This window comes from Strongyloides ratti, assembly GCF_001040885.1.
Source record: "Strongyloides ratti genome assembly S_ratti_ED321, chromosome : 1".
NCBI classification, from domain to species: Eukaryota; Metazoa; Nematoda; class Chromadorea; order Rhabditida; family Strongyloididae; genus Strongyloides; species Strongyloides ratti.
The window spans coordinates 9,625,620-10,547,358 of record NC_037307.1 but is presented as its reverse complement, the minus strand read 5'-3'; the positions used below and the strand labels follow the sequence as shown (position 1 = coordinate 10,547,358).

At 21.4% G+C, this 921,739-nt stretch overlaps 258 protein-coding genes across 258 annotated transcripts; 137 read left to right on the top strand and 121 right to left on the bottom strand.

Annotated features, from left to right (window-relative positions):
* Positions 1–9,686: 9,686 nt before the first annotated feature.
* Positions 9,687–27,230, top strand: SRAE_1000323900 (Zinc finger protein 2; the record flags this gene model as incomplete). The annotated part of the gene is made up of 11 exons (XM_024650406.1): positions 9,687–10,478; positions 11,545–11,666; positions 12,839–13,080; positions 14,552–14,689; positions 15,866–15,952; positions 17,516–17,937; positions 18,077–18,352; positions 23,282–23,650; positions 23,783–24,104; positions 24,182–25,803; positions 25,878–27,230. 11 exons carry the CDS (start codon positions 9,687–9,689, stop codon positions 27,228–27,230), a joined length of 5,745 nt encoding a protein of 1,914 aa, XP_024504187.1.
* Positions 27,231–28,293: 1,063 nt separating this feature from the next.
* On the bottom strand, positions 28,294–29,709 carry SRAE_1000323800 (von Willebrand factor, type A domain-containing protein; the record flags this gene model as incomplete). Its single annotated transcript, XM_024650405.1, has 3 exons — positions 28,294–28,312; positions 28,373–29,299; positions 29,360–29,709. The coding sequence occupies 3 exons, from the start codon at positions 29,707–29,709 to the stop codon at positions 28,294–28,296; spliced, it is 1,296 nt and encodes a 431-aa protein (XP_024504186.1).
* Positions 29,710–30,412: 703 nt separating this feature from the next.
* Positions 30,413–30,839, top strand: SRAE_1000323700 (Protein of unknown function DUF2650 family-containing protein; the record flags this gene model as incomplete). The annotated part of the gene is made up of 3 exons (XM_024650404.1): positions 30,413–30,528; positions 30,597–30,683; positions 30,725–30,839. 3 exons carry the CDS (start codon positions 30,413–30,415, stop codon positions 30,837–30,839), a joined length of 318 nt encoding a protein of 105 aa, XP_024504185.1.
* Positions 30,840–31,136: 297 nt separating this feature from the next.
* On the bottom strand, positions 31,137–33,747 carry SRAE_1000323600 (Dbl homology (DH) domain and Pleckstrin homology domain and Pleckstrin homology-like domain-containing protein; the record flags this gene model as incomplete). The annotated part of the gene is made up of 5 exons (XM_024650403.1): positions 31,137–32,704; positions 32,756–32,880; positions 32,962–32,978; positions 33,039–33,113; positions 33,685–33,747. 5 exons carry the CDS (start codon positions 33,745–33,747, stop codon positions 31,137–31,139), a joined length of 1,848 nt encoding a protein of 615 aa, XP_024504184.1.
* A 4,000-nt stretch (positions 33,748–37,747) lies between these two features.
* On the bottom strand, positions 37,748–39,190 carry SRAE_1000323500 (Cytochrome P450 4V2; the record flags this gene model as incomplete). The annotated part of the gene is made up of 2 exons (XM_024650402.1): positions 37,748–38,682; positions 38,725–39,190. 2 exons carry the CDS (start codon positions 39,188–39,190, stop codon positions 37,748–37,750), a joined length of 1,401 nt encoding a protein of 466 aa, XP_024504183.1.
* A 926-nt stretch (positions 39,191–40,116) lies between these two features.
* SRAE_1000323400 (Replication factor C subunit 2) lies at positions 40,117–41,303 on the top strand (the record flags this gene model as incomplete). Its single annotated transcript, XM_024650401.1, has 4 exons — positions 40,117–40,133; positions 40,179–40,290; positions 40,330–40,436; positions 40,550–41,303. 4 exons carry the CDS (start codon positions 40,117–40,119, stop codon positions 41,301–41,303), a joined length of 990 nt encoding a protein of 329 aa, XP_024504182.1.
* A 973-nt stretch (positions 41,304–42,276) lies between these two features.
* On the top strand, positions 42,277–42,899 carry SRAE_1000323300 (Hypothetical protein; the record flags this gene model as incomplete). The annotated part of the gene is made up of 2 exons (XM_024650400.1): positions 42,277–42,524; positions 42,569–42,899. 2 exons carry the CDS (start codon positions 42,277–42,279, stop codon positions 42,897–42,899), a joined length of 579 nt encoding a protein of 192 aa, XP_024504181.1.
* A 1,545-nt stretch (positions 42,900–44,444) lies between these two features.
* On the bottom strand, positions 44,445–45,381 carry SRAE_1000323200 (CAAX prenyl protease 2; the record flags this gene model as incomplete). The annotated part of the gene is made up of 4 exons (XM_024650399.1): positions 44,445–44,635; positions 44,695–44,838; positions 44,905–45,136; positions 45,196–45,381. 4 exons carry the CDS (start codon positions 45,379–45,381, stop codon positions 44,445–44,447), a joined length of 753 nt encoding a protein of 250 aa, XP_024504180.1.
* Positions 45,382–45,703: 322 nt separating this feature from the next.
* SRAE_1000323100 (Post-GPI attachment to proteins factor 2) lies at positions 45,704–47,913 on the top strand (the record flags this gene model as incomplete). The annotated part of the gene is made up of 5 exons (XM_024650398.1): positions 45,704–46,115; positions 46,162–46,402; positions 46,800–47,325; positions 47,689–47,767; positions 47,849–47,913. 5 exons carry the CDS (start codon positions 45,704–45,706, stop codon positions 47,911–47,913), a joined length of 1,323 nt encoding a protein of 440 aa, XP_024504179.1.
* Positions 47,914–50,630: 2,717 nt separating this feature from the next.
* On the top strand, positions 50,631–51,566 carry SRAE_1000323000 (Hypothetical protein; the record flags this gene model as incomplete). The annotated part of the gene is made up of 2 exons (XM_024650397.1): positions 50,631–51,115; positions 51,191–51,566. 2 exons carry the CDS (start codon positions 50,631–50,633, stop codon positions 51,564–51,566), a joined length of 861 nt encoding a protein of 286 aa, XP_024504178.1.
* Positions 51,567–51,728: 162 nt separating this feature from the next.
* SRAE_1000322900 (Cytosolic non-specific dipeptidase) lies at positions 51,729–53,153 on the bottom strand (the record flags this gene model as incomplete). Its single annotated transcript, XM_024650395.1, has 1 exon — positions 51,729–53,153. The coding sequence occupies one exon, from the start codon at positions 53,151–53,153 to the stop codon at positions 51,729–51,731; it is 1,425 nt and encodes a 474-aa protein (XP_024504177.1).
* Positions 53,154–56,390: 3,237 nt separating this feature from the next.
* SRAE_1000322800 (7TM GPCR, serpentine receptor class x (Srx) family-containing protein) lies at positions 56,391–57,497 on the top strand (the record flags this gene model as incomplete). The annotated part of the gene is made up of 3 exons (XM_024650394.1): positions 56,391–56,567; positions 56,617–57,335; positions 57,380–57,497. The coding sequence occupies 3 exons, from the start codon at positions 56,391–56,393 to the stop codon at positions 57,495–57,497; spliced, it is 1,014 nt and encodes a 337-aa protein (XP_024504176.1).
* Positions 57,498–58,485: 988 nt separating this feature from the next.
* On the top strand, positions 58,486–59,625 carry SRAE_1000322700 (7TM GPCR, serpentine receptor class x (Srx) family-containing protein; the record flags this gene model as incomplete). Its single annotated transcript, XM_024650393.1, has 3 exons — positions 58,486–58,689; positions 58,743–59,461; positions 59,508–59,625. The coding sequence occupies 3 exons, from the start codon at positions 58,486–58,488 to the stop codon at positions 59,623–59,625; spliced, it is 1,041 nt and encodes a 346-aa protein (XP_024504175.1).
* An 894-nt stretch (positions 59,626–60,519) lies between these two features.
* SRAE_1000322600 (7TM GPCR, serpentine receptor class x (Srx) family-containing protein) lies at positions 60,520–61,673 on the top strand (the record flags this gene model as incomplete). Its single annotated transcript, XM_024650392.1, has 3 exons — positions 60,520–60,735; positions 60,784–61,493; positions 61,538–61,673. The coding sequence occupies 3 exons, from the start codon at positions 60,520–60,522 to the stop codon at positions 61,671–61,673; spliced, it is 1,062 nt and encodes a 353-aa protein (XP_024504174.1).
* Positions 61,674–62,045: 372 nt separating this feature from the next.
* SRAE_1000322500 (Hypothetical protein) lies at positions 62,046–62,393 on the top strand (the record flags this gene model as incomplete). Its single annotated transcript, XM_024650391.1, has 2 exons — positions 62,046–62,253; positions 62,299–62,393. 2 exons carry the CDS (start codon positions 62,046–62,048, stop codon positions 62,391–62,393), a joined length of 303 nt encoding a protein of 100 aa, XP_024504173.1.
* A 1,310-nt stretch (positions 62,394–63,703) lies between these two features.
* On the top strand, positions 63,704–64,320 carry SRAE_1000322400 (Charged multivesicular body protein 2a; the record flags this gene model as incomplete). The annotated part of the gene is made up of 3 exons (XM_024650390.1): positions 63,704–63,734; positions 63,780–63,874; positions 63,913–64,320. 3 exons carry the CDS (start codon positions 63,704–63,706, stop codon positions 64,318–64,320), a joined length of 534 nt encoding a protein of 177 aa, XP_024504172.1.
* A 513-nt stretch (positions 64,321–64,833) lies between these two features.
* Positions 64,834–65,685, bottom strand: SRAE_1000322300 (ATP synthase mitochondrial F1 complex assembly factor 2; the record flags this gene model as incomplete). Its single annotated transcript, XM_024650389.1, has 2 exons — positions 64,834–65,439; positions 65,482–65,685. The coding sequence occupies 2 exons, from the start codon at positions 65,683–65,685 to the stop codon at positions 64,834–64,836; spliced, it is 810 nt and encodes a 269-aa protein (XP_024504171.1).
* Positions 65,686–65,812: 127 nt separating this feature from the next.
* SRAE_1000322200 (Timeless protein domain-containing protein) lies at positions 65,813–68,443 on the bottom strand (the record flags this gene model as incomplete). The annotated part of the gene is made up of 3 exons (XM_024650388.1): positions 65,813–66,039; positions 66,080–68,323; positions 68,362–68,443. The coding sequence occupies 3 exons, from the start codon at positions 68,441–68,443 to the stop codon at positions 65,813–65,815; spliced, it is 2,553 nt and encodes an 850-aa protein (XP_024504170.1).
* A 1,112-nt stretch (positions 68,444–69,555) lies between these two features.
* On the bottom strand, positions 69,556–69,825 carry SRAE_1000322100 (Hypothetical protein; the record flags this gene model as incomplete). Its single annotated transcript, XM_024650387.1, has 1 exon — positions 69,556–69,825. The coding sequence occupies one exon, from the start codon at positions 69,823–69,825 to the stop codon at positions 69,556–69,558; it is 270 nt and encodes an 89-aa protein (XP_024504169.1).
* Positions 69,826–69,875: 50 nt separating this feature from the next.
* On the top strand, positions 69,876–72,128 carry SRAE_1000322000 (Domain of unknown function SprT-like domain-containing protein; the record flags this gene model as incomplete). The annotated part of the gene is made up of 3 exons (XM_024650386.1): positions 69,876–69,889; positions 70,535–70,561; positions 70,772–72,128. The coding sequence occupies 3 exons, from the start codon at positions 69,876–69,878 to the stop codon at positions 72,126–72,128; spliced, it is 1,398 nt and encodes a 465-aa protein (XP_024504168.1).
* A 282-nt stretch (positions 72,129–72,410) lies between these two features.
* On the bottom strand, positions 72,411–75,606 carry SRAE_1000321900 (Fimbrin; the record flags this gene model as incomplete). Its single annotated transcript, XM_024650384.1, has 5 exons — positions 72,411–73,246; positions 73,288–73,497; positions 73,551–73,558; positions 73,840–75,503; positions 75,559–75,606. The coding sequence occupies 5 exons, from the start codon at positions 75,604–75,606 to the stop codon at positions 72,411–72,413; spliced, it is 2,766 nt and encodes a 921-aa protein (XP_024504167.1).
* Positions 75,607–77,135: 1,529 nt separating this feature from the next.
* SRAE_1000321800 (Superoxide dismutase [Cu-Zn]) lies at positions 77,136–77,666 on the top strand (the record flags this gene model as incomplete). The annotated part of the gene is made up of 2 exons (XM_024650383.1): positions 77,136–77,475; positions 77,530–77,666. 2 exons carry the CDS (start codon positions 77,136–77,138, stop codon positions 77,664–77,666), a joined length of 477 nt encoding a protein of 158 aa, XP_024504166.1.
* A 418-nt stretch (positions 77,667–78,084) lies between these two features.
* On the top strand, positions 78,085–78,743 carry SRAE_1000321700 (Hypothetical protein; the record flags this gene model as incomplete). Its single annotated transcript, XM_024650382.1, has 2 exons — positions 78,085–78,253; positions 78,301–78,743. The coding sequence occupies 2 exons, from the start codon at positions 78,085–78,087 to the stop codon at positions 78,741–78,743; spliced, it is 612 nt and encodes a 203-aa protein (XP_024504165.1).
* Positions 78,744–78,995: 252 nt separating this feature from the next.
* SRAE_1000321600 (Hypothetical protein) lies at positions 78,996–79,919 on the top strand (the record flags this gene model as incomplete). Its single annotated transcript, XM_024650381.1, has 3 exons — positions 78,996–79,128; positions 79,170–79,670; positions 79,723–79,919. 3 exons carry the CDS (start codon positions 78,996–78,998, stop codon positions 79,917–79,919), a joined length of 831 nt encoding a protein of 276 aa, XP_024504164.1.
* A 2,536-nt stretch (positions 79,920–82,455) lies between these two features.
* Positions 82,456–85,238, bottom strand: SRAE_1000321500 (GOLD domain-containing protein; the record flags this gene model as incomplete). The annotated part of the gene is made up of 5 exons (XM_024650380.1): positions 82,456–82,549; positions 82,597–83,315; positions 83,370–83,515; positions 84,642–84,852; positions 84,894–85,238. 5 exons carry the CDS (start codon positions 85,236–85,238, stop codon positions 82,456–82,458), a joined length of 1,515 nt encoding a protein of 504 aa, XP_024504163.1.
* A 301-nt stretch (positions 85,239–85,539) lies between these two features.
* On the bottom strand, positions 85,540–87,539 carry SRAE_1000321400 (Prolyl endopeptidase; the record flags this gene model as incomplete). The annotated part of the gene is made up of 2 exons (XM_024650379.1): positions 85,540–87,394; positions 87,445–87,539. 2 exons carry the CDS (start codon positions 87,537–87,539, stop codon positions 85,540–85,542), a joined length of 1,950 nt encoding a protein of 649 aa, XP_024504162.1.
* Positions 87,540–88,466: 927 nt separating this feature from the next.
* Positions 88,467–90,119, bottom strand: SRAE_1000321300 (C-type lectin domain and von Willebrand factor, type A domain and C-type lectin-like domain and C-type lectin fold domain-containing protein; the record flags this gene model as incomplete). Its single annotated transcript, XM_024650378.1, has 2 exons — positions 88,467–88,966; positions 89,003–90,119. The coding sequence occupies 2 exons, from the start codon at positions 90,117–90,119 to the stop codon at positions 88,467–88,469; spliced, it is 1,617 nt and encodes a 538-aa protein (XP_024504161.1).
* A 538-nt stretch (positions 90,120–90,657) lies between these two features.
* SRAE_1000321200 (Nematode fatty acid retinoid binding family-containing protein) lies at positions 90,658–91,320 on the top strand (the record flags this gene model as incomplete). Its single annotated transcript, XM_024650377.1, has 2 exons — positions 90,658–90,768; positions 90,817–91,320. 2 exons carry the CDS (start codon positions 90,658–90,660, stop codon positions 91,318–91,320), a joined length of 615 nt encoding a protein of 204 aa, XP_024504160.1.
* Positions 91,321–91,356: 36 nt separating this feature from the next.
* SRAE_1000321100 (Tonsoku-like protein) lies at positions 91,357–94,983 on the bottom strand (the record flags this gene model as incomplete). The annotated part of the gene is made up of 3 exons (XM_024650376.1): positions 91,357–91,835; positions 91,881–94,835; positions 94,938–94,983. 3 exons carry the CDS (start codon positions 94,981–94,983, stop codon positions 91,357–91,359), a joined length of 3,480 nt encoding a protein of 1,159 aa, XP_024504159.1.
* Positions 94,984–95,518: 535 nt separating this feature from the next.
* Positions 95,519–96,393, top strand: SRAE_1000321000 (Hypothetical protein; the record flags this gene model as incomplete). Its single annotated transcript, XM_024650375.1, has 3 exons — positions 95,519–95,548; positions 95,597–96,038; positions 96,086–96,393. The coding sequence occupies 3 exons, from the start codon at positions 95,519–95,521 to the stop codon at positions 96,391–96,393; spliced, it is 780 nt and encodes a 259-aa protein (XP_024504158.1).
* Positions 96,394–96,486: 93 nt separating this feature from the next.
* Positions 96,487–98,517, bottom strand: SRAE_1000320900 (Gamma-tubulin complex component protein family-containing protein; the record flags this gene model as incomplete). Its single annotated transcript, XM_024650373.1, has 3 exons — positions 96,487–98,280; positions 98,341–98,420; positions 98,469–98,517. The coding sequence occupies 3 exons, from the start codon at positions 98,515–98,517 to the stop codon at positions 96,487–96,489; spliced, it is 1,923 nt and encodes a 640-aa protein (XP_024504157.1).
* Positions 98,518–98,757: 240 nt separating this feature from the next.
* On the top strand, positions 98,758–101,503 carry SRAE_1000320700 (PRP40 pre-mRNA processing factor 40 homolog A; the record flags this gene model as incomplete). The annotated part of the gene is made up of 3 exons (XM_024650371.1): positions 98,758–98,815; positions 98,860–99,695; positions 100,202–101,503. 3 exons carry the CDS (start codon positions 98,758–98,760, stop codon positions 101,501–101,503), a joined length of 2,196 nt encoding a protein of 731 aa, XP_024504155.1.
* SRAE_1000320800 (28S ribosomal protein S23, mitochondrial) lies at positions 99,749–100,074 on the bottom strand (the record flags this gene model as incomplete). Its single annotated transcript, XM_024650372.1, has 2 exons — positions 99,749–99,977; positions 100,025–100,074. The coding sequence occupies 2 exons, from the start codon at positions 100,072–100,074 to the stop codon at positions 99,749–99,751; spliced, it is 279 nt and encodes a 92-aa protein (XP_024504156.1).
* A 1,409-nt stretch (positions 101,504–102,912) lies between the features above and the next one.
* SRAE_1000320600 (Hypothetical protein) lies at positions 102,913–104,753 on the top strand (the record flags this gene model as incomplete). The annotated part of the gene is made up of 2 exons (XM_024650370.1): positions 102,913–103,066; positions 103,144–104,753. 2 exons carry the CDS (start codon positions 102,913–102,915, stop codon positions 104,751–104,753), a joined length of 1,764 nt encoding a protein of 587 aa, XP_024504154.1.
* A 715-nt stretch (positions 104,754–105,468) lies between these two features.
* SRAE_1000320500 (PTB/PI domain-containing protein) lies at positions 105,469–107,133 on the bottom strand (the record flags this gene model as incomplete). The annotated part of the gene is made up of 1 exon (XM_024650369.1): positions 105,469–107,133. The coding sequence occupies one exon, from the start codon at positions 107,131–107,133 to the stop codon at positions 105,469–105,471; it is 1,665 nt and encodes a 554-aa protein (XP_024504153.1).
* A 4,224-nt stretch (positions 107,134–111,357) lies between these two features.
* On the bottom strand, positions 111,358–112,276 carry SRAE_1000320400 (Hypothetical protein; the record flags this gene model as incomplete). The annotated part of the gene is made up of 2 exons (XM_024650368.1): positions 111,358–112,074; positions 112,124–112,276. The coding sequence occupies 2 exons, from the start codon at positions 112,274–112,276 to the stop codon at positions 111,358–111,360; spliced, it is 870 nt and encodes a 289-aa protein (XP_024504152.1).
* Positions 112,277–117,228: 4,952 nt separating this feature from the next.
* On the top strand, positions 117,229–117,855 carry SRAE_1000320300 (Hypothetical protein; the record flags this gene model as incomplete). Its single annotated transcript, XM_024650367.1, has 1 exon — positions 117,229–117,855. One exon carries the CDS (start codon positions 117,229–117,231, stop codon positions 117,853–117,855), a length of 627 nt encoding a protein of 208 aa, XP_024504151.1.
* A 992-nt stretch (positions 117,856–118,847) lies between these two features.
* On the bottom strand, positions 118,848–120,609 carry SRAE_1000320200 (Zinc finger, C2H2 domain and Zinc finger C2H2-type/integrase DNA-binding domain and Zinc finger, C2H2-like domain-containing protein; the record flags this gene model as incomplete). The annotated part of the gene is made up of 3 exons (XM_024650366.1): positions 118,848–119,957; positions 120,230–120,252; positions 120,600–120,609. The coding sequence occupies 3 exons, from the start codon at positions 120,607–120,609 to the stop codon at positions 118,848–118,850; spliced, it is 1,143 nt and encodes a 380-aa protein (XP_024504150.1).
* Positions 120,610–124,695: 4,086 nt separating this feature from the next.
* On the top strand, positions 124,696–125,379 carry SRAE_1000320100 (Hypothetical protein; the record flags this gene model as incomplete). The annotated part of the gene is made up of 1 exon (XM_024650365.1): positions 124,696–125,379. One exon carries the CDS (start codon positions 124,696–124,698, stop codon positions 125,377–125,379), a length of 684 nt encoding a protein of 227 aa, XP_024504149.1.
* A 2,357-nt stretch (positions 125,380–127,736) lies between these two features.
* Positions 127,737–128,838, bottom strand: SRAE_1000320000 (Hypothetical protein; the record flags this gene model as incomplete). Its single annotated transcript, XM_024650364.1, has 5 exons — positions 127,737–127,784; positions 127,831–127,938; positions 127,996–128,072; positions 128,252–128,680; positions 128,724–128,838. The coding sequence occupies 5 exons, from the start codon at positions 128,836–128,838 to the stop codon at positions 127,737–127,739; spliced, it is 777 nt and encodes a 258-aa protein (XP_024504148.1).
* A 7,610-nt stretch (positions 128,839–136,448) lies between these two features.
* SRAE_1000319900 (Calponin homology domain-containing protein) lies at positions 136,449–137,446 on the top strand (the record flags this gene model as incomplete). The annotated part of the gene is made up of 2 exons (XM_024650361.1): positions 136,449–137,333; positions 137,393–137,446. The coding sequence occupies 2 exons, from the start codon at positions 136,449–136,451 to the stop codon at positions 137,444–137,446; spliced, it is 939 nt and encodes a 312-aa protein (XP_024504147.1).
* A 3,845-nt stretch (positions 137,447–141,291) lies between these two features.
* On the bottom strand, positions 141,292–142,415 carry SRAE_1000319800 (Zinc finger, DHHC-type, palmitoyltransferase domain-containing protein; the record flags this gene model as incomplete). The annotated part of the gene is made up of 5 exons (XM_024650360.1): positions 141,292–141,662; positions 141,738–141,761; positions 141,810–142,063; positions 142,124–142,237; positions 142,300–142,415. The coding sequence occupies 5 exons, from the start codon at positions 142,413–142,415 to the stop codon at positions 141,292–141,294; spliced, it is 879 nt and encodes a 292-aa protein (XP_024504146.1).
* A 1,415-nt stretch (positions 142,416–143,830) lies between these two features.
* SRAE_1000319700 (Peptidase A22A, presenilin family-containing protein) lies at positions 143,831–145,038 on the bottom strand (the record flags this gene model as incomplete). The annotated part of the gene is made up of 4 exons (XM_024650359.1): positions 143,831–143,998; positions 144,044–144,628; positions 144,676–144,769; positions 144,821–145,038. 4 exons carry the CDS (start codon positions 145,036–145,038, stop codon positions 143,831–143,833), a joined length of 1,065 nt encoding a protein of 354 aa, XP_024504145.1.
* A 1,188-nt stretch (positions 145,039–146,226) lies between these two features.
* Positions 146,227–152,475, bottom strand: SRAE_1000319600 (CD109 antigen; the record flags this gene model as incomplete). The annotated part of the gene is made up of 6 exons (XM_024650358.1): positions 146,227–146,267; positions 146,789–146,966; positions 147,017–149,219; positions 149,348–149,497; positions 149,770–149,980; positions 150,153–152,475. 6 exons carry the CDS (start codon positions 152,473–152,475, stop codon positions 146,227–146,229), a joined length of 5,106 nt encoding a protein of 1,701 aa, XP_024504144.1.
* Positions 152,476–153,871: 1,396 nt separating this feature from the next.
* Positions 153,872–160,926, top strand: SRAE_1000319500 (Calcium-binding mitochondrial carrier protein Aralar1; the record flags this gene model as incomplete). The annotated part of the gene is made up of 4 exons (XM_024650357.1): positions 153,872–153,889; positions 158,810–158,844; positions 158,889–158,955; positions 159,007–160,926. The coding sequence occupies 4 exons, from the start codon at positions 153,872–153,874 to the stop codon at positions 160,924–160,926; spliced, it is 2,040 nt and encodes a 679-aa protein (XP_024504143.1).
* Positions 160,927–163,067: 2,141 nt separating this feature from the next.
* On the bottom strand, positions 163,068–163,673 carry SRAE_1000319400 (Gamma-secretase subunit Aph-1 family-containing protein; the record flags this gene model as incomplete). The annotated part of the gene is made up of 1 exon (XM_024650356.1): positions 163,068–163,673. One exon carries the CDS (start codon positions 163,671–163,673, stop codon positions 163,068–163,070), a length of 606 nt encoding a protein of 201 aa, XP_024504142.1.
* A 1,627-nt stretch (positions 163,674–165,300) lies between these two features.
* SRAE_1000319300 (ATPase, Na+/K+ transporting, alpha 1 polypeptide) lies at positions 165,301–168,428 on the bottom strand (the record flags this gene model as incomplete). The annotated part of the gene is made up of 2 exons (XM_024650355.1): positions 165,301–168,285; positions 168,351–168,428. The coding sequence occupies 2 exons, from the start codon at positions 168,426–168,428 to the stop codon at positions 165,301–165,303; spliced, it is 3,063 nt and encodes a 1,020-aa protein (XP_024504141.1).
* A 4,615-nt stretch (positions 168,429–173,043) lies between these two features.
* Positions 173,044–174,678, top strand: SRAE_1000319200 (Arrestin-like, N-terminal domain and Arrestin C-terminal-like domain and Immunoglobulin E-set domain-containing protein; the record flags this gene model as incomplete). The annotated part of the gene is made up of 3 exons (XM_024650354.1): positions 173,044–173,124; positions 173,237–173,434; positions 173,557–174,678. 3 exons carry the CDS (start codon positions 173,044–173,046, stop codon positions 174,676–174,678), a joined length of 1,401 nt encoding a protein of 466 aa, XP_024504140.1.
* A 1,076-nt stretch (positions 174,679–175,754) lies between these two features.
* Positions 175,755–178,982, bottom strand: SRAE_1000319100 (Bloom syndrome protein; the record flags this gene model as incomplete). Its single annotated transcript, XM_024650353.1, has 4 exons — positions 175,755–177,972; positions 178,015–178,334; positions 178,373–178,717; positions 178,761–178,982. 4 exons carry the CDS (start codon positions 178,980–178,982, stop codon positions 175,755–175,757), a joined length of 3,105 nt encoding a protein of 1,034 aa, XP_024504139.1.
* Positions 178,983–180,281: 1,299 nt separating this feature from the next.
* Positions 180,282–183,534, bottom strand: SRAE_1000319000 (Protein-tyrosine phosphatase, receptor/non-receptor type domain and Protein-tyrosine/Dual specificity phosphatase domain and Protein-tyrosine phosphatase, catalytic domain-containing protein; the record flags this gene model as incomplete). The annotated part of the gene is made up of 4 exons (XM_024650352.1): positions 180,282–180,661; positions 180,705–181,014; positions 181,055–182,038; positions 182,080–183,534. The coding sequence occupies 4 exons, from the start codon at positions 183,532–183,534 to the stop codon at positions 180,282–180,284; spliced, it is 3,129 nt and encodes a 1,042-aa protein (XP_024504138.1).
* A 1,007-nt stretch (positions 183,535–184,541) lies between these two features.
* SRAE_1000318900 (Hypothetical protein) lies at positions 184,542–185,006 on the bottom strand (the record flags this gene model as incomplete). Its single annotated transcript, XM_024650350.1, has 1 exon — positions 184,542–185,006. One exon carries the CDS (start codon positions 185,004–185,006, stop codon positions 184,542–184,544), a length of 465 nt encoding a protein of 154 aa, XP_024504137.1.
* A 643-nt stretch (positions 185,007–185,649) lies between these two features.
* On the top strand, positions 185,650–186,686 carry SRAE_1000318800 (F-box domain-containing protein; the record flags this gene model as incomplete). Its single annotated transcript, XM_024650349.1, has 2 exons — positions 185,650–185,940; positions 185,988–186,686. The coding sequence occupies 2 exons, from the start codon at positions 185,650–185,652 to the stop codon at positions 186,684–186,686; spliced, it is 990 nt and encodes a 329-aa protein (XP_024504136.1).
* Positions 186,687–186,831: 145 nt separating this feature from the next.
* On the top strand, positions 186,832–189,209 carry SRAE_1000318700 (Dynamin, GTPase domain and P-loop containing nucleoside triphosphate hydrolase domain-containing protein; the record flags this gene model as incomplete). Its single annotated transcript, XM_024650348.1, has 3 exons — positions 186,832–186,913; positions 187,467–188,302; positions 188,343–189,209. The coding sequence occupies 3 exons, from the start codon at positions 186,832–186,834 to the stop codon at positions 189,207–189,209; spliced, it is 1,785 nt and encodes a 594-aa protein (XP_024504135.1).
* Positions 189,210–192,686: 3,477 nt separating this feature from the next.
* Positions 192,687–193,180, top strand: SRAE_1000318600 (Hypothetical protein; the record flags this gene model as incomplete). Its single annotated transcript, XM_024650347.1, has 2 exons — positions 192,687–192,923; positions 192,962–193,180. The coding sequence occupies 2 exons, from the start codon at positions 192,687–192,689 to the stop codon at positions 193,178–193,180; spliced, it is 456 nt and encodes a 151-aa protein (XP_024504134.1).
* A 1,014-nt stretch (positions 193,181–194,194) lies between these two features.
* SRAE_1000318500 (DNA ligase 4) lies at positions 194,195–196,417 on the top strand (the record flags this gene model as incomplete). Its single annotated transcript, XM_024650346.1, has 1 exon — positions 194,195–196,417. One exon carries the CDS (start codon positions 194,195–194,197, stop codon positions 196,415–196,417), a length of 2,223 nt encoding a protein of 740 aa, XP_024504133.1.
* Positions 196,418–196,433: 16 nt separating this feature from the next.
* On the bottom strand, positions 196,434–198,288 carry SRAE_1000318400 (UDP-glucuronosyl/UDP-glucosyltransferase family-containing protein; the record flags this gene model as incomplete). The annotated part of the gene is made up of 5 exons (XM_024650345.1): positions 196,434–196,441; positions 196,817–196,934; positions 196,980–197,464; positions 197,510–197,930; positions 197,974–198,288. 5 exons carry the CDS (start codon positions 198,286–198,288, stop codon positions 196,434–196,436), a joined length of 1,347 nt encoding a protein of 448 aa, XP_024504132.1.
* Positions 198,289–199,733: 1,445 nt separating this feature from the next.
* Positions 199,734–200,918, top strand: SRAE_1000318300 (Glutamine synthetase 2 cytoplasmic; the record flags this gene model as incomplete). Its single annotated transcript, XM_024650344.1, has 1 exon — positions 199,734–200,918. One exon carries the CDS (start codon positions 199,734–199,736, stop codon positions 200,916–200,918), a length of 1,185 nt encoding a protein of 394 aa, XP_024504131.1.
* A 376-nt stretch (positions 200,919–201,294) lies between these two features.
* Positions 201,295–201,706, bottom strand: SRAE_1000318200 (V-type proton ATPase subunit F; the record flags this gene model as incomplete). Its single annotated transcript, XM_024650343.1, has 2 exons — positions 201,295–201,348; positions 201,392–201,706. The coding sequence occupies 2 exons, from the start codon at positions 201,704–201,706 to the stop codon at positions 201,295–201,297; spliced, it is 369 nt and encodes a 122-aa protein (XP_024504130.1).
* Positions 201,707–202,674: 968 nt separating this feature from the next.
* On the top strand, positions 202,675–203,061 carry SRAE_1000318100 (NHP2-like protein 1; the record flags this gene model as incomplete). The annotated part of the gene is made up of 1 exon (XM_024650342.1): positions 202,675–203,061. One exon carries the CDS (start codon positions 202,675–202,677, stop codon positions 203,059–203,061), a length of 387 nt encoding a protein of 128 aa, XP_024504129.1.
* A 121-nt stretch (positions 203,062–203,182) lies between these two features.
* Positions 203,183–203,651, bottom strand: SRAE_1000318000 (EF-hand domain pair-containing protein; the record flags this gene model as incomplete). The annotated part of the gene is made up of 2 exons (XM_024650341.1): positions 203,183–203,503; positions 203,547–203,651. 2 exons carry the CDS (start codon positions 203,649–203,651, stop codon positions 203,183–203,185), a joined length of 426 nt encoding a protein of 141 aa, XP_024504128.1.
* Positions 203,652–203,755: 104 nt separating this feature from the next.
* On the bottom strand, positions 203,756–204,561 carry SRAE_1000317900 (Vacuolar protein sorting-associated protein 29; the record flags this gene model as incomplete). Its single annotated transcript, XM_024650339.1, has 3 exons — positions 203,756–204,046; positions 204,107–204,394; positions 204,538–204,561. The coding sequence occupies 3 exons, from the start codon at positions 204,559–204,561 to the stop codon at positions 203,756–203,758; spliced, it is 603 nt and encodes a 200-aa protein (XP_024504127.1).
* Positions 204,562–204,771: 210 nt separating this feature from the next.
* SRAE_1000317800 (Rac GTPase-activating protein 1) lies at positions 204,772–206,553 on the top strand (the record flags this gene model as incomplete). Its single annotated transcript, XM_024650338.1, has 3 exons — positions 204,772–204,871; positions 204,923–206,369; positions 206,526–206,553. The coding sequence occupies 3 exons, from the start codon at positions 204,772–204,774 to the stop codon at positions 206,551–206,553; spliced, it is 1,575 nt and encodes a 524-aa protein (XP_024504126.1).
* Positions 206,554–206,908: 355 nt separating this feature from the next.
* On the bottom strand, positions 206,909–207,235 carry SRAE_1000317700 (Cytochrome c oxidase assembly protein PET191 family-containing protein; the record flags this gene model as incomplete). Its single annotated transcript, XM_024650337.1, has 2 exons — positions 206,909–206,953; positions 206,996–207,235. 2 exons carry the CDS (start codon positions 207,233–207,235, stop codon positions 206,909–206,911), a joined length of 285 nt encoding a protein of 94 aa, XP_024504125.1.
* A 165-nt stretch (positions 207,236–207,400) lies between these two features.
* Positions 207,401–208,587, top strand: SRAE_1000317600 (Dihydropteridine reductase; the record flags this gene model as incomplete). Its single annotated transcript, XM_024650336.1, has 2 exons — positions 207,401–207,425; positions 207,869–208,587. The coding sequence occupies 2 exons, from the start codon at positions 207,401–207,403 to the stop codon at positions 208,585–208,587; spliced, it is 744 nt and encodes a 247-aa protein (XP_024504124.1).
* A 356-nt stretch (positions 208,588–208,943) lies between these two features.
* Positions 208,944–209,255, top strand: SRAE_1000317500 (Hypothetical protein; the record flags this gene model as incomplete). The annotated part of the gene is made up of 1 exon (XM_024650335.1): positions 208,944–209,255. The coding sequence occupies one exon, from the start codon at positions 208,944–208,946 to the stop codon at positions 209,253–209,255; it is 312 nt and encodes a 103-aa protein (XP_024504123.1).
* A 5,594-nt stretch (positions 209,256–214,849) lies between these two features.
* On the top strand, positions 214,850–216,571 carry SRAE_1000317400 (Thrombospondin, type 1 repeat and Somatomedin B domain-containing protein; the record flags this gene model as incomplete). Its single annotated transcript, XM_024650334.1, has 3 exons — positions 214,850–215,189; positions 215,236–215,428; positions 215,689–216,571. 3 exons carry the CDS (start codon positions 214,850–214,852, stop codon positions 216,569–216,571), a joined length of 1,416 nt encoding a protein of 471 aa, XP_024504122.1.
* A 5,181-nt stretch (positions 216,572–221,752) lies between these two features.
* On the top strand, positions 221,753–232,214 carry SRAE_1000317300 (C2 domain-containing protein; the record flags this gene model as incomplete). The annotated part of the gene is made up of 6 exons (XM_024650333.1): positions 221,753–221,811; positions 225,804–227,034; positions 230,454–230,900; positions 231,012–231,212; positions 231,271–231,560; positions 231,977–232,214. 6 exons carry the CDS (start codon positions 221,753–221,755, stop codon positions 232,212–232,214), a joined length of 2,466 nt encoding a protein of 821 aa, XP_024504121.1.
* Positions 232,215–234,390: 2,176 nt separating this feature from the next.
* On the top strand, positions 234,391–236,203 carry SRAE_1000317200 (Olfactomedin-like domain-containing protein; the record flags this gene model as incomplete). The annotated part of the gene is made up of 3 exons (XM_024650332.1): positions 234,391–234,534; positions 234,621–234,842; positions 235,211–236,203. The coding sequence occupies 3 exons, from the start codon at positions 234,391–234,393 to the stop codon at positions 236,201–236,203; spliced, it is 1,359 nt and encodes a 452-aa protein (XP_024504120.1).
* A 1,544-nt stretch (positions 236,204–237,747) lies between these two features.
* On the top strand, positions 237,748–240,634 carry SRAE_1000317100 (Peptidase M14, carboxypeptidase A domain and Proteinase inhibitor, carboxypeptidase propeptide domain and Proteinase inhibitor, propeptide domain-containing protein; the record flags this gene model as incomplete). Its single annotated transcript, XM_024650331.1, has 3 exons — positions 237,748–237,896; positions 237,957–238,602; positions 238,652–240,634. 3 exons carry the CDS (start codon positions 237,748–237,750, stop codon positions 240,632–240,634), a joined length of 2,778 nt encoding a protein of 925 aa, XP_024504119.1.
* A 9,466-nt stretch (positions 240,635–250,100) lies between these two features.
* Positions 250,101–253,057, top strand: SRAE_1000317000 (Protein quaking; the record flags this gene model as incomplete). The annotated part of the gene is made up of 3 exons (XM_024650330.1): positions 250,101–250,347; positions 251,176–252,564; positions 252,885–253,057. 3 exons carry the CDS (start codon positions 250,101–250,103, stop codon positions 253,055–253,057), a joined length of 1,809 nt encoding a protein of 602 aa, XP_024504118.1.
* Positions 253,058–254,543: 1,486 nt separating this feature from the next.
* On the bottom strand, positions 254,544–255,376 carry SRAE_1000316900 (Ets domain and Winged helix-turn-helix DNA-binding domain-containing protein; the record flags this gene model as incomplete). Its single annotated transcript, XM_024650328.1, has 2 exons — positions 254,544–255,202; positions 255,271–255,376. 2 exons carry the CDS (start codon positions 255,374–255,376, stop codon positions 254,544–254,546), a joined length of 765 nt encoding a protein of 254 aa, XP_024504117.1.
* A 2,320-nt stretch (positions 255,377–257,696) lies between these two features.
* Positions 257,697–258,434, bottom strand: SRAE_1000316800 (Hypothetical protein; the record flags this gene model as incomplete). Its single annotated transcript, XM_024650327.1, has 2 exons — positions 257,697–258,184; positions 258,224–258,434. 2 exons carry the CDS (start codon positions 258,432–258,434, stop codon positions 257,697–257,699), a joined length of 699 nt encoding a protein of 232 aa, XP_024504116.1.
* A 453-nt stretch (positions 258,435–258,887) lies between these two features.
* SRAE_1000316700 (Casein kinase I) lies at positions 258,888–259,954 on the top strand (the record flags this gene model as incomplete). Its single annotated transcript, XM_024650326.1, has 2 exons — positions 258,888–259,793; positions 259,844–259,954. 2 exons carry the CDS (start codon positions 258,888–258,890, stop codon positions 259,952–259,954), a joined length of 1,017 nt encoding a protein of 338 aa, XP_024504115.1.
* Positions 259,955–261,195: 1,241 nt separating this feature from the next.
* On the top strand, positions 261,196–261,983 carry SRAE_1000316600 (Dreadlocks; the record flags this gene model as incomplete). The annotated part of the gene is made up of 2 exons (XM_024650325.1): positions 261,196–261,405; positions 261,447–261,983. The coding sequence occupies 2 exons, from the start codon at positions 261,196–261,198 to the stop codon at positions 261,981–261,983; spliced, it is 747 nt and encodes a 248-aa protein (XP_024504114.1).
* A 1,457-nt stretch (positions 261,984–263,440) lies between these two features.
* On the bottom strand, positions 263,441–264,001 carry SRAE_1000316500 (MSP domain and PapD-like domain-containing protein; the record flags this gene model as incomplete). Its single annotated transcript, XM_024650324.1, has 1 exon — positions 263,441–264,001. One exon carries the CDS (start codon positions 263,999–264,001, stop codon positions 263,441–263,443), a length of 561 nt encoding a protein of 186 aa, XP_024504113.1.
* Positions 264,002–265,356: 1,355 nt separating this feature from the next.
* On the bottom strand, positions 265,357–269,092 carry SRAE_1000316400 (NimA-like kinase; the record flags this gene model as incomplete). Its single annotated transcript, XM_024650323.1, has 6 exons — positions 265,357–265,575; positions 265,631–266,918; positions 267,012–267,138; positions 267,732–268,332; positions 268,400–268,610; positions 268,659–269,092. 6 exons carry the CDS (start codon positions 269,090–269,092, stop codon positions 265,357–265,359), a joined length of 2,880 nt encoding a protein of 959 aa, XP_024504112.1.
* Positions 269,093–274,035: 4,943 nt separating this feature from the next.
* SRAE_1000316300 (Hypothetical protein) lies at positions 274,036–276,061 on the top strand (the record flags this gene model as incomplete). Its single annotated transcript, XM_024650322.1, has 3 exons — positions 274,036–274,375; positions 274,437–275,035; positions 276,041–276,061. The coding sequence occupies 3 exons, from the start codon at positions 274,036–274,038 to the stop codon at positions 276,059–276,061; spliced, it is 960 nt and encodes a 319-aa protein (XP_024504111.1).
* A 1,315-nt stretch (positions 276,062–277,376) lies between these two features.
* On the top strand, positions 277,377–279,135 carry SRAE_1000316200 (Zinc finger, LIM-type domain-containing protein; the record flags this gene model as incomplete). The annotated part of the gene is made up of 4 exons (XM_024650321.1): positions 277,377–278,014; positions 278,119–278,195; positions 278,249–278,683; positions 278,729–279,135. The coding sequence occupies 4 exons, from the start codon at positions 277,377–277,379 to the stop codon at positions 279,133–279,135; spliced, it is 1,557 nt and encodes a 518-aa protein (XP_024504110.1).
* A 704-nt stretch (positions 279,136–279,839) lies between these two features.
* Positions 279,840–281,102, top strand: SRAE_1000316100 (Las1-like family-containing protein; the record flags this gene model as incomplete). Its single annotated transcript, XM_024650320.1, has 4 exons — positions 279,840–279,907; positions 279,959–280,464; positions 280,504–280,845; positions 280,891–281,102. 4 exons carry the CDS (start codon positions 279,840–279,842, stop codon positions 281,100–281,102), a joined length of 1,128 nt encoding a protein of 375 aa, XP_024504109.1.
* Positions 281,103–282,369: 1,267 nt separating this feature from the next.
* SRAE_1000316000 (Solute carrier family 22 member 13) lies at positions 282,370–287,130 on the bottom strand (the record flags this gene model as incomplete). Its single annotated transcript, XM_024650319.1, has 4 exons — positions 282,370–282,674; positions 282,727–283,408; positions 283,465–284,042; positions 287,070–287,130. 4 exons carry the CDS (start codon positions 287,128–287,130, stop codon positions 282,370–282,372), a joined length of 1,626 nt encoding a protein of 541 aa, XP_024504108.1.
* A 2,194-nt stretch (positions 287,131–289,324) lies between these two features.
* On the bottom strand, positions 289,325–290,346 carry SRAE_1000315900 (Hypothetical protein; the record flags this gene model as incomplete). The annotated part of the gene is made up of 2 exons (XM_024650317.1): positions 289,325–290,217; positions 290,271–290,346. The coding sequence occupies 2 exons, from the start codon at positions 290,344–290,346 to the stop codon at positions 289,325–289,327; spliced, it is 969 nt and encodes a 322-aa protein (XP_024504107.1).
* Positions 290,347–290,671: 325 nt separating this feature from the next.
* On the bottom strand, positions 290,672–295,234 carry SRAE_1000315800 (Transcription elongation factor SPT6; the record flags this gene model as incomplete). Its single annotated transcript, XM_024650316.1, has 2 exons — positions 290,672–294,961; positions 295,004–295,234. 2 exons carry the CDS (start codon positions 295,232–295,234, stop codon positions 290,672–290,674), a joined length of 4,521 nt encoding a protein of 1,506 aa, XP_024504106.1.
* Positions 295,235–295,548: 314 nt separating this feature from the next.
* Positions 295,549–296,807, top strand: SRAE_1000315700 (Hypothetical protein; the record flags this gene model as incomplete). Its single annotated transcript, XM_024650315.1, has 3 exons — positions 295,549–295,839; positions 295,883–296,350; positions 296,643–296,807. 3 exons carry the CDS (start codon positions 295,549–295,551, stop codon positions 296,805–296,807), a joined length of 924 nt encoding a protein of 307 aa, XP_024504105.1.
* Positions 296,808–297,395: 588 nt separating this feature from the next.
* SRAE_1000315600 (Hypothetical protein) lies at positions 297,396–300,012 on the top strand (the record flags this gene model as incomplete). The annotated part of the gene is made up of 3 exons (XM_024650314.1): positions 297,396–297,495; positions 297,562–297,851; positions 297,913–300,012. 3 exons carry the CDS (start codon positions 297,396–297,398, stop codon positions 300,010–300,012), a joined length of 2,490 nt encoding a protein of 829 aa, XP_024504104.1.
* A 64-nt stretch (positions 300,013–300,076) lies between these two features.
* On the bottom strand, positions 300,077–301,118 carry SRAE_1000315500 (7TM GPCR, serpentine receptor class j (Srj) family-containing protein; the record flags this gene model as incomplete). The annotated part of the gene is made up of 2 exons (XM_024650313.1): positions 300,077–300,868; positions 300,909–301,118. 2 exons carry the CDS (start codon positions 301,116–301,118, stop codon positions 300,077–300,079), a joined length of 1,002 nt encoding a protein of 333 aa, XP_024504103.1.
* A 3,812-nt stretch (positions 301,119–304,930) lies between these two features.
* Positions 304,931–306,025, bottom strand: SRAE_1000315400 (Ceramide synthase 1; the record flags this gene model as incomplete). Its single annotated transcript, XM_024650312.1, has 1 exon — positions 304,931–306,025. The coding sequence occupies one exon, from the start codon at positions 306,023–306,025 to the stop codon at positions 304,931–304,933; it is 1,095 nt and encodes a 364-aa protein (XP_024504102.1).
* A 673-nt stretch (positions 306,026–306,698) lies between these two features.
* Positions 306,699–308,018, bottom strand: SRAE_1000315300 (Probable citrate synthase, mitochondrial; the record flags this gene model as incomplete). Its single annotated transcript, XM_024650311.1, has 1 exon — positions 306,699–308,018. One exon carries the CDS (start codon positions 308,016–308,018, stop codon positions 306,699–306,701), a length of 1,320 nt encoding a protein of 439 aa, XP_024504101.1.
* Positions 308,019–310,970: 2,952 nt separating this feature from the next.
* Positions 310,971–312,433, bottom strand: SRAE_1000315200 (Cytochrome b-c1 complex subunit 1, mitochondrial; the record flags this gene model as incomplete). The annotated part of the gene is made up of 2 exons (XM_024650310.1): positions 310,971–311,971; positions 312,022–312,433. The coding sequence occupies 2 exons, from the start codon at positions 312,431–312,433 to the stop codon at positions 310,971–310,973; spliced, it is 1,413 nt and encodes a 470-aa protein (XP_024504100.1).
* A 1,192-nt stretch (positions 312,434–313,625) lies between these two features.
* On the top strand, positions 313,626–315,653 carry SRAE_1000315100 (Methyltransferase-like protein 13; the record flags this gene model as incomplete). The annotated part of the gene is made up of 2 exons (XM_024650309.1): positions 313,626–313,817; positions 313,863–315,653. 2 exons carry the CDS (start codon positions 313,626–313,628, stop codon positions 315,651–315,653), a joined length of 1,983 nt encoding a protein of 660 aa, XP_024504099.1.
* A 3,367-nt stretch (positions 315,654–319,020) lies between these two features.
* On the top strand, positions 319,021–324,358 carry SRAE_1000315000 (FERM domain and WW domain and PDZ domain and FERM, N-terminal domain and FERM central domain and Band 4.1 domain-containing protein; the record flags this gene model as incomplete). Its single annotated transcript, XM_024650308.1, has 8 exons — positions 319,021–319,118; positions 320,357–320,473; positions 321,135–321,505; positions 321,605–321,756; positions 321,802–322,098; positions 322,158–323,425; positions 323,484–323,817; positions 324,125–324,358. The coding sequence occupies 8 exons, from the start codon at positions 319,021–319,023 to the stop codon at positions 324,356–324,358; spliced, it is 2,871 nt and encodes a 956-aa protein (XP_024504098.1).
* Positions 324,359–327,417: 3,059 nt separating this feature from the next.
* Positions 327,418–328,621, top strand: SRAE_1000314900 (Hypothetical protein; the record flags this gene model as incomplete). Its single annotated transcript, XM_024650306.1, has 3 exons — positions 327,418–327,501; positions 327,668–328,095; positions 328,156–328,621. 3 exons carry the CDS (start codon positions 327,418–327,420, stop codon positions 328,619–328,621), a joined length of 978 nt encoding a protein of 325 aa, XP_024504097.1.
* Positions 328,622–334,482: 5,861 nt separating this feature from the next.
* SRAE_1000314800 (Dynamin-1-like protein) lies at positions 334,483–336,789 on the bottom strand (the record flags this gene model as incomplete). Its single annotated transcript, XM_024650305.1, has 4 exons — positions 334,483–334,886; positions 335,028–336,312; positions 336,361–336,633; positions 336,682–336,789. 4 exons carry the CDS (start codon positions 336,787–336,789, stop codon positions 334,483–334,485), a joined length of 2,070 nt encoding a protein of 689 aa, XP_024504096.1.
* A 624-nt stretch (positions 336,790–337,413) lies between these two features.
* On the bottom strand, positions 337,414–341,382 carry SRAE_1000314700 (Tropomyosin family-containing protein; the record flags this gene model as incomplete). Its single annotated transcript, XM_024650304.1, has 9 exons — positions 337,414–337,496; positions 338,609–338,678; positions 338,848–338,982; positions 339,260–339,398; positions 339,527–339,597; positions 339,760–339,877; positions 340,874–340,978; positions 341,043–341,176; positions 341,227–341,382. 9 exons carry the CDS (start codon positions 341,380–341,382, stop codon positions 337,414–337,416), a joined length of 1,011 nt encoding a protein of 336 aa, XP_024504095.1.
* Positions 341,383–346,156: 4,774 nt separating this feature from the next.
* On the bottom strand, positions 346,157–347,155 carry SRAE_1000314600 (Tropomyosin family-containing protein; the record flags this gene model as incomplete). Its single annotated transcript, XM_024650303.1, has 2 exons — positions 346,157–346,393; positions 347,111–347,155. 2 exons carry the CDS (start codon positions 347,153–347,155, stop codon positions 346,157–346,159), a joined length of 282 nt encoding a protein of 93 aa, XP_024504094.1.
* A 1,881-nt stretch (positions 347,156–349,036) lies between these two features.
* Positions 349,037–349,713, bottom strand: SRAE_1000314500 (Hypothetical protein; the record flags this gene model as incomplete). Its single annotated transcript, XM_024650302.1, has 3 exons — positions 349,037–349,462; positions 349,510–349,571; positions 349,665–349,713. 3 exons carry the CDS (start codon positions 349,711–349,713, stop codon positions 349,037–349,039), a joined length of 537 nt encoding a protein of 178 aa, XP_024504093.1.
* A 943-nt stretch (positions 349,714–350,656) lies between these two features.
* Positions 350,657–351,637, top strand: SRAE_1000314400 (Sel1-like repeat and Tetratricopeptide-like helical domain-containing protein; the record flags this gene model as incomplete). The annotated part of the gene is made up of 2 exons (XM_024650301.1): positions 350,657–350,769; positions 350,824–351,637. 2 exons carry the CDS (start codon positions 350,657–350,659, stop codon positions 351,635–351,637), a joined length of 927 nt encoding a protein of 308 aa, XP_024504092.1.
* Positions 351,638–352,318: 681 nt separating this feature from the next.
* On the top strand, positions 352,319–355,946 carry SRAE_1000314300 (RecF/RecN/SMC, N-terminal domain and SMCs flexible hinge domain and P-loop containing nucleoside triphosphate hydrolase domain-containing protein; the record flags this gene model as incomplete). Its single annotated transcript, XM_024650300.1, has 4 exons — positions 352,319–352,336; positions 352,382–352,717; positions 352,761–355,452; positions 355,492–355,946. The coding sequence occupies 4 exons, from the start codon at positions 352,319–352,321 to the stop codon at positions 355,944–355,946; spliced, it is 3,501 nt and encodes a 1,166-aa protein (XP_024504091.1).
* A 329-nt stretch (positions 355,947–356,275) lies between these two features.
* SRAE_1000314200 (Hypothetical protein) lies at positions 356,276–358,474 on the bottom strand (the record flags this gene model as incomplete). Its single annotated transcript, XM_024650299.1, has 1 exon — positions 356,276–358,474. One exon carries the CDS (start codon positions 358,472–358,474, stop codon positions 356,276–356,278), a length of 2,199 nt encoding a protein of 732 aa, XP_024504090.1.
* A 2,931-nt stretch (positions 358,475–361,405) lies between these two features.
* Positions 361,406–362,464, top strand: SRAE_1000314100 (Hypothetical protein; the record flags this gene model as incomplete). Its single annotated transcript, XM_024650298.1, has 3 exons — positions 361,406–361,549; positions 361,593–362,311; positions 362,362–362,464. The coding sequence occupies 3 exons, from the start codon at positions 361,406–361,408 to the stop codon at positions 362,462–362,464; spliced, it is 966 nt and encodes a 321-aa protein (XP_024504089.1).
* Positions 362,465–362,994: 530 nt separating this feature from the next.
* SRAE_1000314000 (Hypothetical protein) lies at positions 362,995–364,422 on the top strand (the record flags this gene model as incomplete). Its single annotated transcript, XM_024650297.1, has 1 exon — positions 362,995–364,422. One exon carries the CDS (start codon positions 362,995–362,997, stop codon positions 364,420–364,422), a length of 1,428 nt encoding a protein of 475 aa, XP_024504088.1.
* A 4,689-nt stretch (positions 364,423–369,111) lies between these two features.
* SRAE_1000313900 (Elongation factor 2) lies at positions 369,112–371,929 on the bottom strand (the record flags this gene model as incomplete). The annotated part of the gene is made up of 3 exons (XM_024650295.1): positions 369,112–371,670; positions 371,727–371,740; positions 371,905–371,929. 3 exons carry the CDS (start codon positions 371,927–371,929, stop codon positions 369,112–369,114), a joined length of 2,598 nt encoding a protein of 865 aa, XP_024504087.1.
* A 662-nt stretch (positions 371,930–372,591) lies between these two features.
* On the bottom strand, positions 372,592–372,927 carry SRAE_1000313800 (Hypothetical protein; the record flags this gene model as incomplete). The annotated part of the gene is made up of 1 exon (XM_024650294.1): positions 372,592–372,927. The coding sequence occupies one exon, from the start codon at positions 372,925–372,927 to the stop codon at positions 372,592–372,594; it is 336 nt and encodes a 111-aa protein (XP_024504086.1).
* A 201-nt stretch (positions 372,928–373,128) lies between these two features.
* Positions 373,129–373,603, bottom strand: SRAE_1000313700 (Hypothetical protein; the record flags this gene model as incomplete). Its single annotated transcript, XM_024650293.1, has 2 exons — positions 373,129–373,392; positions 373,439–373,603. 2 exons carry the CDS (start codon positions 373,601–373,603, stop codon positions 373,129–373,131), a joined length of 429 nt encoding a protein of 142 aa, XP_024504085.1.
* A 210-nt stretch (positions 373,604–373,813) lies between these two features.
* On the bottom strand, positions 373,814–374,357 carry SRAE_1000313600 (High mobility group box domain-containing protein; the record flags this gene model as incomplete). The annotated part of the gene is made up of 3 exons (XM_024650292.1): positions 373,814–373,903; positions 373,955–374,269; positions 374,331–374,357. 3 exons carry the CDS (start codon positions 374,355–374,357, stop codon positions 373,814–373,816), a joined length of 432 nt encoding a protein of 143 aa, XP_024504084.1.
* A 620-nt stretch (positions 374,358–374,977) lies between these two features.
* On the top strand, positions 374,978–375,398 carry SRAE_1000313500 (40S ribosomal protein S17; the record flags this gene model as incomplete). The annotated part of the gene is made up of 2 exons (XM_024650291.1): positions 374,978–375,313; positions 375,351–375,398. 2 exons carry the CDS (start codon positions 374,978–374,980, stop codon positions 375,396–375,398), a joined length of 384 nt encoding a protein of 127 aa, XP_024504083.1.
* Positions 375,399–378,153: 2,755 nt separating this feature from the next.
* On the bottom strand, positions 378,154–378,856 carry SRAE_1000313400 (Superoxide dismutase [Mn], mitochondrial; the record flags this gene model as incomplete). The annotated part of the gene is made up of 2 exons (XM_024650290.1): positions 378,154–378,775; positions 378,822–378,856. The coding sequence occupies 2 exons, from the start codon at positions 378,854–378,856 to the stop codon at positions 378,154–378,156; spliced, it is 657 nt and encodes a 218-aa protein (XP_024504082.1).
* A 1,550-nt stretch (positions 378,857–380,406) lies between these two features.
* Positions 380,407–382,475, top strand: SRAE_1000313300 (Ubiquitin-associated domain/translation elongation factor EF-Ts, N-terminal and Ubiquitin-like domain and Heat shock chaperonin-binding domain and UBA-like domain and Ubiquitin-associated/translation elongation factor EF1B, N-terminal, eukaryote domain-containing protein; the record flags this gene model as incomplete). Its single annotated transcript, XM_024650289.1, has 3 exons — positions 380,407–380,502; positions 380,547–381,707; positions 382,314–382,475. The coding sequence occupies 3 exons, from the start codon at positions 380,407–380,409 to the stop codon at positions 382,473–382,475; spliced, it is 1,419 nt and encodes a 472-aa protein (XP_024504081.1).
* Positions 382,476–397,807: 15,332 nt separating this feature from the next.
* On the top strand, positions 397,808–412,753 carry SRAE_1000313200 (Zinc finger, C2H2 domain and Zinc finger C2H2-type/integrase DNA-binding domain and Zinc finger, C2H2-like domain-containing protein; the record flags this gene model as incomplete). The annotated part of the gene is made up of 4 exons (XM_024650288.1): positions 397,808–397,841; positions 408,132–408,338; positions 408,378–408,580; positions 409,844–412,753. 4 exons carry the CDS (start codon positions 397,808–397,810, stop codon positions 412,751–412,753), a joined length of 3,354 nt encoding a protein of 1,117 aa, XP_024504080.1.
* Positions 412,754–416,191: 3,438 nt separating this feature from the next.
* Positions 416,192–418,511, top strand: SRAE_1000313100 (Zona pellucida domain-containing protein; the record flags this gene model as incomplete). Its single annotated transcript, XM_024650287.1, has 2 exons — positions 416,192–416,548; positions 416,601–418,511. The coding sequence occupies 2 exons, from the start codon at positions 416,192–416,194 to the stop codon at positions 418,509–418,511; spliced, it is 2,268 nt and encodes a 755-aa protein (XP_024504079.1).
* A 3,706-nt stretch (positions 418,512–422,217) lies between these two features.
* Positions 422,218–422,754, bottom strand: SRAE_1000313000 (Hypothetical protein; the record flags this gene model as incomplete). The annotated part of the gene is made up of 1 exon (XM_024650286.1): positions 422,218–422,754. The coding sequence occupies one exon, from the start codon at positions 422,752–422,754 to the stop codon at positions 422,218–422,220; it is 537 nt and encodes a 178-aa protein (XP_024504078.1).
* A 363-nt stretch (positions 422,755–423,117) lies between these two features.
* On the top strand, positions 423,118–425,418 carry SRAE_1000312900 (Dendritic cell-specific transmembrane protein-like domain-containing protein; the record flags this gene model as incomplete). The annotated part of the gene is made up of 1 exon (XM_024650284.1): positions 423,118–425,418. One exon carries the CDS (start codon positions 423,118–423,120, stop codon positions 425,416–425,418), a length of 2,301 nt encoding a protein of 766 aa, XP_024504077.1.
* Positions 425,419–425,813: 395 nt separating this feature from the next.
* Positions 425,814–427,658, top strand: SRAE_1000312800 (Serine/threonine-protein phosphatase 5; the record flags this gene model as incomplete). Its single annotated transcript, XM_024650283.1, has 1 exon — positions 425,814–427,658. One exon carries the CDS (start codon positions 425,814–425,816, stop codon positions 427,656–427,658), a length of 1,845 nt encoding a protein of 614 aa, XP_024504076.1.
* A 975-nt stretch (positions 427,659–428,633) lies between these two features.
* Positions 428,634–429,223, bottom strand: SRAE_1000312700 (Hypothetical protein; the record flags this gene model as incomplete). Its single annotated transcript, XM_024650282.1, has 2 exons — positions 428,634–429,107; positions 429,152–429,223. 2 exons carry the CDS (start codon positions 429,221–429,223, stop codon positions 428,634–428,636), a joined length of 546 nt encoding a protein of 181 aa, XP_024504075.1.
* A 1,417-nt stretch (positions 429,224–430,640) lies between these two features.
* On the top strand, positions 430,641–431,534 carry SRAE_1000312600 (Hypothetical protein; the record flags this gene model as incomplete). Its single annotated transcript, XM_024650281.1, has 1 exon — positions 430,641–431,534. One exon carries the CDS (start codon positions 430,641–430,643, stop codon positions 431,532–431,534), a length of 894 nt encoding a protein of 297 aa, XP_024504074.1.
* A 1,474-nt stretch (positions 431,535–433,008) lies between these two features.
* Positions 433,009–442,385, top strand: SRAE_1000312500 (Epidermal growth factor-like domain and Insulin-like growth factor binding protein, N-terminal domain-containing protein; the record flags this gene model as incomplete). The annotated part of the gene is made up of 7 exons (XM_024650280.1): positions 433,009–434,100; positions 434,141–436,409; positions 436,462–437,300; positions 437,353–437,835; positions 437,895–438,159; positions 438,776–439,420; positions 440,854–442,385. The coding sequence occupies 7 exons, from the start codon at positions 433,009–433,011 to the stop codon at positions 442,383–442,385; spliced, it is 7,125 nt and encodes a 2,374-aa protein (XP_024504073.1).
* A 5,160-nt stretch (positions 442,386–447,545) lies between these two features.
* Positions 447,546–448,218, top strand: SRAE_1000312400 (Hypothetical protein; the record flags this gene model as incomplete). The annotated part of the gene is made up of 2 exons (XM_024650279.1): positions 447,546–447,732; positions 447,797–448,218. 2 exons carry the CDS (start codon positions 447,546–447,548, stop codon positions 448,216–448,218), a joined length of 609 nt encoding a protein of 202 aa, XP_024504072.1.
* Positions 448,219–449,534: 1,316 nt separating this feature from the next.
* On the bottom strand, positions 449,535–454,477 carry SRAE_1000312300 (Multiple C2 domain and transmembrane region protein; the record flags this gene model as incomplete). The annotated part of the gene is made up of 8 exons (XM_024650278.1): positions 449,535–449,588; positions 449,652–451,440; positions 451,519–451,829; positions 451,901–451,990; positions 452,506–452,689; positions 452,763–452,871; positions 453,800–453,991; positions 454,369–454,477. 8 exons carry the CDS (start codon positions 454,475–454,477, stop codon positions 449,535–449,537), a joined length of 2,838 nt encoding a protein of 945 aa, XP_024504071.1.
* A 1,451-nt stretch (positions 454,478–455,928) lies between these two features.
* Positions 455,929–456,995, bottom strand: SRAE_1000312200 (Hypothetical protein; the record flags this gene model as incomplete). The annotated part of the gene is made up of 3 exons (XM_024650277.1): positions 455,929–456,267; positions 456,353–456,733; positions 456,798–456,995. The coding sequence occupies 3 exons, from the start codon at positions 456,993–456,995 to the stop codon at positions 455,929–455,931; spliced, it is 918 nt and encodes a 305-aa protein (XP_024504070.1).
* Positions 456,996–459,470: 2,475 nt separating this feature from the next.
* On the bottom strand, positions 459,471–460,682 carry SRAE_1000312100 (Hypothetical protein; the record flags this gene model as incomplete). Its single annotated transcript, XM_024650276.1, has 4 exons — positions 459,471–460,047; positions 460,096–460,229; positions 460,274–460,368; positions 460,652–460,682. 4 exons carry the CDS (start codon positions 460,680–460,682, stop codon positions 459,471–459,473), a joined length of 837 nt encoding a protein of 278 aa, XP_024504069.1.
* Positions 460,683–463,469: 2,787 nt separating this feature from the next.
* SRAE_1000312000 (T-complex protein 1 subunit delta) lies at positions 463,470–465,132 on the top strand (the record flags this gene model as incomplete). The annotated part of the gene is made up of 2 exons (XM_024650275.1): positions 463,470–463,733; positions 463,777–465,132. The coding sequence occupies 2 exons, from the start codon at positions 463,470–463,472 to the stop codon at positions 465,130–465,132; spliced, it is 1,620 nt and encodes a 539-aa protein (XP_024504068.1).
* A 555-nt stretch (positions 465,133–465,687) lies between these two features.
* On the bottom strand, positions 465,688–467,211 carry SRAE_1000311900 (Hypothetical protein; the record flags this gene model as incomplete). The annotated part of the gene is made up of 1 exon (XM_024650273.1): positions 465,688–467,211. The coding sequence occupies one exon, from the start codon at positions 467,209–467,211 to the stop codon at positions 465,688–465,690; it is 1,524 nt and encodes a 507-aa protein (XP_024504067.1).
* A 1,025-nt stretch (positions 467,212–468,236) lies between these two features.
* Positions 468,237–468,980, top strand: SRAE_1000311800 (Thymidylate kinase; the record flags this gene model as incomplete). The annotated part of the gene is made up of 3 exons (XM_024650272.1): positions 468,237–468,363; positions 468,407–468,810; positions 468,858–468,980. 3 exons carry the CDS (start codon positions 468,237–468,239, stop codon positions 468,978–468,980), a joined length of 654 nt encoding a protein of 217 aa, XP_024504066.1.
* A 335-nt stretch (positions 468,981–469,315) lies between these two features.
* Positions 469,316–470,920, bottom strand: SRAE_1000311700 (Hypothetical protein; the record flags this gene model as incomplete). Its single annotated transcript, XM_024650271.1, has 1 exon — positions 469,316–470,920. The coding sequence occupies one exon, from the start codon at positions 470,918–470,920 to the stop codon at positions 469,316–469,318; it is 1,605 nt and encodes a 534-aa protein (XP_024504065.1).
* Positions 470,921–472,422: 1,502 nt separating this feature from the next.
* SRAE_1000311600 (Innexin family-containing protein) lies at positions 472,423–473,568 on the top strand (the record flags this gene model as incomplete). The annotated part of the gene is made up of 1 exon (XM_024650270.1): positions 472,423–473,568. The coding sequence occupies one exon, from the start codon at positions 472,423–472,425 to the stop codon at positions 473,566–473,568; it is 1,146 nt and encodes a 381-aa protein (XP_024504064.1).
* A 493-nt stretch (positions 473,569–474,061) lies between these two features.
* Positions 474,062–475,824, top strand: SRAE_1000311500 (Hypothetical protein; the record flags this gene model as incomplete). The annotated part of the gene is made up of 2 exons (XM_024650269.1): positions 474,062–474,107; positions 474,149–475,824. 2 exons carry the CDS (start codon positions 474,062–474,064, stop codon positions 475,822–475,824), a joined length of 1,722 nt encoding a protein of 573 aa, XP_024504063.1.
* A 66-nt stretch (positions 475,825–475,890) lies between these two features.
* SRAE_1000311400 (Hypothetical protein) lies at positions 475,891–477,516 on the bottom strand (the record flags this gene model as incomplete). Its single annotated transcript, XM_024650268.1, has 1 exon — positions 475,891–477,516. The coding sequence occupies one exon, from the start codon at positions 477,514–477,516 to the stop codon at positions 475,891–475,893; it is 1,626 nt and encodes a 541-aa protein (XP_024504062.1).
* A 1,064-nt stretch (positions 477,517–478,580) lies between these two features.
* SRAE_1000311300 (Asator) lies at positions 478,581–479,786 on the bottom strand (the record flags this gene model as incomplete). The annotated part of the gene is made up of 2 exons (XM_024650267.1): positions 478,581–478,781; positions 478,827–479,786. The coding sequence occupies 2 exons, from the start codon at positions 479,784–479,786 to the stop codon at positions 478,581–478,583; spliced, it is 1,161 nt and encodes a 386-aa protein (XP_024504061.1).
* A 2,425-nt stretch (positions 479,787–482,211) lies between these two features.
* Positions 482,212–484,052, top strand: SRAE_1000311200 (Hypothetical protein; the record flags this gene model as incomplete). The annotated part of the gene is made up of 2 exons (XM_024650266.1): positions 482,212–482,344; positions 482,383–484,052. 2 exons carry the CDS (start codon positions 482,212–482,214, stop codon positions 484,050–484,052), a joined length of 1,803 nt encoding a protein of 600 aa, XP_024504060.1.
* Positions 484,053–484,575: 523 nt separating this feature from the next.
* Positions 484,576–486,397, top strand: SRAE_1000311100 (Hypothetical protein; the record flags this gene model as incomplete). The annotated part of the gene is made up of 2 exons (XM_024650265.1): positions 484,576–484,693; positions 484,737–486,397. 2 exons carry the CDS (start codon positions 484,576–484,578, stop codon positions 486,395–486,397), a joined length of 1,779 nt encoding a protein of 592 aa, XP_024504059.1.
* A 305-nt stretch (positions 486,398–486,702) lies between these two features.
* Positions 486,703–487,922, bottom strand: SRAE_1000311000 (Zinc finger, DHHC-type, palmitoyltransferase domain-containing protein; the record flags this gene model as incomplete). Its single annotated transcript, XM_024650264.1, has 2 exons — positions 486,703–487,730; positions 487,778–487,922. The coding sequence occupies 2 exons, from the start codon at positions 487,920–487,922 to the stop codon at positions 486,703–486,705; spliced, it is 1,173 nt and encodes a 390-aa protein (XP_024504058.1).
* Positions 487,923–488,852: 930 nt separating this feature from the next.
* On the top strand, positions 488,853–490,298 carry SRAE_1000310900 (Hypothetical protein; the record flags this gene model as incomplete). The annotated part of the gene is made up of 2 exons (XM_024650262.1): positions 488,853–489,065; positions 489,114–490,298. 2 exons carry the CDS (start codon positions 488,853–488,855, stop codon positions 490,296–490,298), a joined length of 1,398 nt encoding a protein of 465 aa, XP_024504057.1.
* A 4,521-nt stretch (positions 490,299–494,819) lies between these two features.
* On the top strand, positions 494,820–496,342 carry SRAE_1000310800 (GDP dissociation inhibitor; the record flags this gene model as incomplete). Its single annotated transcript, XM_024650261.1, has 3 exons — positions 494,820–494,935; positions 494,971–495,611; positions 495,657–496,342. The coding sequence occupies 3 exons, from the start codon at positions 494,820–494,822 to the stop codon at positions 496,340–496,342; spliced, it is 1,443 nt and encodes a 480-aa protein (XP_024504056.1).
* A 379-nt stretch (positions 496,343–496,721) lies between these two features.
* On the top strand, positions 496,722–498,419 carry SRAE_1000310700 (Serine/threonine-protein kinase RIO3; the record flags this gene model as incomplete). The annotated part of the gene is made up of 1 exon (XM_024650260.1): positions 496,722–498,419. One exon carries the CDS (start codon positions 496,722–496,724, stop codon positions 498,417–498,419), a length of 1,698 nt encoding a protein of 565 aa, XP_024504055.1.
* A 559-nt stretch (positions 498,420–498,978) lies between these two features.
* On the bottom strand, positions 498,979–499,725 carry SRAE_1000310600 (RNA-binding protein with serine-rich domain 1; the record flags this gene model as incomplete). Its single annotated transcript, XM_024650259.1, has 1 exon — positions 498,979–499,725. One exon carries the CDS (start codon positions 499,723–499,725, stop codon positions 498,979–498,981), a length of 747 nt encoding a protein of 248 aa, XP_024504054.1.
* Positions 499,726–502,443: 2,718 nt separating this feature from the next.
* On the top strand, positions 502,444–503,586 carry SRAE_1000310500 (Drebrin-like protein; the record flags this gene model as incomplete). The annotated part of the gene is made up of 2 exons (XM_024650258.1): positions 502,444–502,606; positions 502,649–503,586. 2 exons carry the CDS (start codon positions 502,444–502,446, stop codon positions 503,584–503,586), a joined length of 1,101 nt encoding a protein of 366 aa, XP_024504053.1.
* A 737-nt stretch (positions 503,587–504,323) lies between these two features.
* SRAE_1000310400 (Solute carrier family 35 member F5) lies at positions 504,324–505,767 on the top strand (the record flags this gene model as incomplete). The annotated part of the gene is made up of 3 exons (XM_024650257.1): positions 504,324–504,434; positions 504,503–505,250; positions 505,292–505,767. The coding sequence occupies 3 exons, from the start codon at positions 504,324–504,326 to the stop codon at positions 505,765–505,767; spliced, it is 1,335 nt and encodes a 444-aa protein (XP_024504052.1).
* A 4,208-nt stretch (positions 505,768–509,975) lies between these two features.
* SRAE_1000310300 (Nuclear hormone receptor, ligand-binding, core domain and Zinc finger, nuclear hormone receptor-type domain and Steroid hormone receptor family and Nuclear hormone receptor, ligand-binding domain and Zinc finger, NHR/GATA-type domain-containing protein) lies at positions 509,976–515,523 on the top strand (the record flags this gene model as incomplete). The annotated part of the gene is made up of 4 exons (XM_024650256.1): positions 509,976–510,480; positions 512,138–512,256; positions 512,421–512,565; positions 513,974–515,523. 4 exons carry the CDS (start codon positions 509,976–509,978, stop codon positions 515,521–515,523), a joined length of 2,319 nt encoding a protein of 772 aa, XP_024504051.1.
* Positions 515,524–515,730: 207 nt separating this feature from the next.
* On the bottom strand, positions 515,731–516,148 carry SRAE_1000310200 (Hypothetical protein; the record flags this gene model as incomplete). The annotated part of the gene is made up of 3 exons (XM_024650255.1): positions 515,731–515,776; positions 515,862–515,943; positions 516,046–516,148. 3 exons carry the CDS (start codon positions 516,146–516,148, stop codon positions 515,731–515,733), a joined length of 231 nt encoding a protein of 76 aa, XP_024504050.1.
* Positions 516,149–516,176: 28 nt separating this feature from the next.
* Positions 516,177–517,122, bottom strand: SRAE_1000310100 (G protein-coupled receptor, rhodopsin-like family and GPCR, rhodopsin-like, 7TM domain-containing protein; the record flags this gene model as incomplete). Its single annotated transcript, XM_024650254.1, has 5 exons — positions 516,177–516,189; positions 516,228–516,427; positions 516,477–516,643; positions 516,704–516,833; positions 516,913–517,122. The coding sequence occupies 5 exons, from the start codon at positions 517,120–517,122 to the stop codon at positions 516,177–516,179; spliced, it is 720 nt and encodes a 239-aa protein (XP_024504049.1).
* Positions 517,123–522,957: 5,835 nt separating this feature from the next.
* SRAE_1000310000 (Uracil phosphoribosyltransferase homolog) lies at positions 522,958–524,633 on the top strand (the record flags this gene model as incomplete). Its single annotated transcript, XM_024650253.1, has 3 exons — positions 522,958–523,115; positions 524,045–524,257; positions 524,318–524,633. 3 exons carry the CDS (start codon positions 522,958–522,960, stop codon positions 524,631–524,633), a joined length of 687 nt encoding a protein of 228 aa, XP_024504048.1.
* A 2,658-nt stretch (positions 524,634–527,291) lies between these two features.
* On the bottom strand, positions 527,292–528,170 carry SRAE_1000309900 (Small GTPase superfamily and Ran GTPase family and Small GTPase superfamily, Rho type and Small GTPase superfamily, Rab type and Small GTP-binding protein domain and Small GTPase superfamily, Ras type and P-loop containing nucleoside triphosphate hydrolase domain-containing protein; the record flags this gene model as incomplete). The annotated part of the gene is made up of 1 exon (XM_024650250.1): positions 527,292–528,170. The coding sequence occupies one exon, from the start codon at positions 528,168–528,170 to the stop codon at positions 527,292–527,294; it is 879 nt and encodes a 292-aa protein (XP_024504047.1).
* A 950-nt stretch (positions 528,171–529,120) lies between these two features.
* On the top strand, positions 529,121–531,473 carry SRAE_1000309800 (Armadillo-like helical domain and Armadillo-type fold domain-containing protein; the record flags this gene model as incomplete). Its single annotated transcript, XM_024650249.1, has 3 exons — positions 529,121–529,149; positions 529,197–529,310; positions 529,361–531,473. The coding sequence occupies 3 exons, from the start codon at positions 529,121–529,123 to the stop codon at positions 531,471–531,473; spliced, it is 2,256 nt and encodes a 751-aa protein (XP_024504046.1).
* A 354-nt stretch (positions 531,474–531,827) lies between these two features.
* On the bottom strand, positions 531,828–533,817 carry SRAE_1000309700 (Hypothetical protein; the record flags this gene model as incomplete). Its single annotated transcript, XM_024650248.1, has 3 exons — positions 531,828–531,984; positions 532,032–533,560; positions 533,614–533,817. The coding sequence occupies 3 exons, from the start codon at positions 533,815–533,817 to the stop codon at positions 531,828–531,830; spliced, it is 1,890 nt and encodes a 629-aa protein (XP_024504045.1).
* A 5,455-nt stretch (positions 533,818–539,272) lies between these two features.
* Positions 539,273–540,712, bottom strand: SRAE_1000309600 (Helicase, C-terminal domain and DNA/RNA helicase, DEAD/DEAH box type, N-terminal domain and Helicase, superfamily 1/2, ATP-binding domain and RNA helicase, DEAD-box type, Q motif domain and P-loop containing nucleoside triphosphate hydrolase domain-containing protein; the record flags this gene model as incomplete). The annotated part of the gene is made up of 2 exons (XM_024650247.1): positions 539,273–539,347; positions 539,402–540,712. 2 exons carry the CDS (start codon positions 540,710–540,712, stop codon positions 539,273–539,275), a joined length of 1,386 nt encoding a protein of 461 aa, XP_024504044.1.
* A 1,266-nt stretch (positions 540,713–541,978) lies between these two features.
* Positions 541,979–542,921, top strand: SRAE_1000309500 (Methyltransferase, NNMT/PNMT/TEMT family and Putative NNMT/PNMT/TEMT methyltransferase, nematoda family-containing protein; the record flags this gene model as incomplete). Its single annotated transcript, XM_024650246.1, has 4 exons — positions 541,979–542,074; positions 542,126–542,210; positions 542,259–542,776; positions 542,829–542,921. 4 exons carry the CDS (start codon positions 541,979–541,981, stop codon positions 542,919–542,921), a joined length of 792 nt encoding a protein of 263 aa, XP_024504043.1.
* Positions 542,922–542,937: 16 nt separating this feature from the next.
* On the bottom strand, positions 542,938–544,287 carry SRAE_1000309400 (Histone acetyltransferase type B catalytic subunit; the record flags this gene model as incomplete). Its single annotated transcript, XM_024650245.1, has 1 exon — positions 542,938–544,287. One exon carries the CDS (start codon positions 544,285–544,287, stop codon positions 542,938–542,940), a length of 1,350 nt encoding a protein of 449 aa, XP_024504042.1.
* Positions 544,288–545,104: 817 nt separating this feature from the next.
* On the top strand, positions 545,105–547,142 carry SRAE_1000309300 (Ezrin; the record flags this gene model as incomplete). Its single annotated transcript, XM_024650244.1, has 3 exons — positions 545,105–545,197; positions 545,243–546,711; positions 546,932–547,142. The coding sequence occupies 3 exons, from the start codon at positions 545,105–545,107 to the stop codon at positions 547,140–547,142; spliced, it is 1,773 nt and encodes a 590-aa protein (XP_024504041.1).
* A 1,329-nt stretch (positions 547,143–548,471) lies between these two features.
* SRAE_1000309200 (Protein disulfide-isomerase) lies at positions 548,472–550,021 on the top strand (the record flags this gene model as incomplete). Its single annotated transcript, XM_024650243.1, has 2 exons — positions 548,472–548,579; positions 548,630–550,021. The coding sequence occupies 2 exons, from the start codon at positions 548,472–548,474 to the stop codon at positions 550,019–550,021; spliced, it is 1,500 nt and encodes a 499-aa protein (XP_024504040.1).
* Positions 550,022–552,084: 2,063 nt separating this feature from the next.
* On the bottom strand, positions 552,085–554,805 carry SRAE_1000309100 (Nucleoporin, Nup133/Nup155-like, C-terminal domain and WD40/YVTN repeat-like-containing domain-containing protein; the record flags this gene model as incomplete). Its single annotated transcript, XM_024650242.1, has 1 exon — positions 552,085–554,805. One exon carries the CDS (start codon positions 554,803–554,805, stop codon positions 552,085–552,087), a length of 2,721 nt encoding a protein of 906 aa, XP_024504039.1.
* A 5,864-nt stretch (positions 554,806–560,669) lies between these two features.
* SRAE_1000309000 (G protein-coupled receptor, rhodopsin-like family and GPCR, rhodopsin-like, 7TM domain-containing protein) lies at positions 560,670–562,064 on the top strand (the record flags this gene model as incomplete). Its single annotated transcript, XM_024650241.1, has 2 exons — positions 560,670–561,141; positions 561,220–562,064. The coding sequence occupies 2 exons, from the start codon at positions 560,670–560,672 to the stop codon at positions 562,062–562,064; spliced, it is 1,317 nt and encodes a 438-aa protein (XP_024504038.1).
* Positions 562,065–562,503: 439 nt separating this feature from the next.
* SRAE_1000308900 (Pde1c) lies at positions 562,504–566,657 on the bottom strand (the record flags this gene model as incomplete). Its single annotated transcript, XM_024650239.1, has 6 exons — positions 562,504–562,696; positions 562,745–563,577; positions 563,660–564,128; positions 565,395–565,581; positions 566,483–566,545; positions 566,609–566,657. 6 exons carry the CDS (start codon positions 566,655–566,657, stop codon positions 562,504–562,506), a joined length of 1,794 nt encoding a protein of 597 aa, XP_024504037.1.
* A 4,115-nt stretch (positions 566,658–570,772) lies between these two features.
* On the top strand, positions 570,773–572,100 carry SRAE_1000308800 (Hypothetical protein; the record flags this gene model as incomplete). Its single annotated transcript, XM_024650238.1, has 4 exons — positions 570,773–570,833; positions 570,941–571,489; positions 571,567–571,782; positions 571,847–572,100. The coding sequence occupies 4 exons, from the start codon at positions 570,773–570,775 to the stop codon at positions 572,098–572,100; spliced, it is 1,080 nt and encodes a 359-aa protein (XP_024504036.1).
* A 1,355-nt stretch (positions 572,101–573,455) lies between these two features.
* SRAE_1000308700 (DNA polymerase zeta catalytic subunit) lies at positions 573,456–577,362 on the top strand (the record flags this gene model as incomplete). The annotated part of the gene is made up of 2 exons (XM_024650237.1): positions 573,456–573,549; positions 573,596–577,362. 2 exons carry the CDS (start codon positions 573,456–573,458, stop codon positions 577,360–577,362), a joined length of 3,861 nt encoding a protein of 1,286 aa, XP_024504035.1.
* Positions 577,363–577,640: 278 nt separating this feature from the next.
* SRAE_1000308600 (Lipid-binding serum glycoprotein, C-terminal domain and Lipid-binding serum glycoprotein, N-terminal domain and Bactericidal permeability-increasing protein, alpha/beta domain-containing protein) lies at positions 577,641–579,119 on the top strand (the record flags this gene model as incomplete). The annotated part of the gene is made up of 1 exon (XM_024650236.1): positions 577,641–579,119. One exon carries the CDS (start codon positions 577,641–577,643, stop codon positions 579,117–579,119), a length of 1,479 nt encoding a protein of 492 aa, XP_024504034.1.
* A 141-nt stretch (positions 579,120–579,260) lies between these two features.
* SRAE_1000308500 (Nuclear hormone receptor, ligand-binding, core domain and Zinc finger, nuclear hormone receptor-type domain and Nuclear hormone receptor, ligand-binding domain and Zinc finger, NHR/GATA-type domain-containing protein) lies at positions 579,261–581,170 on the bottom strand (the record flags this gene model as incomplete). Its single annotated transcript, XM_024650235.1, has 3 exons — positions 579,261–580,463; positions 580,628–580,701; positions 581,125–581,170. 3 exons carry the CDS (start codon positions 581,168–581,170, stop codon positions 579,261–579,263), a joined length of 1,323 nt encoding a protein of 440 aa, XP_024504033.1.
* Positions 581,171–583,914: 2,744 nt separating this feature from the next.
* Positions 583,915–584,910, bottom strand: SRAE_1000308400 (Nuclear hormone receptor, ligand-binding, core domain and Nuclear hormone receptor, ligand-binding domain-containing protein; the record flags this gene model as incomplete). The annotated part of the gene is made up of 1 exon (XM_024650234.1): positions 583,915–584,910. The coding sequence occupies one exon, from the start codon at positions 584,908–584,910 to the stop codon at positions 583,915–583,917; it is 996 nt and encodes a 331-aa protein (XP_024504032.1).
* A 2,693-nt stretch (positions 584,911–587,603) lies between these two features.
* Positions 587,604–588,134, top strand: SRAE_1000308300 (Hypothetical protein; the record flags this gene model as incomplete). Its single annotated transcript, XM_024650233.1, has 2 exons — positions 587,604–587,680; positions 587,867–588,134. 2 exons carry the CDS (start codon positions 587,604–587,606, stop codon positions 588,132–588,134), a joined length of 345 nt encoding a protein of 114 aa, XP_024504031.1.
* A 3,438-nt stretch (positions 588,135–591,572) lies between these two features.
* SRAE_1000308200 (Hypothetical protein) lies at positions 591,573–595,371 on the top strand (the record flags this gene model as incomplete). Its single annotated transcript, XM_024650232.1, has 3 exons — positions 591,573–591,660; positions 591,820–592,082; positions 592,288–595,371. The coding sequence occupies 3 exons, from the start codon at positions 591,573–591,575 to the stop codon at positions 595,369–595,371; spliced, it is 3,435 nt and encodes a 1,144-aa protein (XP_024504030.1).
* A 268-nt stretch (positions 595,372–595,639) lies between these two features.
* On the top strand, positions 595,640–596,133 carry SRAE_1000308100 (Nucleoredoxin-like protein 2; the record flags this gene model as incomplete). Its single annotated transcript, XM_024650231.1, has 2 exons — positions 595,640–595,786; positions 595,828–596,133. 2 exons carry the CDS (start codon positions 595,640–595,642, stop codon positions 596,131–596,133), a joined length of 453 nt encoding a protein of 150 aa, XP_024504029.1.
* Positions 596,134–596,853: 720 nt separating this feature from the next.
* SRAE_1000308000 (Hypothetical protein) lies at positions 596,854–597,759 on the top strand (the record flags this gene model as incomplete). The annotated part of the gene is made up of 2 exons (XM_024650230.1): positions 596,854–597,177; positions 597,223–597,759. 2 exons carry the CDS (start codon positions 596,854–596,856, stop codon positions 597,757–597,759), a joined length of 861 nt encoding a protein of 286 aa, XP_024504028.1.
* Positions 597,760–599,401: 1,642 nt separating this feature from the next.
* On the bottom strand, positions 599,402–601,529 carry SRAE_1000307900 (Second mitotic wave missing; the record flags this gene model as incomplete). The annotated part of the gene is made up of 2 exons (XM_024650228.1): positions 599,402–601,403; positions 601,465–601,529. 2 exons carry the CDS (start codon positions 601,527–601,529, stop codon positions 599,402–599,404), a joined length of 2,067 nt encoding a protein of 688 aa, XP_024504027.1.
* A 1,573-nt stretch (positions 601,530–603,102) lies between these two features.
* Positions 603,103–604,863, top strand: SRAE_1000307800 (Splicing factor, suppressor of white-apricot homolog; the record flags this gene model as incomplete). Its single annotated transcript, XM_024650227.1, has 2 exons — positions 603,103–603,134; positions 603,951–604,863. The coding sequence occupies 2 exons, from the start codon at positions 603,103–603,105 to the stop codon at positions 604,861–604,863; spliced, it is 945 nt and encodes a 314-aa protein (XP_024504026.1).
* Positions 604,864–606,663: 1,800 nt separating this feature from the next.
* Positions 606,664–608,812, bottom strand: SRAE_1000307700 (Hypothetical protein; the record flags this gene model as incomplete). The annotated part of the gene is made up of 3 exons (XM_024650226.1): positions 606,664–607,737; positions 607,874–608,221; positions 608,333–608,812. 3 exons carry the CDS (start codon positions 608,810–608,812, stop codon positions 606,664–606,666), a joined length of 1,902 nt encoding a protein of 633 aa, XP_024504025.1.
* A 4,399-nt stretch (positions 608,813–613,211) lies between these two features.
* On the bottom strand, positions 613,212–614,463 carry SRAE_1000307600 (Cdc14; the record flags this gene model as incomplete). Its single annotated transcript, XM_024650225.1, has 2 exons — positions 613,212–614,171; positions 614,221–614,463. The coding sequence occupies 2 exons, from the start codon at positions 614,461–614,463 to the stop codon at positions 613,212–613,214; spliced, it is 1,203 nt and encodes a 400-aa protein (XP_024504024.1).
* Positions 614,464–616,714: 2,251 nt separating this feature from the next.
* Positions 616,715–617,629, bottom strand: SRAE_1000307500 (GPN-loop GTPase 3; the record flags this gene model as incomplete). The annotated part of the gene is made up of 4 exons (XM_024650224.1): positions 616,715–616,936; positions 616,983–617,146; positions 617,210–617,428; positions 617,476–617,629. 4 exons carry the CDS (start codon positions 617,627–617,629, stop codon positions 616,715–616,717), a joined length of 759 nt encoding a protein of 252 aa, XP_024504023.1.
* Positions 617,630–618,631: 1,002 nt separating this feature from the next.
* Positions 618,632–620,984, bottom strand: SRAE_1000307400 (Zinc transporter 6; the record flags this gene model as incomplete). Its single annotated transcript, XM_024650223.1, has 4 exons — positions 618,632–618,911; positions 618,961–619,306; positions 619,914–620,746; positions 620,791–620,984. The coding sequence occupies 4 exons, from the start codon at positions 620,982–620,984 to the stop codon at positions 618,632–618,634; spliced, it is 1,653 nt and encodes a 550-aa protein (XP_024504022.1).
* Positions 620,985–621,520: 536 nt separating this feature from the next.
* On the top strand, positions 621,521–624,030 carry SRAE_1000307300 (Protein EFR3 homolog B; the record flags this gene model as incomplete). Its single annotated transcript, XM_024650222.1, has 2 exons — positions 621,521–621,745; positions 621,787–624,030. 2 exons carry the CDS (start codon positions 621,521–621,523, stop codon positions 624,028–624,030), a joined length of 2,469 nt encoding a protein of 822 aa, XP_024504021.1.
* Positions 624,031–624,714: 684 nt separating this feature from the next.
* On the top strand, positions 624,715–625,817 carry SRAE_1000307200 (Lipase EstA/Esterase EstB family-containing protein; the record flags this gene model as incomplete). The annotated part of the gene is made up of 2 exons (XM_024650221.1): positions 624,715–624,737; positions 624,833–625,817. 2 exons carry the CDS (start codon positions 624,715–624,717, stop codon positions 625,815–625,817), a joined length of 1,008 nt encoding a protein of 335 aa, XP_024504020.1.
* A 1,964-nt stretch (positions 625,818–627,781) lies between these two features.
* On the top strand, positions 627,782–630,217 carry SRAE_1000307100 (Integrin beta-PS; the record flags this gene model as incomplete). The annotated part of the gene is made up of 1 exon (XM_024650220.1): positions 627,782–630,217. The coding sequence occupies one exon, from the start codon at positions 627,782–627,784 to the stop codon at positions 630,215–630,217; it is 2,436 nt and encodes an 811-aa protein (XP_024504019.1).
* Positions 630,218–633,415: 3,198 nt separating this feature from the next.
* On the bottom strand, positions 633,416–636,745 carry SRAE_1000307000 (Integrin alpha-PS2; the record flags this gene model as incomplete). The annotated part of the gene is made up of 1 exon (XM_024650219.1): positions 633,416–636,745. The coding sequence occupies one exon, from the start codon at positions 636,743–636,745 to the stop codon at positions 633,416–633,418; it is 3,330 nt and encodes a 1,109-aa protein (XP_024504018.1).
* Positions 636,746–641,885: 5,140 nt separating this feature from the next.
* Positions 641,886–643,482, bottom strand: SRAE_1000306900 (Hypothetical protein; the record flags this gene model as incomplete). Its single annotated transcript, XM_024650217.1, has 3 exons — positions 641,886–642,166; positions 642,281–642,385; positions 643,446–643,482. 3 exons carry the CDS (start codon positions 643,480–643,482, stop codon positions 641,886–641,888), a joined length of 423 nt encoding a protein of 140 aa, XP_024504017.1.
* Positions 643,483–644,260: 778 nt separating this feature from the next.
* Positions 644,261–645,734, bottom strand: SRAE_1000306800 (T-box transcription factor TBX20; the record flags this gene model as incomplete). Its single annotated transcript, XM_024650216.1, has 2 exons — positions 644,261–645,074; positions 645,400–645,734. The coding sequence occupies 2 exons, from the start codon at positions 645,732–645,734 to the stop codon at positions 644,261–644,263; spliced, it is 1,149 nt and encodes a 382-aa protein (XP_024504016.1).
* A 2,559-nt stretch (positions 645,735–648,293) lies between these two features.
* Positions 648,294–650,749, bottom strand: SRAE_1000306700 (Mitogen-activated protein kinase 15; the record flags this gene model as incomplete). Its single annotated transcript, XM_024650215.1, has 4 exons — positions 648,294–648,595; positions 648,680–649,660; positions 649,704–650,428; positions 650,493–650,749. The coding sequence occupies 4 exons, from the start codon at positions 650,747–650,749 to the stop codon at positions 648,294–648,296; spliced, it is 2,265 nt and encodes a 754-aa protein (XP_024504015.1).
* Positions 650,750–654,419: 3,670 nt separating this feature from the next.
* SRAE_1000306600 (Zinc finger, RING-type domain and Zinc finger, RING/FYVE/PHD-type domain-containing protein) lies at positions 654,420–655,623 on the top strand (the record flags this gene model as incomplete). The annotated part of the gene is made up of 4 exons (XM_024650214.1): positions 654,420–654,537; positions 654,587–654,789; positions 654,837–655,163; positions 655,210–655,623. 4 exons carry the CDS (start codon positions 654,420–654,422, stop codon positions 655,621–655,623), a joined length of 1,062 nt encoding a protein of 353 aa, XP_024504014.1.
* Positions 655,624–656,722: 1,099 nt separating this feature from the next.
* On the bottom strand, positions 656,723–657,781 carry SRAE_1000306500 (DOMINA protein; the record flags this gene model as incomplete). The annotated part of the gene is made up of 1 exon (XM_024650213.1): positions 656,723–657,781. One exon carries the CDS (start codon positions 657,779–657,781, stop codon positions 656,723–656,725), a length of 1,059 nt encoding a protein of 352 aa, XP_024504013.1.
* Positions 657,782–659,022: 1,241 nt separating this feature from the next.
* SRAE_1000306400 (Cysteine-rich PDZ-binding protein) lies at positions 659,023–659,313 on the top strand (the record flags this gene model as incomplete). Its single annotated transcript, XM_024650212.1, has 1 exon — positions 659,023–659,313. One exon carries the CDS (start codon positions 659,023–659,025, stop codon positions 659,311–659,313), a length of 291 nt encoding a protein of 96 aa, XP_024504012.1.
* A 325-nt stretch (positions 659,314–659,638) lies between these two features.
* Positions 659,639–661,024, top strand: SRAE_1000306300 (CAAX prenyl protease 1 homolog; the record flags this gene model as incomplete). The annotated part of the gene is made up of 1 exon (XM_024650211.1): positions 659,639–661,024. One exon carries the CDS (start codon positions 659,639–659,641, stop codon positions 661,022–661,024), a length of 1,386 nt encoding a protein of 461 aa, XP_024504011.1.
* A 2,648-nt stretch (positions 661,025–663,672) lies between these two features.
* SRAE_1000306200 (Hypothetical protein) lies at positions 663,673–664,073 on the top strand (the record flags this gene model as incomplete). Its single annotated transcript, XM_024650210.1, has 2 exons — positions 663,673–663,787; positions 663,838–664,073. The coding sequence occupies 2 exons, from the start codon at positions 663,673–663,675 to the stop codon at positions 664,071–664,073; spliced, it is 351 nt and encodes a 116-aa protein (XP_024504010.1).
* A 2,816-nt stretch (positions 664,074–666,889) lies between these two features.
* Positions 666,890–667,645, top strand: SRAE_1000306100 (GH16255p; the record flags this gene model as incomplete). Its single annotated transcript, XM_024650209.1, has 4 exons — positions 666,890–667,002; positions 667,045–667,235; positions 667,341–667,501; positions 667,559–667,645. The coding sequence occupies 4 exons, from the start codon at positions 666,890–666,892 to the stop codon at positions 667,643–667,645; spliced, it is 552 nt and encodes a 183-aa protein (XP_024504009.1).
* Positions 667,646–670,845: 3,200 nt separating this feature from the next.
* SRAE_1000306000 (V-type proton ATPase 21 kDa proteolipid subunit) lies at positions 670,846–671,625 on the top strand (the record flags this gene model as incomplete). Its single annotated transcript, XM_024650208.1, has 4 exons — positions 670,846–670,915; positions 670,967–671,099; positions 671,151–671,544; positions 671,596–671,625. The coding sequence occupies 4 exons, from the start codon at positions 670,846–670,848 to the stop codon at positions 671,623–671,625; spliced, it is 627 nt and encodes a 208-aa protein (XP_024504008.1).
* Positions 671,626–672,044: 419 nt separating this feature from the next.
* On the top strand, positions 672,045–674,108 carry SRAE_1000305900 (Nuclear transport factor 2 domain and Calcineurin-like phosphoesterase domain, apaH type and Serine/threonine-specific protein phosphatase/bis(5-nucleosyl)-tetraphosphatase domain and Nuclear transport factor 2, eukaryote domain-containing protein; the record flags this gene model as incomplete). Its single annotated transcript, XM_024650206.1, has 4 exons — positions 672,045–672,526; positions 672,570–673,104; positions 673,599–673,844; positions 673,899–674,108. The coding sequence occupies 4 exons, from the start codon at positions 672,045–672,047 to the stop codon at positions 674,106–674,108; spliced, it is 1,473 nt and encodes a 490-aa protein (XP_024504007.1).
* A 373-nt stretch (positions 674,109–674,481) lies between these two features.
* SRAE_1000305800 (Transmembrane protein 208) lies at positions 674,482–675,054 on the top strand (the record flags this gene model as incomplete). The annotated part of the gene is made up of 2 exons (XM_024650205.1): positions 674,482–674,589; positions 674,638–675,054. 2 exons carry the CDS (start codon positions 674,482–674,484, stop codon positions 675,052–675,054), a joined length of 525 nt encoding a protein of 174 aa, XP_024504006.1.
* Positions 675,055–675,362: 308 nt separating this feature from the next.
* On the bottom strand, positions 675,363–675,967 carry SRAE_1000305700 (Hypothetical protein; the record flags this gene model as incomplete). The annotated part of the gene is made up of 2 exons (XM_024650204.1): positions 675,363–675,383; positions 675,431–675,967. The coding sequence occupies 2 exons, from the start codon at positions 675,965–675,967 to the stop codon at positions 675,363–675,365; spliced, it is 558 nt and encodes a 185-aa protein (XP_024504005.1).
* A 985-nt stretch (positions 675,968–676,952) lies between these two features.
* On the bottom strand, positions 676,953–678,856 carry SRAE_1000305600 (Zinc finger, LIM-type domain-containing protein; the record flags this gene model as incomplete). Its single annotated transcript, XM_024650203.1, has 3 exons — positions 676,953–678,230; positions 678,301–678,606; positions 678,680–678,856. The coding sequence occupies 3 exons, from the start codon at positions 678,854–678,856 to the stop codon at positions 676,953–676,955; spliced, it is 1,761 nt and encodes a 586-aa protein (XP_024504004.1).
* A 3,567-nt stretch (positions 678,857–682,423) lies between these two features.
* SRAE_1000305500 (Adenylate kinase isoenzyme 1) lies at positions 682,424–683,008 on the top strand (the record flags this gene model as incomplete). The annotated part of the gene is made up of 1 exon (XM_024650202.1): positions 682,424–683,008. The coding sequence occupies one exon, from the start codon at positions 682,424–682,426 to the stop codon at positions 683,006–683,008; it is 585 nt and encodes a 194-aa protein (XP_024504003.1).
* Positions 683,009–684,009: 1,001 nt separating this feature from the next.
* SRAE_1000305400 (Hypothetical protein) lies at positions 684,010–685,523 on the top strand (the record flags this gene model as incomplete). The annotated part of the gene is made up of 2 exons (XM_024650201.1): positions 684,010–684,474; positions 684,528–685,523. The coding sequence occupies 2 exons, from the start codon at positions 684,010–684,012 to the stop codon at positions 685,521–685,523; spliced, it is 1,461 nt and encodes a 486-aa protein (XP_024504002.1).
* A 4,547-nt stretch (positions 685,524–690,070) lies between these two features.
* SRAE_1000305300 (Hypothetical protein) lies at positions 690,071–690,352 on the bottom strand (the record flags this gene model as incomplete). The annotated part of the gene is made up of 1 exon (XM_024650200.1): positions 690,071–690,352. The coding sequence occupies one exon, from the start codon at positions 690,350–690,352 to the stop codon at positions 690,071–690,073; it is 282 nt and encodes a 93-aa protein (XP_024504001.1).
* Positions 690,353–695,253: 4,901 nt separating this feature from the next.
* On the bottom strand, positions 695,254–696,831 carry SRAE_1000305200 (Hypothetical protein; the record flags this gene model as incomplete). The annotated part of the gene is made up of 1 exon (XM_024650199.1): positions 695,254–696,831. One exon carries the CDS (start codon positions 696,829–696,831, stop codon positions 695,254–695,256), a length of 1,578 nt encoding a protein of 525 aa, XP_024504000.1.
* A 2,944-nt stretch (positions 696,832–699,775) lies between these two features.
* On the top strand, positions 699,776–700,081 carry SRAE_1000305100 (Hypothetical protein; the record flags this gene model as incomplete). Its single annotated transcript, XM_024650198.1, has 1 exon — positions 699,776–700,081. The coding sequence occupies one exon, from the start codon at positions 699,776–699,778 to the stop codon at positions 700,079–700,081; it is 306 nt and encodes a 101-aa protein (XP_024503999.1).
* A 1,187-nt stretch (positions 700,082–701,268) lies between these two features.
* On the bottom strand, positions 701,269–702,967 carry SRAE_1000305000 (Nicotinic acetylcholine receptor family and Neurotransmitter-gated ion-channel transmembrane domain and Neurotransmitter-gated ion-channel family and Neurotransmitter-gated ion-channel ligand-binding domain and Nicotinic acetylcholine-gated receptor, transmembrane domain-containing protein; the record flags this gene model as incomplete). Its single annotated transcript, XM_024650197.1, has 4 exons — positions 701,269–702,008; positions 702,054–702,117; positions 702,159–702,656; positions 702,725–702,967. 4 exons carry the CDS (start codon positions 702,965–702,967, stop codon positions 701,269–701,271), a joined length of 1,545 nt encoding a protein of 514 aa, XP_024503998.1.
* A 2,971-nt stretch (positions 702,968–705,938) lies between these two features.
* SRAE_1000304900 (Endoplasmic reticulum resident protein 44) lies at positions 705,939–707,259 on the top strand (the record flags this gene model as incomplete). Its single annotated transcript, XM_024650195.1, has 4 exons — positions 705,939–705,974; positions 706,019–706,079; positions 706,134–706,283; positions 706,334–707,259. 4 exons carry the CDS (start codon positions 705,939–705,941, stop codon positions 707,257–707,259), a joined length of 1,173 nt encoding a protein of 390 aa, XP_024503997.1.
* Positions 707,260–707,537: 278 nt separating this feature from the next.
* On the top strand, positions 707,538–708,768 carry SRAE_1000304800 (General transcription factor IIH subunit 1; the record flags this gene model as incomplete). Its single annotated transcript, XM_024650194.1, has 3 exons — positions 707,538–707,730; positions 707,784–708,682; positions 708,721–708,768. 3 exons carry the CDS (start codon positions 707,538–707,540, stop codon positions 708,766–708,768), a joined length of 1,140 nt encoding a protein of 379 aa, XP_024503996.1.
* Positions 708,769–708,802: 34 nt separating this feature from the next.
* SRAE_1000304700 (General transcription factor IIH subunit 1) lies at positions 708,803–709,747 on the top strand (the record flags this gene model as incomplete). Its single annotated transcript, XM_024650193.1, has 1 exon — positions 708,803–709,747. One exon carries the CDS (start codon positions 708,803–708,805, stop codon positions 709,745–709,747), a length of 945 nt encoding a protein of 314 aa, XP_024503995.1.
* Positions 709,748–709,882: 135 nt separating this feature from the next.
* SRAE_1000304600 (SD21818p) lies at positions 709,883–711,246 on the top strand (the record flags this gene model as incomplete). Its single annotated transcript, XM_024650192.1, has 2 exons — positions 709,883–711,085; positions 711,142–711,246. 2 exons carry the CDS (start codon positions 709,883–709,885, stop codon positions 711,244–711,246), a joined length of 1,308 nt encoding a protein of 435 aa, XP_024503994.1.
* Positions 711,247–712,459: 1,213 nt separating this feature from the next.
* SRAE_1000304500 (7TM GPCR, serpentine receptor class e (Sre) family-containing protein) lies at positions 712,460–713,217 on the top strand (the record flags this gene model as incomplete). Its single annotated transcript, XM_024650191.1, has 2 exons — positions 712,460–712,619; positions 712,679–713,217. 2 exons carry the CDS (start codon positions 712,460–712,462, stop codon positions 713,215–713,217), a joined length of 699 nt encoding a protein of 232 aa, XP_024503993.1.
* A 197-nt stretch (positions 713,218–713,414) lies between these two features.
* Positions 713,415–718,686, bottom strand: SRAE_1000304400 (Globin family and Globin-like domain and Globin, structural domain-containing protein; the record flags this gene model as incomplete). The annotated part of the gene is made up of 5 exons (XM_024650190.1): positions 713,415–713,480; positions 713,616–714,125; positions 714,191–714,823; positions 716,261–716,758; positions 717,994–718,686. The coding sequence occupies 5 exons, from the start codon at positions 718,684–718,686 to the stop codon at positions 713,415–713,417; spliced, it is 2,400 nt and encodes a 799-aa protein (XP_024503992.1).
* A 5,176-nt stretch (positions 718,687–723,862) lies between these two features.
* SRAE_1000304300 (Palmitoyltransferase) lies at positions 723,863–724,702 on the bottom strand (the record flags this gene model as incomplete). The annotated part of the gene is made up of 1 exon (XM_024650189.1): positions 723,863–724,702. The coding sequence occupies one exon, from the start codon at positions 724,700–724,702 to the stop codon at positions 723,863–723,865; it is 840 nt and encodes a 279-aa protein (XP_024503991.1).
* An 861-nt stretch (positions 724,703–725,563) lies between these two features.
* On the top strand, positions 725,564–726,778 carry SRAE_1000304200 (Putative E3 ubiquitin-protein ligase UBR7; the record flags this gene model as incomplete). Its single annotated transcript, XM_024650188.1, has 3 exons — positions 725,564–725,776; positions 725,831–726,321; positions 726,373–726,778. 3 exons carry the CDS (start codon positions 725,564–725,566, stop codon positions 726,776–726,778), a joined length of 1,110 nt encoding a protein of 369 aa, XP_024503990.1.
* Positions 726,779–726,917: 139 nt separating this feature from the next.
* SRAE_1000304100 (MAU2 chromatid cohesion factor homolog) lies at positions 726,918–728,837 on the bottom strand (the record flags this gene model as incomplete). The annotated part of the gene is made up of 3 exons (XM_024650187.1): positions 726,918–727,075; positions 727,131–728,631; positions 728,712–728,837. 3 exons carry the CDS (start codon positions 728,835–728,837, stop codon positions 726,918–726,920), a joined length of 1,785 nt encoding a protein of 594 aa, XP_024503989.1.
* A 269-nt stretch (positions 728,838–729,106) lies between these two features.
* Positions 729,107–730,117, top strand: SRAE_1000304000 (Hypothetical protein; the record flags this gene model as incomplete). The annotated part of the gene is made up of 1 exon (XM_024650186.1): positions 729,107–730,117. One exon carries the CDS (start codon positions 729,107–729,109, stop codon positions 730,115–730,117), a length of 1,011 nt encoding a protein of 336 aa, XP_024503988.1.
* A 2,456-nt stretch (positions 730,118–732,573) lies between these two features.
* SRAE_1000303900 (Hypothetical protein) lies at positions 732,574–734,700 on the top strand (the record flags this gene model as incomplete). The annotated part of the gene is made up of 1 exon (XM_024650184.1): positions 732,574–734,700. The coding sequence occupies one exon, from the start codon at positions 732,574–732,576 to the stop codon at positions 734,698–734,700; it is 2,127 nt and encodes a 708-aa protein (XP_024503987.1).
* Positions 734,701–737,865: 3,165 nt separating this feature from the next.
* SRAE_1000303800 (Malate/L-lactate dehydrogenase family-containing protein) lies at positions 737,866–743,862 on the top strand (the record flags this gene model as incomplete). Its single annotated transcript, XM_024650183.1, has 6 exons — positions 737,866–737,873; positions 737,916–737,991; positions 742,436–742,446; positions 742,582–742,708; positions 742,752–742,878; positions 742,919–743,862. 6 exons carry the CDS (start codon positions 737,866–737,868, stop codon positions 743,860–743,862), a joined length of 1,293 nt encoding a protein of 430 aa, XP_024503986.1.
* Positions 743,863–746,102: 2,240 nt separating this feature from the next.
* On the top strand, positions 746,103–749,638 carry SRAE_1000303700 (Protein-tyrosine phosphatase, receptor/non-receptor type domain and Protein-tyrosine/Dual specificity phosphatase domain and Protein-tyrosine phosphatase, catalytic domain-containing protein; the record flags this gene model as incomplete). Its single annotated transcript, XM_024650182.1, has 3 exons — positions 746,103–748,892; positions 748,941–749,229; positions 749,277–749,638. 3 exons carry the CDS (start codon positions 746,103–746,105, stop codon positions 749,636–749,638), a joined length of 3,441 nt encoding a protein of 1,146 aa, XP_024503985.1.
* A 4,366-nt stretch (positions 749,639–754,004) lies between these two features.
* On the top strand, positions 754,005–756,794 carry SRAE_1000303600 (Hypothetical protein; the record flags this gene model as incomplete). Its single annotated transcript, XM_024650181.1, has 3 exons — positions 754,005–755,198; positions 755,241–755,422; positions 755,465–756,794. 3 exons carry the CDS (start codon positions 754,005–754,007, stop codon positions 756,792–756,794), a joined length of 2,706 nt encoding a protein of 901 aa, XP_024503984.1.
* Positions 756,795–759,023: 2,229 nt separating this feature from the next.
* Positions 759,024–760,380, bottom strand: SRAE_1000303500 (Hypothetical protein; the record flags this gene model as incomplete). The annotated part of the gene is made up of 4 exons (XM_024650180.1): positions 759,024–759,034; positions 759,077–759,771; positions 759,818–760,279; positions 760,322–760,380. 4 exons carry the CDS (start codon positions 760,378–760,380, stop codon positions 759,024–759,026), a joined length of 1,227 nt encoding a protein of 408 aa, XP_024503983.1.
* Positions 760,381–760,751: 371 nt separating this feature from the next.
* Positions 760,752–762,203, top strand: SRAE_1000303400 (Zinc finger, RING-type domain and Zinc finger, RING/FYVE/PHD-type domain-containing protein; the record flags this gene model as incomplete). Its single annotated transcript, XM_024650179.1, has 4 exons — positions 760,752–760,961; positions 761,019–761,253; positions 761,290–761,568; positions 761,614–762,203. The coding sequence occupies 4 exons, from the start codon at positions 760,752–760,754 to the stop codon at positions 762,201–762,203; spliced, it is 1,314 nt and encodes a 437-aa protein (XP_024503982.1).
* A 2,109-nt stretch (positions 762,204–764,312) lies between these two features.
* On the bottom strand, positions 764,313–765,994 carry SRAE_1000303300 (Hypothetical protein; the record flags this gene model as incomplete). The annotated part of the gene is made up of 4 exons (XM_024650178.1): positions 764,313–764,408; positions 764,468–764,790; positions 764,831–764,844; positions 764,892–765,994. The coding sequence occupies 4 exons, from the start codon at positions 765,992–765,994 to the stop codon at positions 764,313–764,315; spliced, it is 1,536 nt and encodes a 511-aa protein (XP_024503981.1).
* Positions 765,995–766,367: 373 nt separating this feature from the next.
* Positions 766,368–768,017, top strand: SRAE_1000303200 (Protein-tyrosine phosphatase, receptor/non-receptor type domain and Protein-tyrosine/Dual specificity phosphatase domain and Protein-tyrosine phosphatase, catalytic domain-containing protein; the record flags this gene model as incomplete). Its single annotated transcript, XM_024650177.1, has 1 exon — positions 766,368–768,017. The coding sequence occupies one exon, from the start codon at positions 766,368–766,370 to the stop codon at positions 768,015–768,017; it is 1,650 nt and encodes a 549-aa protein (XP_024503980.1).
* A 2,325-nt stretch (positions 768,018–770,342) lies between these two features.
* SRAE_1000303100 (F-box domain-containing protein) lies at positions 770,343–771,389 on the top strand (the record flags this gene model as incomplete). The annotated part of the gene is made up of 2 exons (XM_024650176.1): positions 770,343–770,633; positions 770,682–771,389. The coding sequence occupies 2 exons, from the start codon at positions 770,343–770,345 to the stop codon at positions 771,387–771,389; spliced, it is 999 nt and encodes a 332-aa protein (XP_024503979.1).
* Positions 771,390–771,697: 308 nt separating this feature from the next.
* On the bottom strand, positions 771,698–772,506 carry SRAE_1000303000 (Proteasome subunit alpha type; the record flags this gene model as incomplete). The annotated part of the gene is made up of 2 exons (XM_024650175.1): positions 771,698–772,366; positions 772,408–772,506. 2 exons carry the CDS (start codon positions 772,504–772,506, stop codon positions 771,698–771,700), a joined length of 768 nt encoding a protein of 255 aa, XP_024503978.1.
* A 208-nt stretch (positions 772,507–772,714) lies between these two features.
* SRAE_1000302900 (Ribosomal protein S6 family and Translation elongation factor EF1B/ribosomal protein S6 domain-containing protein) lies at positions 772,715–773,289 on the top strand (the record flags this gene model as incomplete). Its single annotated transcript, XM_024650173.1, has 3 exons — positions 772,715–772,759; positions 772,808–772,953; positions 772,992–773,289. The coding sequence occupies 3 exons, from the start codon at positions 772,715–772,717 to the stop codon at positions 773,287–773,289; spliced, it is 489 nt and encodes a 162-aa protein (XP_024503977.1).
* A 96-nt stretch (positions 773,290–773,385) lies between these two features.
* Positions 773,386–778,548, bottom strand: SRAE_1000302800 (Hypothetical protein; the record flags this gene model as incomplete). The annotated part of the gene is made up of 6 exons (XM_024650172.1): positions 773,386–777,098; positions 777,274–777,554; positions 777,609–777,698; positions 777,855–778,069; positions 778,382–778,438; positions 778,489–778,548. 6 exons carry the CDS (start codon positions 778,546–778,548, stop codon positions 773,386–773,388), a joined length of 4,416 nt encoding a protein of 1,471 aa, XP_024503976.1.
* Positions 778,549–779,929: 1,381 nt separating this feature from the next.
* Positions 779,930–790,759, bottom strand: SRAE_1000302700 (Basic-leucine zipper domain-containing protein; the record flags this gene model as incomplete). Its single annotated transcript, XM_024650171.1, has 5 exons — positions 779,930–780,829; positions 781,940–782,268; positions 783,647–784,359; positions 790,359–790,373; positions 790,677–790,759. The coding sequence occupies 5 exons, from the start codon at positions 790,757–790,759 to the stop codon at positions 779,930–779,932; spliced, it is 2,040 nt and encodes a 679-aa protein (XP_024503975.1).
* A 453-nt stretch (positions 790,760–791,212) lies between these two features.
* On the top strand, positions 791,213–793,604 carry SRAE_1000302600 (Protein VAC14 homolog; the record flags this gene model as incomplete). The annotated part of the gene is made up of 6 exons (XM_024650170.1): positions 791,213–791,313; positions 791,382–791,529; positions 791,611–791,700; positions 791,769–791,846; positions 791,902–793,246; positions 793,306–793,604. The coding sequence occupies 6 exons, from the start codon at positions 791,213–791,215 to the stop codon at positions 793,602–793,604; spliced, it is 2,061 nt and encodes a 686-aa protein (XP_024503974.1).
* A 4,420-nt stretch (positions 793,605–798,024) lies between these two features.
* Positions 798,025–799,203, top strand: SRAE_1000302500 (SH3 domain and BAR domain and Arfaptin homology (AH) domain/BAR domain-containing protein; the record flags this gene model as incomplete). Its single annotated transcript, XM_024650169.1, has 1 exon — positions 798,025–799,203. The coding sequence occupies one exon, from the start codon at positions 798,025–798,027 to the stop codon at positions 799,201–799,203; it is 1,179 nt and encodes a 392-aa protein (XP_024503973.1).
* A 455-nt stretch (positions 799,204–799,658) lies between these two features.
* On the bottom strand, positions 799,659–800,711 carry SRAE_1000302400 (Nucleoside diphosphate-linked moiety X motif 19, mitochondrial; the record flags this gene model as incomplete). The annotated part of the gene is made up of 3 exons (XM_024650168.1): positions 799,659–800,035; positions 800,076–800,624; positions 800,672–800,711. The coding sequence occupies 3 exons, from the start codon at positions 800,709–800,711 to the stop codon at positions 799,659–799,661; spliced, it is 966 nt and encodes a 321-aa protein (XP_024503972.1).
* A 183-nt stretch (positions 800,712–800,894) lies between these two features.
* Positions 800,895–801,891, bottom strand: SRAE_1000302300 (Nucleoside diphosphate-linked moiety X motif 19, mitochondrial; the record flags this gene model as incomplete). The annotated part of the gene is made up of 4 exons (XM_024650167.1): positions 800,895–800,900; positions 800,971–801,221; positions 801,262–801,810; positions 801,852–801,891. The coding sequence occupies 4 exons, from the start codon at positions 801,889–801,891 to the stop codon at positions 800,895–800,897; spliced, it is 846 nt and encodes a 281-aa protein (XP_024503971.1).
* A 314-nt stretch (positions 801,892–802,205) lies between these two features.
* SRAE_1000302200 (P-loop containing nucleoside triphosphate hydrolase domain-containing protein) lies at positions 802,206–804,759 on the bottom strand (the record flags this gene model as incomplete). The annotated part of the gene is made up of 6 exons (XM_024650166.1): positions 802,206–802,580; positions 802,624–803,311; positions 803,354–803,676; positions 803,722–803,965; positions 804,018–804,023; positions 804,725–804,759. 6 exons carry the CDS (start codon positions 804,757–804,759, stop codon positions 802,206–802,208), a joined length of 1,671 nt encoding a protein of 556 aa, XP_024503970.1.
* A 453-nt stretch (positions 804,760–805,212) lies between these two features.
* On the bottom strand, positions 805,213–805,904 carry SRAE_1000302100 (Charged multivesicular body protein 2a; the record flags this gene model as incomplete). The annotated part of the gene is made up of 2 exons (XM_024650165.1): positions 805,213–805,698; positions 805,737–805,904. The coding sequence occupies 2 exons, from the start codon at positions 805,902–805,904 to the stop codon at positions 805,213–805,215; spliced, it is 654 nt and encodes a 217-aa protein (XP_024503969.1).
* Positions 805,905–807,509: 1,605 nt separating this feature from the next.
* On the bottom strand, positions 807,510–808,138 carry SRAE_1000302000 (LPS-induced tumor necrosis factor alpha factor domain-containing protein; the record flags this gene model as incomplete). Its single annotated transcript, XM_024650164.1, has 2 exons — positions 807,510–807,710; positions 807,764–808,138. The coding sequence occupies 2 exons, from the start codon at positions 808,136–808,138 to the stop codon at positions 807,510–807,512; spliced, it is 576 nt and encodes a 191-aa protein (XP_024503968.1).
* A 737-nt stretch (positions 808,139–808,875) lies between these two features.
* On the bottom strand, positions 808,876–809,229 carry SRAE_1000301900 (Hypothetical protein; the record flags this gene model as incomplete). The annotated part of the gene is made up of 1 exon (XM_024650162.1): positions 808,876–809,229. The coding sequence occupies one exon, from the start codon at positions 809,227–809,229 to the stop codon at positions 808,876–808,878; it is 354 nt and encodes a 117-aa protein (XP_024503967.1).
* A 1,460-nt stretch (positions 809,230–810,689) lies between these two features.
* Positions 810,690–816,516, bottom strand: SRAE_1000301800 (C11.1; the record flags this gene model as incomplete). The annotated part of the gene is made up of 5 exons (XM_024650161.1): positions 810,690–811,082; positions 811,134–811,282; positions 811,343–815,816; positions 815,901–816,052; positions 816,498–816,516. The coding sequence occupies 5 exons, from the start codon at positions 816,514–816,516 to the stop codon at positions 810,690–810,692; spliced, it is 5,187 nt and encodes a 1,728-aa protein (XP_024503966.1).
* Positions 816,517–819,618: 3,102 nt separating this feature from the next.
* On the top strand, positions 819,619–821,632 carry SRAE_1000301700 (Hypothetical protein; the record flags this gene model as incomplete). The annotated part of the gene is made up of 3 exons (XM_024650160.1): positions 819,619–819,687; positions 819,747–820,328; positions 820,379–821,632. The coding sequence occupies 3 exons, from the start codon at positions 819,619–819,621 to the stop codon at positions 821,630–821,632; spliced, it is 1,905 nt and encodes a 634-aa protein (XP_024503965.1).
* Positions 821,633–825,919: 4,287 nt separating this feature from the next.
* Positions 825,920–827,208, bottom strand: SRAE_1000301600 (Zona pellucida domain-containing protein; the record flags this gene model as incomplete). Its single annotated transcript, XM_024650159.1, has 2 exons — positions 825,920–827,058; positions 827,127–827,208. The coding sequence occupies 2 exons, from the start codon at positions 827,206–827,208 to the stop codon at positions 825,920–825,922; spliced, it is 1,221 nt and encodes a 406-aa protein (XP_024503964.1).
* A 2,930-nt stretch (positions 827,209–830,138) lies between these two features.
* On the bottom strand, positions 830,139–830,987 carry SRAE_1000301500 (Hypothetical protein; the record flags this gene model as incomplete). Its single annotated transcript, XM_024650158.1, has 1 exon — positions 830,139–830,987. One exon carries the CDS (start codon positions 830,985–830,987, stop codon positions 830,139–830,141), a length of 849 nt encoding a protein of 282 aa, XP_024503963.1.
* A 770-nt stretch (positions 830,988–831,757) lies between these two features.
* SRAE_1000301400 (Lecithin:cholesterol/phospholipid:diacylglycerol acyltransferase family-containing protein) lies at positions 831,758–833,136 on the top strand (the record flags this gene model as incomplete). Its single annotated transcript, XM_024650157.1, has 2 exons — positions 831,758–831,920; positions 831,986–833,136. The coding sequence occupies 2 exons, from the start codon at positions 831,758–831,760 to the stop codon at positions 833,134–833,136; spliced, it is 1,314 nt and encodes a 437-aa protein (XP_024503962.1).
* Positions 833,137–833,339: 203 nt separating this feature from the next.
* On the top strand, positions 833,340–833,837 carry SRAE_1000301300 (Saposin-like type B, 1 domain and Saposin-like type B, 2 domain and Saposin B domain and Saposin-like domain-containing protein; the record flags this gene model as incomplete). The annotated part of the gene is made up of 3 exons (XM_024650156.1): positions 833,340–833,349; positions 833,529–833,617; positions 833,661–833,837. 3 exons carry the CDS (start codon positions 833,340–833,342, stop codon positions 833,835–833,837), a joined length of 276 nt encoding a protein of 91 aa, XP_024503961.1.
* Positions 833,838–834,846: 1,009 nt separating this feature from the next.
* SRAE_1000301100 (Hypothetical protein) lies at positions 834,847–835,899 on the top strand (the record flags this gene model as incomplete). The annotated part of the gene is made up of 1 exon (XM_024650155.1): positions 834,847–835,899. One exon carries the CDS (start codon positions 834,847–834,849, stop codon positions 835,897–835,899), a length of 1,053 nt encoding a protein of 350 aa, XP_024503960.1.
* Positions 835,900–836,814: 915 nt separating this feature from the next.
* On the bottom strand, positions 836,815–837,171 carry SRAE_1000301200 (Hypothetical protein; the record flags this gene model as incomplete). The annotated part of the gene is made up of 1 exon (XM_024650154.1): positions 836,815–837,171. One exon carries the CDS (start codon positions 837,169–837,171, stop codon positions 836,815–836,817), a length of 357 nt encoding a protein of 118 aa, XP_024503959.1.
* Positions 837,172–838,610: 1,439 nt separating this feature from the next.
* On the bottom strand, positions 838,611–839,544 carry SRAE_1000301000 (Hypothetical protein; the record flags this gene model as incomplete). Its single annotated transcript, XM_024650153.1, has 3 exons — positions 838,611–838,919; positions 839,009–839,390; positions 839,516–839,544. The coding sequence occupies 3 exons, from the start codon at positions 839,542–839,544 to the stop codon at positions 838,611–838,613; spliced, it is 720 nt and encodes a 239-aa protein (XP_024503958.1).
* Positions 839,545–840,021: 477 nt separating this feature from the next.
* SRAE_1000300900 (Hypothetical protein) lies at positions 840,022–840,261 on the top strand (the record flags this gene model as incomplete). Its single annotated transcript, XM_024650151.1, has 1 exon — positions 840,022–840,261. The coding sequence occupies one exon, from the start codon at positions 840,022–840,024 to the stop codon at positions 840,259–840,261; it is 240 nt and encodes a 79-aa protein (XP_024503957.1).
* Positions 840,262–840,907: 646 nt separating this feature from the next.
* Positions 840,908–843,497, bottom strand: SRAE_1000300800 (Hypothetical protein; the record flags this gene model as incomplete). The annotated part of the gene is made up of 5 exons (XM_024650150.1): positions 840,908–841,096; positions 841,190–841,473; positions 842,727–842,949; positions 843,039–843,364; positions 843,413–843,497. 5 exons carry the CDS (start codon positions 843,495–843,497, stop codon positions 840,908–840,910), a joined length of 1,107 nt encoding a protein of 368 aa, XP_024503956.1.
* Positions 843,498–845,476: 1,979 nt separating this feature from the next.
* Positions 845,477–845,901, bottom strand: SRAE_1000300700 (Hypothetical protein; the record flags this gene model as incomplete). The annotated part of the gene is made up of 2 exons (XM_024650149.1): positions 845,477–845,489; positions 845,534–845,901. 2 exons carry the CDS (start codon positions 845,899–845,901, stop codon positions 845,477–845,479), a joined length of 381 nt encoding a protein of 126 aa, XP_024503955.1.
* A 2,681-nt stretch (positions 845,902–848,582) lies between these two features.
* Positions 848,583–849,287, top strand: SRAE_1000300600 (Mitotic spindle assembly checkpoint protein MAD2A; the record flags this gene model as incomplete). Its single annotated transcript, XM_024650148.1, has 3 exons — positions 848,583–848,658; positions 848,696–848,842; positions 848,890–849,287. 3 exons carry the CDS (start codon positions 848,583–848,585, stop codon positions 849,285–849,287), a joined length of 621 nt encoding a protein of 206 aa, XP_024503954.1.
* Positions 849,288–850,046: 759 nt separating this feature from the next.
* SRAE_1000300500 (40S ribosomal protein S7) lies at positions 850,047–850,667 on the top strand (the record flags this gene model as incomplete). Its single annotated transcript, XM_024650147.1, has 2 exons — positions 850,047–850,325; positions 850,371–850,667. 2 exons carry the CDS (start codon positions 850,047–850,049, stop codon positions 850,665–850,667), a joined length of 576 nt encoding a protein of 191 aa, XP_024503953.1.
* Positions 850,668–850,822: 155 nt separating this feature from the next.
* On the bottom strand, positions 850,823–852,217 carry SRAE_1000300400 (Alpha tubulin-like protein; the record flags this gene model as incomplete). Its single annotated transcript, XM_024650146.1, has 2 exons — positions 850,823–852,169; positions 852,215–852,217. The coding sequence occupies 2 exons, from the start codon at positions 852,215–852,217 to the stop codon at positions 850,823–850,825; spliced, it is 1,350 nt and encodes a 449-aa protein (XP_024503952.1).
* A 2,161-nt stretch (positions 852,218–854,378) lies between these two features.
* Positions 854,379–855,374, top strand: SRAE_1000300300 (7TM GPCR, serpentine receptor class x (Srx) family-containing protein; the record flags this gene model as incomplete). The annotated part of the gene is made up of 2 exons (XM_024650145.1): positions 854,379–855,211; positions 855,251–855,374. 2 exons carry the CDS (start codon positions 854,379–854,381, stop codon positions 855,372–855,374), a joined length of 957 nt encoding a protein of 318 aa, XP_024503951.1.
* Positions 855,375–858,148: 2,774 nt separating this feature from the next.
* SRAE_1000300200 (GPCR, rhodopsin-like, 7TM domain and 7TM GPCR, olfactory receptor/chemoreceptor Srsx family-containing protein) lies at positions 858,149–859,342 on the top strand (the record flags this gene model as incomplete). Its single annotated transcript, XM_024650144.1, has 4 exons — positions 858,149–858,834; positions 858,886–858,927; positions 858,978–859,089; positions 859,139–859,342. The coding sequence occupies 4 exons, from the start codon at positions 858,149–858,151 to the stop codon at positions 859,340–859,342; spliced, it is 1,044 nt and encodes a 347-aa protein (XP_024503950.1).
* A 508-nt stretch (positions 859,343–859,850) lies between these two features.
* On the top strand, positions 859,851–860,688 carry SRAE_1000300100 (Sulfotransferase family-containing protein; the record flags this gene model as incomplete). The annotated part of the gene is made up of 2 exons (XM_024650143.1): positions 859,851–860,341; positions 860,388–860,688. 2 exons carry the CDS (start codon positions 859,851–859,853, stop codon positions 860,686–860,688), a joined length of 792 nt encoding a protein of 263 aa, XP_024503949.1.
* Positions 860,689–861,867: 1,179 nt separating this feature from the next.
* Positions 861,868–864,730, top strand: SRAE_1000300000 (7TM GPCR, olfactory receptor/chemoreceptor Srsx family-containing protein; the record flags this gene model as incomplete). Its single annotated transcript, XM_024650142.1, has 6 exons — positions 861,868–862,368; positions 862,414–862,454; positions 863,757–864,275; positions 864,323–864,370; positions 864,425–864,536; positions 864,587–864,730. The coding sequence occupies 6 exons, from the start codon at positions 861,868–861,870 to the stop codon at positions 864,728–864,730; spliced, it is 1,365 nt and encodes a 454-aa protein (XP_024503948.1).
* Positions 864,731–866,419: 1,689 nt separating this feature from the next.
* Positions 866,420–867,293, bottom strand: SRAE_1000299900 (Succinate dehydrogenase [ubiquinone] iron-sulfur subunit, mitochondrial; the record flags this gene model as incomplete). The annotated part of the gene is made up of 2 exons (XM_024650139.1): positions 866,420–867,103; positions 867,147–867,293. The coding sequence occupies 2 exons, from the start codon at positions 867,291–867,293 to the stop codon at positions 866,420–866,422; spliced, it is 831 nt and encodes a 276-aa protein (XP_024503947.1).
* A 1,036-nt stretch (positions 867,294–868,329) lies between these two features.
* SRAE_1000299800 (F-box domain-containing protein) lies at positions 868,330–869,398 on the bottom strand (the record flags this gene model as incomplete). The annotated part of the gene is made up of 3 exons (XM_024650138.1): positions 868,330–868,538; positions 868,587–869,067; positions 869,114–869,398. The coding sequence occupies 3 exons, from the start codon at positions 869,396–869,398 to the stop codon at positions 868,330–868,332; spliced, it is 975 nt and encodes a 324-aa protein (XP_024503946.1).
* Positions 869,399–869,423: 25 nt separating this feature from the next.
* Positions 869,424–873,985, bottom strand: SRAE_1000299700 (Hypothetical protein; the record flags this gene model as incomplete). Its single annotated transcript, XM_024650137.1, has 4 exons — positions 869,424–869,428; positions 873,404–873,509; positions 873,557–873,871; positions 873,917–873,985. 4 exons carry the CDS (start codon positions 873,983–873,985, stop codon positions 869,424–869,426), a joined length of 495 nt encoding a protein of 164 aa, XP_024503945.1.
* Positions 873,986–874,508: 523 nt separating this feature from the next.
* SRAE_1000299600 (Hypothetical protein) lies at positions 874,509–875,483 on the bottom strand (the record flags this gene model as incomplete). Its single annotated transcript, XM_024650136.1, has 2 exons — positions 874,509–875,234; positions 875,325–875,483. 2 exons carry the CDS (start codon positions 875,481–875,483, stop codon positions 874,509–874,511), a joined length of 885 nt encoding a protein of 294 aa, XP_024503944.1.
* Positions 875,484–879,933: 4,450 nt separating this feature from the next.
* SRAE_1000299500 (Lipase) lies at positions 879,934–881,168 on the bottom strand (the record flags this gene model as incomplete). The annotated part of the gene is made up of 2 exons (XM_024650135.1): positions 879,934–881,046; positions 881,091–881,168. 2 exons carry the CDS (start codon positions 881,166–881,168, stop codon positions 879,934–879,936), a joined length of 1,191 nt encoding a protein of 396 aa, XP_024503943.1.
* Positions 881,169–884,187: 3,019 nt separating this feature from the next.
* SRAE_1000299400 (Protein kinase domain and Serine/threonine-/dual specificity protein kinase, catalytic domain and Protein kinase-like domain-containing protein) lies at positions 884,188–885,156 on the top strand (the record flags this gene model as incomplete). Its single annotated transcript, XM_024650134.1, has 1 exon — positions 884,188–885,156. One exon carries the CDS (start codon positions 884,188–884,190, stop codon positions 885,154–885,156), a length of 969 nt encoding a protein of 322 aa, XP_024503942.1.
* A 594-nt stretch (positions 885,157–885,750) lies between these two features.
* On the bottom strand, positions 885,751–888,130 carry SRAE_1000299300 (Cullin 1a; the record flags this gene model as incomplete). Its single annotated transcript, XM_024650133.1, has 2 exons — positions 885,751–887,749; positions 887,793–888,130. The coding sequence occupies 2 exons, from the start codon at positions 888,128–888,130 to the stop codon at positions 885,751–885,753; spliced, it is 2,337 nt and encodes a 778-aa protein (XP_024503941.1).
* A 1,027-nt stretch (positions 888,131–889,157) lies between these two features.
* SRAE_1000299200 (Elongator complex protein 1) lies at positions 889,158–893,186 on the top strand (the record flags this gene model as incomplete). Its single annotated transcript, XM_024650132.1, has 4 exons — positions 889,158–889,224; positions 889,279–889,370; positions 889,419–893,012; positions 893,055–893,186. The coding sequence occupies 4 exons, from the start codon at positions 889,158–889,160 to the stop codon at positions 893,184–893,186; spliced, it is 3,885 nt and encodes a 1,294-aa protein (XP_024503940.1).
* Positions 893,187–893,346: 160 nt separating this feature from the next.
* On the top strand, positions 893,347–893,739 carry SRAE_1000299100 (Uncharacterised protein family KRTCAP2-containing protein; the record flags this gene model as incomplete). The annotated part of the gene is made up of 1 exon (XM_024650131.1): positions 893,347–893,739. The coding sequence occupies one exon, from the start codon at positions 893,347–893,349 to the stop codon at positions 893,737–893,739; it is 393 nt and encodes a 130-aa protein (XP_024503939.1).
* A 234-nt stretch (positions 893,740–893,973) lies between these two features.
* SRAE_1000299000 (Almondex) lies at positions 893,974–894,727 on the top strand (the record flags this gene model as incomplete). Its single annotated transcript, XM_024650130.1, has 2 exons — positions 893,974–894,134; positions 894,211–894,727. 2 exons carry the CDS (start codon positions 893,974–893,976, stop codon positions 894,725–894,727), a joined length of 678 nt encoding a protein of 225 aa, XP_024503938.1.
* A 63-nt stretch (positions 894,728–894,790) lies between these two features.
* Positions 894,791–896,567, bottom strand: SRAE_1000298900 (Probable tRNA (uracil-O(2)-)-methyltransferase; the record flags this gene model as incomplete). Its single annotated transcript, XM_024650128.1, has 2 exons — positions 894,791–895,309; positions 895,377–896,567. The coding sequence occupies 2 exons, from the start codon at positions 896,565–896,567 to the stop codon at positions 894,791–894,793; spliced, it is 1,710 nt and encodes a 569-aa protein (XP_024503937.1).
* A 139-nt stretch (positions 896,568–896,706) lies between these two features.
* SRAE_1000298800 (RNA recognition motif domain and Nucleotide-binding, alpha-beta plait domain-containing protein) lies at positions 896,707–897,432 on the bottom strand (the record flags this gene model as incomplete). The annotated part of the gene is made up of 2 exons (XM_024650127.1): positions 896,707–897,018; positions 897,151–897,432. 2 exons carry the CDS (start codon positions 897,430–897,432, stop codon positions 896,707–896,709), a joined length of 594 nt encoding a protein of 197 aa, XP_024503936.1.
* A 1,268-nt stretch (positions 897,433–898,700) lies between these two features.
* On the bottom strand, positions 898,701–900,097 carry SRAE_1000298700 (Hypothetical protein; the record flags this gene model as incomplete). Its single annotated transcript, XM_024650126.1, has 2 exons — positions 898,701–899,044; positions 899,929–900,097. 2 exons carry the CDS (start codon positions 900,095–900,097, stop codon positions 898,701–898,703), a joined length of 513 nt encoding a protein of 170 aa, XP_024503935.1.
* Positions 900,098–903,175: 3,078 nt separating this feature from the next.
* On the top strand, positions 903,176–905,015 carry SRAE_1000298600 (G protein-coupled receptor, rhodopsin-like family and GPCR, rhodopsin-like, 7TM domain-containing protein; the record flags this gene model as incomplete). Its single annotated transcript, XM_024650125.1, has 5 exons — positions 903,176–903,244; positions 903,303–903,572; positions 903,631–904,080; positions 904,307–904,702; positions 904,761–905,015. 5 exons carry the CDS (start codon positions 903,176–903,178, stop codon positions 905,013–905,015), a joined length of 1,440 nt encoding a protein of 479 aa, XP_024503934.1.
* A 3,915-nt stretch (positions 905,016–908,930) lies between these two features.
* On the bottom strand, positions 908,931–910,381 carry SRAE_1000298500 (Fumarate hydratase, mitochondrial; the record flags this gene model as incomplete). Its single annotated transcript, XM_024650124.1, has 2 exons — positions 908,931–910,242; positions 910,293–910,381. The coding sequence occupies 2 exons, from the start codon at positions 910,379–910,381 to the stop codon at positions 908,931–908,933; spliced, it is 1,401 nt and encodes a 466-aa protein (XP_024503933.1).
* Positions 910,382–911,136: 755 nt separating this feature from the next.
* SRAE_1000298400 (JmjC domain-containing protein) lies at positions 911,137–913,839 on the top strand (the record flags this gene model as incomplete). Its single annotated transcript, XM_024650123.1, has 2 exons — positions 911,137–911,320; positions 911,366–913,839. 2 exons carry the CDS (start codon positions 911,137–911,139, stop codon positions 913,837–913,839), a joined length of 2,658 nt encoding a protein of 885 aa, XP_024503932.1.
* A 1,283-nt stretch (positions 913,840–915,122) lies between these two features.
* On the top strand, positions 915,123–916,970 carry SRAE_1000298300 (Chitobiosyldiphosphodolichol beta-mannosyltransferase; the record flags this gene model as incomplete). Its single annotated transcript, XM_024650122.1, has 3 exons — positions 915,123–915,473; positions 915,830–916,747; positions 916,800–916,970. 3 exons carry the CDS (start codon positions 915,123–915,125, stop codon positions 916,968–916,970), a joined length of 1,440 nt encoding a protein of 479 aa, XP_024503931.1.
* A 3,681-nt stretch (positions 916,971–920,651) lies between these two features.
* Positions 920,652–921,271, top strand: SRAE_1000298200 (Zinc finger, C2H2 domain and Zinc finger C2H2-type/integrase DNA-binding domain-containing protein; the record flags this gene model as incomplete). Its single annotated transcript, XM_024650121.1, has 2 exons — positions 920,652–921,069; positions 921,141–921,271. 2 exons carry the CDS (start codon positions 920,652–920,654, stop codon positions 921,269–921,271), a joined length of 549 nt encoding a protein of 182 aa, XP_024503930.1.
* Positions 921,272–921,739: the final 468 nt, after the last annotated feature.

Below are 921,739 nucleotides of genomic sequence, written 5' to 3'. Positions count from 1 at the left end.
TTAATTTTAAAAAGCTATATAATGAAAATAATTTTATTTTATAAGGTGTCTATTAATATAAAGCTTGAAATTAAAACATCATGATAACATTATAACTTTTACTAAATATTTTAACCATCTTTAAAATACATATATACATATATATATATATATACTTATAAGACAAAATTTCTAAAAAATGTAATAATAAAAATCACATTAAAAAATTAAAATGTCGTACTGTAACTAATCTTTAGAATTAAAAAGAAAAATTAAATAATAAAAAAAGATTAAAAAGTATTAAAATTTTCCAATAATATAAACTATATTTATTATCAGTTAATGTCTAAACAATACTACAAAAATGTGATCATTACCTTAATAGCGTGGGTTGAAATTTAACATAATGTATTTTATCGTGACTAAAAAGGTAAAAAACAATATCAAAAAAAAATATATATTATATAATATATGATTATATTGGAGGAATTTTAAGATAAATATCATGTCTACCATCCATAACAAGGAATAATCGTCTTTTTTTTTTATTTTCAATACAATAGAATAGAAAATAAAATTTATTAGTTGTTATTGTGAAAAAATATATATTAAAATCATATTGGCTAATGAAAAAAATATACAATAATTTTGAAAAGACAATAATTAAATAATAAATGAAAAGTCAAAAGTTAAAAAAAAGAAATTTTTTTTATTTAAATATAATTTCTTTCTATATTTAGATAGAAATATTTTAATTATATATTTTATTTAACAATAAGAGAAATAAAAAATTAGACAATTTTAATAAGCTTCTGTTCTTTGTAATATGATTTTTTTAAATATACCTGTGATTTTTCATTATAATAATTATTTTTTAATAAAAAAAATTATTTTTTTTCATTTAAAAATAATAATAATAATCAGAAGGATAATAGATATTATTATTATCTAACATTAATTTTAGATTAGAAAAGCGTTAAAAAATTTAATGAAACTATTTTTAATACACTATTTAAATATTATATTAGAATGATTAAGATGTTTAAATAACATCAAAATTAGTTAATATAACTTTTATCAACTGACCAGTAGTACTATATTAAAAAGATAATAAGTTGACGCAATTTTTTATTGGTAATTTAATTCGTAATTTTATACGCATCCATCTTAGTATCATAAATTTAGTTGATAATTGATGTCAGGTGTATGTTTATTTAGAGAAAAAAAAAAGAAAAAAGTTATTAATAGAAACATTATTATAACATTTTAATAGAAATATGAAAAATTTTATTTTTACATAAATATTTTTGCTACCATATATATAAATAAAAAATTTGGCCTTCACTATACAAGTACAATTCTAAGAATTTTTTTTACATTTATTTATATATAATAAATTTCTAATAATAAAAATTACCATCCATGAGGAGGATAAAAAAAAAAACAACATTTTTATTTTTAGAAAAAATTTTTTATAGATAAAGTATTATTTTATTTCTATACATCTTTTTTATAGTTTTTAATTAAAACTTTTTTTTTATTCTCTTTTTTTAAAAAAAAAAAAAGATTGTATGTGTTAAAAAATTACGTAGAAAAAAAATAATTACATGTTTTTGGTTTAACCTTAAAAAAATTATTTTTGTCAAGGTTTTTTTTACAACAGTAGCTTAAGGATATTTTAATAATAAAAAAAATGAAAACGAATTAATAACTTTATTTTTTTTTATATATACATATAAAATATTTGATACTAAAATATTTAATTACTGTTGTTAAAAATAATTCATATATATATATATAAATAAAAGTTATAATTATAATTTTTTACAAAATTCAAAAGCAAAAGTTGCTAAAGAATACTTTTTCTTGATAAACAGAAAAAAAAATATAATTTATGGATAAAATAATTAAAAATAAAATGATATCAATGTAAAATTATTATTAGGTTTGTTATTCAAATTATTTTTAAAAAAAATTATTTTAAAGATAAATATTCATGAAATAAAGTATAATTTTTTTTTTTTAAAAAGCATTTTGAGTAGTTGTTTATTAATCCGTTAGCATTTAATTATCATATAATAATTCTAGCAAAGGTAATCTACATATATAATTATTTTACTCCATTATCTAAAAAAAAAAACTTTTTAACATAATTATTTGAACTCTTTTAAATTTTTGATAAACAAAGTTTTTATAAAAATTAAAAAACGTTTTTATTTTAATGTGAATACTCATCTCTTTATACATATTATTATTAAAAGAACAATTTGTGGTAATAATATATTTAATGTAATTAAGATAGAAATAATGATGTTTAAATTATATTTATCTTTATTATACCAATACAAATCAAACATTTCGGCAAAATTATTGTTTGAAAAAAAAAGTACTTATTTTTTTATGGCGTTGTAAATTCATAAATTCAAAGATAATTTATTTTTTAGTATTGTATTTAAAAAAAAGAAAATTATTATCTTTATTAAGAAAACAAATATCTTGATGCAATATTATCCCTCGTTAAATTTCATTAATCATTTACATACTACTAATAATTTCTAGAAAATTAACAACTTTTATTTTACTTTTTACATCAAAAACTCTTCATCCATTAGTTACAAACTTTCTATATATTATAATAATATATTTGTAATGAACAAAAATTGGAAAAAAATATATACTGACTGAAGATTAGTTGATAATTAGAATGTGTCAAATAACATCTTAGATGTATCAATTTATTATCATTAACACAAAGCTTATTAACATTGCTTATATAAAGAAAATAGAAATATATGTGATCTTTTAAATGTTTTGATATTAGGAACATTAGTTATTCATTAATAAAGCTTTACTAATGAGTAAGATTTTGAAATGATTGAAGGAACATTATTTTCTAATTGAAATTCCTATATATATTTTAAAATAAAAATGATAAATTGTTTCCTCACATTATATATTACTTTTCCATAATTTTTAATTACCAATATTATTTTAAAAATTTGGTATTATATTCATCGAGGTAATTAAAAGAATCAAATTTCGGTGATACTTTCCATATGTAATATTTTTCCAAATCACTTGATCTTTTCTTGACATAAGCACTACAACATCTAACACAACCAATTTCTGTTGAATGTTTACATCTTCCACAATCACAAGAATAAATTGTCAAAATGAATAAAAGTATTAGAAAAATTAATAATCGTAATGAATTGTTAAAAAAGTACATACTATTAAAAGTTATAGAAATAAATAAATCTAGATTATAATCTTTTTTCAGATTATAAAAATCCTTTATTTAACAGCTATCTTTTATAGATGCATGTTTATGAAATAAAATGCGATAAGGAACTCAATTTCCTTAATTTACCAGTGAAAATTATCAAATTACTATAGTTATGGTATTGTAATGGATATTTTAAAGAAAATCAAAAACTTATTAAAATAAATATTGTGCCAATTTATATAATAATACCACCAAAATAATGCCATATTATCCGACTTATCATAAGATTTTAGATTCTCAATGAAATAATGTCTTAAAATCCCATCCCACGCACCTTATCACTATATTTTTTCTTTTCTTATCATTTTTGAATCAAAAAAAATAATAGTAATATAATAAAAAAACTAAAATTAGAAATTTTAATTTATATTATTAAAATAATTTATTACATCTATTTCACCTAACTTGTTTACGAAAATTTATCAATAATCCATGGATATGTTGTAATAAGAAGATCACCCATAGATTATTATCTAACAAAACATTGAGCTAATATATGAAAGTGTGAGTTTATATGGATATGAATATTTATTAAAATTAATATAAGAAAATCTTAAAATTAATGATAAAATAAAAATCTTTTGATGTTGATTAAAGGTATTGGAAGTAAAGAAGATATAAAAAAATTTGCATTATATTAGTATGAAGAAAATTATTATTACCTTAAATTAACTTTTATTAAAAAAAATTTTTTTTTTTTTTTTGATTTTTTCTATAATTTTCATTTTATATTTTTTTTTATTATTATAAAAATAGTTACTTCTATTTCTTTTTTTTTTTCATATATAAAAATTATATTTTTAATATAAAGATTATTAATATAAATTATTGGAAAATTTATAAAATTTCAATTAAGATAATTATTATATATTTTATATAAACAATTTAATATAGGTTCAAATAGATCCCCTTTTGATAACATGAGTCTAATTACTAAAAATTATTATCTGCCTTAGGGTAACGGCATTTTAAGATTAAGTAGGAGAGTTCTATCAACTGGTGATGTCAAGTAACAAACCATTCATTTAATCTTGTCTTGTCATATTCCATCAAATTTATCTATTTAATCAATTAAGATGATGTAAAAATCTTTAGAAAAGGCAACTTTTCACATCTGCTTATTTGTTATTTAATTTACATTTTGTTTTTATCACTATTACTAGTCCTATAATTAAAATAGTTATAGCCTCCCTTATATAAAAGTGGTTTTGATTAACAATTCAAAAATTCATTACCAAATTAGTTTGTTCTCTCCTCTCTACCAATAAAAATATATATATTATATATATATATATTTTTTTTTTCCTCCTAGTTAACACATTATTTGTCTAAAATTGAAAAATGTTTTTAAAAATGTTTCTTTATATCATTTTCTCATATATATAATAATAATAATAATAATAATTTAATATGATTTAAACTTATTAATGAGGTAGTACTTCACAATACATAACCCCAACTTGATTGCTATTTCTCATTTTATATTTATTAAAATTATATATATATATATATTTTTTTTTGTTGATACTTTCTTATATATTATAAATATAAAAATAATTTTCCATTATTGAAAGTTTGTATTATTTTAATAAATATCAAAAATATATGGTCTCATAATTACTTTTTGCCCAAGGTATCCTTTACATTTTATACTATATATATAAGACAAAATATTTGAGATATGTCGGAAAGTTGTATCTACAATTTTATTTTCTACCAAAAGCATAATCATTATCATTATCATCCATATAGAGTATGTAGGCCCATGCCATCACCTTTTGTCAATATTAATCTGAATAATAATAGTTCCTCTATCAAATATTTACTCTTACATTTATTATAAGGACATTTATTTTGCTGATGAGTATCAATTTTCATTACATCTACCTCATTGATAATTATTTATAGGTAACCATTTGAATTACCTAATCAAATTTCATTATAAAAATATTTTATGAGATCCATATCTATGACAAAAATTATTTATATACTTTTAATAGTATACATTTTATTTATATTTTTTTTTTTTTTTATAAAAAAGAAAACATTAATTTTTTGGTAAAGAAAAAAGAAAAAGTTAATATCTATAAAATTAGGAAAAAAGCTTTTTTTTTTCTTTTTTGAAAAATTATATAGTAATATATATACATATATATATATATATTGTTATAGAGAGATAATAATTTTTTTGGTAGTTTAATACATATATTATATCTTAACATATTTCCGGATACCATTTACTGGAGATATATAAAAGTTTAAAATAAATCTTTCAAACTAGAGGAAAATCTTAATTATACAGATTACTGGTAGAAAATTAACTTAAGCATCAATCTACCCTATTGGACCTATTATTTAAGAAACTTCTTAACTAGCAATTAGTTTAACAAAGCTATCTAAAAAAGAAAATGAAATAAATGAGGAATAAAGTAATTGGTAGATTAAAGAATTGCTTTTGTTATAAAAAAAAATTTATTTTTTATTATCTATATCTAATATATTAATTTTTCAATGATTTTATGATATCAATTTTATTTTCATTATGTTATTATTATTTCTTACCTTATTATTTTCTGTTTCCCGAAAGTATTACTAATACATAAAATACGTAAGATAAAAATAAACTGTTTATAATAAATATATATTTAGATGAGTATATATATGAATTCATTTTTTTTTTCATTACCTAAACTTTTATTTGATCAACAATTTTTTATTAAAACTTATGTCATAATCATAGTCATATAAGATATAATCGTCAATTTAACGAAATATTAGTTTAAATCTTCTTATTACCATTTTACATTTCAAGATAAAACATTTTATTTTTTTTTTTTTATTCATTTGCTATTTTATTTTATCATTAATTTTGTAATATTTTAGTTATTCTCTTCTTAAAATGTTATTATAAGCTATTTATTGTTTGATATAAATATTTTAACATAATTTAATGTAATGTTACTGATTGTTAAAAAGTCATCAACATGAAAAGGCAATTTAAAAATAAAGTTAAACAATTCATTAGCTCTTCAACTTAGTTTAGTTGTTAAAATTTTAAATTTAACTTATTCTGCCCTTTTTTGTTTACTTATCCTTATTACACAGATAAGTTATTTCTTTTTTAATAAAACTTTCTAAGTTAATAAATTTATTAGGTTATTGAATGGATGTTATCATTTAATTTCATAGACATTTATTAGGAGGAGGAGAAAATTTAATAATAAGTCCCATTACTGTCAATTATGGATATTTGTATAAAAAAAAAAAATTTAACTCTTCCATATTTTTATAAAACATCCAAATGATTATCATTCTCTTCCTATTTCCTAAAAATGGTTTAATTGAAAATAGCATATATCTATTTAATTTCAATCCCCCTATCAGCAATCCTTCTAAAACTTCATTAATTAGTAAAGTTCCGGAAGCAGTATTGATGTGGTGTTTATAGTTAAAAAATAAATAACGAATAATTTAAATTAAACAATCGTATGGATATCTATATGTATATATAGAATATATCTAACTCAATATGTCTTTTTATAGTAAACGGCAAACATCAATCACATAAATAGAAGTTTCCTTTTTACTAGTTTAATTTTTTCTAATTAAACATTCAAACCATCAATGACTGGAAGAAAAAGTTTGCCAATGAAATAAAGTTTATTGCTACCAAGGCACTTGTTGAAAAGGATAATTGAGAAAAGAATTGTTAATTAGATAATGATTATTAAGATTTTAATTGCCTAAATTTTATATTTGTTTATTTTGTATAGAAGAAAGCTTTAGCTAATTATTTTTATTGTAATTCAATTAACCAATTAATAGAGTATAGATACTACTCTATCATCTCCCAAATATTCTCTTCTCTTTTTCTATATCAATTAAATTTTAACAAAATTTAAAACATTTTAGCATATTTTGTTATAACATTACATATTTGGAACTACTATCCTCCTTATCTATATCTTTATTATCTTTTATACATATTACTATTAACTATAAGACAACAGTAATCATTAAATAAAAGTTAGTTAAAAAGGCAAACTAACCTATTTAGTTTTTGTTTGGATTGTTAAATATATGAAGTAATATAGTAAGCTTATTTAAATAAAGTTCCTTAATGAGATGACTGCTTAAAGGAGTTTTCTGGTTATCCTTATCAGAGAGATATTTATAAATTTTTTAAAAACTTTTATAATATAATCAAGAATAAAGAGAGAAAAACATATTATTATTTTTTTCCTTTTTTTTTTTTTATTATAAAATCAAAACAATAAATTATCATTTCTTTTTCATATAGGAAACGTAATTATTCAATATATTTTTTTACCTTATTAAAATTTTTATTTATTTTATACATAAATATTCATATAATTTCATTACTGTAACCTATGGTTAATTTTTAACATCTCCATAAATCTTTTTTTTTTTTTTTTCTCTTTTATCTAAATCTTTTTTTTTTTATTCTTTTTCATTTCCTGTCTCCTCATTAATCACTTCTTCACTTCCTAATTTTCATATTCCTATATTAAAAGTAATTTCATTAGCTTAGTGCTTTTCATTAGCCTCGTGTTTTCTTGATTAAGGTTGTCAAAAATTTTTATAAATATTTAGAATATAAAAATTAAATTAAGTTTGATGATTTTATTAAAGAGTTTATAAATAAGTTATTTTAAAAAGTTGTTATAATTTATGAATTTTGTAGAAATGGGTGATAAAATGACAATTATTCAAAGAGAGTGGATTAAAGAAATAATAAGTTATTTTTAAAATCTTCTTTCTTATATATTATTTTGTTTAATTTCAAGATATATACTTATCCATAGGGAAAATTTATATGATCTTATTTTTATTTGAAAAAATATATCATAAAAATAGCTTTTATTATTTTATTACCTATATTAACATGAGATTATTAAAAATGGTACCCAATAATAAGATATGCACTACCACTCAACCATGATTAGTAATAGTTAATAACAAACCATGATTAATGAAATTTTTTACTAATAATATTAATCAAATTTCATAAATGTGTAAAAAGGCAAACTAAACACATTTTATTATTATTTTTTTATATTATTATTTGTTAATTTCTTTAATGTAATGCTCAAGTTACTTTTGAGTAATTTGATAAATTTTATATGAGACATATCATTATATACTAATAAACTTTATATATTTGTTAATAATGTGAAAGTAAAAAAAAAAAAAAAGAAATGATAAATATTTTGATCACATTCATATTTTAAAACTAATAAAATTTATTCACTAAAATTTTCTTTTCATCATTAACTATTATTATTTCATCCATCTCCAAATTTTTTATCCAATTTCCTTCAATCAACTAATCTTCATTTCTAATAATCCTTACGGTAATAATCTTTTCCATTATTATCATTATAGAAACAGACAAACTTATCACTTTAAGATGATGTTGGCAATAACTTAACTAAATTTTATACTCAAACTTCCGACAGGACCCGTCCCAATATGATTATTTAATCATAAATATTATTAAGCATTAAAACGCTTAAAACACAATTTATTACGCCTTTCAATACTCATTTCCGATTCTTTTTACTATATACTTTTCTTTAAATATTATTATGGTAATAAGTAAAGCTTCATTGAGTGTAATTATTTTATAGATTATTTACTAGCACAGTTATAAGAATATTTTCACATATTTCTCTACCCCTTTACTGTAGGAGGAAGAATGTTTTTTTTTTTTTTTTAAGATGCTTCGTGTTAACTTATTAACATTGTTATTACAGGCACCAATGATAATTAGATGAGAATGGTAGTTAAGTAATATACACATGTGGTAAATAACTTAACACCAAAGGGCGCCATTCTTTGATCTTAATGGTATTATTAGATCCTCTTTAAAATTAAAATATATTAACAAAGCATTTTTATTAACTTTTCAAACCCTCTATTTCAATTAATTTCCATAATTCTAATCAAGTCTCTAATTTCTCCCTTCTAATTTAATTCTTCTATTTAATATCTTATCTTCCTAACCATCCAAAACTTTTGTAGTTAAGAGGATAACAAGTTAGACTTCTAAATCAGCTAACTAAGTTTAGCTAAATTAGCTTTATCATTACTAATTGCCATGCCAATGTATTAGCATTGAAACTGTAGAATGATTATGTGATATAGCTAACTTGTTTAATTGGAAATTAGAATGATTTTCAAATTTTAACATTTTACAAATTTTATTTTATTCCCCCCAACAAATTTTCTATTTATATTTTGTTTTTTTTTTTCTTCATAATAAATATGATGCTTATATATAATATATATATAAATATAGATATATATTTTTATATATATAAATTTTTTTTTTATTAAATTTTTTTTTATTATAAAATTTTTTTTTAGTGTATATAAATTATTTAACTTACAAATAGGAATGAATTTGTCTAAATCTTCTGATCAATCAAATACAGGGAATCATTATAACTTTCATAATAATCCTAATGATATAATGCAACAATTATTAACAGAACCATATTCAATGTTATTGAATGGTGATTTTACACAGATGTTTAGTAATGCTTCTAATAATTCTATTATAATGTCAACACCAAGTAGTAGGAATTCTTCAAAAACATTAAAATGTCCAAAATGTAATTGGCATTACAAGTATCAGGAAACATTAGAAATACATATGAAAGAGAAACATTCTGAAATTGATGTAGATTGTCTTTATTGTACTCTTAATTCACCACATCCAAAATTAGCTAGAGGAGAAAGTTATAGTTGTGGTTATAAACCATATCGTTGTGAGATATGTAAATATTCAACAACAACAAAAGGTAATTTATCAATACATATGCAATCTGATAAACATCTTCATGCTGTTCAAGAAATTCCTATAAATAATTTAAATATGAATAATAATAATTCTGGAAATCATAATTCATTAAATTCACTATTATGTTCAACAACACCAAATATTGATAATGATCCTTTATCTGTAACGGAAAATAATTTTCAATGCTTAATTTGTGGTAATTTTTCATCTACCTCTATAACGAAAATGCTTCGCCATATAGAGGAGGATCGTTCCGGTACAACTGTAGGTGATATAAATGTAATTGGTGGACTATATCAATGTAATTTATGCCCTTACTCAACTAATCTCAAGGCTAATTTTCAATTACATACAAGAACTGATAAACATCTTCAAAGAGTGCAAATAGTAAGTTTTTTTTTTTTTTTTAATATATATGAAAAAAAAAAAAAATTTCCTTAAAACTAATGAGTATTAAATTTATATATTCGATTAAATATTAAATGATATTATTATTTAAATGAAAGAAGAGATCTTTTTGTTAAGTGTTATTTAAAATTTAATTGATATATTTATGATATATAATAGTTTTCGTCAAAATTATCTAGAATTCTTGACATAAGCAGATATCCATATAAATATAGTTAAGTTAACTGGATAATTTTTAGAACTAAAAATAACAATTATACCATTAAACATATTAGTGTTTTATATATTTATGAAAGGTTAATTCAATATACATCAATTAGAAAAGATAAGATATCTTGAGATATAGAGGAGAAAACTAACTAATACTATCTACAAGACACGCAATTTTGAAAAGTCATCGTTTTATATCTATTATATATGTATATATATATATAATATTGTAGTAAATATATAATTTTATTATTATTATAAATACGAAGAATTTTAGATCAAATAGAAAAAATTTTTTTTTTTTTCATTTACTTACTTTCATTAAAGTTTCTTCTTGTTTAATAGTAAGCACTTATTATTTCTATCTGTCCCCTTAAAATGTTATCTTTGTGTTAAGGTGTTGAACACATGTGTGACCTTATTTGCATACTCAGTTCCGGTTTTTTCTTTTATTAACACTTTTCTTATTAGGGTGAGATATTTAAATTAATCAGGTGCGTGGTACGGTAAATATTGCAAATTAATAAGAATAAAAATGATATGACTATATATATATATATATTTTATAAATGTATGTATATTATTTTTGAGTGCCTTGCTTTTGAAAGAAAAGAAAAGAACTCCTAGGGTAAAATGAAAATAGTCTTTTAGTGTTTTCTTAATAAATATATAAGCATAACTAAAATTGATGATGAAAGTAAATCAGATTAATATTATTAATAAATAAATTAACTCAGTATGAGTTTTGGGTTATATTAAGAAAACGTTGTCATCAACAATAATAATCAAATGAAAATTATTTTATTATTTAATAAATAACACAAAAATATTTTAGGTAAATCATATGCGTGAAAGCAACCAGCAATTTGTGTTGGGGCCATCAACATTATCTTCTTTAAACACCATCAAAAGCACCGTCCAAGTAAGGTGTCGTTGTTGTCAAGAATTATTTTCATCGTAAGTTTAACAACAAATATTTGTCTAATCACTTTATGGAACATTAATTAAAATCATAAACATCGCATAGAGGTAATTAAACTTTTCTGATGTCTGATTTTATTAAGGATATTGAGTTTCTAAACATGTTATTTAAATAAGTATAAATAAAACTTTTTATATCTTGATTAATAATTTAACTCTAAATATATTCTTGAGATATAATAATAATAATAATATATTTATATATATATTAATATGTATATTAATAATAATATATATAATAAATATATACTATATATATATATATTTATCTATACTATATATATAATATAATATATTTATATTATAAATAATGTAGGAGGAATAAAAAAGATTAATTTATTATATTATTATTTAATAATATAAATAATTTTTCATATTATTTATTATAATACAACTATTAATAACATACATATATATTATTTTTTTTTTTTTAATATACTCTCAATTACTCAATCTTTAAAAATATTTTCTTTTCATGATATCTATTAAATGATAATCATTCTTATATCATCTTGAAAATCCTCTTACATAACCAATTGAAATATTTATTAAATTAACTTTTTAACACTCTCTCCTACATAAACATTTATATTAATAAGTTTATCCTTTATTTATAAACATAGTACATTAATGACAGATTTCTAAAAATTTGTTGATCTAATATATTTTTATATTAATGTTTGTTAAAAATATCATTACATAATTGTGGTTAAATAATGTAATGAAGTAAATGGGACTTTAGTGTATAATGTTTTCATGATTTATTATTTATATTAATGAAAAGATTTTTATTTATGAGGTGGTAAGGGAGAGAAAAGGATGAAATATTTTTGTATTAAAATAGCATTTCATTTTGTATATTATCATTATTATTATTATTATTATTATTATATTATTATTATTATTATTAATATAAAGATTTTATTGTTCTTTTAAAAGGAGTCCTTTATTTTATTAGCAAATTGATATATAAATTTGGCTCTTGATTAATGATATGTTAATTTAATGGTTTTTTTTTTTTGATAAGAAAAACTTAATAACACATTTTCTTTTTTAACTATCTTATTCCAACTCATTCTAATGTTTTTCATTTTATAAAAAAAATTTTTTTTCTTTTTTTTTTATAAAAATTTTTAATTTCTTTTTAGTTCTTCTGCTTTCAAGGAACATACAGAGGGACAAAATCATCAAAGTAGATTAAATATGTTAGTTAATTCAAGTTCCTCAAATACTTCAACAACATCATCAAGAACAAATCTAGGTGATCAACGTTCCTCATCCTCCTCATCAAATTCTTCTGATGGTCAGGTAAATGGAAGAAAATGTAATGAAATTTTGAAGAAATGCAAGTATTGTAACTTTACAACTAATAATGAGCATGAACAAATAGGTATGTTTAATAATTGTAACGTCATTTGTTGACATATATATTGTTCAAAAATACTATATATATTACAAAATCATCCAAATGACAATTTCTATTCAATGTTTTCTACACCTATTAATTTTAAAAACTTCATAATAGTATAAAAACATGAAATCTATTAATTTCATCACCTTAGCCTCATCATATACTTCTATCTATCACTATTATACAAAACAATTTGAAGATTATTCATTTTGGGTGATTGGTTATGAAAAGAAATAATAACAATCCAATTCATTTCCTTTTTATTCTTTTTCTAAATATATTTAATATATTATAAAGATATATATATATATAAAATATATATAAAAATTTAATACTATACATATAGAATATATATAAACTTTAATTTTTTTTTAGTTACCTTTTTCCTATGCCTATTTAAGGTTTTTTTTTTTTTTAATAAAAAAAGATATACGTTATATTATATATTTTATATTTTTAAATTTAATCCCCTTATATTCTATATAATATCTTCTTTGGTAGACAACAACTATATTTAAAAAATTTATTTATATATATATAAATATATATATATATCTATAACTGCTTTATGTCTTAGAATATTTCAATATTTTGTTATCATTACACCCATTTACTTAAGGTTGCCTCTCCTTATTATTATTTGAAGTATTAAAAATAAGGAGGGGTGAAATTGAGAATATTTATGGATGTGTATACATGCTTCAAAATTTACTATAAAACTTGAGTTAAATAATGGAGAGTTTTTAGAAGAAAGATAAAAATTGACGGTTTAGGAGAAACATTAAAGCATTAAATAAAAGAAAATATTTTAAATTATTCTTATTGTTACTAAGTTTTTCTTTTCATGTGCAAATTGTCCCGACACATATTTAGAGGAAGTAAAAAGAAAATTAAGCATTGTTATCATCTAAGTTCACACCTTAGAAAAGAAAATTAATTATTACAGTAATGGGTAAATTAAATGGGTTAGCCAATAATAATTGAGGCATATTTGAGTCGCTCTTTACTTTAACTAAGTATATAATTCTAATTGCTTTTTGAGTCAGCGTCAAGAACACATATATTATTTATATTTATATATATATATATAATATATATATATTATATATATATATATATCTTTCAATATTATATTGTCTATGATTGTCGAGAAAAGGTGTTAAGAAAAGAGGTTGAAGAATAGGCCAAGATATTAAACAAGTCTTGATATAAGTGACAAATTATATGATTAATTCCCTACAACCTCAAAAATTTTGTCTTTGTATGGGTATTGTAAAAGGTGGTAGAAGACAAGAGTCTGGTACCTCTTATTATAAATATTCAATCATTTCATTATTAATTTTGCACTCTCAATGTAAACAAACTTCATGATCAATTACTTTTGAGTCATTTATTTGTTTAACTTTAATATATTTATCTTTATTTCTTTAAAAATAATTTTAAATTACAGAGCATATTTCTAATCATTCTCATATTTTTGATCTAACTAATACTGGCACAAAAAATAGTATGAAGATAACAACGGCAGAGGCGCCACCTTGTCAGTCAACTAACTTAGAAATTAGTGATGATGGTAATGAAGGAAACGGTAAGTTTTTGATTTCTTTTAAAGATTATACACAGTATGGGATAAAAAAAAAATTTTGTTTTATAAAACAAGATTTTGTATAACATTGATATATTACAACATTATATGTAAAGAAGAGTAAAGATAATGGTGATTTATATGAAAAATATTGAAGTTTTAGGAAAAGATTATTTTTCAATAATCTCACACAATACTTTTATTCCCTCATTCCACTTCATTACAATCCCAAACCAACCCTTTACAATTTAGTAGTTATCATATTTAGTTAAGTTATAAATTTAAAATATTAACCAATTTAAAGTTTTGATATAGTATAGTTAGAAAATAACTATTTTCTCAATTGACAATATATAAATTTCTATATCTTAACATATAAAGTTTTAAATTCATTGTTCTTATCAAATATAACTTTTCTTTCAAAACATTTAAGTAATCAACTTTCTTTGTATCTATCTTCTCATTAGCTTTATCCATTGCTGATATTTATCCTTTAACTTGCACATCTATCCTCTGGAGGACTATTTAACCCAGTTCACTTTGGGTCCAATAAAGTTATCACACATTTTGTCTTAAATATGCTTAAACAAATTTAGAAGATACCAAGTTGAGATGCAGATATATATATATATTATAAATATATAAGAAAAAGTTTGACTCATTTGAAGGAACATTAAAATATCAAAAGATACCATGTTGTGGTTTATTTATTTGAACAGGATGAAGTTAAAAATTAAAATAGTCATTTCCTTTTTACCAAAACTATATTTAGAGTATAAAACTAATCATTCAATGACTCTTCTAAGTCTATTCAAAAAGTCAAGACTTAAGCTTATTACGTAAACCATCTAAATTTCTATCCCAACAACTTTATCTTCCATTTTATTATTTAAATACATTTGTCTTAAAAGGCATTCCAAATATTATTAATTACAAGGAGCAGAAGTTGTCCTTCAAAATTAATACCTCACTAGGAGGAGGCTCATTATGCTAATCAGCTTTTTGATTTACATCTATATTTTATATACATTAACAATAAGAGAGTGATCCAATTTACTTTAAAAGTAAAAAAAAAAAAAGATACTTACTCAATTCCATAATATTCATCTTTTCTTTTATTTATTTACATAAACGAATAATAAATAACTTTTTATTATTATTTTACAGCTGTCTTTTCAGGTGAAGATTCATTCTCAAATGATTTGTCCATGAAGTTATTACCAAAAGATTCCCGATTACTTTGTCCAGAGTGTATCTTCTCAACAGGTATGTTATCCCAAACTTTTAAAAAAACAAAACTATAAAATTATAGAAAAAAAAAAATAAAAAATTAATTGTAATGATTAAAACTTAATTATAAATTTTATGGTTTAACTATATAATAGTGTGTGTCACCTTGTGAAGGCATATGTCGGCATTATATTTATATATAATATATTTATATATATATATATAATATTATTATCCATAATAGAAAATGAATAAAGATCTTCTTTTCTTTATATAAAACATTATGATCAATTAAATATCTTTATTACCATTCCATTTGTCTTTCATTATCAATCCATTTTGAATCCCTCATTTGATATTTCCTTTCACAAACAAAACTAGCGGTGACCCTTTTTATCTCCCCATATCATATACTTGCCTACACTTTTTTGGACCCCATATTTTATTACCTCTCCTAACATGTAATCTTTCATCATATTTGCTTTCAGTAATTACCATTACATTATAATAACAATGCTTTGATTCAATTGACTTTTAATTGAAAATGATGCCCTTTCCATTTTTATTTTTATATATATATCTCTATTTCAATTATATAAAGAGAGGGAGAAAATTGATGGAGATGACAATATAAATAGGATTAATTTTAAACTTTATTAATAATTTAAATTTCAATCATCTCCCTATTATATACTTTTTTTTATAACAATCAATTTTTATAATTTCTATCATCAACTTTTAATATATTTTTATTATTTAATTACTTTTTATTATTTGATTAAAAAAGAAGAAAAAAAAATAAAGAAATTATTTTTATATAAGAAAACAAACAAAATTTCTTTGATGTTCCTCATTATATTTTTACTTCAAATTGTCCCGTTTTTAGAAAATTTTATTTATATATGCATATATATATATATATATGTACGTATTATATAAATATATATATATCTATCAATCTATCTATCTATTTTTCATTTCACAATACGTTACCATTCTTGAAGTAGAAAAGAAAATGAGAATATTTAGTTGATAAAAAAAAAAAAGTACATGATAGAGATTTATATTTTGGTTAGATTGTAAAAAAAACTAAGCACATTAAGATTTGGAAAAATATTAGATGAAGGGACCACTATGGAGACAAAACTACTACATTTATATGTATATATATTTATATTTAAATATAAAATTTAAAGCTCATTTTAAAGTTGTTGGTAGATAGTGGTTGTAGTGATGTTAGATGATAGAGGAGAGAGGGGCATATACATACACCTAACACTTTGCCTTTGTTAAATGATTCGGCTAATTGTGTAATTAGTTAAGCAATGAAATGAAGTATACGGTAGAAGACAGATATAGACATATATATTAGGAAATTATGTTTCTTCGTGTGTAACTATCTTTGTTGATGGTGACAGATTTAAATGTTATCAAAAAATTGTCCTTAATTTTATATTACTAGCAGTAAAAGACAACTGGATTTAACTATCATTATTTTATTATCATATCTAATCCATCTCACTAATTTGTAACAAACATCTTTCAAAATAATAGAATAAAAAAGAAAATTGTATTAATAAATAAATAAATTTATTTTAGAATCTCCAGCATCCTACCAAGCCCACATCTCATCTAATCAGCATTTGGAGGAAGACAAACAATTATTAGAATATTTTTTGAAGGGTGAAAAGTTAGATAGGGTGGAAGTAGTTGCTCGAAGTCAATATAAGCATTGTTGTTCTAACTGTCAATTAGCTTTTAAACAAGAATCAGATTTAAATATACATAAAATTGAACATTTATTTAATGTTCAATATCCATGTAATAAGTGTTCAGAGGTTTTTGACACTAAAGTTATTTTGGAAGATCACATTTCAAATACCCATTTTTATTGCGAACTTTGTGGTATCAATTTTGAGGAGAAACATCAATTGTCAACCCACCATCAATCTCTATCTCATTTGGAGAGGGCCAAAAAGATGTTAGAAGAAAAAAGTTCTAATTTTTCTTTGTCTGACGAGGTAAGAAAAAAAAAAATAAAATAAAAAAAGAAAAAAAAAAAGAAAGGCACATACATATAAGAATTATATATTCATTCTTTTTTTGACTATATATATATATATATATATATATTTTTTTTTTTATTTATAATTATTTTAGGTTAAACAAGCTTTATCTAAAACTCCACCTTCTTGTGAAGAAGATTCTTTACCAAATACAAGTAACTATAGATGTAATATTTGTAATATATCTTATGCTAGTCCATCAGCATTAGATGCTCATTTAAATTCATTATCTCATCAATTACAATTAAATAGACTTCCGGAAATGGTTTCAAATGGTGAAGTTTGTCCTGACCTTCAATTATATACAACACCAGAATCTAATAATGATAACAATTGTAAATCCATTGGGCAAACTCTTTTAAATGAAAAGGTAAGGATTGTTTTAATTAAAAATATTTTAACACTTATTAAGTTATAAAATTATTATTATTATAATAATAATAATTATTAAAATGAATAGTTAAGTACCTATCAATTGCATTTTTGTTTTGTATATTTAAAAAGACTCGACCTTGTAGAAGAATCTAACTATTTTTATACCTCCTTTTCATGACTCTTCTTAAATCAACTTTTCTCTTTAATCCTATTAAGCTTTAAAATTTAATTCATCACACTATGACTAAAACTTATAATACTTTAATATTTATTAGCGCCTCCCATTATTATTATTTAGGCAACTTTAACCATATATATAAGTCATAACTTTAGGATAGTTAGTGATGTTTAGAATTATCAAAATATATATAAAATATATATATATTTATATATATACGTATGTGTATGTATATACATACATATATATATTATTTGACTGATTTTGTCTTCACTCTTTTCAAAACAGGGTAAATTATCATAACAATTGTTGTTAGTAATAAAGTAAAGTCTTTTTTATTAATATCTAATAATATGATAGGATTGTTATACTCTCCTACAAATACATATATATATACATATATATACATATTATATATTAATATATGGTATCATCTCTAATCTAACTATTAATGTTAAGCGAACCATCTCAAACTCATTCTTCTAAAAAGGCACCCGCCTTTTATCACTAAATTAATAATCAAATAATTTACATTAACTTTTTATGCAATAACAATAATGATGTGTATAGATAAAAGGCACTCCCATTTCGACTCATAATTTATGAGTGTAAGTTGGTCCTATTAAATATATTAAATATTGTAATAATATTAATAATAATAATTTTCCACCTCAAAATCATTCATTCAAATTCTCCTTCCATGACCTTTTTATTTTTATTTAAAGCTTGTTTCTTTCTCTTATCATATTATCCATTAAAATCATTGCTTTTTCTTCTATCAATTAAACTTTAAAATCATCTTATAATTATATTACTTATTAATGTTTTCAGTCATCCTTTGAACAATTATTTTTATTAAAAAGCAATCACAAGAATATATTAGATTTATATTATTATTATTGTTATTATTAATAAATATTATATATATATATATATATGTATTAATGTATATGTATATATATATTATATAAAATTTAGTCACCAAAAAAAAAAGATCCCAACCTTTTAATCATGCTAAATACTTTAATAAAAATCTCTCTTTAATAATGTCAACAAAAGCCTATATCATTTAAATATTAAACAACTAAAATATTTATAGAAAATATTATCATTATTTTAATATTAAGCAATCATCATCATCATTCTTTCCTCCTAACTTTCCTCTCCATCTAACAGTATTAAAATAAAATTCTAATATCACAATTTAACAAAATAGTATTAATGATTATCAATGTTTAATACAAATTTTGGTTTATTGAGGTGATATTAAATATACAAAAGGTACCAGTATTTTATTATTGTCGCGATCACCTTTGCCTCAATTCAACTCATTACTTTAAATATGAGCATTTTACATTCGTTTACCTTTTTATAATTTTGTAATATCAAAATTAAACATCTCAATCATGTCTTATTACTATAGTTTCTTTAGTTAAATGCCTATATCAAATTACCTTAATCAAATTATTTCATGCTTCATAACTTTTTCATTCACAGTTTAATTTTACTAATTTTATATTTTATATATTTTTTTTTTTGCCTTCATCTTACCTCTATCCACTTATAAAAGTTAAACATTATATATATATATTTTTATATATATATATTTTTTTTACCTTACTAGGAAAATTATCCTTGCCTCTTCTTACATATGTGTTATTTTTATTCTCCTCTCAATAATCTTCATAATTTGCTTTTCACTCATTGTGTATATAAAATTTCAATCAACAAGTGGAATTGGTTGTAATTTATAATTAGTTGTATTATTATTATTATATAATATAATATAATAATAATAATAATAATAATATAATGCAATTAATAATTATGTATAAAATTTATGATGATTATTTATTAATCAAAAATTTTTGTAAAAAGCATTCAGGTACATTATTTATGTATAAAATATAAATTTTTGTTTGTGTCATTTCACAATTTAATATTATATTATATAAATCAAAACTTTGCCATTTAATTTTCTATACAAAGATTGTTCCTTTTATTAATTTTATTGAGAGTTGATTATGTAAATTAATTCATTCTATTAGTGAAAAAGAATTGTATTGTTAATATTTATTAATAGGGATGCCATTATATCTTTATTAATATTCATGAATAAATTTTATAATAAATTGGATTTTTTTTTTTATTAATTTTATTCTATTCTTTAATTGTTAGGGGTACTTAGGACAGCTAACTGTCTGTAAAGTATTAATTTCTAATTCTATATCTTACTTTTTAGACCCACCTTTCTCAATTAACAATGTCAATAATGAGAATGGAAATATAATATTTTTTTTTATTAATAAATAGGAAGTGTCCATTAAATTAGGAAATAATATAATTATTATGTATTCTATTTTTTTTTCTTATATATATATATTAAAATTTTTTAGTTATATTCTTTGAACATGTTTATATCGTTCCGAAATCGTGCCTAATTTTGAAATTGCTCACCCATCCTCAACCTTTTTTTTTAATGTCAAATTATCCTATGTGTTCAATTAATGTGTCTTGTTATTCCAACGGCAATGATTAAGTTCTTTTTTTTTTTTTTTCCTTCTTCTTCCCCCTCCCCCCCTTCATTCCTTCATACTTTTCTTTTCATCATTTAATTTCTTTAATTACACAACCACATATATAATATATATTGAAATAATCATCAATAGACACCGCTTTAAACATCATAATTATTTAAAGAATTAGTCTTTATATTATCAAAAAGACTTTATAAATGTATATTGTGGAAGTTTACCCTAACATTGGAAAAACTTTTTTTGATTTTTGACAATATAAACTTTGTATTAAATGCTAAATTATACATATATATACAGAAAATAGTCTGTGGCGTTGTGGGGTAGTTGACGACACCAAACGACGACACTCATTATCACTTGCCTTTTTATTATATTTATGTTTAAAATTTATTCATTTTATCATTAGTTTGTCATTAGCACTCGTTACATTATGATTGTCTATTTATATGGAGGTCTATAGTTTTGTTTTTGGAAAATGAAAGTAAATTTATAACTTGAATGAAAAGATTAAGAGAGTTGTAATGATGATGATGGTAGTTTGGATTGAATAGAATTATTTATTTCAAAGTATATAATTTATAAATTAAAAAGAAAAGATCATGTTGATTAGTCTTTTATATTTTTGTTTTTAATTAACACATTCTTTTATGTTGATGATTAAATGAAAATTGGCAAATAGTCTTTTTTATTATTTATTTTTTTTTTACCTCATGATTCAATATAGAATAAGAATATATATACATATATATATATATATATATATCATTATTGTTGTTATTGGAATGACAACAACTCCTCTGATAACCATATGTTATTTATCTTTTTTTTATATATATTTTTTTTTCATTCTTCTTTTGTATTGTTACAATTAAACAATTTACGAGATCCTTTAATCAAAAATTTTTCTTTTCATTGTACTGAGAATGTTTACTTGTACTCTCATTATTTTATACCATTATCTCACGATTATCAATCTACAACCAAATAAACTCTTAGCATTTATTTCTTATTAAATATTCAATTTCACGAATATTACCTTATTTCATTGTATCTTTTCCATCTGGCATATTTATATATATATATTTGACAAAAATTTAAAATTTCACCTTAATGAATTATAATAATTGTAATTAGAAATTAGAGGTTTGTTTATTTAAGCACAAGGTCATCCCACAATACCTCAATCTTCTTTAAAGCCCCTTTAAGTAATGATTTTGTATTCATATATATATATATTTATATACATATATATATATAAATTTTTATTTATACGTAGATGTAGAATGTATAAATATATATCACATCTATATTTGAGGGTATGTGTAAGGGAACCAATTTCATCAAATCAGGATGTATTTTATAATGTATTGGTTATGATAATGACTTTGCCGACTAATTAAAATTCCCATTACGATCATAAAACTTTACTAGCAGTTTAGAGATAGACACTTTATATATGGAAAAGGAGAAATAATTGATATTATGTTAACATGATGGTAATTATTAGTTAAAAATCATCTATCGTTATACTCTCAACTAAATAGCTAATAATTGCTCCTCCTCCTACTAAAATTAACCTTCATTTAAATTTCAAAATATATCTATAATGCTATTTGAGGTAATTTATTTTTATAAAAAAAAAAAAAAAAAGCAGGAGCAGCTGTCAGAAGTGAGTAGGGAGAAAAAGAGAGATAGTATCCTAATTAAGTTTCATTCAATAAAAAAATTAGGAAGGCATACCATAAAAATTTTTTTTTTTTTCCTTCTGTCTTTTTTTCTTTAATTTTAATATAATAAGCTTCATAATTATATCTACCTCTATTTCTTCTTGATTATTAGGTTGTTTTTTATTTTTTTAATTTTATTATTTTTTTTTTTCACTATATATTTAATTTTTCCATTAAAGGTAAAAAAATTTAGAATTTAAATAATTCACTGTTATATTATCTATAATTACCGCTCCCCAATTTGAATGATGTTGTCCTCTTTCATTATTCTCCTTGTCTATATATTTACACATCAACTGTAATTATTTGATTGGGGGAACAATTAAAACAAGCAAAAATGATTAGTTGTTGGGTTGATATGATAGAAATGATAGGTAGTTTTAGTTGGTAGCACACAGCTTGATAATCGTTTATTTTTTTTAATTACCTTCATTTATTTTCCTCCTAAAATATTTATTTATTTTTTTTTTCTATATTTCTAGGCCTTCGCCTCAATGGTTATTGAGCATCAACAACAACAACAAAACGCTTTTGCCATGTTTAACATGCTTGGAGGTTTTAATTCAATTGTTAATAATAATGGGGGAACAGTTCCAAAAACTTCAACCCATACATCAGGAGAAAATTCATCACAGTCAATGACAACAGGAGTAGATTTTGTTAAAATGTTAGATCAATTTGGTTTAGAAACCATTCTTTCTCATCTTAATTTTACTTGTGATTTAAATATCCTCCGAACAAAAATAGCTCGATTGTCAAAAGAAACAGTAGGTGATATTTGTCAGGTTAGATGTGATATATGTCAAAATGAATTTTCTTCATTACTATCTTTAAAAATTCATTATCAACAGGTATGTTTAAATTATTTAATAATAAACTTTTGTTACTTTTTAAAAATATTTATTTTATATATATAATATGTATTATAAATTATATTAATATTGTGAGAATATAAAATTTTATAATTTGATATTTTTCTTTAGATTCATTCAACAGACATTCCCACATCTGTAATAGAAAATTTTACGGAAAAACTTAAATTTAATTTAGAATTATTGGAAGATAAAGAAAATAGTCAAGAAGGACAGGAGGTTATTGGACAAAGTAGTACTCCTACATCACCATCTAATGTAAATTTAAAAAGAAAAGTTTCTCAATCACCTGGTGGTGAGATGAATCAAAATGAAGGTAATGTTAAAAGAAGTAAAGATGATAGTTGTAAAAAAGTGTGTAGTGATAATTTATCTCAAAACTCTAGCACTAGTAGTAGCCCTAATCCAGAGCATAATAAAAATGATAGTATTGGTATGTTTTTTTTTTTTTTTTGTTGTCTCTCTTTAAATTTATCATATAAATATATTTATTTATTTTACTATATTTAGATGAGAGTAATGTAAATGTAGGAAATGCAAATTCATTAAATATGGATATAAATACACAAATGAATATGATGCAAATGCTTGTTGGTATGCCATGTTTTAATACACAATTTTTTAACATGATAAATAATCAAGATATATCAACAAATTCTTTATTATCATCAAATCCACTTGCCCCATCAACATCATCATTAGGAAATTCATTAAATTCATTTGTTGGTTTATCAAATGCTGGTGCATGTTCACCTCAAAAAAGAGCTAGAACTAGAATTTCAGATGATCAATTAAAAGTTTTAAGACAATATTTTGATATAAATAATAGTCCATCAGAGGCACAAATTAAAGATATGAGTATTAAAACATCATTACCAGAAAAAGTAATAAAACATTGGTTTAGAAATACATTATTTAAAGAAAGACAACGTGATAAAGATTCTCCATATAACTTTAGTGTACCACCACAAGTTAGTATTGATTTAGATACTTATGAAAAAACTGGTGAAGCAAAAATAGTATCATTAAAAGATGATAATAATTTAATTAATACTCCTACAAATGTTGAGGATGACGATGAGGAGGAATCCTTACCAACCAATGAGGAAAAAGCTAGTAATAATAAAGGAATAGAGACTAATCTTAAATCTTCTGTTTCTCTAAAACCAAAAAGTATTAATAATTTATCTAGTACAAATAATACTACTACTACAACAACTACTTCATTATCTTCACCCTTATCTGCTAACAATTTACCAGTTAATGTACCTTCCCAACTACCAAATAAAAGTAATAATAATAGTAATAGTAATAGTGGTGGTAGTAATGGTGGTGGTAATAATAATATCTCAAATACTGGTACACCATTATCTAATAATATATTGGAAGCTTATGCCAACAATCCATTTGTCACAGCAGCAATGAATCCATTTGCTTTATTTTTCCAAAATTCATTACGTAATCCTAATGATTTATTACCAGGTTTAAATACATTTAATGTACCATCTGGAAATATGAATTCACCCTCAACGGGTAATGTTAATAGTAGTCTGAATTCTACTGCTTCTATGGTAATGACAAGTGCCTCTGGAAGGCGAGCAAATAGAACACGATTTACTGATCATCAATTAAGAACATTACAAAATTTTTTTGAAAGACAAGCTTATCCAAAAGATGATGATCTAGAGATGTTATCTAAAAAATTACAATTATCTCCTCGTGTTATTGTTGTATGGTTTCAGAATGCCCGTCAAAAAGCCAGAAAAATATATGAATCTCATCCTGGTGGTGATAATGCAGAAAGATTTGTCCGAACACCAGGTTGTAATTTTCAATGTAAAAGATGTGACTTAGTATTTCAAAGGTATTATGAATTAATACAACATCAACAAAAAGTTTGCTATAAAGGTGATAGGCAAGCATTAAAAAGTGATAATAAAAGTGTTGAAGAAGGTTTAAGTGAGGAGGATAGAGCTGAAATTAGTAATTTAGATAATATTTTTAGTATAACTAATTCTGAAAATAATGATATTAAAAAAATATCAAATAATAATATTGGTGGAATTCTACCAGATGAATTATTAAAAATTTTTACTAAAGATAAAAAAGATAATGATGGAATGTTAAAATTTGTAAGTTTTAATTTATTAATTATTTGTAATTATTAATATTAATTAATTATTGTTTATCAATTAATTAATTTTAGTGCAAAAATAAAGAGAAAGAATCTCTTTTTAGAAAAAGATGTCCTTCATGTTCTACAATATTTACATCTAAAGAACAATTATTAAACCATATTACTACTTCACATGCAGACCAGCCTCATATGTTTTTACTATTAAATGTAGACTTATTACCAGATGTAGTAAGTGAAGAGAATGATGAAACGATGACTGTCAATAACCCTACTTCTCTAACAACTGACCCATTAGCATTCTTATCAACTTTTCCACTTAATCTAGCATCTCTGGGTAATGTTCAAAGTAATAATGAAGGTAATAATAGTGAAGGTGATGATAGTACTATCGAATATTCACTAGGAAATTCTGTATCTCCAGCATCGTATAATAGGTCTCCACGTGATAGTTCTGTACAAAGAAATTCACCAAATAGTATTGTAAATAATTCAAAAAGATTTCGTACACATTTAACACCACAACAAGTTCATGTCATGAAATGCATTTTTAATGAATATAAAACACCATCAATGCCTGAATGTGAAATAATGGGAAGTCATATAGGATTACATAAACGTGTCGTACAAGTATGGTTTCAAAATGCTCGTGCCAAAGAAAGAAAAAGTAGAAATAATGCAGATGATGGAAATATTAATTTTCTTAACAGTAATCTTAATAGATGTGATTTATGTAATGTAAATTTTAATCAATCAAATACCAGTTTACAAGATCATATTTTTACAAAAGAACATATACAGAAAATTAAATCTACTTGTGATGAAAGTAGTAATAATGATGGTAATAATTCTAGTAATGATTTTCCACAATTTAATAATTTATTAGAAAATCTTCAATCTAAACAAAGTAGTAGTGGTGTTGTTAAAAAACAAATTGGTGGTTTAAATTTTGATGCTTCAACATTTTCAATGAATTTTATGAATAGTATTAGTGGTACACAATTACCAAATGTTTTTTGTGATCCTAATATTTTTGGTACACCTATTGATATGTTACAAGTTTCAAAATCAGTTGTTAAACAAATTAAAGAAAGTATTAGTAATGGTTTGTCTTCAACAACATTTACCCAAGATGGTTTACCATTCTCCTCTCTTGAATCAGTAATATCTTCTCAAGATTTTAAAGTTTGCAAATCACTTGATATTGAAGTTGGTTGGGCATGCCCAAAATGTACAAATGTTTTTCAATCTGAAGCATACCTTAAAAATCATCAATCAATATTATGCCAAGGGTGTACAGATGTATTTAAATTAATTCAAACCCATATTGAGTGTATTCCCTGTGACTTAAAATTTGGTCCACAAGCTGAATATAAAATTCATTGTGATAGTAGTAGTCATATAGGGAATAGAAGTAAATACTAAGAAAAAAAAAATATCTAATAATTGTGATGTTATATGTGATAATACGGCGCCAATGTTGATCTCAATTGACATACTATTGGTAATATGGAATGTTTTTATAGAAATTTGCTATTGCCTTCTTCATACTTTATAATTCTCTTCTCTCTCTCTTTTTTTACAACATTCAATATATATATATATATTTTTTTTTTGTAATATTTATGAAATACTTTCTACACACTTCTTATAATTAGTATACTTTTCCTTATATTGATTCAAATAATTTTGAGCTTAATTAGCATAACGGCTAAATAATATATTTATTCTTTCAAAAACTCTTATTTTTTAGAGTACAAAATTTTTTTTTATATTTTAATTTCTCTTAATTCACAAGTACAAAGTTATGTATAAATATACACAATAATCAAACTAATAATAATTATTTTATCATAACAGCTTTATAAAAATTATTTTATATAAATATATATAAATATATATATAATATTAACAACATTTGTTGTAACGGTAGAAAATTGAAATCTGGTGAAATTACTTTTTTATTTCTTTTATTAATATTATATTTTTTTTTTTTACATATTAACATGTATTTCATAAGATGTTTTATAAATAAATTTCTTAATATATTTTTTTTGTCAAATTATTATTACTATAATTATTTTTTTTCTTTACTACATAAATAAAAAGAAAATAAAACTTTTTTTTTTTTAAATAAAAAAAAACTATAAAAATTGGCTTTTATCGTTTCCTCTTTTAACATAACAAGACTATTATTAATCAATGTTAACAATCCTTTTCCTCCTAAATAAACATTTAAGCATTTATAAAATTTATTTGATTTCAAAAGTCTTTAAATTACATTATTATTATACTCTTTATGTTATTTCAAAAGGATACTTCCAAAGAAAAAAAAAATAAAAGATAGCTTTTCATATTTTAAAGACATTAAAAAATTTGGATGAAGAATAAAAGTAAATAAAATTTAATTGTATAATAAAAGTACTTTTATGAATAGATTGAAGAATGTCATTATTGTTTATTATAATATATATAAATTTTATTTTATTTAAACACAGAAATTTTTTCTAAAATTATCAATTACATTAATATTAGTTTATTTATAAAGGAGAGAATAAAAAACTTACCGGCAAGTTGCATCTTGAAGCCATGCTGCTACTCCAGATGTTCCTTGAGTTGATACATCATATACACAATTTTGTGCTCCAGAAAATCTAGTTAATGTATCCATACTAGCATTTACATCTGTTCTTATAACAAGTCTTTTGACTCCATATTGATTAGTTAAAGAGGAAAGAATATTTGTTGGATCAGAGTCAAAGTTAGTATTATCTGTAACATAAACAATTAATTGTGATTTTCCATTTTTTCCAATTTTTTTAAAGATATTATTTTGAATAACATTTAATGATAATGCAATAGCTTGTCCATTATTTGATTCTTGAGCCATATTATTAATAGCACTTGTAACATAAACAGGCATCTGGGAGTTTTCAAATGATGTATAGTATTCTTGTGTATTAATTGCAATACCAAAGACTGCTACTTGTGTTGATGTTCCAATTGAATAAGGAGAAATGAAATTATATAATTGCTTCTTAATTAATCCAAATGTATCACTATTAAGATTATTACTATTATCAATTAAGAGGTAAATATCATAGGAAAGTGATGAAACTTGGCATGATACAGATGGTGCTTGAGTTGGTGCTGTTGTTGGTTTTGGAGTTGTTATTGCTGGCATATAATTTGAACATCCGGTTTGTAATACAGCTGGATAAATAAAACGTAATTGATCTGGTGATGGGGTAAAGAAAAGTTGAGAGCTATCACCAGCAATATTATGTAATTCATCATAATTATTTTTAACTCCATCATAACCAACACCAATAGCAATGATATGATCATACTTAGATTGTAATTTTCCAAGAATATTATTTGTAGATGGCATTACACCTGTAAAACTATTTCCAGAAAATATAATAAGAATTTTTTTTGCCTTTTGACGTAAACCATTTCCAGTAGTAACTTCATCTTCTTCAAGACTTAAAGCTCTAAAAAAAAGATAATTATAAATTAATTATTTTAAAAAAAAAGTTTTAAGAAATACTTACTGATCAATTGATCTATCAGCATAGTCATCTAATGTTAAACTATTAATAGTACTAAGAACACTATTGTTATTATTTCCATTTTTCAATGTTCCATAACTTTTACCATCTTTTGAAAAAGTATAAAAAGCCATTTGTGTATTATCTTCATTACTACCAAGAGTAACATTAGAAGCAATATCAGTTAAAAATTGTTTCACACCATCAAAAAGACCATTATCCATTGAAGAACTGGAGTCAATAATTGAAACAATATCAGCATACAATCTAGTTGGGGAACATGGAATTCTATTACAAATATTTGACCCATTAACAGTCAAAAATAATAAAGAAATAACATACAATAGTTTCATTTTACCTATAATAATTAATGGAACATTAATAAAATAAATAATTGGTATATAATAAATTACATCAAAATTTATGAAGGTAATAAAGTATAATATATACCATTTACTTTATTCATTTTCTTTATCACTAATTTCTAAATATTATCAAATACCATTTATGATAAAAATTAAACTTCATTTACTTTTATCAGAATGCAAACAATTTTATACATATCATTATCAATTATTACCCCAAAAATTATTAATAACATTTTTTAATTAAAATTTATATATTTATATGATATCATTATCACAAAGATAAAAAAAAAAATTTTTATTTCATTACTTATAACAAGACATAAGGTGATTATAAAAAAAATAAATAAATATATTATTTTTTTTTTCTTTACAATTTTTTATTAAAAACATGTAATATTTAAATATCATTACTCTTTTTTTTCAATGAAAGTATATTATTTATAAAAGTGAAAATAGAAATATATATATATATTATATTTTTAATTATTATTGGTCAAAAAGTGATCCTTGAGTCAAGAAGTCACGGAAAGGTAAATGATTTTATAATGAAATTAAAATTATTATATAATAGTTTAATATAAAAAGTAATTTTATATTTGAAATTTATATAAAGTTAAGTGTAAATTGTTATTTTATAATAAATTTTAACTCAAAATATATTTCTTTATTAATTTTATATATATATAACATGGTACAAAGTTTATATATTATATTTATAATTTTGATATTAATTAAATATATCAAGTGTGTTTATCAATGTCCATTGGCAGGTTCTGGTGGTGGTAATTTATATGGTGGAAATTAGTAAGTTTTATCAATTTTATTTTATATTAAATTTTTTTTATTATTATTTATATATTATTATATTATAGTTGTGGAGCAGAATCACTTTTTCATCATTATTCCTGTTGTGAGGATAATTATTTTGAATGTTGCTTTGAATTAGAAGATTGGGTTAAGTAAGTTATAAAAATTATTAATAATTATAATAATATTTTAGAGTTTTATTTGCTGTAATTGGAATACTTTTGTTATTTTGTTGTTTTGGGACACTATTATCATTTTATTGGGCATATAGTCGTGTAACAAAAGCCTCACGAAATGATAAACGGTAACTATTAAATTTTTATTTATTTTTCTTTCAAATTAAATCAAAATTTACAATATATATTTAATATATTAAAGATTAATTTTAAAATATAAAAAAGGAAATTTTCTTTCTTATTCTTTTTTTTTTCAATGAATCTTATATAGAAAAAATTATACAATTATATTATATATTAAATAAAGAAGTTTTAAATAAATAAATAATTTCACATCCTATGACGTAAGATGTCAAATAATTTATAAATAGAATTTTAAATGTCTTTATCTTTTATTATATAAAATATTGTGAGATTATAAATGTTATATTATGGAGTCTTTTTAGGAGAAATATTAGTAGATGATTTATCATTTTCTTTATAATATATATCATTTGAATTTTTTTGTAAATTTGATTGACGTAAATTGATACTTGAAAAAAGTGGTGTACATTTTAACATGTCTTTTAATTGTATACATTCATAATTTTCAATACTCTCTTGGAATTTATTTATCCAAAATTCTTTTTCTTCTTTTGAGGATGCTTGTAATGTTGAAACACTAACAACTTGATAATATCTTGTTAAATGAATAACAACAAATGCATTTTTTAATGATGAACCAACTTGTGATTCACCTGAATCAGCATCACAAAATACACATGAATCTAATGGTACAGGTTGTTTTTGTACAATAAATACTTCTTGTTTTGAACCAACATTACTACCACGTTTAACAATCTTACCATTAGCTTTTTTTAATTTTGTTAATAAAAACATATCATTAAAAAGAAAAGCATATGAATCTATTAATTTTCCACCAGATTCAACTAATGTTAATACACCTTCATGAATTAATTTTCTTCTTGGATGTGCTAATAAATTTTCACAAAATTGTCTTGATAATATTGTTTTTAAAAAATCTGGTATAAAAGATTTACTATCTAATTCCATGATACTTGGCCAGACAACTTGATTTTGTAATTGTTGTATTCTTTCAAAATTATGTAACCATTGTACAGAATCATCAATTGATCTTAATGATTCATTCATTGTTTCAATAACTTTTTCAATTTTAATTTTTTCATCTAAATCTGTAATATTTTTTAAAATTTCTTTTAATAATATTGGTAATCTTGTTATTCTTTGTAATGGACATATAAGTAAATCTTCTAATTGTAATCTTCCACATCTTCTATCTCCCATACATACTTTTTCAAATTCTAAAAATCTTTCTTCTCTTTGTCTAATTGATGTCAGATATTCAATTGTTGCTTTATAATTAATACAATATGCTTGATATGCTGATATAGTACTTGGTCCTTTATTAAAACGTTCAAATAATTGTACAATTAATGTTACAACATCATATTCTTTATATAATTTACCATCATTATTAATATCTTTACAAACATCTGGTAAAAGAGAAAGAAATGATTGACAAAATTTATGACTTATTTTAAATATTTGATCTAAATTACCAAATAATAATTCTGGTTCAATACTTAATAAACATCCCTCTACCTGACATTTTTTTAATGGTTCTTTATAAACATATTTTAAAACAGCAAGTTGTTTATATAGAAAAACTAATTCTGAATGAAAAAGTTCCCACACTGCTTGAAATTTTTTCTTTTCATTCTCATTTAAATTATATGGTAGTAAAGGAAAAATATCAAACCATGAATATTCAATATATTGTTTGAGTGCCCCTTCATCTACATCAACAGAAATGGTACATTCTTGTAAAGCTTTTTCAACATGTTTCACGATTTCACGAGACTTTGCACGATGTGACCATTCATAAAGTCTTTTAAGTACCCATGGACTACGTTTATTTGTCTCTGATCCAATATCTTCATAAAAATTTTGAGCTGCCATTGTTGCTCTTTGTAAATCTATAATAAAATATATATATAAAATATTTATTATTATATATAAATTTTTACCAGCTAATAATCCACCACCAGAACTTATAGCTCTATTAAAAAGATGAAGTTCATTAGTTGATACTTGAAGATGTGGTACAATAATTACATTATCTGTAACAGTTCCAGTTTCATTGTCATTATCTCTAAATTAAAAAAAAAACAACAAATAAATGATAATATATTAATATAAATTGACAAAAAAAAAAAGAAACATGTAAACATACGAATCAGTTTCTTTTTCCTAAAAAAAAAAATATAAGTTAAAATATAATTATAAAAAAGAAAAAAAATAAAAACATACCAATCCTGTTAAAGCATCTCTTCTAACTAATTGTTCACGATTTGGATGTAAAGTCATTATCTCGGCATCCTCATGCTGTATATTATAACGATATTTAATTAAATCACAAAGATTATTAATTTTTAAAATAGAAATATTACTAATATCTTTATGGTATTCAAAAAAATTATTAGAATTGTTAGATAATTTAAATCTAGTTGTAATTAAAGGACACACAAATAGATGCATCTTACTTAAAATTAATTTAATATTTGTTTAATTTTATCAAACTAAAAGGTTTTACTTTTTCATATTCCTATATATATATAAATATATGTATATATATATATAAAAAAGATTCTTCAAAAATTTATATCCTATTTTTAGACATTTTTGTGTGAATTATTAAATATCTAATTTTCTATATTTAGAAATAAAATAATTAAAAAGTTATCCATATTTTAATAGTACCAAGTTTTTTTGTCTTAATATAAGAAAAGAATTTTTATTATAAAAGAGTTATATTGTAAAATAATTATAATTATATTTTTTAATAATATTTTTCTATATAAAAATGACATGCAAATATTTAATATTATTATTATATATGAATATAAAAGTTTTATAATATATATTTGAAAAAAAAAAATATAAAAAAAAAACTTACTTGTTTAATTAGACAATTACCCCGCAAATGGTGAAATAATGTTAATGAAGGAGATTCAGTCATAGTAATAGTAAAGTAATAACTTTTTAAATAATAAAATCGGATAACAATAATAAAATGGAAGAGATAAGAAACATAAGACTAAAATAAATTAAGGATAAGTTTAAATTACATATATATCAGAAATTTGGTACACCCTCGCATCAGGGAAAGATATCTGTTATCTTTAAAAAAAAAAAAATTTTTTTTTCGTGTTTATTAAATTCATTTGTCACATTTTTGGGTAAAGCTTTAATTTTGAACTAAATTAAATATTTACAATATAAGGAAAAAGTTTTATTATTAAAAATTATTTAATATCAGTTAAAAAGTATAACTACTTCTAACTTTTTTCAATTAAATGTATATACTTCTTCGTTTTAATATATTATTAATATGTTAATAAAATTCTAGTAAAACATTAGATAAACTATTCGAAAAAAAAATTAACACATGTGAAAATAAAAAAATTATTGGTACTTTGGAATAAATAATGAAGAATAAAATAATAATAATATATATTTATAGTTTAAAGAATATTTTTAAATGATGTAAAAAGTATTTTTTGTACTTTTTGCATTCATTATATACTTGGGAATACTCTTTTTAAACCAATCAATCTTATTTATAACATTTTATTATAGTATTTATTTTTTTTAAATAAAATATTATTAATATTAAAAATAATTAATATTATGCCATTATTTTACTTACTTATATATTATTTAAAACTAATTATATCAAAGATTTGAAATAACAAATATAACTTTTTTTTCACATTATTTATCAGTTATAAGGCTAACAAAAATTTAATTATACATTGACAGTATCTTAAATTAGTATTCATAAACAAAATATTCTAATATGAAAAAAAATTAATTTGTTGTTTTAAAATTAAATGACTACAATGAATTTTGTTAAGAGGTAAAAATTTTTTTAGAAATCAACAATAATTTTATTAATTATTTTATGTTAAAATATATAATATATATACATAATTTCCAGATGGATAAAAAAAAATTAATTTCCTTATGTATTATTTTCAAAAGAAAAATATTAAAAATAAAATAATAAAGAAAGTAAGAGGAGTTAAAATAAAAAAGTAATAATATTAAAAAGGTTAAAGATAATAATTAAAACTTTAAAAATATATAAATTTTTAAGTTAAAATAATATTAATTGAAGTAAAATGACTCTATATAATAGTTAAAAAAGGATAGGCAAAGTGTTTGTAAGGTCAAAATACAAATAATTAACAACATATCAAATTTCAATAAAATATATAACTCACTGTTTAATTTATATGAATAAAAATTTCTTTTTAAAAGTTCTTTTTTTTTTCTTTTGTTTTTCAATTTTTATCTTTTATGCCATTTTAAGTAAGTATGTTTTGGAAATTATGAAAGCAATTGTGAGATAAAAAAAAAAAATTAAAAATACATTTAAAAATTGTATTAATAAATTTGTGATATGATATATAAAAAAGTTGGAAGTCAATTTAATTTTAGAAAATATTCAAAAACATGTATATCTTGATAATCATTATCTAAAATATATTTTAAAATAGTAATCTGAGACTTATGGCTAATTTGACTATAAAATAAAAATAAATAGACAAAAAGTGTATGTTTGTGGCACAATTATGCAAAAATATATTATTATTTAGAATAAAGTTCATTATATATTGTTATAAAAAATATAAATTAATATTATTTATTTATTATTATGATTTAATAATACAATATTATATTACAATTAATATTATTTATGTATAATAACTTTTATTATTTAAAATACAGACTATTATGAATTAAAAATAAAAATATTTTACTGTATATATAATAGAAATTTTAAATTTTAAACTTATAAAACAACTAAAAAAGGAGGAACACAAAAGAATAGACAAAAAAAAAAGAAGTGAATTTCTGATATAAAAAAAATATGTTTTTTTTATCATATATAAAAAGTTATAAGTGTTTACGTTAAAAAATTAGGTATCAATTTAAAACAAAAATTCTTTTTTGATATTTTATATCATTAAAAATTGTTTTATTTTTTATTTTTCTAAAAAAACAAAAGAGCAAATCCATAACATTACTTTATAATGAAAATTATTAGTATTTAAAATGACGAATTAATAATTAAAATTTTTTATTTAAAAAAAATATGAATCATATATATTTTTTGATGTACCAAAAAGATATGATTAAATATTTATAGCGATAATGCATATTTGTCTTTGCATACTAGTAGATATTTGTGGCACATTAAAATAAAGTACTAAAAATTCAAAAAAAAAAAAAAATTTTAGGTAATATTTTTATTAATAATGAAATAAAATAAAAATTTTAAAATACCTTCATTTTATTTTTCTATTTTTAGAATAATTTTTAGAATATTTGTAGTACAGTATATTAATTTTAAAGATAAATTTGAACATCGCATAAAATTGTTAAAATTTAAAACTAAAGAAAAATTACTTAACTTATACTTTAGTCTTTCTTTATCAATTTCAATAAATGAAATGTTAGGATAATTATCTAAATATAAAAACAGATAGATGAGACTTTTTAATTTGACAGGTTGGTTAAACTCTTCTATAAATAGGGACTTTTATTTATCCTCAAGTAGTTGACAGTTAAGGGAGTCATAAAAACTTTTTTTACTAAAATTAAAATATACATATAATAATAAAAAAAATTAGAAAGATTCTATCCATCTGGTGGAAATATATTTCTTCCAATCAAGTATACATTTTTATTGGTATAAAATTTTTAATGTATCCATATTTGATATATTCTAAGATATATTTTATAAACAAGTGCCATTTTATTATATTTTAACTCAATTAGGTAGATTATTTTGAAAATATCTAATGACAAAATATAATACTATATATTCTATCTCACTAAAATATTTTTTCTATTAATTGGATGATGAATTTTGTTAGATAAAAGTAATCTTATAATTAAACTTTTTTAATATATGTCTGGTTATTTTAATAAAAAATTTTATAAATATCTTTTATTATATTATATATAATGTATAAAACTTTTTTTTTCATAATAAACTATCTTGTAAATTTTTTAGTTTGCCTTACAAAATAACCATTACTCCATCTGAAATTTTTTTTTATTTATTATTTCCATGTTTTTTTTTATGAAAAAAAATTAACAATATTTATAATGCGCTTTAAAATTAAAAAAAAAAGAAGAAAGTGTTTCCTTATCTAATCTTTACTAAAAATATTAATAAAATAATAAAAAATTCAAATGAAAATATGTATTTTTGATGTAATACTAGAAAAAAAAAGTAACAATTTTCACACACACATATTTTGTAATTTTGTATTCTATGCTCCACTTATATACTTAAATTTTTAAAATAAAATAAATTTTATACTGATAAATTAAAATATTTTTTTAGGCAAAACTTTTATTTCTATGTAATTTTTAATATATTAAATTACTTTTTTTTCCGGATCAATAAACAAATATTTCTTAATTTATTATTTTAATAGTGGTTTTATTGTTAGATAAAAATAACAATATTGTTAATTTTTAGGTTTGATGTTTTATTTATTCTTATACATTAATAATTTAATAATGTTTTATTAATGCATAGAAATAAATAAATTTATTACTTGATTTTTTTGTTATGTTTTTTTTTAATAAAATAAAAGAAAAGAAATATAATAATATTTTAAGTACTTATTTTAATATAATAAAAAACAAAATTATATTATAATATAAGAAATGCATTGAATTATATTATTTTTATTTGATTTTTAATCATGGTACCATAATTTATATAATATATTATGTCATATAATATAAATGAATTTAAATAATATTCATTTTATAAATGATTTATATGAGTTAAACATAATAACATTTCAATTCATATTTAAATAAATTAAATGATAAAAACAGTCTGATAATAATAAATTTATTATTTAAAAATAAAATTTGTTGAGTGCATAAATTAAAAAAATAATTTGTACAATTATATATTTTTAAAAATATTAAAATAATAATGGTTTTCTTTTTTTAAAAACAATAGGTATTCCATTTACAGGGGTTTGTACAATTTCTGGAAGTGTTTTAACATAATCTTTATCTCTTTTTGTAGTTAATTTAAAACGTCTTAAAACCCATACAAGCATAATTTTTATTTGATTCATTGCAAATTTTTGTCCAACACAATTTCTTAGTCCACTACTAAATGGAATGAATGCATAAGGATTAATTTTTGAAATATTTTCTGGTAAAAATCTATTAGGATCAAATTTAAATGGATCAGGAAAAATTTTTGGATTAAAACTAGTTTGTTGAAGAGGAAAAACAAACATAGTACCTTTTGGGAGGGTATAACCACAAACTTCAACTTCATTTTTTAATGTTCTATTAAAATATGGAACTGTGGGATACATTCTAAGAGTTTCTTCTATAACCATCTTTGTATATTTAAGTTTAGGTAAATCTTCTGGTAAAACATCTCTCTCCTCTTCACCAAAAACATCATATATCTCTTGGTATACTTTTTCTTGTATATCTTGATAACATGCCAATGACCACCATAAGAAAGAAGCTAAACTAGAAGATGTATCGTGACCTGCAACCATAAATGTGTCAACCTCCTCTCGAATATCATCATCATTCAATTCATTTTCTTTTTTAAATTTTAACAAATTTGATAAAAATGTATTCTCATTAAATACTTCATTATTTTTTTCAAATTCTTCAGTCTTTTGTTTAATAATATTTTGAGTAAATGTTTTAAGAATTACTATAAGTTTATTTTTTTCTTTTTTATCACCAAAAAGATAATAAAAATAAGGTATTTGGTAAAATATATTTTTAAAATGTATAGTAGCTAATTTAAAATATCTTTTGACAGCTAAATGATAAGGATGATTTGGATTGTCTGCAATATTTACTTTAACTCCCATAGCAGTTTCTAGAAAAAAAAATTAAATATTAAAAAATAAAACAAACAAACCACATAAAATATCTAGTGCTGCCCTTTTAATAGTTTCAAGAATCTCTACTTCTTCACCACTTTTTGCAAAAACTTCATACCTTTCAACTATTGCCTTTGATTCTTTATTAAATGTTTCAAAATATTTTTTTAACATATTAAAACTAAATGAAGGAGCAATTAACTTTTTTCTTTGTTTCCATTTATCTCCATCTGAAGTAACTAAACCATTTCCTAACCAGTCATAAAAAAAATCATAACCAATTCCTTTATATGTTTCTGTTTTACTTTCAAGAATAACTTTAGATGCTTCAGGTGATAAAGCATGAACAATTAAAAGATTTCCTATCCAAAATCTTCTTAATGGTTCATCATTCTTAAAACCAATTTGATCTTGTTCATAAAACATTTTTTCTACTTTTTCTAAACTACCAAAAAACATTAATGCATTACCAATAATAGGTAAAGATTTAGGTCCAGGTATCATTTCTCCCAACTCATTTTTTCTTTTTCTTTCAAACCACCAATTTTTAAATTTTTTTAAATTTGATAAAATAAATATAGTTAATAAAGCAATTATAACAGGAAAATTAAACATTTTAAAAAGTAAAAAAAATTTAGTGTAAATTACTTCCATCTACTTATATATTCCTAAATGTGTACACACCTCATCACAAGTATGATCTCACATATAAAATTATCAAAGATGTCATTAAAAAATAAACCGGTAGAATAAGAATTCTAATAATTTTTTTATAATGTTCTTAATAACTTTGACATTGTTATCACTTTAATGAACAAAGATTTAAAACATCAAAGAATACTGTAAAATGTATAAAATTTTATACTTTTATTAGTATCTGTCTAAACAAATTAAAATTAGTCAAATTTTTTAAAAACACAATAAATTACCAACTTTAATATAACATTATTAAAAATGACAAAAATAATTTATGTTAAATTTTTGCATAACAATATAACCAAAGAAAAAAGTTATAGTATACACAATTTTTTTTAAAGTATATATACGTGTCTATCTTGAAATAATTTTTTGTTTTTCTAGTTCATTTTAATCATAAAAATCAAAAATATATATATATGCATAAAGATAAGGCAAATAATATTTATCCTCGAGCCAATACAATTTATAATGAAACTTTTACATTATTATTATTTTTTTTATAAATACTTTTTATAATTAAAGTATATTAAATTATTTATAAAAATATAATTAAACTTTTTATTTATCATTAACATGACAATAAATATATTTTGAGGTATTTACAACAAAAAAAAAAACATTATTTTAAAATTTCATCTTAAAACGATTATCTTCAAAAAAGTTTTTACATGAAAGTTTCTTAGCATTTATTTTACCTAAAAGAAATAAACCTTTTATACTTTTTAAATAAAATGTCTGAAAAACCATGGTATGTTTACTTATTATTTTAATATAATATTTATTTATAATTTAGGCTTGAAAAATATCGTCCACAAAAGATAGAAGATATAGTTGGAAATGATATAACAATGCAACGTTTAAAACATTTTGCCGTTAATGGCAATATACCAAATTTATTGTTATATGTAAATTTATTTTCTATTACATAAATATTTATTTTTAAGGGTCCACCTGGATGTGGTAAAACAACTTGTGTTTGGGCTATGGCTAAAGAATTATTAGGTGAATACTCGAAAAAAGGTATATTAGAATTGAATGCATCAGATGAAAGGTGAGACATCTTTTTTAACAATAATTTTTATACCTTAAAATAAATAAATAAATATATATATATATATATATATATATATATATATATGTATTATAATAAAATATTCTTTATAGAGGTATTGATGTTGTACGGGATAGAATAAAAAGTTTTTGTCAAGCTAAAGTTACATTTCCTTCTCCACATATGACAAAAATTGTAATACTTGATGAGGCTGATTCAATGACAGAAGGAGCACAACAAGCTATGAGAAGGATTATGGAAGAGTATAGTGAAACAACAAGATTCGCTTTTGCTTGTAATCAAAGTGAAAAAATTATTGAACCATTACAATCTCGTTGTGCTATTGCTCGTTTCTCTAAATTGAGTGATGAAGAAATTTTAAAAAGATTATTATATGTTTGTGAAAAAGAAAATGTATCTTATGATCCAAAAGGTCTCAAGGCTATTATATTTACAGCAGATGGTGATATGAGACAGGCTTTAAATAATCTTCAATGTACATTTGCTGCTTATGGAAATGTAACAGATGATTATGTATACAAAGTTTGTGATGAACCACACCCAGATCGTATAAAAACAATATTTGAAGAATGCGCTGTTGGAAATATGACAGATGCTTTTGAAATTGTAGATCAATTATATAAATTAGGTTACTCAGTTCCAGACATTATGAATCATATTGGAAGGATTTGTAGATTATGTAAATTACCAGAAGTTCTTAAACTTGAGTATATGCGTGAAATAGGCTTGGTACATGCTGATGTTTTAAGGGGTGTGGCCAGTAGAGTACAGCTAGCAGGTCTAATAGCAAAATTAGCTTTGACACAAAAAAGATTAAAGGAGGAAGAAAATGTGAAACAAAAATGAAACAATCAGGTTTTATTTTTCATAATCTTATTTTGTTTTCTGCCACATTTTAAGGTACTCTTTTAATTTTTGGTAAACCCATTTTTTTTAAATAAAAATATGTAGATAAAATATAATTATTATTTTTTTTAATTATTAAAAATTTGCCCAGCAACATTTGTAATGTGTTATCCAAAATAAGTTTTTTATTTTTTTAATATGTTAAATTTAAGTTATTATACTTTTTTTTTCTATTTTAAAGAATAATAATTTTTAAAATATAAAAAGAGTTGTTATAAATGATTTTTCATTGTAAACATACATTTTGTTTTGTATGAATATTAAAAAAATATTTTTAAAAGTTTTTTTGTACTATTAAACTTTAGTTTAAAGTTAAATATAAAAAAAAATTAAAATTATGAAATTTTTTTTATTTTATACTTATGTAGTTTTGTTTAATAAAAAATAAATTAAAATTTTTTTATTCAACCACCTGATATTAGATTTTAATTTTAAGAGATAACTAGGCCATCAAATTTTTTTAAATTTATAGATATAAATTTTTATATAACTTTTTTTTCTAAACCCAAATAAGATTTCATTTAGTGTCTTCTGGATATTTCTAGCTAGTTAGTTATAGAACACCCTGTATATTTTTATTACAATTATTAAAATCCGTAACCTTTAACCAAAATTATTCTATTCAAATCAATCATATTTAAAATTGTTTAACATAGTTTCATCTTATCAATACATAAAAGTTAGTGATAATACCTTATCAATATTGAAAACGTAGTTAACTAGTTCAATAAAAATACTTACAATTAACAAATAAAATATTTTATAATTTTTTCCTCAACGATTATAAAACATTATAATATAAAAAAATTTGTTGAAATATTTTTTTAATTCTTACGAAAAAAACATTTATATTATATTTACATTCATATAAACTTAAGTGCGTCAGATTATTTATTCTTGACTCATTTATAAAATGTACACTTCGGCTTATTTAGAAAAAATTTTTTATCAAAATTCTAATTCACATTTTATAAAAAAACGAAAATCATTCCTTCCTACGACTACGGATGGTGTTGAATCGTCAGAAGAAGTAGAAATGAATGAGAAAGGAGATTATCAAAGTGCTACAGATTTGTTGGAATATCTAGTTCCAATATTTTTTGTTATGGTATTAATTTTATGGGTATTAAAATGGATATTTCATTGTTATACCAGAAATCGGTAAGTGACCAATAATTATTTTTTTGTTTTTAATTTATTTGAAGGCAAAATGTTCGAGAAAGACATCATAGAGTAAATAATAATGTAACAACAAATGTTAATCGGGTACATCCAACATCATCTGAAGATCCATTTTTTAATGCTAGAACATATGCACAAATGTATGGTCAATATGGTGGTATATTTTTTCAACCTACACCACCAAAATATGATGAAATATCAAGAGATAATGAAGAAATATCTCAAAATATTGAAGTAGTTTCAGGACCACCTCCATATCCAAGCACTCCAAGTACTACATCTGTTCGTGAATTACGTGTAGAAAGTCTTTCTGCACCCCCAACATATTGTATAGAGGAAATATCGGACGTGTAATTTATTTTAATACAAAGGGTTTCTGTACATAAAAATATTTTTATACTAAATTGATCTTAATTTTTTTCAAAGCAGTTTAAAAAGTATCAATAATTAAAATGAACTAAAGTTAATATTCCAGATATTTATATATTATAATTACTTATTTTTCTTGTATATAATTAAAATTTCCAATTTATCAAACAACATTATTTATAATACAAGATATTAAAGTGTATTTACTAATTATGGTTAATTGCAAACTTTTTTATTTCTGACAAAATCAGCATTACAAAAAGTGTAATATAATTTGAATCGCAATTTTTTCTAAATTCTTAATATCATGTGCTGTTGACAGTTCTTTATTTACACTGCGAAATCAGATTATTACCATTATTTTTTTTTAAAGAATTATTAACTTATTTCTCTTATCAATTACGGTTTTGAAATTTTCCTGTCAGGAGTAAAATCTCAAGAATCAAATTTTTATTCAAAACACTACTTTCTTATCAATGTGTTTATTATTATTATAGTTAAACATTTTATATATAACTTTGTTATTTGCAAATAGGTTATTTATATCATTCTACATCATATACCATTTCAATGATTGTAACTGTCATTATTTAAAATTTTTTTTACTAACCTTAAATATATTTTTTGAGAAACATATTTTTCTTGTAAAAATTGATTTACAATGAATTTTTTTATTATGTTTAAAAAAATTACTTTTTTTAAAAAATTAAAAAAAATATCGTAGTTAAAAATTTATCTAAATATATTAAAAATCTATTGTAAATACAATTAGCAGAAATCTGAAAAAAAAATGACATTGAAACAGGCAAAATAATTTAAAAAAATTTACTTTAAATTTTATTTGACAATTCAACATCATGAATATTAATATGAATTGGATGTTAATTACCAAACAAAAACTTTTTTTTTTCTAAAATGTTTGTTTTTATACACGACAAATATATATATAAAAATTTACAATTTATGGTATCATTTTTATTACTGCTTCTTTTTTTTTTAAATAATTATAGCTAATGTAACTTACTTTAATTCGTACTATTTTTTATATATGAGAAAAAAAATACAGAAAAAACAAAAACATTTATTTTTACCAACATTAAAAAAATATTGTTTTAATGGTTATTCCAATAATCAATTGATGTAATTTAATGAAATTACAACCATTTAATAGATAATTACAAATCCCAAAGGTATTTTATAATTTCTTGACAAAGTATGTTTCTTAAAAAAAATTTTGATTCAAATCTGTATTTATTTAACTTCTTCATTTGAAAAATGACTTTTTTTTGTCCATTTTTTTTTATTTTGTCCAAAATTTCACTAAAGAATAATTTATTCTTTTAAAAAAAAAATGCATTTTTTGCGTTCTTGGAATTATTAACATAAAAAGATAAAGTTTCTTTTTTAATCAATGCAATTATTTCTTTCAGAAAAATTTATAAAATATTAAAAAAAAATTTATTAGCTCAAATTTAGCCTATACATATAATAAAAGAATTTAGTCAATCATAAGACTAAATTATGTTTTAGTCATATGGTCTGATAAAGAGTTGTGTCCGTTAATGGAAATAATAAATAAATAAACATTACAAGACCAAATATATGACATAGATATAAAATTATTTTAGGTGAATTATCTTGATATTCGTTAATATCAACAATAGATGGTAGTCCTAAACAATTACAAATTGCATGTGATATTATTGGAGCTATAACATTTCCTAAAAATTTTGAAATATTAATCATTTATACAAATATCATATATACAAATATAACATACCAGTTCTTAAGAAAAGAAAAGCTGCGTAAACTCCAAATAAATATGAGTATGTACATTGGAACAATCTTGCTAATAATGAATTTATTATAGATGATCCTTTTCTAGTATCATCTAATATATGATGTAAATGACACAGGGAAAAACCTAAAGGAAGTATAAAAATAATACTACTTTTTTCAAAACAATTCAAAAGCAATGGTATACAACAACCTCTAAAAGCTAGTTCCTCTGATATCGGAGCAAATACAACATTTCGAATAAAAATTCTATCTGTTAAACAATCACTCCATCCTTTTAGAGTAAAAATTTCTTTCAAAATACCATCAAGTCCCAACATAATAATTGTCCCAAAATACAAACATATTATTGGTATTGGAGAAATAAATAATGATGCCACTATACCTTCTTTTTTTATTCCCATTTCAAAAAATGAATTTCTATCCTAAATTATTAAAAAAAAAAAGTATATATATATTGTTAATAACAAAAAATTTAACTTACATTTGATGATAAAATTAAATGCACAATAAGTATAAATGCCACATTACAACATAATGCACCAGTCACACGACGAATGATACTGGGTAATGAATTTCGATCAGTGCCGTTATAGTCAAATAACCATAACACTAAAAGGTAAAATATAGGAGCTATTAGGCAAAATCCTACTCCAACATCACATACCATTACTTTTTTTTTATTATTAAAAATTTATCATACAATTTCTTTCTAGTAGATAAAAGAAAACATAAATATTAGCTAATTTTTCATTGACTTATTAAAAACAAAATAATATTTTGTTGGAGAAACTCATTTCTAATCTTAAAACGAAATATTTTGTTAAAATTGGAATTACGTCTAACAATTTGAATTAATTAAAAAAGTATTTTCTTATATATTTTTAAAGGATATTCTAAAACTTTTTTATTTTATTATTTTACCATATACATTTATTAATTTTTTTTATTTTAATTCTTTTGGATATAATTAAAATAAAATAATATAAATTATGGGATTAAGTGATGAATCATTGGTAACTATTCGATTTTCAACATTAGCCAAAATTGTGGCTTTCTGTCCTACTATAGCTCTTGTATTATGTATTTTAACCTCAATGTTTTTACATTGGGAATTAGTAACATCAACTCATTGTAATGTCTACAATTTTCTTCCATCTGTCTCAGCTGCTATAGCTACTTATAATCCAGAAAAATATATTTGGCGATTTTTAATTGCTATTCATATAACTCCTCGTTATATTTTTGCATTTGCTAATAGAAATCTTTTAATTAAATGTCCCTTGCGTCCTTCATCACGATTATCGTTTTTCTCTGCATTATGTAATTTATCATGTATCCTAAATATCTTAGAAATTACTTTTTTACTTCTTCTAACAACTATCTCATCAACAGATGATCATTGTAAGATTTAAAACTTTTTTAAATATATTCATATTAAAATTTCTAGTTCTTCACAAATGTTCTTTTATTGGCTTTATAACGACAGCTATGATTCATATGTATTTATCAACATGGTTATACAATCATTCTAATCGCCGTCGTGTAACAAATTTTGGAGAAAAAATATATCAAAAAAAAGTGTTATCCTCAATATTATGTACATTATCATTATCCTTAGCAATGTATTTTTACTGGAGACATAATACTTATTGTGAAGCTGGGATTTATACTTTATTTGCTTTATCAGAGTATGCATATATAATTTCAAATATCATTTTCCATTTTACAACATATTATGATTTTGTTGACAAAAATTTTATCTTATCATCTGGTACTTCTAGTTTCGGATACTATGAAACATTACTACCAACTGTTGTTTATAAAGATACATAAAAAAAATTTTTTTTCTAATTAATATTATTTATTAATAATTATATTATTTTTTATTTATCAAAATTTTTATATTATTACAAAATACATGTATATTATTTTTTTTTTATGTTTATGACATTAAAAGTTATCCTATATAAGAGACCAAAGCTTAAGTATTAACACTCTACTTAAAGTTTAATCTCTCTTTTATTTGCATCTATATATATTATTATATATTTTTTTGTTTTTAATAATAAAAAATATTCTTTTTAGTAGAAGTAAAAAAAAAAAAAATAACAAAATGGTATTTTTTGCCTGTGACAATTGTGGTGAATCGTTAAAAAAGAATGCTGTTGAAAAACATATTTATAGATGCAAAAATGCTACTTATTCTTGTATGGATTGTCAAAAGTCCTTTGATAAATTTTCATATTCGTCTCATTTAAAATGTATCTCAGAGGAAGAACGTTATGGTGGAAAAAATTATGTCGTCAAAGAAAACAAAGGAGAAAAAAAACAAAATGCTTGGTGTGAACAAGTTACCAAGGCAATAGAAAATGTGAAGGAGAAAGATTTAAAGGATATACTTAAACAAGTTTCTAAATTTGATAATATTCCTAGGAAGGAAGCAAAATTTCTTAATTTTTTAAACAATTCATTAAAAATTAAGAATCGTGGATTATGTGAAAGAGCATGGAAAGCTATAGAGGTTGAAGCAATAAAAATGAGAGAAGAGGCAATAGCAAAATCGGAGGAAGCTAAATTGAAGGCTAAAGAGGAAAAGGAAGCAAAAGAAAAGGTTTGTTTTTGGTGTCTAATAAATATAATACTTTAAAAAATGTTTGCCATCTATTTTTTGTGTCTTGTAAATAGTGTTTCATTCAATTGCAAAAAATGCGTTAATCTTTGATCATAATGTACTGGGGAGGAGACATTTGGTACATATATTTCTTTGTGAAAATTTTTTATAATTTTCTTGGTCATTGAACATTTGAATGGCGTCTCATTCAATCTTTATGTCATTAGAAGATTCCGCGTGATATGGCTATATGTATTTTAAATTTAACTAGCACTTATTTAATTTGATACAAAAGAATACCGTTAAAAATTATATGTTCTTATTTATGCTTTTTATATATATTTAATACTCTTTTTTTTTCAGGCTAAAGAAGAAGAAAATTGTAAAGAAGATATTCCTGATGAGGAGGTAACAGAAAAGAAATCTAAAAAAAAGAATAAACGTAAGTTGGCTGAATCTGAAGAAATTCCTAAGAAAGCTAAAAAAGAAAAGTAAATTTTTGTTAAACATTTTTTTGTTATAGGGGTAATAAAATATTATCCATATTCAAGAAATTTTTTCTATTATTTTTTAAATTACGTTTGGTAAATAATCAATCAACAAATAGTTGGATTTTTTTTCATATTACATCAATTATGAAGGTTAATGTCATTACAATCGAGTTAAAAAGCATTATAATATGGTCACTTGTTAGATTAATTCATTTTTAATTACCACAAATTATTTGTGAATAAAGAAATTTAACGAAATAATAATATAAAACGATAGATCATAAATTAATTTTGGGGGAGGAACTTTGAATTTTTATATAAGTTTAAACTAAAAGAAGTTTTATAAATTTGGATGTTTAAAAATAGGAATTATATGTTTAATTGTCTAAAGGTTTAGGAAAATAGTTTTATATGACATAATATATAAGAGTAGATCTCAATCTTAGTTTATATTTTACCATGTCAATTTTTTTTTGCCATTTTTTAATTTTAAAATTTATTGAAATAAAAAGGTTTTTCCTTTTTAGTCATAGTACATTTTATCAAATATAAATTTTTTTTTTGACATGTACAAGTTTAATGATTTCCACCACCCTAACTATAGATCATTAAATAACATAAAATTTTATTTAAAAAATTACCTACTTCCGACAACGTTATAATATTTTAAAATATTTTTTTTAATAATTTATCTTCATTATATTTCCTTAAAAAAAATATATATATATTTATATTATTTTAAAGTTATTTATATATTTCAATATTTTTGTATAAGAATTTTTTTTTTATTTTATTTGTTTATTTTTTTTTTTTTATTATTTATAATTATTAATATCAAGCTATATTTTATAATATATTATCCAACCTTTAATGTAACAAACTTTGTTCTATAAAAAAAAAATAATTTTATCAAAGTATATATTTTTGCAAAAATGGGACTAAACAAAAGATATTAATATATAGATTTGTTTTATAAAATAAAGATTAAATAAATAATTTGTAAGTTTAACATTTAAATATTTTATTAATTTTTAATTTTTCTATATTCTCTCTTTAGATAATATAATATTCTTAATACTCTCTTTTATATTCTTAATGTTTTTAAATATAAAAACATTACATATAATGTCAAAGATAATCTATATTTTAATGAAAGGATATTCAATTATTGAAGAAAAATTTTAACTATTAATGTTATTATATATATATATATATATTTTATATATATATATATATATATACATAGAAGGTCAACAAATATAACAATAAAAAGTGATAAGATTGGATTGGGTGTGTGTTGTTGACTCTATGCAAATATGTTGCAAAAGACAAAAAACAGCAAACCTTATGATAAACGACTGATTATTTTTAAACAAAAAAATTTGGAATAGAAGTTGTTATATTGAATAAGTTTATTTTGTAAAATTTTATCTTTTTTTTTTTTAAATTTTCTACCTAAATTTAAATGGAGAATAAGATAAAATGTGGAATATATGACTATTTTTAATTAGTTTTTAATTTCTATTCCACCAACAAAACAACTACTCCATCTAAAGTAATTTTTTTTTTTTTTTTATCAGAGACAAAATAATTTAATGACCACAAAAAAATATTTTCACTAGAGAATTTTTTTTTTTACAATAACAAAGCTGGAAGAAAACTATTTAATATATTCTTTTCAATATATCATAATAATAACAGGAAAAGATTTAAAGACTATTAAGTGAAAATATTAAATTCATAGAAAAATGCTTCTAATAATCAAAAAATAAATATTTTAGTTGGCTTGTAATAATATACTAGTTTTTATTATTATTTTTTAATATTTTTGACACATACACAGCAAGGGTTTTTTTTTTTAATTATCATTAAAGCAACGGAAAAGAATATATTAAAAATTAGAATCATTATGTTAAGGAGTACTTTTTTTTTTTTTATCTATAAATATAGTAAACAAAGCTATGGTTTGAAAGAATGTGCCTTTTTTTCCCTACTTAATTTTATTATATTTTATCCTTTTTATTTATATTCCTTTTTTTTCAATTAATGTTTGATATATTATTTTTTTTTATGTTAGATTTTTATTTGCACTATTTATTTTAAAGTAAAATTAGTGATTATTGCTCAAGGATAGCTAGTAAGTAGTATGGTGATTATTTTATTTATAGCTATTACATTTTCTCCTTTTCTTTCTTTTTTTTTAAATTTTTTTCTCTTATAATGAGTTAAAAGTATAGGAGAGGGTGGGTTATTAAGTTATTTATGTTCTCTGGAAACCATAAATTTTGTAAAAGTATAGATAAAGTATATAAAATTTTTTATTTTTTAATTTTTTTTGTAAATAACTTATTTTATATAGGTAGTTATTGAAGATTAAAATAGTATACTTAGAAGATTATTAATAAATCAATATACTATTAAATTTTTATTCTTACATAAATCTTTAATATTTTAGAAAAGAAAATGTAATTTTGTTAAGAGTAATTTTAAGAATTCATAAATTTTCAATTTATCATCATATGATAAAGTGGTTTAATAATCCCTGATGTATAAGTACACCTCGCCAATTTATAATTAATAATATGACGTTATTATGCATTAAGAATTATTATTTTGACATTTTAATGACTCTCTAATCTCAAACTTTTTTTTTTCAGTTAATTATTTTTATCATTATTTCAAAAACAAAAAAAATTTATTCTCCACATTTCAATCTATATTATATTTTTTTATTTTAAATATATATATACATATATATATATGTATATATATAACGCAAATATTTTGGATAATTTTTGATTTACAAAAAGAAAAATGAATCCTGAATCATTACAAACAATATCAAAAAGAAATATCTTATGTCAAATGTATAATGATAAAAATTTACATAGACTTCAAGTTTTGCCAGCTCATCTTGTAAGACATCTTAAGCAACTAAAAAATGAAATAGACATATTTTATAAAGTACATATCAATTTTATTGATGTGTTTGCAATGTCATTAGTGAGCATTGATCCAGTAACAGGGTCTTTTGACCGCCTTGGAACTATTAAAAGATTGCGCAGATATAGTCAACCTGCTGTATATTTTCAATTGTGTGCTGTAAATGCTATGGATGATGAAACTTTAGAGGTTTGGTTATTTAGTCTCTCAGAACTTGAACATCATGCCTTATTAATATCAGATAATGAAGTTGTTGCTGGTAGAGCATTAGAAATCGTAGGTAGAGAAGGAATCATAAATTATGAGCATTGCGCAATGAAATCTGCTTACCACGGTTGGCTTCCAGCATTAGAGAGGTAAGAGGATGATGATAATGAATACATTATTATGATTAAATATTATATTAACAAATAATAATATAAAATTTTTAGATCTTTGATGCGTGTCCAAGAGCCAGGAAGCGGATTATTGTCAAGATGTATATTAATGGCAATACGCCATCATCATTATCATATAGCAAACTTGTTAGAATGTTATGAATTTTCAGATTCATTTGTTTATTTTTTTCCAAACGGGTTTGTTCCAGTAGATTTTGTTATATCACTTCTTGATGGTTCATTAATTAATATTGAAATTGGTAGAACCATTGCAAAAGATCTCATTGATTGGATGCCAAAAATGGAAATTCAAAAATTAAGTGAGGCATTAAAAAAAGCATCATGTTGTCCTTTTATATTGTCAGAACTTGAGACAATGTATAGTAGGAGAATTAACACAACTTACACTAATGATAATAATAATGAATAATTTAATGAAAGATAGAATGATAAAAAAAAATTAAAAAAGAAATTATACTGTAAGACAATTAATTTTATTTTTATTTTATATAATTTGTACAAAATGTTTAATGTATTGTTGTACATAAATTTTAAGTGTATAATAAAAGATCTTATCATAATTAAATGTCTTTTAAACTTTTCCCAATTCTAAAATGTATGTAGCAAGAACTTTGGTTCCCTCAATATAATTAGATACATTAATTTTTTCATTTTGTGAATGAGCCATGTCATCAGATGCACCAATTGGGAGAAGCATAACACTTTTTTTAGTTAATTCTTCAATTGTTAATGTTACAGGAATTGAACCACCTTCTCTTGTATAATCTGGTTCAACACCAAAAACTTTTACTAAAGCATTTTTTCCGGCAGTAAAATTAGAATCTTTTGTATCACCAACCCATGAACGACCACCTTGAAGAGGAATAGTTTTAAAACTATTAGGTGATCCTCTTTTTGACCAAATTTTATTAAGATATGCTATAACAAGTTTATCAACTTCTTTTGGTTCCATATTAGGTACTGTACGAATAGAAAATTTTCCAATTACTTTTGATGGTATAACAGTTTTAGCTCCTGGTCCATAAAAAGCACCCTCAACACCATGAAGTGAAAGTGATGGATATCTCATTCTATTCATTAAAATTTCCTCTTTTTTCATTGATATAAGTTTTTTTGCACCAATATCTTCAGCATATGATTTTACATCAAAATCAATCATTTCATATAATTTTTCTTCTTCTTTTGTTAATGGTGCAACTAATTTGTCAAGACCTTCAATTAATATTTTTCCTTTATTATCAACAAGTTGACTCATTACCCAAACAAGATCATTTAATGCTTCATGAACAACACCACCATGAACACCTGAATGAAGGTCTTGTTTAACACCTTGAATTTCAATGCAATAATATGAAACACCTCTTAAACCATATGTAATACATGGTTTGTCTTTTCCTAACCAATAATTGTCAGAGATACATGAAAAATCAACATCTTTTAAGAAAGTATTTTGATGAGAAATTAATATTTCATCTAATCCTTCTGATCCACTCTCTTCCATTCCTTCAAGAACAAACTTAATATTAACTGGACATTCAATACCAAGTTCTTGCATAGCTTCTAAAGCATTAATCCAACCAAGAACTGGTCCTTTATCATCAGTTGATCCACGTCCATAAAGTTTACCATCTTTTTCAATTAATTTGAATGGTTCTGTAGCCCATCCATCTTCTTTTTTAGCTGGTTGAACATCTAAATGTCCATAAACAAGAAGTGTCTTTTTTTTAGAATCATTTCCATATGTACCAAATAATACTGGTGGTAAGTCAAGAACTTGACCATCAGGTAATGTTTGTTTTCCATTTGGAATTTTTTCACATTTAGCTCCAAGATTTTCTAATTCTTTTTGTGCATGATCAATCATCTTAAAGACATCCTTACGATGTTCAGCCTCAGCAGATATAGATGGTATTTCAACAGCTTTACGTAATCTTTCAATATAATGACTTTTTTTAGAGTCAATATGTTGGAAAAGTTTATCAATATTGTTAGTCATAATTTTTATTTTTGTGAGAAATTAAAAAATACGATTTGTTAAACTATAAAAAGAAAATATGATAAAAATACTTTGTAAATAAATAAAATTGTCGATTGATGGGATTATACATAAACTTTTAAAGTCAAATCTCACTTTGTACTTAATATCAAGAATTTAATATATATGATAAGAAAAAATTTTCAAACACGTTTATGGCTTATCAGTGATTATAAATTTCCGTTAAGTGTAAAAGAGGACTAATAAATGATAAAGATACAATGATTTGACAGATTGATAATAATAAAATTGATAGTGTGTAAAATCAAAAGACTAAAGTTCAAAATAATGTGATAATTCAATGTAATAAATGTTAATACCTTGGTGTAATTAAATATAAATTTTCACTTATATATGACCTGTCAAAATGTATTTGGAAAGTATCATTAGGATGTTTAAAGAAGAAAAAAAAAATTATAATTCATATATAAATTGCCTACTCATATATATATATATATATATATATATAAATATAAAGTATAAGAAAAAGAAAAGTACTTGATATATTTTTATAAACATAAATTTATAGACAAAAATAAAATTACAATAAAAAATAAAAAGATAGTCAAAGATTAAATCAAAAATATTTAAAAAGAAGATGACTAAAATATATAATAAATAAAAAAAAAAAACTCACTCAGTACAAACATCGATTAAAAAAAAATGCAACATATTAATATAATGTAATTTAATATATATTTCATTAAATCTATTTAATTTCATATTTTAATATATAAAAAAAAAACATTCTAACATTTTAATTATGGTCTTATTCAAATTTATGAGTAAAATATTTCTGAAACTGACTATATATTTATCAATTATTTTAATCTTTAGTACTATTAATTTGAAATACAAATATTTTAAAGTTAAAAAGTAGCGGTTATATATTGTACTTAATACTACGATTATATTGAAATAGCTTGATAAATGACAGAAGTGAAAGTAATGTTTCTGAAGGCGGTTGTTTTTTTTTTCAACCAACTTCAAACTTAAAGTAATATGCTTCAGGATAGGAAGTTAATTTAATATTAAGGGAAAGTTTGTTCAAAATATTTACTTAAGCTAAATATTAAATTATTTTTCATCTTATTTCAGAATCTCCCTTAAACTTGAAAATATTTATTTTTTAAAACAATCAAAATAAAATTTAATATGTAACATTTTGTAAGTTTTAGTAAAAATAAAAACAATTTCTTTCTTTGACATTGGTTTTATTTTCACAAATCAATTTAATGAAAAACAAAAAAGGGAAAAAATATCATGAATTAAAATGATAAGTTAATATGAATTGTAAAAAAATAATTAAAAATGATCTTCAAATTATGGAATAAAATTTTTTTTAAGATTTAAAATATATTTATTATTTATGTTAACAAATATCTGACAACATCATTATTGGAGAAGAGTTAACAACTAGATATAATTACTTTTTAAAATCGGTAAATCCATTTAAAAAAAAATATTATAAAAAAATAGTACTTTTTTTTTAGTTAATGATAGTAAAATAATTAAGATAAAAATTATTGTTATTGATATGCAAGTACATTAACAATATACACATCATTTAATAATATTTTGTGAAAATTTTGTGTAAATAGATAAAATATCTATAAATGTATACAATAGATATTATGTTGATGATTATTGTTTATAAGTTTGTTATTGATCAATATATATATTGTGCATTTTTGTATAATATTATTTATATTATTGACTTATTGAAAAAATATATCATTTGTTTTAAAGATAGATTGTCATTAAAAATTCATGAAAATGGTCACATTTTCTAAACTTTTATTTTCTGTGATCTATAAAATAATCCATTCAACATTTATTTTTTATTTTTTTTAAATAAAAAAATAATGTTTAATTTTTATAATACGTAAAGAAATTTAAAAATATTACTGGTAATAGATAATTTAATTTTATGTTTTAAAAATTACAACGTATTAATTAAAAATAATTTGTTTTAAAAGTTAAAGATTACTGATTATTTGATATGTCACAATAATGGAAAAAAAAATTTTTCAGTAATGAATTAATTTTTTTTTTTAAAATACACACATTATAAACATTTTAAAATATAAATTTTTAATGTTATTCATAACTTTAAAATTAATTTATTCTGTCATAGATTTTTTTTAATATTATACGAGAAATACAGTACGACATTTTTTCTTTAAAAACATTTTTCAAAATATAAATAACACCTTGAAAAACTTTTTTTTATTTTTATTATTTTAACTATTTACTTGTTTAATTTCTTCAAGAATATTGCAGATGATATTTTTTATCTTTAAGAGTTGATATTTTTAATTCAAAAAATATTAGAAATTTTTTTAATTTAAAGTTTAAATATTTTAAGTATATTTTAAATGATAGTAGCATTGTAATTAAGTTTAGTATAGTAAAAAAAAATTTTGTCCAATTATGTACATTTTTTTAATTATTTCTATTAGCAGTCTAAATAGAATTTTAAGATTTCACTAAGTTTTTAACTTTTTAAAGTAATATATAATAGATTTCATAAAATAAATTTTAAATTCAATAAAACATTTTTAATTTAAGTAAAAGTAAAATGGAAATTAAAAAATATCTTTAATAGAAAAATCATTATTTTAAATGTGTTTTCAGAAATAAAAAAAGTATACAAAAAACTTTTTTAATTAATAGGACTTTCGTACCAATGTTTATAAAATTACCTTTTGATAAATGCTGCAATAAAAAAAAACAATAAAATAAATTTTTATCTTATTTTAAATATTAAAAATTTAATGTAGTCATTTAACTTTAATAGCATTATTATCATTCTTTACCAAATAAGTTTCTATTGATATGTCATTTAAATATTAATTTTCTATACTTTTTTTTCTTTAATTAATTAATAAAAAAGTAAAAAAAAAGTAAAAAACAATAATTTTTATAATTATGAGATTGAAAAGATATGTTATATCAGAAAATATTATAATAATGAATAACTTAATTTCAAAACAAATTTTATATCTATAACATATGGTATATGATTCTTTTTGATATCAGCCATATTGATGAATTCAAGTCCCTGTAAATATTTCTAAAGGACAATTTTAATAAAAACAAGTAAAAATAATTACACCTTTTTTTTTATTAGAACGAATAATATATCATATATATAAATTTAGCTAATAAAAAATGTCTTACTATTACAGTTATGATATGGATTATTTTGAAAATTATTCATATTTTGAAAATTTAACCTATGAAAATGATGGTAATTTTAATGATTATATTCTTCCATTTCCTCTTACTTTTATCTTAACTCATGTTGAAATTGGAATAATTCATTTTTTATTATCTTCTTTTTTCATGGTCCTTCAACTTTTAGTATTTTTGGTAACTTTTTTTTTTAAAAAATCATTTATAATATTATGTCTTTTTTTAGAGTTTCTTTAATAACAAAGAACTTTTTACAAAGACATCCTTTATAATAATATTCAATCATGGAATTTTATCTTTTATACAACAAATTTGTCATGTTATAACTGCAATATTGACTATATTTTTTATTAAAAAAATATCAAGACTACTTTCAATAATTGGATCATTATTAACTGCTTCATATATTGGAAGTATAATTTTTATCTTTCTATTAACACTTAATCGTTTTGATATTCTTTATGATATTCAATTAATAAATTTTGAACGAAAAGAAATTATTTATATAATTTTTATTATTATATGCTACTTATGTACAATAACATTATTTATTGTTTATATTGTATTTCCTGAATTTATGTTAGTATTTAATTATAATCTTTTTGAATGGCAATATGAAAACCGTTTAGAAAGTAGAACAGTTTATCAATTTGAAAAATATTCAATCTTATCATTACTAGGAGTATCATTAATTTTACAAATTTTAATATTTTTTAAAGTAATTTTTCTTCGTTGTAGTACTAATAGAAAAATAGTATTTGTTGCTGATGATTTAAAAATTATTCTTCATGCATTTTTATGTTTTGTTACAGCATTAATTCTTGAATTAATTAGAGATGGAATATTTTTTTATATATATTGGTCAGGAAATCAAATAATTATACCACATATTTTACGAATTTTTTGTTCAGTTTCTAACAGTTTTTTTGTATTATGTTTTGTAAAGTAAGTTTAAAAAATTTGTTTAAATAACCAATTAATATTTTAAGAGAAATTCGTAACTATATATTTATTTCAAAACATGTAAAAACTGACTTTAGAAATACTACTATTGTGAAGTCTATTAAGGTATCTGGTAACATAAATAATATTAGAAATATTGCATAATATGGCAATTTTATTGTAATTATTTTATGTATATAAATGAATTTCTTTTTTTTAATACTAATTCAGTATCATTTTTGATGTATTATGTTAATGAAAAATACAATGTCAATTAAATTTCAATATTATTTTATAAAATATCATCTTACAGTATGATAATATGTGTTTTTTTTTAGATTATAAAATGTCTTCCTGGAAATAACTAAAAATATTCATAAATTTTTTCATGCCTGGTTACTTTTTTTTATTATTTAAAAGTAACTTATATTTAAAGATTCATTTAACGATAATTAAATTTTTAATTGTAATTAAAATTTACTTGTTTTAACATTTTTTTTAATGCTAACTTTTTATGTTATAATTGTAACTTTCTAAAAGATAAATAAAAAAAATTTTTTTAATAAAAAATGCTTTTACAAATTCATTTTTATTGTTTTTTACGTTAAAATTATTAAATAATTTTTTTATTTACGTAATATTTTAAGTTAAAAATTTAAAAATGGAATATGTGTAAGAAATTTTAAGTTCGAAGAACTTTTTATAAAAGTATTTCATAAATGAAATATCAATGTTCAGTAAAATGTATTTCTTCAATTTTAAGAAATTGTTTTTTAAACTTTTATTTAAAAAAAATTGCAGGTGGTACTTTTTTAATGTTAATAAATTAAAACTTTTATTAAAAACATATTTAAAATTTTTTTTATATGAAATACAGCGTCTTATAAAAATTTTTATACTTGAAAACAATGAAAATGAATGAGATATTTTAAGGCAACTTGAAAACAAATTCAAAATAGTACTGAAATGATTATTGTTACCAAAAAATAATGTAATATCCATTTAAATATTCTCAATTTGAATATATTAAATTTTTTATAAACATACCACGTAATTAATTTAAATAAAAACATGTATAAAAAAAATTACACTTTATTTTTAAATAAAAAAAAATTAATAATATATTATCTATTTTTATATTCAATAAAAAAAAATGGAAGATTATGATTACAGTAATGATACAGACCTTTCTTTTAATGTTTCTTTCTATTATGATTTACCTGATGAAGTATTTTATGAAGTTTTTGGTGATGCTGTTCTTGTTAGCCTGAAGTGTTTTTTAAATAATCTTCAAATTGGAATAATTCATTTAGTTATCTCTTCTTCTTTTATGATACTCCAACTTTTGGTATTTTCGGTATGTTTTTTTTTTATAAATTATTCATTGTTACTATTATCATTATTATCTAGAGTTTTTACAATAACAAAACTATTTTTAAAAATACATGCTTTAAAATAATATTCAATCATGGCATTTTATCTCTTATTCAACAAATTTGTCATATTATAACTTCAATAATAACTATATTAGAGAATGAAAAAATAAATGTGGTACTTCCAATAATTGGGGTAATATTAACTTCTTCATATTTAGGAAGTATTGCATTTATTTTTCTTTTAACATTAAATCGGTTTGATATTGTTTATAACATCCATTATTTACATAAAAAGGAAAAAGAAAAGTTTTATTTAATTGGAATTATTTTATGTTATATATTTACAATAGTAATATTTGTAGCTTATACTTTAATTCCTGAATGTAAGATAACATTTAGTTTTGTTACTTATGAATGGGTATATGATGTTAATCAACCAAATATGTTACCTCATCAATTTGAAAAATATTCCACTTTAACATTTCTAGTATTATCATTAATTTTACAATTTCTTATATTTTTAAAAATATTTCTACTACGTTGTAGTACTAGTAGAAGAAAAATATTTGTTCCTGATGATTTTAAAATTATCCTTCATGGATTTTTATGTTTTGTAACGGCATTATTACTTGAATTAATATGGGATGGAATGTTATTTCAAATATATTGGTCAGGAGTATTGATAATTATGCCACATATTTTACACATTTTTTGTTCTGTTTCAAATAGTATTTTTAGTCTATGCTTTGTAAGGTAAATTTAAAAAATAATATTTACACTAATCAATTAATATTTAAAGAGAAATCCGTAAAAATATGATAATTTATAAGTATTTTAAGAAAAAATTTACAAATGTTGGTCAATTAAAATCTATGAAGACAGTAAATGCTACAAAGTTTATAAGAACTGTTGCATGATAAAACAATTTCAAATTATTTGATAATTAATATGTTAAATACTTATTTTTTTTTATTTTATTTTAAAATATCTGACAATAAACAACATATATTTTTTGATTATGCAAAATTTTACATGTCTGATAAACTTATTTTTTTGTGGTTAAAAAAATGTGTGATAAGGATATTTTATATTAATTTTATTTAATATTAATATAATCTAACAGTATAAAAAATAGTGCAGGTGATAATTTATAATATCTATAAATCAAAAAATATCATTAAAAACTTGTTGAAAATTTTCTTACTTAAATTAAAATTTTATATTTAGTTATATTGATAAAAACTTTTAAAGTAATATTGAGATATGTTAAATGATTTCTTAATATTTGAAAATAAAAAATTTAAGATTTATAATTTATATATAACAATTTTTTTAATTAAAAAATATACATATGTTTGTAAAAATTCTTCAATAAACTTTTTTTTAAATTAATTATAATATTGAATATTCAATATGGTTACAAAATATCATTTTGATGTAATTTTTTTTTTCTTTGAAAACAAATTTAAAAAAATGAAAAATTAAATAACTATTTCATTTTTTTTTGTTGATTAATTATTTATTAGCAAAAAAATTAAAAAAAAGTATAAAAATTATGGGTGAGAATGAAATGTTATACTGTAAGCTTTATAAATATTAAAAAATTAAACTTAACACAAAATTTTTATATTTTCTATTATTTGCTACATTATTTCATAGTTTTAATAAATTGCAAAAATACATTTAATTTTTTTACAGACATTTATTAATGTTATTTAAATTAAGATACATTAACAGAGATATAATTTTGGAACTGAAAAAAGTTTCTATATGAAAATTTTGTAATTTATTTTTCTACATAAATTTTAAAAATGAATGATTTGAAGAATGATGACTTTGATTATGAATTATACTATACTACTGCTAATGATACATATGATAATATTTCATCCGATGAAGAGGATGACGATATGCTAACGTTGTTCGATCCTATTAAACCACGAGTTTACATGAGCAATTTTCAAATTGGATTAATTCATTTTTTTTTATCTTCTTCTTTTATGATACTCCAATTTTTAGTATTTTCTGTATGTTTTCTTTAAAAACTACCAATTTTTATTATCATTATCATCTAGAGTTTTTACAATAACAAAACAATTTTTAAAAAAACATGCTTTAAAATAATATTCAATCATGGAATTTTATCACTTATTCAACAAATTTGTCATATTATAACTTCAATAATAACTATTTTAGAGAAAGAAGAAATAAATGTGGTACTTCCAATAATTGGAGCAATATTAACTGCTTCATATATAGGAAGTACATCATTTATCCTTCTTTTAACATTAAATCGTTTTGATATTGTTTATGACATCAATTTTTTACATAATATAGAAAAAGAAAAGTTTTATTTAATTGGAATTGTTTTATGTTATATATGGACAATAGTAATATTTATTGGTTATAGTATAATACCTGCATGTAAATTAACATTTAGTTTTACTAGTTATGAATGGATATATTTAAATTCTGAAGAAGTTTTTGAATTTGAAAAAAATTTTATTTTTTTAATGTTAGGAATATCATTTGTTTTACAATTTATGGTTTTATTGAAAATACTCTTTCTTCGTTGTGGTACTAGTAGAAAGATAGTATTTGTTCCTGATGATTTAAAAATTGTCTTTCATGCATTTTTATGTTTTGCTACAACATTTTTTCTTGAATTACTATGGGAAGGATTACTTTTTCAATCATACTTTACAGGAACATTTATAATTGTTCCACATCTTTTATATATATTTTCCTCAGTTTCTAATAGTTTTTTTATTTTATGTTGTGTTAAGTAAGTTAAAAAAATTAATTTAATCAATATTTTAATTTTTTTAGAGAAATTCGTAAAAATATTATAATTTATAGGTATTATAAGAAAAAATTTAAAAATAGTAGTCCTGTTAAAAGTATCAAGTTAACATTTAATACTAATGGAAATAAACTGATTAATAATGTGTCAATTTTATCTTAATTGTTTAATTTATATTTTTTTATCAATTCAAAAGTCATTCTATTTATTTATATTTAACAAAAATAATTTTAGAAATTTAAAAAAGTAAATAATGATAAAATATTACTTTTTAAAAATAAATGTTTTAGAATTAATTAATTTATAGTCGTTATTTAATACAAAATTATTATACAGTAAAATAAATAAGTTTTTTTTTTGTATTTTTTATGTAATAATGAAATTTTAAAAAATAAATAAGATTACTCATCATTTGTTTTATACCTGATTAATTTTTTTATCAAATTAGAATAATTAATATTTAAATTTTTTATTCTGTAGTTAATTTAAATAGATACTATAAATTGAAAAGAAAAAAAAATATTTAATAAAAAAATGTTGTCTAGCAAAAAATCATTAACAAATTATAATAATGCAAAGCTTTCTCTTTACCAGGATAAAGATTTATACTTAGATCTTTTAAAGTTACGTTTAACAGAATCAAATGGAACATTTAATAAAAAAGAAAAAATGACACCATATGAAATTAATTCTTTTTGTTATGCTCCTGTTCGACCAAATTTACGTCGTTCAAGAATTAATCGTAAGTTTAAGAATACTAATTAATAAATCTTTCTTTACATTTTAGATCATTCTGGATTGTTAAAAAGTAGATGCCTATTTCAATCATCTAAAATTATAACAGCTACTCCAGGAGATGATGGAAATACAGAGAAAAAATAATAATATTTCTTTTTGTAAATTTTTAAGCATAATTTTAATAAATTATGTTATAAATTATATATACATAGAAATAAAAATCTTTCAATTTATATGATAATTAATATGATAATTAATATGTTAAATACTTATTTATATATTTTACTTTTAAATAGCTAACAATAAAATATATTATTATACTTATGATTTTATGAAATAATTAATGTACAATAATTAATAATTAAATTATTTCAAATAGTTAATTGTATTGATTTTTTATTTTATTTTAATTATATATTTTATGTTGTTCATCAAAAAATTGATATATTAAAAAAAATATAATTTTTAATCAAAGTTCATTTGATAAGTTCATAGTATATTCATTCTAACAGAAACAAAAATTAAACATTATTAAGTAATTATTCATAGATTGTGAAAATGTTATACTTATATTGATAAAAATCAAAGTATGTGCAAATTTTGATTAAATTACTTATAATATATTGTAGAATTTGTAAGAAAAAAATTAACAGCAATAAATAAACTTAATGATAAAGTGTATCAATTATTTAACCGTATGAAAATTGAAATTTTTAACAAATTTTTAAACTAACTAGCAAATTAATTTTATAGATAAGACATTTTGACCAATTTTTTTTTGTGTGATGACAGAAGTTGATCTTACAATTCAGTTTAATCAAATAAAAAACGTTGATGATTCTTAGTAAATTTTAAGTCATCAATTATATGCATATTTTGTCATGTAAAAATAAATTTCTTGTTCCTATAATTTGTTATTATTCAATATTTTAATATTGTTTATGTTTCTATATATTTTTCAGATTCAAATATATAAAAATTTTAAGTTATTTTCAACACAATCATTATTTACAATAAAAGATTTTTTTTGATATAAACAAAGTATTTTAAAATATTAGATATAGAAATTCTTGTAATTCTAATATAATGTATCAAATACTTCTTTAATTTTGTTGTAAGAATATTTGTTTAAAAAATTTATTATATTATTTTCAAATAAAAAAAAACATTTTGAAATAATAATATTATATTTTATTAGAGATAAATTTATTTTAAAAGACTTTATTAAAGTGAATTACATCACCACTTGTTAGTTACATTTCAATACCGCGATAGTGATAAAAGTTCTATGATACCGAGAAATTTGTTTGAAAAGAAATAAATCTTGCGTGGATATTTTTTTTTCTTTTCTTAACTATTTTCTTTTAGTGTTGTGTTGGTATTTTAGATATAAAATTGTCTTTTTTATTTTCATTATTATACTACTTCTCTAGTTATTAGTTTTTTTTTTTACAATGGAAGAAGAAGAGCCAAGAAATTCTCAAGGTACGATCAGTATAATACAAGACATTCGCCATTGTTTAACTACAGCAATTCGTAATTTAAATAAAGGAAAAAATCATTTAGAAGCAACTGAAAAAAAATTTATTGTTAATGTTAAAAAAAAAATTGAAACAAATAACAAGGTATCTTTTAATATATTTTTTAAAAATATTTTTTAAAGGATTATATATGGAATATGGTTAAATTACTTGCTATAAGTCGGAATTTTTCAAAAAGAATTACAATTGTTAAAGCAATTTTAAAATCTATTTCACTTGAAACTGCTTCATTAATAAGGGGAAATTTGAATTCCCCAACCATGAGATATTCTGGTTTTGCTTTAAGAAAAATAAAGAAACGTGTTAAAATTGCTGAAAAACATATAATGGCTGTAGATTTTAAAAAATTAATAGCTGCCATGGAAATGAAAGAGGAAATAAATAGTGATACAATTAATAATATTCTAAGAAACATTGAAGATGATGGGGAAATTGAAAGTGTTGTTGATAAAATATTAAATGATTTGGGAATAAATCTTGACAACAACTTTAGTAATTTATTAAAAAAGTCACTAATTGAATCATTATAATTATCTGGATTGTTAATCTTCTTTATAAGAAGTTATTTTTGAGAAGTAATAAAGAATTTTCTTAAAATGACATTTAAAAAAAAACAAGGAAAAGTAACTTGATAGTAGTATCTCTAAGACATTGGAAACAAAAAATAAATAGCAATAATGAAAAATAGACAAAAACATAAATGATCAGAGAATTTAAAAAAAAATTTAACAATAATTTTCAAAAAAATGAAAACTTTTAAACTTAATTTTCAAAACTTGATGCTAGAAATTAGCATGTTCCCTGAAGTTAGAAGGAGAAGGCATAGTTGATTTTTAAAGTAGTAAAATTTTTTCGTCATAATATTTTTTTTTAATTATTTATTTTACATTTGTTAATAAAAAATTGTAATATCAACATGTCAAAATAAATATTCCACCAAAAGAAATCATAATTTTACAAAAAAAAATAGATTAGAATGATCCTATATTTTGTTTACATAAATGTTATAACAATAAAAAGTTTAATAGTAATAGAAAAACTAATTACGTAGATTCTTTACTTAAATTAACAAATAATTTCCCTGCTGCCATTCGACATGCTAACTCCATTTCTTCCAAATCATGAGACCACTCTACATTTCCCCATATTTGTGATTGATAAATTTGTTCTATTCTCGAAGCTTCAACAGCTTTATCAACATGCATTACATTTTCAGTTGCGGCTATTGATAGTAAAATAGATTTCATAGCTTCAACAGAATATTGATATCCAGTTAATTGCCAAAAATTAAATTTATCAAAATATTGCCTAAAAGTTTCATTAGTTTTTGATGAAATTTCAGGTAAATCAAACAAGCTTTCAGTAGGTTTTAAATCAACATCAAATTTTTTGTTAACCCAATCTATTACAGGTAGCCATAATTCTTTCTCTTTATTATATAACTTTTCATTTTCAGCAGAAATATATAAAATGGTATCTGTTGGGACAAATTCCATTACATTGTTAATGATATCCTCTTTTGTTTGATGGAAAGGATTGTCCATAGAAGTAAAAGCTAATCCTGTCAAACGCATATGTGTCATATTTAATGTTTCTAATTGTGAATCAAATTCATGTGCTATAACTTCTGCTAATGCTTCTGTTGGAAGCTAAGAGAAAAATCTTATTAATGAAAAAATATTTAAACTTACTTTTAACACATTTTGACCTAAAGTTTTAACTTTTTTGTTATCAAGAAGAACTACAAATTTATTCTCTTCTTCAGTATCTCTTGTGACAGTAACATTTTTGTAAAAACGTTTAGGACGATTAAATATTGATGTATTTCTATTTTGAATAACATTTAATTTTTTAGAAAAATTAATTAATTTTGACAAACATAGACGAGAATTCATTGCAATATGAAAAAATATACTTTTATAAATTAAAAATTTCTTTATTTTGTGTGGAATAATGCATCTTTAAGAATAACAGAAGTGAAAAGTAAAAATAAAATACAGAAAATTATCCTTTGAAATTATACTATTCATCGTCATCTTCATCATCATTAATCATTTTTCTTTTCTTTAAAGGTCTCTGAGAAGATTCCTCTGGTTCATCATTATTTTCTCCATCGCTATCATCAAACAAAGATCTTTTTTTGTTATAAATATGAAATAAATCTTCGGGTTTAAGTTCATTTGGTTGATTTTGATATTCATTATCAGAATCATTCTCTTTTCCATTATCACTTTCGTATTCTTCTTCACCTAAAAAAATAATAATCAATTTATAGAGTATGAAACTTACTTGAAAGTAAATAATTATTTAAACTTTCATTTACATCCTCAATATTTTTATTGGTAAGTTCTTCCATAACATCATCTGCTTCCTCTACATCACTAGTGTCGTCTATTACAACTCTATTTATTTTTTTCTTTATTTTTTTACGAGAGTCATTCTCCTGTATCTCAATATTATCATCTGCAGTTTCATCAACTTTAACAAATTCCTTGTCATCTTCTTGTTCCTCAGTATCATTAAAATCATCTTCATTTCCTTGTTCTTCAAAATCTTCCTCGTTTTCCAAATTAGCTTTTTTTTTTCTCCTGGTTTTATTAGGTTTTGAAATTTGATTCAAAAATAATGAGTCATTTACACCAAATAAATGATATTCTTCTGCATGAATCATTAATCTTTTTAGAAAATTTTCTAAAACTGGTAACATTTCTATATTCTTACATCCTTTTTTTAATGTATAAATCCACTTCCTTAGACAAACAAAAAATTTAACTTCAAAATAATAAATCATTTTTTTCAATCCAAACGATGAATAATATATTACTGAAATTAAATTATGTAATTCACTGGAAGAGATTCTATCACTATATATCAAAGAAAAATGCATTGCACATCGAGCTACAAATTTGTTACAAAATTGACCCATTAAATCTTCAACTTCTATAAGTTCCTCTTTTACCTCTAATGCATTGTTTCTTTCAAGTTGTCCACAATATCCTCCATTAATATTGATAAACTTTGCCATTTGAAAATAAACAGTTGTTAATGAAAACAATGCATTATATAAAGATTGTGACGATAGCAGATTATCCATATAATGATAAAATTTTACAAATGATTTAAGAAAGCTATGAAAATATAACTCATAGATTAATGCTCTATATTCATCTTCATTCCTTTCTTTTAAACTAGGGATTCTATAAAATGCCTCTTTTAAGATATTTAACATATATTTACATTTCTCTCTAATATAATTAATTTTTGGTTTTTCATACTTATTCATCGAATCTATAATTCTTTCAGTCCATATTTCAATATTATCAAAAGTCATAAAATCATTTTGAAATAACCATGGTATATTATCTAATCGTGATATTTTAAGCATGAACCATAATAAATTTAAATAATTCACTTCAGCACCCATTAATTCTACTTTTAAATCAGACCAAGTAACAATATCAGAATAGGCATAACGTTTAAAATCAAATCCTGATAACATAAGCATTTTGATTTGATTATAAAATTTAGTATATACTTTGCTTTTTAAAGTTAATACTCTTTCATCTTCACCTGTAACTTGTTTATTAAAGTTTCTATTAAAAGTTTTAAAAGTATTTTGCTTTACAATAGAGTCCATAGAATTTACTTCAATTTTATTTACAACTTTTGCTCTACCCGCTTTTGTAAAATTATTCATATCTACAAATGTTCCAGGAAATCTTCCATTCATAATAATACGGCGACGTTGACTGTGTTTCTTTCTGTTGGCTTCCTCAGTCATTGGAAATAATGGATCCTTATCATCTGGTAGAGGTTTTGTTCTTTTAGGATGAAAATCTTGTTCAATAGATTTAACTAATTCTTTTACATTTATAGTTGTAGAAAATTTTTTCATTTGTTCTTCTTTTTTTCTACGTGCAACTTCTGTTGCAACAATAGAATTTGGATCAACAGATTTAGAAATTTGACCGAAAATATATATAAACATATACATATCAGTTTTATATCCACTACTTTTTGAATATTTGTACATTGTTTCAATGATATCAGACACTACTATTTTACTTATTAATGATTCTTCTATTATAGTTTTCTCATCTGATGTTATACTATTGAAATTAGTTGACACAATTATTTGAACTAATTGAAAAATAGATTCCTTCGTTGCAATACTAATATCAGTTTTTTCTTGTTCATTAAAAATTGTGAGTAAACTTCCATTAAGATATACCATGAGATCAGAATAAGCAATAGATTTTAAAATATTAAATAAATAACTTTCTCTCTTTGATATTAACGTTGTTGTTTCAGGATTAGTGTGGTCCATATGTTCAAAAACAATGCTATTTGGGGATATTAAAGTAATACATAATCTTAAACACATTAAAAATAGATCCTTTTTTTGAGGATTATCATAAAATATCTTCATTATTGGTATAATATCATTTCCAATAATATTAACTTCGGAACATTTCATTAAAATAATCTTATCATTATCAGAAGCCAAATGGCGTTTAATTTGATAAAGAGAGGCTAGAAGAATATATAAAATAATTAATATTAAAAATTACCTTTGTGAAAAGGATGAAGTTTATACTCTCCTTCCGAATAAACTCCCAGTTCATTAATTAATTGAACAATTTCAGCATCCATAATATTATATTGTTGAAAAACAATTGAAGATTACTATTTATTGTATTATTAATAATTATTTTTTGCCACCTAAATCTACTCCAAAAAAGTATCTTAACACGAACTATTAATACCTAGCGCTAAGGTTACAATTGAAAACTTATTAAATCAGAAGTTATACTTTTGATTAGAAAACTTTTTTTCCCTTATTATCAAAGAATATTAAATTGTGACAAAATATCTTTTTAATTCCAAATTTATATTTTTAACTCTACAATGTTTTTTTTTTAAATAAAAAAAAGTTGAAACAAATTTTTACTGGTAAATATAAACAAAATTATTTATTTAAAATTTATTTTTTCTTCTTTTGCACTTAATTCCTTCTCAAATGTTTTGTATTTTTCTAAACTTTGTATAGGTATCGCATGGGTAGGCCTTTCCTTAAGGTACTTAGATAGTAACATTTCTAATGAAAGTGCCAAAACAGCTGCAGAAAGTAATTGGTACTTTAACAATTGACTTTGTCTAACCATTTTTTTCAATATTTTTAATGTTTTATATTTATTCCTAATGCAAAAATTGTTCTTTTATTCAAAGATAAAAAGTATCTAAATTAGATTTATTAAAAAAAATATACGGTCAAATGTAATTATTTGAATAGAATAATTAAAGAATTTATTGCGTTTTAAATAATTTCAGAAGCCAAAAAAACGTTATTGAAATTTATTAGAAAAAATTGTAAACTACGTAGACTTTTCTCCACAAAAAAGTAAATTCAGTCGTTGAGATATTTGTATTTAAATAATTTTATTTTATACATAAAATTTTTAATTTAATATTTTTATTTTTTTCTAAATTAATAAGAAAATTTAAACTTTAATAGAAATATTATTAATTAAATTCCTTAACATCGCTAGTATTCTATAAATTTTCTAACTAATTATATGATGTCCAATATTTATAAGTATTTTTTTGTACATTAATTGATCTTTTTTTTTATTTTCAAAGAAAAAACTTTGTTTATTACGAAACCAATAATGAAATCTTTTAAAAAATTTATATTTAAACTAACAATTAATATTTAAATTATAAAAAAAAACTATCAGCACAATAAAAGTTTATAAAGCAAATGATTAATCACAATCTAAATCTTTACCAAAATTAAGATCTTTATACCAAGTGTTAATATCCCTATGTCGTAATTGTCTTCCAGATAATTGTCCAAATGATATTAAATCTTCTGTTGAATAGTACCATTCTGCCAAAGTGGGTAAATTCTCAAATGTTTTACGTCTTATTGATTCATTCCTTCGTAACAAAACAAATCCTAAAAAAGAAGTTGCTACAAGTGTGCCTTCAAGGTAAAAAAATAGTTTCAAATATGATTTATTACGAGGATTCATCTAAAAAAAAATTGTTTTTTCAGAAATTTGTCAAAAAGATATTTAGAAGTATGCAAAAAATATTGTAAAAATTATTAAATTAATCAGGTAAATGGATTACTAAATATAAAAGTAAAAGTAACTTAAGAAAAAAAAAAACACCTTAAAAACAGTATACCAATGTACAGTGATAATTCTGAACAAGATAATTAGTTGTAAATAAAAATAATATAAAATATTCTACATTTTTGTGACGTCCTTACGGAAATTCTTTATCTTATAATTTTCTTTGTAAATTGTTCTTTATAAATAAATTTTTTGAGAATGTTAACTATTATGATGATAAAGATATTCTAACATAAAGTATGAGATTTTTTTCTTAAATGAAGATTTAATTTTTTTTCGGTGATTCTTTAAAGAATAAAAGTTAGTAAAAAATCTCTTTTTACAATATCTGATACAAGATTCACATATTCAAAATAGATTTTTTTTGTATTAAAATTAGTAGTAAACTTTTCAATTGTTAGATACATGAAAAGAAACTATTGGAATAATGATTGGCAAGTTTAAAAATTTTTATAAACTTGTTTTCCTACTATTAGCAAATTAACGCGTCGCTTAATTGTTGAATACCTATACAAAAAGTAGTGAAAATATAATCATAATTTACAAAAGATTTGCCAAATTACTACTTTTATATATATATATATAACTGCCTACAAAAAGAAAGAATTCAAGATATAAAACCACTAATATAGTAAGTATTTTAATAGAAACATTAAAATATTTGTTTATTTAGAACTATATATTTTTTTTTAATTTTAAAAATGAATAACTTAAAAATGTTTAAACTTCATGAATCTAAGGAAAAAGTATTACATGAAAGAAATATTAAAGAAGAATCTCCATTATGTTACTCTTTGGAAAAAGATAGAAATGAAGTAAGGTCATCTTTATCATCGGATAGTTCATGTTATTATACCCCTAATGATTCCTTAGGGAAAACATTCTCTTTTAATAACAGTCAATTAGTTTCTGATGATAATGAGACTTGTTATCAATTGTTTTCTAGAAATAGTTATCAACCAAAAAGTGTGCCTTCACCTATACTACCAGTGGATGATTTTTGGGATGATGATTCATGTGGATATTTAGATGATGCGAAACATTTTATAACAGATGATTCAGAAGTCTTTCAAAAATCTTCAAATGTATCAACGATGTCAAAAAACAATGAAAATTTGAATAAGGCGTTTCATCAAATTTCACCATCAGATGATGAATATTTAGAAATAACACATGCTCTTGACACAGAAAGTTCTGATGACAGTGATTACGATGTACTCAAAGCAGGAGGTATACTTTCTATTATGTCAAAAGATAAATCTGGCAATGTCAAAGAAAATGATTCATTTATCAATACTTCTACTGTACGTCAAAAGAAAAAATTTATTAAAAGTAATTTTGAATCATCAATTAATCAAAATGATTTTGATAAAGGAGAAACATCTTTTGAGAATGGATCATCTTCTGAGTTTTCTTCTTCTGAAGAAAATGAAACAGATAATAAAAGTAAATATTTTTTTAAAGTCAGGAGAAATGATGTTCAACTCACTAAACGTAAAACAAAAATTCCAAAGGATATAGATTTTGTAAATATTAATTTATGTGAAGCTCGATTATTTATGGAATACTTAAATGAAAATTATCCAGGTGATAGGCCAAAAAATGTTCAGTACTTTTTTAGTAGTCATTTTTTTAAAAAAAGAGGATTCGAGTTAATGGAAATATGCTTTAAAATTTTTAACAAATATTGTTTTGGGAATTTACTTCCTGATACAATAAAATTAGAATGGAATAATCGTCTCCGTAAAACTGCCGGAACAACATCATTTTCAAATAAAAGTGGGATAAAAATTGTGTTATCTGATAAAGTTTGTGACAAACCATACCGTGTCCGTGATACTTTAATTCATGAGATGTGTCATGCAGCTTCATTTTCAATTGACAAAGTTTTTAAAGATGGCCATGGTCCTTCTTTTAAAAAATGGGCTGCAATATGTAGTAAAAGTTTTCCAAAAATACCTGAAGTATCTCGTTGTCATAATTATGATATTGATGCTAAATATCACTACATCTGTGAAGGTTGCCGGCAAACAGTTAAAAGACATTCAAAATCATTAAATATTTCAAAAAAAGTATGCGGGAAATGTAGAGGTAGATTTGTTCTTCATGTACGTGGTAGAAAAGATGCAGCCGTTACTGTTGAAAAAGTTAAGGAAATTGATTTCCTGTCAGAATTGCTAACTAACAGTTCACTATAATTGATAAATATTAGAACTTATTTTTGTATATTTGATTATTCTTTTTTATAATTATATTATATTTATGTGTATATAAATAAATTAATTACACTAATTATTCAACAACTTAATAACCATTGTATAAGAAGAAGTTAAAGAACAGGTAAAAAATTGTTCTATCGAAAAAGAGTAGTACTACACTATATTATTGTATTTTAAAAAAAAAGTAATTCTCATTCCTCTATTTATTTCTAAATATTCATTAATAACATAACAACAAACTACATATATATTTAATAGAAACTATTTTTCATAATGACCAAATAGTATAGAATGCATAGTAGTTTCAGATAACTCTTCAATTAAATTTGCCTGATAAACTCCATTTATATTAGCTACTGTCCTTCCATCAACAATATCAAGTTCTCTAAGTCTTTTGTGTATATTTTTTTCTTCAATATCAAGATCATTTAATTTTTTCTCTATAATTGCTACTTTTTCATCTCTGTTTTCCATGAAACTTTTATGTAATAAATCTAACTTTTTTTCTTTTTCCTTTTCAATTCTTATTTTTAATTGATGTTCTGACCACGCTTTTCTCGTTTTAACATGTTCTGGTTGTTTTGGAACGTGATAAGCAATCTTAAGTTCATTAATTACATGTTCAAATCCAGCCTCATCCTGTTGCCTCAAAAGACGTAGAAGTTTTCTTCTAAAATTAATCATTAATAAAAGTCGATGAGTCAACCATGTTGGTTTTTTTGGATTTTTAGCAAGCATTGAATCAACTAAAGCTGTCCATTGACGAATCATTGCTGTTGTCCATGCTATCTTTGATTGTAAAGATGAATCATCAAATTTATGTTTGTTAACTGATTCTATCATTGTTCTTTTCCAAACTTTAGTTAAATCTTTTCTTTCTCCATATTCTACGCTAAATATTTTCTTAACAGATTCTGGTGCATTTTTTAATTCCTCTACATGTTTGTATTCATATCTTGGTTGTGAAACATCAATTTGTGGTAAACCATAATCACCTTTGTTTCCGATTAAATTGTCTGATCCTTTCATCATTACTTCTCTTTCACTTCCTACTTTGTTTTTCCATAACAATTCCAAAGCATCCAAATAATGATTATCTAAGAAAAATTATTTTTCTAAATTAAATATTAACTCTTACCTAAAGGTAAAGTAGCAGCTTTTTTTTCAAAATAATCTGGATCTTGTTGAGCTGGATCAGTTACTTTCATATGTTTGTTATAAAATGGAATACGAGCACGACCTTTATTAGCGATTGGACTGATATGTATAGAAACAACAGAAGTCTTATCCCATGTTGAAGGCGTCAACAACAATTTTCTTAAAGCCATACTACCACAAGAAGACATAACTAAATGATCACAAAATTAACCATTATAATATTAAGATTGGTAGAAAATATACCTTTCGTGCTGAGATTATAAAAGGAATTTTGGCAAAAAAAAATATAAATAAACTTTATTGGTTTTCTTCAAATTACAAAATATTTTTTTACTAAATTAAAATAAATAATAGATTAATAGTAATATCGATAAAAGTTTTTACTGGCTCTTAATGTCCCATCTTGGGAAGATAATTTCTGGCCATAAGACAGGCAAAGACAGTCATTACCATTTTTGATTTTACCTCCACAATATCTTCTGGCAAAGCATAAATTTTAGCTCCAATTTTTCTTCCAGAAGAAATAGCATACTTGGCATTGGCAATTTTGGCTGATTCTCCACCACTTTTAACCATATCGTAATTAATAGTTCCAGGAGATATAGCATCAATAAGATCAATGACAACTGTGCCATCTGAAATTGAAGGATCTTGAAAACTTTTTATGGATGTTTTTTTTCCAGAACTAGCTAATTTTTCATTAACCCAAGCAATTATTTCTTTATCAGTGACTAATGTTCCATCATTTTTGTTGGTGCATTGTGATAAGATAGTAAGAGTGTATGCTCTCATAAGTTGCCAAACCAAAGCTAATGTTAAAGTTCTATTACCATCGTATAAATCCTTTCCTTGTATACCAACTAAACTAAAACGTAGCTGAACCCCTAATTGAACAGCGTAATTGCAGTTTGAAATTTTATCCATCAACATTTGTAATTTACGGAATGTTGTAACAACATTCTTCCAATTAACAATACCAGGTTTGATGACATCGTATAATTGAAATATAATTAAACCATCTTGAAGATCTCCATATAACCAATTAACAAATGGTTTAACACCCATACTATTCATCCAATTTCTATAAGTTTTTTCTTCTCTTGTCTCTCCATCAATATCATTAAATTGTTCTGTCTCTTCAACATCTAGTTCAGGAAGATTTGGATACTTATTAAAAAGATTGGCAAGGAAAGCTAAGTTAAGATTGTAAATTCCATTGCAAACATCATTTGGTGTGACAAATTCACGGCAATTAATCTTATCTGCTTGCTGAAGCATGGCTGTAGCTCTTTGCAAATTACCACTAACTTTAAGTGGACTAAGATTAACACCAGAATCTGGTGGTGCTACTTGTTGAAGAAGATGTGTATAAATTTCAGAATCAACAACATCTGATGTAAAGTTCTTTAATTGTCTATTACATCCTGCTTTCTTAAGATGATAATTCACCCAACGCATGAGAATATCTTCCTTAGATAGTTTTCTCAAATCATCAGTATTTTCTCCTTCATTTAGAAGTCTGAACAAACCAGGTACATGAACAAGATCAATTTGATTAAATAATCCTATACGAATTATTTGCCACAGAAGCCCTAGTACAAGATGTTGGCGCCCCTTACTAAGATCATCAGCATCAATATTGACAATGTTACATCCAATAGCCTGAGCAGACATTAATGAAAGTGTAAGATTCTCAAGTTTTGAATATGTATTAAGATTCTTCTTATTAATTACACGTTCATCAATTGTTTCAGGGACAGCGAGATTAATCAATTTGCATAAGATAAGTCCGTCATCAAGTTTTTGGTACAATTCATGAGTCTCAGCATTTACAGGAAGATACTTTTTAAGGTCAGAATCTTCAGATAAATGACTATTAATCCAATTTGAAAATGCAACCTCTTCTTCAACTCTAATTGTGTGAACAATTTCATCAGCTCCATGATTAGCCAAACCTTGAACTTTGTAAGATCCTTGAGCAGAATTTATTCCAACTTTCCATGAACTGGCAAAAGAATTCTTTTGACCAGCTAGATTCGAATAAACACTACAAAACTCACCAAATGTAATTGAGTCACTTCCACTAGGCTTCTGAATAACATCACGCAACTGGTATCCTGGTAAATCAATACCAAGTAATTTTAGGGCATCTTTTACATTGTCATACAAAATGCTACCTCCCCCTTCCTGTGAAATCTAAAAAAAGAAAAAAGATTTTACTACTGTATAGTTTGAATTTTAGAAAACATACTGAGGGAAATTTCTCAGACAACTCTGAAATTTGCTCTTTAGTTAACATGTTAGCGTCAAAAAAAATTAATGCCAAAGATTGATGACAATACGTGACAGTTCTTTTTTATATATTTGGAAAATTAAGTCATCAAATTGGTTCCCAAAGCGAAGTATCTTTTGTTTGAGACATCCCAATTCTGTAGGACTTCATTAGTTTGACTATGGAGCGTTCTGATCTGCTAGTTGTGAAGTTCATGTAACTATGTGATATACTATATAAGGATAATGTGTTTTCAACAAGGATTTAACAAGCGATGGCTACATAAAAGTTAATTTTGAGAATAAATAATTTAGATTTTTTACAAATTTTATATAAACGTTTTTTACAGAAATTACTATAAGTATTTTTTATGATCGCTTTATTTTTTTTGTTAATGGGGAAATTATATTAAATTAAAATTTTCTTTTATCATTGATATATTGGTGAATAACTTTTAAATTCGTTGTTACTTGTAGATAAAATTTTTTTTTATATTAATAATTTAATTTTAATTGATAATGTTTCTACTGTGACAGTAACATCACTAAAATAATATACATTAGTTAAATTTAAAAAATAAGACAATTTTTTTTATCACAATATTTAATTATTTTTAAAGTTTTTCTGCGTAATTAAAGTTAAGATTTCTTTATATGTTATGCTTTTGATCTTAATATTATTTTAAACAATTAATTATGGCATGCCAAGAAAATTTAATAAATTTACTGATATGATCTTAGGATTCATTGATTCAATAATTTCAGTTAAATATAGTTAGATGGATTTCATTAAATTAATTATTTTTAAAATGTTCTTATTCTTAGTAATTTTTCGTTATTTTTTTAAACATTTTTTTATTGTTGTTATGATTTTGTACTATTGATTGTTATTTTTATAAAAAATATTAGTTATTATAAATATTAAACTTAATTAAAATATAATCTAACATGTACTATTTGTTAACGATAAGGACATTTATTTAACATGAAATTAATCTACAGTTAAAATATGTAGTACATATTTTGTTTATCATATAGACGAGAGTTCTATTACTATATTTCAATTCGTATATTCTAAAATAAAATGATTTGTTAAATTGGAACTATATACTTCTAATTCAAATATTCATATTTTATTATTGTATATTGTGGGAATATTATTAAGACATTTCATCTATGAACACATTTTTATTACAACATTATTAACAAATAAAAATAAATTATTTTTATTTAATTAATGGCCTTCGTTGAAATTATAGTGCTATTTTTATCTTATCAAAAGACATTGAATCTTTTTTGATTTACAAATATAAGAAATTTTAAATTTTTGTACAACATTTTAATGTCTTAACAATATTTTTTTGTTTATCGACTATCAGCCGCGGCTTTTTTGAATAATGAATAATATTTATAGTGTCAATATGTGTTTCAATTTTTATGCTATATAATTTATTATTTTCAATTTATATAATTAAAGCCCTTATTGTCGTAAATTATTATTTTACATTGATTTATATTAAATTGAATCACTTAATAAATATTTTCTTTATAGAAGGAATGTTTAATCACGCTGTAGCTGTTCTTAAGGGAGAAGTTGTCACTGGAGTTGTCCATTTTACCCAAAATAAAGAAGGTGAACCAACAAAAGTTGAGGGAGAAATTAAGGGTCTTACACAAGGTTTACACGGTTTTCATATCCATCAATATGGTGATTCAACTAACGGATGTATTTCTGCTGGACCACACTTTAATCCTTTCAATAAAACTCATGGAGGACCTGGTGATGAAATTCGTCATGTTGGTGATTTAGGTAACGTTGAAGCAGATGCTAATGGTGTTGCTAAGATTAATTTTACTGATAAACTTATTTCTCTACATGGTGAACACTCTATTATCGGTATGTTTTGTATTAAATTTATTATGTAATCATTTCGTCTTGTTATCTTTGTAGGACGTTCTCTTGTTGTTCATGCTGGAGTAGATGATCTTGGAAAAGGAGAAGGAGATAAAAAGGAAGAATCTCTTAAAACTGGAAATGCTGGAGCTCGATCAGCTTGTGGCGTTATTGGACTTGCAGCTAATGTTTAAGAAATTTTTTAGTATTTTTAAATTGTTATATATTTTTAAATGTTTATAAAAATTCTTATATAACTATGGTTAATTATAATAATCAAGCTGATTTTATGAGCATTGAATATGAATATCAAATTTTTATCAGTACTATGAATTTTTTTATAAAAATTTTTTATTTTTTGTAAGAGATACTTAATATAATTGGTAATTCATATACATAGTATTATTATGATAATTTTAATATTCATATTTTTCTTTTTAACAGAATCTACACTTAAAAAATGGTTTTTTTTTTACATTAATTATATATTTTACACAATTTATACAAATTAATAGACTAATACGAATACAAATTTTTTTTAAAATCAAATTTTATTTGTATAAAAAAATTTATTTTACAATTAATTAAATAATTAAATTTTTAAAACGATTAATGCATCAAAAAGATATAAAACATTATTTCAATGTATTTTGTCTTTTAATCTCATTTATTTTTAGTAAAAAATGTGCTCGTCCTTTTTTAAATGCTTTTTTTATTAATTTTCTTATTCTTCATTATTTGGCATTTTTTAAAACAGTTAAATATGATGTATTTTATGGAGGTAATTAATATTTTTTTTAATAATATTATTAATAAAAATTATTTTAGTTAATGAGTTGTGTTTACATGATGCTGATTGCAAAAGACAATATTATAATAAACTTCAAGTATTTCCTAGTGGAAATTTTTCTTTTTGTGTTATAATAATACGATTTATTGCAGTGGTTACTGTTGTTGCTAATGTTATAAGATTAATAAAAGATTATACTAAAATGGTTATTAATATTGAAAATCTTATCATACAAATTGGAGTATTAATATGTATTGAAAGCTTAGATTGGATAATTAGAATCAAATTGGTATCAAAAGTTTATAGTATGCATGTATCACGTGATCCAATTAATTTTCAATATTACAAAATGACATTAGAAGGCACTTCTTCTGTCTTCTTACTTTTGATAATTTTTTATATTTATTTAATTGAAAAAAGAAATATTAAAAATAATGTTTATGTAAATGATGAAAAACGAAATGCATATGAAAAAAAATAAAAATAAATTATAAAAAATGTATTTATAAATACTTGATCTAATTTTGTTTCATATCTAGAATATAAATTAACTTTATTATTAAAATAAAAAATTATAATATAAATATATTTTATTAAAATTTGAATATTTTTTATTAAATGACATATTATATAATTAAATTTATAAATTAATATTATTTTTTGAATTTTAATATATAAAATAAATGGCTTTAAAAACTAATTATAATATCAAAAAATTTCATTTTACTGAAAAATGGGTTCACGTATTACAAGTTTAATTGCGGTTATATTAACCATAATATTTTTAATTATTTCTGGTGTATTATTCTTCCTTGGTTTTATAAACTTTAAACCTGAATCATTGAAAGATATTTCTAAAATAAAAGGTATTGTTTAATTTTAATTTATAAAATATTTTTTTTTATAGAGGTTAAGACAGATTTATCAAAATTACCAATAATTGATGTGGAAGAATATTTAAAAAAAAATAGGGAAAATCAAGCATCAATATCTTTTATCAATGATACAGAAATTACAAAAGGCTCATTATATACATATCCAAAATGTTTTTATATAGAAAAATCTATTAAAGAACTTACCGAATATAAAGATCTAAGTTCATTTAAACCTAGCTTAGAATTAGGACAATCAGTAAAGTTCAATATTCTTCCAGGTCCAAATGCAAAATCAACAATTGATTTTTGTGGTAAACACAATACTCTATTCATAATACAAGCAGTTGTAGTTGGAACTGGTAGTATTTCAGCTGTTTTACAAGTTATTATATCAGTATTAACAATATTAATCATTTTTGGATGCTGCAAATATTCAAATATGCCTTTAGTTGTAGCAGTAATTGGTTTATTTGGTTTTATTTGTGCAGCTGCCTGTTTAGGAGGATTTGTTTATTTTACTAAATCATATTACAGTAAGTTTATAAAAATAAACTTATAATATATAATTAAATATTTTTTCTTAAGCATTAAGAGGACTAGAAAGTAAAGAAGTTGCTGAGACATATGGTTTACCAGAACAAGGAAACAACATATATTACCTTTTGGCATGCGGTGGTGTTTTAGTTTCCAATTTAGTTTTTGTAATTATGATGTTTGTCGCATGTGGACAACGTAAGAAGGAGATCATTGTTGATGCTACTACTACCTTAAAAGGAAAATAATTTCTCAAAATATAAATTTCTTAAAAGATATTTTTAAAAATTGGAAAAATATAAATATTTTATATATAAAAAAATGGATTTTTAATCATTTTTGACTTTTAAATGTTAAGATAGATAATATTATAAATCTAATTAATTTTTTTTTTATTATTTATAATACATTCTATTAATTTCAAGAATTTAAATTGTTTGAAAAATATATATAAATATTAAATTTATACTAATCTGTTAATAAAAAATTAAGTAAAGCTAAAAATATCAACAAGTTGAAGAATTATCAAAAATTATCTAAGTACTAATAATCTATAAAATTAAATTTTCTTCAACAAATTTAATTAATTATTTTTGTAAAAAAGTAAAGAATTTTTAATATATTCAAGTAAAGTATTAACACTAATACTTACAAATAAAATATTAACTTTATCTATGTAGTATTTTACAAATGTCTAATGATAATACTTTATGAAAAATTGGTAAAAAAAATAAATAATATTAAATAATTAACCAAAAAGAAGAAATATTAATTAAAAATTATTTTATTAATATCCATATTTAGTGAAACTATATACATTCATCTTATAAGCACTCTGACAGAAAAAATATTCATTTTTTTTATTTTATATTTAAGTGTACAAAAAGGAATTTTTTCTCGTACTCCTCTGAAACAAAAAAAAAAAATAATTTGTACTTTAAAAAAATAACAAAACTTACTTTACAAAACATATTGTAAAAATAGTATTTGATCCAAAAGTTAAAATAAAAAATGTTGAAGGAATCAAAGATTCAAGTTGTGTCTCATAATCTTGAAGTATAATTCCACTCAATATAAGTTCTAGAATTACAATTGTAACAAAACACAAAATTGCATGAATAAAAAGTTTTAAATCTTCTAATGATAAAAAAATTTTACTTGAGGTATAACAACGTAAGGTAAAAATTTTAACAATAATTGACAAATGTAAAATAAAAGAAATTCCTAAAAATATAAATACTGCTATACTTTTAACTAAACAAGCAACAAAAACAATATAAATATCTTTCTGACAAAACCATCGATAAAATTCAAAAGAATATATTAATCTATTATTTGTAAAAACAAAAAATAAAAAAAATATAAATGCCCATAAATATGATAGTATGATTCCAATAAAATATAATTTTTTTCTTGGAATTTTTGGTAAAATTTTTTCCTTAAATACAATGTCAAAACGATTTAAAGTAAGGAAAAAAATTAATGCAATACAACCAGCATAAGATCCTTCCAAAAGTGACCCTGCGATAGATTCAAAATATATATTATTTTCAATTTTTAATATTACGATAATAGATGTTACTACATGACATAATAATAAAAGTAATGCAAATAAATTGTAGTGTTTCATTATTATAAATGCCATTGTACATTTAGATTGATTAATTTTATAAATTATCTATAAAAGTTATTATCATTATTTAATAATTTAAAAATTACCCAACATGTCAAAGCTTGAAGTATAAATAAAAAAAATGAAAGAATAAAATAAAAAGTCCCAACTTGAACATTAGTAAATACAGTAGTAAAAAAATTTCTACCATAAATCATATTGTAAAATATATTAATTTTTCTTTTTTTTTAAATTATTTGTTTCTAAAAAAAAAGGTACAAATGACTAATATTTATAGAAAATAATTATCTATCAGCTTATGATATACTTTGTTAAATATTGATATAAATTTATACTTAAAAAAAAACTTTTTTATCATTGAATATATACAAGAAACTAAAACTTTTTTTCAGATAAGAATATTAAATATTTTAATAAAATACTATTACATTTTTCTGATAACTAAATATAAAAAAAAATAGTTATAACTAAGTTAATAATATACTATTAATTTTTTTAATTTAATGACAACTATATATTAAAAAATACAAATATGTAGCAGGAAGTTATTTCATATATTAAAAGTAAAAACTATTTTTAGTTATAACTAGTTTTTTTTATTATGTTTTAAAAAAATTATAAATACTTTTATGAGAGAAAATTAAACTAAACAATAACTAAATCTGTTTAAATTCTTAAAAAATTTTAATAAGTGAATATGAATTTTTATTTATAAATTAAAAATTACTTTAAATAAGTATTATTTTTTTAAAATTTTAAAGATAATATTTTTTTTTCTTAAAACTTTTTCTATTAAAAAAGTTTTTTAAATAATTACGTATGAGATAAATAAAATATTCATTTATAAATTAATTTTATTAACATTAATTGTATTAAAAAAAAATTTATTTTATTATTACAAAAGTTTAACAATATTATTTTTTTTATACTTTATTAAATAATAAAATATATTTAATATAATTGTATTTACACTTTTGTTATTAACATGTGATTAAATTATATAAATTTTAATATATTTAAAAAATAATTGAAAAATCTTTTATGCTTTGATATACATCATCATACATTTTCTAATTTTGTTTTTATCTTTAAATTAATAATTTGTATTAAAAATAAATTATTAATTGATTTTTTAAATAGAGCTTATTAATTTAATATTTCGTAACTCTGTTTTTTTCAATAAAAACACTAGTACTTACAAATTTTCTTTTAGGAAAACAAATTAATATATTTTTTCGAATTTCTCTGGAAAAAAAAAATATATCAATAATTAAAAATATTTTTAAATTTACCTAACAAAACATATAGTAAATATAGCATTAGATCCAGCAGCAATAATAGCAAGAACTGGTGGAATTAAAGAGGTAAGTTCTGTAAAATAGACAAAATACAACACATTATTCCATATAAGTTCTAAAATGGCAATAGATGCAAAACATAATACAGCATGAATTACAAATTTTAAATCTTGAAATGATAAAAAACTTTTTTTTGATGTATAACAACGTAAATATATTACTTTACCAAATATGAATACATGTAAAATAAAACAAGTTGCCAAGAGTGTTAATATTATTTTATTTTCAACATAACAAGTAACATCAAGAATTCTATGATTAATTAGGCATAGCCATTCATATGATCTAAAATCATAAACTAATCTGCTAGTTGGAATAATATAAATTATCAAAAATGGCATCATTAATAAAAAACAAAATATCATAATACATTGGTATAATTTTTCTCTTGGAATTCTTGAAAGAATTATATTCCCATACATAACATCAAATCTATTTAAAGTAAGAAGAAACATAATTTCAACACAACCAAAGTATGATGTTTGTAAGAATGAACCAATTATTGTTTCAAAATAAATATTTCTTTGTAATTTAATAATTGTTATAATTGATGTTACCATATGGCATGTTAATGAAACTAAAGCTAAAATCCCATGACATTCCATAATCTTAAAAGTAACATTTTTTTTACTCTTGTTGATTTTATAAAAAGTCTAAAAAAAATAACAATTTTTTATAAAAAAAATACTATTAATTTTTTAATTTACCAGAGATGTAAAGATTTGAAGAATAAATAGAGATAGTGAAAGAAATAGATAAATTGAACCTATTTGAATATTTGACAATATTGTTATTCCAACCTCTAAATCACCATCACTAGTAATGGAGATATTGTAAGTTCCATTCATTCCTTCTTTAAGTAAAAAATATTAAATAGTTAATATTATAAAGAAAAATACTTTTATTATGAAATACAATATTATAAAAATTACTTTATATTTATATTGCACTATAAACAGAATAAAAAAAAATCAAAGATTAAAAAAATGGTATATTTTTAAAACAAAAGATAAAAAACTAATATTTAATTCTATAGTTGAGTATTTATAAATTAAGGCGTAACTGGTAAATTTTTTAACACAGTAATTAAATTTCTTTAATTATTTTTAAATAATTTCGATATAAAAAATATCTTATAATCACAATACACTTTTAAAAAATAATTAAAAATAATAAAAAAAAATAAATTATTACACTTTTATAAATAATAAAAAAAATTAATAAGAACTGTTAATTTATTAAAATCTATAAAAAAAAATTATAAAAATATGTTTTAAATTATAATTTTGTTATCTTAATTAATTTAAGACATTGTGATTGGTTAATATTTTTAAAAACATTTCATTTTAAAACAATTTTAATAAAATATTACCTTTTTTTTATAAAATTAGTTAGCTTTTTTATGCATAAATATTGTAAATGTTTTGAAAAAAAAAATTGTATTGCTTACAAATTTTTTTATTTTGCCTATTATTTGACATTTTTGATTAATCCAGTAAAAAAAAAAATTTAATTAATTATTTTTAAATAATTTGATAGATAATACCTTTTAAACTCTGATTAACCCTTTCTTTTACAATAATCTTGTTATTTATAATTAAATATATATATATTTTACATTATTTTTTATTTGTAGACATATATTAATTAATTATTATGTAATGTTATTAGGTAATTAAAACGCAATAATTAAAAATAATAATGGAAGCTTTTTTTTTAAAAAAAGATAATAATTATAAAGTTATAAAAATAATATTTATAATATGAATATTTTGTAAAAAAAATAGTACAAGAATATTATCATATAAAAATGACGTAAAGTTCAATTTATAATTAATACTTTATTTTAACAATTATCAAAAATTAATAAAATTTTCTCATAATTTTTGCTGGAATGCTATTACTATCAAACAATGCTTTAATAACATATATATGAATAATATATGTTAATATAATAACAATTAAAATAGATAAATTACTATAATTAACAATTTCAAAGATTTTTTCTGCATTATGACGACTTCGACGTTCATGATGAACATAATCATCTTGTTCCATTTCAATTGTATCTAATTTTTCAGTAATTTTATCTAATGAACTATCAAAATTTGGTAATATATCTTGATATTTTAAATTATTTGAATTTTCATTATGTACTTTTTTTTTAACCAAAGATAATTTTAAAAAAATCTTAAATAATAATAATTATTAAAAATGTATATAAATCTTACAGGTTCATTATTACGCCAACTATCATTAACTTCAAAACATATTTTATACTCACCAATACCATATTTTTCTATATCATATGAAGTATTAAATATATTTGTATTTTTAACAGAATCAAGTTGATTAGTTTCATTAAGATAAAGTGTATAAACAACATTATTTATATCTTTACCATAATTTATATAATGTATATTTAAACTTTTATACATAACATCTAATATCTCCTGATAATAACATTCTTTGTTTCCTTTGTTAACCAAAATAGTTCCTCTAAAATAACTATAAACATGATTATCAGACCATGCTAAATGAAGAATAGAGGTAATAATTAATATAAATATTTTCATTGAAATATTAAAAATATATCAAAATATGATAAAATAATGTAATGTCAAAAAAATTTTTTTTATTAGAATTTTTATATTCAAATTAAAGAAAAAAAATATTACTATCAATTAATAAAATGTAAATTTATTAATTTTTTTTTTACCAAATTTATATATTATGTTATAAATATTTTAAATAATAAGATAAAAAAAATAAAAAATTATACATATATTTCTTTTTTTTTAAATTTTTTTTTATAAAAAAAAACCCATATAAAATAATTATAAAATTTATTTTAATATTAAAATTATTTAAAATAAATTAATCAATCCATTTTAAATTTAATGTACCTTGAAGGAAAACAGTCATGTTGATTCTTTCATTAATACTATTCAGACGATAATTTTCATCATGTTTAGAATTAGAATAATTTCCAAAAAAACCAAGAACAGGATTTGTTTGGTATGAAATACTTTTTTTAAATTCATGATATAATTTAGCTAAATATTTAATAACATGTCCATGACTATGTTTAAATTCCAATAATGGTTCAAATATCAATGTACTTGGAAATTGACATTTAAATTTTGTACATATTCTTATATTTTCATATGGTGAAAAACTAATTAAATTATCATAATCAGCTTTTATTTTAGAGTCACCATATAAAATTTTATATAAATTTTTACCTTTTTCAATTTCATCAATATGTAACAAATCAAGTGCAGGTAATTTAGATACTACAGCTCCTAAAAGATCTGGTCTTTGATTTGAAATAACATTTATTGCAACACCACCACCATTATTATCAAATAATCCAAGTTTTTCTGGACTTGTATAATTATTGTTTATTAAAAATTCAACCCCAGCAACCAAATCATCAAAACTATTATTTCTTTTTAAATGTACTCCTTCATTTAACCAATTGAAACTAAATCCAAGAGTTCCTCTTATACCAGCCATACACCATATACCATTAAAATGCTTGATAAATAATAATATATGTGGTGATTCTGTTATATCCCAATGTCTTGTTAAATCACCAGCAATTTCTAAAATTACTGGATTCTGTTTGTTTTTTACTATATTATTTTTATAAATCATTAACAATGGAATTTTAGTTCCATCTTTACTAGTATAATATGTATTTTTAATTTTAAAATTATCATTTTTGTTTATACCTTTTGGTAAGTTTTGAAGAACAGGTTGTAAAACTAATTTTTTCATAATTTTTTTCTTAAGCATTCTAAGATTAATTCTATATATAATTTGTGGTGAAATTAAATTACTAAATGAAATAAAAAGATCATAACTTTGAATATTTCCCCATATATTTTGTATAGTACCATTGTTAAAAGGTATCTTATGTATAAGTTTACCCTTTTTTTTATCATAAATTTTTAAATAAGAATCAAAGTTTAGTACTAAATATTTTTTTCCAATAGGGATAACTTTTTTTATTATATCATCTGACTTTTCTTTAATAAGTTTTTTCCAATTTTTTGTATGCTTTAACCTTCTTGGAATTTTTATTTTCATTATATTACCAGAAATAGATTCATGTTTACTAAAAACTATAACATGTGTACTAGTTGAATCAATATAACTAAATTTGGTACTATCTTTTAAAATTAAAAGTTTTAATTTTAATTTTTTTTTAAAAATAATTTTTTTTTTCATTGGACAAAAATATAATAAATTCATCTTTTTTTTAGTATTATAATATTCTATAAATAAATACTTGCCATCATTTGATAAATATCCATTATACAAACTATTTGAATGATGATTAAATCCTTTCAATATTTTATCCTTCTTTTGGCTTGTTCCAAATTTATGATAATATAGTTGATTTTTAAAATCATAAGCAATTGTAGTATTACCTTCTTTTTTTATTTTATTAGTAATAAAAGAATAAATAAATCCTTTATCTTTTAAGAAAAATGCAATATCCGAGAATTCATCAACTTTTATTTCATCTTTTAAATCTTTTCCATTTTTATATTTAAATTTTATTATCACTGAATTGTCAGATTTTAAGAGCTTATATGCAATTATATCTCCATATTTACTAAATATTACATCTATAATTTCTATTTTTTCGTTTTTATCAAAATCATGTACATTAATAAAATCTTTTCCTGGTTTTTTGAAATTTTTTGTTCTTCTTAATATACTGAAAAAAAAAAATTAAATTATTAGAAAAAGGTAATTAATTTATCTTACGCTTGTAAGGTAGAATTCTTTGTAACATAATAATAATAATATTTTCCAATTTTTTTATAAAAACTATTCATTTCAAAAATTGAATAATCATACATTTTATTAGAAATATGTCTTCTATTAGTACCATCATTAAAAATTTTTATTGAAAGTTTATTTACTTTTGATAAAAACTTTTTAAATGTTGAACTATTTTTATTATTTAAATATGCATAAAAATCAGGTTTAATATTTTTAGAACCTCTTAAAGTATATTTTTTTATTCTTTTAACTTGAGGGTAATTTGTTACATTTATAAGAATTGTTGATTGATATCTTCCATTTCTTTCACAACTTTTATCACAACCATATTCACAATTAATAGTTAATATTAAATTAATTAAAAATATTATTAAAATTTTTATATTTAATATAAGAAATGTTTTTGATATATTTGTAGAAAACATCCACTGAAAATTAAAAAATATTAAAAGTTATATAATTTATAAAACTTTATTGTTTACTTTCATATTTTGCATAAAAATATATATATATATATATATATATAACAGTTAATAATTCTTAAATAATTAAAAAAATTATATATAAAATATAATTTTTATTAACTATAATTATGAGTGTAGTTCTCATAATTTTAAATATAAATTAAATAAAATTAATGTCAAATATTAATAAAGTAAAAAATTAACAGCTCATAATTATATTTATTTTATAATTTAATTAATGTAAAAAAATAAAATATTTTAAATTTAACCTTAATATAACTATGTATATTTCTATTTTTTTAACTAACAAATTAATTTTATTTAAAAAATTTTTTAAAATATATTTATATAATAAAATGAATAAAATATATATTTTACTTTTTTAACAAATAAATATTCAATATCTTTTTACCATACAATATTTAATTTTTTTAATATTTCATATTTAAAAAAAAACAAAATATTTCTATACATTATCATTAGGAATAAATTAATAATATAATAAAGTTCAATTTTTTTTTATTATCTGTAAAAAAAATATTAAAGACAATTTGTTTTTGTATCACATGAATTAATTTGACAAAAGTATGAGTGACTTGGAGTGGCAAAAGAACATTTTGATGCTTCCCAAGTTCCTGTTTCTGTTCTTAAAACACAATGAGAATAGTTATTATCTGTGATATTTAAACTTTCTATTATTACATTATCAACTAAACTTTTATCATTGTCCCAGGAAAATTTTTTTAATCCATTCATATTATTTAATCCAATCCAAAATGACATATTTTGTGAATAATTTTTTAACCATATATACTTGTACATTGATGTTGTGTCTGCTAATGTTCCTCCTAATGTAAAACAGGCATATTGAGCTGATCTATATCCTGCTGGAATTGGTTGCCAAAAAATACATTCTCCAGATTTTGTTATACCATTTGGGGAGATAAACTGAGCAAAACCAGTTGGACAAAAACAATTTATATCTAGAGAAATTTCTACCAAACGGCTTAACATATTATTATCATTAGATATATCCATTCCTGAAGATGCTATAGAATTTCCTGTAAAATTAATACCTGGTGGTGATCCTACATCAATATTAACGATAAAAGTATTTGGACGATTTTTAATTCTTGAAGCATAAGAACAAAAGTTTGGTGGTAAATTATCATTACAATTGTAATTATCATTAGCTGTCATAAAAACAATCATTGTTGGAACTTCTTTTCTATTTTCTTTATCTGTAACAATTATATTTTCAACATTTTCTAATACTTTATAAGTATTCATTGTAGAAGAGTTTGTAAATTTTATTAAATTTAATAATTTAATAATACTTTCTAAATTTTTTTCATCAGATAATTTTGTCATAATAGTTACATCATCACCAGCTGTTATTATACTTAATCTTGAATAAAATGGATCAGAAGTATTATAGGAGAAGCCTGTTGAAAGATATGATATCATTGTACCAAATAAAGATAATGTTCCTTCTTTTGCCATATTAATTGAGGTATCAATAACAAAAATAATATCAATCCATAATGAAGAAATATTTCTATCACAATATCTAAGTGAATAATCAATAGGATTCTTCTCAACAGAAATATTTTTCAAAACTTTATGTAAATTTTCAACTAAATGAACATCAGCTGGTAATGAGTAAGATGGTGATCCCATCTCATTTGTTGGTGATTGAATACTTTCATCAGATATAAGATTTACTATTGTTACTATTGCACCATCTTTTTTTAATTCTTTAGTTATTAAACAAGCACCCTGATAATCATTATAGTTACAATCTAATGATGGTTCAAGAGTAAAATGTATTATCCAAGTAGGAATAACTTTTCTAAATGTTTCATGATTAAATATATTTTTAACATCTCTAAAGACTGTTGTTAAACTTTCAGATTCACCACCAAGAAATTTTAAATTAATTATAGTATCAATGACATCCTCAACACTATTAAAATCATTTACATAATATGTTTTTTCAATTGATGTACCATAATAAACAATACCAACTTTTGTACCACTAGTAGAATTTTTAAAAATTAAAAGATTATCTTTTAGTAAACTTGTAATTGTAGCTTTAATACCAGCAAATCTAAAATTTCCAATATCTTCTGAGGCATCTAAAGTAATAATAATATTTATGTCATAATAACAATAGCATAAATGAACTAACATTCCAAATAATATATAAGGATATAATTTTATCATTTTTCTTAATAAAAATAAACCTTTTTTTAAAAATAATTGATAAATAAATAATAATTCTATCTTTATATATAAGAAAGTTATGATAAACAAAAACAACTATTTAATTTATATAACCCATCATTTGATAAAAAAATTGCTTTTAAAACATTCTTATGATTGTAAAAGAATAAGGATTATATTTTTATCAATATTATATGTTAATAAAAATTTTTTTTTAAATATCAAAGAGCATTTTTAAAAAAGAATAAATGTTTAACATATTTCTTTGAAATTACTTTATTAAAATATAATTATATAAAATAGTAATGTATGTTACACAATTTATTAAAGGTGATTATGATGAAGATTATCACACATAATACCATAATAAAAAATTACAGTTATACATATTTATTTATAATAAATAACTTTAAAAGATATTCATTCTATTTTGGATATGTTTATAATAATTTTATTGTATGGAATATTTTTTTTATCTACTACTCAAGAATTACTAACAAATTCCATGAATGCCACTTTAAATTATGATAATAATTTAAAAATAAAATTTAAGAATGTTAATGTTAGTAAGTCGATAAGTATTTTACCTAAAAACATTAAAATCGTTGATGATAATGTATGTTTCAATATGAGTAATTAAAAAGAATTAAAGAAATTATTATAGATAACAGATGAAAGTACTTTACACCTACAAAACATTCTCCATAAACTTTGTAATTTCATAATATCGAATAAGACAAATCTTAATGATGAAATATTAGATAAATTTACCTATAAAAATGTTTCAATGGTAAATGAATTTAAAAAATTATGGATGAAATTGTTTGACATATCAAATAATATAACAGAAAATAGTAATATTTTTTTAAAAAAACTTATTCAATTTCATTATACTGTTCTTGAGTATGTAGTTAATGAAGACGGAACGACTATAGACTACAAAAGATTACGAGAAGAAGTATACAAAATAGCGCAAGCATATTTAAAATTAACAGATACTGATAGAAATTCTTTTTCTTCATCCTTTCCTTCACTGTCAAATTTTTTTAATAACAAAATACTTCTAGATACTTTGAAAAAAATCAAACCAGATTCATCAATAAAAGATTATATCGATATAAAGGATTATCTAATAGATGCAATAATAAAAAAAAAACTTTCAAATTAACTTTATCTTTATTTTTTTTTACCAATATACAAATAATTACACAAATAAAAGTATTTCCTTTTCAAGACAATATGCCTGAAGTTTTTCCTCATAATCTTTTAATGTACCTTCTATTTCAAGATATTTTAATGATTGAATAAAACTTAATGATTTTAAAAGTTTTTCTAACATTTCTGGAGTTTTTTTATCCATTTCACAATGATTTAATTTAAGTGTTACAAGATTTGGACAGTACGTAAGTAGTCTTATCAAATTATAAATATAAAATTTGTTAAAAGATAAATCTAAATATACAAGAGATGATTTTTTTTTTACAAGTGATTGTAAAATTTTTTGAAGTTGTCCCGGTCTAATATGTGTACATTTTAGGTTTAATTCTCTAGCATGTGTGAATAAAAATGACATATCAACTGATTGATTCAATAAATCGTCAGACAAATCACATCCCTCAAAATTTACTATTAAATCATCATTGAATTGTAACCATTTTGACAATGATTTAAAAAAGTTTGCATCTGATTTTAAATTAAGAAATGAAAAATCACAAACATCTGACATACCAGAATTTTCTATTTTTTTAACTCTATGTTCTATTGAAGGTTTCATATTTATATCACTTAGTTTCTTATATATCTCTAAAAGTGATAATGGTTGCCATCCCTCAAGTTTGACAACAATCTTACATGCATTACTTTTTCCTATTAATTCATCAAGTGTTATTGTTGGACTTGTTAGTTCTTGATCAAATAAGTATAATTTTAAAGAAGTATATTTTTCTTGAATTAATGATTTAACTATTTTTTCTATTTCATACACTGATATCCCTTTTTCTTTTCTCACACCAGATTCTGTTTTAAGAATATTGTTATGAGATGATTCAATTATTTCAAAATCAATGGTTACTTTTGGAATACCATATGAACTTGCTGATGACAATACAGATGATGCTGAATCTTTGCCCATTGAAGATAATGATTTTGTAGGAGATTCATATATCACATCTTTTGGTAAACTAGAATTAATACTTCGCTTACTTACTAATATTTCATCATCTTCATCATCATTATCATCTTTTGAAATTATATCACTGTCAGCAGTTTTCCTAAGTTTCATTTGCCTTTGTGTATCTCTAACATTATTTATTGGAGATTTCCTTTTTCTAATTTGTACTGAAATATCCTCATCTCCATAGATATCTGCTGTTTCCTCAAATTCTTCAGGTTTACTTAAATCTATAACTATCTCATCTTCCGATTCATCATCACTAAAATTATCAAAATTTTTTTTTGTAATTACTGTATCAATACCCTCAACTCTCCTTGCTACATTATTCATTGTTGATTTATAAACAAGATAATTTGCTTGATCTTCACTAATATTTTTTCTTGTTTCAGCAACATTTGGTAAAAGAGGTTTTTCTTCAACAACAGGATTTGCTTTTTCTTTTATTTTTCCACCATAACGTTTTATCATATCTTCTAACTCTTTAATCATATCATTACATTCATTTCTTTCTAAATTTGTCAAATCATGTTTATTTTCTGAAAAAAATAGCCTTAAATAATCTAAAGCATTATTTCCTTCTGAATTTTCTTTTATAACATCAGCACCATATTTTAATAATAATTTCATCATTTTAATATTTCCTCTTTGGGCAGCCTCCATTAACGGTGTTACACCTTCAGAGGCAACTTTAGCTTCCCCTTCAATAACTGACTCTTTAGAAGTACAATCAACAATTGCTCCATGTTTTAAAAGGTAGGCAGCATTATCGTAGCAATCATGACTAACAGCTTCACTTAAAGGTGTCCACCCACCATAATCAACAACATTAACATTATAATTACATTCAATTAATTTAATCATTTCTCTCCATCCATTTTCTTTTTTTGCTAATTCATGTAATAAACATTCACCATTATGATTTATTTTTTTATCAATATCTCTAATTAATCTTTCTTTTTCAGCTTCATCTTTTAATTTCTCTTCTACTCTATTAAATATTTCTTCTTCCGTTAATCCTTCAAATATATCTATATCACTTGATTCAGATTCTGTGAAATCTTCTTCTAAAGTTACCACAGTGTCACAAAGATTTTCATATTCTTTTCTATATTTATCTAGTGATAAAATATCTATAGGACTTTTATCTTCTGATCTATTTAAAAAATCAACATATCCTTCTAAAATTATTTTTCTAAAAGAATCTTTCTTACATAATGAAATAAGTCTATCATATTCTTTTTTAATTATATTACTATCCAGTTGACCAATTTTACTTTGACAATTTAATATTTGTGCTTCTGTTTCTAAAATCTCAGTTGAATTATCACATTCATTTTTTTGTAATTTTAATAATTTGTTAAAATACTCTAGTGCCTCAGAATATAATTCCATATCTATATACGATAAAGCTATACTTTCCATTGCAGCCACTTTTTCTTTAAATGTCTTAGCATATGAAAGCATTTTTTTATAACATTCTAGTGATATTTCATCATACCTTATTCTTCCAACATCTTGATAACAAGATACATCTTCATTTCTCAATAAATCTGCCTCATCACCCAATATTTCATATATTTTCATCTTTTCATAGTTACTTTTTTTATCAATATCTTTTAATCTTTCTACATATTTATAAAGAAAAATAATAATTTTCATTGCTACACATCTAAAATTCTCAGATATATGATTATCTTTATATATTTTATATAAAACATTTCTAGCTTCTTCAAAATTTTTCATCCTTCCACATTCAACACCGTAATAAAATTTAGCTTTAATTTTTTCAATAGTTTTACATTTATCTTTAATTTTTTCTGATACAGCTAACATTTTTTTTGCTATCTCAAATTTTTTTTCTCCTTTTTTGATAAAATATATTGAGTAAAGGCAATGATATAATTGTTGAAATTCACTTTTACATGTAAAATAATTTACAGCAACATTATAGTGTTTCTCTGCAATATCCATCATATGAAGATCAGCATATATATCCCCAATTAATTGAGTTAAACCAGCTTTTCTTCTCCTTGAATCACCACCAGATTCAATCATTTTTTTACTATTATCTATTTCTTTTGAAACACTCTCAAGATACATATCAGCATTTTTTGCATTATTTAAAGCTTTTTTTAATATATCAATATCACTCCAAACTCCATTTTGATAACTTTGATAATATATATAAGCTTTTTGATGTTTTGCTAATTGAATAATTCCAGGATTTCTAATTTTTTCACCATTTTCTATTACACAATCAATCTCTTCTAAAGCTTTTTCATATTCACCACTATCAATAAATATATCACATAATCCTCTATGACAATAACTAATATCTTCAAAATTTCCACATTTTTTACATAATTTTATACAGTCATAATATTCATTAATAGCATCATCATAATAATCACAACCACTAGTTTTATAATATTCAGCCAACTCTCTACTATAAATAGAAGCTTCTCTAATATTTTTGTTATCAACAGCATGTTGCTTTTTCTTAATTAAACCTGAAAAAAATTTTTTTTAATTATTCTATTACATAATTATTATATTAAAAAGAAAGTTTTATTATAAATTTATAATTAATATAAAACAGGTTATTTTCTTACTTTTTGCTCCTTTTCTTACTCCATCTTTTTGTATACCTTTAGCCATTTCTTGCTAATATTGCCTGAGGATTTAATTTGATTATATGTATAATTTTGATTAGGTAATTAGTGTTATCAAAATTTTCAAAACTAAATAATTGATGAAAAGAAAATAAATAAATATAAACAGCTAAAAATTGCGCCTTTCTTTTTGAGTATCTTGTAACGATATTTCATTGGAAGACGGTTTCTTATTATAATTAATTCATAATGATAATAATTTTATAACAATGGACTTTTATAATATTATTTATAAATAATGTATTATATCATTTTTCTAAACTTATTATCATATAATGCTATATTATTTGTATAAATACAAATTTCAAGGTCATACTTTGTATGAAAAGAAAAAGTTTATGGATATATCCAGAAAACAAGATATTATTAGTTTAACAAAACGGATATAAGAAGGATATTTACAGACCTTGAATCATCTTTTTTTTGTATCACAGCCGGAGGGTGGTGTTTTTGATAGTATATAAAAGCATTATCATAGATTATTGTTATCCATCGAATTTCAATTTCTTTTATCAATTGCTATGAACTTTCTATTAATAGCATTACTTGTGGTACTTTTTATATCTAATGGATTTGCTTATAAAAAACCAAATGTTCAGGATGAAGTTGAAGATATAGATTTATTGAAAATTCATAATGATGCTACCTCCGATGATTATGATTCATTTAATGTAAAACCTTTAGAAAATCGTCAAAGTTCATCAGTTAAGAGCGTTAAATTTACAACAGTAAGAAGTACTATTGCAATGAGACCAACACTCAGACCAACAACACCAATGCCAACAATTACTGAAACTAAGGTTGTTGGAGAGGGACAAATACCTGTAGCAGTATCTGGAGGAATGCCTGTTGGAATGGTGGCAAATGCCTATTTTAGACCGGATATAAGAGTATTACCAAGAGCAGGAAAATTTTATGAACATTATCCATATAATAAACTTCCTCGTGCCTATCAATTAAGACCTGATTTATATTATGTTTATCCAAGAGAATTCCAGAATGCTGTTTATAAATATCCTTATGAGAAACTTCCTTATTCACGTATGTTTTTTTTTTATTTTAGTTAATGAGCATAAATAATTTTTTAGTTTTAACATGGCATCAACAACAACAAATTGCGAATGATGCATACAACCAGTATTCTAATCAGTATTATAGTGCATACTATAATCAACAGTATCAAGGACAACCTAGTGGTGGTAGTTATACACCTCATGAAGTTCCTACTACAGAAAAGACTGAAGAACCTAAGTTTAATGACAATTTTGAAAATGAAGATTTTGAAAAATTAGCTGCTGAAGCTGCAGAAGAAAAAAATATGGAAAAAAATGGTAGTACAAGTAAAACTACAACTTCTTCTATTGATGAAGAATTTATAAAAAGGAAAGCTCAGTAAATTATATAATATTTATTTTTGTAAATATATTATATTGTTTAATACGTGTAACTACAGTGCAATTGTAATTTATATATTTTTAACATAAATAAATTATTTTTTTATGACCATCGGACCATTGAACCATGAAAAAAGTTCATGATTAACTATTGTAGGTGATTTTAAATTACCATAAAATTGTGTATAAAGTTGATCAAATTCAGTTGATCCAATAGAAAAGGAAAGTTTATCTTTACAAACATCACTTATAATTTCTAAAGTTGCTGTAATACATGACATGTGAGCATGTTGATTGAAAAGGCATTTCTCAAAGCAATCTGCTAAAAATGTATTTTGAGCAGATACAACATCTTCAATATATTCAGCATTCTCCAAAACTTTTTTAAATGTGATATATCCTTGGGGGATAATTTTATGAAAACAAAATGAAAAATATTTTGTGACAAAATGTAACATTTTGTAAAGAACTAGTTGTTGTTGACGATTCAATGGTCTTACTGAATGAAATCTTTTTTGAGAAATTAAATGAACACAACGATGTAAAGCAAAAAATAACTTGAATATTACATTGTACTGAACAATTACTTGCTGAGAAAGAACTAAGGACAAAGCTTCCGAAGCTTCTAAATTTATAAATATTGTTTCTGATGTTAATTTTGATGTATTGTGTGTTCCACAAGAAGATACAGCATCATGTTGAATAAGTATAGAATTGTATTCAGATAAAGTTTCTAATAAAGTTTTTCTACACTCAACTTTAAACATTTTCTTCAAATTATTTCTAACAAGATTTGTATTTCTTAGTGCTTCCATAAATAATATATTTAAACGCCTAGTTTCAGCTTTGTCAGTAGATTGACACAAATCATCTTCAAGAAGAAAAACTAGATCAGTTATCCACGATGCAGATCTGCCAAGATATATGTCATTAAAAGCATCAAATAGGTCAAAGAGATGATGTTCCTGTCTTAATTTTAACAAAACAGCTTTTGAATGATTTTGACACGCTTCGACAATAATATTCCTCATTTCATACTGGTTTTTAAATTCTAAAATTGTCGGATCATAAATTGTATTAGTGCATCTTTTCATAACATTAGGTTCTAAAACATGAAGATACTTTCCACAATTAAAAATATACTTCTGAACGGAAGCGTAAATTGAAGGACAAAGTGCAGGTACTTCAATATAAATTTTAGAAAATGATTCATTATCAGATACCCTTTCCCACTTCGAATTTTCATGTCTTTTTATATTCCACACCATAAACTCCAAACAAGGATCTGATTGAAGTGTACCAAAAATAATCCATTCATATAAAATCTTATTATAATAATTAAGACAAGCATAAAGGATATTTTGTTGTAACTTCCCAATCTTAACACTAGGATTTCCACATTTTGTAATTCTTTCATGAAGATAACTAATAACCTGACCTCCAAAAATATTTGATTCTTTGATTTCTCTTAATGTTTCTAAAAAATTAACCAATACATCCTCTTCATCTTTTAATGCTAAAAGAATCTTTGATATATATTTTTCTGATTGTTTTTGCAATGTATACAAACTATTATTAAAATCATCCGTTATGTAATTTTCCATTATTGTACACATAATTTGTGTTACTATTCCACAAATAGGACGATTTTTTATAACATTTAAATTTATTTTAACTTCACGTAAAACTTCAGCTATTCTTATACATTTTTTTACTGATGCCATTGTACAATTATCTGCAGATTCATTCAAATCCCATTTAAATTTTCCATTTTCATCCATATGGCAACTAATCAAATCAGTATTAAAACCAAGTAAAACCATTAATAAATCATTAAATAATAATTCTTCTTGTTGATGAAATGTTTTTGATGAGAGATCTATTGTCTTCTATAAAAATAATTAAAAAAAAACAACATAAATTATTTTGTGATCAAAGATTTAACTTACTGTTTTTTTATTACTATTGTCGTTCCCTAATGAATATAGATTACATTCGTAGACAAATTTAATCGGTGGATAATCTTTCACTATAAAATAAAATTTGTCTTTTTTTTCCACAAATTATTTATACTTACATATCATTTCCCTAAGATTGGTTTTCATCTTTTCCAGTGATTGTGTCATTTTCTACAAGAATTACTTATACTTTAATTTAAATTTTTTTATAAATATAAAATTTTATTTAAATAAAACAAGAATAATAAATATATTTTTATAGAAAAAAAGAGAAAGCGCTAAGATAGGTGGTCCTGACGCGAAGTGGTTTGTATGGCGTAACAGTTTTTGGAATAAAGTATATGTTAATAGCTTTTCCAGTAAATATATATTTGTTATAAGGGTTAGCTATTTTTTTTATCTTGATTAATGAATCCCTATCAAACAACGAATAGATTACAGTTTTTTCAACCTCCTAATCCAGCAGGTAATTGAATAGAAATTTTTTGTTTCTTTTTATTTTTATTTTAGGTCTTGAAACAAATAGTCCTATAATGGCTACCAATTCGCCTCAAAATTCTAATACTATTCAAGGAGTAGTCAACGGGCAATCAATGGCTGTTCCTCCAGATGATATCTGGATGGAGTATAAAACTTCTGAAGGTAAACCTTATTATTATAATAAGATTACTAAACAAGCTAGTTGGACGAAGGGGCCTTCAACTACATTTAGTGCTACGACAACAAGTCTTACCAATTCGCCGAATATAAATGGACATATACCGGGAGGAGTAGTGGCTGTAGGAGGTAATATAGTACAACAAGGAGTTATTTTTCCAGGACAACCAGAAGTTCCTGGTTCTATACCTTTGTGGAGGGAATTAAGGACAGCTGATGGAAAATATTATTATTATAATTCCGTTACAAAAGTATCTCAATGGTTAAAACCAGAAGGATTTGTTTCTACAGGTCCAATAATAACAACTGGTAGTGTAAGTCTCCCATCTTCAACAAATACATCAACAAAATCAACAGTAGGTCAAGTTAATAATAAAAATGGTACTAGTAGTTTATTAGAGCAATGTATGGAAAAGACATTACAAAATTTAGGTAAACCTGTGACGGAAGAAAGGACTGCTACTCCGTCGTCTCCAGGAAAATCAAAAAATGTAAAAAACCTTGCTGCAGAGAAATTCAAGGAATTTATAAATGAAAAATATGAGCATGGAAGATTTAAATTAGATGATAACTGGAATAAAGTTATACGTCATCTACAGACTGATTGCCGTTGGTCAATTATTACAAAGAATTCTGAAAAAAAACATATCTTCAATATTTGGAAAGATCAAAAAGCTAAAGAAGAAAGGGTAAGTTTTAATAAAAATAAATTTATTTTCTAACAGTATAAAAAACTAATATTTCAAACATCTTCTTTTAATTGAACAGAAGATCTATTCTTTTTTTCTTCTTGAAACTTTTTGGCTCTCTCTATATCTTCAGGATAAAAGATTGGCCTAACAGGTTCTCCGTGTTTTGGTAATTTAGCATCCCACATAGGTTCATGATACGGAGGATGTGCTGCATATACATCATACCATATTGGTCTTTCTTTCCATTTCATTTGACCAGATCTTAAGAGTCCTGTTATCCTAAATGGGATAGTTAATTTTGAGTTTTTACATTTATTCTTTCTTACCTATAGAAAATTGATCCTGATCTTTCAGTTCTTGCAATATAGGAAGACATTATTTTCTTTGTATTATTTCTTTTTTTAAAGCATTAAATAATATAAATATTTTTGGAATAATGAGTACACATATTTTTTCTAATCGTTCTAAGACACCATTAAAAATTAACTTTGTTTTATTTTTAGGAAAGTAGAAGATTGGGTTTAAGAAAAAATAAAGATAATCTTGAAAAATGGCTTTTAGATAATCCTCTTCTCAAACCATATATGTCATTTTCAAAGGCAGAAAAAGTTTTTGCAAGTGAACCTGCATGGAAAGCTGTAACAGATGTGCAGGATAGAAAAGACATATTTAGAAGTGCACAAGATTTAATGAGAAATACTTTTAAAAAACGTGAAGAAGAGCAATCTCGTAAAAATAAAGATGCATTATTAAATGTATTATCTGACATTCCTGAAATAACATATAAAACAACGTGGAAAGAGGCCCAATACTTTTTATCAATTGATCCTACATTTAAAAAAAATAAAAATTTACTCAAAATGAATAAAATAGATGCATTAGAAGCTTTCCAAGATCATATATATAATCTTGAAGATGAGCATGAAAAAGAAGAAGCGAGGAAAAATAAAGAACAAAAAAGAGAGGAACGTAAAGTTCGTGATAAATATCGAGCTTTGTTGGATAAACTAGCAGGGGAAGGAGTGATAACATCCCTAACATATTGGAGTGAAATATTTGCTACCGTCTCCAAACATAGCTGTTTTGAAGAGATGCTTAAACAAACAAAATTAAGTCCCTTAGATATATTTAAGTGTTATGTAAACGAGTTAAAAGAATCATATGATAAAGATAAAAGCGTAATAAAAAGAATTCTTGAAAAAGCTAATTTTACAATAGAAATAGATACAGATTTTGAAACTATAAAAGATCTCATTGTGTCTGATGAGAAAGGACAGAAGGCAAATTTGTCAAATGTTAAAATGTTTTTTACAAGTCAAAAATTAAGAGCTGAAAAAAGACGACAACATGCTATTAAAAAAGAAGAGAAAAGGTTAAGAAAATTGGAAAATGCCTTTCATAAGATGCTTTCATCTATTATTGGTGAAATTGATGAAAAAGTTGTGTATGAAAATATTGTAGATAAAATATCAAACGAAGAAATATTTAACGATATTGAGAGTGATGAACAACGGCAACAATTTTTCAATAGTTATATTGTTAAGTTAACTACCTCTTGTGGACATAACCATTCTAAACAAAAAGAAAGCAAAAAAATTAAAAATAAAAAGTTATTAAAGTATCAGCAATTAACAGACACAGATGATAGTGATGGAGAAGAAAAACGAGTAGAATATGACAGAAAAAGGCCATTCCAGAATGGTAGTCCAATTTCTTCTGATGATGATGAAGAACCTGTTCCCGAAAAAAAAGAAAAAGTTGAAGTAACTGACGAAGATCTCAGTGAAGGTGAAATACGGGATTAAATACAAATTACAGTGGAGAATTAAAAAAACTACTATTTTTATCATTATTGAATATTAAAATCATTCAATAAAAGCGAAAAGTTTTATTACTCTTTATTTTGTTGCATCTTTAGAAATAAAAATTGCTCAAAAAGAAATTAATATCAATGTAAAAAAGGTACTTTAACTTTGTCAATATAAACTTTCCTATTGAAAACATTTTCATAGGCGTATGATGTAAATTTGGATAAATTAATTTGTCATATTTTAGTTATATTAATCCTAAAGTGATAAAAAATCACTTTTCTTCTCTCTCCCTATTCATATAGAATTTTTTTGTTTATTTTAAATGTGTTAATTTTAAACTATAATTTTTTTTAAACAGATGAAAAATCTATATAAAATAATTTTGAATATCAAACAAATTAATATAATGGTATGAAATATATGCTGGAAAAAAATTAGTGATATTCTTGAAAATAAAGGTAATAGAACTCAAATACTGCAGAGTTTTGAAAAAAGGAATGTATATAAAACTTTTAAATTGCAATAATAAGAAGTTGATAAGAAAAGGAATTATCATAAGTAGTTCTAATTTTTATTATTTTACATTGTACTGTTTTATTTTCTTTTTAAATTAATTTTATTTATTATAAGAAAACTTTTTAAAGTGACTTCACGCAAAATTGTGAACTTTTTAATGTATGCCTTTGCTAATAAGATTTCTTACTATTCTACTAATTTTATTTAATAGTCTTTTTTTTTAAAATTTTTTATAACTATTTTACATATAAATAATACAAAAATCTTTTTTAAATAAAATAGCGTCCTTGAAAAGACAATATACAAGTCGAATCACATACACTTCTCTTATAAGCATTCTTATTCTGTAAAAATTATACAACTGTGAAAAGTCATATGAATTCTTAAAAATCAGTCTTATTATAAAAAATATATTTAATTAGTAAGAAATTATTAGAATAAACTATTTGAAAAAAAAACTTTTAAAGTTATTTCTTATTTTTTTTAATTTATAAATGAAACACTTAAAAAATTTCTAAAAAAATCACCAAGATTCAAAAGAATTTTTTCATAAATCAGTAAATTTTTACCAACTACAAATAAAACATATGTATAAAAGTATAACTTTAAATAATCACGGATAATGATATAGTGTAGTTGTTTTTTTTTACTCTTTAGTTATCAATATTTAACTAAATGAACAAATAATAATTCATTTTAGTTTGAGTAAAAAAATTTTCTTCTTCATTTTTATTGCCTTTTTTTTTAAAAAATAATTATAATTAATGTTCCCAATATGGCCAATAATTGAGAGGTTTGTGTTATATTGAGGGTAAGGTCTTGCCACGAAGTGTCAATAGAGAAACAAAATTAAGTAGCTTCCATTTTTGCCGTCATTCTATAAGAGAATGGAAGAATATAGGGTGACCGAATATTCAAATAACAATTCTATTGAATCAGAAGGATCATTTCAATCATTACCTCCACCATCAATGGAAATGGATATTGAAAAAAGTATTGGTGGATGTCGTGTAAAGGTACAATCTCAAGTTGGTTATAATTGTAAGTTTGTTTGATTTATTGAATATATGGATACACATAGCAAAAAAAAAAATATGTATAATTTTTACTAATTATAGATGTTAAAAGAGTATATGTTTTAAGGCTAAAAGTAACTGATATGATAATGTATAAAGGAAATGGGTTATTAAAATACCCTCAAAAAATTGACATACTCTTATCACATGATATTTTTGAGAAAATTATTAAACCCAAAGGATTGAAAGAATGTTTATTATTTTATAATTCAACAAAACATTGCCATCAGGAGGTTGAGTTAGTGGATGTTGATGATTATGTTATTGTAACAAAAGAAGGTGAAAGTTTACCTAGTTATGCATTTTATTCAACAACATTACACCCAAAAGCTTATGAATTTTTTTTTGAATTTCGTCTTAAATACCTCCTTCAATATTGGTGTAAAGAAAATGATATTAGCACTCATAAATCAATTGGTACAATTTCTTATTGTCCAAGAAAAGGTAGTAGTTCAATATTAGTACAAATATTATATAAAATACAACTTTCACGTAGTAAAAAAGTTATTCGTGTATGGGATGGTAGTGTTTTTAAGAAAGGAGTTCTTGTTAAAATGACAACTGATGAAAATAAACTTGAAAAATTAGGTTTTGTAACAAATGATACAAATCCAGAAATGAAAGATGCATATAATTTTGGTACAGATTTATGTAAATATTGTGTTGATATAGTAATTCCACAAAAACTTTACTTAGAGATATGGGATAAAATTAAACCTGGTGATTGGATATTATTTAAAAATATTTCTTCTTTTGAAACATATAAACATAATGTAAAATTTCTTTTATCAGAGGAAAATAAAAAAGAAAATACTTTACAAATATATACATTAGAAGAATTAGCACCTTTCTCTAAACAACTTAGTGCATTAGCATTTGCCATTCAACGTAAATCATTATATTATAATTGTTTAAAAATTTCTCTTAATATTTTTGATATAAAGAATTTGAATGAAGAGTTATATGTTGAGGATAATTTTGAAAATCAGTATAGAAATGTTAATGAATCTCCATCTAATTTTCCTTATTTACCAATTTCTGGTGATACTAATCCAGCTCAAGAAGGAACAAATAGTCTATTAAATAGTTTTTTTACAAATTTACATGAACAGACAACTAGTGAAATTGTTGATTCAAAAAGTCCTAAATCATCATCATGTTCTTTAGTCTCTATTCAATCAGCAGGAAAAAAGAAACAATTTTATGGTGTTGAGGAATTTATGATAGGATCTACAGCATTTGTAAAAAATCATAAAAAATTACTAATAGAAAGTATGAAAATTTTAGAAGACAAAACATTAACAATAATATTATGTTATTTATTAACATCACGTGGTAGGACATCAATAACAATAAGTATGGTACCAGAAAACAATAAAAACATTGAAATATTTGAACTTTTATATCGTCATATCTCAGATATCTTTGAAAATAATTTATCAAATTTTAAAAAAGAAGCTTTTTCTAAAGGTAATGGTGGTGATTTTAATTATGAAATAATATTTAAACTAAAAGATGATCTTAATTCTTCCAATCCAATGGAAATTTTTATTAATTTTAATGCTAATATTAAAAAAGTTACATCAATAAGAGTTGATATTGATGATGAAGTTATTAATTATGAACCTGTTAGTAAAAAATCTAAATCATAGATTTAATTATTTGTTCTATATACACAGAAGTAGGACTTTTTAAAATGGTACATTTCCCGGATACCAAAAGATACGAGGTGGTTCACAAAAGTTTTCTCATGGAATCAAAAAGATATATACATATTAGAAATAAAAAAAATAATTTTGGTACAATTCAGTCTTGATAAGACCATCTTTTTTTTATTATTTTCATAATTTCAATGTCAATTTTTCCATTATTTATTCATATTTTGGCTAGTTATATTATTAGTGGATTTTTAATTTTTATAGATAAATTTTTGTTTGTTTTTAATTGTAAATATTTTCTTGATTTTTGAAAAATAAAAAAATTTTTTTAAAATACAAAAAAAGAATCATGATAAATGAATCTTTATATAGAGTACTTTTAAATACCAGAATAATTAATATAATGGTAAAAAAAATTATTAAATTAACCTTGAAATTCTTTGTTCTGAAAATAAATTAGTTAAAAATAAAGACAAATGAAACTCTAAATACGGGGGAAAAAATTTTTGAAAAAATAAGTAAAAAATAATATATATAAATATTTTTTTTTTCAAATTTAAATCAAATAAACATTTATGTAACTTCTTTTATATGTATAAAATTTTTAATTATAATAATTATTAATATCTTTTTTTACTTAAATATCTTTCTTTTTTTGGTTTAATTATGTATATATATCAAATTTATTAAAAAAAATTTTTTTTTTAATTTAATAAATTACTCCTTCTCTTTGATGAAGACGGTTATCTATAACTTTTTTACCATTCTCTACTGGGGAAGGAGTATTTCTTTCATAATCTATTGGTGGTGTAGGTGGTTTTGGTATCTTTTCAACAACAATTATTTCTTCTTTTATAATTTTTCTTACTTGTGATGGTGTTTGTGTAGCACTGGAAACTTTTAATGTACCATTATTATTTGTTGCTTTTTCTTCTCCATTTAATGTTTCAAGGAAACCTTTTTCATTAGCATGAGCTTTTTTATATATACTAGCTTCATATTGATCCCAAAATTTTGTTATATCATCTTTACCACTATTTACTGTTGTTTCTACATGACTTTCTCCATATTTTTGCTCAGGTTTTTTTTGCCTTCTATATGTTTCATAATATATTTCATTTCTATCTGTATATATTGGATGAGAAAGTGTCCCATATATGGGATAATTTCCATTTCCAGACATATATATTGGTTCACCTTCTACTACATGTCTTCTAGGAAATGTATCATAATATGATTCTATTATTGGTCCAGTACCTGTATTTGATGGTATAACCATTGGTGGAGATGGTGGTCTATCAACATAATATGGATGAGGTGGTGGTAAAGATCCATAATACATTGGATGAAATGGTGGTGGTGGAGGGAAAAACATTCCAGGAGGTGGTGGAATAAATTTAACTCTACCATTAATTGTTTGTGGTCCTGGTGGTGGTGGTGGTAATGGCATAGATGGAGGAAAGAAAGGCATAAATGGTGGAGGTGGAGGTGGTGGTGGCATTCCAATAAATCTTGGAGAACCCATCATACCAGGATGTGGTGGAAAATGTTCAGGATTTGAGATACTTGGACTTTCATTATCTTTTTTATTATTATTTTTTTTATCCTTTTTTTTATCTTTTTTCTTTTCACTTTTTGGTGTATCATGTTCATTATTACCAAAATTAGAACTAATTTGTCTTTTATTAATTGTTTTAGGTTTTCCATCAACTTCATTCCACATATCAGTATCATTAACAACAAGTTTACTAGTAGTTTCACTAACAAGTTGATTTTCATCAACATTTTTTTCATCACCATTATTTTGAGGAGGTACAGGTGAGGTACTTCTACTTTTATCTTTAATGGCTTTTAAACCAGGTATTCTATCATCCATCTTAAGGTAAATGGTATCAGCATAACTATGAAAACAACATCTAACTAAAGCATTTGCTGCTTTTTCATTAGTACATATAAAAGCATGGCATTCTAATACTTTGATACCAGTTGTCCTACGAAAGATAGCTGCAAAAATTGGTGGATGTGGTGAATTTGGTATATCAGCAAATGGTGAATCAAGTGGAATAAATTTTTCACCACCACCACCTTCAACATTAAATGGTCCAAGGTTGACATAACGTACTGCTGCACAGTAATGAAGTGTTGTTATTGGAAAAAATGCTGTCTCTGTACGATTAGGACCATCAATATATTCAAGAAGAAGACCATTAGAATAAACTGATAACCATGAATCAATTCCTTTAGTATCAGGTTCACCAGATACAGGGTACCTTTCATGAAGTGGTTGTTGTATACCCTGAAGACCATCTTTAGTAATTGTTGGAACAGATGATCCAATATATAGAACACGACATCTACATAATGGTATAGACATAGTTTTCTAAAAGTTAACAAAAAAAAATTATAATTATTATTTATTATAATAAAAAGTAAAAGTTATTAAAGATTTCTTTCATCTATTATAAAAAAGAATGCCGGTAAAACACTTCAAAATATTAATGTATTGTATATAGATTATAGGTAATAATAAAAATAAAAAGTTTGAGGTTTATGACCTTGAAATTATGAAAAAGAAGAGATTAGGATTATATTTTGGGGTAATCAAGATAAGAAAATCCATAATGATATATGATGTTTTTATAAACATCTTTTTTAAGAACGTTACTTTTATTAAATGTATATATCATAAATATATATATATAAATAAATTATTAATCTGTTATATATAATAAATAACAGGGGGTAAAACATTTTTAGTGTTTTTCATTGATAAGGTATATATTTATATATAATCATGTTACTACAACTTTTTTTTTTTTTTTTTGTTTTTTATAAGCAACCTATTCTTATTTACATATAAGAGGTTAAAAAATTAGTAGGAAAAAGTATGTCTTATATATAATAATTTTTTTTTAATCATATTTTAACAAAATAACAAAGTTTTTTTTTTTTATATTTTACTTCTTTATACATATATTATGTATGTTGTTATATAATAAAATACCTTCAAAAAGTGAAAATTTATAGTAAATAAAAATGGTACATACATCTTTTGTAATAATAAATAAATTTTATGATTGACATAACTTTTCATCTAACTATTGAGTCTTTTTCCTATATATAATAATAGTTAAAAGTAAAAAGATTCATTCACTGATTTTTGAGATGAATTTTAATGTAATATTTTAAACAGGTTTCAATGTGAAAAATATATAATTATATAATATATATATATATAGTTAAGAGTAAAGTGTATTTTTGTGGGAGGAATAAAGTTTTGTAGAAAAATAAAATTTAAAAATATATATATAATAAAAAAAATGATAAGGAATATAGATAAAATCTTTTATTTTATAAGTATTATAAAAAATTTATTGTCAAAAAATAATTATAAAAAAAAAATAAAATAAATATTATTATAAAAAAAAAATGATTTTATATAAAGATTAAGATTGATGGTAAAAATGTTAAATAAGGAAAATTATTAGTAATTTATTAAAATAAAAGGTTTAAGTTAACAAAAATATTAAAAGACACATTTCACCGACCTTGGCATTGGTGGATGGGCATATCGTGATATATGGAGAAGGGGTAATGGTAAATGAGGACATGACACATATAAAATAAGAAAGGTTCTAATAGTAAGTTTTGTTACAGTGATATAGAAATGAATCTTCAATCACTCTATAATTATACATTTATATATTGACATATTGGTATCTTTTGATAAAGACAATATTACAGGATAATCTATTAGAAGATAGTTAATTAGAAAATATTAATAATATTTAGGTAATTAAAGGTACATGAAAATGGTTGTGATAATAATTTTTATAATTACTAAAAAGTACATAGAAAGTAGTGATTGTGGAGGATCTCTTATGTAATAAATATTTATGATAGTGAAAAAGAGAAGATGATAATAAATAAGAAAAAGAAGAAGAAGGTAAGATGGGAGGAAGAAGAAACCTTTAAAATATTTAGTAAATATTATAAATTCATAGGTATCTCTTCACTAGATGTGTCATTATTGGGTAATAATAAATAATTTAATAAAAATCAAAGATAGGGTTTTGTAACAATTATATATAATATGTAGGAAGAATTTGTATATATCTTGTTAAGTTAATTAGTAAATAATTATGTAAAAGGTTATATAAAGCAAAAATATTCAGGACACTTTATGATCTCTTATTTTAAACATTTTTCTATCATTTGGCATAGTTAAATATTCATATATAGAGAATCAAATATATATATATATATATTTTAAAGAAAGGTATCCTTGAAAACAATTTTTAGAAAGGGTAGTTTCGTTTTACTACCATAATAATGATAATATTATTATATAATAATATTTTTTTTATCATAAAATCAACAATAAGCGATGTATGTTTCTTTAAATCAAATCTTATTTAATCAAATATAAATAAGAAAAAAAAATATCTGAATGAATTACTAGACTTCTTTTCAAAAGCTTTTTTGTATGACTTCTTATAATGACAAAAAAAAAAAATAATAAATATTAAAAAAATATTTTTATAATAAGATAAATTATGCATAGTAAGAAGTATTAATATTTATTTTAATAATTTAATTGTGTCTTTTTAATTACAATAATAAAAATATACCACTACGAAATAATATCTGCTATCAATTATAAATACAAGGTGACAAGAAAACTATTTAAACAAAAAAAAGTGTATTGGATACTTTGAATATTTTCAATTGTAATTAATTAAGAAAGGAATTTTAAAAATTTTATAAACAAAAATTATATTTTACAAAAAAAGGGGGAGAGAAAAAATAATAAAGAATAAATCATTTTTAGGGTAATATTTATTAACTATTTATTGCTTTGTTTTTTTTTTTGGATAATTGAAAAAATAAATCACCATAAGGAGCCTTTTAAGAAATGACAAAAAATAGAGATAAAAGAAAAGAAAAATTTATTAGGTTATAAATAATAGAAAATAACTGTAAATGGATTTTTAAAATGTGATTTTAAGAGAAACCTATTAAAAGTACATCATTAAAAAAGACACTTCATTTTTTTTAACATAATCCTTTTTTAATGTTATTTAATGTAATATATTATAACAAAAATTTCAAAAAGATATTCTTTTGTTTAGATTTTAAAAAAATTACCTTACATGGGATAAAAAAAAAAAGTATTCAATTTGAGGGATACAATTTATGAATAAATTATAACGAGTATTTAGTGTATTCATCTCGTCAAGTTGATGTAATAGCATGTACAATAAAACGTCTCCTATTAAAATATTGTTATTAAAAAATAAATACAGATATATAGATATATATCTAGTTTTAGGTACATATGTAGATATAATTATTCTTTTTTCATATGTTACCCCTTCAGGTGATTTACCTCCTTTTTTTCAAATAAATGATATATATATATCATTTTACAATATTTTTAATGGGTAATTAAATGATACCAATTGTTTTGATTATATTTATACTGGGTTATTTCATAACTTCCACATTTAACATATTCTGTTGTTATTTTTTTTTCTAATTTTTAATATATTCTTATGATACTGTTGTTATTCTCTAACTGGTATTAATAAAAAAAGTACAACTAAGATAAGAATTATAAAAAGAATTAATTTTTTTTTTCCTTAAAATATCAATAACTTATAAAACTACTTTGTACAATAATTATCTAGATATATAATTTTATAAATAAATTATTAAACTGAATAGTTGACATTATTATTAAAAATTATTTTCACATAATAATAATAATCTTAAAGATTTCTAAAGATATTATATTATATTATTATATTAAACAGTTAAATAAATATTTATTAAAATATATAGATGATAACTAACCAAAAAGATGAGAAATAAAAACATTTTAAAAGTTTATAATAAAGAAAATTGTTATTATCACACAAAAAAAAAAATATAAATTTAAAGTTTATATTTAACAAGATTCTTGAAAGATAGTTTTTTTTTTCAACATAAATATAATAAGTCTTTTATTTACTTTGATTTAACTAGCATTGATATTCTTAATTGTGTATAAATTTCAATTACTATTTTTAATAAAAATAACTTGGGATTTTATATGTAAAAGATCACGTATTTCAATTAATAAATTATTTTATTAAATATTTTAACTATATAATTTTGATAAATATATTCTTACCAATAGCAAATTATTATTTATAAAAAAAAAATATATGTCATTATATCTTCTAATAATATAGTACCTACTTTTGGTAAAATAGTGATTAAAAAAAATCATTTGACATTGATACAAAATTTAAATTATCAACAAAATGTAATAAATTTTTGATTGTCTCTCAATAAATGTATATATATATATATATGTGTATACTTAAGAAGTTTGTTAATTAAAATAAATATTTAATATTATGTAATTGAAACAGTCACAAATTAAAATACAAAGTTAGTATTATTAAAATTGATGCTAGTTAAAAAATTATATGAAAATCTTTTTTTTTTTTTATCACAATATAAAAGACGAAAAAGAAATAATTAATTTTATTAGGATAAAATTTTTATTACAAATAAAGTGATATAAAAATTATTTAAAAAAAAAAAATATTCAACATAAAGTATCAACAAAACAATTAGGCAAAATTGAGGATTTCGAGTATGATAAAGTAATTGTTGAATGTGAGTTACATTCATCACAAAATTTTGCAGCACAAATAATATCATTAAATGAACTAGATAAATGGTAATTTTCATATACGTCAACAGAGAAGTACTGTGAAAATTCTTTCTCAAAATCGAAATCACTAGTCTGTGATAAAATTAGAACATATTCGTTATGTTTATCCTTATCACCATTACAAACATTTTCCCTATTTTTCATTTCTTTAATTAATTCATTTTTAAAGTTATTACATTTTGAAAATATAGACAATTCTTTAAGATCTTCATTTTGAAGGAATAAATTTTGTATCATTTTTGAATTAACAAAATTTGTACATTTACATTCTATAATATTTAATTTTTTTATTTTCTTGATTACTGGTAAAATATAATCTGAAGGAATTGGCTGATTTAAAAAACACAATTTTGAAAATGATAAAGTATTAATAAATCTTATTTTTTGAATAAAATTTGAGAAACTTGAAAATGATGAGCATTCATGAGAGGAAATCTCTAATGAATTTATTGTTGTATTGTTTTTAAAATAACAATTAAGAATATCAAAAGATGTTCCATCACCAATTGAGTATATGTTAACTTCTTCAATATTTGTAAGATCCACTTCTCTAAGATATCGTTTTATTTTTGGAAACTCAACTTTATTCTAAAATAAAAATATTTAAAAAAAATATAAAATAATAAAAAAAACATACATTTTCTTGAATATTACAATCTTCCCAAAGTTTTATAGTTTTATTTTCACATGAACATGAAAAAATAACAGACTTTTTTAGTAAATTTTTATTATAAGAACTAGTAATTTTTATTTTTATTGCTTTTGGTTTCGGTAGATATTCATAATTCATTTTGATAAAAGAATTTAAAAATGTTTCTACTAATCTTGCGTTATGAATATCACTCCATTCAATTTGTTTTAAAATAATTAGTAATATTTCTCTAGGAAGATTGTTAAATGATAACATTGCAATAATAAGTAATATTATATGTTGAAATTATGTTGTAGTATAATTGATAGTTCTTCAAAAATTATAATTACTTTTTATATATTGTTAAATTATAATAAGTTGTGTTTTAAGTTTGATACTTTCAAACAATTAGTTTAATTTTTTATTTATTTTTTTGTTTACAAATATGATTGAAGCTTAATAATAGTTTGATTAATATTTTGATGCATAAATTATAAAAAATTTAAAACTTATTACAAATAAAATTATTTAAAAGCTGTTTAAACTATCATAATTACCATAAGTATTTATAAAAGAATCATTTTATCAATGAAATAAATATTTTTTGTTGAAAAACGAATTGGTAACAATTATATCAAGTATCAGTCATTATACAAGTAAATTTTTCATTATTTTGATAGAATTTATTATGAATACTTAAATATAAATAAAAATTATTTTTGACTTATGATACTGTGTGTTAACAAGACAATATCATATTGTTAGCATTTTATCCCTTAATAAATATCTTTTAAATATACTTCTTATATATTTCAAGCACTTTAATATTAAGGATTGATCCTAGTACATCTATTGATTCCCTTCGCCTTTTAAGTTGAGAATGTCGAATTTCACTTTTTTTTAAAGCACTTCAAACTTTAACCATTGATTTTTTTTCTATCATATAATTTAAAATTTTTTCAACAGAAGTATCGAGTAGTATGTTATTATTTTAGCTAATATTGAAATTATCCTTTTTCGATATTATCAACTTAGTTCCATTGTTCTTGCCTACTTTACCATCAATTGTGTTTTCTTCTATTATTCTTAAAAAATTCTCCATTTATTTTTGTTATAACATTTGAAATAGGATAAAAAAATAATTAATATACTTATAATGTAGCATTGAAAATATTATAACAATAATGTTAAAAAATATTAGAGCTGTTTTTTAAACAAGACATATAAATTTATAAATTTTTTTATTAACTAAAATATAGAAACTTTTAAAATCATTAAATCTACTTTTATTAAAAAAATGGAACAAGAAATACTTTCGCTTTTTAAAAAAATCTATGAATATAATAAGTTGATATAAAATTCTTAAAAAAAAAGTTTAGTTTTATTTATTTTACAAACTTTTGGTATGCTAACATTTGTTTTTTTTTTGTGACAATTATAATAAAAGTATCATATACTTGTAATTGTTTTAATTATATCATATAAAGTTTTCTAATTAAAATTCCTTAAAAATTTTTACTTAAACTTCAAATAATTCAAAATTAATTTCTATATTGACTCACAACTATTTTGAAAAAACTTTTTTTTAGAATTTTGGTATGAAATAATATTCATTCGATAGCCCTTGAAAAGAGATGAATTTTGAATATAATCAAGGATGTGTAAAAATTAAAACTCCAGAAGTTATGAGCCTTCAAAGTTGGAGGCGAATGTGGGGAATATTTTTTGGAAAAAATCGCCTTTCATGATCCAGTTAAGCATTTTAAAATTAAAGTATATATTCTAGATCAGATTTTTACGTGAAATTCATTGAACCTAGTCCCATCTTCATAGGACTTCTCAAACTTGAGATATGATGAAAAACATTGTTTCAAAAACGTTTTCAAGTACGTACTCATAACTCAAGTTACACAGCTCATAGAAGTATGAAATTTGTTGCGCTGGGCTTCTTTCAACTTTTTATATATAGTCCACGTTGAAATTTTTTTTCCATTCTTAACAGTTTTCAAGATATAGTACTTTGTATTTTTTCGCGCCTAATCTTTTGTCATCATTTTCTATATCTCAAAAATGGTTGGTGGTATAAAAATTTTTTGAAGGAGGACCCTACATGAAAACTAATATGAAGACGATTCCAGAAATCCGCTTGTTTCTAGCTTCATTTTCAGAAGAGTTACAACCAAAGGCGGAAATTTTTTCTAAATATTCATTGTTTATGACTTTTCTGTAACTTGACTAAAAATTGTCATAAAAAGATAAGATTAGTGGCAAACGATTTTTCTTCAAAAGTTATTCTAGAATAAATAATTTCTGCAAAAATATCTTAAAAATTTCGAGAGTTTCAAAAATTGGCCAAAAAGTTCCAATATGACTTGTCATCAGTATTTAAAAAAATTAACTTTTTTTAGAATTTTGGTATAATATGATATTCATTCGATAGCCCTTGAGAAGAGATGAATTTTGAATATAATCAAGAATATATAAAAATTAAAACTTTAGAAGTTATGAGCCTTCAAAGTTGGAAGCGAAAGTAAGGAATATTTTTTGCAAAAAATCGCCTTTCATGATCCAATTAAGCATTTTTAAATTAAAAAATATATTCTAGATCAGATTTTTACGGGAAATTCATTGAAGTTGGTCTCATCTTTATAGGACTTCTCAAACTTGAGATATGATGAAAAACATTGCTTGAGAAACGTTTTCAAGAACGTACTCATAACTCAAGTTACACAGCTCGTAGAAGTATGAAATTTGTTGCGCTGGACTTCTTTCAACTTTTTAGATGTAGTCTACATTGAAAAGTTTTCTTAATTTTTAAAAGTTTTCAAGATATAGTACTTGGTATTTTTTCGCGCTTAATCTTTTGTCATCATTTTTTATATCACAAAAATGGTTGGTGATATAAAAAAATTTTGAAGGTAGACTCTATATGAAAACTAAAATGAAGTTGATTCCAGAAATCCGCTTGTTTCTAGCTTCATTTTCAGAAGAGTTATAACAAAAGGCGGAAATTTTTTCTAAATATTCATTGTTCATGACTTTTCAGTATCATGGCTAAAAATTGTCATATGAAGATAAGCTTAGTGGCAAACGATTTCTTTTTAAAAATTATCTTAGAATAAATAATGTTTGTAAAAAAATCTTCAATATTTCCTTAGTTTCAAAAATTGTCCAAAAAGTTTCAACTTTATTTGTCATCAATACTTAAAAAAATACCTTTTTTTAGAATTTTGGCATAATATGATATTCATTCGATAGCCCTTGAAGAGAGATGAATTTTGAATATAATCAAGGATATGTAAAAATTAAAACTTCAGAAGTTATGAGCCTTCAAAGTTGGAGGCGAATGTGGGGAATATTTTTTGGAAAAAATCGCCTTTCATGATCCAGTTGACAAATTTTAAATTAAAGTATATATTCTAGATCAGATTTTTACGGGAAATTCATTGAAGTTGGTCTCATCTTTATAGGACTTCTCAAACTTGAGATATGATGAAAAATGTTGCTTCAAAAACGTTATCAAGAATGTACTCATAACTTAAGTTACACAGCTCGTGGAAGTATGAAATTTGTTGCGCTGGGTTTCTTTTAACTTTTTAGATGTAGTCCACGTTGAAATTTTTTTTCCATTATTAACAGTTTTCAAGATATAGTACTTGGTATTTTTTCGCGCCTAATCTTTTGTCATCATTTTCTATATCTTAATAATGGTTCGTGATATAAAAAATTTTTGAAGGTGGACCCTACATGAAAACTAATATGAAGACGATTCCAGAAATCCCCTTGTTTCTAGCTTCATTTTCAGAAGAGTTACAATCAAAGGCGGAAATTTTTTCTAAATATTTATTGTTCATGTCTTTTCAGTTTCTCAACTGCAACCTGTCATATGAAGATATACTTAGTTACAAATGATTTCTATTAGAAGATAATTTCAGAAAAAAATTATTTTTGCAAGAGATCTTTTCTATTTACAATAATTATCAAATTTTCCCAGAAAACTTCAACTTGTCGTAACATCAATACTTGAAAAAATATCACTTTTTAGAATTAAAAAATAATTCTATACAAATTTGATAGCTATTGAAGATGATAATTTTTTCTGTAGAAAAAAATTTATAACATCTCAGTTATGCCACTATTCAAAATATCTACTATTTTAAAACAATAGAATATAAAATCTAATACACTCACCATTTATCTTCACACACGAAACAAAATATCTAACAAAAAAATTTCTTTTATGATGAAATGATTTAAAAAAAACAATACGAAATTTAACAATTGATAGTACAAAAAAAACACCTGTTTTTGTTATTTTGAAATTATGATAAAAAAATGATAGTTCATTAACACTTAACAAAGAATAACAGTGATTGTCCACATACTGATGTCCTTTTTCTTTGATTTTCTTGTTTTTAAACATCATTGATACAGTCGTATTCTTTCTAGACAAACAATTATCATCGAGGATTTATAAATAAAGAAAACTTCTGGTAACATTTCCCAACTTATATGTCTTTCTGTTTTTCTGTAAAAACCTTTTTGTTTTCAAGTATGATAACTTTAATAATTTTAAATCATAAGTTTAATCACCAATCGGCTAATTTATATTAACAATATGGTATGTCATTGAAAAAAATACCACCATATTTAAAAAGAAAAAGTCAAACAATCAAAGCTTGTGGTATCAAGTTTTGTAGCTATTTTTGTCAACAATAGTTAACACATGTTATATGAACAGTTAACTCATCATTTTTTTTTCTCTATTAAGTTATTCGTTTTTTTTCAGAAGTCAATTGTACTGTTTATTGTTTTAAATTTTTAACTACGTGAATTGACATTGTTAGACGGTGAAAGTTTATTGAAAATTGTTTTTTTGTGTGCATAGGTGAAGTTGGTGATATTTTGGTTTGTGTAGGGATATTATTGTTTATTATAATTTTATATATTTCTTTTTTTTTCAAATTTAAAAATATTTTTATAAAATACATAGGATTTTATAAACAAATGTTATGACGTTTCCTCTATTTATATTATTAGATTTTTGGGTAGTATTTTGTAAATGTACTTTATAATTTATTTTCAGGTTTAGAAAAAAATTTCTCTATAATATGGAAAGTGATACTGTAACTAAGAGTTCTCGGGGACCTCGAAGCCGTAGAACATTTTCAAACTTTCAAAGTAATGATAAACTTAATTTAATTAAAGTATGTTCTAAAAGTAGAAATCTTAGATCAAATTGCACTGAAAGGGCAAAACTCCATGATCAAAAGCACAATTCAAATGTAAAGAGTAAAAAATCAACAATTAAAACTTCAGGTACCAGAAAGATGACTGTTCGAAATTTAATGAATTTGAAAGAATCTGAATCTGTGAAGACAACGAGTGGTCAATCTTCTGATGGAAGTAATTCCCGAATATCTGTATCATGTTCAGAAAATGATAACATTACAACTACGGAAATAAATCTTCATTCTCCTGTTGATGATCAATTATCAAATCAAGGACATGCTTCGAAAAATGAAGACAACAAGGGAGATGTTGATCTTCGTGTTACACCTGATTTTGATTTAGCATCTACAAACAAGGAGATATTGGATTATATCTATAAAATGAGAAGGGGTCCAGGGAGAAGGAAATCATCCTCAAGAAGAAGGGAAATTATGAGATATATGAGCAATAAAGCAACAAGAAGTGGTGAAGTCAAAGCGTCAACAGAAAACTTGCCACCATCATAGTTTTTTATAATAGCAAATTTATTGGCAGAGGACCTAAATTCTATTTTTTTTTTTTTATTGTAATTATACAAAAAAATAAATTTTTATATTTTAAATGTTTATTATCCACTCTAATACCTAATCCAAAAATATATTAAATAGAAATTTAATAAGAAACAATGTTTTTGAATTTCTAACTTTCCTTAGAGTAGAAAAGTCTATTTATTATGTAAAGTACAATAGTTTTTCCAACAATTTACGTCTTCATATAAGATTGCAGGAAAAATGGTAAACTTTTCATTTGCTGCAAAAATATAATTTGAAAAGTTTTTAAGCAAAATCTAATAAAAAGATGGAAAAAAGTTGGGAAAAACACTTTCGATGTTAGTTTTTTTTTGTTGTAAAGTTTATGTTTCAAGTTAAATATAATAATTAAAAATTTAGTATAATGATAAATAATTCAAAACTTTTTCAAAATATCATCTGGGTATAATTTTATTTTCTATATTTTTAATACTATACTATAGCTATAAATTTTTGTTCTTGAGATATATCTAAAAATATTCAACAATTTTATTATTATTATGCATTTTTTCGTTATTAAGAGGTTATAATTTTTTTAAATATAATTTATTCAACATGATAATAGACTGACAAACCAGCCATCTTTTGATTCTCTTTTAATTGAAATATATAATGTCAAGATTAGATTATTCTTTTTTTAAGATATAAATTAAAAAATATCTATTAGTACTTTAAATTACTTTTTACAATTTAACATATATAAATTTCTCTTTTTGTAGAAATAATTTAAATTAAAACATATTTTTCATTACATTATCATTATTTTGGATATTAATTATTAATTTATAATACACCCACTAAAATTGAATAGAACAAAAAATAAATATTTATATACATATACTTTATTTTTTAAATTACAAAAAAAATGTGCAAACTATAGAACAAGTCTAAAGTTAACAGAAAGCGGCTCACAAATAGACTAGAAAGAATTAAAAAATAAACTCCTGACCAAGATCCATTTGACTGTCATCCTCATTCTTTCTGTGACCAGCTTCATGGTAATGAAGTTTTTTAAGTTCAGAAAAGCTTCTGCCACAATAAGTACACACATGTTCCAATTTTGGTTCCTTTGCCCAGGAGCTTTTTGTGTTGTGAAAATTGGTATTCGTCAAAAAATGAATCATATTTGGATGGAACCTTTTAATGTGTCTATCTCTTGATGTTGTTGCGGCAAAAGGTTCTCGGCTGCAAAAAGGACATGTTGTATCCATTTTAGTAAGTGTAATTTGAGGTGAAGATGGCAATTTCCCAATTCCTGGTGATGCGACATTGTCTATTGGAGTTAATTTGCTAATATTTGGAAGAGATCGTACGCTGAGAGCTGGTGAGATAATTGGCTGATAAGCTGGAGATGGTCCAGCCGAATAAGAAGCTCTAACGTATACCTTCGCACATACTTTTAAGTGTTTCTCCAAATCTTCGGGTGAACCAAAATCTAATTCACAATTTGGACAACCATTTTTTATGGATTTGGACTTTCTAGGATTCTCATGTTCAAGGTTTTCGTGAACTCTTAGTGATTGATAAGTTGCAAAAACTCTAGTACAATATCTGCAATCATAAGTCTTTTTGTGCCCATATAATTTATGTTTATCCAAAAAAGTTAACTTCTGATATTTTTTACCACAAATATCACAGGCGTATCTTTTCTTATGAAGTTTCATATGAATATCAAGAAGATTTGGGTAAGGGAATGTATCATCACATTCTGTACATTTATAACGATGATGAGTTTCTCCTGTCCCTATTGTTCCCCCGTCCCGTCGCAAACAGAAACCATTCAAAACACTTTGGATTTCCTGAACTTGCTCATAAAAACCACTTGTTAATTCCTCAGCCTTAGAAATACTAGAAGATAAGTTGTCAACAGCTTTAGAGCTTTCTGCAACTACATCACTAGCATCACAAAAAGAATTTTTTAATATATTCTTTATAAGTTCCAATTCTGATTTAGCTTTGTTGATTTTTATGTCCTCAGTGGCAAATCCCATTTCTGAGAATACTGAATTGTTATCTAATCCAGAGTCATTGAAAGTGCACTAAAAAAGAAATAATAAGCGCTGATAAAAATAGATAAAACAATATCACTTCACGTAAAACACACGAATGGAGTGTTTTACATCTCCCCCCTAAGATGAGGTCTTGAAACAGCCAGTTTGAGGTAACTATGAGTATTAGATTTAAAAAACATAGTTTGAGGTAACCTTAAGGATTTCAATAATAGGCTGTAAAGACGGAGCATGATAATTAACCTGATGACTCAGTTAATTAAAAAAAAATGACTCTCAGTAACATGACAATTTAAGCCTACCATTTTGAGTGTATAATTGAATTCTGGAAAATACAAAATTACTAACAACAACGACAATAATAAAAATTATAATAAAAAAGTTGACAAGTAGAATGATTAAACTACAGCAAAAATTTCAACTAAAATAATAATAAAATAATTGATCGTTACGTTTTCCCAAACAAAGCTCTCAAAGAGATTTTTAGGAAATGTTTGGTCGCGTCGTTTTTAATGTCGCATTAGTTGCAATGCAGCGAAAGCGTCTTCGTTACCTATAATAAATACATGTAGATGAGAAGTGAAGTATGAAACATTTTTTTTAATTTTTCACAAAGTTTGTAAAATTGAAAAATAGATTGATAACAAAAAGTGTAATTTTTTTTAAAACTACGTTTTCCCATATACATCACAGCAAAAAATGTGAAGTTAATATTTGCTGCAAAATAATAACTTTAAATCATTTTAAAATAAAGCTAGGCTTAAGGGTATAGAAAAAATTAAGGAAATGTTTGTTATGTTAATTATTTCAAAAAAATATTTTTTTTTCTGTGCATAATTTAAAACATTTTTGAAAAATTGAATTTTTATGTGAATCTGTGTGAAGTAAAATTTATTTATGAAGGTAAATTTAGTGATAAAAACTTCCAACTTTCACACAATGGTGTTATATATGGCTTTTTAGTGGCAGATGCTGAACCAGATACTAATGAATCACAATTATTTATTGCAATTGCCAAAACCTCTTGTTTAGGTGGTCGTTAAGTTGTTTTTGTTAAAGTTTTTGAAGAAACGGATGTTGTAAGAAAAATCGAAAAAATGTACATTTCATTTTAAAAAAAATTCTGACTAGAATTAATTTTTAATTTCAAGTTTTTTTTTTGTTTTGTGGGTGTCAGTTAAATCATAGATTTTTACCTATGTAATTAAATTGTAATTAACTTAACCAAATTAAGTTCTTTTAATTTAAAACTTCTAAGTATTAAAATAAGTTAAAATAAAATTAATAAAAATTTTAATATCCTGTTACTATTTAATATTTTACTTTTTCTATTTTGTTTAAATAAATTGTTGAATATTTTGAAATCATTCATTATTTTGAAATAAAAAATAAGTGTAAATTAAAGTGATATGCAATAAATTGAAAAACATGTATGTTTTGTTATAAATTTACTAATTATATTTTATACATCGTAACTTAAGATATTATTTAATTATTTAAAAATGCTATCAAAAAATATGCATGTTATGAAAATTACGATTATACAAATTCTAAAAGTAATTAAGGTATATTATACTTAGTTAAATATTTTCCATTATGTGTATATATTTCAAATTATTTTTTTTTTCTATTTTTTTTTTAAATATTTAATTTTATAAGCTATTTATCAGCTTATAATACAATTTTTTTCAACAGCCCTCAATATTAAAATGAATGGAATATATATAAATATACTGAAATACATTCACTTTATTTTTTTTTTACCAGTATACATACAATTAACAATTTTCTTTTGATAGATTATATTATAATTTTTATTGTATAATAATTTTATGTTAAGAGAGAATGATTTCTTTTCTATTAAATTTGTTTATGCATCAAAATTTGTATTATAAAAAATTTTTTTTTGACAATTTAATAGCTGAAATTAAATATATTTATACATGTATATATATTTTCTATAAATATATTTAATTTATAAAAATTTTTATCTTTTATAGTTATCGAGAAATATGTATAATTTTACCATAATCTTTGATGTTTTATTTTATTAAATAAAAAACAAAAGTTTAAATAAGATTTATTAAGGTTATTTATAACATATATCAAAGGAGATTGAAAGAGAGAGATAGATAGCGAAACAGACTATTTAATATATATTCTTACATTTTGATTTTAGCGACATTTTATAGGAGCAAAGATTTAAATATATTATTATTAATAATAATACCTCTTATAGTTATTGAATTTGTTGCGTATTTGTTTTATGAACCGTTAATTCATACCCCCCACAATGGAAATTTGACACAAACATTTTGGCATATTTATTGTTTTCTTCTATACAGCCTTTCTACAATTTGCTTATCATATGATTAAATTTCTAACAATATTTATGTATATAAATAAGTTAATTTTTTTGCATAATGTATAATTTGGTTTTATTTTTTTGTCAAATATTTGTAGAATACTTTTCTGTCTAGTCATGTACTCTAATTATACATTATGAGAAATTATTACATTTTCTCATTTTCAAGTTTAAAGTTTAATTAACTGTACAAATATCATATAAATTTTACTGTTAAGAAAAATTATCTAGCCTGTTTAAAGGTCTTCTTTCCATCAACTTTTTTGTTAGTAAAGGTTGCTATAAAAATGATAAGAAAAATTTATTTGTCTAAATATATATATATATAACTGATTTTTTTTACCGATAAAGATAGTTAGTTGTTGAAAGATATAAGAGAACTATAGTGTTTTATATTTTACGTGCAAATTGTAAGACGAAAAAAATCGTTTTGTATCTTTCATAGATGTGTTTTATTTTAATGCGTATGGAAGACCAATGTATTTTAAGACATTTTATTTTTAATTTATTCTTTTTTTATATTATATATACAGATACTTAAGATATATTTCGAAAAATTTCCCTGTATATAAAGGGTAAAATTATACACAATCTGCCTTAAATTTTAATTTCTATTGTTAGGTATTTCATTTATTTGTTACACTTCGTTACAACTTTTCATTTGTATTTTCTTTTTTGATAATGAAAATATTTCAATTGTATTGTTATTGTAAAATGAGAAATATATATATATATATTGTCAAATAACTTATCATTTTTCTCTCCTTTGTATTCAGGAGGGTGTTATTTTTTTTATTATCATTGTTATAGTCATTATTAATTATAATCATTCTTGTTCTAAATATATATCAAATCTTGTCAAAAATTTCATTTTTATTTTATTTCAATTTTAATTCCTTCTAATTGTAAAGAGTAACTTTTATAGTTTAATAGGTGTTCATTATTATTGTGTCAAAGGATGTTTTTAAAGTATGATTTAATATTTTAATATACTTTTCATATCCAATTATTATTTTAGTTTAGTGTTTATTTAGTTAAAATAAAGTATAAAAAAAGATAGAAGGATGATTTATAATTTTAAAGCAGATTTATTTGATTCTTCTTCTATTTTAAAAATTTTTTTTTTTTAATTCCATGGTGATTGGCAGGGATATAATTTAGTTTAATACTGGATTTCTACTATTTGTATTATATGGTGGTGTCGTCATCGTCATCACCACTACCACCATTATAATTGTAGATGGAGGAGGCAAAAGGGAAGAAATAAAGTTTGTGTGATGTTAAAAAGATATCTGTTAAAGTTAAAACATATGTAGTATTGGTTATAGTTCTTTCCAATCACATTTTATTTACAAAATGGAATACTTATATTATGTGTGTATTTTCCATACTCTGTTAGAGGCCTTAACCTATATATTATATACAATATAAAATTATTGGCTAGGCATACAAAGATAATTCTCTGATTGTGTGTGTATGTGTATTATTTATCTATCAAATGCAATGGAAACAGATGGATACATACATACAACATATACACACACATATGTACAATAAGTGCAGAAATTTTGTCACGAGGTTTTTCTCTCTCTACCCAAGCTAGTTTGCATTTGTATATACATATTCTATACTCATAAAGCCATTATAACTAACTATCGAAATACAACCTATAAAATCTTTTGAAATATAGTGTGTTTTTCATCTTACATATATATTATGGGTAGAAAAAGAAATGTTGAATCGTCAAAGAAAATTATTAAGAAGAAAAGAGACGATGGAGAAAATATATATAATTACTTATATCTTCTCCATTATGACTATAACGATGACGAAAATAAAATATATAGATGATATATATATATTTATTGTACACATACATGCAAATAATTGTTAAAACCCTCTATTATTTTTATATATCTATAATTCTTCATTATTTTCACATTTTGCAAAAATAATACTTTTATTATACAGAAATTTCTGTTAAATTTTATATTTTTTACACAATAATAATATTAATGATTTCTATGTTAGAAATGATCATTAATTTTTTTTTTTACACATATCAAGTTTATTATCTTCTTATTTTATTGATTGCCAATATTATGCTTTTATTTTATTTTAATAATCTTAACATTTAAATTATAAAAAATTATTAATTTGTATTCGTTTTTAGATTGAAATTAACAATAGTCGTGTCTCAACGACAAAAAAAAAAAACAAAATCTTTATATTATATTTTAAAAAAGATTTAGGAGCTACTATATCTTTTTATTAATTGTGTTTTATATAATATTATTAGTTTTATTTTTTACTGATTATTAATAGTTTGATAGACTAAGAGAATCACGGTATGTTTTTCATGTATAATGAAGAATGTTTTTTTTAATGGTTTTTTTTGTAAAGATGCCAAATAATAATAAAACTAATGTTAATTTTGGACGCAAAGATAAGCGTGGATGTGGTGGATCTATTTCCCCTAATACATCAGACTCAACAACATCAACTGGACCAACATACTCGGGACAGAGTACGATGATCAGTTCCAAAGTAACACCTCGTAAAAATGGTAAAAGTGGTGTTAAAAGACCAGTATCATTGATTGTTTATGATAGTTCCTCATCTGACTCTGATATGTCATCACCTTTAAGAAATTCCCAAGTTTCCTCTGGATCACCAGTCCAGTCTAGTCATAGAAAATCTAATCAGTATTCATCATTTCATTCCAATACTCCAACAACACCATCTTCATCAAGAGGAAAAACTTTCGTAGTAGGGTTATCTTTTAATACTCCACTATCAACCAGAAATGGAACTGGATCTCCAAAGAATTCTCGTCGCCGAGAAGGATTACAAACCATTTCTAGTCAAAAATTTTTCGCTGCATCAACAGTTAATGGATCTCCACTTCCAGATAAGCTCCCATTACCACCAACAGCATGGATTAATGAGATTTCTCGTAGTACCCAAAATACACCAGTTATGGGTATGACATCACCAACAACCGTTGAAGCTGATATCCCTCAATTGGCAGCTAATTTTATCCGTATGAATCCTTTTCATTTGATAGCTGCAGTTGCTGCCTCATAAGGCATCTGGAATCGAACACAAATTTGGGTTATCTACTTTACCACCTATAATAAATTTATCAATATATACGAGAAAGTTTTACAATAACAATATTATTATCATTAATCAACCGAGAAAACAACATCATCACTACTATCAAAATATATAGTTTTTTTTTTAGAAAGAAGAACATCCTTATTATACTATATATCACGTGGCGGTAATGATATCCTTTTGAAAAGATTTTTTTATAAGAAAAATCTTTAGTATCTTTTTTTTTTCCGAAACCACCCATATTACAAAAAAAAGGAAGAAGATGCCGATGAAAATAGACAGCGACATCAAACAAAAAAAAACGACATCAAAAAATGTGTAAAAGTTTTATATCATCTCAATCATTCTGGGTAATTTTTTTGTAAGAACCAAAAGACAAAAGAAATCTACTTTTTTTTATTAATATATTTTTCTACTATGGTAATTTATTATTACATATGGAGATGAATTTTATTTGCTCTTAGAGGTTCTGAAAAATGTATCCATGTGTATTATATCATATATATACATATATATATATAAGTTATGTATATTATAGAGGTGGATAGATATATGGATTATCTTCTCTATATATATACTATTATCAACTAGGCGCTTTAGCGTGTATAATATTCTTAGTCAAAAAAGTAAAAAAAATGTGTGTATTAGTTTTCAAGATTTGCCACTTTTTATAATTTGTTCCATGGTGGCATTTCTTGCATTATTATAAAAACACATACTGATAAGACACACAAAAAAATGTTCTCATCACATAATCAAGCACTTAGCTGAATATACATGTATAACTTTTTTATCTCTTGTTGTTATTTACTTCCTTTATTATTTTTTGTGTCTCAATTTCGGGTATTTCTCAAATACTTGTTATCTCTTGCAAATTCATTTTTTTTGTAATATTTTTTTATTATTCTAGTCAAATCCATTTACCAAGGATAATATTTATTTGTGAAACAAAATGTGTATATATTTTATTGTATAATATATACAACAAATAATTGAACCAAAGATTTTATTAAATGGGAGTGAAGGCATTTCCCTTAATATTTTGTATTTAATAACATCCTATGTTCATTGATTTTACTATTGTAAAATCATTATTGAATTTTTTTAAAAATCACATATAATGTATATATATATATTTTTTTTATTGTGCTTGATGTATAGGTTTTTTTTGTATATGCCAATCTTTTATTGGTTGGGTTGTTATTATAACATCACTACTGTCAAAATGTATCTCTCGGTTTGTTAAGCCTTTAATTATATATTAATACCTTAAATCCCATTGTAAATCACACCTAAAATTTGTGTTCAATTCCAAAGTAGCCAAACTTTTTTAGTTTTTAAATATTATTTTTTTTTTGTAGCTAGTACATTTATGTATCAGCAAAAAAAAAGGAAACATCTCTGTCCTACAAAATATTTTATAACATCCAAATTTTTAATTGTATCTGGTCTCATTGTTTTTCTTGAAACCGTTGTATTATATATATAGTGAATTGCATTTTTTTATTATCTTTTTAGAAGAATCACTATCTACCTCATAATGTGTTTTCAAGAGTAGTCAGCGAACCCGATTTTATTAACAACACTCTCTACTATGTAATATTCTTTTTTTTTTTTTACAAATCTACTATATTGTGGTATTTCTCTAGGGAAAATTTATATATATGTACCTTACTTTTTTTTTAGGTTCGCTGTTTATATCTTATTACCACACAAACAACTATTATTGTACATTTTTGTATTCGTGCAAAAACAAATTGAAAATAAGTTGTATGTATATATTTCCTTAGAAACATCAATTATTAGAACTTTTTTTTTGTTAATACACATATTTGTGTAATTAACACCAATGCAAAAGAAATATTTTTTTTACCACATCCTAGTATATATATATGTAAAATTACTACCTCTCGATATTAAACTCCAATCTTTTTTATAATTAATGTTCTTACTTTATCGAGATGGTTTCCTAATGTACTTTTATTTAAGAATATACCTTTGCCAATTTTTTTTAGATTATTTAACAAGTCCCTTACCCCTTTCCTAAAGTTTGATTTCATATTCATATATAGATATTTCCTTATCAATATAATTTCTAATGTCCCTTGATATTAAAAGAATTGAAAAATTTTAATAGAATAATTTTTTTAAAATGATTTTAATGAATATGATTGTAAACTTTTTTTTAATAAATAAATAAAGATCCCCAAAAAAAGATGTTGTTATTTTTATATTTAGAAGAAATATTAAATTTTATTTATAAATGGAGAAACAAAAAAGAAATTTATAAAAAAAAGTAGTTTATATTTTTTTTTTACAAATGGTTAAAGAGTTGCTGGGGTGTTGTCAAATTCTTTGAAAATTAACATCATCTAAAAATAAAAAATAAATAAAAATACAAATTAAGGTAAATCATACATCAAGATATTGAGAATGAATTGGATCACAAAGCTGGTTTATCATGGGAAGAGTTCCATTTTTCTTATGTTGTCGTTTCTTTTTTCTTATCTTAAGCAACTGGTAATCCTGAAAAAAAAAAGAATAAGGCAATTTAATGAAGATTAACAAAAATTTTATCCTTACTATATGTTGATTTGTTCCTAGTAAATTTTTTTTTCCTCTTCTTCTTCTAACGTAACATTTGATTAAAATTTCTTCATCTAAAAATCATTGATCATTTGATATTATGAAAGAAAGATGAGTTATAAAAATATATTAATAAAAAAATAATGTCATGGAATAGAAAATAATTTTAAAATATGGTATTTAATTTAAAGTATAAAGAAACAAAATTTATTTGATAAATATTTTATGTTTGTGAAAAAAAAATAAAACTAACCATTTCCTCTTTTAATATTTGGTATCATACCATAGTATAAACTTTTCATTGTAGATTCAAGAACATTTTTTACAAATTTTGGTAAACCTTTTCTTTTTAAATTCTCATTAGGTTTATGGACACCAAAAATTCTTGTAAATTTATAACTAGGTTTTCTTAAAACAATTTCATATGATCCCTTTCTTTTGTTTGTATTTTTTGATATAAACAATACTCCAAGTGCACGTAACTCTCTTCGTTTAAATATTTTCATAATGAAATAGATACAATACCTGAGGTACTCTGATAAACATACAATTGTACACACTGGTACTGAAACAGCTCCAAAATATTTTTGTAATGTAAAATTTCTTTCATTTACAAGTCCTGATTTGTAGATAAAAAGATGAAAAACTCTCATAAAAAATTCTGACAGTTTTGTTGCTAATTCTGTTTGTAAATATAATTTATTATTTTCTTATAATAAACATACCTCTTTTAGGGGGATTATTTATTCTATAAATTCTTCTATTGACATCTCCATCTAAATACCCATCATGAAAATCTTCATAAACAAACTCTGGTTCTAAAATATTTTCATAAGACATTTTGGTATTATAATAAAAACATTTTTAATACACACTTGTCTTGATTCCAAAAAAAAAAAAAAAATGATATAAGTAGACATTTTTCTCATTGGTTGAAGAAAAAAAAAACGCCCATATTATTAATTATATAAATGTTTCATTGTCATAAATATAGAAATAATTTTTTTTCCAATAAATTTCTATTTTTAAAATTCAATAATCGAATTATATAAATTTTTTTTATATTGTTAATATTTTGTTTTTAATATCATTATATTTAGAGTTTACATAAAGTTCCCTTCCTATGACCTTTACAAAATTTTTACTTCCTCTTTTTATCTATCATTGAATTTTTCTTTCTTTTTTTTTTATTTCTTCCATATTAAATATGCTATATAATTTATATTTAAATTGGGTAAAAAAAAAATCTAAACCAAAATATTTTGATTTATCTTTTTATTTTATTTGTATATATAATCAATTTAAACATACGCAATTGTATTTCAATTTCATCCCAAACATCTGTTTCTTTTGTTAATTATTAGAATATGGCTGTGGATTAGCTAATGTAAATATACAAAAAGATTAACTGTAACAGGATTATTTAAGGTCTTCTATATTTTATACTTATATTTGATTATGATCTATTTATTATAAGATAGTTTGGGATGTATTTAATGTTTATATCAAATGAACGGCATTTCTTTTTCAAGGTTTGTTAGCTAATATATTAGTAAAGTGTTCTTATATGATCATTATCATGATTGGGTTGGATTATTTTATAATTTAAATAGTTTAAACTTTGCATTTTATTATTTACTAAAAAAGATAGAGTTAATATAATATTAACATTTATATTGTTTTTATAGGTCTCATTAAAAATTATTTGAGTGTGTAGAGATTTTATGTATCGGTTAAAATACAAGAGGAATAATTATTTATTTATCTTTTTTTTCTCTCTCTCTATCATAAAAGTATTTATCTTTTGTTTTTTATTTTTACAATATATATTATCAATTTACAATTATACAATTTGTGACAAGTGAAAAATTTATGAATAGTAATGTTTGTAAATTCTTTAATAATCATAATAATAATAATAATTTGTTCATTGATGAGACATGTCTCTTTTTGTCGGCATTTTTTGTTTTGTACTTTTAACCAGAAGTCAATTTTTCTTTTTATCTTCTATCATGTGCATTAAATTTACAAATTTGTCGGTTGATTTGTTCCTACTAATTATTATATGTATACCTTGACGGCATCTCTTTTTTTGGCAAATTGTTACAAAAGTGAAAGACCCTATCTGTCTCTTTCACATGAGAATCTAGTTTTTAAAAGATTGTTTAACTTGATTTTAATCATGACTTCTTTTTATTATATATATATTTTTTTTTTATCTTTTTATAGGTGGTATTTATATTTATTTATAGGTAAGTTATTCATGAGGAAAGCTTTAACTATTTATTGCTTTTCCGGTCATTTAGCATTACATTTATCGTAAAATATCTTCAAATTAATTATATCGTGTATTACTTTTTTTTTTTAGTCATTTATAAGGATTTTATTATATGTTAATAATCAAGAACCGTTAATTGAATGTGTATTTATGAGTGGAAGTTATAATTTTAATAACTTTTATTTGCACTTTAGAATTAAAAACATTTTATTGATATAAAGTAGTCTTGTTAGAGTCTATTAAATGATAAATATCACTCTATCGTGATAAACCTCAATTACAAATTCCATTAGCAATAATTAAAAGATATTAGTGTTTTTAAGTTAATGTTATTAATTTTATCTATACTAGTTTTAGCACTTTTTAATATCAGGTTAATTAAACTTATATCAGTTATTAAAATAAGATAAATTGTTAAAATAAAGAGATAAAATGAGGAACATATATGCCATCTGCCATATATCTATTAGAACTGTCCCTTATTATTGTGTCAATTTATTTTTAGATAAAAAGAAAAGATAACTTAGATTATAGAAAATTTTATTATATCTTTTCAAGAAGTTATCAACAATAAAAAAGTTTTTATGATTATTTTTATCTAAGAATTGTATCCCTAATCATCTAATTTGCTACTTATCTTAATCTATCATGCTTGTAATATATATATATTAACTTTAACATTTATTTAAAAGAAATTATTAAAACATATTATTAACTAATCACTTTTTTTATAAAGTGCCATTTTGATTACGTATTTTATGATCTATAAATTAGCAATTCTCTAATAATCATCTAAAAAAAGAGTTAGAGAAAAGATTGATTATCTTAAGATTGTAACCTTTTAAGTGCTAATTTGATATACTTTTTACAGTATGATTTGTTTATTATTAGGGTTTCTACTTATTCAAGATATCTTTTTCTCCTTCATTTTCATCATCTATCATTATATCAATGTTTATATTCTTATCTTATTGGCCATCTACTATATATTTTCTATATTTATTTGATTTAAACAACATAATATTAAACAAAAAAAAAAGTAGTTTCACTAGAAATTTTTTACTTTGATTAGTCATTAATTTGATATTTAGATGCTTGATTTTATGGGTTGTTTAGTTTTTTTTTTTTCTAGAAATTTCTGTTAATATTTTATTTTTGATATATTTAAAAAGATAGGAAAAAAAAAGTGAAGCTTTAATTTTTGATATATCATTTTTTGATAGAAGAACACAATAGTATATAAAATTTTGATTTGTAAATTATTTAAATTTATAAAATCTTTCTATATCTTGATATTGAGACTGTCTTCTATTTCACCTACTGTGAGCTTTTAACAAGTTTTTAAATGTTATAAAAAGCTATTTATCAAATTGTTTCTTTTTAATATAGGTAATTGGAGGAGAGAAAAGTATTATTTGCCTTCTATTTTTATAGGTTGATAGTTAATATATATTTTAGTGTGCCAATTTTTCTCTGTAGGTGGTAAATTAATTTGATCTCAAAAATCTTTTTATCTTATTAAATATTGCGGTAAATTTGTCTTGTCTTTTATTCTTATTGTTTTGTCATAATAGAAACAATAATATGACACATATTTGGTAGTTTCTTATTAACAGTCTCGTATGTTTTAACTATTGTAACATTTTTCTTGAACAGCTGTTGTGTTATAATGAATGATTAAATAATAATTATGAAATAGTTTTTAAATTCTTGATTTTATGTTTATCTTCTTTTGATTATCTTTAAATATACAGGGGTTGTTTTAAGTTATTATATGTATTAAATTTTGCCATCTAAATCTATACCACTACCTTTGTAGTAGTGATATATTGTTAAATATCAATTTAATAAAATATTAATTTATAACTGATTACCATTGTTGTTGTTACAATTACACTCTCTCTTTTCCTAAATTACATATATTCCCTTCTGTGAGTACTTGTGTATTTGTTTTTCTTCTTTGACACATTAAACAGTTTATTAAGAAGATTAAATTTCAAAAGAGATTGTAGAATAATTATATGATAACAAGGTGGGATTTTTATATTATTATTTATCATTAAATGACACAAAGATTCCATTACAATAGATTAATTGAGTACACATATATATTTATTATAAATATCCTTTTCTAAAATTGCTTATTTTTATTTTTACATTCTTATGATTCATCAACTATATATTTCTGATATTGTATGTGTAAATTGATAATAGTATCAAATCAAATTTTATTCTCAGTCTTTTTATATAGTATATAATAATATATAATTAATAAATTTATTTTTATTTTTTTTTTTAAATTATTTTTAACTATCATTATTTTTAGAGAATCCCTTTTCTTTATACCATTTTCCATATTTTTTATTTCTATTTTCTATATAATATAGTTTATATGAACATGAAATGTTCTTAGAAAATATATATATATATATACATTGAGTAATCAACTTGTTAAAATATGTATATAGGGTATTCTTGAAAAAAAAAAAAAAGAAAAGCCTTAAGGATATGAAATAATCATAGTTGTGGTACATGAATATGAAATGCATATACTATGTTTCTGTCTTTTTTTCCTTTCTTTTTATAATTATTTTTCTTACTTTAAGAACATATATATATTGTCTTTTTTAGTTTTACATTTTATTTTAATATTATATCTCTTTTTAAGTGGTAGAATGGCATTCTAGTAATTTTTGTAAGACATGTTACATAAATGATATTTTACTCAGAATAGGGAGAAATATATGCAATAGTTTTAATGTTTTATATAACTTTAATATCTTTTCCTACCAACCTTCCTGTAGTTTTAGAGTTAGTGTCAAAAATTTTTATTTCTTATTTTGTCCACTACCAATATAATATTATTGAAATATTTTGTTTCAAAGACATGTACCATTAAAATATTTTGATAATACCAAGATCACATCTACCAAATAAAAGAATATATCTTTTTAATTTTATTTTTAACAACTCCTCCTATCTGATTATATTTATTACTAATAGAGACAAAACACATATTTAGTTGATAGAAATTGTCTCATTTTTATAATATTAAATTATACATAAATTTATATATGAATTTTTTTTTTCTTTTTAACTTTTCTCCCTCCTACTTTCTCTTTTTTTTAATACTACTTATTATTTTTGTAGACAGTAAATTATTGTTGATTTCTTTTTATTATATCTATTTTCTTTATTAGAGATTTCCCTATTTAGAATAATATCTATTTGTTTTCTTCCTTCTTTTAGTATAAGGGGAAAGTCCATGTATTGGGATAACAATGATGTGATATGTGTTTTATTTTTACTGTTCTTGTGTTATTTTTTTATGGTCAATCTATCAATTTGCCATTCTCTCTTTTTCTTATCTATGTATATATATATGTATAGAAAAGAGTTTTAGTAGTTTTATCTATATCTCTATGTCCTTTTGTATAATTATCTTCTGAAATGAAGTATTGAAAAAAAAAAAATAAAAAAAAAAAAAATATATTGTCATATATATATTGTATGCCTGTAATGCCCAACTGTGCCATAATAACATTCATATATCCCGCGCACAAATTATACTTGTACAAGTATATAATATATATATTAAAATAGGACTGTTGGTAATACAGGGACAAATGTAGGAGGGAGAGAAATTATATACATATTTTATATGTCCAGTATATTTATGATGTGTGTTCAAGTTTTCATCCATCTATCTATCTATCTATCTTTTTTCTCCTACTTCTGTAAACCTACACCAGAAAAAGGTCCTTGATATTAGTGGAAATAAAAAAGTAAGAGTTATTGTATATATGTTTATGCCACAAAGAAGAAATGACAATAGCGTAATATGCCAAGGAGATGACCATAATGTTTTACAAAACATTTATCTACATATATTACTTTAAAACAGAGAGAGAGATAACCATTTAGCTTTAATGAGAAAAGAGGGAGGGGGGGGGGGGAAAAAAGATATGATTGACAGAAGTATAAGTAAGTATATAGAAAAGAAACGAAGCTATCATAAGAGAATAGAAATTTTATATATATTTTTTATTATTAATTTAATAGGATTGTTTTTTTTTTATAATATAAATAAGAGTAAGAGAAAAATATCTGTTACTAAATTTTAATTTATTGTTAACCATAAATGGTACTTTCATTTTTTTTTTCCCTTCTATTACGATTGTCCATTTTATTATATTAAGTGATATATTATATATTTATACAAGGCTTACAATAAAAGAAAAACTGTTTATGGTTTTAAAACACGCTTAGCTTTTAGACTTTTATTAGCTCCATAGTGCCATTTTTAATGATTTTAAATTGTATAACGTTGGACACATCTCTTTACATCTATTTTTATTTTCCTGTTCATGTCATTATTTTAGAAAAAAGAAAAGCATTCCTAGATAATTCTTTTTTTTTTTTTATTATTTTATCCTTTATTATATTCTTTCTTTTCACATACAGTTTTTTTTTCCAGATATTTCTGGGTATTTAAAAACCACCATTTATTTTTGTATGCCTTTGACTCTTTAAAAAAAAAATTTTTTTTTTTTCTCTTCATTTATATATAATATATATATATCGCCATTCACATATAAAATGTACGATGATAATTGTACTCTTTTCAATATTTTACTGTGTATGTATAAAAGTAATGTTATTTTTAATGTGAACTTTCTATTACTTCAGATGTGGTGTCTTTTATCTTCTGTTTTTTTTTTCTTTTTTTTTTCTTGAACTGATAAAATTTATTGCCAATAGAAATGGTAGGGGTAGTAGTACAACATATGTGTATAAAAGATTTTTCTTCTTTTAACTTAAGAAACATAAATATAACTACTTTTGTGGTATTATAGTGATAGATATATATTATTACTTAGTATTAAAAAATGCATTTTTAATTACATTTTCATCTGTCCTTTTCGACTTCACTTTTTTTTTTTCCCTGATATTACTTTTATTACAAAAATAAGAGAATAAACGGCATTGTATTATTATATGTAATAGTAGAAATCCACCACATGTAATTAATATATTTGTACCTACATATATAATATCATCTATGAATATTATTATTTTTAAAGATATGTAATAATAATAATTTTATTTTTGATGTCTTAGATTTTTATATTTACACTAAGTTCTTTTAATTCGTGTTTTTCTCTAATTACATCAAATGAAAAAAATAAACAATAAATTTAGATTACTCACTTAGTATTTCTGTTGTATTTTTCATCATTATTAATATATGTTCATATATATATAATATTTACTTTTCCAAAGAAATTGTACTGTTAAAATACTTATATATATCTGGTGGTAAATGTCAAGTGTTTTTTGTCACAAAAAAAAAACCTTACCAAATAAATTGAGTCACCTTTTTTTTTCTTTTAATACATTTATTATATTTACTAGAAAAAGATAGAAAAAAATGAACTCTCCTAGTTTTTTTTTCCTTCTTTTATTTAACTACAAAATACTTATAATCATTGCTACAATATACTATGATTATTTGTTTTTCAGTTGTAAAGAATCTCGATACTTTAATTTATTTCATATCATTACAATATTCTTTAATATAGTTTATTAGTAACTCAGGTTATTACTATATGTTTCATCATCGTATTAGTCATAGTTTTATTTACGTCTTCCTCTCCCCCCCCCCTATGAGTATGTATGTATCTGGGAACCAATTAAAATAATAATTTTTGATTATAATATTTATATATATATAAAATTCTAGTGGCTTAAAGAAGTGAACTGTAGAAATATCATCATTTCGTTAATTATTTTATTCCTATGACTCAGAGAGAGAAGATGATAATGTATCATAAATATAGTAGCACCCAAAATAACACATAAATGGTGTTTGACAATTTGATTTTGTGAATATTATTATTATTTTTCTATCTTTTATATATATATATGTCCTATCTGACATTTTTCTTTCTTTTTTTTTATATCTACCGCTTTAATACATATATATATATTTAGAAAGTATACGCCTTCAATTATATTATATAATGAGACAATATCATATATCCTATGTATTTATTATTATAGTATTTTTTAATTATTATTATATCATTTTAGAAATCTCAATTATTAAACACTTTTGTTTACTAACATATTCATTTCTATTAATAAAAGACAAATTAAGATAAGAAACAAAATGGCTGCCATTGAATCTGTTCCAAAAGTTGAAAATAATATTGAAGTTCTCCCTGAAAAAGTTGAGGAAAAGACTGCTGCTGCTAATTGTGATGTTTCTCAAGATGCAACTGGTACCACTGGTGATGGAGAGAAACAACAAGATGGTGGTGAGACAAAAGCTGCTCTTGAATCAGCTATTGCTCAAATCAAGAGTATCTCTGAAGATCCTATTGCATGGATTTCTGCCCAAAAACCAGCAGTCATTCATAAGGTTAACTCAATTGTCTGTAACTGGATGGCTGGTTTGATTAATGAAGGTTCTGAAACTCCAATAGTTAATGTGCCAGGAAAGAACGAAAATGTTACTAAGAATCAATTTCTTACTTTCTTAAAAGATGGAACTGTTCTTGCTCATCTTGCTAACAAGATTTCTCCAGGTTCTGTTGAGACTGTTCATGAGGGAGAAAATGCTCAAAGTAAGGAAAATCAAACTTCTAATATTGAAGGATTCATTAAATTTGCCAAGGAAAAGTTTGAGTTACCTGAAAATCATGTTTTTAGTGTTGCTGATATTCAAGAAAAAGGAAAGGAAGGATATCAAGCTGTCTTTAATACTTTGGCTCGTATTGGAATGTCTGTTAAAGATAAATTTGAAAAAGAAAGTTTGGATATTGATAGCATAACTGAGTCAGCCGCCAAAGTTACTCAAAATAAGATTTTTGTTACTCTTTTGGGACTTTTTAACCGTGCCAAAGCTGCTTTGATAGCCAAAAAATCAGTTGATGATAAAGTATCTGATACTAAAGAAAAAACAACTCCAGAGGATGGTTGCGAAAAGGAGGGTGAGGCAGATGCTAATACTACTAAGGAAGGAGAAACAACAGGAAATGAAGTAAATAAAGAAGTAAGTTATTTTGATATTTATGACAAATTTATAATATGTATATTTTTTCCTTTTTTTAGACAGAAAAAATAACAACAGATGAGATTCAAAAATCGGAAGTTACTGCCAACTAGAAAAAAAGGACAACTATTACAATACAAATACCCTATACCAGTGTCATGGTGTGTGTATATGTACTTTGTTTTTCTGTAATATTTTCTGTTTTTTTTTGATTATATTATTACTCATCTCTCCAGCATTAACGTTTTAATATTTCTTTTTTGATAATATACTATTTCCGCTTGAATTTGCGGGCTTTTAATATTATTTTTTTTTTCTATTATTCCTTTCTCTCTGTTTGTGTCCAAAAAAAAAAAAGTAAGAAAATCTTTATAATAAAAAAATTTTGTGATATTAAAGGTGATAGTTCTTTTGTGGTCTATGTTTATAATACTATCAATTACATTATTTATATAGATAATGGCATAATATGCATAATTAAAAAAAAAATATTATTTTATATAAAAAAAAGCTTGATTAGCCTTTTGCCTCTGCTTTTCTAATTATAACATAATATAAAGAATATTTTATATAACTATATAAGTAATCTTTTTTTTTGTAATCACAAAAAATTACATATAAGAGATATATTGAGATATTATTTATTATGTATAAGTTTTTTTTTTTTGATAATAAAGGAAAGATAAATTTTATACATATTATAATTACTAAACTATATTATCTTAATTTTATTTAAAAAAAAAAATAGATAGGAAAAGACAGATATTATTTTATGCTTTCTTTTTAAATTATCTTTCATTTAAAGGAAAAAAAAAAGTTTTATATAAAAAATCAATTCTATATTTATTTTATTTGCTTAGTTGTTAGTATGTGTGTAACCTTATTAAATATATTATTTTTTGTATTTTTAATAAGTTTTCAAATTATATTTATGATAAATAATAATATTATTACATGGATAATATTTTTATTATTTTTTTTTATTCTTCTATAGAAGCAAGAAAAGCATACATAAATTATTATTCAAAAAAGTATGATTTTTTTTTTTTTTGAAAAAAAAAGTATATATCTTTCCTAAGATTTTTCTTTTTAATCTATTTAATAGTATTATTATTTTGAATATATAATAATCATTAAAAATTTTGCACTTTTTGACGATCTACTAACTGTATTTTAAAAATATTTTATAATAAACAATTATTTTTATTTCTCTGGATAAAAAAAAAAGATATTGTATTTTATTGTTTAAAAAAAAAAGTTGCATTAAATGGTATTTTTTTTTAATATGAATTTATTATCATAATTTGAGGATCAATGTTTTATAAAATATTATTACTAATAATTGGTATTTTGAATGAAAAGAATTAATTTAAGTGTAGATAATGTATTATTAAATTTCTTTTTATCAATAGTTTAATGGTATGATAATTGAAAGTATATTAGATTTTATATGTGAACATTTTACCTTTGTATATATATATATTATATATATATGATATTTTATTAAGTGATAGTTTAAAGGACATATACTTGAATTGATAAAAGAGAGAGATTTATGCTTTTAAGTTATTCATTGAATTTTGTGACAACATTTGATGAGTTAATGTGATATATATATATAACATATTTATATCTTTATATATATGGTAATGAAGTACCGAAAATAGTTATGAATTTAGGAAAGGGGAGATAAAAAGGTTTATATACTTTAAATTAAATGGTGCTTTTTAAATTTTGATATGTCAATTAAAAGAGATTTCCATATGTTTATTGAAATAATAAAAAGAAAAATAAATGAACATTATTTGTTGGGATAATTTTGAAATTTGATTCTTATATATATATTATGTATATATGTACCGTCAACATCATTATGTTAGCTTTTCTTTATAATAATATACAATATCAAGATATTTAAGTATTAAAAGAATTATCAAGAGATATAAAAATAGTCAAGGGATTTCATTGAATTGTTAAAATATAATAATTAAAAGAAAATAAGCCAAAGTTTGTTATTTTTTTAATTACTTTTTATTAAAGTTTATATATGTATATATTGATAATACTATCTTTTCCATAAAAATACTTTATATCATTTATTTCTGTTAAATTATATTAAGTATCTTTTCATCACTCTTTCAATAAGGCAAAATAGATACATCATAAATTTATTAAGAAAAGAAAATGTCCTTTTGGTGATAGTAAATTATATAATAAAGATAAGGCATTTTAAAAAGAAAAATTTGTGGTTTATATATATATATATATTTAGATATGAAGTCATAGTTATTGTTTCTGGTGGTTGATGAAGTTGTACTTCATTTATATAATATAACAGCAATATATACATATTCTTGAAGATTGACAAAGAAAATATATATATACACTTATATATATATATATATATATTAACATCAATTTAAATATAAAGGGAAGTCATTGTAATCTTAATTACCAAGGGAAATGATAAAATACAATTTTATTCTAACTAGAGTTAAAACATTTTTCACTACATAAATTTTTGGTATTACAATTCTGATGAAATTGAAAAAAAAAATAATTTTAAAGATAATATCAATTACTTCAATTTAACATGTGTATTTTTTTTTTCTTTAAATTAAATGTATCTTAATTTATTGTACCAAAGATATATAATAAAATTTTATGGAGAACCTTTTAAATTTAGTACAGTTTTAGGGTAATTATAAAAGTTATGTAAAATGGTAAAAAGAGTTAATTAAAAATATAGTAAGTTAATTAAATTTTCATATTAAATTAATCATCCATATTATTTTATTTTAAATAATTTAAAATTATTACACTTTTGATAATAAAAAATATAGTTTTGTTTTAAAATTAATAGAGTAATTTTATCTTCTTTTTTTTCAATGCTGATATTGATAAAAAAAACATAACTTTTATTATGTATGAAAGATTAATTTGAGTATTGTTTTTGACAATAATGATAAAATAGTAATAGAATAACAGAATTTTAAATGATAAATCTTGTAGTAACAAAATGTTTTTAATATTATTTAAACTTATTTTTTTATTTTTAAAATACTTTATAATAGGGAAAAAAAATATGTTAATTTTTTTTCTTGTTATTAAGGAAAAAAAAAATGATATTACACTCTTTTATGAGTGATAAGGAAGTTTCAGGTTAAAAATAAAAGTAAAAAGGAAGAAAAGTACAACTTTAAGTTGTCAAAGAATTGATATAGTATAACTTTTTTATTAACAATCAAGTTGCTTTTTTTTTTTTGATAACAAATATATTTATTCTTTGACACATAAAGAAATATTGAAAAAAGAAGTCACAAAATTAAAAAAAAATATTTTAAGAAAAATATATATAATTTAATTTTTTTTTGTCATTACTTTAGAATGATTCATTTAGATGAATAAGTCTTTTCTAACTGATTTATCATTAAAATTGATGAATCATTTTACATCAACACTAATTATATTATAATAGAAGTCTTTGTGTATACAATGTTTTACTTTTTAAAATTGTTGATCATATAAATTTATATACTTGAAAAAGATTATACTGTAACTTATGTTAATCTTTTTTAAATAATTATAAGGGAGAAGTTTTTATTTGAGGTGTAGTTAATTATTACTATTATTAATAAGAATAACAAAGGAGAGCCAACTTTATAGTTTCCTTTTACTATTAATTTTATTTTTTTTTTCAAATTAATTCTCTTGCGAATGAGAAAAAGCTTTTTATTTATTAATAGAAAGAAATATAATATATTTATAATTAGAGTTTATGCTAACAAAAAAAAACCTTGAATGGTTGATTAATTGTTTTATTCTTAATTACTCAATTAATTTTGTTTTTCTTTGTATTTATAATAAAAGAAAATTATGGCAATATATTCTTTTATACAGATATTAGCATACTATAAATAGTTTGAAAAAAAAAAAAACAGATGGAATAACAAGATTATTAAACAATTGATACATTAGATTCTCTTGGATAATACATTATATCAGTTCTTTTAATATTTGTGTATAAAGGATTTAACCACATATACCATTTAATATTTTGCCCACAAATTTCTTCCAACATTTGATATTTTGTTTTTGAATTTCTTTTTCTTGAATATCCTCTTCTTTGTAACATTTCTATTGGTGTTTCATCATTAAAAATTGCCTGAAGTTGATCACATGATACAGCTAATACAAACATTCCAAAAAGAATTGATTCCATTGAAAGAAATATTGTATGAAGAACTTTGGCATGATATACAGATTCTCCAAATGGACCATATGTACCCGTACTACCATATTCATCATGATATACCCATGATAATATAACTATAAACATTGAATATAATGAAATTATTAAAATATATGACAAAAATTGCAAAAAATATTTTTGATTAAATTCACCAATACAATTATTTACCCATGGACCTATAAATAAAAATATTTAAAAAAAAAATATTAAAATCATATACTTACAATGATGATCCATTTTTCTGATACATCTATTACAAATTCTACAATGATGAGCTCGGGGTGGGCGAAATGATTGACATTTAAGGCATACACTAAATTCTTCCTTATACTCTAATCTACCATCATTTAATTGCCTCCTTGAAATTTGTTCATTATAATCTTCACTCTCCTCTTCACTATCACTAAAATAATCAATGGAAGGTAATCTTTGACTATTTTTTTTTCTCGTCATTTCAGCTATTTTATCTTCAACTTTTCTATAATAAAAGAAAAATATTATACATATATATATCATATTTTAATATAAAATAACATACTTATTTTTTTGTATTGGAACAATACCAGGGTCTGCCGTCATTGTCCTTGTATGACTGATAAGAGAAAGAAATATTAATCCATTAAATATTAAAATATGAAATGTTCCCCATAGGCTAAAAGAAAAAAACAATATTTTTTTTTATATATAAATGATAAAAATATAATAATAACTTACGATTCAATAAATGTTGGTAAGATCATCCAATTAATAACAACATAATCAGCATATAAAACAGAAGCATAAGTTAAGATAACACAACTTAATCCACAAAAATCTTTATGAAATACCATTCTTTATTTTTTTTTTGTTTATTTTCAAATATTAGGATAAATAAAAAGTTTTGTAAATTGCCTTTTTTTTTTAAATAATAAGAAAAAAAAAATTTGGCTAAGAGATTTATTTTTAGAAAACTTATATCTCTTTCAGAGAACAATATAAATACATTGATAAATGATTTAATTAACAAATACTAAAAAGATAGGATAATAGATATATAATTACTAAAAAACTGTTTTGACAGCAAGTAGATGAAATAAAATTTGGTATCTAATGGTACTTAATGGAAGTTTAAAAAGTTTTATTTTTTCTTAATTACCAATCGCTGATATGTGTATTATAGATAAGTATGTTTGTCTATATGTTTTCAAGTAACAGTTTTCGTGTTAAGACTTGATACAATAAAGAATACTTTTTGTTAAATATTAAAAAATATAAAAAGTGATAATATTTATTCAAAAATAGATTTTTCTTTTTTTTTAATATTAGTTATGATAATATTAATGGTATCAGCTTTATCCGATTAAATATAAAAATTTTTTTCTTTATATAACAAAATATAAAATGTTCTTATGTTTTTGACAAAACATTTTTCGTTATTACATTGATTAGTTATACTTCAAAGATGATATTACTTTACCCGAATTTTTTATTTTATTTTATTTATTTTTATTAAAAAAAAATATTTTTTCAAGTTTATATCAGTTATTAAATAATATTTTTTTTTTTTAATTTCTATTATAAATATTTACGATAAATTATAAGTAATTTTAAAAAGATATGATAAGGTTATTTGGTATGATATTAGAAATTTGAAGGAAAAATTTAATTATTTGTCAAATAATAAACTTCTAAATACCATATATTGGTTAAACAAAATATATTCTCCTAAAAATAAGGATAAAATCTCAAGTCATTCTTAAAACAATTCAAATTTAAATTGACATTGATGGAGTAAAAATAGAATTTTTGTTGACATAAACATTTATCCAGAGTTTGATGGGCGAATTATGATAAAAATGAATTTAAATTATTTTGTTTGATAATCTTTGAATATTTAGTAGAAAAACAAAAAGGGGATAGTTTTTATTATTTGAGTTAGACTAAATTACTTTATAAACTTAAAATTTAAAATAATCATTTAAGTTTTTAGACTTTTTTTTTATCTTCAAAAAAAAAAAATTAGGAATTCTTTTAAAGTGACTAAAGAAAAGTTATTCATAATCAAATTATGTTATAATTTATGCAATTTAAATCTCTATACATAAATTTATAATCTTTAAGTACATCAAATTAAAATTAAACATTAATGTACATTAATTGTGTACATAAAATCTTAAAATAATTTAAAGTTTATATTTAGCAATGAGATTAATTTCTATTTATATTTTTATTAAAAACATTTTTACTTTAAAAAAAAAATACTATTTTAAGAAAAATAAATTTTTCCATGAAAATATTTAAAAAGTTGTTGAATAAATGGAGATATAAATACATTCGTTAAATATAGCATGGATAAACAAAGAATTGTCGGTCCAATCAAATCTGGTAAAAAATTTTTGTACATAACTTGAAAATGTCTTGTTAATAATATACCCTTAAAAATATATTTATGAATATTAAAAACTTTTTTTTTACTTACAACTATGATTGAAATATAACAAATTATAATTAGATTCCATTCATTAAAAGTAACAATATATCCCATTAACATAAAATAACATAAAAAATTTCCAATCAAATAATCATAATAAGTATATTGTTTTAGTTCTTTATCATTAGTTAAATTTTTAATATCTACAATTTTTACATTATCTGATGATTCAGGAATCTGTGAAGTATAAGTTAATAAATAAGAAATATCATTGTGAATTTCATTCATAAAATTAAAAGATTTTTCTACAGATGCCTGTGATTCTTTTAAAAAAGTATATGCCTCAAAAAGTGATAACAATAATGGCATAATCCACCATCCCCATTTAGGCCATATTTTCAATTGATTTAAAGTAAGTAATACAGCCATCTTGATAACAAAGACATTCTTAATAAAATTAAATTTTTTAACACAAATAGATATTATTTCAATAATAAATGAAACTCCAATAATAAATATTAATAAAGTTCCATTAATTTCAATGTTAAAAAAATTCAATAATTGTTGGCAATGTAAACCAAAAAAAATTGACATAATTAATATAATATAACATGCTATAAAATTTTTAGAAATCTAATCATAATATTTTGAAATTTATTTTATAAAATAATTTTACTTACTACTGTTAAAAAAATCATTCCGCATGTATGTACAAAAACTATTTCACCCAAAACAATTAATTTAATGTCCCATGCCAATCTATTATTTTCATTACTAGAAAAATAATTATTTTATAATTATAAAAAAAAAATTGTTAAAAATTACTTTTTATTAAAAAATACTAATTCAATTTTATCTATTTCAGTTTCATTATAGTAAAAAATATATTTAATACAAAAAATTATATATCCTATACATATTGTTATAGGAAAAATAAATAATGCTATTGAAGAGTAGAATGAACTTAAATTTATTTTATCATTTTTATAATTATTAATTTCAATATTAGGAGTTTTTATAAAAATATAATCTTTCATAGACATAGATTTTTTTTTTATAATAAATCAAATAAGTATAAAAATAATTATTAGTAAAAAAATGATTTACTAAGATAAGAATGTTGCTTCACCTTAAAGTTTAAAGTAAAAATGCCGCTTACACTTGTAAAAAAAATTGGGATATGTGGTGATAGAAGTTAAAGAATGACAGAGAAAGTATGCAAATTTATTTGTGATATATATATGAATGATATAAATATATTGTTAAGCTTGTATACTCAATTATATATTAAAAAAATGATTAATCTTAACTTTTGATTTATGATCATCTTTTTTACCTTTATTTTATAATGGCAATAAATTTTTGAAATGTTTCAGATGCCAAAAATGTTGTTTATATATTTCATTTTTTTTTTAAAATTCATTACAATGTTTGAATAATTTTTGTTATTTCATATATTATTTACAATTATATTATGTTTATTTTATTCTCAATGATGTACTTAGTTGTCATAAAATCTTGAAGTAGAAGAAGATATAAAATGCTAAACAAATTATTTTCCATTAAAAATAAAAGTCAAAGTTTTCTAATATACTATTAAAGATACTATATTTTTGAATATTTAATATAAAACAAAATTATATCATATCTTACAATTTTTTTTAATAAAATTTTAAACAAATATTCATATCATTAAATATTCAAAATAAAAAAAAAACTTTATTTTATGTAATTGTGTTAAATTTTAACAAAAACTAATAAATATGTAAATTGTGTAAATAATTAATTTCCTCCATTTTTTAAAAAATACTTTAACATATTATTATTAATTCAAGTAGAAATTAAAAAAAAAATTATTTTTAAATTAAAAATATTTGATATAAACCCAGCGTTATTATCACATTCTTGTTATCATAGAATGGTTCATTAACAGAATTAAAGGTAATAGAAAATTATAAAAAAATTATACTGGTATTTCTTGTAATAACTTTATTTTGAAATTCTATTAGAATTATATTTGTAAACTCTCCTTCAAGCTCCTTAAATTTACTATAAAAAAATTTTTTTTTAATATAGAAGATAAATGAATATTCAATCCAAAAATAATTTTAATTACACCCATAATAATAATCCATTTTGATAATAATATTTAAAAAAAAATATATATATAACTTGAAGGAATGAAAAAATATTTCTTGATAATAAAAAAAAAATAAATCTTTATATTTTCTTTAGCTTTCACCAAACTTAAAAGCTCTTCTATTTTTTCTATCTAAAAGAAAAGATAAGATTACTACCTAATAATAAAATTTCCTTCATGCATTAACATATAATTTCAGTAACTGTCATTAAAAAAAATTATTGAAACAATTTATTAATAATTAAGTAAAAACAAATATCTAGACAAAATTAAACATACAAAGACATTTTTTTTCTAGAAAAATAAACATTTATATTTCATTGATCCTTTCTTTAACTTCATAATATATTTTATATAAAAATTTCAAAAAAATATTAAGCTTTTTTTTTGAAAAAAAAAAGATATCAAAAGATCGTAGCATTTTTATAATAAAAAATAATAAAATATAGAATTACAGTAACCCGTTGATAACAAACCTTCTTCTTTAATCTATTATATTATCCTTTTTTTCTTTTTATAATAACTGTTTTTTTTCATAATCATGCAATAATAATAGCAAAATGATATTAATATTGTTAATATTTTAAAAACATAGACATATTGTTAATGATATGAACAAAGAAGATAAGTAATTATAGGTATATAAAAAAGACCTGTGATAAATGATAAAGTAACTCCTTGAATTTTTGAAACTCCTGATGTTGATGAATCATTTGAATTATATATGGTACTTGATGAATTATTTACTTTATCCTGAGGCATATTGCTCCAACATTCATTACAAATATCTCTTAATGTTCTTGATTGTTTTATTGAATATGTTGATTTTAACTAGAAAAAAAAATTAATTATTTAAAAAAAAATAATATATTTAAAATTACCTGTTCCTCTGGATTATAATAATCATATAAAACCATTTGAGCTGGTTTTTGATCAACAACTTGATAAGCTTTATCACTATATAAACTAAGGCATACAGGATTACCACCAAGTGGATTAAAATAGATATTAACTTTTGTATCATCATTATCCAGATCAACTCTTTGTAAATCATCAACATCTGTTAATTTATTTGTTTCATCAATATCATACTTGAAACCACTTAAAGTATTTATTTCAGCAACAGCCATATTTGATTTAGATCCTATTTTATTATAATTGCAACATAAATCCATTTGAATTCGATTACCGGATCTAACTTCTTTAATATCCTTTGAACAATTAAAGACAGATTCATCTCTTGTTGTTGTTTTATGATAAGAATATTGAATTTGTACAAATACAACACCATCACCTGATCCTTTTATAGTTATTGGTCCATCAAGATTATTAATTATATAACTTTGTAAAACTAAACTATTATCATTATTAATAGTAAAAGTATGTTCTTCATTATTTGCCAATTCAACTTTAACTTCAGCATTTATTTCACTTGAATAGACACGTTCAGCATACCCACCAAGTGCCTGTAAAGCTATTACTGTATCTTGTGTTGAAGAAAATCCACCTAAACTATTTCTTTGAGAAGTTAACCATCTAACTATTGGTGAGGCAGAATGAGTATCATCAATTTTGTTATATGATAATAATACATAAGCTGTCATCTCAACATCAGCTGGTTTTGGTTGATAAAAATATAATGAAGTATCTTTATCCTGACTTTTATCAGTATTTCCTTTTTTTGATGTGGTACTCCAATATGTATTACCATCACTAGATGTAATCTTCCTATTTTCTAATTCTTTTAAACCAATATTACTTTTTCCTGATCCAGCTAAATGTAAGGCATACGTTGTGACAGCCAAGGCATATGTTGTATCAGTATCCTCTGTACCATTATTAGAAATAAGAGATGATAAATTATTTTCTAAATATTTAATTGCTTTTTCATTTTTAACACCATTTTCAAGTAATGCTATTGTAACATATGCCGTCAAAGCTACACCACCATTTTGGGCACCACCTTGCATATCTTTATGATGAATTTCACCTCTTTCAATAAAAGCTCCAGTATCAGGTTGTTGTTGAGAGTTAAGGAAATTAATAGCATGTGTTAAAATTGCCGTATCAACATAAATATATTCTTGTGCTTGTTTAAATGACTTCAAAACAAATGCCGTCAACCATGTTGATCCATGAGAATCAGATTTACCAAAAGCTGAAAAACTATGATCAGGACGCATGTATGTTAATTCTCCTTGATAACCAGCCTCCATAAAAGAGATAGCTTTCTTGGCTAATGAGGGAATATTTTTATGGGTAGCTGCTAAATATTTCATAACAACAATATTTGGGACAAAATTTAACATATTTTGTTCACCACATCCTGATGGCATACGAACAAGAGAATCAAGTTGTGAAAGAATTGGTCCCATAATATCTCCAATAACATCAATTTTGGCAAATTTAGATCCAGGAACTGAGTCAGATGGGAAAATCATATTAATAGTTTTTGTATATTTATAATTTTTAGTACTATTATCATTTTGAATTTTTTCTTCATCTGTATTGTTATTTTCTGTATCACTATGATGGACATTTTCCCTATCATCATTATTATTAAGTTCCATAACTAAGGGAACATTTCTATCAACTCTGTAACCTTCAGGTTCAACTTTAATTGGCATTTCTACTGCATCACCGGCATTTTGTGATTGAGCTAATACATTCAACATTATATCTCCAACTTCATTAAAAACTATTGGAAAATAGACAGCTTTTGATATTCCACCACCAGGAACAGAAATAATTCTTTTATTTATGTATGGTGATTCATTTTTATTGATAGATGTTAAATCTTCTGAAACAAATTCAAATCCACTATTTTCTCTTTGTTTTAATGTAACTTCAACATCTTGTTCATTTTCCATGTAATTAAAGACAAGAACTTGTAAAGCAAATTGTTCACCTCTTTTAATTGAGTAAGGTAAATTTAATCTTACAAAGAATGGACGGAAAACTTTAAGTTTAGGATTTGATGGTGAAATACCAAGTCCAAGATTTTCATTTATAGCAAATGCAGAAGAGACCCATGATGTTATAGTATCAGGAACTTTTGTTTCAAATGTTACTGTTCCATTGTCACTAAAAAAAAAGTATTATAATATATTTAAAAAAAATATATAAAAAAGCAAAAAAAAAACAATATTTATGAGATACAACTATTATATTATCTTTCTACTACACATTTTTTTTTTTATCACTATACATACCTATCAAAATCTTGCCATACCCATGTTTCTGGAAATTCACTCCTAATTTTAATATTTAGTGGTTGTGGAACAGAGTCAGATTTATCATAATCCACAGATGCTACATTCATCATCATCATTGGTGGTCCTCGTTCAGCAATAGCTCCTCCTCTACGTAAAACGCTTGTTTCAACCACTATATAAGTGAAAAAAAATTATTTTTTTTTGTTGTATTTTATATATATTTATATTATTTTTAATTATATATATATATTTTTTTAAGAACATGCATAGATTATAGGTATTAGTGATAAGGATAACAAAAAAAAATTGATAGAAACTTGTGTTTACTATAGAGATAAAAAAAAAAGAATTGTGTAGTGGTATAAAAGATAATGATAGTGCTTTCTCAATAAATACTAAATGTAGAATCATTAACTTACTTCGTATAAAGATTCTCAGACCAAACCCATGATTCAGGAAATTCTTTTCTAATTTTAATATTATTAACAGACTCAATACCTTTTCCTAATGGTGCTTGATCCATACCAAATACAACCTCCTCTTGAATTAAATTAGGTAAGATAATATTTTTAACATTATTTTTTCCTAGTCTTCTCATTACTGTCCTACCCATACTTTTAAAATAATGTTCTACAAAAAGTGAATAGATGGGAAAAGAATAAGTGATAGGTAAGATAAAGGAAAAAGAAAGAAAGAAAGAAAGAAAAGTATAAAGAATTGTTTAAATAAATGATAAACATGCAAAATTTAGTAATATATATATATATGTACTTCTTTTTTTTTTATTTAAATTAAAACTTACTGTAATTTTCAGGTTCATCTTTAAATAATAAAGCATCTGTCATAACAACTAAACCAGCATTTTCAAATATACTACCTGCATCTTTACCACCAATACCCCAAAATGGATACCATATACTACGTTTTTTTCTTTTAAATAATTCAAATGGTCTATAATCACCTGGTTGATCCATTGTATCATACTGTTCAACATCCTGTTCAATGATATCTTTTGTTATATCATTACCACTTTTAAGTAATAAGACAGATTGATCAACAGCCAACAAACCAATATATGAATCTGGTGCTGCTTTAACAGTAAATTTAAGATCTTCTCCTGGTTCAACTGATGTTTTATCAATTGATAATGAAACTTCATTTTGAAATAAACCATCAACTTTAAAATCTAATGCATCAACCATAATTTCTTTATTTCCATCACGAACAGAATATATTAATAATCGTGATTTTGGTGCCATTTGATTAGTTGCTGTAAATGTTATAGCAGCATGTAAACCAGATACAGGAATTTCATTACTCAAAACAACATATCCTCTTGAAATAACTTGATAAGTTAATGATTTTAATGGTTCTGTTGATTTGATACTAAATGATAATGGTTTACCAACATCAACTGTTCCTTCATTATCAGCTGTTAATTGTAAAAAGTTTCCTGATGGTGATTTACCAGCTTCAACATATAATGATGTGTAAATAAGAGCATTTGTAAAGTTATCTTTTCCTTCTCTATCATAATGTGCCTCAACACGAGCTGATGTACAATTTATTGGTGGTTTTAATGTTAAAACAGAAGTTCCATGACCATCTAACTCAACTATTTTACTTTCATTTAATTGTTTTACCTCATTTATTGTTTCATCATAAGGGAAATTATAAAATGTTGTTACTTTAACTCTTTTTGGTACTGTTGATTTAACAGGAGTATTATCCATATTTTTTAATGTTACAATAACATTATAATTTAAACCTGGTTTAAAAGTATCACCCTGTTTTTCTACTTCTAATTTTACATCATGCCTATATGCAATAATTTGTGCTGAACCATTTCTTTGAACATCAGTTAAATCTTCTGTAACAGTTGCTAATATTCTAACAGTACTACCACCATAAATAGTTATTAATTTATGTTTTTTTAATTCATCATTAGTAAATTTAACGGTAGCCTCACCAAGAGAATTTAATGTAACAATTCTTTCTATACGTGATTCAAAAGAGTTGGCTGTCTGTGAACCATCTTCACTAATAACAACTGGTCTTGGACCTAAATTCCATCTATGCCATGGTAATTCAAGAATAACTTTAGCTTTTCCTCCAACACCTTTACCATAAGTATACTTTGCATCTATAAGAACAGATAAATCTTCATTAACAGTTATAAAACTTGGTGTTTTAACAGAAACATCAAATTTAGGTAATACATATTTATCAACGGTAAATGTTTTTTCAAATTTGACACCAGATTTTGTCTGAACCTCTATTGTCCAATCTCCTAATGGTGGTTGTTTAGAGAGAGAAAATTTCGATGAAAAAACACCTTTTTTTAGGGTTTGTTCAATCCATTGTTGAATAACATTTTTATTTGGATCAACAATTTTTACTGAGATACTTTCTGATTCTTTGACAGGTTTAAGTTCAGGATTTACAACTACAACTCTGAAACTAACAACTGACTCAGGTTTATATATAGCCTTATCTGTTTGAACAAATATTGAGAGAGACTTTGAATTATAATGAATATCTTTTTCATCTTCAAACATTAAAAGACCATTTAAAGTTTCACCTCTAATGTAAACTTTATATGATTGTCCTGCTATCAAAACATCTCCAGGTACCTCATCAATTGTTACTGTTAATGCTTTTCCTGGTGTTATATTTGTAACAACCTTAGCAGCAATTGTTTCATTATTATCACGGGTACGTATTTCAAGGCGAACAATATAATCAGTAAAATCAGACTTAAGAATATTTACTGATGCTGCATATGGTAAGGATGGTCTAACAACTCTAGGGGCAATTATTAAGTATGAACCCTTATAATGTTTAGTTTCTTCCTCTTTTTTAGGAATTTTAGATGAAAATGGATTTGAGATGTCTAGTAAAGGCATTATTGTGGTACTTGTCAAATCAACAGGATCTTCATGTTTCAAAGTTGTAGTACTACTATCAATAGTATTATTTTTAGTTGTTTTAGGTTCTTCCCACTGAACTGTTGAAATCATACCATTAAAAGAATCTTTTGTTGTCTCATTATTCAACTGTGATGTTATATTATTTATAAATAATAAAGAAATTAAAAATATATGAGGTGAGTAACCACGCCACATCTTTTAGATAAATATAATAAATTTTAGTTAAAAAAGAAAAAAAAAGTTTTCAAAAATGTCTTTTTTCTAAAAAAAAATAATTTTAAATAATAATTTATATAATAATAAAAAAAAATGTAACATGAGAAATAAAATATTTGTATAGTATTTAAATATTTATTTTTATTAAAAATTGAATAAAACATGAAAAATTTTAAAAAATATTAAATTGGTAAAAGTTTATAATTAATGGATACTCAATTTACAATATTTATTTTTATAAATTTTAACAATGACATTAAAAGTAAAAAATATATATATTATTATACACTAGTTATTTTATTATTCAATTATATTTTTCTTCTCTTTTTTTTTTTATTTATATATATTTAAGTAATAAAAAATATTTAGTACTTTTTTTGGTAATTAAAAAATAAAAATGATATATGATAATTATTTAAATATTATAAATTTAATGAAATAATGAGGGTTTATTTATATTATATAAAGGTAAACTATAGTCACCCCTACAACTGATAGTGTAATGAGTCGCATGATTAAAAAAGAGAGGTATGGCAAAAATAAAATAAGATGATATATTATAATCATAAAGGCATAATTTTTAATTTTAATCAGACTGGGATGAAAAGGTTGGTGATTAGTTATATAGGCAAATAAGTATGTATATATATTACAAAATATCATAAGATTAGTTTCAAGTTTAAATATATATATATACAATATATATATATATGACAACAACATCTTAAGTATATTTTTATTAACATTCTTTTATATAACTCACTACAACAAACATGATATATATATAATAATATTATATAATATTTAGCCATCAAAAATGTTCTTAAAAAAATATTTAAAATATCTATTATGTCAGAAAAATTTATTAGGAGAGGTAGTAAAGTAATAAATATATATTATTACAAAACAAAAGAGAAAAATTAAGAATATTAAACTTTTTATTTAAGTTATGAGAAGATGATATTAGGTATTAAAGTTGTCAAAAAAATTTCTTAAAATATTATTATTATTATTATTATTATATTACTAAGTTGATATGTTTAAAATAAAGATATAATAGAAGAAATATGGGAAATACTTTAATATTTGATCTTATGTATGTGATTTAAATAATATAAAAGAATTTTTTCATATGAGTAAATAATATAAATATATCTCTATGATATTTTAATAATTTATAATCAAAAAGTATTAAGTTATTATTTTATATATATATATAAATATATATAAATATTTTAAATATTTTTATTTTAATTTTTTTTTATATAAATAATTATACTAAATTCTATATCTTTATTTTTCTCTCTTTTTCTTCTTCTCTCATGGTGTTATTTAAATTCATTTAAAAATATTTTTAATATATGTAAAAAAAAAAATGGGTAGTAAAAAAAAGGTAATAGAGATATGATTCATATAAAATCAAAAATTAAACATTTTTATTAAACATAACTATAAATATTGTTAAAAAAAATAGATTAACAATCAATTTGTTAAAAGACACAATATATAGTCTCCTCATTATTAATGGATTAAAATGTACCATCACTAAAATAATAATAATAATGAGTTAAATGATTTGGGTAAATATATGTTAACTTTATATTAATAAATATACAAATGACTCACAAATTTATATTACCATTTTGTTATAAAAAAATAATTTTTAAAATTATGAGTAATCACATTTTTTTTTTTTTGTAGTTAGATAAACTTTACCTATTCATATATAAATTAAGTGACAATGTTTTTAATGGTACTTAGAAAAATCGGAAGATTACAAAAAAAAAAAAAATAAAATAATAATACCTATTTAATATTTACATAAAAATTTATATATGTTATTTGGTAAATGATATATATATATTTTGTTTACAAAAATTATATGTATCATCATTAGAAGTGACTTCACCTTCTGCGCAAAATGATTTTAATAAACGCACATATATATATACTTTTTTAAAAAATTAGTGAATCATTTTTTAAGTGTTTTTAAATTTTAGGTCTATAATATATACAATCAAGGTAAATTAATTAACAATCATGAAATTTTTTCATTTATCAACTATAAAATACATTTTTTTCTCCTCCTTTTTTTTTTTAAATAATTAATAATGTCTTTTCTTCTAGAAAAATGAATATACCACATTTTGATGTTTAAGAAATAGGTATAAAGGTAAAAATTTAATTATTTAATAAAAGTAAATGATTTTATTTATTTTTTTTTTTTTGCTACTTTGATAGGGAAACACTATGATTGGGTTAAAAAAATTTTTAATTTATAAATATTTTAAGATGACCTTAGTATATAATTTTATGAGTATGATCACTAAAAAGAGGGGTGAAATTTATTATAAAATATATTATTTATGATAAATAGAGGTACTATCATCAATTGAGAAATAGAAAACAATAGGTGAAGGTAATGTAGTATATTATAATGAAAAATAAACTATCTATCATAATATTTTCAAAAGGATGTTGGGTGAATTTATATATATATATTTTATTGAGGATATATATGTAGGTTTTGATTACAGATATAGTATTATTAAAATAGTATGCCTTTCATAATATTAAAAACAATCTGTAATTGGAGATCTTACCAATTATCATTTTATGATATTAAATTTACAATTTGAAAAGTTTCCTCATATTATTATAATAAAAAGAATAATTAATAAAATCTATGTTATAATATATCCTCATTCTAATAATACAAAGCCAATATTTATAGTTCAATAATATAAAAATTTATTTGTAAAAAAGATTATATCCACATCTAATATTATATAGGCTTTTGACCAAAACAAAAAGTGATTGATTAAAAGGAAATTGTGTAATATTAATTAAGTAAAAGTTATTGTAAACAAACTTTTTACTTTTATAATAATGTATAATTTAAATATATATATATATATATCTATTAGGAAATCATAATCTATATAAAATAATTTAAAGTTTGATGTATGTATATCTTATAAATAAAGTTATAATATCTATAGTAATAAATTTTTGCCACCAATAATACAAATAGGTATTGTAAAAATAATAGTATTATATTAATAATTTAATCTTATTTATGAGGTATAATAACTTTAACAAATCTTATTTAATGCTCCAATTTACAATAAGAAAAGAAATATATATACAATCAAAAATAGATATTTATTATTATTTAATAATTTAAATAATATAATAAATAAATTTTTATTTTTTTTTTTGCTTTAAATCAAATATATTTTACATGAATAATAATTAGTGATTTTACCTTTTTGATTCATAATATTTAAAGGTAAAATAAAAATAATAAAAAAAAAAAGATAAAAGAACCACAAATCAGCATGAAATATATATATATACATGAAACAATAGCAATAATTTATAAAGAAAAATATAATAAGAAAATTTTGAAGAATAAAACTTTTCATATTTCAAAAGAAACAATAGAAATTCAAGGTCAGTTAAAGGTATAAGATATTTAAAAATACAAAAAAATTAATCTTCCTAAAGAAAAAAGCTATATTTTATATAAAGTAACAATCTACAAAAATCCAATTAAATATATATATTAATGTCCTTAATATAATAAAAAGGTGTATACTCACTTAACTTCAACATATGATAATTTTCAAAATATAATTTGTCATGTCAAAAAATTTTTACTTAATTTGCCATCTGGTTATATAAAATTTCTTGATATACATATATATATATATATATATATTTAAAGGTGATTCAACAAAATTTTATAAGGTTACACAGGCATTCTCCTAATTTTCAATCACCACTCGTCAAATCAAAACTATATAAATGTTATATAAAATTCTTCTATTCCAAAATAAAATGAAAGAGATAGAAGAAGGTAGATAGAAAAATTTTTTTAAATGAATTTAATATATTTTATATAAAAATTAATTTATTTTTCAAATAAATGTGTACGGGTTCAAATGAAAATTAACAAGGGTAAAAAATAAAAAGTTTTGAAATAAAGAAATTCACCTATTTTTTTTTTGGGAAAGATCTATATAATATGATAACCTGTTACAATTCAAAAAATCATTTTTTTTTTTCAATATAAATTAAGAGATTTTATATCTTTTGTATTTAGTGGTGATTTAAATATTTTTGTATGTGATCTGACATCATGAAACGCCTTTTATCTTGCTAATATAATCAAGGTCATAATCAAAAAGTAATATAATTGAAATATTTAAATAATTGTATAATATTGTTAAATGGGATATTTTTTTTTTGTTAAAAAAATTTTTTTTATTTAGTAACAATCGAAAAAATTTGTTTTTTTTTATCTTTTATATATAAATGAAAATCTAGATTTTATTATAAAAAATATATTAAATATCTTCTTATACCAAATCAAATTTTAAGCTAATATAAAAAGATATAATATAAATAAATGAAATTTAAGTATTTATGAATAAATATATATATATATTATAAACAACAAAACAAAAGTCAGGTTTTAAAATTATACTTTTGGAAAATTATTTAAAATATATTTTAATAGAATTAGTGCAGATAAAAGATAAGAAAAAAAAATATTAGTTTATAAGATATGATATATCTATAATGATATGGCAAGATTGATAAGTTTAAATATAAATATAAGTATAGACATAAAAGATGATTTTAAAAAGTTTTAAGATTATACTACTTTAAGTACAATTCAAGATTAAGACATATATATCTAATGTATTTTGTTAAGAAAATGGTTTATTAAAAGAGTTAGTAGGTATCAGTATTCTTGTAAATTTAAATAATTATGATCAATTGTTATAATGTATGTCTTCTTATTGATAAAATAAACATTTTATCTTCTTTATTAAGAGTGTCTAAAATTTAGACATTTAAAGATATAATTTAGTAAACATCACAAATAAGGTAAATAACTTTTTTTCATAATTTTAATAAAAATATTGTAAATTTTAAATATAATACATCACGAAGTTAAAATATTTTTCATAAATTTTACTTATAGTAAAAATCTAATATATCTAGTTCTTTTATAAATTAATAAACTTTAAGCTTTTCATATTTATATTGTATATATGTTAAAAAGTTATCATAATTCACAAAACGTTAATTCATAAATAAAGTAGTTTTAAATATATTAACCTATTAAAAGGCTAAAATAAATTTTAAAAATGTACTTAAGAAATAAGGATAAATTTTTTATCATATATAAGCCAATACAAATCATTTTGATGAATAAGTGGGTATTTGATAAAAAAAAAACTACAACTCTATTTTATTAGTAGTGGTGATATGCTTTATGAAAAATGACTTTATATATACGATGATTTTCTTAAGAATGTTATTTATCTTTTTTTTTTCTTAAAAAAAAGAATTTTTTTTTTTGTATTCATTTTATAATAAATTTCTTATAAAACGTGTTAGAATCATTTTATTTATATGTAATTTAGTATTAAATAAATAAACATTTTTGTTATCAAGAAATGATTTTTTCATATGATTTTTAAATGAATAAATTAAATAATTATTTTCTTATCATTACAGGAACACCATATACATTTATTTGATAAAAAAATAACTTCCTGTTATAAAAATATTTCCTCCATTACAAAAAAAAAAATAATTATGCAATAAAATAGCCAATTGATTATGAGAAAGTGATAAAAATTTTTATTCTTAAGAACAATTTTTAAGATGGTCCTTTCTTTTATATCATTTTTAAAAGTTTAAATTATAAATAAATAATAATTTTTTCATGATTAAAATTAAATTAAATTAGTATTAGAAAAGTGATGCATGTAAAATTTTGTTTTGGAAAAATGTACTGTGACACATTTAATACTTATTTAACGTTTTTGGTACTTATTCATTTTTTCTTATTTATGTAACAATTTTATCACCTAATTAATCTTTTTTAATATTGTTTATAAAACTTTTTTCTTACAACTATATGTAAGTTAGTGATTTATTTACAATTTTGTTATCAAATTTTTTACTATTGGTACTTTTTTTACCAAAAAAAAAAATTTTCATATCTTTAAACATATAATGGTGATTATATAACTTAGTTAATGATGATTAAACTATACTTTTTTTTTTAAATTTAAAAATTTTGGTTTCATATTTTACATACCTTTAAAAATGTATTTTATAGTAAAATTTTTCTGTATTCAAAAGTTATTAATTATTTCATTTATAGGTTTATTTTTATATTAAAAGAAATTAAAGATATATATATATAGATATATATATTCATATAAATTATATATTTGTATATTGAGAATATTTTATTGGTATATACATAAAATAATTATTAATATAGAAAAAAAAAGTTTGTTACAAATTTGTAAAAAAAAAGTAAGGATGGCTTCTAATTTATTTAATAAACCAACAATATATAGACATGGAGATAATAATTATTCTTCTCTTATCAATGAATACATTGAAAAAGAAAACAAAATAAAAATAGTAAGTATAATAATTGATATAAATTGTTTTAAAAAATATTATTTACTTAAGGATTTAGAAAAAAAATCACTCCCATCACGTATGTGGGAGAAATATGGTCCACTTAGAAATGCTTTCTGCAATGTTGATTATTCAAGTGTCGTTTCACATACTGTTCAAAGAGCTAGCAGTGAACATTTAAGAAAAATTTTTAACAAATATTCCACTATTGAAAAAGATGGTCAAAAGTATATGACTCATGATGATTTTGTAAAAAAATATCTTAATTTATATATGAGTAATGATTATAATAAAGAAACTGTTCGCCTCCTAACTTCAGCTATTAATGCCTCAAAAAGTAAACTTATTTCTTTTGAAGAATTTTGTGCTTTTGAGGCAGCTCTTTGTAAACATGATATTTTGTATTTGACGGCTTTCCAGTTGTTTGATAATAATTCTAATGAATGTATTAGCTTTAGTGATTTTGAAAGAATTATTAGGCATACGGCACCTTTAATGAAATTTGAATTTGATTTTGATTCTGATTTTATTAAAAGGTATTTTGGTGAAGATAAAAAAGGAACTCTTGATTATTATGCTTTTTGTCAGTTACTTCATGATTTTTATGAAGAACAAGGAAAACAGGCATTTAATGTTTATGATAAGACAAAAGAAGGTGCAATTTCTGCTGAAGATTTCAGTAAAATAATGACAACAATAAAGGGATATCTTTTGACAGAATTTGTTAAAAATAATCTTATGGCTATTGCTAGTGGTAACAATAGTTCACATAAAGTAAGATATTCATTTTATGCTGCATTCAATTCATTACTATCAAAAATGGAATTAATTAAAATTATTTATCTTTCTCTTGCTAGGGGTAATTTAAATCTTGAGGTAAGTAAAGAGGAATTTCTCCGAGCAGCTCAGTCATTTTCTCATGTAACTCCCTATGAAGTAGAAATTCTTTTTAAACTTGCTGAGGTAGCTCATCCTGAATCAAGAAGTTTATGTTTCAGTGATATAGAAAAAATTGATCCTGAAAGATTGAAAAGAGTTACATATACATCAAGATTAGCAACAGACTCTCCTGTCAATGAAAAGAAGGAAAGAAGTACATCTACCGCAGTTCTGGAATCACTTTATCGTTTTGTTATTGGTTCTGTTGCTGGTGCATGTGGTGCTACAGCTGTCTATCCAATAGATTTAGTTAAAACACGAATGCAAAATCAAAGAACATCATCTATTATTGGTGAAGTTGCATATAAAAATAGTCTTGATTGTTTCAAAAAAGTTGTTAAATTTGAAGGTGTTCTTGGATTATATAGAGGACTTTTACCACAACTTGTTGGTGTAGCACCAGAAAAAGCCATAAAATTGACGGTAAATGATTTTGTTAGGGATAAATTTACTGATAATGAAAAAATACCTTTATATGGTGAAATTATTGCAGGTGGTTGTGGTGGAGGTTGTCAGGTAATATTTACAAACCCTTTAGAAATAGTTAAAATTAGATTACAAGTTGCTGGAGAATTACAAAGTGCTGGTAGACATATAAATGTTTTTACAGTATTAAAAGATTTAGGATTTTTTGGTCTTTATAAAGGAGCACGGGCATGTTTTCTTCGTGATATACCATTTTCTGCTATCTATTTTCCAGCTTATGCGCATGCAAAACTTGCTACAGCCGATAAAGATGGTCATAATAGTTTACCTTCACTTTTTGGATCAGCTTTTATTTCTGGTGTTCCTGCTGCTGCTTTAGTTACACCAGCTGATGTTATCAAAACAAGATTACAAGTTGCTACAAAAGCAGGTCAAACAACATATAATGGTATTTATGATTGTGCTAAGAAAATTATGGCTGAGGAGGGACCAACAGCCTTCTGGAAGGGTACTGCAGCACGTGTTTTTAGATCCTCACCACAATTTGGTTTTACTCTATTAACATATGAACTTCTCCAAAGAGTATTCCATGTTGATTTTCACTAAAAATTACTTTTTCAAATTCCCAATTAATTAGACAAAAACATGTATAATTTGTTAATGGTTAAAAATTTAAAAATATAAGTTTTTTAAATAATAAAAATCTTAACATTGTTATAAAAATATATATTATAGATTACTTAATAAAACATTTTTTTTTGTAACATGAAAAATAAAAAGTTCAATTTTTTGCACAAGAGTAAAATTAATCAAAAGTTTATTTTCCAAAAAAATAAAAATACATATAATTTTTGTTTAAATTTTATGGTCCATCTGAAACAAGTGTTAGTATTGTAAATTTACCCTATGAATAATTAGTTATTTTAATAAAAAAAGTGTAAACATACGTCTTCTAATGGTATTGTATCCATATTTTTTAAAATTGCTTACATGTTATCAAAATTTTTCACAATTATAAAACCCAATGGTTGCTTTTGCCATCTTCAGATGTATTAATTAAAGCTGGTAACCCGACATTTCCTTTTCAAAACGCATAAAATCTGCTGTACTGCATTTTTTACTTAAATTCTTCAGTTTAATATTAAATAATTTCTCTTTATAACTCCGAGATTTATACCTTTTGACTATTATTTTTTATTTAATATAAACTCCAAATTTTCCACAAACATTATGATTGGTATCAAAATGTCTATCTACCTTCGATACAAAGAAACTGTTGTTTCTATTGAAAGCTGTTCTATTCGAATAATAATATTAGTTTCCAAAACTTTTGAATTCCGCATATCTAAAACTTCTGTTACTATTTCTACTGTTTTTCTTTTAACTATACCTATTAGTACAAAAGTTTTTACGATGTTTTATATCTCCAGAACGATTAAAGTAGGTTTCATTACTAGAAAATCTTGAATATTATTTTCTACTTTCGAATGTATAAAAAAAACATTTTACAACGGATCAAAAATTATCCATTTGATTTTAATGCATCATTTTACCTTCTATTTTTATTGCTATTAAGAGTCTCATTTTAAATTAATGTTAGCTTGTTTCATTATATTTATTTTTAATTTATATAATTTAATCATGAACTATTGAAATCTATATATTCACTTTATAACAATTTATAAATACATAATGTAATAATATTAATTTAAACACCAAATTGCTGCGACAGTCTAATTGGTAAAGCTGTGATGGTAGCATACCTGCTTTTCAGACATTTCAGGTATGTTCGAGTCGCGCTATTACCATAGATTGTTGTGGCATTTGACCTTTAGGGTTGGTCTATATCTCTTTTCTATCAACACTGTTATCAATATAAATCACATTTTAAAAAAAAATTAATTAAAATTAGGGTATTTTGTTTTATATCTTAAGTATTTGATTAAACTTTATATGTATGTATGAATATACATAATAAAACTTTTTGAGTACTATTTTTTTGACTCCAATTAAATACAATTAATAAAATGTATTTTTCATTCAAATGTATTAATAAGTTAAAATTATTTTTTTTAAAATTTTAATTACCAAAAAAATTTTGATCAGTTACTTTGTAAAAAAATTATTTTAAAAATAAACAATTTAAATAAAACGTTTTTGACTTTCTACCACTGATAAGATTCAAATTGGTTTTTTTTTGTTTGTAATAAAAAAGATAATTATTTGATTTGGAGTAACTGTTTAAATAGATTATACTTTGCTAAAAATAAATTTTTCGAACTTAGTACAAGCATTTAAGATAGAAGAAATACAGTAAGCTTTTTTCATGATCATAGATTAATTCTTATGATTAGAAAATTTCTTTATGGCTATGAAAAAAGATGTTATCATTTTAAAGTGACATTTATATTTTAGAAAAAAATTTCAATTAATTTAAAAAGTTTTATAAATTTCAAAACTTGTTCTACTTTTGTTTTTAATTTAATTTAAACATGCCAGATGTTACAAGTTAATTTAAAAAAATCTATTCTTCAAAAAAATATTAATATTATTAATTTTAGGATATAAAAAAATGTTTTGATTAAGTTATGTTTTTTTTTTAAATTTAATTTATTAATTTTTTATTAAATATTAAAACACAAATAAATAAATAACTTATAATGAACATGAATAAAATTTAAGAAAGAAAGTATAATATTAATATGTATTTGCTTTGTATTAAGTATATAAACCAAGAATAAGGAAAATTAATTATCAATTTTATGAAGTAATGTCCAAATCAACATTGTCCATAAAATATTAAATGGTAAATTGATACAGGGAAAAATAATTAAAAATTTATTTGTTATAATATTCTTTAAATTAAAAATATTAATAATATCTTGAGTATTAATAATTGAATAGTTTTCTTTGATAATTAATATTTCTTTTATAGAATTTTGAGAAATATTATTCATAGCATAAAGAACCTGAAAAACAATTCCTATTCCAAAACCGGCAGCAAAAGAAACTTCAGTTATATATTTGCTTAATTCTGATGACTCTCTATCTTTGGTATATTTTGTTGATGAAGTTATTGATAATAAACATCTTCGAATGATATAATATAAAAATATTCTGAATATTTCTTGATTAAAAATTAAAATAGATATGTAAAGAGTTATATTCTGATAGTATTGTGATCCAAATTTCCAAATAATTGAAGATAATAGGATTGCCAAAATTTGAATAAATGCTCCATAAAATACTATTGCTATTTGAATGGGCCTAAAATAAGTTCCATAAAGTAAGAATGGAATAATTGGTCCTAAAGAAAGTGCAAGTGCAATAGTATTGTTAATATTTTCAATCATTGAAAATTTAATTAATTTTATCTAAAACAATTTTTTTCAAATGATTATACATTAAAGTACAAAAAACATTGTTAAAAGATTAAATATATTAATATTAAATGAGTACGATAGTGTAATTAGTTTTAAAATTTTTTATTAAAATATTAAAAATTATTTAACAAAAATATTTAATAATATCTTATTATAATATTAATAAAAAAAAATAATACTATTGGAATAAAGTATAATTATTCTAAAATATTTTTAGAAACTTCTTGTGTGTTCTTTAAAAAAAAAGTAAATATTTTATATAACATTATTTTAAAAAAAAGATAAACTTTTGACAATTGAAAAGTAAAAATATAAAGTTTTTTTTTTCTCATTTTTATAAACTTTATTTATATTTATTTCTGTTAGTATCATTTTAACCACGCTAATAAATAAAATTTACACATCATTTTAATAATAATAATTTTTTCTCTATATTTCTTGTGACCATATTATATAAAATTTTTTAAAAGAAAATATGATGTATTATAATCTAATGAATGTGTAAAATTATTCTATGATAGTAGTGATGATATATAATAGAGGTATTCTTAAAAATATTAGATTAGCTATGGATGAAGAGAGATGATAAAGAGAGTTGTAGTTTAAAAAAATTTAGAAATTTTATATTTTATTTGATGAAAATTAATATTATTAAAATGAAATAGAAAGTATGTTGATTTTTTTTCTATTAAAATGTTAAAAAATAGTTTTGAAAAAATAATTGAAAATAATAAAAATAAAAATTCAAATGTTATATTGATTAAAAATGCCATATGAATGTCATTAAAGAACAAATAAATAATATTAAAATGATAAAATTGTTATTTAATATAATGTTTCAAGTTATACCATAAAAATTTATTTACAAGTCAGATGTACTTTCTTTAATTATTTAAAAAACATATGTACTTAAAAAATATTAGAAAAAGGAAAAATTTTTTTTAAATTGAAATTTCAACAACTTATTTCTTTGTTATGCCATATACCTCTGAATAAGTTATTTGTGACATTGGCATTTTCTTTTATTTTTAAATGTTTTAACATAATGTTATTGAATGACTTAGAAAATCTTACTTTTTAAATTATTTAATTGAAATTTCTTAATATTAATAAATATATTTTGTAGTAAATATTTTAAAAACTATTAAAAAGAAATATTTAAAATGTTTCAAAGTGCAATTTTTTTTATTTATAATATTTATTAATATAATATATATATAAATATCCACTTTCTTTGTATTATATTATTTTTGATCATTAAAAAAGAATACTTGGAAATAATTTAAATATAATATTTATAAAACATTTTATGTAAAATTAAATAATCTACAGTAACTAATTTTATTATTTTTTAAAAAAAACTTTTAAAATAAACAATTATTGGTTGATTAATTTTTTTATAATATATATAAAAAAATTAAAATTATTTAATTTAATAGTTATTTATATAGTAAAAAATTTAATTAAATTAATATAACTTTTATCAAAATAAGTAATCATAAATTAATCTTTATTTATTTATTATTGCTACAAATCATAACCTTAATATTGAAAAGAAAAATAATTAATATATTATTAAAAAATTTTTCTTATTAATTTAATAATAAGTTTCTTTATATAAAAAGCCTGTTGGATATTTTCTAATTAAATATTTACGTGTTTCATCATAAATAAAAATAACCCAGGCAAATGGTACAGCAACCATAGCCCATTTTAAATTTATTCCATTAAAAGCAAAAACTGTATTAACTCCAGGTGTATACATAAGAAATATTGAAAGAAATGCTGTAAATAATAATCCACTATTAAGAACATGATTTCTAATTCCATGTGTAAATAATGAATTAGTACGTGTCTTTGATATAAGAAGATCAGCCCATTGAACAACAACAATAGCATAGAAAAATGCTGCATGACAACATCCTTCTAATTGACGACGTGATGAATATGTCCATTCCTGACCATAACTATCAACAAGACTATTTTCATTTACATCACTCCAAGCAGTTCTTTGAAATAATAATTTTGATGGCCACCATCCATTATCTGCCATTATTATAAAATATGTTAAAAATCCAGCTAATCCTTGAATCATACCAATTTGAAGGTAGGCAAATCTAATAAGAACAAAATTTACAAGTTTATTATATTTTATATTTCTTGGAGGTCTTATCATAATATCAGATTCAGCTTTTTCATAAGCTAATGATATAGCTGGCCATAAATCTGTCCCTAAATCAATTGCAAATATACCAATAACAGAAAGTGGTAATGGAATACCAAGTATACAATGTAATACAAATGGCATTGTTTCAGGAATTTTTGATGTCAATGTATAAGCAATAGTTTTTTTAAGATTATCAAAAATTCTTCTACCTTCTTTTACACCAGTAACAATTGAGGCAAAATTATCATTCATTAATATCATATCAGCAGCTTGTTTTGAGACATCTGTTCCAGCAATTCCCATTGCAATACCAATATCAGCTTTTTTTAGTGCTGGTGCATCATTTACACCATCACCTGTTACAGCAACAACATTACCAAGACGTTGATATGATTCTACAATTTGAAGTTTTTGTGTTGGTGATGTTCTTGAAAAAATAATTTGATTATAATATCTACATAATGTATCTAATTGATGAGATTCCATTCTACGAAGTTGATCACCATGAATAACAATTGCTCTTGGTTTTTCTTCAATAGTTCTTAAAGATTGACTTTTTTCAACTGCATCAGGTTCTGAATCAGCTTGTTTTTCTAATGTAATAAAATCAAATGTATCAAAATCATCATTTGTTACAAGCATTCTACATTCATAAATACTATCAATAATATTACATTGTGAAGCAATAGCACGAGCTGTTACAAAATGATCTCCTGTTACCATAGTTACACGAATACCAGCATCTTTACATAGTAAAACAGCCTCAGGAACTCCAGGACGTGGTGGATCAATCATAGAAATTAAACCACAGAATCGAAGATTTTCAAGAGGAAAATTAATTTTATCATTATCAAAAACAAAGTTAGGTGGAAATTTTTCTGGATCTAAATCTAAGTCACAGAAACCTAGTACTCTTTCACCAAATCCTCCAAGATTTTCATAAGCACTTTGAAATTTTTCTTTATGAATTTTAGTTATTTCATGATCTCTTCCATCAATAACAATAGTTTTACATAAACTAAACATTTTTTCAGGTGCACCTTTCATAACTAAAAGATATGAATTATTTTGTTTTTTGTGAATAGATACTTGATATTTATTTACAGAATTAAATGGTATTTCAGAAACTTTAGGATATAAATTTCTATATTCAGCTACATTTTCACCATTAAATTCACACCATTTAAGAATAGCTATTTCACTAGCATCACCAATAGCTGTTCTATCCATTACAGGTATTTTTTCATCTCCATCTTTAAAGTAGGCTCTTGAACATAAAGCAGCTACACGATATAAATTAGTATTTGTTAATTCTTTTATTAAAGGATCTGTTGGAGCTGTATCAAGAATTCTAGTGTTATTATAAATATGTGATACAGTCATTCTATTTTGTGTTAAAGTACCAGTTTTATCAGAACAAATTGTTGAGGCAGATCCTAATGTCTCAACAGCATCTAACTTTTTAACTAAACAATGTTTTTTAGCCATTTCTTTTGCTGTAAGTGTAAGACAAATTGTAACAGTTACCATAATTCCTTCAGGTACTGTAGCAACAACAATAGCTATCATAAAAATAAAAGCTTCCAAAAGATTTTTGTTAAAAATCATAAGAATAATAAAAAATACAATTCCTTTTGTTATAGCAACATATGATATAATTTTTAAAAAATTATGTAAATCTTGAGCAATAGGTGTTTTTCCTGGTGATACTTGACTAGAGAGTGACGCTATTCTTCCCATAATTGTTTTATCACCTGTAAGCATAACAATACCTTTTCCAACACCTTCAACAATACTTGTTGAGAATAATGCAACATTTTTAGATTCTAATGGATTATCATTACTAAATTCAATTGATCTACTTTGTGGTTCAGATTCACCAGTTAATGATGAATTGTCAACACGTAAACCAGCAGATTTAACAATTCTTATATCACCAGCAACTCTATCACCACTAGTAATTTCTAATAGGTCTCCAGGAACAACTTCACCAGCATCAATAACTTTTTTTCTTCCATCTCTTATAACAGTAGCATTATGAGGAACCATTTTTTTAAAACTTTCCATAATATTTGATGCTTTTCGACTCTGATAATAATGGTAAATAGATGTAAGTAATGTAACAACCGCAATAACAATACCAATATATAAATTATCTTGTTTTGGGTCTTCATATGAGTGAGATTCAATAGTATAACCAATAAAACATGCTAAACTTCCTATCCATAAAAGAGCATTAAAACCTCCACATAAAATTTTAAGAAATTCCCATATTTTAGATGGTTGTGGTGGGGGTGTAAGTTGATTTCGTCCATATTTTATTAACAATTGAGCAGCTTTTTCAGATGTCAATCCCTTAACACTATCTGTTTCAAATTGTTTTTCAAATTGTTCTAACGGTAACTTATGATAATCCTAAATATGGTAAAGATTAATTTTAAAAAAATTGACGTCAATTTATTTCATTTCATTTAACTTACAATTTGAATATCTTTTTTTAATTCATCCAGATTAATCTTCCCATCATTGGGTTTTTTCTTCTTTTTAAAGAAATTCATAATGTGTTGTGAATTTAAAAAAAAAAAAGAAAAAAAATTAGCTATGAAACAATAAGTATCAAAAGCCTTAACAAATGTTAGAAGATATTTTGTTTTTATAATTAAAAAATTTTAATTTTTTTACAGTTAAATGGATATTTATTAAAAATTTGCTTATTAAAAGATAATTACATATTTTCGAATAACGATAACAATTTTTTATATCTCATTTTTTATTAATTATTAGATAATTTTTTATACATTTAAAATTTTTTCATTGCATGAAATATACAAATATTTATTTCTTTTATATATTAAAAATGTGAGTTATATGTAGATTGGTTGAATAAACAGTTTAATGTAATTCAAGAATAATATTTAAATCATGATAATTCTTTAAAAAGTGTACTTTGTCTTAAAAGTCATAAATATTTTTTCAACCATAAAAAAGTTTTTTATTTTACAAATAAAACAATTGTATTTTTTTTTAAATAAAAATCTATTATTATAACATTCTGAATATCTTTTAAAAATTAAAAAAACAATTTAAAAATTTTATAAAAATTTGTATGTTAATAAAAATAAATATATTATTATGACTAAAAAATAAAAGTTAATCAAAATATATTCATCGTAAAATAACTGATTAAGCTTCAAAACAAAATTATCTTTTTATTGATATTTAAATATTATTAAAGTAACTTTTTTAACTTTTTTTTTGACTCCAAACACATTTTTTCGTTTCTTGCATTCATTAAATTTTTATTTGCACTTTAGTTCATTTTTTTTAATGTAAGATATATGTAAAATTGGTTGTCTTAAAAGTTTATCTTTTTTTTATTATAAATGAACTATAATTATTTCTTTTGGTTTTTCATTTCATATATAATTTTGTTTTTTTTTTTATATTTTTGGAATACAATGGTAAGTATACTCAATCATATGGATTTTATTATTTCATCAAGTATAAATTGTTTATAATGGTTATTTATAAAGTAAGATAAATTTTAAAAGATTAAAGTAGTTTTAAAATGTTATAAAGTTGAAGTACATTATTTACAATGCAACTTTCAATAATTATCCTTTGTCAGTCCATGAAGAAATGTATTATAGTCTCAGGAGATTGATGCAAATTACTTTTAAAAAAGAGATTAATATAGAAAGTTTATGATAATTTTAATATTTATAAAGTTATATAAAATTTTATTTATATAAGTTTTATAATATTTAAATAAAATATATAAGGTTTTATAATCAAAAAATATATTTTATTTCCTTCTTTTTAAAGGTAAAAGTATTTAATGATAATTTTTGTTGCCATTTCTATTTAAAGTAATTAATTTTTTTTTATTTTATTTTTAATAGAATATATTATTTTATAACAAAATATAGGATTTATAAGGATTAATTTCATTTTTATGTATATTCTTATATATATATATTTAATCATCTTATCATAAATTATATATTATATTGTAATATAATACTTTTTCTTAAGTTTGAAAATATATCAAATAAAAAATATTGATAAAATAAAAATAAGTCAAAAATATGAATAATCTTATTTTGAAAAAAAAAAGATTGACAAATAAAAAAAAATTGTAAACCTTATCAATTTTCTTAATGTTTAAAATATTGTTGGATAATTTTCCAGAGGGATATTATGTTATAAAAGCAATGAAAAATTAATAAGAAAGAGGTACCACTTTATATATTCGTCACTCCTAAAATGTCTATTGGATGAAAAGTTTTATCTAGTTATAACTTTTTATTTTTCGGCATCATTCAAAATATTTTGTAATTTATTACTTTGAACTTTAATAAAATAAGAAATACTTCTTTAAATTGAATCTTAAAAACATATTTGATGTCAAAATTATTTAAAATTTGATAGTTTATAAAAAAAAAAGTTATGTATATAGGTTTCAATAGAGAAAAAAAAAGTATATTTTACTGATTGAGAAAAAAGCATTTTCTTTTTAAATTTACATGGTATATAATGTTGTTTTTTTTTTTCGTTTTTATATAAAATTATAATAATCTTCACATTGTATTATATTTCATAGACATCAAAGAACTTCTTCATTACTTACTTTTATAAATAAAAGCAACTAAATAATTTTATAAAAAGTTAGGCTTCCTGTATACACCGCAAAATATGTTGAATATCTCCAATTACTAAATAGGAAAAATTGATAATTATATTTTTTTTATCCTTATTTATTACAATAGTAGTTTTGATAATATATATTTACATTTATAAGTTATACAATTTTTAAAATAATAAATCTTTTTATTCTAGGCTAATAATATAATATTCTACTATCATAAATGTAAATTTTTTTTTAATTTTAAAAAAGCAAATTTTAATTTTATATTTTTTTTTAAATAAAAAAAAATGATACCATTAATGTATATATTGTTATAAAAAAAATATAAAATAGTAGACGTGTAACATTTTTTTAACCATTTTTAATAATAAAAAAAATTTTAAGTCGAAGTTTGTTAAAACTATATTGAAGTATATTTTGTTTTCTTTTATTAAAAAGATTCTTTTATTTAATGCTATAATTTTATCTTTATCAGTTTATCCTTTTTCTTTAAATATGTGAAACTCCTGTATATACATATAAATATATATATATAAGATATCAATAGGAATAACTATTTATTGAAGTAATTATTTAGGGTGTTAAGATTGTAAATACCACAATTGTAGGTGCCATTTTTTTTATTAAAATTAAATTTATATAATAAATAAATAGGCATTGTAGGAAACATTTTTAATTTCTTTTTTTTATTTACTAATAAGCACAATAAATCAAATATACAAAAATAATTTTTGCAAAAAAAAATTATATTATAAAAATAAAAATTTTTTTATTTTAATTATTTTATTTATTATGAGGAAGAAAAACTTTATAATTATTACTCCAGTATACTTTTTTTTTCATAAATAAATATTTATGTCTATCATATGTAATTATTACTATCTTATAATTATTTATAATACTATCAATATATTGAATAGATTTTAAAAAAAAAAATGTTTTATAAATATTAAAAGTTTATCGCCTATTTTTATCTGTAAAACAATTTTATTACTTTTACCATAACAATACTTGTATATGTATAGGATGTATAAAACTACATTTATTAGTTTTGGTATAAATTTTTTTCCATAAATGGTTTAACTTTTATGGATAGCAATTTTTATAGTTGTTATAGTAAGGAAACAATTGTTTATATAGATATAAGATATATTTTTAAATTATTGAAAACTTTTAAAAGTATATTTCTAATAATATTATACTATTTTGTTGTTCTTTTTTTTTCCTTCTTAATATAATATATATATATTTTTTTGTAATTATGTTAATTTTTTAAAAGGATTTTGTAAAAATTTATTATGAGGACTAATATAATTGTAAAATGTTTCAAGATATTATGTTTATTTTATATATATACATACTTCGTTTATAATTCTTAAGAGTTTATAAAATATGTAATTTATATCTTAAATAATATTAAAAATTTAAATTAAATATAGAATAGATATCTATTGATGTTTGTATTATATTTGCTTTATATATGGTTATCATTACAAAAAAAAAATAATTTTTTTTTATCATTTATTATGCTATATTCTATAATAAAAGTCTAAAGTTATTATTTAAATTTATTATTATTTACACAATGCCAAAATTAATAGATTAAATAGGGATATAAAAGTATACTTTTTTTATTTAATTTTTATATAAACAAAACAATATGAGAATATTTAAAAAAGAAAAATAATTAATATTTTTAAAGATGACAATTAATGCAAAATAAATATATAATTTTCTTTTCTAATTAAAAATAGTTAATTATATTAGAATTACTTTTAATCATTAGAATAATTAATAAAATTTAGTTTTATTAAAAGTATGTAATAAATTTATTTTTAAAAAAAAAATAAAAAATAAAATAATTTTTCTAAAAAATAAAAAAGTATATATTTATTATAATTACAATTCTCCGTTTAATATTTATTTATCTTTTAATCTTTTCTCTTTATCCTTAACTCCTACATTTTATTATTATTATTATTTTTTTTCTTAGTAAATTCATCAAGTTGAAGCATCTCACCCTTGTTTCATAAATAAAGCTCTTTATCATAATGATTTAAATACATTCCTTTTTCCTCATGGGTATCTTTGAAATATTCATATTTGTTTTCTCTTATTATATTATTTAAAATTATAATTTTTTTTTTTTGTACAAAAAAAAAATAAAAAAAAATAAAAAGAAGAATAACTAATAAAATGTTATTATCAAAATAACAATTTATAATTTAGTTTTTCCTATTTCAGAAGAGAAAGAGGCAGGCACATTTATTTATTATTATTAAAATTACTCTTAGCACCTATAGGTAAAAGAAAAGTTATAGTGATTCAAATATTCATTAAGTATAAGTTAACTTATCATATATCTAATATACTATTAAATTTATCAGATCTTTGTTATATCATATTTATTATAAACATTTTGTTTAAAGATAACATAATACATCAATTTTTACCAGTACATTTATACTCAATAAAACCGCTTAAATATATATTAATCTAAAGTTGTTAAAAATTCTCTAAAAATAATGGTAAAATTAGATCGTTTTGAAATAATCTTTGATAACCCAGAAAATGCCTATTTTGCTGGACAGGAAGTTTGTGGAAAAGTAAGTATACATTTTTGTTGTTCTCTTAAATTTAAATTAATTTTTCCTTCCTTCCTTAAAAATATAAAATTTAATTATTTATGTTAATTTTTTTTTTCTATTAAATTTTAAGGTTATTATTGAGTCATCAGAGGATAAAAAAGTTAATGAAATATTACTTGAAATTAAGGGAAGAGCTAAAACATATTGGAGTAAAGGTACAGGAAAAAATAGAAAACATTGTGGTCAAAGTGAACCATATTTTTGTGAACAATTTAATACTAAATATACTCATAAATTTTCAATAATTTCAGGAACAAATAAACATGAGGTAATTTAAAAAATAAAATTAAAAAAAAAATATTATATTTGTGTTAATTTTTTTTATAATTTATTTTTTTTAAATTATTATTAATAAAAAAAAAATTTTTTTTTTAAATTATTTAATTATAGAAAGAAAGAATATTACCAAAAGGATATCATGAAGTACCTTTTCAATATACTCTTCCTAAAACATTACCAACATCATTTGAAGGAAGTTATGGGTATGTTAGATATACATGTAGAGCTATATGTGAACGTCCATGGGATTTTGATATTTGTACAAAAAAATTATTTACTGTTATTGGAATAGAAGATATGAATGATGATAGTAAATTAACAACACCAATGACATGCCAAGATACTTGTCTTTCACCTTCTACAACTGTCTCTAAATTATGTTGTTTTAATAATAATGGACAACAACAAATTTTTTTAGAATTATCAACAGATAGATTAGGTTTTACACCAGGTGAAACATTATCATTAAAAGGTAAAATAGAAAATAAAGGAAGAAGTGTTTTAAAACATGTTAATATATCATTAATTCAAGAAGTTTTATATAAAGCAAAAAATTTTAGTGGTTCAGAGTTTGAAAAAAAAGAGTGTAAAGTAATTTTAAAACGAAATATTGGTGAAATCAAAGGAATGTCAACATTTGACTTGTCAAAATCCCCTGCTTCAGATATAACATTTTTATCATTACCACCATCACTTTCAACTTGCTCATTAATAATAATTACATATAAAGTTGTTTTATCAATATCACAACAATCATCTATATACATTCCAATAACAATTGGTACAATTCCTCTTTTAAGTGAAATAGTTACAAAACATATAAAAAATACAAATAAAATAAAAACTAATAATAGTATAAAAAATTCACAAAAAAAGTCTGATGTTAAGGTAACAGTGACAGATGAATGTGGTATAACAATAAAAACAACCCCAACACCAAGTAGATCAAATGAACATAGTGAAATTGATGAAAGTGAATTAATGTTACCTAATAATAATGATGATCTGGGAGGTAAAAGTTTATTACTAGCTAATGGACATGGAACATCAACAATTAAAAAACGGGTTAGAATGGCTAGTTCAATATTAAGTGAAATTTATCCACAACTTCCATCACCATTTTTTAAGGAATCATTCTTTGGTCCAGTAAATGTTATTGATGATAAAGAAGAGGGTTATTTTGGTGATAAAAGTTTTACACCAAAATATCCTGTTTATTTTGATGAGGAATAAATTTAATTTGATTGCAATATATTTCTTTATTCTTTTTTTCTTATCATTTTGATAAAAAGATATATTTCATTTAAAAATTTTTTAAATCATTGTATATATATATATAAAAAAAATAATAATAATAAAACTTTTTGTGTAAAAGTTTTAAAATTAAAAATATTTTGATTAATAGTATTAACCTATTATATTTCCTTATTTTTTTTCACTTAAAATATTTTATTTTTAAACAGAGATTTCAAAAAAAAAAAAAGTTAAATAATAGCAAATGTTTTTGATATAAAAGTAACATCAATTATATAAGTTGAGACAATATATATTGTGTATAATTTCTAATAAATAATTTTAACTTTAACATAATATTATGTTACTTATAAATTATTTAGACTTGATTATATTGGTTTATTGGTAATGTTTAATGTTTACAGTAATTATATATAATGTTAAGAAGATTTATGAACATTATCTTTAATCATTTTATTTATTACTAATTAAAATAGATAAAATAGAAATAAAATATATTTATTAAAAAATTAACACTTTTTTTTTGTTACGATCATTTTTTACTTGGTTCTACCTTACTGCAATCTATATTTTAGGAATCCAAAATGTTGCTACATATTGCAATATTTGTAAAATTAAATCCTTATTTTAATTTATTTCCTTTTAATTGAATACGGTTAGGTTTCTTATCTTATAATTATAAGGATTACAAATTTAATTTATTTATTTTTCAAATAAATTATTTATATTACTCTAAATCACATACTAATTAAATGAGTATACATATCATTATTTAAACTTTTTTTTATTCACTATATAAATTTTTTAAGATTTTACTCTAAAATTTTATTAATTTTTATTTTTTAAAAATGATATTTTTTCATTATGGTAATTGTTATGATAAATAAAAATATTATAAAATGATTCTTTTTCTTGTTTTTAAAAAAAAATATTTCTTATCAAAAGTTTAAAAACATAAAAATCAACATATCAAAAATAAATAAAGATTTATTTACATATATTCACCTATAGAAAAACCCTTACTAAAATTGAGAAGTGACAAAAAAAATTTATTATTAAACATCTCTAATAATAAAATCAGAATTATAAACTTTTCTTTTTCTCTTATATGTATTGGTTGATGAAGAAGAATCTCCACTACTAAAATTAGAAGGAGCAGTACGTTTTTTACCTCCTTTTCCACCATAACTTTTTCCTGATTTATATGAAAACTTATTACCTTTACTAAATGATGGTCCAGAATTAAATGATGTTGATCGATTAACTGAGCTACCAATAAATTTATTAGTATCACTAGTTAACATATCCAATTCTCTTGTCATTTTAACATGATCATTATTATCAACCATTTTCCAAAAATCTTTTAATGTTGACATCAATCTTCCAGCATATTTTTTAATTTTGAATAAAGACATACCATCAATTGATAGTAACTCAGTATTAGTTCTTGGGAGGAGAGCTGCAATCTGATCAACAGCTTCATCAGTAAATATCTTTCTAGGATCCAATATTTTTTCTTCTTTGGCAATTTGGGATCTTAATGATTGAAGTCCAAATTTAGCACATTGATATACTTCTTTATGTTTTATTTTAAATTTTTCTTTTAAAGCTTCAGCTTCTTTGATATTAACTCTAGTCATAAGATAACTGTTAGAGATATCATTAAGTGTAAACTTTGCAACAGGCATATGAATATAAAATTTTGGTGTGGGATTTGATGACAAAAATCTTTTTCCATCTTCACTTAACATTACATATCCAACAAATGTTACATTATTTCTTCCACATACAAGTGTATGAATTTGTTCATAAGCAAAACCATCCGTTATAAGCTTAATTGCTAATCTACAAGCATCAGTATCTGTTAAAAATCCAGTTTTATTATACATTGGAAGTTCTACAATTTTTCTTCCTTTACCAGTATCACTATTTTTAATTTTTCCTCTTAAACATTCTGAAATTTGCTTTACAGTTAGAGTCATAAATTTAATAGAATTAAGAACAAGTGAAGCAACTTCCGTCATATCACATAAATAGTATCGCTTTTTTTCTACTTTGCTACAATTTTTGCAACAAGTAACTTGATCAGCCATACAATCTGCAGAATCATATATTTCTCCAAAATGTTCTACCAGTAGTTTTCTTTGACATATTGATACACTTTCACAATACGCTATCATCTCATTTATATTTGTATGTTGCATTTTTTTGACAGCATCAGATTTTAAAATTTTGCTTCCATCTTCATTTTCAATTGGATCTTCAACAAATTTTCTTAATTTAACACAATCCGTATAATTATACAAAATAACACAATGTGATGGTAAACCATCTCTTCCGGCTCTACCACTTTCTTGATAGTAACCTTCAATACTTTTAGACATTGTCATATGAATTACAAATCTGACATCTGGTTTATCAATACCCATCCCAAAAGCAATTGTTGCACAGACAACTCTTGCCTTTCCTGACATCCAACTATCTTGTGCTGCAGAACGCTCTTTGCTGGAAAGGCCTGCATGATAAATAACTGCACTTACCCCAAGACTTTCAACAAGTTTTTTTGCATTATCACAGTCATTTTTTGAAAAACAAAATAAAATACCAGATCCTTTTGGATATTTTTTAAACATATCTTCAAGTAATTTTTTTTTATTGGCTGCTGATTTTTCTACAACATCATACTTTAGATTGGGACGAACAAAAGTAGAAATAAATAATTTTGAAGAATTGATACCCAATAATCTTTTTGTGTCTGTGACAATTTTAGGTGTTGCTGTTGCTGTTAAAGCCATAATTGGAATTTTTGGATTATCAAATAATTCTCTAAGAGTGTTAAGTTTTGTGTAGTCAGGTCTAAAATCATGACCCCATTGGGAGACACAATGTGCTTCATCAATTACAAATCGACGTAGTCTTCCATGACGTTGAAGGTGTCTTAAAATTTCTGAAAAACGTGGAGCAGAAGCTACTTTTTCAGGAGTAACATACAACAATTTTATTCCACTATTAATATCATACAAACTATTGTAAATTTTATTACAGTTCGTCATGGTAACGTCACTCGTTAACTTTTCTGTCTTAATACCGAGTTTGTTCATCTTATCACATTGATCACTAATCAAGGAACGTAATGGAGATATCACAATTGTAACTCCATCTTCTATTACAGCTGGAAGTTGATAACACAATGATTTTCCAGCTCCTGTAGGCATTAATATAAAAACATCTTCCCCGGCCAAAGATGCTACAATAGCAGCCTTCTGTCTATGCCTAAAGTCTGTATGACCAAATTTATTCCTTAAAACTTCATACATTTTTTTAATCACTTCTTCTGAAAGATGTTTAGTTTCATCCATATACTTTTCACCGTCGTCAATCAAAAACCCGCGGAATTTTCCATGCATGTCTTCTCTATTTTCGATATCAAAATCTATATCTTCATCATCCAGACATGATGAATCATTTAAAGTTTCATTTGCAAAATTTGAATTATTACTAACAGATAGAGGATTTTGTGGTATGAATTCACAAACATCAAGTTCATCGGAAAAATCATCATCTATTACTATTACATTTTCTGACAAATTAGAAACATTAGATTCTTGGAAATTTGAAACAGAGACATTATTTACCTAAAACATCTAAAAAATGTGTAAATAAAAAAACTTACATTATCATTTTTTTTATTTATGTTATTTTCTGAATAATTAATACATTTCTCTGAAGAATTATCTTCTACAAAATAATCAACATCAATATCTTGAAAAAAATCATCCTCAATGTCATCATGCACTGGTTCTTTAGAAGATTTTTCATTTACCATGTAAGGACTTCGGAAGTCTAATGATGGTGCTTTAAAAATATCAGGTACATTTGAATTAGAGTTTGTTGGAGTAAGTACATTTTCTTTCCTATTTATGGCACTAGTATTGGATGAATAATTTAATGAAATTTCATTATTAATTGATTGATTACTTGAAAAATTTCCTATTGCTTTAGATGTGTAATTATTTTCCTGAAATGATAATGATATAAAATCCAAAAAATATCTAACATACATTTACGATCTTTTTATCATAAGAAGAAACATCTTGTTTCCTGTCATCATTTTTTTTCCTAACATTAACATGTCCTTTATAAACTCCATTTTTATGAGAACCATTGCAACATAGAAAATTTGGCATAATATAGTTAAAATCTGGTTTAACAAATTCAAATGATCCAAATTTTATTCTTTTCTTGGGCGTAATAAATACATCATCATTTGATCCTTTTTCCATAATAATAAAATGTAAATTTAAATTGGTAGTGATATTAATAGATTTGGATCTAAAGAAGAATAACAAAGTACACAATATTAGTTGTGTTTTGATATAATTATATACAAGTAAATAATTTGTAGCGGTTTGAAAATTTTCTTTCTAGGAGACAGACTGGTGATCTGCATATTCAGATGGTTCACAAAAGTCTTTTCATTAACAAAAATTTTGATACTATTTAATTTTGATATAACCATTTTTTTATCATCTTCACAAATTTTATGTTAATTTTTTAATTATTTTTTAACTAATTATACTTGTAATACTTTTTAATTAATTTTTGTTTATTTATGATGTGTTAACTTTTAATCGTATTATCTCTTGAATTTTTGAAAAAAATTATCTATAAAATTTTTAACTTTATTGATAATATATTTATAGGAAAAATAAATTAATTTTTGAGATTTGACTTTTGACAAATAACATTTAAAAGGTTACCAATAAGAGGAAAAAAATTAATAATTTTTTTTATAATATTGTCACTAACAATTTTTTTCTATAAGAAAATAACAAAAATATTGAAGCATATGAAACTAAGGATTTAGAAATAAATCCAAATTTTAAAGATTGTTATGAGAATGCAAAGAAAAAAGTAAAAAATTTAATTTCTGGTTGGTACATAGTATTCTATTTAAAAAAAATGTAGAATACTGTCAATTGAGCAAATTTATTACAGATATAAAAGGATATTTAGCAATGAATTTTTACAAATATGACAATTATAAAATTACCAATAAAACTATCTTTTTTAATTTGAAATCTCAAGAACTAGGTGCGTGAAAAGTTTAAAGTATGTTAAACAAAAACTAAAAACTTATTTTATAAGATTATTAAAAATCATCCTTTAGTGATGTTTGCTCATTAATGTGAAAATATTTAATTTTTAGATTTATAAAAATAAATAATATTATCATTGTGTTTTTTATTCAAACATTAATGAGACTATTCTAATTATATTACGAGTATGTTAACATATCAAACAAAGTTAAAGTAATGTAAATAAGTTTAAATAATGCCTTAACAATTAAATTTGATATTCATAATTTTGTGAATTGAAGTATTTAATTAAACTTATTCCTAGAATTTCTTCCTCATGAAATCTTTTTTTTTTATTAAATTATTAATTAAATGAAAATCGAAAAAGTTTTTAATATTAAATTTTTTTGAATTAAACAATTTTGTTTATTGATAATTAAAATTGACAATGAATTACTAGTCACAGTAGGGACATAATTAAAATTATTATTTTTAAAAAAATATTTAAAAACTGGTGTTATGTGTATTATAATTATTTTTATTTGCATGCATTATATTTTCAAGAAGTCTAGTGTATCGACAAACGGCACCAGGATTGACTTTTTCAATTTGTTCTTTGAAATATTGACAAAATATTATTAAAATATAGATAAACTGTTCTACTGTTTCAACAGCATTATGCCTATGGTTTCGAATAATTTTTAAATGATTTATTGGACTGAAATCATTTTTTAATTCCATCATATCTATCATGTAAAGTAAAGTGGCAATACATCCTGTTCTACCAATACCTGCATAACCATGTATTAATATTGAATTTTTGTTATCAAGACTATTAATAGATTTTAAAAGATTAAGAATATCTTCATAATTATATGGAATTCCTAAATTAAAAAAAAGTAGAAAAATATTATATGCTATAAATACCTTTTTTGGGCCACTTTTTGTAGTAAAATAATGTTAACTGCACAATTTTACTGTCATTATTTTTTTTAATAGTTACTGTATAAGTCTCATAATTTTTGGTAAACTTTTCCTTATAATAATTTTTTTCATTATCTTTTTTAATATTAATAACAAAATTTTTATATGAAAGATTTTGTCTATCATCACCTATTGAAAGGTATGAAGCAATATCACCAATTGTTTCGTTTTCTCCTGTTATTATTACAATAATATTTGGTTCCTCATCAAAAAGATAATTAATCATAGCTAAACTTGTATATTCTGTAGGTGCCTAAATTTAAATTATAATAATTGTTAACTATTTTACTTACTTGGCACATTATAAGACGTCTTTTAGTGTTTGATAAATAATCATAATTTATATAATTACCATTCAAAAACCCTTCATATATATGTTGGAATTTAATACTTTTGTACATCAGACAATTCTTATCCAAACAACTAAACTTTTTGCATCTAATTATTTTTTTATTTATTGGATCCTTCATTATTTGAAACCACAGTTTACACTCAGTTTCTAGACTTTTAATACTATTAGTTTTATTGTCGTCATATAATTCAAGTAACATATTTTGAATGATTTTAAAAGATAATATATCATAAAATTTAATATTATCTTTAACAATATTTTTATAATTATTATATTCTATATTAATAATTTTCTTATATTGTGAATTTAATACTTGATTATCAGCACATAAATATTTAACTAAAATTTTGACAAGATAACCATATTCAATGGAATTAAAGAAAATATCATAATTCATATTTCTAATATTATTTATTAATTTTAGAGGATTGGTTATAGAAATATTTGATATAAATCCATCAATGATATAAAAAAAGCAGGTAAACAGTAACACATTAAAATTAATTTCATCATTACCATGAAAAAGAATCTTTTTTGAACCAGATACTTTTAAGATATGTTCATAAATATATGGAATAACATTGTCCTTTTCGATATAAATATCATCTTTTTGTTTAATATCCATTTGATATTTATCTGATATATTAGTATCGCAAACTTCTGGAACACAATATACATATATTCGTTTTTTAATTTCAGAAGATTTTGTTAACTTTATTTTTGTAATTAAAATATTTAATTCTGGTATTTCTGATGTTTCTAAATTTTCTAAAGTTAACACTCCATATGTTGCTACTTCTTTTGGGTTATAGAAATTTTGAAAATATTCATATTCATTTTCAGGTATTATTGCCACTACATTTGTTACGTTATTGTTAAATAAATATTCTAAAAAATCTATACATTTTTCATCATCTTCAGGAAACTAAAATAACAAATAAATTATAAATTAAAGTACTAATTTACGTTAGCCATTATAAATGTACGTTTACATAAGATATTAGAAATTGAAAAAAAATTATTTTTTTCTGTTGTTTTTGATTTTTTCTTGTTTTTTGCAGTTTTCATGAAAAATCCAAAATCGGACACTGATTTCAATTGGTATTTACTATCGTACACTTTTTGACAATATCTAATAAAATTACTAGAAACCAAGACATTTAACCATTCATGAATATTTGGATATATATTTTCAACATTCGAATTAACATTTGTAAAATTTGTTTTCTTATTATTTTTTTGAAACAACTTAAATTCTTTTAATATAAATATAACAACACCACATAAACACATAATCAAAATAATTATAGAAATTATTAAAAATAATTTATTATAATTTCTTTGATCTTCTTCCATCAATATTTTATTTGCATTATTATCAATACTATTGTATTTATTATATTTACCATTAGAATAATTCTCATAATAATATTTTTTAATGTATCTATGGATACCTGTTGGTGATACATATATGCATATACAACTATTTGAATTTAATATATTTATATTAGGAATATAAAATTTATTTTCATTCAAAAATCCAATTTTTGAGGTATTTTTAAAATAAACCGTATCAATAATGTTAAATTCATCTTCTAAATATTGAACTAAAAATAATATTTTATCATTTTTTAAATAATAATTACACGTCATTGTATAATTTTTATTGTATATTGTTGTAAATTCAGTTTCTATAAAGCTTTCATTTTTAAAATTTGGTAAAAAATAAAAATATTGTCTTTTAAATAAAGCAACATTTTGATCAGGAAGTTTTTTTACTTCTTTAAAATGATAAATTGAATTGGGATATATAACAAAATTATTGTTAATCACAAATGTTTCATTATAATCAATATAAATGGTTTTGTTAAATCCAAATTTAACAGTCTTTATGATATAGTTATATGTATCATTAAATTTATCATTAAATTGATTATTAGATTGATTATTAGATTGATTATTAAATTGATTATTAGATTGATTATTAAATTGATTATTAAATTGATTATTAGATTGATCATTAGATTGATTATTAAATTGATTATTAAATTGATTATTAAATTGATCATCAGAAAATTCTGGAGCAAGCAATTTACTTTGATTAGATAAATTTACACTATTGATAATACTTATTTGATCAGTTAAAAAAAATTGATTAAATTTAGTCGTATTAAAAATTTTAATTTCTAAATATTCAAGCTTAATCTTTATTGTGACATTCGGAAGAATTGTATTACCTATTTCATCTTCAAACTTAAACATATAAATTTCTTGACCATTAAACATTTGAAAAGTGCTAGGGTATTTCCAAACCAAACGTTTTTCACGACTCGTATGAACAAATAAATCATATTTATCTATTGGAAAATTTTTTGCTTGAAAAGGGAAAAGTATAAAAAAATTATTATTAATATTTTGCATATTTTTTATCATTAAAGAAAATAAGTTATAATGTTTCGTGTTTGAATTCAAACATATTTTTAGTTTTGATTTATAAAAATGATGTTCCTTTAATTTATAAGCTATGTAAAATTTTTTATTTTTTAGATAAGAAATAGTATTTAATCTCTTTTTTTCTAAGAATTCCGAGAAAGATGATAAATTTGCTTTTGTAAGATCACATGTAAACAATATCACAGCACTACTTGGTTTAAATAGAATATCTAAAAGAAATTAGAAAATAATTTAAAATATTACCTGTAGATGCAACATTTAGATAAGTATAAAAAATAATAAAAAATATTAAAATTATATTGAATATATTCATTAAATTGAAATTGAATGAACAAAAACTAAATGATCTCTTTTGCTTTTTATTAAAAATTTAAATATTTCAAAATATTAATTTTATCATTACATATATAATTGTTAATTTTTTTCAACATCAAATTTATTTTTAATATTTAAATATATTTTTATTATTAAAAAATTTTAATTTTTTTAAACATATCTTTTAATTTATTTTCGTTTATTAAAAAAATTTAATTATTGGAGATTGATCAAATATAACATTTTATTAGATATAAATCATTTTTTATAAAATATATCAATTAATTGCAATTTAACTTTTATTGTATTTTATCATATTTTTGTTATATCATTATACTGTAATTGTTAGCAAATACTTTTTCTTGAACTATTTTAGGTGATTCTATTTGAAAGTCTCAAAATACTTTTAAAAAAACTTAATAGAAGAGATGTATATGTTAAAGATTGCATTTTTTAAAATTTTTTTTTAATGATATATAACCTTTATATTAAATTATATAAAAATTTTAAAAAATAGTTAATATTTACATAATTTTGATAATGAACAGTTTAAAAATTATTTTGCATACTAATATGAAAATTATAATTTTTCATTTAAAAATTGAATTTATAATCTTAAGTCTTCTTCTTTTATATATAAAAATTGTCAAAGATTGAACTTATATCATAAACTTTGATGCAACTACATTTTCTTTTAATGTTGCTGGTCCATCAAAAGCGTTATTTGGTATATTTACTATTTTATTAAATGTATCATTGTTTCCTTTTTTAGTAGGCGTATCATTAATATCTACATTTGTTTCATCTTGTACCCCAGCTTCATTTGTTTTATTTCCTTCAGGATTCAAAGATTTTTTTAACGCTTTTTGTTTATTATTATTGTTTTTTATTTCCAAGTTTGCATTCTTTTCTTTACAACTTTTTAATGCGGTTCCTGTTTCAGTTGTGGCAACTGAACCAGCTTTCAAAGGTAAATCTTTTTGTTTCTTATTTTCACCGCTAGTTACAGTACCTACTTTAGTTGCAGACGTTATTTTTCCATTATCTTTGTTTTTGGAAGCTTTTGAACATACATTTACTAATGGAATTAAATAAAACAAAAAAAAGAAAAAAAAATACAACATATCAATTATTGGATTATCTACTTGTAAAAATATAATAAAAATATTATTTAAATATTTATGGATTAAATAATAATTTGTTTAATATAATTTTCAAATTTTTGTAATATTATAAATAATTTGTACAAATATTATTAAAAAAAAAATTATAAAATGAAGAACACAAAAAAGTATCGGTACTTTAAACTACATGAAAGTATTCTTATTAAATAATATTATGCCTAATGTCATTCTTGTTTATATAAATTTTAGAACAAAAAAAATAATTTATCATTTTGAATTTGGCACACTTTGTTTAAATACAAAACAAATAAATAATTATCATAAAATTTATAAACATATTTATGATATTTATAACAATATATTTTGAACAATTTATTACATTTTTATTATAAACGTCATTTAAAAATGATTTGTTTTAAAATAACCCCTGAAACATGCGCTTTATTTTTTCATAAAAATTATTAAAGAAAATTCAAAGTTTTAAGCAACAAAAGTCGTTAACAGTTTGTTTTCTTTTATAAATGTAGTTTTATTCAAATTATAACAGACGCATTTTGTTTGATAAAAACTATACTTATAAAAGTTATATATAGTAAAAAGAAAATTACATAAAAAACTATAATAATTATCCTTTAGAAATATAATGTTTGCTCAAGACGATTCTTCAAATTTTTTTATTACTTCACTTCCTAATGAAGTTTTAAAACTTATTCTACAAAATGTAAATTGGAAAACTATTTATAATATTAGATTAGTATCAAGATTTTTCAATTTATTTGTTTTAACAAATCTGGATTCACTACCTAAACCCAGATTGATGGGTCTCAATATTTCAAGTTTTGAAATGAATAATGGGTCAATTATATGTTCTTGTAAATTGATAAACAGTATTAAAACAATATCTATTGAAAATTTTAATTTTTCTCTACAAAATGTATGTTTATTTTTTTTTTAAAAACTTTAATAAATAAAAATATTTAGTATAAAATTAGAGAACTTATAAAATGCCTTCAAAGAATGGATCTTACAAATGTTGTCAGTATAAATATAAATGCAACTGGAAAAACAATTATATTTGACATTCTTAATCATTTTTTTAGCTTAAAAACTAAGGTATATTTTTTAAAACTATTTATTGACAGAAATCAATCATTCGAAAAATTTTCATCGTTTATTCAAAAAATGAAGTATGTAACCCATTTGGATATTAGAAAAATATGTTTTCATAATCAGAGTATTCCTCAAGATTATACGCTACCAATGATAAATGATATGAGAAATTTATCCATTTTTGAATGTGAGTGTACACATTTTGTTAATTCAAAAATGGTAAATAATTTGTTTTCCAATAACAAAGAACTTTACAAAATGGATATTTTGTCAAAGTGTTATAATTTTGAAGTTGACTTAATAAATGGTATAGTAGATAGGCAAAGTATTTGTACTGGTGAAGATAATTGTCATAATAATTATTTTGTTAGTTTTCCTCATCAAAATGCCATTGAAGCATATGTTGATGTGAGAAATTTTTTTCCATGTAAAACATATAATGTTGTGCATGATGGAAAGAAAATTGGAAGATTTAATGCATATAAACGATGCAACAAATGTGATTCTACAAAATGTATTACTTTCCAATACTATAAATCGTATTCAAGGCAAAATGGAACAAATTTATAATTTTTAAAAAAATTATATATTTAAAATAAATAAAGTAATTTATATTTAATAGATTAATATTTTAATTCTTTTTATTATTACTACAATAAAAATATTATTTTAAATAGAATTATAAAATTTATTTTAAGAATCTTTTATGTTTATGATGCATTTTGTTACCATTTTAAAAAAAAATTTATATTTTGTGGTATATCATACAAAAAAGAATTTTCTTGATAAGAAAAATTGTAAGCATTTTAGGTAATTCTTATTCATACATCAAAATTTTATCTCATTATTTTCTTCCTCTTTATCTACAATATTTCTTCATGAAATTTTTTTATACTACAATCTCCACTTTAACTATTTTTCTTTTATAATATGTTTCTACAAAAAAATTTAAATATTATCATGTATTTAATGATATAAATTAAAAATTATACAACAAATTTGTCAAATGTAATGTATTAAATTTTAATAATAAATATAAAAAGTTTTTTTTTTTTAAATCTTTAATAAATTTCCTATTTTAAAAATGATTAGTTAATATATATTTTGTATACAATTGTTCACTTTTTTTCTTTTAATCAAAATTTTAATTCATAAAAAAATAGCTATCTTTGGATGGCTACAAAATATTTTTTAAAATTTTAATACTAAATGAATATAATATTTACATTTTGAATTATTCAAATTCATATATTTTTAAACAAAATATTAACCAAAGAAATTAAAAGAATAAATTTTTATTTTCTCCTTTTAATATTTCATAATTTTGTTTTAATATGGGTAATTTTTTAGACCCAAGTGAGTCAGACAAATCTAAACGAAAAAAGACACTAAAAAAGAAAACACAAACGAATGAAGCACCTGTTGAAGAGAATGTAAAATGTAAAGGACTACTCAATCCTGTTAATACAAATAACAAACTTCAGAATAAAACATGTAAATTAACAGAACAAAAAGCAAATGTTTTAGATGAACAAAGTAGTAGACGACGAAGAGGTAGTAAAAAAACGAGGAAAAAAGGAAATTTTGATATTGCTCCAAGAAAAATAATACATGATCCAAAGTTAATTGGTGCCTTACCAGCTTTACCATTGTTTTACAAAGAAATAGTTGTACCAGTAAGAGATAGACATCAATATAATGATATAACAAAAACCGTTGGTTGGGACTGTAGTGAATTATTTGCTAAACCATCTATCTTAGTTATTGGTAGTGCTGAAGCTGGAAAATCGTCTCTTATCAATTACCTACTTCGTGAAAAAAAGGGATATGAATCTCATTATGATGTTGTAAGAGATTATAAATCATCATTTACAAATATTACTTATGACGAAGTTCCGTCATTATTACGTGGTAATGATGCTTCTTCTACTAAATCATGGCAATTTAACGAAATAACTAAATATAACAAATTAAAAAATGAATGTCAAATTCAGTTACTACAAATAAAAAATACATTACTTCAAGAAGTGACAATTATAGATTCACCACCAGTTTCAGATTCTATGATATCATCAATTGACCAAGAAACAACTGGATATTTTCCAATTCTTAACAATTTAATAAGAAAAGTTGATTTAATCATCTTTGTAGCAACTTCACAAATTTCAACTTCATCTATAAACAAGGTATTTATTTTAAATTATTACAAAATTATATATATTATAGATCATTGATACACTTAATCCATACATTAGTAAGACAATTTTTTGCCTTAACCAATCAGATCAATATAAAAATTTTATCAGTCTTACTAAAGATAGAAAAATTTTTACTGATTATATTTTGGATGCAATTTCTAGTAAAGAACCAAAAATTATTTGTACTTATTTCAAAGGAACTTTGTCTAATTCAAGTATAAAAGATTATGTTCAAAATGATATGGAAACATTAATACAAAAAATTAAAAAATTACCAACTCAATATAAAGCAGCAAGACTTTTCTCGCTTCATATTCATATGTTGGAGTGCCTTTATATTGCTTACACTCAAAATGAATTGCGTAAAATAGAAAAGAAAAATAGTGGTAAAGGACTAACAGGAGATAATATTATTATGATAAATAAACTTTTTATTGATATACCGAATAATGAAAATTTTCTAAAAGATTTTAGTACACTTCCAGAAGAGATTGTTGCAGTATCTGATACAATTAAACCAAAGCCTATTAGAAATGCAGATATTGATGCATTGAAATCATTTCTTATAAACGATTACCCTTACATTCAAACTGTTGCCAATGAAGAACCAGAAATTCTCTTAAAATTTGAACTTCCAGAACCTTCTAAATGCCAAGAACCTTCTAAATATCACGAATCTCCTAAAAAAGAGAAGAAAAAAGTGTTAAAAGAAATTAAAATAGCACTTCCACAGACAGAGGAAACAGAAGAAGGTGAAAGTGATGATATTGAAAATTGCAAAACAGCTGAAAATTTTTTAACTAAAAATAATAAAGAATCAAGTAATAAGAAACAAAAGTATGTTAAGATAAGAGGATCTATGATAGAAAATTTGTTGAAAGACATTCAACAATAGTATATGTGTTTAATTAATTAACTAATTAAAAATCTATAAACTAATAAATAGATTTTTTTATATATTTTATAGTTTAATATACATAAAAAAAATTCATACTATTTGTTTTTCTACTGGATAGCGGTCTTTCAATCACTAGAAAAAACATATAAAAGTATAAAAGATAAAGTCATTAACACTGAATATTTTTAAAAAAACTCTGCCGTTGATTATATATCCCTTTAAATTCTAGATAGAAACAAGCTGATTTCTGTATTCACCTTCATATATGTTTTCATATAGGGTCCACCTTCAAAAATTTTTTATATTGCCAACCATTTTTGAGATATAAAAAATGATGACAAAAGATTAAGCGCGAAAAAATATCAAATGCTATATCTTAGAAACTGTTAATAATGGAAAAAAAATTTCAACGTGGACTACATCTAAAAAGTTAAAAGAAGCCCAGCGCAACAAATTTCATACTTCTATGAGCTGTGTAACTTGAGTTATGAGTACGTTCTTGAAAACGTTTTTGAAGCAACATTTTTCATCATATCTCAAGTTTGAAAAGTCCTATGAAGATGAGACCAACTTCAATGAATTTCCCGTAAAAATCTGATCTAGAATATATCTTTTAATTTAAAAATACTTAACTGGGTCATGAAAGGCGATTTTTTGCAAAAAATATTCCCCACATTCGCCTCCAACTTTGAGGCCTCATAACTTCTGACGTTTTAATTTTTACATATCCTTGATTATATTCAAAACTCATCTCTCCTCAAGGGCTATCGAATGAATATAATATTATGCCAAAATTCTAAAAAAAGTTAATTTTTTTAAATACTGATGACAAGTTAAGTTGGAGCATCTTGAACAATTTTTGAAAATCAGGAAATATTAAAGTTATTTTTAAAAAAATTATTCATATTAGAATAACTTTTTAAGAGAAATCATTTGACACTAATCTTATCTTCATATGACAATTTTTAGCCAAGATACAGAAAAGTCATGAACAATGAATATTTAAAAAAAATTTCCGCCTTTGGTTATATCTCCTTTCAAAATGAAGCTAGAAACAAGCGGACTTCTGGAATCGTTTTCGTATTAGTTTTCATATGGGGTCTACCTTCAAAAATTTTTTATATCATCAACCATTTTTGAGATATAAAAAATGATGACAAAAGATTAAGCGCGAAAAAATACCAAGTACTATATCTTGAAAACTTTTGAAAATCAAAAAAACTTTTCAACGTGGACTACATCTAAAAAGTTGAAAGAAGCCCAGCGCAACAAGTTTCATACTTCTACGAGCTGTGTAACGTTAGTTATGAGTACATTCTTGAAAACGTTTCTCAAGCAACATTTTTCATCATATCTCAAGTTTGAGACGTCCTATGAAGATGAAACCAACTTCAATGAATTTCCCGTAAAAATCTGATTTAGAAAATATCTTTTAATTTAAAAATGCTCAACTGGATCATGAAAGGCGATTTTTTACAAAAAATATTCCCCACTTTCGCCTCCAACTTTGAAGGCTCATAACTTCTGAAGTTTTAATTTTTACATATCCTTGATTATATTCAAAATTCATCTCTCCTCAAGGGCTATCGAATGAATATAATATTATGCCAAAATTCTAAAAAAAGTTGTTTTTTTAAGTTCTGGTGACAAGTCAAGCTGGAGCTTCTTGGACAATTTTTGAAACTAGCGAAATATTGAAGTTATTTTTACAAAAATTATTTATTTTAAGATAATTTTTAAAAAGAAATCGTTTACTACTAAGCTTATTTTCATATGACAATTTTTAGCTGAAATGCTGAAAAGTCATGAACAATGAATATTTAGAAAAAATTTCCGCCTTTTGTTATAACTCTTCTGAAAATGAAGCTAGAAACAAGCGGATTTCTGGAATCATCTTCTTTTTAGTTTTTATTTATGGTCTACCTTCAAAAATTTTTTATATCACTAACCATTTTTGAGATATAAAAATTGATGACAATTTATTAGGCGCGAAAAAATACCAAATACTATATCTTGAAAACTTTTGAAAATCAAAAAAACTTTTCAACGTAGACTACATCTAAAAAGTTAAAAGAAGTCCAGCGCAACAAATTTCATACTTCTATGAGCTGTGTAACTTGAGTTATGAGTACGTTCTTGAAAACGTTTTTGAAGCAATGTTTTTCATCATATCTCAAGTTTGAGAAGTCCTATAAAGATGAGACCAACTTCAATGAATTTCCCGTAAAAATCTGATCTAGAATATATCTTTTAATTTAAAAATGCTTAATTGGATCATGAAAGGCGATTTTTTGCAAAAAATATTCCCCACTTTCGCCTCCAACTTTGAAGGCTCATAACTTCTAAAGTTTTAATTTTTACATATTCTTGATTATATTCAAAATTCATCTCTTCTCAAGGGCTATCGAATGAATATCATATTATACCAAAATTCTAAAAAAAGTTAATTTTTTTAAATACTGATGACAAGTCATGTTGGAACTTTTTGGCCAATTTTTGAAACTCTCGAAATTTTTATGATATTTTTGCAGAAATTATTTATTCTAGAATAACTTTTGAAGAAAAATCGTTTGCCACTAATCTTATCTTTTTATGACAATTTTTAGTCAAGTTACAGAAAAATCATGAACAATGAATATTTAGAAAAAATTTCCGCCTTTGGTTGTAACTCTTCTAAAAATGAAGCTAGAAGCAAGCGAATTTCTGAAATCATCTCCTTTTTAGTTTTCATATAGGGTCCACCTTCAAAATTTTTTTATATTGCCAACCACTTTTGAGATATAGAAAATGATGACAAAAGATTAGGCGCGAAAAAATACAAAGTACTATATCTTGAAAACTGTTAAGAATGGAAAAAAAATTTCAACGTGGACTATATATAAAAAGTTGAAAGAAGCCCAGCGCAACAAATTTCATACTTCTATGAGCTGTGTAACTTGAGTTATGAGTACGTTCTTGAAAACGTTTTTGAAGCAATGTTTTTTATCATATCTCAAGTTTGAGAAGTCCTATAAAGATGAGACCAACTTTAATGGATTTCCCGTAAAAATCTGATCTAGAATATATCTTTTAATTTAAAAAAGCTCAACTGGATCATGAAAGGCGATTTTTTGCAAAAAATATTCCCCATTTTCGCCTCCAACTTTAAAGGCTCATAACTTCTGAAGTTTTAATTTTTACATATCCTTGATTATATTCAAAATTCATCTCTCTTCAAGGGCTATCAAATGAATATAATAAAAATTTTAAATTTGAAAAAAAAAGTTTTTTCAAACAAAGTTATGTGTTAATATAGAAAATTTTTTTTCTAAATTTTGAAGATAAATTGTTAGATTGTATAGTATAATGTAACTTCATGAAATTAATTTGATCATTATTGTTAGATGAAATTTACATTTTATAATATAACATTATTATTTTTGAATTTTTCTTTCTTTAAATTTATGCTATGTCATTGATAATTTAATATATATGATGGTTTTAACGCTTATTTTATTGGTTAATTTATTTGGTCTTTTTATCACATGTTGTAGTGGGAGAAAAAATAAAGAATCTAAAAATTTAAAAAACAAAACTGCAGCTTCTGAAATAAAATGGAAAAATTTTCAATCTAAACATCTTAATCAAAAGAGTATTTCTATGGATTCAATTTATACAAAAAAAAAACTTGTGAAAATAATAAAATTGCTTCTAGAAACACATGCTCAAATAGTAAAAAACAGTCAAATTTTCATTTGAAACGCGTTAAGGAAAGTGATGATATGAAAGAAGATTATTTTAGGTTAAATAATAAATCCCAACAACATCCACTTCCTATAGTTGAACTTGTTGGAGATATTAAAATTAAAAAAGTGAATAATAAGAAAAATATTAATTTCACTCCACATGATTATTTTAGAACACAACCGAATAATACACCAAATACTTTTCAAAGGATGGTTGGACCTAAAAGAAGTGATTTTGCTTGATTAAAAGTTTTTTAAAATATAAGAAAAATTTTAAAATTTTTTAATAATAAAATATAAATGTATGTGTCTAATTTTTTTTTTAAATACATGTGATTAATACGACAACATCATCGTTGATTTTTATTATAATTGCAAAATTATTTTTATTACTTTTGCCTATATTATTTTAGAATGTTCAAGAAGTAGATGTGGTTATCAACAAATATTTTCTTTAAAAAAGTTTTATCTTAAACACTTTGTTCTAAAAATATAATTTGCTTGAATTCACGATATATCAATTAACTAAAATGATTAAATATTTTTTTTGAGTTCTAAAGACATTATCAAAAAAAAATACATTTTATTGCGTTATTATATATATTATGATGACTAGCATATATTATTAGCTACACATTATTTTATATTTTGATAAGAACTAACTATACCATATAAAATAATATATATTTATATTTTTTAGTAATATAATATATAAAAGGAATAATTTTAAAAACTAACTTTGAGATTCAGATTGAAATAATTTAAAAAAAATAATAAATTAAAATTTTTTTGATTTTTGGTAGATTTTTAAAAATATAAAAATTTGTGATAAAGATGTTCTGTTTGGAGTTAAAAGAATATTAAAAATTTTTATATTTAAAGTTACAATAAATTTTTAAGTTTTTAAAGAAATGTACCTTTACAATTATATTTATATTGTGCTTTTAAAAAATTATCAAATTTTTTATTAAGAAAAATAAATACTAAAAAAAATTTTTTTTTTTAGATATTAACCCCTGTCATTAAAAGTTTTTGACATTGATGCGTACTGTAACATACACCTTATCCCATAATTAATTCTGTCTCGCATAGAAAAAGTAATTTATACTTCTTTAAAAAATATTAATTTGTACAAATTTAATTTTATCAAAAAATTTTAGATATTTTTTTTAAAATTTTTAATAAATTATTTATTATAGGATAACTTTTAACTGATAATATTACTTAAATTAATATTTCCTTTTTTATTTTTTAATAATGGAAGAATCAAATGCAAATTGTATTAAATTTTCGGATTTGTGTATTCTTTTGGAACAAATTTCTACGGAAGAAGATAGAGGTGGTAAAGAAGTATTATTTAAACAATTTATCAATTTTTGGTTTCAAAAAGGAAAGAGAATCTTTACTATTTTTCCTGCCTTACGTTTGATGACTCAACCAATTAACATTGGAGAACGTTTAATTATTGAATTCAATTATTTAAAAAATATTTTACTTAATGATTTAAAAATTGATGAATTGGATTTTGGAATGACCAAAGAAATGTCAATTTCAAAAATGGTAGAGATATTGATAAATATTTATCCTAAAAGTTTTGAAGAATTAGATTTTTCTGTTGAATACATGAATATGTATATTGATCAATTGTCACAATGTATATATGTAGAAAAAAATATAATTGAATTGTTGAGAAAGATGAGTTATTTGGAACGTAAATGGTTCTTACTTATAATTTTAAATGAAGTTGAAAATGTAACAAAAATGGATTTAGATGATCTTTTTTATTGCATTAATCCTAATTTAGAACAATTTAAAAAGTATGGCTTTCAATTTGAAGATATACTTGCAAACTATTCTCCCAACTATTTTATTAAAGAAGATATCAAACATACATTACCATCTTTAGGTATTGGGAAACCTTTTACTACAATGAAACCATATGATTTTGGTTATGAAAAATATGAATTTGATGAGATAAAAAAATGTTGTAAGGGAAAACTTTTTGTTGAATTATTTTGTCATGGAGAACATGTGTTATTGCATAGATTCAATAATGGTGCAAATTATAAATTTTTTTCATCAAATAAGAATGATTATACAATGTTTTACACTTTACCAAAATTTGACTTTCCAAAAGAGATTAATTCATTATTCAAGATAGATGTTAAAGATGTAATATTAGAAGGTTATATGGTAATAAAATGTAATAAAACTGGAAGGATAATGAAAAAATATGATATGTCTTCTGATGATACTTATTATGATTCAAGATTGTTTAAAGAAAAAGATGATTGTAAAAAAATATGTTTTATTGTTTCTGATATCTTATATCTTAATTCTAATTTTTTAACAAATATTTCATTTGAAGAAAGATTAGAAATTTTAAATGAAAAGATTTTTAATAATATAGAAAATACAAGAATTATAATTTCAAAGTATAGACAAATTCAAAATTACAAAGATTTTACCGAATGTGTAGAAAATGCAATTTCTGACATGGAAGAAGGATTTTTTATAAAGGATAGTTCTAGTTTTTATATTCATGGAAATTCTCCAAGAAGTAATTGTGTTTTTCATGTAAAACCTGATTACAATAAATTTTGTACATTTAATTTGGGTATTGTTGGAATTGAATATTCTGATAATACTTTTAGTCATGTTAAAAATTTTCTTTTAGCTGCTAATGGTTTTCAAAATACTTTAACAATTTGTCTCAAAATTCCTGTAAAAATGGAATCAATATTTTTTAACAAAATAATTGATGTACTAGACATTAACAATAAATATCATTTGAAATTACCATGTTACTTGGAAGACAACTTAAATTGTAATTCTCTTTGCAGATTTGCTTTTGAAGAAAATATAACTATTGTAGAAGTAAAATGGACTAAGATATGTTCAAATTATAAAGATCTTATTTATATATATTGCATAAAAAAAGATCTTTTAAAAAAAGATATAAGCTTATTAATTGATGTTCAAGAGTTTGACAATAGATTCAATAGAGGGTTAAATAATGTTGAAGTTATACCACCAATATTAAATATTTTTTATTGTCCTAGTGATGAAGTTAAAAAACCACGAATCAAACTGGATGTTTTAGAAAATTGGAAATTTTTTGAAAAATTGACTATTTGTATTTTAAATTATCCAAAACATTTTGATTTAAAACGAATCCAACAATTTATATATTTTCTTGGTGCTTCTGTTGTCAGTAATCCAACAAAAGATACATCCTATATTATTGCTACTGATAAACTGAATATTAAAACAGCAGCTGCTATTCATACAAAATATATGCCAATTTTAGATGTAGAATGGGTAATAAGATGTATAAATGAAAAGAGAATTCAAAAAATTGATTTAGAAAAGGACACAATATTGATGTGTGGACATAATCAGTTGTCACTTGAAAAATTAAATGATTTGATTCAAGAAAAAGATATTCCTGATGAAGTATTTAATAATATTTTTATGTAAATATAATTGTACTTTACTATATTACTAAATATTTATTTATTTATTAATTTTTTTTTGTAAGCAATTATGATTATACTTAAAATAAATAGAAAATTTTTTTTCTTTAAATTAATTTTTATTAAATTTCTTTTAAACATATTGACTATTGAAAGTTTATATATTATTACATTTCTTTAAGATTATTTATTATTTCAAATTAATAGAAAAATATTAATAAATTTAGCAAAAAAAAATATTTCTAATTCGTTTTTACTTTTTCTACTTTTCCTATTTTTTTTAAAACAAACTTTGTAATATTAACAATTAAAAATAATATTAAATATAATATTATTATTATAAAAATTATTAATGGAAAAATTATATCTAAATTATAAAAAGTAATTGTGCTCATATATCTACTTTCTAAATCAAGTGAAGGTAATTTACCAAATTCACAGGCAAATTCAATATGTTCAATAAGTAATCTTTTTGAACCAATTGGTCTTTTATTTAATTGTTGTGAAACGAGAGTAGCCTTCTTTTTATATTGTGAATCATTAATAATTTTCTTAATATTACTTACTAATTTTTTAGAATTTTTTAATAAACTTTTATCCATAACTAATCCTGTATTATGTTTTTCAATTAATTTTGCATTTCTAAATTGATCACCAAATACTGGAATTGCAATTGCAGGGACACCTCTAAATGATAACTCAGCAATTGAATTTGCTCCACCATGAGTTATAAAAAGTGATAATCTTGAATCATTTAAAAGATCATTTTGAGGAACCCATTTACTTAAAACTAAATTTTCTAATTTTTCTATATTATTATCTTCAGGAATTTCATATTTCCAAATAAATGTTATTTCAGGTAATTTTTTTACCGTCTCAATTATACCTTTTTTCATTGCAATTGGCATTTCTACACTTCTAGCAAATGAACCAAAAGAAATTAATACTGTATATTTTCTTAAAGACAAAATTTTATCCCAATATTCATCTAATTGTTTTGGATCAGGAATTCCAATACCAGAAATTTCAATCATTTTAGGTGTTTTTGGTCCTGGAATATCAAGGAAAGGATTTGAATTAAGAAATAAAAAACTACTATCTCCAATAAGTTCAAATGGATCATAAAAACCTTTACCATATTTTTCTTCAAATTCATCAAGTAAATAATATTTACGAAGCATATGTTTATTCATGATTTTTGAAAAATAGTAAGAAAATAAATTTTGAAATCTTTCTCTATATGTCATTATATCATGAGAGGGTTGCATTATTGTAGGAATATGACTAGCTGGAAAATGTAAACCAAACATTTCATAATAATTATCCATAAATCCTATAGCAGAGCCGGTAACTGTTGCAGGAATATTCCATGCTTTAAACAAACCAAGCATATATATATTAATAAGTTCAGTAAATCCTATATCAAATTTTTGTTCTTTTACAAATTTAGCTAATTCTTTATTATAAAATATTTGCCTTCCTAATAATCGTTGTCCCTCCATAAAATCATTAAACATCTATGTTAAAAAATATTAAATATAAAATTATGATATAACATACATCTAATTGTGCCCATATTGAATCAGAAGTTTCCCACATTGCTTTTAATTTTGTTTTATTGGTAAATAAATTTACCACAACAGGATCAGAAGGGATATGATATATGTTGGCTTTTCTTGTACCAGGATGTTTAATACTTTGATCCATATCAACAACAATCACTGTAACATTATGTCCAGCTTCAACTAATGTATCAGCTATCTGTCCCACAAAATTAACATGTGAATGTCCATATTTTGGATTAAAAATTAATATCTTATAAGCGTTACAAGAATTAAAAAGTAAAAAAAAGACAAGTAATAAATTTAAAAACATTTCTAAAAATAAATTTAATTATATATATATATATATATCTTATTTTATATATGTAAAAAAAAAAATCAAAATTTTATAAACTTCAAGAATACAAAATAATGATATTTGAAAATACTGTTATCTTAATAATATGTACCTTTTTATGATAAAAGTGATTCTAATGACATGTGGTTTTATTGGTACCTATTTATAAGATAAATCTGTTCAATGATATGGTAATAAATGTCATATTAATAAATTTCTATGCAATATTTTTTTTTAAATCTTTGTTATATGAGATAATAGTGCTTAATGAACTTTTTTAAATAATATCAAAAAATTTTTGATCTTTACTTGGAACTAAAAAGTACATTTTTTTTCAAAAAAATATATTGTTATATCCCCAAAATTATCAAATATAGATAGAAAAGAAAGTTTTTATTTTAATACCAATGATAAGAAAAAGATACTATTCTAGTAAACATAACTATTTTAAATTACTTTTAAATGTAAATTGTTTTAATCATATAAAAAACTTATAAAATCTCTTCAAAATTTAAGAAAAAATTATTGATTTTAATTTATAATTTAACTTTGTTCTTGAAAAGAAATGTTTCACATTTTGTGATCATGTTCTTTGACATACATTATATTATTTTGATAAGATTAAAAATTTTTTTAAGATACTTAAAGCTTTTATAATAAAAAAGTAAGGTTAAATGAATCAATTTTTATCATTTATAAACTTTAAATGTGATTGAGTATTATTCTTACTTGTGATAAATTGTTCCCAAAAAATTCTAATTTAAAAAAGATACATATCATTTTACTATCTATAAATTTAAAGTTTTATTTGTACATCAAACATATAATATAAAATTTTAACAAGTTGATAGAAAAAAAAAACAATTTAAAATGTGTCTAATTAATGTTAATTAATAAATTTTAATAAATGTTTTATAAAGTGAAATACTTTTTCACAGGCAGAATTTTACGGTTTTTTTTTATAACCAGAAAACTTTTAGTTTTGGTGAATAAATATATATATATATCCATAAAAATATTCAAAAGTGCCAAAAGCAAACTAATTATACATTTATATGCTTTATTTATAAAGCCTAAAAATAAGTTTTTTTTTGCTTGATTTATTAAAACAAACAATTATTATAAATAAATGATTATAAGGATATAAATACTAATACTAATTAAGATAATTTATTATAATTCAATAATAATAAAGCTACAAATTTATTATACTTTCAATATAAAAAGTTACTATGTAAGTAATAATGAATACTACAATTGTTATTATTATATAATTTCAATTAGTATTAATAAGTTTACCTTTAAATATTTTTGTTTTTTTTTACAGATACTGTAGTAACAATTAAATTTTACCAGAGAAAACTTGTAACAAACTTTATAAATTTTAATTTAAGTTCATTACTACTACCATATATTTTACAATGAATTTCAATTTAAGACAACAATTTTCAACTGATAAAGGACTTGCTGAAAGATTTTTAAATCTTGAAATTAAAGGTTTTATTTTTGCGGAGTATGTTTGGATTGATGGAACAGGAGAACATATTAGATCTAAGACAAGAACTCTTGATTTTGAACCATTATCACCTGAAGATTTACCTATATGGAATTGTGATGGTTCCTCAACAGGATTAGCTTTTGGAAAAGATTCTGATGTTTTTTTAAAACCAGTTGCAATATATAAAGATCCATTTCGTCGACAAAAAAATATATTAGTTTTATGTGAAACATTAAATAACAAAATGCAACCCACAAAAACAAATAATAGAAAAAAATGTTATGAAACAATGAAACAAGTAGCTCATTTAAAACCATGGTTTGGTATGGAACAAGAGTATACACTTTTAGATATGGATGGACATCCATTTGGATGGCCAAAAAATGGATTTCCTGGACCACAAGGTCCTTATTATTGTGGAGTTGGTGCTAATAAAGTATATGGTAGGGATATTGTTGAAGCACATCATCGAGCTTGTTTATATGCTGGAATTAATTGTTCTGGAACAAATGCTGAAGTTATGCCAGGACAATGGGAATTTCAAGTTGGTCCATGTGAAGGAATTTCTATGGGAGATGAACTTTGGATGGCTCGATTTATTCTTCATAGAGTTGCTGAAGAATTTGGTGTTGTTGCTTCATTGGATCCTAAACCAATACAAGGTGATTGGAATGGTGCAGGTTGTCATACAAATTTTTCCACTGAAAAAATGCGTAGTTCTGGTGGATATAAAGAAATAATTAATGCTATTGAAAAACTTTCTAAATCTCATCGTGAACATATTGCTTATTATGATCCATCTGGAGGTATTGATAATGAAAGAAGACTTACTGGTCATCATGAAACTGCCAGTATTTCTGAATTTACTTATGGTGTCGCTCTTCGAACTGCTTCTATTCGTATACCAAGGCAAACTGAAGTTGATCAACAAGGATATTTTGAAGACAGAAGACCATCTTCTAATTGTGATCCTTATTCAGTTATTGATGCCATTGTACGTACATGTTGTTTAGATGTCAAAAAATTATCCAAAAGTTATACACCATTGAAAGCTCAAATCATTCGTAATGCTGTAAAAGAAGAAAATGAAGAAACAAATAATATATAGTGTTACAACTGTATTACTAATTTATTTTTTTTAAATATTTAGAATATTTAATTAATGTATTTATTTATTTTACTTCCGCATATTTAAATTGATACTTCCAATTTGTAATAAAGTGTAAAATAATTATTTAATAATTGTTGTCAAAAATAAAAAAATTAATACTTATTTATCACTAATCAAAATATTTGTTTTATTTACTATCAAATATAAGTAATTTAATCATTTTTTACCTTGAACTATTTTCAATGATTATTTAAAAAAATAAAAACTTGTAGTATTTTTTCAATTTTTTTTTTATAATATTTTAATTTTCAACAAAACATTATGGAATATTTTATTAAAATTATCAAATAATGGAACGTTTAAAAATATATTTTTATATAAAGTCTTCAGCATTAAAAAGTCCACGTGCCCTATTAAGAACACTATCCTAAAAAAAATTAATATTAATAATAACAAAAAAAAAACTTTACTTTATTTGGATCATATGGAATCCCTTTTGATGGTATTTCTAAAATCGCTGGAATACTTTTTCTATAATTATCAATGGCATTTCGAATAAGTTCAGCAATATGCTGATTAATAAGAATTATAGCTATATCATCTCTATTAACAAATGAATTAAATGCTTCTTCAATAGCTGTTAAAGGGGTGTCTCTTTCAACAATAAAGTAATTCTCCTCTTTTGTTTTTTTTAATTCACCAATTCCTCCAAGTAAAAATCCAACAACAGTGTCAGTATCTCCAATGACAGCTAAGATACGATCTTTCTGATTAACATTGAGCATATTAAATATATAGATTTAAAATATTTTAAAATTTATACCAAAAATCACAATGGATTAGATAGTCACCTATATTTTTATCTTTAGAAAATGTCACTTATAAACCACTTGGTATAAATTAAAAAATAAACTTTTTTTTATTACTATTCACTTTATATAAGAAGAAGTGAATAATTGTGTATATATAATGATTTTAAAAAAATAGTACCATGCTTTTTAATTCACATTAAAATAAAGGATTCTTTCTTTTGTTATAATTGATATTACATTTTTATTCTATCACTAACAGATATATTCCTGACAATTTATTTGATGTAAAAAAAGTTTTTTCTAAAACAATTTAAAAATTGTTGTTTTACTGAATGAATGTTATTATATTTTTTTTCTAAAAACAAATATTATAAATTCACCATGGTAAAAAGTACTTTTTCATATTTCAATTTAAACAACAAAACTATTAAACAATTAAATTATATACATATGACTGTTTCAATTATAAAATACTACAAATATTTATATAAAAAAACATAATAGTACAATAAAATATATTTTAAACAAATTAAATATTTAATAAAAACAAAACTAAAAGAAATTAAACTGTAAATTTATATAATCTTTTTGAATATTATTCAGGAAACAGAAGGTTTACTTGAATTTGGAATTATAATATTAACATGTTGATTTCAAGAAAGTTGTCATTAATATTTTCAAAGTATTTCATTTTTATTTATATGTACTTAAGATGCTATAGAAGTACCATACACTTGATTGCAAGAGTATTCTTACGACGAAAGATTGTAAACACTTTTGTAGACATTTTCCCAATAGTTTAAATGTTTTATTATTCCATGATTACATCTCAGTTAATGAAATAATTTTAATTGTTTAACTATTCTGTTTTTTTAACATATTCTTTATTTATCTTTAGTTATTATATTTACTCTTTTTTTTCAGATAATTTGCTTTTAAAAATGGCCGATGAAGTAGTAAATACCAAGGCTTATCCACTTGCTGATGCACAAATGACTCAAAAACTTCTTGACTTAGTTCAGCAAGCAATGAATTATAAGCAACTCAAAAAGGGTGCAAATGAAGCTACTAAGACCCTTAACCGTGGTATCTCAGATCTCATTATCTTAGCTGCTGATGCTGAACCACTTGAAATAATTCTTCATTTGCCTCTTCTCTGTGAAGACAAAAATGTTCCATACGTTTTTGTTAAATCTAAGGCTGCTCTTGGTCGTGCATGTGGTGTTACTCGTGCAGTTGTTGCCTGTTCAATTACACAAAACGAAGGATCTCAATTAAAGGGACAGATCCAAAAGATGAAAGAAAATGTTGAAAAACTTTTGATTTAAAAATGTATTTTTACTTATGATTGTTATTCTTGTTATTTGTTTTTTCTTCTTATTAAATTTTTTTTTTGATTTTATATTTTTTTTTAATTTGACATATGTAAAAATAAATATTGTATTTTTTTTAATCAAAAGGATTAAAGTTTTTATATGGGGTTTCAAGTTTGGCTATTTCGTGGAGGAGGTTGATAATAATTTTTTCTACTACCTCTCCAAACATTATTGCTTCAGATTTTTTTAACAGAGTTCCCCTATATGATAACATCCCATCATTGTCTTTATCATATTTTTTAAATAAATCTTCCGTTAATACCAGTGCTCCTTCAATAGCATCAAGAGATGGTGCCGTTCCAGGATAATATTCAGGTACGTTCTTTATTAATTTTCTAACAATATTTTTTACCTCTTTCTTGTCTAACATGTAATCATTGTTTAGGTCACCTTTCTAAGTAAATAAATAAAAAAATAAAAGTTATCATGTGACTTACCTGAACAATTAAATGAAGATCTCTTCTTTCCTTATCAGTAATAGATAAAACAAAAAGTTTAAATGTACTAAGAAAAATAAAAAATAAAAAAATTTTATTGTACATTTAAAAATAAAAATTGTTGGTGGAAATAAACAATTAATAGCAATATTTTTGTTATAAAATATACATTTCTTTTAAACATGAAATTCCACTTTTTGAAATTAAAATTAATTAACTACTTTAATTGGTTTTTTAAATGTATATCTTTCAACTTTTACTGTATCATCTATCAATTTATACACATATGTAGCTATAACATCAGACTGAACATCCATTAAAGCAAATGATGGTACAGTTGATTGTGAACCACTACTATCATCATCAAAAATAGAAGATGCACCTGTAGCAGTACCAGGATTAAGATATAAAATATCTCCTTTTTCTTTTACAGAACATTTATTTGTGAAACCAGTAACCATAACATCAATTTTCATTTGCCTTGCTGTTCCCTCTATGGCCTATAAAATTTTTTTTTTTTGGTCAATAAATTAACATTAATATAATTATAAAAAACATACATCTTCATTTCCCCATGGAATAATTTGATGTCCATGAGTTAAACCAATTTGAAAATCTCCAACACTAATAACTTTTGTAAAAGGATATGTTGGATCAAGATCACAGTCACCTCTAACAACATGAACATCACTAGCTAAAGATCGTAAATAATCATATGTCTCTTTTGTACATAAATTTCCTGTACAAATTATATGTTGAATTTTATTTGGTACCAGTAATTTTTTAAATTTTGATGGTAATGAATATGCTTTATTAGGAATATGAAAATCACCTATAACCAAAACTAACTATAAAATAAAGTAATATTATTAAATATTAAAATACTTACCATTTTTATATAATTTTGTTAGTAATTTTTATCAAAATAATAGTAAAATATTTATTTGTTTATAATTAAAAAGTATATGTGCAGCGTAAACAGAGTACAAACATTATTTGAGAAACGTCTATACATAGTTATCTATTGGTATCCATAATATTATATTTTATTTCAAAAGGTCAAAGTTATTGCCAAAGGATAAACGATGATAGGAAAATTGGTACTAGAAATGATCATAAAGGGGTGCGAAAATATATTGGTACAATTTAAATGAGACTTTGTTTGACTTTTGGTAGTTATTTTTAAGCATATTTTCATTTTCTTGTGCCTATTTTCCTATTGATAATGAGTAGGAAATCACGATCAATAGATTCCGTTTCACTTCTCCAAGACCATGTTCAGCTAGTTTCGGCATATGAAAGTTTATTTGCATCATCCAGTCAAGGTAGTTTTGATGAGTATTTAAAATTTTGAAAATAATTATTATTTTTCCTAGATGTTATTGATGCATATGAATTTACTTTATCAGAATGTGAGGAAACAAGTTCATTCAAAAAAGAATTAAATGAAATTGTATCTTATTGTGATAGTGTTGTTGAGAAGAATAAATATTTAGAGGGAAAAATAAAAAAGTACAAAGAAGAAATAGCATCGTTAAAAGAACATCTTTCTGTATATGAAAAAGAAAATAAACATCTTAGAAATTGTGTTGAAAATCTTAAAAATACATTTGCTGTTAAGATTGAAAAAGTTAAGACTAAAATGAAAGATTCAAATATCACTAGTACAGATAGTGAAGATGACATAGACTTTGACATGACCGGTGAAAGTGGAAAATCTGAAGAGGGAAAGATTGCTCTTAAACAAAAAATTATTGATGAAGAGGAAAATTTTGCAAACAGAGAGTCATTAACTTCTGATACAGTGGCAGAGAGTCTTAAAAGAAGCGCTTCAGATGTACCAAAACGATCAAATAAAATTGATAGACGTGAATTTAATTTAACAGTTGCGGTGGAAAATCCATTAGTTATTGAACCAATAAAAGAATACATAGAATCAACATCAAATCTCTCGTGGACAAATGGTAGTTACATATCTGAAAAAAACCACCGTTTCTTCACAAAAGGATTCCATATTGGAATGTGTAATATTTGTGATAGTATATTATTTAAGTCAAAAAATGTTCTATCATGTTCTGATTGTCATTTACTTGGCCATATTAGTTGCCTTTCAAATACAACAATTCCTTGTGTTCCAAGGCATTCTTTTCCAAAAATTGTAAATAGAATTAGATTATCTCTTGCTGAATGTTGCCCTGGAAGTAATCCAATGATCCCATATATAATAATACGTTGTGTTATTGCAATTGAACAGTTTTATATTAGTCATGAAGGTATATATAGAGTACCAGGAAACCCTGAAAATATTCAACGTCTATTTGCCTCCTTAAAAAATCCTAAAACATCAGTAGATTTATCGAAGGAATTTCCAGAAACGATAGTTGGTTGTATAAAACGATTTCTTCGTGAATTACGTGAACCTTTAATACCATCCTCTTCATGGGATGAATTTACATCAGCAGCTGAGATGAAGAATATTGATGGAATAAATTTAGCCTTTTGTGATTTACCACGTCCCAATGCTGATACATTAGCTTTTATTTGTGCTCACCTTCAGAAGGTTATTAAAAATTGTGAGGTTAATAAGATGCAAATTGAAAATATATCTCAAGTTATGGGTCCAATAATTGTAGGATTTCCTAAAAGAAGTCGTCGATCAGATAGTATGACGCTAGAAACTAAAGAACATAATATGGCAAAACAAATAACAACAATGAAAACACTTTTATCATTACCACAAACATATTGGGATCCTTTTTTAAAACCAATATCAACAAGGAGTAGAAGGAGTTCTCTGTCTCGTCCAATTCTTAATAAATATATGTAGGCTAAATTGGAGTTACTTAGAAGTTTTTTTAATTTTTAAAATTTTAAATAAATATATGTAGGTGAAATTGTAGTTGGTTAAAATTTTAAATAAATGTATATATGAACTTAACTAGTTTTTGGGTATAATTGTGAAAAATAATTTTTTTTTAGAAATACAGATTTCTTTATGAATTCTTAAGATGAACAATTTTTTAAAAAAATGTTAACAACTTCCATCAAAATAAAGCTATTAGCATGTGGTTTTTGACAAGATGTATGGTGGCAATAGATGCTTTTCTGAAGATGAAAAAAAACACTTGGAGAACATGTAATTATATCAAATATTTTAAACCTTAGTGTTAGGTATAGTCCTGGTGCAATTCCAAAATCAAGTTTATTGTTACATTTTTTTTACAATACACATTATTTGTGTATATTTTAGTAATTTTTTTATCATTAATTTATAATTTTGTTGAAAAAGAAAACAACTAAAAGTATATAAATACAAATTAATTATGTTTTTGTTTTATTTTATCTAATAAATCTATACAATTCTACATGTCTCCTTTACGGCCACGAAATCTTGATCTCATGTCAACCTATAAAAGCAGCAATAAAAAAGAAGTAATAAAAAAACATACCAATGATTTTTTACAATCAGTAAATGAGCTAAGTAAAACATAACATCTATCTGGAACACCACCATCTCTAGAATTAAGGCAATCTTTTGCCTTCCTTCCCTCAACTTGAACACATGAAGATTCTTTAATACATCTTTTTAATTCTTGACGTATTTTATCACAACTTCTGCCACTAGATGGTTGTAAAGCAACATTCGAATCAGCAAATTCCTGTCTTACATTTGAATGTAATGAAGCCATTTTTTATTTTAATAAACAATTTATTTTATTAAAATCATTGAAGATTTCAAATTTGTTGTTTGACATATTTCAATCATTTTACAAAAAGCATTCGTTTCAAGAAAAAGAAATGTTAAGAAACTTTAATTAACATTCTGTTATTATTTTGATTCAATATTTAATGAAATGATTAGAAATACCTTCAAAATAGGTAATGTTTTTTTTTCAAAGTTTTAAAAGTTTGAGAATCAATAAAAATTTACAACTTTCTACCCTTACAATATATATTTTTTTTTACAAATTGCCAAGAAAAATGGATATCATATTTTTAGGAATAATTTACAAGGGGATTGTAAAGAATAAATTATAACCTTGAGAGAAAACGTGCAAAAAAGTAATTCTTCTATATAAAGAGTAAGAAGAAAATCTTTCTTTTTCATTTTCGATGTGTTACTGAAATGTTATATGCATGGTGTAATATATAAATAGGTTCAAGTAATAGAAAAATTTACCATTCTATTACATATATAATATTTGTTACAAATATTTAGTATTGGTTTTTTCTAAATGAACATATTTATATTATATACATTTTTTATTTCAAATTAAATATTTTATTAAAATTAAATTTTATAATTATGTTTTTTTTTTTAGGTAAAATAATGTCATCAGGAAAAGTTTTAGTTTATGGTGGAAAAGGTGCACTTGGATCTAAAGTTGTTGAAATATTTAAAGAAAATAAATATCATACTATTTCTATTGATTTAACAAAAAATGAACATGCTGATAATAACATTGTTGTTGACAGTTCACTTGACCAATTAGAACAAGAAAAATTTATAATGGAAGAGGTTAAAAATGTACTTGGAGATGATAAATTAGATGGAGTATTTTGTGTAGCTGGTGGTTGGGCTGGTGGTAACTCATCATCAACAGATTTTGTAAAAAATTGTGATATGATGTGGAAACAATCTGTTTGGAGTTCTGTAATTTCATCTGCCATTTCTTCAAAATATCTTAAGGAAGGTGGTATTCTTCAATTGACTGGAGCTGCTGCTGCTGAGACAGGAACACCAGGAATGATTGGTTATGGTATGGCTAAGGCTGCTGTTCATCATCTTGTCAAAAGTTTATCAATGAATGATTCTGGTTTACCAAAAAATTGTAATGTTTTGGCTATCCTTCCAATTACATTAGATACTCCAATGAATCGTAAATGGATGCCAAAAGGAGATTTTAGTTCATGGACACCATTAACATTATTAGGAGAAAAATTTCTTTCATGGACAACTACTCCATCAACCCGCCCTTCATCAGGATCCTTATTGAAAATTGTCACTAAAAACAATGAGACATCATTTATTCCATTATAAATAATTTAACAAAGCAATTATTTTTCATCATTTCCTTCATATGAAATAATAATATATAAAAATAAAAAAAAAAGACTATTAACCTATAATAAATATATTATTTGTATTTTGTATTGTTGTATCTCAATTTGTATAATAATCTTTTTTGCTTATAATGGCAACACAATACTTACCCCATAATTTAAAATATATTTAATATTTTCTTGAAAAAGGAAATAATTTTTTTTTAGTTAGTTATTTTGTTTTAAATAAAAAAAAAGAAGCAAAAAAAAAATTATTTTACAATATTTTTTTCATTTACAAATATAAATTTTGTATCATATAATATATTTTTTTTTTATATTTAAAGGATAATTATGTTAAAAATATTTTTATTATCTATATTTTTAATTTCTTTTGTAATTCCTGGAGAAGGAATATTATTTTTAAATGTTCCTAATAGTGGAAAAAGATTTGATGGAAATGATGGTGTTGATTATGCTTCAAGTTTCTATGGAATAGGATTTATTCCTGTTAGTAGAAATTTATTTCAATCAAAACCAAAAATTGTTCAATTTAGACCACAAGATTTGTATTATAGAAGTACAAAAGCTGTCTACTCACCTTCTATGTCGTCATTTTGTATTCTTTATCCTGATAGTTGTGATAAAGCTGAAGGATGGAAGTAAACTTTATAAAATTGAAATAAATAAAATTAAAAAAAAAAAATCACTGATAATACCTGTTTGCATAAATATTTTTTTTTTATGATTCTGTCAATTCAAATAAATATATTTTATGTATAATTAACAAATCAAAATTACTTGGTTATCTGGTATATTTAATTATTTGATTCAGTTATGTTAAGCAATGAATGTACAAAAGTTTTTCTAAAGAAAGGTATATGTTTAAATCAAATATTATATAATAATGATTTCTTGTCTTTGTCACTTCTCAAAATCAGTCAATATAAATATATATAATTAAAAGTGCATATTTACTTAATTTGTTGATATGATAAAAGATTTGGAGAAGAAAGAGGATACAAAAGTCTTTTAATTATTGGACTAAATATGATCTAAGACACGTTAATTAACATTATCTTTACACAGTTTAATCATTATTACTTTAAATTTCTTAGTTTTATCTTTTTATAATAAATGTAGCATTTTACCTTAATTTTTTTTTATTCATTTTAAATGTATAAAAAAATTTTTTTATCTAAAAGTATTTTTCATTTTATAAGATATTTTTTTATAAATAAAATTATTCCTTTTTTTTTGTCAAAATAACTTTTAAATATTTTTTTATTTTATTAAAATTAAAACAATTTAAATATTGTTTCTTCTATTTATCCATTTCTTATTTTAAAAAAAAATATAACAATATCAAGAAAAAAAAATTTTTTTTTGTTCCCTTAAAAATATATTCTATTGTATATTTAAAAAAGGAATATAGAATAAATAAAATTAATAATTTTTATATATATTTTTTTTATATATTATAATTAAAACAAATATTTAATAAAAAGATTTTTCTTGATTTTTTTTATATACTATATAAAATTATTTTTTTTATTTTAATTAAATAAATAATAATAATTAAAAAAAAAGTAACATCTTAACACATTTTTTTATATCTTATATATAACAAAAAAAATTAATACAATTAATATATTAATATATTCATATATATTCTTATTTAAATATTTATCTTATCAAGACATTTAATAAAACCTCTTAAGAATATCATTATTATTGTTATTAGTTTCTTTGTACTAGGAGAAAAAAAAAATTATGAAGAGGCGTTATAAGAAAAAAAGAAACATAATTCTTTTTTTTTTTTTATCTATTTTCTTTTTAAAAAGGGTAATAAAAATATTTTTATAGTATCATTTGATGATTCAAAAAAGTTATGAAGCATGACTTATTTAAGAAAAAATATTTAATTTTTATTGAAAATACAAATGATATTTTAATGATACAATTTGTTTTATACTAATAACGGAAGACATAAAAAAAGGCATTCATATAATTATATGGAAGTGAGGATAATTTGATAAAATCAAAAATTTAAATATAAATGTAATAATATAATTTTTGACAATCTTGTCATATCAAAAAATTTTTTTTATTACAATGTTAGTGTACCCTTTATTGAGTTTTGTATTAAATACTTTATAATTTTAGTTATTATTTTACTTAAGTGATTAAATAAATCTTTGTAATATATGTTTAAAAATCAAAAATACTATACTTTAAATCACTTCATTTTTTTTTTAAAACTAATAACAGGTGTTAATAATTTTCAAAATAATTATTATTATTTTTTCTATCAAATCATTTATTATAATAATTATATTTATTTGGTAAATATAGCAATAAATAATTATATGATTAAAAATTTTACACATTTTTATTGCTTAACTTTTTGTTATCACTTTTTATATTATAATTTTATTACAATGCAATTAAGGTGTAGGTAAAATGATATGTTGTTAGTATCAATTTTCATAACAATATTATTTATAATAAAGTACCACGAAAAAAGTTTGTAGATTATTTCTATAGAGGGAGAAATAGAGCTTTTTATCTTTAAACTTGTTATGTAAAAGTTATGTACGTATATATTTGTATATTTAATTTTAATAAGATGATTCTTGAGCTTTTTCTTTTAATAGTTGGAAGATTTTTATAAAAAAAATCTTTTTTTTTAACAATTTCTTTTATGTATTATTTATAAATATAACTTTTTTATTCTTTTGTAAATAAAGAATAATTGATACATCTGATAAGAAAAAAATATTTATTTTTGATAATGGCTATTGTTATTATTATTTTTCTATTTATCATAATTTTTTCTTTTAAAATTAATGCCCTAAGGTTTCAAACAAGTAAAAATTTTATTTTTAAACATATAATATAATATTTACCCAATGCTACAAATATGTTTCATGTGCTTAGAATACTTCATATACATAAAATTTTATGTAGATAGAAAAAGTTTTTGATTAAAATACTAGATACATTGATAAGACAACTAAGTTTATATTAAAATTTTTAATAAATAATAAAAATAAAATGTAGTTTAAATCATAATTAAAAAATTAGTCATTTACCATATTTAATGATAATAGTTTTAATAAGTAGATTATGCTTATAGTTTAGTATTTTAATTTAGTTTAAAATAATTACTTGTATTTAATTAAGATTTTATTATCAATATAATTTAAGTAAAGTTGATTTCCGGTCTAGTCTGTTTAGTTTCGAGTATGAAAATATTGTCAAAGAAAAAAAAAACATGATGGCGGGAGAGGTAGTGATGAAATCAGATGAGTAATTAGGATAATAAAAAGCATGTAAAAGAAAGTTTTTTTTTTTCATCTATATTAGATCTACATATAATTTTATACAGATACTATCTATGTAGCATTGGGTATTAAAATTTAACTTATTGATAATATATATAATATATATATATATATATATATTTAAGAACCATTAAAATCGTTTTAAACACTTTATTTATCCAAATAATAATAATAATCATTTGGGAGTTGGAGGAAATTTTGCTATCAGATATTCCCAAGTACCATATTAGGTGTTTCTAAAATTGAAATAACCTCTTAAGAAAAGAATGTTTATATTGTATTATTTATAATTTTGATATATTTCTTAAGATTAATATGTTTATATATTTAGTTTATATTTAGATAGAAAATTATATTACTAAATATTTAAAAAAAAATTGTACTTTACTATTATAAGAATATTTTTATTTTTAATAATTTTTCAAAAGTCAATTCAAAAAATAATATTTTAATTTATTTTTTTATATTATATATATATTGAATTACTTCAAAATAAATTAAGATAATTTATTAATTCATTTTAATAAACAATTATCCATAAAATGTTTCATCTTCTTTTTTTTTTGCAACATTTAAATGGTATAAAATTTAGTATGATAAAATAAATATATCAATGTTACAAATTAATGAGTTAAAACAAAGTAAATGCTTTTCAGATTAAAAATAATATCTTCATTCATTACAGTTATCAATATAGGATTACTTTTGAATGGTTTTTGACTGATAAAAAACAAATATGTAAATAATTATTTTACAAACTACTCTAATGTAGCATTTTTGATTTATTTATTAAAGTTTTTGTTTGAAATAATTAATTTTTAAGTGCGTACAAGTACACAATGCCTGGACGTGTATTTTTTTTCTATAAAATAAGATTAATTGTTTACTAAAAATTGTTTTTTTTTTTTCTGTTAGATAATAAAAAAAATTACTATTAAAAGTTTGTTTTTGAGTTACAAAATACATTTATAAATAACATTTTAGATCAAGTTAGTTTTTTTTAAGAAAAAAAACAATTTAAATCTTCTTAGTGTTTTTTTTTATTGTTTTGATAAAAAAAATATTATTATTTATGGATAAACAAAACTTAAGATTTTATTTGTAATCTAAATATTTATTATAATATCAAAATTTTAATTCATTTTCTAAAGTTTACTTTTATTATTATAACATATTAATAAAAATAACTTTTAGTAGTTATATCATTTAATAAAAATAGTAGAAGAAAAATAATAATCTTATCAAAAGACTGTCACTAGTTATTATTATTATTTTGATAAATATTTGAGCTTTATCATGGCATATACATAATATTTTACAATCATAACTCTATCCATTTACAATTATATAAGTAGTCTCTTTAAATAATTATATTTTGATCCCCTAAACTGCACCCATATTATATTTACAACTATCACAACTACATTTTCTTCACCGACCATAAGAGACGTATCATCAAATTAACATGAGTAAAAGTGATAATTTTCTTGTAAAAAGTTTATATCAATCATTTAACAAGTTTAATTTTATATCTTTTAATGTGATGACTCAAAGAAGTTTAACTGTATAATATTAATATTATTAATAATAATAATAATAACTATCACTGACATATTTATATTTTGTAATTTTTACAATATATTTTCTTTGTAATATATACATATAATTTTTAATCAAATAATCACTTAATACTGATTAATGATGTCTTAATGTTATTTTAAGTTAAAAAAATGACAATATTTGTTTAGTAATCAGGTATACAAAACACTTGTTTTTGGGTAATTAATAGAAAAAAATCTTCTTTTATTGTTTATACTGATACTTTTTGTTAATTTTTAACAATAATAATTAGATATACTAAGTTCAAATAATAGTTATAAAAAATATTTTTATGATCTTATTCTATCTATTTTATAAATTATATTATACTATCAAATATTTAATAAAGAAATATATTTTACCCTTAAAATAAACTTAACATAATAAAAATTTTTTTATTTTACTTAAATGACATATCTTCTTCAATTAATATATACATTTATTTCATATTCATGACATTTATCTTTTGAAAATCATTATATTATATATTTGATTTTATGTATAATACAATTATACCAAAAGTTACCAACTTTTTGATTTTTATATTATTTAATAAAAGAAGATTGTAAAACTTTTTTCTACAATTTTATATTTATGTTTTTATTTTTACCTTATTTACTAAAATGTTATAAATAAAATAAATTAAAAAAGTTTTTTTTTTTTGTCTTACTTCAAATTATGTTAATAAATTTTATATTTGACATTGAAATTTAAATATAAATAATAATAATAAAAAGTTCTTTGAGTAATTATTCATTTACTTTTATTTATCTTTAAAATTTACCGCAGACGTCTAACTTTTTTTTTTTGTAAAAATTTAAAATAAGAAATATTTGAAACTTTTTTATAGGAAAAAAAAGTATATATACAATTATTTAACAAATATCTTTTTTATGATATCCTAATATTTTACTATTATATTTTAAAAAGAATAACTGTTGATATACAGTATTATCTATAAAAATTAAAAAAAAAAAGAAAATATTATTGTTAAACTATATTTAATAATCAAGAGGAAATATATTTACTGTCTAAAATATACAATTTGTCTTTCATACAATATATTAAATCTATCCTAATTAAGTCATAATTTCTATATATTCTTTGTTTATTATACAAAAGTTATTAAGTAATTATCACTCAACTATCAATTGATAGTATCTTATACTAATCCTTTTGACATCTCCTTTTTATATATATATATAATTTTTTTTTTAAAATCGAAAATAGGAGATAGATAATTATAATATCCATAAAAACATCATCCTTTGATCTATCAATCATTTATAAACTTTCAAAATATTTGAATGTATAATGATATTAAAAATAATTAAAAAAATTAAAAAAAATGTATGGAAATATATATTTCTTTTACTATCTCTAAATATTATATCTCTAATAAAAGGTGGTTGTTATCAACGACAATTATGTTGTAAGGGAAAAAATAATACATGTAAGGATATTGATGATGGTATTCGGCACCTACCAATTTCTATACGATGGCCAGGACAGGTACCTAAAGATTATCGTTATGATTGGAGAGAAAGACCAAGTTTTGTTTATGCTAAAGATGATAATGAAAAATTAGGAAGATTAGTTTTACCAGATATTTTACAAGTTAATGAAAATGGTTTACAATACCTTAGAAGTTATGGTATGTTAGTTATTTAATTTATTTATTTTAATTTAATTATTTATAGAGAGTGATAAATTTAATAAAGATTACCTTTTTGATGAAATGTTAACAGACATGGATGATGAATATATTCAGGAACTTGAACCAGATGAAAGTATTGAAATATTACATTTTGGTGAGGAGTATGAAGATCCACAACCTTATCAAGAACATATTAGATATTTAGATCCAGATAATAGGACACATGCATATATACGGTAAATTTTTATAAATTTTAATTAATATATAATAAAAAAAAATAATTATATTTTTTAACTTTACATTATATTAATACTTGATTTAATGTATAATTTATATTAAATGACTATACAAAGTTATAAAAAAAAAAACTAATTTTTTCTTAACTATTCAAAAAAAAAAGTAATTAAATTTTATTCTACAATTTTTGAAAAATATTTTATTACTATTCTTTTGTTAAAATATACAATTAATTAAAAAAATTTTTTTTTTATTAAAGATATTCATTGATAAACCGGTACATACCTGTCAGAGTTGAAAAGGTTAAAAAAAGAACACGACACAGGATGAGGCATGAAAAAGTTCGAAAATTAGGTAAAAATAAAATTGATAAATTAGTTCCTTTAGAACATCATGATGATGAAAAAAAGAAAATTGAAAATGAGAAAAATTATCGTTATAAATCTCAAGGTAATATTGAATGTTATTGTGATAGTGCATGCTTAAAATTTGGTGATTGTTGTTCTGATTATACTTTTGTTTGCCCACCACTTGATTGTAAGACATCTGAATGGGAGATATGGAGTGATTGTATAGCTGATGATAAAGAAAAAAATTGTGGTATTGGTGAAAGAGTTAGAAAAAGAAAAATTATTAAAAATCCTGAAAATGGTGGTTCTAGGTGTGGTGTATTAGAGGAAAAAGTATCATGTTTTAAAGAATGTAAGAAAAAAAAAGGTATAACAAGTTTATTTGATGAGACAACAGTAGCATTGATAATAGATTATAAATATAATATGAGTAGAAAATATGACAGAAAACATAATAAATTATGGAGTATACCAAAAGTTATTGAAAAATTAAAACATTTACAGTATTATTGTGTTGAATATAAAATAGATTGGTTAAATCAAAATTGTATTGAAGAAGTTTTTAAGAATACTTTATATAAAGGTACAACAATATGTGGTGAATGTCAACCAGAGGCACAGGTTCATAGAAAAAATCATCGTTGTGCAAGTGATTTAGAAAATGGTGAAGTAGGATTTTGGAAATTAATTGGTCCAAAAAGTTGTAATGGTATTTGGACAAGAATTGTTAGGACTGATAAATGTAAATGTTCTTCAATGTTACCACATCTTTATCCATACTTATTGGTATAATTTTATTCTTTTTGGATAATAATTTAGAAGAGATCTTTTTTTTAATATTATTATTATTATATTTTTTTTTTATATTGCCATTATTAATATTTTAAACGGTATCTCAGTTTTATTTCATCTTTCGGTGACATATATAAAATATATAATATTTAAATTTTTTTTTAATTGTCTGACATTTTAATATTTTTTATAAAAGTTATCATTTAACAAAAAAAAAAGGAAGACGATTTTAAATAGAAAACTTTTTTTTTCCTTATTCTAAAAATTTATAATAATAAAAAATTCTTGTCTTTATCAAGAATGTAAAATATAAAAAAAAAAGAATACATATTATAAAGTGAATGATATTAATGATTAATAACAAAAATAGATATGAAAGAAAAGTCTTGTATAATTTAAAAAAGAAGAATATATTAAAAATTATATTATAATGAATTAATTTCGTTAGGGATAAATATGTATATCTTTATATAAACGAGAGGAAATGGACAGAGGATGACATTTCTTATGTCATTTCCACTAACATTCAAAAGATTTTAGAATAAAAAATTTATTATCTAAGTTTATAATTTATAATTTTTGATAAAAGAAATATATATATATACATTTATATTTTACCAAATAAGAGTATATCATATATGGAAGCTTAAATATAGAAAACTTTTTTTTAAGAATAAAAAAAAAAAGAATTTTTATTTCATCATTATATAAATATAATATCAAAATATGGAGTAAAAATGAAGAGAGTATATTAAAAAGGGAAATATAGATAACGATAGATTTCATGTTAAAATACTTTTTATATAAAGTTTATTAAATATTTGTAGTAAAAATAAAAGTCTACATCTTCATATATATATATAAATATAAATATATACATTTAGAAATATTTTTACTAATATTATTAAGGAAAAAATCAAGAATAAAAAGTCTACCTTATAAATATTATTATAGGATGTTAAAATAAAAAAATGTATAACTTTATTTTGGTATATTTTTTTTTTATTTTATTTAACATAAAAATATTTGTCATACATCTAATATTATAAAAATGTACTTAATGTTGAAATGTTTTATTCATGTTATTGTAGCTAGTTATCAAAAAAAAAAATACTGTTAAGTAAAACATTTCCTGCTTTGTTAATAAAAAAATAGCGAATTTTTAATAATTTTTATACTTTTTTAGCATCAGCAGATGGTTATAGTTTGTAGAAAATATGGGGAGATAATGGAAAAAAAAAAAAAAACTTTCATAATATATAATATAATTCATTATTTCTTTTTTTTTAATTACTCATTTTCCTTTCTTTTTATCTTTTTTTTTTGATAGAAAAAAGTTCGCAGGTGTTTTTGATGTAACTATATTATATTTCATCTCTTTTTTTATCGTGTTATTTTTTTGTTAACATTTAGTTAAAATATATTTTAATTTTAGAAAAAAAAATGTTCTTCTAATATTTAGTAGTATGTTTTATATTTTTTTTATTATTATCCATATCAAGATATATATATATATATATATATATATAAAAGATTTTTTTTTTACTATTATCAACATTTCTCTTATTATAAATCGCTTTCTATTAAAGAAAATTATTTAGAACTTTTTACCCAGCTGAAAAAGCTTTTTATAAAATAGCCTTAAAAATAATTTTTTCTACCCTTAAATTATTTGATAATTAAATTTAACTTTCTTACATATTTAAAAATTTAAAAAAAAATTCTTTTAATTATTACTATATATCATATAAGTTTAATATTTTTGGGTTTTTTTTTCTAAAAAAATTTTTTTTTTTATCAACTATATTATTCATTTATTTCTATTATTGTTATATAATAATTTTATAAAAGATTTTTAGTAACTAAAATATTTAGTTTTATTTGTTAATTTTAAGAAGTTAAAAATTATATAAAAAAGAAAATTATTTTATTTAATCAATCAGTTTTATAAAAATATATAAAAATTTTTATTGTGAATAGTTTGCTAATAATTGTTTTATATATATGTATATATTAATTTTATTTTCTTAAGAACGATTATAACAAGATGTATCGGGGGCGGAAAATTGTTTTCAATTATCAAATTAAAGAAAAAAAAGTTTTCTAATAAGTTTACCCTAACAATAGGCAGTTAAGGTTTTTTTTTTTTCCTATTTATTATCATCTTTGATGGGAATAAAAGGAAATTACAAAAAGCTTTTCTTTTGTTTATGTTGTTAAAATAAAAGTATAATTTTTTTTTGTAATGTCATTAATAGAAAAAAGTTTCTTCTAATGACAGTAAGATTGAATAAATAAGAAAAGCTAATAAAATTCACTCTCATAAATTATAACTTTTAAAAATTTTATTCAATTAATATGATGATGTGATGTACGTGAGAGGAGGAAGTGATAAGAAAAAAAAATTTATGTAATAAAAATCACATCATTTTGTCATATCATTAGCTTACAGGAAAATTTATCCTGTGAAAATTTTTATTTTTGTCACCCATTCATTTTCATAAATGAAATTGTTTTTGATATTTTATTCCTACATTATAATTAAATTTTTTTTTTCTCTATTTACGTTTAAACCATTTAAAGGTAGATACAAATAAATACATGAATTAATTATAATCAAGCTATTTAAAAAGCTTTTATTTTGTCAAAATAACTAAAATGGATTATTTTTATATAACAAGAAAAAATAAAAAAAAAATTTATTAATTTTATTAAACTATCTATTCCTTATCACTCTCTAAATAATAGATAACAGATATTTTTAAAATATGTACTTTTTTGCATAACAAATTTAAGTATTTTTTTTAAATAAATCAATCTATTTCTTTATACCAAATATCCATACATTTATTAAAAAAAAAATTTTATTTTATCATATTATCCAACAATTGAATATTCATATTTAAAATTAATAAACTTAACCGTATATTAATTACATTTTATTTTGAAGCTGAATATCAATTAATTATTATGTATTCTTGTCAATCGTCTTTTTTTTTTGCCACTTCTTGAAAATAACAATTGATAATAGGCACATTTGATAGCCTTTTTATTATTTAATTTCTTACTACTAAACATTAAAAGATGTTTTTATTGTTGTAAAAACATTTTTGTGGTTTTTTTATTATCAAAATAAATTTTTTTTATTTATAAAAAAAATATTGTATTAGAATTATAAATACTTTTTTTTTCATTATAAATAATTAAATGATAATCAAAAGTGGTTAGTTTTATAAATATTTCATTATAATTGTTTAACAAAAGTTATTATTTACTCATGCATTTTTTTTTTACCTTTTTTTTTTTTATTCCATTAAATTTTTATGTGTTTATTTTTTCACCACCAAAAAGTTATTTAAAAAAATGATAGTAGAAAAAGACACTTTAAATGAGATAATTTAAATTTTGATGTAAAAAAAAGAGAATTGTTACATAAATGTATATTTTTGGGGTAAAATAGAAAATGAATATTTATCTATACATTATAATATTTAGTTATATCATTACTTTTGAATTATCTTTTTCAAGTTACATCTATTGTTTTGTATAAAATTTATTCATGTGGATAACTAAATTAGGAATTTTATTTTTAAATGATAATATTGAAGAATTTTAATGTACTTTATTGAATATTATATTTACTTTTTTTATGAATTTTTATTTATGAAACTATATTTTGTTATTTTTTGAAATAAAAATGTATATTAATAAAAATTTAAATAAAAAAAGATTGAATATATTATATCATAAAATACCAAACTTTATTTTATTAAAGTATAATAAATGAGTTTTCCATTATTATTTGGCATTTTTATTGTACTAATAATTAAATTTAATTAAGTATTTCAAAATTTTTCTTAAAATTATGTTAAAATTAATTTACAACGCTTTTTTATACCTAAAAAAGATCTTTTTTTCATAATCCTTCTAATCAAAGTTTAAAATTTTCTATTTTGCATCAGTATAATTAAAGATTTAAGATAATACCAAATGCAGTATGTGTTATTCATTAGTTGTATGTAAATATTTTTAAAACTAAATTATCTTTTTATGTATTATTCTAATTTTGTCATTATTTAATATGCATTGGAAGCATTTTATAAAAATAATAGTGATAAACATTTTTTTTTAAACCAAATTAATTCTTTTTTGTCTTTAACAAGAAATTTTTTTTTGTTGTAAATATATTTATATATGTTGATTAGTTAACAAAAATACAAATATTTTTGCATTAATTTATCATAAGAATTTAATTATAGTTTAAACAATCATCTTTTATATATTTAATAATTTGGTTTTTTTTTATATAACAATTTTATATTTCTATATTTCTATTTTTATTAACATAAAAGACATACCATTTGTTAAAAAAAAAGAAACATATTTATCATTTTTATTTGTCATAAAATAAATATTAATTATTCTATTAAAAAAATTTTATATCTACTGTTAGAAAATATCTTTTTGTTCTTTGAATCTTTTAATCTTCTTACATCAATAAACAATATCTTAAGTAAGATTATTAATCATATAACTTTTTTTAAATGAACAAAAAAATAAAAAAAAAAAATAACTTTTTTGATAGTTTTATATCTAAACAAAAAACCCCATCTTGACCATATCTTTTTTTTATGGTATGTATCATTTTCCTGGCAAACTTTCTTTTTTCATTTTTCAACTTTATAGTTCTTAAGCACATGTATAAATATCTGTATTACATCATTCTTCTTTTCCCCTTTCCAATTAGACTACAAAAATCTTTTATCAACTTTCTGGTAATTCCCTTGATATGAATATATAAATACATTTCTATGATATATAGTGATACAACATTTCTGGACAAAAACTTTGTTTTTAATTCATATAACATATATGTATAATTCTTTTCTTTTATAAGATGACAAAAAATGTTTTATTATTAATATTTCAGATATTCTAAATTTTCACTTATCATATCAAATATAATTGTATAAAAGATTTATTAACTCAGAAAATAATTTTATAATCTCTTATGACCTTCTTCTTTTTTTTTCAGAACAAAATTTAAGAAAGTAAATAGAGAAATTTTAACGTCAAAATTTTGATAACTTCATTATTGTTTACTGCATAAAAACAATCAAATTTATATAAATAATACAAAAAGAAAAAAAAAATTTTAGAAATATTGAAATATTAACAATAATGCCTGAAATCAATGAATCAAAAGTTGATAATGATTGTAGGGCATCAAAAAAGTCCCTGTAAGTTTTTTTTATGATTAAAATTTATAAAAAAAATAAAAAAAAAAAACTTAAAATGATAAAAGAAAAATTATCTTAAATTTAAAAATATATCAAATTGATATGTGTTTTTATTTTAAAACATCAATAAACACTATCATTAAAAAAATGATAAATAGATATTAAGTAGTAATATATTAATGGTGAAATAAAATTGAACCAATTTCCTGAAATATACATCTCTCTTTATTTCCTTCTTTTTTTTTAGATTTTAAATATATATACAATTGATATAAAAAAAAAATAAAAAAAATTGAGTTATATCCTTTAACTATAAATTTTCAACATAACTATCTAAAATCAGACAGTAGATTAAAGAGAAAAAAAAAACATATATGTATGCATTTTTATATTATCTATCTATATATATATATATGTATATATGTAAATAAATTTTTTTTTTATTTGGTCTAATGGTCTAGAAATACTAATAGAAATTAATAGAATTCTTAGATTCCTTATTATAAGACCATTAGTAAAGGTACTTGTGCCTATTTTGATGAGATATTTTATTTAGTTACTTACCCTCTTCTAAATACATAATATATCATGATAACTACTAGATAGTTAAAAAGATTTATATTATAAATTTTTTCTAAATATTTTTATATACTAAAGTAAAAAATAATACATTAAAGTATATACATTTTTTTACTCATTTAATCTTATTTTTAATAGAAAAATATATTACGTATGTAAAGAAATATGATTTATTAGTAAAGATAATCAGTACTTTAGATTTTTGCACTTAAAGATAATCTTCCAAAATATAGTATATAAACTTCACTTTTTTTCTAAAAAAAATATAAAAACGTTTTTCATTTTTATTTTAATATAACATAATGTATTTTAAAATTTCTTTATTTTTTAAAAAAAATAACTTTTTTTTCAGTCATTAACATTCCAATTATATTTTTTTTTTTATAAAATATGAGATTTAGGTTTAGGAAATATTTTTTTTATCTATCATTATATCATTTTACAAAAAAAAAAAACATAATTAAACGTATTTTCTTTTATGTATGAGAATTGTGAAAAAAAAAAATTTCTTAGTTTTTTTATAATAATAATATAAAATAATTTCCTTGACAAGTATCACATATACATTTAATATGTGTTGAAAATTGAGATTACATCCTTTTTCTTGTATAAACGTGTAATTATAAATATAACTAATTAATATAATTTTTCTTGGTAAAATATGTTTAATTCTAATAAAATTAATATTAAACCAATTAGTTTTATAATACTTTGATGCATTCTATTAATATGTCATTCTTGAAATTTTCCATTTCGTTTATTATCTTTTTATATAGTTTATATAATTAAAATTTGTAAAGAGTTTTTTTTTTTACTAGGTATTTTTATTTTAAATGGATTTAAAAAAAATTAAATAGATGTTTAAATTTTATCACTAATAGGGTGTTATATTACATAAAAAAAAACATTGCTATTTTATAAAATTAAATAATTTGAAGACTAAATATTTTAGATTAAAATATTTTTATTAATTAAATTTGCTTATTTATTTCCCTTAGTTATAAATAAAAAATAAAGACAACCACAAAGTTACCCTCTAACATTAAATATTTTAATGATAATTTAATTAGACTCCAATTTCATTATAAAGTAAACGTGTAATTGGATTCAAAGTAGACGTTTTGGTAAAAAAATATTTTTTTTTTCTATTTTATCATTTTTCTTTTATACATATATATACATACATATAAATATAAATATTTGTATTATTTAAGAAATTAGAAAACAGAAGAAAAAAAAAAGTTTAATAAAAAATTTTAATTTTTTTTTTAGTGTAGATGTTTAAAATATTTACATTCATTAATATTGATAAAAAGTTAAGTTTAATACCATATTATTATAAAGTTTATTATTTATTAATAATTTATAAGAAAATGTATATAATATGGTTTACTTTATTTTTATTCAAATTTAAATTTTACTCAAGTAGTTTAATTTTTTTTTTATCATATTACTCATAGATAATAATAATAATCATTTTGTTAAATAAAAAGAAAATTACATATACATACATTTCTAACACCTTTTTTCTTCATTTTTAACATTTGTAAATTGGTAGTTTTTATTGTCTTATAAAAATTTATTTATATATAAATTATTAACAATCTTTTTTCTTTTTTAATTATCTAAGATTATCAATTTTTTTTTATATATGTAAAAGAAAGATAGAAATATTTATTAATAATAAGATTTCCTATTATTATTAACTTTTAAATATAAAGATATATTTTTGTAGGTGTTATATAAAATTTATCTATATAAAACTAATTTGTTACTTTAAAAATAATGAAAAAAAAAATTAAAAGATACCTTTATTTATTAAAAAAAAATTATTATTATTATGTATCATTTATCATAATAATAAAAAAATTTAATCTCCTCTTCTTATATTATTATCATTAAAAAAGCGGTTATAAAAATTTTTATATTTAAAATAAAATACACTTCATTTTATGTAGGAACTTTTTTTTATTTTTGATTTATTTCTAACTGCCATAAAAATTTTAGAACATTTTTTGATGTATCTATTTATTAAAAAATAAGGAGAAAAAGTTTATTTTTGATACAATTTAAGGTTTCATTTTATATTATAAAAATTTCAATGGTAGTATTATAATGTTTGACATTTTCAAAAAAAAAAAATATGATTATTTTAAATTAGATGTATATAGTATCTTTATAGTAGCGGGGAATAAGGATGATAATGATAAGATATATATATATATAAGGTAGAGTTTTAGTTAAGCTTAGATTATTATATTTTATTATATATAACTGTTTACGATAAAAATTAGTTTATCCTTCATTCTAGGCAAATTTTTTTCCCAATAAAAATTTTAATTTTAAAAGTAAACTATGATATATATTTATGTATTGTCAATTCCATTATTTGTAGATTTTATAAAGGATATTCCTACTAATTTAAAGATAAATATTTTTTTTTTTATCAAAGTACTACGTTATACTACTTTTTTTTTTAAAATAAATTTTAATATATGAATAATAATAAAAAAAAAAATAATGTTTTAATATATTATTTTAGTACTAAAATAGTAAATATTTTTATTCAAAAAAGTTTTTTTTTGATTTAATAAAGGGTTAAAAAAATTATTTTTATATTTTTGTATATATATAAATGAATTTTATAAGTATTTATACTTTAATATTCATGTAAAGTATACATAGCAATAATCTTTCTTAATGATAAATATTAAGATACATATCTAATATTCATTTCTTGTCATTATCTTAAAAATACTATCTATTTGTATTGAAACATTTTTTTTTTGTCTTCAAATAAAAAAAAAGAAAAGGATAAAAAAAAAATACTTTAACTGTTTTTCCTTTTAATATTACAATATAATATATACATATTTTTCCCCTTTATATTATAAATGGCTATTTATTAAAGTTGTTTTCACATTTTCATTATTTATATAGATGTTATGACATAAAAATAAAGGAATATACATGCAAGTAAAACTCTTCCTTTCATTATGTACTTCTTATTTTCTTTTTTAACTTAAGCTCAATAGCTAGTAAAACTGGGTATTAATAAAAGTAGGCATAGTTAAAAGTATATATAGTTAAACGGCCTGATATTTGAAGCTCCCATACAAACACCATCATCATCTCCTAGAAGAAAGTCATTTTGAGGCAAAAAAGATTTATTCTTTTGGCACCGCCCTGACACACATACAAAATATATGTTATGAATGCATTTTAAATATTCTCCTTCTAAAGATGTGGAAAAAAATTTGTCTTCTAACAATATTAAAAAATTTTATTGTTAGATCTTATACAATTACTAAAATTAATTTTTAATTTTGTTACTCTAAAACTATTTATTTTAAAAAAAATTCTTTTTTTTTTGTTTATTTTTATCTTTTTTTTTATATTATTATTATTTTTAGATTATTACCATCTTTTGAAAATAATACTTTAGAAGTTGAAAAAAATAGATCTAGAATAAGGAGTTTTTCAGTTTTTGACCAAAAATCTGCTAGTCTCCGTCAACAAGATTATTCTCTAAATTTTAATAATTCTTTACTTAATGTTCCTGGGATGGCTAGATCTAATTCTATAATGTTGTCACCACATCATCATCCACCTGAACATCGTCGTTTACCACATTCACCATATGATAATGGAATACCATCATCAACTAATAACAGAGGAAGTGGATATTCACATCATTTTCATTCACCATCAGTTTCACATAATGGTTCATATCTTGATGTTAGATCATCATTAAATTCATCAAATTCTTCATTAGCCTCATCACTTCATCCAAGTGGTGGTAGAAGAAAATTACCCATAGCACCAGATGAAATAAGTAGTGGAGGAATTGATGGTTTTCAATCACCAAGAAGATGTTCATCACCAAGATTATTACCTACTTCACCATGTATATCACCAATGGCAAATAGTCCATCACCACCATATCAATTTAATAATTATCAATCAAATGAAAGAAGATCTTCTGGTAGAAGATTACCAGAACCACCAGCAATTCAACCATCATATAATCATCCAAATAAAAATAATAGTAATAATATTAATAATGTACCTAAAATAAATAATTACCCAAAATTACCAACTAATTCATCAATCTATTCTGTGGATTCTATTACACCATCAACATACACACCACCATCAGATATTTCAATGGATAATTTTCATATTTCATCTAATAATCCTAATAATGATTTATTAGTAAGAAGACAATTACCAATGAAAAAGACATCATGTATTATTCAACCAACAACACCATTTCATTATACAAAACATCCCAGAAGAAATTCAACAACGCAACCATCATTACATATAAATCAACCAACAGAAAATATCTTTCCAAATAACAATGATAACCAGATACAACAACAAAATTTATTACCAAATCCATTTGGAATAACAACAAAACCAATAACTAAATCAGAATCAACATTAACAGGTACCTCAACAACAACAAGTAGTAATGAACCATCAAGACGTTCTTCAATTGTTCAGGATAGAGATGCTTTCCGTTTTCGTAATGGTTCTATGGCACATTTATTTGAACAACAACATTTAATACAAATTCGTGATAAATCTCCAAGTAGAACATCAACATATACATTAGAAAGTCAATACTCAACAGACCAGGTTAGTTTTGATATATATTTAAAAATTTATCATTTAATGTTTCATATTTATTTATTTATTTTTATATATATATATTTTTTTTTTTTGAATTTTTTATTTTGAAAAAAAAAACAAAACGTTATACTCCATTAACATGAGTTTCTATAAAAATTTTTTACTTTTTAACATAACGATAAAATTTAAAAAAAAAATTTATTTATTCTTCTTAAAAAGTAGGCAAAATTTATGTAATATGTATTTTAGTAAATATATATATATATATATAAACATCTCTCTCTTTAAAATATTTAATAGAGATTTGGCACTCTTTTTCATAGTCCTCATTATCATTGTTAAAAGTTATAAAAGAAAATTTTTGAGAAAAATCTTGCATTGTTATAGTTACAAAAAATTATTTATTCAAAAGTGAGGATATATATTATTTTTAATGAAAAGTTATTTTTGGTGAATTCATTTAAAATTATTATTATGTCAAAAGGGACATAATTAGGTGAGAAGGAGAAAAAAAGGAAAACGAGTGAGTGGGTTTTTGCAATAAAAGAACTTATATTTTTTTTTGTTTTCTTTTTTTTTTTGTTAATAGATGTATGGTCGATTGAGGGAATGATAATTTTTAAATTATTTAGAATTTCCTTTTTTTTTTGTTTGCTGTAGTTATATGCATTAACGATTAAAAATATTAATTGTTGAAATAAAATTATATTTTATTTGAAAAACTGTTTTATTTTTATTAGAAATATTTAATTGGTAATTTGAATTTTTAAAATATAGATAATTGTTTAAATAAAATTTATAAAAAAAAAATATATATATTAATCTGTGTACTTTTTAATCAAAAATAAAGTTGTTCTTTTATTTACTATGTAGGTGGCAAGTAAAATGAAAACATTATTAGCATAAATTTTTTTTTTTTAATTTAAAATTATTATTAACATTGTTAATATCTTTATGATTATTATTATATAAAAAGATATCAAAAAAAAAATTTTGCTTTTTTTTTGTGATTATCCTATTCATTAAGTATTGAAGATTATATTACCATATACATATTATAGAAAAATAGAAGGGGGGAAAAATAGATTTGTCTTGAGGATGACGCAAGAAAACTAATTTAACTTCAAAAAAATATTTTATATATATATATGATACCAAAAACTTATATTTCAATATAAATATAACACAATATTTTCTTTTATACTATTAAATTTAAATTAATATAATATTTGAGTCAGAATAATAAAATAAAAAAAAAGATAAACAGAAGTAGTGACGTAAATTATTTTGATACTTTTATTTGTTAATTAAAATTATAATATTAATATATATATATTATATGTTGTTTTTTCTTAAACCATATTAATTTTTTTGTTATGAAAAAAAAAATAATATTTTATTATTGATAAATACTTTTTTTTTTTGTATAGTAAAAAAAATGTCTTAAAACACTTATCTTTAGATAATCAGAAATTAATGAAAAAATATTCTTCTTTTTTTTTCTTAATATTTTTATACAAATTTTATAAGAAAAGAATATATATGATTAACTACACATATATTATGAGATAAAAAGAGAGTGATAATAGTATAAAATTTTTTACTTCCGTAAGAATTAACTTTATGAGAAAATAGTTTTATTTATGTATATTATTTTTATTTTTGAAACATATATACAAATTAGTTTTATTCTTATCTTATTTCTTTTTAAAGAGGTAAATAATACTTTTATACAGTAGAAACCTTTATAAAATTAGTGAAAGGATTAGATAAATTTGATTATATACATATATGAGTTAAAGAAAAATAAATTTTTATTATTTTTATTTTACTTTTTTTTCCCTATTATTTAATGCAACTTTAGTAGGGGTAACATTTTTTTTTGGAAAAACTTTTTTTTATCTTAAATATCCAAGTTAATATTTTATATAAAAAAAAAACAATATGTAAATAATTAATATTCAAAGGACTAAAGATGATTCTAACAATTGATAATAATAAGAAAAAAAAATTTTTTTTTATTTATTTTACAGTATATTTATTGTAGGTCATGTAAAATGTATCATTTTTATTACTTTTTTTTTATTTTATTTACCTAGATATATAATTATATATACGGTATTATATTATTTATCTTCAACACAAAATAATTTTTGTATCAATAGATTGTTTTCCTTATTAGCATCATATTTATTAATATAAATAAAAAATCTTTTTAAATAAACATTAAAACAAAAGGACAATTTTATAATTTATTCAAGAAAAAATAATATATGAAAAAAAAAAAGTGGGACAGAGATATTTTCTAAATTTATACCAAAACAAATACTTAAACATTCCATTTATAATATAATCTTTGTTTTAAAAAAAAATTTCGATAAATCATACAAATGTACTAACATATATATATGTACTTTTAAAAAAAGGATAAATTTTTTGAAAATTTAAATTTTGAATGAGCAATGATTATTTTCCAATATTATATTTTTAAAAATGATGTATATTTTAAAAAGTTAACAACAACATAAGAAATCAGATGATTATTTAAATAATTTATATCCAAAAACATATAACTAATTCTTTTTTTTCATCTAAATTTATTTTGGTGCTTTTTAAATTTTTTTAAATGTATGAAATTAAATTACAAAATTTTCTTTTATAATTTTAAAAAAAAGAAAGGATATTTAAAGTTTGAGGACAGTTTACAATTCCTAATTGGTGGAAAAAGAAAAAAAAATGATAGGAAATGGTAGATTTTTAACTATTTTTCATGAAATTTATATTATTATAATTATACTACGTTAAATATTACAATTGATATTATGTATTTTAGGGAAAAAAAGAGATTTTTTTTAATAATAAAAAAAAACTTCCTATTTTTAGTACTTTAAAAGTACAATAGGTTATTATACACTAGACAATTAAAAAAATATTACATATTTTATTGTAAAAAGTTTTGTTTTATGCATCTTTTTTGGTTTTAAATAATAGAATATATAAATTTAAAGAGTTAAGAAAATAAAAGGACTTGACTAAGTAAAAAAGGGAACTAAAGATTTTTTTTTTAGTTTTAAAATATATTATTAGGAATATTTAGAACATTTTCTTTTGAAAAAGTTAAGTTTTTAATTTATTAAAAATTTTACAAGAAATTTTTTTTTTTTTGAAAATGTACGATTTTTGGTCATCAATCTAAAGTTTTTTTTTTTTATCTGCTGTAGGGACTTTTTAACTTTAATTTTTATTTAATGTAACATATTATTAATGATAAATTTTATTGGTAATATTATTTATTTAAATTATCTAGTGAAAGTTTAATGTATTTTCATAAATAAATCTTATTAAATATTTATATTATTTTTATATCTAAAAATAGAAATAAAATATAATTATATATACTTTTTATATAAATTTTATCTTTATAGTTAAATTCTATATCAAGTGCCAAGTCTAGAGGTAGTGTTGATAAGGAAGAAGATGGAAATATATCAGTAGTTGGAAGTATCTCATCATCTGGATCAGCTGTTGCTACAAGTGAGAATAGAAAACCTGAAAATTTAGGTCTTGATCCATCACATTATATTGGAAAAGAAAATAAACCTGAAGTTGTTGTTTTATCAGCATCAGGTCAAAGAGTACTAATTAATGAAGATGATAAACCAAAAGGATTAGGCCTTGTTACATGTACACTTCAACATTTTCCAATTAGAAAAAGACTTCGTGTTACAGTTATAAAAGTTGAGGGACTTGCAGGTGAATTAAAACCAAATTTAGAAATTTTACCTTTTTGTCGGGTAACTTTACACCCCGGTAAAAGTACTAAAAGTCAAGATTCTGTTGTTAAAAGAGGAAGAGATGCTGTTTTTAATCAGGTAATTATATATTACTAACATCATGTTATTTATTTTTATAAATAATTAAATTTATTTTTTTTTTATCTTGTCAACAAAATAATATTACTAAAAATGTTGTTTTTTTTATAGGAATTTTTCTTTGACAATGTAACTATAGATGACTTGGATACAAAATATGTCCAGGTAGTATTTCTTCATCAATCAAGTCAAAAACTTCAAAAAGACATTGAAATAGGTGAATTTAACATTGAATTGAAAGATTTCCCATTATTACATGACAAGAAAGAGGTAAAAATAGTTGATGAATTGAAAGTCAAATTTAATACAAAGGTATTTTTAAAAATTTCCTTTTTTTTTCTAAAAACATTTAATTTATTTTTTTTTTTAGAAGTTAGGAAAAATATATTTTTCAACACAAATATCAAAAGAAGGAAAAACATTAACAATAAATGTAAATAAAGTTGAAGATCTTCCTAAATGGGGTCTTATTGGGGCACCGGATGTATGTGTTCGTGTAACAGTAATTCAGGAAGAGAATAAAGTTCAAACAAAACAAAGTCGTGTTTTAAAAAATACGTGTAAAGCTGTTTACCAAGAAAGTATTATGTTTTTAATTAGTACTAAAATGAATGATTTGAGGAAAACACAAATTATTGTTAGTGCTATTGATATGCAAAGGCATGTTTTTTTTTTACTATTAAAAAAAATAGAAAATATTTATTTATTATTTTTTTAAATGACATTTAAAAATAGTTTATTTTTATATTTAAGGAAAGAAAATTATGTGATATATTATTTATATTTAAAAATATTTAATTTAAATATGTTTGTAGTTAGAATAAGCTTTTTTTTATTTTATATAATTTATGTCTATTTTTGTGAAAAATATTTTAAAAAAAAAGACATCATTTAGTATTTGTAAATGATAAACAAAGAGAAGTGATTTAATTTTTATAAAACTATTTTGTTTTTTTACAAATAGAATACTATTTAAGTGATGAGAATTTAAAATGATATCAGAGAATTGTTTATAAATTTTATACATCATTTTATTATATTTTTAAAAAGTTATTTTTATCTTTTTTTTATTGTAGGGATGGTATTGGAGATTCTATTATAGGATCTGCTTATCTTGGAGCCATAGCAATGGATAAATCTGAAATTGATCAATGGAAAAATACAATAGAACACATTGGAAAAGAATATAAAGCTTCACATCATTTAAAGTTAGAACAACCTGAAGTTAAAGAATATATTGAAAATGATACTGTAGAAAAAAATGAAACTAAAAAAGAATTGGGTATAGATGATTTTGATGAATGGTTAAAATAATTATTAAAAAAAAAATTTTTTTTTATTCATATCATTAATGATACTTTAAGCAATTATTGAAAGAAAATTTATTTTTATTTATTGTAATGATATTTAATTAATAAAGTATTCATAAATATTATCTTTTCTTTTTTATATAAAAATGGATATTTATAAATTTTTTTTATAGTATAAAAGTGATAAAAATATTTTATAAAATAACAGTTTTAATAATAATATTATAATTAAAGATTAATGTTTTGCAATATAAGTCATTTACAATATTTGTTTTATCCATAAAACTGCTTTATAATTAAAAACAACTGTGAATTAAATATTTTTGCACTTTATAATTAGTTACTCAAAAGATTTCTTTTTTTTTTTTAATTTCCCATATTTCAATATGATAAATTTTCTGATATGAATCATTTGTTAATATGATACTTATAAATAAATATGTAAAATAAACAGAAATTTTTTTTTTATAAAATTTATTTGTTTATAAATTATAAAAAGTTTAAAAACAATAAGAATAATATTGATATTAAGATAAAGTTTAATGATATAAATGGTAACTACTTAAAATAATAATAGTACAGTTAATTATATAGCTTTAAATGACATCTGTTTTAAAATAAAAACAGAAATAATGATCAAAAAGTTATTGATGTTAATTTTTGTTCTCATAAACATATAGATATATATATTTATAATTGTGACTGATTAAGTAATTATCACCATCACTAAGTTAAGGTGGTTAATTTGCTTAATAATAGAAACATCAAAATATTTATTAGTTAATCACTCTTTTCCTGTGACATTTCAATAAAATGTGTTTAAAAAAGATAGAGTGATAAATTAAAATAATTATAAAGTCATCAATTAACTAATTAAATAAAAGCATTAAAAAATGATTGAATATATGTAATTTTATTATATATTAATTTTTATGGATATAATAATAATATTATATATATATATTATTTAAAAAAAACAAGTTGATAAGCACATTGTTGTGTATTGGTTATAGTACGAATATCTCAAAACTTTATTAAAGGTTTCTCTTTTAACTATTTTTAAATACTATTATTATAAATATATATTTAGTTTTTTGATTTAATAATAGTAATATGACATATGGAAAAGATGTAAGGATTCATTCTTTATGTATATTTATATTTAAAGGAATGAAAACCTTCAATCAAATTTATTAAAATGGCAAAAAGTTACAAAAAAAAAAGCCGAAAGAGGATGAGACAAGCATGTCTTTCATGCATCAATCATAGGTTTGCCATTATAAGCTTATTATTAAAAAGGTTTTCATTCTATATTATTAATAAGATATTGTTAATTAATGATAATGTGGCACTTCTATATTTCTATATATATATATATTAAATTTTTGTTGTTTAAAATTTCATTTATTAAATTACACTTTAACAATGTAAATAATATATATTTTAGAATAGTTTTAACATCTTAAGATAATATATAGATACTTTACTCATTAACGTGATTATATCTCCTTAAATTTTAAATCCAACTTCTGTTTTAATATAAATGTTCCTTAAAATTGTTTGTTTCTCCTTTTTCTATATATGTATCTATTTTAAGTAGTTTGCCTTTTTATTTACAATAATGTGCCAGGAAATTTAGAAGTATTATTTTATGATAAATCTCATTAAGCTATCATAGTAATAAAAATGGTATTGTATTGTTTAAATAATGTTTGTTAAATAGTTATTTATAAAAAGGTTTTAACTATTTATAGATATAAAGGAAGGAAGCCTTATTTCATGAATTACAATGAAATTGTCTTTAAGTTTCTCTCTTTAACTTTACTCTTAGGCATATCTTTTTAAAAATAATATTATATCATTGATAAAAATATTTTATAGTTAAGGAAAATTTTTGTTAATTATACTATCTTGCCCACCCACAGGATACACTTGATTGTTAATTAGGATTAAAATAATTTCAATTTAAAAATTTTTTATCAAATTTCTATTTTTAGTTAATGAATTATGTTGATGTTGCCATGATACAACAAAAAAAAATTTATATTTCATAGTTTTTTTTTTCAATGAAAATATTCTTATTATTATTATATTAATATTAATAATAATATATTTATTTATTTATTTATCTTAAACTTTTAAACTTTATCTTTATTTATAGATTATATTATCCTTTGATCATGAAACAAGAGATTGAAGGTAAAGAATATTCAAAGACAAAACGTTCCATTGTTACTTTATCATTAATCACTTTGAATATTCTTTTGATAATATTCTTAACCATAACAATATGGTATCAAAGACACGAATTGGTAAAGTTAAATGTAAGCTAATATTAAAACAAAAATGTTGTCCTAAACTATCTTTAAAACTAGTATTTTATGTATAAATATATTTTGATATATTTTAGGAAAATATTAAAATAATTAACAACAACCCATCATCATTAAATTTAAATGAGGTGTTAGGTGTAGATGATGATAATGATAATAATAGGAAAAAAAAAAGAAAACGACGACAGGTCATGATAAATGAAGATAATGAAGTTGAATATCCAAGTGAAGGAAATAATAATAATAAACAACAATCATCTTCAAAAACTTTTTTTGCCCCTCTTTATGCTGCTGTAACGGTAAGTTATATATTTAATTAAAAAAATAAATAAACATATATTAAGATAATTAACTTTAGTATATATATCATAAAAATTATATCTTTTATCTTAAAAATTTTTTCCTCATCATATGATTAATATTTTTGATTATGTAAAATTTGTAATGATAAAAAGGCAAAAATTTATGTTATTTTTTTATTACTTTTTCTATTTCAAACATAAATAATATTTAATATCATATAATATATTATATTTTATTAAAAATAACCTTTTTTAATAAAAGATAAAATCTTGAAATATATAAATATATTTATCATTAATATTTAAATTCTTAAATGTTACCTTTTTTTAAAAAAAAATATGACAAATTTAAAATCTATTTTCAGGAGGATATTATTGATGAAATATGTAGTAGTAGAAATAGATTGATACCAAAAAGTAATGACCAAAAAAAGACTGATAATGTTATTGTAATGACTTTGGATAAAGGTAAACAAGGACCACAATACTCTCAAGACCAGTCTTTGAATATTATAACAAATGAGGAAAAAAATAAATATAAAAGTTTGACAACAAAAAAAGAATTAGAGGCATTTAAAAAAAGTAAAACATGTTCACGGATCATTGGATTGGGCTTAAAAACAATGCATAGTGAAAGAAGAATAACACAAAGTGGAATTGTTAAAAAAGGTAATTCATGGTTTATAACTGAATTGTCAATTGGATATACAGTATTTGAAATAACTCATAATAATGGTATAATTGATTTTAATGATCCAAAAGAAATATATACACTTCCATCACCTTTTGTTGGATCTAATCATGCTTTTGATGAGGTTAAAAAAAATTATTATTATATTACTGATGATGGAAGTTATATAATGAAATTTAATTTAATTACATTAAAAGGAAATAAGAGTAAAAAATATCCTGTTATTATTAATAATATTAATAATAATTGGGATATTAATATTTATTCACAAATTAATGGAACATCAGCATTACATCTTGATAGTGGATATTTATGGATGGTATATAATAAAGATAAAAATAATCATTTAACAATAAGTAGAATAAATAAAGATACCTTAGAAGAAATAAGAAGAATAAGATTAAATAAATTTGATAGAAAAATTGCTGGTAGTTTTATTTCATGTGGTATATTTTATGTAATTGAATGTGAAGGAATTCAATGTAGAATATTATCTGTTTATGATTTAATTCATGGAAAATATGTTTTAAGAAAAGATAAATTTAATGTACTTGGACATTGGAATTCTTTTGGACTTATAAAATCAATTTCATTTGACAATGAAAAAAAAACTTTAGCCATTTTGGATAAGGATAAAATATATACAATTCACCTAAAAATTATTTAGTTCCTTTATCTAACTTTTTTTCTTTTTTTTATTATTACTTTTATAAATATATATATTTTATTTCTTCTCCAAACAAAGGTATTTTTTTTGACGATAATATATCTTACAAACTATTTAATAAAAATTTTATTTACTCACGTTTAAATCTTACACAATTAATGGTGTATGACAATTAAAGTTTCTTTTTTCTATCACCAATAAATGTCCACTTGATTTGTATTCTTGTAAAATCATTTACACGCAATAATATTATATGTAAAACATCTATTGAAATATCAATAGTAAAATATAGTTGATCTTAAGATTTTTATATATCATTCTTGAATAACTAAATTTGTGAAGAATAAAAAACTTTTAACAATAGAATTATATATATTAAAAAAAAAAGTTATAATTTTAATAAAATAATTGTTTTAATAAATATTATTTGATTATTTAACTTTTTTTTTTCATTGAATTATTCTGAAATTAGGTATACTTGAAAAAAAAAAGTTAAAAGATTAAGAAAGGTTAATCTTGAAATACATAACTTTTATATAATAGTTTTTTTTTTCTTCTTCACCACTTAATGTTATCTTTTTAACTTTTGTTGATTTTTAATTATAATATTAAATGATTTTAAAGAAGAAGATATGATAAAATTTGTAAACCTGTTGTTAAAAGATGAATAAAAAAATTTAATGACACGACTTTTCATAAGTATTGTGTAATAAATGAATTATATAATATATGTTTAAAGCCTAAGTTGGCAAAAGAAAACTTTTTAAGATTAAATGACATTCCTTCTTTATGTTATTAGATAGGTTAATCAGTTGATAAATAAAAATATATGAAATTTCAATAAGTAATAAAGGACATTTATAAGATTTGTAAAAGTTAAAATATGTCTGCTATTAGAATGAAAAATTTTGTAAAAACTTGTTACGTAAAATAATATTACTTTTTAAGTTTATTTAATAATTTAGAAGTTATATTTCGAAGAATGTAATTTAACAATTGTTGTTTAATTATAAATTGATGTATAAGCTTCTATGGTTTAGGTATAAAGCTTAAGCCCTGAGACTTAAAGATAAAATATTAAGTATTATGTGTTTAACAATTGTATATACCTTTAGATACTTATTAAATAATTCAATAAAACTTAGTTTAACCCCTTTAAATATTTTTATTTTAATAAAATAATACAATTATTACAAAAGTTGTTCAGGGTGTTTTGAATCACACTTTTGCATACCATCACTATTTACAAGTGAGTGAATACTTATTAAAAGTGTATATACCACAACATCATTGTGTGAAGAGGGTGTGAATCGGATTGAATTTTATATAATATATTACGTGTGTATGTAATATCTATAATTCTTTGAGGTATATAAAAGAAGAAAATTTTGTGGGGACAATTTAAGAGGACGTTCTTTACCTTCTTCTTTTTTATACCATACTATTCTTGTAACCGTTCACATATAAAAGTCAAACTTATTACAACAAAAATATCATTCTTTACACATCAACATCATAATCTTAACAAAAATATTTTTGTAGTTATGACTGCTTTATCAAAAGCAATACCATCTATTCATTATTATTATTATTATTTATGCTTATTATTTATATTTATTATTCCTATTGAAAGTTTAAGACCATTCATACATAGACGTTTCCAAGATGATACAGCACCTAAAAATTATAAAGAGTAAGGATTTTTAAATAATTTTCTATATTGATAAAAAAATATATTATTTATTCTATTCAGTTATAAATTATTTCGTATTAATCCAAGAAATCAAGAAAATTTAGAATATCTTAAAGATTTATTTTCTCATGATTCACCATATGAATTAGATTTTTGGCAACCACCAACACATATAGGAGGTCTTGTTGATGTTACTGTTAATCCAGAAGATTCTAAAATTTTTGGTAGAGATTTAGATTCAAAACAACTTGATTATTCTATTGCTATTGATGATCTTGAACAAGCTATTATAGAAGAAAAAAATGTTAATACAACACTTGATTCATCATACATGAAAGATATTGGATACCTAAGACTTGACAAATATAATACATTTGAAAATATTGAAGAATATCTTAGAAAATTAGAATTAGATAATCCTGAATTAGTTACATTATTAGAAATTGGTAAAAGTCATGAAAATAGAAGTATAACAGTTGTAAAAATTGGTACTAAAAGACCATATGGTTGTAAAAAATTAGGATTTTGGATAGATGCTGGTATTCATGCACGTGAATGGATTGCTCCAGCAACAGCTTTAGTATTTATTGATAAACTTGTTAAAGGATTTAATGATGATGCTGTTATAAGAAATTATCTTGATAATATTGATTTTTATATACTTCCTGTTATGAATCCTGATGGTTATGTTTATACTCATACTTCTGTAAATTTTTTTATAATTAATAATTTTTTAATTAATTTTAATTTTTTAGAATCGTATGTGGAGAAAAAATCGTAGACCAGCACAATGTAAAAAAAATTATTTCCATACTATTTGTTGTGCTGGTGTTGATTTAAATCGTAATTTTGATTGGTTTTGGGCATCATCTGGTTCATCATCAGATCTTTGTCATGAAACATTCCATGGATCATCAGCATTCTCTGAACCAGAGTCACTTGCTGTTAAAGAATTTTTAGAAAAAAATCCAATGAAATCATTTATATCACTTCATTCATATTCACAATTATGGCTTATACCATATGCCCATAGAAGAAGATCATATCCACAAGATTATGCCACAAATTTGAGACCATTAGCTCTTCGTGCAACTAAAGCTATTAATAATCTTCATGGTACAAAGTATGCTGTTGGTACGGGAGCTGATTTAATGTATGAAGCAGCTGGTGGGTCACATGATTATGCTAAAGGAGTACTAAAAATTCCATATTCATATTTAATTGAATTAAGACCTAAAAATTCTATGATGGGTAATGGTTTCTTATTACCAGAAAGTGAAATTGTATATACTGGTGAGGAGACATTTGAAGCTATTAAAGTTATTAGTGATGAATTAATTGGACAATATGGTAAACCAAAAGATATTGCTTGTAAAGTTAAAGTAATTATTAATCCAATTAAAAAGATTACTACAACAAAACTTCCAAAAATGATAAGTGTAAAAACAACAACTACTGAAGAACCAATTACTACAACAACTATGGAATCTACTACAACTACCACAACTGAAATTCCTACTACAACAACTGAAGTTCCAATTACTACAACTGAGATTCCTACCACAACAACTGAAATTCCAACTACAACAACTGAGATTCCTACCACAACAACTGAGATTCCTACTACAACAACTGAGATTCCAACTACTACAACTGAAATTCCAACAACTACAACTGAAATTCCAACAACTACAACTGAAATTCCAACTACAACAACTGAGATTCCTACTACAACGACTGAAATTCCTACTACCACAACTGAGATTCCTACAACTACAACTGAAATTCCTACCACTACAACTGAGATTCCTACCACCACAACTGAAATTCCTACTACTATTACTTCTACAACTGAATTACCAACAACTATAACAACTGAAGAAATTACAAGCACTGAATCTAAATCATCATCATCAGAGTCATCCTCCTCAGAAAGTAGTTCCTCATCAATGGAAACATCAACAGAATCACAATCATCTCCAAAACCTGAAGAAGTCAAATATTTTTCAACAGAAATAGTAACAAAAAAACCTATAGCTGAAATTTCAACAGCAATTCCAACATCAGATATAATTGATACAACAACAAATAATGTAAAAATTATAGATAATGTTGAAATTACAACAACAACAACAATTCCAGAAAATAATAATAATAATAATTTTATGTCAACTGAAATTAATAATATAGAAACAACTACAGAAAAAATAATTATGATAACAGAACCATCTGAGATGGTAAAGAGTACCACAAAAACAAATAAAATAATTGAAGGAGAAATCAAAAATTCTATTAAAAATGTTGAAGAAATTATTGATGAAAGTAATTTAAAACAAGTATTATCATCATCACCAGTACCAATAAAGGTATCTGAAAAAATAACAGAATCTTCTAAACATTCCTTTCTTGGTTCAAGTACTGACAAATCCAGCATTAATAATGACAAAAAAGAACAATCTAGAGATAAAATTTTAGAAGAAGAAAAAATAATTAATTTACCAACAACATCAAAATTATCCACTATAAAAGAAGAAGAAAAAGAAGAAGTACCATCAACAAAAAAATATGTTGTAAAACATGGAAAAAAAATTTTTAAAGGACAAAATAGAGAATTAAAGAAACCAAGTCATTGTAAAGATTATGGTTCATACTGTAAATGGTGGAAAATTCATGATTTATGTGATAAACCTCGTGTTCGTCAATTATGTTCATTGTCATGTCTTCCAGAGTGCCGTTAACAAAAAAGAAAAATATAAAAGAATTATGTAGGAGATGTGTTAATTAATAATTAACTAATAATATATAATAATGATTTAATTTATACTTATAATTAATGAAAATACTAATAATTATTTATTTTATTTACTTAACGACAAATATTTATTTATCTATAAATATTGATAAAAAAAAATAAAGTTTAAAAATTATAATTTCAAAAAATTAAATTATCTGTTTATTTAAAGTATATATGCTAAATAATTTATAACTAATAATTATTATAAATACCATTTTAAAAGTTATTGAGAAATGTCTTATTAAAAATTTCATAAAAATGGTACTCTTTAAATTTTGAGTGATAAGATAAATATCCAAATAAAGTAAATATTAAATTAACTATATTTAAGAGAAAAACTTTTAATTATCCATTGAAGATACATTAAAAATGATAAGAAAATTCATTTGTATTCCATCATCTTTTTTTTTGATGAGAAAAAAGTAATTGTCATAGATGATGAAGAAAGATAGAAAATGGATAGAAATTATAGATAAATTTTATTAAGAAATAGGAAAAGTATAAATTAATGTTTATATGTAACATCATTAATCTTAATCTTTTGAATATATAAATAGGTTCTTTTTTAAAATATTTACATTAAAATTGAAATTATTTTAATTATTTTAAAGAATGTATTATTTTTATGGTAAAAATATTTTTAAAAATTTTTATGATTTTATATTTTTTTTTATTATAAAAATAATATGATAATTAGTTTTTGTAAAAATATCTTTATTAAAAATTAAGGATATCTGTTTAGAAGAATAAATTGATATGTTCATATGATATTATTTAAATTACAAAGAGTCCCCTTATTTCACTAATTATTAGTAGGGGAAGAAAATATATATATATATATATATTTATATATAGAAAAATAAAGTAAAAAATAAAAAAAGATTATAATAATACTTTTTAAAAATTTACATTCATTTTACTTTATGAATAAAACAAAAACAATAAGTGGAGAGGGAGAGATAATCTAATTAAGTATAACATTTTTCATATTTTTCTGTTCGCTTTTTTACTAATAATTCTATATATAAAAGTATTATGGTCTTTACAAATATTATAAATATTATTTCTACCATTTTCTTAATAATTATTCTAAAAAAAAGTTTGTTATTTTTTTTTTCTTTTGATATATCTTTTATGTTTAAATTTTTTTTTATAATGTAGTTTTTTTTTTATTTTCTTAAAAACTGAATAAGTATAAAATTGTTAAAAATTTTATTAATCATATTTAAATGATATTTTAAAATTTTTTTACTATAATTTGTATGTTTATTTTTTTTTTACAAAATATAAATTATTTAAAATAAATAAAAGATTTTCTTTTATTTTTAACAAGATCTTATAAAAAAAAAACTATTCATAGTAACTGTATGTATTTGTTTTATTTTTACCCTCAATATAAATTTATATAATATATTTGTATATATATATATATATATATATGTTTCTTTAAAATATAATTATAAATAAAATTGAGAAAATTAAGTTCAACCAATAAATTTATCCTCACAAAAAGAGAATATATATCTAAATATGATAAATTTAAAATTTTACATTATAAAAAGGAACAGTTTAATGTTTAGAAAATAAAATATAATTTTATTGTAATTAGTTATAAGATTTTAAGAATTATATTATATCATCTTACAATAATTTTCTAAATTTTTATAAATATTTACAATTTGTAATTTTGTTATATATATAAAGAAATTCCATTGAGAATTAATAGTTATGTAATATATTATATGGAAGGAGAGAAAATACTTTTTACAAAAATTGCCTATAAATTTGTTATAATAATTTTATTTTCTCTTATAATATCTTATATATATATATTGTAGAAATAAAATTTTAAAAATAATTTTATTTGATTTAAAATGATGTTATTATTATATATAAATTTTAACCATTAATTAAAATTAATTTTTAACATTCTTAAGTGATAGAAGAGAAAATGAATAGAATGGGTGGGATTAAATTATTTTCGTTAAAATTTAATTTTATATCATAATAATATTTATCAATCATATATCAAAATATTTATGAAGTATTTTTAAATTATATTTTGGTTTTTAATAATCCATAGAACTTTGAAATTATTTTTATAAAACTTTAATAATATTTTGTTTATAGTTTAGATTTTTTTAGTTTTGTGATCATTTATAATAAAGTTTATTAATAATTAATGAAAAAAAAGGTCAAAAATATATTATTTTGTGTGAATAATTTTTTTATTTCTAAGTTAAAAAAAAAAATAGAAGTTTAAAACAAACTTAAAGTTTTAAAAATATTTTATAATTACTATAATAAATCTTGTAACATATTAACTCTATAGTACACAAAACATAAAAGATGTCTTATATACTTTAAAAACATATCATCACAATAAGTACATTTTTTAAGATAAAAAAAAAAACAAACATTTTTTTAATCTTTATAGTGTTAGAAGATGTAGATTATAAATGGAAAATAAGAAATATAAAAAATTTGTTTCTATACTATTTTTTTTTTTTGATTAATTTTTTTATTAATTAATTCTATAACTGAAATATTCTTTTAATGTAAATACAATAATTGATATTCATTAATTTTTTTTTTGTTTTTTTTTTTCTTTATCAATTTTGTATATCTTATTTCTAAAAATTTATAAATCTTTTTTTTCTTTAAAAAGTTTCAAATTTAAGAAAAAAAAAGTTTCCTTTTTAGTGCTTTTCTAAATTATCTTTCACTCTTTTTCTATTATTTTTATCATATAGCTATAGATATAACAAAATCTACATCTCCGATTACAGATACAACATATATCTTAAGTTAAAAGTATTCTTCATAATGAAAATTTTCGTGTGCTTTGATATTCTCATATATCATAAAGATTGCCGTGAAGGAACCATGACTATCATATAATATACCTCCTCCCTTCTGAAATGTAATCGTTTTGGTAGATGTTATATTTATATATATAGACATATTTTTAGAAGTGATATCAAAATAAATATATACTATTTATATTTTATATAAATATATTATCATAGAACAATTATTAATATATATATATAAAGTATATCAAATGAAGTTTTAGTTAAAGAGAGTGAAAGTGAATTAATCATGTTAAATAGAAACAATGATCCTTCTATTTATTATTATTTTCTATTTATAAGTGAGATGAGAAAATGGATCCTTCCGGTGTCAAAAATTTTTTACTTACATATATTAATAAATAAATACATATATATACTTGTTAACTATATTTATATATGTTTATTTGTAACGTTAGTTTAATAAAGTTTTGTGATATTAAATATTAAAACAAAATATTTTTATATTACCTTTTAGGGAAAAATAAAACATTGATAGTCTTGTTATATATTTTCTATAAATTCTCAAATTTTATTATAATAAAAAATAAATATTTTTTTGAATATTTAATATGTTGAAATAACACTATTTTTGAAATAAAAAAAATTATTTTTTTTTTTTATATATTTTTATTATTGACATTTATATTGTAGTTTTTTTTTTTATATTCTAAATAATAAAATTGAAGATTAATTTTTAGTTTCTTTTTTAAAAAAAAGGATGAATTCTATTTTTTTTTATCCTAAACTTAAAATATGTTTTATTTTTATTTGAAGATAGAATAAAGAAACTATAAGATTTATAAAAAGAATGATAATTGTTATTGTGATATAAAATGCTTTATAGGTATAATATAATTTATTTATAACATTGGCAAAAGATTTTTAACAATAGCAATAAAACTTTTTATATTCTTATTAAATTTGAAAGTTTTTTTTTTTTTGAATTTGAAAGTTATTATTAATGTTACACCTTTGTAAATATTAAACAATAACTATTAACTTAAAATGGCATTAATAATAAAGAACAGTAGGAGATTGGTAAAATTTTCTTTTTTCCTTGATTATTTTTATATCAATATAGAGAGAGAGGAAAATAATTATAAATTATTTATTAAGCTTATATCTTTTGTGTTGTTAAATATTGCTTTATTTAATATTATAATTAAATTGTACTACTAGTTTTTTATTTTATTTTTTTTTTTCCTAGAAATAGACATTTTTTTTTTATTTTCTTCTCAATATAAACATATTTTCAATTAATTTTTCAATATATAATTCATATTAAAAATACTGGGTCTAGAAAAAAAAAAACAAATTTAATAGTTTATCTTTTTTTTTCCTTCTATTAATCTCTTTATAGTGATCAATTTTATTTTATTTATCTATCCAATCTATTACATTTTTTTTTCTATTAATGAAGAAAAATAATTATCCAAATTTGTAGTCAAATTAATAATACATCTACAAGAAATATTATTACCAGTTATATGATTGATTGAGAAATTAATTAAGAAAATAGAAGAGTAATTTGTAACAGTAAATAATATTTTGATTCTTTTTAGTTGAATTAATTAATATACATAATAGTATTACTATCAATACGAATATCTTTAACTATAAAAAAGAAATTATAAATATTAATAAAATTATAAACTAATTTCTATATTTTATTTTAGGGAAAAATTAAAAAAAAAAAAAATTTCACAAAATGTTAGTTATTTATTCTTTCTATCATTATTATATTGATGTCATAAAAAATTTTTTCTCTCTAGTTATTTATATATTTTTAAATATTATTTCAATTAAAAAGTTAAACTAGAATTACTATATAGTTGGGGGTATTGGTAAATATGTATAAAAGTTATTTATATAAATTAATTGTGATCAATTTTACAACCTTTTTTTTTACTATAATTTTAATAGAAAAATGTTATTTATTTTTACATTATAAAATAATTTAAGAATGTTAATATGTTTTTTTTTATTTTTCATTACTTTTATTTTATTTTGAATTTGTATAATAATTAAAAAGATATAAAAATCTTTTTTTTTTTGTTTTACAAAATAAAAATAACAATTAAATAAAGTGAGATATTTTTTTTATCATTCTACTAGTTTAAAGTAGAAAGATCATGTATTGATAAATTTAACTAATTAATTTCGGACATAATATATTATGATCACGTAAATTGTAAATAAATTACATCTTTATTTTGTCTATTTTTATTTTCTTTTTTTTTTAAAATATTACCAAATTTTTTATTTAACTCATTTAACGATGTAAAGTACTTTCTTTTAATAATTTAAAAATTATAAGAATTTAAAAATTTTGCTCATCCAAAATGTGAATAAATAATGTGCTAAAATATAATTTATAAAATAGTAATACTACTCAATATTTTCATCATCTTTTATGTTTATAAAAATTATCAAAGTTAAATAAAGTTGTAAATTCTTTTAATATTACCATCACTGATTAGATTTTTTTATTAAGTCAATAGTTAGGTCAAAAAAAAGAAACTAACTGATTTTATTAATTATATATTTTAGAATGTTAACAAAAAGTTGACATTTTATTTATGTATAAAAGTTATTTTTATTCAATTAAAAATTAAAAAGTCTTTTTAGATATAAATTTAATAATTTACAATAGTTGAAAAAAAAAAAACTTTTTTTTTATAAATACAGTGAATAAAAACAAAGTAATACAATATATAATAAATAATGTTAAAAAAAATCACTAACTTTTAGGTATACTTAAGATTAACGACCTTCGTTATAAATGTTTTTTATTAAAAAAAAATATAACTATATAAAAATATTTTTTTTTCACATAAATCTAAACTTTACAACTTTGTGATTTGTATAAATATTTATTTATTACACAACCCTTCAACACTTCATTTAATATTTCTACAATTTTTATAATCGGTAGTGATTAACTATTACAAAAAAGAAAAAAATACTATTATTCTATATTATTACTATTATTTAACAATAGTAAAAATATCAATAAAATAATAGACAACTTGAACACTTTACATAAACTTTTATATAAGTTTATAATTTATTTGTTATTGATAATAGACTATTAAAAATTTTATTTGTTTATTTATTTATTTTTTTTTAATTAAAATTAATACTATTTAAAAGATGGTAACAAAATATTTCTTATATTAAAAAACACTTATTTATAAAATAAAATTTATTATAGTATTACTTTTATGTTTATAGATTATGTATTTTTACAATAATTTTTTAATATACCAAAATGATAAAATATTTGAATTGTATATATCATTAATAAGGTTGTTTTTTTTTTAATATTAATTTAACAATTTATAAATTTTATTATACTTGTATATATATATAAATCACTTTCTTACACCTATAATCTATTATTTTATTGTATTTTTAAATTTTTAATACATGTATATAATATTCTATATACATAAACTGTTATCAATAGAAGTATTATTTAAAATATATTTTCTATTATTTCAATTTGTAATACTATAATTCATTTATATACATATATATTTTTTTTTTCTAAAAAATAATTAAATAGAAATATGATATATTTCTTTTTATTAATAAATAAAGAGTATAAAACTTTTATCAATTCTTTTTATAATTGATTTAATATAATTATGTATTTAATATATATATATCTATAATCTTCAATACATATATTTATTGTTATTTTAAAGAAAAGTATCTATACATATATCACTATTAGTAAATGAGTTAATGAAAAGATTGAATATGATATGTAGTAGAGAACTATTTTAACACTAAAGAGAGAGAAAATTTTTGAGTATGATAGAAGATAAATGTAACAGAAGTTAAATGAAAAGTTGTAGTAATTTTCTTATATATACTCTACTCTAAAAGATTGATCAAATATTATTTCTACCTTCTCTGATGATCACATAATTTTAGAAAAGGAGATTGTTTTGTAACATTATTTAATTTATTTATTTATTAATTGAAAGACATATATAAAAATTATTCATCTTTTTTTTTTAATACTATCTTTCCATTTAAATAATAAATTATATTATATATATATATTCATACATTTATTTTTAATTTTTTTTTTTGCTTCCATTACCCTTTTCTTAACATGACAATTACAATTTTACAATATATTTTTAATTTAATTAATGTCTGTTATTTTTTTTTTTTAAAGTTTTCATTTTATTATATTTAAATTAAAATTTTCATGATTTATCATTATTTTTGTCTTTTAAATATTTTATTTCAATTATTTATTTTTAATTATCTTGATTTTGATAACTAAAAAAAAAGTAGAACATATATTTAATAATATCAGATAACTCTTGTCATCTACTTTTTTATTATCCATATTTTAAAGAGTTATTTTCAACATACAAAAAAAAAAAAAAATTCTATATTATTGTTTATATACATAATATATATTATAAATAATGTCCTTTATCACATATTGCCATCTTTTTTTTTTCATATATTAACCTATAATTTTATTTTCTCTTCTTTTTAATATTTATTTATAATATATGTATATATATACATATTATATTTAAAAATATGTTACATTTTAAAAATATTTGTAAGGCAAAAATATCACCGATAAAAAAAAAAATAAAATTAGAAGAAGGATATCATTTAATATTTAAAATGAATATCTATTGTAATAATCAATTAATTAGAAAAAAAAATATATATAATAAAAGAGATAGAGAGGTGAAAAATAGTATAGATATTTTAAAACATTAATGAATCTGGTTCATTAGAAAAGATTTATTTTATGGTTATACCTAATTGATTAGGTTAATTTTAACTTAATGTATCTTTTATCTTAATATTATCTTAATAAAAAGTTTCATTGAACTAAAAGGATGGCATAACTTTTTATAATTTAACTTTATAAAATAAATTAATAGCAAAAGATATATAGATGAGATATTTTGTTATATTTACCTAAATATATATATCTATATATGTATGTCATTATATTATAATGGTGATCAAACAATAATAATAAAAGAATAATAATTATTTAAGATACATTCATTTTAGATATTTAATAATTTATACTTTTTTATTTCATCTAATTCTTTTCTCTTATCATCTATATTTTTTTATAAATAAATTTGTTAATTTTTTTTTTAAATAAAAATTATATATATTGTGCCAGAAAAAGACACATTTATAGAAATATATTATATATTTTCACACATTTATATAACAATACAATTTCAGGTGTTTTGGTCAAATAAACTAAAATTATCAATTATTTTTAACAAAATTATTTATCTATATATATATAAAATATTTATTTATTATAATTTTTAACAAAATAAAAATGTTATATTATATTTTATTCACCCTTTTAATAGTGGAAGAAAATGTAATTTGTTTATTAAAAAGACACTCTTTTTGATAATGGTTTAATTTTAAAAATAAAGTTAATTTATTACACATATTATACTTTTCCCATCATTATATATTAAATCAAATATATTTTTACCTAAGAACAAAATTTTTATTTATACTTATGTTATTATTAAATTTTACCTATTTCTTTTTCTTAAATATATTATTTATATTTTAATTATATAATTCTTTTTATCATTTTCATTTTAACTAATATATTATTTACCTTCTTCATATTTATAGAAAAATTTTTAGGGTGATTAATTTTATGAAGAAAGTGGAATTATTTTAACTTTAAATACTTACTATTTAATATTATTATATTTATAGTACATAAAGAGAATATAAGATATTTATAAACATTAGAATATTATAATAAATAATGTTCTTAACTTTATTTATGTTGACCTAAACTGATCATAAAAATTTTTCTTCTTAATCATAACTTCTTAAAATTTTACGCTTTAATGAACTTTCCCTATTAACTAATAATACTACTTATTTAACCTTTTAACTATCCATACATATATACATAAGTATAAAACCGACGACAACTATTACTAAAAGGGAGAGTGATGAGTATTAAGCATAAAAATCAAGTATTTATCTAAACATTTTAAGCTCCTCACTCAACATCAAATGTAAATATAACATATATAGATGATTACTAAAAGGTGAATCGAAAAAAAAAAAAATTAGAGAGATACTTTTTCAAGTTTTAAAAGTTTTCTTATCCTGTTGTATACTCTTTATACACATTAAGATAAGTGATTGTTGATTTCAAACTTTTATCAATCACCTGACAATAGAGGTAATGTGAGGAAATTTGGAAAATTTTTTCACTTTTATCTTATTTTACATTTCATTAGTTAAAAGAATAAAATATATATATATATATAAATATGTATATCTATTCTTTTTTTTTTTTACCTACTTTAACATATCTTTATATTTATATTATAAACTTATACTGTATTTTAAATTGATTAAAAAGTCCTTTTAACATTTTAAATGTAAAATATTTTTAACATATACTATTTCAATTTTAAATGTATTTTCTTTTATATATCATGTTTAACTTAACAAAATAATATAAATATTTAAAAAAAAAATTTTTTTTTCTTCACTTTTTAGATGTGTTCTTCATCTCCATCATCACTTCCTATATTATTGGAAAATAATAATAATACAAAATTCTTAACAACCCCAACAAAAACTCAAGAACAACAACAATCAAATATTTCTTCTTCTACTCCTATTACTACCAGTTCTTTGGTATCCAATTCATCTATTTCTACAACTAATAATAATTCTAATTCTTATTCCTCACCAACTAACTATTTTAATACATCGGTATTTTGTGAAAATTTTCCCATCACCTGTAAGTTTAAGATACAATTTAATTTTTTAATAATTTTTTTTTTTATTGTTAAAAAAATAATTATTACCTTATAAATATATTCCTCGTCAACACTTAATCTATTAGGACATTTTTTTTTTACTCGTCAAAGTACAGAAGAAGTTTTAATAAATAAAAAAAAAAAAAAATAATTTACACCAACATTTAATGATTAATTTTACTTTCAATAATTATTCCTCATTTCTTTTTTTTTATATATACTTTCTTTTTACATAATAATTATTGAGAAAAAAAAAGATTATTTTTTTAAAATAATATATTATTAATATGACAAAACATTTAATAAAAAAAAATAGAGATTTACGACAAATTACCTTCAAATATGTTATCATATTTTTTTAAAAGATCTCCTTCTAAATATATGTATATATATTTTTTTATTAACTATTAACTATTAATTTTTTTTTTGTTTTTTTTTTATTAATATAATATAATATTTAAATAAATATACATATATATATACGTATGTTCTATAATTTATTATTAAATGAAGAAAAATATTAAGATATATATATATAAATTTTTCTTAAAATTTAACAACATATTAAAAAGGATATTAATTACGCTTCAAATATTATCTCTTTCATTTAAGATATGTGTAGAATATGTATATTATTAAAGAAAAATACAATTTCCGTTTTTATACGTTTTTCTTAACTTTTATTATATATTTTAATTTTCTAATACTATTTATATAATTTTTTTGTTTGATAAAATTAATGTTAATATATATTTAATATAAAAATTATTTAATTCTTTATTTTAATTATTTCTTTTTTTTTATTGTAGCAAATAATACTTTTAATAAAGATATGAATACAATAACAGAGAATATTATTAATGAAAATAGTAGTAATAAATTAGGAAATATAGAATCTGAACATAATAGTAGTAGTAATGATGGAATAATTATAAATAATGGTGAAGATAATAAATTAACTTCAACAATAGATACTCATAATAATAATAATATTTCCACATCAACAGCTTCATCCTGTGGGCCAACAACATCAACATCATCATCAACAACAACCTCAAATATACCAAATAATCATAATATAACACAAGGAATTCAACAAAATTATACAGTAGAATACCTTGCTGAATTAGTTAAAGATCGTAAACAATTACTTGCATTTCCAGGAATATTTATTCATATTGAAAGATTATTAGATGAAGAAATAAATAGAGTTCGTTTTGCCTTATTTCAATTTGAATTTACCAAAGAACAACTTATTTTACCATCACCTATTGGTGAGGTAATAACAGTTACGGAAAAAGTTTTTGTTCCTGTTAAAGCATATCCTGAGTATAATTTTGTTGGTCGTATTCTTGGTCCAAGAGGTATGACAGCTAAACAACTTGAACAAGAAACTGGTTGTAAAATTATGGTACGTGGTAAAGGTTCTATGAGAGATAAAAAAAAAGAAGATATGAATAGAGGTAAACCTAATTGGGAACATTTATCAGAAGATTTACATGTTTTAATACAATGTGAAGATACTAAAAATAGATGTGATGTTAAAATACAAAGAGCTATTGAAGAAGTTAGAAAATTACTTGTCCCAGCACCAGAAGGTGAAGATGAATTAAAGAAAAAACAATTAATGGAATTAGCTATTATTAATGGAACATATAGAACAGCATCTAATGGTGTACCAATAAATGCATTAACAAATCAACAATTAGCTGCTGGAGCATTAACTTCTAGTGGTGGATCAAAAGGACTTAATGGATCAGGTGTTTTAACACCAACATTAGGTACAATAGTTCCACAGATTCGTTCACCATCATTAGTTGGAACACCAATAGTTTTACAACAAAATCCTACATCAGGTAATCGTGGTACCCCTAATTCAGCAGCAGCTGCAGCAATAGCAGCTCAGGCACAAATTCAAGCAGCACAACAGGCAGCAGCAATAAATTTAATTAATCAACATAACCAAGTAAATGGTGCTAATGGAGTTTTAGGTAGTGGTCAAATATTAACAGCAGCAGGACCACAAGTTGCAACTGATTATCAACAATTATTATTAAATCATTTAGGGTATGATGCATTAAATGGAGCTGCTGTGGCTAATGCTGCAGCTATTCATCAACAACAGCAATATGCTGCAATGTTAATGGCACAAAGTAGTCAAGGTTTATTGGGTGATTATCAACAATATGATTTATCAGGTAGGTAAAAAATATGAAATATTATTTTTAGGTTTACTTAATTAAAAAAAAAAATGAAGCTTTATATATAGTATTAAGAAAATGACTTTTTTTTTAAAAAAAACTTTTATACTAGCTCTTTTTTTTGTTTTATTAAGTTTATATTAATTTTTGCTACTATCTTTTTTTTAACTTTAAACAATTTAAAAAAAATACAGATAAAATAACAAAAAAAAGAAGAAAAAAAAAAGATTCTATTTGTTTAATTAATATTTAATAAATCTAAAAAAATTGATAATTTATTTTTTTTATATTAACATAATTTCTAACCTCTCTTATAGGCGCTATCCTGCCATCATCACAGCGCCGTAGTAACACATTGAATAACATTCCATCTACTACTACTACAGCTGTAGGGTCTACGCCATCGTCTTCTGTCCGTGCTGAAACTCATCCATACTATCATCCATCTCACCATCATCATGGAACTGGTACTGCTGGTAAACAATCCTAAAAAAAAAATTATTTAACCAAATATATATGATTTTTTTTTCAATATTACTATTATTTTTTTTATGTACTACTATACATATTTATTTTTGTGGTTTGTTAATGCTGACAACTTTTGTTAATTACTTTTTTGACAACTAATAATATTATATTTTAAATATCAAAAACAAATATATATATTGTCAACCTTTGTATAATATAATTTATATTGTAAAGAAAAAGTTTATGCAAAACTTTATTAACCAAAAAAAAATGTGTATCTTTTTTTTAAAATTACATGGAAATATTTTTTTATCCTAATTTTGTTTGTTGAATGGCAAAAAAAAAGACATGATATTAACAGAAGTTTTATCTTTTTTTTTAACAAAATATTATCTGTTAATATATATTTTTTTTCATTTAAGAGTAAGTTTTAACTATTTATTTTTTAATATTTTATAATAATAAAATTTTTTAATTTTTTTTAGATTCTAATTATTATGCCAAAACTAACTCTATTATAGTTTAAGTCAAAATTTTTTTTTAACATTATTAATACTATTGATATTCAAAATTAACAACAACCAATTAGTGATAAGAATATATTGTATGATGATGATAATTATGAAAAAGAGAAAAAAAAAAGTGTATGATTAATTGTTTTTGGGTGTATTTATAATTTGTAAAGAGAGAGTAAGATAGTAAGGAGCAAAAATTTATATAAGCATAATGGATATATGTATTTATTTTTTATCAGTTTTTAACAATCAACTTATAACACAAAAATATGAGATTATCCCAAGACATTAAGAAAAATCATCAATTCAATTTATTTTTTGTATTTTTTTTCCAAATATTTATATATATATATGTATATTATTATATATATGTATATATTAAATATTCAGCTATAAAAATTAACAAAGTGTTACAAAGAAAATAGATTTTTATGATTAATATTTTATCCTTATAAAACGTCAGCCGGGTTTTATAAAAAAAAAAATAAAATAATTTTTGTATAAAGATAAATATGATAATAATAGTGAAATCAGGAAAGATAACAATATATAATAATTTTATTGTTTATAATTAAAATATTTTTATGTATATTATTATTTTTATTTATTTTTTTTTTATTAACTTTCTCATCAATATTAATTTGTTTATATAATGTTTTATTTTATATATAATAAGTACATTTTATTGATGTGCCTTAATTGGAAAATGATAAATAGTAAAAAAAAAAAAGAGATACAATGATATAATAAAAATTGATATTGATGAGTAGAAAGTTATTAAATTTTCATTTTTTTTTTGTTTAAAATATTTCTTAATAAAGTGCCATTAAAATATCTCAATTACCTTCATTTTACCTTTTATATTTGTTGGTGTTTCTCCTTGATTTAACAATAATTTAATATAACATAAATTGTTTGAATAAGAAAAAAAAAAATTAAAAAAATGAATTCACCCAAAAATTAATCTATTGGTATTGGGACAAGATGAAAATATTACTTTTGATTACCTTTAGGTGGATTGATAAATTGAGATAAAGTATTAATATTACATAACATTGACAATCCAATATTAATTTTCTTTTGATTTCCCTCATTATTAGAAATAAATTGACAAAGAATAGCTTTTGACTCATTTAACATTAAATTTTTTCTTCTCTCCAATTCTCCCAAAAGAATATTATTATTTTTATATTGATCAAGTGACTTTTCATAATTTAAAACAATATTATTAATTGTATTTTTTAAAAGAAAAACATCAGGATCTAAATATAAATTTTCTCTTAAAATCATTTGAGTATAAATTTTTTTGTTAAGATAATCCATTAAATATTTAAGATCAAATTTATAAAAATAATTACCATGGCGATGTTTACCAATTATTTTAATAAATTTATACTTTCTTGAATAAAATTCAATTGTTTTTATAATATCATTTTTTTTGTGTAAACGTTTTGTTTTTAAAAGATTCCATAAATTGAGGAAACCTTTCATATTTGATATTCTAAATAAACCACATGGACCACACCAATAAAGTAATTTTCCATAATCTTTTTTGTTACTAAGAAGAAAGAGAAGGAAATTCCAAAGTTTGTTACATTCACCGGTAGGAAATCTTTTTAATTGAAGAAGTTTTATGTTATAGGGACAAGATGCTATAAATATAATATTTTATTTATTTTTTTTTTATTAATATAAGAAAAAAATATTTATTTAAACTTACAAAAGTCAATAAAATTAGTATAAGGATTTTTTACCTTAGTCCTTCCATCAATAGTTGTTGGTAATGATTTAAAAAAACTTTCGTCTACAAGATTAACACTGCACATAATTTTTTTTACAATAAAATTAAATAATTAATTTTTCATATTATTGAAAATTTATCTATAAAAAAAAATTTATACAATTTATAATTAATTTAAAATATATAAAAAAAAAATCAAATATAATAAGTTCTTTATTTAATAATTTAAAGTAATAAATTTTTTTAAAAATAAATATAATACAATTATTACATTATAAATAAGTATCTATAATTTTCTAATATTTTTTATAAATTATGATAGATGCTATATGTGTATAAAATATGTGTGAATATAAAAAAAAAATATTATATTACATGAACAAAAAAGTTTTTAATATATAAAAATATAATATTTTATATTGATAGATATTAAGTAAATTTATGAAAGAAAAAGATTAAATATTATGTAAAGAAAAACCATTTATTATATTTTTTTTTTTATAAATAAATTGTATCAAGCTTTAATAGAAAATAAAATATGTTAAGTATAAATTTATTGAAATATAATAATATTAAAAGAAAGTATAATGAAAAGACTATTATAGAAAGTTAATTAATACCTAATATAAATATGCTTATTATAATATATTTAATAAAAGTATTTTAAAATTAATAACATCTTCACAAAAGTACTTATTTTTATAATATTAAAAGTTGCCAAAGACTATATATATTTATAGTTAAAAATAAAAATATTTAAAATATATAATGGCATCTAAATCACCAATTAAGGTTAATGTTAAATAGCAATTAATGCCAAAATGAGTATGATAAAAGGTTATACAAATGATTTTAAGTAAAAAAAAAAAGAAATAATACTTGATGTCACATAAAATACATTTAAAACATTTTGACTTAGAGTAATATTTTAAACTACAAAAAAAAAATAGAAAAAGTAAAATAGAAAAATATAATGAGGAGCAAAAATAAAGTTATATCATCAAAAAGTCTTACATAATATATATACATACATATTTATAAAAATAGGCAATAAAAATTTCTCCCAATATTTCACATTAATAAAGTTAGCATATGCTTATAACAAGAAATAATTAAAAGAAAAGAAGTATTATAAATATATATATATCATATAGATTTTTTGAAGATGGAAGAAATAAAAATAAATAAATAAATACATTTATACTTTTAAATATAATTGGTCTTATAAATACAATGCATTCAAAAAAAAAGCATCTCCTCTTTTGGTTGTAAAACAATTTTTGTAAATTAAACTAATTATGTAAAAGATAATATAATAGAAAGTGTCTTTCGCCTTTTTCCTTTTATATTATAAATAAAATATTATAATCGTTTTTTTTTTTTTTTTTGAAATATTGACAACAATATTTTACTCCTATAATATTAGATAAATAATATGGTATTGATGTGTAATAATTTTTCTTAAAAAAGAAGAGTTTATCTGAAATTAAACTTAATGTATTTTGAATGAATAGAAAAATAATTATTAAATATAGGATTTTTTTTTTTAGATAATTAAAATAATAGATAATATTAATTTTCTATTATTAAACAAAGCATGTATAATTAACTTTTTTTCTTAACTAAATAAATATCATAGCTTTTATGAATATAATATTAAACTTTTTTTAATATTTTATTATAATTATTTAAAGTGAACATTACAATTTTTCATTTATGGTTTCAGCTTAGTAATGTTTAAAAATAAATTTACACAATTAAGATATATCAATATATATATATATTTGATAGCTTAAAGAAATAATAAAAAAGTCATAAGATTATCAGAAAAGATTTTTTTGTTTATTTTGGTATTTTAATAATAAGAATATATTTAAGATTATTTTAAATGATATAATAGAATGAAATGAAAGGATGAATTTTGTTTTTTTTTTATTTTATAATTATAACCAAATAATACATTTTTTAAAAAATGGAAAGTAAAATTGAAAAATGATTTATGATTATTGTATATAATATACTTTTTAGTTAATTATATAATTAAAAATGACATTTTACTAGAAAATGAAACATAAAAAAGTAAAGTAAAATAATATGTAATTTTTGAGAAGTACAATATTAATGGATTTCTAATTTAGAAGTACAAAAAAAATATCATTAAAATTTTAATGGAAAAATAAATATTAAGATGTACTATTGTTTACATTATAAATTAATATTGAAAAGAGATAATAAAAAGTATTGAAAGAAAAAAGTAAAAATAATCTTTTAAAAAATACTTTTTTTTTATGTTGTATAATGTTTTATTTAAATTAAGATTATGATTATATTATAAATAATATTTATACAATATATTAAATACAAATAATTATTAATTATGATGCTATTTCTTTTTAAAATATTTATTAATATATAGTTTTTTCAATTTTATGTTCATCTGTCATTTGACTAATACTCGAAGTTTTATAACCAACAGTACTTTTTTTATTTGTACATTCATCCATCATTGTATAATCAACCTCCTTTGTATGAATATTTTCATCAATGAAATTTTTATTATTTTCATTTTTACAATTTTCATTTTTTTCTAATTTTTTTTTATGATTTTTTAAAGATTCTGTAGTTATAACATTTGTGTTTCTTTCACTACTTAATACATCTTCTAATGTTGGATATGTTTTTTGTCTTCTTCTTAAAGAATTTTTATGTATACTTTTATTACCAATTGTCTGGTCTTTTGAGACATCATTTACTGTCTCTATTTCAATCATATGTTCAGATGTTTTTGCCATATTATCAATACAACTATCATTAACTAAATTATTCTTATGTTCACTTTTTGTTTTTTTATCTATATCATTTTTAATACTATTTTTTTTTGATAATACTTTATCTAAAGTTATTGTTTTATTAGAAAATAATTCAATATTACTTTTAAAAATATTTGAATTTTTATTTGAATCATTAGTTGAAGTTTTATCTAAATCTTCATCAGTTTTTTCAATACACGTATAAAGTTCATTTAATATATATTCATTGTTAATTTGTCTTTGTACTTGATTATTATCACCACTATTTTTACACTTTTTTTTTTTACTAATTGTATCTTTTAATGTATTTTTTTTAGTTATTTTTTTATTCATAAATAAAATATCTTTATTTTTTTTCTTAGTTATTGTTTCTTTCTTTTTATATAATTTTTCATTTTTTTTATCAGTTACATTTGTAAATATTTTAACTCTATTACCATTTTTATTGCCTTTCCTATTTTGTGAAACTTGTTTACCACAGCTAATTAAAAAATAATATAAAACTATTAGTTGTGATATAATATATATATACATTACTTTTTATCATTAGAAAAAAAATATATATATAACAATAAAAATTATGATAATATTTAATATATTTTTACATTCAATTATAAAAATTATAATATTCATATTTTATAAAACATTTAAATATATTAAATGATGAATAAATAAAATATGTATAAGAAAATTAATAAATTTTTTAAAATTATATTTATTTATTCAAAAATAACAACAATTAAAAAATATAGAATATAGAGAAAAAAAAAATATTTTAAAAAAAAGATGAAAGGATTAAGGGTAAAATCTTCATGTATATCAGATATCTCATGGTTACAACCAAATTCTTTAATAGATTATAAATATCATATTCATTCACTTATCTCAACTGGTGGTTTTGGTCAAGTTTACTGGGCAACAAATAATTATACAGGACAATTTATAGCAATAAAAATAGAAAGAAAAGATTCTAAATTTCAATTATTAAAAAATGAAGCTGAGACATTGGCAAAAATTAATAGAATATATCATAAACGTCATAAGATTAATAAAAAATTTGATACAATACAATTAATTGATTATTTTGAAACAAAAAATTTTAATTTTATGGTTATGCCATTGTATGGACCAAATTTTTATGAAATAAGAAAAGGAATGATTAATGAAAAATTTTCTATATTAACAACATTATGGATAATGAAAAATATGATATTATGTTTGGAGGGTCTTCATAATTATGGATGGATTCATAGAGATGTTAAACCAGCCAATTTTTGTATAGATTTATATAATTCTAATGATGATGGTAAAAAAAAAATGTATCTTGTTGATTTTGGATTAGCCAAAAAATATCGTAAGACAGATGGTTCAATAATACCAAAAAGAGATTATGCTAATTTTAGAGGTACAGTTAGATATGCTAGTTTAAATGCTCATAAAAGAAATGATCTTGGAAGAATAGATGATTTTTGGAGTATTTATTTTATTGCTGTTGAAAATTTTATTGGTAATTTACCATGGAGAAATATTATTGATAAAGAAGAAGTTGGATATATGAAAAAAGAATGTAATCTTTTAGAATTAAATTATGGTAATACTGGACCACCAAACTCATTTAAAATTTTATTTGATCATGTTAAAAGTACAGGATTTTATAATGAACCAAAATATAATGAATTGTGTGATGTTATAGTATGTTAATTTATATAATAACTTTTTTTTTAAATATATATTTTTTTCAGGAACAAGAAATGAGAGATTTCGGTTATTATAGTCACAACAAAAGATTAGATTGGGAAGAGTATGAAATCGTAAATTCGATATTAAGTCGTAAAGGAATCTCTAGTGTATAAATTTTTTTCAATTATTATTACTTAAAATATCATAATATATTTTTGTATCTTAATTTAAAATTATTTCTAATGATATATTAAAAAGTAATATTTTAACATTTATAGTGACATTCAATTAATATTAAATATAAAGTATATTTTTAAATTATTTTTTTTTAAATGTTCTTTAGTTATTTAATGTAATTTTTAAAAGAAAATAATATACTATTTGTTAAATACATTTTACAGTATAATATTTTCACTATATATATTGAAAATTTACTAATGGATTAGAAGAAAAAATTAGGTCTAGATAATAATAATAAACATTTCTTTGAAATTCGCACATAATTTATTTTATCAATTTAAGATATTAAGAAGTTAGAAGTGTCCTTTAAATATCTAAAGTTTTTTTTTTCATTTTATAATTGTTTCCTAACTTTTAAATAATTTATTAAAAAATTAGAAAGAAAATTTTGAATAAATTTATTACAAGTTTTTCAAGTGACAGGTATTTTATATCAAATAAAATTTTAAACTATTTATCTTAATATAATAATTATGTGAATAATATTTTTAAAAATTTGTTTAAACTTGAAAGGATAAAATTCATGGTAATTATTTTACTTTAACAAAAATTTTCACGGGAAATTTTAAAGATTAAATTTATAATGAAATTTCTTTATTACAAGATTTAAATATCAAAAATTAATATATCTTTTCAAGTGTATTATAAAATTTCTCATCTTAATATAAATTTTTGTACTTTGTAATATTTTCTTAGTATGACTAAAGTAACAATTGAAATAAAGAAATCAACATTTAATTAAAAAATAAAAATAAAATACAATTTAATTTTATATTTTTTCCTGTTAAAATGAAACAATTTTATTTTGATAAGTCAAAATTACAAACATAATTTAATAAATATTTTAATTTTTAAATCATAAAACAACTTATCTTGATTATCATAATAAATTTGATAAGCAAAAACCCATAAATAATTGATTAATTTTAAAATTAAAATATATGATGATTAAACAATTATCTATTAGAAATTAAATCATGTAAATAAATGTTTTATAAGATGGAAAAAAAAAAAATTATATGACGGGTGAAGAAATATTTATAAAACGATGATTATCTTATGCAGTTGTTTTATAGAAAATAAACTAGATAAGAATAGAATACTTTTTGATGAAACATAATATTAATTTCATAAAAATTTTTATTTTACCTGTAATTTTATTTTTTTTAAACAAATGAATTTTGAATGTCAAATTTGTTTTGAATTATTTACATCACCTGGAACAAAACATGCTCCATACTCAGCATCATGTGGTCATATTATAGGGAAATCATGTATTCAAAAATTAAAAAAATATAAATGTAAAGATGAATTTAATTGTCCTTTTTGTAATAAAATAATCAAATTTGAAAATTTTCATCCAATATATTTAATGGGGGATGAGGTAATTTAATTCAAAAAAAATATATATAGTGTCATTTTTAGATTATCAATGTTAATTCAAATATCTCCAATAAAGTTTTATCCAACAATACTAATAAACTAAAAGATACGAAGAAACAATACAATCTTAACGAAATAAAATCAATTTCTCTAAATGATGTTAAAAAAATTAATCATAAAACTGATTTTTTTAATTCAGTAATTTCTAATTTGAAAATTATAGATAATGTTAGAAATAAAACATTATTAGAAATGTCTAATTACCCATTTTATTATGGAAAAATTTCACGTTCAGATGCTGAGAATTATCTTAATTTAAGAGGTACTGTAGGAGATTATTTACTTCGTGATTCAGAATCACATTTAGGAAATTTTACAATAAGTTTAAAAGGAAACAAAAAAAATCGACATTATTTAATTATATTTGATAATGAAACAAATAATTGCATAATTGGTAAAAGAATTTTTGAATCATTTGAATCATTTATTGATTATTTTAAACTACACCCAATATATATTTCAAGTGATACAGATGAACAGTTATTTCTAATTAAACCACTACCTAAAAACATTGTATAGTTTACCTTGTATTATTCTATTTTTTCTATGTGTGCAAATTTTATATAAATTATAAAAAAAAATTCATTTTTTTAAAAATATATTATGTTAATTCTTAAAAAAATTTAGATCATATAAATAAGATAAGTTGTCCTTTATATATATATATTTAACAATGACTTAAAAAATATAAATAAAATTTAAGAATATAAAGAATAAAAAATAATTAAAACATTATAAAATGTTCTAAAAAATATTCACGACTAAAGTTCAAGTACACATACGGTAATAAAAACTTCTCTTTCTATTGAGATACATTTCAAAAGCTAAAAGTGCATTTTCTAGAAAAAGTTTAAGGAAATTAATCTATTTAAAGATAGAGAAAAAATTATAATAATAATATAATTAAATGTTTTTTAAAGTATCTAAAAATATTTGCACTTAGTAGACAATTTAATAATTGCTATTATTAACAATTATGATATTTATGAAATTAAAAATAAAAAAGTTATAAATAATATATTAACTTTTTTTTTATAATTTGATAATTACATTTATATTTATATTTAATTTGTATTCATTTTTTAGTATTTCTAATGAATCTCATTGAATCATGTCAATACATATGTATATGACTTCTGTATAAATCCTTTCTATTTAATTTTTCAAAAAAGCCATAAAAGTTTTTGGTAAATTAATATACTAATCTGTTATTAAATTTTAATTACTTGATAAAAATAGTTAATTAATAAAAAAAAATATTAATAATTATATACCCTGAAATTTTTTCCTTTTTTTTAATTAACAATATAAAATAACTAGAAATAAGTGTTACATTTTTTGGTTAAGTGAGAAAGATAACCTCAATAAAATAATCTTATCTATTTTCTCATTTCCACTTTTATCATGTTAAAAAAAAAATACTTGAAAAAAAAAGTTAGGCGGATTTGTTCATTTTTAAATTCTATTTATCATTCTTTTGTTTTGGGAATTGAAGTCTTTTTTTAGAAACAATACTTTTATATTATCATACATTATTAAAATGGTAGTTGTAGAAGTTAAATAAAAATATATGATAATTAAGTGAACTATATATATCTTTCAGCATCATTTTTTTAAATATAATTATAGATATATTTTTTCTATAACTTAGCATTTTTCAAATTGACATGATTTTCAGAATAATGTTATTAATAATTTTATTTATTAGTAATATTAAGTTAACTTTTTTAACAAAAATTATTAGATGACGTTTAATTTTTATAAAAGAAAATAAAAAATAATCATATGTTTTATGTTAATGATAAAAAAAAAGATATGCATATTTATATTATTTTTAAAGCATATTAAAATTTTTAAGTATCAACAAATGACATGTTAATAAGTTATACTGATTAAAAAAAAAGTTACATTTAAATGGATGAATGTTAGAAATGGTATTAATTAAAAAGATAAAAAAATTTTTGGTTTGTAGAAAATTATTTCTTTTTTTCATCTTTTTTTTCTTCATCCTTTTTTCCATCTTCTTTTTTATCATCATCTTTTTTTTCTTCTTTATTCTCATCCTTCTTATCCTCTTTCTTATCATCCTTCTTATCCTCTTTCTTTTCATCTTTCTTTTCCTCTTTAGCACCTTTTTTACCATCTTTTTGATCATCACCACCTTCTTTAGTAAAGTAAGCATGAATTCTTTTTGGTTCAACTTTACTTCCTTCCTCAGTAGCAAAAGCTGCCTTAACATTTTCAGCTCCTTTTAAAGGAGTACCATATATAGCAAAGTAATGCTTACCATTTTCAGGAATAGCTTTTCCTGGATTAAATGTTATGGTAATATTAACTGGTTTATCTCCATGAGGAATATTGACTGTTGGTGGTCTTAGTCTAAAGAAATCATTATTTGTACATTTTATTTTAAATGCCTGAGCCTCTTTTGTAATATTTACTACTTTCATAGTAACACTACATGCTTCTTCTCCAAGTTTTGGTGATTTAAATATTATCTTGTCAGATGGTTCCAAATCAAAAGGAAAAGTACTCATTTTTGAATTAAATAAAAAATTTGTTGAATAAAAAAAATATTAGAAAATAATTTTAATTATGATGTGGTAGCTATTTTATCACAATAGTATATAATAAAATATGAATATTAATGTAAGAAATAGTAAAATAAAATTTTTTTTTAGTTACGTGTACAGTAAAAAAAAGTAGCTTTATAAATTTTATATTTTAAATTAAAAAAATTTTAATGGAAGAAGTATAAATTTTAAGTTTAATTTATAAACATTAAAATAAATTAATTTTATCTAATATTATCTTTTAAAAAAAAAATTAGCTTCAATAAATGTAATATTTTAACATGTATGGTGAAAAGCGTCTCTAATGCAAATTATCGGTTGAAGTAATAATATTTGAAAAAAAAAAGAAATCTTAGTGGCATATAGATATATTTTTATATGTATATATATATATATTTAAATTGACAAATAATAATATTAATAAATCACAAAAAAAAAAGTTTTCTATGAAATTTTTTATTTATTACTGATAAATGCTTTGAAAAAAAAGTAAATTATATAATATATTTTATGTATGACATATTCAAAAAATACTTCAAATTCTCAAGAATAGCGTGATATCTTTTTTATTTCATAAATGAATGATATTTATATTAAAATATAAATGTACTTATATAATAAAAGTTATTTTTTTATCAAATATTATATGCAATATAAAGATATTGATCTTATAAAAAACCAATATGATATAAATGTTGGTAAATATTATTTTTCAATAATTATGCCATTCATTATAATGTATGAGTGAAAAATAAAATTTTTAATTTCAATATTAAATTAGAGTGTAATTGATCTTTTTTTTTTTACTACAATTAAAGAATTATGAAAAATTTTAATTAAAAGAAAATTTTTATTAGTAGAAAAAAAAATTGTTTGATGTGATTAAACTAATATTATTTTTATTTTAAATTATAGATATAGAACTTATATTTAATTTGACTTCTTTTTGTCCTATTTTGGGTGAATGATTTTAAATTTGTTTTTATTTCCTTAAGTGTTTTTCAATAATTTTTTTTAATTAATAAAATTTTATTTTAAATGTGTGTCAATAAATTAAATACAATTAACGATTGATTAATCAAAGAATTTCTTAGAATATAACAATCTCAATGCAATTGTTTGTCAGAATCATAAGTATAAATAAGAATGAACTTTTTGTTTATCTTATAAATAAATATTAGAGATAAGATTAAAATCAACATAAAATTTATTTTTTTTTTTCAAATGGTAAGACACATTAGTATTTATCATTTTTTTACATTTTTTTTTTTGTTTATTTAACTAAGAAATTAAAATAATTGTATTATAAAAAATACATATTATAATATTGAGCAAACTTTTGTTGGTACATTAAATCTTCCACAATAATTACCATTAATATTTTGTTGTTGAAGTTGTTCTTGTTGCTGAGAAGAATATTCAGGTGGAGGTTCAGATATCTGTGGTAAAACTGATGATGTAACATCTAAAATCAATTTTTTTATATCATCAGTTTGTGTATCTTTTTTTTTCAATGTTTGTAACTCCATTATCTTATCCTAAAATATACTTTATATATATAAACAAAAATTATTATCATTGATGTATTGTTACCTTCAACAATGTCATTTCTTTTTCCTGCCCACTAAAAGAAGACCTCTGCTCATTTACAATGACTTTTAAACTTTCTATTTCTTTAATTAAACTTTTTACTACTTCTTCATCATTAATAATATCATTTTTTTTATTTTCTTCTTTATTAAATGACATTGGAATAATTGTAGCATTATTTAATTCATTTTCTAACCATGTATTTGCTTTATCATCATTGTCTTTAAAATCTTTGTCATTCAAACAACAACCATTATCTTCATCAACACTACTGGTGCTAGTTTTTGGTTCTCTTCTTAAATTGGAAAATTTCTTTTTCTTAAAAATTTGGGGCATAAAATTTTTTTTTATTCCACCTCCTTCATTATCATTACTACCTTTTTTATTATTATTAAGTGTTGGTTTATTATCAAATGGTATACATGTATCTATTTGAACAAGAACTTTACTATTACCACAAGAATATAAACCACATAATTTTATTGTTGATTTCATATCAGAATTATTTGTTGAAGATTCTAATTTTAATACTAAACTAGGAAGTGTAACAATAACTTCTTTTGCAATATTTTTTCCACTATTATTATTACCACTTTCTAAATCTTCAATTTTTAAATCACCTCTTCCACTACTTATTAATCCTCTAGAACCCCAAAAATAAAGTTCATCAGTTGTTCCAGTTAATGAAAAATTATCTCCACATAATAATAATACACAACCTTTTGTAAGTAAACTTTTTACTGGTTTAGGTGATACATTACATGAAATATCATTTTTTTTACATTCTAAACTTCCTATTCCTAATTCACCATTTGAATTTTTACCAAAAATATATATATGACCAGATTCAAGAAGTACACCAGAATTATATCTTCCCATCCTTGCATCAACTACTCTAGATGGAAAACTTTTTAACATTGTTGGTTCCCATACAATTTTATTACCATTTTCATCAATTTTAAAACCCTTTTTATTTGAAAAAAATCCTTGACGTTGTGTTATATTTAATTTATTATAACTATTATCACCCATAGCTAAAATACTACCTAAATTTGTTAGAAGCATTGTTGAATCATATCCACATCTAGCTGATGTTATAATATGACCATGTGGTAAATTACTAATATTTAATGGAACTGGTTTTGTAATAAATTTAGGATTTTCTTCAATTGATGTTATTGTTTTAATTCCTAATCTTCCATCATCTGATTTACCCCAAACAAATGGTGTTCCATTTGCTGAAATAACTACTGCATGATTTGGTCCACAAGCTATATCTTTGATATCTTCCCTGAAAATATTTATATATAAATATAAATTTAAAATTATATTTTTTATTTTTTTTAAATATAATACAAAAACATTTCATTTAATCAAAACAAACCTTAGTAGACATTCAATTAATTTTGGCTTCAAGACATCCTCAGTTGCCCCTTCAATAGTTGACATTTCTTTTTTTCCACAAAAATAGACGACTCCTTGTATAGATTGAAATAAAGTATATCCATCTCCTTTAATTAAAAAAAAAAATTATTTTTTTTTTAAATATTAATAAAATGTATTAAACATTTCTTTGTTATTTATTTTTTTTTAAAAAAAAAATCTTTTCTTGTATATCTAATTTAAATATGGTAGAATCATTTATCAATGATTATTATAATAAATATCAAAGACATATTAATTAAACATTGATAAATGATATATAGGAGAACAGTATACACTCTCTTTATACTTAATGATAAAAAACTACTTATTAAAAAATAAATCAAGTTTATATGCCTTTGGTGTATGGTTGTTAAAAAGTAATCCATCATCCCCGAATTTTATAACATTTTATATATGATAAGAAAAAATAAAATTTTTTCTATTAATATTTAGACATATATTTAAAAATATATTTATATATACATTGACAATTTATAATTAAAGTTTTCTTTTTTAAACCTTTTCATTACATTTTAACTTTTTGCTATATTATCATATATATGTAAAAATGATTAAAAAAAAATTTAAAGAGAAAGAGAGAGAGAGACCTTTATATTTATAAATTTTCTTTTTTATTAGATGTTAATTAATAAAATATTTAATTATTCTATAAACTTACCAGCATCAACTTTAATAATTTGTTTATCACTTAAAAAATCAACAATCATAGCTTTATCATGCATGTTTTCACGATTACCTAATCCTAATTCACCATTTCCGTTATCTCCATAAACATATACCTGATTATCATTAGTAACAAATATTTTATGACCTCTCCCAACACCAATATTCATTATTTTTATTTTATTTTGAGGAAGAATATTATGGTATGTTAGGGAAAGATTTGTTATATTAAATTCATATAATGCACTCCATTCTGAATATTCTTTACTATTTTCTTTTTTAAGATTATTTTTATATAAATTAAATTTTCCTGTATTCCTTAATTTATCATCATATTTATGTTCTTTTTTTAACATTTCCATTATACTAGTAGCAGAAGGTCTTAATGATGCATCAACTTTTAATAAATCTCTTATAAGTAATTTTAAAAAGACACTATAAGGTCCTTTGACAGGTTTATATTCAGCTTTCATAATATGTGTAACAAGTGCTGGTAAATTTGTGGCTTCAAATGTCTTTTGTAAACAAGCCATTTCATATAAAATACATCCCATTGCCCAGATATCTGTACTTTCATTATAACTTTTTCCTTCACACTAAAAATATTAATTAATATTAATTATTTTTTTATAATTAAAAAAAAAAGAAAAAAGTATTACCAACCATTTCAGGAGAGATATAGTATGGTGTTCCAATAACTGTATTAGCTCCATCTAACTTTGTGTTGGTTCCCATAATTTTACTAATTCCAAAATCACCTATTTTAACATCATTTGTTTTTGTTAAAAAGATATTTGCTGTTTTAAGATCTCTATGAAGAATAGAATTTTGATGAAGATAACATACACCATTAACTATTTGTGTAAATATAAACCTTAAAATAATTAAAATATAATTTTATATTTTTAAAAAAAAAACATACCATATTACATTTTCATTGAGATACTCCTGTTGCATTAATAAATATTGCCCTAAATTACCACCATCAGCATATTCCATTTCAATCATTAGAATTCCCTCATCCTCAAATGAATCATAATAACTAATAATATTTGGATGATCTAATTGTGAAAGAAGTGACACCTCATTAAGAGCAGATTGTCTTTCAGAAAGTGATAATGAATGCATAACAATTTCCTTAATGATAACATAGGTATTATCGATTTTTCTTTTATAAAGAATAGCTTTACCAAATGAACCTTTACCTTCAACACGTATCCATTCATAATTATAAGAATTTAATAATTGTGTTGATTTAATTGTTGATTGAAATAATGATTTATTTGTTACATTTATATTTTTTGAATCTTCATATATATTTTGTTCATTTATTTCATCTTCATTATTACCAACCATTGTATAGGACTAATTAAATTGTATTTTTTTTTAAAACAAATATAGAATGAAAATAAATAATTTTATAGTGAGTAAAAAAAGTATGGAAATGTTTGTGGATGTGTTTTTGTAAAATTAACTATTAATAAAGTTCTTTTTATTATATCATGTCTACATTATATATATAAAAATATATATATGTATGCCTTTGTTATGAAATATTAATATTTATTAAGACAATATAATATATAATTTCTCTATATCCCTAATTATATTTTCCTATTAAGTTTTATATTTTTTTTTCCATATATAGTGTTTTGAAATCCTACAAACAAAATTAACCTCTTATTATTTTTTATTTTGTTGCTACATAGGTATATAATAATATATATGTATTAATATACATATTTACCTGTATGGTTTCAATTTTTTTTTTTTTACAATTTTAACCAAATTTTCTTCTCCATGCCAACAGAAATGATTATTTTTTAAGTTTTGCAAGAAAGTATTTAGTAGTTGTATCAATTTTTAAATATGATAAAAATGAATAATAATTATTACATGTTTTTTGTTATTCTTTAAAAATATATACAAAAATATTAAAATAAGTGCCATTTTTTAATCTTTTTTTTTTCTTATTATAATTTCATTTTTTTTTTCTTTAATAATAACATACAAAATGTCTTTTTTATTAAGTAGATTAAGTTTATAGTAATAATAAGTATATTCTTCAAAAGAAAAAAAAATTTTTTAATGAAAAATAATTATTCATTAATAGTAATTAGTTGTCATGTGGAAGAATAAAAAAAAAAGACAAAATTTCTTGTCAAAAATGTATTTTTATTAAAGAATTTCTTACTAATACAAAAATTAAACATACATAATTAATTAAAAATAATAATATATGTGGCACAAATTAATAGACTACAGAATGGCATATGGAAATATATTTTGTATATTTTTTTTCTCAAATATACATTTATAAAGTATATTTTTCTATCAAAAAAAAAAAAAAAGATTTTAAAAGAATACTTTAAAATATAATTAACATTATGAAACTTGTCTATATAATTTATTTTTCTTTCCACCCACAAAGATATTTAATGAGGTAGCATATGTTTTTGAAGAAAAAAATAAGAAAAAAGTAAAAAAATATCAAAATTACACTATTTTAATGATTTTACAAGAATATTCACACTATCATAAGTAAAGGGAAGTTTTAAAAATATATTTTAACTTATGATTAATATATTTTTTCTATCATTATTAATTCAATTGTCTTTTTAATTATTTATTTTTCATTTTTAAAAATATATTTTAAGATTTAAGGAATAATTTTATCTTCATTTTATATTTATAATAACTTTTTTAACTAATTATTAATGTATATATATATATTTTTATCGAGAAAAATAATTATTTTTTAATTTTATACAAAATTATTAAATATTTAACATTAAAAAAATAATTTAATAATTTAGGATGATGAATTGATAATTTTTATAATTCTTATTTCCTTAATCTTTGTGAAAAAAAAAAACAAATTCTTTGATACTTTTATATTTAAAAGTAGTGATATTGTGATTATCTTAATAATATTTTATAAAAATGTTAACTTTTTAATTCATTTTTAATCTTTTTTTCTTTTTTTTTTTAATTACATCACTGTATAATTATATAAAAATGTATAATTTTTTTTATTATTATAAAAATGAGGATTTTTTTTTTGATAAATATTTAAATACTTCCTTTAAAAATTTAATGATAGAATATTCTGGATATTTTAAAATATATTTTAATAAATAATTATAAATTTATATATATATTATATCTAAATATTTGAAGGTAATTAAATATAAAATAAACAAGGTATTAGAATATAAAATTGTTACCTACCGTTAATTAATTAATTTATATTCATATCATTAACTCATAAAACTTTTAAATATACACTTTCTTTAATGATTTATAAAAAGAATTTTATATTTATGGTATATTTACATTAAAATGAATCTGAAAATACTTTAATATAATCTTCTACCACACAAATATAGTTATTTAGTATATAGATAATACATATTTATATATATGAGAACCCATTTTAATAGTTTGGTATATATATGATTTATAGGACAACTTATGCGCAGGTCACAAAATTTTTCATACATATACTCTTCTTCTTCTTTTTCCCCCCCCCCTCCGTTTAACTTTAAAATTTTAAAAAGAAAAATAGAGATAGAGAGTTATTAAATTATGTAGTTTTGTTATATGTATGATGTTAAAATTAACAAATATATTTATTATATATATATTTTATTGTACTTGAATTGTTTTATAATTAAAAGTATATAAACTTATCATTCTAATAAAATTTTTATTATTATCTTTTATTACTATAATTCCTTTCATTTATTTTATTATTTTCTTTTAATAAAAGTAAAAAAAAAAAGACTTAAGAAAGGTTGTCTGTATAATTTATACATCTTTGTAGATTTGAATCATATTTTTTTTTTCTTTCTTACTTAAGATTTTACTTTTATGTATACTTAAATTATGTTATTTGGAAAAGGAACATACATTTACCCAATTAGCATTTTATGGATGCATATATATATATATGCCTTTTTATACAAAACAGGGTGTATGGACACAATGTGTCTTTTATATATATGTTATATATTTCTCCTTCCAAAGTATCTTTTATTCTTAGTTTTATAAAATATTTTAAAACATTTAAAAAAGAATAACTCTTTTGCACTGTTAATTTTAATTATTATATTTAAAATAAGAAAAAAAAAAAAAGTTTGTACATATAACTTTATTTATATTAAAAAAAAATTATTATATTTATTTCATTTTATCTCCTCCTAAATCTGATCTTAGATAACTCTTCAGGTAGTTAAAAATCTTTTTTTTTTTTACATAACCATTATTAATATTTATTTTTATAAAAAATATTCCTTTATATTTGTTTGCCATTTCAAGAATGATATTGAAAGATTGTTATTATTTAAAGCAATTTTTTTTTTATTTCTTAAAGATATATTATAGTTCATACTTAGTTTTGTTTTGATTTAGTTTGTTTTTTTTACATATTTTTATTTAGAAAATAATGAAGAAGAATGTATTTATAGAAGTTGGGATAATTTTCTATATATAAATTTTTTTAAACTTTTACACTTTTCTTTTTTATTTATCTTAGTATTTTTTTTTTCTTTATAATCTATATATTTCATTGGTTCATATTACTTTTATTATTAGTTTTTGAAATAGGCATAAAATATTGTGTTTTTTTTTTTATTTCCTTATATATATATATTTTTTTTTATCATTAACAATATAATAATTTTTATTTTAATCTTTTTTTTTCCTCTATATTTGTATATATATATATATAAATTTTTCTTGGAAAAAAAATAATATTGATGATGTAATAATATATACATGGAAAAAAAAAACATAACAGGTATATGTAATTTCTTTTTTTATAAAATATACCTATATTATGAAATAATCTTTCAACTTTCCAGTATAAACTTGTTTTTTTTTTTGAGTATATTAATAATATTTAAAGAGAGAGAGAAAGTATGTTTATATTTAAAATTATAGTTTAATAATAATGATAGGGAGACAAAAATTTTTGAGAATATATTTTTTGATAGTAATAATATGATAACAATATATTTTAATCATATTCTTTTTTCTCTATATATAACTATTTTGTCATGTGCATTGATGGTTATATAATGTAATAATTGAGATGAAAAAAAAGAGAGGGAGGTAAAAAATAAAAATGTGAGGGAATTTTATTTTTTTTGTTAAAACTCTAAAGATTAATGTTATTTTTATAGTATAAAATTGTACATATATTGTTTTTAACTTTTGTTATTTCTTTCTTTATATATATATATTTTTTTTACCATTTACTACATCAATTTGATGTTCTTTTAAGTTGATGATTCATAACTTTTGGTGGAAGATAATTGTAAAGTAATTTTATTATATATAATTCCTACGCAACTATTACTAAAATAACAAAAATCTAATTAGAACTGTTTTCTAAAAAGACATTAATAAATCGTTTTTTTTTTTAATTACCCAGAATCTTATCATTTATTTTATCTTAACTTTTAGTACATTTTTTTTTTCCTGTAAAACTTGCACTTTTATATTACACCAATTTACTATGTTTATATAAAATTATATTTACATGTTTGAGAAAGATAAAGTATGATATACTTTTTGTTAACTCACAAGAATATAAGAAATGATAACAAAATTATTTTATTTTCTTAAACACCATACACCATTATTTAATATATTTATCTATTAAGAAAAATAGTTTGTCGGTAATTTTTTTTTTTAAGTTTAAAATTATTATAGAATAAATTATTTTATTTCTATATGTACATATATATATAGTAAAGTTTTATATTTTTATTCTCACGTGCAAAAAAGTAACAATTGATTTTTGTTTTATAGAAACATTTTAAAATAAAAAATAAGTTGAAGGTTTTTTGAAATGAATAAAAAATATTTTATACATATATAGATAAAAATATTTGTAGTTAAATACTTTTATTTAAAATATTTTGAAGTTTAAACTTCTTTTATTAATGTTATATATTTTTAAAGGATTAAAAATATATAGATATGTGGAATTGTAGAACAGATATGATATATATATATATTGGTTTTTATCTCGGTGTAAAATTTATCATTTTATACATTTTTATTTTTCTATCTTCCTGAGATGCTTCTTTTTTTTTTAAAATGAGGTTTAATGATAAAAATTTTGCTAAAATATCTTTTATAATAGTAATATTATTCTAAGTCACATTGTATTATTAATTTTGATATGAATCTTAATGTATTTTTCTTAATATTAAATAAATATGTTTATTTATTTTTATAGGTATTATAAATATATATATATTTAATTTTGTTTTCTTTCTAAAAAAACAATGAATATACTTAAATCATCTCCACTTGGAGCTGCTATTAATTCTAATAATGGTAATCGTCGAAATGTCCCGAGAAGAGATTATCGAATTGAATTTACTAATTTAAATACTATCAATCAAAATATATGGGATGGTGATGATAATAAATATCGTTGTATTTGTAAGATGGTTCATGTAACAAAGGCTGCATTACATTTAGCCTATGCTCAACTAACAATCTTCATGATGTTTGTTTGTGTTCTTGCATACTCATACATCATGCAACATCGTGGAGGAAATAATGTTAGTGGACAGGGATCTAATGATCAAATGCTCAGTGGAATGTATATGAATCATAATTGTAAGTTAAAAATTTATTTTATTTTTTTTCAAAATATATATATTATTTTTTAATATTTTAGCAAACTTTTTGTTTTCATTTTCTGCTCAAATGTTTTTTGTTATCCTTTTAATTCATGGAATTCGTAATGAAAAACGTTCACTTCTCATACCATATATTGTTTTTATAATGATATGTGTATTAATTGGTTTTGCTCAACTTTGTACAGAAATAATTGGATCACTTAGTCAACAAACATCTCCATCATATCCACCAACTGGATCTATTGATATCAAAACAACTAAAGGACCTCTTAGTCAACCATTTTTTGCTATGTTAGTTGGTGTTCTTATTCATGCATGGTGTTTGAATGTTGTTTGGAGATGTTATCAATATTTAGGTGATAAGAAACTTGCTAAAAGTATTGCTGAACAACTTTCTCATACACAATCAGCATTTAATTATCCACATTTTGGTTATCCAGTCTTTAATTATCCTCAACCACCACCATATTCTGATGTTGTTATTGGAGGTAATGTTGGTGAAAGAGAACCTATGGTTCCTGGTAATGTAAATGGTGAACCAGTTCAAGAAGATACACCAAATAACAATGATAATATTGTTGTAACAAATAATCAACAAAATCAACAAGAAAATGAAACAACAGCTAATACCAGTGATGTTAGAGTTATTTAAATTTTATGAATAATATTTAAAAGAAAGTTTTCCTTTAAATAGAAAAAAAAAGATTATATTGTATAGCTTTAAGAGAATGTTTTTCTTTATTTCATACAAAAACTTTCTTTAAATTAACATCTTTTTGAAAAAAAAAAATGGTACTTATCCGTTAGTCCCCTTCCCATGATAAAATTAGCAAAAAGTGTAAAGAAATTATTAAAAAAAAACAATATTTTATTTTTGTTTGTAAATTTTACTATGTAAATTGTTTAATATTAAAAATCCATTACAAATAAAATTTGTCAAAAAGTTATGTAGATAATTATAATTAAAATAAACATTTCAGTGATAGGGCAAAAAAGTGATTAATATTTAAAATGTCAATCGTTTTTTTTTTCATAGATTTAAAATTATACCTAAATCACGAGGAGTTTAATAAGTTTTAAAATCAAAAAAAAAATAATTATATTCTTTTATAAGTTTAATATTTGGTGTAAAAAATATTATAAATAGTTTTTATTTCAAACTATTGTTAATTTATAAAAGAAAAACTTTCATTTTACTTTTGATTTTATATATTAATTATCGAAATTTTTGATTAATTATTGTATAAAAAATTTATTTAAAATATAAAAACAACTTGTGGACGTTTTATACTCTGTAGAGATATATATAATTGACAATCAAAAAAAAATATTTGATAATTGATAAGAATCAGATTAGCGTTTTTTTTTTGGTAAAAGAAAAAAAAACAGAATAATTAAAAATGATTTTATCTTATTTTTTACCGTATTTTTTATTTGTTTGTTTTTAAATTATAAAAGTACTAAAGGATAAGTACCAAAAATACTAATTTATGATATCAAACAATAATCTACTACTAATTACTTATTCTTAGTTTAAGAAAAAAACATTATTATTAGTTGAACAAATAAAAAACAATAAATATGTATAAATTTATTTTAATAGCATCATCATAACTAAAACTAAAAAAAATTTTTTTTTTAGATTAAATCAATTATAATGTAATTTGTTTATATTATTCTTTCAAGTTATTTTACAAGAATACATTTGTTCATAACAATTACATATTGTCTGGTTTCTAACCATATATCGGTATCTCATTATTATTACTTCAAAGAAATTATTATCTGGTATAAATCAAAATATATATTGTATTTTTGAAAAGAAAAAAATTATGTGTCACTTTTTCAATATAATTTTGTATAATTAATTTTTGTACTTCATATTATATAATTTTACTGTAATTTTTCTTTTTTTTTATAATTTGATTTTATATTTATAAAAGATACTATTAATAGAATCAATAAATAACGATTATTTAAATAATAATTATGTGTTTTTTATTTTATCTATTTTTATTATTAAAAAAAAAGTGTGATAAAATTGTTTACTTTTAATTTATATGTTAATATATACAAAAAATAAACAATAACTTCTGTTTACCAAAAAAAGCACAACCTAAATATTTTGAAGGATAAAAATAAGTAACATAAGTGGTATTTATACTAAATAAATAATAAAATCAACAGCCGTAATATATCCTTATCATTATCGTTGTAAAGTAAAAAGCCCTATCATCCAATCTATTCTTTACTAACAACAATAATGATAATATTAAATATGATCTTGTAGTAGGCGTCTATCTGATCAGAAGTATATTGGCATATTAGAGTTTGTTAACAAAATTAACTAAACAACAATATATTCTTTAACTTTCATTTATCTCTTTAAATATTTTATTTAAAATTTCTTATTATAATTTCTTTTCCCTATTGATTTTTTCTCCTAAAATTTATATTATGTTTATACTGTATATACTTGATTCACCTAAAAATAATCACAATGATTTCTCTTTCTTCTCCTTCTCCCTTTTTATATCACAACATTCCTAGACATTTATTTTTTTTTTTCTTGAACCTCAAAAATATATTTTACAAATGTTATAATACATAGAAATAAAATTAAAACAATAATGCTCTGAAAAACGTGAACAAATAGATACATATTATATTATGACAATGTTCCATTGTTGTTTTTTTTTCCTCCATCATTTTTAAAAAGTAATTCTATTACAAACCTCCTAAATGTTTCATAAAACAAATTTTTGTTATTACATATAACATTATAATAACATATCTCATTGTCAAAGTGTAGTTACCACGAATCATACACAAAATTATAGGGTTTTTTGATTTTATTACTTTTAATCTAAAATAATAATATTAGTTTCTATTTTTACTATATATTATTATTATTATTATTATTAAAACTTTTATATTATAAAATCTTTCAAAATTTTTTATTTTATAACAATTATATAATGAGATATATTGTTAAGACAAAATCTGAAGTTGTTACATGGAATAAAGATTTTGATAGTAATAATAATAATAATAATAATGAAACTGTAAGGGAAATTAAAGTAATTAAAAATAATAATAATAATAATAATACTATTGTACCAATAACAAATATTATTACTAATGATGGAGGAATAAAAAAAATTCAAAAATATGAGGAGTATGAAAAAAAGGCAACCACTATAAATGATGATGATGATAAAACTTGTGATAGATTAATTAGTAAAAAATCTGCCTTTATTCCAATAAAAAGAGAAGGCTTATTTAGGGGATATTTTAATAATCCTAATACTACTTCTAATTTTAATAAGGGTCTCTCATATTCTTGTTATGAAGCAAAAAAAAATGATAAAGAAGATATGATAAAAAATAATTCTTCTAGTAGTATTAATAATAATGATATTTTAATAAAAAATAAAAATGATAATGATACTATGAGAACAAGTTATGTTAATGGAAATAATGTTGAGTCTTATGAATATAAAAATTATAAAGGTTTCTCTTCTGATACCAAAAAATATATAAAAAATCAAAATATTATTACTAAATATTATCAAGAGGTTGATGATAATAGTAATAGAATGGGAGAAGGAGATTCGTAAGTTAGATTATCATTGTCCTTTTAACACTTTTTTTTTTGTATTTTTAATGTATATTTCATATTTATTATATGACATTTCTATTATAATGTATTTTTTTTAGAAACAACATGACAACAGCCATTGATACACGGCGTTCCATCTCCAGAGCTTCTAATATTAGTGATATACCAAGTCAACGTAAATTATAAAAAAAAAAAATCTTTTTATTATATAAAAATTTTTAATTTTAGATATTGATGCAATTCATAGTACATTAGCAGTCTTGAAAGATGATGTAGAAAAGACAACAGAAATAATAAGACGTAAACAACAGGAACAATTAAATGAACAAAAAATGTTTAATGCCAATATGGAAATAAATGGTAGAATATCAATGATAGCTGATGATGATTGGTTATCAACAAGATTAAAATCTATATCTCGTGATGACATGAGAAAAGAACTTGATAAAGTTAAAAATAATCAACAACAAAATGTTGTTGGAGATACATTAGCTGCTTTGGTTTATGATGTTGAAGCAACAACTGAAGTTTTAAGGAGAGCTGGACAAAGAAAACCAAAAAAGACAAGAGTTGTTAGTGAGGAAGTTGAATATAGATTGAAATTGTCTCCAGCTCCAGAGAATGATGATTCTTATGATCCACAACCAAAAAAAAGAGATTATCGTAAGTGAAATAAAATCTTTATAAATATTAAATAATTTTTTTTAGCACAATATAATGATACAATGACAATGGAAACAATAAAAAATGACTATGGAGTAGAGATAACAGAAGATTCTATAAGTCAAAGACATCAAAGAGGTCGTTCCCAGACACCCCGTAGAACAATAGCCATAGATTCAACATCACCACCTCAACCATTACCAATTTGCGCCTACTGTTCAGAAGAGATAGATGGCCAAATTTTAACAGCATTGGCACCTAATGCAGATTATGCACAAAAATTCCATCCATACCATTTTATGTGTATATATTGCCAAAAAGCTCTTTCTCTTCGTGGAACCTATAGAGAACATGAAAAGAAACCTTATTGTCATGAATGTTTCTACAAATTGTATAATGGTTTACAATATTGTCCTGATTTAAATCAATCTAATATTGAAAAATTGATTTAATTAAAACTAAAAGAAAAATATGATATACTAAAGAAGTTGATTCTTTTTAGTATTTTACAATATTAAAAAAAAAATTTTTTTTTCATAATTATTTAGCTATTTTCATTGCCTTAAAAATAAAGAATAATAACATAATTTTTATAAATAAAAGTTTTCTAAACAGATATTTAAAAGTTGACATATTATTATGAAAGGTCAAATGTATGATAATAAATTTTTTAAAGCTTAAAACTTTTTTTATAATATTTTTATTTGTTAATGTTTCATAAATTAATATTTGAACTATTTTTTTTAATAATTATTTAACATAAAAAAAGAGATTCTTAATCATTTTAATAATATAAATGTAAAAAAAATATTAATATGTATAGGGACCTACTTTTTTTTACACTATAATTATATTATTTTTTTTTATTTCTTCTTTGCTTTCTTTTTGTTGGAAAAAAATTTTTTTTCTTTAAAATTAAATAAGTTTAATGGATCACATTACAAAATATTTAGATTAGAAAATAAAATTATCTTTATTTTCAAAAAAATAATAATATTATGAGTACTTTTATTTATTCAAAATTTATAGTAATGTTAAAATGATCTGTCTTAAAAAGAAATATTTTTGGTGTCTAGACTTTAACTATAGTTGTTAGTTAAATTTAAATTATTTTTTTTTTACTTATCATATTATTATCATATCATAATATTAAATAATGAAAAGAAAAGATATTAATACTTTACAATTAGTATATGAGAATGAAGAAGTATTACCTTTTAAAACGTAGGTATATAAGAAAAAATATTTTTTTAATATACTCATTTTTTTTTTTAGAAATACATGGTTACGTTTAAAAAAATTAGTTTTATCAGAAGATAAAAGTTTAGAAACAGTGAATGATATTTTATCTATTATACAATCTATAAAATCTCGTGATGTTTACAAAGGAAGATTGGCACTTGATGCAACATATGAAATATTTCTAGCGTATAAAAATATTTTAAAAACAAACAATTATTTAATTAATGATATAGAATCATTGGTGAGATCTCTTGGTGTCTCAATAAATAGAGTTATCGTTCATCTTCAAGAAATAGAAAGTGGTTTAACGGATAAATCTCCAAAAACTATACGATCTACATTAAGATATTTTAAAGCTGATCTTAATATAGCTGATATTAGGAATGATTTTACCCATGGTGATATTCCAAATATGTTTATATTGAAAGAAGCTGTAGATGAGTTGTTTCGTATAATTATTAAAAATTATTGGGAAAAATTTGATGGAGATATTCGATGGCCAGAAGAAGATTTTTCTCGTAAAGATGAAATAATAGATGGTATTGATAAAGTTTTTAATATGTTTAAATCTTTTAAAGGAGAACCATTAAGTTATCAAGCATTTAGAAAATTGGGATACGCAAAATTTCTAGCTTCAGCTATTGAAGAGGATTGTAAACTTTTTATAACATCCCTTTTGTCAACTGATTGTTTAATTACTTATAATAGCATGTATGAAGATTTATTAGATTTTACCTACAATCCACCATTATATTGTATTGTTTCAATGAGATATATATTTCAGTTAATTTGTGAAAACGGGGATATTTTTAATTTAGCTATATTTGCTGCTGAAATGGCTTATGATGACAAAAATAAAAAGCACATAAAAGCACAGTATAAATATTGGACAGGATGGTTAATTAGAAAAATTGCTACAGGTATTTTTTTTTTATATTTTAAAATTTATTATATATTTATTTCAGAAAAAATAGTAGATGAATGGGAAATAAAAGAGTTAAAGAAGTGGTCTGCTATTTTAAAATTGAAGATTTGTATTGAAACAATAAATAAGAATTATAATTTTATAGATGATAATTTTGAAAATAAGTATAGTAATTATCCTGATTTAAGTGATCAAACAAGTGATGATGATTGTGTAAAAATATCGTATAGTTCTGGACCATGGGGTGTATGATTTTCTTTATCTACATAAGAATATTTTCATGATATACTAGATACTATTTACTTTTTTAATGTATTTTTTTTTATTATTTACACAATTTAAATGTTTATTCTTTAATTAGTTATACTAATTATCATTATTTATTCAATGTCTGGCAAATTGTATTTGTAATAATTTTTTTTAGATAAACTTTTGTTTATCTCTAGTTTATTAAATTTTAAACTATTTAAAAATATATTTACATACAAAAATGGAATATTTCTTTTATTGCCAGAAAAATATTATTTAGTTTATCAGATATTATTTAAGATCTCATTCGGTTATTTTTTTAATTTTGCTGACTTTATTATAATTAATTACAAGCTTATCATTTATTTTAATATGTAAACTTTAATTATATTTTTTTTTAAATAAGTGATATTTTAATGATAGAATAAAGTTAAGAATTATTTTCTTCCATATTTTTAATATTCTTAGAAATTCCCACAACAATTTGTGCAGAAAAAATGTGTTATTAAATTATTTTAGCATCTACATTATAATTTCTTAGTATAAAAATATTTTTATAATCTTGGCATAAAGTAGTAATATCTTATCAAACAATTTTAAAAATACTTTTCTCTCTATTTAAAAGTATCCTTTGATTAATATATAATATTTGATTGAAGAATGACACTTGCTGTTTAGATGTTAAACTAAATTTTGTTATTGGTGTTTTTAATAGATTTATCAAAAATAAAAGATAACTAAAATTATTTTTCAAGTTTAAAATTAAACATAATTTGTATTAAATCAACTTCTTTATTATAATATTTTTATATCATAAAAGGTTAGTTTAAATATTTATTTCATTTGAATTTTTAAAAATTTAAATTTGATCAGATAATATTAAATAAGATCAATAAATACAGATAAGAAAATATATTGTATATGAGTTAAAAAATATTTTGTTTAAATTTCAAAAAACATTTTTTTTATACCGATAAAAAGTTTTTATTTTGATATAAGCAATGTGACATTTGATTAAAAACAAAGTGAATTCACTAAACGTTTATTAAAAAAAAAAAGATAAAATTATTGTTTTTTGGTATTATTTACAACAAATTTTTATCTTAATGATAGATAATAGTTGACGAAAATTTTTCCAAAATATACTATGCAAATAGGGGAAATATTTTTTTTTAAAATAATATTTCCATATTACTTTTACGCTCCAATAAATTTATACCATTTATTTACAATATCATACAGAATTGTATCTATATTACAAATATTTTTTTTATTTTTTTTTTCTTATAAATGTTTTAATTTTTCCAGTTTCTGGTAAAATTAGCGATAACAGAGCAGCTAATAATGCTATTGAAGCAAACAAAGCAATAGATGCCTTTGGCCATAAAACATCAAGACTTTTTGAAAATGGTGCTATAATACCACCAAATCTTGAGATGACAGCACAAAAACCAAGTAAAACATTTCTGTATGATGTTGGAAATATTTCTGATCCATATACAAATATTGATGTAAAAGTACATGATATACAAAATTTTCCTGTTAACCAAATTAGAAGGTAAATAATATGTTGATCTAGAATAAGATAATTTAATAAAAAAAAAATTATAAATAGTTTAATAATTACCTTGTCCTATAATAAGCCCCAAAAATAATGCTATTGATGCAATAAAATGCATTATAAATGTTAAACCTTTTCTACCAAAATAATCTAAAAAAAATGGGACTACTAGATAACTGGGACATTCTACTAATCCTGATAAAACATAATTTATATACATATTGCCAGATAAATTTGTACTAAAAAATGACAATGCATAATATATTACTGTATCCGTTGTCCAGACGAAGGCAAATATTATAAGATTAAGAAATAAAATTTTTTTTGTTGTAAAAAAGTTTGCTACTTTTCTTATAATAGACAATTTCTCAGTATCTTCAATTCTAGATTCATTTGTATTATTTGATATACTATTTATTAAATTATCAATATCTATAAAATTTTTTTTACCAAAAAATTTAGAAAATTTTTTATTATATTTTAACCATTTTTTAATATCATCCATTCTTTTCTTATAAATTAAAAATCCTAAAGATTCTGGTATTGTTGCAAATACAATAAAAGAAAAGATAAGTGTTGGAAGTGCTGTAAAAAAACAAAAATCTCTCCAATCAGTAAAGTAATATGCCAATGGAGCTATAACACAATATCCTACTACCCATATAACTCCAAAAATTAGTGCAGAAAAAGATCTTATTTTTATTGATACTGATTCATAAGATAATACCCAATTTGTTGCAATGGTTCCCTTAAAAATTATATTATAATAATTAATTTTTTAAAAAATAAATAAATAAAACTAACATGAAATGCTACTCCTTGAATAAATCGTAAAATTAAAACATGATAATATTTATTAACAAAAGCTATACCACAACCAGCAGCTCCAAGAATAAAAGTACACCAACCAACATTTGTTTTTCTACCAAAATAATCAGCAAATATAGGTATTACAATTCCACCAATTACACTTCCAAACATAAATGATGATGAAAACATATTTACAAGGTAAGATTTATCTTCAATTAATTGAAATGTATCAATAATATTATTTGAAGAGGTATTAGCATATGTAAGATCAACAATAAAAGCTGATATCATAAGATTCATAGCAGCTAATGCCCATAATATAGCCATGGATATCATTATAAATAATGAATATGGATTATATGAACCAAGTTTTTCAAGAATTTCTTCACATATCAATTCATTTTTTCTTTTTTCGTTTTCCATTATACGATCTACAGATATTAAATCTTCATAATTTTTTAATGATTTTTTTTTATTTATTGGGGTTATATTTTCATTAAAGAGTTCATTATCATCACCCGAGAACAAGATATTATGACAGGATTCAAATACTACAATATCATTAGTCATATCTAAATGATATTATAAATATATTATATAAGTGATAACAATATTCTTTTTAATTTTAGTATAATCGTGGATGTAAATATGCTATTTATTTTTGATATAATGATATCAAAAGAATTATTTTATGATATTAAATCAAAAAGCAAAGGTATATATATATTTATATATGTTTAAGATAAAAAAAAATATAATGATAGCAAATATTTTATGAAGGAAAATGTCTTTTAATAATTAAATTAAAAAGTATCACAAATTTGACAAAAAAAAATAAGCATGCTATATGATTTGACTAGAGTTTAATTAAAAATGACATTTATTTTGTTGAAAGATTCTTTAATTATAAAGGGCAGGTCATCTAAGATTATTTAAATTTGATATCATATATAAATTATATTACTAGTTGAAAAGAAAAAGAAGAATAAAGAAAAAAGTTTTAATTGAATAAATGGTGCTAATGTTATAGTAATATGTATATGTAAAAATAAAGGTAAAATTAATGAACTTTTTATTTAAAGATTATGACAAAGATTTTTAAATTAAAAAAGTATTTAATGAGAGGTAGTAAAAAAAATTTTAAGGTGATGTAATGTACCCTTTAATGAAAATATTGAGAGGTAATTTAAATAATGTACGATTTTTGTTATTATAATATTGTAAAAATATAAGTATTAATATATGTTTTGTGATATAAAAAAAAAATAAACGTCTATGATTATAAAGAGATTTTACAAATAAATAAAATAATTATCAATTTAATGTTTTTTTTATTTGTTAATAAATTGTTTGAAAATATTTATAATTAAAAAAATATGTTGTAATTTTTTTTTAATTGGGAGTAAAAAATAAACAAAATAATTGTTTCTGGAATATTTGAATAAACCAAAGTTTGTTTTGACATTTATTTTTATATATTTTTTATTATTATCGTTGATACTTTAAATTGAAAAAAAAAAACTTTCTTAATAATTCATCTCAAAAATATCATTGAATTATTTGTACAATCTTATGTATGAATGAATAAATCATTGAAGGTGAAATTTAATAATCTTTTAATAGTTTTAACGATAAAAGTATCAGTGTATTGAATCTATATTTAAATTAATATAAAAAAAATTGTTTAGTTTTAAAGCTTTTATGTGAATATGTAGGTATAGTTAATGAAGATCATGTTATATAATATTTTTGTATCTGTTGTTTATAAAGCTATTATATAATCTATTCAATTATTATTTCATTTAAGATTTTGATAAAAAAAAAGTTTTTAAATGTTTTAAAATAATGTTAATATCTATATCACTTAAAAAATAAATTTAATACAAAATGTCCATACATTTTTAATCATATTATAAGTTCATATTTTTGTTACATTTTCTAATTCATAATTTATTTGGTTATTATTTTTTTAACATCACCAATTAATGGAAATAAATATTTTTCTAAATAATAATATATAATAACTTATAGAATGTATTTTTAATCCATATTGAAATAACTGTAAATTTACTCTTTTTTTTAAGAAAATGTCCAAGTAATAATTATACATACTCTTCAATATTAGTGAGTTTGTAGAAAATTTCAAAAATATACAATTGATAATAAAAAAATAAAAGTAAAACAATAAAAGTTTTATATTTTAAAACATTTAAAGGTTATATGTTTGAGTTTTTATCAATAAAACATTTTAATTGTGGGAATATAAATTATTATACGATTGATAAAAATAATCAAAGTTATTAAATTCCGTTAACTGTTTATTGGGAAATTGTAATAGAATTTAGACATTTCTTTAATAATTAAATTAAAAAATTAATAATTGAGATAAAAGATAACTATTAAAATACTTTTTTTTTGTACTCTAGATACAACAATATCTATTATAAATAAAATTCAAATTTATATTAACAGTTATTCATATATAAAATCTTATATGATTATTATAAATATTCTTTAAGTAACAATAAAGTAGATATTCAAAGTACACTTCATTTTAGACCAATGAAAAGTGAGCATTTAAAATATTTACCAAAAGTTATTTATAGTAATAAAAATATTAATATAAGACCGAATTGTTTCATAAATAAATATAGTATATGATTTTTAGAAACAATCAAATTTGAATTGGAACAAATAAAAATAAGAGATTTAGAAAAAAAAAATAAAACTGAGATTATTTTCTTTGTCTAATGATTTTGTACTTTAAAACAATGATAAAATAATTGATATAATATCTTGTATTCATATGACACTTGATAATTCAATTGCCACAACATATCATACTTTTGTAAATAAAGTATTTGGAATAAATAATCAAGATAAAAATGAAAAAAAGGGTAAAAGAGAAGGCAAAGATAGTGAAATTTTGTAGACAGAAAACTTTAGTTAAAATATAAATACAGAAAACAATCTAATTTATGTTATAAATAATGTAAAATTTTTTAAGTACAATTGTATAATCAAATATACAAAAAAAATATTTTTCATTTTTTGTAAAATTATTTAAACAATCATTAAATAAAAAAATGAATATGGATAAATTTTGTCATTATCAATGAAATTTATGATATTATAAATCATCACATAATAAATAATCTTTGTTATTTTTTAACAATGTCTGAATCTCTACAATCTATGAAAATATTATTATGACTGTTATTCGTTATAGATAAATATTTTAAAAGAAACTTATTACAATAGTTTCATTAACATATGATATGTTTGAAATGAAGTATTAGAAAGTCGTGAACAATGAATATTTAGAAAAAATTTCCGCCTTTGGTTGTAACTCTTCTGAAACTGAAGCTAGAAACAAGCGAATTTCTGAAATCATCTCCTTTTTAGTTTTCATATAGGGTCCACCTTTAAAATTTTTTTATATTGCCAACCACTTTTGAGATATAAAAAATGATGACAAAAGATTAAGCGCGAAAAAATGCCAAATGCTATATCTTGAAAACTTTTGAATATCAAGAAAACTTTTCAACGTGGACTACATCTAAAAAGTTGAAAGAAGCCCAGCGCAACAAATTTCATACTTCTACGAGCTGTGTAACTTGAGTTATGAGTACATTCTTGAAAACGTTTCTCAAGCAACATTTCTCATCATATCTCAAGTTTGAGGAGTCCTATAAAGATGAGACCAACTTCAATGAATTTCCCGTAAAAATCTGATCTAGAATATATCTTTTAATTTAAAAAATCTTCAATGGATCATGAAAGGCGATTTTTTTTCAAAAATATTCCCCACTTTCGCCTCCAACTTTGAAGGCTCATAACTTCTGAAGTTTTAATTTTTACATATCCTTGATTATATTCAAAATTCATCTCTCCTCAAGGGCTATCGAATGAATATAATATTATGCCAAAATTCTAAAAAAAGTTGTTTTTTTAAGTTCTGATGACAAATCAAGTTGGAGCTTCTTGGACAATTTTTGAAACTCGCGAAATATTGAAGTTATTTTTACAAAAATTATTCATATTAGAATAACTTTTAAAGAGAAATCGTTTGACACTAAGCTTATCTTCATATGACAATTTTTAGCTGAAATGCTGAAAAGTCATGAACAATGAATATTTAGAAAAAATTTCCGCCTTTTGTTATAACTCTTCTGAAAATGAAGCTAGAAACAAGCGGATTTCTGGAATCATCTTCGTTTTAGTTTTCATGTAGGGTCCACCTTCAAAATTTTTTTATATTACCAACCATTTTTGAGATATAAAAAATGATGACAAAAGATTAAGCGCGAAAAAATACCAAATACTATATCTTGAAAACTTTTGAAAATCAAAAAAACTTTTCAACGTGGACTACATCTAAAAAGTTGAAAGAAGCCCAGCGCAACAAATTTCATACTTCCACGAGCTGTTTAACTTGAGTTATGAGTACGTTCTTGAAAACGTTTTTGAAGCAACTTTTTTCATCATATCTCAAGTTTGAGACGTCCTATGAAGATGAGACCAACTTCAATGAATTTTCCGTAAAAATCTGATTTAGAATATATCTTTTAATTTAAAAATGCTTAACTGGATCATGAAAGGCGATTTTTTACAAAAAATATTCCCCACTTTCGCCTCCAACTTTGAAGGCTCATAACTTCTGGAGTTTCAATTTTTACATATCCTTGATTATATTCAAAATTCATCTCTTCTCAAGGGCTATCGAATGAATATCATATTATACCAAAATTCTAAAAAAAGTTAATTTTTTTAAATACTGATGACAAGTTGGAGCATCTTGAATAATTTTTGAAAATCAGGAAATTTTGAAGTTATTTTTACAGAAATTATTCATTTTTAAATAACTTTTTAAGAGAAATCGTTTGCCACTAAACTTATCTTCATATGACAATTTTTAGCCAAGATACTGAAAAGTCATGAACAATGAATATTTAGAAAAAATTTCCGCCTTTGGTTATATCTCCTTTCAAAATGAAGCTAGAAACAAGCGGTTTTCTGCAATCGTCTTCATTTTAGTTTTCATATGGGGTCTACCTTCAACACTTTTTTATATCACCAACCACTTTTGAGATATAAAAAATGATGACAAAAGATTAAGCGCGAAAAAATGCCAAATTCTATATCTTGAAAACTTTTGAATATCAAGAAAACTTTTCAACGTGGACTACATCTAAAAAGTTGAAAGAAGCTCAGCGCAACAAATTTCATACTTCCACGAGCTGTTTAACTTGAGTTATGAGTACATTCTCGAAAACGTTTCTCAAGCAACATTTCTCATCATATCTCAAGTTTGAGAAGTCCTATAAAGATGAGACCAACTTCAATGAATTTCCCGTAAAAATCTGATCTAAAATATATCTTTTAATTTAAAAAATCTTCAATGGATCATGAAAGGCGATTTTTTACAAAAAATATTCCCCACTTTCGCCTCCAACTTTGAAGGCTCATAACTTCTGAAGTTTTAATTTTTACATATCCGTGATTATATTCAAAATTCATCTCTCTTCAAGGGCTATCGAGTGAGAGTATTTTCAATAAAAAATTTCCCAAAAAGTTTTTTTTTTATAACACATTTTGGAAGTAGTATAAATAATTATTTTATATTAAGTAAATTTTTATGGAAATTACTTTAAAGTTTTAAGTTTAGAAAATATTAACAGATAAACGTAAAATACAAAGCATTTTCCATATAATTGTCTTAATTTCTACAAATAAAAAAGTTATTATTTTTTGATGTCGTATTAATAATATACATAAAATATTATTACTGAAATTTCAAGAATATTTTATTTTCTATTAATATTTTGCTAGAGTATAGATAAATTAAATTAGATTATAAGTTATAATTTTTTTTCCTTTTATGCTTCTTTTGTATTGGAAATACTTTGGAGGAAAATTTTGTTATTCCTCGTATTTCAACATTTGAATCTTTATTTTTAATTTTTTCAGCAGGTATATCGTCAGCACGTTTAATAACTATATTATCTTTACTTTTCTTACTTAATTTAATTTCATTATTTATCGCTTTTTTAACATTTTCAAGATCTCTCTTAGCATTTAACCTATGTTCCCTCATAGCTTTTATTACTTGCCTTCTCGAATTCCACTTTGGAAGATCAATTATTTCATTTTTTGAAGGATATTGATCATCTTTTAAAACTTTATAACGATTTTCTATCAATTTTCTGAAATTTCCATTGTACCTGTATCTATTTTTATTCCTTTCAATTTCTTTTTCTTTTATCACTACAATATTCTTCTTTCTGCAAAACATTAACACAAGTAGACAAAGATAAAGTGTTATAACTATAAATATCATAATTATAAAAATTCCATCTTTAAGTTCGACATTTTTTTCATATGGAATTTCAACAAAATTTGGAAGGATAACGCTATCATTTTCATCCAATGAACTATTTTTTTCTTTTTTAAACTCAAATTCAAATTTATATAATGCTAAAAAATTTGTAGATAATGTACCAAAACAAACTTTCATTGAATTTTGAAAATTTGACTCAACTATTAATGCTACTTCCTTTCTACTTTTTATCAATGAAAAAATATTTAATTCTAGTGATGGTATATATTGAGAAAATGTAAGTTTATCATGCATAAAGTTCAAATGATAATCAAAAAATATATTACGCCTTCTTAATCCTTTAATATTAATTTTAACTTCTTCAATTGTTGGATCTAAAAATTGAATATATTTGAAATTACATATATCTAAAGATATTGATAATTAATTTTTATTTTTACTTTATAGTTTTTTCACCTACAGTCTTGATTGATGGTTAGGTTAACTGTTGTACTAACAACTTGAAAAAATAAAAATAAGATGATAAAAATAGACATTTGTAAATTACAAAAGCATACTTTTTTTTATCATAAAATAAATAATTTTAATATTCACGTAACATAAAGAAAAATTTAAATTATATTTATTTACACGTTTTAGTTTTTTTTTTATCATTTGATAATTACATACACCAATAAATAACTAACAAGATTAAAGTTAAAATTAAAGAAAATTTATTCTAAAAAGATTTTATATAATACAATAAATACAAAACAACAAAAAAAGATAGAATCAGATTGTCAAAAAAATATAGGCAAGTAGAATTAAAAAAAAATAATTAAGCAAATGTACTAAAATTAATAGTTAAATTAACAAACAATTTTATCGAGGAGGCATCTTATTGAAGTTAGATTTAAACCAACTCATCATATAATCAAGGGTTGGAAATATTTGTTGTCTAAATCTGAAACCATTAGGTTTAACAGAAAAGTATTCTTTTAACATTTTTTGTCTAGGTTGATAAGCAATAACAAATTTACCAGGATACTTTCTTGATGGTACAAAAAAATAAGGTATACGAGATGGATTCTGAGATTTTTCGGAAGATAATTGTTCTTGAAGTCTACTGTCTTCTTCAGCAAATATTCCTTCTTTGTAACATTTATGATCCATAACATAACGAACTAACCTGGCCATTGGTTGTATGTATCGTGCCAAAATTTCTTCCAAGTCTTCATAATCTTCATCATCAATTATAAGAGTCTTTCCAAGAGAAAATGGTTGTGGTTTGTCTTTTTCAATTACATCAACATGTTGATAGATGTCATCAGTGACTTTCCATGTCACACAAAGATGATCAATGTGTTTAGAAGAAGGCCTGATAACACTTTCTCCAGGTTCTTTTTGTGAAAGTATATTTTCAGCTTGTTTGAAACTAACATTATAAAAATGTGGATGAGCAATTACTCTTTTAAAGTAACCACCAGCAGTTTTTGGAGTTTGTTTGGCAACTGTATCCCTTTCAATATCACTCTTGTAAACCTCATAGTCAAAATATATATCAAGTTCTTTATTGTCATCTTCTGTTTTCAAATCAATTGGTCTACAGGAAAGAAGAATAGAAAATTTTTCTGTACTTACTGGTTCAATTATTCTACCAATTAATTGGGATCCTTTCTTAACTTTATTTGCTATTGATTTAGCTTCATCAAGTTTTCTATTTAAATCATCTCTTTCATATCGAGATGCTTCTTGTCCAACATTATCACAACCATCAATTATACGATTTAATGGAACAAAAACAGATATTCCGTTGGGTAAGTCACCTCTCAATCCTACTATATTTCCTGGACATTCTTCATTTCTAACATGGTTAACAACAGATGTTGAATCATAAAATTTATCACTACCACAAAATCTACACTTCCAATTTAAACTATTATGAACAGGATAGCCATTAGCTCTCTCAATATCTTTCTCCTGCAAACGTTTATATGCAATATTTCTAAAAACAGCTGATACTAATTTTCCAAGAGGATAATAACTTTTATCTTCATGAACAAGTAATTTAAAAATATCATCAGCTGTTGGTGGTATATATTTTCGTGGATCAGCATACCTATCCATCAATTCTTTGATAATAAATGGAACAAGGTAACCAGTATCACCAAATTCTGTATGTGAAAGATATTTAATTAAAGAACTTTGGTTTAAAACTTCTAAAGTTTTGGGTTTCTTAAGAACTTCTTCAATAATAGCACTAATTTGAGATTCGTCAGCGTCAACTTCCATATCTAAAGCATCAGAAGCAATTTTTGCAGCTAGTGAATAATGTTCCGGATGAACACGACTACAATCTAATTCATTTACCATTTCGTCAGTTCTTTCTCTAACTTTAACTGTATCAATTTTAATAAAAGCAGATGAATTCATGTAAATGTTAGTTCCCATGCCACAAACAGTTACAATTACAGCTCTCGTGGTAGCAAGACCAGCTTCACAAGCCAAAATAGACTTTTTTATATGACTTGCTTTAGCTGGTCCAAGGCCACAAACAAATTGTAACATATTATAAACATGTTCTTGTTCTATACACCTATTAATATCTACACCAAGTTTATTGACAAAATTCATTATTGAAGCAACACAATATTTGATAAATGTTGATTTATTTATTGTTTCCTGAAGTGGATGAATTTTAAGTTTAAGAAAATCTTTTTGATAATTAAATAAATGTGTCGTCTCAACTAGTGGATCAATGAAAAATCTTCCCAAAGAGATAGCTTGTTTAGAAGCATAAGTTTGTCCACTAAATTCATTCTCTGCCATATCTGAATAACAATACGCTAAGGAAACACCTGGATCAACAATATCTACAAAAATATTTCTTCTAATATCTTTTTTTCTTTTCAAATCATCACAAGCATCTCTAAGTAATGTTTTAATGCGAAGAGAGTCTAAATTTTCACCTGCCAAAGCAATTGCATGAGGCTTTTTTCTCACAATAAATTCTTTTAATTTTTCTAAATTCTGCATTAAACCATTAGGATTATGACGTTTAGGACCTTCTGAGTATCTATTTGTAATATAAGGAAAGACATCCATATCAAGTAAATTACCTTCACCATCTAGGATAACAGCTGTTGTTGCTTCACCTTCTTTGGTTGTTGTTACCATAGACATAATACGTATACCATGACGAATAGATTCATCATCATCCTCATCTTCATCATCTTGAAGACCTGGTTGATATGGTTTAAAATTAAATTTTTTATTCATTGAAATTTTTATTTCAGCAATAACATATGTTGTACTTTCTTCCAACATTTTTTTAATTAATTCTTTTTCAAAAACTTTAAATAAAAATCTTTCTAAAGCTACAGTTAAAACTTGAGCACGTAATTTATTCCATTCCTTAGCCACTTCAGACATTTTCTCTGTGTAAAAAACTTTTTTATCTATAAAACTATCAATAAAAGCAATATATTGATGATCAGCTGTACGACATTTTTTGTCAACATGAATTTCATATTTAATAAAACCTTGCCTTTCTGCATGAACTATGTATAAAAATTCAGAATCTAACAATTTTGATATAGGTTTATCAGTAATATATCTACAATGATACAATGGATGACCTGCTTGAATTTCACTACGTCCTCTTTTGGTACATCTAATTGTTATAAGAGCAGCTCTTTGATATTCAAGACGCATTGTATTACGAAAATCAGGATGTGAAGCTAATTCACGGGCTAGTAACAAAACCCCACCATCAATAACATGTTTATCAGTAGGAAAATTTTCACAAGTATATTTCAATGCTTCGGTTGAAGGGTCAGTTTCTGTATGTCTTGCTTCTGTTGGATTAGATAAATTAGTAGAACAATTAACAGCAATCTCATCGGAAGTTAAACCAAATTTTTCAGCAAATTTATTGAGATGACATGATAAAGCTAGATGATATAAATCACTTCTTGAAGATAGTTTATACTGTCCAGAAACTTTTAATTTTTCACTCATATGTTCAGAAAGAGAATTTTCTTTTTGTTCCCAAGAATACATTTTGTTAAAATATGGTCCATAATAAAGTGAAAATCTGGCTTGAACGTCTGTTAATGTTTCGTCTGCAGAAGCACGATTTAAATAATCATAGTCTTCATTCGAGATCCTTCTTAAGTTAGTACGTCCATTTTCAATTTCATGAGTTATAAATTTTTCCATTCTTGACATAATGTCCCTGAGATTGTTTTTTCTATCTATGAAATTCCAATAAGTTTCATCGGCAAAATAAATTTCCCACAGATCATTCTGACTAAATTTTGCTTCATGAGTTGTTTCATTAAAACTTTCATGACGGTAAGTATAAATATATGGTATTTCAAATTTTTGGTTATGTATAAAACTAAGAACTGTTGCTACGCCTTTTAAGATATAATCACGTTCACTTTCTCTAATAATGCCGTCGTTCTCAGTATCTCTAAAGTTATTCAAAACTGTTGGTGAGATATCTGTAACAAATCTCTTGTTAAATGTATTCTCATAAATCCACAATGCTTCGGCTTTAAGTTCTTCATCCGTACACTCCTCAATAGCTCGCTTTCTCCTTATAAATCTTTCTGGAGCATCAATAGATGCAATTCTTTGAGCTTCATCAGTCATGTTATTCATTATAAGTTCAGTTGGATCTAATTGAATGCCCTTTTTCATGGATGATTTTAATCTTCTTATAGTACGAGTACCTTTCTCATTTTCATATTCTTCTTCTGCATATAATGAAGAATAATTTATACTATTAATACCAAAAACTTCATTAGCTTCTTCCATAGCATGAGAACTAAATTCAAATCCACGATTACGGGCTTTTTTATGTTTATGCCTTGCATGACGTCTATCCTCATCCTCATTATCATCAACAATAAAATTGTCAACAGACTCAGCTTCAGAATCTGAACGTAGAGAATCTCTGTCATCGTCATAACTTCTAATAGAATCAGCATCATCATCCCTCCTTCGATTTGAATAGTGATCACGTCTTTGATTTTCTTCATTATCATCGTCATCTTCCATTACACGAATACGACCACCAGTTCTTAGACCTAGATTATCATTTACTAGATCAATGTCATCTTCAGACAATTCCTCATCTAACTCTGAATCAGATTCATCGGACTTCTAGATAAAAGAAAATTTAAAATATAATAATATTCAACAAACCTCTTGTTGCTCTTCATCAGATAACTCGGTGACCACAAAACCTTCCATTTCCTGCTGAATTGCTTTATCATCATCCTCTTCTTCTTCCTCATCGTCACTAATACGAGCACGCTTTTTTCTTTTCTCTTTCATTTTTTTAGCTTTTTTTCTCCTTGGTTCAGACGAATCAGTATCTGAAGAGGTACGAGAAATATCTGATTCCTCAGCTTGAAAATCCAGAAACTCCGACATTTCTCAACATAAAATAATGGAAGTCAATGCCTAAAAAAAATGAAAAATATTATAAAAATAGGCACAAAAAAAGACTTTTAAATAATATAACAGAAATTTATATTAATAATCAATAGGACATTAAACAATATTTCGAAAATAGCTATAAAAGGGGAAAGTACAAAAAAAAACACCATTTGACATACAAAGGGTACACTATACCAATGGAGGTTAAAGTCAACACTATTTCGCACTAAGACAATATGATTAGATTTTTGCTTTTATATATTTCTTAGAAAAATTATCACTTAAGTTAACTAAGAACGGATACAAAAATGGGAGAAAATATTTGTGTCAATAACCTCATGTTAAAAACAATTCATCCACAAAAGTATTATACTGATTTTTTGGTTAAAGGTCTCCTACCAAATGGCCGTGAAGCATGCAGTTTTGAATCAAGTCAAATTGAGATTGGTAAAAATAATGATGATGAATATCATGGTATTGCTACTGTTAGTAATAGTTCATCTTATGTTGTTGCAAGTCATGATATTTTAGTTAGAAGAAATGTTCAATTCCCTCCATGTTTTAGTCTTGATATTTCAAGATCTTCCGAAAAAAAACAGGTTTGTTTTTATAATAATTTTAATAGTTTTTTTTGTTTTTAAGAGAGAACAAGAATATACATTAGCTGAGATTGTTCTAACAAAGCTTACTGAAAAAGAGTTATTATTTTCATTTGATCAATTTTTGAATTCTGATAAAGTTCTTCAATTTATTATAAACACAAAAATCAAATATAGTGGACATCCTGTTCAAATGCTTCAATCATGTTTAGAAGCATTCTTAGCATCTTTATGTACGATAGAATTTCCTTGCTTATTATTGGATCAACTTGCTAGGGATGATGTAACAATAACAAATACTGATTTAAAATTTGAATTTGATGAACCAAAAAGGTTTGTATTAAAAGATTATCCTGTAGCAACTACTTTGGGTTTTTTTGGTAGAGAAGAAGAATCACCTTTAATTGTATATGATCCACCATCTGAAATTAAAGAATTTTGTTCAAGTACAGTTTCAGCTGTTGTTGGAAAAAATAAAAAAATTTTATATCTTAGTGGTGGTGGTTCAGAAGTTATCAAAATTGACGATCTAAAAAAGTTTATTGAAGATTCTTCAAAATTCCAAGAAAAATTTGAATCCCAATTAAATAATGAATTAAAAAATATTTAATTTTGTTATTGTTATGTTAATGCTAATATTTGGTTATTGTTAAATTTTATTATTAACATATTTTAAAATTTTAATTATAATGTAAATTACTGCCTTAAAATAAACTACATTTACCTGTTATAACAACCAATATTTTCATTTATACCATTATTTTGGTTTTTCTGAATATTCATTCTTGTCATAAATGTTACAGTACATATTATCAATCATAACAGCAATTGCTTTTACAACAATAAATTGTGGTGGAGGTAAAGCAAATAGTGGAAAAACAGTTAAGAAAGCAGTTCCACCACCTCCTGTTCCTAAGACAGTAGAAAGAAATGAAAATTCTTCTGGTGCCGGTAGCGTTGGAGAATAAAAGGAGTATTTAATTACCTATATATTGAAAAATGTAGCTGTCTTCTTAATTATGAACATCTTAATAATATTTTTGATTGATGGTAGATTTGTGAAATGTTATTAATAATCATATTTCTTAATAGTAATAAATGAGAGAAATTTTTTTACTTATATGGAAACTCTAATGTTCTTACTATAATAGTTTTTTTTTTTTAAATTTTAAAAATATGTATTTCTTTATTTTATTCCTATGCTTAAATTAATTAAATGCATTTAATTAATTGCTGGTACAAAAATTAATTCATGTATAATAAATTTAAATTTGCTATGTACATATTCCTATGAAATGTGATTGTTGTTGATTGATAGACTATTCCTCCTTATAATTTGAACGTTTGTATTTAAAGTTTTTGCTTATGGTTAAAATATAAGAAAAAAAAAAGATGACTCTTGAATTCTAATAGTGTTACTAAATTTAATAATTCACTTATATATGTCCAAGGTATATACTTCGGTATCATTTAATCGTTTTTGGTAGTTGTTCTTTTCCAACTGCTCTTTTCTCTCTCAGTCTCTTTGTCATTATCATCAATTTATTGGTTACAAGATGTCTGAAAATGAGAGGAAATGTTCTATAGCAACTTCAGTATCCTGCGATTACTCAAAATTTTTTACTAATGCTTCCCAAAATAATGATTATAGTAATGGTGAGTTTAATATATGTATACATATATTTTTCTAAATCATTTTTTTATATAATTTAATCAGTATAGAATGCCATCAAATAAAATATTATAACAATTATTGTACTTATAAATTTATCAAATATTGTCATGAAAATCTACCTGGAACAATGCGTTTTTGTTTTGATATCCCATATACAGATCACAAACAACTTATATCATCATCAGGTGCAAGGTACTTGCAAAGAATTAAAGATAATCAAACAAAAATTTTTTTTCCTGATAATGAAAAATGTCATGTTATGAATGTACCAAAGAGTAATCAGGTTTGGATTGTTGGTAATCCTACGAATGTCCAAAGAGTTTATAGAAATTTAAGAGTATGTTTATTTATAAATTATTAAAGAAATATGTTTATTATTTAATAATAAATTATTTTAGGATTGTAGTCAATACTTAATATCATTTAAAAAATCTCAATTAAAAGATAAAGATAAAATTGACCAAATGATAGAACATATAACAGATAAAAAGTTAAAAGTTACAGTTCGAGAAAGAATAGATGATACATTTCATATAACATCAGATAGAAAGCATTATGAAGATTTAATGGATTGTTGTATAAGATATTTAAGTGGTGAAACGAAAGATGTTGAATATGTTTTGGCAGTGTCGATTCAGTGTATCATAAGTCATCAGAATAAGGAAACCTCTGAAGCTGTCATGAAATGGATTTCTAAAACAACACACACAAAAATATTTTCACCACCATCCAGTTTTCATATGTCATCTCCATCGTCATTCTTTATAGTAGGAAAAGACATAAATGATATTCTACGAGCTGAAACTTTTCTTGTTGGATGTGGAACAATTATCATGTCGTTTGATGTTCCTGGTAATACATTTATTAGTCAAAAACATTTTGAAAAATGGAGGAGTGGTCATCTTCTTGATATATGGGTAGAGACATTTAGTTCACCTGGTGGAAAATCAATTAAAAGTGTTGTTTTTATAAGAACAGTTGAATTTAATATCAATGAAGCATACAAAGCAGCATTTTACATAATTAATCAAAGAGTTTCACTTATTGAAAATATTTATATTCCAATAGCAAGGTCTTTATTTGGTTTAGTTAAACAAGAGATTTTTAATGAAAGGAATAAGACTTTCTTAACATTGGGACATGGAAAAGAAAAAACTCTTGGTGATGGGAGTGATAAAAATGTTGATGAAGAATATCATAAAAATTTAGAAAATATGCAGGTTAGTCCTTTTGCTGTCTCTAGTCCACCAAGTTCACCTGGATTCGGTAGTAGTACTTCAAATACCACACCTAAATCAAAAAGTTGCAGGAAAAAAAAGTCACCAAAAAAAAGTTCTTCTAGTGAAAGTAATGAGATGGAAGAGAACTTTTTAAAAATGAAGAAAGTAGCTGTTGAAAGTGATGTAAAGACTTCTGAAAAAAGTGTAAATCAACAGCAAGAAGAATTTAATATTGTAGGAAATAGCAATGACCAAGTTAAAGAAAATAATGATAAAATGATGAAATCAAAGTCAAATGAGGAAGTTTATGTGGAACAAAAAACTTCAAGACCATGCCTTATACAAGATGATATTCTTCCTCCAGTTAACCAAATTCAAGATAAATGTAATGGTGTTTGTTGTGAAAAACAAATTCCAAAACATATCACAAATGATGAAATGAAAAGGATGATTGATGATGAGGTAAGATTGATGAATGAATTTACAAAACCATTGTTAAATGATAGACGTTACATGGTACCAAGTACAGTCAATATGCCATATATTAATGGAAATTTTAATGATGGAAACTGTGAAAATATTGATAATATGGGATGCCTTCAAAAAATTCAATGTTTCCAAGGATCTCCATATGTGATGGATAAATATCCAAGAGTATTAAATAGTGGAAGTTTAGGACGAATAAAGACATGGGTAATGATGAGTCTTGATGAATTAAATGATTCAATATTAACATACATCCGACCATTTATCCTCTCCAATGAGATATATTGTTTCATTGGATATTGTATACCGGAAGAGATCTATAAACTTGAGTATCGATCTCATCCACCATCTCGAAGAATAATCAATCGTATTCATAGGACAAAATATCCACGTTACAATTATTTTCCACCAAAATGTTTTAGTTTGAGTGAGGTTATATTTTATGACTTTGAATCAAATTCAGAAGTAGATATGTTATTAAATTGTCCTGGTCAACCATATGGTCAAACAAAATTGATTCTACCAAATAATACATATCCATGGATTGCTCCAATGTCTGCAACAAAAAAAATTACACCTGTATGGATTAAGAATCAGATAACACAGAAATTTTGGTACTTTAAACATTCTAATCTTATTCCTATTACTGGTGGTGATGGTTTACAAATGTATATGCATGTTAATTTATCAAAAAATTTTACCACGACTCCTGATAATCAAGATTTTCGTTCAAAAAATATATTTAATGAATACTTGGAACAAACAAATTCTATGCTTCAAAGATATAGTTAAAAAAATTATTTACTTTATAATTTTTATTTATATATATAAAAAAATAAAAAAGAGTATATATCAACTATTGTATAATATTTGTTATTGTTTTTATTTGTATAGGTATATTTTTTTTTTTAAAAAAATTTAAGATTCTTCTTCTAAATTGTGGTGTCATGAATAACAATACACATGGATTGACTAATGGGACATATGTAATGCAGACACCAACAAATATTATATAACATTGAAATGGAACATTAAAAAGAACCATTAAAATAGGTAAGATATTTGGAAGAAATCCTAAAAAAATAGGAAGTAACGCCTGAACAACTAATGTTATTTGTATTTGTCTTTCTAATTTCAATGTTGATTCTGACATATTACTTCTATTTTTTTTCAAATGTATTGCTATTAACAGACTAAATATTACAGTAGCAATAGCAGTTAAAGCATAACAAATTATAGGAAAATAAGTATGAAATGGGCTTGTTTTATGACTTGCAGGACTTACTAATGTAACAAAATTTTCTCCATAAAATTTATCACGTGCCCAAATTCTTTTATCTAAAAGATTCGTATATTTTTTATATTCTTCATCAGTTAATGGAGCAAAATATAATATATATTGTGATGCTATAATACCAGCCACAGTAGCTATAGGTATAAACATTGCTATAATATGAAACATTTCAAGAGTTCTTTTTTTGACAAGAACCAAATATCTGTAGATAACTGTTAAAATTCCACAAAATATACTACATGAAAAGAAAAAATTTGTTATTATAAATGATATTGTATGTATAAAATAATTATTTATAAATTGAATTGGTCCTGTTAATGTCATAAAAGTTGTCGTTCCAACAAGTTCTATTTGCTATAAAATAAAAATTAATTTTAAAATCTATTTTCCTTACAAACATTCCTAAAATATGCATGATTCCAAGACCTATATCCATTACACAATGAATGATAACAGCTGTTTTGTAAGAAGTAACACTACTTTTTTTATCAGTAAATAGAAAATAAACAACTAGAAAATTAAAAAGTAACCCGAAAACTTCAAGAACATAAGTAGAATATTTATGAATTTCAAGAATTAAAATTTGACCTTCTATACTACACATATTTTGATTAACAGGATAATATATAAACTTTAAATGTTAATATTTATAGTAAAATACTACTTAAAGGAGATATTGTATAATTGAAATATAAATGCTTTAATAAAAAAAGATTTTAAAGAATTAAAAAGTAACATTTTCTGTGAGAATTTCAATATTTTAATTATGGTAATAGTGTGTGATAATAATGTTAAAAATAAAATATTTCAAATTTGATTAATAAATATTATTTTTTTTAATTAATTATACATAAACTTTAAATAAAATTTATTAATTTTCAAACAAAAAGAAAATATTTATAAAATAACATTATATTTTATGAGAAAAATAAATTGAAAGTTCAAAAATATTAAAGTTTTTAATTATTCATATTCTTAAAAATTTTAATTTTAATATTTGAGAAATATTTAATTAATTTTTTAATGAAATAAATATCAGTTGATATAATAAAATTACATCATTTCTGATATACCAAAACATTTGGTTAGATAAAAAAAACGGCTCATAACGCCTCCCCTCCATCAGAGGGCAAAATGTCCTCCTGGCGGTCATCAAGCGAACAACCTCATAGAAGAGGTTGAAGCGCGTCTTCACGCTCAGGAGGGGAGGCCGTATCTAATCCTCACCGCTTCGGTGTGATTGACTTTGCGTCAACACATAGAAAAGCATACTACAGAAAAGATCCTGTGAAGCATGATTTCAAATTTGTCTACCACAAACATCGTATCTCTTACTGACAACCTTCTCATTTTAGTTGGGTTACTTTATCAGTATTGAAAAAATAATTGGTAAAATATGTCTTATAATTATATATGTGATAAGATAATTTTAAATCACAACAGAAAGTTTCACATTTGAATGTCTGACTTTGTTAAGAATAATTTAAATAACAATAAACAAAAATTAATGTATAAGAAATTTTTTTCCAATGACCTTTTTTATTCTTTTTAAGATTTTTAAGTTTTCTCTAAAATTTTATATCCAAGAATATAACCAAGAATTGTATGAAAAATTTTTTTTTGATTTTTGAATTTTTTTTATAGAAATTTATGTTCATATATATATAAATATTGTAGCAAAAAGTGCAATATTTTAGAATGCTGAAAATTTGTTATTTAAAAAGGTTTTTATGAAAAATTTGATAAAGGAGTAAAGAAATATTTGGAAAAACATTTTCAATAATATTTATTTTGTAAAATATAAATAATATATTTTAAATATTACAATATATTTACATTCTTTAAATTACATTAAATATGTTTTAAAAATTACAAAAATTTAAAGTGTCTTGTATATTAAACAAAACTATATTTAAAAATAAGAATGTTACATATTATTCTAAAAGTATTATTAAGAGAAGATTATTTTAAAAGTTAAAAAATATAGATTTTCAAATAAATAGATTTATTTATTACAATAAAATTTTAAAAATATATATAAATAAGATTTAGAAATGTTTAAGAGAAATGTTTTGTATAAAATAAAAATTTTTTTCAACTAATTATTTGGTTTCTATATATAAAGTGTAAATGAAATGATCAGAATTATTATTTGAATTGGTGATAATTTACTTATAATTTTTTTTCAGTTAATTATATTTATATTTTATATATAGTATAATATATAATTATTAATTTTTGTTCTAATTATAAATAGAGAATAAATTAAAGTTTAGGTTAAAGAATATAATGTATTATTACCCATTTTTTAAGATCACTTTGATTTTATATAATAATTTATTGTGATAATTTTGTATTATATTTTTAATAATTATATTGGAAATAAAATAAAAATAATAAATAACTATTTTTGAAAAAATTTTAGATTAATTTCTCAAATTGTTAAAAAAAAATGTTGAAAATATTTTTCATTAATACTTTTACTATCAAATCATTTATCATTATTTTATTATTTTTACAAAAATTAATCTCTCCATTTTTTGTCAAAAAGAAGAAAAAGAAGTCACAGATATTAATAAAAATATTTTTTATGATTCCAATGCGGAAGATATGTATAATATTGATATACAAATACCATATTTATGTGATTACAATGACACAAAAATTAAATGGCATATCAAAATAAAAAATGTAATATATAATATAATTACTACCAATGAATGTAAAAGTAGTATTAAAGTTTTTTTTTGAAAGTGAAAAATATTTTATTTTTCAAGGTAAATTTGATGGATTCAAATTATTATTCCAATAAAGTAATTAAATATCAAAAAAAACCTGATTATTTATATGTTAAACAATTGTATAAAAAATTTGGTGGTAATTATTTTATTGATATTATCACATCAAAAGATAAAGATGACCATTTTTATAAAATTGAAAAATCTGATAAAAAAATATGTCTATTGTTTTTTTAAAGTTAGAAATATAAGCATTCTATTTATACTTGAAAAAGAACAAATTTTCTATAAAACAACAGAACTATCATAAAGAAATGATGAAAAGTTTTCAATAATTAACTGGATCTTAATTATTAGCCAAAAATTTCAATAAAAAAATTATTATGAATACAAAAATTATCAACTGGAGGATTTAAGTAGTATATATTTAAGAAAAAAATATTTTAACAGTACAAGAAAATTTTGGTAAGCCACATTTTTTATTACTTTTATATATAATTCAAAGTAACTTGAAATTATTTTTTTTATATCATCTTATAAAATTAAACTATAATAATATACTGTGATTTTAAGTAACTCATTTCATTTATCTTTTCTTTTATATATAAAATTACAATAAAATGTGTCATTAAATTGTATTCTTATGTCATACGGGTGAAGACTATTGATATGAACTATCTTTATTTAAAGTAACATTTTGTTTGTTCAATTTTCAAGAGGATTCAAAAAGATAAATTGTTCTTTCATTTTCTTTTTCAAAATCGTCATATTTTTTGGTACCATTTTTATTATTTGTTCTTTGTTTTCAAACATTTTATTTATTCGGATCTCTATAAGATATGTTGATTTTTTAATTACTTTTTGTGTATTAATTGTAACTAAGATTCTTCCTATTTTCTTTAATACTAATATTTAAAAATTACTCTTTTTTGTAATTATAATGATAATTTTTTGTTGCAATCTGTTTTTATTCTATAATAAAATCTAAAACTTATAATAAATATATTTAATTATCTGTAAAAAGTACGGTAAGTTTTTTTTTAATATAATATTATGTTGATTTATAGCAGATATTTTTTTCATAATATATTTGTTTTTGTAATGGACCTTGAATCTTTTATCAAAGACATTATTTTTTAATTTCAAGGACATCTTGGAATGTTTTTTTTATTTAAAATGAGATCAAGAAATAAGTAAACAAAAAAAAATAAAGGAACATTTTCAAGCATAATTATGGAAAATAATATGTGGTTTTTTTTTTATTTATTTATAATAATTATTCTTGTTTTAATCATTTCCTTATAAAATATTTATTTATATAAAATGTTAAGTATATTTTTACAATAAATTCCTGAGATTAGTAGTGAAAATATAAAAAAAAGCACAACACAAAGATAATGGAAACAATAACGTCTTCATTAATTTATGATGTCTATAGTGTTTTTTATTTCTAAAATTAAGTGAAATTTGTGATAATTTATTCATAATTTAATATGTCTCACATTAAAAATATCAATTGAATAAGTCAATTACAAATTTTTTATTTAATAATTTCTATTATTTAGAAATATTTACATAACTTAAAATTACAAAACTTTACTTAAATACTATTAATATTTGATAATAATAATATTTTTTAAAATAAATTAGCAATATATAAATTATATAAAAGTTTTTTTTAGTTTACTTTAACCTTTCCATTTTGATTGAATTTTCCTTCTTTCACCATCATTTCTAATTCTTTTCTAGAAACACCAATAACTGAAGCTGTGTCAAATTCTCTGTTATCTTCAGGTTCTTCACCAGTTTTACAAACTCTAATTACCATTCTTATAATAAAGTTAAACCAATATATATTCATAAAAAGTACAACAACTAACATTGTACCAAGAATTGGAAAAAATGGTGAATCTTGTGGTCCAAGGTAAACACCGGCATAAATTGTTGTATAAAGTAATTTTAATGGATAAAAATATAATCGAAAGATAAACCAAAATACTGAAAACATAACAAATGCTAGGTTACCCATAAAATGAAGAATTGGATAATAATCACCATTTTCTCTTTTTTTTAGATAAAAACATATTTTTGTTATTTCAAGAAGGAGATCAGTATTATCATGTAAAAATAAAACAAATGCTCCTTCTAATAAATGTCCAGAACCATATGATAATGTAATTAATGTTAATGCTACAAAATGATGAACAATCATAAGAAGTGAATCTTTTCTCCATATATCCATATATATTGTTGCATAAATAGAATGTAAATAATATGAACATTGAGTAAAATAAATAAAATATACATCCCAAAATATTTTTTGTCCCTCCATATTTTGCCAACCATCCCATAATGAAATAGGTTGATAAAAATAATTATATCTTCCACTCCATAAAGTTACATAACATGAAAAACCAAATGAAGTTAAATAATATAAAAATTTCCATATACTTTCAGGTAATTTATGTGAATTTAATGGACTTAAATTAAATGATTTAATTTTTGGTTTAACAATAATATCAGTTATCCAATATCTTAAAACTGTCCAAAAAATTGCAAGAATAAAAACAAGAATAATTTCAAACCATCTTATTTTAAGTGTAGAAAGATCTTCAAGAAATGTCCATGGAATTTTATAATTTGGTCTAACAGTATAAAAACGTTTTAGGAAATGTATAACAGAATTAGTTGTTAAATTAAAAAATGTAATAAAATCAACAGTAGGAACATTATAAATAAATGAATCAGTTATATTATATTCTGGTGGAATCATTATTATTATTTGATAATAATTTATTTCCTACAGAATAATAGAAAATGAAAAAATTTTTCTTTTCTAAAAATACAAAGAAATGAAACAAGAAAATTAATGCTTTAAAGTAAACTTATTTTGAATGGGATACTTCTATTAATACTTTTCAATTGATAGTTTGTTATAACTTAGTGTAAATAAGTTTACAAATGTTGAGAGTTTAGTCTTTAATTGAGTATATAATTATAAAATTTTTAAAGTTAATAAGGTAAGTTAAAAGTACAAGTATTTTTAAACATACATCATTCTTCTTAATCCAATTAATAAAAGAGCGTTTTTAAAAATATACATTCTTCATCTTATCATCACAGTAGTATTATTTTTAATAACAAATTAATATGATTCTTTTATATTTTCCCTATAGAAGTTCTTCATTTTTACATAATTAATAAATATTCTTTAATAACAAAATTGTAATTAATGAAGTAATTACTTATATCAAACAAAGTGAAAATAAAAAAAAAATAGTATAAATATTTTCAAACAAAACATTGGATTTATTCAAAAAGAATATAATCACTTAAAATACAATTAATTGAAAATTTTTTATATTCTTATTAATTAATAAAAAACAAATACACTTGAAAAAAATCTAATATATATTGAGTATAATTACTCAAAAGAGTCTAATTATTTATTTTTTACTAACAAGTTTCATTAATCCCTCAGTTGAATGAGATTTTGGTCTTTCAAGTGGAAGTCCCATACCACGAGCCCAGATAAGTTGTGAAAGGCATCCAAGAGCACGTGATACTCCAAAAAGAACAGTATAATAGTTCATTTCTTTTAATCCAAAGTGTTGAAGAAGTACTCCTGAATGAGCATCAACATTTGGCCATGGATTTTTGGCTTTTCCTTGTTCAAGAAGTACATTTGGAGTTACTTTGTAAAGAGTTGAAACAAGCTTGAATAATTCATCATTTGGAAGGTGCTTAAGAGCAAATTCACGTTGACAAGTGTAACGTGGATCAGTTTTTCTAAGAACAGCGTGTCCATATCCTGGAACAACTTGACCACTTTTAAGATGATCCCATACCCATTTACGGAGATCTTCCTCAGTATAACTAGTTCCGAGATCTTTTTTCATTTTACTAAGGAAGATAAGAACTTCTTGATTAGCTAATCCATGAAGTGGTCCAGCTAATCCAGCCATAGCAGCAGAAAATGAAAGATATGGATCAGAAAGAGCGGAACCAACAAGATGAGAAGTGTGAGCTGAAACATTTCCACCTTCGTGGTCAGAGTGAATGACAAGATAAAGACGAAGAAGTTCGGTAAAGAGTGGATCATCGTATCCAAGCATTGAGGCAAAGTTAGCTGACCAATCTTTTTTGCTATCAATAACTCCAACAGAAGTTCCATCACGATATAAATTACGATAAATCATAGCAGCGATAGTTGGTAATTTAGCTAAGAGATTCATAGAATCTTCGTAAGTATATTCCCAATATGTGCTTTTATGTACACCATTAGAATAAGCTTGAGCAAATTTAGATTCAGTATTAAGAGCAGAAGTTGCAGCAATCAATTGAGACATTGGATGGAGATTAGATGGGAAATTATCGAGCATACGAGCAACGTGTTCTGGAAGCTCTGCACGAGCAGCCCATTCTTTAGAAATAACTGCAACTTGTTTTTCAGTTGGAATATCTCCAGTACAAAGAAGCCACCAAATAGCTTCTGGAAGTGGTTCTTCACCACCTGGAGCTTTTGGAAGTAACTTTTGACATTCTGGAATAGAATACCCACGGAAACGAATACCTTCTTCCGGATCAAGAACAGATGTCTCAGTTACCATTCCCTTCATTGAACGCATACCACCATAAATCATATCAATAGTAACTTGTTGAATAGCATCAGATCCATGTTTTGCACGAAAATCTTTAACTTTTTTGTTATGTTCAGGAATTTTTTTTGCAAGAACTTCCTTAAGATTAGTTGATTCAGAGCACATTGAAGCTTGGGCATTAATTATTGGAGCAGCATTCTAAAAATAACAAAAAATATTTGATTAAGAATATAAAAATGATTGTTAAACTTACCTTAGAAACTAATAAAGTACGGCGAGCAAATGATGAAAGGGCAGACATGTTTAAGCTGTAATTAATCCGGTAACGAATAAAAAAATCCGAACTGAAAAATTTCAATATTTATAAGTGAAAATAATTTGTTAAAAAAATATAATGAAGCATATAATTAATTATAAGGAAACTAATAAAAATCTACTGTTGGGAATGTAAATGTTTCTCCAAATAAAATGTAAACTATTACAATATAGAAATTATTATTTGTTGTATCTCTAAATATAATTCTAAAAAGTATGTAAATCTTACTATTATTTAAATTTAATTTTGATCGTATCAAAAATGCAAATTAATTTATTAGTAGTTAAATTTAAGATAAATAATAACTCATAAACAATTTATTACTGTCTTTTAATATTATAAATTTCAAGCATGAACTTATAAAGCATTAAAAACATTCAAGCTTAGAAAAAAAAGGTAAAATTTTCCTCTCCATTTGTCAACGCTATTAAATGAGGTCGCAGAATATCTTTTCAAGAGCTATATGTACATACTACAAACTAATACTACTGAATTTTTTTGACTGTAAATGGTTCGTGATTTTGTAAATAGATTCATTAAAAACAAATATCAAAATAACAAACTTTATTTTAACATATTATAAAAATAAAAATATTATTTAAGAGAGTTGTTAAAAAATTGATATTTACAAAAAAAAAGTTAAATAAAAAGGCTTATATATACGAATCAAGGACACATAGTGAAAGTTTATATAATTGAACAGAAGAACATTGTAAACTACCTTATGCAAAATAGTTAAATGTGTTTTCGAATACTTTTATATAACTCATAAATTTGTATCATAGTTATTTTTAAATATTTCTAATGTCAATTATTTAAAAAAATGTTATTTTTATCTTATACATAAAGTTAAATTTCTGTTTCTTAATAATTAAAATGTTTTCTTAAGTATTTATAAAAAGGATATATCAACAATAAGATAATACTAGTGATAATTTGTTTTATATTTGAAAAAATATTTTTGAAGAAATTTCATTGAAATGTATAGATAACAAAAAAATATTATATAATAACTAAAAATTAGTATCTTTTTATTTGAATATATTTATTATTATGGATAAAATAAATTAAATTTTTTATGATTATATATATATATATGATCAATAGATAAAGTTGTTGTAGATTGGTGTACCTCAGGCAAATATATTTATTATTAAAATTATCAAAATATTATAGATTAAAAGTAAGTTTAAATATGTAAATATAATTAATGATATTTAACAAACATATGATAAAATATATAAAAAAAACTGTTATTGAATATTGTAACATTTTATAAGAGACAATTACACGTATTCATAAATGTAACTGGTTATATTAGTTCAAAGGTTTATCATTCATAATTAATTTTTGATTTATCATTGTTTAATCAAAAATAGAATGTCATGAAAATATTTCATCTTTATATGATTTGCGTATCACAGAATAATGAATGCAAAATTAGGTTAAAATTTGACGCTTTAAATTATTTACATAGAAATAAAATAATATAATTAAGTATAGTATAATAAATATTTTTTTTAATTTAAAAAACAGGGTTACACTTTTTAAATAATTTATTTGAAATTTAATACAATAAACATTAAATTTATGTGGAGAAATAAATTATTATAAGAATTATATTATATAATAAAAAAAAAAAGATACATATTCATAAGAAGTATTCTAAATAATAGGTAAAAGTTCAATAAACAAAAATTAAAAAAATTAGACAATTGACTATAACAATAGCATAATATTAAAACATAGAATAAGAAAATATTAAAAATTTAAACCAAGTAAGTTGTAATTTTAATTTTCAGTCTGGGTAGATGGATTCACAAAATTACGTAAAATCAACATAATATTTTTTTAATTGATAGATGGGTGTATATATATATATATTCACTACTATGAAGTTTTAAATATTTACTTTTAACTTAAAAATTAAAATGATATAGAGAGTATAGGAGTGAAAGATTATATGTTTAGTTTAAGAAAGAAAATTTATAATATCATAAAGAAATATGTATGAGAAGCAAAAATTAAGATATGTTTTATCAATGATCTTTAAAATATATAAGTTTTAAAAAGAGCATAATTTTAAAAGTTTTAACACACTATTATATAAATTTATATGAATATTGAATATCTATAACACTATCAATGAAGGTTTTATAAATTTAATATATATATATATGCTTGTCTGATAACATATATTGATAATACAATTAATGTTTCTTTCTTTTGTAAATATTATCAATTCTGTATAAAAAAAAATAGTTCCTGAATCATTAATTTTATTTTAATACGGAAATATTAAGATCACAATGACTAAAGAACATTCATTTCATTTAAAGTGACGAAATATATATTTCATTAGTGACTATTTTCTATACTATTTGTATATATTATTTAACATACAGTAAAAATTTTCTTATCATCACCTATATTTTACCTAAAATATTTTAAAACTAAAATAAAATAAATATAAATTAACAAATGACTAATTATTATATATTATAATTTATAAATTGATTATTAGAAAAAATGATTTGTTTTTTTATGTGTAAAGAAATTTTTATTTCAATTATTATAGCAATTCAAGAAATATTTATTAATAAAAACAAATTTCCTCTATTTTTAAGTAGAGTGGGTGATGTTAAAAATATGAAAAAGAAATAAAAACACTTTAGAAATAATTAAGATAAAAACAATTTGTCTTTATAATCTATAACATGATGATATATATATATAGTTTGTAAAATAAAATGTTTACATTAAAAAAAAATAATAGGAAATAAACATAGTAATGAGGATATTTAATTATCTAATCTTTTTTTGATATAATTTTTAGATGGCCAATTATTTGATGGACCAATTATTGTAAAAGCATAAGGTTTACCAAAAAAGTATTTTCGTGCAACTTTTCGAATTGTCTCAACTGTCACAGCATTTATGCGAGCCTCTATCTCTGGTAATGGAATTCTTCTTCCATAACAAAGTATTTGGCGACCTATATCTTCACAGATTGGTGTTGTTCCATCTAAAGTCATTGCTGTATTAGCAAGAAGTGCTATTTTAGTGTTTTCTAAAGCGTTTTCATCATCAAAAACAGTTAAACTCCTCCATTCATCAATTATAGCATCACATAACATCTTACCATCTTCTTTTCCCATTTCAAAATAAACACCAGTCAATCCAGTATCAACATAATTAGTACTAAATGCCATAAAATTTTCTACAGTATTTCTTGGCGTTAATCTTGAAGCTAATCTTGATGGTGCATTAATACCTGATGCTTGTGTACAATTAAAAGTACCTATTAACATATGAATTATCATTAAAGCTAAGTTATCAGGATTTGTCCAACTAACACCTTCAACACAAAAAGCACCATGAACAATTGGCATACGTTCATCTTTAATTACCAAATGACATTCCTTAAATATACCCGGTTCATATACAACTTTTTTAGGATTAAAACGATTAACTTGGGCAAAATATTTTTCTGCCCATTCTACTAGTTGATCATGATTCACACCACCTGCAGCAGCAAGAACCATTCTTGGTCCTTGATAATAATCATGAACATATCTAATTAAATCATTTTTAGAAATTGATTTTATATTTTCTCTTGGTCCTAAAATTGTCCTAGCTAATGGTGTATTTTTATATGCTTGTTCATGTAAACGATCAAATAAAACTTCTTTAACAGTATTTTCAATTTCAAAATATTCACGCATTATTACATCTCTTTCTATTTCAATTTCATTTTGTCTATATGTACTATTAAGAAGAATATCAGAGAGTATTTCAATAGCTAAATATTTAATTTTGTACATAATAATTTTTAATAATTATTTAACTAACCTTGTTCAATGTGTGTTGATGGACATTTGGCATAGTAAACAGTTTGTTCTCTAGAAGTGTAAGCATTTAAAAGAATACCATTATTTTCAACCTCTAATTCAAGTTCTGTTTGATTTCTTTTGTTGGTACCTTTAAAAGCCATATGTTCAGAGAAATGTGCTACACCATTATTTTTATCATTTTCAAAACGACTACCAGCATTTACCCAAACACCTACTGTTGCTGTTGGTAATTTTGAATCTTCTGAAGCAATACGAAAACCTGAGGTAAGTTTTGTAATTTTAGTGTCTGGTATTATCCAATCATTTGAATGGTTAACTGCAGCTTTCGAGCGATAATTTCTTAAACTTATATTGTTAATATTTAAAACAACTTTAGATAATGAATTTCCTAATCGTAAAACTTTCATCATTTAATAATTATAATAATAATAATAAGTATTATTAATTACTGTGAAAATTTATTTTAAAATTATCTAAAGTTACTTTATCCCAACTTCAGAAAATATATTCGTTGTAAAAAAATTTTACTTTTATTATAGTAATATTAAAACTTACAATATTTTTTTTATATAATTAATATTTTTTGTAAATACCAAAAATTTTTAAATTATTTTTTATTAAAATATTTTGCCATATTAATTAGTCAAATTTTATTTAAAAAAAATTGATCTATTCTACTTAATTTTTTATTAATATATATTTAATTAGTTTTTTTTTGACACTTCTTTTAAGAAACAAAAATATTATAACTAATTTTTTTTATCTAACTTTAATTTAAATTATTTTTTTCCATATTTTCTTTGAATTATTTAATTTCAATAATAAAAATAAAGATATAATCATTTTCTCTTGAGATTATCTTAGACAATTTAAGTACATTGATAAAAAAATTGTTTTTAACAGAATTTTATAAAAATCACAAGAATTCGTAATACTATTTTTGCCTTTGTAGTTTATTTTGAAATTTTTTTACTTAGAATAATGGTTTTCAAGATGTATGTAAAATATATTAAGATGTAAAAAAAAATTTTTTTTTTTAAATTTTAATTATATTTTTAGAGTATATTATTTAGTGAGAGAAACAGGCATGATACTTTTTTGAAGAATTTAATACTTCAAACAGTTTAATGGAATTAAAAATACATTAAAATCCATAAAATTATTGGTACTACTACAATTTTTATTTTTTAATCTACTTTATTGTTTAGATGACTTAAAAAAAATAATATAACTGAAAATTTAAATAAAAAAAAAGAAAAATAAGTAAAGTGATAAAACTTTATTTAATACTATTTTTAAAAACTAAAAAACAATACCATAACATGAAAAATGAAGTGACAAAGTATACATTAGAAAAATCAAATTTTTTTTTGTAAAAATTTCTAAGATAAAAACTTTTGTCTATTAATCAAATTTTTAATATAACTATTATAATATATTAATTAATTTAGTACAAAAAAAAACTTAATTTAAATAAAAAGTGATATATATTTTACCAATAATATATTTATAATTCATTCCTAAAACATTTATCAGGAAATAAATTATTTTATTTATTTTAAAAATTACTATTTTTAGTCATTTATTAATTTATCCTAAATCATGGATATCCTTCCGGATCAATTTAAAGATTTTGCCACAAAATCATATTGGGAAAAATTTTTTAAAAGAAAACAGGCACCTTTTGAGTGGTACGGTGATTATGAGATAATTTCTAATATACTTGATCATTATCTTAAACCTAGTGATAAAATTCTTCAAGTTGGTTGTGGAAGTTCTATTATTGCTGAAAATGTATGTTGTTTTTTTTTTCTTTTTTTAAATATATTTATTTTATAGTTATATGATAATGGATATAGAAATATTGAAAATATTGATACTGATGGAGGAGTAATTACTACACAAGCCAGGAGAAATGTTTTAACAAGACCAGAACTTATTTTTAGAGAAGAATCAGCTACAAATATTAAAAAAGAGGATGAATATTATAATATTGTTTTTGATAAGGGTACTCTTGATGCAATGTATCCACCTGAATATGATGATAGTCATACAAAAGATGTTGAAGATATGTTTAATGAAATAACAAGAGTTCTTGTACCAACAGGAAAATATATTATTGTTTCACTTCTTCAAGATCATATATTAAAAAAAATTGTTGAATTTTTTAAACGTGTTAATCAATATTCTATTCGTTTTCATTGTGCAGATGGAGGAGAGGTATCTGATTTTCCATTACCAGTATTTGTTGTTGTTATTACTAAATTTAAAATGCCAATGCCAATAGAAATACCAATGGAATATATGCAAAATAGTACCATGAAAGCTGTCAAAAGAATGTCTAATATGGATGAAATATTAGATGTTATAAATAGTGAAAGAGAATTTAATATGTATGCTACTTATAAAACAAAAAATTTTAGAGAACAATCAAGTTTTAAAATTTTTGATTTAAAAAATAAAGATCAGGAACGGTATATTGTTTATGTTGTTGATGATCCTAATACTAAAGATATTGTAACAATGGCTGTATATGTTGTATCTGTTGAAGAAAGTAATGGATACCTTTATTCAACAACAAAAGGAAGAGAAATTATTAGAAAAAATTGTGGAGTTTCAAGATTATTAATGTTTTATAAATTACCTAATCAAGATTATGGTGATCTTTCAAGTGTTAATGATGAGGTTGCTGATTTAGTTAGGCGTCTTACTCCTACATCAATGAAAAATACTAAAATAAGTTTTGTTGAAGCACGTAATCCAGCTCAAAGTACAAAAATTGTTAAAAAAGGAACAAGCAGAATAAATGGTGAGTGGAAAGTTTGTGATGTTAAAATTTCAAATACTTATTCACGTCAATTAACATTTAATGGTTGTCCTAATCTTATTCAATCTGAAGTTTATCTTAATAAAGTTAAAGGAAAAATGGAACTAGATATGACAAGACTTAACAGTCAATACCATTATAGTTTTTTATTAGCTTTATCTTTAAATAACTTAAAAGTTTTTATACAAAGAAAAGAAATTGAGATGAGAATTTTAGTTCTTGGTATTGGTGGTGGATTATTTAGTACATTTTTATATGATTTTTTCCCAAAGTCAACTATTGTTGGTGTGGATCTTGATGAAGATGTTGTTAAAATTGCTAAAAATTATTTTAAATTTCCAACTTCAGAAAGAATGATTGTTCATATTGATGATGCTTATGAATTTGTCAAAAAAGAAGCATCTTTAGATAAAAAATATGATGCTATTTTTGTTGATATTGCTGGTTCTGGGTCAGATAATATTATTAATTGTCCACCACCACGTTTTTTCAGTTCAGAAGTTTTAAGTGATATTAAAAAATGTCTTACTGATACAGGTGTTTTAGCAATTAATGTCGTTACTAGAGATGAAGAAATGCATGAAGCAGTTCGCCATCAAATTCAACAAGTATTTTCTAAAATATATAATGCAACATGTGATATGGATATTAATCAAGTTATTATATGTCCTTTAAATTCTATTCATGTTACACAAACTAAATATCCAACAGTTTCAATTTTTAAAGGTGCTGATTTAAAACCTTTCCCAGACTGTGAAGCTGCTTTAGAATTTGAATTAAAAAAATTAAAAAGCCTTACTTAATTTTAATTTATTATTAATAATATTTACAATTATAAAAGCCTTTTAAATATAATTTATTATTATATAAAAATAATAATTCCAAGTTGCTTAGGGTTCATCTTTTAATATGTATAAATATCATGTATAAAAAAGATGTCGTAAATTGTGCAAAAAGAAAATAATGCACTTGAAAAATATTTAACAAATTCTACAGAATAAAAAAACATTATATATTTCTCACATCATCATTATTATCATCGTGAAAACCATTAAAATCCTTTTTTTTTGTGAAATTTTTTAGTAAATAATATTTATATAGATTAAATTTTTATTTCTACTTTAATATTTTTATAAAAAAGGTTTTTGTACTTTTTAGAATTAATGTTTTAATAATAACTTAGCAAAATGCCTTCTCTATTATTTTTAAATGAAAATATTTATTTCTTTTTAAGAACATTTAATTAGTTCATTAGAGAATTTGTATATATTTATATTTTATAATTTATTATTATAATACCATATACTAAACGTTATCATAAAGACATGATATTATTTTAAATTATATTCTAAGTAATTATTTTTTAATTTATTTTTTTCTTGCTATTAAATTTTTAAATAAAACTTTATCAACAACAATAAATTATACATATTTTTTTTTATACAATGAATAAATACTTCCAATGATACTCAATTTTAGAAATAAATATTAGCCAACTATGAAAAAAATATTTTTAAAAATAATTACAGGTTTATTTACCATAAAATTATTAGAAAAGTTCTTTTTTTTTTTAATATAAAAAAAAATGGTATCTAAAGATATATTCTATATATTCATATTATTTTAAATTGAAGTAACAATTAATTTTTTCACACAATTATTAACTAACTAATAATTAACATTTGTATATTTTTCAAAATTATTTTTCAAAAATAAATGAAAGTTAATTATTTTAAATATTTATATGTATATATATAAATTATAATAGTTTTATAAAATTTTTATTTAATTAAAAGAACCAAGAATATTTTCAGTTTATATCGAGACTAATTAATTAATAAGAATTTACGATTCATATTATTACAGAAGAAGAAAGATATAAATTTTTCATATCATAAAACTATAGTTAAATAAATAATATATAAATACATTTGAATATATATCTTTATTTACTAAACTTTCTACTTTCTTTTTATTCAATCTTTATCAAAAAATAAGGAAATGGTGTGTATCCACAAGAAAGATTAAGAACTTTATATTTATATATATTTTTTTTTATTTAAAATTGTAATATATATGTACATATATTATTTTTATATTAAAAAAAAATAACAAAACAATTGTTTAATTATATAAAATACTATTTTCTTATCATTTTATTAATACGATTGATAAATAAAGAAAGGTATTTTAAGTTAATTATTTAATTCTGTATACTTTTTTTCTTATATTATACAGTATTAAAATATTACATTAAAAAAAAAAGTTATACATAATTGTTGATTATTGTATTATTAAAAATATTAAATTATATTTATATAATAAATAAAGATGATTACAAATAAGTTATTATGTATAAATAATTTAATAAATATACTACTGATTTTTGTTGGTATATCTTATTTAATAGCATAAATGTATCAATTTAAATATTTTTTTTTATTAACATTATAATTTTATATTTTTTGCTTTTTTGCATTTTTATTGTGTTTGTTAAGATATGTACAATAATACTGGTTTAACAAAAAAAAAAAAAAAATTCTTTTAAACTTTATTTATAAAATAAAAATGTCTTCTTTATGATAAAGTAACATAATAAATAAAAAAAAAATTTTTTTTTTTTAATATTAGGAATTCTATCAATCAAAAAAAGATATTTTCTAGAAATATTAATGATGTATGTTTTTTATTTTTAAATAATTTTATTCTACTTTTAAATTTTATTTTTTATAAGATAATTTTATATAAATTATGATAATTATTATATATCAATACAATTAATTGATATTATTCACAAGTAGCTTTTGTTATGATTATAAATATCCTTTTTTTTAAATTTTTTACTTCAAACAAATTTATTTTTTTATTCATGATTTTTATGAGTCATTATTCATCTATCATTTTTTTTTATCATAGCTTTACTTTAAAATATTAAATATATATAAAAATTTGCTAATTGAAATTTAAGAAAGAATGAATAACATATCTTGAAGCATTATTAAGAAGTTTTTAGAAATTTAATATATGAGTATTAAAAAAAAATATTATTTTTACTATTTATAAATATCAAATACATACATTTTGTTGTTTCTTTATAATAAGAATTTAATTTTTGACAAGTAAAAGTTGTAATTATATTTATTTAATGACTTTAAACTTATGCATAAATGTCAATTAGAATTACTTCTAATATCTAACTTTTTTTTCTTTTATAAAATAATCTTTTTTTCAAATTTTTACCTACTAATTTCTGTCATTACAAAAAAAAATAGTAATAAATAATTACTTTTTTTCTTTATATTCATATCATCATAAAGTACTTTAACTTTTATATTATTTCAATATTATTAAATTGCAACTATGTTAGAAATTATACTACGTCAAAATGAATTTTGATATACTTTATCTTGTGAAATATCAAGCATTATCATTTCAACAAATGAGAATAAAACATTAAAAATGTTGAGATATTTATAAAAAAAAAATAGTTTTTAATTCTTTTATTATAGAATTTATTATCACTTAAATTTTAAATAGTTATAACTATACTATTGTTAATTATAACAATACTATGAAATCTAAATTTTTTATTTACCATTAATTTTTTTTAGATATAAATTTTTAATATATTTATAGATTTTAAATTTTTTTTTTAATGTAGTCAAAAAATAAATAATATTTTTATTTTTTAAACAAATATTTTAAATATTTTTTTTAACTTTTTGGAGTTATAATTTGTTACACTACTCATATTACATATTATATGCAAAAAAAATCTGTTTTATTTTGAATTCACCATTTACACAATTAGGCTTTACCTTTTTTCATGTACTTTTGTTATATGTGTATTCTCAAACATCACACTATTCGTGATTTAACTCATTTTATACTTCTTAAAAATATTGAAATTTGTATAATATCATTTAATATCTACTTTAATATTAATATTTTTTTAAAAGATTTTTATAAAATATTTTCTTACCGATACTTTATATGTATCTAATATTATATATATTTATACTTTAGAAAGATAAATTATTATAAAAAAAAATATATTAATTTTTTTTTTTAATTTTATCAAAATATAAAAGTTTATCAATTGTATTTTTTTTTAGAATAATTAAACTAATAATAAAAATTATTAAAACATTTATTTTATTTTGATAAACTATGGATATTAAAGATGATTATTATTCTGATACTGCTAAAAATAAGCCTAATCAATGTGATATGTGTGTTTTGGAGGACCAAAGACTTTTCTACATTGAGTAAGTTTAAACTTTGCTATTTATTATTATTTTATATTTATATTTTCTTTGCTTTTATTACTCCATAACATGGATTACTTGTTCACAATGCCCCTAAGCATATTAATTTTCAACGCCCATATTTAATGTATATTATATATTATATTATATTATATATATATATGTATTAATTTAATATAATAATGATAAATTTTTAATATATAAAGGAGTGTATATTCATCTTTTTTCTTAAACAAAATATTACCAAAAAAAAATATATGAAAGAAATTAATAAAAGTTAAATTTCTTCAAATATCTTTTTCTTCCAATATCTATGGTTATAAAGATTGGCAAAAATTATTATAATTAAACATTTCCTATATTTATATTTTAAAAATAACATTGTTCCTCCTTGATAATCCTAATTTTGTTTTCACCAAGAAATGAAAAATTTTCAATTAGCTTTAATAATTATAAAAAAAAATATTTCCCATCTTTAATTTCTTTTAACATTTTTGCAAACTTTTTTCCATGTTTTTATTTTAAATTTTATGAACTAAAATTTATATTTAATAGTTATTTAAGTTTAATTCTTTATTTTCTCTCCCTCTATTTAGTAACTTATTTCAATAGTATAAAAATAGCCCCTTTCTTTAAATATTATAATCTCACCGTTATAATATATTTTCTCATGATTTTTATATAAATTTCCTCCGCATTATTAATATGTAATATAAGTTTCTTTAAAGTTATTTTTGTATTATATCTAATTTTTCTCATTATTAAATTTTTACCTCAAATTTATTTTGTTTGTTGTTCAATAAATTAAGTATAAAATATATATGTAAATAGAGAAAAAAAAATTATTTTACAAATAATAAAATTTTACTTATTATAATATTTTATTTTAACAATAAATATTAATACTAAAAAAAAAAATATTAATAAAAAATTATTATTTTTAAATGTAGTATAACATTTAGATAGTAATACTTTTTTGAAGGTTACTTCTTTTAAAATGCATACCTTTTTTTTTATAAATTTTTCTAAAATAAAAATAGATATTATATTTATTATATATAAAATAAAATTTATATCTAGTTACATATGTTTAAAAAATAAAAAATTATACTACTTATATAAAAGATACATTTTTTAATTTTCATAAACAAACGGTTTATTCTCTCTTTTTTTTAATAGTTTTTTTGTAATAAAATTTTTTATAGTTTATGAATGTTATAATTTTCAAATAATTTTAGTCATATCAGTAGGCGATCTTATTGGCAACCACCAAAAATATCCTGGAACTGTAGATTGGGTTTCCCATATGGTTGGGAAGAAGCAATGGATGTATTTGGATTTCCATACTATATAAAGTAAGTATTTTTAATATTAAAAAAAGACAATAGAATATAATTATTCATTCTTTCCTTGTATATATGCACATATACTTATATATTTATACTCATCTATTACATTTATCTTTGTGATATAAAAAAAAAGCAAATTTGAAGATTAAACTTATCTAAAAATTTGACAAAAAAAAATGTTTCAATAAATTTTCTTTAAAAAAAACCATAAATTTTTTTAATTTATTAAACTTATTCTATAGATCATGTCATTAAATAAAAAGTAATTACCATTTTTAAAAATATATTATGTTTAATATATATATATATATATATTAGTGAGAATAGATTAATAATAAATGGTAAAACAATTTTAATTATATTTCTTTTTAATTAAAATAAACAGAAATTTATACTTTTACTGTATAAAATATTATAATTTATTCTCGCATAAATAAATTTTTAAATATAATATATTTTTTTTTGTTGTATTAGATTATTTGCTAAAAGAAAAATTTTATAAACAATAAACATTATTCTAGTTCGTTATTAAAATGTTCTTTTGTGAAAAAAAGTGGTGTTTTTTTTAAAGTATTGTCTTACTATTTTTTATTATCATTCTTAAAACTTCTTTTTTTTAATTATTTCAAAATTTTATAATTTTAACTTATTAATTTTTTATTTAAAGTCATATATCTAAAAGTGTTACATATAACGATCCTAGACAAGGAGCATCCTCAGATTCCTCTGGATATTTTGAAGTGCCAAATAGTCAATTATCTTGTAAAGAGATATCTTCTGGTGACCATTCTGTATCTGGTTCATATATCTTAAGTTCAGATATTGATATGTCAGAATCATCTATTGAACCAATAATAGGAAAAATGAATAAAGGAAAACATTCTTTAAAAAAACAACATAATGAGGATAATAAATATTTTGATGGAGATTCAGCAACTGAAGAGAAAAGGCAGGTAAAATTAATTAAAGATCCTGGTATTGGTTTTGGTTTTGTTGCTGCATCACAGATGCCTGTTATAGTACAATATGTTACTCCAAGTAAGTTAAATATATATATTTTAAAATATATAAAATATAATATTAATAAATACCTACTTAATATTTCATTTAAAAAATATTTTTTTTTTAAAACTATAGATGGACCCAGTGATGGTAAACTATATATTAATGATCAAATATGTATGGTTAATGATATTCCTGTTTATAATATGGATAAAGAAGAAGTTGTTAGTATGATAAGAGAACAGAATCATGAAATATTACTTACCGTTCAACAGTTACCAAAGAAGGTAATTTAAATAAAAAAAAATTATATATATTAATTTATTTTTAAGAAAAAAACAAACAAAAAAAATTTTCGTGTACGATTTACGGATAAAATACATGTTTCGAATATGAAATCTTCTGATTTTTTTGATGAAATACCTAATGTTATGCGGGTGTATCTTGAAAATGGGCAGACAAAAAGTTTTAAATTTGATGAAACAACTACTGTTCAAGATATAGTTAATAATATATGTTCAAAATTACTTATTAAACAAGTTAAACGTTTTGTATTATCACTTGAAAATTCTTTAAGTTTACGAGCTTCTAAATTATGTTTATTAAGACCAGATATGAAAATTTGTGATGTAAGTTGTCATATTAAATATATTTTAAATATATTAACATTACTGTAATTTTTTTATAGCTTTCAAATTCGGCTTATGTAACATATACACGATGCCGTTTTCGTATTGCTTTTATGCCCCAAGATATTATTTCATTTCAAATATCAGATCCCTATGCTTTTGATTACCTTTATTTTCAATGTACTAATGATGTTGTAGGAGGAAGATTTAGTTTAGAAATGAAATATGAAGTTTGTATGAGATTAGCTGCTCTCCAACTGAGACAACTTGCTTATGATAATGGAAATTTAATAGGTAATCATGTTAGTATTAATTGTATGGAGAAAGAGTATGGTTTAGCTACATTTTTGCCTATGATTTTACTAGAAAATGTTAAAATTAAACAAATTAAAAAACATTTAAGATTATATTTAAAAAAAGATGAAGGCAATAAAAGAGATGAAAGAAATTTTTCATTAGTTAAAAAATGTATACAAAGTGAGTTAGGAAGTGAAGAATTTATTGAAAATACAGAATCTATTTATTCATTAATTGAAAATACTAATGATATTGGAAAAATATGTAAATTAAAATATGTTGAAATTGTTTCACTTTTACAATCATTTGGAGGTAAAACATATAATGTAACATTTAAACAAACACAAGTTGATATGATTCTTCAAATAAATCATATTCAAGGTTTATTAATAAGACAACAAGGTAATCATAGTCAACCAACAATATCTGTATCATATGATTTAATAGAAAAAATTATTATAACTGATGAAACAGAAATATTAAAATTAATATTAATTGAACTTAAAAATAATTGTCATCCTGGTTTAGATTTTTTAATTGATAAAGAATATGCAGAAGATTTAGTTTATTATATTATTGGTTATGGTAAAGTTGTTTATTCAAAAGATATATTATGTATATTTGAAAAACATGTGCCTTCAAGTGTCTTGTCAAATTATGGTCCACCACATTTTAGATCTATACATATAGTAACACCATCTGATTGGAATTACTCATCAGAAGTTGATCCATCTTCAAAAATGGTAATTAATCTTATTAATGATCCACCAGATTATGAACAAGCTATAAAAGCAACAACAGCATATTTTAATGATTCAAAAGAAAAAGATGAAGTTGATTATTATAATAATATTGAAGAAAATAAAAATTTAATTAAAAATAATGAGGTAAAAGAAGAAAATACTGAAGGTATTACAGTAGAAATTCTTCAAGCTTCTAATGAAAGTCTTGATAATCGTAGAGAAGGAAATATTCAAAATAGTAGTTTTAATTTAAAATTTAATGATTCAATTAGATTACACAAAAAAAGGTAATTTTTAATATTTTTTGAAGATAATTTAATTATTTAATAAAATTATTTATTATAGGCATTCAATTGTAAGTAGTCAAATAAATTTATCAACTTCAAATACATCATTAACCGGTATTGATTATGATAATCGAAGATCTTCAACAATTAGTTTTAATATAAATAATATAAACTTGTTAAAATCTCATTTATCTAATCAAAATGCAAATTCTGCTTCCCATTTATCAGGAACATCTATAAATGAGGAACACAATAGTCCTCATAGTGCCAAAATGAGTCCTGTTAAAAGTGCAAAAAATAATGGAATTACAACAGTTCGGAGAACTTCAATACATCCCTTTAATACATATACTGATAAAGATGTTCCCGATTGTGAAATGGTTAATAGTAAAGTAAGTTTGAGTAAACAAATTTTATTATAATTTTTTTTTATTCTTTATATTTATATTTAACAACGTTTTTCATAATTAAATATAATGAATAAAAACCAAAAACTACTTTTATTATTAGCATATGTTTAATTTTCCAAGTATCTTATTTTTATAGCAATTTTTAATATAATTTTCTTTTAACTTTAACTTTTCCTTAAGGATAGTTTTTTTTTATTATTATTAATATATGTTTTTAATATAAAAATAATTTCTTTTATAAATATATTTTTTTTAATATAAATAAATTAACAATAGAAATTTATTTTAGACGGCATATAATATAAATCAAGAAGAAAAGAAAAATATTGAAAAGAATAGTGATACTACGGTTGACAGTATTATTTCAACAACAATGCCATTGTCTGATTCATCAACTATTAGAAAAATTTCAAACAATCATCCTATTAACTTATTCAACTTACAGGAACAAGATCATGAAAAAGAGATAATTGACTTAACAAATGGCATTACATTTTCTCAAAATTTTCAAACTACTCTTTAATTTATGTATACATTTATATAAATATATTATGTATATATATATTTAAAGACACATACAAAAATAAAAAGAAGAAAAAAAAACTTTAGAAATTCTTTTGTCAATTTCTTTATCTTATTCTCAATATACCAAACTCTTATCAGTCACTCCTACTGATATCTATATTAGAAGATGGTTAATAATATTTATTAAAAATACCAAAATATATTTTAATTACATTTTTATCATTTTTTTTTTGTTACATAGAATCTCTGTTTATTTTTTTATAAATTATATTAAATAAAATTATTCATTCACTTCTTATTTTTTTTCATTTTACGGCACTATTATTTTCTACATAAATACAATTTAAAAATATGATGAATATGTCTATTTATGGACTTTTTTTTAAATGAAAATATGTTATTTTTTAGAATGAGGTAATTTAGAAAAATAATTATCATTTTTTTACAATGTATTATTATATTTTTAAAAGTTAAATTAAATATATCTTCCTAAATATATCTATTACAAGATTCATAAACATATACTATTCTTATATTTTCCGCTATTAATCATAATAACATTAATTTGTTTGAGAAAGATTCTGTTTATATATAATGAAATGCTTCAATAACAAATGACGCATTTGACAATATATTGTCTTTTTTTTTTTGCCAATTCCCTACTTATGTTTTTATAAAATGTTTCTTTTAACCTCCCTTTTAAAAAAAAAGAAAAAAAAAGTGGTAGTAAAAATTATTTTTCTCACTTTATCAAAGTTTCAATTTAAGAAATCTTTTGTTTTTCAATTTTTCCTACTTTTTTTTTACATTCATTCATTAATAACAATTCATTTTAACTAAGTATTAGTACTTTTTAAAATTTTATATTTTAGTCGTTTCGATGTATATTATATTATTTTGACAGTCAAATGAAGTTTAACATAAAAATGCATTTATAATAGTTAATCTTACAAAATTTATTATAACTTTTTAATATATTCTAAAAAAGATAGTTGACAAAAATAAAACTAAAAGTAATGATAATTGGATTTAAAATTTAATTATAAAATATATTCATTTTTTTAAGGTTAGTTACTAAATCATTCATTAATATTTCAAACATCTTTTATATATTAATATAGAAATTTTATTAATTCATATGACTTTTTTTTAATTGGAATATATATCTTTTTGAAATTTATTAAAAAATACAATACTTATTGTTAATTACTTTTACATATTTTTTATTATATTATTAGTAATATAATTATAATTATGCTAAAATTTAAATGTTTATGCAAATATTTTTTATAAAAAAATTTTTTTTTATCTTAATAACATAAGATTAGAGAATATATAAAAAGAATATGTTTTCTGTTTGATAAATAGTACAACACAAAAATGTTATATAAGTTTTGTCATCTACTTATTTTTAGATCTTTTTAGTACCTTGGGATTTTCTTTTATTTCCCTTGATTAGCTGACCACTAAATAACATTGTTTCCTGTCCTTTTAATACCATTCTTTTTAATATATAAATATTTTTTTTTATTTATATTTTTTTAAAGGTTTTAATAAAACAATGTAACTAATAAAGCACGTTCTTTAATTCCTAACATCCAAACATTTTATACTTATTTTATTAAACCATTTTTTTTTTATTATTATTTAAATATACTTTCGATCATTTATAAAATATCGTTCTCAAAAAAACTATATTTGTCTTTCATTTCTTGAGCTACATGTCATATTTCCTATTCAGGACACATCAAATATTTAATGTTTATTTTCATTTAACATTGCAACAATACATTTTACAAATGAAACGATTCTCATTAACTTTAATGAAAGCAATTCTTGAATTAATTATAACTATAAGATGATTTTTATTATGAAAAATTATTCCAAATAAATATATCATTCATCTTTAAAAACCACTTCAATTTTATTGATAATGATTCCTTTTTCAATTTATCACATAATAAATAAAATTTTGAAAACAAATTTGACTTCTTTTTTAATTATAGTAGAATTGACAATTTTCTATATATATCTTTTTTAATAGTTTTACACTGTTAATATATAGATATATAACACATATAAAGGTATATATATATATATATATATAGTAAAGAACATTAAAATTCAGCAAATAATAGTTGGCCAAAAACTATATTTACTTACTTGGTATTTATAGATGTTTCTTTTTAAAATTCTTTATTACTTTATGTAAACTTAAAAATTTTTTTATTATCAAACATATAAATATATTGTTATTTGTTTTATTTTTTTTATTTTTTATAAATTTCATAAATATCATTATATTAAAATATGTACCAGACAAATATATATATATATACTTTTTTTTTTAAAAAAAAATAATATAACAATATATATTTCAATTTAAAAAATCTTTTTTTTTATCTTATTTTTAAAAATTTTTATAAAAAGATATACTTATTTGTAATATATATAACTATATTCTTTGTTTTGTTATCCCTCTATAATCAAAAATTTTTATTTAGCACAATAATTTTAGAAGATAAAGCTCTATACATTTTTAGAAACACTAAAATGTTTTATAAGTTTGGATATGACAAACTAAAAAAAAAAAAAAAGTAAAAGTAGACAAAATAATTTTTAAATGGCACTTTGATGAAAAAAAGAATAAAGTCAATCCTTTTTCATAATAAAAATGAAAAATAGAGATGCAGTAATAGATTTGGACACTGAAAAAAGGAAATAAAAAAATTTATATCTCTTAATTTGATAATATTCCTACTTAATTGAGTTAATGACTATTTTTAATTTTCTAATTTTTAACTATATAATTTCAAAAGTTATTTAGTAAAAACAGATGTTAATTGAAAGTGATTCACTTTATTTTAGCATTATTTTTTCATTCAACGATCTTTGAACAATACATTATATATTTTGTTGTTTTTCATTATCATTAAACTACATTTTTTTTTTTTTTTCAATTTTCTACAAAAAAAAATATATAAAATATAAATATATCTTATTATAGTACTTTCTATTATTTATAAAAAAAAAAATCATTATTCTTTTGTTGTAAGGATGACTGAAAGCTATTCCAACAATGATGATAGTGTTAATTTTTTAAAAAATTGTTCAAGGGAAGATATTCATAAAATACAAAAGGTTTGTTTATCACACGCCTACACGAATTAAATTTCAATTTTGTTATTTAATATCCCTCATTTCTTTATTTTACTTTCTTTGTCCTACTATTAATCATAAAGTTTTTCCCCTCAATCTAATCTTAAATTATGTTTATTTTAACTATTAAAATAATTTTTTTTTCCAGGATTTTTCTGAGTCATCCTCAACACAATGTACTGCACATAGAAGGATGACATTAGCAGAATTTACTGGTTTAAATAGTTCAAATAACAAAATTAACAAAAATTCTTTACCAACATCTCCCTTCTGTCAAAAATCCAGTAGTAATTTATTTTTAAAATCTCCTAAGCTTATGCATATGTCCAGAAGAACATCTCATTTATTAGAAGTTATTAATGATAGAGGAAGACGTGCTTCAATGGGTGTTTTAAATAAAATGCATATAGGCTCAAAGTCTACTACATCTTCTAGAAGAAATTCTACTGAAGCTGCAACTCAAGATCAACATTCATTTTTTCATTTAACTGAAACTATTAGTGAACAAGAAAAAGCTTTTTTAAATCATTTAGATATGTCATGTGAACCATCAGCTGTTTCAAAACTTCAACAACGGTAAGTTTTTTTTTTTTTAATATTAATAATTATAATTAATAAATTATATTTTTTTTTAAGTATGAAAAATCTTCGTAAAACTCTTGAAACAACTCTTCTTTCTCTTCCAACACAAACAGATCAACAACTTCAAGAACTTCAATCAACAAAAGCATTTATGATGGAGGAGTTATGTGAAATGATGTCTGGATTTAAAACATTATTTCGTAATGGAACAAAAATGATTAATAATCATTCAAGTGTTAATCCAAAACATTTTCAAAAACATATGCTTATTTTAGATAGATGTATAACGTTATGTGAAAAAATTGGTTTGTATTTAGAAAAAATAATGAAATATTCTGGAAATATATTTACTGCACAATTAATTTATGCCAGAACAGAAGAATTATTAGAGGCAATAGATGTTATATTAACTGAGACTGGAAAAGTTGACAGACATGAATTACCAGAAGTTATTGTAAAAAATAGTAAAATGATTGGAGAGGCATTAAATCAATTTAGCATATTTGTTTCTGGATTATAAAATTAGTACAATCAAATTTTTTTTTTAATTACCAACTTTGTCAATATTTCTACATTTTTAATGCTTATTTTTTTTTGTGAAATATAAATGAGTGTAAGGATGAATGACTTCAATATTTTATATGTAATGTGTCAAATTTCAATTCATTCTAATTACTATTTAAAATATCTAGACTATCTTATGTTATATAGATAGAACTTTTATTTTAAAAAAAAAAATTCTGATTCAAAAAATCAGTAAAATATAATGTATATAAATTTTTAATAGTTTATATAATTTTATAAAAATAATATTTTTATTTCATTTTTTTTAAAAGCTTTCTAGCTTTAAATATTCAAAATGTTTCTTTTTTTCTTTGCTTTTAAAGTTTTAAATTTCTAAAAAGAAATATTAGATAAATCTATCTCATTGTTTATATTTTATTTATAATTTTACTAATGATTAATCTAAGTCATATCTAATACTTATTTTAAGTATGAGAACAAAGGCCTTATCTTCAAATCTGAATATTTAATGATGTACTAATATGAAAAAATACAGGATGCTACATTAGTAGTTTTCTAGACAAATGTTTTCGATTAATAAAAGACATCTAAAACAAATAAGAAAAATTATTTATTATATATATGTTGACTTCCATTTTTCAATATTTTAAAATAACGATGTGCAGATATATATATCATACCATTTAAAAAAGTATATAATAAAGAATAACTTTGTATACAAATAATAAAATTATAATTTTATTGGTATAATATAATATATCTTTAAAATATTCCAAATCTTTCTACTATCTTTAAAGACAACTAGTATTATAAAGCACAAAGAATATGATAAAAATAATTTATTGGGTTATAATTTACAATGTTACAATAAATAATTTTTATTACTAAACTAAACATTTTGTTTTATTTCTAAATATAGAAACTCCAAAATTATTATTTTAAAGAGTCTTTTTTGAAAAATTATAAATGAATTATTTCTTAGCATAAATCATAACATCATTATTTTCAAAAAAAAAAAAACTTTTTAAGATATTTTAATATTAATTTCAATTTTTTATTATTAATGTATAAACATTTTTAAAATTATTTGCATAATTATAACTAACTTCAAAATTTAGATTCAGAAATGAATTTTTAGTATAATATACACCAAGGTTTTTTTCTATCTTCCTATAATAATCAAATTACTAGTTTTTTCATTTTAAAAAAAGTTATTAACTTTTATATTTTATCAATTACCATCCTAAACATTTTCTGTTAACAGCAAAATTCCAAGAATCAAATTTTTTTATCAACGTCTTTATTAATTATAGCTAAAAGTTTTATATGTAATTTTGTTACTATTAAGATATGTTATTTATATCATTTTGGTAATTACAATTACTAATATTTAGAATTACTTCATATCTTTTTAAATGTTTCTTAAGATTCTTGAAAATAAAATTTTTTTTTTTTCATTGTAAAAATTTATTTTGATGTATTTTAAAAATATCAAAATTAACACATTGAAAATAAACAAAGATTTAATTAGAAAAATTAAAAATCTGCTACAAGTATAATTAGTCAAACTTTGAATAAAAAATAAAAAAATTGTTTTTAAAGTTATTTAATTATCAATAAAAAAAATGACCCTAAAAAAACGTTTTTTTCTACTTATGCTACATATATAATTTTCATTCATTTGGAAAAGGTTTGTAAACTACCATGTAAACAATAATAGTTGACAAATTTTCTTTACAAATGGGAATTTTTTTTATGTTGTAAAAAAAAGTACATAAAAACAAGATTCATTGGAAGATAAGTACTTCCCTTTAATGAAAAGTTGTTTTGTTAAAATCGCTTCCCCTAAGGGAAGCCTCCAAAAAATCAAATAAGCCCTTTAATGGGTTTGGACACGGAATTTTTTAGTAAAAGGCGAAAAAATTTCACGTTTGATTGCCCAAACCCAAGAGATACATATCCTCACTACTCAGTGTACTCCATCTATTTGTAGTGTCAATCTCAACTGGGTTAAATTTATAACTTTATTCATCTTTGAAATAAATGTCTCTCCAATTTATTAAAGTAATTATAAATTAGCTTGCATTTTGCTAAGAAAAATAATTAGCATTTTATTATCAAAGTTAAATATCAATTTGCTAAAATAAATTTATTTTACAAATAATATATTTTTTTTTGTATATATTTAAAACTCAATGATTTCATAAATTCTGTTTACCAGTGAAAGTTAAAGATACAGAATACAACAAATATATTAGCTTTATAAATTATACAGATAAGATTAAAGAAATGTTTATAAACTACAGGTGTACAGTTAATATATTGCTAAAATGTTTTTTTTACAAAAAAAAATGTTAAATAAATATTTAATGCATAAAAAAAAATTAACATGGGAAATTTTATTAAATAAGTATTTAACAAATAAAAAAAAATTGAAATAAAAATGTTTTAAAATAATCAATTTAATTATGCTCGCAAAAATGTAACATTGGAAATATAGCTTAAATTAGATTTTGATTTAATAAGCAAAGCTTTTGAATAAATAAGGTTTTTTTTTAATTTTTTTTATTTTAAAACTGTTTGTAATTCAACTAAAAACTTCATTACAGTTATCAATAATAAATTTTTTTTTTTAAAAATGTTGTTATTCAGAAAATGAAAATATTATTTCAATATCAAAACACCAATTTCGAAAAGCAATTTTTAACTTTAAGGGAAGAAAAATTTATGTAGACAAAAGGAAGAGTTATTATAACTTTAATTAATTTTTTTGAAAAATATTGTTTTAAACTTTTTTATATTAATAGTGTGTAAAATGTATTAATTTTAAAAGTAAATAAATTTTTGCAACTTCTTTGGTAATTTTAAAACTTTTTTTTATTATTGCATAGTAAAAGAAATACTCTGATCTTTTTTGTTAAAATTTCAAAATTTTGATATAAAAAAGTTTGAGCTAAATGATATTTTTATTTGTTTCTCAATTTTTATAAAGTAAACGATAAAATATAAGATTCATTAATAAATTTTCCATGTATAAAAAAAGTAAAATTAACAGAATTTAAAAGTTATAAGGTTATTAATCATTGAATATTGTTAAAAATGATATTAAATTAAAAGGATAAAAGACAGTACATTGAAAAATAAAAATTTCAGATAAATTTTTTTTAAGTTTAATTAAATATTTGATTGTAATAATATAAACAAAAATTTTTAAGAGAAAACTTGATCAATCTGAATCTTTTGTTATCCATTTAAGAAGAAACTTAAAATAAAGCTCAAAAAGTAAAAGATATAAGATGATTTTGTATTATTAATTGATAAAATTAATAAAAACTTAAATTAAAAACTATATATTTTTGATAATTTTCGTCATTTGTTTATTACCATTATTTTTATAAAAACTAAAGCTAAATAAAGAATCTTATTTCTACATAAAAATTAAGAAAATGATAAAATTCTCCTACCAATCCAATCCTTAGAAAGAAAAAAGAAAGATTATTTCAAAAGCATTGAAAAAGAATAAACTGTATGAAGCATCAAATTGTTTTAATGGAGTTGCAGGTAGCAAAAGTTGTAAAGAATAATAAAGTTAAAAAATGATGTCGTTGAAAATAAATAAGAAAAAAAAAACAAGGATAAACACTCTAGATTAATTTTTATAAAATAAATAATAATTTTATTTTTTATTATTTAGAAAAATGAAATTGCTGATAAAGCTATATTATTTCTTTTCTTTAGAAGCTTTTTTTTGCGCATAAACTGAAATAGTGATCAATAAAGAAATTAATAAATTTCTTAAATGTATCTATGTTGACATTTATGATAGATCATTAAATATGGCGAAAAAAAGAGAAGAAGATGAGCATCATAATATTCAATATTAAAAAAGTCACTCCATTGAAAACTAAAAATACCAAGTTAATTTTAGTAGTAAAGTTGACTTCTCAATATTTTTTTTATTTTTAAAAAAAATTTTTTTTTATCTTTATACAGTTAACACATTAATAATATATTATTTGTATTGTTAGTACCGGTACAATGTGTTAGCTATATATTAATAATATATCTTATATAGCTTGTAAATGGCATAGTAATGATTCATTTTTTATGGACTTATTTATATAAAATAACAAGATGTTTTTCATATGTTATTTAGTTTTTTTTAATATTATATTCTTTTCATATATCTTTTATTATAATATATTACTATGCATGATAATTTAAATTATATATTTATTATCATTTTATTAAAATAATAGTTAAAGATTATTTATAATTAATCCCTTGTGTAATTTCAAATTGTTTTGTATATATTGTTTATGTTGTGTTTTTTGTATTATTTCTTTCTCACGAGGGGGTGTTCATTTTATAGAATATAAATGAATATTTTTCTTAAAAATTTAAAAATAATACATTAATATTTTAATTGAAATATTTTTTTTAAAAAGAGTTATTCTAATTAGCTTGATAATTAGGTAAATAATTGTGATTGATAAAAATTAGTTCCAATAGAAATATTATATTATGGTTGTTTTAATAATCTTATAAAAAAAATATATATTCTGATGTAAAATTTTTATTTTTAAATAAAATTATCGGCATTGTAACTACTTTTATGATTAATTTAGCACAATTTAAATTTAACTTGGGAAAAAAATTTATTCTATGATTCAATTGGGTTTTATTTAATTTTTTAAAATTAACTTATACAATTGACAAAGAACTTTTAAAATAACAAATGAAATTTAAACAAATTTTTTTTTTAATTTGAAAACAATATATAGAAAAAAATTACATTAAATGGATGGTAATGTATATCATGTAAAATTTGAAAATTTTTGAATTCACAAAATAACTATAATTCAAAAACAATTAGTGCAAATTTTATACCATATCTTTAGGGTTTTAAACATGTGATAAACTTTAAAGAAAAAAAATTTTTATCTTGATTTTATAATATAGAATTTAAAAGAAACTTAAAAAAAAGTGAAAAAATTGTAGAGAAATGTTGTAGAATTATATGGTAAATTAAGGAAGTAGTTTAGTTTGACAAGAAAATGCCATTATTAATTATTATTATAAAAGTTCATCTTTCTTAAAATATTTTATTATTATAAATTTTTAAATATAAAAAGAGGATGTTAAATTAGAATGTTTTAAAGCTATATTTTATGGAAGTCATAAAATTGTAAGTAATTTTACTTCTCAAAAAAGTACTGTTATAAAAAATTTTAATAGGATTCTTGGTAATTTTCATAGCTAATAAATACAATTTCAGTACTTATTTTTCTTAATAAAAATTTATTTATGACCATCGCTTATGGCAATTTGCATAAAATCATTCTACGAATATATTATAAATTGTTTATCTATGTTGATTTTAATTATGAAATTTCATCATAATGTATTCATAAATTATAAAACTTTCTGCTATTTTAAAATGAAAATAGTTCTTGATGCATAATGAATTTGATTTTATAGAAAGGAAAAGTTGATAAATTGATTAATTGTCATTTTTGAATAAATCATGTACTTATTAATTGATTGAATTAAATATTTGAAAGTTTATTTAATGTAAATTTAATTGCTTAACATATATAAATAGTGAATATTAAAAATATTGAAGAAACAATTATGTAATTAAAATTTTCAAATAATAAATATAAAGAAAAGAAAGTTTATTATTAAAATAATATAATACAAAAAAGGGTATTTGAAATATTAAGAATAGATAATTACTTTAAGAAATATTTTATAAAATATAAAGTATGATAATTACTTTAAACTATTTATTTTTACAAGAAATTTCTTTTATTTGTAAAATATATGTATTATTATAATACCAATAAACACCGTTTAAAAGATAACCGTTTCCTTAATTTCACTTAATATTTTTACAGCTTTTTGTAATGCATCCAATGTAGAAATAGAATGTTGTCTTCTTTTTTCAATCTCATCATTCTCCACAAGTAACTCATCAAACCTACTTTTATCATATAAATTTCTTACTAATTCATTATGTAAATTAGCTCGAATATCATTTACCAAAAAATGCATTATTGCTTTGGGTATAGAATCTAATATACGATTACGTGTAATATTAAAATATTCTTTGGTTAATTTTAATATCCATTGACAAACATTTTTTTCAAGTTCAGATAATTTATATCCAATTTTTTCATTACTAACACTATATCTTGGTGTAAAACAAGGTGCTGTTGCCATTTCATATGTTTCAGAATTAACAGAGGTAACCTCATCTAAATTAGATGGATTTAAAATATTATTTGATGTATCATGTTTTTCAAAGGTAGTTGTAGGTTTCCCAAAAAACCATGATGTAATACCTTCAATGGATTTAGGGTCATCTTTTTTTTTATTAAAATTTTTAAAGTTATTACCTTTAACATTTTTTAAAATTGATTGTTGTGGTATAACATTTTCTAAATTATCTTCATCAAATGTTTTATATGTAATGGTATTTTTATTACTTCTCATTGTATTATTCTCTTTCATTCTACTAAATATATTAGTATTTTTAATAATTTTTTCAAATTCAGGATTTTTTGTATTTATGTATGCAATTTCAATAGCAATTAAATTTTCAATAAATTTTTTGGTTGGCTCTAATCTTTTTTTTAATAAATCTCTTAATATTTTATTAATATTTTCTCCCAAAACTGGAAATCTATATATTTCTTGTTGAAAATCTGTACCACAATTTTGTAATAATCTTATTAATTCTTCATGAACAATATCAACACAATTTAAAGATGGTTCCTCTAAACGTTTAATTTGTTGTTTAACTAATAACTCAAAACATTCTTCTGGTATATATAATGATGTTTTAATACCTCTAGAATTTCTCATTGCCGTTAATATATCTTCTTCTGTGAAATCACTTGAAGGATCAATACTTTGAATAGCTTTGGCAAATGTTTCATGAAATACATAACTAATTCTAGCACCACCACATAATTCACTTGTTTCAATATTTTTAAATCTACCATCAATTACAGAACAATATGAATAATTAAATTTTGTTAAAATATTTAGAAGTGCTCTAGATTTATCTATTGTAGGTTCTCCAATCATATATACTTCATTTTGAAATTGTTGCATTAATCCATTTACTTTTTCTTTTAATTGTGGTAAATTTTTCTTTATATGTCCTAAAAGAATTTTATTTAACAATTTTGATAAATATAAAGTTCCATTCTTATGAACTAATGTTGGATATTTTTTTTGTAAAAATTCAATTTCATCTTTTAATGATTCTTTAATTAACTTATTATTATCAATATCACTTTGACTTCTGTTAACAACACCAACTATACCTAATTTTACTGGTACAACTTTTCCTGTCAATACTTCTGTAGCATCTGTTCCATTATCCATTAAATCTAATTTTGTTAAAACAGCAATCGTACGACTACCATCCTTGTCAACACTTCTGGCATACTTAATAGCTTCTGAATTTGCAAAATCTTGATTTGCAGGTGATACAGCCAATATTATAGCATTTGGATTATTAATATATTTTAATATTAAATCACTTATTTGTTGTTCAATATTTTCAGGTTGTTCTCCAACAGCTACTTTAGTAAGACCAGGTAAATCTATTAATGAAAGATTAATTACTTTTGAAGAGTATATCTTAAGTCCTATTGGTTTATCAGATATTCCCTATATTAAAAATTATTAATAATTTTTTCTTTTTTTTTAAAAACCTACTTTATTTGTACCTGATTCTTTATCTGTTTCTTTGATTATTTCTTTTCTAACTAAATTAAAATCTGTATATGTCGTTTCAGTATCATGATCAAAAATTGCCCATTCCTCCTCATAATCATCTGTTGAGGAAGAATTTTGTTTTTTATTAATAATTTCCTCTTCAGTAACATGTATTAATTGTAATAGTAAAGGTCTCCTTGTTACAATACCAGAACCACGTGGTAAGAAATCTCTTCCAACAATACTCTCTAAAACTGAACTTTTACCAGAACTCTAAAATAAAAAAAATTAAATTAAATTAAAAAATATATTATTACATACTTGTGAACCAACAACAACAATTTGTGGAAGTTGAACAATATCATAACATGTACCAGTTATGGCAAAGATACTTTGTAATCTATTAATAACTGGTAATAATTCTTCCATTAAATGATTTATTAAATTAGTTTAAATAGCTAATAAAATTAGTTAAAAAAAAATGTCTGATGACTTTTCTCCAATGGTGTCTTTTTATAGAATCAAAATTTCAATTCCAATTTTAAGGTAAAATGCAAAATGATATATACATTATTAAATTATCTTTAATAGGCTTTTTTTTTGTAATAAGAATTGTTTGAGATATCAATAATATAATATAATGATAAAGGAATAATTATGTGTAGACAAAACAAAAAAAAAAGTATATTATGTTGAAAAAAGAATAAAGTATTATTACTTCAATATTTGAATCATCTTAAATATGATTTATTCAATAAATAGATAAGAATATTTATCTATTTTTATATTCATATAAAATTATGCTTACAAAAAATTTATATAAAACAAAATTAGTGATAAAAATTTTTTTATTTATATAGCAATAATAAATTTTTTCAACTTTCAAACAAAAATTAAAGTAATTATTTGACAATAGTTGTAAAAATGGTATTGGTGATTTTGTTTGTGGTTGTGTCTTGTATCAGATGATAAACTTTTTTTTAAAAATAAGAATGCCGAAAACATTTTGTCTCTTTATTTATTATAAAAAAAAACAAGAGATGAGTAGTCTTTTTAATATCCGGAAAGTTCTTGGAAAGTTTGATCGAGTTCTTCTGAGATTGATTTGTATCTTTCCTTTTCATGAAGAAGTTCATCTAAAATAAATTAAATTTTTAATTATTGTTGTATTTTTATTTTCAAAATTGTACTTATTTTTACCAATATGATCCGTACTTAAACATTTAATTGAAACTGGATAGCATTCTCATATTTTCATTAATTATCATTTCATGCAACATATACAATCTTTTTTTTTTTAAATTTTATTTTTACTAATATACATAAAATGAATTTTTTTTTTTAAATTACTTAAAAGATCATGCATTTATAAATGATTATAAATATAAAATTAATTATGTAAAATATTTTTGATGTCAGGATTGGTTTTTTTTCTTTATATAACATCATTAAGATAAGAAGGAACATTTCATGCATGATATTGAATTAAATTTTGAAAAAAAGACTAGGTTTGTTAGAAAACATATTTTAAAAAATTTCTTTACATGCTTATAAAATCTTTAAAATAAAAGATATTTTTTATAAATATGTGTAATATTTCAGCCAATATGGTTTAATTTTAAAAAAAAATGTTATCATTATTTAGACAGAATTTAATTCATTCATTAGTTTATCAAGCTCTTCTTGAAGTTTTTTCTTTTCATGGTGACATTTATCATTATTATCTACAAAAAAAAACATTCAAAACAGTTAGTTAATTATTCATGCAAAAAAAAAATAATTATAATTTGCTATTGTGTAATTAATAAGCAATATATTTAAGCATTAAAAAAAAAAAAAATTATTTGACTCGTCACTATTTTATATTTATATAGAAACATAAAAAGAGAAAAACATAAAATATGAAATTATATATTTGACAAAAAAAAGTATGAAGCAAAAATAGTTGAAGATTTATATAACCATTGACATATTTAATAACATGACAATAGACAAAAAAAAAATTATGATCCTTGAATTTCTTGGACAGTCTGTTCAATCTCAGCAGTAAGATTACGAACACGTTCTTTTTCAAGTAACAATTCATCTGAAGCAAGGCAAAAAGCAAAGACATTAAGCATATAATTAAAGCATTATAATAGGACAACATTGTTACATAGATAGACAAAAATTATAAATTCTTATGGTATATTATTGGTATTTTATGGTGCAAGTAAAAAAAAAAAACTTTATATAAATTAAAACATACCTTCTAATCTGTCAACTTCTTTTTGTAATTTTTGAACGGATCTTTCAGCAAACTCAGCACGTGTCTCAGCCTAAAATATTAGAAAAAAACATTATTAGATGGTGTTTTATGAATGTAATTGAACAAAGGAATAATGATGATGCCTGCAAAGTTCCAATGATACATCGCAACATTCATTAAAACTTTTCGTTCAACCACAAAAAAAAAAGAAGAAAAAAAAAATGGAAAAAAATTCATACCTCCTTCAAACGAGCAGTAAGGTTACGAATTTGCTCTTCGTAAGAGTCCTCACGTTGCAAAGCTTTCTCTTCAGAAACTTCAAGAGACTTCAAGTTGTTACCAACAACACGGAGTTCTTCTTCCAACTCAACAATCTTGCTACAAACAATCAAAGGTAAATTATGTTAAAAGTTAATATTGTTAATATATTTTTTTTATATTGTATATATATATCTAATATATATTTTATGTTAGTTAATTATTAGTTAAAAAAAAAGTTTGTTATAATAAAATTTATATGCAAAAAAAAAAAAAATTCCTTAAAAAGAGACATTTTTAATATATGTATACTTTTATATATATATCAAAGCATAAAATGCAATACTATCAAAGGTAAGGTTATTTTAAAAAAAAAGAAAGCTAAATATTAACCTCTTTAAGACGTGAATCTAAGGCACGAATTTGATTATCAAAGGCCTCTTCTTTTTCAAGAGCCTTTTCTTCAGACAACTCAAGTGATTTGAGATTGTTTCCTACAACACGTAACTCTTCTTCTAATTCAACAATTTTGCTAGATAATAATTAAAATAATTCATTAATTATCTTTTTCATTAGTAAATTTAAAATATTATTTAAATATACCATTATTTAATGTTAATTATAGTAATAATCTATTTTTATGTGTTAGTAAAAACTTACTTTTCTCCTGCTTCGGCACGTTCTTCAGCACGTTCTAAATCAGCTTCAACCATAGCTAATTTACGGGCAACCTAGAAAAATATTGATATGTTTAAAAAATTGATTCTAATTTAATGAAAGTATTAGTAAGTTAATATGGTAAAAAAAAATATATATAGGTGTCTATATCTGTCTACATAATACTTCTAGTTTTTTTTTTTATCTTATCTTCATGCATCAATTAAATTTCAAACCTCATCATATTTTCTGTCAGCTTCTTCAGCCAAAAGTTGAGCTTCTTTAAGTTGTCCTTCAATTTGATTGGCACGTTCCTCATCTTGGAATGAACGGTTTTCCATAACTTTACGGACACTGTAACAATTATTATATTAATTTTTATTTTTTAATAATTCCATATAATGCTTAAATGGATGATATGTTGTTGGATCAGTTTCTTGTAAAAAAATTTTTCTTTCAAACTATACATAATTTCATTTATTTTCTTCATATTAGAATATTTAATTATTTCATAATATTCTAATCATAGACAGTATAATATTGAAGACAGACACAAAAGGGATAATAAGTAAATTTTTTTTAGTTAAAAAAAATAAAAAAAAAAAGATTAGTATTAAGGGAACACACCTCTTCAGACTTAAATTCAGTTACATGCAACAAGGATTGATATTCTTTTAGTTTAGTTTCGAGCTCATGAAATCTATCATCATCCACATCTCTTCGATTTTCTAGAACTCTTCGTGCACTAAAAGGGAAATAAAAAAAATTGTTAAATTTTATATATATATTGGTTATTATTTATAATTTTTAAACATGCAAAAGCTTATAGCAATATTATATTATTTTATCAAAATTTTGTTAGTAGTTAATATTATAAGTTATACAAAGAGACAGTTAGTTAAAAAGTGAAAATAATTGAAGAGGTAGATAAAAATTAACATTAGATCACTCATTATTTTCATACCTCTTCATATTTTCTATCTGCATCTTCAGCTATAACTTTAGCTTCATCAACTTGTACTTCAAGAATATTAGCGCGCTCCTCGTCTTGTTGAGAACGAGTTTCCATGGACTTACGAGCACTAAAGTATTAAAATATAACAATAAAAAGACAATAGACAATATGTATTAATATATATATATATAAACTAAGACTAATTAAGTTTAGTAAGCTTAAAGCATTTTTAAAGCATAACATATATTTTTTTTGTTCAAGCAAATTTGAAGCTTCATGAGGTAGCAATTTTTCTTCTGCCCTTTTTTTATTTATTTTTTTTTTTTGAATCTGATCACAATATATTTTTTCCAATTAAGCTATTATCAACTAAAATAATTATTTGATAAAATTACCGTTCAGATTCATCACAATTAGCTGAAGCTTCTTCCATTTTTTCAGTGGCAATCTTAAGTCTCTCTTCAGCACGTTCAAGTTCCTCTTCAAGAAGGGTCATACGTCTGTTAAGAGCAGCTACCTCAGCTTCAGCCTATAAAAATTTTGTTGTTAATCTAATTATCCTACCGTTCAGCTTCATCAGCTGCTTTTGAAGCTTCCTCAAGTTTATGAGTAGCGGTTTTTAAGCGATCTTCAGTACGTTCCAAGTCTTCTTCAACTAAAACAATACGTCGATTGAGTGCTGCAACTTCAGCTTCAGCCTAAACATCCAATATAATATATTTTTATCTATATTATATTTATAACCTACATCTTCACGTTTTTTACGTTCTTCTTCAAGTTGTCTTTTAACTTCATCAGCTTCATCTTTAGCTGTTTCGGCTTCTTCACGAGCCTGTCTCATCTTCTTCTTAAGAACATCAAGAAGAGATGTTTGTTGTGCACCACCACGATCAACTTTAGACATATTTAGAGATGATAGACTAGGACTAGAATAATATTTAATATCAGTGTAAAATAATGATATAATCGCGCAATAAGGACAATAATATAACATATTTATATAATAAAATAATATGATTATTATTAATATATTCTTATTATTTAAATATATAGTATCTAACTTTTTAAGAATATTATCACGTTCTTAAAAATTTATGAAACAATAAATATAACTTATGTAATTTTAAATATATATAAGTTTTTGTAAAAGAATTTATACTAGCTTTAGTTAAATAGATTATTTCTATAACTTATTATTTGATAATAATTTAACTTTTAAAATAAATGTTATTAAGTAAAATTAATTAAAATATAATAGATATAATTAAACTTTGATTAAATATTTAAATTTATATATATATCCTATTTATTAAATCTATAAAAATTAAAGTATAATAAATATAAGATAAAGATATAGTATAATATAAAAATATAAGTACAATACAAAAGTAAATTATAATACATTTTATGATAACATTTAACTATCTATTAACTTTCTTTAAAATTATATCATCTATATATTTAAAATCTTATATTTGTCCAAAAATCTATATAAAAAGTATAAGAGTGAGGAAAGAAACTATAAAGGACACGCCTGGGACCGGTAAGTGAAGAAGTTATAAGAATTATTATTTGAAGATGTTAAAATATAAATAAAATTTTTGTGGTGGAGCTTCAATATATATATATATACATATAATTGTAAGTAAATAATTAACGGAAAAAAAGTCATTATTATACGTTATCTTCTAGGAGGGGGAAGAAAATTAATATGAAAAGAGAATTGTTTAAAATATTTATTGTTAAGTATATAATGAAAGTAAAAACTTTTTAAAAATGTTTATTATCCAATAAGATTCTAGTTAATTTTTAATATACTACAAAAATTTTTCATTTACTTTTCTTTTTAACAAAAATTGTATCTTTACTCAATTTAACTGATCTCTTATTCTCTTTTTTTTTTTTAAATATATATATATATATAATCAGGAAAAACATGTAGAGGTGGAACTATAAATATTTATGTTTAAAACAAAAATTATTTTATGTGTAATGATGACGATGTGACATATTGTCTAAAGAAGAGTAAAATAGTATAAAAATATTATATTTTTGTGAAGTAATATGTTAAAAAAAAAAACTTTCTACTATACAATTTCAAAACAAGGTATTTAAGAAAAATATATAATAATTTCTTCTACTTTTTTTTTTTTGATCATTTATATAAATATTAAATTTTTAGAAAATAATATTATAATGAATGAACATTTATTTACTTTTTAATGTTATTGAAAATAATTTATGATAAATTAATAGAATATAAATAAATTTAAATAATAGAGTTAAGATAAATAGAAAAATAGAAGCAAAATAGTTTTGTTGATTGACCACCTAATATTTAATGAAAATTTTATTATAATATATATATAAAATATTGTTAAGATAAATCAAGAGAAATATATCACATGAATGAAAAAGAATAATGAAAGAGGAAGAAAGATAAATCAACAAAACTATAATGGGTTTAAACAATTATGTAAAAGAAGTAATTTATCAGAAGTTAATGTATATCTAAATATGTTATCCTCAAAAGACAACAACAACAACAATGATAATTCAAATAGGGTAAATACCAATACCCATTAATTGTGAAGAAGTATATATAAATATATGTATATATATATTTATATATATATATATATGTAGTCATAAAAGAAGATAATCAAACTTCAAATTAACAACATTACAATAAAAGAGAAATGAAAAGAAATACTAACTATTAAAATTAGTAATTGATGTGTGTTCCTCAAAAGCACCTTTATTGAGAGGTCATTCCTAATAGGTAAATATATAATATAATTATTATTCTTTCAAATTTTATCACATTACACATGAAAATTTTCTTAAATAATTATTTTAAAAAAATATATATAATGTAAGTAGATATAAAACCATGAAAATATTTATATGGGCATTAATTTTAAATTTAGTTAAATAATAATAAAAATATATCTTATAATTAAAATTAATATATAATATTTAAAAGATTTAATATTTTTAATTTATTAAGATTAACATACAATTATATCTTTCTCATATATTACCTACAAATATTAATGATAATATGTAGTTTATCACAAAAAGGTAAAATATTTGTATATTCTAAAAACTTGAAAAAGTTAATTTACATATATCTTTATTTATATATTATATATACATGATTAAAAGAAAAGAGAAACTTTCACTAAAAGATAATAAAATATATAATTCCTACAAATCTTTCATAATTAATTTATAAAATTTTCAATAATTTTAAAATGTACTAAATTTTAAGTAATTATTATTGTCAATTTATAATATTTTTAAAATTCTATTCATATATAAATAAATAATTTTCTTTTTTTTTGACATTTATTATTATTTAAAAATTAATGGATGATAAATTTTTTGAAAATATAATTGAATAATATGTATATAAGAATATTATATATAATAACTTAACTTAATATTATATTGAAAAATATTTTATTTCTACTACTTTCCTCTTTCATTTTTACTATATTCATGATAATAGTAATAAAAAAAATAATAAACTATAATTGGAAATGCTATGGTAAATTATTTAAAGTGGATTTATCAATCAACAGGTGAATAGAAAAACTTTTTAAAAATAAATATTATAATTATATAAAAATAAAATATTTAGTCAAAGTAGGATGTGATATATTCGGCAACTATATTACTTGTTTTAATTTAAAGAAAAATAATTAAATAATTAATTTTAATTTATCAATATTATATATAGAATAATTATATTTATCTAGAAATTTTAATTTGAGTATAACAATATATTTAATATGTTATAAAAAAAAGTACAATTTTTTTTTCTTAATTATTTCCTCTTAAATATATTTTATTTTTATATTTCTTAATAACTTATTGTTATAAATTTTAGTAAACAAAATTTTAAAAAACAAAAAAAATAATAAAAAAATATACCGTTTTAGTACATTTATTTTTATAAAATGCTTGAAATAATAAAAATGTGGAACTTTTATTTAATAAAAATTTATATATGTTAATAGGAGAAAGAAGGCTAATTTTGAATGAGAGTGGAAAGCTTTTCACGAGTGTGATTTTAACTAGTTAAAAAGAATTTTTTTTTTTTTTATCATATTTACTAAGAAATTTTTTGTACTAGAAAATTTTATTTAATAAGGAAATGAAATTTTTGTATAACAATTTTATAAAATAAGTGGGTTATTTTTTTTGTTGTTGTTGATAATATATAGATGTTTTAATGAACAATAATAGAATAAAAGTTAAAAGGTACTATAAAAAGTATATTTACTACAATTTTAAAAATAATTGTTAATGTAGGATGACTAAATAGTAAATTTATAAAAGATTCAATAATTTTAAAAAAAAAAGTTAAATATATTTTAATAAGGATTTGATAAAAAAAAAGTAAATAATTATTATGTTTGGGTTGAATTTATTTTTGATATTATATTTTTACTAAGAAATTAATGATATAATTAGTTGGAAAAATGACATTAATTTAATATTAATTTATTAAATTATTAACTAATTTTATAATTATAGATTATAACTCAAAATTTTAAAAAACTCAATTAAGAAAAAAAATAGAAAGTAAGTTATATTACATATAAAAATGTATTTTTTATCATTTAAATAGATAGGCCTATTATCATAATTGTAATCGCGATTTAATATATTTATATATTACTTTCAATTGGTGATTTTACATCTATATCTAATAAAAGTTTTTTTTTTTTCAAAAAATGTATGTTATAGATGAAATAATGATAATAAATAATAAAAAGCAAAGTGTATATTGATAAAATTTTAATAGATCATACTTATTTATATTGACATAATAATTATAGAACTTTTTTTTTACCTATTATATTATTCCTTATCAAAAATAGTTTTTAATCTATCGATCACATGTAAAGAATTATAAAAGATAATAAAAACATTTTTTTTTTTAATATAAAAAAAAAAAGCTTATAAAATGAATCATTTTTGTCATATTAAAATAAGCACTCCTTTAAAAAAGTTGTTTTTATATTACACCTATTTTAAAACCTAATATATATTTTTAGTCGTGACTTTAAACTTCTACGATCTTTAAATCTTTTCTACTCTTTTTTAATAAAACTATTTAGTAGTGATATATATATATATATATGTATATATTTGTGCAAAAATGTAAACATAGAAGCTTTTGTCTCTATTGCTATTCAATGAGATGTTTAAATAAAATATAATACAATTGTTATGTGTCTATTGTTTAGTTTAGGAAATGAAGAATTTTTTTACATGTCTTGGAAACATTTTCTTTCACATACTAATAAAAATTTTTATCTATTATTTTTTACACTATTAAATTAGGCAAACATTAAGTGTTTAAATTATAAATACATTTAATATTTATAAAATAAAGTATTGTTGTTGATTTTAAATTTTACTTACTCTTTTTTCATTTTTCTATTCATCAAAAGTATGATATTAGAAAGCAAAATCAAGTTGTAAAGAAACTTGAAACGTACTGTATTTTATTTCAATTCATAAAATGATCGCTTCTTCCGCTAAAAAAAAATTTTTTTTTTTTCTAGTATTTATATTATTTATCTTATTCAAACTATTATCAATGATACTTATTATTTGAATAAAAATAAAATAATATTGATATACCAGATATAATTAAAGAATTATATAACTATTTTTTTTATTTTTCTACTACCAAAACATACCTCTTGGACTTTCTTTTCCTTTTCTTCAAGTTGTTGATTGGCGGTATTTAAATCTTCCATGTACTTATCAAGATCATTCTCAACAGCCATCATTTTCTTTTGTGTATCTCTAAGTTCTTCCTCACAACGTTCAAGTTTTTCAGCGGTTTGTCTAACTTTTTCTTCAGCAGCATCAGCACGATCGAGAGCATTATCCTAAATTGTATGATATTATTTTTAATTAATAATATTTCTTTTTATTTTCTATATATCATAATCATTTCCTATATATATTTTATTTTGATAATAAAATATTTATTTTTTTTTTTTAAATAATATGTCATTATATTTATTTTCTTAATCATATTATATTCTAACATAAATTCTAATATAACAAACTTTAAATTTTTTCTTAAATATCATCTTAAATTTTAACCTTACAATCCACCCCCTCAGTAATCATCTATCAATGAGTAAATCAACCAATTCCGAGTAATATATCCTCTCACATCTTTTTATCATACTATCAGCAATAATATTTATTATACATACATACATATAATTACTATTATTTTATATTAAGTCTGCTTTATAGCTCTTTTCTAGTATACTTAGGGAAAAGTTTTTAAATCATTCTATCATTAAAATATAATACTAACAATAATGATAATAAATTTCTTAAGTAATGGTTTACTTTATTTAATAAACAGATGTATAAATTTGATAAAAGATCTTATTATAATAAAAAAAAAGTTTTTTTTTTTAAAAATTATATCATGAATAAGTAAAAATATATATCTAAATAATTGACAAACTATAAAATTTATAAAAATTTTAACAAATTGAAAATTGATTATACATTTTACTGTTATTTAAAAAAATATACTTTATTATCAATTCTTACTAAAAATATTTTTTTTATTAAAAAATTACCTTCTCGAGCTTCATAGCTTGCATCTTCTTCTTAATGGCGTCCATCTTGATTATTTATTTTAAAGAAAGGAAAAAGCGATTCTAAAAAGAGTTATTAGAAGATAATCATATAAAATTAATAAAAAATACACTAATATTACTATAATAACGTTTAAAATATAAAATAAAATTACTAAAATAATATATATATTTTAGATTGAGTTGATTTTTATAGAAAATAGTTAAAAAAGATAATCTTATGATTCATCTTTTTTACATGAATGTGATTTTTCTTTTTTGTTGTATGATCAAAAATATATATAACAATGTTTATAGTACTATTGTTAATGTAAAAAAATGTGTTAAATAAGTAAATTAATTGTATTAATAAAATAATTATATAGAAAATAAAAAAGTATAAAACAATTTATAGAAAAAAAAATATATATTATCATGTATATATTTGAAATTAATAATAATTTTAAAATAATAATTTATTTTAAAAAAAATTTAATCATAGTTTAGGAAAATTTTAGGAATTTTTATGAATATATAATATATAAACTCTTTTCTTTTATATATTGGGATAAAAATAAGAATGGCATTAAGTGAATTTAGAAAATATAAGATATATATTTTAATAAAAAAAAAACCATTATAATAATCAAAATACTTTGTAATAGGTGCTTCCATTAATATTTCAGAAACAATCTATGAATGTTTTTAAAAAATATAAGCAATAATAGAAGGTTGATTATAAGAAGATATACTACTAATATCACACTTGCCATCTAGAACATATATATGTTTTAATAATAAATATCCTCTAAACATCTTGTGTTAATATCTCTTAGAATTCCTCCTCCTTACAACTGATACTGATCATAATTCTCTTTATTAAACTGTTTTTATCAGTAGAAATATTTTAATAATACTAGGAAGATATACTAGATATTAATTCTTGTTGATTCTCCTTATTCATAAAATATTTTTAACTCCCCGGCAAATATATTATTCTCTATCAAATATATTTTATTCTCTATCTCTTATCTTTTTTTTTTACCTCTCATATCATAGATCAACAGCTGCCTTTGATTATATTATTTTTATTATTAAATTTAATATTATTCTCCGATAACTAATATAACTTCACACACATTTATATAAAGTCTAAATTTCTCTATCAAAACATTATGTCTTTCTTTACATTTTAACAAACTCAATATAACTCTTCTGGTTATAATGATGTATCTTCAATAATCTTGGCAAAATTTATTGACATTAAATTTTTCTTGAATACAATAAAAGTATGTTACAAATGACTGACACTCTATTTCTTATTAAATATATTACATTTACCAATCACTTTATCCTTAAGATCAAACGCCCTCTGTTATCATATAATATATATCTTTAAAGATATACTTTAAGTCTTTCTCCTAGTCATCTCTATATAAATCCTCTGTTGTCTTCTTTCGCCCCCAATAATTATAAATAATAATTATATTTTTGATTAAAAATGTTTTAACAATGACAATTTTACAAATAAAATTTAATAATACATATATTTTTAAGATAATACTACTGATTGTTAAAATTTTTCTCTGGAATGTAGTTATTATTTTTAATCTTAAATCTTTTATCAGTACATTTTTAATAAATGACATATTTCATTTATATATATTTTCTTATTAATAAAATTTATATACTTTCTTCTTCTTTTTTTTTTTTCTTTTTTGACAAACAAACTACGCCTCCACTTTTTGATTGATATTATTATTTTTAAATGTTATTGAAAAATAAAACCAAAAAGAAAATTTGATTAATTTTTATCTTTATACAATTACGATAATGTCTCATTAATTATATTAAAAAATATTTAAAAGGTTAATGATAGTATTTACAAAGTTAATATTACAAAAAAATAAAAAAAAGATAGTAAAAAAGCTAATGTACAAATAAATTTTGTTTTCTTTTTTTTGCTAAATAAACCTGAAAGGGAGCATCTTTTCGAACCCGTCCATTACGATCACATAAATTTTCAATTCTTCTTCCTGGAGTTACAGCATCAATACGGAATGGTGTTGGCATTGGTTGAATTGGACGATCTTCACTAAAAAGATTTGGAATTTTAAATTTAGGAGTTCCTACAGGTGTATGATATGATGGAAGTGAAGAAATACTACTGGATTCTTCTAAATTATTATATACATTTGAATTACAAGTTAAATCTAAATCAATATTTTCATTTTCTTTATTATCATCCTCCATAAAAGTATTACTTGTTTTTTCTTCTATTTTATTTTGATTAATAATATTATTATCTTCATTATTTAAATTAACTTCATCTTTATTTTCTTTATTATTTATTAGCTAAATAAATAAATTTATTAATAAACAAATTATTTTTTTTTAATTACCTCTTCTTTAAATGTACTATTTTTACTACTTGGTTCTTCCAAAGATAATTGTTTAACATAAACTATAATATATACATATTAGTAATTATACCAAAACATATTATATATAAAAGTTAAAAGAAAAAAAAAAACTATTTCTTAATAATTTCTCTTACCCTCTTTTTCTTTGCATTTTTTTTTTCCAGAAATGATACAATTACCCATTTTTTTTTAGCAAATTTGCTAGATATATTGAAAAAACTTTAACCTTTAATAAAAATAATAATACTATAAAATGAATATTTTATAAATGATGGTATTGTTCACTAAAAACAAATATAATTTGCCTTGATCTATTAATTATTTTCCAGTTAGGACATTTACAATAATTGATTCTTCATGTAGTTTAATCTCCCTCTCTCTCTCTCTTTTTTTTTTCCTATTTCTTCTTTTAATATTTTCTTTTAATTTATTAATAATAATAAATAATTTATATCTTTTTATTATATCTATTTCTTAATTTTTCCTTGATCAATGATCATACTCTATCTTTTTCCAAAATAATTCATTTTATTATATACAATTTTAGTAGATAAGTATATATGTCGCGTTTATTCTTATCATAACATTACATATGATTAAATTTTTGAATTATAACCTTGTAATATTATTAACCATTAGAATTACTTTATTTTTACTTCAGAGAACATCAATTGAACTATCTTCTACTACTTACGGAAATTTTTTTTTATTTATCGTAAATGTGGTAGTGATAGCTGTGGGTATTTATCTATCTATATTACATATATATTTCAATCTATTCCATATTATAACACTGACGTGTTTTAAAATATTGTTTTTCAAAATTAGTATATATAAATATATCAATCTTTCCTTCTAATACAATTAGTTAATATTAATTTGTATATTTATTTTGTATAAATTACATTAGAAATTATTATATTATTTTGTTCCAGAATCACTATTATTTCTAATTTAGTTTTTGAATACACTAGTATTAGAAGGACCATACAACTTTGATTTATTTAAATATAACAAAAAAAAAAGATTTTTTTTTTTTATCTAAAGAGCAAGAATTTCTCTTTACTTTTCCTTCTCAACTTTTTACAAAAAAAAAACAAAAAATACTTATTATATAATAAGTCATATGGCTGCACAAAGAATAGCTGCAACAAATGTATTTAGACAGGGGCATCGTTTAATATTACCATCATCTACTGACTTACAATCACAAGATGATCTTCCTTTGCAACAAAATAGGTAAGAAATTTATTTTTTTTATTACTTTTATTTTAATTTTTTATTTATTTGTAGAATTATAATAAATATAGCTAATGCTAAAACTCAAGGACCATGTTTAGGTGGATATCCATCACTTTACTTGAGTGATGTATTAAAAGGAATATGTATTTCAAATCCTGTTTTTACTATACCTCAAGTTTTTAATTTAAAAAATAATAAAGATACAACAATTAAAAATATCAATACAGAATCTAATTTAAAAACTTCAAATATTGAAGATTTAAACATTTTTGATGTATCAATGTATAGAGACATTGAAAATGGAAAAGAAGATGATGTAAATGATAAAGCAATAGATTTATTTAATAAAAAACATTATTTTGAAGCAGTTAAATTGTTTTATGCAGCATCACAAAGAGGAAATAATAATGCTTTGTATAATTTAGCACAATGTCTTTTTGAAGGTAAAGGTTTACCAGAAAACAAGGGAAAAGCTATAATGATATGGAAAGATTTATCAAAAAAGAATCATTCAGATTCATGTTATCAACTAGCAGTATGTCTTATTAATGGAATTGGTATTGAACAAAATAGAGAACAAGGTATTGAAGAAATGGAAAAAGCAAGTTCTTTAAAACATCCTGAAGCAACCTACTTTTTAGCTGTAAAAAATATGAAATCACCTGATTTTGATGAGGATCTTTTGAAGCGCCAAATGTCTCTTCTAATAGCGGCTTCACCAAAATATGAAAATAAATTTAAACAATTTCTGGGTTACAAAGATTTTCCTGAACGTGTTAGTGTTGTTGTAAGGCAAATTCTTAGTAATATTGATAGAGAATACAACAGATGTTTCCAAAGTTTTTTTATCAAATTTCCTTTTTAGTTTTTTTTTCTAGTCAATAATATATGAGTAGAATATTAATTAGAGTGTTTTGAATCACTATGACTCCGAGTGCCACCTACTAAGGTGAATATTTTTTTTGTGATATTTTGTACATATATTTGGGTTAACAATTTTTATTTCTTAGTTGTATTTATATTCGCCATAAAAGTATTCTATTATATTTTGTGTTTTTTGAAGTAATTTTTATTGTGAACTTGATGAATTTCAAAGTTCATGTTATATTTAAAAAAATTTGTTTTTTGCTTCATAAATTATTTATGTTGGAAATACTAACAAAAGAACTTTTAAAAATAAAATTAGAAAAAATTTTACTCACTTTAAATTTGTATAATTAAATTAAAACCAATTTATAAATTGATTCAAATAATATTAATGGTAATAAATTAAATAAAATAAACTATTTTTGTGTTTTGAACTTACAAAACTATTTTTTTTGAATAAGATTGTCATATTACCTCAAGTCAAACATTTTCCCAAAGACTATTGGTGTAATATTGAAATCATATTACAATTCGCAGTTTTTTTTCTTTGTGTAATTTGTAATCAAAAAAAATTATATTGTAAAATTATCCATTTTTCAGGAAAAAAAAATTTCTACACAAAAACTATTACGTTGATAAAAACTAAAATAGGTGTTGTAAATAACGGCATATGAATTAAATGGCTTACATTTCTAAGGTAATTTTTATATTTTATAATTTCTATAAATTTAATTAAATTTAGCTAACATTAAAAAATTTTCTTTCTTTTAAAGAAGAACAGGAATTAAATTTTGATTCAAAAGTGAACATTATTTGTGGGCGAAATGGATCTGGTAAATCGAATATTTATACAGCTTTCTGTCATATTTTTACGGATATATATGATAAGCAATCAATTTTGGAGAGAACTCGTACACTTTTTGATTCTGCAAAATATGGCAATGAAGCTTTGATAGCCGTTGAGGTTATTGGAAAAGTTAAAGAAACTGATAATAATAATATTTTTGTTATCAAGAAAATAATAACACCTCACAAGCAAGTATTATATTTTAATGATGATATAGTTACTCGTAAAGATGTATGTTTTAATATAATTGAATATGATTCAGAAATATTTCTAGCTTACTATAATGTTACAATCATTAGGATTTCAATGTATTAATAAATATATAATTCTTAGGCAAGGCGAAGTGGTAACAGCTAAGGATTTTAATCAAAATGGTCTTCTTAAAATTCTTCTCCAATTTTTTGAAATTGATGAATCTGTAGTTTGGGAGGGAAAATGTAAAAATGCTATTACCACTTGTAAAAAAAAAGTAGAAAATATTCGTAATGTTGTAGATTCAAAACAGCAATTATATTCCGACTACAATAATAAAGTTAAAGACTATAAAAGAATTTCAAGTTTAGAAACACTGAAAAACGCATTAACAAAGAAGATAAGATTATCTAAATATGAGGATTACACGACTGATGTTGCTCGGGTTAGATGTATGATTAAAGATTATGAAAATGAGCATGAACGGTTTTCTGAGGAAAAAAATGTTATTTCTAAAAATAGTTTTCTTACTGCTCAAAATATTTCAGAATGTTGTTCTAAGTTAAAAGATATTAGGGAAAAAATAAGTCATAACAATGAAGAAATTTATAAAAAAACAGAAGAATTAAGAGAAAAAAAATTATCATTTAATGGTATAAAATCTGAATTAGAAGAAATTTCAACTAAAAAATCAAAAATTCGTAATCAAATTAATCAGGTGACAAGTGAATTAGATACTGCTCGAAATACATATGCTTCACTTCAAAGAGAAATTGGAGAGGCTGAAGTTACTGAGAAAGATGAGCTATCTTCAAGGATTTTAAGTATTTCTCAGGATTTAGTAGAAAAAAAGAAATTTCAAGGGCTTTTAGAAAATGGGTCTCCTCGAAAAACAATTGAATTAATTGATTTAGAAATCCAAAAGTTTGATAATTTTTTGCAAGAAGAGAAGATGAAAATTAATGAACTAAATAATAAACATTCTCAAATGAGGGAAAATATACAGGAGTTTGAAAAAAAAATTGAAAGTGCTAAATCAGAGATATCAACTTACGATGATGCATATAATACTACTAAAGCTAGTTTTGATGAACTTCTTGCTGAAAAAAGTAGAATTTTACTAGGTATTGGAAAAACAAAAGATGCTCTCTCAGATGGTATTTCAATTCAATCGCCTATAGATGAATACTATAATAAACAAAAATGTTATGGTCTTAAAGCTATTGAAGAATATTTTAATTACAGGAATTTTTATGATGTAAAAAATATGAATTATAGCCAATATTCTGATATATATTTTGGTTCATTATGTGATGTTTTTAAATGTAATGATGAATTAGCAAAAAAATATGTTGAATTAGCCGCACCAAAATCAACATTACTTGGAGTTGTAGTTAACAGTGTGTGCGAAACAAAAACGATACAAGAGATTCTTGCCAAAGTTTCATGTAAAAAAAAAATTAATTTATATCCTTTAGAAAAATTTAAAGATTTTCAAGTTAGAAGGATTGATGAACCTAATGTCAAATCTTTAATAGATGTATTAACTTTTGATGAAAAATTTAGAAATTTAATTATTTCTATTTTTGGTAGCTGGTATATTACTGATAACATAAGGACAGCACACCGTATTAATCTTAAATACAAAGTCAATTGTATAACTCATGATTTTTCTGTTCATCGAAATAATGGACAGATTACATGTGGTATTTCAAAAGAAACTTCAAATGTTATTGATGTTAGACAAAAATTTCTTGAAGATCAATTTAATTATAAAGAGAAATTAATTCAAATTGAAAAATTACAATCTGCGCTAGCTGTTCAAAATCATAAACTTGTTGAAAAAAATGAAGAAATTAATTTGTTACAATCTAAATTAGAGTCTGTTAGAAATGAGAAGAAAACATGTGATAGTAATTTATTACTGAATGAAACTAAACTTAATGATTTGAAAAACTCCATCATTTATGTTGAAAAAGAAATTAAAAATTCTTCAAATTATATAGATGAACTTAGTTCTAAAATTGAAAAGTTAAATAATTTTAGAAATACACAAATGGATTCTCAAACTAGAAAAAAAATTTCTAAAGAAATATCTGATTTAGAGGAATCTCTAAAAGCTTTGAACAAAAAAATGAATGCTTTAATAAAAAAAAATAGCAATTTACTAAAATTACGAGAACAAGAAAAACAGGTAGAGTTTCTCGAAAAGCAACATGAAACTTATACAAAAAGCCTTGATGATGATTTGGGTGAGGATCGTTTACTTCAACTTAAAGATCAACTCCAGCAATGTATTAGCAATTACCAAAATGATATAAAAAGACTTAAAGAAATTGGTGAAAATTTTAATGATACTGTTAATGAACTTGAACTTAGATGTAAAGAATTAAATGAAGAAAAGGATAATTTGTCTTCCTATTTAAAGAATATTCATAATAAGATTGATGTAATTTTGGGAAAGATAGAAGATTTGCAATATCAATTGGATAAATATCAGGGGTACGGTGAAACGTTGTCGCAATATCAATTAACAGTTGCCGAGGAGCGGGCATTTCATGATTATAAACATTTTAGTATAAAAGATTTAATGGAAGAATACGAGAAAATTAACTCAAGATGTGAATTTGTGTCTGGAGTTAAAAATGAAGATATTGAAGAAATGGAAGAATATATTTCTGACTATGATTATATTGTTGAACAGTCTATTTCAGTATCTGATAAATTCGAGGAAACGGCTAATTATGCAGACATTTTAATAACTGGTAAAAATCGTACATTTATTGAAGGGTCAAAATTTATTTTTAAACAAGCTTCCACTTTATTTAAAAGATTTTTTCCTGATGGAGAGGTACGTTTCCAGCTTACTCTTAAAAAATCTATTCCCCTCGATAAATTAACACTAAAAGATATAAAAGGGATTCAAATTAGAGTAAAAACTTCAGGTGATGGCAGTTATATAGAATGTGGGTTTTCAGGAGGTCAAAGAAATGTTATAGTTTTATGTCTTATTATTGCTTGTCACAATTATTTTTCCTGTCCATTTATGTGTTTTGATGAAATTGAAGCTGATTTAGATACAGCCTTCAGAGCTTCATTTGTTGAAATTATTAAATACCTTAATTATAACAATCAAATATTTTTGACAACATTCCGAGAAGAGACAACTAAAATTGGTGGTACATTTTACCAAATATCTGCAACAGAAAATGGTTCAATTGCTTCGAGAATAAACAAAGATGAAGCATTAGCATTAATTGAGCGATAAAAATTTTTTTTTTAATTTTAATAATTTTTTTATATTTGTATAATTTAATATTTTTAAATAAAAGTGATTTATATTGGTATTATATTTTACACTTCTCATTAATGAAAATAAATGTATGAAAATAAAATACATTTATGTTGATTTTCATCTAGCTTCACAAAAATAAATGAATAATATGATTGATATTTCATTTATATTATAAAAATGCTATTACAATGAACTTATACGTAATTAGGACTATTTTATAAATGAAAACTTTATGTTTCAAAAACATTAAGTTTTAATAGAATACAAAAAACTTTATAATTATATTTATATAAATTATTTAGTTATCCTACAAAACTACCAGTCTTACTTTTAGATTTGCTTCCTTTAGTTTTATAGGTAGAAGAATTTGATTTATTGCTTTTTGAATTTGAATTTGAATATTTTGATCTAGTTCCTCTTGATTTAGACAATGATCTACTCATAGTACTTCTTGTAAATTCACTTTTTGACATTGAAGAAGCACCACTTGCACTTGTAGCTTTTGATAACAATTTTATTTTCTTTCTTCTTTTTATAATTCTAAATGTTACTAAAACAATTACTAATATTATTATAAAGACTGCTGCACCAACACCTGCAATAATAGGTACCAAAATTTTATTTCCAACTTGATCAATTTGATTTCTCAAATCATTATATTGCATTACTTTTTTTTGATACATATATGGTCTATCAAATGCTGTATAATTACATTCAACAGTTGTTCCATCAGTAAATTTGTATTTATTACCAACATAAATAATTGCTGATTTATTATTTTTAAAACCATCTTCTGGAATATTTCTTACAACATCATATGAAATTTTTTCTTTTCCTCTGTATTGTATATGCATAAATTTAAGTTCACCAAAGTTGTTTACTTTGAGATCACATACTAAATATTCCTTGCTATCTGTATAAATTTTAGTGTTGGTTGTTGCTTCAAATATTGATTCTGGTAATAACATAATATTTCTATCTTGTAAATTGTTTTTTCCGGCACAATTACCAGGACAATCTATTTGACAACTATATAATCCAAACACATTGTCTGACTCAGAAGAAAATATTAACTCACTTAAAGCTGGTTGCGTGTTTTCTTTAAGTGTATCATCAAGAACTCTTTGTAATTTTGTCTTAAATGTTAATTCATAGAAATCATCGAATCTTGCATCTCTTCCACCAGCCTTAACTCCACGACATCTTATATCTATTTTACCTTTTTCTATATAATTTTTATTTAAAAAAACAACGGCAACTTCTTTATCACCTTCTAATTTTTTTGTATGTACATCAAGAACTTCCTTTTTATCTATTTCAAATGTAAATTCCATTTTAACATTTTTTATATATCCAGCGCATTCTGGTTGATAATTCTTAAAAATTTGTTTTTTAAAAATTAATAAAACACGTTCTTCTCTAAAAAGTTCATTAGAAGTTGACTTATATACCAATATAATTTGATTATAATAAAATTTAAATCCTTCTCCAAAATATATCATTTCTGATTTTCCAGATATAATATTATAACTACTGTCAACATAACCATATGAATTTTTTTGATCTACAACTTTACCCTTACAATAAACTTTTCCTCCCTCTATTTTAATATTGTTACCCCTTAATTCATTATTTTCAAGATTGTTAAGTGTAACCTTAAAACCAATTTCAATATTTTTTTCACCTTCCTGAATAAGTTCTCCACATACAAAGTACTTATTGTGATGATGAGTATTTGTAACAGCAAATGCTGGAATGTATACATTTGTATCAAAAAATTCTTTACCAGCTGATTGACCACCTTTAACTACATAACCTCTTACTTGATATCTTGTTATATATGCTGCTACTACCCAATTGTGATATGGACAAGGTACTAATGGAAAGAAATCTCCACTAACTCCTTCAAAATATATACCTTTATTTTGGTCATCTGGTTCAAAAACAATATAAAAAATTCTGCTAATTTTATCTACTCTTGCAAATTTATTAAAACAATATTCATCACAATTCATATTATGGACAAAAAATAAACCAATTTTACAGGTATCAACAGTACACGGAATAGTTTTTGTTTGGCGTAGTACTTCGATTTTTTCATCATGAAAATTTTTTACTGGCATATATACATTCTTCATATCTTTTGACCCACTACAAAAATAAGTTAATAATCCATTACCTTGTTGAATATATTTTGCCAACTCACGAAGCTTAAATTTTAATATTTGTATATTTTTAAGTTTCTTTTCATTTCCTAAAATAATAGTTTGTTCTTTTAAGTATTTGGCATATTGATTTTGAACCAGATTTTGAAAAATAATTGGGTTCATACTAAATGAATCACCTTCATCTTTTGAAACACCTACAAATTCTTGTGGCATAGAATATGGGCAAGAAAAATCAGCTTGATGCCAACCTATTTTATAAAAAATATATTCAAAAATACTTCCATTAATTACATTTGTAAAATACAATAAATAAATTAATATTAATAATTTCATATTAAAAAAATGATATTTATGTAAAATCCTCCTATTTTTATGTATAACATTTGTTAAAAATTTTAATATTTGTTAATTTTTTTTAACTTTTAATAGAAAATATTAAAATAATAATTTTCTATATTCAATTTTATTCATTAATTGTGCAAAAATTATTTTTTTTTAACATTCCATTACTTTTGAATATATTATTAATTATAAATTTGAAAATTATATTATTAAATTTTATGATTGGAAATTATACATAATTGTATGTTTTTTTTAATTTTAAATATAAAAAAAATGATAACACTAGTAATAAAAAAATAACATAATTTGATTATTAGCTTTTTTTTTTTAAAAAAATTTTTTGAAATCATATTTAGAATTTTTGATTTAACAAATTTATAGTGTTTGTTTATAAGACTGAAAGTTGTTAGAAAAGATTAATACAAAAACTTGATAATTTAAAATTTCTAGTAACAATTTTTTTCAAAATATTAAAATATATTTATTTTAAAAAATGTTTAATCATATTGAAATGCACTTATTTATGAATATAATTGTTTAGTTATTATTTCTAATAATTTAAAATTTAGCTTTATCATATTTTAATGTATTTTAATAATTTTTATAATAAAAATATTTGAAAAGTCAAATTAACATATAAAATTTAAACATTCATAATAAAATAATTTTATGTATACAAATTATTGTAATGGCAAATATTTTATTAATTATTGTTTTTAATTTTTTTTTTATAGACTTTGTAATTATTGTTTTTATATTAACTATTTCTACAGTAATTTATTTATGTCAGGCAAAAAATCAAATATACACCAACTTTACCTAAACTATAATATTTAAAAATACTAGTATAAAATGTTATCATCAACAGATTTTTAACAAAAAAAAATTTATATGATTACATTGTAAAAAAAAGAATATATGCTTTACAGTTCTGCTAATGATATTAAAATAATTTATTTAAAGATTAAGATATTTAAAATACATGAAAAATATTATTTATATTTTTATGGTAATAAAGTTAGTGATTATAAAATTTGTTTTATAAGAATTCAAAATTCTAATAATAAAAAAACATATCAATTAGAATAATAATTTTCTAAATTATTTAGATCTGTCTTATGGTAGATTTTTTAGATGATAATTAAATTTGTGTAAATAGAAAAGAATTTAAACATAAAAATTATTTCTTTTTATTTAAAATATCAATGAAGAAAACTTTTTTTAGATCTTTGCAAAATTCAAATTAAACAGCATAGTAAGTATAAACAATATTAGTTTACCAGTTAATTAATTTTTAAGTAAATTTTTTAATTTGTTAATTTTTGTTGTAATATTAACCATATTTTAATTCATTTTTTTATCAAATCCTTATTCAACAACAATACTTAACATTAAAAATAATATCTAAAAATAAATAAAATTTTTATTCTAAAATTAAATAAATAATTAATTTAAATTGAACAATTTTATATATTTTTAATAAGTTTAAAATTAAATATACATAAAAGATTTTAAATATTTTATCTGTATTAATATTAAAAAGATAAAAAAAAAACTATATTATATAATTTTATTATTCATAAAAATAAATAACATTTATTAAATAGTTATACTAATATTATATATAATGAGTTGTTAATACAAATTACTGCAACCAGATGTAAAAATAAATTTTATTTATAATTTTTAATTTTAAAATTATTTAAACACTATATAATAATAATTTATTGATAAGTATTTGTTTGATTTAAAAAAAAATTAAAATTTCACACATTTTTAATTTATTAAATATTTTTAAAAGATAAAAGTTATTAATTATACACGGCATTGATAATTAGGTATTACGATTTGCCATTTGCATAAATACAAATCACATAATTGTTTTATTATTTATGATAAAAAAAATTGTATTTAGGCTATAAAACATCTGAATTTAGTTTTATTACAGTAAATATTTTTAAATAATTTATAATGTATTTGATTTTTTTTTATTAAAACACTAAAGTTAGTATCATAAAATTATGAAAAAAGGAATGGCACAAGATGTTTGATATATACACCTTAAATTGATAACTCTTTGTCATTAAACATAATGTTATAAAAATTTATATATATATATTTTGCTTTTATAAATTTGTAAGTAATATTTATTGAAACCTTAATTAAAAAATTTTTATTTGAATATTTAAAAATGTTAACTTAAAACTATTTTTATTAAAAATGTCAAACTTTTTTTTTATTAATTAATAAAAGCTACTATAATTTAGTTATATTTTATAAAAATTAAACAATTATTTTATGTTAAGCATAAAAAAAATTTCAATCTTATTTTTAAATATTTTACAAACATAGTAAAAATTTAATGATCGTAATCAAGGGGATACAAATAATTAATATACTTATATTTTCTACTTTTACATATTATTTAAACATAATTACAAAAGTAAAATAAAATAAAGAATATTTTTTTATATTATACTAAAGTTATTTTTGTGTAATGTTATGATATTAAATTAACTATATTTTTACAAAAATTATTAAAATATAAAAAAAGTATTAAAAATATTTCAATTTTTAATAGATCAATTTATAATGTTAAAAAAAAAACTAATTATATTTTATCAAAGATATCGTTTTATAATATATAAATAATGTAAGAATAAAGTTTATAAATATGATGTATTTTAATAAAGGGGTAATTAAGCTTGTTTATATTTTTAAAATAAAAACATTTTTTTTGTGTACTTATTATGTTTTTTTTATTACACATATATAATTAATTTAACTTTATATTATTCTTAAGAATTTTATTTTTAGTTTATAATTAATATATGCTATATTCTGTTCTGTATTGGCTTAATAATAAAAATATTTTTCAAGTAATTAATTAAAATTGTTTTTAAATAGAAGTATTTATAAATAATGAAATCACAGTTAACAATGGCTCCATATTCTACCACAGATGATTATTGTATTGAATATATAAAAAATATTAATTATATTATTGGTGGAATCACTCTTATAACATCAATTGCATTAATGTTTTTACAAAGTTTAATTTTTATTGTAAGTATTTAATAATTAAAAATAGTTAAAAAAAAATTTACAGATATTAAAAAAAAATTCCAGTATTGCTAAAAGTATTTCTTTTCGGTTAATGAAACATTTAGGTTATACAGAAATAGTACAACAAATATGCCATCTAATTTCATCATTTTATGCACTATTTTATTTTTATCCAGATAATATTTTTGGAACATTTATAGCATCATTATTACAAACAACTTATCTCTCATCAATAATATTTCTTTTAATTTTAACTTTAAATAGACTTGATGTATTTTTTAATAGAAAAATTTTATGTTCATTAAATAGAGAAAAATTTATTAATTATTCTGTAATTATTAACTATCTCTGGAGTGTTGTTTTGTTGATATTTTTTATGGTACCAGATTTTCAATTACACTACTCACTTTATGATTTTGGATGGCAATTTGTGGCAAAATCTCCAAATTGGACAATAGCAAAAATGTTTGAAAATAGATATGTAATAATAATTTTATGTTTTTGTTTTATTCTTTATGTTGTTATAATTGGAAAAATACTACAATTAAAAAGTTATACCTCCAAAGGTACAACTATTTCATTTTCAGAAATTAGTTTATTTTTACAAGGAATTATAAGTTTTCTTTTTATAGTTTTTCTTGAATCATGTTGGAGTTTTTTGTATTTATACTTACCACAAACAAAATATTCATTTACAATAATTAATTATTTATATCTCTTTAGTAGTGGTACAAATGCTATTGTAAGTTTAATTTTTATAAAGTAAGTTTTTATTTTTTTCAAAATAATTTAATATTGTTATTTAATTGCAGAGAAATACGTCTAGGTTTGAAAGATTTAATATTTCCACGTAAAAATAAAATAAATGGTGAAATTAGAACAATAAAAATAACTTCACCCAAGTCAAAAATATAATAAAATTTATTTGAAAATTAATTGTAATATATAATATTACTTGAAAAAAAAATATTAATAATCTTGCCTAATTCAACTAAATTTTTTATTTATTTTATTACTGTATATCATTAAAATAAATTAATGATTTTTTTTTATTTAATTTTAAATAAGTTAAAATGATAATTTAATAAAAAAAACAACAAATACAATTATTATATTAAAATAAAAATTGGATTGGACAGTCAATAAGTTAGTTTTATTTCTTTTATAAACATATAAATAAAAAGTAATGATTTTATAGTTATATAAATATAGTCATTTTTTTTTATTTTCTAAATTTTAAAACCATTTTTTGATCTTTAAATATTAAAAAATAATCAAATTGTCTGTTTTATATAAATGTATTTTTTTTTATTTCAATAATTATATAATCTACATATATTATTATCGTTTTATTACATTTAATATATTTAAATTTTTAGAAAAATAAAAATATAAGTGTCTGAATAAATGTCATTTTGTCATTTTTTTTCAACTTATGTTTAATTATGTCATTTGAAAATACATATATTCAATCATTTATAAACCAAACTGATTCATTGTCAGATATTACTAATGTTATAAATTTAAATAAATTAAATGAATATCATATCCATAAAACTTATAAATGTAAAGAAAGTTCATATGTTTTAAGTCGGTTAATTACTGATAATATCAAAAGTTCACAAATATTTTGTTCAAAATATTATAATCATGAAGCAATTACTATGATTGAAATGATGAAATATATTTGTAATACACCAGAAGAGGAACTTGAAGGTGTTACTTGTGTTAAAATTTTTATTAGTGATGATACAAGAATGCTTTCAGATGATTGTAAAACATATCTTGCTCAAAGTTATTCTTACTTTTCTCAATTTTTATTAAATAAATTTGAAAATTCTACAGAATTAAGTATAATTAATGGTTTTGGTACAGAAAAAATTAATGATTTATTTGTATTTCAAGTTATTGAAACTATAAAGTCAAAAAATATCAAAAACTTGACGGGAATAGATATAAATGATGTAATATCTTATGGTAAAAAATATAATTTTATGGAAAATGATATATTTAATGGAATGACAGGATTAAAAAAACTTACTTTAACTATTAATACAACTAAACAAAGTACAAATTTATTAGAGTATGAAAATATCATAAAAAATTTTCTCAATTATTTGTTCAAAAAAGAAATAGGTTTAAATATTATTTTTAAAAGTGATGATGGATTTATGGATAAATGTTTAAATATATTAGAATATAATGAGACAATTGGAATAAATATAAAAATTGATTTTCTTGATGATTGGAGACAATTTTTTTTCCTATATAAATCCAACAAATTAAATGACAAACAAAACAAAGTTTTGGAAAATTTATCAAGTGTTAAATTTTACTTGGAATCATTTAACGATTTTGTCGATTTAGAAGAAACAATTAATTCATTAAAAAATTTAGAAACTATTAAAATAAATGTTGGCGGATTTGTGCAGAAAATTGTTTCTGAGGAGTCATTTGATTATATTTATTCTAGTTACTATTTAAGTCATTTTACTCATTTTAAATGTATCTCAAAAAGTTTGAAATGTGCTGAAATTTCATCTGTTTATAGTTACTCACATGATGATTCAAAAATGGAAGAAGTACAATTGTTTTGCAATTATCTTTTAGAACAATTAATTTCAATTTTACCGGAAACAATTACTTCATTATCTTTGTTAGATACCAGTGGTATAGAAGAAAGAACATTTAGAAAAATTTCTTATGAACTTCCGTCACTTACTACAATTCTATTTGTTCGTTGTCAAGGTATACCTGAAGAATCACTTATGGAATTTCGTGAATTAAAAAATGTTGTCATTTATGGAGATAATGAAAATATATTAGATAGTCTAGATTCCGAGATAACAATTAAAGGGATTCAAAGAAATTAAATAATTTTAACAATATTTCAAGTATATAAAAAATTTTATAACTTTCTTAAAATTTTTATAAAATACTTTTATTTTAAAAAAAATTGTACTAATAAGCTGGTGTTAGTAATTTTAAAAATATAATGTTTATTTATTAGTTATTTTAAATTATGGAATAACATTTTAAAAGAATTTCTAAAAGTTACACAGAGATAAAAATACTCATTTTTGATTTTTTTGACACAAACAAAAAACTATTATCAATTTTCAGATTTTACAAAAATCATATTTTTGAATTCAAAAAATTTTTCTCATAAAATATTGCCTTTGTATTGTAAAGGGTAATACTTTTGCATGAATAAATATAAAAAAAGTATCGCTCAAAAATAACATTATATATTTTTGATAGTAAATTATCTTATTTTTTCCATATTTTTACAGAATCTATTTTTTAAGATTTTGTTAATCTGTAAAAAAATAAAAAGTATTTATAATTTATAATTTATGGTCTTTAAATTAATAAAAATTCTTTCTTTTTGTTATTTAACATTAAAATTATTTAATTCAATAAGAATACGTAAGAATAATTTAATTTATATTGTTTAATTTATCAATTACATATACATTTGGCATCATTATAAAACATAATTAATGTATTAAAACCATTATGCATAAATTAATTGAGATAATATAATAAAAAGTATTTTTTAAACATATTTTAATATATTGTTTTCTATAAAAGATTACATTAGGAATAATTTTTAAAAAGTACTTTTAAAAAAGAAAAAAATTAATTAGTTTTTTTCAAAAGACTGAACTTTTTATATAAATCTATTAGTTCCTTATTAAAAGAAAAAAATACTAAAAACAATTTTTTATAAATACAATAACTTTGAAAAACAAATTACATATGCATAGTATGAGCTTTTTTCACCTGATTATTTATCAAGAATATAACATAAACTAAGAATTAACATTTGATAAAAAAAAATATAAATAATGAGATAAATTTGTATGTTTTGAATACTTGAAATTATCATAGGGATCACAGTTTTTAATAAATATTATTTTGAAATTATTAAACAACATACAACAATGAAATTAATTTTTATCACTAAAATGTAAAAATCATTTTTAATATATTATAAATTATGGCAATAAAAAATAATAAACTTTTTTATTCATAATAATAAATAGTTTTTTTAAATAAGTTCTTAATTTCTTTTCATATGAAACTTTATTACGACTGTCGTTAAAATTTTTTTAATATAAAAATTACTCCCATGTTGAACCAATAATGATATGTAAAAAAAAACTTTTTGTGGAATCTTAGTATGAAATTATGTTCATTGGATAGCCCTTTAAAAAAGATGAATTTTGAATATAATCAAGGATATGTAAAAATTAAAACTTCAGAAGTTATGAGCCTTCAAAGTTGGAGGCGAAAGTGGGGAATATTTTTTGCAAAAAATCGCCTTTCGTGATAGAAACGTGATTTATAAAATTCATTTGACTATTCTAGATCAATTTTAAGCAAGAAATTTATTAAAAGTAGTCCCATCTTCATAGGACTTTTCAAACTTGAGATATGATGAAAAATGTTGCTTGAGAAACGCTTCCAAGAACGTACTCATAACTCAAGTTACACAGCTCGTGGAAGTATGAAATTTGTTGCGCTGGGCTTCTTTCAACTTTTTAGATGTAGTCCACGTTGAAAAGTTTTCTTGATTTTCAAAAGTTTTCAAGATATAGTATTTGGTATTTTTTCGCGCTTAATCTTTTGTCATCATTTTTTATATCTCAAAAATGGTTGGTGATATAAAAAAATTTTGAAGGTAGACCCTATATGAAAACTAAAACGAAGATGATTCCAGAAATCCGCTTGTTTCTAGCTTCATTTTCAGAAGAGTTATAACAAAAGGCGGAAATTTTTTCTAAATATTCATTGTTCATGACTTTTTAGCATTTCAGCTAAAAATTGTCATATGAAGATAAGCTTAGTGTCAAACGATTTTTCTTTAAAAGTTATTCTAATATGAATAATTTCTGTAAAAATAACTTCAATATTTCCTGATTTTCAAAATATGTCCAAGAAGCTCCAACTTAACTTGTCATCAAAACTTAAAAAAACAACTTTTTTTAGAATTTTGGCATAATATTATATTCATTCGATAACCCTTGAGGAGAGATGAATTTTGAATATAATCAAGGATATGTAAAAAATAAAACTTCAGAAGTTATGAGCCTTCAAAGTTGGAGGCGAATGTGGGGAATATTTTTTGCAAAAAATCGCCTTTCATGACCCAGTTAAGTATTTTTAAATTAAAAAATATATTCTAGATCAGATTTTTACGAGAAAATCATTAAACTTAGTCCCATCTTCATAGGACTTCTCAAACTTGAGATATGATGAAAAATGTTGCTTCAAAAACGTTTTCAAGAATGTACTCATAACTTGAGTTACACACATCACAGAAGCCTCAAACTTGGTGCGCTGGACTTCTTTTAACTTTTTAGATGTAGTCCACGTTAAAAAGTTTTTTTGATTTTCAAATGTTTTCAAGATATAGCATTTGGTATTTTTTCGCGCTTAATCTTTTGTCATCATTTTTTATATCTCAAAAATGGTTGGTGATATAAAAAAATTTTGAAGGTAGACCCTATATGAAAACTAAAATGAAGTTGATTCCAGAAATCCGCTTGTTTCTAGCTTTATTTTCAGAAGAGTTATAACAAAAGGCGGAAATTTTTTCTAAATATTCTTTGTTCATGACTTTTCAGTATCTTGGCTAAAAATTGTCATATGAAGATAAGCTTAGTGGCAAACGATTTCTTTTAAAAAGTTATTCTAATATGAATAATTTCTGTAAAAATAACTTCAATATTTCCTGATTTTCAAAATATGTCCAAGAAGCTCCAACTTAACTTGTCATCAAAACTTAAAAAAACAACTTTTTTTAGAAATTTGACATAATATTATATTTATTCGATAGCCCTTGAGGAAAGATGAATTTTGAATATAATCAAGGATATGTAAAAATTAAAACTTCAGAAGTTATGAGTCTTCAAAGTTTGAGGCGAAAGTGGGGAATATTTTTTGCAAAAAATCGCCTTTCATGATCCAGTTGAGCATTTTTAAATTAAAAGATATATTCTAAATCAGATTTTTACGGGAAATTCATTGAAATTGGTCTCATCTTCATAGGACGTCTCAAACTTGAGATATGATGAAAAATGTTGCTTGAGAAACGCTTTTAAGAACGTACTCATAACTCAAGTTACACAGCTCGTGGAAGTCTGAAACTTGGTGCGCTGGACTTCTTTTAACTTTTTAGATGTAGTCCACGTTGAAAAGTTTTTTTGATTTTCAAAAGTTTTCAAGATATATTAATTGGTATTTTTTCGCGCTTAATCTTTTGTCATCATTTTTTATATCTCGAGAGTTTATAAAGGTATAAAAATGTTTAGAAAGTAAACTCTATGTGAAAACTGAGCAGAAGTTTATTGCAAAAAACATTTTGATTTTTTCTTCATCTATTAAAAAATATAACCAAAAGCGTAAATTTTTTAAAAATATTCATTATTTCCGACATTTTAGTATCTTGGCCAAAACTTATCACATATTAAAAATTAGTGTCAATCAGTTATTATATAAATTTAAATGATATTAAAATATTTTTTAGAGATATTAAAAAAAAACTAAAAAAATAGTAAGTTTTGAAATTACTTCTGAAAAAATTTTTCTTTTGCAAGTTAAAATTTTTTAATAATGAATACTTTATTCATTGGTTAACATTCCATATCCTTTATTGTCTTTTAAAAATTTATTAATTTAGTGCAATGTTATCTAATATTAATAAAAACATATGTTATTTATTACATTAATAAATATTATTTTTAATTCACTTCCTTCATCAACACTTACGTTCTATTGTTTTTATTGATCTGTAGTTTTATAAAAAATATATTTTCATATACTTTTTATATAATTTAAAATTTATTAATACTTTGAAAATAATTATAATATAAATGAACACAAAATGTTTTACAAATTGCATTGAAAACGAAATGAAATTTAGAAATGATTTTATATTTTTAATTTATAACACAGAATTTCCAGAAATATATTTGTAAATTTTACAAATACAATTATATTTAAACAAATTTAAAATATTTCAAAAATATCCAGAAAAAAATTTTAATTAAGTTTATCCATATTAGTATTATTTTTATCTTCTTTTGTATGCAAACTTTTATTTCTCAGCAAAACAAGTTATTGTTTTAAAAGCATTTAATTAGTTTTAAAAATTTATAAAATCTAATATCAATACAAATAATTATATTTGTATTGCTAATTTTTATTATTTATTATAAATATCTATGTCATCTTTTATTTAATTAATTAATGAAACAATTGTATAACAAATATTTGTTGTAAAAAATTATTAAATAATTGAAAAATAGAATTAATTTATACATTGTTTAAAACACTTTAACAAAAAAAAAAAAAGAAATAATGTCATAAACATTAATGTGATAATTGAAAAAAATAATAAAACAATTATTAATTAAAAATTATAATGTACTAATTTTATTTATATTAAAAGAAATTAATTTAGATAACAGTTAATAAATTTTTAATAAAATTTCTTTCAATAACTTTATTTTAATGTGGTAACGATATAAAATAACAACAAAAAAGAAATTGAATTACAACTTGTCAAAGTAGTTATCCAAAACTGGAACTTCAATCTTCAATCCCTTTCTCTTACGTGTCTCAAGAATAACTTGATTTGGTTTTGTTCCTGCTTCAAGTGGATTTCCTTGGAGAACTTGCCAATGGTCAAAGACACATTGTGGGAAAGCTTGTCCACCAGTGTTAGAACGAAGATCAGCTGTAAATCCGAATGATTCATTGACAGGAAGATAACTCTTAACATGGAACATTGGGGTACCAACAATTTGTGATTCTTCAAAGACATGACCACGTCTTCTATTGAGTACACCATAAATACCTCCAACAGCAACTTCAGGACATTGAATTTCTACCAAGTAAACTGGTTCCAAAAGTCTTGGTTCAGCTGTAAGAACGGAAGCATACATGACACGACGAGCAGTTGGAATGATTTGACCACCACCACGATGGATAGCGTCAGCGTGAAGGGTAACATCGTGAATGTTGAAACGAACACCACGCATATTTTCGTCACAAAGAACACCTTCTTTGGTGGCCCATTGTAAGGCAGCAACACATGAATCTTTAATTTCATTAAGATATTGAACTCCCTTAGTTACATCAACAAGAATGTTTGGTCCAGTTCCGTCTGGTCCGAAAGCCCAAATCTTTCTAGCTTCAGTAACATCATATTCATATTTCTCAGCAAGAACTTTAGCACGAGCTTTCATTTCATCACGAGCAGTAATGTGTCCACCTTCAATATCATCAGCTAATCCATCTGGCATTGGTACGGCTTTCATGAAGATACGGTTATGCTTATTTGGTGATTTAGATAAACACATAATAGATGACTCACTAATAACAGTTTCTCTGTATGAAACAACAGGGTCAGATTTTTTGAGTGGGATACAAGCGTGATCTTCTTCTAAATCTTTAAGACAAATTTCCAAATGTAATTCACCAGCACCAGCAATAATATGTTCTCCAGATTCTTCAAAGATACATTGAACCATAGGATCAGATTTGGCAAGACGTTTAAGTCCTTCTACAAGTTTTGGAAGATCTCCTGGGTTCTTTGGTTCAATAGCAACACGGACGACTGGTGATACACTGAATTTCATAACTCTAAGATTATGAGCATCTTTGAAAGTTGTAATGGTACCTCCTTTAACAAGATATTGATCAACACCAACAAGACCGGCAATGTTACCAGATGGGATATCCTCAATTGGTTCAATATATCTTCCCATCATGAGAATAGTACGTTGAATAGTTTTCTCATAAAGATCTTCTTTTTTTCCTGGGATGTAGTTTGGTCCTTGGATACGAGCTTTCATACCAGTAGCAACTTTACCAGAGAAAACACGACCGAAAGCATAGAAACGTCCTTTGTCGGTTGTTGGTACCATCTTTGATACGTACATCATAAGTGGACCATTTGGATCACAGTTCTTAATACCAATAGCAGCTTCATCATCATGTGGACCTTCATAAAGCATTTCCATACGGTATTTTTGAGCAGTTACTGGTGATGGTAAATGAATACAGATCATTTGAAGCATAGTATCTCCAGCTGGTAACCATTTACGCATAACAACCTTCATAAGTGGTTTTCCTTCTAAATCTTTTTCTTCAGCTGAAAGTTTAACATTAAGACGTTCCAAAAGTTTGGTAGTTTCGTCTTTCTTGATGTTCATAATAGCATCAAAAACTTTGTAAATTGGGTCAAGAACGAATTGAGAGAAACCACGTTTGTTTTCACCATCTTCAGAAGATGACCATTTTTTGGTTTTAAGATTGAAGAAACGATCTCCCCAAAGATTTTTCATAAGTTTATCAACTTGAACTCCGAATTTTTCGGCATAAATTTCAGCAAATTGTTTAAGAGTGAAGGCCCATCCATGAAGTCCGGAACCAAAACCAACATTACCAACAGATGGATCAACCATAATAGCACCCATTGGACCATCATCATCACCATATGTAGCGATAATAACATTAATATTTTCAATAATACGTTGGAAAGTTTGGAAAAGTTCTTCTTGTCCAAGTTGTAATTCGAGAAGAGCACGATCCATCTTGTTCATGAAAAGAACAGGCTTAATACGTTCAGCAATAGCTTGACGTAATACAGTTTCAGTTTGGACACAAACTCCAGAAACACAGTCAACGACGACTAAAGCTCCATCAGTTACACGAAGAGCAGCTGTTACTTCAGATGAGAAATCAACGTGCCCGGGTGAGTCAATAAGATTAATCAAAAATCCGTTAAAAGCTGTTTCTTTACCATCAGCAGTTTTTTCTTTTTCAAGTTGATTATCTCCTTTAATAAATCCAAGATCTTTCTTGTCAAGTTCGAAGAACATAGATATAGCAGTAGATTTGATGGTAATACATCTTTCTTGTTCATCTTTACGTGTATCAGTGAAACGTGTTTCTCCTGCCTTAGCTCCGGCAATGATACCAGCTTTTGAGACAAGTGAATCAGTTAATGTGGACTTTCCGTGATCAACATGAGCAATAACGGACATGTTACGAATGTTTTTTTTACGGTCCATAAGACCACGAATTTCGTCGATAGTGAAGTTAACCTACATAATTAATAATAATTATGATTAAAAAAAATTAAAATAAAATATAAACATACCATTTTTGCAAATCCTGAATGAGTTTAAGCCAATTGAATCTGATTTGCCGCTCTAAAAATGAAGCGGTTAAATATCAACTAAAATAATATAAAATATTCCAATTGTATACTGGGGAAAGTCATTCCATATCATCTCACAACGAAGATATACTGTAGTACTATATGGGGAAAGTCCTACCTATCACAATACTTAAAATACACATATTAAATGTTATATATGTAAAAATTAAAAAAGTTAAAAATAATATTTTTCAAAAGATAATATAATATTTAAAAGGATTCATTTAAATTTATGATGGTCAGGTATTTGGTGATTTGTATCCATTTCCACGTTTATCTAAGTTACTTAAAACGAATATTCTATCTACTTAAATATATAAAATAAAAAAAAATATTAAAATAATTAATAATATAAAAATGATATTTAGTTTAAAATTTAATTTTATAAATATAATTTTAAAAAATACTAGATATAAAAATAATTATGATAAGGTAGGAAAAAATAAATTGAAATATTTCAAAATCATTTACGAAATAATAGAAAAAATTTTATCATTATTGTTATAGTAAAAAATGAAATGTTTACCTAGTGAAAATTTGAGTGTAAAGGGTGAATATAAATTTTATTATACTACCAAATATGTGCTTCCCTAAAATATGTAGCTATAACTTTTTTTTTTTTAACTATGAATTCTGTTAGTTGTTTATAATTAAACAAAGTACTTGTAGATGTAAATATGAATATATTGATACAAATATTACAGAAAGTATTTATAAATTTTATCAATGATGTTTATATTATAGATACATAATTTATGACTTGGCCAAGGTGGTCAAATAACATTATAATTTTTTTTACAATGTTTCAAATTAATTTAATAGCTTTTTTTTTGGCATCTAAATTTTTTTGATTTATTGATAACAATTTTGATAATCCTTTGGCTTCAGCTGCTTTTGGATAACCATAAACAATAATTTTTGAATCAGGATACATGTTTTTCATTTGTTTTTCTATTATTAATGCAAAATCAGCCGTTATTTCTTCACCATTTGTTGTCTTAGAATGTTCTCTACAATTTTGTAAATCCACAATTCTATGAACAATAAAATAATAAGTTATAAATGCTAAAAAATAACATGCTATTGCCTCTAACACATGATCTATAGCATTCTGTCCTTCTTGAATTTCTTTGCTAATCATATTTTTTTAAAGATAATTAATATTATATTTATATATAATCATTTATTTTAATAAATTTACATAAAAAAAAAATATTTATCAATTTTAATTAATATATTGCAGTCAAAAAAGACATAGAACCTGTATTACGTAATCAACATGTATTCATAATTATATGGAGACCATTTATATATATTATTAAATTTTATATTTTTTTTTAAATTAATCTTTTTGAGATCTCTTAGGTTTAAATAACTCTTTAATTTGCTTTCTTTTTGCATCTTGTATAGCAAATAAACTTGGTTTAACAGCATAAGTAGAAAAAATAGATAACCTTTCTTTAACTGGAAATAATACATTAACTGGTGATATTCCTTCTAATTCTAATAATTCAATTGGTATCTCCATTAATGGTATAGTTGGTTCAATATCATCTAATGGAACAAATAAAAATTTATCATCAGGAAAATCAGGAAAATCATCAATCTAGAAATATATTATATAGAAAAAATCATAAATATTCTAAACATACAAAATCATTTTTGCTAGCGTCAATCATTTTCTCTGTAACTTTATGTCTTGGAGATGGTGGAGTGTCATAAGATTTATTTTGAGTCTCTCCTGGATGTGTTATTGAATATTTTGCTTTAGAAATACTATCAGAATTTTCAAAGAGGGTCTTTCCATCCGTCATCATTTTAACAATATTTAAACAGGAAAAAGTTGGCAGGTAATATATGCGTGTAAAAAAAATGGTGATTAACTGTTTTTTTTATTGGATTTTCGTACTTCCCTGATATGAGATGTATTTTGTTGCAAAGAAGATATAATGAATGTATCAAAAAGATTAAAGTGCAAGGTAATTAATACCCCGTTTGTGATGAAAGTTTTTTTTTTTTTAATATTCTTACTTATGTTGAATTACTGCAAATACTTTATTATATGCTAACTTTTTTAGTTGTTCTTTTCTTTGGTCATCAGTACGTCTTTTATATTCCTGGAGAATAGTTTTATATTAACTTATTATATAAATATTTTTATCACTTACCTGTCTTTTTTCCTTTGGTAATTGATTCCACATAAAAGAAATAATTTTAGAAATTTCACCAAATGAAGCAGAAGGATTTTTTTTTCTTACTTCTTCTTGTACATCTCTAAAGTATAGTGCATATGCTGAAACATTTTTTTGTTTTGATTTTTGTACTTTTTTTATTTTGTGTATTGGATCCTTTTCATTGTCCTTCAATATGTAATTTTTTTGTGATGTAAACAATGATTGGATGGTTGGTTGAATTAATGACCAATCTTGGTAATCTTCTTTAAATAAATAAATTTCGTCAAAATCATTTGAATCATAAAAATACTTTAATAAAAATTTTTTTATATTAAAAAAATAAATTATTATATATATTATATATACTTACATCTTTTAAATAAAGTGAAATATCCATAAATTTAGATTAAAAAAATAATATTTTTCTAGCAATGATTAAACATGTTTATGAAGTTCATTTATATACCATATGTATTTAAACTAATTATATATTAATCTTATGTAATTTTTCATCTTCCTTTTGTACTTTTACAATGTTTATAATTTCTTATTAATTAGGAGATGTCAAACAAAAGTCAAATGATGTAAATATTCCTGTAATTAAAAAAACCGAAAAAAAACATGGCAATCTTAATGATTGCTAATATTTTAATATTCTTTTAATTCTTTTAATCAAACTAATTATACATTTTCATTAATTCTTACATATATGACAGATGTTATTTACTGGACAAAATTCCATAACATAGTGACATTTTACCAATCAATTTGTAATTAATCTCGAAAAGAAAATACAAAGCCTGAGTATAATTTTTCCCAATATATTTACTGTACATATAATTTAATGATAATTTACCATTTTTAAAGGATATTAATTATTTTTATTATTTTATTTTTGCTTAAAAAATTTTTTTAAATATACCTCTAATGATATTTTATATTTTTTTTATATTTTACATCGTTTTTATTTTTAAATTTTAAAAAAATGTTTGAAATATTTTTTTAGTATATTATACAATGGGTCGCGTCCGTACTAAGACAATCAAGAGAGCTTCTCGTGTTCTTATTGAAAAATACTACACCAAGCTTACCTATGACTTCGATACCAACAAACGCCTTTGTGAAGAAGTTGCTGTAATTCCAAGCAAGAAACTTCGTAATCAAATTGCTGGATTCGTCACTCACTTGATGAGACGTATTGAAAGAGGACCAGTTCGCGGTATTTCTATTAAACTTCAAGAAGAGGAACGTGAACGCAGAGATAACTACATGCCAGAAATTTCTGAAGTTGATCCATCAAAACTTACCACTGTTGAAGTTGATGCTGAAACCAAAGCTATGGTTGAATCATTGGTATGTTTTATCTTGTATATATTTTATTACTTTTTAGAACCTCAACATCCCACAACTCGTCGTCAAAAACGAGGGACGCCGTTAAATAATGAAAATATATTTCAATTGTTATTCTTTTTTAACGTTACACAATAAATTGTTTTGTTATAAATTTTGTATTCGTATATTTTTAGAATTTTTTTTTATAGAATAATTAAAAACAATGTATTTAAATTGCATGAAAAATTTTTTGTATTTCTTATAATTGAATAATAACTTTAACGACACTATAAAAACAACATATTTTAAATATTTGTATTATAATATAATAAAAACAGAGCAATCATTTTTAAATTTTTATTCCTGTTATTTGGGTATGATGTTTTTCAATACTCTAAAAGTTTGTATAAATTTACCTTAATATTTTTTCCTTATACACATATTTTGAAATAATATGTTAATATTATCCCCTGAATGTTTAATTAACAAATTAAAAATAATTATTATACAATTATAGGTTTATATAATATTTTCAAATTTTTTGGATAGTTAAAAAAAATGTTTATTTTGTTTTTAGAAATTTGATAAACATTTAAATTTAAAGAGTAATTACAATAATCTTTGTGAATATTTTTTTTAAGTAAAAGTCTTTATTTAACTTAATTTTTTTTTATTTTTGGATATTTAAATGATATAAATTTGTCAAAGATGACGTTAGTTTTTGATTTATAGAAAGTACAAATATATAAGTTTGATTTTACAAAAGAGTTATATATTTTTTAGACATATTACAGTAACTGATATTTTTTCTATCATAAAGCAATACAACCATATTCTAAGAGTTTTATTTAATCTCCAATAAAAATATTCATAGAAAACAATTTTCAATAAAAATGTGTGATTCAGAAGGTACTTATAACACTATATTATACATTCACAACAAAAGTACATGGTAAAAAAATTATTTTTAACTGCCAAACAAATTACACGTCATTAGCAATAAATACACAATGATTTATAAAAATTAACAAATTTTTATATAACAATAACTCAGTTGAAAAGTGAACAAGAACAAATATATTCAATTACTATATAACATTATTTGAAAAAAAATCTAAAAATTAAATTAAAAAATATTTTTAAAATTAAATTCTCAAAGATTAAGTTATATTATCTTTATTAATTATTGAAGTTTATTTATATTTATTTAACTAATTTTAAAATATTGAATTCTTTTTTATCACATAATTAAATTGTCCTTCTATTATTTGAATTTCCGGTAAATAATGTTTCATTTTTCAAACACAATTAGGCATTCATAAATTTTGTCGTTGAAATTTATATACAGAATAAAAATATTTTGTAGATTTAAAAAAATTATCCATTAGATTTAAAAAAAACATTGAAAAATATTTATTCGCAATTTACTTTGTCAAAATTTTCATATGAAACTTACTTTATATTTGTTAATGTTTGCTTTGAATATTTTAAGTTTTAACAAATATTTAACACTTTAATACAACGTTAGCAATATTTCTATAACTTAAACAAAAATTGTTATGAATATTTTATCCAATATTTGTTTTTGTAAACATTAATATATTAAAATAGTTGAATCATCAAATTCTAAAATTAATGACGATATATTTTTTTACATTGATTAATTAGATTGTTTATATTATCAAAAGTTTTTTTTTAATATATAATACTTTTTTTTCAATTTTTTAGCAAAATAACAATTTCTTACCATTAGTATTGATAAAAGTTATTATTTCAAAACAAATTGATTAAATGCAGATAAAAAATTTTGAAAGTTTGATTTTAAAAATGGTTAGTATGATCAACACTTTTTTTATAATTAATCTTTTCTATCAACAATTGTTTTTCCTATTAATGATAAATTCTTATTTATCATAGAAATTAATATTTTGTTGTAAAGTCAACGTACTTGAATGATTAAGTTATTGCTAAATATGCATAATAAACTTGTTTTTATAAAACAAATGAAAAAATTATTTATAATGTTAAATTACTTTAGTATTCTATATATAAGCTGTGATAAATTAGTTTTTCTTGATTAATTTTTCACTTATCATTATGATTAATGCTTTTAATATAAAACTAATCGCATTAAAAAGAAATATTCTAATTATAAAATTATTTACAACAATTTTTTGATTACGTTGATAAAGATTTAAGATATTATGTTTTAATTGGCATGACATATCATCAACATCTTTTAAAATGATTAAATAATAAAATCACAATAAACATTCCATAGTTAATTATTAAAAGATAGCACTTGACTATCTTTTTATCATAGAAAATAAAATTGAGAAAGTTAATGGTTTTGTTTAAAAAATATTTTGGCTCATTGAAATACACAGTAAACTAATAAAAAAAAAAACTGAATTATTTTTAATGATAATGCTATATAGACAACAAATATTTACAAGAAAAAGTTATTAAAAAAAACTACAGTAAAATGTCAAATTATCAATATATTATTATGTACAATAATTAATACAAGATCATCAAACTTTTACATATTTACCTAATACTTACGTTGTTTTTTAAAAAACCATTATTATTCTATAATTTTTTTTGATAGCACTTTTAAATCACTTGTAATAAATAAACCAAAATGATAAAATTATCTTCATTGAAGATCAAATCTGTTTACAACTATCATTTATATTTCTCAAGAACATAATTTGATATAACAATAGTTTCTGTGAATAACACTTTATACATTTGAGTTTATACCTTAATTATTATTATTATAAAAAAATGTAAATCAATATAATTTAATAAGTTTTACTTTTATTTTAAAATAACCTAAATATTAAATAATTGACAACTTATTTTTGAGCATTAGCAAAGCGTTCAGAAATATTCTTCCAATTAGCAATCTTCCAAATAGCATTAACATAATCAGGTCTAACATTTTTATATTGAAGATAATAAGCATGTTCCCAAACATCAATACCAAATAATGGAACTAATCCTGTTGTTGGTTCAAGTGGATCTTGGTTAGCACATGTAGCAATTTGAAGTCTTTTGAAATCTTTATTATACCCTAACCATCCCCATCCAGAACCTTGAACGGCAACTGTTGATGCTGAAAGTTTTTTTTGAAGAGCATCAAGAGATCCAAAATCCTTTTCTATTTGTTTTATCAATTCAGATGATGGCTCTCCTCCATCTTTAGCTAAATTTGTCCAGAAAATTGAATGATTAATGTGTCCTCCACCATTAAATTTTAGAGCTGGTTGAAGAGCAATAGCGGTTTTGATGTCACCGGTGGCATTTGCTTCAGAAATCTTTTCCTCAATTTGATTCAAATTATTAACATAAGTAGCATGATGTTTTTGGTGATGAATTTTCATAATTTCAGTAATAATGACTGGTTCGAGGTCATTATAGTCATAAGGAAGATCTGGTAAAGTGTGTTTACCTCCTACACAGACAACTGAACTTAAACTAAAAGAATTTTGAATTATAAAATTTTTACGATGCCTTTACTTACTTCTTGGAAATTTTAAAAAGATTTCTAGAAAGCATATTAAATTATCGTTATTTTATGGCAATATAAAAAACAAGTGACAGATTACCAGCAAAGGAACGTTCTGGGTCTCCAAAAGAAAATATATAATAGAGTCGATAGACAAATATACAATTCTAGAATGTTCTCCATGTCTATTTTTTTTTTATTTTTTAAACTTTTACTATAACAACAATGATAAGAATAAAAATTTTATTTTGGTGATTACAGTCTATAAGAAAAAAGACCAATTAAAATTAAATAAAATTATTTTTAATTAAATATTTTTAATTATTTTAAAAAATTAATAGAGCATTACTCCAATTGGTGAAGCGTTCATTTTTTTTGTTTTTTTTTCTCCATAAGATCCAGCTTGATCTTATTTATGCTTAAATTTTATTTTACACTTTCTGGTGTCTTTTATGTACTAAGGTTATTTTGGTACTTTTCGACTAGCCCACCACCATTTTCAAAGAGCCTTAACTCCCCTCAAAATTGTTTTTTTTTTATTAAATTTTGAGGGGTGAGATTCTTTTTCAATCCCCTTTGTAACGTAGAAAAAAATGCATGTACAAAAAAATTTTTTAAAAAATTAAAAAAAAATTTTATTTTTCACTTAAAAATTTATAAAAAATGTATGTCTCTTAACATGGAGTCAATCTCTTTTTTTATTTTTTTTCCGCCACGTGAATTCATACATGTAGCCTTCTAACATGGTTTTCCGTGTTTCCTTGAAAATGCCTTCAAAACACTATTTTTGCCCTATTTTTAGTGTCATTTTATAACATTCATATTTTTGAAAAAAAAAAAATTTTTTTAGTACAAGTCAAATATTAATTACTTCTTTTTTTTTTATTTTTCAAAAAAAATTCCAATTTTATTGTTTATAATATTATTTATTAAAATCAAATATCAGTTTCCTTTTTTTTCATTAAATTTTATTCATTTTAAAAATTGACATCAAACTTTAGTTTTTTTTTTTTATTAAATTATAATAATTTTTATAAATTATCATTTAATATTTTAATATGCAAAAAAAAAATTTTGTTATATTCATTTTAAAAAAATTTTAAATGGTGGTGAACTAACCGAAAAGAACCGTTTTTTTTTCCTGGACACGTATACTAACTCATATCTTCACGTACTTTCTCATTTACATACCGGTGATAAATTATATCACAATTACCTAAAAGTGTATTTGGTGGTTTTTGTTTAACATTTATTTTTCTTTTCATTTGTAGGCAACATTTTTACTCTTTTTCTCTCCCTTTTTTTCTTCATTTCAATTTATTAATTTATACATCTCTTTTTGCCTATCACTTCTTTTTAGCATATTAAAGATATACTTTGAACAAAAAAAAGTGTGATAAAAAAAATTACTCCTCTTCTATAGTCAAAGACACGTCATTTTTAAATGTCCATTTTAACTCTAGAATACTTCTAAATTAAAACTATTTCCATGATAATGTATTGATCAATTTAACACAAGCAAAATATTTACGTTAATATGTATTGTAATTTAAAATATGTTTTCTAATAATTTTTTTTAGGTTCCGTTCTAATTTTGACAATGTCTGACACAGCTCCTGTGACATTTACTATTCACATCAGAAAACCAAGAGAAAGTTTCACAATTGAGGCACCATCTAATTCAACAATTCTTGATGTAGGTACACACAGTAACACCAAACAACTTTTAATTTCTTTTAGCTTAAAAAAATTGTCAATGAAAAGACATCGGATCCAATTGATAAACTGAAATTTATTTACTCTGGAAAAATTCTTAAGGACACTGATACCTTAACTAGTATTGGTTTTAAAAATGATCAAACACTTCACTTGGTTGTTAGTCAATCAACAACTACCACTTCAACTACTTCTAACACTCCAAAACCTTCTACAACTGCAAGTACAACATCAGGAACAGCTCCAACAAATGCTACCGGTAGACCAAATCCTTTCGGATCACTTCTTGGTGCATCTGGAGCTGGTTCAATGGTTGGAAATATGAGTCCAGAAGTCATTTCTAATTTAATGAATCTTCCAGTAATGCAAAATATGATGAATAATCCTGGAATTCTTAGTAGTTTTATTGAATCTAGCCCACAGATACAACAACTTATTGAAAGTAATCCTGAAATTGGACATCTTATAAATGATCCATCTAATTTACGAAGATGTATGGATATTTTAAGAAATCCTACTGCTATGGATGAACTTATGAGAAGTAATGACCAAGCTATTAGAAATCTTCAAGGAATACCTGGTGGAGAGGCTGCATTAGAAAGACTTTACAATACTATTCAAGATCCACTTCTTTCCAATGAACCAAATCCATTTGCATCATTAGGTAGTGATAACAATACTAACCCAACATCAAGAAGTCAAAATGCTGGTGTTGAAAATGCTGAGGCTCTTCCAAATCCATGGAGTAGTGGAAGTAGTAATACACCAAACAATTCTACTAACAGTAGTGGAGCAAGAACTGGTACAAATCAAAGAGATAGAGGCGGATTACCTGATCACTTGTTACAACATCCTATGTTATCATCAATGACAGGTGGAGATAATATGGCAAATGTTGCTGCATTACTTCAGAGATATCAGGAGAGTGGTGCACTTGATTCAATGTTACCATATTTAAGTAATGTTTTACCACCTCATCTTGCTTCTCCGGAAATTTTAAGAGCAATGGCAAATCCAAAAGTTCTTGAAGCATTGGAGAAAATTCGCCATGGTTATGAGATATTAAGAACTGAAGCACCACAACTTGCTGAAGTAATGACTGGAGGAATTTCTAATTTTGATGAAAATGCTCAAAATGCTTTGACAAATCAATTTAATAATCTTTCTGCTGCAGGTGATTTATCAGTAAGTTTTACTTTGTTTATTTTTTAAATCCCTTTTTAAAACTTAATCTTTATTTATGTTTTTATATAGTAAAAAATAAAATGATTTTATATAATTACAAGTTTAGATAAATCATCTGCCTATAATAGTAGGAATAATAAGTATTATTTTATGACACCCAGCTTTCCATAGGGACATTAGTTAAAACATTTTTACGTTAACCATATAGTTTATTTATTATACTAATTATGGCCTTCATTCATTTTATTAAACCCATAATCAAAGACAGTTAGCTAATGCTTTTGTCAATTTATATGATTACAACATAACGAAATAATATAAGTTGTACACCATCATTTGCGCAGCTGGCAATTGAGTTTTTTTTTAACTTAAAGTTAAGTTAAACTATCAATCATGTTATAGGATGTTAAAGTTTAAAATTTTGTCATTTATTACACAACATGACCCTATGATTAAATATTAGACCCTGGCACAGGAGTTCCAAAAACAATATTTTTAATCTTTTTTCCATAATCTTGAATCAAGTATGAAACATTGGTAGTATTAAGAAACATCAAATTTAACTATTAATAAAACAATTTTTTAATCTTTTTTTATCCTTTTTAGGGCATGCCGGGAGTGACCCCAGCTAATGCAGAGGAGCATTTTAAGGATCAACTGGAACAGCTTAATTCAATGGGTTTTTTAAATAAAGAAGCAAACATCCGTGCTCTCATAGCAACTTTTGGTGATGTTAATGCTGCCATTGAACGACTTCTTAATAATTAAAAATTATTTATGTTTCTAGATTTTTTTTTTTCAACATATATAAGAAACAAAAAAGTAATTAATAATTTAAATGGCACCCATAAAAAGTTGTATTATTATAACCATTATTTTGTATAAATTTTTAAAATACACTATTTTTAATGTTTATTAAAATATACTATGAAAATATAAATTTTTAACTAATATTTTTTTTTTTGTTATTTTTTAATATTGTTATTTTTTTAAATTTTATTTATTTATTTTTTACAACATATTATTAAAGCATTTTATTATACTTTAACGGATCATAAAAATATATAATCATTAAACTATTATAACAATGAATATCATCTGTCTTCTTTAACACCTTAATATATATATGTATATATTTTTGTATATAAATTTTAATATATGATATAAATAAAATTATTAGGCATAACAATTCTTTTTAAACATTTACTTAGTCTAAATTTAATAAAAATACATGACATAATATCATATTCTTTACTGTTTATATCATAAATAAACCATGTTTATTAAATATGAACGATTTTTAAACATTTGGTTTCTTATGTTACATAATTTTAAGAATATACTTGCACGCAACAAATGAAATTATATATTTACTATATAAGTAAGTATATATATATATATGTATTGTGAATCTCCCTATTTATTTAAAAAAATTTTATATTCATTTTTACTTCTCCATTTTTGATTTAAGCTATTTTATTTAAAAATTTTTTTTTTATTTTATAATATTATTCAGACATTATATTTATATAATAAATTTGTAATAGTTATATTTTTACTTAAAAAAGAATTATAAAGAGGGCTATAAAACAATTAGTCAATGTATAATTGTTTATGAGTTTAGCCTTGAAGTTTCATGACTAAATTATTCAAATGTAGTGATCAGGTTTTTTTTATATATATATCTTTGGATAACTAATTATTCCCTCATCCTAGTAATGAGAATAAAAATTTAAAATATTTTAATTTAAATATTTTCGGTTTTTTTAAATAGTATATTAATCATTAAAGAATGTTTTATATATAAATTATACAGTATTAAAATAAATTATATAGTTTTATTATTATAAACTTTAAGAATAATGTTTTAACAAATACCTACATTTAAGTCATTTTTATTAATCAATCATTTAGCAGTTATATTTTAACTTTTTATAAAGTTATAGTATATCATTTACAATAAATAATGAAGTTTCCTTTATGCTTACAACCACCCATCCTTTCGGCATTTATTTCTTTATTAAAATAAAGTTTATTATTTATTAATAACTGTAATTAATCTTTTTTACCTTTAAGTTAAAAAGAAATATTTTGATAGAATATGACAATAATGTATCAAATTATGTTGCTTCTTTTAATCTATGATTGTCGGCATTCTTTATTATATTTATCAATCTACAAATTCATTCAAAATATATCCCTCCTTTTTACTATGTTACTTCATATAATATATTAATAATAGTAAGTTAAATAGATTTATTAATTTTTAATATGATCAATCTTGTTTTAAATACTTAAAATATATAATATGATTTATTTTAATAATAATATAGTAATACTGTAATATATCAGAAATTAAATAAATAATTTTTAATTCTAATTATTAATTAAAAATTTATTTTATTATAAATTAGGAAACTAACTTCTTTATATTATCAATTTCATTAACATATCTCAATATATTATAATTAAGTCCATCTTTTCTCCTCATTCATCCATTAAAACGTTATCTTACAATCTTATCAAACTTCCTGTACTTTTCAATTCATTAGATGAAAATTAAGGAAAAATTTTATAATATAATAGTCATTTATCCTAATTCTTTTTTCTTCATTCATTCATTTATATATTATTTATTTGTATATTATTTATATATATATATATATATGTAACAAAAACACTTTTTCTCCCTCCTCATTTATTGCATATCACAAAATTGGAAACAATTAAATATGTCATTGTTTGTCTTATTAATGAAATTTGAGCTTTATGAATCAAGATACAAAATATGATGCATGTTAAATGTTTCCTCTCTTTTTCTTCAAACCAATAATACCACAAAAACCTATATCAAATATCAAAAATTTTATTTTCCAATTTCTTAAAATGGTTAAATAATTTTATTGAATTATCCTAATAAAATAAGATTTAATATGTTATGTATTAGGTAATATGTATAAAATTTGATAAAATAAATATTTTAAAAGTTTAATAAAATTGTTTTATTTTAACTATAAGAGATAGGACACACGAATATCAATTTTATTGAAATTTTATTATCATTATCCATTTTTGATAGTAAAGATATAAAACTTGTAGGGGAATTATGGCAATCAACACTTTTGATATGTATATATATATATATTTTAGTAATATATTTATGAGAAATTTAATTATTTCTTTTACCATATAAAGTATTATTCTCTTGTTTTAGAAGAAAAAGTATTTCAAAATTTAATGATATACAATATAATATTATTTATACAAATAAAGATAGGTGAAGGAGCGTGAACAAAATAAAAGATAGGTTGTAAAAATTATTATTACTAAAATAGAGAAAGATACAAGAAATACACAAGGTTATGATTTAAGTAAAATTCAATTACCTGTTGATCACATTTTCTCATTTACATAATATTATTTTTTTTCTCTTTTTATCATTGATATTTTATTAATTTTTTTCTTTTTTTTTTCATCAATAAAAAGGTTAAATATTATATATATTTATATATATTAAACATTTTATAATACTGTCAATCTACAGTAATCAAAATCATTTTTTGTTTTTTTATTTTGTTTTTTTTTTTACCTTTTTATATTATCAAAATATATAAACTTTTATAATATAAAAATATAACATCATTTTATAAAAAAAAATATGTATATATCATATTTTATTTTATTAATATAAACAATCATTTCTTACTTTAAATGATAAATTATATTCCATCACATCATTTTTTTTTTACCCTTTTTTTAATAGTATAAATATTTTTTTGTCATTTAAAAAAAATAAATAAATATACTATTAATAATTTTTTAAACTTTTATCTATTAGTTCATCTATTTGACATTGGAATTAATTCATTTAACAATAATAATTCATCAAACAAAAGTGAGGTTAATGAAAAATTTATTTCCTAAAATAAATAATATATATAGTCAACTGTTTAGTAATAATTTATGAAAAAGTCTTAAATTAACAAAATTCATTAATTAACATCTTAAATTTGATTTGTCATTTATAACTACCATGTTTCATTTTATATTTAATTTGATATAACAATAAAAATAATGTTTTATTATCTAATCTTTTTTCTTTCTCTCAATATGTCATTTTCTATAAAACTTTAACAATGGCATAATTTGTTTTACATATCAAAATATATACCCATCAAATCTTAAAAGTGTTTCTTTTCACTTACTTTCTTTTTAACTAATTTATATAAACCATTAATGAGGAGGATGACAAAAAGAAAATGATTTAATTAAGAAACATTTAATAATAATAAAGAAAAACATACATAGACATTATCTTATTAATATTATTATTATTATATACTTATTATCCAGATATATTTCTACATCAAAAACCTCCAGAAGATGAATCTTTTTAATGAAAAGTAATAATAAATAGTTTATGATAACTAAAAAGTTTAATTTCATTGTTACTTATGTTTTGTCACAACAAATGTGATACTTTAACAGATAATACAATAAAGATAAATGACATATTGGCAGGAGGTTTTGATGAAATAGACAGAGGTATATTATTATATATTTATCTTATTATAAATAAGTTATAGTAAGAAATTGTTAAAAAGTTGTTATCTTTTTAAAGAAAATTATGGTAAAATAAAGACAAAAATTGAGAAGATTTTATGTGAAAATTTAAAGTGATAATTAAATATAACAATATCATTTTTATGGAAACTTTTTAAAAAATATTATAATTTTATTTACATCAATTTTATCTATAATTAACAATTTAATATGATGGTTATCCTTTTATAGTTTTGATCAAAATATATCCCTGAGAAAGTTATTTACCCTATATATATTGATAAAATTGTAATATAATAATATTATTTTATGGATGATACATTTTAATGATAAAATAAAAATCATTAACTTATTTTTATATTATTTAAATAATTTTATATCATTTTAAAATCTTATTTTAAAAGAAAAAATTAATTATTATTATAATTATGGTTATTAATTTTTATTTAAATTGTAATCTTTATCATTTTATCATATCTTTTTTAATGTATTTTTATTTTAATCATGATATATATATATATATAAATGTATACAAATATATTTTAATATGAGGACAAAAATCTTATCATATCAATAAGAAATATCATTACTCTTTTTAACAGGAAACATCTTCTTTTTAGAATATTAAATTTTTTTTTGATATATATTGTTTTAGAATATATTATTATGTGCCTTAATACAATTGTTATGAGAATAAAAAAAAAAATTTTTTTTTTATATCTATTATTTAATGTAACATTATAATTTTTGACTTTTTTCTTTATATGAATATAATATATATACATATATATTATATATCTAGTTTGATGGCACTTATTTACGGAAGTTATTTGTTATTATGAAATAAAATTATCTTGAATTGTTAAGAAGGTTCATTTTAATATTTTAACATTATGAAAAATGTTATAAGAAAAATTTAGATTATTTAACTTTTTACGATATTTATTATTAAAGTTATAAAATTGTTCACTGTCATATCCAGGAAAGGGGTGGATAAATATGATAAGAATTATAAGAGAAAATATAATATGTTAACAATCTCTGGATAGTTATGCGCAAAGGAGACTGTTTATTAAATATGTTATGAAGGGGGTGTGTTTTTATTTGTAGAGTTTTACTATAACAATATGTATAGGAAAAGAGTAATATATTATAGGATGAAGCAGATTTTTTGAAAAGAAAACTATAAAAATAATATATATAATATAAATATATTTATAATTTAATAGTATTGATAAATGATAAGTTATGGTTATAAACTAGGAGGAGTTTAATATGACTGTAAAAATTAATTACCAACATATTATCATTTTATATTAGAATTAATTTATTCTTACTAACAAAAATACTACTTTTGACACTTATTTTTAGTTAAAATTGAAATTCCTATTAAATAAAAATAAAATATATATATATATTTTTTTTTTAATTTTAACTATAACATATTATGTTTATACATTATCTATTTAAAATCTTTACATTTTATACCACATATAAACATAACCAATATCTAATACATATTTATAAATTTTTTATTTTTATATTCTTTTAATAAGTAACTATATTTTTAAAAAATTAAAACATAACTTTGTGATTGAATGTTTAGTAAATAAAGAATATCTTTTAAAAACATTTTAACATTCTTGATTTAACATAAAGATTACATTTTTATATTAAATAAAAATCATTTTTCTTCATTAATTACAATATTTTCTCATTAACTTTTCATTTTATATTGACATTTATATAATATTTGATATTCCATTTTTGTTTGATATTTGCATATAATTGTCATAAGCTTACATATATTCATAACATATATTTACTTTGTGATGTTTCTTAATTAGTAATTTACTTACAATTATCATACTTTAATATCTATCTTAATTTCATTTAACAAAAATATTCTTTGCACTTTCTTTTTTCTTTATATATTTTTAAAATAAAATATTTATATTAAAGAAGAAGTAGTTTTTTTTTTCTATTAAATCCCTTTTAAAATTTGTTATTATAAAATTAATCTCATTAATTATTTTTTTTTTTTAAATTATTTTATACTTTTGTAGTAATAAGATATATGTATATAACAATCAAGTTTTTTCTTCTTATGTCGTCATTCATCTATACTTTTTTTAATGTTTAATTTTGTCACATTAAAAAATAAATAATGATATGAAAGATTATTATTATTTTTATATAATTTTAATAGTTAAACTACTTGTTATGGTATTATAAATATAAAAAGCATAGTTATATAGATGGGTTGTTTTATGTATATTTTTGGATGTTGTCGGCATCCAAAAACGACAACACCACATTCATATATTATACTTCTTTTAAAGTTTCACTTAACTTTTTTACATTAACCATTTTTCATGCCTTTAATTTTGCATTTATTATTTATTACATAAACATTACTGTATCTTTGTTTTTCAAGTTATTGCCTTTTTCTTAACTTTTAATATACATTATAAAAATATAAATTATATATTGATAGTTGTACCTGGCGGTATGGTTTATTATTTTTTTTTTTAACCCATCAACTTTCTAGTAAAAGAGGTCGATTTTGAAGACTGGTACTCATAAATTATATAAATTTATATATATATAGATAAATATATATTCTAATTAATGACAACCTAAAACAATTAAATAAGATTTCGGCATTTAAAGAAAGGATAATAATTTGTAGGAGAAAAAATATTTAAAAAAACTTCATTAAATATTCATTAAGTTATATTTGGTATGACTAATAATGTGATCCTTTAAAATATACCAAATAAAAAAAAAAAAAGAAAATGAAATGAATAATTTACCCCTTAGTAATATCTTAATAATTATAAGTATGATATTTAAAAATACATTAATATTACTCTTATCTCCACCTTAATATTTTCATTTACCATTCATAAACATTACCTAATATAAAATTAATTCATTATATTTTTTTATTCCCTCATTATTATATTTTTGTTACCTTTAAAAATAAAATATTTTTAATACATTTATGTTGATAAAAAAAAAAAATTGACACATAAAAATTTATCTAATATAATATTATTTTTACATCATTTGATTTATGTATTCTTAAGATTAATAAACTTCTAATAATATATTATTCAATCTATTATCTTTTTAATTTAAACATACACATATACACAGTAACCAATCATCATTTTCATAATGATAATAATAAATTTTCTTAAATATTACTTAAAAATATCTTCTTTTAATATATTATATTATTAACAATATATACATATATATTTATCTTATTTTATATTTGATAAGGGAAAGTGAGATTTTGAGAAAAAGACACATTTTATTAATAATAGAATGATTTTAATTTTTATTAAGATGATATTGAACCTTTTTAAAATTGTAAAATTATCTACATATCATTCTTGTTGATATGTCTAATTTAAATGTATAATTAAGTAAAATGTAGGAATAGGAAATGTCAAACTGATTAATGAGGCACACAGATCAACTCATTTTTGAATATATATTTATATTAATGTTTCTGTGCTCCAACAATCTTTTTCATTATCTTTATTAAATATATGAATATAATATATAAATATCGTGTCTGTTGATAATAAATTAGAACGGTACTTTTTGTAGATGATAGTTTTAAAAGACTTTGATTTTTATTTTAAAATATACAAAACAGTTGTCATGAGATGATACGTAAATGGTTTATATTATTTTATTTCAATCAAAATGAGAAATTAGATATAATTTAAAATGTTCCATCAGTTTTTGAGAGAAAATTTTGTTGTTTGTGGTTTTATTTTTAAAGTGATCTATCTTAATTCTTTTGTTACATTTATCCCTTTCTTTCCTCATATTTTATTATATTTTATTCCCTCCCATTTTGTTGATTTTTTTTTATTCACCTATCATTTTAAAATGATAATTGGCATTATTTATGATGATGTTTTTTAATCATTAATCTAATAATAAGAAGAAGATGACTTGAAAAATAAAAATTTTTTTTTTTATTCCTCAAATATATACTGTAATATAATATTTTATTATTTTATTTTTTTTTTTAAAATTACTTTCAATAAAGGAAAAATAAAAAAGAATTTATATAAAATAAAAGACAATTAAAAAAAAAGACATATTTCAATTTTGGTAAATTCTATCATCTAGATAGAAATCTTATTTTCAATAATGTCCTTTTAAACATTAACCAAGAAAGACAATTAAAATATCCATTACCATGTCAATGGTAATAACTTTACATAACTGATTTTTAGATTATCTTCATATACAAGCTATTCATTAATCATTCTTTATATCAATAAAAAAGACATCCCAATATCATGAAGATGAATTTTTATTTCACTCCTTTATTTGATAAATCTTTTTTATAAATCGTGAGTTTATATTTATAAATATATATAATATATATTATCTTTATACAATATATGATAGAGGATATTAGGAAAAGTTAAAAATAATAAATAATTCTATTTAACTTCCTTTATAAAATAGTCTAACTTATCTTGACATTCTATCAAAAAAAAAAAAATAATTTTACCATAAAACTTTCTCTATTGGTTCTTTTAACTTTATTTTATATAATATTTTTTTTTTTTTCAAAAAGCAAAAATATTTTTAACATTATATTGTAAAAGTTATCATAATAATCGTATGTATATCTTCTTCTCTAAAAACTATAAACTTATCACTTGGATATTTCTTTTTTATCATTATCATCTTTACAAAATACAATTGATGAGTCTATTGCATGTCCAATGATATTTTAAAAATATGTGGATATATATTTTTATATTTATACTTTATATAGATATATATATTTCGATTATTTATAAACTTCTGAAGCTAATTTATTTTTTGAAAAAAAAAAACAGTTTTTGTAAATAATATTTTAACCTTTATTTAAAAAAAAAATTTATTTATATTTTTTAGTTTAAATTTTTTAAACTTATATATATAAAAATATAAATCTGTTAAATGTTTGTTGTCTATTATGATTTAGAATGATAAATATTAGAAATAGATGTGTCAAAATGTTATGAGTGTAAAAATATTTAGGTGGGCATGTATTTTCTAGAGATAGTTTAAGATATTATGATGATTATAGAAACATCTAATTTCTTTAAACCACACATTTCACCATAATAATAATATTCTATATATACATTTTTTTTTTTAATAAAAAAATATGTACATATATATATAACTATAGACCAGCCCCCCTTATTATTTATACCAGTTATGATATGAATATAATATTTAATATGTATATACACTATGCTCCCTGCAAATCAGATGATTGGTTGTTGCCATCATCCATCTATATATACATTAACATTAGTTTTGAGGATAAATGTTATGATGATGAGTTATAGAAAGAAATATAAAGATACATACATTTTAGATAATAATTTTAAATATTATTTCCTTTTTATGAAAATATTATGAAATAATAAAATAAAGTGTACTGTAATAATAAAACATAAATAATTATTTTTGTTTTATTTTTTTTCTTTTAACCATAAAGAAAACAATTTATAATATTTTTTTTTTTATTTAATATCATTTATATAAATATATAATCATTTTATCTTTTTTTTTTAACCCATAACATACTTCCTTTTCTTAATTTCTTCTCTTTATACTTTTTTCCTTTTTAACGCTATTAAGAATTATGTTTTTTTTTTTTCATCACACATCTTTTAACAAGAAATAGGCTAAATTTTAATTTTTATATTATATATCAAAATTTCATTTCATACCAAAACATACATTCATATAAATATATTTGTTGTATGGTGTTATAAATTATAATAAAATTTTGGTTGTCTTATAATAAGTCCATTTACTCATCACAAAATATGTTATATTCTCTTTTCCTACTTATCATTCTTTCAAAATTTTCAATTTTCACACCCATTCCTTCCTTCCTTCTTTCTTTCATCTTACATCCCATTTATAGGAACACAATATTCTTAATTCATTAATCCCTAATTATTCTTTAAAAAATTGTATATAATTAAAATCAATCTTTAATAGAATAATTTTTTTAGACTTTACTAAAAAAAAGAAAAAAAAATGAAAAAAAATAATATATATCATTATTACTTTTTAAAAAATTAAAAAAGAATAAATTTTTTTTTTCCCTTACTTCCCTAGAAAAAAAAAAAATAAATAAAAAAAAAGATAGTCTCTTCTATTCTTTTTTAATTTTTTTTTTTTACAATATTCTTAATTTTAGGATAACAAACACCCAACTCATTATTATTTATATATATTTTTATATGTATAAATATATTCCTTAATAGTAAACTCAATTTCATCATATGCCATTTGCTGCTTTTATAATAATATATTTAATGTAAATATTGTAACTATACGTATATAGTATATAATCAAATAAGAGAAGAAAAAGAAATTTTTCCTATGGGATCTTTAATCAAACTTGGAAAGGTCCTTATTCCATATCTCCTGTTCAATGTCTCTTGAAATGTTGTAGTTATAGGAACCAAGAATGAGCTTTCTATGATTATATTTTGTATATGGAAAATGATTATAGATAAATAAATTTAACAATTAGTATTTTTGTTATTAGGATATATATATATTTAATATTACATATATATATATATAGATGGATAGAAATAAAATAGGAAAAAAGAAATATTATGGTAGTTTAAAGATTTTATATATTTAAAGTACAATTATACATATTCTAGTAAAATATAGTATATTAAAAAAAAAAAAAAGATGAAGATCTTTATATTAATGTTTTTCTTTTTTCATTCAATTATTTTTCTTACATTTCTTTTTTTTTTACCTACAAAAAAATATATTTAAAAAAAAATATTTTCTCTTAGTATAATAGTTATATATGTATTATTTTTACCATAATAATTTATTAACAAAAATTTTTTTTATTATAAAATTAAAACTATAATTTTATATATATATATATTTTGATAAAATGTTAACGTGTAATGTTTTTTAAAAAAAAAAAAGTTATTTATTTCATAATTTAAATCACCATTTTACATCTTTTTTTTTATATATAAAAGTATATTATATGAAAGTATAATATTGTTATATATCTATGGGAAATATAACTAGACAGGTGGGGTGTTATAAACATGATTTAAATAAAAAGCAATGTTTTTTGATCAATTACATAATACTGTTAATATAAAACTGTCATGTTTATAACAAACTTTATACTAATGGTATTAATATATCTATAAAAAAAAAAATAAGTATTTCACTATGTCTACTTAACACCTTTATGAAAAAAAAAAAACTGCATACTTCCCTCCAAAATATTTTTTTTTTATCATAGGTGTGATTGAAGAATATGAATGAAAAAAAAAAAAAACCCACTATCATTATGACTGTTTATTAAACGGATATTATTATTTAATTTAATATTATTTTAAAAACAATATCATTTTATTTATATACCTTATTATTTTTTTGATTCACCATATAAACATCAATCATATTTTTTTTATATCTTTACTACTTCTTCCCCAATAAGATATTTGTAATTTGTTAACTAAAAAATAATATCCTATATATCTTTATTGTGAAATTGGACAAAAAAAAAAAAAATTTTTTTTTTTATCTTTTTCATCACTTTAATTGTAACTTGAATCTTTTCTTTATTAAAATGTTTATTTAACTTGTTAGATTTAAAAATTTTTATTCTTACAGTTTTTAACACATTTTTGATAGTGACAATATTTTATATTGAAATATTATTTGATAGATTTTTAAAATTTTATTTTAATATTATATCAACAAAGTTGTTTCATATATATATATATTATTATATATATAAGAATAAGTGGGTACTTCTTACATTAGATTTAATATACTTCATTAAATAATATAACATATTATGCGCGAGGACTCTTCTTCATTTTTGATTTGATCTTCTTTTTATCCTACTTATCAAATTTTTATTAGCACATTTTGCTTTTGTTACTTAAATTTATTATCTTTTTTTTTTAACCTTATTATAATATTTATTGTATTAATGATAAAATTCTTTTTTTTTATTAATTAACAAGTTAAAAAAAAATTTTTTTTTTTCAATTTAATTATAATTAACTTATATAAATTTAAAGTTATTATTTAATTGATGGTAGAGTAAATGTAAAGTCCATGAATATACTAATGTACAAATCTTATATTATATATTTTGTGTGTAACATAAAATTTATTTTTGTTATGATATATGATACCCATAGATAAGGGAGGAGTCTCTGGACTATGTGTGGAGGTAAAAAAAAAATTTTTCTATCTTAAATGAATAATAATAAATGTATTATATTATTATTTTCACATTTTTATTTATGAATACCAGTTTTTTATTATTATTATTAACAAGACATTTAACTTTTCTTTTTCCTCAATTAATAATAATCTAGAAATAAGAGGGAGAATTAATTAATCTTAAGATGTGTTAAGGAGTATATAATTTATTTGATAGTCTAACAAAGATTAGTTAATAAGCTTTTTGTGACATTTATAGAGATGATAAAGAAATATTAAATTACATTATACGTAACAACGGATCATTATATTTTGTAAAGACTATAGATAATTGAATAATGAAAATTATTGGTTAATTTTATAACACAATATTAAGTTTTTACTAATAATTTAAGATAATGTCCTTTTTATTAGAAGAGATTTATTAAACAACATTTTATTTAATATTAAAAGATGTTTTGTTAAGATATGAGGATAATAAAGAACACTTGTGATAACTAAATTGTTGCAAATTTTTCTTTCACTTCTGTATCTCTTTACTTTTTTTTTTTTTAAGTTATGTTTGATTATAAAAAAAAAAAAAAATTGTTGTTTATTAAACTTTGAGGAAAAATTTTTTTAATTACTACATGTTATGATTAATTAATAGATAACTTATGTCAAAATTTGTATGTAGTAATGATTTGATTTGGTATATTCAATAAACCACCCAATATTTTTGGTTTTTTTTTTCTTCAAGTTCAAAATTACTTTAAAAAAGTAGGAATAGGAAAATTAGGCAAAGAATCATAAATGTTAGATAGTTTTTTTTTTTTTCGTCATCTACCCATAAATTTTGACAATGATGACATTCAACTTCATTATATTTTTGCGTGTATATATGAAAAAGATATATAACTTTTAATATTATATAATATTATACACCTACATCAACATCACACATTCATTATTAACTCTCAATCAACTTACCTTCATTATATTTTATCATCAAATTATGAGAGGATGTCTAAGCTATTGTTCAAACAGCTCATAAACAGCCTACTTAGATCATTCTACATTTTTGATTCATTATTTAAATTATAAATAATTTTATTTTATAAATAATATAATCATATATATATAAATATATCCTTGCGCAATATTTTATATATATATATTTTTTTTTCTTCTATACCCTTACTTTCTTTATCATCATCATAATTTTTACACATACAAACTTTTTTTTTTTTTTACCCCCTTTTTTTCTCTCTCTCTCTCCAGTGACGGAAGGTATGGTATCTTCTTAAGGTTGTATGTATATATATATCCTTTATGAAGCTTATTAAAAATGAAGCGCAAAACTACTTATTTCATATTTAATTTTTATTTACTGTATCATTAATAAAATAAACTTTCATTAAAAAGCACAACATTCAAGATTAATTTCTTTCATAATTTTCCTATTTTTAACTTTTTTGATAAGCCTTTCTATAAAGTTAAGTTAATATCTATTGACTAACTTGATTTCATACTTTAACTTTATATTTAAAAAATAAAATAATCATTTTCGCGACATACAACCTAACTTGTCTTATTAAATTTATATTATTTATTTTTACTACTTCAATATAAATATATTGTGAATAAAAATTTAATACTACTTACAATTTAGGATGATAAATATATATATAATGTATAAATATAATATTATTTATATATATATATCTTAAAAAGAAGAAAAGTTTAACTTAATTAAGATAATTTTTGTAATTGCCATTTTATTATATTATTACCATATCACAAAATCCATAACTTTATAACTACTATCTTTCTTTTCTATAGTATTTCCCAAACTAATTTCAATTTCATTTCAATCTTTTTACTATTTCTCTCTCTCCTCCCAATTTATGATTATATATTTTAGCTAATAATATATTTCCTCCACTTTTGCCATTATTTTCTATAAATATATATATATATATTTATACATATATATATACCCCATTTTTCTTTTTCATATGTAATATACAATAACTCATACTATATTTTCCATGTCCATTATCTCTAAAATCTTCTTTATATGTTTATTATTTCATTTGTCTTGACAAATTCAATTTCATAATTACCAATCATCCTTTTGAATTCTTTAATTTCACCATTACTATCATCATCTTTTTCCATAAACCCAGCCTTTTTAATGTTACCATATACAGTTATATAAATATAAATATATATATCTTATTTATACATCCATAATATTATCTATATTTGGGAGCGCTTCCTATTTATATATATATATATTATATTTATATTTATAAAATTGTAGAAAGCATTAAATAAATATAAATTTGCTTTTTCTTTTATCTCTCCATATCATCATCTTTTATATACTCTATACTCAATTTTTTTTTTTATCTCCATAAAAATAATACCACTTTGATATTGTATGAAAAAGAGAAAAGATTGTAAGTGTAAAAAAAGTAATAATAGAAGTAAAAAAATTTTTATCTTGTAGATATATATTATTTTAAAAAATATATTTATTACATTTCATGAAATAATATTGTTTTAAAGAAGATTGCATTTAAATGATACAGTTAATAGGGGGAGATACAACTTTGTTAATTTATGGGTTTTTTTTTTTAACATTAAATAATGGTTAAAAAAAAAGGGTGGATTTATTATGTTGTACTAATTTGGGATTAGATGTTATTATATATTGGGGTACCATAAAAAAAAAGAGTAAAAGAAAGATTTTTAAGATTATTTTATTTATATTATCCCTCTTATATTTCGTGTTAATTTTTTATTTGTTTGATCATACCATTTTAAATAATTCTTTTATTTATGTATATTTAATTTTATTGTTTTAGGAAGTATATTTTATAATAATATCTTTGAAAAAATATTATATATCCTCTTATCTCTTAAATACAAAGAAGCCAAGAAAGGTTTTGAAAAAGTTACTTTTGAAAATATTTTTTTCTAACCTTTCAATAACAACAAAAAAAAACCAATTCTATAATATTTGTAAATTGAATCAAGAATAAAAAATAAATCAAAAGATTTTTTACCTATTTGTAATAAAAAAATTGGAGGTTCCAATTCTGAAAATTTATTTTTTTTTTTAAAAAAAAACCTGGTGATTTCAATCTATCAAAGTTTTATTCCTTGAACAACAACCTTTTTTTAAATATTGTTTTTTTTCTTTGGTTGGAAAGTAATAATTAGAAAAAAAAAAGAAGAATTTCTCCTATTTTTGGAAAACCAAAAAAAGGATGCAACAACAAGAGGCATCAGCTTTAGTTCATGGTAAGTTTTTATCATCAATAAAAAAAAATTTATACCCAAAACCATAATAATATTTTTATTTAATGGAAAATTATTTTTTTTTGAAATAAGTAGATGGGATTATTTTTTATTTAGCTATTATATTTATTTGATAAAAAAAAAACAACAATTTCTAGAAATTAATTTCTCTTTTATATCCCTTTTTTGGGATTTATGGAGAGGAAAAGTTTTTATTTTCCTCTAAAAAACTTGCTTATAACTAATTTTAGGTTGTTTTAAATAATGGGAAATTAATTTTGATCTTTTTTATTATAATGTCTAGAATATATTTGTATAAAATTAAGTAAAAATAATTAAGTATAATTTTTAATCTTCCTATTTTTTCAGAGTAACAATTTTTGCCATAAATGTTACTTTTTAATCTTGATTGTTTAATATATTAATGAAAGTGGTAGAAAAATAATTAATAAAATATAATATAATTTAACATTTTTAAAATTAAAATAAATTTTATTATTATTGAGATAAATATGTAAAAGTAGTTAAAAAGTATTAAAAATTAACATAAAAGTATTAGAGGTACATTAATATATAGTTATAGTTAGGGTAATTTTCGGAGATGAATAAAAATAGATAAGAAAAAAGAAAAATTAATGTATATAAATATATATAAAGTAATATTATAGGTGGTAGTGCAAAAATAGTAGAAGACAAATTTTGATGTTTTAAAACAAATTAGGTAATGAAATGTTAAATAAAAATTTTTTTTTTTTAAAAATATTATATTTAAGAGAGGTAAAATTTGTAACAACTATATGTATCTCTATCTTTATTATTTATCGGAATTGGTTAATCAGGTGTAAATAATTTAATAAGTTTTTATCATCAATGTATAATAATAATTGTTTAAAAAGGGGAAATATATTTAATTTACATTTCAACCGCTTAATTGTTACTTCCTTGAAAATTAGATATTTTAAGAATAAGGAGTTTTTTTTTTACCTATTCATTTAAAAAAAAAAAGTTAATCATCTTATAATTTGTAATCTATTGAATCGTTCAACCATACTATAACACTTGAATATTCATCTTTTACTTATTTTTCATTACTTTTAATTAACTTTTTAATAGTACTATAAGTGTATAATTTTTGATGAATTGTATATATTAATTTTATTATTTTTTTTACTTACTAGTATTTAAAAATGTATTTAAATTACTTTTATCTTTCCTCAAAATCTGATCTTATATATATGATGTAAATATATATAATATTTTAATAGTAAAAGAAAAAATAATAAAGTTTATTTGTAACCTTCCTTTATTATATAATTTAAAGTATATTTATTTATATATTTATTTACATATATATCAGTTGAATCTTTAAAATTTTTGTCAAATTAATGAATATTAGTTTTATTAACTTAACCTACATCTGACCTTTTCACAAATATATGTAGTTTATTTCTTTTTTGAAACATTTTTAAGAAAAAAGATATAAATTTTTATTTTAAATTATTTATAATAAACCTGCCTATGTAATTAAGATGGCATTTCAATGATTTTTTTTTTCCTTATATAATCATCATCATGTATGCATATAAAAATTAATAAATTTTTACTTCATTAAATATTCTTTCATCTTTTTACTGTTACTTCATATTTATGTACATTTTAATACTTTTAAATGGTTTAAAAATTTTTATATCTATTATAATAATATACAAATATTACTATTTTTGTATATTTATATCTGCAGCTGGGTTTATAGTTAAAATATATATATATATTTATATATATATAAATTTTAATAAAACAAAAACCAACCTGCTCACTATATATATATATATATATATATAATATATAATAAAAATATAAAAAACTTTCATAACCTTCTGCTTTTAATGAGTATTTTAATGATGTTTCTACATATATAGAAAAATAAATGTCTATTAATTCTCAGCAAGATCCATACATATTCATTATGACTTTATTTATCATCATTAGATAAATTGTATATTAAAAATATATAAATATATAATATACTATACTATAATACTTCAATTAATATGGCATCTGCTTTTAAAAACTTCCATAAAATATACTGTAATATACCAAGTTTGATTGGATTGCAATTTTATATATTTATAATATATATATATATATATACTACTCATAATGTTTTATTTTATATCGGCATATTAAAATATGGTTATTAGATATATGGTACGGTGGGATGATATGATACTTGCCGCTACAATATATTTATATTATATACATAATATATATATAAATTTATTAGAAAAGAGCCTGTTAATCATTAGGAACAGGGAGAATTAAATAAATTAAAATTATTGGATGATTGAAGTAGGCAAAAAAAAAAAGAAGACAGTATATTAAGAATATATTTTATACTAAATTTGACAAATTGCCTTTCTTCTTATTTAGATAATAGAGGGATCACAATTTTATTTTGTCATTTTTATGCCACAATTTATCTAAACAAGCTCTTTGATCATGATAAACTAAAGATGCCGCAACAAATATATATATATAATTATTGAAAGTTTTAGGAAAAAAAAGTGAAATATATATTTTATATTAATTAACTAAATTTCAAGGATTATATTTTCTTTTTATACATTAGATCATCTTCTTACTTAAAAATTTCCAACAGTGTTGACTATATCATAAACTATTCTTTCCCTCATATTCACACCTTTACTTGATTAATAGTTTCTATGACCTTTATTTATCAAACTTTTTTTTTTTTATTTAAAAATAATATTAACTATTTTTTTTTTGACTATTATTTAATTTACAAATAAATAATATGTATATTAATTCAAATATATTTAATTACTACAAAAATTGATGAATAAAAATTTTTTGTATCATCACATCATTAAACATTTATATTATAATAAGATATGGCAAATAAATAAAACTTTTAATCAAAAACTAATTTTCTTAAATAAAATTAATGGTATTGTCAATATGTGTTAATAAAAATTTAATTTTTTTTTTAATATTGAAATATTATCTCCTCTCTAAATATCTTGATATATATTTATATAATAAAATATTATAAATATATACTTTATCATTGATAGCTTTTCTTTTTAAACTTTTCATAAACTTTCTAATAATTGCACTTTAATCAACTAGACTTTTATACAAAGAAATTAAGTAGCTTAAAAACCTTACTAATAAAATGATTTTTTTTTTATCATATATTATATAATTGTAAGATGTAATATTTACAAAATGAAAAAAGATTATAAAAATTAATTTTTTAATAGTTTTATGGATAAATACAGAATGTAAGATGCTTACAATAAGGATTAATGAGTTGTTTTCTTAATAACTTAATCTTTTATCTAGCTCTATATTACACTCTCCTGTTTGTATCTAATTTTTAACTTTTTATTTATATAATTTTAATATAATTTAAACAACCATCATTTTCTTAGTTACCTGACAATCACTTATAAAATTGTTAATCACTCATAAATAAAATAATTAAATGGAGCATTTTTGATAAATGTCAAAAAGAATAAAATGACAAAAATTTAGATAATGTCTAATGATAAAATCATTTTTTTTTTCTTTTAACTTTTTTTTTAACTCTTTTATCTATATGATATTTTTACTATTATTATGAGTATATATATAATAATATTATTTGTATAAATATATTTATTTTTCTTTTTTTTTTAATATACTATTGTACTTCATTTCTTCCTTGTTATTTTATTTATATAATATTAAGAATAACAAAATATCTATAAAATATAATCAAAGGCATATTTTCTTCATATAAGTGTATCTTTTTAAAGATAATTATATTGAAAAGTAAAAATATATTTATCATTATATAAGGGGGTGTTACAATTTCAATAATATGATGTTTTATTTTATTTCAAGTACTATCCTTAAAATTTTAACTCTCTCTTATTAATATATTATTTTTCCATTTACATTATTGCTTTTTTTTATTACCATAATATTTTTTAGGAAGATATCATTTTGATATTTTATTATTATTTGTAGTACTTTTATATCACAACTATTAATGGATAACTTATTATCAATTTTACTATTACATTTAGAAAAAAAAAATTAAAGCTTATTTTATTTTCTTTTTTAACTTTAATATATCTTTAATTAGTTAAACTAAAAATATTTATTCTAATGTTAATAATTAAATTTAGTTCATCTTTCCTAATATGTATATAATAGATATTCATTTTATAAGAAATATATAAAACTAATAGTTTCATTTTAATACAATAAATAAATAAAATTTTTATATAAATTAAGTAAAAATAATAATTTTTTTTTATTTTTATTTAATTTTTATAGTAATACACATAGATAGAGACATGTAAAACTATATATTATCTATAAAGGTAAAAAAATGGGAGTGTCTTATATTAATATCTATATTATCAACAATATACTTCTTCAATCATATTACTCAAACTACCCCATCAGGCATTATATTAATTTTATAATTTAATTCTCTCTCTCCTTACTATATTTTATTATAATATATATATATATATATATATTTATACCCATCATCTTCTTCCATCTCTCCTTTATATATACATCTTTTTCATCAAATTTTTAATTTTTTTTTTTTTTTCAACCAATTACCATAACCCAATATATATTTGATGTTTTATATTAAATTTCATTTTATAGATGTTGCAAACAATTTTACTAATTGCATCATTCATCTACAACCATCAAAACTATTATACTTCTTTTTATAAAAATTTTATTTTATATAAAAATAGATATAATATATATAATTTTTTCTAATAAAGGGTTTTTAATTTTTAACTATTATTAGGAGGGAAGCTTTTATTTTATTTTTTTAATTCTTAACTTAACATTTTTAATACTTATCATTATTTAATTGTTATTCAATAAAAAAAATAATTTTTTTTTTTTAATTTTATAAAATAATATTGTTCATTTTGATTTTATTTTATTTATAATAATATATAAATGTCTCTCCCTCATTATTACCCTTCTAAAATCAGTTAAAAATAGTTTTATTTACAAAAAAAAAATATTATATATATATTTATTAAAAAAAAAGGAGAGTAAAATATTAGTTACATTGTTTTTGTTATTGATATAATATTTATGTCCTCTTCTAGTTACAATGAAATTCTTATTTATGTTCCAAATAACTATTTTATTTTAATAGGTATTTAATATTATAAACCCTAAAAATAGATGATATTGATAATAATATTAAATATAACCTGAATTTTTTTATAGCATACCCATAAAAGAAAATATTTTAAACATCTTCTGGTTAAGGTAGGACCTCTCATTTTAAAATATCAATTAATAAAATTTACTTCATAACTCCTCATTTTATAATTATATTTTTATTTCTTTATTTTTAAATATTTATATATATATACTCTATCTCTCAGTGTCACTTTGTCATTTTTACTTTTTAATTAGTTAGAAAAAAAAAATAATAAAATTAAATTATAATAGTAAATGAAAAAATAAAAGGAGAAAGATTTTTATTAATTTTATGATTCATAAATTTGTAAAAATTTTTATAAATACACATAAAATTATTTTAAACTTTTTTGATTAAATATGTGTGTAAAGAGATACCTGTATATTTATTTATATATGTACTTACTACCTATATCAGAATGGCCTTTTTAATAAAAAAAAATGTAGTAGTAATTATATTTATTATTACTAAAATATAGAAGGTAAAATCCTTAAAATATATTTTACAAAATATAAATTATAATATAAATCTGATGTTTGTTGTTACTAATAATAATAATAAACGATTTTGATGGAGAGGAAGGACGATTTATTATAATATTAAAAGTCACTTTTATGAATCTTAATTTAATGATAACAGCTAATTTACAGGAGACTAAAATTAATACAAAGTATGATTTTAAAATTACCTAATCATCTTTTAATTTTCTACCATTTTTCTAATAATGTATAAAAAAATTTTTTTTTATTTGTAAATATACCTTTAACGAAAATTATAACAAACTCTTTTATGGTAAAAATGTTAATAACTTTATTTGATTAGTTTTTAACAAATATGAGTCTTTTAATACTTTTTAATTAAGATGGGTAGGAAATTTTATTTTTAATTATATATTAATGATATATTATAATTTTGATTCTTATCAAAAAAAAAAAAAAAGGCAGTCAAAATATTTTTATTGTTTCATTACCTATTGAAAAATTATATTTTGTATAATTTTATATGTATATTTTTATATATATAAAGGAAGAAGAAAGTGACAAAAAAAAATAATAAGAGAGAATGTTTTAAAAATTATAAATGAAAAGACAATCATTGCATTTTATTATTTTAATATTTTAATTATTGTGGTAACTTTTTTTTTTAAAAAATATTTTTATTTTATATTATAAATTAAATGAATATATATATATAATGTATTATATACATTTATATTATGATTTATTCTTGATAATTTTACGTAGACAAAATAGAAGATTTTTTAAATGATTAGATGATAACTCTTTTTTTAGTATAAGTTATAAATATAAAATTATCAGCTGATTATTATTAAAAATAAATGTATATTATTATTATTATTTTATAAACAAAAATTGATTTGTTTAATAATATATCATTTCATAATTTTTATTTTAAACTATCCATTTTCCTGAAAAATGATAAGATTTATTAAACTTTTACAATATATCAACTTACTTTTATTAAAATGATTAATCATACTTGTAGGAAAAGGGGTTTCATCTAATATATATATATTATTTATATAAATATATATATATATATGTTCATATAATAATGTAGTGATGATGATGAACATTAATTTATTACATAATATTTGATTAGAACAAGAAATTTTTAATTTACCTTAGTAATAAAAATAAGATTTAACCAAACATTCTTGTTAAAATTTTGATGTATTTAAATAGGTTGTAAATTAGTTCATTAATCAAAAAGTGTACCAACTTGCTTAATATAGTATTATATTTATAATAAAGTAACAGAAAAATTATAATTTTTTTTATAATAAATACATTATTAGGTAAAGATGTCAAAAAAAAAAAAAAAGAAAGAGGTTTAGAAAAAGTATAATAAACAAAAAAAAAAGCATATATTATAAAAAATATTTTGTGATTTTTGTCATTTGTTACCTTCAATAAAAGAAATGGATCATTAATAAAATATTTATGTTTTTCACTCTTTATAAAATAATAAAAAAAAATAAAAAAACTACACTTTCCACTTATGATAACTTTTTGATTTTTATCATTATCATCTCCTATTTTTATATATATATAATATAACATTTAATACAATATTATGCATAAACATCAAGTAATAATACTAAAATTTCTAGTAAATTTAATTTTTTTTTTTTTAATATTATTATTAATTTTATTTTGCTATACTATTTAAGTAAAAAGAATTGTGGTACCTATTTATACATACATATGTTTATTATATGAAAGTTATTTAAAAACTACAAATCAGATTAGATCAAGAAAAATAAAAAGCCAGTACTCTCTTTTTTAGTTTCTAATTGAATTATGACATTTTAATTATCAAATAAAAATGTTTGGTTAAAAAGGAAAGAAATTATTTATACTTTTTTTTTTTATTGAAAAATTATGTATTTTAATACTCTTATAAACAGTTATATATATATAAATATATATTATATTAATTTATATATTCTACGTATAATATAAATTAAAATATTTTTGCAGCGTATTAACTTTTTTGTTTTACTAAAAGTCATATCATATATTTAATATATTTATTAATGTTAGGTGGGAAATAGTTAATATATAAGAATGCCTTATAAGGTAACGTTTAAAATTAGGTAATTTGATAATTTGATTAGTCAAATGTCTTGTTAAAATCATAAGCTCTAATATACTATTTTTAATATTTTTCTTCTTTTCCATCTTCAGTCATCATCGTCATCATATTTTTATACTCTCTTTTTCCTACTATATGTTATGGGGTATTTGGGGTTGTTAATATTATTTGCTTAAATATTATATTTTTTTTTATCATTTTAAAAGGACACAATATTTTTGATTTATATATGTGGTACTTAATAAAACTAATGATTAGACATATTTTAATATATATATATTTTTTTTTATGTCTAAATATTTTTGGTTTATTTTATAACATTTTTGTTTCTTTTATTAATCATTTTAAATAGCATCTTTTATTAAGTTTTTCTCTCTCTTTTATTTCTTGTCCTTCTACAAACCTTCTTATTGATATAATTTATAAATTATAATAACTGATTTAATGTACCTTTTCAAGCGTATCTTTTATCTCTCCGAAAACTTTTAATTTATGAGCTTTTCTTATATATTTTGATTTTTAATCATTTTTCATAAAAAAGGGGCTTTCTTTTCTTTTTTTTTTTATATATTCATTATTATACTATCGTCGTCTGTAAATTATCAATTAATAATATATATAATATTCTATTCTATTTTTGTTTTATACTATTGTAAGTATATCCTTCTTGCTTATATATATAATAATATATTAAGAAATGCATGGATATTAAAAGATATAAAAATTTTGTATATATTACAATTATAACTATTCATCTTCTTTTATTATTATTATATGTATATTCATCTTCATACACTTATTTTTTTTTTTCTTTGAAAACTAACAAAAATAGAAGATGACAACATCGACATATCTGACAAAATGATATATATATATGACATCAAAATATATATCAGTGTATTTAGGTGAGAAAAATGATAAATGTTAATGACCATCAAATATAATCATTTTTCTTTAAAAGGCGTTATAAAATTATATATAATATATATTAGATACTTGTTATAGTATTTAATTGTATCTTATTCCGCCAAAGGAAAAAAAAAAAAAAAAGAAGAACCAATTGTGTAAACATAGGCAAAAATTTTTCAAAATTATTTATTACCTTTGTCCTTTCTTTTTTAATAGGTATTTAATATGAAACAATATTTTATAATTGTTTAAAAAAAAAAATAATAATATAATATATAACATTTTTATATATTTTTATTATATACCTAGGTATAGATAGAGATAAGAGATACCATGGGAGGTGTAAAAAGGATTACAAAGAAATTAATAAAAAGTATACTTAAATAAGGAGGAAAAAAAAGGTTATACATAAAGAGTTTTTTTTATCTTTATAACAATAAAATTGTTGTAAGAGAAGGAGGAATAATTAAATTGTTTAAAAAAATCTTTTTTTTTTTTACACAAATAATTTTTGTACCTAACGTTAACTTTTTTTTTTATTTATTTTAAAACAAAGTGTTGTTTTTTTTTTTAGAGGAACATTTATATTATTTCTATTTGAAATATTTTAAAATTAAGATAATATACATCTTATCAAATAATAAAATATACATTAAATTATATACATATAAATATATTCATTCTTGATCAAAAGTTGAACATCAGAAAAATTATAGATATTTATATTACATAATTAAAAAAGTTGAAAATTAATAAGTTAATTATTATAAATTCATCTAAATGAAATCCTGATTTTTGTTTAATTTTCTCTTTTATTACTAAAAGTTAATTACTTTTTATTTATATATCCAAAATTATAAAAATATAAGATAATATAATTTTTGATTGGAAAAAAAAAAGTTTAAAAAATTTTTTTATAGCTATTTATATATCCAATTATTAATTATATTTTTATATTTAATAATTAAAAATATTTAGAACAAATATATATATATTTTGTTACCTTCAATTTTTATAGTAATTATTTTAGTATGTACTTCTGATAAATGTTACATATATTCCATAATTGAATAAATATTTAGTAGTTTTGTTTAGGTTTTCGATAATTTCTTGTCTTTTTATGTAACTTTATATTTTATTATAATTCTTTAAATTATTGTGACAAAATTTTTGTAATTTTTTATTCCAATCATATTAACCTTTTTTATAGTTAAATGATAGAGAGATAATCATAAATATATTTAAAATATATATATATACATATGTGTATATAATTTATGTATATAATAAAACATAGATACATGTCTTTTTGTAATTATTAGACTTTTAAGATATTCATGTTTATATTTAAAATTATGAATTAATAATAATGATAAGAATTTATTATTATTATGATTACCTTTTTTTATGTACCATCTACTTATTTTGAATAAAAAAAAAATATTTTGAACGTTTTTTTTTTAATATAAATAAAGTTAAACAAATATTTATTTTAATTTTTTTTTCAGAAGTTAATTGCCATCAGTCCCCTACCACTACGACATTCAGATTGGCGGTAGTTGATAAGAAAAAGAATTGGAAACAAAATAAGGAGGAAGAAGAAGACGACGACAAATTAGAGATTGTTGAAGATATTAAAGGAATAAAAAATTGTAGTGAAAAAAATTACTCAAATCATAATCATTCCGATAATAGCAGCATTCGTGATATAAAAGGTAATTTTATAAATATTACCAGTCTATTAAAAGAAAAAGAAGTTGAAAAAAGTAGTGATACTGGTACAATAAAAAAGGTTGATACAATTGATCTCACAAACCTTGATAGTGATAATAATAAGGATTCATCAATGGATAAAATTCATACACCAGGTAGTGGTAATAAAAAAGGTTCTGTTCTTGAGGATAAGTCTAATCTTAACTCATTTATTCCAACAGATCCATTGAAACATACTAATGAAGTAAGTTTACTTTTTTTTTTTTATTTTTTGTTTAATTTTTTAAAATTTATATTTATTACTATGTCATATGTGGTATGGATATTTTTAACCTGGTTTGTTAAGAATAATAATATTTTAAAATTTATGATTTACCTTTGTCATAACCTTCATTTTATCATTTTCTTTTAATATATTACAATTTAAAAAAAAAGGTTAATAACCACCCAAAGAAAGTGTAGTGTAAAGCTTGCTCATATTAAGTCAATTATATATAGTTAAAAATATATTTATTATATTAAGAAAAATGTATAATTATTTTTACCTTGCCAAAAACTTTTTTTTTTTTTGTTTCTTAAAATATTATAAATTAGTGTATACATTTATATATATATTAATATGATGTAATGTAAAGATAGAAAAATGAGAGAAAAGACACAAATATATAGGTAAATATTTTGTAGTGTATCAAAAAATATTTCTTGTTGGTTATGATTAATATCTCTTGTTTTAAATGTTTAATGAAAGATAGAAATTAAATCTTTAAATAAAAGATGAAAAGGAATAATAATTTATTGTTTCTTTTTTTTTAAATTATATACTTTCTTTTAAGATATACTATAAAGATATTACTATTCTTTTTTTTTTTTTTAATAAATAAATATATATTATACATATCTATTTTGAGACATCTTATTATACCATCAATAATTTTTTTTTTATTATTATTCTATTGTTTATAATTAAAAATCATTACTGTTAGTTAGAGATAGTATTTCATTATGATTAATATTTTTTTTTCCTACCATTGATTTATATAATAATAACAAAAAATTTTATCTTTTTATTTGATTATATTTAAAACGCCATTCATTTTATTAACAGTTGATGCATGTCTACAACTCATATATAACAACAAATTTTAAGTATTCTTTAAAAATTACCATTTTCACGGCAGCTGAACAAAGAACTTGTTAAATCATTTAATTTTAATTGTCAAAATGTACAGAGACATTTGATATAATATCATATTAAAATTCATGTATAATCATTAATTTTTCTTAACAAAGAGCTTCAAAATGGGTAATATATTATATGTTTTAACCTCTTTACTATTAATATATATAAATTAAATTTTATATGTGTGTTATTTTAATAAGAGTTATAAACATCCTTTTTATATTCCTATCCCCTCAATAGGGGTTAGGGATTTTTTTTTCTCTTTTTTTTTTGTATTAAAAAATTATTTTATCAAATTTTTTATTAAATTTATTTTTTTTTTTTAAGGAGATATTGGGTTTCTTTTCACAGTTTGCCCAACAACAATCCACAGATCCAGCACAATGGAAAGCTATGGTTTCAACATTTTTTAATACATTTAATAACAAAATACATACTGAAGGTACACCATTACCAGCAACAATAATAAATAATGATAGAGGAAATGATTCTCCAAGTGATTCATGTCATAATGATACAGATTCCTCTGAAGGACATGAAGAAAGAGGTACAGAAGAGAAAGGAGTGTTAGGAAGTGATATACAAACTAATACCTCAAATACCTCTGGATCAATTGTCAATAATCAAACATCATCATTTTTAACACCAGATTCCTCAATCTCCGCTAACTGTTCAAGGCGTTCTGATCTCATTTGTCCAATAGGTGATTGCCATCAAATATCAGCATCAAAAGGTTCCAGATATTGGCATGTTCTTAATAATCATGATGATGATAAAATATTAACATGTAAAAATTGTAAAGAATCATTTTGTGATAATTATCAAACAATAAAACATAAATGTAAAAAAGATCCTGAGGAGTGTGAAAGACCTAACTCAACACCAACAATTGAATGTGAAAAACAAATTTTTGATATAAGACAATCACTTGGATCGGTACCAATACCGAATAGTGATATGTTTACAGTTGATGGATTTGATAGTTGTGATGATGAGAAAGAAGAAAAAGATGATGAAGATGATGGTAATATAATGAATTGTACCAATAGAGAAGCAGAAAATTTTTTTAAAAATTTACTTCTTAATGTTAATACATTTTCTGGAAATAAATTTTCTTTACCTAATATTAATAATGATGGAGAAAAGAAAAAGAATGTTGATATAAAAAGTAATGATCAATCAGCATTTGATTTACAAAATCGTATGTTTCTTCAAAGTATGATGAGTCATATGCCTGGTAATAATCATCTATTACAATGCCTACCACCACAAACACCAGGAAATAATTTTTTTGGTAGTCGAAGAATGGATACATTTCCTGGATTACCTAATACAATTCAGACACCTAATATTGGTGGTGCAACACCTATAGGTAATAATAGTCTAAATATTAGTGATGATGACTGGGAAGCAATGATGGAAATATCTAATACTGATGAGACAGAAAAAATAAGACAAATGGTTGGTGATAAAGCTCTTCCAGTAACTGATCCAAATCAATGTTTATTATGTCGTAGAGTTTTATCATGTAAATCAGCTCTACAGATGCATTATCGTACCCATACAGGGGAAAGACCTTTTAAATGTAAAATTTGTCAAAGAGCTTTCACCACAAAAGGTAATCTTAAAACACATATGGGTGTTCATCGAATGAAACATTCTTATCGTGGTCTTAATGAACCATCACCACTTGGAATGCAACATGCCTGTCCTATTTGTCAAAAAAGATTCTATTCAATTACACAACTTCAAATGCATATTGCTCAACATCGTGATCAATTAACTAATAGAAATTCTGGTATTAATAATCAACCTAATGGTGGTGGTGTTGTAAATGAAAGTCCATTTAATAATTTTAATAGAAAACCACCTATGATGATATTAGGATCACCAACAATTGGAACAATGAATGATAATAATATACCACAATTTCCTAATTTTGGTATTCCACCAATTGGTAGTAATAATAGTATACCACAATTTTCAATGTTTCCTAATTTATTAAATTTTCCAAATCCACTTGCAGCAATGGCAGCTGCTGCAGCAGCAGCATCAAAAAATACTCATGATATTAATGGTGGAAATAATAATACTAATAGTAATACACCTGCATCTTCATTTATTAGTAATGCTGATAGTCAAAAAGAAATTATTAATCAGGAAGAAAAAAATGCTATGGGTGCTAAACTTTTAGATATGTTATTACAACAACAACAACAATCTAAAGAACAAAATATGAAGGAGGAAGAAAAAATTATAGAAAATAATAAAGATGAAATTGATGAACCAGTGGAAAAAAAAATTAAACGAGATGAAATTATTAAAGATGAAGTTGAGTGTAATAATGTTGAACGTGGTATCTCAGAATCTATTAGTCCATTATCTCAAGATGAAATAACTGATAATGAAGGAAAGAATGAAGAAGTTAAAGATGAATATAAACCATCAATTTTTTCAAATCTTGTTCATTTGTCTGATGATATTAAACAGGAAGGAAATAATAATGATGAAAATCCTTTAGATGCTATAAAAAAAATGTATAGTCAGACAGAGGCACCTCCACCACCAAGACAACCACCAACATTATCAAAACATCAATGTGGTGTTTGTTATAAACATTTTTCATCATCATCAGCCCTCCAAATACATATGAGGACACATACAGGAGATAAACCATTTAAATGTGATGTTTGTCAAAGAGCTTTTACAACAAGGGGTAACTTAAAAGTTCATATGGGAACGCATTCATTCCAGCAATCACCATCAAGAAGAGGAAGGAGAATCTTTGATTTTCCACATGATGGTGCATCACCAACATTAGGTGAAATTCAAGGACAAAGAGGAAATCCATTAGCTGGAAATTTATTTTTAAATCCTCAATTAGCAGCAATGGCAAATCTTCAATTACCTCCAAATCTTTCATTAACAGTTTCAATGGCGGGTACTCCAGCACTTAATGCAGCAATGGCTATGTTAGCTAAGAATACCTACCCTAATAATAATAATTCACCTGAAGGAAATTCAACAAATAGTAATTGTACAATTTTAAATAATAGTAACAAAACATCACCACAGGGAATGTTAAATGGTATTGAAAGCATGCTTGCTTACATGAAGAATACATGTACTTTTTGTTCAAAAAATTGTTCTACTCTCACTGAACTTGAAACTCATATGCGTTCACATTTTCAGAATGGTACTTCATTAAACAACTCTAAGACTCCGCAAAAAGAGTAGATTAAAGATAAAAGAAACTGATGAGAAATTATATATTGAATCTTTTTTTTTAAGAAAATTCAATAATATACGATAATAAAATATTCTCTTATTCTACTACTACCAACTCGAAGAAATATAGTATTTTTTTTTTATTTTAAATTTTAACCGGTGTTACAGAAATGGAAAATAATTGATAATAAATTTTAAAAGATACATAAATATTAGGAAACCTCTGGTGACAAACATGTATTTTAAAACTTTTTTTTATTATCAATAATATTGTAAAATGGTTATTTTTATAGAATTAATTACCCCTCATTTGGAAAAAAAATGGGTTATTGTATTATATATATATATATATGTTTATATATATTAATATTATAGCATTTAATGGAGCAAAAAAAAAGTGGTGTACATTAATTTGGAAGAGAACTCATTAAATATATCTAACTCCATGGAAAAGTTTGTTTTTTTATTGTAAATGAATATATATTATTATTATTATTATATTGTCAAGGAATTGGTCTCATATATAAGAAAAAATTTCACTCTAAGTAATATAGTTGTTTTTTTTTTGTATATTATAACAAAGATTTATTATTTTAAAGATATGTTTCACATTTTAATATTTCTTTTGTTACTCGATATTACTTATTATTATCTTCTTTAAAGTGAAAAAAAAAGAAAGTTTTAACAAAAAATAAGGGAAGAAAAATTATATTGGAATGAAAAAGTTTAATTATTAATATGCTTTCACTAAATAAATATAAATTAATTAAAATGAGGAATATAAAGATGGATAATGATCCATTTATTGATGTATCTTAAAAAATTTCTTTACTCTTCAGTTAGCTTAATTATTATTTGTATTTATATATATTTTAACTTTATATTATTATAAATTGATATTTATGTTTATCACACTTCTAGGTTTTTTTCTTATTTTATAAAAAAAAATCAACAAATATAGCGGTTTCTTTGTGTTTTATATTTTATCCTCATTAAATTGTATCTCGAATCCTTTAATATACATGTGTTTATAACTACATCTCTCTCTTTTTAACTACTTCAAATAATTAATATACATTTCTAATGTTTATAAAATTCGAAAAGGTAATCTTTTCAAAATATAACACCCGATGATTATTTTTTTTTTGTTTCATTTACTTTTATATATTTTAATTTAATTGTAAAAATAAATGATAAAGTAAATATATATTTATGTAACAATTTTTAATTAATTTTAGTGTTTTTTGTTTTACATTGAAGGTAAATTAAATAACATAATATTTTATTGGTATCTTTTTTTAAATACAATAATAAAATTTATATTACAAATATATATTTAAAGGAGAAAAAAAAAAAGAAGAATATGGAAGGTCGTATGAATTAAAATTTTTGTCCTTAATTAATAGCTCAAAATTACTATTACTTTTGGGTGAAATGTTTGTTTATTTCTGTTAACTTCTTTGAATTATCTTACATGGGAATGAAACTTTTTTTTTCTTTGTTAATATATAAATATTAACATAAATTTTATTTTAAAATATTATATAATTTTAAAATGAAACATTTTTTTTTATATGGGTGTATCCTTTTATTTAATATAAAATATAAGCTTATTTTTGTAGTCTCCCTCCATCATTTTTTTTTTCTTTTCATATTTTGACAACGACATCAATTGATTATAAAAAGAAAAAAGACAAATTACACTATCATCAATAAAATACATTTAAAAAGACAAAAAAAAATTTTTTTTTTTTAATAAAATATACAATTATTTATAAAATTGAAAAGCAACAATTTGATTAAAATAAAAATATTATAAGGTAAAAGAGTGTAGATATAATATAAAACAAATGGACAATAGTAATAAATTAAAATAATATATCATTAAAAATATATCATTATGATAACAGCTTGCCATCTATTGTTTAGATATTAAAAGTATTACTAAAAATTTATCAAAAAATATATAAAGATGGTATTTAAGTATAATAAAAAGTAATAAATTTTTTATTTCCTACCTCTTTTTAATATAAAATGTGTATTGTGTTATATGTAATAATAATGAAATGGTGTTAAAGACAATGCTTTGTTGTAAAAATAAAATTTATATATAAATATATATATATTTTATGTATATTTGTATTTATTATAATTTAAAATTTTTATAAAAATGTATTTTTGAGGGATCCTTCTTTTTTTTTTAAAGAATAAATGTTATTCACCTTTAATGTCAATTTTAGTTTGATAAAATCGTTTTTTTACAATAACTTTAATTAAAAAATATGACAAATATAGAGTAATGGAGATTGTAAAATGGTAGTGTAAACAAACTTTGACATTGTTTTGTTGAATTTTTATATTTTTCATTGGTTACCTATCAAAGTAAATTATAATCAAGGGTAATTATTATTTTTATATAAATGAATTATTAAAAGAAAAAAATTGATTGGATGAAAAAAATTTTTAGATTCTCTTATTATTGTCCTATTTTAATTAGAAACTGTATTTTTTAAAATATTATAATTGATCTTTGAAAAAATAAAAAAAAAAAGTAAAAAAGATTTGTAAAGAATAAAAAGTAATTGTTGGTAATTGAGAGTTATTATAATAACTTATTATAAATTTTTTTTGTCAACTAAAATATTAAAGAAAATTTTTAATTATTCATTTTATTTCTTTATATATAATTTAAATAATGTAATGGATTCTGTAATATTTATAATTTAAAGATGATTCATAAAGTTATTATAGAGTGTCAACACAAAAAGAAACTTGAACTTTCTCCTTTTATTACAAAAATAATCTTTTTATATATGTAACTGTTTGGATGTCTGGTATAATTATTCATAACAATACTTACAAATAATATGTAAAGTTAAACTTTATCTTTTCTAGACATGATATGTAACTCCATTAAATACATCTACCTCTCCCGACCTAATTTTGATGGCAATTAACTTTATTAAATATATATATTTTAAAATAATTTATAGGATCATATTATATATAGTAGAATTGAAACACTACAAATAACAAAAGATTTCCGGATAACCGAGTTTAAAAGAAACTTCTCATCATAATAATAATTTGTTGTGGATTTTTCTCTCATTTTCCTACCATCTATGATAAGAATAATGAAAGAAAATTAGTTTTTGTCATCATTACTCATCATTAAAAGATATTATTAAAAAGTTTTTACTTTTTCTATAATATTTAAAAAATTATAAGTTGATTTTATCCTCTTTATTATATAAATTATATAAATATATTTATATATTTATTCAAATAAAAGGAAAGAAATTTTATATATATATATTTTTAAAATATATTTATTATTAACTAATAAATAATTATTTATTTTTTATTTTTTTTTACTATTTTATTAGGTAAATTTTTATTTTAATTAAAAAATTTAATAGTTTATGATAAAATTAAATTACTATAGATATGATTTGGAATGTTATTATTAAAGTTTTCTATATAAATTATTTAATTATTATATTATTTAATACAAAAATATTATTTGGTATAAATATTGATAATGAAATTGTTGGTGAACCAGATATTGAATGTCTTCAAGATGAAATTCGTGTTTGGGTTAGGACAAGGAAACCATTTAGTGGGAGAATTTATACTAAAGGTAAAGCTGATGTCCCAGAATGTTCAGAGGATGGTTATGGTGAAAAAAATACCAGAAAACCAAATTTTTCTTTAGGTTTTGGTGATTGTGGTATGAGAAGTTTAAGAAGTCTTGAACCTAGAGGAATGTATTATGGAGTTACTATTGTAGTTTCATTTCATCCAGTATGTCTTTTTAATTAATTATTTTTTTTTTAATTTAAAAAAATTATTTTAGATGTTTATTACAAAAATTGATCAAGCATTTCATGTTAAATGTTTTTTTGAAGAAGCAAATAAAGGTTTAAATGTTGGTTTGGATGTTTCAATGATGCCTACTACTGAAATTGAAGCTAGACATGGTATTCCTGGTTGTACATATTCTATTCATAGATCATCTATTGAAGACTTAGATGCTGGTAAACCAGCTGGTCCAACAATTCAATTTGCCAGAATTGGTGATAAAGTTCTTCATCAATGGCATTGTGATGACCAGTCATATGGTATACTAATTAATAATTGTTATGTTACTGATGGTTTTGGAAAAAAAGCTCCAGTAATTGATTCTAAAGGATGTCCTGTTGATCCAATTTTAGTAACTGGTATAAGGTATTCTAAAGATCTTCAACGTGGTTATGCAGAAAGTCAAGTTTTTAAGTTTGCTGATAAACCAGGTGTATGGTTTTTTTGTCAAATTCAGATGTGTCTTAAGACAAATGATATGTGTAGAGGTATTACACCTCCATCATGTGCCACAGTTTCTGGTACTATTGATGATGTTAATGAAAGATACAATAGCGGTGAAAGGGCATCACCATTAAAAAGTTTTGAAAGAAATCTTGATTACAATGAATTTGAGAAAACTTCTAGTAAACGTCCAGAAGAAAATTTATCTAATATTAAATCATTAAAAAATTCTCCATTTTCAATAAGTAGTGGTGACTATGATGATTACGATCCAAATACATCAAAATATTCAAATAAAAAGAAAACTTTTGATGAAAATAAATCAAGTGAAGAAAGATTAAAAAAACAACAACTTTCATCATTGAATATAAATCAATCACCAATTGATAATTTAGAATCTGGTTCACTGGTAAAACAATCAGAGATAATGACAGAGTATGAAACAAAAGATGATTTACAAAGAACAACAATGACAACAACTTTTAATACATTAATGAATACACGACCATCTTTTATACATGGTGAACATATTACATCAACAACTTCATCATCACAGGAATCATTTGAAGATATATCAAATAATTCTGGTGATATATACGCATCAAAAGAATCTGTTTCAGATATTGTTGATATAAATAAAAAAAAAATGTTAGCACATGGTGTACCATTACATTTTAAAAGAGTTTTTGATAAAATAAATTTAAGTAAAGAAAAAAATTCAGATTCACTTGTTCAAGATAGGACAGTATTAATGGATGGTTTTCATGATTTATTACAACAAATGAGATCTAGAAAAATTGATAGAACATCAGGAATTTCAAATGAAAAATCATCAGAACAAAATGAAGATTATGTTCAAAGTTATAAACATAGAAGAATAAATAAAATTAAAAAAAATAATGAATATACAAAAGATATTCATATTCCTCCATCTCCACCATATCGTGGGCCCCGTGATTCTAAAGTACCTGAAGCAGCACCATTATTAAGTAAACCATCAATTGATGTACAACAGGATGACGTACCAATGATATCTGGTCAATTAATGATATATGAGTTAGATGAAGAACCACCAATTACTGAAAGTTTATCTAACAATAGAATAAATATAATGAAAAATGTTTCATCAAATATCAATAAAGAAGAATGTATCTTGTCACGGTCTGGTATTTTAGGTCTTTCATTGATGGTCTCAGTAATCTTTTTATGCCTCTTTACAATTATCCTATCATTAATTATAAAGATTCAAAAATCTCGAAAAGAATATAATAATTTATTACATTCTAAAGATTCCAGGATAATGTATACACCAAGTGAAAGTAGTTATAGTAGTAGAGATTTTTTAGATTCATCCTACTCAGGAATGAGTAATGATATATTAAGAAAATGTATAAATACAAATAATAATAGGAAATTTTTGACAGATTTTGTTGTTACAAAAAGAGATAAAAATGTTTATTGAAATTTTTAATGTAAATACTAATTATTTAAAATGTCATTTGTTATGATAATTATATGACATTATAAAATATTTAAAATTGTTTTGTTTATATTTTTTCGTATATTTGAAAAATAGATAGCTCTTTTTTTAAAGATTAATTTATGTTGTATTTTGATAATCATTAACAAATATAAGATTGTAAAAATAATTTTTAATGATTATTTTTATTTCTTTGTTTTGGTTATATTCTTCTTACTTTATCAAAACAAACATTTTAATTGCTATTCATTTGATAAATAATAAAATAAAAGATGTTGTTTATGTTGAAATTTTAGTACAATTTAAAATTTTATTCTTTATTTTAGATTAGTTATAGTTCATTTAAAAATTAATTTATTAACAGATGACGTTTATTACTTGACCAACTTGTTAATATCAATAAAAGGAAATGTATATAATTAAGAATATTAAATACACTCAAAAAAAATATACCATTCTTTGTTGTTTAATGATAATACTCTTTTTTTGTTTTATGATTATATAACATTAAAGAGTATATTAAAATAGATTTAAAATAATTGTATTACCATTTGTTATACAACAATTTAACTATGATAATTATCTTATGATTTTATATAATTTTTGATGTATACATTAATGCACAGCGGCAGAAAGTGATAAAAATTATATGTACGTAATAATTAAAAATTTTTTTTAGTAAAATTCTTTTATTTTAACTATATCTGACAAGTTTTTTTTGTATTTAAAACTTTAAAATGTTTTTCGCTTAAAATTTTTTTAATATAGAAATTACTTCCATGTTGCACCAATAATGTTTTGCAAAAAAAAATTTTTTTTTGGAACCTAAGTATGAAAGTATGTTCATTTGATAGCCCTTAAAAAAAGAAGAAGTTTGAATATAATCAAGGATATGTAAAAAATAAAACTTCAGAAGTTATGAGCCTTCGAAGTTGGAGGCGAAAGTGGGGAATATTTTTTGCAAAAAATCGCCTTTCATGATCCAGTTGAGCATTTTTAAATTAAAAGATATATTCTAAATCAGATTTTTACGGGAAATTCATTGAACTTAGTCCCATCTTCATAGGACGTCTCAAACTCGAGATATAATGAAAAATGTTGCTTGAGTAACGTTTTCAAGAACGTACTCATAACTCAAGACAAAAAGCTCGTAGAAGTCTGAAATTTGTTGCGCTGGGCTTCTTTCAACTTTTTAGATGTAGTCCACGTTAAAAAGTTTTCTTGATTTTCAAAAGTTTTCAAGATATAGTATTTGGTATTTTTTCGCGCTTAATCTTTTGTCATCATTTTTTATATCTCAAAAATGGTTGGTAATATAAAAAATTTTTGAAGGTGGACCCTACATGAAAACTAAAACGAAGATGATTCCAGAAATTCGCTTGTTTCTAGCTTCATTTTCAAAAAAGTTATAACAAAAAGCGGAAATTTTTTCTAAATATTCATTGTTCATGACTTTTCAGCATTTCAGCTAAAAACTGTCATATGAAAATAAGCTTAGTAACAAACGATTTCTCTTTAAAAGTTATTCTAATATGAATAATTTTTGTAAAAATAACTTCAATATTTCGCGAGTTTCAAAAATTGTTCAAGAAGCTCCAGCTTAACTTGTCATCAGAACTTAAAAAAACAACTTTTTTTAGAATTTTGGCATAATATTATATTCATTCGATAGCCCTTGTGGAGAGATGAATTTTGAATATAATCAAGGATATGTAAAAATTAAAACTTCAGAAGTTATGAGCCTTCAAAGATGGAGGCGAAAGTGGGGAATATTTTTTGTAAAAAATCGCCTTTCATGACCCAGTTAAGTATTTTTAAATTAAAAGATATATTCTAGATCAGATTTTTACGAGAAAATCATTAAACTTAGTCCCATCTTCATAGAAGGTCTCAAACATGAGATATGGTGAGAAATGTAGCTTGAGAAACGCTTTCAAGAACGTACTCATAACTTGAGTTACACACATCACAGAAGTCTCAAACTTGGTGCGCTGGACTTCTTTTAACTTTTTAGATGTAGTCCACGTTGAAAAGGTTTCTTGATTTTCAATATTTTCCAAGATATAGTACTTGGCATTTTTTCGCGCCTAATAAATTGTCATCAATTTTTATATCTCAAAAATGGTTAGTGATATAAAAAAATTTTGAAGGTGGACCCTACATGAAAACTAAAACAGAGATGATTCCAGAAATCCGCTTGTTTCTAGCTTCATTTTCAGTAGAGTTACAACCAAAGGCGGAAATTTTTTCTAAATATTCATTGTTCATGACTTTTCAGCATTTCAGCTAAAAATTGTCATATGAAAATAAGCTTAGTGGCAAACGATTTCTCTTTAAAAATTAGTTTAAAATAAATAATTTCTGTAAAAATAACTTCAATATTTCCTGAATTTCAAAAATTGTCCAAGAAGCTCCAGCTTAACTTGTCATCAGAACTTAAAAAAACAACTTTTTTTAGAATTTTGGCATAATATTATATTTATTCGATAGCCCTTGAGGAGAGATGAATTTTGAATATAATCAAGGATATGTAAAAATTAAAACTTCAGAAGTTATGAGCCCTCAAAGTTGGAGGCGAATGTGGGGAATATTTTTTGCAAAAAATCGCCTTTCACGACCCAGTTAAGTATTTTTAAATTAAAAGATATATTCTAGATCACATTTTTACGAGAAATTCATTGAACTTAGTCCCATCTTCATAGGACTTCTCAAACTTGAGATATGATGAAAAATGTTGCTTCAAAAACGTTTTCAAGAATGTACTCATAACTCAAGTTACACAGCTCGTAGAAGTATGAAATTTGTTGCGCTGGGCTTCTTTCAACTTTTTAGATGTAGTCTACGTTGAAAAGTTTTCTTAATTTACAATACTTTTTGAGATACAAGAGTGAGTACTTTTTCGCGCACATCTCTTTGTCATCAATTTTCATATCTCGAGAGTGTGTAAAGGTATAAAAATGTTTTAAAGGTGGATACTATTTGAAAACTGAGCAGAAGTTTATTGCAAAAAACATCTGGATTTTTTTTTCATTTATTAAAAATATGACCAAAAGCGTAAATTTTTTAAAAATATTCATTATTTCCGACATTTGAGTATCTTGGCCAAAACTTATCATTTAATAATGGAACAAGTGTCAATCAGTTTTTTGTATCAAAATAGTTAACAGTAAGACAGTTTCAGATTAATAATTTTTCTTTACAGAGATTCATAAAAATTTTTAAGAATTGTAACTTTTGATAAATTTTATCTATTTTTTTGTGCTAATGAAATTCTTAAATGATTCATATAGTAACAATTAGAAATAGATTTATATTTTAAAATTTTTTTAAACGTTAACTGCTAAAATTAAACTAATAGTTTATTAATGTAAGTTTTCTATAAATTTATTTTAATGCAACAGAAACATTGCACGTGATTATACTAAAGAAAGAAGTAATAAAAAAAATAATTTAATTCTTTTTTTACATGCATATAATTGATTATGTGAATTTTTAATTTCTTTAATCACTAAATTTATGAAATTGATTTTGAAAAGATGCAAATACGAGTTAATATTTCGATGAATTCAACTTAAGTTAAATAATAAATTTATTATCTTTTAAAACTTGGTATTTATTACAGCAATGAATAAGACGTTACATTAAATTATAATAAAATATACATTATATGAAAATTACATTATTTGTATTAATTAGCTAATACATTTTTATTTAAACTAGGAACTGGAGAAGAAAAACCATCTTGTGGTACATTAACTAATTTTTGGAAAGTATCAATACTACTTTTTTTAACTTCTTCATTTGAATTCGATTTTTTCTCGTTCTTTAAAAACTGTTTTTGACGTTTTTTTTTATTAACGTTATTATTTATTGGATCTTGTAAAATAGTATGTGGTAAATATGCAGATTCTCTTAAATTTTGATTACTTCGAATGGACAATGATCTATGTGTCAATTTATTTTCATCTGAATTTCTACTTTTTTTATGATTTGAAATTTTTGATTTCTTTTCACAAGATCTTCTATTACCCCTTGAGGAATCTGATGAGGACAAACTAATAGAACATTTTTGTGTAGGCAAATATTTAGAGGTAAGAGTAGTACCATTAAGATCTGAAACTTTTCCTTTCTTTGAAATTTTATAAGCTGGTTTAGAATTATTATCACAACATGTGTATAGAATATAAACAAAATTAATTACAAGAAAAATAAATATATAAGACATTAAATATTCAACTAATACAAATCTATTTTGTTTTTAAAAATATATATTTTTAAAAAATTATTAATATGAATATAGTAATATTAAAATTTTTTATATTTTATATTATAAAATACAAACTAATATTGTTAAATAAAAATTTTTAATTTTTTTGGATATATATTTTCTATGCAATAGAAATATTTAAAAAATAATAGTTTATATAAATTTTTATCCTTAACTTTTAACAGTTAAAAAAAATTCATATTATTGTTTTAATTGTTATTTTAATCATTAATTAATTTATTAGCATGTTACTAAAATTAAATTTTTGCATATTATATAATAATGTTAAAAATAATTGTTTTTTTTTTTTAATAATTACTTATGAAAATTTTGTCATTTTTAGTTTCAATTTTTATTAATAAAAGAAGAGAAAAATTAAGAAAAAAAAGAGGAATATCATGGTTAGCTGATCTTTTAATCTATTCATCATCATATGACTATAGATTATTACGTTTTATTACTACATTACCATTCAATTTTATTTTTTCAAATCTTTTATATACAGTAGCATGGGGTGATTTAAATTATATGGAATATTCACCTCAATTTGCCTGGATATTTCAAGCTTTCATAACATTTCTTTTAATGTTATTTTTTGCTTACTCTCCAACATTTCGTTCTATTTTAATTGTAGCTGTCGTTACAACAATTGGAAGGAGTGGTCTTACAATTGTTACATGGAAAATAATGGATAATTTAATAAATGGTCCTGTAACAAATATGGCAGAAAATTTTAAACAAACAGCAACTGGTATTACTTGTTTTGTGGCATTACAAAAAAATGTTACAGAAGAAAGGTTTACTCTAGCAGCTGGACCATTAGAACATTTTATTCAATCAAATATAGCTAAAGGAATAAAAATAAGTAAAAAAATTATTAATACAATAAAAGTTATCCTACAACCATTCAAAGATGAAGTTGAAGAAAAGACAGAAGAAGATGAATTGGCAGAATCATTAAAAAAATATAAAACAAGTATTGAAGAAAGAGAATTATTAAAAAATAATATTAAGGATATTGTTGATGTTCAAAAAACAAATATATCTGATACAGTGGTAAAATATTCAAAATTTAGAAGTAATTTAGTTAAAAAAATGGCTACAAGAATGGAAGATAGATGTATGGAAATATTTCGACAAATTACAACATCATGTGTAAGTTATCTTGATATAGCTAAAGAGGCATGTTATACAAAAATACCAAATTTTATTGGTCAACATATATGTCCTAATTTTAATCAAGAAAAATATTGTTCTGGTATTTCAGAAAAAGAAACTAAAAATAAATGTGATAATTTAATATCAAATAATAGTGATACATTATTTCCAGTTACTTTTGATCAAGAGATACAAAATTTTAAAGATAGTTCTACTCATATAACTGAAGAGATGGCTATTTCAATGCATATGAAAAGAATAGATGGTGAAAGGAAGACTAATGTTAAATTAATGGGTCAACTTTCAAATATGATTCATAGTGAAATTCATTATATACAAATAGCTATAGAAAGTATGAAAGAATTTGGCAATTTATGGGTTTTAATGTTTGTTTATATAATTTTTGAAGATTCTGTTATTTTTTGTAGAAATTTTTTAAATGAAATTGAATTTGAAAATTATTATTATACATGGTATTTTTGGAAAATTGATAATGAAAGACAAAAATCAAAAAAAACTTATCTATATCCATTGACAAATGCTGAAAAAAAGATTAATAAAATTATAAATGTATTTGGTAAACCAATACCAAAAGAAAAAAAAGCTATGAAATTACCTTTTATTTTATGGATAGTTTTAACATTTTTTGTTATTGGTGTTATCTCACTTGATCATTATTTTTATAGAGTTCTTAATGTAGTTAATAAATATGGTAATATTATTTATGATAATTCTGGTAGTAGTAAAATATCTTTAAATATAACTGGTGAAGGAATTTTTGTTGATTGGATGAGAGAGATGCTTTCATTTAATTATACAAGAATATCAAATAATACTATTACAAGTAATTTTTGTAATAAATCACCAATTAAACCAAAATATATGAATTATTTTCAATCTCTAGCTTTACCTTTATTATACATGTTATTTTGTCAAGTTATATTTAATTATCTTATCAAAAGAATAACAGTTGTCTATATTTTAGGATATATGTTTAGAAAAAGACAAAAAACAAGAGTTATTTATTTATATAATAAAATTTTATATTCAAGAGAAAATATTAGAAAAATGACAAGAACAAAAATACGTTTTGAAGCTAAAAAAGAAATATTATATCATCAAGATTCTGCTTTAATGTGGATTTTTCGTAAAGGTTATATTAAAAATTATATTATTGATAGATTTTTTAAATTATATAAATGTCTTTTATGTGAAGAAAGATATCAATATATAAAAATTATAACATGTAATGCTATAAATTGTCCTGGAGTTTATTGTTATAAATGTTGGAAAGATAATAATAATTTGTGTTATGCATGTTTAGCAAAAACAGATAAAGTTAATAGTGAAAAGACTCGAATAATTGAAAAAGAGGATGTATATCTTGAAAAATATAAAAAAATAAAAGATTCAATTAGAGAAAGTAAAAAATTAGAAAAAGAGGAAAAAGATAATAAAAAATAAATTTATTATTAAAATTTTAATAAACATTATATCTACACAATTACTTTTATAGAAAGTAAGACAAAAAGTTTAAGTTTTTAAAATAAATTTTATCAATTAAAAAAAAATGTTAAATTTTTTATACAAAAAAAAAGAATAATCTCATTTTTCTTTAAAAATTTTTATAATGAATATTTATAGTTTAAGAATAAGTTACAATTTTTACTATTTTCTTATTATTTATTTATTGAATTTATATTTATTTTAACATTGAATATTGATATGAAGATAAAATTACAATTTTTGTATTAAAATTCAAATTTTATTTCTATATAAAACAATATAAATTTTTGTTAAAAAAATTATTTTTTTTTTTCACTAAATTTTATTTATTTTACTTCAAAAATCATTAACACATGATGAAGGGTAATCCAGTTAAACAAAAAGCTAATATAAAAAAAATGGATAAGACAAGGAATACGATATCAGAGTATAATTCAAAAATGAGCAAAACAAAAGAATTAAAAATAAAAAAGGTAACAAAAGGAGAAGGTACCAAAGTATCAAAAGAAACTAATAAATCAACAAATACTATTGAGATTATTAATAAAAATAAAGATAAATATCCAATAAAAAACATTTCTAAAGATCAATTAGAAAGAGCCACAGAATTTGTTGAAAAATGTGGAAATTGTATTAAAGAAAAAACATCACCAGAATATTACAAATCATTATTATTATCTTATCTTGATTTAATAATTAAATGTTATGAAGATGATACTTTTCCTTTGGATGCTACAAAAATAATAACATTACCTATCTTTAGTGATATCTGTCACAAGGCTGCCGAAGTTTTGGCATCTGAACCAACATTATTAATATTAAATAATGAAACACCAAGTGAAACTTTTCTTGTACTTTCTGATATTCATGGTTGTTTTGATGTAATTATTCATAATTTTTATTATTATCATTGCTTACCAAAAAAAAGAATTATTATACTTGGAGATTATGTTGATAAAGGAGCAGATGATGCTTTTATTTGTCTTTTTTTATTTTTATGTAAAATTGTTTGGTCAGATAAGATATATTTATTAAAGGGTAATCATGAAATAAGAGATATGAATCGTCAAAAAGATTTTCCAGATAATTGTGAATTTCTTCTTGGTGATAAGTCAACATTTTATTTGTTTAATTTTGTTTTTGAACGAATGCCACTTGCTGCAATATGGAATGAAAAAGTTTATTTAGCTCATGGTGGAATTTCACAATGGATTACATGTAGAAATGATATTACAAATATTAAAAGACCATTAAAATTAAATAGATCTTTAAAATCAAGATTATTAATTACTGATATTTTATGGTCAGATCCTTATAGAAAAAGTTATAAAACTAAAGATGATTTTAGTAAATATTTTGGTGTTTCTAAAAGAGGATGTGGATTTGTTTATAGTAAAGAAGGTCTAGAAGTAATAATGAAATGTTTAAATGTATCAATGGTTATTCGTGGACATCAAACATCACGTGAAGGATTTGTTGAAGAATATAAAAATATTTGTTATACTGTTCATAGTAAACCAAGATGTAAAAGTAACTCTTTTGGATCATCATGTTTATTGACATTAGATAACAATGGAAATGTAATAGTTAAACCATTAAGATATAAGCTAACTATTGATAAAAATGGAATGTTAAATGCTCTTAATAAACTTAAAATATTATGGAAAAAAAGTAAAATATCTGAATTTAACTTTCAACCAGTATGTTTATATTGTTGTGATAAATCAAATTATTTAAATGAATTAGGTTGTTCAGAAAGAATATTAATAACTCATTCTCAGTTAACAATATGGTTAGTAAGTAGTAAAATTCAAACATTAATAGAGATGGAATTTGGTAAAAAAGTTGAAAAAAAATGGAAAAATCCTGAAAAATTGTTAACTAGATTACCACTTTACCTTGATTTTTGTATATGGTCTAAGATTGGACAAAGTGTAAGAGTAAGTAGTATTATTGAAAAAAAAGAAAAAGATTTAATGTTTTTATTATTTAAAAAAATAGATAAAATGAATGAAAAAAATATTCTTGTAGCTGATCCAAATTTAACAGTAGATGTTTTGAAATTTTTATGTTTGAATCAAATTGAGGGTAAAAAGAGAAAGAACTTTGAAAATACATCTGATGAAGAATTTAAAAGTAGTAGTTCTGGTGGAAGTTCTTCAGAAAATGATGCATCTGAAGAGGAAGATGAGTTATAAGTTATACAAATTTTTTTTTTTAAAATAAATTATAGTATAACAAAGTTTAATTATAAATAACTTTAAAAATTTCTTTTATTTTTCTAAACAATTTTTAAGTGATATAACATTGTAAAAAACGTTCATACATTAACAAACAAAATAATAAATTATTGATAATTATTTAATTTAATTAATTTTTAAAAATAATTTAATAATTAAATATCTATAATATTTAAAGATTATTTTCTATATTATTAATTTTTAAGTTATAAAATATTTAAGTTATAAAATAGTGTTTTTATTAAAATGTCTTAAAAGATATTTATACTTTTCAAATATAATTTTATTTTTTAATTAAAATTAAATGAATTTAATAAAAATAACTTTTATTACTATAAAGATACAATTATCTTAAATATTATACTTTAATATGAGTGTCTTTTATACTTAATACAATATTAAGTGGTACTTTATAATTTATTACTTTAATCATAAAAGACATTATAAAATTATTTGATATAAATAATTAGATTATATAATTTTATCAAAAGAATTAATCAAAACTAATTTGTTAGATACCTTTAAACAACATATTTAATATGCATGTTAAAATTTTTATGATTGCTAAATGCTTAACAAATTATTATTAAGATCATCACTTATGTAGGGGTATTTATTATGATTCTAACTAATGATAGTTATTTTTATATAATCTTTTTGTTGAAAGGCATATCAAAACCATCTGTTTTTATTACATCACCAGTAGTGTTATGACATGATGCCTTAAATACATAAAATATTTATAATAAGCTAATCTTACTTTAATTAGGAAAAAGATTATTATTTAAGATAAGTAGGATTTGTAAAATAATTATTAAATATAATTATCAGAAAAGTGTTATATATTTTATAAGATTTATTTAATTGGGAATATTTTAAATATATATAAATATGTAATATTAAAAAAAAAAAAGTTTTTCTAATAAAATTAATTTAACAATGAACCAAATCTTGAACTCTTCCCCATGTACCAAGTTTAATACTATAAAAAGAATCTTTTTTATATGGATACAATGATAAATAATTAAGAATAATTTTTTTTACTTCATAATGAACATTTTGAAAAGTAAAACCATCATCAGAAATTTCCTCATCTTGTATAACATTATCAATTTTAAGAGCATATTTAATTGCTTCAAGTCTTTCAGAAAAATTATTCCATTTTGATACACCAAGAATTAGGAAACGTGTAATTTTATGAATATGATATTTATCTCTAGTATATAAATAATTTAATCTTAAACATTTTCTATATCCAGTACCATGACCATAATATGTTTTTTTTGAACTTCTTTTAACAACAACTGTTTGATTTGTATTTTTTGATATTTCACCTACAAGTTTTGAAACTTTACCTGAAGATGTTGAAAATTCATATAATAATTGTGATAACTCTTTTGAGGTTACCTTAATTTTAAAAAAAAAGATAAAATTTATTGATAAAAACTTACAGAACTTCTACCATAAATATTAGTTATAAAATGAAAAATATTTATGATACAAAATAATATATTAATATTCATTTAATAATACTTTTAAAAAAAATGATAAGATCACGAAAAAAAAAACAACTATACTATTACATTTTCATACATATTATGCCTTTTTTAATTTCTTATAATTGTCGATCATTTATTACTACCGGTTAAATTTTTTTTTTTTTAAAAAAAAAAAGACTATTTATAATTGATGTTTAATCACATTTTTATAATGTAATAACAATAATTCTTGTTTTATAATAAAATTATTTTATTTTCCCTAACTATTATGTTTTGAGGTTTTATGTATTAAGAACAGATGTTTTGTATGTATAAATTTTTATTATATGTTACTTTAGAGAAAACAACAAGTTTCTTTGATTAAAAAAAATAATATTATTATTTTAAAAGATATTAATAGGATATAGATGTGTTTTTTTATCTAATTATATTGGCATATCTTAAAAGTATATTAAATGATAATTTATTAATTTTTCTATAATTATAATTATTATAGAATCAAAATCTGATGATGAAAAAGAATGTTGTCTATTTACCATATTATTATTTATTATCTTCTCACTTTTAATACAAACAATAAAATAAAAAGACAAAAAGTATTATTATAATTACTGAAATAGGATCATCTTTATATATAAATATATATAAATAAAGACAATATGTATTATTTTAAATTATACATATATATCACTTAACTACAAATATCGGCAAATCTATTATTTATCTTTTTTTTTTCCTTCTAACTATTACAAATGATAAATGAATCAATGAAAAGTTTGGTTTTGTATTGACAGGATAACTGTCAAAATAATCCTTTTGATTTTACTTCCTAATACCGAAAATGATTTATAAAACATTTGCTTGATATTATGAAAATAAAAGCATTACATCATAACCAGATGTGATATTGTCAACATGAATATATTTCTTTATACTGTCATAAATACATATTTATCCTTTTTATATTTCTAATTATACAAATAAACATTAATTTTACCTTTTGATGTTTAATAAAGGACAGATCATAAAATGTTCCATCTTCATTACCTTTAATGATAAAAATAACAAGAAGTTAGTTAAAAGTAAAGGTCAAAAGTTTTGGTTTATATTAAGAAGGTATTCTAAATCAGTAATACATACCAATTAAAGGTAATAAAAGTGTCTCCGCCGACATTTATATGGCATATAAATATATATTAATGATTTGTTTTGGCACATTTTGTAAATATAATAACCACGCCTATTTTAGTAAAAGAGAAAATTATATAAATATATATTTTAGCTTAAATGTCCAAAGAGAACTTACATATCTAATCTGAGATATTTATTGGATAATATATTATATATATATAAATATAAATCTTTTTATTTTTTGATAAGATTTATTATAATATTATATAAGAATAATATAATATTAGGTATAAATATATATATAATTATTATGTTTTCTATTATTATACTTTATACTATTTTTATTTCATTAATAACATCAATTGAAGAAAATCAGTTTTGGATTGTTGGTGAAATTTTATCAGTTCAATGGAAACGTGGATGTTTAAGTTCAGAAAGATGTACAAATCCTAGATTTCAAATAGTTTCACAACAATTAGATATTGAAGAAATACAAAGAATTGATTTTCCATTACATTCAACATCAACAAGAAATGTTATTTTTAATAATTATTTTCCTAATGGTATTCCAGAATCATTGTTAATGTCTATAAAAATAATTGGTATAGATCCATTATATAATATTCCATTGGATTGTGATAAAACTTCAAATATTCGGACATTTCCTAATTCAAATGTCAATCATTCTTCAACAACCGAAAAGACGCCATCAGTAATAGAATTTGAAGGGAAATGTTTTACAGCAATAATACAATTGAAAAAATATGATACCATCTGTCCATGGTGTTCCAATAAGAAAGTATTAGATAGTAAAGATAATAAAACTATTCCAAATACTTTGGCATTAGGGCAAGTTCAAATTAATCAAATAACTTTTATTATTATCTTGGGAATCTTATTGTCAATTATATCTTTAACTTCAATTGCTTTATTATTTTTATTTTTAAGACAAAGAAAAGAAATAAAAAATAGAAGAAAAGATATTACTATTTGTAGATATCCACAAATACCATCAACAAAAATTAAAATAGGTATTTCAAATGATGATGATTATGAAACTATTGATGATAAAGAAAAATTAACCTCTGTATCAGTTCAAAGGAATTCTTTTTACTCATCAGGATATCAATCATCACAAACAAGCGCAACATCTATACATTCAAATCATGGAATACCTCAAGATTATGGATCTAATTTCATTTAAATATAACATACTATAATTAATTAATAATTTCTTCTTTTTTTTTTATGTTTAACTCATTGCCGGTGATCTCATTATAAATAGTTTTATTTTAGAATAAAAAAAAAGTTTTTGATTTACTTTTTAATGTATATATAGAAATTGCGTAATTTTATAAGTCATTAGATTAATGTCATTGCGGCTTTCTTCAATTCTTATTATAATCTCCATAGGTACCCTGTTGCGTCTATGGTAAAATCAACCTCTTAAAACACAATAGCGCAACTTTTACTTATTAAAACTAATAAATACCAATTATAAATGTACTAAATATTATTTTTACCACAATGCCGTATATTTTAAATAAATAAACTGTAGGTGTCCTTCCGTCATCTTTTTAATAATAATTTTTAATCCTTTTGTTAAAATTAACATGGATAATTTAAAATACATGTGCCATTAAAAGTTTAATGTAATTGTTAAAATGCTTCCTAAAATTTATAGTTAAATTTTATTTAAAAAAATAAATAAACAGATGCATGAAACTTGTTTCTAAAAGTCCTTATAATTATTTTTAAGGATATTGTGAAAAAAAAGTCATACTTGATATTCTTTTTAAGTATACTTGAATATAATTAAAGGTAACTGTTTTATGAAAGTACTTAGTCACAGTATTGTTATTTTAATTATATATCTAAAATAAATACTTGATAACTGTCTATTTGAAGATTGAAAGAAAGTTATATACAATAACCATATTTACACATTAAATTTTCATGATTCTTATTATTATAATTAAAATTTAAAAGTACTTTGATATAGTTCTTTAATTATTATATACAAATATAAAAGTAAATAATATATATTTTTAAATATATATTAAAAAAAAGGTGTGAAATTATTTATTATATTTGATAATAAAATATTTATAAAAAAAAAGTTATTTATATACATTAATCTAAATTTTATCTATTCATTTATAAACAAATGTCTTATACAATTATATTATAAAATATATATAATTTTTTAATAATCTTTTGAAATAATTTATAATTAAGAATGACATCAATAAAATTTATTATGTCATACTTTTTAAAGTACATACTTGAAATATGATATACTTTGTATATAAGTTATAATTATTACATTATATTTAAATAATACATTTTTAAAATATATATATTATTAATAATATATTTATATTTATAAAGTATCAATTTTTTTATACGATAAAAAGTAATTTGTGATACAATAAAAATAATCTTGTTGAAAGGTGCAATATCAAGTAAAAGCTTATCAATAAAAAGGCACTCCTAAAATAAATCTTATTAACTAAAGAAGTACAGGTAGTGTCATATTAAAATGTTATCAGTAATAATTAAGGCTTACAAAAATGTTTGGAGATTATGGGTTAATCATATATAAAAATTTTCTTATTTTCACTTGTTTGTGTATATCATATTTCATTTAATTAGAACATTAAACTGTCCTTAGAAATATGAATATATTTTGTTTTTTAATATATTTTTGTTTAATATTTTATCAAACTTTATTCATAATTAATGTGACTTCAGTAACAGTTGCATCAGTAACAACTCAAACAACTAAAAATATTGCTTCAACGTCACCTGGAAATGTTCATTCAACTTCATTAAAATCTGGTAGTACTAGTACTGCTAAAACTGCTACTACTAGTACTTTAAATTCTAAAACTGTTACTACTAGTACTTTGACTTCTAATACTGTTACTACTAGTACTGTTAAATCTAATACTGTTACTTCTGGTACTACTACAAGCATTCCTGTTCCAACTACTACTACAACACCTAAATCAGGTTGTCTTAATGGTGGTTTAAATATAAATAATTCTAAATGCCTTTGTCAAGGTTTATTTGAAGGTACCAAATGTGAAATATTAAAATGTGTATCAGGAGGATATATAGATGTAATAACAAATAGATGTAAATGTCCAAAAGGTTACATAGGTCTTCATTGTGAAGGATTTATAAGACATCCTAAACCAGAAAATATTTTTGAATCAACTCAATCATCTTTAAATATTTATATTTTTAAAGATAGTACTGCATACTATGGAAAATTGGGATTGAATACATTTAAAGAAGTATTGATTAATCATGCAACAAATAATGAAAATAATTATCAATATTTTTTAGTTTCCTCTGACTATTCAGGAAATAATTATTCAACTTCAAAATTTTCTCATTTAAATAATTTTGTTAATTATGTTAATACTACAATATTACCAGAAAGACCAACTTCATATGCATGTTATACAGTTAATATGTATAAAAATATCATTGAAATGATTAAAAATAATCAAATAGAAAATTCACCTTTTGTTATATATACACAACATCCACCAAGTGATTATGAAATTTATAAAGATGAGTTAGAAGAACTTGCAATAGCATTTAAAATAAGATTTACAATACTTTTTCAAAATGATCTATTATTAGATGGTTGTGATGAAACAGATAATACAATCCAATCATCTTTTTCTGCTTTAAGAGATCTTGCCTTCTTATCTGGTGGTATATTTTATCAATTAGACTCTGATAATCCTCAATTAGTAAGTTTAACTTTTTTATTTTAATATATTAATTTTTAAGGGAATTCAACATTCTTTTGATATGTTATATAATCCACAAATGGTATCATATGCTATGAATGATGATTGTTCTACAGGTATAACATTAAATTACCAATCTGATTTATTTGTATCAATTGGTCATCTTATAATTCAATCTGATACTCCAATAGATATGACAAAACAAATTAATCCATCCTTTAATATTATATCATATTCATATGACAATAAAACTATTACTTTGTCCTCAAAACAGATGCCAGAAACAAAACCAGGAAGTGATACATTAAATATTCAAAATATTCCAGGAAAATGTTCTATTCAATTATTAACACAATATGCTTCTCCAATGTTACAGAATGGTATAGATATTTATTATAGTTATATTCCAAGTAATATTATTAATAAAAATGGAAAAGATTCTGGATATATTGTTATGAAAGAAAATACAAAAAATATTGTTCATTTTAATGTACAAAAACAAAAAAATTTAGAACAATTTGTCTTTTCACCTAATAATGATAATTTAAATGTTACAAAAGGAAGTTTTGTTAAACAAAATATAAATGTTAATTTCTTTAATATTTTAAATGAAGGAAAAAGTATTTTTGGATATACTTTAGGTGATAATGATAATACTTTTACATGTCAAACAAATGAAAGATCATGGTTTTTGTTTGTAGTTGATATAACATTTCCAGGATCAGTTTTATTCTTTCAAAGATATATTCCTGTTAAATGTTATTCACCATTACCAACAACAACAACAACACCTGCCACAGAAACTACAACTGAATATTCCTCTACTCAACCTTTACCAACATCATCAATTTCTTATGGAACATTTACAGAACAAACAACTATATTACCAACAACACCAATTCCACCAAAAAGAACTGTTACATTTGGTCTTGTTGCATCATGTGGAGTTGATTATACTATTGCTATGCCATATCTTAATGGTATTGCATCATTGGCACAGACAAATTTAAGTAATACATTTTATAATAGTGGATATTTATTTTTTTCTGATAGTACTGATCAAACTCCAAAACCAACATACTATGATTCATTTCCTATATTTATAGATAATGTTAGAACATTTAAAGGACATTGTTCACCAGTAACAGTAACATCTCATGTAAGTATAATAAATGCAGCAATCCAAATGGTAAAAGATGTTAATTTTCAAAAAAATTCACCTTTAGTATTATTTCCAACAAGTGGTTCAATTTTAACATCTAATAGTAAAAATCTTATAAGACCATTAATTGAGTATGCTGTAGCAAAAAGAATTTCAATATATGTTTTTTCACAATATGATGCATCACAATTTAAATCTATTGATATGTTTAGTCAACTTGTTAAAGCAACAAATGGTCATATGTTTATGTTAAATCATGATCTTGTTCTACCAGATAGTTCATATTTTGCTCAAAATACTATTGCTGATTTTTTTACTAATATATATCCAAATACTCTTATACAATCAAGAAGTATAACAAATGACTATAGTGTTAATGATTATGGAATGATAACAATTACAGAAGAAAAAGATATTATTGTTAGTATTTCATCAGATTCTTTATCAGCTACACCAACTAATGGTTTTATGTTAACTGTAAGAATGATTGATGATGGAGGAAATACTATTACTCAATCATTAACAGCATTTAATAATTCAAATGTTAATGGACAATATTCTAATTATGAATATGTTATTTTTAAAAATTTACAACCAAATACATATAGAATTAGTTTACAAGCATTCATTTTTCCAATAAATCAAATTTCAGTACGTGTCTGGGAGGTAATTGATATATACAATAGTTATAATTTTATAGATATATCATATTTATCTATTTCAAATAATACTTTATCAACTGAAATTATTAATGGTCCTGATAGTAATAATGGAATAATTTTAAATGCCGATATTTTTATAGAAAATAATTTGTCAGATATTTCTGTTATAACATTTAAATTAAATCAATTAATGGAAGGTCCATCAACAAATGATATTTTAATACCACCTATAAATAATATGAATGGTGCTATCATAAAAAAATTAACATCAACCAAAATACAAGCTATTTTTAATCCAATAATTGATTTAAGATCAACTAACTTAGAAAATTTTACTAATACAAATTATGATTGGCCTATTTATAAAATAGATGTAGTTATTTTTTTCAAAAACAATAAACAACAAACATATACATTTAATACATTTGTACAAGGTGATTACAAAGATTTTGTACCAAATATAGATTATCAAGCATTTAAACAAGGTTTGTTATGAAAAACTTTTTTTTTTCTATTTAAAAAAATTTTTTTTTTTAGGAAAAAATTATCAATTTTATTATTGTGAAAATAATGGATACTTAGAATATGATTTTGTTTCTAATGGATATAACTGTATATGTCCATCAAATTATTATTCTGGAAATTCATGTGAAAAAATTAATACATGTCCAGAACCAACAAATTATCCCGGTAAAAATGATGATACATATAGAATTCTTAGTATTGTTTTGGCTACCACAAATTTAAATGACAGTTTTTATTATAGTACAATGGAATTATTTAATCAACTTTCTATTGAAGATGTTAAAAATATTTGGCAATTCCGTTTATATTATTATATTAACAAAAATCTTATTTCATATTATATTGGTAGTGATTTAATGGCTTTCCAAAATTCATTTAAATTAATTACTCAACAAAATCCTTCACCAGGATATGTTTGTATTAGTGATGTAAAAAATATTTTATATTATTATCTTCCATCTGGAGTGAAAGGATTAGTATGGTTAGTTACTGATGAAGGAATTATCTCATCTACATCTTCATCTACAACTACATCTTTACCTACAACTACATCTTTACCTACAACCACATCTTCATCTACAACTACATCTTCATCTACAACTACATCTTTACCTACAATTACATCTAAACCTACAGTTTCATCAACAACAATAGTAACTTCAACACCAATTCCACCAATAGATATTAATTGTCCTGATGATATAACAAATGGCTACAATCATGATCTTTTTTATATTTATCATGGAAATAATGAAAATGATTATATTGTAAATAATGGAAAATATATCTTTAATGGAGGTGGTCCATTAAAATTTGATAATTCTAATGATTATAAAGATGTATCATTATATGTATGTTTTTTTATAATACAAAATTTTATTATATTAATTATTTAATTTTTAGTTACTTAAAAAATTATTTAGTGGAGATATTTCAATAAATAATCATCTAGAAAAATTAAGTACAAATTTTGAAATTAATGTAGAGGAATCAAGAAATGCTTTTGTTTTAGTTTTAGGTCAATATGATTCAACACTTACTAATCCAACAACATCAATTATAACATCAAAATATGTTTCACTTTATACAGTTAAAAATCAAGATAAATTAACATCAACTTCTTCAAATTCATTATCATTTATTACTACTTATATTGTTGATGGATATAATGTTGATGTAGCATATTTAAGAAATAATTTAATAGATGAACCAAGTAATATTCCAGTAATTGGAAATATTACTTTTGCATTATATCCACCACCATCAATACAAGATATCAATTTTATTCAAGATTCTTCAAATGCTTATAAAATTGAAAGAAATGGTTGTTCATATAAGTATAGTTTTACACAACAAACATCATCTAATGTACAAAATAAATTAGAGGTAAAAATAATTAAATATACATTATTTAATTAATTTTTTTTTAATTAAATATTTTTTAGTTTAAATTTAAAAATAATAATAATGAGGAGTATAAAAAAGTATACCCAAATAATCAGGTATATAGTTTAATTGACACATTAAAGAATCAGTCATCTTTATCAACAACATGTAGAAATGGAAAATATGTTTTAAATAATTATACTTCATCAAAAAATTCATATTATTGTTTATGTGATTCAAATTTTAGAGGTACAGATTGTAGTATACCAATATGTCAAAATAATGGAAAATTAAATGGAATGCAAAATGCCTGTGATTGTTTAGGTACCAATTATTATGGCGAGTTTTGTGAAAATACTATTGTATAATGTATTAACAGACTTTGTAACATTTGTTCTTCAAATAAAATATATAAAATGTATATAAATATTTCGTGTTAAGAAGAAGTTTTATTGTTTTTTTTTTTTAAATATATTTGATAAATTTTTTTAAAATATCATGTTAGTTAATTTAGTTTCTAGTGATTATACTAGTACTATTGAAGATACCATCCGTGAACATCTAATAAACCTTTTGAAAGTCAATTTATCTAATGAAGATATCATTGATCAAATTGATAAAGAATATATTTATAAAAAAATTAAAGAAATTCAAATTAGAAATAATTGCAATGGTTTATCCTTGAATACTAATAAAAGTTTTCATAAAAATTATGACTATGACTTTTATTGTGCTGTTGTTTTTTTATTTTCAATGTGTTTATATTTTTATATTTATGAATTATTATCAGCAATTGTCTCCATTTTTCTATGCATATTTATTCCTACTATTTTTTATATTTTAATTTTTATTATATTTAAAAGTATTTGTTCGAATAATGTTAACAAGTTATTTAATTGTATTAAAAAAAAAAATATTTTGATAGAGTATGACTGTTTAGAACTACTTAAACGACATGAAAGATCACTATTATTTTCCAAGATATCAAAAGATAATAATTTACCAGATAAACAATTGAGAGATTCATGTTTATGTTGTATGCAAAAAATAGTTTCAATGTTAATCAATATTAATAGAAGTGAATTTATTTGTCAAAGAGAAAATACTATAAAACTAATTGATGAAGTTGATGAGAATATGACACAATTATGCCAGTATGATATTAATAATTCTGAATCATATAATAAAAAATTGGAAACCAATTCATTATATGGATTATTAAAACTTTTATCAAAATATGAATTTGAATTTTTAAGTTTTTTATATTTTGAAATTCAAGGATTACTAATTGTAAAACGAAAAGAAATAAATTTTTTGAAACGTTTATTACATATATTAAAAATTTTTTATAATATTGGTGGAATAGTAGCATTGTATGATGAGGAATTATCTTCATTAGAAACAATTTATATCAAATTTAATAAACTTCAAATTAATAAAAATAAAATTAAAAATGAAGAAAAAGAAGAAGAAGAAAAAAATGAATCAATTGATATTGACAAACATAAAGAAATCATGAATAATATGATTAGATCATTGATAAAAGAAATTCAGGTTGCAAATGACAACGAAATCATTGGAAATGGTATATTATTAAAATTAACGGAAAGTATCTATAAATTTCTCAAAGGCAATAAGAAAAAAAAAAGAAAACATAGAAAAAAAAATATATTAAATGCAGTTAATAAGTCTAACAATATAATTGAAAATGATTTATCAACAAATAATAAGAATAATACTATTTCTAAAAAAGGCGAGGAAAATAATGATAAAACAATTGTGGATAGTTTAAAATTAACAACCAAAAAAATTGAGAAATATAATCGAGATGAAGTGTATAAAAAACTTGAAATAGGAAAAATAAATCCACTAAATAATCAACATACTTATCAATTTAATAAATCATTAATTAATGATCTAAAAAATCAATGCTTCTTTAATGAAAAATTTGTTTATGAAGAAATCTTTTTTAAGGATAACAGTTATTAATTTTTTTTTCTTATAATTATTTGATTTTATCATACCTATTCATTTAACAAATTTTTTTATTTAAAATTTGTAAAAAAATACTATAACATATTTTTTTTATTAATAAATATAATTATAAAATTATTATTGTTTTCAATGATTGATTTAAAAGATACTAGTTTTACTTTAAAAATGAATTTATTTAATAGTAATAATTACACTATATTTTTTAAAAAGTGACTTTTATTGTATAATAAAATATTAAACTTTATAAAATTTCTAAATATTATTCTAATTCAAATATAGTATTTTTTTTCAAATAAATACCATAATATTATTTTAATAAATATATTTAATGAGATAATAGTTTATATAAAATTATTTTATACTTCTAATATTTTAGCCATTTTATTTTTAAATAAAGATAAACGATTACCATATATTTTTAATAAATATTAACTGTCTTTTTAACTTTTACCGTACCACAATAAAAATCAAAAATACCATTAAAATTGTCTCATATATTTGTTATCACATTAGTCATCAGTGTGAAATGTACTTTATATTACAAACTTTTTTAACACAATTTAACATTACATGATTAAAGTGAATAAAATTAAAAGTTATATGATAATCTTGTGAAAAAATGTCAAAAAGACTTCTAAAAATAAAAAAATTGTTATTTTTTTTTGTTATATCATTTATGTAAATATTGTAGAATAAAAATATATCTCTCAAACACTAGTAATATTATACCAAAACTTTTTTAAAAAATAATATTTATTATCAAATAAAAATTTAATTATTTAACATTGTTCAATTTAAAATAAATAATGAGTATTTTCTCCAAATATCATTACTAAATTTTGTTAATCTAAATTCTAAAAAAGAAAAGTATAAAGATAAATTATATATATCTTTTTCGTGTTAAGATAAGTATTTCATTTTTTTTATTATTAACTTTCTAAATGTTTATCAGTTCCCTAACTAATTTTATTGAAAAATATTTTCACAAAAATTTATTATATACTATTTCAAATAATTTATTAGAAGAAGATGTTATAGATGATGCTGATCGTGAAGGAATCATCGAGAAAGTCATTGAATTTAATGAAATAAATGATAATGATGGAAATGGTTATGGAGGAGTGGGAGATTTATTTGATAATTATGATCATAATATTTCAATAACTATTGGTGTTGTAATACTAATAAGTATAAGTTGCTACTTTAGTAATATCTTTGGACTATGTATTTTATTCTTACTTATTATTGCACTTTTTGGATTTCCTTTTTTTATCAGTTATTATTTGAAAAAGAATATTAAGAAATTATTTGATTTAATAAAAAAGATTAAAATATTAGTAAAAAATGATTATCTTAAATTACTTAAACGAAGAGAAATTCTTTTATTTGCTTTCAAAAATTCAGAATTAAATAATTTACCTCATAAGAAGTTAAGAAGTTCTTGTTTAATTTCTTTAAGAAAATTGGTATGGAAACTAATTTCAAGAAATAGAGGTGATTTTAAGTATCAGGAAAAGAATAGAATAATGATGATTGATTTAATTAATGAAAATATGTTAGAATTATGTGGTAAAGAGGATAATATTTATGAAATAAATAATGAAAATCTTGATACAATGTCATTGTCAACCTTACTACAATTTTTATTTCTTTGTGAAAGTGAATTTTTAAGTTTTATGTTTTTTGAAATTTATGAAATACTTAATATAAAAGAGAGAAATAGTACTGTTTGGAAGTGTTGGTGGGATATATGGAAAATTGGTTTAATTGTTAATGATATTGTATGTACATATGAAAAAGAACATAAATTTCTAACTCATTCATATAATGAAACAATCAAATTTGATTTTAATAAAAATGAAAATAAAAAGAAAGTTCCAATTATTAACGTTGAAATGAGAAGTAATAAAACAATAGTTGATGATCTTATTGGATTATTATTTGAAGAAGTAAGTCAATTAAATGAAGATAAAATTATTGGTAACAAAACATTATTAGAAATGGCAAGAAACCTTTATAATTTTTTAGATAATACTAATGAAAAAAAAGTAGAAAATAAAAAAAAGAGGATAGAGGCAAAAACAGAAATAGAAACAAATATACAGACAGTTAATGAACCTCCAATTATTATTGAAAATAAAGTAGAACCAACTTATGAAGTATATGAAAATGATCCAACTATAGAAACTGAAAATTATTTTACATTTAATGATACACCTGATGTTGATGAAGACATTATAAAACAACATAAAATGTTACTTAATGAACTTGAAAGGCCTCTTCAAAAACAAAGAGAAATGCATGAAGAAATTGAACTTAATATACTTGCTAAAAAACGTGGTATAACAGTTGAAGAATTAAAAGAAATTTTAAAAAATGAAAAGAAGGAAGAAGAAAAAAGTAAACCATCTATATCTAAAGAAGTAAATAATCCAATAAATTTACCTAATAATGAACTTAATGCATCATTAATGGAAGAATTAAAGAAACAATATTTTTTTAACAAAACTTTTGTTAATGATGAAATTATTTTTGAAGATAATGATAGTGATTAGAAGTTTATCTAAATATTATTTATTTTTTCGCTTTTTTTTAAATCTATTTTATTATACTTAAAAAAAATTAAAATTAGTTAATTGCAGTAAATGTTTTGCAAACTTCCTTTTTAAGACATTTTTTTGTTTTTTATATAAAGTACAATGAAAATAATTATCATTAAATTGAAATTTTACTTTTGAAAATAATATTTAATTGGACAAATTTCTTATTCTTTATAAAATTTTAATTAGTTATTTATAACATCAAAAAAAAAACTTTTATATTTAAAATGTATAGAACCAGGTTTTTTATACTCTAGACATATTTCATAAATGCTATATTTCTTTATTGTGCTTTTTCACGAACTTAATTTATAACTTTCAATTGATAATTAACATATTAATATTTTTTTACACTGTCATAAGTGTTGCATGTATGGTGACTGTTATAACTACTACTTAAAAAAACATATTTTAATTCTACAATGTTAATTTTGAATTAATAAACAATTATAGATTTCTTGGAGAATTTAAAATCAACTTTTATAAAAAATGTGTAGACAAACTTTCTACATTTATCAACTTATAAATAATTAAATTAAATTAAATCAATTAAAAAATACCTATCATTTATTTATAAAAAAAAGGGGACTTACGCCACTAACGGTTCCCAGGAGGTCTCCCATCCAAGTACTAAGATAGCTCGCAGCTGATTCACTTCGGAGATCGGACGGGATCCGGTGCATTCAGCAGGATTTGAGCGTAAGACACCACCACTTCTTTATATGATGTTAAATTTATTATATTTAACGATCTACATTACACCAGATGTGTTTATAATTCTGCTGTAAATGTACACACATATATTTTAATAAATGATAGTACATACATAATTTAGTATTGGTATAAATTATCATTTATAATAATTGTAAGTAAAAAAAAAGTTTGAAAAAATAAAGAATCTTTTTTTTTTGATTGTATTATTAAATATATTGTTCTTTCATTTTTAAAGCTTTGTAAAAAATAAAATTCATATAATCAAGTTTGAGGTAATACTTGCATTCTGAAAATAATCTTTCAGATTTCAAAATTTTGGAATGAAATTGAATAAAACTTCTAATTAAATGTTACTTAAAAAATATTTATGGAATTTTTAAAGACAGTTTATTTTTCTTAGCTTCAGAAAAATAAATTTTTAAGAATTTTTAAAAATAAGAAACTTTTATTTCTGATCAAAAATATTTCTACATGTAATATAATATTGAAAGTTTTCATAAAAATATATTTTAATCTTCAATATTTACAAATTTCTTTAATCACTTGTAAGAAATTAATTTATATTTTTAAAAACTTTTTCATAGAACACTAAATTAGAAGTTGTATTCAACTTCATCCCAAAATTTTGAAATCTGAAAGAATATTTTCAGAATTCAAGTATTACCTCTATATGGGTTATTTAAACCACAGACTCTCTCTCAACCATCAAGTGCATCAAATTCTATTTTATTCGATCACTTTATATGTTGCACTATATTATATTAATATAGATTCATAAAAACATAAGTGTGTGTAATATACTATTATATCATATTCAAATGACCGAATGAATTAAATTTGATGTGCATTCTATTTTACTATAGTTCGGCGGTTTATAAAACCCAGTTTGAGGTAATTATTGGATTCTGAAATAAATGTTTCAGATTTCAAAATTTTGGAATGAAGTTAAATGTAACTTCTAATTTAATTTTCTTTAAAGTAATTTCTAATGAATCAATAAATTACTTTTAAGTAATTTGAAAAAGTTTCTAATTATTAAAGATTCACATATATGTGTATGAAAATTACAATAATATATTATGCGTATGCATTTTTTTAATTTAAAATAAAAGTTTCTGATTTTTGAAAGCTTCTAAAAAATTATTATTTTGAATTTGGTAAAAATAAAATTCTCTTTAAAAATTTAACAAATATTTTTTGACAGTATTAAATTAGAAGTTATATTTAACTTCATTCCAAAATTTTGAAATCTGAAACATTTATTTCAGAATCCAATAATTACCTCAAACTGGGTTTTATAAACCGCCGAACTATAGTAAAATAGAATGCACATCAAATTTAATTCATTCGGTCATTTTTCTATCTGATATTACGTACTTAAAGTTTGTGTACACATATATAAACTTATCATTCATAATTTTTTTTTCGAATAATTTAAATGATTATTATAAATATTAACAACATATGAAATATTTTATAATTTTTTATTCAAAAAAATACTGAAAACATTTTTAATATAATACAATTGTATTAAGAATATATTTAATTTCTTTTTCTATTATTTATACAAAAATGTTTTCGCCAAATTTCAAAATAAAATCTCTTTTAAGAACATATTTTTTAAAAATTATTAAAATTAAATTGAACAAATTTTATTTTTGAAATTACTTTTTATATAACTATTTATAATTTATTTTATAAACTGTTTTCTATTGATATCAAGAAATATATTTTTTTTTATAAATAAAACTTCTTAAACTTTATAAGTACATATTTTTTTATGATTCTATAAAATTTTAAAATAGAAAAATTTTTAAAAAAGGTACAAAATTATATATATTTTTCAATATAATAAAACTCTAGAGAATTTAAACAATTTAAAGAAAATAAAGACAATAATAGATTTTTTAAAATTTTTCATATTTTCAAAATTTAATTATATTTAATAATTATTTGCTATAATTTTATAGAATTTATATTATATCAAATATAATGACTTTAATTCATTATTATAATTAAATATTTTATAAGAAAAAAATATTTTATGTATATTATTTTTTTTTTTAACATTTATATCAACCAATGTGTGTTGGCATATTCTTACAACAGTAGTGTTTTAAAATACTAAGCATAATAGTAATAACATTTTTGATGTATTACCTCTTAATGAATAATTTTATAAATTTTGCCTCTTTTTTAAAAAAGAATATAAAAAAAACAAAAAATCAACATCAATTGTACTATTTAAAGATATCAACTTGGGATTTGAAAATGAAACTACTTGATAACATGATGGAAAACTTTATAAAGATAAAGAATTAAAAATTAAAATGTTAATTGTTGAAATCTAGAAACATTATAAAATTTTAAAACTTGAAATATTTTATCATCTCTTGATAAATTGTCTTAAAAGTTAAAGAACATATTTTGAATAAATTATCCAAATCAAACATATATTGTTTAGTAAGAAAATACAAAACTTTTCTTATCATTGTACATCTTTTAAATATCTTTAACTTAACCATATTTTGGATGACCATTTTATTATTGAGATGATTATTATCAAGCATTTTGATGTAAAATTTGATATAAAGAGTTAGAAAAACTAATTTTTATAGAAATATAAAATTTATTTTACAAATTAATGTTATTTTTTAAACTTATAATAAATTTTTAAAAGTACAAAAATTTAACTTCTCTTTCTTTAAAACTATAATATTAATTTCCTTAAAATTTTCTTTATTAATTTTTATCACATCAAATATATCTACATATCTTTCAAAGTTCCAATAAAATTTTGAAAAGAAATATAATAAATTTTACCCTTCAGTAAAATTATAGACCATATAGTATACATTACACTTCCATACAATCTTTTAACTTTTCTTTAATCCTTCATGAATATAACATAAAATTCAATGGATGTCATATAATTCATTAAAAATTTTCAAAAACAAAATCTCATAAACAAATATTAAACATTTTTAAAAAAATCCCACAGAATCTTTTTCAAGATAACAGATTATTTCAATCATCAGTTATCTTTAAAAATTTTGAAATTACATCATTTGAATGTGCCCTCTTCATAATACATTTTGATATCGCCAATTTTTAACATCATAAAACGGGAAACATTTATAAAATTCATGATTCAATTACCGTATCTTTTTTTTTTCTTTTTAAGAATATAACGAAAGAAAATAACTAATCATATAAAAAAATTTAATATTATCATAAAATAAACAATATTTTTTAAACAAAAAAAAATTTTTATTCCCGATTTTGTTAAGATAACTTTCCAAACAAAAACAAAGTTAGCATGTGAATATAAGAAGAAAGAACTTTAAATAATTTTCTTTTTTCATATTAAAGTCAATTAATGAGTTACAAAGAAAGAAAAAAAATGCTTTTTTTAAATTTGTCAAATTATTTCAATAAAAGGAGTAATAATATTAAATTTAATATATCTCATTTTGGTAAATAAAAATGGAGATTAAGAGATAAAAGAGGAAGAAAATGTATATTTTAATAGTATAAAAAACGATTAAGTGTTGTAATCTCATTAAATTAGAGATATATTTATATAATGATATATTATATCTTAATAAGCTTAAAGATAAAGTAATTAATTTTTTTTAATAGCCTTGTATCATTTTAAAATTATAATTCTTTTATTTTTTGAACATTTTTTTTTTATATACAGTATTAGATATATAAATATTACAAGCTTATAATATATATTTTTTTTTATTTAATAATGATAATAATTTATCTGATAATTTATAATATTGTTTTAAAAAGATAGATACTATTTACATTAATGTAAAAGTTATTGTAATGAAGAAATAATTTATCATTTGACAATTTGTTTAGGATCTTCTATTTTCTTCTACTTCTTTCTTAACTATAAATTTATAGATAAAGAAAGATGTATGACGGCATATATATATATATATATATATATATTTATTTTTAAATATATATATATAATACTATTATAGAAAAAAGTTCTTGTTCAAGTTTGAAAATATATTATATATAATAAAATAAAAAGAAAATGTCCCAATTCATGCTTTTACAAGGCTTTAATATTTACCCCCTCCTTTTTCTTGCCATTTCTCTCAACTCCACCACCAGTATCGTCATGTTAGGCTGTATTTCATATATATATATATATATATGTAAATATATATATATATATATATACGTATATTTCTAGACCATCTGTTAAGGGGCTGATAAAAAGTTAAACCATATTTCTATATATATATTTATTTATTTATAGGTGGTGTACATATATTAGGTTAGGTTTTTGTTCAAAGAAAATTCTCCTTTTATTATATCATCATTCTTTTTTTTTCAAAAAGATAACACATTTTTTAATATTGTTCTTAAAAAAAAATGGCAATTACAGAGAGGAGTGTTCTTGGATCTGAGATTACTAATAGTCATTCTAATACTATATCCCCTATAAATGGTGGAATGTTTAATAAAAAAAGATGTAGCATGGAGATAAAAAATAATAATAATATTAATGAATCCGGTGGAGCAATTTATTTTAATCCCCCAACAAATATGTCAGAAGAGGGTAAATTTATAATAAAAAAATTTATTTATTAATTTTTAAAAAAAAATATTTTTCTATTTTTTAGTTCAAAATTTATATCTTGAGTCAGTTCATTTTTCAATTGATGATGAGGAAAAATTATTATTGGAGGAGGATATTGAAACAAATAGAGTAGAATTTGGGACAAATTTTAGAAATAAAGCTGTATCTAAAATACAATCATTTCGGGAAAATCATTTAGAATTATCAAATGGTGCATTTCATAGTATTAATCTTGTTAATAATAGGAATGGATCAAATTTTTCAAAATTAACAAGATTAACAAATGAAGATACTGATCAAGATTCACCATTAGATGAATTAAATTTAATTCTACCAATATCTGGTACATCATTTCCAAGTGTCAAACCATTACAAAGTTGTAGTAGTACCTGGAGGAAAATAAAAAATATTTTTTCATGTTGTTACTCTTCACACCAATCAACGTCAATGGGTATATTAAAATAATATTAAAGAAAAAAAAAAAATTCAACTTAAAATATCATAAGACAAAATTTTTAACTTATCTATTTCTATAACCATCAAAAATTAAAAACGTCAATAGTACTTATAATCTTTTTGAACTAATATTTAATTAGAATTTTTATTTTATTCTTTAAGTGTAGTTTAAAATTTATAATGTATATAGGTATATTCTGGTATATTATTATCATTAATAAAAAAAATTTTTATTCAAAGTATGCCTAATAGAAGTTTTTTCCTACATTTCTACTTTGTTGTTTAATAAATAACAGAAAAAAATAAATTTCTTTTTATTATTTGTAAATGAATTTTAAACTAATATATTGGTTTTTATTTAATATAAACATCATTTTTTTTTCTAATTATGTGTTTATAAGATAAAATATATTTATATATAATGAAAATTTAAAAATAATTATAATTAAATAAATAATCATTTAAGTAAATGAAAATTTATAAGAAAAAAAAAATAATAAAAATTAAGATGTAATTTGTTATATCATTTTTTAGAAAATAATAGAAATATTTTCCATTATCATTACTACTTAAAGAAATTATAGTAATAATATTATCTTTAAATTTCTTTTAAAAAGTGTTCTTGAAAAAATTATTTCATATAATCAAAAATTTTTTTTATCTATATATTATTTTTATTTTAAAAAAAAAAGAAGTATATCTTTTATTCTTGTGCATATAATTACTATTTTAATAGTAATTTTCATTGTTAAAATAAAATTTCTATTGTTGTTCATGTTACTATATTTTTAATATAATTGAAAAAAAATAATATTTTACCATTACCATCTTCTTACTACAATTTATAAAAGAAAAATTTTATTAACTACATTTTACTATTCAAAAAAAAAAGACGAAAGATAAAAAATTATTTCTATTTTACCTTTAAATAGTAATAATAAAATTTGCCAATTTTTATTGTTGAATGTATAAAAAGGTTTTTAAAAATAGAAAATGTATAATAATTTAATGGTTATCTTTTATAAAGAAATAAAATTATTAGTAAAAATAAATTTTAAAATATTTTTTGATAAGTACTTACTTCCTTTTTTATTTATTAATATTTATCTTTTATGAATATATTTAAATAATGTATAACTCTGTCTTCCTTTTTTTTTATTATTAATATTTGTACTTTTTAACATTAAAAAAAAATATAATATATATATGTGACAAAAAAAAATATTGTGGAATGTATATAATTTGAAATAAATTAATTAAGTGATGTGAAAATGTACATGGCTGTATAAATGAAATAATACAAAAACAACATTTCTATTCTCTCACTATTTTTTTCCATCTGACTGATGTTGGTTAATGGCAAATTCAGAAAACATTTCCTATAAAATATAACATTTATAAACATTAAAATAATAATTAATTAGTTTAATAAAATAACTAACCTTCTCTATATCTGATGGTACACGACTAAGAAAATCTAATAATTCATTATTTGGTATATAATGTGGATTACGAAGTTTTTTGGTAAATTTATTTATTCCCCATAACATTACAATCCATCTTATTGGTATAAAATATAATATTATTGTTACAACTCCTAGTGATATTGTTGCAAGAATAGATATATAAGGCACACTATAATTTAATGTATTATTAATTCTTTCTATTAATGATACTATATAATGAAGAGCCTCCTGAACGATAACTAAATTATCACCAAGAGAAAAAACTGTATTTTTCCATGTTGTAACAACATTTTCTTTTTGTTTTCCACTACTTCCTGTTGGACTGGTATTATTTTCTTGTATATCAATATCTTGTTCTAAAAATTCTTGTCCACTAATATTAAAATTATTACCAATTGGTAATGAATAATTTGATGTATTCAATAAATTACTATAAAAATTGTTACTTTTTCTTACCTTAATATACATATAATTTTTTAATAATATTACTACAATAATTAATGGTAAATGGTATGGTTCTATATAATAAACAGTAACAATAAAAATAATCATTGCTACAAAACTTTTTATATAATTTTCCCAATTAAATATTCTTGTTATTGTATCAGACATCTCTGTTATAATTTTATAATAATTTTTTAATATATTTATATCTCTCATTAATTTTGATTTTTGAAATTTTTTTTGTTTAGAGATTAATTTTCTTTCACGGGGATTAAATGTTCTGATTGCTGCACGAATTGGATTCCATATAATATCCATTTCTAAATATATTTCACCTTTAACTCTTTGTCGAAGATCTTCATCTTTTAATCCATACCATCTTTTGGAACAATTTTTTATTGATAATAATGGTATACCAATTTTTCCAAGAAATTCTGTCTTCTTATTAGGATCTTCATCATATAATGTAAAATAAATAATTGAATGAATATCTTTAACATTAAATGTAAATAATTTATTCCATTCTGGATTTAATGTTTTATATTCTGTATGAGTTTGAAGACGTGAATTATCTAACTCAACAACAACAAAAGGATCACTTTTACCATTTAAATCTAGTGCAGCTAAATTTTTAGCTTTAAATACTTTTATTGTTAAATAACCAATATCAAAAATATTATCAAGTGTTTTTGATAATTTATATTGTTCTATTTTTTCATTATTTTCAGTATCCATTTCATCTACTTTGTCAATTGATCTTGTTGTTACATATGATCCTGATATTGAAATTAATAATAATATTGATCCTTTATCATCAAATAAATCTATCCACATCTCATTTGTTTGTTCTTTAATAATTTTATTTAATTGTATTGAAGCATTTCCTAAAATTGTATTTGTTGTTTTATTAATAATAGACATTTCTAAATCATGATTTTCTTCATCATATATATGTAAATCAAATTGTTCTAACCATTGTGGTTCATATGTCTGTCCAACAACTTTACTTTTATATTTTTCATTTCCAAGTCTAAATTTTACATATGGTGATGGTTTACCACAATTTGATGGTAAAAATAATGGATTTAAATTAGCTTGTACAAGAACTATATTTAATACAGCATTCCATATTTGTTGATATTTTAATGTTTTTAATGGTTGTTTAATTGGTGTTAAAACACCACGTGTAGCTTTATCTAAAAAAATATCTTTTTCTTTTTTTGTTAATGGTTCAATTTTTATACTTATAGTTACATAACCTAATTCTTCATCAGGATTAGAATTATTTTTATCCTCCAATTCTAATTTTAAATCATAATTTCTAAATTAAATATTTATCAAAGAAAAGAATATAAATAATAAAAATATTTCTATAAATAATATAATAAATAAAACATACTGTGATAAAGTAAGGTAAGCAAGATTAATAACACATCCCCCCATATAGTCATCACTCATAAATCTATCATAATCATAACAATCAACATATAAATCTTCTGTTGGATCTTGAATAAGAAAAGAAAATTCTTCATTCCAAAAAGGATTCAAATTTTTATACATAACACAACTTTTATAAATTATTTTTTGTTTATATTTAAATTTAATGTATGGATCACTACTTCCACAGGCATCCCGTTTAGCTAAATTTATTCCTGAATGTAATGTAATATTGAGGCGGAATGTGACGTAGATTTCCTCTTCATCAGTAATCTAAAAAAAAAGAATAATTTATTTAAGAATTAGTAATAAATAATGGCATTAAAAAAAAATAAAAAACATACAAAAGTAGAAACTTCCTGTTCATCTTTGTTATTACTAATTCGTTCATTTTTTTTTGTTTTTTCTTCTTCATTTGTCAATGAATTTCTTTCCTAAAAAAGTAATATAAAAATATATATATATATTGTTGTTTTAAAACAAAAAAGTATTAATTAAAAAAAAAGTGAATTTTAGTAATAATACATCTTTAAAAGTTTCAGGAACTATTGTAATGTTCTTTAATTTTCTAAAAAAATTCACCATCTTTTTTTGAATGACATTCGTTAGAAATATATTTAATAATAATTAATAGAAAATGTTAAACTATTTAATAAAAAGTATAGAATATTATTTTCAAAATTTGGTAAAAAAAAAAAAAAAGAATTTGCTTAAATATGTGTTAAAATTAAATGTTTATGTATTATTTAAGTAAAACAAATGTTTGGTTAACAAATTTTTTTACGACCCTATAAACATTCTTTTTTTTTCTGGAGAATAAGATTATTTTTTTTTATTTCATATATTATTATTATTAAACATATTAGCAATATTTATTTTTCTGTTTTTAAAAAAAAAAAAACTTTGACCATAAATAAGATATATTTTGTTTAAAAAATATTAAACATACATATTTTTTAATATATTCAATATTTTCTGGTGTATCAGGATTGTCCTTATAAAGATAATTACTATCTTTTTTAAATCCAATTTTCATATCCTTACTTTTTTTAGACATTGTAAACACTTTTTTCATATTTTTTATCATCATTCTAGGTGAGGTTATCTGGTTATCACTTACATCACTATTACTTCTAAAATTAAATTAAAAAAAATGATTAATTAAAAAAAAAGATAAAAACAATAAGAAATAAAAAAAAAAATTACTTTGTATAAAATAAATTACCAGTCGAGAACCACTTCCTTTTTTTAATATTTCCATTTTTTTTATTAAACCTCTCCTTAGGTAACATGATTGATGAGTGATTTGGAGATTCTAAAATAAACATATTTTACATATAACATCATGATACATTGTAATATATCAAACAAATGTAATAAATATATTATGATACCTGACAAATATTATTATCTTAGAGAAATGAAAAGAAAAGAAAAGAAGTATAATCAATGTAGATAGAGATAATTAACATAACATTAGACATAAAAAATAAATAAACAATAACAATATTATTCATAGTTTATATAATAGTGGTTTTTACAAATTTTAAATAAAATATTAAATAAATATATTTTAAAAATCAAGAAATTGTCATTATCAAAAAATGAGAAAATATTTAAAATATTGTATAAATTTCTTTTTTTTTATATAAATATACTACATATATATAATTAAAAATTATAATATGTTACTATTAAAAGTTTTATACATATTTTATTATTATATAACATTTAATTAAATAATAAAATTGAGGTTTCTATTTTTTAATTCTATATATTATATATTATTTTTTAAAAAAAAAAATAAACTATTTTTAACCATATGGAAATGGTAATTTTTGATATATTTCTTATCGAAAAAGAGATTTATAGTTTGGAGGGTTTAACATGTTAAGTTTATTTTCAAAGATGCTTCTATTTATGTATATTAAATTATAACTATTGGTATTTAGATATATATTATTTAAAAAAGAGTACATGTACTTTATAAAATTTTTAAATAAAAAAAATTAGAATGATAAAAATAAAATAAAGTTAGATTTTATATTAGTGATAAAAAAATTTTTATTTTTTTTAATATATTTATACTATTTTTTTTTCCTTTTTTTTTATATAATTATAATAATTATATTCAAACAGACAGGAAGAATATCCATTAATGTGAATAAAAAATAATAAAAAAAATAGTATCATATAAAATATAAATAAGAGTTATAGTTATTTTAGAGAAAAAAAAAACTTACCCAGACTATAATCTTCAACTTTTGTTAAATTTATCATATTAAGATTATTTTTTTTTTCTAATATATCATTATTAATAGGACAATCATCAATATGAATTCTTGAAATATTTGTATTTTTAAAAATATCTTGATTATTTTCTTCAAATCCTTGCATTGAATCAATTGTTGGTAGTGATAAACACCAGAAATTATCTATGAAAAATGTTAAAGTTATTTAATATTAATATATATGTATATATATATAACAATAACATTTTTATTTTAATAAGACACAGTTTTATAATTATATTTTTATTAGGTCCATTTAAAAAATTATCTACACAATGGGGAGTCAGGAGATCTAAGAGTACAATTTTTTTTTTTTATTACTAGAATTTAATTAAATAAATAAAATATTTTATCATAAAAAAAAAAATTAAGTGAGGTGTCTTTGTTTATTTTGATATGAGCATATATGTATACAAGGTGACACGTTTTCTGTTGCATAATAATAGACTTTTATTTTATACAAAAAATTTTTTATATAGTTAATATTATTTTTTTTTATATATTATTTATTTTAAACAAACCATGCTTTTTTTTTCTTTTGATTCTTCTATTTTTAGAGGGTGAATAACTTTGTGAACAGGATGAAGATGATGTTGATGATAGAGAATCTGTAATAATCCTTGCTTTCATCACCTTTACAAATATTTAATTTACACTTAAATAAAAAAAAAATATATAATTTATTTCTTGGAATATTTTTGTTTATCAGGAAAAAATAAAATATATGTATATATATTTATATATAAAATATTAAAAAGTTAAGAGAAAGGACAATAAAAAGAAAATAAATTTTATTAAAAGGTTATAAAAATAATTAATATTTAAACTTTTATTAACAAGAAATAAATATAAAAATAAAATTAATGCTAAAATCTATTTTTTTTTTTTAAATATAATATTGCTTTTTTAAAAACAATGGGTATTTGAATTTTTTACATATAATAAAGCAGAAATATTATATTAAAGGGACATTCTATAAGTAAATTTTTTTTTTTAAAATAGATGTTGTAAAATGAATATTACTCTTTTTATTTTTGTTTTATTCTCTGTTAAGTATCTTCCTTTTATAAAAAAGAAAGTTAATGTTAACCCTTTAAATTGAATGGAATCAATCTTCAGTAATATTTTAACATAAATGTGTATAAATATTAAGAAAAAATAAAGGAAATTTAAATGGATGTAATAATCCCATGATACTGAAAAATAAACTTTTTTAGATTAAACTAAGAGTATATATAAAAAAAAAGAAATTATAAAATGGTTGTAATATTAATGGTTTATGAATAAAGATTTATCTTTAAAATTTTATATAACAACTATGGGATAAAGCTAAAGATATATAACTCTTTTTTTTTATGAATATAAATTATATTATATTATTTCATTGTTAATGAATATATATATATTTTTATATACATTATTTTACTTTTTGTTTATGTATAATGTAAAAAAAAAATATAAAGGTATTTGAGAAAATGATGTTTATTTCATTTGGAAAGTAATATTACTTATTTTGAAAATTTTATAAATGTAAGAAATATTGATATAACTATATTTGACATAAGTTTAAAATAAGAAAAATTGTACTTTATCAAATGTAAAATATATAATTAAATTTTTAATTTTCAAAAATTTTCATCTTATTTAAATAAGAAAATGGATTTTCCTTGACAATTAAAATAGAAGAAAAAACAATGTTTGAAAAGTTGATATCATTGTCTAAACTATAATCTATTTCAATATCTTTTTATCTTTCTATAGAAAAAAAAAACTTTACTTTAAATTATCTTTCATTGAAAGATAAGAAGGGATAAATTTTTAATTAAAAATTTTTAATAATTTTACACTAACAATAAATAAGTCTTTTTTTTTTATTACTTTATTGTAAAAAAATAATAGTATAGTATTTAAAATAATATTATATTCTATACTAAAAATAATTTTTATTATTATAAAAAGTACATTTTTTATTTAAATCAATTATAAATATAACTTCTTTATTTTTTTTATAAATTTATTCCAAAGTAAAAATATTATGATAATAATATTTTACAACCGTAATTTTTTTTCTATAAAATAAACTATAAATAATCAGCATTCTCTTCATTAATATATGCCTTATCCTTTAAATAGAATGTTATCATTTCCATTTCCTGAGTATTAGAATTTTGATTATTATTCTCCTTATAAACTATACTACTACTTTTACTTCCTATATCCATATCTTGTGGTGGATCCCTAGTAGTACTAATTATACTCCTAAATATTTCATTATTACTCTTACATGATGTGAATCTTAATACTTGAATAATTATAATTATTAAAAAAAGAATATACAATATTGAAAGGTGTAGTATCCATGTATTGTATAATGTTACATTTGCTAAATACTCTATACAATCATTAGAATCTGTTGAAATCTAAAAATAAAAAAAAAAAATTTTTTTTAAATTATAAAATTACAATTGAATATTAAATTTTAAAAAAAAGAAAAAATTAACATACATTAGCACTTCTAGAACCACATTTTGTTTCAATTATATCATCATTGGAATGTCCTGTTGTAAAATTAACATGATTTCCTTCTAATAATTCTATGTTATATTGTTTACATTGAAGAATTGGTTCAATAACAAAACAAAATTCATCATCACTATAATATAACACTAAAAAAAGTGTAAAAGTTGACTTGAGGACAAGTTTCTTGACAACGATAATAAATAAAAGGCCCAAAAAAATAGCACCAAAGGTAATGAAGACAAAAATAAAATTATATACTATAATAAAAAGTATTTTTTTTCCTTTTAAAGATGCATAAATAGCAACAATTGAAAAAAAAAGTTGTAAAAAATTAATTATCAAAGAAAATTCAATAGATCGGCATAACTATAAATATTCAAAAAAAATATATATTTATTTATTTATTAATACAATAAAAAAAAAAACTTACCAATGCAATTGGCATAGCAAGTCTATGATAATCCAAAGCAGGTGGTAACAAATCATTGATAAGGCAGATAGCCCTACTCCTATCATATTCTTTTGTTAGAATACAAATAATAGTACCTGTTATCCCACCAACAATGATAAGGAGAAAAAGAGAAAATTTAGAAAAAATGATTTTAAGATATCTTGATTCTTGTACCATTATTTCATTGTTATAATTATTAAAAAAAGACAAAAATATTGATGATAATGATAACATCAGAAAGCAATTCTTTTCTCCTCCTTCTTCTAATATTCTTGCTTATAGTAATACAAAAAAATTAATATATATATTAACAAATAAAAGTTTTTTTTTTTATTTATTTTTAAACTTTTTTCTTTAATAATTTTACATAAATAATAAAGTAAATACACTTGTTAAGAAAAAAAATTTTTATTAAACAAATGTATGTGAAATTTTTTGATAATATTTCATACTCTTTTACCTCTATAAAAAATCATAATTAATAGTAGAAATTTCTAAATATTATATATCTATATATAAATACATTAATATTTGTTAAGTATGTATAAAAAAAATCTATAGTTAAAATAATGGGCAATTAAAATTTTTTATTTTATACTCTTTTTAAGTTAATTGCTAATGAAAGGATTATAAAAAAAAAGTGTAAGATAGATAAGTATAAAATAATATTTTAAATTTATATAAAAAAGGGATACAAATTTTTTTAATTAAAAAAAATATAATGGTAAAATAATTATGTGGAAACATGTGTGGTAATGACAATGTAAATATGATTTTTAAAAATATATTGTACTAATAATAATTTTTTTTTTTTAATAATTACATATCTATTTCTTTTTTTTTTTGTTTTTGATGTCATATATCAAATTGATACAACATATACTTTTTATATTTATTATGTTTAGTGCTATGTTAATTTAAAAAAGAAGAAGAACAAATAAATAATAAAATAAAGTGGAAGTTATTTAGATATAAGAAGTATTAAAAAAAAGGAAATTATTAGAAATTTTTTTAATAAAAAGAAAGGTATAAGATAGCACAAATTTTCTTTTATAATATAATCTCCTTTGTTATTTTTCCTTATCATTCTTTAACAATTTAATATTATAAAAAAAGATAAACAAATATTTTTTCCCTACAATTTTTTAACTTCCTTCTTTATATATAATAGATGTTTACGGTTGGCATGAAACAAAAATGAAAAAATGTTTTCCTTATCACCGTAATTTTTTATCGAAAAAAAAAAATCCTAAAACATTATCTTTAATCTTTTATCAAAATATAAAAAAAAACATTAAAATTAACTCTTTTTTTTTTGGTTGCAAAATCTTTCTGTTATCTTTGTAATTTTTTTCTATTAAAAATGTGTTATAATATATTTTATTGAAAAGGAAAATTTTATAATTTTTTTTTGGGAAGAAAAAAAGTTTGAAATTAAGTCATTTTATTTAAGTACAAATAAAAAAAAAAAATTAGAAGCAATTTTATTGTTAGTTTCATAAAGATAGGCAATATATATTCTTAATAAATTAAAAATAATAATTTCAATGTTTTTTATCTCTGAAAATATCTTAAAAAAACTTTTATAGGCTTCATGAATTTAATTGTAACATGTTTTTTACCCTTTAATGCTTGTCAAGTTTTTGATGGATTCTGACATATTAATTTATATCATTCTTAAGATACAATAATATTTCATGGATTTTTTTTAAAATAATTTAATTGAAGAACAGGTAATCTTTTTGTAAATTAATATTTTCATGAAATCCAATGAAAGTAATATAAAAAATTAAAAACTTTTCAAAAAATAATTTATTTTTTTATTTTTAAAATTGAGATAGTCAATGAAACACTTCATAATATTATAAATAAGTTTTTTTATTCAAGGTACATTTAATATGACTCAATTTATTTGATTGATAAAAATATATTATTTTATTAAGACTTTATATTAAATTTTCAATATAAAAATGGGTGTAATTTTTATAAAATTTGTTGGTTTAGAAAAATATTAATTTTAATAGGCTTCTTAACTTATATCTATTTTAAATAAATTGTTTGTTTTTATCTTACATCTTTAAAATTGATTAATTTAATACATATGCCTTATCACTACTTTCAATATTGTACTTTTTTAAGTCAAGGTGTGTTTCTAATCATATAACAAAGAAATGCCTAAAATTGAACTGTGAAAAAAAATGGTGTATGATAGAAAGATAGGAAAATTGAATGTCAACAATTAAAAATTTCTAGATGATTAAATATGAATCTTATGAAAATAAAAAAAAAGAAAACATATGTATACAGAATTAATAAAACAAAAATTATTGTTATATTTATTACTTTATAAATTTTTAAAATCGTTCATGGGTTAAAATTTTATAAAAAAATGATATTAAAATTCTCAAGTTACAATTTTTTTAAAAACATCTTTCAGATACAATAAGGTTACAATTTTTTTTTCAATTACCGCGGAGAAAATGTTGTAAAATCCGGTTATTATACCGGTGTGTATGTGTCTTCAATCACTCATTCTTATCTTCTTAATTTGTTTTGGCAGTTTTTGATTATTAGTATGAAAAGAGATATATATGTATTTTTTTTTGGACATGTACTTGAAATATTTTGTTATTAAGAGAAATAAAAATATATTTAGAGACGTTTTCGATGTCTAAATGCTGGTTCATTATCGTTTTTCAAATTATGAATTTCTTCATCAAGTAACATTCCTTTTTTTAGCTTTTCTTCTTCTTCTCTTAATCGGCGAAGTTTCTCAGCATTCTCTCTTTCTTGTCTTAATCTTGCCAACATTTCTGAATCAATCTGTTCAAGTGATGGATTTTTTATTAAAATTTCAATATTTTGAACATAATCATCATATGTAGATGCCTCCTCAACTTTGATAATTGTTAAATCTGATTCAATTCCCCATACAACACGATTTCTTAAATTTGCAGTACCAATAAAATTTTCATATTTATTATAACTATAAATTCTAGCTGGATGACGTTTTCTGTAGGTAACTGCATATGGTTTAATTACTTGTGTTATGGGTACAAATTCAAATGGATTGACACCATTCATTTTATTTCTTGATAAAACTCTAAATCCTCCACATAAATTTTCACTGGTATTTTGGCGATTTAAAAATGTTCCACAGATTTTACCTGGTCCTAGTATTCTTGCAGTTCCAAAAGCTTCATGATGTCCATAAGGATCTTTTAATATCCTGAAATGGTTATTTTTTTAATAACAATAGATATTAAATATAATATACCAGAATGCAATGAAAATTTTATCATTTGGATTTTTTAAACTTCTGTCAGTATCAATAGTAACAAAATCATCAGTTGTTCTGCCATCAAGAATATTTCCAAATTTATCAATACTAGTCCAGTATTCTTCTCCTATCTTTAAATTGTATATAATTAAAATTATAATAAAATTTCACCTACCCAAATAGTATTAACTTGACAAACAGAATATAAGAATAGAAAGATAAATGTAATTTTGAGAATAATCATAACTATTAATAATAATAATGTAAAATCTTAATTATAAAAAAAAGTAGTATAAAAAAAAAGAAAAAGAATTAATGTATTATATATATATATTATATTATATTATATACCAAATAAAAGATAAAAGAAGAGGGACTTCAACAAATAAAAATTAATATACCACACCCTAGGTAAGTTTATTGAAGACAAAAATTTTTATATTTATAAAATATAATGACATAACAATGTTCCTGACTATTTCTTTATATACAAAAATATTATGGGAAAAATGTTAAAGCCTTCAAAAAAATTTTCCCTTATCAAATTCCATACCTTTATAAATATTTTCATTGAAATATGCCATTACATTCCTCCTTATCAGTGATAGTCGTTTAATCATAGTATTTACTCATCTCTTTAGTATTGTATATATGTGTTTGTTTAAGTAACAAAACCAGATTTTCAGAATTATATCATTCACTGGATATAATTATATCGCTGTAATGATTTTAAACTAAGAAGTTTTTTTTTTGATGACATTACATTAATACTCTTTTTTTTTTTTCTTACATTTTGTCAATGATTTACAAATTAAAAATAATAAAAAAAAAACTATTACAGATGTATTATTTACAAAATAAAAGAAATTTGATTGATAGATATAAAAAGAAAAGATAAATTCATTTTTTGTACTTTAAACTTCCATAACAAAATCTTTCGCCTCCTTAACATTTTTATATTGTCAAATGAATCATAAACAACATTATATAAAATATCATTTAAAGTATATTATACCATTAATCTTTTATTATTAATAATATCGTTGAAATTTATTTATGCAAAAATGTCCTTTTAATGATCATCTAATTCTTCATTAAAAATAAAGATGGAAAATAAGAAGATTTTAGTATAATTTATAAAATAATTTTTGTATATTTATTTCTTTTTTGTCTTACTAATCATAATCTGTTGTTTTTGAATTAAAATTTTCTTTTATTTATCATTAAATATAATAAAATTCTTTATTTTTAAAATTTACTTTTCTTCAAGATATTTTTTTTTTCTTTCTTGCATCTAACATAATATTTATCATTTCACTATTCTCTTTTTTTTCTTTTTTATTTTTTAATTCTCCATAATGTACGGCACTTCATTTATAAAGGATTAACAAAAAGTATAAAAAAGAACAAAACAAGACAACTTATTGTAATATTGTTTAATGTGTTCTTGTGACAAAATAGACATACAATTAGTGTAAATATTTACTTTCTTAATTTTTCCTATTCAATTATTATTAGATAATAAAAATAGGTTCTTAATAAAAAAAAGTCTTTTACTCGATTCCGCTATCAACAAAAATTTTATATACTAATTTTTATTTCTATCCATTTCTTTTCCATTTACCTTTTTTATTATTTTTTAATATACCAATAAATATTTGACAATACAAAAGAAATAATATAAAACTCTTGATTAGGTTTTGACATCAATTGGTAAAAGAGTATTAAAGTTCACAGAAAAAAAAAGGAAGGAGAGGCATTAAAATTAATAAATTTTTATTTCTTTTATCAATAGTACAAAAATGGATAAAGAAAAAATTTAAGAAGCAAATTAAAAAAGATTATTATACATTTTTACTACTATATAGGGTAAAAATTGACAAAAATTTGTAAATCTATATGATAAGAAAAATAGGTAAAATATTTTGAGTATAAGATTATATATGATAAAAGGATAATGAAAAAATTATTATATTTTATGATTTAATTATTTAGTAGTGTTCTTAAAAAAATATATTACAAGTATGGTAAAAAGTATTAAATATTTAATGATAAGTATTTTAATAAATAATAAATATTATTTGGCGTTCAATGATTGAAAATCATTTTTACTGTTCCTATCTTCTAATGATTAAAATGTATTTTTTTAAATGAATCCTGATAGACATATTGTACCTAGATACCTGTCATTCTAACTTAAATGATTAAGAAAAAAGTTTGGGATTATTTTTCAAATAGTGTACGCATATACAAAATGAGAAAAAAAACACTTTAACAATACACAATAAATGAATTTTGTTCAATTACATTGTATTATGTAGTGTTTTTAGAAAATGAATGAAGAAAAAAATTTAAAAAATTAAGTTTTTTTTTTTGAATTTTTTAAATTCCAACGAAAATTTTTTCTTCATTTTTTTATGATTAATTATAAGATTAAAAATAATTGCCCATGTACTAAAAACATGGATTCAATTCATATCATTAAAAAAAATAAGTATTTGTATATATGTATATCTTTCTAAAATATTAATAAAAATTAAAAAAAATTATTTTCCTTTTTAAGATAATAACAATACATAGAAGAACACAAAAAAATCAAAAGTTGAGGAAATAATTGGAAGATTTCTAATCCTAAATTCTAGTCTTTTATTATTTTGTTGTACTTATTGTGGTATTTTAAATGGTAGATACATAAGAATTTGAATGTTAACACAAACTTTTTTTTGATAAAATATTTTAAGAAAATACTATAAAACAAATTTTTGTAGTATGAAAAACTGTTTCTATTTATGAACTGAAAGATCAACCAAAGTAAGTTTGGTTCGAACAATAAAACTTTACAAATAACAATATTTCTTTTTAAATTGATAAAACTATTTTTAAATTAGATATTATTGATAATAAATTTTCTACTACTTCTGTCAACAAATAAATATATTATTAATAAAAATTTAACAGAGATTATAATGATTGAATGGAGAGAGGGACAGTAGCTAAAGTATAGTGCCCATTCAATTAATGCATTTTTAATTTTTATTCTAGAAAAATCTAGAAAATATTTGTTTCCTTATATTTTATCTTAATAAATTGTATCAATATCCATTTTTTACTAAACAAAATTTATCTTCTAAACAATAATTTTTATTTCTAAAACAAAAAAAAATTCAAGATCATTCAAAGAAACCCTCAATTACATTAAAATTTGTTCTGGATAAGAATAAATACCATACATATTATTCCAACCTTAAAAATGCATTGAAAAATTTTCGTTACAAAATCTTTATTGTCTTAATTTTCACTATTTCTTGACTCATTTTTTGTTTCAACAATTGTATTTTATTTTATATTTTCTTCTAGAAATTATTTCAAAAATGGCTACACGTACTGCAGCTCCTGCTTCAGGTCACATGAATACTATCAATGGAAACAAAGCATTCAAGGATAAAGAAAAGCCTGAAAGTGTTCTCTCAAGTAACATTATTGCAGCTAAAGCTGTTTCCCAAGCTATTCGTACTTCTTTGGGACCATGTGGTATGGATAAAATGATTTCTGCAGCTAATGGTGAAGTTACAATCACAAATGATGGTGCTACAATTCTTGATCTTATGTCTGTTGTTCATCCAACAGCAAAAATGGTAATCTTTTAATTATTTTTTTTAAATTAAATTTTTTTTTAAGTTAGTTGATTTAGCTAAAGCTCAAGATATAGAGGCTGGTGATGGTACAACTACAGTAACAGTTACAGCCGGAGCTCTTTTAGATGCAGCAGAGAAGCTTTTAGCTATGGGAATTCATCCAACAGTTATATCTGAATCTTTCCAAACAGCAGGAAAAGAAGCACAAAGAATTTTGGAAGAAATGGCAATACCATTAGATTTCAACGATAATGATAAATTAATTAAACTTGCTAAAACAAGTTTAAATTCAAAAGTTGTATCTAATTATTCTGATGTCTTAGCACCAATGGCTGTATCTGCTGTCAAGAAGATTGTTGACTCACAAAATGATGAGAACTGTGATATAAATATGATAAAAATTATCAAACGACTTGGAGAGACTGTTGAAGAATCTGAACTTATCAATGGTGCTATTATTGATCAAAAATCTATGGGACATGGAGGACCAACAGTTGTAGATAAAGCAAGAATAGGAATTATTCAATTTCAAATATCTCCACCAAAAACTAACATTGAAAATAGTGTTGCAATTGATGACTATGCTAAGATGGATAGAGTTTTTAAAGAGGAACGTTCATACATTCTTAATTTATGTAATACCATAAAAAAAGCCGGTTGCAATGTTTTGTTAATCCAAAAGTCTATCCTTCGTGATGCCGTAACTGATCAAGCTCTTCATTTCTTTGCAAAAATGAAAATTATGGTTATTAAGGATATCGAGAGGACTGATATACGTTTTTATTCAGAAATTCTTGGTGCCGTTCCTGTTGCCTCACCAGAACATTTTAATGCATCTAAACTTGGTTCAGCTGAACGTGTTGAACAGATTCAAACAAGTCCAAGTGAAAAGATTGTTAAAGTTACAGGAATTCAAAATTCATCTAATGCTGTTTCTATTCTTCTTCGTGGTTCAAATAAATTGGTACTTGATGAAGCTGAACGTTCAATGCATGATGCTTTATGCGTAATTAGGTGTCTTGTCAAGAAGAAGGCTCTCCTTCCTGGTGGTGGTGCTCCAGAAATGGAAGTTGCTGTTCAACTAAGAAAATTATCTCAAACTCGGGAAGGTGCTGAACATTACTGCTGGAAAGCTTTTGCCGATGCTCTTGAATTAATTCCATATACTCTTGCTGAGAATGCTGGTCTTTCACCTATTGTTACTGTTACAGAATTAAGAAATCAGCATGCTCTTGGCAACAAGAATTTTGGAGTCAATGTTAGAAAGGGATACGTAACAGATATTTTAGAAGAAAATGTTTTCCAACCGTTATTGGTAACTTTGAATGCTATTAAACAGGCTTCTGAATGCGTTCGTTCAATTCTTAAGATCGATGATATTGTTATGACTATTCGTTAAAAAAATTGTTGGTGCTTTATTGCTTTAATTTCCTACATTTTTTTAACAGTCAAGGGAAATTGATAATAAATTTTTTTTTCCATTAAAAATAATAAAATGCTAATTGTGATAATGATATAAAACAAAATAAAAGAAATTTTTTTTTCCCACTTAAAATAATAAATTCTATATATGAATTATATCATTGTTATAATATGCTTGCTTTTGTATCTCTTTTATTATTATTAACATTATTGTTTTAATAAATGCTTTATTCGTTTTAAAATTGATAAACTTTTATGATAACTTTGATATATTTTTTTCTAAGAGAAGTTTAACGTTACTTTAAAAATACTTCGTAAAGTTATATGATAAAGGAATATCACAAAGTAATAAGAAAAATAAATCGTATGCATTTATATTTTTTTTATACAGTGTTACGAAAAGTTAATACTTTTTAAATTACAAATTATTTGTGGAGTTATCATTTAAATACAAGTTTTAATGGCGTTGTTTAATAAGGAGTATCAATGATGTGAGATATTCTTTTTAAAATTATCAAATATCTTTAAAGTATTATAATCCATCACTCGGACTTGGGGTTGAAAGTGCTGATTTTTGTAGAATTGCAGTTTTTTCTTTAGTTCTATCTTTTCCTCTTACTTTATTATTTTTTTTAACAATTTCTATACTTGGTTCTGTTTGTTGACCATTTCCATTTTTACTAAATTTATTTCTTTTTACATTTTTCTCATTCTCCTCCTGAACGCTTATTTTTTTTTCAATTGTTGTTTTATTAACTTTATCTATTCTTTTCGATGGTGTTACATTTTCAAATTTGTCACTTTTTTTTGCTTTTTTCGTTTTATCAATTTTTGATAACTTTTTTTTATCTAATTCTTCAACAACAGGTTTTTTCTTATCAGTCTTGATAGTGGATTTTTTTTTATCATTACATACTTTATTTTTGTTATCAGCTTTACCACTATCTTCTTTTAAATTTCTAGTTGTTGTATCATCTTCAGTTTGTTTTTTTTTGCCTAATGAATCATCATTTTCTTTTTTAATTTCAATATTTTCAAATATTCTTGATTTCAATTTTGTGTCTTTTCCTTGTAACTTTTTTTTTTCAAGACGATCAGTCTCAACTTTAGTTTTTTTATTTTCTAACTCATTATCTTTTCCTTTTTCATCACTAGGAAGTGTTTTTTTTCTATTTTCGTCATCTTCACTTCCTTTATTTTTTTTCCTATCATCTTCTTCACTAATTTGTTTATTTTTCTTTTTATCCTTCAAATCATCATTTTTTCCTTTAACAACATTTTTTGCTTTCTTCATCATACGTTTTTTTTCACCACCTTCAGTGTTTCTATCTTTTTTGTCTTTGTAATCTTCATTGTTTTTTTTATTTTTATCATTGTCATCATCTGATTTTTTTTTTACTTTATCTATTTCATCAACGTCCCTTCTTTTTGAAACCTCATTGTCGTCATCACTTCTTTTTTTTCTTGGATAATCTTCTTTTTTAAATTCATTATCTATAGTATGACGTCTTCTATTTTTTCCAAATTGATCATCATCTTTTTCGTCTCTTTTTTTTTGTTTATCAACATCTTCACCATCACTTTTGGTACACCTTGGTTGATCATTTTCTTCTTCTTTTACTTTAGTTTTCTTATTTTTCTTTACTTTTTCATTTGTCCCATAATCAATTTCCTTCTTGGATTTTAAATTCTCATCATTAAAATTATTATCTTTTTCATCTTCTTTCTTATCCTTTTTATCTTTCTTTTTTCTTCTTTTTTGTCGTTTTTCTTTCATATCATCATTACCTTTCTCCTCCTCTTTGTATTTTTCTTCATCACCATCATCGTTTTTTTTCTTTAAATCATTTTTTTTAGTTCCAGCTTCTTCAACATCGACAACCTCATCTATTTCGTCATCATTAACATTTATGTCGTCATAGTCGTGGTCTTTTTCATTTTCTTTAGCATGGACTTTTTTTCTCCTTTTAACAGATTTTTTTTTATTGAAATTTGGATCTGGTGCGTTAGGAGCACACATCATTATAATATCTTCAATACCACCAACGTTTTCCATTGTTAGAAAAGTATAACTGAAATAAGATTATAAAAAAATTAAATAAATATTAACTTATAAAAACCTTTCTTATATGTAAATTATTTTATTTGAAATAAATTTGAATATAATTATCATTTAATTTTAAAATTTTTTTTTATTTCAAATTTAACGTGAATAAAAATTATAGTCTAATATTATCCAATGTTTTTATCAATAAAATTTATTACTTTTATTATAAAAAATTTATAATTAAAGTTTTCACATGCAACCTAATACTAAAATGCCAGTTTAACTACTTTTATGTTGGTAGAAATTTATTATTGCTTTTTCATAACAGTTTTTTTTTCTTACTTTCATTAATATACACTTTTATAACTTTTTTTTACATCTGTGCACAATTTCTTTGCCTGTTAAATAAAAACAATTGTTGAAAATAACATTATCAATTTGAAAATAATAACAAATAATTATACACATATATATGAAATAGCTTCACAAATATTATTTAAACTAATTTCAATCCGTAATTTTTAGGTATTTACTTTTAAAATGATAAATCCAATGTTCGTTCTTACCCAGTATTAAAACACAAAATGAATTCAAAAGGTAAACCATCGAGAATAAAAAAATTATTTTTAGAAATTTATAAATCTCTTTAAAAATTAAAAATCCAACGTCATTTGTCTTATATTTAAATTTAAACATAAATTATTATTTATGTCTTAAATAAGTGAAACTATTATCAAAATACTTCAAGTCAAATGTTGATAATATGGGACATTTTAGGTATTATTTTTCTCACGTCAACCTTATCCCAATTTGTTTCCAAATTCTTTGCAACTATTGTCAGCGCCATATTTACTTTATTCTATGACTTTAAAATGTATAAATCAAAATTTGGCATGCCATACTTTGAGAGGTAACAGTTGTAGTCTTGTTTTATTTTATTTAATTAATAATTATTAATTTTGCGTTTAGGATTTTTTAAACTATTTCTAAATATTTTTTTTTTAATTTTTTTGCTTACAACATAACTTTGGAAAATGCTTAATAGGGGTATTCTAATTGTACTTGAAGGCATTGATAGGAGTGGAAAAACTACACAATCAAAATGCCTTGTTGATTATCTATCTGGAAAAGGATTGAAAACTCATTTGCGAAGAGTTCCAGGTAGTAAAATTTTAGATAAATTAAGTTGTTACATTATATTTAGATCGTAGTGAACCATTAACTGGACCAGCAATTGATAAATTTCTCCAAACAGCAACATCAGTTGAACAAAACAAAAATACGTTACATTTATTATTTTCAGCTAATCGTTGGGCAATAATTGATGAGATTAAAAAATTTTTGGATGATGGTATTGTTGTTATATGTGATCGTTATGTTTATTCAGGAATATCATATTCTTTGGCAAAGGGTCTTGAACGAAAATGGGTTATCAGTCCAGATGTTGGATTACCTAAACCTGATATTGTTTTATTTTTTGATATTAAACCTGAATCTGCAAGAACTCGTGATGGTTATGGCGATGAAGTATTTGAAAAAAAATCTTTCCAAGATATTGTTTATAAAGAGATGAAAAATTTAATGTTAAAAAACAAGGATATTTGTAAGGTTAGTTAACTATGTTTGATTAAAGTTTAGTAAATATTTTTTATCAGATAATTAATGCCAATAGACCTGTAGATGAAATTTCAAAAGACATTCAAAATATTGTTTCTGAGAAATTGGATTCACCGAATATAAAACCTTTAATTTACCTAACTGAAAGTGATTTATTGTAATTTAATTCTTTCGTTGCGGTGTTATTTGCTATTTTTTATTATTACTGTAGAATATTAGCATAAATAAAATTTTTTAACATAATAATGTATATATAAAAAAATGTCTAAGATATAGTAATGATTGTATTTTTGTTGAAATAATATTTTTATTAATTTATTTGTATTGTCATAGAATACGATCAAAAACAATTAGAATAAAAGATGTTTAAATTAATAATATGCTGATGAACAAAAGTTTTTTTTATGCAAAATATCAACTTTTAAATTATATAGAATTTGTTACAAGCTTTATTAGTTTATTAAAAATAAAATTAAAAACAATTAAATATAATTTTTTAAAATGTTATAAAATTATTTAGAAGTAAATTTTTATACATATCCCATTGATAAATATTATTAAAAAAGATGTAGTCATCTTTATTATTTGAAAGTTTTTTTGAAAATCTTTTCGAATATTCATTTACTTGTTTTTCATTCAAAGGTGGATCATTTAAAAATGACAACTTTTTTACATTTCCAACAGCAAGAAGTTGAACTGTATTTGGGATTTTAATAAAAACATTATTACGAGAAATGTAAGCCAATAAATTTTTGAAAGATTCAAGAGAATCATAATCGCTGTATGAAACATTATTTGCTATGATAACTTTAATGTTTGGCATGTATTTACTTATAACTTCGGTTACTTCTCTAGTTAATTCATAACAATTGTGTAACTCCAACTTTTCAACTGATTCAGGCATCAATGATGCAAGATATTTTAAATCATTATGAAGTATTTCGGTTTCTAACTCAATACTACTTGATTTAAAATCCAATATAATTTTCTTCAATTTTTTACAATTTTTTAAAGAAAATTCTTCACAATTTCTATTTAAAAGTTTCATCTTAAAATCTGAGACATAAATCTTTAATTTTAGAGTTTCTAAATTTTCCATATATATTAAATTTTCTTTAACATTAAAAAATGAATCAATGTTTGTAATATTAACTGAAAAAGAGGAAACAAATTTCTGTAATGGAAAATGATTGCAATTTATAATTGAACAATTCACATTTCTTTTAGCATTAAAAAATTCAAATGTAGAAGTAATATCCCATTTAATTTTTATTTCATATTTCACAGCAATCTCCAAAATCATATGAATATAATCAGTTATTGAATTATAGTCACATCCAAGATCCCTGAAAACTAATGTTGCATTTTTTACTTTTGAAAAAGCTTTGAAAATGTGATTTATGATTGTTCTATTTTTGACAAAAGTAGTAATTGCGTTGATGGCAGGTGAACTAAAAAGTACAATTTCATTAAGTTGATTGAAACCTTCAAAAATATCTTCTTTTAATCCATTATATTTTTGTGATCCAAACATTAAACTATGTAATGGGATATGAATTGATTTTATATTACTATGTTTTAAATAACTTAAAATATGAATTATGATAAAATCATTATAGAAACAATACTCCATAAAACGAAGAGTTATAGCATATTTACGTATTTTACAAATATTGTTAATTTCACTACTCAATTTATTAACAACAATTTTGTTATCTTTGTCTCTTAAATTTCCAGTACTATTTTCAACACTTAAACAAATACAATCTCCAATATTTATAATTTCCTTATTAAACTTCTTTTTCTCTTTTAAAAAAAAGGGATATCTATCTTCTTTTTCAAATATAACACCATTTAAATTATTTTTTCCTAATGGTTTAAAAAATCCATGGCCAGGTACATGAATTTTCATATGTGGCATATCATTATACCATACCATTTTTCTTGAAACATTTTCATTATTAACTAAATAATTCATCCATTGACATGTTTGAGAAAGATTTTTTAAATCAGATATAGATAAATAATTTTTTATAATCCGTTTTCTTATTAAAGAAATTCTCATTATATCAATAAATGAAATGTTGCATTCAGAATTCATAATTTCTTCAAGAGGTAGAATAAAAATAGTTAAGGTTAAATTAAGGAATAACTTTAAGAATGATAATTAAAAATTTAATTAATTTCTTTTTATTTAATTATTTACAAGCTTTTAGGCTAGAAATGTGACAATGCATATTGTTAAATTAATGTTTATAATTTAAAATTTTGTAAACATATTTGTAACAAAACACAAAGTTTTTATATAAAAAATAACAGTTTGCTTTTTTAGTGACACATTAAGGATAATTAACTAGATTTATATTGTATGTTAACAATTTATTATAAATTTAATAATATATTATGTATATTTAAAATTTAATTAAAAATTGTAAACTATAAATATTAAATTTTAACTATTGATTTATACATAAAGTAAAAAAAAATCAACTGTAATAAATGTTTTACAAATTAGTTATAAAATTTAATTTTATTATAAATTATCAAATTTATTGATATTCCCTTATTTATAATTTTGTATAAAAATATATGTTAAAACAGAATATTTAAATATTATAACAATTAACAAAGTAAAAAAGATTTCTTTTTAACTTAATTCATAAAGATCAAAGTAAATTTACATAAACAAATTAAAATTCATTACTTTTTACGTTAAAGAAACCGACTTTTATTTATACTACAATAATTTTATACCATCAAAAGCCATTAAAAATAATTTTCTTTATATTAAAGAATAAATCTTTATTATTACTTTAGTAAAGATATACATTTGTACTTTTTTTTTAAAAATCAAATAATTATCAAAAAGTAATACAATAAATAAAATAAAGTTTATAAAGAAATATATTAATAATAATTTTAAAAAGATTATCTAAAATTATTACTCAACTATTTTATATATTATCTGATTTAAATAGAATGTACTTGAAATTTTTATACTTGATCTAAAATGAAATGTTATTTTAAAAGATTTATATTTTACTGTTTTACAAAATATTTTATATTTAAAAAAACATTTATTTTTACATAATATTAGATACTATAAATTATATTCTGTGATAACAATTAATCATACAAACTTTTGTTTTGAGAAAGTACATAAAATTCTTTTTCATTAATAAAATCATTTACTTTATTTGACTGAAACTATATAAAAATTTGATTTTTTGCTGTTTTTCTTTTAATTTTTTTGTAAAAATAATTATTCAATCATTTATATGAATCATAAATGCACTAATACATTATATTTATATTGAATATAATACATATTTTACTAATTTATACTATATCTAACTTCTTTGTTAATCTATTTTATTTTTTATTGACAGTGTTACTTTAGAGATCATAGTACATTCCTAACTTTTGTATAAAATTAATTGGTATAAATGAATAAGATCTAAAGAATTAGATAATTGGTTATTTAAAAATCATTTTTTTATAAACTTTTTTTTTTTTAAATTTGATATTAATTACCATATATTTATAAATTTTTATCTTATTCAATATAATATTTTAAATTTTAAGGTTTAGCAAAAAAAGAAAATGCTTTATGTTCCTTTTCTTGATGAAGCAATTCAAAAGTTGTTGAGTAAATCATGTAATGACGATACAATTAATCGTCTTTGTAATGTTATTACTCCATGCCTTCTTATCTTTTTTACATTATTTATTTGTGCCAAACAATATGTTGGTGAACCAATTCAATGTTGGGTACCTCAAGAATTTGAAAGTGGTTGGGAAGAGTATGCTGAAGATATATGTTTTATAAAAAATACTTATTATATTCCTATAAATGAATCTATTCCTAGACATCAATTAAATCGTAGTCAAACTGAAATAGGATATTATCAATGGGTACCTATTATTTTATCATTAATGTCATTTATGCTATATCTTCCAAAATGGATTAAAAAATTATTAATTAATCAATCTAATATTGATATAGATGGAATAATTATGGAAGCTGTATCATTAAAAAATCTTAGTAAAGAAGATAGACAAAGTAATATGAAAAAATTAAAAAATTATATTGATGAATGTCTTGAATATGAAGTTCAAAATAATTATTTTTTTAATCAATGTTCAAGATTTACAAGTATAAGATTAATTTATATAACAACTATCCATATCTGTATTAATTTTTTCAATTCATTAAATATTATTTTTCAATTTTTATTTCTCAATAATTTTCTTGGATCAAAATATACAATGTGGGGATATGAAGTGATTAAAGATTTAGTTCATGGAAAAGAATGGGAAGATTCTCCAATTTTTCCCAGAGTAACATTATGTGATTTTCAGGTTAGAAGACTTGCCAATATACATCATTATACTATTCAATGTGTTTTGATGATTAATATGATTAATGAAAAAATTTTCCTATTTCTTTGGTTTTGGTTTTCAATTATTGCTATCATTGCAAGTATCAATTTTTTATACTCATTTTGGAAATTTTTTTTACCAATGAATCGTGAAAGAAATTTATATATTTATTTTACAGATGATTTTAATAGAAATAATAATCCAACATATTTTAAAAAAGTATTTTCTTTATTTGTTAATGACTACATTAAAGTTGATGGTTATTATATTTTAAACTATATAGAAAAACGAGCTGGTGGTATATTAGTAAAAGAAATAGTTCATGAATTATTTGATAATTTTCTTCAAAACCAAAAAAAGATATAATTAAAAATTTTTTATATTATTTTTATTTTTTAACTTAAATAAAAAAATGTTCATTTATAAGAAATGTATTTTTTTTAAAATTTAATAACTAACTACATCAATAAATTTATTATTTTAATTACAATAATCAAGATAATTAAATTAAATGTTGTTTACATTTTAATAATTGAACATTAAAAATCAAATTTTTATTAAATAAAAAATAAAACTTAGATAAGTAAGTTAAATTTTAAAATAAAGTTTATATAAATTAAAACTTTAGTATGGTAAAAGTTTAAGTTAACACAACTAAACATAAGAATAATAAATAAAAAGTAATTTGAATATTAGCAACAAAAAAAACCTATTTAAGTAAAATTTTTTTTGAATATTATAAAATTTGAAAAGTACATAATTGTATACGTTAACGTCTTAAAAAGAAAATTTTATTTTTTATATTTTTGTAATTAAAATGTTTAAAAAAAAACGTACAAGTTTGTATGACTATTTATTAATGAATGAAATTCCATTTAAAGTTTCAAAAAAAAATGATCATGATGGTAAATAGTAATCATTTTTAATTATTTTTTATATATTTTAGAATCTATTTTAAATATGGAAATAAAAAATGAATCTAAAAAATTATCAGGAGCAGAAATTGTTGGAAGAAATATGCAGATTATGAATTTAATCATAAGCAACATACATGGTTTGAAAGATAGAAAAAATGTTGCTTTAACATGTAAAGCATTTTATTTAATATGTATTGATAAGGAATCTTATGTCAAACGATTTAAAAAATTTGTTGAAAAAAGAGAATTATCATATTTTATTAACGATCCTCTATCTATTATTTTTGAGAAGGAAATTATTATCAATTTAACTCATTTTAGTAGAAGTAATACTTTAAAATTGGAGGCAATAGGTAATATAATGAAAATGAATAGACATATAAAAACAGATATGGTAATAAGAAATTTACCAAATGGATATTTTCCATTTTTTAAAAATTTAAATTGTTTTGAAAATATTAAAACAATATACTTTGATTCATCAAAATTGGAAAATTTTCCTTTAGCTATTTTTAAAGAATGTTCTAGTTTACAACCAATAACTTTAATTTTTGGAGATACTTGCTATATTGATCTTGAAACAAGAAATTTTATTAAACCTAAATATAGTAATGATAATTTGATGTTTCCAAAGAGTATTAAGCATATTCATTTAGATTCTAAAATTTCTGATGTTACTTGGTTAAAAGATGCATTAAAATGTTTTGAAAATTATGAACTTGAATCTTTGATTGTTAAAGAAAATGTTAAAAATACTATATCGGATCCTACATTAGAATCTATTGCTTCAACTTTACATTTTTTTAAAAAGGTTAAATTTATAATAAGAAAAAATGGTTTTTTTTATGATAGATCTTTAACTGATTATTTTGGACAAACATTTGCTGTCTTTTTTACATCAGAAGAATTTGAGTTTATGTTTGAAATAAACTTTGATATTAAAAAATGTAATCTAGATTTTTGGATAAATTATAATAGGTTACAGGAAAAGTCAATAAATGATATAAAATATGCATTATTTCAAAATGTTTTGATAAATGAACGATATTTATGTATAAATAGTTTTGGAATCTCTCGCCGTTTTAGTATAATACCACATAAATTTAATAATGTGGAAATTCAAAGTTTCAAAAATGGCTTTCGAAAATTGAGAAATTTAACAACATTAAAAATGGATATTTCTTGTATTAATATAGAAAAGGACTTTAAAATTTTTTGTTGTAGTTTAACTAATAAATTAAAAAATGTTAGTTTATATCAATGTGATGAGTTAAAATTAAAAGATTTGATTCAATTAGTTAAACATTGCCCATATATTGAAAATATACGTTTAGAAGATGTAAGATCAATAGATATAACAATAAAAAAAATAATTTCATTATTTGTAATGTTAAAAGGATTAGAGATTGATTTTTCTACTGAATACAATTTTAAATATATTTTAGCTGATTTGGTTAAGAAAGATAATGAAAAAAATCAAGTTGTATTAGATTGGCCACAAATTACTTATTTAAATATTTTTTGTAAGAATCCAGATTCTAATGAAATTATGATATTAGATGAAATAGAAAAAAAAACACCTAGAAAATCAGGAAAATTTTTAATAACAAAATTTTGGAAACGATTTACAGTGGTAATTCAAATTATTATTCAAAATAATACAAATTATCTTTCTTATTTTGATAAAATATTTGACTTTGATTAAATTTTTTTTAAAAATTCATTGTATATATGATAAAAAAATAAAAGTTTAATAAAAAAATAAACATTTTTACAAATATAGTAATTCTATAGCATCAGTCCATTTCATTAAATCTTTCATAAATATAACAGTATCAGGTATGTGGTTATCATATATCCAAAAAGTATTTTGAAATGTTGAATTTTTCATAAATTTAAATAAACGTGACTTATTTTTTTTAAAACATGGAAAAAAATTATTTTCACACATGAATGCATTAAAATCTTTATATATTACAATTTCAATCCATGATGGTATAGTTATTCCAATATTATCAATTAATAAAATACTTCTTAAATTTTTAAATAATAAAAGTGCATCATCTGGTATATAATGACAATGTTTGAAGATACATCTACTAATATTTGGAGAATTTTTATAAAGACAATTAAAGTATTCTTCCTTCAAATATGGCATACTTATAAATTGTATTTCATTTAATGAATTTGGTAAAATTGATAAAATTGAAATTATAAATGTATCATATAATTTTTCTTGTAAATTAAATGTTTCAAAAAAAACTGGAAAATAATTATCATGATAGTTTAGTATAAAAGATTTTAATTTTTTTATTTGTGTTTTGAAGTCAAATGTTTTATGATAAAATTTTGATAAAAATTCTAATTTTTTGTCTGTTTTAGTAAGTTTTGGATAAATAGTTCTATTAAAAATTATTATAACTTCTTTAAGATTGCTCATTTCAGTAAAAATATATTTAATGTTTTCAAGATCTTCAAATTGATTTATAACTAATGTTATAGAAGATAGATTTTTAATAATTTCATAATTTTTTTGTATAATATCTTTTTTAATATAAGAAAAAAATAATAATTTATCTTTTTCTACATCAATAAAAACATTGATATTTCTTCTTTTACAATAATTTAATATTGTGACAGTTAGAAAAATAGATTTTTCATTTTGATCAAATGTTAATTTTAATTGTATATTATTTTGAGTAATATTATCAATAAATCTCCAAAATTTACTATCAATTAATAAGTTGTTGTTAAATATTTTAGAATACTCAACATAAATAGTAAATTCTTTAAGATTTGGTTTACCTTTAAAAATGTCATGTTCAGAGATATCATATTTAGATATGAAAGATAATATTATATATAAAGAAATAGGACCTAAATATTTTAAATTTTTAGTTTTTATTTTTTCAATGATAAGTAATATAAAATCATCTACTATTTCTTTATCTTTTTTTTGATTATAAATAATTAATTTTGAGGCAAAACGAAATCTTTTAAATAAATTTTTTATTGATATACCACTTTTTTGTGCAAGAATAAATTTTACTGAATCTTTTTCCATACTTAAGTCAGCTGTATTTTCAATAATAATATTTGTTTGTACCTCAAAGTCTGTATTTTTTCTGTTACTAAATATCCATGGTGTTAATGTATCAGTAGAAGGAAATTTTTCCCCATAACAAGAAAATAATTTCCATTCAATTACATTACCATTAATTGATTTATATACAGTTAATTTAAAAATAATATTAAATGGTTGAATATATTTTGTTACACTACATTTATTCATTTCATCATAAAAATCTTTGTCAAATATAGCTTTATCAATAATCTTCCAAATAGAATTTGATTTTTTAATATAATTTGATATATAAGAATTTGGCATTGACATCATAGTAATAGAAAAAAAATATTACAAATAAAATAATAGAAAATATAACTAGAAAAAAATGTTTTTAAAATTTATTATACTTTTTTAAAAAAAAAAATACATTTTATATATTCTTTAAATGAATAATATCGTAAGATCTAGGGAAATAAAAATGAAAAATGTTATAGAAATAATTTTATTCTATCAAATTACTTTATAAAAATTATTTTCATAAATAGTATACAATGTTTTCTTGGATGATGTAAAATATCTTTAAAAAAAATTTTTTTTAAAGTTTAACACACTATAATAAATAAATTTTTTTAACTTATCAATGCCTTTTCTTTTCATTGAAATAGAAAAAGATATATCTTTATATTTATAATTCTTTTTATTATAATAGTGCAAATTAGAAAGTATTTCATGTGATGTTAATATGTAAGTGAATGCTTTGAAGGAAAAAAAAAAAATATTTCTATACATAATTTTTAAAAGTGATAATAAAAATTTGTTGTAAAAATTGCACTAAAGTGTAATATGGTGTTACATTTATTTTATCATGTTTATCTTCATATTTCTTTAAGACAAAAATTATTTTAAACTATAAATATAATTTAATTGTAAAAAATAGTTTGTTAAACATATGCCTTAAAATAATTTAAAAAAAAAATAAAATAAAAATAATTAGTATTTAAACATATGAAAAATAAATAAAAATATTATACTTTTTTTATATATTAATATTAAATAGACCATTTTTTTTAAACATAAAAAGTTTATACTTTCTATAGTTTATTATTATATATTTTATATTATGATGTTTTTTATATTCTAAAAAAAGTTATTGTTACACACTATTATAAAATATAACATAATTAAAAGATTTTAATCAAATTAATTAATTAAAAAAAATTATTTTCTCTTTTTACCTATAAATATAAATTATGTTATTTTCAAATAATTGTTATTAATTTTTAAATTATTACAAAATATTTATACAAATTTGTAATTTATAAAGTACTTAAAAAGTTAGTGTTATAGTTAATAATAATTAGATAATAAAAAATTTTTTTATAATATTTTAAATATTAAGGGCCAAAACAAACTGAAACATTTGTATCTAAAGGTGTATTGTTTTTAACTGAACGATTAGAAATTTGTTGATATTCACCATTTTTTATAATATTTAAATCACTAAGACGATCTTTTTTAAATTCTTCATGCATACATTCAAATTTTTCCATTGATGGAGCTTTAGAATTAACAACTTTTTCCCAATCATATCGATCCTTGAAAGAGCATTTATTTGTTATCATTATATCTAGAAAGCCTACATATATCTCTTCATAATTTGGTCTACCTCTTCTTTCAATATTATTAAGATTTGTTAGTGATTTAGCTAATTCTGTAGGTAAAAAATTTAAAATATCTATTAATTTAGTTGTTTTTTTCTTAGCTTCAACTTCACTTTGATTAACAAATGACCAAGGAAGACCTTTATACATTTCCATTAAAGTAAATATTAAACCCCATATATCATCAATTCTTTGTTGTTCCAAATCAAAATGCATTGATTGAGAACAATAAAATTCTGTACCACGAAAATCAACAACTTTACGAGGTTTTCGATGCCATCTAACCCCATTAATAATAGTTATAAATCCTCTTGATAAACCAAAATCAATAAGATGTATAAAACGACATCTTTTAGAATCATTTTTATGACCAAGAACAAAATTTGCTGGTTTCAAGTCACGATGAATATATCCAGCTTCATGTAATTGTTTAACAGCAAATAATCCTTGAATTCCAATTCTAGACCAAGTACCAATAGAAAATTGTCTGTCAGGAAGATCCTTAACAAGATCTTTTAAACTTTTTCCTAATAATGTCATAAAAACATAACTATACAAATTTCTACGACTTGGTTCATTAATTTTGACAAATTGTTCCGTATCAGGAAATATTTGATGTATTTTTTTTAATATTTCTACTTCCATTTTTAAACCACAACCTCCTTCAGTAAAATTTGATTCTGCTTTAATAACTTGATATTTACCAAGTTCATCTTCAGAAATATCTGTACAACTAAAATTCTTATCAATAACAATTTTTTCTTTTGTCAATTTTTTTGCAAGAAATATTGCTCCAAAACTTCCTTCATCAATTTTACTAATTACTACATATTTTTTTAGTAGACGTCCAATAAGATTTGGAGGAGCAGGAGTATCCTGTTGAATTATAGATTCTGTTTGTGTAACTTCAAATTTATGATTCTCATGTTCTTCTGTCATTTTAAAATAATTTAATATTACTATGAATAAAATGTTAGTGCTAAATAAAATATTATTGTAATATAATCTCCATCATATTTCAAATTTTCAAATTTTTTTTATTATTAAATAATTTTATAATAATATTTTAAATTCAAAATTTATCATATATTCATTATATATTTGAATTTTTTTAAATCAAGTAAAAAGTTATGAAAATTATAAATTTAAAATATTAATTAGGAAATATTTATAATATTTGATAAACAATTTTTTTATAATTTAAAAATTGTGTTTATACTTAAGATAAAGTCTTTTCATTAATATACTTGACGTGAATGTATAATAACTAAATTAATGACAACATTAAAAATCCACACTAATAAAAATTTTTCCACTTATACAAAATGATATTATATATATTTTTTAATTTTACAATTAATCTCTTTTTTCAAATATTGATAATTTAAAAAAAAAATATTAACATTAATTGACGAAAATAATGGATGATAAGCTTATATATAAATGTACATACACTTAAAGTACGCAATATCATTTAGAAAAATGACCGAATGAATTAAATTTGATGCGCATCCTGCATAACTGGAAACGGGCGGTTTATAAAACCCAGTTTGAGGTAATTATTGAATTCTGAAATAAATTTTTCAGATTTCAAAATTTTGGAATGAAGTTAAGTATAACTTCTAATTTTAATAGTCTTTGACAAAATTTTTAAGAAGTTAATTGATTTCTTTCAATTAATTAGAAGAATTTTAAAATACTAAAAATTCACAAATATGTATGTGGAAATAACAATATTATTATATATTACACGTAGACATATTTTTAATCAAAGTTTCTAATTTCTACAAGCCTTTAAAAATTTATCTTTCAGGATCTAAGAAAAATAAAATATTTTCAAAGATTACATAGATCTCCTTTAGACAACACGAAATTAGAAGTTGTAACCAACTTCATTCCAAAATTTTGAAATCTGAAAAATTTATTTCAGAATTCAATAATTACCTCAAACTGGGTTATATAAACCGCTGACTTTTAGTCGGAAGGCAGGTACCTCAAATTTGATTCATTCAGTCATTTTGATGTGTAATACTATGTTATACCTGTACATATATTTTCATGAATCTAATTTACATAATAAAATGTGACATACGAAATGACCGAATAAAATAAAACTTGATGAAGTTGCTGCTTTACATCAACATGGTGGTTTAAAGAACCCATAAAGAGGTAAAAATTGAATTCTGAAAATATTTTTTCAGTTTTCAAAATTTTGGGATGAAGTTGAGTAAAACTTCTAATATATATATGCTCTTTTTAAATTCTTTGAATGTTTTTAATTTATTAGTTTCTTTATAGTTTGGTACAATTATCTAAAATTACACAATTTTTTTTATGAAAAATTATATCTTTAAAGTTTGTATAACATTAAGATTTATGTCAAATGATGTATAAGAAATTAGGATTTTTTTTATGTGGAGAGATAATCTTTTTTTTTGATGTATAAGGAAATCTTTTTTGAAAAGTTGTTTAAATAAAAACATTATTTATGTTAATTAAAATTACATAAGATTCTGCAAATTTTTTAAATTGATAAAAATGAAATAATTATTAGAATTTTTATTTTTAAATATGAAAATATTAAGTTAATATATTTTACATATCTAAATATTTATTAGTGTTGTATATAATTGCTTCCTGTTAACATTCATAGTAAAATATTTTTTATCTAATCAATCAAAAAAGCAATCATTTGTTTGTTTATTAAAATTTGATAACATTTTGAATTACTTATTGCTTCCATCACAATTGTTTAAAATTTTTTCAAGATATGTACTATCGTAAATTAATACCATATTGATGCCTGAAACTATTGTAAAGTTTGGTTTTAAAGAAAAAATTAAAATAAAATATTTACTAAATGAATAAAAATATCATTAAATATATATTTTAAATTAATTTTTTTTGTAGTATGAGATACTTTTAGAATATTTTTCAAAGTTTCATAAATCAAAGTAAAAAGTAAATTGATGTTAAAAAGATTTAATATCTTTTAAAATAAAAAACACCAATTTCAATAATTTTAGGTCAAAGTATGCTATAAAAGATTACAGTTTTGCTAAATTTTATTTGATGCTCTGATGTTATGTTATCGTAATTACTGAAAGATGATAGATAATATTGTATATGTATGTTTTTTGTTATGAAATTAGGTGTAAAAAAAATTTTTGTTCCCAAAATATGTACATAATTCCAAAATCTTGGAGTTTAATTATAATAATAGAAAAAAAACATTTGATAAAATTTGTTTATATAATTTGTTTTGATATCACTTATTTTTGGCTAATATTTGTTTTGTTATTTTTGAAATAATTTTAGAACATTTTAGGTGACTTTAATTTGAACACCTAAATTTTTATAAAAAATGAATGGAAGATTAATATTTGATGAGAAAATAGAAGATTTAGAAGTGGTAATTGAAAGCAACGAAATTAAAAATATTCTTAATAGTTTTTTAAGTAAGACAAAGAATGTAATAAAAGTTACAAATAATGGTGGTATGTTTTAAAAATAATAAAATTCTAAGTTTTTCTAGATGTTGATAAAGATTCTATGAACAGTGAAAGGTTTTCAGTAGATAAACCTTTAGAAAAATATATTACAACTGCAATAGAAAGGAATACAAATATATTAAAATATTTAATGAAAAGTTTACCAAATCCAAAAGATAGAAAAAATATAGAAGTGGTTTCAAAAAAATTTTATTCATTTTCAAATGATCCTATTTCATATGTACCTTTATCAAAAAGTGAAAAAATTTCAAAACAATTTATCAATGAAGAATCAGGATCATATCAATTAATTATTTCTGGAGGAGAAGTAATTATTAATATTCTTGAAACATTACAACCTAAAGATCAAAGTTTTGATGTTTTAAGGAGAATTTTAAAAAAATATATTCCAATTATGGAGTCATTATATTTTATGATAACAACACCTAATTATTATAAAATTTTTGAAAATTTAAATTGTTTTGATAGAATAAAGACTGTCAAAATTGATATTAATTCTTTACAAAAAAGTGGTACAAGAATTTTTAAAGAATGTCCCTCTTTGAAACCTGTAAATATTTATATCAAAGATTTATCTCTACTCAATAATAGAGAGATTTGTGATTGCATTGAATATCAATTTCCATCAAGTGTTAAAAATTTCTATTTTGAGAGTAATCCAGAAATTTTAGAATGGTTACTAAGTAAAGTATCATTTTATGATTATGGATATTTTGATAATTTTTTCATGTCTAAATATTCTTTTATAAAGTTAATGGATTCTAATGTAAAAAGTAATTTCTTGGAAATTATAAAATATTTCAAAAGGATATCTTATTATAATGGTGATTTTTATGCTTCTCCATTTGATAAAAATGTTGGAGAAGTTCTTTCTAAATACAATATCAAAACATTTGCAAATGTATATTTTTCAAAAAACAATATTATTAAAAATTTTCTTGATTGTCCAAATAAATTAAAAGAATTTGATGAAATTCGTGGAAATATATTAAGAAAACGTAATTGTAGAATATTAGGAAATAAAGGCATCTATTCAAGTATAAATAAATTAATTATATCTGATATAATAGAAGCAAGAAAATTTCATCCTTTTTCAATATATGAATTACAATTTTTAATATATGACATTGAAAAAATGAAAAAATTAGACCACTTGGAGATTGATCTTCATTTATTTAAAAGTTTTCCTGATTTTAAAAAATTTTTTTGTGCTATTAAAAGTCAGATAAAATATCTAAAAATTGGAAAATGTTCTACTATTATGTCTTATTACTTTCCTGAAATAAAACGTTATTGTGGAAAATTGATGTATCTTTATTTAGAAGATGTTGGCCCATATACTACAGTTACGATAAAGAATATCTTAACGACAATTAAAAATTTAAAAGGACTCAAAATAAAATTTAATGATTTTTATAATTTTAAATATATTTTAGAAAGTTTAGAAAAAAAAGATGGTGTTGAAAGTGTTTTAGATTGGCCTAAGATTGATTTTCTTAATATTATTTGTCCTTTTCCAGATAATGAAAATTATGAAAAGATAAGGCAAATTGAATACAATACACCAAGAAAGACAGGTAAATTTATGTTAAAAGAAATTGTTCATAATGGAAAAATATGTTGTCAAATTATTGTTCAACGTAGTACAAAATTATATGATCAATTTGAAGAAATATTTGATACATATTTTTAATTAATCTAATACAAAAAAATTTTTTTTTTAATTATTTATTTTTAAAAATAAAATAAGATTAAATGGTCGTAATTCATTGTACCTTCTTTTATGATAAATTTATTTTTATTATAACAATAGAAAAATATCTATCTTTGATATAAATGACAAAATATTTAATTTATAAATTAATTTCAAATACAATTATGATATATTATTAAAAATTGAATATTGCTTTCAATCATTATATATTTAAACTTCATTAGATACATATTTCTCACAATTATTATTTAATAAATTTAAAAAAAATTATTCAATTTTTTTTTTGTTTTATAATATCTTTAGACTTTGATTTCTATTATAAAATTTCATCATTTACTTTTTGACGCACATTACGTTAAACGTTAAATTTTAAAACAAAAACTTTTCAGTTATTTACACTATTATCTTGTAATTAGTGTAGAAAAGTTTTTTTTTAATATAATATAGTATAAAAAATACAAAAAATATTAGTTTTGTTTGGTACAATAAAATTATGATCATAATGGGTAACACAGAACCATTGGATGATGAGAATACTGATAATGTTCCTATGGAGATATGCAAAAATAAAAAAGGAGGAGTTATTGATGTTATCTTTAATTTATTAAATATTAAAAATGGTATGTTTATTTTATGAATAAAAATTTTTTTTTACATTTTTAGAAGATAATTTTAATAATCAATTAAATATTTCTCTTAATACAAGAAACAAAAAAGAGGAGAATAAAAAAAATGAGGAAAAAATTTTAAAATTAATTATTAGAAATTTAACAAATCCAATTGATAGAAAAAATGTTGAAATTGCTTCTAAAAAATTTTATTATTTATGTAATGAAATTGGTTCGTATATACCTATATCTGGATATGAAAATGTTACAAGACAACATATATATGGAGATGAAAAAGGATTTAATTTTAAAATATCTAATAAAGAAATTTGTTTAGATATTTTTAGAACACTTATGCCTGAAGATTTTGGTTATCATAAACTAAGAATATTGTTTAACAAATATGCACCACATATGGAATCTTTATTTATTAATATGAAAAATTTTAGTTGCTATGATGTATTTAAAGATTTAGAATGTTTTGAAAATATAAAAACTGTTAAAATAGATAATAATTTTTTACAAAGAAATGGGTTTGAAATATTTAATGTTTGTCCAAGTTTAAAACCAATTAATCTTTATATCATTAAAACCTATTCTAATGATATGAATATAATTGATAATGAAACATTTAAATACCCTACCAGTATAAAGAATATCTTTTTTGAAAGTGATCCAAAATCTTTGAATTGGTTATTAGATAAAATGATAAATCTACCAAAAAAATATTTTGAAAATTTTTTTATATCAGAAAATTCATTTTTAAATCTTATAAGTAATGATGATGAAGTAAACTTTATTAATATTATTCAATATTTCAAGAAAGTTAATTATTATGCTAGTGATTTTCTTTTAAATATTACAGATAAATATATATCAAAAATTTTTCAAAATTTAGAAATTCAATCAACTATTAATATTTCTTTTTCAAAGAATAATTTTGGTACAAATATTTTTGAATCATCAGAAATGATTAAGAAATTTGATGATAGACGTGGAGTTATTTTAAGTTACCCTTCAAATCGATTTTTATCTCAACCTGGAGTTTATTTAAATGTTCATGTGTTAAGAATAAATGATAAAAAAAATAGTAGAAAAAATCATCCATTTTCAAGTTATGAAGTTAAGTTTTTGACTGAAGATATCAGTAAAATGAATCAATTAGAGAAATTAGATATTGATCTCAATTTATTTAGTTGTTTCTTGGATTTTAAATACTTTTGTAATAGTATCAGAAGCAATTTAAATTGTCTTAGAATTGGAAAATGTTCAACAATTATGTCTTATCATCTTTCAGAAATTTCACGTCATTTCAAAAAATTAGAATATCTTTTTTTAGATGATGTTGGTCCATATACAAGTGTAACTCTTAGTAAAATATTAAGTGAAATTAAATATCTTAAAGGTCTCAAAATAATATTTAATGAATTTTATAATGCTAAACATATATTAGATGACTTAGAAAGAAAAGTTGATGATAAGAAGATTGGTGTTTTAAATTGGCCTGAAATAGATTATTTATATATAGTATTTATTTGTTCAATAAAAGAGTATGAAGATATTATTTTTAATATTGAAAAAAATACTCCAAGAATGATAGGTAAATTTTTAGTTAAACAAAAAAATTATCAAGGAAAGATGTATTATCATATTGTTATCCAGCGTTCTTCAATCTTATTTGATAAATTTGAAGAATTATTTGATTCTAAGTTTTAATTGGAAGAAAAATTTTTTTTCTTAATTTTTTAATATAAATTATTATTTTCTTATAAATTTCTTTGATATATTTAATAAATAAATTATATTTGTCTTGTATTGTTAAAAATATAATTTTTTTTATAGCCGTTTATTAAAACTAAATTTACACTAATAAAGTATACTCATAATGAACATTTTAGAAAACATTAAAATATAATCACTTAATTCTAATAATAATAATTAAAAACAAACTATTTTTTTTTTCCTATGACTGTATAGATCTTTTTTATTTTATTAATAGAAATAATTCTAACTTTATTTTCCTAAATCTGAGTGCTCCTATTCTTATTGTTTGAGGTAACTTTCGTTATGTTTTCACTGATATACGATGTACTTTGAGTTTCATCACATTCCATATTTTCAATCCTGTTATCAATTTTTTTTTCTTTTAAACATTTATAATCAATATTATTTGATGAATCAAGGGTAATCGTTGAGTTACTGGTTAAATTATTTTCTTCTTTTTTATTTTTCTTCTCAACGTTACTTTTATCATCAGTAAAGTATACTTTTTGTTTAAAAGTTATACCATCACCTTTTGATGACCAAATAGGAAGAAACCAAAGTAACATCTTAGATCCAAAAACTTCACTAAAATTATATTTTAATGAAATATTATATGCTTTTTTATCAATTCCATAGGTAAATAATGGTGGTCTATATGACTCATTTGTAGTTAAATTTCTACCAACTAATGTTAAATGCCATAGTAACATGCTTAAAATAGCTCCTAAACTTCCAAAATTAAGAATAAAATTAATTACAAAGCATATAATTATAGTAGAATGGACATGTCTATATATGATAGTTCCATTATTAGAAGCAAAATCTATAATACTTTCAATGTTATTGACAGTTAAAGATAAATGAAGTAATGTTCCATAAATAAGAAATAGAAGAAAATATTTGTAATTTGTAAACATAACACAATTATTAATCCATGGACAATGATGATCAAACTTAATAATACATTTATTACAGTTAGAACAATGATGAGTTCGATCTGGTTTAACTATCATACATCGATAACAATACCGAAAACCACCATTTCCAAGTCTATTATATATTGGTAAATCATGGTGAAGTACATGTTCTGTAGTTATTTCATCAAAATTTATTGGTGTAGATGATATTTGATATAACTCATTAACTTCTGAAGAAAATTTATATATTTTTGGTATTTCTTTATTTTTTGTAATCACTGCTTGAAAAAAACTCCATAAATACATAATAAAAAAGAATGATACAAAGACAATGTCAATTTGTTTTCTAATATATGTTTTTGTAACAACTATAAAAAGAAAATTTAATTAGAAAAAAAAAATTTAATTTAACTACCTTCTAAAATCAAAAAATTAAATATAAGATAAGATGCAATAATTGTAAATATTACAAGAAAGACCGGAATCCAGCGTTGGCATCTACCTTGAAGTGTAAATATATTTTTTCTACAAAAATACCATACTTTATTATGGCATTTCATTCTTTAAATAATTAATGAATCTTATTTTTTTTTATTTATAATTAATATCTAGACAAGTAATTAAACATTTTATTAATAAATAAATTTTTTTTTTCTATAAGTAAAATTTATAATAAACAAATTTTTAATAAAAAATTTACAATAAACAATATTTTTGTGGTAAATTTTAATTTTTATACCTGTGACGTGTCAAATGAAAAATTTGGAACTTTTAGCATAAATATATATATAAAGTTGGTATTTTATTTAAGCTGCATCATTTAATAATAAAAGGTGAGTTATCACTTTAAGACGATTTTTAACAGTTATAATAATAAATAGGGCAAAATAACATTACAAATTTATATTTTTATTTGTATCTTAAAATATGATTATTTCATGTTAAAAATTTTATTTTTATTTGTGTTATATTTAGCGATGGAATAAGACATCTTAATTTTACGGATTATAAAGAGATAATTTTGTATTATCAATACTTTAGTTTATGACGAAAATAAACGTTTGTCGTAAATATGATATCATATAATAGAATAAAAAAAAACTATTAAATATTTAAAAAAAAGTTATTTATAAAATAATCAATGAAATTTCTTGACTCAACAAAAATTACTAATCTTATAATTATATATTTAGTATAAATATAAATTTTCAAAACTTCTTGATAAAACACTAAGATGCTTGTTTATTTTAAAATAATCGAAAGAGACATATTTTAATTCAATATTTTTTTTTTAAAATATTAATCACTACATACAAAGATAAAGATAATTCAAAATTTCTATAAATAATATTATTGATAAAACATGACATTACAAAAATTTAAATATCTCTAATAATCATAATTTATTTGGTATATTTTAAATAAAAGAAAGCTAAAAAATTTAAAATATTTTAAAATTATTACATTGTAATAATAGTTATTTCGCTAAAATGGTTTTTTCAATAAAAATCAATGATAGTGAAGATGGAAAAGTTTGTATTGATGGGAAAAAAGCAAATGCCAAAGTTTTTTCTGACTATATCAAAGGATCATTAAGAAAGGAAGTTGCTCCATATGGATATAAAATTATAATTTATCACTATGGAAATCCATACACTATTGATGGAAATCTTCTTGCTTCCAAATCTGAATTTGTTTTAGGTGTAAGATATTAATATTTTAATAATTATTTAATAAAATTTAAATTTTAGCTCATAAAACTTTTCCAATCACCATTGCAATTAGATTTTTCTGATTGTTCAAAGAATGCCATTGAAAGAGTTATTCACTACTTGAAAACAGGTGATGATAATTTCGATCCATTGGAAATATCGTCTATCTATGATATTGTTGTTAAATTAGATATTAGACCATTAAGAATGATTATGAAACATCGTATTGATAATGCCATTGTTGGATTGAATGTTGAAAAACAAATAAAAAGAAATCAACAACGCTCCAGATCAATGGTTAAAAGTAATTCTAGATCAAGAGCTGTAAGCAATTCTAGATCAAAAATTGAAAGTAGATCTAGATCAAGAGTTGGAAGTAAATCTAGATCAAAAGTTAGAACTAAAAAGAGAAGTATAAATGACTATAAAAAATGTTTTGATGAGATTTTTGAGCTTCTTAAGGCAGTTGACAAATTTAACGGAAACATTCAACCTGTTCCTATGGATGATAGACCAAGAAGAGGAAGATCTGCTAAAAAAAGTGTTAGTAAGGCAAGAAAAATTCCATTTTCCAGAGATACTAGTATAAGAAAAGATAAATCGGTTGATAAAAGTATTCAAACGTTTGGGAAATCAGTTTCTAGAAACTTAAATAATAGCACAAGAAAAAGTAGATCAATAAGTAGACCAAACAAAAAAAATTTAGCTAATGATAAAAATGTTTCTCAAGAAAATCATAAACAATCACCAAAAGGTGGAAAGAAAAAAAACATGTTGAGAGATTTGTCACAATTATCAAGCAGTGGAAAAAAAAATAAAATGAAAGAGGACAGTAAAAAAAGACCAAAAAGCAGAAGACGTTATAATGGAAAAGGAAAAAAATCAGAAGGTTTAATGTCTAATGCAATTTCTCCATACAGAAAAGATATGATTGATAATGGAGTTATAACAATAGCTCCATATTTTAGTCAAAATAATCCTTACATTAAAAATGAAGAATCAATTCCACCATCATCTTTTACCACTGATTATAGTGATGATTCCACTGCTCTTTCAATCAGAAATAGTAATAAAAGTAACTCAAAAAATGTTAGCCATTTTAATAGTGCTCCAAAAATCCAACTGCAACAAGTCATAGAGAATGCAATAGCAGAAAATAAAGATTATGAAGATAAATGCAGACGTAAAGATGGAGGCTTTAATTCAGGAAAATTCCAATACTAGAATGGTTCTGATCCAAAGCATGCTATGTTATAATATAATAATTAATTAGCATTTAACAGAATTTAAATATTTTTTTTGCTCATTTTAAAAGATACAAAATTATAGTTGTATCATTTTCCATAAAGTAAATTATCATAAATTAAAATACTCTCATTGAAAAAGATACTTTAAATATTCACTTGTACTTGCTTATTATAAAACTTTTATAATTAAAATTATTTTATGAAATATTTGTAGAATAATATTTTGTGTAGAAAAAATACATGAAACATAAAAAATTTTAAAATTATCATTTATCGTATAATAATTAAGTAATTTTCTTGTAGTTAAAAATGACTGTTTAATGATTTTGTTAAATTATATATATCTTTCATACCGTTTAGCAATATTGGATTCATTGTAATTGTTAATAAAATCTTTTTATATTTCATTTTTACATTAAAAGGCTTAATTTTAGAGTCACTGACGTTCTAGAAATTATTTTTAAATATTTGAATAATATAAATATGTATTTTTTTTTAAATTACAATGTTGATTTAATAAAAAATTTTTATACCAAAATAATAAAGAAATAAAGAAAAATAAGTAATTAAAAAAAACAACTTTTTTTGGAATTTGAATATGCTACTATAGTCATTCGATAGCCCTTGAAATGGGATGAATTTTGCATATAATCAACAATATACTAAAATTGAAACTTCAAGAGTTATAAGGATTCAAAGTTGAGGGGGGAAAGTGTAGAATATTTTTTTTAAATCTCAATTTTTATGATAATATTGTAAATTTTGAAAATAAATACTTTATTCTATATCATTTTTTTACGAGAAATTCATTAAGCCTATTCACATCTTCATAGGACTTCTAAAAATAAAGATATGATAAGAAATATGTTTAAAAAAAAGTTTTAAGAATTTAGTGATAACTCAAGTAAATGAAGTCACAGGTCTATGAAATTGGATGCGCTGTGCTTCATTCGTGATTTTAGGTATACCCTACGTTGAAAAGATTTTTTAATTTTCAACCGTTCTTGAAATACTATGCTTGGTATTTTTTCGCGCGTAATCCATTGTCACCGTTTTTTTATATCTCGAAAGTGGTTAAAGATATAAAAAAATTTTGAAGGTAGACCCTATTTAAAAACACATTAGAAAACGATTGCAGAAATCTGATTTCATTTATCTTGTTTTAAAAGCGAGATATGACCAAAGGCGGAAATTTTTTAAAAATATTCATTGTTTCCGACTTTCCAGTATCTCAGCAAATAATGACCTTATGAAGATGGGACCAGTTTCATCCGATTTCTATTCAAAAGTAGGTCTAGAATATTGATTTTCATAGCTGTAACAATATTATTTTCAGAGATATAAAAATTGGCTAAAAATTTTCTAGATTTTCGACTTTACTTCTAAAAATATGAACAAAGAAAAACAACTTTTTTTGGAAATTGAATATGCTACTATATTCATTCGATAGCCCTTGAAATGGGATGAATTTTGAATATAATCAACAATATTTGAAAATTGAAATTTCAGGAGTTATAAGGATTCAAAGTTGAGGGGCGAAATTGTGGAATATTTTTTTTAAATCTCGATTTTTATGATAATATTGTAAATTTTGAAAATAAATACTTTATTCTAGATCATTTTTTTACGAGAAATTCATTAAGCCTATTCTTATCTTTATAGGACAATTACAAATCAAGATATGATAAGAAATATGTTTAAAAAAAGGATTTAAGAATTTAGTGATAACTCAAGTTATTGAGGTCACAGGTCCATGAAATTTGATGCGCTGGGCTTCTTTCATAATTTAAAGTATACCATACGTTGAAAACTTTTTTAAATTTTCAACCGTTCTTGAAATACTATGCTTGGTATTTTTTCGCGCGTAATCCATTGTCACCATTTTTTTATATCTCGAAAGTGGTTTAAGGTATAAAAAAATTTTGAAGGTAGACCCTATTTAAAAACTCATTAGAAAACGATTGCAGAAATCTGATTTCATTTATCTTGATTTTGAAGCGAGATATGAACAAAGGCGGAAATTTTTCTAAAATATTCATTGTTCCCGACTTTTCAATATCTCAGCAAATAATTGTCCTATGAAGATGAGACCAGTTTCATCCGATTTCTATTCAAAAGTTGGTCTAGAATATTAATTTTCATAGCTGTAGCATTATTATTTTCAGAGATATAAAAATTGGCTAAAAATTTTCTAGATTTCTGATTTTACCTCTAAAAATGTGAACAAAGAAAAACAACTTTTTTTGGAAATTGAATATGCTACTATATTCATTCGATAGTCCTTGAAACGGGATGAATTTTGCATATAATCAACAATATACTAAAATTGAAACTTCAAGAGTTATAGGGATTCAAAGTTGAAGGGCGAAAGTGTAGAATATTTTTTTTAAATCTCGATTTTTATGATAATATTGTAAATTTTGAAAATAAATACTTTATTCTAGATCAATTTTTTACGAGAAATTCATTAAGCCTATTCACATCTTCATAGGACTTCTAAAAATAAAGATATGATTAAAAATATGTTTAAAAAAAAGTTTTAAGAATTTAGTGATAACTCAAGTTAATGAGGTCACAGGTCCATGAAATTTGATGCGCTGGGTTTCTTTCATAAATTAAGATATACCCTACGTTGAAAACTTTTTTAAATCTTCAACCGTTCTTGAAATACTATGCTTGGTATTTTTTCGCGCGTAATCCATTGTCACCGTTTTTTTATATCTCGAAAGTGGTTAAAGATATAAAAAAATTTTGAAGGTAGACCCTATTTAAAAACTCATTAGAAAACGATTGCAGAAATCTGATTTCATTTATCTTGACTTTGAAGCGAGATATGAACAAAGGCGGAAATTTTTCTAAAATATTCATTGTTTCCGACTTTTCAATATCTCAGCATATAATTGTTCTATGAAGATGGGACCAGTTTCATCCGATTTCTATTCAAAAGTAGGTCTAGAATATTAATTTTCATAGCTATAGCATTATTATTTTCAGAGATATAAAAATTGGCTAAAAATTTTCTAGATTTCTGATTTTACCTCTAAAAATGTGAACAAAGAAAAACAACTTTTTTTGGAAATTGAATATGCTACTATATTCATTCGATAGTCCTTGAAACGGGATGAATTTTGCATATAATCAACAATATACTAAAATTGAAACTTCAAGAGTTATAGGGATTCAAAGTTGAAGGGCGAAAGTGTAGAATATTTTTTTTAAATCTCGATTTTTATGATAATATTGTAAATTTTAAAAATAAATACTTTATTCTAGATCAATTTTTTACGAGAAATTCATTAAGCCTATTCACATCTTCATAGGACTTCTAAAAATGAAGATATGATAAGAAATATGTTTAAAAAAAAGTTTTAAGAATTTAGTGATAACTCAAGTAAATGAGGTCACGGGTCTATGAAATTGGATGCGCTGTGCTTCATTTGTGAATTTAGGTATACCCTACGTTGAAAAGTTTTTTTAATATTCAACCGTTCTTGAAATATTATGCTTGGTATTTTTTCGCGCGTAATCCATTGTCACCGTTTTTTTATATCTCGAAAGTGCTTTAAGATATAAAAATATTTTGAAGGTAGACCCCATATAAAAACTCATTTGAAGTCAATTGCAAAAATCTGATTTCATTTATCTTGATTTTGAAGCAAGATATAAACAAGGGCGGAAATTTTTCTAAAATATTCATTGTTCCCGACTTTTCAATATCTCAGCATATAATTGTCCTATGAAGATGGGACCAGTTTCATCCGATTTCTATTCAAAAGTAGGTATAGAATATTGATTTTCATAGCTGTAACATCATTATTTTCAGAGATTCAGAAATTGGCAGAAAATTTTCTAGATTTCTGATTCTACCTCTAAAATTGTGATAAAATAAAAACAATTTTTTTAGTAAAAATTTTATTAAAAAATCTACTACTAATTATCTTAATTTTATTTTTATTTTTTTTATATGATAATTTTGGTTATTTATGCGAAAAAAATTTTTCTAAAAATTTTTTTACTGTTTTTCAACTATCAAATATTCAGATCACTATATATTTATTCAAATTTTTAAAAAATTTTCAAATACTTTTTTATTTTATTTTTTATTAATTCAGTAAGTCAGTGACTCTAAAAGAGATCCCATTAAAAAAATTTTTAAGAAAGAGATTATAAAACATCATTATCTTTTCATTTTTCAAAAGAAAAATAATGGATTTTTTTTAAATTTATAAACATTAGAAAATACTCATTCTATCATTGGGTAAAAAAAAATTTAACAAATGTGAGTTATAGTATAAAAAGTCATTTTATAAGTAATTAAAAAGTAATTAATAAATTAAACTTTTGATAAAGTGTTGATAAACATTTTATAATTATTTAAACACAATAATTTTTAAAATGAGGCGCGGTCAATTGTGACATTTTCGCTAAAATAGACTGTCTTTTTCAAAATACTTTTTCATAATAATTATTGTTAATTTAAAAAAATTTTCTAGTTATTATGGACGAGAAATTACCTGAAGCTGTTGATGTCGTTATTTTGGGTACAGGATTACCTGAATCCATGCTTGCTGCTGTTTGTTCAAAAAATGGGTTATCTGTCTTGACAATTGATAGGTTAGAGGAAGTTATTTTTTCTACTTAAATTTTAGAAACTCATTTTATGGTTCATCTTGGGGATCCTTTAGTTTTGAAAGTTTAAAAAAATGGCTTACTTCAGAAGATGACAAAATATCTTCAAAAGATATTGATGTTTCATTGGAAGAAGGTGAAATTTATATTCCATTAACAAATAAATATACTAAAGATGGTATATGTAATGTATCTTTTAATATAGTAGAAAATAAACAAGAAGATGAGACAACAAATCTTGAGAAACTTCAAAAAAATAGTAGAAAATTTTCAATTGATTTATGTCCAAAACTTTTATTATCCGATGGCAAAATGGTAAGTACTCTATGTGACTCAGAAGTCAGTAAATATGTTGAATTTGTCAATGCTGAGAGATTATTGTGCCTTAAAAAAGTTACTAAAGATGTTGAATCATATAAAGAATATATAACAAAAGTACCTTGTTCGAAGGCAGATGTCTTTAAGACAACATCTATAACCATGTTAGAGAAAAGGATATTAATGAAATTTATGACAGAAGTCTTGAATTGGCATTTTCATAGAGAAGAACATGAATGGAAGGATGTTTTAGAAGGTGACTTTGATGAATTGTTAGAGAAACAAAAAATTGGAGGACAACTAAAAGAATATGTTATGGATTTAATAGCAATATTAAGAGAAAGTAATAAAACAGGTGACTGTTTAGAAGCTATATCAAAATTTTTAGTTTCAATAGGAAAATATGGTAATTCACCTTTTTTATATCCTTTATATGGTGTTGGAGAATTACCTCAGGGATTCAGTCGTTTATCAGCTGTATATGGTGGAACATTTTGCTTAGATAATAATATTGATGGTTTTGTGATAAAAGATAACAAAATTATTTTTGTCGTTACTGGTGGTCAGAAAATAAAATGTAAAACTGTTATTTGCAATGGAGGTTATATACCAGATAAATATTTTAATAAAGATAATGTAGAAACGATGGTTGAAAGAATTATCATTATTAGTAATAAACCAATTACTAAATTTGATTCTGAAGAAAGTGAAACAAAAGTTGGAATTGTTAATTTAGCATCAATAAATGATGGAGTTAGGTGTTGTCTAATTGAAACTGGTTATCATGGTCAAACAGCTCCAAAAGGTTATTATGTTTCTCACATAACTTCAGATAAATTTTCTGATGAATTTATTAATGAATCTTTGGATAAACTTTATATAAATTCAGAAGACAAAACTTCAAGTATAATGATGAAGATTCGATTTTCTATAAAGAAGATAGATGAATTAATAGATCTCGATAAACTTCCAACAAATGTTTATGTCACTCCAACAACAGATTCAGAATTAAATTTCAGGAATATTATATTAAAATGTGATTATTTATCCCAAAGTATATTGGAAGATAAGTAAGAATTATTTGAATAAAAAATTTTTAAAAAGTTTAAAAATATTTTTTCGTAAAATTTTCAAATCTTTTTATTTGTTAAATAAGATTTTATAGTTGACAACATTTTATTCCATAATAAGTAAACATTTCACGTTATAGTGACATTAAAGAAAGATGGTTACCAATAAAAAATACTAATATAAATATATTAATATATTGGTAAGTATAATTTATATTTTGAAATATTTCATTATATTTAAAAAAATATATATTTCCTTTATAACTTTATATCTATAAAATTTTTATATGTTAACACTAGTGGTATAAAGTATATCATTTTCTAATTCAATCGACAACCCATATTTTTATAATTTTATTTGTTTTATTTTATTTTTTTTAGAAATGATGGATCCACAAAAAATTGATAATGACCTGGTTGGAGCATTAGAAGAGGAGGAATTAAAAATGGCTATTGAAATGCAAAAAAAATGGGACTTACAAAAGAAAGAAGATAGTAATACTGGTTCATGTCCATGGAAAAAGAATGCTCCTACTTGTGCAGCCAGGTTATCAGATATTATGAGTGAAGAAATTGTTAATAAAATATATACAGAAAAAAATAATTCATTACCAGTTAATAAAGAAAATTCAACTACTATAACATTACCAATTGAAGAGGTTGAAGAAATGGATCCTGATCTAAAACTAGCAATGGAACTTCAAAAACAATTTGATGCAGAATTGTCAATAGATGATACTGATCGTGAAGAAGCCCTTAGATTACAGAAGATTTTTGATGAGGAGATTGCACAAATTTATGATAAAGATCATAGTTTAGATATATCTGAAGCAAAAAAACTTCAACATGAATGGGATATTGAAGTTTTAAATGAGGAATCACCAAAACCAATAACTTTTGGAATGACGCGTTACAAATTTTCACATGATGATGAGGTCGATGATTATGATGCATTATTACAAGAGTATGAAGATGAAGAAGATATTAAAGAAAAAAGTTGGATAAAGAAATATGAGAAAAAAGATAATTTTCTTGGTGATAATGATATTAATAAAAACGATTGTGTTGCTACAACAAAACATGATACTGAACTAGCTAAAATTAGAAATGCCGATAAAACAATGAATTTTGCTATTGGAATGAATATTGGAGATTGTTCTGATGAAAAAATATCTAATAAAGTTTTTAATAAATTAAGACAATACAGTAAAGATGAAATTAAAAGAAATTTTAAAATTAAGGATAAAGCTGAAAAATCAACTTATGAACAGGGTATGGATGAAGATGCAAGATTAATTATTTTTAAATTAATTCAAAGAAATGAGTTAGATACAGTTGAAGGAATAATAGCTAGTGGAAAAGAAAGTATTGTTTTACATGCAAAAAAAGAAGAATGGAATTTTGCTATTAAAGTTTATAAAAAAACATTATCAGAATTTAAAAATAGAAATGAATATGTTAAGGATGACTTTAGATTTAAAAATCCACGTCATGTTTTAAAAGTATGGACTCTTAGAGAATTTTTAAATTTACGTCGTCTAATGAAAGCTGAAATTAATGCTCCAGAACCATTATATGTAAAAAAAAATGTTCTAGTAATGAGAATGATTGGTGAAGATAAACCAGCTTTGAAATTAAAAGATGTTTTGTTTCAGGATGAAGAAAGTAAAGAATTAGCTTTTAAAATGGTAGAAAAAATTATTTGTGATATGTATAAAAATTGTAAACTTGTTCATGGTGATTTAAGTGAATTTAATTTATTATATCACAAAGGAGTAATTTATGTTATTGATGTATCACAGGCAATGGATTTATCTCACCCAAATTCTTTAGTATTTCTTCTTAGAGATATAGAAAATATCTTAAATTTCTTTAATAGTATTGGAACACAAAATTTACCTTCTTCAGGAGTTCTCTTTGAAAAAGTTACTAATATTCCAATAGATCCAACAAAAAGTGTTGAAGTACAGGTTGAACAATTTGAAGCTGATAATAGAAATATCCATTTACGTGATGATAAAGCTAAACCATGTAATGTTGAAATTAGAGCAATGGCAGAAGAAGAATGTAATGATTGTTGATAATAATGTATTTTTGTTAAATTACAAGTTAAGTGTATATCACTTCCAACTTGCTTGTTAGTGGAATAAACTTTTTACCTTGAAATTTTATATTCAATTATATAGTTGAAATCTATAAAAATATTTAAAGAAATAAAATAAATTAAATATTATTTTTGTTATATTTTCTAATTTTCAATAATCATATCACTAACTGTAACAGTTAAATAAACAATAATTAAAACTACCATCAATCGTTGATGTTTTAACGATTTACATTAGATTAGATAATATTTAGATTTTGAAAGTATAAAAATTTAAATATTTGATTTGTTAAAGTTAAAAAAATAACAAACTTTCAAATTTAAATATTTCACTATTATGTATTAAAGAAAAAATAAAGTAAAAAAATATACTATTTAATACAATTGGTTTTATTGGAAAAAAATGAATTTTAAAGTAAAAGAAAGGATGCATAGTGTTTTTGGTAGAATAATAATTTAAAACATAATAATTATAGTAAATAAAAGAAAAACTGACCAATAGGCATTTTCCTATGCGTATGCAATAATTAATAGTACTATCTAGGAGATCGACTGTATCTTCTTCTTCCAAAATCTCTTCTTGGTGATGAGTATCTTCTTCTAGGGGGCGAGTTAAATCTTTTCGATGCATTTCGTGGAACTGATAAATCAACACGAATTCTTCTACCATCTAACCAACCATCGTTCATATATTTTACTGCTTTTAAAGCATCCTCTGGATCATCATATTCAATAAAACAATAACCTCTGTGCATACTTCCTTCATATCTTTTTAATGGAACCATATCAATATGTGTAATTGTTCCATAATTTTCAAAAATCTCTTTAACATGTTCTTTTGTAACATTTTGTGTTAGATCCCGAATAACAAGTCGTTTGTTTTTATTTTTTCTTGTGTAACTACGTGAACGACTACGTCTTCGGCGATCTGGAGATCTTCTTCTGGGAGAATATTTTCTACTACCGTAACGATGTCTATCACTGCTACGTCTGGGAGATCGACTTCTTGATCTACTGTAACTCCTTTTCCTGTTCCTTGAAGCTGTACGACCTCCTGAAGAAGATCCTGAACGGCTAACTGATCTTCCAGAACTTCTGGAGGATGATCTTCCCGAAGAGGAACGGGATGAGTCACTTGATCTGGAAGAAGAACTATGACTACGTGAAGAAGTGGTACTTGTTGATCTGGATGTTCTTGATACTGATCTTGAACTGCGGGACACTGATCTTGAGCGACTTTTTACACTATCTTTATCAGATACATCTTCTTTTTTTTCTCCCATCTTTGAAAAATTCCTTCTTACGTGTCTAAAAAATTTTTAATAAATTATTTCATAATACAAAAACAATAAATAAATAAAATGAAAATAAAACTTTTAAATTAATGTTAAACGTTAAATTTCTACTAAAAGAAGAAAAAACAAAAATGATAAACAAAATAAATACAAAATATTTAATAAATACAAATAAAAACAAGAATGGCATCAAAAATATAGAAAGTAGATATTTGAAATGCAAAAAGCCAAGATGTTTTGATAATCTTCTCTATGAGACCAATGTTTTGGTAATTAGTATCCAAGTTTTTCATTCACCAATGCATTTTATTCTGTACTTTTTTCCAATGAAGACTAATAAAGCTAAACAGGTGGAGAAATACACTCTAAATATAAATTTCATCTGTACCTAACGGTAGCGTCTTAATTTTTCATTACATTTTTTCAAACTTTTGTACAAATTTTTTAATAAAATGTGAAAAACATGTAAACAAATAATTTTTTTATTATGAAATTCGATAAATTTGTCAATTAGAAACGCTTCAGATTCTAAATTTAAAAGATTTTTATCTTAAAATTAACAATTATAAAATTTTTATGAAAATGATGGTAGTTGATTATTATAAAAGAAAATTTTTATTTAATTGATAAAAATGTGCGAATTTTTTATGCCAATAAAGTTATAGAAAAAAAAAATATTTTTTATAATCACTCTTTATTAATTATTATAATATTTTAATATAAATTTTATTTTTTTTAAAATGACATTAACTAATTTAATTATCATTTATAATAAAAAAAAAGTTCTAGGTGATTATATTTTAAGAAGTATGTATGTATGATTATTTAATGAGAATACTCTTGTAAATTACACTTATGTACCTAACACGTTGGTAATTTTTTTCATCTTATCAGCTTCAACTGATTACGCTTACGTTAAAAGAAAAAAAAATTTAACAACATAAGATATGATTGTCATTTATTTATTTAGAATGTATTATTTGTAAGGGAAAAAAAAGTTCAAAGAACAATTTACAACAACTAAGAAAAATTGGATACATTTTTTTAGTGAATTGACATAGGACCATCTTCTAGTTACATTTTATACTCTTTGCTCTTATTAACTAAAACTTTCAATGGTATATTAGAAAAAAAAAAAGGATTACACATTCATTATAATCATACGAAGGATTTAATTGTATATGAATGAATTAACTATAATTACAGTTTTTTTCTATTCATAGAAAGATTGTTCTTTTTTAAAATAATATTTTCAAAGGTTATTTAAATCAATGCATTTATAAGTTTATTTTTATCATTAACCTTTTTTGCATGAATTTATTTATTATCATTAGATATCCATCTTTGATATTAATATCCAGAAAACTTTTTTCTCTAGAAATTTTGTATCATTCAATTTAAAAATTATAAGTTAAATATTTATTTTATTGAATAATTGATAAACTATATATATGTATCTAACTTTTTTTTCCTATCTTAATGTATCTCATTTAATTTTGAAAATAGTTTTTTTGCCATGACACAAATATATGTATATTTTACATTTTTATATGAATGGACTAAAATTTATGTATAAGTCATACTATACTATACATCTTTTGATGAAAGATTAAAGAAATTTTTATCATAAAAGTTTTAACTTTTTATTAGTGTTTTTATTTGTTTTGTTATATATTAGTAATAATTTTAACCAAATATAAAAGAGATATTTATTTATATTAGACTCTTTTTGACAGTTGATTGAAGTAGTATTATAATATATGACAATTTAAAAATGATTAAGTATTGAATTTTTAACTTTATAGGATGAAGACATTATAATGAGTCATAAGAGAGAGGATTTTATATATAATTTATCTTTTTACTTATTAATGAAAACTGATAAAATAATTCTATGACTTTATATAAAGACACCTAAGGAATATATAAATATATATATTTTTTTTTAAAAATATTATTTATATAATATAAACATTTTTAATAAATAAATAATATGTATATTTATAAAATAATAATAATAATAAACATGTACGTATTATTTATTTCATACATACTAAGTTCTGACAAGAACCTAATTGTTAATCACATTCTTATACACCTCACACTATTCTTATCATCATCATCACAACTACCACCATTACAACACCCATCAATATTTTTAATAGGAGTATAGTTTTGTCAGAAAGTTAAAAATATATATATATAATTATTACAAAGGTACCCCTACAAAATTTCTTTTCTTTGTAAATATATTTTTACCCTTTAAAATTTATATTTCTAGTTTTTAAAAATAATAAAATAAACTTTAATATAATCTCAAGTATCTTTTATTTTAAAATAGATTATTTGATAAATAAAGAAGTAATGTAAATTGATTTAAAATATTTTTTGTTTCAATTTGTAATCAGTGATATTTTGAAACGTTATTAATATTTGTTTCTTGTTTAATACGTGTTTTATATTCTTATCATATTTAATGATTTCATTTACTGTTCTTTTTTATATTGTAAATATATTAAATATCTTGATTTTTAACATTTGATCTTAAAATATTTAAAATTGATATTAATTTTTTTTTCAAATTATTTTTATTATAACTATTATAAACATACTTTATTTTTTATAAAAATTTTAGAAATTTAAAACTGACACTCATTAAACATTAACAATTAATATAATATAGTTATTGTCTTTTTTTTTTCTGATATGAGTGTCAATTTAACGAAGCATGAAAAAGTTTTAAATGAAGCATTTGATAGAATTGCAAATTCCCCTACCGGTGATGAATGGATGCTCCTTGATTATGAAGGTCAAAGTAACATCATTAAATTAAGTGATCGAGGTACTGATGGCCTTGAAGAGCTTGGAAGTAACTTTAACTCAGGTCATGTTCAATATGGAATAATTTCAGTGAAATCTTCTGCCACAAAACAACCTAAAGTTGTGATGATTCATTGGCAGGGTGAAGGTGTTCCATCTAAAAGAATATATGATACTACAGGTCATGCAGAAGCCATCAGACACCATTTTCGCCGTATTCATGCTATAATTCATGCTCGAGATGATGTTGATTTGGAGGAAGATTCAATTCTTAAAGTTATCAATAAACTTGGTGGTGTTAAGGAAGATAAAAATATTCAGGGTTCTTCTATTGTTCCATCAGAAAAAGTAACCTCTGTATATCAACCAATTAAACCTAGTAGAGATATAAATATTAGTGAAAGAGACAAGTTTTGGAAAAAAATGAAGGAAGAAGAAGAAGAAAATAAAAAGGAGAAAAACAATAAATTTAATATAATTTCACCAACAATAAAAAATAATAATTATCAGGAGGTAGAAAAAATTTCATCTGTCTATAAAAGAATAGAACCTAGTAAAGATATTAATTTAAAGGAACGTGAAGAGTATTGGAAAAAATTAAATGAAGAAGAAAGTTCAAATAAAAAAGAAAATTGTATAGAGGTAGAAAATAATTTGATAAAAAATAGAAAAAATATGTTTGAAGAAAAAATTGGATGTATTGAGGAGGAAAAAATAAAAATTCCATTATCTACACCTGAAAAATCTAATCAAATTAATTCAACATCTCCACAAATTTTACCTGAACCTGTAAAAGAAACAAATAATATTTTATCAATAAATAAAATTGAAGAAAATTTATCAAATGTAAAAATATCATCTTCAGCAATAGCATTATGGGATTATACAGCTCAGGATGATAATGAAATATCATTTGATCCTAATGATATCATTCAAGAGATTGATCAGTTTGATGAAGGATGGTGGCGCGGTCGTGCTCCGGATGGTAGTTATGGAATGTTTCCAGCAAATTATGTTAAATTACTGTGAAGCGTTGAGAATCAATATTTATATAAATTATATCTTCATATTATTTCCTTTCCATTTTTTACATGTAAATAGAAATATTTAAAAGAAATATTATAATTATAAAAATATATACATATATTTTGTCATAATTTTTTTTTATTACCTTTTTCATTTTATATAATTTTATATAAGAATATTCTTTTTATGATAAGAAAAAATATATTCTTTAGTGATAAAAGATACTTTTATATATTATAATCTTCCTTTCTACATTAATACTCTTACTATTTAACGTCACTTTCTTTTTTTTTTCTATGATTAATATTTATTTATAAAATATTTAGTAATTTAAATAAAATATTTTTAATATTATAATATTTAATTTAAAAGTTAAAAAAATATACCTAAAGTTAGGATATATTTATATAATTTTTCAAAAATATATCTACTCTTATGTAGAGAATTATAATTTATTTTGTTTACTTTCTTTGGAATAACACATACACATATTGTATTTATATGTAAATAGCCAGCTGGCAATAATATTAAAGTTTTTTCCTTCTTTCATTTCCCTAACACAACAAAAAAAAATACCATATATTATAAATAGTTACTATATTTATATATATAAAGTTTTATACCTTTTTTTTTTATCATTCATTTCATATGAAATTATATTTATTTATTATTTAGTTGTTAATTTTTATCAACAAAAATAAAGTTTTGAAATATATAAATATGTATATTTGAAGAGAGAAATGCCAAATAATAATGAAACATCACCTATAATAAAGAATACCTATAAATCAGGAATTTTCCTTTTAATTATTGTTAATCTACTATGGGTTGTATCTGCTGAAATTACAAGGGTATATATTATTTTTTTTTTTACCCTTAACTTTTTTAATAATAATATATATATATATTTTTTTTTTAGTATATCTTTGTTGATTTAAATTTACGGAGACCTCTCTTAATAACATATGTAAAATGTTGTATGTTTAGTATGTATTTATTGAAATTTATTTTTGGAAGAAATAGTACAAAAGATTTACCTTATGGTAATTTAGAAGAAATTGAGGAGGAGTCATCTGAATTTGAAATTGAAGGTTTATCTGGACCTGAATTTGAACCGGTTATTGATGTTATAGAGAGTGGTAATGATTCAGATACAGTTAATAGTAATAATAATACAAATGGTCATAGAAGAAGGTCAGTTAGATTTTCTGGTGTTCGAGAGATAAGGAGGATGCCTGATTCCTCTGCTGAACATGCTCGTGAAGCCAGAAGATCTTATCACCCTCCTAATTTTAATTGCACAATATCTCCTATGTTAAAATATTCTCTCTATTTTTGTCCTTTATGGTTTTTTTCATCGACTACATATCAAGCTTCACTTATGTTTTCATCAGTTGCATCTGTCAATTTAATATCGGCTTCATCATCATTGTTTGTTTTAATGTTTACTGCTGTTTGTCCAAGAAGGTTACATGATAAATTTACAATAACAAAACTTTGTCTAGTCTTATTAAATATGTTTGGAGTTGCTTTGGTATCTCAATTTTCTGAATCACTTTATGGATCAGCACTAGCTTTAATTTCAGCATTTTCTTATGCTATTTATTTAGCCGGTTTTTCAATGTTTATTCATAAGTATGGTAATATTGATATAAATATTTTATTCGGTATGTTAATTATTTTAAAATTTTTATTATTTAATTTTAAGGTTTTATTGGTCTTTTTTCATTATTTTTTTGTACACCATTAATAATTTTGGTGCATTTATATGGAATTGAATCTCAATTACCATTACCAACATTATATGAATTTGGAATAGTTATGTTAAATGGATTTGTTGGATCAGTTTTAGCTGATTGGTTATGTTTATATGCAACAATGTTGACGACATCTCTGATATCATCAATCTCAATGTCATTATCAATACCTATGGCAATGATGGCTGATATCATTTGCCGTGGAAAAGTACCATCATTTATAGAATTAGTTGCTTCAATACCAATATTAATATCATTTATTGGTTCTGCAATAGTTAATCAAGATAACAATAGTAGCAATAATGGTCATAATAATAGAAATGGAATCATTGGTGGTGGAAGGTTAAATCGCCATCGTCGTGGAAGGAGAGTTCGGAACAATGAAGATGAAGCATTACTTGATGGAGACGATGATCAAGAATATTAATCCTTTTTTTAAAAACCATGTATTTATTCAAAATAATAATTTTTAAAAGTTTAAATATTTTATTATTAGATTTTAATTTAAATAATAAAATTTAACTTATTTTAAACTTAAGTTATACAAGATGGTTTTATAAATATATTTTCATTGGAAGGAAATTATGTATAAATTACAAATAAAGAAAAACTTTTTTGGTATTATTCAAATTTGGTAGGACTATTTTACTTATTATTTTCACAATTTCAATGTCAATTTTTTAATTATTTTATTCTAATTTTGGCAAACTGTGTTTGTAATAGATTTTTATTTTGTATAAATATATTTTTGTTTTTTTTTAATTATATCATTTTTTTTTAATTTTTTGAGGAAAAAAAGTTTTTTATAACATTAAAAAAGAACCACTTAAATGAACTTTCACAATAAAGATGTGATTTTTCGGAGAAACTTAAAAAATACTTTAGAATATCAAAATTATTAGTATAATAATAATAAACATATTGGTGTAAAAATTAATTTTATTCCTGGGGTATTTCTCTTGACAGAAAAAGTTTGAAATGGTAAATGATAAGAGAAAAAGATTAATAATTTATTTTAGAATGAAGATAATAACAATCTAATTGTACAGAATTATAGGTAAGAACTTGAAGTATATGTAAGTAAAAATTCATAAATAAATCAATATTCTAAAAGTACTTATAATATTTCAAAAAAGAACAAAAAATTTCAAAGATATTTAATTCTTCAATAATAAAAAATTTAATTTCATATTAAAAATTCTAATATTCTTTTTTATCAAAAAAAAACTATATTAAGAGTCTAATATAAATATTATTTTTGAATAATCCCCAAAAATACTTTCAGAAAAGAAATGGTTATAAATTTTTTAAATTAAAAAATATAATTTAATAGTTAATTCTTATATTGAAAATAACTAAAAATAGCTCGAAACAATTCTAATAAAATGATGTCATTAACAGTCTAATGAAACATGACTTTTCTTTTGAAAAAAGAATGTATATAAAACTGCCGATAGACTACCCTGTACTTATTTACATCTTTAAATAAAAAAATTAAAAGTTCACACTACTTTATTTTTCACATATTTAATAATATTTTTTTTTTGAAAATAAATTTCAAGTAAAGTTAAACATTATCACTTAATCTAGTATATCTATATTAATTTTATGGTATTTGAAAAAGAATTTATAGTGGTGGAAAACAAAAAAAAAAAAAGAGAGAGATATATGTTATCAAGGTAATTTGTAAAATCTCTTTTTAAGGTTAAAATAATAATTTTCCCCTCATGACCTTCACTCACTTTTTTATATATCAATATATAAAATGTATTTATCAATTGAAATAAAGAAAAAGAATTACTTGTAAAAGTGTGCTTTTGAATTTACAAAAATTTAATATTATTTTGATATTTGTGTGTGATTTAAATATTCTTTTCTTTTTTTTGATTTTTTTTAATATTAACGGAATAGAAATTTTATCTTTTGAGAAAGAATGAAAGAACAATTTTTATTTATATTTTGTTGTTTTTTTAACATAATGATAGTAAAATTGTACTAACAAAAAAAAAATGTTCTTTATTAAAGAAAAATAACAATTATGTTTCAATTAATTTAAATAGAAATGTAAAAAGAATATTTTTATTTTTTTTAAAATCAATTTATATTTTTATTACTTTGTTGTTTTTTTTAATTAGTATTAGGTTTATTAAAAAATTTATCATTATAGACAGTTTTTTTTTTTATAATGATTTTATGAAACAATTTGTTATTATATATATTACCACATAAATTAAAAAGGTATAATATATCATGAGACTTTCTTCCTTGAATCAAATAAAAAAAAATATTCTTTTTTTTTTGTATTTCTTAACAAAAGAAAAGGACATTTTCAGGTTATTGTACCTTTTCTTATATTATTTTAATCATTGATATAGGCTCATGGTAATGTATACCTCTTTTTTTTGTATGAAAAATTAATTAAAATAATGAAAAAAAATGTATTAAAAACAAATATTATTATAAATTTAAAGATATATAAATACATATATAAGGATGTATTAAGTATGCTATATTAAGCCATCTTTTTTTTTAATATCTTTTTTCTATAATATGCCACATTTCTTTTGTTTCTATATATATTAATTATGTTATAAAAATATATATATATACATATTTGTTATATATTTATAATATTTATATTAAATAATAAATATAAAAATATTTTTATACAATGATATATTAATAAAAAGTTTAAATTAATTAAAATTTAAATAAAATATATTGTTAATGTATAAATTTCAAAGATAATAAAGAAAATTTTGAAAGTAATAAAGTATTAATACCATTATTTTTTTTTTTATTCACTAAATCACTATGACCTCATCTATTATTGAATGTAAAATTTTCCTTAAATGACCCATTTTTGTAATAACCTTAGCAATTACTTTCTTTTTCATCATTATACGAAAAATTTATATTTAATTTTATAAAAGTTTTCTTTTATGTATGCATGTTCCATTTGGTATATATATATATTATGTTATATTGTATATATATATTAATTTTAAAATTTTATACATTTTTATAGTTTTCACAAAAATTTTACAGTAAAATATATGTATAATTTATTTTGATATAAATTTTTATTATTGTATATATATATATATTTTTTTTTACTATATATAATATAAGATAATGAAAAAGAGAGAGAGAAACCCTGAATGCCATTTTTGAGTAAGATTATATATTGAAATTGTCAGCGATTTGATATTAATTTATAAAGTAGAAAAATAGTGTTCATTTTTCATTTCATTTTTAAGATAATTACATTCTTCACTTTCAATTTAAATTTTTTTTTTTTTCATTAAAATTTCTTGATTTATAACTTTAGGTAAAATATAGTGAAATTGGGTGTAGGAGATTTAACCTACCAAAATACGACCTTGATTAGAAATGAATATATGTGATGTGTCTTTTATAAAAAGACTTTCTTTTTATTTTAGTTTAAAATCATGTTTAAAAAGGCTGATCTTTTCATTTTTATTTTTGCTTAAAAATATTACAAATCTTTTTATTTTAAAGTAATTAGAATTTAGTTACTTATTTAATTACCTCATATGTTGTGTAATGTTTTTTCTTCCTTTTTTTTTATTAGTATTGTTATTGAAAATTAATTATAAAATATTTATGATTATATAATTTTTCTATCGTTTCATTCAAGTACACTTATATTTTCACTTTTAAACTAATAATCTCCTTTGTAGTTTCTCTCTTTCTTTGTATATCTATATATATATATGTATATTTCTCTCCATATATATTATAAATATTATTTATAATTATTAAAAAAAAAAGGATGGGTAGTTAAAAGTTTACCTAAAAATTTTCACTTATTACATAAAATATTTTTGTAAGAGAAAAGGACAGGTACATTAAAAATATATAATTTTTCTTTTATATATTATAAATAAAAAATTTTACCTCCACGCATCATGGTCTTTTACATCATCAAAGATATATCAAATGTGAATAAAATAAAAATTTTCTATCATATATTCTTTTATCACTCCACCCATTTTTGGTTGATTACGATTTTAGGTGTTTGGTATATTAGAAGTAAAAATGGTGTGAATGTATTGGAGAATATATAATGTAAACGTTTGTGTTGGTGAACGACCTACCGACCGATTCACCCACAGACCATTCTCCTATATATTTTTTATTAAATATCTATCATATTAAAATTATACTACATATACACCACCTCCTGCCCCAGAATCCCCCTTTCTTTTCCCTTTTTCCGCTTTCTTTAAAATTATTTTTATATTAAATATTTTATATAAATATATTTTATATTGTTATTATATATTATATTTTCCTTTTTAATTTATATATAATTAAGTTTCCACTTTCACCTAATAAGTTGTAATAATTATTTTTATTTAGATTAAAAATATTTAAATCAAGAAAAAAAAATATTATTAATAGAAAAAAAAAAGAATAGTTAAAAAGATTTATAGTTTTTTTTTATTATATCTTTTAAAAATAAACATAAAAAAAAAGCTTTTTTATTTTAATCTATATTAAAAAAAAAGATTTATTATTGTTAATTTTTTTTTCTACTTATCAAGAAAGAAAAAGTTTTTTTTTTCTATATTATTTTGATTATCTATTATATATAAATATTAAAAAAATATGGATGCTTTTCAATTAATGACAAGTATATTATCACAAAATTTAAACAATCAAAATGGTGTTCAGACAAATTCATTTAGAATATCACCTTTAACAACAGTTAATTGTATTTTTCCTGCAACAGCTGCCGCTGCTGAAGCTGCTGGTCTTCATGCAACAGCTACCTTCTCCACAGATTCCTCCTCAATTCAATCAGCATCTGGAAGTTCCAGGACAACAATATCATCACTACCAAATGAAGAAGCTAAAACAACAGCAACGGTAATTGGTAATAATCATAATAATTCATTTGGTTCAATGACAAATATCCTAGCAATACCTAATAATATTCGAGCATCAATACAATCAGCTTTTAAACCAATTTCTGGAAATCAACAACAGATAAATAATTACCCCACTACCACTTTAAGAGATGAATTTCCACAAAATTTTTTTAGTAATGCTTTTGCAAATTTAATTACACCTCCTGATTTATCTGAATCAACAACCAGTTCCTCAAATGATAGTAAGTTTTTTTTTTTTAATTTATTTTATCTTAAAAAAATATATATTTTTTTTTTTAACATTATATTAATCTTTTATTTATCAAATATCATTAAATACTTTTTTTTATGTATAATATTACATAAAAAAAAATTAATTTAATCAAGATAGATTACACTTTAATATACAATATTAATCTTTTAAAGATATATTATCTTCATCTGTCTATAGTAATAAATTATAAAAAAAAAAGAAAATGAATTTGTTACTTTTCCTTAAACAAGTCTTTACTTTTGTTATAAAATTTTCTCCATATACATCTTTATATTATGTCTATATGGATGTATATTTTATATTTAAAGATAATGATAGATAAAGATAATAGAAACCTAGTTTTTAATAGATATCATTATAATGTATCTCTTTTTACTTTAAATTTGTTCCTATCTTGACCTCAGGTAATGGTATTTTACTTTTACTTTTATTGTCTTGTTCATTTATATGAATGTATTCTTTAGGATAATCTATAAATCTTTTTATATTTAATTATGTAGACATGGTATATTTTATTATTAAGACAAATGTTATGATAACCGGATTTTTGTATAAATTTTTATCTTTTAGTAAAAGTGGTTTTAAGATTAATGTATGGTGTTATTATTATTAAATATGTCTGGAAAATTTTTAAAAATATATCAAAAAGACTTCCTAAATTATTTAATAATAAAAAGTAGGTTTTTCTTTAGTATATATTAATTAATTATAATTTTAGTAAAAGTTTTTTTTTTTTTATATATTTTTAAAATAGGGGAAATTATTATTAAAATAATACTTGTTATAAATAATAGGTGAAGAGTATTTTATAAATATTTATGTTGTAAATGTTTTCATTCTTCAATGATGTTTAACGAAAATTATTACTTTTTTAAATTAATTGTATAATTTTTACCTAAAATTACAAGGTTACCTACAAATTTTATATTTTTATCCTTGAGAGTTCTCCCTATTTTATATAACTATTAGTAATATTTATTTTTATAAAATAATATTCGAAAGAGAAAAAGGAATTTAAAATAAAAAAAAAAAAAAAGTTATAGTATTAAAAAGAAAGTATAAGATATTATTCAATAATTATGTGTTCCTTATTTTTTGTGTTTTGATCATGATCATCAATCTTTATTAAATTTTCTCTTTAAAAGTTATCAATAAACAAAATATTATATTTTATTTTTGAATGAAAAATAGAAAAAAAAATTTTTTTTTTTTTTTGCTAATTATTTGTGTATCTTTTTTTTTGTATAATCAAATATATTAAAAATATTTAATGAGTATAAAAGAATGATATGAATAGATGAGAGAAGACCTTGACTTTCTTTTTTTTTACTTTTTGAAAAGGAGAAAAAGTATTTTAATAAATTATCTCTTAATATTCTATGGAGATTGGTTTTATTTTTATTGTAAAAATTTATAAGATGTGTGAGTAAAAAAATTATTAAAAAGAAAAATGATTTTATGGAAAAAAAATAAATATTTTTTAAAGAGTGAATCAATATTAAAGTTTGATAAAAAAATTTATAATTTTGTTACATTTAAAAAAAAGTATATTAAAAAAAATTTTTTTATTGTTATAAGTTACAAAAGAAAGTATGGAATAAATTTTAAATGATTTTTTTTTATAGATTCCACAACATCATCCTCCCCTGATAGTACGTTAGCAAAAACAACATTTCTTTGTCAGGTTTGTTCTGATAAAGCTTCCGGTTTTCACTATGGTGTCTTTGCTTGTGAAGGTTGCAAAGTAAGTTTACTAGTAAACAAGTATAAATGAAATAAGTGAAAAAAAAAAAAGATTTTGCTGATAATTTATTATTTTCAATAAAATGTTTTTTTTTCTTTTCTTATTCTATTTTTAATAGTGAGAATTTTTATCTTAAAATAATATTTTATTCAAACTTTTTTTAGGGATTCTTTAGAAGATCAATTCAGCAAAAAATTCAATACCGACCTTGCTCTAAAAGTCAACAATGTGCCATTGTACGTAACAATAGAAATCGTTGTCAATATTGCAGACTTCAAAAATGCATTGCCGTTGGCATGTCTCGAGACGGTAATGATTTTAACATAAAAAAAAATACATTAATTATTTATGATTAATATATATTTTATCTTAATAATTAACCACCCAAAAAAGATAACATATTTATTTTATTTTTGTTATCAGTATTAATATAAGAGCCCAATGTTTTAAAGAACAAGATTAAAAAATTTACATAAATTCTTTGATTACTGATTATGTAGTTTCTTCTATGTATAGGATACATTATTTATATAACATCTCTCTTAATTTATTTTTCAATTGATATGTGATATCTATTAAATTGTGTGAAGGTCATTATATAATATGATATGTGAATATATATTTTTTGGAGAAGATGATATAATTAATGATTAAAAGTTTGTTTAGGGGTTGAAAGTGATATACATATTAACTTTATTTGAAAAAAAAAAAATTTTTTTTTTGATTTATAATAAATACAATGTAGTGATAAGAAGGTTAATAAAGTATAAAAACATTTTATATAGTATTTTGGTAGGCGATAGATTTTAGGGAAGATAGCAAGAAAGCATGTGATTTTTTATTATTTACTTTACTTTACTTTTCTTTTTTTTTATACTTTTGAATATAAAATAATTAATAGTTTTTGTAATAAAGGTACATATTGTTATCAAAAAATGGTACTTTTACATTTTTCTATTTTTCAATGAAAGATTATGTATATGAATCTTCTTAAAATCATAACCATTAAAGCATCACATTTTTTTTTTTGCTATATTACCATTACATGTAAAAATACAAAATTTAGTTACAAGTTTTCTATATTGCCTAAATGGGACAAGGTGAAATGAAAAAAGGATTTATATATTTATTTTGTTTTGGTATATATATATATATATAAATATACATATATAAAACACAATATATATAATAAAGAGTGAATCACAATTGTTAATAGATAGGAAAATAGAAGAGACCTTGAAATGGAGGTGAAAATTTTTTTTTCAAGTTGGTTGTTTCCTTTTAAATAATATTTTATTATTATTTTTGAGTTAGTTCTTCTTTCGTTTTTATATGAGGTTTTTTTTATTATAGAATTATTTTGGATAATAGAAAATTTTATGACTATATATATTTTTCTTTTATCTTCATATTATTTATAATAGATAATTTTTTTTTACTTGATTTTTATTATACTAACGTTAAAGAAAAAGTGCTTTTTGATTTAGTACTTTATGAAATAAAAAAAATTAATAGAATCTAGGTCATCTTAATAAAAGTTTGTTTTTTTTTTTCATAAATAATACAAATTTTTTGAAGATATAATTTTAAATTTTAAAATAATTTTTTTTTATACAAAAATAAGATAATATATGTTTACAATTTGTTAACTATATATATAAATATATATAAAACAATATATTTAAAAAAAAATATAATTAATATTATTTTATTGTAGCTGTACGCTTTGGAAGGGTACCTAAAAAAGAAAAAGTTAAGATGGTTGAAGAGATGCAAAAAGCTAGTGTTAGATCACATCTTGATTCATTAGCTGTTGAGTTAGAAGATGATCAAGCTCTTGTTTCTGGAATTGAGATGGGATTCAAAGAATTGCGAAGGTCTGTTCAAATGACTTTATCAATGAGTATTAGTCAAAGAATTAGTGAATTAACTAGTGGAATATCTGGTTCATCATGGCATACAACAACTTTGGATCCAAATCAATTTAATCCATTAATAGAGCATGTTTATAATTTTTCTAAATCAGTCAAAGGATTCCATTTATTATTCCCAAAAGATCAAGTTCAATTATTAGGAAAATCATTATATCAAATATATCTTATTCAATTATCAATTCTTCATCCAGAAGAATATTTAAATTCACTTACAGCTGTTCCATTAACAAATCCATTGACAAATTATATATTTCTTCATAATTATTTACCATCAGATCATGGTAATTTATTAAAAGATAGTATTATGGAATTTATTCAAAGATTTAGGATGATGAATTTAAATGAAAAACAAATAGCTATATTTACAGCTTTAATTATGTGCCAACCAGAGAATGGTGTAACAACAACAACCCAATGGCAACAGGCATCAATGGTTAAAATGTTACAGGAAAAATTATGGGTTGCCTTACAACAAAGTCTTATACCATTAAATCCTGATCCAATGTTTTCATTGACAAATCCTTTATTAGTTCAATCATTATTAGCTAGTTTTAATGATTTAAGAAATCTTGCAAATAGTCATATAGATAAGTTATCTAGAATACAGGTAACAACTAAACTTCATCAAAATTTAGTACAACAAATACCATATTTTCAACCATTTACTACTTCAGCAACAGTTGGTCCTATTATTGTACAACAAGGAACACCAAGTCATAACATATCAACAATATCTTTACCATCTCCAAGTCTTTCTTCAACATCCTCAATTCAATCATCTAATAATAATACTATATTAGGAAAAAATAATACTATTTCATCAGTTGTTTCAATTGTTGGAATATCTGGAAATAATAGTAAAAATAATAATAATAGTATTAATAGTAATAATAATAGTAATAGTAGTAGTTTAGCTGATGATATGCCATGTTTAAGAAAAGCATTGGAAAAACCACCAACAATAAATATTAATAATGATATTAATAAAAGGGGTACAATAATTATAACAAAATCTATTGATAGTAATGAAAATAATAATTTAAGAAATGAGAATGTACAACTAAAAGAAAGGTATAGAACAATTTCATCATTATTGGAGACACCAAGTATTATAAAAAATGATAATTTTTATTCATCAGATGGGTATAAAAGAAATCATGTAACTAGTATAACAGAAATTGTTAACAGTGTCGCTAGTAATTATACAAATAATGATACAACTAAAAATGATATTATTAAAGATGAAGTTATTGTTGATCATTCCTCTACCCCTATTATTGAGGGTATTGATGATGAACCATTAGATTTATGTATTAGAAAAGACAAAAATTAACAATATTTTTTTTTTTATTTTATCTATTTCAATTCTCTTTTTTTTTTTGTTATATATATTTATCATTAAGGATATCATATATAGAAGATCTCAATTATCATTTATATTATATCATTCCTATAACATTTATTATAATCTTATTTACTTACCTTTACATTTTTTTTTTTTATTGTAAAAGATTCTTTTGTTGTGTAATTTTATTATAAATTAACATGTTTGATGAGTTGTTTTTTGATATAAAACACCTCTACCTCTAAGATCATTGAACATTATTAAAAAAAAAAAAATGGATTATATAATTATTTTAATAGTATGTAGGACCTGTTAAAGAACTATACCTTATCCGGTTAATTGTTTTTTTACTAGTCTTGGTAGTTTCAGTCAAACAACAAACGTGTTTCATTTCTCGGCGAAATCTTTCTATAAAATTTTTTTGTATAATATTAATTTTTGTTAAAATATTTATATTTAGTTTTTTTTTTATCATAAATAAAAGATATATTAAATATGAAAAAAACATACCACACATAAAATTATATAATATTGGATTTAAACTACAACTTGAATAAACTAAAAATCTTGGAATAAATTTTCTTATAGCAATAATATTTTCATCATAATCCATATAATTAATATTAAATGCTGTTGCAATATTATGAAGGTGAACTGGAAGATAACAGAAAAAAAATACCAAAACAACTAACATTAGCATGTGTGTGGCTCTTTTTCTACTTGCTATTTGACGTTCCCCCAATTGGAGTGATTTTTTTTGTAATATAAGTATCATATGAATACAAAGACCAGATATTATAATTAATGGTATTAAAAAACAAAATAATGTTTGAGATATTTGATAAATTTTTTGAAATTCTGGACTCCAACTTTCTGTACATTTTGTTCCCCACTAAAAATATATAACTATAATTAATAATAAAAAATATATATATACTTACAGTAAAATTTTCTTTATACCTATTTAAATCAAATGGTTCTAATCTTAAGGTATATGGTTCTGGAGTAGATAAAGTAAAAGCAATACCCCATATAATAATAATAACCCGATTAGTTTTCCATAAAGGAAGTGATAATGGTGATGAGATAGCTTTCCATCTTTCAATAGCTATAAACATTAATGTTAAAACAGAAACATAAACTGATGTATTTTGAAAAAGTGATATACTTTTACATAATGTTGAGGAGAACCAAAATGTTTTTGTTAGATCATTAATAACTGTTGGTGGAAGGCAAAAAATTAATACTAACATATCAGATAATGCCAAATTTGTTAAAAATAAATTCATTGATGTCCACTATAATAAAAAATTAAAATAAAAACAATAATAATAACATTAATTATAAAAAAAAATTACATAAATATTTAATACTTACCATATTTTTATTTTTAGCAACTACATAAACAACCATACAATTACCAACAACACCAATAATCATTTGAAGAATAAAAACAAAACCAAAAAAATATTCTAATTTACTTGGCATTAGTAGTTTAACAATCTGTTCAAAATATTCATCATCAGTTAGATTGGTAAAATCTTGATAGTTATCATCATAATTATTAAACTCAACATCACCATTCATTTTTTTTTTTCTTTGAATAATAATTTTTTTTTTATTATATTATAACGGTAATATAAAAATAATATAATAATAATAATATATAAATATTTAATTCTTTATTTCATTAAATAATATGTAATATATTAAAGACCCAAAAATAGTACAAATATAATGATGAAAAAATAATAAATGAGTAGTGAGAAAAAGAAAAATGAATAAAATGTCGAAATTGAGGTTTCAATTCTTATGTATAAGTCTAAAATATTAAAAATAATTAAAAATAGAAAAATATTTGATAGAAAAATAAAAATGAAATATAAAGGAATAAAAAAATATTATATATAAATGAATAGTTTTCTTTTTAATTTATAATTATCATTAAAAAATATGGTAAAAAAAAAGTTTTTAAACTGAACTATTTATCTATAAAAATTTTACTTTATATGCCTATTAAAAGAGATAAATAAATAAATAAATATAGATATGGGTAATGTTATATAATTATTATTATTATAATAAAAAAAAAGAGAAAAGATTTTTATATATTTTAATTAATTAAATAATATAATCATATATTTTTGATGATTGTTATTTTTTATTAAATTATAAGAATTCTTACTATTTGAACTTACATAAAATATAGTATAAAGGGAGTACTAAAAAGTGTTTCATTAAAATTCAGTAATAAAATAATATAAAGGATAAGACTGATTAATAATTATGTTAAAAATTCTATACTATCACAAAAATAGTAACATATATCTTTAATTTTTAAGAACAGCATGAAATAATAAATTTAATGATAAAAATTGATAATATATATATATATTTATCTTTAAAAAGGTTATTTTATGCATATACATATTTTTAGATTAGTTATTTTTGCATGTATGCATGATTATAAATATAAATAGAATTATTAGAAGTAGAGAGAAAAATTAGAAATGACTTTATATGGTAATTAGGTAAAATTTATAGTTTTACTATATTTCTTTAGAAGGATTTTAAAAAAAAAAAAAAAATATTTAAGTTACTTTTTATGGGGAGAAAAGTATAATAGTGGATAGTAAAAATAAAAAAAAAGATAGAAAAATTTTGTGATTTATTATTGAATTAAGTAAACAATAAATTTATGTACTTTTTTTTTTGAAAAATTATAAGAGATAGAAATGAAATGATAGAAGATAGAGATTTATGGAATGTTAATAAAAAAAAATACTTTGATTAAAAAATATTTCTTTTTTTTTAAAAAAATAATTGAAGAGATAGTTTATGAATGATAGTAATAGCTTTTTTTTATATTTCCCTTTTATTAAATTAAAAAGGTAAAAAATAAAGTATACTGTGTTTTATTTATTATAAAATAAATGGAATTTTTTTTAAGAAATATTATTATTTATGTAAAAAGTTCTCGTAGCATTATATGGGATAATTTAGTACAAATAATTTTAATAATGTAAAGTACTTACTGTAATTAAAATATATTAAAAAAAAATGTTCCAATTTGTTTTATGGTAATGATACAAAAATGATTATAAGTATTAGGAAATAATTTTAAATGTTTTTTTTTTATTGTTTTTGTTTATGATATAGTAATAAAAATTAAGAAAACAATTATATTTATTTGTAAAAAAAAAGATATGTTGATTATTAAATATTTTATCTTTAATGATATTTTAAAATAATAAAATAAATATATTTTAAACTTAAGTAAGGTAGAATTAAATATTATAAAAATTTCACAAAGTAATTTGATAGAAAATATATATAACACTTTATTTTACCTTATATCATTTTAAAGAGTTATCAAGAAGTATTTATATTACTCATAAAATAAAGATTAAATAAATAAAATAATATTTATATGGTAAATATTGTGAAATTTATATGGTAATTTAGAAAAAAAAAAATTTTTTTTTTATTATTTGATCTCTTTAGATACAGTGTTAAGGAGATATATTTTAAAGTTAATAGTTTTCATATATATGTTGTCTTTATTGCATATGATCATTATTATTATCATTTACATTCTTTTAATAATATTCAGGTAGATATACATTATCCAACTTGTTTAATTATTACTGAAAAATTTTAAGCTTTGAACTAATAAATAAATATAATATATTATACATATATCTGTATGATTATTAGAATTTTAGTAAATGAAAACTTAAAATATATCTTAATAATTTAAAGGAAAACTTTTAATTTTATAAAAAAAAATAAAATACTTTAATTGGTGAAGTAGTTATTAAGTGGGTTATCTAAAAAAAAAAGTTATTTTGAACATTTAAGAAAAAAAAAAATTTTTGTTATCATTTTAGACATGTATTTATATTTTTGCTATAAAGCCATTTATATTTATTCTTATATTATTAAAAAACTTATTTTTTTAAATTGGTTTTCAATAAATAAATGTATGCTACAAATGGTAGATTTTGGATTTTATTATTATTAATAATAAAAAAGTAAGACATAAATTTGTTTTAAATAATGTTAAATTTAAGATAAATTTATAAAAATAAGGTTCTTTTTTTTTTCTTTTAATAATAATAAGTATTACATTGTTATTTAATAAGTAGTTATTTAGAATATATATTTACTAATATTTTTATGATTAAAAAAAAAGTAATTATATAAATAATATAATAGAGAAGATTTAATAAATTAAATATTTATTAGTTATTTGGTTTTATGTAGTTTTACTAGTACGAAAGACACCACTTTATAAAGTTTATACTTAAGAAAATAAAAAAAAAAAACTTTTTTTAGGAAACACTTATATTATTAAATAAGTTGGGGTAATTTTTTTAATGTTCTAAAGTATAAAGATTTATTTTAATAAATGTTAAAATTTGCTGTTAGTAGAGATTAATATTTTAGTTAAGAATAATGAAGAGTTTTAAAAAAGTTTGAACATGATAAGTAGAGAGTGATGTTCTTCTGTGAAAATTAGTAGTTAAATTAAGATAATTATTTGTTAACAGACAGTAATATAGTTGATGTAATTATTAAGATTATAATAGTATTTTAGATACAATTATATTTCTTTGAAAAATAATCAAATATCTATTAATGAATATTTTCATAATTAAGTATAATGATAAAGAAAATGTGGTTATAAATTTTTAATTATTGAAGTTTAAAAGTGGTAAAATTGTTTTTTACAATGATAAAACAATTTTGTTACTAGTAAATAATTAGTTTATAATTGTTGATTTTATTTTGTTTCTTTTTCCAATAATCGTCTTCGTTATATCTTTTTAAATTTCTAAATGATAACATCATCTAATGTTAATTGAAGTTATTTATTTATTTTTTTTTGCCTTAATTTACTGATTTATTGGTTTAGAAAAATTTTAAAATATATATTTTTAATATCTTAGGAAATTAATGTTAAGATAATTATGTATAATGCTAATGGTTTAAACTTTTAAATTAAAAACACATTAAAAAGGATAAGGTTTTTAAATTAATGCTAGACTAAAACACAAATCTATTAACTAATGTATATAAAAATTTATAAAATTTCTATAATTTTTAACTTAATGCATTTAATTATTGAATTCCAAAAAAAAGGAAAAAAAATAATTTATATATGACATTTTATCATTTCCAATCAACGATAAATAATAAATATTAAAAAAAAAATTTATTCTTATTAAAAATAACTCAAAAACTGTCAAATGTTATTTTATTTAATTTCACATAGCATATAAAGTGTGTAGTAATTTAAAATTTTAATAAAACTTTAAATTTTAAATAAAAATTTTATCAACAAACATTTGGAAACGTTAATAGAAGTAATTTATATAAAAATGACAAAGTATTGTATAATTTTATAGATATGGGAAATAAAAGAAGGGAATACATTTTTAAATTATATTTCATCAGACACATATGCGGTTCAAACTCCAAAAAGAAACAAATGCTTATATATAATAATCATTTATTGAGCAAATTTAAATGCTTAAAAGGAAAGAACTAAATCTTATTTACTTGTTGATAATAAAAATGAGATATTAGGATTATATTTGTTTCTTTTATTTTTGCTTTGTAAAAAGATAAGAAAAAAAAAAGATATATATATAGGGAAATTTTTAAATGATCAAAATTCATCCATCCTGTTTATCTTTGAAATTTTATATTAAAATTAATGGAAAATTTTAATATGAACACTAAAAGTTAACATTTTGTATTATTAAAATGAAAAAAGTTAAAATAAACTCTACGTGGGACTATCGTTAAATTTTCTCATATAAAGTATAATTTTTCTTTAAAATGATAATACAAATTTGATTAAAATTCTATTTAACATGATTGAAATACTTACTCTATTATAAATACATAAATTATGACATACAGATAGTGGGAAAAAAATCTTATTTTTCTTGTACTTATTTTACTTTAAAACATAATTTAAATTACTTTTCTAAAAAATGAACATAATTATAATAGTAGTACTTTTTTTTTACTTTTTAGGTTAAATTTAATTATACTTTAGATAATTTAATGGAAATGTGATATAAATTATTACCATGTCTCAAGTTTATATATTATTTCATTTTGCTTTTTCTTATGAAATCACAATGAAACAAGTATATTATAAAATATAAATATAAAACCAAAATAAAAAAAAAAAACTCCAAAGTTGTAATTTTTAATTAATGAAAAAATTTTTATATTCTTTTAAGAATTATTTTATTTCATTAAGAAAATGATTTTTGCTTATTTAATAAATAAATAAAATGTTTATCCCAAAGGTATTAAAATCTTTACTTATTGATATTATGACATCAAAAAACAAAAACATTAAAAGTAAAAGTAAATATTTATATGAGGCATTTTTATTCCCACCAAACGGAGGTTATTCTCGAAACGATATCGAGAATGGAAAATGTGTACTATTTAAAAAAAAACAAAACTTTTCTTAATGATAATTTGATCAATGATAATAACATTGATAACATCATTCTATTATATTATTTATGCTCATTAGGAAATATATTTATTATTTGGTATAACTTTATGACACTTTCTAAACCATATTATTATATATAATATAGATAAATAACATATTCCCTTAACTATTATATATATTGTTTGTTTGTTAAATTACCATACTCTCATTAGTATCGTTTAAAACTATCATATTTAAAAAAAAAAGTCAAAACTAAAAAACCTGCTTTATTTTTTCATCTTTTTATTTTAATTATTTTTTAATTACCAAAACACATTATACTATTTTTTTTTTATATTGTTAGTTAATTATTATCATTAGTTGAACAATTTCTTTTAAAATATATAAAATGTTTTGATAAAATTTAAATCGTCATTAAACTAACAAATACAAATGAAATTAAATATACAATGTCACACTAAAAAATTCTAATTCAATGAATTAAGAATGTTATATTAAGATAAACATTTATCAATGAAACATATTTTAAAGTTATTCTTTTAAAAAGTTATATTGTTTTGAATTAATATATTTAGAAAAATGTTATATCAATTATCAATATATATTATATATTAAATATCACAATTATTGTATCACTTTAATATCATGTTATTTAAAATAATGTGTTATATATATAAATTTCCTTTAAACTTAAAGATAATTAATGTTATCTTTTAAAAAAAAATATTCATTATACTATTTATCTATGTAAATCAAGAGTATTTAGATATTAATTATAAAGTATTATATATATATATATATTTTATCCAAAAATTTTTATATAACCAAAAATATTTATTAAAAAAAAAATTATTTCTAATTCTAGGAAAAAAAATAGATAATAAAAAAATCGTAATATGGAATATAATGATAACGATAAATTCTCTTATGAGATAATGACAGATTTTATGGTATTGGAAAATCATGAAGAAGAAAATATTTTATTAGATAGTAACAAAGATTATGAATATAAACGTGATGAACTTTTAAGTAAGATAATAGAATTAGAAAAGAAAGACCAGGTTTTAGAGTTACAAACAATACTCAGAAATAGGTACGTTTTAAGGACAAAATATTATATTTAATAAAATTATTCCACTCCCTATCTTTTTTTTTCATTATCTTTTAATTGGTCTTTGTATAGTTATAGTGACATAATTTTAAACTTATTTTTATTCATAACTCAACAATTATTGTGTTAAAATTAAAAACAAAAAAAAATTTTTGAAATATTAAACGATAATACATTTTGAAATGTTTTTATTAGAAAAAAAATGTATTATACTATATAAAAGATAAAAAAAAATATGTAAAATTTTTATAGATAATCAGGTACATATGAATAGATATCTTATTTCAAGAAAGATAAATTTTGATTTAAAAAAAATATTTTTTTCCGAAAAAATTTAGTAAAAATTTTAATGATGTAATTAGGATAATAAATATTATAACAAGAAAAGGAAACTTAATTAAATCTTGTATTTGTTTAAAATTGTTATATTTGTACACGCCACAAAATAAAACAAAAAAAATTATTTACTTTTAATTAGTTTCATAATAAATTAGTATTAAAAGTTTTTTTTTTATAATACCATTTTTCTAAATGTAACAGAACAAGGGTTATATAAAAAAATATTATTAACATATAGTTATTACTACTTTTATAAAAATATGATATTTTTAAAAAAACTAATATCAATTATTAGAAAAAAAAATTATTATTATTATAAATGTTGTTTAATATGTGATGTTTCATTATTTTCTTCATTAAAGTTTAACATAAAGGATGTGTATTAATAGAAAAATAGAAATGAGAAAATGTTAATATATATTTTAAATTTAGATAATTTATTGTCATTAAAAAAAAAAAAAAACTAAATTATTCCTTTGAGTTTATTAAATGATTGATAAATGAGTGATAAGGAATAAATTTATTTTACATAAAAACACGTTTTCAGGAATGTCATTTTTTTGTACTTTTAGAGAAACAAATAATTCTGATTTTGTTTTTCATGCCGATCGCCTTATGAGATTAGTTATTGAAGAAGGATTAAACTGCTTGTCATATAAAGAAGTTGTCGTCAAAACTCCAACTGGAAGATATTATAAAGGATTAGACTTTAAAAAAGGTAATTGTGCAATTTCATTATGTAGGTCTGGGGAGTGTATGGAAACTGCCATGAGACAATGTTGCAGGTAAAAATAAATAAATTTAAATAAAAAATAATAATAATATTTTTTGTTTATTATTTTCAGATCCATGAGAATAGGAAAAATTTTGATATCAGAAAAAGAACAAAAAGTATTATATTCTAAATTTCCTCCTGATATTAATCGTCGTCAAGTTTTATTATGTTATCCTATTCTTGGAACAGGTGAAACGGTAATAAAAGCTTTAAGATTACTGAAAGAACATAATGTTAAAGGTAAAAATATTGTCTTGATATCAATTTTTTCAACAACAAAAGCATTAATAGAAATAGGTAAAGAATTTTCTCATGTTCGTATCATAACATCAGATGTTGGTAATGTACCATTTAATTTTACTAAGAAATATTTTGGAACAGATTAATAAAGAAAAAAAATAAATATAAATAAATAAATAAAAAAAAATTTAAAAAAAAATATAATAAAATATTAAATAAATAGTTAGAAATAGTTAGAAATATTAAATTTAATGTTCATAAAATAACTTATAATCATATAGTTATAATTTTTTATTATACTTGTTATGTTAAAAGGAAAATATTAAAATAATATATCATTTAAAATTATGAAAAATTTCTTTTTAAAAAATTTTTTTTAGGAAATAATAAATATCATGTACTAGAGATTTTTACCAATAACACGCTATCATTTTTTGATTCACCAAATAAGTAAACATTTTATATGTATAGATGTGTGAAGCTCTACTACATAAAACATTTTTTGAAAATCTCAAAGTACACTAAAATATTAAAATAACGTTAAATCTTTAAAATTAAAAATTTTTAAATTATATATATATAATTTAGTTTTAATAATAATAATAGTAAAAAGTACAAAAAAATTTTATATTTATGAAATTGGATATAATAGTGAATGAACATTAAGATAATCTTATGACTAATTTTTTTATAAAAAAAAGAAACCTATTGATGTCTAAAAGAATAATTTTTATTTAAAAGTTACAACATATTATGATAGTCATATTCTAACATCTTGATATATATAAATAATTAATCAAAAAACATATTATTTTGTAATTAATGTAAACAAAAATATTATAATTATTATATTAATTCTTATATACTTGTAAAACTTTATAAATACTTATAATAACGTAAAAAAAAAAAACAATATTAAAAAAATATTTTTTGGAGCAAAAAAAAAATACTTTGAAAAAAATAAAATTCAAAGTTATTATAAAGAAAATGTTTTGCAACTTTTAAAAATGATTTTAAACATAATGAAATGTTAAATTCAAATGAGACGTCGATATAGAATATCTTTTTTGAAGTGTCAATCTTTTTTAATATAAGTTTTTGTTATATTTTGTTACCAGTTTTCTATCATTATTAGTAATATATGTTTTAAATTAAATTACATTTATAAAATAAAATCAAAGATTAAATCTTTTCTTCTTTTAATAAATATTTTAAATAAGTCTTTCTCTAAAACTTTTCACCTATAAAAATTAGTTTATACAAAAAAAATTGTTTTCTTGTTAACATGAAATCTAATTATTAATAAATAGTACAATATTTATCACAAAAATGTTTAATTTAAAAAAAAAAAATTGTAATGTCTAGCCTCAATGAATCATAACAGTGGGTGTTGCTTAGTTATGATAATGAGATAATTTAACCAATTATTTAAAATCATGGTCTATTATTTTGTTGACATTATGATTATAAAGCTAATTAACTTTTTATTTATGTTTAGATAAAGTTTAAATATCAAAAATGTTTTTAGAAACATTAAATGATTAAATCTTATGATATCTTTTAATATAACATATATGTAAAATAGTATAAATAATACTATAAAATAACCATATTAATATATGTGATAAAAATAATCACGTAAATTAAAAATATATGTGAATAAATATATTTTAAAATTTCTATTATATTATATTATAATAACTATATTATATTTAGTGGCAAATATAGAAAAATTAGAGAGAGAATTTTAAAATACATAAAAGATTAGTTATAAAATGATCCATAAAGAAATTTTAAAAATCCAATAAAATTATAAAACAACATTAAAAAGTATTATTCATAAAGAAATTTTTTTTTTATTTTAAATAATTTTTCAAAATAATATTCTATCAAAATTATAATAAAAAAGGTTACATTCATTTAAAATTGAAAATACTAAAAATTGTTACCATATATTATAATTTATTCAAGATACTATTTTAAAATATTAATATATTAAAAAAAAATTTTGTAAATATCTTAAAAAAAAATTGTATTATATAATAAGGAAAAAGATAATTTAATACCGGGTATTTGACAACAAATTATTTCTGTTGATGACATGATATTAAAAATTTTTATTATTTTCTTACATCATCATTTTAACATAAAATTTTTTTTTTTTTTTATATAATTTCCTAATAATTATTTAGTATATATATTTTTCATTAAAGTTTTATTTAAAAAAAAATAAAGAGTTTATACTTTTTAATACTTAAAAATAACTAAAAAGATTTGTTTTAAGGTTTAGCTTTTTTTTTTTAATATTTTAAAACTTAATGACGTATATATATATTTATAAAAGTATTATATTTTATTTTTGTTCTTTAAAATAAATAGGATATTAAAGTTGTTTAGAGAAGAAAATTAAAAAATTATAATAATTTAAAAAAATATTTATTTTTATTTAATAAAAAAAATTATCGATATTAGAAAATTAAAGATATTAAAATTTATTTTCAATAATAATAATGAATAAATTTTTGTAAATTAATAAAATAATTTTTTTCAATGTCAGATTTTTGTCAGTTTTTAGAAGTTTCTTTGTTCTGTTAAATTTCTTTTTGTTTAAATCTGTAAAAAGTATAATATGCTAAAATTGATATAATGATAAAATAAAATATTCACATTAATACCAATTAAAATAAAATTACAATTCAATGGAATGAAAAAATATATTTATTTGGTAATACATATATATACGTTTAGAAACAAGAGAAATAATTTAATATAATTATAGATTTAAATATATTAACAAAGAAAGATTAACAACACCAACCTTCATTTTCAGGTTCTATTTCAGTATCTTTTTTAAGAAGAATTTTCTTGTCTTCAAATGTTTTTCGTTCCTCATCACTTTGAACATGCATTGGTTTTGCTTGCCTTAATTTATGAACTAATGTCATAAAGATACTTTCTATATGATCAGCTTCTGAATCCATTAATGCTGATGTTTCAAAAAGAACCATGTCATTTTGATCAGCAAATTTCAAAGCATCCTCTATATTAACTTTATGTTGACTTTCTAAATCACATTTATTACCAATTATTATATGAGGAACATGTTTTCCTGTTACTATAGCATTTTGTTTACATTGTTCTATCCAAAATTGAAGAGAATTAAAACTTTGTGGATTTGTTACATCATATACGAAGACCACTGCATTTACATTCCTATAATAATGAGCTACAATTGATTGGCGGTATCTTTCCTGTCCAGCTGTATCCCATAATTGAATTTTTATCAATTCATCATCTATCAAAAGTTGACGTTCCCTAAAATCTACCCCAATAGTTGATTCTGTTGATTCAGGAAAACGACCATTACAAAAACGAAAAGAAAGGCATGTTTTACCGACATAAGCATCACCAATAATTATTACTTTAAATGTTCTCCTACTTTTGGCAAGAGCTTTCAAATTAGTTCCTGGTGGAATTGAAGCAGAGGCAACGGGTGACTTAAGTTTATTATTAAGATCACTCACTGGATATGGAACAAATTTTGGTTTTTTAACATCACTAACTGTTGGTTGTTGTACTGATGGTTGTGGAAGTGATATTGAAACTAAATTATTAATAGATTGTGGTGTTTCTTCATTTGAAATATTTTTATTTTCTACCTGATTTGTATCATGATTCTCCATAATTTTAATTTTAAAAAAAAAATTACACAAATAATAGTACTTTTTTTCCTAAGTTAGATAAGAAATATGAAACAACTTAATACTAAAGGATATTAGATAAAGTTTTTACTTTTTTAAAAAATAATAATAGTTTCCACGCGTCCCGTGATCGTGGTTTTATTTGGTATACTACTTTAACAATTCACCAGCTGTTTATTTTAACAATTGGTAAAATATTTCCTTTATTATTATTGTCTTGAAAAGATATAAATCTAAAGTTTAAAAAATATTCTAAATTTAAAAAAATAATAATAATATTATTATTTCTGACAATGTGTTATATTTTTTTAAATTGAAATAAAAAATATTTAACACTTTATGCTAAATATTTTTTTTTATAGAAAAATCACACCAACTGACAAATATTTATTACAACAAATTTAAGTTTTATAATAATATTAAAAAAATTTGATTTTTATAAAATCTAATTAATTTTTAATTGAAATAAAAGATATTTTCAAGTATTAAAATTAATCAAACAAAAAAAAACTTTATTTAAATTTTAATAAAATAAAAAAAAAACAACATAAAAATTTGAATTTTTAAAATTTTCAAATATTACCACTTCAAATTCAAAATTAAACTATAAAAAATATTTGTAGTATAGTTAAAGGTAGTAGTATTTTTTTGCATCATAAAATTTGAACGTCTGTTGTTTTGGATATTGGCAATGTTCAACTTTATGGCCCTTATGTATTTTATTGATTTTAAAGTGTATCTTTTCAGTATAATTTTTCTATATGCCTTATATTAGTAATATATTAATATAAAAGAATATTAACTGATATTTTAACTGTCAAGAATAATATTTTTATATGTTGCTAAGTAATATTTTGTTTACATGTAAAACTTATTTTCTATGAAAAGAAATTATTGATGGTAAATTATTTTGAATTTATAATATAATAATTATGAGTAGAGTTAGTAATTCAAGTATTGGGTAAATTTTTATTAAAATATTTATATAAAAATTAATTTTTTATTTAGTAAAAGTCAAAAAGTTGAATTGGAGGCTCATCCAACTGAACCTGCTATTATTGTAAATTATACACCTAATGTTAATGATAATAAAGGAACTCCTGTTAAATCATCACAATCAATGTAAATTTATTTTTTTTTAACTATTATCAAATATTGTTATAATTTTTTAGAGTTTATTTAAAAGATCTCAAAGAAAATATTGATATATCATATTTATCTAAACATATATTGTCAAAGACACCAATAATACCAGAACATAAATTATCAGATCTTGAACAGTTATGTTATTTTATAGTTAAAAGATCTTTAATGAATAGTAGTAGTAATTCACCAATTATTAGTTCTAATCTTCCACAGGGTACAATTCCTGGTGATATAACAAAATTAAGTAATTATATAGAAGATTTATATGAAGAGTTACCAGAAAAAACAAAAGCAGCAAGTGCTATTTTATCATTAGCTTGTGATAATATAAATTTATTAAAATTATCACAAAATGAAACATTAATACCAATATTAGTTAGAGTTTTTAGGGATGATTGGAAAAAATCATATGATTTAGCTATAAATATTACAATGATATTTGTTCAATTTTCTCAATATAGTAATTTTCATACAGTTATTGGACAAAATAAAATTGGCTTATTATTTATTCAGATGATTGAATTTGAACAAAAAAGAAGAAGTGCTTGGTTAAAAGAATTAAAAAATTATAGTGAAAATGATAAAAGTGGATCTAGTAATGGTAATTCAAAAAAAAAATGGGAAGTTGCTATAAAAAAACAGGCACAACTTTTGGCTTCAAGTTATCAATTATTATTATTTATTGGTGATGACATGAAGACTGAAGTTAAAATTGTTAATAAAGGAATAATTCAATTATTATCAAATTGTCTTACACTTCAACCATCAATACCTTTACTATTAGTTGTGTTAAATTTTTTATGGAAATTAAGTTGTTTTGTTGAAAATAAACAAACATTTATTGATGAAGGTATCATTGAAAAGATATGTTCTAATAAAATTGTTAAATCAAAAGATTTTCGATCAGATGCTGAATTAAGAAATGTTGTTTTTAAAATATTATTTAATTTATCATTTGATGAAATTCTTAGAAAAAGAATGGTTAAACAAAATATTATTACATATATTGCACCATACCTTGAAGGACCATATCATTCAATTACAGCAAGAAATTTAATCTACCAATTAAGTATTATTGATGATGCTAAGGCAATGATAACATTTTCCGATATTATTACAATATTAATGAGAAAGGTCATTGAAAAGAAAGCTGATAATATAGATAAATCATTATTAATAAATGTTTCACTTGAAAAAAGGAATGCTCAATTAATTTGTGGATCTAATGGTAAAGGATTAGAATTTTTAATTGATCTAGCAATGGGAAGTAATTATTGTGATGAAAATGAAAAAGAAATTGATAATTTATTAATAAAAGTTGTCAGAAATGTTGCTTCACATAATGGTGCAACACAAAGTATATTTAATGATCATAAATATATGGAAATGTTTATAGAAATGTTTATAGTAAAATGTTATAAACCATATATGAAATTTATGAAAGAAAATAAAGGTAACGAGGAAAACTTTTTTAGAGATAACAAAAATTTAAAAGATTATTCTTTTGGTTTGGATTGCCTTGGGACAGCTGTCCATATACAATCTGTTGATTGGATTGAAGTATGTGATAAATATGAAATATTTAACATTTTAAGTAGTGCCTTTGTCAATGAAAAAAAGAATGGTGGTGTTTCTGATGACATGTTACTTCAATTATTAATGTTTTCTTCAACAATAGCAACAACAGAAGTTGGTGCGCAAAAAATATTAGAAAATTCTGATGATTTAATAAATCTTTTAAATAAAAAACAGGAAGATGATGAAATAGTAATACAAATAGTTTATCTTTTTTATAAACTTCTTATTCATGAATCATGTTGTATAATATTAATGGATACAACAAAAAAGAAATCAGAGATAGCTGCTTATTTGATTGATTTGATGCATGATACTAATGAACCAATAAGAAATATGTGTGATCAAGCTTTACAAGTAATATCAGAATCATCCAAAGAATGGGCTAAAAAAATTGATGGAGAAAGATTTCGATGGCATAATGCTCAATGGTTAGAAATGATAAATGATTCGATATCAGATATTGAGAATATAGATTTAGCTGGTGATTCATATTATGATAATGGAAATGTAGTTTTAGATGTTGATGAATTTTTAAATAATGATAATGAATTAGATGATTAATTTTTTTAAAAAAGTTTTAATATTTCTAATTTACTTGATTACATTTTGTTGTTTTATATATATATTTATAATTATTATTTTATTTTTATCTTCTTGTATTTATGTATATATGGCAATATATTAATTATCAATAAATTTTTATTATATATTTTTATTTAAAAAAATTATATTTTTTCTTTGAAAACTTAGAAATGAATATCATTTTAAAATTTAATTATTAGTAATCATAAAAATATAACAAAAATTATTAATTATTATTGTTAAAAAATTTGTAGAGATTCATCGGGACTATGAAAATGAAAATAAAATAAGTAGATGGATTATATATACATAAATATTACAGATTCTTTTTTTCTAATATTTCCTTAGTAAAGCTATTATTAATATTAAAACTATAAGTATATAATTGATAGAGGCTTTCATTGAACTGTTAATATTTTTACAAGTATTATTAAAAGTTGGCTTTAATACTTTACATATTGCTACCATTAATTCTCTTTTTAAACGTTCACTAAAAAAAAATTGAATATTTAATAATAATAATAATAGTAAACTTACGTTTTTGCTAATTTAACTTCAGGAGTCTGTGGATATCCATAATATTCAATTTTATTAATTTTATACTTATCATACTTCTTTTTAACATCATTTTCAGTTAAATTATTTTTTATTATATGCCTTATCTGAGTGATAGCATTAAACTCATCATAACAACTTTCAAACCATGTTATAGCTGTTAACTTTACTTTCATATAAGATTTAAAATTTTCTATACTAAAATTTTGCCTTGATCCCTCTGAACCAAAATAATTACTAGGTAATTTCTGTTGATCAAAAGTAAAATAATCATGAAGCATCTTAGTCATATATGAATTGGATATTGTTTTAATTTCATTATCATCCTCTCTATGTTTTCTTATGCTAACTTTTTTTCCATATCTTGATTCTTCAAGAACCATCAACACTACATCATTACAATTATTTGGATCATACGATGATGGATCTTCATAAGGTACTATTGTTACACCATCTATGTCATTTCCTTTGGCCAATGAAATACCAGTGACATCAGAAACCAACCAAAATAATCTTTTTTTATTTGGTTCAAACATAACAAGAATAAATTTTTCATCCTTCTTCACAACATAATGTCTTTGAATTCTTTGATAATTATCAACAAAATTACTATTTTTTATCATTTTAAGTTTTGGTTTATTTATCAATGCTAATGATGGTATATATGCATAAGCTAATGGATCAGCCACAATATAATCTTCATCATAAGAAAATGTTTCACAACATATACTAAATTCTGTTGATGGTTGATAATATGATAATGATATTGTATTATCAAGTTCATTTAAATTAAAATTTGAAACAAAATCAAATAACTGTTCTTTTTGAAGTTTTTTTATCAATAATGAATGACAGTTATCTATTCCATTTACCTGTCTATTTATTTCTAATGAATATGGATCTGTTTTAATTAAAGACCACGTCAAACCAACTAATTTTGTTGTTAAATTATTTTTAAGCATAAATAATGGTAAATCAAAAATATTTTGTGAAGTGTCTTCAAAATTAAAATGTTTATCATCATTTAATTGTTGAGGTATATAATTTAATTGACTACTATTTTGTCCTTGATCAAAAATTAAAAATACCATTGGTGAGGGAGAATTTCTATAAGGTTTCAGGGTATTATATTCAATGATATTGGTTGTTTCATAGGGAAAATTTATAGATAAAAATAAAATTTTACCTTCTGATGGATCGAGGATTAAGATAATATATCTATTATTATCTTTACCAAGTCCTGGCCAATTTAAGTCAGGTGGTGTTATTGTGAAGAAAGAATCTATTGGTGTCATTTCAGGATGCCCATGAATTTCTTTTTTTTTCCCCATATCTATATTAAACTCATGATCACATGCTGTATAATTACCCGATTTGGGAAAAAATGTCACTCGAGGAAATATTTTTAAATTATCCAAAAAATGAGATGAAAATGTTGGTACTTGAAATAATCTTGAACCAAGAGAATGAAATTTTGAAAGATTAGGTGGATTTAGGCAATCAATAGAATTCTTAAAAAAAAAATTAAAATACAATAAAACTATTAGAATATAAAAATACTTACAACTTTATTTTTTTGTTGATATTTAAAATACCTTTGATCACATAATGTTCTCCATTCATCACCAAACCAAAATAAATTGACATCTCCAGTTAACTTTTTTGTCTTCTCAATACATTCCTCATGATGTGTACAAAATTTGGAAGATTTTATCAAATTAATAATGATAAAAATAAAAATAAATAATGTATAGAAATACTTGAACATAATTTTAAGAATACTTTAATCATCAATTTGGTTTTCTTTTCCTACTTAAATATTCATACTATAAATAATTTCTTTTATTTTAAATAATAGTTGAAAAAAATCTAAAAAAAAAAAGATAAAAGATATATATAGTAAGGAATATTAAATTTGAAAAAAAAAGATTAACAAAAAAAATAGTTATCTTTTTCTTGTCAATAATAAATATATAAACGCCAACTGGGATGATAAATAATTTTTAAAATTTACCCATTTACAAATATTAAATAGTTATCTTAGAATTTTAATTTAAATTTGTAAGTATTTTATCATTATGTTTGTTTTTAAATATATTCTCAAATCGCTAATGAAGAGACACTAAAAATGGAATGTGATATGAGATAGTAGAAGAGTTCCTTTAATCTTATAAAAATAAATGTTATAAAAAATGTTTTATAGATATGTGGTTGGAATTTAAAATATTCTAAAAAAAAAAGATAAATTTTTTAGTGTTATAATTTGTTTTATAAAATATTAACTTTAAAATGTGAATAAAAATTGTCAAATGAGTATAGTTTAAATGATTAAAAAAATCATTTAACATATTTTGTTCAAATAAAAAAAATATATATATACTTCTTAAGAATATTTCTTAAGATTGAAATGATTTTAGAATTATTAAAATATTGAAGAATCTTTGATTTCTTTAAATATCCCATTATCTTTTAGAAACTTTTAGAAATGTAAATAATATTAAAGTTAATAAACATAATATATGAAGTGGAATGACATGATTCTTCACAAAATATCATCATTACTTGAAGAGGATATAAGAAAAATAGAAACATTATAATTATATTTAGGTATAAATATATTAGAAATTTATTTTATATATATATAGTAATAGTAAAGAGATATTTTATATTAAAACAATATAGCTCTTAATATATAATTTACAAAAAGAATATTAACATTTTATTTTATATATATATTTCTTTTTATTTACCTACTTGATTTAAAATTAAAGTTTAAATAGGTTCTCGGGATTTTGGATAGATATATTAAATATAAATTTTTGATGTATGATATAATATTAAAAAGTAAAAAATTCAACAAATTTTGTAATACTATCTTCAAAGAATTGGATTGTATTACAACTTTTTATTATCTTTTAGTGTTAATATTTGAATCAAATTCTTTTGTAAATGTAAATATATTAAAGATATAATTGATATGACAAAATAATAAAAAAAAAAGATATATAAATAAAAAGTTATATAAAATATTTTTTAAAAATAAAATTTTAAATATTTTACAATAAAATAGGTAAATAAAGTAAGAAACAATTTCAATTAATATATACCTCAACAATTTTTATAGGCATATATAATTTAAATAAATGAATAAATAATAAAGCATAAAAAGTTAATCATCTATATTATAATTTAGAGCATGGTCAGTTATTGGTATGTTATTAATAGTCAAAACAACTGACAACAAAAGATTTTCTTCCTGTTGCACCTTATGTTAAGGAATAAAAAGTCTTGAGAAAAGTCAAAAAGAAATAAAAGAATTAATAATAAAAGACTATCCATAAGCTCATTTTGAACATGTGCTTTGTTTTGTTATGTAAAAATGATGGTGATTAATAATAGGATTAAGAAAATAATGTTAAAGTTTGTAGTCCATAATTTAAAAGGAAAAAAGATTTGTTTTGTGAATCTTTTAAAAGATAATGATTTTAAACAGTTAAATAATTGTAAAAAGAAGAGAAGATTATAGTAAATATATTTTATTTATAAAGAAACATTTTAAAATTTTGTAAATTCTTTATAATCATATCATACTTTATGTTAAACTTAATTCTTAATCATAATATAATAAAACTTTTTTTTTTAACAATAGTAAAATTAAAATAAAGTATATATATATATGTATATTTTATATATAAAGTAAATAATAAAAAGAAAAAATATTTTAAATTAAAAAGTTTTCTTATCAAAATAATATATAGATATATATAAATTATTATATATCTTTTTTATGATAAAATCATTCATATAACTGATAAACAAATGGAGTTAAGGATTTGTTAAAAATAAGGAAATTAAGATATAGATATTAGTTAAGGATAAACTTTATAATTTTGTAGATAGTGATAATCATCCCTTAAATAGTCATTTTGATGATAGTAAATTGTTTCAAGTACACAATACTATTTAATGTAATTTCCTGAAAAAAGAAAATTTAATAAAAATATAACCATAACTGCTACTAATAAGAAAGGAGGGAAATAATGATAAAAATAATTTTGAAGTATGAAAGATAATTGAAAATATTTTATTATTTGTAGTACTTTAATCTTATGAATCTTAGTATTATTAATTCATTTCATTAAATTATAGTTATTTATTTAAATATACTTAGTTATGATATAATTTATACAATTACATAGATTATTAAAAATAATCATATAAAAATTTAGTTAAACAAATACCCTATGGATTTGATAAAATTATAATGAGAAGATGATTCTATTTGATTTAGATAGTTACATGAGGAAAAAAAAATTCAAAAACAAATTTTAAAGTTTAATAAACATTTAAATGGAACGATATCTTTAATTATAAATAAAGTTCTTTAAATTGATGTAACTCCCAAATCAGTAAATGATATATAATCAAATTTGGCATTTAATATATAACTGTCATCATGTAAAATTAAAATCTTGGCACATTAAAGATTAGAAGACTATTATTATTAATAAAAATTACCATTAAATATAATTGGCACATGTCTTAAAGATGAAGAAATAAAATTGAATGTATTAATTACATATTAAAACTTTAAAAAGTAAAAACAAAAGAAGATAGTTATATTTAAGGATCTCTATTTCATAATACTTGTCCCATTATAAGAAAGATCTTGAAATGGTAAATTATTACTAAATAAGTAGTGTATTAGTAACAAGATAATTGTTATAAGATCAAATCATACACTTAATCCAGATGTCTTATAAATAAAATAAAAAGTGATAACTTCATAAATAATTTAGGTACTTTTTTTAAGATAATAAACATAGTAGATTGATAATGTATAACTTAATAATTATTAATCATAAATATTTAAAATTTATTAAAATCTAATAATAATAATAACATAAATATTAAAATAAGTCAATATAATATGATATACTCTTTTACAAATAATATTTTATTACACATTCAAATAACAGCATTAGGTTAACATTATCATTTATTCAAATCCCATAATCTCTTTTTTATAAATTTTATCATATAATTCTGATAAAAGGTTAAAAGGTATTAAATTAAAATTTTTATTTAATAGATAAATTAATTTATATAAAAGAAGAAAATAATTAATGTATTTAGATTTATATGGGAAAAATTTAATGATCCATATCCTTTTGTTATAGGCATTATAATTACCATTATCATTGAACTATGTTTCAATTGATAGCTTCTTGACATTATTCCATTCTCATCTAAAAAAGAAATACATCTACCGCTTTTGAAGTGGGTTTTTTTTTTCTTATATATGTATCTATAAATCATTTGATTATTATCCTATTAATTAAGGATAAGAGTATCTCCTTTATTAAATGATTATTTATATAAAATGTTTTCTTTTTATTTCATAAAGTTTTTATCTTGAAAAGATTCCAACAACTTTTGATTAGACTTTTCATATTAATGAAAATATTTTTTCTAAAAATTAATTATAAAAATATTACCTTTTACCTGTATTCATCTTTTTTTTTATAAAATTAATTGTCTTTAGACATATATATATGTATATATCATTGAAAAAGATTGATTTTTTTGTGATACGTGGCCAATTATTGATAGAAAAAATAAAATCAAAAAATTGTAGTCTTTAACACAAATCTAAGATGGGTCTAATATGATCTCATGGCTATATCATAAAATCCACCACGAGACACACATAGGCCCATTGCAGAAAAGCATTAAAAATGACTAATATTAATTAACAATTTATAAAATGATATATATGAATAAAATATCAACCATTTTATAGTAAATGAAAATGTAAAAAATTAGAATATTATATTCAAAAAGAAAAAAAAAAAGGGATCATGGTTTATGTGATGAAAAAAAAAAAAAATTAAAAGGTTTTTGGTATAAAAATAATTGTAACCAATTCAAGCTAATGAAAGAAAATGATTATAAAATGAACACATTCAATACACTTCATTGCTCTTTATAAACTTTTATAAAAAGGGGGTAAGAGTTTTGTATATCAGTAGGTATGATGGTGATGGCCCTGACCTACTCTAGATTGATTAAATATAAACGTATGTATTACATTTACTGAAAAAAAAAAAAATCTAATAACGATAAAGAAGATACGAATAGAGAGAGAGACAATCATCCTCATATAATATCACAGAAATATTATATTCTTGAGCATTACAATTTTCAATATATATTATAGTAATGTTGTCGTTTCCTCATTATAAATATATTTATATATATATATATATATAGATGGATGGACATATGTATATAGAAGAAGGTACAGCCCTTCTCCATTCCACAATGGAACGACAATAAAAGTTTATAATATGTTTGACTTTTTCATCATTTCTAAATATATTTTATATATATATATAAAATATCAATACTATTTGTGAAAAGACAATGCTTAACAATACAAAATAGATAGATATTATTTAAATATATATTAATATTTTTCTTTCTCTATCTGTTAATTTTACTCGTTCAAATAATAATAAAAAAAAATATATATATATAAAGCATACAGATTACATATGTTGAAGAAGGTAGAAATTTTTTTTTTTTCAATTGTTAATAAAGAACACTACATTAGATCCGTAAAGAAGTCTATCATTTGTATGTAAACTGATTAAGTAAATGAATAGTGATAAAATATTTTATCTATACCAATAAAATCATTACAACATTTAAATGTAATGTTAGATAAAAAAAATATATATTAATTGATAGACATACATATTTATGATTTGTGTATATATGATTAGTAGATAGCAAAAAAAAAAAGAATTTTTTTTAATTATATATATATATCCTTTTGATTTAATGTATATAATTTGTTAGGGATATGTAAATATTTGCTAAAATTTTTTTTTTTATAAATAAAATATAATAAAAAGATAGGAAAAATGAAGGGGTATTTTAATTTGAAAATATTTAAAAAGAGGTAGAATGACAAAAATTGTAATGCGTGATATTTGAAGAACAATTTTTTGATTATTTGTTATAGGGAAATAAAAAAAAAATGGAAAATTATTTAATTTAATGTGACACGTGGAGAAATTTTAATGGAAAAAAGTATTGAAAGAGTTGATTTTATAAGAAATGAAACACCAGATAAACATGAATTATTCTCTTATAGCAAAAAAAAATTAAAGTAAGGAATAACATAATTATTAAAAATATTAACAATAATTAGAAGATTATGTGTTATAAACTTTTCTTTCTTCATCATTTGATAAAAAATCTGGAATATCTTGCCCATTAGCAATAAATGTCTAAAAATAAAAGATATATATATAAAAGATTGAAAAAATAATTTTAAAACTAACTTGTTTATATTCTTCTTTATGAGCACCATTTTCATTGGGATCATAGAATGATGTAGCTTTACCTACACGGAATCTTCCTGTTCTTCCAACTCTATGAACAAAAGTATAATAATTAGATGGTAGATCTACATTAATAACATGATCTAATTCTTTAATATCAAGACCACGTGCACATACATCAGTTGCTACAAGAACATCAACTTTGTGACTTCTAAAATTATTTAATGCCTCTTCTCTAATATTTTGTGGTCTATCACCATTTAATGATACAGCATTTATTTTTTCATCAACCAAAGCTATAGCTAACATATCAGCATGACGTTTTTTTTCAACAAAAACTAATGTTCTAGGAAGTTTTTTTGATTCTTTTTCACATTTTTCTAACTCCTCTTTTAAAATATTAATTAATATTTGATTTTTTTCATTTTTTGAAACTTTTATAAATTTATGAATAATCCTTTTGTTAACCTGATTACATTTTGAATTAATAATAACAGCATAATCGTCTTTTAGAAGTTCTTTACATAAATCATCTACAGTTGGTGAGAATGTTGCAGAGAAAAGTAAATTTGTTCTATTTTCTTTATCAGGACAATTACCCATACTAACAATTGATCGTAAAATATTAATAAAGTTACCATTAATCAATTCATCAGCCTCATCAAGTACAAAAAATTTTAAATTTTCAAGATTTAATTCACCCTGTTCAACAAGGTGTTTTAAACGTCCAGGTGTTGCTGAAATGATATCACAACCTCTATCAAGTTCGGCAAGATTTTCCTTTATTGAATATTGACCATAAGCTTTAGCAGCTGTTACACCTGTGTCAATAGTAAATTTTCTAGCCTGTTCATGTGTTTGTAAAGCAAGTTCACGTGTCGGTGATATGATAACAGCAAAAGGTGATCTAACTTCACGTTCATAATTCTCTTTTAATATTGTATCAATAATAGGTAAAAGGAATGCTGCTGTTTTACCAGATCCTGTTTCAGCTTGTGATTTAACATCTATTTTTGTTATGACAAATGGCATAGTATATGCTTGAATTTTTCTTGGACGACAATAACCACATTTATTAATATTTTTTATTAATTTTGATTCAAATTCACATTCAGCCCATGTTTCAAATTTACATAAAGCAGATCCATCATAAGAAACAACAACATCATCATCCATTTGTTCTGTCAAACTATAATATTCAGTATTTTCTTTATCTTCATCAAATATTACATCCACAGCACGATCAACTGGTACATAATTAATAGCTTTTTTATTTCTTCTAAAATCATTCTCCTTTAAATCAGCCATCATAAAAATTAACTTTACTTTTGAATAATTAATCTAAAAAAAATAACAAACTATATATATTAAATAAATAAAATTTTGAGATTAAAAATATTTTTGATAATGAAAACTTTAAATTCTATTAATTTAAAAAAGAGATAATTTTGTAAGTGTTCGTTGAAGGAGACATTTTTTATGTTTTATTGTTTTCTGTACTATGAACTTAAATTATAATTGAAGAAATTAAATTAAATTCATTAATAGATATATTGATAGATGTATTAAAATTTTTTTTTATCATAGATCATTATTCTTTAATATTCAAAAATTATTTTTTTTTTATTTTACTTGATGACTGACAAGAATAAGATTGGAGTAATTTTTTTAAAAATTATTTTCTTTTAATGTTAAGATATTGTAAATAAAATTAAAACTTCATTTTAAAATTTATTTTTTTTTTAATTTTTAATTTTATAAAGTGCAGAGGAATCATATTAATGGAAAAAAAAATAGTTTGAAATTGTTATTAAAAAGAGTCACTACATTTTTTTTTTGATGTCATTTATGTAATACATTTCAATTACGATAAATTTTTTTCAACGTTATTAATAAAATTAAAGGGTAAATTTTTTTTTTGTATTGATTTTGTTGTTATGTTGTTTTATACTAAATGTTATGATGAATCTTTTTTAATAAAATATACTGTATTGTTTTTATTTAAAATATTTTTATCATAATGTTATTTGGAGAAAACTTTTTATATTTGATTTTTTAAAGTTAGATAAATGGAAAGTTATAAATAAATGTATAGATTAAATTTTTAATGGATTAATACTTAAAAACTATGTATTTGTATTGACGATTTTTATGATTTTATCTTTATTAAAATTATATAATCTTGTGTTATTTTATATAAAATATGAAGATAATATGATAATACTGGAAATAAATTAATATGAACAAGATTTATAATTGTATTTTAACAATAAAAAAAACATTTCTTGAAAATGTTATCAAATAATTGTCAAAATTTAAGATTACTTTTATTATTAATGACAATGAATATATATAACTAAGAAAAGTTAGTGAAATATAATATATATCTTTAAAATACCAATAACTTTGTATATCTATAAACTTTATATTCTGAGTATATATCATTTTAAAAAGACTATATAGTAAAAGCTAGATTATCGAATAAAATCTTATCTGTTAAACGTAATGACGTGATAAAAATATATAACAAAAGTATAGATATTAAAATTAAAATCATTAGATTAAAAATTTTGTGTTATGTCAGGAGGTACAGAAGAAATAATCAACGATGTTGATATTAATGAAGCCATCTCAAAATTAACATTATATAGTGCCAAAGAACATAATGAAAAAGTTAGTTTTTTTTTAAAATATTTTTAAAGTAAAAGTAAATTATCATTTTAGTTTAATCCTCAACATTATTTGGAGGGATTTTATAAGACAGCTAAGGAAGATGTAGCAATGCAAATTGTTTTATTTTTTCTTCCTGGTATCATATATAGACTACCAAATGAAATTGATAATGTTCTTGATTTAGGAGCTGGTCCAACTGTTTACATACCAATTGTTTTAAGAAATAGAAGTAGAAATATTTTTACAAGTGATTATGCCAAAATTAATAGAGAAGAATTAAAAAAATGGATTGTTAATGATAAGAATTCTTTTGATTGGTCTAATGTTTGTAATTGGATTGCTAGTATAGAAGCTGGTTGTGAAAAACCTCAAGAGATGCAAGATAATGCAAGAATGAAGATGAGAGGTGTCCTGGAAGTTAATGTTTTTGACGATTATCCTATTAAAGATATTTTTTATAAAGTTAATGATGATGTGGTTTTGCCAAAACAATTTGATCTTGTCACAACAATTTTCTGCCTAGAATATGCAACTGAAACTTTGGAAGATTATGAGAAAGCTGTTAAAAATACAATTGGTTTAATTAAAATTGATGGGTATCTTTTACAAGGAGGTGTTCTTGAAGCAACTGAATATTCATTTGGAGAAACAAGATTTAAATGTTTTTATCTAAAACAACATATTTTAATTAAAGCACTAAAGGTAAGTATAATATAAAAATAAAAGTACATCATAATGATTTCAAAAATTATAGGAAAATGGAATGGAGATAGATGAAAAAACAGGTAATTTTAAATTTATTGAACATGATGGAATATTTATTCTAATATCAAAAAAAATCAAATGAAATAAATGACAACAATTTAAATATTTTCATATTTTTTTAAACGATCCAAAACACATTTGTACTCCTCAATTTGTTTTTCAAATAATTTTTGTAATTGAGGTTGCTTAACTTCAGGATTGTTGGCTTCTAAAGCCGAAAGGTAATGTCTGTCTTTAACAGCTAGGAATGCAAGTCTATCAAGTTCTTTTTTTGTCCTTTTCATTGGTTTTTCAAGTCTTCTTTTAACATCAATCCTATAAGCCTTCATTTCATCTTTGTTTGTTTCGTCAGTGTAGTAGAGACGTAGAATTTCATAGATACGTCGTACTTGTTTTGGATTCATTTTATACTTTTTATGACCAATTTCTTCCATTTCTTTATTGTATCCTGTTTTCAGTTTTTCTTCACTAAATTCTGGATGATCCTTAAGAGTTAAAAAATCGACGTAATCACGACAATATATAAGATAATCAGAGGGATCTTCAATTGTTATATCAACAACTTTTGGGTTAAGACTGAGTTCATTAATAATTGATTTATAAAATTTAGTTCCAATACCTTTTCCTCTATATTTAGCAGTTAGAAGGAAATGTGCAATACGAGGACGTATATTTTCTGGATAAACATAATAACGATATATTGTAGCATATCCAGCAACAGAATAAAAGAGATCATCAGACTCGGGTTTTTTTGTAACTGCATAAAGAATATAAGTTACAAATTTTTCATCATCATTATCAGTATAATCACCCGTTTCAAAGTCAAATAAAGCTAAAAGCTGGATTCTGTTGACATAATTATTAAAATTTTCATTAATATCTTGTGGTGGTCCCCATAGTTCAAATGTTTGATTATCGTTAGTAAATTTATGTACCACTTCACCGTATGGTTTAAAATCAAGTTGTTTTCTTAATTCTTCTTCAAATGAAGTTCTGGTTTCTTTATAAATTTCCATATGCCAATCAGGCAATTCAGATTTTAAATGTTTCAAAATATCATCTGGTTCCATTGTTTTTATAATTTCTTTTGACGTTGATGAATAAGATATAATTGGATGAAAATACATAGTTGAAGCACAAAAATATATATCTATTTTGAGATCTTTATATCCGAAGACCTTTTCATCGTTAAAAAATTGATGAACAAACAAAGGTGAATATCCAGGAGTATCTTCCAATGAATGTGATGGTTCAACCATATGAATTTTAATGACATCCATTGCATTTGATACCCATTCATTTTCTTCTTGTGTAAAAGATCTTAATTGTTGAGAATCTATACCTTCACCCAATTCTTCTTCTTGTTGTTTTTGAATCAATTTTTCCTCAAATACATTAGTTACAATTCTATGTAATTCATCAAAGACATCATCTGGTATTGTAGCCATTTCTTTAGGAAATACTATAATATAAATGAATTAAAATTTGATAAGAAAATTTTTAAAATGTAGTAAAATGATTGTAAATACACATACGATAACATAAAAAGAAAATTTGTTTCTTAATACACACTAATTTGGCGGTAACATTTTGTAACGTTTTTATAATTTAACAGAAAATCCTTAGGAGAAAAGTTTGATTACAATTGGAATATTATGTCTCCTACCACCCTTGTTTTAATATGGGAGAGTGTCAATGATGATCATTATCAGTGACAATCATTAAAAATATTCTACCAAACATAAATGTTTGTATCAGCGATAAGAAAAATGTATGTATATCAACAAAATGAGTAAATACGTACATAATCTAATATATATATAAAGACGACACTTGAAATTAGTCTCTAGAACACATATATTCAATATTATTGAAAGAAAGATATAACTGGCGTTGTCGTCATTTAGTCAAAAGTTTTGCATAAACTATCACAAATAATTGTTGTTATACGAGAGAATCATATTGTCGTTATTGGTGTGTGTTTTAACCTTCACAAAATACTTGAACGCAGGAAGAAACATATTATACTTCTAAAATTAGTCACATTTTTGTTTCAATATAACATTCATTTTTTGTTATGAATAATTATTTTTATTTTATTGTATTCTTAAATTAAAGATAAAAAAGTGGAAAAGGTATAGATATTGTCATAGATGCTATTATTATTATCAAAATAAATTAATTTTTATAATTTCTTTTGTTGCCAAAGAAGTATTTTATTATTATTATTGTTCTTTTTTTTTGAATGAAAAAAGTTTTGTAAAGATGTTTTCAACAGTTATAGGTCAACCATCGACGAGAGTAACTTTTTGTAAAGTTACCTCAATGGTTGCTGATTTAGAAAAAATTCCTATGAGTGTATGTTTTATTTTTATTTTTTTAATTGATAAAATATTTATTTAGCCAGATTGTAAGGGTAATGAATTATTTGAGACAGTCTGTAGGATTTTAGGAATTCGTGAACATTATTATTTTGGTTTACAATTTACAAACAAAAAAGGTATAGTATGTTGGTTACAATTAGATCAAAAAATATTAAAACAAAATATCGGTAAAGAAAAAGATGAATATCATTTTTATTTTTTGGTTAAATTTTATCCAGAAAATGTTGAGGAGGAATTGATACAAGATGTAACAAGACATTTATTTTATTTACAAATAAAACAAAGTATATTAAATATGGATTTATATTGTTCACCAGAAGCTTCAGTTTTATTAGCATCTTATGTATGTCAAGCGACGTATGGTAATTTTTCCAATGATATTGAAATTGATTTACATAAGCTATTACCACAAAGTGTAATTAATCAATTTGATATGACTTATGAAATGTGGGAAGAGAGAATTCAAAAATGGTGGGTAAATAATAATGGTATGAGTCAAGAGGAAGCTGAAATTGAATATTTAAAAATAGCTCAAGAATTAGAAATGTTTGGTATTCAATATTATCCTATATGTAATCAAAAAGAAACTGATTTACTTCTTGGTGTATCAGCACATGGTATAGGTATCTATAAACATACTAATAGAATAACACCAAGACCATTCTTTATGTGGTCTGAAATAAAAAATGTATCATTTGAAAACAAAATTTTTACAATTAAAGTACTAGACAAATCAAAAATCAAATTCAAGGCTCTTAATTCATCAGTAAATTTATCTATCCTTGACCTATGTATAGGAACACATAATTTATACTTGAGAAGAAGACAACCAGATCTTATGGAGGTACAACAAATGAAGATCCAAGCAAAAGAACAAAGGCAAAAAAAGTTAGAAGAGCTTCAACAATTGTCAAAAGAAAGGCAACAACGTAAACAAGCCGAAGAAGAGAGAGATCAGATTAAAGCACAATATGACATAATTAGTGACCAATTGGTTAAATTAAAAGAATATCTAAAACAGACCGTTCCATCAAGTGATGGATTGACGATGGAACAATTACGGGAAAATAATGATACAATCAAATGTACGCAACAAAATCGAGACATTCAAGGAATAAATGAAATTGATATAATGACAAAAAGATATGAACAAAATGTAAAGCAAAATAAAATATCTAATCAAATGTATAGAAGTCAAACAATTGTTAGTGAATCTGCTAAACAAAATGGTTTTTATAATAATTATAATTTACCAACAATTAATAATCAAACACCTCATCGTCATTCAACAGTCTATTTATCAAAACAACTAAGTACTAATTCTAATTCATCCTTCTCTGGTAATGGAAATAATTTAAAACCTCAACATTCAAATTCATCCTCTTCTAACAATGAAAATATTGGTAAAAGTAATATTACTGCAATAAGTTCAATATCCATATTGAATGGTGAAATTCAGCAATTAAGAAACGAGAAAGAAAAACTTCGGTAAGTGGAATAAAGAGAGAGAGAGATTGATATATAAATTTTATTATTTTAAATTATTCACGTATACTGACTAAATAATATGATATACATTTTAAAACGGCATTGATCATATTTGTATATATTTTTTGAAATTAGGTCAATGTAACTTTCCTCATGAATCTCTTTTATTTTTCGTAGTGATTGATATTAAAGTATATTTATTTAATTTTAATCTTTGTAGAAATGAAGAAAATAAAGGAAATAAGGTATTAAAGGATATGTTACATGAATTTAGAACAGAGATAGAAAGTTTAAAAAGAGAGGAATATTTAAGTGAACATGATAGAATACATGAAAAGAACCTTCAAACTGGATTAGATAAATACTCTGTTTTAAGGAAAAGTGGTGCTGGATCTACCAAATCTAGAGTTCAGGTATTTGATGGATTATAAGTGTATATATAAATATATATGCAAAGGAAAAAATTCCCGAAAGTGTAGTTGAAATATCTTTGTTATTCATATAAATAATAATTTGTCTGTTTTTTTTTTCTGTAAATTAATTTTATTATTAATACTAGTGTAGATTCATTAATTGCATATATAAAAAACTTTTGTTATTTTCTTTTATTATTTGCAAATGTATTTCCAAAAACGCATTTTTGCTATCAGTTCTGTTATTTAATTTTAAAATCGTGTATTTAAATTGATATATTACCAAATAGTGAAGCGTCTTTTTATTATATATATTCATAAAGAATATAGGACGCTTTATGAAAAATCATCACAATTGTTTATTTTATTTGAATAATCATTGTTAGTATTCTATTATACACATTACCCATTATTCAAGAATTATTTTATCAGCTTATCAAAAGTAACAGTTTTTATTATACATGTATATGTGTAATCAAATTATCTTTTGTTAATTTTTAGTTAAGTTATGGCGAATGTTGAATGTTTAGGCTATAAATGTTATAATTTTTTTTTAAAATGCCTCAAAGTTAAGCATTTTTGAAGTTTTCTGTTACATGAGTAATGGTCTTTTTTTTGGTATAACTCGTGGTGTTTGCGCTCAAAACATACTTTTATACATTTAAATTATAATATTTTCTTCCTTGTTTATTTATGTCAGTTTTCTGTTCTTTAAAGTACTTTTTTTTTTTTCTATATAAATATTATTCAAATATAATAAAAAAGTTCTATTACATATTATATTGGGCATAGCCATTTTCTTTGTATACGATAAGTTATTTTATTTGAGATTAACGGTCATTTTATAGTATTATAATATATACATAAGCATTTTTATTATTTAAAGTTGTTTAACTTTGCACACACACACCATCATTATTACCAATAAAAAATTTTTTTTCTCGGCATTTTCAATTATCACCTTCAAATGCCCCAAATTGATGACAATTAGAATATGTGTACATTATACTCCAATGTAATTTACGCGTCATCCTTGGAATAGTTATAAAAATATAAGCCAAGGCGTGGTAAGGAAGCTTTTTTACAACCAATTGAATATAACCACATCGACATTATATCTCCACGTCACCTATATTCTGCTCACTTATGAGGCGGCGCACCACACTATTTCATGGTGACCAGTAGTTTTTCGTTAGATATAGTGCACACGTGTATCGAATCTTCTCTCCACCTCTTGTTTTACAAAAACCCTATTATCTAGAGTGATTTCATTTGTTTCAGTGAGTCTTGCGTATTTCATCTAACGTGTATAGTACTTGAATATCAGAATCCATTGAATTAATAATTATGAAGTCTACACTATTGTATCTATTATATACTACCCTATTAGTATCTTCACTTGCATTTGCTGCTACTGAATTTACAGAGGAAGAAGATGTCATTGTTCTTACAAAAGTAAGTTTTATCATCAATTTATATGGTATAATAATTTTTTTTTTTCACAGGATAACTTTGATGGTGTTATTGGTGAAAATGAATTTGTCTTAGTTGAATTTTACGCTCCATGGTGTGGACATTGTAAAGCTCTTGCTCCAAACTATGCTAAAGCTGCTCAACAATTGAAGAAGGAGGGAGCTGCTGTTAGACTCGCTAAACTCGATGCTACAATTCATTCTGATGTCGCTACTAAATTTGAAGTTCGTGGTTACCCAACTATCAAATTCTTCAAAAACGGAAAACCAACCGAATACACTGGAGGTAGAGATGCTGCATCAATTGTTTCATGGCTCAAGAAGAAGACTGGACCAGCTGCTAAGAGTTTGTTTAGTGCTGATGATGTTAAGGACTTCCAAGAATCTGCTGATGTTGTCGTCGTTGGATACTTTGAAAAGGAAGACTCTGAACAAGCTAAAGCCTTCCTTGAAGTTGCCGGAAGTATGGACGATATTCCATTCGGTATCACCACAAAAGAAGTTGCCGCTAAAGCCATTGAACTTAAAGAAGAAGGTGTTGTTCTCCTTAAGAAATTCGATGAAGGACGTAATGAATTTGAAGGAAAAATTGAGGAAAGCAAACTTAAAACATTCATCCAAGCTAACAGACTTGCCCTTGTCAATGAATTCTCACAAGAAACTGCTTCCGTTATCTTTGGAGGAGAAATTAAATCTCACAATTTACTTTTCATTTCTAAAGAATCTGAAGACTTTGACAAGATCTATGGACAATTCCAAACTGCTGCCAAAGAATTCAAAGGAAAACTTCTCTTTGTTTACATTAATACTGATGTTGAAGATAACGCTCGTATCATGGAATTCTTTGGACTTAAGAGTGAAGAATTACCAGCTATCAGACTTATTTCTCTTGAAGAAGATATGACCAAATTCAAACCAGACTTCACTGAAATTACTGCTGAAAACATCAAGAAATTCACTCAAAGTTACGTTGATGGAAAACTTAAACCACATCTTATGTCTGAAGAAGTTCCAGAAGATTGGGATGCTAAACCAGTTAAAGTTTTAGTCGGAAAGAACTTTGCTGAAGTTGCTAAAGATCAAAAGAAGAATGTTCTTGTTAAATTCTATGCTCCATGGTGTGGACACTGTAAACAACTTGCTCCAATCTGGGACAAACTTGGAGAAGCATTCAAAGATAATGAAAATGTTGTTATTGCCAAGATGGATTCTACTCTTAATGAAGTTGAGGATGTTAAGATCAACTCTTTCCCAACAATCAAATTCTTCCCAGCTGGATCTGATAAAGTTATTGATTACACTGGTGATCGTACTCTTGAAGCTTTCACTTCCTTCATTGAGAGTGGTGGTAAGAAGAGTGGTGAAGAAACTGGAGCTGCTGAGGAAGAATCAACCGAAGAGGAACCAGCACATAGTGAACTTTAAAGATATTATTTCTTTTAAATAGCTGTCTGTGTCTTTTCCTTGCCGTTAATTCTGTTTAATAATTTTTTTAAATAGCCTATATATTTAAATATTTGAAATATTTATTTATCTGCCTTATCAGTTTTTATTATCGTTTATAATGGCTTTTATATGGTTTTTTTAATGAGTATTTATTTGTGATTGAAGAGGATGGTATCAAAATACTTCAAGTTTGTTGTAATAACTACTACGGGCTTTTGTGTTTAATACTATTTTTTGAAATCTTCATATAGAGAGTGGGATAATTCTTATTTGTTGTTTCGAATTTCTCTAGTTTTACTCTTTGTACAATAAAAATGTTCTTGTATAATTTTTTACAATTTTTTAAAAAATAATTACTATTGATTTATGGAATTTTTTCATTGCATTGATGATTTACAAATATATAGTACAAATGGAATTAACAATCATTTTTTTCTATTTAAAAAAAAATTCAATTCAGGGGTATCTTTTGAATTCATAGCTTGTGATAATAAAGTTAATGATAAAATAAATCAGTATAATATGACAAGTATATTTTTTATTATAATTCAACAAACCATTCTATAAAATTGTTAATACAACTGTAAAAAAAATTTTTTTTTTGATTTTTAAACAAAAATATATACATTTAAATAGCCTATAGAAAATGATGAATTTTAAATATAATCATTACTATATAGAAATTGAAACATGGAAAGTTATGGAGAATTTAAAAAAAGGCGAGACTGAGGAATATTTTTAAAAAAAATTCGCTTTTCATGATAAAGTAGAAATTTTTATACTAAAAAAAACTGTTCTAGGTCGAATTTTAACGATAAATTGTTTAAACATAATTTTATCTCCATATAATTTCTTCAAGTTGAGATATAGTAGGAAATATTGCTTTGAAAAAAATTTAAGAATGTATTCATAACTTAAGTCAAACACCTCATAAAAACATGGAACTTGGTGCGCTAGACTTCTGTTAACATTTAAGGTGTAGTCCACATTGAAAATTATTTTTAAGATATTGTCAAAATAAGAAACTTGTTATATTTATTCATCATTTTAGACTAAATTTTATCATTATGATAATGTGCTCATTTTTATATGATTTTTATTAGAAATTTTACTTAAATAAATAATTTTTATAAGCAATAATTTTGATTTTTGTTGAAATTCATAAATTAACGGAATAAATCCTAGACTTTGATTTGATAACTTTGCTTGTATCTATTTATTAACTTTTGAATGTGATATAATATCTATTTTTTTTCAAATTTTATATATATAATTTATTCTTACTTTTTTTTTAGAATTATTTTCACTAAAAGTGCAGCATAATAGGGAATTAATTATTCTAACTATAATAAAAGAAGTATTCGAAAAAACATATAAATTTTTAATATATTTTTTGTTGAAAAAATATTTATACTTATAAAAGTATAATGTTAATATAAACAGTAAATAATTTTAAAATCACCATATTAATAATGATAAATTATAAAAAAGGTCGCTTTTAATAAACTTTGTAAATTTAAAGCCATTATCATTGTAAATATTTTTTTTAATGTTAAAAAATACACATAATTATTTTTCGGTAAATGTTTAGATATTCAAATGTTTTCAAAAGCTTTTTAAGTTAATATAGATTATTTGTTTTAAAAGAAAGAATATTTTAAGAATAATTTTACTAAAAAAAATTTATTATGCGCCTATTAAGTAGGCATTTATTTGTAAAAACACTTGCAAATTTTGCTATTTTAAGTTAACATTAAATTTAAAATACACTATGGTAAATATTATTGAAAAAAAAGTGTACTAACTTGAAAATATTTTCAAATTATTTTTGTTTTAATAGTTATGTCAACGAAATGCAAACTTGACAATAAAATAATCTATAGTTTACTAAAAATCAGTTTACTCTAACGCTTTTACTTATTTGAATATTTGTGTACAAATAAAAAAAATACAAAATTATCACGACCATTTATTATTCTAATAATAAGTTAAGTTAGTCAAAATATACAAGATTATTTACAATTAAAAAAAAAACTATACAATCAATCATGTTCACCATAAAGTTGAACATCAAATTCACGGATAAGATTAACATTTTCTTCATCTTCACAATAACTACTTAATTTTCCAAGAAGAAGGAGCATTTCTTTTTTTGAGTCATTATGACGTCCTACAGCTGTATTGTAAAGACACTGTGCAGCTTTTCCATATTCTTTATTGTCTGCATGACGCATCCAACTAATAGCATCATAAGATTTTAAATAATCATCAACATTAGGACTTTTTTCATTTAATAATTCATTAAACATTTGATTCTCACGATAATAATCATACAATGCTGTTTCAAAGTTTTTAGAAGCAAATTTTTTCTTGTATTTTTCTAATGTAGCAACTTTATCAGACTCATCCAAACCCATTGCATAAGCTATGAGAGTTTGGAAATCAAAATATTTCTCAGCATTAGTTATACCAGCATCAATAAAACCAGTTTCAATTAAATTTCTAATAAGGAAAGAATTAACTGTGTCTTTAACTCCAGCTTGCTCCTCTAAGATAAATTCAATAATTGTAATGTAGTAGGATTTAAATGATTTTAAAACATTACGCCTAGTTGCTACATCTTCAATTATTCCAGACATCATTTTTTGGATATTTAATAAATTTCCAAGAAAACCATGACGTGATGTCCAAGCACGAACTTTAGAAGTTCTTACAACAATTGCCCATTCTTCAGAACGATAAGATTTTATCTGGTCCAAGATGCAAGAGATGATTCCAACAACTTCTAGAATTTTATCAATAACTTCAGAACTTCTGTTATTGTCTTTTAAAAGTGTACTAATGAAAATAGAAGAATAATCAAATATCTCATCAACTTCTGTAACAAACTTGTAAAAAGTTTGAATAACAGATAAAGATTGATCTCTTTCATTTCTCTTATTAACGGCATTATGTATAACTTCATAAATATAAGGAGTTTTTTCAAGAGAAGTGCATTCAAATAAAGCATATGCACACTGAAGAAGTTCCATCATCTCAACAACATCAGCAAGAAATTGTGTCTTTCCTAAACAGACATCTGATTCTAATCCTTGATTCTTAATAAAAGCAATGAAAATCTTACATAAAGCAAGTTTGTCCTCCAATTGTGATTGAATTTGAAGCATATCTTTTGATCTATTTAATTTATTATTTTTTGATTTTGCCAAAACAGGAACTTTTTCGGATGAATTATCGGTTGTTGGTGATGAGTTTACTATATATTTCATCATTCTGGCAACAGCGGATCCACGATCTTCTTGATTTCCAGTTTTTTTAAATTCCTCTAACAAATCAACTTTAGGATCATCCTGATAAAACTGACAAAAATTAAGAAAACCATCATACAACAATTTATATAAAGAATTCTTTGCTCGAGATGGTTTTAAAAGATCAGCCAAATATTCATCCATTTTTTTTGTTTCTACAAATGATGCTTCAAATCCAATAGGAAGTAAACGTATAAAGGCAGGTCCTTCAAGTTCAGCAAAACATACAAGTGAGTCGCCAACAACTTTGTATCCAAAACATTTTTCTTTTACATCCAAATGACAATTGTAAACAATAGAAACTGTTTTAAATGTCTTTGTTTCTATCTTAAAATTTGTAACAACATCCCTACTGTAGATAAATAATCCTGTTTGAGGAAGATAAGCAACTTTAATTTTATCCCAACTATTATTATTTGAAATTGTTTGAACAATAGAAGATGGTAAATTAACTGCAGACAACCAGTCAAAATCAGAAATGCCATTTTGTAAATCATGTGGACGTCCAACCTTTCCAAGATAAAGAGCAACAGAACTGTTAAAAGATGTCTTGGGACGTATTGTAAATAAAAGGTAGACAGAAGAAGAATCTATGAAAGTACAAATAATCTGTGTTCTTGTATGAAGATTATCTGGTTCATCAATGTTTAAAACTCCTTCATAATGTTTAAGAAATTCTTTTGCAACTATGGATCCAGCATCAAATTCCCATAAAACATTAAATTTTCCTACATTATATCCACGTATTGTTGATGATAAGATTTGAATCATTGAAAAATCCTCTGATGAAATATCTTCATTGTCATCAACAAAAAAAGAACTTCTCAAATAGTTATTTTTATCCGCATCGTACTTGAAAAATCTTCTAGAAAACCTACCTGTGAGACGGGTTCTTCCATTAGAATTAATTTTAACAATACTAAGTTTTCCCGTCGCAATTTTTGATCCATTAGCTGATATAAGTGGGACTTGATAAACATCTCCTGATGATGTAGTAATTACAAATGATGGACAATCGTCAACAATTTTATAAAAAACTTCAACAGCAACGTCACCATCCAAGGGCATTGATAAATTAACGCCTTTTTCTTCTAATGATGGCCAAAATCTTACATTTCCTTCAGGTGCAACAACGACGACAGATGGTGTTGCATAGGCATCATTCTTACAAAAAGCAACATGTTTATCAGTAAAAACTAATCCTGTTGTTGGTGCATTAAGTTTATATGCTTGACTTGATTCTGTAGTACCTTTGTCACCAGAATTTTGACCAATAGCTGTGAGATTGTCCTTCCATACATAGAATTCTTTTTCACGTAATGCCCATCCGCAGTTAACTGCAGTATCATATCCAATTATCAGTTCGTTACGGTCAACAATTGAACAAAAAAGACCTTTTATGTGAGTAGGATAGTTAGATAATGATGGTTTCAAATAAACTTGGAGATCTTTCATGATTTCTGAAAAAAAAAATTAAAACCATAAATAATATGAAAATATTTAATTAAAATAAAAGAAAACGATAAAAAAAGCAAGTAAAAACTTTTAAAGTACACTTTAAAAAATGACTACATTAAACTATTAGTTAAAAAAAGGCATTAATTTAAATTTACTATAAATAAAACTTATAAAATTATATATAAATCAACTATAATTATAAAAAATAATATAAAATTAAGTTTTCATAAAGAAAACTAATATTTTCACACTTCAAAAACCAACTACCATTATATAGTCCCATTAATTTTTTATCATTTATAAAAATTTTAGTGACTTAAAGAAAGTTAAATAAGGTTAAAGAAAAAATTTCAAACAATTCTTTCTTACAATCTTTCTAAGACAAAAATTATTATTTAACCTCCAAAAATTGCAAAAAACTTTCATTAATTGTTTTCCACCTAAGACCGCATAACATTTTTTTGTGGGAAAATGTTTACTTTCGTGGATTAATGAGCAAAGAACTGATAACAGTATTTCTAAATTTTAGAGGAAAAAGTGCACAAGTATAATATTTGTTTTCCAAGGAATATGGTATAGTAACTAAATGTTTTATTCTTGATTTCACAACATTATAAAAAAATTATGATGGTAATTTATTTAAAAAAATTTGTTTGGTTTTATTTATCATTGATATTATTTTGAAATGATTATCATAGTTTATCTTTATTTAGCAAAGATTTATTGATAAATTTTGTTTTTTATTCTCTGACTAAGAAAAATCTTTTTTAATGAATTTAACATTTCATAAAGAAGCTTTTAATAACAAAATTTATTATTATATAGTAATAATAAATTAAAAATAATTGACTTTTGAAATATTATTTTTAATAAAACCATAAATTGCTTTGTAATTGAAAGTTTATTAAAATATTATGTATATTTTTGATAATAAAATTTTTAAAGTAATTTTGTTTACAAAAAAAAATCTAATATTTATCATACATATTAGTAATAAAATATTGAGAAAAGCTTTTAACTGACCAATCTCTTATCCCATTTGTTGAAGATTTTAATGTAAAATTTTTATTAATAGCTTTAATAATAATTAAAAGAAAATTAATCTAAAATACAATTAAACAATTGTTATTTATTTTAATAAAAAGGAGAATTAAAACAAAAATTAGCTTAAGGATACATCTATTTTTGAATCATGTTTGTGTATTACATGATAAATTTCAATTGAGAAAGAAATTTTTTAGAAATAGTATATTAAATAAATGTAATTAAGAGTGTATGAAGCCAGGAGATAAAGTAATTTACCAGATACTAAAAATTTGATAACTTTTTGTTGATGAGACACCGAATATGAATGTGACAAGTCAGAAAAATAAAAAATAATAACAGTATACTATTTTCTTGAAATATTTAGAAAATAGGGAATTAAAGAAAAAACGGAGGAGGCAGTGATGAGCCATCATCGAGAAATTTTTTTTTTTCTAAATTATTTTCTCTTGAGGCTAAGGAAATTGGTTTTTTTATGTTATCACTTAGAAAGAAAAAATTAAAGTATTTTTTTTTTTTTTGTAAATGAAAACAGAATAATAAAAGAAAATATAGTAGGTAAGTTGTCATAATAATCACTATCAATGTTGTAATATTACATTCTGTTATTTGTGCTTCTTTTTTTTTTTAATTTAAAAAAAAAAAATAAGTGAACATTGATAAAGTAGGTAAAAAATGTTGGTAATTATTTTCTTTGAATGTGTACTTTTCTTTTTTATTTCATTTATACTCTTTGAAATTTACTTTTTATCAAAAGTGAAATGAAAAGTTTTAATAAAATTTCAATTTTATTAAATGTAGTGTTGGAAAGTTTTTGATATTTGTTTAGAAAAAGAATCTTTAATTGCATATTACAGTTTCGTACTTCATATCATAAAATATCTAAAAAAATAAAATAATAATTGCTTATATTCACATATGTTTATACATATTAATTCTGGATAAACATTTTAAATAAAATAATCTTTATAAAAAGTACAATGGAAATTTGTGTGTTTAACTTTAATCATTTTATATATCAAGTGATGTTATTAAAAAATGCCTTAAAATTTTTTTTAAAAAGGCAATCTTATTGGTTGTGCAAAGAAGAAGTATAAAATAAAAGATTAAAAGTTTTTATCATTTTTTTTTTCTCAAAACAAGAAGATTTATTTGATTTTCTTCATTCAGCTTACGAATATTTATACTTGAATTTCAAAATTTTCTTTATTTTATAATTTCATAGTATTATTATTTAATGCATACATTTTTAGTAATTATTTTTTTTAATATTTATTTCTTTATTTTAAAAGTTTTATCTAATATATATAAATATTATACTAAGAAAAAAAACAAGGAAATAAGTCAAAATCACATGTACTTTTCAGACGATGATAATAATAATAATATTAAGAAAAAAGAGGTGGTGAAAAGTTATTGTAACATGTTTCTACTAACAATAAAATATAATGTCTAAATTAAAGCACGATACTTTCATTTTTAGATATATAATTTTGTTATGGAATATTAAATTTATAATTAATGTTAACATAATATATGTTTTTAAAATTACATTACATTATTATAATTGTGGATAAATAATATGATATTTAATAGATTAAAAATATTAAGTTTATAAATGTCATTTATATTTTCATAGAAATGTTTAAATTATAAATTATTTTTTCTAGTGATTTAATATATTTAAAAATTATTTTTTCTCTTTTATTGAAATAAAGTAGAGAGTAAATTTGATGCAAAATATTTCTTTTTCCAATGACATATTAATATTTTGCATAAATTAATTTTTTATTTTTTTTTCATTGACAAATAAAAAATAAAAATTTTTAAAATAAACATTTATTATAAAAGTATTTTTGATGAAATAAAAAAATCTTTCCATCTTTTTTCATTTTTTTTTTGAAGTCCCTTTTGAATTTATTTTTAAGAAGATTGAGAGATGTTTCTGTTTTGATAAAGATTTATTTTAATAAATCAAAATTTTAATCTTTAACTTATATACTTTTTTTTATATTAATGAATAGATAAATTATCCTTCACTAATAATCCATATTTATATTAGAAATAAATTAGAATGGTTATATTAAGTTATAAATTATAAAGGCAAACAATAGTGCAGGAATGCTCTGATATTTCAGTATTAAAAAAAATAGCATGAATAATAGGAAGACGAAAATTGTACTTCCTTAAACCACTTTGTTATAAAATGTATAGATCATCTAAATGTACTTATTTTTTAAGCATTTGTAAATTTTATATACCAAAAAAAAAAGATAAATTTCTTAGAACGTTTAAAAAATAATTTACTTAAACTATCATTTTAAAATTTAAAATTAAACTTTTAATGTATGATAAATTTATTTTTTCTAATAACATTTTTATAGTATATTTACAAAAAAATTTATTTTTTTTTTAGTTGAAAAAAAAACATTAATTTTTAATTCAAAAAGTTTATTTTTTTTATTTTATGAAAAAAAATATATTTTTTTCTTTTATTAATTGACATATTATGATAATATAATTTTTTTAAAATAACTGATTATTATCTTGTTAATTACATTTTACTCATAATATATTTTTAGAAAAGTAAAGTAAGTAAGAAAAATTTTCTTTTTTAAATTTTCATGCGAAAAATTATGTATATTTTTATTGCTAACGAAGAAATATAATAAAATTTTAGGGGTTTTAGTAAAAAGAAACATATGTACACTTATATTATTAGTATATGTAGAAGTTAAAGGATGGAGGATCTTTAGTTTTACTAGAAAAAGACCATATTCAATTCTAGTATATTTGTTATAATAGAAAATCCTTCCTTGGGGGTTTAATTTTAAACTTTTTATCGTACAAAAAAAAAAGATAGATTGTATTATTACTATCATTTGTTATGTCCATTTTTAAAAATAAAATCTCAATTAAATTTTAAGAATTTTGACAGACACATTTTTGGATAAGATATTTAAAAAAATTTATTTTTTTTCTTTCCAAGTTACAATACATTTATTGTAATTGTTTTTACGATTCTATGAAACATTTATTTATTGCCATATAATTTAATGTTAAAATTTATCATATTAATATCTTTTTAAAAACAAAGATAATTTAGTAGTTATTTTATGGAAAGTTGTAATTTATGCTGTTGATAAAAAAAAAACAAATTTTTAATATACGAGAATGAATATTACGATGTTTTTGTGGATATGAAATAAAATAAATTTATGTAAAGTATAATTTATTATTTTCTTTTTTTTAATAGTAAAAGTCTAATAATTTTTAAATTAACAATACTTTTGTAAATTTTTTAATATTAAAATATAAAAAAATTAGCATATTATTAAAATTCTTTTTAAAATTAGAACTATTTTAACTATTTCTTTTAAAAATTAGTTAATTCATTATTCTGTTTTTTTTTTTGAAAAACAAAACAAAATAACAAATATTTTTAGCTTAATAAAAAAATTTTTTCTCTTTTATTTAATAGAATCTTTTTGATGAAAGCGAAATTACAATCAAAAACGCTTAGCATCCTAATTTAATGTTAATGTTGTGTGTAATTTAGTGAATAGAAAAATAGATAATATATATTTATTTATAAAGCTATTATATTGTAAAAATATAAAAAAAAATGTAGTTATGGTAATTTTTAACCAAAAAAATGAGAAGTTAAATATTTTAATTTGAGGATTTGTTATTATGAAAATAAAAGTTATATTTATATATATAATATATATATTTAAAATATTTTTCATTTATTAAATTACTTTTTATTTATTTCATTACTTTTAGATTATTAAACTTCTTTTACATTAAGGTGTATTGAAGATAATAATAATAAATATATGATATTTATGTATTTCTAAATACTAGCATTCTTATAGATTATTTTATCCTATCTTTATGTTGATGTAATTGGTTCCATTTAATAATATAGATATAAATTAGATTAAATATATATATATATATATATATACTTTTTATTACTATAAAAAATATATATTATTTATAAAATATTATACTAAACACGCAAATTTTGTTCATTTATGTATATATTTTTATATTATTAAAATATTTTTATATAAAAATTTCTAATAATAATAAGTTGATAGCTTTATTCATGAAAAAAAGTACATATCAAAATGAAATATTATATTTAATGATTAAATGCGTAATTAGAATGAAATAAATAGGTCTTTTTTCATTTATTTATCATTTGATGATAATATTAGAACGCTTAATAATATAAATAAAGGATAACTGTTACATTTTAACGATTTATTAATTAATGTTGATTAGAATAAAAAGTTTTTTTTTTAAAGGATTAGTTTATTTGTACTTGTTATTTACTATATATATTTTTTTTCTGATAAAATATCATTTTAAATAATGCCATTATCAATATTCTTTAAATTTTTTAAATAATAAGAATAAAAAAAAATTTTTTTTTATATATTTATTTTAAATAGGTAATAATATAAAAATGTTATTAACTAACAATTTCTTGCACAATAAGGTGGAATATAATAAATAAAATTATTTTGACTTCCAAAATATATACGTAATATACTTTTTAACGACAGAGGTATATATTTTATGTTGACTAATTTTATTCTCATTTTTCTCATTCTTTAAGCTTATGATTATTATTTTATTGCAAATTAGTTTTGCTATATTTATTAAATATATATTAATATTATGCCAATTGTGTTATAGTTATTTTTTTTAGCTTATTTTTGATTATTAATATATTATATATATATATTTTTTGTTATATCATTTTTTTTTGTTTTTTTTTTAGATTTTATATTTAAAGAAAAAATATGGATAATGAAGTTTTGATAGGAAACATAACTAATGGAAATAGTTTCCTTTTAAATAATTTAAAAAATTCAACAATTCCTATTGTGGGTGAAGAACAACTACCAATGGATGAGGGATATCAAAATGGTATTTATAAACAATTTAGATTTTATATTAGATATATTATACCTGTATTTTGTATTATTGGAATATTAGGTAATTCTATGGCTTTAATTATATTAAAAACTAATTATTGGTTAAAAAGATTAACATCAAATGCATATTTAACAATGTTATCTATATGTAGTTGCATTTTTATTTCATGTCTTTTTATTGTATTCACTGATACTGCTATCAATACATGGTCATTTTATTCATCTTGGACTTATGGTTGCAAGTTATTTACATTTTTACCACAATCATCTGATTTTGTATGTAGTTGGATGATATGTTGGGTTTCATTTGATCGTGTACTTATATTATACCGTCCAAGTATGTTTTTAAATTTTTTTTTAAAAAAAAAAAGTATATAATAAATAATAATTAATTTTTTTATTAATATAATTATAGAATTACGAAAATATATTTGTAATAAAAAATTTGCAAATTATGCTATAATGGGAACAATAATAATTGGTGCAACTTTTTATTCATGGTGTTTTTATTTAGCTGATATAGAGTATGACTTTGATGGTAGACCATTTTGTGGATTAAGAAGTGATGAATATGTTTTAGGTATATCATTACAAGATATAGCTAATTTTTTTCTTTTTTTTGATTTAACTGTTTGTACAATACTTCCATCAATATTTATTGTTACTGTTAATTGTCTATCAATATATAGATATAGAGAATGTATGAAAATATATGCATCAGGTGTATTAAGAGTTAGATTTTTAAAAGTTCCAAGTTCAGAGACAAATGATAATAATTTACAAACAGGTGGTGGTAATGGTATTGAAGATTTAACAACACATACAAAAAAAACACTTTTTGGGATGTCAAGTATGGGTGGTGGTAGTGGACAATCAACAACAAATACAAATAAATCAAAAAAAAAAGGAAATAAATTAAAAACATCAGATTTAACTTTAACAAGATCACTTTTAATTGTAACAAGTACATTTATTTGCCTACAACTACCAAATTATGCATTAAGAATTTATCAAAATATTTTTAATATTCCTCAAGAAGATCAACCATTTAATTTTATACTTTTTATGTCTCATATAATTTACTATGCTCATCATGCTGTACTTTTTTATATGTATATATTTTGGTCACCACAAATGAAAAAACAATTGAAACCAACAGCACTTAAATTATTAGAATGTTATTGTTGTAAAGCTGTCCCTGAATTTGGTCATGGACAATCTATACCATATATGAAAAGAGGTGATCGTAATTATATATAATATTCATCTTTTTAATTATTCGGGTTTTTTTTTTTTAAAAAAAAATATATTTATAATAATAATAATATTATTATAAGTATAAAATATATATCATTCATTTTTAATATTTATTATTTTAAAAGAAAAATTTTTTACATTAATAATAAAATTGCTTTTAACTTAATATATTGTTTACAAAAATTTTGTTATTTACAAAAAAAAAACATATATATATATTAGCTGTCTAAAATTATTCATAAAAATGAAATAAAACTTTGAATTAACAAATATAATATTAAAACAAATTATTTTTATTTAGAAAGTATATATTATAAGAAATAATGTATATATTTAATGGAGAGATCTATTATGAAAAAAAAAAAAACTATAAAAATAAAAATGTTCCTGTTAGTATAAAATGATGTTAACATATTACATTAAAAAATGTTTGTTTTTGTGGTTAATTTTTATTTCCACCACTATCATCCTCTTCCTGTGATTTTTTTCTTTCAGCTTCCTCTTTTAAAGCACGTTCCTTCCATATAGATTTATTGTCTTGTAAATGTTTTACCCATGGATTTGGAATTTCAAGTTTACCATAATAATTTAATGGTATACGACGTAAATTATTTATTGGTGAAGATGGACTTTTGCTAGAAAAAAAAAATATATTTAAAAATATTAAAAATATATTAACTTACAGATCAGGTAATGGTGAAGCACTATTAGAAGTACCATTATCATTAACATTTGGAGGAAATAAGCTATCATTAGAAGGTAATGACACTAATGGTTCAACTAATTTATTCAACATTTCACTACAAACAGACATTGTTGGATCAACAATAAAATCAATAAAACCAATTTGTGAATCTGCAACATGAACTGTATGCCTATCACAAAGTGGTGAGTAAGGTAAACCCATACTAGCTTCTAAATCTCCTTGTCTAAAGAATTCTTCTAAAACACCTTCAGTCCATCTATAATGTAAATCCCATGGTTTTGAAGGATGAGATATGTCACAGGCATGGACAATTAAACATAATGCTTTTGTTTTATCTATACCTTCAGGCAATGATAACATATTTTTCATTGTTTTAATTTGAACAAAATGTGTAGACATATCAGTAGCCAAAACAATTTCAATAACCATATTTCTAAATTCTCTAAATTCTTCTCTCGTCATTCTTTCAGTAATATTTTTATCATCCTCTTTAAGTAATCTAAAACAAGATGAGACATGATGATTCTCGAGAACTGAACGATCATTATATAATAAAGCATATTGAGACCCGGATTGTATATGAAAACTGTTTGTATGGCCCGTATGTTCATAATCATGAATCATTGCACCAAAGATTACAGCAAACATTTCTAAATCACCTAAACTTGATGCTAAACCAGTTTGTGATAACATAAAATGTGATGATTGTGTTACATCACAAGCATGGACTATATTATGATAAGGATTATTGTGTCGTGAGTATCCTGCTTCTAATGCCAAAAGATAATTTTCTAATGTCTCATATTTAATCTGTAAAAAGAAGTAAATAAAAATATTTGTAAGATTAAGTTATTTTTATCATGAATAAATAAAATATTTTTATTATGCTTACTTTGAAACGATCTAGGAAACCATATCTATTAAATAATTCAAAACCAACATATTTTAATGCATGACCATCAGTTACTTCATTTAATTTGAAAGAATTGAAATCCCAATCATTAATTTTTGCAAGATATCCTTGAAATTCACTAGGAATTGGACAGGGTATTGTTTGTTGTCTTCTAAAAAGTTTATCAAAAAATATTCCTGTTCTAATGGCATTAGCAACAGATTTAAATTTCGGTTTTTCTCTTTTTGTTTGAACTGTTTGCCTGGTAAATGTTGCAGCAAGCCATTCTCTGACCTCATCTGGTACAGTTTCCGGAGTAACTTCCGCTAAATCATCATCCTCATCACATATTCTTCTAGTTTCATCCATATAAGCTGTCTCCAAAACCAGAGCAGCATATTCAATGTTTCTTTTTAAATCTTCTAATGGTAGTTGCCCGGAATTGAGTTGATGAAGGATGTATCGTAACCTAAAAATAAATAGTTTTTTGATTAGTAAATTTTATATCAATGATAGTTTATTATAACCTGCAAGCATGTTTTCTAAGTATTAACTGATAGAAGCCATATGCATCTCCAACAATCATTTTTTTTTTTTTTTTTAAATTTTTTAATAATATTTATTATTAGTTATAGTTTAAAATTTTTCTACAATAAAAAAAGAAATTTTTTTTAAATATAATGATAATAAAAAAAAGTGAAAGAAATTTTTCCATATAAGGATAAAAATTTTTATCGAAGTATATATTAATAAAAATTATTATCTTCTTTAATAAATCCAAGCTTAACAATTATAATCTTTAATCAACTGGAAATTTTTTTTATATCCTAAATTATTAATAGAAAAAAAAAAAGTGATATGTTAAATAATTTTGAATAAAGAAATAATAAGTGTACTGTGGTTTAAAAAAAGTTCATTAATGAAATAGTTAATAATATAAAAAATAGTCATTTTTACGGTTTTGACATTTTTATTTCTAATATTTTTGATAAAACCACATTATTGTGATAAAATAAAATTCATCATCATCCAATATTTGTATCTATGGTTGTTAATAGCCTGTGAAATGAAGAAGGTGTGTTTGAAGATAGAGATGAAGATGGAGTAAAAAGGTATGTTGTCTAGATATAATGATGACAAGAATATATATATATGAATATATATTATATATATATATATATATTATGATAAAATATGGTTTTAATAATCTTTAAAGGAATAATATATATTTATAAATATATATTTGATAGTTTACATAATGATATATGATAAGAGGTGCAAAATATATACATTTAAAAAATTGTTTATTAAAAATTTTAAGAATATGCAATTAAATAAGAAAATATATTAAAACATATTTTATATTTGATGGAGAATTTTTAACTTCCGGAGGGATTTTAAAAAAGGTAAAAATATGTCTAAATGTCAAAAATAAAGATATTTATCAGTTACGACATCTTTTTTATGTATATATTATAAATAAGTGTAGTGACATTTTAGTGATAAGAATAATTGCAATATATGTGTACTATTTTCAGAGATTATAAAAGATTAATATATTATTTAGTGTTATATTAAGGAAAAAAAAATAACATAAAAGTATATTAAAAATATTATTTTTTTATCACAAATGATTATTCAACATAAAAAAGATGATTAAAAAAAATAATTCCTTTACATATAGCTTCTTATCATTAATATATATAAAAATATTATAAAAAAAAAACAAACATACCGTTTAGCTGTATAAATACCAGCATCACATTTAGTTTCATCATTGTCAAATCTAACAATTTCTTCATTTGTTAAATCTTCACAATTTTTCAAAAATGAAGCCTGTCTTTCTTTTGAAATTTTAACATTTCCTCCAGTTGGTGATCTTTTATATAAAGTAATTGGTCTATTATCTTTAGTATTATCAACTAAAATATTACTCATAATTAGTGAATGTTTTGTAAAAATAAAACAAAAAACTTTATTTTTACTTTTGTTTCACTTTTACTCTCATCAAATTTATAATTAAAATTTTAGATTTCTTCTTAATATATACAATTTTTCAATGGTACATAAAAATGGCATCTGACAATTTTGGTTGTATCAAAAAATTCAATAAATACAAATGAATTTTATACACTTCAAAATTTTTTACATATATATTGAATAGATATGTATAAAAGTTTTTGGACCTACTCCAACTGAAAATTTATATATAATATATTATTTTAAATATATTTATATAAAATAAAATTAGAGTAAAAGATAAAATGAATAAGTACTATATGTAATTTTATTTATATTTACTGTGAAAGGAATGTTTTAAATTATGATAACAAATTTTTTTCTTCGAAAGATTTGGTGAAAAAAAAAAAGTCTAAGAAAATTGAATCTAATTGTATTTTGACAATATGTTAGAATACAAATAAATATATTTGTATTGTTTGGAAAGATAATAATAATAGTGAAAAGACTAAGAAAAAAGACATCCTATTTTGATGAAGCTTGTTAAATATTTGTGTGCCATCTTGAAATAAAAAAGAGGGTTTCTCTTAATCGAGAGTGGAAAAAAAACTCTTTCAAAATTAAGAAAATAAATGTTAAAAAATATTTTAATAATAAATTTACTCTGCCCACAATTTTTTTTTCTTAGTTTGTTATTTTTCTATTTTTATTTATTAAAAACTTTATCCTTTTAATAAAACATATATATATTTATATATAGATATTAGTTAAAATAAAGTTTAATAAAAAAAAAATAAATTTTAATTTTTCTTTTTTGATCAAATGATATATTTTTATTTTAAAAATAAGAAGAAAAAAACTTACCATCTACAACATATTCCTCATCACCACATTGTATTTGGTATCTTTTTTTATCCTCTCCAATACCTAAAAAAAAAAGAAAAATCCCAAAAGGTCAAAATAAGAAAATATAAATAAGATTAAGCCAACTTTTTTTACAACAGCCTTTAAGTCTATTTTTAATATTTGCAAAAACCATCTATAGTGTCTCTCCTTTTGTTCTTTTTTTTTATCAATATTTTAATTAATATATAATTATTAATTAGTATTATTTATCCTAAATATTATTACAAAAAAAATATAAAAATTGAAAATGAATTATATAAAAAAAGACGATAATAAGAATAAAAATTTATGTTTTTTTTTTTCCTATATTTTAAAAAAAAAAAAAAAAGTTTATAAAAAAAATTGAATTATATTATATTTCAATAAACGAATAGGATTTTTAAAAAAAATATATTATAAATTTATAAAAGGATAGAAGTATATTAATTGGACTATATATCAGGGATAATAAATTTATAGAATAGGATAAAAATTTTAACCATCTCTTTTTTGACATATAAATTATAGTAAAATAGAATGCTAAATTACTTTAAAGAGGAGAAACATATAAATGTATATATGTTTCTTGACTTTCTGTAAAAATTATTAACTTTGAATTGTCTATAGTAATGGTTTTTGGGATGTAAAAACTTTTGGAAAGGATAATTAAAAAATATTTTTATTGCCCCTCTTATATGTCAAGGAAATGTGTTCAAAATTAAGATTACTGAGTGATAAGTGATAAATAGAGTTTATTTATTATGATATGGAATAACTTATCATTATCGTGGTTTTTATTTTATGGTTTTTTCTTCCCAAAAATAAGGAATTTTTTTTTTTTTTGAATAAATAATTTTTTTTTTCTTATAAAATTATGTAAAAGTAATGTTATTAGGTAAATAATCTATTTTTACTAAAAAAAAAAGGTTAATATTTTATGTACATAAAGAAACATAGTAAAAATGGCACAAGTACATTTAAAAATATGAAAGTACTTTGTCCTCTAATTGATGATTGATCAATGTTGAAGGTGTTTAAATAAAATTGATAAAAGTAATAAAAATATTATTAGATTGTAATAATTTTTAGTACATAATAAAATAAATATTATCAATATATTATATTATAATGTTAAAATTTATCAAAATGAATAAAGAATGTTTAAATTTTAGTTTATATAATAAAATAATAGATACATTATTTTTGAATACTTAAATAGAAAAAAAAAAAAAAAATAAAGAACGATGTATTTGTATATGTAATATATTAATGTTTTAAAATGATAATAAAAACATATTTTAATTTACCATTTTCTTAACATTATAAGGATTGAAAAGAAAAATGATAAAAAAAAAATGATGATTAAAAATAATTATTAAAGGAAGATGATATTTTTATGTATAATCAAGAATTTTTATATAAATATTTGATATGGTAAGATAAAAATTAAAAAGTTAATTGTAAACATTTTAAAAGAACAAAAAAAAAGAAATATTAAGAAAAGTGTCATTTTCCTGTGTAACTATGTAACTGTTAAACTTTTAATATTAAATAATATGTACCATTTAAAAATAAAATAATGTTAAAAAAAAATATATTATATATAAATATTATATATATAAATTTATATATACATGTAACACATCATTTAAATGAATGTGTTTTTTATTTCCTAAAGAAGTTTTTTGAGATTGATATGCGGTTAATAATATAAATGTTTGTATAAATATGATATAATAAATATATTCTTTTTTTGTACGTTTATGTATATATTTATCTCTGTTTTTTAGTAAAAGTAAAAATGAAAAAAAAAAAAAAACGAAAAAATGAAACATGGGAAAAATTGGACAGTTAATTTTTTATCTGGTTTTGTTTTATTTTATTTTTATATTTGTTTAAACATAAATAGGAGAGAAATTAGTTCTTCATTTTTAGATTTTTTATCATTTAAAAGTAAATTAAACTTTTTATAATACTGTTTTGTTGGTTTATTATATTTATATATTTTTTTTTTCAATTTTTTTTAAGGTTAAAACCTACCAATTTGTGTTGTGCAAGACAATTGTTGCCTCATCTTCATTAACATATTGATGAGATTTATCTCTTTCTATATTTTTAATATAATTTGATATAAATATAATTTGTTAATAGTTTTTGATTAAAATAACATAAGAATAAAAAAGAAGATAGTTAAAATAATTATTTAGATATGTAGTTTCAACATCTATAAAATATAAAAAGAATTATGTAATTTTTTTTGTTAAATAAAATAATGAATATAAATATAAAAAAAATAATTTATTTCTATTCTCTTTAACTACCCTAAAAGTTTTAATAATCTAAAGATAAAGAAGAATGACAAAAAGAAGAAAGTCTTTTTTTTTTAATTTTAAAAATATAAAAATGAATAGAAAGTAATGAAAAATTATTTATTTTTTTTTTATTACCCATAATAATAGTCATTAAAGATAAAATATTTTTATTATTTTATTCTTAATAAAAGAAAACAATATATACCTTTTTATAAAAAAAAAAAAAGATATAATTACAATACAAATGAGAAAAAAAATTTTTTTTTAATAATCCTTAAATTTACGGTTGAAAATTATGTAAGATGATAATAGTTAAATATCAAGTTGATCAGTAAACATTTTTTATTGTTAATTAAATGGTCTTTGTCTTTGGTGGGTGTCTATTGACGGATGGGATCAAAAAATTCTAGTTTATGAAAGTTAAAATAATAATACATTTAAATTTTTCTACTATATTCTATTGTAGACTTTTTTTCTAACTAAATTTTATAAATAAAAAAGTTTATCAAAAGAGGTGAAAGTTATATGTAAGTATACAAATGAAAAAAAAAAGGACAAATAAAATAAATACTCCTATATATATATATAAATGTATATATATATTTTTTTTTTGAAAATAATATAGTAAAAAATTTGAATGACAAAAGAGGAAGGAGGGATGATTATGAAAACATAATATTTTCAGAAAGTAAAAAGGACAAAAGTACAATGTTATTAAAATTAAAAAGTTTTTGGTGTTTGATATCAATTTTATATAGTTTTGATGGATGGTCAAAATATCATTTGATGACAAAAGGAGATTATTTAAAAAAATGTATAATTGATAAACAAATATTATTCTAAAGCTACTTTTTTTTTTGTTACAAACTACTATAAAGATGTATTGTGATAATTTTGAAGCATCTTTTTATCATGTGTTATAATGGAGTAAAAATATTATATACGTTAAATACTATTAATATTTTACCTGATCAAAATATATAAGAAATGATGTTAAAAAATTGAAAAAGTAAGAATAAGAATGACAAAATGTATATGTACTAAGGATAAGGTTTAAAATAAAAAGGGAGAAGTGGGTAATAAGATAAATAAAAATAATATATAAATCAAATTATATATTTTCTTTAATAATTTTTAAAATACTCTTTAATATTATATATCTTTTTATTTTAAAATGTCATTTGATGCTAAGGGGTAAAAAGACAAAATTGGTGATAAAATATATATGTTAATTTTTATATTTTATAACTTATCATAAAAATTTTTACTCCAATATATATATATATATATTTAGATACATATATAATTGCAAAACTTTTTTTTCTAATTTGAAACTTTTTAATATATGAATTTTGTAATTTAGTAACTTTTAATATTTTATTTATTATTGTTTTTTTTTTTTAAAAAAAGTCATTTTTTTTTCTTCAATAAATATTATAATTTTATACAAACATCTATTATTGAAAATGATACTTAATATTTTTTTTTTTTTTGGTAAATGAAACATGATAATAAATAAAATAATATGAAAAAGATTCATTCTTTTAAAAAGTTTTTGTTTATTCTATTATAAAATGAAGATATATGCATATATATAAATATTATACGTAAATATAATTCTTTTCTGGTAATTAGGACGTCAAAAGAAAAAGGAATGTAATTAAATTGTGTTGATAAGTCATACTATAATTGTAGTTATCACAGACAAAAGATGGTATAACTGCCTATTTCGAAAGAATGAATTAAATAAAATATTCTTATATAAATTGTTTAAAGTGTATAGTGATTATATTTACCAGTAGAAATTAAAAGTATTTTATTTCCTTTACTTTTGTTTAATTTCATATACTTAAATAAAGTTGTATATGATTTTTAATAAAAGTTTAATAATTACTAGACAACAAATTAAAAGATTTTTGTATTGATCACAACATATAAATATTTTATAAATCTATATATGGAGGAAAAAAATCTTAAGATACCATGTCCAAGATGGCACTTAGATGATATTTTAAATGGTATGTCTATTATTTAAAATACAAAAAAAATAAATATATAATTATTTATTTTTTTCTTTTTGTTAAAATGATATATTTATATATATCTATCTATATATTTTTTTTAGATGAAAAACTAATAAATAAGGAGGAACCAATAGAAGGATATAATATATATTCATATGTAGTATCATTTAAAGTATTTGGCACTTTATGTACTTATCTAATGATATTGTCATACTTGATTGGTTGGGTTTCTTATACCTGGAATAAGGAAGAACTAAAATATGTTCTTCGTGATAAAGCTCATGTAAAATATGGAAATATGTTTTTTAAATGTCTTAGATATGAAGATGAAGATTATGGTGTAATTCCATCATTATTTAATTTACGACTTTTAGTACCATTTCCAAATTATTTTATGAGAATTTCAGTATTAACATTAATAATAACACGATTTTTTATATCTTATGGTCATCATATTGGAGTAAAGATAAGAAAGGATAAAATAATTACTAAATTACTTCAAAATGATAAAAAAATTGTCAAAAAAGATAAGTTAGAGGATTATAGAAAATTTTATGATAGAATTATTCCTACTATACCAGCAATTTTTGTTTTAGAATTACTTTGTTTTGCCATGGTTCTTATTATTCATCCAGCATTAGATAGTAAATGTAAATTTTATCAAACTTTTTTTTGTTATTCAAAAGATTTCATTTTGATTAATTTTTTTTTTATTTATTTTTTTTAGCAATTTATAAGATATTTTTTATTCTTTATATATTATTTTCAATATGTCACATGATTTTAATTGTCAGAAGTAATATGTATAAATTGGAATACAAGAATTTTGATAGAAATTTATTAGATTGTCAAATGGTATCAGTGATTCTTTATATTGTGTCTAGTCCTATTACAGCTGTCTATCATTTATCATTTACATCGGATATTCTTTGTTCCCCATTAGGTAATAAAATATATAATAAAAATCTATTAATCATAAAAAATAATTTTTATTTTTTATATTTTAGTATCATTATATGTTTTTTTTATGGAATTGATAATGATTATAAGTTATTTTGTCTTTCATATTTCACTAATGTATGATGTCAAAAACATAGATTTCCTTTTTATGGCAACCCAAAATGATATATATTTTGATGTTACAGAAAAATTTGAAGATAAATATTTCCCAGAAATGTATAGAGAATATTGTGAGAAGTATAATATAGAGAAGAATTTTAAAACTGTTAAAGAAAATAACAGAAAGATAAAAAATAATTAATTAAGGATAATGAGTATGTTAAATATTTATATATAATTTTTTTTTTTCTTCCTCTCAATATTCTTTAAAATATCATTTTGTATCTATATATATATAGTAGAAATTTAACTCAAGATTAATATAAGTATATTGGATAGGAAGAAGAAGAAAAAAAAAAAAAACTAATTTCAATACATAATTTGTTTTAATCTATCATAGTTGTTAATACTTTTATGAAATAAGATATATTTTAAAAAGTTTAACCTTTGAATTTGTTATTTAATTCTTTCTTGAATAAACTATTAAGTTTTTCGTGTAATGGCTTTTAATATCAAATAATGATATTTGATATAATGGAAGTATCAAATAAAAATATCTAAATGTATCTAAATAATTCAATTTGTTTTAAATATAATTTGGTGCAAATGTTTTTTTTTTTTTTTATAAATTTCAATAAAGGGAAATAACATTATAGCTTTTAAAAATTAAAGTTATTCTAATAAAAAAATAATCAAAATATAATATATTAAATAAAAATAAAGTTAAAAAAAATATTACTAAAATATATAAAAGATCTTTGATGTTTAGATAAAAACAAAAATATCATATAATATCAAAGTAAATAAAATAAATTTTAGTGATAGAAATCAACTATTATATTTTTTTATCTTTAATTACACAAAAGTAAATCATTTGACATTTCAAGTGACACAAAAACGTTCAGTCATAAGTTTTATTTTTTTGAGTTAAAAAAATATTTATTATAATTAGATAAATCTTAAAAGTTCACAAACACATTAATCAAATTTTAAATTTTTAAAATTTAAAACATGGCAATTTTATAATCTTGTTTTCTGTATATTCTATTTTATCACATCAAAAGTTAGCATATGAAAACTCTTAATTATCACAATGTTGTTGACTATAATTTATTATAAAAATTCATTTATAATGTTTCCATAACTCAATATATCAATGTTAGTGTTTCATTTCTTTTTTAAATATTAATTAATTTCAAACAATTTAAATATAAATAATTAATCAATTGTCAACTTTTGTGTTATATTGAATTAAGAATTTTTATTAAAATTGAATATTAATTCTTTGAAACTATTTAAAGGGAAATCTTTAAGAATTTATTGAATAATTACAAAAAGTTTATTTTTTTAATTTACATAAAAATAACAAACTATAATTTAATTAATAGTCATTTTACAACGAAATTTATTTGTGTAATGTATTACTCAGAAAATATGATTGTACTATTACTTCAAATGGTTATCCAAGGTATGCTTTGATTTTATCACAACTAACTTTTAATGACGACTAACAGTATAACTTCTATCTCCATTAGAAATGTCATTTGTGATTATTACATGGATTGGCCATGTCAATACACAAAATTAATAATAAATAAAATTATTAAACAAAAAGTTCCTGTTATAAGAATGTTTGGTATCTCCAAAGAAGGTAAACTTAGTATTTATGATTATTTTATATATAAGTTATCTAATAGGTCATAAATGTACAGCACATATTCATGGAGTTTTACCTTATATAATTATAAAAGTTGGAGATATAGATCAAACTCAAGCTACTAAAAATATATTTGAATTATTTAAAAAAATAACTAGTACTAACAAAAACCAATGGATTCGTGAAAAAGATATTACTGAACATATTTTTAAAATAGAATTTTTTGAATCTAAAAGTATTTATGGGTATTATCAATCAATGGAGGTATTTGCAAAAATTTACTTTTATAATCCAATTTTATGTAATATGGTATTTATTTCACTACAAAAAATGTCTGATGATAGTTTTGATTTTCAACCATATAATGGAACGATGCCCTATATAAATAGATTTTTTGTTGATTATAATATTTTTGGAATGGATATTGTTGATTTTGAGAAAGTATATTATAGACCTGATAAAGATTGTATTTTTAATCATGGTGGTAAAAGAATAAAGACAGATGAAATTATTATTCCATTATCAATGCTTTCTACTGTTCAAAGAACAGCTTATGAAGGAATAGAATTTGATACTATACCACAAAATATTATTAATAAAAAAGTATTTTTTGATAATATAAGAAATCCAGGAATTGATGCTATTTGGAAAGAGGAGGAAGAAAGATGTTGGATGAGAAATACAAAAATTCCAGAACCAAAAATATTTTCCCATGCTAAAGAATTTGTTTCACGTACAGAAAAAGAAGACTTAAAAGTTTTTGGAGATATTATTAGAAAATTAAGAAAAAATGTTGGAAATCATTTTAATGATACAATAATGAATGCATCTTTAATGGATGCTTCTCAAATTCCTGGAGAAACATCATTTTTCCAAATAGATGATAATATGCGTATTCCTTCACCTTCTCAGATTCCTGTTGGTCAACCATCAGATACAGAGGAGGAGGAAGATGATGATAAAATTAACTATGAAGAAATAATGGATGAAAAGTATGAAGATTCTGATTTTGGTTTTGATCAAGATGTTTATAATATAGAATCATCTGATGAAGATAGAGATTGGGATATGTTAAAAATTATTGATGAAAAAGATTCAAACAAAATTATTTCATTTGATGATAATTTCGATGATTACTATGATTTCAATAATAAACCAAAAACTAAAGGGTTTGATGAAATATTTAAGTATGGTGTTATAATAACACCTGATGGAGAATTATATAGTGAAAAAAAAAATCAGACACAATTTTTTGGAAATATTAGTTTTGCTAATCAAACTATAAAAGAAAAAAAATTTGAAAAAATGGATGTTTGTAAAGAAAAAGAAAAAAATATTTTACAACATAAGTATGACAATAGCTCATTTTTAATAAAAAATTTGTCAGTAATGTCAATGGAATTGATAACAGACTCACGATCTAAAAAATATTCTAATCCCGAGACTGATGAAATTGTTTGCCTATCTTTATGTTTATATAATGATGCATGTGTAAATACTGAAAAGCCTGATTACCAAATATGTCTAATTAATAGAAATTTATTTAAAGATTATGAAGATAATATAAATTTAGATTATATAAAATTATGTACTAATGAAACACATATACTACAATTTACAATGACAATAGTTAAAATACGAAATCCAGATATAATTGTTGGTTATGAAATGAACCGTGAATCATGGGGTTATTTTATTGATAGATGTAAAGTACGAAGTTTAAAAGTAATATCAAAATTATCAAAAATTGAGACAAAAGAAGATTCTGGTAGTAATTTTGTAGAAACTAAATCTTTACCAGAAGGAAGAATACCTTTAAATATTTGGAAAATTGTTAGTAAAGAACATAGTTTAAGATCATACGACTTTCATAATGTTGTTTATAAAGTATTACTAGAAAAATTTCAAAAGATACCTTTTGAAAAAATGTCATCTCTTAAAAATCAAACTTTTTCTATAAAAAAACAAATAATAAAAAATTTACACAAAAGAAATTTATATAATATGAAAATTCTTTCGCATATGGGAACATTAATAAAAACTTCAGAAATGGCAAAAGTATATGGTATACAATTTTTAGATGCTTTAACTAGAGGATCACAATTTCGTGTTGAATCAATGCTTTATAGACAATGTTTGAAAGAAAATTATGTTGGTCCATCTGTTAGTGTGCATAATAGAGTTCAAATGCCATCACCAGAAATTTTTCCTCTTGTCATGGAACCAACCTCTGGAATATATAGAAGTCCAATACTTGTTCTTGATTTTCAATCACTTTATCCTTCAATGTGTATGGCATATAATTATTGTTTTAGTACCTGTTTAGGAAGAATTAATGAATGGGGAAATTATATTGATAATTGTAATGATAAACAATTAGATTTACAAATTGGTGCTTTAAGATATCGTCCAAAAATTGATGATATCATAGGAATAAATAATATTAAAAAAAATTTTCATATCACACCAGTAGGAAGTGTTTTTGTTAAAGAAGGAATAAGAAAAGGTGTCATTCCAACATTGTTGGAAGAATTACTTTCAACAAGGCAAATGATAAAAACTATGATGAAAATATATAAAAATGATAAACATTTATACAAAATTCTTGATGCAAGACAGTTATCTTTAAAATTGCTAGCTAATGTTACTTATGGGTATACTGCGGCAAATTTTAGTGGTAAAATGCCATGTTTTAATGTTTCTGATGCAATTGTTTCAAGTGGTAGATGTACATTAGAAAGAGCTATAACAACAATTGAAACAAAATGTAAAGATTTATGGAGTAATGGTTTAGAAATTGTTTATGGTGATACAGATTCTATTTTTGTTCATGTTCTTGGTAATTGCCCAATGGAGAAAGCTTTTGAAATTGGAAATGAAATTGCTAGACGGATAACAAAAGAAAATCCTTCTCCTGTTGTTTTAAAATTTGAAAAAGTTATGAAACCTTGTGTTTTGTTAACTAAAAAAAGGTATGTTGGTTATTCATATGAAAGTATTGATCAAGAAGAACCTATATTTGATGCCAAAGGTATTGAAAGTGTTCGAAGAGATAATTGTGCATTTGTTTCAAAAGAGGTAGAAAAGTTTTTAAAAATTTTATTTGAAAAAAATATGAATGAAGCTTTATCTTATATTAAAAATCGATTATTAAAAATTGATAAGATTCCTTTTAATCAATTTATAATTAGTAGTACCTTTAGGGGAGAATTTTCACAAAGAGCTGTTGTTCCAGCTAAAAAGATTAAAGAACAACGTGCTCTTATTCATGAAAGATATACTCCATTAATTGGTTCAAGAATTCAGTATGTTGTTAAAGAACCAAATTTAATTGATAAAATTAAAAAAAATAAAAAAAATTTGACAGTAATAGCTAATGTAATTGAACCAGAAGAATTTTTAAATAATGGAAGAATGCGATTAAATTATGATTATTATGTTCAAAATATGTTTCTTCCGGCATTAAATAGAATAACTAATTTAGAAGAAATTGATGTTGTTGTTGAAATACCAATTTATAGAAAAGAATTTTGTGATATCTGTGAAGATGTTTGTGATTATCAATTTGATGAAAGATATGGAAACATTAAATCAGATTGTTTACTTAATCTCATTCAAAAACATTCAACATATACAAGAGGTAAAAAAATAGTATTAAATAAATGTGCTGAATGTATTGGAGAAATTGAAAGTTGTAATACAGCATGTCAAAATTATTCATGTAGTATTAAACAACTTCATATTAAGTTAGATGAGGGTTTAAGAGAAACAGCTCCATATAATGAAGTTATAGTTATTGACGATTAATTTTGTATTGTTTATATTATATTTTAAAGTAAATAAATAATGGCCAATATAGTTTATAGGTAATAAATAATATGTCGTGAAATTTAAACTTGTCAAATATTATTTTAAAAATAATCTTTTTTTTAAATATTTTTTTAAAGTATAAAAAAATTTTAATTTGTTATTGTTTATTGCTATTGATGAGATATATTGTAAATACTTAATCATCTTAGTGGTATATAGTTTAAGTTTTGGGTATTTAAAAGTCAAATGAAAATTATATTTATTATTATTTAAAAATGATTATAAAAATTTCTTTTTTATTATTGCTATTACTAATATCTTCATCCCAAATATGGTCAGAATCAATTGGTCAAATTCAAGTTAGCAAAAAAGGAATAGAATTTTTTTCAAAAATTGGTATTGAAAAATTAACAAATGTTTTAGAAAAAGAGCAAATTCCTCCATATTCTGGAACAGGACCAAAACGATTGTCATATCAGTTTACTGATATGGATATTACAACATTCAAAATATCAGAAGTACCTAAACAAATAAATTTATTTGGGCCAAAAAGAATAACAGTTACATTTGTAAATTTGAATATTAGATTGAATGTAAAATATAGTTTAAAATATAAAGATCGTTTAACAAAAACTGATAGTGGAACATTTCAAATTAATATTATTAATGGAAGTGTAGGTTTAGGTATGGATATTACAAATGGAGAACCATTTGAATTTCAACCATCTTTATGTAATGTAAAAATTAATACAACAGAACCAATAGAATTATCTGGAAAGATTGATTCATGGATTTATAATGAATTTAATAATTCAATAAAAAATTATATAAAACCAAACTTAATTACTACATTGTGTGATAATTATGAAAACTTATTTACAAATTATTCTAAAGAAATAATAGATAAAGTTATTGAACCAATAGAAGTTGATGCTAATAACAGTGGAAGTTTAAGTGGATTCTTTATCAATTATCTCTTTCCATCAAATCCTTTTGTAGATAATAAGTTTGGAATTAAAATCCCTATACATCCTAATTTAAAATTTACTAAAGCAATAGAGCATAAATTTGATAATTATACTGTTAACAATGTTGCTTCTGATAAACATGTTTGTATAGATTTGGATTTTGTTAATTTTGCACAATATTTAAGTGATGCTATTGGTAAATCATCAACAATTCAATCATTAGGATATGATTTGGTAAAAATTAAATTACACAATAAAGTTCAACAATTTTTTTCATGTGGATGTAATGATAAAAGTTATTGTATATCAGATATCATACCTGATTTAGATCGTCAATGTACAAATTATACTCCAATCGCATTGGAGTTTGATCCTTTTAAACTTACAAATATAAACATTAAAAATGATATTATTCATGCTAACTCATCTCAAATTGTATCATTTAAAATTGAAAAAGATAACAAGTCAATTGAACTTTTTAAATTAGAACTTTATCCAGAATATATTTTAAATAGAGATGATATTGAAATAAATGATAACAAAATTAGTGGTAAAGTTGATATTGATATGTGTAAATTTAAATTATTATCATCACCAAAACTTGATATAAGTGATAAAGCTATTAAAAAAATTATTGAAGTTGGATTGAAAGATTATATTAAAAAATTTGTTAATACATATCTTTTAAAAGGAATTCCATTACCAAAAATCAAAGATTATAATATTGGAAATTATGCTATTGAGTTTTCAAAAGATTATATGCCTATATGTTATGACTTAATATAAAAGATGATTTTCAAGCTATAAAATAATATGTTTTTTTTTATAATTATAATAAAATATATAAGAAAAAAAAACTTTATTAAAAATTTATTAAATTTAAAAGAAAAATTTTTGTGCATAAATTATTAGATAAAATATTTAAAGCTATAAATAATATTTTTTTCTAAAATGAAGATTATTTGGGGGAAAATTCATTGTTTCTTTAATTTCATTACCAATATCAAATAATTTAAAACTATCAACAGTAAGAAAATTTTCACTAAACATTTGAAAAATAGAATAAAAATTTGAGATAAATAATATTATTTCACCAATTCTATCTATAGTTATATTATTTTTTTTATAATGATCAGATAAACATTTAATTATTTCATTTGTTATATAATTTAAAACTTCTCTACCATTTGGTGAACATTCACAACGTGATAGTGAATTGATAGTTAATGTTTTAAGAGCCACAAACTCTTCTATATCTAAATTCATCTCTGAAAGTGGAATAATTATTTGATTAAAAAATCTATATATTGGTTCATAAATAAATTTTTCCTTTAATGAATCTGGTATAGATAAATCATTATCATGGTTCAAATTTTTATCATATATACTAAAAGCATTTCTGTTTGTGAAGGTTAAAAAACCTTTTTTGTATGATTTTGACCATAAAGTTACAAAGACACTATCTATACAACTAAATCCTAAGAAAGCATATTTAAAAATAACATTACAATCATCATCTGTAAGTGAAGGAAATATTTTTTTTTGTTCCATAACATATTCATATGATAACATGTGATCAAAACGAGCATTTTTACCAAGTTCTTTGAGATCAAATTTTTTTAAATCGTTAATACTATAAGTATTTTCATTTTCAGCATCACAAAATATAGAAGCTGTAGTTTGATCATTATATATTATTTTTCTTCTTTTTTGAGCTTTTCTTAATTCTTCAATATAAAATGATAGTAAATTATGTTTATAATATGGTATCTTTTCTGATGATAATACATTATTTTGTTGTAATTCTTTTCTTACTGTTGATGTAGAAAAAACAGAACTATCATCATCAGGAGACTCAGTATTTGATGATGATTCTTTTAATTGAATATTATCCGATTTTTTTGAAAGAATTTTATCAAATAAATCATCACTTTTATTTCTTTTTTTAATAATTCTACTACTTCTTGGTTTCTGAACCAAATACTCTTTCATTCCACTTTTGATACATTTTTGATATCTACAGGAACGACATATCATTCTCATAGTAAAATGTATCACACAATTATTATCTTTTTTACATTTATATTTCATTTTTAAAACTACTGTCCTTCTCATAAAAGCTGCACATGCCTAAAATTATACAAATAATTTATTTTACCTCTTAAAATAATGGAAAAAAAAAAATAAAATCAATAAAAAAATATTTAAAAAAAAAAAAATAAAAATAGTTTAAACTAATGATGTTATAGAATATTAAAAGAAAAAAAAATATATCTAAATGAAGAGGAACTTACGAGGCATGTTGTACTTCCAAAATGATGTGAAGCATTATTAGGATTAGAACATATTAGACAAATAGGCTTATCATCTACAAATAGAAAAGATGACAAAGTAATATTTTTTTTTTATAACAAAAAGGTTAACTAATTTTTAAAAATATATTATAAAATAATTTATTATTCCACTATTCATGGATGAGACGTAATATGGTAGTTAAAGTTATTTTTATTTAAAAATTGTTTATATTAAAAAAAAAAAAACAGAATAAAAGTACATACATATGAATCAATTGTGAAGGTTTTTTTTTTTTAATTTCGTGAAAAACAAATTTTGTGTGTTTTAAATTAAAAGTATTAAAAGCTGTTTTTAATAATGATAATAGTGATTAGATATTTTTATATAAAGTGTTATAATGGCATAGTTTGTTTAAAATAAAATAAAAAATTTTTTATTGTGAAATGCTATTAGTTGGTTTTTGAATATTTTAATTTATTGTGAAAATCAAACTTACTTTGTACTTCTTCCTTGAGAATATTTTGGAATAACATTGAATTCATGGTTGATTTTGGTAAATTATGAATAACTTCAATAACTAATAAACTTTATTAATTAACTATAAAAATTTAGTTTATTAAAATATTAGAAAAAAAAAATCTCAAAATAAGTAAAATATTTTAATAATTTTTACATCATATAATTATTACCATAATAATAAAAGAAAAAGAAAAAATTTTTAAAATATATAACAAATAAAATAAACTTTTTTTTTAACTAATATTTGCATAAAACAAATATTCTACCAAGTTATTATTTTCAATTTCTTAAGAATACACAATTAAATCATTTTGTAGGAGATATTTTAAAGTATACCAATTAAATGTAGTCAGAAATAATGAAAATAAAAAGATATTATAATATTAAATACAACATTTTTTTAACAAGAATATTTATTGTTATCAATAAAGAGATTTTAAAAAATAAAAAGAAAATTAAAAGATTTTTTTATGATAAGTTTAAAAATATATTTTATATAAGTAAAGGAGAAGGAAATGAGAAAATATTAAAGATGATTTCTAATAAAAAAAATTTAAAACAAAAATATATATTATAAACTTTTTTCAACATTACTTGTAAAGTATTATTTTTTTCTTTCAAAAAAGTATATTATTTTTTTATAATCATTTTGCAATATAATTTTAAAAAAGTTTTAGTATAAATAAAAGATAAATAAACAAGTATTTTATAATTATATGACATTTAATTAAAAAAAAAAGTTTATTATTTAAAAATTCATTATCAAAAGATAATGATATAATGAAATATTATATATTTCATTTTTATTCTTATACTTTTATGATAATTTAAAAAAAATATATATATTAATAAAGTTATATATAGAAATTTAATATATAAAATAATTTGTTATCAAAAAAAAAAAAAATAATTATCATTCTATAAAAAATTTGTTGTAAATATATTTTTGTATAAATTTATTATCTTATTATTATTACTCATGCATAAAATATACATCATATTAAAGTCACGTTAAAGATTTAAAAAAAATGAAGCATTGGTGTAGTTTTTATTTGTATGGTAAAGAGATTAAAAATTATATATTTTTGTTACATTTATATATGTTTAAATAATTAAAATATATATATATATAAATATGTTATAAATTTTTTTTTATTGTTTTTATTATGACATTTATGAAGTAATATTAGTGAATGATTGGTTATATCAAAAGTTTAATAACAATGATATAGTTATAATTAAAAAGTTAGCTTAAATATAATTATACAAATTATTATTAAATTTCAAAATGATCATCTATATTTTAAATTTTAATGAATTTATCTAACTTTTTATTTGATTGAATTAATATTTTAATAAAAAAAAAAACTTATGAAATTTTTATTTTAAATAATATTTCTATTGAAAAAAAAAAGAAAAATATAATATAAACAAGAAAAAGTATATGCATTAAATATATTTATTTTAAAATAATAAAAAACAAAGTTCAAAAAACTTTGATGATCTAATTAGCTATAGAATTTTAAAGACATTTTTAAAAACAATAAAATTATTTTTATTCTTTTATTTTTCAACCTTTTTTGAGTGAACTTTTTTTTTAACCTACATAAACTTTTTTTAATATTTCTATATAAATATCATACAATTGCCAACATTATTATTTTAAAAAAAAATGAAAAAGCCAAAAGAAACTTCATAAATAAAGTATGGAATAAATGATGAATTTTCTATTTCTTTTTTTTTGTCATAACAAAGATAGTTGTCAAATTTCTTGGGAAATAAACAATTTAATAAGTTTTAATATAAAATTTTTTATTATTCTCAATAGTAGGTTTTTTTTTTAAACTTTTAAAGATAAAAAAAAATATGAAAAAATAGTTATCAGTTAGATTAAAAATTGTAAAAAAAAAGGAAGAAAACATAGATTTCTATTAATGTTTGATAACATTAACAACTTTTTTTTTTTTGAAGTTTTGTAATGACAAAAAAATGAAAAGGTATTTAGGAAGATTTTAGAAATAGAAAAATAAAATATTCTTTAACTGAAAATCTTTGACATCTCAATTTTAATATTTATATAATTTTATTTTAAAGTAGAAGAATTATAATAATGATATAGAATTTTCTAACATTAAATGTTATTCCTATTATAAAAATATTAATTATAGAAGAAAGATTAACAATATAATTAAAGTTTGAAATATTAAAGATCTATTTAAAACACCCTGTATACATTTACATATATGTATATATGGGGTTAATAGATACAATATTTTCCTGTACATTGAATAATGATAAGAAATCAAAGATTATTTTTATTTAAAAGTTATATAAATATATTAGTTAATTGTTTTCATAATTTATAAAACAAAAATTATAGTAGATTATTTATTAAAAACTAAAAGGATATTAGAAAAATTTATTTATTAAATAACATTCTAGTATATTCAATATTAAATTATAATCTATTATAAAATTTTTTTTTTTATAATTTACCATTTATAGAATTATAATACGATATCATGTATTGAAAGTAAATATATATGTACATTTATATATATATATATTAAGAGTTCCTAAATATTGAAACATTTTTTTTTAGAATAAATGGATAAAGAAAATATAAAGTACATTATATTTAAAAGCTATATTTTGTAATAGAAATTTATAGATATAAAAATAATAAAATATAATTACATGTATATTTATAGATATTTTAAAAATAACTACATTTTTTTTTGTTAAAATATATTTATAAAAATTGTATTTACTTATCTAAATCACACAAAGATCTTCTATTAAGGAGAGCTTTAATTACATCATCTAATTCAATTAAATTAAAAACATCAATTCTTGTAAAAAATTCAACTGTATTACAGACAATTACATGTAAATTTGTCATTAATAAAATTATTTGTCCTAATCTTAAACTGATTTCATCATCATTATCATATTTTTGTGATAATCCACTAATAATAAGACTTTCCATTTTTTTAACTCTTTCTCTTCCTTCAATTGTTAATTCTGGTGAACAGATACTCCATATAGCCATACCTTTAAATGTAGCAAATTCCCATGGTTTCATTTCAAGATTTGACATTGGAATAATAAGAGATTCAAAAATATTTTTATATATTGGTTTTAAAAGTGCTAATTTCATTTCTTTTGTTATATTACCTTCAGTTTCCCATCCATAATTATCATCATAGATTGATGATATCATTCCTTCAATACCAGCATAATATCCTTGTTTATATAAACCTGATTTATAAGTAAAAAATGATGAATCAAGAATACATGTTAAAAAAAAGATTCCCCTAAATAATGTATATTTATCTTCTTCATTAAATAAGTTATAAAATGGCATTGATGTTAGGTAGTCAAATGATAATAAACAAACACCACGAATACATTCATTAAATTGTTTAAAATTAAATGGTACCATTTTATAACTTTTATCAATTTGATATTCTTGTATTGAATCACGAAGAATAAGTAATGGATTAGAACCTGTTAAAATTTTTCTCCTTTTTTCAGTCATTTTTTCCATAAAAATAAATTGTTCAACCAAAGCCTCAGAAGTATAATTATTTTCATTTATCAAATTATTATTATTATTACTACTAATTTTAGATATAATAGAATTTGTTGTAAATGATAAAAAAGAATCATCACTTTTATTACTAATAGTATCATCAGTAACACATTCTTTTTTTAAATAACGTCCTCGAGGTTTTTGAACTTTATCTTTTTTCATACCCATTAAAAGACACCTATTGAAACGGCAACTTTTACATACATTTTTAATATTATAATTTACATCACAAATATTATTATATAAACATTTAAAATCAATTTTTAATACAACAGATCGTCTAAAAATAAAAATAAAAAATATTATTTAAAAAAAAATATTTTTATTAATATTAATAAAAAACTTTCCTAAAAAATGCATTACATGCTGTACAACTATAACAACCAAAATGTTTTGATGGTATCTCTGGTGAGGAACAAACTGTACATGATAATGGTTTCCTTGATAATTCTTCTTGTTCTATAAGTAAAAAAAATGATAATAAAAAGGTTAATTATTATATTTGTATTATTAATATTGAAAAAATATAATCTAAAGTAATTATACTTTCAATTACCTAATGAATTAGTTTGAAAAATGTTTGTAGGCATATCTTTAAATATTACTATTTATTCTTGATTACTCTTGATTTTTTTTATTTCATGAAGATGAAAAAATATACTTTGAAAAAGACAAAAAAAAAAAAGTAGAGTCTATTTTGTAAAAATAAAAGTAAGAAAGAGAGATGCAAAATTTTGATGGTTGTATTTTAATTGCTATTGAAGATAGATGGTTGGATACATATATCTTATCGAGAAGAAGGAAAAAAAAAGAAGAAGAAAATCAATCTATAAAATTAGTTTGATAAGGAAATAAAAAGAAAGAGCAAGATAAAAAAATAAGAATGTTTAATATTTTTGATGTATATGATAATGTTATTGAATTGGCGTAATAATTAATTAATGTATTTATTTATTTACAAATGTTCATTAATATTTTTTTTTATTTTTCAAATTCCATTTTTATTTATATTTATGTACTTGTTATTAATATATAACATTAATTTTAAAGATATTTGTTCATATTATTATTTCAAAAAAAAAAATATATTTAAAGATATTTAAATACTATTTTGAAAAAAAAAAGTATAAGAATTACAACATTTAATATTAAATATTAATCATTTTCAAAGTTAACATTATATTATTTAATATTCAATAAGGAAATTGTTTATGCATATATATAAGTTTTGAAATAAAATATGATAATAATTTTAAATAAAGGTGTGCTTCTCCCTAAAGTTAAATGATAAAAATTTTATTATAAACCAATAAATCAAGAGGACAGTTAATTTTTAGAATGTCATTTAAAGCAACAAATTTACTGATATGAATTACATTTCCAGTATAAAAGATTAATTATAGTGAAAAGATGAAAAAAAAATAAATATATTTAAAAATGAAGTACAGTTATGTGTAAAATAAAATGAAAAAAAGGAAACAATATAATTTTTATTAAAATTTGATTTTAAATTTATAGATAATATAAAGTATTAAAAGAAAAAGTATCGTTAAAAAATGAAAACAGGTTTTTAAGGAAAATATTAATTTAAAACTTTTTAATAAAAAGCATTATTTCAACCTTGGTTTAAATAAATAAATAAATATATATATGATATTTACTATTGATAAAAAGGAAATAAAAAAGAAAGTGTCAAATTTTAACCTTCCTCCTTATGATATTTTTAATTATTGTTAAAATTTTTACATCAAGATAAATTGTTAAAATTTATATATATTTTTTGAAACTATTAGAAATGGATATTATTATAAATGATTAATTTATTTATGTTTAATATAAAAAAAAATATCATTAAAAATGTATATATTTTTTTTTAAAGAAAAAAAAAACATTCTTATTAATATTTAATTTAAAAAAAGGTGAAGCACTTGATATTTTGAAAATAAAAAAAAGAGGAATATTAAATTAATTCTAATAAAATTTTACACATCAATTTTTCTCACTTTTTAACCTCTTCAATAACACGTTTATAAGAGAAGTCTTTTTTTTTTTTTTGTTATTTAATTTAACCTTTAAACTTTTGATATTTTTACTTTATTATGATGATAATTGGTGATACCTTTTTATTTAATTTATATGACCTTTGTTAAAAATTTTTTAAAAAGCAGTCCATTTTCTATCAGATTACATTTAATATTTTTCTTCATACAAAATATTAATTTTATAACTAAGTACAAATGTTTTCAAAATTGTTATTTTTTTTTTATTCTTTTGTTTAGATAATAAATAAAAACATTATCATCTATTATCTAATATTTTAATTATTACTTTTTTTGAGTAACTTTTTTTATTTCTAGTATCTACTTCAAAATATTTATTCAATATTTCATTAATAACTATATTTTAGTATTTCTATGGTTTCTGACCATTGACATTTTAAAATAAAATTATTATCATTATATTTTAATAATTATTAAAAAAATAACATAAATGATTGATTTTTATTAGAAGTTTTGAGGAAAAAATTTTACTTCCTCTATATTTTATATGAAAACAAAAAATTTAGTATATTTTTTTTATTTCATCATCTTAATTCTTTAAAGAAATTGTTTATTTCGTTTTAATCAAAATATGACAAAATTTTTTTAACTTTTTTAATATAGTACATATGTTAAGAGATAGTTTTTTCTATTAATGTACTTTTTTTTATTTCATTCATTATTATTATATAAATTTTTAACAAAAATTTTGTAGCGTTTTACAAAGAAGTACATATTGGAAAGTTATATTTTATTAAATAAATTGTTTCATTTTGTTATTAAATAATTTTTTTTTTTAGTACTAAAAAATTTATAAGAAAAATGAAGAATTTTATAATTGCTATCATTTTAATTTTCTTCATTGTTGGTAATTGTCAAATATCAAAAAAAATTATTACGTAAGTTGTTTTTAAACTTTTTCTTAACAAACTTTTTTTTTTCTTGACCCTTTTTGTTTTTTAATCCTTAATTGTTGTTTCTTTCCTAATATTATTTTAGGGTCGATGGTACCCTAAAAGATTCTCATAAGAGTAAGTCTTATCCCTACTAATTTTTTTATTATAATAATAAAATTAATTTTTAAGATCTAGGAGAACCGGTAGGGCCTCCTCTCTTCCAGCACAAGGAGATTTCAGATCATTTGATGGTCCCAGATCAGCATGGACAGATGCCTTCCTTACGCCCACCACCTGGGGTTGCCGGAAGACTGAATATGGCGAAATTAAGGGATTTTATGGAATTGGTCAGAGTAGCAAAACACAAACAAATGCTGGCCGTGCACTAATAACAATCTTAGTTTTAATAATACCTCAATATTTGTATCAGACAATTTGTATTGTAAATGAATTATAAAAAACAAAATTGTGCCTAAACTTTTTTTTTTTTTGTTTTATTATTGTAAATAAATATATTTTGTAGGATGTCAATGATATAGCTGTTTTTAGTTATCTTAAATAAGTATATAAAAAAAAATTTATTTAAAAATAGACATAAAATTAAAATAAAATGTAAATAGTATTGAAGTGTTAACTTATTAATGCTATTTGATTAACATTGGTTTTATTTTTCATTTAAAAAAGTAAATGCTTTATTTATATTTTTAAAGTATAGTATATTTATATTTTGAATATATTATATATTTTTAATTAAAAAAAAAACGCTTATAATATTTTATTTAGAATACCAGTTATTTGCTTGTTGTTGTTGATGTTATTGACTTCTTAACTGTGAATCATTTAACCGTTTCAAAAAGTTTTTTTTTTATTTACAAATATTACATTTATTCTTGTTATAAAAAATTTTCAAGGAAAGTAATAATAATTTTTTTTTTTTTGTAATAAAAAGAAAAAAAACAAATATTCTTTAAGATTTTGATGAAGAAAAAAACATTTATATTATATATTAAGTCATGAAGTTTTCCTTATTACTACTATTTTTCTTTATTTTTAACTTGATATTTGCATCTTTTTTATAAAAAGTTTAGTGAATTTATTCTAAAAGTTGTAGTGAACTTTTAAAATTATATATTATTCTATAAGAAAATGCAAAATATCTGAACTTTTCATTATGTAAATGTTATAAAAGTTTTTTTTTTTTTATTATCTGACATTTGTTATAATTAAATGTATAGTTGTAATTATTATAAATAAATACGCATAAAAAATTTTTTTTATCATTTATAATTACGTTACATACACATATAAAGACTAATGAAACGAAAAGTATTAGAAAATATATAATATTGGTTTTGTGTTTTTTTTTTTTATTATAATAATATTTATATATAAAAAAAATGCCAAAATTATAATAACTCTTTAACATAACATCATTTATAGACAAGAGATATATTTATATGTGCATTAAATTAATGATAAAAAAGAGAATAACCAATTTTGTCACATATATATATATAAATTTTAATAGTATCATATATCGTATTATTTTAATAAAATAAATCTTTTTAAAATTATATATAATATCATTTTTAACTATAGTATATACTATATATATATATATATATATATTTGTTAAAAAAGATAAAATAATTTAATAATATTTTATTATTTATTTTTCTTTTCAATATTTATAATACCAATCAGTTAAAAATTATATTTTAATAATAATAATTTTCTATTTATAAATATATATACTTTTAAGAAAGGTGGAAATTTTATATTCATATATATATATACTTTTTTTTTTATAATAAAATGATAGAAAATATGACATATAATTTTAGGCATCTTTTTTATATTTATTATTCAAAGAAAAGGAAGGAATTTATTAAGGGTAAAGTAAAGGAAACTTAGATGAAAATTGAGAGAATAAGATAGAAGATACTTCATAAAAATTAAAAGTGAGAGGACTATTGAGAAAGTTTCTGACTTTTTATATATCCTTCTTATTACTAAATATTATAGTTAATATATTATTATGGTTAAAAAAAAAAAAGAGAGATAACTATATATAGTCATGTGATTGATGGGATTTTTTTAATGTCAAAAATAGTTTTATTTTTATAAATTAAGCCCTTTAAAATGATCATATATTTTAAAAAAGAATATATAAGTATTATGTGTATATAGTAATATTTTTGAAAAATTAGTTTATCTCTATTATATTTTGTTATAACAATATATATATATATAAAAAATTTTTTTTTTCTTCATAAAATAAGGATTTTGTAAATTATATTGCTTCAATATGATGAATGCCATTGTATTATTTCACTCTCTCTCCCTTCTTTTTTTTTTTTATTTGCTATTCATCATTTTTAGTAAAAATGGTTTGTCATTAAGATTAACTTTATTTGGGGTAAAAGACATAAATATATATATATATGTTAAAAATAAAGATTAGTAAAAACAGAAAAGTTAAAGTAATAGTGTCATTTTGTAAACTATTGCCCTTCCTGAAACTTTTATTTTTAGATTTTTTCTTTTTTCTATAGTTTAGTATTTTAAAAGAGAAGAAGAAGAAGATACTTTGACGAGATTATATTTGAAGGATTACTTTGTACAAGAAAAATATTGAATTTTTTTTTTAAAAATTTTAAGAATAATATAAACATTGTAATTCTTTAATAAATTTGAAGACTTTTAAAAAAAAATTTTTTATTGTAATTTATTATATATCTTTATATATTAATAGTAGAAAAGTATACAGTTACTTTTATAGATGTTCAATATTTTTTTGTTAAAGAAAGAAAAAAAAAAACTAGAATGATATTTATTTTTATACTTTTAATACATTAAGAGATCTTTTTTATACTTAAAAAAGTAAGAATAATAAATAAAAAGGATAACTTTAGTTCAGCTATTTAAATTTATTTCTTTTTATTATATTTTTGTTATTATTATTAGATTTTTAAAAAAAAAAAAACATTTTGAAATATGGTATATAAATAAATCTATTGTAAATTTTTATAAAGACATAGGTTATAATGTCAAAGTTTCTTCTCATTAAATTCTCCCACTTTTCAATCTTATTTATATTACCATCTACCAGTAGTAATGAAGCATTCTATGCTATTTATAAGGGTATATATATATATATATATATATAATAAATATAAATGTATAGAAAAATATTTATGGTATATATATAATGTTAATACATATGTATATATGTATTTCTTTTTTAGTGATTCAAAAGCATATTTTAGTTCATCTGAATAAAATTAAAATGTATTTGTAGTTGGTGAAGATGAACAAAGAAAAAAAATAGATAAGAGTGAATTGTTGTTCTTCTTGAATAAGATAATCATTAAATGATTGAAGTGTTTAGAATATATTTTTTTTTATTTTAAATTTAAAACTAACAATTTTTTAAAAAGTTTTTTTTTTTTTATTTTTTTTATATATATTTTATTCAAATTTGTACATATATTTGTCTTTTTTTTTTTTAGATTCTAATATTTTGTGTATTAAAAAAAAAGAAGATAATTAATTTTTGACCTTTTAATACAAGATTACAAAGAAGGCATTACGAAGAAAAATAAAGTGAGAGAGAGAGATAAAGAGAGTGGAGTAAAAAAGGGAAAAAAAAATTTATTAAAAGTTTGTAAATGGATTGTGATAATAGGAAGTGTTTTAACACTTAATATAATCTTCTTGTAACAAAACACATATTTGTGTGTTCATATCTTTTTATCATATATTTACTGCTACATTTCTATTATTATAAAAAAAAGGAATATTCTATATTTCATTAAACAGTTCATTATTAATTTTATTTAAACTATTTTATTTTATCTAATGATATCAATTATCTTTTTAAATAACAAATATTATGCTTGGTAATCAAAAAAGAAGTACATTCTTACATAAAATTATTTTTTTGGCAGTTACAAACTTTTTATTTTATCCTGTTAATGGAGGTTAGTTTAATGGCAATTTTTTTTCCAATAAAAAAAAAAAACCAAATTTTTTTTATATAATTATTAGAATTCTATAAGTTTATTTTAAAAATACATTATATCAAACTAAAATATATATATGTATAGATAAAAAAACAAATAACTTTTATATATTTATAGTTTCTTCCTCTGTACTTTCAATTCACCCAACTAGGGATGTGTTTATTGTACATTCATTTGAAAGAAATATAAAAACTCTAGAAAATGACACTAATATTGGAGAGGAAAAAGAAATATTTATGTTAAATGGTTGCCCATACTCATTAGAACAAATTGTTAGCTCAAGTATTGGATCAAAAAGTTACTCTTCTCTTTTACCATCCTTACACTCTAATCTTCATTGTGGAGTGGGGTTAAGAGTTGTTGATAAAAAAGTTAATATTGTAAGTTATTTTTGCTTCTTTTTTTTTAAAAAAAAAGAAATATTTTTATTGTGAAAAAGAAATATTTTATTTTCACTATAGATAATTATTTTATCAGTAAAAAAAAAAGGCAAATTTATTTTAGTTAAAGATAATTTTAAATTTATGTTAAAAATAGTCACATTTCTTTTATTAATAAATAAATAAAAAGATTTATATTTTATAGGATAAACCATATGTAGATATTATAGTACATGGATATATGGAATGGTTACAATTTTTTAAAACAACATTATGTATAACTTTTGAATTAGTTAATGATCGTGGATATAAAATAACAGAAGAATGTTTAATATCAATGAATGGTAATCAAACATGTCTTATGAGATTAAATATTCCATTATTATGGTTTCCAACTCCTGATACTATACAAATTGATGAAAAAATGTCTAGAAAAAATTTACAAAATTATCAAAAATTAAGAGGAAGTTATTCAATATCATCATTACATTGTTATCCACCTAATCGACAAATTCCAGAAAAAGATGATGTATTATTAAAGACACAAATGATTAATTTAAAAAATACAATATTAGATGAAAGGTATAATTGGAGTATATCATTAAAAAGCCATCAAAATATATCAATTGAAAATAATTCTTTATCAACATTTTTTATTCATTTTAATTATCAAAAGTATAGTAATGAAAGTGGTGAAATAGATAAATTACTACAAAATGGTACATTATATTTAAAAATAAAAATTAAATTGCCACAAATTTTTAATCTATATAAAGCATCAACACTATCTCCTGATGTTTGGGATATGAGAATTGAAAAAGATAATAATCTACATAATAAAATTACATTTATACTATGGTTAAATAATTATGAAGCAATAAAAAATGGTTGGGAAGGAACATTATTTGGTATGATTATTCAAAGTAATGACCATAATAAAAATAATGTTGAAACAATTTTTGATAAAAATATTGATGATAAAAATAATAAAAGTATTTTATTACAATGGTCAATTCAGGGTACTGTTATAGGAAATGATATTGTTAATGAAACTAAAATTAGTGATATATTAAATAATTCTAAAAAAAGACAAGTTAATACATCTTTACTGGTATATGGTGATGAAATAGAAAAATTAGGAATCATAAGTAAACATAATCAAATTATTAATATAGCTATTTTATCAAATTCACAAATATCATCATCATTGAAAATATTTGGTATTTATAATTCAGGAAATTTTTATGAAATATCTTCTAATGTACATTGTACATCATCAGAACCAAAAATACTAAAAACATCACCATCATGTGCTATGATATATGTTGATGGTAGTGAATCTCGTGGTTCAAGTGATATAATAATAACAGCAAAATATTATGATATTTCTAATAAAATTAATTTTATTGTATGGTATCCAAAATTTCCTTTAAAAATATGGATAGAAGATGATATTTTAAATTCAATTCAAGATTGGTCTGTAGCTGTATGGAAATGGTTAAGTAGAAGAAAAAAAAGAAAAAGAAGAGAAGCCAAGACATTTGCATGTAGAGAAAGATTTCAACAAACTGAGGTTAAAGTTTTATCAAATTTTTATTATACAAATCAAAAGACTGGTGAAGAAATATATTTATCACAAAATAGGGAAAAATATTTTGATATAACACCATTAGTAATAAATAAATTAACTATTGAAAATGAAAGTATTGCTGATATAAGGAGAATACATGATAAATTAAATATATTACCAAAAAAATCTGGTGTTTCAAAAGTTATATTTAAAAAATCTCATATACCAATAGAATTAGCTTCAACAACAATAACAATATCAAATGAACCAGTATCAATAAATAATTTATGGTTAGAACCAGTAGTAAATATTGTTCATTACATAGAGACAACAAATAATGAGCAATATTTTCATTTACATAAAATTGTAAAAAATGAATTTAATTCACGATATGAAAGAGGAATTCTTAATATAGGATTAAAATTTTCTGATACACATTATTTACCATTAGCAGATGTACCAAGTCACGAATATATAATGAATATTCAATCAAATGATGGTGAAAGAATACTAGCCATAAATAAAAAATATAATCATGGTGTTCCGGAATTAATTGCATTATCAGATATAAGTGATGTTCAATTAACTATAACTGTAAAATCACAGGAAACGTGTAAAGGAATTGATTCACCACCATTAATTAACGGGCAACTTGTTATACCAATATTTTTCCCAATAGAAGATAGTAAACGTATTGAAGTTAATATTATTAATGAAGATGATGATGAAGATAAAAGAATTAAACAAGTTGAAGAATTATTTAAAAAAGTTGAATCTATTGAGGATGATAAAAAAAATAACTTTCTTCTTAGTGTTCATCCATTTATTTTATTTATTTTTCTTCTCTTATCAATAATATTAATAATACAAATAATTAATTGTAGTGGAGATAAACTTCATAATGGATATGAAAAATTGGTAGCACCAATATTTGCTAGATTAAACTCTAGTTCATCATTATCTGATATTCAGAAGACAGAAGATAGTTCAAAAGAATGGATTTGGTTACCTAGAAACTCAATACAAAAACCATCAAAAAATTTTAGTTTTGGAAGTCAATATTCAAATAAATCAACAATTGGTTTAGGTGAAAAATTTTCTTCTGGTTCCTCTCCTGATGACAATTTAAATAGATCAATTTCTGTTTCATATAGAGGATCAGAGATAAGTGTATTTTTATCTCCTAATGCTTCAATGGCTGTACCTGAAAAAAATTCACAATCTAATAATTATTTTCAGTATGCTTCATGGAGGACAGGAAGAAAAAATGGCAAAAATAGAGGTTATTATTGTAATATGGAATCAAGTAATTCAGAAACGAATTTAAAAAAATGGAATACTGATCACCGTCTTACACATCCAATAATTCCTGCACATGGTATTTCAAATTATGAATATACTCAACCATCTGAAAAAATTATAGCCGGTTGGAAAGAGTATAGAAATAATAGTAACGGAAAAAATAAATTAGTCCATCTTCCACAATGTTCATTTGAGGAAGCTTCTAGAGCCTCTCCAACATATGATAGTGATGAGGAGTTACTTCTGGATAGACCAATGAAAACTGGTGATCTTATAAATAGATATTTTTTGGAAAATGGTTCAATGACAAGATCTTTAAAAAATGATAGTATATCTTTAAGTAGTCAAAGAACCTTGGGACAACAACAAAAACCTATTGATAAGAGATCTCTATATTTGAAAGAATCTGTAGCATAACAAACGGGTCATTGTAATTAAAAGAACAAATTTTTTTAATAATTATTTCTTATTTTTATTTTTATAATTTAAAAAACAATAATATTAGTATAAAATTTCTAAAATATAAAAATTTTTTTTACCATATATAATTTCTTTAAATTATCTCTCTTATAAGGAATATTTGCGCGCATTGGGGGAATGACTTCTGCCTTAAAACTTAACTTTATCTTCCATCATCTACTTTTTCATCATCTTTTCTTAATTAATTCTTCAACATTTCAGAAACATGGCAGAATTACTTGCAGATGTCGAAATTGTTACACCAGGAGGAGAGAAAATTTTGGGCAGTGAACTTCTTAAAGACACTATTGTTGCATTGTATTTTACAGCTAGTTGGTGCCCACCATGTCAAAAATTTACTCCAAAACTAAAGGTAAATCTTTAATTGTCTAGAAGTATTATAATCATTTTTAGAAACTTCATGATAAATTACGTCAATTAAACAAACCATTCACTGTTGTTGTTGTAACAAAAGACAAAGAACAAGACTTGTATGAAGAATATTGTGAAGAAAAAATGGGAACTTTTAACTATCTTGAATTTGGCAACCCAAAACACAAAGAGTTACTAGAAAAATACGAAATCAAAACAATTCCCGCTATGAAGATTATTAAAAGTGATGGCACTGTTGCTGTTAATGACGGCGTTACAGATGTCAGAGAGAAAGAGGACAATCCAGAAGAATTATTTGACGAGTGGGAAGCTTTTGCTTCTATTTAAACGTATACTATCATACGACATTGTAAAAGTTCTTACATAAAATAAATATTTTTTTTAAATTACTCTTTTGAATCACAACTATTGTAGAATGAGTGTTATAAACAATAATTTTGATTTATAACTTTTTTTCACGGCGTAAAGTCATTTAATTCTTAAATTATGTTATTTTTGCAAACAATCTAAACGACACTTCACTTTGGCCAACTACTTTAAACAAATTTCATGATGTAATAGTTTTATCTGTTAAATTCAACAAATAAATTACACGAAAAAAGGTACAGATCCAGCAAATCTGGTGATCAAAGACACCATGAAAAAGTAAAAGTCAATTACTTTTATAAATTAAAAGAATTTTATATTCAAATAACTTGAAAATGTTCATGGAAAAAAGTACAATCAAATACAAAAATTGTTTTATAAATAAATCATATAAAAGTTTTAAACAGCTTAACTTTTAAAACTTCTAAGCAAAGAAAAGCTTATTTTCGTGTCAACCAATTTGATTACATACATGTTAAATTTTCATGAAAAAACGTTAAATATTAAGTCTAAAAGTTATCATTTTCGTTACAATAGTTGAAAAAAGAAAAGAAAATAAAGCATTACTAAATCGAATTACAATGAAATAAGTTTTCATCAAATTTGATAAGACTATAAAAACAAAAGATTTTTCTATTTGCAATCATTTTTCTTCTTCATACTAACACTTTATCAGCAGGGATGTTTATCATCTTGCCGTTCGTCGTCCTTCTGTCTACTCTCCCCCTTATTGAAGGGACTTGCAGATCATTTGATAATTATTATATTCTTGGAGAGCTAGTGACTACCCCACCAGTTGAACAGGATTGTGATCCCGCTGATATATGTACCTATGTTTCTTTGGATATTCCTGCTTTTGCTGTTGGATCTTTTGCCGGATGTTCTGGTGATGTTCATATGCGTTTAATTGTTGGAATCTTGTCAAAGAGGAAAGATCTCCATGACGGTGTTCAGAGATTTTTGCAGAAACACAACATGTCTTTGACTTATCCTAAATTTTCTAGAGTATGTTTTTGAATGTCTATTTTAGTCATCAATATATATTTTTAGCTTGCATCCTATGGAGATCAACTACATCGTTTTAAAACATTTTCTGGTGAAGGAAAAATCTTTCTTCATTTTTCCAATCAAGGAAAGAAATACAGCGAGCCAGCTATAAATTTTAAACCACCAGCTTCAGGTGAAAAACCTGCCAAGTGCGGAACTGATACTGGTAAAAGAGACTGCTTCGAAGGATACTGTGCAATGGTTGAGATTGGTTCAGTTTCAAAAGACGGAAAATCTCAAGTCTCAAAGAAAATTCAGGATTGTCCAACTAGAGTGTATGATGAGTTGTATTTGATCTCTGAATCTTTACCAGAAAATGATTTCAACCAAGCACTTCTTGATGACTTAAAGAAAGTTGGTACAATATGCGCTCAGAGGACAACTCATACAGAATTATTTAAAGGTGGTGCGTCATCCTTTTATTGGCATGTGGATTGTTTTGTTCCACCTGATTCTCCTACTCCAATACAACCTGCTGCTTTCATTTTCCATACACCTCACAATTACTTCAGTTTCCCTATTTACAAGGACGGTAAATAATTGGAGTAAACCCAAAAAAATAATTTTTTAGTTGTTGTTATCTTTTATAGGATCACCATTTGGTGGGGTAGTTCTTATCTACTAACACTGTTTTGACAATTTATTTTGTTTAGTTAACATTATTCTAACTCGTTTTTTTTAATAAAACTTTTGTTTTTATATTTCAATGTTTATTTATCATTAAAAAAATGTCATAGTAACTTTAAATTGTCAGAATTTTTTTGATTTCAAAACCTATCATTCAAGAACATCAAAAAGACATTGTAAATAAAATATAATTTATTATTTGCATGACTACACTGATTATATTATTTTTTATACAAAAAAATTAAGCTGGAAAGTATTTTTTTTATTGACAAAAAATGATCTGTGTATATATTCGTTGGTTTTTAATAGATATAATAATGAAATTTCTTCATACTAAACGTTGCTTCTAAAATTTCTTTCCTTCTTTAATAGCCATCTACTTTCTATATTTTTTAATGTTTTTGAAACGTGAAATTATTCTCAATTGATTAAAAGTACATGATGGGTTAGCTAAAAACCATTCAATTAATTATAATTATCCGTGAAATAACATAAAATTCAGTATGAAAATATATTTTTTTATACATCTTTAATGGAATTTTGTATTTATTATTTTAATTGGTTGCTTAAATATTCTAAATACTTTTAAAAATTTTATTTAGTAAAATAAAAAAATATGGAAATTTTAAAAAGAAAAAAAAAATTAAAATAAATTATATACTTTTTTTATCATCGTGATTACTATTGCTTTTACGGCTGTCACTTAATCTTATCTATTGATATGTTTAAAAAAAATTTATTTTTTTTTCTCCTGTTTTTATTAACTTACATTATAAATAACTTGTGAAGCACTTAATATGATTATAAAAAAATCAATTTCAAAATTTTTAATATCCATTAATTCTGTTTCCTGAATTTGGTATTATCTTTTATATACATTAAAAAAATTAATTATATTTTGTGTGATTTAAAACAATCATTATTTTTATTATTGTAGAATATTAAATTCATACAATAAAAGTGCAATGTCTATCACTCTCTATTTTGTTGCATTTTTATAAATAAAAATTGACCAAGAGGAAATTGATATATCAATGTAAATAAAATGGTTTTTTTATCAATATAATATTTCATATTGAAAACATTTTCATGGACGTATAGTGTAAAATTAGATAAATAAAAATGATTTTTTATTTCATTGATAAGTGTATTTTTTTAAATTTCAAGTCTAATTTCAAAAATAATATCTTACTAAAAATTATTATTTACAAAAAATTAACACTAAAAATGATTTCTCCATTTATTTTTTTAGCGTTAGGATTAATTTAATTTAAAAATTATTTAAAACAACATTTTTTTAAGTAGATGCTAATGTTGCTTCTTTATGTTATGCTGCAATATATCTATGAAAAAATGATTTTAATTATTGTTATCAGGCGCATGTTTTTTATGTTAGAAAAATTTATCAAATATTAAAGTATCGAAAATAATTTTTTACAACTCCTTTCTCCTCTATACATATATATAGGATATAGGATAAGATAATTAAAGAAAAAGAAAAAATTTTTTAACATGTATTATTAATTTAGGTTTCCTTTTTTATTTTCAATCCACATCACCCATTAATATTATCACTATTACTAGAGGTTGGCATAGGAATATCATTATTATCATCGTTTAAAGTAGTGTTATCAAGATCCTCTGAACAATTTTGAATATTACTTTTCACCTCTGAATCATCTTCATTATCATCGGTATTTTCACAACTGCTGCTATTATTACCTTCATTGTTAATGTTGGAAATAATATCATCATCCAAATCCTCTTCCTCTAGTTGATCATTTTTATACTCTTCATCATCGCCAACATTCTTATTATTACTTACCTCATCATTATTTGTTGGTGTTGTCGAAGAATCGTTACCAGTATCAATTGATTTATCTGAACCTTTAATACTACCAAAAGTAATTGTAGAAGATTTTTCAAATTTTTTTAATTCTTCATTAATCTTATTTATCTGTTCATTTAATTCTTTTAACTCTTTAGTTTGTGTCAAATAAACATCAGACATATGATTAAAACATTTTTGATACCCTTTTTTGGCATCAGGAGTTTTAGCTGCTTTCAATTTCACAGTTATGTCATCAATTTCACTTTTTAATTTTTCTAAATAAGTAACCTTCTTTCTATAAACATTAATACATTCTTCAGCAGTTTTACGTAAAGTTATCTCACGATTCTTTTGCGCTAACATCATTTTCTTATGTTCTTCACGCTTCTTTAGCCATGCCTCTTGACTTGGGTAAATTATTGGTTGTTTTTTAACAATTGTTTTAACAATAGATTTATTATCATTTTTGTTAATACCATTCTTCTTTTCTGGTCTATACCAAAATAATTTAATAAAACGATTATCAAAAATAGCTTTTTCTGAAGAGAAAGCTTTAACAGCTTCATTATGTTCGGAAAATGTTATTAAAGCAGCTTCTGGATCACCTTCAAAATTAACTTGGATATTTATTATTTTTCCAAAAGTACTAAAATATTCATCTAACTTTGCTATTGTATTTAATTCTTGAGGACATTTACGTAATTCTAAAGTATTACATGATGGTATCGGTAATGTTGCTGATGGATCAGTAACAGTCTTGAGATTGCGAAATTGTACGTTATTATAAGAACCTCTATTATTAATCGATTGGGGAATCAATGTTTGTTGGTATGTACCACTGCCAAGAACACCTGCATCAGAAGGTACAACAAGTGGTGGGTGAAACTGTTGAATCATGGGAACTGGATTAAATATAGAAGTAGTTTGAAATTGTCCAATTGGTAAACCTTGAATAGAAGACATTTGTGGAATAATACCTGGTGGTGGTTTAGAAAAATCACTATTAAACATTATAGATGACTTCGAATTACTATCTCTCGTCGAACTAATATGTAAAAAATTACACCTAGAACCATATTTACACGTACCAGTTTTTGAAAAATTTGTACATATAGCTTTGGTACTACCATCATCATGCCTTTTCTCTTTTCTTCTACTATCATTATTGTACCTATCAATGATAATTGGTGATGGAGATCTGCTCCTACTACGACTATAACTTCTAACACGTTTTCTATTGTAGGTGTGACGACTAGGTGGTGAGTCATATTTTCTACTATTCTTATAACGATCATCATAATTAGATCTTCTACCAGTTGGACTATATCTTCTTCCCCTATCATATCTTTGAGGTGGTGGAGTGCGTGAACGAGATCTAGAACGAGTGTAAGATTTTGAACGAGAACGGGAACGATTACGTAAAGTATTAGAGGACCTTAAATCAGGAGAAGATTCTTTACAATGGAAACTTGGAGATAAAACTTTATCACTACTTCTATCATCATCATTTTGATCACTTTTTGCCTTATTTTCTTCATCACTATCACAATTCAAATAGTTACCCGTTCTAATTGTATCACATAATTCTTTACCAAAAGTATCAGATTCATCTTGAAGAAATACTCTAATTTTATCAGGTAAAACTTTTTCCAATAATTCTAGTGAATCTGTCTTACTCAACATTGCTACAACATACTTTGATAGAGTATTTGGATTTGCATCAGTCCTTAAAAAAAAAATAATTTAAAATATTTAAATAAAAAAGAAATTTATTAGTTTTAACTTACGTTTTTTCTAAAGTTTTTATCATCCATTGATATAACCTTTTCTCATCAACAATATTTATAGGCATCCTAATAATATTATTATAAGTAAAATAAAACTAAAATATCTACAAAAACCTAAAACATAAAAAAAAATTGAATAATAACATTAAAAAAAAATGTACGTGTATTTAAAAATTAAATATACAGAAAATTAGAATAATATGACAATAAATTTCGTTTGTTACTATTATATTATAATCGAAAAGAATCGGAAAGAAGAAGAATGAGATAGAGAGAGGTATAAATACGAAACATTAAAATCGATAGAAAAAACGAATAAAAGAAGAGTCGAAAAATGGAAAAAATATATTTTTTATATCATTGAAAAAAAATAATGATAAAAAAAAGAAAAAAAATAAACTTATGATGTTAAGAAAAAGATAGGTAAAATTGTGTAAAGATATTAAAATTATGTGTTGTAAGAGATATGTTTTTTTTAAAAACAAATTAATGGGAAAACGTTTATATTATAATTGAAATGATAAGATATATTTATTCGTTTCAAGAAACAATCCAATAAGTTGTTTTACGACATTGTCAAATCACCAATAATTTATATGGGAATTGATAACTTATTGTTAACATTATTTTACTGTATCTGTTGAGTTAAAGTATATAAAATAAGTAAATGTAAAAAAAATATTCATATTTTTATAATAAACATTATATTTTATAAAAAATTGTTTAAACGGAAGTTAGAAATACGAATCTTTTTATCAAAAATATAAACGTAATTAATCAAATAATAGCATACTTCAGTAAAATATTTCAATAAACAATGATCAAAACACTCATTATATTTTGCTTCTTTTTTATAAACATAAAATTCCATTAAATAAATATTAATCTACGATGACCAATATATTTTTTGTTTTAATAATAGAATATAATTTATTTTTTACAAAAAAAAATTGTTTAAACAAAAAAAAAAATTAAAATTTTTTTGTAAAATATTGTTGTTTTAATTTTTAGTCTCGAAAAAATGATAATAAAGATTATTTGTTTTAAAATTTACTTAAATTAACTTAATGCCTTCGTATGAATGTACTTACTTAATTTATAGTCCAAAATTTATTCTCAACTTCACTAAATTGAAATATCTCAATAAAAAATGTTTTTTATGAATTTAAAAAATTATAAACAAATAAAATATTTAGTTTTAACAATCAATTGTTATACAAATTCAGATAGAATAAAAAAAATTTATGATACAGTATGATCAGTTTAAAATACAAAAAGTTAATAAATATTTATTTCTTACTACAAAAATATCATTTTGTATAATCTTACTTATTTAATAAATTCATAATAATATATATATAAGAAAACAAGACAAAAATTATTGTAAAAAACTTTATTTTAAAATTAAGGCTTCCATTAAAAAAATTTTATATTAACAATAAATAAATGCATAATAATTGGTCCTGCACAGAAAAGTGAAAGCAAAATAGATTTCTTGGTGACTGATGCTTTCATATTGTCGTCATTAATATAAATTGTTTTCTCTTTTTATGATAAAACTATAAAATATACTACTTGATAAATTGTAATTCATTAAATAATATCTAAATTTTCAACACAGATATACATATAACAGGAATGGAGGATGTTAAAGTTAGCCCAGAGACTAGGTAAGATAATATACCACGTCAAAAAAGGCACATACAAAAATTTAATTGTGCAATTGTTAATCATACTATCCTCTACAGCAAAACATAATGTAATTTCAGCACTTTTAATTCTATTATTGTTATCAGAAACGTTTTATTATATTTTTCCAATGGTACAGATAAACATAAGCATGCCACTTTAAATATAAAGTGTCACCTGTACCTGACGTTGTCAAAATTTTTTTTTCTATTTCTGCACGAATCAGCTGAAGCAGACAGGTTGAAAAAAGTTTAAATATTATCAACTTGTCAGGTATATTAATTATAATGTTTATAATTAATATATGACTTATAATTTTTATTTCTACACTGTGGGGGATTGAAACTGGGATTTTGTTTTTTTAATTTTTCATTTCCAATTTTGGATATTTATAATTTGTTTTATATTTTTTAAAATAAATATTTTTTCAAAGTTCTTTTAGTATTAGGTGTACCTGACAAATTCATGAAACTTTTTAAAAATGTCAGGTGCATCTGACGACTACTTTTAGAATGAATTCCCATTAGATAAGTATATGTATGTATTTTCCATTATATGACCACCTAAAATATTTTTTAAAATTATAACAAATAGTAAATGTTATGATCAAATTTTTTTTAATATTTTTTCATTAAAAAAATTACTTAATTTAATATTTCTATTTAAAAAAAAGTTTTATTAATTTTACAATAAAATTTAAACTAAAGTGTAGAATCTGAAGCGTACTCCATTGGCGAGTGATGCTGATTCTCTAATAAAAAAAATATCTCTTTGCCTATATTTAAAATTAATTCTAGGAATGTTGGTATGGATTCTGATGATGATGAATTTATTCAAGAACCATATGTATTAGATTCACGTTTAAAACTTCCCGATAATATAATTCTCCCAAAGACAATGAGGGAAGGATCAAGAATTGAAAAAACTGCTTCTTTTGTTGCTTTGAAGGGTTCACAAATGGAAATATTTATTCGTGTTAGACAGAAACATAATGCTTCAAAATTTAATTTTTTAGATTTCGAACATCCATTGAATGCTTTTTATAAAGCTATTATAAATGAAGTTAAGAATAATAATTATCAACCGAAAAATTACACACCAAAAAGAAAAGTTCAAAAATCTTTATGCGATTATTCTTCAAGTGATAATGATGATAGTAATTCTTATCTTCATCCAACTCTTGTCAAAAAACCAAAAAAGCATGAGCAAAAGGCACCTATTGGACCAATGTGTGAAAAAGAAGCAAACTTTATAATTCATAAAGAAGTTAATGATAAAGCTAAAGTTTTAATGAAACAAAAGTATGACATCACACAGGGGAAAGATATGTATTCAAAATTATTTAAAAATCTTGTTGATCATGCAAAGACAGAGTCTTCTGATACTTCTCAAAAAGTTGAAGAAAATAGTGAATCAAAAGATTATTATGAATGGTATACTTCAGTTTACAAAATTCGTCATTCTCTAGAACCAACGACACTACCTCCAATATTTGATCCACCAAAAGCGCTTCAAAATATTATCAATTCTGCTATCAATTACATCATAACAAATGGAATAGAAGCTGAAAGAAAATTGCTAGAAGCTAATCCAGCATTAACATTCCTTCTTGAAGGAGATCCTAATTATTTTTATTACCAATTAAAATTAAAGCAAAAACATATTGATATGGGTAAATGGAATGGTAATAAAAAGACTGAAACTTTGTGAACTTAAATCTCTAATCTTTTTGAGATCAGCTTAATTTGCCAGTTGAAACGCTTCAGACTCTACACATATATCAAATTTGCATTTAAAAGCTAACATTATTAAGGATATTGTAAACAATAATAATTTTGTTTATTCTTAAAATTAATATAAATAAATATTTTTTTAAATAAAAGACATCAATAATTAATTAATTATTTTTTATTATTATAAAGTGATAAAAAATAATGAAGTTAATCATTGAAGCATCTTTCATTAGTAACATAGGGCACAGTCTATCTAGTTGTTTCTGTGAAACAAGTTGGTTATGTTCGATATTAAATCCGGTAGTTAGAAAGTTCTCTGCCTGCCCAATGACGACACTTTCTCAATGAGAACATATTAGCTGAATGTACAGAGGACCTTTCTTGATGAAGTCGGGCCCGAACTGCCATTTGGGGGCTTCAAAGGATAGACAGTGATTTGTACAGATAAGGTTAATATGTATGATTTATAGATTATGAGATTTGAGGGCTTTCTTTTTTGTTAAACTTTATTTATTTATTATTTTATTTCATATCCACGTTTTCCTTTTTCTAAAACACTGTTTTTAGATGAAGAAAAAAAAGTTAAACTTTTTCTTAAACATTTAATAAAAACAAAAAAATCTGTAATTCCTAGTCCACATTAATGGCCATACTAGAGATTCATAAAAATATAACTTTTTTGTGTTATTGTATAAACTAATAAAGTTTTTAGAAAAATTTAAAAGTTTTTCTTAAATGAATTCTTGAGAAAAATAAGAATTACTTCTTTTATATATTTGTATTAGACATTGAAAATTATTCGAATAATTATTTTATAGATTATTATTATTTTTGGCTCAATGCTAAATATCGGAGCATTCTTGAAAATTTATTATAAAAAATATTATTTTAAAAATGTAAAATTTTGGAGGATTTTTTTTCTATAATATATTGATGAATTGAAAAGAAGCATTTGATTCTAAATTTCTTCAAGAGTATGAAATATATTTTTTTAAGTAAGGTATATGATTATTTGTGAAAAAAATAAAATAGAAGAGTTAAAATTTATATTAAAATGCTTATGAAACTTTATTTACCAGGAAGAAAAATTATTGCTAAAAGATTCTACTTCAACAATAAATGTTTTAGAGAAACATAGAAAAAAAAGACAAGAAATACCTTTTGAAGAGATAAAAAAAAATTTGCTCCCCCATTTTACATTACCTTTTCCTTAAGGAAGTATTTAAATGATACTTTTGTAATTTTTTATTTCTTCCAAGATAAATCCTTCCTTGTGAAATATTTATCACACTTTTTAATAGAAATTTTAATAATAAATATTATTTGTTCTTTGAAATTATAAATAATTTAAAATAATAAATATTATTTAGTTCTTACCAATTTTTTCTCTCTCTCTCTTAAGTTATTTTTCCTTTTCTTAGAATATTAACAACTAAAGTTTAAAAATTTTATTTTTAAAATTACATGATGTATATAAGTAGAATTTAGAATTAGAAAAAAAAGAATTGAAATATTGTATGGTCAGGTATATATATATGTGTATGATTATCAGTATTTCAAATAGTTATCTATTAATTAAAAAATTGTGCAAATATGTTAACACATTAAAAAGATTATTTTTTTCTCTCTCTCTCATTAAAACCATATTCCCATAGAAAATATTTCCATATCTATGGAAGTAAATATATCTTTTCATTATCAGTATATGCAAAATGAGGTATTTTAAAGATTATATCTCAAAATATACATTTATAATGTCATCAACAAACTACATACATCATTGAGTGTTATTAAGTATCTTCTTTTTTATTATAACACTATTACTTCCTTCTAACTTTTGATCTTTTTCAAGATGAGATTCAAAAAATTGGCATCCTAAAGATAAGAAATTTAGAAAAGCTTCAGTTACTGTTCCTAATTGTGAATTTAATTCTTGATAAAATTTTTTTATCTCTCTATTTTTTTCTATTTCCTCAGTTATAAATACCCTATTAACGAGGGGATTACGATAACCCGATTGATGTTTTCTTTTAAGAATTCTTTTTTTTTCTTGATTTTCTTTTGTAAAATCGCTCCCATTATTATTACTACTTGGTGTAGATAGATGACTTCTTGTACCATCACCAGTAAAAGCTGATGTATTAGAAATAGAGGATGTTGTTGTTGCTGTATTACAATTAACATTATTGTTATTACTATCATTAACCAAAGATAAACTAGATGTATTTTCTTTTATATCACCTAAATTAATTGATAAAAGTCCCTGTATAGAGTTTGGTGTTGAAGGAAGTGATGATGATGTTGTTACAATCGGAATAGGAAGAGATGAATTATATATAGATGATGCTCTATTATAATTTGATTCATTTCCTGTTACTTTTCTTGGATTATTTTCATCTTTTAATAATTCATGAAGATGAGGTTTATCATTAACCTCAACTGATATTTGCATAGTTTCCTTATTATAATTAGCTCTCATTTGACTACGGCATTGTTGATAACCAGCCTTTTGACTATATCTACAGTAAAATAAATGTTGATAACCATTAGTTAATTGGATTCTTTTATTACGATACCAATGACTTATTTCTCCTGATAACCATTTTTCATAATCATCAGTTGTATCAAATTTTTTAACACATCTCCATATTTGATTACTTCCACGAACTTTTCGTTCTTTCTTACCTTTATCAATTTTATTATTTCGTATACAATTAAAATCTTTTTGAATTTTCATATCTAATTCATTTTTTTGTTGTCCATTATCTTCAGAAATTCCAAGAACATTCCCTAAAACAACATTATTTTGTAATTGAAGGAGATTAGCTGCTATATTTTCAAATAAAACCGGCTGAAATAAATTCATAATAAATTAGAAATAAATATAATTTTTTTAAAAAAAAAAAAGTTTTTTTTATAATATAAAATTTAAATAATATAGAATTTGGAATATATATATAATCATTATTAAAAAAAAAATCTCTTACCGATGTGTCATTTTTATTAATATTATTATTATCAGGTGGTGAAAATAAGGAAACTGGTAACATTGAAAATGGTGCTGATAATATTTTAAATGAATTACCATGGTTCTCCATTCTATTACTAATATTAGAAGAAGTTATGTTAGGTAAATTATTTGGTATCTGCTTTTGAAAAGTTGGTGGTGCTTGAGAAAATAAAGGTAACTGAACATTTTCTGGTATAATTTTCTCTTTATAATTAGTATTAGAATTAGTATCCTCCTCCAAAAATTCCATTTCATCAGAGTGTATGTCTTCATCACCTGCTCGTGTTATACCAATGCTTTTATCATCAAGCCTTTTAGAGGAATTCTAAAAAAGAATTTATATATTTATATATAAATATATATAATAAATAGGAAATAGTAATAGAAAAATTAAAAGATTATAAAATGTTCGGGATAATATAAAAACAAAACTTACAAGTGTGTTTTTTCCTTCACTACCTTCTTTAAAAAGATCTTTACTTTGAAGTGCTTCTATGATCAACTTTATAGCTTTATTTGGTTCTTTACGAAGACCCTCATTACAATTTAAAGCATATTTTTCGTTAAAACCAAATTGGTTTGAAAACTTCCGTTGTTGTTGACTATGAGCATACAAACTTCTTCTGGCTTCTTTTTTCATATCACGAAGTTTTTGTTCACAATACCTTCTATCTCTGACAGCAACACCAAATTTTGTTGATAAATCTTCAGCTATCTTTTCTAGTAACATTAAACGTTTATTACGACCATCTTCAATGTTATAAGCTAATTTTGCTTCTAACAAAGGCCAATGATTATAGTATTTTTGTGCTAAAAATAACGCCTCTTCGTCTGATGTTCTAGGTGCTACTATCCTTTTTCGTTCTACATTACAACTTGGATTATTTGAATCTGAAAAACAATCTTCTTCCTTCATAGGTTTCTCGTAATTTTTTTATTCTATTTATATTATAATCTTAAAAATCATGAATTATTAAAATAAATATTAGTTATAACATTTAGTATAATGAAACATTGTTACAAAAAAATAAAAAATTTTAAATAGTTAAAGATAAAATAAAATGAAACAATATAATATGTATATAATAAGAGACTCTTAAAATACTTTTAAAATAAAATGATAAATCTTTAATCTTAACCTCTCTATTTATCACATTATATATATATATTGAACTTCCTTTTAATTACCAATTTCATCCCTTTCTATTCATTATCCATCGTTACATATTATTTTAAAAGTTTTAATAACCATCTAAACTTGATATATTTATAACTTATGGAAGTCTTAACAAATAATTAACAAACATCCTTTATCAGAATATTTTAAATATATCTAAAATTTTACACTCTCTCTTTTCATACATTTTTACAGAAAAAAATAACTTTAATAAAACATTAAAAATATTAGTTATCATATTATTTAAACATTCAATATTTCAAACTTTTATCAAAAAAAAAAAATATATATATAAATTTATATTATTCTTTTTTATTGAAATAATCTTTTCACCATGAAAAGTAATACCTTTAAACATTACTTCATTCACTTTTCTCTCTCTCTTAAACAAAATTAAAAAACTTATAAAACATTTTTTTTTTCCTTCAAAAATTCCTTTTTTTAAAAAAGAATAGAAGATTGAGAATACCTATTATCACCCTAAAAACAACTTCACTAAAAATTTTTCTCTTTTTAATCCCACTTCTTAAATAAATTTCTTACATTTTTTTATTTTCCCCCTGATAATAATATGTGAGATAAATATCATAATAAATTTAATAGAAGTTGACTATATTAGCTTTTACTGTTGTATAAAGAAATAACTATATATTTGAAATGTCCATTTTTTTTTCCCTTTTTTTTTTACTATCTCTCTTATCATAATAATAAATAAATATATTCTCACGTATGTATTATATCTATTTAATAGACAGTTTATCATATTTCAAATATATAATTATACATTCAAATTAAAAAATACTTTATCCATTTGATTATTAATTTTTATAAGTCATAATTAAAATATTCATATTTTTATTTTTTCCTTTTTTTTTTATTTTATGGAAGTACAGGGAGAAGAGTAGGGGAAGAGTAAAGAATCTTCAATTTATCTTTTATAAATAATAATTGATGGATGGTAAAAAAAAAAAATTTTTTTTTATAAAAAAATAATTTTTGATTATAAATTAGGTAATAAAATACTAAAATATAACTTTTAAAAATTAATCTTACTAACAAAAATGAATATATAATATATAAAATGTTAAAAAAAAATATTTTTTTTATAAAAATTTAAATATATATGAAACTTTTATATACATAAATAAATATATACATATATATCTACAAAATATATACATCTAATAAATATCTCCTCCATTAAAAAAAGTGAGAGAGATGATAGGAGAATTAAGGGGGAAGTAAAAATAAAAGATATCATCTTCATTAAGGGTAAAAAAGAAATCTCGCTTCATAAATGGACTGTGTTCTTCTTAACTTCTCTATTGATGATGTAATATTACTTCTCCTACTATATATATATATATATATATGTACATAAATAGTTAAATGAAATACGGGTAGATGGGGTGATGAAAAAATTTTTTGCAGGAAAATGGTTTATGGACTAAAGATTGATTCTAAGTATACGTCTAATTGAATTTTTTCTTTCGCTTGGGAAAATATTACGAGGTTCTGTTAATTAAGAGATGAATGAAGATATATGTATATATATACACATTAAGAGAGAGTGAACTTTATTTTTAGTTAAAAACTTTATTTTTTTTTTGTTGAAAATGTGAATTCATTCATAAATGATAGTTATACTTATTAAAAATATTATAATTTTTTTTTTAATTATTAATTAATATAAGGGAAAAATATTAAAAATCAGTTTGAAAATATTTGATAATTATATAACTATAATAAAATAAAATCTAATAAATATATATATACATGTAATTAATCAAAAATAAAATAAAATATAAATGATACTTTTTTTAAGGAAGACAAGAATTAATGAAATATTAGTAATTGGTTAATGATATATATCACATTTATATTAATTTATATATAAAATAAGTAAACAATTAAAAAAAATCATTATAATAATTCTTAAAGTGTTATATATATATATATCTTAAACAATTAGAAAAAAAAATATTAAAAATATCATAAAAAAAAAATATTTTTACTATTTTTACCCTAATAATCTACAAGTTATATCTTTTCTTAACACCCTTTTTATAAATAATATCACGAAAAACTATAAATTACATATAATATCTTTAAATATAAATATATAATATCTCTCCTTTTTTTTCACATATATATCAGGCAACTTTAAAAACTCCCACAATTCATTTGAATATTTAAAAAAAAGGGACACATATCTCTTTTTGTATATAGCAAAGTTTAACACTCATTTATGGGTATTAGATGTGAATTATTGCCATATGCAAAACTTATATCAAAAAAGGAAATGAATCTTGAAATAAATTTCAGTTATCATCTACTTTTAATTCATGTTACAAAATTTAACAACTTTCTTATAGAGAACAAGAATAATAATGAACATTGAAAAAAATTTTTTTTTTTTATCAATTCTATATAATTATTTTTTCTTTAAATTCAAGTTAATATTTCTTATTCCTGATTCTTCTAAAAATAATTTTTTGGAAATTTTTTGTTTTAACTTTCACATTTCTTGTATAGTATTTCATAAATATATATAAATATTATCAGAACTTCCGAGATTGTTGTAAAAGCTTTTAAAATATATAATTGTTTTACAATTACACATCTTTAATAATATATATATATATATGTATATATATGTCTTCTCTTAAAAAGGTAGTTAAAAGAAAAAAAATAATCTTTAAACTTTTTTTATTATTAATTTTTGCCTCAGATAACAATAAAAAAAAAATTTGTTATAGTTTATAACATTGAATTAAATAAAATAAAAAAATAATATATTTAAAAGATAATCATATCACCAAATATCACATTTACAATATAATTTTTTTTTTCTGTTTTTTTTTTTTTAAAAAAATTCTCCAAAATAAAACCTCATTTATATATAAATTTTCACATATAACCTTCAAACAAACATCATTGCTTTTACTTTATTTCTTAAGCGTCCATTAATTTTCTTAATATCTCCAGAATTCCATAAGAGTAAATAATACCACTAAAAGACTTTTTAATTTTTTTTATTATATATCACACCAATATAACTATATATATATCTAAACCAACTTACCCTCAAATATTACTTATTTTACAAAATGGCCATATATAAATAATATGCTATAGTAATAAAATGTTTGTGACTTATTATATATTATAATTATACTTGAAATATAATATTTATATCACTTTGTAATAGTACAATTTTATCAAAAAAAAAAAAAAGTTAGTATACATATGAATATAAATGATAATTAATTAAGATAAGGATATTTTTGGTACATCTTAAAATAATAAAGAAAAAAAAGATAATAAAAATAATATAGATACTGTAAAACAAGATATAATTTTTTCTTCTCATATCTTTTTTTTTTTTTAAGAATGAGAGAAAAAAAGATAAACATATAATACAAAAATTTTTTTTTAATACATATAAATTTAGAGAATGTTATAAATAAAATTAAATTTCAATATTTTAGTAAAAAAATGCTAGTGTGTATATATATAATTATACAATGCTACATTGATTAATGCTTTAAAATTGATTAAATTATATTACCATAAATGTTAATAAAGTTATAATTACATAAGGAATACTTTTTTAATTATAAAAAATAAAACAAAATATTAATTTATTAAAACTATATAATAAAACTTATTACATTATTAAAATACTAGTATTACAAAAAAAAATTAAATTATTTATAAATAGGAATAAAAAAAAAATATCTGAAATTAAATTTTATTAAATTGAAAGATAAAAAATAATCATTAATTTTTTTCTTAAAACTTAATAGCTTTTTTTTTTAAAAATAAATAACTAAAATATTTCCAATTGGAAAATTTTATATTCAATATAAAATTATTTAAAATTAAAAAAAATTTTTTTTTAATTTAAGTTAAATACCATTAACTTATTCTTAAAGAAATTAATTTTGTTTTTATCATTTTAAAAACACATTAATAAATATTAATTTTTTTTATTTAGAAAAAAAAAAAAACATTTATAATATTTTGATTTTTCATATATTAAAAATTCTTGCATTAGTTGTTAATATTTACATCATATTGGTTTAATAGGAAGACTCCCGTAAACCACCCTGTTTATACGTTAATATTCCTTTTATTAGTTTCCAGTTGATGAAATTTTTGCTTTACGCAACCGTGTTCTTGGTTTTTCTAAAGGCTTAATTGGTGATCCCTTGCTTGTTGATATAGTAGTTGATTTAATGGGAAATGAACTTTTCCTACTTGATATGGTACTTGTTGTCTTAAGTTTTCCTACATTATTATTTTCAATGTCTTCTATTGTTAATGTTGCTATCAATGGATACATTTTTATTAACCATGCAGCTTGAACTGTTAATACAGATCCTGGTCTAGCCAGACGTAACCATGCAATACAAGCTTCTGCTTTAATTTTAAATTTCCACATCATATAGCATACAATTAATGTACCTGTTCTTCCAAGACCAGATTTACAATGAACAGCTATACTTTTTTCCTCATTACATATTTTTAAAAATTGTAATACATATTCTGGTGGTGGTTCTGTCATATCTTCAAATGTTAAAGTATAATGTTTAATGCCAAATTTTGTAAAATCTAATGCATCATAATCTCTTTCATTAGTTTGAACAATAGCTGTAACACCAAAAGTAACAAATAATGGAGCTAATCTAGCTGGTGAATTAGGTGGATAATGATCTATAAAAGTTTCTTCTGATGGTTTGGCAAAAGCCATCAATTTATCAGGAATAATCCAATTTAAATCACCATGCTGAACTAGACCATAATGATCATGTTCATAAATATTAAAACTATTTAAAGAAAAAAATTGATATTGAAATCCAATAACAAATCCAGATAATGCTGATTTGAGATCCATTTTCCATGCTCCACTATCATTAGAAGCATCTAGAAAATTAATATAATTTATTGTACCTGAACTTGTTAAAATATTATACACATCTTCAAGATTCACTCGTTCATACAATATTAAATAAGCTCCAGCTAAAACTGCTGTATTTAAACGTTCTTTTTCAGAATTTAAACAACAAATAAATAAATGGCTATTAGTAAATTTCTTAAAAAAAATAAATAAATAAAATTTTTAATAAAAAAATCAAACATACATTATGCATTGCTTTAACAATTTGCAAAAATTTTATTGTTCCAGTAATATCAATAGGTCCAAAATCATCAGCAAAAGGAACATATTGTGTATGATCATTAATAAATAAGAATATATACTTTAATTTTGAATCAGTTGTAATTTTAGTTCCAAAAACTGAAAAATACAATCTTGGCATAAGAGTAATCACTTCATGTGCTGCTTGATTGGTAACTTCAGTAATCCTTTTGGGTAAATGTCTCATGATTTTTTTTTTGATTAAATCAGTAAGATAAAGAAAATATTAAATAATTGATTACCAATATATAAATATACCAATAAGTATCTTTTGTTTATTAAAAAAAAAAAGATAACCAAATTTTAAGTGACATTTAAGTCACCCACAAATCAAGGGAGAATAATATTTATAAGTGTAATCAACACATAGAAAACGCGTCTCAAATAGACAGGAGAGAGGAGAAAAATAGAGGCATACACAGACACACCACCAAATAAAACAGTATTTTGTCTTCTTATTTTGTATAAGATGAAATTATATATGTATGTGTGTAGAAGTATGTATATATAGGATGCAAGTTGTAGAAAGGGACACGCGGGCTAATATTCCAACACAAGGAATCTGTTATATATTGTTTTGAATTATATTATAAAAGAGAGATAGAACAGAAAAAAAAAATCTTTTTAATAGGGTACTTTTAAAGTTTTAACCTCCCTAATTGAACAACTATTATTTAATAAGAAGTGAAGAAAACAGATATAATATCTAACATAATCTTAAGAACAACAACTATATATACACTCTTATATTATAAAACTTTTATATTATCCCCCCACAAATCAACAAGAGGACATAGGGAAAGACTTTATAGATTATATCTTCTTTCTTTTTGATTAGATTAAGATATCTTATATAAAATTATTATTATTATAACAAAAGTATTCTTGTTTTTAGGACCATCAAAATTTGAATAATCTAATTTAACATTTAAAATAAATAGTTGATTATAATATTATCAATTGATATAAAATAAGATATATGTTAATATTTTTAAATAAAATTCAATTTTATTTTCTCCTGACATTATATCTAACATATTTCATCCGAAGGAGGAGAAGAAAATGATAAAGTATATGATATGTAAAGAATTACATTAGAGGGGGGTAAACAAGAGGCAAATAATCTTTGAAAACAAAAAATTTTACACGTTTTTTATTATCAATCACTATAATTTTTCCTTGTTTTGTGGTAAGTTTTTAATGTGTAAAATATATTATATATTACTCTAGTGAGTTTTTTTATAGTTAAATTTACACTTGGGTATTCATTTTTTTTTTATAATAAAAGGTTTTATCGAATTTTAATACTTTTTCTTACACATTAAAAAAAAAGTAGCTAGAAATATATTATTTGAAGTATTTCACAGGTAGTATGTCAACACTTATCTACTCATAATGACATAATCAAAATGATTTGTTAATATTTTATATAAAAATTTTATTGTTTATTTTCTAAAAAGGTAAATGATTTAATAAAATTTTATAAAGTTATAAACTTTTTAAAAAATTTTTCTAACAATAGGATGAATTTATCTTTTAATTAAATTTTATTAATAATTTTTATATTATCTAACAAAAATGTGACATTAAAAAAAAAAAAGTTAATTTAATAATAGTAATAAAAAAATGAAATATTTCTCAACAGTTAGTAAAAAGTATATTCCAAAGCTTATATATAATAGAAAACATCAACAGGAATATACTACCTACCATTTAAAATTTGGTAGCAGTACATCTACCAGATAAAAATTGTCTAACATATATAAAAATTTTTTTTTGTCAAATATATTATTGTTAAACAAATTATACTCCACAACAAATATGTTATGAAATAAACTTAATAATTTAAATAAAAAACTTTATATCAAGTTAATAATAAAATGTTTCAATAATATATAAATATAAATATTTACAGTCTAAAAAAATATAAAAAATAAAGAACACCTTATTAATACAAATAAAAAATATATTTTGTTACTATTAGAAAAAAGTTTCATTTTTTATTTTAGTGGAATGATTAATAGGATATAATAAGTGGATAAAATCATTTTTTTATATATATTGTTTTAATTTTAAAAAAAAAAGAAATTAATTTTCTTAAAGCATTTTAAAAAATCTTATACAAAAAGTTGCAAATTACATATTCACATTAGTAAATTAAATATAAACAGATAGAATAGCCTTATTTACATTTATAACAATAAAAAAAAACAGATAAGAAAAAGAAAGTACCAAAATTTAACATTTAAATAATTTTGAACTTCTACACAACAAAACATTAAAAAAATATTCCAATCTTTTGAAGATATTTTGAGAAACATATATCAAAAAAGAAATTGTATAATAATTTAATATAAACAACTTGGCATTATGTTGAAAAATATTTATACATAAATGTCAATTTAATGGCATTTTTAACAATTCTAGTTTTTTACATATTAATACCCATCAAGAGGATCGTCATCTTCCGGATATCTATCTTTAACTTCCAAATTTTCATCATATTGAATATTATTATTTATTACTAACAACAAATCGTCTATCGATTCTTCATCCTTAATATTTAACGGTTGAAACCTGACTAAAGAATAATCATCCAAAACACCTGCTATGGCTTCAGTTAATTTTTTATATTTCAAATCCCATTTTGTATATTTTCCCTAAAAAAAGAAGTTGTTAAACATATAATAAAAAAAATGCACATACACTATCAATAATACTATTAACATTGTTTTCTAAAAAATCGTCAATAACCTCCTTTTCTTCAGCTGTTAAAAGATCCTGTTTTGTAAGTATATTTATAGCTGGTAATTCAAAAGAAACCATGGTAGATAAAGTAGTTAAAGCACCAGAAATAAATTTATTTGGTTCTAAAACAAAATGTGTATCAAGAAGAAAACAACAGCAAATATTAAAATCCCAAATTTTCAAACTTTCAATTATTTTTGGCATTACTGGTAAATGACTATACAATTCAATTTGTCCAGGACAATCAAAAAGAAAATAATCATCCTCAGCAGCATCTATAGCTTCCTCCAACCAATCTAAATTATTCATAAGGTATTCCATACAAAATATTAATCCTCCATTTGGTCCAAGTGCCAATTCTTCATCCTCCTGAACATCATCAAGACTAATTAATTCTCTTATATCTTTAAATTTAAAAAAAATTTTGAAAGTAAAAATTTTACCAATTTACCTAAATGACAATCATATTTAAATTCTTCTGCTGCTGGATCTAAATTAATAACAAAACAATTTTTTCCTGATGTTTTCATGTGTTGTTGTATAGCATAACAATATGTTGATTTACCACTACCAGCTGGGCCAACAACTAATTGTCCAAATTTCATTTTTACCAATAATTTTTTTTAAAAAAATAAAAATAAATGAAATAATATAGAAAAGTTGTGTAACACCATTTTTCCAAAGTGTTTCTAAATTTTTACTGTAGTCGTTTTAAGATATTTGACTTTATTGTTAAATTTTTATAAAAATTATTTCACAATCATAAGTTTTTATTATTGTAAATTATTATTAATACAATTTCTGTTATCTTTTTATGATAATTTTAATTGAGAACATTTTTTTCAGTTATCATAAATTAATCTTTTTTAAATTTAGCAATATAAGCTTTATATAGCTGATTCTATTAAAATATAAATTTTTTTTTTCATTTGATAGAATTTTTTTAAAAATTAAATATTGTAATTATGTAAAACATATTATTATCATTATTTTATTTATGATGGAGTACAATGAATTCAATTTTTTTGATCTTAGTAAGAGTTTAAACGCGGAAAAGTGATAAACTTTACTGACAGTAAGTTTAAACATATTTTATGTTAAACTTTTTATGTTAATTTTGATCATTTATATTTTAAATTATTAATCTAATAACTAAATATTATTATAACGTTTTATAGGGGCTTCTATTACATGATACATTTTACAATAATTGTATTTTTTAATAATGTAAAAGTATACCCTTCTTTAGCATAAAATTGATTATATTTTAGCTTAATTAAAATATTTTACTAATTAAAAATATTGTACACATTGTTTAATATTTTTAAAAGTATGTTTAATTTAAAGTAAATTATATGGTACATTTTTTAGTTATTTTGTGTTATTTGCAAAATTAAATTTTACAAAACATTATTTAGTGATAATGTTTATACAATTAATTGCACTTAAAAAAAATTTCTTTCACATTAAATATTTTAAAAATTATATTTTATTTATTTATAAATTCAAGAGATTTTATTGGAGAAATTCCTTATGGATTTTAACATGATTTTTCTTTAATATGTTTTATTGAAGAAATTTGTTTGAATTGGGTTATATATTTTTTTCTAATTTTTTGAATTTTTGTCCTCTTTTGTAATTAAATTTCCTGATAATTTGTTAGCTTTTTCAGGTTGTGAAGAAGGTTTTTGATTTTTTTTAGTATTTGCTAGTTCTATTTCACTTAAAGTTTTTTCGGCTTCTAATATAAGTTTACGTAATACCTGTTTTCTTGCTTCTTTTTTTTTCAATCGTAAGAATTTTATACATATCATTAAAAATACTAGTCCTGTAATTATGTCAAAAGACAAAACAACACATCCTAATATGAATAATTTAAAAATTTTACTATAAAATGAATGTTGTAAAAATATGATATAACTTTGAAAAAACTTGCGTTTTCATTTCTTTTTTTACTAAAGCTTCTTTTCTTCTTATTTTCATATCATCATGGTTAATTTTAATAGTGATATAATCTACAGAATCACTATGAAATATTTCTTTATTTCCATAACATGAGATTTCTAAATTTGTCACTAAACTTGTAAATGGTATTTTAATTTTTAAAACAGATTTTTCTTTGTCAAATGTGTGTGATACGTTTTTAACTTCACCTTTAATAAATTTCCAATTAATTAGATCATTATTTTCACCAAAATAAACATTATTTATATCATAAAATCCTATTTGACTACACTCTACATAAAGTACATCTCCAGCATTTGCTTCACAAAATTCAGGACCTATAACAAAATCTAATTTACTTTTTATTGAATTTGCATCAGTTGCCACACAATTAACATCCTTACTTTTAACAATAGTTATTAAAGTTTGATATAATAAATATATGAATAAAAATTTCATGAATAAAAAATTTTAATTGCTAAAGATACTAACAATTTTAAATATATTGAAATAAAAAAAAATTACTATTAAAAAATAATATTCAAAATTTCATTGTTTTTTATTTTTGACAAGTGTAATTTAATACACATTTTTTTGTATATATAATTTTTAAATTTGACATCTATTTTATTTTTTCACCAAAATTTAAATTAATTTCATAAAGTTCTAAGCAATATAAAAGTTGTTTTTTTTTTAATTTCATATAATATTTCAGCATAACATATCTATAAAAATAAATCCTTACTAATCTATAAAAAATATTGACAATAAATTAAAAATATAGGTATTGTCAAGGTATTTAATATTATGTAAAATAAATTTAGATAAAATATTCTTTTGTAAAAAACCATCAGTAAATCTTTACTTCATCAAAGATAAACATAAATAAATTAGCATTTTATTAACAACAAAATAATAAAATTATTTCTTTCTATATATACATACTTGAAGACTGATACATAGATCCCCATGATGTACTAGAGTCCTTAACGATTTCAACTGTTAATATGTTAATTATATTATTTAATTTTTCAGTTACTAATGCCAATACCATTTGATCATTGGCATCTCTTCTAACTCTAACATCTACAGATCCTGCTATTTGTGAAAAATCTAATAGCCAAAATTGTGCTGACTTTAACTCTAAAACACCCTCAACTGTTGAAGCTTCTGATATACAGCGATCAATTTGATTTAAGATATGTGGAGACGTCGTTTGTAATAATATTTTTCCCGTATAAGATGATAATGGCATCGTTGTTGAAAAGACACCAACTGATAATGCTATTGTTGCTACTGAATCGCACCATTCAAAATCGTGACCAAAAAATAGTGTAAAAAGTGAACAAAAACCATTAACAAATATTAAAAGAATCATAGAATTTATACGTGGTAACAATAATCTTGATAAACCTGGAACAACATAACAAATTGCTTGAGATATATCTGCAGCATGTTCTTGAAGTGAAGAAGCCGATGAAACTTGAAGAACATGATGAAATGGTTGACCAATTACAGTATAAGAACTAACTAATAATGATATACTTGTTATGATAATAGAACAAAAAAAATAAAAAGATTTTCCTTCATGATCTAAATGTCCATTGCTGTTATGATCTTCATGATCCTCATGATGTTCTTGATGATTAATACTATTTCCATGACCACCTAATAAATGTTCAAAAGATTCTTTTATCAAAAAAACAGAAAATAACTGTGCTAATAGTGATGTAGCAAAAACAGCCATTACAGGAGCTCTTGTATATCCATATGTATAACTAAGAAAAGATAAATATATATTTTTAAAAAGTTAGAAACATACTGTGAATTTCTTTTACTCCATGTTTTACTGGTAGTTATACTTGAAAAAATTGCGAAAAAGGCAAATATATTTAACCAAGAAGCTCCACTTAAAATTAATGAATCAGCCTGACTCGTTAAATAACATGAAATAATTGTTAGCAATAAACATATACCACCTCCTGTTTTGATACGTGAATTCACCTCAGAAAGCATTTTATATTTTAATAATGAAAAAGACTAAAGAAGAAGATAGGTTTATTTTTCCTTGTTGGTAAACAAATAGCTTCTCCTTTAAGTTTAGTAAAATACCTCCACGGTGGCTTTTAATAATATACTTTTTAATACTTTTCCTATTAAGAAAACGTTTTGGTAAGATGCACATTATGAAATTATTATTTCCTTCTTTTTTATACATATATAAACTTACTATATTCCTATTTTATCATCTACACATTTGTATATACATATGAATGTCAACAATTTTATCTTCAAATTCTCTGACATATTTTCTCTCTAACATTGCATATACAGGGAAACTTCCCATTTAATAAAATATACTTTAACAAATATAACATGTAAGTTTTCATTTTTATCCTAACATTTTTTGTTTATAACATAAATATTTTATTACAATATATATTTTTGATACAAAAATATTTTTTTTTTTTTTAATTTTAGATTTACACTATCAATATTTTTTTTACAAATAACAATTATTATTTTTTTATCTACTTAGATAAAAAAAAATTATGTATCAATCGTTTTTATGTTGCTGGTCAACTTTTAAACCCAGACACTATAAATTAGTTGATTCTGTGTATCCAAAAAATGAATTAGAGTCAAGACCAAATGCGAATATTGATAAATTAGTATTCTATTCATGTTCTCATGGAGAAAAATTATCTAGAATAGGTGAATATTTATTTTTAAAATTGAGTAGAGATTTGTATAGACAAAAACTTGCCAGAGTCAGAGTATGTTGTTTATTTTTCAAAAACATTATTTTTGTTTTTAGGTTGGTACAGAATGCTTTATAAGATTATTAAAATCATCTCATCATCATAATTCTCAAAGTTCATTCATAGATTCATATCTTAAGATGGTTGAAAAATTATTGGAAACAAATGATTCTCAGATGGAAGATTTAGCAATTGAATGTTATATAGTATTTGCACAAATTGATGAGGTACAACCAAATTATTTACGGAGATATGATTCTTTCATACCTAAATTTTCATCTATGTGTTTTGCAAATAGGGGAAATCGTATTAAACAACAACGTTGTAATGGTTTAAAGGGTCTTTTGGCTTTAATATGGAGGGCAACCTCTGCTGATTATCATTCCGATTTCTGGAATCATGAACATATGGATAAGGTTATTCCATCAATTTTATTTAATATCAAAGAAGACGATGATGAAACATCATCAGATAATGTAAGATTTTCAGTGAATACATTTTCTTCACAAGAAAACACAGAACCTTACATTATTGCAGCTGAATGTTTAAGAGAAATAATGGGAAAATCATCTTATGGTTCATTTCAATGTGTCCTAGAACCTTTGTTAACTTTTTGTGATGATCAAAAGAAATGGCTTCCTCCAGCAACATTTGCCACTCATGTTTTTAAAGTGGTTGTTTATTCTATTCAAGGAACTAGTTCAATTATTGTTATAGAACAATTACTTAAGCATTTAGATAAATTTAAAACTAAAAATGTTCAGGAACGTATTGGTATGGCTACTGTTCTTTCAAATATTGTTCTTATTGCTGGTCAATCTATTGGTCCACTTCTACTAGCAACATATAATAATATGTTAAAAAATTTAAAAATGTCTGTTACTTTTCAGAAATCTGGTAGATGTAAGGATGTTGAAAATGAATTAGTTTTCCAAGAAACTTTTACTCATGCTATAGGAAATTTTGCCTCAATTTTACCTGATTATCAAAAAGTAGAAATTATGACTTTTACAACAAATGAGATATGTAAAATTCCTGATAATGAGGAAAAAGCAAGTATTGATTCATATTATCATCATGTACTTGCCAGTACATTCTTAAAAATTGCAACAAAATATAAAACTGTTTATCTATCAAATTTGTTTACAGATAATTTTATGTCAACTTTACTTCGTTTAGGATTACATCCAAATATTGATATCAGATTAATTGTTCAAAAAATTTTTCATACACTTTTAGATAGAAAAAATAATCTTAAGAATTTAGAAAATCTTCAATTTATAAATGAGATAGAGGAATTAAATTTAACAATAGAAAAATGTTCTAAGGCGGATCAAATGTTTTCAAGGCGTTTTATAACCTCTGTTTCGGATGTATTTTATGATATAATGTTTCTTGTACCAAATGAGGATGAAAAAGTTATTTCAGCACATATTGAAGCTATCCTTTGTACAATGTCTCTTTTTTGTGTTGAAGTAGGTTGTGATGAGACATTAGTAGAGATGATCCATTTATGTGCTAGTTACCAGGCAATGGCTATAAATATTAACAATGATTTTAGTACTTTAAAAAGATATAATATTCATATGCTTTGTGGAAAATTTTTTAATTTTATTTCACTAATCCTTCAAATACCATCATTCCTTCAACATGTCAAAGATATTATAAATTTAAGAAAAGATAGTTTAACTATTGATTCTATTGAAAATGGATCTTTTGAAGAAATGTTTGATAGAAATTTAATTGTTGAAGCTTTAAAGGCAAGTGGACTTGATGTTGGAAGATTTAACATTCCATTGGGAAGTAGTGCAGATAAAATGGGTAAAGATCCTTTATTAAAAATTGGAACACCCCATAGGAAAAGTAGTAATTTTAGTAATGGTGATTCAAGAAATCAATTTATATTACCTAATAATATATCTTTTGACATTAGTATAGATTGGTCACCAGAAGCTTCTGAGGCAGGAACTAGAAGAAATACATTAATTGAAAATAAAGAGATTGATACAATTAATTCATCAACTATTGTTTCTTTAAGGCAAATAATGCATTCACCTAATACATCTTCTGATGAAATTAGAAAAGATAAAGATAAATCAATTGCTTTATTAATGCCATACAGAAAAGGGCATATAGATGATGTGTCAAAAGCATTATTAAGAGATAATTCATCTAATTTATCTACTAAAATAAAAAATATTATTGAAAAAACTAACATTCAAGAGGAGGAACGTAGTTATTTAAGAAATAAACCAAAGAATGTTTTTGATATTGCTATACCAGAATCTTTTATTTTTTAACCACTTATAAATGCCATAATACCATTAATACAATGAAAAAATAAAATAAATATATTAATATAGCAAAAATTATTACGACACAAAAAAAATAATAAAATTTTTTTTTATTTTATTTTTATATTTTTTTTTTAAAATAATATTATATTATAATTATAAATTGATGGAAATTTTTAATAATTATTTTTCAGATATAAATCATTTATTCTGAAATCTTGTAACACCTATCCATTTTCTTTTCAAATTTTCAAATATGTTTGAAACAGAATAATACAATAAAAATTTTTACATTTACCCTTTGGCTATTGTTTAATGAAAGAGAAATTATACATCTACATTTTTATATGATACATGGATTGTGACGCGGCAACAAGAATCCATTGATAGATCTTATTATAGAAACTTTTCCGGGTCATTTTATAATATATATGTAATATTATATCCATGAATTATAATATTATTATAATACTAAATCTACATATACACCTATACTGGTTTAGAAAATATATAATTTACAAACTTGTTAATTATATTATTTTATATTTTGTTAGGATTTTTATCTTTATTTTCTTTTATTATTCTTTTACTTTTGTCTTCATATAGAGAGAGAAAGTGGTACTTTTTCTTATAGTTTTCTTACTCTTTCTCTCAATATTAGGTAGTTAATTAGAAAATATATTCTTAGAAATGGCCATATTAGGCAAAACAAGGTAAGAAATTATAAATATTATTTTAATAAAAAAAATAATAATCCTATATTTATTTTTAATTTTTAAATAAAAATAAAAAAACTTTTTTTTTCTAGATTATTGTTATTTATTACATTATTTAAAATATTATTAATTAATTTATCATATCAACAAGATGACAGACCAATAAAAGGTCCCTTAACAAATCATTTTACAGATTGGTTAGTATCTCATGGTTATGAAGCAGATAATTTTGAAAGAACAGACATCGGTCCAAATGGTTCTTTTGGTGGTAAAATAAGAAGTAATGAAAGAATAACTCATGAACCTGTTATCTTTGTTCATGGTACTGGTGATGCAGCACTCCATACTCAGGCACCAGCAGCAACAGGTTGGAGTAGAAGTATAAAATATTTTATGGAACAAAATTATACTTCTGGTGAGTTATATGCAACAACCTGGGGTGATACATGGGGAAATGGAAATATTCTTGATTCTTATAATAAAATGCATACATGTGCTAATTTAATTAGTTTAAGAAGATTTTTTGAAGCTGTTATAAGATATACAAAAGCTAAAAAAGTTGATGTTATAGCTCATAGTGTTGGTGTTATTTTTGCAAGAAAAGTTATAAAAGGAGGAACATTAATTGGAACAGATGGAAATTGTTCGTTAGGACCACCATTAACAAGTAGAGTTGATACATTTTTAGGAATATCAGGACCAAATTATGGTTTATGTATATGTCAATTGGCACAAACAGTTCCAGCATGGTGTAATGCTTTAGATGGTTTATATCCAGGATATACTTGTGATGATCAAATGTTATGTGGTTATCCTTCAGCTGATTGTAAACAAAAAAATTATTCCTCTTTTCTTGAAACTGTTAATCAAGATTCAACAAGAGAAGGAGATCATGTTTATGCAATGTGGTCAGATGTTGATGAAATATTAATGTTCCGTGGATTAACTTGGGGTAAACCAACATCAAGAATACCAAATATGAATGGTCGATGGGTCTCTGATAGAAATACACATGTAGGTATGAAAGATTTTACTGAATTAAGACAATTTGAAGCTGTTGTTCATCACTCAATTTAAATTATCTCTTAAGTTTATTTATCTTTTATATCATCTTATTTTATTTATCTCTCATTATTAACTTTATATTCATTTTACTTGTATCTCTAGAACAATAACAAAAAAATCTTATAATAAATTTCATACTTTTACCTAATTAATTAAGTAAATTTATTCCAGTTTTACTTTTATTAAATTATTTAATTGTTATAAATGGTATCTACTTTTCTTATGAAAAGGAAAAAAAAAATTTTCTTTTATTAATTGTATGAAAATATAATATATATTAAAGTGAAAGTGTGTCATGATTCATATATTTATTTTCTTCAAAAAAAAAGAGTAATAATTAAAGAAATAATTTAAGATATATTTTCCTTCATATTTCTCATTCTGACATTTACAAAAAAAAAACTTCTTTTGTTAAAATATAAAAAAAAATTGTGAGAAAACAAATATTAATAATATTATACAAATGATTAATCATACAATTTTATCAAAGAATTTTAATACTATTTTCTATACAAATTTCTTTGTGTATAAAACAAAACACAAACATTGGTTTTTTAAATAATAATTATATATTCATTGCAAATTGATACTTTTTTTTTTTAATTATATTAGTTTTAGGTAAAAAAATAAAATAGATTTATTAGAATTAGAAAATAAAAAATGTTTATATGATTTTAAAATATTTATTTAATATATATATATAATTTTTTTTTCGTTTTGTCGATCAATGAAAAATGAGTTGTATTGATAATAATAAAATAAAAAATTATTTTTTCTTGTAAACAAAATTCGATATATTGTATATATTATATATTTGTCATAAAATAATTATAAAAAAAAGGGGGATATTTTTATTATTAAATAATAAGTAAAAAAAAGTTTTATTAATGATTATAAACTTATTAATAAATTAACAATTAATAATCATAAAAGTCAATTTTACTATACCCAATATAGTTAAAACTTTTGCGTGTCATGTCAAAGTATGTATTTATAAATAAATTTATTTTATTATTTGAAGGCCATGTGCTTCCTAAAGTATAATTCTTCATCATTTTATCCTCCTGCCATTTAAACTCTACCCAATTTTATATGGTCTATCTTTGATTTTCTTATTGTCCTCAACCACAACACTCTACAACTTTTCTATATATATATATGTATAAATTATAAATAGCATTGTATATGTTATAGTACGAGTTGAGTATATATTTAACATTATACAGAACATAGTGTACATATTATTAAAATGAAGTCTGTTCCACTATGATTGCGGCATTCTATATATAAAACTTTCTTAAGATATATATTAAAAGTTTTAAAAGATTTTTGTTTATTATTTCATTAAATGTATTAAAAGTTATAAATGCCATTAATAATTTCTATCCTTTTTTTATCCTATCAACAGATATTTCATTGAACGCCTCTGTTTAATATATATATATATATACATAATATTCATATATTTCTTCAGATCAACTAAAAGTAAGAGAGAAAAGCTGTTGATAAATGTTAAAACATTTTACAATATTTTCTTTAAAATATATTACTCTTTTTCAAACTACATTATTACTACTATTTTATTGTTATCTTTACTAATCTTATTATAAATATCTTTATGCCATAGTTATAATATTCATATATTATTTCACTATTTTATATATATTATATATTTTTAAGTGGGAGATTTTTTTTCACCCCCATCATTATTTAATAGATTGACGACAAAATGATCTGAAGAAATATATGTGTAATAATAATAATAATAATAGCTAACAATAGAGAAAAGAATTTTTACTCTTATAAATCTATTAACTAAATAAAAATATATATATATTTTTATATGATTAAATATTATATAACAAATGATATTATAAAATATTTTGTAATTGATTTTTTTTTTTCAATTTTTTTTTTCTTAATTTTTCTTTAATCAATAAATAATATTTTTAAATAAAATTATTTTGTAGGGTTCAATGACTAGAATAAGGCATATATTTATATTATTAATATTTCCTTTCCTAATATCGACAGCAGATATTCAATCTTCAGGATATACGGGAAAATTTTTAGAAACAGATGAAAATTTTCCATGTCGATCGTTACCAGCAGATAATTATACATGTTCAGCATGTATTCAATTTCATGAATCATGTGCATGGTGTTCTTATGAAAATTTTGATGATAATAATCAATACCCCAGATGTGATAATGTTAAAAGACTTGAAGAACATGGTTGTCCAACAAATTCAATAGAATTTCCTCAAAAATCTTTTGAAGTTATTGAAGATGAACCATTGTCAGATTCTAGGCATATTGATGATGAACATCAAGATGAGGCTATTCAATTAAAACCACAAGAGGTTGATGTTGTAATTAGACCAACATCAAAAGTAAGATTTGAAGTTACCTATAAACAAGCATTAGATTATCCTGTTGATTTATATTATTTGATGGATTTGTCTTATTCTATGAAAGATGATAAACAGAAATTATCAGAATTAGGAGATCTTCTTGCAGGAAGAATGAGAAATATAACAAAAAATTTTAGACTTGGTTTTGGTAGTTTTATTGATAAAAAATTAATGCCATTTGTTGATCCAAGACCAGAAAAACAATTATCACCCTGTGCTGAACCTTGTGCTGAACCATATGGATTTAAAAATCAAATGAGATTAACACAAAATACTCATAGATTTTCTAAAGAAGTTCAAGAAGCTCAGATATCTGGTAATCTTGATGCTCCTGAAGGTGGTTTTGATGCTGTTATGCAAACATTAGCCTGTAACAAAAGTATTGGATGGAGAGAAAGAGCTCGTAAAATGATAGTCTTCTCAACTGATGCTGGTTTCCATTATGCTGGTGATGGTAGATTAGCTGGTGTTGTAACTCCAAATGATGGTCAATGTCATCTCGATGATAATGGTTATTATACAAAAAGTTTAGAACAAGACTATCCAAGTATAGCTTTACTTCATCAAAAAATGAAGGAAAAAAAAGTCAACATGATATTTGCTGTAACAGAAAATCATAAACATCTTTATAAACAACTTTCTGATGCCTTACCTGATATCTCATCATCTGTAGGTGTTCTTGCTGATGATTCTAGTAATATTGTTCAATTAATTGAAGAAGAATATAATAAAATCAGTGAAAAAATTATTATGGTTGATAATGTTAATGCATCAAGTGGTTTAAAAATTAGTTATAAATCTAGATGTCTTAATGGTGGACCTTTAATTGATACAAATGTATGTGATAATATTAAAGTTGGTGATGAAGTTACCTTTGAAGTAACTTTAGAAGCTGTACATTGTGTTGATCAAAGAGATTTTGAACTTCTTATTGGACCTTCTGGTTTAGAAGATACCTTAAAGGTTAATGTTAAAGTTTTATGTGACTGTGATTGTGAATCAACAATTGAGTCAAGATCATCACATTGTGGTGGTAAAGGAAATTTAGTTTGTGGTATTTGTGATTGTATTGATGGGTACACAGGAAAGAATTGTCAATGTGATGCTGGAGATTTATCCTCAGTTGCCTTAGAAGCTAAATGTAAAAAAACAAATGATTCACTACCATGTGAGGGTAGAGGACAATGTATTTGTGGTCAATGTCAATGTTACACTAGAAGTAATCCTGATGAAATAATCAGTGGACCATTTTGTGAATGTGATAATTTCAATTGTCCAAGACACAATAGAATTCTTTGTAATGGACATAGATGTGATTGTGGTGTTTGTACTTGTGCACCAGGATGGACTGGTAGAGCATGTGAATGTCCAATTGGAGTAGATCAATGTTTATCAGAAAATGGTAAAGTTTGTAATGATCATGGTACATGTATTTGTGGAAAATGTCAATGTGATGAATCATATTCAGGACCAAAATGTGAAATATGTCCTACCTGTCCCACAAAATGTGTTGAATATAAACCTTGTGTTATGTGTCAACAATGGGGAACTGGACCATATAACCAAACAAAATGTGATGAATGTCCATTTACAGTTATTCCGGTTAAAGAATTACCAACACTTAATTTAACAGAAACAGAAGGACAAGAATGCCAATTTGTTGATCCAGCAGATGATTGTACATTTTATTTCCTCTATTATACAGATGGTAAAGATAATTTAACAGTTTGGGTTAAAGAAATTAAAGATTGCCCTGCTCCATTCCCTGTTTTAGTTGTTGTTTTGGCTGTCATTGCAGCTATTGTTCTTCTTGGTTTAATACTTTTGTTCCTTTGGAAATTAATTACACTAATCCATGATCGTCGTGAATTTGCCAAATTTGAACAGGAACGCCTTGCTGCTAGGTGGACAACAAATGAAAATCCTATCTATAAACAAGCAACGACGACCTTTAAAAATCCTGTCTACTCGGGGTCTGAAAAAAGTAAATTGTTATAGTAATAATCTCTCAATTTATAGCTTTTAATATTTTAATTAAAAAATATGTATTTAATAAACTTCATGATAATTTTGCCATTTTTCTATTTAACCAAATAATATATAATAAAAAAATCATAATTTATTATTTTTATATCTTAATTAGTTTTTTTTTTATTTATTTTCAACAACATAGTCATATGTTTATCTATATTTTGAAATATTTATATCATAAAATTTAACAATGAAAATAAAATCACAAAGAATAAAAAAGATAAAATACAGATGTAATAGTTTAAAAATAAAATTAATTTATGGCTTTTTATTATGAGTAAATAAAATCAAATTCATTAGCTAAAGTTAACTTTTTAATGTAATTTATGTTAAACAAAAGTTGTATTGTTTTCTTCACTGATTACAATGTAAATTTATACAAAAAAAATATATTAAATTCATTTCATTTTAACAATATATTTTAATTATTTTTCATATTTTAAACTTTTAAATAGTTAACAATTAAATTTTGTTAATATGAAATTTCATTTATAGCCGCATTCAACAGAGTGTTACAAAAAAAAACTTTTTTTTAGAATTTTGGCAAAATAATATATTCATTCGATAGCCCTTGAAAAGAGATGAATTTTGAATATAATCAAGGCTACGTAAAAATTTAAACTTCAGAAGTTATGAGCCTTCAAAGTTGGAGGCGAAAGTGGGGAATATTTTTTTGCAAAAAATCGCCTTTCATGAATGGAACAAGATTTCTAAATTTAATTTTACGATTCTAGACCAATTTTTTGCGAGAAATTCATTGAAAGTAGTTTCAACTTCATAAGACCACTCTAATCTGAGATATGATAAAAAAAAGTTTTGATAAAGTTTTAAGAACGTACTCATAACTCAAGTTACACAGCTCGTGGAAGTATGAAATTTGTTGCGCTGGACTTCTTTTAACTTTTAAAGTGTAGTCCACGTTGAAAAGTTTTCTTGATTTTCAAAAGTTTTCAAGATATAATACTTGGCATTTTTTCGCGCTTAATCTTTTGTCATCATTTTTTATATCTCAAAAATGGTTGGTGATAAAAAAAAATATTGAAGGTAGACCCCATATGAAAACTAAAACCTAGACGTTTCCAGAAATCCGTTTGTTTCTAGCTTCATTTTGAAAGAAGATATAACCAAAGGCGGAAATTTTTTCTAAATATTCATTGTTCATGACTTTTCAGTATCTGAACTAAAAATTGTCATATGAAAATAAGCTTAGTGGCAAACGATTTCTCTTTAAAAGTTATTCTAATATGAATAATTTTTGTAAAAATAACTTCAATATTTCGAGAGTTTCAAAAATTGTCCAAGAAGCTCCAACTTGATTTGTCATCAGGACTTAAAAAAACAACTTTTTTTAGAATTTTGACATGATGTTATATTCATTCGATAGCCCTTGAGAAGAGATGAATTTTGAATATAATCAAGGATATGTAAAAATTAAAACTCCAAAAGTTATGAGCTTTCAAAGTTGGAGGCGAATGTGGGGAATATTTTTTGCAAAAAATCGCCTTTCATGATCCAGTTGAGTATTTTTAAATTAAAAGATATATTCTAGATCAGATTTTTACGAGAAAATCATTAAGCTTAGTCCTATCTTCATAGGACTTCTCAAACTTGAGATATGGTGAGAAATATAGCTTGAGAAAAGCTTTCAAGAACGTACTCATAACTCAAGTTCCACAGCTCACAGAAGTCTGAAACTTGGTGCGCTGGACTTCTTTCAACTTTTTAGATGTAGTCCACGTTGAAAAGTTTTCTTGATTTTCAAAAGTTTTCAAGATATAGTACTTGGTGTTTTTTCGCGCCTAATAAATTGTCATCATTTTTTATATCTCAAAAATGGTTGGTGATATAAAAAAATTTTGTAGGTAGACCCCATATGAAAACTAAAACGAAGATGATTCTAGAAATCCGCTTGTTTCTAGCTTCATTTTGAAAGGAGATATAACCAAAGGCGGAAATTTTTTCTAAATATTCATTGTTCATGACTTTTAAGTATCTTGACTAAAAATTGTCATATAAAGATAAGATTAGTGGCAAACAATTTCTCTTAAAAAGTTATTCTAAAGTGAATAATTTCTGTAAAAATAACTTCAATATTTCGCGAGTTTCAAAAATTGTCCAAGAAGCTCCAGCTTGACTTGTCATCAAAACTTAAAAAAACAACTTTTTTTAGAATTTTGGCATAATATTATATTCATTCGATAGCCCTTGAGGAGAGATGAATTTTGAATATAATCAAGGATATGTAAAAATTAAAACTTCAAAAGTTATGGGCCTTCAAAGTTGGAGGCGAATGTGGGGAATATTTTTTGCAAAAAATCGCCTTTCATTATCCATTGAAGATTTTTTAAATTAAAAGATATATTCTAGATTAGATTTTTACGAGAAAATCATTAAACTTAGTCCCATCTTCATAGGACTTCTCAAACTTGAGATATGATGAAAAAGGTTGTTTCAAAAACGTTTTCAAGAACGTACTCATAACTCAAGTTCCACAGCTCACAGAAGTCTGAAACTTGGTGCGCTGGACTTCTTTTAACTTTTTAAATGTAGTCCACGTTGAAAAGGTTTCTTGATTTTCAAAAGTTTTCAAGATATAGTACTTGGTATTTTTTCGCGCTTAATCTTTTGTCATCATTTTTTATATCTCAAAAATGGTTGGTGATATAAAAAAATTTTGAAGGTAGACCCCATATGAAAACTAATATGAAGACGATTTCAGAAATCCGCTTGTTTCTAGCTTCATTTTGAAAGGAGATATAACCAAAGGCGGAAATTTTTTCTAAATATTCATTGTTCATGACTTTTCTGTATCTTGACTAAAAATTGTCATATAAAGATAAAATTAGTGGCAAACGATTTTTCTTCAAAAGTTATCAATATTACGAAGCTATAATGTTAAGAATTTTTTTTTTTTGATAATTGGATATCGGAATATATTCTGGTATTTTTTGTTGGGGTAATAAAATTAATCAAACATTTATATATTTTACTTAATAAAATTTTTTTATAACAATTAAATAAAAGTTGTTAAAATATATTTTTTATTATTATTAATTTAAAGCTTAAAAAAGTATGACAAAAAATAATATTAAGGCACAATGATAAAAAAGACATAAAAATAATTTTTTTTCTCTCTTCTAAATTAATACTATCCAATTATTACTTTTAAATTTTATCTCCATGTGTTCTAGAATCGTACATTGATGGTTGATTATACCTCGTGTGATTATCAGCATAATAACCACCTTTATCTACACCTTCAACAAGTCTAGCTTTCTCTGCTTGTGGTCTATTTCTCTTGAAAAATCCACAACGCCACAAACATAATATACATAATGCCAATATAAGAAGACCAATAAGTATAGCTAATAAATATAACCACCATGGGAGATCTGGAGCAAATTGTTCTGGATCTGTTGGATTGACATCAGTAGTAACAGAAAATATTTGTGGTGGGGGTGAATATTTTGGTGCTACTGGTAAGGAAGTTATTCTTGATAATGCTAATGATGATATATCTGCTTCATAAACGCCATCGTCTATTAATGAATTTACCCAAAGTCGTGAAAATATTTCAATTAAAACAAATTCATCAGGTGCCATTCTTCCAATTTCACAAGTTATTTGTGTACAATTCAATGCACCACAATCAACATTTCCCTTATGAAGAGATCCCTTATATTCAATTGCACTTTCACGTCCTTTTGATGCAAGAACTGCAGCTTTTAATTCTTTTTTTTGATTTCTAACTCTTTCATCATGAGTTAAATCCTCCCATTCTCTTTTAATTCTCATGCCACTACTTTTTGCACTACTTTGAGTTTTTTTTGGAGCTTGTGGATTGGCAACAATACTTAAAATATTATGTTCATTTCCAATAGTCAAACTTTCTGGATTAATATTTTGTGCCTGTCTTACACGGCATTTAACTTTTTTATCATCAGAAACAAATGGTGTATCAATAAGGTATAATAAATGTTTTCCTGTTTCACCAAAAGATGGCCAAAAGACATCTAATGTTGATTTATCAATAATTGATGGACCTCTATTTATTACTTGGAAAAGGTGGCCAACGAGAGGTCCAACTTCATTATCAAATTGAGCATTAACACCTTTAGTTCTATTTCTAATAGAATAATCAACTTGTTCAGGATTTGATCTTCCAATAACATCTAATTGTGCTTTGATTTCAACTGGTACTTTAATTATTAATTCATTATCTTTTTCATTACCACGAGCTTCTTCACCAAATGTTGAATTAACAAACATCTTAACAACAACATCCTCTACTTCTGGATCTATTGCTGTTCCTCGAAGTATAAAACCAAATTCTGAATCTTTATTTTCTGGTAAAGGATTTCCAATATCACAAACCATTCTATAATGATCATCTTTTTTTTCTTTTTTCTTATCATTTTTATCATTCTTTTTTTTAGATTTTTTCTTATCATCTTCAACAGTCAACTCATCATCAATAAATTCAGAACAACTAACAGGAGCAGTAGATGCATAATTTTCAACACCACCATATTCAAATCCTTTTGGAATATCAATGAAAAATTGTGATAAATATGAATCTTCACCTCTATTTCTTACAGTAACATTTACAACTATATTTTGATCTTCACTACCAAGAATAAATTTATCTTTACTAGTTGTGGCATATAATTGTAAATCAGGTGTACATTTATCATCATCACCACAATTTTTATCAATCATTAATTCTGTTTCAAATGCAGCACCAGTTGTTGTGTCTAATGCAGCATCTAATTCACTTGATAAACTTCTTTTTTCTATATATGTATAATTAACAAGGATATTTATAGGTGTTATTTTATCTCTTATAGTATCTGGAATAAATACTTCAAAACTATCACAATGTTCACGTCCTTTATGTAATGAAACTATTTGTTCAATAACATCAGGTTGATTTTTATTTTTTGATTCATTAGATATTTGAACACCTTTTTTTCTATCAATATCTCTTCTACTAAAGAATGGTCTTGGTGATAAAGGTTTTTTTGAATCTAATTGTACTCTAACTTTTAAGTCAATATTTCTATGTTCTGGTGTTAATTTACCATCATATTTAACACAATATTTTACTTTTTCACATGATATTTTTCCAAATTCACTCATACATGTTTTATTATCCAAATTTATTATTTTTTTACCAGAAGTTACTTGTCCTTCAACTTTAATTACTGGTTTTGATCTTAATATAACTGCATGCCCAGATTGCATTGCACCAATTGCTATATCTGGATAAGCATTTTTATCAATATCTTTACCTGTAGCTAATGAAAATCCAAATGTTTTAAGGTCACTTCTAATTTGTCCTGCCTCAATTTTTTGAGCAAATTTTTTTACAACACCATTTTTAGATCCATGATAAATGTAGACAGCACCTTTTCCATCAACACCATCATATGGAGCACCAACAATAAAATCATTATAACCATCACCATTAATATCACCTGTTGATGCAATAGAATGACCAAATCTTCCCCATTGACTGGTACCAACAATTGATGTACCTTCATCAAAAACACCAACAGAAGTTTGTAAGAAGACAGTTATCTTACCAACATCATATTGCGGCTTTCTTTCTTGTGTCTTAATATCTTTGACTGTTTTATAGTCAGTATAAAATGGACTACCGACAATAACATCATCAAGACCATCATTATTAAGATCTGCCACTCCAACAGCACCACCAAAATATTGTCCCTGTTGACTATTTTTATCTGTTAAATTGGCAATTGAATTTAATTTTCTATTATATATTGATACAAATCCATGGAGATCATTACCACGAGGAACACCAACAACAACATCATCTTTTTTATCTCCATCAAAATCACCTACAGCAGATGAGTATCCTCTTTGCCAATGATCATGTGAAGCTGGACCATCACTTGTATTAGGTCTATCAGTAATATTTTTAATATTTTGTGAAAATATTGCACCCTGCCAATACCAAACACCAGGACCATTAATAAATAATCTTTCATTTCCTTCATCAGCAATAGAAGCTGAAAAACCACACATACCATAACCAAATCTATGATGACCATGTCTAGCTGGTTCCTGTCTACATGGAGCAAATTCAGTAATTTTTTCAAAATTATTTTGTGCATAATAACATGTACCAACAGGTTCAATAACTTCAAATTTAGAAAAAAAATATTTATAATGTGGGGCACATGCTAAGACATTTCCACCAGAAGCAACAATAGTTGAACCAAACATTTGATGAGACTTTTCTTCAATAGGTAAACTTTTAGATCCATTTAATCTTCTTTCATTACCATTTCTGTCAAAAAGAATTTCTTGACATCTTGTTGAACCTGTCTGACATGAGTAAACAGCACCACCTTTAGATATGGCACGATTACCAGCAGATTGAGCACGTGGAGCACCAACAACTAAATTATACTCATCTTTATTTCTAACAAAGTCAATTGAATATCCAAACATAGTATCTGGTTGCATTCGATGAATTATAGGTTTTTTAATATCAACATTAAATGAATCTCCATATTTAACTATTGTTAATAAATACAATAATAAATATTTTATCGTCAACATCGTTTAAAAATGAACTTATAAAATAAAGTTTTTACCCAATATACCTTCTTTTTTTTTAATATAAATAGTTTTGAATGTTGATGACCCTGAAATTAAAATAAATAAATAAATAAAACAAAAAAAAAGAAGATATAAAATAAATAAAAATTATCATAAGAATTGGTATTTAAAAATGTAATAAAAGAAAAAAAAAATGGATGAAAAAAGAAGGAAATGTTTAACATAACTCTTCATAAAAGAATAAAATACATATGTATTATATCTCAAGAGAGATAAAAATTCTTTTGATATTTAAAAATCCTATCTATGCAATATTAACAACAATATAGTATCAAAATAGATAAAGAAAAAGAAGCAAGAATAATAAAAGAATATTATGATTAATATGATAAAAGTAAAGATATCAAAGAAAAAGTAATAATAAATATTTAACAAAATATTGTACTATGAAGAAAAAAAAGAAATTTAATTCATTTTCTTAAAAATATATATAAATATCAAAATAATGAGACATATTTTAATGAATCATTGACAATTTAAGATACAATTTTATGTGAATATAAGCCTATTACTTATTTTAAATTATTTTTTTTTTAAATTATAATAAAAAAATAGTATTATTAATATATTATTAGAAAAACATACAATACATTTATATAAATTTATTTTTAGTACCCTAAAATTGATTTTAAGAATAAAAGATGATCTTTTGATTTTAGTATTAAAATAAAAATGTATTATTCTTAATCTTAAAATGATATAATATTTTAAAAAATCTTCTCAATATAATATATATATTGTTAGGATAAAAATATCATTAGTTGATTTCAAAGTATTAATAATGCTATTATCAAAAAGTAAATGATTTTTGTTAAAAATTTTCTATAGCATAAAATATATATATATATAAATAAAAGAATAGATATATATATATATAAAGAAAACAACAAAATATTTGTGTATTATTTTCTTTTTAATATGATGATATTTATATATATAAATATATATATTTAAATGTATCACAAATTAATGGGGGTAGAAGAACAATTGGCAGGAGGTAAAAATTGATAAAATTTAAGATATATAATAATAATATAATTGTGCCTTAACATTCCATCCACAAAACGAGTGGGAGATATAAACTTTCTATTTTATTATAATTCTAGATCTGGCCAAGTATCTATCAAAGAAAAATTTCTTTTATTAACTATTTAGTGTAAAAAAGAAATTAGTTATTTATAATGAAAAGAGAATATTCCGGTCTACTTAGAATGTTATACATAAATAAATTATAAATTTAAAATAAGAGTAATTTTTTGACCATTATTCTACTATATATATTATTTTCAAGAAACTCTTAAATATATTTATTATATAATTGTACTTAAAATTAAAGATTATTTTAAATTATAATAAGAATAAAAAAAAACATATTTAGTATTTTAATTTTTTTTTTAATAATAAAAATAAAGGTAAAAAATAAATATATAAATATATGTAAATTATAATAGAATAGTTTTTCTAAATTATATATTTTATTAACTTTTTAGAGAAATTAAACAAAAAACAAAAGAACATGTTAAGAAATATATATATTTAAAAAAAAAGACACCACACATTTATGTCATCCTTCAACTACAAATAATGTATTGTTAACTTTATCAACTAACTTACACTATCAATAAAATAAATTATTAAGTACAAAAAAAATTTAATAACTTTATTTCACTATCGCTCTCTATATTTTTTTTTCCCAATAATATTATAATATATAAATATTAAATCATATACAAAATTACAAAATTTTTTTCTTATTTTTTTATTTAATAAACATAAATTAACCAATGACTAAAAGTACTTTTATAATTAAATAAAAAAAAATGTATATTTATAAAAAAATAAATATATAAATTTATTTCATAGTAGAAAATAATATAATGATCAGTTAACCTTATTTATCAATAAAAAAAAATGTAAATATTTCTCTGAAATAAAAGAAATAAATTTCTTTATTATTTTTTTTTAATACCTTTTTCTTAATAAATAAACTAGAAAAGTATATAATAATAATAACAATACAAATACAACAAATATATACATACATATATATTAAAATATTTTGGTATATTTTTGTTTTTCTATAACATTTTAACAGAAATATTTTAAAGATTATCACATTGCTCAAATATAGAAATATTTATATATGACATATTATATTATTGAAATATATATAAGTGTATTTTGATTGATGATTTAAAATATTAAAATGAATGATTTTTGGAAGTATTTATATTTTTATATAAATAAAAAGTACGAACAAATTAGGAATTTAATATTACTAAAAAAAAAAAAATAAATAGATAAAAGAAGCCTATGGTGGATAATAACACTTATTAACAGCTGCTTAAAATATAAAATGAATTGTAAAAATTTTACTGTCATTACTTTGAATAAATAATTAGGTATGATATATAAATCAAAAATGAGTTTATACTTTCTTTAAAGAATTATTTTAAAGTTCCTGGTATAAATAAGAAGAATAGCTAACCACTAAACAATATAAAATTATTAACACAACTGTCGTGATATGGATATAAGATTGTTTAAAATAGATTTATTGTTAAAAGTTTAAGAATAATTTTAATTTTATTACTCATCCACTATAGAATGCTCTATTTAATATTATATTTATATATATATATATAGATAAATAAGTATAATTTTGCCAATTTATATCTACAAAAGATAACATAATTTCAGTAAAAATAAACTTTTTCTCTTTAATTTGTTACTATATATATATATTTTATAACTATTTTAAAAATATAAATTTAAAAACAATTTATATACTATTTAAATGATATTTTTATTTATCCATAAATAACATTTATAATTTAATTTTTACTTATATAAAATAAATAGAAACATATATAGTATTTGTAACATTAATAAATACCAACAAACAAAAGTTAAAGACTTTTAGTTCAAAAAAGTAATTATCCCTACAATATAATTGAGGTCATTCTTTTTAAAATAAAGTTGTTATTATTAACAATTAGAGTATGTGAGCAAAATTATTTTAGGAACCCATTTAAGGGCTGTAACATAAGTAGGTTAACAGTTTATAAATTTTAATAAATTTATTTAATATTAGCCATTTGTATAAAATAATAAATAATTAATAAAAGTAACATTAATTATATGTAAAAAAAAATATCATAAAAAAATATATATTTTAATACTTTAACTTAAATAATTTTTAAACTATAACTATATTTTTAAGAAAATAATAATTCTAAAATTATTTTTTTTAAACTTATTAAGTACTTTTTATCAAATAACTATATACATGATAAACTCAATATTTTAAAAATATTTAAATGTTTAACAATACATTAAAATTCTCATATTTTTTTTTAGTTGCTTTGAAATATCTTCCATTCTTGAAACCGGACAATTATATTTGTCAATAGTATAGGAAAGTATAACCTATTATCTATTAAATAATTACTTGTAACAATTTCTATAATAACAATAAAAAAAAATTATGGGTACATAAATGTCAATTTTTTTTAAAAAAAATAATAACATTACCTCTATTAAATCATTAATTTTAAAATCTTAAGAATGTTTTTATCGTTGATTAATTTACAATAATTAATCATACTATAGTAATTAATTGTTCCATCTTTTTTTTTTTTATTTAAATTTTATAATATCAAAAGAAACTATATTGTTATTATTTTACTTTTCACTTTTTAAAATTTACACCAAAAAAAAGTATTATTATTATTGTTATAATATGTAATATTACACAGAAAAATGTATCACATTTCGTCATATACTTTTATTATTTTTTGAATGTCTTCCTACTTTACATTAAAAAATACTTTCATTTTTCTGTGAATAGGTTTCGGAAATATACTAAATAATTTTTTTGAACATTTTTATAATAGTTCTTATACTAAAACAAATAAATCACATTCATCGTAATATCATAAAAATTTTGATTAAAAAAAAAGATATAAAAATTACAATTAATTATTAGAAATTAATAAAAAGAAAAAAAAATAAAAATAAACAATTTATGGGTAATTAAATATTGCTAAACTATTTATAAGGTAACCTGTATAATAAATATATATTTATATATTATACTTTTATATCATTTTGACACTCACTTAACAAGAATGACAAATTTAACCATATTGTTTTGATTAATATATATGTATTAAAAAGTATTAAATAACAACATAAAAGAACTTGTACTTAATAGTTAAAGAAATAACACATAACATATTACATTTTAACACACCATATTTTAATACTAAATAAAAAATAAAAACCGCAAAATATCTTTTTAACTATTAATATATCAAAAGTTTATACATTATATGTAATGTTATATTCTGTCAAGAACGTTCTTCTTCTTTTTTTTTATATTAATCCTGTTAACAGAAGTTTTATAAACTAAACATTATAAATAAAGTACACTTCCGTAAACAGAAGTTTTTTTTTTCCTAACTTTAAAGTGAACAGATTTTATGATAAAATAAATTACTACAACAAAAAAAAAACAAAGAAATAATGATTGATATAAATAAACATAAGATTAATGGAAAAATATTTATAAATAATGAGTTTTTATATCTATACTTAAAGAAATATACATAATGGCAGATGATTATCTATTGAAAATAATATTAGCAGATGGGAGTTTTTGGTAAAATTATTAATAAAACATTATCATTTACATATAATACATTATTTTTATGGTTTTCATGATATATAAATCTATTTGCCTTATCTTTTTATTATCTAAGTCAAAAGAATATATAATTTATTTTGTTATCTTTTAAAATATTTTTTGAAGATGAAAAAAAAAACTATATTTTATTTTTCAATGAATATTATTTTATTACATTTTAAATATATTAGTTTTTATAAAAAAAATTATTGTTAAAAATTAAAATTTGTATATAAATTATTATTAAGATATTGTTAATAATATTATTTTATCAAAAGAAAAAAAAAAGATAATTTGTTAATAAAACAAAAATGTTTGCAAAGATTGACTTTGATAGTATGAATCATAAGATAATATGTCATAAGATGAATCGTAAAAAAAATTTTCCCTTTCTGTACTAGATTTCTTTTCTCTGTCAATAAAACTTTCATTTTTATTTATAAAAAGAAGATTCTCTCTTGTTATTTCATCAAAATATTTCATCTTTTCTTTTTCAACTCCTTCTAATCCTAAGGTTACCATTGTTGTATTTTGATCTGTTAATGAATAGTTTGAATAGTCAAATTCAGTGGTAAATGCTGAATCGGTATTTATTGATGATAAGGTACATTCTACAGGAGATTTTAAATGTTTAGAATATGCATATTCTTCATCAAAATTATTATCATCAATTATTGTAGAAAAAGACTTACAATTCAATAACTTTTTTGTATCCTCATTTTTCCATGACAAAATATTTAATTGATGGTTAGTAGTTGACATATTATTTTTGTATAACCAATTAACATTATAATAAACTGTTAATCAAAAAAAAAATAAAATTTGTCAGATTGAATAAATTTGAATGTCTTATCTTTTCAAAATTTAAAATTTTATTAATTATCATATAAACTTTAATATACAAATTATCTTTGATATATCTTTTTAACTCATATATCAAATGCTACTTAATAAGATTTTTATCTTAATTTATAAATATATCATAATTTAAAATATTACTTGTGATAAAAAAAGAACTTAAAAATCTACCAACAAATTATTTTAAATATATTTATATAAATATAAAGATAATATTAACTTTAACAATACATAAATACATACTTAACAATATTAAATTTTAATACTTTTAACTTATAAATAAAGAACATTATATAAAACTTTATACGTTCTTTCTTTTGATAAAATATTGAAATAAATTTTAAGCACCAATATATGCATTTTGTTATGGATGATTAACTCAAGAGTAGTAAAAGATTTGTAGTACTAGTCTTAAAAAAATTATCATTAGAAAATTTAATTTCATAATTTATTTACTAGATTTTATTGGAATTTAAGATAAAATAAAAAAAAACAAAATTCAATTATATTTATCTAATATACCATTTATTTATATCTTTTTTTTCACACAAAAATCATTAATCAAATGAATATTTTAAAATCATAGTTTAATTTTACAAATTTAAAAAAAAAGTAATAAAAAAAGTAATTTAGATGAAGTCTAAGAATACGGTAATTTAAAGAATGGCAAAAAGATTTCCCCAACTAATAAAAGACATTCATAACACATTTTGTTCATTCCTTTTTAAAACATACAAAAACTGTGATGATTTAATTTAAAATACATATTACTATCAAATTATATTATTACTTCTTTACCATATTGCCTTTTCAATCAACATTTACAACTAAGTAGCAAGCTATTAAAAGTAATAAAATCAACTAATAAAATTCAACCACCTTCATGATCATTAGTAGAATTAATCTTTCTCCATCTAAATTACTTTTCTTTTTTTTTATTCATTACCTTTTTTTTTATATATTTATTTTTTTTTTCTCTCATCTAAACAAACACCTTACCGCAAAAGAAATATGAATGAAGAGGTGAATGATACATATAAAAACATTAATTATTATTCTACCCATCTAACTACTTTTATTTCTATTTCTCTTTTTTTCTTAATATTACCATTTTCATATCTTCATTATAATATTCTCTTCATCTTTTATCTTACAATTATAACAATATTTTTATATAAAAGAGAAAAAAGAAGGAATAACTATATAATATTGTTCTTATTACTATTAAAAAGGTTGAAACATCCATAAAATATAACAATTAAAATCTTTTTTCCTTTAACTAATAAACTTAATGTCTTTTCTAATAAAGACACATATTATCATGTTGCGCTTTATCTATTTTAATTGATCATCAATATATATAAAATTATTTTAACACTACTTTTTTTTTTATTTATTAATATAATATATTATAAAAGAAATATCATATATAGATATTGTAATAAAAATATTGCCAATGGTATATATATATATATACAATTTTATTTATATATATATATCTATTTCTTATTCACATAATAATTATAATAAAATACTGTATCAAAATGTGAGAGAGATAGAAAAATATTAAAAATAAATTAATTAAAACAAAAGTAATATATTAATTAATTTTATATAATATATATATATATATATGGTAAATTAAATATAATTTTTCTTATACAAAAAAAAAGAAGAAAAGATTTAGAAATTAAAATAAAAATGATTAATTAAGATGTAAAACATTACATTTTATAACTATTAAAAATAAACTTTTTCCATTTATATATATATATATATACATATACATAATTATATATATATAATTAACCGGTCTAAATTTTTGAAGAATCATCATTAGTATTTTTTTTATTATCATTATTGGTGAAAACTTCGAAACCAGGTAATAAATTCATTGAAAAATTTGTTAATGGAAATAAAAAATTTCCATGACCAGATGGTGTTGGAGTAAATTTTTGTGATAGAAGTGCTGCAGTATTAAGTCTACTAAAAAATAATGGATCCATTGATGGTGGAAAACCATTACCCCATAAATTATTTAAAGATATATTATTATTAAATAAATTTCCACCAAATCCATGATCATCATAATCAGAAACACGACCACCAGGATCTCTAAAACCTTTAGCAAAAGGATTTTTTTCTATTTTTAATTGTGTTATCAATTGATTTTGGTATGCTGTTACAGCCATAAATTGTGTCTCATTAAAAAGAAATGTTTTATAATTATATTTTGTTATATCAAATTGACTAGAATTAATATAATCTATTCCTGGAAATTTTATATTTTTATCATCTTTAACCATCAAATGAATCCTTGGTTGATATTTATGCATAGAATTAAGTACCAAATGTCCTGTCTTATCTAAATCACTAGAATTAGTTAATTTAACCTTTTCAAATGATATTATTTGTGATGCTAATTGTCTTCCAGTTATTGGAGAATCTGGATGTAAATAGATTCTTGGTGGTGGTGTTGGTTCAGCTTTACCAGCTGTCAACCAACTTGACTTATTATAAACATATCTATATCTACGATCATCAACAGGTACAATATCCAAAAAAATATAATATAATGATTCAGGATTGATTTCTTCAAATTTTATCTTTAATGTTGGAAACATTCTTCTGGAAGAAAAAAATTTTTTTTTAAAAAGAAAAAAGATTAAAAATAAGATAATGACATTAATTGGTGTTAAGGGACATATATACACATGTACACATATATATAACTACTACTAACTATACAGTAGTATAATCATAAAATTATACAAAGCAATTTTAAAGATATATATATAAATATGAATACTAATTAATTATATGTTTTGAAATTACTTTTATATTTATATGTGATTCTTATCAAAAAAATTAAATTACATTTTTATGAAACATAATATTATATATGTAAAATATATTTTTATTTAACAATAAATAATAAGAAAAAAAAACTAACCTTCCAGATTTTGTAATTATCATTTCTGTACTTAGATTAAAAAATTTATTCCATAATTCTTTACCTTCAAGTTTACAATGAACTTTTTCAAGTATTTGTGAAACTCCTAAGGGTAAAATATTACTTGGAATTGTTGATATTACTTCTGGAGAATCTTCTTTTTCTTTCCATTCTTCTTTACATTGTTTATGAAAAATATTTGTTTCTTTTAATGATAAATCAACTTTTTTTTCTAATATATGATCTATACTAAATTTACTTCTTTTATTTGTTGATTCTAATTGTTTTACACCTTTATCAATACCATCCAAAACATCTGAAGATCTTTTAGCCATTTTATGATAATAATAATAATAATAATAGTTATGCTTATATATATATATATATTGAAATATATATATTTATAGAACAAAAATAACTTTATATATGTATAGTAATATTTCTTTAAATATATAAAATTGAAAAGAAAAGAAAATTTGTCATCCGAAGTTAACTTCCAAATTTGAAACTAACTTTAGTCACTTGAATAGAAGTGAAGTTCGTTGACAAAATACTAATTCTCCACACCCTTGTCATCTCTTCCTATCACATAAACATATCTTTCTATTATTGGTGCAATTTCCTATTAACAAAACCCAACCTCCTCCTACCACCCAATTTAGATATAGATGGGTTTTGTTTTTTTTTTTTATTAATATATCTGTAATTCTATTCATCTTTATTTATATATATATAAATATACATATGTTAGAAGAAATTCTAATGACCACCAATGATATAACTATAAATATCTTTTTTTTTTCATCTTTTAAATTAAAAAAAAAAATTAATAAATAACTATTTTTCAACAACAATATTATAAAAAATCAAATTATTTATTTTGTGATTTTATTTCTAATTCATTCAAATTTTATTTTATAAAATATATAAAAACTTTTAGTACAACAATATATATATATATACATATTTCAATGGATCCCTTTATGGCTTTTTGTCCCCAACTTGCTGAGACATGAATTATCTCATATTTTGATTTTAATCTTAACTTTATAATACATCATTTTTCACAATAGTATATAGTAATACTTAACTTGGAGACAATGACTTGTCAGCTTATTACCAGATTTATCTTTCCTAAATACCATATAACTTAAAAATTTTAAAAAGTTGTGACTGTCTCGTTGACATATCTTTATATAACAAAAATATACTAAAAATCTATTTTTATGTTTTCATTGTTTTTTAATATATATTTAAAAAAAAAAGATAAAGATAAAAATTATATTAAATATTTTATTAAAATATAATTATAAAGTAAATTAAATGAAACACATATATAATATATATCATATTCAGTTAACAGAGGTCAATTAGATGATATAAAAATGTTTTGATATGATAATTAGATATTTAACTAATTATAATCATTAAAATATACACAAAAATACTTTATTTTATTGCTTTTTAATCATATTAATTTATCTTCTCCCCATCTTAATATATATAAAATGTTTTATTTAATTAATAGAGAAATAAAGATGAAAATTTCATGACACATTCAAATAATCATATCTTTTTCCTCCATTTATATTAACTTTAATAAAAATAAATTAAAAAATCATTAGGATAATGAAAAGAAAATTAACTTATTTTCTTTTTATATCTAAATTTTATACACCTAAAATATTTATACATATCTATAAATTTATATATATCAAATTTAGTTAATAGTTAAAATAAATAAATAAAATTTAACTATAAATGACTTATCACTAACTATATTCCATCATCTTAATTGTCAATTTTATCTTTTTTTTTTAACAAAACATTAACTCCTTTTTTATCGCCTTATTTAATACTTTTTTTTTCAATTATAATGCTATCTTTATAATACTAAAAAAATTTAAAAACATATTAAAATATTTTTAAAAAATTAAAAATATCTTTGATTCTCCTCCTTCTTTCAAGTATATATCACATACTTTTCATTTTGTTAAGTATCTTTAAAAGATAAAAATATTAAATGAAATATAGACACATTAAATTTTGAATCCATAACTAAGGACAACATAACACAATTTCTCCAACAACCTATTAACTAGAAATAATCTTATAAAGATGTAACAATCTCTTTGTCGGTTTTTGAATCATCCTACAACAACCATAACTTCCTCCATAATATAAAGTTTCTAATCCACATGGGATCAATTGTCTTAGATAGTGAAAATGACATGTAGAAAGTTTCTCCTATTTGTGTTTTATTTTTAAAACAAAAAAGTTTGCCTTTACACATTTATATAAATCTCTTAAATATATACATATTTATAAATATATCTATTAAAAGGAAAAGATAGACAAATTCATTTATCCTGATAAGAGATAAAAGAAAAAGTATTAAAAGAAAGATTTGAGGTAAAGATAATATCATTAAGAATTATATGTCAAAGTTTACATCTTAATATAAAAGATTATCACAAAAACCATGAAAAATAAAAGAGAATGATTAATTATTTTTTGAAGAGTGAGATTAAAAATTTTATATTTTAAAATATAATTTTTTTTATCAAATATATATTATTACAACAAAAAAAGAAATATATGATACTGTAATAAAGGATTTTATAGTATAAGTTTATTTGTTTATATATGCAAAAAAAAATTATCAACAAAAAAAAACATAAAATAAAAATATAAAAAACTTTTAATAAAATATCTTATTTTATTAGTCTTAATTTTTCTGTTATTTCTTCATTTTTCTTTCGTCTATTTTTTTTTTTTTGTTGAGACCAGCATTAGAATTGTCAAAAAGATAGATCAATTTTTTAACATTTTAACAGTTACCTTAACTTTCATTTCAATGATTTTATCATCAAATTGAAATTCTTTCCTAAATATTACGTCATTTCTTTCAGGTTGTTCCCCACTATATTGTACATTCCTTTTGATGATATGGTGTTTTTTTCTATTCCCATCATCATTGGTGTAGTACTGTTGTTTGGTATATTCTTTTGACCTTGATACTTCATACCCGGATCTTTTCCAGGTCCACGAAGGTGATGGAAAAAATTTGAAGGATTCTTTTTTGTATTATTACTATAATGTTGTCCCTCCATATTATTACTATTATTTTGTATAACTACTTTATTGTTTCCTTTTAATGCCTGATTACTTCGGGGTTCAGCTGAATGAGCTCTTTCTTTAAAAAAAAAAAAATATATATATATATTATTAAATTTAATAAAAATAAAGTTTTTTTTTTCTTGTTATTTAATAAACTAACCTCTTATCATTTTTTCCATAGCATAACCTAATTTACTAAATTTTTTATGAATAATACTTTCATTACTTTTATTACTTCCTTTAGATTTTCCTGACATATCATTATAATAAGAAGCTTTTGGTGTGGTTTCATCTTTACCATAACTATTATAATTATTTCCTGATCTATTTGTATCAAAATCAGTATCAGAACATTCTGCCTGTGCAATTGGTGCCTGTTTTTCTGAAGATTGAATTGTTTTACCATAATAAATTTGTCCCTTATAACCATTAACTAAATTTTGTCCAATCCTACCATTATTAGATGTTGAATTTTTATTATTATCATACATAATATTATGCTTAAAACCATGATTATTAACTTTTTTACCTAAATTAATATTTTGATAAGCTTTTAATAATTCTAATTTTCTTCTTTCTGCCTCATTATCATCACAAGTCCAAATATTTTTTCTATCCTCTATACCATTACTATATATTTGTCTATTTTTTCCATTATTATTATATTGATATTTATTAATTTTATAATTACTACCATTATTATATAATATTGAATTATTTGATTGACTATAATTATTATAACCATTAATTAATCCATCATTTATAGTATTATTTGTATTATTTTCATACTTACTAATATCTTGATAACTTTTATAATAATTTTTATCATCATGTATTTTATTTGGTTGAAAAATATTTGTATTATAACTTTGTGAATATGCCATTGTTTTAGGTCTTATTTTATTATTATTGTTATTATAAACATCATAATTATATAGATTATCTTTATTTGAATCTGAATATTTTCTACCATTAATTATTACACCTTTCTTTACATTATCTTTTGGTGGTGAATTACTATTTTTTTGATTTGTTTTTATTGATAAATTATCATGACTTATTTTATGAGTATCAGTTTTATTTATATCAATTAATTCATATAATTTGTTACGATAATCATCAATAGTTAATTGAATATGATCTAGAAAAAAAATTATATATATATATATATATTATAAATTTACCTGGAAGTGGTAATGTAACATCATAATTTAAAGCCGGTTCATCATATGGATTATGAAATTGTAAAACATATGGATGGACAAGGCACTGTTCAACAGTTAATCTTTTATGTGGAGCAAATGATAATATTCTATAAACTAAATCTATGGCATTTGGATCACAATTAACAAATAATGAATCTAATGGTTTTCTAGGTTTTTGGGGCATTTTTTCAAGAACTGATGCTGCATAATGTGATCCAATACTATCAATATCACTTTTTGATGGTTTTGGTATTGTATTCATAATTCTTTCTATTTGATTTATTGTTGAGGTTCCTGGAAATAAGGCTTTTCCATATAACATTTCACCTAATATACATCCTAATGACCAAATATCAACACCTTTAGTATATCTTTTAGCTGCTAATAAAATTTCTGGTGATCTATACCATCGTGTTGCAACATATTCTGTTAACTCAGGCATATTATTACCTTCTGGATATTCTTCTAATTGAGATAATGATCTTGCTAAACCAAAATCTGCCAATTTAATTCTACAATCAGCATCTAATAAAACATTACTTGGTTTCAAGTCACGATGTAATACATTACCAGAATGTAAAAATCTAATTGCTCTAAATAATTGACACATAATATATTGTTTATGAATATCTTTTAATATAGTTCCTTTTTTAATTACATTATGTAAATCAGCTTCCATAAATTCAAAGACAAGATAAATATCTCTAAAAAAAAAATAAATTTTTATAATAATAAATTATTATTAATATTATTATAGACAAAACATACTTATTATTATCAGCTTTTAAAATATTAAAAAGTTTAACAACATTTGGATGTCTACCAAATTCTTGTAAAAACATAACTTCTCTAAATGTTCTCTGTGCATCAGTTTGATTACGGAAAGCATCAAAAATTTTTTTTAATGCTACAGTTTCTTTAGTACGAAGATCAGTTGCTTTCCATACAATACCATATGCTCCTTTACCTAATCGTTTATGTAATTCATATTTATCCTTAATATGACTGTCAACATCCTCTGACATACCTAAAATATTACTTTATCCAAAAATAATTATAATAAATATTTTAATTAATAATATAAAAGTTATAAATTTTTAATAAATTTTTTTATTAAATTTTTTTTACTTAATCATATATACATCAATATCATTAACTACTCATAATATTAATATTATATAAAATATATCTACTTAACATTAAAAACTTCAATGTACATATAAATTATCAACAGATATGTATATATAGTATAACATTACCTTTGAAATATTCACATAAAAATAAAATGATAAAAATTATATGGCAAAATAAAAATACATATATATATATATATATATTAAAATGTAATAAATAAATATCAATTTTCAAATGTATAGTTTATATTATTATCGTATATATTTAAAAGGAATTTAGTTACATAAAAAGTTAACTTTTGGATATATAAAATAAATTTTTAAAAATTAATACATTTCAAAGAAATTTAAATAATAAAAAAAAGAGTTGTCTCTAAACTTTATGTTAAAAGAAATTTAAAATATCAGAAAATACCTTTTCATTTTTTTTTTAAGAATAAAAATTTTTAAATATTAGTTTATAATAGTATACTCTCTCTCATTCTATAGATAAACAGGAAGGAAATGATAAAGAAACAAAATTTTGTTAGAAATCTTTTTCTATACATTATATACAATTTTAACCTTTATTAAGAGATTCTTATTTTATAATATAAATAAATTCATATGAACTAAATGTTAAAAGGTAGTTTTAATAATATTATATTTTTACCTTTTTTAAATAAAAAAATATTAAATAAAAATTTTGGTTATGGAAAAATAGAAAAGTGTATTCCAAATTGTTGAATAAAGTTTATTTCGCATTTTCTATATATATATATACCACCTTTCTGGGGGGCATTAAAGGTAAAGATAAAATATTATATATATATATATACATGATAGACAGGGACATAAGTGATATATTTAGACAAAAGAACAGGTGCTTTAAAAGAAAGAAAAAGTTAGCTGATAAAAGTGTTATATACATTTGTGGTACTTAATCAATCTCCATGCCAACAAAACCCTTATGCATATATGGATTTTTATATGTTTGTACAATTGAAAGGTTGTCTCCTGGACAATGGCTATTTTATTCTACTTTAATATTAACCCAGATAAATATATTAATCAAATATATCTTTTACTTATATCTTAACTTTTTTTTATATAAAAAGAAAACAATTTTAAAATGTATATATTTTTTTTTTAAAATTATTTAAAAAATAAAAAAAAGTAAATTTATATTAAATTATATCTTTTCTTTTATTAAAATAATAAATTTTAAAAAAATAAATATTTAAATATTCTTATATAGGTAAAAAAAATAATTTAATATTCTTGATAATAATTAATACATACCTTTAACTATGATTATTCAATCAAAATATTTTTTTTTAATATATTTTCTCTAATATTTAATCTTCTTTTTAAAATGCATTCTTAAAAACATATACAAATAATTATTTATAATAAATAGATATTTTTATTAATAATTACATTGAAATAATATTAATAATCATAGAAATCTGTGTTTTTATTATTAATAACAGGACTTAAAAAAATTTGTAATACCATATTAAAAATATTATATACCTTTTTCTATATTAAATTTCCTAATATATACCTATATATTAAAAAATTTATCATTTTTATAGATATAAACTTATAATAAAAAGTTTATTAAAAATTAATTTTGTAAAAAATAAATTTTGAATATACATTAAGTTTAGTAAAAAAAAAAATTTTCAAAAATATAACTGTAAAATTACGTAAAAACTTTTTTAAGTGTATTTTTTCAAATGAAAAAAAAAGTGACATATATATCATAAATGCTTTCTATAATCCATTTCCTATTTTCAAAATAATTTACATATATCCATTATACACGTCATTTAACAATTAAAGTAAAAAAAATAGTAATAATTGTCATTTATTATTAATTAGGAAAGGAAATATATATACAATACAAAAAGGACAATAGATGTTTTTTTTTTCTAATTTAAAAGTGAAAAAAAAAATTTCTATTTATTTTCCTTGTACCAGAAAAGATTAGATTTAAAGAAAAAAACTATAGCTTACTTTAATTTTAAAAACAAAAATTATTTTTAATATTTTATAATTTAATGTTTTTTATTTTAAGATAACATTTGAATACTAAAATAAATAGTTCCATTTTTTTTTCTAAAGTGATTTTATATGAGCTATCTTTTTTTTTAGTCTATAAAAGTTTCCAGGAAAATGAACTATAAAAATTATAAAATCTACCTTGATAAAATAAAAAAATTTTTTAATTAAAATTTATTAAATTGTTGATGTTTGAAATAAATTATGCCATTTATCTCATATTTATTTCATATCATTATAAAATTAATTATATTAATATACTAAGTGAAATAAAAATTAATTTTAATGTGAATAAAAATGAAACATCAAGAAATTATTCATAAATTTTTCACAATATAACTATAAACTATCAAACTTGATATATTTACAATAAAATTAATTATCATAAATAGTATTATATTAAAGAAGTAAACAATTTCATTACTGGATAATAAATTTTATATAATTTCACATTTTATTTCTACAAATAATGAAGATGAGATATTTTAAATAATCAACAACTATTTCAACCTAGAAAAATTTTAAACATAAAAATATTTTCTTCTAAAATATTGCAGTAGAAAGTCTTATGAATATGATAAAAATAAGATAAATTTAAAAATAACTATTTTAATCTTTTTATCTTAAAAAGTTATATTTTTACCAAAATAAAAAAATTATTACAATCAAATATACATAACTAAAAAAATTAGTGATTGTAATTGCTATAAATAAATAAAAAGTTAAACAGAAAAAATAAAAAAACTTCAATGCGTTTTAGTCTTTTTAGATATTATTGTTCTAATGTATCTACCAAATAAATCTCATTTTTCACTCGAATACATTATAAGTATTTCTTATAGAAACTTATTAATAAAAAACATCATATGGATAATTTTTTTCACTATTGTTTTCATAAAATAGTCAATAAGATCAAATATAACATGAAATTTTATAATAAAATTTCACATTCCAATCAATGTACAAATACACAGTCAAATTGAATTAAATTCACTTATACAATTATTGGAGGCGTGTCTTTCTACAAAAATACTTAATTAACTATAAGAACAGCACAAATAGTGATTCTTAAAAACAGAAATTGAGTAACTATAGTACTATACTTTTTTTAAACTTTCTTATCTTGGCTTTAAAATAGTATTTCTATTGGTTTATATTGATGGAACTTTTAAAAACTATCTTTAAATTTATTCTTTTTCCTTAAAATTTTATTTTGTTCTAAAGAATATTATAATAAAAAAAATAACAATAGGTTTAAGAATTTTTTCTCATAAAGATGACATATTAAAAAATGTTATCAAAAAATATCACCAAAAAAATGAAAGAACAAAGGGATTATGTATTTATTTATTTTTCATTACAATTTTTTTCTTATATAAATATGAACACCATTTGTTGTATTTCAGTTAACCAAATATAAATTTTGATTAATACCTTATATTCATATTTTCTATCATTATTGTTATTAAATCTTTTTTGTTTTTTTTTTAAATTAATTAACCATATTTTTTTAAGAATGATATCAGGTGGTCTATTCTGGTTGAGGTGCAATTTTTGTTCATCAGATTCATGTGAAAGATCTCTTTATCTAACGGATTGTTCTCACATTTTTTGTTTGAATTGTTTGGGTAAAGGTAAGTTTTCATTAAAAAAAATAAATAATGTAGTGATAAATTTTTTAAGATATAAAGTTAGATGATATCAATTGTTTGACATGTAAGAAAAAATCAAGGGTAGAAAAGATTAGTGATAATATGACAAAAGAAAAGTTGTTTTTCTTTAAAGACCCGGAGGAATTAATGGAGGTATTTAAAAAAAAAATTGATAAGATAAGATCATTTCAAAACTATCATCAGGATTATAATATGAAACTTATGGTTGGAAGAGTAAGTTATAAAAAAAATATTTTAAATTTAATTAATTTTTTTTGTAGTGTAAGAAAGCTACTAACATATTAAAATCAAATGTTAAAGAAAAAGAGGAGATGAAGAACAAGTATACTCAACTTATGAAGTTAACAAAGGATAAATTTGGGATATTGAAAAAAAAGGAAGAAGAAATGGTTATTCTAAAGGAAAAACTTGATGGAGTAGAGAAATCAATGATCCGTCACAAAGACAATGAAAGAAGACTTGAAGAAAAATTGAAAAAACTTCAGAGTATGTCTCAACATCGTCAAGCTATGAAGAACCATTCTTCTGAAGACAACAGAACAGACTCATTTTCTTTGAAACGTAGAAGGGAAAGTGACGCCGTTAAAGTAGGTTTAATTATAGTTTTTTACTAATTATGTCTTTTTTTTCTAGAGCAAACCAAAACCTAAGTATGATGTTTCGCAAATTCCTTTGTTTCCAAGCAATAAACTAAGTGCACCTATATTGAAAACTTCTAATGGGCCTGAATACCCAACGCTTAAAAGGAGAAATCAACCATGTCCAAAAACACAGAATTTTTCACCAATAAGTGGAGCAAGATTTAATCATACCAAGGATTTTTTTTCAGACAAAAATTCTTATGACAACTTGTTTTTTAAAATGCATGGTGCAGGTGATGATACCGATGAATGTGAATACAACTTTAACAACTTAAATAATTCAAAAGATATTTTCTTCCAAGGTGCTACGAGTACACAAAGGGATACTGTTAGAAACCTTCCGTTGTCATTGGATGGATCGGAAATTAGTAGAATAAGTCCTTATGGCAAGATGCCTAGGATATAAAAATTACCAATCTGATTAATTTTTTATTGTGTATATATAAATATGTATAAATTTTTACTAATAAAATTTTTGAATAACTTGATAGAGCTTAATGAAAAAAGTTCTGATTTGATTAAGGAAAATGGAATTTTTTATCGAAAAAAAATCTAATAAAATTTTCTTATATAAGGTTATATCTTTGAAATATAAAACATCCTTTAAATTTTTTAATTAACTTCAAATTTTACAGATACCTTAAAATACTGGATTTTTTTCTGAATCTTTAATGTCATGTACTCCACTTTTTTCTATATGTTTCTTTAAAATCAAGCTGATAGTAGTTTCAATTTGTAAAAATATTAATTTTTTAGTCTTTTAATAAATTATTTTTATTTATCTTATACACAATTTTAAAGTTAAGATTCTTTTGTGAAATCTAAAAAAGTTAGTTTTGAAAACTCTCTAATTAATTTTGTTTTTTTGGTTTCTTCTTAAAATATTTCTTATTTCAGATTCAAATATAACATTAATTTATAATATATTTTAAAATATTATTATTTCGGTAATTTTATATACATTATTTTTATTTTATATCATTTCTTTTTTCAGATATAAAATTTTAGTTTTTATACAATGATTTCTATATAAAAACACTGTTTTTTGTATGTTTAATAATTTTCTTATATTGTCTAATTATTACTTTTTCAGATTTTTCAATGAACAATAAAAGTTCATTTGTCTGTTTATTTTTTATTTTAATGTAAATTTTTAAACATTTTATTCACGATTAATTATATTTTATGTTTTCAGATAAAAAAGTAATTTTTAATTTTATTATCATAGGTAAGTATGGAAATTTGTTCTACAGTGATTGACAATTTTTTTCAGTTTTTTAATGGTCCATGGAATACAGATAAGAAGAATTTTTTTCAATTAATTGTTACTATTAATTTTTTAAAACAATGTTGTTTTTTAGAAGTTACTATTATTAGAATTACCTATTTATTAAATTTTTGTTTATTGTTTTTATAGTCGTTAAAACATTTAAAAAAATAAAGAAAATAAAAAATAGTCATTTATTCTAGAAAAAATAAAATACAATATCGTCATCTTTTTATTCTCAGTGTATAAACCATCCTGTATAATCTGATTCAGGAGAATTTGGTGGTGAAATTAAAGGTAAGTCCTGTTGATAAGCATCAAAAGGTAAATACTGACCCATAGAAGTATTGTAAATTTGTTCGTACTGACTATACTTTTGTCCTTGTTGATCCATTGCATATGGATAATAACTTCCTATATTAACATGCTCTCCATGATGGGGAATAAAGTTGTTTGGTTGAACAATATAGTCAGTATAACAATATAACTTTTTAATGGTTGGTTCCTCTTGCACTTCAATTTTACTGTCTACCACATTTACATGCTTCCTTTTGGTTCCTGATTTTCTAGGTACTCTGTTTTGATCTTCCACATAATTACAAAAATTATTTCTTTCCAAATCATTACAATAACTAGTTGACGGGGTAGAATAATAATCAGAGTGTCTATCCTTATAGTGAAATCTATTGTTAACTTTGTCAAAGTTTTTAATACCTCCAAGATCTTCACTATAAAACTCTTTGTAATGATACTCAATAGGAATACTTTGATTTAATCTGTAACTTCCACAATATTTTGGTATTATCATTAACTCTCCACTGATGAATTTATCAAAATCTTCAGGTCTTCTCATGTGTCTAATAATATTTTCAGAACTCTTTCTAGCTGTATTTTTGGCTCTTTCCAAGATAGCTCTTATACATGTAAGTGATTTAAAACCCCATATACAACTTTGACGTAATCTTGTATCCGATTGCCTTTGGGGAATCTTTTCAAACCAATCTTTAGTTGACAAATTGTGTCTGATAGAATTTTTCCATGTAGATGATGAATCATTATAACAAGGAAATATATCAGAGACTATGTCATAAATTTCACTGACAGCCAAAGCTTTTGTTGTAGTGTTTATTAATATTAATCCTACCAATTGAGGAAATGACAAAGAAGTCTTTGGATTTTTACATCTTCCTACTGGTTTTACACGGACCTGCTGAACTGGTAAAACATCAACTGGAGAAGTTACATTTTCCAAGGACATCGGAGGATTCATAGAATTACTACTATAGTACGGCTCCATAATTAACGTAAAATAGTATTATAGTAGAGAAAAAACAAACAAATTAAAAGGTAAACAAAAAGAGAAAAATCAGCTTTATATACATATAATGAAAATCACAGAAGCAAAAAATATCATATCAAACTGTTTGGTACATCTTTAAGCATCATTCCCTTGAAAACTTTTAAAATGCAAATTGCTTGAATAGTATCAATCTTTAATTAGTATGACATTTAAGCTACATTAAGAAGGTTGTATGTTAAAACAAATTATCGCTTTTTCAAACTTATAATATACCCCGGTTTGAAGCCGTACGCAATATACAAAATGTATACAAGAAATTTACGGGATAAATACTGATTGTATTTGTATGATATACAGAAAGTTTACAAGGTGTATATAAATTGTACGTATCCTGTATATAGTTAAAAAAATATTCCAAATAAAGGTAGTTGATTATTAATTAATTAATTTAAAGAAATTATATTTGTTCAAAAGGATTGATTTTTAAATCAAAATCTCAAAAAAAAAACTTTATTTGCCTAATGATTCATTTATTTAAACTTAATTAAAATGTTTTTTTTAATTTATTAATGCTTAAATTTTAAAATTTATTATCTTTTTTTTTGATTTCAAAAAATTATTTAATTAATATTTTATTTTGGTGATTACATTTTATAAGAAAAGGAACAATTAAAAATTAACAGTGTTCATACAATTAAATAATTATAACAACTAAATTATTTTATATTAAATCATTTTAAATTTTTAAAAAAACATTTATCTACGTTAGTGAAGTCTTTAATTTGTAATTCTACATAAGATCCAACTGGATCTTATTATTTGTATTCTTTCTGTACAGAATATACAACTTATAAAGTGTATACAAAATAGAAAAAGTATACATACTTCTAATAAGTTTTGTATATGAAATAAAGGTTAAACACAGCTTGTTAGCTTTCTGTATATTGTAACACAACCGGGTTTAAAACAATTTTCAGAAAAGTATTACATCTCGTTTAAACAATATTAACACAAATTTCGTCGTACTTTTGAAGTGTAGCAAGAAAAAAATTATAAAAATGATAATCTTTAAATATAAACTTATTCAGTTATGATTTTTATGATTAAAGTAGTAACTTCAACTACAAACTAACACTACTCCAATTGACACAAAAGTAGTTGTATTTAATATTATTAGAAGATTCTGATAAAAGTTTTAATAAAATATTTGTATTTATAGATTTATATATCTACATATAATGGTTTGTGAAAAATGTACTTCCAAATTAAGACAATTACCTTCAGCTAAAAAACTTCCAAATAGTAGAAAACCATCGAGTTTAACTACCATTGGAAGTAGGCCTTTACTACCCAAAGATAAATTTAAACCAAATAACAAGGAATCTTTCAAAAAATGTAAAATTTGTAAAAAACCAACTCATCGTGAGGGTGCATATTATTGTCAGGATTGTAGTTATCAAAAAGGAATATGTGCATTATGTGGAATGAAAATAGCCAACACATCCTCATACAAACAATCGAATACATAATATTATAAATTTTTTTTTTCAAATTTTTGTATTATATAATTGTAATATTTTATGCATAAATAATATAATAACCTTATTATTCATTTTTTTTTCTTATCAAATGAGAAATAATAGATTATAACAATTTTTTTACATAACGTTCTTGTTAGGATATCTCTCTTGGTACTTCGTTCATATAAAAGTATATTGTTTTTCAATTATTGAGAAATTTTTTAATTATTTAATTACTAAAAAAAGTGTATTCCTTTCTTGTCACTTTTTTTAAAGCTTACATATTATTTTTTTTTATCTTTTTTAAATATTTTTTAGACATAGGGGAATTTAAATGTCGCAGTCACTATTCTATGGAATTTTTGCATTCCAATGGTTAATGTACCTCTGGGAAACATACCTGTCATGGAGACAATATCGTGTCCATTTATTAACTGAAAAAAGACCCAAAAATGCTGAAAAAATAATGGAAGAATCAGAGTATGATAAAGCACGTCTTTATAAATTAGATAAACATCGGTTTGGTTTTGTACAATCAATGTTTACTCATGTTATAAATTGTTTAATTTTATGGTATGAAGTTCTTCCATTAATGTGGAACATTTCAGCGACAATCAACGAAAAATTTGGTCTCACTGGAGAGATGTCACAATCATTAACCTTTCAAACTGTCAATTCATTAGTAACTTTTGTTACAGGACTTCCATTTTCTTATTATGATACTTTTATCATTGAACAAAAGCATGGTTTTAACAAACAAACATTACCTTTCTTTGTTAAAGATAAAATTAAGGGTCTTGTTGTTGGTCTTGTTATCATGATTCCTGTTATAGCTGCTGTTATATGGATTGTAGAGAATAGTGGTGATTATTTGTTTGTTTATGCATGGATATTTGTTTCAATTATTGTTTTCTTATTAATGACTATTTATCCTGAATTTATTGCTCCACTTTTTGATAAATATACACCACTTCCTGATGGTGAATTAAAAACTAAAATAGAAAATTTAGCTAAAAGTGTTAGTTATCCATTAACAAAATTGTATGTTGTTCAAGGTTCTAAAAGATCATCTCACTCTAATGCTTATATGTATGGATTTTGGAAAAATAAAAGAATTGTCCTTTTTGATACATTATTATCAGCTGAAGAGAATGAAAAATTAAAAGCAATATTAGCAGAGGATAAGACTAAAAAGGATACTGAAGAGGAAGAAACTCTTAAAGAGAATGAGGACAGGAAAGATAAGGGTATGACAAATGATGAGGTTGTTGCTGTCCTTGGACATGAACTTGGACATTGGGCATTAATGCATACAGTAATTAATTTAATAGTTATGGAACTTAATCTTTTCCTTCTTTTCTTTGTATTTGCATATTTTTATCGCTGGAAAGCTATATATGATGCTTTTGGTTTTTCAACTCAACCAACAATAATAGGTTTAATAGTTGTTTTCCAATTTATAACAGCTCCATACAATGAATTAGTAGAATTTTTAATGACATGGTATACCCGTAAAATGGAATTCCAAGCTGATGAGTACTCATTTAATCTTGGTTATGGTGATTTATTGTGTAGTTCATTAATAAAACTTGGAAAAGATAACCTATCATTACCTGTCAATGATCCTTTATATGCAAGTTTCCATCACTCTCATCCATCTATAATTCATCGTATTGAACGTATCAATTTATTAAAAGATAAACAAAAAAAGTCGAATTGACTAGAACGTGATGATGTTTAAAATATATATATTTTTTAAAGGAAGGAAACTTAAAAAACTTTCATATCATTAATGAAGTTTTTTTTTTATTTTTTATGATATTTTTGTTTTTATAAAGCTTTTATCTTTTTTTTTTTTAAAAAATATATTAAAATTGGATACGTATTTTCGTTAAGTATATCTAATTAAATTTTTATGATTATCAATGTTAGATTATATCTTTTATAAATAATTTCATTAAATAAAAGTACAATTTTCTTTTGACATAATAAATTAAAAATGAAAAAAAAATAACATTAGTTTTTTTTTTCTAGACATAATGTCAGCAACCTTGCAAAAGTTAATGAAACTATCATTGAAACAAAGACAATTTTTATCAAGATCATATTCAATTTCAATAAAAGAACCTTCAAAAACTATTTGTTTAGACAAATCTCGTCAGGAGGAATTAAAAAAACAATATGATGAGAAATCAGAATTTCTTCAACGTGTTGATATAGAAGATTTACCAAGAGCTCAACAAAAATTTGCCAAACAATTTGAACAAGCAAATGAAGAAAGAGTAAAAGAAATTTTTGAAAAAAATTATAGAAATATAATTGGTTTTTCAGTTATAATTGCTTTTGTTATTTCAATATATACTTATACTATTTATGCTGTTAAACAAGAAACTTTCTTAGAAGAAATTGATGAAGAAGTTGCTGCTGAAAAAGGAATTAATCAAAATTTTAATGAAACAAAAAAAGGACATTAAAAATATTGGTTAAGTAGTAGTTAAATTGAAATAATAAATGTATGGAAATACTATTTATTTAAAATTAGGCTTTGATATCATTATGTAATACATTTATTTCCTTACACTTATCTTTTCAATAACAAAAAAAAGTTTTTTCATACACTTAATAGTTTTTAATGATTATATATCAATTGTTAAATATTTTAAAAATAAATGTTGTTATATATTTCTAAAATTTATCTATTTCTTTCTTTCTTTTTATAAATAATGTAATCGTCTAGTGAAGTAGAACGAGGATCACTTTATATTTTGTGTATTAAAGGACTTCCAAACTTGTAATAAGAGTAATTGACATTTATATTCTGTATATTTTAAAGATTTACAATAATTTGAGGTTTGATCAACTAGTATATGTTTAATTTGATGTAGCGGTCAACTTTTATATTATTATTTCAATTATATTTATGGATAATTTTACAATTTATATTATTATTTCTCTATACTTTTCATTTGTAATATTATACTCTTTTTTTTAATTTATTAAATTTTTAGTTTACTAATCTAATAATATTTATTTGATAAGAAAAATATACAAATCTAGTTTAACTTTGATTTTTATTCATTTTTTTTTAAATACCTATTTAAGAATGAATGAAATTAAATGGCAAAATATAATAACTATTTGTAGTTATTTTAATTTCTATTGTATTTATTTATCCTGTAACTTGTTTTGATATAATCTATTTTCCTCATTAATGTTATTATATTTAATAAATAAAAAAAAAAGGTATAATACATTATTTTTATTTTCCTTAATATGACCTGATACTATTAAAAGACAGTTTAACTTTTATAAAAATATATTTTATACTTTAATTTTTCTTCATTAATATTATTATATAGTATAATCTTTCATATCAAGTTCATTTCATTGTAACATAATAAAAGACCTTTTGAATTAAAATAATAAAAATACTGTCCATGAATAATTGTTAATAAAATTCCTTTTACTATTATTATAATATGATATTAATATTCTACAATTTATTTTTAATATAAATCTTTAGTTTTAAAAAATATTTTCTCTTTCATTTATTTTTTTTTTTTTGGTTACGACCTTCTATAAAGAATTTATTATGTAATAGAAAAGTGTATATGTTCAAATTTTGTTAAGAAAATATATTCTTGAAATATTTTAAAGAATAAACTCTTATATAAATAATATTTTTATTGATAAATATTAGTTTACCTGTCATAATTTTTTTTTTTTGACTATGTAAATTATACATAAATATTTTAATATTATTATTATCATACTTTTAAATAGAAAATATATATTGAATTTTTTTTTATTATATACATTCTTAGCCATTTTAATAAAAGCACTTAAAAAAGAAAGTAATTACTGTTAACATTATTTTAAAAACATGTCAATTATACCTTCCAAAATTATTATTATTATTATTATTATAATTTTTTTTACTTATTTAATATTGAACCAAAAAAAAAGACATCTGATTATAGTTATGTATTTATGATGGATTCATTTATCAAATAAAACATATAGGTACTATATGGATACAAAATGTAGAGGTTTGTATGCATTTATATATATATATTGTGATTAGTATTATTAAAAAAAAAATCAACAAATTCCTGCTTACTCAACCAGTTTTTCTTATTTTCAGAGGACAAAATAAATAATATACCATTGTATTTTTAGGGGAATCGTTAAATCTGAGTGATAAAACTAGGAAGTACTATAATACTCTTTTATATTTGAAGATTGGAAATATTCTTTTACAATTATCAATAATTTCTATATTGACTGGACTACATATTTTAAACTATATAGTGTAATATTACAAAATTATTTTAACTTTATATATATATATTTTTTTTTAAAATAAAAATGAAACTATTTTATAATATTATTGATGGAAGTTTTAGAAATTTATTTATTATTACATTATTTTTATGGGAAAAAGTTAATGGAAGGTATATGTTAACTAATGACCTAGGACAAGGTATTATATATTTATCCTTATTTTATTAATATAAAAATTATTTTTTAAAGATATTGAATTTAATAATGATCAAACATTAAATTATGGAGAACCATTTCATAAAGATGAACCATTAGTTTCAAAAAATAAGATTGATGATAGCCGTCAAGTTATGATAATAAATAGTGAAATTACCAAAGATGACCATCCAATATATAAGTTTAAAGGAGAAGAATTTGACTTACCAGAAAATGAAGGAATGATATCACAAAATGATAAAACAATATCTTTAAAAAGTTTATCATAACTTTTAAGAATAAATTTTTTTATTATTAATTAACTACTGTTTTCTAATTCTTTTTTTTTTTTCATCTATTTTTTTTTTAAAATCAAAATATATTAACAATAAAAAAATTTTACCTAATATTTTAATAACAAATAGTGTCATTCAATAACACATACCATTTTAAGTAAAATATTTTTTTTACACCACCAACTAAAAGGCTAAATTAATCAAATCAAAGCAATCTATCAATTCTCTCTAATCACCTAATTTGAATGTCAATTAAAGAAAATATATATATATATATATGTGTGTATTTGATATATTTTTACAAAACATAAATTTAATTTTGGTACCAAAAGTCATATATTAATTTAATAAACTTTATAGTTACACTAAAAAAAAAGTTAACTTTTTTTAAAATATATTTATAGAAAAATGCTTTAATTACTAAATACTATTGTTCTTCAATCTTTTCTTTAAAATATCTTATAATTATATAAAATATATATATATATAATAAGACAATATATATTAAAAGACAAAATCTTTTTTGTCTATTATTTAAAGACATATGTTTTATACAAAATTTAATTATATATTTATAATACTTATTATTTCTAATCTCCCACATTTGTATAAATTTATTATATTATATTTTTTCTTTTTTGTAGACAATCTAATATAATAAAAATTTTCTTCTAACATTTTTAATGTGTTCAAAAATACTATCATTAAAAATCTAATTATAAAGAAATTTTTTCATTTTATAATTAATTAATTACCTAACTTTTTATATTTTATTATTACGAACTAAGTATATCATATCAAAGTTGATTTATGTTTATTCTATAATATATCTTAAAATAATTTTACATATCAAATAATTTTAAATTAATATATACTAAGTAAGTGAAAGAGAAAATAAATCTTTTTAGGTATATAGATAATGAAAAATTTAAATCTATCCAATTAATCATTTAAGTTACAAAAAAAAATATACATTAAATTACTTTTTAATTGATAAATAAATATAACTATTTAAAATTTAGGTGTGGTTTGTATATTATTATATTTTGATCCAATTTACTTATTACCCAAAAAGTTATTTCAAAATTATCACTTTTATCAAATTTGTTTTCTCTTTTTCAAACAACATGTATATACAATCATTATTCAATGTCTAATCCCAAACGGTTTAACTTTTATTTTATAAACATATATAGTCATGACAAAAAGTATCTTTTTAAAAGAACTGCATAAATATTCTTATCACTTTTACAACATTCTTTCTTTTTAAAATTTTTATTATAATATTTTAAAAATTTGTTTCATAATTTTTTTTTTTACATTTTATTAATGTGTATCTTCTTATATCTATTTAATAAATTTTTATTACTTTTATATTTAGTAGAAAGACAAAAAAAAAAAGAAGAATATTTTTAAAGTTCTTATGACTACTATTTTTATTTGTATTGTAGAAGACAATAAAAATTTGTAATCATATATATTTTTAATGATCTTAAGATTTGAATTTCTATCAAAAAGACTTAAAAGTACAATTTAAATATATAAATATGGTACCTAAAATAGGTATTAATCTTCTTATCGTATTAATATTGTAACATTTTTAAATACTATTATAAAATTTCTTATCTTTTTTTTTTTTACTATTAAAATTTAATTACAAAATTATTAATTTTATGAGAATATCTTGTCTATTGTAAGCATAATATATTTTTTTTTGTTGATTAAGTGATATTATTAAAAAGAATGAAAAATATATAATTCTAAATATTTATTAATATAGTTATAATATTACATCACCATCCATTTATATACATATTTTATTTTTGTCATAATTGACAACTTTATCATATAAACATATTTATTCACATTCCATAATTCCTATTCTTGATTTTCTTCTCTTCATTATATTATATATATATATATATATATATTCATGTCTTATTTTGATCTTCCCTCCTTTTTTAATAAATTATCACTTTATATCATCATCATTCAATGTTACTCTATCAACTACCCATAACATTTATCTTATATATATATATTTCTACTACAGGATATAATAATTATTATCATACTGTGTGATTTATTTTCTAAATATCTTAAAAGATATCATTTTATACTATACTTCTACATAATTAATTTTAAATCTAACAAATATTTGTTATAATTTTTTTTTTTTTATAATCTATTGATAGAATATAATAATAAAAAAAAAATTAATTTTTAATTTTATAAAATAATCATATGAAATAAAGTTTTTCCTATGATTAATATATATTTTTATACTTTACATGTCTTAAATTACTACTTGGTCCATTAACTTTTATAATAATTATACGGCTAAAAGTATCTATAAATTACGTTACATTTATAAATTTTCATGTATATATATATATATACAATCAACAAAATATGTATACATTATTATTTTGATAATTTTCAATTAATTTAAACATTTTTCTTCCAACAAATATATTTATATATCTTTAAAAAAAAAAAAGAAAGAAAAGTTTATAATTTTGTCTTTTTTTCTATATGTTTATAAAATTCTTTCATCTATATTATAATGATAACAAAATAATTACTTATTATATATATATATATGTAAATTTTTTTTTTATTTTTTTTTTCATACGTAAATATTTTAAGATCAAGGCAAATGTTGAAGAGGAATTTTTTAAACAATTACTGGGCTTACTATTAAAATAATATAATATTTAATCACAAGGATATATATATATATATTTTTTTTTTCCATTACCATCAAACTATATATTCTTTTAATTTAAAGAAGAAGACAAAATAATAGAATGATTGGTTTTGATAAAGTTATACTTTTATTAATTTTTTTGGTAAAGAATATTTTAACTAATGATATGGAAGATTATAGTAATAATAGTAGTAATAATATTGTTATTAAAAGGTAAATTATAATAATTAAAATAAATTATTTATTTATTTATAGAAAAAGGGAAATTTTTAATAAAATTGTTAATGAATTAAATTCACATACATCTACTTATTTTAATAATTTTTCTCCATACACCAATTCTGAATCTCAAAATTCATCATATGATGGCACTGGATCATCACGCCTAAGGCGAAATAGAATGGAACAAAAGAGAAAAATTTGGAATCATCGAAGGAGAAGAAAAGGTAAATATCATTATTTAATTGTGTATTTGATATATCATATATATATATATACGTATATTATTATGATAGTATTATATAATCATTTTATTAAAATTAATGTTACAGAATGTCCAACAGCCCGTAAAGGACAACATATGATGTTATGTCCATCAAGAAATGAAAGAAATTATGATATTTGTATATCAGCAGAACAATTATGTGATAATGTTGAAAATTGCCCTGAAGGAGAGGATGAAGATTTAAAAAGTTGCATGTTTTATAAAGCGGTAATATTAATATACTATTTTTTTTATATTTTAATTTTTTTATTTCTTTTTTTTAAGACTAAACACCAATTAAAGCACATTTATAATGCCCTTCTTCTGTTAACGGAATCAACAGTAGGAGATTCTGACAAAAAAGAGCTTTAAAAAAAAAGAAATAAAAAAAAAACTATTTTATTTTTCAATAATAGTTAATATTTGTAGAGATAAAAAAAATTACATCATGATCTCATAATTATCTTTTAATTGACTTTTATATACAATTTTTTTTTTTAACTATAAAATTTTAATCTTTAATTTGTTTATAAAAATTTTTTAAAAATATATCATATTATTCTTTAACGGGTTTGTTTCATTTAAAATACAAAATATTTTTTATTGTATTAAAATGATATAAGAAAAGTGTAAATTATTTAGTAATATTATTAAGCTTCAATAGGCAGAGGAATTCATAAAAATATTGGTTAAAAATTTTTAATACTATTTTGATCATCTATACAAGGTAATTAGATGTTTCTGTTTATAAATTTTTTATTTTTTATTAAAAATAAATATTATTATTTTATTTAAGATATTTTTATTAATGTTTATAATTTTATAATGTTATAATGGTTTAATAACTTTTTATGATATTTATAAAATAAATTTTTAATTATTGTTAAAGCAACCTGTTATAGTTATTGGCAAAAAAATGTCTTATAACGTCTTGGTAATTGAAGGTGAAATATATTTTTAGGTGGTCTGATCACAACACATTACATTGCACTATAATGTGTAAAATTTACCTTTTCCAATAATATTATAGTATTTTACTAAAAATATTGATATGTTATGACATGTCAATTTTTAAAATTTTAAGAAAAAAAAAATTATTATACAATTTCTTGATAAAAATATATTATACATCTCAACATTATTTAATCATTTTAACAAATAATACATATAAAAATAAAAAGTAAACAAGTATAATTCAATTAATTGCTTGAAATATTTCTTAATTAATATTGTATCAATCACAATTCTTATTTTAGAAAAGATTTACCATATTTATTTATCATTTTTGTAATAACTTTCTTAAAAAAATTTTTAAATAATGTAAAAAAAATGTATGGAAAATCGTTAACAAATTTAATAATACAAAAATTAAAACATTGGTATTTTAAAAATTTTTATTATCATACTATTTCTGTTCTATTAAATGTCAAAAAAATTTTATTGGTTTAAATAAATGATTATCTTTTTTATAGGTAATTTATTAAAAATCATATGTTAATATTTAATGATATTATAAAATTTTTAATCACCGAAAAAAGAAGATGTTACGTACATTGGTTTACAAAAAAAAAAAAAAAATTTTAACTATTAATTAAATTTAATAGAAAAATGTATGAAAAATAATTTGAAAATTAGTGGTTTTTTAATTTAAGTTATATAATACAAAACATTTTTAATGCACTTCCATTATGATAATGTAGACAAAACATATTTATCCAATTTTTAGCAAACTTTTAATTTAATTGTAATTATTTGATAAATAAAAAATATTTTTTAATTATACTGTATTCAATGGGTGACAAAAAAAAAATAAAAATGTTATTTTAAGTAACTCATTTTCATATTAATAAAAATATTATTAAATTTTTTAGACTGTATTGATGTTATATGAAATATTTTATAAAACCTGCTCTTTTTGGAAACTTTTCCAATATTTACATAAGTTCAACCTTCAAATTTGAAATGTATATTATCAGTAATGAATTATTTTTGCTTATCAATCACTTTCACACATAAGATTATTAAACACCAATATACTTCTAATTTAAGTATATATATATATAAATATAAATATATTTATGCTTTAAAGTTTAATAATATCATTTTTAATTTAAAGAATGTCAAATACTTAATAGTACTTGAAGATATGAAAATAAAAAAAATATATTTATCAACGATCATTGGAAATTTATTAGTATTTTAATACTATAAAACGACAGTTTCTACACGCATGTGATTAAAATTTTTTTTTTATACCTGTTGAATTTTATACATTCTTTAAATGCACACTATTTTAGGAAAAACATAAAGTTGCTGAGTAATTTGATACTAATAAAAAAACAAAGAATATCATAATTATAAATATATATATATTGAGTTATTATACTAACAAACTATGTATTAATAATTATTTTATTAATATGTTATTGTATCATAAAAATAAACATATTCTGGATTTATAAATACAACATTAAATAAAAAAAAAAAATTCAAAAAAAAAAAACTAAAATTGTCATGTAGAAAGCAATTTTAATGTTAAAAAAAGGGATGTTTCACATTTTTTTACAAGCTTCAACAACTACTAATATATTAGACAAATTTTTTTTCTATTGTATTAATAAAAAAGCTAGTCTATATTTTTCAAATTTTTCTTTTAAAAAAACAACATATAATTAATCTACTTTTATTATATTACAATAATGTATATCTGATAAAAATATTTTAAACAGCTAATTGTATAATAAGATAATATAAATGTTACTAGTTACAATTTAAATAGATGTTCAAAGAATAATTCTCCAGTTGTAAATGTTAATTTAATATTTTTTAACGGTTGGTATAATTATGGTAAATTAAAAAACACATTTATTTAATTAATTTATTAAGATGTCCCATCATTTATGTAAATATTATATATTTTGAAGTAAAAAAAAATTACAAAAGGTTACTTTGAAAAAATGAATCTTAAGAGTATTTTTTGGAGTTATAGATTTAAAACAACTCATATGTTAAATTAAACAACTTTTTTGGATATAAAATATGAAGATAATTTGAATATTGATTGGATAATTTATATGATATAATAATTTTTTACATAAATGGAGAGATATTATAAATTTTAGAAGAAAAAAAAAACTCAAAATAAATAATACCGAGATAAAGTGTTATCTTTTTGGTAAAAAGAAAATTATAATTTTTTCATAAAAATATATTAAATTAAATTAATATTTAAATTAAAATGTTACTGTAATATCAATAAATTTTTTTTTGGGCTAAATTAAATATTAGGTGAAACTTTTATACCGATTAAAAAAAAGGCAAAATATACCAATTCATCCACAATATATAACAAACAATTCCCCAATAATATCCTATAATTTTTCGTGCTTAAACAAAACATCCTTTCTTACATTATATTTAATATAACTTTTACATTTAAGGCTTAAACCCATAGAAAAAGATATTTTTATTTCTTTATATAAATATTGATTTCTAATAAAATATAAAAATAGCCCTAAAATATACTAATTTTTAATATTAATTTTTTTTAGATACAAAGAAACTTTTTAAAAATGACTGGTGTTATTGCAAAAACATCTATCTTTATCTCTTTATTTACTGGTTTTATCTTAACATGCATTGGTAAGAATAAATTTTTTATGAAACTTTTTTTTTTTATTAAATAATTTTAAGGATTATATTATATGCTTACTGGACAAGGATCGAGAGTAGATGTTAGATGGTTTCTTGAAAGTACATCACCCAGTATGTGGGCAGGTTTGGGAGTAGGAGCTTCCCTCTCTCTTTCAGTTATTGGTGCTGGATGGTAAATTAATTATTAAAAAAAAATTTATATTTATTTTTATAAATTTTTTAGGGGAATTTTTACAACAGGATCATCAATTCTTGGTGGTGGTGTAAAAGCTCCAAGAATAAGAACAAAAAATCTTGTTTCAATTATTTTTTGTGAAGCTGTCGCCATTTTTGGTATAATTATGGCTTTTGTATTTGTTGGAAAATTACATTCATTTGATCCATCCACAGCTACAAGAGAAATTTATGCAAGAAATCTTTTATCTGGTTATCTTATTTTTGGTGGTGGATTAACTGTTGGTTTTTCAAATCTTGTCTGTGGTATTGCTGTTGGTATTGTAGGATCTGGGGCAGCTTTGGCTGATGCTGCCAATCCATCTTTATTTGTAAAAATTCTTATTATTGAAATTTTTGCTTCTGCTATTGGTCTTTTTGGAATGATTATTGGTATTGTCCAGGTATGATTTATAAACTTTTTTTAAAAATCTTTAATATTATAATATTTTTAGACGAACAAAGCTCAAATGGGTAATAATTGATAAAAATTGCATTAAAGCAAAATAACAATAAATACTTTTTTTTATTAAAAAGTATTAAAATATATATATATATATATATTTCTCAGAATTAAGTATTTATGCATTTTTTCTGTTAATTTCCTCTAAAGATTTTTATCTCTTAATTATTTCCAATCTATTATCCCCTTTTCTTTAGATATTTGTTATATGATTTATGTATATTTCTGGAAATTTATCATAAAAATGTTTTAAATAAAAACTTTATTTTGTCTTCCTTCAATAAATAAAATTCTATAGATATTTTTGAATACTAGTCAATTTATTTTTAAATTTCTCTTACCATAAACTATATTTAGAATTAAAAAATTAAAATAGGATTTTATTTTTTTAAAAATAATTCTTTACGCAATTATTTTTAAAATTAAAAAAAAATTAGTACAATGGAATCTACAAAAACGGTAAAAGAAGATGAAAAAACACCAATAAATACACCAGAAATTTTAGCAATGTACAATGAAGAAGAATTTTTTACAAAACGTGAAAATCCAAATGAAATAAAAAATAGAATAGAAGGTTACATAAAAAGATTATCTGAAGATTGGAAACCTGCTTTAGCAACATGTTTATTTTCCGAAAAAGAACTCCTAGAAATTGTTTACCGTGCACGGGAGGCTTTCTGGATGCAACCAATTCTTGTTGAAGTTTCAACTGATGTTACTGTTGTGGGTGATATTCATGGACAATTTGAAGATTTACTAGCTATGTTTCATTATAATGGTTACCCACCCGATATTAAGTACATTTTTCTTGGAGATTATGTCGATAGAGGTCCTTTTCAACTAGAAGTTATGATAATACTTTTTTGTTTTAAAATTTTGTATCCTGATGATATCACACTTTTAAGAGGTAATCATGAATCAAGGTAGGAATTTTATTTGTATTGACTAATTGTCATTTTTTTTAAGACTTCTTAATATACAATATGGCTTCTTTTCAGAATGTAAAAACCGTTATTCATCTCATTTATGGGAAGTATTTCAGACAGCTTTTGCAAATATGCCATTTTGTGCATTAATAGAAAAAAAAATTCTTTGTATGCATGGTGGAATCTCTGAAGAACTTATTCATTTCAACCAATTTGAAGAAATAGAAAGGCCGTGTGATATCCCTGATATGGGACTTCTAGCAGATTTAACATGGGCTGATCCATCCGAAAAAATTGATAATTACGAGGAATCCCCTAGAGGGGCATCTAGAATATTTGGTAAAGTTGCTTTAGAAAAATTTCTTGCAGTTAACGATCTTCAAATGATTGTTCGAGCACATCAAGTAGTTGACGAGGGTTTTGAATTTTTTGCCAACAAAAAGTTGGTAACAATATTTTCTGCACCACATTATATTGGTCAATCAACCAATAAATCAGCTATTATGAAAATTTCTAAAGATCTAAAATATACATTTGTTCTTTTTGAACCTAAAGATGGATATTTAAATGAAAATGTATAAAAATACATAATAATTATATAATTGATCCAATACCTTTATTTGAAACTTTATTAACCTCCAACAAAATCTAGCAATTAATTTTCATTGTCATTTTTGTTCCATATTTACATAAACATTAAATACATTATTAATACAAAAATAATTTTATTAAAATATACCAAAAAAAATCCATTAGAAAATGATAATTACTTTCTAATATGGTATTCTTAAATTTTGGAGGTGTATTACATAAATAAAATAATGTAATTTTATTGGTAAACTGTTCCTCATCATTCTTTAACAAAAAAAAAATTTTGCGTATAGTATTTTTTCTTTCACCACTTGAATCAATAGAAAGATCTAGAAAGTTTTATGTCATATTGTTATGAAGAAAAATGACATTATTTATTTAATGTTTCATAATACTTTTTTTTTATCATGATATTTCCATTATATATATGCATTCATATATTTATCTCTTATTTTTATGATTTTTTTTTTCTTTTTAGTCTCGTGTACTAACAAAACCTACTCTGTCTGTGAGACCAACCTATCACTTATTATCAATGGCTTTTAATCCTAATTTTAATGAAATTGGTGGTGCTTTTGTCAATCATTATTACTCTAAATTTGATGTAGGAGATGTTAATATAAGAGCTCAAGGACTTAGTGATTTATATGATCCTGAAAATTCTTACTTAACTTTTGAGGGAAAACAATGTAAAGGAAGAGATCAAATATTATCTCAACATCAGGTGTGTTTTTCTTATATCTTAATTATATATATATATATTTTTTTTTATTTTTAGCAACTTACTTTTAAACAAATTAAACGTGCCCTCACGAAAATCGACTGTCAACCTTTGTATGATGGAGCTATTGCTGTAGTTGTTTTTGGTCAATTGCAGACAGATGAAGATCCAATACAATCATTTAACCACTTCTTCATTCTGCGACCAAATGGAGCATCATTCTTCATTTCTAATGAAGTTTTCCGTCTGGTACTTCATGACCATTAGACAAAAAGAAAAGGAACATATACAATCTTTTACCGTTTATTATATTGGAATGTTATTTTTTTATTATCAAGTCTCTTCTATTATTATCTCTATCTCTTTATAAATGATTTTAATTCATTTTTCCTATTTTTTTTTTCATTATTACTATTCATTTTTAAGTAGGTATATTAAAACAAAATACAGTAATATTTTAAAATATAATGCCAAAAATTAATTCTTCGTCTACAATCTTACAACATTTTTGGTATTATGTCTTGTACTACAGTTGGACACATTCTCTTTTAATAGATCATTTAATTATACATATCTAGTAACATAATAATTTCTCTAAATCACTTTTTAAATATAGTTTCAGAGGGGTATTTTAAAAAAAATGAATACCAGTGGAAAGGGGAAAAAATTGACAAAAGGTCAAAAACAAATTTACGATGAAAATATGTCTACTATTACCACATATTCAATTGTATCATATACCACTGTGGTATGTTTATGAATTTGTAAAAAAAAAAACATGTATAAATAATTCTAGGCAATATATATTTTGGCAGCTTATTTCTTAACATCACCTTCTACATGGGAATGGGTGGGTTTTGGATGTGCCTTTATACTCCAAAACGTTTTAATTGGGTTGATGTGCATTTCTGCCAAAGCAAAAAAAAATGAAAAAGGAGTAGTTATAGATGCTGGAAGTGATCTAAATGATCCAGAAGGTTTTGGTGAATACCTTTTAGATTCAGTTATTCTTTCATCAGCTTGCCATGTTCTTGGAGCAATATATTCAAAGTCTTACCTTCTTCTTTTAATTATTCCCGGTTATGTAGTTTACAAAGGAGTTGTCACTTTTATAATTCCTTGGTTGACAGCAGGAAGTGACGTCCCCCCTGAAGAAGATGTCGGAAAAGGTAAAAAGAAACAACAGGAGAAGATCAAATACAAACGGTACTAACAAAATAAAATTATGATTCTTACTTTTTGTCCTTAATCCTTATATTATATAGACGAAATTTGAATTAATAAATTAAAAAAGAGAATGTAAATATTTATATTTTTTTTATAAGTATTTTTAAATTTAAAAATTAACAAAAAAAAAACAAGAATTTATTTAAGAAAAATTAAAAGTTTATTTTAAACACTTTTGGTCAAAATCTGTATAAATAATTAAAAAATTGACAATGACATTGTGAAAATAATAAAACAACAATTTATTTACATATTTTTTATCCAAAAAAAAAACAAAGTGGCACTAATATATAATTAAAAAGTACCCATTCCTATCTATACAATAAAAATAAACAACTAAATTTTACAAATGTTAACTATACATGTTTGATGGATTCTTTCTTAGTTAAATCATCAAAAATAACAGTCCTATTGTTATAATCAACTTTAGAACCAAAATTTGTTGAATTAGAGGGATGAATAGATGATAATATTGTTGGATCATAATTAGTTGAACAATAAGAGTAATCTTTAATTATATCATCTTTAATATATTTCTTAATTAATTCTTCATTAAAAGGTGAAAAATTAGCTTGGGATAGATTAAAAGGTGTAGATGAGGCTGTTGTAACTTTATTAAGTTTATTAAAAACTCTTTTATTTGTTTCTTTTCTCCTTTTTTCTTCACCATAACTTGGCATCTCACCAAAAGTGATAATTCTATTTGGTCTAGATTGTATACTTACATTTGATGGAGACCATACTTTTGTAAATTCTGTTGTCTTACGAGAATACAGAAGATTTAATAAACAATATATACATATAAGGCAAACTCCAAATGCTATTATTATTCCATATATCAAAAGTGATGGTACTTTTTCAATAGTTTGAGTAGGAAGTTCATTTGTTGTTAACTCCATAATTATACAATAAAAGTAGGAAAAAAAAGTTATTAGACCAGACTAGAAAAATTATGATAGTTTGATTCTTTCACAATACATTTATATATATGTAAAGTTTGCCTTTACATTTTTAAAAGGAGGAGAAAATATCAATCGACAAGTTTGAAGTTTGTTGATATTTACCCTATTGGCATTTCAAACATAACTTTATCTTTAAGTGGTCCATTACTTAATTTATATTAATTAAATGTCGTAATCTTTTCTATTTTAATAGTTTGAATATTTTTTTTTGTTACTTCCTTTTCCTATATATTGGAATAAATAAATATCAATGATAAGGTAGAAAAAAAAATATATGTTATTATTAAATGTTGACTGTAATTTTTCTTTAAATTTTAAAAAAATATATATATATATATATATATATCAGAAGGTGTTTCATGAATTGTAAAATTCAAGGAAATAGAAATATTCTTTTATAGATTTATATTGGGTATAAAAATTATGTCAAATAATTTTTTTTTACCTACGGGATAAAAAAAAATGATAAAACTTTTTATTTTAAATATATTTCTTTTTATAATAAATTTTTTGAAGTTTTTATTAATGTCATTAATGAAAGAAAATGGTGTAACATTTTTTCAAGGATAAAAATTAATTTCTATAAATAAGAAATATTCAAGAAAACAAAAGAATATTTTGAAAAGATAATTATAAATAAGTAATTTTGAGTATTATATTTTAATTTAATTTATGAAACAATGAATAAATACTATTGTTTATCATACAAATATATTACTCAAACTTATGTTTTAAGAATGACACACCTTTATGTCTGGTATTTAATTATACCTATTAAATTTGTAAATATTATAATTTAATTTATAAAGATAAAAATAAATATTGTACAAATATTTATAGATAATGGTCTTTGTATATGATAAAATTATTAAGAATTATTATATATATATATCTTTATTTAAGTCATTTTAAAAATATAATTTTACAAATTAGTAATTGGATTTTTACTACCACCAGTTCTGGTCCATAAAATATTACATGATTTACAAAGTATTACTCCATCCAAAGGATAACATTTTTTATCACAATTATTTTTTAAATTAACACCACAACCTTCACATACATAACAATTAACATGAAAATCTTTTTTTAATGATGTAATACGAATGACTTCTGTTATCTCATTATCATTATAAATTGCTTTACCACAACGTGAACATTTTGGTGAATAAATTTTATGATAATCTTCACTACAAAATATATAACCATTTTTATCAACAGTAAAAGGTGAACCATCTAACATTTTTCTACATTCTTTACATCTAAAACATTGTGGATGATATGTTCTTCCAAGTGCTGTTAAAATAACATCAACAATATTATTTTTACATTCATAACATTTTTCAGTATTATCCTTTATTCCATGAATTATATAATCTTTTTCACAATAAATTTTTCCATTAATATGAAAAAATTTTTTTCCTTTCAATGGTTGTCGACATGTGATACATCTAAAACAATTTTCATGATATGTTTTTTCTAATGCATATGTTATTGAATCTGTATTATAAAGATTAAGGGAACATTTTGAACATACTCCTATAATATAACTTGTTTCTTTTTTTATTGGTGATACTGTATATCTTGGTAATTTTTTAACCTCAGATGTATTATATATTTTCATATTTGGTGTTAAATTAAATTCAACTTTTTTATTTATTTTTCCATCATTATTAATAATTTTTTTCTTTCCATCATTTAAGATTGTTTTTATTATTGTATTATCTTTTCTGTTGTCAGCAATTGAAGAATAAATGTTATCATGATTATTTATAATATTATTATAATCTTTTGGATTATATTTCTTTGTATATAATGTTTTATTATTTTTGGGGATTGTTATAGATGAGGAATCTGTTGAAGAATTATGTAAAGAATTATTTGACCATCTTTCATTATCAATACTACTTATTATACTACTAGATGAGGGTGATGGAATATTATTATAAGTAGTATATTTATTTGTTGGTGAATAAATATTTCTTGATATTATATCACTTTTATCAAAACTTCGATATGGTTTAGTGATATTTGAATATGTTGATTGATGATCAAAATATGATGGTGAGGGTGTCCTTCCTCTAATATCATTAACATTTTCAAAAACATCTTTATGTGCTTTAAGATATTCCTTGGCGTCTTCAACTGTTTGATTTTGTGATGATAAAGTATTGTTTAGAGGCCTGTTTTTTTTTAATATCTAAAAGGTATAAATTAATTTTTTATATTATAATTTTATAAATAAAGGAAATAGAAAACAAGCCACTTACACTTTCTCTTAATTTCCTGGAAACTTCTTTGTCAATAATTTCTTTCTTATCTTCTTCACTAAACTTATAACTCATACTATTTTCATTAACCGGTTTCGATAATATTATCTTATTTCTATCTAACTGAATTTTCTCGTCTTTCCTGTTATTACTAATTGGATTATATGTTACATTTTTTTCATTTTTTAAATTTAAAGCATTATTATTAAATTTTAAAAAATTATTGTTGGCATTATTTTTATCATTATTATTGTTAATTATAATATTTTTTTTATCATCTCCATTCTTTTTTTCATGTTTTAATTTCTAAATAATAATAATAATAGAAAATTTTTTTATTAAGTAATTTGATTTTAAAAACAATAAAAATTTAACTTACCTTTTGTTTGTCAAGATTTAATTTATTTAATTTTTCTGTAATATCATTCATCTTCCGTAAATTGGTATATTCTTCATTGTTGATTGTACAAAGAGGTTGTAATGGTGGTGGTAAACCAAATGACTCCAATTCCTGGAGATATCTCTTTGTCTCATAATCAACAATTTCTGATGCCATAAATATATCTAGAAAAAAAAAGAAGTTATTTTTTTTAATAATGATATAATATTAAGATATATCAATCAAATAAAAAAAAAATAAAAAGAAATAGTTTAAGACATAAACCTAATTATTAAACGTAATATCAATAAGGGCATTCCTCTTGAATATATTATAAAAGAGGAACAATTAAAAGGGATAAACATAAATTATAGAGACATCTGTTCATAATAATGATGGCTTTTAATCTTATGACAATTTTTTTTATATCTTATCTTTTTCTATCCTCTTTAATAGAAATTTTAATAAGAAAATAGGTTTAATAAATCAAAATGAAAAAAGAATATATATATATATATCCTTAACATGATGTAAAACAAACATTTTATATGTTCACCTATAGTAAAAATTATTATATATATATATTCATTTCTCTTGTTCAAATCATTTAAAATATATATCAATGTTAGGGTCAAATAATATTATATATGTTTAAATATTTCATAACATCTATATAGCTTTATATAGAAAGATACTAAAATTATATAATATATATATATATATATATATATTAGAAGAATCACTTATAATAAGATTATACTGTTAAGAGATACTATAATATAGTTTAAAATAAAAAATAGAATAATACCTTTTATCAATGATTCATGTCTCTTTCCAAAAACTAATACAAGAAAGAGAAAAAAAAAATTAATATTGATAGAGAGAAAGATTGAAATAAATATTTATGTGAATATTAAATGATTTTATGACTCATGATCATAGAATGATACTTAATACCATCTCCTTTTATCTGAGGAAAAAATATTTTTATTAACATCAATAATGTAAAAATTTATTTTATCTTTATTTTTTTTTTTACATAAAATAAGTAATAATGATTTTATAAAAAAAAATGTATAAGTTTTATGTACCTTTCTAAGTAGTTTGTTTCTACACATTAATCTAATAATAAATTTTTGTAAACTAAAAATATAAAAAAAAAATATATTTTTTTTTCAACATTCCAATTAAAAATAAATTATAAAAAGCAAAAGATTTTTAGAAATAAAATAAAGTTAATAAAAAGTAACCACTCTATAGGAATCTTATCTTTTATTTAAATCACACAAACTGTCCTAAATCACTTTTAGATATATATATACATTTATAAATATATTTAACAATATATATATATAGAATAGATATATTTAAATAAAATAATACAATCTTCAAAAAAAAAAAATTTTCCCTAAAAATAATGTGTTCAAGTTTTTTGTTGATTATTTCATTTAAAACATCAAAAGAAAACAACATATATATATATAAAAATACAATAATAAGAAAAAGAATATTTAAATGTTATATATTGTTGTTACTTAAAAAGAGAATAGTACAATAGAAAATTGGTAAAAACCTATAGCCTTGAAAAAGAAAATATTCTTAAATATGTTTCTTCTCCTTTATTTCTTTATGAATAAAAAGAAAAAAAAAATTTGTAAAAAGATATCTTTTAAAAAAGTTTTTTTTTTCCCTTCATTTTATTGTTTTCTATCAAAATAATTAAAAAAAAATAGTTTTTTTTTATGTTAGGTGGTAGTTATTTCTTTAAATAAAAGATAAAATATTTATATTTTTAGTGTATTAAAGTAATAATATAAGTCAAATATATGTATATGATATTATTAAATATAATACAAATGATAAATTAAAAATTTTATTTAAATAAGGAAGAGATATTTAATTGTAAAAATGAAAAATAATATTATTCAGACTGAAAGGGTTTATTAAAAAAAAACAGCAGGTGTTAATATATTTGTTATGTTAATAAAATATGGCCATTTATTATATGTTATAAATATCTATATATGAATAGAGATTAAATATATTATAATAATATATAAAGATGGATTAAAAGAAAATTTTTGATATTTAAAAATGATCAAAATAAAAAGTGATAAAAAACTTTTTTTTTTTCATCTATTTATTTTTAGATAAAGAAAAAAAATAATTTTGACACACCAAATAAATTTGTTATTGAAAAATGTATAAAATGTTTTTAATAATGATAAGGAAACATAATAGAAGAATGATTATTATTATTATCATGTAAAGGTAAAATGTTGATATATATATATATATAAAAGTATTTTGATAAAATAAACAAAAAGTAATTGATAAACATTTTGAATGTATATATTATGTTTAAAGGAGAAAAGATAATATATACAATTGGTACAAAACAATCAAACAATAATAAAATAAAAAGAAAGTGATAAATGCATTCATTTTAAGAAAATTAAAAGTAAATAAATAGTGTATGTAAATTTGAAGGTAAAAAGATAATTAAAATTATTTTTATAAATAAAAATAAATAAAAATGATATGATAAAATATATAATTTAATAGTGATACATGATTAAAATATATTATTGGTAATGAATTTTATTCTTTTGTAAAATTAAAATTCCTAAAATGTTTTGTATTTAACAACATATATCAAGAAGATAATAAAAGGTGTTATATCTTAAGCAATTAAAATGATGTGATATACATAATATTAACTTTCTTACTATATACATATTTGATAACAAGTATCTTGTCAAAATAAATATTGTTTATAAAATATTCGTCTATCTGATAAATTGTCATATTAAGAACAATTAAGAATATTTATTTAAATGTATAGAAGTATCATTTAAAATGAAGGAAGGGAAAAAAGTTTCAGGAGACTTTTATATAGTCAATTGTCTGTTATCTCTTTTATGGGTAAATGACAATATATAATCAAGAAAATTGTGGTTGAAGAATTTTTAAATTTCTTAAAATGAAAAATTAAGAGGTCAATTGAAGGAATTTAGTTAAATAAATTTTAAATAAAGAGATCTTTATATTTATTTTTTTTATCATGAATAATGTTAATGAAGTATATAATGTTTGTACTTCATTTTTAAAGAGGTTACTTTTTAAATGTTTACCTAATAATTAATCAGATGGAAAGTAACTATTTTTTTAAATGATTTTTATTTTTATTCTATTGAAATTAATCATTTAACAATGCGCTAAATAATGTAATTTTTTCTTTGCATCAATAATCTAAGTAAATATTAATATATTCTTGAAACTTTAAAAGAATTTTAAAAGGTAAATAAATGAATATTAATAAAAAAAAATAAGAAAATAATTTTTACCAAAAATAAAAAAAAATAAAATTGTATAAATAAATATTGCTTTATATAAATTAAATTTTTAATATAATTACTATCATGTTATAAAAATTGTTCCGTTTATAGGGTTATTTTAGTTTATTAATGCTTAATTTCTTTTCAATTTTATAATATACAATTATCTTTTATTGTTACAGTTATCAGAGAAATTATTTTTTTTTAACCAAGTAAATTGTAATTTGTTTTTAAAAATATAAAAGAAAAAAATTTTTTTATAGATATAATAAATTAATTAATTGATAAAATTATTTCACCATATTCAATTATGAATTTGTTTTGTAAATAGTCAAATTTTTTTATTTTATTATTTTATATAAGAATTTAACAATAATATTAAAAAAATTATACCTTAAAAATTATAATGTCATTGTCATATGGATTGAGAGATCATAATATTATAGCAATAGTTGGAGGACCTGGTGCTGGTAAAAAGACACAATGTGAAAAATTTTGTAAAAAACTTAATTACACTTATGTAAATACTGGTGATTTATTACGAATTGAATTGACAAAAGATTCTCCTCGTGCCAATGAAATTCGTAAATTGATGGCAAGTAATTTACTTGTTCCAAGAGATTACATTGAAAATATTATTATGACAACAATGATTGATTCTGTTCAAGGAGGAACAAAAGGTTTTATTCTTGATGGTTATCCACGTGATACAGCTCAAGCAGAGTCTTTTCAAAAAAAATTTAAACCATTTAAACGTATCATATATCTTGATGTTTCAACTCCAACATTAACTAGAAGACTTTTAGATAAAGGTAGAGCTACTGGAAGAAATGATCTTACTGATGACGTTGTTCAAAGACGTCTCAGAAATTTTAAAGAAATAACAATGCCATTTGTTGAAAGTTATAAAAAGAAAGGTACTTGTGTTAGTGTTAATGGTGAAAATACTGAAGATGCTGTTAGTAATGATATTGAAAAATTATTAAATTAATTAAATAAAATTAAATAAAATTTATCTATTCAATTTGTGTATATAAATTATATACATAATATAAAATTAAAATCTTTTGATATTTCTTTTTGTATAAAAGATAAATAAATTTATATTCATTTAAAAAAATTTTTTATTTTTTGATTAGTATCTTATTTTTAAAATATATAAAAGATATTTAAATTTAGATAAAATATTTATAGTCTTTTTTAATATAACATCTATTTTTTCTAATTGATGTAATTTTATAAATTAAATTTAATTCACGATAACAAAATATGATAGTAATTATAGAGTTATATGTATATTTTTTTTACCATCTTAAAAACTGTATTCATTTTTTTAAATAACAAAATAATTGGACAATTATTATTGATAAGAAAGTTAATTGTATAATTTTTTTTTATAAATATTAAATTTTAAAATATCCCAAATTTTTCTCATCAATTATTTTCTAATTTTTACAAATATTCGAGAAAATTATTATTTATTTATCTCACTTAAAATAATTTATTATAACTTGAAAAATTGTAGGAGACAAAATACTCCTCATTTCAATCAAAAAATAAATGAAATATGATAATTATAAAATAAAATAAATAACAAAAGCAATGGCGTATGTTATAATGGCGTCAGGTATTGTCATAAAAATTGCATCAAAATCAAGTACAAGCTTGTGAATATATCAAAGTAATTATTTATCTTATAATTTTATTTTTACTACTAACATTGTAAATATATATAAAATATTAGTAAAGTAATGAACATTAAACAGAGATCATTAATTATATCAACTAGTATTATATTAGTTTAAAAGTATTTTTTTTTTTCTATTATTAATGTGGTTTATTCTTAGGATGTTCTTTTAATTTTATATGACATTATTATTAATTAACATTTATCTACCTCCAATCATAATATATTACAATTGTCATATAGTTTATTAAAATTATTAACTTTTACTTTGTTTAAATATATTTTCTATTATTTTTAGAAATAATATGAATAAATTTATTCAGGAAAATGAAGAACTTAATTCAAGTAAAAATTGTAATGATTCATTATGTTCTCCATTAAATTCATCATCACATACCTCTGAAATAGTTGGATTTAAAATTACCAAAGATTTTCTTAATTCAAGAACAAGAATTAAAAAACTAAAAGAAAGAATTATATATATATTTGATTATAGAAAAGATATAAGAAATTTAGAATGTAATGAAGAAGTTATTAATAAACATGTATTAAAAGAATTAAAAGAAAAAAAACAATGGGATTTATTAAAACATCCATATATGTTAAATTTTATCAATGAAAATATAATTTATACTCCAGAAGTATATTTTTTACACATTATTACATGTATCTTTTTTTTCATACTTTTATATTCATTTATTTTGGTGGATCAATATTCATTTAAAATGCTTCTTTTAAAATGTTCTATTTTATTCTTTTTTGAATTTATGGTATGTTTTGTTTTTATTTGAAAAAAAAAACTTTTAATATTTAATTTTTATAGATTTTTAAATTTTTTCTTAGTTTTCATAAACAAAAAGATTTAACAGATCGTTTTGCTTTATTTCATTACTCAAGTATTCTTATTCATACTATTATAATACTACTAATTTGGAATATTATAATATATTCATTTACTAATTATATTGATGGAACAAAAATGATATTAAAATGTTATTTTTCTCTAATTTTAATATTATCAGTTGTCATAAATTCTCTCTATCTTACTAGTAAATGGTTCAATGGTATATATATAAAAATTCATAAAAAAATTGTTATGCCATTTTTTGGGAAATCATTACTTTTTATACCAACTATTTTAATTGGAATTGTTATGATTATTACTAAAATTATAGTTAATTTTGACAATTTAGATTCAAATACATTTTTATATAAAATACTTTGGTCATTATGTACTTACTCAATGTTATTAGAAATATTTTTAATCTTCCAATCTTTGAATCTTTTTTTTGCTTTTGATTTAAGAAATTACTCAAAATTAAGAAATAATTTTGATTTTATGTTACTTAATGAAAAAGTTAATCATTCTATGGAGTGTCTTGAAATGATAGAAGCATGTAAAATTTTAAATCCTATTGGTTGGTCATTTACTACCTCCAGATCAAATAATGTTTTAATTATAAATACAAAAAAAATATCATCATATAGTATATTTGAGTCATCTGTTGATCTTAATTTAATTAAAAAAAATTATAAAAAAGAAAGAAAAAATTTTGGTTGTCAGGTTGATAAAGAAAATGATGGAAAAGATATTTCAGAAAGTATAATGACTCAACATAGTAAACTTTTTTCCTCAAGTAATAATTTATTATTTAAAAATTTGTCTCTTACATCAGACATTTTGGAGTATAAAGGTGAAATTACCAATGAAATGATTGATTATGAAGAACATTGGTTAAAAAAATTTAAATGTTGGTTATTTGGTACTAAAGAACAAAAAAGTTTGACTTACAAAAAATTGGTAGAAAGTAAAATTTAAAAGATACAAATATAAAAATTATAGAGTGTAGAATGATATGAAAACTTTATCATTATTCTAATTTTAAATTTTTTTTTTATAATAACTTATTATTTTCATTAATTTACTTTTTCTTAGTTTTTAGAAGAATTTATTTGTATACTTTTTAATTTTAATTAATATTTATATTTTTTATTCTTAATTTTTATTTTTTTTAATTTCATTTTATATTATTTTTTTTATATACAATTTGTCAAAAACAACCTGACAATGTTGTAATTTTTATTAATATTTTGAATTTCAAATACATAAAATAATTTAGTATTAGAAAATATGTGTATTTATAACAATAACAATTAGTCACAAATATTTAAACTATAAATCAAATTTAGTTAATATATTAAGATTTTCAATTGATAAAAATGATATTTTCAAATACTCTGAAAAAAACAACATTAATAAAATATATCAAAAGTAAGAAATATTACACTTCTATCAATAAATAATTTTTGTTTTTATATTATTGTTAAAGTAATATATTACCTCTTAACAATAATCAGTGTGAATATATATCACTCTTTCTTTTATTCTTGTTAACATAAGTATAATTAAAATTAATAAAATTTATTATATTTTGGTGCAATTTTTAGAAATAATATTTAATCAACAACATTTAAAAGACCAACTTTTATTGAAAATAAATTTTTTTAATACTTTTTCAAACAAAAATTATTACTTATGTTCAAAATTGTACAATTTTACTATCACAGAAAACATTCATTTGTGACTATCTTGTATAATAACTTTTTTGATGTAAAAAAAATATTGTTACATTTTTGATGATAAAAAATGATGGATTATTTTTTTATTTCTAAGTTAAAATAAAAATATTAAATGACATATTTTTTTAGAAAATTTGATAGTCATAATTATTTACCTAAATATTATGATAATTTATTATCAAAAAATGTTACAAAACTTTTGTTTAATTAATGATAATTTTATTAATTAATAATCGTTTAATATATAATTTTTATAATATTTGAAAAGCAATAAAAATATATCATGTAAATGTATTATTTTTTTAGTTCTATTAACTTGAATTTCAAAATAACCATTTGTAATATTTTAATATAAATAATGATGTTAAGAAATTTGAAATATCATTATTATAAAAATATCATTTATGTTAAAAATTGTTTTTTTTTTTGCATAATTAATTTATTATATCAATATAAGTAAATAAAAAATAAAAATATATTAAATAGATTTAAAGTAAATATTCCAATGTATTTTTATCATCTTCTATTCTTTCTATGTATAACAATAATAATTTCTAAATATATTCTTTATCAATTAAAAAAGTTAAAAAATCTTTGAGGTACAATGACAAACTGCAAAAAGACGTCCAAAACAAAAATGTTCACATTCACATCGACCATTTAAATATCGGTTATCTATACAATGTCTTCCACAACTTTGATCGACACAATAAAAAAATCTTTCGCTAATATCTGACTCGATATTTCTAATCAAAAAAGCAAAAATAATAAAGATTATAATTTTCATTTTTAAATAATCTTAAAAATGAAATTTGTTTTATAATTATATTTATATTTGTTTTGTAATACAAAAATTTAAAAATTATTAATTTTAATAATAAAAAAAAATAACATGCCTATTTTTAATTCTCTTTATTCATTTTGATAAAAAAAAATAATCATTAATAATTATAACTTTTTATGAATAATTATATTTTTGAATTCAAAAAATTTATCTCATAAAATATTGATTTTGTAAAAATAAATATTAAAAAAATATATTATTAAAAAATAATATTATAAATTTTTTAATAAAAATTAAAAATTTTTTCTAAATTATAATATCTGATCTTAAACATTTTATTAAAAATTTAAAATTATGAAAAAAATTTCTTGGTTTTTTTTTGTTTACATTAAAATTATTAAAAAGATTAAATATGAGTTTTTTTTGCACTGGATAAAAAATTTCTTTTTTAAATTTATAAACATAATTGATATCTTAAGAATAATTTTTAAAAAAGTCTATATTACTATGATTTAGAATATTTAGTTGATTCAAGAATTCATGTAATACTTGATATAAAAATATTAATGAATATTAGAATAAGGAAATTTGATTTATAAGAGTATTTTAATAAAATCAAATTTTATCAAATTCATTTATAATTAAACATCTATTGAATTTGTCTGTAGAAAGGCAAACATCAACTTGGAACAAACTGTAAAACGTTTTCAATGATATAAAGTTTATATATTTACATTTTTTTTACAAAATATTAAATATTAGATCAAAAATTGTTTAATTTTAAAGAAAGAATACATAACAATTTCAAGTGATGTATAATTTAAAAAGCAAAAAGCATTTCAAGTTCAATTATAAACTGATCAAAAACAATTTTTATCTTGTCTACTTAAAAGTGATTTACCAGTGATTTCAATTTCATTACAGCATCTTTAGTATGCTCTTTCTATTAAAATTTTTTATTCTATTAAATTTAGAAGAAATATTTCTGTAGTAAATTTTTGAAACTATTAAAGTCAAAATTTTTAAATTAACATTATATCCTTAAAAAAAATATTTTTAACACAGTTTAACATATATTATATTAGTTTTAAAAAATTTTGAAAGAAAATTACATATTTTATATTATAAATAATAATTATATATTTTGTTTGTAGCAATAAAAATTTATCAAAATAAGATTAAAATATTATTTATTAAAAAGAAAAGACTTACGCCACTAACGGTTCCCAGGAGGTCTCCCATCCAAGTACTAAGATAGCTCGCAGCTGATTCACTTCGGAGATCGGACGGGATCCGGTGCATTCAGCAGGATATGAGCGTAAGACACTACCACCACTTTCTATCTCTCTCTTTCAAATTTTTATTTATATTTTACACTGCAATGTATGGGCTGATAATTATAATATTAATTAACACGTACAAATTTAGATAAAAATATTTATATAGCACAATATTAATATAAAATATCATTTCCAAAAGTTTTAAAAAAATATTCTAGAATTAATTTGATTTTATAAGTTTACCAAACTTTTATTTATTATTTAAAAAACAAATTTTATTTCTAGTAAAATATTTAATGCTAGGTATTTTGTTAATAAATGTTTGATATTCTTTTTATCGTTTAACAAAAGAAAAATTATACCATTTACAAAAAACGAATTAAATTCTAAAAGTTAAATAATTACTTTTTTTTGTTCTATAAAATAATGTTCCAACAGTTTTACATCATTGATTAATTATTATAATTAATATAATAATAATTTACTGTTTTCTTATTCTAAATAGATAATTCTTAAAATTTCATTAATGTAATTTATAATAGTAATTTTTTATGAAATTTAATTCTGTCAACTTCTTTTTTTTAATATTTATATTTTATAATTTAAAGTCATTGATATAGTTTTTTTAGTAAATATATTTCTAGCTATTTTACAAATAATTTTTACAAAAACAATAATATATATGGATATTTTAAGGTAAATAAAAAACATTTACAATAAATTATAACATTTAAAAAAATTCAATTTTATTCAATAAGATAAAAAATGTTGGTCTATAATAGAATTTATTAATGATGTGAAATTAATTATATAAAATTATATATTATTTTTTTATTATCTTGTGTTTTCATATGCATTTGACTGCAAAAATTTTTCTTTTTTTTTAAACTTTTAGTTTTAATAAATCTTGATAACAAATTATAGCAACATTAACATTGGTTGCAATTATAATAAAAGCAATTTCTTCAAAAATTACATATTTTCAATTAAGTCTAACTTTATCTTTAATTTTTAATATCATGTTTTTCTTGATTCCTTTGAGAATTTATTAAATTATTCATTAGTATCTTCTCTATCAAATCATTTTTTTTTATTTTAGTTAAATCCACTAAATTTTCTGCGTTCAGTGATATAGGACTGAACGAAAATAACTTGTCCATTTGGTGTTTTGTAAAAACATTTTAGAGTTATATTGAAATTTTTAAAATTTGATGTGAATATGAAATTACCAGAACAAAATAAAGCATGTTTTTCTACTTCATTTGCATTCAATAAAACTTGTTAACTATACTTTTTTTACCCAACTGAATAAAGATATTTAAAGCTGATTCCATTGATGGAGCAGTTTGGTTTGACTACGATCTCATTTGGCAAATAAAAAAAGTATTCCAATAGAAATCGATATTGTTCTTTTGGTGGTGCAAAATAAAATATCTTCGTCATCATAATGTTGTTTTCAGTCGACGGCCAATAATAAGAAAATTTTAAAAGTTGATATCTATTTAGTGGAAAAGTTCCCTTATTAGTTTCTTTGGAGTTTGAGATTTTTTTAACTTCATCCTTTGTAATTAGAATTTTTTTATTTAAATTTTCTTGTCTTTTTAAAAGTCTAATAAATTTGGTTGATTTTTTAAGACAAGTTGATGCTTTAAAACCTTCTTCTATATAGTCCAATTTAATAGCATTAATATCCATATTATTTAGCGTTATTAAAAAAGAATTTTAACCTTTAACTAACATTTCTGGTCTAACATTGGCTGCTCGAAATATCATGCATGGTTCTATGATGTTCTTTTTATAACTATCTTCAGGTAATGTAAACAAATAATAAAGTTTGTTTACATGCGATAATTCATTCGACGTCTTCAATTTATTATCAACTAATTTAAGTTCAAATATCTTGCCTTCATTGTCCATTGTAAATTTTAAAATTTTTTCTTTCTCATTGCCACAGTTGTCCGAAGAAGGAAGTTGGTTTATTATCTTCTCTCGTTTTGCCATCATAAAAGAATTTGGGGCAATCTGCTAGTTGAAATTGAAACTACAAAGATAGTGTGTGTACTGTATGCTATTGCCATTTATTGCAATATTTCCACAATGAATTAGGTGTAGTCCAGATGGAGTATATACTGATAGTATCCAATTAAAAAGATCTTTTTCCTCTGAAGACATTAAGATCGATTTTCCCAGAAATTAATTTTCAAAGAAATTGTTCATAATATTTTGATGTTTGCATTTAGAACCAGGACATTATAAAAGAATGACGTCCGACTTGGCTGCAAACGTTAGATTGACTTAAAAAGCGGTAATGGTGATTTCTTTATAAAACGAAGGCAAAAAGATTCCACGAATACCTTCTTCACAATGTGTAAAGATTATTTAAAGTAGCAGCCAGAAAGTTTTGAATTGGTTTAAAACCAGAAACATAGTAGGTTGTTTTTTGTTAAAAAACACGAGGATTTAATAACTTTTTGAATGATAAAAATTTGAATGTTTTTTCTCTTTATTCAAAATTTTTAACAAAATTAACACTTTCTTTAAAAAATATTCATATTTTATCAAATTATAGGCAAAAAATCGTTTTAATGTAGAAAACTCTCTTTGAAGTTAATTGATATTACTATGCTATTATATCTAAGAAATGTACTTTGTACTAACATAGAAATTTAGATAAATTCGATAAGAAATATAATTTTAATTAGTATGGGAATATATCTATTTTATTTTTTTATTATACATGTTTTCCTATGATTTCAATTGATCAACTAAACAATATGTTTTAAATGTTTAATAAATGAAGGTTTTTTTTAGTTAAATTAAAATAAAAATTCACTAAATTTTATAACGTTCTAGAAACTTCCAATTATAAAAAATTTTTAAATAACATTTTTATTCAAAAAATATACAATAAATGAATGAATATGATAACACTTAATTATTAAAATTTTATATTAAATATTTTTGAAGCCTATTTTTTGTGAACATTATACAATTTAAAAATATTACGATTTTTAATAGATAAAGAATAAATTTACATAAGTTTGAAACTGTTTTTTGAATTAACAAAAAAAACCGTTAAAAATTTTTTTATACTAAAACAAAAAATAAATAAAGAAAAATAAGTAATTAAAAAAAACAACTTTTTTTGGAATTTAAATATGTCACTATAGTCATTTGATAGCCCTTGAAATGGGATGAATTTTGAATATAATCAACAATATACTAAAATTGAAACTTCAGAAGTTATAAGGATTCAAAGTTGAGGGGCGAAATTGTGGAATATTTTTTTAAAATCTAGATTTTTATGATAGTATTGTAAATTTTAAGAATAAATACTTTATTCTAGATCAATTTTTTACAAGAAATTCATTAAGCCTATTTACATCTTCATAGGACTTCTAAAAATGAAGATATGATAAGAAATAGGTTTAAAAAAAAGTTTCAAGAATCTGGCGATAACTCAAGTTAATAAGGTCACAGAAACATGAAATTTGGTGCGCTTGGCTTCTTTCACAAATTAAGACATACCCTACGTTGAAAAATTTTTTAAATATTCAACCGTTCTTGAGATATGAAACTTAGTATATTTTCGCGCGTAATCCATTGTCACCATTTTTTTATATCTCAAAAGTGGTTAAAGGTATAAAAAAAATTTTGAAGGTACACCCCATATGAAAACTCATTAGAAGTCGATTGCAGAAATCTGCTTGCATTTATTTAGAATTTGAAGCGAGATATGACCAAGGGCGGAAATTTTTCTAAAATATTCATTGTTCCCAACTTTTCAATATCTCAGCAAATAATTGTCCTACGAAGATGGGACCAGTTTCATCCGATTTCGATTTAAAAGTAGGTCTAGAATATTAATTTTCATAGCTGTAACATTATTATTATCAGAGATATAAAAATTGGCTAAAAATTTTCTAGATTTCTGATTTTACCTCTAAAAATGTGAACAAAGAAAAACAACTTTTTTTGGAAATTGAATATGCTATTATAGTCATTCGATAGCTCATGAAACGGGATGAATTTTGAATATAAGCAACAATATTTGAAAATTGAAATTTCAGGAGTTATAAGGATTCAAAGTTGAGGGGCGAAATTGTGGAATATTTTTTTTAAATCTCGATTTTTATGATAATATAGTAAATTTTAAAAATAAATACTTTATTCTAGATCAATTTTTTACGAGAAATTCATTGAGCTTATTCTTATCTTTATAGGACCTCTAAAAATGAAGATATGATAAGAAATATATTTTAAAAAAAGTTTTAAGAATTTAGTGATAACTCAAGTTAATGAGGTCACAGGTCTATGAAATTTGATGCGCTGAGCTTCTTTTATAATTTAAGGTATACCCTACGTTGAAAACTTTTTTAAATTTTCAACCGTTCTTGAAATACTATGCTTGGTACTTTTTCGCGCGTAATCCATTGTCACCATTTTTTTATATCTTGAAAATGAATAAAGATATAAAAAAATTTTGAAGGTAGACCCCACTTGAAAACTCATTTGAAGTCAATTACAAAAATCTGATTTCATTTATCTTGGTTTTGAAGCGAGATATGACGAAAGGCGGAAATTTTTCTAAAATATTCATTGTTTCTGACTTTTCAGTATCTCCGCAAATACTTATCCTATGAAAGTGAGACTAGTTTCATTCGATTTCTATTCAAAAATTGGTCTAGTTAAGTTAATTTCATAGCTACAACTTTATTATTTTCAGAGATATGAAAATTGGCTGAAAATTTTCTAGATTTCTGATTTTACCTCTAAAAATGTGAACAAAGAAAAACAACTTTTTTTGGAAATTGAATATGCTACTATATTCATTCGATAGCCCTTGAGACAGGATGAATTTTGAATATAATCAACAATATTTGAAAATTAAAATTTCAGAAGATATAAGGATTCAAAGTTGAGGGGCGAAATTGGGGAATATTTTTATGTAAATTTCGACTTCTATGATACAATGAGATATTTTACAAATAAACAATTGTTTCTAGATCAATTTTTTACGAGAAATTCATTAAGCCTATTCACATCTTTATAGGACTTATAAAAATGAAGATATGATAAGAAATATGTTTAAAAAAAAGTTTTAAGAATTTAGTGATAACTCAATTATATGAGGTCACAGGTCCATGAAATTGGATGCGCTGGGCTTCTTTCATAATTTAAGTGATACCTTATGTTGAAAACTTTTTTAAATTTTCAACTGTTCTTGAAATACAATGCTTGGTACTTTTTCGCGCGTAATCCATTGTAATCATTTTTTTATATCTCGAAAGTGGTTAAAGGTATAAAAATATTTTGAAGGTTGACCCCACTTGAAAACTCATTTGAAGTCAATTGCAAAAATCTGATTTTATTTATCTTGGTTTTGAAGCGAGATATGACAAAAGGCGGAAATTTTTCAAAAATATTCATTGTTCTCGACTTTTCAGTATCTCAGCAAATAATGACCCTATGAAGATAGGACTAGTTTCATTCGATTTCTATTCAAAAGTAGGTCTAGAATTATAATTTTCATAGCTGTAACATTATTATTTTCAGAGATATAAAAATTGGCTGAAAATTTTCTAGATTTCTGATTTTACCTCTAAAAATGCGACCAAAAATGAACAACTTTTTTTGGAATTTGAATATGCTACTATAGTCATTCGATAGCCCTTGAAATGGGATGAATTTTGAATATAATCAACAATATAATAAAATTGAAACTTCAGAAGTTATAAGGATTCAAAGTTGAGGGGCGAAATTGTGGAATATTTTTTTAAAATCTAGATTTTTATGATAGTATTGTAAATTTTAAGAATAAATACTTTATTCTAGATCAATTTTTTACAAGAAATTCATTAAGCCTATTCACATCTTCATACGACTTCTAAAAATGAAGATATGATAAGAAATATGTTTAAAAAAAAGTTTCAAGAATCTGGCGATAACTCAAGTTAATAAGGTCACAGAAACATGAAATTTGGTGCGCTTGGCTTCTTTCACAAATTAAGACATACCCTATGTTGAAAATTTTTTTTTATTTTCAATCATTCTTGAAATACAATGCTTGGTACTTTTTCGCGCGTAATCCATTGTAATCATTTTTTTATATCTCGAAAGTGGTTAAAGGTATAAAAATATTTTGAAGGTAGACTCCATATGAAAACTTATTAGAAATCGATTGCAGAAATCTAATTTTATTTATCTTCATTATGAAGCAAAATATGAACAAAGGCGGAAAGTTTTCTAAAATATTTATTGTACCCGATTTTTCAGTATCTCACAAATACTCAACATATGAAGATGGGATTAGTTTCATTCGGTTTTTAATTAAAAAGTAGGTCTAAAATTTTATTTTTTTATAGTTTTAACATTATTTTTTTTGGAGATTCAGAAATTGGCTGAAAATATTCTAGATTACCGACTATACCTTAAAAATTGTAATAAAAAAACAGCTTTTTTTTCTAGAATTTGCAACTATAGTCATTTGATAGTTTTTGAAATTATATGAATTTTTAAAATAATTAACAATGACTTACATTTAGAGTCACATATGTATTAGAAATTTTATTTGAAAATACGAAAATTAAATATATGTATAAATTTTTTAAAAGTACAATAATGATTTTATATAAATTTTAAATTAGCTTATTAAATAAATATATAAAAAAAAATTAATGATTTTAAAATTTATTTTTTAATAAAAATTTTATTGAAAAATCTATTACCAATTTTTTTCATTTTATTTTAATTTATGTGATAATTTTGATTATTTATGAAAAAAATTTTCTAAAACTTTTATTTAACTTTTTTTTTTTACTTTTTATTAACTATTAAATGCGCAAATTATTAGTTGTTTAATTAAATTTTAAAAAACTTTTCGGTTACTTCTTTTTCTTTATGTTTTATTGATCCAGTACGTCAGTGTTTCTATAAGGGATTCCTAATTTCCTTCTTTTAATATACAACTTTATTTGTTTAAGAAATATAAGTACAATGATACCAGCAAAAATTAAGATACCAATAATAACACTTCCAACAATAATAAAAATTGCACCAATAGATCCAAATTTTTCAAATCCTGATTTTGCTGTATTATTTATAGTTACTTTATCATCATCCACATTTAAATATCTTTTTCCATCTTTGTCTACTTCAAAACTTGCTTTGTCACTATGTAAAAACGAATGAACTAAAGTGATATCTCCATTAGGCGTATTGTAAAGACATTCTAAAGTTGTATTGAAATCTTTAACATCTGATGTGAAGACAAAATCACCAGAGCGATACAAACCATCTATTGCTACTCCATTAACATTCAACTCATCTAGGTTAACTATCTTTTTATTAACGTAATTAACTGAATGAAGGTATCCAAAACTGAATCCATTGATTGAGCAATTTGGTCTGACCACCGTCTCATTTGATGAGTAGAGAACGTACTCCAATGGAAATTTATAATGTTTTTGTGGTGGTGCAAAATAGAAGATCTTCGTTATCATACGGTTGCTTCCAGTCGACGGGCAATTATAAGTAAATTTTAAAAGTTCATATCCATTCAATGAGAAGGTACCCTTAGTAGTTTTGTTGGAGTTTGGCACTTCTTTAACTCCATCCTTTGTGTATAAAAGTTTGCTTATTAAAATTTCTTCGTTTTTGTAGAAATCTTTAAGATTTGGTTGATCTGTTAAAAGTAGTTGAATTTCAAGAAACTTTTCCAAATAGTCAAATTTTATAACATTAACTTTTGTACCATTCGGCTTTTTCAACGTTGAATTGTATCCTTTAACTATAATTTCTGGGATATCATTGACAGCTCGATATATCAAACAAGGTTCTACAATCTCCTTTTCATAAATATCTTCAGGTATTGTAAACAAATAATAAAGTTTGTTTACATGTGGAAGCTCGTCCGATGTTTTCAATTTATTATCAACTAAATTGAATTGAAATAATTTGCCGTTCTTATCCTTTGTAAATATTAAAATTTTTTCTTGATCATTGCCACATTCGTCAGGATGGGGAATTTGGTTAAATATCTTCTCTCGTTTTGCCATCATATAAGGTTTTGGAGCAAGCTCCCAGTTGAAATTGAACTTCCATTTTAATTTCTGAAGCGTTCCGTTACTGTGCGTATTTGTAATAGCTCCGCAATTAATTTGGTAAGGTCCAGATGTAGTATATACCAGAGACATCCAAAGAAATGTTTTGTTTTCATTTCGAAATAATAATGGAAATTCCATAAAATCCGGGTTTACAGTAAATGTATCGTCTATATGTCCATGTCTGTAATCGTAACCAGGAAGCTTCAATAAAATTACATCCGATGTAGAATTTGTGTTGATGGCAACTGGAAATGTGGTTTGATTGATTTCCTTAGGAACCGAAGGAAAGAAGGTTCCATAAGTACTTCCTTCACATTGTGTGAAGGTTATCAGAAATAGCAGCCAGAGAGTTTTGAATTGGTTAAAAACCAGAAACATAGTGAATTGTTTTTTGTTAAAAAACACGAAGATTTAATAACTTTTCGAATGATAAAAAATTGAATATTTTTCTCTCTTTATTCAGATTTTTTACAAAATTATTATTTTCTTTAAATAATATTCATATTTTATCAAATTATAGGCAAAAAAACGATATAAAGTAAATGACTCTCTTTGAAGTTAACTGATATTACTATGCTATTATATCTAATAGATGTACTTTGTACTAACAAAGAAATTTAGATAAATTCTAAAAGAAATATAATTTTAATTAGTATGATTATGATTGAATATATCTATTTTACCTTTTTATTATACATATTTTTCTATGACTTCAATTGATCAACTAAATAATATGTTTTAAATGTTTAATAAATGAAGGTTTTTTTTTAGTTAAATTAAAATAGAAATTCACTAAATTTTATAACGTTCTAGAAACTTCCAATTACAAAAAATTTTTAAATAACATTTTTATTCAAAAAATATATAATAAATGAATAAATATGATAACACTTATTTATTAAAATTTTATATTAAATATTTTTGAAACCAATTTTTTGTGAACATTATACAATTTCATAATATTATTATTTTTAATAGATAAAGAATAAATTTACATAAGTTTGAAACTATTTTTTGAATTAACTAAAAAATAACTTTTAAAAATTTTTTTATCAAATGAAACTACGTATCAAGCTTTGCTTAACATAAACGCATTTATTTAAACAGTTTTCTATACTCTATGCTTAATTAGTTCAACATATTTTTTTAATAGTAGTATATTGTAATATATTTTTTGGTTTAATTTCAGAGCCCCTGACGTACTAGAATTTTTTTTGAATATTTGAATATTTTACATATGTATAATTTTTTTTTAAATCATAGTGTTTATTTAATCAAATTTTTTATACTAAAACAAAAAATAAAAACAAATAATTAAAAAAAAAAACTTTTTTTAGAATTTGAATATGCCATTGTAGTCATTCGATAGCTTCTGAGATGAATTTTTAAAATAATTAACAATGCCTTAATTTTAGAGTCATGTATATATTCAAATTTTTTTTGAAAATTCGAATAATAAGTATATGTATAATTTTTTTTTAAAGTACAATAATGATTTTATATAAATTTTAAACTAACATATTAAAAAAATAAATAAAAAAAAGTAAATAATTTTAAAATTTATTTTTTATTAAAAATGTTTTAAAAAATCTACTACCAATTTTTTTAATTTTATTTTTATTTATTTATATGATAATTTTGGTTTTTTATGCAAAAATTTTGTTTTTTAAATTTGAATAAAATTTTTCTAAACTTTTTTCAATTTTTTTTACTGTTTATCAACTATCAAGTTAAAAAAATTACTTTTTTTTAATCAAAATTTTAAAAACTTTTAAAATACTTTATTTATTTCATTTTTTATTAATCCAGTACGCCAATGACTCTAAAAAAGATCTGTTTTCCTTTTTGTTATTCTAATTATTTTAAAAATTCTTTGTTTGGAAATAAAAATTGAATTAAAAATAAAAATTATATTGATAATGTTGTAAAAAATGTGATTACAAAAATACAAACTTTTATTTTTTGTCATAATTATTTTTATTATATTTTTTCATCCATAAATATTAACATTTATTTGGCATTTTTTAAAGTTATTTACTTTTTTTTTCCATATTTTTATTATTTTTTACTATGATAAACTTAAATATAAATAATAAATTTAAATTATGGTACTTTTAATGTGAGGTGATAAATAACTAAATGATTATACAAATTTTAAAACCAGTTAACTTTTTTTTGGTATTTTATTGATAATATTATTTGATGTTAAAAAGTTTTATAAATAAAGAAAAGAAGTATACAAAAATAAATAATTGTATAAATAATTTCATATAACAATAAAATTTAGCTTATTTATTTTAAATTAAGTAAGTTGGTTTATATTAATTATTTTATAAAATAATTATTTAAATTTTGCATTTATACAAATAATGTATTAAAATGATACACTATAATTTCATTTTATAAACAGTTTTATAATCCAAATAAAAAAGTTTTAACTAATATAAACTAATTTAATTTTATTTTAAGTGTTTCTTATATTTATTAATCATATAAACAATAATGTTATTGAAAACCTAAGCTTAAAACATCACATAATAATATGAAATTTTAAATAATTTCTAATAAATATATAATATTGTCATTTTGTAAATACATTCAATTTTTTATTTACATATTAAAAATATATAAAATAAGATTTTTTATTAACAAAATTTAGAAATAGACAACAACATATATTTTTAAACTATTAAAGATATTTATTCTAAAATAATTTTATATTGTACTAAATTTGTTTATATAAAATTTTTTTTAAAATAATGTAATTGAGTTAGTTAATATAAAAGTTTTGCATAAAATTTATTTATCACTTGAAAATATAAGAATTTATCATACTTTTGATAGTTAAAATAACTATTAATAAAATTTTTATAATGCAAAAAAGTATTTAACTTTGAAATGTATATAAATTTTTATTTTAATGTTCTTCTGATTTTTAATTAAAAAAAAACTTTATTAAAATTTTTAAAAAATTTATATTTATTGTAAAAGAAAAAAAAATTAAATATTATAAAGTATAAATAGTATTGTTTTTATGTATAATATTTTGATTAAATTTATTTGTATGTAAAAGTTTTTTATTTTGCATAATTTTCTGTTTAAATGATTATTAACGAAATAATTTTATTAATTGTAGTGAATACATTTTACTAAAATTGTAAATTAGTTAATTTAACAAACTTTACTTTTTGCTAGCCTCATTTAAAAATGATAAAACGTGTACATTGACATTTGATCATTAATTTGAATAATTAAAATATATGCATAATATTTTAAAGTATAAATGTTAAAAAATAATAATTTAAATTTAATCAATTTTAGTATGTTTAATGATAATTCACATCGTATTGGAAAAATTCCATTATGTAAAGCATCTGAAACAGTAAGTAATATTTTAAATCAATTGTTAAGTCAAAATGTCAAACTTGATGATTATAAAATCAATCTCTCTATTTCTATTGGTAAATACCATGATTCTGAAAATTCATCTTATTTAAAAACAAATTATTCAAAAGTAAAACCTTCTACAGGAACAATATCATATAGTAAATTTTCAGAAACTAAAGATGTGAAAAAAAATTGTTTAATTTGTAAGAAAGCTTTTAAAATGGATAGTTCAGTTGAATAGTAAATTTTTTACTTTTTTTTTTAAATATTTTTTAAATCTAATAATTTTGATCAACTATTTTTTTCTAAATATTCATATTTTTTAAAATAGGGTAAAATATGTTGTTTTGGCAATAATGTAAACATTTTTTTTAAGCTTAAAATAAAATTAATAATAAAAAAATATTTGTGTTTTTACTATTTGTTTAATTACTAAGTCAATATATACCAGGAAAAATGCTATCATTTATTAATAATATATAAATAAAGTTAATGTAATTTCTATCTTTTTTTCTAATTTAAAATAAAAAATGTAAAAAAAAAGTGACAGATTATATTTTTAAATATTTAAAAAATATTTGAAAAAAAATATTCATATAGTGTAAAAAATAGTAAATTTCCCAGAATTATTTGGTACATGAAAACATTTTAAAAAAAAATTATTTATAAATTTAAATACTAATATAAGATGTATCAATAAATGTAAAATAATAATAAATTCAAATTAAATTTCTAAATTATTTAATATGAAAATACTATTATTATTTATGAATAGAAACTTTTTATTAATATATATTAGAATGTTTGAATTCTTAAATATAATTTTTATTTATATTTGTTTAAATTAATAAAAATTTTTTCTTTTATTTTAATTATATAATAATCATAAACTTACTAAAATAAATTTATTTTGTGTGAAAAAAAATTATCATTAAATTAAAGATACTTAAAAAGGTTAAAACAAAACTTTATAATATATATATATATATATAAATTATAATAAAATTTTTAAAATAATAGTTAGATTTAGTACATTGCTATATAAAAATTTGAAAAAAAAAAACTACAATACTTATACTCTTTCTACACAATTTATCATTAAATGCTTTAGAAAAGTTATTATTATATTCAAATAAAATTGAATAATTTATAATACTGAAATATAATCTAATTCTGAAATAACACTTTTAATAATCGAAAAAGATTTTATTTGTATAATAAAAATGTAATATACATTTAACAACAGAAAATTTAATCTTAATTCAACAAATATGTAGAAAAATATGTTTTCATTTGAGAATAAAAATTTTTTAGAATAATAATAATTACTAACTATGAAATTTATCTTTCAAAATTCATTTTATCATTTATATAATAAAAATATTACTTTATAAGTATATGGTTGTATGATATAAAAAATATTTAAAATCAATGTAAACCATATAACGATTCATCTAAATCTTCTGACTCGAAAGAATAATTAATTAAAGGAAGTATTACCAAAAGTGTTGATGTTATAATTACAGTAGCAAATAAAAATACCCAAAATAATAGTCTATCTATAACTTGTGCTACTTGTTTCCATTCTCCAGCTACAATTTGATATTGTTCTTCTAATTCATGTTTTTTTAATAAATGTTGTATAGCTGTTAATAATCTAGCACCAGAATCATTATCTGGTGCAGCATTTTTTCTACATCTTTCAATATCATTATTTAATAATTCATAATCTAATGTAGATTTATCTTTTCCTGCCAATAATGACAAGCTATTTTGAAAAAGCATTGAAGCTACTGGTGTTAAATTACTAAGACCAGAAGTTTCTTTTTTCTTTTTTCTAGTACTTTCACGTTGATGTTCTGCTAATGTTAAATTAGGTAAATGCATATTTAAAAATTTTTTTAATCTTTTAAGTATCCAATATTTAACTTTAGGTCCAACTGGTTTATTAAAAGGACCACGATGATGAAGATTTAATACCATAACTGTCATTACAACTGATATAGAAGTCATTACCATAACAAGTGTTAAATATATTGCAATTAATGGCATTGAATCACTTGTTTCAGGCATTTGTTCAGCAATAGCTAATACAAAAACAGAAAAAGCAAGTAATGTTGTAATTCCTAATGCTACTTTTTCTCCAGAATCCGGTGGAAGATAAAAAACTAAATTAATTATTAATTTTTATTATTTTTAAATCAATAACTTACCAAGTAATGTTAAAATAGACATCATAATACAAGGAAATATTACATTATACATGTAATAAAGTGTCTAAATTATATTAATTAAGATATATAAAAATAAAAAATTACTTTTCTTCTGATATGTATATAAAAAGTAACATCTGGGTAAGGCTCTGGGCAACATGTATAAGTGGCAACACGTCTTTTTTGATGTACTTTAACTAAATCAAATCCACCAGAAGGTACATAATTAGTTAAATCAACATTTTCACTTCTATTAGTAATATCAACTTGAAATCCATGATAACTCCAAGAACCCATTTTTAAGGAACAATATTGTGTATCAAAAGGAAACCATCTAACATCTATTCTACATGTACTTCTTAATTGTGTAGGTGGTGGCCAAAAAACTTTACCATCATATTGAAGCATAATTCTGGCTCTCATATAACCAGCAGTATAATCATCAGCATTATTATATAATACAATATCTGGTAACCAAACTAAATCACAAGGAATTCTTATTGATGTTATACCACCAAAATCTTTTGGATTCCATGTTAATAATTCATCTGTCCATTCTTGATCTAACCATACATTTATCGTTAATACTTGATTTTTTTCATCCTTAAAAATAAAACAACATTTAAAAAAAAAAAAAAAAATAATAATAAATAAAATTAAGATAAACATACCATTTCAAAAATATTTGTTAATGTTAAGCCTAGTCTAACAACAATAGGATTAGAGGCATTCTTCACCGGTCTAACAGATTTTTCATAATTATATAATAAATAATATAATAATTTTTGTTCATCAGTTTCTTTTTTAGCTTCTCTAATTAAGGTTTCATTTAATGAATAACATTTTGTTGGTAAAAATAATATTATAACAGAAAGTAGTTTTATTAATTTGAGACAATTAATTGTAAAATTCATAATAATAAAAATTTAAATACATTTAACTAAAATACATTTAAAAAAAAGTATTTAAAAATACAAATAATTTAAGATATAAAAATAATATTATAAAGTAAAAAAAAAAAAAAAACTATTGCCAAAATATTAAATGAATATTTATATATATATCATTTAGTAAAAAATTATGCTTTACTTTTGATGTAAAGGGAATTCAAGATAAAATAGACGGTTTATTTAATTTTTACTTTCTTTGTTCAAAAAAAAAAAGGACGTTAACTTATCAATGACAAGCTATTCTTGGACAATAAGTGTAAAAGATTAGAGTATGCTTTGCAAATATCTTTGCAATTACTTTTTAAATAAAAACAATACATATCTTAAAAGATTTTTTTTTTCATGTTCAAAATAATAAGATAAATTTATAGAACCACCTACTTTTTTAACAAATACAATTTCAAAACTAAGTTATATATATGTATAAAAAAAATAATAACATTCTTCTGAATTTATTTATTTTATTTTTTTTTCTTTGAAATAATGAAAGTAAAAGTTTTTCCTGATTACAAATAATTCACCCTCTATTAAAAATATATTCCATTGTAAAATAATATACATAACAATGTATCTTATTATCATTTTTATCATTCATCAAAATATAGCTACATAAATATATATATATATGAAAAAATTTTTAATGATAGTTGATATACTGAATATTTTATTAATAAAATGTAACTTTTAATTTAAAAATAATATAATAAAAGAGGAATCTTAACTAAAATTTGATAAACAAAACATGCTTATAAATGTTAGTTATAAAGTTCTGGTAGCTTAACATATAACTAGAGACTTAATTAGAACTAAAACATTAGATTTTTTTGGATTATATTTAAGTGAATTGTTAAGTGATATAAATAAATATATATTGTGTGGTTTAAATAATGTTATAACAAAATCATTTCTGGCAAAAGAAACCTTATATAATAAAAATAGAGTCTTGATTAAGAATAACTATAAGGAGAAATGTGTATTAATGTTATAGCAAAGGCCGTTGATATATATTCAAATAAAGTTATTTCAAAGTAATTTAGAGAGATATTATTGGCATAAGAATATAAAACAATATATGATTTACAAATTTAACATTTCAAAGCGTGAAATGCTTTTGGTAGAAATTAATTTCCAAACTTCCGACTATCTAATTATATTACATTTCCTCTTAATTCTTTCTTTACAAAATCTGGAGTATATTTATGGTTTATCCTTCATTTTCAAGTAATAGCAAATAATGTAAAGAAGATAGTCTTATTTTTATTAAAAAAGAAAAATCTTTTTTACAAAATGGTATATATCTTATAAAATATGTTAATAAATAAAATTACGTCAAATATTTTGTATAAATTATTCACATTTTAGAAGTTTCTGAATACTTAAATTTAAATGAATAATTTTACATTATGAATATTTTGTGTAATGTGAACATGTTTAATTAAATCATATTTTTGTTTAAAAAATTAACAATTTTAAACTTGTCCTTAAAATTATATTATGAAATTTATTAAAATTAATTAAAAAAAAAGATAATGAACGATTTGTTACATTCTAAATATATAATTAAACTTAAAAATAAAATATAGAAAAAGTTTCTATTATACAAAATATGCAAAAATAATAAATAGTTAAAATAAGTTAAAATTGATATTTTTAGTTAGCTAGTCAAAATATAATACCCAAAAGAGAAACTGATGAATTTTGGATACTACAGAAATATAATTGACAGTATAAATAGATGGATATGTTGTTTTAAAAATAAAAAGGTTAAATTTTTACTAATATTTTAAAAGAATTAAAATTATAACTTTTTTTATTTAGTTAAAAAGATATAATGAATTGCATTTTCATCTAATTGTTATGTGTATTGTAAAAATTGCTTCTTTTACCAATATTTATAAAATATTTAAAATAACTAATTATTTTTTATCATTAGCAGAAAAAAAAATATTACCATCAAATTAACATTGATATTTTCATCTAATGGCAAAAATTAATAAATTATTTAAAAAAAAAGAAAACAAAGAATTTTGTTTTAAACAAAAACAATAAAAATATATATATTATTTTGTGTAATTAAAACAAATAATATTTTTATATTATTATAAAATGTTATTGTTTGCTAAATAAGTATATTATATTTGTCAATTTTATATTTTCAATAAATCTTTTGTAATGTTTATTCATAATGATTTTATATTTATACTCATATAATACTTTAATTAAACTTTTCAATAACTTTTTATTATAATTCGTTTACATATCTAGCAATATAATATACCATTATTTACCTAATACTATCAGATATTTTGTACTTGGTAAATATATTATAACTCATATTTTAAATTTATTCTATTATTTTAATATTAATGATTAAAAAATATATTTAAAATTTTTTTTTAAAAATAATATTTAAATTTAAGATCGCTATTAGTATGATATTATAGCTTCATACAAATACGTTATTCATTGAATTAAACATTAATAAATGCATTTTATATTTTATAATCATATAAACATACTTTTTCTTATTATTATAAAGTTGTTTCATAAAACAAATTTTTATTTTTATTTTGTTATTTTAAGATATATTTTAATTATTAATGTTCCCTATATTCATATCCTTCTTTATTCTTCTTAAATAAATCTCTTTTGCCACGATTAAATGCTTTCTAGCAATTGAAATATGCATCCTCATCTTTAAATATATTTTTAACTCTATGTCTACACAATAATATTTCTTGTTCTATCGGCCATATGTTCGTTGAAAAGATATACAATTTGGTAACATCAGTAGTAATATACTCTCTATAGGTCCTATCATTTTTTGGTGACGTGTTACCATATGCTTATATTTTGATAACAAAATTATTAATATAAAATTTTAATTTTTAGTTTTATTAAATTTTTATTATATCATAATATATCAATAAAGATAATGTTATTAATTTTATATAGTATATTTATTTTCTTTGTAAGTTTAAAATTTATAATTACTTAAAAAAAGATTATTTTAAGGTATCTATTATCAATGGAGCTGTAATACCTGCTACATTAGAAAATTTTGATCAACTCACAAGTATGTAATTTTTATGATATATATATATTTTTAAATTTTTTTTTATTTTTTTAGAAAGTCATTCAGTATTAATAGTAAATTTTTATGCAGACTGGTGTAGATTTTCTCAATTATTAAAACCAATTTTTGAAGATGCAAGTGAAAAAATTGGAGAAGATGTTAAAAAAAATATAGCCTTTGTTAGTGTAAATTGCGAAGAACAACGTAAGTTATTTTATATCTATTTTTAGTAGTTTAAATCATTATTATTTTAGCTGACTTAGCACAGAAATATAATATAAATAAATATCCAACATTGAAAATAATTAAATTTGGTGAAGTAGCTAAACGAGAATATCGTGGTCAACGTACAGCTGAAGCAATTTCGGAATTTGTTACAAAAGTCCTTAAAACAGCAATCGTTCATTTACGAAATGAAGATGATTTAAAGAATAAAATAAGTGATAAAAAAAATGCCGTTATTGCTTATGCTACATCACCTTCTAAACCATTTGAAACAGCTATAAAAACAGCAGGATCATTTATAGATGATTGTAATGTATATATTGCTTTTGGTGAATGGATTAAAAATATAACTAAACAAGATCCTAAATTTACCTTTTTTGACCATAAAACTGGACAAAAAACTGATTATGAGGGAGATCACACTGATATTGAAAATATAAAAAAATGGATAACAGATGTATGTATACCATTAGTTCGTGAAATTACCTTTGAAAATGCTGAGGAATTAACAGAAGAAGGTCTTCCATTTCTTATTCTATTTAGAAAACCAGGGGATACTGAAGCTGAAAAACATTTTATTGATGCAGTTAAAAGAGAATTAACTGATCAAAAACCATATATCAATGCTTTATTAGCCGATGGTAAAATATTTGCTCATCCCCTTCATCATCTCGGTAAAAATGAAAATGATTTACCATTAGTTGTAATTGACTCATTCCGTCACATGTACGTTTTTAATGAATTCGATGACATTCATAAAAAACAAGGAAAATTACGTCAATTTGTCTTAGATCTCCATTCAGGTAAACTTCATAGAGAATTCCATTACGGTCCAGAAACAGAAGCACCAAAAACATATGAAGATGTCACTCCAACATCACCACCAGAAAGCGTTTTCAATAAGTTAAAACCATCAGAACAAAGATATACGGTACTAAATAAAGAAGAATTATAAATATAAAACTTAGACTGATATTTAATTGTTAAATATAAATTTTATAATTGTTTAAAAATTTGTTATAAGCATTTTATGCACTTTTTTAAAGTGTTAGTGACAATAAAAAAAAAATATATTAAGGATTTTTACAGTCGGATACAAAAAATGTCTTACAAGGATTAGTTAACAGTGTTTGGAGTTTTGATTCACTTATTAAAATATAGTATAGTATACTTTTTTTCTTTTAATTTTATTGTTGTTTTATTTTTTATTTCCTACTTTTTTTTTGCCTTCTTATGATGACGTCTGAATTGGAGGATATACCTGACAAACTTTTACAAACATTTAAAGATATTAGAATACGTTTAGCACATGAATCTAGTAAATCACTTGGTGAACCTGGCATTTTTGAGGTATGGACCAATGGTGTAAAATATATTTTTAATGATACTCTTGAAACACATTTTGCAAGTTATGATGATGTTACAGGTTTGTTTTAATTATATATTTTTTCTTATCATAAATTAAAATATTTTTTATAGGTATTCGTGTATCACCACCAACTAAATCTAGAATTATGTTACAAATAAAACATAAAGATAGTACCAAGCAAGTAACATTTATTTTTGTCAAACCAGATACTGATAAAATAGAATTACGAGACATAAGGGATATAGCTCGTGGTGTTATTCATCAATCTTTCATACGTTACAAACAATATAAAACAGAAAAAAGTAAAAGAACAGCACAATTACAAGAGATTCATGAAACTGTAAAAAGTAAAATATTAGATGAAGATAAATTTATGAATAGTATATATTCAATTTTGGTAAAAGAAAAGTATTTATCTCCAGCAGATTTTTGGGAGGATCATCTTAAAAATGCACTACTTAGTAAAGAAGAAAATCAGGGAGTATCAAGTGGTTTTCTCGGTGCTATTTCTCAATCTGAAGATAAAGAAGGTGTTACATTAAATTTAAGTTTAGAAATTATTAATGCAATCTTTAAAACATATCCAGCTGTTGAAAAAAAACATTTGGAAATGGTACCTCAAGAAATTAGTGAACAAGAATTTTGGGCAAAATTTTTTAAATCTCATTATTTTCATAGGGATAGAGATTCTTATAATGCTCCAGATGCAAAAGATGATATATTCAAAGATTGTATTGATGTTGATGAAAAAGATATGTCAAAGATAGTTGAACAATGTGTTGCCGCAAATGGTAATCGTGGTGTCGATAATGAAGATAATTTTGGTGTACTTTCATCTTTTAATAATGACGATAGTAATGATAAAAGTGGGATCTCAAAAAATAAAATGTTAATAAAAAGGTGTAATTATTTATCTGAACGAATAATTAAAAGTATACAGGAAAATAAAAAGCCATTTTTAGATGATATTGGAAATAAAAGTAAAAATGATGAAGAAGAATTAATTAAAGTAAGATTGTCTAATAAAGAAATGTTAAAAGTTTTAAGGAAAAAGAAAAATTTTGCAGAATTAAAAAGTTTTATGGCATGTTATAGCAATCTTCAAAATATTTTATTTGTACCTTTTGGTATGACAAGACATGAATATCGTTCTCAAAAAGAACAAGAAGATCCAGATATTGAGTATAATGATTCTGAATTTGATGAATATTGGAACTCTCTTGCATCTGTTGTTGAAAAAGAAGTCAAGCTTGAGACTTCTATAAGTTTACTAACTACTACTTTAAAAGTCCTTCAAGATAATCCTAGTGAACCTGGTTTGTGTGATGTTGAACTTTCAAGTGATGATAGTAAAAATGATGATTTCGATGATTCTAATGATTTATCTGATCCTGATTCTAAACGACCACGAATTGATAGTGATTATACAAAACCATCAATGCATGGTGAAAGTCGATTAGAAAGAAATTACGAAAAAATGGAAGATGTTTTAAATGCTTTAATTGATGATTTTACAAGAAAGTGCAATCATAATAAAGTTAAGTTAAATAGTATTGCTGATGAACAGATAGCAGAATGCCATGCTGCTTGTTCAGAATTAATACGCCATTTCTGGAGTTGTTTTCCACCAAAATGTCAAGAACATTTAGAAAAAATATTAAAAATTGTTCCTGCATTAAAAGATTTTGACACATATAAAATTAAAAAAATTGCTGAAAAGTATGGTGATGATAAAGTGGAACATTTACGAAAAATGATAGCTGTTATTTGTGCTAGACTTGAAGAGTTAAAAACAATTTTTGATAACAAATCATTTACACAATTAGAGTTAGAAGGTAGAATTATTGTTGATAATGACAATCCTGAAAATGTACTTATATTATCTGATGAGAAAAATTTTGATGTGCAAGAGAATGGTAAAGAATTTCAAAGATTTTCTGAAAGATTATTTAATAATATTATGCAAAATAGTTCTTCAAATAATGGCATTAATATGAATGGAACGCAAAGTGATAGTAGTTTTATTTATGGAGATCATCAAGAAGGCGAGGAAATCGAAGTAGAAGAATACTAATTTTATCCTTATCTACTGTTATTTATTTTAAAAAATATGTAAATAGTATTATATTTTAGATTAAAGTTATATCTTTAAAATATATTTTTATATTAATATAATTTGTTTTTCGAGAGTTTTATTATTGACAGGATAATGTTATTGAGAAATTTTATAAAACAAAAAAGTTTATTTATAAGAAATTGTGTTCAATATATAAAATTAAATTCATTGGATCAAGAACTTGTTGATAGAAGACCAGATTTAGATTTAGAAACTTTAGTTGAAGAGGAACATTTTGAAAAAATAAAAAAAAATATTACAAATAGAAAAGGTATTGGAAATATTGAAAAAATTCATGAGATATGGAAGTGTATTCAAGATTTTGATAAATCAAATTATCAATCTATAGAAGAATCTAAAAAAATATATAAAAATCTTTGGGATCAATTATATTTGGAGGCTTTTCAAATTCCTAATAAAACACATCCTTCTGTTCCTTTAGGTCCAGAAGAAAATGGTAAAATTGTTGCAACTTACAAAGTAACTGATGAAGAATTTCCTAAAATAAAAATTGCTGAAAATTTATGTAAATCAATAGGAAATTTATCATATCCTTCAGTAGCTTCTGGAAATAGAAGTTACTATTTTACAGGATTTATATCTTCTCTCGAAAAAGCTTTATTAAAATATGTTTATGAATATTTGAAAAATTTAGGGTTTATACCTGTAGTAGTACCAGATATAATTCATAATAATATTACTGTTGGATGTGGAGTGTATCAAAGAACAAATCATAGTATTCAATATAGTCTTCTTAATAATCCATCACTTCATTTATCTGGAACATCTGAAATGGGTTTGGCAAATTTAGTTGAAGGAAAAACTTTTATTAGACATGATATTTTTCCTAAAAAATTTGTTTCATTAAGTAGATGTTATAGACCTGAAATTAGTAAATCAGCTGTTGAAGGAAAATTATATAGAGTTCATGAATTTTTTAAAGTTGAGATGTTTTCTATATGTAGACCAGACCAAAGTGATAATGTTTTAGATGAGTTTGTAAATATACAAAAAAAAATTGTAGAAGATTTAGATATACCTTATAAATTAATTGATATGGCAAGTGAAGAATTAGGAGCATCAGCTTATAGAAAATTTGACATAGTTGGATTAATGCCAGGAAGAAAAATTTTTGGTGAAATTACAAGTGCATCAAATTGTTCTGATTATCAATCAAGAAGATTAAATATAAGATATAAAAATAAAGATGGAAAATATGAATTTCTTCATACTGTTAATGGAACAGCAATAGCATCAACAAGATCTTTAATTTGCCTACTTGAAAATATACAAATGGTAATAATTATATATATAGTCATTTTTTATTTAGATTATTTAATTTTTTTTTTTAGAAAAAAGAAAAAAACAAAATTTTTGAAAAAATATTTTTGGATAAAAAAAGAGGTGACTGGGAAAATATTAAAGCTACAGAGGCATCAGTTTTTAAGTACTGGTAAATGTTTTTTTAGCATTCAAATTTGTTTAAGAAATAAATTTTTATTAATAACATTTTATTAGATTATTACCTAGAAATTTTAAAGTACAATTTTTTAATATTATTTTTAATTTTTAAATACACACACTTACGTAGAAGTAACTTTCACTATTTATTATATATTTTTTAGTACTAAATAATTACTTATTCAAAAATAAAAACTATATTTTAGTGTAATTTTTAACTTCATAATATGTATACATCAACAAATAATATATTATTAAATAATTTTTTAGTTTAACTAATTTATTTATAATATTAAAGTAAAAATATATAAATTCATTAGAGAATTATTTATTCTCATACTCATATAATAAAAATGTATAATTCTGTATATAAATTTTCATTACACTTAATTATTTATTACAATAATTGTAGTTATTTATTCCATTAAATATCAATTTCAAATAATCAGTAAGTATTCATAAAAAAAAAAACTATCAAATTTTTTTTTATAATACAAATTTTTGTTTAAATATAATTTTGTTTTTACCTTAATAATACTTAACATTTATAACATTATTTTTAACAGTAGAAATTATTATACAACATTGAGATATATACCAAAGATTAACGGTAATGGTTTAAATTTTTATTTTTATATTAATAAATACTATTAAAGTATAAAAATTTTATATATATTAATAATATTTTTATTTTTTTCTATGTATAACTAAGTTTTAGATAAGAAAACATACACATATCTTTATACTTATTTTTTTTTTAATATCTCTAAATAAAAAAAAAGAGTAAAGATAAAAGAATTAGTTAAATGTTAATTATTAAAGAAGTATTTATTTTATTTAGAATTTTTAATGAATTGAAATAATATAAAAATTTCTATTTATTTATTTTTTTTCCTATATTTTAAATATTATTCTAATAAATTATTTTAGTATATAATTTATAAAATGATTATAAGCTTATTTATAATAGTACCTAATATAATAATATTTATTATATCAAAAATATTGTCAATAAAATTTGTATCTAAATTATGGAAAAGAGGTTTAGTTCATAAAAATTTTAAAATAAACTATTCTATACATTTAATAATTACATTATTATTTCTTTTATCAGCAATTACTATTAATATTGCTTATATATTAAATTACGATCTTGATATTATAAATTTAAATACTTATTGTGAAATTTTTACAATTTGTTGTAATATTATGTTATATTATAATGTTATTGGAATACAAATTGAAAGATTTGTTGCTGTTGCATTTGTTAGAAAATATGAACATACCAAATGTTTTGTTGCTATTTTTATTTACCATACTTTAATGGTACTTTTATTAATATTCTCATTAATATTTTTAGATTTTTGTAGTAAGTTTTTTTTTTCTTTTTTTTACTTAAATATAAAAAACATTTTTATTTTTTTGTAGATATTAATCCACTTATGATATATCGTATTATATTTATTGTTCTTGAAATTACTGGAATAATTTTACATATATTAATGTATTGTATTTATTTTTATTATGTTGAAAGACTTCATAAATATTGTTCTAATGTTAAAAGATATTTATCAACAAGATATCAAGGAAAAGAAAATATTGACACTATAGGAGGATTATTAAAACCATTAACTTATTTTTTTGCTATAGGTATTATTTATTCTATTTGTACTATACTCCTTCCAATTATTATAATTATTGTACCAATGATTAACTTATCATTTTCTATTTTAATTGGATTTCAAACAATGTTACCATCATATATATTATTAAAAGAATATAAAAGAAGTCTAATTATAAAATCTCATCAGAAAAAGTATAAAAGAAATAAAGTAATACCTGAAATATCATTAACAGGAGAAAGACCATCCAGTCATAATTTGAATGTTAATGAAGGCGGATTACATTTTAAATATTTAAATGACTTTTGGGAAGATGCATATAAATTAAAAAATGATATCAAATAATTTTATTTATTTATAATTTTTATGATTAATTTATTTGACTATTTTTATTTAATAAAAAAAATGTACTTACGTAATTGGCATTTTATTAATGTGATTAATATAACAATAACATTACATTTTGATGAAAAATATATTTTTGAATAATATTAAAATACTTTGATAATAAAAAAAAAAAAACCATAGTCCTATGTAATTTGTCACTGGAATTGGCCGTCAGAAAATATCTGTGAATTTCTCATTTTCATCGATAAAAGTACTTTACGCTAAAATAAAAATAATAAGTTATAAAAAAAAAAATTATTTAATTATAAGTATAGGTGAATATATGTTAATTAATGTTATAAATAAAATAAAAATTAATTAATTAAATTTTACAATATATATATATATATAAATACCTGTTCTAAATGTCCTAATTTAATTTTTTCTACCATAAAAGCAATTATTAAAGCCCAAGCTTTCCTGACAGTCTCTGAACGGCATCTTTTATCACCCCATTCAAGTGTACAATCAATAAATGTTTCAGCAATCGTATTCCACATCTTAGAACTTAGATCACCATTCAATACCTCAGCATGAACTCTTCCTATTCTTTCAAGATCTGGAGCAATATTTTCTAAATTATCTAAATTAAGGACAACTTTATCTATCATATCAGCTGTTGCTTTACAATGAGCTTTTGAAAAAGAATCATGATTTGGAAAACCTTCTGGTAATGGGCATCTTCTAAATTGATCTCTATTAGCAGAATTTCTAAAGAAAAATCTATGAAATATTGTTTGCCCAATTACAGTTGGTCCTTTGCTAACATAAATTTGACGCCATAGCGATCTGATAAGATGAATTTGTGCTAAAGTTAAGGGAATTAATGTTGTTGATGTTCTTCTTCCAGAAACACTTTGTACTAACTAAATAATTTTTATTATATTTGATTAAAATAAATATATATATATATATGATAAGAAAATATTACCTGTACATTACTTGCTCTTCTAAGAGCCAAACTTTGACGACGTTTCTCCATCTGTTCAAAAAATTTTTTTTGATTTAAATCTTTTGTACTTGTATCATCATTACAACTTAATGTTTCAAATGCTAAACCTTTTGTTAAAGATGAATGTCGTGTTGAAGATAAAATATTATTTCCATTACTAATTGTTTTGGATACCTTTAATGTATTACAACTTTTAGATGTTGATGGTTCTTGGAGAGGGACACCTTCTTCAATAGAAGATAATAAATCACTATTTGTTTTTTGAATTGTAGGTGATGGTGATGAGTTATCTTGTATATTCATTTTTTCATTTACAATATTATTACTATCTTCTTTCTCTTCTTCTTTTTCTATAAAATTATTATCTTCTCTTGGTGTTATAAAAACGTCGTCTTCTTCACCTTCTACAGAAATATTTGGTTTACTTCCTGTTTTTGGTAATGATGAGACACTATCTGGTTTTGGAAGTTTTAATGATAAATTTTCACTTGAAATATTACTTCCACTTCTTTCACTTCTATTTTCTTCTTTATATGAATCTGTAATTTTTAAAGATTGTGTTTTTTCCTCCAATTTTTCTCCAATACTTGATGATTGTAACATAAAATTACCCTATAATATTAAAAATTAAAAATATATTTATATATAAAAAAAATAAAATTGTAACTTATAATAGTTAAAATAAACTATAACTATTTAAAATAAATTCTTTGATAAATTAAAAGTTATTTCCTTTATTTAAAAAGAAAAATGAATTTTAAAATTATGTTAAATTATATTTATAAATTTTTTTTTTCTCATTGAAGTATAAAATTTTTAAGAGTTAAAATAATACCTACTTTTGTTAGAAGTACTTAAAAAATTAAAGTATAAGTAAAAAAAAATTAGTTAATGAGATGAATATTATACACGTAATAATATCTTTTTTAAGTGCTTAGGAGTATTCTCTATTTCAAAAAATAATTATTTTTGAATATACAAGAAATTAATATTGTAACGATGAAGTATATCTACAAACAAACAAAAAAAAAAAGTATATTTTAAATAATTTAATATGTTAAAATTTTTTTGAAAAATTTTTGAAAAATTTTTTTTTCCTTTTTCTATAATCTATATTTAATAAAAAAATAAACAAATAAGTATGATAAATATAAAATATTATAACTATCTTCTTGTAAATGTTGATTGTTAAAAGTTAAAATAATAATATTTTTCATCCTCTTAAGTTTGATGATATTTAACAAAAAATTAACACATTATAAACTTATTTCCTCTTCTATCAAAATATAAATGAAATCTATAAATAAATAACATATTCTTCAAAAATGGTGTTTAAAAAAGTTTGAAGATTATACTGCTTTACATATATTAACAGGTTATAAATTTTATAAATAAAGTTATAAATAATAATATATGAAGAAAGAAGACTTAAAAAAAACTCCATTAATCCCACATACTTGTCAAAATATATTATAGTTTCAATAAAAAAAGCAAAAATTACTCCATATACACCTATTTTTGTTTATAACAAAAAAAAAACAACTTCAAGTAAAACATATGTTATATAATAACAAAAATAACATAGCTCAAAATAAAATTAATAAAATATTTAACAAAAGATTGATTAGAAATTTTAGAAGAAAAAAATGAAAAACCACTTAATTACTACATTTTATAAAAGTAACCATAAAACTTAAGTTACATCATCAAAAGATTAACAAGATAAAAAAGATATTATCTTAAAATTTTTTTTGTTAAAATTTATGATAAAAAGTTAATTTTTCATCCAATGTTTCAAATAATAACAAACTTTATTTTTTTAATTTTATATGTTCAAATTTTAAGATTTAAAAACATTAAAAATTATATATTTTATAATATAAGTCTAATCATAAAATTAATAATATGTTTAAAATAAAAAATAAGGTATAATTTAATGCATAAAAAAGAAGACATAAATTCATTATTAAATGTTGCAGAAATAATAATATTTATGCTTTATTATTATTTTAAATAGCAATTTATAAAAAAAAAATTCACATAACTTACTTTTTCTTCTACCTTTTCTTTTATACTAATATTTGCCTGTTCATCCAAAGATTCACTTCTTTGAAAGTTTGATGAGCTTTTACTAGTAATATTTTTTCCAGATTTGTCTCTTAATTTTTTCAACAAACTTACTGATTTATCACCAACATTAATAGCAGAAGAGGATGGTGTTAATGGCATTTTTATTGATGATCCATCTTTTTTTGAAGATTGTCCTTTCATTGCTCCTTTTGCTGATGAAAGTAACATTTCTTCTGGGTCTTCCATAAAAACATGATAACTATTTGACATACCTTCTTTTATTTTATTTTTATCCAAAAAACACACTGCTAATACTGTTGGTTTATCACAACCTATCTCTTCTTTTTTAAAAGAAGGTATTCTTCTTATAATTCTCGTTATACTACCCCTTCTCTCCTCTTTTATTGGAATTACTTCATAAATTCTTAAATCTGAAATAGATTGAGAAATTTTTCTCTTTGCTGTATCACTAGAACCCTATAAAAATGGAAAAAAAAAATAAAATAAAATTTATAATGTATAAAAAAAAATATAGTTTTTTTTTTTCTAAAAATAAAAGCAAAATATATATATAGATAAATTTTGGTAGAGATAAAATGATAGTTTATAAAAAAATCTCTACAACTAAAAATATTTTTAATATAATGGATAATATCATAAGATTATAAATTTTCTTTACAAAACTAACTAGCCAAAGATCATTAATTTTATTATATTTTACAATTATTTCCAAAAATAAAATAAAATAAAATAAATATTATAAAATAAGATTGAAAAATAAATGTATGATAACGAAAATAAAGGTGTCTAATATATATATATATATATATATCTAACATTTTATTTAAAAAAGGTTGGTAATATATTAAAGAAAAATAGACTTCAAAAACAAAATTACTTAAAAGTTAAATTATATTTTAAGTTAAATAAAAATAATAATAATAAAATTATAAAAAAAATATATATAATACAAAAAAATATTATTCTTGATTTTTAATATAAGTAATTATATATAAATAATTTTAAATCATATAAAGAAATAGAAAGGATTTTCAATAAATATTATTAAGAATTATGACGTAGAAGAGAGATGAATAAAAATATGATGGTAAATATTAAAATACTTCTACAACATCTTTTATCAAAATTCTTAATAATAAATTAAAGTTATAATATTTAAAAATGCTATTATTAGATGAATAAAGTTTTTATAATATCTTAAATATAGTTATGGGGGAAAAAAAGATAAAAATTTCAGTTGTTTGCTTGTTAAAAGGAAAGAGAAGTAATTTAATATAATGTTTCATTCAAGGATATGAAAAAATATTGAAATATTTTAAACTTAAATAAGAGATACTTTATCTACCAATAAAATGTGTTAATTATTAGAATTGTTTACAAGAATAAAATTGAGATGGTTGAATGAACAATTGTAATTAAGGAAATGATTTGAAGAGGATTAAAAATAAGATATATATATAAATTTTTTTTTTTATCATTCCTTAAAAATATTAATCTTTTATTACCAGCCACGGGTATAAATTTCAGGCTATTTTTAAAAAAAATAAATTAAAATGTAGAAAAATATTTTAATGTTAATAGATGGAGAAAAGTAAAATAGTAAAATATGTTTAAAAAAAAATTTTTTTTTTAACTTTAATAATTTATAAAATGAAAAGTTTGTAAGTAATAGTATTGTTATACTAACTTACCTCCTCTTCTGGAGTATTATCTTTTTTTGATACAACAATATTTACTTCTTTATTACTACTAACTATACTATCATTTTGGTTTTTGTTATCAAACCTTAAACATACATCACTTGAAATTTGAAATATATTTGAAGTATGTTCTTTAACATCTGAACAATAAACTGAGTTACCAGAACCAAAAATATTTTTGCACTTATCAATAACAATCTCATCAATTATTGGTTCTTTTTGTGGAATCCAATAAACTTCGCTTGTCCTTTTAAATTGCCCTCTATTACAACTACTTTTAAGTTCATTATTTTTATTCTTACTCAATTTATCATCATTTTTTTTATAATTTTCACTCATAATATTACGTTTCTTCTTATTAATATTCTTATCATCTAAACTTTTTGTTGATAATGATTTATAATTACTCGTATCCAAATTTGTCAAACTTGAAGGCTCCGTATGAATATTTCCAGCATACAAACTCATATTCATAATATTCGTCTCATTTTTATCATGTTTCTTATCTATTTTTGATGAGGTTTCCCTATTAAGTGATTTATTATGTTTATTTTTTGTACCAATTATATTTGATATGTCATTTTCAGAAGTAGCTTCATTATTAGATGAATCTTCTTTTAACCTTGTAAAAGATTTTTTTTTCTTATCTTTCAACCATGTAAATAAATTTCGGACATGAGACATTTAGAAAATGTTAACAAGAAAAAAAAAAGAAGATATTTTATAGAATTAATAATATAAATTAGTTTTTTTTTTAATACAAATAACTTATTTTTTTTTTATATTTTTTAAAACTGACCAACTGAAAACAAATAAAATATAATTTAATTGGTTGTAAGAGGTATATTTATAAGATATAAAATATAAATTGATCAGGTATATAAATGTGGAAGTGCCTTACAACATTACACAAGAATGAAATATTTAATATTATATATTTAAGTAATATAAATAACCACATCTATTTTCAGTGATGAGTAAAAATAATTAATGAGGAAAGATTATAAAAAAAAATTAAGCAATAAAGATTATATAATTATATCAATTTAATAGATATTAATATTATTAAATAAAAGAAATTCTATTTTATTATTTTATATAAGAATAACAAAATATTAATATATATATATATAATAATCAAAATGTCGATAAAAAGAGTTTTAAAAATGTAATTTAATGATACATCAAAATTGCGACATATTCAAGAAAATCAACTCATATACATTAACAACAAAGCACAACATCATGTTTATTATCCTGATTTTAAAAATATATATATCAAAATTAACCATCTAATAAAATGTCTAACCTACCTTGATAATATTTTAAATTTTATTTTTCATTATTATATAATTCTTCACAACATATATTTATGAATATTTTTAATGTAAAAAAAAAAATACTTATAATAAATATAATCAAAATTTTTATCTTTTTTTTTTAACTTTATTAAGAATAATAAAAAATAATACAAAATAAATGAGGAAATAAATTATGAGTATAAATTATTTAAATCACAAAATAAATTCATTTTTTTAAAAAGTTAAATATATTTATTATAATAAGAATGAAGCTCACTTACTGATAATAACAAAAAATTTAAAGACAGTTGTCTTGGTTGTTCATAAATATGTCAACAGTAGTATTAAAGATGCTTAAAATATTAAATTTAATTGGTTTTTGAAGATTACTTCTAACTAATGATATATTATAAAATATATTTCAGTTCTAATAAAAAAAAAGTATTAAATTTATATTAAAGAAATTCCCACTATCGTTGTACTTATTTGAATTAAATTTTAACAAGCAAAAATAAATAGTTTGAAATACAATGATCATTAAATTTATCAAAATAAATATTTTCTTTTTTTTTTGTTATGAGATATTAAAAAAAATATTTTATGATTAATACCAATTTTGTCTTTTATTTTATTATAAATAAATAAAATATGGTAATTTTTTTTTATAAAATTTTTAATCTGAAAAGATATTAAGTTATGTAAAGTATATTTATAATAAAGAAATTCAAGATATTTTTATTAATTTTTTATTTTGTACTAAATTTTTATTTCACAAAGTACAAATAATTTTTTTATTTACAATTAATATTTTATATATATTTTTTTAGTAATTTTTTTGACACAATTCTTTATTTCCTTGTTATTAATAAGAATATTTAGTAAATAATGACAATACTGAAGGAAAAGTTATTATTGCCTTTCAAAGTAAAAAAGAAAAAAAAATAAAAGAATAAGGAAAGATCCAATTTCAGAAGTTTATAAATATACATATTTATAATGGAACAAGGGGATATAAAAAAACATGGAATAAATTACTTGATAAACATTCTTTCCTATGCCTATATATATATATATATATATGTTGATTGGAAAAAATATATGTAAAGAAAAAAAATATATCAGTAATTCTTCTTTGTGAAAAAATGTTGAAAAAAAAAGTAAAATTCTTAAGATATATAAACCCTATTGGTTAATAAAATCATATGTTAGGCGGAAATATTAACGTATACAAATGTTTAAGTATAATTAAAAAAAAAATAGTATAAAAAATAAATTTAAATTTCAGTTCAATGCACTAACCTGTTAATAAGAAAAACTTAATGTTTGTGTACTTTGAAAATTTCTATTAACAAAATTAAAGATAAACTTTATTTAATTGATGATACAAAACTAAAATCACTTAGTAATGTTCTTTCTATGTACTTTTAAAAAGTATTTAGTAGTAAGAACAAATGATAATGTCATTTTTTTAATAAAATAAAATAAATTTAATGGAAATAAGATATTAACATTCCCCACGTTTCAAATGTTAACAATAATATATTTTATTTTATAAACCACATAGATATTATTATTAAAAATAAACAAATGAGTTAGAAAACAGGATGATAATAATGTTAATGTACCATAGTAAAAGATTTAATCTCAATAAAAAGGTATAAGAAAATAATTGATTTTGGTAAAGAAACTACAAATTTAATTTATTTATAAAAAAAATTATATAAAATTACTTTACAATAACAAAATTTTTGTAAATAAACAAAATAAATAAAAAAAAAAAAAACTTTTTTAATCTTTATCATACTATTTCAACCATTTTTAATAAATTGGTACAATTTTTAATTAGTCCAATTAATTATTAAAATAAACTTAATGTAAAAAAATGTTTGATATTATTTAAAATTTTAATAAATTCTTTCAAGAGAATAATACGTATACTTGTTATTTATTGAATCAAAAATCAAATTGACATTAAATGATGTAGTATTGATAATAAATTATCAAAGGATATTTTTAAAACTAAAAAAAGAACATATAATTAGTTAATTTTAGAAATTCTCTTAACAAGATGGCGCCCTTCAAAAAAGCACTTTTAAAAATAATGACGTCAAAAGATGCTTTATTTTAAACTTATAACACAAAATGATATATTATTTTGTAGCACTTTATTAATATAAAAATATATATATATATTTTTTTTTATAACAAATAAAAAATTATTTTAATCAAAGTATAGATAACATTTCTTAAAAGAAAATGTTTTAAAAAATGCGCGTTTGATTGATAAAATAAAAGAAAAATTTATAACAATAAAGAATAGATGCAATGTGATCTTCTTGTTTATTATTAAATATGATCAATGTTCATATGTAGATAAAGCTTTTTTAATTTTTTTAACTATATAATGCCAACATTTTAAAATAATTATATATACTTAAACAAACAAGAAAATTTATAAAATATCATTAAATTTTTATAAAAACAGTTGCTTTATATACCATTCAATATACTTTTTTTTTTTGCAGATAAAATTACCAGTATTAAATTGAAAAATTGAATTATTTTTTAAATAAAATTTCTCATAAAATAGTTAAAATACTTTACAAAGAAAAAAAAAATTTTTACTATCATTAGAAATTCATTTTTTAATATATCAATTAATATTTTTACCTTTTTAAATTTTTTCATTTATTTTCATATAAATTTTTATTTTACAGGGACTTGATTTTAATAAAAAAATTATAACTAACTTTTATTCATGTTAAATATTTTAATGAGTTAAAAAAAAGAAGATTATTTTGTTGCAATATTTTTATAATATTTCATTTAATAATATTTATCTTTTTTATAATGTATAAATATTATTAACCTTAGAAACATAATTTGTTTATGACCAAGATTTAATCAATGTTAATAATAATATAAATTTTATTATAATCTATGGGGATTAGGAAAGGTGGGATAACAGAAAAAAAAATGATATAAAATATTTAATTAAAAGACCTTCTATAAGGTAAAAGGATATCCTCCAAACCTGCCTTTTCCTTTCTCTTTCTTTTGATTTTATAAGAAAAATTTTCATTTTCTCTTTTTAATCTCCTCCTTTTTATAATTTTTAAAAACGGAAATATTTTACATATATACTTTATAATATATTCTATGTTTCATTTATTATAATCAATAATTAAAAAGATAAACTTAAACTGTTAAAATTTTTATTTAAACAAATATATATTATAAAGTATGATTCGTAAAATAACTAAGAATTAAAAATTTGATAAAAATTTATTTCAAAAATGAGAAAAGTAGAAAAATGACAAAACTAAGTTTTTGTACTTTAACTTTAAAAATTTACACCTATTGAATTTTATACATGAATTATAAAGAAAAATATTTAATTTATAAAATAATTAAAATTATCCTAGTTTTACATAAACAATATCCAACTAATTAATAAACTATGAATTAAAAAATTATAACTTAAATATTGTGTTAATAATGATAATGATTTTTTAATAAAAATATTTAAAATAATATATTTTTGTATCATATTTTAGATGCTTATATATAAGCTTATAAAAAAGTACATTTCCGATTCTTTATTATAATATTCTTAAAAAGTTCTCTATGTTTCTGAGAAATCAAATTGTTATTATTTTTTTTTCAAAAAAAATAAACTTTACAAAATTATCTTAAAATAGTATCTCGTTCTTGAAATTTTTGCTTTAAAATAAAAAATTTTTTTAATCAATTTTTTTTCAAAAAATAATTTTTTTATCTTCATAATTATCAAAATTACATTCAAAAGTGTTTAATAGATATTCTTGTATTCAAAAATCTTTTTTCAAAATTCTTTAAAATTTTATAAGGAATTATTTAGTTATTTTTAACTTGTATCATTTTTATTTTATTTAAACTTACCTGAAAACTATAACTTTTTTCACATACGTGTAAATTACTCTCTTCTTATAGAAAATATTATTTATACTTTCAAGTATCTCCTTATAATTTTTAATTTCTTTACTCATTTTTCAAATTATTGTAAAATAGTTGTTTAAAGAAAACACTTTGACGACACCTGAAATAGTGGACATCTTTTGTCTTATCCCACATAAATATTTACTTCTCTGATAACCTTTATCTTTGTACCTGTCCATGCATCTGATTATTTTATAATATCAATAAAAAAAAATTTTATTAAAAAAATAAAAACCTATCAAATTTCTAATTTTTTTTAAGTAAATTTAGAAAAATTAAAAAGAAAATATTTACAAAAAAAGAAAAAATACTTTTTCATTCAGAATACATTTATTTTGCTAGCAAAAAAAAAAAAGATGTCTTGTATGTAAATTATTATCCAAAACATTTGTTACTTTTTCTTAAAATAGTTATCTATGTAATTTTTGGCCGACGTTCTTGTAATAAATTACTACTTCCTATTATTTTCTTTATTTTCATAAAGTTCTTAATCGCCTTTTATCAGTCATAAAATACTTTTTACTAATATTTTAAAGGAGACGAAATAGAATAGTACCGATGGAAAAAAACCTTTTTTTTTTCTATACTGATACCTCATATGTTTTTTCATTGATAAATGGAGTATAAAATGGACTAAACCATTTAAGACCCATTCTTCCTCCAAAAACTATTTGCATATTTTTATATCTATTTGATACATATTTTTCTTCCACTTTCTTTAATGATTCAATTCCCGTTTTGTTAGAACATATAGCATTAATTTGTGTACCAAACATAACTAAAGTAAATACAGAAAATAGAATGGATTCAAATAATAAGAATATTAATAAAATAGTAGTTACTGGAGGACTATAATGTGAACAATAGGCCCAATCACTATCTAAACAACTGAGAAATTGCCAGATCACCCAATACAATGCATGTATTGATAATAATGCAATATAAAACGTAAAAAGAACAAAAAATTTTTGATTTTTTTGGCCTACACAATTATTTACCCAGGGACAATGATGATCCATCTTATTGATACACCTATCACATATACTACAATGATGTGCTCTATCAGGTTTTACAGAACAACATTTAGTACATTGGTAAAGTTTCTTATTTGCATTTTCACGTTGTAATCTTGCAATATAATCATCAGTTAGATTACCTATTGGAACAGCACCAGGATCAGTAAAAACTGTCTTATAGTGTGAAATACCAGCTAGTATAAATAAACATTGAAATATAATAAAGTTTATAGATTGATGTATTGGATAATATTGAAAAGATGACAACATTACCGTACACACACAAAATTGGCCATATAACATTAAAAACCATGTTACAAATAAACAAATAATACCACATGTATCATTTATCATCCATTTTCTTCCACAGGCATGATTCCTGGATTCACTACCAAATTCCGGCATGTCATCTAAAATTGTAATAAGAAAAAAAAAATGTAAAAAAGTCAGTCAATAATTAAAAATAAATTAACAATATATAACATTAAAGGGTCATAAGGGTCACAACAATTTTTCTTTATATAAATAATAATAACGGGCTAACTCAAATATAGAAGAGGGAATGCATACAGATTAAATAACATAACTTTGGTACAACGTAATGGTCTTGATAGGAAGTTTTAAAACAACATCTCATTTCTGTTTCTTAACCACTAACTCTTGTTGTCATAATATATTTATTTTTACTATATAAAATTTTTGTTATGATGACTAAAGATAAAGAGTAGAAAAACTAGAAAAAAATAATAATAATTTTTACTTTTAATAATATGAATTATTTTACTAATATTTTTTAATTTTTACAATTATTTTCAATTTTATTTAAAGCTATCTACTTGATACTAAATAGTAATATTTTTCAAAAAAAGTGCGCGAAAGTCTATGCATTTTTTGGTAGATTAATGATTATATAACAAATATAAAACGACGACTATTATGTATGGTATAAATATATATACACCTACAACAAGTATTAAAAAATACATATTTTTTTTTAATATAGTATAATATGCATCATATTGTATATTTATGCAAAATTGTATTTTTATTTTAATAAATATACACAAAAAAATTATTTTAAAAAAATTATTATATAAACTTTAATTTTAATTAAAAATTTACTTTATTATTGATTTTGTAATTTATTTAATAAAGATCTTATTTATTTCTGAATTTTATAGATATATCATCTTTTGTAACATCATTAGAGAAATCTTCTTTTTTTTATATTAAAATTTTAACAGAAAAAAAAGTGTATATATAATAATGGATAAAGATCAGGCTAGCGTTCATAGTGAAAATGATCCTGAAACAGACACTGATACATGCGCTAGTTCAACTGCTGCAATGACTAACTTAGATGATGATACTGATAGAGTTATATCACTAACTGAATTTGTTGATTACTGTAAAACAGAAGATGAAAGAATAGCTACACTAACATCTGCTTCAGATGGAAAAATTTGTACTTATCCTGAGGTATATTTATAAATAAAATTAAAAAACATTTTTTTAATCATAATAAAATTTTAGGGATATAAAACAAGACAATTACTTTTTAGTTGTTTGACATGTCGTGAAAAAACTGGTAAAGATGCTGCTATATGTTTTGGATGTTCTATGCATTGCCATCAAGATCATGATGTAATAGAATTATATACTAAAAGAAATTATTGTTGTGATTGTGGAAATAATAATTTTTTGAATTTCAAATGTCAATTATATGAAGGAAAGGATCCTATCAATAAAAATAATGTTTATTCACACAATTTTGTTGGAAAATATTGTTCTTGTGATGCTATATATACTGGAGCTGAAGAGATGTTACAATGTAATTCCTGTGAAGATTGGTTTCACATAGAACATCTTTTAAAAGAAAATCAAGAAAGTGATGTTGCAACTAATGCTGATGAATTATATTGCAAAGATTGTACAAAAAAATTAGATTTTTTAAAATTTTATAATGCTATACAAGATGTTCCATTAGAAAAAATTGATGAAAAAATTAAAGAAGAAAGTTGTAGGTTAGCAAGAATTAAAATGTATATTAGTGAAAATAATTTTAAATTGATAAGTTCTGATGAAACGTGCTATTTTAATAGATTTTCATGGAGGGAGACAATTTGTGTTTGTAATACATGTACTTATATGTATGAAGATCTAGGTTGTACATGGCTTACTGAACCAGGTGATTCATTAGCTGTATATTATAAGGATGCTCCTGATTTCGATGGTGAAGAAAAATCTACCCAAGATGTTATTAAAGAAGTTTTAGCTGAAACTTCAAAAGCTTATGGCCATGAAGCAACTATGTTTATAGCAGAAAATATTGAAAATATAACAAATCAAGTTGTATCTGGTTTAAAAAGAAAATTTGAAGAAAAAGGTGGACAACCAATTGACAATGAAGATATGAGAAATCTTCTTGACGAACTAGAATTACCAACGAAAAAGTGGAAGCCTGAGTCTAGTGATGTCTAATTACATTTTTCCTAATAAAAATTTACTTTTTTTTTCTACATAAAAAGCATTTAAATATCTATTCATTGAATCTCTTTTATAAAATATATATTTATTAATATTAAAAATATGAAAGGAAATGGATAGAAAAAAAAATACATTAAAGAAAATCCAGGTGCCCTTCCGTCCAATTTATATAGCTATTGGAAGCATGACTTTCAGCCTTTTGTCTATCTTCTGCTATAACATTGATATACTGAATTGTAGCTTGTTGTATCACTTCAGCTTGGCTTATTCTACCATAACTTCCGTGCATTTCTACAAAAAAGATAACGTAAGATTACATTTTTAATTATATTATTCTAAAACTTACTCATTATAATTTTGTTTAACCATATTGTTAATGTATTGTCCCCTAATGTAGCAGTATATTGATAAGCTTTTTTAATAGTGTCAATTTCTTGAGATTCAAAAATTTGTGCTAACATTAGTAAAGCCATAGACATTATTCTAAATAAATTATCCTCTTTAGCTAGATCTACAATTTCATTCATATAACCACGGCAATCAGATATTCTGTTAACAATATAAGCATGAAACCCGCATGCAAAAAGTGTTACAAATCTTATTCCAACTGAATGTGTATTAATCTTATTTGGTATTATTTTTCCATATACTTTAAAATAATCAATCTCTCTGTTTGTTAAAACATATAATAATGCTAAACATGAATTTGCAAATAAATATACATCTTTGTCGCGAACTTTGTTAATAACTTCTAAAAATTGTTTTTCTGCTTCTACATATTTATACATAAATGTACAATACATTCCTAATATGAGATGTGCAGCTGGTTTAAAATCATCTTGTAACGTTGTATCAAATTTTAATTTTTCTAACATTAATGTTACAACTTGTATACAATCTGATGGTCTTGCCAAAACTAAGTTACACTGTGCCATGTTTTCATACAATACAACTTCTAACGCCTCAACTAGCTCAAAAGTACCACGTTCCATTAATGTGTAAGGTGATGATTTTGAAAATTTTCTAATTTCTTCTAAATGATTTAAAGCTATATGATAATACTTATTAACTTTTTCATAGTTACATGCCATTATATTTGTCATAAATGTTAAAGTATATGTTACTGCTGTAAACATTTCCGGTGACATTATTTTCCATGTAGTACCATAATATTCACAATTACCTAAATTTAATTCTCTAGATGCCAATACTCCAACTAATGTTTGTAATTGTTTAAGACAATTTTTGGCACTTTGTAATAAACCTCGACTTAATAAATAACATAATTGTATTGCACAGCAAAAAACACGAAGATTCATAACACAAGTCCATTCAGAAGGATAATGTCTAGATATTTGTTCTAATCTTGTCAATCTCTTAGTCATATCATCAGGTGAACATGAGGGATCCTGAGATAATAATATTGTTTGAGCAGATATTGTAAAAGCTTCTATTAAGTAGTGATTATGTTTTTGAAAATGTTCGCAACCTGTATTTAGAATATATAAAGCGCTACTAGTATCATTTAACCTAGCATGACATTCAGCTAATAATAGTATAAGCTTTGCATTATGTTTTGGATGTTTAATTGATGCAGCCACTTCATCACGCAGTAGTTTTTTTAAATGTTCATATCTTTGTTGATCCATCATTGTTTCAGCTAATAAACATACTACTTCGAAACGTTGTATTTCCATACTAGACCCAATTTCTTTCATAGCTATATATGCTATCTCTAAATATTGTCTTGCTTCTCGAAAATTTGTTGTATATAATAATAATGTTTTTCCTGTTAAATATAAACATTCTGCTTTTATGTTTGGTGGTGTATTCAAATGAAGTGTTGACTAAAAAATTAAAGAAAAAAAAAATTAAATATTACAAAAATAATTATTTGAAAAAAAAAATTAAATTGCTATAAATTTACCATCAAGCATTTTAAAGATAACTTTAACTTTGGAGGATTACATTGTCTAAAGTATTCTCCTAAAGCAATGAGATCATAAGCATCTGAACTGGGATTTTCATGTGGTTTAAAATTAGTATTAGTCATTAGTGAGAAAAAAAATATATATATATTTATTAATAAATATTTTATTTAGAAAACTACATACAATTTAATATAATAGAAGGTCAACCATTAAAAATAATTATAACACTAGCAGAAATCACACATAGACGATACTCCACTTTAAATCTTTTTAAGATTATCTACTTGTTTTTTAAAATTAGATATTTGAATGTAAACTTGATGAACACCCAAATTTATTGCATATATAATTAAAATTTTTTTTTAAATCAATTTTAATAATACGTTTTGTTATGCCTTCTGATCATTCAATTCATAATGATGATGAAATTAAATTAGCTAGATACATTAAGGATAGTTTAAAAATTTCTGAAAACCTTTCTAAAAATTTAAAACAATGTATTAAAATGAATAATATTCAAAAAAATACTACTAAAATAAGAAAATCAGATTCTCCTATGGCATATAAAAAGTGTCTTTCAGAAAATAAATCTAATATATCAATGAAAAGCAGACGTTCAATAAGTGATAAAAGAAGACTCTCTAGAAGTTCTAAAAATAAAAGAAGCGGATCAAAAGTGTTAATTTCAAGAAGTAGAGAAAATAGAAAGGCTCAAATTAGAAGAGGATTGCCAACAGCTTTTCATGGAGATTTAAACATTGGAACAACATATGTTGATGGAAAACCACATATAAATATGAGATGCAACCCAAAAAACATTTTTAATTCTTTCAATAATTGTCTTTCTGATGGTAGTTTTGGAAATAAAAATAATATTAAACTAGGAAATTGTTTAAGTAAAATGAGTTCATCAAACACCAGTCAATCAGAAAAATCCTCTATAGTAAAAAATATAAATGATAAAAAAAATAATTTGAGGGAAAGAACTAGTAGCCAGATGAGTTCTAAAAAAGTAGAAAGAAACATATTAAAAAAAACTCCACACGTTTTTGATCCACTTAACTCTGAGGATACATATCCAAATATTGTAAGATCTCCAATAACTACAAACTCTGTTACTTCTGTAATTCCATATTGTAGAAAAAAAACACAAAACGAAGAGTTGACAAAAGATGAAGATAGTTACAAAGAAATTCCAGGAACACATGTAGGATACTTAATAAAAACCTTCAAAAAAAACAATAAAACTAAAATGGATGAATCAATAATTGATATAATTTTTGATTTATCAATTAATATTGATAAAAATAAAAAAGTTATACCTTTAAATATTATAGCTAATTTTGTCACTGATAAAAATCCAGTTGTAGCAACAAATGGAATTATTTTTGAAAAAGAATAATTAATTTTAATAATGTGATGTCTTAACTAATATAAAATGAAAAGAAAATTTTTAAATTTATATATATAGTATTTTATTTTAAAAAATCAAAGAAAAATATTATAATATTTATTTTAAAATTAAAATAATAAACTAAATTTTCTAATAAACTGTTTTACAATTTTGGGAAAATTTTATGTCATTTGACTAAATAAAATAACGAAAATAAAATTAAATGCTAATGAATTATTAAAACTTTTATAATCTGCTTATTGTTTGGCTTTGATATAATAATGGTAAAAAGTTATATAAATGTGCATTTAAAGTTATAAAAATTTTTAGTTATGTTATATGATCATTAAATGATCATGTAACATGTATTTAATTATTTTTAAGTGATTATTAAATATCTATTTTTAGGTTATGAAAATTCTATATCAATATGATTTTAAGGATGACTTAGAAAATTTTTTATCATCATTTAATGATGAAAAGTATAAGATAAATAATATTGATGAATCTTCAACACAACAATTTCAAACAGGATGGAATAATTTGGAAATTATAAAATTATTATTAAAACCAGGAGATATTTTAGAATTTGAAAAAAGAATATTAGGAATAAAAGTATACAGTCATTTTGTGATATTTCTTGGTATAATACAAAATGATTATATTATATCACATTTAGCAAAAGAAGAAAAAATAGATAGTGATAAAAAATTGTTTAATAAAAAAGGTTTATGTTATACAAAAAGAACTTATTCTATACAATTGTCAAAAATAGAGGAAGCAGCTTTTGAACATGGAAAAGTTAGAATTAATAATAAGCAAGATAAATATTTAACACCATTTAATATTAAAAAGATAAGAAAAACAGCTTTTAACTCATTAGGTTTATATCCATATAATTCTTTATTTGATAATTGTGAGCATTTTGTTAATCGAATGCGATATGGTGTACATTATAGCAGTCAAGCTGATAAAGCTTATTACAAAGGATTTCCCTTAATGTCATATATTACTATTGTTAAATATATTCAATGGAAAAGAAAAAGAAATTTTTTTTATTCAAAAAAACAAATTAGTAATAAAGTTATTGAATAAAAATATTCTAATTGTTTTTAATTTTTTTCTCCCTTATTACTATGAAATTTAAGTTTTTTTTTATTAAAGTTATATTTGATTCAATGCATGAATTTTTTGCTTTCAATTTTGTGTTTTGTCACTTATATGACTGTTTATGTGGTTATAATATTTTGTCATTATACATTGGAAAAATATTGTATGAAACAATTTAATAATATCAATGTAGAAGATATTTATCAAAATTGTGAGAAAAAATATTATGAAGTTGGAATTTTATTTATGATTAGAATTAATATAAATTATATTTTTTTAATATACAATTTTACAAATACGCAAAGCGAATTAATTTTTTTTAAATCTAATAATATAAAAATAAATAATGTTAATTAATATTTGAACCAGAAATCTGGAATTTTTTTAAAAAAAATATTTAATATTTAAAAAATTTTTTATTATAATAAAACTTTTAAGGACAAATTAAATAAGATTAGTTACATTGTTATATGATAAGTTTAAATTAAAATATTATAAATAATCAAAACAATGAATATTTTTCACCTATGCTTATATTTTGCTGTTAAATTAAGCTAGAAGCATGATTTTTTTTTGCAATAAACTTCTAAATAATTTCTAGATAAAGTGTTTTTTTTTAAAAAAAAAATTTATAATTTTAATCACTAATAAAATATAAAACCAATTGGTGAAAATGGATAAGGCACGAAAAACTAAAATATATCGTAACTCAAAAATACTTAATATTCATAAAAACTTTTCAATATACACTATATCAAAAAAGTTAAAACAAATCTAGTGCATCAAGTTTTAAGCTTCTACAAATTTTTTGAAATTAAGATACAAATATCTAATTATAAACTTATTTAAAATGTGTTTTTATCATAAGTTAGAAAACTCCTTTGAAAAGAAAGTTATCTTTAATGAATTTTCTAAAAAACTTGATCCATAAAGTTATAGAAATCTAAACAAAAAATAATTATTATATCTACTTTTTAATATTATAAATCTTGAAACTTTTTTATACAGTATGATAACTTTTAAAAAACTTAAAATTCAACTATAATGTGGTAATTTCTTTTAACTAAGTAAATTTTAATATTAATTTTTTTTTTACATGAATTATTATAAATATTAATATTTATAATATATTTCATAACTTATCATATTTTCTATATTTTGAATATAAAATTACAAAAAAAAGACATGTTATATTATTCTTATAAATTTAATATTATAGTAAAATTTTATAATTATAAAATGTGTTGAGAAGATTATTTTTAATTTATAATTTATTTTTTTATAAAATGAAATTATTAAAAATTTTATTGTTATTATATTTTTTAAATAATTATTTTACAAAAATATGGTTCTTAATGGTGGAAGGAAGTCAAATGAATAGAGATTACAATTGTCAAGAAGGAGACAATCATAGATTGATAGTTTATAAAAATGAAGAAATAATGCAAAATATAAATGAAACTAAGTATTTTCAAATTAATACTGCTAATTTTAATGGTCCAAAGTATAATGCTATATTAAATTTTGGAAGTAATTCTATATTTAATTTACAAAATATTCTTTATATAGAGGTACCTCTTGAAAAATTATATTTACCAAACTCTGAAAGTAATACTCCTTATAATTATATATCCAGTAAAGGTATAAGATTTTTATACTGTCCAATTGATAATTTAGCAAATCATATGTATCATTTTACAAATTATAATGGTAATAAATTTTTAAGAAAATATCATGGTTCTAATAGATGTAATGTTGGTCATTGTGAAATTGGTCTTACTCTTTATAGAAAAGATCATGATGCTAATAAACTTTTACATGGTGGTTTAATTAATTATTCTTTTTATATATCAATAAAAGCAAAACCTGATATGGCACTTCTTTTTAGTGGAGTTGAAATGAATAATAATGTATATCCTTTAGTTCCATGTCCATATATTGGTTGGATTGCTAATCATGTAAATGCTTCATTTGTTCCTTCAGATTATGTATTAGATAGTTATATAAAAATTGATGAAGACTACAATAGGCATAGATTAATGCCTGCATATAAGCATACATCTTATTATAGTGGTATTCCTGGTTCTAAAACTAATGCATTTATATGTGGTTATATAAAACAAAAAGATCAACCAGATTTACCTGTTGGATTTGAATTACATAATAAAAATCAACAAATTGAACCTGTTGAAATAAAAATGGATGAAAAAAAAATAATGTGTAATGGTATAGATATTTCAGAACATTATAAATTTGGATATTTAGAAGCATCCTATAATCTTATTGCTAATAAACTTCAATTTGATTATTTAGATAAAGATATCAAATTTTATCATGGTCAAATATTGTATGTATATGATCGAGAAATAATTGAACATGAACGTAAGGAAGCACTTAGAAATAAAAATATCCTAGAAAATGATTCTCTTTTTGATAGCAAATATTTTGATGATAAAATACATTATTATAATCCAATATGTTATGGTAGAATTAAAGATAGGTCAGCTGTATTAAAACCAAAAGTTGGAAATGTTCCTCAAAAAGAAAGTGGTGAAATGACTTTTAAAGTTGCAAATCAAGGAGCTAATATTGGTAATAAACTTTCATGTCATGCTGTTATTGATGGACTACCTGATGAAAGATTTTCTGATTTTTATTTAAAAAGATATAAAACAAAAATTCAACGAATTAAGAATCCTAAAGGAGAAAAAGTTGATGAGAAAAAAGTTGATTCATTACCTATTATTGAAGATGTTGATAAATTTTTTGGTACTTATAAATGTGAATTAGAAGAAGACGGTGGTTTTGATTTGATTTTACAAAAAGAATTTACTATTATACCAGAAAAATCAGTACATTATAAAAATACTGTTCGTGGATCAAGTAGTGATAAAGATATTTTAAAATGTAATTTAAAAAGCATTGATAATCTAAAACTTTATGAAATGAAAGTAAATGATGGTATAGATAAAATTAAAATATTTAATTATTATAAAAAAGATGAATTTAATGAAAATTTTATACTTCGAAATGAATATATAACATATCATCCTTCTAAACCTGATGATTATAAAAATAACACTATTGTATCATGTACATTTGGAATACCTGGTGATAGCAATTCATTATACGAAACAACCTATCATATATCAAAAGCAAGTACTGGTTTAAAAGAAGATGATGAAGCATCTAAAAATAACAAATTATATATTTTAATAGGTTGTTCTGCCGGTGGAGTACTTTTGCTTATCATTATCGTGATTATTATTGTTATTTTAATTAAAAAGAAAAAGGCATCACAAACAACAACAGCACCAAAATTAACAACTAAAATAACATTACCACCAAATAGAAATAAACATTCTTCTAGTAGAGGTAAAGACAAAAAAAAATCATCCTCAGTATCAGTAAGTGTTTCCTCAAAATCATTAAATAAGAATTCAAAATCTAGAACAAAATCTAAAGTATCAAGTAGTAGATAATTAGAAGTATATGAAATATAAATTTTTGACAAACTAAATATAACGTATTTCTAGGCTTTAATTACTATTTAAAAGAAAGATTTAATTTTAAAATATATAAAAAAAAATATTGTAATATTAATTGATTTTATTTAATTATTATCGTCATCAATAAATTATCGATAATATTGTTAAATTTTTTTTTTAACTAATAAACTTTATAGGTTAATTTTTAAAAAATAATAATAACCATCAGTTATAAAAAACAATAAAAAATCTTAAGAATAAAATAATTTTTATCAATTAACTTTATCTAAAAGAAAGTTCATTTATGTAACAAAAAAAAACCAATAAATTATATACTCTTTATAAATAAATAATAATGTTTCTAAAAAAAATAGTACCTTAATATTTTTTTTATAAAAAAATTATCTATTTAAAGTTTTAGTTATATAGAGTATAACAAAATATTACAGAAAAATTAAGTTTAAAATAAAAATATAATTTATTGATAAAAAAATTTATTTATAAAAGTAAAAAAATAAAACAAATTTAAAGTACATTTACTGTAAATATATAATTCTTTAATTAAAACCTTTATTTAAAATATTTTTTTTTCCTTAATGTACTTATTTAAAAAAATTTCATATCTATAATCACAATAAAAGTAATTTCAAAATGTTTATTTTTAATTTTTCATTGTGTACTTGAAGAAATTTAAAAAAAAGTGCAAAAAAAAAAGTACAATTTATAATTTTTATTATAAAATTATTAAAAAATAAATTATTTTCCTTTATTTTTATTACTGTTTAATTTTTTATTTATATTTTAACTATGAAAATGTAATTTGAACGTGTGAAATATTTTCTTTTTCTATGAAAAGAAATTAGTTTTAAAAACTTAAAATATAAATTTTACTTCAAATTATCTAAGTATATTTTAATTTTTTTTATAAGTATTTATATTTATAAAAAATTTTTACATATTTTAACTATTTTAAAGTAATATATTACTATTAAATTGCTTATCTATTTTAGTGAAGATGAATCATAAACATGATGAATCATTGGTTCAAAAATTAAATTATAATGAACAAATGGTAAATGTATTAATTGGTATTCTTTATTTAATTACAAGTATAATTTCAATAATTCTTCAATTATTAATATTTTTAGTAAGATATAAAATAATGTCTAAATACATATATATATATATATATTTTTTAAGGCATTTAAAAAAAATCCTCAAATTTTAAAAAATATATCGTACAAGATAATGCTACATATAGGATTATGTAATTTTGTACAACAGATAAATTTTTTCATATTTTCATTTTTTATAATATTCATTTATTATGATTGTCCAATTTTAGTTGAAATAATAGGTGGTGCTATATGTCAGGCAATGTTTTTTATGACAATATTTTATATAGTTTTATTAACTTTAAATTGTTTTGATGTATTTTATCAACAAAAATTTTTTCCTTCAATTAATAGAGAATCATTTTTTAAGAAAGGAATTATTGGATGTTATATATTAGGTATATTAACATTTTCTTTATATATGATACCACAATTTACATTGGAATTTTCACAATATGAAATTGGATATAATTTTAGAATGGAATTTGATGATTACAAATTTGTTTGGGAATTTGAAAATAAATGTGTAATTCTTTTTCTAACTTCTTCACTTATCATTTACATTTTAATTGTTATTAAAATTCACAAATTAAAGAAGCAGGAAAATACTTCCATTAGAAATACCTTTACTCTAAGAGATATTAATTTTTTAATACAAATTTTTTTGAATTTTATCATTTATGTTTTTATAGAACTTCTATGGGATTTTAGTGAATATTTATTTGATGAAAATAGATACGTATACATAGTACTTAATTATCTTTTTGCTTTAACATTTTCAAATAACACATTTTTATCCATCCTAATAATAAGGTTTTTTTTTTATTTTATTAATTATAATTTTTAATAATATATTAAATTTCAGAGAGGTAAGAAAAATAATCAAAGAAATGTTTTGCAATTTGAATAAGGAAAAAATTTCAAGAATAACGATTAAGTTAAATTAAGTTAATGATAATAACAATATAATTTTTAATATTTTTTTGTTTTACTGTAATATTTAATTTAATTTTGACATTTACATGAATACATAATTTGATTTTCCTTTTTTTTTTTAAATAAAAATAAAAATTATATTTTATTTTTTAATATTTTTTTCTTAAAAATATTATTTATCTTTTTTTTTTAAAAAAGAAAATGGACACTACGCAGTCTGCAAATGAAATATTATTTGGTGAACATCCTTTAACAGAATCTGATATTGAAATTAATATATATGTATCTATTTTTATATTTATTATAAGTAACATCTCAATATTTTTTCAATGTACAATAATATTTGTATGTTTTTTTTTAATTTTAGATTAAAACATAAATTTTTTAGATATTTATAAAAAAAAGTCAAATTTTAAAAAATATTGCTTACAAGATTCAGATGAATATTGGTATATGTGTATTCATTCAACAAATAATTTTCATGCTAACCTCCATTTGTGGTATTGTCAATAAAAAATTACCTTATGTTCTTGATATAATAGTAGGTAGTATTTGTCAGGGGTGTTTTTTAACAATGATATCATTTATCAGCCTATTAACACTCAATGCTTTCGATGTTTTTTATAATCGAAAATTTTTTTCAAATCTTAATAGAGATAAATTTTTCAAGTATCTTATTTATGTATGTTATACTTGGGGAGTTGTTGTTTTATTTTTTTATATGATACCAAATTTTTCATTAACATTTTCTATTAGAACATTAGGTTTTGAGTATCGAGGTGGTTATGACAATTATATTATTGGTTTTGAAATTGAAAATAAATTTGTCATTTCATTTTTGACAATATCTTTTTTGATATATTTATCTATTGTCTTTAAAATTTATAGAATAAGAAAGATAAGTTACAGTATATCAACAAATAAATCTTTTTATTGGTCTGATGTTAAATTTATACTACAAACTATTTCAAATTTTATTTTTTATGTTGTAATTGAATTTATATGGGAGTATGGTGAATTTTTTTTACCAAAATCAAGATACTCAGACATGGTTATAAATATTTTATTTATTTTAAATGGTTCAATTAATATTATATTAATAATCATCATGATAAGGTAATTTATTAATTTTCAAAAAAAAAGATATATTATTTTTAGTGAGATAAGAAAAGAAATGGAATATTTATTTTTATGTAAAAATCGCCATAAAATTACTATTGTTGGTAGTCAAAATGTTTTCAAAATGTCTTATTTTTAATTTTAAAAAAAAAAGATAAATAAAAAATAAAAATAAAAAAAAAATTTTAAAACATATTGTTTAAATTTAATATTAATATAATGCATTAAAATTTGTACAATTATTAATTATCTTTTCATTAAAATATTTTTTTGTACTGTTATTTGAATAGTATTAATTATTTTTGAATGAAGGATAAAAATTATAAATCTACAAAATAGTAATTATTAGAAAATATTTTTAGTTATTATTATAAGAAATAATTTAAAAACAAAGATAATGCTTTTATAATATGTTTGTTTAAAATAAAATAAATTATATTTTTCATAGTTATAAATGATAATAAATATAAAAAATATTATAAAAATTATTTAAAAAACGTTTATACTAAGTTTATTATTATAACTTGTTAAATATTTTATTATGAAATTATTAGATTTGGATAATTTATTAACAGAAGAAGATCTTAAAATTAATAAATACATTTCAATATTTATGCTTATTATATATTTTTTCTCAATATCTATTCAATCACTTACTTTATTTGTACGTTTTTTTTTACAAATCATATAAAAAAAATTTTTTTTATTAAGATATTTATTAAAAAAAGTATATTTTTAAAAAATATCTCTTATAAAATACAAATGACTATGGGAATATGTCTTTTAGCACATCAAATTATTTTTATAATAAATTCATTGTGCTCATTTTTCAATATAAGATTACCTTTAGTAATTGATATAATGCTATCTTCTACCTACCAAGGATTTCATCTTTCAATAATATCTTTAATATCTCTATTAACATTAAATGCATTTGATGTATTTTATAAACAAAAATTTTTTATTAATGTTAATAGAAAAACTTTTTTTAAATATGGTATTTATATTTGTTTTGTCTTCAGTGGTATACTTACAATCATTTACAAAATTAAAAATGATCACTTAAGATATAGTTTATATTATTTAGGATATGAAGGTGAAAATGGTATTAATGAATATAATCTTGGTAATGAGTTTGAAAGTAAATATACAATAATATTTTTATCAGTATCTTTTTTAATTTATATATCAATTATTATTAAAATTTTAAAAATGCGAAAATTAATTGCAAAAAATAATAAAATATTATTTTATTGGTCTGATACTAAATTTTTACTACAAACATTATTTAATTTCTTTTTTTATATTTTATTTGAAATTATGTGGAAATATGGAATATATTTATTACCTGATTCAAGATATTCTGAAATTGCTATAAATAAATCTTTTAGATTAAGTTGTTGTATTAATACATTTTTTATTGCTTTAACTATTAAGTCAGTTGAATTTTTTTTATCATAATTTATTATTTTTTTTTTAGTGAAATAAGAAAAGAAATAATATGTTTATTAGTTTGTACTAATTGTAGTACAAAACTACTTTGTAATAATGAATAAATAAAATTGCTGTTATTAACAATTTGATTTGTTTAATAATTTAATCAAGTTACTATGAAAAAAAAATTGTATTTTATCTTTAACTCTTTTTTTTAAATATTCATTTTTATTTTAATTTAAATGTTTCAATTATGAATATATTACAACAACTTTATTTAAGCTATTTATTTTTTTTTTCACCTATAAATAGAAATAAAATTATAATAACTTATTTTTTTTCTTTTTTTAAAAATTAGATATTAAAAAAATATATCAATATCTGAATATTTGATTATTTATTAAATTATTATAAAAATTTTTTTTTATAAATATAAAAAACTATTTATTTATTATTAACAAATTTGTTATATGTACTTTAATATTTTAATAACAATACATTTAAAAAATTTTTTATTTATTATATTATAATAAACTTAAAAACAATTATTCTTGTTTTTTTCTTAAACAACTAAATTAACTTTATCATTATAATTAATTAATCTTTAAATTGAATTATATTTCTAAGTTTTAAACTAGCTTATATAAGAAATATTTTTTAAATGTGGAACTATTATATTTGCAATAAAAATACATTTAATTGTTTATTAAGAAAATAATTTTTTTTATATTTTTATTAAGAAAAAATGAGCACGATACAGCCTGATATTGAAAGCTTACAAAATAAATTTTTTTTATCTGATAATGATGTTATTGTTAATAAATATATATGTTCAGTAATTTTTATAATTGCAATTATTACTACATTTCTACAATTATTAATATTATATGTAAGTTTTTTTTTTGGAAATACAAATGTTATCAAAATATTTTTTAAGATACTTATAAAAAAAGGAAATTTATTTAAAACAATTGCATGTAAGATACAGTTATGTATTAGTGTAAATGTTTTCATACAACAGATAATTTTTATTATTACTTCTGTATATGGTTTTTTTAATTCAACTTTACCACTTATTTTGGATATAATTTTGGGTGGACTTTTTCAAGGAAGTTTTCTATCAATAGTAGCATTTATATTTCTTCTAACATTAAATGCTTTTGATATATTTTATAAACAAAATATATTACCTAATATTGATAGGAAAATAATTTTTAAATATGGGTTATATATATGTTATATTTGGCAAGTAATTATAACAATTTTTTATATGATACCAATATTTTCATTTAATTATTCTTTATATGATTTGGGATTTCAATATCAATATGGTGATTCAATAATTGGTTGGGAAGTTGAGAATAAATTTGTGGTTATTTTTTTATCAATTTCATTTATATTATATATATTTATAATTATTAAAATATATAAAACAAGAAAAATAACTCAATATAATAACAATAATAATAATAATAATAACTTAACTTTTCAGTGGACAGATGTTAAATTTATAATACAAGCTTTTACAAATTTTGTTTTTTATCTTATTATTGAATTTTTATGGGAGTATGATGATATATTACCCCAATCAAGATATACATATATAATTATTAATTTTTTGTTTGCTTTTAATGATTTTAATAATACAATATTAGCTATTTTAATGATATCGTAAGTTTTACCTTCTTTTTTATGATAATTATTTTTTAAGTGAATTACGAAAAGAAATCAAATATATATTTGTGTTAAGAAATAAAAATAAAATTACTATGGCTATTAGTTACAATATTTAAATAACATAAATTTGTAGTTTTATTTTTTGCCAAAAAAAATTTTTTTACTGCTATTGTAAGTAATAATTGAAAATATTAATTTTGATAAAGTAAATTTAAAAAAAATTTTTTTTTAACAATATAATTAAAAAATTAAAACATAAGAATAGTTTTAAAAAATTAAATAGTTACTAATTATAGTATATTTAAAATGTCAAATTAAAATATAATTTCAAAGAATTTAAATATTATAATTGTTTATTATAACAATAACACAATAATATATATAAAAAAACTAAAAAATATATTTGTATTTTTTTTATTACATAAATTAATAAAAAGTATACATTAATTATTTCTGTATTTAAGTAGATATGAAATGATTTCAGTATAAATTTCTAATTAATTGTTATAGTATAATTAAATACTTTTATTTGTCTACTCAAACAAATGAGATTTTCAGTGATATAAAATTTCACTATTTTTGAAATAAAAGTTAAAATAATTATTTTAGATTAAAAAAAAATTTTGAATTTTAAATAAACTGATATATTTTTTAGTTTTCTACTTCTAATCTTGAAATTATCAGCATTAATTTTTATTGATAATCATCTACTTACTTCTTCAATAAAGTCATTTATAAAAAAATTTATTTATTATTATTTAACAAAGTCAAAATTTTAACTGTATCTAATATTGAAAAAACAATATATCTAAAAAAAATTTTTTTTTTAATTTAATTTTCATACAACTGATTTAATATATAACATGTACAAAGACTGCCTTTATTTTTCTTATTTTGTTTTAATGTTTTAAAATAAGATTACTGAAACTAAAAATAATCATATTTTTCAATTTCAATTCAATGAAAAAAAAATAAAAAATGATAACTTCAAAGTTTGTAAATAATTAAAAAAATAAAAAGTGTTGTTTAGGTATTTGTATAAAAAAATAATTATAAATATTTTTTTTTCTTTTATATTGGTACATGTAGACTTTATAAATTGGTATAATTATTATTATCATGTTGAGTATAAAAAAATGTAAAAAATTTGAATATTAAATGCTTGATAAGTTTTTTTTTAATTAATTATAAAATTCTAATTAGATGGAAATTTTGATATTATAAATGTTATTTTGATAATTTTAAAAAAGTCAGAGTATCAGTAATATAAAGTATGCAAGTATATCCCGGAAATACAACTATATATCTGTTGATTATAATGCATTAATTAATCAATAAGTAAATAAATTAATCTATTCTGGAGCATTTACAATTCTCAGAAATTTTTGTTGTCACGTGCAATCATTTTCCCAATTAAAGATAATAATCTGTACAACGATTTTATTTAGAAAAAAAAAAGGTTAATTTTCATTATTTTTTTTTTCTATGTATTAATATAAATTTCATTCTAATAGTAAAAATCTAGTTTAATTACAATATCTTTTATTTAATTTATTAGTAAATAAAAATTATTTACTTTTAATTCATTTTTTAGAATGCAAACAAATTTAATTATAAGAAGATATAAAAACACAGTTGCAAGTAAATTGGTTTCATTAGAAACAATTCTTAAGACAAAAAAATTAGATTTTAAAGATTATCAAGTATCCCCAATTAAAGATGTAAGTAATTATATAATAATTTTTTTAATTAATTAAAAAAAAGGTAAAAAGATACATTGTTGATTGTATGAAAAGTGTTGGTACTGATACTGATCATGCAAAGATGTTAGCTGATGTATTAGTAAAAGGAGATAATAGAGGACATTATAGTCATGGAATTAATCGTCTTGGTAAGTTTAATCAATTAGAAGAAATTATTATAATAATTAGAAATGTATATGAGGGATGTTAAAACAGGAGCATGTAAAGGAAAGGGAGAACCAAAAATATTGAACGATTTTGCAGCAACATCATGGGTTGATGGAAATAATCTATTAGGACCAGTTGTTGGAAATTTTTGTACAAATTTAGCCATTGAAAAAGCTAAAAATTTTGGAATTTCTTTAGTTTCATCAAAAGGATCAAATCATTATGGTATTGCAGGATATTACACATTAAAATGTATAGAATCTGGAATGATAGGTATTTCAATGACAAATACATCACCATTAATGTTTCCAACACGTTCTGGTAAAACAGCTTTAGGGACAAATCCAATATCTTTTGGGGCCAAAGGTAATAATGATGATTCATTTGTTCTTGATATGGCTACAACAACAGCAGCTGTTGGGAAAATTGAACTTTCAAAAAGAAAAAATATCAAAGTCCCAAATACATGGGGTGCTGATAAAACAGGAAATGTTTCCACAGATCCATCAGAAATTCTTGATGGAGGTGGATTATTACCATTAGGTGGTATGGAAGAACTTGGAGGTTACAAAGGTACAGGTCTCGCAGCAATGGTTGAATTATTATGTGGCATCCTTTCTGGAGGAACATGGGGACCTCATGTTCGTAAGTGGATGTCAACAACAAAAGAAGCTAATTTAGGACAAGTATTTATTGCCATTAATCCAAAATGTTTTGCACCTGATTTTCAAGGAAGAGTTCAAGATTTAATTGATACAATGAGAAATTTACCAAAAGCTAATAAAAACGGTCTAGCTGTAGAAGTTGCTGGAGACAATGAAAGAATTCATGAAATTTTTGTTGAAAAGCTTGGTGGCATTCCATATCATCCAAATCAAATAAGTAACATGAAGGATATTGCTGAAAAATATGGAATAAAACCATTTGAATTGTTAGGAAAAGTAGATGATTTAACTAAAAACTAGTTTTTTTTTGTATTATATTATAGTTGATAATTAAGCGTTGATAAAATACTTTTTATTGTTACCAATAAAAGCAAAAAGATAGGGGACACCCGGGATTGAACCGGGGACCATATGATCTGCAGTCACATGCTCTACCACTGAGCTATATCCCCGTTGACAGGGCTGAAGCTAGTTTTTGTATATTTCTGTTAGTTTCTTCTTCAATTTTTGTTGACATACTGAAAAGTTATCTTTATGTCAATGTTTACTAACTGTATTTATTAAAAATATAGTATAAAAGATATAAAATTATTACTTGTATAGTTTATGTTCTCTCTTTTTAAAAAGAAAACTTATTATTGATTTTAAATACATAAAAAAAATTTAAAAATATTATAAATTGCATCCTTATAACTTCTCAAAACGGAGAATTATAAAGTTTATATGTTACTTTTCTCTGTTAAAAAGATAGAGAACTATTTTGGACAACTTTTATATAAATTGCTTTTTAATTTTAACTAAAAAAAACTTTTTTTAATTTCTATAATACAACAAATAAAATAAAAGAATTACATTTGCTTATATCGACGAATATATTTTTTTAGCAACTACTTGATCCTGTGAAAATGAATCTTTTACTTTTTCTAAAAACTGATATTTTATATATTCATAATTTGAAACAGAGTTTTGCTAAAATTGATAATCTTTATGTTATCATTACGGTATTAAAAACATATTATAAATTTCAATTGAAATAAGTTTATTTAGCAAAAAAAAATTATTTATTTTATAAAATTTTGTAAAAAAGAAAATTTACAAATAAAAATATATATATAAAGATAAATTTATATAAAAAATAATAGTTGATAAAAAAAAACATTTTTTAAAATTTATTTTCTATGATATTTTCTTTAAATATAAATTTTCTTTTCAAAAATATGATTAATTATAAAAAAAAAGAATATATAATAATTTTTTTTGTAACAAAAAAACTAAGAAGGTTTAAAATAAGCATTTGTATCATTAAGTTGAAAAAATTTAATGTTACATTTTTTTTAATACCACCAGCTTGTTAAAACATAATTTTTTTAAAAGAAAGATTTTTATCATTTTAAACTTTTCTAACTTTTGAAAATTTGGTAATTTTTTTGTTATGTTTATTTTAAATCAATAAGAATAATGTATGTTTTATAATTTGGTTACTCTTTTTTAATTAAATACTGAAATTTCTACAATTTAAAATATCACAACAAAAGTTTCAACAATAATTGTAATAACAAATAACTGTTTGAGTTTTTTACTTGTTATTATCCAAATTGTTAATAATCAAACAAATTTTTACACTACTACAAAAAAATTAAAAAAAACATAAGCTGGTATTAAAAAACAATCTGTACTAAAATATACAAAGAATATATTAAATCAATAAAAAAAACTGAGATTGAAAATTTTATAGTTGTAATTATGAATATTAATAAATATATTACAATATACTACTATAAAAAATAACATGTTTCATGAATTTAAAATAGAGTATAGAAAAATGTTAAATAAATGCGTTCATGTTAAGCAAAACTTGATACGTAGTTTTATTTGAATAAAAAAAAATTTGAATAGTTAATTCAAAAAACAGTTTCAAACTTATGTAAATTTATTCTTTATCTATTAAAAATCAAAATATTTTTAAACTGTATAATGTTCACAAAAAATTGGTTTCAAAAATATTTAAAATAAAATTTTAATAATTAAGCGTTATCATATTTATTCATTTATTATATATTTTTTGAATAAAAATGTTATTTAAAAATTTTTAATAATTGGAAGTTTCTAGAACGTTATAAAATTTAGTAAATTTCTATTTTAATTTAACTAAAAAAAACCTTCATTTATTAAACATTTAAAACATATTAATTAGTTGATCAATTGAAGTCATAGAAAAATATGTATAAAAAAAAGGTAAAATAGATATATTCAATTATAATCATACTAATTAAAATTATATTTCTTTTTGAATTTATCTAAATTTCTTTGTTAGTACAAAGTACATCTATTAGATATAATAGCATAGTAATATCAGTTAACTTCAAAGAGAGTCATTTACTTTATATCGTTTTTTTGCCTATAATTTGATAAAATATGAATATTATTTAAAGAAAATGATAATTTTGTAAAAAATCTGAATAAAGAGAGAAAAATATTCAATTTTCTATCATTCGAAAAGTTATTAATTCTTCGTGTTTTTTAACAAAAAACAATTCACTATGTCTCTGGTTTTTAACCAATTCAAAACTCTCTGGCTGCTACTTCTGATAACCTTCACACAATGTGAAGGAAGTACTTATGGAACCTTCTTTCCATCGGTTCCTAAGGAAATAAATCAAACCACATCTACAGTTACCATCAAGACAAACTCTTCATCGGAAGTAATCTTATTGAAACTCCCAAGTTATGATTATAAACATGAACATATAGAACATTCATTTACTGTAAACCCGGATATAATTGAATTACCATTAATAATTCGAAATAGAAATAGAACATTTTTATGGATACCTCTGGCATATAGCCTCTCTGGACCACAAATAATTAATTGTGGAACTATTACAGTGGCACACAGTAGCGGAATGCTTCATAAAGTTAAATGGATGTTCAATTTTAACTGGGAACTTGCTCCAAAACCTTATGTGATGGCAAAACGGGTTACAATAAATAACCAACTTCCAATTACCGAACAATGTGGCGATGATCAAGAAAAAATTTTAAGATTTACAAAGGACAAGGAAGGCAAATTATTTCAACTCAATAAAGTTGATGGGGAGTTGATAACGTTGGATGAGTTGCCGCATGTAAACAAACTCTATTATTTGTTTACAATACCTGAAGATACTTATGAAAAGGAGATTGCAGAGCCTTGTGTGATCTTTAGAGCTGTCAATGACAGACCAAAAATTTTAGTTAAAGGATACAATTCAACTCAAAGAAAGGTGAATGGAACAAAAATTGATGTTATTAAATTCGACTATTTGGAAACGTCTCTTACAATTCAACTTCTTTTACAAAATCAACCAAATTTAAAAGATTTTTATAAGAACGAAGAAATTTTAATAACCAAAGTTATTTTTACAAAGTATGGAGTTAAAGAAGTACCAAACTCCAACAAAACTACCAAGGGAACCTTCTCATTAAATGGATATGAGCTTTTAAAATTCTCCTATAATTGCCCGTCGACTGGAAGCAACCATATGATAATGAAGATCTTCTATTTCGCACCACCACAAGAAAACTTTATATATCCATTGGAGTACTTTCTTTACTCATCAAATGAGACAGTGGTCAGACCAAATTGCTCAATCAATGGATTCAGTTTTGGATACCTTCATTCAGTTAATTACGTTAATAAAAAGATAGTTAGCCTAGATGAGTTGAATGTTAATGGAGTAGCAATAGATGGTTTGTATCGCTCTGGTGATTTTGTCTTCACATCAGATGTTAAAGATTTCAATACAACTTTAGAATGTCTTTACAATACGCCTAATGGAGATATCACTTTAGTTCATTCGTTTTTACATAGTGACAAAGCAAGTTTTGAAGTAGACAAAGATGGAAAAAGATATTTAAGTTTAATTAATGATAAATCACCTATAAATAATACAGCAAAATCAGGATTTGAAAAATTCAAGGAAAAAGTTGGACTTATTGGTGCAATTTTTATTATTGTTGGAGGCGTTATTGTTGGTATATTAATTATCATTAGTCTGATTATGCTTAAACAAATAAAATTGTATATTAGAAGAAGGAATCTAGCATCTAAATATTCTAATATATTTGCATTGTGGAAAGAAGTATCAAATGCAAATTTGCAAGAATACTCTATGATAGTTTATGACAAAAATTATATTCCGGATATATTGAAGAAACAAACTTTTATAAAGAAAATAGAAGGTGATGAAGAGATTGATTTTGACATAACCACTCTTTTTGATCCTTCTTTGGTTAAATGTTATAAATCAATCTTTGGAGAAATAAGAGCTCATTACATTGATGATGTCTCACCGGAAAGAAATTATATTATCTCTGATGGACCAACACCTGAAAGAGTAAAATATTTTTGGGAGTTACTCTTCAAAGAGGATGTCGCTGTTGTTATTTCAATAATTTATCAAGAAAAGACCGATGGACTAGTAATAGATGACAAGCGATTATATTGGCCCAAGGAAGACCAAACTTATGGAAATGTCAGAGTTGAACGTCTGAAAGCGCTACCTACGAATCTCTCATGCGTCAATGTATTAAAGTTTAAAATGACTATGAAAGGAGGAGAATCAAAGGAACTATCACTATTTAATGTTACTTATTGGAAAGAACATGCAATACCAAATACAGATTTGCACTTCATCAATTTATATTCAGAGGTTTCTGAATGTGCTGGAAATGGGAATGTTCTCGTTCATGCTTCACGTAGTGCTGGATCACGTGTATTCCTATTTACATATTTCTGTTGTATTTTGGAAACAATGCAAGCTGATTCTTCAATTTATAATCCAATGGAGATTATAAAAGAAATTCGTGAAAAACGTTATGGTGGTAATATTTCTTCTATGGAGTATGCCTACTTATTAAAAGCACTACTAGGATATTTCTTTGACAAAAAAATGTTAATTGATGGAAATAATCAGAAAATAAAATTTACTGATGAATATTACAAATATCTCTACAAGTTGGATGCTCGTGAAAGTTTGATGGATGGAAAAGTTAAAAATTTCTTAAAATATGTTAATATAAATGATGCTGGAAAATTGAATGAACTTTGTGTTCAATTTAATAAAGTAGGAATGATGAGTAAAGATGCTCTTATAAAAAGCTGCCAACGTTACTATATTGCTAAAGAAAGTCTTCCAAAAAGAAATCGCTACAATGACATAGAATGTCTTGACAAAACATCAGTAAATGTTAATGGATATGATTCTAAAAATATCCTTGGCTACATCCACGCTAATGAAATGATTTATAAATATGATGAAGGAAATGAAAGAAAAATTATTATGTGTCAGGTAAGATATTAATAATAATTTAATTTTATTTAATGTATATTTTTTTAGGCACCAATAAAAACAACACTTGATGATATGTATGACATGATTTTTAGATACAAGATCGGAATGATTGTCGTACTTGTCAATGAAAAAGAAATAAAGGTCCAAAATAAGTGTTACCCTTATTTCCCTACAGATGGTAGTGAAATAAAAACAAGTAAATACACTGTCATGTATATTGATAAGAGAATTGATAATGTAAATCATATTATTGAATATGATTTTACAATTTACAATAAGAAAAATATACCGAATAATTTTAAATTACTTCACTACATTAATTGGCCTGATAAAAGTAAGTTTATTTTAATAAAAAAATTTTATGTTGATTGTTTTTTTTAGGCATTCCTATTGAAAGTGGTTCTATTCATGAACTGTACAAAAAGATTATAAATCTTTGCAATGATCGTTATATTGCGATTCATTGTAGTGCAGGAATAGGAAGAACTGGAACATTAGCATTAGCTATGTTTATGATCGATATGATCAATTCCGGTAAAGCTTTTGATCCAGTAAAATTTTTGGAGACTCTTAGGTCACACCGCTATAAAGCAGTTCAAACTAAGAGTCAATTTATCTTCTCTCTATCAATTCTATATGAACATTTTAGAGATGATATAATAAAAATGGATCCAGATGCTTACTCGAATTTTAAGGAGTTAGCAGAAAACATCTACCGTCAAGATGTAAACTATAAAAAATAATAATTTATAAATGCTTAATATTTTAAAATGTCATTAAGACATTATGTTTTGTCACCGATGTATAATTAAAACATCATTTTATAACTATTTTTAATTAATAAATATTAAATATAATTTGTTTTCATTTAAAATAGAAACATACATTTGAAAAAATATATGAAACCAATAACAATTATAACATTATAAAATTTTTTAAATTTTATTGTTTACAACTTTATATATTTTTTAATAATTTTAAATATAAAGCTTAGAAATAATTTAATTATTTAACATTATTAAAAAATATTTTATTTTGTAACATAAATTTATGTAGTATCTTACACATTTAAAATTAAAGTTTTTTTCTAGCTGGCTGTTCTTTTTAATAATTTGTTTAAATCTTATATTTTATTGTTTTTAATACCAATTATAATATAAAATTAGTTTACTCTCAATATTACAATAAAAAAGTCATTAAATATTTATGGTTTTTGTCATTAAAAAGAATTTTTTTTTAATTTGTTTAATGATACTTTTGTTTCATCTTTGAAAAATTTTTATGCCTCTTCTTCTAGAATACAGGAGAGAAAACAAATGTTCTGGAAAGATTGTAGTTCAATTACAAAGAGATCGTTTTTAAATTATCAAAAATTTTTAAAAGACAAATATGGAGTAGATATAAAGTATATTAATACTTTAAAATAAATAAAAGTTTGAAAATTAGTCATTAAAATCTCTTATCTTTTTGTCATTTAATACATTTCGACTAAGTTTTGTAATATATTTTGTTTTTCTTGTTATTAGTTTATGCAAAAAAAATAGGTTTTTTTGATAAAGTTTATTTTTTGTATATGTTACTATCTTATATTGTTATCTTTACACATTCTTTATTTATTTGATTTTTTATTAATAATATTAATAGAAATTTAGTGTTGGAATGTTATTTTTTAAAGCATTAAAAATTATTCATAATTTTTGATAAAAAAGAATTACTTCTTTACACTATAGAATAATAGTCTATAAAGATATAAAACCAGAAAACTTATTAGTCTGTTGTAGCAATATTCTAGAAAATTGCGGTTTTTAAATTTTCTATTTCTTATATAGCTTATTGCTTTGTAAGACAATAAATAAATATTGTAAAATCACTAAAATATATGTTCCTTATCATTACCATATAAAGTTGAACTTAAAGATTTTTTGTAATATAGAATAGTTTCGTTTTTAATGTTAACAGATAAATTATAATAAGAAAAAATATAAACTTTTAACTCTTATTTTGTTAAACAAGTTATAAGAAAAAAAATTAAAAATGATTTTTGTTTAAATAATATTAGTCATGTTACATTATTTCTTATCAATAAAATGTTATATATCAACCTTAAAAAATGTGTAATATTAAAAAATATTGTTAAGTATCATCTTGTTAAAAATATTCCTTAGAAAATATTTGTCTTTCTTATGCTTTTAAAAATTAGCATAATTTATGTAAAAAAATATTTCTAAAATCACATCATTGAAACATTCTATATAAGTTAATTTTGATAAAACTAACTGTATGAATTTTAATTGTTTATACTTAATTTAGTGAAAATAATAGTATTATTTCAAGTTATAGTTATACTATTTCTCAGTAATGTAAAAATGAGTTTGAAATCTACAACGATAATATTTTTCAATTAAAAGTAAATTTTAATATTTATCGAAAGAATTTTTTCTGCGTGTAGTGATTTTTTGTAAATTTAAATTTACATGACGATTAAGAAAAAAAAACTTTTTTTAAAGTAACATTTGCTGTTATGAAATGAAAGATGATATATAAGTACATATATTTTTATCGTCTTAAAGATTCTGACTTTGATTTTATCACTATGTTTCATGAGTTAAAAATGAATTTTCGTTTCATGTATATAATATTATTTAATGACTTTTATATTATTCCATTTTTCTTTAAAATATAATTCACAAAGTATATCTTTTAACTTATAAAACAGATGAAGAGATTGGCAAAAAAAATATAATTTATATTCTGATTAATATTTTATGAAAAAATAGTTTTTTTTTACTGATATAATATTTATTTTAAATAAACATTTTAGGATGTAAAAAATAATGAAAATTGTTGATTGTGTATCAAACTACTACAAATTAAACCTGCCAAAAATTTTAATTAGTAATGATAATAATTTACATAAATTATTAAAAATTTATAATTTAAACTGAAAAGATAATTAAGGAAATTTAACAATTTTTTTAGCACAAGTTTGCAAACAATTTACAAAAAAATGTAAAAATATTAAAGAATGATATTTAATCAGGAAAATAGCTATTTTTGTTATGAAACAAAAAGATTTTTACATTTTAAATTTCAATATTTATTCAATTCGAAAAAAATCTTTAAAAAGTTGTTCTCGAAATTTTTACAAAAAAAAGTTTTTCTGTACTCTATGTTTTAATCTTCTCTTTTAAATGATCATAGTTTACTAGAAATAAATTTGTTAACTTTTTTTTGAACTTTAAATTTTTTTTATTGTAAAATTTAAAAATCAACTAAGCATAAATTTTTTTTGGTAATTTGCTTTAAAGTTTTTTTTCTTAAATTTTTAAGCACATTTCAAATATATTGTATGATATGAAAGTAATTTAAAATCATATAAAGTAATAAAAAAAAACTTTAAAAGTTAAAAAAAATTTTTTTACTAATTTGGGTAGCTCAATTTATTACAATTTTGTAAAAAAATTCTTTTATTTTCTATCATATTATTATTTAACTTTTTTCTAATTTAAAAAAATTATTTACCAAAATAAAAATGTACTAAAAGATATACTTGGTTTAAAGATTTTTTGTGTTATTTTTCTTAAGTTTACAAGTTAAAGAAAAGTTTTTTAGAAAAATTTTGTAAGATATGCATTGTTACGTTCTAATTGTATGTACTTTAATAAAGCAAATCACACCTAATTAAAAATATTAAAGAATAATTTAAAAACAATTTTTTAGATCTTATTTTTTTCAATGGACGTAGTAGTATCATGTTAAGATTATAAAATTTCCAGTTATCTCTTTGTTTTGCAAAATATTTAGAGTCTTGTTTTACCTATTTAGCATAAAAAATATTTTGTAAAATAACAATAAATGTTTCAGACAAAAAAAAATACTACAAAAACAAGTTAAAGTAATCTTATTGTATAATTAAAAAAATTGATTTAACAAGTTTTATTAATTTTCAAGTATAACTTTTTTTTCAATAAAAATAGTGTTTCATTAAAAATTTTTTATTTTTTTATTTTATTTGCTTTTTTCTTTTGATCTAACATTTTTTGAAAATATATGTTCAATTATACTTTATATCAAACATAAATATAATAATATAATATTAATAAATTTTAAAAATAATTTTTAATTGTTGCACTATGTTGATTGTTTGATTTGTTTTCTAGTAAAATTGTGAAATATAAAATATATTTAAAATTATCATTCAAATTTATTTGTTCAACAAAAGTTGTAAATTATCTTTTTATTTGGAACATTTTGACTAGGAAAATTAAATATTACCTTGTTTGATTTTCAAAAAATTAAAATTGTATAAAAATAGTTGTAAGTGTAAAAAAAATTTATTTTTATTTTTATATTATACAAAGTATTCAAAACGTTAAATAATATTAGGATTTTTTTAATCTATTTTTTGGTAATATTAAATTTCATAAATATAAATATGAATTTTTTATGAAATTTTTTTTAAAGAAATTGTTATTATATGTATTATCAAACATAGTCAACTTTTTTTCTCTACATATCTTTATTTTTTACTCTTATTTTATATTCATAGAGTATTATTAATGTTGATACATATATTTTGTCAAAAAAAAAATATTTATGAACATATATATGTAAGTATTATGAAAATTAAAGTGAAAAAAATTTTTTTTTCACATTTTTTATTTAATTATTTGTACCTAGTTGTAAAAACATTTTTGTCATATTTTTTCTACTATATTATAGAGTAATATATATTTTTTTTACTTCAAAAGTATAAGTAAAAATTAACTTAACCATAAATTACCAAAATTTAATATTAACAACTTTAAAATTAAAATTTAATTTTAAATATATTATAATAATTAGTCTATAATTATGATTTTTGTAAAATCAAAAAAAAATATCAAAAATGATATTATTATTTTTGATATTTTAAGAGATTGTTCTTACATTTTATAATACATCTTTCCAATGTCTCTTTAAAACATTTACTAATAATATTGTTGATTATGATAAACAATTTATTATCATCTTTAATACAAAGTTTTTAATTTTTTTTTCTAAAAAGGTAAATCTGAAAAATATTTATTATAGATTAGTTATATTTATAAAAAAAATTTGTATTTTGAAATGAGTTATTCTTATCGTTTTGAATGCAATTTACCTCTACCTACATTAGATGAATGCTCTAAGAAAATTGATCTTAAACATGAAATTATTCATACTAACGTTGTTGGAGGTAGTTTATGCTCAAGAGATTTAATGATATTTTCTACAATGGAATCACCCAATGTTGAGTATCACAGTATTATAGAACTTATATCAGATATTATGTTTAAATGTAAAGAGAAAGGAATTAAGTATTTAGATGAAGCAAAAAAACAAATAAAAATAAATAATTCATTTGTTGAAGATTTTCAAAAATCTTTAGATGGTAGTATTTTTAGTGATTGTTTAATTGGAACATTTTTAAAAGTAAATATTTTAATTTTCAAAGAATATTATTCTCCAAAACAATTACTAGAACCGTTGTTATTTTTAGATTTATTAAATAAGGAAGAAATTGGTGATTGGCCAATAATTTGTGTAAGATATAATGATAATAAAAAATTTCAAACTTTGTCAAAAGCAGTATTAGCTACAAAAGACAATTTTACAAACTTTTTAATTTCAAATATCAAGGCTAATTATGATATTTTAGTACAAGAAAAACTTGAAATTAAAATTAAATATGATCGATATATGCCTGCACCATATAATTCTTCTGATTGGGATATGATTAAAACAATAAATGATTGTCTAAAAAATTATAGTGGAATTTTTGTAAATGAACATAAACCAATAAGAAAAAATCATAAAATATTAGGTCTTGGTACTAATAAAGGATGTATAATATCAAATGCACAACCTAACAAAAAACTAGAAGGAAGTAAATCAATTTTGTTACTTCTAAGAAATTATTTATTTGGTAAAAATAAAAATAATGAATTTTTAATATTATTTCATGAAATAAAACAAAGAATGAAATTTTATCAATTAATTAAACAAATTGAAGGAGAAGATTTACTTTTATTTCTTGCTGTCTTAAGCCAATCATTAAAAATAAATTTATGCTTTTTAAAAAATCAACATCTTATATCTTTTAGAAATATTATTAATAAAAATTATCTTATTGAAAATTGTTCTGATCCAATTATAGCAATCATGGAAGTTGACAACAATTTTTATTTAGTTAATAAGGTAACAATGGCTGATAATAGAAATTTACATTTTCCAATTGCTCATTCAATGGTAGAAGAAATCTTTTTTAAATATATTGAAAATGTATGTTTTTTAACTTCTCGATAAATAATTATATTTTTGTAGACAAATGGAAATGTTTTAGATGTTAATTTAGAACAACTTTGTAATGATATTGAAGAATGTGATCCAGTTACATTTGAGAAACAACTATGTAATAGAACACGTTTTTTAAAAAAGTTAGAATCTCACATTGCAGATCTTTCTTTTAGAGTAAGGTTTCCAATTCATGAAAAAGAGCGATACAAGTAAGTTATTATAAATATTATAAAAAATTTGTATTTTAATAGTGCATATTGTGAAAGAATTAAACAATCAAATTTAGATATTTTTTCTTATAATAATTTAAATAAAAACAATGTCAAACAAAAAAATGATATTTCTAATGTTGTTAAAAATGAAGACATTGTAAACCAGCAAACAAATGAAAATGATAATGATATTTTTGATAGAAAACAAATATATGGTATGAAAAGATCTTATGATAAAATTTCAGAAATAGAAAATAACCACGATGGTACTATTAATGATAACCATAAAATTGATATTGAGGATGAACTTGTTGATATAGAAACACTAGAAAATTGTATTAATATGGATATTGAATCATCTTCGTTACAACCTCCAGGTAAAATTGAAAAAGGTGACAAAAATATTATAATGTGGATACCAAATGATGATGCATTTTCTTTTATTAGAGGAATGAAACCTAAAGATAATGAAAAAGTTATTACAAGAGCAGTAAAAGTTAATTGGTCAAATTTAATAAAAAAGTGTCTTCAGAAAGATCCTGTAACTCCGAAAAAATATGATATATTCAAGAGAAATGTTTTTAAAATTTGGGAAGATATAATAAATCAAGAGATGATAACACAAGAAGATGAGTATGGTAAAATTGAGTTAGATGTGGATGGATTTGATCATTTAACTGACAATGGTGTTGAAATAATAGGAATGTTGTCTGAAAGAAAATACACAGATCAAATTATAGTAAAAGTAAATCCAACAGATCATAAGATAAATTGTCTTGTATATATTTATAATTTATCAATGAAAACATCCCTTGACAATGAAGATTTTATTAATGATGGAAATAAAAAATTACTAAATAAATGTGAATTATTCAAACATTATTATAGGTGTACAAATTGTAAAAAAATTGGTGATGAATATAATAAAAACTTAAAACTTGGTAAATATGAAAGTGATATTCCAGAAAAACCAAAAGGAGCAACAATTATAAAGACATTTAAAGGAAATCTTTGTATTGATACAAGAATGGGAAAAAATAAAAAACATTGTAAAGGATGTAAACCTATATCATTGTTATTAGTATTAGCTGATCAATTTGATAAAAAAGTAAAAATTCTTTCTACAAAAAAATATGTCACATTTGAAGCTGCATATCAAAGGATGCTTGCAGGACTTATGGAGTTAGCAGAAATTCATGGAATTCATTATGAAATGATTTTAGAACATTGTCTTCCTAAGGATAAATTGCGTGAACAGTGTGTGAAACTTGATGAATTTTATAAAACAAAGCAAAAATCTGTTGTAACAACTACACAAATCAAAAGTTATTGTGCAAAAAAGAAAGGTAATAAAAGTCTTTTTAGATAATTTTTAAAATTAGAAGATATTTTAATATCTTTCTTCCAATTGAATGCGTAATAAGTAAAAGCTAAATATTAAAGGGTGACAAAAATTTATTTAAATATGTTGTCAAAGTAGAATATTCATAATAATAAAAAATATATATATAAACTATATTTTATTGTCTTCTTTATTGTTTATGTTAATTTTTTTTGTTTATATTACAAAATTATGGTACTTTTCTAAATAAATCAATTATTGTAAAAAAGCAAAATAAAAGTTAATAAAATTTATATGTTAGAACAAAAACTGAAAAATATTACATTTAAAACAAATTATATTTAATAAAACACTATTTGTACATTTCTTATCAAATTATGCTTCAAAAAATGATTCTAAGTTTTGATAAAAACAAAAAGAATCGCCCCCGGGTGGGCTTGAACCACCAACCTTTCGGTTAACAGCCGAACGCGCTAGCCGATTGCGCCACGGAGGCATGACTTGAGGACTTAAATCCTTAATAATTCATTGAAAAAAATAACAACAGATACATAATATAAACGTATTAAACTAAGTTTTTTAAGATTATTTTGTTTTAATTATTTTTTTCTAAAAGTTTATTTAAATAGACGTGTTGATATTCATCTTTTCAATGATTATAAATATACAGAATTATCAACTAGATTACAAATTCTTTTGATACTTATCTTTTGATAAATCTATAAAAGTTTCACAGTAGTTATATTAACTTATAAAGTATGTAAAAAAAATAATTTCTAAGTGTTAAACAAGAGCATTATTATATTTTTTTTCAAGAAATATAGGTTTAAATTCTATTTTTCAGCGGTTCCATGGTGTAGCGGTTAGCACTCAGGACTTTGAATCCTGCGACCCGAGTTCAAATCTCGGTGGAACCTTTTTCTTGTATTTTAAGACTTAACTTTTTGATAAAAATGATAGAAAAAATGTTTTTTTTTGTATAACAATTATTTTCTAGTCAAAAAAAATGATTAAGTTATTTTTTTATCAATTAATTATAGAAAATTTCTTAATTTATAAATAAAGTTGTTAATTTGTAGTAATATTAAAAATTTTAATTGTTATTTTATTCTTTTTACTATTAGTTATACATAAGATTTAATATATTTTTTATCAACAAAAAACTAAAAATGCTTAGTATAGATACGAAACATTCATGAACATTAATAATATATCGTTAAGAAGAAAACATTTTAGCTTATAATGATGAATAAAAACTTACATATTATTTTATAAAACAATTTTTATCAAAAGGTTACATCTCTGAATAAATCTATTTATTAAATATTTTAAATTAATAATTAAAATGATTAATGTTAATAACAAAAAAAAACTAATAAGTATTGTAATATAATCATTATATAAATAAATGATTATATATTTGCAATTTTGATTAAAAATTTACAAAATTTTCATTGAAATTATTTTATACATCATGTCTATATTATTATAAATTTTGAGAATAGTCATTAAGGAATGTATTAATCAAAATTTATAAACTATTAGTCATAATATCAAATTCGTTTATAAATAGAAAAATTTTTGTAAAGTAAAAATTAAAAAATTTATATTATACTTTGAATAATTTGACTTGAAACTAAATTAATAATTATTTCTAATTTCAGATTTGAAAAAAATGAAACTTTTTACTACAATGATAATTTCTGCATTCTTACTTGGAATGTTTGATTTGGTAAATGGAGATTGTGTTGAATTTTTCTGTCAAACCAGTTGTTTATTTGAAAATAAAAAAGGAGTATGTAGACTTGGTATATGTAGTTGTGAAGAAAAAATATTTTCATAATTTAATTAAACAATACTTTTATGATTCATTTTTAAAATTCAACAAAAAAAATTTTTTTTTTTAAATTTATTTATGTAAATTGTTTAACATTAAAAATTTATTATAAATAAAATTTTTCAAAAGTTAAGTATATAATTATAATTAGAATAAATACTATTCTGATAGGACAAATAAATGCCAATTATTTGAAATGTAAATTTTATATAGTTTTATAAATTTTAAGTTAAAAAATATCTAAATTATTTTACAATTTGTTTAATATTTTTTATTAGAACAGTTAAGAAATTTATTGTACAAAAAAAGTTTTTTAAAATATAAGTAATTTTTGAATATTTTAGTATTATTAACTTTTGTTTGAACAAAATATCAGAATATAATTATTCAAATTTTTTATCATACCACATTATAATTAATTAACTTGTAACTGTAAAGATATTTTCACAAATATTATTAATAAATATTTTACGTATATTAACAGCACCTTCAAAAAATGAATTCAAGCCATAATAATTTTCTTTTCCATAAAAATGAATCTCCACACTAGTGTTATCATTAGTAGAAGTATTGTACAAATATTTAATAATTTCAATTCCAACAGATGGAAAAATTGGACCATTATCAATTTCAATATGATATTCAAAATCTTTTTCTAAAGGTTTTACAATTCTTGAAGTTATTGTTAATTCTTTGATAGTACTATTGCAAAATGGGTTTGAAGATACAATAGTAGGTGGTAGATGACAATGAATACCATAATTAGGTATGATAAAAGTTTTATCTTTAAGAAGAGTGATAAAATTTTCTAAATCTTTTAAATTTATTAAAACTGGATAAGTTCCTTTTAATTCGTTTAATTCTATTGTTTCAATTTCCTCCATAGATTTTTTAGCCTCATCAATTTTACTTTTTTTATTATTTTCAATAGGAATATTTTTTTCATCCTTATCATTATTTAATTGATTTTTTAATTTTTCTAACGATGCTGGAATATCATAAGAAATATTTACTTCATTTAATCTTTTTCTACAACATGCTGTACTCCCATTTAATATTATCTTTTGATCATTACCAAAATATATTGTATAAAATGAGGTAAATATATAAAAAAAAGTTATCTTTTTCATTCTCCACAAATAAATATTTTCTTCTAAACATAAATTCCTAAAATAATAAATATTATATATAATTATTAAATAGTTAAACAAACCATTGGATCATTATTTGATCAAATGTTTTATCATCAACATTAAACTTCTTACTTGACAATTGATAATCTTTTGTTTCATTATATAATCTTGGAAAAGATTGAACACCAGGAATACTAGGAAACATATAATATGTCAAAGTTTTTTTTATTCCAATAATTTTATTTTCCAGCATAGTATCTAATTCATATATTTGCATTGGAACAGCAACTTTTTTATCTTCATTAATATCATTCATCCACCAAAAAGATTTATTTGAAATAATTTTTAATCTATTAGAAATTCCACAATCCATTGGATAATAATTGTAATTTTGAAAATCATTTTTAATAATACTTTTTTCATCAAACCCTTCTTCTTCTTCCAAAAAATCACTTAATAAACATAAATTTTCATTTTTAACTAAATTTTTTCGAAAAGAATATTTTTCTATCTCCAAATTATCAACAAATTTTTTTATATTCCTAAAAAATAAAGCTATTGTTATTAATATAAATATTACAAACCTTTTTTTAACACAATAACTTGTTAATTTTCTTTTTTGACTATCTCCTAATTCAGACATTTTAAATAAAACAATACAACTAAAATGATGTTTCCAAATAAAATAAACTACATACCGGCCTACTAACTAAACTTTTTTTTTACATCATTTTAATAAGTTATAAACATTATTTTATTATTTAAATGTTATTTTTTTATATCATTTATTTATTATTTTATAATTTTTTTTTAGAAAATAGTGAAATTTTTTTTAATCAAAAGTAAAAGATGTTTATTAATGAAAACAAAATGATTAATAATAAAATTCTATTCATATTTTTATAGTAATATTAATATTTTTATAATAATATTAATATTTTTTAAAAAAATTTTTGTCTAATATATTCTATTTTTGAAAAAACAATTAGTTTTATTTTATCAAGTTTTTTTAATATGCCATTTTTATGCAGTATTTGTTCATTACTATTTACGAATCCAGGTACTGAACATTCCATGTACTCAACAATGTGTGGACATATAGTAGGTAAATCATGTATCGAAAAATTAAAATCTTCTAAATCTTTTAATAATTTCAAATGTCCTATATGTTGTAAAAAGTTAGGACGAATGGCTTATCATCCAATTTTGAATATGCCAAATGAGGTATTTTCTTAATATTTATTTTTAAATGATAATCTATTATTATTTTTTTTTTTTTAGATTTCTGATATTGTAATTAATCCTGTACAAAAATATCTTAAAAATAATTATGATACAATGGAGTGTTCTTTTGAAAATAATAAAAATTATGATGGTACATTTATATTAAAATTTAATGAAAGTATAAATGGAACAATAGAATTGTTTGATGTATATAATGGATGTATATTAATTAATGGTTTTAATTTACCAAATTCTGATAATCTTCAATATCTGGCACTTTTAATAAAAAATGGTAAAAAAATTTATTTTATAAAAAATATTAAATCAGATATTTGTACTGCAATTGCTTTTAATAAATGTAGAGATGACGTTATTGAATTTTGTATTGGTTCTGATAAAGGTGAAATTTTTCATGCAATTATTGGATTAGATTTTAAAATTATACTTGAAAAAATTTTAATTCAGGAAAAAGAAAAAATTGATTCAATATGTTTTTTAGAAAAAAATAAGATAGCTTATTCATTTGGAAAAGGAAACTTATTTGTTTGTAACACAAATAATATTCTTGAAAAAGAAAATTGGACTAAATTTAATTTTTCTGAAGGAGGTATTATTACTAATCTTCAAAAGTTTACAGAAAATATCATTATAGGGAAAATTAATAATAAACTTTATATTTTTCAAAATTCTGAATATTCGAATGAATTTTGCTCTAGTTATTATTCTGGAAATAGAGAATTAATTACTTATAATGTTGATTCTGGTATTATTTTTGCACTATACAATGAAAGAAATATGGTCAGTGACGAGAATACTTTATCTAAATCATATATATTACGAAAAATCAAAGGAATATATTTAGAAAATAATAAATATAATAAAGAGATTGAATATATAACCTGTATTTTAAAAGAAAAAGATTTTCCACGGTTTTTTAAATCAAAATTAATAGTTATAAAAAATGAAGAATATCCAATAATTTTTACATTTATACCAAATATTAAAAAAAATGTTATTCAAGCATTTATTTTGAAATCTAATACTAACAACAATACAGAGTTGTTTCTTGTAGCTGAAAAGTTTATTGAAGACTTAAATACATGCCTTGGTATTTGTATTGTAAAAGAACCAAAAATATATCTTTCAAAGTTTATGAAAGTAAAACTTATTTTATTTCTTAAAAACAAATACATTTCACTTGATTTTGTATGTGCTTTACCTGATAAATTAAAAATCAGCTAAAAAAAAGTTAATCATTGAAATTTTTGACACTTTTTTTTGTTCTACAATGTAAATAAATATTTTAATTGTAAAAATATATTCATTTTTACAATTGATGTATATATTATATAACAGTGGATTATTTATATCAAAATGATATTTTTAATTTAAGTTAAACACAATAAATTTTTTTATTATTTTTCCCGTTTAAATGTCAATTTTTAAAATATTTATAATAATTTGCTTAATTTTTAGCTAACTTTAATTGCAATATATTTTGTTCTTTTTTTTAAAATAAATTTTAAAAATATATAAAATTATATTTAAAGAGTTTTAAAAATTTTTTACTTTTAAGTTCAAAAGATATTAAAATTTTAAAGTAATGTTTATTTAAAATTTCTTATAAATAAATCACTTTGATAATTAAAAAAAATTTAAAAATTTAATTAAATTAATTTTAATTATATAAAAAATTCTTAATGTTAAGAAACAACTAAAAGTAACATTTATATGTTAAAAATTTTTATGAAAACTATATATATCTTATAAATAACATTAACGTAAGTAATTAAGTTATAAAATTAGCAAATGAAATGTAAAGGTTTTTGTTGTCTTTTTTGTCTGTGTTGTTGGTTTAAAAACCCGATTTTGAGGTTAGTGCTGATTTCCAAGACATTGTCCCTGGTTATCGTAATTTTGGAATGGAATCATTATTGGTTCCCAATATTTTATACTTTCTTTTTGCTTCCCTTATACTCTGTTCTGGAGATATCTATAGTATTAAATTTATTCTTTTAAGTGTCTAGTCAACTTTACGTCATCTTTTTTAAAAAAACAAAGCTGTAAAATTAATGAGCACAAAAATAACAAATTTTCTCATTTGATTAAAGTTAGCTGGAAATGTAAAATGTAAAAATTAATATATTATCTGGATTATCAGTATATTTTTTTTAATCATTAAGCTTGTACAACATTCACACACTTTTTTCTCCGTTTATTCACTGAAAATTTTATAATATCAAAAGTACCTTATTTATGGAAACTTTAATAATTATACTCTAATCTTAGAGAAAGATAAATTATTATACTATAAAACTTATCAACATTTTTTCTTTTAACAGATCAAAGTATAAACTTCAATTTTGGTGAGAATAAAATAATTAAAAAAAATATTATTATTATAGTTATTATTATGTAAAAAAACTATTGTAAATAAAATAACCAAACAAATAAGATATTTTAAATTTGATAATAATAATAATTAGTTAAAGATAGTTGATGTACAAAATTGTTTTTGATCAAATAAAAACTTTTTTATATTTCTGTATAAACTTAAATATTTACTACTTTCTATTTTTTTTAAACAAGCCGTTAATAACTTTTTTCTGAATACACTTTCATCCTAATTAAAATACCATGTATCTTTTGAAAGTTGATAGAATCTTTTTGCGTAATAGAAATGTTTCAAAAATTTTAAAAAACTATAATATATTTAAAAAAAATTCTTACGTAATGTTTATAATAATTATAAAACATTTTTTTAATAAGCTATCATTTTTTTTTCAATATTAAATATTAATTTATATTACGTCACCAAAATTGAACAAAATATTTAATATTTATAAATATATATGCTATTTTTTAAATTACAAAACAAATTTATAACTAACAGACGGTTATATATTGTTCTTTTTATAATTTTCTATTATTTCTTTATTAAGTATATGTAAATATTTAAACTTTACAATTACTTTAAAAAAAATTAATTAGTAGTTTAATAACCAAATGTTTATTGGCTATAATTTTAATTTATCATAAATTTTTAAGATACTATCACTTTATATTTATGATTGTTTTAGAAATTTAATATTTCTTAAAACTTATTTTAATATTATGTTTTTAGATTGGAAGAAAAACATTTATTTAATTTTAATCTTAATAATAAAACAAATTACAAAAAAAAATTAAAAAAAAAAAGTTACATAAAAATCTACAAAAAATTACATAAAAATTGTTAAAAAAATTACATAAGAAATTACAAAAAAAAAACTTTAAAAAAAAAATCTTGTTATCAGTTAATCTTCTAAAAGTTTAATGAAGAAGTAACTGAGACAATTTAAAAATTGAATGTTAAGAAATTTCGGTACATAAGTGTACTGTAATTTTGAAAATAATAGTTATTTTCTTTGTGATTCTTAATGATGATATATTTTTTGAATAATACGTCTGTAAAATCCCCATCTCATAAGTCTATTGAAAAAAATGTAGTCACTCTCTCTACTTACAATTTGCTTAAAAAATCTTTCAGAATAAACTTTTATAAGTTGCTTATTTACATCCATTTTTTTACGATTCATCCAAGATTTATCATGTCCTACGAAAAGAAATTCTACTGTTCGAGGAATTTCTACTGGTAAATTTTGACGTAATATAAGATATCTTAAATTACTAAAATTAGTAAGACAATCTAAATCTTTAAAAGATACAGCTTCCATTATTACTGTTTCTATATTTCCCATTGCTTCATTTAAAACACTTGTTGTTTGTTTAGTTAAATCAAATCCAGTGAACAATGTGAATCTTTTAACGTTATCTGGCATTAAAGAAGCTAAAATCTTTAAATTGTTGTTAAAAAGTTTTGCTCTTACAACAGGACTTTTTTCTAAGTAAGATGTAAAATCAAATGTTACAGCTTTCAGAAAACTAAACGTTTTGATAGACAAACTTTGGAAGTCAAAATTTCCTTTTAATGCAGCACATCTTTTGAAATCAAAAGGTGAAAATTGTATGGTAAGTATTTCTAAATTTGTATAATGTTTTATATTTTCCATAGCAATAACAAAAGACTTAAAGTTTTCTATTTCAAGTGTTACCTTAGTTAAAAGTCCACATATTGGAAGAGAATAAAGTGACTCAATTTCTTGAATACAATTAGGTTTTTTAACTATTAATGGGGCAAAAAGTTCAGCATCAACTTTTACCTTTACGCCTTTTGAGATGCCAATTTTTGCGACAGCTATGAAATATTCTTTAATTTTTTTTTCTTTCCATTCCGTTACATTAATCATTAATACAGGATTATGTCTCTTTGCCAATGCCCCTATAACAACTGAAAGTTTCTCGCTTTTTTTAGAAACTTTATCGTAGTCCTCAAGACAAATTAATCCACTTATTACAAGTATGTGGAATTTGGGAAAACCATCAAAGATATTTTCATAAGTATGTTCACCAGGCAATGAATAGTTTATGAAACAATTAAGCGACATTTCGATACGTTTTACGTTTTCATGTTCTAAGAAACGTAATACATGTAAGATTACTTCATTGTCAATACAAAAGTTAATCCAAAGTTTCAAAATTGTAGCATTTTTGCGCAATCTCAATCCAAGGGCCATTTCACGAGCTACTCTTCTATAAAATACTAATTTTTTGCTTTTGGGAATATTATCAGTAAAATTATCCATATTATATGCGACATGATTGTTTTGAAACAATGCTTCCCCAACAAATCCATTTGCGTTACATAATAATTTATAACTTCTTTCGTGTGTACAAAAAAGAGCATATGCCAATTCTTCAGTATCTACACGAGGGTTATAATTTTTATTTTTTTCAATTTTAAGATCATGAATATCATCGAATACCTCCAAGTTCTTCTTAACAAAATTAGATTCAAAATTTAAAGCCAATTGTCTACATGTTAAACTAAGACTATATAAATCAGTAAATGATGGAATTACTTCTATAAGTTCCTTTCTGACTAAACCATTATTTAATACACTCAGAAAAGTTGGAGGTTTTTTAGTATCCATAATTAATTTATCAACCTAAAAAATAACATTTAATTTAGAGATAAAATAAAAAATATTGGAAAATACAAGTGGAGAAAGATATATTAAGTTCTGTATAAGACGAAAATATAATCTATATTAGTTTACTGTAATAGTTTAATAATTATAACACGTTTTTTAAAAAAAAGAAACTATTAATTTACAGTAATTTTTAATTAAAAAAATATCATTTTTGCAAGAAAAATTTCAGTAATAATTGGAAACTAATTAAATTTGAATAATACATTTATCAATTTAAATTAAATGCAAATAGTTTCAATATTAATAATAAAAAAATTAAGATAAAATTAATTTTATTCTTCATGAATAAGTGTTAACAAAACAAAATACTATAATGAAGAATGATTTTCCTCAAAAAAATGTTCCTCTAATACGAAAAAAAGTTGATACTGAGAGGAATCTTAATACAAAGGAAATAAAACCTATATCTAATAAAATTGTGACAAATAATATAAAGCAAACTAAAAAATGTTCAACAGATATAGGCTGGTTATCAGAAATGAGTATTATGCCTGAATTAAACAAAAATGTACCTCAAATTAAAGTTGTTGAAAGTCAAAAAAAAGCTGTTATGCCTCAAAAACAAGCACTCCCACTTGAAATTAAAAATGTCATGCCTTTAACAAAGATTTCTCCATCTCCAACAAATGTATTAAATCAAACTAAAAAAGTTAAATCTCCAACAACTAATATTGTACCTTTAATAAATATACCTTTATTTACAGAAACTGTTTCTCCTATCCAAAAAAAACCTATACCTATTCCACAAAAAATAACTAATTTAGGAGCAAAACTTGAAACTGAAACAGTTGTAAAAAATAAAAATACGGTTTGTGATAGTGTAAATATAACTAATAATAAAGAAATCAAAATTACAAAAGCCAGAAACAAGTCTCATTCAACCCCAATAAAAAGAAAGACAACTACTTTTCTGCCTCTCTCAAATAGACAAAAAACGATACAAATAATTAAAAATGCTCCGTCAACTAAAAGAAATATGACCTTTAAAGAAATGGCTGAAAAATTTACTTCTATTATTATGAAAAAAGAATTAAAAGGATTAAAAGTAGAATTTGAGACAAATTTTTTAAATTGTAAACTTCCTAATAATATATTATATCAGGATTTACAAAAGAATGAAAATAAAAATATTACTCCAAATGTGCCATTAATAGATAATACTAGAGTTGTTCTTAAGAATAGTCCAATCGATAATAATTATATAAACGCAAATTACGTGGCAACAGGCAATAATCGGCAAAGATTAATTTTGACTCAATATCCAATGAATAATACTGTAGAAGATTTTTTTCAAATGATTATACAAGAAAATGTTAAGTATGTTATTCAATTAGCTAATATAGATGAATTAGGGGATTCTTTAAAAGGAGCAGAATATATTCCAAAAAATAAGACAATTAATATAAAGAATATTAATATATTTAATGTTAATGAAACAATTTCAAAGTTAGATAAAAATATTAAAATAACTGAAATAATGTTTAAATGTAATGGAAAAGAATATAATTTCAAGCATTTTCTTTGGATTAAATGGCCACAAAAAGGATGTCCAAATCCATGGGAATTAACAGCTATTACTATTTATGATTATGTATCAAAATCAACTAGCCCAATTTTAATACATTGTAGAAGTGGAATAAGACGTAGTGGAATAGTTGCGGCTATTTTTATGGCCATAGACGATTTTAATACATATAAAATGAATGAAAATATGATTGATATTGTTAAAAATCTTCGCAATTCTCGAGCATTATGTATTAACATAGTCGTTGATTATTACTTTTTACACTTGCAATTAATTCATTATTTTTTAAAAAAAAACTTTATTAGTAATTCACAACAATTGATGGAACTTATGGATGATTATGATCCAGCTAACAAAAAACAAGCAGAATTTGAAAAGAAGAAATCTAATGTTTCAGTCTATGGAAATAATACGTTAGAAATTAAGAATATACAATAATGTATTAAAAAAATTGTTTTATTTATTGTGCATTATAATTAAAGTATTTTAACGATAAATTCGTTATACTTTAAGCTAACTGTACAATTTTCTTCATGTAAAACTTTTATATAATACTTATTCAAAATTTAACATTATGAAAATAATTTTTTTTCTGAAATTTTAAAATAAAAGTACACTCATTTGATAGCCCTTTAAAAATTATGAAATTTAAATATAATCATAGATATAAAAATAAATCAAAAAGTTAAGAAGTTATAATTAATTAAAAATAAGAAGAAAAATAAAAAATATTTTTTTTGAATAAAATTTCATTTCACAAAGCATTAATGTTTTTTAAAATTAACTAACTGATTATAGAAGTATTTTTTTACAAAAATTTGATTGAGCTAACTCTTATTTTTCTAGGATTTTTTTAATTTGAGATATGGAGCAAAAAGTTTTTTTTAAAAAAAGTATCAAGAATATACTTTTAACTCAATATTATAAACTTCTAGAAATCTAGAACTTGATTCACTATAATTCTGTTAATTTTTTAAATATAATCTTAGTTGAAAAGTTTTTCTGATCTTTAATCATTCTTAGAATATACCGCTTGGTACTTTTACATGTACAATATTTTGTCATTATTCTTAATATCCCAAAAAAAAGTTAAAGGTACAAAAATATTATTATCTAATAAAAGTTAACCGTTGTAAAAAATTTAATATAATTTGAATGTAAAGGATTCTTTATTTTTATTTTTGTTTTGAAAATAAATATAATAAAAGGCGGAAAATTTTCTAACATATTGTTTCCAACTTTTTTATATGTCACATTAATCTTATAATGTATTAATGGAAATAATAGCAATTAATTTTCTTTAAAATATTATACTGCCATAAAAACTTTTATATTAATATTTATATTTTTTAAAAGAATTCAAAAGCTTATTAAAAAATTCAAAATTTTTAACTCAAACTTTAGCAATATTTATGGTTTTTTTTTTTGAGGAATTTAAATAACATTATGTATAAATAATGATAATAGTATTTTTTTTTATGTGTAACTGATTAAATTTGACTTATATTAATTTTAATATTTTCAAAGTGTGAAATAATTGTAGTTATTTAATAAATTTTCACATATATTATATTTACAATCAAAATATTTATCATTTTGTTGTCTTCTTTAATAAACCCATAAAATTTTTTTAATTCAGGTTTATAGATAACTAGAAAACTTTTTTGTTTCATTCAACTTCTCATTATAATTCAATGTATATTTTTAACAATAACTAATAAGATAATCTATATGAATTTATTTTTTTTTTTTAACTATAATCTACATTCATTAAAAACGATAAGAAACATTATAATTATTTATACATATAATACAAAGATAAATGTAAACAATAATTTAATAATTATATAGTTATTTCTATATAAAAATAAAAATAAACTTATGGTATTAAATGGTATAAGTATGTGAAATGTAATCTGATGAATTAAACTAAAAGACATTTAATCATAATATCTGTACAAAGGCATATATTTTAACAGAATAAAAAAAAATACCTATTTATATAAGCTATTTACTGCTAATCTAAGATAATAATCTTTGTAAAAAAGAATAATTGATATATAACATCGATTAAAGTAGTAAAAATAGTTATTTAAACAAAATGTAAATTAGACATTTAATTCATAAAAAGATATTTTAACAATTTTTAAAACTTTATTTAGTTTAGTAAAAGTTTTTCTTTTTTTTTATTATATAAAATTTTATATTTTTATCTTATATCAACATTTTGAAATTTATAAATGATATATTATTATGATGATCTTATTTTTTTGTTTTTCAAAAGATTGAATTAGTTTAATATTTATGTTTTATTAAATTTTATATTTATTCAATTACATAATAAATCATTTTACAATAAATACATCTTTAGTTGTCGAGAAATATCATTAACAATCAATCAAAATGTTTTTATTTAAACTAAGTTTGTTGAGAAAGTTATCAAATTTAAAACTTTAATTTTCAATAGAAAATTGATCATTGTACAAGAATTTTAATAGAGTTATTTATTTTGCAAATAGACATAATTTTAGTTATTTAGGCATCAATAAGAATAATCTTAAGTTTATATTCTTTGTTTAAAGCCATCGGATTTTTATCAAAAAAGTTAACCTATAACTGTTTGCCTTTCTAAAATAGCAATTTTAGAAGCAAACAATTTTTTTAGTTTACAGGAAATTATTATTATTTTAGTAAAGCATATAAATTTTGTTTAAATAGATTATATTATCATTTTATATTCTTTTTCTTTTTTTTTTGTTAAAAATGGTTCATGATGAAAATATCTTTGAATTTCCTATTATGTTACTTCCTAATGAAGTAATTAAACTTATTCTAAAAAATGTTGACTGGAAGACAATTTATAACATAAGACTGGCATCAAAATTTTTTAATTCTTTTGTCAAGACAAATTTAGTATCATTTCCAAAGCCAAAAATGAAAATATTAAATATATCAAGTTTTTATAATACAAATGATACATTAAAAATTTATTTTTCTTTTTTTTGTGAAGATAAATTTATTAATCTTGATAGTTTTTCTATTTCAGCAAATAGTGTAAGTTTTTTTTTTCATTATAAAAAAAATATCATTATTATAATTTAGAATGAAGTTGAAGATATTGAATATTACTTACAAAAAATGAATCTTTCAGATATTGAGTACGCCTGGATAAAAACAACAGGAAAAACAATTATCTTTGATATATTAAATCGTTATTTTAAATCAGGAACATCAGTAAAATCATTATACATTGAAATTAATAACAATCCTGTATTTGAAAGTTTTTCAATTTTTATTCAAAAAATGAAATATATTAATTTATTGTATCTAACAAATTTATGTTTTTCCAATTATAAGATTCCAAAAAATTATACATTGCCAATGATTGGAAATTTATGTAACTTATTTATATTAGAATGTCAATGTACTCATTTTGTTAATTCTAATATGATAAATAACTTATTTCTTAAAAATGATAATCTTAAAGAAATTAAAATATACTCTAAATGTAATAATTTTGAAATTGAATTACTTAAAAATATAAAAAATAGGCAAGATTTATGTAATGGTCAGGAAGATAATCACAAACAATATCATATTTATTTACCAAAACGAAGTGGCATTATTAATAATATTGAATTTGAAAAATATTTTCCCTGTAGAACTTACCATATGTTAGATGCAATTGAAAATTTTTGCCATTTTGGTGCTATTAAACATTGTAGAAAATGTAGTACTCCTAAAGCTGTCTATTTTAGGTATATAACACCTCCAAAACCTATAGGAATAATTTGTGAATTAAACAAATAATTCATATAAAAATATTATTTTATTTTCTTATTTTATTAAACTTATTTAATAATCAAGTTTTTTTTTTATTCTGATAAATAATAATATTAATTTTTATTCAAAATTTAAATTAATATTATAAAAAAAAAGTTATACATATATATATAACTTTAATATAATTAGCCAATACAAATATAATTTTTATTTCCGATGTGTAAGTATCAAATATAACATTTATTTTTATATAATGGTTAATCATCATAGAAACCAATCGCTTTCTAACACCGGAAGTAAACAGAAAGCAATGAAATAAATTATAAATCATTTAATTATTGTTTTTTAGTCTTTGAAACAGCCTCAGCAGCAGCACGTTCAGTTTCAACAATTTTTAATAATTGTTCGACCTCCTCAACTGGAAGTATCCTATGAGATGTATGATGAGGTGCATCTGGATTGTATTTCATTACTGCAATTTCAATATTTTGTGCACCAGATTGAACAACTTGTGATAAGGCATTAACTACTAGTTTAAGAGATGCTGCTTCATCTTTAACATTTTCCTCATTATAATGTTCTTCCAAATATTCACGTACTGGTTTCTCTCCACGACCTGTACTATTAGCAAGATATTCATAATATGTGCCAGATGGTTCAGTTTTATAAAGTCTAGGAGTTCCATCAAAATCAAAACCACCAACAATCATAGAAATACCAAATGGCCTTCTACCAGGACTTTGAGTGAAACGCTGTTTTGTATTAGCAAGAAAACGTGCAATATAAGCAACGGTTACTGGATCTTCCAATGTCATTTTGTATGTTTGGCATTCTAAACGAGCATAGTCAACGAGAACTCTTGCGTCAGCACTAAGACCAGCAAAAGCAATCATAACATGCTCATCAATTTTATGTATTTTACGAATAGTACGATCATCTTGTAAAGCTGGAATTGACTTTTTCTCAACACCAATAACAATACAATCTTTTCCTTTTACACCAAGCTAAAAATTTATAAATAAATATTATAGTTTGATAAACATACAGCAGTAGCACCTTTTTTGACGGCTTCTTGGGCATAATCTACCTGAAATAAATGTCCATCTGGAGAGAAAATTGTAATAGCGCGATCGTAACGTTGCATTGTCTAAAATGAATATGTTTTTTAAAATAAAATTTTTTTTTACTATTCTTAAGAACAACAACACAGAATATAATAGAAAGAACAATATGATGATTTCGAATTTTGCCTTATGTTACATCTTACCAAACATTCTTTTTGAGAGTTAGATGCTGGTTGTGAGAATTATATTATTATTTAGAATTACCTAAAATTTTACTTCTAAATAAATATGCCTTTTTATGAAGTTACGTTGATTCCAAAAAATCTTGCTAAGGTATGTTATTTTAATTTTTAAAATTTATCTACTTTTTTTTTATGATAGGCAGATTTATTTAATACGCTTAAAAGAAGTGTAACGATGTTACTCGATAATGGAGCTATTATAACGGAAATGAAAAGTTTAGGTCAAAGAGAATTACCATATAAAAGAATTGCAAAACAAACTAAACAACCTGTAACTTCATCAACGTAAGATTATTTTTTAAATTATTACATGTATATTTTAGATATCTTTTTCTTAAAGCATATATGCCATTAGATAATCAGATTGCATCATTGGAGACACTTAAAAATGATTTAGAAATGGTACATGCTTATTTTGTAAATACTAAAGAATTAGGAAAACCAATAACTGAATGTAACTTGGATGATATGCTAAAACCACCTGCATATCGTGAATCAGTTGAAGTTTTACGAAAAGGTCAAAAGATGGGACATTTTACAAGGCAAATGATTTATAAAAGAACTGAAAAAGTATGGAAATCAGTACCGAAAAGTTATCCTATTCCACCGGCAAGAGATTAACTTTATAAAGTTACATAGTATAATTAATAAAATTGTTATAAAATTATTTGTAAATTTTATTGTTATGTAAAGTGTTATTTACAACAAAAAAAATGTTTAAATTTTCCATGTTTCTTCCCATAGATTTCTAGAACGTATACGTAGATATCCTTGATGCCCCATTTTTGAGAGATAAAGGCGTAGAAGACTTGGCAAGAATTCTGGAGCCACGGCTGTTCTATTGTAATAAGAATCAAGAACATTAAAAAATCCAATAAAAATATCAGGATAAATACCATTTAGGTGATGGATGAATTCAACTACAGATCTGTAAAGTAATTCTTCTAAATAAGAGTCATCTGAAGTTTCAAGACATATAGTATTTTTGTAAGTACTTATAGTTGCACTAATAATAATTAAATTTGCTAACTTCCATAATTTATCATCCATATCAATTTCATTGGTATCATAGATAGCTTGTGCTAATGTTGAAAATATATGACAAATATTTGTAAAATCTTTTTGACTATAAAAGTTAAGAAAGATCAAAGTTTTTAATGGTGTTGGATTAGTAAAAACTTTTCCAGCAATTTGTTCAAACATCATGTCTTTAGTTATTAAATCATTAATAAGACTAATAAGTTCAAATGACTGTGTATCTTGAAGATATTCCAATTCAACATCTGCTATAAAAAGTGTTATTGGTTGATTTACATCAGAAAAAGTGACGATTGGTTTGAAATAATCTAGGAAGTGATTAATATAGTATAATTTTGTTTTAGGATCAATATTTAGACATTTTCTTATATCAATTGTATCAAAAGAATTTTTTAATGATTCTTCAAGTATAAGAGATATAATATTACTTTTGTAGATAAATGGTATTGGAAGCCAATGAATATTACAACTGTAATTCATAAAAATTTCAGAAACTTGTATTCTTTGATTACTTGTAAGTCGTTGGATATTTTCATCGGATGCTAAAGTTGAAAGTAAATATTTATCATTATTTTGAATAGCAATTTTCCATAATAAAATAACATTATCATTTGTTACTATAAATATATTATTTAATTTTAATGGAGGTAATCCTTTTCCATCACTTCTTTGTTGATCTACAAGACATTGTAGGACAAATATTTGAAATGTTTCTTGATCAACTTCTGCTTCTATTAATAGTCTTAATAATTCTTTAATCATTGATGAATTTGGTAAATGAGAAACATCATTAGGTAACTGTTCATCCACCATTTGAAGAATATGAGCATGAGTATTTATTAATTCATCAAATAACAGTTCATAATCATTTTCTATATAGTCAATTGTAGAAAGAACTTTAGTTAATTTTTTAAATAAAACTGTTCTACATTTTATTTGGCTTTCTAAATGAAGTTTGTTAAATGAACTCATCAATTCTGCCATTTGTAAAAGTGATATATTTTTGCTTTTTAATATTGGAAGCATATTTTGCTCAAGTTCCATATTTCTTTCAAAATTTTCATTTAATCTATATATATACTCCTTATCAAGACCTAATAACCATACAAAATTTTTAAAAACTGAATTATCACCAAAATACATTTTCATATCTATTTCATTAATTAAATTTCCTTTGGACAAATTTAATATAATACTACATAATTCATCTTCATTATTAGTATCAAGTAATATAGTTTTTGTTAAATCTTTAATCCATTTAGGTATTATCTTTTCATTATTATCATCATCATCTAAAAGTTTATTAATTTCTCCTCGACAAAGATCAAGTAATCTTGCTAGTAAAAGTTTTTCACCATCATTTGACATAAAATATATAACACAAAGAGAAAAAAGTATATATGAATTGTCATGAGAAGTTCTTGTTACATTACGCCAATTCATTATTTTATATTTACCTAACGTTGTTTCTGGTGCTATTGAATCAAACAAAAAATTTATCATTTTTGAAAAGGCAGATAATTTATATGTTATAATATAATTATCAATGTAGTATGAAGGTTCAGTTGTTGTTTGACGATAACATCGAACCCACTCTTGAATATGTCCCAAAAATAATGGAACATTTGCAAAAAATTTTCCTACAAATTTTGAACTTTTTATAACAAAATCACTAATTTGTTCATCAATTGTATTTAAAGCATGTTTAATGTCAATTTCATGTAATCCTTTTGATTCAATAATTGATTTTTCCATAATTGCATCAATTGTTTGAACGGCAATTTGTTTTGCAGAAACACAATATTTGATAAATTTAATCATATCACATATTGTATTATTTGGTATTTTCATTTTAAAATAATTAAAATAATTTGTCAATCTACACCATTCACTATTTTGTTCTTTATGTTTAACAATTAAATTTCCAAATAAAGCAACATAATTTTCTGGTATTCTACCACGTTCCACATTCAATTGACTAAAAACTTCTTTAAATTCTTTTCTAAATTCAACATCTCTAACATATGTATAAGGTGATCTTCCCATATCTTCTAAGTCATATTTAATTAATTTTCTCATAAATGGAACAAATCCATTTTCAATTACCTCATTATTTATATATAAATTTTCATTTTCAGAATAAACTTTACCAATTTTAAGAATATCAATTGGTAGGAATGATTTAATTTCAATAGCTGTTAATATATCATCTAACCGATAATTTAAAATAAAATTTGATAATGCAAGCCAAGCTGCTTGAGGAACAATATTTCCATCATTATTTTTTAATTCCCATAATGTTTTAATAGCATAATTGTAAAAATTTTCACAAGTATTTTCAACTGTTGATAAAGAAAGTAGTCGACAATATTCAGACATATCTTCATCAGTAAATGATTCCATTAATGGTTTCAATTTCTCTTCTAATTCCATTATTGGTAAGGCTTCATTTTTACATAAATTTACTAATGCCTTAAGAGCTAAACTTCTTAAAGGTGGTTTACCATTTAATATTGTATAAAGTTTTTCAATAAACTCAATTGACTTTTCATCTTCATTACAAATTCTAACTATTTCATTCATTTTTGCAATTTCAATACTTTGATTTCTATCGACCTTGATATCAAATAAATAATCTTTAAAAAAATCAAAAAAACGTCTATCTCTTGAATTTAAATCTCCCATTAATTTTAATCCCTGTAATCTAGTTTCCTCTTCAACATGATTAAAAACTTCTCTAAACAATCTTTCAACACCTTGTTTTACATGTATTGAATCCATATTTAATTTAATGACATATTTTAAAATTATGTAATATCTCAAATCTCTTTTACAATAATTTGTCATATGATAAAATAATGAAAATACTTGAAATATGAGATCAGAAAATTTATTTGATAAATTTACCAATGCCTCACAATATAAACCTAGTATATCTGGTGCTATACATCTTGAAAGGCATGCCAAAATATAATAATCTTCCTTGTTAACAACTTTAAGACATTTTTTTATATACTCTGTTAAATTTAATTCATTATCAGCAACCAAAAGAAGATAATTATAATCAAATTCATTACAATATTCTCCATCATACCAATCAGGTAAAATAATTGAAGATTCCCTACATTTTGTTGCACTTCCACGTAATTCTTTTTCAAAATCTTCTTTAAAGTATGTTTGATTAATATGTGCTTTAAATCCAATAACGTGCATATTTGCATGAAGTGTTAACATATCATTTAAATATGGATGAAATGGAAAATATTTATTACTTTTGATTAATGTATACAATGATTCATTAAATCCTTTTTTGAGAAGATTATTAATATCAAAAATGATATTTTTATATTTCATTATTTGATCACATTCTAATATTGATTTTGGAAAAGAATCTAAAAAAAAAATTGTTGAAATATTTATTGTAAAACATTTTTTAAAACAAGTTTTTATGTTATAATTTTTACGATAAAATTAATTTGATTTAATAAAAGGTACCATATACCGGAAATTATATACTCTAATATCTTTTTTCACAATTTATTTAAATTTTTATCTAATAAAACTAACCTAAATTCATTAATATCATTTTTGCCCATTTCTCTCTTATAACTTTCTTTTTCTCAACTCTATTTTTTAAAAAGTTTATAAAACTATTTCTATATAAATAACATGTAAAAAAATGATCACAAAGTGTTTCAATGAATGCATGAAAATAAGGAGAATCATCATCTCTTTCAAGAATCAATTGAACAATTATACTACGTAATGGAGCTCGTATATAACCATCTTCTTCTTTTTTTGCCCCATCTAAATGATCATAAATTATTGAAGCCGTCAATTTTACAGCACTAAAAAAATTTGTTATTGAGATATCATATGATATTAATTAATAATTTACATACCGCTCCATATTTATATTTTTAAACAATTTTAAAAGTTTTAATTGTTCCTCATCTTTACCACATAAAACACGAAATATTGATAATAAATGTCTAAAATATTTTCATTAAAATTATTATTTCATATATTGATTGAATGGCCTTCATGTATAAGATTAACAATTATATAAAAAAAAAACAAACAAATGTTTTTAATGATCAAACTACTTTTAAAAGGCCATTGAAAAATTTCAAGGTATTCTTACTTACTCTAAATATTTATCGTCCTCCAAAAGTGATTCAAGAGTTTTTATATAGTCTACAGAAATTTGTCCTTGTGAAATATCAATTTTTAATTCATTAAGCAATGACTCTTTATCAAAAATTCCTTTATCAACAAGAACTTTTGCATGCTCCAATGCTAATGAACAAACATTTTCTTTTGGACTATGAAATAGTTCATAATATATAATTCTATATTTTGCCTGAAATATTTTATATTTTAATATCCCTCAAAAAAAGAAATGTATTATTTACAAAAAAAATATTCTTTCATCTATTAATAAAAAAAAATTTTATATTTATAAAAGTGTTATTAATAGCTTGCGCAAAAATAACTTAAATATTTTGTTATGTTTTTGTATGAAAAAAAAAAACTTTCATCAATTAAACAAATAAATTATTTTAAGTGATATATTTTTTAAGAATTGTTAACATTGAATAGTAATATAATTACCATTAAAATTTTAACATTGTTATTAATATAATATTGATAATTTTTATTTAAAAAAACATACTCTTTTTTTTTCATCATTTGCAGCTTTGTTTAATCTTTCAATCAGTTTGAAAAAACCCTAAAATTATTAATGATAATTAAATAAGATAAATACTAATTATAAATTACCCAATTTTGTTCCATCAGACTGTCACTTTCAAGAGCACTTTTTAAATCACCAACATTCATTTTTTTTACAATAATAGAATTAAATAATCAAAAACTAAATATCTAAATTAAAAGATTAAGTTTTTTGTTTTTTTTTAAATATTATTTTAAAAAAATGGTACTATTTAATTTCAGTGGTATTGAAACAAAATCGATAAATAATATATATAAAAAGAAGATAAATTAATAATAAAAAAAATACTTCGTAATTGATAAGATACTTTATAAGATATACCCTAAAATAAAAACTATTTATTTTTAAAAAAAACTTTCTAAATTATAGGTAATTTTTCTTATTTATTATTTAAAAAAAAAAAGTTTTCTTTAAAAGTAATTACCATTTTTTGTGAAATTATCAATTTTTGAAGTTTTCTTCTATTGAAACTGAAAAATACCAAAAATAAATGTAATTCTTTTTTTGGTATTACGTGTATCTTTGTGGAGAAAAAGAATATTTTTCAAAGTATATATTAGTGAACAGGTGGTAGTAAGGGAGCTTTTTAATCATTATATAATAAAATATAAATAATTTAAAAAGTTTATTTATTGCAATTTAGTTAAAATCTTCATAATTATTTATATCTTCAAATAAACTTTTAATCTATAAAATATGTACTTATTTGTTATTATTATTTAAGAAACCTTTTTATTTTCTACAACCAACTATGGCATATCTTCTTATAACTATATATTATTTTATGTTTATAGAAAAAAAAAACAACATTAATAAAAAAAAAAAGTAGATAAATGTATTTAAAAAAAATTTTTTATAAATATCAAAAACCCGATAACTAAAAAATGTGATTGGACAAAACAAAAAAGAAAATATCATATAAAATATATAATTTTTAACAACAATAAATATAAAGTCTTATACATTACTCATTCATCAATATAAATTATATTAATGAAGGAGATGTACAAGTTACATATAAAAAATAAATTAAAAAAATAAAATTATACAATTTGGTGGCTTCTGTTTAAAATAAAATAAAAAACGGTTTGAGAGAGAAAAAAAAAAAAGTATATCTAAATTATTTTAGATATCACTTTTAGACATAGATGAATATATAATAATATTTTTTGAATATAATAATATGAGAAGTAAAAATAATGTCATTTAAAAGATCTTAATTTTAATAAAAATAATAATAAGAATTTAACAACGGATAGTGATAACAATTTTTGGTTTTTTTTTGTTGTAGCAGCCTCTTTAATACTTCAGATATTTTTTAAATTGAAGTTCAATAAAATTATATGTTCCTTTGTTTTAAAGATTCATTCTTGATATAAATATATATTTATATATTGGTAATAAATTTTAAGAGAAGATATAATATCTGACTGTATATACTTCATCTTTATTTTTTTATTTTTTAATATATCTTAGTAATGTACAATATTACATTTGCTGCATACGGATACGTTTAACTTGTGGTTCAACCATGTAATAATTTTGTTGTTGTCCATATATTGAATGTTCTTGATTTTGTACTGGTGATTGTTGAGTACCATTGATATTTCTTTTAATTACTCTAGTAACAGACATACCATTTCCATTGATATAATTTGTTGTTTCTGGAAAAGCAGATGTTGGAAAAGGTTCTCTTTTGACAGCTGTATTTTTGACTGTTGGAATGATTGTTGTTAATATTGAAGGATGTGTTCTTTGATAATTACCATATGATGGAAGTGGTTTTACACAATTTCCAACATTATGATCATTAGAAATTGTAACTCTTGTTAATTTTCCATTTACAACTCTTTTATATTGTTGTGGTTGTTGATTAATATTTCTATTTTCCATAATTTGTTGTCTATGAGCATTACGTGGAATTGGTGGAGTAACTTTTTGCTCATAAATTTGAGTTACATCTTTCTCCACAACAACACACTCTTCTTCTTCTTTAGATTTAATTGTTTTTCCAAAAAAATCATTATTAGATTGGGTAAAATCAACTAATGTTCTTGATGGTGATCCACCACTCAATACAGATCCCATAAATAACGATCCACGTTTAAATTGTATTGATTTTTGTGCTTCTTCACTTTCATTAAAACGACTCTTTGAGAGTGGTGATAAATTTGGTGCAATAAGAAGGCATACTGATAGAACCATAACTGCTAAACATGTTGATGTTTGAGCAGTATTTTTAGCTTCTTTAGTAAGTAAAGCTTGAAGCTTACGTAACTGAGCCATAATGCTTTGATTTTCATTATTTAATGTTTCTAATTTTTGTCTTAATTCCCTATTTTCATTGTCAGTTTGATCAACTCTATGTTCTAATGCTTCAATATAATCCTAAAAAAAATATATTAATATATATAATATTAAAATATCAATATTTTAATTATTGGTTATTACTTTTAATTTGAACCTTTTTAAAAAGATAATAAAATAATAATCATTTAATTATATGTTCTCTCTTATTTAAAACATTTAATTTTGTGTAAATTTATATTTTAAAATAAGTAGTTAGATATACTTATCCAATAACCATTTAATTTATTTATTTGATCAACAATAATCCAGAAAATTTCATTATACATGTGGGAGCATAAATATCTTTTAATGTAATATATGTCTTTCTATTATATTGGTTAATCTTTTAATAGTTATAAAAATGTGTAAAAATTTTAACTATGACATTTTAAAAAAGATATTGTCTTTGAGTAAAAAGAGTTTTAAAAAAAAAAAATATTAAAATAAAAATCCCTCTTATAATTGGAAAGATAAATATTTCTAATCAATTTTTATTTGTCAACTCCTTGACATAATCTACATTTAGGTGATATGTCACAAATATATTTCAATGGTCGTAGGTGACCTTCTACTAAAAATGTAAAGACATCCTAAAATTTGTTTTATTTATTTATATATATGTATATATTTCAATGAACGTGAATTGTGTTAAAATAATTATTTTTATCATTGTTTATTAAAAAAGTTCAGTTATTATAAATATGTATATATAATAAATATACAATACACTTAACGGTTTTAAAGATAGAGTTTATAAATATTGTCAAAATGAGGAAGCTAAAGACAACAGATGAAGATGACAAGATACAATCAAGTACATTTCATAAATTAAAAAACTTACTTAACAGTTTCTAATAACGCATCTTTTTTTGTTTACAAATACTATTTGCTACTAAATATCATGTGTAAGCGTTGGTAGGATCATAAGAAATACCTGGTACAAAGGAGAACCGAATAAATATATTTTATTGTAGAAAAAAAATATGACATGTATTTGTAAAGAAAGATTTTTAAAATGATATTTATTTAAATACTAATTTTTTTTAATCAACGTTGTCTACTACGAAACTATTTAAATAGAAAAAAAAAAAATGTCAAGCTAATTTTAAATATATATATAATTTTTTTTTTTTTAAAATAATAACTAACCTGTTTTCTTTTTCTACTTGTCTGAGCAGATTTTTTATTTCTTATCTTTCTCCTGATTCTCTTTAATTCTCTTTCTTCAGCTTTAGTTAATGGATAATGTTCTGGTAGGTGAATTCCTTCTTTCTTGCAAAGTCTCTTCTCTTCATCAGTCAAAATTAAAAGAGGAAATTTGCGATTATTCAAATTATTATCTTTACACAAATTTGGTTCTGGAGATAATGATGGTGATGTAATTGATTCCTCTTTAATTTCATTAAAATTAGGAATTCTTTGATTTATTGTTGTGGTAGTTGTTGTAGTTGCTCCACGGCAATTGCGGTTTTGTGGTTCTAAAAGATTGTTGTTATACATTAACCAATAAAATAGATATTTTAAAAAGAATTTTTTTTTTAAATCAAATTCTTTTTAAAAAAAATATATATATTTATTGTAATTTTATTATATTTTTTTTTATTTAATAAAAATGACACTTTATAAATTATTATAATCATTTACTCTTTAAATATATTTCTATTTCAGTAATGCTTATTAAAATTATATCATTTATATATTAATGAATATGCAAAATACTTTTGATGAATGATAATTATTCAAAAATATATTTACAAAACATTTTAATAGGTCGATTGTGTATTAAAATCAGTTAATGTATCACCATTATATCTTACTTTATGATAATATCAACTACATTATTGTAAAAAGATAACGAGTAATATAAACAAAGTGAAATGATACAATATATATAAAAATTTTTAAATATAAAATAATTAAAAATAATCTTTTACATAAATTCACAGTATTTTTATCTTTTTTCTACAAAATTTTTTTTATCTTAAATTGTAATGTCCACTATATGTATACCTTTTTAATTATAAACATTATTATTATAATAAATAAACAAATACTTATATTAAAAAGATTTTAATTCGTAAAATGATTAATAAACATTTTATTTTAACACATCCTAATGATAAGCAGATTTTTGTTTTAATAAAAATGTTCTTTAAAATATAAAATAATTGTTAAAAGATATTTTAATATATAATGTAGTAAAAAAAAAATTATTTAAAAGATTACAAAAATGTAATATATTAAAGTTGAATGGAATATTTTGTAAAAATAAATTATATAACATTTTTATTTATTAAATATTTTCATAGAAAGAGGAACTTTTTTGTTGTTATATCTTAAGGTTTAAAGATAAAAATATTAAACTTATCTAAAGATCACTTTTAACATTTTATATCAATTAAATGTGAGTTTCCTCTTTTTTTAAATGTGTCTTTAAAGCTATTATATAAAAGTGAAAACACTTTAGATAAGTTGTACTTTTGATGTAAAAGGTTTAAAGTTGAGAAAGCATCTTAAATATGAGAATATATTGTATCTTATTTATAGAGTAATAAAGCAACAAAAGTAATCAAGAATTGTGTAATTAAGAATCATTAGAAAGATATATGGCCTTGATATAAAAAATATAACTATACACTAATACAATGTAATTAAATAATTTAACACTAAAAATTATAATAGCCTAATTCTAGATTCTTTTTTATTATTAATCTAAGAATGAATAAGCGGTCCGATCTTTATAATACTAAATAAGGTCATTTTTATAAAAATAAGAAAAATAATAATATTTTTAATTTAATATTATATATATATTATATTTTTTTTTATTTAAAAAAAAAAGAAGTATAAACTTACTAATCCTAATAACACTTCTATTATTTCCTTGAGGTATACCATTCAAATTATTTCTTTGTCTGGGTGAAGTTCTTGCTGCTGGTCTTCCAATAGTTTGTGTATTATCATTGATATAAGCAGACCTCATATCATTATTAGATGGCATTACATTATCATAACATACTTCCAAATTTTTTTCACCAAATTCCATTGGAATATCATGTAATGAAATGTCATCTGGTGACAAAAGACCCGCTTTTGTTCCATTTATAAAATTAGAGTACCGTTTATCATCATACTCAGATGAAAGTTGAATTGAAAATAAATCAACAGGTGGTGATTCAATACCAGAATCAGAGGAAGTTGATGAAGTATGAGAATGAAAAATTGACTCATCTGAACCAGGTGAAGATGATTGAAATGAGAATGCTAAATTATCCTCATAATCTCTAAAATTATTATTTTTTTTCTCCTCTTCTGGTAAACTATTATACATTTGATCTAAATCAAAATTGTCAAAAACTTCATTACTATTTAATATAGACATAGAAGGATTTTGTTGATCAAAATTAAAATACTCATCTAATGTTTCCATTGCTGGTAAAGAAGATTCACCATTTAAATAAGAGATATCATCAAAAGCATCCATGTTTGAAAATAATAAATTTTTTTGATTTCTAGAATATTGTTTTCTATCAGTCTTTGAAAGATGACGTGAGTAACGTCTTAATAATCTACAAAAATAATAATAGTAATAATATTATATTCATAAATTTTATTAACAAATATAATTATAATAAAAAAAAAAGAAAAAAAAAATATTAATCAAATATAATATAAAATAATAATAATGAATTTGATATACGAAAAAGGAATCTTCGAGAAGAATTTTAAAAAAGATTATAATATATAGGGGAAAATGACTTATAAAATAAGAAATTATTTATATATGTGTGAGAGAATATGTCAACAGAAAATGAAGAAAAAATATATGAAAAGGGGATGGATATATGTTAAGAGAAGTTTAGATGGACTGTCGTTATGAAAAATCATTGCAATGTTGCCTTTATTCATTTATGATAATTAATTTTATCTAAAAAGATTGTTTTTGATATATAGATAAAATAAACTAAAAATTTGATCTATCTATCAGACTCAGGAAGGTCATTTTTTAATATTTAAATTTATTCACTTTTTATTTGACCGAAAAAAAATAATACTACATTTTTAGTCTATTAATTTTTAGTTTAGAAAGTGTCTTTATAGCATATATATATATATATATTAAATGCTTGAAAATGATCAAGACAGTGGTACTCCTAAATAGTTTGTCTACAAACTTTTTGAAGGATGCAGGTAAAGTAAAAGAAAATGAGAGAGGCCATTTTGACAATCTAACTACTATAAAGTAACGTTTTGAGGCGGCACACATACAAATCATCCTAATTTTTTTTTTCTTCACCACAACCAAAATATGGTTGTGATGGTTGGCCAGGATGCTGTGTGAGTTTATTGTGTGGCGTCACACATAAATATAATATCTACATTTATACATTTTGCCCTGCCCCTTTTTTGAGTTTCATTCTTGTACATAAAGACACTATCTTCGTCCACCATTTATTATATTTGTCAGAATAATGGCTTACATAGGTCCATACCAGTACTATAAGCTAATTATTTACACTACAATCTTATCATATAGAGTGAGCTCTTTCTCAGTTAGATGATCTATTATTAAAACAATATTATATATACATACAATTTTTTTTTAATTATAAATTCACAAAAAAAAAGTGAATTTTAATTTTTCATCAATAAATAATAATAATAAAAAAAAATATGAACTATATTACTACCAGTTAATTTGTCAAATAAAAATTAAAAACATATAATTAAATATAATAAATATGTTAGGCAAATTGTATTAACATACAAAAAAAAAACTTATTATGATATATAGCAACAAATATCAATTAAAAAAAAATATAAAAAAATTTAAATAATATTTTATATAAAATAAATATAATAATATTTATATAAAATTAAAGCTAAATTAATTTAGATTAAATTTAAAAGTATAAGAAAAAAAAATATATGATAGTCTAATATGAGAATGATAATAATAGATATTTACCAGAATAAATTTATTTTAATATGAATAAAAATGAATGATAAAAAAATAAAATAATAAAGAAAGGAAAGAAGAAAAAGCTATCTATAATATGTAAAAAAAAATATTTATCATACATTAATAAATGTCAAATTATTTGTATGATATTAAATATTAGAATAAAAATTATCGGGAATGTTAAAATAATATTATAAAAAGTTTTTTTTTTCACTTCTATTTTTTCTAAATTTTACAAATTTTATTCTTTTTACTAAAAAGAATAATGTAATTTTTTAAAATATTCAAACAATGAAGAAAGAAATTTATTAAAATTACAAAGCATGTACTAGTTGAAAAGCATTAAAAATTAAAACCTGAAAATAACATAGCTTTATATGTATTATTCTCTCAAAATGATTATAAAATATTTTAACAAAATGTTAAAAAAATATAAATAAAATAATATAATAAAATTTGAATAAAATATTGTATTGATAAATTTTTAGAAAAAAAAAAGAGGAAGATATATTATTATTTTTTTTAAATATATTTTTAATTAAAGTAATTATTTATCATAAATATATATATATATATATATAGATGTATATATATTTTGTTTTCTTACTATATAAATTATAAAAGTATTTAATTAAAAGGGTAAGGAAAGGTTATGAAGGATTTTAAATGGGTCAATAGAAGATGAAATGAAGTGAGAGGAAAAAGTTTTTTAAATGGACATGTTGTAGTGGTGTAAAAGTTTTGTGTGATGAATGGATATGAATAATATATTAGAAGAATTGATATTATACTCATTAAATATAGACATCAATTTTTCCTCAAAATATAAATAATTATAATTTTTAAATTTAATTTAAACTAGAGACAATTTATTTTTTTTTTTTAAAAAAAAGAAAGATAATATTATTTTATAAATAGGATAGATAATAATATAAGACAAAAGTAATATTTACAAAAGAAATTATATGTCTAATAATAAATTAATAATATTAATAAATTAGCCTTTAAATGCTATTCATTTTAATTTATTATAGATTATGAATAATTTAATATTTTTATTATATTATTTATTATACATAAAGAGATTATTTTTTTTTATAAAATATAAAAATTTTTAAAAATCATATAATTCTAAACCATTTAGTAGGGTAAATGTATTTTTTTACGATTTAAAATAATTACGAAAAAAAAAAAAAATTATTCCCCTATTTTTATATTTTATTATTTGAATTAACATATATATATGTATTATATTAAAATATTATTATGACAATATATATATAAATAAAATATAACAAACTAAATAGGTATATATAATATATATATATATTATATTAATATATAAAAGGTAAATGTTAAAAGAATATTTCTGTAAAGTTATGGCGTTTCGTTGTTTTTCTTTTAATAACTTTTATAAAAAAGGATGGCATAAGAAAGTGACATGACCATATAATCTTAAGTAAATAACACTTTATTTGAAGGGAAACTTAAAATATAGTCAATAAATTGTATGAAGGAACAGTAAATTGACATTTTAATGTTATACTTAAAGCTTAATTTATTATTCTTAAATATTCATCCTTAAATTATAATAAAATTAGTTAATATTATTTAATAAAATAATAATAAGTATTTACAATTATACGTCATAATAATAATTTTTAAAAAAAAAAACTTTTAATTTAAAGCTTGTTATCTTTTTTTGTAAAAATTTTATTATATGACGAATATAGAAATATATTTATTATTTTATCTTCAAGCATAATCCTACTCTTTTTTAAAATAAATTTAATTTCTATTAAAGTATTGTTTTTGTTTAACCATTCTAACAAATAAATAAATAGTAAATAATATCTTTAACAGAAGATAATTTTAACAAAATTTTTTATTGTAGAGAATTAATATAAACACAATTTTTAAATGACGTCAATATATCTAAAAAAAAAAAAAGAAAAAAGAATGTCTTTAATTTTAATTTCAATTTATATGTATTAAAATTGTTTTGAGGATAATTTTTTTTTTGAGCATAATACTATTATTATCTATCCTACTGTTTCTAAGAATGATTGTAAATAGAGGAAAAATTAATTTATATGAGTAATTCATTATAATAAATATGTTGAGTATTAACAAAATGACCTAATATAAATAGAAATGAAAGAATATTGATGATAAAAAGCCAAACTATCCTCTACTGTATATTTTGTTAAAAAGTAAAAATTTTAAAATGGATACTACTCCTATATCAGAATATAAAAAGACAGCTGCCAAAGATATATATATATATATATTATTTATATACATAATTTAAGATGTGGTTTTTATAAAAATGAGAGATATATTTAACACATAAGTTACTATAGCAATTAATATTATGAATAATGCCTTTAATATTCTTATTCATCTTATAATATTATTATTTTTTTTAATGTATCATAAAGTAAATTAATGTATTGATAAAAAAAAATCTTTTTTTCTTTTTTTTTTTGATCTATTATGTATAATTCTTTATTTAAAGTATTAATAAAAGATATAAAAAGTATGTTAATAAATGAAAATCAATTCATCTATGAGGTTAAATTTATATATATAAATAAAAAAAAAAGAATGGTCAATGGTAACTTCAAGGATATTATTAAATAAAATCATAAGAAATAAATTTTAATAAAAGAAAATAATCATATATATATATATATAACTTGCCGAATATTTATTTATTTTATTATTTTTTTTTTAATAAAGCTATAATATTATAAATAATATATATTTAATATGATTGAAAAAGAAATATATGTAATTATTATTTTATAGGAAAAGAATATGAAGGGCAAATCATGTCATATAAAATATCTCTTTCAAATATTTAACTAAAATATTGGTATATATCTATTTTATAATAAACTTTAAGAATTAATTATTTTTAATATTATTTTTTTTTTTGCTAAATTAATATATAAAAACTTAAATTCTAAGGAAAAAAAAAATTATTTTTTAATTTTAATTATCATTTTACAAGATAAAAAGATATAAATAAAATTAAATTTTTTTTATAAATAGATTATATGATTATTTCATGATATAAAAAAGGATAAAAGAAAAACAATGAACAAATATAATCTTTGTTTTTCACTTTTTGATACCTATTTTTAAAAATTATTATTTTTATTTTAATGTTAAATTTATATGAGATTTATATAACTAAAAACTTATTTTAATTTAAACAAAAGAAGATAAAAAGGGTTGTATGAAAAAATTTTTTCAAATATAATAAATATATATATATACATTACACATGTATACCAAACAATATTATTACAGGTGGCTTTATTATATATTAAAATATCTTTTCATATTTTTAATGTTTCTTTATATAATGATTTTATAATTACTACATAAACAAGGGGTAATTAAAAAATCCCTTAGGATTAATAATGTCAATGTTAATAAATAATAATAAAATAATTAATAAGCCGATAAAACTATATATTAATCTTGATCTCAATCAAAATAGGGAAATAGTCAAATTTTATTACAGTAGGCATAAAGTTTTAAATAAATTTATGAAAGCTGTCCTTCAATTAAATCACCTACAAATACATATATCGTTTTGAGTTACTTTTGATAAGACAGCTAATTAAATAAATCAGTATATTAAATCAACTTTCTATTTAAATTGTACACTAAAATCAAAATATTCAATCACGATTAACAATACATACCTTAAAATGGAATAATACTAAAAATGAAATACTATATTACTAATGAGCAATATTTTAATTTGTAAATGTAATTTTCAAGATAACACTCTTATCGTTATTCCTGAAATATTTAACATAATACTATATATTCATACTTTTTTCATCAATATGATACACAAAAATTTATAAATATATATACATACAATACATTTATAACATTAAAACATACGTCAGCATAATACATTTTTTTAGTAAATATTTTTACATTTCTCTAAAGATTATCAAGTTAAATAATATTATATTATAAATTTTATAATTATAAATGTATGTCAAAAAAAAAAAAAAGTTTAATATGAAAACTTTTTATGATAAGAAGTGTTATTAAAAAGGAAATGAATTGTAATCAGAAAGGGTACTTTTTTAAATAAATGATCATAATAACATATAAAAAATTTAAAAGACTTTTTGATAAGAAAAATTGTTAGAAAAAAAAAAGAAGTTTATAGAGCATTATACTTTTGATAATGACAATAATTATATTTATGGAAATATTTATTATTTTATAAGCCTTTTTTATAATAAAAAATATATATTATATATATTGACTAAAATAATTTTGTTTTTTTTAAAATTACGTAAGGGTTAACAAAAATTTTTTTTTAAAAAAAAAAGTATTATAAAAGTTAGTATCTAATGTTATCAAATTACACTGATGAAAGTTATTTAATAACAGAACTTTTTATTATAATACTTTTATAATATATATATACTTTGTTTGGTGGACTAAATTATGTACATATAATTATTGGTAGAATAAAAAGAATTTGTTTTTAATCATAAATATAATTAATTAGATTTGATTTTTAAATACCATTTTATCTCATTCATTTGTATTATTAAAACTTACAATTCATAATAGTATCTGAAAGTAAATTAAAAGGTTAAGTGAAGAAAGGATGATTAATTTTAGACATAAGCTAATATTGATGAAAGGTGGAGTGAAAAGATGATATTATTTAATAGTATTTATAAAAAAAATATATATAATATATATATATCATATATATATTTATATACAATCAATGAATAATTAATTTTTATTATTTAAATAACATTTCTAGGTCATTCTATAAAATATAATCAAAATTGTGTAATAAAATTTTTTTTTAAAATACCTATTATTTCTTTTAAATAATATCAAAAGGTAGTTTGTTTGTTAACTTACTTATATAATATCCATATCGGTCTATCAATGGAATAGGTATCAGAAAATCTTTCCTTAATTTTCATTTTTGGTGTATTTTTCATTTCTTAATAAATGACTTATTTTCAAAATAAAATAATTACTATAACAAAAAAATATTTTCTCTACCAAAATATTTATATCAAATAAAGTGGATAAAGTTTTTTTTTTTTCGGTTATCAATAAATATCTTAAATGTATAAAAATAAAGAAATTCACTAAATCGGATGATTTTACATTTATTTAATAAGCTTTTCATTCTAATTTTGTCCCTTGATCAGTCAATTCTTTTAAGTTTCCTATCATCATTCTAATAACAACTAACATATTTTTTTTTTACTTTGACCTATCATTGTAAAAGTTAAATACCAAGTTTTTGCCATCTTTGATAAAAACTTTTTATACCATAAACGACATTCCAATTGTTTAAACACGTAATATTTTGAAAACAAAAAAAAAAAAAGATTTGTACAAAAGAAGAGATTGATATTATAAAATCATTTTTATATTAATTGAATATGAGTGATAATCAATATGCTCCATTAACTGCAAGCTTAGTCAAAGCATTAACTGATAAATTATTTGAAAAAAGAAAATTAGCTGCAACTGATCTGGAAAAGTAAGTTATTTAATATTAATAATTTTTTTTTTATCATAATTCCATAAATAATTTTTTTTTTATTATAGACAAATAAGAGAAATTGTTAAGAATGAACAAACAAAAGATTTGGAACGTATAATTTTGATTCTTTGTAGTCTTACTACAAATCCTAATATGCATGCCCGTGCCGGAGGTTTAATTGGAATTGCAGCAGTTGCAATTGCACTAGGAAAAGTAAGATTTTATTATTATTATTATTATATTTTTAAATTATATTATATTTATTAAATAATAATTTGTTTTTTTTTTATATAGAATTCTCTTCCATATACCAGAACATTAATTGAAGCAGTAATGCCAAGTTTTATGGATCATGAATCAAAAGTTCGTTACTATGCTTGTGAAGTATGTTATATTTTTATAATAAATATTTATATTACTCATATAATTTATCATTAATTTTCTTTTTTTAGTCATTGTATAATGTTGTTAAAATATGTAAGGGCAATTCTTTGAATATGTTTGATCAACTTTTTGATACATTATGGAGGGTTAGTTTATAAAAATTAAAATAATATATAAACAAATCTTTTTTTTTTTTTTTAGCTTTCTACAGATACTGATCAAAATGTTAGGAGTGGAGCAGATTTATTAGAACGATTATTAAAAGATATTGTAAAGACAACTGAAGGTTTTAATGTTGAAAAAGTTATGGTATTAATTAAGGAACGTATTTATGCTGAGGAATTTTATTGTAGACGATTTATAATATCATGGTTAAAACATATGATTGATATTCCTGGTTTTGATATTGTTATTTATATACCTGAATTATTAGATGGTCTTTTTAAAATGTTAAGTGATAATATGGATGTTGTAAGAACTTTTACTGAAAATGTTTTAAATCAATTATTAATGAAAATTAATAAGGATAATGTTGGAAATATAAATATTAAAGCAATTATTGATATATTAGTTGTTCATACAAAAAGTTCATCAAATAATTTTGTTGGAAAAAGAGTTGCATTAGTATGGTTAGAAAAATTAATAACAGTTTTAAATATTCAATTAATTTTTCCTCATTTACCAAATTATTTAACTGCCGTGTTACCATGTTTAACATCAAATGAAACAAAAGCTAGTGTTATAAATAAAAAACTTATTGAATTAGATTTAAGTGGAAGTAATTTACCTATAAAAGAAATTGTAGATGTTTTACTTTTTTATATGTCTCATGAAAATATTGAAACAAGAATAGCTAGTTTAAGTTGGATACAAAAATTATACTCAGCTGTTCCATCTGAATTATTTTTATTTATGGATCGATTATTTCCAAAATTATTATCATCATTAACTGATTCATCAGATGAAGTATTAATATTAGCTATTGATATTTTAGCTGAAGTTTGTGGTGAAAAAAGTGTTAAAGTTGATGTTGGAGAATTAAATTTAAAAGATGATTTGACGGAGGAATTATGTTATGTATCACCATATTTATTAAAATTTACCACTTCATTATTAGATATGTTTAGAAAAGAACCAACATTAATGAATGATAGAGGTGTAGCAATACTTCGCCAAACATGTGCACTTTTAGGTCCTGATCATATATATAAATCATTTGCCTTGTTATTAGTAAAAGATTCAGATTTTGATTTTATATCAAAAATGGTATCAATGTTAAATATGATTCTTAACACAACATTAGAATGTTTTGAATTAAGGGAAAATTTACGAAAATTAGAAACAAAAGAGGGTGTAGATTTATTTTTAGCTATTTATCGTTGTTGGTGTTATCAACCAATTAATGTACTTGGTTTGTGTTTATTGTCACAAAATTATACACATGCAGCTGACATTGTGCAACGCCTTTCTAGGGTAGATATGACAGTAGATTTATTAGTTGAAATTGATAGGTTAATACAATTAATTGAATCTCCCATATTATCTCGTAAGTTTTTTTTTTCTTCACAAATATTTTGTTATTTTATCTGATTCATTTTTTTTAAGATGTAAGGCTTGATTTATTATCTATTAATCATCAAAAACCTTTAGCCGCCGTTTTATCATCTCTATTGATGTTATTACCGCAGACAGAGGCTTTCAATACACTACATAAACGTTTACAATTAATACCATTACTATCAACAACAGAACATTCAAATGAAATAGAAATTAGAAGATATGGTAAAGAAATAAATTTCCAGAATCTTCTAAATTATTTTGATAGTACATTTATTAAACGTCAAAATAATATAAGAGCCGTTCATAAAAATAAATTACGGCAAAATATTAATGGAACGAGTTAATTTACTTACCTCATAAATTTAATTATTTTTTTGATAATATAACAAAAAAAGAAATAGATAAACAGAATGATTCATGAAAATTTTTTCATTTAATCAAAATATTATATTTAGTACAAATAATGAAAAAATAATTGTGGTACTATTCTGTTTTTATAGTGCTATTTTTATATTATTTTCATGATTTAAATTGTCAATTTTGTATCTATTTTTTTACATATTTTGGCTAATTGTTTTTTTAATAGATTTTTATTTATATAAATAAAGTATAATTTATTTTTGATTTTCTATTTAAAATGTTTTCTTAATTTTTTAAGGAAAAAAGTAATTTATAAAACACAAAAATATATAAAATATTTACAAAAACAGCACATTAAAAGTTCTTAAAAAAATTTCAACTTTGAAATTTTTTATCAAAAAATGCAAACATTAAAATTTGGTAATAAAATTTTAAAAAAAGTACATGATAAGAAAATAAAATTAATAACTTTTTTTTAAAAAATAAAAAAAGATATTGACAATCTGATTTTGGAGTTAGGTGGAAAGTATTTAAGAACACATGATATTAGAAATTCATAAATGAAACCAAATTTTGAAAGTAGATAAAAGAATGTAAGAAAAAAAAATACCTTTGATACTTTAATTGTAAAAAAGATTTAATCTTTTATGAAAATTTTTTAGTAACTTTCTTAAAATTAACAATATTTAGTTTCTAAGTTTGGTTTCTTATTAATATATATTCTATGAAACACTTTCAAATATTTTCTTTAAAAATTACAATTTTAAAGCTTCAAAATTTAGAAATAAAAATAAATATATCATTATATTATAAAAAAATATTTTTTTTAATACTTTAAAGTATTCTTATCAATCATTTTTTGTTTCATATTATTAGTCATTTTTAAACAAAATAGGAAGATTAAAAAAATTTCAAAAACATATTGTTTTATTGCAATAAAAGTATAATTTTATAATCTAACTACAAAGTCATATTTAATCAGACATTTTGTGAAATGTTATTATATGTCTGTATGATGTTATGTTAAAACATTCCAAAATTTATGTTAAAAATTATATATTTTGTCAGCTAATATATTATTTGCTTTAGAAGTCTTTTAATAAAAAAAAAAGAAAATACTACTGACAGCCTGATGGAGCATGACATTTTTTTTGAAAAAGCATATGTATATGAATGTTGATGGAGCAATTTTGCTCTTAAAAAAAATGGATTCTTTGCATTTAAGTACTATAAATATAAAGATTACAATATAGTGAAAAGCCAATTTTAATAAATATTCCCAGGAAAATTAATTTTTCATAATAAGCCTATTTAAAGAAATATTTTTAAAATTTTGGAGTTAAATAAAGAAGAGCTGATAACTCATTTAATGAGAAAACTTTCATAAAAATACCATGTATATATATTTAATAGTTTTATATGAAAATGTTTTATAATTATTTATGTTTTATGTATATATATATATATCAATTACAAATATAATTTATTTAATGATTTTGATTCAAAAAATGAATTAATATTAATACTATTTAATATTTTACGTATTTTTTTTTTCAAATCAATCAACGATTTTATATATATATATTATTTTGATTGCAATATGTTATTTGTTCCTTATTTCTTAATTTAAATAATATATAAAGTACTTTAATTTATTAATTTAAACACCATTTTGTTTACAGTGATATATTTCTTTTAACTGAAACTTTCATCATTTACATTTGGTATAGATTAATTTAAACCAATAAAATGACCTTTTTATTTTATTAGTTTAAATAAAAGAATAAAAATTTTTTTTTCTTATAATATTATAATGAATACCAAGTGTAGTGATATTCTTAACAAAAATTAGTAGTTTGCTTAAAAATTTAAAAATTAAGAAAACGTACATTATTTAATCAATAGAGAGGTTAGGTAGATACCTAATAACTTTAGATTTGAAATATACTCTTTTTTTTTTCTTACAATATATTTATATTTTCTTTTTTGATTAAGTAATTAAATGAAGTATAATATATGTAATATTTATTTGTCAAAGTATATTTATTCTCTTAGAAAAAAAAGTCTTTTTTGCAATATTCTTCTGGTAAAGTATTATTGTTTCAATATGTGCAAGTATATATTTATAAATAATAAAAAAAAAAAATTCATTCTAATGACATTTTTATAATTGTTTTAAAAATTTTTTAGTACACATTCACTATATATACATATATATATATAATATATGTTTTTATTGTTAAATCTTTCTTGTTTATATTCTCAAATCATGAGACTTGGCAAATGTTTAATAATGACGTCAAAATATTTCTATAGATATGTCTTTACTTTTCTACCAATTTTAAAACATCACCCATTTTTACAATGTACTTGAAATGCCTTTCAACAAACTTTCTTAAAGCTTCTTTTAATAAAAATTTCTATTTTAATAATATTTTTATATAACCTTCTTTTATGTCTTGCTTTATTTTTAAATTTTTAATAAAATATTTGAAACTTCTTTTTATCTTATAAAATTACTAAATATATTTTAATATATACTTTAATATATATAATAATTATTTTAATATTTACAATATATTATTTCTAATAATAAGTTATCCAATTACTTCTTATATTTTTAATATATAGTTTGTTTTTCAATATTTAAATATAATTTTCTATTATTCTTATTTAGAATAAAAGAAAAATATATATTCAGGTTTTTAAAATTTATTTTTATATATTTCACCTTTTTTATTGAATATATAATTTTACTAAAAATTATTTTAGTGGTACCCAAATATATATTATATATACATCATTTATATACATATATATATATATATATATATTTATATGGACATAAATAAAATTTATTTATCCTTATAATGTTTCCAAAATTTATACATAATATATGTATGACTAAAATCCCATTCATAACTTTATCTACCTCTTTAATAATATTTTATGTACATAAAAATATACTTTATTCAATAGTAATAATTTATCTTTATTATAAAATATTTATATCACTTAAAAATCTAAATATATACATATATAGTAAAGATTTAGAAAGTATTATCTTTTATTTTTCCTCAATCTATCTTAAGCATTGTCTTTATTTTTTATTTTATAATGTTAAATATAAATTTATGTATATAAAAATTTGAATGACTGTAAGAAGAAAGAAAAGCATTAAGTTTATAAAATAGGAAAGATTTTTTAAGATTAGATTTGGAATAAGTTAAAATACTATTTTTAAAATTATATTTTATCGATAAATATAAATTATATCCCAGTTTCTAAATATTGGGGTAATAGTATTTAAGAAAATATTTTATTTTTACTTGGTAATTTTTTTTTTCTTTTATAATATTAATAATTAAAAACTAAAATTTTATATTTAAAAAAAAATATAACTATGGTAGAAAAAAAACATTTATTTTTATGTTATTATTATTGTTTTTTTTTAAAAAAAAAAATCCTTGTTAAGATATTTTACCATTTTTCTGAACTTATTTAGAATTGTTTTTATCTTTACTAAAAATATTTTTTTTTATCTATAAATTATATGGTATCTTTATCTTATAAAAGACTATAGAATTTTTACACATGAATTATTTCCTATTTTTGTTTCCCTGTATTAGCCTGGAAAAATTTTAAAGAAACCAAATTTTAAGTTTTAATGAAAAAAAAAATGTGTAAGAAATTATTTTAATTAGAATTATGTAAACAATATATATTGTACATTCATTCTTTATATTGTTAATAATATATATATAGGACTTAAATATGTTATCTCGCATTTATAAACATCGTTTCACCACACTTTGTCTACCCTTATCTTATTTTTAAATTTATGGTCAATAAATTTTTTTTTTTTTTTTCTTCCTTATATAATATTAAATTTTTATTTAAAAGTATTATTTTAGATATTTTAACATTATAAATTATTTTAATTATTTCTTATATTACATCACTTACTTTGAAAAATGGGTTTTTTTTTTATTTATTAAATTATTGTACTTTTACTTAACTTTTCCTAATTTTATATTTATTTATTTGATGAAATATCTTTAAACAATTTCTTTAATTTATACTTTTTTTATAGAATTATTTATCCAAAAGATTCTTTAATTTTTTATGGTAATGATAAAAATAGATTAAAAGTTATTTGTTTTATGAAATTTGATGTTATATAGCCTTTATATATAAATGCCGTTTTAATGTATATATCATTAAAAACATATGATAAAAAGATATGTATAACTAATATAATTAATATATCTTTTACAATCAAACTTTTATTTTTTAATATTTCCTTTCAATAATACTTTATTAATCTTTTATATATATATATTTTTTTTTATTATTAATATATAAATTTATGATTTTTTATTTATTTTTTATAGGAGTATAAAAATGTCACTATCAGGACTTCGTAAACAATTTAACAAAGCTAATCAATATCTTAGTGAAACAATTGGTGCAGCTGAATCTACAAAATTAGATGATGATTATAATGAAATGGAAAGAAAAATGGATGTTTTTTATGAATCTATATCAGCTTTGATAGCTGGAACAAATGAATTTCTTCAACCAAATCCAGCTACTAGAGCAAAAATGGCTGCTATGGGTGCTATGTCTAAGGTTCGTGGTACAACAAAAAATTCACCATACCCTCAGACAGAAGGTTTATTATCTGAGACAATGGCAAAATATGGAAAATTATTAGGTGATAATAGTGATTTTGGTTTATCATTACTTGAAACTGCTGAAGCTTATAAATTGTTAGCTGATATAAAATATCAGTTAGAGGATAATGTTAAACATAATTTTCTTGATCCAATTGCTCATATACAAGCTAATGAAATAAAAGAAGTTAATCATCATAGAACAAAATTAAAAGGAAGAAGATTAGATTATGATTGTAAAAAAAGAAAAGGTAATAGAGATGAAGAGTTAATAATGGCTGAAGAGAAGTTAGAGGAATCAAAAAAATTAGCTGAACAGGCAATGTATAATGTTTTATCAAATGATGTTGAACAGATATCTCAATTAAATGCTTTTATTGTAGCACAAATTGAATATCATAGACAAAGTTTAGATGTATTAGAAAATCTTCACACAACTTTAAAATCTAAAATTAAAGAAGCAACAGGAAGACCTAAATTAGAACATGTACCAAAACCAGTTTTAACTGATAGAACTCCAAGTGCTAGATCTCCTATTGGATCATTAACCAGTTCAACAGCCAATCTTAATTTTAATGGACAACAAGCATGTAATCAAATAAACATCAATCCTAATTATGTTCCTGCTAATGGAAATATACCAAGACAACCACCACCACCATATTTACTTGTCTCCAATGATCCATCTACATCACCAGTCCCACCACAATCTACTCCTCAAAAACCATCATGTAAAGCATTATTTGACTTTGAAGCACAAAATGAAGGAGAATTAGATTTTAAAGAGGGTGCTATTATATCATTAACATCTCAAATTGATGAAAATTGGTTTGAAGGTACACATAATGGAAAAACAGGATATTTTCCAATAAATTATGTGCAAGTTATAGTACCACTTCCAAAATAAACAAATTTAATTTGATTAAACTTAATGTATATGTATATGAAACATAGAAACTACTTTTAAACAATAACACATTTATAAAACAAGAGCATTTAACCAATAACTGTTTTATATAATTTCACTTAAAAAAAAATTTATTCAAATAATATATATTTTTTGGATAAAAATTTATATGCAGATTTTTATTTGTCACAGTATTTTGAAATTTTTATTAAAAATATAAATTTTTAAAAAGGATTGATTTTAAAGTTGTGGAGTGCCATTATTATATAAATATATTTAAATTTTACAGTAATTGATTAAAGAAATATTTTTTTTTTTTTGTAAAATTAATATTGTGAATATAAAAGATGGATGAATAAAATTATTTCCTTGTTAATTTATTAATTAAATTATATATTTTAAATGAAAAAATTAAAATTTAATTAAATTGACAATAAAGAAATTGAAGGGGAATATTATTTTGAATTAAATTTTGAAATATACTCAAACATGATTGGTTTATTTTTGTCATTTTTGTCAAAATTTCTTATTACTAAATCAGAGAAATTTGAATTTTTGTAATTGGTAAATAAAATTCTATTTACTTTTTTAGTTTTAGAATAAGAATCAACTTCTTCAAATGTCATGATTCGTTTATCATACTCAGATTCAGGAGGCATATTTTCAATAAAAAGATGATCACCTGGTAATGCATAAACATCAGGTTTGGTGGGATCTTTTGCAAAAATAAGTTGTGGAAATATTAATTTTGAATCAATTTCAATTTTTTCATACTTTGACCAATGAAGTCTACAAATTTCATATATTTGTGGTGGTGGTAAATAATTTTTAACTATAGAAAATAGTAAAGTTTTTAATAATATTTAACTTACCATCTGGATTTTTTAAAATATCTTCTAGTTTCATCCATGTACAATCAGTCATTTCTTGTTTACATAAATCAATTTTATGCTCTTCATTTACATTGATAACATAAAAAAGAGTTTCAAATCTTATTGGAAGTCCATGTGGCGTCATCCAGTAGGACAATGAAGTTAAAGCATCCAAATCAAGATGAAAATCAGTAAATAAATCTTTAAATAACATAGGATTACTTTTTATTTTATGTTTCATTTTATCTAGTACTCCATCATCAAGTGAAGAAAGTACCTTTTTTTTAGAATTATTTTTTTCAGTAACAAATAATAATCCAGTCTCCTCAAATAATTCTCTTAATGAACATACACGTAAAGAAAAATCATTTTCCATATTATTTGGTTTTATTTTAGGGGTGATAATTTTATCATAATTAGTTAAGTTTAAAGGAAATTTTGTATCATACTTTCTTTCTAAAACTCCACCAGGAAAGACATAAGCATTTGGAGCAAATTTATCAGTTGGTCCACGACGAAGAAGAAGTGATTTTTCTGAATTTTTATTAACTAAAAGAAATGTTTAAATTTATTGTGAAAATTAAACTTAAACATACATAAAATGGCTGATGCAGATATTGGAACACGTTTAGACATTATCAAAAATTTACGATAAAATATTTAACAATAAGATTTATTAATAAATAAAGGTTAGTAATTTATTTATATTCAAATTGTTAAAAATATCATAAAAGTCATTCTAAAATTTATTTCTATTGAAAAATTATTTCCATAAATTTTTTTGAATATAATTAAATAAATGTATTGGCTTTTTTCTTTCTATATCTATATTTTTTATAAATAATTCACAATTAGAGTAGATTGGATTTGAGTCATATGTAAATCTATGAATTACCTTTTTTGGATCATTCATATTTAAATCTTTCCATGAAATTTCTCTAACTTTTAATTTTTCTGAATCTTCAAAATTGTCAATAAATAAATTGTCACCTGGAAGTATGTTAACAATTTTTATTGGTTCATCAATTGTTTTATATATTTGAGGACATATCAAATTTGAATCAGTCATTTCTGATAAATCAGTATCACCAGCAAGTCTTATTCTCATTAATTCATAATATTGAGGTGGAGGTAATATAACATTTTCTACATCAAATATTAATTTAATTAAATTTTTTAAAATTACCTTTAGATTTTGCAAAAATATGACTTGGTTTTTCCCAAAAACATGAAAACATTTCTTTATCACATAAATCTATATCATAATTCTGGTCTACATTTATAGCATAAAAGACAACATTAAATCTCATTGGGTATGTTGCTGGTGTCAACCATGTTGACCAAGGAATTAAACATTCAACATCAGCAATAAAATCTTTAAATAAATCCTTAAACAGAGAAGGTTTTTCTCTAACTTTATTTCTCATCTTACTTAAACCACTATCAGTCAAAGTTGATAAAACTTCTTTTTTACTATTTGCTTTATCAGCTACAAATAATAATCCCGTTTCTTCAAATAGTTCTCTCAAAGAACATATTCTTAATGGAAAATCAGAATCATCTCCTTTTGGAATAATTTTAGTACCACTTACAGATCCATAATTGGTAATATCAACTGGAAAATTTGTATCTGAGGTCTTCTCAACAACTCCACCAGGAAAAACAAATGTATTTGGCATAAATTTTGCTGTTGGACCTCTTTGTAGCATAAGAATATTTCGTAATTCTCGATTCCCTTAAAAAAAAAGTTTGATAAAACATTACTTTAAAACATACATAATATTGTTGAAGCTGATTTTCTTATTAGAGCATTCATTTTTAAATTAGTAAAAGTATATATTAATTAAAAACATAATTCCAATAACAAAATTTGTTGATAATAATTTACTAGAATAAAGTTTGAAACACTAATTTGCCATATATTTTTTATACATATTTATATATAGATATACTAAATTTTAATTGAAATAATTTTAGAAGATAAAAAAAAAAGAATCACAATCAATTTCATTGTACATTTATTATTTATTGGTAAGAGGAATATATAAAAATATGTACAGATAATATTTACAGATAAAATAAAAGTTATATATTAGTATATACATAGCCAAAAAAGTTAAACTAAAACTTTTATTTCGCTACAAAATCTTTGAAATCTAGGTAGTCAGAAAGATCCCTATAACATACAATGTCATTAGTTTCATTAATTACTTGTTCATGTAATTTTTTTATTTTATTATTAATTTCATTTAAACTTTTATATCCTGTAAGAGGTTTGGTAATGGAATAAAATGAATTAGAGGTACTTGATTTGTTTTTTTCTTTATAATTATAGTATAACAGGCTTCTACAAGTTATTTCATACATATATACGTCTAGCTCCGTATATCTTAAGTTATCAGTTGCTAGCGCATAGTCCAATGTTAATACGTTATCATAAATTTTATTTAGTGATTTGATGTCATTTGCAAAATAATGTTCATGTTCAAAAAGATATTCAATAATCTGTAAAAATAATACTAGAAATTAATAAAAAAAAACAACATACTCTTGATGTAGTAAATGGTTTATAAGTGACAATATCTGTAATAGAAACTTCAGGCGGTGACGGCCTTTTTAAATTTTCCAATCCACGTATTAACATATTTTCAGTTTTAGTGTATTCGTTTAATATTTTAGGATTAGAATGTTTATCTAAACGTTTTGCGTAAAAAAGTTTTCCCAATGCATGAAATTGATCTACTTTAAAATTTATCCCATTTTCAAAAATAGCAAGAAAACCAGGTTGGAATGTTCGTTGATGATTTCCAAAAGCATTATGTCTGTAAATAATATCAGATTTCCTTCGTTTATATTCTGGAGATTCATAATTTTCTGTTGTACAAAAATCAATTATAATTTTTCCTTGTCGAATATCACCATTAGCTAAAATTAAAATTCGTTCCCATAATTTACTATATCCTTTTTGTCCTCTTAATTTTAATTCTCTTCCATGAAATGGCATTGTTATTTGGTTTTGATCAACGTATTTTTTTAAAGCTGCAAAAACTAAAGTATTTGCTACAGGTAGCATTTGAATTTGCTTTACTTCAAGATCATTTATTACATCAGGAGTAAATACCCAAAAATGACCATGGTTAGATGAAGTATTCGCTTTTGAAAATTGAAATACATATATTGGATTACAATTCAATTTTATAATTTCAACAATTTTCTTAGAAAAAATACTAGGATCACTAAAAAAAAATAGTAAATATAAAATAAATAAAAAAACTTACTCATAAATAAAATTTGGTAATTCATCAATAAAAACTAAATTAGTTTTTTTAGCTCCATATGAAGTGTAACATCTATGTGCCATATAATTACAAGAGTATAAGAAATTTATAAATAAACCTGAATAATTAATTTTTCCTAGTGACGAGTCATTTGGATTCAACAATGTCTGTTTTTCATCATACCGTTTAACACGAAATTCAAATAATTTAAAAATTTTCTCCATTAAAAATGTTTTTCCACAGCCAGGTGGTCCAGTTAGAAGAACAACTTTTGGTTTTTTACTCATTTCTTCTTTCATTAAATTGTTAAAAACATCTATTATCTAAAAATTTTTTAATATACTATATATATTTTAAATAAAATTTACCTCATTAATTCTTTTTGGTTGCACATGAACATCCTTTAGTATTTCTTGAACTCCTCTATGTTTACTATTAAATGGAATAAAAATGGGATCTGTTCTTTTTAATGACAATAAATCCTTCCCATTTTTATTAAATAATGAATTCTCTTTACCTTCAAAAGGATTACTAAAGTTATCAACATCATCATAATATTCATCATAAAAATTATCATTATCAGCTGCACAGTCCATACTTCTTTCACATTGACTATTTGGATTATTATGTTGAAAACTTTTTTTAATTAAATAAGATATCCCACCTGAAGCTGGTTTAATACAACATTTATTTAAATCATCGTAGAAATCATCAAAAAAATCGTCGTTTACTTCACAATTCATAGTAAATTAGTGATAAAAAATAAAGACAATGATATGAAAAGTTACTTTAATATGTGTTAAAACACTATAATAAGACATACTTAAATGATTACTAAATGGGGTAGAACTTACCCTAACACGACAATATTTTGACTTATGTAATGATGATAAGAACAAATTTTTAAAAATATTTTTAAGACATGCAATTAAAAAAAAATATTTAAAGATAAAAACAAATATATTTACGATATAATTAACTAGTTATTAAATAGAATATTTAAAATTTGGAGAGATGTTTTATATAGTATTTGATTTAACAAAGGAAATTCAGGCATTTTTGAATTTTCACTCTGGATTTGATTTTACTAATTAAATTATAGTTAGCTTGTAAGTTAAACTATATTTTCACTTAGGTAAATTATATAAATCATATATGAAACATGAAAGTAACATGAAGATTAATTATTCAATAATTTAATTTATAAATTAAATGCTGGCATTCTAATTTTATTGGAAATATATATCTGAATTTGTATTAGTGATTTTCTTATAAATTTGCATTATTTTCCTTTTAGAAATTTTTTTCAGTATTTTTATAGGGTTGTTAGTTATTTTATATAAATGAATATAACATAGACAGGAAGTTTACTTTAAGTTAATTAATGTTTTCATTAAATTTGTCATATCTAAAATTTAAGATAGATATCTTAAAATGGATTTTATTTAATTATACTTGTTATTGTATTTTATTTTTTATCATTTTTATAAATACTTATTCATATTTTTAATTATTATTAATAAGTTTTTACAATATAAATGTTTTTGCTTAAAGAATCTTAAAAAAATTTCTTCATATAATAGTTATAAATAATGGCAATTACGATAATTATAATAATATTTATTAATAACTTATTTTAAAAAAGCAACTGTTAGGAGAAAAAGTTATAAACAAAAAAAATTGTTGATAAGACATTATATGCATATTTTTTACTTTTTACAATAGAATTCTAAAATTACAGTTAACAAGAATAATTTATTTAATGTTAAATTACTTTAAACAAAAAATTGAATTATTGCTTGCAGTGGTAGAACTAATTAATAACAAAATTAATTTAACTAATAAATGTATTTTCATAATTATTTACGTTTTAAATTTTGAAGTCTTGTATGAAGATCGTCATGGAAATTTGGTGGTGTTCTTTTATCATTCAATTTGTTTTTTTTTTCTACTTCAACTTTGTTAGAAACTACCGGAAGATTATTTAGCTTATCTTTAATTTGAATACCTAATTCATCCAAAATACTATTTATTACACTTTCAGTTTTATCAGAATCATCTATTATATCATCAAATGCATCATCAATAATATCATTTTTTATATCTACAACTTTTGATTCTTTTTCAAAATCCATCATTATTTCTTTGATTCGTGGAAGATTCATACAATTACTCATTTTTTTCATAGAAATAACTATACTTTTCATTGTTGTATCTATTGAATCTTGACTTTTCAATGTTGTAATTTTAAGAGAAACCTCTTGAATGTTAGCCTTCATAATTGAAAGTTTTTTACGATAGTTACGTGTTTTAACAAGTTGTTTAGCCATAATATAAACAGAATCCTAAAAAATATTGTGAAATATAAATACTACAGTAGTACCATTTGATTTATTTTTGCCATTTTTTTAATCTCTATTGTAATTTCTTTTTCCTTTAACTCAAAAAGTTTTTTTTCTCTATCAATTTCACGCATTACTTTATTTAAGCATTTTTGATTTCTTTTTAGTTTTTCAGAAGGAGATTCACGTTTTCCAAACAATTTCTTCATTATAATAAAAATAGATATAATTATCCCAATTTTTTTTTTGTAAAAATACTAATATGTGTTAATATAAAATACTATTATTGCTATAATTCCAACGGAGTACCAAATCATACGTTGAAAATAGTATCATTTCCTTGCAAGATTCATGCACATATTCTTTGTCTTCATTGCGTAGTGAGATTTTTTAATTTCATTTATTTTTAATGGAATTATTTGATTTAATTTTTATCCAAGATTTTTTTCTAAAAAATTTTTTAAATGAAATAAAATATGTTGGAACATTAAACCTTTCCATTTTTTGAGGTTAAAAAATATAATCTTTGATTTTTTTTGAAGTTTACTGTAGTCAATTATGATATACTATCTAAGATTAACGTGACGTCACAAAATACGTCAAATCTTTTACGCTTGAATCATGTTAAAACTTGTTTTCATAACTACTTATAAAATTTTTTTTCGAAAATAAATTCTATCGTAATTTAAAAAAAAACATTATCTTAAGCACATGCATTAAAACAACTTTTAAAATTTTTAATTTTTTATAAAATTAATTTTAAAATAATGATATCCTTGTGTAAATAAAATTTAATATAAAAATATTTAATTAAAATGTATTTTTTTTGTATTATTTAAATAAAAATATTTAACAGCAAACAAATTATTAAACATCAAAACAAAACATTTTTTTTATCAATTTTAAAATATTCACATTAGTGGTAAAATTTTATTAAAATATGGTTTATTTTTAATAATCACAAAGTTATCTTTTATGAAAAATTTTTAAAAAGTTTTTAGTTTAATTTGATGCTTTCTATTGGAAAAAAAAAAATGTATCTGTCATTTAATTTGTAGCATAACTTTTACACATAAATTTAATTTAGTGGACAGTTTGAAAGTTAGTAATTAAAAAGTTAATTTTTTTTGACTAAAGGTTATATTTTGATGTAATAAGTTAATGGAAAACATGGAAAATTTTGAGTTACAAATATATATTTTAAATATTTTATTTACCATAACATATTTAGATGAGTTATTTTTTTATAATGTTATGAAAATACAAAATATGGTATTAATATTATTAAGAAGATTAAAAAATTATACAATATTTAATTTGTAAATAGAAAAAATGTTAACAATTAAATGAATAAAAAAAACTGTTATATTCTCTTTTTTATCAAATAATTTATAAAAAATTAAATCAAAAAATAATTTATAATATTATAAATGATCAAAATAATTAGTACCACTTCAGTTTTTGTGATTTTAAATAGTTTATATTTATTTTTTTAATATTGATAATAATAATTTTGTTTCCTTTTCGTTATATATATTTGTAAGCAAATTATTATACTTTGATATTTATGTATAGAATCAATCTATAATACCTAAGCAAAAAGTTTTTTTTTTTTAAAATATCTATATTTTCTTGTATTAAATTGTTGTTTTTTTTTAATCCAATAATCATTTGTATTTAATTTCTTCTGATAAATTGAATGTATAAAAAAAAAGATTGATAAAATTAGTAAATGTTATTATTATGAAAACAAAATATACTTTCATAAGTAATATTCAAATGATTTAAAATAAAATTACCATTAAAATATTATTTTATCCATTTGCTAAATGAATACCAATAACAGTACCACAATCAGGACATTTATGAATCACATTATTTAAAACATTTGTTAAAAGAATTATTGGTAATACACATAAAAATGGTGGACAAATAAGGCATAATAATAACATAATCAACCAATTTTTTTTGTAATTTTGACCTCTTTCATAATGTATAATAGATAAAACATATTTCTAAAAACAAAATTTTAAACTTAAATATTTTTTTTTTATAATAATAAACATACATTACAATTGAAACAATATAATGTAGATGGGTATCGTGTTCTTGGATAAGCACGATAATATCTTCCACAATTATGACCAACAACAATTGTATATGGATTTAATATTGGTGGATGTTGTATTGGTGCAAATTGATTTGGTAAATTATTAGTTGGGAGAATATTATTTGGTGGAATATTATTTAGGGGAATATTATTTGGGGGAATATTATTTAGAGGAATTTGATTCGGTTGAATGTCACTTGGAGGAATAATATTTGGTGGTACAAAATTTGGTTGATTTTTTTCATCTCCATCAATTTCTATATTAAAATATGGGGGTGGAGGTGATTGAATTTCTGGTGTTTGTGAATCATTTTTACTAAAATTAGAATTCATAGTATTTTTAGAATGATTATTTGTTTTATCCATATCTAAAATTTTATTTATTAATAATAAAAAAATTTATTAATAATAAAGGTAAAATAATTTTGAAGTACAATTTCATTATTTAAAAGAACAACTTATAAATTTTATTTCCATGGTAATATATTAACAAATATCATTAAAATATATAATAACTTTTTTTAAATATAAAATTAAATAAATAAACTATTAAAGTATATCTATAACACTAATCTTTAATTGTCAACATATAGAGATTCTTTTATATAAGAATAAATTTTGGTATGAGTAATTTGATATCAATGTAAAAAAAAAGAATGATTTCATTTTTATTTAAACGATAACATTTTAGTATTTATTCTAAGCACCTGGGTTATCAATTTTTTTTTTTTCGAGATTATTTATTCTAACCAAATAATGAGCGATAAAACTTAAAGATAAACATTATTAATAATAGTTTAGAAATGGTTTAGTATTTAAAATAGATATTTCTTAAAAATATATAAAAATATGTAATTAGAAAGAAAAAATCTAATTATTTAATAATTTTTTTTATCAATTAAAACTAATACTCAATTAAAAAGTCATTCATATTATGTATGTAAATATATTATCACTAATAAAAAAAAATCAACATTTTTATCTTTTGCTCACCTGCTCAAGAATAAGTTTAATATTAACATATGAAAATATAATGACATTATTTAATTTGATAATAATTTTATTAATTATTAAGTACTTCTTGTTGAAAAGAATATTATACAAAAAATAATTAAACAAAGTATAAAAGTGGTAAAAGAAATAATTGCTTTCCTTCGGCGGCGTATTCTACGTTCTTCACGACATGCTTCATGACAATGTGTTCCAACAACACAGGTATTTGGTTGTGTTACAGTAACAATTCTTGGATTTCCAATATATCCACCTTGTGGATATCCATTATTTATAGGTTGAAGATTATTAATATTTGTTTGTGGATAAGATGTTGCCTGATTATATGTTGGTAATGTATCATTAACTGTAGTTTGTTGTGTAGTTGTATTTGGAATTACAGGATAAACAGGAGTCTTGTCAGAATTTTCCATTAAAAAGAAAAAAAAATATTAAATATTTATAATCGAAATATAATAATCAAAAATTGTCAATACCATCTATTTTATACGTTTTTATCATAATGATACTATCATGAGATTAAAATATATATTAGTCATTCCAAATTTTATCATATTTAGTAGGTTCAAATATTTAATGTAAATATACTTAATAATATATTAACCTTTGATATATAATTTTTTTTTAATCACAGTTTATTTAAACTTCATTAATATGATTAATAAAAATTATAATTAATTAAATTAATTTATAATTAATGTATTAATTATAAATAGATTTTACATATTTTAAAATATTAAAATGGTTTCCATAACAATAAAAAAGTATATATTTCGTTACTTTTGTTAAATTAATTATCTAATATCTTTTTTAATTTTTTTTTCCCTAATATTTAAATATTATGATATGTATTATAACAACAACTTCAAAATATAATTCTACAATTGATTATGAGTATGACTATTTTGATTCAACTAAAGAAAATATTTCAAATGATAATTATATCACAACATTTCCTATTCAAAATTTAAGAACTATTGAACATTCTTTAATTTTAGGAATAGGAATATTACTAATAATCATATGTTCATTGATAACAATATTACGTAAAAAATATATTTTTAATAGTATTAAGTTTTATTCATTAAACTTAATTATTACTAATACACTTCTTATTATTAATATTTTTTTATCATATTCAGAATTTAATATTTCTAATACCATATTACCTATTAACATTTTAATCATTTATCAAGATAATTATAAAGAAATTGAGGAATGTCTTATGACAATATATCCTCTCTCAACATGTTTTTTTTTATATGATATTATTATAAATTCTAAAAGAAAATCTACATTATATACTTTTTGTTATTGGATAGGAATATATGTACTTCAAATAATTTTATCACTAACTATTGTATTATATGTTAAAAAAATTAACACATCTACAATTATAACACCCCCACCTCTAGCTACATATTATTTGTTATCATTTTTATTATTTCAAGTATTATTTATTTTGTCTGTTTTAAAAATTGTAGCTATAAAATGTTACTATAATAATAGATATACGATCAAATGTAGAAATGAAGTTAATATAATAATATTTATAATTATAACAATGATATTTCAATATCCATATTTATATATATGTTTATCTGAATTCTTATTAAATACTTTTAAAATGGAACAAATTATTGATATTATAAGAATACTTAATAATTATAATGATATAGTTGTAATTATAAATTCTTGGACAATATTATTAAAACCAGCAATTGAAATATTATCAATATTACTTTTTTTACCAGGTTATAAACTTTTTAATATTTAAATGTAAAAAAAAAATAAAGTAAAATAATATAATTTATATATATATATATATTTTTTTTATAATATGTTAAAATATAAAATAAAATATACGACATTTCTATGTAAAATTAGCTAGACAACTTATAGCTTTTGCAGCAGCCAAAGATACTTGTGGTTCGGGATCTTTAAGCAATTTAGCTAAACCAGGAAATATAATATTAATTGGAATAAAACTTCTTAAATTATCATTAAGCTCTGATAAAAGGTAACCTATAAATATAGCAGAATTCATTCTACTTCTTGCATTTGTTGAATTAAAATATCCAGCACATATCAATGAATTGTAATTTAATTTTTCAGGATAAGATATAGCAACAACCATGGCAAAATCTTTTATAAAATTATTATAATTAATTTGAACATCATTATTTTCAAATGACCTGGCAATTAATGTTGACAATGCTGGAGCTGTAAATAATTCAACAGATTTTTTTAAAACCATAACACATTTCTTTAAAAGAAAAAAATAATAATTTTTATAAATATAAATAAATATTCTTACCTTTCTAACAATTTCATCTTCATCATTTAAATGAATTGCAATAGCTACAATATTTGAATGTAATGCATCAATAAATATATCATTTTGTTCAACTTTAGTTGCTAATTCTGATAATAAAGAAAATGATACAGATCTCAATACAGCATTCTCTTTTTCAAAACATATTTTTAATTGAAATAATAAATGCATTAAAACATTTTCAAACATACTAATATCAGCAACTAATACCAATGAATCAAGAGCTTTTAAAGATTCTATTGTAACTTGATCATCAACATCATTAGTATCATCTAATCCTTTCATTGCTGATTCTACTGCTAATTTTATATATTTTTCTAAAACAATACTAGATGACTGAGCATGACATATAGAAGCAACAATTGGTAATTTTCCTAAACCTCTTATTGATAACTTTCTTACAAGTAAACATTCATCTTTTATTAATTCTAATAATGTTTCCATTATACTGTCAAAAAAAGTTAAATCAAAATTTCCATGATTATCGGGGCAACGTGCAACTAATGAAGAAAAAACAATAGCTATAGATATTCTATGAGCATTTAATGTACTTGAAATATAAAGTTCTAATAATTTAGTTAATGGTCTTATCCATTGTGGTCTACTATCTGATAATGCTTTACATAAAATATCAACACCATTTGTATAATTTTGTAAATGTGTTAATAATGTCCAGGCACGTTCACTATTCATAATATCAATTATATGTTCATTTTTGGTATTTTCTAATAATGTTTTAATGGCAGTTGAAACTAACAAAGAAGGTGATGAAAAAATTGTTTTTAATTTATTTGTTAATATTGATGGTTTAATTTTTGGTGATTTTGATGAGTCACATGAATTTTTTTCATCATCATTAACATCTACCATGTATGATGGAAATTTTGAATCAATTATTGAAGATAATAATTGTAAAAGAATTGCTAAAATTTGATAACTTCTATTTGATAAAATTTCTTCTGATGGTGATGCTTTCATGATAACATTAATTGCTGATAGAAAAGCACAACATTCTGGAGTTACATTTTTTATTGTAAAACCATTTCCAATGTCAATATTTTTTGTTGGTGAAAATGTTTGCATTGATATAGAAGTTGTGGATGTATCTTTATTTTCATCAACAATAAGTCCCATTAACTCAAATAGATAATCTAAAATTAATCCAAACTGTGTACTTTCTCTAGAAAGACTTTGCCAAACATCTGTTGTTGAGACAGAATATGGAAGTTCTTGACGTAATAATACATCAATAACAGTATACAATTGATGAGAAGCTAATGTTATTAAAGCATTTAACAAATCTGAATAAGTTTGAATACAATTTTGAATTTCAGCTAATTTATTTAACATTACTTCCGTTAAAAATTCTGCCTCTGACTCAAGTTGACTTCCTCTACTTTTTATAATTGATGCTAACAACTGAGCAGCACTTGAACTAACAATACTTTGACGATCTGTTAACATTTCAAAAAGAACAGAAAGATATTGATGAATTTGAGATTGTGGTAATCTTGATTCTACATGTTCTCCCATTGCTGCAATAGCTTTCCTACTACTATTTGAATCCAATTTGGTTTCATTTGCCAAATATATTTTAATAAATTTATTTACATCAAAATCTTCATCAGCATGATCTTTTGAAAATCCTCTATGAAGAGACCATAAACTAAAAGTTATTTTAATTGCTTTTAAAGATGACTTTCGTACTTGGAAAAGTGAATCAGTAATTCTGGGACAAAGACGTCCCAACAAAAAATACATTGGCATAAAATCATTAGCTTTTCCTAAACTAATATCTGTAGCATTATCATTATATGATTCAAGAATAAGAACAACTATATCAATAGCTCTTGTCCTTTCATGATCATATTGTGAACCAAAGTATGGTGTAAACATTTTTAATAAATCAAACACCGTCTCAACTGTTGGTTTTTTTTTTATCATTTGTTGAATTACCTCTCTAAATTTTTCAACTGTTGCTTCCATCATTGTACTTGCCTGATCATTATCAATCGTCTTTAATCCACTTTTTTCTCTTCTTAATGATAAAGTAAATTTAGCCATAACTTTTATCAAATCCCAAAGTTCATCCTCCAAAACATCTGGTTCTAATTTAATTAATGATGTTGTAGCTTTACATGCAAGTAATCTTACCCAACTAGAAAGAGTTTCCTGATTTTCAGATTGTATATATTCTTTAATATATCCATAAAGTTCTGTTCTCATATCAAATTTGTATTCAGAAGTAAAATTAGATGGATGAAAAGCTTTTGCAATAAGATGCATAGTTTCTAATAAAGCTTCTCTAACAACCGTATCTTGTTTTGTATTACCCATATAAATTCTTAAAAATACTAAAACTGTCTTTTCTAGGCGTTGAACAATTGTTTCAACAGGACAATTCATCATTAAATATCCATAACTTAACATTAATGTTGCTCTTAAATTTATCATTTCTTGATCAGTATATGATTTATATGACATAAAACTAAAAAAACCTGATGAATTTTTTTTAAGATGTTCCCATTTTGCAATATTTTCTAATTCTGTTAATACCAAATCTGTATGTGTTTTAGAACAATATCCTACAGCCATTGCACAACCAATCCTTTCAATGTAATGTGAATGATTAGCTGAACGAAAGATTAATATTAAATGATCAACAACAAAAGTATTATCAGTGATGTATGATAAAATTGATCCAATACATGTTAACAAAAAACTTCTATCTCTAGTTTGATTTCCATATAAACTAATTTGTTTAGCCATAGATGCTGCAAATGACTGTCTCCATTCACCACTATTTATTGCAACAAGTGTCTCCTTAACAAAATCCATTACCATACTACTCCACATTTCTATTTTTGTAACTTTTATACATCCTTTAGATGTTTGATTAGGTAATTTAGATGATATGTAATTGACTGATGAAACAACATTTTCATTATTTTGACTACTTAATAATTTTTCAGATGCATTAATTAAATTACTTATTTTAGAGTCACAAACTTTTCTTAAATTAGGATGAAACCATTCACAAAGAGATTCTATCAATAATAATGATTCTTTAATCCTATAAACAACAGCAGAACTTAATGGTGATGCATTTAAAGATACAATTAATCTTGAAAAAACTTGTACATTATTAGCAACTTTAACGTTATCAAAACCACTCTCAAAGTCTAACTTTCCATTTTTTTCTTTTATTCTATTTACAACAATTCTAATACATTTAAATATGTCAGCAGCCACTGCATTATAACTTTCTAAACAAATAAATTCAAATAAATGGGGCCATAATAACTCGAGAGAGGAGTCACATGTTTTAGCAATTGTATGTAATGCTTGAGCACAATGTGAATGAACTGTTGAAAGACCTTGAGATTCAGAATCATAACAAATACCATTCCTCGCTAACATTAATGGATCAGAAATTAAATTTTTTGTCAAAAAATCAATTACTAAACTTCCACTTCTTTCTTTGTCAACAAAACCATGATCTGCTAAGGCAATACATAATTGGCAAATTCCCTTTTTAACAACAGATGTTAATGTTTCTGTTGTCAACATTGGTTTCAATCCCATTATAATTAATGATCTTTTATCCTCCATTTGAACACTGGGAGAATTTAATAAATGCCTCATTAAATTAATTGCACCTAATTTGATGTTATCAACAACACTTTGCATTTTGTGAAGTAAATAATACACTATCTTATCTGCAAATCTTTCTGCTGCCACATGGAAACATCTCAAACTTTCATTCCTTAATTTAATAGAATTTAAATTTGATGAAGAAGAAGTCATCTCATCATAATTTCCCTCTCTTGTTTCTTGATCAATACATACATGAGGAAAAACATTATTTAATATATCATCAATATAATGTTCTAGGGGAACAGATTCATCAGCCTCCTCACAGGAAGCCTCAAGAAAATGACATATACCTCTTGTTATTCCAAGTTGTTCCTCTAATGTACATCTTTTGTATAAATTTGTAAATAATGTAACTAATTTTTTTACATCTTTTATTATTCTTTTTTTATCAATCATCATACATAATGTTCCTACACATTCAATAGAATCAGCCCTAACTTTAGAATCTTTTGAATTAACCCATGTTATAATAACATCATATAATTGTTCCATTTGATCAGAATAATCCTTTAAAATATCATTATAAGATAAATTTGATTCATTTATTTGTCCAGAATGATAATATTCTATAATAGAATCACAAAAAGAACATAATGCCTGTGACCAGACAGATTTCATTTGTTCAATCTTTAATTGTGGAAGAAGTCTAACAGCTCTTGATAAGATATCTGTTAAAAAAGGAATAAAACCAGGAGGATTATGTTCTGAGATTGCTGAAAGAGACTTAACAATATATTTATGTGGAGAATGTGATAAACCAGGAGGAAATTTTTGTAATAATGCATCCATTACATTAGGTACAAATCTATCATTTTTACCTAATGTTACTAGTACTTCTTTACCAGACTCAGCCCATTCCTCCTCATTTTCTTTAGTTAGTGTAATCTCTTGTGTAACTAAATTTATAATTAATAATCCTTGCTGTTCATCTAAATTTCCCAATATACTAGATTTTCCCAAGACAACATTTATACTACTTAAAATCATAGCTTTTTCGCTAGCTGATAACTAAAAAATTAAATATATATATATACATATGTATAATATTACAATGATAAAAATTAAATAAATACAACAAAAAAAACAACTTACTTTTGGATGTTGCAACATAAAAGCATGTGAAGCTCTTAAAAACAAAGTAGGTTGCTGAAAACCAAAACTTTGTAAGCATTCACATAATTCTTCTCTATTTTCTTTATTATTACTATTACTTATAATGGCATCCAGAAGAGCTAATATTAATTCTGAAAGACATTTGGGTTTTATATAGTCATAATTTTTAAATTGAATTTTATCCATGATTAAGAGATAATTAACCAAAAAACAAGTTTGTACTTCTTGTATCTTTTAATTCTTGGTAGATTACATAAAATTATATGTATGATAACAATTTTTTTTTATTAAAAAATATTTTGAATGAATACTTAGACTAAATTATAAAAAAAAAAACCATCCAAAAATTTTTGGCTCTGGTGGAGAAGCATATAGCAAAAATATATATTGAAAAAATTTTTTTAATGTAACAATATATATATAATATTATAAATATTAATTAAAATATTTGTTAAAATTGATCAATTGTAAAAGTTATTTTTTTTAATAAAAGCTCATACTATAAGAAAGAACGATATATGTGATAAAAGAAATTATGATAAAATTCCAGTTTGAGGACCTCTAGCTTTTACTTACCATGTAACGACTCCACCATTCTCGATTAGCATATAAAAATTGTATTGATATTGATTATGTGTTTGTTCAGCAGTCTAATATTTCTTTCATTCAATTCTGTATAATGTTATTTCAATAAAAGACTATGTTTAAAAAATTTCTATAGCTAAAAATTAGATATATTAAAATACCATACAAAAAAAAATACAATTATTTTCATATTAATAAGTAATACTATTTCATATAAATATAATATAATATTCATTGTAATAGATGATAAGGTAAAAGACAGTAAGTATATGTCACTCAATAAATAAACTTTATATATATATAAAAAGCTTTTACCATTAATAGATATATGATAAAATATTATAAAAATAAATAAAAACTCCTAGGGAACAAAAGTTTAATTATCATCTGTAGACAAAAAAAATATATCAATTATACCAATTGCTTATTTCTTACAAAATATTGATAACAGTTAAAATACAAAAGTAATCACAAAAAAAAAAGAATAATAATTTTTTTTAATAATTTAGATATTGGTGTTTTGTATCTATAAAGAGATTTGATAAATATTTGATAAGTAAAGCTTGAAATAATAATTATTTCCACATCATTTTTATGTAAATAATATCACACACAGCAATAAAAATCTGGTTTGATTCCGGCAAAAAACATTTCCCCAAACAAAAGTCGTGTTGGTATTCATTTTTTTAAAAGCATGATTTGTAATTATCATTGGGTTATTTTTTAATATGATGAAATTATTTCAATATAATGTGATTTCATTTAAAAATTTTTATTTTTCATCAATAAATTTTTTTGTTATTTATAAAAAAAAAGGAAAAAAAAAGTTTTATGTTATATTTCTTTTAAGAATAATGAAAAGTAATTAATTATTAATTTACTAAGTTCATTTTTTTTTCTTCACAAAATTGTCATATTATATTTTTTTTAAAAAAGCAATCAAAAGTGCAACCGATGAATGTAAAGGATTTTAGGCAAAAGTTAATTAGATTGTGTTGTCAATTAAAATTAAAAAGAAACAATAATTAATATTTATTATGTAGTTTAAGAATGTGCCGATGTCAGATAGTCTCATATTAACAATACAAATGTTGTTAAATTGTTATATAAAAATAAAATTTCTATATGAAAAACATTTTGATCGTTATCTGAAAATTAAATGTCTTAAAGTTATTAAAATTAATTAATTAAAAACATATAGTTTATATGTGAAAACAAAATTAATTGCTTGTATATATATATAAAATTAGAATAATATTTGATTTTTAGATTGCCTAAATGTCAATGAAATTATAAAAAAAAAATTTTTTTTAATCTTTAAGCTAAAACTCAAAACAGAAATATTATCCCTGTATACATAATTTTTAAGATTATAATTAATTGAACATTTCAGTTTGAAGATATTTTAATATAACTTTTATGATCACACATCATACACTTAATTATATCTAGACAATTATAAGTTCTAACAAATATATGGAAGATTGCTAATAACTATTTACTAGTTTGTAATCCAATATATTTCTAAAAAGACAATTATCTCTTCATTTTAAAACAAAAGTACAGTTTTACAACATAAAGGTAATTTACATTTATAGTTCAAAAACAATTCAAGTAGATATTTATCTATGGATTATAAATTATCGGAATGATTAAAAGAATTTACTTTTTAATTAAAACGTTTAATAAATGTCATTGTATAACACATTAAATAAAATATGTTAATAACTATAATTTTTAAAAATATCATTAAAATTTATCTTCTTTTTAATAGTTTTTATTAAAATAAAAAGTTTAAAAAATATCTTCAATAGATAGTAGATATAAAAAATACAAAATGACTAGTTGAAAGCAAAAAAATTATATTAAGTTTTTTTTTCCATTCAATTAAAAATAAATTAAATTTCATAAAATAACTAGATTCAAATTTAAAAAATATTTTTTTTTAAATATATTAAATATTACAGTATCAAAGTTAAAGACAATAAATAACATATCCATAATAAAATATTTATTAAAAAATAATACTTGACAAATTCTTAATAAACTTTAACAATTAATAATCAAAATGTCAACAAAAAAAACATATTTACAATAGTATGACTTCATACTTCAAAAGAATAGAACAATTGCCATCAAAAAATAAACATTGATGCAACAGTATTTTGAAAATATTTTTATTTGTATCATGACAAATTCTATTAGTATCAAAATTATTGTTTATTAAGCCACCGATTGTTTTACATTACCTGAAATCTGAGATATTTTACTAATAATTATTTGATGTTGAGGAAGTTATCAATTACCAAATAAATATTTATAATATTTTACTTATATTAATTTCTTTTTTAATGATAATAAAATTAGTTAACGATGTATCATATACAATATATAAACTAATTATATGTAAAGAATATTTTATTGTATTTTAATTTATTCAAATAATATTTATAACTATTTCAGAATATTTAAAATTCAGATGTATATTTATTTTTACATGAAAAAAAAAAGAATTAATTTTTATATATTTATATATAAATAGAACAGGAAAAATGGGATGTATCAAGAGGTGACAGCATGCCGTTGATGTCGGCAAAAGTGAAAAGGAAAAAGCATACTTGTTGTAAAACAAATATATTAAAATTCCGCCTTAAAAGTTCGGGCTAGGGTATACATTTTCTTTATATTTAAATGAAGGAGATCATTCTGAGTGGTTGTGAGCACAGTTATTAGTTCTAATATACATTGGCTCTGCAGTGGCGGGTAGAAAACACAACATCATCATACGCTCCTATTACTAAAATGGTTTAAGATTGTTGAGGTGCGCATTAGTTTTATTAAATCATCTTTAATTGTCATTTATTATTATTTTTATATATATATTTTACTTTCTTATTTTTAAATTTATTGTTTAAATAATTTATATAAAATTTATTTCTTATTTTTAATGATTCATTATAATTTATTAATTTATTTATTTCAGTTCTAAAATTAGAAGTAATTAATTATAATATAATTATTAACATTATTTTAATACATATAAATATATATATATTTATTTATATATATACAACAAAAACATAAATAACATTATTTTACTAATATAATTAAAATGGCTTCAACGCTAATGAAAATGTTTAACAAAAGTAAAAAAAATAATAAAGAAAATGATGTATCATTTGTAAGTACATTTTTTTTTCGGTTTCTTTTGATGTATCAATCGATGAACTATATTTTCAGGCGCGTAATCGTGATAGCAGATGCTCAACAAAAAGTAACTCAGGATGGGATAATCCTAAATATAAGTATGGTGATGGTGGTGTTTATACAGGGGATGCTGATATAACAAAAGCTTCATATGCATATTCAGTACCAACAGCTCCTAAAAAAACAAGAGGTCCAAGAAGTTGCCCTGGTGCACCTATGTATACAATTGATGAAAGGTATTCTATAAGAGAAAGTAAAGGTAGAAGTCGCCAAAATCCTTATGTAAATGAATCATATTATGAAGGTAAAAAAAATAGAAATCATGATCGTATGAGTCAAAATGTTGTATTAAATACTTCATTAATGTCTCAAAGTACATATAAAAAAAATCATCAAGTTTTAAATAATCGTAATATGAATGAATTTATTAATACATCAGAATATGATAGTTCTGGACCGAGTCCATTATCTATGTGCCGTAGAGCTAATTATAAGACATCTGATATTCATAAAAATTATAGATATCCAGATGAAAGAGATTCTTTAAATTATACTGATAATGATGACACAGATTATGAAGATAATTTTGATCATTTACTTCAAATGAAAGTAAAAGTAAGTAAAAATAAAATTTATTGTTTTGATTATAATCTTTTTATTTATAGGAATACCAAGATAAATATTATAAATGGAGAAATAAAGCAAAAGAAATGAGAAATAGATATGCAAGTGAATTATTACATTATCAAAATCAAATTGACAAATTAGAAGATCGTTTAGATAAACAACAAAAACGTATGAAAGATGTTGATAGAAGGTTAGCATTTGAAATGGCTAAAAACCGTGAACTTGAAAAGACATTAAAAAATGCTGATGAAGAAATTAAAAAATGGAAATTGAAAGTAAGAAATCATGATAATATGTTATCAGATAAATTTTCTCAAATAAATCATAGTCATACTGATGAGTCATCTACAATACCATTAACAGGTGCAGGAGAAGCATTATGTGTTTTGACAGATTCAAATGCTGATATACTTAATAATATTTCACACAAAAATACAATTAATTCAAGTTTAATGTTTAATAGTTTTATTCCACGTTCTGGTAATGAAATTGATGATGATTGTTATGTTTTTAAAAATAATCGTTTAACTGATAATGAGAGTACTTGTAATTTAGAACAAACCCGAGATTGCCCACGATCAAATAGTGTTCTTTCACACTACAATCATCCATCACCATTGGAACCATATGCAATTGAATCAGTTTGTACAACAATAGAAGAAGAATATTGTAGTTTAACAGGAACAGAAGTAAATTTTGATAAAAAGACAATACATTTTGCTCCATTAGCTTCAATGGAAAAATTTGATGAAAAATTGTCTGATTGTATTAGTGTAACAAAAGAAGAGAAATATGAAAACCAATATGATTATCAAAATGTGGAAAAAAATAATTTAAAAAATTTTGTATATAAAATAAAACCATCACCTTTAAGAAAATCTTTTTCTGATTCAGATATTCAAGAAATAACAAAAACTAATATTAAAGGTACAATATCACCTCCACCATCATTAGGAGAATACAATGAAAATGATAGTGAAATGAAACCACCAATTCCACCAAAACCATCACATTTATCTAAATATAAAACAAAAGCTGTAAATTTAGCAGAAGATTATACATATTCATCAGAAGATGAAATTGATTCAAATACAGCATTAATTGACAAACAACTACGTAAACGTGGTGGTCGTGTAAAGTTTGTACCACCACGTAAAATAGTTAGCTCAAAAACTTATTCATGTTATAGAAATCAAGAACGTAAAGCTATGGAAACATTTGAGTATTTACATGATTTTAGTACTGATGTATCAGGTTTACAATCATCCCCAGATTATCCTATACATATATAGTCAAGAAATAAGTTATGAAAAATTTTTTTTGATATTTAAATATTTAATAAATTTTTCTAAAATAAATAAATTTCCTAATAACTATAAGTGTAATAATTTTTTTTCAAAAAATATTTTTTTTATAAAGACTTATCTATGAAATAAAAAAATAATACTTTTTTTTTCTAATTTTATACTGTATAATAATGAAAATGTTTTAAATAAGAAATTTAATATTGATAAAAAAAGTGCCTTATTATTTACATTAATATCAATTTCCTCTCGTTTAATTTTTATTTTAAAAAAAATAACAAATAAAAAGTGATAAACATTGCACTTTTATTGTATGAATTTAATACTCAACAATAATCAAAGTAGTGATTATTTTAAATCAGGCAAATTATGATAAAAATTTTCATGCATATAAAAGATAATACCAAATTCAAGTATAGAATTATTAGATTTTAAAAAGTTTTGATATTAATTCTTTTTCTAATCATATCAAGCGTTTTAAATAATACTATATAGTAATAGATAATAAAAATTGAGGGATAGAAATAAATTTTTTTTAATTTATATAAAATAGGAATCAGTGATAGCTTTAATATCAACAATAATCAAAATTATAAAAAAATATAAAAATTATTTAAGTTTATTTTTAGAAGTCCTATAAAGATGAAAATAGGCTTAATGAATTTCTCGTAAAAAAAGGATATAGAATAAAGTATTTATTTTTAAAGTTTACAATATTATTATAGAAATCGAGATTTAGAAAAAATATTCCACAACTTCGCTCCTCAACTTTGACTCTTTATAACTCATGAAGTTTCAATTTTCAAATATTGTTAATAATATTCAAAATTTATCCCATTTCAAAGGCTATCAAATGACTATAGTACCGTGTTCAAATTCTAAAAAAAGTTGTTTTTTTATCACAATTTTTAAGGTATGGTCGAAAATCTAAAATATTTTCAGCCAATTTCTGAATCTCTGAAAATAATAAAGTTATTGCTCTGAAAATTATTTAAATAGATCAACTTTTGAATAAAAATCGAATGAAACTAGTCCCATCTTCATAGGATAAGTTTTTGCTGAGATACTGAAAAGTCGAGAACAATGAATATTTTAGAAAAATTTCCGCCCTTGGTCATATCTCGCTTCAAAATAAAGATAAATACAATCAGATTTCTGAAATCGTCTTCTTATGAGTTTTCAAATAGGGTCTACCTTCAAAATATTTTTATACCTTTAACCACTTTCGAGATATAAAAAAATGGTGACAATGGATTACGCGCGAAAAAGTACCAAGCATTGTATTTCAAGAACAGTTGAAAATTTTAAAACTTTTTCAACATAGAGTATACCTTAAATATTGAAAAAAGCCCAGCGCATCAAATTTCATGGACCTGTGACTTCATTAACCTGAGTTATCGCTAGTTTCTTAAAACTTTTTTTAAAACATATTTCTTATCATATCTTCATTTTTAGAAGTCCTATAAAGATGTGAATAGGCTTAATGAATTTCCCGTAAAAAATTGATCTAGAAAAAAGTATTTATTTTTAAAATTCACAATTTTATCATAGAAATCCAAATTTACAAAAAAATGTTCCACCATTTCGCCCTTCAACTTTGAATCCTCATAACTCCTGAAGTTTTAATTTTCGAATATTGTTGATTATATTCAAAATTCATCCCGTTTCATGGGCTATCGAATGACTATAGTGGCATATTCAAATTCCAAAAAAAGATGTTTTTCTTTGTTCACATTTTTAGAGGTAAAGTCGGAAATCTAGAATATTTTCTGCCAATTTTTATATCTCTGAAAAAAATAAAGTTATAGCTATAAAAATTAATATTCTAGACCTACTTTTGAATAGAAATCGAATGAAACCAGTCCCATCTTCATAGGATAAGTATTTGTTGAGATACTGAAAAGTCGAGAACAATGAATATTTTAGAAAAATTTCCGCCCTTGGTCATATCTCGCTTCAAAATAAAGATAAATACAATCAGATTTCTGAAATCGTCTTCTTATGAGTTTTCAAATAGGGTCTACCTTCAAAATATTTTTATACCTTTAACCACTTTCGAGATATAAAAAAATGATGACAATGGATTACGCGCGAAAAAGTACCAAGCATTGTATTTCAGGAACGGTTGAAAATAAAAAAAAGTTTTCAATGTAGGGTATATCTTAATTTGTGAAAGAAGCCCAGCGCACCAAATTTCATGTTTCTGTGACCTTATTAACTTGAGTTAACGCCAGATTCTTGAAACTTTTTTTTAATCAAATTTCTTATCATATCTTTATTTTTAGAGGTCCTATGAAGATGTGAATAGGCTTAATGAATTTCTCGTAAAAAATTGATCTAGAATAAAGTATTTATTCTTAAAATTTACAATATTATCATAAAAATCATGATTTAAAAAAAATACTCCACAACTTCGCCCCTCAACTTTGAATCCTTATAACTCCTGAAGTTTCAATTTTAGTATATTGTTGATTATATTCAAAATTCATCCCATTTCAAGGGCTATCGAATGACTGCAGTAGCATATTCAAATTCCAAAAAAAGTTGTTTTTCTTTGTTCACATTTTTAGAGGTAAACTCGGAAATCTAGAAAATTTTCAGCCGATTTTTATATCTCTGAAAATAAAAATGCTATAGCTATAAAAATTAATATTCTAGACCTACTTTTGAATAGAAATCGAATGAAACCAGTCCCATCTTCATAGGATAAGTATTTGTTGAGATACTGAATAGTCGGGTACAATGAATATTTTAGAAAAATTTCCGCCTTTGTTCATATCTCGCTTCAAAATAAAGATAAATACAATCAGATTTCTGAAATCGTCTTCTAATGAGTTTTCATATAGGGTCTACGTTCAAAATTTTTTTATACCTTTAACCACTTTTGAGATATAAAAAAATGATGACAATGGATTACGCGCGAAAAAGTACCAAGCATTGTATTTCAGGAACGGTTGAAAATTTAAAAAAGTTTTCAACGTAGGGTATAGCTTAAATTACGAAAGAAACCCAGCGCATCAAATTTCATGATTCTAGGACTTCATTTACTTGAGTTATCGATAGATTCTTAAAACCATTTTTTATACATATTTCTTATCATATCTTCATTTTTAAAAGTCCTATAAAGATATAAATAGGCTTTATGAATTTCTCGTAAAAAATTGATCTAGAAAAAAGTATTTATTCTTAAAATTTACAATACTATCATAAAAATCGAGATTTAAAAAAAATATTCCACAATTTCGCCCTTCAACTTTGACTTCTTATAACTCTTAAATTTTCAACTTTAGTATATTGTTGATTATATTCAAATTTCATCCCATTTCAAGGGCTATCGAATGACTGCGGTAGTATATTCAAATTCCAAAAAAAATGTCATTAATTCTGAAAATGTAACGTCACAAAAAAAATGCAAAAGATGTAAGTTTTTTCAATAAGATTCATAGTAAATCTTTTGAATTGATTCTATGGAAAATATGAATAATTATAATAAAGTTATTTGTCGGGGGAAGTTTGTTAAGTGCGGTAATGAAGAAAAAATAATATTTGATTTAGCGTAAAAAAAACTTTTATTACTTGCCTGTTCTTATAAACCATATCTTCTGAATCTAATTAAAAAAAATATCTCAATGAAAAAAGAATTTTGCATTTTGAAATTATAGAATCTTAATATAATAGTTAAAATAAATCAAAAGTATGTTTTTTTTTAAATATTTAAAAATTAAAATGTTTCTCAATATGATAGTTTTAAAAAAGAAAGCGATTTATTGTGAAACCTGAGGAAAATGTTTGTTTTCAATAACAAAAAGAAAAATTTCATGATTATAGGAAATATTTTTATTACTATTTGTAATGAGTTCTGAAACTTATATCAAGGACATTTCCTCAAGTTTTAAAAACATCCTTGAATGTGTTATAATTTAAAATTGGAAATGTAACAAAAATAAATAAGAAGACAATAAAAGAATGTTTTTAAGCATAAGAGAAATTATTGTTATCTTTATTAACAAAATATTAAAAAAGGTTTTTTTATAGAATAAATTTTATAAAATAATACTCATTTTTTCGTTATTTAATTTTAATGTACTTGATAAAAATATAAATACATATAATAGGTCACGATTTGTTTATTTTTCTTAAAAAAAATATTTTTAATAAAACTTTTCTCATACTTTTTCATTAATAAAAATTGATATAATAATTAAACATTTTATTATAAAAAAAAATTATACTATAAATTGTTTACAAATAAAGTAAATATCAATTAATTACTATTTATACACAAATTCCATTACAGATATTTTTTTTTGTTACAACATTTGATATCATTAATGTTAATATAGATGTTAGAAAAATTATTACTATTAATGATATTGGTATTAATAGTAATAAAATGTTTGGAATACAATAATTATCTCGATGGGTAAAACTTACTGCTTCACCTTGATCAAGGACTAATAATTCAGGTGAAGCAACATCAATTTCCATTAAATTCCTATTTTCAATAACTTTTTCTACTTCACGTTTATTTTTTCCTGATTTTAATACCAATAAACCATTACTTGATGTTACAAGTTCACTTCTTTTTTCTGTACTTTTGACTTTTGAAGTTATTGATGTATCATTATTATCTTCTTCAATTTTTTTTTTATTACTTGTAAATTCTTTTGTTGTTGAACATGTTGGTGGTGTAACTCCCTCACAGAGACCCATTTGTTTTTGACATAACCTTATTTGACATGTAAAATATAGTTGATTTGAATCAGCATATTTAAATATAGAACTTGTGGCATAAGCTTTCATAAGATTTTTATTATATGTAACTTCTGATAATAAAAATTTATCAGTTGTACAACCATTAACATCAATTATAGAATGATTATCACCATCACCATCTGCTACATAACATTTTTTTATAAGCATTCCTATATTTGAGGTACCCTTACATTCCCAAACATGATATGCAATATCACCAACATTACCATATGTTAATAATGGTCCATCAACAGAATTTTTTCTTACTGAATAATCACAAACAGGCATTGGCATTTCATCCTGAATCTCTGAGGTAGTTAGAGATGATACCTCAATTGAATTTGTTACAATTTCTTCTGGTTCCATATAAAAACATCTAATTCTGTATGCTTTGTCATTTTTTGTTATAAAACCAGATGGATGAAATGATACAATAATTGTTACAGAAAAACTTATACCTTTTGGATTAGCTGTCCTTAATCTTTGCATTCCACATTCACCAAGTGGTAATGAATAAAGACTTGTCCCATTTGAAGAGTAACTCTGTTTACAAGCATCATCTTTAGCATGGCCTTTTACAAAAATATTTCCAATAAATGGTTTTGATGTAATAATATCTAATGATACATCATTATCTTCACATACAACTTTTGGAACACCTATAAAAAAAAGTTTTTAATTAATTATAATTAAATATAATAAAAACAAAAGTATTATTTTATCATACCAATAACAGAATTTTCCTGATATTCTCCTTTAATTGTATTTAATTTATAAAAAATTATCATAAGTATTGATATTGAGATCATTTTTGAAAATTTTATGAAAATTTTTTGATTTATGTAACAAATATGTAAAAAAAAATAAAAAAAAGTTATATATAAAAGCTTTTAACTATTATTATTCAATGTCACTTTGATAGATAAATATAATAAAAATAAATTAGTATTTAATTTTACAATATATGTTTATAAATATATCTATACATATATATTATTATTATAACAAAATTTATAATAATTTATACATTTTTTAGCATTATTTCTAATATATTTTTCTAATTACAACTCCTCCTTCATTTCTCTTTTTTTTCCATACCTTTTAATCTTCACTTCATTGTAGAGGGATAATTATTCTTCAATATAAATGATGAACTTATATATTTATGTATAACCTTTTTACAAAATTATGTGCCAATAAAATAATGTATAAATATATATATATATATAAATTTATTGTATCTATCCGGTAAAGAGTTCTTATTTTATCAAATAAGAAAGATTTTGTTATGATTATAAGTATTATTTTAGGTAAACAACAGTTCAACTTAATATAAATGGTATCATTTTTATTAAAGAGGTCAAAATTTTATAAGTGATAGAATATTCTTTGAAATATAAATCTTTTATGAAGGTCGAAAGAATTTTCTTTGAAGGTTAATTTTTTTTTTAATACTTCTTGGATATATTTCTTATCACTTGCTTTATTATTCCTTGAAATTTTTATTAACATTAATATTATAATTATAAAAAAAAAGAATTTGAAAGAAAAGACTATGATTTAATGAAACTTTTCTACAAAATAATTTTTTTATAAATAATATTATAAAACAATCTTTTTTTAATTTTTATAAAATGGATAAAAAAAGAATTTATTATTTTTTTTAGTTTATTCTTTACATAAAAATAATAATATAAATTTCAATGCTATTTTTTTTTTATTGAAAATATTTGTAATTATAAGGTCAAGAAGTATTATTTTATTTTTACAGATAAGCTTATAATTGTTTCTTTTTTTTCTTTTGTTACCACCATCAAATTTTTATTTCCGATAAAAAGATGAATTTTAACTTTCTATTACTTATGTACCTTTCAGTTTCAAGAGGTTACAAAAGCAAATGTATTATAAACAAAAGTTAGCCTTGTAACTATTTTGAAAAGTATAAATTTTAAGTCTTAAAAATAATAACCACTAATATGGCATCATTATAGTTGAAATGTTTAATTATCCGAAACATACATAAAGAGAGAGTTTGTAATTTTTAATTTTTTTTTTATTAATCACTCTTGCCATAAAAAAGGCAATTACTGTCAACCTATGAATGAATTATTATTAATACTTTTTAACCTTTCAAGAATAGGTTTACTTTTAGTTGTAATTGTATTCATAATAAAGTTTTTGAATAAATTTTTATAAAATATATAAATTTTTTAATAAAAATTAATTAACAATTTTTATTCAATTATTGTTGCTTCCTTAAACTTTAGAAAATAAATAAAATTACATTTTTCTTTATTTTACATTTTATTATAAAATGTTAAGATTAAAGTTTGAGTTTTTTTTTAAAATAAAGGATATGGTACTGATGATGTTAATATTTACTTTATTAATACCAATTTCTTTAATAAGTATTTGGATCATCTATAAAATAAATAATAAGTGGTCAATTGATTTGATAAATCTTTTTTTTATATATCTTTTGATTATACTTGAAAATAATGTTACATTATTCATTCTTGTAACTTAAATTTACAAATATCTATATTTAAAGTAAATAAATATATTAAAAAAAAACTAGATAGAGGTAAGACAAAAAAAATCCTCTATTACTCAATTCTCACCTTAGAGTGATTATTTCGTAAAATTACAATTTTTTTTCTATTTAAAAAATATAGGATTATTTTTTTAGATGATAAATAACTTGTTATAATAGAAATTCTATGAAAATTATTTTTTAAATAGATAAAAAAAATTCATACTTTTTATAAATTTATAAAACATAATTTTTACTATGAAAAAAGTTTATGGGGAAAAAAGATTTTTTTATATCTTTTGTTTTAGTTTAAACAAATATAAAAAATTATAAAAAAGGTTTCTATTAATTCAAAAGATTTTGAAAATATAATTTTAATCTAAAACTATAAAAAAACTTTTGATTGTTTTAATAAATTTGTTTGTAACACCTAAATTTTTAAAACAATGAAAAATAGTAAAATTAAAACAAACTAAATACATATTTATTTGTTGTAAAAATAAACTTTTTTTTTAAAAAAGATATTGTAAAATATGGTATTTAAAATTAAATAAATAAAAGATAAAATTTAAACATTTATAATAATATATAAATTTAGAGATAAATTAATATTTATCTAATTATTTTTCATAATAATTTTTATATTGATAACATAACCTTGGAGTAAAATAATTTTTATTTTTATTATACTGATGTAACCTTATTCATAGGAAGAAACAAAAGAATAAAAATTTAAAAAACTTTATTTATTACAAACAAATTTACAATAAAATCAAAAATATCTACGAGAAATTAGTTGCTACTTGGTGGTTAAATTATATAATTTATAATCAAAATATAAATCTATCATTTTTTCTTTACTTCTTACTTAAATAAAAGAAAAAAAAATGATTAGTTAATTAGCTTAGCATACAATATTTATAAATTTAAAAATAATGACAATAAGTATAATTAGAAAGAAGATGAAAAAACTGATTACCCTTAGAAAACACTATCTCTTAAATACACTAGAAAACTAGGACAATTTTTCAGTGATAATTATAAGTCGTCAAATTATAATTTTTTACTATGATATTATATTCAATTTTTTTTTATTAAAATAAAAAATACATGTTAATTAAAAATGACATTGATTAAAAATTTATCATAACAATACTTTCATTATATTGGTACTTTGAATTTTTTTTTATAAATATTTAAAATATGTTAATGTTGATAGATACATTTATTATTAATTTTATCTACAACTTTTCGTAGATGGTGAATTTTAGCAAGTATAATATCTTTTTCATTAAGTTGTAATTTTTTTGATACTTTTGCTTTTAATAATTGAGAATAATTTTGATTAATATTATTTTTTCTAATTGAACATAAACCATTTTTTTTGTAAAAAGGAACGTGTAAATTTTGTGATTGATTAATAAGACTTTTACTTTGATCAAATGTTTGTATATTCACATCATGAAATAGTTTTCCATTTACATTTTTTGTTTGAATCTTTATACTACTATATTGACCAATTCCATAATCTTTTGGAGTTCTCTTAATTTTTATTTCTTTTTTATCAGTATCATTTAATGAATGTTTTCCTCTCTTTTTTGATGATTCATTTTCTATTAATCTTACAACTTTTTTTGTATTTAATTTTTGTTTTCTATTACGTAATGTTGGTGATGTATTATTATTATCATGTATTTCTGTTTCTATTTCAGATTTTTCTTTTATCGAATTTTGATTATTAATTTTATTTGTTAAATTTAAATTTTTTACTGGATTTTGTTTATCATTAATATTATTTATTCCTTCTGTTGGTATTTCTTTTTTAATATTGTAATTATTTTTTGATGACTTGTATATGTTATCATCATGATCTCGTAAAGATGTATGAAAATCTTCTATTTTATCATTGATTTTTTCTTTTTTACTTTTATGTACTTTAACTGGTTTATCTCCTATTTTTGAAGGTTTTAATGTTGATTTTTTATTTTTATTTTTTTCATATTTTGAATGGCGTTTTTTTTTTTCAGAAGAAGATTTTTTTTCTTTATCTTTCATTTTTAATTGATGCTTTTTTTTATAATACAAGAAACAAAATGTTAATTATTACACAATTAGATATGTATATATATATAAAGATAAAAATCAAATTTTAATTGTATAGAATTATTCAAAATATATTTACATGGTAATGATAATTTTTTTCTTTTTGATCAAAAGTTTGTAATGATTAAATTGATAGATATATTACATTTATATTTTATATGATGTAGGAGTATGATTATAAGTATTAAAGAAAATATTTAAAAAAGAAAATATGAACATTCTACTTTTGATAATTTAATTTTTGTATTTTAATAGTATGAAAATATTAGATGTAATATATATTTTCCTTAATTATTTAAGAATCAATAATATAGAATATCTAAATGATAGTGTTGTAAAAATAAACATTACAATAAATAAATATGCTAACATTTTAAAATGATTCTTTATTTACTTGGTATATATTTTATTATTATATTTTTTTTTAATAACTATTGGAGAATCATTTATGCATTTTTTTTAAGATAAACTTTTTTATGTAATTAAATAAAACATTATAAATATTATTATTCAAGATTTTTTAATTAAAAAAATATTTCAATTAAAATTTATTTATATAAATTAATAGATACTTCTTAATTTTTAATATTTTTTTTTTATAAAAAGAAATATACTATAAATCAACAAATAAAGTTTATTTTTTTAGAAATTTAAATATATTTAATAGCTAACATATATACATTATATACCAATTATAAAAATTTATTAATAATACGGGAAGAATGGGTATATCTTTATATGTATTTACATGCCTACTTATTAATTTATTTTTTTGTAATTGTCAAATATTAGAAAAAATAAATAATACTATTTATAATAGAGATATTCCTAAATATCAAAGAAAATATGATGATCCTATAAAACCAGGATATCCAGTAATTCTTGGTAAGTTTTTTTTTTTTTAATTTATTCTATTTTAATTATTTATTAAAAAAAAATTTTTTTTTTAGTACCTGGATTTGGTGGTACTCGATTAGAAGCTAAATTAAATAAACCATCTACAGTTCATTATATTTGTAGTAAAACAACATCAGATTATTTTGATATTTGGTTAAATCTTCAACAATTTACAGCTCTTGCTATTGATTGTTTTATTGATAATATGCGTATGGTTTTTAATAATGTTACAAAAAAATGTGAAAATTCACCTGGTGTTGATATTAGAACAGGTGAATTTGGTTATGATACTAGTATTGTTGAATGGCTTGATAGTGTTCATTTTCCACAGGCAAATTATTTTGCCACAATTGCTGATACATTAGTTTCATGGGGATATAGAAGAAATGAAGATCTTAGAGCTGCACCATTTGATTGGAGATTAAAACCAACTGAAATGGATGATTTTTATTTAAAATTTAAAGTAACTATTATGAGAACATCATGGTTTAATAATAATCGTAAAGTTGTCCTTCTTGGTCATAGTTTAGGAAATATACATATAAATTATTTTCTTCATAATTTTGTTGATAAAGAATTTAGAGATAGATATATTCAAAGTCATATAGCATTAGCTGCACCATGGGGTGGATCAATGCAAATTGTAAAATTACTTGTTTCTGGTTATAATATGGAAATGTATAGAATATTATTAGCACCATCAAAATTAAGACCTATGCAAAGAACATGGGGAAGTAGTTATTTATTATTTCCAAAAGAACCAGCATGGAAGAAAGATGAAATATTTGCATCAAGTCCCAAAAATAATTATACATTAAATAATATTAATGAATTTTTTGAAGATCTTAATTATACTGAAGGATATGAACAATATATTGAGGCACATAAAAATACTGAAAGTCTTACAAATATTCCTGATGTTAATACACATTGTATTCATGGTGTTGGTATCAGTACACCTGAAATTTATGGGTGGAGTAATACATATTATCCTGATTACCCACCAGATAAAGTTGTAAATGGAGATGGTGATGGTACTGTTAATAAAAAATCTCTTGATATTTGCAAAATGTGGTCTAATAAAAGTGATAAAGTAACGGTTGATGAAATAAACAACACAAATCACGTTGATATACTTTATCATTCACAAACAAAAGAACTTCTAAAAAAATATTTGTACAAGGATCTAAATAATGATAATTAAAATTATTGCTTTTATTAATATATCTTTATATACTTTTTAAAAACAAATATTAATGTATTGTAAGATATCAAAACAATTAACAAACTACAAATTCCAAAACTGTAATTAAATATAATTTTTGTTTAATATAAAAATACCAAAAAATTTTTTATTAATAGTAAAATTATTTTACCATTACATCAAAAGTGATTTGTAATGTATATATGATTGTAGGCAAAGTTTTTTGATTAATTATCTTATCAAAGAAATAAAATTAATACGGAACTTGACATTTGACAAAGTAATATTTAAAGTTATTATATTCACACAATTTTTTAAGTTTTAAGAAATTTAAAAAATATCAATGAATTTATTTTGTTTTATTTTGTTATTTATTATTTCATATAATGTAGTATATTCAATAACAATATGTAATATGTGTAAATCATTAGTTCAAAATATTAAGACAAACTTAAATGATGGTGATTCAGAAATTTTAAAGGTAATTTAATTATTTTTATATTATAAAGTATTTTTTTTTTTAGAAAGCTGATAAAGAGTGTGATACTGTTACAAATAATAATATAATATTAGATCCAATGTGTAAAACATTAGTAAATAGAGAAGTAAATTATATTATATCTGAATTAAGAAATAATAAAACACCAGATCAAATTTGTCAAGATCTTCAGTTTTGTCCATCTATTAAATTACTTAATTAATTTAACAATATTTTAACAAATACATTTGCAAATAATTATTTTTTTAATTACCCTTTTTTCAATTAATATTAATCTACTTTGATTTGTATATCAAAATGTTAACAATATAAATTTTATATAATTAACTTAAAATTTACCAACTGATATGAAAATACAAAAAAATACAATATACTTGACTTTTTTTTTAAAATAAAAAAATTCTATTTTATTATAAAAAATTCAAATTTCTAAAAACTGAATTTATTCAGTTCTATAATATATTTAAATTTTATCATAATTTTGAAATATATTTTTTTGTTATTTTTTTCTGTAGAATATATAAATATTAGTTGGTTTGAAATATATTTTGTTCACTATGCTATCTTTTTATGATTGCAAAAAAATTACTGATAAATATATAAAATTATAATCTTTAAGAAATATAAAAATTTTTAGAAATGTAAGTTTTTGTTTAGAAAATAAATGTGTTGTAAAAATAAATGATTATTTTTTATATATTTTATCTTAAAAAATCTAATCTAATTTTTGATTTTCAAAAATGTAAATTTTAAAAGTAAAAAAAATATTTGGAAATTGAGTTAAAATAACTAAAAAGATAAGAAAAAATATAAATATATTTAATTATATAAAATTATTTTAATAATAAATATAAAAATTAATTTTTGAAAAAGTTTTTGTTAAAATTATGTTGAAGAATTTTTAAAATATTTTAAATCTAAATTTTAAAATCTTTTAAAATTTGTATTATAATATTAACAATATAATAATTCTCATATAACGTTTACAAATAGTTTCTAAATAAGAATTTTTTTTTGTTATTCCTAATTTTTTTAAATTCAATATTTAAATTTTACATAAAAACAAAAAAAAACTGAATAAATATATATTAAACTAGAATATAATATAGATAATTCAAATTATATAATTATATTAATCTATAAATAAAAATAGATATGAAGATATTTTTAAAATACAGTTTGTATTTGATTCTCTATTCTACTAACAGATAATGGCCGTTTCACAGTATTTCGGTGCTCCAGGAGGTGCTCCAGGTGGTGGTGGTGCTGTTTCTGCTTACTTTGGTGTTGGTGGAGGTGGTGGAGCTGGTGGTGCCGGTAAATCTATGGGTGGCGGAGCTCCTATGCCTGCTGGTGGAACAACATCTGCTTACTTTGGTGCTCCAGGTGGTGCAGGTGGTGGTGGAGCTGTTTCAGCTTATTTCTCTCCAACTTCAGGTGGTGGAGGTTCAGGAGGTGCCCCACAAATGGGAGGTGGTGGTGGAGGTGCTTCAACTATGACTGCTGTTGGTGGATCTAAAATGGGAGCTTCAACAATGACTGCTGTTGGTGCTGCAGGTGGTGCTTCAACAATGACTGCTGTTGGTGGATGCGGTGGTGCTTCAACAATGACTGCTGTTGGTGCTGCAGGTGGTGCTTCTACAATGACTGCTGTTGGTGGATGTGGAGGTGCTTCAACAATGACTGCTGTTGGTGCTGCAGGTGGTGCTTCTACAATGACTGCTGTTGGTGCTGCAGGTGGTTCATCAACTATGACTGCTGTTGGTGGTGGTCCAATGGGAGGTGCTTCAACTATGACTGCTGTTGGTGGATCTAAAATGGGTGCTTCTACTATGACTGCTGTTGGTGCTGCAGGTGGTGCTTCAACAATGACTGCTGTTGGTGGATGCGGAGGTGCTTCAACAATGACTGCTGTTGGTGCTGCAGGTGGTTCATCTACTATGACTGCTGTTAATATTCCAAAAGGTACATCAACTATGACTGCTGTAGGTGGTACATCAATGGCTGGTGGTGGCGCACCACCAATGCCATCTGGAGGTGGTGGTGGTGCTACATCAGCATACTTTGGTGTTGGAGCTGCAGCTCAAGGAGGTGCTCAATCAGCTTACTTTGGTGTTGGTGGAGGTGGTGGAGCTGGTGGTGCTGGTAAATCTATGGGTGGCGGAGCTCCTATGCCTGCTGGTGGAACAACATCTGCTTACTTTGGTGCTCCAGGTGGCGCAGGAGGTGGTGGAGCTGTTTCAGCTTATTTTGCTCCAAAGTAAATTTTTTTAAGTATAACGAAATGTTTTCTACATAGTGAAGATAATAAATGTGATATTTTAAGTAGATAAACTTTCTAAAATATTCATAAAATATGTTAAATATATAAGTATCAAGGAATAAAGTTTATTTATCAAAACAAAAATTTATAATTTTTTTAATCATAAAAATAAGATTAATTAACGTAAAGAAAAAATTTAAAAAATTTCTTCTTATTATTAGAATTTTTTTTTTGTTTTTTTCTGTCTTCAATATTATCTTGAAAACTTTTATAACATCTTAAAAGTCTAGCAATTTTTATATAAATTTATCTTAGACAATACCATTTTACAGTACTGATATTTATTAGATCATATATACTAATAATTTATGTTAATTGAATTTATAAAAAAACAATATAAATTTTACGTTGTTTATAAAGTAAATATTTTTTTATTTAAAAAAAAATATATATTTAGGATAAACTTTTATTTGAAGCATAAGCATATCAAGTTATTATTGTTTTATTTATTTAGTGTCAAAATATGTTTTAATTAGAAGATTAAAAAGTAGAAAAACTTCTAAGAAAAAAATATTTTGAATCAAATTAATTTCTTCGTTATTTTATCCTTTTATTACACTTAATCAGATTTTCAATTTAATTAAATTTTTTTGTTCAGTTTGTTTTATTCTTTTTTTTTTTAACTTTTTGAATTTTTTTTTCCTTTTCCTTTCGGTTTTTTGGTTGTTTTTTTGGTTGTCCTTCTGGTTGTCCTTCTGGTTGTTTTTTTGGTTGTTGTAGCCAGTTTGATAGTTCCAATAATGCCAGTTGAATTTTGTGGAGGAAGTGTAATGTACTTAAAAAAAATATGTTAATATATAATTTGTAATAATGTTAAATATTTTTAAAAATAAATTTTATAAGTTTAAATTTTTTTTTAAGTTACCCCAGATGTATCAATGAGTACAATATTGCATTTTGGTTCACGATTTTTTCTAGGTTGGTAAATAGCTTGGAATTCAACTTCTTTATTACTATTTGTTTTTTTTCCATTGAAGTATAAATTAATATATGAATTAGGAGCAAATGTTTCATTAATAGCAAATTCTACTTTAGTAAGTATATATGATTCATTATTTTGTTTATTATAATATTCAAGACAAAAGTTTGCTGCTTTGTAAGCTGTTTCATTATTTGTATCATGTTGTTCATAATCATAACTACCAACAATATGTTTTGAATAGATTAATAGAAATACATAAGATAATAAAATAACACCTATAAATGATTTCATTGTAAATTATAATGATATAAATTTTTTTTCACTTATAAATAAAAAATCTATTTGAAATTTATTTTGTTAGTTTACAAATAATTAATAATTAACGTTAATTTAAACAGACGCCATATTTGATGACTTATCAGACTTCATAAAGTGCTAAAAACGATTAATATTTGTTGTCATTAAAGTGACATTTATATTTATTTATGTTATAATATTTTTTATACGGAAGAGTATATATATACTTTTTTTTCTAAAATTTTATTGTTAAATAGCTTACGTAAAAATATTATGATTATTAAATAGTCTAAAATTACTTTAAATTTGGTAGATGTTATAAATTTAATTTATCTACAACAAATAATTTTGTAATTGTTTATTATCATATTTGATATGATGATATTTTTAAAATACAGTTTTTATTTGATTCTCTATTCTACTAACAGATAATAGCCGTTTCACAATATTTCGGTGCTCCAGGAAGCGCAGGAGATGGTGGAGCTTTTTCAGCTTATTTCTCTCCAACTTCAGGTAATTGAGGTTCAGGAGGTACTCCACAAATGGAGGTGGTGGTGGAGGTGTTTCAACTATGACTGCTGTTGGTGGTGGTCCAATGGGAGGTGCTTCAACTATGACTGCTGTTGGTGGATCTAAAATGGGAGCTTCTACTATGACTGCTTTAGGTGGTACATCAATGGCTGGTGGTGCTACATCAGCATACCTTGGTGTTGAAGCTGCAGCTCACAGAGGTGCTCAATCAGCTTACTTTGGTGTTGGTGGAGGTTGTGGAGCTGTTTCAACTTATTTTGCTTCAAAGTAAATTTTTTTAAGTATAACGAAATGTTTTCTACATAGTGAAGATAATAAATGTGATATTTTAAGTAGATAAACTTTCTAAAATATTCATAAAATATGTTAAATATATAAATATCAAGGAAAAAAGTTTATTTATCAAAACAAAAATTTATAATTTTTATAATCATAAAATTAAGATTAATTAACGTAAAGAAAAAATTTAAAAAATTTCTTCTTATTATTTGAATTATTTTATTTTGTTTTTTTCTGTCTTCAATATTATCTTGAAAAATGTTATAACATTTTAAAAGTCTAGCAATTTTTATATAAATTTATCTTAGACAATACTATTTTACCGTACTGATATGTATTAAATCATATATATTAATAATTTTTGTTAATTGAATTCTAAAAATACAATATAAATTTTACGTTGTTAATAAAAAAATAATCTTTTATTCGAAGAATAAGCATAACAAATTACTATTGTTTTATTTATTTAGTATCAAAATATTTTATAATTAGAAGATTAAAAAGTAAAAAAATTTCTAAGAAAAAAAAAATATTTTGAATCAAATAAATTTCTTCCTTATTTTATTCTTTTATTACACTTTATCAGATTTTCAATCTAATTGAATTTTTTTGTTCAGTGTGTTTTATTCTCTTTTATTTGAATTTTTTGAATTTTTTTTATCTTTTTTTTTTCCTTTTCCTTTACCTTTACCTTTATCTTTACCTTTACCTTTACCTTTATTATTACCTTTTCCTTTCGGTTTTTTGGTTGTCTTTTTGGATGGTTTTTTGTTTGCTTTTTTGGTTGTTTTTGTGTTTGGTTTTTTGGTTGATTTTTGGGTTGGTTTTTTGCTTGGTTTTTTGGTTGTTGTTCTGGTTGGTCTTTTGGTTGTTGTAGCCGGTTTGATAGTTCCAATAGTGCCATTTGAAGGTTGTGAAGGAAGTATAATGTCCTTAAAAAATTATATGTTAATATATAATTTGTAATAATGTTAAATATTTTTAAAATAAATTTTATAAGTTTAAATTTTTTTAAAATTACCTCAAATGGACCATTGTTTACGATATTGCATACTGGTTTACTATTATTACCAGTTTTGTAAATAGCTTGAAACTCATAATCGCCTTTACTATTATTTTTTGCTATTAACATTAAATTAATATTTGAATTAGATTCGAGTGTTTCATTTATAGCAAATTTTATATCAGTAAGTTTATATGATACATTATATTGTTTATTATAATATCCAAGACAAAAGTTTGCTGCTTTGTAAGCTGTATCATTATTTGTATCATATCGTTCATAATCAAAACCATTACCAAAACCATTATTCAAACCACCACCAATACCACTATCATAAATACTTTCAATATCTTTTGAATAGATTAATAGAAATAGATAAGATAAGATAATAAAATAACACCTATAAATGATTTCATTGTAAAATATAATGATATAAATTTTTTTTCATTTATAAATAAAAAATCTATTTGAACATTATTTTGTTAGTTTACAAATAATTAACAACTAACGTTAATTTAAACAGACGCCATATTTGATGACTTATCAGATTTCATAAAGTGCTAAATATAATTAATATTTGTTGTCATTAAGGTGATATTAATATTTATCTATGTTATAATATTTTTTGTGCGGAATATTATATATATATATTTTTTTTCCAAAATTTTATTGTTAAATAGCTTACATAAAAATATTATGATTATTAAATAGTCTAAAATTACTTTAAATTTGGTAGATGTTATAAATTAATCTACAACAAATAATTTTGTAATTGTTTATTATCATATTTGATATGATGATATTTTTAAAATACAGTTTTTATTTGATTCTCTATTCTACTAACAGATAATAGCCGTTTCACAATATTTCGGTGCTCCAGGAAGCGCAGGAAGTGGTGTAGCTGTTTCAGCTTATTTCTCTCCAACTTCAGGTGGTGGGGGTTCAGGAGGTGCCCCACAAATGAAGGTGGTGGTGGAGGTGCTTCAACAATTACTGCTTTTGGTGATGGTCTAATGGGAAATGCTTAAACTATGACTACTGTTGGTGGATCTAAAATGGGAGCTTCTACTATGACTGCTTTAGGTGGTACATCAATGACTGGTGGTGGCGCATCACCAATGCCATCTGGAGGTGGTGGAGCTGGTAGTGCTGGTAAATCTATAGGTGGCGGAGCTCCCATGCCTGCTGGTGAAACAACATCTGCTTACTTTGGTGCTCCAGGTGGCGCAAGAGGTGGTGGAGCTGTTTCAGCTTATTTTGCTCCAAAGTAAATTTTTTTAAGTATAACAAAATGTTTTCTACATGGTAATGATAATAAATGTGATATTTTAAGTAAATAAATTTTCTAAAATATTCATAAAATATGTTAAATATATAAGTATCAAGGAATAAAGTTTATTTATCAAAACAAAAATTTATAATTTTTATAATCATAAAAATAAGATTAATTAACGTAAAGAAAAAATTTAAAAAATTTCTTCTTATTATTTGAATTATTTTATTTTGTTTTTTTCTGTCTTCAATATTATCTTGAAAAATGTTATAACATTTTAAAAGTCTAGCAATTTTTATATAAATTTATCTTAGACAATACTATTTTACCGTACTGATATGTATTAAATCATATATATTAATAATTTTTGTTAATTGAATTCTAAAAATACAATATAAATTTTACGTTGTTAATAAAAAAATAATCTTTTATTCGAAGAATAAGCATAACAAATTACTATTGTTTTATTTATTTAGTATCAAAATATTTTATAATTAGAAGATTAAAAAGTAAAAAAATTTCTAAGAAAAAAAAAATATTTTGAATCAAATAAATTTCTTTGTTATTTTATCCTTTTATTACACTTGATTAGATTTTCAATTTAATTGAATTTTTTTGTGCAGTGTGTTTTATTCTCTTTTTTTTTAATTTTTCGAATTTTTTTTATTTTTCTTATTCTTTTTTTTTCCTTTTTTGTTTTTTCTTCCTTTTCCTTTCCCTTTTCCTTTCGCTTTTTTGGTTGTCTTTTTGGATAATTTTTTGGTTGTTTGAACCGGTTTGATAGTTGTACAAATGGTAGTTGAAACTTGTGGAAGAGTTGTTGCAATATCGACCTTAAATAATTATATGTTATGGTATAATTTGTAATAACGTTAAATATTTTTTAAAAACAGATTTTATAAGTTAAAAATTTTATCTTATATTACCTTAGATTTTTCAAGAACTACAACATCGCATTTTGGCACACCATTAGTTCCAGGTTTGTAAATACCTTGAAAATCTTGTTCTTTTCCACTATTTGTTTCGTTTCCCTTGAACATTAAATTAATATCTGAATTAGAATCAAGTGTCTCATTAATAGCTACTGTTACATTAGTAAGTATATATGATTCATTATTTTGTTTATTATAATATTCAAGACAAAAGTTTGCTGCTTTGTAAGCTGTTTCATTATTTGTAATATAATCATCATAATTATCACTACTATCTTCTGAATAGATTAATAGAAATACATAAGATAATAAAATAATACTTATGAATGATTTCATTGTGAAATATAATAATATAATTTTTTTCACTTATAAATAAAAAATCTATTTGAACAATATTCTGTCAGTTTACAAATAATTAACAAATAATGTAATTTTAAACATATGTTATATTTGATGAAGCATCAGACTTCATAAAGTGCTAAAAACGATTAATATTTTTTGCCATTAAAGTAGCATTTATATTTATCTATGTTATAATTTTTTTTTATACGGAATAGTATATATATACTTTTTTTTCTAAAATTTTGTTGTTAAATAGATTGCATAAAAATATTACAATTATTAAATAGTCTAAAATTACTTTAAATTTGGTAGATGTTAAAATTTAATTTATCTACAACAAATAATTTTAAAATTGTTTATTATCATAATTGATATGATGATATTTTTAAAATACAGTTTGTATTTGATTCTCTATTCTACTAACAAATAATGGCCGTTTCACAGTATTTCGGTGCTCCAGGAGGCACATGAGGTGGTGGAGCTGTTTCAGCTTATTTTGCTCCAAAGTAAATTTTTTTAAGTATAACGAAATGTTTTCTACATAATGAAAATAATAAATGTGATATTTTAAGTAGATAAACTTTCTAAAATATTTATAAAATATGTTAAATATATAAGTATCAAGGAATAAAGTTTATTTATCAAAACAAAAATTTATAATTTTTATAATCATAAAATTAAGATTAATTAACGTATAGAAAAAATTTCTTCTTATTATTAGAATTTTTTTTTGTTTTTTTCTGTCTTCAATATTATCTTGAAAAATGTTATAACATCTTAAAAGTCTAGCAATTTTTATATAAATTTATCTTAGACAATACCATTTTACAGTACTAATATTTATTAGATCATATATATTAATAATTTTTGTTAATTGAATTTATAAAAATACAATATAAATTTTACGTTGTTAATAAAAAAAATAATCTTTTATTCGAAGAATAAGCATAGCAAATTACTATTGTTTTATTTATTTAGTATCAAAATATTTTATAATTAGAAGATTAAAAAGTAAAAAAATTTCTAAGAAAAAAAAATATTTTGAATCAAATTAATTTCTTTATTATTTTATTCTTTTATTACACTTTATCAGATTTTCAATCTATTTGAATTTTTTTGTTCAGTGTGTTTTATTCTCTTTTTTTTGAATTTTTTTTATCATCTTTTTTTTCTTTTCCTTTTCCTTTACCTTTTCCTTTACCTTTACCTTTTCCTTTCGGTTTTTTGGTTGTCTTTTTGGATGGTTTTTTGTTTGGTTTTTTGTTTGGTTTTTGGGATGGTTTTTTGGTTGATTTTTGGGTTGTTTTTTTGCTTGGTTTTTTGGTTGTTGTTCTGGTTGGTCTTTTGGTTGTTGTAGCCGGTTTGATAGTTCCAATAGTGCCATTTGAAGGTTGTGAAGGAAGTATAATGTCCTTAAAAAATTATATGTTAATATATAATTTGTAATAATGTTAAATATTTTTAAAATAAATTTTATAAGTTTAAATTTTTTTAAAATTACCTCAAATGGACCATTGTTTACGATATTGCATACTGGTTTACTATTATTACCAGTTTTGTAAATAGCTTGAAACTCATAATCGCCTTTACTATTATTTTTTGCTATTAACATTAAATTAATATTTGAATTAGATTCGAGTGTTTCATTTATAGCAAATTTTATATCAGTAAGTTTATATGATACATTATATTGTTTATTATAATATCCAAGACAAAAGTTTGCTGCTTTGTAAGCTGTATCATTATTTGTATCATATCGTTCATAATCAAAACCATTACCATTACCAAAACCATTACCATTACCAAAACCATAACCATTACCAAAACCTAAACCATAACCATTACCAAAACCATTATTCAAACCACCACCATTACCACTATCATAAACACTAACAATATCTTTTGAATAGATTAATAGAAATACATAAGATAATAAAATAACACCTATAAATGATTTCATTGTAAAATATAATGATATAAATTTTTTTTCATTTATAAATAAAAAATCTATTTGAACATTATTTTGTTTGTTTACAATTAATTAACAATTAATGTTAATTTAAACAAACCCCTTATTTGATGAATTATCAGATTTCATAAAGTGCTAAATATAATTAATATTTGTTGTCATTAAGGTGATATTTATATTTATCTATGTTATAATATTTTTTATACGGAATAGTATATATATATATTTTTTTTCTAAAATTTTATTGTTAAATAGATTGCATAAAAATATTATGATTATTAAATAGTCTAAAATTACTTTAAATTTGGTAGATGTTATAAATTTAATTTATCTACAACAAATAATTTTAAAATTGTTTATTATCATAATTGATATGATGATGTTTATAAAAAATGAAGTATAGTTTATAATACAAAAATATTCAATATATAAAATTGTAATTTTAGATGCAAAATTCAAGTATAATATTTTAGGATACTAGACAACTTGTTAGTTAGATTTAATTTTAATTATTGTATTTTTGTCAATACCTCATCTTAAACATGTTTTTTGTAGAAATTTTTATTTATTTATATCAAATTTAATAAGATTTTGCTTAATTCTAAACAATTTAGATGCTAATTAAAACTTTTTTTTTATTTCAACTTTTTGTGGCCAATAGTAAATTTTAGTAATGATATTTAGTAATTGATTGAATAAGACATATTTTTAAAAACAAACTTTTATTATGATAAAATTTATTTTACATGGCTTTGTTTAATATATCATGATAGTTAAAAAAAAATATATAGTGGTTCTTAAAATACTTTTAATATTTTTACTGTAAATAATTGAACAATATAAATAGCTAATTTCATCTATACATTAATCTTCTCCTTAATATTTTTTTTTGATTTATATTAATTAAGTTAAAGTTTGTATTCCATTTTATAAATTTTGATATAAAGTCTTAATTTTATACGATAACATTAATGAAATTAATTCAATTGATTATAAAACAAAAAGTTAAGAAGTTATTAAAATGATTAAATTTATTTTAAAATAAGATTGTACCGAAACATTTTTTTAATTTTTATAAAAATATTTTTATTAATATAAAATTACTTTATATTTATTTAATCTAAAAAATAAATATAAATTGATAACAATGATTTGATATGCATATAAAAAAATTAAATTGTGTTAATATAAAAATTATTGGTTGTAAATTGACACTTTTATAAAAACACAGCAAGTGGCCTTCTAATTACTTGTTAAGAAATTGCAATAATTTAATTTTTTACAAATTTTATAAATTATAATTTGTTTTGTTTTTTTTGATAACCATAAATTATAGTATAGTTAATATAGTTATAAATTAATATAGCAAACTTTTGAGTATCTAAAAAAATTTTAAACTTTGTTTTATTTTTAAATGGTTTTACAAAATAAAATGAATCAGCTAAAAAAAATTGTTTTAATCGCATATTAATTAGTTAATTTAAATTTCTAATTAATTTCTCTACCAGATTTTGAATAACTTACATAATAATTTGTTTAAAAAATACTGCTTTATACGATAAAAAAATCTAACTAAAGTTGAATACTTATTTATTTTTAAAATTAAGTTAAAATATCTGTTTATTATAATAACATAACATTATTTTATAAGTCTTTAAATATTTCTAATAAAAAGTATGTTAAATAAATATTTAGATGAGATCAACTAGCTTATTTAGTAATATTTAAATTTTTGACTAATTTTTTTTTTATCATTTCAATAAGATTAAGCGTAGTTTCAAACAAATTATGATTAGAAATTTAATATAAGACAAATTTCAATTAATCAAAATATATAAACTTTTGTTGAACATACTTTATATTGATGGTTCTCATGTTTTGTAACAACTAAATAAGTTATCAAAAAAAAGAATATTAAAATGATTTTTGATATAAGCCAACTTTTTAAATAAAATTTCTTTAATTGATATTTAACCAATTTGACTGAAAAACATACTTTTTTAAGTCATAATTTAATTTAAAATTACCTTCTATATGGTATTTTTGTGATATCACATGTTTCGTTTTTTTTTTTATTATTTTCATATATTCCTTGAAAATCATCATTTATATTTGGATTTGTTCCATTATTCCCTGTGAACATTAAATTAATAAGTGAATCAGGTCCTTCTGTTTCATTCATAGCGAATGTTAAATTGACAAATGTATATGTTTCATTTTTATGCTTTTCATTATAATATTTAAGACAAAAGTTTGCTGCCTTTTGAGCTATTGTAGTATTTGTTTTAAATTTCAAATAAAAAGGATCATTATAATCATATTCTTCTACGATAACACCTGAGTAGATTAATAGAAATGCATAAGATAATATAATAATACATATAATTGATTTCATTGTAAAAAATATAATGGTATAATCATTTTTTGCTTATAAATGAAACTATATTTGAACTTTATGTTGTCATACTATAAAATAATTAACAACAAATATAATGTAAATTAAAAATTATTTATCATATTTCATCAATTATTATATTTTTTAAAGCATCAAACATTTAAATTTTTGTTATTATTATTTTAGCGTATATATAATATACATTTTATCTAACTACATTGTTTATTAGAAAAATTGAAAAAAATAATTTAGGACTTTAATGAAATAAAATTATTTTTTAACACCCAAAATAATAAACATTTAATTTGAAATGAACATATGATTATAAAATAAAAATAAACTAAAATTTACTAAGTTTTTGTGTGTTAAAATGTGCAAAATTGAAATAATTTTATAAACATTATATTTTTTGTTTTATGAAATTCTTTTAGTGCATTTTTTTTTTACAGATAACTTTTTTTTTTATTAAGACATATTTTGAATTGTAGTATCTGTTTCATTAATAAGTAAATTACGATTAGCATTAGTTGGGTTACTAGGTAAAATATTTGTTAATTTGTTATTTGCATATGCTATAATTAAATAACATTTTCAAAATAGAATTTTATGAAATGTATACAAAAAGATATATTTCAATATTTTTACTATCTTCAAAACCACACAAAGTGATGTTTTTTTAATTTCTTTAAATGTTTAGTAACTATTGTTAATATTATCACAGTAGTTTCAATTAATGAATTATTTATGCTAAATATAATACATTACGTAAATTTTTACAAACAAAAAAAATTAATTTTTATTTATTAAAATTTAAATAACTTTTGAAAATTTTTTTTTCACTACTAAATGAGTAAAAGTTATTAAAAAACAAATATTATAAATAAAATAATAAATAAAAAAGATAAAGAATTTACAAATTATTAAATTGGTTTAACATATTTGCATTAAAAAGTAATATAGAAAATGTGTTATTTTTTATATTAAAAAATATTCTTAATTTTTAATTATTAGTAAAACAGTTATTCAATAAATCTATTGTTTGTTAAATGATATTATAGAGGATGATTAGAAAATAATGGTTTTTTTTATTAAAAGTATTAAATTAGTTCATGGTTTAAGCTTAAATAAATAGTTAAAAATTGTAGTTTTTAAACATTCAAAACCCAAATTGTATTCTGTTCATTTAATATAGAAAAATTAACTTTGTTTTAAATCTTTTTACTTTGAAAGTTTATTGTGTCACAAAAAGATTTCTATAAATTCATGTTAAATATAAAATTTGTTCAAAAAAAAGTACCACAACATGTATTATCTCATTTGTATAATTTATATTATTATTATTTAAAGAAGTTTTTTAAAACTGGGGTATTTTAAAAATGTTAAAAGTTGAAAAACATTTTTTAAAATAAAATAATTTTACTTCTTTTCTACTTTAAGTTTCTTTATCATCTTGTTGATAAAATATTATGTGACATATTTCAAAAATTTGTATTTAAAAATTAGTTCTCACATATTCCAAATAATTTTATATTTATAAAAGTTTAAATATTGTATATATTCCAAATTTTTTTAAATATTTATTTTTATAATAGGTCATTTAACTCATTAAATAATACGTGAATTTCTAACTAATATTTTTTTTTATCATTTATATAAAATAAAACATGTGTTCAAAAAGATAATGAAAATAAAATTTGATTAAAAATTGTCAGTTTGCTGTTAAGAAATGTTTCATCACATCTAACTTTTTCATTACTGTTTCTATATTTGTATAATTTTTTAAAAAAGTTTTCCTTTACATTTTTTTTTTTTCACAGGCATTGAATATTAAATTTTTAGATGATCTATGGCTAAGCATTTTATTTATATCTGTTGTTATTTTGCAATGAATCATGTTTTATTATTAATCAAGTTAAATGAAAAAAAACAAGATTTTGTTATCTTTTAACCCGTTTTATTAATTATAAGTTACTTTATAAATTTAAAAATAATTTTTATTAAATTTTTAAGATTGTCAACCAATTCTTTATCATTAAAAATTAATTTTAAAGAAATAAAGATAAAAATCGTTAGCAATTTGATATTATTTACAAGCAAAATAATTTTTAATTTTTAAATTTTACTGGTAATCTTAACAAAGATTATTAGTTTGTTGAAAATTTAATTCCTTGATCACACATAAATGTTCCATTATTCAATGTTTTTTTTAATGTAGAAAAGTTCTTTGAAAATTATAAAACGTTTTAATCAAATAAATTATACAAAATTTACAGATTTACACAATAAATAATTATTAATCAAAATAATCTTTAAAAACATTTATTTTAAATATTTAAAATAGATTTTCAATAATGTAAATTAAGTTTATAATTTTTTTTGTTACATTTTAAATCTAGATATATGATCTATACTTTAAAGAATAATTAGTCATTACATTTTATTGCACAATAAAAAATTTATATCTCAGTCATTTTTTATTCCTTCACAAAATTATCAAATAATTTATTAAAAATTACTTCAAATTGACAAAAAAAAATTAATTTTTATGGTAAACTTGATGACATTTATATAAGTTTAGAATAATGCCATTAAACGACTTATTTCTTAACGCGAATGTCAAAGTTGGGGAGGGATAAAAATAAACAAATGTGTCATATTGATACGAATTTTTATTCTTAATAATGGATGTTAAAACTTCAGTGGAGACAAAATCTATTACACTTCAAGGATCTGCTCAAATCATTAAAGATTTGTTTTGTAAGTTTGTTATATTAAGTGATAAATTATTTTGTAGATTATTCAATAAACAATATTCTTTTTCAACGTGAAATTTATCCAAGTGATACTTTTTGTCGTGTAAAAAAGTGGAATGTCACACTTATGGCATCTACAGATAAAAAAGTAAAATTTTATCTTGATTCTTTACTTAAACAAATAGAAGGTAATTTTTTTTATTAATTAATAGTTTATATATTCTTTATATTAAAGTTTGGCTGGCAACAAAAAAGTTGAAAAAACTTGTTGTTGCAATAGTTTCTGTAGAAAGTAATGAAACAGTAGAAAAATGGGAATTTGATATTGAGACAGACAATGAAGTATCTGTAGATGGTCCTATAAAATCAAAAAAGTATGATGAAGAAAGTGTAAGAAATCAAATAGGAGTCGTTATAAGGCAAATAACTGCCTCTGTTAGTTTTCTTCCATTATTGAAAGATAGATGTGTCTTTGATATTATGGCTTTCACCGGCGACTCAACACTTCCTAATTCAGAATGGGAAGCAACTAAAGATAGAGTAATTAAGAATGCAGAAACAACTGTATTTAGGGACTGTAATACTGGTATTCACAACGTTAAAACAAAAGTTCACTACCAAGTTGATTCCTAAATCTTTTTATTATTTATTGATCAAATAATTATTATTTGTTTGTAAATACATAAATAACTTAATTTAAATTTTGTTTTGATTCAAATTGTATAATGAAAGTTCATTTTAAAAAAGAATAACATTTTATATGTTTTACAGTTTCTACCCATTTTTAGGTCAATATTTTTTTACGGTGATTCAACAACATTAAAAAAAAATTTATTTATTCGTAAACTTTATAAAAATTTAAAACCTTTCTTAGTGTTATGAGAGAAAATTTTTATTGTAAACATTGGAAATTTAATAAAAAATTTCTTTTTTAATATTATATATATTTATAAATAAAATGTTAATCTTTTGTTTTTTACTTAAGTGTTGGTTAAAATATTAATCAAATAATGCAATTTTAATAATTTTTTATAGGAAAAGTATACTTTTATTTCATATAAAAATATATTTTGTTTAAATTGCCTACTTAAATTTTATTGTGTAAAATTATTACAACTGTTAACAGGGTGGTGTTATGTCTACTCATTGCTATCTCTTGCAACGAAATAATCAGGCAACTACGGTACATCTGAGCCCATACACTGGTAAGAAGACTCTTTTACGACAAATTTTCTTCTATTATTTACTTGTTAATATATCATGGAAGTTTTGTTTTTTGTAAAATTATTATTTTCGGGACAAATTTTATTTTTTTGTGATTATATTTATGTATTTATAATTAGTAATATATTATCTTTTTTCAGAAACTTTGGGTCTTATCATATTATAACAATGGTTTCCGGACATTCTAAAATCATTAAATCAGACGGTGCTCCAATTGATGAAGTTGAAAAGAGTGTTGCCACTGCTCTTAAAGAACTTGAAGCAACCGAAAAAAGTATCACAGAACTCTACATTGTTGGAGCCAAAGAACTTGACTTCGGAGGTAAAAAATGTATCGTTGTTTATGTTCCAGTTCCACAACTTAAACAATTCCAAAAAGTCCATGAGCAAATTACACGTAACTTAGAAAAGAAATTCGGAGGTACACACATCGTCTTCATTGCCAAGGTAATATTACTAGTTATTATTTTTCACTATTTTGTTAAATTTTAGAGACGTATTTTGCCAAAACCACAAAGAGGAAAAAAACACAGACCATCAAAACAAGTACGTACCAGATCCCGTACTCTTACAACTGTTCATGAAGCTATTCTTAATGACTTAGTCTATCCAGCCGAAGTTGTTGGAAAAAGAATCCGTGTTAAATTAGATGGCAAAAAACTTATGAAAGTCCATTTGGACAAGAGTCAAGAAAACTTTGTTGGACACAAAGTTGATACATTTACTCATGTCTACAAAGCTCTTACTGGAAGTGATGCTGTCTTTGAATTCCAAGCTCAACTCTTCTAAATTTATGTTGTTTAATTTGTTGTTAACAGAATAAATTGTTGCTTATAATTATATTTATTTAAAAAAACTATGATGAAAAAAATCATTTATTTTTTAACTACAAATGAACAAAACAAATTTATAACGTAAAAAAAGTTAGTCACATTAAGTATATTTTAATATTCTTCTTCATCACCTGCATCATTAGAATCCATTACTACTTCTTCGTAATCTTTCTCAAGTGCGGCGAGATCCTCACGAGCTTCAGAGAATTCTCCCTCTTCCATTCCTTCTCCAACATACCAATGTACAAAGGCTCTTTTTGCATACATAAGATCAAATTTGTTATTAAGACGTGACCAAGCATCAACAATAGCAGTTGTATTAGATAACATACAAACAGCTCTTGGAATTTTAGCTAAATCTCCACCTGGAACAACGGTAGGTGGTCGATAGTTAATACCAATTTTGAATCCTGTTGGGCACCAATCAACAAATTGAATTGATCTTTTTGTTTTTATTGTTGCAATAGCAGCATTGACATCTTTTGGAACTACATCTCCTCTGTATAAAAGACAAACAGCCATATACTTTCCATTTCTAGGATCACACTTAACTAATTGATTTGATGATTCAAATGCTGAAACAGTAATTTCACCAACTGAAAGCTGTTCATGATATGCTTTTTCAGCAGATATAACAGGTGAAAAACTTGTCAATGGAAAATGAATCCTAGGATAAGGAACCAAATTAGTTTGGAATTCATTTAAATCTACATTAAGAGCTCCATCAAACCTAAGTGAAGCAGTTATTGAAGAGAGAACTTGTGAAATAAGTCTATTTAAATTGTGGTAAGATGGTCTTTCAATACCAAGATTACGACGACAAATATCATAGATAGCTTCATTGTCAACCATAAAAGCACAGTCAGAGTGTTCTAAAGTGGTATGTGTTGTAAGAATTGAATTGTAAGGTTCAACTACAGCAGTAGATACTTGAGGTGCAGGATAAACAGAAAATTCAAGTTTTGATTTTTTGCCATAATCTACAGATAATCTTTCCATAAGTAAAGAAGTAAATCCAGATCCAGTACCACCACCAAATGAATGGAAAATAAGGAATCCTTGAAGTCCAGTACAATTATCAGCAACACGGCGAATTCTATCCATGGTTAAATCAATTATTTCTTTGCCAATAGTATAATGACCTCTGGCATAATTATTAGCAGCATCTTCTTTTCCAGTAATAAGTTGATCAGGATGGAAAAGACGACGATATGTTCCAGTTCTTATCTCATCGATAACAGTAGGTTCAAGATCAATCATAACAGATCTTGGAACATAACGTCCTGCTCCGGTTTCGTTGAAAAACGTTGTAAATGAATCATTTTTTTCACCGTCTGTTTGAGTATGATTAGGACTTGTTCCATCTGGTTGAATATTATGCTCCAAACAATACAATTCCCAACAAGCATTACCAATTTGGCATCCAGCTTGACCAATATGAATAGAAACTACTTCACGCTAGAAAAAACAAAAATAATTTTAAAATAACAAAATAAAACGTACCATTTTGTTAATTATTAAAATGTAAGTATATAATAAGTAATGATGAGTAAGTCTAAAAAAGGTAAATTAGTAATAAATGACGACATATATATATTGATAAGGCGTTAAAATTTTACAACAAAAATAATAATACTATAAATATCAAACATATAATAATAAAAATAATAAATGTATAATAATATGAAAAAAAAATCATAGAATGTATTATTTCCAATGTCAGATTATGGGAGTATTTTTTTTTTAATTAAATGGATAAACCTGTAAAAAGGTTTGACATTATAAATATTGAAAGTGATTACTCGTAGTAAAAGCCGTGAAGTAGATATAGTTTTATTGTGGTAAGAGTCAAAACTTAGACGATAACGCCAATTATATATTATTTCGCTGTGAGATTGAAACGTTTGACAATGCTCAAGTGTATTCAAAATTTGTAGTATAGAAAACGCGCGAAACTACATGGCGATATTGCATTTTTAATATCAAACTATTTTTATTTTTTTTTCCACAGTGGGTGATTGATGTCCCACCAAGACTTCTAAACAAAATGTCTTTTACAATTTATTTACTTTTTGTTTATATTTTAAAAATACTTTAATATAAAATGAAACAATTTTATAAATAACTTTTAGTAATAAAAATCAAATATAGTTGATTGAAAATATAATGGTAAATGATAAGAAAAAAAAATCATTATAAATATATATATATATGAATAATAACTTCAATTTTTAACATATATAAATAAATTTTATATTGGTCATTTATCACTAGATTTACTTTTTTATTTAGGGCTAGAATTTTATATTAATGTATATATAAATATATTTATTATATAGTTATCTTCCTATTGAAGGAAAGGATTTGATGAATTGTGCATTTATGCGCAAAATCGTCCATTTAATATGTATTTTACTAAAAAATTATATTATTTTTATATAAAATGTTACATATTTCTTGTTAGCACACTTTTTAAATATATCAGATACTAAGAGGTTTTAACGAATTTAGAATACTTAAGATTTTTATTATATATTAAAAAAAAAAGTATTTTAAGGTATTTAATGATAATGTATTAAGATAACAAAATTGTTTACTTTTTTTATTATATGTATATTGATGAAAATTTAAATAACGAGTGATGTTATAGTTTGACAACGTTATGAATGCATGATTTAATAAATTAAAATTTTATATAGAAATATAATGTTTTGAAAAGTAGAATTATAGATCAAATATATTCAAATAGAAAAAAAACTTTTTTTATAATAAAGTTATTTACCATCAAATAAAAGTATACATAAAATGTTAATAATGTATAATTTTTTTAAAATTCTTCATTAAAAATAAATAAATTATTTTAAAAATAGTTTATTCTTGATCAAATTAATTTTTTTACAGAAAAAATAGTTAACAATATTATATATAAAAGGAATTTCCATAAAATACAAATATATTATTTGTATCTTTAATATTATAAAATAAAAAATTTTTTTTAAAAAAAGTTAGCAATAAAAACTATAAATTTTAAACTTAAATTGTAATAATTTAATATATTTATTTATGTATTATTATATTTGATAAATTAATTGTAGTTGTTTAAGTTAAAAAAAATTTATCAAATAATGTTTAAACAGTAAGATTTAAATCATTTGAATTTTATGATATTCAATGTTTTTAATTATGTTATCAATGTAGCTTTAAATTATAATGTGTGGTAAAACAATTTTTTCTTTTTTATTTTTAAATATAAAATAAAGGAAGCATGAGTTATGCAAATAAATATATATATATCATCTTTTTTTATTATATACATTATAATTATTATTTATTTAGGTGCAATATTTGTACATTATTAAATAAAAATTTAAAGATTTTTGAAAATCATGCAAAGCTTCAATGCTTTATAAGTCACGATTCCGTTTTGGCAATAATATAATTTTTTTTTGTAATTTTTTTTATATGATATGGAAATGGATAATTAAAAATTTCAATCTATGATTTGTAGATATCTTTTTATACTATTTTAAATGTAAAATAATTACTTTTATATTCATAATTTCTGTAATATAAATTGTATATTTATAAAAAATATAATTAATTAGAGTTATTTTAATAAAAACTTTTGATATATACAATATTTGGTGGCAAGTTACATTTTATAATAATGAATTTCAACATAGATTATATTTCATTAGCTTATACTATAATTTTATTACCATTTTATACTATTTATACAATTCGTTTGGGCTATAGAATCTACATTAAGAAATCTCCAGACGTTAGAAATGAATATTATCCTATAATATTTTATAAAGGTTTTATTGATAACTTAACAAATATTGTTCAATTTTCATTCGCAAGAATTCTTAAATATCATATTCTTGAAGACTTTTTTTTAACGTATAATTTACCTGTTTATATTTTATACTTTACTACTGGAGCTACTTATTGTATTATGTTTCAAATAACCTTTTTAATAGCATTTAATCGTTTTGTAGCAATAACAAAGCCGACGTATTATAAACAATATTTTGAATTTAAACGACTTCATTTTTATATATTTCTAACATTGATTCCTGGTGGGATAGTAGCTGTTGTTTCTGTATGTTATGAATTAGATTATGTTTGGTTTCCATCCTTGAATCGTGTGATGCCTGTATATATGGCAAGAAAAATAGAATATTTTCAGGCTGGTGTTGGAATTGTTTTCAATTTTCCTCTTGTTGTAATTACAACTATTATGAATCTTAAATGTTTTTTCAAAAATAAAAATTTGTTAAGTGTAAAAAGTTTAAGAAATTCAACTGATTCAAAATTATTTTTATATAATATAATTTCTTTTATTACTATGATTGGATTTGAATTTTACTATATTTTTAGATATTTACCTTATATAATAGGAAGATTTCAGTCACTTGAAACATTAGCTATTACATTAATTCCATGGTTTTTAGATATCATGACATATGGATTATTTTTTTTCTCTTTAGCATTATCGTATGTTACTTAAATTAATTAAATTAAATATTTTTTTAGAACTGTTCTTCGATCGTTGGTTCCAATTTGTGGTTCAAAAATAAGTAAAAAAAGGCAAAGTTCAAAAGTAGCTCATTCGCAACAAATGAAACAAGGAAGCAATGGAATTGTGGCAAAGAAATAAGCAAAAAGAATGATTCCGGGCGGATTCGAACCGCCGACCTTCTGTGTGTTAGACAGATGTGATAACCGACTACACCACGGAATCTGATGACAGTATTAGATAGATATTGAAGATTTGCTTATTTCGTTTTCTATGTAATAATAAACAAAAAAACTTTACTTTAAAAGTATTCTACAATTTAAAAAATTTTTTAGAAATGGTATAGCTTTTTTAAATTGAAAATTATTTTTTTTTGTTTAAAAAATAAACTCCTTTTTAATGTGAGGTTTAAAAAAATATTATTAATCATATTAAATCTCACGTTTTTATAAATTCATTAATTTTAATCAACTTTTTTTTTTTTTTATAAATTTTCAATATAATTAAATATATAAATTATATTAAAAGTATAAAGATTGAAAATAATAGAGGAAATTGTCATTTAAATGCAATTTTTTTTATTCACAAAGGCAAATATTAATTTTAAAAAAGAAGAATCATTAATTTAAAAATTATTTAATAAAATTAAACAGCTTAGTGTATGACTTTTATTAATAATAGCTTATTTGAAATCAAAAATTAATTAAAATTAATTCCAGGTGACAGTATATTGTATCAATTAATATTTATTCAGGCTAGTAAATATATATTTGAATAAAGATTGAACTATTAAAAGTTTTAAAAAACATATTATACATACATAAAAATATGCTATAGAAATTTTAAAATTATTTTTTTAGTGAAATTAAATTTGCTATCTTCAAAACAAATATGTTGTAATATTAAAATTTTTTTTTATTGTTAAGTTTAAAATTATAATTAGAAGATGGTATAAACTATTTAAAATAGTTATACAATTATAGTGTACAACTAATTTTCATATTTTAATTATATTTGTGTACTTTCCTAGATATTCAAGAACGTTCTTGAGCACCCTCCCATATGGTCTAGTGGTTAGGATTCGTGGTTTTCACCCACGCGGCCCGGGTCCGATTCCCGGTATGGGAATATTTTTTCTTAATTATTCAAATTTTTTAAAATTTGTAATAAACTTCTTTACAAACTTTTTTTTACATATATTTTAAAGTAAAAAAGTCATTTAAATTAATCTTTTTTTAAATATATTTTTTTTTTATTGATAAATACATCACATTATAATTTTCATTAGATAAATATTAAAATGTTATTATCATTTAACGTAGGGAATTAAACTAAATTTTAAACAATCTAGTAGTACTATAAATTTTAATGTATTGTCTTTTTATATTCCATAGAGTTTTATTAAGTATTATTTAAACATATTTAATTTTTGAGTTTATATCATTAATTTTTGATTATATACTTTTTATAGATAAAAAATTTAGGAACTAAATTTATAATTACATTTATTACTTTAACAATCATTATTTTAAAATCTTTAATATAATATTATAACAAAAAAAAATTTATGTTTAATTATTTTCTATTATTAATTATTACATTGTATTTTCGATTATTTATATTAAATATTTTTGACATCAAAAGAATAATTAAGATAATTTATGAATCATCACACTTTAATAACTCTACTTTTTTATTCATTTGATTCTTATTAAATAATAAACTTAAATAGAAATTAATATTACAGTAGTTATGAAGTGATATTTTGAAAAATTAAATTTTTGAAACTTTAAATATAATTAAAAAACTAGATTTTTTTTTGTAACACATATAAATTTAGCTTAAATTTTTACATGTACAAAAGTGCATACCAATTTTTTTCCAATTATCATACTACTTAGTTTCAAATTGGTTAATATTATAGTTGAACTTTGATTAAATATTATTTATAAATTATTAGATGTAGAATCTAATATTTTTAGTTATATGTTTTTTTTATAACACATTTATTTTGAAAAAAAATTAATATTTATCATTATAAATTATAAGGTACATGATTATTAAAATTAAATAACTGAAATAATACTATTTATGACTTAATGGATAAGATTAATTAATTTATAAAAAAATAATTTTAGAACATCTTGAAATTTTATCCATCATTTACATTGACGTAATAATTTTATTTAGATTTATTAATTTATACTAGTTAATTAATATTACTTTATTTCATTTATTTCTAAAAAGTTAATATAATTATGTATTTAAAAATTGGCAAAGTTAGGATTATATTTATCATTAAATGTATCTAACTTTATAATTTTTTAAGAAGTTTATATGAAATAATTTTTATTAATAAGAAAAAAATTGATAATATTCAAAAAAGTTTTGTGAATAGAGCAAATTTTTCATTTCCCATTATATACATATTTAAAAAAAAATTAATAATATATTATAAATATTTGATCAATTATATTTGATAATTTAAGTAATAAATAAAGATTGATTAATAAAATAAATAATTTTACTTCTTAAAAATGAGTATAAAAAGGAAATTATACTTTAAACTTCATTCAGTAAAAGTACAAAAAGCTTTTATATATTAACCTTTTTTAAATTAATATTTTATTTATAATTGTTATATTTATGTTTCTGAAATATTTTGATTAGCTATTAATTAAGCAGGTTCCAGTAATTGTATTATATTTTAAGTTTAAAAAAAAGATTTGAAAAAAAAAGTATATAATTAACATTCTAACATTTTTAATTTTATAATAATTTTAATTAATAAAAACTAATAAGAAGTTACAATTAATAAAATTTTATTTAATATTGGTAATATAATTAACTATATTTTAATATTTTATGGTGAAAAATTTATTAATATATTAAAAATTAAATATTATATATAAAATATGTCTGTTAATATTACAATTCCTGATGGTTGGATAATAAATAAAGAAGATGTTGGTAAAATAAGTAATTTATTAATTTATCAAAAAATTAATATGATTGTTGGAGGAATTGGTACAATTATTAATATTTTTCTTTTTACTATTTTAATAACAGCTAAATATTTTATTCAAAACGGGAAATTAACAATATTTTTATGTATTGGTGATTTAATAAATTGTTTATATATATTTTTACAAGGATATACAAGATATAATATTTATATGATTGTTATTGAAAAAAGAATTAATAAAAAACAAACTTATTGGTCATGTGCATTATTACCTTTTGATTGGTTAGGTATTATTGGTTCATTAATACCACATATGGTTACACTTGTTATTGGTATTGAAAGAATAATTGCATTAAAATATCCAATATTTTATAAAAAATATTTAAATGATGGTCAACTTAAATTTTCAATTTTTTGTTTATTTTATTTAATAATTTCTCTTATAATTGCATTTATATTAGCTTATATAAATAAAGATATTGAATCTAAATATTGGTGTGGAAGAAAAAGATCTTATACTGTATATTATGCAAGTTTTATATATGTACAAAATGTTATAGGATATGTTGGTTGTTTTTTATTTACTTTTATTATTATGCTTCATATTAAAATTACATCTATAAATAAATTAAAAGTGTAAGTATTAAAATAAATAATATTCAATCTTTTTATTAAAATAATTTTTAGTAAAGAAAAAAGTGGTAAAAAATTTTCTTCTAATGATACAAGGTAAATTATAAAATATAAAAAAAAATAATTTGATAAAAAATTTTTTGTAGGCAATTAAGAAATTATAGAAGAATAAAACAAATTGTTATAATTTCATTTATTTCATCTGTAACAATATCTATTCCAAGTTTTGTTTCATTAGCATCATCAGTTCTTAGTGGTGTAAGTTTTTTAAAAAAAAAATTATAAATATAATAAATAATAATCATAGTTAGATGCTGCAATTGCAGATCCATCTGATTGGATATCTGTAGGTAAATCTTCAATCAACCTATTTGTATACATGATACTAAACAAAGAATTTCAATTAAGATTTTTTGGTGATATACTTAGAATTCAATCATACCAAACAACAAAAACAAACTCTTTCATAACTACAAAAATATTACCTGGAGAAAAAACTAAAAAGTTTTAGTGGTTTATATATATATTTTATAAATTTAAAAAAACAATTTATTGTTTAAATAACAACATGTCCTAGTAATAAATTAGTAGTAATTTAAACTTTTGTTAAAAATAAAAAAACTTTTAAGAATATTTATAAAAAAATTATTTGCCCTAGATATTGTAATAAATAATAAGGATTCTTTTTCAAAAGTGATGTATAATAAAAAATATCTTTTACTTTATTTTAAATTGTTGATTTTTTTTTTTTTCAAATTTTCTGTTTCAATAAAATACTTGTTTTTAAATTATATTATATTAAAGAAATGTATCCTTTGAATTAAAGTATATTTAAATGATCTGAATATTTTAGTAACCAATATTTTTATAATATGGCAAAAATGAAATTTTATTTTACATTAATGCTAATTTTATTTTATTTTATACTATTAATAAGAAGCTATAATAAAACTAAAAAAAATAAAATAGCTAAAGAAATTACATTTCATAATAAAAGTTCAAAATTAACATATATCTCAATGAGTAATTATTCTATTAGAAGTGAGTATGCTTCGGCCCCAAAGTACAAATTAAATACATGTTATACTGGAAAATCTTTTAGTTCAATGTCCGTGGGACTATTTTGTTACCTTTTTGATGAAAAAAGTTTTTTAAAAAATTACAAGTCTGCCTTCAATAAAGGTGCTAATAGACATTTATGTCAAAGAAGAAATAGAAATATATTAATGCGTGGAGTTATCAAAGATTATTCAAATAATAATAGTACTGAATTTTTTAATGAATGGAAAAATATATATGTTGTTCGTAATCCTATTTCAAGATTTATTAGTGGTTTTGTTCAGATATGTTTACTTAAAATTGGCCTACCAGTTAACCATCCATTTTGTTTTAATTGTAAAAGAAGTATGAGTTGTTTTTTAAGTAAATTATACAACAAAATTATAAAATTTAAAGGAATGCGTAGTTCTCTTGATCGTTTTTTAGTTTATCATTTTTTTCCTCAAAAATGGTAAAATATATTATATTAATATTAACTATTTTATTACTTTTTTTAGGCAATGTGAATATTATAAATATAAAGATAATTATACAATTATACATTATGAATCAAATAAAACAAAATTTTATGACTCATATTTAGAAGAATTAAAAACAAATGGTGTACCAAGTTCAAAATTAATATTTATTAAAAAATTACTTTACACAACTAAACCAATTCATAAAACTGATGGAAAACATATTACAAATATTTATACAAATTATTTGAAAAAAAGTCATAAATTATTAAACTTATTAGTAAGAATTTTTTATGAAGATTTCATTGAATTTAATTTTCCTCTACCAAATATTTTTTAAATTTAAAGAAAACATTTTTTTATTAACAATTGTTAATTATAATTTTAAAGTAATATTAAAAGATAATTTTAATTACTTAATGTTAATAGTGTTAAAAAGAATATAATTTTTGCAAAAAAAAAGTAATCGTAGTCAGAAGTATTATAAAAACTTTCAAAAATTAAAAAAAATTAAAGATTGATATTAAAGAAAGCTTATTAAAATAACTATATTTTGAGGTATATTGTATGAATTTTACAAGAATTATAGAATAATCAAATTTTTAATTCTCTTCTTACTTTTATTATATTATTGATACATTTTTCAATGAAATTAAATGTTTCATTTAATATTAATATATTCATTTTTACTTTAATATACTCAAAATTTTCAAAATTCAAACTTAGAGCATATGTTTTTCTTTTAAATAATTGTTGACAAACATTGAAATTATATTTAGTCAACAAAAAAACAATAAAATTTTAATTAACCAAACTTTACCATTTTTTTTTGCTTTTTAAAAATATAATTTATTCTAGATAATTTTTCACAACTTTAAAATATTAAAACTTTTATTTTATGTTTCTATATTTAGAAATATAATTTTTTTTTATTTTATTTTTTCTATTAATTTAAAAGTTACAGCTATTATTTTTTGATCTAAGTTCAAAACAATAAAGTTCGCATTGTTTTACGTGAAAAAAAAAACTTTTTATTTTAAAATTTAAAAAAGAAAAAATAATAATTGTGAAATAAATAATACAGCACTATTTGTATAAAAATATATTGTTACTTTATTATTTTAAAATTGTTTTTATTTAAAGTTTGTGCTTTGGAATTTGACATTTTAAACAATAAAAAAAAGAAATTTCTTTTAAATTTAAAATACTTTAGTTTTAATTCTACAATAACTTTAATATTGTTTTTCTTTTTTAAACAATTATAATATTTTATAATTATAAATACATTAAATTAAATATGATTTATATTTTCAACTTTGTATACTAATAATAACTATTTTTAGTAAATATCTACTTCAATTTTTAAACTTTTTTTTAAAATTTGTTTAATAATCTAATTTTTTTTTTATCAGAAATTAAAAATTTATTTTTTTTTTGATTAAAAAATAGAGCTATGTCTCATTTAGTTAATATTTTCTATTCTGATACATTCTTATTTTTTTCTTCTTTTTTTATTGTAATGTCAAATATTGCCATGTTATGTGTATTTAAAGCATCACCAAAAAAAAATAAATCTAATGCTTTTCACAAACTTTATTACGTTGATTTTTTTTTCAAAATGTATTGTGCTTTGATTTCATCAATTGCTAAGTTACAATTATTTTATATAAATGGATATTTTTTTTGGCATATTCAAAGATTAAGTTATTTTGAATTTAATATTACAACTCAAATTATAATGTCAATACTTGTTGCATATGGAAATTATATTGATATAACTTTTTTAACAGGAAGAGAAATTTTAAGACATTACATTCTATGGTATCATATAAAATTAACAAACAAAAGTGTTTGTTTATTTATATTTTTAATAATTTTTACTGCACTTTTTGGTGTATTACTTAATGGTGTTGTTTTTTTTGATCGTGTTGAAATGCCAATGAAAAAAATGGATGTTAGTCTTGAGGGAACACAAACAACATTAGAAGATTTATTTTCAAAAAGTATTGTAATAAAAGTGGTAAGATTATTTAAATTAATCATTAAATAATTAAAAAATTTCTAGAAAACAAAAATTTTTATGATACTTATATTTGCATGTCTATTGTATTTCTTGATAAATTTTATAATTTTATGTTTATTAATAACACGACATGTAAAACTTATCAAAAAAACAATAAACGAAAGTAACATTTCAGAACAAACAAGAATTGCAGCCGGTAATTTAACTAGAGCATTAATTTATTCATATACAGTATTATGTTTTCTAGTTGGCTTTCCAATATTTATTGCTTCTATGACTCTGCTTTTTAATGAAGAAAATTATGCTATGTATTACCCTACAATTTCCGTAAGACTTTTTTCAATACCAGCTATAATAAATCCAATCATTTTTATCTTTACTATTCCTAGTAAAAGAAAAATATTTCTTCTTTTTATTAAAAATTATTTAAACAAATTTTTATCATTTTTTAAGTGATTGGATTAAATTTTTTAATGCTCTTTTTTTTATGGAGAATATGACATAATATTAAAAAATTAATATTTTGTAATGAAATAAAATATTAAACATTATTAAATAAAAAAAAGACAATTTTATATAAATTAATTGGTTATTAATTAAATGTTATTATAATGTTTGATTGTTTAAAATTTATAATAGCAATAAATTAAATTTATTTTATAATTTTTTTTTTTGCATTGAAATAAAGTTTTTTTTTATATTTAAAGATAAATTAATCAGGTATTTAATAATTATTAACATAAAAACAATTAAATTTTGCTAATAAAAATAAAAACACAGTAAAATTAATTTTTTACTTTAATACATATTCTAATTAATATTGCATTTATAAAGTATAAAAAAAGTATATTCTCTTGTAAAATATAAATTTTTTTATTTATTATTAGAATTAATTAAATAATTTAAAAAAATAATAATAATATAATTTTTAATAATTTGTTTATTTGTTTCTTATTAAATTTTTATCAAATTATTAGTAAAAAAGGGCTAATAAAAACAAAAAGGTCAATGAAAAAAAGAAAAAAAAAATATTTTAAAAATATTTATTTAAATTATTATGTTTAATTATATATAATTAATTTACTAGAAATAATAGGTTTGATATAATTTTATTATATAAAATTAATTACTAGCAATAAATAAAATGGTATATATACAAAACTATAAGTAAAGATATTTTTAAAATATAATAAATAAAATGTATGCTAATTTTATACTTTAAAAATGTCTACAAATTATTCTAATGGTTGGTCAATTAATATTTTAACACCTGAATTTGCTTCCTATTTAATAACTTTTCAAAATATTAATATTATTTTTGGTAGTATTGGAATTTTAATAAATATTCTTCTTCTTATTATATTATTAAGTTCAGGATTCTTTAGAAATTATAGAAAACTTATTCTTTTTCTTGCTATTGGAGATTTATGTAATTGTATTTATGTTTTTATGCAAGGATATGAAAGAAAAGAAATTTATTTACTTGCTTCTGAAACAGGATATATTCAAAATCAAACTTATTGGACATGTGCATTAAAAGTTTTTGATTGGATGGGTTTATTAGGATCATTAATACCACATATAGTAACTTTTGTTATGGGTATTGAAAGATTAATAGCATTTAGATGTCCTATTTTTTTTAAAAGATATCTTAATAAAAGTGATATAAAAGCTTGTATTTTTTGTTTTATTTATACTTTTATTAATATAATATTAGCTTTTACTCTTGCATTCCTTCATAGAGATACACCATCACGATATTATTGTGGTAGAAAAGTTTCATATACCCATGTATATATTTCATTTATATATGGTATGAGTGTTTTTGGATATGTTTCATGTTTCCTAATAACACTTTCAGTACTTATATATTTAAAATTTTTATTAAATCTTGATAAAAAAGTGTAAGTTAATAATATTCAAATAAAAATTATATAACTTTTTTTTTAAGTATAATTATATATAAGAAAAATACAAATGAAAGTAAAGATTTTAAAAGGTATGTAAATAAAAAAAAACAATTTTTTTTTAATATTAAAAGTAATTATTTTAGGCGAATAAAAAGTTATCAACGTATAAAACAAGTTGTAGTTATATCATTCATCTCTTCAATAACAATTTCTCTGCCAAATTTTATTTCCCTTGCTTCAGTTGTTGTAGGACCTGTAAGTATAATAATCTTTTTTTTATAACTATAAACTTTTATTATATTAAGTTAGATTCTTATATAGCAGATACAGCAGATTGTATTTCTGTTGGAAAATCTTCAATAAATTTTTTTGTTTACCTTATATTTGATAAAGAATTTCGAAACTCTATAATAAGATTATATGAAAATATAAGGCAATTACTTATTTAGAAGACTATAAAAATATCATCAAATGACCATTTAATTTATTAATGCAATTTATAAAAAATTTTATTAACTGTATTAATTCATCAACAAATTAAAAATTAAGAATTAAAAATCTATTAGAAAGTTGTTAAACTAAAACCACTTGTGAAAAAAATTTTATCTTTACATTTATAAAATGTATTAAAATATAATTCCAGTCCTCCCAATACCAGTATTTATGCTCATTATGGAGGAACTTTTTTTTGCATTTATGTAAAAGATATTTTTTTTGTGGATTACCATTCTGAAATTAATTTTGAAAATTAAAAAGAAAAGACAAAAATTATGAAATTATTATTTAAAATTATTTATCAAAAATATACAATTTACAACTACTAAAGTAAACTTTAGGAATAATCTTTCAATTGTTTTTCTATTAACAATTAACTTTGATTTAAGATAAATTGATAATAAAATATTATCTAAAAAAAGAATAAAAATATTCAACGCAAATGTATGATAATAACAATCTATTGCTTTCAATGTACAATATCACAATAAATAATTATAATTATTGTATTAAAAAATTTAATTTACATATTATAAATTGATAATAAAAAGTTAGTTCCTTTTTTTTTATAAATTAGTAATATTTTTTTAATCATTAGGTACGGATGACATATTTTGATGTTAATAATGATTTTAATATTACATAAAATTTTGCTTCTTAATTTTATGACTTTAAAACTACTTTTTCCAGTGAATCATTTTGAGAATAATTCATAGATTATATTTCAATGAATCTTTAGTTAAAATTGTAATATTCCTTTTTTTAATGTAAAAATAATTTTAATAAAATAGGAATCAGCTTTTAACTATTTTAATTATCAAAAATTTTTGTTTTAAATTTCTATAACTACTTCCTCATATATTTGAATCCACTTCTGTATTATTAGTATTTTAAACCTCAAGCTTTTTTTTAATTTCCTGTAAAATCAAATTATTAGTATCTTCATTTTAAATTAAGTTATAAAATTGTCTTTCTCATTAATACGCTAATATGAAAAGACATGTAGCACTTTGTGCTAAGGTAAAAAAAAGAAGATATAATTTGAAACAGATAAAAAAAATATTTGACTTGTTTTATTTTTTACTTATACATATTAGCACAACTTAATACAAACAAAGTTATCAAATTAGTTTTAAAAAAAAATGATATGTAAGTATAATAAAAGTATATCTTGCAAATGTCTAAAAGTTTTTATCAATTATATTTACAATAATTATTATTGATATGAGTAATGGTAAAGTTAAAAACGTATTCTTTATACTTCATTTTTTTCAATTCATTGTTTAGATAATTGAATATGAATTTTATATGAAAAACTAAACAATAACTGTTTTTATAAATTATTGTATTATTCAGGATAAACATGTGCAAATATTGAACATGTATTTTATCATTTGAAATATTTTTCCATATATTATATACATTTTATTATCATAAAATCAAAATAATTTTTTATTTATGTGTAAGAAAACAAAATGTTATTATTGTATTTATTGTTTACTTTAGTATAATTTTGTATAATATTTAATCTTACTTCCGTTAATTACTACTATCTTGATAAAAAAAAGGAAAAAACAAAATTATAAAAAAAATATATTTATTTATATTTTATCTTCCTACAAACTCCTTTAAAATACCTCTTATTAAAAATCAGCTGGAGCTGGATGTGGAGCAGGCTTCTTTCCAAAACCAGTAAGCAATTTCTTGATTTCTCCAATAGCTTGTGCTGGATTTAAATGTTTTGGACAAGTTTTAGTACAGTTTAAAATAGTATGGCATTTGAATGCTGAGAAAGCATCACGCATACGATCTAAACGTTCATTATGTTTATCGTCACGAGAATCAATGATCCATCTGTAAGCTTGCATCAAAACTGCTGGTCCAAGATATTTATCAGAATTCCACCAGTAAGATGGGCATGATGTTGAACAACAAGCACAAAGTATACACTCATAAAGTCCATCAAGTTTTTCACGTTCATCAACAGATTGGTAAAGTTGTTTATCACCGAGTTTTATTGGAGTATTTCTTTGAATCCATGGTTGGATTGAAGAATATTGAGCATAAAAAAGATTCATGTCTGGTACCAAATCTTTTACAACATACATATGAGGAAGTGGATAAATTTTAGTTGACTTGCTAGTATTTTTATCAATATTACAAATACAAGCAAGGGTATTTGCACCTCCAATATTCATAGCACATGAACCACAAATTCCTTCACGACATGAACGTCTAAAGGTAAGTGATGGATCTTGTTCATTCTTAATTTTAATAAGAGCATCTAAAACCATAGGTCCACATTTATTAAGGTCAACGTCATATTTCTAAAATAAAGTTTCAATATGTAAAGTAAAAATAATAACTAACTTTAACTTCAGGTTTTGAACCGGGTTTGTCGGGATTATAACGATAAATTTCAAATGTTTTGATGTTAGCTCCTTTAGAGCAACAACGAATAGCATTAAAATTTAAAGCATTTGTAGCTTTAACAATATTTGAAGCGTTGCAGATCATAATAACCAGCTATAATATGAAAAATGTAATTAAAATATTTTAACAATTATAACTAAATGAAATTTTGTTTTTTGCACGTTATCATATGTTAGGAAAAAAAAAAATTCCATATAAATTAAAACTAAAAAGTGAGTTATAAAAATTGAATTCAAAAACATTTTTATGTTAGAAAATGATTAACAACTAAAAAAAAAACCAAAAAAAACATAAATAAAAGATAAGATGATACCAGAAACCTAGATTCATGTCCATAGATTGTGCGTAAGCAGTGAGTGACGTTACCCCACAATAGTTGTAAAGTTATCTTTTGTGGAAAATTGAATATTTGTTTAACAATATTTATCCATAATCACGTAGGCACGCTTAAAAATTAACCAAAAAAAAAAGTTTCTATAAAATATATAAAAAAAAAATTGAAGACATTAATGTTAATTGCAGAAAATGTTTTTTTAATAACAGGAAGAAGAAATATTTTTTTTTTTAATTTTATAATTTTTTTTTTTAAATTAACAAAATTTGACGAAAAGAATCTAAACTTTTTTTTAAATTTATTATAAATTAATTTTTAAATTTATGTGATTTTTAATGCAATGTTATTATTATTCTTTTTTTTCAACCATTTTATGTATTTTAATTGGTAAATGTAATGTTTCTATTTTTCATGTATGAAATTTTGATAAATTATTTCAGTCGTCCTTTTTCAAATAATCAAATTTATAAATAAAAAATATTATTAGTTATAATGGTGAAATATTGTACATAGTTTGTTTTGCATATTTTTCAATAATTGAATTCTTTACAAATTATTTATTAATTTATATTGTGTTATTAGCATATGTAAAAAAAAGTGCATTTGATATTATTGAAAAAATTTATTAGTAATTTGTTTTCAACAAAAAAATAAAGATTGTATAAGCTTTATCATGGCTTGCAAAATTATAGTTGTTTTAAAGTATTTTTATTTAGTAAAATACTTTAAAAATATTTTATAATATTTTGAAAATATTATTGAATAAATTTTTAGAAAAGTAGATAATTACGTTAAGGAAGAATTTTTTAATGATTTACATTCTTGATTTTTTGAAAAAATACGATGTTCAAATGTGATACTTATTTGTTGAGCAATGTTATAATCATGAGATGGAAGAATAGCATCAATATAAACTACTCTTTCTGGTAGTATTCCAATTTTATGTAATTTATAAGAACTTGAATCAAAATATTTGTAAAATTTTTCTTCAAGATCTACACGCTTACGACAGATAAATGAAACATTAAATACTTTATTCTTACATTCATTATCTTGATTAAGATATTGTTTTTCTTTGATAGCATCTATTATTTCAACATCACAATTTGGTCTTGTTGAATCAAGGGATATCTTGTACATATTTGGATTACCGTAAAGTAATTTTTTAATCATATTTTTGTTAACAAAAGATGTACATTTACATTCTTTAACACTAAAATATAATAAATTATTTACTGTTGGCAAGTTAAAATCAAGTGGGATACAATCTTTTGCAAGACAAACATTTATCAATTCTATGACTTCAACATTTTTTAATTTTTTCATAAATTCAATAAAATTTAAACTATCCTCAAGATTATTTACACTCATACATAAATGTTTTATAGAAACTTCAGAATTTGAATAAATATTAAAAATTTCAAAAAATTTTGTATCACTTTGAACAGTTATTGTAATATTACCAAATGTCTTTAAATTTAATCTTTTAATAAAATATTCTAAATTATTCATTGATGTATCAGTCTTAATAAGATAAGATTATTTTAGTTATGATAAAATTTAAACTAACCAAATTACATCTTCCAATTTTTTTTTCTTCATTGCCATTAAGAAAATCTTGTTTTATAAAACTAAAGTTTGCGTGCATCTTTTTCATATCATTACTATCAATAAATTCATATATGTATAAATCATTTATCTTTGGTTTTTCTATATATTTAAGATTTCCTTCAATAATGGTATAAAATGTTTTGCATGTTTTTCTTAAACTTTGTATTGTTTTCCAATCTAACTTTGAAAAGATAACTATTAATATTTCATTAGGGAGTGGATGCATTTGTAAATCAAAATTCATATTTAATAAAAGAAATAAAATGAATTTATGCTGAAATTTTAAAAAACAAAGTTAATAATGTATTGTTTAGTTAAAATATTATTGAAAAAAATTGATTTTTATATATAAATACTGTTATAGAAATGATAAGAAAAAATGAACTTTTAAATATTTTTATAAAGTTTATATAGCATTATTTGTAAAGTTAGTGTCTTTTATTTTTATAAAAATGTAATCAGAAAATATGTCAAAATTTTTTTGTTAATATATAAAATATTTTTAACATTATTTATAAACTTTTTAGAATTTTAAAAAAGTTTTATAATTGTTTAAATAATGAATACTTTTATAATATTTTAATAATTGATTAATTAACTTATTGTGAGTATTTAAATTATCTGAATTTTAATTAATATGAAAAATAAATGGAATTGACACCAAATGTAACAATATGCCTTTGTATATTATTGTGACATAAAATAAAGAACAATTATAGTATTAAAAAAATATTCTATTTAAAAATTGTGAAAAAAATATATATAAATATTTTTAAAAATTTTAAAAAAAGTTTAATTTAATATAGTTGTTTTTAAATTTTTACAATGAATTTAATTTAGCTAAGTTATATAAATTATAAAAAAAAAATGGAATAGTTTATGAATAAATAAAAATCATAAATTAACAACATATATAGAAATAAATTAATATTATTTATAAATATCATGAATTTTCGTTATGTCATTCAAATATTCATGTTATGTTAAACAAATGTGTAAACATTTCTATGTATTTAATATTTTTTTTTTTATAAAAACCAAAATTATTTCAAAAAGTTATACTATATATTATATGGGATATGAAATATTTTTATTATCTATTTTAAAATTACAATAAAATATATGAAAAAAGTTATATAAAAATATGTACAATATTTTTTTCTAACTAAATAAAATTAAAATAAATGTATATTTATTTATTTTACACTTTTATGAAATATTTTTAAAATATTAATACATTATAAAAGCATAAAAATTTTTTAATTTAACATTATCTTATATTTAGATAAACATTATAAGAGTCATTTAAATTTACTAAAATGTATTTATATTAAAAAAGTTCAGGAAAATATATTAATATCATTTTTATACCTTTTTTAAATAAAAATATTTATTACTTGGAAGAATATTTAAAAAATATATATATATTTATATATATAAATTGTAAAGGTTATAGTTTATTTTATGTAAATGTAAAAGTTTGAAATATTAAATAATTTTATTTATTTATTTTATTGTTAGAATATATTAACTAATTGTTTTTCTCCAATAAAAATGTGAAAAACAACCTAGTATTTTTTGAAATTAATTTTTTAAAAAAAGAAAACGTTGTTTTTATATATATTTTTATTAATTTAATAATTTAAAAATTAATAATTCTAAGTTTAATATAATGTTGAAAACAAAAATATATATTTTAGATATAATATATTTTTACAAATTTTTATAATATATTTATAATTACTCTATTATTTAATTAAGACTTAAATCAGGCAATAATTTTAATATGAATAGTTTAAAATTAAATGAAAAAAATAACAATTGAAAATTATAAACTATTATTTACATAATAAATGTTAGAGAAAACTTTTGTTTTCATTGTTTACACATGATATATTAACAATATCATATTAAACTAAAGTTAAATACTGATTAATTAGTTAATTTTCCTAATTTTAACCATAATAATTGAATATACATATGAAAAGTGATTTTGGCAGGAAAAAAAAACAGGTTTTTTATTTGACGATCTTATTTTAGAATACATGACTTTTTTTAAAAATTATTGGGTTATATATTAATTAAACTAGATTAAATATAATATTAAAAAATATATACCAAATAGTTATTTTATTATAAATTTATATTTTATTAATTTTTTAATTAAATAAATAGATATATAAATAAACAATTATTTACAAATAATATGATACATTTTATTTTATTATTTTCCTTGTAATAATTTCTTGTTTCTATGGGAAACAAATACACTATTAAAAAAATTAAAAATCAATTATAGAATAGGTATTACATCATTTTAATTTTTATAAAAGTTTTTTAATATGATATACTTAGAAAATATTAATATCCTCATTATAAATATTTATAAAAAAAAAATAAATTATATTTCCTTGCAATTTTAGATAATTTTTAAATTCTAGTAATATAATTCTCACTTAAAATTTTAATTTGATATAAAAAAGAAATAAATTGATTATAATTATAAGCAAAAATATATATCGTTGAAGAAAGGAAATAACAATAATGTCTATATAAATAAGTCTTATTTTAACAAATTTTTATAAAAATATATACACTGAAAAGTTGTCCAAATTTCAATCATTTTTAATACATAATAAAATAATTGTATAACATATTATTTTATTTATACATTGAGTATTAAAATTTTGGCATATACTTTAAGTTATGTATAATCCTATAAAAAAATAAGTCAATATTAATTTTTAACAAATTAAAACACCAAGATAAAATAACTTAAAACGATGCATTTTTTTTTAAAGTTATTCTTATAAAATATAATTAATGAATTAATTATAAGTTAAATATATATATATATTTATATAGATTAAAAAAATATAAATTTAAATGTTATTATTAAAAAAAGCTTATCATTTGGTAAGTAATAATTCAGTCATAAATATAAAATATATTATAAAAGTAAAATTTTTGTATATTTTAAGCTATTATATAAATATAAAAAAAATATTATTTTTTTTATCAGTTATGCATTATTAAAAAAAAAAAAAAAACTATATTTCCCCCGAAAAATATTTTAATTTTTATTTTATATTTGATATAGTATATATGTATAGTCAGTAGATCAATATTATATTTAATAAATATTATAAAAATATACATTCTTGTTAATGAAAAATGTATCTAATTTTTTTGGTACTTTACGATTTGAACCCCGCCATTTTCAAATACCTATAACTTTTTTCAAAATTGTTTTTTTTAATAAAATTTTGAAGGATGAGATTCCTTTCCAATCCCACTTTGTAACTTAAAAAAAAAAATTATTTAATACAAGTCAAATATCAATAACCTTTCTTCATTAAATTTGATTCATTTTTCATTTTAAAAATTGACATCAAACTTTAATTTTTTTATTAATTTATGATAATTTTTAAAAATTATCATATAATATTTTAATATGCAAAAAAAAAAAATAATTTTTTTATATTTATTTTAAAAAATTAGTAGATGGCGAAGTTCAAATCATAAAGAATCATTTTTTTACTTAAAGAATAAAAATGATAATAAAAGAAAGTTAGTTTTAATAATATTTTGTAAAATATTTGATCTTAAGTTTATTGAAAATATAATAGTTTAAAAAAATATTATTAGTATTAATTTTTTCATAAATAATCTATTTATTTCTTTTTAATTATCAATTGAATATAATTAATTGTAAAATTTTATTATTATGAAAAACAAATTTTCAAGTAAAGGTAAACTTTTTTAATTTTGTAATGTAAAAATTGATAACACTAGTAAAAATTTATTATTTCTTTATTCTTATAATTTTTTTTGTTAAAATATGATAATATAATAAATCTAATGTAAATAGTAAATATATTTACAAAAATACCAATCAAATTATAATGTCAATAAAAATTTATATCAGTGAAAAAAAAGTTAACTCAAATATTAGTTTGAATTATTTTCGTCTTATATCAACACTATATTTTAATAATTTAAATTTATTTTTTATATTTTTATATAAAATTATAATATATGTAAATATTCTAAATAATTCAATAAAATAAATTTCACATATCTTCATATTTTAAAAAAAAATTTAATTTACTAGAATAATGGATAAAATTTTAATTTTGTATATCAACTGTTTTGATAAAAATTCTATCTGATGTCGTATTTGACATTGGATTTAAAAATATATTTATAGTTTCAATATTTGATAAATTTATATATTTTATATCATTACCTTCTACAATAATACTTTTAATTCCAATTGTTTTTTGATTTGGTGATTTTAAATAAAGTTTAAATGAATAAAATCCATATGTTATCATAAGAAGTAAACAATTAATCTTAAAAATATAAATCAAGCTAATAAATATACATATATAAAACTTACACCACCAAAAAAATATTTAAAAAAAAGTTTTGTTGAATATTCATAAAGTTCAGGGAGTGAAATAAAAAATAAAATAAAACCAATTGAATAAATGAATGCAGCTAAAACACCAATGAAAAAATCAAGTAAGGCAAGAGGGATATAACAAAAGACATCTGTTTTATCTGATAAATTATGTTGAAGACCAAAAATATGTGCTGTTAAAGATAGGAGGGAAAATATACCAAAAAAACACAATAATGTATTGATAATCTCTATTCCATTGATATATTTATCTATACATATAAAGATTATAAATAAGGTAATAGAAAAAAACTAAAATATTTATTATGATTAGAAAATATATATATATAAACTTACGACTTTTGATGTTTGTAATACTCCAAATGGTACCAAAAAAGGAAATGTTTTGTTAAATTTAAAATTCATTATTTGAAAAAATCAATTTAAATAATGAAACTAAAAAAAATCAATTTACAATAATTATTAAATTAAAAACTAAAAAACTATGATTTAAAGTAAATATTAATAATTTTTTTTTATTAATTTGAATATTTGTTGTAGCTAAAAAATATTTTAATTAAATTTAATAAAAATTGCGTATATTATATAGAACAATATGTTCGATTAACATAAATTAAAGTAAATTATATTTACCTTAAAAAGTTTAATAGTTATGTTACTTTAAATTATATTTTATATGAATAAAAATTTTTTCATCTAAATACAATTATTTTATCACAATATTTACATTTATAATAGTTGTGTAATTTAAAAGATTAAATTCATTATGACATATAGTTTTTTAATTTTGATAACTTTAAAAAAATGATTTATCTAATGATCATTTTGAAAAAAAAATGTAGGTATAAAAATATTTAGGTAAATTAAAAAAAATATATTTATTTTGTAGTTTTGATATATATATATAAAAAAAATGTTTTTTATTAATTTAAAAATTTCCATTACATATTGAGTTACTTTTTTCAACTTTTCTATAACCAACTTTAATTTTCTTAATTTTATTACATTTTAAACATTTTTTCAATGCTGTACATTGTGTATAATTATAATTAGTAAATATACAATCATGATGATATATCCAACCAAAAAAAAGTAAATTAAAATTCCAGATTGGAGAAAGATTTTCAGTATACTCAAAATTAATAGTTATAACTCTTTTATCACATTGGCCAAGATATTTATAATTATGAATCATTTGTTTTTTTTTAATAAATTTAATAAAATCAATTTCAAAACTAATACCATATGAATTAATATTAATTTCATTAAGATTTTTGTTATTGTTAATAATATTACATAACATTTTTTTATTAACAAAATGTGTACATTGGCATTCTCTAATACTTAATTTTTTTAATGTTTTATAATCTGGAAAAGATATATTTGAAGATATTTTTTCATTCATAAAACATAAATTGATCATATCAATATTTTCTACAGATGTCATTTTAGATAAAAATTCAAAAAATTCATTGAATGTTGGGCATTTGTTTATATCAAATATTAAATTTTTTATTTTTGTTCCATAGGTAAAACATTTATTTAAAATATTAAAAATATTTGTTTCATTTATTGTAATAATTGTAAGACTATGTAAATTGTTTATATCATAATTTTTAAAATACAGCTCAATATCATTTTCTTGATCAGTTTCCTAAAATTTATATATTTATAAAAAAAAAAATATTTAATAAATAAACTTTGTTTTTAAAATAATCTTTTATGTTTTAACAATAAAATTTACCAAAATAAATATAAACAATTTATTCAATGAATCTTCCATATCAAATTTTCTAAAATAATTAAACTTTGATCTCATCATTATTTTTCTGTCATTATCAATAAATTGTTCAACAACAGCAGTGTGTAACTTTGGTTTAAAATCTCCAATAATAGAATTCATTACAAATTTTATAAGAAAAAAAATATATATATATATATATACTTTTAAGAGTATAAATACAATCTTTAATTATTAGTAATACTTTTATTTAACTGGAAGTAAAAAATTAAATACTTAAAAGATAATTTTAAACATACTAAAATGTAAAAAAAGAAAATTAGAATATGAAATATTTTTAAAAAGTATAAAGTAAAAAAATTATATTTTATCTAATAAAAGTATTTACTTTAAATTTTTTTTTTATTTATTTAAATAAACAAACAGATTTTATCTATAACTAAATTATATTAAATTTTTTAAGTTAATGCATCCTTATCAAATAATATTCAACATTAAAAGAACAAATATTTAAAAAAAATGTTTATTAATTTTTTAATAAAAATTTATGTAACTACAAACTGATAAAATTATTATTTAAAATGGTAGTATTTTAGGGAAAAAAAATTAATTTATCTGCAAAAAACAGAAAAATGATAAGATACAATACAATCATTCTCTCAGAAAACAAAATTTTAAAAAAAAACTTGTTGTGAAAATAATTTATATTTTTAGTTTATTATAAAGTAACTACAGTAATATATTATAAGAAAAGTGCACATTTTTTTTTTTATTTATAAGAATTATTTTAAATTTTTCAGTCTAACCTTATTAACAAAAATAATTTTAAGATACAAATATTTTAAGCAACTTTAATGAATAAATAAACTATAAGTTGAAAAGTTTACTTCCTTAAAGTTGTTTTTTAAGCTAATTTGTTAGAAGATTTATTTAAAAAAAGTTGTTATAAGAATAAATAAGTTTGTATTTAGAATATAAATTTATAATTATGTAAATTAAACAGGTATTCATCATGTTATTTATTTGATTCATTTAACATAATACTTACCAATTGAAAATATATTTTTAGTTATATATAATAAAATAATAAAAATAAAAAAATATAACATATAAACTTTTCGTTGTAATAAATAACCATATGGGGTGATAATAGTATGTAGATTTATTAAAAATTTATGAAGTTTATTTAATACTTTTCTTTTAAATATTTCACTTCCTTGTTATTAACTTACTTTTAAAAGTTTTCCTACAAAAATGAATTAATAATAGACATCTTAAAAATAAATTGTTACAAATCTTATTTAAAAAACTCTTAGTAACAGTTTTTTTTTTATTTTTTTTTTATAGTATTAAAAAATTCTTATCTATTACATACTTAATAGTATTGAATTATTTAATAAGATGCATAAACTATTAAAAGTTATAAAAAATTTAGTAAAAGTTTAAATGATTCTAAAACATTATTTATTTACATAATGTTGATTTGTACAATTTTTAGTTATATATTCTATACTGTTTTTATTTTTTTTTTTTCAACTGCCAATAAAAAGTATAATTTATGTGGAATTTTTCAATTTAATTTATAAACAAATATTTGAATTTAAAAATATTTTTAATGAACTGAACCAAATTTAGGTTCATAATTTTTAATAATATATAAATTCTAAAAATTGACAAATTAAAATAACTGTAAAAACATCTTTATTTTCTTTAAAAAAAGTTTATATTTTTTTTATAATCTTAAAAAATTAATTGTTAGTTAAAGAATTAAAATTTTTTTATTTTTAATGCTAAATTAAGGAAAAAAAATTATTTTTAAAAATATAACTTTACTTGTTATTTTGGAATATTAAAAATGAACATTAAAAGTATTTAAATTAAATAAATTTTTTTTTGTTTTAACTTCTAAATGATTTATTTAGAAAAGTTACAAGTTTTAAATAAAATTAATATTCATTTTAAAACTTTTTTACTAACTCAACTTGTCTATCTTACTAATTGTAAATCTCAAATATTAGTTTGTAGAAGATGAAATGCATTTTTTTTAAAAAATTTTTTAAAGACGTGCATTGTGATAAAAAAAAATTGGCTTCTTTTTTATTGACTAAAGGAAGCTTTTTTTTTAATTTTTTTATGCAATTTTTTAAATTAATCACAATAAAACTTAGAATCAATGGTTTCACCAACTTTTGTAAATTCAAAATGCAAAAGTTTCTCGGAAAACTATTAAACAGTAGTCATAAGTTTTTTTTGAAGTTAATTGGTGTTTCAGAAACTATTTTAAAGCGTATTTCTTATCTAACTATTTTTCAGTGCACATTCTACTGTCTAGAAAATTTATTTTTCATCGCACGTTATATTACAATTTAAAAATAAATCTTTTTTATTTTTCAAAAGAAGACAAAGCCTCAAAAAGACAATTTTTTTGAGCTTACAGTCAATTTATTCGGTACCTATTTAGCTAAATTTTTTTTTCAAATGTGTTTAAAATAGCTACAAATGCTAAATTTAAAAACTTCAAAAACTACTAAAATTTTTCCAGAACTCTATTATGAATCGGATTTAATATTGCTTTTTAACTTCTTTTTTTCGAAATTTTTATTTGCTTCTTTAAATTTTTCAATCATTTTTAAACAATAAAAGCATCTAAAAGTTTTCATTGAAAAAATCATTAATTTGTTTTATAGTTTTAACAGTGATTGTCCTTTTTATGTACTGATAAAGATAAATAATTTAAATATCGCATTTAAATAACATTATTAAAAAAGTTTTTAAAAAAATGTGTTAAACTTTTTTTTAATATATTTTATATGTTTTTTTTTTGTAGAAAAGATTCATAGAAATCCAACAAATACTAAACTTTATTAAAGCATAAATAGTAATTAATTAAAGCCAGCTGCAAATGAAGCGCATCAAAAAATATACATTTCATTTGGGACAGGTTAATATATGTTAACTTTTATTATTTATATTTTTTTTATAATTTAAAAAAAGTTTAAAATTTAAATTTGTATAATTTTTTTTTAATTTCTCAGTTTTTTAAAACAAATATAAATATTATAAAAAATATTATTATGAAGTTAAAATATTATATAAAAAAATAAATTATATAAGAAGTTAATTAAGATTTACTATTAAATATAATTTTTCTTTTTGTTACATTGAAGTTATTAATTAATTAGAAAGTGTAAAAATCACTCAATTTTTTAAAAAACTATGTTATAAAAAAAAGTTATACTTTTAATATAAAAAATTTTAGGCAATCATTGTAACTTTTTTTTTAATTAAAGAAGTAAAATAATAAGTATATTTTAAAATAACTTTAAAATAACATTTAAGTAAATTAGAATTTAGAATTAATTTTCAAGAATAAATTTAATAAAAAGATAGATTTATTATAAAAAAAAACAGATTAAAATTTAATGTAGAAAATAATTAATTTATAGTTTTCTTTAACTATAACTAGATTAAAAATAAAAGTGCAAGTTTTGAATATATTAATCTTTTGGCGTAAACATGCATCTATTATTCATTCTTATAAATTTTGTTTTTTTTTTATTAAATAGTTGTTCATATATTAACAATTAACTACTTTAGATTTTTTTTATTATAATTTTTAATTTAAAAAAAAAATAGGTAAATGGAAAATGCATTTAAAATTTTTATAGTATAATGATAATTATATATAAATTTTTTAAGCTTAATTATGTTTCACATAGATAAATATTATCATGTCAATAAATAAATAAAAGATATTACTGATATCAAGAAAATGAATTTAATAAATATATGGATAATTAAATTATAATCTAATTTTTATTTACAAGTCAAAGATTAGTAAAATTAATTAATTAGCTAAATTTTCATAGTCATGCTTTACATTTAAATTATTTTTGTTGGTTTTAGAATTTTTGTCATACAAATATCTTATTCTTGTATCACTTTTGTTTTTAATCATTATTATTTATGAATGTAAACTACAAAAAGAAATGATATTAAAATATTTTTTTTTTCAAATTTTATCATAAAATTTTGTAATTAAAAATTTTATTCACATTTTTTTTTATTATTTATTAATTTCTTAGATAAAAAAGTGTGAATAAAAATTTTACAAGTAAATATGATTTTATATAACTGTTAATTTTTTCAAAAACTCTTTAATTTATATATGATAATGTATTTTTAATAAGATTAATCTACAATAAATAACATTTTTAATATATAAAACATAAACTTTATTGATAATATATTTTTTACTACACATCAATAAAAATTACGTGAATAAAATATGCAATTTTAAAAAAAGGTAAGTTATATTTTAAAATATAGTAAAATAATTTTTTATATTAATAAAACTATATCTAGTGATTAAAAATATAATAGTACATTTTATTAAAAAATTATATTTAAAAATATTTATAGCATATCAAATTTTTAATATAATTTTTTTTTAAAACTTTTTACTTATACTTTTTTCACTCAAAATATTAATAATAATTAAATTTATCATTAAAATATCAATAATTAAATAATATTTTGTTCATGCATAATTTGAAATAAAATTAAATTATTTATAAATTTATACTTTTTATTTACAAATTACTATTATTTTTCATTTATGTTTAATGTCATCCATTATATTTTGTAAAATAGTTTTATAAATTTCTGGAGCTGCACGAAGACCCCAAATAAAATCTAAATGATTAAAATCTTTATACTGATAATTTCCTTTTAAAATTTTGGGATCAAGATTAGGTAAAAGATGCATTTTTATATCTTCAGGATCTCCTAACCAATCAATGTCACCCCAGTATAAATATGTATCACCATTAATTTTTGTAATATCATAAACAGGAGGTTCAATTTGCCCATAATGTTTTTGGTTTTCTTCTTCATTTCTATAATCATACATTTCTTGCCTTCCTGTATGTACCATTTGCATCCAATGAACCATATTTTGAATTGAGGTATCAGATGGAGAATGACCAATATAAACTTGTACACGAGAAACATTCATTTGATTAGAATTTGGACCACCTATCAAAAATAACATATTATCACATAACTCATCAATAACAGCTTTTTCACATACTGCTTTATTAGCAAGTTTGATAAGCCAATTATTTGGCATAAAATTTTTATCACCAAGTATCTCTTCCACTAAACCTATTTCTGGATATAATAATTTTGCTAAAAATTCTAAAGCACCTTTTATATAAGTAACAGTTCCTACAGGTGCTAATGCATGAAATTGTCTTACTTTATTTTTAAATGTTGAATCAATAGATAATTTTGAAAACATTATTAATGTTCCTTGTGAATGTCCAATATAATAAAGATGATCTTGTCCTGAAATTTCTAATGCCTTATTTATCATAGCATCTAAATCATATTTAACCATCTCATCCCATGAAAATTTCCAATATTCTTTTGATTTAGTATCTAAAGAAACATGTCCAGTAGAGTAGGTATTTCCTCTAACATTTCCTAGATAAACATCAAAACCAGCATCTGCAAACATGAAACCAGCAGACTCATTTGGTAAATTTGTTATCCAATCAGTTGATGCACTAAGAAGTCCATGTTGCATAAATACTACAGGTCTTTTTTGATTTTTAGAAAAATTTTTTCCTTGTGGAATTCTATGCATATGTAATATATATCCATCTTCTGTAACTACTTCTATATCTTGACCCTCATATCCCCAATACTCAATCATTTCTATCTTAAATATAATCATTTTTTTTTTCAATGAAAATTTAAACATACAGGTGTCATTTCAACTTCTGGATCTTTACCTGACACAAAACATTTCACAAAAAACAGTAAAATAATTATTTTATTCATACTTTTATAAAAATAAAAATTATTTTAATGTTACTTCACATTTTTTGATACCATTTATAATTATCTTATCTTATATTGATATTATTATCATAAAATGCCTTTTATGTCACATTTTTATTTTTACTGATTTGTAAAGTATATGGTTTTTATTAACAATAAAATTTTTAATGAATAATGTCACAGTAAATTATTATAGAGATAATTCTTTGTTTATTATTTCTGGTATTTGAAAAATAATTTTAATGGAAAAAGATTATTATTTTCATTTATATATTAAAGAAAAACATTTTTTTCAGTAATAATTAACAGTGGTTTAATAAAATAATTAATAATTGTTGTTAAAAAAAAATGCTTAATTAAAACCATACATGATTCATTTAAAAATTTATTGAAGCATTTAAAAAGTATTATTTCATATAATAAAAATTACAAAATAATTAAGAATTATTTTTAAAATATATAATTATTATTCTTTGTCAAGTTCACGTACTAATAATAATTTATTCATTACATCATTCACATCATTTAGTTTAATAATTTGATAAACTTTCAACAAAACACGTTTACTTTTAAATAGGGTAAAAATTATTAACATTATTATTGATAAGGTTTCCTTTAAATATATAATAGTTTGATTCTTTCTAGCAAATGGTTAATGATATCCTGTTAATTAATAAGATAATATATACATATTAAGTATAAATATGTAATAAGGTAACTTTATAAAATATCACAAATTGATAATACTTTTTGTTTTTTATATTTAATAATTCATAATTTCATTATATTATTTTACATTTAATGTTTATCAGAATTAACAATTTTAATTTAAAAAGTTTTATCTTTTAATAATGAGTCAAAAAAAAAAGATTTTAAAAGAATTTCAATTACAATATATTTAATGATAACTTTTAAAAAAATATTAACATTCATTATAATAAAATAAATGCATCTTGAAATTTCTTATCTTTTTTATTATAGCATAAAAGTCATATTTAACCATTTTATCCAATGAAAATTTCAAATATTCTTTTTATTTAATATCTAAAATAATATTTCACTTGAATAAATGTTTTCTCTAACATTTCCTAGAATACATTCAAGTTAGCATCTGCAAATGTGAAACTGGCAGACTGGTTTGTTAACTTTACCACCTAATCTGCAAAAAAAAAAACCAAAACTTCATTTTAAAGAATAATTATATATCATTTTATTTTTGATACCTTCCCTATGGAATTTTATGGATGTATAAAATATATCTTTTTCCACATCCTTAAATTATCATTTTTATTAACCATGAATAACAAAAAAAATTTCTCACTTTGAAAAGTTTTACTTCATTATTTTTAATAAATATAAAAATGTTTCAATGATATCAAAAAATTAAAAAAATACCAAAGTTTGTAAAAAAGGTTTCATTTTTTATTTAAAATATTTTTCTATAAAAAAATATTTTATTATAATTTAGTTTTTAATTAAAACAATATTTTTAAAAATTTAATTAAAAAATACTTTAAGATTATTATATATTTTAACTTACATTTTTTTTTATCCATATTTAAAATATATAATTTTTTTTTTAAAATTACTATTGTTTACCTTCTAAACATTTTTATAAATGGAATTACTGTATTTCTAACAATTTCAATTATCATTAATATTTCAATACCTTGAATTAATGGTAATGTATGAATAATACCAAAAAATAAAATACCAAAATAATGATTTTGATTATTAGTTAGCATCATAATAATATACAAAAATAATGGTAACCATAAAAATAGAATAAAAGATAGTTGGTAATACAACAAAAACCAATTTATATTTTTTTCATTTTTAATATAAAAGTACGATGAGGTATTATCTTTGTTTTTAAAAATTTTAAAAATTTTTCTCAAAATAATCATTCCACCTATTAAGGAACTTAATAAAATAAATAATGAAATAAGACCAAAAACTAAAAAAATATTGTTTTTAAAATCATATATAATAAAGAATGGGTAGGTATTATAATTAAGATCATAATATATGTCTGTTGATATCATTTTTTTAAAATCTAATAATTCATAAGGTTTTAATCGAGAATAAGAAAATGATAAACCAAATGACAATATAATCCATAATATACATGATAAAAAATGAATAGAAATATATTGATAATTTAATAAATATTTTGTTCTAGTTATTTCATAATATTTTATAAATATCATAATATTACTAGAAAATGATTGATATCCCATACAAAAAAGCCATGGAATAAATGATATCAATATAATACTATAAGTTATATATGATAAAGATTTTCCACAAAAAATAAAAATATAATTTTTAATACAATAACCATTAACTTTAGTTATTATATTAATTGTTGATAAAATAAAATTTGTAAAAGATATATTATATATAATTTTATAACTATTTTTTAATGATGCTAAATGATTTATTCCCAATATAAATAAAATAGTTATATTAACTATTATTGATAGTGATGATATTATTGTAATATATATTTCATAATATTTTTCTAAACCTGATGAATCACTTAAAACATTTACATCTAAATAAAAAATTAATTATATTTTAACTTATTGTAAAAAAAAATATTAATATAAACATACATTTTTGATATGTATACTTTGAAGATTGAACCAATTCTTCATTATCAGACATTATTTTTTTTTATAAATTTTTTGAAAATAAAAAATGATTTATTCTAAAAATAAAAAAATTAAAAAAAATCCAATTGTTATTAATAAAAAAAAAATAAAAAATTCTGTATTTTATACAAAAAATATGTTTATAAAATAAATGTATTTATCTTTTTATAATCTTTTAAATTATGCATATCAACAGGATAATAAAACTAAAAATGTATTTTTTTTAAAAAAAACGTATATAAAATTATAATAATTCAAATTTCTTTTAAAATATTTTATATATAATTAAAGAATGTACATTTTTACGCCTATCTTTAAATAAGTACATTTTTTTATTTTTTTTTATCATATTAATAAAACAAATGCAGTACTGTGATGAGGATGATATTGCTAAGTCGTTAGGACTTGCTAATAATTCAGTTATAACTTCACAATCTAGTAATTACAAAATTATAAAATTACTTGGTGAAGGTGGATTTGGTGCTGTTTTTCTTGTATCATCTTCCTCAAAAGAAAATGTAAAATATGCTTTAAAAGTTGAAAAAAAAACAGCAAAAAGAAAAGATCCTAAACTTCAGATGGAAGTTAGTATACTTGAAAATCTTAAAAAATCTGAAAAAAGTGAACATTTTACAGAAATTGTTGATAAAGGTAAAACATCAACATATTATTTTGTTGTAATGGAATTAGTTGGTAAGTCATTAGCAGATATTAAAGATAAATTGGGAAAAGTTTTTACACTTGGTTGTGGAATAAGAACAATGATGCAATGTGCTGATGCTATAAGTGCATTTCATGCTTTAGGCTTTATACATAGAGATTTAAAACCAGGAAATTTCTGTGTTGGAACATTAGATAAAAGAAGAAATATTTATTTATTAGATTTTGGAATGGCTAGAAAATTTTTAAATGATAAAGGAGAAATAAAAAGACCAAGAAGACAGGTAAATTTTAAAGGTACATTAAAATTTGCTCCAATACGCCTTCACCAAGGTAATGAATATAGTCGTAAGGATGATGCAGAATCATGGTTTTATATGTTAGAAGATTTAGTTAATAAAAGAGGTTTACCATGGAAAAAAATTGGTGATATGAATTTAATAAGAATATCAAAAGAAGATTCAAGAAAACCAGAAAATTTACAACGTCTTATTGGTGATTTTCCATGTAAAGCTGAATTTGAAAAAGTTTTATCATACATAGATAAATTGGATTATGTTCATAGTGTTGACTTTGCATATATTAATAGTATTATGGAAGAAGCAGCTAAAGTAATACAAAATACACCAGAAGATCCTTATGATTGGGAATCATTACCAGAAGAATGGTAATATATAATAATGTAATAGAAAATAAGAAACAAAATTTCAATATAATGCATAATAAAATGTAGAAATATTTTGCAGTTCGTAAACCAATTACTTATTCATAATAAAAATATTATAATAAAAAGTTTTAATAAATACAAAAATATATGAAATAATATTATAAACATTGTACTTTTCAGTTTCGAAGTCCATTTTTTTTATTGAACTTCCTGTAATTAATCTGAATCTTAATAGATGAATGAATTTTTACACTTTAAAGCATCAGTAAGGACAAAATCCTATTTTTATTCCATTGTCTTTATATGAATTCAGGAAGGAAGTTTTTTCAATTTTATTTACAGGTGAATTTTTTAAAAAAAAATTATTGTTTTTTAAAATTTTTTTTTATCTAACATCACACTTTCATTTTTAGCTCCTTAATTTTTTCATTAATACTGTATTTTTTTCCTTAGAAAAAAAGTTTATTAAAAATAAAAAAAATTCAACAACTTATTCCTCGCCTATATATATTTATTTAGGATATCTTAATTCTTTTTGTTATAATATTGAGTATTAAAAAATAAAAAAAAACAAATAAATAATATACGAAAGTATATGTTAAGCCAAATAATGATATTCATCTTTTGTATCTGCTCTTTTAAGATACATCTTATCTATCAATGATTCAATATTTCTTTTTATAAAAGCCATATCAGGAACAAACCGTGATCTTGTTTGTGATATTATTTCACTAACAAGATCATTATGTTTTATAACTTTTCTTGATTTCATTATTCTAACGATGACGCATTCAATGTAATATTTGCGATCATGTAATAATTCTTGTGTAACTTGTTCAACTTCTCTTTCAACAACCTTTTGATTTTGTGGTTGTGGAAGGCGGAATTTCATACGTTTCCCTTGATATTTTGAATTATATATTACATTTGAAGACAATGAAAATGCTGGATCATTACATAAAAGTAATGAATGTTCAACGAATATTCTTAAGTTTTTTGTCACAATATCATGTGGTAGTGATGTTTTTTGGCACAATTCTTGAACTGTTAATTGATCTATACCTTCAAATGTTAACCATATTGATGCTTGCGTAACATTCATTGTAATGAGGTAACTTTTAAAATCAGTTTGACTTTTGATATCAACTGTAAACATATGATAAAGCCAACAAAGTTTTCTTCCATTATGTTTAGTATGATAGTATGATTCAAAATTATTAATACTATCACCAATATATTTTGAAACAATTGCTGGTGGTAGTGAAACCACTGGCTTGTCATCATTTGTATTATTAGAAGTACCATTTATTCCATTAATATGATATGGCCAAGCACATGCTTGGAGAACATTAAAGTTTATAGAAACATTTGTGAATGATTTATAGTAAATAGAATTAAGGTAACCATTACACAACTCTTTACTAATATTAATATCAGAAAACATTCGACAAAGTTTGTTAGTAAATTCATAACCACATGCTTCTTTTAATTTTGAAACCATTAATTCTTCATACTCATGATTAGTTGATAAGTTATGAATTAGTCGATTAGCGAGCATTTTAGAATAAAATTTTTGAAAACTATCCTTATCTTCAAGATATTTAAATATTATAATAGCTTTAGACAAATTATTATCAACTTCTTTTTCATCAACATTTTTAGCCCTTTTTAAAAGACTATCAACGTACTTAGCTGTTTTTTCACTTGCTCTTGATATAATTTTAGGATTTTCCTTATAATTAACAATATAATGCATAGCATTATCAAGACTTTTAGTAAATTCTCCAGCTCCATTAAAAACATTTTTAACTAGATTATTATATTTGTTAAAAATTACAATTACATTATCAACAAATGTTTGTGGTGCATTTGAACTTTCATTTTTCCAAATATTTTCAGTACCATCATCAATAGCTTTTTTATGAAACTCTTTAATAAGTATAGATAATCCATCAGGTTTTAATGGTTCAAGAATATTAAAAACAATCTTAAGATATTTTTCATCTTCTTCATACAATATTTCACTAGTAGCATCATCAAATTGTTTTTTATGTTGATTAACCATTAATCTTAAACATACCTCATGAACTTTCTTTTCACTTGATGAATCTAAAAATAACCTTGCACGTTTTCTTTCATTTTCTATTTCATTTAATATTTTTTCCATATATTCACGTATTGGAAGTCCTGCAAATTTGTTAGCTAATATCTGATTACAATAAGCCCTAGTTTTTTCTAGATAAGATAATTCAAAAGATTGAGAATAGAATGTATATACATTTTCACAAGAGTCACCTGACATTATATCTACATTTTTACTTAATTTTGGTATTTCATATTTATCTAAGAGAACAAAAGAATTTATTGCTGCATGAACCTCTTCAATAGAATCACATTTATAACCTTCACGATGTTTATTTATAACCTCAAAAATTGCAAAGTATAGAGGATCACAAATTTTTAAAACCATTTCTTGTTTCCAAATTCCTAAAACAAGACCACCAATGGAACAAGGTACTTTTTCAGTAACTCGATTTAATGATTTATTTTTATTTTGAACTGATCCATATTGTTTTTCTAATAGTCTATTAAGATAACTATAAATAAAAATTAGATTGAAAATACAAAATACAAACATACTAAAAAAGTGTATGCAATATTTTAGAAGCTTCATAATATTGCTCCCATAGTTTAACATATTTACTAATAAGTACATCACCGTTACACAAGGCCAAATGTTCTCTTAATGTTTCTACATGTTTTAGTACACAAAGTTTAACACTTTCAAATAAATGTTTCTCATGTGTATTGGGTACACATATACAAAGATGGTAAATTTCAGTGAAATTATAATCCCACGTCATTTTGTCGATTGGTTGAAAAGTTAAAATTTTAACAACTGTCTTTTCAATCTTTGGCCATTCATCACTAAAATTTAGGCACTTCGGTTTCATTGCATGTTGCCTAGTTCCTGACATAATATTTAATTTTTCTTAAAAAAAAATTAATCTATAAATTTAAAATTTTTATTGTAAAGTTTTAATCAAAAATAAATTTTTTTATTTTTATAATTTTAACGGTATGTCAAATGATAGTAAAAGTAATCAACGTTCATAAAAAAAAATAATATGAAGAGACGGATGACAAGATAGATATCTATATATATTTTTATAACGGAAAGTTGTTGGTATAAGAAAAAAATAATCGTGTGTATGACAATTAACAAAATATTACATACCACCTTTATAATAAGACTAATTTAACGAAATTTTCTCCTTTGATAAACCTCAAACAATAAACATATTTTTTTAAATAAAGATTTTAAAAAATATTAATCAATCGTAAAGAAAAATTAAAATAATTTCTTATAATTACTACTATTGAATTATAAAAAAAAAAAATTAGTACTATATTAATGTGTACTTCATAAACATACGCATATGAAAATTACATTAACAATTACTACAATAAATAATTATAATATCATTAATACAAAACTTCTAGTTTAAAAAATTACCTTCAAAAGTTATAAAATATATTTTTATTATAATATTTAAAAAAAAATATAATTTTTAAACTTTAATCATATAAATACTAATCTTTTTAAATATGATAAGTGCAATTTTCTTAATAACTATTCTTTTATAAGATATTATTCTCTAGAAAAAATTTTACATCTTGTCACATGTCATGTAGTTTTAAAAATATAAGATAAAGTATTTTTAATCAGTTTAATAACAAAATATTTTGTCAATGTTTGGAAATAATAATGATTGTATGTTATCCTGTTGAAAATTATCGTCAAAAAGTATAACAGAGTACAAAAGTGATAGAAATAAACAAATGGCAGAACTACTTACCAAATCAAATTTCTTCTCAAGAGATTTAAAAATATTTCTGAAAATCAGTAAAGACAGACATCTCTTAAAGAGAAAATACTTGGTGAACCATTGCCAGGAATTTATTTCTCTATTATTAAAAAAAAAGGTTTATATTAGGAGTGTTATGAAGAATATTCAACTTTATGAAGTACAGTCTATTCATGGATATACTAATAATTTTGATTTGAAAGGTAATTTTTTTTAATTATTATTTTTTTGCTTTATCAATTCATTTTTAATTGTAGATGCAGAGGCGTTCTGTTTTGATTCCTTATCAAATATTGTGTACGTGTCTCTTCCGCAAACTATTATTGGCATACAATTAGAAACAAAAGTTGTAAGTTGTTTTTATTATTAATTTATTAAAAATGTTTATAATTTTTAGATTACTAAGAAAATTAGTTGGGGTGATTTAAGAATAAATGGAAAAGGAGATACTAATATAGCATCATTTGTTCTTATACCTGATGAATTTGTTATTTATATAGTATTAAGAAATGGTGAAATTTCATGTTTAAGTCTTGAAGATAATATTTTTTATAATAAAGGTCAATTACCTGGAAAAGTAAAAAGTGTATCATGGTGTCCAGGTTACCAAACATTTATAGCATGTTGTGGTAATGAATTATATTATTTTACAAGAGATTTTGAACTTTTAAATCAATTTGATATCATACCAACAGAACCTGGTCTTGATAATTTAGGAGTAAATGTTGGTTGGGGAAGTTTAGCAACACAATTTCAGGGTGCTGAAGGAAAACAAAAATTATCTAAAATAGAACTTGAAAAAAAACCAACACCTATTAAAGATTATGACTCTGTGGATAATGTTATTATTTCATGGCGAGTTGATACTGAATATTTTATTGTTAGTAGTGTAGAACCAACTTTAATTCAAAATGGTGAAGATAAATGTGAAATAATGCATAGAGTAACAAGAGTATGGAATAATGAGGGAAAGTATATGTCTCAATTTGAAAATTTGGCTGGAGCAGAACCTGTTCTTGCTGTAAAACCACAAGGAAATTACATTGCAACTCTTCGTGTTTTTGAAAATGAAAGATATCTTAGATTTTATGAAAGAAATGGTCAAAAAAGACATGAATTTAATATTACAGAACAAGCTCCACCAAATGATTTGAAAGCAATTCATATGTCATGGAATTCTGATGGTTCAATTTTGTCTATTTGTTTTAAAGGTGATACTTATTATAGTATACAATTTTGGACATCTTCAAATTATGTCTGGTATATGAAATATCATATTAAAACTTTTGATCAGATATCACAATTTGAATGGGATGAAATTAAACCTCATAATTTTAGATACTTACTTAGAAATGGTATGTTTGTTTCAGCTTCTTTAGATCCAACGAAATATTATTCATTAAACACAACAACATTTGTCGTTGATGGATGTAAATTGAACGTGACAGATTTCACCAAGGGTATTATGCCACCTCCAATGTGTAATTACACACTAACACTTCCGAATTATATATTATGTCTTTCTCAGCATCCAGATGGTAATGTAGCTATTATTACTTCAGCTCCGAATATTTCTTTGTTAGTTAAAAATCAAGATACTTATACACCTATTTCTATTTTCAATCTTGCGGATATGGATCCTATGGCTTTAAATTTTTTCTTTTATGATATTAAATTTTCATCACCGGATACCATTTCTTTTATAACACATGGATTAGAATACTATATTGTACATTTTAATTTTACCACAAAAAAACATTCTATTGTTTTAAGTTCTCAAAAAAATATACTTCTTCATTTTCCTGTTCCATCAAATCCAAATATTTATATATATCAACTTCAAAATGGTGATTGGTTTGAGTATAATCAATTAACAGGTGAAACAAAAGAATTATGTTTAGGTGATAGTAAAGTAGTAAAACTTGCCAGTTTTGATTCACATAGAACTGAATTTCTTGTTGAAGAAAAACTTTTAGTATCATTAACTAATACTAATCAATTATTACTTAATGAAAAAATTATCGACTCAGCTGTTGGATCTTTCCGTGTTGGAAAAGAATTTTTATTTGTAATTACTTTATCAAATACATTATTTTGTATTCCAAGACAACAATTGTCAAAATTATCAGCTCTTCCAGCTAAATCAAGTGGAAGATGTGTAGAAAGAGGATCTCAAATTGTTGATATTGATGAAATTGGTACAAAAGTTATTTTACAAATGCCTAGAGGAAACTTAGAAACAATAGAACCAAGAATATTACTTTTAAATAAATTAAAAAAGTTATTTGATAATCATAAATGGAATGAAGCATATATTATAATGAAAAGACATCGTGTAGATTTAAATTTATTTTTTGATAACAATCCAAAAATGTTTTTAAGTAGTATTTTTGAATTTGTTAATGATATCTATAATCCTGATGCTTTAAATATTTTTATCACAAATTTAGTTGAAGAATCAACAACAGGAACAATGTTTATAGATTATTATCCATCACATATTAATCAATCATATCCAAATAAGGTAAATGTTATTTGTCAAAAAATATTAGAATATTTTCTTTCAATTGAAGATTCAAACAAATCTGAATTGATAAAATTTTTTTCATGTGTTTTATCATGTTATGTAAAACAAACACCAAGAATGTTAAAAGAAGCTTTTATGAAAATAAAACAAATAAAATGTACATTAGATAAAGATGAAAGTTATCGTTTTGTTGATGATTCAATACGCCATCTTTTATATATGGTTGATGGTAATACTCTTTTTAAAGAAGCTATTGGAACATATGATTGGGAAATAGCTATAAATGTAGCTGAATGTTCACAACGTGATCCAAAAGAATATACAATATTATTAAATGATTTTCGTTCTAAAGAACCATTATCTTATCAAAGATATTGTGTTGATATGTATCTTGATAATTATAAATCTGCATTAAATAATATAGCCATAACATTATCTGAAGATGAAAATAATTTTAATTTTCATATGGATGAATGTATAAATTTAATTAAACTTCAAAATTTATATTCTTATAGTTTGACTGTCTTTCAAAGTACTCCACATTATACAGAAATATGTAAAATTTATGCAGAATATCTTGAAGTTAAAGAAAAATATGATGATGCTGCTATAATGTATTTAAAAGGAAATGTACCATCTAAAGCATTATCATGTTTTAAAAAAACAAAAAATTGGAAATTTTATTTAGAGTATGCATTAGAAGAAAATATTGATGAAATTGTTATAAAAAATACTTTAGAAGAAATGAGTACTCTTTCAGAGATAAAAGGAGATCATTTTAATAGTTATGAAATACAAAAATTTTTATATGAAAAATATGATCATAATGTTTGTTATTTAAAAAAAATGTTATCTTTATTAATGATATCTAGAAGATGGAATGATGCATCAATTCTTGTTATAAAAGATAGTAAAAGTGATAATCCTGTATTGGTACAATTATTTAAATTAAAATTAAAAGAAAGAAGTGAAAATTATAAAAAATTATTTAAAGAATGGGAGAAAACATTTTTTGAACATAGTAATCGTCTTATTGTTCTTAGAAAAGAGAAACAAGATAAAATAAAAGAATTAGTTAATGCTTCAATGGTTGATGATGATTTTGAGATGCAAAGTGAAGCTTCCTCTACAATATCTTCATTTTCAAAAATGTCAAAAATATCTACTGCTTCTGGAAGAAGAAACAAAAAAGTTCAAAAAAAGAAAAGATTTGTAAAAGAAGGTAGTCAATATGAAGATATTAGTAGATTATTTGAACTTAAAAAACTTTATGCAATTATTGACGATTTTCAAGATGAAATGGCTAACTTTTTACCCGTTCTTATTTTGTGGGATTTTATTGATGATGGAAAATTTTTACAAGAAACTTTTATTGATCTTCTTGATAATATTGAAAAAAATATTAAAATTCATTGGCCTCATTCTATTAATGCTTATCACTTATTAGGACCTATTCATGAAATTGTAAGTTAAAAAAAAAACTATTTAAATTAATTATTATTTTAGTATCGTCAATCTGATGGAACAATTCGTATGCCTGATGCAGGAGAGATGCCTGAAAGAATTGCTGTTGAAAGTGAATTAATTCCTCCAGTTATTAGAAAAAATATAATATGGCAATTAGATATGTTAAAATAGATTTTTTTTTATGTTAAGTTTTATACATTTTTTACTATTTTTGTTATATGTATATTTTTTTTGAAACATACTTATTATAAGATATTTTAATTTAAATCGGTGATTTTTATCCTTGGTATATTTTTAATTTTCATTGTTACACACATTTTATTTTTATAGAATGGTTAATCATAAACAAAGTGCAGTCCTCTCTTTTGCAGCAGTAGTTGGATTAACAATTTTTACTCAAATTGCTAAAGGATTTTTAACATCAACAAAAGAAGGAGTATTATTAGCTGGTTTTATAGGATCTTTTATATATGTATTTTTACTAACAGCAGTATCAAACTTCAAAAATACAAATTTTAATTTTATTGTATATTCAGGAATTTTTGATATTTTTATTTCTATTGTTATTTCTGCAATTATTATGTCATTTGTTCAGGGTGTTGCTGTTACTGTAACAATTTTATTTTCACTTTTTTGGACAATGGCATTATCAAATATTTCTGATAAAAAATACAGTTTAAGTACTGGAGGGTCATCAGTTGTTGGAAAGAAGAAAAAAAATTAATTTATTTCTTTTTTTTTTTATTGTAATACATCCCTCAATTTTTGTTCTTTTATGTGTCTGATTTGGCAAATAAAAATTTTTTCCTTTAAAGGGAAAATATTATTTATTATTATATGAACTATGGTCTTTGGTACCACTTTATATTTCATTTAATTAAAATTATTCAACTTTAATAACTATGACAATTTACTACTATTTATATATACATATATTTCATATCTATGAATTACAGATATGACAAGAAAGTACCTTATACTTTTTGAAGAAATTATAATTTTGTTATTTCTTCTAATATTCCAATTAATAATATCTGACACAATTAATAAAAGTACATTTAATTCTACCACAAAAAGCCACTTCTTTCGTATTCCTCCTCCAAAAGAAAATATTACATTGTAAGTTAATAGTAATATTAACTTTCTTTTTATTTTTACTATTTAAAATATTTCTAATTAAATTTTTATTATTTAGTTGTTCAAGAGTAATAAATTGTCATAATTATGCTAGTTGTCTTACATGTCCTTTTCTTAATAATTGTACATATGGTGAAAAATATTCTGTTATTTGTTTGCCATTAAGAAATTGTAAAATAAGAACCCCTGTTCGAAAGATAATGAATTGTAAATATTGTTATCAAACAAAATTAAAACTAGAACATGATTGTGCTGAAGTTAGAAATTGTACAAGTACTTCTGTAAGACTTGTAAGATCTATATGTAGAGCTAAACAAACTACATTTTGTCTTGGTAGAAGAGTTTTTTATCAAAATATTCGTTGTCATTGGACAAATGGATATAGTTGGAAAAAAACATTTTTTATTTCAATTATTGGTGGTGGTTTTGGAGCTGAACGTTTTTATCTTGGTTATTGGAAAAGTGGACTAGCTAAACTTGTTACATTTGGTGGACTTGGTATATGGACAACTATAGATTTAATATTAGTTGCATTAGGTTATTTAGGACCAGCAGATGGATCTCTATATATATAATAATTTATTATTAAAAGTATTAATAACAGACAACAATAAATGTACATAAGTTATAATAATATATTAATGTAAAAATAAACATTTCTCAGAGGGTAATGGACATCCATCAGGATGATATCGATGAAACCAACATTCTGATTTATGAATAAATTCTTTTTTAATTTTAACATGTTTAATTTCTTGTGCCCAATTTTTAATAGATACCTTCCCAGAATGTATCTTAAATATTTGATATTGATTCTTTAAAAATGTTTGAAAACCACCATTTTGTTTCTTCATTAATATTTTCTCATCATCTTTAAGCATTTTAAAAACCTCTAATATAGTTAATGATCCTCCAGTATGCCATTTAGAAAAATATAATGCTTCTTTATTAACACTAAGTAATTTATTAAAAATCCTTTCAATGATTGTATTTCTAATATTAATATCAATTTGACTACAATTACGTACTGCTTCAATTTTATCTCTTGGTATAAATATATTATTTTTATTATTTTTTGATGTTTCTAATATACTTTTTATTATACAATTAAGATTAGTATTTAATCCCTCCTCTGGTATTGTACAAATCAGTGCAATCTAAAAAAAAAGGAAATAATATATAAAAATATATTATAAAAAGAAAAGAAAACAAATTACTACTTACCCTTTTTGTTGATGGAATACGTAATCTATCTATTTTAACATTATATCCTAATTTTTCACATAAACATTTAAGATAGCTTAAATAGTTATTATATATAGATGTTCCTTGAGCTCCAAAAAGCTTATCATTTCTTTTAACTAATTCATTAGGGACATGTATAAATTTACCATAAAAATCAAATGGGCAACATGGTAAAAGAAAAAAATTACATTCTAATCTTGATGCCATTATTGGAATCCAAGGTGTTAATTCATCACTATGATTACCTATTATAAAATCACATTCTCTTGGGATACCAATACTACTAACATTATCACTTGATGGTATTAAAGTTTTTTCAATTAAAATACATCCATTATCTTTAAATTTTGTCCAAATTTTTCTCTCTCTCATATCAAGTCCAATACCTTTATATCCTTCTTTTGTTAATATATAACTTAATAAACCATTTCCACATCCAATATCTACAAAATATTGAGGTATTTTATTTAAACTTTTCCATAATTCACATAAATATGCTGATATACCACAATCTTCATAAACAAATTTTAATGGATCTGTCTTCTCTGTCCATTCTTGAACAATTACTTTACCAATATTTTCTTTAATATCTCTATATCTATTAGCATAACTTTCTGTATTAATTAATGATTCATTACAAAAATTTTCACTCTCTATACTAAAATTTTTAAACCATTTTACGAGTCGCGGAAAAGCATGACTTTTAATCCATTCACATTTAGATAATAAAGTATCTTTACTTACAATAATTTGTAACTTATATGTACTTTTGTCATTTTCATTATTATTCTCATTAACACAATTAATTTTTATCAAATAGGGAATTTCAACATGGGAACTTTTTAAATTTTCATCTAAATTAATTGTTTCAAATGAACAAACCAATGGTGAGATAAATTTTGAAAATTGATATATTTCCTGTGAATAAATTTTACTTCGTGGAATTAATTTTTGATTAAAATACTCTCCACTTTTAAATTTTTGGGGAATATTTTTATTATTTATAATTTCATCAATTGATATTACACAGGCAGATGATAGTCTTCTATTAATACAATGAGCTTGATGTCTCCACATATTAACTAACATACTAAATCTATCCTTTATTTCATCATTTTTTATTTCAATTGGAGAACTTTCACAAACCAATACAGTATCATTGTTAATCATCCTTTTGTTTACTAAAAAAATTATGAAAACATGTATAAATTTAATAATTAAATAGATCAGATAAATATAATTAAAATAATTATAGATGAAAAACTAATTAAATGTGTTTATAAAAATAAGTTTATTTGACATATTATATCTAAACTATTTTTGTTATTTTGCAATCTTCCTTATGTTGTTCTCGTAAAAGTGCCTCTTTCTTAATGGCTTTTTTTATGATAACACTACAACCATCTATTGTAAGTTTACCTTGACAGATAATAAAATTTACATCTTTTGGATCATTAAAATATACAAAACTACATCCATACCCTCCCTCAACTATACATTTGAAAGAAGGATATTTGGAAAAATATTCTTTTACTTTTTCTTCTTTTAATTTTCTATATGATAATGGATATGATAACATTATGCAAGTACTATCCATTTTATCAATTACCTCATCTATATTCTAAAAAGAAATAACAAAAAAAAATTAATTGACATTTGGTTATTTATTAAAAATAATATTAGAAAAAAAATTAAAGAAAAAAAAAATATAATAATAATAATAATAATAAATTATTAAATATTTGAGACTTACTGTTTTACCAATTCTAAATGTAGAAACATTTACTTTATTACTTCCAATAGAATGAGGATTATCATGAAAACATTTTATTGCTGATGTATTAGTAGTATATGTAATATATCCAAATCCACGACAAAGATTTGTTTTAATATCTCTCATTACTTTAAAACTTCCTATCTGTCCCCATCTTGAAAAATATTCATAAAAAATTTTATCTGATATTGAATCATTTAAATTTGTTATAATAAGTTTAACAGGTTCTGTTCCAGGTTTAAATAAATCTTCATAATACATAATTATTTTATGTTAATACTAATAAAAACTTTTTATAACCTTTTTATTTATCTAATCTACATAATACCAAGATCAAAAACATTCCATTTAAGAGTGATAGTATTTTATGAAGAAATATATTAATGTAAAAATAAAGTCATTGGAGAAAATTATTTGCAAAAGTATATATAACAAAATGTTATAAAAATATACTGTATCACATAAAATAAATATTTACATTTATAGAAACACACCCATATTTAAAATACAATGATATAATGAAATAGTAAAAGTTTAAAATATTGCTTTATTAAATATTCTTATTAAATAGTGTAATTATATTTGATATAAATTTTTTTCAATTAAAAGCATATTGAGTTAGAAGTTATGATAAACCTGACAACAACCAAAAAAAAAAATATATATATATATATATATTTTCTATAGTTATTTCTTTATTTTAAATTTATTTATCTGTAATATATTTTCTATTTAATATATATAATATAAAATTAATTATATATTAATTAACATTAAAAAGGAAACTCTTTTTAAAATTATAAAAGTATATATATGTATATAATTTTTTAGAAAATGAAACCTAAAATTATTATTTTTGTATAAAAATAAAAAAAAAAAATTTTTTAAATATATAGTTTATCTAAGTTATGTAAATAAGATTTCTATATTTATCATTTTCATCTAATTGTATATATTTATACAAAATTATATCATAAAAAAAAAGTCTTCCCTTATAAATTATCATAAATGTTTTATAGTTTAAAACTAAAAATGATTCATCTTTAGACTTTTTTCATTTATTGCATTATTTATAAAGATGCTTGAATTAAATTAAGTATAACGTAAAATATTAATTTTTATGATAAATAAAAATATTTATTAGAAATAATAAATATATTTTTCTTTAAAGTATAGGAAAAAAAGTTTTTTTTAATATTTAAATATTAATATATATTATAATTGGAAAAATTTTTTATTCACATTTTAATTTTTTTCATTTATTTTACTTTTCATTTAATATATTATTTAGTTTAAAAAATTTATTTACGTTTAAAAAAATTAATTATAATTATGGTAGTTATATAGTATTAGAGTTAGAAAGTGGTAAAATTTTAAAGAAAGTAAAAAATAAAATAAAAATGTAAAAAAAAAATTTTATTATAGAGTTATTGTTTATGTTATTTAAATAAAGTAAAAAGTATATGTTACTAATTTCAAGTATAGTGTTTGAAAAAAATTTTTAATTTTACATTTAGAAAAGACAATATTTATGTTAACTTTTTTTTTGTTTTCTTTAAATCTTCATCTATCTGTGTTAAGTCTATATAAAGTTGATCTGTATCTTTATTATTTTTTTTACTACTTTTTAAATTTTCCTCATTATTATATCTTTTTTTTGATTCATCTTTATTTCCTTTATTAACATTTTTTTCTTTAAATATTAAATTATGATTTTCTAATTTATTTAATTCTCTTCTTAATTTATTAATTTCTCTGACAGGTGTTGACATTAATCTATCATTTGTAACACATTTTTCAGAATGTGTATGATAAAATTTGTAGCAAAATTTTCCATGAGCATATAATATAAAAATTGTTGGTATAAAACCAGCTAGAAAATTTATAAAAAAGAAGCTAATTATTCCCATCTCAGTGAAATGGTAATTAAATGAAAATATTAATATTTTCTCTTATATTTAATTTATATTTTAACTTGAAACATCACTGAAAAATTTAATTATACCTCTAAAAATAAATTTTTATAGTATCTTACATTTTTGCATATAATTTTTTTTAAAATGAGACTTCAAATTGGTGCAAAGATTAATTTGTCATCATACATTTTTTTTTTCCATAATATTGTATTTTTATATTCAAGTTTTTTTTTTAATAAAAAAAAAACAATCTTTTCTTCTTAATAAAATAAGATTTAAGGATAATTATAATTTCAAAATGATATTCATCTTTAAATATATACATTTTAATGGTAACTTTAAGTTTAATAACATTTTTTATATATTAAAAAACATTTCTTAAAAATATTAATATGATAAAATAACTGTTACTTTATGGTGTATCATTTCTTTGTCCACACCAATTGAAAAATATAAAATTTTAACATAATTATTTTTCACTCCTACATTATAAGACATTCAATTTAAGTAATATTTTTTTTTTAAATACTATAAAAATGTTCTACAAATAATATAATAATATAAAAACATGAAGTAGCTTACATAATTAAAATTAATTTATTAATAATACCAAAAATGTTAGATAAATATAAATTTAGGTGTAAAATTAAAATTTTTTTTTTTTTAAATTTATATTCTAAATATTAGTGTGTTATTCATGTAAAATAATAAAACAAAATTATATGAATTTTTAGTATACTTTTGAACTTTACTTTATTTTTCCTCATTTCATTACCATTTATTTATTTTTGATTATTTTTTAAAATTGAAAAAAAATATTATTTCTTTTTATCTTTTTTACTTTCATCCAAATTATAAGCATCCAAATTTTCATAACTGGTCTCTTTATTTCCTGAAAATAATGTTAATATATTTCCACGTAATCCTAAAGAGTCATAAGTATCAAATAAGATTGTTGCTGTGGCTGCTCCAATAATTACAATACCCAATGAAGTTAACGAAAAATTCATTATTTTTGAAATACTTATATATATATTTACTATATAAAGCTAATGATAACTAAACAAAAATTTTGTATATCATCAATACTTTAAACATTTATATTATTTTTTTTATCGTAAAATTAGTTTATTCTGTTTTTATTATTAGATGTAACATTTAAATATCATTTATTTGTTATTAAAATTTATATCATTAACTAATGTTTGATTTTAATAATCTTTATTTTTAAAATAAAAACCTGCAATATAAATATGTATTTAGTTAAAGAAAAATATAAAAAGAATTTTAATTAACATGTTATTTGTTTCTTTCCCCGAATTTTTAATCTTTTAGCTTAACAGCTTCTTACAAATAATACAGTTATATGTATATATATATATATTATTTTTTTTTAATTTTTTTTTTTACTTTAAAAATATATAAACAAAAGTTATTTGAAGTGATAATAATAGTTAAAAAAAATTAATTTTTATTATTTATATAGTATTAAGTTTTAATTTTATAATTATATGATACATAATATAAAAAAAAAGCCTTACTTTTTTGTTTATACTTTAAAATATTATTTTAGTTAATATATACAAAAACTATTCAAAAGTTTTAATTATGCTAAATCTTAGTGTAATTAAATTTTATCGGGATTAGGCTTACTTATGTAAAATATCAAAAGAATATTTTTCTTATATATTACAATTTTCACAAATTTATGTTAATAAATTATAGGAATAACATAGCATTTCTTACCTTCTTTCTTTAAAAATGATTCTTACAAAAAAGAAAGAAGATAACAAAGTATATTTTTACATGACTAATATGTACATATAATTAGGAATTTTTTTTTTATTTCTTCAAACATAAAAGTCTACCAAATGAAAGTTATGATATCACTCATAACAACGCATAATAATTAAAATATTTCTATTCAAATATAATTTAGAGGTATGTAACCAATGGAGATATTTAAACATATCTAATGTTTTTGGTTTTTTTTTTATTTTTGTAAAAATTTATAAAAAAAAAATTAAAGCTTTTTTCTTTTATTTATTAATGATCTAAAAAAAAATATAATTTTTATTTAAAGTATTATAATGGATCTTTGAATTAAAATTAATTTTTATATTTATATAATATTTATTTTTTTTTTATATATATTTATGATTATTATTTATTTATTTTGTTTGTTACTATTTATAATACTTTTAATTAAACAATTCATTAATATGTTTACTGTTAATTTTTATATTCAATAACAAATGTTTGTATTTCTTAACAAATAAGTTGAAAAAATTTTATTATATTACTTTTAAATTTTAATAATCCTGCCCTTTATATATATATTTTATTCTCATTAAACAATATAAAAATTTAATTTAATTTTTATGTACCTGTACTTTTCTTTTTTTGACTTTTATTTATTATAATATTGTTTTTATCTTTTTTTTTTTCATATAAAACAAAATTTCTAATAAAAATTAATAATTTACAATTTTTAAAATTCATTTTTATCAACATTTACATTATATTTTTATTTGCAAAATAATGGAAAAAAAAAATTTTTCTACAAAAAGAAAGTATAAATTATATGTTGATTAATTGTATATTCATGGTATAAGTCAAATATTAACTTGTCATTTTAATAAATTATTTAACAGATGTCTATCTAAAAACATGATAAAATTTCATCTGTTATTGAATTTAAATCATTTCTTCATAACATCAATTTTGTTGCTTACATACTTATAAGGTAGAGTGAAAAATTATTTGTTTTAATTTTTTTTTATATAAACATAAAAATAATACTTCACTTCCTTCTATTTAAATTGTTGTTTTTTTTTTAACTTTTTTTTTTTATAAGTATAGTTAAATTTTAGAAGTTTTGTATTTATATTAAAAAAATCATACTGACTGATACTTCCTGTAACTATTTGTGTTGTATATTTAGTGAATATTTAGTGAGAGTTGAATAATTTCTTCCTTGTCTGGATATATTATTAAGATAGATAATAAAGAAAAAGAAATTTTCTATAATTTTTAAAAAGGAAGATGCTTTTTTTTAAGTTAAAAAAAAATGTTTCATAATATTCCGTTTGACATTAATTTATAAAACTATTATAGTATACCATAAGATAAATGTAAACTAATTTTAATTTTTAAATCTTTTTTACTAATAAAATGTTTTAATATATAACTTATTTAATAATTTTTATTAAATAAACTAAAAATATTATTTTTTTTTAAGTTTATGGTAAAAATTATATTTTATTTTAAATAATAATGCCCTTATCATATACTTTATATATAAGCTGTTTATAATAATCTAATACATTACTTTCTTTGTTGATATATTTTTATAAAATAATACATTTTTTTATTTCATTTTTAAAAACTTTTCTTTTGTTACTCATATAAATATAAAAGTATAAAAGTTTTATAATTGTTTAAAATATAATAATTCACTTTTAAGTGTTTTTTTATAAAACTAATTTAAAGAAATTTTATTGTTATTAATTTGAACTGTAATATACCAATTGCACTTTTTTTTTATTTATTAACACGCTATTATGATAATTAAAAACAATATAATTTATTGAATTTTAATTATTTTTATATAAATTTTATTTCATAATTGCAAGTTTTATTTGTTTTAAGTAGCAATTCATGGATATAATAAAACAAAAAATGTATTAAGCTTTACTTAATGTTTTTTTTTAAATTATTTATAATTAAAATAAACAATATTTCTTAATACAGCCCTTTGTCTACTTAAACATTAGTTTATCATTTTATAATTATTAATAAACAAATAACTTTATTTTTATTCCGTCAAAAAAAAATTATCTCACAGGTTTTTTTATTAATAATTTTTTTTTCTAGAAAAAATTGTGTTATAATATAAGTTTTCATTTATTTCCATATTAAGTGCCTTTTAACATCATTATTTTTTTTTGTCTTGAAGGTACATATAGAAATAACTATATATATTTACTTATATTTCTATATTATTATAATATATTAATTGAAAAATAAATTATTAGTTATAAATTATATATTTTTGCAAAAAGAAAACATTTTTTTTTGATAATAAAATGGCAGATTATTTTACTGATGAAAATATACGAAATATTCTTAATGATTCTTCACCATTTCAAAAAGAGGTAATATTTAATTACTTATATAACATCAAATATTTTAATATTTCTTGTTTTTTTTTAGTCATTGTTAACAGCATTAATGCAAAAAGAAGAAATTTTTGAGGTTCTTCCACCACCAAATCATGAAGATTCCCATGTCCTGACTATGGCAATTTGTTATATGCTTCTTTTTCTTATTGGTATTTGTGGTAATGTTGCTGTTATGACAACAATATATCATGTTGTTAGATCACAAAAAACAACTATTGATAATACTTTAATTTATGTTATTGTATTGTCATGTGTTGATTTTGGTGTATGCATGTCACTTCCATTTACTGTAATTGATCAGGTAATAAATAATACCTTTTTTTTAAAATTATAATATATTTCAATTTTTAAACTTTAAGATTTTGGGTTTTTGGATGTTTGGTTCTGTATTATGTAAATTACATGCTGTATTAGAAAATTTTGGTAAAATTTTATCATCTTTAATATTAACAGCAATGTCATTTGACCGTTATGCTGGTGTATGCCATCCTCATAGAAAATATTTAAGATCGAAAAAATTAGCAATAAGTATATTGGTTGGATTAGCAATATATGCTTTAGTCACTTTATGTCCATTATTATTAAATTTTTCAGCACGTGAATTAATATTATTTGAAAAAGAAACAGCACCATACAAAATAACAAGAATGAGAATTGAAAAATGTACAATGAGTAATATGAGTTCATTTAGTTTTTCAACTTTTACAATTTATCAATGTGTATTATGTTATATAATTCCATTAATATTAGTTGTTTATTTTTATACGAGACTTCTTACAAGACTTCGTCATCATGCCAGACAATTTAAGGTTAGTTGTAATAAGATTTATTCAAAATATAACATTACAATTAGTATACTTATTCATAATTTTCAATATCATAATTTACTTTATTTAAAAAAAAAATTTAAATATAGTTAAAAGATTAATGATGTTTTTTATTATTATAATATATAAAGTTTATACTTTCATAACAAATTATAATTTACAATAAACATTGAAAAATTTTAACATTATATAATAATATTAATTATAGTCTTCACAAATTCCACTTCTTCGCATTTCTGTTTATACAATGATGGTTTCTCTCTTTTATTTCCTGTGTTGGACACCATTTTGGATTGCAACAACATTAGCTGTTTATCTTGAATATGTAGAAGAAGGTCAGGGCTCAAGTGCAGTTCCACATTTTTTTGTTTATGCAATGTATTTTATACATGCACTTCCATTTACCAATTCAGCTGTCAACTGGATTCTGTATGGAGCATTAAATAGTCAATTACAATTAAAGCAAAGATCAAGTGGTAATTTTAGAAGTGAAATTACTAATAATTGTTTGCAATCATTTAATAATACAATTAATCAATCAGGTGTAAATAAAAGTAATGCAGTTGTCTCAAATAATGATACTTCCATTAATAATAACTCAAAGGTATTTATTACAATTTAAAAAAAAAATATATATATATAATTATTAATATTATTTATAGATAACATATAAATTTAGTGCACCATTATCATCAGGAAAAGAGTCCATTTGTAATTCCAAATCATCAGCAACTGAAATGACAACACTTCTTCCAAATGGTTTACATAAACAATCATTACCAGTAACCAATAAACCATTTAAAAAAGTATCTTCAGAAACTTTTATATTACAACCAAAAGAAGATGAAGATGATAAATCAAAAGATAATATAATACTTATTGGGTATGATTGTGATTCTGAAGGAACCTATTTATAACATTATTTCATTAATTGTTATAATTTATAATTTTTTTTCTTCCCAATTACTATAATGATCTTTAAATGTGATAAATGTTTATTTATAATAAAAAAAATCATGTACATAAAAAATAGTTTTATTGAATACATAATTATAGAATTTTTTTTTTACAATTGAAACCAATATCAATGCATCAACTAACAATCTTTGTAAATTTTTTAAGAATTATACTCACAAATATTTGAATAAGTATTACCAATGTTAATAAATATTACGATTAAAAACTTTTTGTTAATCATTTTGTAAATTGTTACTTTATAAAGTATACTTTATCTTTAAAAAGGAATATTTTGTATATATATAATAGATAAAATGTGTATTTTAAAAAGAATATATAGTTTTATTTTATCGATATAATTTTTTTTATATAAAAATTGAGGTTAAAACATTTATGTAATAAATTTCATACACCTCAGAATTATATTATAAGCCTTTTCCTTTATAAAACATTAAAATAATTTTAAACTAAAAATTTCTTTAACATAAAATTAATTTTGGTTTTAATTTCAATTTTAATGTTGTAAAAAAAAATTTTTTTTTGCAACAGGAACATGAAAATATACTCATTCGATAGCCCTTTCAAAATGATTAATTTTGCATATAATCATGAATATGGTAGGATCAACCGTTAAGAAGTTACAGCCATCTAAAGTTTTGGGCGAAAATGGGGAATATTTTTTTGTAAAAATACGACTTCTGTGATGTAATTAAAAATAGTAAAATTAGTTTAATGATTCTAGATCAGTTTTTTACGGGAAGTTCATTAAAGCTAATCTTATTTTCATAGGACTTTCTGTTCTTGAGATATGATCAAAAAATGTCGTTAAAAAAAGTTTCAAGAATGTGCTCATAACTTGGTCAAAAAAGCTCCTATGAACTTGAAACTAGATGCGCTGGTCTTCATTTGACTTTCAAAATATAGTGTACGTTGAAAAGTTTCTTTGATTTCTAACAGTTTATGAAATATGACATTTGGTATTTTTGCGCGCTTAACTCTTTTTCATCATTTTTTTATATCTCAAGAATAGTTGTAGATATAAAAAAGTTTTAAACGTAGACCCTATTTAAAAAACGTTCAGAAACCGATTGCAAAAAGTTCCATGTTAATATCTTTATTTTGAAGCGAGATATAGAAAAAGGCGGAAATTTTTTCTAAATATTCATTGTTCTCGACCTTTTAATATATCGGCTTAAACTTATCAGATTATCATGAAATTAGTTTCATTTGAATTCTCTTAAAATAGTGGTATAGATTACAACATTACATCTACAATATTTCTAATTTTTTACTGAAGTTCAGAAATTATTCAAAAACATTCGAGAGTTCTGCTATTGTTCTTAATACTAATGCTATAGAAAGAACTTTTTTTTTGAATTTAGAAACAGCACTATACTCATTCGATAGCCCTTTTAAAAAGATTAATTTTGCATATAATCATGAATATGGTAGGATCAACCGTTAAGAAGTTACAGCCATCTAAAGTTTGGGGCGAAAGTGGGGAATATTTTTTGTAAAAATACGACTTCTGTGATGTAATTGAAAATATTAAAATTAGTTTAATGATTCTAGATCAGTTTTTTACGGGAAATTCATTAAAGCTAATCTTATCTTCATAGGACCTTCTGTTCTTGAGATATGATCAAAAAATACCATTAAAAAAAGTTTCAAGAATGTGCTCATAACTTGGTCAAAAAAGCTCCTATGAACATGGAACTAGATGCGCTGGTCTTCATATGACTTTTTAGATATAGTGTACGTTGAAAAGTTTCTTTGATTTCTAACAGTTTATGAAATATGACATTTGGTATTTTTGCGCGCTTAACTCTTTGTCATCATTTTTTTATATCTCAAGAATAGTTGTAGATATAAAAAAGTTTTAAACGTAGACCCTATTTAAAAAACGTTCAGAAACCGATTGCAAAAAGTTCCATGTTAATATCTTTATTTTGAAGCGAGATATAGAAAAAGGCGGAAATTTTTTCTAAATATTCATTGTTCTCGACTTTTTAATATATCGGCTTATACTTATCAGATTATCATGAAATTAGTTTCATTTGAATTCTCTTAAAATAGTGGTATAGATTACAACATTACATCTACAATATTTCTAATTTTTTACTGAAGTTCGGAAATTATTCAAAAACATTCGAGAATTCTGCTATTGTTCTTAATACTAATGCTACAGAAAGAACTTTTTTTTTGAATTTTGAAACGCCACTATACTCATTCGATAGCCCTTTCAAAAAGATTAATTTTGCATATAATCATGAATATGGTAGGATGGACCATTAAGAAGTTACAGCCATCTAAAGTTTGGGGCGAAAGTGGGGAATATTTTTTGTAAAAATATGACTTCTGTGATGTAATTGAAAATATTAAAATTAATTTAACGATTCTAGATCAGTTTTTTACGGGAAATTCATTAAAGCTAATCTTATCTTCATAGGACCTTCTGTTCTTGAGATATGATCAAAAAATACCGTTAAAAAAAGTTTCAAGAATGTGCTCATAACTTGGTCAAAAAAGCTCCTATGAACATGAAACTAGATGCGCTGGTCTTCATATGACTTTTTAGATATAGTGTACGTTGAAAAGTTTCTTTGATTTCTAACAGTTTATGAAATATGACATTTGGTATTTTTGCGCGCTTAACTCTTTGTCATCATTTTTTTTATTTGAGGTTCATTTAATGTTGGAAAAACATTTTTAAAGTAGGCCCTATAAGAAAAATCATTAGAAGTCTACTCATAAAAGTTTCTTACTTTTATTTTTATTATGAAGCATGATAAAACTAATGGTAGAAAATTTTCTGAAATATTTAAGTGTTTTTGACTGTTTAATAACTTGTCCAAAACTTATCACATGACAAAGAAGTAGGGAACCATACATTTATTTTTAAGGATGATTATAGATCGGAAAACTTTTTATCACTTTTTATCAATTTAAGTTAAACAAATTGAAAATAAAAGTGCACAATTTATTATATATTAATTTGTATAATATTCTGTAAATTACTTTAAAAAACGGAATTGACATGATATATAGGAAAATTTTTCAAGTTGTTTATCTCTTTTTATTGTAATTGATTTTTTCGAATCAATTGAATGCATTTCAACACCAGATTATGATAAACTTTTTTGTTGAGAAATGGGCAACTTTTTATTGATGTAGGCAGTTTTGAATTTATATTCTTAACTTTTGAGATTTCAAAGCAGACGTTATTTAAAAAGTTTTTTTGGATTGAAATTTAAAAAAAGAATGTTTACTTGAATTTTAAATAAAAATCTCAATGTTTTCTTTTTAATAAATTTTTTAACTTTTTATTTTACCACTTTTTCATTAAAGATTTTTTAACCATGTACAAGAAATTATTTCAATTTAATTTTTAAGTCTTTGTAAATTTGATATTTTCATTATTAAACTTTAAAAGCTTTATTTTTTTTAATTCTTTGATTAAGATATTTTACACAATAAAATTTTTTTTATTACTCTTTTATTTTTTCTTTCGTCATTCATATTTCTAATTTTATATGCGTAGTATTTTTCATGTTTTTCAAATTCAAATTTCCGTGTTTTTTTAAATGAAAATATCAGATGAGATTTTTTTGAAAATAGAATTTAATGGGATGTTCTTTGAGATATTTACTTTTTATTCTTGTTTTTAAAATATTAATATTTTATTATTAATAAATTTATTAACTTCTGGGAAAAATGCTTTAGGTTGTTGAAAATTTGTATAAAACTTTGAATTTAAGAAAAAAATTCCTTCAAAACTAATTGTAGTCGTCAGGAGATAAGATAAAATAATACTCATAATTTTATACAATTTACTTAGACAAAAATATCTCTATAATAATTGAATAATATCTAAATTATTTTGGTGCAAGCATATCCTCTGGTCTAACCCATTTGTCAAATTGTTCTTCAGTAAGAATTCCAAGTTTAACAGCTTCCTCCTTAAGTGTAGTGCCATTCTTGTGAGCTGTTTTAGCTATTTTAGCAGCATTGTCATAACCAATGTGTGGATTGAGAGCTGTGACAAGCATAAGGGATTCATTAAGAATTTTTTTTATGTTAGCTTCGTTTGCTTTAATGCCATCAACACAGTTCTTTGAGAATGAAACACAACCATCAGCTATAAGACGAATAGATTGAAGAACATTTTTAACAATCATTGGTTTAAATACATTTAATTCAAAATGTCCATTTGATCCTCCAACAGTTACAGCAACTTGATTACCAAAAACTTGAGCTGCAATCATTGTAAGTGATTCACATTGAGTTGGATTAACTTTTCCTGGCATAATAGAACTACCAGGTTCATTTTCTGGAAGAGAAAGTTCTCCTAATCCACAACGTGGTCCAGAACCTAGGAAACGAATGTCATTAGCAATTTTCATTAAAGATGTAGCTATAACATTAAGAGCACCATGAACTTCAACCATTGTATCATGTGCTGCAAGAGCTTCAAACTTATTTGGAGCAGTAACAAATGGAAGTCCAGTAAGACTCTTAACAGTCTCAGCAACTTTCTCAGCAAATCCTATTCTAGTGTTAAGTCCTGTTCCAACAGCTGTACCTCCAGCAGCTAATTGATATAAATGTGGAAGTGTTGATTGAATACGTACAATACCATTTTCAATTTGTGTAACATAAGCAGAAAATTCTTGCCCAAGAGTAAGTGGTACAGCATCTTGTGTATGAGTACGTCCAATCTTAATAATCTTCTCAAATTCTTTAGCTTTAGCAGCAAGGGAATGTCTTAAAGTATTTAATGATGGTAAAAGACGATTGTTAATTTCAAGAGCTACAGCAATATGCATAGCAGTTGGAAAAGTATCATTAGAAGATTGTGATTTATTAACATGGTCATTTGGATGAACTGGTGTTTTAGAACCAAGTTGTCCTCCAAGAAGTTCTATAGCTCTATTAGAAATGACTTCATTAACATTCATGTTAGATTGTGTTCCAGAACCAGTTTGCCAAACAACAAGAGGAAAGTGGTCGTCAAGTTTTCCAGCAATAACTTCATCAGCAGCTTTAACAATAGCATCACTGACTTGTTTATCTAAACCATATTGTGTATTAACAATAGCAGCAGCCTTTTTAAGATATCCAAAAGCATGTACAACTGGAAGTGGCATTCTTTCTTCAGGACCACCAATTTTAAAATTCATAATCGATCTATAAAAAAACAACATATATAAAAAAATTATGTTATAGTGGCAACATACCTAGCAGTTTGAGCTCCATAATACTTATCTGATGGAACTTTAAGTTCACCAAAAGTATCTTTTTCAACACGAAATGAATCAGAAGACATTGTACGTAGGAAATTAATATTATTTCTTTGGAACGTTGAAATAATATTTTTAGAAAGCATAACCTAAAACTTTTGTTTATATATAGTCAAAAATAGAATAAAAATATGAATAGAGAACACGAGGTAGGGAAGCATTTTACTTAAAATAACATTGACGACATGATGGGCAGAGAAATATTCACTCGTTGTAATTCATATATTTCTGCCGTCTTCAATCCTTTAAATATATAAAAGTGTATTCTTTTCAGTCGTGAGCCTTATCTAGATACGTGATTTTTAAAAAATAAAATTTATCCAAGTGTCATTGGTTAAATAATTTATATACGTTGTGACAATTGATGATACAAGAAAATTATATGTATAAATATAATAGAGAGAAAACGAGTGATAGTAATAAAAAAAAATTTTTTTTTTATGTTAATAAAATTTTATATTAATAACATTTAGTAGTAAGTGCAAAGGCCTATGTACTTGATTTAAAAAAAATAACATCTCTGGACAACAAAAAAAAAGTATTACTAAAATCAAGATTTTCAAGAACGAATAAGTGCCATTATAAGTAAGAATAAATTAACTATTAATATCCTGTCAAGAATGTTTGTTTATACTTATACTTATTAATTTTGGTATTTTGTGTATCGCTTCTTTAAATTTCTCCTTATCTAATTTATAAGAATAGTATTATTATAATTTGATTATTAAAATTTTATGTCAATTTTTTTACTAAAATATTTTTAACTTTTATTTCCTAAAAAATGCCTAGGAAAAGAAAATCAGATGTTCAAAGGGTTGTAAAAGAATCTCCAGTAAATGTACCTCCTGCTATTGAAAAAGAAGACGGAACTTTATATATAGAAGGATTCAAATATAATATTAGTAAAATTTTAAATGATAGTTGTTATGAAAGAAATGATCTCTATAAAGTAGTAAAGGCTAAAGGTAATTTATTATTTTATTTTCATAAATATTTATAATTGATTTTAGAACTTAACCTATCTTATTTTCGTCTAAATGGAGCTTCAACGCCAATACTTGTTGATGGAACTCCTCAAGAATTGGGAATGTTAATGCCAAATAAAAATTTTTTAACAATTGACAAAATTGTATCAATTTGTGGTAAATCTTTAGAAATAGATGTAATTAAAGTTGGCAAATTTGAAACCATTAAAATGTCATTAGAAGAATTTGGAAAATGTTTTTTAAAACCACCTGAAGAAAGAGAAGTATTGTTAAATTCACTATCTCTGGAATTTTCATATAGTAAATTATCTAAACATGTTAGAGCACCTGCTTTTGTTAAAGATATGGATTGGGTTATTAGGTATTGGCCAGATATACTAAAATTAAATCAACTTAAGTACATTGATGAAAAAGGAATATCTTTAAAAAGAGCTCCAAATGTACATAATTATTGTTTAATATCAATGAAACATTCTTATACTGATTTCCATATGGACTTTGGTGGAACATCCGTATGGTATCATATTTTAACAGGAAAAAAAGTATTTTGGCTGATACCTCCTACAAAAGAAAATATTAAACTTCATGAAGAATTTATGAAAGGTTGTAAAAGTGCAAAAGAATTTTTAGGTGAAACCGTAAAAGATTGTTTTCGTATTAATTTGTATGCTGGGCAAACATTTCTCATTCCATCTGGTTTCATACACGCTGTGTATACAGCTGAGGACAGTATAGTCTTTGGTGGTAATTATCTACATAGTTTATCTATTCCACTACAGTTAGATGTAAATAGATCTGAAACTAGGAGTAGAGTTGGTGAAGTTTATAAATATCCATTTTTTAATGAATTACTTTGGTATACAGTTGCTGGTTTTGTTGAAGAATCTACAGGACTTGTATTTGTAAATCCAACTCTTAAAAAAAGAAGAAAACAATCTGAGTATGATGAAGATTTTTTTAAAACAACACAAAAAAAATTTGTAAAAGATAATAAAAATTTAACAACTTGTATTAAATTCCTTCTAAGGGATGAAGATGTTATGAAAAAAATTTTTAATGGTCAATATTTTGTTGTGTCAGAAGAATGTAGAAGATTTGACGAGGTACGTAGCGGTAAAACTGATAACGATTCATTTGATGACGATGAAATGTTTGAACAAATACTCAAAAAAGATATTATTGATACATGGTCTGAATATGAAATTAAAGGATTTATTGAATTACATAAATATTTGTTAAAACCTTCAGATAAATGTAAAAAAATACATGAACCTGTACCGGCAGGAATAACACGACCAATATCATTGTTAAAAGCATTTTTTAAGGTTATTAATTGTGCGAAAGTTTTAAAGAGTATGTCAGAAGAGGAATTATCATCTACCGATATTGTTAATAAAAATGTTGAAGAGTCATCTTCTGAAGTATTAGATAAAAGTGAGAAATTGGAAACACCATTGCACGATGAAGAAGAATTACCTGAAACTCAGGAAGAGACAAAAGAAGAAGTGGATATTGATGAAAATATTTCAGTTAATGAACCTGAAGCAGAAATAGATAAAAAGGAAGATGACAATGAAGTTGCTGATGAAGAAGGAAATGAACAAAATGAAATTGATTTGAAATGTAATGAAGAAGTTATGAATTATGAGGTAATTGAGGAAACAAAAGAAGAGATATTATTAATAAAAGACGAAAACATTGAGTCACAAATAACAGAAGATTGCGAAGAAAAATCTCCAGTTGATGAGTCAGCTTCAGTATGCAACAATACAAATGAAATATCAGAAAAAGAGTCAATTATAGAAGATACAGATACAAATCAAGAATTAGATAGTCAAATTAAAATAGAAAAAGAAGATTGTTTAGTAGATGAAATAGTTAAGATTGAGAATACTGATAACAATACAATTTCTGATAATGTTGATCCAAACACTAGTAATATTTCAACTGAAAATAAAGTATCTAACACTGAAGAAACTTCATCATTAGACGAGACTAAAGGGCATGATGAAAGTTCAGATATTCATAAAACTGAAGAAAATATATATAAACCTGAGGATAATGTTTTAAAATTAGGTGGTGAATCAAGTAGCTCAATGTATAGAAGAAGAGTGTCAGATCAACGTAAAAAAGTAATTCCAACTGCTTCCAAAACATTGAAAGAAAAAGTTGAATGGCAAGGATTTTCTGGAGTTAAATGTTCAACAAAAATTCCACGTAACCCACCTTCAGAAAGTTGCAGTGTACCAGAAAAGAAAATTAAACTTGAAAGTGATACTTATATTACTGATTCATCTGGACTTGTTAATACTCCAATATTAAATCATTCTGGTTTTCTGCTTGAACCAAAGTCTAAATGCAAAGAAATTCACAAAGTAGACTATCCAAAATCTTGTACGAAAACGACTGCTGATATTGTTAATAAGATGAATGAAATACACAAAATTTTTGAAGCAAATGTGGATCATAAATCCTATATATATATAGAAGAAAAATGAGTTTTGAAAAATTATTTTCGTTAATTAATGTTTAATAAATTTTTATATCATAGAAAATGCTCTGATTATAATAAGTGTAATCATTTCTTGCAAAAATATTTTATTTATACAGAAGTTACAGCATAAAGTGCAAAAAAGGAAAACATTAGCATCTACTGCAATCTGGTGTTTCGACTGGTTTAAAGTTAAATTTAACCCAAGGACAAAGAAATGTTAAAGGAACTTTTTTTAATATCAATGTTTCGTAAATAATAATTATTTAATAAAATTTAAACTTTTTAAAGTTAAGCTTAAAATTTTCCAAATTTTAAATGGTATATTTTTTTTAATAAAAGCTTATCAATGAAATAAAAGAATCATTTTTTTTTATTAAATTTTTCACTAAACACCGATGGAAATTTTTCCAATAGGAACTATTATATTGATAATATAAACTAACATATTTACATTGATATCAATTTCCTCTTGGCCAAATTTTATTTATAAAATTTCAAAAAAAAATAAAGAATGATATACATTGTACTTTTATTGTATAAATTTATCATTTTATAATAATAAAAATAGTGATTATTTTAAATCAGGCAAATTATGATAAAATTTTAAATGCATATAAAAGATAATACCAAGTTCAGGTCTAGAATTATTGGATATTAAAAAGCTTTGAATATAATTCTTTTTCTAATCATATCAAGCGTTTCACATGTTATTATATAGTGATAGATAATTAAAACTTAGGATAAAAATAAATTTCTTAAAATATATCTATAAATATAAATTAGTGATAGCCGTAATAACAGCAGTAATAACAATTATAAAAAAAGTATATAAATTATTTTAAGTTTATTTTTTTAATTTATTAAATAAAATTTTAAAAATACAAATGTTTTTCGTACTGAATTTTATGTAATTCGACAGATATTTATTGTTAAATTAATAGTTAATAGCTAATCCATTAGATTCTACAAGTAAGTGCACATGAAGCATGAGCTTGTAATTTTTTTAATCATATTTAATTTATATGCATATCCATATTGTATTATAGATTATTTTATATTATAACATTTTTTTTTGTTAAAGAAATAAGATCAAATAATATATTTATTTTTACTTGTAATTAATAATCAACTTTGATTTTGATAAAATTATTATCTTATGCTTGATGACAAGGCATTTTTTTAAATATTATATTTCACCAAGGATATTTCTTTTTAGGACATTGGTTTTTTTGTATTATTATTTTATTTTTGTTTACAAGTTTATTTTGAAGTATTATTGTTATATAAATGGTTGAGGAAGCAACTATTGTAGTTCTTGGAGACATAGGTCATTCTCCTAGAATGTGTTATCATGCATTATCTTTAGCTGATCATGGTGTTAATGTTCAAATAGTAAGTTATTTAAATTCAAAACCACCATTAAGAATAGCTGAACATGATAAAATTGAATTTGTAAAGATTCCTCCACCACCAGATTTTATTACAACAAAAGTTCCTTCTTTATTGTCACTTATATTTAAATTTATGTGGACAGGTATTGTACTTCTATTTACATTAATTTTTTATACATCTTTATGGACAACATTTATTTTAATACAAAATCCACCAGGATTACCAGTAATGGCAGTATGTTATTTGGTATGTTTAGAAAAAAAAAAAAATTTTTTTAAATATCCCTCATATAAATTACCTTAATTTGTTAAAGTACATTCATTAATATAAATTCAATTCATATTCATTGAAAGAGAGAAAGAGATAAAATCAAAGTGGAACACAACCGCATTTGACACATGTACTTCAATGTATATATCTGGAGTAAATGTTATGTTACTCTACTAAAACCCCCCAAATAAGTATACATGAAAATGATTAAATTTTTAATACAAATATATTAACATATATATTTTATTTAAATTTACAAACTAAAAATATAAATAATAGAAAGTTAATGAAATATTAAAAAAAAAATGAGATATATAAATAATATTATTTAGGTAGCTAAACTTAAAGGAGCTTATTTTATAATTGATTGGCATAATTATACATGGAGTATCTTAGATAATAAATATTCATATAATAATAAGAATATTAAAAAAGAATCTATTAATAATGAAAATAAAAATATAAAAGAAACAAAAAGTTGTAATAGATGTATATTAAAATTGATAAAAGGAACAATGTGGTATGAAGGATTTTTTGGTAGGAGAGCTCATTTTAATTTATGTGTATCAAAAGCAATGAAAAAAGATTTAATGGATAGATGGAATGTGGATGCTGAGGTATTATATGATAAAGCGCCAAGTTGGAATTTTAAAAGATTAATGTCAAATGAAAGATGTAAATTTTTGAATGATTTATCATATAAAAATGATTTTAAATTATTTCTTGATTCTAATGGTAAAAGTAAATTTATTGAAGGAAATGACGATAATTTAGTTATGAGAAATGATAGGCCTGTTCTTTTAGTTTCTTCTACCAGTTGGACGGAAGATGAAGATTTTTCAATTTTATTAAATGCTTTACATATATATGATAATGATAATAATAATCTTCCAAATATTATTTGTGTAATAACAGGTAAAGGACCAATGAAAGAATATTATTTAAAAGAGATAGAAAAAATAAATTTAAAAAAAGTTTTATTTATAACACCATGGCTTGAAGCATCAGATTATCCTAAATTACTAGGTTGTGCTGATATTGGTGTGTCACTTCATACATCAACATCAGGAATAGATTTACCAATGAAAGTTGTTGACATGTTTGGATGTAAAACACCAGTGTTGGCTAAAAATTTCAATGCAATTACAGAATTAGTTAAAGATGGCTACAATGGATATCTTTTCAATAATTATGATGAATTGAAACAAAGATTAACTTTACTTTTAACCGGTTTTCCAACGTCATCAACCGTTAGTTTTGATTTATTTATATTTTTAATTTTAATTTATTTGTTTTTTATAGGGGTTAAATGAATTACATTTCAATCTATTAAATGAAAATAGTTTAACTTGGGAAAATAATTGGAATACACTTTTTTGGCCAATTATTGAAGGGATTTCAAAAAGAAGATTTGACAAAGAAGTTGAAGAAATGGGGTTAGATAAGGAGAGTGATAATAAAAAGGATAAATAATAATAATAATGGTACTTTGCTAATTTTTTTTAAAATAATTATTTTATTTAAAATAAATTTATTTTTTTTTTCAATTATTCATTTTTATTCTAATACGCTTTTGTGATATACTTTTCAAATTTTCTTTTCAATTACCTTTTTATAAAAGTAATATAAAAGAATAAATAAAAATAAATATCTTATTGGTTTATTAAATATATCTACACCTTTTCTTTTTAAATATGGATAACCCAATAATTTTTGAATGAACTGTAAAAAGTCATTAAGAGAGATATATAAAAGTAAAATAATCATACCTTAAAATGAAAGACTCTATTATTTAAAGCGTAATTATTCCCTTTCAATTTTTGCTAATTTTGATGACCCTCCATTTATTATTCATCTTACCCTCATTTTTATCCGTATTATAAATAATATAATATAATATTCTGTTGATGGATGGAAAAATTTTTATTTATCCTTTATATGATTTTAACTTCTTTTTGGTGATATGGAAAACTTAAAGGAGACATCTTATTATTTAAGAGATAGAAAAAGATAAATCTACCAAGTGATCTGAATCATTGAATAGGAAGTGTCACTTTTATTATTTATAAATGCTAGTCTCCAGCCGACTACACCTCGCTTCAGGCAGCCCTATTATGGGGTGCGCTCTACTTAGCCAGCGGTCAAAAGTAGGCCATGTTGTTAAGTAACAAGTATTGAATGACCATCTTAGTCGCTGATCAGTAGCAAAGATGCCCCTGTTTGCCATACTATTTGGTTGGATCGTCTTTAATCATCTTTCATTATGGATATATACATAATATATAATGTATATATTTTTATATTTTACTCTTTTGTAAAAGGATATATCATCTAGATTAAGATATATGTTTATACATCCATAAAATGTAGCCGTTGGTGGATGGTACATGAAGAAGTGTAAAAATGAAAAAGAAAAGAAAATTTCCCATTGAATATTCAAGGCGTTTGTCTCTCTTTTTCTCTCTAATTTCACTCTCAGTCTCCCGATTTAGGCTATTTCATTTATATATCTGGGTTTATTTACGTCAACCATACACTTTTACTTTTGCTATGATTAGTGATTTATAATCATTTTTGTAGTACACTATCTTTATCTATGACATAATTTATTTATATATTTTTAATAATAATTATATTTATATATATATAAATATATAAATTTTTATACTATGCCATTCTATTTTCTTAATAAGCAATAATATTTTTAATAGTAAAATCATAATAACATTGTATCTTTATTTTAACATTAAAAAAGTTTAAATTTTATATAATTATATTAGCTAAATTGTAATATAATTATCTTTTTCATCTATCTTGTCTATCATATAGACATTTTAAATGAAAAAAAACATATCTTCCCATGATTATTTTATTTTTTAAAATATATTAGATATTATAAATATGTGATAACAGACCAAAAATTTATTGTTTCATCTTTATACTTTTTGATGTTAATTGACCGCTAATATTATCTCTTTTACTATTTTTTTTTCCTTTATTAAATCATATTCATTTTTTTTTCCTATTCATGTATGACTCTATTTTTGATTCACTATATGATGTTCATATTCAAATAATAATTATTTAAGACTGATTTTATTATTTTTTTTTAACATTTTTTTTTTTTACTTCTCTGATAACGATGAAAAATATACATGTAATAGTATTACTTAAAAGTTTTCTAATGGAACTAAACACAAGTTAAAAAGTAAACTTTTGACCAACACTATATGAAGATTAATCATAAATACATTGTGATAGGACCATATTTTGATTTTTTCTTATCAAAACAATACAATAGTAATGTTAGAATAGTTTTTTAAATGCTATTTCATTCTTTATTTAAAATAAATTTCATATTTATATTCTTTATAAAAGTTAAAATTTTAAGCTACAAATATCATTCAAATATCGTATAATATTTTAAGATTAAAACTACATAAAAATACAACATAGATGTATAATATTTTTACATTTATATATTTAATTTTTATATATTTTAATTCAAGAAGAGTCCTTTTTTTTTATTGTTTATAATTGGTAATTTTATTCATATATTTAAATTTATTTTATTCATCTAAAATTGTACTAAATAGCATATTATCAATTTAAAAATGACTTTATTAAATAATTAATTTTTTTTAAAGTAATATAAATTTTTAATTTGAATACTTATTATTTTTTAATTATCATATCGTTATTATTTTTTTAAACTATTATCCATTTTATAATATATTATTTAATCATAATAATAATAAAGATACAATATATTTATATCCAATAAATTTAAGCTTATTTAATTAAAATTTTTTTTTGTCATACAATTATTATATGTATTATAATTTGATATAAATTTATATAACTAAAAAAAAAATGTGTATCATTATATTAAGATATTTTTTTTTTTTAAATTTATTTAAGATTATTAATTATTTTAGGTTAATATATTAATATTTCTGACATCATGTCATTTACCTTTTGTTTCTTCTATACTTTCACTTAAAATAAAATACTATTATCATAGGTGTATATTATATATAAATATATATATGTCCATTCGGTAGATAATTTTTTTAAAGAATCCCAAGATGAAGGTCAACCTCCTACCAAGATATATAAAAATAATTAAATAGTCGTGAATATATAATTGTATGAATGTCTATTTATCTTTATTAAAATTATTATATTCTTAACTTTCTTAAAAATATATATATATTTCTTTATTTTCGGCACTCTTTTATTTTATTAAAATAATTTGTTGATATCTTTTTTAATATAACTAGTTAAAAAATATATATTATATATTATATATAAATAATGTTGATAGATTTATAGGTAAAAAGGTGAAATCATAAATTTTACATGCTTTGTGTTCTGCCTTGTTATCCCCTTCCTAACCCCATTTCTATTGATAAACGTTAAAGTGCATTTGCGCAGTAGTCTTTTAAAGCATTCTTTATGTATTACTATAAGATAAAATAATCTAAAAATTTCTATTCATTTAGTTTATCTTCTTTTTTTTTTAAATAATTTCTGATTTTTTTATATATATATAATAATTTCTTTTAATGAAGCATTCATCATATTATTATTAGTATATTTAAAGAATAATAAAAATGTAAAAATATTAGATAAAAATAATTTTATAAGGGAATTAATATAAAATAAGATGTCAATTTGACATGATTAAAAAAAAATATATTCTATATTAAAGTATTACTTTTTATCTTTTATATTATTAATATATACATGAGGCTGAAAATAACTTTAAAAAAGAATGTAGCATTGTTAAAGTAATAGTTTTTGAGTAATATAACTTATCAAGATGACCGGTAAAAGTTTAGAATAAGATAAAAATGGACAATAAAATTTTAGTTTTAATTATTATATTTTTATAGATGAATTTGTGTCTGTCTCCTGTAAAATAAATTTGAATAATATAATATTTTAATATATTCACTTATACAATAAGGAGATAGGTGATAATGTAAATAGAAAATTATATTTTTTATTATTTCACCTTTTTTTTTCTTTTATTTCTTTTTTTTTATCTTTATCGTATTATATTATTACCTAAACATTTTTATTAATACGTGTATATAATATATATTTATATATAATAATAATATTAATTTATATAATCATTTTAAAGTTATGGATTTTATTATGAATCAGGAAAATCTTAGTACCAGTCTTTCGAAAATACTTGAAAATGCAAAATGTGATAAGTCACCTAGTTTATCATCTGACTCTGCAGTTAATTCACCTTCTAATGATCAAGATCATGATATGGAATATAATGATGATAATTTAATAAGAAAAAATATCTCACCATCAAGTTCATTCTCATCAACAACAAATAATAATAATAAACGTTGCTATATGGAAGATCATGATCAATCTGATGATGGTATTGATATAGATCGAGTATCACCACCAAATAAACAAATTAATATTTCTGAGTCATTTAATGAAAATGACGAATTAAAAAATAAAAATGAAAATAATACTAATAAAAGTATTACAAATAATTTTGGCTATCGAAGTGAACTTAAAAGACCAGACTTAAAAGGTATATTTAAATATAAAATTTTATTTAAAATAAACTTATAATATAAATAATAATAATAAATTTTTTTTTAGGATCTTTTCGTTGTACAATATGCTCAAAAATTTTTTGCCACAGTTCTTCATTATCAAGACATAGAATGCAAGCACATTTCAAAAGTTATACATGTACATTATGTCATAAAGAAATTTCAAGTAAGTTTTAAAATATAATTAAAATGATATAATTAAAAATTTATATATTTAATAATATAAATATAATTTTGTTTAAATTTTATAATTTTATTTACTTATAAAAATATTTAAAAAAAGTTATTATATTTGGAATCTTTTGTTATTAATAATTATTATTTTTTATAATTTTTGATATAGAATGTAAATATAAATTATTAATGGCAATATTATATTAAACTTGTTTCAGTATTTTATGCTAATAGAAATTACCTTTTAGTTTATATGTTTTTTGAAAATTTAATTTATATATATATCTATCACTTTTTTTTGTTTATTTTTTTAAACAAATTAATATTATTGTGATTTAAAATTAAGATTTTATTTATATTTGTTGATATGAAAAATCATTTTAACATTCTTTGACATATTCTCTTACTAAAAATAACATTCTTTTGATACTATAATCATTTATCCATATGAATTGATTATAATAAAAAGTT